This window comes from Anabrus simplex, chromosome 10 (genome assembly GCF_040414725.1).
Source record: "Anabrus simplex isolate iqAnaSimp1 chromosome 10, ASM4041472v1, whole genome shotgun sequence".
NCBI lineage: Eukaryota > Metazoa > Arthropoda > Insecta > Orthoptera > Tettigoniidae > Anabrus > Anabrus simplex.
In genome coordinates, this window is record NC_090274.1 from 52,354,501 (window position 1) to 53,444,500 (window position 1,090,000).

General features: G+C 41.3%; 3 protein-coding genes, 2 long non-coding RNA genes and 12 other non-coding genes across 24 annotated transcripts in view; 7 read left to right on the top strand and 10 right to left on the bottom strand.

The window, feature by feature from the left end:
• Positions 1-35,171: 35,171 nt before the first annotated feature.
• Positions 35,172-35,253, top strand: TRNAL-AAG (transfer RNA leucine (anticodon AAG)). Its single transcript has one exon. It is a non-coding gene; the product is annotated as a tRNA-Leu (tRNA).
• Positions 35,254-38,699: 3,446 nt separating this feature from the next.
• TRNAL-AAG (transfer RNA leucine (anticodon AAG)) lies at positions 38,700-38,781 on the bottom strand. Its single transcript has one exon. It is a non-coding gene; the product is annotated as a tRNA-Leu (tRNA).
• Positions 38,782-46,384: 7,603 nt separating this feature from the next.
• Positions 46,385-46,466, top strand: TRNAL-AAG (transfer RNA leucine (anticodon AAG)). The gene has a single exon. It is a non-coding gene; the product is annotated as a tRNA-Leu (tRNA).
• A 55,421-nt stretch (positions 46,467-101,887) lies between these two features.
• On the top strand, positions 101,888-747,328 carry LOC136882018 (metabotropic glutamate receptor 3). 3 transcript variants are annotated; one of them, XM_067154516.2, is made up of 6 exons: positions 101,888-102,355; positions 396,221-396,322; positions 679,489-680,747; positions 724,500-724,574; positions 739,608-739,735; positions 746,912-747,328. In XM_067154516.2, exons 3-5 carry the CDS (start codon positions 679,532-679,534, stop codon positions 739,724-739,726), a joined length of 1,410 nt encoding a protein of 469 aa, XP_067010617.1. In that variant the 5' UTR covers positions 101,888-102,355; positions 396,221-396,322; positions 679,489-679,531; the 3' UTR covers positions 739,727-739,735; positions 746,912-747,328. The 3 variants fall into 3 exon arrangements, with proteins under 3 accessions (XP_067010617.1, XP_067010618.1, XP_068085413.1); XM_068229312.1 differs by lacking the exon at positions 101,888-102,355 and adding an exon at positions 188,121-188,221; XM_067154517.2 differs by lacking the exon at positions 724,500-724,574.
• On the bottom strand, positions 109,121-109,193 carry TRNAK-UUU (transfer RNA lysine (anticodon UUU)). The gene has a single exon. It is a non-coding gene; the product is annotated as a tRNA-Lys (tRNA).
• On the bottom strand, positions 182,245-182,326 carry TRNAL-AAG (transfer RNA leucine (anticodon AAG)). Its single transcript has one exon. It is a non-coding gene; the product is annotated as a tRNA-Leu (tRNA).
• Positions 419,731-419,802, bottom strand: TRNAE-CUC (transfer RNA glutamic acid (anticodon CUC)). The gene has a single exon. It is a non-coding gene; the product is annotated as a tRNA-Glu (tRNA).
• TRNAI-AAU (transfer RNA isoleucine (anticodon AAU)) lies at positions 420,087-420,160 on the bottom strand. The gene has a single exon. It is a non-coding gene; the product is annotated as a tRNA-Ile (tRNA).
• TRNAL-AAG (transfer RNA leucine (anticodon AAG)) lies at positions 434,088-434,169 on the top strand. The gene has a single exon. It is a non-coding gene; the product is annotated as a tRNA-Leu (tRNA).
• TRNAV-CAC (transfer RNA valine (anticodon CAC)) lies at positions 441,180-441,252 on the bottom strand. The gene has a single exon. It is a non-coding gene; the product is annotated as a tRNA-Val (tRNA).
• On the bottom strand, positions 443,512-443,584 carry TRNAV-CAC (transfer RNA valine (anticodon CAC)). The gene has a single exon. It is a non-coding gene; the product is annotated as a tRNA-Val (tRNA).
• On the top strand, positions 496,323-496,404 carry TRNAL-AAG (transfer RNA leucine (anticodon AAG)). The gene has a single exon. It is a non-coding gene; the product is annotated as a tRNA-Leu (tRNA).
• On the bottom strand, positions 497,434-497,506 carry TRNAF-GAA (transfer RNA phenylalanine (anticodon GAA)). The gene has a single exon. It is a non-coding gene; the product is annotated as a tRNA-Phe (tRNA).
• Positions 747,329-796,451: 49,123 nt separating the features above from the next.
• On the top strand, positions 796,452-916,599 carry LOC136881943 (inositol polyphosphate 5-phosphatase K). Of its 4 annotated transcripts, none has more exons than XR_010861051.2 (11): positions 796,452-796,636; positions 797,018-797,134; positions 812,238-812,315; positions 813,261-813,408; positions 817,450-817,625; positions 818,240-818,473; positions 821,564-821,717; positions 837,479-837,616; positions 845,627-845,862; positions 896,529-896,654; positions 915,965-916,599. XR_010861051.2 is itself a non-coding variant. In XM_067154408.2 (10 exons), the coding sequence occupies exons 1-10, from the start codon at positions 796,623-796,625 to the stop codon at positions 916,038-916,040; spliced, it is 1,371 nt and encodes a 456-aa protein (XP_067010509.1). In that variant the 5' UTR covers positions 796,452-796,622; the 3' UTR covers positions 916,041-916,599. The 4 variants fall into 4 exon arrangements, 2 of the variants coding, with proteins under 2 accessions (XP_067010509.1, XP_067010508.1); XR_010861052.2 differs by having other exon boundaries at positions 915,968-916,053; XM_067154408.2 differs by lacking the exon at positions 896,529-896,654.
• A 19,676-nt stretch (positions 916,600-936,275) lies between these two features.
• On the top strand, positions 936,276-994,623 carry LOC137502377 (uncharacterized). The gene is made up of 3 exons (XR_011018754.1): positions 936,276-936,399; positions 963,182-963,378; positions 994,430-994,623. It is a non-coding gene; the product is annotated as an uncharacterized lncRNA (long non-coding RNA).
• A 1,185-nt stretch (positions 994,624-995,808) lies between these two features.
• On the bottom strand, positions 995,809-1,056,390 carry LOC136881762 (uncharacterized). 3 transcript variants are annotated; one of them, XR_011018749.1, is made up of 5 exons: positions 1,056,199-1,056,390; positions 1,039,348-1,039,420; positions 1,033,586-1,033,658; positions 1,023,498-1,023,570; positions 995,809-996,029 (listed from the first exon to the last, which is right to left on the bottom strand). It is a non-coding gene; the product is annotated as an uncharacterized lncRNA (long non-coding RNA). The 3 variants fall into 3 exon arrangements; XR_011018748.1 differs by lacking the exon at positions 1,056,199-1,056,390 and adding an exon at positions 1,043,830-1,045,388; XR_011018747.1 differs by lacking the exon at positions 1,056,199-1,056,390 and having other exon boundaries at positions 1,039,348-1,041,439.
• Positions 1,056,391-1,081,031: 24,641 nt separating this feature from the next.
• LOC136881907 (G-protein coupled receptor Mth2) overlaps positions 1,081,032-1,090,000 on the bottom strand; it is a 101,979-nt gene continuing 93,010 nt past the window's right edge. Inside the window, exons 6-7 of the mRNA XM_067154350.2 lie at positions 1,086,432-1,086,573; positions 1,081,032-1,084,951 (exon numbers count right to left, since the gene is read on the bottom strand). Coding sequence (XP_067010451.2) covers positions 1,084,600-1,084,951; positions 1,086,432-1,086,573 — 494 coding nt within the window. The 3' untranslated portion in view covers positions 1,081,032-1,084,599. The remainder of the gene's footprint in view (positions 1,084,952-1,086,431; positions 1,086,574-1,090,000) is intronic.

The following is a 1,090,000-nucleotide window of genomic DNA, read 5'->3' on the forward strand; positions in this document are numbered from 1 at the left end:
GGTGTTGCTCATAGTATCAGTCGTGCTGCAATAGCACCTTCTGGTCCAGGTAGGAAAGCAATGGCAAACTACCTCACTCCTCGTCTTGCCTAGTACGCCTCATTTGAGCTCTGCCATTGGTTTTTGTGGTTTCCCTATTACTGCATAGCCTTTGGTGGTGCTATCTGATGATCCAACCAGCCTCTGGGCTGATGACTTAACAGACAGACATTACGCGTTAAAATGACACTGCACTCTGTAATGTGATCTCCCAGGCAACGGAAGCTGTCGATGCTCAGATGTTTTTGTTGCGTGTTCCGAAGTCATTCGTCTGTACTCGGTTAGGAGCCGACCCTTGCTACGGCCATTGTTTCCGTAAAATGTAGTTTCGGTTGCAGAGTCGTGACGTCAATATTTGGGCGCTCACGATATGAAAATGATGGGAATTTGTTTGGAGAGCAGACAGCAGAACGAATCGTGATGTGAAACATGTTACTGTGCCCATGTTGCATCTGCTTTTTATTGGCTACGAGTTCCTTTGTTTTCTGCTTTGTGTCTCTAGGATATAGGCTTAGAGCAGTGGTTCGCAAGGAGAAGAGCGCAGAGAGTAATTGGAGGTGGGTGCAGTTGTATTCGGAAATTCATATAATGTTACAAATTTCATCTCTCTCTCTCTCTCGTGAATAGCTATTCTCAGCACAGTGAACCCAGGGAGAAAGTTCTCTATCTCAGCTTGTCACTCAGTGAAAAATACAGTCTTCAGAACACATTACATCGGTCAACACGACTTTTGTGACTGGTTCTTTTCGTCCTAAAATGAAAGAAAATCAATGCTATAATGGTTCAGAGCACTGATTTTTAAATGTTTTTCCGATTTTTATTATTTTTTTTTTTTTTACCCACCGTTTGCTCCGGACGAACAGATAAAGTTCTCTCCAACCTGGGAAACCCGAGGGAGTACTTCTACACTAGAAAAGGCATGGTAGAATCATCGTTGAGCGAAAGCGATTAAAAATTGGCAGCAGGCTCTTTCTGTTGTAACGACCGCAGGGTTTTGAGGGCTCCCTAGACATATTTATTAGAAAATGATCACGATGTATTCACACCGGCAGGTAACCTCCAATTGAGAGTGCGAGTCAACACAGCGCTATCTTATAACTAGATCTGAGATTTTAAGGGAAATGCCTTAAAAAATAACATGAAAATTTAAAAGATATGTTAATGTTTCATGATGAATCCCTTACATTCATAGAGTTTTATAGTGCCCTAAAATGACTATTTGAACTTTTAGAAGCTACTTTATTATTTTAGTACCTAAAATGCCTATATTGCACGTTTTTAAAAAATTCAACATTGGCAATTTTTACAGTCATATAATGTACATCCCTGAATGAAGAGCAGAACAACAGAGATGGGGTTTTAGGGGGAAAATAAGAGACAATGGGGCTAGTATATTGCGGATGAATCCAGGTTATTCAGTGCTAGAAAGTCCGACTCGTTGGCTGAACGGTCAGCGTACTGGCCTTCGGTTCAGAGGGTCCCGGGTTCGATTCCCGGCCGGGTCGGGGATTTTGACCTTAATTGGTTAATTCCTACGACACGGGGGCTGGGTGTATGTGTTGTCTTCATCATCATTTCATTCTCGTCACGACGCGCAGGTCGCCTACGGGAGTCAAATAGAAAGACCTGCAACTGGCGAGCCGAACCCGTCCTGGGATAACCCGGCATTAAAAGCCATAGGACATTTCATTTCAGTGCTATAAAGGGTACATCGGGTAATTAATGGGGAAAAGGTAGACTTACGTAGTGAAATTGAACTGAAAAATGTAATTACATTTTCCTATGATACTCTAACATCTTTGAGCGTGGAGCATTGTTTTCCTGCTTTCAAAATAAATTTTACAAACAAAAGACACAGCCAGACCGTTGAAATTTTAGAGAAGATTATTGTTCTGTGCTGTAAAGCAAACTATGCATTGAAGTGCTGTAGGAATGTTCCTCACAAATAAATAAACACGTACTCCTTTCGCGTTTACACCATTTATGCGATACCTACAGTGCTGTAATTGATATCAGTGATTTCAGTATTAAGGTTTTAGTTCAGTACTGATTATGGTTTTTCATATAATCGTTAAGTGTATTTGATAAATGTCTTTTTTAAATTCTGCCTTAATTTTGTAGTTATTTTGTTAAGAATAGCTATACCACGTTTCTTAAAGTAAAAAAGTATCACTTTATACTTTAACTGTATATTTTAATATTTTAAAGTTTATTTTCTGTCCATTTACATGTTTTAAAGCATGTTTCAGCGCATGTTTTCTCTTTTTAAAAGTCTATTTACATGTTTTAAAGCCTGTTTCAAGTGCATGTTTTCTCTTTTAAAAAGTCTATTTACGTGTTTTAAAGCCTGTTTCAAGCGCATGTGTTCTCTTTTAAAAAGTCTATTTACATGTTTTAAAGCATGTTTCAAGCGCATGTTATCTCTTTTAAAAAGTCTATTTACATGTTTTAAAGCATGTTTCAAGCGCATATTTTCTCTTTTTAAACGTCTATTTACTTGTTTTAAAGCATGTTTCAAGCGCATGTTTTCTCTTTTTAAAAGTCTATTTACTTGTTTTAAAGCATGTTTCAAGCGCATGTTTTCTCTTTTTAAAAGTCTATTTTCATGTTTTAAAGCATGTTTCAAGCGCATGTTTTCTCTTTTAAAAGTCTATTTATTTGTTTTAAAGCCTGTTTCAAGCGCATATTTTCTCTTTTTAAAAGTCTATTTATTTGTTTTAAAGCATGTTTCAAGCGCATGTTTTCTCTTTTAAAAGGTCTATTTATTTGTTTTAAAGCCTGTTTCAAGCGCATGTTTTTTAAAGTCTATTTACATGTTTTAAAGCATGTTTCAAGCGCATGTTTTCTCTTTTTAAAAGTCTATTTACTTGTTTTAAAGCATGTTTCAAGCGCATGTTTTCTCGTTTTAAAAGTCTATTTACTTGTTTTAAAGCATGTTTCAAGCGCGTTTTCTCTTTTTAAAAGTCTATTTACTTGTTTTAAAAGCCTGTTTTAGGTGCCTAAGGCTAACTTTTTAAAGCCTAAAATCCCAGGTCTACTTATAACAAAGTATGCGTGTGACGTCACATATTTAGCACAAATTTTGCCTTACTTTGAAGCACTATTTCACGAAAACTACCTTTCAGGTTTTTATTTATTTATTTATTTATTTATTTATTTATTTATTTATTTATTCCCCTCTTTTATCTGTCAATTGAGACATTAAACATAATCATAATTTAAATACTCTCGGTGGTATACGCTCTCTGCCCTGCCTGTCGTAAAAGGCGACTAAAAGGGGCCCCAGGGGCTCTCAACTTTGGAGCGTGGGTTGACGGCCACGGGGCCCTCAGCCAAATCCTGGCATTGCTTCCATTTACTTGTGCCAGGCTCCTCACGTTCATCTATGCCAGGCCCTCTCAAACGCCCAAAATCTCACGCGTGCAAATCGAGGCGCAAGAGCTCCGTGCACTGTGCATCAGTCCCGCTCTGCTTGGCTCGGACCAACGCTTCGTCTCTGGGTTACTCGGCTAAGCTCGGCTAAGCTCGGCTCTATTCGGCGTAACTCATTTTGGATTTGGAGCGCTACGGAGCAAGTGTGGAAGAGCGAGACAGGCATGAGTAAAGAGAGAAAGCGCTATCCCTCCAAATCGAGGAGTGGGGGTCTTCACTCTGATCAACCAAGCGAAGTCGTCTTTTGTACCGTGCACAGTGCATACCTACCAGGCGCATGCACAGTGAGAGGCCCTGATCTATGCTATCCTACCTCCCTTGGTCAACTCTTGTTCTTTTCAGACCCCGACGGTATTACGTATGGAGACCTAGGGAGTCTTTCATTTTCATGCCCTTCATGGCCTTTGTCTACCTTTGGTCGATACCTTCATTTTTCGACGTGTCGGATATCTTCCATTTTTTTTTCTCTGTGATTAGTGTTATATAGAGGATGGTTGCCTAGTTGTCCTTCCTCTTAAAACAATAATCACCACCACCACCTATGTCTTCCTCTTCCTGAAGAATTCAAAGGTTCTCTTCGTTAGTCTGTTACTGTCCATCCTCAACAAGTGTCCAGCGTCTTAAAATTGTTCTTTCCATTTACCCATTGCTGAGGAACGTAGCCTAAATCTACGTTTAAAAAATACAACCATATATTTTGAAGAAAAAAAAAGGGAACAGGGCAAAAATCGAAGAGTATGATGTGAGATTACATTTCGGGACTAATTCGTGAAAGTCTACTGGAATACAAACGAAAGTCGAATCCACGTAAACCTGTTTGCTTTTAAAGCTATAGTGGCATTTATCACCTTCCAAATGGTTGTTGTGGTTGTGTGATGTGGTTGGTGTCTGTGAGGATGCTTGTTTTGGTATAGCCGTGCTGCCTCTCGACCGTTTCCATTGGCTTGGCTGTATACAAACACCATCTCGGCTTGTTTCCGACATGAATACAGGACCATTCTGCTTCCAACAGTGCGCTGCTTCAATCACACTATGTGCAACAGAAGAAACACACTGCAAATAGTCAGAGAAAATGTCATTCGTCAGTTCCATCTGCCGTCGCAACGATGCATTTCCGGACACATGTTCATAGGACATTTTTTCCTCCATTTCCAGTCAGGAATAAGTTCCTACAGTTTGTCGGTTTTATTAAGGTTCACCCTGTATATGTTTTGAGTGAATCGGAAGGCTGTTTCAAACTTATTGACACGTGTTAAGACGGCGAGCTTATCAGAATTGTTGAATTCAATCCATTCACCAAGGTATTTGAATCTTTCAACTTTCAAGATTCTACCGTAGGAAGTCAGACGTGGTAGAGCATGTATGATGTTAGAAATGAAGTGGGTTTTGGTGTAGGAGAGTTTGAGGCCAATCTTAACTGCGAATTCATGCAGGTAATTGGTTTTTTGAGTGGCTAGTTCAGGAGAGCGAGGTCATCTGTAAAAGCAAGGCAATCAATATTGATACCATTACGAGTTCCTACTATCTGAACTCCATTAGGAATTCCTTTAGATTGGGGAACATGTCTCCATTCCCGAATGACCCTCTCGAGATCATATTATCTTATTACAGAACGCTAAAGGTGTAATATTGCACAAAACTCAAGCGCTTAAACCAGAGGGAGTTAAAAGGTGCAGTTTGTACCAAAATATTATAAATCGTCTCAGTAATGCAGGAAAAATATTGCATTTCTTGAAAAGTCAACGGAAATATATTTATTTTCAAGATAAAATAAATACACATCACTAAATGACCATTCCAGTAATCGCAGGCGAAGGCTTACCCTAGCCCGCAATACATTCTGTACTTAGCTGGTTGCTAAGCGACTAACACTTTCATTAATTTTCTGATATATTATGTGATTTTCATTGTAAGTAATGTAATTGCATGGAGCCATGTTTCATTACTACCCGTCAAGGCAGAGTGTATACACTTTCTCTGATCATGGAAGAATACTATTCTCTGCTGGATGCTGTTTGGTTCTCAGATCTTCCCCCGTATTTGAAACACCCAGCAGATTGCGAAATGTTGTTTTTAAGCATGGTGGTATGGCATATATAACTTACCACCTTTTTAATTCCTTCTGACGACGCTGCATGATGATAAATTTCTACTACCACCACTTTGTGCTTTTCTGCTAGTTCTTAACTTTGTGGATAGAGTGCACTTTATGCTCAGGTGTTCTCATCGGCTGCCTATGAATTTTCTTACTTCAGGGAAATGAACCTTGGTGCGTCACCTGCTGTTATTTATCGAATTATGGCTTCAGAATGCTACATTTGTGCTGTTTATTTCTGCTGAACTAGATATCGGAACTAATGTAAGTGATAACCATTTTTATGTACTTTAGAATTTTATGTATCTCGCGTGGGAAAAGTGGGTGGTATGTTTTATCTATTACCATGCTTGAACCACGCAACTTTCTCCCCCACAACCTCTGCACCGCCCGAACACACCTCGGAGTCATCCCCGGCCTGACCCTCCTTCTATCTCACCTCGTCCACATCTTCGATCACCTCCTGTCCCACCCCTGCCACCCCATTCCTCCCCCACTCCACCAACCCCTGATCTACTCCGCCTTCTTCTTACTTCCCTCACGAACTTCTCCTCATTCTATAATACCTTCGCCTTACACCTCTTCCCTAGCCTACTCTCATAAATCATTAGACTATATCTATGCTCTGTATCATTCATATTGGATCTCTGTATGAAAACAATAAAAACTTATCATAACACTAAATCCCCCTTAGCCACGAGGCCTTACCTTTCCCATCTCCCACTTTCCACAAATCTCCCCAATCCCGCCTAAGCTCCCGGCCAGAGGGAGGGCGTAACCCTTCAAGTGGCCCGCCTCACCCCCTCAGGGTGGGGAATGAAAACGTTTTCGAACGAACGAAAACCACGCAAATACGGACAGTGGGAATTATAAGCTAACGTTTCTCTATTCCCTTGTGATGGGTATTATTTCAGTCAATTATTGCACAAAACAATGAAGTTCAAGCCACACGTTCTACAGGATGTACAACTGCAGAGTTCAAGTGAATAAACAGCACGGCACTGTGCCAAATGCAGCACGAAGAACAAGCTAGTTCGCACCATGTGGATGTGCTAAAAATGTAATATTCCAGTGTAAAACTTGAGTAAAAACAAAACATGTGTCCAAGATTTTATACAAATGTTAGGATAACGTTCCTCGTAATTAGAGAAGCATTGCAATAATTTTGTGAATAATTTATTTTTGTGTTTGATTTATTTTATTTGCGTATTTTTTACTTTGTTGTTATTCTTTTTGCCATAAATGAATATAATTATTACATCAATGTTCGCTAGGGTTTAGAACTGGAAAAATATAGTAAAACGCGACATATTCCTAATCTTTAGCATATATTGGTTTAAAATGACACAACAGAGAGACTGGCACGGTGGTATGTTATATATACCACCTTATACCACCCATACCAACATATTTAAAAAATCAGAATTATTATTATGATATTCTGCTAGTGCATATGGAAGAAATAAACATGTCTTGCACATTTTCACAACAAATACCGTACATGCTGTTAAGAGAAAACCGACGGGAAGGTATCAAGTCGACTAGACTTCTCTATGCGTGGTTTCCCATTTTCACACCAGGCAAATGCTGGGGCTGTACCTTAATTAATGTCACGGCCGCTTCCTTCCCACTCCTAGCCCTTCGCCGTCCCATCGTCGCCATAAGACCTGTCTGTGTGTCTGTGTCGGTGCGACGTAAAGCAAGTAGCAAAAAAAAAAAAAAAAAAAAAAGACTTCTCTATGACCATTAATAAAGCGGAGGAACAAACTCTTGAAAAAAAAAAGACTTCTCTATGACCATTAATAAAGCGGAGGAACAAACTCTTGAAAAAAAAAAAAAAGACTTCTCTATGACCATTAATAAAGCGGAGGAACAAATTCTTGAAAAAAAAAAAAGTATAGTCTATTAACCGAGTCAGTATTCAGTCGCGGCCAGTTGTATGTCGGGCAAGGCGTTTGAAAACGTTAAGGTCGAGATACCCCCGAATGGTCGAAGCACAGTGATTATTGTATTAAAAGAAGTATTACGAACTATACTGCTAATAATAAGAGTTGGTGTCTGACATTTCTTAGAGGGAGGTCCGTTTACTGCCTGCCGGGGCGGGATAAAGGGAGTGGCTGTGTGGTTGCCATGGAAACGAGGGTGGGGCGACTGCGGTTGCCATGGAGATAAAACTTCAGGGCAGCTCGTCTTGCTGGGAGTTGCCAAACCTCTCACTGTCACTGATAAGAATCTGATTGTTTGTATAAGAGTGATCGCAAATGGGACGACACCGCCTGGCCAGGTAGTCTACAACAGATCACAGCGGTCAGAATGGAGGGAACAAGTAAGCCGGAAGCGAGGGTTAAGAGTATGTAGAAAGGAATGTTGGAATGTGGCAACATCGTGAAATGGCACGTGCAGTGCTCCTCCCTCCAACCTTACCTGTCAGACACCAACTTTAGTTAAAATCACTATACATTACGAATGAATCAGTTGTTATGTATCGGTATTAAATGTTCATAAAACTACTTAAAAGGACAGGCAAAACATTATTTATTTATTTATTTATTTATTTATTTATTTATTTATTTATTTATTTATTTATTTATTTATTTATTTATTCACGAAGCACAAGATACAGCTACACTGAGCAAATGACTACGACAGGCATATCAAGAAGCACGGGTCCACTAATTCTTCTTCTTCTTTTATTATTATTATTATTATTATTATTATTATTATTATTATTGATGGATCCTCCGTGGCTCAGACGGGCCTCTAACCACTGTATGCCGTGGTTCAAATCCCGGTCACTCCATGTGAGATTTGTGCTGGACAAGGCGGAGGCGGGACAGGTTTTTCTCCGGGTACTCCGGTTTTCCCTGTCATCTTTCATTCCAGCAATGCCCCTGTAGTTGGGGCGGTAGAATAACACCCATGGTATCCTCTGCCTGTCGTATGAAGCTACTAAAAGGGGACCCGGGGGCTCTGAACTTTGGAGCGTGGGTTGGCAACCACGGGGCCCTTAGCTGAGTCCTGGCATTGGTTCCAGTTACTTGTGCCAGGCTACTCAGTTTCATCTGTCCTATCCGACCTCCATCGGTCAACTCTTGTTCTTTTCCGACCGCATCGGTATTACGTATGGAGGCCTAGCGAGTCTCTCATTTTCATGCCCTTCGTAGCCCTTGTCTTCTTTTGGCCGATACCTTCATTTTTCGGAGTGTCGGACCCCTTCCATTTTTTTCTCTCTGATTAGTGTTATATAGATGATGGTTGCCCAGTTGTACTTCCTCTTAAAACAATAATCATCACCACCACCACTCATTCCAGCAACACTCCCCATTAACATTTCATCTATCAGTCAATTATCATTGCCCCAGAGGAGTGCGACAAACTTCGGCAGTCGGCACATTTCCTATCCTCGCCGCTAGATGGGGGCTTCATTCATTCCATTCCTGACCCGGTCGAATGACTGGAAACAGGCTGTGGATTTTCATTGTTATTGTCATTATTATTATTAATACAGTATTAAACACCTGCTGTTGTACACACACCCAGTGGTCAACTTTCCCTCTAGACGTGTCGAAGGTTGTCAAGTGGTGGACAATGTGTTAAGGGACCCATTGAACGCCAAGGGCAGGTAGGACGCCCACACTAGGAACTTCAAGGTCTCCACTTGGCAGCCGGCCACTGCTACTGGGTCAAACACCAGCCTCTACTGTGCTCGCGCTTCCACAGCTACTGTGTTCCTTGCTCCAGAACCTCTTTACCCCGAAGACAGATAAGGATCAGTGGCGCTTCTGCATTGTAACGCCCAGTCCATTGTAGCAACAGACAAATCTAAATTCGTATTGCCAACTGACCTCGTGTATAGTCCCTGCCTTGTAAGCTTGTACACTAAGGTCCAGTTTCTTCAGTGTTAGGTAGACTTAACTAGTGATGGGATAATCGAATACAAAATAATCGCTTATTCGATTATATTTTTCAATCGATTATTCATTCCAATGAATAAGGCAATCTGATAGTGAATATTTTATCGATTATTCATTCGGAACTCCATTAGAATCAATGAGGCTATTGAATAGTGAATTTTTCCATTCGATTATTTTATCGATTATTCATTCGGAACTCCATTAGAATCAATGAGGCTAAATAGTGAATATTTCCATTCCATTATTTTATCTATTATTCATTCGGCACTCCATTCGAATGATTGAAGCAATCGATTAGTGAATGCTTTCGAAATACTCGAATGAAAAGTGATGCTATTTAGACAGCTGATTCACTCGCTTAGTTTCAACATTTGGAGACACGTTTGGAAAAAGTTGCAATTCTATTTACCATAAGAGTTCATCTATTCGCTTATGTCAATCGATTATCCATCCGACACACTTAAATCGAAAAATTGATTCATGACGCATCCGAATATTCTATGCGACAAAACTGAATGATATTCGAAACTCATTCAATTATTTAATCGATTCTTTATTCGGTTATTTAAATAATCGGATGGAGGTTATTCGAATATTAAAAACATTCGATTATCCCAGATAGTTTAACAAAATGATCGTCTCATCATGAATTGTTAATGCTAAAAATACTTGTGTTAAATTAACATGGCACAGTCCTGTGTTAAACCTTTCAATTAACATGCAGAAGACGTAAGTTTGAAGCTATACTGTTGTATGAAGAATATTTATAAAATGAAGAAGGCAAAGGACGACCCATACGAAGAATAAGAATCCACAGTTCTAGGCCTTCAGGCAGGCAACTCAATGTTGATATCAGCTACGAATTTTAGGTAAATAAAATATAATAAAGTATGATAATTGTTCCGAGGGATCTGTGGAACAGCAGAGGAGAAAGAAGATGCTGGGTGGGAATAGGTCTCAACTTACGAAATTAAAGTTAATTTAAAACTTTAACAAAGGTTATATTTTCTTTTCAAGATCAAGAAATATCAAGTATAACAGGTACTCAGTAGCATATCAACAAATTAAGAATGTACAATTGCAATTGGTTAATGGATTTGGGCTTCGAGCCCCCAGACACGCAATCCTTGAGCAATGAGCCCAACTTTACCCATGTACAAAGTTCAACAAAGGGGCAGAAAACCCCAATCATGCCAAGGAGCACTAGCTCCCAACTACCCAGTTAAGCCTGCTCGAGGCACACAGAAAATACATTTTTAAGAAAGAGCAACCCCCTCTCAAAGTTCAAGCCTATTCAAAGGCCACACCAAACTCCACCTTCAAGCTGCCCCCCGGGCACACAAGAACAGGGGTAATGAAACCCAACCTACTGAGGCCCATTCAGTAAAAAAAAAAAAAAAAAAAGGGGTTAATTACATGGCCCAAAATTCTAACTTGACTGGAAGCGTAACTAGCACTCCTAATACACTTTTAAAACTTATTTGGCACTTGGCCGCATACACAAGGGCTAATCCCATACTAAAGAGGTGACTTGTATAAGAAGACTTTATTACATTAAAAAAAAGAAGAAACGGTTGTGAAAAAGTCACCTCAAAACAATAGGAGTGGGAGCTCGAGAGGGTTTAGCACTCTCTATCCCAATTTATCGTTAAAGAGATGAAGTTTTACCAAGGGTCTAATACATTTTAACGATAAGTTACATGAGAAAAGTTTTCGAACCTGCCCCGAGGGTTAAACTGCTGAGCTAGCGAAAAATGAAGTTATTAAACGCCCATTACCTTATGGATGAAATGCTGCCCGAAGAAAGAGGCGCTTCCCGCCCCCTGCTACATAATCACACTAGGAGAGATGTTACTGAAGTGGCCAGGAAACCAAAAAATCAGCAGTTTATATATCCTCGTGGAACATTCGAGACCATTCGAGACCTTTCATGAATGATAACAGCCCGCCCATAAATTTTTATTGGTCGGCTAAAGATTACAAGTCAAAACTGAAGAAGACATCTATGATTGGTGGAAAATTAATTACAGAAATTACTCATTGGTCAAATTCAAAACAGGCGGAAAGAGAAGGGTTATACTGTCAACCCAAACAATGACTGAAAGAAATTTAACAAAGAACAAACTTATGAATACCAAATTTCTTCAAAAAAGAGTTCCTTCACTTCGCACTAGGGTGCACAATTGTAGTTCTTAAGTAGTGCCATCTAGAAGAGAATGTTCACACTTCTTACTACAGAGCAAACAAATACAAATCGAAACAGGCATAGTTCAGGACACTTCAAAATTTACCGTAGAGACATCTTCTGAGAAACCTTACAATTAATATGGTTGTTAAAGTTCAGGCTTTCTCCAGTAGAGGAGTTTCAATTGCCGCAATGTTTGAATTAGCGGCGTGGAGGTGTACCGCCCGGTACAACAATATTCTTTACTTATTCCAAAAAATTACAATCATTTACTTTTTCTTCATCTGGTTACCCTCCAGGGTCGGTTTTTCCCTCGGACTCAGCGAGGGTAAACAGATTAAGAAGTATGGGGGCCCCTACTTTGTCTGGTAAGAAATGTTTAGTGTTCGTCAAGTTATCGAGTTATACAGAAGGTCGAGTTATCGGGAGTCGATTTAGCGAGATTCCACTGTACCTTGGGCGTATCTACCTCCCCCCACGTACAGCGAACCCTGCTGGTGTTAAGATATACAATGCCTCTTCTCTTCGCTTTGCTCCTACGCGGTAGTTGCCAAACTAGACACCAACATTGGCTGACTTGCTTGTTGAATCTCCCCACCTTCGGTGATAGATTGGATCATTTACTTGCCCAATTGTTCGAGACGAAAGATGGATGCTAACAGCAGCTGTTGAAGAATCGACCGTTCACAGTATAGATAATGCTATTGTGTGACTGTAGAACCAACCGCCCAGTGTGGGTAGCAATAAGCACGTGTGATTGTACGCTGTTAATAATAATAATAATAATAATAATAATAATAATAATAATAATAATAATAATAATTGAATGTCAGACTGGTGATACAAAGCTGGAATTGGTAGATAATTTAAAGTATTTAGGTTATGTGTTCTCCCAGGATGGTAGTATAGTGAGTGAGATTGAATCAAGGTGTAGTAAAGCTAAGGCAGTGAGCTCGCAGTTGCGATCAACAGTGTTCTGTAAGAAGGAAGTCAGCTCCCGGACGAAATTTATCCTTACATCTGTCTGTTTTCAGACCAACTTTGCTTTACGAGAGTGAAAGCTGGGTTGACTCAGGATATCTTATACATAAGTGGTTTTTTTTTTTTGCTTTACGTCGCACCGACACAGATATGTCTTATGGCGACGATGGGGTAGGGAAGGCCTAGGAATTGGAAGGAAGCGGCCGTGGCCGTAATTAAGATACAGCCCCGGCATTTGCCTGGTGTGAAAATGGGAAACCACGGAAAACCATCTTCAGGGCTACCGACAGTGAGGCTCGAACCCACTATCTCCTGATTACTGGATACTGGCCGCACTTAAGCGACTGCAGCTATCGAGCTCGGTTATTTTATTCATAAGTTAGAAGTGACAGACATGAAAGTAGCTACAATGATTGCTGGTACAAACAGGTGGGAACAATGGCAGGAGGGTGCTCGGAATGAGGAGAAAAAGGCTAAGTTAGGAATTAACTCAATGGATGAAGCTGTACGTATAAACTTGCTTCGGTGGTGGGGTCATGTGAGGCGAATAGAGGAGGATAGGTTACCTAAGAGAATAATGGACTCTGTTATGGAGGGTAAGAGGAGTAGAGCGAGACCAAGACGACGATGGTTAGACTCAGTTTCTAACGATTTAAGGATCAGAGGTATAGAACAAAATGAGGCCACAACACTAGTTGCAAACAGAGGATTGTTGCGACATTTACTAAATTCACAGAGGCTTGCAGACTGAACGCTGAAAGGCATGGCGGTCTATAATGATAATGTATATAATAATAATAATAATAATAATAATAATAATAATAATAATAATAATAATAATAATAATTTTTGCTATTTGCTTTACGTCGCGCCGACACAGATAGATCTTATGGCGACGATGGGACAGGAAAGGTCTAGGAATGGAAAGGAAGTGGCCGTGGCCTTAATTAAAGGAATACCCCCCAGCATTTGCCTGGTGTGAAAGTGGGACACCACGGAAAACCATCTTCAGGACTACCGTCAGTAGGGTTCGAACCCACTATCTCCAGGATGCGAGGCGAGAGCTGCGCGACTCTAACCGCACTGCCAACTCGCCCGGTGTTATAATAATAATAATAATAATAATAATAATAATAATAATAATAATAATAATAATAATAATAATAATAATAATAATAATAATAGGGAAACACGCAATTTAGAAACGAGACTTAGAAAGAACCAAGACTTCAGAATTTTAACACATTTGGGCTATAAGCCCCTAGTTTTACCATTTTGAGCTCCTAGTTCAACTATATAAAACATTACAATTTTACACAAAGGGCAGAAATCCCCTAATACATTGAGCACTTGCTCCCAATTTTCAATATCAAGCCTCCCAGAGCCATTCTTACAATACACGAAACGAGCTGACGCTCTCTCAGTTCTCAAGCCTATTCCAGGCAACACAGTATGAAAATCCAATAATCACTGGCCTTACAAGGCACTATTTACAAAAGCCAATTTATTACACAGAGGTATCTAGTACCCAACCTACGGGGCCTTAGTGAAAAAAAAAAAAAAAAAAAAAAACAGGTTCAATAAACGGCCCGACCAAACTGGAATGGTGTCAAAGATTTAGCTCCACCAAAAAAAACTTTAAAAATCTATAGGGCACTTGGTCAACGAAACAGGGGCTAATCCCAAACTACTGAGGTTGCTCGGATGGAGATAACTTTAATACATGGTAGAAACAAATGCGGTACCTCAAACCAAAATGAAGGGGAGCTCGAGAGGGTAATTCACTCTCTATCCCCGATTACAGTTAAAGATTTATAACATTTTACATGAGCCGAAATGAGATTTACATTTTAGAAGGTTTGTTACATAGCTAAGGTTTCGAACTTTTCCCTCAGGTTAAACTGCAGAGCTAGCAAGAAATGAAGATGTTAAACGGCCATTACCTTGCTGAAGAACTGCTGCGTGAAGAAAGAGGCGCCTCCCGCGCCTGCGTGACACACACACTTAGTTAGATGTTGATCAAATGGCCAAGAGCCGTTAAAACCCGCAGTTTATAAACCCTCGGGGAAGGTTCAACACCTTTCATGAATAATCAAGACACACCCACAGAATTTTATTGGTTAAATTTGAGTTACACACCAAATCGAAGAAGAAACCTGTGATAGGCTGAAAATTTATTGCAGAAATTAGGGATTGGCTGAATTCAAAACTGGCGGAAAGAAAGATCAATATTGCCAACCCAAAAATGAATGAACGAAATTGAGTAAAGACAAAACTTATAAATACAAGGTTACTTCAAAAGGTTCCTTCACTTCGCACCAGGGTGCATGATCATAGTTTCTTAGCGGTGACATCTATGAGAGAATGTTCAAACTTCTTGATGAATGGAAAACAAAACAAGTAGAAATTCACACAGTTCACAATAACAAATTTTAGTGGTGCCATCTTCAGAGAAAAGGTTTAAATAGGTCTAGTTTCAAGTTCAGTGTTTCTCCTGTAGAGGAGTTCTTTTATTCGCAAGATTTAAATGTGCGGCGTAGAGGTGTACCTCCCGGTACAATTATTATTATTATTATTATTATTATTATTATTATTATTATTATTATTATTATTATTATTATTATTAATTCGCTAAGGCCATCGAAGACCACGTTAAGTCTTTGTTACATTTGGCAGCGAACATTGCTGTCTTTTGAGCCCAGAATTCCCTTATTCTGAGTGGGCCTGTTTGTGTTCCTCTGTCCAAGGGACACGGTGTCTTCTTTCGGTTGTTCGTCTCGGTTTAACCCGTTCGGGAAAGACCTGTGTCGAAGGCGTCTTCCGGTTTGATCTGTAGCACATGAAGGTCTTCTGTGGTGTTTCTAAACCAAGGCATCGTGGTTCTAGGTTTTCAATCAAGCAGGTGAAAGATCTTTTTGGAGAACCTGTTTCCGTCCATTCCTTTTGAGGCGACCGTAAAATCGTGCCCGTTTGTAATTTTCTATATTTTGTTATAGACTTCCTTATTGGATCTTCTTTGGTGGATCCCATGATTCCCCAAGTATTCTGCGCTCTTTTTTCTCCAGTTCTTCAAGGAGTCTTTTATTGACATTTTGGGATACGGTTTCGGCTGCATACATACATAACTACTGGCTTCCGAACCGTTTCATAGTGACGTATCTTAACATTTTGACAAAGACATTTTTTGTTGTAGATCGTGCGTGACGTTTGGTGGGCTATTTCAAGTTTGCGTATTAGTTCCCTAAGTACTTCTCTGTCCAGTCCATTTGTCATGAAGATCTCACCCAGTACTTACATTTTTCTACTCGCCCGATGTCCTCGTATTTCATCCGAAGTTTTGGCGGTGTGTCTTTGATGTTAGTCATTACATCTGTTTTTTTTTTTCAAACGATATCTGCAGGCCAGTTTTTTGGCGGTTTCCTGTAACAATTATTATTTATTTGCGAATTGACCAGTGAGGATCACGCTACAATTTCATTTTTTCTTTTTTTGTCTGAAGTTTCCTCTTCTTCCAGTACTCCTTGATATGGGCGCTTTGCTGTTTCTTCTGCTCATCCGTCCATGCTCTTCTCGTCTTAGCAGTTCTTTCGACTTGAAACCCTTCCAGATTTTGAATTATGGTCCGAAATGATTTCTCGTCTCACATCCGAACTTTCTGGATGTTGCACTTCTTTAGATCTTCACGAACTTCCTTAATCCATGCCCTCGTTGTGTTCTTGTTCCACAGGTAGTCGAATAACATTTTAGTTAGTCTGGTTTTGTCCATTCTGTACAAATGTCCGAGAAATGACAACCTTCTTTTTTTCATGGTGTCTAAAATTTTCTCCACATTTTTGTATACTTCATTGTTGTTCCCAAGTGTCCAGCCGGTTTCAATCTGGATTGGGTCCAAGATTTGCCGTATTCTTCTTCTTTCTAGGATCTCCAGCTTCTTCAATTTGTAATTCATCGAGATGCATTCGCTGGCATACAGACGTTCTGTTTTTACTACAGTGTTGTAATGCCTTATTCTGACATTCCATGAGATACATCATTATTATTAATATTAATAATGTGTCGCGAGAGATCTTTTAAATGCGTTCATTGTTAGAGATGGACTTCCTTTAAGTATTTCAAAATCTAATTACCTCTACCGCGTTTGAAGCTGATGTCATAGAATCCGGTGGCCGACACTCTAGCAGTGAAGCACACAGGGAACTCCCAGTCAACTGAATGTCTTAGACTCTACATCTCTTTGATCCATTATAACGATTTCTAAGAAACATATTGATAGTTTATTGCGCACTAGCCTGAGTCTGGCGAACAATAACGTGACAGCCCTATTGTAGTGAGCTCGCGAATAAAAGCCAGTGTTCATAAAAGTTTATATAGTGTATGACATAAACAGCACTTCTCAGAATATTGTGTTTCCGCTCATGACAAAGCATTCACATTGTCTTCACGTCTGTGAGTAGGACTGTCAGATATATTCCAGTATTTGCAGCTTTCTACTGCCTCGTACTGGTATCATAGAGAATGATTTTCTATATTTTCTACATATTGTCGTTGTGCCTAGAAAAATCGCTTTGTGATCATTTGGGCTCAGAAGTTGAGGAAAAAGTCCTTTCTTTCTCGATTGTCCGAATACGAGGCTCAACATAATACGTAGGCAAGTCAGTAAGTATCTGAAATTGTGTTCTAATTGTTTTTAGGTTGGTTCTATGGAGTTGTGTGTTCACCAGGCGCTAGATGGCACCGTTGTCTATGTATGTGGTAAGTTTCAGCGTGATCAGATCAGTACATCTTGCGCTGTTACGACGTAAATATGGCCGCGTCATTCTTTCTTTGCACCAAGGAAGAACAGTGCTCCGTAATGCTTTTTGTTTTTTGTGGTCTGAGGGTGTGCCAGGAGCGGATATTCATAGAAGACTTTCAGAACAATCATCATCATCATCATCATCATCATCATTTGTTTACCCTCCAGGTTCGGCTTTTCCCTCGGGCTCAGCGAGGGATCCCACCTCTACCACCTCAAGGGCAGTGTCCTGAAGCATCAGACTCTTGGTCGGAGATACAACTGGGGAAAATGACCAATACCTCGCCCAGGTGGCCTCACCTGCTATGCTGAACAGGGGCCTTGTGAAGGATTGGGAAGATTGGAAGGGATAGGCAAGGAAGAGGGAAGGAAGCGGCCGTGGCCTTAAGTTAGATACCATCCCGGCATTCGCCTGGAAGAAAAGTGGGAAACCACGGAAAACCACTTCCAGGATGGCTGAGGTGGGAATCGAACCCACCTCTACTCAGTTGACCTCCCGAGGCTGAGTGGACCCCGTTCCAGCCCTCGTACGACTTTTCAAATTTCGTGGCAGAGCCGGGAATCGAACTCGGACCTCCGGGGGTGGCAGCTAATCACACTAACCACTACACCACAGAGGCGGACTTTCAGAACAATACAGGGACAATATTTTGCCAGAACGAAGTGTTTACCAGTGAATTGAACACTTCAAATGTGGTCGCACGAGCGTGAAGGATGAGGAAACTACTGCTACTACTACTACTACTACTAAAATGTTTTCATTCCTCCCCTGAAGGGGGAGGCGGGCCTCTTAGACGGTGACGCTGTCTCTCAGGCCGGGAGTTTTGTTACGGTGAAGGAGATGCACTGTGAAGGTGAGGGGGTTGGCGGCCGTGGCCTATACTGGGAACTGTCCCGGCATTCGCCTTAGTGCAGGAGAATGGAAAACTACGGAAAACCATTCTCAGGACAGCCGACGGTTGGGGTCAGCCGTGAGGTCCAGCCCTGTCTCGTCTCCCGAATGCAGAGGGGTAGAGCCACGGTAGAGCCGTGGCCACCCATCCTCTGCTCCGTTGGGCGATCAGAGTGCAGAATCAAATATTGAACAAGTGTGTGACATGATAGTGAATAACAGACGAGTGGCTGTTCTACGGATTTCCGCTCTTGGTACACCCTCAGACCACAAACGGATTTCGGAACGTTGTTCTTCCTTGGTGAAAACAGAGTGGCGCGGCCAACTTTATGTCGCAACAGTGCAAGCTGTAGTGATCTGATGACGCTGAAACCTACCACATACATAGACAACGGTGCCATCTAGCGGCTGTGAGCACACAACACCATAAAGACAACCTAAAAACAATTAGAGCAAAATTGCAGATACTTATTGACTTGCCCTCGTATTTCTTCATTCTGGGTCATTTTAGGCCAGAAAATGGTGGGTTTTAGTTGTCCTTTTACAAACTTATTTTAGATCTTAAGTTTTTTTTTAACTTTACCTTCTTTCTACATTTTTACTGCCCATTCTCAATTCGATTCATCATTAATTCACCCATTACCTCTTTAACATATTTTCTGTCGTAATAGGGAAAATGAAATGAAAATAAGAAACTAGTGCTTGAAAGAAAACCAGGGGTATCAAATTATATGCAAGATAAGTGAAATATTGAAAGGAGAACGTTTTGATGCGAATGTGTTTGAAGAGGAAGATCTCACTTGCTTCAAGTATGAACCGTTAACATCCGTTGATGTGGAAACAATTTTCTCGATGGTTCCCAACGTGCTGCCTGAAAACCGACGATCTTTTACAACAAAGCCGACTGAGATAATGTTTCCGAATTGCAGTTTCTGTGTCCCTAGTGAGGTTAAGAGGATACAGAACGGTTAAAATTGTCAAAAACATTTTATAGTTTTCATTTCATCTATCTCTGAAGTCTGGTCTTTAAAATGATGTATAATACATTACCGTTTAACCATTAAAAGTTGCCACAATTTTAATTTATACTTCCGCTAACAATGAGCAAATCGTCAGTAATGGGTGCGAAACCGAGTTGAATTACATTGCCATAATTCCGCAATTATGAAGGCTAGGATGTAGGGACTTGTTGCAATCAAGAGTACTTTCTTTACCTTTTAATTCTGTAGTGGTTAGACTGCACTATTTTTGATTCGCTTTTGTTTATTCCTTGTGTATTCCACTGCATGCATTACAAGTTGCATACCACAAGAATATTACATTTTCAAACATTATATTCCTCCATTAAAAATGTAACTAAAATTATGAACGAATTTTGATCCCTTTTTTGCGTTTTTTGCCAGTTTTTACTCCTTTTTTGAATTTTTTTTTGCCTTTCTACAGGTCCTTTTAGACTATTATAGATCTTCAACTTCCGAGCTCTAGTGATAATATTTCAGCTTAGAATTCCGACCAGAAAGTCATGTCATCTAAGGTTCAGTACTGCAAGAATTATATCAAGGAATTTTCGTTCCAACAAGTAAGTGATACATGGGATGCGGGTCAGTATTCCTCCCCTCAGCATTGTCACATAGCGGTATTTCCAGGTGCAACAACGATATACACGATGTATCAGAACTATACCGACAAAAGAATATCAGGGATGCTTCTCGTGTTATGGTAAGAATGATGGTGCATCCTCCGTACAGTCCCGACTTGGCGCCATGCGATTATCATGTGCTCGGTAAGCTGAAGAAGGATCTCGGTGGACGACGTTTCCGAAACAGTGAGGAGGTGAAAGCAGTTGTCTCCAGGTGGTTACATAGACAGGCACATTTTCAAACTTAGTAGGAATAGCGTCGTTTGAGAGTTTTAAATTGTTACGTTTTACAGTTAAAATAGACCCATCAGGTCTTCCAACAGAATCCCCCCTAATTACGAAACGTTCTTCCAAGTCTTTTATGCACACAACTGAGCTTGCTGAAGGGACAAATTCGGTTCGATCGATGGCTAAGGTACACTTTTGTTTCCGAACCAAGTCAGTAGGAAATTTAAACACTGAAATTGAACAATCAATACATCCTCAAATTACATGCGATAGTCATTTGGGGGCAGGGTTACCACCTGAGATAAGGGTCTTCAGTTTCCTCACCACTTACGTAGTACGGCTGGTGACTGGACATGGATTTGCCTATTTTTTTCCACTCTGGAATTAAGCCCAGTCGGCCTTTGCTGTTTTTGTTGAGTACAGTACTGGTATCATTCTTTGAGATCAAGAAATCACGATTCTTGCACATTCCTTGAATTGCAGAAGAGCAAAAGGTAGCATCGGAGAGGGCTGTAATGTAGCCCTCCCAGTAAGGATCAATCCACTTGGGCATCGTTGCAGCTACACACACGTTCTCAGTACTGACGTGAATCATCACTCCCCGTTTTGACGTGCTCAGGTTGATAACAGTGCCGCCAGCGGCCTTCAAACTTGTCACCAGAGATCCCAAACGACCTTCTGTATAATCGAACCCACAGTCAGAATGGAGCATCATACCAGTCAGCCTGAAGAGGTTAATGCTGAAAAGAGGAACATCTACACACCTACCATCGAATTTTACATGGTAAAGTACCATTTAGAAGTGCTGGAAATATTGGATTTAATGGTAGGGGTACGTGGCACTATAAGTAGGTTTTTTGTGAATTTTTGGAGCAGATTCGGCTTGCAGAAGTCGTGAATCAATCCTTCGGTAATTGTCACTTTACGAAGATCTTTATAGATTTTAAAATCACATCTGTACGAGTAACTAACTTGGCTATCCTCCTCCATCATGCCACGTCTGCCATCCACGCGGGCTCTCAACTTGATGTTTGCTATAATAACATCGCAATGGCATTCGATACCGTGGGTGACGCGCTTCTTGCACACACACTTTCTGAACGTTTTAACGATAATGGGAGTCTCCTAGCTCTCATTAATAGCTTTCTGAGTGAAAGACTACAACGCATCGTCCTTGATGGATGTAGTTCTTCTCCCACTACCACCCTCTCTGGTGTCCCACAGGGTAGTGTTGTAGGTCCCCTTCTTTTTGTCCTGTTTATTGATGATCTTGTCGATACTGTTTCCCACCATTCATGTGAAATCCTCTTTGCAGATGATTGTAAAATATTCGAGCAGATCGATTCTCGCACAGATACAATCCACTTGCAAAACGCACATGATTCACTGACATGTCGATGTACTACATGGCGTATTAAACCTCATCCCTCAAAGTGTTCCACCATTTCGTTCACTTCGTAATTCCCCCGTTCTACAAAAATATCACCTACTGAAACAACCGATTAGAATTGTTTACAATCTAAAAGATTTTGGAGTGCATTTTGACAGTAAATTGTTGTTTGTCTGGCACATAAACAGGGTCACCTCACGTATTATGTCACTCCTTAAACTCTACAGGTTTTCTGACATCACAGATGGAAATGCCTTCAGAGCATTCTAGGTTTCCTATATCTTACCGATTGTTGAATACGCCCACCTCAGCCATCCTGGAAGTAGTTTTCCGTAGTTTCCCACTTCTCCTCCTGGCAAATGCCGGATGGTACCTAACTTAAGGCCACGGCCGCTTCCTTCCCTCTTCCTTGCCTATCCTTTCCAATCTTCCCATCCCCCACCAAGGCCCCTGTTCAGCATAGCAGGTGAGCCCGCCTAGGTGATGTACTGGTCATTCTCCCCAGTTGTATCCCTCGATCCAATGTCTCACGCTCCAGGACACTACCCTTGAGTGGGTAGAGGTGGGATCCCTCGCTGAGTCCGAGGGAAAAACCAACCCTGGAGGGTAAGCAAATTAAGAAGGAAAGAAAGGCTGTATATTGTGTTATTAATAGTTCAAATTCAATTTTGTTATTTTTTTTCATGTAGGTTAAATTTGTCATGTGGCAATCCAGAATGCCTGGAAAGTCGTTGAGATTCTCAATAAATATACTTGTCTTTATAGGGGACATTCTCATTTTGGATACTTACAAATTCATATTGAAGAGAAGTCCGTAACTTCCCTTTGCTGTTTCGTTTGTGACACTGTTCTCTCTAAAAATTTCTCTAGCATATTGATACAGTAGTACCAAACACTTCCTCGCCCACTGATGACTAGCGTTGATACACACAGGTTCGTGACGGTACAAGCACTGATTAAGTAATGTGTAACAAGGTTTCCTAAACAGAGCCGTGATATCTGCGGAATATAGTCATTAAACAGTTTTTAAGGTGTTATCAATTTGTCACGGGTCTCCCTAAAATAACACAGTGCAGATGGTGAATCATACCTTTAACTTAGCAGATTACAGTCATTGGCTTCACTCCCGTGAACTCCGCTAACGACATTCTAAAGTGGCCTCATTTTAGCGGCTAATTCATCACCTGGCAACACTTTTTATTATCGATTATCTGCTGGTATGCAGTTTCAGTATCTGGAGCAATCTTCTCTGTATCTTGTATATCCGTCATATCCTTCTCTCTCCCTCTCTCTCTCTCTCTCTCTCTGTGTGTGTGTGTGTGTGTGTGTGTGGCATATACAGAGTGTTCTAAATCATGTGGGTAGTGACACAGACGAAAGGGATGGATATTTCACACCAAATATAATACTTAAAATAATATTATATTATAATATTTGTAAAATATTAACAATTACACAACCTGTGACAATAAAGTTCGGTGAATAGTCCTGTACTAACAACATGATGAACAATGCACGACAGTGACCATACTGTCCTTCGAAATAGTCCCCTCCAATAACTATGCACTGCTGAGATCGGCGATACGTGCCCTGGAAACTTTGCAACAAGGCTTCCTTTGGGATGGTGTTCAAAAGCCTCGTCACGTTTCGTTGGATGTCAGGAATATCGTCAAATCTCTTTCCTTTCAAAGCGAGTTTGAGTCGTGGGAATAGGAAGAAGTCTGGAGGGTTGATTTCTGGCGAGTATGGGGGATGTTCAAGTTCCACCACCCACGTTTTTGCCATGAACTGTCATAAACACTTCCCCGGCCTCCTCGAAAATGGGCGAACCACTCGTACACACACACTTCAAGGACAGTGCTTGTTCTTCATAAACACGTACCAGCATCGCATGCGTTTCTTTCGGTGTCTTGCCAAGTTTATAACTAAACTGTACATTGATCTTTTGGTCGTTCATGTTCCTGTTCGCAGTTCAGAACCAACGCACTAAACACGCACTGTGTCAAACAGGTCTTACACGACACACACACGATGCTCAACCGAACAACGTTGGCAGCAGGTGGTCAAAACCTGCTGCTACGCGGGTGCAGCGTTGTGTGTCGCCAGTGTTCCGGATTGACCGTTCTGACTTCATTCACCGAACTTTATTGTCACTGATTGTATATTTAATTGTGCCCGTGTTCAAGAGACTGAAACCCCTTACAATTTATGTACCTTTTATATAGGTGTATATTACAGTGAGAATATCCAAAACGGATAGCTCAATCAATCAAAAATCTATCACCACTGATCTGCATTTAGGGCAGTCTCCCAGATGCTTAATTCCTTCAATAATTCCAAAGAATTTGGACATTAAAGAAACAGCCCTCTTGGTAAATATTTCCAATCCCTAACTCCTCTTCCTATAAATGAATATTTGCCACAATTTATCCTCCTGAATTACAACTTTACCTTGATATTGTGATCATTGCTACTTTTAAAAGCTACGGCCATGCTTATTCGTCTACTAATGTCATTCCAGACCACCTCACCACTGACAGCTCGGAACATACCACTTAGTCGAGCAGCTCGTCTCCTTTCTCCCAAGTCTTCCCAGACCAAACTTTGCAACATTTTCGCAACGCTACTCTTTTGTCGGAAATCACCCAGAACAAATCGTGCTGCCTTCCTTCGATCTTCCCCAGTTCTCGAATCAAGTAATCCTGTGAGGGTCCCATATACTGGAACCTTGCTCTAATTGTGGTCTTACCAGAAACTTACATACCCTTTACTTTATACAATCCTTAAATAAATATGAAGAGATATGTACCCTTTATTTACAATCCCATTTATGTGATCTTTCCTCATATTAACACTATGGTATTTACAGTGACTCCCTTTAAGGAATTTTTTACACCATCAACGGAGTAATTAAAACTGAGAGGACATTTCCTATTAGCAAAACTCACAACCTGACTTTTTACGTCGTTTATCAACATACCATGGCCTACTGTCCATCACACAACATTGTCGAGGTCCTTTTTGTAGTTGCTCACAATCTTGTACCTTATTTATTACTTTATACAATATAACATATTCAGCGGCGGCTCGTGACCAAATTTTCGGGAGGTTCACAACAAAATTTGTGTTCACGTCTGAAATATACCGAAGTAGAATGCAAATAAGTAGAAAATCACTTACTTAAATCATTTCACTAAAAGTTCCTTTTACGGTTGCTTCTCTACTCATAATATGGCAGAACCCTTATAACCGAGGATGAATTTCCCGAGACTAATCTGTGAGTGTACAAGAAAACTAAAATTACGACTGCCGGGCTGAGTCGCTCAGGCGTTGGCTGAGGCTCTGGCATTCTGATCCCGCGATTACTACGAACACCTGTTCAGAATTAACTACTAGCGCAGTCTTCCGGCGATGTAATGCAATAGTAACTACTGGGAGCTGTGGCCAACAGTAACAGGGGAGGTGGCGGACCCTTGTGGTCAACTGTAATACTATCTCTGGTTTGAGGGTGGTTGTAGACGGAAAGGCACATTCCTTACCGTGCTCCTCGCTTATGGATATATCTGTGCTTAAATCATGACGTCATCTCCATGCGCATGCGTGTAATCTTAAGGCTCGTAGCAAAATCTCCAGTATGCTCCCTGGCATTGTCAGTCGAAACGAACAGCTGTCAGCATAACGTAGCTTCGATATAAGTCGAGTGCTTTCGACCGATTGACGAAATCAGGCCGAAAAAAAAAAAGGAAACAATTTCGAGTTACCGGTATCCATGAATGCGTGAATATGCGTTTCAACTGGGTGTTCACGTGCTCATGTGCTCCTGAGAGCCCACCGCCACTGCACATATTTCTCAAAAAGCCTTATCTCTGACTAGCAAATGTACCCGTGCTTCGCTACGGTACTCTACATTGTATACGGATATCGAAGTAAATTAGTGCACATTAAGTGAATAAGATTTTTAAATTGGGTTTGTCTTGGCTTTATCCGAGAATCAGTATTGTGAAAACCACAGACGTTGTTTCCAATGAAAGTGTGATTTGCGGAATTGCGATGATAACGGCAAGTCCACTTGTTTACTGCAATTCACAAAGAAGAAAGTAATTTTCATTTAACGGCAGACCCCATTGCCTAGTGCGCGGCCAAAATCGATTTGAGGAGGTTTCATTACAATGGCAGACCCCAATTCCTACTTTCAGATAGATTACAGTTGAGGAACTTTTATTTTATTTGCAAGGACCTTCCTTACTGCCAGTCAAAAGTGAGTTGCGTTCTTATCTTTATAATGGCAGACGCATTTTCTAATGCCAGTCAGCTTCCTGCCAGTCACACCGAGTGGGTGAGATTCCATTATAATTAGCAGGCCACTATGCCTATCGTCAGTCACATTTTAGACGGGTCAATTTATTTAAAATGGAAGACACGCTCCCTAGAGTTCTGCTAGTCGAATCGAGAAGGGATTTATGCATTAAAATAGTGCACAAGAGATGGAGGACGACCCCATTCTTATTGCCTGTCAAAGTCGATGTGGGGAGGACTGAAAACAATAGCAGAAGTCCTCCTTCTGAGAGTCACTATCGATTTGCAATGTATTTAATACCAATGGCAGACAAACCCTTTCTCGATTGCTACAAATCGACGTCAATGAAAGAATATAGTCGTCATACGGAAGTATAAGGATGTTAACCATCATTTACAGAATAACTGCTGCTAAACTGTACATCAAATCGAAAAACAGATTGTACGATAAGACGAACTTTCTGGCCATATCTTGGGGTCATCAGCTTACCCGTACCAAGTTTCACATTTCCGAGATTTCTGGAAGTGCCTCATTAATTCACGTCTTTTTTCATTTTTAAATATTTATATATACATCGCTCCAGCCCGACTTGCTTTTATATATATAGATGACGGATAAGCATGAGCACGTTGTAAAGTGCAGACTTCCACTTCGAGATTTATATCTCCTAAACGGTTTATGATATTAAGAAGCGGTTTGTGCCATCAGACGCCTCATTTATCGCTCTACATGTTTGTTTCTAAACCATATCCTCGTAAATCCCATATTAAGGGGGTAAATTGAGTTCAAATTTTGAATAGGGTGAAATTTGGGTGCATTTTTAACATTTTACATTACTTTTTGCCTACTTTTTTATATATAAGCTAGAATCATGAAATTTGGTACACATATGTCCCTTAATCGTGCCAATGTGCGCACCCAACGTGATGATCCTATCATTCTTATAAGTGTGTCAAACAATGAAATATACTTGTAAAAATCACCAAATTTACGAACAATCCAGAAATACGGCCAAATTTAACGTATAAGGGAGAGAGAGACGACAAAATGTCACAGGACCAAAGTTGTAGATCACTCCGAATTGAAGTGACGTTGTGCCATCCGTTTTGTGATACGACTTACCGTTTAGCCACAAAATAGCTCAAAAGGAATGTCTGCACAGTCATTAAAATTGCCTCCATATTTCGATATCTTTAGGGGTAAAAAGTGAAAAATGTGAACATCTTGGAATTTTCCCGTCGGTTAGGGACCAAAAGCTATAATTTCACCAAATTTCAATTGTCTACCTCGTCTGGCAGGTTGTGCCGCCATCTTGATTCGGGGGGATGGGGGATAAAAATGAGGAAATTCCCGAAAATTTTTAAGCCCACGAAACCTATAGGTTATCGTTTTGGATATACTATACGACTGTGTTCTTATGCTGAGCCCAAAATTTGAGCCCCCCTAACGTGCCCCCTTCAGGGAATTTTGAGAATTTCCGATTTTTCTAGGGATCCTGGGGTCATCAGTTTCTCCCGTACCAAGTTTCAAATTTCTGAGATTTCTGGAAGTGCCTCATTAATTCACGTCTTTTTTCATTGCTTTTATATATATAGATTCCAATTCTTTACTCATATCATTCACATACATTAGAAAACATTAAGTTCCATTAATACTACCTTGAGGAATTCCCCTCTTAAATATCACAGGGTCAGATAAAGCTTCGCCTACTCTAATTCTCTTAGTTCTATTTTCTAGAAATATAGCCACTCATTCAGTCACTCGTTTGTCTAGTCCAATTGCACTCATTTTTATGCCCATGGATAAAGGTTACAGTGAAGTTACATACTCATAATTAGTTTTTCAAGCAATATGTCAATAGTATTTTGAATGAAAGTATCAATTATTTATTGATGTAATATTTTTTCCAGCTCCCGTAAAGAGGCAACTATCTTCAAATGGAATACATGTTTCGTACTACGCAAATGGTGATTTAAAATTTGGAGAGATCCTAGGTCCAATATACTACGGTAATTCCAAAACTCCGAGAGAAGTTCATGCAAAATTTAGATGGGAAAAAATGAAATGGCGTATGGCTTTTAGTGCCGGGAGTGTCCGATGACATATTCGGCTCGCCAGGTGCAGGTCTTTTTATTTGACTCTCATAGGCGACCTGGGCGTCGTGATGAGGATGAAATGATGATGAAGGGGACAAATACACCCAGTCCCAGCACCAGCGAAATTAACCAATGATGGTTAAAATTCCCGACCCTGCCGGGAATTGAACCCGGAAACCCCGTGATCGTGCTGCCTTTCTTTGATCTTTCCCAGTTCTCGAAACAAGTAAACCTGTAAGGGTCCCATACACTGGAACCGTACTCTAGTTGTAGCCTTAACAGAGACGTACATATCTTCTCCTTTACTACAATCCTTAAATAACCTCATAACCATATGAAGAGTTCTTTACCCTTTATTTACAAACCCATTTAGCCATGGAGCCGGACAGAATTTAAATATTACATCTCGATCACCAAACAGCATACCAATCACCAGCCTATTTCGAAACGGCATATTTAATTTTTCCTCTAGATGTTAAGCACAGTTCGTAGTGCCTATTATTATTATTATTATTATTATTATTATTATTATTATTATTATTATTATTATTATTATTATTATTATATTCGTTTACGGCCATTTGAGACCACGTTAAGCAATAATCACACATTACTGAAATCTTTCTTTGCAGCCTAAAATATTTACATTCTTTCTCTGGCAGACTGTTTTCTTTCAACTGTCCATCCCCTATTCATTTTCGGGTCGTCATTATTATTAATTAATTTTATTATTGTACCGGAGGTACGCCTACTCCGTTCACTTGAACTGCGCGCCTTCTAGAAGGCCATCTGTGTTATCAATCTGAAACTATGTATTGGAAGAAATTTGAACCTTTAATCTTCAAATGTTTCTACCATCGACCTATTTTCCCCCTCTGATGGCAGGACAGACAATTAATTGCTCGAAGGGAATTTCCTAGTGCTTAAGTTGGTAACCCTTGTGTGTTTCTAAATTGTTTTCTTATGTGCTGAAGTTGTCAGCACTTCTTCCTTAAGTTAATAGCCAATCAGAAATTTTTGTAAATATGTTTGTAGCCAATTAGAATTGGGGGTGTGTACAGGCATTCTGCCTAGAGAGTTCTGGAACTTTGGGCCATGTTGTCTTCTTCATCACTCTATTCTAGAGTGCCTACGGTTAGTGGAGGCAGGGGAAAGCCTTGCCCGTCGTCAGAAGGCATACCAGCTCAAGGTAATGGCAGACATCTTTTAAATATGCGATAGCTCCAGAAAACTGTCTTGAGGGGAAGGTTTTAAAATTCATTCTTAATGTAAATTTCTTAAGTTCAATATCACCTTTTAGATGTAAACTTTCACTCTAATTCAAATACCTGCTGGGACATATGTAACTTAGAGAATAAAGAGTGTTCACCCTCTTTTAATTCCCATTCAACTTGGTATGGGGGTGACCATGATTTTATAAAACTCTAAATTTCTTCAAAACCTTTTGGAACTTATTTTTTTCGCCATCTAGCCACCCTCTGTAGTACAGGCTTAGCCTCTGTAACTTCGGGCCATAAGCCCATGTAGGATTTTTAAGCGTTTCCCAAAGTGTGTTTCAAAAGGACTGTAAGTGTGTCCGACTCGTTGGCTGAACGGTCAGCGTACTGGCCTTCGGTTCAGAGGGTCACGGGTTCGATTCCCGGCCGGGTCGGGGATTTTAACCTTAATTGGTTAATTTCAATGGCACGGGGGGCTGGGTGTATGTGTTGTCTTCATCATCATTTCATCCTCATCACGACGGGCAGGTCACCTACGGGTGTCAAATAGAAAGACCTGCACCTGGCGAGCCGAACCCGTCCCACTAAAAGCCATACGACATTTCATTTCAAGGTTTATCTAATGTAAAATTTGGATAAGAAACTTGTTCCTTTGAGAGGATGGATCGTAGTAAATTTTGGAGCTCAGTCCCCTAAAGGGTTTTTTTTTCTATTTGTTTTACGTCGCGCCGACACAGATACGTCTTATGGCGGCGATGGGATAGGAAAGGCCTGGGAAGTGGAAGGAAGCGGCCGTGGCCTTAATTTAGGTACAGCCCCGGCATTTGCCTGGTGTGGAAATGGGAAACCACGGAAAACCATCTTCAGGGCTGCCGACAGTGGGGCTCGAACCCACGATCTCCCGATTACTGGATACTGGCCGCACTTAAGCGACTGCAGCTATCGAGCTCGGTAAAGGGTATTTAAGTGGAGTAAATGTGCTCTTTGAAAAAGTGTAACTTTGGAGCTACAAGAAGATCAAGAATAGAATGTAGCAAAATCAGAAGGAGGATGATATTAACCCAACGGTTATAGAAATAATGCATATTTGAACAATGAAAAAAAAAAATGAAATGGCGTATGGCTTTTAGAGCCGGGAGTGTCCGAGGACAAGTTCGGCTCGCCAGATGCAGGTCTTTTGATTTGACGGCCGTAGGCGACCTGCGCGTCGTGATGAGGATGAAATGATGATGAATACGACACATACACCCAGCCCCCGAGCCAGTGAAATTAACCAATTATGGTTAAAATTCCCGACCCTGCCGGGAATCGAATCCGGGACCCCTGTGACCAAAGGCCAGCACGCTAACCATTTAGCTATGGAGCCGGACTGTACAATGATAATAAGGGTTATAGCAAGAGGATGATTAGCTTGCATAAAAATTAGACTATTAAGAAGATTAAAGACAAGGACTCTTAAATTTATGATTCAGAGGGTAGTTTAGTGTAAAATATTAATTTTGGGGATTAGTGAGAAGAATTTTCTTTCCTCTGAGTTTTAGAAGAGATATCTTAATATTGGTTTACAAGACCGGTGTTTTTATTAAACTATTAAAACAATGGTAATAAATATAAGTTGAGTTATCTTGATTTTAGTGTTTTTAATAGGAGTGTGAACTTTTTGTTCTAAACGTAAACATTTACTGTCTATAATGTTTAGTTTAGAATTTATTGTATTGAGTTTATTTGGATTACTTTATTTATATTTAATTTTTTTTATCATGAATTGTATTTTAGTATGATTTTTTTTTTACATTTTATGTTTGTGAGGGGGCATTAGGATTATCTGTGTTGGTTTCTATAATTCGTCCTCACGGTAATTTTTTTTTCAAACATATAGAGTTTTACAATGTTAAAGTTTATATTTATAATTGTATTTTTAATCTACGTTTTTATTTATTATTTATGGGTGGTTCAATCTTTAATATATTTTATAACTTTTATATGTTTTATCTGGTGATTTTGGTAATTTGAGTTATTGCTTTGGGAGTGATATTTTATCTTACGGGCTTATTTTATTAAGTTTTTGAATTTGTGCATTAATGGTTACGGCGAGAGAATCTATCTATCGAGTTAAGTGTTATAATCAATTATTTCAAATTTATGTTTTACTTTTACTGTTAATGTTGTATTGTGCTTTTAGAAGAATAAGTATGTTGTCTTTCTATTTTTTTTGAAAGTAGTTTGATTCCTACTTTGTTTTTAATTTTGGGTTGAGGATATTAACCTGAGCGATTACAAGCAGGAGTATGTTTATTGTTTTATACTTTATTAGCTTCCTTGCCTTTGTTAGTAGGATTATTTAATTTATATAGAATTTATGGTAATTTGAATTTAAGATTACTAATAAATGTAAGGTTTATTTAATGTTATATTTTATTTGGTTTTGATCTTGGCCTTTTTAATAAAAATTCCAATATTTCTTGTTCACTTATGGTTACCCAAAGCAAATTTTGTAAATTATTGTGTACCTGAAGTTTGAGTTAACCTTTTCCTATTATCAGAGCTGTCGAACTTATCGTAATTCTACTTAACTGTTATTTCTTGTAGTCTATCAAAGTTTTAAAGTCAGAAAAGAAAAGAAGAGAAGAGAAAGAAAGTAAGTTTCAAATTTTAGTGTTTTAAATTATGCTCTCATCTTTTCTCTGTCCGCCCATTCAGGCCCGCACCTTCTTACACCTCTGCAATCCACGCTGTTCCCGTAACAATTATTATTATTATTATTATTATTATTATTATTATTATTATTATTATTATTATTATTACGGCCACAACGTTGAGTGGCTGAATGGATAGCTAAATTTCTAGAAATTAGAACTAAGAGAATAAGAGTAGGAGAAGTGTTATCTGAGCCTGTATTGCATAACAGGGTGTTCCGCAAGGCAGTTTTATAGGACCTTCATGTTTTCTTATGTCCGCCTCTGTAGTGTAGTGGTTAGTGTGATTAGCTCCCACCCCCGGAGGCCCTGGTTCGATTCCCGGCTCTGCCACGAAATTTGGAAAGAGGTACGAGGTTTGGAACGGGGTCTACTCAGCCTAGGGAGGTCAACTGAGTAGAGGTGGGTTCGAGTCCCACTTCGGGCATCCTGGAAGTGGTTTTCCGTGGTTTTCCACTTCTTCTCCAGGCAATGCCGGTATGGTACCTATTTTAAGGCCACGGCCGATTCCTTCCATCTTCCTTGTCTATCCCTTCCACTGTTCCCATTCCCCCCACAAGGCGCCTGTTCAGCAAAGCAGGTGAGGCCGCCTGGGCGATTTACTGGTCCTCCTCCCCACTTTTATCCCCGACCCAAACTCCAGGACACTGCCCTTGGAGTGGTAGAGGACGGATCCCTCGCTGAGTCCGAGGGAGAAACCAACCCTGGAGGGTTAACAGATTAAGAAACAAAGAAAGAATTCCTCCAACAGTTGGCCAGTGAATGGAATCACTTCGGAAATATAGTGCGAAGCCAGAACGTAGGTTTGTCCCCGACTCTTAACGACCGTCACATGTTCCTTTAGAAATTAGTTGGTGTAATTTATCACTTGGCCGAATGGTTCTCGTCTTTATCACTTTGTGCAGTGTCCAGACACTGTAGCCTTTAGTAGCCGAAGTACAACGTTCCCTCCCGTAAGCTTGTTTTATTTGTGTCTGGCTGCGATGCCTCCTCTTTGAAATACGGCCATTTTATTGCATATGAGCGGCCAGCCATCTCACACATGGTACAGAAATCGCGAAGAGAACTGCAGCATAGAACCATGGCCATCTGTGACAAGAACAGGGTGAAATCATGGCCACGTGGCATTACCAAGCTGTGTATGTTGTTGAAGTGTCATCTTTTTTCCCTTTGCATTAAAATGTTGATCAGTAGAAAATAAATTCATTCGGCGATGTAATGAAGGATAATAAAGGAGTTTTATTTTGCATTTTTTGCCAATTTGGGATAATCAGTCATTATTAAGGCTTGGAAGTTGAAGAGATATAAATTACATAAAAAACCTATAAAGAGACCTAAAAAGTATCCAAAAAGGGACCTAAAAATGTGATCCAAATTAAAGGATAAGTGGGAAACCACGGAAAACCACTTCGAGGATGGCTGAGGTGGAAATCGAACCCCCTATACTCAGTTGACCTCCCTAGGCTGAGTGAAACCCATTCCAGCCCTCGTACAACTTTTAACATTTCGTGGCAAAGTCGGGAATCGAACCCGTGCCTCCGGGGTTGGCAGCTAATCATGCTAACCACTAAACCACAGAGGCGTACGTGCAAACATATACGAGTGAAATACTTCTTTTAGGCAATATATATTTTGAGATTAAAATAATTTTAAAAGGAGAAGTCCATGGATTTCTGGAAAGAACCCGGAAGAAAGATATCCCCTCGACAGATGAAAGGAGTTGCTTTCTTTCTTTCTTTCTTTCTTTCTTTCTTTCTTTCTTTCTTTCTTCCTTAATCTGTTTACCCTCCAGGGTTATTTTTTCCCTCGAACTCAGAGAGGGATCCCACCTCTATCGCCTCAAGGGCAGTGTCCTGGAACGTGAGACACTGGGTCGGGGATACAACTGAGGAGGATGACCAATGTCTCGCCCAGGTGGCCTCACCTGCTATGCTGAACAGGGGCCTTGGTGGGAGATGCGAAGATTGAAGGGGATAGACAAGGAAGAGGGAAGGAAGCGGCCGTGGCCTTAAGTTAGGTACCATCCCGGGAGTTCCCTGGATGAGAAGTGGGAAATCACGGAAAACCACTTCCAGGATGGCTGAGGTGGGAATCGAACCCACCTCTACTCATTTGACCTCCCGAGGTTGAGTGGACCCCGTTCCAGCCCTCGTACCACATTTCAAATTTCGTGGCAGAGCCGGGAATCGAACCCGGGCCTCTGGGGGTGGAAGCTAATCACACTAACCACTACACCACAGAGGCGTACGATGTTACTTTACACTAGCACATCGAAGATTTTCAGCGATGCAAAAATGGGAAAGGGCTAGGATTTTCAAGATAGTGGCCGTGCCCTTAATTAAGGTGTGAAAATGGGGAAGTTCGGAAAACAATCTTCAGGGCTACCGACGGTGAGATCGGAACCCACCATCTCCCGAATGCAAGTTTACAGCTACGCGCACGACCAATAAGCAAAGTGAACAATTTATCCAACTGTCCAACCTTGAGTGGAGAAATCGAAGCATATCAAAGGACACCAAATTCTGGCATTTGAATTCCAATGTATGTATCTGTATGTTTAGTCCTCAGCCCGAAGGCTGGTTGGATCCTCAACAGTTCCGCCATCAGCTGTCATAGATAGCCTAGGCATCACTGAAGAGGCGTACTAGGGAAATGAGGAGTGAGGTAGTTTCCCGTTGCTTTCTTCACCGAGCCAGAAGTTGCTATTACACATCAGTCTGCCAAGCCCACTGAAATGCATGCACCAACTGACCCTATGAGCAATATTTTCACACCATTCATAGCAGGGACTGGCTCTAGAAGGAATGGCATTACTAGCATCACCCATACCTCACTCACTTTCATTTTGTCAAAGCCAAGGATAAAGCTGAGACAGATCAATGAAAGTAACAAAATTGCTCTAGCCCATACCAGAAGACATAGTGCACTGTAAACACTAGGTACCGCCAGCAAAGGCACTGAATTCCAATATGAAGTCATTACTCGCTTATGGCTGCTAAGCATGTAAAGTTACCCATCAGTCTACGCATTCCAAGTGTTGTGAGTTCCGAGAAAGGCAGAAATCCTGCTCAATCATTCCGTCGTCTCGAACGCTATCTCTTGCTCCTTCTTGCGAGGATAACTCTTCCCTCAGCATGTCAATGCAATGCGGGATAGTCGAAGTCTTCTTCTCTGAAGTCTGGATTCAGAAGGCCAAGTGTCGTTACGCAAATCCTGGTCATGTGCCAAGTAACAATCGAAGTAGAACACTTTCTAAACAAGTGACAAAAGCGTGTGGTAGCGTGGCCGAGCGGTCTAAGGCGCTGGTTTAAGGCACCAGTCTCTTCGGAGGCGTGGGTTCGAATCCCACCGCTGCCAAAAACTTTTCGTTTAATGAAATGAAGATCATTAATGTTTGGAGGAATACGTAGTTTTACATGATTATTAAATTACAAGTCCGCTTCTATGGTGTAGTGGTTAGCGTGATTAGCTGCCACCCCCGGAGGCCCGGGTTCGATTCCCGGCTCTGCCACGAAATTTTTGAAAAGTGCTATGAGGGCTGGAACGGGGTCCACTCAGCCTCGGGAGGTCAACTGAGTAGAGGTGGGTTCGATTCCCACCTCAGTCATCCTGGAAGTGGTTTTCCGTGGTTTCCCACTTCTCCAGGCGAATGCCGGGATGGTACCTAACATAAGGCCACGGCCGCTTCCTTCCCTCTTCCTTGCCTATCCCTTCCAATCTACCCATCCCTACACAAGGCCCCTGTTCAGCATAGCAGGTGAGGCCGCCTGGGCGAGGTACTGGTCATTCTCCCCAGTTGTATCCCCGACCAAGAGTCTGAAGTTCCAGGACATTGCCCTTGAGACGGTATAGGTGGGATCCCTCGCTGTGTCCGAGGGAAAAAGCCGACCCTGGAGGGTAAACAGATGATGATGATGATGATTAAATTACAAGGTCCGCCTCTTTGGTGTAGTGGTTAGTGGTTAGATTAACTGCCACCCCCGGAGAATCGGGTTCGATTCCCGTCTCTGCAACGAAATTTGAAAAGTGGTAAGAGGGCTGGAAGGGGGTCCACGCAGCCTCGGGAGGTCAAATGAGTACAGGGGGGGTTCGATTCCAACCTCAGCCATCCTGGAAGTGGTTTTCCGTGGTTTCCCACTTCTCCTCCAGGCAAATGCCGCCGGAATGGTACCTAACATAAGGCCGCGGCCGTTTCCTTCCCTCTTCCTTGTCTATCCCTTCCAATATTTCCATCCCTCCACAAGGCCCCTGATCTGCATAGCAGGTGAGGCCACCTGGGTGAGCTACTGGTCATTCTCCCCAGTTGTATCCCCCGACCCAATGTCTCACCCTTGAGTCCGAGGGAAAACCCGACCCTTGAGGGTAAACAGATTAAGAAGAAGAAGAAGATTAAATTGCAAGGAACATTTTAACAAACCATAATTTCATCATCATCATCATCATCTGTTTACCCTCCAGGTTCGGTTTTTCCCTCGGACTTAGCGAGGGATCCCACTTCTACCGCCTCAAGGGCAGTGTCCTGGAGCTTCAGACTCTTGGTCGGGGATACAACTGGTGAGTATGACCAGTACCTCGCCCAGGCGGCCTCACCTGCTATGCTGAACAGAGGCCTTGTGGAGGGATGGGAAGATTGGAAGGGATAGGCAAGGAAGAGGGAAGGAAGCGGCTGTGGCCTTAAGTTAGGTACCATCCCGGCATTCGCCTGGAGGAGAAGTGGGAAACCACGGAAAACCACTTCCAGGATGGCTGAGGTGGGAATCGAACCCACCTCTACTCAGTTGACCTCCCGAGGCTGAGTGGACCCCGTTCCAGCCCTCGTACCACTTTTCAAATTTAGTGGCAGAGCCGGGAATCGAACCCGGGCCTCCAGGGGTGGCAGCTAATCACGCTAACCACTACACCACAGAGGCGGACACCATCATTTCAAAATAATAATAATACGTATGGATGAGCCTCCGTGGCTCAGACGGCAGCGCGTCGGCCCCTCACCGCTGGTTACCGTGATTCAAATACCGGTCACTCCACGTGAGATTTGTGCTGGACAAAGCGGAGGCGGGACAGGTTTCTCTCCGGGGTAATTCGATTTTCCCTGTCATCTTTCATTCCAGCAACACTCTCTTTTCTTATTTCATAGCATCTATCAGTCACAGTCATTAATAAATAACTTTGGGAGTGGCGACCCCATCGTACTAATAGCCTATATCTGCTTCATTCATTCCACCCCTGACCCAGTCAATGACGGGAAAACAGGTTGTAGGTTTTCAATAATATGTATGGCTTAGATGGTAGAGCTCTGACTTTCTGTACCCAAGATGACGGGTTTTCTCATTCCGGTGGTATCTGAAGATACGCCAGATTTTTCAGCACGTACAAGAACTCCTGCAAGCCAAACTTCTTCTTCCTCATCATCATCTTCGTCTTCTGTCCGATTCGTTGGCTGAACGGTCAGTGTACTGGCTTTCGGTTCAGAGTATCCCGGGTTCGATTGGTCGGGAATTTTAACCTTAATTGGTTAATTCCAATGGCACAGGGCTGGGTGTACGTGTTGTCTTCATCATCATTTCATACTCATCACGACGCGCAGGTCGCCTTCGGGAGTCAAATAGAAAGACCTGCACCTGGCGAGCCGAACCCGTCCTGGGATATCCCGGCACTAAAAGTCATACGACATTTCATTTTTATTTCATCTTCTTCTGCTTCTTCTTAATCCGTTTACACTCCAGGGCAGTGTCCTGGAGCTTCAGACATTGGATCGTGGGATACAACTGGGGAGAATGACCAGTACCTCGCCCAGGCGGCCTCACCTGCTATGCTGAACACGGGCCTTGGTGGGGGATGGGAGGGTTGGAAGGGATAGACAAGGAAGTGGGAAGGAAGCGGCCGTGACCTTAAGTTAGGGACCATCCCGGTATTGACCTGGAGCAGAAGTGGGAAAACCACGGAAAACCACTTCGAGGATGGCTGAAGTGGGAATCGAACCCATACCTGCGGGGGTGGCAGCTAATCACACAAACCACTACACTACAGAGGCAGAAGAATAATGTCTTGTAGAAAAATCTACGACACTAGGCTGGTGTATTTGATCACCGAACAGAAGGAGGACCGAACCAGCCGTCTTCGGTTCAGAAAGCTGGAGTTCTGCAGTCTAATATACAACCCGACATCTTTTCTTCTTCTTCTTCTTCTTCTTCTTCTTCTTCTTCTTCTTCTTCTTTATCTGTTTACCTCCAGGGTCGGTTTTTCCCTTGGACTCAGCGTGGGATCCCACCTTTACTGCCTCCAAGGGCAGTGTCCTGGAGCGCGAGACTTTGCGTCGGGGTTACAACTGGGAAGGAGGAGCAGTACCTTGCCCAGGCGGCCTCACCTGTTATGCTGAACAAGGACCTTGCGGGGGAATGGGAAGCTTGTAATGGATAAGCAGGGTAGAGGGAAGGAAGCGGCCGTGGCCTTAAGTTAGGCACCATCGCGGTATTTGTCTGGAGGAGAAGTGGGAAAGCACTTCCAGGATAGCTGAGGTGGGAATCAAACCCACCTCTACTCAGTTGACCTCCCGAGGCGACTGGACCCCGTTTCAGCCCTCGTACCACTTTTCAAATTTCGTGGCAGAGTCGGGAATTGAACCCGGGCCTCCGGGTGTGGCAGCTAATCACACTAACCACTAAACCACAGAGGCAGACCAACCCGATTTTTTACTATATAAATCATGACATGATTGCTCGTCAAAATGTTGCTTGCAATTTAATAATCATGTCTAGGTATTTTTCACACATCCCTGATGTTCGGTCTTTTAAAGGAAAATTTGATGGCAGCGGTGGGATTCGAACCCACGCCCCCGAAGAGACTGGTGCCTTAAACCAGCGCCTTAGACCGCTCGGCCACGCTACCACATATGTTTGCCGCTTGTTTAGAAAGTCATCTACTTTGATTGTGACTTGGCACGTAACCAGAATGAATAATATACCGTGCTGTAGCGACACTTGGCCTTCTGAACCCAGAATTCAATGAAGAAGACTTCGACTGTCCCGCATTGCACTGCCATGCAGAGGGAAGAATATCCTCGCAAGAAGGAGAATGAGATAGTTTTGAGATGAGGCAGTGATTGAGCAGGAATTCTGCCTCTCTCAGAACTCGCAACACTTGGACTACGTAGACTTCCAGGTAGAGACATGATTTTTTTCGCATTAATTTAAGTACGATTTCGCGAAAGTCAACTTTTCGCGTCATTTCGCTAATTAGGTCTTTCCGATCCCTTGAATTTCACATCCCCCTGTGGGTGGGGGTGGTAGAATAACACCCACGGTATTCCCTGCCTGTCGTAAGATGCGACTGAAAGGGGCCTCAGGGGCTCTGAACTTTGGAGCGTGGGTTGGCGACCATGGGGCCCTTAGCTGAATCCTGACATTGCTTCCACTTACTTGTGCCAGGCTCCTCACTTTCATCTATCCTATTCGACCTCTCTTGGTCAACTCTTGTTCCTTTCCGACCCCGACGCTATTAGGTTTGCGAGGGCTAGGGAGTCTTTCATTTTCACGCCCTTCGTGGCCCTTGTCTTTCTTTGACCGATATCTTCATTTTTCGAATTGTCGGATCCCTTCCACTTTTCCCTCTGATTGGTGTTATATAGAGGATGGTTGCCTAGTTGTACTTCCTCTTAAAACAAATTCACCACCACCACCACCTTGAATTTCACAGCAATGATTTTCTAAAAATAATCCTTAAATGTTTCATCCTTTTAATTTGTGAATTCTTTATGTGAAAGGTCCACCTCTGTGGTGTAGTGTTTAGCGTAATTAGCTGTCTCCTCCGGAGGTCCGGGTTCGATTCCCAACTCTGCCATGAAATTTGAGAAGTGATACGAGGGTTGGGACGGGGTCCACTCAGCCTCGGGAGGTCAACTGAATAGAGGTGGATTCGATTCCTACCTGAGCCATCCTCGAAATGGTTTTCGGTGATTTTCCACTTCTCCTCCATGTAAATGCCGGGAGCCTAATGTTACACCACCGTCATATACAAATTCACACGTACCTTAACATTTCAAAATGTTACACTATGACTTACACTACTGTAGATTGAGCGGTCCAAGTACTAATACTTATCTTATCATCGTAAACACCAGCACGTTTGTGTACAAATTCAAACATACCTTAAATAATTCAGATGCCTTAACACTACAATTTACAGTGGGTAGAGCGCCACTTTAAAGCATGACACTATCACCTACAAATGTACACAAAATTCACAGAATACTGTAGTGCCAGGGCCTCTCAAACGCCCAAAATCTCACGCGTGCAAATCGAGGCGCAAGAGCTCCGTGCACTGTGCATCGCTCCCGCTCGGCACGGCTCGGACCAACGCTTCGTCTTTGGGCTACTCGGCTAGCTCGGCTCAATTCGGCTCGCATCTGTAGCGCTACCCAGCAAGTGAGGAAGAGGGAGACAGGGGGAGCGAGCGAGACAGGCGTGGGGAAAGAGAGAGGCCGCACTATTGCTCCAAATCGAGGAGTGGGGGTCTGCACTCTGGTTAACCAAGGGAAGTCGTCTTTTGCACCGTGCACAGTGCATGCACCAAGCGCATGCACCCTGAGAGGCCCTCCTGTAGTCTATTCTTGAAGCATCTTTCATTTTTGCTAGAAGGCTCCAAGACAGCTGTAGGTAGTGCATTCAAATCATCAATTCCCCGTTTTTCTTTTTTCTTTTCTTAATCTGCTTACCCTCCAGGGTTGGTTTTTTCTCTCGGACTCAGCGAGGGATCACACCTCTGCCGCCTCAGGGGCAGTGTCCTCGAGCGTGAGGCATTGGATCTGGGGATACAACTCACCTGTTATGCTGAACAGGGGCCTTGTGGGGTGATGGAAAGATTGGAAGAGATAGACAAGGAAGAGGGAAGGAAGCGGCCATGGCCTTAAGTTAGGTACCATTCCAACATTTGCCTGGAGGAGAAGGGGTAAACCACGGTAAACCACTTCCAGGATGGCTGAGGTGGTAATCGAAACCACTTCTACTCAATTGACCTCCCGAGGCTGAGTGGACCCCGTTCCAGCCCTCGTGCCACTTTTCAAATTTCGTGGCAGAGCCAGGGATCGAAACCGTGCCTCGATTTACAAACGAATATTTACCATAGTTAGTTTTTACTTTATGCGGACGATCTGTCCTTGTGTAACAGGGCTTTTCTATTCGACTGTTCATCTCTGGCTTATTCGTGTAGGCATTATCCATGGCACATCAGCGTGTTCGTTTCCTTCTAGTCCCCAGTGTCTCCCTTCCAAGTTTTTCGATCGTACTTGTCACACCTCTCCGACATTAGTGTTGAATCCGCAATTTCCGGAATCGTGTACTATCATATCCACTGAGAAACGCGTAAATACATACAGTTATCACTTACTTTTATTATTATTTATTTTATTTGAAAGGATCGACTACTTCCCAGAAAATCTGGGCTTCCATAACGACAAGTTTAATTAACGGGAAACGAAATAATCTAGAAATAAACTTAAAAGTAAACACGTAAAATATATCTAAATCAACTAAAGAATTCAGAATATATCAGTGCATCTCACAATTAAAAAAATCTACAAAATTTACTTCAAATAGGTAATACAAATCCTGAAATTAAATATGTTGATATTTGGTGTTGGCACCCTTGGCATTGCGTGTTTGGTCAAGTTGGACGTTCCATTTAACAACAGCACGAAGAGGAGAACTCTACTGGGCAACCTGTGGCTGACCTAACCATTCAGGAGAGTCAAATGAAAACGTTGGATTTCTACTTTGGACTCGCGTGATGTAGCGATATGTAGGATATAGCGATCCTGTAAGTTCACTTGGACTCACCTACTGTAGTGTTGCTGTTTTCATGGCCTACTATATTTTCCTGGATATAGCGATCCTGTGAGATCATCTGGACTCACCTGCTGTAGTGTTGCTGTTCAGGCCTATTAAAGTTTCTCGGATATATCGATGCTGTAAATTCACCTGGACTCATCTGCTGTAGTGTTGCTGTTTCCATGGATTACTAGATTTTCTCGGATATAGCTATCCTGTAAGCTAACCCGGACTCATCTGCTGTAGCGTTGCTGTTTTCATGGCCTACCACCTTTTCTCGGATATAACGATTCTGTAAGCCCGCCTGGCCTCGCGTGGTGTATTGTAGCTCTTTCCACAGCCTACTATTTTGCTCGGATATAGTGATCCTTTAAGCTCACTTGGACTCACCTGCTGCAGTGTTCCTGTTTCCGTGGCCCACTAAAGTTTCTCGGATATAGCGATCCTGTAAGCTCATCTGGACTCACCTACTGTATTCTTGCATTTTCCACGGCCTGCTATGATATCTCGGATACAGAGGTCTTGTAATCCCACCTGCACTTGCCTACTGGAGTGTTGCAATTTACATGGCCGGTACTGCGGCCAGACCGTTCCATTTAAGCGAAAACTATGAATGTCTCGATGTTGCAGCCCCCACCGCTCGTATTTTCATCAACGTCAGTGCCTCCAGAACTGTTTTATAGCCTCTAGAAATTAGGCTGTTACTGCATAGGCGAACTTGGTCAGGCCATTTACATTGTCTTCTTGACCACAGCCTATCAACAATATGCAATTATTATTATTATTAATTACGTTTCGGCCAGCTGAGGAACACGTCATTTGCACTGTCTCTCAGTATTCTCACATTCTCGATGTTGTTATTTTCTATTTTCAGTCCACGCACATCTTGTTTTAAGTTTCGGATTTTCTTGAAAATTCTGGTGTGCTTGAAGTTTCTTCTCATGACAGAAATGTTTGGCCATTTTTGTCCCAAATATTCGTTAGTTTCCTTCTTCTCCTCTTTCTTCTTTACGATGAGGCCTGCTAGAGACCACCATGCTCTATTCTTTTCTCCTCAAACCACTTCACACCATGTTTCCTGTTATTTCTTCCTTGGAATCCTTCCATTCTTAAAACTGTATTTTTTTAATCTCTTCCTATAGTTTCCTCTTCACTTCTTTTTTATTTATTTCTAATTTTTTTCTGTTAGCAAACGTGTTATATGGGCTATTTCTTCCAAGAGATTGATTTCAAATTTATTTATTATTTTCTTCTTTCAAAAGAGCCAACGGCCGAAGCCGTGTTGAAACACCGGATCCCGTGAGATCTCCGAAGTTAAGCAACATTGAGCCTGGTCAGGAGTTGGATGGGTTACCACGCGCTTTTGGTGGGGGGTAAGGGAATGGAGGAGCGGAAAGGAACTGGCCACCCTACCGCACGTAAACTCCGGCTCAGGAACACCTCTGCGGAGGTTCGGACCTGCCTTCGGGCAGAATAACCCTTATCTACCTACCTCTTTCAAAAGAAAGCAATCCCAGTAAAAACCTCCGTTAACTGAAATAAAGGGGACTTGCAACATTCTGGATGACACAAAATTTTGTGTAATATTTCATTATTTTAAGATTTTTAGATAAGCATTTCTTGTTGTAAAAATACTTAGTGATGCCATCCGCTCTTTCCATCTTGTGTAATTTTCCTTCTACAGCAGATTTTTCTAGATAATTTTCTTGAAGTATTTCTCCCAGGTATTTCAATTTATTTACTTTCGCTATTCGACCAATATGTGTTGTGACACTTACTTTTCCTACAGAGATTCTCAAACATGGCTTGTTCGCTATTTTCTCCAAGAGATTGATTTCAAATGTATTTATTACTTTCTCCTTCCAAAAGAAATTAATCACAGTAAAAACCTCCGTTAACTGAAATAAAGGAGGTTACACAATTTTCGAACGACCAAAATTTTGTGTAACAAGTAAATTATATTTTTGGCGTCAATATAGAGAAAATAACTGATATCGTAGTTTATGTTGAAATAATTGTTTTTGTTGACTGTATCTAAATTATAATATTAATTTGAAGAATCGATCTTTCAAAGGAAGATGTACAGAAATTATATTATTCTCAAGTATAGTATACTGTGTTTCTATTTTTTTTTAATGTGTTTCTTTTCTGAACTTTATTTTTACAGTGTTTCCTTGCGACCGCATCCCACCATCGTTTTAATATGACAGTGGTTTTCAACCTTTCAGAGCCCAGGGCTCACCTGAACAACAACAATCCTTCCGCAGCTCCCATGCAGTAAAAACTGTCAATATTTTGGCATTTACTGTAAGAATTTGTAAAAATAATGCTAACCAACATACAAGGAGATACTCGTACACACAAAGTGCAGTCTGAAGAACCTTTAGTAAGTTATAAAATAAAAAGACAGATAATGTTATCTATATTTTTGACAAGTTGTTTTACGTCGCACCGACTTAGATAGGTCTTATAGGGACGATGGGACAGGAAAGGGCCACGAGTGGGAAGGAAGCGGCCGTGGCCTTAATTAAGGTACAGCCCCAGCATTTGCCTGGTGTGAAAATGGGAAACCATGGAAAACCATCTTCAGGGCTGCCGACAGTGGGGTTCGAATCCACTATCTCCCGAATACTGGGTACTGGCACATAAGTGACTGCAGCTATCATGCTCTGTGATATTTTTCATTTAAAACTCAACGAAAAATGAAAAGAAAATTATAAAAAACATATTTTGAATCAAGTAAATTTTCAATCCGACTCTATGGCTGAATGGTCAGCGTTGAGGCCTTTAGTTTAGAGGTTGCCGAGTTCGATTACCGGCTGGGTAGTGAATTTTAATCGCATCTGGTTAATTCTTCTGGCTCGGGGACTGGGTGTTTGTGTTTGTCCTAACACTTTCTTCTTCATATTCAGACAACGCACTACACAAATACTTAATAGTGAGTACATCCCTCCAAAGAGCGTTGGCATCAGGAAGGGCATCCGACCGTAAAACAGGCTTAATTCCACATATGCAATAGGGTACGCACCCGCGACCTCACAGCTGTGGGAAAAGCGGTAGTAGTAGAAGAAGAAGAAAGTAAATTTTCTTTATTGCTAATAGGAAAACTCCATGGCGCCCTTGGAGGTCATTCAAGTCGTCCCAGGGTGCCATGGCGCACCGGTTGAAAACTTACGTATTATGAGAACATCTTATGACTAAATTACATTGCTTTATTCAACAAGCAAGCTATCTGGAAAAATATTTTAAATGTAGAATAGCCCTATTTTTAACCTATTTGCCTCGGTGCTCACCGTTAATACCTTCACTCTTTGGAAAAGATAAAGTAAATTTTCTTTCGAAAACTGAATATCATACGTTACCGTGTGTAAGGGGCTTTGCTGTGACCAAGACGAAACACCAGGCAAAGACAGTGGAAACACGGCACCATTTGTACGTATTGTATATAGAAGGCAGTGTTCTGGCGCACGGTAATAACGTGAGTAAGGAGATGACGAATACTGGTTGTCTGGTCCATGCAAAATTGCCTACGATGAGGTGATCACGTTAACTGAATCGGTTATTTGAGAAAGCACACATGTCCTCTACTACTAGTCTTCAAAAAAGTGAAAATATCCTTCAGACAACTGAATGTTGAAAACATCCTAGCGATATGAGCTACGAGGCTCTGGATCGGGGGATACAACTGGGAAGGATGACCAGTGCCTCACCCAGACGGCCTGACCTGCTATGCTGAACAGAGGCCTTGGTGGGGGATGGGAAGATTGGAACGGATAGACAAGGAAGAGGGAAGGAAGCGGCCGCGGCCTTAAGTTAGGTACCATCCCGGCATTTGCCTGGAGGAGAAGTGGGAAACCACGGAAAACCACTTCCAGGATGGCTGAGGTGGGAATCGAACCCACCTGTACTCAGTTGACCTCCCGAGGCTGAGTGGACCCCGTTCCAGCCCTCGTACCACTTTTCAAATTTCGTGGCAGAGCCGGGAATCGAACCCGGGGTGGCAGCTAATCACGCTAACCACTACACCACAGAGGCGGACGGCAAATAAAGTATGAGAATATATTCTTTATTTATTTCTAAAAATTAGAATCCTTTTCTTATTCATCGTTATCCGGTCGATTAGATTAGCAGTTTGCCTTTTTCTACCGCTACGAGCGCTAATGTGAGTCAATGCAGAGTTTCACTTAAGCCCTTATACCTACATTCGGTATGGACATTTTTCAAAAAATCTAAAAACCTTAAGGTATTGAAGCAAGGAACGTATCACAGAAAGAATGATGTAAATAAGATAATTTGGCTAGGATTTGTATAGAAAAGGCAAACGAGTAAAGAAACAAGCGACTGTACACTGTTTTTCCGAAACTGCATTAGGCCGGAAGTGATTTTCGAAAAAAAAAATTTATAGCCCTTCAGTCTACGCAGTCCAAGTGTGGCGAGTTCCGAGAGAGGCAGAAATTCTGCTCAATCACTCCCTCATCTCGAACGCTATCTATTGCTCCTTCTTGCGAGGATACTCCTCCCTCTACACGTCAATGCAATGCGGGACAGTCGAAGTCTTCTTCACATCAGTCTGGGTTCAGAAGGCCAAGTGTCGTTACGCAATTTCTGGTCACGTGCCAAGTCACAATCGAAGTAGAACACTTTCTAAACAAGTGATAAAAGCATGTGGTAGCGTGGCCGAGCGGTCTAAGGCGCTGGTTTAAGGCACCAGTCTCTTCGGAGGCGTGGGTTCGAATCCCACCGCTGCCAATAACTTTTCGTTTAATGAAATGAAGATCAGTAATCAAGTCTTTCGTCGCCATTAAGACCTATCTGTGTCCGTGCGACGTAAAGCAACTAGCAAAAAAAGAAATGTATGTACGCCTCTGTGGTGTAGTGGATAGTGTGATTAGCTGCCACCCCCGGAGGGCCGGGCTCGATTCCCGGTTTTGCCACGAAATTTGAAAAGTGGTACGGGGGCTGAGTAGAGGTGTGTTCGATTTCCACCTCAGCCATCCTCGAATTGGTTTTCCGTGGTTTCCCCACTTCTCCTCCAGATAAATGACGGGATGGTACCTAACTTGAGGCCACGGCCACTTCCTTCCCTCTTCCTTCTCTATCCTTTCCAGTCTTCCCATCCAACCGCCCCCCCCCCCCCCCCCCCGACAAGGCCGCTGTTCAGCATAGCAGGTGAAGCCGCCTGGGCGAGGTACTGGTCATCCTCCCCTGTTATATCCCCCGACCCAGAGTCTGAAGCTCCAGGACACTGCCCTTGAGGCGGTAGAGGTGGGATCCCTCGCTGAGTCCGAGCTAAAAACCGACCCTGGAGGGTAAACAGATAAAGAAGAAGAAGAAGCAAAAGAATAAGAAGAAGAAGCAGCATTAAACCTACCTTGTCCGGTTTCTCAAATAACCGATTCTATTTCAGATAGATCCTAAGCCAAAAACGCGCCTCTTATAAATCCCATCGAATTTCAGAAAGTAGGTTAATCATCATCATCATCTGTTTACCCTCCAGGTTCGGCTTTTCCCTCGGACTCAGCGAGGGATCCCACCTCTACCGCCTCACGGGCAGTGTCCTGGAGCTTCAGACTCTTTGACCAGTACCTCGCCCAGGCGGCCTCACCTGCTAAGCTGAACAGGGGGCCTTGTGGAGGGATGGGAAGATTGGAAGGGATAGGCAAGGAGGAGGGAAGGAAGCGGCCGTGGCCTTAAGTTAGGTACCATACCGGGAGGAGAAGTGGGAAACCACGGCAAACCACTTCCAGGATGGCTGAGGTGGGAATCGAACCCACCTCTACTCAGTTGACCTCACGAGGCTGAGTGGACCCCGTTCCAGCCCTCGTACCACTTTTCAAATTTCTTGGCAGAGCCGGGAATCGAACCCGGACCTCCGGGGGTGGCAGCTAATCACGCTAACCACTACACCACAGAGGCGGACTAAGTAGGTTAATTATAATTATTAATATTAGTTGGTGTCTATGTAGCATAAGGAGGTTTCTGGTGCACGTAAATTATAGCACTGTACTTGAAAACAGATCACAAGCCAGCCCCATGCGGGCAGCGTGAAACAGTTACTGATAGCAATACATGTGGGCGAAGCAGCTGATACTGTTTATCACAGTGAGGTGGTTGAAAGTCTGATAACGGTCACATACGAACAAAGAAACGGCGCATCCAACTACCGCAAAATAATGTTCTTTCTGGACTTTAAGCACCTTCCAGTGAAGTGCTTCTGAAATACGAGTGATTACGGTGCTGTGGGAGAAGAGTTTGTTTATTTCGTGTTTTTCTCTGCCGGGTTGACTGACTCACGCGGCCTGCTGAGTCCAGGATGACGGGTTGAATCCAAGCTGAGTGGTAATAATTGAGGGTTCTCAAATATGCCAGCCTCGTATCCGAACATTTATTGGCACCTAAAGGATTTCTTCTTCTTCTTCTTAATCTGTTTACCCTCCAGGGTTGGTTTTTCCCTCGGACTCAGCGAGGGATCCTACCTCTACCGCCTCAAGGGCAGTGTCCTCGAGCGTGAGACTTTGGGTCGGGGATACAAGTGGGGAGAATGACCAGTACCTCGCCCAGGCGGCCTCACCTGCTGTGCTGAACAGGGGCCTTGTCGGAGGATGGGAAGATTGGAAAGGATAGACAAGGAAGAGGGAAGGAAGCGGCCGTGGCCTTAAGTTAGGTACCATCCCGGCATTTATCTGGAGGAGAAGGGGGAAAACCACACGGAAAACAATTTCCAGGATGGCTGAGGTGGGAATCGAACCCACCTCTACTCATTTGACCTCCCGAGGCTGAGTGGACCCCGTTCCAGCCCTCGTACCACTTTTCAAATTTCGTGGCAGAGCCGGGAATCGAACCCAGGCCTCTGGGGGTGGCAGCTAATCACACAAACCACTACACTACAGAGGCGGTCTAAATGAATTGTTGCGGGACAAAATTGTGACACCTGGGCGAAAACCATGAAAGTAACTAGTGTGCCGCGAAACCAATATCATTATACATGAATCTTCATTATAGCGTGTTATGCCTTTGAGCGTTCAGTCTGCAAGCCACTGTTAATTAACTAAACGCCTCCACATCCTCTGTTTTCCAACTAAATCTTTGGCCTCGTTTAGTTCCACATATGTCATTTTAGTCTCCCTCTACTTCTCTTACCCTCTGTCCGGCTCCATGGCTAAATAGTCAGCGTGCTGGCCTTTGGTCACAGGAGTCCCGGGTTCGATTTTAACCATAAGTGGTTATTCGCCTGGAACGGGGACTGGGTGTATGTGTCGTCTTCATCATCATTTCATCCTCATTACGACTCGAAGGTCGCCTACGGGCGTCAAATCAAAAGACCTGCGCCTGGCGAGCCGAAGTCCTCGGACACATTCCGGCACTAAAAGCCATACGCCATATCATTTCTTACCCTCTGTGTCCCAGTTATTTATTCTCCTTGGTAACCTATCCTCCTCCATTCGCCTCACATGACCGCACCGACACGCGCAGCTTCATCCAACTTAGCCTTTTATCTTCCAAGTAGAATACTCTTCTGCCATTTTCCCCACCTGTTTGCATCTCCAATCATTCTCGCTAATTTAATGTCTATTACGTCTAACTTACGGAAAAAACATATCCTGATTCAATATAGCTTTCACTCCCCGTACAGCACAATCGTTCTGAAAATGGGGAGGTGAAAAGATTCGTTCGAGAACTCATTACTTCCATACAGAATGCCGTTGATCGCAAGTGCATTAGTTTCGCTGCATTTTGATTCAGTTTCCTTTGCTACACAACCATTCTGGGAGAATGCACATTCTAAATAACAATTATTCTTCTTCTTCTTCTTCTTCTTCTTCTTCTTCTTCTCATACCGCTCTTCCCACATATTTGGTCCTCTTTTACAGACGGTTGCCTTTCCTGACGCCAGATATAATGGAGTGATGTAAGGACTATTCCGTATTTCTGTGCTGTCTCGTAGTGTGGTGTGTGTCGCCTGAATATGAAGAGGGGAATGTTAGGAAAACACAAATCAACCAGTCCCCGAGCCAGAAAAATTACCCACACGCGATTAAAAACTTCAACCCGGCTGGGAATCAAACCCGGTACCCTCCTAACTGAAGGCCTCAACGCTCAGCATTCCGCTGAGAAGTCGGGTATCGTACATGTGTTGTGTGTTTGACTCATCAGTTCACAGACTGGCTTGTTGCAGTTCTCCATGCCACCCTATCCTGAGTTAACTTTTTTTTTATTTCTACGCAACTGCTTCATCCTACACCTAATCTAATCTGCTTGTCATATTCATACCTTGGTCTACCCCCACCGTTCTTACTCGCTACACTTCCCTCAAAAAAACAACTGCACAAGTCCTGGATGTTGTAAGATGTGTCCTATCATTCTATCTCTTCTTTTTGTCAAATTTCGCTAAATCGATCTCCTATCACCAATTCAATTCAGTATCTCTTCTTTTGTGATTCGATCTACTCATCTCACCGCCATTCTTCTGTAACACCGCATTTCAAAAGCTTCTATTCTCTTTCTTTCTGAGCTATTTATCGGCCGTGTTTCACTTCCATACAATGCCACGCTCCACACGAGTCTTTAAATACTTTCTTTCTTTCTTTCTTTCTTTCTTTCTTTCTTTCTTTCTTTCTTTCTTTCTTTCTTTTTCTTTCTTAATCTGTTTACCCTGCAGGGTTGGTTTTCTCCTCGGAATCAGCAAGGGAACCCACCTCTACCGCCTCAAAGGCAGTGTCCTGGAGCGTGAGACTTTTGGGTGATACAACTGGAGAGGAGGTCCAGAACCTCGCCCAGGGTGCCTCACCTGCTATGCTGAACAAAGGCCTTGTAGGGGATGGGAAGATTGGAGAGGATAGACAGGGAAGAGGGAAGGAAGCGGCCGTGGCCTTAAGTTGGGTACCATCCGGGCATTTGCCTGGAGGAGAAAATGGTAACCGCGAAAAAAAAAACACTTCGAGGATGGCTGAGATAGGAATCGAAACTCCCCTCTACTCAGTTGACCTCCAGAGGCTGTGAGGGCCGCATTCCAGCCCTCGTACCACTTTTCAAATTTTGTGGCAGAAGCAGGAATCGAACCCGAGCCTCCGGGGGTGGCAGCTAATCACACTAACCACTACACCACAGAGGCGCCGAAAGTCTTTAAAAAACATATTTCTAATTTCTATATCAATGTTCGAAGCGAGCAATTTTTTTTCTTAAGAAAAGCCTTTCTTGCTCATGGTAGTCTGCATTTAATGTCCTCCTTACTTCTGCCATCGTTAGTTATTTTACTACACAAATAATAATATCCATATACTTCCTTTAAGATTTCATTTCCTAATATAATATTTCGTGTATCATCTGACTTCGTTCGATTGCACTCGATTACTTTCGTTTTGGACTTATTTATTTTCATCTTGTACTCCTTACCCAGGTCTCTACCCATGCCATTCAGTATTTCCTCCTGATCTTCTACAGTCTCGGATAAAATAACAATATCATCAACAAATCTCAAGGTTTTGATTTCCTCTTCTTGGATTGTGATTCAATTCCAAAATTCCTCGTTAATTTCCTTTACTGCCTCTTCTATATAAACATTGAAAAAAGAGGGGGGCACACACAGCAACCTTGCCTCACTCCTTGAAAATTATTATTATTATTATTATTATTATTATTATTATTATTATTATTATTATTACCGAGCTCGATAGCTGCAGTCGCTCAAGTGTGGCCAGTATCCAGTATTCGGGAGATGATGGGTTCGAACCCCACTGTCGGCAGCCCTGAAGATGGTTTTCCGAGATTTCCCATTTTCACACTAGGCAAATGTACCTTAATTACGGCCACGGCCTCTTCCTTCCCACTCCTAGCCCTTTCCTATCCCATCGTCGCCATAAGACCTATCTGTGTCGGTGTGACGTAAAACAAGTTTTAAAAAATATTATTAATAATATTATTATCATTATTATCATTATTAATTACGGACCCGAAGGAAAATGAACGAACAGGCATTTCTTCTGAGTTGTGAACGTAATTATTAACAATTTGAAATTTGTTGTGGTGAAGACTTTCAATCTTTAGTAAGACAACACTGCAATAAACAAACTATCAACATAGGAATGATATGTAGGATCATTTAAAGAAATCTCCAATAGAGGACAAGGGGTGTGAGGAGTTATTATTATTATTTTTATTATTATTATTATTATTATTATTATTATTATTATTATTATTATTATTATTATTATTATTATTATTCTCTTCAAGCTTTTGTGGCTCAGGTGGCAGCGCACCGACCTCTCACCGCTGGGTTCCGTGGTTCAAATCCCGGTCAATCCATGTGAGATTTGTGCTGCACAAAGTGGAGGCGGGACAGATTTTCCTCCGGGTACTCCGGTTTTCCCCGCCATCTTTCATTCCAGCAACACTCTCCACTATCATTTCATTTCATCAGTCATTCATTAATCATTGCCCCAGAGGAGTGCGACAGGCTTCGGCAGCCGGCACAATTCCAGTCCTCGCCGCTGGATAGGGGCTTCATTCATCCCATTCCTGACGCGGTCGAATGATTGTAAACAGGCTGCGGATTTTCATTATTCTCTTCAATCAGTCAGCAAGTTGAATTAAGTAGCCTCATAATTAAGAATATTATAAATTTCGAAGTCATGGAGTAGAGAATCCAAAAATATTCTCATAAATGATTAACAAGAAACCAAAGAGCGACAACAGTGCAAGAATGAAAAAGCCAGAAACACATTCGTGCAATATACGTATTGAATTACTTTAAGCTTTACCTTGGAAGTTCGTTTTTATCTACAATTAGATAATGCAAGGTCGAAAAGAAAGGAACTTCGTATGTGTGTTTACCTGTTAGGAATTCATGTGGAGCACCAGTTATGAGTTGCCATATGTCCCGTTAATATACGGGATTTCCCGTATTTGAAAGTATGAAGTACTGCCCCGTTTTAACGGCATATGGGTCGCCCATTTTTTTATATTATTTAAACAACTCACTTCTGATATGGTTAACATTATCTATTTACAGTAGCTTTTAATGAAGCAGCAGTTGAGCTTGAAAAAAATTATCCTTGTTACAACTTATGATACAATGTCAAAATTGAGGTCCAAGTTAATTTGTAGAAAAGATTTATTTTTTTTTCGGGGGGGAATTCAGTCTAGTAGATCAACTCCTTCGAAACCTTCGGAATGAATAAAGTGAAATCTAACCTTAAGACTTTTTAATATCTGCAAGAAATTACCTGGAAAATGTTTAGGACTTCAGTGATGTTAATATTTTTTAAGAAACTAGAGAAAGAATATTATTCCCTGCTAGATACTCTTCGATTATCTAACCTTTCCCAGCTTCCAGATATATTCAACAGATGGCAAAGCGTTCCTAATAATTTACAGGCTCCTAAGAGAAAAAAAAGTCTACGTACAAACAGACCCCATCATGACATACGTCTTAGACATTATCTGGGAACACACATCGGTGGATAACCTAGCTACACTAGAAAGAGTGAAGGCCATGTATCTTAAAAACATTCTCTGCCTGGCAAAAAACGCTCCTTCGAGACTAACCTATGAGCTCACAAGACAGCCGTTCTATATATAAGAACTGTAATTAAAAAATACCATTGCCTTCTATTAGTATTTATTATTGAACATAACAGGCGTTCAGCCCAAATACATGTTCACAATGCAAACAACTTGCAACAAAAAGAAAAAAAGAAAAACACCGGACTCCTTGGGTATGCCATGAGGTCCATCAGATACTCCGGAAACGTGACACTCCCTAGCAGTCATCCTCAGTCCTTACATGCCACGTCCATCTACCCCGCTGGATATTAAGAGAAAACAAAAAACTAACGACCTACTGCTGTCCGGCCGTGTCATCATCCCTGGTGTCCGACTCGTTGGCTGAACGGTCAGCGTGCTGGCCTTCGGTTCAGAGGGTCCCGGGTTCGATTCACGGCCGGGTCGGGGATTTTAACCTTAATTGGTTAATTCCAATGGCACGGGGGCTGGATGTATGTGTTGTCTTCATCATCATTTCATCCTCATCACGACGCGCAGGTCGCCTACGGGAGTCAAATAGAAAGACCTGCACCTGGCGAGCCGAACCCGTCCTGCGATATCCCGGCACTAAAAGCCATACGACATTTCATTATATCACCCCTGGTGAGAAAAAGGCCACCCTCTCAGTGATGACACGACCGGTCCTATCCATGGGGCCCAAAAGAAGACCCCAACAAACCCTACCAGATGACATTGCAGCTTTCTCGCCCTTCCTTTTTCGGCCGGCCACGTGAGGCTGAAACCGCTGTCCTCCTGTACCGCGCCTCTCTCACTCCTCGTTCCGCATATATCTCTATATGGGGTAGGCCCGTCCTACCCCATCCTCTTACGGGTATGTCCTGCTCTCCCTTACCCATCACTCCTTACTATCCCTTACTGTACATAAATAGTGAGAAAACTAATTGCCTTCTACGACACAATATACCTCAAGAACTACATGGATAGATTTTTACCATATAGACGGCATGATGACGTTAAAATGGATGAATTCAGACTACGAACTGCGCCATACCATAACGCGCTTCTTATTTAATGTTCATAAAACCATTGAAAATGGCAGGCAAAGCGATATCACTACGACGGGCATATCAAGACGAGTTTTCTGACCTATTTATAACGAATGCTGCGATGCAGTACGGGCTCTAGTTTTTCTATGAAGTTAATTTAGATGCCATTCCAAATATAGTAGCGTTGGTATCTTATGCTTGAAGTATACGTAGATCAAATGCATGTGATGAATGAGTTTTTCAATTCTTAAAAATCAAATGGAAGGATGAAAGGAATAGATTTTCAGCAACTGTATTGCTCTTACTTACTTACTTACTTACTTACTCCATGGCTCTACGGTCCTTTAAGGACCTTGGCCTCCTTGACCACAGCTCTCCAGTCATCCCGGTCTTCAGCACGCCTACGCCACCTCCTGACTCCAACGGTCCTCAATATATCCGTATCGTTGCCATTTAGCGCGCTTTAGTCGTCGTAAATTTGGGACCGTCCGGTGATCTTGATTTGGTTTCTGAACAATATGTAGTTTTGTGGTAGTGGAGTTGTTAGCCCCACGTACCAACCCCCAACCTGGAGGACCAGGGTATCACTCTTAGTCTGGATCATCACCTTAGACCTGTCCGGCTTGGGTGGCCCTACCAGGAGCATATGCTCCCGCCGGCATAGCTCTAAGGATCATTTGAACACGCAAGCCTCCAAAACACCCGGCAAAATGTATTTTGCCTTCGTCAAGGTGGTGATACCATCGGGAGGACTGTATTGCTCTAGCAATAGCATATTCACTTGCTGAATATTGCTCCTCTGTATGGCTCAATAGCTCCCACACTAGTCTGGTTGATGTCCAATTGCACCACACAATGAGAATTATAGCTGGTACATTGCGCTCTACTCCTATTCAATGGTTACCATTACTGAGCAACATTCAGCCTCCTCACATCAGACGGCGAAGCGCACTTATTGGACTGTGGACCAGGATGGTGAAGAATAGTTACCTCCCAATACATCACAATACAGACCAAAATGCCGTAATGAGAGTCAAGTCACGGAAACCTGTTGGAAGACGGCAAAGGAATTAATTAATTCACATTTCAAGCTTGATGAATATGGAAACGCGAATGGTCTCAATCACACCCTCATGGCGTTGTCAACATCCGCGATCCAACTACAAAGTTGCCTGGGTTCAACCTTCCTCGATCCACCTGGACCACACTCAACAGGCGCTGCGGAGTAGGAAGAACGGCTTCTGCCCTGCATCATTGGTGCTGGAAAGACTCTCCGGCTTGTGACTGTGGTGCTGAAGTGCAAACCATCCTGCACATTCTGAAGCACTGCCCTCTGCAAGCTTTTGCTGGTTCTATCGAGGACATTCACCGAGTGAGCCCTGAGGCACTCTCTTCCGGACATTCGTCTCTAAGAGACTGAAAGACCCCCACATTAACCTTTTTTAATGTGGAGTTTGTATATATATATATTGTATGTATATAAAGTCAATTTTTTGTGCCTGTTTAGAACTTGTACATAGTCGATTGTCAACTGTAGCATCATACGCTGAATAAATAATTAATAAATAGGACAGAAATTCGTGTCTCACTTAATTTTGGTCATAGTTTTCAGAAATTCATGACTTGATTAAGAGTGTTTCATCATTATTGAAAAAAAAAGGTTAAACGTGAAGAAACATACGGGTTTTAAACATTTTCATCTAGAAAATGAAATAGCAAAATACTGTAATAAAGTTTGTATATTATATCTCGGTGTTTTCTCGAGCAAAATATCGTTATGTTTCGTCCACATGACCAGTCTCTTATTGGTATTTCCAAAATTTGGCAACCCTAGACTGATGAGGATGATGATGATGATGATGATGATGATGATGATGATGATGATGATGATGATGATGATGATGATGGGTAGATACAGTTCTGTCTGGGCCGCAGATTGCACACAGGTGGTCTAAACGTACGTATTGTTGCTGGAAACAAGAAGGAACCTGTTTTACGCGGCCACTCTAAGATCAAACAATAGACATCTCCAATGTCACAACATGTCACTGGTCCAATCTCCAAGCGATCTACCTTCGTCCTTCACAGTGCTTACCATCACCATTGGTGGCGCTCTTCGAGGAACAGCCTTCTAATTTTATGCCTATTAACTTGCAGCCAGCAGAATATATGAGTTTTTAAATGTATAGAGCAGAGGATAATTAAAATTATGTCTCTCTTCTTCTTGTTATTGTTTTCTTTGTTTTTTACCAAGAGATGAAGAATGTGGTCAGCCTTCGCCGAGTAACAAGTGATGTGACACCACTGAATGCACTCCGGCCCGCTTTGTGCTCTGTAGGAGGCCTTGTCATTGTTGAAACATGCGCACTCTCTTGTTGTCGAAAGAAAATAATAAACTCTTGAGATCTAACAACGATCTGACGAGTTGCTATCCTTGCTCTTTCTTTCTCAACATTTGTAGACGTCGGATTTTAGTCAGAACCTATTTTAATGTAGAATACACTTATTCCGAGGCTCTACAAGGTCAAAAGTGACCAGCGGATAGCATTATTAGCAACTGAAGTAATCATTTCTAGAAATCTTCTTAATTCTCAATCCTAAGATTGGTTGGCAGCAATTCGTCTTCTCCACTCTTTTCTGTAATCCGCTAATCTCTTCATTTCTACATATGAGCCTGTTCCTACGTCATCTCTGATCTGTCTTGAATATTGCAGTCTAGGTCTTTCTCTTCCTCTTTTACTTTGAATCATTCCTTCCATGACATTAACTATGAAACCATTGTGCCTATAGAGATGGCCAATTAATTGGTCTCTTCTCTTTCTTATTGTTGATAAAAAGATATTTTTTCACCTATTCGTCGAACTTCTTCATTGGTGAGTTTTGCTGTCCATGAGATCTTTACCATCCTCCTCCAGCACCACATCTCAAATGCTTCCAGACGTTTCTTATCACATGGACTAATAGTCCACGTTTCTGAGCCATACAAGGCCACACTCCAGCATAGCACTTAATAAATCTCTTCTTAGTCTCCACATTTAAATTTCTTGATGTAAGTAGTATCCTTTTCTTGTAATAAGCAATCTTTACTTGGGTAATTCTGCTCTTTATGTCGACTGAACTTACTGGTATATCATTAATTCTGATGTCGACTGCAATATGCTGGCGATTGCATACCATAATTTTGGTCTTTTTTGTATTAATTTTCATGTTATACTTATCTCTCAATATCTTATTCATTCTTATTAATGCACTTTGTGGTTTCTCTTCGCTCTCCTCTATGACAGCTATGTCATCATCAGATCTTATCATTTTGATTTTTACTCCGTTTTGTAATGATCAAGAGGAGGGTCTCGGTAAGCAGTATTACTGGACTTTAATATATATATATATATATATATATATATATATATATATATATATATCCCAGAAAATAAAAAAAAACTGGCCGCGGTACTCACCCGAGCTTTGTTCCTAAGTCCAGATGTACCGTTTACTTCTTTTCCAAAGATCACTGATTTTACTATTGCCCCACTCTGAAGAAATGTTCACTTCCATCTGTTTATCTGGCCCTGAACTTGTAAAATCTTGGCACACCTTACAACCTAGCATTTTATTTTTCGCATGAAGACACTCGTTTCTCTGGATTCATTGATTTACAGGTTCAGGAGATATTACAAAAGAAACGTCATGCGTTCTTTTATTCAATCAATCAATCAATCAATCAATCAATCAATCAATCAATCAATCAATCAATCAATCAATCAATCAATCAATCAATCAATCAATCAATCAATCAATCAGTCAATCAATCAATCAACTGAATAGAGGTGGGTTCGATTCCCACCTCAGCCATCCTGGAAATGGTTTTCCGTGGTTCCCCACTTCTCCTCCAGGCAAATGCCACCAAGGCCGCTGTTCAGCCTAGCAGTTGAAGCCGCCTGGGCGAGGTACTGGTCATCCTCCCCAGTTATATCCCGACCTAGAGTCTGAAGCTCCAGGACACTGCCCTTGAGGCGGTAGAGGTGAGATCCCTCGCCGAGTCCGAGGGAAAAACCGACCCTGGAGGGTAAACAGATAAAGAAGGAAAGATAATTGTTTACCGAGCTTTTTCTTAAATATTTTCTACGAACTTCGACATTTATCGAACATTTCCCTTGATAACTTATTCCAATCCCTTACTTCTCGTACTATAATTGAATACTTGACCCAATCTGTTCTCTTGGATTCCAACTTTATCTTCATATTATGATCTTTCCTACTTTTAAAATTCCCACTCAAGGTTATTCTTCTACTTATGTCATTCCACGCCAACTCACCACTGACAGCTCGAACATACCACATAGCCAAGCAGCTCGTCTCCTTACTGCCAAGTCTTCCCAGCCCAAAGTTTGCAACATTTTAGTAACACGACTCCTTTGTCGCAAATCACCCAGAACAAAAAATGAAATAGCGTATGGCTTTTAGTGCTGGGAGTGTCCGAAGACATGTTCGGCTCGCCAGGTGCAGGTCTTTTTTATTTGGCGCCCGTAGGCGACCAGCGCGTCGTGATGAGAATGAAATGATGATGAGGACAACACAAAAACCCAGCCCCCATGCCAGCGAAATTAACCAATGATGGTTGAAATTTCCAACCCTGCCGGGAATCGAACCCGGCACCCCTGTGACCAAACGCCAGAACAAATCGTGCTGCTTTCCTTTGAATTTTTTCCAGTTCTCGTATCAAGTAGTCCTGGTGAGGGTCCCATACACTGGAGCCATATTCTAACTGCGGTCTTACCACAGACTTATACGCCCTATCCTTACTAAAACCCCTGAATTCTCTCATAACCATGTGCAGAGATCTGTAACCTTTCCTAACAGCCTCGTTAATATGATTACCCCAATGAAGATCATTCCTTATATTAACATTATTATATTATATCATAGCGCACCAGTACAAAACAATTAGTTCTTTTATTCATTTCATTACTCTAGCTTGTGAATCGCGTGAACCCTTTGCTCATACTAACTATGAAGTTGCTCGCCTCGGCGACACAAAGCAAGTGTTCGTGCTTTTCAAATTATTTTAAAAACAACGAAAGCAGTTAAATTTAAACATACATTAACACCAAATTAACCATGGCGGCTAGATATTTACTAAAGTCGAGGCCACCAAATTAGGCGGGTCAGAGAAATTACGCTGTTGCCAAAGATACGTAGTAACTGGCAAGAAATGTGTAATTGAACACATCATTTTCGAGCGTGAGGCAGTTTGTTCTCTCCCAAGCTGCTGATGTTACCTCCCACATTGTTGCAAAATAAATTATACTACAAGCTTCAGAAAAGACTGCTGATTTTAGCGGTGTAACTATTTTCCACATAAACAAATTAAAATAATTATTACGAATAAAAACCTCAAAAAGTAAATTAAAATCCGTTAAATCATGTATTTAAATTTTCAGTAGGTGGCCACGTTTTTGTTTCTTCAGCCAATAAAATATCGTCTGCGGGAAAAATGAAGAAGATTGTCTAACTTAATTTGTTTATCTAAAACATGTTTCTATGGTTCTTTTAGTTTTCCTGAAAAATGGCCGCTAGTTGAGGTCGTTCGGGTCGCGCGCGTCTGCGCAAGACATAGGACACGGTCAAGTACTTTCGAATTGCGCATTAACCTGTATCAGATTTATTAAAATATTTATATTTGTTTATGGTTTACAATATAACTTTAAATACTTGAATACTACATACTGAACCGCGTAATATAGAAACGAGAACTACTTTAAAGAATACGTGGACCTGGAGCGGACCGGCTTCGACTAGACAACACTGCACGATCAGCGTCGCCAATTCGTGCTCAGAGGTAAGCGACTTTCGACCATGTGTACAAGACCATTTGCAACAGTATCACTCTGCCGTTCCCATATCTGACAACAGTGCGGTTTTCCTCACCCGCCTAATTCAGAGGCTACAGGTATAGTCGTTTGCTGTTACGTTGGTATTACCAAACCCTTACTCTATCGCATTCCAATACCCAAAAATGTGGAAGGATAAGCAGGATCAAGACAGAGATTATCTCTTTCTTTTTATTTAACTTATTCTTAGTTCTTCCGTCATCTTGATACCCTTCCAAACTCTAACAGTTGGACCTTCAAGATGTTTAACCCTTCCATATCTTCCGCATTTCCTTAATCCATGCTGCAGTGGTCTTCTTTTCCCAGAAGTAATCAAATATCTGTTTGGTACATCTATTTCCCTTAATTCTGTACAAATGCCTTGTCATCTTCATGGTCTATGTGATTCTCTGCACCTTCTGGTAAACTTCTTTGCTGCTCTGAAGTTTCCATTCACTTTCAGTTTGGACAGCGTCCATATTCTTTCTGAGGATTCTTCTTTCTAAGACCTCTAGCTTCTTCAACTTGTAGTTCATGGACAGGCATTGTCCACAACACGTTGCCAACGGTGCGAGAGACGTTGGATACCATGCGCTTGAATTTGAGTGAATTTTTCAACCTCATGTTTCAAACCATTGGCAATGTCTTTTCGTGTTCCAAACCCCACGCAGTGGTTCTTTCACTTTGAGAATAAGGTCAAAATCGCACGGAGACATGCCCGGAGTGTATGGCGGCTGTTCCAGTACTTACTTCGTCACATCCGTTCTACACGCAGCCTAACTCTCTACTGCAGTCCCATCGACCTGTGCACCGCCATCTCGTGCTGTGTCCATGTACTATGAGTATCATGCTTTCGAGCACGTATGACAGTTGTATTATAGCATCGTGTAAATGTGCGGAAAATAATAGTTGCCATGCCATGTAATATCCCTCGTATATTACAAAATTATTTGTCCAAGGATTTTGCATAACATTTTGTCATATGTTCCATAAAACTATTTGATATAAACATTCCATCAAAATGTTTATGAAATTATTTGACCAAAAATTCACATATCAGTTTTCAAGGGTATAATAAAATTATTTTACCAAAAAAATAAAGTGTGGAAGGTGCTTGGGAGATATTAGAACGATGCGTTCCGAAGTCTTCTTATTATAGCATCGAGAGATACAAGTAATTTCTGTATCTAGTTCGTTGTGTTCGCTGAGTAAGACTCGCACGTGTCCAAGGGTGGCGTGGGAGTGGTAGGACCTTCGCCTGTCTCTGGCGGGTGTGCCGCCGTCTTCCCTTGTCATATCACTGAAAAATAATCTTCATTGTTACTAATACTAGCGGCGCGTGTGTTGTGACATGAGCCCTTCACATCTGTCTGTCTGAAACATAAATTAAAAGATGGACACTCACCTGCACGAACCTGCAAATGGAAACTTACAAACGCTGAACTTCAAGGTTGTTAGTTAAAAATAGGGTTTAATCCACGTTGTGCAGTACACAATGATAAAAAACTTGAAAACAAATACATAATTATCTAGCGTATTTTATACAATTATTTGTCCAAGGATTTTACATAAATATTTTGTCGTAAACTTCATAAAATTATTTTATATAAACATTCTATCAACATTTTTTTTTTAGAATTACTTGACCGAAGATTTAAATATCAGTTTTCAAGGATAGAATAAAATTATTTAGATAATTAAGTTATGTATTGATTTTAAAGTTTGTTAACATTGTGTATTGAAAAAGGTGGATTAATTCCTATTTTTAACTAGAAACTTGTCAATACAGACCAAAGGATGATTTTCATCACATGTAATTCAAGATTATTAATTAAAAAGATAAGTTCTCTTAAGGAAACTTCATTTTATTGGAGGCGATTGAGAACTGATAACTCTGTCGTAAAAATGTCAGTGTTTCGAGCCAGTGCGCTACTGGGTTCGTCATTCATGGCTTGCAGTGGTGTCACAACGGTGTACTAGGCGGTCAGTGTCTTCGAAAGTTCCGCTGTTCCAAGTGCTGAAACCATTCCCGTACTGAGGGGAAATACTGGTAGCCTTATGATTGAGTTACCTGGAAGAAAGCAAGTGCCGACAAGTATGAAAACTACCACGTCATTAGTTTAGTGTCTACCGCTTGCAAAATGTAAACATTTATTTATTTATTTATTTATTTATTTATTTATTTATTTATTTATTTATTTATTTATTTATTTATTTATTTAGAGCTCGTGGCCCTCTCTTATACGTACTTAACCACGAAAATTACAAGATAATACATACATAAAAGAGATGTAGTATTCAATTATAAAATCAAGCATAACTAAGCGAAATAACACATACGGAGAACATATAACGAAGAATGAAAGCATAGCTCAACAAATAAAAATAATACAAAAAGAAATCCGGTCCGCCTCTGTGGTGTAGTGGTTAGTGTGATTAGCTGCCACCCCCGGAGGCCCGGGTTCGATTCCCGGCTCTGCCACGAAATTTGAAAAGTGGTACGAGGGCTGGAACTGGGTCCACTCAGCCTCGGGAGATCAACTGAGTAGAGGTGGGTTCGATTCCCACCTCAGCCATCCTGGAAGTGGTTTTCCGTGGTTTCCCACTTCTCCTCCAGGCAAATGCCGGGATGGTACCTAACTTAAGGCCACGGCCGCTTCCTTCCCTCTTCCTTGTCTATCCCTTCCAATCCTCCCATCCCCCACCAAGGCCCCTGTTCAGTATAGCAGGTGAGGCCGCCTGGGCGAGGCACTGATCATTCTCCGCAGTTGTATCCCCGATCCGATGTCTGAAGCTCCAAGACACTGGCCTTGAGGCGGTAGAGGTGGGATCCCTCGCTAAGTCCGAGGGAAAAGCCAACCCTGGACAATAAACAGATTAAGAAAGAAAGAAAGAAAGAAAGAAAGAAAGAAAGAAAGAAAGAAAGAAATCCGGAACATGAAAGTAAAAAAGAATGAGAAAACGTCATAAAGAAAAAGTTACATACAAACTGAAAAATATAAGCAATGAAAGTAACGGTAATACAAGTCTGGTCGTAAACAGTGACCTATGTACATGAGTTAAAGCTAAATATTATGTAGGCTACATTTAAACTCTAACAACAAAAATATAATAATAACCTAATATTAATGATAAAACGACAGTGTTCTTTAGCTGTGCAGTAAAATGGCAATGTTACTAGCCTACCTACCACAATCACACAACATATCACACGTCACCAGTCACATGAAATTTGTAGAATGGAAAGACATGTTGAAGCTGAGTTGAAAGGTCAGTTTGGCTTCAGAAGAAATGTAGGAACACGTGAAGCATTCCTGGCTTTATGTCTGATTCTAAAAGATCGAATAAAAGAGGACAGTCCCGCGTACATGACATTCATAGATCTCGAAAAGGCATTTTGTTGATTGGACCAAGCTATTTGAGATTCTGAAGGTAATCGGGATCAGATACCGAGAAAGAAGAATTATTCACAATCTGTATAAAAATCAGTCTGCATGATAGGAATCGAGGGCTTTGAAAAAGATGTAGCAATCCAAAAAGGAGTAGGCAAGGCTGCAAGTTGTCCCTCCTCCATTTCAGTGTTTGTACAGAACAGACAGTAAAGGCAATCAAAAAAGAATTTGGAAAGGGAAACACAATCCAAGGGGAGGAAATCAAAACTATGTGATTTGCCGATGATATTGTTATTATATGTGACAGTCTGCAGAAGATCTCGAGAAGTCGGTATGAATATAGTCTTTGAGAAGGAGTCAAAGACAAAGGCAAAGGCTTCCACCATTGTTAACCGCGGCACGTGATGGGGGTAGAGTGGTTAGCTCTACGCCCGGCCGCCTTTGCCCCCAGGAATTAACCTGGTACTCATTTTTGGTATAGGCTGAGTCAACCTCAGGGCCATATGCACCTCCGGAAGTGGAAGTCTCGTTTCTTAAATTTTATGACTGACGGGGATTCGAACCCACGTCCTTCCGAGCGAACCGAGCACGCCTTTACCGCCTCGGCCAGGCAGCCCCTTTCAGAAGGAGTACAAGATAAGAATAAATGAATCCAAAACAAAAGTAATGGAATGCAGTCGAACCTAGTCAGGTGATGCAGGAAATATTAGATTAGGAAATGAAGTCTTAAAGGAAGTAGATGATAATTGACATGATATAGGCTTTTGGGCTTGTGCCGTGTCAAGAAAATAAGGTGAAATTCTTTACGTTTCGCAGAGAACTGTGTTCTGCGCCATCAAAAGAAAATCTCGACTGTCTGCGAGAAAGGCTTCTTAAACAATGAGCTTTTGAATTTAGACGTTAAAATAGAAGTGGAAATGGTATGTTCATTTGTCACCAGATGGCTCCCTGGACGCGGTACAGCGCTAGCGATCGAAGCGGAAGCTGACGGAACCATCAGAATCGGTCTAAGACAGTCACATAACATGTGTACGTAACATATGACATTGACACAGGCCTCAAATGAAACATCTGGCGATGAAGAACGTACGAATTTGGAAAACACTGAGACGAAATAACAATAGTGAAGGGTCAGGGACGGGAACTACCTACGTAAATCCCTAATGGCTGGCAACCAGGTATTACTTAATTGATAGTTAGTGTCCCTGTTGAAATTGTATGGATGCCTCGCAGACGTATACAAGAACCGTAACGTCAAATGACTGAGTTTGGAAAAGGGCGTGTTATTGGCATGGCAGAACGTGATGAATCCATCCGGGGAATTGCTGCTCGTGTGGGACGAGGTGAGTCCGCAGTGTAATGGATGTGTACAGAATGGTTCACAGAAGGTCGTAGAACACGACGAGATGGGTCTGGTCACACCAGACCAGCCCCCGAGAAGATCGATACCTCATCCGAATGGCATTGCAGGACAGATCTGCGTCCTTCTCGGCTCTGGCGCAACAATGGAACAGTGTAACACATCGTACACTATCAGGAGTGACAGTTTGTCCCCCTTTATTACGGTCTGGGTTACCAACGCGTCGTCCACTTCTCCGCCTATCTTTGACTAATGTGCATAAACATGCTAGAATGCAATGGTGTATAGAATGACGTCAGTGGGACAGGAGTGGCAGCAGATAGTGTTTTCAGATGAAACCAGGTTCTGTTTGTTTGAAAATGATGGCCGCATTTTGGTTCGCCGCAGACAGGGGGAGAGGCATCACACTGACTGCATTTGCACAAGACATACAGCGCCAACTCAAGACCTTGTGGTGTGGGGTGCTATTCGATACAACCACAAATCACAGTTGGTGTATGTCCAGGGCACAGTGACCAGTTTGACTTACGTGAATGACATCCCGCGACCCGTAGCCATACCCTTTCTGCACGACACCCCAGACGCCGTATTTCAGCAGGACAATGCGCGACCAGATGTTGCTGCACGAACACGTGCTTTCTTGTTGTCACAGGATGTGAGACCCTTGCCCTGGCCGCCCGATCACCGGACTTGTCAATCGAAAATGTGTGGGATATGGTGTAACGACGGGTGCGGCTCTGTGACCCAATGCCAACCACCAAAGATGAACTGTGGAACCTGGTGAATGCAACATCGATGATTATACCCCAGGACGCCATTCCTTACACGTGTCGATGCCATCACGCATCAGTGCCCATTGAGGACCCAGTGCCTACTAGGCAAGAGGACACATGCTGAACCTAGGTGACTGAATTGCTAATCCTTTCTGCAGAACGTACTAATGAACATGCCCTATGAATATGTTTCAAGGTGTTCTGCTTTTATGAAGATGAGTGTAGAGTGAAACTGTTGTAAGAAATCAATAGTTTGAACTGTTCCGCTGTTGCGTTCTTCACTGGTATAGTTTTGCAATTTCCTTGTTAACGACCGGTACGCTTTTGAAACCTAGCTGGCCGGCTGTGCTTACATTCGTTGTCTCCCAACTCGAGACACGGCGTTGTCAACTCCCTATTTTTAATGTACAGCCACTGAGAGTGATCGGCGAGACTGGAAAGAACTGCGTGCAAATGTTCAACACTGGAAACCTGACAAGCGAGCCGGCTTCAGGACCAGCACGATTTTGAAATGCTCCACGTGGACTGTCACTGACAAAGCAAGCGTGCTATTGGTGAAGACCCATCTGCTATTGGTCACAACAGAGACGACTGTAAACAGTCATAAGTCTGGTTACTGTCAGAGGTGGTTCTGCTTAACGTTTGAGTCGTGGAATTTGAGGAATTTAAGAGAACTATGCCAATCACTTGACGTTTTCTAAGTCACAATCTGTGCGTATACAAACGGTTGCTCGTATTCGTTGGTTTCTTGACTCTGCTCGAAACTGCGCTAGTCGAACAAAACCGCTATGTTTACAGCCGCGTTGCTGTCTGCTGTTGTGTGTTAACAATCAAATTATCGCATAGTATTCTTATCGCTAGTATGTTTCTTTCAAACTATTGTTATGTGCATTACTGTTTATATTATATGTTCATTACTGCTGATAAAAATGCTGTGCAATGAGTAGGCACTACACGGAGAAGCACATTTTAATTTTAAATGTCTCTAAACCACGTTTCCAGGTTGTTTCAACAAGACCAGAAGGAGTCAAAACGGAACCCATGTAAAGTTACATCACTAGGTTGCTGATGACCAAGGGATATAGACGTGGTTCACCTCATTTCTAATATCGGTAAGAAAACCCGTTATTTTAACTTGGATATGTTTTAACGTAGACTTACGTTCCTCGATAATGGGTAAATGGAAAGAAAAATATCTCAGTTGACAGATAGAAGACGAGGCTACCTTTTGCAAAAAAAAAAACTAAAAATTTGAAGCGTAGTTTTCATGAAAAACACCTCAATGTAAGGCAACATTTGTGCTAAATATGTGACGTCACACGCATGCTCTGTTGTAAGATGGCACCGTGTTGATACGCGCACTCAGTTGGAGATAGTGATGGGATAATCGAATACTTTTAATAATCGAATGACCTCCATCCGATTGTTTAAATATTCGAATAAAATAATCGAACGAGTTTCAAATATCATGTATCGCATAGAATATTCGGATGCGTCATGAATCGATTGTTCGGTTTAAGTGTGTCGGATGGATAATCGATTGAAATAAAAGAATAGATGAACTCTTATGAAAAATAGAAATACGTCCTTTTCCAAAGTATCTCCAAATGTTGAAACTAAATGACTGAATTAACTGTCTTAATAACATCACCTTTCATTGGATTATTTCGAAAACATTCACTGTTCGATTACCTCGTTCATTCGAATGCAGTTCCAAATGAACAATCGAAAAAATAATTGGATGGGGAAAAATATTCACTATTCGATTGCTTCATTCATTCGAAGGAATAATCGAACCATAATCGAATGAGAAATATAATCGAAATATTGAATAAGCGATTACTTTGTAATCGATTATCCCATCACTAGTTGTATGTTATCTGTCGTTGTGAATATATAGTGGTCAGTTGTATAGAGTAACAAATTTAATAATGGAAAAGAAATATTTGATTAGGATTCAGCAAAACCGTGCAAAAGAAAGAGTTTAAACGAGAAAAGTGAATGATGAACGAATTATCCACATAATATTTATCTTTTATTTCTAATAAGTAAGTCTACGAAGCCGTCAAGAGACTGGGACCTTTATAATAGTGACAGAATACCGCCAATTGTTTCGTTAATTTTCTTTTCAGTGGTGATGTATTTTGGTGGATTTGGAAAAATATTAGGTAGGCCTACCGTTTCCTGGTTTTTGGGCTGGGGTCTATCTGGAATTAGCGTGGAAAGAAAACCGTCACCGTGGTAACGAGGCAATCACTGTTCGTCTTGTTCTTCCTCACGTTACTACCGTGTGCAAGAATACTGCCTTCTATATACAGTAGGTACTACTGGCGCCGTTTTTTAAAAGAGTTTCCACTGCCTTTGACTGGCGTTTCGTCTACGTCACGGCAAAGCCCCTTGCACAGGATAACGTCACCGAAGGCAGCTGAATTTTTCCCATAATACATATCTTCTTGTGAATATTTACGGCAATAAAATTGTGTGCTTAATCAGCGACCATTTTGTTGGACGTAGATCTTGATAGGTGGTACTATCTTGTGACATGACATGGGAATGTTGTGTTCTGAATCAGCTGCCATATTGTTGGACGTAGATCTTATAGTTGCTGCTATCTTGTGACATGACATGGGAATGTTGTGTGCTGGATCAGCCGCCATATTGTTGGGCATAGACCTTGATAGGTGGGACTATCTTGTGACATGGCATGGGAATCTTGTGTGCTGGATCAGCTGCCACATTGTTGGACGTAGATCTTGATAGGTGGTGCTATCTTGTGACATGACAGGAATGTTGTGTGCTGAATCAGCTGCCATATTGTTGGACGTAGATCTTATAGTTGCTGCTATCTTGTGACATGACATGGGAATGTTGTGTGCTGGATCAGCCGCCATATTGTTGGGCATAGACCTTGATAGGTGGGACTATCTTGTGACATGGCATGGGAATGTTGTGTACTGGATCAGCTGCCATATTGTTGGACGTAGATCTTGATAGGTGAGGCTATCTTGTGACATGGCATGGGAATGTTGTGTGCTGGATCAGCTACCATATTTTGGACGTAGATCTTGATAGGTGGAGCTATCTTGTGACATGGCATGGGAATGTTGTGTGCTGGATCAGCTGCCATATTGTTGGACGTAGATCTTGATAGGTGGGGCTATCTTGTGTCATGACATGGGAATGTTGTGTGCTGGATCAGCTGCCATATTGTTGGACGTAGATCTTGATAGGTGGGGCTAGCTTGTGACATGGCAGGGGGATGTTGTGTGCTGGATCAGCTGCCATATTGTTGGACGTAGATCTTGATAGGTGGGGCTATCTTGTGACATGGCAGGGGGATGTTGTGTGCTGGATCAGCTGCCATATTGTTGGACGTAGATCTTGATAGGTGGGGCTATCTTGTGACATGGCATGGGAATGTTGTGTGCTGCCATATTGTTGGACGTAAATCTTGATAGGTGGGGCCCTCTTGTGACATGGCAGGGGGATGTTGTGTGCTGGATCAGCTGCCATATTGTTGGACGTAGATCTTGATAGGTGGGGCTATCTTGTGACATGGCATGGGAATGGTGTGTGCTGCCATATTGTTGGACGTAGATCTTGATAGGTGGGGCTATCTTATGACATGGCATGGGAATGTTGTGTGCTGGATCAGCTGTCATATTGTTGGACGTAGATCTTGATAGGTAACTATCTTGTGACATGACAGGAATGTTGTGTGCTGCATCAGCTGCCATATTGTTGCACGTAGATCTTGATAGGTGGTGCTATCTTGTGACATGGCATGGTAATGTTGTGTGCTGGATCAGCTGCCATATTGTTAGACGTAGATCTTGATAGGTGGGCTATCTTGTGACATGGCATAGGAATGTTGTGTGCTGGATCAGCTGCCATATTGTTGGACGTAGTTCTTGATAGTTGGGACTATCTTGTGACATGACAGGAATGTTGTGTGCTGCATCAGCTGCCATATTGTTGCACGTAGATCTTGATAGGTGGTGCTATCTTGTGACATGGCATGGGAATGTTGTGTATTGGATCAGCTGCCATATTGTTGGGCGCAGATCTTGATAGGTGAGGCTATCTTGTGACATGGCATGGGAATGTGTGTTGGATCAGCTGCCATATTGTTGGGCGTAGATCTTGATAGGTGAGGCTATCTTGTAACATGACATGGGAATGTTGTGTGTTGGATCAGCTACCATATTGTTGGGCGTAGATCTTGATAGGTGAGGCTATCTTGTGTCATGACATGGGAATGTTGTGTGCTGGATCAGCTGCCATATTGTTGGACGTAGATCTTGTTGCTACATATTTCTTTCTATTTATTGGAACTCTTTATGATCCCTGTGGATAGAGTGTACCCCTGTATGTCGTAAGAGGCTACTAAGAGGGGAACAATTAAAGAATCTGTACGCGCTCTCTCGTCTTCTAAGCCAACAAACATGTCCATGACTCTATGTTTTTCCGAGTGGCGGAGAAATTTACGTATACTACAAACGTTATTTATAAGACGGTTGTCTGTATGCAACTCTTTCAGCAACACCCGTTGTGTAAAAACAACTGCTTTGTCCAGCACCTGATGGGTCGTTCCGTAGGATTTCATTTATGTCGTCTGCGCGAGATATATCGATATCTGTAATAATATTTGTGAGAAAACTTGACTAGGTGTGTGAAAGTTGCGAAATAATTGAGATGTTTTGTGAAAATTTCCAAATTGCCTCACCACCTTAACCTTCGAATGGTGATGTGGGGTTGTTATGGTACCAGTTAGATTGTAAACCCCCCACTTTTCTCACTACTGTAGATGTTGTATCTTCCTTGTACAGTAGGAGATGATGGTGGATGTTATTGTTTTAAAGTCCGGCTCCATGGCTAAATGGTTGGTGTGCTCGCCTTTGGTACAATGAGTCCCGGCTTCGATTTCCGCCCTTCATTGGTTTATTCCGATGGCTCGAAGTCTGGGCATGTGTGCCGTCTTCGCATTAGGATTTATTATAGATAGAACCCCATCCTCACAGGCGCCCGGGTCTCCTATAAGGTGTCACCTCGAAAGACGTGCACGAGGTCTCTCCGGAGCCCGGGCGCCATTATTATTATTATTATTATTATTATTATTATTATTATTATTATTATTATTATTATTATTATTATTATTATTATTATTATTATTATTATTATTATTATTATTTCTTTGTTATGCCCATTCAAAGAGCGTGTTTGAACTTGTTCGTTGTCTGATGGTTTTCGCCTTTTTATCCTCCCAAAATCTCTTCATGAATGCACTGTGTGGCATCCTGCGTTTTGTGAACCACTTCCTACCAGTTTTCTTTTAGGGTTCTCCACAAATTTTTGCTTGGCTACTATTCTACCGCCATCACGGACTACATCATAGAATAATAATAATAATAATAATAATAATAATAATAATAATAATAATAATAATAATAATAATAATAATAATAATAATGGCGCCCGGGATCCGGAGAGACCTCGTGCACGTCTTTCGAGGTGACACCTTATAGGAGACCCGGGCGCCTGTGAGGATGGGGTTCTATCTATAATAAATCCTAAACACCGGATCCCGAGAGATCTCCGAAGTTAAGCAACATTGGGCGTGGTCAGGACTTGGATGGGTTGCCACGCGCTGTTGGTGGGGGGTAAGGGAATGGAGGAGCGGAAAGGAACTGGCCACCCTACGGCACGTAAACTCCGGCTCAGGAACACCTCTGCGGAGGTTCGGACCAGCCTTCGGACAGAATAACCCTTACCTACTATTCTACCAAAGGCTCCGTGATGTTAATCTCTTGGAGGTCCGCCTTAGTTTCTTCTGGACCGGGCGAGTTGGCCGTGTGCGTAGATGCGCGCGGCTGCGAGGATCTTGCATCCGGGAGATAGTGGGTTCGAATCCCACTATCGGCAGCCCTGAAGATGGTTTTCCGTGGTTTCCCATTTTCACACCAGGCAAATGCTGGGGCTGTACCTTAATTAAGGCCACGGCCCCTTCCTTCCAATTCCTAGGCCTTTCCTATCCCATCGTCGCCATAAGACCTATCTGTGTCGGTGCGACGTAAAGTTTCTTCTGGCCAGTTTGTTTTGACCTTCTTTGAATTGATCCACAAAATTCGTTAAAACACCCACCCTGCACTCGCCCAACACCCACGTAACATCCACCCTGTACTCACCCTACACGCAACACCCCTATACCCACCCTACACCCAACACCTAGGCAACACCCCCTGTGCTCACCCAACACCCACCCAACACAAATCCCGTACTCACCTTACACAAGACACACTCCAATCACCCACGCAACACCCACAATGTAATCAACGAACACCCAACCAACACCAGCCAGCACCCACCCTGTAGTCACCCTATACCCACCCAACATCCACGCAACACCCAACCTGGACTCACCCTGCACCCACCCAACACCCACCCTGTCTTTACCCTACACCCAACACCCATGCACTACCCACTCTGTTCTCACCCTTTACCCACCCAACTCCCACGCAACACCCACCCAGCACTCACCCTATGCCCACCCTGCAGCAACACTGTACCCACCCTATACCCAACTAACACACACCCAACCCCACACTGTACTCACCCTATACCACTCAACACCCACCCAACATCCACCCAACACCCACTCTGTACTCACCCAACGCCCACCCTACACCCACGCAACACCCACCCTGCACTCACCCTATACCCACCCTGTACCCACACTGTACCCACCCTATACCCAACTAACACCCACCCATCCTTACACTGTACTCACCCTATACCACTCAACACCCACCCTGTACTCATCCAACACCCGAACAACATCTCTGCGAAGTAGTCTACGCCCAAAAGACCTGCAGCCGGGCATCGACACCGCTCCCGCCCATTACATTACTATATTTTAAAATTAGTATTACTGCAGTGGAACCCCGATTATGCAATCACCTGTATGAACACAATGCATGCATGTCTGCGTTCAAACTCGTGGCCACTACAGCGATTATTAATTTAGCCACACGTCTTCTCGTGAATACTTGAATATGTGGCCTGTAAACTTTGATGAAGTAAGTATCTTACCCATAAAACTGCTTAGCCTAAATTCCATTCCAGAAAACTAATGTCTTCTTGGTGTTGGGATTTCATTTTCCGCCAGTGGAAGTTGCAGTGAAGGTTTCCAAGTATGATGAGAAGTTCTAACCTCCACGACGGTCTAATGCACCGCCAGGTCAGTCTTAGTATTCACCATCCTCTCGTGTAATTTGTATTCACTCATACTTAATCAGGATGAGAAATATGTGGTAGCCATGGCAAGTTTAATACATGATTCTGTTCCTTCTCTTAACATGCAAGACTTGAGTCTTCCGGCCCGCTGTTCGGCATCGAACAAAGGTGTCCTTTTGTGGTAATGAATAGACTCAATATGACACGCATCGTATTTACAAGAATCATTTTGCATTCTCTTTTTCTTAATTCAAATTTAGTTCGATATTTAAGTTGCATTTCTGCATGTCTGAAAGCAAATACCTCATCATTTTGTTCTGGTTTCAGGTGTGTTTAGACGGAAAGGAACTGGCCATCCTACCGTACATAAACTCCGGCTCAGGCACACCTCTGCGGAGGTTTGGACCTGCCTTCGGGCAGAATACACCCTTACCTTATACTGTTCAGTATTATTTTCCATTTGGTTATATGACCAGAAATTGCATGTTAAGAGAAGAAATAGAATTATGTATTAAACTTGCCATGGCTACCACATATTTCTCATCCTGATTAAGTATGAGGGAATACAAATTACACAAGAGGATGGTGAATATTAAGACTGACCTAGCGGTGTATTATTATTATTATTATTATTATTATTATTATTATTATTATTATTATTATTATTATTATTATTATTATTATTATTATTATTATTATTATTATTATTATTATTATTATTTGGACATATTTACATAATGGATAATTCCAGATTAACAAAAAGGATTTTCAAGTATCTTTGGGACAAAAAGGCAACAACTAGCTGGATTCAAGAAGTAAAGAAAGATTTAGAAAGGAATAATATAAGAGAAGAAGAAACTATGGACAAAGAGATTGTTAGAAAGAGAGTAGTAACTACGGAAGGATTCCAAGGAAGATTGAACAAGAAACCTGGTTTGAAGCGGTCCGAAAACAGAAAGAAACAGCATAGTGAAAGGATGAAAGAATATTGGAAGGAACGGAAGAGAAAACAACAAAGTATAAAGAATTGAATTCAAATTGGCACGTTCATCGGAAAGAAGAAGAATAATAATAGTTAACAAATATTTTTTACAACGAAAAAGTATTTCCTGGAACTGTAAATTCCTCTACTATTCAACAGTAATTGAACCTGAAGCTCTCTACGTGTCTGAAACACTTATTGTCCAACATGATGCATATTGTAGCACATTTATTAAGAAAAGAATAGGCCCCAAAGTACCACCTTGCGGAACACCTCCTTATACTCCCTTCTCTTCTATATCTCATTTCTGGTTATATAACCAAAAGGGAAATAATACATTAACAGTATAATATTTTAATTATTGTATACGTGTGAGAGTAATGCAACTTTGCTGGATTATAAGTGTATGTATCTGCAAAAATGTGTTGAAAATGTAGTTAGTTGTGAGAGAGAGCCAGGAGCACTAACATCGCCACTTCAAGCAATCCAAGAAAATAAATAAATAAATAAATAAATAAATAAATAAATGGCAAATAGAAGTCACGGAACGTAAAATAATGAGAAAAATCAAGTACCAAACACGGAGTACATTATCCAAAGCATAGTTCAGAAACGTATAAAAGCATTTCCAAAATCACAGACACAATGCACATGCGAAGAATCCACTTCATGGGAACTTAGAAAGAGTTGACTCAGACCGATTCAAAAAATCCACAAATTTTTAAAGAGGAAGGCTATCCGACCGACTCGGTATAAATAGACAGAAAATGATCTGAAAGAACTAGGATCAAAAAGATCACTCACTTGCGGGGTTTCGAGGAAGAAAAGAGGAAGACGCGCCAATATGGCACACGCAACGAACACACACTCATTCGTTGCGTATGAAGGAATGGAAGTGGCCACGGCTAGTCCGTGGTCCAACAGCTCTGCACTCCGACCGGCCAACCGAGCAGAGGAGAGGTGGCCATGGCTCTACCGTGACTCTACGCCTCTGCATTCGGGAGACGGGACAGGGCTGGAGCTCACGGCTGGCCCCGACCGTCGGCTGTCCTGAGAACGGTTCTCCGTAGTTTTCCATTCTCCTGCACTAAAGCGAATGCCGGGACAGTTAGTTCCCAGTATATACAACGGCTGCCAACCTCCTCATCTCCTTCACCGTAACAAATCTCCCGACCTGAGAGACGGTATCACCGTCTAAGAGGCCCTCCTCCCTCCTTCAGGGGAGGAATGAAAACATTATTTTAGTAGTTGTAGTATGAAGGAAAATTGAGCTAAAGGAGAGCCTAGAAAATGTTCATTCCGTTTGATCTTAATCGACTCATTTGCGAAGAAATAATAATAATAATAATAATAATAATAATAATAATAATAATAATAATAATAATAATAATAATAATAATAATACGTATGGGAAAGTCAGGAAGTCGGATACAGTTAAATATCTTGGTAAATGGATCCAGTCGAATGGGCTTCATTAAGGAGAAAATAAGGGAAGGGCCAGAAAGTTAGTTAGCCTATAGAATATTACAGAATAAATACATTAAAAGAACGATATCTTACAGAGCAAAGATAGACATTATAGCCTACCAAGGTTAAAAAGCCAGAATATCTTTATAGTTAAGAATGTCTGATACTGAATAGCAAAGGAGAAATGAATGAGCTAGAGAAGAAAGAAAGAAAAATCTTGAGAAAGATCTTAGGATCTGAAAAAAGAAAGGATGGTACATGGAGGAATAGGAGAAATGATCTATACAGACGGACAAAGAAGATCACAGACATCATACGTAAGAGGAGCCTGAAGTTTTATGGGCACTTCACAAGAATGAACGAGAGTCGACTGACAACGAAAATCTTTAACTACATCATCAAATTAACAGCAACTTTTTTTTAAAATTATTTTTTGCTAGTTGCTTTACGTCGCACCGACACAGATAGGTCTTATGGCGACCGTGGGACAGGGAAGGGCTAGGAGTGGGAGGGAAGCGGCCGTGGCCTTAATTAAGGTACAGGCCCAGCATTTGCCTGGTGTGAAAATGGGAAACCACGGAAAAGCATTTTCAGGGCTGCCGACAGTGGGGTTCGAACCTACTATCTCCCGAATACTGGATACCGGCCGCACTTAAGCGACTGCAGCTATCGAGCTCGGTAGCAACTATTAAATGGGTAGAAGAAACAAGAAAAGACATGGAGGAAGTTGGTATCAATATAAAGTAAATCTTTAATAGAGATATGTTTCGAGCTAAAATAGATAAATTCAAGGGGCTTCCAGGAAAAGCAAAATGAAAAATTCAAGAACATATGGTCAGAGAAGAGGAAGAGAAACCACAGCGAAATGATGATGAAGTTCTGGGAGATGAAAAAAAAAAGAACTAACATGCAAGTCAGTTGTTTACCGTGGTAGAAAATATGCGAAAATCGAAGAAAGAAGATAATAATAATAATAATAATAATAATAATAATAATAATAATAATAATGGAAATTAAAGAAAGAAAGAAAGAAAGAAAGAAAGATCTTAAGGAAAATTCTAGGCCCAATTAAAGAGAAAGGTAAATGAATATAGACGTCGGCATAACGATGAGCTGTATACTCATGTCCAGAAGATCTCTGACGTCATGCGGAGACAGAATATTGCATTTTTATGGCCACTTGCTAAGAATGAAACCCACGCGATTATCGACCCAGATCTTTACCTATTTTAAACGTAGGAAGACCCAGCCACCTCGCTTCAAGGAGGTGGAAAGCGACCTACAGGAGATGGGGATCACTTACGAAGATATACAAAAACGCCACTCAGGAGGAAACTAAAAGACCGCCAGGGTTGTCAAGAAATGCCAAAGTTAAAGACGGGAAAGACGTGGACGGAGGAAAGAAGAGAGTAATACCGGCAAAGAATGAAGGAGCACTGGGCAAAGATCAAAGCCCAGAGAAGAACGTGGTCCTTAGTAGGCCGATACGAACAAATAATAATAATAATAATAATAATAATAATAATAATAATAATAATAATAATAATAATAATAATAATAATAATAATAATAATAATTGTTGCTATTGGGTTTACGTCGCACCGACACAGATAGGTCTTATGGCGACGATGGGATAGGAAAGGGCTAGGAGTTGGAAGGAAGCGGCCGTGGCCTTAATTAGGGCACAGCTCCAGCATTTTCCTGGTGTGAAAATGGGAAACCACGGAAAACCATCTTCAGGGCTGCCGACAGTTGGATTCGAACCCACTATCTCCCGGATGCAAGCTTACAGCTGCGCGACCCTAACCGCACGGCCAACTCAGTCGGTGTAGTAATAATAATAATAATAATAATAATAATAATAATAATAATAATAATAATAATAATAAGGAGAATAAGAAGTTAGAATGCAACGGGAACGTGCTTTCATGAGTGGCTTAGCTGCTGCCTTCCCAGCCGAAACACAGAGGTTCGAATCCCGATCGTTCCTGGGTTGAGATTTTCATTTCAATAGCCACGTGTTGTCAATTAGGGCATCCGGCTTTAAACCCCCGACTAAATCTAAAAGATGCGTCTAGGTGGCTCCGGGATAAGCTGAAGAAAGTGTGAATAATTTAGAATGCAAACTAATTTAGCAAGCAACTTCCAGCCAGTTCTACGATTATGTAGATGAGTTGCATAAGAGATCTAATAGGTCATATCCCTAATATCTATGTAAATATCACTGTAGAACCATTCTGCTGGCTAGAAGATACATAACTTTTCATTCTAACCTACCAGTACTTAAAAATCCGGGCCACACTCCATGCACTCCGTCGTTTTGATGTTTAGTCGTTCAACGAGCCTGTCATTACACTTATCAATCTTCTCTTGAATACGTTGACAATGTTATCAAAAATGCATTTTGTAGAATTCACATAAATTAAGAAAAGAATAGGCCCCAAAGTACGACCCTGCGGAACTCCTACTTCAACTCTCTTCTATATCTCATGTTTAATCATATAAACAAAACGAACATATTACAGGATTCAGAATTAAATTTCAAATACAAATGTTCCTATGCCTTTCCTTCGTAACTCTAACGATTAGTAAGGATGACAGTCTGGAAAGAACATCCATGCGTCCTCTGTGTAACTATGGTTATCATACGTCCACATTTATGCGGACATGTCCGAATTTTCTACCCTTAATATAGCAACCGCGTACATTTTTACGATTTCTGCTTATGTCCGCTTTTTTATTTTCTGGAAGTGTGATTTTTCGATTTTTATTTTCATCTCGTATTGTCACCAATTTATATATTTTTAAAATCGATTATTGAATTATACCGTTTGTTATTCATTTACAATCGATTTTATCCCCTGTAAACCGGAAATATTGACATGAGATTGCTAACAATCGATGTATCGATCTTCTTGACTAGCTTAGAGACAGCTGAGATAGTCGTGTAATAGTGAAGAACAATTTAGTAAATTAGTTAAAATTGCACAGTTCTTCTTCCCAGTGCCAGCCTATAATGCTTGTGTTGAGACGTTGTTCTCCTTAATACAGGCACAGTGGACAACAGAGAAATAGACTGACAGTTGATTCTGTAAAAGGAATTGCAGTTTTACAGTTTAATTTTAGACATGTGAATTGCAAAAACTATTTTAAATATTTGTATCAACAAAACAGGACTGTTCAAAAATATTCAGTCCTGTGAGAAATACCAATGAGTAGAGGCAAGATTTTTTCGAATTAACGATAAGTGCGACAAGAAATATTTGAAGCGATGTTGAGATATCTCAACGAATCATACGATTCTGGTTAAGAAATGAGTGATTTTGTTTTCGCGAATTACAGCGAATTAAAGCGACAAGGCTAGTTTAAAGCGAAATTTACTTATGTTGCGATAAGTGCGAAAATGCAGCGAAATTCATGGAAAATGACGAACTTGAATTTGTATTCCAATATCATGCGTGTGAAGGAAAACAAAAGATAGAATAAGGATTTCTCATTTCGACAAAAGTATCTCTTCGTATTAATATTCTATGAAATCCCTTAATAGTATGGCCGTATAGAGTGAAAGGTACGACCATGTAGGATGAAAGGGTAATTTGTTATGTAATTTTGATTAGTGCTATGTTATAGTTCTGATCAAGATTACATAAGGAATAATGAATGATTATCAATATTGTTTCTTTTTATTTATCTATCTTTCACATATATAATTCACAAATCTGACGAATTAAACTTTTTATGAATAGTTTTAGGAAATGATTAACGCGAAATTAAAGCGATAAGGTCTGACCTATTTCACGAAATAACGCGAAATAAATGTTTTTCGCGAAATCGAACATAAATTAATGCGAAAAAAATCATGCACCTACCCAAGGGTCATATTAGCTCTCTTCATCACTGTAACCCTTTCTTTACTTGTTTTCCTCACAAACCACAAATGCCGTATTGCACAGTCAAGGCTGTACACTGCAAAGTGTAGGTATGTGTGTTGTGTGTAATATTATTTATTTTGTTTGTTTCTTATGAAAAAACAGTGCAAACTCGATATCTCGTATCACCTCGGGAGCTAAATTTTATTTCGAGTTATTGAAATTTCGAAATATAGGGAATACCGTTTTTTGAGCATATATACCACATCATTTAATTATGTGTATCTACGTTCTTATACTGACTACAGTACTTTTTAAAGTATTTAAACTATACTAACAAACTCGTATTTTACGGCATCGCTTTAATTATGACCCTTATCACGGCCGACTTGATGCGTCGCTCTAGCTAGCTCCTTATTAACGTAACTTTTTAGAAGACAAAATGCAGTACATACAGTAGGGAAACAAGAAACATACCTCCGTTAACACCTTTGGAAAAAAATCCGTTACTGTCTTGTTTTTTTTTTTTTTTTTTTTTTTTTACTGTTAACCTCCTTCGAACCTACATGGAGTCATTCGAATATAAATGGCATCATCGGGAGGGCGGCCTTCTTCTCACCAGGGGTGATGACACGGCCGGACAGTAGCAGTAGTTATAATTTGTCTTTTATATTTTATTTAAAGAACATAATTTGGAGTGGCAATAGATATATTTAGGGGAGACGATGGACGTGGCATGAAGGTACGGAGGATGACTACTGTGTTGACCCAAACTTTGTGGGGCCGATGACCTTCGATGTTAGGCCCCTTAAAACAACAAGCATCATCAAACTTTGTGGGTCAAGTTTCCGGAGTATCCAACGGACTTCATGGCATGCCCAAGGAGTACGTTTGGGGTTTATTTACTATTATTATTATTTCCGTTTGTATTATTAATTTTATTAGGAATTTGTGTTGTCAATTTCTGTTGGTGAAATTTGGTGGCTTAGGATGAACATTGTTATTTTTCTCATTCAATGGATCGATTGGGTATTTGGTTACTGTGATCTGGAGAAAAAGAATAAAGAATAAAGAATAAAGAATAAAGAATACAGAATAAAGAATAAAGAATAAAGAATAAAGAATAAAGAATAAAGAATAAAGAATATAAATGACAATGTTTCTCACAGCAATAAATTGTTGAAAAGTATATGTTTTCCTCACAAACCACAAATGCCGTATTGCACAGTCAAGGTTGTACAAAATTCGAGTTACAAGAGTATTTTTTGCTTCAAGGGAGGAAACGTTTGCTTCGAGAAATCGAGAAATTTGTGTAACCGAATTTCGAGTAATAAAGAAATAAATATACGTTAACAATATGACAAACGGCCGGGAAATTGAAGTTACTTCGAGATACTGACAATTCGAGTAATGGAGGTTCGAGATATCGAGGTTCGACTGTATCGCTATTTCGTCATCATCATCGTCATCTGTTTACCCTCCAGGGTCGGCTTTTCCCTCGTACACAGCGAGGGATCCCACCTCTACCACCTCAAGGGCAGTGTCCTGGAGCTTCAGACTCTTGGTCGGGGATACAACTGGGGAGAATGACCAGTACCTCGCCCAGGCGGCCTCACCTGCTATCCTGAACAGGGGCCTTGTGGAGGGATGGGAAGATTGGAACGGATAGGCAAGGAAGAGGGAAGGAAGCGGCCGTGGCCTTATGTTAGGTACCATCCCGGCATTCGCCTGGAGGAGAAGTGGGAAACCACGGAAAACCACTTCCAGGATGGCTGAGGTGGAAATCGAACCCACCTCTACTCATTTGACCTCCCGAGGCTGAGTGGACCCCGTTCCAGCCCTCATACCACTTTTCAAATTTCGTGGCAGAGCCGGGAATCGAACCCGGGCCTCCGGGGGTGGCAGCTGATCACGCTAACCACTACACCACAGAGGCGGACCTGTATCGCTATTTGACGACATAAAATTGAACTAATAATATTTCATTCGGGTTTCGGAAATTCTAAGAGCGTGTTGATCAATCCTGTTGAGCGTGTCCTCATTTTGGGATTTCAGAATATGGTAAATCCTATGCGTAATACAATGGATCCAAATGACTTAAGTGAACAATGATAAGAGAGAGAAAGTCTTGGAAGCACATTAAGAAACGTAGAAGGGGATATTGTATATCACAGGCATACGCAGAGCGGGTGATATTACCACGCGATAAACAGTGTGTGTGTGTGTGTGTGTGTGTGTGTGTGTGTGTGTGTGTGTGTGTGTATGTGTGTGCAACTTCCAATTTTCTCTGTAATAGCTCATTGTGCATGTTCTGCCGCATTTCTTCATGAAATCGGCTGGTTATGAGTCTGTCTAATTAACTAAGAAATAGGGGGCTTTATTACGAGTCTTAGAAGTTGCGGTTAGGTAATTTCCAACCACATAAAAGTCACGTGAAGAAAACCGCTCTATGGTAGTAGTGGTGATCATTGTTTTAACAAAGTCGTTTAGAAATTACTGGGATAAAATATTTACAACACAACAATTGATTATTCTTTTAGGAAAAGTACCATCTTTAATAATTTACATTAATTGATGTAATTTTATTGACCTGCAGGGACATTCCTTGACATTTTTTTGCAGACTTCTGAAAACAGTTAAGATTTGGATATGTCTCAAAATATCCATATCCAAATATTGAGATATAACAGGGTTGGTACAATTTTAAGAACTATACATCAGAGGTCTGCACGGTCCGAGATATGACACGGGGTGGCGCTATCTGCGTCAAACCCCTGTCCGATAATAGGTTACAGTTTTACCACCCAGATGGCCTGTTTGTCCAGACCATTGTATAGAATACGTTTTAAACAAGCCGGAAATAATGGCTCAGACGGTTGAGGTGCTAGCCTATGACCCAAAATAGGCAGGTTCGAGCCTGGCACAGTCAGTTGGTATTTGAAGGTGATCAAATACGTCAGCTTCGTGTCGGTGGATTTACTGGCACGTAAAAGAACTCCTGCATGACAAAATTCCAGCATCTCGGCGTCTCCGAAAACCGTAATAGTAGTTAGTGGGACCTAAAGCCAATAACATTATTATTATTATTATTATTATTATTATTATTATTATTATTATTATTATTATTATTATTATTATTATTATTATTATTATTATTATTATTATTATTATTATTATTATTATTATTATTATTATTATTATTATTATTATTATTATTATTATCCGCACCAGAAAACATTATGCATGGAAGTTGCTAAGAAATGGCCCGGAGTGAACGTGATAGAGGAAGTACAACTGGGCAACCATCCTCTGTTAACACTAATCAGAGGGAAATATGGAAAGGGTCTGACACTTCGAAAAATGAAAGTATCGGACAAAGAAAAACAAGGGCCACGAGGGGCATGAAATTGAAAGACTTCCTAGGCCTCAAAAACCTAATATCGCCGGAATCGGGAATGAGCAAAAGTTGACCAAGGGAGGTCGTATAGCATAGATGAAAGTGAGGAACCTGACACAAGTAGAAGTAATGCCAGGACTCAGCTAAGGAGTCCGTGGTTGCTAGTCCACGCTCCTAAATTTTTATTTTGGTTTTTGTTTGTTTTTGCTACTTGCTTTACGTCACATCGACACAGACAGGTCTTATGGCGACGATGTGATAGGAAATGCCTAGGAATGGGACGGAAGAGGTCATGGCCTTAATTAAGGTACAGCCCCAGCGTTTGCCTGGTCTGAATACGGGAAACCACGTAAAACCGTCTTCAGGGCTGCCGACAGTGGGATTCGAACTCACTATCTCCCGAATGCAAGCTCACAGCTGCGCGCCCCTAACCGGACGGTCAACTCGCCCGGTCCTCCCAAGTTAAAAATCACTGGAGTCCTCTTACGATAGGCAGAGGATCCCGTGAATGTTATTCCACAGGTGGTAGTGGTGATTATTGTTTTAATTGGAAGTATAACGAAGCAACCATCCTCTATACCAGGGGTGGCCATAACCTTACTTCTGGGAGCCGCAAATTTAGGAGACAAAAATTGGGAGCATGTTTAGAAAAGAGTTTATAAAATGAAGATAAGTTTTTCATTTTATAACCAATGAAGGAACATTTATTTTCTACACTACACAGAACATTATTTTTCAGGTGCACATCAAGGAATGAGATTTCACTTTTTAGAAGTTGTTTCTTTTTAGTGTTCATTTTTGCTGTTAGTTTTTTGAAATCTGGCTGATAATTGGTAAGCGCAGTTCACACAAGTTCACTTAAATGTTCATCAGTTCGTTCCGATCGATATGTAGATTTAATGAATTTAATCGTTGAGTATAGTGATTCACACACTTAAGTAGTTCCAAAGATTGAGATTAGTCTTTTGGTACACTGTTTCGTTAGTGTGTATTTTTCTTCTGGACCATTCTTCCAAAATTCTATGGTAGAAATGCCACTTCGTTTGAGTCCTTTTAGTCCTTCGTCCTCTTGCAGTTCTTGTAGCTCTAACTCTACAGCTGCTGTATCCTTTGTTATTGGTGATGGAACAGGACTGCCATCGCTCAGAACAGAAAGAGGATTTTCCAGGAATGAAAATGAAGGTTTAAGTGATCTCAAATAATTAAATCTGCCATTGATTTCTTCAGCAAGGCCAGACATTTTACTCATGTAATCTCCAGTTTCCACCTGAACGTCAGGAAGGCTTTCAGTATTCTTCAAACATTTGAAGTGAGAAAATATTTTAGTCTGAAGGTCTTTCCCAAAAATCTTCAACTTGCTATGCAAGCTAAATACAGTGTGGGCCAATTCAGAAATATCTTTACAAGGAAGATATTGCTTTGAGCGGAAGTGTGTGTCAGTGAGCCAGTGTCGTGTGGTGAAGCCAGTCGCGTTCACGTATAGGCAGTAGCGAGTGTCGATACTGTACTGAAACAGCACACAACAGCACACAGAAAAGTATCGACACTTGCTACTGCCTATACGTGAACGCAACTGGCTTCACCTCACGACACTGGCTCACTGACACACTCTCCCGCTCAAAGTACTTTCAAATGGAAGGCGCCGGAACTATCTTCACCTCCCATGTCTTACCACTGACCTATAGCGCTAATAACGTTAAGCCACACATCACTGCTACTGACTGCTGCCAGCCGAGAGATGTCGTTAGATTCCATTAATTATATAATTTAATTTTACTCTAAGGTTGGTGTCAAGAGCCGCACAAGACTGACTCAAGAGCCGCATGCGGCTCGCGAGCCTCGTTGTGGTCAGTCCTGCTCTATACTAATCAGGGAGAGAAATGGAAGGCGTCCGACACTTCCAAAAATGAAGGTGTCGGCCAAAGAACGACAAGGGCCACAAAGAGCGTGAAAATGAAAGATTCCCTACGTCTCGATATCTAAAACCACCGGGATCGGAAAAGAGCAAGAGTTGACCAAGGGAGGTGGATAGGTCGGATGAAAGTGAGGAGCCTGGCACAAGTAAGCCAAGGACCCCGTGGACGCCAACCCACGCTCCCTAGTTCAGAGCCCCCGGGGCACCATTTAGTCGCCTATTACGACAGGCAGGGGATGCCGTGGGTGTTATTCTTCAGGGGTGGGGGCGCTCTAGGTTAGCAGTAGGAGAATTGACGTTCTAGCCTACAAATGATCAGAATGTGTAGGACATGTACTAGACCCCACAGTTCGTTTCTAAATTTCTACAGATTAGCCAGAGGACATTGATGAAGCTGATGAATGAAGCGACCACACCTAATTATAAAATACTCATATGTTTGGATTGACTGCCTCCGTAGCCCAGGCGGCAGCGCGCCGGCCTCTCACCGCTAGGTTCCGGGATTCAAATCCCGGCCACTGCATGTGAGATTTGTGCTGGACAAACTGGAGGCGGAACAGGCTTTTCTGCGGGTACTCCGGTTTTCTCTGTCATCTTTCATTTCATCAACACGCTCCAATTTCCTCTCATCTGTCAGTCATTAATCATTGCTCAAGAGGAGTGCGACAGGCTTCGAAAGCCGGCACAGTTCCTCTCCTCGCCTCTAGATGGCGACTTCATTCATTCCATTCCTGACCCGGTCGAATGACTGGAAACAAGCTGAAGATTTTCATTTTCATGTTGGATTGAGATACATTAAAGTAACAGAATTAATGTTAGGTGTTTGAAGGATTATCCCTCGAATCGCAGCCATTTTTTGGAAGCAGTTTAATTTAGACTTCCCAGAATTGCTAACAAACTATAATATTGTTTGCTTTATGGGGATCATTTTCATAAAACCTGCTCCCAGGCTCAATACACACACCAACACACCTACTGTACCCAAGACACCCATTACACCTTCTCCTTCCCTTGTCACACAATGCTTTAACTACCTAAAGCTTCACCACACCGCTGCATCCTGCACGGAAGGCACTCGCTGCAATAGGTGTGGTGGTCCTCACCGCCATACCAATTGCACAATACCGAGGGACCAGGCGAGGTGCGCGAACTGCGAAGGCAGTCACGCCGCCTCTTATCCTGGTTGCCCCTACATCAAGCAAGCAGTTAAAGAACACTAAAAGCACTCCCGACACTTACACACTACCAAACACCAACCTCCCTCCCTCCTACCATAGTACCATCCCTGCCTCCTACCATGGTACCATCCCCCAGCCCAGCCAAGAAACTAACAATCTCCTCCGTCTCTTGATCAACTTACTCTCCTCCCAAGCCACCCCAGTACTACCCTCCATGCCAAACAGACAACTAACAGTATATTAGCCCAGTTCAACCATCTCCCACCAAGTTCCGTGGTTATCCCCTACCAAGTAGCCCTCACCAGCCAAACCCCCCCAAGACCCAGATATAGACTCCCTTCCTCTCCATCCTCTTCTAGCACTATTGTCACTAACTGTTAAGCAACATTGGGCGTGGCGTCCACCTGGATGGGTGACCCACGTCACATCAGCTTATTCATGAGCAAATTACCATCAGCAACGAATTCAGAACCCCTGGGTCAAACCCAGGGCCCCCTAAGTGCGTCGCCCCTCCTCTAAAGGGGCGCAGGTCATATTCTGACCAGCTCAGATCCCTCCACACAGGATCCCCTCCACCCAATTCCGTTCTGTTCTTCACAACCGTTCATCTGAGGAAATAGCACTCAAGACCTAATCATTCGGTCGGCGGGCTAAAATCCTCATCGGAACCGGTCTCTGGTACTCCGTTTGAGATTGGGGCATGGCATTCTGCATTTGAACGATAATACATTATAAATTATGAATATGATGCAGTCAAGAAGTTACCATTGTAAGTAGTGATGGCAAAACTTTTCAGGCGTTATATCGGTTTTTCGATACATCGGTATTAAAATATCGATGTCATTGAAATATCGGTCTTCAAAATATCGATATATCCGTTTATAAAATATTAGTGCTATTATCCATTATTGTAAGTCTAGTTTTATATTTAACACAATTATTAAAGGATTCATTAGATTTAATAAGTCTTGACACATATCAGAAAACAAGCTTAAAACAATGACCAAAGTAACATGACTTTTTCACTACAATGACACACTATAAAAATATTTACAGCCGAAAGATGTTATGATACATAGAAAAACAATATATGCAAGGTGTCTAGTAACGAGCTAATAACTTACATGATGTCGATCTTACGTCAATTTCCAATACCTCGCAGGTAAGTCATTTAGAAAAAGCAGCTTTGATAACAGCTTGCCATTTAATCGGTTTCTCTTTTCCGTGATGGTGTTACTGGCCTTTGACAGAGGTTGCTAAGTATTGTCTAGCTAATGTGTAAATCTATGCATACAAGGTATGCACGATGAATGAGTTGTGGTATTAATAGTGTATTTACCGAAGAGAATTGAGAACTAAAAATTCAAAATTCGTAACCGTAGCATGCAAATACTGAAATTGTCTGAAAAATAATCAAATCATACATACATACATACATACATACATTATCATTATAGACTGTTATGCCTTTCAGCGTTCAGTCTGCAAGCCTCTGAGAATTTACTAAACGTCGCCACAATCCTCGATTTGCAACCAGTGTTGTGGCCTCATTTAGTTCTATACCTCTTATCTTTAAATCGTTAGAAACAGAGTCTAACTATCGTCGTCTTGGTCTCCCTCTACTTCTCTTACCCTCCATAACAGAGTCCATTATTCTCCTAGGTAACCTATCCTCCTCCATTCGCCTCACATGACCCCACCACCGAAGCCGGTTTATGCGTACAGCTTCATCCATCGAGTTCATTCCTAAATTAGCCTTTATCTCTCATTCCGAGTTCCCTCCTGCCATTGTTCCCACCTGTTTGTACCAGCAATCATTCTTGCTACTTTCATGTCTGTTACTTCTAACTTATGAATAAGATATCCTGAGTCCACCCAGCTTTCGCTCCCATAAAGCAAAGTTGGTCTGAAAACAGAACGGTGTAAAGATAGTTTTGTCTGGGAGCTGACTTCCTTCTTACAGAACACTGCTGATCGCAACTGAGAGCTCACTGCGTTAGCTTTACTACACCTTGATTCAATCTCACTTACTATATTACCATCCTGGGAAAACACACAACCTAAATACACTGACTGACAGAGCAAATGCAACACCAAGAAGGAGTGGTTCGAAAGGGATGAGAGTTGGGGAAAAAACAGAGACGGCACGGACGAATAATTGATGTTTATTTCAAACCGATATGCAGGTTACACAATGCGCACGGCATCGACTCAGTAGGATGTAGGACCACCGCGAGCGGCGATGCACGCAGAAACACGTCGAGGTACAGAGTCAATAAGAGTGCGGATGGTGTCCTGAGGGATGGTTCTCCATTCTCTGTCAACCATTTGCCACAGTTGGTCGTCCGTACGAGGCTGGGGCAGAGTTTGCAAACGGCGTCCAATGAGATCCCACACGTGTTCGATTGGTGAGAGATCCGGAGAGTACGCTGGCCACGGAAGCATCTGTACACCTCGTAGAGCCTGTTGGGAGATGCGAGCAGTGTGTGGGCGGGCATTATCCTGCTGAAACAGAGCATTGGGCAGCCCCTGAAGGTACGGGAGTGCCACCGGCCGCAGCACATGCTGCACGTAGCGGTGGGCATTTAACGTGCCTTGAATACGCACTAGAGGTGACGTGGAATCATACGTAATAGCGCCCCAAACCATGATGCCGCGTTGTCTAGCGGTAGGGCGCTCCACAGTTACTGCCGGATTTGACCTTTCTCCACGCCGACGCCACACTCGTCTGCGGTGACTATCACTGACAGAACAGAAGCGTTACTCATCGGAGAACACGACGTTCCGCCATTCCCTCATCCAAGTCGCTCTAGCCCGGCACCATGCCAGGCGTGCACGTCTATGCTGTGGAGTCAATGGTAGTCTTCTGAGCGGACGCCGGGAGTGCAGGCCTCCTGCCTCCTTCAACCAATCGACGGGAAATTGTTCTGGTCGATATTGGAACAGCCAGGGTGTCTTGCACATGCTGAAGAATGGCGGTTGACGTGGCGTGCGGGGCTGCCACCGCTTGGCGGCGGATGCGCCGATCCTCGCGTGCTGACGTCACCCGGGCTGCGCCTGGACCCCTCGCACGTGCCACATGTCCCTGCGCCAACCATCTTCGCCACAGGCGCTGCACCGTGGACACATCCCTATGGGTATCGGCTGCGATTTGACGAAGCGACCAACCTGCCCTTCTCAGCCCGATCACCATACCCCTCGTAAAGTCGTCTGTCTGCTGGAAATGCCTCCGTTGACGGCGGCCTGGCATTCTTAGCTATACACGTGTCCTGTGGCACACGACAACACGTTCTACAATGACTGTCGGCTGAGAAATCACGGTACGAAGTGGGCCATTCGCCAACGCCGTGTCCCATTTATCGTTCGCTACGTGCGCAGCACAGCGGCGCATTTCACATCATGAGCATACCTCAGTGACGTCAGCCTACCCTGCAATTGGCATAAAGTTCTGACCACTCCTTCTTGGTGTTGCATTTGCTCTGTCAGTCAGTGTACTTGAAATTATCGACCTGTTCTAGCTTTGTATCACCAATCTGACATTCAATTCTGTTGGATTTCTTACCTATCAAATCATAGCCAAAAGTATTAAATTAGATAGAAATATCGATATATTGGGCACAAAATATCGATATCAACAATAAATCGGACCTCAAAATATCGATGTCGATATATCGATATTTCCATCTCAAAATATCGATATTTCCGATTATCGATATTCGTTTGCCATCCCTAGTTGTAAGGCTAAATTATAAATTGAATTGTCTTTATGTGGCAACCGTAAGTCAAGGGATATTGTTTGAGTCATCAGTCCATAGACTGGTTTGTGGCAACCCTCCAGGCCACCCTATTCTGTGATAACCTTTTCATTTCTATGTTCCTACATCTAATCTGTTTGTCATATCATACCCTGGTCTACCCCCTACCGTTCTTACCACCTATACTTACCTCAAAAACCAACCGAACAAGTCCTGGCTGTTTAATATGTGTCCTATCATTCTATCTCTTATTTTCTTTTCTTTTCTTTTCTTTTCTTTTCTTTTCTTTTCTTTTCTTTTCTTTTCTTTCCTTTTCTTTGTTCTTTCCTTTTCTTTCTTTCTTTCTTTCTTTCTTTCTTTCTTTATTTCTTTCTTTCTTAATCTGCTTACCCTCCAGGGTTGGTTTTTCCCTCGGACTCAGCGAGGGATCTCACCTCTACCGCCTCAAGGGCAGTGTCCCTGGAGCGTGAGATATTGGGTCGGGGGATACAACTGGGAAGGATGACCAGTACCTCGCCAACGCGACCTCACCTGCTATGCTGAACAGGGGCCTTGGTGGGGGATGGGATGATTGGAAGGGATAGGTAAGGAAGAGGAAAGGAAGTGGCCGTGGCCTTAAGTTAGGTACCATCCCGGCATTTGCCTGGAGGAGAAGTGGGAAACCATGGAAAACCACTTCCAGGATGGCTGAGGTGGGAATCGAACACACCTCTACTCAGTTGACCTCCCGAGGCTGAGTGGACCCCGTTCCAGACCTCGTACCACTTTTTAAAAAGCGTGGCAGAGCCGGGAATCGAACCCGGGCCTCCGGGGGGTGGCAGCTAATCACACTAACTACTACACCACAGAGGCGGACTCTATCTCTTCTTCTCATCAAATGTAGCCAAATATATATCAGAGTATCAGATCTGTTTTTTGATATGCTCTATTGGTGGAAAAATATCTAATTCCCTTCATGGGAACTTAGAATTTCCATTCGAAAGTTGAAGAGCTAAAGGGCCCGCAAAGGTTTTGAAGTTGTGAGCCTTGGATAGCTCTACCAAACTAAAAAAAAAAGAAATCGAAAATCACTTCCGGCCTGAATGCAGTTCCGGAAAATCAGCCTAAAATCGTTTGTTTCTTTACTCCTCTTCTTTCCGATTCAAATCCTAGCCAAATTAACTTATTTACATAATTCTGTCTTTAATGTATTTCTTGATTCAATACCCTAATGTGTGTTTTGATTTTTTGAAAAATGTCCTCATCGAATGTAGTTATAAGGGCTTAAGTGAAACTCTGCATTGACTCACATTAGCGCTCGTAGTGGTGCTTAAGTGAAACTCTGCATTGACTCACATTAGCGCTCGTAGTGGTAGAAAAAGGCGAACTGCTCATCTAATTTACCCGATAACGATGATTAAGAAAAGTATTGTATTTTTTAGGGGTAAAGAAAAAATATTCTCATATTTTATTATATTTTATTTATCTAAAATTCGTAGCTCATATCCCTAGGATGTTTCCAACATTGAGTTGATTGGCTCAAGGGCTAGAACTGTGGACTTTTTGTTGACGCTAAATTGCTTACGGTAATTAGATAGATCTCTAGCCCCAAAACATATCCACGTTAAAATAAATTTAAGGTTGTCAAAGCCATTTAACATCGTCGTGGTCCAACCACACACATACAGAATAATACATTCGGTCTTTTCAAAGACTCCTAATATTATCCTGGCCTGATCCTCAAAATACAAACGAATTTAGACTTGTCAAAGCCGCCTGAGACCATCCAGATCCGACTCACACAAAACAAATGAAGGAATTTTTGTCAAAGCCCTCTGAGATTATCGTAATCCAACCCACATAATACAGACCCGTGGGAAGTGTGACAGGAGACATCTGTTTATGTGCATCTGTCTTTACGAAAGTGAAATTTAAGACTAACCGGAAGTGGATTACTTTTAAACGATACTTTCATTTTCCTATGTGCCAGTGGGATAATTTAATAAAATGTGTGGGAAGCCAGATGATCATTTGTTGTCTATCTTGTTATGGAAGCCACTTTTCTCACATGTTAATGACACTAAGACGACTTCTGTTCTCACAGATGGTGAGCCATATCATAACACATGAACTCTTACTATTCCTTAGTTCCCTTAAAATGTGTTACATAGTTCAAATTATTGCCATTGCTTCAGCAGTGTGATATCTTGACTGGGTTTGTATTTGTTATTAACTGGAGCGAGAATTACACAAGATTGACTGAATGGGTGGCTATATTTCTAGAAAATAGAACTCAGAGAATTATAGTCGGTGAATCATTATCTGAGCATGTAATAATTAAGAGGTGTGGATGGACAATGGAGATTATTGCCTAATGCGGTGGTTTATAAGGAAAGTGAATCTATAATAGATACGATGAGAAAAAGAAGAATTGCCTTTTTCTGTCATCTTTCTAGATTAAATGATAATAGGATAATAAAACAACTATTTAATTACTTTTGGAAAAGTAAAACAAAAAATAATTGGTTTAAACAAGTTCAGAATGATTTAGAAGAGCTGAATATTACAATGAAGCAAATTGAAAATAGAGAAGAAAAAAGGATTCTCAAGAACAAACAAATAAGATTGTCATTAAAAACTGTACAACACAAACAATATGTCATATCTGATGAAGAAAGGGCAGCCCAGGTCAGCCAGAATGAAGAGGTTTTGGGAAAGGAAGAAGATGATGCAAGCTAAATCTTCAGTTAATTCTTTGTTAACGTAAATGTATTTGGATTTGATTTAAGTGCTCCAATGTGGGCATAAACTATGTAAGTAAATAATAAATAAATTAAGAGGTGATTTCCTCACTGGACATTTATGTTTTCTTATAAGCATATGAGTAAAGAACTGAAACCAGAGACAATGCGTTTTGCGGATGATGTTATTCTGTATAGAGAAATAAATAAGTTACAAAATTGTGAGCAACTGCAAAAAAAAGTCTTCAACAATGTTGTGAGATGGACAGCAGGCAATGATGTGATAATATACGGGGTTAAAAGTCAGCTTGTGAGTTTCATTAACAGGAAAAGTCCTCTCAGTTTTAATTACTGCATTGATGGGGTGAAAGTTCATTATGCGGATCAAGTACCTAAGTGTTAATGTAAATATAAGGAAAGATCTTCATTGGGGTAATCACATAAATGGGATTGTAAATGAACGATACAGATCTCTGCACATGGTTATGAGGGTGTTTAGGGGTTGTAGTAAGGATATAAAGGAGAGGGCATATAAGTCTCTGGTAAGGCCCCAACTATAGTATGGTTCCAGTGTATAGAACCCTCACAGGATTACTTGATTCGAGAACTGGAAAAATCCCAAGACAAGCAGCTCAATTTGTTCTGGGTGATTTCCAACAAAAGAGCAGTGTTACAAAAATGTTGTAAAGTTTGGGCTGAGAAGACTTGGGAGAAAGGAGACGAGCTCCTCGACTAAGTGGTGTGTTCCGAGCTGTCACTGGAAAGATGGCGTGGAATGACACTAGTAGACGGATAAGTTTGAGTGGTGTGTATAAACGTAGGGAAGATCATAATATGAAGGTAAAGTTGGAATTCAAGAGGAATATTGGGGCAAATATTCGTTTATAGGAAGGAGAGTAAGGTATTGGAATAACTTACCAAGGGAGATGTTTAATACATATCCACATTCCTTGCAATTGTTTAAGAAAAGTCTAGGTGAACATCAGATAGGGAATCTGCCGCCTGGGTGACTGTCCTAAATGGAGATCAGTGGTGAATAATTGAAATGGCCTTAGGAAGGAACTAACCCAGCATTTGCTTGGAACTGAAGAGTAAAATTACGGAAGACTGAGCAGTAGGATGAATGAAGGTACGCACAATTTAATTTCTGCTAATCACCATCTCCATCACCAATAACATTGGCATTCTATCAGTAAAATAATAATAATAATAAATTGAAAGGTGGAACTTGATAATGAAGCGAATAAGAGTAGGACCAGGAAAATGGAATTAGCTTACAAACTGACACAAAACGCACACAGCAAGAAATAATTATTGATAAGAACAAAATTAAGACACTACAATACAGTAATGAGGCCAGAAGTACTGTATGCATTGGAATGTCTAACCCACAACAGACAAACAGAAGGTGAGGAGATGAGGAAGGTAGAAAGGAAAATTTTACGTAAGATATTAGATCCTAGGAAGACAGGTGTCATCTGGAAGAAAGGAAGGAATGAAGAACTGTACAAACATATTAATGAACTGACTGATGAAATGAACTGGTGGACACATTCATCGGATGAGTAAGGACAGATTGGCTAAGAGGATATGGCAGAACACTAGGAAGAAAGAAGTCATCAAAGATCTAACTGAACCATGTCTAAACACCGAAAGCATGTTCAACAGAAACATATTTCGTAAAATAGTTCACAGACACAGGGAATTTCAAAAACCAGAGAATCAACAACAAACATTGACACACCGACAGAGGGAGACTAGAAGTCAAAATATGAAGAGGTTTTGGGAACAGAAGAGACAAGAAGCCGAGAAGCAGAAGCATAAGTTAAGCGTGGTCCATAAAAGGCCAAATCTAATGTAAAAAGAAAGGTGGAACAATGGCCCAACGTGAAATTTTGCGTTAAAGTGGGTAATACCCGTAGACCAAAGACCGGTGATTGTCCTGGGTGTGAAGTATGGGTCTTCCGCAGCACGTCCCGGAGATCTTGGCACCCTGCGAGAGTTTATGCTCCTCCTGCTCAAGGGTCAACTATCCAGGGACAATAGTGGAAGCGGCACGTGGCATGTCCAATTCCGACATTACGATTGGATTGTCTATACTGACCCGTACGACACACCAACAAGGTCTGAAATGTCATTGATCGTCCTCTGATGATCTTCATGCGTAAGTTCCCGAATTCGTTCGAGATGATGCTCGTGCAAGGTGTCTTCAAGGGACGTTTTTCCACCTGCTCTGCTCAAAACATTGTGTACGACCGAGAGACGCGATGAGCAGTTTGGGGTCACGTACAGGGTCTCTCATATAAACCAAGACTGTCAAAGCGTCGATTTTACTCTCCGATACGTAACTTTCAGTATGGGAGACGAGCGCATCCTGCTCGTGTTCGACCTGGCAAGCATCAGTCGCCAGTCTGAATCTCAGCAATTAACATGGTATTTCAACACCGTATTTCTATATGTAAAAGTTATGCTTTCATCTTAATGGTCGTCTGAACAGTCATAAATATTGGTGTGCAGAAAATCCTAAAGGTGTTTATGAAGTCTCTCATTATGATTGGTGTTTGGTGTGCTGTTGGTGCAATTGGGCCTATTTGTTTTTTTGAGGCGACAGTAAACGCCGTACATCCATCAGTTAACGGAATAAAGGAAGAAGAAAAATCGCGTGGGTGGTTTCAACAAGATGCAGCCCTTCCTCATCCAGCAGAAGATTCCCTTCTTACAATCTCGAAAGTGTTTGCAGACAGAGTGATCAGTGCTGGTCTATTATTACCCCCTCGTTCTCCAGATCTAACAGTGGGTGATTTTTACTTGTGGGGTCAACTGAAAGAAACAGTGTATCGAACAAATCCTCACACATTGGAGGAAATGAAAGAAAACATTACGAATTAAATCAGAAACATTGCAGTAGCAGAACCTACTCACATCAGCCACATTGTGGTTACCAAATATAATGCCTGTTTAACCGAGGAAACATTACACTTCCGGATCCCGTGTGATCTCCGAAGTTAAGCAACATTGGGCGTGGTCAGGAGTTGGATGGGTTGCCACGCGCTGTTGGTGGGGGTAAGGGAATGGAGGAGCGGAAAGGAACTGGCCACCCTACCCCACGTAAACTCCGGCTCAGGAACACCTCTGCGGAGGTTCGGACCTGCCTTCGGCCAGAATAACCCTTACCTTACCTTTTCATATAAGACTGTATAGACGCTTAAAGCAGGGCGGCCGCGCGCAACTTCGGCTGAGGCAGCTGCACCGTGCGCTCGGTCTGGGTTTATAATATGAGAGACTCTGTAGCTGTGAGCTTGCATTCAGGACATAGTGGGTTCGGACCGCTCTTTCGCCAGCCCTGAAGATGGTTTTCCGTGGCTTCCCACTTTGACACTACGAGACCACGACCGCTTCAATCCGACTCTTAGCTCTTTTCTATCCCATCGTCGCCATAAGACATACCTCTGTCGGGGAGACGTAAAACAAATTGTAAAAATAACGAAAAAAACTATAATTTCAACAGCAGAAATATTGTTTACATCACAGCAATCACAGCACAGCTTGCTCTGTAGGCTAAGATACGATGAAGTACTGCAATATGTTTGATTTTATCATTGTTTTAACGACTCGTTGACTGAATAGTCAGCGTACTGGCCTTCGGTTCAGAGGGTCCCGGGTTCGATTCCCGGCCGGGTCGGGGATTTTAACCTGAATTGGTTAATTCCAGTGGCCCGGGGGCTGGGTGTTTGTGCTGTCCCTAACATCCCTGCAACTCACACACTACACATAACACTATCCTCCACCACAATAACACGCAGTTACCTACAAATGGCAGATGCCGCCCACCCTCATCGGAGGGTCTGCCTTACAAGGGCTGCAATCGGCTAGAAATAGCCACACGAAATTATTATTATTATTATTGTTTTAACATTGTTCCTTTTCTTTTCTACGTGCTGCCGGCTCGTTGAAGTGCACAGAGCAAGTTACGAAATAAAAGATCAATTCAGCAGAATTAAAAGTGATGCTAGCTAGGGATATATCACGCCTTATGTTCAGACTATGTGTTTGCAGATAGAAGTGTATGCCAAATATCCTCAGCAAGGTTTGCTCTCTTAGCAGAAATATTGTTTGCACGCGTTCATGCTCTCTTCATGAATATCGTCACGTCTTATAGCTCTAATCCGACAGTTGCTCAAGAAGCAAGGCGCTGCTTCCTCAGCGACAGAACAGTGGCAGTCGGTGGTCTCTCAGGTAGCAGGTTCGGCCACAATACTTTTTCACGCAACTATTTCTGACCAGGACCACCGCACTCATTCAAGTCTTGCGCGCGAAAACAAACTCTTTCCTGCTGCCAAACCTCACAAAACGCTGAGGCCCATTTTGAATCAAAACTTAAAAAAGAATGAAAAATCCACAGCCTGTTTCCAGTCATTTGACCGGGTCGGGAATGGAATGAATGAAGCCCCCATCTAGCGGCAAGGATAGGAATTGTGCCGGTTGCCGAAGCCTGTCACACTCCTCTGGGGCAATGATTAATGAATGACAGATGAAATGAAATTATATTGGAGAGTGTTGCTGAAATGAAATGTGACAGAGGCAAACCGGAGTATCCATATCCGCTTTGTCTAGCACAAAGCTCACATGGAGTGAACGGGATTTGAACCACGGAACTCAAAGGTGACAGGCCGGCGCGCTGCCGCCTGAGTCACGTAGGCTCATTGAATCAAAATGATTGGTCTCAAATATTACATATCGGTATAATTATCTATTATTTTTCTTGAAAATGAAAACCTACAACCTGTTTTCTAGTCAATGACCGGGTCAGGAATGGGATCAGTGAAGCCCCCATCTTGCGACGAGGATAGAAATTGTGCCGGCTGTCGAGGCTTTTCGCACTCCTCTGGGACAATGATTAATGACTGACAAATGAAATGAAATGAAATGATAGTGGCGAGTGTTTCTGGAATGAAAGATGACAGGGAAAACCGTAGTACCCGGAGAAAAACCTGTCCCGCCTCCGCCTTGTCCAGCACAAATCTCACATGGAGTGAACGGGATTTGAAACACGGTATCCAGCGGTGAGAGGACGGCGCGCTGCCGCCTGAGCCACGGAGGCTTATTTTTCTTCTTAAAGTATAAATAATACGGCAAACAAGGTCATAAATTATTATTGAAATTTAGTGTATGCAACTATGGAGATTTGGCTATTGCATGCTCGTGTAGGGGTTTGTGAGGACATCTGTACTGCTACACTGCTACGGACTGCCCAAGTGAAAGCCCTTCCCGCACTCTTCCTCCCCCCGAAACCGTCCACCGCCGCCCTTACTCCTTACATCTCAACCCCCTCACCAACACTATATCCTCGGACGGATGCCCGAGAGTCTGTGCCTTATCTTCAACCTGAAAACATTGACCAGTGAACTACGCGCTGAAAGTCGGTCACCTAAGTTTGATATTGCCGAACACTCTTCCTTATTAATGAGAATTTACAATTGTACAATGAAATGTAATTTTTTTAGCATTATTCGAATCCAATATTTGAACTTCAAATGTCGAGAGAAAATAAAATAACCTTTTCGTTCCCTAGGGAGGACACCGTCCGGGAGTACTTGAGGGCCTGCCGCTACTGTGACAGAACCTAACTTTTGTACACTAGTGTCCAAAAGTTAAGCATAATCACTAAACGAGGCCATACCGCCTGATAGGAATGTCAGACGGATCGCTGAACAAACGGAAGCTGAATCACACACCATGTGTCACACAACTTTTCAAAAAAAAAAAACAGTGTTAGAAAGGTTCTGATAGCTAAGGTACACCTTTGACAACAACTAACAAAACTTGGCAATGTCTTCCACAACAAAATATGCTGTTAATAGGGTGTATGGTTACCCCTAACGGCCACACATGCTTCGCAGCGACGTGGCATACTCTCTATCAGATGGTTCAAGAACTCATGTGGCAGTCGATCCCATTCCTCCGAAGGGGCCGGAGGGTCCTTGGTGGGGGCTGACAGGATGCAATTCGGCTCCTCAATGCATCCCAGGCATCTTCTATAGGATTCAGATCCGCAGACGTCGCTGGCAAATCCATGCGATGAATGTCTTCCCTAGCCAGAAATTAATCCACCATAGCAGCGCGGTGCGGTCGGGCATTATCGTCCATTAAGAGGAAGCCTGGACCAACCGCACCTCTCAAGAGTCGAACATGTGGTTTCAGTACCTCATCCCTGTATCTCCGAACGTTAATAGTGTTCCTCGGACCATCCATGGAGATATGCAGGTCCGTACGTCCATCAACATGATGCCGCCCCACACCATGACGCCACCACCACCATACTGGTCCAGTTCCACGATGTTCCTGTGGTTGTATCGGCTACCCAGTTCTCTCCAGATTAATGTGCGACGGCAATTGTTCTGCAAAGTGAAGCGGGATTCATCTGTGAAGAACACATGCCTCCATTCATTCATAGTCCAGTTTCCATGTTGACGATTCCACATTAAACGGGCCCGTCTCTGTGCTGGAGTGATCGGACGCACACCGCTGGACGTCGGGCAAACAGTCCTGCTGTTCTGAGCTTCCAGTACACAGTTTGCCGGAAAAAGACGACCCTTGCGACGGCTGCAAGCTCCGCCGACAATTGTCATGCAGGTGCAGTCCGATTTCATCGGGCGGTTAAGGCCAGATATCGGTCCTGCTGTTGGGTGGTTACCCTTGGTCGACCTGGTACTGGCCTACGACTAACATCTCCTGTGTCTCGAAATCGCCTCCAAAGCCTGGAAATGATACTTTGTGGCACATTCAAGGATACGGCGACATCGGTCTGTGTCTGGCCTGCTTCCAGGCAGCCGAGTATTCTACCCTGCAAAACGGGATCCAAATGGCGTCGTTGTGTCTTTATGTTGTCACATTCACCACGAGGCTACACTCCGCACACTATAACAGGGCAAACATGACTCACGGAATATGGGGCGCAGGCACTGGCTGTGTTTACCTTGCGGCTACGCCGCTAGTCAAAGCAGGGAACACTCCTTTCCTATACAGAGCGAACACGTAAGGTTGGTAGGTGCATATGTCGTGCGATTTGCAGTCTAGTTTCTGTTGCCCTGCTTACTCGTAACTTATGCTTAACTTTTGGACACTAGTGTAGCTGATCAAACGGATCAATCCAATACCTGGCCATCTCTTTTATTATGTATATTAATTTGAATAAGTTTGGACAAAAAGGGTACCCAACACTTAACTTACGGCCAGTCATGTTATATGAATCCACAGTTTCTTGGCCAAGTATTCAGCAGGGTGGCCTTAGCTTCAGAGGGCCATCGGTTCGAAACTGTGGAGGGCATTTTGAACATTTCATATTGTACGCTGGCACGTTCTGTTCCTATGTGTTTCCCATTATTAAAGTGCTGTGTAGAGTTGTAGAAAATGAGTTCTAACTTGGAAATAAAGAGTTTCTGGACCCATGTCCATATAACATATTTTATTCTTGTACGTGTGAGGAGTGTGTGCTGAAAGTTTGGTCGTACCTTTCTGGTACACTCTGTTTATCTGAATACGAAACTCTGATCCAGTGTTGCCAGGTCTACAAATAACAAATCGGTAGGTTGTATTTAAAATTTTCGGGAGTTTCAATGAAAATATCGGTAGTTTCTCGAGCACAGCAATGTTTTCAGGATTCGACCGTGTCAGGAATGGAATTAATCCAGCGGCGAGGATAGGAATTGTGCCGGCTGCCGAAGCCTGTCACACTCCTCTGGGGCAATGATTAATGACTGACAGATGAAATTAAATGATATCGGAGAGTGTTGCTGGAATGGAATATGACAGGGAAAACCGGAGTACCCGGAGAAAAACCTGTCCCGCCTCCGCTTTGTCCAGCACAAATCTTACATGGAGGGACCGGGATTCGAACCAAGGAACCAGCGATGAGAGGCCGACGCGCTGCCGCCTGAGCCACGGAGGGTCTTCACTGAAATGTTACAAAATATATCTAAATTAAAGAATATAATAGTCATTCGAAGTTATTCTTTCTTCTCTTTCTTAATCTGCGTACCCTCCAGGGTTGGTTTTTCCCTTAGACACAACGAGGGATCCCACCTTTACCGCCTCAAGGGCAGTGTCCTGGAGTGTGAGACATTGGATCGGGGCATACAACTAGGGAGGAGGACCAGTACTTCGCCTAGGCGGCCTCACCTGCTATGTTGAACAGTGACCTTGTTGGGGGATGGGAAGATTGGAAGAGATCCACAAGTAAGAGGGGAAGGAAGCGGCCGTACCCGGCATTTGCCTGGAGGAGAAGTGGGAAACCACGGAAAACCACTTCGAGGATGGCTGAGGTGGGAATCGACCCCACATCTACTCAGTTGACTTCCCGAGGCTGAGTGGGCCCGGTTCCAGCCCTCGTACCACTTTTCAATTTTCGTGGCAGAGCCGGGAATCGAACCCGGACCTCCGGGGGGTGGCAGTTAATCACGCTAACCACTACACCACAGTGGCGGACTTTGTTTTTTACTAGTTGCTTTACGTTGCCCGACTCCTTGGCTGAATGGTCAGCGTTGAGACATTCGGTTCAGAGGGCCCCCGGTTCGATTCCCGGCCGGGTTGGGGATTTTAATAGCGTGGGATTAATTAATCTAGCTCGGGAACTGGGAGTTTGTCCCAACACTCGCCTATTCATATTAAGACAACACACCACATTACCAACCACCACAGAAAAACGAATAGTGATTACATGCCTCCACGTAGGTTTGGCGTCAGAAATGTCATCCAGCCGTAAAACAGTGTCATATCCACATGTGCGACACAGTTCGCACCCGCAAACCCACAGGTGTGGGAAAAGGCGGTAGAAGAAGACTAGTTGCTTTACGTTGCACCGACACATATCGTCTTATGGTGACGATGGGACAGGAAAGGCCTAGGAGAGGGAAGGAAGCGACCGTGGCGTTAAATAAGGTACAGCCCCAGCATTTTCCTGGTGTGAAAATGGGAAACCACTGAAAAGCATCTTCAGGACTGCCGACAGAAGGGTTCGAACCCGCTATATCCCAAATACTGAACAACAAGAGTTGACCAAAGGCAGATCGGATAACAAATATGAAGACAAAAGTAATGTCAGACTCTTTCTCCCCCAATGTTAAGGTCAAAACTGTGCATTTGAAGTTATCTGAGAGTCCACAGATTCAAACTACAATCATTTATGAGGCTGAAGTTGAGAGGAATGGTGGTGCTGACTATTATTTTAAGACGAAGTACAACTAGGCAAACATCGTCTATGAACACTAATCAGAGGAAAAAATGTCAGATTCTTACTTACTTGTGTCTTCACCTTTCCTATCCGATCTCCCTTGGTCAACTCTTGTTGTTCAGTATTCTGGATATAGTGGGTTCGAACCCCACTGTCGGCATTCCTGAAGGTGGTTTTCCGTGGTTTCCCATTTCAACACTAGGCAAACTAAAGCCACAGCCGCTTCCTTCCCAATCCTAGGCCTTTCCTATCCCTTCGTCGCCGTAAGACCTATCTGTGTCGGTGCGACGTAAAGCCAATTGCAATGTCAGACTCAGCTAGGAGTCCTCTGTTCACTTACCCACGCTCCTGGGGAGTCGCGGACTCTGTGGCTAAGTTGGCGGACTTGCCACTAGAGGACAGGTATGAAGAGCGCGCCCTGATCCAAAGAAGACCACCTGACTAGCCGTGGACTCAACCAGTGCGCTCTGAACCTGCAGCCAGAGAGGACCTGCAGTTCCCCCAACTGCCACTACCACCTGCCAGCGCACGTGTCGCTCACTTTTTTTGGAGGTCAAGCCAGTCTCATCCCGCTTCTTTCATAACAGACCAACCACGTGTTCCTTCGTGTGTGTTTGTGAGTGTGTGCGTGTTCGTGAACAATAACCCACGATTATGTTTTCAATAACTAAAATGATAAGCCAACGACCTCTGGAGGGAAATACACAAAACTTTAAACCGTGACATGTGAGAGTTTAAAATTCGCGGCAGTAAATGAAGACAAGTAGTGTTTATTTACAAAATTTGAAAACAGTGCCGTTCCTCTGGCTACACATTAATATCGTGTTGTGGTAGAATATTAAACTGACGTTAACTTTTATGAAGTGAGCGTGTTGCCTTTTGGAGGAGACGGATGTTTTGATGGTGTGAGATTGTTTTTTTTGGTTGGCATCTCTTCATCGTGCATCTGGGTGAGTACTATCTTCATTGTTTTGTGATCTGCTTTTGTTGTTCTCAGGAGTTGTGTATCAGGTGCAGTTGCGTAGAGAAGCCGTGCTGGAATGGAATGTTGCAGTCAAATGCCAGAGAACTCGCTTGTTAACGCCTCGAGCTCTCCAGTTTGTTAAGTGTGGGGACTTGGTCAGTCCACTCGACCATTCCCTGCTTATCTTTGTCGTGGGCGTTGAGATAAGTTTGATTTAGGTGAAAAATTTAAATCACTGGCGTTGTATATTTTTCATAAACATGTGCCGCTAATAAAAGGAGTGGGATACAATTTGTCTGTAGGGAACGTATTAGCACAGTGACATCTTGACTGGCATCTCACAAAGGCAGCGCTGGTTCGAATGCCGAATAAGAGGTTATACACACCTCGTTGGAATTCTGCATAAAACTAGAGAGTTTGTGGACGAGGTTATGTTGACATATCAACAGTCGTGTAGTGCTAAAAGAATATTTGCTTGCAGTCACGAGCAATATGCGTAAGATCTTGGAAACTAAAATAATGATGTTTTTGTCGTTTTGAATGTACATAAAACTTGACAGCTTTAGTTGTGTTTATTATATCAACAGTCACGAAAACCTGAAAGCTAGCACGCTTGCTTACATCCCCGGCCAATGGATATTCGATATCTGAACCAAATACATTTCTTTCTTTCTTTCTTTCTTTCTTTCTTTCTTTCTTTCTTTCTTTCTTTCTTAATCTGCTTACCCTCCAGGGATGGCTTTTCAATCGGACTCAGCGAGGGCTCCCATTTCTAGCGCCTCAAGGGCAGTGTCCTGGAGCGTGAGACATTGGGCCGGGGGATACAACTGGGGAGGGTGACCAGTACCTCGCCCAGGCGGCCTCACCTGCTATGCTGAACAGGGGCCTTGGTGGGGAATGGGAAGATTGGAAGGGATAGACAAGGAAGAGGGAAAGAAGCGGCCGTGGCCTTAAGTTAGGTACTATCCTGGCATTTGCCTGGAGGAGAAGTGGGAAAACCACTTCCAGGATGGCGGAGGTGGGAATCGAACCCACCTCTACTCATCTGAACTCCCGAGGCTGAGTGACCCCGTTCCAGCCCTCGTACCACTTTTCAAATGCCGTGGCAGAGCCGGGAATCGAACCCGGGCCTCCGGAGGTAGCAGCTAATCACACTAACTACTACACCACAGAGGCGGACACTAAATACATATTGACGTTTATTTGGTCCAAATTCTACGTAAAACTTGTCATTTTGTGGTTATGTTCAGGATATTTGCAGTCTATTAAAGTCAAAAACTTGCTCTGAATCCCATCTAATATATATAGGACCTTTGAAATAAGAATTCATATCCATATTGTTCGAATTCTACGTAAAACCGAACTGTTTGTGTTAAAGTTTACAATATCAAGATACAAAACACTGAAAACCTTGCCAAGCCGAGTGGCTAAGACGGTTGAGGCGCGGCCTTCTGATCCCAACTTGGCAGGTTCGTCTCTGGCTGAGTTCGGTGGTATTCGAAGGTGCTCATATACTGTACGTCAGCCTCGTGTCGGTAGATTTACTGACAAGTAACAGAACTCGTGTGGGATTAAATTTCGGCATCTAGGAAAACCGTCAAAGTAGTAAGTGGGACGTAAAACGAATAACATTATTTTTCATTATTACTGAAAGGTTTTGCTTGGAATCTTGACTAACACGTTCGAATCTATGTGGTTCGAATTTTGCTTAAAAGGTAGAGGGTTAATTGTTACCATTATCTTGTCATGCAAAACTACTAGTTTTGTAGGCTCTGTTCAATAATCCATGTTGTATAGGTTATGGAATATGAGATAATGGGCATATTAAAACTAAAGTGTAATTAATGATCATGGTATTCACTGTCAGGCCCCGGCGGTCCCGGGTTCGATTCTCGGCTGAGTCAGGGTTTTTAATTGTAAATGATTAATAACCCTGACCTGAGGACTGGGTGTTTGTGTCGTCCGTAACGTTCCTTTCCTCACATTCAACACTCTACACTTCCTCCATTCCAATTACGCGCAGGTTCATATCACATGGTGCAAGTAGGGACAAAATATCTCTATAGGTCGAACAAATAGCATTAAAAAATGGTATTTGAAATTCAATGGCATCTTCGTAAAAAAGCGTTGGGAAAATCTGTAACAGAAATTATGATGAAATGATGAATCATAATCATCATCATCATCATCGTTGTTTAAAGTGATCTATGGCCTCTATCGAACATAAATATATCGGAAAAGAAAAAAATGTTAGAAGCAAGGTGTTTTAAATGTTGTGATTCTGTTCAGGCGTCCCACTAACTACTTTTCCGGTTTTCGGAAACGCTGAGGAGCCGGCATTGTGTCCCGCAAGAGTTCTTTAACGTGCCAATAAATCTTCCGACACGAGGCTGACCAATTTGAGTACCTTCAAATATCACCGGTACCGAACTGGATAGCTGCAGTCGCTTAAGTGCGGCCAGTACCGTATCCAGTATTCGGGAGATAGTGGGTTCGGACCCCACTGTCGGCAGCCCTGAAGATGGTTTTCCGTGGTTTCCCATTTTCACACCAGGTAAATGCTGGGGCTGTACCTTAATTAAGGCCACGGCCACTTCCTTCCAACTCCTAGCCCCTTCCTGTCCCATCGTCTCCATAAGACCTGTCTGTGTCGGTGCGACTTAAAGCAAATAGCAAAATATATATATATATATATATATATATCACCGGACTGAGCCAGCATTGAACTTGTCAACTTGAATTCAGAAAGCCAGCGCTCTACTAACTGAGCTACGCAGTCCAGCATAACGTGAGTGAACAAAAGTGGATGGTTTGAAATTGAAATCAGGCCAAGACTGGAAGGTGTTCTTTTATCATTACTGGTGGTGATGATGATTACTGTTTTAAGAGGAAGTACAACTGGACTACTATACTTTATTAATCAGAGAGGGGAAAATGGAAGGGATCCTACACTTCGAAAAATGAAGGTACCGCTCAAAGAAAGACAAAGGCAACGAAGGGCGTGAAAATGAAAGACTCCCTAGCCCTTGTAAGTCTAATGTCGTCTGGGTTGGAAAAGAACAAGAGTTGACCAAGGGAGGTCGAATAGGATAGATGAAAGCGGAGAGCATGGCACAAGTAAATGAAAGCGATGCCAGGATTTAGGTTGGTCACCATCCCTCGCTCCCAAGTGGGAAACGCTGAGGCTTTTTTTAGACGCCTCTTACAAGAGGCAGGGGGTACCGTGGGTGTTATCTACCACCCCCACCCACAGGGTGATTGAAGGAGGAAACACACAAACAGAAGAGGTTGGTGCTGGAAAGAAATCACACTACGAATCGTGCTTTAAATGTCTAGAGGACAAATATAACATCCTATTCCTAGATTGGGAGGCGAGTGGACTACTACTTGAGGTATCTAAATTGTGCGTGAATTTCTTTCTAACTCTTGGCATTAGTACTTTTGGAACTAAAAGAAATTGCTGTCCGCCTCTGTGGTGTAGTGGCTAGCGTGATTAGCTGCCACCCCCGAGGTCCGGGCTCTGCCACGAAATTTGAAAAATGGTACGAGGGCTGGAACGGGGTCCACTCAGCCTCGGGAGGTCAAGTGAGTAGAGGTGGGTTCGATTCCCACTTCAGCCATCCTCGAAGTGATTTTCCGTTGTTTCCCACTTCTCCTCCAGGCCGCTTCCTTCCCTCCTCCTTGTCTATCCTTTTCAATCTTCCCATCCCCCACAAGGCCCCTGTTCAGCATAACAGGTGAGACCGCCTGGGTGAGGTACTGGTCCTCCTCCCCAGTTTTAACCCCCGACCCAAAGTTTCACGCTCCTTGAGCCGGTAGAGTTGGGATCCCTCGCTGAGTCCCAGGAAAAAAAAAACAACCCTGGAGGGTAAACAGATTAAGAAAGGAAAGGAATTCCCGCTAATATTCTCGGGGGGGGGGGATGAAATAAATGTTTCCATTCGGGGATAGCTGCTATTTTATGAAAAAATGCATCAATAATATAATACATATTTTAATTAAAAATGTATACTCGAAAAACCTATTCAAAAAAACCTACAACCTGTTTTCCAGTAATGAATGAAGCAGATATAGGCTGTTAGTAAGATGGGGTCGCCACTCCCAAAGTGATTTATTAATGAATGATAGATGCTATGAAATGAAAGGTGACAGGGAAAACCGGAGTACCCGGGGAAAAACCTGTCCCTCCTCCGCTTTGTCCAGCACAAATCTCACATGGAGTGACCGGGATTTGAATCACGGTATCCAGCGGTGAGAGGCCGACGCGCTGCCGTCTGAGCCACGGAGGCTCTTCGAAAAACTTATTATGGGGCTATATCTTCACGATAACCTTAGCGTAAGGGCAACTATCCATTTTAGATTTTCTGTCTGTCTCTCTCTCACTGAAGATGGTGGTGATGGTGATTATTGTTTTAAAAGTAAGTTCATTTAGGCAAACATCCTCTATTAACATTAAGAAGAGAGAAAACATGGAAGGGGTCCGACACTTCGAAAAATGAAGGTATTGGTCAAAGAAAGACAAGGGCCGCGAACGCCGTGAAAATGAAAGACTGCGTAGGCTTCGCAAACGTAATACCGTTGGGGTCGTAAAAGAACAAAAGTTGACCAAGAGAAGTCGGATAAGAAATATGGAGGCGAGAAACCTGACATAAGTGCCAAACTCAGCTAGAGACCTGCGGTTGCCAACCCACACTCTCGAAATGAAAACCTCTGTGTCCCATTTTTCGCCTTTCATTACAGGCAGGGTATACGATGCACCCTTCCTCCACAGGGGTGATTTACTACGCACTCCTTTATAACCTGCGTATTCACCTAAATCAGTTTATTGAAATAAGGAAAATCCTTTCTTCTTCTTGGTTCCGAATTTGGCCAACTATGGACCGCGTGAAACTTAATGCTTTCTGCCCAGTCTTCTTCTTTTCTCTTCCCAGAACTTCTTCATTCGTTCACTCCTTATTTTTCTCTGCTCCTCAGATATTACAAATTTGGGCCTGTTCTTGCGCTGCTCTTCATGAAATTTGTGGTCATCTACTCGAGTTCTGAACTTCTTTCTGTTGAGGATCAATTCTGGTGTTATTTTACTTTCTTCTACGTCCTTCTTAACCTCCTCCACCCATTTCGTTGTTCTCCTCAATCCAGTTATATATTTAAATATCCTTTTAGTCAGGCGGTTGTCATTCATTCTGACGAGATGTCCGTAAAATGTCAGTCTTCGTTTTCGCATTGTGTCCGTGATCTTTTCGGAATACTTGTAGAAATCCTCATTTCTCCTTTTCTTCCACGTACCATCCGTCGTTTTCTGAGGTCCAAGAATTGTCCTCAGAATTTTTCTTTCCTTCTTCTCAATTTCTTTAAGTTCCCCTTTTTTATTTAATATAAGGCATTCTGAACCGTACAGCCCCTCTGGTTTTACAACAGCATTGTAGAGTTTAATTTTGGCTTTGTCCTTTACTGTATATAATTTGCATGTGTGGTTTGGGAGTTATCGTCTTTTTAGTGAAAGTGCAGGAATGGATGAAATATCGCACGGGAAGGAAAGAACGAGCCAGCAGGCAGGCAACCTTTACCTAAGCATCACAGTACGCATCTTACATTCGTCGATTTTGATCATTAACACTTAAATCATACTGGAAAAACTGTATGTCATTTTCAAGACTCCTTTCCGCCTTTTCTGTGTTGCAGTATTATGATTTTATGTAGTGATTTTAAAACGCGGCCGCCTCTGTGGTGTAGTGGTTAGCGTGATTAGCTGCCACCCCCGGAGGTCCGGGTTCGATTCCCGGCTCTGCCACGAAAATTTGAAAAAAGTGGTACGAGGGCTGGAACGGGGTCCACTCAGCCTCGGGAGGTCAACTGAGTAGAGGTGGGTTCGATTCCCACCTCAGCCATCCTGGAAGTGGTTTTCCGTGGTTTCCCACTTCTCCTCCAGGCGAATGCCGGGATGGTACCTAACTTAAGGCCACGGCCGCTTCCTTCCCTCTTCCTTGCCTATCCCTTCCAATCTTCCCATCCCTCCACAAGGCCCCTGTTCAGTATAGCAGGTGAGGCCGCCTGGGCGAGGTACTGGTCATTCTCCCCAGTTGTATCCCCGACCAAGAGTCTGAAGCTCCAGGACACTGCCCTTGAGGCGGTAGAGGTGGGATCCCTCGCTGAGTCTGAGAGAAAAGCCGAACCTGGAGGGTAAACAGATGATGATGATGATGATGATGATGATGATCTCTGTGTTTTCCTTGATTGGCTTATGCACGTCTGATCACTGAAATGGAAGTTACGTCCTTGTCAATCAACCAGTCTTTTGTTTCAAAGAAATTGGAAATTTATCGAACATATCCCTTCGTAAATTATTCTAATCACTAATTCCTCTTCCTATAAACAGGTATTTGCCTCAATTTGTCCTACCGAATTCCAACTTCTATCAATCATTACTGATCTGCATTTAGGGCAGTCCCCCAGGTGGCAGATTCCCTATTTGTTGTTTTCCTAGCCTTTTCTTAAATGATTTCAAAGAAATTGGATATTTATTGAACATCTCCCTTGGTAAGTTATTCCAGTCCCCAACTCCCCTTCCTTGAATTCCAGCATTACTGTATCACTTGAAGTTTCTTTCCTTTCTGCTTTTCAACTCGTGAAACTTCTTGTAAATATCTTTGATATCAATATTTACTTCCTCTACCTGGATATTATCCTTAAGAATGGCCAGAACTATGAAATAACCGAACAGAAATCTATGATCTTACCTATTAAAAATGTCCGCCCGAACAGGGACTTGAACCCTGGACCCTTAGGTTAAAAGCCTAATGCTCTACCGACTGAGCTATCCGGGCTCGTTGTATAACGCAGCAGGGACCATCTTATTCGTGCAGACAGGGCCTGTACTGTGAGAATTTTAGCCCGTCGGCCTGTTGAGGCCTTGAGTGTTATTTCATGAAGAATTTATCTAGAGGCTGGATTGTTTCGGGTTTGTGTGGCCAGTTTTTGTAAGAAATCATGAATGGTCAGAATGTGGGTGTGTAAAGGTGGAGGTTCTATATTTAGGATAACGATATTTGCAATAATTTATACAGTTAGCGTGCTTATGTGTGTAAGCCAATTCAGATTTCAATTTCAATTGTTCTTCTTTTCTTTTTTGCCGAGCGAGTTGGCCGTGCGGTTAGGGTCGCGGAACTGTGAGCTTGCATTTGGGAGATAGTGTGTTCGAACCTCACCGTCAACAGTCCTAAATATGGCTTTGTGTGGTTTCCCATTTCCACACCAGGCAAATGCTGGAGCTGCACCTTAAATAAGGCAACGGTCGCTTCTCTCCCACTCCTAGCCCATTCCTGTCCCACCGTCGCCATAAGACCTACCTATCTGTATCAGTGCGACGTAAAGCAACTTGTATTTTCCTTTTAATGCCTCTGAATGCTGTACACATTTCTGAAATATAAATTAAATATTTTTTCGTCAAAACAACTGAGTCCGCCTCTGTGGTGTAGTGGATAGCGTGATTAGTTGCAACCCCCGTGGTTTGAAACGTGGTACGAGGACTGGAATGGGTCCGCTCAGCCCCGGGAGGTCAACTGAATAGAGAGGGGTTCGATTCCCCTCCTCAGCCACCCTCGAAGTGATTTTCCGTGGTTTCCCACTTCTCCTCCAGGCAAATGCCGGGCCGCTTCCTTCCCTCTTCCTTGTCTATCGCTTCAGTCTTCCCATTCCCGCACAAGGCCCCTGTTCAGCATAGCAGGTGAGGCCGCCTAGGCGAGGTACTGGTCCTCCTTCCCAGTTTTATCAACGAACCCAAGTCTCACGCTTGAGGCGGTAGTAGTGGGGTCTCGCTGAGTTCTAAGGAAAAACCAACCCAGGAAGGTAACCGGATTAAGAAAGAAAGAATAATTATGGATAAAAGTCAACAGATTGACAAGGATCGGAAAACTTCAATAAATAATAATCAAGCATAGCAACAGGCTTCACAAACCAAAGACATACTAAAACACAGTGATGTAGTAAATTTCAGTAGATACTCCTGATGTACACGGCAATGTATGTATGTATGTATGTATGTATGTATGTATGTAAGTATGTATGTATGTATATACACTGACTGACAGAGCAAATGCAACACCAAGGAGGAGTGGTTCGAAAGGGATGAAAGTTGGGGAAAAAACAGAGTCGGCACGGAAGAATAATTGATGTTTATTTCAAACCGATATGCAGGTTACACAATGCGCACGGCATCGACTCAGTAGGATGTAGGACCACCGCGAGCGGCGATGCACGCAGAAACACGTCGAGGTACAGAGTCAATAAGAGTGCGGATGTTGTCCTGAGGGATGGTTCTCCATTCTCTGTCAACCATTTGCCACAGTTGGTCATCCGTACGAGGCTGGGGCAGAGTTTGCAAACGGCGTCCAATGAGATCCCACACGTGTTCGATTGGTGAGAGACCCGGAGAGTACGCTGGCCACGGAAGCATCTGTACACCTCGTAGAGCCTGTTGGGAGATGAGAGCAGTGTGTGGGCGGGCATTATCCTGCTGAAACAGAGCATTGGGCAGCCCCTGAAGGTACGGGAGTGCAACCGGCCGCAGTACATGCTGCACGTAGCGGTGGGCATTTAACGTGCCTTGAATACGCACTAGAGGTGACGTGGAATCATACGCAATAGCGCCCCAAACCATGATGCCGCGTTGTCTAGCGGTAGGGCGCTCCACAGTTACTGCCGGATTTGACCTTTCTCCACGCCGACGCCACACTCGTCTGCGGTGACTATCACTGACAGAACAGAAGCGTGACTCATCGGAGAACACGACGTTCCGCCATTCCCTCATCCAAGTAGCTCTAGCCCGGCACCATGCCAGGCGTGCACGTCTATGCTGTGGAGTCAATGGTAGTCTTCTGAGCGGACGCCGGGAGTGCAGGCCTCCTTCAACCAATCGACGGGAAATTGTTCTGGTCGATATTGGAACAGCCAGGGTGTCTTGCACATGTTGAAGAATGGCGGTTGACGTGGCGTGCGGGGCTGCCACCGCTTGGCGGCGGATGCGCCGATCCTCGCGTGCTGACGTCACTCGGGCTGCGCCTGGACCCCTCGCACGTGCCACATGTCCCTGCGCCAACCATCTTCGCCACAGGCGCTGCACCGTGGACACATCCCTATGGGTATCGGCTGCGATTTGACGAAGCGACCAACCTGCCCTTCTCAGCCCGATCACCATACCCCTCGTAAAGTCGTCTGTCTGCTGGAAATGCCTCCGTTGACGGCGGCCTGGCATTCTTAGCTATACACGTGTCCTGTGGCACACGACAACACGTTCTACAATGACTGTCGGCTGAGAAATCACGGTACGAAGTGGGCCATTCGCCAACGCCGTGTCCCATTTATCGTTCGCTACGTGCGCAGCACAGCGGCGCATTTCACATCATGAGCATACCTCAGTGACGTCAGTCTACCCTGCAATTGGCATAAAGTTCTGACCACTCCTTCTTGGTGTTGCATTTGCTCTGTCAGTCAGTGTATTTCTGTTTTAATAATGATATTTATTAATCCTCCGATAAGAGCCTCCGTGGCTCAGGCGGCTGCGCGCCGGCCTCTCACCGCTGGATTCAAATCCTGGTCACTCCATGTGAGATTTGTGCTGGACAAAGCGGAGGCGGGACAGGTTTTTCTCCGGGTACTCCGGTTTTCCCTGTCATATTTCATTCCAGCAACACTCTGATATCATTTCATTTCATCTATCGTTCATTAATCATTGCCCCAGAGGAGTGCGACAGGCTTCGGAAACCGGCACAACTTCCATCCTCGCCACTAGATGGGGGCTTCATTCATTCCATTCCTGATCCGGTCGAATGACTGGAAACAGGCTGTGGATTTTCATTTTCATTAATCCTCGATAATTTGACTCTTTATTTACCCTAAAACAATTATGATCTTCAATTCAAGACAGAAATAATGATGAAATTCGATGGATACAATTCGTTCACATAACCTGGCAGTACAAACGGAGCAATCTCACTGTTTGTAAGTAGTGAAGCGTCGTGGTTTCAAGGCATCGACACGGCCGTTTGTGCCCGTACAGTATTAGAAAGAACACACACACACACACACACACACACACACACACACACACACACACTGGCCAACTCTTAGTTTGTCAGGGAGTGAAAACCTTGGAAATCTCTCGTTGCTGCCGGCTGAAGCTGTTATCTGACCGGCAAGGCCCAGCCCATGGACGATCACTTCCGAATGAGAGCGGTGAAAGTATATCATTTTATATGGAGGTCAACGTTGGGATACGAACCACTGACTACTAAGTCCGAGGCGAACTGCGGGGGCCACGCTTCAAGTACCTTGACATTCCTCTATGGTGCGCTCACCACTTTCTCCTGCGCGTAACCCAAGGTGTGCCATTTCGCTCTTCCTAAATCAACGACTATGAATATTAGATTATCATTAAAAACTGTCAAATGTCACATTTCACAGCAGAATTCTGTTAACATTGGTTTATTCCTCGTGTAATTAAATTGATGTTTATTAAGTAACTGGCGGACCGCGTCACTTTCTCACGGGAACAATTTTGAATTCATGGTGATAATTCTTTTACGATCCACTTGCCGATAACTTTAGTTATTTACCTACATAGCTCAGTATGGTGATCCGCCTCTGTGGTGTAGTGGTTAGTGTGATTAGCTGCCACCCCTGGAGGCCTGGGTTCGAGTCCCGGCTCTGTCACGAAATTTGAAAAGGGGTACAAGGGCTGGAACGGGGTCCACTCAGCTTCGGCAGGTCAACTGAGTAGAGAGGAGTTTTCCGTGGTTTCCCACTTCTCCAGGCAAATGCCGCGATGGTACCTAACTTAAGGCCACGGCTGCTTATCTATCCCTTCCAATCTCCCGCCCCCCACCAAGGCCCCTGTTCAGCATAGCAGGTGAGCCCGCCTGGGCGAGGTACTGGTCCTCCTCCCCAGCTGTATCCCCCCGTGCCAAAGTCTCACGCTACAGGACACTGCCCTTGAGGCGGTAGATGTGGAATCCCTCGGTGAGTCCGAGGGAAAACCAACCTTGGAGGATAAACAAATTAAGAAAGAAAGAAAAAAGAAAACTCAGTATGGTATTTTTCGATTTCCTTCGAACTTAGTCAAAAATGGGCTGTTTTCCTTTAGGTGGGCCACTTCTCCGCTTCAGCATGGGAATGAACACGTTTAGTCTAGGCCTAAGTATGTACCGTGTTTTGCGGTGTATTATACGCACATGTTTTACCCTTAAATTAGAACTTAAAATTGGGGTGCTTCTTACATAGCCAGCCCTGAGGTGTAGGGGTAGCGTGCCTGCCTCTTACCCGGAGGCCATGGGTTCGATTCTTCGCCAGCTCCGGAATTTTTACCTGGATATGAGTGCTCGTTCGAGATCCACTCAGCGTACGTCAATACAATTGAGGAGTTATCTGACGGTGAGATGACGGCCCTGATCATATTATTACGTAGACTGTTTGCCTCATCCGCCACACATTGAATATTGAACAACTCAATTTATAGATTATCTCAGTTTCAACCAATCACGGTCGACTATCTCTGAGATATTATTGCACCTGATAGGCAGCTGTTTGAAACTTATCGAAGGTGGTTCGCATTTTTTTCCCGATTTGTAACTAACGTGTAGTATTTACAAGGCAGTGAATAAATCAGATATGACGTCCCATTCCTTGGCTGAATGCTCAGCGTTGAGGCCTTCGGTTCAGAGGGTCCCGGGTTCGATTCCCGGCCGGGTCGGAGATTGTAAACTTGTCTCATTAATTCTTCTGCCTCGGGGACTGGTTGTTCCAACACTCTCCTCTTTATATTCAGACAACACAGCACACTACCAACTACCACAGAAACATACAATAGTGATTACATCGCCCCACATATGGTTGCGTCAGGAGGGCATCCGGCCGTAAAACAGGACATGCGATACACAGTTCGCACCCGCGACTCCACAGGTGTGGAAAAAGCGGTAGATGAAGAAGAGCCGGGCTAAGTAGCTCAGACGGTTGAGTCCTTGAACTCCTGATCCCAACGTGGCAAGTTCGATCCCGGCTCAGTCCGATGGTATATGATGGTGCTCAAATACGTTAGCCTCGTGTCGGCAGATTTACTGGCATGTAGAAGAACTGTGAGACTAAATTCCGGCCGCTCGGGGTCTCCGAAAACAGTGAAAGTAGTTAGTGGGACGTAAAGCAAATAACATTTATTATTATTATTATTAGAAGAAGAAGAAGAAGAAGAAGAAGAAAAAGAAGAGAAAAGAAGAAACCAGACATTGCTGTAATTACGAAGAGATTTGCAGACAGATTGACAGATTGTCAAATTTAATAAAATAATATTAGGTAAAATCTGTCCGCCTCTGTGGTGCAGTGGTTAGTGTGATTAGCTGCCACCCCCGGAGGCCCGGGTTCGATTCCCGGCTCTGCAACGAAATTTGAAAATTGGTACGAGGGCTGGAACGGTGTCCACTCAGTCTCAGGAGGTCAACTGAGTAGAGGCGGGTTTGATTCCCACCTCAGCCGCCCTCGAAGAGTTTTTCCGTGGTTTCTCCACTTTTCCTCCAGGCAAATACTTAAGGACACGGCCGCTTCCTTCCCTCTTCCTTGTCTATCCCTTCCAATCTCCCCATCCCCCCTCCCACAAGGCCCCTGTTCAGCATAGCAGGCGAGGCCGCCTGGGAGGGGTACTGGTCCTCCTCCTCAGTTTTATCCACCGATCCAAAGTCTCACGCTTCATGACACTGCCCTTGAGGCGATAGATGTGGCATCCATTCTGAGTCAGAGGGAGAAACCAACCGTGGAGGGTAAACGGATTAAGAAAGAAAGAAAGAAAGAAAGAAAGAAAGAAAGAAAAAATACCTTTCTCATGTTTTAATATTGTTTAACCAAATATAGTCTAACTCGTGGTTTCATCCTGTTCAGATAAGTTCAAAGAAGAAAACAGCCTCGCTATATTACCATTGACAATCTATAATACCAGGATTGTTTCTTATGGTCTATAGAAATACTTTGCTTTCATTATCGATTTGCTCTCGCTGTGGGGGTTCTTTTGGTTCGATCCCTATCTGCGGCACATGATACTGTATTTGATAGTGTGCTTGGTATTATTTTCACTGTTACTAGATGCTGTAGGAAATGTAGGGCAGTTTAAATTACGTTACATTAAATTACATGGAAAGAAATTAGCAGTTAATAGGTTAATTACTGTAAAAGTCTGCTGTGAAAATTTGAAGGCATAGAAAAAACATCTTCAGGGCTGCCGATAGTAGAGTTCTAAATGCACGCTTATGGGTAAGTGACTCGAACCGCGTAATCAATTCGCTCGGTAGCTCGCTCCGTTTTCCCCCATGCGATATTGAAACCATTACTGCTCTGTCACTAAAACGATTAGGCTTATAACTCCTGAAACTTCATGCATATTACATACAGTAAAAGGTACTGTATTTTTATCGTAATAAGATAAAGATGAATAAACAATTTATTTTCGTGGGGATTACGTGATTAATCTCAAAATATGGTTGCTAATTTTAAGGTTGATTATTTACTGTAAGGTATTGAATAACACAAAAACATGTATTATTGTTTAAGCTATAGTCACGGACTTTTTATTTTGTAGAGCTTTTTATGTGAATTATTCTATGCATACTTTTAGTCTGTCCTTGACGGTTTAGGCAGCGCGAGTCAAGAAATCTCTGGGATGACCATTTGTTCTTTGACTTACTTCACTTAGAAATCGCCATTATTAGGCCGCAAATCAGCCCTGCGCGACTGAGCTGGCGCACGGTAACACAGCTCTGGGTAACAGTGGGCCATTTCTGTAGTGCCACGTCTTTCATCACAATAGATCGCCAACCGCCAGGAGGCGGTGAAGTCTATCAAACTATGTCTCCTTTCTGTGCACACTGTGAAAATGTTTCATATACGTAGGTCTGCGACGTAATAAAAAAAATAGAAAAGTTATGTTTGTGAATTAGAAAACTGGATTGTAAGTCCATGAAAATGTAGGCCTGTTCGTAAATCTGTGGAAAAAAAAAAGATCATGTGAATAACAAACGTAATGAACATTTTAAAATACGATGAACACATGACATACAGTGAAAGGTACTGTATTTTTATCGTAATAAGATCAAGATGAATAAACAATTTATTTTTGTAGGGATTACGTGATTAAACTCAAAATATGGTTGCTAATTCTAAGGTTGATTCATTGCTGTTCATTGTAATAAAATACAACCTTGTACTACAAAATAATAATAATAATAATAATAATAATAATAATAATAATTTGCCTTTGCTGACAGGACCTAGTGTTTACAGTGCACTATGTCTTCTGGTATGGGCTAGAGTAATTTTGTTACTTTCATTGATCTGTCTCTGTCGTATAGTTGGCCTTGACAATATGAAAGTGACTGAGGTATGAGTGATACTAGTAATGCCATTCCTTCTGCAGCCAGTCCCTGCTATGAATGGTGTGAAAATGTTGCTCATAGGGTCGGCTGGAGCAACTTCTGGCTCGGTGAGGAAAGCAACGGGAAACTACCTCACTCCTCATATCCCTAGTACGCCTCTTCAGTGATGCCTAAGCCATCTATGACAGCTGATGGCGGAGCTGTTGAGGATCCAACCAGCCTTAGGGCTGAAGACGGAACATACATAATAATAATAATAATAATAATAATAATAATAATAATAATAATAATAAAAGTGACAGATTAGCCAGTTCGCAGAACTGGTAGATCCGTTTCAACCCAATAAATAAATAAAATGTAAATATAAATAAAGTGTAAAACGGCACGCAGTTCAAATGAAGTATTTGTCACATTTATTTGTGGCAGCTTCGAGACGTCTGACAACTTTTTAATTGGATGAGTTTCAGTGTTTGAAGCCAGGTTCTGTTATTTCAAAAAAGCCTTGTTGATTGTTGTGAGTTGCAGCAAGGAATGGTTATTATTGGAACAGGTTGGGAAACCCACATTCTTTCAGAAATAACTACCTTACTCCTATTGACGAGCTGTCGAATTCTCTTCTGCCTATTTGCTAACAGGGCGGGACCTCGCTGACGGCGTGGGGCGGCGGTTGCAGAGTGAGCTTTGGTTTACAAGTGGCCACAGGTGGTCCGTGGTCTAACAGCTCTGCACTCCGACCGAACAACTAAGCAGAGGAGGGGTGGCCACGGCTGTACCGTGGCTCTACGCCTCTGTATTCGGGAGACGGAGAGGGGCTGGTCCCCACCGTCAGCTGTCCTGAGAATGGTTTTCCATGGTTTTACATTCTCCTGCACTTCGAATGCCGGGAGAGTTCCTAAAATCTTCACCGTATGAATCTCCGTAGTCTGAGAGACGGCGTTATCATGTAGGAGGCTCGCCGTCCCCTTCAGTGACGGAATAAAGACTTGTTTAGTAGTAATAGTAGTAATCCATCTGCCACTGTTGAGTAGAGTCTTGGAGGGGCGTGCTAATCCAACGGATGGACTCAGATGGCAAGTCTGGGCGAAACTCTTGCAAACGCACACGGCGTAACCACACAAGAGCTGGTTCTTTTCCCGTGTTTTTTTAAAGGAATTGTAGTCAGAAGGCCAGCGCACTACCATCGGAGCTATTCGTCTTAATTCGCTTTTAAAAACTAGAAGTGAAAATTGCAGACAATTCTTGCAATTAATTGAAGTACAAAGGACCTATTTTAGGAGGCAATCAAATGCCTTTAAGGCACATCATTCTGACTTCATTTTTTTTTAAATCCCAAGGTCACCACGTCCTCCACTCGCCACACGACACTCCAAACTGAACCCCACTTCAAGTAATTCTACTGGTGCTCATGTTGATGGTGATGCTTATTTTATTTTAATATTAATTACTTTTCTTTACAATGGGTTTTACTATGGCGACGATGGGATAGGCAAGGGCTAGGAGAGGAAAGGAAACGGCTGTGGCCTTAATTAAGGTAGAGCCTCAGCAGTTGCCTGGTGTGAAAATGGAAAACCACGAAAAATCTGGCTGCCGAGAGCGTGGCTCGAACTCGCTATCTCCCGGATGCAAGCTCACAGCTGCGCGCCCCTAACCGCACGGCCAACACGCCCGATAATATTAAGTACAGTCACTCACAAACATGGTATTGTAGAAATTCCTCTCAGCTACACTTTTTTCAGGAACAATTTTACTTATAGTAATATTTGCTGTGTTTGTATACACATGGAAGATGAATTATACTTTCATAATAATTAAAATTAAGTTGTAATGAAATATTAAATGAGAGGAACATATAATACGTCCTCTATCGTATTAACCCTAATCAAGGAACAGGGGATTAAAAAGTTCCATCCATTCGAAGAATGAGAATTTCGACAAAAGGGAGGGGCTACAAATGACGTGAAATTAAAAGACAATTTCAGTGTCCTAAATATAATACTGGCACAATCGGAAGAGAACTATAGTGTACTAAGGCCCGGTTTCACAGTTTGAGTTTAAGCCGAAGCTTTAGTAAGCCACGCACGCCGCTTAAGCAAGGCTTACTCTTTGGCTTAAACACTACGAGTTTCACAGTAGGGGGACCATGTGCAGCTTTACTAAGCTGAACATCTCCGAAGTTGGTAATGCTTGCGCATGCGCAGTGATTCAATTCTCATCTTTGTTTACATCCGTAGCCTATGATTGATTGACTTGTAGGTTATACATCGTTTCTAGAGCGCAAACGGTTGGAAATAGGTATATACCATCGCGGACGTTTTTTGTAGAGGTTTCTATGCTCTACAATTCGTACACTTACACTTGGGGTCTATCGATGATGGTTCACGCAGCGTAAGCCAAGAAAGCAAGTGACCGACCGACATTTTTGTCTCTTGAACCTCGAAATATATTCAGAAATATAAGTTATTTATTAATGTTATTGGTTTTACGTCCCACTAACTATGAATTTGAGCACCTTCACCACAGGACTGAGACAGGATCGAACCTGCCAAGTTGGGCTATAAGAGGGCCAGCCCTTTACCATCTGATCTGAATCCTTAGCTTAAACCTCAGTTTCATACAGCTTAAGCCAGTCTCAGATAAGCTCGGCTTACCACTTGCACTCCCCACTGTGAAACTCGTCCAGAGTTTAAGCTCCCGCTTAAGCCCGATCCAAGGCTTAAGCGTATACTGTGAAACCGGGCCTAAGAGAGGTAGTAATAGATGAAGTATAGGAGTATATTATAAAAGGCAGAAATTCCGGACTTAGCTAGAGATCCGATCCTTGAAACTCTACATTCCTAAGTTGTACTTCCTCAACCCTAAAATTTCATGAGATTGATGATAATTACATCGTTCTCAGTCTGTAATACAGAAAGTGTACCGACCACTTTTGCTATTAACACTCGCCTTCCAAGCAGGTCAGTCTTGCCGTGACCAGTAGCTTTGACCTCCCGCACGTTAATGAAAAACCGAATACACATAACTCGTTTCTCACTGAAAGCGAAGACGATTAGCGGCAGAGTCAGTTCGTATCCGGGACGATGTTGAGTACATTCGTCATCGACATGCTGTAACTACCAAGTACCCACCTAATTACTACAGTCTGTTCAAGACTGCAGTCATGTCCTTCCACCTGTGAATGGTACAGGAGGCACGGACATGAATATAACAATGGTAGAGGAGACCAAGACATGAATATAACAATGCTAGAGGAGGCCAAGATATGGATATGATAATGATAGTGGAGACCAAGATATGAATATGATAATGGTAGAGAAGACCAAGACATGAATATAACAATGGTAGAGGAGACCAAGACATGAATATGATAATGGTGAGGAGGCCAAGATATGAATATGATAATGGTAGAGGAGATCAAGATACGAATATAACAATGGTAGAGGAGATCAAGATACGAATATAACAATGGTAGAGGAGATCAAGATATGAATATAACAATGGTAGAGGAGGCGAAGATATGAATATAACAGTGGTAGAGGAGATCAAGATATGAATATGATAATGGTACAGGAGGCCAAGATATGAATATAGTAATGGTTGAAGAGGCCAAGATATGAATATGACAATGGAATGAGTATGGCAGTGGTAAAGGAGGCCAAGATATGAATATTACAATGGTACACGAGGCCAAGATATGAATATTACAATGGTACAGGAGGCCAAGATATGAATATTACAATGGTACAGGAGGCCAAGGTATGAATATGATAATGGTTGAGGAGGCCAAGATATGAATATGACAATGGAATGAATATGGCAGTGGTAAAGGAGGCCAAGATATGAATATGATAATGGTACAGGAGGCCAAGATATTAGGCAGTGGCGTGCGGTGATCACATTCATTACCCCAGCTGCAAAAAAGTACAAAGAAAACAATTGCAGCCCCACCACTGTCTCTAAAGCCAACATTACATTACTCACTCGATAACTAAGTGCAAATATAACAACCAACAGATCAGACAATAAATAAATCAATAAATAAAGAGAGAAAGAAGTAAATAAATAAAAGATAATTTTGGTATCAAAGAACTTATTGATTATGACGAACTTGAATAAAAATATTTTCATTCACATACTATACTCTCACATATTTCCAAATTGGTATTCACGGCAGTGACGGCACCATTATAATTGATTTCATAAAATGACTACAGTATTTCTATCAACAAGACTATCTGCAAGTGGTTATACTGTTTAGTATTTGTTTTTTCTTGTAGCCTCTGGTGTGTACACGTCGAGTGTTAGCTATTACTGTATTACAACTAAGGTGCACCCCCAGCTGGCTGCTCTGCCGGCGTAAGATGCTGTGTATCTCGAGCGAGGCCAACAGCCACCAAGCAATTTGGACTTCGCTGGGGTAGCTTCTTTTTCGCGCCAGTAAAGAAACCCATCTCGCTGGAGAGACCTGGACTGCGGTTAAGCGAACAGGTTATCGAGACAGCTGTAGTTGCCATGACTTAGCTGTCTACAGTTTTTTAATTTATAGCTTGATAAAGAAACGTTCTAAGGAATAAGAAGAAAATGCAAATACAATATCCTTTACCCCAGCAGCGCTGGGGTAGCTGGGGTTGAGTGCACGCCACTGAATATGACAATGATAGAGGAGAGCAAGGTATGAATATGACAATGGTAGAGGAGTGCAAGATATGAATATGGCAGTGGAAGAGGAAGCCAAGGTATGAATATGACAATGGTAGAGGAGGTCAAGATATGAATATGGCAGTAGAAGAGGAAGCCAAGGTATGAATATGACAATGGTAGAGGAAGCCAAGGTATGAATATGACAATGGTAGAGGGGACCAAGATATGAATATGGCAGTGGAAGAGGAAGCCAAGGTATGAAGATGACAATGGTAGAGGAGGTCAAGATATGAATATGGCAGTGGAAGAGGAAGCCAAGGTATGAATATGACAATGGTAGAGGAAGCCAAGGTATGAATATGACAATGGTAAAGGAAGCCAAGGTATGAATATGACAATGGTAGAGGAGGTCAAGATATGATTATGGCAGTGGAAGAGGAAGCCAAGGTATGAATATGACAATGGTAGAGGAAGCCAAGGTATGAATATGACAATGGTAGAGGAGACCAAGATATTAATATGGCAGTGGAAGAGGAAGCCAAGGTATGAATATGACAATGGTAGAGGAAGCCAAGGTATGAATATGACAATGGTAGAGGAAGCCAAGGTATGAATATGACAATGGTAGAGGAGGTCAAGATATGAATATGGCAGTGGAAGAGGAAGCCAAGGTATGAATATGACAATGGTAGAGGAAGCCAAGGTATGAATATGACAATGGTAGAGGAAGCCAAGGTATGAATATGACAATGGTAGAGGAAGCCAAGGTATGAATATGACAATGGTAGAGGAAGCCAAGGTATGAATATGACAATGGTAGAGGAGGTTAAGATATGAATATGGCAGTGGAAGAGGAAGCCAAGGTATGAATATGACAATGGTAGCGGAAGCCAAGGTATGAATATGGCAGTGGAAGAGGAAGCCAAGATATGAATATGACAGTGGTAGAGGAGGTCAAGGTATGAATATGACAATGGTAGAGGAGGTCAAGGTATGAATATGTCAATGGTAGAGGAGACCAAGATATCAATATAACAATGGGAGAGGAGGGCAAGATATGAAATGGCAATGGTAGAGGAGGCCAAGATATGAATATGACAGTGGTAGATGAGACCAAGATATGAATATGACAGTGGTAGAGGAGACCAAGATATGAATATAACAATAGTGCAGGAGACCAAGACATGAATAATACAAGGTAGGAGGAGGCATGTCACGAATATGGACTGTAGTAGGTTCATTCAGGAAAAATCTGGCGACTTGAGTCATAAAGACTCGACATTGTCATTTTGGGAATGGTATCCTTGATCGTAGGTACCGCTGGTTGTATTTTGAACTTGGGATAACTTGTCATTCCTCATATCCTTCATGTTGACATATAATAGAATTCTCGTTTACTACCTGCCACCAAAGCATGGCATTGTCGTGAGCGTACATCTACTATCCCTACTATCTTACAATCTTGGGCGCCGAAATTGTGGTAGCGTCAAATGATAACTATAAAATCTGCTGGCAAGGCCATATATTACTACCACTACTACTTCCAAAAAATATATTTTCCCTCAACTGCCCTTACATCAGGACTGCAACCCTCAGAAACCGAAGAGATTAAAGTCCAGAAACCCATCATGGAAGTTAGGCGAGAAGCTCCTGGAAACACATTTTGATGCTGATGAGATCTGGCGCGAAGAATGGACCTCTTCAAATCCTGACCACCTGGGTTTAATCCTCCATCCTTGTAGAGCTCCTCCTGGTTTCAACTTACCGAGAAGGGAATGGACATCTCTAAACAGAATCAGAACAAACCATGGAAGGTGTAAATTCTGGCTTCACAAGTGGGGAAAATCTGAAAACCCATTCTGTGACTGTGATAATGTGCCTCAGACCATCCAGCACGTTGTTATGGACTGCCGAAAAAGAAGATTCAATGGATCCATTAAAGAATTACATAGTGCCTCTACAGAAGCAGTGGACTGGCTGAAAAGTCTGGACATTAAGTTTTGAATGCTGACTTGTAAATCACATACTTATTTAAGAAATATGTATTTATATGTACTTATAATGTATCCTTGTTTTGCCATACGAAGTAATAATAATAATATTTTCCCAACGTTGCTAGTTGATTACTTTTTAAAGGGAAATACCACTATGTAACCATTCTTTCCTAAAACTACTGACAAAAGAAAGGAGGATAAGAATCCCGGCCAAGGAAAAGGGAAGTTTTCCGAAGAGCATCAAACTGAAAATGTATCTGTGCCTTGCAAGCCAAAGATCGTATGCGGGAAGAGACAAAATTAGACTAGGGGAGATGAGTATGAGAAGATTAATGGGATGAGGCTGGTAAAGTAAGTGCAAATAATTTCAGACTCAACTTGGGGCCCCATAACTCACACTCTAACTCACTCACTCACTACTCCCGTCTGTCTGAAGTGGTTAAGTAGTAGGGAATACCCTTTTATTGGCCTCTCACGACAGGCAGGACATAACCGCTATGGGCGGGAGCTGTAAAATAACAACCACGGCATCTCCTGGCTGTCGTAAGAGGCGGCTAAAAAGGGAGCCACGGGCTGGGAGCGTGGTTTGGCGACCACGGTTTCCCCTAGCTGAGTCTGTCATTGCTTCCATTTACTTATGTCTGGCTTCTCGCTGTAATCTTTCCTATCCCATCTCTCTTGGTCAACTCTTGTTGTTTTCCTACCCCAAAAATTTGTGACGCCTAGGGAGTCTTTCATGTTCTCACCCTTCGTGGCCCTTGTCTTTCTCTGGTCGATATATTCATTTACTGAAGTGTCGGATCCCTTCCATTTTTTGTCCTCTCATAACGATGGTTGCACAGTTGCACTTTCTCTTAAAACAATAATCACCACCAGAACATATGTTCTACAGTACTTCTGTTCACAAATAGTAAAAATCTGGGACATCTAAAAATAAAGTATGTTTAAGATAGGCAGCGTGGAAAACGTGTGTAAATAGAATTGGTTGGTACACCGTATCCCACTGATAATAATTTGAATATCGTCTTTTTTCCTCTCGGTTGAGATAATATTTTGATATTACGATAATATTTTTGCTGTTGGTTTAACGTCGCCCTAACGCATCGAAGGTATCCAGAGACGAAAGGATGGGGCCACATCATTTGCCTGATGTGAAAATGGGAAACCACAGAAAACAATCTTCAGGGCTGCTGACGGTGGGATTCCAACCCTTCATCTTTGAAATTCAAGCTCAATGCTATGCGACCCTAACTACACGGTCAACTCGCTCAGTCTCATAATAAGGCACCTGATGATTAAAAAATGACAGTTTTTAGCAACTGAGTTCAAACTCTTCTGCGTTATTATAAAACTCGTATTTCAGTTGTGCTGAAACGGACCGAAGCGTACGGAAAGCTTTCAGAAGACCTAAACCTAAAATAATATTATGTTCACGTTCTCTGTTATTTATCTTGTGAAGTGTGGATCATGTTGGCGAGCGAGCAGCCTGGCAGACATGGAACAGGAACTGTCGCTCAGCGAACCCCGCCCGGAGCGAGAACGTATTAAACCACTCCCAGCCGGCTTCCAAATTGTCGCAGAGCGGCCGACTGGACACCGGTCATTGGCCATTCGCTGGGCTGTGCCGTATGACGGGAAACTCTTCTACCATTGTCATATTCATATTTTGGTCTCCTCTCCATTATTATATTCATATCTTGGTCTCCTCTACTATTACAACTGTACTATTTTACAACTACAACTACTTTACAAATCTACTATTGTCATATTCATATCTTGGTCTCCTTTACCACTGATATATTCATATCTTGGTCTTCTCTACCATTGTTATATTCAGTTCTTGGTCTCGTCTACCATTGTTGTTATATTCATATCTTGGTCTCCTCTAGTATTGTTGTATTCATATCTTGGTCTCCTATGAAATTGTCATATTCATGCCTTGGTCTCCTCTGCCATTGTTATATTCATATCTTGGTCTTCTCTGCCACTGTTATTATATTCATGTCTTGGTCTCCTCTACCACTGTTATATTCATATTATGATCTCCTCTATCATTGTCTTATTCATACCATAGTGTCCTCTACCATTGTTATATTCATATCTTGGTCTCCTCTAGCATTGTTATGTTCAGTTCTTGGTCTCGTCTACCATTGTTATTATACTCATGTCTTGGTGTCCTCTACCATTGCTATATTCATATCTTGGTCTCCTCTACCATTGTTATATTCATATCTTGGTCTCCTCTATCATTGTTATATTCATATCTTGCTCTCCTCTATCATTGTTATATTCATATCTTGGTCTCCTCTAGCATTATTATATTCAGTTCTTGGTCTCGTCTACCATTGATATTATATTCATGTCTTGGTCTCCTCTACCATTGCTATATTCATATCTTGGTCTCCTCTACCATTGTTATATTCATATCTTGGTCTCCTCTATCATTGTTATATTCATATCTTGGTCTCCTCTACCATTGCTATAGCCGGGCTGAGTGGCTCAGACGGTTAAGGCGCTGGCCTTCTAACCCCAACTTGGCAGGTTCGATCCTGGCTCAGTCCGGTGGTATTTGAAGGTGCTCAAATACGACAGCCTCGTGTCGGTAGATTTACTGGCACGTAAAAGAACTCCTGCGGGACTAAATTCCGGCACTTCGGCGTCTCCGAAGACCTTAAAAGTAGTGGGACGTAAAGCAAATAACATTATTATTATTATTATTATTATTATTATTATTATTATTATTATTATTATTACCATTGCTATATTTATGTCATCGTCTCCTCTACCATCGTTATATTCATATCATGGTCTCCTCTACCATTGTTATATTCATATCTTGGTATCCTCTGACATTGTCATATTCATGTCTTGGTCTCCTTTACCATATTCATATCTTGGTCTGCTCTACCATTGTCATATTCACATCTTGGTCTCCTCTATCATTATTATATTCATATCTTGGTCTTCTCTGACATTGTCATATTCATGTCTTGGCCTCCTCTACCATATTCATATATTAGTCTGCTCTACTGTTGTCATATTCATATCTTGGTCTCGTCTAGCATTGTCATATTCACATCTTGGTCTCCTCTATCATTATTATATTCATATCTTGGTATCCTCTGACATTGTCATATTCATGTCTTGGTCTCCTTTACCATATTCATATCTTGGTCTGCTCTACCATTGTCATATTCACATCTTGGTCTCCTCGATCATTATTATATTCATATCTTGGTCTTCTCTGACATTGTCATATTCATGTCTTGGCCTCCTCTACCATATTCATATATTAGTCTGCTCTACTGTTGTCATATTCATATCTTGGTCTCCTCTAGCATTGTCATATTCACATCTTGGTCTCCTCTATCATTATTATATTCATATCTTGGTCTTCTCTGACATTGTCATATTCATGTCTTGGCCTCCTCTACCATATTCATATATTAGTCTGCTCTACTGTTGTCATATTCATATCTTGGTCTCCTCTAGCATTGTCATATTCACATCTTGGTCTCCTCTATCATTATTATATTCATATCTTGGTCTTCTCTGACATTGTCATATTCATGTCTTGGCCTCCTCTACCATATTCATATATTAGTCTGCTCTACCATTGTCATATTCACATCTTGGTCTCCTCTATCATTATTATATTCATATCTTGGTATCCTCTGACATTGTCATATTCATGTCTTGGCCTCCTCTACCATATTCATATATTAGTCTGCTCTACCATTGTCATATTCACATCTTGGTCTCCTCTATCATTATTATATTCATATCTTGGTCTTCTCTGACATTGTCATATTCATATATTAGTCTGCTCTACTGTTGTCATATTCATATCTTGGTCTGCTCTACCATTGTCATATTCACATCTTGGTCTCCTCTATCATTATTATATTCATATCTTGGTCTTCTCTGACATTGTCATATTCATATCTTGGTCTGCTCTACCATTGTCATATTCACATCTTGGTCTCCTCTATCATTATTATATTCATATCTTGGTCTTCTCTGACATTGTCATATTCATGTCTTGGCCTCCTCTACCATATTCATATATTAGTCTGCTCTACTGTTGTCATATTCATGTCTTGGCCTCCTCTACCATATTCATATATTAGTCTGCTCTACTGTTGTCATATTCATATCTTGGTCTGCTCTACCATTGTCATATTCATATCTTGGTCTCCTCTATCATTATTATATTCATATCTTGGTCTTCTCTGACATTGTCATATTCATGTCTTGGCCTCCTCTACCATATTCATATATTAGTCTGCTCTACCATTGTCATATTCACATCTTGGTCTCCTCTAGCATTATTATATTCATATCTTGGTCTTCTCTGACATTGTCATATTCATGTCTTGGCCTCCTCTACCATATTCATATATTAGTCTGCTCTACTGTTGTCATATTCATATCTTGGTCTCCTCTAGCATTTTTATATTCATATCTTGGCGTACCCTTATTATTTCGACATGCCACTCCATGTGAACACAGCAGGTTTCACTCTCTGCTCTGTCCATCTCGTATACACCGTTATCGCCCCAAGAGAATTGAGCTCGTCTACAAGCCGGCACGTACAGTTCTACAGGAGGGGGATTGGCCGCTGGAACATCGAGATTCAGAATGTAAAGATATTCACATCGACAAGGACGACGAGGAACGGTATTTACAATTCCTGATTGCCGATAGATCCTACATTCAGTATGTGGGCCTTCTATGTCAGAACATCTTCCCTCCTTATTCCTTATTATTTCTCTCTTACTCCTATTCTTCTTCCTTTTTTCTTTCTTTTATTGTTCTCTTCTGTATTGTTCTGTCTTTTCTAAACTCATGGCAGTTTATATATGGGATATATCGAAGTTTAAAAAGGAATTAGTTAATTTGTATAATACAATCTTATGAATAAAAAATTTGGTTTACGCGTTTTACACGATATTTTCAGGACAGCTGTTTATATTGTGTTTTTGTTTTGACCTCTAACTTATACATCAGATCTGAATTATTTTATAGGCACTAAATTATTTTTGGTTTCATTTTCCACCTTAAGGGGAATGGTAAAGCAGTTATTTTAAAATGGCATTTTCCAATTGTTATCTCGTAAAATTATTTCGACTCTGCTGAATGAAATGGTGTATAATTTATTATTATATGCTACCCGTAAAAATTAAACAAGTATATTTTTAGAATATTAATGTACAAGTGAGAAATTTTACAACTTTGGACATTCAAATTACACTGATTATGGACTAGACTGATTTTAGGTGTTGACATGGGTAAAAGTGTGAGTGAAAATCGTGTTTTCCTATGAACTCAGTTTCTGAAAATTGACTTTTTTCAGCATGTCTGACCCTTTATATCGTGAAGTATACAAGCTAAGGAGATAGCCTAATTTGATGCAGAGAGTTATGTTACGCCTTAATGCAGCTACTGAACTAGAAAAGAGTATTTCCCTTGATTGGTTTCTAGTTTGGAACAATTTCAATGACATTTTTTTTGCTAAAACATCGAACATTAAAAAATTAATAAATGTACAGCTGTTAACTCAATACACTTCATTCTAGTTCAGTACCTAAGGAAAGGTTGTAATTATCAGTGGTACAATTTTAAAACTTTAACTTTAATATTTCCTGTCATATGGGGACATCTTTTCTGTCAAATTAACATTGTTAAGGTAAGGCTTTCCCACTCCCCTTAAGTTCCAGCTGCCAACACTGGCTGCAGCATTGAAAGTGTCTTGAGTATACATGTCTACTAGGGTTTTTCAGGTGCCCCGTATTTACAAATAGAGTCCTGCAGGGGATTCCAATGAGCCCACTATTGTTTAACATCATAGGTACAGCCGATATTACAGACATCCTTCAGAGCACAGCGGACATAAAACTTATACGCAGATGACACGGTGCTGGGCTCACCCAAGAGAAAAGACCTACAAGGTGCTTTAATAGAGTTGGAGAAGTGGGTAAAGAAAAATTGCCTGACAATAACTTTGGAAAAGACAGTTCAAATGACTTTTAGAAAGGGAGAGAAAATCTCAGGTAGAGATTATTTTACTCTCAATGGAAAACTGCTGAAAAACGTCTACCACTTTAGATATTTTGGAATTACCCTGAAAATTACCACAATGTCATTTAGATACTATGTCCAGGAAAGAACCGCAGCAGTTACGGGAGCAATTTCAGCCATAATGAATCTCCCAGCGCTGGCATTCTGACCCCTTCCTGGTTCAGTCCGGTGGTATTTGAAGGTGCTCAAATACGACAGCCTCGTGTCGGTATATTTACTGACACATAAAAGAACTCCTGCGGGACTAAATTCCGGCACCTCGGCGTCTCCGAAAACCGTAAAAGTAGTTAGTGGGACGTAAAGAAAATAACACTATTATTATTATTATTATTATTATTATTATTATTATTATTATTATTATTATTATTATTATTATTATGGATTATAACCTATCTGGGGACATCTTAAACTTAGGGACTTCACCAAAATAGAAGGTGTCAAAGCACGCTTCCTTAAGAATGCACTGAGAGTGGATAAATCAGCACTTACAAGAATGGTTTATGTACTAACCAAGGAGACCTTCTATGTTGAGGACCTGAGGAACCAATTGTTCCTGTCATCTAATGAACAATATGCAAAACATCTGGAGAGAAGAGTGGCTAAGGGTAAAGAGATAGGCATAGACTTCTACGCTACAAGCGCCGTGTTACAGAGAAACTGGATGAAGGAGAATCAGGAACTCAGACACGTCGTGACCAAATACGCCATCCATGGCTTTCATCACAAAATATGCGCGACCAAATCGTATCAAAATCCCGGCGAAAATTGTGTATGTGAGCTGTGTAATGAAGAATGTGACAGATATCACCTAACAGTGTGCAAAAAAAATAACAATTATAGTAAGATGTAATAAGTGTTCTGTAGATCTTATTATTTGTCTTTGGCTTTTCGGCTGCAATACATTCTGATATATTTCCCGTATTTGAAAGTCTGAAGTACTGTCTTTTTCCCCCCATATTTAAACAACTCACTTTTGTCGTGATTAAAACTATCTATTTACAGTACAGTAGCTTTAAATGAAACACTACTTGAGTTTGAAGAAAAAATAAACATACCATTGTTGTAACTTTATGATACAGTGTCAAAATTGTCGTTCAAGTTAATTTGTACGTACATGCACATTTTTATTTTTTCAAAATAAAAAATTTTTAATTACGAGGGTCATCCAATAAGTTTTGATGACGTCACACATGAAATTTCAATTGTTAAATCAGGCATTTGCCTGTACACAAAAATTAAAAGCACACGTCAGTGACACAAGTAAAGTTGATTTCAAAAGTAAATTATGGGGGGTGGGAACTAATACCTTTGACCGATCTAAAAATGCGATTTTTCAAATAAAATTCAATTTTTCTCTTTATAACAGTGCAAAATATTTGTTACTATCTCAAGTACTTTCGGAGTTATGACCAAAAACGTGAAGCCCTATCACCCAAGCAGCCCCTTTACCGGTAAATTTGTTGCTCGTTTCACGTAACTTTCGTTTTTCAGAACCGTTTCCCTGAAAACTCTGAAAGTTTTTAAGATATTAAGATGAAATTTGTCATGCATGTGCAGGCCTATTTCATAGAGGAAAAGGAGATATATTATTGAGCTAGCTTTATTTGTCAACTTTAAAGCAATACTTTCAAATAACAATTAATGAAAAAAATTGACTACTTGAAAAATAACTTCATGAAAAATTATTTATACTTGATGGACTTCACTAAATAGACTGGTGTCAGAACTGCTCACACCGCAGCAGCCTTTAAAAATTAACGATCATGATTGTTTTAAAGGACATAGCAATGAGGTTTGGTGATTCCACATTATTAATATTTTGATGATAATATTTGGGCTATGATTTCGAACCCTCTAAACCGCATATCATGCGTTTGAATTAGGCCTATTTTAGCTTTGAGTACTTTACATCACGAACACAAAAATGTAAAAAATTGTGTGGATACTTACACAAATTTAGGCCAAGTTTTATGGTTTCCCTACTGGTGTTTCGTATTGCAATCAATCGGCAGAAGTAAATTTACATTTCACTAGAAAGTTCTCGCCGCGCACTCCTATAGAAGAGTCCCGGGTCAAAATTCTGGTTAGTCTTACTCCAACTCCTAGTCCCATCACGTCCCACTCAAATCGCATACAAGCCTCTCATTGGTCGGTTAGGACTAAAAGAACTACAGCTCTGTAGTTAGTCTCCCGACACGGAAATGTAAAAGATTATGTCGACATTTACATAAATATACGCCAAGTTTTATGGTTTCGCAACTGGTATCACATAATACAATCAATCTACACAAGTAAATTTACATTTCACTAATCAGCGTTCTGTTCTGATTAGTCTTACTCCTACTCTTAGTTCCACCACAGTGGTTCCACCATGCCCCACTCATATCGCATGCAACCGTCTCATTGGTCGGTTGGGACTTAAAGAACTACAACTCCGTAGCTAGTCCTTCCTTGAAGAGTTACTCATCCCGAGGAGCAGTTCAGTCAGAAACGACACATCTCTAGTTTTGTCCATAATAATGGATACTACGTCTGAAGGGGTTTCAAGATCTACATTGTCAGTAGAGAAGGGCACCATCGACTGAAAACCACCATCGACTAATCGCACGATAGACCCTTAACTATCGACTGAATAGTCGAATGATTTCAGTGGAATGAAAGTATTCATATAACGCAAGTAGTCTGTCGTTTCATGAAAAACATTCGAATGTTTCCAGTCGGAATTCTCCATATAAAATGTGGAGTGTCATACTTTTACGAATTCGACCTTTTGTAACGCAATTTACCAATACTTAGAAATCACTTGTACAGACACCAGTTAGAACAAAATTAATGTATTAAAAGTGACCCACGTTTGCAGCCTACAAGTCCACTCCACTCCACATTAGGAATAAGAAGCTACACCACCCGGAGATTCCATGTTCGTATTCCATTCACTGACAGCGGATACCGTATCCTTAATGTGGTTTTCCGTGGGGTTTTCTACATTCATTCCTGACAAATGCTACAATAGTACTGAACCTTGGGCGCATACCCCAATGCCGGACTTATATAATCATATTATCGAGGAACTCACCCTTACACAGGTTAAAATCCAATTTACGCACTCGTCCATACACGGGGCTAATGAACAGAGATGAAATGTCGTATGACTTTTAGTGCCGGGATATCCCAGGACGGGTTCTATTTGCGCGCCGTGATGATGATGAAATGATGATGAAGACAACACATACACCCAGCCCCCGTGCCATTGGAATTAACCAATTAAGGTTAAAATCCCCGACCCGGCCGGGAATCGAACCAGGGACCCTCTGAACCGAAGGGCAGTACGCTGACCGTTCAGCCAACGAGTCGTACATGAATAGGGATGCCTTTAATAACTGGACAGTGACAGGTAGAAAGACGACTGTGGGGCTCTATTCCCGAACAATGCTAACAATAATGTGTAAATTTTGTTGCTGTAGTACATAATCAGGATATGTATGATAATAGCCAAACACACTACTACGCTACTACTGTATTTTCTAGATTATTATTATAGTTATGCCTTATTTATGAATAACGTAATTAATATAAACAAATACACAACGAGACAAAGAGCACATAAATGGGAAGAGAAAATCGCCATATCAAGTAGGTACCTATAAAGTTAACATATACATTACATATCCGAAGTGGCCATAAATCAACAGTTACATTCGTTTCCTTGTCGCTGTGACGGGAGTGCGACTGAATTCAGTCGACTTGTTTTTTAAAGTAGTCGACTGTTACGATGGTTTAAACTATCGACTAGTTCGATAGTTATCAGTCGATAGTGCCCGTCTCTAATTGTCAGACTGTATCAATGGTTATAACGTAATCTTTATTTATTACTCTAGGAGTTGTGAAAAATGCACGGTGCCTGGCTGCATAGTATTTAAAAAAAGTAACTCATGTAGACCTTGCTAAGATGGAATAATTTCCCTGAAGCAGAAGCTGTAAATCAGTAGATCTGACCTCGGCACCCACGCGATACTGAGCTAATGAATGATTTAATGCTACATATGGTTGTGTAAGATAATAATTATTCAAAACAGACAAATATAACCCATTGTAGTCTCGTAGATGTTAATATGTGTAATACTGTCCTGGAGATATAATTGGAACATTAATATTTTAATGTTTGTTTATTTCTGAGGACAGCATGTGGGAGGTGGATAGAAAGTGAATGTGTTCTGCTCGAGTGGACATAAAATGCAAGTCTTCGTTACTGAAACTCGGTGGATATACAGCAGGCTTTGCTACTGGTAGTCGAGTAAGGATATAGGAGGCTGTGCTACTGGTAGTCGAGTAAGGATATAGGAGGCTGTGCTACTGGTAGTCGAGTAAGGATATAGGAGGCTGTGCTACTGGTAGTCGAGTAGGGATATAGGAGGCCGTGCTACTGGTAGTCGAGTAGGGATATAGGAGGCCGTGCTACGAAAACACTGTGGATATACAGCAGGCATTGCTACTGGTATTCGAGTAGGGATATAGGAGGCCGTGTTACTGAAGCTCTGTGGATATACAGCAGGCATTGCTACTGGTATTGAGTAGGGGTATAGGAGGCCATGCTACTGAACCTCTGTGGATATACAGCAGGCATTGCTACTGGTATTGAGTAGGGGTATAAGAGGCCATGCTACTGAACCTCTGTGGATATACAGCAGGCATTGCTACTGGTATTGAGTAGGGGTATAGGAGGCCATGCTACGGTAGTCGAGTAGGGATATAGGAGGCTGTGCTACAAAAACTCTGTGGATATAATGTTTTCTTTCTTTCCTAATCCGTTTACACTCCATGGTTGGTTTCTCCTTCGAACTCAGCGAGGGACGCCACCTCTACCGCCTCAAGGGCAGTGTCCTGGTGCGTGAGATTTTGGGTCGAGGGATAAAAGTGGGGAGGAGGATCAGTACCGCGCCCAGGTGGCCTCACCTGCTATACTGAACAGGGGCCTTGTGTGGGAATGGGAGGATTGGAAGGAATAGACAAGGAAGAGGGAAGGAAGCGGCTTTACTCTTAAGTTAGGTACCATCCCGGCATTTGCCTGTAGGAGAAGTGGGAAATCACGGAAAACCACTTCGAGGATGGCTGAGGTGGGAATCGAATCTCTCTCTACTCTGTTGACCTCCCGGGGCTGAATGGACCCCTTTTCAGTCCTCGTACCACTTTTCAAATTTCGTGGCAGATCCGGGAATCGAACCCGGGCCTCCGGGGGTGGCAGCTAATCACTAACCACTGCGCCACAAAGGCGAATTATATTAGGTTTCATTGATGATAATAGCAAAAGCTTGGATGATGGGGAACTGTTGTCTTTTAAGTCTGAAATGTAAGTCAAGACTGACGATGGAAAGGACCTCTTTTGTAATTTCAGATTTTTGTTGGAATCCCCATGGAAATGCTCCATCATAAACTCTTTCTGCACCATTAGCGTAAGGGTCAACGGAGGCATTTTCGAACCCCGTTTGCCGTGATTGTGATTTGCAAACTTTAATTGTGTTTTGTAAGACTCGCGGAATGTGTGTTACATGATCCTCTGAGAATAACACACTCAATGTTGGGTGGTAATGATGTGTTTCATTAAGCTTCACCAAACAAACAAACAAAAAAACAAACAAACAAACAAACAAACAAACAATGCTTTCGAGTCACATAGGGCATTCATTTAAAGAAAAAGTTTGTTTGGGTGTTCCGAACATCCTTCCAGCGTTTGCCGGTATACATATTTTCATCCTGTATATAACTTTTATTTTTTTAAGGGTGCCGGAGTGCCTGTGTTTTGGCCTGAAATGAGATCCAGTACAGATCTGAAGGACCGTAACACTCTTAAATGCCTACCGTTTGCAGTTGGATTAGATTTATTTATTTATTTATTTATTTATTTATTTATTTATTTATTTATTTATTTATTTATTTATTTATTTATTTATTTATTTATTTATTTATTTATTTGGTTGACGTCCAACTGACATGGGCAGGTCTTATGGCTGCGATGGAATAAGACAAAACTTGAGCTTGGAAAGAAACGACCGTGGCTTTAGTTAAGGCATTTGCCTTGTGTGGAAGTGGGAAGCCACGGAAAATAATCTTATCGGCTGCCGACAGTGGGGTTCGAACTTGCTACCTCCCGAATGCAAGCTCACAGTTACGCGAATCAAACCGCGTATCCAACTCGCTCAGTACGGGATTAGATGCCGAAACTTTTAGCATAAAGAATTTTTTTGTCCAACTGAGCTACGCAGCTGCCCTCTCAAAGGAACGCAGATGTTTACAACTTATTACGTACATTACAGATGTCTGTTGAAAGCTATTCCATAGCGTGGCATGTCGCCTTGACGCTTATTATAATATGGAATTTTAATTACTGAATGTAAATAGTGTGTTATTACATCAGCAATCAAAACTTTCACCTTTTCTTCCTCCTCCAGTCTGGGTTGGTTTCCATTTCCGTCCGCGCGGAGAATTACACGAAGGCCATGCTCGGTTTATAAGGGAGACGTTACCAGGTTTGACGGCCTCCTTGGTACGTCCCCTCAAGCTGCAGCTGTGTTCGGCTGTCTCTTTAGTTAGGCCTGCTATTTATAACAATTACACGAAGGCCATGCTCAAGGACCTCCCTTTTTATATATATAAGGAATACGTTACCGGGTTTCATTTCCTCATGGTTTGTCCCCTGAAGCTGTCGGCGTTCTCTGTGGAAACTATTTACAGACTAACATCTGAAAATGAAGACGTCCTTTTGCTTCGTCTAGGAGTCGAGCCCTTGACTTGGCGGGGATTATAATGCGCCTTAGCGAATGGTTAATTATAAGCCAGTTCGGATGTTGAGGAAATGTCATAACATTTCGTGACTTCCATTTTAGCCGTAAATTTAAACCAGCTGATGGAATAGGAAATTAATGCGAAACAAATCCATATAAGATATGCAGATGATATTGCAATAGTTGCTGATGGTACAAAGGGAATTACGTCGGGGGATGTAGAGTGGGTCTCGGCCCACAAGTGGTCCAACAGCTCTGCACTCTGACCGGCCAACCGAGCAGAGGAGAGGTGGTCACGGCTCTATCGTGACTGGTGCCCACCGTCGGCTGTCCTGAGAATGGTTTTATGTGGCTCGCCATTCTCCTGTACTAAGACGAATGCCGGGTCAGTCCTGGTATAGGCAACGGGCGCCAACTCCCTCACCTCCGCACATCTCCTTCTTCGATACATATCTCCTGGCCTGAGAGATGGCATCACCGTCTAGGAGGCCCGCCTTCCCCTTCAGGGGAGGAATGAAAACATTGAATACAGTGAGTTCCTCTCATCGGTTGGCCGGCAGGCGCGCCCAGCTTTTCTGCCTTCTGTTGACTCATCACTCCCCACGCCGCGGCGTAGCAACAAGGGCAGCACTTCTCCCACTGCAATGAGATAACAATTAAAATTAAGACATTTAGTAATTAATAATTAAGAAAATAAGCTCGTACCTTATAAAAGGAGATGTTGGAATTGTTTTCTTCCTTCATCCACACATTTCTCGTATCGTCTTAAAAAAAAAACTCCGATTCACACGCATATGTTCGTCTTCCGTAATTGAGGCTGTTTCTCTCTCGGAATGTTGAGCTCTTCGAAACCCCAGCTTCTTGCCAAGTCCTCTTAGGGATTTTGTAGGCGTATGTTGTAATATTTCTGTTATTTAATTTACTTCTTCCTCGTTAAGTACACGTTCCTCTCACTTTGTTTACGAGTTTCCGCATGGTCTCTCTGAGTGGAGGGCGTATACCTGGAAATTGTTTAACAAATCGTCTAACGACTTCCCTGCAAGACTCTGTTTTCACATAATTATCGTGCATAAATACTGTTTCTTCTACTGTGTACATATGTGGAGGATTTATGAGAATTATACCCCGAGGTAACACTTCACAACTCGAGAACAGTTGGAGCGACAGATCACATTCTAAGCACGAACCTGAACTGCGAAGTGCGGGCATTTCCGTGCTGTCGCTGCGCTGTGTAAGGGGAAGTGATGAGTCGACGGGAGGCAGATAAGCTGGGCGCGTCTGTTTGTCAACTGATGAGAGAAGCTCACTGTAGTAGTAGTAGTAGTAAGGGAATTATTAAGATGTTATCACATTTAAATTTCAATGGTAGACAAAGTCCATGGCTATACTGCTTCGTTTGCGAGACTCTCTTTCTTTCTGAGCTAGTTATCGTCCATGTTTCCCTTCCATATAAGGCCACGCTCCAGATGAAAGTCTTCAAAAACGTATTTCTGATTCCTAAATCCATGTTCGAAGTGAGCAAATTTCTTTTGTTAAGAAAGGGCGTCCTTGCTTGTGCTATGTATCATTAGTTATTCCACTACCCAAGTAACAATATTCATCTAATTCCTTTAAGACTTCGTTTCCTAATCTAATACAGCCTCCGTGGCTCAGGCGGCAGCGCGCCGGCCTCTCACCGCTGGCTTCCGTGGTTCAAATCCCGGTCACTCTATGTGAGATTTGTGCTGGACAAAGCTGAGGTGGTACAAGTTTTTCTCCGGGTAATCCGGTTGTCCCTGTCATCTGTCAGTCATTAATTACTGCCCCAGGTTTCGGCAGCCGGCACATTCATTCCATTCCTGACCCTGTCGAATGACTTCGTTCGACTGCACTCTATTACTTTTGTTTTGGATTTATTTATTTATTTATTTATTTATTTATTTATTTATTTATTTATTTATTTATTTATTTATTTTAATCTCGTACTTCTTCCCATACCATTCAGTAATTTCTGCAGATCTTTTGCAGACTGAGAGATAAATTAACAATATGATCGGTAAATCTCAGAGTTTAGATTTCCTCTTCTTGGATTGTGATTCCTTTTCCAAATTCCTCTTTGATTTCTTTTACCGACTGTTCTATGGTTTCAACTTATCTTCCTCCATTGATCGTATCCTCCTTTCCAAAATACCCGTGAACACCTTGCCTGGTATAGTGATCAATGAAATACCTGCATATCTGTTGCAAACCTTTCTGTTCTCTTCCATATATTCATATGCAATTACTGCTAATTTTTATCCTGAAATTTTTAAAACGTACGTTTAACTTTAGTTCCTAAATTAGTATTTTGTAGCTTCTTTTAGCTACAGCTTGATTTTTCTTTTTTTCCGCCATAAATTTCGAGCTTTGATTATCAAACTGTATTGCATCGCTCTTGAAGTGTTGTTCGTGCCTTGGGTAATATTTGTAAAGTGATGCTGTTCAGTCAGTCCATAAAGAAAAAAAGAAGTGTTTTATCTACCGTCTTGAAGTCCTTGTTTTTGACTTCCAACACGTTTATGACTTGTAAGAAAGGCCTCATGTCAGCCGTAGGCTACGTCGTGTGCACTGTTGTATCGGCACCGCCAATGACTTTATTACTTTACCATGTATATCCTACCGTACTAGTTGCGGACCAAACCAGAAAATGTTCTAACCCAGTTGCGTGCTCGTATAGGTTATGCGATACCCGTGTTGTGTCCACCCTTTTTAATTCACTCATTTCCTTTTCCACTTAATCAGACAAGACTGTTCACCAAGTGTCGTAGACTTACGACTTAGTGGGTGTGGTTACAATTGCGATTTATTTATTTATTTATTTATTTATTTATTTATTTATTATTCTTCTCTTCTTTCGATTTGGTGGAATATGGACCACGTTAATTCGCTTTAATCCTCGTCCACTTCTCCTTCATCATGTCGCTTTGCAATCTCCTTTCTTCTGCCCACGGCGCTTGGGTACGGGATCTAACTTTCTTGCAACCTCCTCGTAACCTTGAGCCTCGACTTGTAAGCATCCCTGTTACTGATTTCCGTTTTTCGTATTCCCATTGTTTCCAGGTCCTTATTCACGCCTCCTGACACCAGCGCACCGTAGTTTTTCTGATCTAAAAAAAATCGTGTTACTTGATTGGTCAGTCTTCCCGGCTCCGAAGGACATGGCTCTCTTCTTCCGGATGGTATCTCAGATCTTTTCAATCTTGAGATAGTATCTTTCTTCCTTAATCCGATTACCGTCCAGGGTTGGTCTTTCCGTCGCACTCAGAGTGGGATCCCTCCTCAACCGGTTCAAGGGCTGTGTCCTAGAGTGTGAGACTTTGGGTCTGGGATAAAACTAGGGAGGAGGACCAGTACCTCTCCCAAGCGGGCCTCTCCTGCTATACTGATCAGCGGCCTTGTGGGGGATGGGAATAAGGAAAGGGATAGACAAGAAAAAGGGAAGGAAGCGGCAGTGACCTTAAGTTATGCACCATCCCGGCATTTGCTTAGAGGAGAAGTGAGAAACGACGGGAAACAAATTCATGGATGGTTGAGGTGCGAATCGAACCCCCCCTCTAAAGGTTGGCCTCCCGAGGCTGAGTGGACCCCGTTCCAGTCCTCAAAGCCTGTTTCAAATTTCGTGGCAGCGAAAATCTCGTTTCTTCAATTTTTCGACTTCCTGGCGGGGAATCGAACTCATGTCCCTCCGGCTGAACCGAGCACGCCTGTACCGCCTCGGTAAGACCAATAATATAGGTATTTAAATTCTGTTCGCCCATTTTCTCGTGGTTCGGTGCTAATACGGACTCAGCAACAAAAATCGAAATTCATAAATTTCTCAGTTATCATAGCCGGTACGGTAAAAAATGTATAAGACATATCATCATCATCATCATCATCATCATCATCATAGGTTGTTCTGCCATCCGGGAGGCCCAATCATGGCTTTGACCTCCATATCTCTCGATCTTGTGCCCTTTTTTTCACTTCTGCATAATCTTCCTTTCTTTTTCTAATGCTGTCTACTAACTGATATCGTCTCCTTCCCCTTCCTCGTTTTCCTTTTATCATCCCTTCCCTTGTTACTCGTAGTAAAGTATTGTGTCTTAGATTATGCCCTATCCAATTTTTCTTCCTATTTTGTATTACGGTCAGCTTGCTCCTCACTTCTCCCACCCACTCTCTTCAGAACTTCCTCATTTGATATTTTATCTTCCCAGTTTACTCCTTCAATGATCGAAAATTTAATTCTATATAACTTTAGTTATGTAGTGCTTATCAATAGGACCACTAATAACGTAAGTATTTTTTTGCTACTTGCTTTACGTCGCTATAACGTAAGTATTTAATAATAATAATAATAATAATAATAATAATAATAATAATAATAATACCGGGCGAGTTGGCCGTGCGCGTAGAGGCGCGTGGCTGTGAGCTTGCATCCGGGAGATACTAGGTTCGAATCCCACTATCGGCAGCCCTGAAAATGGTTTTCCGTGGTTTCCCATTTTCACACCAGGCAAATGCTGGGGCTGTACCTTAATTAAGGCCACGGCCGCTTCCTTCCAACTCCTAGGCCTTTCCTATCCCATCGTCGCCATAAGACCTATCTGTGTCGGCGCAACGTAAAGCCCCTAGCAATAATAATAATAATAATAATAATAATAATAATAATAATAATAATAATAATAATAATAATAATAGCCCGGATGTTTATGCAGTAATAGGTTAGAATGCAAACTTACTGAAGCGAGTAACAAGTATAGTCTTATCTGCACGACAGTAATGCTATGAGGTTTGCATGAACATTAGGGGTTCTAATGGGCCAAACCTCTAATGTTTACGCAAACCTTATAGCATTACTGTCGTGCAGGTAGACTATACTGGCTAATCGCTACAGTAAGTTTGCATTCTAACCTATTACTGCATAAACACCCGGGCCCTAAAATAATGGCGTGTGGCCTCCGAAGAGGCCTGGTGCAGATATTTCGAATTGACGCCGTATGGGCGACATGCGCGTCTATGAGGATACCAGTGATGAATTATAATGATGAAGACTGCACACAGACACACCCAGTCCCAAACCATCGGAATTAACCAATGAACGTTATAATTCCCGACCCGGCCGGGAATCGAAGCCGGGACCCTCTGGACCAAAGGCTAGGACGCTAACCGTTTAGCCATCGAGCCGGACACATAGATATTTAAGAATATATTTTATTTTAAATTTTAAAACTACCATTTCATTCACCGTCAATAAAATTATTTACAGCCTAGATTGTAATGCCTCATTCTCGCACTTTATGTGCCGATTTTCAATAAATTCTCTTGTGCCATTTTCTCGTGGTGCGTGTACATACTCAGACAGACAGACATGACGGAGAATTAAAAAGTGACTTTCCCTGTTAGTGTGGACACGACCGATACAGAAATACCATTATTTTTAAATTCTGAGCAATGTACAGATAAAACTCTTATTTTATATATATATAGATGCAGATTTTGGTACTATAGTAATATTCATGAACGCCGTAAGACCTCTCTGTGTCGGCGCGGCATAAAAGAAAGAAACCTGGATATACATTAAAGTATTTTGCACAATTTTTTGTAACAAAATTTAGTTCATAATTTACTGCAGATTTTGAAAATGTTTAACCCATTTAATTTTATTACAAAATTTAATTATAAATCCTAACCTTGTTAATTACGAATTGTGGCTGTAGTTTGTGCATTGGACGGAAGCCTATCTGTGTGTTGGATGCTGCCAGGCTGTGTGACGGATGTCTGCTTTCACGTGTCGGAATGCACCCAGGCTGTGTGCAACCCAAGGCAGGGAATGCATTATGCATGTGTATGTAGTGGGAGGTAGGGAAGGGTTCATTGGCGGATAACCTTCGCCTGCCAACAATACAGCTCTGTGAGTAGCTAAATATATACAGAGACCATTCCAGGAACGTTGGCGCCCTTTGTCAGATTTTTCTGGAGCAACCCTCAAATTCGTCTGAGGTATATTCAACCTAATATCTTGGGACCCTCTGTTAGGCTTTTTCTGGAGCACCCCTCTTATTTGTCTCAGGTATACTCAACCTAATCTCTTGGGGCCCTCTGTCAGATTTTTTCTGGAGGACCCCTCAGATTCGTCTCACGTATATTCAACCTAATAGCTTGGGGCCTTCTGTCAGACTTTTTCTGGAGTAACCCTCAAATTCGTCTCAGGTATACTCAGCCTAATCTCTTGGGGCCCTCTGTTAGGCTTTTTCTGGAGTACCCCTCAAATTTGACTCAGGTATATTCAACCTAATCACGTGGGACCTTCCGTCAGATTTTTTCTGTAGCACCCCTCAAATTCGTCTCAGATATATTCAATCTAATCTATTCACAGAACCAGACGTACAATTGGATATTTTATGTAGAGCCCAGTTAGTTCAGTACAGAAGGATAGGAATTAGGTTCAAATTTCATGTAAGTGCTGTATTGATAGAACTGGTTAAGGTAGGGGGGCCAAATTTCGTCCCCGCACCTATTCCCCCCCCCCTTCCTTGTGGATTTCTAGTTTGCACCTATGTTTAGCTGCTCTCACTCGCGTAGCCTCATCCCGTTGTCTTGTTGTGAGAGTTGGTTGTGTGCACCAAGTTTAGTTTCCGTGTACAAGGAGGATTCATTTTTCATGTTGAGCTGAGTGAGAACAGCATTCAAATTAAGAGCCTGTTATTCCTAGGGTGAGCAATGATATGTGTGTGAAATACTTGGCTGCATTTCAGTCGTGTGTATTAGTTCCTGGCGTGTAATCGCTACAGTGAGGTGGTTGGCGCGAGTTACTGTAGCGACCATTGTAATAAATCATATCATGTTCGTAATTTCGTCCCCCTTCATTTTATATGTTATTTATGAAGTTTATTATTATTTTCAATGCTAAAACGCAAGCAGTGGGATAAGGAGGCTATGAAAAAGGCTATTAAGACAGTCAGGGACAAGATAATGGGTTGCAAACGTGCAACTAGGCGTTTAACATCCCACGAGCAACGTTGAATGACTATATTAAAAAGAATACCAAGAAAACATTTTCATAAATGGTCTTCATGTATTTCGTTATAGGGAAAGTGTTTGGTAAGGTTAGAAAGGAAACATTTATTAAAATTATTTGTACTTTTCGTAAATTTGTTGGGGGACGAAATTACGAACACTTTTGGTAGTTTAGTTTTTGTAGTGTTTATGTCAAATGTTGACTAGATTATTTTATAACAGTTTCATTGTAACTTGTCCATAAGTGGATAAACCATTTTCAAGCCTTGCCCATAACATTGCTGAGTCCAAGTCCAAATCTGCTGAGGGGACGTAATATGGACCCTGTACCGTAAGTGTAAGACGGAGACAAGTGTCCCTAATTTTGCCTGGTAAAATACACTGTATATATCTTTCTTTCGTTCTTTATTTCTTTGGTGTCAAGAAGGGCATCTGGTCATAAAACCGGGCAATAACTAGTAATGGGCCAGAAATAGCATATGGATCACAATGTTAACCCGTACTGGAACCTATCTCAACTTCTGCAAGCATGATAGCCTTTAATAGGCACTGTCCCTGGTTTCTTATTAAAGCGGCTATGCTTCGAATCCCGGGAGCTGAAAGTGGGGTTTTCGAAATGAGATATCACGCCCCTGTAGCTCAGATTCGACGTACAGTTGCAAGTCCCATGGCTAAAATTACGTAAAACTCTACGGTTCTTTCTTCGTCTTTCTGCAACTGATACACATCAGGACTTTAATCTCAAGCATGTGGGTTGCATGTCTAGACCATTTATTTGAGAAGGTCTTAAACTCGGTCCGACCTCTACGCTGTATTTAATTAGAAATTAATTTGCATTGAAATGCCTCGTGTTACCTGTCCTCCATCCAGTCGTAAAGTATATTAATTGAGAACCCACGACCTTTATCGTGATCCACATCTACTTTATTAACTTCCTTTATACAGTGCGGTGTCAGAACACAGGGGAATTTAACATCTGACGAACAAGAATAAATACTATTTAGATTTATGCTTTCACGGTCCCTAATTGTAGACATGGTAAATACATCTACAGGATAAAGCGAGTGTTGTACCGCGACCATGCGGAATTAGAGAGAGTAATGTTTTTGTAAGGCATACGTGAACATCATTTTTATTTTTTAGGACATGCTGTAGGAATTGTGGTGATGCGCTGTAAAAGACAATGCTTTTATGTAAGGTAATACACTAGGTTAGTACGCGTGCCGCAGTACAGTCCCTTGCTTCTGTATGTTGTGAGTCACTTCAGCCGCAAGGGCAAGCGACCTGTTGTGACAAACACAGCACACTAAAGTAGTAGAATGAATCACAACAAGCATGGGAGCTGGTTATGGGACTTGATGTTTATAGACACTCGCCACGCGTGCGACGTAAAGCAGAATGGAAAACATTGATTTCCATCGTTGTAGGTAATAAGAGGATGTTGACAGCTGTACTATGTTGTAGGAAATAAACCTCCTATACACCCCTTTCATGTTTTCAGTACAGCTTTCCCTTACACTCTGTACTGTAATCACTACACTAATGAACAAGCTGAAGACATCGGACATTAACAGCCTAAGTAGGCACTGTTGTCGTTCGGATCATCAGTCCATAGACTGGTTTGATGCAGCCCTCCATGCCACCCTATCCTGCCATAACCTTTTCATTTACACTAATCTGCTTGTCATATTCATACCTCAGTCTACAAGTCCTGGGTGTCTTAAGATCTCGCCTATTATTCTAGCTCTTCCTCTGCTCAATTTATCCAAATCGTTATCCTCTCAGGTATTGGATTCAGTATCTCTTCATTCATGATTCAATCTAGCCGTCTCACCTTCAGCATTCTTCTGTAACACTACATTTCAAGAGCTTCTGTTCTCTTTCTTTCTGAGCTAGTTGTCGTCGTCCATGTTTCACTTCCATACAATGCCATGCTGCATACGAAAGCCTACAAAAACATCTTTCTAATATTCCTATATCATTGTCCAGAGTGAGCAAATTTATTTTCCCATGAAAGGCCTTCCTTGCTTGTGCTAGTCTGCATTTTATATCCTCCTTATTTCTGCCATCGTTTACTACCCAAGTAACAATATTCATCTGCTTCCTTTAAGGCTTCATTTCCTAATCTAATATTTCCTGCATCACCTGCCTTCATTCGAATGCACTTTATTACTTTTGTTTTTGACTTATTTATTTCCATCTTGTACTCCTTCCCCAAGACTTTGTCCATACAATTCAGCAATTCCTCCAGATCTTCTGCTGTCTCAGATAAAATAACAATATCATTGGCAAATCTCAGAGTTTTGATTTCCTCTTCTTGGATTTTGATTCCGTTTCCAAATTCCTCTTTGATTTCCTTTACAGCCTGTTCTATATAATCACTGAAAAGGGGGGGGGGGCGGCAAACTGCAGCCTTGCCTCACTCCTTTTTTGGATTACTGCTTCATTTTTTCAAAGCCCTCGATTCTTATCTCTGCAGACTGATCTTTATACAGATTGTAAGTAATTCTTCGTTTTCGTTGACGCAGACAGAATTACCCCTGTTATTAGGCACCCCATTCGTCGATAGTGCATGGGAGACATTAATAGGTAGACAGTACGGCGCTGGTGGGAATAGGTATCATCTTACAGAAGGTTGTATGTCACAGCGGATTGAGGAGCAATGTAGATGTGGTAAATACTTGCTGTTGAAGAGTTAAGAGAGCAGAGTACCAGAGAGGAGACGTGAAGTGTGTCGCAGGACGCACGCTCCACGTCTCTTCAGTCTTGTTATGCTAAAGTGAACTCGCTTGCCTTCTATGACTTAATTCCTAAGTCGTTCACCTCTCACGGAGCCTGCTTTTTGTTTGTCACTTCATACATCACTGTGAGATCTCCCAACTAAAGGGCACACTTGTAGGTATCTAAACAAAAAGTTATTTGCTTGGTCCAAGACTGCCAAACACTGCTCACCTTGTAGCGTCAACTATATTTCCTTTTAGCTCATTAACAAGGATGCAAATATGAACAAATCAGTTTTAAAATTCATATTTATATCACTACTTCAGATAGTATGTTCACGGATGATATTACTTCGAGTAATAATTCTGCGTGTGCAAGTTAATAACACTAATACTTACCAACAAAAATTGCTAGCAGTTTCAGTCCTCTCTTTCATGTTTTTTATTCATGGTGTTCTCCTTCTTCCAACAGCTCTTCGATCCTCAAATTAGGGCCGATGATCTAGATATTACGACACTTTAAAAAACAAGCAAGCATCGATCCTAAAATTTCCCTTCTATTAGCTGCTGTAAGAGGCTGAAGTAAGAGATTTTTCTGAATGTTGTAGTCACGAGTTCCCTGCTCTGCACGTCCTCGTTTGTTATCCGAGCAACCCATGAGATCTTCATAATTCTACAGTGATTCCACATTTAGAAGGCTTCTAGAACTGCGCTGTTTCGTCAAGTGCGAATATCTCTCTGAGAGAGAGTCTCCGAATTTAAACTTAGATTATTTTCTATCACCAGATGGCATTACAATCAAGTCATGCTGGTTCCGGATAGTTTCATCTTCCGTTTTGAAAGCCTTTGAGAAAGAGATGACGATTGTAGGCTATTATTTGGCTGCAGAAGTGGAAGTACTTTCATGTTGACATTGAGGTTGCATTGAATAAAATGGTAGCCACGTGATGTTTTTTCTTTAACTAATAGAAATAATTAAAAACTGGTTTTTGAGTAATGAAAAAAGAGACCTTGAACTTTGCGAGTATCATGGATGTGAAACAAACTATATGTGAAAATATCCTCTTTCTAGTGCAAAAAAGTCAATAATTTTTTATTTAAAATATTTTATAAAATCCTATTTTATGATTAATTAAAAGGATGTAAAGGAGAGAGCATATAAGTCTCTGGTAAGACCTAAAATAATGTATAGTTCAAGTGTATGGGACCCTCATGAAGATTACTTGATTCAAGAACGGAAAAAATCCAAAGAAACGCAGCTCGATTTGTTCTGGGTGATTTCCGACAAAAGAGTACATACATACATTATCATTAAAGACTGTCATGCCTTTCAGCGTTCAGTCTGCGTTACAAAAATATTGCAAAGTTTGGGTTGGGAAGACTTGGGAGAAAGGAGACGAGCTGTTCGACTATGTGGTATGTTCTGAGCTGTCAGTGGAGAGATGGCGTCGAATGACATTAGTAGACGAATAAGTTTGAGTGATGTCTTTAAAAGTAGGAAAGATCATAATATGAAGATTAAGTCAGAATTCAAGAGGACAAATTGGGGCAAATATTAATTTATAGCAAGGGGAATTAGGGATTAAAATAGCTTATCAAGGGAGGTGTTCAATAAGTTTCCAATTTCTTTGAAATCATTTAATAAATGGCTATGAAAACTACAGATAGGGAACCTGCCACCTGAACGACTGCCCTAAATGCAGATCAGTGGTGATTGATTGTGAAATAATGACGATGATTTTTAAAATTAAAATTATATAGATCAGTAATTCAGCTTTATGTTGATGTATGATAAGTGTTAATACTTTAACATAATACATCATATGTCGTGCAATTATTAGGTATCTCAATCTATTTAATACGATTCTCAGACTCGCGAATATTTCAAGGACTATCCGTCTTTATTTTACAAAAATGTACGTAGTGCTGCCAATGTCATAAAATAATAATTCACAGTAAAACATGGCCAACACCATAACATCAAATATCCCGACAATAAGGTTAAATTATGATTACGATATGCTTTCAGACACTATTTCAATTTATTCTGTTCATTTGGAAAATTACTGCAACATTTGACAGATAAATATGAAGATGTTCTAGGGTTAACTGAGATGTTGTTAATAGTTCATGTTACCAGGCGAGTTGGCCGTGCGGTTAGGGGCGCGCAGCTGTGAGCTCGCATCCGGGAGATAGTGGGTTCGAACCCCACTGTCGGCAGTCCTGAAGATGGTTTCCCGTGGTTTCCCATTTTCACACCAGGCAAATGCTGGGGCTGTACCTTAATTAAGGCCACGGCCGCTTCCTTCCCATTCCTAGGCTTTTCCTGTCCCATCGTCGCCATAAGACCTATCTGTGTCGGTGCGACGTAAGGCAAATAAACAAAAAAAAGGTCCATGTTTCTGCACCGTATAACAGAACAGGCCAGCTTTGACCATTCTCTGCCTTGGTTTTAGATTTATGCTGTCATTACATTAGAACGACTTCAATGTTGTAAGGCGTTCTATGCCTTTGTTATTCTCTGTCCGATTTCCTTTTCATTATCTAGCTGTCCGGTTATTGTAGTTCCCATGTATTAGAAGTTCTTCACTCTTTCGATCTGTCGATTGCGTAAGAATAACGTGGCGCTGGGATAAACCCGTTTGCTGTAGATCATGAATTAATATTTATTATCATATTCTTTTCTTCGCTTACTGTACAGACCATTGAGATTATTGCCAAAATGACCGTATCATCAGCATATCTGACTGTGTTACTAAGAACACCATTGACATTTATGCCTTCCTGCTGATTTTCAATGATTGTCTTAACTTGGTGTGAATACAGACTGAATTATAATTGTGAAAAACACAACCTTGCCTTACTCCGCATTGGCTAGCTACCCCAGCAGCTGACTTCTTGCCAACATGTTCAGTAGCTGTCTGTCTCCAATAATGTTTCATTATTCTGATACGATATCCTTGCTGGGAACTCATACTCTTTGGAGTTCTTGGATGAGTTTTGGGTGTTGAACTATAACAAATATTTGTTCATAGTTTATTAAACAAGAAAACACTTACTGATGTTGATCCAACCAGTTTTGGTCCAGAATATTCGAAGCAGACGGTGCTTCCTTTGTGCTAAAGACATCCCTGAAACCAAACATGATTCCCTAACGTTACTCAAAACGTTCCTCCGAACCACGAAGTGCATGCAAGACAGCACCGCAATTCTGTACTCTTGCCTCTACTTTTTTTCTGTTCATTTATGTTTATAAAGTAAACATGTGCTCGGGAATTGCCCTCAGGGAGAGTTAGTTCCCATTAAGCGTCATAACACGGAAAGACTTTTAATAGCGAGCAGTCTCAGAATAACAGGCCTTGAGGTTCAAGAGGAAGTCCACTGTTTAGCATAAGATGGAAGTAAGTATTGATAATTGCAATTAACCGGGAAAAACACGTAGCCGAAAGATTGATCCTATGATAAGGTTTGAAGACACTTTCCAAGCTAGATGATGTAGATAAAGAAAAACAGGATATATATATGCCAACAATACCCTAGTTCCAGAGAGCCTACAGTGTCAGAAACATAGACTAAGAAGACTGCTTGTGGGCGCTAGAGGGACCATCCCCAGAAATTGTCGAATGGCGGCAAACGCACAGACTGAACAGAAAAATATGCACGGTAAAATGATTACTGTAATTGTAAAATTCTCGGTGGTAATAATGCGGAACCATTTGTATGGAGAGCGTAATAATATCCTTTAGGCAACGTTAAAGAAATTATTAACGATATTCACAAAGTCTCCGTGTCTCAGGCGGCAGCGCACCATCCTCTCACCGCTGGGTTCCGTAAAATTCAAATCCCAGTCTCTCTATATGAGATTTTTGCTGGATAATGCGGAGACGGGACGGGTTTTTCTCTGGGTACTCCGGTGTTCCCTGTCATCCTTCATTCCAGCAACACACCCCAGTATCATTTTATCTGTCAGTCGTTCGGCTCCGTGGCTAAATGATTAGCGTGGTGGCCTTTGGTCACAGGGGTCTCGGGTTCTATTCCAGGAATTGTAACCATCATTGGTTAATTTCACTGGCGCAGGAGCTGGGTGTATGTGTCGTCTTCTCATCATCATCATCCATCATCACCACCACCACCACCACCACCACCATGCGCAGGTCGTCTACGGGAGTCAAATCAAAAGATCTGCACCTGGCGAGCCGAACATGTCCTCGGACACTCCCGGCAATAAAAGCCATACGCAGTTTCATTTGATCTGTCAGTCATCAATCACTGCCCCAGAGGAGTGCAATAGGTTTTCGGCAGCCGGCACAATTCCTATCCTAGCCGCCAGATGGGGCCTTCATTCATTCCATTCCTGACCCGATCGAATGACTGGAAACAGGCTGTGGATTTTCATTTTCGTTAGCGATATTCATATTCTTAAATTCATTGATATTGTTGTTACAAAACCTACAATTCAGTTATTTTAAAACAACTTGTGAGGTATTCTGTGTCCTTCGGCAAACACATATTGGTGTCATTGTGAGAATTATATTTTTTAATATATTGAAAACATCTCTTAGCTGACAAAGTAGGGGTTTCCATACGACGAAAACCGTAAACTTTAGCAATTACCTCAATTGTGCCGAAAGTTGAAGGGCTAAAGGGTCCAGAAAGGTTTCAAATTGTGATTTTTGGATAGATTTATCAAACCCAAAAAAAATTTCGAAAATCACTCCCGGCCTAAATGCAGTTCCGGAAAAACAGCCCAAAATCGCTTCTTGTTTCTCGTTTTCATATTGATTCAAATCCTAGCCAAATTAACTCACTTACATAAGTGTTTCTGTAATGTGCTCCATGGTTCAGTACCTTCGGGCGTTTTTCGATTTTTGAAAAATATCCACTCGGAATGTAGTTATAAGGGTTTAAGTGAAACTCTGCTTTGACTCACATTAGCGCTCGTAGTGGTGCTTAAGTGAAACAATGCATTGACTCACATTAGCACTCGTAGTGGTAGAAAAAGGCAAACTGCTAATCTAATCGACCGGATAACGATGATTAAAAAGAGGGTTGAAATCTTTAGGAATAAATAAGGAATCTGTTCTCATAATTTCTTCTTCTTTCGAATAACCCATCTGGACGGTACGATGAATGAACTTTCGTTACTTATAATTGTGTTCTATTTCCTTTGCTTCCAAATTTCCCTCATCCTTCGAGAGTGTCGTCCGGTCTCTTCTTGAGTCCACTTTCTTCTAGTTGTTGGTTTCTTCCGCACTTGAAACGCTGCCTTTTGAACTGCTTCTCTAAAAATGTGTTCTGCTTTGTATTGTATCTGTTTTAATTCCAGCATTTTTCATGTCTTTCTCAATTTCAATGACCCATGTAGGTAACTATTCAGAAGGTTGAAGATGCGCTTGTCATCCATTCTGTAAACGTGTCCAAAATATTGTAGTCTTATTTTCCTCATTACGTCAGTTAGTTTTTCAATTTTCAAATATATCTCTCTGTTTGGTCTTAACCTGTATTCTGCACTATTATTTCGTTTAGCTCCCAGTATTTTTCTCAACATTCTTCTTGCAGCCTTCTCTAGTTTTTCTAGATCTCCAGTTCTTCTTAGTTTAAGTGTTTCTGCCGCATATAAATTTTCAGATCTGACTAGTGTTGGTAGTTTCTCAATTTTCTGTTCCAGGATAAGGATTTTTTGTCATGTGAAACATCCATCCCATTTTGTTTCTATAGCTGTTTTTTTTCTTTCTTTTTCTCACACTTTATTATACTTTATTTACCTAAAATTTGTTGCTCATATCCCGAGGATGTTGTCAACAATGAGTTTCTTGCCTGAATGGCCAGAACTGAGGACTTTCTTTTAATCTTCAGACTGAGCTTTGATTTACTGCCTTTCCCAATTTACTTCACTTTTTTGGTTTGCAGTACTGGGAAGATGAACACCGGAGCGGCAATCCGTTTTCCCGTTCCCGCTTCCCTGAAAATCCACCACCCAAACAACCCTTTTCGTACAGTAGTTTGGAAAATGACTCGAAACACGTAAATAACCTCACTTCCGGTCAAAATACCGAGCAGACAGATAGACAGACACTACTCATTTATTTATGGAGATTATGGAGTGCATTGATCATTCTAGGACTGCATTCATAACGGTCTGTAATGTAAATGTGAGCACGTTTGTGATTATCTTTAAAAGTTGTAGGTGGCTTTGGAAGGAAGATGTCAGCGTCAAAGCCTTCCTTCCACCTGTTACTGAACAGATGAGCCTGAAGCTTCATCTAGCAGTGTGAGCAGGCCATGCCAGGTTCTCGCGTTTAGAGTAATAGCATTTCTGTCTGTTCCACTGGACGCTCCATCTCCAGGCTCGAGACAATTGAGTTCACTTAAGATTAATTAGAAGTAGCTTTTATTTCTGTCACTGAATACCATAACTGTTACATGTAACGACATGACCTGGTAACCATGTACGAATGTACAGTAGCTACTTTTTTTAAATCCCCTCCAGAATCCTCCAAGTGTTTTATCACTTCTTTCTCCAAGCTCTTAATTGCAGTAACTGTTCGTCCAACCGGCGGCTGGAAACCTGTTTGATGATCTGCCGGAGGAACATTAGCCAGACTCACCAATATGCATACGTCATTCATATTTATTCATTTATTTATTTATTTATTTATTTATTTATTTATTTCTAACCGGGCTGAGTGGCTCACACGTTCGAGGCACTGGCCTTCTGACCCCAGCTTGGCAGATTCGATTCTGGCTCAGTCCGATGGTGTTTGAAGGTGCTCAAGTACGCCAGCCTCGTGTTCGTAGGATTAATAGCATGTAGAAGAGCTCCTGTTGAACTAAATTCTGGCACCTCGGCGTCTCCGAAAACCGTAAAGATAGTTAGTGGGCCTTAAGCCATTATTATTATTATTATTATTATTATTATTATTATTATTATTATTAATGAAAATCCACAGCCTGTTTCCAGTCCTTCGACCGGGTCAGGAATGGAATGAATGAAGCCCCAATCTACCGGCAAGGATAGGAACTATGCCGGCTGCCGAAGCCTGTCGCAGTCCTCTAGGGCAATGATTAATGACTGACAGATGAAATGAAATGAAATGATAACGGAGAGTGTTGCTGGAATGAAAGATGACAGGGAAAACCGGAGTACCCGGAGAGAAACCTGTCCCACCTCCGCTTTGTCCAGCACAGATCTCACATGGAGTGACCGGGATTTGATCCACGGAACCCAGCGGTGAGAGGCCGGCACGCTGCCGCTTGAGCCACGGAGGCTTATTATTATTATTATTATTATTATTATTATTATTATTATTATTATTATTATTATTATTATTATTATTATTATTATTATTATTATTATTATAAATCCACAGAAAAATTATCTAATATTGCGGCAGACCTCAGGAAATGAAGGCTAACATTTTATGGACATGTTAAGAGGCTTCCAGAAACCGGACTAACCCACCAAGTTCTTGAAAGAGTTGATAAACTGAAGAATTTCCCTTGGATACAACAAACAAAAGGGGACATGAAGAACGCACAAATTCAACCTGAAGAAAGAAAAATATATATAGAAAGAAAATTGACAAGAGTGAGAAGTTACTCCAGAGAATGAAGTACCAAAAAGAGCAGGTACCAAGTGGACGGAAGAAAGGAAGAGGATATTTAGTTAACAGATGAAAGCATTCTGGATCCTCCGCAAACAAAATCGTAAATAAAGCTTCGTGTGTTCCGAAAGGTTCCATTCACGCATAATAATAATAATAATAATAATAATAATAATAATAATAATAATAATAATAATAATAATAATAATAATAATATAATAATAATAACTTTCTTCATCCGTTTACCGGTTTTTCCTTTGGCCTCAGCGAGGGACTCCACCTATACCGCCTCAAGGGTAGTGTCCTGGAGCGTCAGGCATTTGGTCGGGGATAGGAGGACCAGTACCTCGCCCAGATGGCCTCACCTGCTATGCTGAACAGTAGATTTACTGAGCTTATGCTATTCCTCAGGTTTCCTCTCTATCATTCTCAACACGTTTACAATAGTTTCTAATCCGTTTAGACCGAAAATATTTTACAAAATTCAGCTCAAGTTTCATCCGACCTTTGTTCATGAAGTTATGAAATTTATATTAATCAATTTTTTTTTAGTATGATAGAGTTCTACAAGACAGTTGTAACAATACTACTTGTAACACTCTATCACCACGGGGTCGCGAGCTATACTAATATTACTACGCCACTACAATCTTGATTTCAACCTAAAATGATGTACACCATAGCGTTGCCGATTACTGAAACTATTTTTTAAAATATTTTTATTCTTCACCGTTTTAGCAGTATATTAACAATTTAGATACCTTTTCTTGTTGCAAAGCTACGAAGCCGAACTGATTATACATTCTCGTGTGACACTCGAAATTGTACACGAAAGAAACGAAAGGCTTATTCTGCGGCAAGAATCCTGTTGTCGAAGGTGTTCAATTTGTAACATAGATATGTTTTTGGGCTGGGGATCTGCCTGGAATGACTCCCTGTAGGTGGGGGAGCTAGAATAACACGCATGGTATCCCCTGCCTGTCGTAAGAGGCGACTTACAGGGCCTCTCTCAACTTGAGAGCGTGGGTTGTCGACCATGGGGCCCTTAGCTAAGTCATGGCATAGCTTCCAATTATCTCTGCCAGGCTTCTCACTTTCATCTATCCTATCCGACCTCCTTTGATCAAATCTTGTTCTTTTCCGAACCCGACGCTGTTAGAGCATTCGAGGCCTAGGGAGTCTTTCGTTTTCACGCCCTTCATGGCCTTTGTAGTTCTTTGGCCGATACTTTCATTTTTTAAAATATCGCATCCCTTCCATTTTCCTCTATGAAATGTTATGTAGAGGATGGTTGCTTAGTTGTACTTCCTCTTAAAACAATAATCACCACAACTCTTTGAGGATACACTTGTTTTTCTTTCGATTTACCGGAACTCCTTATCTCCCCTGTGAGTGCAGTACCCACTGCATGTCGTAAGAGGCTACTAAGAGGGGAACACCCAAAGAACCTGTACTTACGTCTTGTAAGCCCAAATCTTTTTTTTTTTTTCGTGTAGCGGAAAATATGTACGTCAATGATTTTTTCTTTTCGTTCTTATTTGTTCTTATTCCTTGGTTTTTGCTAATTTCCTGGAGTGTGGATGTTGTATGGATTTGGCGCAGTTTTACAGCCGGATGCCTTTCCTACCGCCGACCCTATGTAGAGGAATGTAATCACTATTGCGTGTTTCTCTGGTGGCTTGTTGTATGATGTGTTTTTATGGAAATGAAAATGCGAATTTAAACGAACACAAACACCAGTCCCCGAGCTGGAGGAATCAACCAGACAAAGTTAAAAATCCCGATCCGTCCAGCAATCGAACCTGGGGCCCTCTGAACTGAAGGACAGTCCACTGACTATTTAGCCAAATATTCGGACTATTTTTTTCCTTATTCTTGTGATTGAATTATCGGTTTTAGAACTACAGTTATCTAAATTTAGGATTTTAAACGTTCTATGTAACCCTTCGAAGGTTACGAGTCTTGGGTTCGATTCCGGGAAGAACACGTAGGCTGTGGTGTCCTTCACGAGGGACGATGAACTGCGGTGTGAAAGGAAGGGAGGGAGAAAAAGAACAAGACATGCTAATAAAGCAAGTCGTTAAACAACATGTCTCCAACACGGCTTTGTTTCCTCCCCATCGCAGTCGCGTGGCCGAGAGACTTCAACGGGCGTGAAAACAGGGAACCTAGGCTTGCGGTTAGTGCTGTATACTCGAGATGGGACACATTTTTTTCGTGAATTAAAAAAAAATGGTAGATTTGCAGATAATTCCCAGGAGTTAATAAATAAATGAATGAAGGAAAATGTTAAGTGTTGCAAGTTCATTCAGATTTACAGGGTGTATGAAAAAAAATGGCGGTAGGCTGTCACTATTTTAAAGGCCGCAGAGTTTTGAGCGTTTTGTAGAAATTAGAAATAAGAGACAAATATTATGTGATAATAAATTTTATTCAATAGAACGTGGTACACTTGGAATGTGGGTAATAATTCCGTGTAGTATGGGCCTGCGATATGAGAAATAAGAGACATAATTTAAAGAGTTCGGGAGTAATATTATTATTTTCTAACAAAGTCGTACTTGATGAATATGCACTATCATTTACTTTAAAGTAGTTACTTATTGTACCGGCCCCTTAGTCGGACACCTGGGGTTCAATTCCCGGCCAGGCCAGGAACTTCTGCCTGGATCTGAGGACTGGTCCACTCAGCCTGCGTTATTACAATTGAGGAGCTATCCCACGGTGAGATAGCGGCCCTGATCTCAAGAGTCAAGAATAACGGCCGAGAGGATTCGTCGTGCTGACCACACGGCACCTCGTAATCTGCACGCCTTCGGGCTGTGCAGCGGTCGCTTGGTAATCCAAGGTCCTGCAAGGGCTGTTGCACCATGGGGTTTGGTTTTTATTTACTTATTGTAATTTGTTTTCGCTGTTTCAATTTCTCATAGTAACGCCTATTACGCTCTTTTCGTTTCATTTCTCTTATTCCTTCATGGCTAAATAGTTAGCGTGATGGCCTTTGGTCACAAGGGTCCAGGGTTCGATTCCTGGCAGGATCTGGAATTTCAACTATAATTGGTAAATTCCGCTGGCACGGGGACTGGCGGTATTGTGCTGTATTAATCCTCATCACGACGCGCAGGTCGCCTATGGGAGTCAAGTCAAAGACCTGCACCTGGCCTCTCCAGAGGCCACACGTCATTTCATTTCATTCCTTCATCATTCACTTTTCCCGTTGCTTTTTTTTTTGCCGAATCCTAATCAAATCTTTCTTTCTCATTATTAAATTTGTTATTCTATACAACGGGCCACGATGTATTCACAACGACGGAAAACCTGAAACTGAGCGCTCGAGTCAACACAGCGCCATCTTATAACAGAGTACCGAACTTGATAACTGCCAGTCGCTTAAGTGCGGCCGTCCCCCTGCGGGTGCGAGCGGCAGAATAACACCCACGGTATCCCCTGCCTGTCGTAAGGGGCGACTAAAAGGGGCATCATGGGCTCTGAACTTTGGAGCGTGGATTGGCGACCACGGGGCCCTCATCTGAGTCCTGGCATTGCTTCCACTTACTTGTGCCAGGCTGCTTACTTTCATCTATCCTATCCGACCTCCCTTGATCAATTCTTGTTCTTTTCGGACCCCGACGGCATTACGTTTGGAGGTCTAGGGAGTCTTTCATTTTCACGCCCTTCGCGGTCCTTGTCTTCCTTTGGCTGATACCTTCATTTTTCGAATTGTCGGTTTCCTTCCATTTTTTTCTTTCTAATTAGTGTTATATGCAGGATGGTTCCCTAGTTGTACTTCCTCTTAAAACAATAATCACCACCACCACCATAAGTGAGCCGGTATCCAGTATTTGGGAGATATTGGGTTCGAACCCCACTGTTGGCAGTCATGAAGATGGTTTTCCGTAGTTTCCCATTTTCACACAAGGCAAACACTGGGGACTGTACCTTAATTAATTAATTAAAATACCGCTTCCTTCCAACTCCTAGGTCTTTCCTATCCCATCGTCGCCATAAGACATATCTGTGTCGGTGCGACGTACAGCAACTTAAAGAAAACACAGTATGCGTGTGACGTCATATATTTAGCACAAATTTTGTCTTTCTTTGAAGCGCTATTTCATGAAAACTAGTTTCAGATTTATTTATTTATTTATTTATTTATTTATTTATTTATTTATTTATTTATTTATTTATTTATTTATTTATTTATTTATTTATTTTTGCAACAAGTAGCCTCCTCTCTTACCTGTCAATTGAGACATTAAACATAATCGTAAGTTAAATACTTTCGCCTATATACGCGTATTACCCAAACACTAAAAGCGTCTTAAAATTTTCTTTCCATGAACCCGTTGTCAAGGAACCTAAGTCTACGTAAAATAACTTCAATTTTTCGCAGTAGGGATGAAGAGTTTGCAAGTCTCCATCACGGCTGCGCCTCACACTTGCGGAGATCAAAGGGACCACTTTTCATCATCAGCCTGTATAATCTCGAGTTCTTCACCTCGTTATGACTTGTGTTTGCACACCTCAATTACAGCCGAAGAAATTACACAGTCCACAGCTCTGTTATTATTTGAACACCTTCCAACCAACAAGAGAAAACCCTTCGTTTGCTGAACCGAAATTCTATTAAGGGGGCAGTAAGCTGCTATTTACCAACACTAGGCAGCAGAGAATTGAGCCCTCTTGACATTCCAAATAAGGTTCGTTTTCTGACCGGCTGTTGAAGTCACTGATCTCTGCCCAGATCCGGTCTGGTTCTTAATCCCTCCCGCTGCGAAGCATGTGGGCGTGCCGTAATGTATGTGTTGTGCGTACATGTTCATATTAAAATTTATTTAACTCACTTACTTTAAAGTATATTAAGATGGCACTACCCTACATGGGTCCATTTCATAACACCTGATACAATGGACAATACCTCTTCAATCATACATTATACTCCACTGACGATCTCATAAAACCTGTACAATTCATAAAACAAAAGAGATCTCGTAGGCTGCACTAGTCACAGCCGCTAGAGTAATTTAAGCGAAACGTCCATCGTGTATTCACACACTTTTGATACACGTAGGCCTACTCCTGAACACGCGGATTTCTACTTCCTGTCCTCCGCGACTACTAACCAGCCACTCACACGAACCACTGACCTCCAACGTATACATGTACTTTGCCGTTAGATATTTCGTTTGTTTCAGAACAAGCCAATAAAAAATTCTAGCTTCTTTGAATTTATTTATTTATTTATTTGTTTATTTATTTATTTATTTATTTATTTATTTATTTATTTATTTATTTATTTATTTATTTATTTATTTATTTATTTATTTATTCATAATCTAATTTGGCCAACTATTGACCACGTAGATAACTCTTCATGACTTCAGTTTTCTTTGGCGCCAGGATTCCTCCATTCTCTTGCTAAGAACTTCTTTCTTTTCAGCCAACAAATGTTGTTTCTTCTTGGTGCTGGTTCTGGCTCTAGGAACCCCTCGGATGTATGTTGTTCCTGAAAGTGGTTCTATTGTGGATGTCTTGAATCATAATGTCCATTTCTTGAAGATATTTATTTATTTAATTTATTTATTTATTTATTTATTTATTTACTTATTTATTTATTTATTTATTTATTTATTTATTTATTTATTTATTTATTTATTTATTTATTTATTTCGACTTTCCCAACTGGGGATTACCCCTGAATACAAAATATATTTTAAAAGTAATTGTGACTTGATTACGTAAATAAAGAAGTTGTTAATCAATTTGTGGTGATTTCGACACCTGGGCGACAGCCCTAAATATAAATCCGTTTTGATTGATTGATTGATTGATTGATTGATTGATTGATTGATTGATTGATTGATTGATTGATTGATTGATTGATTGATTGACCTCAAGTTTGCGAAGGTATAGCCCAAGCAGCTTACTACATTTCCATCCAGTTCAACCCCTCCCTGTCCTGTTGTATCATTCAATAAATGATCCATATAGATTACGAGCAATAAGGGACCAAGATTAGAACCTTGAGGAACCCTTGTAACTTCTTTGAACTAAAAGCTCGGTGTGTGTATGTGCATTACACAGATGCAGCACTCATAAGCCACCAGGCTATGTTGTAAGAGGCCTCAAGGCCAAGTTATTGTTACTTAAAGTAATAGACGAGACAAAAATGACCTCTTTTATATGCCAATGTACATTATGTAGATGAAGTTGTCCGGGACCGACTTTCTCTCCTTGTCGGCTGCACTTGATGCATAATTATTGTCTGTCTGACAGTGAACTTCGTACGGAAGATTTTAATAGACCCGTCTGCGGCCATACGGCTCGCCTCGCTGATCTACATGTTAATATACCACAGATGTGGGCGAGTGAGGCCTATTACGTATTATCCGACTAATGGGTTGTGAGGACTGAGAATAGGAGAAAAACACGGCTCTGTTATTTGAAAACCAGTGACTAAACCGGATATTCAAATAATCTCGGTTCACATTTTCTGTAATGATTGTCAACAGAACGATCTGACATAAAACATAAAACTAAACACATTATCTTTGAGTTGAACCACATCGATTGCAATGCAATTTGATTAAGACATCGTAAACTTAATAGTAAAAGTCATCCTGCTCTAAAATTAAATTTACTTAGATACTTAAAAATAGTAATTTGTTCCTGTAATTTTCAGTGGAACGTTATGTATCGAAGTCATCGTTAGGAGTCAAACCTGGTAAGATGCTCAATCAAGATGTCGAAACATCGCTGCACCCCTCATAGGCTGTTCACACCGTGACAACATGAGTGATTCTAGTCAGGATTCCGGCAGCTTCCTCATTGTTGTTGTTGTTTAGGTCAGGAGTCCATAGACCAATTTGATGGAGCTCTCCATGTAACCTTATACTGTGCTAACCGTTTCATTCTCAAAGATCAGACGTCAAGTTTGGATTGCTTCAACTTGTCCTTCCATTCTTCTGTAAATAATACGCGTTAAAATTTTGCAGGCGTGAGATACTAAACTAATGGTGCGGTAGTCTTCACACTTGTCAGCACCTGCTTTCTTAGAAATAGGTATAACAACATTCTGTCTAAAATCGGATGATCGTCGCCATAAGACCTATCTGTGTCGGTGCGACGTAAAGCCCCTAGCAAAAAAAAAAAAAAATCGGATGGCACTTCTTTATCATAGATAAAAATAATAATAAGAAGAATCTACTTCATAGGCTTCAGAGGAGATGCTAACAATATATTTATCACTGCTGCTAAGTTACTTTTCGACACTGCAATAAAAAGACGAAAGATGTAGACCTAAGAGTTGTGTTGAGTTATTCGTAAAGTTTTGGCGACATAAATCTTATTGCGTGTTTGTATCGACTGGCACATCTAATATACTGCATTTTCTGGAGTGATAGCGCTATTAAAAAGTAAGAAGTTTATCTTGTAGAGCGAGTTTGTTCAGCCAAGAAACGGTGTTGTCATGACACTCGCTTACTGGTATGTCTTTGACTTGATAGTAGAGGTTAAGGTCAGAGCTGCATTATAAAGGTTACAAATACCCTACATAATATAAAACGAATGTTTGATGCCAGAAAAATAAATTAAAAAATACAGTAAATAATTTAATTAACTTATAACATGGTCCGTAATAGATAATAATAAGCGTCTTCTTCTTATTCTTATACCGATTTTTCCCTCACCTTGTGGGGTCGCGGGTGCGAACTGTATAGCACAGGTGGTTTTGGCCCTGATTTACGGCCGGATGCCCTTCCTGACGCCCGTATGAGGAAGGACGTACTCATTATTGCGTGTTTCTCTGATGGTTGGTAGTGTGTGGTGTATTATCTGAATATGAAGACGAGAGTATTGGGACAAACACAAACAACCAGTCCTGGAGCCAGAAAAATTAATCACACGCGATTAAAATATCCGGCCCGGCCGTGAATCGAACTCAGGACTCTCTGAACCGAAGGCCTCAACACTGACTATTCAGCCAAGGAGTCGGATAATAATAATCATCATCATCATCACCATCATTCATATTCATTATAGACTATTATCTCCACCTCATAGTGTAAACGTTGGCGCTATTAGCTGCCATTCTTGGAAGCCCAGGTTCAATTCCCGGTAGCGCGAGAGATTTCAGAATGACAAATGTGTTGGTGTGAGATTTGTGCTGGACAAAGCGGAGGCGGGACAGGTTTTTCTCCGGGTAATCCGGTTTTCCCTGTCATCTTTCATTCGAGCAACACACTCCATTATCATATCATTTCGTCTCTCATTCATTAATCATAGCCCCAGAGAAATGCGATAGACTTCGGCAGCCGGCACAATTCCTATCCTCGCCGCAGGATGGGGCTTCATTCATTCCATCCCTGACCCGGACAAAAATGACTGGAAAACAGGTTGTAGGTTATCAAGTGTGTTGGTACGTGATGTGTTGCTCACTTCCTTCGAAGGTCTCCCTAAAACGAACTGCACTACATCGAGTAATATGAGGACACGCTCCACGGCTAATCTTTGTCCAAGGATACGAGGTTCGATTCAGGCCGGTGGTATTTGAAGGTACTCAAATATGTCAGCATCTTATCGGTAGATTTCCCGCTACGTGAAAGAACACCCGTGACACAAAATTCTGGTAACTCGGCGTATCCTTACTCCGTAAAAGTATTTAGTGGGATGGAAAAGTCTTCTTCTCCTCCTTCTTCTTCTTCTTCTTCTTCTATTTCTGCGTATCGGCCTGCTGTGAACCAGTTTACTTTAACCGTTTACATCGTTGAGCTTTAATTCTTTCCCAGTGTTCCCACATTCGCTTTCTACAAGCCTCCTTTCTTTCATTCTCCACTTCTTGCTTGTTTTCATCTTTGGCTTTTCTTGGAATCGCTGATATGCTCGAAGTTTCTTCTGGAGACGAACACGTTCTTGGATGTCTTCACGTGTGATCCCTATTTCTCGAACGTCTTTTTCAACTTCGGTGAACAAAGGTTCCTTGATTTTCTCGTTTATAACGTGGAACACGACCAGGCTCGACCGTCTGTGCGAGATCATACGTGTTATGTGACCATAAAAATGAATCCTCTGTTTCCGAATGGTGTCCATTATCCTTTCCACATGCACGCACAGTTCATTGTTATGTCGTCTATTGTACTTACAAATTTCTCTGATTGGTCGCAAGATCTTTCTCAGGACTTCTTTGGCTTCTAAATTTCAATCTCACCCTTCCTGTTCAATGCAAGGCGTTGTGCTGCATACAGAGTACTGAACAATAATGCCTAAGCTTATCTTTGATGTATACTGATATTTTGTTGTAGATTTCTCTAGTTGTCCGTCTTTGTGGTGTAGTGGTTAGTGTGATTAGCTGCCACCCCCAGAGGCCAGCGTTCGATTCCCGGCTCTGACACGAAATTTGATAAATGGTATCCACTCAGCCTCGGGAGGTCAAATGATTGGAGGTGGGTTCGATTCCCACCTCAGCCATCATCGAAGTGGTTTTCCGTGGTTTCCCACTTCTCCACCAGGCAAATGCCGGGATAGTACCTAACTGAACGCCACGGCTGCTTCCTTCCCTCTTCCTTTTCTATCCCTTCCAATCTTTCCATCCCCCCACAAGGCTCCTGTTCAGCATAGCAGGTGACGCCGCCTGGGCGAGGTACTGGTCATTCTCCCCAGTTAGATTCACCGACTCATTGTCTCACGCTACAGGACACTGCCCTTGAGGCGGAAGAGGTGGGATCCCTCGCTCAGTCCGAGGGAAAAACCAACCCTGGGGGTAAAGAGAATAAGAAAGAAAGAAAGAAAGAAAGAAAGAAAGAAAGAAAGAAAGAAAGAAAGATATCTATATTTAGCTGGTATCTTGTTGATCCTAGATGTGAACGCTTCTTTCTCAGAGTTATTATTATTATTATTATTATTATTATTATTATTATTATTATTATTATTATTATTATTTCTTCGCTGTGCCCATTCAAAGAGCGCGGTTGAACTTGTTCGTTGGCCTGATGGTTTTCGCCTTCTTATCCCCCAAAATCTCTTCATGAATGCGCTGTTTTGCATCTTGCGTTCTGCAGACCACTTCCTACCAGTTTCCTTTTAGGTTTCTCCACGAATTTGTGCTTGGCTACTATTCCACGATCTTCTATGATGTCGCCCGTAATATTCATTTCTTGGAGGTCGGCCTTAGTTTCTTCTAGTCAGTTTATTTTCACCTTCTTTGAGTTGATTACTTTTAATAATCTTTTGGTGAGTGTCTGTCGCTGTCCATTCTATAGCTATGGCCATAGAATTTCAGGCGTCTCTTACGTACGGCATCAGTGAACCTTTCAGTTAATGAGTCGAGGTCCGCTGTTGGTTTTGACTACATATTTGGTCAACCGTAAAAAAAAAAAAAAATAGCCAGAAGACACCAAGAGGCACCTCTCGATCTCAACAATCGACTTGTAATCTTGTGATCATACCATTATGATCACCCCTGCATGAACCTTCAACTTACAACATTGGCATGATGGATAACACTTATTATTACACCGCACCGATACAAATAGGTCTTATGGCGACGACGGAATAGGAAAGGTCTAGGAGTGGGAAGGAAGTGGCCGTGGCCTTAATTAAGGTACAGCCCCAGCATTTGCCTGGTGTGAAAATGGGAAACCACGTAAAACCGTCTTCAGGGCTCCCGACAGTGGGGTTCGAACACATTATCTCGCGACTGCAAGCTGATAGCTGCGCGCTCCTAACCGCACGCCCAACTCACTCGGTTGTTATTACTATTATTTGTGCTGAAGGCCTGCAGTCTAACATCTTGGAACTTGATGATTGGGGTGCAATGAGCACGATATGAAAATTAGCCTTTCGTAGACGAACGCATTGTCAGTAGGTTAAAAATCTAAGAGGATTAAATGTCAGCTTGGGTATACAAAGCTGGAACAAGTAGATGATTTCAAGTATTTGGGATGTGTGTTCTACCAGGATGGTACTATAATAAGTGAGATTGAATCAAGGTGCAGTAAAGCTAGTACAGTGAACTCGCAGTTGCGATCAACAGTATTCTGTAAGAAGGAAGTCAGCTCCCGGACCAAACTATCTTTACACAGCACTGCTTTCAGACCAACTGTGCTTTAAGGGAGTGAAAGCTGGGTGGACTCAGGATACCTTAGCAGTAACAGACCTAAAATTAGCGGGAATGATCGCTGGTACAAACAGGTGGGAACAATGGCAGGAGGGTAATCGGCATGCGGAGGTAAAGACCAAGTTAGGAATGAACTCGATGGCTGAAGCTGTGCGCATAAACCGCCTTCGGTGTTGGGGCCATGTGAGGCGAATGGAGGAGGATAGGTTACATAAGAGAATAATGGACTCGAGCATAGAGGGTAAGAGAACTGGAGGGAGACCAAGACGGCGATGGTTAGACTCAGTTCCTAATGATTTAAAGAAGTGAACGTGGCGTTGAGTAAATTCACAAAGGCTTGCACACTGAATGCTGAAAGGCATAACAGTCTATAGTGAAAATATATAGCCATAGAGAGATATTTTTGAAGGAGGGCGGCTACAAAGTCAAGACTATCTAAAGTTGTTGTTTGAGTCATCAGTCTATAGGTTGGCTTGATGCAACTCTAAATGCCACCCTATCTTCTGCCAAACGTTTCATTTCTGCGTAACTACTACATCCTACATCTGTTCTAATCAGCTTGTCATATTCATACCTTGGTGTACCCCTACTGTTCTTACCGCCTACTACAGTTCCCTCAAAAATCAACTGAACAACTCCTGGATGTCTTAAAATATGTCCTATCATTCTCTCACTTCTTCTGGTCAAATTTAGCCAAGTCGATCTCCTCTCACTAATTCAATTCAGTATCTCTTCTTTTGTGATTCGATCTACCAACCTCACCCTCACCACTCTTCTGTAACACCGCATTTCAAAAGCTTCTATTCTATTCCTTTCTGAGCTAGTTATCGCCCATGTTTCACTTCCATACAATGACATGCTCCAGTGGAAAGTCTCCACAAACATCCTTCAGATTCCTATATCACTTTTCGAAGAAAACAAAGTTCTTTTCTTAAGAAAGGCCTTGTCCGCCTCTGTGGTGTAGTGGTTAGCGTGATTAGCTGCCACCCCCGGAGGTCCGGGTTCGATTCCCGGCTCTGCCACGAAAATTTGATGAGTGGTACGAGGGCTGGAACGGGGTCCACTCAGCCTCGGGAGGTCAACTGAGTAGAGGTGGGTTCGATTCCCACCTCAGCCATCCTCGAAATGGTTTTCCGTGGTTTCCCACTTCTCCTCCAGGCGAATGCCGGGATGGTACCTAACTTAAGGCCACGGCCGCTTCCTTCCCTCTTCCTTGTCTATCCCTTCCAATCTTCCCATCCCTCCACAAGGCCCCTGTTCAGCATAGCAGGTGAGGCCACCTGGGCGAGGTACTGGTCATTATCCACAGTTGTATCCCCCGACCAAGAGTCTGAAGCTCCAGGACACTGCCCTTGAGGCGGTAGAGGTTGGATCCCTCGCTGAGTCCGAGGGAAAAGCCGAAGCTGGAGGGTAAGCAGATGATGATGACGATGAAGAAAGGCCTTCCTTGCTTGTGCTAGTCTGCATTTTATGTCCTCCTTACTTCTGCCATCGCTAGGTATATTAATACTCAAGTAACAATATGCATCTACATCCTTTAAGGCTCCATTTTCTAATCTAATATTACCTGCATCGACTGCACTCCATTACTTCTGTTTTGGACTTATTTATTTTCATTATGTACTCCTTCCTCAATACTCTTCTCCATACCATTCAGCAATTTATCCATATCTTCAGCAGAGTCAGATAAAATAACAATATAACCTGCAAATCTCAGGGTTTTGATTTCCTCTCCTTGGATTGCGATTTTCTTTTAAATTTGACAAATTTCATTGCAATGGCCCGTATTGATGTAACTTTTAAAGAGTCCGCCTAATCAATACACATCATTTCACAAGTGAAAATACATGTAATTTTAATGTCTAAGTGAGATTGAATCAAGATGCAACAAAGCTAATGCACTGAGCTCGCAGTTGCGATCAGTAGTATTCTGTAAGAAGAAAGTCAGCTCCAGGACAAAACTGCCTTTACATCGGTCTGTTTTCAGACAACTCTTCTTTACGGGAGTGAAAGCTGGGTGGACTCAGGATATCTTAGTCTTAGAAATAACTGATGTAAAATTTAGACATTAAAATTAGATGTATTTTCACTTGGGAAGTGAGTTGTATTGATGTGTAGTAAAGTTCTTAATTGCGATTCCGCTTCCAAATTCCTCCTTGATTTCTTATATCTCCTGTTCTATATAAACATTGAAAAGGAGATAGAAAGGTACATAGCTAAAGTTAGGAACTCTAAAATTATGGATATAGAGAAGAATGTGTTTGAGGAAGGAAGACTGAAATGGTCCAGACCTATGAAAAGGATGAAGGATGACAGGATTCCCACGATGTTGCTAAATTTGAAAGATGAGGGCAATAGGAAAGGTGGAAAAACTAGGGAACAGTGGATTGATGATGTATGAGGAAGCATGCCTAGTAGAGATGCAAATGAGGAAGACAGAAAATTGTGGAGGAGTGAAGTTTATAGGGCGACTACTGGGCTCTAGAAAATGCCTAATACGAATAAAAGTATTATTATAACCCTGTTACACGTTAGTAGTTATTAATATTGTTCAAGACTGGATGTGTCTCATCTAGCACGTTTGTTGCCTACTTTAGGTGGCCAAAATTTGACTTTCCCATGTTTAAAACGTCTACTTTATCATAATGAATGTGTTAGAACCGGATATGTGCGTCTGTTAGGCTAAATTTATTCGCCGTGTTGTAATTTACTATTGCAGCTGTGAATGTCAAGCCACGAGCTGGCGACACGTCTACTTTGTCATCTACAAATTGGCCAGCCAGCAACAAACTCCACCCAACAGAGATCTTGAATGATGTGAAGGATAATTTGTAATATTTCCTGCACAAGGAGCCTTATGTCCTTGATGTGTCGTTGGCAGCACTGGAATTATGAGGGATCGTAATTTACATCTCCAGTGTGGGAACTGAACTTGCCGAGGAGTCTTTGTTGCTGAACGCTCTTCCATTTGCATTATATGTGCAATTACTTTTTCTGTAGGTTATTACAGGCAGTCAGATGTATTTATGTTGACAATCAGGCCATAGTGAGAATTGATTGTTGAATGAGTTCTTGGTTCAAAGTGTCTCCAGAGTTCCACAAGGATCTTATCTTTGACCGTTACTGTTCATAGTTTACATGAATAATTTACTCATTTATTTATCGTATGATGAATCAAAGTTATTTACATATGCATTTTGTACACAAAGTTTGTTGACAAATGTACATAGTCGCTAGCTCGTACAATCTTACTATTCTAAGTCTAGTTCTCTCACCCATTCTATTACTTCAACTGATGAATGATGGATGTCCGTTATCGTTGCTCTGAAAGCACGAAGGGGGCAGACGGCAACAATGTGGAGGACAGTCTGCAAGGAGGAACCACAGTCACAATTTGCAGAGGTAGCCCATCCCCATTTGTGTAGCAGATATCCACATCTTGTCCGGTTCGGATCCCGTTGATGATCCTCCAGTGACGTCTGGAAAGGTCTAATCCTTGTATTCGCTTAGAAAGGTCTTCAACTAGATGTATATTGACTACTTAAGACTGCTTCCTCTGGATTTTCCATGAATTGGTAATTTTGAAGGAGGATCTTTCAAGGTTAACTGCTGTGCGCTACGGTGGTTTCCTTGATTTCAAGCGTTGATGTTTTCTTGGTGAATGCGTAGCCCTGAATTCCGTTGAATGTTTGTCCATACCTTTAGTTCTTCTTCTGATCTTCTTAGGGCTGGAGGTAGAATATTGCTGAGAAAGGTATGGAATGGAAGAGAGTACCCAACATAGAAATTCGCTAGAGAGAATACGTCCCTTCACGCAGAGTTGGTATCAGTGCCGTTAGATCACGGACTACAAGCCCCGAAAATACAGTCATTGTTCTAGAAAGCATGTTATCCATCCTGTAGCATTATAGGATCAAGGTTGGATAGGTTGTTTCAAACACGCAAGGGCATTTACGTTGACAGTAAGAATTGATTATAGAATAAGTTATTGGTTCAAACTAACTATAGGGTTCCACAAGGATCTACCATTTCACCTTTATTGTTCATATTGTAACACACATATTAACAGTCAGAAAAGGTTCGAAATCTTGGTAAGCTGCGTCATTCCGGTTCTTATATATGGCAGCCAGACTTGGACTCTCACAACGGGATAGATCAAGATAATACAATTGTGTCAGCGGAAAATGGAGGGAAACAGTTTGGGAATTTACCTTATTATCAAGTGCGGAATGAAGAACTAGGAAAAAGAAGCTGAATGGAGGATGCATGCATCAAAGCGAGGTCTCTTAAATGGACTTGGGGTGGATATGTGGCCAGCATGTATCAAGATAGATGGGCTTACACCGCAGTAATATGGGATCCCAGGATAGGAAAAAGAAACAGAGGACGTCCACCAGAGAGTGGTCTCAAGAATTTAGAGAAGTGGCTGGTGTTCAGTGGGCAAGGACAGTGCGAGACAGAGGGTAGTGGAAATAATTATTCTTAGTTTTTAATTGGAATTGGGACGAGTGATAGTTTTGTAAAATAAGTAGTCAGACCTTTCATAGGGTTGAAATTATTGGAATAAGGACAAGGGATAATTGGAACCTACCAGAATAGGGGAAACAAACTCTTAGGTACTAGCTCACCCAGTGAGTTCAGCTGAGCTACCACTACCGCATGGGTGGAGGCCCTTCGCCCACATGGACGTAATGTTCTTTATAAATTGTTTATAGGGTTCATTTAGGTCTACTGAAACGTGTAAAATGGAAGGGATAAATTTAGTTAGGAGAAAACATAGAGCACTTTGGCGTATACCAACGTCTTGATCTTAATGGCAGACTGTGCTCAGAGTATGCAGTCTAACATCTCGGAACTTGAAAAGCCATGCAGTGAGTGTAATATGAACAAAGTAACAAACTAACTAAATAACTAAATAAATAAATAAATAAATATATATATATAAAATCAAAGTTTTGTCTACTGTATACATGGCTCAGATTTTTAAAAGAATGGTAATTCTGTATCGGTCATGTCAACAGGAGCAAGGAAATGAACTTTTTAATATTCCGTCATGTCTGTCTGTCTGTCTGTCTGTCTGTCTGTCTGTCTGTCTGTCTGTCTGTCTGTCTGTCTGTCTGTCTGTCTGTCTGTCTGTCTGTCTGTCTGTCTGTACGGGCGTAACGAGAAAAAGACTGAAAATAATTTAATGAAGATCAGTCTGTAAAGTCGGGGAATGATGCACTACAATCTACGCTATACATAATTTTATTCACTGTGAGTGAAATGGTAGTTTAGGGGAAGGCCTAAAATTTAATTCTCAAATATTTACAGCATGTTATTGGTTATATAGAATTACATTTCGGATGATTAATTTCGATTTTTGTTGCTAAGTCCATACGAACTCCGAACCACGAGAAGATGGATTAACAGAATTTAATTAAAATCGGTATGTAAAAATGGTGCTACAGCCTAGGTTATAAATAATGTTAATTCACGCTGGATGAAATGGTAGTTTAGGGGAAGGTGCCTAAAATGTAATTTTTAAATACCTACGTTATTGGTCCTATCGAAATGTATTACATACCGTAACAAAATTTATAGCGAATACAAATGCCAATCATTTATGTCTTATACAGTTTTAGTGTACCGGCTATGCTAATAGAATAGTGAGTTTAGACTTTTGTACTTAGTCCACATCAACGCCGAGCATTGCGAACATGGAAACATTGTTTATTAGTGTTAACTTGCGACGGTTTTTGTCACGATTGTCTTAAGGTGTAAAACCGCGCTTGTCTGTATCGACAAGCAAAAATGTGAAGATAGTTATAAAAGATGAGAAAATCGTAAAGGGACGATCGCTTGAAGAATAAGACAAAATAATGGGAGTCGTGAAGGAAGGAAGGAAGGAAGGAAGGAAGGACGGACGTACGGACGGACGGACGGACGGACGGACGGCCTTTACATTAGATACTCCAATATCCCAGAGTCAGAAAACTAAATGTAAAGGCTCACAATATCGAAAGCTCATAAAACTGATCAGCAGTAACATTATATTGACCATTGTTGTGATGTGCTTTGTCTCTTCTGCTGCCACTCATTTCCGATAGATGGGATTACTTCTGCGTCTCGAGTAAAATAGTCTGACTGAATATTGACGGAAAGTAGCTGGGGAGTTAGGTAAATTTGCACATTCTGTGCGATGCAGGTCAACGACGGTTTCTCCAGCCAGTAAATAAATAAACTAAGGAATTGGGCACTAAAATATAAAAAAATCTAAAACCAAAACTTGCTGGTCTTTTGCAAACTACATGTGATTACCACTGAACTTAATACACATTCGTGGCATTATCATGAAGTTGGGAAAATACCAGCAAGTTTTGGTTGAATAGTTTTACTTTAATACCAAACGCTTTCTTTGTTTGTTTGTTTGTTTGTTTGTTTGTTTGTTTGTTTGTTTGTTTGTTTGTTTGTTTGTTTGTTTGTTTGTTTGTTTGTTTGTTTGTTTGTTTGTTTGTTTGTTTGTTTGTTTGTTTGTTTGTTTGTTTGTTTGTTTGTTTGTTTGTTTGTTTGTTTGTTTGTTTGTTTGTTTGTTTGTTTGTTTGTTTGTTTGTTTGTTTGTTTGTTTGTTTGTTTGTTTGTTTGTTTGTTTGTTTGTTTGTTTGTTTGTTACAAATTCCTTCATAAGGAAGCTGCCACAAGGACAAAGTATAATAAACACAGGGTTACGCACTGAAAGACGAATTAAAATCAGAAACTAAAAAGTAGCAATAAATTGCATACATGAAGAAGCAGATGATGATGATGATGATGATGATGATAATGATAATGATGATGACAACGAAGAGAGCACCTCTGCTTTATTGTGGCAGTCTGTAGAGACTATTGATGGCCGGCCCCATAGTATAGGCGTAGCGTGCCTGCCTCTTACTCGGAGGTGCCGGGTTCGATTCCCGGCAAGGTCAGAAACTTTTACCTGGACCTGAGGGCTGGTTCGAGGTCCATTCAGCCTACGTGATTACAATTGAGAAGCTATCTGACGGTGAGATGACGGCCCCGGTCTAGAGAGCCAAGAATAACGGCAGTGAGGATTCGTCGTGCTGACCACGGGACACTAATCTGCAGGCCTTCGGGTTGAGCAGCGGTCGCTTGGTAGGCCAAGACCTTTCGGAGCTCTTGCGCCATTCGGGAGGGAGGGGGGATTACAGACTATTGATGCTGTTCAGAAGAAATTGAATATCTTTAAAATTGTCAGCGAGTGTCACACAGGGTCATCTATAAAACTGATGGTGTTTTATTTGCTTCCCGTTGAGAATCATTTATCAACTTCATTAAGGGTGATTAGAAAAAATAACTTTACAGTATAATTTTAAAAAGTTTGGCGGAAGGGAATTACCTTGACTGATAAGCTAGTAAAGTTATTATAATGAAATGCCAATTTGTTTTCAATTGCTGTGACTAATCTTTCATTCAAATCTGACGGACTGACTTGACTAGGAGGAAAACGTTATTGCTAGCTACAGTGCTTGAACTCCCGACCCCTCATCCTACACAGCCAAAGAGGTTAATAAACCATCTGTGCGCTGTGACTTGGAGATTACAACAAAGTGCTTGTCACTGCTCAACTACGTTTTGTGACGCAGTGTAATGTGGCAGTTGCGGGAGGAATTCCCAAGAACACTCATAAACTGTTGATATTGTAACAGAGTCTACCATCTTTGAAACACGCTCAGAAACAATTGAGGGTATTGTAATACATGGCATGCCCACCGTCTTACAAGGAAGCTACTTGAGTACGAAGTCGGAAGTCTAGTATCTTATTAGGACCATTAAAGGCGTTGCAACTAAAAGCAAGTTACTAGTTGTTAATGACTCATCTTTTGCATGTGAGAACGACAGTCTTCTCAGTTTTAATTACTGCATTGATGGGGAGGAAGTGCTTCACTCTAAGTACCTAGGTGTTAATATAAGCAAAGATCTTCATTGGGATAATCACACAAAGGTTACAGATTATTATGAGGGTATTTAAGAGTTATAGTAAGGATGTAAAAGAGAGGACGTATATGTCTCTGGTAAGACTGCAATTAGAGTATGGTTCCAGTCTATGAGACCCTCACCAACATTACTTGATTCGAGAATTGGGGAAAAAACGAAAGAAAAGCAGCACGTTTTGGTCTGAGTGATTTCCGACAAAAGAGTAATCTTACGAAAATGTTGGAAAATTTGGACTGGGCAGACTTTGGAGTAAGGAGACGAGCTGTTCAGCTAAGCGGTATGATCCGAACTGTCAGTGGAGATATGGCGTGAAATGACGACATTAGTAGACGAATAAGTTAGAGCGGTGTTTTTAAAAGTAGGAAAGATCGCGATATAAAGATAAAGTTGGAATTCAAGAGGACAAATGGGGGAAAATATTCGTTTATAGGGAGAGGAGTTAAGAATTGGAATAATTTAATAAGGGAGATGTTCGATAAATTTCCAATATCTTTGAAATTATTTAAAAAACATTAGGTAAATAACAGATAGGGAATCTGCCATCTGGGTGACTGCTCTAAATGCATATCAGGATTGATTGATTGATTGATTGATTGATTGATTGATTGATTGATTGATTGATTGATTGATTGATTGATTGATTGATTGATTGATTGATTGATTGATTGATTGACGTTCCTTCAGGTGGTATCGAATTCAGGAGAAGTTGGAATGCAGATAATATAATGCTTTGAAAACTGGTCTTTAACATAGAGAGCGTAGCTGTGAGCTTGCATCCGGGAGATAGTAGGTTCGAATCCCACTATCGGCAGCCCTGAAGATGGTTTTCCGTGGTTTCCCATTTTCACACCAGGCAAATTATGGGGCTGTACCTTAATTAAGGCCACGGCCGCTTCCTTCCAACTCCTAGGCCTTTCCTATTCCGTCGTCGCCATAAGACCTATCTGTGTCGGTGCGACGTAAAGCCCCTAGCAAAAAAAAATCCCACCGATGACAGCCCTGAAGGTGGTTTTCGGTGGTTGCCCATTTTCACACCAGGAAAATGCTGGGTCTGTACCTTATTTAAGGCCACAGCAGATAGGCTACCTACCCAATCCTACCCTTTCCCATCCTACGGTCGTCGTCAGCCTTTTATGTGTTAGTGCGACGTTCGACACTAGCAAAGAAAACTATCTAACTACGAGGATTGATTCAGAAAACACTGCTACAATTTTTTTTTTCTTTCTGGGAAAAGCTCCAACAAAGGAAATTAATTTAAAAGTGTACGATAAGGACTTCTTAAATTAGCACCACATGGGGCAGGGATGTAGGAATATCTGGTAAGGACCAACATGCCACTTTGAAACCATGGTTTTATTTGTGGCTTTTGTCGTACAGCCTGTGTACAATCCTTTGTACGTATCATACTAGCTGTTAAACATTCTTCAAAGTAGTGTCCTAGATTGCCAATGGTGCGTTGCCATCGATGAAATGAAATGAAATGGCGTATGGCTTTTAGTGCGGGATATCCCAGGACGGGTTCGGCTCGCCAGGTGCAGGTATTTCTGTTTGACCCCGTAGGCAACCTGCGTGTCGTGATGAGGATGAAATGATGATAAAGACAACACATACACCCAGCCCCCGTGCCATTGGAATTAACCAATTAAGGTTAAAATCCCCGACCCGGCCGGGAATCGAACCTGGGACCCTCTGAACCGAAGGCCAGTACGCTGACCGTGCAGCCAAAGAATCGGACGTTGCCATCGATGATGAAGAAGAAAAGGCAGTATGAGATACGTCACTATGCTCTGCCTCACGTCGAAATGATCGTACGATGTCTTGTTTGTTGGCAACGCGTTTCTCACGCAATGGCTACTTCACTTTGAAGATTATAATACAAATGTTACTCAACATTAGTAGCTTTCATTACACATCTGACAAAGGGAGCCCACAGCCGTAATAATGCACCCATACCCCATCTGTCGGCAACATTACGAAGTTCATGTAACTTATTTCAAATGTATGCACACTGACTGACAGAGCAAATGCAACACCAAGAAGGAGTGGTCAGAACTTTATGCCAATTGCAGGGTAGACTGACGTCACTGAGGTATGCTCATGATGTGAAATGCGCCGCTGTGCTGCGCACGTAGCGAACGATAAATGGGACACGGCGTTGGCGAATGGCCCACTTCGTACCGTGATTTCTCAGCCGACAGTCATTGTAGAACGTGTTGTCGTGTGCCACAGGACACGTGTATAGCTAAGAATGCCAGGCCGCCGTCAACGGAGGCATTTCCAGCAGACAGACGACTTTACGAGGGGTATGGTGATCGGGCTGAGAAGGGCAGGTTGGTCGCTTCGTCAAATCGCAGCCGATACCCATAGGGATGTGTCCACGGTGCAGCGCCTGTGGCGAAGATGGTTGGCGCAGGGACATGTGGCACGTGCGAGGGGTCCAGGCGCAGCCCGAGTGACGTCAGCACGCGAGGATTGGCGCATCCGCCGCCAAGCGGTGGCAGCCCCGCACGCCACGTCAACCGCCATTCTTCAGCATATGCAAGACACCCTGGCTGTTCCAATATCGACCAGAACAATTTCCCGTCGATTGGTTGAAGGAGGCCTGCACTCCCGGCGTTCGCTCAGAAGACTACCATTGACTCCACAGCATAGACGTGCACGCCTGGCATGGTGCCGGGCTAGAGCGACTTGGATGAGGGAATGGCGGAACGTCGTGTTCTCCGATGAGTCACGCTTCTGTTCTGTCAGTGATAGTCACCGCAGACGAGTGTGGCGTCGGCGTGGAGAAAGGTCAAATCCGGCAGTAACTGTGGAGCGCCCTACCGCTAGACAACGCGGCATCATGGTTTGGGGCGCTATTGCGTATGATTCCACGTCACCTCTAGTGCGTATTCAAGGCACGTTAAATGCCCACCGCAACGTGCAGCATGTGCTGCGGCCGGTGGCACTCCCGTACCTTCAGGGGCTGCCCAATGCTCCGTTTCAGCAGGATAATGCCCGCCCACACACTGCTCGCATCTCCCAACAGGCTCTACGAGGTGTACAGATGCTTCCGTGGCCAGCGTACTCTCCGGATCTCTCACCAATCGAACACGTGTGGGATCTCATTGGACGCCGTTTGCAAACTCTGCCCCAGCCTCGTACGGACGACCAACTGTGGCAAATGGTTGACAGAGAATGGAGAACCATCCCTCAGGACACCATCCGCACTCTTATTGACTCTGTACCTCGACGTGTTTCTGCGTGCATCGCCGCTCGCGGTGGTCCTACATCCTACTGAGTCGATGCCGTGCGCATTGTGTAACCTGCATATCGGTTTGAAATAAACATCAATTATTCGTCCTTGCCGTCTCTGTTTTTTCCCCAACTTTCATCCCTTTCGAATCACTCCTTCTTGGTGTTGCATTTGCTCTGTCTGTCAGTGTATTACATGTTTGGCCTTGGCACATTTTCAGGGAATAAAAAATCGTTGCCATGACTTCTGGATTAACCCTCGTAGACATTGCACTTCCGACCTCACACTCAAGTAGCTTCCTTGTTAGAAAAAAAACGACATGGCGCATGGCTTTTAGTGCCGGGAGTGTCCGAGGACAAGTTCGACTCGCCAGATGCAGGTCTTTTGATTTGACACCCGTAGGGGACCTACGCGACGTGATGAGGATGAAATGATGATAAAGACGTCACATACACCCAACCCCGTGCAAGTGAAATTAACAAATTAAGGTTAAAATTCCCGACCCTGCCGGTATTCGAACCCGGGACCCCTGGGATCAAAGGCCAGCACGCTGACCATTTAACCATGGAGCCGGACTTCCTTGTTAGAGACGCTACGTAATATGCGGCGGGGACTTCCCCTGTACGATCACAATGAATTGAGGGTGTTTCAACTCTAAGCATATCCGCCATCTTTGAGACTCGACGTAATCCGTTGTGGGAAGTTCCCCTGCACGATCATAAGCAACGAGTATTGTAAGTCAGATCATGTCTGTCATCTTTGGTATATCCTCAGAAACCATTGAAGGTATTGGTCCACCATCTTTGACACACAATGAAATACGTGGCGGCAATTCCCCAGCGTATGCAGAAAGAATTCCGGATATTACAGAATTGGACACGTCCACCGTCTTAGACACATAGTGAAATACGTGGTGGGGAATTCCCCTGCCTACAGAAAGAATTCGAGATGGTATAGCCTTGGACACGTCCACCATATTAGAGATTCAATGCAATACGTGGCGGGGGATTCCCCAGCGTGATAATAGCCTAATAATGAGGATATCGTCCGCCATTTTAGGGATACAATGTAATGGATAGCGGGGAATTCCCCAGTTTGATAAGAAACAATTGGGGTTATAGTCCTCTATGTCAACCGCCTGTCTCCGTGTTAGGGGTAGTCCTACACCGTACTAAATGGAGCCTGCAAGAGTTTGCTACCCTGCAATAAATGCTTGAGTACAATATTTTGATGTTTTCGTTATAATTCCATGTCCCGTACCTGTACCGACTTACGGGCTCTTTTGATGGCTCCTTCATGGTGCGCATTTTTTAATGTTCAAAATATTTCTGGACAGACCAAAGTAGTGGTCCCCATACTACGAAAAACATAAAATTAAGCAATTTCCTCAATTGTGCTGAAAGTTGAAGGGCTAGAGGACGCGGAAAGGCCTAAATACAGTTCCGGAAAAAAATATCTGAAATGGCTTGTTTCTTTACTCGTTTTCTTTTTCATTCAAATCCTAGCCAGTAATAAAATTTACATATGATAACAATGACATTTACAATAAGATACAAAAGTTGAAAACTAGAAAAGCGGCTGGAATTGATCAGATTTCTGGGGATATACTAAAGACAATGGGTTGGAATGTAGTACCATATCTGAAGTACTTATTTGATTATTGTTTGGTCGAAGGAGCTATACCAGATGAATGGAGAGTTGCTATAGTAGCCCCTGTGTATAAAGGTAAGGGTGATAGACATAAAGCTGAAAATTACAGGCCAGTAAGTTTGACATGCATTGTATGTAAGCTTTGGGAAGGCATTCTTTCTGATTATATTAGACATGTTTGTGAAATTAATAACTGGTTCGATAGAAGGCAATTCGGTTTTAGGAAAGGTTATTCCACTGAAGCTCAACTTGTAGGATTCCAGCAAGATATAGCAGATATCTTGGATTCTGGAGGTCAAATGGACTGTATCGCGATTGACATGTCTAAAGCATTTGATAGGGTGGATCATGGGAGACTACTGGCAAAAATGAGTGCAATTGGACTAGACAAAAGAGTGACTGAATGGGTTGCTATATTTCTAGAAAATAGATCTCAGAGAGTTAGAGTAGGTGAAGCTCTGTCTGACCCTGTAATAGTTGAGAGGGGAGTTCCTCAGGGCAGTGTTATCGGACCTTTATGTTTTCTTATATATATAAATGATATGAGTAAAGGAGTGGAATCGGAGGTAAGGCTTTTTGCGGATGATGTTATTCTCTATAGAGTGATAAATAAGTTACAAGATTGTGAGCAACTGCAACGTGACCTCGAAAATGTTGTGAGATGGACAGCAGGCAATGGTATGTTGATAAACGGGGCTAAAAGTCAGGTTGTGAGTTTCACAAATAGGAAAAGTCCTCTCAGTTTTAATTACTGCGTTGATGGGGTGAAAGTTCCTTTTGGGGATCATTGTAAGTATCTAGGTGTTAATATAAGGAAAGATCTTCACTGGGGTAATCACATAAATGGGATTGTAAATAAAGGGTACCGATCTCTACACATGGTTATGAGGGTGTTTAGGGGTTGTAGTAAGGATGTAAAGGAGAGTGCATATAAGTCTCTGGTAAGACCCCAACTAGAGTATGGTTCCAGTGTATGGGACCCTCACCAGGATTACCTGATTCAAGAACTGGAAAAAATCCAGAGAAAAGCAGCTCGTATTGTTCTGGATGATTTCCGACAAAAGAGTAGCGTTACAAAAATGTTGCAATGTTTGGGTTGGGAAGAATTGAGAGAAAGAAGAAGAGCTGCTCGACTAAGTGGTATGTTCCGAGCTGTCAGCGGAGAGATAGCGTGGAATGACATTAGTAGACGAATAGGTTTGAATGGCGTTTATAAAAGTAGGAAAGATCACGATATGAAGATAAAGTTGGAATTCAAGAGGACAAACTGGGGCAAATATTCATTTATAGGAAGGGGAGTTAGGGATTGGAATAACTTACCAAGGGAGATGTTCAATACATTTCCAATTTCTTTGAAATCATTTCGGAAAAGGCTAGGAAAGCAACAGATAGGGAATCTGCCACCTGGGCGACTGCCCTAAATGCAGATCAGTATTGATTGAACATATTTGCACAATTCTTTCTGTAATGTGTTCGTTGATTCAATACCCTCAGGCGTTTTTTTTATTTTTTGAAAAATGTCCACACCGAATGTAGTTATAATGGCTTAAATGAAACTCTGCATTGACTCACATTAACGCTCGTAGTGGTGCTTAAGTACAACAATGCATTAACTCACATTAGCGCTCGTAGTGGTGCTTAAGTGCAACAATGCATTGACTCACATTAACGCTTGTAGTGGTGCTTAAGTGCAACAATGCATTGAGTCACATTAACGCTCGTAGCGGTAGAAAGAGGGATATTGCTAATCTAATCGACCAGAAAACGACGATTAAGAAAAGGATTGTAATTTTTAGTAATAAATAACAAATATATTCCCATACTTAATTATATTTTATTTACCTAAAATTCGTAGCTCATATCTCTTGAATGTTTTCAACAGTGAGTTGCTTGCCTGAAGGGCTGTGAATTTTTCTATGTTGCATATGATTGTATTTAATTATAAGAATGCATAACCTCATACTACTCTTAGGTCCAGCTATAACTGGTCTTCATCTCCAACTAAGAATCGTCAATCTCTACGGTCATGACAGGTCACCAAGGTTTCCTGACCATTTACGCGCCTCTTCCTTCGCCCACTGCACATTGTTGTGAGAGATGTCCGCACCCAAGGTAGGAAGACACTGCGGGAGACAGCTTCATCTTTAGGAAAAACCACAAACAAAATACATCTCGCCAAATACAAGAACAAAGACTGTCCTTGATGACTCCCAAGACAATACCACTAGTTCATAGGCTGATATTTATTATTAATAACATTATTTTAATAATAATAATAATAATAATAATAATAATAATAATACAGACTCAATTGAAGCAGATATCATAAGAAATCCATATCAGGAAATGCAATATTATGGCATTACAACACAGTAGTCAAGCCTGAAGCGCTATAGGCCTGGAGGAGAATTGGGAAACCATAGAAAACCACTTCCAGGATGGCTGAGGTGGGAAACGAAACCACCTCTACTCAGTTGACCTCCCGAGGCTGAGTGGACCCCGTTGCAGCCCTCGTAAAATTTTTCAAATTTCGTGGCAGAGCCGGGAATCGCACTCAGGCCTCCGGGAGTGGTAGCTAATCACGCTAACCACTACACCTCACAGGCTGACCTTGTAAGATTTTTATTTTTGTACTTTTAAAGTACAGAATTCTCAGGTATGACAATTTATCAGTTAATCTAGATTAAATGTTCCTGAACAAAGGATTCTTTTCAAATTTGGATTCTGGTCATATTGATGTACCTTTATCTCAGCAACGCCGAGGTCCTGGACCTTGTAATTTGTTTTAGTGATTTCTAAGAACTTGGTGATCTAATGCCTGGAGGCGTTTTTAATTTCATGCCAATTTCGATTTTTTAAAATAAATTAACTTTTCAAATTTAATTATATATATTTTGTAATTTCCTTGCACGAAAATGTGTGAAAGTGTTTATCCTTCCTGTCCATCAAGTTTCCGTTTGATATCTTGAGTAGTTCCTGAGAGAAAAGTACTTACGTCATGAAAGAAAGAAGTGGACGAAATTTCGATTGAAATTCACAACACGAAACCTCGTAGTGTAAGTCTCAAATCAAAACAATCTTTCCGCGATATTCACCACGTTTGATCAACTGGAAATGACACTTCACAGCCTTCTTTCAATACTCCTAAGTGTGATACCGTCAACAGCCTGAAAAAACAGCCGTAAAATGTTCAGCGAAAATGAAAAATAACAATTGAGGATTAAAAAAAGGGTGGGGGCGTTCGGCACCAGACGCGCATTTGTTAGGAATTTAGTGCAACAACAACAAAAATCATATTTCTGAAGGACTACGTGCATGTGCCCCCTTAACTGAGCATTCCAGCCATCCTGAGAAATTCTTTCTTTTTCTAAATGTTAGATTATTAAGTTAAATGAATAAAATGTAAATGTAAGGTTAGTAACATTATAGTTAAAATTTTTCGAGATATAGTTTTAATAACAGTAAATACTATAAATTCATTTTAAAATGTTAAAATTATTTCTTTGATACTTTAAATTTCAGTTAAATTACATTTCACGTTAACTTTATATTATATTAAACTTATTTTTTTAAAAAATTTAAGCTGTTATAATGCTCAATATATTGTGTTTATGCAAGTGCATAATTATATGGTTTGGCGTAATAGCAGGTTTCATAGCCAGAGCCCCGCCATGTACAGTAAGACTTTTTGTGCTAGTTGCTTTACATCGCACCGTCACAGATAGGTCTCATGGCGACGACGGGATGGGAAAAGGCTAGGAGAGGGAAGGAAGCGGCCGTGGCCTTAATTAAGGTACAGCCCCAGCATTTGCCTGGTGTGAATATGGGAAACCGTGGAAAACCATCTTCAGGGCTGCCGACAGTGGGGTCCGAACCCACTATCTCCCGGATGCACGTTCACAGCTGCGCGCTCCTAACCGCACGGCCAACTCGCCCGGTCAGAAAGACATTAATAAATTAATAAATACCCTCCAGGGTTGGCTTTTCCCTCGGACTCGGCGAGGGATCCCACCTCTACCGCTTCAAGGGCAAGTGTCCTGGAGCGGAGACTTTGAGTCGGGAGGATACAACTGGGAAGGAAAGCCAGTGCCTCGCCCAGGCGGCCTCACCTCTGTGCTGAACAGGGGATGGGAAGATGGAAGAGGGGGAGTAAAGGAAGCGGCCGTGGCCTTAAGTTTACCACCCCATCATTTGCGTGGGCGAGAAGTGGGAAGCAACTTCGAGGGTGGCTGAGGAGGGAATCGAACCCCCGTCTACACAGTTAGCCTCCCGAGACTGAGTGGACCCGGGCCTCCGGGGGTAGCAGCTAATCACACTACACCTCAGAGTCGGACATCCTAAGAGAACGAAAATCCAACAGCCTGTTTCCAGTGATTCGACCGGGTCAGGAATGAATGAAGCCCCCATCTATGGCGAGGATAGGAATTGTGCCGGCTGCCGAAGCCTGTCGCACTGATTAATGAATGACAGATGAAATGATATTGGAGAGTGTTGCTGGAATGAAAAATGACAGGGAAAACCGAAGTACCCGGAGAAAAACATCCTAAATATTACGAGTGGAAAGTTATCGTAATTTAAAACCAGTTTGTAAAGATACTCCTCACTTCACGAAAGTTGCAACCCAAGCGACTAATTCAGATATCAAACTCTGATTTAAAATCTTGGCAGCGGTGGGATTCGAACCCACGCCTCCGAAGAGACTGGTGCCTTAAACCAGCGCCTTAGACCGCTCGGCCACGCTACCACACACTGATATGCGGCGACACTACGTTAATAGCGCTCAGTAAAATGACATATTGCAATCAGTAAATTAAAATCTGTCGTGGATATTATCGATCCGCCAGTTCGATTTGAAGAGTTGCCTTTGAAACCAGTTGGGTCGATAAGCAGAAGAATGACAGCTATGAGCTAGCTAAGTACAATATACGGAGCATCCGAGTAACTGGTTTCTTTATTGGTGCACGAGGTACAATACCAGTTTACGGTGAATGGAGAAGAATGTGAAATAATAATCATGATAATAATTAATCATCATCATCATCATCATCATCTGTTTACCCTCCAGGTTCGGTTTTTCCCTCGGACTTAGCGAGGGATCCCACCTCTACCGCCTCAAGGGCAGTGTCCTGGAGCTTCAGACTCTTGGTCGGGGGATACAACTGGGGAGTATGACCAGTACCTCGCCCAGGCGGCCTCACCTGCTATGGTGAACAGGGGCCTTGTAGGGGGATGGGAAGATTGGAAGGGATAGGCAAGGAAGAGGGAAGGAAGCGGCCGTGGCCTTCAGTTAGGTACCATCCCTGCATTCGCCTGGAGGTGAAGTGGGAAACCACGGAAAACCACTTCGAGGATGGCTGAGGTGGGAATCGAACCCACCTCTACTCAGTTGACCTCCCGAGGCTGAGTGGACCCCGTTCCAGCCCTCATACCACTTTTTCAAATTTCGTGGCAGAGCCGGGAATCGAACCCGGACCTCCGGGGGTGGCAGCTAATCACGCTAACCACTACACCACAGAGGCGGCTTATAATAATTAATAATAATAATAATAATAATAATTTAAATGGCCTATGGCTTTTATTGCCGGGAGTATCCGAGGACAAGTTCGGTTTGCCAGATGCAGGTCTTCTTGATCTGACGCCTATAGGCGACCTGCGCGCGTGATGAGGATGAAATAATGATGAAGACGGCAAATACACCCAGGCCCCCTGCCAGCGGTATTAACCAATTACGTTTACAATTCCCCCCCTTCCGGAAATCGAGCCCGGGACCCCTGTGACCGAAGGCCAACACGCTAACCATTCAGCCATGGAGCCGGAAATAATAATATTAATAATAATAATAATAATAATAATAATAATAATAATAATAATAATAATAATAATAATAATAATATCGTATCGTAATCTGTTTACCCTCCAGGGTCGGTTTTTCCCTCGGACTCAGCGAGGGATCCCACCTCTACCGCCTCAAGGGCAGTGTCCTGGAGCTTCAGACTCTGGGTCGGGGCATACAACTGGGGAGGATGACCAGTACCTCGCCCAGGCGGCCTCACCTGCTATGCTGAACAGGGGCCTTGTGGTGGGATGGGAAGATTGGAAGGGATAGACAAGGAAGAGGGAAGGAAGCGACCGTGGCCTTAAGTTAGGTACCATCCCGGCATTTGTCTGGAGGAGAAGTGGGAAACCACGGAAAACCACTTCAAGGATGGCTGAGGTGGGAATCAAACCCACCTCTACTCAGTTGAACTCCCGAGCCTGAGTGAACCCCGTTTCAGCCGTCGTACCACTTTTCAAATTTCGTGGCAGAGCCGGGAATCGAACCCGGACCTCCGGGGATGGCAGCTAATCACACTAACCACTACACCACAGAGGCGGACAATAATAATAATAATAATAATAATAATAATAATAATAATAATAATAATAATAATAATAATAATAATAATAATAATAATAATAATAATCCGTTTACCTTCCAGAGTTCGCTTTTCCCTCGGACTCAGCGAGGAATCCCAGCTCTACTGCCTCCTTGAGCGTCAGATTTTAGATCGGGATGATGAAACTTTGGTGGGGGACGAGTGCCTCACCTGCTAATCATGAACAGGGCCCTTGTGGGGGATGGGAAGATTGGAAGGATAGACAGGGAAGAGGGAAGGAAGCGGCCGTGACCTTAACTTAGGAACCATCGGGGCATTTGCCTGGAGGAGAAGTGGGAAACCACGGAAAACCACTTCCAGGATGGCTGAGGAGGGAAACGAAGCCCCCTCTATTCATTTGATCTCCCGACTCAGAGAACCAATTTTCAAATTTCGTAGTAGAGCCGCGAATCGAACCCGAGACTCCGGGTTGGCGGCTAGTCGCACTAACCACTAGACCACAAACACGGACATCATTATTATTATTAATGTCCTTCTCTGTGGTGTAATGTGATTAGCTGCCACCCCCGGAGGCTCAGGTTCGATTCCCGGCTCTACCACGAAATTTGAAAAGTGGTAAGAGGACTGGAACGGCATCGACTCAACCTCGGAAGGTCGACTGACAAGGGTAGGCTATGGTGCATGGGTGACCGATTCGATCCATCTTTGGTACACGTGTCGAGCATGACCAGGAGTATAACAGGTACACGGAGTAAGGTGCAATTCTCAGCCGTTTCCGAGTTATTAATTAATGACAAATTGCAGTGAGTTACGTGCAAGCTATGTTTGCTAGCAAGGCAACGAGATCGTGGCGCAGCGCTGAGGGCTCCGCTTTGTAAGCAGGGGGGCGGTGGATAGAGTCCCGCTGAAGGGCGATTTTTTCAAATATTCCACTTCTCTCACAAATTAAGGTGTCTTCAATAATAGTCATTTTCGAATCAATTCCAATACATTCTTTTTTTAGCGGGAAAAGTGTTCTGAAAAAGTCGCACAGGAGCTGTTTGAAAAATTATTACTTTTATTCCCAGTATTTTGTAGAACTTATTTTACCCTATTTTTATTCACTATCGTGCTGTTCACGCGAAGAATTACTGCGTGAACTAGGATGATATTGGTCATGAACGTTAATGAAGATACGTTAATGTGTGAGAGATATGAAATATTTGAAAAAAACCGTCCATCAGCGGGATTCGATCCAGCAACCCCGCGCTTACGAAGCGGAACTCTTATCGCCGCGCCACGACCTCTCTTGTTTTGACAGCAAAAATAGCTTGCACATAAGCGCATTGCAATTTTTCATTAGTTCATCTCTCGGAAACGGCTGGGAATTGCGCCTTACTATTACTCTTCTTCTTCTTCTTCTTCTTCTTCTTCTTCTTTATCTGTTTACCCTCCAGGGTTGGCTTTTCCCTCGGACTCAGCGTGGGATCCCACCTCTCCCGCCTCAAGGGGAGTGTCCTGGAGCTTCAGACTTTTGGATCGGGGGATACAACTGGGGAGGATGACCAGTACCTCGCCCAGGCGGCCTCATCTGCTATGCTGAACAGGGGCCTTGGTGGAGGATGGGAGAGTGGAAGGGATAGACAAGGAAGAGGGAAGGAAGCGGCCGTGGCCTTAAGTTAGGTACCATCCCGGCATTTGCCTGAAGGAGAAGTGCGAAACCACGGAAAAAAACTTCAAGGATGGCTGAGGTGGGAATTGAACCCACCTCTACTCAGTTGACCTCCCGAGCTGAGTGGACCCCGTTCCAGCCCTCGTACCACTTTTCAAACATTTCGTGGCAGAGCCGGGAATCGAACCCGGACGTCTGGGGGTGGCAGCTAATCACACTAACCACTACACCACAGAGGCGGACCTTACTATTACTCGCGAAACTTTTACTGACAACTCTTTGTACGGGGTTGAGGAGTAAGGGGGGAGCTAGCCCTGTTCCGGTAATACTGCCAACTAAATGGAAATGAAATCTGAATTGAATCGATAGTAACCGAGCTCGATAGCTGCAGTCGCTTAAGTGCGGCCAGTATCCAGTAATCGCGAGATAGTGGGTTCGGGCCCCACCGTTGGCAGCCCTGAAGTTGGTTTTCCGTGGTTTCCCATTTTCACACCAGGCAAATGCTGGGGCTGTACCTTAATTAAGGCCACGGTCGTTTCCTTCCCACTCCTAGACTTCTCCTATCCTATCGTCGCCATAAGACATTTCTGTGTCGGCGGGACGTAAAACAAATAGCAAAAAAAAAAAAATCGATATTATGATCGATAAGAATTTCCTAAATCTTAAACAAATACAGTAGAGACAATACGCGACACTCTGCGAGATATTGAGGGAGCGCGATTAGAGCTCTGTCTGGCGGAGTGACCTGAGAGTTACTGATTCTGTCATAAGAGCACGTGTATTTGTTTGTGAAGTTTTTGGCGTTATTTATGCGTTTGCATAAAGTCGACGTAAGTAAATACCCAAATAGTAGCGTGTGTCATTCCTTTATTTCTCCTCTCAATCTGAGTGGAAAGATATGTGCTGTGTTCGGCTGCAATAACTATGAAGTGCAGAAGGATTCGCGGTCTTTTCCCTCGTGACAAGAAAATATCAGTATTGTATTCGCATATAATATATTCAAGTGGAACGAGATTTTTATGGTACTTCCTAAACTTCTGACCTGCGCGGCTCATATTTTAACTGGCGTATAATATAATAAGCTGATTTTATTGTATAGCGCAGCAGTTAACCTTCAATACCGATGTGTTGTTGTTGGTGTGATTTGTGGGTTTGGTTTAATTCAGGAAAATACATATGCGCGCGCGCGCGCGCGCGTGTGTGTGTGTGTGTCTGGTTGTTTTCCAAGCCACCCCATTTGGAACGCCGTAATGCGTTGTCAAGCACTGAAGAAATTATGGGTGATTTAAATGTATATATTTTGTTGAAACAATATGATGATGCAAAGTTGATTTACAGTAATGTAATGGCATTATGGCAAGTGTAGCGGTCAGCATGATTAGCTGGCACTCCCGGAGGCCCGGGTTCGATTCCCCGCTCTACCACGAAATTTGAAAAGTGGTACGAGGGCTGAAACGGGATCCACTCAGCCTTGGGAGGTCGACTGAGTAGAGGTGGGTTCGATTCCCACCTCGGCCATCCTCGAAGTGGTTTTCCGTGGTTTCCCACTTCTCCTCCAGGCCGGGATGGTACCTAACTTCAGGCCATGGCCGCTTCCTTCCTTCTTCCTTGTCTATCCCTTCCAATCTTCCCATCCCCCAGGCCCCTGTTCAGCATAGCAGGTGATGCCAGTCAGTTGAGCTCAGTTGATTTTCGTCTTTCTTTCTTTCTTTCTTTCTTTCTTTCTTTCTTTCTTTCTTTCTTTCTTAATCTGTTTACCCTTCAAGGTTGGTTTTTCCCGTGGATTAAGCGAGGGATCCCACCTCTACTGCCTCAAGGGCAGTGTCCTGGAGCGCGAGACTTTGGGTCGGGGGGATAAACTGTGGTGTAGGACCAGTACCTCACCCAGTACCTGCTATGCTGAACAGGGGGGGTGGGAACATCGGAAGCGATAGACAAGGAAGAGGGAAGGAAGCGGCCGTGGCCTTAAGTTAGGCACTACGCTGGCATTTGCGAAGAGTAGAAGTGGGAAACCACGGAAAACCACTTCTAGGACGGCTGAGGTGGGAATCGAACCCTCTTCTACTCAGTTGACCTCCCACGGACCCCGTTACAGTCGTACCACTTTTCAAATTTCGCGGCAGAGCCCGGAATCGAATCCGGGTCTCCACGTGTGGCACCTATTTACACTAACCACTGCACCACAGAGGCGGACGTTTCATTTATTGAAAGCTATATTTATGATCATTTGATTTTTTCCATAGGGAAATTTGATTTCGATTTCTAAAATGAGTAGGTTCGTGACTACTGTTCGTCTTTGTGGCAGCCTGCAAATGCAGTGGAAAGAATTTAAAACAGAAAGAAATAGGCTTCCAATAGCCCGCCTGGTCGTTAACGCGTGATGTCTATTAATACAGTAATATAATTACCGTTATTACTATGATAATTTGTATGTGTTTTTTTTCTTCTTTGTTTACCGTAAGTAAATGAGATCCCTCTTTGGACTGTTTCAGGTGAGTACCTTACGTCACCGAGCAGAAGACACAGCGCGCTCTGGGCGGTGCCAGTCGCCGCTCTTACGACAATAGCAAATAAAGGAGACTTCACTTGTCCAACGCCCTTTTTGTCAGAGGTAACATTGTTTTCTACATCCTACATGAAGTGGGTCTCCTCAAGGAGCCGAACTTTCTCCTCCAGTAAGTGATACTTACATATGACGGACCTCAAAGCAAGCCCAATTCAATTGATATGCACATTTGCGATCTGTGTATTACCGGTCTTACTAATACAAGAATTGGTGGTAGGCTGTCAATATTGTAATTGACACAGGGTTTTGAGGGTTTGTAGACTTATTTATTACAAATAAAATCCACAAGTTCACGCCTTTTTTTTTTTCTTCTAACAAAGCGTAATTGATGTAGATGTACCTTCAATTACTTCAAAGTAGTTACTTGTTATAAATCCGTTTTCGCTGTTTCAGTTTCTCATAGTAACTCCTATTACTCTCTTGTCGTTTCATTTCTTTCATTCCTCCATCATTCACTTTTCTAGTTTCAACTGTTTATTTTGCACGTTTTTACCGAATCCTAATCACATCTTTCTTTCTTTCTTTCTTTCTTTCTTAATCCGTTTACCCTCCAGGGTTGGATTTTCCCTCGGACTAAGCGAGGGATCCCACATCTACCACCTCAAGGGCAGTGTCCTGGAGCTTGAGATTTTGGGTCAGGAAATCCAAATGGGGAGTAGTGCCAGTACGTTACCCAGGCGGCCTCACCTGTTATGCTGAACAGGGGCCTTTTGTGGGGATGGGAAGATTGGAAAGGATAGATCAGGGACAGTAAAGAAGGCCGTGGCCTTAACTTAGGTACCATCCCGGTTTTTGCCTGGAGGAGAAGTGGGAAACCATGGAAAACCACTTCGAGCATGGCTGAGGTGGGAATAGAATCCCTTTCTACTCAGTTGACCTCCCGAGGCTGAGTGGAGCCCGTTCCAGCCCTCATACCACTTTTCAAATTTCGTGGCAGAGCCGGGAATCGAACTCGGCCCTCTGGGGATGGCATCTAATCACACTAACCACTACACTACAGAGGCGGACATATTTCTTTCCAATTGTTAAATTTGTTATTTTATACAACTGACCACGATGTATTCACAACGACAGCTAACCTCCAACTGAGCGCGCGAGTAAACACAGCGCCATCTTATAACAAAGTATGCGTGTGACGTCACATATTTAGCACAAATTTTGCCTTTGAAGCGCAATTTGATGAAAACTACGCTTCATATTTTCATGTTATTTATTTATTTATTTATTTATTTATTTATTTATTTATTTATTTATTTATTTATTTATTTATTTATTTATTTATTTATTTATTTATTTATTTATTTATTTATTTATTTATTTATTTATTTTGCAACAGGTAGCCTCCTGTCTTATCTGCCAATTGATACGTTTAACATAATCATAATTTAAATACTCTCGGTGATATTCGCGTTCTACTCAAACACTGAAAGCGTCTTAACATTTTTCTTTCCATGTACGTAAGTCTACGTTAAAAAATCCTTGTACAATTGTTTAACACTTGCATAGTTGTACATTGAATGAACCCTGTGTTTGTGTTTTATATTTTTCTTACTAATAAACGTGGTGTACGTACTGTATTACTATACTATATACCCGTATACACTCGTTCCAAGCCGTAGGAAACTCTTCCTGCAGTTCACTGGCGCATTTCTTCATGTTCACCTTCTTCATAATTGTTTGTTGCCGGTTATCTAGGCGCAAAACGTTTTGAAAAGCCGCGGGGTAGCACGAATAAAATAGAATAGAATAGAATAGAATAGAATAGAATAGAATAGAATAGAATAGAATAGAATAGAATAGAATAGAATAGAATGTCCCAATATACAAGAACAGAAGAGTAATCTATATATATAATTGGATGTTGGTATGTTTGAAGCTAATAGACTCAAAAACTACTGGACCGATTTCGTTGAAATTTTCACAGTTTGTTCTTATTACATCTGAGAGGGATTATGAAGTGCTTTGAACGAAATCTGATTGGTAGTTCGGCACTAAGGGGTGAAAAATAAAATAGGGGAAGATAAGCAAACCGCAAGACAAGTTCGATCAGCGGGTTGCCTACCCAACAGTATGTGAAGATTATGATATGTTCCTTAAAACTTATTTCTGTTTTTATCAAATAGTGTGGGGGCAGGACACCCCTCCCAGCCCAACGGGAGAGGATGAAATGTAAAAGTAATCGAAAACGACCGATATTAGTGTCGTATATGCTGAGGTAAATAAATGTAGACTACACAGGCAGGACAAGGTCTGTCGGGTTTTGCTAGTACAATATATTATTCTTCTTCTTAATCCGTTGAACATCTACAGTACGGTTGGTTTTTTTCTCTCGGACTCGACGAGGGATCCCACCTCTACTGCCACAAGGACAGTGTTTGGGAGCGTAAAAGTTTGGGGCCGGGGGTACAGCTGTGACGTAGGAACAGTACCCCGCCCGCTCCACTCAATTGACCTCCCGAGACTGAGTGGACCCCGCCCCAGACCTCGTACCACTTTTCAAATTTCGTCCGAGCCACTCAGCCCGGAAATACCCTAATAACCATATGAATATAATGAAATGAAAATGAATGAAAATCCACAGCCTGTTTCCAGTCACTCGACCGGGTCAGGAAAGGAATGAATGAAGCCCCCATCTAGCGGCGACGATAGGAAGTGTGCCGGCTGCCGAAGCCTGTCGCACTCCTCTGGGGCAATGAATAATGACTGACAGATGGAATGGAATGATATTGGAGAGTGTCGCTGGAATGAAAGATTTTAAGTCCCATTTTATGCTTTTCTTTTTTATGCAATTTACGTTACGTCGCACCGACACAGCTTGGTCTTATGGCGACGATGGGATAGGGAAGGGCTAGGAGTGAGAAGAAAGCAGCCTTGGATTTAATGAAGGTGTGAAAATGGGAAAGTACAGAAAATCTTCAGGGCTGCCGACAGTGGGGTTCGAGCCCACTATCTCCCTTTAGAGTGATTACCCCAAAGGAGATATTTCGTTATATTAACACCTAGAGTTTCCATGGCTCGGGCGGCAGCGCGATGACCTCTAACCGCTGGGCTCCGGGGTTTCAATTCCGGTCAGTCCATGTGAGATTTGTGCTAAACAAAGCGGAGGCAAAACTTTTTTTCTCTGGATGGTCGGGTTTTCCCTGTCATCTTTCATTCCATCAGCACTCTCCAGTATCATTTCATCTGTCAGCAGCCGACACAATTCCTATCCTCGCCGCTAGATGGGGCTTCATTCCATACCTAACCCTGTCAAATGACTGAAAACAGGCTGTGGATTAACAGCATCCCCAAGAGTTACTTTCACCCCGTCAACACAGTAACTAAAACTGAGGACAAGCTAACGTTTCACCCACCTTGTCTACTGTCCATCTCACAACACTGTCGAGATCTTTTTGCAGTCGTTGACCATCAAAAGACACGTGGAGGAAATGCTGCTAACAGCTGGGAGCACCTCAAGGTCGTTGGACCGGATACGGAAGGTTGTCCTGTTTCCTGTTCAGCTTCATCTCTGTCTTACGTGGAAACCCTGTCAAGTCTAGCGCATTTCAGCTGACAAACGGAAATGTTCGACAGGTGACTGATTCATAGAACATGTAACACTGGTTAATTTAAATTTGTTTTGGGGAATTTTTTTGTTTTCGAATTTGGGCAACAATGGACCACACAGTACGTGAGACTTCTTGGCTTTTCTTCTCTTCATTCTTTCGATTCTCACCTCTCTCTCCACTTCGGAAATAATCCGTTTATGTCTCCTTTGTAGTCGTTTCTCTTCAAATGATATTAGATTGTCCAGTTTTCTTCTATTGTGGATCATCCAACTTCTACTGCATCCCTCTTGACTACAGCTGCAGTCGCTTAAGTGCGGCCAGTATCCAGAAATCGGGAGATAGTGGGTTCGAACCCCACTGTCGGCAGCCCTGAAGATGGTTTGCCGTGGTTTCCTAACTTCACACCAGGCAAATGTTGGGGCTGTACCTTGATTAAGGCCACGGCCGCTTCCTTCCCATTCCTAGGACTTTCCCATCCCATCGTCGCCATAAGACATATCTGCGTCGGTGCGACGTAAAGCAAATAGCACCTCTTGACCACTTTTACCAACATGGAGGTGGCCTCTAATCCCATGACGTATCTAAAGATCGTTTTTGGTGAGTCGATTGTCATCCATTCTTGGTGCCCGTAGAATTTCAGTGTACTTGTAGAGCTCCTCATTTTTCCTTTTCTTACAAGTCCCATTACCAGTCTTCTGCGGTCCCAGAATTTTCTTCAGCATCTTCTTTTCCTTCATCTCGAGTTCTTGCAGCTCCCCTTTTTCACATAGAAAATGTTTCTTAGATCACACAGTACAGTGTAGGGCCCCAACTTAACAAAAACGTAAAGTTGAGTTATTTCACTCAATTGTGACTAAAATATTGAATGTCAAAACGCGTATTTTGAAGATCTCTATCAAATGGAAAAAGAAAATTTTGGAAATCTTATCCGGTCCAAATGGTATTCCCAAAAAAACAGTAAAAAAAGGGCAATTTTTAAAAATGAGTTTATTCCACAATTATTATCTGAAGTCCCTTTTAAATATTGCAATAAATATATTGGTCCTTTGTTAAAAAAAAATTCGTGCCAGATTTTTGAATTTCGCAAAACTAAGGTCTCCAGTTCGATTTGAAGAGTGTCATGTATGATGTGACAATAGCGTTACTAGTGGTAAAGTTAGTCAACCAATGAATTTCCGGTTTTCGGTTGTTATCTAACAATAAATCACGTGAGTATTTCGTGCGTTATTATGCCGCTAACATGTAAACGTCGTTTGGTTGCAAATAAGAAGTTAGAAAAGTGGACAAGGTGAAATATAGTGATGAACCAGGGGTCGTTCGGATGAAGATGTCGTGATGGTAGAGCGATCAACAGAAACATTTGATGAAGATAATCGACCTTCATCACGAGCCTCGCAGCTGATGAAACGATCGACGTTCGAGAAGTAAGCTAAATCGTTTGAAAGTAAAGAAACTCAAATACATCTGACAAAAGATGTATTATTTTCTATATAATTTCAATAATAAATATTGTGTACATTGTAAGGAATCTCATGGTTTGCCATTGATGTTTTCACGGCCCGTACTTATAGACATGATATAGGCTTTTGGACTTATGCCGTGTCAAGAAAATAAGGTGAAATTCTTTATGTTTCGCAGAAAACTTTGCTCTCTAAAGTAATGTGACTAAGGTATTGAAGAGAAATGGTCAACGTGCCAAAAGTCATGTTTTGAAGAGCTCTATCAAATTGAAAAAGAAAATTTTCGAAATCTTATCCGGTCTAAATTATATTCACGAAAAACCAGTAAGAAAAAGGGCAATTTTAAACAGTAAACAGTCGAGATATTCTTCTGAAGACACAAAGCAAAGTTCTCTACGAAACGTAAAGCATTTCACCTTATTTTCTTGACACGGCATAAGACCAAAAGCGTATATCAAATCTCATGGTTTACTTCTCCTTCATGTTCTAAAAGTCCTCTTTTCCACATTCCGTGAAGGGAGATTTTCAATGTTCATTTGCTTGTTCAAAGGACTAGAACTGTGGCTTTACAAAAATTCAAATAAGGCACAGTGAAGCGTATAATCATTCCAGTTTTGTAATGTCGGATGTTAGTTAGCCTTGTAAGATATTGCCCGTTTGTTATACCTGTTCTATGTTAGCTTGTAGATCAGACCTAATTTTTTGACTCCTACCTTGTTTGCCTCTTTATCCAGTCCATTGAGTTGGATCCATTCAGCCAGGTATTTGAACGTCTCTGTCCTTTTAAGCTTGTCATTTTCTACCTCCATGTACCTCTCGCTTTGGTGCTTGTTCTCCATATATATGCCGTTGTTTTGGGGAATATTATCAGACCGGAATCCACAGTTCATGCCTGGTCTTCGTACTGAACTGGAATACATTGGATTGGAAGCTGTTGTCATAGCCAATTTGGAACGCAGGTTGCGACAAAATTGGTGTCACGGGAAATCACTAATTTATCTTTGTTAGATTTTTTTTCTTTTTTGCTTTAGATAAATGTTTGTGGAAGTACCTGAACCCGGCTTTCAAACAGAACATTGTTTTGTTTGCCTTTGTTAGAATATTGATGTGACAACATCTTTTTCTTCAAATCGGCATGCACGGTGAAAATCAGCCTATTTATTATACGCTGTTTCTGGATTCGATATTTCAGTAGCAAGACATCAGCTAAATGGTACAACAATGAATTCACCATTAATCTCGGTCATGTTAGACATTTTAGTTTTCATCCCTTCTCACCTCAGACAACCCCCATGGCGATGGGAGCTGAACTTGGAATTAAAGGGCATCCGGAGTGTTATACATCTCAGCGACCTGTGGATTCCACACTAATATCGGTCATTTTCGTTTATTTTTATCTTGCACCCCCTTCCCCTACTCCTACGTGTGCTAGGGGTATCTTGCCCGTAGAGCATTTTCTTCCAGATAGTAAGTCATATGTGTACCAAGTTTGGTTGAAACTGCTCCGTGCATTCCAAAGCTATGCTGGAGCTTACATACGTACCAGGTGCATACATTTTTATAGAATACAAGAATGTCACCCCTCAGCTCTCCCGGGAAGATAGAATGTTCTAGACACTTTTAGGAATTTCTACAAATATCCACTCAAATATACCTGGATTTTAACTTTTGATAATGTTTTAATACTACAATGACTTAATGTTTGAAGGTTCTCCACCCTCCGACAGCGGGGGATAGGGATGTTTAAAACCCACACTATTTTTGCTCTGTTAGTAAGAAATAATTGTCTCAAATTTTGTTGAAGTCGGTCGGGTGGTGTAGGAGGAGATTGGAACAAACGTATCCGCAAAAATACAGACGTATTTATATTAAGAATTTTTTGTATAACTTCTAGACAAGACATTTCAATCATCGGACAGAACCTGACGATGAGATCAACTAACTTGAACTGTTCTTGATTTGTTCTTTGTTTTTGCCGCAAAAGGGAGCTCTGAAGACACAACAAGCACCATAGACTAAAAAGAAGGATAACTGACTGCTTTCGAAATAAAAACCAGTTCTAAATTTGTAAAGAAGTAACCAGTATGTCAACTGAAGGTTCCATTAAACGAGTGGACGTTGTAGTCATTGATAGGAAATCCAATAAAGGAGGCAATATCGACCCAACAGCCCGATTTGGGCGAGATGAAAAGCAGTCCGAAGAAGTTGAGACAGAAAAGAAAATGCACTATGAGCTTTGATTTCGTGACTTGTGACACAAGTATAAAATTACAAGGGCTGTAAATACTGTAAAGTAGTGGCAACGTAGCCCGGACACTCGCAGGAGTTCGGGCATGCGCAAATAGGATATAGGAGCGGTCAGGTGGAGCTATTATGGATGTGTAGTGTGCATTTGACGAGTATCCAGTAGGGAGTGTTGTGGCTGTGTGGCGTTGAAGTGAAAAGTGTCAATTCCATCGCTCTAAAGCAAGTTTTCAAAAGGTGATCAGCCCTTGGCAATAAATGCATCAGCATGTTCAATACATTTCCAGTTTCTTTGTAATCATTTAAGAAAAGGCTAGGAAAACAACAGATAGGGTATCTGCCACCTCGGGGACTGCCCTAAATGCAGATCAGTGGTGATTGATTGATTGATTGATTGATTGATTGATTGATTGATTGATTGATTGATTGATTGATTGATTGATTGATTGATTGATTGATTGATTGATTGATTGATTGATTGATTGATTGATTGATTGATTGATTGATTGATTGATTGATTGATTGATTGATTGATGCGCGCGGAACAATCACAAATTTCTTCGCAAATGTTTTCAAAAGATGTTGACTCCTTAGCAAAGTTCTACAAGAAATTTCAACTGTGATTTTGAGAGATTCACTCCAAATAGTACAAACTTACCTGTGTAACTTGAAAGTTATTTGAATAAGTAGAATCTCTCGGAGAGTAGCTGGCCGAAAATGAATAAATATTGCAACATTTTAAACAATTTAATGAAAATTAATTAAATGTATTTTCTTATTGTCCTTGTGGATTAATCAGTAGGGTGAACCTTTGTGTTTAGCCTAGTATTAGGGGAGTTTTCTAAAGTGGATTTTCTCTCTCTTCATTTTCATTTACGTTTCATTAGAACATTATCCTCTAACATTTGCATATTTTACATTCGGTGCGATTGTGGTTTGTTTTGTGCACAATTCTCAGTTTTTGGACGCAAATAAATGTTCTCTTGCTGCTGAACTTTTACGAGCACTAATTGAAATTAGTTGTGGTGTAATAGGCGGTTAGATCCTTGTCAACAGAGAACACAATACTCTCCTTGTGTAAGCAAGTTCGCTGACATGTCGTAAGCAGAACAAACAACACATTTTGTGGTCAGTGGGAGCAGTTAAAGATGCTTCTTTGTGCCATGGATGACATAAGCAGAAAATGTGTATCTTTAAAAAGATAACAAACAGTTCTATGTGCTTGAACACATAAACTGAAACAATGAAACTGGTTAGAAGACGTGCGTTTGCCATCCGCAATATTCATCACGAGTTTAGGATTTTGTGAGGTCGAATCTCTCATATCTCTGAATTGATTTGATCATGATGGAGTTTTGTTTGAAATCTGTGATCATTGCCATACCATTTGTGTAGTATCTGTCGCGTGCGAAATTTTAACACGAAGTATTTAAAGAAGGAATGGAAGCTAATAATGTTTTAACAGCTGCGTGCAACATTTTGTTGCAGTTCCTCCCCAGAAAATTAAGTTTAAAGCTAAAATAGTTAAGGGGTGTTCCGCAAGGCTCGGTGTTGGGACCTGGTTTCTCATAACGGAATTGTGATTGGCTCCTTATGTATTTCAACACTTTCTCCCACGTCGCATGGGAAGGCGTATTAAAGCTGAGTTTGGAAAAGATCAGTTGGGCTTCCAAACCAGTTAGGAACCCACGAACAATACTAACTCTACGACTGATTTTTTAAAAGTGACTTAACATTTCACTAACACATGGAATGTTTCCGGGGACACGAGGATGGGAAAGGTAAGGGCCGTGGCGTTAATTAACGTACAGACCCAGAATTCGCCTAGTGTAAAAATGGGAAGCCATGGGAAATCATCCTCAGGACTACCGATGGTGGGATTCAAACCCATGATCTACTAAATGCAAGTTCACAACTAAGTGGCCCAAACCGCGCACACATATGTTGTAAATAAGTGAATCCGTATACCAAAATTAACTTCACACGTAGAAAGAGTTCATATTACTTTAAAAGCATAAAATAAAAACTGCCGGGCTGAGTGGCTCAGACGATTGTGGCGCTGGCCTTCTGACCCCAGCTCGGCAGGTTCAATACTGGCTTAGTCCATTGGTATTTGAAAGGGCTCAAATACGTCAGCTTCGTGTCGGTAGTTTTACTGGCACCTAAAAGAACTCCTGTAGGACAAACAGTCAAAAGTAATGTGTTGCAATTATTCCCCGGAATGTTTAGTTGTAAAGCTAAAAAAGGCAAGGGGTGTTCCTCAAGGCTCGGTGTTGAGACCTGCTGTCTCATGACGGAAGAGCGATGGGCTCCTCCTTTATCTCAACACTTTCTCCCACATCGCACTGTGCACACTAGATATGCTTACGTCATCTTCGTACTGTATTTCTCTGTCTGTGAGACGATGAAGCTCCATCAAAGTAGTGTCCTGTTTGTTGTGTCTCGCAAAAAAATGTAAACAAATGATTATATCACCTGTTCTTCCTGCCTGAAGTGCTTGTGACTTAATATGGACGTGTTAAACAGTATAGTGAGTTAATCACTTAAACTCATTGCGATATAATGCTAAGTGTGTTTGTTGCTGTCGTAGTTGATGGTTTAGTTTTGCTACACTATAGCAGAAATGCCATTAGCGAAGACGAGAAGCAGCAGAAGAGACAGTGCACGCTTCAAGTGTAGTTAATATGACGGGAAATTGGTCCCTAAAAGGCAAACATTGTAGGCTTAAGTAAGACCAAACATTGCTTGCAACTCAAATATTTACTAAAGAAAATTACAACACATTACAAAAAGTAAAGCAGCGTCTCAATGCAAGTAACAATAACGGATATCCTTTTACTTAGAATAGAACTGAATACTCCCATCTCCTAGTTACTGATCGACAGGAACTGGGGAGAGAATAATTAGTTATTGCAATCCAAACGATTTGATACATGCATAATTTTGTTACAATGAATTGATCTATTACTTCTTCTTATTATTATTAATCCGTTTAACCTGTAGGGTTGGTTTCTTCCTGGGACTCAGCGAGGTATCCGACCTCTAACACCTCAATTACAGTGTCCTGGAGCGTGGGACTTTGGGTTGGCGGATACAACTGGGGGAGGACCAGTACCTCACCCAGTTGGCCTCACCTGTTATGCTAAACATTGGCCTTGTGGGGGGGAGGGGAAGATTGGAAGGAATAGACAAGGAAGAGCGAAGGAAGAGGCCGTGGCCTGAAGTTAGGTACCATCCCAGCATTTGGCTGGAGAAGAAGTGGGGAAACTAAGGAAAACCACTTCCAGGATGGCTGAAGAGGGAATCGAAACCCCCTGTACTCATGTGACCTCCACAGGCTGTGTGGACCCCGTTCCACCCCTGGAACCATTTTTCAAACTTCGTGACAGAGCCGAGAATCGAACCCGGGCAGCTAATCACACTAACCACTTCACTACAGAGCCATACTTATCTATTACTGCCTTAAATCTTACAATTGTACCTACTCACTAATTACACCTGATTTCTAAACTGTAGTTTGTAAGACTTTTTATTTATTTGTGTCCTAGATGTTAATATTGTTATAGTCTAGTACAACACGTATCTTACCTCTGTTAATTCGTGTTAGTGCAAGTATTTAATTGTGTCACGAGTCTGAACAATGTTATCCTTAGCGTACAATAGAGACATTAAGGCATGTCAATATGCCAGTTCATAAAACTAGGGGAGCCGTGCAAGAAATCTTGCATGTTCATGAAGTATGTGGTGGTGTAGCCCCCTGGTTAACTACTAGTGAACTAAGGAATACACAAATCAGTACAATATTAGACAGTCTTACTTACCACTTAATGTAATCTTTGATTTTTTTTAATCATTTATGGTATCCACTATAGTTGGGCCCACGAGAGTGAAAGTCTGACGATCGAGTGGCGAAAGCAGTAACTACGAAGTACGCTGCGTTGTCATAGTTACCTCCATCTGCGGCATATCACCCTTTCATACAGGTTGAGTATTTAATCAACTATATTTGTCTAAAGCAAATCAATAAACTCTGACCCGTTCCTAAGCTCGTGCTAGTAATCCCGGCATTTAAGACAGAACACGCCATTGCCAATAAATATGACATGTCATATTCACTAATCTGAAAATAACCTCACCAAATGCACATGTTAAATAGAGAATAGAACTGTACAACTAGGCACTGATTAACTTACATAAATAAAGTAACAACGAAAAAAATTAAGAGGTGAATTCCTCAAGGCAGTATTATTGGACTTTTATGTTTTCTTATATATATCAATGATATGTGTAAAGAAGTGGAATCAGAGATAAGGCTTTTCGCAGATGATGTTATTCTGTACAGAGTAATAAATAAGTTACAAGATTGTGAGCAACTGCAAAATGACCTCGATAATGTAGTGAGATGGACAGTAGGCAATAGTATGATGATGAATGGGGATAAAAGTCAGGTTGTGAGTTTCACAATTAGGAAAAGTCCTCTCAGTTTTAATTACTGCGTTGATGGGGTGAAAGTTCCCTTTGGGGATCATTGTAAATACCTAAGTATAAATATAAGGAAAGATCTTCATTGGGGTAATCACATAAATATGATTGTAAATAAAGGGTACAGATCTCTGCACATGGTTATGAGAGTATTTAGGGGTTGTAGTAAGGATGTAAAGGAGAGAACATATTTGTCTCTCGTGAGACCTCAACTTGAGTATGGTTCCAGTGTATGGGACCCTTACCAGGATTACTTGATTCAGGAACTGGAAAAAATCCAAAGAAAAGCAGCTCCATTTGTTCTGGGCGATTCCCGACAAAAGAGTAGCGTTACAAAAATGTTGCAAAGTTTGGGCTGGGAAGACTTGGGAGAAAGGAGACGAGCTGCCCGACTAAGTGGTATGTTCCGAGCTGTCAGTGGAGAGATGGCGTGGGAGGACATCAGTAGACGAATAAGTTTGGATGGTGTCTTTAAAAGTAGGAAAGATCACAATATGAAGATAAAGTTGGAATTCAAGAGGACAGATTGGGGCAAATATTCGTTTATAGGAAGGGGAGTTAGGGATTCAAATAACTTACCAAGGGAGATGTTCAATAAAGTTCCAATTTCTTTGCAATCATTTAAGAAAAGGCTAGGAAAACAACAGATAGGGAAACTGCCACCTGGGCGACTGCCCTAAATGCAGATCAGTTGATTGATTGATTGATTGATTGATTGATTGATTGATTGATTGATTGATTGATTGATTGATTGATTGATTGATTGATTGATTGATTGATTGATTGATTGATTGAATAATATTCAGGAAACAAACACTTAAATTATTACATAAACCAGCAACAACTAACACACCTAATACACTCCGAATAATATCACAAAAGCGACCGAGAGCAAGCCAACACACATGGCGATAGCTTCCTTAAATGTGGCATCTCTGTTATGGTTGCCATAGCAACAGACCATTTTCGAACAGCGTTAGTCAACTTTTTCTCGCCGGTGGCGCTAAACGTCAGACTTCAACTCTTGTGGGCCCAACTGTAGACCGGAAGCAAATGAAGTGCATTATTATACTGACGAATGTTCCGGAAGTAATTTTTGGTTTTACTATCATTCTTTTCTTAACTGATAATTACAGCATATTATGACATAAAACAGGCGTCCCAGCGGCCAAAATGTGAAGTGAACAGCTATGATGGCGCGTATTTTCCTACAGCAACAGTATTTGCAAATCGCACACTTCGTACAATTTTTTAAAACTCATTTTTAAAGATTTTATCGATATTTATGAAATGAGAGTGCAATTCTTCACTGCTAATGTCTATTCTCTTTCTTTTGAATGCGCATTTGTCACGATCGGTTTCTTGTGACCGCCGCAAATGGGATCTATACTACTGGAATAATATATATGTTTTGCAGCTACAATGTCACAAAACTATGAATTAACATCTCACTGAAAGCTGTCAAGAAGTTATTGTAGGTGCTGAATAATTTAGTTATTAAGAAGTTTATTTTTAGTTACTAAAATCTAGTTATTAAGATCGAAGACTTGTGTCAATGTAATTTAATAAGTACTTTAAAGATATTTAGGTTTACTGTAATTGGGGTTTACCACCCTGTTGTAAACCGGAAATTAAATAAATAAACTGAATGACTGACTGAATGATGAATGATTGATTAATGAAGACCTGTATTCACGCATGAAAAGAGGTCTCTCCCCCAGTCACGGATAGCCACCAACTGGGGAGAGAGCTTTCATTAATGAACGAGTAAATGAATGCTCGAATGAATTGAATACTCTCAGCCTACACCTACGGTACTCCGGCGTATAAGGTGAGAAATTTTCATATGGGACAATGATGAATGATAAGTGATTTGTCCGTTTACTTATTGCTTTGTTATTTGCTTATGCAGGGTCATATCTTGAACAACAAAGAATGTATTTTTAAGATGACATAAGAGGAATAAAGATCTATACAAGGGCGAAGAGAATCAAAGGGTGTGAGACGCGTTCAGAAAGAGGAGAATTGCATTTTTGGTCACATAATAAGAAAGAATGGCAATAAAGAAAAAAATGTATGACAGAGATTGGAATAACATACGATATAATACAAGCCACAACAACTTTCAAGAAGATTTATACTAAATGTCAAGGGATTCCAGGAAAAAAGAGAAACGGTAATAACATCTGGACAAAAGAGAGGAGGAAACAGGAAAGTGAAACGAAGAAGAACTGTTGGAAGTCAAGAAAAGAAAGGTCAATATCAATGCACAGGATTAATTTCCGTGGTCCGAAGATGGCCAAAATCGTAAAGAAGATGATAAATGATGCCACAGTAGAACCGACCTTCTGTTACTTAGACCAGAAAATAACTGAGGATGAAAAATGTACATCGGAAATCAAGAGAACGATTGCGCCGGCTGTGATTGCTTTTGTACAGAAGAACATATTACTGAGCACCAATAAACTCAGTCTCTTCTTCCATACGAGAATTCTTCGTGCATTTGTCTGGCCAATTTTATTCTATGCCTCAGAAACCTAGACGGGGCTCGAGGCTTTTGAAATGGAGTGTTTCCGGCGGGTGGGTAAAGAGGCGTGGAGAGATAAGATCACGAACGCGGAAGTTTAACATCGAGTTAGACAAAGTAGATTTCTGATTAAATAAATACCCAAAAGATGTCTTACTTGGTGGGCCATACTTTTACGCCATTCCCAGGTAAGGACAATATTGCTGAGGATAGTATTGAAGGCAAACGTCTTCATCCAAGACGAAGGATATCGTTCCTCAGACAGCTGCTAAAATATGTCGGTGAAAGCAGCTATTGAAGAGGATTACCAGTGATCGTACTGTCTGGGGTTATTCCGTGACAAGAGACCAGTCTTTGGATTGAATACTTGATGATGATAATATGATGATGATGATGTTGTTGATGATGATGATTTGTTTTTACGTCGCACCGACGCAGATAGGTCTTGCGGTGACGATGGCATGGGATAGGATTCGAAAGGAACCAGCCGTAGTCTTAATTAAATACAGTCGCAGCATTTTCCTGGTGTGAAGATTAAAATCCATCTTCAGGGCAGCCGACAGTGGGGTCCGAATTCACATCTCCTGAATGCAAATTGATTAGTCACACAACTCGAACCGCGCAGCGAACTCATGAGGTATTCAGTTACCTTAGTAGGTGCCTGTAATAAATTTATATCTTGTCTCTACGTAATGAAAATGAGCATTTTGTTTTTTCTAAAAACATTTTCCTTCTTCTTTTCCTACCGCTTTTCCCATACCTGTGGGGTCGCGGGTCTGAACTGCATCGCACATGTGGATTTGGCGCTGTTTTACGGCCGGATGCCCTTCCTGACACCAACTCTATGTGGAGGGATGTAATCACCATTGCGTGCTCCTATGGTGGTTAGTAGTGTGGTATGTTGTCTGAATATGAAGAGGAGAGTGCTGGGACGGACACAAACACCCAATCCCCGAGTCAGAAGAATTAATCAGAAGCGATTAAAATCCCCGACCCGGCCGAGAATCGAACCCGGGACCCTCTGAACCGAAGGCCAGTAACGCTGACCATTCAGCCAACGAGAATTTCGAAAAGGAAAAAACTTTCTATGCCATATAAATACCTTTCAAATACCAGTTCAATTTGTGCATGTGTGCTCATTTGTTCAAACAAAAAAAAAAAACAGAAATCGCTGCATGGCATTGTTTGTTCCTCGCATTTAATAGTTTATCAGACTTTAAAATGTAATTCGCCTGTCATGTAGATACAAACCCTGTGTATATCCACAACAAACATTACATCTATAGGTTTAGTTGTTTCTGAGAAAAGTGTGAGGGGATCTTACACAATACCATGTGGTCGTTCTTTGAGTAGACTGTATGTGCGTGTGTGTATGTATGTAGTAGATACAAAAGAGGGCTTCTATCTCAGGGGTAATGTGCAAGATGGCTGCCGCGCACAGCCCTAGTGCTAGGGCTCCCGAAGCAAGGTGGTCGCTATACATGGGTTATATGAGACTAACTTTCAGGAGGAGCTGGGCCACGGGCTGATGGTGATGATACATTATTCTTACAGGCCTAACTTTGGAGAACTACCTCAGGGGCTCACAACTTGTTACTTATAACTAGAGCCCGGATTATATGTAAAATTGACAAAATACTTAGTTAAATATATAATAAATAAAAATATGCAATTAATATATAAACTTTATTTGATGTATTCTTCTAGTCAGAAAAGGAAACAAAACAGAAAAAAGTTAAAATTGTAGATGTTATTCAACCTCCAATTTTTATTTGGAGGTGCAATTCATAACTAAATAATTTTCCAAATGTTCTGTGGCCATCGAATGCCTTCTGTCTGTTAGGATGTTCTTATATATAGAAAAACTTTTAACTTCACAGGAAGTTACTGGCACGTATTTCAAATTGCCCGGCAAAGAAATATTTATTTGTTGACTTGTTCAAGCAAGGAAGGTCCTTATTAAGAGAGAAGAAATTTGATCTCATGAAACACAGATATGCTTATTAGAAAAACGTGTTTGAACACTTATGTGTAGAGTGTAGCTCTTTATGGAAGTGAAGCATGGGCAATAACCAAAAAAGAAAGAAAGAAAGAAAGAAAGAAAGAGGGAGAAAAGGCGCTTTTGACATGTGACATTATACCGAGGACTGGCGAAGGGATCACAAAAGAAGAGTCACTAAATCTGAGAGGGGAACAATGTGACAAAGTTTGTGCAAGGGAAAAGACAGCTCGAGACAGCCAACACTTGCATCGTCAATATAGCTAAGGGATGTGATTCTTTGACAAAATACCTCACTTTAAATTACTAAATTATTTTTAGGTGTTAGATGCGTATAGGCTTTAAAATACTTTCAAGTCTTTAATTAGAAAACTGAAATCGATGTAAAATTAGTGAAAAAAGATTTTTGTTTTCTTTCAAATGCACAATATTCTTCAAAATATTCTAAATATGCAATGTTTATCAAAATATTTATTATGCATCGAAATATGTAAAAATATGTAACTTTAATTCTTAGCTTTTCTTGTAGCTACATATATGGAAACAGAATATGTGATTACATATAATCCGGGCTCCACTTATAACGTATTAATTTTATCAACCTAACTTTGGGGAAGTGAGGCTAGGGCTGCTAGGCCAGAAGGCTGCTCTACTCTATTCGTATAGAATTAGCTAGAGAGCACCCTTACGGGCTAGATACAATAATTCGATATCTTGGGACGTTGCTAATTTATTTGCTGCTGAACTTAGCCAGTCAGATCGCTTCGCGGGGACTTTAAATTGGCTTTGTGAGGCGATGTTGCTAAATCTTCACGTGGCTTAAGACCAGTTTGAGAGCACCAATCGTGCAGTACGTCGTAAGAGGCTACTAAGAGGGAAACAATCAAATAATCTTTACTCGCTCTCTCTAAGTCCAAAAACATATCCATGATTGTACGGTTTTTCGTGCGGTGGAGAAATTTACCTAGACTACATCTTTTTATTTGTTTTTATTTTGAGGTTCCTTTAGAAATGGCTTGTTCCTCAAATTGTTCATTCCCACAGGGCTGTTCATTTTCCGTCTCATGTCTTCCATCAGACTCCTCAGTAGTCGTGTGTTCGGTGTTTGGACTGCGAGTCAGTGAGCAGCTACATTCTCATTTCAGTTCAAAGCACTCTCTCCGGCCAGTGTATTAAGATCTCTTGAATTAGCCAATAAATCGAGGGAACTGGTTTTAAAACTCTCGCCTCAGTTAGACGACATAATTCGCTAGCCGGTAATTCCCTTCCCTCTGTACTATTGTGTTCGCTTGATCAGACTTTCTTCTTTGTCAATTGACAAGCCATCGAAACAAAAGTGAAATTTCCTGCTCGGCTCGTGTGTTGTCTCTTAAAAGGCAATGACGTTGCTGTTCCCGCTTCTCTTCCATGTGCAGTTGACCCTTAGTCCTCTGTATTCTTAAACCTTATTACATTTGATTAGTCGACGTATTCAGGTAGTGATGGTGAGTACTGTTTTAACAGAAAGTACAACTGGACAACCATCCCTTCGATTTATTCAGCTGGTGGTGGTGGTGAGTATTGTTTTAAGAGAAAGTATAACTGGAAAACTATCCCTCGATTTATTCAGTTGGTGGTGGAGATCACTTTTTTTTTGGAGGGGGGGGGGGGGGAAAGTACAACTGGGCAACGAAATCCTCTCAATTTACACACCGCTTCAATTTAAGGTCATAGGTTAACCCTTCATTGAAGTCTCCATGGTAAATACATTGAATTTAACGAAAATGGGAAGAACTTATATAAGTTCTCACTTTTAAAACTGAAAACCTTTATGTATGAACTAAGTGCTTTACTATCTGCCGGGCTGAACCGCTCTCTGACCTAAAATTGGAGGGTTAGCGTAACGTTAGGGCGCGGAAGACCTCCAAAGTAGGCGGGCCTACTGTTTCAGTGAAGCCACAGACTTCCCCCTCAAAAATAAATAATTTCACTCGAATGCCTCAATACACAGGAATGGTGAAATCACATTGTTTTTGAAGAATGTGCCGAAATATATTGTTTTCAGAATTCGTTAGTAGATGAATTGTAAGCTGGTTAGTTGCAGTTGTCACTCCGTTGAATTTTGCACAGTTGTCTTTCACAAAGGTTATAAAATAATTACAACAATGGAAACTGGTGCGAAAGTGACATATTTAAATCAGTCATTATATTTTCTTCACTTGCAATGCACCCGATGCAGTATGAAGCATAATTTTTCATACATTTATTCGACGAAAGTGGGTTGATTCCAATTTTTAGATGTCTAATGGCAATAAGAAGTTAGTGTTGTATTGATCAATCAGATTTGAACGAGCTCTCCTTGCGATTATTTAATGGCAATTGTATTTTGTATCATGCGATATTTTCAAACTTTTTGAGCAGTATTAAATAATTCGTATGACCGAGTGAGTTGGCCGTGTGGTTAGTGTCGCGCAGTTGTGAGCTTGCATTCGGGAGGTAGTAGGTTCGAATCCCGCTGTCGGCAGCCCTGAATATGGTTTTTCGTGTTTACCTTTTTCACACCAGGAAAATGCTGGGGCTGTATCTTCATTAAGGCCTCGGCTGTTTCTTTCCCACTCCTAGCTCTTTCCTACCCCATCGTCGCCCAAGACTTATCTGTGACGGTGCGATGTAAAGCCAATTGTAAAATAACTCGTATATTATCTACGTGTTATAATCAGATATAACTGAAACATCGGTTAAAAGAGTAGTTACCGCTCGTTGGAACCATTTAAAATTAAAGTGTCATCACGATATCAACTGTCACATTAAACGTTAGGTCCTGTTTCTTCTTCTTATTATTATTATTCTTTCTTGCCTTGTCCCTTATGTGGGATGGGCTACAGAACAGTGGCGTTTCCATAGCACTGTGTCCTGTGCATCCTCAGCGGTGAGCTCCAGTTCTGCCATACCCATTTTGATTTTCCGGTCCAAAGTCAGCTTGGATCTTCCACTGCCTCTTTTCCTCCCCTCTACTCCTCCGTTACTCTCCTGAGCAAGTGTCCTTCTTCCCTTCTTTGCACATGGTTGTACCAGAAGAGTGTCCTCTCTCTTACCTTGTTGATAATGCTTGTGGATTTCATTTCTATCAGAATGTCCTCATCTTTTCACGATCGCCAAGGCAATGATCACGATATCAAGTCTCATAAAACTCATAAAAGTGCAAAGATGTCGAAGGTTGTATGGTTCTAGGAAAGGTAGATGCTGCATATAGGAAAATCAAGGAAACCTTTGGAGAAAGGAAATCTAGGTATATGAATATTAAGAGCTCAGAAGGAAAGCCACTTCTAGGGAAAGAAGACAAAGCAGCAAGATGGCAGGAACATATCCAACATTTGTATCAAGGTAAAGATCTTAAGACACCCAGGACTTGTTCAGTTGGTTTTTGAAGTAAGTGTAGGTGGTAAGAACGGTAGGGGTAGACCAAGGTATGAATATGAGAGGCATATTAGAGCAGATGTAGGATGCAATAATTACGTAGAAATGAAAAGGTTAGCACAGGACAAGAAGAGGCTGTTGATGCTGATGAAATGGGAGACCCAATTTTGAGGTCAGAGTTTGACAGAGCTGTGAGTGAGCTCAATAGGAACAAGGCACCTGGAATTGATGATATCCCCTCTGAATTACTGACTGCCTTAGGAGAAACCAGCATGGCAAGGTTATTCCATTTAGTGTGTAAGATGTATGAGACAGGAGAAGTCCCATCCGATTTTCGGCAGAATGTTGTTATACGCATTCCCAAGAAAGCCGGTGCTGACAGGTGTGAAAACTACCGCACCATTAGTTTAGTATCTCATGCCTGCAAAATGTTAACACGTATTATTTACAGAAGAATGGAAAAACAAGTTGAAGCTGAGTTGGGAGAAGATCAATTTGGCTTCAGAAGAAATGTAGTAACACGTGAAGCAATTCTGACTTTACGTCTGATCTTATATGATCGAATCAAGAAGGACAAGCCCACGTACATGGCATTCGTAGATCTAGAAAAGGCATTCGATAATGTTGATTGGACCAAGCTATTTGAGATTCTGAAGGTGATTGGGATCAGATACCGAGAACGAAGAATATCAACAATCTGTATAGAAATCAGTCTGCAGTAATAAGAATGGAGGGCTTTGAAAAAGAAGCAGCAATCCAGAAAGGAGTGAGGCAAGTCTGCAGTTCCTCCCCCCCCCCCCTCCTTTTCATTGTTTACATAGAACAGGCACTAAAGAAAATCAAAGAGGAATTTGGAAAGGAAATCACAATCCAAGGAGAGGAAATAAAAACCTCGAGATTTGCCGATGATATTGTTATCTTATCTGAGACTGCGGAAGATCTTGAGAAGCTGCTGAATATTATGGACGAAGTATTGGGTAACGAGTACAAGGTGCAAATAAATAAGTCCAAAACAAAAGTAATGGAGTGCAGTCGAACGAAGGCAGGTGATACAGGAAATATTAAACTAGGAAATGAGGTCTTAAAGGAAGTAAATGAATATTGTTACTGGGGTAGTAAAATAACTAGCGGTGGCAGAAGTAAGGAGGACATAAAATGCAGATTAGCACAAGCAAGGAAGAGCTTTCTTAAGAAAAGAAATTTGCTCACTTCAAACATTGATATAGGAATTAGAAAGATGTTTTTGAAGAATTTCGTGTGGAGCGTGGCCTTGTATGGAAGTGAAACATGGACGATAACTAGCTCAGCAAGAAAGAGAATAGAAGCTTTTGAAATGTGGTGTTACAGAAGAATGCTGAAGGTGAGATGGATAGATCGGATCACGAATAAAGAAATACTGAATCGAATTGGCGAGAGGAAATCGATTTGGCTAAATTTGACGAGAAGAAGAGATAAAATGATAGGACACATCTTAAGACACCCACGACTTGCTCAGTTGGTTTTTGAAGGAAGTGTAGGTGGTAAGAACGGTAGGGGTAGACCAAGGTATATGACAGGCAGATTAGAGCAGATGTAGGATGCAATAGTTGCCTAGAAATGAAAAGGTTAGCACAGGATAGGGTGGCATGGAGCGCTGCATCAAACCAGTCTATGGACTGATGACTCAACAACAATATTATTATTATTATTATTATTATTATTATTATTATTATTATTATTATTATTATTATTATTATTATTATTATTATTCAGAATTTTCTTTTATGGCCCCTGTATGAAGATTGTGTGTCGTTATAATTATTTGTTTGCTGTTAACATTGCAGTCTCTTCCTTCGAAATAAATAGAAGGCGAGTCTAAATATCATCACACTTTGCGTCTGTTACCATCAATGACACGTTAAACTATCCTCCACGGCTGCTTCCTTCCAATTCCTAGGCCTTTCCTGTCCCATCGTCGCCATAAGACCTATCTGTGTCGGTGTGACGTAAAGCCAATAGCAAAAGCACCCCTATGGTGGGGGATGAATACACCCACGGTATCCCCTCCCTGTAAGAGACGACTAAAAGGGGCGACCAAGGGATAATTGATCTTGAACCATGAGATTACCTGTAATTAGTACCATCACGCGAGGAACACCAGGGGTCGACTTAACTTGCGATTAGTAAGTTACCACTAAATGCGGAACAGTGGTGATGGTGGTGGTGATTATTGTTTAAAGAGGAAGTACAACTAGGCAAACATCCTCTATACAACACTAATCAGAGAGAAAATGTGGAAGGCGTCCAACATTTCGAAAAATGGAGGTATTGGCCAAAGAAAGTCAAGGGCTACGAAGGGCGTGAAAATGAAACACTCCCTAGGCCTCGAGTACTCTAATACCGTCGGGGGCGGAATAGAACAAGAGTTGACCAAGGGAGTCGGATAGGATAGATGAAAGTGAGGAGCCTGACACAAGTAAGTGGAAGCAATGTCAGAACTCAGCTGAGGGCCCCGTGGTCGCCAACATTATGGTTCTTCTTTACCAGTGATTAGTACCATTATGAGGCGCCGGTGACCTGGATTGTGGACCCCTTTAGACAACAAACATCATTGATTTAGGATTTTGCTTTGGAAGCAGCCCATTGTTCAGTTTATACCATTGTTTTATGTTATTTTATGGGAAGGAGGGCCATAGTGGGTCGGATTCACTGACTGATTGAAGTTCATAATCATTGTTCGTCGCCGCCTTTTTGAATTATTATGAGTGGATGGATTTTGGAATTATTTGTGACTTGGATCTGGTGGTTATTTCAAATTCATTAATTCATTTTTCATCATCATGTTCTGAATTCTGTTCACTGGATGAATTTTGACATTTTTATTGTCATTGCATTTTGTCTCATCATAATCATCATCATCTTTCTTCTACGATCAGTGTTAAGAAGCGTTAGATTGTTGCATTGCCCATTAATTACCCACCACCATTATGAGTAGTTTATCAATCAATCAATATCAATCAGTCAATACTGATCTGCATTTAGGGCAGTCGCCCAGGTGGCAGATTCCCTATCTGTTGCTTTCCTAGCCTTTTCCTAAATGATTTCAAAGAAATTGGAAATTTATTGAACGTCTCCCTTGGTAAGTTATTCCAATCCCTAACTCCCCTTCCTATAAATGAATATTTGCCCCAGTTTGTCCTCTTGAATTCCAACTTTATCTTCATATTGTGATCTTTCCTACTTTTATAAACGCCATTCAAACTTATTCGTCTACTAATGTCATTCCACGCCAACTCTCCGCTGACAGCTCGGAACATACCACTTAGTCGAGCAGCTCTTCTTCTTTCTCTCAGTTCTTCCCAACCCAAACATTGCAACATTTTTGTAACGCTACTCTTTTGTCGGAAATCACCCAGAACATATCGAGCTGCTTTTCTTTGGATTTTTTCCAGTTCTTGAATCAGGTAATCCTGGTGAGGGTCCCATACACTGGAACCATTCTCTAGTTGGGGTCTTACCAGAGACTTATATGCCCTCTCCTTTACATCCTTACTACAACCCCCAAACACCCTCATAACCATGTGCAGAGATCTGTACCCTTTATTTACAATCCAATTTATGTGATTACCCAAATGAAAATCTTTCCTTATATTAATACCTAGATACAATGATCCCCAAAAGGAACTTTCACCCCATCAACGCAGTAATTCAAACTGAGAGGACTTTTCCTATTTGTGAAACTCACAACCTGACTTTTAACCCCGCTTATCATCATACCATTGTCTGCTGTCCATCTCACAACATTTTCGAGGTCACGCTGCAGTTGCTCACAATCTTGTAACTTATTTATCACTCTATAGAGAATAACATCATCCGCAAAAAGCCTTACCTCTGATTCCACTCCTTTACTCATATCATTTATAATTATAAGAAAACATAAAGGTCCGATAATACTGCCTTGAGGAATTCCCCTCTTAATTATTACAGGGTCAGATAAAGCTTCACCTACCCTAATTCTCGAGATCTATTTTCTAGAAATATAGCAACCCATTCAGTCACCTTAACCTTATTTGATGTCTTCATTCCTAATGTAGCTCGTTTACATCTTCATTGCAAATACCTTACTGCCATATTTTCCGTCCATGTATAACAGCGAGCATGTTCGCTCTACATCGGACTTAAACATATAAAATATATCCCGAGTCTCGACAGCTTAATTCCCGTACGGCTGAATCAGACAGGGAGTAAAGTGCTTTTATTATTTCCTTCATTATTTCTTGCTTACTCCCTTTCGCCTCTGATTTCTTCTATTCTGTCTTTCCTTTCTTCCTCTTATTTTTTACTTTCTCTTTCTGTCCTGCCTTCTCTACCTCTCTTTCTTCATTTACTGCTTTCTCTATCTCTCAGTTTCTTTCTTCAATTGCTTTTATCTCTTTCTGTCCCACTATTTCTCTTTCTTTCCTCTTCTGTCGGCTAAAGGGCCCGAAAAGATTTCAAATTGTGAATCTTGGATAGCTCTATCAAACTTAAAAAAAAAATCGAAAATCACTTCCGGACTAAATGCAGTTTCGGAAAAACAGCCTAAAATCGCTTTTTCTCTACTCCTTTTCTTTTTAAATTAAATCCTAGCCATATTAACTTTATTTCTTTCTGTGACGTGTTCCTTGGTCCAATACCCTCAGGTATTTATTGATTTCTGAAGAATGTGCACAGGTAGTTATAAGGGCTTAAGTGAAACTGCATTGATTCACATTAGCGCTCGTAGTGGTGCTTAATTGAAACTGCATTCACTCACATTAGCGCTCGTAGTGGTGCTTAAGTGAAACTCTGCATTGACTCATATTAGCGCTCGTAGTGGTGTTTAAGTGAAACAATGCATTCACTCACATTAGCGCTCGTAGTGGTGCTTAAGTGAAACTCTGCATTGATTCATATTAGCGCTCGTAGTGGTGCTTAAGTGAAACAGTGCATTGACTCACATTAGCGCTCGTAGTGGTGCTTAAGTGAAACAATTGATTTACTCACATTAGCGCTCGCAGTGGAAGAAAAAGGCAAACTGCTCATCTAATCGACCGGATAACGATGATTAAGAAAACAATTGTAACTTTTAGGAATACATAAAGAATATATTCTCGAACTTTACTATATTTTATTTACGGTACCTAAAATTCTTACCTCATATGCTTTCAACATTGAGTTGCTTACCTAAAGGGCTAGAAGTGTGAATCATTTTCCTTTCTCATTCTTTCTTATCTTCTTTCTTTCCCTCCTTTATTTTTTTGCCCTGTTTTCTTTGTTTATTTCCTTTCCTTTGTCAGTGCCTTCTTTTCCTCTTTCTTCCCTCGTTCCTCTGTTACCACCTCATTTCTGACTCTTGGAAGATCAATTCCTTCCTCCCTGCAAACCAGGGCTTTCATCGCTCACCAACAGTTAGAAAGTAAAGGTACAGAAGCTCCTCTACTTTCTCCGCCAACTCCCTTATTACTCGAGGTTCTGATCGTGATGGAAGGTCACATCTCCTTAGGTTGAAGCCACCACCCAGCTTCCTCCCATGCAGTAACGGAACTAGCTATCCTAGCTTCGATCCAACAGTGAGTAAATATAAAAAATGATCTTAATGGCAAAATCACGGCATTCTGGCATGTCTTAAACTTTGCTAGCCCAAATTATTTCAAAGGTTGGGAAAGGATACTCTTTCACTGTCCCTTCAGGCAAGCAACTCAATGTTGCAAACATCCTAGGAATTTTAGCTACGATTTTAGTTGAATAAAATATACACAAGATCCTCATTTATCCGGATTAAGTGGAACGGGAACTGATACGGATCATCGAAAGTCCGGATAATCCGAAAAACTAAAATACAAATACAGTACATTTTATATAATCTATTAACGTAAGTTGTACAATAATACCTATTTTTCAATTGTACAAAATAATAAGAATACGTTCTTTACATTTACGACTCTTTTTTATACACTAAAATAATGTGTGAATTGTTTCTGTTTTACATTTGTATAGCATTTACGCGCAGCACGATCGCGAAGACGTTTTTCTAACAACAGTTCTGCCGGTGTGGTTTCAATCATGGAATCTAAATAGGCCATCAGTTTGTCCAGTTGCATTGTTGCCTCTCCATGAGCCATTGTTTCTTCTGATGGAGCGCCGGTTTCATTTTCGAATTCACCATCAGTGAATTAAAAATGCGTTACATTCAGAAGAGCGTGGGTTTGAATCCCCCCTCGGCCGTCCTGGGAATGGTTTTCCACGGTTTCCCATTCTCTCTGCTACTTGCTTTACGTCGCACCGACACAGATAGGTCTTATGGCGACGATGGGACAGGGAAGGGCTAGGAGTGGGAAGGAAGCGGCCGTGGCCTTAATTAAGGTACAGCCCCAGCATTTGCCTGGTGTGAAAATGGGAAACCACGGAAAACCATCTTCAGGGCTGCCGACAGTGGGATTCGAACCTACTATCTTCCGAATACTGGATACTGGCCGCACTTAAGCGACTGCAGCTATCGAGCTCGGTTTTCCCATTCTCAATTCCAGGCGAACGCCGGGACGGTACCTTTGATAGACGGTGGCCGAATTACTTTCAATTTCTGTCCTTAATTATCCATGGCGGAAAAGACATTCAAGAAGAGTCGACGCCGTAAAAGAAATACTGTACAAGTAAAAATATTTTTTTTTTATTTTCGATCCGGATAAACCGGAGATCCGGATTAATGAGGGCCGGATAAATGAGGTTCTTGTGTAGTAAAGTATGAGAATATATTCTTAATGTATTCCTAAAAATTACAATCCTTTCCTTAATCATCGTTATCCAGACGATTAGATTGGCAGTTTGGCTTTTTTTTTCTACCACTGCAGCACTAATGTGAGTCAATGAATTTTTTTCAGTTAAGCCCTTATAACTACATTCGGTGTGGACATTTTTTAAAAATCAAAAAATCCTGAGGGTATTGAACAAGGACCACATTACAGAAAGAATTAAATAAATTATTTGGCTAGGATTTAAAAAATGAAAAACGAGTAAAGAAACAAGTGATTTAAGGTGGGTTTTTTTTTGGAACTACATTTAGGCCGGAAGTGATTTTCGAAATTTTATTTTTATTTTGATAGAGCTATCCAAGACTCACAATTTGAAACCTTGCCGATCCCTTTAGCCCTTCAGCCCTTCAGCTTTCGGCACAATTGACAAAATTGTTTAAGTTTACATTTTTCGTAGTATGGGGACCGCTACTTTGTCTGTTAAGAAATTTTTTCAACGTTAACATATTTTTCTTAAATTTGAATCAGTAAAGTGAGGGATTTTCGCTGACGTGTTGCTACGGTGGAAAAAAAACTAGGTCACAGCCGACAAAGTATAGGAACAGATATGTGGGGCTCTAAATGTTGGTTTATGCTTATGGGGTAGCGTCATGAAGAGAGTTAAACAGAGCGTTTGATAGCTATAATTATTGACCAAACTGGAAGTGAGGTGCACAGCAAGTGTTGGCGATAGCCTTGAGCCAGCACGCGCCTGGATAGTACAGTGCAGGTCACGACCCCGCCGCCTTGGAGTTTCACACACGAAGGTTCCTGTCTTACCCGCATGTAGAAGTCTCCAGTATGTCCACTTCTCTTCCAGTGACAAGAAGACCGAACGGGGAGATTTTCGGCAGTCGTGAAGATGGTTTTCTATGGTATTCACTTTCCGTTCCCAGTTCAAGATTTTTTTAAAATTCAGCAGCCGCAGTGGTTTCAAAGAGATCTCGAATAGTGCAGAGCCGGGTTGAGTGGCTGAAGGTTCAATCCTGGTTCAGTCCGGTGGTATCTGAAGGTGCTCAAATACATCATACCTCTGATTTACCGGCAAGTAAATGAACTTCCGTTGGACACATTTCGGCACTTCGGCGTCTCCGAAAACAGTAAAAGTAGTAAGTGGGGCGTAAAAAATATCTTTCTTTCGTTCTTCTCCTCGCAAGATCTGTTTATGAATTCGCTGTGGTGGTTTTCTTCATTCTTCTCTCCATTGTTTTCCAGTGGTATTTTTAACTTCTTCCACAAATCCGTGATTTGCAACCACAATTCTAAAGACTTTATGATGTTATTTGGTGTCGTCTGTAGCGTTTATTTCTGGTAAATTTTGTTTAATTTCTTCCAATCAGTTGATCTCGATCTTCTTTGAATTGATTTATAGTTCTTTAGTAAATCTATTATTGCCCATTCTACAGATGTAAGCATAGAATTTCAAGCGTCTCCTACGTATGGCATCAGTAAACCTATCTGGTGCTGTGTACAGGTCTGTAGATACTCTTTTAATCCATATGACACAGAACAGGACGATATATTTTCCTAAGGATTTTTCGTTCTTGCTTTCCAACTTCATCAATTTTAGAGCTGCCTCCTAGAGATGTGATTTCTGAGGCATATGTTGCTTTCCGACAAGACAATTGTGCTGTAATTACGAAGTTTCTCATTACGCGATATCACTCTTTTATTGTACTGTTTCCATGTTACTCTGTACGCTTCTGGAGTTTGGTGGCTCTTTCTCAATTGGCTGTACTGTCCAGTCCATATGGTAGAGTTACTTCTCCGAGATATTTGAAAGAAGACACATTTAAAATTAGGCCATATTTCGTCTGCAGTGGTGATCTCTTGATATTTTGATGTATTATTATTAATAGTGGAGAGGTCTCCTGGTCTGCTGAAAACAAAGAGATGTGCGGGATTCTGGCTGTCAACACATTCGCACAGCGCGCTAGATCCCACAGGTCCACTTTTGGAGGTTGATTTTACATCTAGAGACTCTCTCAGTCGCTTCAGTGACATCCATACAGGGTAAAGTAGGTAGGTACGATTATTAAGAAAAGGAATTTAATTGTTAGGAATAAATACAGGATATATTCTCATTTACCTATAATTCATAGCTCATATCCATATCAAAAAATCTCCTGAGGCTATTGAACAAGGACCACATTACAGAAAGAAATATGTAAATAAATTAATTTGGCTAGGATTTAAAAAATGAAAAACGACCGGAAGTGATATTCGATATTTTATTTTTAGTTTGATAGAGTTATCGAAGACACAGTTTGAAACTTTACCGGGCCTTTTAGCCCTTCATCTTTCGGCACAATTGACAAAATTGCTTAAGTTTACATTTTTCGTAGCCATGTTGAAACACCGGATCCCGTGAGATCTCCGAAGTTAAGCAACATTGGGCGTGGTCAAGATTTGGATGGGTCGCCACGCGCTGTTGGTGGGGGGGGGGGGGGGTAAGGGAATGGAGGAGCGGAAAGGAACTGACCACCCTACCGCACGTAAACTCCGGCTCAGGCACACCTCTGCGGAGGTTCGGACCTACCTTCGGGCAGAATACACCCTTACCTTACCTTACCTTACCTTACCTTTTGCAACAGGTAGCCTCCTGTTTTATTTGTCAATTGAAGCATTAAACATGATCGTAAATTAAATACTCTCAGTAATATACGCGTTCTGCCCAAACACTAAAAGCGTCTTAAAATGTTTTTTCCCGTTGTCGAGAAAAATAAGTCTACGTTAAAATAGGTCACAGACAAAGAAGGATGGGAACATATATGTGGACATGTGAATGTTGGTTTATGCTTATAGCATCATGAAGAGAGTTAAACAGAGCGTTTGATAGCTACCATTATTGACCAAACTGGAAGTGAAGTGCACAGAACATCCGTAGTGTCAGTCTTCCATTTAGTGACGCGACTAGATTTTTGGAATACTTGTGACCTTGAAAGCAAACTGTTCTTCGATCTTAGACTACGATCTGGAGGGTGGTGGTCTTACAATGGATGGTGAGGGCCTCCTTGCATTTTTGATCAGGAAACGTCTTTATAAATTTGGTCCATAATCGGGGTCACGTTCAAAAAATTGATGTCACATTTTTTAAACGGATATGAAACATAGGTATATTACAAGTCGAGCTACTGGCTGCCGTCGTCGGGGGCCCGGGTTCGATTCTCGGTACTGCTAAAAATTTAAGAATGGTAGGAGGGCTGTATGTGTTTAAAATGGTACATGTAGCTCAACTTCATTGGGGGTGTGCCTGAAAATAGGTGCACAACCTCAGGACGAAGGCACGAGTTTACAGAATTTTACTTACAAATCGAGCTAACATAATGGGATATTTCCGAAAAAAAAAAGCCTACCCAAGGGCCAAACAAAATCGCAGAGTTGTTTTGATGGGGGCTATCTCCCAAGATGACTGGTGATTGCCTTTGTTGCCACAGAACGGGACGGTGTAGGATAGTTCGGAAGGTGTGGTTTTGTAGCTAATAGACAAACAAACAAATGTTATTGTGCATCATGGAAATGTAACAGTGGATAACCAACATTTCAGACGAGAAAAAGTGAAAAATTCGACTTGGTGACTTGGTAGCAAAACATCCATGTACATGCAAAATTAGCGGGCAAGAGAATAGGGACAACATACCGAACTTCAAAGAGGAGCGAATGAGGAATCCAAGAAACCCAAAACGACATCCACCGAACTTGTACGTCGGTTTAGGGAGAGAATTTATCGGGGACAGCGCCGGATTCCACTTCCACTTTACTATTTGTTAAAAACGCGGCTCTGCCTTTACCTTGGGAAATATGTTGTGCAGATCTTGCCATGGAACTAATTCTAACTAATCGTTGATTTATCGCAAAGAAGACATCCTATGCCGTCGTTTAGTACGATATTTTCCCGTCCTTGTTCGTTATTGGTATGTTCTTCGTCTTCGCCAAATAACATTGTTCAGCTGTGGGAAACCTTTCGATAATATCTGAGTGAAGGTTTCTCCAGAGAACATGGTACAGAAACAAGTGCCGACCGAGCTTTGGGTCAGATGTGAAAAAAAATATTTCGTCAACATGCAAGAACATGCGAACAATCTGGGTTGCCAAAACCAACTCACTCACTGCGAAGAACAGGGAGAAGATACCTCCAACGTCGACATTCAAAAGGCAGAAACGACAATCACAGCTGTTATGCATATTAGAAACTACAACGCTAAAGAAGGCCTTATCAGTGAGACGAGAATGGTCATAACACAATTGAGTCTACTGTAAAACTTATAAATTTCAAAAAAACTGTTCTTATTCCGAAAATGTATCCACCACCATCAGATACGACGAACCCGTTTCCTAAGACCCGAAAATAGTTTCCCATTAAAATTGCCTATTCGACGACAACTAATAAATCACAAGGTCAAACGCCGTAAAGAACAGGATTGTATGTGACCAATCCCGTGTTCTCGCACAGACAACTTTATGCAACTTTATCTACAGTAAAATCTTTAATATGTTTGTATCTGTCAAGGAAAGCGAAAAAAACAAACTGTCGAGGAAGACTGTCTCATTACTTCAAGTGTCTTTTTCAAGGAAGTGTATTAATTATCTCAAAGAATTTTGTAAATAGTTTGTGAACAATTGTTTGAAATAGATTATAATCTAGATAATTTTTTGTGAAAAATGCATTTTTTGTTGCTAAATATCAATTTGGTTTTTATGTTATATTTCGCAAGTAAATTGAAGGTAGGTTTACATATTTTTTAATACGAATAAGCACGTTTCGCTAACATCGCTTACTCTTCATACAGATGTGAGGAAAGGGAGGATGCGTAGGGCATTCACACGCGAAAGTTGCCAATCAAAGTTTAAGATCAGTGCAAGTTATTTATTCTCTTGTTATCGACAACACGCGTACCAGGATGCTAAAATATGTTTGAGCATTTAAACTAAGAGGAGATAATAAATATATGTATATTGTGCAACGGTTGAACCAGTATTGGAATAAAATTGATGACATTATTAGTTCAACTCGGTAACCAATGGAAATGTAAGAATAGTTTTTTTTCTTTTTTTTTTCCTTGCAAGCTGCTTTACGTCGCACCGACACATATATATCTTATGGCGATGGTGGGATAGGAAAGGGCTAGGAGAGGGAAGGAAGCGTCCGTGGCCTTAATTAAGGTACATCCCCAGCATTTGCCTGGTGTGAAAATGGGAAACCACGGAAACCCATCTTCAGGGCTGCCGACGGTGGGGTTCCAACCCACTGTCTCCCGAATACTGGATGCCTGCCGCACTTAAGCGACTGCAGATATCGAGTTCGGTTGTAAGAATAGTAACTAAATAGAAAGCTGTAGAAATATCCGTATACTGTTGTTCACATTTTATTTTTGCTTAAGAGATGGTTCTCGAAGGATGATTCCCCAGCCGTATGTGCTGAATATCGGGAAAGTCAAATACTCAGTCCATCTTGAGACTAAGAAATATGCTTTTAAAGAAAGGAAACTGAATTATTTTGCGCTTCAATGGTAATGCACTCAGGACATCTGAGCTTAATTTGTCTATTCTCTATTCCCTACAGAAATAGCAAGTGACGATGATGATGATGATGATGATGATGATGATGATGATGATGATGATGATGATGATGATGATGATGATGATAGCGTGGAGAGAGAAACTTGCATCTTGGCTCATTCGCCGTACAAATGCTATTCCAAGTACCTGTTGTTGCTAAGGCAACAGATGCGGGAGCGCTCTCAATGTACCACCCACGTGTTCTAATCAAAGAGGGCGCAGCATCATTAAGTCAAGGGATAAGAGTTGCAGTGTCACTTCTTCTCAATCACACAATGATAGAGTAATCTCACAAGTGGTGGAAAACCCACCTGTTTGGAGTCGTCGTCCTAGCAAGGCTGTCTCTGAGGGGATGGGGTCTTCATTTCGAGACCAGGCGTAGGCTTATTGTAGAGGCAATGGTAGAGGAGAAATATACGTGAATATAACAGTAGTAGAGGAGACAAAGAAATGCATATGACAATGGCAGAGGAAACCAGGATACGAATATGACAATGGTAGAGAAGACCAGGATATGAATATGACAATGGTAGAGGAGACCAGGATATGAATATGACAATGGTAGAAGAGACCAAGATATGAATATGGCAATGATAGAGGAGGCCAAGATATGAATATGACAATGATAGAGGAGACCAGGATATGAATATGACAGTGGTAGAGGAGACTAAGAAATGATTAACAGTGGTAAAGGACATATAGACATGAATAACAGTGGTAAAGGAGACTAAGGTATGAATATAACAATGGTAGAGGAGACTAAGGTATGAATATAACAATGGTAGAGGAGACTAAGGTATGAATATAACAATGGTAGAGGAGACTAAGGTATGAATATAACAATGGTAGAGGAGACTAAGGTATGAATATAACAATGGTAGAGGAGACTAAGGTATGAATATAACAATGGTAGAGGAGACTAAGGTATGAATATAACAATGGTAGAGGAGACTAAGGTATGAATATAACAATGGTAGAGGAGACTAAGGTATGAATATAACAATGGTAGAGGAGACTAAGGTATGAATATGAGAATGGTAGAGGAGACTAAGGTATGAATATGAGAATGGTAGAGGAGACTAAGGTATGAATATAACAATGATAGAGGAGACTAAAGTATGAATATAACAATGGTAGAGGAGACTAAGGTATGAATATAACAATGGTAGAGGAGACTAAAGTATGAATATAACACTGGTAGAGGAGACTAAGGTATGAATATGAGAATGGTAGAGGAGACTAAGGCATGAATATGACAGTGGTAGGGGAGACCAAGATATGAATATGACAATGGTAGAGGAGGCCAAGATATGAATATGACAATGGTAAGGGGGGTCTAGAAATTAAAATGGCCGTGTTAGAGGAAATCTAAAAACTAATATGACAATGGTAGAGGAAGCCAAGACATAAATACTGTTTTATAGAAACACATGGAGATGCATCCAGGATTCTTTCCCTTATTTAGAATTTACTACTTCCAGTTCAACAACGCGGAAATTTTGATTCCTTACCATTTTACATTCCTCTGCTCCATTTATAGTTCCTTATTCTGTTTCTTATAAGGTTTGGTGTGCACGACGCGGCAGACCTTGAGTCCGATCTGTAAACTGCATCAGCTGATTTCCCTTTCGCGGATAGTGGTCGGTTATCGGAGTGTAATTGCATTCGCTGTTAAGTTCATTAAATTGTTTGTGACCATAATATAGCACATGCCAGCACCGTATAAGACAAGCCGACCAGCTGGCGACATTCCTCACTTCGACATTGCTCCTGCCGTGTTCTGGACTAAATATATCACCTAAATTTGGTTTGAACGAACAGGATATTTATCTGTTCTTCAGGGATTGTCTCAACGTCCATCCACGTATCAGGATCTATAATCCTTGATGTAGATCCGTCAAGATCTTAATTCCTAATGCAATTCTTCGGGATCTGGAATTTCTTATATCTGTTACTCAGAATCTAAAATTCCTAAAGGCTGTGGGCTTGAATCCGGGAGAAAGTGGGTTCGAACCCCGCTGTCGGCAGGCCTGAAGATGGTTTTTCAATGGTTTCCCTTTTTCACACCAGGCAAATGCTGGGGTTGTACCCTACTGAAGGCCACGGCCGCTTCTTTCCCACTCCTAGGCCTTTCCTATTCCATCATCTCCATTAAATCTATCTGTGTCGGTGTAAATACCTTTGGTCGCAGGGGTCCGAGTTCGATTCCTGGCAGGGTGAGGAATTTTAACCGTCATTGGTTAATTTCTCTGGCAAGGGGGCTGGGTATATGTGTCGTCTTCATCATCATTTCATCCTCATCATGACGCGCAGGTCACCTACGGGCCTCAAATCGAAAGACCTGCGCCTGGGGAGTCGAACTTATCCTCGGACACTCCCGGCACTAAAAGCCATACGCCATGTTTTTTTATCTGTATTTTTCTTATTCTTCTTCTGCTGTTGCTGCTGCCGCTTCCTATCGGGTCACGGTTGCATATTTTTCCCTATTTTGCGGCGAGATGCCCTTCCTGAAGCCAACCCTCTATGGAAGGTTGTAATCACTATTGCGTGTTTTTGTGGTGGTTGGTAGTGTGTTGTCTTGTCTGAATATGAAGAGGGTTATATTGAGACAGACACAAATCCTCAGTCCCCGAGCCAGAAAAATTGATCATTAGCGATTAAAAATGCCGACCCAGCCGGGAATCGAATTCGGAACCCTCTGAACCAAAGGGCAGTCAGCCAAAGAGTCAGAATCAGGATCTATAATTTCCAATGTCTTTTTTTATCAGGATCTGATATTCATTATATTCTTTATTCAAGATCTGTAATTTCTAACATGCATTTTCACGATCTGTTAGTGGTAATGTCTGCGTAATGTAATCATGTTGGTTCTGTTTTTCTGAGACCAGAGTTCATTTCCCTGTTAGGGTATGTAGAGTTCTTTACGCTTCCAGTGGTGGTTGATTGACGGCTGAAGAATCGATTAAAAGCGGTCCACGATACCGTTAGCGGGGGACGGTGATGTCTTTGTCACGCTTTGTCCGAGCCTGTGATGTTGCGAACAAGGAAATGACAAGAAAGAAGCCGCCTCTTCAACTAGAGACACTTAGTTACAATCTGACAGCTCTGTTGATAACACTGAGTTGAGAGCACGGAATCTTGCCGATGTGTCTAGTAGTTTTAAATAGTGTTTTATCTTGTCTAATATTGGCATTGACATTTTAATGTTAAAACCATTTCTTAGCAGGCAAAGTAGTGGTCCCCATGCTACAAAAAAAAAAAAACAACGTAAAATTAAGCAATTTCCTCAATTGTGCCGAAAGTTGAAGGGCTAAAAGGACGGAAAAGTTTTCAAATTGTGAGTCTTGGATAGCTTTTTCAAACTAATAAGACAAATTTCCAAAATCACTTCCGGCCTAAATGCGGTTCCGTAAAAACAGCCTAAAATCTCTTGTTTCTTTACTCGTTTTGATTCTTATTCAAATCCTAGCCAAATTAAGTTATTTACATAATTCTTTCTGAAATGTGTTCATTGGTTCATACCCTCAGGCATTTTCTGATTTTTTTTGAAAAATGTAAACTCCGAATATAGTTATAAGGGCTTAAGTGAAACTGTGCTTTGACTCACATTAGCGCTCGTAGTGTCCGACTCGTTGGCTGAACGGTCAGCGTCCTGGCCTTCGGTTCAGAGGGTCCCGGGTTCGATTCCCGGCCGGGGCGGGGATTTTAACCTTAATTGGTTAATTCCAGTGGCACGGGGGCTGGGTGTATGTGTTGTCTTCATCATCATTTCATCCTCATCACGACGCGCAGGTCGCCTACGGATGTCAAATAAAAAAAGACCTGCACCTGGCGAGCCGAACTCGTCCTGGGATATCCCGGCACTAAAAGCCATACATTTATTTTTTATAGCGCTCGTAGTGGTAGAAAAAGGAAAACTGCTATCGACCGGATAACGATGATTAAGAAAATGATTGTAATTTTTGGAATAAACAAAGAATACGAATATTCTCATACTTTATTATATTTTATTTACCTAACATTCGTAGCTCATATTCCTTGGATGTTTTCAACACTGAGTTGCTTGCCTGAAGAGCTAGAACTGTGGGTTTTGGGCCACATCAGCCCCTTGATGAGGTAGTCCCTACTTGGTTCGAAGTAACAAACACCAACCTATGAATAAAGCTCAGCTCTGGGGCAAATGAGAAATGTCTGTGCGAGTTGGCTGTGCGGTTAGGGGCGCGCTGCTGTGACCTTGCATTCAGGAGATAGTGGGTTTGAACCCCCACTGTCGATAGCCTTGAATATGGTTTTCCATGGTATCGCATTTTAAGACCGGGGAAATGTCCGGCTCCATGGCTAAATGGTTAGCGTGCTGGCCTTTGAGCACAGGAGTCCCGGGTTCGATTCCCGGCAGGGTCGGGAATTTTAACCATAATTGGTTAATTTCGCTGGCACGGGGACTGGGTGTATGTGTCGTCTTCATCATCATTTCATCCTCATCACGACGGGAGTCAAATCGAAAGACCTGCCTCTGGCGAGCCGAACTTGTCTTCGGACACTCCCGGCACTAAAAGCCATACGCCATTTCATTTCCCCGGGGAAATGTTGGTATTGTAGCCTACCTTAATTAAGGCCACAGCAGCTTACTTCCCACTCCTAGCCCTTTCATATCCGATCGTCGCCATAAGACCTATGTTTGTCAGTGTGACGTAAAGCAAATTGAAAGAAAAAGAAAAGAATTGTCTAATGCAGATAGTCATTCAAGGGAAGATACATGGCGAAAGAAGACGCAATTCTTGGACCTATAATCTAAAAAACTATGTTCAACTGCTCCACTATTGCGCTGTTTCGTGCTGCGTCATCTAAAGCGAGAATCTCTATGATGGTAGCCGACCTTCTAAGAGGAGATGCCACTTGAAAAAAAAGAAGAAGAAGTCATATTATTTTAAGCCCACCATCTCACATAATACGATACTGTATTCCCGAAACAGTCCGACTCGTTGCCTGTATGTTCAGCGTACTGGCCTTCGGTTCCGAGGGTCCCGGGTTCGATTCACGGGTGGTGGTGGTGGATTTTAATCGCTGGGTGTTTGTGTCCGTCCCAACACTCTTCTCTTCATATTCAGACAACATATCATACTACCAACCACCATAGAAACACGCAATAGTGATTACATCCCTCCATATAGGTTTGGTGCCAGGAAGGGCAACCGGCCGTAAAACAGGGCCAAATCTGAATTACCCGTGACCCCACAGGTGTGGGAAAAGCGGTAGGAAAAGAAGAAGAAGGCGAAGACTGTATTTCAGAAACATTCCATTACAAACATATTATCTACTTCATGGACACGTGCCATATATTCATTACTCTATTTTTGACAAAAAATTATAATAAATAGCAGTAAGTTATATGTTATTATTATATTTTAGCCAATATTTAGTAGATTCTACATTTATATTTAATAGATTACTGTGGTTTAGATAAACTGGAAGCGTTAGAAAGAAGAATCTTTAATCTGTTTACCCTCCTGGGTTGGTTTTTCCTTGGGACTCAGCGAGGGATTCCTCATCTACCGCCTCAAGGGCAGTGTCCTGGAGCGTAAGACTTTGGGTCGGGTGTAAAACTGGGGAGAATGACCAGTACCTCACCCAGGCTGCCTCACCTGCTATGCTGAACAGGGGCCTTGTGGGGGATGGGCAGATTGGAAGGGAAGCAGGGAAGAGGGAAAGAAGTGGTCGTGTTCGTAAGTTACGCACCATCTCGGCATTTGCCTGGTGGAGAAGTGGGAAAGCACGGAAAACCACTTCCAGGATGGCTGACATGGGAATAAAAAAAACCTCTACTCAGTTGACCTCCCGAGACTGAGTGGACCGCGTTCCAGCCCTCGTACCACTTTTTAAATTTTGTGGCAGAGCCGGTAATCGAACCCGGGCCTCCGGGGGTGGCAGCTAATCACACTAACCACTACACCACAGAGGCGGACAGAAAGAAGAATCATGAGGAAAATCTTAGGACCAGTGAAAACAACAGAACAGTGGAAAATAAGAAGTAATAAGGAAATAAATCTTCAAGAAAATGTAACAGAAACAATAGGAAAACGGAGATTGGTATGCTTTCGACTTATTTATAGAGTGGATGACAGCATATTGACAAAACAGATATTCAAGTACCTTTGGGAGAAAAAGTCAAGAACGAGCTGCATACAAGAGGTTAAGAAAGAAATGAAATAAGAGAGGAGGAAACTAGACAAAGCGAGATTTTTGAAAAAGAATAGAAGCATTCCAAGGAAAAATGAAAAGGAAACCAGGTCGAAAGTGGTCTGAGGAGAGAAGAATAGATTTAGATTTATTGAAGATGTTCATCTTCTTACAGGCTTTTCGCCCAAATACATGTTCCCATTACAAAACAACAATAAAAATAAAAGTGTACTAAGTCTACTAATGTGGTCACTCACATGGGCGGAAAACCAGACCACATGTGAGACGCCACCCCTAAAACTACTGGCCGGCCGTGCCGTTCCCCCTGGTATGGAAAAAAAGGAACCTCCCCCCCTGGAAGGACACGTCCGGCCCCTCCTAGTTGACAAAGCCAGATCCTCACCATTCCGTTTAGCGACAGGCGACATGTGTACTGAAATCCAGCTCCTCCTGCACCCTGCCTCCCTCTCTCCTTCCTCGACCTCTAACTATTAACGCTTGCCAACAACATTTGGGATAGGACCGCCCTATCTTATGTCGTCCTCCCCCCCCCCCCTTTTCACCCTATAACATCTTACCCATTTATCAGAGGAGAGAAAAATAAAGCATAGTGCAATGATGAAGGAATATTGGAAAGAACGGAAGAGGGAACAACAAGGAAGGAAGAATTCAAATTGACAAGCGGTACCTAACAGGCCTCCTATTTTCACGCCAGGCAAATGCTGGGGCTGTACCTTAATTAAGGCCACGGCCGTTTCCTTCCAACTCCTACGCCTTTCCTATCCCATCGTCGCCATAAGACCTATCTGTGTCGGTGTGACGTGAAGATAATAATAAATAAAAATATGTGTAATTATGTTCTTTTAAGAACAAATGTCAATCATTTTAATACTACCAAAAACATAAAATTAAGCAATTTCCTCAATTGTGCAGAAAGTTGAAGGGTTAAAGGGCCAAGAGTCCTCGATAGCTCTGTCAAACTAAAAAAAATCGAAAAATGACTTCCGGCCTTAGTGCAATTCCAGAAAAACAGTCTAAAATCGCTTGTTTCTTTGCGTGTTTTCTTTTTTATTCAAATCCTAGCCAAATGAACTTATTTACATAATTCTTTCTGTAATATGTTCCTTTGTTGAATACCATCAGGCGTTTTTTTTATTTTTATTTTTATTTATTTTTAATGTCCAACAATGCATTGACTCACATTAGCGCTCGTAGTGGTAGAAAAAGGCGAACTGCTAATTTAATTGACCGGATAACGATAATTAAGAAAAGGAGTGTAATTTGTAGGAATAAAGAATATATTCTCATAACTTTATTACTTATTTTATTTACCTAAAATTCGTTGCTTGCTTGGAGGGCTTGAACTGTGTATTTTTACACTGTGATGACTTACAGAAACTCCTATTGCCTTCATACTTATGGTATTTAGGCGTGGGACTCTCAGTTGCAGACAGTTTTGAGTTCCTGTAAACGTCTGCTGTTCAGGCGGTTCATCAGCCTCTCCTCTCCCCGACCAGTCAGTGCTAGAGATGAAGAAAGTATGTCTGTATGTTCTTGATTTATGCATCTGTTAGCTGACGTGTTATTAACTTGTCCAGCGGAAGGACGCCGGTTCGAACCTGTATTAAGTCATTACTGTGTGTTTTAATAACTGTGCGCTATTACGATCAATCAATCATTGCGGATAATAACGAACCCCATATTAACAAGAATCTTTGCTAGCTTTCACTGTACCATTGTTGCCAATTACATGAGCGTGAGAACAAAATATCAACTATGACTCCAAGCTAAAAAGGAAAAAAAATGGGTGACATGAGGGTACTGTCTTCCTGTCCCAAAGATACCGGGTTCGATTCTGGCGGAGATCGGTCTTATTTGATGGTGTATAAATGCAACACTTCACGTCTTTGGCTTCCATATGTTAAAGAACTCATGCGAGATTATCTGTTGTTATTATTATTATTATTATTATTATTATTATTATTATTATTATTATTATTATTATTATTTATCACCCGGAGACTTGGTCGTGCGCAGCTGTGAACTTGCATTCAGGAGATAGTGGGTTTAAGCCCGACTGTTGGCAGCTCCGAAGATGGTTTTCCGTGGTTTCCCATTTTCACGCTAGGCAAATGCTGGGGTTGCTCCTTAATTAAGGCCATGGCCAATTCCTTCCCACTCCGAGGCCTTTCTTATCCCATCGCCGCCTTAAGACCTATCAGTGTCCGTGCGACGTAAGGCAAGTTAAAAAAAATATTATTATTGTTATTATTAAGCCATTGAGGTGTGAGACAAGGCTCTGCAGTTTGTCCCTTCTCCTCTTCAGTGTTTATATAGAATATGCGGTAAAGGAAATCAAAGCGGAATTTACAAAACATATCGCAATTCAAGGAGACGAAATCAAATCTCTGAGATTTGCCTTCTATCTCAGTCTTATCATTGGCTTTGACGTTATGAAAGTCACTGAGGTATGAGTGATGCTAGTAATGCCACTCCTTATGCAGCCAGTCCCTGTTATGAATGATGTGAAAATGTTGCTCATAGGGTCGGTTGATGCGGGCATTTCACTGGGCTTGGCAGACTGATACCTAATAGCAACTTCTGGCTCGGTGAGGAAAGCAACGGGAAACTACCCCACTCTTCATTTCCCTAGTACGCCTCCTCAGTCATGCCTAGCCATCTATGACAGCTAATGATAGAGCTGTTGAGGATCCAACCAGCCTTCAGGCTGAGGACTGAACACACACATATGCACATTGTTATTTTATTTGAGTCTCCAGAAAATCTGGAGTAATTGCTGAATGGTATAGATCCAGTCTTGGAAAAGGAGTACAAGATGGAAATGAATAAATCTAAAGCAAATGTAGAGGAGTGTAGAAAGTATTAGATTAGGAAATGAAGTTTCAAAGAAAGTAGATTAATATTGTTTCTTGGATAATAAAACTAACAAGGAGATAAAATGCAGACTAGCACAAGTTAAGGGAGGTCTTTCTTAAGAAAATAAACTTGCTCACTTCGAACATTGATATAGGAATTAATAATAATAATAATAATAATAATAATAATAATAATAATAATAATAATAATAATAATATTCAAAACGGGACTGCAGATTTCATACGAGAAAACTCAGTACATGGAAGGAGCCTCACGATACTTAGATGGACAACCTGTGATAACTAAATATGGCAGAATTGTTCAAGTGAACCAATTTAAATATTTGGGAGAAATTATTCAGCCCTCTGGTTTAAACCGCGAAGCAAATAAAGAAAGAATTTCCAAATGACAGAAAGCATACAGGATCACTTGGAACAGGTATAATAAAAAATCAATATCTCAGAATGCAAAACTTAGACACTATAATACAGTGATCAAACCTGAAGCGTTATATGCCTCAGAAACATTAATCATTGGTGGTGGATCTTTAACCAAAGATATTGAGAAACAAGAAAGGAAAATTTTACGAAAATTTTTTGGCCCAGTTTGTATAGATGGAATATGGAGAAAAAATCATCCCAGGAGTTATATTGTCATTTTGAAAAAAATTCTCACACTTTTCGGAAAAGACGATTGAAATTTTATGGACACTTTATCAGAATGAACACTAACAGACTAACTAAAAGAATTTTAAACCTGACCCTTTCGTCTAAAACCAAGAACATCTGGCTTCGTGAAATTGAAACAGATCTCCAGGAAATCAACATCTCAGAAGACATTGTACAGGACAGATGTAAATTCAGAACCAAAATCGACAATCACCACTTTGAAGACAAACCCAACACCAGCACTACTATAACTTGGACAGAAGAACGAAGGAAGAAGCTCAGCGAGAGGATAAAGAGATTTTGGGGGGAAAAGAAGGCCAACACATCAGCTAAGCAAGTTCAACCGTGCTCCTGAGTAGGGCATAACGATGTAAAAAAAAAATAATAATGTTATTCGCTTTACGTCCCACTAACTAATTTTTCGGTTTTCGGAGACACCGAGGTGCCGGAATTTGGTCCCGCAGGATTTTTACGTGGTAGTAAATCTACCGACACAAGGCCGACGTATTTGAGCAACTTCAAATACCACCGGACTGAGCCAGGATCGAACCTACCAAGTTTGGGTCATAAGGCCAGCGTCTCAACCGTCTGGGCCACTCAGCTCGGCTTATAGAAATTAGAAAGACATTTTTGAAGACTTTTGTTTGTAGCGTTGCATTGTATAAAAGTAGAACATGTGTGAATAGAAGCTTTTGAAATATGGTGTTACAGAAGAATGCTGAAGATGAGGTGAGTAGATCGAATCACAAAAGAACAGATACTGAATCGAAATGGTGAGAGGAGAAAGATTCGACAAAACTTGACCAAAAGAAAAGATAGAATGATAGGACGCATCTTAAGACACCCACGACTTGTTCTGTTAGTTTCTGAGGGAAGTGTAGGTGGTAAGAACGGTAGAGGTAGACCAAGGTATGAATATGACAAGCAGATAAGTGCAGATGTAGGATGCAGCAGTTACGTAGAAGTGAAAAGGTTAGCACAGGATAGGGTGACATGGAAGCAGCATGAAACCAGTCTATGGACTGTTGACTCAAACAGTAGTAGTAGTAGTAGTAGTAGTAGTAGTAGTAGTAGTCCTCATATAAAGATACGATAAAATGGGTATGCCAATATTGAAACGGGGAGCGTAGGTGGCGACCACGAAGCCGTGAGCTGACTCCTGGCATTGCTTCCATTTACTTGTGCCAGGCTCGTCACTTTGTTCTTTTCTACCCCGACGCTATTGGAACATTCGAGAGCTAAGGAGTCTTTAATTTTCACGCCCTTCATAAATCTTGTCTTTCTTTGGACGATATCTTCATGGTTCGAAGTGTCGGTTCTCTTCCATTTTTTTCCCCTCTGATTAGTGTTATATAGAGGATGGTAGCCTAGTTGTACGTCCTCTTGAAACAATAATCACCACCACCTTCCTGGTCCTAACTCGGCTTGATGCGTAGCTAGCAACATAAAAATGTGAAACGCGCTTTGAGCACCCCGACATCTCGTGGTTGTACTACAAAGCTTTCAGCCTTGTCATGCTTGCCACGCCAGTCCATTGTGCCCTGGTGTTAATGGCTTATTTTCTGTACTTCGTTTGAAGTGGTTAAGTGAATTATATTATCAATGCGGCCTTCATGATGAACCGAGTTCGCATTATCGACTTTGTCACGCAGCCCATACCAGACAAAACTAATAATGATTGAGCAATGCTATCGTGGATTGATTACTAATTTTCAATTACTGACTAATAAAAGACGATGCACGGAGCGAGTTGGCTTCGTGGTTCGTGTCGTGTAGTTGTTGGGGACATCCCGTACTTGAGGTGAAAATGTTGCGTCCCGTATCATAAACTGTTGTCCCGTAAAAATGAGCGTTCGTGTTGTTCATATGTCGCTAAATGTTTTAAAATCCGTATTTGATTCAAAGTAGCTCTATTATCTTTTCTCTTTGGAGCCTCGGAAGAAGGAAATCTCGTTATATCTCTCCATTTGCTGATAAAGCTGAGCATCTGCGTTATTTACCTCGTCTTCCGCCACGTACTTCCGTACGTCTACCGTTCCAATTTCCAACGTGATTGTTCATGCTGTTTGAGTCTAAGTCTACGAAAACTGCGAAGTTATCAATCCCTCCAATTAAATGAAATAATTGATACGGATGAAATATATGAAGAGTTTTGACTTATTGGGAACATTCCTGACAGTATTTTGGAGAATACAGAAGATGATTCAAACAAGTGGCTGTCAGTGTTTGCTAGTCATAAAGGACAACAGAAACTAATAGAATTAGAAATCTTGTGTCTTTTGTAATGACTGCTCCTGGACCGAATGCATTTTGAAGGGATTTTCGCCTTAATGTGTAATAAATGGTCAGACAGTAGCAACAGGTGTTCAATAGATCTGATTAAAAGTGAACTGCTAATTACGGTAAACATGAACATGCCTTGTAGAGAGTTCCATGGCATGGTACAGTTAGACAGTGCAATTTTAAAGAAGGCTAAGTCAAATGTGAAGTACAGATGGAGAAAATAAGACAGTTCTAATGATGTTTTTTCTGCATGTTTTGTCATGCCTAATACATTGTATTGTATGTACTGTTAAGAAGGTATAAGTTAGTTTCCTTTATGAATTATAATCTAATTCAAATTGGTATCTAACGTTTGATTATCAAGTATTCATGAACTGTCCCTTAATTCATGTGAAAAATCACGTATTTGTAGCTAAATGTCCCTTATTTCTTATATCAAAAAGTGGCAACCCTACGTAGTTCTGAGTATGCATTCTGGAGATGGTAGGTTTGAGTCCCATTCTCGCCAGCCCTCAAAAGGGTATTCACATTTTCATAGCAGGCAAATGCTGAAACTGTACTTTCCTTCCCACACTCAGTCCTTTCCCCTTCCATCATCGCCACAAAACATGTATGTATAGGTGCAACGTAAAGTAAATAGCACAAACAAAGAAAAACCGCTCCTTCAACGTCTTCTCAGGTAGAAGATCCAGGTGGGCATAATAAAACTGGCCCAGAAAATATTTACAATAGAACTGAAGCGAGATTGGCCCTTGTTCATTGTCGAGTAGTGTGCGAAGCGCGATTAATGGGAAACCTGAGCCGAACTGTTTGCGCAAGAGTTTAAGACTGGAAGTGTTTTGGCAAAATTTCCAGCAAAGTCTGCAATGCAAAATCATAGAAGATGCTGGAAATGGCCTCATCTGAAGGAACGAAAACCTGAGGATCCACTTCATTCAGAAACCACCGGCAGAACTCAACACGCGAAGGTTCGTCTTAGACGCTTTAACGCATGCGCAGCAGTAAATTTGTAAGAATACAGAAGCAAGTCTTTTTGATAATGTTTCGGACGAACTCTTAATTCCCATTTGCACAGATAAACAGCGTCGAAATTTCATCGGACTTCGTTCCAGGCTTTTCTTCATTGCAGGTGTTCGAACACTTTTTGGATAGTTACGGTTTTTATATAGTCCAGAGACTGTTTCGCGCTATTTTCCACTAAGTTTTGCATTGCACACTTTGGTGGAGGTTTTGACAAAACCCTTCCAGTCTTTAAACTCTTGCGCAAACAATTCCGCACAGGTTTTCAACGAATTGTAGTTCGCACAACAATGAACACGAGCTGTTTTATTGTGAGACCGTTCAATTGGTTACTAAACACGTCTGCTCCTCTCACTCACTCTCACGTAATGACACAGCGACGTACTCGGGAGATGCGCACGCGCAGACTTGTGACAGCAACAGATTGATGCACCGAAATTACGGTTTACAGCATTTCTTCTGATGGAGAGTTCTCTTGTTCATTAACAAAGCTCAATTCCGCATCAGATTTATTTTGTTTACCCTGTACGTCAGTTTCTGTTTACAGCATTTTGATGCACCTTCTATGTAAGTTTACGAACTGGATGAAGCCATTCATTCTTGCCTTCCCACTGTATTTCACTTTTTGAGTTTTTTTTTTTTTTAATGTTGAAAACATTTCTTAGCGGACAAAGTAGGGGTCCCCATATTCCGAAAAACGTAAAATTAAGCAATTTCCTCAACTGTGCCGAAAGTTGAAGAGCTAATGGGTCCAGAAAGGTTTCAAACTGTGAGTCTTGGATAGCTCTATCAAACTATTAAAAAAAAAAAATTCGAAAAATCACTTTCGGTTTTAATGCAGTTCCAGAAAAACAGCCTAAAATCGCTTGTTTCTTTAATAGTTTTCCTTTTTTAAATCGTGCCCAAATTAACTTATTTACATAATTCTTTTTGTGATGTGTTCCTTGGTTCAGTACCCTCAGGCGTTTTTTTAGTTTTTGAAAAATGTCCACACCGAATGTAGTTATAAGGGCTTATGTGAAACTCTGTATTGACTCACATTAGCGCCCATAGTGGTGCTTAAGTGAAATAATGCATTGACTCACATTAGCGCTCGCAGTGGTGCTTAAGTGAAACAATGCATTGACTCACATTAGCGCTCGTAGTGGTGCTTAAGTGAAATAATGCATTGACTCACATTAGCGCTCGCAGTGGTGCTTAAGTGGAACTCTGCATTGACTCACATTAGCGCTCGTAGTGGTGATTAAGTGGAACTCTGCATAGATTCACATTAGCGCTCGTAGTGGTGCTTAAGTGCAACTCTGCATAGACTCACATTATCGCTCGCAGTGGTGCTTAAGTGAAACAATGCATTGACTCACAGTAGCGCTCGTAGTGGCGCTTAAGTGAAACAATGCATTGACTCACAGTAGCGCTCGTAGTGGTGCTTAAGTGCAACTCTGCATAGACTCACATTAGCGCTCATAGTGGTGCTTCAGTGAAACAATGCATTAGCGCTCGTAGTGGTAGAAGAAGGCAAGTTGTTAATCTAATCGACCAGATAACAATGATTAAGAAAAGGATTGCATTTCTTAGTAATAAATAAAGAATATCTCATACTTTATGTTTTTTACCTAAAATTCGTACCTCATATTCCTGGGATGTTTTCAACATTGAGTTGCATGTCTGAAGGGCTGGAACTGTGGATTTTTTTGCCGGGCGAGTTAGGCGTGCAGCTGTGAGCTTGCATCCGGGATATGGGGGTTCGAACCCCACTGTCAGCAGCTCAAGGAGGCTTTTCCGTGGTTTCCCATCTTCACATCAGGCCATGGCCACTTCCTTTCCACTCCTAGATCCTTCTATCCCATTGTCGCCATAAGACCTATCTGTGTCGTTGCGACATAAAACAAATTGTAAAAAAATGATATTCCTACTGCATTTATTAGCAGTGCAGTTCAATAACCGTCTTCTCTAGTTCCTCGAACGTAATTGTCAATGTTCTGTTAAAAAAAAACGCATATTTTCATCAGTTATGGAAAATTTTCCGCTACCGCCGGGAACAACCGTGCCACTGTCTTGGAAACTCCAGATGTTGTTGCCATGGCAGGAGCCCGCTTCTCGTCTTGCAACAGGAGGCCGTGGAATTGCCCGATGAATGGGAGGGCAGGTCTTTGCTCTCATGATTCCGCACTTTCTTTTACACTCTGCACAATTGGGTTTGAAGGCCATGTTCGATCCCAGGCATCGGCATCAGTCAGTCACCTCTCTTCCAAGCCTCATAAAACAGCTAATTGAAGTCTCTGCCTTGCCGTCTATAGCCTCCTCCCATTGCCATTTACAGCCGGCGAGATTTTATCATCGTTTCTTTTGAGAAACAATTGCTCAGACTATACGTATAGACATAGGAGAATGGGTTGAGTCTCTTCGCGATGGTATATACCTAATAATAATAATAATAATAATAATAATAATAATAATAATAATAATAATAATAATAATAATAATAATAATAATGCCGCCTCTGTGGTGTAGTGGTTAGCATGATTAGCTGCCACCCCCGGAGGTCCGGGTTCGATTCCCGGCTCTGCCACGAAATTTGAAAAGTGGTACGAGGGCTGGAACGGGGTCCACTCAGCCTCGGGAGGTCAACTGAGTAGAGGTGGGTTCGATTCCCACCTCAGCCATCCTCGAAGTGGTTTTCCGTGGTTTCCCACTTCACCTCCAGGCGAATGCCGGGATGGTACCTCACTTAAGGCCACGGCCGCTTCCTTCTCTCATCCTTGCCTATCCCTTCCAATCTTCCCATCCCCCTACAAGGCCCCTGTTCACCATAGCAGGTGAGGCCGCCTGGGCGAGGTACTGGTCATACTCCCCAGTTGTATCCCACGACCAAGAGTCTGAAGCTCCAGGACACTGCCCTTGAGGCGGTAGAGGTGGGATCCCTCGCTGAGTCCGAGGGAAAAACCGAACCTGGAGGGTAAACAGATGATGATGATGATGATGATAATAATAATACATTTTTACAATTTTGCTTTACGTCGCACTGACACAGGTAAGTCTTACGGCTACGATGGGATAGGAAAGGGCTAGGAGTGAGAAGGAAGCGAACGTGGCCTTAATTAAGGCTGCCTGGTGTGAAAATGGAAAACCATTGAAAACCATCTTCAGGGCTGCCGACAGTGGGGTTCGAACTCGCTATCTCCCGAATGCAAGCTCACAGCTACGCAAACCTAACCGCACGGCCAATTACTCCAATTATTATTAATAATAATTCTAAGATCGTTCAAACATGGCAGAGGTAGTCGAAATTTTGAAGAGCGGTACGGAAATAGTCCATTGGGGACTCCGTGTCATACGATGTTCGCATTTGAAAGATATCTGGTGACAGGTTTGGTGTTTACCCAACAAAATTAATTAAAACTCGGCAATAAATCGCCCAATAGAGATCCAGTTTACTCTGCCATCTCTGATAGAGTAAAGCGGAGGGTCTAAATTGATACCCAAGCAGTCTAAATGGCATCAGATTAAAAAAAATTACTCGGGGTAGCTGAGACCATAAGATTAAGATTATTATTATTATTATTATTATTATTATTATTATTATTATTATTATTATTATTATTATTATTATTTTATATCTGCAAAACACCCATGCGTTTGCCACCAGACGATAGTAATTTATAATATATTTTGTCACAAATTATTAGGCACTAGGGAACCCGTGCGAGAAATCTCGCCATGTGGTGGAGTAGCCCCCTAGTGAACTACTGATGAACTAAGGAATACACAAATTAAGTGCAATATTAGACAGTCTTACTTACCACTTAATGTAATCTTTGATTTTTTAACATTTATGGTATCCACTTGAATGGAAGCAAATGCAAGTGCATTATTGTACTGACGAATGTTCCGGAAGTAATTTTTTGTTTGACTATCATTCTTTTTTTAACTGATAATTACAGCATGTTATAATGACATAAAACAGGTGTCCCAGCGGCCAAAATGTGAAGTGGACAGCAATGATGGCGCACAGCAACAGTATTTGCAAATCGCACACTTCGTGCAATTTTTAAAATATATTATCGATATTTATGAAATGAGAGTGCAATTTGTCACTCCTAATGTCTATTCTCTTTCTTTTGAATGCTCATTTGTCACGATCGGTTACTTGTGAGCGCCGCAAAAGGGATCTATACTACTGAAAATATATATATGATTCACTTACTTGTAGATATAGTTAAAATTTTAAAATGTATGCCTTACTTTTTACAATTATTTTTCTTCTTCTTCTTTACGACGAGTATTCGTTCATCATTGCACTATGCTTGATTATTCTCTCCTCAGACTACTTTCGACCTGATTTTCTTTTCATTCTTCCTTGGAATCCTTGCATTCTTAAAAACTTTATTTTTTTTTTAATTCTCTCGTTCCATTCTTTCCTCTTCTTTTATTTTATTTCTTTGTAAATCTTCCATGACCTCTTGTATCCATGTCGTTGTTGACCTTTTCTCCCAAATGTGTCCATGTCGTTGTTGACTTTTTCTCCCAAAGGTACTTGAATATCTGTATTGTCAATCTGTTATCATCCATTCTATAGATATGTCGAAAAAAAAAATAGCAGTCTCATTTTTCGTATTGTTTCTTACATTCTCTATGTTCTGGTATATTTCTTTATTACTTCTTATTTTCCATTGTTCTCTTGTTTTTATTGTTTCTTAGATTTGTCTCATGATTCTTCTTTTTAATACTTCCAATTTGTCTAAACTATAGTTTGATTATATTTTGTGAGATTTAAATGTTTCAAATTAATCACTGAATATTACTATGCTCCTTACATATCTCAGATATTATTTTGAGCTGTTACTCCAGTCTTTCTATTTAATTTTTTAATTATTTGGTAGTTTCCTTAGAAACTTTGTCATTATTGGTTCTAATGTTGTCACTCTCTCTATATATGTATTTTTTTTCTTTTTCTGTTAGCTTTACGTTGCACCGTCACAGATAGGTCTTATGGCGACGATGGGATAGGAAAGGCGTAGGAATGGGAAGGAAGCGGCCGTGGCTCTAATTAAAGTACAGCCTGGTGTGAAAATGGGAAACCACGGAAAACCATCTTCAGGGCTGTCGATAGTGGAATTCGAACCCACTATCTCCCGGATGCAAGCTCACAGCTAAGCGCTCCTAACCGCACGGCCAACTCGCCCGGTATATATATATATATACATATGTATTCAGTGAAGTTGTTGGTATATTGTAACATTCAGCAATCCTTGTACTCCAATTAAATGAATGAAGATCCACAGCTTGTCATTTGACCGATTCAAGAATGGAATGAGTGATGCCCCCATCTAGCGCTGAGGATAGGAACTGTGCCGGCTGCCAAAGGTAGTCTCACTCTTCTGGGGGCAATGTTTAATGACTGACAGATGAAATGATATTGGAGAGTGTTACTGAAATGAGAGATGACAGGGGAAAACCGGAGTACCCGGAGAAGAACCTGTCCCGCCTGCGGTTTGTTCAGCCCAAATCTCACATGGAGTGACCGAGATTTGAACCACGGAACCTACCGGTGAGAGGTCGGCGTGCTGGTGCCTGAGCCACGGAGGCTTCTTGTAATGTTACTCTGTCTAAACTTATCTTTACATCTTTAAAGTATTTGATATATGAACATTTGATTTACTTTTACATTAACCAGGACTTGGGGTTGCCCCACAGCTGCCAGCTCCTCCTCTTTTCTGCGGACATTTCCTCGTAAAACGGACGTGCGAGTGGATTTCCCTTTACGATTTTTGCGTATTTCCTACAAGTTCTTCAAATATAAAATATTAGCAACCTAACCCCAGTAAGTTACAATCTACAATCCACCCACTTGATATCAGAGTAAATTGATTACGATTTAAATCATGACCATTCACAATCGATTGTAATCGATCGGTCGATATTATATATATGTAACAATTTAAAATAATCCTGTCTGTCTTTCATTGTGTCTTCTTTTCATTATTGAATGGTGGTTGGTGCGGTTGAGCTCTTTACCTGGGTATTATGTTTGATTTCATTTGTAAACGGAGATGAAAGTACAAATTTATTGAGGAACTTTCAAAACGAACAGTACAGTTCTTTCCGGAAGGGACGTAAAGCTGAATGTACTGTCTGCAGTGTGATTACTCAAGTCTCGGAAACAAACAAATAGACTTTAAATTTGGAAGCCCAAGTGGGAACTTCGAGAGTCAGAAAAAATATTCGAGAAGAATTTCTTCGTTCAACCTGTGTTCAATGAAACACCTTAATATCGACAGAGTACAATATTCCTCTATTTCTACCATGTGACACACTCAGACCGGTCTCCTATAATTAATGCAAAGGGCGCAGACGTATCATAGTTAAGGTTGTCACCAGTGTTTAACCGTTGGACCCCGCATTGAAGTCTCCGGCGATCCATTTGAAATTTGTGCTGGACTACGTGCCCAATAACAGTGTATGTCCTTTACCGATGGAGTTGGTACCTTAAACAACGCCGGAACTAGTAGAATAATTAAAGGCAATCTTGCAATTTAAGAATCTCATGCAATGAAATTAAATGGCGTATGGCTTTTAGTGCCGGGAGATTCCAGGATGGTTTCTGCTCGCCAGGTGCAGGTCTTTTTTATTGACTCCCGTAGGTGACCTGCGCGCAGTGATGAGGATGAAATGATGATGAAGACAACACATACACCCAGCCCCCGTGCCAGGGAAATTAACCAATGATGGGTAAAATTCCCGACCCTGCCGGGAATCGAACCCGAGACCCCTGTGACCAAAGGCCAGCACGCTAACCAGTTAGCCATGGAGCCGGACTTAATAAAATAATTGTTCCCTGTTGACTTAACAGTAAAGAAAATATGTAATTTTAGTAGTCCACTTTGGTCAATACATTAAAAGTTGTTTAAAAACAAATTGAAGATTTGGCCCTATTGAGCCTTCTTCAGTCTCGAAAAATAATACATTTCCAGAAATTCTCTAGAAAAAACATCACACTAAAAGTCCATAAGAAAGAGTTATCTTGAAAGGTTTCAACTTGGCATAACGTAAAAATACAAACATCACCAAAATCATAAATAAGGATATATTAAAAAAACTCCAGACAAGCAACTCAGCGTTGAAAACATCCTAGGGATATGAGCTACGAATTTTAGGTACCCCAATAAAATATAATAAAGTATGAGAAACATTCTTTATTTATTCCTAAAAATTACAATCCTTTTCTTAATCATCGTTACCGGTCGATTCGATTAGCAGTTAACGTTTTTTTCTACCACTACGAGCGCTAATGTGAGTCAATGCAGAGTTTCACTTAAACTCTTGTAACTACATTCGATGTGGACATTTTTCAAAAAATCAAAAAAAACGCCTGAGGGCATTGTACCAAGGAATACATTACAGAAAGAATTATGTAAATAAGTTAATTTGGCTAGGATTTGAATGAAAAAGAAGACGGGGAAAGAAAGAAGCGATTTTAGGCTGTTTTTGCGGAATTGCATTTAGGCCGGAAGTTATTTTCGAAATTTGTTTTTCTTTTTTTTTCAGTTTGGTAGAACTATTCAAGACTCACAATTTGAATCGTTTCCGGGCCCTTTAGCCATTCAACTTTCGGCACAATTGAGGAAATTGCTTAATTTTACGTTTTTCGTAGTATGGGGACCCCCACTGCCAAGAATTGTTTTCAACATTTAAACACTTAATCTTTAAGTCTTGTAGAAAAATATCAATCGCATCACAAATATCGTATTGTAGAAAATTTAGGAAATTGACTTAGTATGGTGTATTTTCCAGAGCATTTCTATAAACTTTATATTCTTTCCCAAGACTGAGGAAGGCCCGATAAGGCCAAAACATGCATCTTTAATTGTGTTTTTAAGTAACATTTATGTATTGATCAAGTGTGGACTGCTGAATTTACGTATTTTCTTTAGCTGATAATCTTGTAAATTAAAAAGAAGGAAGTGTAGTAATATTCTGAGTTCCTCATTGCAAAGTACCGCCCTTGACCTGTAGACATCAACACCAGTTGCAGAAAAATATACCTCTCTATCTTCTCCTTGCCATATAAATCAGTCAGACCGTCTATTGTTATTCCTGGCCACTCCCATTGTGGAAGAAGCTCAAGAACTCTGTAAGTGCCTGCAAGTTCTGTTCGTTCCTACTGTCGTTAACACTTGCGTTCAGTCGCGAGGAAGTCAAGAGAATGCTGTTAACATCCTCCCAGTGTCAGCGACTTTTCAGGAACACATCAGCATGTGGACACTTATAGTTTTAGTTGAACTGATGATAATAGATTCAGTGCATTGTTCAAATGTCACTCTTGTCGTCACTTTTATCGAAGGTGCAGAAGGTGGAGAATGGATCGTTGTACGCATGTGCAATCTGTTGGGAGAACACACATCCTAAATACTTGAAATTATCTACCTGTTCCAGCTTTGTATTTCCAACTTGACATTTAATTCTCTTTAAGTGTCTTACCTACTGACATCACTTTAATCTTGGAAAGGCTTAATTTTCATATCACACTCGTTGCACCCATTTTCAAGTTCCAAGATATTAGATGGCAGGCTTTCAGCATAATCTGCCAGTAAGACCAAATCATCGGCATAGACCAAATTGCTACTACATTTCCAACTAACTGAATCCCTCTCTGCCACTGTATACCTTTTAGTACATGATACATGTAAATTACGAACAACAAAGGTGAAAGATTACAGCCTTGTCTAACCCTCTTTAAGTACCTTGAACCAAGAACTCATTCTACCAACTATTCTCACTGCAGCCCAATTGTCAACATACATGCGTTTGATTGCTTTTAATAAAATACCCTTAATCCCATAGTCCCCCAGTACTGTCCAAAAAGATTCCCTGCCGTTGACTTAGCTTTTCCAGGTTATGCCCAAAATCTTCCCAAGACTTCTTGAATTCAACAATTATTTGTTTCGCTCCTTAATTCGACAAAGGATGCCCCAGCACAGTTAATTCTAAATTGGACTTCCGAATCGATATTTGCGCGTGAAGAGAGGATTCTCCCAAGGTAATGTTAATGGAGACATTGATCTGTCTATGTCCGTCTCCAGGAGGATGAAATTCTGTAAACTCCCGTTGAGAGTATTTCGGATTTTACGGACGTAATTCGACAAATAAATAAAGGTAAAAAAATTCGTTATTGAAAAGAAATAAAGTCGGATACTGTTTTAGATGTTCTGAAACCTCTTTAACTTTCGTGAAACCCCGAAGTAGGCTGGTGATGATTGCAATGACAGTGATATTGAACAATGGCAAGACATCTATGAAGGTTGCCCGGGCTATCAAATTCTAAGCCAAAAGGAAATTACTGAAGATGTTCTACGGGGTGATCAGAAAGCTTATAAACATTGATATAGGAATTAGAAAGACTGTTTTGAATACTTTCATCCAGAGCGTGGCACTGTTTGGAAGTGAAACATCGACTATAACTAGTTCAGAAATAAAGAGAATTGAAGCTCTTGAAATGTGGTGTTACAGAAGAATGCTGAAGGTGAGATTGGTAGATTGAATCGCAGATGAAGAGATACTGAATCGAATGGGCGAGAGGAGATCGATTTGGTGAAATTTGACCAGAAAAAGAGAGAGAATGATAGTATACATCTTAAAACACCCAGGACTTGTTCACTTAGGTTTCGAGGGAAGTGTAGGCTGTAAAAATGGCAATAGTAGTTACGTACAATTAAAAAGGTTAGCACAGGATAGGGTGGCATGGAAAGGTGCATCAAACCAGTCTATAGACTGGCGACTGAAACAAAAACAACATTATTATTATTATTATTATTATTATTATTATTATTATTATTATTATTATTATTATTATTATTATTATTATTGCGTTTGTGGCCCACTGACCACTTTTACGGTTTTCTGAGACGCCGAGGTGTTGGAATTTTGTCTTCCATAACCTCCTTTACTTGCCAGTAAATCAACCGACCCGAGTGCTAAGATGTGTCAACACCTTCGATTACTACTAGACTGATCCAGGATTGAACCAACGAATTTGGGCTCAAAAGACCAACGCTCCAATGTCCGAACTACTCAACCCGGCTTTCTGTATGTTACCGTCGCTCTCCTAAGGTACTGTCCACAAGAAAGGGCCAATGTCGTTCTTCGACAAAGATCCTTCTGTTTGTCCTTTTCAGACAACGGTGGAGGATATGTAAATTATGATGGTATGGTCTTCTTAATGGTGAACACGTACTGGAAATACTAGGAACTGTCTACATTAAGACTCGCCCGCTGTAGAATATTAAATAATCGGTGTTTAACTTAGTGCTACGTCACAACTAACTGTAGAAGTTAGTTTCATTTTTAAGTGGAATTTGTGAGAAAAATGTCCTTTTAATATATTTTCTGAAACAATTTAACTTCAGCTTTCCACCATGGACCAGTTACCTTAACGGATGCCACATGTTAATTTTAGGAGACCATTCTAGAACCTGTAGCGTTAGTTAAACAGAAGGTCGTTCGGGATCTCTAGGGACGACGCTAGAAGGGTAATTAGCTTATCAAAAGCATGTCTAAACCAGCGATCATGCTCAAGGAAAGCCATCATTTCTAGCTATAGCTCGAGAACGTAATTTCCATTGCAGCAGAATTTTTCGCAGAGCTCGCATGTCTGTCTTATCCCACTTCTCCTGACAGGTTTTCCAGAGGCCATTGATAGTGCGTGGACATCTATTCCCTAAGGTCCTTTTTAGGAGTCAAAATGCACAGAAGTCCATGGGTGACCCATCAGGTGCCTTTACCGGAATGTCAGTAAAATGAATTGCACGGATTCCGGTTTCCATCTCCATTCTCTCTAAGAACAGATGAGTCGAACAAGAGATGTGATTGGATGCCTTATCTTGATGTACCCATGCCTGATGTTTCACCCTCCCCTACAGTGCTCGGATATCTGTGTTGTAAATGGGTGTTAAAACCCCTTGCTGGTAGTACGTAGAGTTCATCTTCCCATTATTAGCGACATGGAGAATGGTTAACTTGTCATTGGAGCAGTATCCAGCGATGATCATGCAACCCCTTTGAAAACATTCCTGGCATTCTTTATATAATATTTGATAAAATAAAAATGTCTCTAGGGCAATAGTAAATCGAGTGAGGTTTGTTACAATCACTGAGGTACACGTATGCTTCGTCTATTGCCACCACATTTTTTCCATCTGTTCCTTGCCAGATAGCCCTCATACAGCTTTCTTGCGTTAGTGCGACGTTCCAAAATGTAACGAGGTAACAGCTTGTGAACTCGGCGCTTATGCCGCTTTTCTAATAGCAGCTCTTTGTTGATTATCGTGTTAACTGTTGAAACAGACATCTCCAACTTACGTGCGATAGTCCTTTGGTGGGCAGTGTTACCACCTGAGATAAGGACCTTCACTTCCCTCACCACTTCTGGTGTACGGCTGGTGGCTGGTCGTGGATTTGCCTGTTTTATCCCCTCTGGAATTAAGCCCAGTCGTCCTTTGACTTTTTTACTCAATACAGCACTGATCCCGTTCTTTGGCTTCAAGAAATCGCGCTCCTTGCACCATTCCTTGGATTGAAGAAGAGCTAAAGGTAGCATCGGAAAGGCTGTGAGGGTCAATCAGCTTCGGCATCGTTGCAGCTACACACACGTTCTCAGTACCGACGTGAATCGTGACTCCCCGTTTTGACGAGCTTAAGTTGATCCATAACGACCTTCTGTAGGAGCTAATGGGTGAACACATAGTCTTAGAGGAGGTAATGAGTGAACATATAGCGTTAGTTGATTGGCTCACGCGGTTGAACCCCAAATTGGTAGGTTCAGTCCTGGCTCAGTGTAATGATACATAGAGGTGCTCAAATATACCAGCCTCATTCCGGTAGATTCAGCAGATTTACATGAAAGAGTTCATCCGGTGCAAATTTCCGGCATCTAGGCAGTTAATATGGTTGCATGTAAGGTTTGTTCATTTTTTTATTCGTTATACCCATCTAAGGATCGCGTGTGAACTTATTTATCACAACGTTTCTTCTTGTCTTCCCAAAATCTCTTCATCCTTTCGCTGTACTTCTCTTTTGCGTTCTTCCGTCCATCCTGTATGTAGCTTGTCTTTTAGGTTGATCAGCAAATTTGTGTTTGTTTATGAGATTTCTGATTTTTTTCTGCCTTGCAAGATTTCTTCAATTATACCAATTTCCTGAAGATCTTTGTTTATTTCTGTAAGCCAGTTGTGACTTTTTAGAGATACTGCGAGATTTAGTGTTTTCTTTGTTAGCCTATTGTTATCCATCCCGATCAGGTGACCATAGAATATTAATCTTCTTTTTCTAATAGTGTCGGTGATTTTTCTGCCTCGCCTTTGCAGATGACTTGGCAATCCTCTCCAACAACAAACAAGAAGCACTCCATTCCGTAGAAAGACTGCATGAAATAGCGGGAAGAACAGGTCTGCAAATTTTATATGAAAAGACAAAGTATATGGAAGGTACAAAATCAGGATTTAAGAACCATCCTCTAATCACTAGATATGGGAAAATCTCCCAGTAGATAAATTCAAATACCTAGACGAAATTACACAACCAAACGGGAAAAATCAGCAAGCAAACAAAGAAAGAATTACAAAATTGCAAAAAGCATACCAAATTGTTTGGAGCAGATACAACAAAAGATCTATGTCCGAAAACGCAAAACTACGACACTACAACACAGTTGTCAAACCGTAAGTTGTTGTTGTTTTTTGCTATTTGCTTTTTGCTATTTGCTTTACGTCGCAGCGACACAGATATGTCTTATGGCGACGATGGGATAGGAAATGCCTAGGAAGTGGAAGGAAGTGGCCGTGGTCTTAATTAAGGTACATCCCCGACATTTGCCTGGCGTGAAAATGGGAAACCACGGAAAACCATCTTCAAGGCTGCCGACAGTGGGGCTCAAACCCACTATCTCCCGATTACTGGATACTGGCCGAAAGTCTTTTATGCATCAGAAAATCTGATAATTGGTGGTGGATCACAAATTAAAAACATTGGAAAACAAGAGAGGAAAATTCGCAGGAAAATTCAAGGTTTGGGTAATGTTATTATTATTATTATTATTATTATTATTATTATTATTATTATTATTATTATTATTATTATAGTTTGAGTCCATAAGTCCTTATCTCAGCGTAACTAGGCCTACTACATCCTACATCTACTCCAATCTGTTTCGTTATTTACCGAGCCAGTTAGCCACGTGGTTTGGGTCACGTAGCTGTGCGCCTGTATTTGGGAGATGGTGGGTTCGAACATCACTGTCGGCATCCCTGAAGATGGTTTTCTGTGCTTTCGCATGTTTACACCAAGCCACGTTCGCTTCCTTCCCAGTTCTAAACCTCTGCCATCCCATCGTCACCATGAAACCTTTTTGTATCGGTGCGACGTAAAACAAATTGCAAAAAAAGAGATACCAATATACTTCTTTTTCTTCATTTACTGTGATTCCTTTTCCAATGTTGAACCTATAACGTTAGTTAAAGGAAGCCATTGTTAAGAGTAGCGTAAATACTAAAGGAGGCCATGGTTGAAACTTGAGCTCTTATTTGAGCCTACAGAATGCTCTGGCCAGTTATCATGAGTTCATTTCTGGTCTGTGTCATGAAGGAAGTAAAATCTGATCTCATACTTCTTCTTATTCTTATCTTCATTGTAATGTCTTCTCCATTACTGAAGGTTGGCCGCAATCGCGATGTTCGGCTGTCCTCATCAGTCTACTAGAATCCAGTCCTGTCCAATCTCGTAAATTCCTCAGCCAAGGGTGTTTCCTTCGACCGCGACTTCTACGTCCGTCAATTTTATCCTTCTTGACCCATTTTAATAGGTTGCACTTTTCATTTCTTTTCTTGACTTTTACACACCAACATGCATTTCCTCCTCATGCTCCTGAGTACGGCAGCATTGGATACGTGGTCAGTCCACGAGATCCGTAACAATCTTCGGAACACTCACATCTCGAAGGCATTTATTCTCTTAATGGTGTTACATTTCAGAGTCCATGTTTCAGCTCCGTACAGAAGCACTGAATATTCATAGCATCTGACAAAATTGTGACCTGTCTCCGAGCTGAGGCTTGTCACACAGTAGATTCCTCATTTTCAGAAAGCTACTTTTTTTTTTTTTTTGCTAGGGGCTTTACGTCGCACCGACACAGATAGGTCTTATGGCGACGATGGGATAGGAATGGCCTAGGAGTTGGAAGGGAGCGGCGTGGCCTTAATTAAGTTACAGCCCCAGCATTTGCCTGGTGTGAAAATGGGAAACCACGGAAAACTATCTTCAGGGCTGCCGACAGTGGGATTCGAACCCCCTATCTCCCGGATGCAAGCTCACAGCCGCGCGCCTCTACACGCACGGCCAACTCGCCCGGTTTTCAGAAAGCTAGCACAAAACATTTCTATTCGTACACGGGTCTCTAAATCCGAGTCAAAAATCCTCAGTAATCCAGCTGTCAAGGTACTTAAAAACTTCCGCACTTGTTCAACTTGTTCCCCATAAATGTTCATAAGAATGTAGGTGTTAAAAGCCCTAGTAATGACCATCACTTTTGTTGGTGTTCATTGTCAGTCCACACCAGACGCTGAAGACATTCAATACTGCCAACGTACTTCAAGTGATTGATCAGCCTATAACCCCCTGTGTGTGTGGGAACCAGACGAAGAATACACCCACGCTATTCCTTGCCTGCCATAAGAGGCGACTAAACGGGGCGACCAAGTGATGATGATATTAGAAACATGTGACTACTTGTGATCAGTACCATTACGTGGCGGAACACCATGGGTCGACGTTGCTTGCGACTAGTACCACCTTGCGAGGAAAACCGTGGGTCTACGTTACATAGGAGCAGAACCATTATGCGAGAAACACTACGGGTCTGGGTGTTGTTTGTGATAAGTGTCATCGTGTACATTCCACCGGTCGGTTCCACTGTGTTCAGAGTGGGTCTGCGGTACCTATGAGTAGTACCACTTTATAAGGAACACCATAGCTTTAGAAATTACTTTTAATATTATAACAATGCTCCTGCATGCAAAGTGTGGGTCTACTTTGCCTGTGATTGGCACCAGTTTATGAGACAAAGCACGTGTTTGACTGGCGCCCTTAATAAGTACCATTGTGATGAAAACCATGGGTTTGTGTTGCCTGAGAGTAGTACCATTATGTGAGGAACACCATGGGTCTGCGTTGCCTGAGAGTAGTACCATTATGTGAGGAACACCATCGGTCTGCGTTGCCTGAGAGTAGTACCATTATGTGAGGAACACCATGGGTCTGCGTTGCCTGAGAGTAGTACCATTATGTGAGGAACACCATGGATCTGCGTTGCCTGAGAGTAGTACCATTATGTGAGGAACACCATGGGTTTGTGTTGCCTGTAGGCGTTACCATAATGTGTGATTCAGCGTAGGTCTACACTGCCTATCATTAGTACCACTATGAGAGCAACACCACTGAGTGTACGCGGTCTGTGATTAGTTCCACTAAGTGAGGAACACCATGGGTTTGTTTTGCCTGTAAGTGGTGCCATTGTATGTGACATACCATGGGTCTACTTTACCAGTGATTAGTACCACCATGCGAGAAACACCATGAGCCTACGTTACCTGTGATTAGTACCACTGTACGAGGAACACCATGGTTCTGATTTACCAGTGATTAGTACCATTGTGAGGGGCCGGTGACCTGGATTTTGGACCCCTTTAGATAAGTATCATCGCAGTACTTACGGCATTGTGAACTGGATCCACTGATTGTTTTTATTTCACGATAATTTTGCCATCGTCATTCGTTTTAGACTCTAGTCAGTGGATACATTTTGAAGTTTTAATTTTCATTTCTTTCACCTCGTACCATTAGGGGCCGATGACCTAGCTGTTAGGCCCCTTTAAACAACAAACATCATCATGATCATTCTACCGTTAACTTTTACTCTCACACACACACACACAAAGAGGGAGGGTAACTCTTACCCTGGCGAGTTCATACGCGAAGAAAAGTGGATTCAATTCCATCTCATAAGTTTCCCGTGTTTTCTTACGTGGGGGTTGTACTTGACTCACAGACCAGATGTAAGAATATTGTAAGAACATTTTCAACGCTGGTTGGGAAGGCCAAAGATCGTCATGGTAGTTCCTCATTCGATTGTAACTCTTTTTTTAAAAAAAAAAAAAGCACTGAGAGATTGTTCTGCAAGATTGGAGAGGGACGCGAAGGGGTTCGACCCACGACCGCCAAGCTCGCACGCTGCTGAGGTAATTTAAACGGAAGGTCAATTATCTTGAAGATCTTGTCGTGTCCTTCGCTGGGTGCATTCAACTTGGTGTGTCTCTCGTGCAACCCGATCACAATCCGTGGGCTCCAATTGCACCAATACCTTCCCAATGTGGACCAGGGTGGTAAGCAGTGCAACATCTCGGCAGTAATAATAATAAGAAGAATATATTCATATCGCATAATGCAAAATTACGACACTACAAGAACGTTGTTTTACCTCAGAAACCATATCCCTTGGAGGTCACACTAAAATTATAGAAATTGAAAAGTAAGAAAGGAAAACTCTCCGAAAAATGTGTGGTCCCACGAGAGAAAATGGAATGTGGATTAAAAAGAGGAGAATGATGGTATAAAAAAGAGGATGAGACAGGTTCACTGATGCCGTACGTAAGAGTTGCCTGAAATTCTATGGCCATATCTATAGAATGGGCAGCGACAGACTCACCAAACGATTATCTCAAGTAATCAACTCAAAGGAGGTCAAAATAAACTGGCTAGAAGAAAATAAGGCGGGCCTCCAAGAAATGAATATAACGGACGACATCATAGAAGATCGTGGAGCCTTTAGTACAATAGTAGTCAAGCACAAATTCGTGGAGAACCCTAAAAGAAAACTGGTAGGAAGTGGTCCACAGATTGCAAGATGCAACACAGTACATTCATGAAGGGAAACAGTGATGATAATGGGGTAGGAAGAGGGTTAAATCCGTTTTCGATACATAGCCTATTCCTCTCAAATAACACCACGGGGTCTACTCAAAGCTTAACATCTACGGACACATCGCCATCAACAGCTTTCTCTCTCTTCTTCTGGTTAAATTCATCTAAACCGATTTCCTCTCACCAATTCGATTCAGTATCTCTTCCTTCGAGATTCAGTCCACTCATCTCACCTTCAGCATTCTTCTGTAACACTACATTTCAACAGCTTCCATTATCCTTCTTTCTGAGCTAATTGTCGTCCATGTTTCACTCCGTACAGTGCCACGCACCAGACGAAAGTCTTCAAAAACATCTTTCTAATTCCTATATCAATGTTCGAAGTGAGCAAATTTCTTTTCTTAAGAAAGCTCTTCCTTGCTTGCGCTAATCTGCATTTTATGTTCTCCTTACTTCTGCCATCGGTAGATATTTTATTACCCGAGTAATAATATTCATGGACTTCATTTAAGACTTAATTTCCTATTCTAATATTTCCTGCATCACCTGACTTCGTTCGACTGCACTCCATTACTTTTGTTTTGGATTTATTTATTTCCATCTTGTCCTCCTTCTCCAAGAATCTGCCCATACCATTCAGTAATTTCTCGAGATCTTCTGCAGGCTCAGATAAGATGACAATATCATCGGCAAATCTCAGCATTTTCATTTCCTCTCCTTGGGTTGTGATTCCCTTTCCAAATTCCTCCTTGATTTTCTTTACCGAAAAGGAGAAGGGACAAACTGCAATCTTGCCTCACTGGATTCTGCTTCTTTTTCATACTCCTCGCCGGGCTGAGTGTCCTAGACGATAGAGACGCTGGCCTTCTGATCCCAATTTGGCAGGTTCGATCCTGGCTCAGTCCAACGGTATTTGAAGGTGCTCAAATACGCCAGTCACGTATCAGTAGATTTTAGGACAGGTAAAATAAATTGCGAGATTAAATTCCGACACATCGGCGTCACCGGAAACCGTCAACATGTAGTTAGTGGAACGTAAAGCCAATAACATTATTATTTTCATAGACCTCGATTCTTAGCATTGTAGACTGGAGTTTAGAATCCTGTAGTAGTAAATGATAGGTTTATTGATTTGCTATTACATTTTAATTTTGAAAATATTTTTTACCGACCAAGTAGGGGTCCGCATAATACAAAGAATGTAAAATTAAGCAATTTCCTCAATTGTGCCGAAAGTTGGGCCCGGAAAGGTTTCCTTGACAGTTCTATCAAACTAAAAAAAATCGAAAATCACTTCCGGCCTAAATGCAGTTCCGGAAAAGCAGCCTAAAATCGATTGTTTCTTTACTCGTATTCTTCATGATTTAAATCCTAGCCAAATTAACTTATTTACATAATTCTTTCTGTAATGTGTTCCTGTATCTATACCAGGGGTTTCCAAATGGCGGCCCGCAGGCCGCATGCGGCCCGCGAAGCCATATAATGCGGCCCGCGAGAGCATTTTAATAAATAATGTGAAGGATAGTTACAAAATAATATTTGATAGGTCGTTCAAAATGTATTAATTTTTATATTCGTTATAGACCCAAGTCCGAACTAGTTCATTCTTTAATATGATTTCCACTTTTGAAAAATTCACTTGATCTGAATGGATTATTTTTCATTTAAAATATTTAAAATCCAAATTTCAAACAATAATGGTTAGTTTTTACGTACCACTAACTATTTTTTATGCTTTTCAGCGACGCCGAGGTGCCAGAATTTTGTCGCGCAGGAGTTCTTTTACGTGCTGTAAATCAATCGACACGAGGCTGACGTATTTGAGCACCTTCGGGATGATCTAACATCGAACCCACCAACTTCAGAAGGCCAGCGCCTCAACCATCTGAGGCACTCAGCCCGGGTCTAAATTTCACTCCTTTATGCAATTGTAAAATAATGTTTTACCTAAGTAATTAAAATTATCAAACCTTTATTTCAATTGAATTATGCATGTTATTTTTTCATAATGGTACTTCCGTAGGCTTACTACACGCAGAATTTTAGGAAAATTGGCCTATTATTCAAGTGCGGCCCGCGAACATGACTAAGGTTTCCAATATGACCCTCGAACCCTTACAAATACCATTCAGCGATTTCTCCAGATCTTCTACAGGCTCAGATAAAATAACAATATCATCAGGCGTTTGTTGATTTTTGAGAAATGTCCGCACCAAATGTAGTTTATAAGGGCTTAAGTGAAACTCTACATTGACTCACATTAGCGCTCGTAATGGTAGAAAACAGCAAACTGCTGATCTAATCGACCGCATAAGGATGATTAACAAAAACCTTTGTAATTTTTAGGAATAAATAAAAAATATGTCCGCCTCTGTGGTGTAGTGGTTAGTGTGATTAGCTGCCACCCCCGGAGGCCCGGGTTCGATTCCCAGCTCTGCCACGAAATTTGAAAAGTGGTACGAGGGCTGGAACGGGGTCCACTCAGCCTCGGGAGGTCAACTGAGTAGAAGTGGGTTCGATTCCCACCTCAGCCATCGTGGAACTGGTTTTCCGTGGTTTCCCACTTCTCCTCAGGCAAATGCCGGGATGATACCTAACTTAAAGCCACGGCCGCTTTCTTCCTTGTCTATATCTTCCAATTCCCCCCCCCCCCGCAAGGCCCCTGTTCAGCATAGCAGGTGAGGCCGCCTGGGCGAGGTACTGGCCATACTCCCCAGTTGTATCCCCGTCCCAGAGTCTGAAGCTCCAGGACACTGCCCTTTAGGTGGTAAAGGTGGGATCCCTCGCTGAGTCCGAGGGAAAACCCGATCCTGGAGGGTAAACAGATAAAGAAAAAGAAGAAATAAATAAATAATATATTCTCATGCGTCATTATGTCTTATTTACTTGAAATTCCTAGCTCATATCCCTAGAATGTTTTGAACATTGAGTTGCTTGTCGATTTATATATGTTGGCCTACTGTCGTCGTCCCTACGCTACGAATCTTACCTTCCGCGCCTCTAAAGCCCTCAATAAACTGTACGCAGGTGTTTTTGCATTACTTTGCCCTGCTTAATTCTGCGAGATGCGTTACCTAGATCTACTAAACATAAACATAGCTGTGACTGCTATATCTCGTGATGCTCGGCGAGTGCCTGGCCTCCTGTGTGTGGCGTGAGACCCGCTTAACGATCTATGAACAAGAGACGAGAAAAAACCCTGGTGTAAAACATAAGCCTGGAATTATTCCCTTAATGCTTATAATGAACTACTGACATGAAAGCACATTAAATGAAAGGTTTTTTCCTCTTAGAAAACATGGATATTATTTCTTTCTCTTAGAAACGGTTAGAGTTTGTGACTCATCCCAGTTTCTTTCTCGTCATGACCTGGCTGATGTGTGCTAGTGCTGTCTGACCTTGAGACACAATCAAAGGAAAATCGCCTGTTCGCGCTGGGAGATCAATAATTGGTAGAACGGACATGCTGCAGAGAGAAGCCTCAATTCTGTCTAGACTAATTCAGATTTCCGCTGAGAGGAGTCACAAGGTTTTTATTTTATTTTTTATTGTGTGTTCTCAAACCGACTGAGGCGTGAGTGAACAAATGTTGAAATGATTCAACGGACTTGGATGGGTACTTAGCAACCTCTCAAACTGACTTAACTCACCAGCTGCATAGCGTAGAGAGGTTCAGGTGTTCGCCTTGATACGCTGGATCGAAACCCGGATGAATCCTGTTAGTTCCATGTGTTCTCCCAGGTGGTACGAGATGAAAAAGTTTCAATATTCAGGTCTTCTTAATTAATATTATCAGTAAGATTCGGATTTATATTCCTTAATAACTCTGCAAGTATGGATGCACTTTTGCCGTAATAGATAGGGGAAGTCCGTGTAATTTGGACGACTTAACCATGAACTTCCATAACTCTACTAACCTTGATGAAAACTTCTGAAATTTTATACACGATAATTAGTACAGTGTACCAAATGATTTGGTGAAAATAAATGTTAATATTATCTTTCCACAATTGGCTTTACGTAGCACCGACACAGTTAGGTCATATGGTGACGATGGGACAGGAAAGGACTATGAGTGGGAAGGATCGGTCGTGGCCTTAATTAAGGTACAGTCTCAGCATTTGCCTCGTGTGAAAATGGGAAACCACGGAGAACCATCTTCAGGGTTGCCGACAGTTGGGCTCGAACCCACTATCTCCCGGATGAAAGCTCACAGCTGCGCGCCCCTAACCACACGGCCAACTCGCCCGGTATTTAAAATTTATGAATAAAACTATGTTAAAACTTCCCTAGATATTTCATCAGTACTTGTAAAAGCTAAACATCCAGTCCCACTGTCGGCAGCCCTGAAGATGGTTTTCCATAGTTTCCCATTTTCACACAAGGCAAATGCTGGGGCTGGACCTTAATTAAAGACACGGCTGCTTCCTTCCCACTCCTAGCCCTCTCCTGTCCCATCGTCGCCATAAGACCTATCTGTGTCGGTGCAACGTTAAGCAACTTGTAAAAAAAAAAAAAAATCATCACCACCAGTTGTATTTCGAACCTTCTGCCGGCTACTTTAATTTCTGTCTAACCTTTCGGATTTGTATAAAACGTGAAGATATTTAACTGGTGTTAGTTTAACCCTGTAGAAGAAAATAGCCACTTTGCCTAACTATTTTCAGTTACCCTTCACGTATTAAGAAGAACATGGCGACCTTCTAAAATAAAATAAAATAAAATAAGAAATAAATAACCGACAACCGCGTTGCTTCTTTTTTATATTTTAGCTTCATTTTAAATGACTGATATTTTCACATTTTTTTATTCTTTCCTTGTTTTCCTTTTATTTTATTTTTAAGGATGACATAAACACCCAGTCCACGAGCCAGTGGTCAATAAATTAAGGTGAAAATTCTTAACCCGGCCGGGAATCGAACCCGGGGCCTCTTGAACCATTTAGCCATGGGACTGGACAGCTCCGAAATGTAGCAATTGTTTTCAGTTGCCGTTCACATGACGACCTTGGAAAAGAAAGTAAAATAAAAAATTAATAATTGATGACCGCGTTGCTCATCTTCGCCTCGTGACATGGCTATGATGACGTCAAGAATGTCACCTTATCCTGTGACTTCTCTGACGCTTGGTTTTATAGCTCGTTTACGGGGCTTTGAAAGTTTCGCATGTACTACAACGAGAGACGCCATACTATTGCTGCCATTAACAGTTGTACACATCTGGAAGTAAAAGAAATGTAGCCGTTGTAGTTAATAGATACATCACCTCTAGTGGACGTGAGAGAAATATGTCATTCTCTTTCTAGTTGTCACTTACAACTCTTCTTTATAGAGTTCGTGCGAGCAGAATCTGTCGCCAAGTACGCGTGAAGAAATCTTATGATGTGTACATTTGTTCCTCTTTGTTTTGTAAGGGAAAAACAACAAATTACTGGGAGAAAGATCTTCTGACATGTACAACACAATAAGGTTCCTGGCATATAAAGTCCACTGTTGCCAAGCCGATCTCTTCCTAGGGGTAGGACTACGTATTTTTATACATAAATTCTACGAAAGTAGATTAGAATGTTGAAAACTGTTGTTACCTGGCGAGTTGGCCGTGCGGTTAGGGGCGCGCAGATGTGAGCTTGCATGCTGGAGATAGTGGGTTCGAATCTCACTGTCGGTAGCCCTGAAGATGGTTTTCCGTGGTTTCCCATTTTCACACCAGGCAAATGCTGGGGTTATGCCTCAATTAAAGCCACGGCCGCATCCTTGCCATTTCTAAGCCTTTCCTATCCCGTCGTTGCCCTAAGACCTATCTGTGTCGGTGTGACGTAAAGCAAATAGAGAAAAAAGAACTGATGTTGAAGAGAAGACGAGTACCAAGGAAAGAGAAATATATGATGCTGGGAAGTTGTGATACAGCTATTGTAATTTCATACAAAATTAGTTTTTTTTCTCAAAACTTTATTTTTCAGTACTGTATTCAAATATTGTAATGGCAACAGCTTTTGCCTGATTGTCTTCAAATTTGGCATGTCTATACTATCATGTGAGATGCATAAAAGTTGGTAACCATTTTTAAAATAATGCGAAAGGGTGAGAGAAAAAGTACGCTAATAATATCAATAATGTAATTTTTCAATAATTATTCACATATCCCTAAGAACTATCAGGAGTCGCTTAAGTGCGGCCAGTGTCCAGTATTCGGGAGATAGTAGGTTCGAACCCCACTGTCGGCAGCCCTGAAGATGGTTTTCCCTGGTTTCCCATTTTCACACCAGGCAAATGCTGGGGCTGTACCTTAATTAAGGCCACAGCCGCTTCCTTCCCAGTCCTAGCCCATTCCTATCCCATCGTCGCCATAAGACCTATCTGTGTCGGTGCGACGTAAAGCCAATAGAAAAAAAAAAAAGAACTATCACGAAATGTTTCAAGATAAAATCTCAAAAAATCGTACGCAAGGGATGCTTTGAAATTTTTTAAATCTATTATAAATCTCAATGATACCAAACTGTTCCAAATTTTAGAAAAATCATAATTTTGAAAACAAAAAAGAACTCTCAAAATATAGTGAATATCGGATGAAAATTTCAAGACTTATGAAACACAGCAGGGTAAACACCAAATGTGTCACCAGAGATATTCTACAAACTGACATCGTACGAGGGCCGATGACCTTCGATGTTAGGCCCTTTAAACAACAAGCAAGAGATCGACGACATGGAGTGTTGAGATTCTAAGTGGTCGCATGGTTTGGGTTCGAACACTACTGTCGGTAAGATGGTTTTCCGTAGTTTCCCATTTTCACTCCAGGCTGTACCTTAATTAAGGCCACGGTCACTTCCTTCCCAACCTAGCCCTTTCCTATCCCATCGTCGCCGTAAGACCTATCTGTGTCGGTGCGACGTAAAACAATTTTTTTTAAAAAATCTAGCACGAACATATTTCTCCTCTACAAGCATTTTGAGGTAACGTCCGTATATGCCATCTCGCCCAGTAATATGTTGAATGCCCGTGCCCCCGTCCTAGAATACTACCAGCAGAAGATATTTAGACATTTCGCAAATTTAGCATAATTTTCAACGTTTCAACTGACCTGGTCACCGAGTTACGGAAGTTATGAACAATGTAGCTAGGGTGATAGGAATTCTATGAGACAAATATAACAGTACCACCTCCAACACTCTAGCACAGGGCCTCTCAAACGCCCAAAATCTCACGCGTGCAAATTACGGCGCAGAGGTCCTGTGCACAATGTATCGGTTCCACTCGGCTCGGCTCGGACCAACGCTTCTTCTCTGGGCTACTCGGCTAAGCTCGGCTCAACTCGGCTCAACTCGGCTCGGATTTGGAGCGCTACGGAGCAAGTGAGGAAGAGGGAGACTGGGGGAGCGAGCGAGACAAGCGTGGGGAAAGAGAGAGACGGCGCTATTGCTCCAAATCGAGAAGTGGAGGTCTGCACTCTGGTCAACCAAGCGAAGTCGTCTTTTGCACCGTGCACAGTGCATGCACCCTGAGAGGCCCTGCCTAGTACCACAGAGTCACGAGTTATACTAATGTTACTGCGTCGCGATAGTCCGCAAAATGGTGGATGGACGCCCTAACTACTGGTCATAAACTACTTTCAAAGAAAATGTTCAATCTTCACCTTCTGACATAAATATATCTCATTGCTGAGGATCATCTAAAAATTTGCGTCTCGAAATCAGTGATACAAAAAAAAAGACACCATGTTGCCTAGCAATCGTGTAGGCTGTGATGTGAAGTATTCAAGAATGGCCGTAACCGAGAGAGGTGGTGGTGGTGATTATTGTTTTAAGATGAAGTAAAACTGGATAACCATCGTTTATAAACACCAATCAAGGGGGGGGGGGGGGGGAATGGAAGGGGTCCGACACTTCAGAAAATGAAGGTATCGGTCAAAGGAAGACAAGAGCTGCAAACGGCGTGAAAATGAAAGACTCCCTAGGCCTAGGCCTTCATACGTGATACCGTCGGGGTCGGAAAAGAACAAGATTTGACCAAGGGAGGTCGGATAGGATAGATAAAAGTGAGGAGCCTGCCACAAATGGAAGCAATGCCAGGACTCATGGTCGCCAATCCGCGCTCCCAAATGAAGATCTCCTGGAGCCCCTTTCTGTCACCTCTTACGACAGGCAGGGGATATAGTGCGTGTTATTCTACCGCCCCCACCCACAGGGGGTGACTGAGAGACAAATAATCAAAGAGGTAGCGTCAGAGTACAGGTGGTTGATGTGATCTTGCATGATGTGATGTGAAGTATTGATGGATTGTCATAACTGAGAGACAAATTATCAAAGAGGGGCATTAGAGTACAGATAGTCGATATGACCTGCAGCCTATGATGTGAAGTGTTGATCCCCTGTGGTTGTGGGCGGTAGAATAACACTCACGGTATCCCCTGCCTGATGTAAGAGGTGACTAAAAGGGGCCCCAAGAGCTCTTAACGTAGGAGCGTGTGTTGGCAATCACGGGGCCCTTAGCTGTGTCCTGGCGTTGCTTCCACTTACTTGTTCCAGGCTCCTCACTTTCATCAATCCTGTCCAACCTCCCTTGCCTTGGTCAACTCTTGTTCTTTTGCGACCCCGGCGGAATTAGAGTATTATCTCTTGTCTTTCTTTGGCCGATACCTTCATTTTTCGAAATGTCGGATCCCTTCCATTTCTTCCCTTTGATTAGTGTTTATATAGAAGATTATTGCCTAGTTGTACTTCGTCTTAAAACAATAATCACCACCACCACTGTGAAGCATTGATGGATGACCATGACTGGGAGACGTATAGAGGTTTTTTTTTAAATCAAAGAAGCCTCACCTCATCGTACTTAGTACAGTATTATTTAATTCGATACGTTGAATCCTACACTTGTCGACATCAAATCTCTCGAAAACGATTCCTTAAATGCAAATAAATAAACTGTTATCAATTTAAGTCTCATTTATTGAAATACATAATAATTGATCGTTTGATTTTGCCAAGGGGACATTTGACACCATTTTAAACCTATACTAACCATTTTGTTACAACTTATAGTTGCATAATCTTCCATACATTCCTGTATGATGCTTGAAATTCTCTTTTAAAGATGATTGTTGGAAGGAACAATGAAATTAAAGCTAAATATCAACTTTCTTTGTGTTTCAGGTAAGTGCAACAATTATCGTGATAGCTCTGGGACATGTCTTTGGCTGGTGACGGTGAGTGATGAAGTAAAATATTCATCTTAATAATTATTGTATTTTTATGTATTTATCATGATTATGTATGATTTAAATGTTGTAAATAGAGCCCGCATCAGCCAGAGAAACTTTTAACGCGGCTTGAAAAAACCATTGTTAGTGATTTTCGATTATTAGGCTCTGGTTTTGGATATGGTAGCGTCCAAGAATATGGCCGACGCCTGCAAGAAGTGTGATGCGTTATATCCGCTCTACTTTCAGCAACAGGAAGTTGGACTTCAGATTAACATTAAGAAGACGAAGGAAATGCGATTGAGAAACCGAAATAACACTCCTTTACAATTGGATGGACATGTTATATGCTACCTGGGAAGCATTGTAACGGTGAACGGAGGGGCAGATGAAGATGTGACCAGACGTTTGAACAAAGCTAAGGGTGCGCTCGCGACACTCCATTCCACATGGAGGTCTAAAAAACTCATTATGACAACAAAACTATGGATCTTCAATAGCAATGTTAAGTCTGTGTTGCTTTATGCGTGTGAAACCTGGAAAGTGACCAAATCTGTGACACGGAAGATTCAGATATTTGTGAATAAATGTACAAATGTCTGAGAAACATCTTATCGATATGCTGGCCAGAAGTGGTGTCAAATGAGGAGCTGTGAAATAGAACGCACCAATAATTACCGACAGTGGATTGGCCATACACTGCGTAGACCTGATGACAGCATAGCAGAACAAACTCTCGAGTGGAATCCCCAAGGGCAGAGGAGGAGAGGAAGATGACATGGAGGAGATCAGCAGAGCTAGAGAGTGAGCAGCTTGGGTATACATGGGGAAAGCTGAAACACATGGCATATCACAAAACCAGGTGGCAAAACCTTGTCTCGGCCCTATGCTCCTCAACAGGAGTTAAAGAAATTAAGTCAAGTCACTTTCAGCAACATGTCCGCTATCTTTAAGTATTAAGTGTTCACTGGGGCTACTATTGCAACTCTCAATTCATTTGGTATCACCCCTTCATGCAAACAATAATCAAATAAGTATTTTAGGTATGGAAGTATTATCCAACCCCATTACCTTTAATGTATCCTATACTATAGCCCAGGGTTTCCCAAACTTTTTTGTATCTGAGGCCCCCTTTAGCATATTGTATTCATGTCCAAATTTAGAATTAATAGTGTACAGACTACTGCGGTCATTTGAGCACGTTGTACGTAAACCAGCACATCCCACGAGACATCTTAACGAGGTTCAGGTCGCAAGGGCCGTCACTTTGATCGTGTTGCTGTGGATCTCAATGTTTCCCCGCCAGTTATTCAACGCTTGTGGAATCTCTGCAGTGAGACAGGCCGGTTCACAAGGAGAATTGGACAAGGTCGTGGACGCATGACAACACCAGAGGATGACCGACATCTGACCATCTGTGCGTTTCGGCGTCGTTCAGCAACTGCTAAAGAACTGCAGTAAATTATAACATTACTTTCTATAAGTACAACACATCCCCGCTGTCGATGCGAGAGGCTGATGTGACCGTTGCAGCTCAAGGGAAGCATTAATGTTCAAAATCCAGCAACACAATACCGATCACTGTTACGGTATCATGCTTCTATCAACATACTAAGCTAATTAAAGCTGTATGTCACCAGAAATACAGGTACTAATGGTCAGCTCTCAAAACTTGCCCGACAGGTGAAGTCTTATCGGACCCTCGAAGTGGCCGATAAATTACGCGTCGGGTAACTACGATTTATGCTGCCGATAGCGCTACGCGGAAGTGGTAGAACAGAAATATCCTTTTACGCGGAGGTCAAATTACGCGCTACTTTACCCGTAGGTAGTAGAACGGGCCCTGAGTGGTATGTTCATTTATAAGACGAGAAGCTAATTATATAATGCATTATGCAGCCAGTCTGTAGTATGAATGGTGTGAAAATGTCGCTCATAGGATCGGTTAGTGTGCGCATTACTTGGCAGACTGATATGTAAGAGCAACTTCTCTTTAGTGAAGCCTCGGCCATTTATGACAGCTGACGGCGGAGCTGATCTGTACGTGCAGAAACATGGCCACTGTCTGCAACCGGCATTTCGCTATATAAAGTCTTCTTCTTTTCCTACCGCTTTTCCCACACCTGTGGGATCGCGGGTGCGAACTGCGTCGCACATGTGAATTTGGCCCTGTTTTACGGCAGGATGCCCTTCCTGTCGCCAACCCTATATGGAGGGATGTAATCAGTGTTGCGTGTTTCTGTGGTGGTTGGTAGTGTGGTATGTTGTCTGAATATGAAGAGGAGTGTGTTGGGACGGACACAAACACCCAGTCCCCGAGCCAGAAGAATTAATGAGAAGCGATTAAAATCCCCGACCCGGCTGGGAATCGAACCCGGGACCCTCTGAACCGAAGGCCAGTTCGCTGACCATTCAGCCAACGAGACGGACGTTTCGCTATATGAAGTGTTGACATAAATATGTCTTATAGTTGGTGATCGTCTGAAAACTTGCGGTGCGAAATTTAGCGTCACAAAATGTGTAACGGAAGTGTAACCTAGCAACCGAGAAGGCTGTTTTTTAATGATTTTTTTATTTTTAGAATTTGCTTTATGTCGCACCGACACAGATAGGTCTCATGGCAACGATAGAATATGAAAGGGCTAGGAGTGGGAAGGAAGTGGTCGTGGCCTTAATGAATGTACCGCCCCAGAATTTGCCTGGTGTGAAAATGAGAAACCACGAGAAGGTTGTGATGTAAGGTATGGATGGATGGCCATGACCGAGAAACATGTTTATAATCATTTGATTTTCCCAAAAGGAAAAGTGGTTCCTTCTTTTTGCAAGTTACTGTTGAACCTGTACGCCCAACAAAATGGCTACTGTCAGCAGCAGGCTTCTCCCTATACAAGGTGTTTCAAAAATACATGACATAATTTCGAGGTGGTATTCCGCACATATAGAGAAAGAAAAAATGTACACTGACTGACAGAGCAAATGCAACACCAAGAAGGAGTGGTCAGAACTTTATGCCAATTGCAGGGTAGACTGACGTCACTGAGGTATGCTCATGATGTGAAATGCGCCGCTGTGCTGCGCACGTAGCGAACGATAAATGGGACACGGCGTTGGCGAATGGCCCACTTCGTACCGTGATTTCTCAGCCGACAGTCATTGTAGAACGTGTTGTCGTGTGCCACAGGACACGTGTATAGCTAAGAATGCCAGGCCGCCGTCAACGGAGGCATTTCCAGCAGACAGACGACTTTACGAGGGGTATGGTGATCGGGCTGAGAAGGGCAGGTTGGTCGCTTCGTCAAATCGCAGCCGATACCCATAGGGATGTGTCCACGGTGCAGCGCCTGTGGCGAAGATGGTTGGCGCAGGGACATGTGGCACGTGCGAGGGGTCCAGGCGCAGCCCGAGTGACGACAGCACGCGAGGATCGGCGCATCCGCCGCCAAGCGGTGGCAGCCCCGCACGCCACGTCAACCACCATTCTTCAGCATGTGCAAGACACCCTGGCGGTTCCAATATCGACCAGAACAATTTCCCGTCGATTGGTTGAAGGAGGCCTGCACTCCCGGCGTCCGCTCAGAAGACTACCATTGACTCCACAGCATAGACGTGCACGCCTGGCATGGTGCCGGGCTAGAGCGACTTGGGTGAGGGAATGGCGGAACGTCGTGTTCTCCGATGAGTCACGCTTCTGTTCTGTCAGTGATAGTCACCGCAGACGAGTGTGGCGTCGGCGTGGAGAAAGGTCAAATCCGGCAGTAACTGTGGAGCGCCCTACCGCTAGACAACGCGGCATCATGGTTTGGGGCGCTATTGCGTATGATTCCACGTCACCTCTAGTGCGTATTCAAGGCACGTTAAATGCCCACCGCTACGTGCAGCATGTGCTGCGGCCGGTGGCACTCCCGTACCTTCAGGGGCTGCCCAATGCTCTGTTTCAGCAGGATAATGCCCGCCCACACACTGCTCGCATCTCCCAACAGGCTCTACGAGGTGTACAGATGCTTCCGTGGCCAGCGTACTCTCCGGATCTCTCACCAATCGAACACGTGTGGGATCTCATTGGACGCCGTTTGCAAACTCTGCCCCAGCCTCGTACGGACGACCAACTGTGGCAAATGGTTGACAGAGAATGGAGAACCATCCCTCAGGACACCATCCGCACTCTTATTGACTCTGTACCTCGACGTGTTTCTGCGTGCATCGCCGCTCGCGGTGGTCCTACATCCTACTGAGTCGATGCCGTGCGCATTGTGTAACCTGCATATCGGTTTGAAATAAACATCAATTATTCATCAGTGCCGTCTCTGTTTTTTTCCCAACTTTCATCCCTTTCGAACCACTCCTCCTTGGTGTTGCATTGTCACTGTCAGTCAGTGTATGTAAGGATGGGTCCGTAAGTGCATACTTTCCGAGATATCAGACTCTGTCGTGGGCTTGAACCTCAGGTGGTTGTCAACTAACACCCTTGCAGTTTCCATGGGTGGGTAACGAGAGCAGAGCCTTGCTTTAGTGACGGTTGGGATGTCTGCATGAACAGGAATGTGAGGTAGTTTCTTGCACTCCCGTAGAAGTGCTCTTTCCCGCCGTATAGAAGGAGGTGGTATGTAGCTAAGTATGGGTAACCAGAAAGTAGGTATAGATCTGATTGTGCCAATTATAAGACGCATGATATGGTTGAGCTGTATGTCAACAAGTTTTGTGTGAGTACTATTCATCTACGCTGGAGAGCAATATTCCGCAACAGTGTAAACCAACCCCAGAGCTGAAGTTCAAAGTGTCAATGTAGAGGATCCCCATGATGTGGAGAATGTTATTTAGAGTTCTGATTTTGGCAGCTGTTCTTACTAGGTAATGTTTGTAACTGAGCGTTCCATCAAGCGTGCGTGACCCCTGGATATTTCATGTTTGAGTTATGTCCGAGTAGCCTTCCCTTCAAATTAGATCGTGAGCTCTTTGTTGGCCAACTTGTTGTTTAGCTGAAATGTTGAGACTTCTGTCTTAGTGACTCTAGGCTGCAACCTCCATTTGGGGAAATATTCATCAATAATATTGTTAAATCATTGGTAAATACGGACATGGCAGTTTAATACTACGCCGGAACAACTTACTATGCCGAGCATATCGTCCAAGCCACCTGGCTTTGATTGCCACGCAAGATCGGGTCAGTTCCTAACCGAATAAGAACCAACACTGACAGGTGTGCCGAATTCGTGGACAAGCGAAAGAAAGTAACATCTCCAAATTGTGACTGTGGCGCTGAAAAGCGGACTGTCAACCATGTAGTTCCTGGTTACGACGGACTAATCAATACACTACATTTGTGCCCTGGATATCAGTTTGTAATTTTATTATGAGATCATTATTGTAAATGTTAATTTGTTAGTGATGTAGCCATACGCTAAATAAAATGAACCGCAGGTGGTGTGAACTAGCTTGCATGTACCTTACAGGAGGGTTGCAAAATTCCCGCCTCCTGTTTGTGGTCAAATATGCCTGGTGTTGTACGTAATGTCTGAAAGGACATTACAGTTATGCCATAAAGTGTTACTTCATCCTCCACAGCAGTCGCGTACACCAACAGGTTAAGATCAGGTGATCATGGAGGCCAAAATGCGCGCATTTTCTTTTCTATATATTAGGAATACAATACTGAAATTATTCAGTGTACTTTTGAAACACCCTGTATAAAACGTTCACAAGGTGTCTTTAACATTATATAAGGGGCAATAAAATGAAAACTGAACACCCGCTACAACGTGACGATGGAATGGTTATATTCAAAAGTAATTGCCAAAAGCGTTAATACATATATCTCACTGGGAGACGAGACGATCAATTCCAGTTTTGTAGAAAGAGATAGGTCGCTGACGGACCCACAACTCGTCCGAATGAAACCAACGTCCACGAATGTCTTTCTTCAAGTCGCCAAAAATGTGAAAATCACAAGGTGAAAGATCCGGGCTGCACGTAGGATGTTGAAGTGTTTTCCAAAGAAATCGCTGAAGACTAGCCGTTGCCCCATTGGAAACATGGAGACGAGCATTATCATGAAACAGGATGACTTTATCCGACAGCATTTCAGGGCGTTTTTACTTTATGGCCCCTCGCAGTTTCCGCGAAGTGTCTTCATAGCGCTGCGCATTGATTGAGGTTACACGCTCAAGGAAGTCGACAAGCAGAGGGCCCCTGGAGTCAAAGAAGGAAGTCGTCGTGACTTTACCGGAACTTGTGTGAACAGCTTTGGATTTCCTTAGCGGTGGAAAACTGCGATGTTTCCATTGTTGGCTTTGCCGTTCGCTCTCGAGCTCGAAATGGTGGCACCACGTTTCGTTCCCTGTGACGATATGGGAAAGAAACGCATACTCTTCCCCGTGGTACCACTGCAAATGACTTAGACATGACGCCATTCTGTCAATCTTTTGTCCCTCCGTCAGTTGATGCGGAACCCACTGCACGCAAATTTTACGGAAATGATAACGGCATTCACGGAGTCATTTTTTCCTCCGTGATTCGTCGATTTTCCCCGATAAGACCATCATTCCGCCCTATCACATTAGAAGTAATGCCATCGTCTTGCAGTGATGTGCGCCCTTCTCGGGATCTACTATGCCACTCGTACACACTCATCATGGACATGTAGTGTTCGCCATGAACAGAAGACATGCGACGATGAGTTGCGCGTACTTCAGCATACTCAGCTACCAGAAAACGAAGCACAGTTCTTTGCTTGCCACCATTTCTACAGCTGGACGAACACACCAGACCAGTCCACGCACCAACAAACACATAACCCAACAACTGCGCGCACCTGTGAGTTGTCACTATGCAGTTCTCCTATCACAGTGATGGCGGTATCGATACGTAACAACAGTGGTGCCACCTTTCACGCGGAATGTGTGTTATGGCGGGTGTTCAGTTTTCTTTTGTCTGCCCCTTATAGATCCAAAAACAGGTGTCTGGCCTTCGCATCGAGTGCGGAATTCTGTTCATATGGAGATCACAGTATACTGCATAAGTAACAAAAGACTGTTGCTATAAATGATGCTACAAACTTAGGATTAATTTATTGTACCGGTGTTTCCATCATTTAGCCCAGCTGTGGGACAAAACGTTAAGTGGTACAATATAAGAATAACGTTCCATAAATCAGGCAGCTAATTGTGTTGTTTCCGTTTTAGGCTGTGCGTTAAGTTAGTTGCGTGGTCCGAAGACGGTTTCATATAACGTATGATTGCAGAGAACTGTTGAGTTACGTCCGCCTGTAGTTACAACTTCATGGAGGGGGAAATATCTGCTGTAAATGGCGCTCATCAATCTTGGCCCAAGTATCAATCTAATGCACATTATCATACCGAGATCAAAGGCGGGAGCGCTCTTCCTTCTCTGGGTTACCGCAAGGAAGGAGGTGAGGCCCGCAGATATTTATAGACTAATTAGAGATAAATAGTAGGTCGGTGTGTTCTCTCGCAGATGTGGCCTTGAGATCAACTCCACATTTGTTTGAATTATGATATTTAATTTTAATCTTTGTATCATATTAGCTGTACAGGCATCGTCAACATGTAAACAAAGCAAGAGTTCGCCTTGTTCTTTCCAGACCCCCTGTGGGTGGGGGACGCAGACGAAGAATACACCCACGGTATCCTCTGCCTGTCGTAAGAGGCGACTAAAAGGGACGACCAAGGGATGATCAAATTAGAACCAGGAAACGACTCGTGATTAGTACCAGCACGCGCGAGCACCATGGATCGCTTTTCCTTGCGCGTAGTATCACTATGTTAGGTACGAAATAGGTTTGTGATTAGTAGCAAACGAGAGCGCGACGGCTTTTACAGTAGCCTACCTGTGATTAGTAGCACTATATGAGCGACACCATGGGATGACGGAACCCATGGTTCTGGCTTGCCTATGAGTAGTACCCACTATATGAGGAACACCACGGGATAGTACAAGTCCCTGTGGTTAGGACACTTAGATGATGAACACTATAGGTTTGCTTTGCCTGTCAATGGCGCCGCAATGTGCAAAACACAGTAAGTCTGTAATACATGTGCGAATTTCATTACCTGTGAGTAGGATCATAATGTGTGGAATACCGCGAGTCTACGCTACTCTTGATTTAGTACCGCAACATGACAAATTCCATGGTTCTACTTTTCTAGCGATAAATACCATTATGAGGCGCCGATGGCCTGGATTTTGGACCCGTTTCAACAACAAGCATAATCGATTCAGTATCGTGCTATAGAAGCAGTCCCTTGGTCAATAATACTATTGTTTTACGCCAGCTTCTGTGCATGTGAGGCACTGTGGGTCGGATCCACTGATCGTTTTAAATTCATATCCATCCATCCATTCATTCTTCGTCCTCACGCTTTGAATTCTGATCAGTGGTTAGACTTTTAATTTGTCATCTCATTTCGTCTCATTTCGTACCATGAGGGGACGATGACCTCGATGTTTGGCCCCTTTAAACAAGAAACATCAATCTTCAGTCAATGTTCTTTCCAGTGCGTGAGTTCGAAGAGTAAAATGATGTGTTGAGATGTTTCATGTTGATACTTCAAGCAAGGTGGCAGATAGGGAGATTAATTTAATCACATACGACACTAACAGTTCGTCTTGACCAATGCAAAATAAATTACAAATCTGTCTCCTAATAAATTTTTAAGGTTTAGATGCATATTTTAGTCCATAAATTGTATGATTTTATTTTCAGGAACACCAAATACATAAAGGAAAATTAATTAGCCACTTGTAAAGATTCCTTTGACACTTCGCAAAAGTTAAGTTAGAGATCCAACATGGCGCGGCTCGGACGATATCACAGCGGGCTGCACAAGGCTCATCTCCTTTCTCCCAAGTCTTCCCAGCCCAAAGTTTGCAGCATTTTCGTAATGCTACTATTTTGCCGGAAATCACTCAGAACAAATCGAGTGCTTTTCTTCGGATTTTTTCCAGTTTTCGAATCAAGTAATGCTTGTAAAGGTACCATATACTGGAACCATACTCTAGTTGGGGTTTTAGCAGAGAGTTATATGCCTTCTCCTTTACATCCTTACCATAACCCCCAAATACCCTCATAACCATGTACGGAGAACTGTACCCTTTATTTACAATCCCATTTATGTGATTACCCCACTAAAAAAATTTCCTTATATTAACACGTTAGGCAGTTACAATGATCCCCAAAGGGAACTTTCACGCCATCAACGCAGTAATTGAAAGTGGGAGGACATTTCCTATTTGTGAAACTCACAACCTGACTTTTAACCCCGTTTATCATCATACCATTGCCTACTGTCCCTCTCACAACATTATCGAGGTCTTTTTCTAGTTGTTCACAATCTTGTAACTTATTTATTACTCTATAGAGAATAACATCATCCCGAAAAAGTCTTATAGGCATCTGATTCCATTTCTTTGCTCATATCATTTATACATAATTATATAAGGAAACAAAGATCTAATAATTAAGCCTCGCGTAACTCCCCTCTTAATGGTACAGGATCAGATAAAGCTTCACCTACTTTAATTCTCTGAGTTCTATTTTCTAGAAATATAGCCACCCATTCAGTCACTCTTTGGTCTAGTCCAATTTTTTGTGAGTAGTCTCCCAAGTTAGGACCGCGAAGTGGCCAATAGGCATCCGATGGAGTCCTGATAAAATGTGACGAAATGTAAGGTTGCGGGCGCACGCCATGGCAATTTGAAACTGCACTGTTTTCTTACCTTCAACGAAGATTGGCAGCCTCGTGGGCACACACGTAGTAAGCTCTATCAGATACAATAGAAAACTTTTCATGAAGTATATTTTGGGCTTATGCCGTGTCGTTAATTAAAAACACTCTCTACGCGTTTCAAAAGGAACCTTGCCTATCTTCATCAGGAGACAACAGAGAAATGAAACGACGCATTAAAAGTTGCCAGGAGAAAGCAACAAGGAAGTAAAAATGGTGCCCTAAGATGTAAAAGGGACGCCATTTTAGCCCCATGCTAGAGACAACGAATGGCAACAGTAAAGCATCATTCTCTAATGATTCTGATAATAGGTAGCCATGATTCACTGAGGTTGTAGCCTGTATCGCGGTTGAAATTATCTGGGTGTTTACGTATTTCAACCACCTCCCTGATAATTCTTGAGCAATATTGCTTTATACGGGCAAGAACATCCACTTCTTGGAACAAGACATCATGACCAGGTGTTAAGGCATGATCAGCAACAGCTGATTGATCAGGTTGGTTGAGTCTGATACACCTCATATGTTCTTTGATGTGAGTACATACCGTTATGGAAGTCTGCCCAATATAAACCTTGCCACAAGTACAGGGTACTCTGCAGATACCAGGTTGTTGCAATTTAGGCAGACTATCCTTAGTTGGTCGCAGGAGTTGCCTAATCTTAATTGATGTTCCAAAAACAGTTCGTACATGGTACCTTCGTAAGATTTTAGCAATACGATGCGTCGTGTTATGTATGTAAGGTAGGTAAGCAGTTCCTTTTACATCTTTTTCCTTAACAGACGTTCGATTATGCATCGATTTCAGAACCGTTGAGATCAAAGCTCTGCTGTAACCGTTGCTCTCAAAGGTGGTTCTCAAGGTGTTAATTTCCTCTTGTCGAGATGACACTTCACAAATCCTCCTGGCCCTGGTAGTCAGAGTTGTAAGGATACCATGTTTCTGGGCAGGGCGATGGTCATGATGTCTTGTTCCAAGAAGTGGATGTTCTTGCCCGTATAAAGCAATATTGTCCAAGAATTATCGGGGAGGTGGTTGAAATACGTAAACACCCAGATAATTTCAATCGCGATACAGGCTACAACCTCAGTGAATCATGGCTACCTTTTATCAGAACCATTAGAGAGTAATGCTTTTCTGTTTCCATTCGTTGTCTCTAGTATGGGGCTAAAATGGCGTCCCTTTTACATCTTAGGGCACCATTTTTAGTTCCTTGTTGCTTTCTCCTAGCAACCTTTAATGCGTCGTTTCATTTCTCTGTTGTCTCCTGATGAAGAAAGGCAAGGTTCCTTTTGAAAAGCGTAGAGAGTGTTTTTAATTAATTACACGGCATAAGCCCAAAATATACTTCATGAATAGTCACACGGGCCGTGAAAGTCTAAATGATAAGAATAGAAAACTTGTCACAAATACCAATACCGGCTTGCCTCTCTCACGACAGCAAATAGCATTTCTAGGGGAGGGGCCATGTTGTATTATTACGTAATGTTTTGATATGGGTAGAAACCGCTATTACGCTAATGATCAGCCTCCTTTTACAAGTTCACACAATATTGCACTGGCCACTTCAGCCAGATGACGGACGAGGAGCCCTTAATCAAGTTGTCCCTCTTAACTCTTATCGGCAATAATAACTTAATTCACTCCGCATCAAAAGGGGCTCCCAGGCTATAATTTACTTCAACTTACCTTTCTCTCTTCCGTCATCACGGACAAGTAGGGGCATTTCTACCTCTGAATCTCGAACCTTATTTCCCCCTCCCTGGAAGGTTAACAGCTTTTGGACGTAGCATTGCCTATACTGCCGGTGAAATTGCTCTACCCTGTAATGGCATTTCATTTTTTGCGAAGAAGACACTGCAGAAAAAGTTCTGTACTCGTGCATTTTCTCCACTACACGGAAAATCGTAGAATCATGGATATGTTTATGAGCTTAGAAGACGAGAGAACGAGTACAGATTCTTTGGTTTCGCCCCTCTTAGAAGCCTTTTATGGCATGCAGGGGGTACAGATAATGCATCCATTGACTCCACCCACAGGAGATATAAAGAGTTCCAATAAATCGAAAGAAAATTTAATATATCAGCAAAAGAATGTTAAGGCTCATGAATGAAATCGAATCGAATTGAATTGAATTGAATTGAATTGAATTGAATTTACACTCGTAAATATTATTTCTAATTTAGGATCGTTTCAACCTCCTATGTGTTACGATTGCGCAACTTCCTTGACTGTTGATGTTCTTTCTTTTTATGCCAATACTCCTTCATTCTCTGGCTCTTTTTTGTTCATTCCTCATCCGAAAACACCCTTCTTGTTCTCCTGGGTTTCTCTACGAACAGATCCATCACCTCCGCAATTTTCCTTCTGAAGCCATAATAAATAAATAAATAAATAAATAAATAAAACCTCTTTCAGCCATGGTACTTGGGTCTTTCTTCTTTCCTGGAAGATGAGGATCTTATTTGCTAGGCGTTCCGGCCCCATTCTTCTCAGGTGTCCATAGAAAATCAGTCGCCTTTTTTATTATCGAAGTTCAAATGTTCTCGCATTTTCCATTTTGATCTCAGACGGAAGGAAAACTCATTTCTTGTTGCTTTCTTGGATCCCAGAGTTTTCCTCAGAAATTTACGCTCTTCCTTTTCTATTTCGGTAATCCCCTTTCTGGCAATTGTCTCTGCTGCATAGAGGCATTCAGGTTTCACCACAGTGTTATAGTGTCTGAGAGTGGCTTGATAGGAACGGGATTTGGACTTATCCGTTTCCTGGCATAGTCTGAATGCAATCTCCATCTTCTTTGCTCTTTCTTCGATAGCTGGCTTCTCGTTGTTGTTAGGAGTCATAATCTCCCCTAGATATTTGAATTTGTGGACTTTCTTTATGTCACCATACTTGCTCTTCATTGTCCATGTTGGTTCTTTGGGTTCTATGTTCATGTACTTAGATTTCTCAAAGGATATTTGCAGTCCTGTCTTTTCTGCTATTTCTTGCAAAACATTATTATTATTATTATTATTATTATTATTATTATTATTATTATTATTATTATTATTATTATTATTATTATTATTATTATTTGAATCGTGATGTCGGCGGGTTACCTACCCTACCCACCAAATTGCCTAAACAGACCCTGACAACCATTTAACTCATTTCCAATATACTGATATCTTCTTCTTCTTAATCTGTTTACCCTCCAGGGTTTGTTTTTCCCTCGGACTCACCGAGGGATCCCTACCGCCTCAAGGTCAGTGTCCTGGAGCGTGAGTCTTTCGGTCGGGGATACAACTGGGAAGGAGGAGCAGTACCTCGCCCATACAGCGTCACCTGCAACGCTGAACAGGGGCCTTGTTGGGAGATGGGAGGATTGGAAGGGATAGACAAGAAAGAGGGAAGGAAGCAGCCGTGGCCTTAATTTAGGTACCATACCGGCATTGGCCTGGAAAACCACGGAAAACCACTTCGAGGATGGCTGAGGAGGGAATCGAACCCCCTCTACTCAGTTGACCACCCGAGGCTGAGTGGACCCCGTTCTTCCCCTCGTACCACTCTTCAAATTTCGTGCCAGAGCCGGGAATCGAATCCGGACCTCCGGGGGTGACAGCTAATCACACTAACCACTACACCACAGAGTCGGATCATTATTATTGTGCCCGGCTCCTGGCCGATATCGTGTTTCACCCTCTCCCTAACTCATTTTCATCATCATCCCACATCCAAACTCGCAGGTCGCCCATGGACGGCAAATGAAAAGACCTGCATCTGCCCTCGGGCACTCCCGGTACTAAAAACATACGATGGAAAATCCACAGCCTGTTTTCCTCTAACAGCGAGGATAGGAACTGTGCCGGCTGCCGAAGCCTGTCGCACTCATCTGGGGCAATGATAAATGACTGGCAGATGAAATAAAATGTTAAATGGAGAGTGTTGCTGGAATGAAAGATGGCAGGGAAAACCGGAGTATCCGGAGAAAAACCTGCCCCGCCTCCGCTTTCTCCAGCACAAATCTCACATGAACCGGGACTTGAACCACGGTTTCCAGCGATGAGAGGCCGGCGCTCTGCCACCGGAAAAGACTTATTCATACACCTGGTATTCTTCTATCTGAGAAGGTATTCAAACTCTCTGTTGCAATAAAACTGCTGGAAGGATTACAGTTTTGTAGTGTCCCAATTTTGTATTCCTGGATACTGATTTCTTCTTGTTCACATTCATTGTTGTGTGATAAGCTTTTTCCATTTTGTGAATCCTGTCTTCATGCTTTCCTTCTCTACTGCTATTACTATTAATACTTCACCAAGTATTTGAATTTGTTGACTCTTCTGATTCCTCTGTTTTTGGATATTTTAATTTCTGCAGGTGCATTGTTGATACTAGTGATCCGTTCTGCTTTTTGTTTCGTAACAAATACGTAACCCTATTTTGGCCGCATATTTTTCAAGGTGTTCTAATCTTTTCATTTCTTCTTTCGAAGTTTTTGCTATTATGGTTAATTATTAATATTATCATTATTAAGAAATAATAATGTCCACCTCTACGGTGTGGTAGTTAGTGTGATTAGCTGCCACCCCCGGAGGCCCGGGTTCGATTCGAAAAGTGGTACGAGGGCTGGAACGGGGTCCACTCACCCTCGGGAGGTCATCTTAGTGGAGTGGGGGGTTACTGGTCCTCCTAGCCAGTTTCATTCCCCGATCCAAAGTCTCCAGCTCCAGGAGAGGCGGTAGAGGTGCGAACCCTCGCTGAGTCCGAGGGAAAAACCAATCCTGGAGGATAAACAGATTAAGAAAGAAAGATTATTATTATTATTATTATTATTATTATTATTATTATTATTATTATTATTAATATTGTTATTAATAATAATGTTGCACACTGATAAATATGATGAAATGGGACAGAGACTCTTTAGGTCCATCTGACCTAGGCTTCGGCCCACGAGTTGCCACGGCTGGTCTGTGGTCCGACTTTGCTCTACCTTGGCTCTAAGCCTCTGTATTCGGGAGACGGAGAGAGGCTGGTCCCCCCCCCCCCCCGTCGGCTGTCCTGAGAATGGTTTTCCGTGGTTTTCCATTCTCCTGCACTAAGGCGAATAGTGGGACAGTTCCTAGCATAGGCCATAGCCACCAACCGTCTCACCTTCTCTGCACATCTACTTTACTAATTCAAATCGCCTTGGCCTGAGAAAAGGCGTCACCTTGTAAGAGGCCCTCCCTACCCCTTCAGGTTATGCAATGAAAACAAAGTCAGTAGCAGTAATACCTTTGAGGAAGAAAGAAAACAAAAGTTAACCAAAGGAGGTCGGTTAGGGTCTAGGATTCCTGTAATCGCCAGCCCTCGTTCCCAAATTGAGTCACCCCTAGCCCATGCCTTTCGTAAGAGGCGACTTAAGGGTAACCTCCAGGAGCTGTATAAGAATGGCTCTTCGTTGGTGACTACACTCACTTTTCTGGCAGTATTTTGATTAGCGAACTTTTCCTGTCCTTCTGCGCCATATGTTTCTTTTAAATGTTTGAATAGTTAAGATGCTTAGTGGAAGCAAAAGTACCAAATAGTAAGACACCACAAAGAGAGTTCGTGTACCTCTCGTAAACCTAAGTAAGCTGGATGGACGGTTGATTCAAAGATGGAAAGTTCTGTGCTATGAATCACAAAGGCAACTGTAGGCGGAAATATTAAACGTAAGTCTCCCTTGGTGGTTAGTTCTCGAGTGAGTGTCTTGCCTGTCCCTGTCACTGTGAGGAATATGTATTATGTGCTGAAATGCTGTGACGTGTTCAGCCGTGCGTCACGCAGACAGCTTCCTGCACTGCACACTGTTCAATCTCTCGCACGTTCCCACACCTATCTTTGTAAAAATACTATACAGTATGGCTGCTAAGTTCTGCGATTCACACTGCATTGAAGTCTCTAATGTATTGGAAGGCCACGAATGTGTAGCTGAGTTAATCCATTTACAGGTACAGGTAAACCCCGTTATACGCGGATTCGTTATCCGCGGTTTCACATATACGCGATTTTCGTTTTAAGTCTAGTGCTGCCATTTGTTAACAGTAGGTGGAAACTGTAATGCCTTAAGGTGGTACAGACATGCGTTCCGAACTCTGTAATACACTACATTGCGCGCTAAAGTTAAACGGGGCAAGTGCATCTCTACGCGTGAATCGTCAGTTCCGGTCAGTAGAGCTGTGAAGTTGCACTTTACAGGTTTCGTATTTAAAATGCCGGATAAAAGGAAAGAAGCGTGTACGAAAGTTGTATTCGTTAGAAACGAAGTTAGAAGTTTTGGATCGCTATGAGAAAGGTGAGCGTATTGTTGATATACAGGGTGCTTTGGGACTTAGTGAATCCAGTGAAAGAACTATTCATGACAATGCGAAATCAATTCGAAAAGCTGGTCAATCTTCCACTAATGTAAGTATGACTAGAGTGACAATTCTCACTCGGAAGTGATAGAAATAACGAAAAAAATAAAAAATAAAATAAAAAAACCTAAGCCATTGGATTGAGCATTATAACCAACAACACATGCCTCTCTCTCTGAAGCTGCTGTTCAAGCTAAAGGCAAGAGGTTGTATGTAGATTGTTATATAGTTTAATACTGTGTGTTTCGGTGTTAAATTTTTAAGTGTATACATTTTGCATTAAAATATATAATTTAATACTGTGTGTTTCGGTGTTAAAATGATTATGGTTATTTTTTTTAAAATACTAAGAATCTCTGGCATTTTAAACTTAATATGTGAGTAGACGGAAACCTAACCCTATATCTCACATATAAAATGACTCTCGATCGAATTCGGTATGCGCGGCAATTCCGCAGAACATACCTATCGCGAATAACGACGCCTACCTGTACTTTCATATCAAGCTGAAATATCCAGTATTGTCAAGTTTAATTTGTTTCCAGTTTTACAAGAAGTACAAAGGAAATATTCTGCTAAAACCTACTTCCACCTACCGACACGCGTGCCTTTGGTTGGTCGCCGCAGATTTACAGCGATAACTTCCTTTCTTTATTCGTTTATCCTCTAGGGTTGGTTTTTCCCTCGGACTCAGCGAGGGATCCCAACTCTACCGCCTCAAGGTCAGTGTCCTGGAGCGTGAGGCTTTGGGTCGGGGATACAACTGGGGAGGAAGATCAGTATCTTGCCTAGGCAGCCTCACCTGCTATACTGAACAGGGGCCTTGTGGGAGGATGGGAAGATCGGAAGGGATATACAAGGAAGAAGGAAAGAAGCGGCCGTGGCCTTAAGTTAGGTACCATCCCGGCATTTGCCTGGAGGAGAAGTGGGAAACCACGGGAAACAACTTCGAGGATGGATGAGATGGGAATCCGTTCCAGCCCTCGTACCACTTTTCAAATACAGTAATAACTTTTTTATGTTGTTTTTTTTTTTTTTTTACAATTTTTCTGTACGACCCACAGATAGGTTTTATGGCGACGATTGCACAGGAAACGGCTAGGAGTGGGAAAGAACCGACCGTGGCCTTCATTAAGGTACATACCCAGTATTTGCCTGATGTGAAAATGGGAAACCATGGAACCAATCTTCAGGGTGGCCGATAGTGGGAGGGGGGGGGTCGAAGCCACTATCTCCCGAATGCAAATTCACTGCTGCGCGACCCTAACCGCACGGCCAACTCGCGCGGTGGCAGTAATAAAATAACTACTAACTTACAATTTACAGGTGCTGCGTGAGTTTCTCGTACTTATGACCCGGACTTAAAGCTCAGATGACATCCCAGACGGGTCATTACACCAGCTATGCGCTCTTCAAGGTGTTTCCAGTCGATACATTGGTCTTATTGCCGCAGATAACTCGCGGAGGTCTGCGGTTCGATGCTTATCTTGTCTCCGTTGAAGCAGAACCAATACGGCATGACCTCACGAGGGGTAATCTGCTGTGAACTCTCCTTCAAGGACACTGCTTTATTGGCTGGCTGCTTGTCTCAGATCAGATAGCGAATGTCTCATCTTTACCACATTCCTCTAGTTCATGTATGGGCAGAGTCTTCTTGGACCCCCTAGCGGGAAGAATAATGTAAAGGGCCGTTATCATATATCCTGATGTTCGATAATAATAATAATAATAATAATAATAATAATAATAATAATAATAATAATAATAATAATAATAATAATAATAATAATAATAATAATAATACACTATGTATGTATGTATGTTCAGTCCGTCAGCGCTTCCGCTGGTGGGATCCTCAACAGCTCTGCCATCAGCTGTCATAGATGGCCTAGGCATCACTGAAGAGGCGTACTAGTGAAATGAGGAGTGGGGTAGTTACCCGTTGCTTTCCTCACCGAGCCAGAGTTGCTATTACATATCAGTCTGGCAAGCGCACTGAAATGTATCAACCGACCCTATGAGCAACATTTTCACACCATTCATAATAGGGACAGGCTGCATAAGGAATTCACATTACTAGCATCGCTCATACCTCAGTCACTTTCATATTGTCAAAGCCAAGGATAAGACAGAGACAGATCTGTGAAAGTAACAAAATTACTCTAGCCTATACCAGAAGACATAGTGCACTGTAAACACTAGGTCCTGCCAATAAAGACCTAATAATACACTGCAACACAGTAATTCAAACCAGAGAGTCTGTATGCCACAGAATGCATGCTATGAAAGCTGGTGAAATAGAAGACATAGAGAAAAAATAAAGGAAAATTTGGGGACCATTGAAAACGAAGGAAAGAGAGTTTAGACATAGGAGGAATAAAGGTCGATACAAGGATGAAGAAAATAAAATGCTGTTAGACACGATCAGAACGAGGAGAATTAAATTTTTTGGTCACATAATGAGGATGGATAACAGTAGATTGACAAAACGAGTGTTTAACTATGTTTTCAAGAGCAAACATGGCAACCAGTGGATTCAAGGAGTAAAAATATATGACAGAGATTGGAATAACAGACGATGTAATACAAGACAGAACAACTTTCAGAAGATTGATACAAAATTTCGAGGGTTTCCAGGAGAAGGAATAGAAGAAAGGTAATAATAACATCTGGACACAAGAGAGGAGGAAACAGCAAAGTGAAAGAATGAAGAACTATTGGAAGTCGAGAAAAGAAGGATTAAAATGAATGCATAAGGTTCCTTTCCCTAGTCCTTAGAGGGGCAAAATCGAAGAAGTAATAATAATAATAATAATAATAAGAAGAAGAAGAAGAAGAAGAAGAATAAAACAAATCCCATGGCACAACAGCCCTGAACGACCAAGTTACCGCTCCTCAGCCTGAAGGCCTGCAGATTACGAGGTAAAGCATGGTCAGCGCAACGAATCATATCGGCCGTTATTCTTGGTTTTCTTAACCGGAGTCGCCGTCTCGTTGTCAGATAGTTCCTCAATTGTAATCCCGTAGGCTGAGTGGACCTCGAATCAGCCCTGAGATACAGGTAAAAATCCCTGGCCTGGCCGGAAATCGAACCCGGAGCCTTCGGGTGAGAGGCAGGCTCGCTAACCCTAGAACGCGTGGCTGGCTACAATAATAATAATAATAATAATAATAATAATAGTAATCTTTCTTTCTTAATCTGTTTACCCTCCAGGATTGGGTTTTCCCTCGGACTCAGCAAGGGTTCGCACCTCTACCGCCACTCCTGGAGCTGGAAACTTTGGGTCGGGGAATGAAACTGGCTAGGAGGACCAGTAACCCCCCACTCTACTAAGATGACCTCCCGAGGGTGAGTGGACCCCGTTCCAGCCCTCGTACCACTTTTCGAATCGAACCCGGGCCTCCGGGGGTGGCAGCTAATCACACTAGCTACCACACCGTAGAGGTAGACATTATTTCTTAATAATGATAATATTCGCCTCTGTGGTGTAGTGGTTAGTGTGATTAGCTGCCACCGCCGGAGGCTCGGGTTCGATTCCCGGCTCTGCCATGAAATGTTTGAAAAGTGGTACGAGGGCTGGAACGGGGTCCACTCAGCCTCGGGAGGTCAACTGAGTAGAGGTGGGTTCAATTCCCACCTCAGCCATCCTGGAAGTAGTTTTCCCACTTCTCCTCCAGGCAAATGCCGGGATGGTACCTAACTTAAGACCACGGCCTGCATCCTTCCCTCTTCCTTGTCTACCCCTTCCAATCTTCCCATCCCCCACCAAGGCCCCTGTTCAGCATAGCAGGTGAGGCCGCCTGGGCGAGGTTCTGGTCATCCTCCCTAGTTGTATCCCCGACCCAGAGTCTGAAGTCCAGGACACTGCCCTTGAGGCGGTAGAGGTGGGATCCCTCGCTGAGTCCGAGGGAAAAACCAACCCTGGAGGATAAGCAGATTAAGAAGAAGAAGAATAATGATAATATTAATCATTAACCATAATAGCAAAAACCACGAAAGAAGGAATGAAAAGATTAGAACACCTTGAAAAATATGCGCCCAAAATAGGATTACATGTTTGTTACGGGGAAAAAAGTAGAACGGATCACTAGTATCAACAACGCACCTGCAGAAATTAAAATATCCAAAAACAGAGGAATCAGAAGAGTCAAGAAATACAAATACTTGGTGAAGTATTAATATACTAGTAATAGCAGTAGAGAAGGAAAGCATGAAGACAGGATTCACAAAATGGAAGAAGCTTATCACACAACAATGAATATGAACAAGAAGAAGTCAGTATCCAGGAATACTAAATTGGGACACTACAAAACTGTAATCCTTCCAGCAGTTTTATGTGCAACTGAGTGTTTGAATACCTTCTCAGATAGAAGAATACCAGGTATATGCATAAGTCTTTTTCGGTTTCACTAAGAAATGACACCAGCGAACAGTACGCAGCGTATGAACTTGACCGTGACTTGACACATACGCCAATTTGTTCGACTGACATTAACATACCAACACGCAGTAGTTGAGTCCGCCAAAAACTAACGTCTGGGTTGTATCGTTCAGTGATCATGTCGACGTTTATGCCTGAAAAAGAACATTTGTGGCACGCATTGCTTTTCTTATTTAATCAAAAGAAAAAGGCTGTGGAAAGTCATCATTTGCTGGTAGAAACATATGGTGAACACGCTCCGTCGATTACCGGTACATGTGAGACATGGTTTCGACAATTTAACCGTGGTGATTTCAGTGTGACAGCCAGTGCGCACTCTGGCAGACCACAAAAGTGCGAAGACGAGCAATGAACTTTTGAAGCCCGGCGAAACTGTTCATGATTAATTTAAATCATGCATTGATCGAAAGACGACCGGAATGGGCCATAAGACGTGGCAAAGTGATTTTCTTACACGACAATGCGCCGTCTCATGCAGCAAACTCAGTGAAAGACACGTTGAAGTTGCTTGGATGGGACATCCTTCCGCACCCGCCGTACTCGCCCGACCTGGCGCCATCTGATTTCACCTCTTCACATCAACGGGGCACGCGCTCGCAGAGCAGCACTTCTGCAGTTTCGAGGAAGTTGGAAAATAACTCGACGAGTGATTTGCCGCAAAAGACAAGCAGTTTTTCTGGCATGGTATTCATAACTTACCTGAAAGATGTGGACGAAGTGTGTAGAAGCCGATGGCCAATACTTTGAATAAGCAAAAAATTAATTCCCCTTGAAAATTACGCTTTTTCCTTACCACAAAACCCGGCAAAAACTTACGCAAAACAGAAAAAAGAATCGCGGGGAAAATAATGAGACGTATTTGGGAGAATGGCGTATAAATATTGAGGACGACTGAAAAATACCTTGTCAATCAATCATCAATGATCTGCATTTAGGGCTATAGCCCAGGTATCTATTGTTTACCTAGTTTTTTCTTAAATGTTTTTTTATGAACTTGGAAATGTATGGAACATTTCTCTTGATAATGCGTTCCAATCCCTTATTCCTTGTCCTATAAAATAATGAATATTTACTCCAATTTGTCCTTTTGAATTCCAACTTTACCTTCATAATATGATCTTGTGATATATACCAACATGTTTTGGTATCGTTTTACGAGATGACATGAAAAAATGAAATGGCGTACCGGTGCGGCTTTTTTAGTGCCGGGAGTGTCCGAGGATAAGTTCGGCTCCCCAGATGGAAGTCTTTGTTTAATTTGACGCCCGTAGGTACCTGAGCGTCTTGATGGGGATCAAATGATGATGAAGACGACACATATATCCAGCCCCAGTGCCAGCAAAATTAAGCAATGACGGTAAAATTCCCGACCCTGCCGTGAATCGAGCCCGGGAGCTGACTAAAGGCCAACACGCTAACCCTTTAGCCATGGAGCCGGACAAAATATTTAGCAGAGCGTGGTTTCGATCCACGGACCTCTGGGTTATGGGCCCAGCACGCTTCCACTGCGCCACTCTGCTATATACGAGATGATGCAATCTGTATGCATTCAAGGACACATTTATCCTTGTTAGATATAAATAAGAACATTATATGCCCATTAAGTCAAGATATATTACATATACGTTTTATTACTCAATATATCGAATAAATTTTTTGTCCTGCGACAGAATAGTCCTGTTCCGAACGTGAAAGATTTGCCGCCCACACAAACGACAACTCAAGCTATCAATTTGCATCTCCGTGCAGTGCCTTTCTCTTCCGCACAAACCTGACTTGTTCATCGCAAAGAAAATTTTATTCCATTTAGGCTATCCAAAGTGATTTCCTTCATATGGGCGTAGTGCAATCACCATGTATGTTGAGGAAGGCCCACGTACGAACATAGCAGAGTGGCGCAGTGGAAGCGTGCTGGGCCCATAACCCAGAGGTCCGTGGATCGAAACCACGCTCTGCTAAATATTTTTACTGCTTAGTTTTGCTATATATTGAATAAGCATCATTTAATATCACTTTCCTAAGAGATTATTTGCCTCTTAAACAGAATTTTTGACATGTTTTATTGTAATCTGTATTCATAAAGCAGGCTTTCAATTGTTCATTTATACCAGGGGTGCGTCCATCTATTTTTTTTTAAAGGGCCCACTACCCTCACCAGGTTTACGGAGCGCATGTTTCAGTTTAATATTGTATGTATGTATGTATGTATGTATGTATGTTCAGTCCTCAGCCTGAAGGCTGGTTGGATCCTCAACAGCTGCACCTGCTGTCATAGGCGTACTAAGGAATTGAGGAGTGAGGTAATTTCCCGTTGCTTTCGTCACTAAGCCAGAAGTTGCTATTAAATATCAGTCTGATATTATATTGTTTATCTTCTTTTCTTTCTTTCTTAATCCGTTTTCCCTCCAGGGTTGGCTTTTCCCTCGGACTCAGCGAGGGATCACACCTCTACCGCCTCAAGGGCAGTGTCCTGGAGCGTGAGACTTTGGGTCTGGGGGATAAAACTGTGGAGAAGGACCAGTACCTCGCCCAGCTGGCCTCACCTGCTATGCTGAACTGGGGCGTTGTGTGGGGATGGGAAAATCAGAAGGGATAGACAAGGAAGAGCGGTGTTCTTAATGGTAGGTTTGGCTGCTTCTTGGTACCTTGAACTTTTCTGTAGGCCCAGTGATACTTCATTTTCTTGCTGACCTCTATTTTGCGTCCCTCGGACCATTTCCTCGTCTCGTTGTGGTTAGCTGCTGTAAGGGATGTTAGGAAGGGTCCCGTTTTGATAACTGAACGTTAGTTCCTTCTATTAATTATGATTGCAGTATTAATATTAAGTTCTGCCAGATCCTTCTCTACCTGCTGCATCCACAACGAACCAGTGGCTTTAACCTTGCTGGCTACTTTGAAGATTGTATAGGACGCGTGTGGGAATCCACTCTATAAGGTATCCGTAGAAAGCCAGCCGTTTTCTTCTGATGGCATCTGTGAGGATTTCTTGGTGTCCGTAGAGTTCGCGGTCCATCTGATAGGACCCTTGGTCCTAATTTCGTTCTAAGGAACTTCCTTTCTTGTACTGTGCTTTGAGGGCTCTTAGTTAGTGTTGGCTACTGAATGCATGATTCGAAGCAGTGTATCGATTCATTCAAGTGTCCGAGTGAATCGATTCACAGGAACGGCGAGCTCACGGCACACGATTCAGCTTACTCCCAGCGGACAGTGCTGAGTGGTGCACTCACTCGACGTTGACGGGGAGCCGAGCTTCCGCTGCAGCGAGACAGTGAATCATGGCACATCGAAAGAATCTTGAACGAGCGCGGCTCAGTGAGACACAAGATACACACGGCTCCATATCGGCTCACTGGACACGCGGAGAGCCGAGCTTCCGCTGCAGCGAGACATACAGCGAGCCATGCATGGCACACCGAAAGAATCGTGAACGAGCACGGCTCAGTGAGACACAAGATACACGGCTCCTTATCGGCATACTGGACAGTTGGACACTGGCGGAGAGCCGAACTTCCGCTGCTACGAGACATACAGTGAGCCATGGTACAGTACACTGAAAGAATCGTATACTATAATGGATTCTCGAGCTCAGCTCATTTGAAAATAATACCCATTTGCAATCACTGTCCTCTTCTTACAGGGAAGTTTAAATAATAGATGGATTTATTTGCAGTGTTAAAAAGGTAGTCAAATCATAATTGTGAAGTAGCTAGTAAGTAGGTAGGCTATTAGGTTATACTATTTATTAATTTAATGAATCTTAGTATTATAACTTAGTTCTTAGTTGACATTTGACAATTAAACTCTACTCTAGCCTGCCCTATGACTATGAGTCATGCTCATGACCACTCAAAAGTACCTGTTTTGTATTGGGAAGAACGGCTCAGTATTCTCTCAGTTCATATGTCACATCGTTGCACAAGACTTCATTCATATGTGGATAGACGCAATAACTTAACCAACAGTATGTTGGATCAGAAAACCAGCGGGCTACTGTATATCTCGGGTAACCTATACAAAATATGACGATTTAAAAAATCCTCAGCTGATGGAAAAAGACATGTTTTCAAAAATGACTGAGCGAGTTGTCGTGCTTTTAGTATCGCGTAACTATGCGCTTGCATTCGGGGGATGGTTGGTGTGAATCCCACCGTCGGCAGCCGTTAAAATGGTTTTCCGTAGTTTTCCCCATTTTCACACCGGGAAATGCTGGGACTGTACCTTAATTCAGCCCATAGCTGCTACCTTCCTAATCCTAACCATTCCCACCCTGCGTCATCGGAAACCTTCGATGTATTAGAGTGACTAGCATTTTTTTTTTCTAAGAAAGGAGTTCATAGTATGAAGACCAGATGGCAGCTGCGAGCACTGAATGCTGTTGCTGCTGTCTTACCAGTACATACTACACAGATGCAGTAGGAGCGGTGACAAATGTGCCTTGAATCGGATCGCTGTATCGATTCAGTAACGTGAACGGAATCAAATGAATCGATTCAGTAAAATGAATCGAATGTCCCATCACTACTCTTAGTGGAGTCTTCTTGCGTAGAGGACTGACGGTCTGACTGTTACATTGTACTGAGTTTGACGTTCATTGATAGGTGTTTTGAGGCGTCCAGTTTTTTGCATGCATGGTAAGCCTTGCCTAACTTGATTCTCCTCTGCTCGAGAGCAACCATTTCACTAAGGTTTTCTGTAATACACTCTCCAAGGTACTTCAGAGTTTTTCCTCTCTTGATATGCTTGATGCCACTGATTCTCATTTTTCAAGGAGTGTCCGATATTGATCATGAACTCGGTCATTCCGATGTTGATCAGGAGACCTGTTTTAGCCGCTATTGAGTGTAGTCAATATTGATTAAAACTGGGAAACTTAAACTTCCTATCTTTATTATTATTATTATTATTATTATTATTATTATTATTATTAAGCCGCCTCTGTGGTGTAGTGGTTAGCGTGATTAGCTGCCACCCCCGGAGGCCCGGGTTCGATTCCCGGCTCCGCCACGAAATTTGAAAAGTGGTACGAGGGCTGGAACGGGGTCCACTCAGCCTCGGGAGGTCAACTGAGTAGAGGTGGGCTCAATTCCCACTTCAGCCATCCTCGAAGTGGTTTTCCGTGGTTTCCCACTTCTCCTCCAGGCGAATGCCGGGATGGTACCTAACTTAAGGCCACGGCCGCTTCCTTCTCTCTTCCTTGCCTATCCCTTCCAATATACCCATCCCTCCACAAGGCCCCTGTTCAGCATAGCAGGTGAGGCCGCCTGGGCGAGGTACTGGTCATTCTCCCCAGTTGTATCCCCCGACCAAGAGTCTGAAGCTCCAGGACACTGCCCTTGAGGCGGTAGAGGTGGGATCCCTCGCTGAGTCCGAGGGAATAATAATAATAATAATAATAATAATAATCTGTTTACCCTCCAGAGTCCTTTTTATTCCTCGGTCTCAGCGAGGGATCCCACCTCTACCGCCTCAAGGACAGTGTCCTGGAGCTTCAGACTCTGGGTCGGAGATACAACTGAGGAGGACGACCAGTACCTCGCCCAGGTGGCCTCGCCTGCTGTGCTGAACAGGGGATGGGAAGATTGGAAGGGATATACAAGGAAGAGGGAAGGAAGCCGTCCCTTAAGTTACGTGCCATTTGCCTGGAGGAGAAGTGAGAAACCACAGAAAACCACTTCCAGGATGGCTGAGGTCGGTATCGAACCCACCTCTACTCAGCAGGCAATGGTATGTTGATAAACGGGGTTAAAAGTCAGGTTGTGAGTTTCACAAATAAGAAAAGCCCTCTGAATTTTAATTCCTGCGTTGATGGGGTGAAAGTTTCTTTTGGGGATCATTGTAAGTATCTAGGTGTTAATATAAGGAAAGATCTTCATTGGGGTAATCACATAAATGGGATTGTAAATAAAGGGTACAGATCTCTGCACATGGTTATGAGGGTATTTAGGGGTTGTAGTAAGGATGTAAAGGAGAGGGCATATAAGTCTCTGGTAGGACCCCAACTAGTATGCTTCCAGTATATGGGACCCTCACCAGGATTACCTGATTCAAGAACTGGAAAAAATTCAAAGAAAAGCAGCTCGATTTGTTCTGGGTGATTTCCGACAAAAGAGTAGCGTTACAAAAATGTTGGAAAGTTTGGGCTGGGAAGAATTGGGAGAAAGAAGACGAGCTGCTCGACTAAGTGGTATGTTCCGAGCTGTCAACGGAGAGATGGCGTGGAATGACATTAGTAGACGATTAAGTTTGAGTGGCGTTTATAAAAGTAGGAAAGATCACAATATGAAGATAAAGTTGGAATTCAAGAGGACAAAGTGGGGTAAATATTCATTTATAAGAAGGGGAGTTAGAAATTGGAATAACTTACCAAGGGAGATGTTCAATAAATTTCCAGTTTCTTTGAAATCATTTAGGAAAATGCTAGGAAAACAACAGATAGGGAATCTTCCACCTGGGCGACTGCCCTAAATGCAGATCAGTATTGATTGATTGATTGATTGATTGATTGATTGATTGATTGATTGATTGATTGATTGATTGATTGATTGATTGATTGATTGATTGATTGATTGATTGATTGATTGATTGATTGATTGATTGATTGATTGATTGATTGAGATCACCTCCCGAAGCTGAGTGGACCCCGTTCCAGCCCTCGTACCACATTTTTTTAATTTCGTGGCAGAGCCGGGAATCGAACCAGGGCCTCCGGACGTGGCAGTCAATCACACTAACCACTACACTATAGAGGCGGATATTTTTTTATTATTATTATTATTATTATTATTATTATTATTATTATTATTTATGTTTTGGCTAGTGGCCTTACGTAACACCGACGCAGCTAGGTCTTATGGCGACGATGGGATAGGAAAGGCCTAAGAGTTGGAAGGAAACGGCCGTGCCTTAAAATAAGGTACAGCCCCAGCATTTGCCTGGTGTGAAAATGGGGAAACCACGGAAAACTATCTTCAGGGCTTCCGACAGTGGGATTCGAGCCCACTATCTCCTAGATGGAAGCTCACAGCCGCGCGCCTCTAACCGCACGGCTAACTCGCCCGGTATTATTAAGTTATTATTATTATTATTATTATTATTATTATTATTATTATTATTATTATTATTATTATTATTATTATTATAAGGGAATGAACTGTTATAACATTTCGTATGGAAAATCAGCATCTTGAAAACGTTTAATTTCACTGTCTCACGGCACACGAGATGTCCATTCGCGGACACTAGCCAGTCCTAGGGATTTCAATTTTGTGATGAATGTTGGAATGTGGCTCCCTGAACCTCGTGAAGATTGTCTGACTCGAGAGGCAACGGACCCGATGAAGAAAGGCAAGTTGTACGACTGAGAACGCCGTCGAGGTGGCTACATTATCCTTCAATATCTCTAGACCAGGGATGGCGAACCTATGCCACGCGTGTCATTAGGTGACACGCGAACATGATTTCGGTGGCACACCACATGCACATACAAATTTTTTTATGTACGTGTTGTACTATGGACTATACATATCACGTGCATCGTACAGTCATAGTGTTTCAGGTTTAAGAAATAAATACCGAAAATCGAAATTCTATTACATTCGAACGTGTACTATAGACTATACATATCTCGTGCATCGTACAGTCATAGTGTTTCAGGTTTAAAAAATAAATACCGATAATCTAAATTCTATTACATTTGAACGTGCATTACGGCAACACTACAACACTGATAGGTCCGGAAATCAAGTGAAATAAATGACAGATGCGGCGGACGAGCCATTCGTTCACCCATATCAGTGAATTAGTGAAGTTTGGCTTGTGTGTGGTTGCCAGCATCGCGTAATTATTCTTATTGAGTAACTTTTTATTGTTGTGAATTTTATAAGACAAATAATGGCCAATAAATTATCCCAGTTTCGAAATTTGGAGAAATTATCGTACTTTATTTCAAAACCTCATATTCCACAAACGAGTCTTTTTTTCTTCTTCTGAGTGGTTAGACATTGACAGTTTAGAAATGGAGTTGACTGAATTTTAAGCAAGCATGTATGGGTGAAAAATTTCGTATAACTTGATGAAGCATTAGTGAAAATCCAGTGTGCTGTTGATGGAGAATACTCCCTCCAGAAGCTAGAGAACTTAATACTTGAACAGTGGAACAGTCTCCCACAAAAGGTTTCGGCCATGAAGAAACTTGCTATAGCGCTATTTACTTTGTTTGGGTCATCATACGCCTGCAAGCAGCTATTTTCTACAATGAACGTTGTGAAGACAAGTTATGAACCTAACAAAAAATTACAAAGCTACAAAGTATTTTGCGGTATTCGCAAAATACGACCATGAAACATGCAATCACATGTATTTATATCTGTAAAAATGAAATGGCGTATGGCTTTTAGTGCCGGGAGATCCCAGGACGGGTTCGGCTCGCCAGGTGCAGGTCTTTTGATTTGACACCCGTAGGCGACCTGCGTTTCGTGATGAGAATGAAATGATGATGAAGACAACAGATACACCCAGCCCCCGGGCCACGGAAATTAACCAATGATGGTTAAAATTCCCGACCCTGCCGGTAATCGAACCCGGGATCCCTGTGACCAAAGGCCAGCACCCTAACCATTTAGCCATGGATCCGGACTATATATATGTATTTATTCATTTTTATTTTTTTGCTATGGGCTTTACGTCGCACCGACACAGATAGGTCTTATGGCGACGATGGGATTGGAAAGGCCTAGGAGTTGGAAGGAAGCGGCCGTGGCCTTAATTAAGGTACAGCCCCAGCATTTGCCTGGTGTGAAAATGGGAAACCACGGAAAACCATCTTCAGGGCTGCCGATAGTGGGATACGAACCTACTATCTCCCGGATGCAAGCTCACAGCCGCGCGCCTCTACGCGCACGGCCAAAATATATATGTAATAACATATTATGAAACATTGGAATTAGGGATGTAAGTCGGTGGTGGCGGTGTTAAGTGGGGGCGGGTGTTGTATCTATTACAAACGAAAATAACAAGTGGCACAGTAGACAGTTGAGAATAATAATACAGACCTAAAATGGCACACTAGTTAGAAAAGGTTCGCCATCCCTGCTCTAGACCATCAGGCCGGATAACAGTCTAAAGGCTTTTAATTGCTGCAAGTTTTTATTTTTTTAAGGTGTAATTCTCGAAGTAGTGCCGTGATATACGGGAGACTGTCTATCTGAACTTGCTGTGACTTGTAGCTGTTGATTTCAAAAGTAGATAATACAACGTGGTAGCTTGTAACGACTATCTGTAATGCCGTTTATTGCACACATTAGAGGTGTTTTATCTCTCTGCCTCACAGATGGCGCGTCAGATTATCGACTTGCCGCGCCGTCCAGACCTTATGGACTTGCTCTGCAAAATGGCTTCTCTGTGGAACTGGTGAACCATCTCACGTAGAAGCCGTGTTCCATCCCTTCTTTTCGGCATACCTACATCTTCATTAAAGCCTTTCCGCGTTCCGTGTGCAATCATCTATTTGCAACGAGTTCTGCGGCTTCGCTTAATTTTACATCGCTGGGCTGAGTGGCTCAGACGATTGAAGCGCAGGCCTTCTGACCCCAACTTGGCAGGTTCGATCCTCGCTCAGTGAGGTCGTATTTGAAGGTGCTCAATTACGTCAGCCTGGTGTTGGTAGATTTACTGGCACGTAAAAGAACAAAAAAGAACAAGGAGAAAATTCCGGCACCTTCGCGTCTCCGAAAACCGTCAGACGTAGTTAGTGGGACGTAAAATCAATAAATTAATTATTACACACCTTTTTCTCTCTTTCTTAATCCGTTCATCGTCCAGGGTTGGTTTTTCCCTCGGACTCAGCGAGGGATCCCACCTCTACCGCCTCAAGGGCAGTGTCCTGGAGCGTGAGACTTTGGGTCGGGGAAGGAGAGCCAGTACCTCGCCCAGCCGACCTCACCTGCTATGCTGAACAGGGGCTTGTGGGAGGATGGGAAGGTCGGAAGGGATGGACAAGGAAGAGGAAAGGAAGCGGCCGTGGCCTTGAGTTAGGTACCATCCCGGCATTTGCCTGGAAGAGAAGTGGGAAACCACGGAAAACCACTTCGAGGATGGTTGAGGTGGGAATCTCCCCCTCCCCCTTCTAACTTGACCACCCGAGGTTGAGTGGGCCCCGTTCCAGCCCTCGTACCACTTTTCAAATTTTGTGGCAGAGCTGGGGGTGGGAGCTAATCACACTAACCACTACTCCACAGAGGCGGACTTATTACACACCTCTTACCTTTAAATCATTAAAAACTGTCTAACCACCCTCGTTCTCTGTCTTCCTCTGCTTTTCTTAAACTCCATGCCTGAGTCCATTATTCTTCGCAGAAGTCTCTCCTCCTCCACTCGCCTCACATTACCTCACAACCACACAGAGCTTCATCCATTAAGTCCATTTCTAGTTTTGCCCTTTGGCGGTACCCTTCTCCCATTGTTCCCACCTGTTTTTATTACCAATCATGCTCACTACATTCATCTATATTATTTCCAACATATGAATAAGATATTAGGTTTCATTTCCCTACAGCAAATTCTGTATGAAAATAGAGCGATATGAAGATAATTTCGTCCGTGGACAAACTGACTTCTTTCTTACATTATGTACAGGAAGGGAGTTCAGTATGTAATGCAACATATTATTTTTCTAAAAAGCAAGTTGGTTTTATTGAAGATTCAAATACATCTGATTCTGGCGTGTGGGTTGTCACAACAAGGTGTTACCCTGTGTGAGTCCCAGCTCGCACCCGCCAGGCTTTTACCCTGTTATCCCCTGTTTATTGAAACTTTTATCAGTTTACAATTTTTACAATATTTGCATATTTAAAATTATACGCCTTTCTTCTTGTTTCAAAGCTTTTTGCTCATTATTCAATATAACAATAATCACAAGAATTAATTTCACTTCACTTTTCACTTTTTTGAGTTTTTTTCTATTTTTCAACATATTCTCCGTTCAAAGCTACGGCCTTATGCCACCGTAATGTGAGGACCTGTATGCCTGCATGGTACCACTCGACTGTTCGATGCCGGATCCAACGTCGTGCTGCATCGGTAACTTCCCCATCATCCTCGTAGTGCTTCTCGCAGAATGCATCCTTCAGAAGGCGCGAGATCCAACTGTAGGGTGAATGAGGAAGAACAGTCCACTGAAGTTTTGTGAGCTCCTGTCGATGTGATTATGAAACACGACCACTGATCTCTATACAAAGGATGGCTGGTAGCTTGGGTAGCAGTAAGCCGAATAGAAGATGACTGGCGTAGTAAGATGGCAGCGAGCGCACGGTGCAGTAGACCACGAGGAGCGCGCTTGCTTTGTTTATGCTTAGTTCAGTGACGCCAGGTCTCCTGACTGTAGTTCCACGGGTGTTCTGTGCTGTTTTATTGCAGTACCTTACACATTTACAAAGGAATTAAGATGAAATACATCATGGAAAAATCACTAGTTTAGATATTTCACTCGCTTAATTGCAACAACATGTTACTTCGCAATGTTAGTAAAATATAAACAAACAAGGGAGCCATGCTTGTATCATACTACTACGATTAACACAAATACGGATTCCTAAATGTAAATAATACAAATACATAATATATTTAAACTATCAAAGTATACATGTGTGGCAGATATAAATTGAGGTCTATTTGGAAGAGGTACAACATTCTCTCCGTCAGTTCAAATTACAATATTTCCTAACATAACGTAATTGTATTGATTACGTAGTAAACAAGTGACTGTCAGCATGCCGAAGTGTACTTCTACGGCAAATACGTCGCGAAATACTTGAATATCCAGCGAAAAACACACAGTAAACTATCATTATGCCGTTACAGGAGAAGTGGGTGTGGTTCTGGGCTTTTAAATGTCCTATGGGCTCATATTAAATGGCTTCTACAAGCTTTAAACAAGCTGGAATTACTAAAATAAGAACATTTTCTGAAAGAGGAAGAACAGGGCTATTTTTGTATGAATAAAAAGAAAAACTGAGTTTTTGGCTCAAAATACGAAAAATTCAGTCATACCTCCTTCCCCTTAAGAATGCATAATTTCGTGGCATACATGCATAAAATTTACAGCAATGTTTCCCGAAACTGATTTTCACTCGTATTGTATTACCGATCGCTAATTGCATGTATTCAGCACCTAAGCTAATATTTGTCGGCCGTTATTATACACTCATTTTTATTGCTATCCCGGAGATTTACTGAACTTGGAATGACGTGTCGGTGTTCCCAATGTCCTTATGCTTTGAGTGAACATGTCCCTATATTTTTAATTATTGCAATGCGCCATTGATTGCGATTTAAAATCGATTATATTATCATTGCTTCCCCATAAGGAGAGCTCTAGGATGGGTACACCAACATGGCGGACGGCGCGCTCAACTTGGCGTACTTTCTCCTGCAGCGGAGAGCTGCCATCAGCGATCCATGTATAGAGATCAGTGAACACGACTCACCGTGCTTTTGTCCACTGCCGGGTTTCCGTAGATGTTCTGCAAGCGCCTATTAATATCTGTGATGCCCTGGTTTTCCGCCAAAAGAAACTCAATAACTGCTGTCTGTTTGATACGCACTCCCGTTACAGACACCATTTTGAAGGCTAGCTATAGCACTGCCACCCATCGGAAATTAATGCAACTCTACGAGACGAAGCGGGAATATCCAAAGATGTCCCAAACAAAATTCCAATATTTTAAAACGGAAATTGGCCAAGATATAAAATGTGTTGCATTATGTATTGAAAGCCCCTCGTAGCTTTGCTCCACGTTAGTTCGATTTCCCTTTTATACTTCCGTCCTGGGAAAATACACATCGTAAATTCTTGAGAAAGATTCAAGGAATGATAGCAAGAAAATCGAGCGTCAAGAAACTGCTTTTTTCAAAACCAAGGATTAGCCACGGTGCACAGGTTACAGTATAAGAGTTTTACCATGGTAATGTAATGCTTGATATTTACCGAGATTTTATTAAACATGCCATGACATCAGAATAAAATGTGTAATTTGGAGGCTCATGAGGAGCCGTGGAAGACCACCAACCTCTTCCAGCCACAGGGCGTTGTCTAGCGAGCGCTTTTAACATATTTTTCTCATTTAGAATCCGGACCTTATCATTCCTAACGAACTGAGTCTTGTTGATGTTGTTGGAAATGAGCCTTAACAGAGGGCTGCATACGCATACTCTTTTTGTGTTCCGAGGAGGAGGAGTGTAAATATGGGTCAGGGTTTGATAGGAAATTAGATGTTTCTTGTTCCAGGAAATCTCCACACCCATCGCACACAGCAGAGAGGGCGTTTCTCTCCCGCGTGACAGCTCGAGCTCGTTCAAAGAACTGGAAGAAGGAGCTTCGAGGACTGGAGACAAAGATATTGAACTTACGAAGTGAATTAAAGGAGAATTCAAAACTTCATGACGTATTTGCGCATAGAAAAACCGCTATATCGTCGGTGAAAAAACCAAACCTCGTATGTGACAATGCTCTTCCTGTCCATAATATTCCTTAAGACTTGTCACGCCTCCCAGTTACATAGGCCTATGGATATGCAGTCCATCAGAACAATGTTCGTGGTGTTCATTTTCTATGCGATAATGCAGAATAAAATTAACTTTAAATACAGCTGCCTCTGTGGATCAGTGGCAGAGTGTCGGCCTCCGTATCCCAAGATAGCGGGTTTAAATCCGGCAGAGGTAGTTGGATTTTTGAGGGGCGGAAAAAGGTCCATTCGACACTCCACGTCGTACGATATCGGCATGTAAAAGATCTCTGGTGATACATTTTTTTGTTTACCCGACAAAATTCATTAAATCTCAGCCACAGACGCACAAGAGAGTTTCGGTTTACTCGGTCTGCCATCTAGCGGGCCTAAAGTAAAACGGAACGTCGAAATTGACGAGCAGACGACCAGATGGCGTCAAATTGAAATTTCTGCACATGGTAGCTGAGGCCATACGATTATTATTATTATTATTATTATTATTATTATTATTATTATTATTATTATTATTATTATTATAAAATGTAAATAGGTGCAATGAGTATGGTATTAAAATTAGCCGTTCGAAGACCAAGCTGATGTCAGTAGGTAAGAAATTCAACAGAATTGAATGCCAGATTGGTGATACAAAGCTGAAACAGGTAGATAATTTCAAGTATTTAGGTTGTGTGTTCTCCCATGATGGTAATATAATAATTGAGATTGAATCAAGGTGTAGTAAAGCTAATGCAGTGAGCTCACAGTTGCGATAAACAGTATTCTGTAAGAACGAAGTCAGCTCCCGGACGAAACTATCTTTATATCGGTCTGTTTTCGGACCAACTTTGCTTTACGGGAGCGAAAGCTGGGTGGACTCAGGATATCTTATTCATAAGTTAGAAGTAAGACATGAAAGTAGCGAGAATGATTTCTGGTAGAAACAGATGGGAACAATGGCAGGAGGGTAGTCGGAATGAGGAGATAAAGGCTGAGTTAGGAATGAACTCGGTGAATGAAACTGTACACATAAACCGGCTTCCGTGGTGAGGTCATGTGAGGATAAAGATGTAAAGAAGAGGACATATAAGTCTCTGGTAAGACCCCTACCGGAGTATGGTTCCAGTGTATGAGGCCCTCACCAGGATTACCTGATTTAAGAAAAGCAGTTCGATTTGTTCTGGGCGATTTCCGACAAAAGAGTAGAGTTACAAAAATGTTGCAAAGTTTGGGCTGGGAAGACTTGGGAGAAAGGAGACGAGCTGCTTGACTAAGCGGTATGTTTCGAGCTGTCAGTGGAGAGATGGCGTGGGAGGATATCAGTAGACGAATGAGTTTGAGTGGTGTCTTTAAAAGTAGGAAAGATCACAATATGAAGATAAAGTTGGAATTCAAGAGGACAAATTGGCGCAAATATTCGTTTATAGGAAAGGGGAGTTAGGGATTGGAATAACTTACCAAGGGAGATGTTCAATAAATTTCCAATTTCTTTGCAATCATTTAAGAAAAGGATAGGAAGACAAGAGATAGGGAATCTGCCACCTGGGCGACTGTGCTGAATGCAGATCACAAATGATTGATTGATTGATTGATTGATTGATTGATTGATTGATTGATTGATTGATTGATTGATTGATTGATTGATTGATTGATTGATTGATTGATTGATTGATTGATTGATTGATTGATTGATTGATTGATTGATTGATTGATTCGATGTTCAATAAATTTCCAATTTCTTTGAAATCTTTTAAGAAAAGGCTAGGAAAACAACAGATAGGGAATCTGCCACCTGGGCTACTGCCCTAAATGCAGATCAGTATTGACTGATTGATTGATCGACTAGTTTACGCAACGTAAACAATATTTTAATTGCATGCGCATGATTTAAAGTGATTTGATAGAGTATGAGGATGTTCTTATAGAACGAAACATGTCATTCTATCGGAATTATACTGACAAAAGAAATCAGTGAAACTTTTTGTGTTATTCTAAGAATGATGATGAAATTGGATTGGCGGAGGAAATTGTTCTTTTTAAGAAAATGAGGCTACTTTCTTACTTCTCGGCGTGCGATTCAAATTGACGAACTTGCTGCATTTGCAATGCCAGAGAGCCAGATGTTGCCTGTTGCTGTGCGTCAGAGGAGGGAAGGGAAGGGAAGGGAAGGGAAGGGAAGGGAAGGGAAGGGAAGGGAAGGGAAGGGAAGGGAAGGGAAGGGAAGGGAAGGGAAGTGGGATGTGGGAGACAGAGTTAATGCTCGGTGCGAATATACAAGTTTCTCTTTCGTTTCGCATACTATCCCCAGCCCCATTAGGCAGTGTACAGTTTGTTCTGCACAAATTAACTACTATGCGAATCCCGTAGAAAGAGAAGATGAGCTTGTACCAAGAATACGCGTAGCTTTCCAGGTCGTTCGCGTCACACCACACATTCTGAACAGAGTCATTACTACAGCGTTATGAACTGTACATCGAAGTAAGAGGGGGCATATTGCACATCTACTGAAATCAAACTATTGCTGTATTGTTTTCTTCGTTCAGTATTTCATTCAATTTACAATATTATAAGAGAAGGAATACACAATCGTGGGGCGGAAGCGTTGCATCTTCGAGCATTTAAAGAGCGTTACTTCGACCAACAGACGAGAGGAGAAACGATCTGGTCCATTCCTTGACTGACGAGTGTGTCTTGATTAGAGTATGTTCTCGAACCATGTAAAACTTCCGTGGCTCAGGCGGCAGCGCGCCGGCCTCTCATCGCTGGGTTCCGTAGTTCAAATCTCGTTCACTCCATGTGGGATTTGTGCTGGACAAAGCGGAGATTGACAGGTTTTTCTGCGGATACTCCGATTTTTCCGTGTCACCTTTCATTCCAGCAACACTGGCCAATAGCATTTCATTTCATCTGTCAGACATTAATCATTGCCCCAGAGGAGTGCGACAGGCCTCGGCAGGCGGCACAATTTCTATCCTTGCCGCTAGATGGTGCTTCATTCATTCCATTCCTGACCCGGTCAAATGACTGGAAACAAGCTGTGGATTTTCATTTTTCATGTACTGTGTGTGCAGTTACGGCTGATTAATAAACGAACTGTGGATATTTCCTTAAGAGACAAGAATTCGAACGAGGGAACTTGTACATACAAGCGGAGCATTATCTCTGTCTCCACCATGCAACCCATTTCCCTTCCCTCCTCTGACGCACAGCAATAGGCAGCGGTTTGCTCTCTGATATAACAAATGCAGTAAGTTGGTCAATTTGAATCGCACGCCCTGAAGTAACAAGTTCACCTCATTTTCTCAAAAAAAAATTGTCTCCGACAATCCGATTGTACCATCGTTCTTAAAATAACACGAAGAGCATCCCTGATTTGTTTCTCTTTTTGTCGGTATACTTCTGACGCGCAATGTATTTTATGTTCAAAAAACGTTTAAGATATATTAATGGATTAACTAATTCGACATTGGAAAGTATGACATCATTCTTAACAAAAACACTTGATATATTAGCCGTATTTTGCTTGGTGTGTGTTACAGAATCGGTATTCATGATGACCTAAATCATAGACGAAATGGCATTTCCTTGAGTTATTTATTTATTTTATTAATGTCTTTCTGTACATGGCGGGGCTCAGGCTATGAAGCCTGCTATTATGCCAAACCATATAATTATGCACCTGCATAAACATAATATACTGAACATTATAACTACTTAAAAAATAAGTTAATTATAATTTAAAGTTAATATGAAATGTAATTTGTATGAAATGCAAAGCATCATAAAAATCATTTTAACATTTTAAAATTAATTTATAATATTTACTATTATTAAAGCTATATCTCGAAAAATATAAACTATAATGTTTCTAACCTTACATTGACATTTTATTCATTTAACTTAATAATCTAAAATTTCAGGGTACTTCTAAGAGTAAATCAATCTGAGTGTAGGTAAAATTTCCAGCACATTCTTCTGAATAGCTTTAGGTTGCTTATGTCTCTAATTTCAGCCGGGAGAGAATTCCAGGAACGTATGGTCCCCGGTACAAATGACTTGTTATACGTACTACTGTGATGAGTGGGGATGGACAGCAGGGTTTGTACTGATGACCTTGAGGGTGTTCTGCCTGAGGGAGAGAGGTAGTTGAAATCTATTCTCAGATAATGTGGTTTACCTGTTCGCAGTAGTTTGTGAAGAAGAGAAACAGCATGGTATTTACGTCTATCACATAATCTTAACCAGGACAGCTGATGGAGGAATGGGCTGATGTGGGAATGGAGCGGAACATTTAGAATGAATCGAATGCAGGCATTATGCGCCCGTTGAAGTTTAGAACCAAGTGAACAACTTATGTTATTATAGACTACATCACCATAATCAAATATTGGTAGTATTAGTCCTTGAATGAGCAGTTTCCTGGCTTTGACAGGTAGAAAATCTCTCAGTTTGTATAGTGAGTGTAATGAACCGAATACACGTTGACAACGCATATGCTAGAAGATACGGTAAGTGTATTAAAGAAATGGCAGATTCACGCATAGTGTAAGAGATACGAAAAGCTCAAAATCTAAAATGTCAATTTTCTCAAAACAAGTATTTTACACATACAATGAATTCGCTTAGGATAGCAATATAGCAAACCGTGTATGACACCTTTCTTCAATTAAGCGCCAGTAAGCCGGGAAAAATAATTACTGTCAAATGCTTGCAGAGATTTTCCGCATTCATGGCTTGGAGAACAAGGCAAATGACTGTACAAAGAGAGAGGTAAAGGTTACCTTACTGTAACACTGTGACATGTCGATCTATTTGTTGTAAATGTACATATTTAGCCGGAAATAAACCCTCAAATAGTGTGAAAATCGCTTAATTACATATTGCTCAAATACGTACCGGTAAGCGTTATCACGGTAGATTTACTGGCACGAACAAAAACTTCCGGCACCTCGGCGTCTCCGAAAGCCTTAAGTATGCACTTAGTAGGACGTAAAAATTAGCCTTACAACTTGTTCTTTCTTCAACTCTTGTTACACGCATGAAAGCGTTTCCAGTGTTGCAGCCCTCACGGAACGAGCTGTTGGCTGTGGTGATGGGAGGTGATAAAGGGAGCATTAATCACCAGCTGGGGTGACAGACAGACAGATCGCTGGGCGGGGCTCTTCCACCCTGGGGCACAACAATCTACGTGCAGGGGCCACACACACACGTCTCGAAATGCACTGCATCGGGAAAGACTTCAACGCATGGGTAGAACAGCCTACGGATTCCTGGGAAAGGTTTTCGAAGAGCTGTCAAAAATCTATGTAACTATGTCATTATTATTGGCACCCTGATGGTGCACTCCGTGTCATCTGACAAAAATGAAATTAACTCAGCCATGGAAACGTCCAGTAGATTTACACTCGTTGCTAGATAGCAGCGTAATTGGATTATAGATTATTATTATTATTATTATTATTATTATTATTATTATTATTATTATTATTATTATTATTATTATTATTATTATTATTATTATTATTATTATTATTAGACGGCAACGGCCATTAGAGACCACAATAAGCAACATTTAAACATTTTTAGAAGCCTTCTTTGCAGCCCAGTATAGTTGTATTCTCCCTCTGTCAGCCTGTCTCCTTTCTGCTGTCCACCCGCTGTCCTGCTGTTCTTCTTCACGAAAGCCCTTGAAGGTATTGATATGGTGTCGGTACTTGCTTCTGTTTACAATGTCTTCCCGATATAGTCCTTTTTTTTTCAGTTCCTTCCTGAACTGCCTGAACCATGTATTAAGCAAAAATGTTCTAAGTCAACCGCTTGCCATCCATTCTAAACAGAACTTGAATTATCGCTTCTTGATGGATTCAAATCAGTCGTTCGGTTTTCTGATATCATTCATCTCGTCCTCGCAACCTGTATTGTACAGCCACGATCTTTGGGTCCATTATCTTTAGAAGGATCTTCCTCTCAAACGTTTCAGCTTCTCTCAGACCAGCCTTTCTAGTAACTCGGAGGCATTAACTTCCATAGACACATTCGGGTTTAATCACCGTGCTGTAATGTCTGAGTTCAGCTTGCATTGAAATTGCCTTTTTCCTTGTACAGGTCGTGTGTTCTGCGATACGCTGCGACCATCCTATCTCACCTACTGTTTTTAGCCTCTCTTTCACTGGATCCCATCTGCACAATCTCCCCGCGATATTTGAAGCTGTTAACTCTTTTAATCTTACCATACCTTGTTTTTATTTGTTGGGGGAGCTGTGTGGATGTTAGTCAAGTACTTTGTTTTTAAAAGGAGATCCTAAATCCAGTCTTTTCTGCTTTTTGTTTCGAAAGATTTATTATTATTATTATTATTATTATTATTATTATTATTATTATTATTATTATTATTATTATTATTATTATTGTAAGCGAATTGACCTCTGAGGATTGATCACACTAGAACATTTCTTTTTCCATGTATGGAGTTTCCTCCGTCTCCGATACTCCATGCGTTGCCTGGCCTGTTTCCGTTGCTCCTCTGTCTAGATTCTTCCTAGTTCTTCCTTCGACTTCAAGCCCTCCCAAATAACTATGCGGTTTGGGTTACGTAGCTGCCAGCTTGTATTCGGGAGATAGTGGGTTCGAACCCCATTGTCAGCAGACCTGAGGATGGTTTTCCGTGCTTTCCAACTTTCGCACCAGACAAATGCTCAGGCTCTACCTTAATTAAGGCCACGGTCGCTTCTTTTTCACTCCTAGACCTTTCCTATCCCATCGTCGCCATAAGACCTATCGGTGTCGGTGTGACGTAACGCAACTAGCGCTTTCTAAGCCCCCAAAACATATCCACAATGTTATGTTTTTCCGTGTAGCGGAGAAGTTTACTTATATTTCACGTGTGAACGCAAGTGTTGCTATACCTTTGGCAACGCTGCTTTCAAGCAAACTCTGCTGTAATTACTTTCAGCTAACATGGACTAAAATATTCTCCCTGCCTTGTACTACGCGCTCTGCGGTCAGGAGCCGTTACTACAAACCACCAAAGCCTTCTGGAATGCTAGAGAGCTCATTGGCCTCTTTTTAACGCTCCAGTCCATTTGGATGTCAGTGATTACCGAAGTTATTGGTTTTCTGTCCACTCCAATAACTTCCTGCCGATATCCGCTACTGAAATCTATCTGTACCGTTTGGCTGAAGTGCGTGAAACCGCTCTGTGTATGCATCGCAGTCTGGACACACGCACATCAAAAGTCTTACCAGAAATAGAGCATCACATAACGCAAAATGCTGGTTACAAAGTTAACTAATCTAATGAAGACTAAAGGATTTAATTTTGACTCAAATATGTCTTATGACTCCGAGTCATCAGGAGATTTGCGTCATGAAATGAAGGGTACTATATATGTGACGCGATACTATCCAGGCTGTGATGTGAAGTATTTATGGTTGACCATGAATGAGAGCTATGTTATCAAATAGGATCGTTAGAGTACATATGGTCGGTGTGATCTTGTTGGCTGTGATGTGAAGTATTTATGGATGACCATGAATGAGGGATACATTGTCAAAGAGGATCGTTGGAGTACAGATGGTCGGTATGATCTTGCTGCCTGTAATGTGAAATAATGATGGATAGCCATGACTGGGAGACTTACGACGCGTGTTTTTTAAGTATTACAGTTTTGATACAGAAAAAAGTGATGCAATTGTTTAAATAATTCTTCTTTTTACATGAAAGCCTGTACCTTAACTACTTCTCAACATAAGTTCCAAGCATATTAAAACACTTGCCATATCGTGAAACCAGCTTCTGAATTCCATCCTCGTAGTGTAGATATCTGCTGCCTGATGTGTCAACCACTGCCGCACCGTCGTTTTTAGGTCGTCATCGTCATCGTGGTGTTGACGTAAATGCTTTTTCAAGTGCAAGAACAAGTGGTAGTCACTAGGTCATGATACGAAGAATGATCAAATTGTCCCCATCCAAATGAAGCGATGAGGTCTCGGGTTCGATTAGCCATATGAAGTCGCGCATTGTCGTGAATTAAAAGAATTCCACTTGTGAGGATGCCATGTCGTTTGTTTAGGATTACGTGAGCACAACTTTCGATGATCTAAGCGTCCTGACACAATTTCATAAAGAACAATCCTTGAAATTTCAGGCAAATCATAACTTAATGATGAAATCGTAAAACGTCTGTTTTCTCGAACCTTTGCACAGTGTTGCCAACTTCGCGGATTTTCCGCTAAATTTGGCGGAATTAGAAGACTGTCGGCGGAGAAATATATCATTTAGCGGACAGCGGATTTTTTTGGCGATTTTCTAGTTTTTTATAGCGGAATTTAGCGTTTTATCTATTTTATGTTTTTAAAAAATGTGTACTCCAGTCTGTCTCTGAGCTATTCCGTATTTCTTGTCATGAGCTAGCAGTCACCTGAGGAAAACATGTTATTTGGATTTGATGTTATGAGATCATGGTATCATAAACTTCTAATGCGTGGGGAAAGGGAGCTTATCTCTTAGTTGACGAATGACGACAGATAATGAAACTGTGAGAGAGTAGCATTTATATTTATGCTATGATGGAAGACCGTTTAATGAACTGGCCTGTTTTGTGTGTGGCCCTTGAGGTAGGGGCTTCACCTAGTTTGCACCCGGCAGTAAAACGCCTACAAGTGTTAGCTCGCGGCAGGGGGTTAATCCCAGTGGAACTCACAGATCAGGTGAGTACAGGATTTTATTATTATTATTATTATTATTATTATTATTATTATTATTATTATTATTATTATTATTATTATTATTATTATTGTTACGGACTTTTCCGTGGTAGGTAGAGGTGAAAGAAGGTGCGGGTGTGAATAGGTCTCCAGCTACGAAAGCAAAATTAATTTAAAATTTAACAAGGTTATATTTTCTTTTCAAAAACAAAGAAATAACAAGCATGGCAGGTACAAAGTAGCAACTCAAAAGGGTAGTTACAATATTTACAGGAATTGGGCTTCGCGCCCTGATTTTACACTGCTTGGGCAATCAGCTCAGTTTTACCCCAAACACGAGTTTTAACAGAGGGGCAGAAAACCCCATTCATACCTAGGAGCCCTTGCTCCAAATTACACAGAAACGCCTCCACGAGGCATACAACACTCAGAAAGAGCCACTCGCTCTCAAAATTTAAACCAAACTCCACCTTCAAGTTGTCCTCACTGGACATAGACACAGGGGTAAAATACCCAACCTACTGAGGTCTATTAAATAAAAATGGGCAATTACATGACCCCTAAAATAACAATTTGAGAGGAGGCGATCTTGCACTCCTAATACACTTGTTTTTAAAAACCTAATCTGGCTCTAGGCCACTAATGCAAGGGCTAATCCCATACTACCGAGGTGACTTTAGAAAAGAGCAATTTGTTTTACATTAACGAAGAATAGGTTGAGAAAATAAGTTCACCTCAAGACAATGTGAGTGGGAGCTCGAGAGGGTTAGCACTCTCTATCCCAATATGCAGCTTAAAAGAGAATAGAAGAAAAGATCGTTACTTTTTAGGAAAAGGTTACATGGAGGAAAGCTTCGCACCCGCCCCGAGAGTTAAACTGCTGAGCTAGCAAAGAAAGAATTTATTAATCGGCCATTACCTTATTGATGACCGCTGCCGAGGAAAGAGGCGCTTCCCGCCTCCTGCTATGTACTTTATACACTGAAAGATGGAACAGAAGTGGCCCGGAGACCCTAAAATCAGCAGTTTATATCCTCTCGCGGAAGGTTCTAGGCGTTAGGGGAATTAAAACACCCTCCCACAAACTTTTTATTGGCTCGGGTACAGAAACATATCCAAGTTGGAGGAAGATACATCGGATTGGTCGGAAATAACTCAAAGAAATTCAGGATTGGTTAAATGCAAAACAAGGGGAAGGAGAGGGGTATACAGCCAACTTAAACAATAACTGAAAAAAATTTAGCAAAGACAAACATTTGAAATAAAAATTTCTCCAACAAAATAGTTCTTTGACTTCGCACTAGGTTGCACTATTGTTGATCTTCAGTAGTGTCCTCTAGAAGAGAAAGTTCACACTTCTTACTTCAAGCGAAACAAAAACACATCACAAATGACACAGTTCAAAAACTCAAAATTTTCCACGTGGTGACATCTTCTGAGAAAGTAGAGAATTAATAGCGTAGATAAAGTTCAGACTTCCTCCAGCAGAGGAGTTTCAACTGGCGCACATTTTAAATTAGCGGAGTGGAGGTGTACCGCCCGGTACAGACCTCCCCCCCCAAAAGTTCCTCCCGGGGTGACACATGAAATTGTTTGAAAACAAGGTCCAAGTTTTGATGTAGATATGGAGATTAATTGCCCAAAAAAATTATAAGATTTTCTTAATTTGGTTTGATTTAGTTTCAAAATTTTGTTGTTGCAGATGAAGAATAGTTTTTAAGTTTGTAGAAGTAGAATTCTGAAGATAACCTTTTAATACTTAAAAGTGATGAAAAATTGTGCAATGTCCACCAAATATTGCTGTTGAATTCCCAAGTGTAGTCATTGCTTATAGTAACTGTTCATGTGGTTGATGTTAATGAAGTTGGATGGCCAGACCGGCCGTTGCAGCTGGCGTCCAGACGAGGCCGCTCGGACCCCTCAAGTACCCTGAGATACCGCTCGCCCGCACTATGAGGGGAGCAGAGGTGTTGAAACACGCCGCGCCCGCGGTGAACATATACAGGCTGCGGGCAAGTAGCAGGTCGTGCGCCGCACATCAGTCTTGGCCGGGAGGAGAGCTCCGGCTCGCCGTGCACATGTCGTCCTCGCTGGGGCCGAGGGGGCCCGTCCTCGAACCCAGCCGCGGCACAGCGCCGCGCGGCTGCGGGGGCACTGAAACATATAAGCTGGGCGGCAGAATTGTGTTGGACCATCATGTTTCTTTTGAGGGCACAGGCATGTAGAGAGATAGAGGGGCCAGCGGCGTGCAGATATCCATGGTATTTCCTCTAAGCCAGCCACTGTGTGTAGTGGAGCAGGAGACGGGAGCGTGGTAATGGCCGTGGCAAGGACAGGATGGCAGTTTAACAACTCGGGGGAGGTTTCACAGAAATGCTTACATATAAAATAAAATAGAAGGAGCAGAATGCCTTAAGAGTGAAACTCAAAAAAAAATATAACCTTCATATTCCTATCAAATTATATGAAGCAAGTTAACACGGAAATTACACCGGTTTCACCTGTGACAGGTGAACCCTAAATATCCTCTCGGTGGCTGGATTGCTTACTAACAATGTAACCGGCGTAAGAAAATCGAGAATGATGCATGGCCCATGAAATCTGGGGGCAAGCTTGCCCGCGGGAACAAAATTCTTGACCATCACCTGGTCACCTACCTTCAAAGTGGTGGGTCTCCGTCCACGATCATACTTTTCCCTAACCTTTTCATGAGATACCTTAAGATTGGCTTTAGCCTTCTTCCAAAGATCTTTAATATTATCCGGATCTATTGTCTCGGGTAGAATGTCACTCAGAGACCAAAGGTTAGAGAGCGGCGTGTTGGGAACAAACTTGAACATCAAGGAAGCTGGAGTGAACTTATGAGATTCATGAACCGCCGAATTCAAAGCAAAAGCTAACCAATGCAGGGACGTGTCCCACCTGGAATGATCATCATGATGATAGGCAATAAGTGCGGACCTGAGATTACGATTAACCCGTTCAGCCAGAGATGGTTGAGGGTAATAAGCAGAAGTAGTTACATGAGAGATGGATAAGTCAAAACAGAATTTACGAAATAAGTTAGATGTAAAAGCCTTAGCATTATCAGATACAATATATTGGCACGGACCAAAAGAAGCAAAAATAGAATTTAAGCAAGTAATGGTAGACTGAGCGGTAGCCAGCTTAGTCGGAAATAACCAAGAAAATCTGGTAAAACCATCTACACATACAAAGATGAACTTGTTGGCATTACCCTTTGACTGGGGGAATGGTCCCACATAATCAATATACAGGCGTTCCATGGGGCGCGACGCTTGCTGAGAAGACAAGAGGCCTACCTTGGTGGACATGGTCGGTTTACTAAGCAAACAGGATTTACAAGCCTTTACCAGTTCACGGATTTCACCGTCCATACCTTTCCAGATGAACATTTCACGAATCTTTTCACGAGTTTTAAAGATACCAAGATGCCCTCCTAATGGGGTCTCATGATAATACTTGAAGATCATAGGTACAAGAACCGCTGGAACAACAACTTTCATCATCTTATCATGCCTCGAAGGGCAACATAGAACACCATTCCTCAGAACATAAGGGACAACATGTTCCCCAGAAGAAAGGGTTTCCATTATCGGAGCCAGCGTCGGATCTTCACGTTGGTATTTCTCAATATCCCTAAAAAGCATGGGAGCATCTGTTAGGATGGCATTAACCTCAGATAGTATGGACTCGGAAGGTGATGAACTGTCGACCGGTTCGTGGGTCTCGACGTCGTTAGAAAACATACGGCTGAGTCCATCAGCAACAACATTTTCGGTACCTCTGATATGTCTAACATCAAACTGGAAGGCAGAAATACGGATGGCCCAGCGGGCTATACGACCAGTACGACGCGGCCTACCTAAGACCCAGCTTAAGGCTTGATTATCTGTCTCCAGGTCGAATTTGACATGTTCCAGATAGAGACGGAACTTCTCTAAGGCGAATAAGACTGCCAAACCTTCGAGCTCATAGATGGAATACTTGGCTTCTTGAGCCGACAATGTCCTAGACGCATAGGCGATGGGGCGCCTCCCTAGTTCAGTCTCTTGAAGAAGGACTGCAGCTACCCCTGACGACGACGCGTCGGTTTGGACAATGAATTTCTTCGAGAAATCAGGCATAGCAAGTACAGGGGCATTACAAAGAGCTAATTTAAGGTCTTCAAAAGCGGCTTGTTGAGAAGGTCCCCACTCGAATTTGATGCCTTTCCTACGAAGAAGGTTTAAGGGCGCCGCTCTATTAGCGAAGTTAGGAATAAACTTCCTGAAGAAATTCACCATACCAATGAACCTGGCGATACCTTTAATGTCCTTGGGAGGTTTAAAATCACGGATGGCCTGTGTTCTAGAATGATCGACCGCTACACCATCAGGTGACACAATATGCCCTAGGAAAGACATAGAGGGCTTAGCAAAGGTAACCTTGGACAACTTAACAGTTAACCCAGCCTTACGAAGGCGATCGAGAACTTCTCGCAGATGATCTAGGTGTTCTTCAAAAGTCTCTGAAAATACGACAACATCATCCAAGTAGTGATATAAGTACTCGAATTTGATGTCGGAGAAGACCCTATCTAGTAGCCTAGTGAGTACAGCTGCTCCGGTGGGGAGCCCGAAAGGCACGCGGTTGTATTCGTATAAATTCCAGTCCGTGGCAAACGCTGTAAGATGTTTAGACTCTTCGGCAAGGGGAATTTGATTATAGGCCTGATTCAAGTCCAAGATAGTAAAGAACTTGGCCTTACGAAACCATGAAAAACAAGAATGAAGGTCGGGAAGGGGCACAGATTGTAACACCACCTTCCGATTGAGAGCCCTGTAATCAATGACAGGCCTGAAGCCTCCTTGGGGTTTCGGGACTAAAAAAATAGGCGAAGAATACGCTGACTTAGAGGGCCTAATAATACCGTCCTTCAACATCTGATCGATGATTTCTTTTAGAGCCTTCATTTTAGGTGGAGATAGCCTATAAGGTGGAAAACGGACAGGAATCGAATCCGTGACCTCAATTTTGTATTCGATCAGGTCAGTAACACCAAGAGTATCAGAGAACACCTCGGGAAACGACTGACACAATTTGCGAATACTATCAGCCTGCTCCTCAGGTAGATGTCAAAGGTCTAACAACATCTCATCCTGGGTAGGCGAAATAGAAGAACATGATGCAGAATTACACTTCAATAGAGGGATATTACAATTAGAGGCAAATTTGAAAATGCAAGACCTACTCTGAAGATCGAGCACAAGACCAGTGTGAGAAATAAAGTCCGCTCCCAATATAATGGGGCAAGACAAATGCTTGGCCACAAACAATTTAACTTTCCATGTGAATTGAAAAATACGAATTTTGACATATAAGGAACCGAGAATTTCTAATGGAGAGGAATTAGCCGCAACGTATTGGATCGCCGACAAACAATAGTTAGGAAGCTTGCAAACAGATTTCAATTTTGAATACCAATCAGCCGATATAATAGAACAAACACTACCTGAATCTAAGAGAGCTGTTATAGGCTCGTTATTTAACTCAATTTTGAGAAAGGGGACCGGTGCGGGGGAATCCGCCGCAATCCTAAGACACTCTTTGGGACCTTCAAAAGATGAATTTGAAAATTGCTCGTTCCCTGAATTTACAACCTGTTTACCCGGGGCTGAGTCTCGGGAAGATGGATTAGTCGACTCAGCCGAAGCCACTAGTCACTTTTTATTATTGGCATAGGTGGAATTTGCACCAGAAGTTGAGCAGGAGGGGGTGCTATTCGAATTGGGACAATTCTTGGCGATATGTGAGAAAGCCCCACATTTAAAACAGCCTTGTGATGACCCGGCTCCATTCCTTGTCCCACTTGACTTGATCAGTGGACACTTGTTGCGCAGATGGTCAGGCGACCCGCAAGCATAACATTTACGGGGATTGACTGGTCGGCGAGGTGGAGGCCGAGTATTACTAAAGGAAGGCGGGGGTTCTTTCGCGACACGCAAAGAATCGGCGTATCTAACTCCTTCCGCTGAGACGGCCAATGCTTCAAGTTCAGAGAAAGTTTGCGGGCACGCCGCGAAACACAAATATGACCTGTAGGGTGGTGAAATCCCTTCCACAATAGCTTGTACAATCTGATCCTCAGGGAAATGAAGAGCAAACACCCTAGTATAAAACTTAATGTCCTGTATGAAATCAGCCAAGTTTTCATCCAAGCGTTGTACACGGTAATAGTACTTCTGAATAAGGGAGGACCTGGCCCTAGCCGGGATGAAGTTAGCTAGCAAATGGGCATGGAAATCCTCAATAGATGATTGCTCGGCAATGGCTCTTACGATTTTATCTGAGAGAATACCAATAGCATACGGATAGATAATTTGCAAAATTTGACATGGAGAAAGAGAAAACACAAGGGCATGATCCTGAAATTCAACTAGAAATCTTAAAAAAGAAATTACATCACTGGTGGTATTAACGGAAAATTTAGAGATACCCCTGAGCAACATTGCCAATGGATGAGGCAAGCTACTGAACCCGGGTGACATAGTAGGTAAAGGTTTCAATGGCAAAGAAGTTAATTCAGAACGGATGTTACTCAATGATGCACGACGTTCAGATTCGTTGTCCAATGGGGCAGGGATAGTTTGAGCAGCAACGGTTATCCTATTAACTTCTCCCTTGGGAGGCGCTTCCTCACTACCTGCATTCACTGTGGTGGGTAGATCGCTTTTGGGAGGAACCTCCCCTGTTAACAATTGAGTGACCTTGCTAGATAATTCAGACATATTTTCAAGCAGCGTACTAGCTTCCTTCTTCTGAACGTCATTCAACTTTAGAGACAACAGATCGTTAACTCTATTTGAAAAGTGATATAGCCTAGCTTGCACACGCTTAATTTGATTGGGAGAAGGATCATTTTCATCAAAAAAACTAACTACAGAAGCTAGCCCAGTAATATTCTCCGTGATCGTGGAAAGAGAATCGTCAATTTCTTTCTCTCCCAAATTGGGGATGGAAATGGGCAAATCTAGGGACTCTCTAAGCTTGTTTGTGTCTACTGCAACCGTGCCTCCAGATTGTACATTTCTAATAGTCAATTCATAGATAAGCTCCTCCTTGCGCAAATAGTTAAGATGGAGAACATCGCGAGGGCCGGGCATGGTGACAGAACAATTTTGAAAAACTCAAAAAATTCCAGCAACTGGGAAAATAGTTAGAGTTCGGAATAAACAATGTTTAGCCGTCAAAAGGGGCTAAATTGAGACCCATTCAACCACGCTCTGCTACCACTTGTTACGGACTTTTCCGTGGTAGGTAGAGGTGAAAGAAGGTGCGGGTGTGAATAGGTCTCCAGCTACGAAAGCAAAATTAATTTAAAATTTAACAAGGTTATATTTTCTTTTCAAAAACAAAGAAATAACAAGCATGGCAGGTACAAAGTAGCAACTCAAAAGGGTAGTTACAATATTTACAGGAATTGGGCTTCGCGCCCTGATTTTACACTGCTTGGGCAATCAGCTCAGTTTTACCCCAAACACGAGTTTTAACAGAGGGGCAGAAAACCCCATTCATACCTAGGAGCCCTTGCTCCAAATTACACAGAAACGCCTCCACGAGGCATACAACACTCAAAAAGAGCCACTCGCTCTCAAAATTTAAACCAAACTCCACCTTCAAGTTGTCCTCACTGGACATAGACACAGGGGTAAAATACCCAACCTACTGAGGTCTATTAAATAAAAATGGGCAATTACATGACCTCTAAAATAACAATTTGAGAGGAGGCGATCTTGCACTCCTAATACACTTGTTTTTAAAAACCTAATCTGGCTCTAGGCCACTAATGCAAGGGCTAATCCCATACTACCGAGGTGACTTTAGAAAAGAGCAATTTGTTTTACATTAACGAAGAATAGGTTGAGAAAATAAGTTCACCTCAAGACAATGTGAGTGGGAGCTCGAGAGGGTTAGCACTCTCTATCCCAATATGCAGCTTAAAAGAGAATAGAAGAAAAGATCGTTACTTTTTAGGAAAAGGTTACATGGAGGAAAGCTTCGCACCCGCCCCGAGAGTTAAACTGCTGAGCTAGCAAAGAAAGAATTTATTAATCGGCCATTACCTTATTGATGACCGCTGCCGAGGAAAGAGGCGCTTCCCGCCTCCTGCTATGTACTTTATACACTGAAAGATGGAACAGAAGTGGCCCGGAGACCCTAAAATCAGCAGTTTATATCCTCTCGCGGAAGGTTCTAGGCGTTAGGGGAATTAAAACACCCTCCCACAAACTTTTTATTGGCTCGGGTACAGAAACATATCCAAGTTGGAGGAAGATACATCGGATTGGTCGGAAATAACTCAAAGAAATTCAGGATTGGTTAAATGCAAAACAAGGGGAAGGAGAGGGGTATACAGCCAACTTAAACAATAACTGAAAAAAATTTAGCAAAGACAAACATTTGAAATAAAAATTTCTCCAACAAAATAGTTCTTTGACTTCGCACTAGGTTGCACTATTGTTGATCTTCAGTAGTGTCCTCTAGAAGAGAAAGTTCACACTTCTTACTTCAAGCGAAACAAAAACACATCACAAATGACACAGTTCAAAAACTCAAAATTTTCCACGTGGTGACATCTTCTGAGAAAGTAGAGAATTAATAGCGTAGATAAAGTTCAGACTTCCTCCAGCAGAGGAGTTTCAACTGGCGCACATTTTAAATTAGCGGAGTGGAGGTGTACCGCCCGGTACAATTATTATTGTGCGTATGGACCCAATGGATCACGCAAAGCTCTAACGATTCTGTTTCCTGAGTTGCCAAACAGCTCTCATCCTTTCTCCGTGGATCCTTTTCCGTACTTCTGTCCACTTTGCTCCAGTCTTCTTTATCACTTCGTTCTCTAGTTGCACTTTCCATCCATTATTTTTTTCCTATAGAGGTTTCTGTCCGCGGTGTCGTTTGAGTTCATCTGGGCCTTTTCCATATCCTTCTTCACTTCCAGTACCCATGGAATATGTTTTAGATGTTCTATGTAGGTGAGAATCGTGTGTGTCAGTCTACTTGCCGGCAGTCTGCGGACGTGTCCATAAAATTTCAGATGTCTTTTGCGGATGTCTGCTGCAATGTTGGAAAGCTCTTCTGTCACTTTGCGTGACCTCAGTCTATATCCATCTTCTGTTTTTCGGGGGCCGAATTTTCCTCACATTATTATTATTATTATTATTATTATTATTATTATTATTATTATTATTATTATTATTATTGTTATTATTATTATTATTATTATTATTGCCCATTATTTGAGATCGGAATTTTAGCGGATGTTTAGTAGTATTTAGCGGATCTTGAAAATATAAGTTGGCAACACTGCTTTTTGCACCAAGTCTTCAGTAATGACAGACGGTTAGCGTGCTGGCCTTTGGTCACAGGGGTCCCGGGTTCGATTCCCGGCAGGGTTGGGAATTTTAACCATCATTGGTTAATTTCGCTGGCACGGGGGCTGGGTATATGTGTCGTCTTCATCATCATTTCATCCTCATCACGACGCGCAGGTCGCCAACGGGAGTCAAGCCAGAAGACCTGCATCTGGCGAGCCGAACTTGTCCTCGGACACTCCCTGCACTAAAAGCCATACGCCATTTGATTTTCATCTGTTTTCATAGAGTTCAACTATTGTATTTGTTTTGTAAGTCTGTCTGGTTGCATTCCTTTAATTATTATTATTATTATTATTATTATTATTATTATTATTATTATTATTATTACTTTCATTGACCTGTCTGTCTCATCCTTGGCTTTGACAAAATAAAGGTGACCGAGGGATGAGCGATGCTAGTAATACCATTTCCTTATGCAGCCAGTCTCTATTATGAATGGTGCGAAAATATCGCTCATAGAGTCAAGTTGATGCATGCATTTCAGTGGGCTTGGCAGACTGATATGTTTTAGCAACTTCTGGCTCGGTGAGGAAAGCAACGGGAAACTACCTCACTCCTCATTTCCCTAGTATGCCTCTTCAGTGACGCCTAGGCTATCTATGACAGCTGTTGGCGGAACTGGGGAGGATCAAACCAGCCTTCGGGCTGAATACCCAACATACATATTATTATTATTATTATTATTATTATTATTATTATTATTATTATTATTATTATTATTATTATTATTATTATTATTATTATTATTATTATTATTATTATTTCTTCGTTATGCCCAAGTAAGGAGCGTGATTGAATTTATTTAGCTGGTGTCGTCTTTTTCTTCTCCCAAAATCTCTTCATATTCTCGCTGTAGCTTTTCTTGCGATTTTCTGAACTAGGCTTTGTTGCTGGTAGTTCTTGGATGGTGTGTAAAGCGGTGATTGTCGACTGATTTTCTGAACTTAGATCTGTTTAACACAATGTCATCTGTGATGCTTATTTCCTGCAGCTTCTTCCCAACCACGAGCAGCCAATTGTTTTTACTTTCATTGATAGGGCAAGGTTCAGAATTATTTTGGTCACTCTCTGATTACTCATTTGGCCTCCGTGGCTCAGGCGGCAGTGCGTCGGTCTCTCACCGCTGGGATCCGTGGTTCAAATTCCGGTCACTCCATGCGAGATTTGTGCTGAACGAAGCGGAGGTGGGACAGGTTTTTCTCCGGGTACTCCGGTTTTCCCTGTCATCTTTCATTCCAACAACACTTTCCACTATCATTTCATTTCATCTGTCAGTCATTAATCATTGCCCCAGAGAAGTGCGACAGGCTTCGGCAGCCGGTACAATTTATATCCTCGCCGCAAGATGGCTCTTCATTCATTCCAACCCTGACTCGATCAATGACTGGAAAACAGGTTGTAGGTTTTCTTTCTGATCACTCATTCTGAGAATATATTCGTAAAATTTCCAACGTCTATTCCTAAATGTGTCTAAGTTTTTCTCTGAGTGTTGATACAGGTCATTAGATTTCCTTATCATCCTGATTCCCCCTGTACAGATTGGTCCAAATATTATCTTTAAGACTTTTCTTTCTTGCTCTTCTAATACTATTATTATTATTATTATTATTATCACGAGCCTTGCGTAACGTTCTAGTTACTCTGAAAGCTAGTCTTTTAAAATTCAAGCACTCCCATATCCGATGAGCTGGTACACAAATTAAATTTGTAATTGAACATTTGTTGGACGAACCGCAGGCGACTGTAGCTCTCTTACATAATAAACTCATAAAGCCGCCCTGGGTATGGAAGAACAGTTTCCTCGTTCTTAGGTCGGGGATGTAACCCTTAAGATAAAGTCATTAATGCTGGAGATAAAACACATTTAACAAGATTTATTTGTAAAGCTCGTTTTAGCCCAAGGCACCGAGTTGCAACAGACTGGCGGGGAGCACGACGATGTTTGCATAAAAATGTAGTTAACTTTTGTGATGTATTGGTCAAGAGCTGGCCGGTAGCAAGCTAGTGTTCCTGGAAGGAAGGAAATACAAAACAAAGGAAGGCCAGAAGAAATGGAAATTAGCGAGTGAGTGGGAAACGGGGGAAAGAATTTCATAGAAGGCACGAACTTCATGTCTACATAACTGTTACATCCTACGGATTGAACCATTCTTGGACTACACTGATTTAGCAAATGTTATGGGATAGTCACCTAATAGCGTGTCTCTGGCCCTGCGAACTGCAGTGAGACGCCGTGGAAGTGAGTCGACAAGTCCCTGGTAGTCCTCTGGACGCAGCTGACTACAAATCGTTTGCAGAGCGGCCGCTAATGGTGGTCTGTTCGTGGGTGCAGGATCCATGGCACGGAGGCTGCGTTCCAGGACATCCCAGATATGCTCGATAGGGTTCCTATCGGGGCTCCTGGGTGGCTATGGCAGTCGTTGGACCTCCGCCGCATGTTCCTGGAACCATGCCCGGGCGACGACGGAGCGATGTGGCGGTGCGTTATCATCTTGAATTACCGCAGAACCGTCTGGGCGCCGGAAGGCCAGAAATGGATGAAGATGGTCTCCGAGCAGCTCACCATACAGCGTACCATTCACAGTCTCTTCCAGAACAACTAGCGGGCCCATTCCATACCAGGAAAATGCACCTCAGACCATAACAGAGACACCAGCGCTCTGGACCACACCTTCGAGGCAGGCGGGATCCATCGCTTCATGAGGTCTGAGCCATACACGGTGCCTCCCATCGGCATGGTGCAGATGAAATCGTGATTCGTCCGACCATATCACGTTGCGCCATTGTTCCAGTGTCCATCCCTGGTGACTGGCGACAAATGCGCGTCGTTGTGCCCGATGACGTTGGGTTAACAGTGGCACCCGTGTGCGACGCCGGCTCCCATACCCCATAGAACCCATGTTCCTACGGATTGTCCACTGGGAGACGTGTCTAGCACGGCCTGTGTTGAATTGAGCCGTGATTTGTTGCACGGTTGCCCGTCTGTTACTATTGACAATCCGTCTCAGATGTCGCCGGTCACGGTCATCGAGGGTGGGTGGACGGCCGGTCGTTCGTCTCTTGTGGACGGTGACACCCCCATTAAACAATTCGCGATGCACCCTGGACACGGTTGATCGTGTGAAGCCGAATTCCCACACCACTTCCAAAATCGCACTTCCCATCCGTCGGGCACCGACCACCATACCCCGTTCGAACGGTGTCAGCTCACGACGACGTTCCATGTTACACCTGTCACATGCACAGCTACTGCTCACAAGGTCTTCTATACAACTGCCGCTGGCACAGGGGGCGTGTGGTGCGCAGACAACACGCCTGCGCATCAGTGCTCCGCTATCCCATGACATTTGCTCAGTCAGTGTATTTCTGCCTTCATTTTGTTAAGTTAGGTTGGTAACGAAGTTTCATTCCATTTCAACTGAGTTGATCTTTATAGCTTAGAGGTGGTAATGTTGCTTTCTTTTTCGGAGGAATTTTGCAGATTTTCTTACTTCTATGCATACGAATTGGACATGAGACCTTATGACTAAAATGCTGCGTTTGTCATTTAACACAAACTACGTTATGAAATGCACCATTTGAACATGTCACAATTCTTCTTACCTGGTATTACACAAACAGATTTACAATACCACAGAAAAAGAAAATATTATTTAAATATACCCGCAAATGTAACACTAGTGGGTTTAACATCACGGCAATGGCAATACGTAATTCACGTAATACAGGGCCTCTCAAACGCCGACAATCTCACGCGTGCAGAGAGCTGCGCAGAGTTCCTGTGCACAGGGCATCGGTCCCGCTCGGCTCGGCTCGGACCAACGCTTCGTCTCTGGGCTACTCGGCTAAGCTCGACTCAACTCGGCTCGGATTTGGAACGCTACGGAGCAAGCGAGGAAGAGGGAGACAGGGGGAGCGAGGGAGACAGGCGTGGGGAAAGAGACAAGACAGCGCCATTGCTCCAAATCGAGGAGTGGGGGTCTGCACTCTGGTCAACCAAGTGAAGTCGTCTTTTGCACCGTGCACAGTGCATGCACCCTGAGAGGCCCTGGTTTAGTGCCAGTGTGCCAGGTTAACAGTAACTGTAAGACGTCGTATCGGCAAGTAGGGTCCCTAAATGGTTAGCAAAACAACAGTTAGAAAATAACTAAATATCACTACGTTCAGTGTTAACAGGGGAGAGAGGGTAAGGTTGTACTCTTAGTGTATAGGCTTACGTACTAGGAAGTATACATGGTGCTCATACATCGCCCTTATCTCGAACAGGCCCCGAGAAACAATAGTATGATGTACAGCATTTCAGGGTTACAAAACTTTCGTTTCGTTGACGTTGAATCAGAAAGAGACAAGATAACACAGTGAAATACCGTAGTAATTATTCAATTCAATTCAGTTATTTCTCCAGATCTACAGGAACAAATACCGATTTGACCTGTTAAATGAGAAAAATAATAATAACCAGCCTATAAGCCAGAACAAGCTACAATGAAATGAACAACTGATACTGATATATGGCCCTTTAACAACTCCTTCTCGGAGCTCCAATGGCCATAGCATTGCGGCAAATGGCATATGAGATAAACAATGACAATCAGGCAAAATTAAAATGGCAAAATAGAATGGCAAAATTAATAAGGCAAACTAAAATAAAATGCGCCACGGATAAAGGCAAAATAAAATGACAATGAGCAACTGATGCTGATAACCTGATAACTTAATAAAAGAGCAAGATGGCGCAACCATGTAAAACCTACTTCTGCATTCTACCCTGTCAGCATGTCTAATGGAATTATAGCAATCATTCAAGTTCGTTATTGTCCTTCTCAAAAGTACACAGTACATGCAATGAAATCAACCACTTCAAAATCCATTGGAAAAAATTGATGCAAAAATTAACGGAGAACGCGTTTGTTAGGCTCTTTGGTCCTCCTTAAAGCCAGCGTGTATGATCGATTACAACAGGCAGTGGCCGAGTTGAGAATAAATTACGCTGCTAGCATACACCGCTGTTTAGACAATATGGTTCAGGTATTTTTATTTTTAGGAGGATTGTTTCATTCTCCCCTTTTACAATCACTTCCATCCCGCAAGAAAAAGTCGCTCAAAAAGTGGTTCACGCATGCGTGTTTGTCAACAAGGCATGAGTCAGGGAGCAAGTCCTCTACATCAGAGCGACTGGCGCATCGCTTTCGATCTAATGCCTACACGTAGGAAACCCTTTAATATCTCCAAAATTACTAGTTGGATTTGCAAAATAATCGCACCACTAAATTTGTCACTAGATTCTTAGTTGTTCTATTTAATAAAATAATTCCTGCCGGTTTCCCGATATTTACGTACCGGTACGTGATGGAGACGAATTGGATAGTGTTTCACGAGCTCCTTAATACAATCAAAGAATTTTGAAACATAATGTCAATATTTTTAGCGGATCAGAAGATATTTGTGATGCACATCTTAGCTGAATAACCCAGTACATACACACAAAGTAGATAATGTACCTAATATGTTTATATCAGAAAAGTGTTGCATTATTCATATTACTAGTATATAGTATATAAGATGACATGTTGTGTACGAAGAAATAAATGTCAAAGTCAGATATGGGCCGTATGATCGCCACTACATTCATACCTGAGTTCAGAGCACCTGGTGGAAGACGAGATTGCCCGTACTGAAAAGGAAGAGAACAAGTCAGAACTTTGAACCAGTTCTAAAGAAGGAAGAGAATAAGGCAAGTCCTATACAAGTTCTTTGCGGGGGCCTGATCTTAATGCCCGAGCAGCTCTCTGCCACAGTTCCTGATCTAATGGAACATGATTGATGTCGGCTAATGGCCGGCTAGTCATGGAGCCTATCACGCGAGACACACACACACACCCGGAACATCTACTCGTCTTACACACGCGATCGAGATGACTATAGTGTGATAAGAAGAGACGGGGATTCCCCGGCCATGTGCTGTGGGAACCGAGATGTTTCGTATCGCATCCGGCTCACCTTCTGCATGGTAAACGGTTTGCGAATCACAGGAGGTGATCTTAAAGCTACAATCAATTACAGAGTTATTAGGACCGGGATCGGAAGGTCGTGAAACATATCTTAAATTAGGGTTCGTTTATAACCCTAGATTTACCAAGATTCTTTTTTGTGACATACATTGCCAAGGTTGGATGAAATTGCCTAACAAGTTCAATTTCAATAAATTACTCGTAACCATGGGAAGGAATAACCTTCGGTATCGCGAATAGTCAAAGCCTATATGAGATGCAATAAATGTATCCCACTTTCACGAGAGACTGTGCCCTTATAAGTAGGAAAGTGCGGTTAACTCTCTGTCCCCAGGAAAATATTTATTTATTTATTTATTTATTTATTTATTTATTTATTTATTTATTTATTTATTTATTTATTTATTTATTTATTTATTTATTTATTTTACAGTTTGCTTTACGTCGCACCGACACAGATAAGTCTTATGGCGACGATGGGATAGGAAAGGGCTACGAGTGGGAAGAAAGCGACCGTGGCCTTAATTAAGGTACAGCCCCAGCATTTGCATGGTGTGAAAATGGGAAACCACAGAGAAACATCTTCAGGGCTGCCGACAGTGAGGTTCGAACCCACTATCTCCCGAATACACGCTGATAGCTCTGGTACTAACATTTAGTCTCTCCCTCTCCAGTCGTAATCATGACAGAGTCTTGTGACCCAAGAACTTCGTTGTTTTCCCAGAAGTTGATGCCATTCTGTGCGATCTTGCTTCTTCCGGACAGTAGACCTCCATCGGAAATTGGTGATCTCTCTGATTTGATTAACCCATCTCTTTTCCGGCTCCTCCTTTTGCCATAAAGTTTTCCTTGGACAGTTACTTTTTCCAAGTTGTCATCCTTTCTCCTCATAATGTGGCCAAAGAATGATTGCAGCATTCTCTGATACACAACTTGACATACAGGCTTACTGTCTTGCAATCCAACTTCCTGGATGACATGATTATTTCTTCGCCTAATTGTCCATCGTATTCGCAAAATCCTACTCCAACACCACATTTTCAAGGCAGTGATTCGGTTTCTATCTTAGCTTTTATGGTCCTAGTCTCACATCCATACGTGAAGATCGAGAGGACAAGTGAGTGGACTAGCGTTTTCTTCTTGTTCTCTCTTGCCAGAGCTTCTTTAATTTTGGCATAGCTATACGTCCCAGCAAAGAGCTTCCGTGGCTCAGGCGGCAGTGCGCCGGCCTCTCATGCTGGGCTCCGAGGTTCAGAACCCGGCCACTCCATGTAAGATTTGTGCTGGACAGAGCGGAGAAGGGACAGGTTTTTCTCCTGGTACTCCGGTTTTCCCCTGTCATCTTTCTTTCGATTCCCGGCTGGTTCAAGGATTTTAATCGCGTCTGATTAATTCTTCTGGCTCGGGGACTGGGCGTTTGTATTTTCTTCAACACCGTATTCTTCATATTCAGACAACACACCACAGAAACACGCAGTAGTGATAATATCCCTCCACATACGGTTGGCGACAGGAAGGGCATCCGGCCGTAAAACAGGGCCAAATTCGAATATGCGTACAGTCGCACCAGAAACCCCGCCCACAGGTGTGGGAAAAGCGGCTGGAGAAGATGATGATTCGAGTTTCCAATAAAAGAAAATAGGCCTACTCGAAAAGCCCAGTATTCAGCTCAAGAAAATATATACGGTATGCAAACTTCTCCGTCACACGGATGAACATAGAATCATGGATATATTGTGGAGCTTAGAAGACGAGAGAGTGAGTACATATCTTTTGGTTATTCCCCCCTCTTAGTAGCTTCTTACGACACGCAGGCGGTACAGATAATGCTTCCTTTAAATCACCCACAAGGGAGATGAATTGTTCCAATAAATCGTAATAAATATATAATGTTCTCTTTCTTCTGCTGAGTTCATAATTTTAATTAATATTTTCCTGTTAAAATTATTCGCCATTTCTTTGTTTAGAGGTCCAATACGTCCAACATAAACATTTTCCCAAAACATGTCTTTACGTCCACCAAAATGGCGTCGTTCTGCCATCCATATGACGTACACTGGTTGCCTGGTTACGGCGTCTGTTGTTTTCTTTCTTTCTTTTTCCTTTTAGATGCTAAACATTATCCGTGTTGAAACTGTGAAATAAAGTAACTCAACGTACGACAATCCACATCTCTAGAGAGCGACAAGGCATTGCTGTATGTAATGTAGACAGGCTTGCGATGAGTGGAGGAGGAATTATCTCTGTAGTAGATACAACTTCACATTTCAGTCAGGTTGTTAAGTGCCCGAGTTCTAGCATACGTGCTTGTTAGTTTCGTTTTAGCCGGGCTGAGTGGCTCAGACGGTTAAGGCGCTGGCCTTCTAACCCCAACTTGGCAGGTTCGATCCTGGCTCAGTCCGGTGGTATTTGAAGGTGCTCAAATACGACAGCCTCGTGTCGGTAGATTTACTGGCACGTAAAAGAACTCCTGCGGGACTAAATTCCGGCACCTCGGCGTCTCCGAAGACCTTAAAAAGTAGTTAGTGGGACGTAAAACAAATAACATTATTATTATTATTATAGTTTCGTTTTAAACTGTGCAAGTTGTATTTACTCGTGTGTGATTCATTTCCGTGTCGTGTTAGAATTGAAAGAAAATTACTGTATGCCGGGCTGAGTGGCTGAGACGGTTGAGGCGCTGGCCTTCTGACCCCAACTTGGCAGGTTCGATCCTGGCTCAGTCCGGTGGTATTTGAAGGTGCTCAAATACGTCAGCCTCGTGTAGGTAGATTTACTGGCACGTAAAAGAACTCCTGCGGGACTAAATTCCGGCACCTCGGCGTCTCCGATAACCGTAAAAGAGTAGTTAGTGGGACGTAAAACAAATAAAATTATTATTATTATTATTATCATTATTACTTGTCCAAACCTTTGTCCAGTTTCCCTACGGGGTCGGGTATGAAGTGAGATGAATTTGTCGTGGCGGTTTTTATGACCGGATGCCCTTCCTGACGTCAACCTCATCAGAGGAGTTAATGAGAGATGAAATGAATGACGTGATATATGATAGTAGGGAGAGGGTGAAACCCGGTGCCGGCACATAGCCTACTCCTGTCGAATAGCACCAAGGGGTCTGCTCAAGGCTTAACGTCCCCATCCGACGGACGAATCACCATCAACAGCGTCATATGCCCTCACTCCATATGAGCACTGCGGAGAGGTTTGGAATTTAATCCAGGCTTTTGGCACGCAATCTAGTGATTAGAAATTGTATACCACCACCTCCCCTACCCTGCCGGCCAACATTCTGATGGTGAAAATTTTTTCGACCAACGGGACTCGAACCGGCTAACCTCGGTGTTAGACCGTTTTTAGACTTCAGCGCCTTAACGATCATGGCCACCAGGCGGGCTATTATTATTATTATTATTATTATTATTATTATTATTATTATTATTATTATTATTATTATTATTATTATTATTATTATTATTAAAATTACTGTATTTCTAAACTTGGCGAGGATTTCTTTTTCCTGCAGATTTTTTTGTACATTTTTGAGAATTACGGAATAAAAAGGGCAGCAGATAAGGGCTCTATCATTCAGAAACATGCAGGTCGTGATAAACACATGGTATCCAGAATATCAGTAGAAAGCAAAGATTGCATAATATTCTAATAATGACAGCATGCAGATGCTCAATTAATTTGTAAGAACTGATTTAAAGGACTTTTTCTCTCAGGTGTTTCTGTATTATTATTATTATTATTATTATTATTATTATTATTATTATTATTATTATTATTATTATTATTATTATAACACTGTCCATCTCACAACTTTATCGGAGTGTGTTTGCAGTCGCTCACAATCTTGTAAATTATGTATTACTCTGTACAGAATAAGATCATCTGCAAAAAGCCTTATCTCTGATTCGAGTTATTTACTCATATCATGTATATAAGAAAATATAAAGGTCCAACAATACTGCCTTGAGGAACTCCTCTCCTAATCATTACAGAGTCACCTACTCTTATTCTCCGAGTTCTATGTTCTAGAAATATAGCTTCTTGGAAGAATGGTCAGCGTCCAAGAAGTTTTCTGAATACTCCATAAAAGTATTTTCATTGTAAATTGAACTACTCAGTAATATAGATTCTTACTTTACTGGTCGATCGTAAATGCGCAGTCCATGAAAAAGCTTAGAGTCCTTCCTTAATCTTTCCCTCAACTGAGAATTCTAAGGCACAGCTGTATCTAAACGGTAAGCCAATTTAATAATCCACGGTGTATCAGATAATATTACATCACTTACTTATGCAAGTGAACGGACTGCAGAAGGGTTATGATGTAACCGTTCATCTCCTGCGACGTGGAACTAACCACAGCTATGGTATTCGCTTTTTTATAAATTTCAATTGAATTTTCAGCGCAGCTTACATAATTACTAATCATTGTCTAATTAACATATTTTATGGAAATTCTCCACACATATTTTCCTTCCTCACGGAGAAAGCGATTCGCCAGAAACGGGCCCAATATTACCTCATGATTTCACAAACCAAACCCCATGACGCTACAGCCCTTACGGGCCTTGACCTACTATTTCGCGCCGGACTGATTGGTTTAGACGGTTGAGGCGCTGGTCTTCTGAGCCCAGCTTCGCAGGTTCGATCCTGGCTCAGTCCGGTGGTATTTCAAGGTGCTAAAATACGTCAGCCTCGTGTCGTGTCGGTAGATTTACTGGCACGTAAAATAACTCCTGCGAGACTAAATTCCAGCATCTCGTTGTCTCCGAAAACCGTAAAAGTAGTTAGTGGGATTTATTTATTTATTTATTTATTTATTTATTTATTTATTTATTTATTTATTTATTTATTTATTTATTTATTTATTTATTTATTTATTTATTTATTTATTTATTTATTTATTTATTTATTTATTTATTTATTTTATTATTTATTTATTTATTTATTTATTTATTTATTTATTTATTTATTTATTTATTTATTTATTTATTTATTTATTTATTTATTTATTTATTTATTTATTTATTTATTTATTTATTTATTTATTTATTTATTTATTTATTTATTTATTTATTTATTTATTTATTTATTTATTTATTTATTTATTTATTTATTTATTTATTTATTTATTTATTTATTTATTTATTTATTTATTTATTTATTTATTTATTTATTTATTTATTTATTTATTTATTTATTTATTTATTTATTTATTTATTTATTTATTTATTTATTTATTTATTTATTTATTTATTTATTTATTTATTTATTTATTTATTTATTTATTTATTTATTTATTTATTTATTTATTTATTTATTTATTTATTTATTTATTTATTTATTTATTTATTTATTTATTTATTTATTTATTTATTTATTTATTTATTTATTTATTTATTTATTTATTTATTTATTTATTTATTTATTTATTTATTTATTTATTTATTTATTTATTTATTTATTTATTTATTTATTTATTTATTTATTTATTTATTTATTTATTTATTTATTTATTTATTTATTTATTTATTTATTTATTTATTTATTTATTTATTTATTTATTTATTTATTTATTTATTTATTTATTATTTATTTATTTATTTATTTATTTATTTATTTATTTATTTATTTATTTATTTATTTATTTATTTATTTATTTATTTATTTATTTATTTATTTATTTATTTATTTATTTATTTATTTATTTATTTATTTATTTATTTATTTATTTATTTATTTATTTATTTATTTATTTATTTATTTATTTATTTATTTATTTATTTATTTATTTATTTATTTATTTATTTATTTATTTATTTATTTATTTATTTATTTATTTATTTATTTATTTATTTATTTATTTATTTATTTATTTATTTATTTATTTATTTATTTATTTATTTATTTATTTATTTATTTATTTATTTATTTATTTATTTATTTATTTATTTATTTATTTATTTATTTATTTATTTATTTATTTATTTATTTATTTATTTATTTATTTATTTATTTATTTATTTATTTATTTATTTATTTATTTATTTATTTATTTATTTATTTATTTATTTATTTCAGAGTTGAAAAACCTACAACCTGTTTTGCAGTCAGTGACAGGAGAAAAGTGACCGACAGGAGGGTAAAGCTGTGATGAGCAGAGGAAGAAGTAGAAGTCTAAAAGGGGATGGAGGATACTGAGAGCATGGAACGGAAAAGGTTGATAAAAAAGGAGACATTGAGATAGGGGATGAAGAGTCGATAACTACAAGGAGTAAGAATAGGGGATGGAATTTAGAAGGGAGGGAGGAAAAGTTATAACTATATTGGAAAATAGGATGTGTGAATATTGAGGGACTAATAAGCAAACTGGGAAATAAAAAGGTTAGGGAAGTAGTAGAAAGTTTCGATGTGGTGGCACTCTTGGAGACGTGGCTGGAAACAGGGAAAGAGATTTCATGGAAGGGGTTTGTGGCGAGTGTGACCGCGTCAGGGGTGGAATGAATGAAGCCTCCAACTTGCGGCGAGTATAGGAATTGTGCCGGCTGCCGAAGCCTCTCGCACTCCTCTGGGGCAATAATTAATGACTGACAGATGAAATGAAATAATAGTGGAGAGTGTTTCTGGAATGAAAGATGACAGGGAAAACCGGAGTACCCGGAGAAAACCCGGTCCAGCACTAATCTCACATGGAGTGACCGGGATTTGAACCACGGAATACAGCGGTGAGAGGCCGACGCATTGCCGCCTGAGCCACGGAGGCTACCACCAACAGAGATATTTCTCCAGTTACTGGTGCTTAGTCAATATACAGTAAATTCATTATTAAGAATAACAGATGTGAGAGAACGTAGTAGGCCATTCTTAAACTTACATATACACAACTAAAAAGACAAGTAGCGATCAGAATTTACAGTGGGCTACATAAAATCTTCTAAATTTCAAAGTAGACTTAATACTTAAACGATTTTAAAAGTAAGAAATGAAGAATTTGTATCTGTAGAACATTGCATACCAGTGTTTTATAAAAATAACTTCAATCTTTCAATGACACCAGTTAGAAAAAAAAAGGACTGAGCGATTTGGGCGTGCGATAGGGTCGCGCAGATGTGAGCTTATATTCGGAAGATAGTGGGTTCGAACCCCACTGTCGGCAGATGGTTTTCCGTAGTTTCCCATTTTAACACCAGGCTAATTAAGACCACGGCCACTTCCTTCCCATTCCTAGCTCTTTCCTATCTCATCGTCGCCGTAACACATGTCTGTGTCGGTGCGGCGTAAGGGAAATTGTAAAAAAAAAAATCCACACAAGCAACTCAATGTTGAAAACATCATAGGGATATGTGCTACGAATTTTAGGTAAATAAAATATAATAAAGTATGAGGATATCTAGCCTATATATTTTAAAAAAATATGAAAACTAAAGTCAGTCAGTCCGGCCATTCTATCTGGTCGATTTCCTTCATTTTTTAAAACTGAAAGATATTCATGCACAGATTTGTCATCAGGTAGGCTACTATAAATCACTTTACTTCCGCCTTCTTCAAATTATTTGATTTTTTTCAATTTTCTTGTCTCTTTGAAGCAATCATATCTTTAGTTCTAATTGAGGTACTGAGTTCATTTTGGCCTAAGAACACTCAGTGGATCAATCTCTTTCATTTCAGCTCTTAACTATTCAAATTGGTTGATTCTGAGGAAAGTTATGAGTGCACATTCAATTTGACGTTTCATTTTTTCAACATTTTTGTCTTTTTGAAGCAATCATATCTTTCGTTCTAATTGAGTCTAAAACACTCAGTGCATCAAGCGCTTTCTTTTGAGGTAATAACTACTTAAATTGGTAGATTCTGAGAAAAGTTATGAGTACATTTGTCTCCATTACGAAGATCTTTGAAGGACTTTTTAACAGTTCGGCGCGTGTTGTTTCTTTGTGTGATGGATTTTCAAGTGTTTTGTTGACATAATATTACATTCTATTACCACAGCAGATCATGTGCTTTATTTCATTAACTCGAAGCTTTGCAAATACATCCGTGTAGATAGTAACGAACAACACCATACTTTGTACATTGCGGGCGGAGCCAGCGGGAAACTGCTAGTATTCTTTTTAAAATCTTTATTTACTGTATTTCTAAAAATTACAATCCTTTTCTTAATCATCGTTATCCAGTCGATTAGATTAGCATTTTGCCTTTTTTTTTACCACTACGGGCGCTAATGTGAGTCAGTACAGTCCTTACAACTACATTCGGTGTGGATAGTTTTCAAAAAAATCAAAAAAAAAGGATGAGCGTATTGGACCAAAAAAAGAAAACGAGTAAAGAAACAGGCGATTTTAGGCTGTTTTACCGGGACTGCATTTCGGCCGGAAGTGATTTTAGATTTTTTTTTAGTTTGATAGATCTAACCAAGACTTACAATTTGAAACCTTTCCTGGCCCTTTGGCCCTTCAACTTTCGGCACAATTGAGGAAATTGCTTAATTTTAACGTTTATCGCGGTATGGGGACCCCTGCTTTGTCTGGTAAGAAATATTTTCAACATTAACATTAAAATAATGTAAAAGAAAATAGAAAATAATCAGTCTCAACAGCACATTAAGCCTTACTCGTGTACAAATTTATTCCAGTAATGAAGTTCGCGATCCACTCAGCCAAATACAGTAGAGACAATACGCGACACTTACGGATTTAGCCTTGATAAAATGGGAGACAATTCGACGGTGGCGCTCCTAGTGGCTTGACCTGAAAAAATCGCGCTAAATTCAAATATCAATGGAAATGCATATACGGAAATGGATAAATAAATTACGTCTAGAAAGAAAGTATTATTGAGATATTAACTTCGAAGTTGCTAAAGCAATTCTGGATAAATGAATGAAGAATTATTTAAAAGGTTATTATTTTAAAGACTGAAATTAGACATATAAACAAGATATGAAATGGACTGCTGTGAAATGAGTTGAACTTTCATTTATGCATTACTTTTCTTTTTGTTTTAGCATTCCTGCCTGATTTGCCTTTTTTCTCATTTAAAAACATTGTATCATCACATTAAGACACTTGTCAATTAAAAGTATCGGCACATTCCTTACACACATGATGCAATGAATTAACATTTAAAAGCTGGACAATTTTCCTTTTAACATGAAGCCTACTAACAGAAAGAAAATCTATAAAATTGCGGCTTTAATCTGAGAAGAGGGATAAAAGAAAGAAAAATATGAAAATGTTGTCGATAGTGATGCTTTGAGGAATATTCAGTACGATTAGAGTGAAAATGTAACATACCCTTGGCTGTATAGTCGAGGATTTTTAAAGTCGTTGGCCTGGAAATGATCTGAACAGATCTTATAATTCTTATATAAGCGTAACGTCCCTTCTTTCTTGTACACCTTATCCAAAACACTTCTGTGACATTTCAAAACCCACAGATCACACCTACAACAACACATCGGTATTGAAGGTTAACTGCTGGACTGTACAATAAAATATGCGTATTATATTTTAAGCCAGTTAAAATATGGGTCGAGCAGGTCAGAAGATTATGAAGTACTATAAAAATCTCTTTGTCACTCGAAGAATATATATGCAAACACAATACTACTTACATTTTCTTGTCACGAGGGTAGCGAAAGAAAGACCGCGCATTCTTCTCTACTTCATAGTTACTGCAGCCAAACACAGCACATACCTTTCCCCGTATGTTGCGAGGAGATATCAAGGAATGACACACGCTTCTATTTAATTATGTCAACTCACTGAAAACGTATAAATAACACCAAAAACGTCACACACATATACACGTGCTCTTATGACAGAATCAGTAGTTTTCAGGTCTACTCGCTAGAGAGAGCTCCAATAGCTGTCCCAAGATATCTCGCTCAGTGTCGCGTATTGTCTCTACTGTATTTGACTCAGCCTACGTGATTACAATTGAGGAGCTATCTGACGGTGAGATAGCGGCCCCGGTCTAGAAAGCCAAGATTAACGGCTGAGAGGATCCGTCGTGCTGACCACATGACACCTCGTAATCTCTAGCCTTTGGGCTGGGCAGCGGTCGTTTGGTAGGCCTTGGTCCTTCGGGGCAGTTGCGCCATGGGGGCGAATGAAGTCTTTTGCCGTTTTCGGGTTTCTTGATGCTTATCTACTTCTCGTCGCTTAAGAAACAATACCGTGTATCTGACAGTGCTCTTACTATTCATTACAGTGGAATCTCGATATCTCGAATGACTTCAGGAGCTAAAATTTATTTCGAGTTATCGAAATTTCGAGATATAGAGAATACCGTTTTTGACCATGTATAGCACATAATTGAATCATATGTATCTACGGGCATATACCGAATACATTATTTTTAACAGTGTTTAAAAATATACAAACAAAATCTATTTTACGGCATCACTTTAATTGAAAATGAAAATGAAAACCTACAGCCTGTTTTCCAGTCATTGACCGGGTCAGGGATGTAATGAATGAAACATATATAGGCTGTTATTACAATGGGGTCGCCACTCCCAAGGTGATTTATTAATGAGTCGCCTCCGCTTTGTCCAGCACGAATCTCACATGGAGTCACCGGGATTTGAACCACGGTATCCAGCGGTGAGAGGCCGACGCGCTGCCGTCTGAGCCACGGAGGCTCAATTACTTTAATTCTAACCCTTATTATAGAAGGATACAGTACATGCAGTAGTGAAACAAGAAACATCACACCGTTAACATCTTTGGAAAAAAATCCGTTAGTCTCTTCTTTTTGTTACTGTTAACCTTTCCTCAATGCACATTGAAACTTATCGTCGATACCACGCAGCCGAGATTCGTAAATGGATCTTGTCATCTGCGACTTCGGGGGTTGCTTTCGTATGTGACCGGTAATTAATTCGGGGATTTCCAAATCACTAGAAGTTTTGGTCTTTCTGTCCAAGTCAAATTAGCTCCTAGTATCACTGTAAACCTTTCCTTACTTGTTAACTGTTCCTCACAAACCACAAATACCGTACTTCACAGTTAATGTTGCACAAAATTCGAGTTACAGAGTATTTTTTATTCAAGGAAGGAAATGTTTGCTTCGAGAAATCGAGAAATTCGTCTAACCGAATTTCGAGTAATAGCGAAATAAATACGCCCTCCTCTGTGGTGTAGTGGTTAGTGTGATTAGCTGCCATTCCCGGAGGCTCGGGTTTGATTCCCGGCTCTGCCACCAAATTTGAAAAGTGGTACGAGGGCTCGAACGGGGTCCACTCAACCTCGGGAGGTCAACTCCTCAGCCATCCTGGAAGTAGTTTTCTATGGTTTCCCACTCATCCTCCAGGCAAATACCGGGATGGTACCTAACTTAACGCCACGGCCGCTTCCTTTCCTCTTCCTTGTCTATCACGCAAGGCCCCTGTTCAGCATAGCTGGTGAGACCGCTTGGGCGAGGTACTGGTCATTCTCCCCACCTCCGGAAGTGAAAATTTCATTTCTTAAATTTTACGACTGCCTGACGGGGATTCGAAGCCACGTCCTTCCGGGCGAACCGAGCACGCCCTTGTCAGTCACGCAGCCCCTTCATAAGCTAGGTGCTGCGGGTCAGTATTTCTCGCACAACATTATCCCATAGCGGTTTTCGCAGGCGCAACGGTGATATCTAAGTTCGGTTATTTTCCTGCCATTTACGACGCGAAGCTGGTGTATTTGAGTACCTTTAGATGCAACCAGATTGAGCCGCGATCGAACCCGCCAATTCGGACTCGAAGGCCAGCGTTCTTCCATCTGAGCCACTCTGTTTGACAGGGTTTCACAACAGAACAAAGTTCGCCAAGGATGATCGAGAAGAGAAGGTGAAAATGAGAAGTCTGACACAAGGTGGCCCGTGATCGTCAATCCATGTTCCCAAGTTGAGAGTCTTTGCTTGGATTTTATTTTAAAGATTTAAATGAAGATAACTTTAAACTGTTAGATGAATATTTGTTGAGATCTTTAATTGTTTAGTACCTGTAATTTTCATGCCTAATGATCACACATTTTTAGATGGCTTTTCGCTGGTCCTGTTCAGAACTGCTGTAATAATGGAGACCAGCTTTAATAAAATCTGGTGTGAGATCGAATTACCTGTGTGAAGTATGTAGATCTCCTTCCAATGATGAATGTATGAGAGCGAGTATCATTTGTCTGGTCGAGGAAGTCATTAAGTTACCATTGAAACAGCTGTCTACCTTATATGGAGCCAAGACCGTGTGTAAAGCTATCCCTTACCGACATTCATCTCAGACTGTGTGGTGATAATTCAATTGCGAGTGAAGTAAACCAGCTGTGAGGTGTGTCCTTCTAGGTAGCCAAGTCCGTCCATTAACACTGCGAGTCCTTCTAGGGGTTCATATCCGTGTTCGCTACTAGGGGGCCAAGTGCGTCCATTAACATTGCGAGTCCTTCTAGGGGTCCATATCCGTGTTCGCTACTAGTGGGCCAAGTCCGTCCATTAACACTGAGAGTCCTTCTAAGGGGCCATATTCGTGATCCGTTCTAGGTGGCCAAGTCCGTCCATTAACACTGCGAGTCCTTCTAGAGGGCCATGTCCGTATTCCCTACTAGGGGGCCATATCCGTGTTCCCCACTAGGGAGCCAAGTCCGTCCTTTAACACTGCGAGTCCTTCTAGAGGGCCATGTCCGTATTCCCTACTAGGGGGCCATATCCGTGTTCCCCACTAGGGAGCCAAGTCCGTCCTTTAACACTGCGAGTCCTTCTAGAGGGCCATGTCCGTATTCCCTACTAGGGGGCTATATTCGTATTCCCTACTAGAGGGTCATATCCGTTTTCCTTTCTAGGGGACCAAGTCCATCCATTAACACTGCGAGTCCTTCTAGAGGGCCATATCCGTATTCCCTACTAGGGGGCTTATCCGTATTCCCTTCTAGGGGGGCAAGTCCGTCCATTAATACTGGGAGTCTTTCTGGGGGCCAAGACAGTGTGCTCTTCTAGGGACCATATCTGTGTTTCCTCCTAGGGAGCCAAGTCCGTCCATTAAGTCTGCGAGTCCTTCTAGGGCGCCAAGGCGCTGTGACCTTCTAGGGAGCCATATCCGTGTTCCCTTCTAGGGCGCCATATCTGTGTTCCCTTCTAGGTGGTCATAGTGTGGTGGTGATTATTGTTTTAAAAGGAAGTACAACTAGGCAACCATACTTTATATACCGGTAACACTAATCAGAAATAAAAATGAAGATATCGGCCAAAGAAAGACAAGGGCCACGAAGAGTGTGAAAATGAAAGGCTCCCTAGGATTCGCAAACCGAATTGACTACCGTCGGGGTCGGAAAGGAACAAGATTTGACCAAGGAAGGCCCCGTGGTTGCCAACCCACGGTATAAAGTTCAGAGCCCCTGGGGCCCCTTTTAGTCGCCTTTTACGACAGGCAGGAGATACCGTTGGTATTATTCTGCCGTGTTCCCTTCTAGGTGCTCATTTCTATTTTCCCCTCTAGGGAGCCATACCCGTGTGCTCTTCTAGGAGGTCATAGATGCGTTCCTTTCTAGGTGGTCACATCCGTGTTCCCTTCTAGGGGGCCAGGACCGTCCATTAAGACTGTAAGTCCATCTAGAAGGCTGTGGAATAATTATGAGCCATGACCCACCGTTAAATCAATGCGTCCCTCCAGAAGGCTGTGGAATAATAGTGAACCATTGTATCCACCTTATGTAACACATAATTTAATATTATGGATCCGTGTAAAACTAAAAGCAAAGTCATCTCCGTACAGGTCACGGAGGCCCTTGGAGGGGTGACAAGTAAAGGTTTACTTGACACTTGTGGTAGAGTGGTTAGCTCTACGCCCGACCGCCTTTTCCGTGGAGGAATTAACCTCGTGCACATTTTTGGTGTTTGCTGAGTGAACCTCAGGGTCATGTGCACCTCCGGAAGTGGAGATCTCGATTATGGATCCTTTGTGGTCAATTCCTGCAATTCTAGGTAGATAAACATGAAGCTGCACTCTCCGAAAACGGACTCTACAATTTGAAAATTTTGAAACTCTGTTAATATTTATGTTATCTGAAAAATGCACTGTTAACTATGGGCCAATACTATTTGTTTTAAAGTTTGTGAGCAGCGTTTTGAAATAAGTGTGCTAATTTTCGTTAAAATTAAGTGGAAGACGCCTACGAAAATCCACTTCAGAATAATGTAAGTAAAAGTTAGTTTTTACTTCCAGGTTCCACTCTTTAGCAGACCTGAAACTTGAAACAGTGTCGACCTATAGATAGGATATCTGCCAAGATATGAGGCTGACGTCACACGTGGAATTTTTTATCATGAGTCACATACAACTAACTACAAGGTTGCATAATTATTGCAATTAAAGCAGTCATTGAGCGGAGAGGATGGCTGCCAAGTTTAACTTTTTTTAAACATTTATCATCGAACGAGTTTGCTGGACGATTCGGGCCGTGTAGCTGTCAACTTGCATTTGGGAGATTGTGGATTCGAACCCTATTGTCGGCAGCCTTAAAACTGGTTTTCCCTGTTCTGCTATTTCACACCAGGCAAATACTCATGATAAGAACTTAATTAAGGCCTAAGTCGCTTCCTTCTGTCATAACATAACCTTGCCCTACCCCATCGCCGCCATTGGACCTGCCTTAGTCGGTGCGACGTAAAATATATAACAAAAATATTTCAGCTTAGAATTGTGGTCATTATTAGGATGATCCGCAATCCACTGGTATTCTGGATACCACTTGTCACCTCTTCATATACACACAACACTACCAACCATCACAGAAACACCCTTCCACATAGGGTTGGCGTTAGGAAGGGCATCCGGCCGTAAAACAGGGCATAGTCACCATCGAAGGTTGAATAAGGAGTAGTAGAAGAAGAACTCGTGTAGGAAGTTTCTGGTGTATCCTGAAATATGTGTGTGGTTGGACATTGTACCTTTTGGAGACAACTACCACATGTATTCCTTACCTGAACATTTCGGACATGTTGAAATGTCATGTTTTATCCGTATATTACGAGAATCTAAAACAACAAAATCAAGACTGTCATCTGATGATACGTGTGCATGTCACATAGGCATCAACTAGTACGGATCAGGATTTGAAATTCCGAATATTTCGATCACAATTATGGAACATTAGATCAACAAACAAAGTTTCCACAATTTGCTTTACGTGGTACCGACACAGATAGGTCCTACGGCGACGATGGGATATGAAAGGGCTAGAAGGGGGAAGAAAGCAGCCGTGGGCTTAATTAAGGTACAGCCCCAGAATTTGCCTGGCGTGAAAATGGGAAAACCATGGAAAAACATCTTCAGGCCTGCCGACAGTGGGGATCGAACCCACTATCTAGAATACATTATGCATCCAGGAAAACGCACAGAAGGAGCAGATAATTTATTCAGACACAGAAGAAAAAGCGATGCGGGATCAACGAGATATATCCAGAATGAAACACTCATTTGTTTGTCTAAGAAATAACAACCTCAAGAGTGCAATAGATTTAAGCCAAGAAAGAAATCTAACACTACTAGTACACGGGTGTAAAACTTTACCTTCAGATAAATCAGAGAATTGTCGGAATCTCATAAATTGTAAGCCTGGTTCAGTTCCTGTAAGGCAGGCCCTTCGACTAGGGTGGACGGCATCTGCCATGTATAGTGTAGCGGAGGATCGTTTTGTGACTGGGGGGTTTTCAGGGATATTGCTGACAGAACACACATCCAGTCTTCGAGCCAAGGGAAGTAATCATTCAATATTAAAATTTCTGACCTGGCCGGAAAACGAACACTGGGCCCTCCGAACCGAAAGCTACTACGTTTACCATTAAACCAACATAACATTGATCTAAGTGGCCAGAGCATAAGGATAATCTATTGCGGAAAACTGAACAGTTGACAGTGGTAGAGACTTGAATATGGCAATGGTAGAGACCAAGATTTGATTATCACATTCGTAGAGGAGACCAAGATATGAATATAACAATGATAAAAAGAGACCAAAACATGAATATGATAATGGTAGACGAGACCAAGGTTTGAATGTGATAATGGTAGAGGAGGCCAAGACATGAATATAGCAATGGTAGAGGAGGCCAAGATATGAATATGATAATGGTAGAGGAGGCCAAGATATGAATATGATAATGGTAGAGGAGACTAAGATATGAATATGACAATGGTAGAGGAGACCAAGATATGAATATGATAATGGTAGAGGAGACTAAGACATGAATATGACAATGGTAGCGGAGGCCAAGTCGTGAATACAACAATGGTAGACGATACCAAGACATGAACATGATAATAATAGAGAAAATCAAGGCTTGAACATGATGATAATAGAGAAAATCAAGACATGAACATGATGATAATAGAGGAAATCAAGACTTGAACATGATAATAATAGAGGAAATCAAGACATGAACATGATGATAATAGAGGAAATCAAGACTTGAACATGATAATAATAGAGAAAATCAAGGCTTGAACATGATGATAGTAGAGGAAATCAAGACATGAACATGATAATAATAGAGAAAATCAAGACATGAACATGATAATAATAGAGAAAATCAAGGCTTGAACATGATAATAGAGAAAAGCAAGGCTTGAACATGATGATAATAGAGGAAGTCAAGGCTTGCATATGACAGTGGTAGAGGAGAACAAGATATGAATATGACAATGGTAGAGGAGACCAAGATATGAATATAACAATGGTAGAAGGAAAACTAGATATGAATATGGCAATCAAATTAGAGTAATTGAAGGATGTAATGTTAGAGACGAAAGCGAAACACTATCACTCCACTCAAACCTTGCCTCTCTTTTCCTAGTCGTATATTTTCTTAATCCCAGCTGGGCTGCAGTTATGTTGTCACCGTGAAACCCCAAGACCTGCAGGTACCGCTATTACGTCGTCACGGTGGTGAGTGACATACTTCGTGGTGAGTGCATGGCTCACGCAGTTCGTGTGTCTTATCAACAATACGACAATGGCCGCCCATTCGTGTTGACATCCCGTAATGAGATGGTGGGGTGTGGCCAATGTATCTTACAGCAGGTGCTGCTTCCAGCTCGGTCATTATCCACTTTAAATTTTAACTCGTTAACTGTTTTTAATAAAAAAACTTGTCGCCTTGTAACGAAGTACTCTACAACAAGCAGGGTAATTAGAAGCCTGAGAATTTATATGTAGTAAAATGTTCACCATATGCACTTATATATACAATGCATGGCTGCTCCTTAGTCCAGTTTCCAAGTATGGGGTCGAGGACGAGGTAAACGGGGTTAAAAGTCAGTTTGTGGGTTTCGCAGAGGGAATTTCCTCCCAGTTTTAAGCATTGCGTTGATGGGGTGAACGTTTCTCATGGAGATCACTAGGGCTCGGTTGTTTATGATCTAAAAATGTATTGAAATATAATAATAATAATAATAATAATAATAATAATAATAATAATAATAATAATAATAATAATAATAATAATAATAATAATATGTTTTATTTATCCTGGCAAAGTTAGGGATGTACTCCCTTTCTTACACTTAACCAGTCTTAACCTAGAACACTTAATAATAACTACTGATGACAATAATATGATAATATGAACAATAATAACAGTAATAGCATTAACAAAAGTAACCACACTTTAAAAAATCATATCATCTATATAATATAAATCGTACGTAGAGTACATTAAGAATAGAATTATGAATAATGAGTGCTATAACTACTACTTAAGAAAAAGTTTAGAAAATATATACATTTCTACAGTACACCGAAATATCGCCTTCAGTTGAGAGGTGAAGAGAAGGATTAGTAAGAAGAAGAAGAAGAAGAAAAGAAGAAGAAGAAGAAGAAGAAGAAGAAGAAGAAGAAGATGATGATGATGATCTGTGAAAGGAAGAGGGAAATGATGATGAAGAGGCGGTAGGAGTAGGTGTTTTCAGGTCATAATTTGATGATTCATGCATGTTTACCTAGTATTTCGACACAGGCATGTTTAAAAGCTAAGCTGCTGGACATGCTTCTGACGTCCACTGACTGGTAAGAGATTCCATTGTCGGGCTGCGGTAACGGTGAATGATTTCGTGTAGCTTGCTGTTCTGTGTACAGGAAGGGATAAACACATGGTGCTGCAGGAGTGGGTATTTTTGTTATGAAATATGACATTAAACATGACCTAAATGTTTTTTGGTCACATTATTTCGAAATCTTCAAAATTCTGTCGCTTTTTAAATTAACGTTATATTAATAATATACTTTTAAAAATGTAGAACATTCAGTGATAAATAACTAATATTAATAATATTACTATATTTTGAATTTATTTAATTACTCAAACCAGAGGTAACTCTCCCGTTCTAGAAAGCCAAGAATAACGGCCGAGACAATCCGTCATGCTGACCACACCTCATAATCTGCAGGTCCTCAGGCTGAGCAGTGGTCGCTTGGTAGCCCCTTTAGGGCTGTTGCGACATGTTTTTTTTTAATTTTTTTTATAGAGGTAACTCTCAACTCTGCACAGAATGAAATAAATGTCACCTTTTGATAAGCGATCAGAAAGAATTACAATAGCAAATTACATATATTTTAAAGTTATCAAATAGGAACGATCTTCTTATTTTCACGCAACATTGACTTATAATGGGAAAAAGACCGCTCAACATCGCAGGAAATATTTGAAATACGTCAAGTTATTAGAGTTCAAGTGAGGCTCACCTTTCTGTCTCTTTCTGCGCATCTGTCTCTTTCTATACAGCTTACCCTCCTATTTCACATAAATGTGTATTTGTAAAAAAAAAATATAACTGTAAAAAATTACAGTCAACAATTTGGAGATGTGAGAAATCTATCTTTGAGAGGACTGCAAGCAGGTAAGAGAAAATGGAACAAAAAGATAAAACATCGACAAAAATACGAAACTTCACGGGAAAATATGACCATAATATGAAAAATTACCGGAAAATGACAAAAAAGTTTAAAAATTCAAAATATGACTTTATATGACCCGTGAAAATTGTATGATTTTAGTCAACGTAGATCAAATCATGCTTAACTTATATTTTCCATGTAAAGACTATAAGGAAAAAAAAAAACAAAACAATTATGTCATGTTATAAACATTCGGGCCCTAGTTATGACTGTATTTAGAGAATTTAAGAATGTAAAGGAGAGGGCGTATAAGTCTCTGGTAAGATCACAATTAAAGTATTGTTCCATTGTATGGGACCCTCACCAGGATTACTTGATTCAAGAACTGAAAAAATCCAAAGAAAAGCAGCTCGATTTGTTCTGGGTGATTTGCTACAAAAGAGTAGTGTTACGAAAATGTTGCAGAGTTTAGGGTGGGAAGACTTGGGAGTAAGGAGAAGAGCTGCTCGACTTAGCTTTGATCTCTAGCAATTCTTCTTCTTCTTTATCTGTTTACCCTCCAAGGTCGGTTTTTCCCTCGGACTCAGCGAGGGATCCCACCTCTACTGCCTCAAGGGCAGTGTCCTGTGGCTTCAGACTCTGGGGATACAACTGGGGAGGATGACCAGTACCTCGCCCAGGCGGCCTCACTTGCTATGCTGAAGAGGGGCAATGCGGGGGGATGGGAAGTTTGGAAGGGATAGACAAGGAAGAGGGAAGGAAGCGTCCGTAGCCTTAAGTTAGGTACCATCCCGGCATTTGCCTGGAGAAGAAGTGGGAAACCACGGAAAACCACCTCCAGGATGGCTGAGGCTGAGTGGACCACGTACCACTTTTCAAATTTCATGACAGAGCCAGAAATCTAACCCGGGCCTCCGGGGGTGGCAGCTAATCACACTAACCACTACACCACAGAGGCGGACAGCTGGTGAAGTTTGTATAACTATGAAATATATACTACCACTGACGAAATTGCATAAGGCAATAAATATACAGTATCGGTAAGGTGGAATAAATACGGTATTTAATTTTAATTTTATCAAATACTTTAAACATCGATACGGATCATGAAGTTGATTGCTTGCAGTTAGTTTAGACAACACGAAATACGGCTGTCCGTTATGAACTTGCCTCCGCAAAGAGCGCCGATGTCAGGCAAACAGCCCCTCTATATTATTTTAGTTCGTTGACAATGACACAATCATGTTTTCCGCTGACATAGCTCGTTAAACCTACTAACGCTGAATTAGATAAAAACTAAAATAAATGAAAGGTTTTCATCCAGGATGCGGGAAAGTTCGTTCAGATTCAGGAAGGTCCCTCGAAATTCGAGGAGGTGGCAATCCTGAATAACGCGGCAGTTTTCTCTTTAAAACAAAAACAAAACCATGACGACTTCTTTCATCATTAAACACTTCTCATGGTTGTAATTGGCCAGATAAAAAGAAATGGGATATGGGTTTTAGTGCCGGGATGTGTCCGAGGACTTCGGCTTGCACGGCACAGGTCTTTTGATTTGACCTGCGCGTCGTGATGAGGATGAAATTATGGTGAAGAAGACACATACACCCAGTCCCCGTGCCAAGGGAATTAACCAATTATGGTTAAAATTGCCGATCCTGCCGGGAATCGAACCCAGGACATCTATGATCAAAGGCCAGAATGCTAACCATTTAGCCATGGAACCGGACATTGGCCAGATAAACTATCATCATATAAAAATCACCGCCCACTTCTAGTGATTTAAGATTGCCCGTGTCTTTCACCACAGCCAAGGACAGACAGAGATTAAGATATCAATAATTCCACACAAACAACAATTGCAAAGTGATTAATTATACTCTTCTAAATTAGTTTTCCAATATGGCGCGTGCGAGATTTGATGGCCTCCTACGTGTCGCTTGACATGACGTTTCAATTCACGCTTGAGGTGGTCAGCTCTGTATTAACACCTCCCGTCAATAAATTATAAATAAATTATAACGAACCTTAAATACATCACACTCTAGGAGTGGGTAAATGTCACGCAAACATACGTTCCTTTAGTATGGTACAGTAAGGTTCATTTTCTTTTACACACGCATATAGGAAAATGAATTCAACGGAAATTGTTCTGATGGACCGAATATCAATATGTGGTTAGAAGGCGTGATCAGTCTTAAGGGAAATAATGCATAGGAAGAGCATTGTCACATTCGCCGTTTTGGCAGAACAGGGACGATATGTAAAACAAATTGCTTTAAATACTTAGGAGAGTGGATAACGAATGACACTAAAAAAAAAACAGCTATAGAAACTAGAGGGCACAAAATGGAATTGATGTTTCACATGACAAAAATGTATATAACAAAAAATCTTTATCCTTAAACACAAAATTGAGATATTACCAAACAGTAGTCAGACCTGAAAATTTACATGCGGCAGAAACACTTAAACTAAGAAGAACTGGAGACCTCGAAAAACTAGAGAAGGTTGAAAGAAGAATTTTGAGAAAAATACTGGGAGCTAAACGAAATAATAATGGAGAATACAGGTTAAGACCAAACAGAGAGCTATATTTGAAAATTGAAAAACTAACTGACGTAATGGGGAAAAGAAGACTACAATTTTTGGACACGTTTACAGAATGGATGACAACAGACTAACCAAGCGTATCTTCAACCTTCGAATAGTTACAAATCTAAACCCACATGGTCAACTGAAATTGAGAAATACATGAAAAATGCTGGAATTAAAACAGATAAAATCAAAAACAGAACACTTTTTAGAGAATCAGTTCAAAAGGCAGCGTTTCAGGAGCGGAAGAAACCAACAACTAGAAGAAAGTGGACTCAAGAAGAGAAGGAACGACACTCTCGAAGGAAATTTGGAAGCAAAGGAAATCGAACACAATGAAAAGTAACCAAAGTTGAATCATCGTACGCTCCAAATGGGTTACTCGAAATAATAATAATAATAATAATAATAATAATAATAATAATAATAATAATTTTGTGTTGGGCCATTAGACACCACAACAAGTAACTATAAGGCATATCTGGAAGCCTTTTTTTGCATCCCCAAAACGTTGCATTCTTTCTCTTGGCCGGCTGTCTTCTCTCTTCTGTTCAGCCGCTGTTCTACTTTTGCTCGTCGTGGAACCCCTTAAAGTTGTTGATAATAGAGTTGGAGAATGTGATTCCCTTTAGAAGAAGCGATTCATTTGAAACGATTCACTAAAATGATTCGTTCATTTGAGTCGTTCATTTGATTCGTTCATTCGATTACCACGTGACGGAGAGCCGAAAGCGAAACCATATAGACTCAGATGAACCATTTCTTTTTAGAGGTTATAGTCTAAAAATGCTACATAACTGTCCGACTAATACTTTCTAAACTTAAGTAGCTACTATTCAAAACCATACGACAATCGAATTTGAAATTTATGGTAGATATGAACATTTTTGTGGCAATGTTCCACACGTTAGTTCAGAGTAGTTCACGAGAACAGGAATGGGAACCTTGAAGTAAACCTAACATTTCGCAATGAGCTGGAAATTGAGTGTATGTTACAGTTCCGTGAAGTGTGTGACTTGAAACGACGTGATAATTTCTTATTAAAAAAAAAAAATATTTTTTCCTGTAAAGTTAGTTTAGGAGTATTTGACTTGTGAACCGGACTTTTAGTTCAGGTTAAATAAAAAATAACGGAGTCGTTCTTCATAAGTTGTCATTGATTCAAAAATGGTGGATACCGGTACCCGATTTGGCGATATGAATCAGAACGAATGAAGAACCAAGGAAAGAGTTGCGGCTGCCATCTCTCGATTCACCTTTCGATTAACAAGCGAATCGATTAATTTCGTTCACTGAATCATGATTCAATCGTTCAGTGCAATGATTGGTTCATTATGAATCACTCGTTCAGAATCTCCCCATCTCTAGTTGATAACTAATCAAAATTTTGATCGGTTAGAGATGTCCTCCTGATTCAGTCCCATGCTCTTGAGGTCCTTCCTTACTTCCTTGAACCATTTCTCGGAGACGTTAGGTCTGTTGTCCAATACATTAAAAATCTGCTTCGTTAGTCGGATAGCATCCATCCTGAACAGATGTCCGCAGAACTCCAGTCGTCGTTTCCTTATTGACTCCATCAGCCGTTCATTATCCCTCTCTTCCTGGGACTGTTATCTTGTCTGTCTGTTAGGTCATCAGCCCAAAGGCTGGTTGGATCCTCAAATAGCACCACCAAAGGCTATGCAGTTATAGGGAAACTGAAAAAAAAACAAAAAAAAAACAATGGCAGAGCCCAAATGAGGCGTACTAGGCAAGATGAGGAGTGAGGTAGTTTGCCATTGCTTTCCTCACTGGACCAGAAGGTGCCACTGCAGCACGACTGATCCTATGAGCAACACCTTTCATAATACTCGGACCCTATTTGTGCTCCAAATGTCATTACTCAGCACCCATTATTTTGCGAAGAATCTTGCGCTCCTACTTCTCTGCTTCTCTCACTCCAGCCTTTCCTTTCATTGTGAGGCATTCATTTGCGTACACAGACTCGGATTTGATCACTGTGTTGTAGTGACTGACTTTGGCTTTTCTTAGATTGCCTTTTTCTTGGACAGTACATGCGTCCTACGAAAAGAAATAATAATAATAATAATAATAATAATAATAATAATAATAATAATAATAATAATAATACCGGGCAAGTTGGCCGTGCGGTTAGGGGCATGCAGCTGTATGCTTGCATTCGGGAGATAGTGGGTTCGAGCACCACTGCCGACAGCCCTGAAGTTGATTATCCGTGTTTTCCCATTTTGAAACGAGGCAAATGCTGGGGTTGTACCTTAATTAAGACCACGGCCGCTACTTTCCCAATCCTAGCCCTTTCCGATCCCATCGTCGCCATAAAACGTATCTGTGTCGGTGCGACGTAAAGTACGCTAACCTGTAAAAGAACAAAATACATAAATCATCATTATAGACCGTATGACTTTCAGCGTTCAGTCTGCAAGCCTCTGTGAATTTACTAAACGTCGGCACAATCCCCTATTTGTAACTAGTGCTGTAGCCTCATTTAGTTGTATACCTCTTATCTTCAAAATCGTTAGAAAATGAGGCTAACCATCGTCGTCTTGGTCTCCCTCTACTTCTCTTACCCTCCATAATATAGTCCATTATTCTCCTAGGTAACCTATCCTCCTCCATTCGCCTCACATGACACTACCAATAAAACCGGTTTATGCGTACAGCTTCGACCATCGAATTCATTCCTGACAGAATGTATCTCCTCATTCCGAGTACCCTCCTGCAATAATAATAATAATAATAATAATAATAATAATAATAATAATAATAATAATAATAATAATAATAATAATAATGTAGTGTTAATAGTAATAATATCAGTACGACGTAGCCTTTGTGCCGTCATTCTTGGCTTCCTACACCGGGGCCGCCATCTCACCATCAGATAGGTCCTCAATTTATTGTAATCACGTAGAATGTTTTTTTTTGTTTCTATTTGCTTTACGTCGCACCGATACAGATAGGTCTTATGGCGACGATGGGATACGAAAGGCCTAGGAATGGGAAGGAAGCGGCCGTGCCCTTAATACCCACGTAGAATGAGTGGACCTCGAACCAGCCTTCAGATCCAGATAAAATCCTTGACCTGGCTAGGAATCGAACCCGGGGCCTCTGGGTGTTGTGCCATAACCCTACCCTATATATCATTTTCTTAGGCTTACGCAAACGAAAATTATTTTGTGCCCCTCACATTGTGGTTGTTGCCAGAAATTAATTCTGCGGCCTCGAAACGTAGTTTTTGTAACGAAACAGAACCTTTTCGATGCAAATTAACAGGCTTTTCCTCCTGTATATTCGATTCGGCACCCTAAAGTGATCCATCAGATGAGACATAGCAGATTATTAATAATATACGCGTATCCCTGGTGTAATTTCATGTGCTTGAGTTGTAATAGCCTACTTGTTTTATTGTGCTTATTGCAAGATAGCTGCATCACCAAAGGAAATACCCTTTCTTTCTGAGGTTCCTGAAGTTCGAATTCTTTGCTCTCGACTGCAACTCCAGAATTAAGTTGCGTAACTAACTCTATGATCACAGCATTGAAGAGGCTTTATCAGTGACCGGGCATCTGTCTCGTGGACAATGGAACCTGCCGCTCACAGCAGGTCTTAAAAAAATAAAAAAAAATAAAGGAAATAAGGCAGGCGCGCTCGGTTTGGGATGTGACCCTTCGTTTGCCCTCCACAAGATAACACATACTCTTAAGGTCAAAGAACTCCACTCCCACGGATAGAAAATACCGTTATTCTTGTTTTTATTCTTACTACTACGAGTACATACTTTAAAAAGTTATTTATTTTTTTATCGTTTTCTTTCAACTCGTATTTATTCGTCCCGACAGGACAACACGGAAGGGGGGGAAATAAGAGCTTCTGTAAGCAAAGTATTTTCTTTACTCTGTCCGCCCTCCCAGTGAATGGTATCCAGAGGCTTATTCAACAGTGAGCTGTCTGAGCCTCGGGGAAAATACATTATAAATATTTGAGCCCGGTCGGTGGCGGTTCAAGCTTGGTGAGCACGTCATATAGTCCACCGACGCTTAAAACAAGATGCAAGATACATGGTACACTAGACCATGCAATATACAATAAACCTACACATTCTGAAAGATACCTTCATTCGTCCTCACTAGAGATGGGGAGATTCTGAACGAGTGATTCATAATGATCGAATCATTGCACTGAACGACTGAATCATGATACAGTGAACGAAATGAATCGACTCGCTTGTGCATCGAAAGGTGAATCGTTTGATGGCAACCGCAACTCGTTCCTTGGTTCCTCGTTCGTTCTTATTCATATCGCCAAATCAGGTATCCACCATTTTTGAATCAATGACAACTTATGAAGAACGACTCCGTTATTTTTTATTTAACCTGAACTAAAAGTCCGGTTTACAAGTCAAATACTCCTAAACTAACCTTACAGGAATTTCTTTTTAAAATAAGAAATTATCACATCGTTTCAAGTCACACACTTCACGGAACTGTAATAATATACACTCAGCTTCCAGCTCATTGCGAAATGTTAGGTTTACTTCAAGGTTCCCGTTCCTGTTCTCGTGAACTACTCTGAACTAACGTGTGAAACATTGCCACAAAAATGTTCATATCTACCATAAATTTCAAACTCGATTGTCGTATGGTTTTGAATAGTAACTACTTAAATTTAGAAAGTATTAGTCGGACAGTTATGTAGCATTTTTAGACTATAACCTCTAAAAAGAAATGGTTCATCTGAGTCTATATGGTTTCGCTTTCGGCTCTCCGTCACGTGGTAATCGAATAAACGAATCAAATGAACGACTCAGATGAACGAATCATTTTAGTGAATCGTTTCAAATGAATCGGTTCTTCTAAAGGAATCAGATTCTCCAACTCTAGTCCTCACACCAACACCCCTTCCAAAACGCAGCTCTCCTTCGAACGTTTTTTACTAGGGTGAGCTGATAACCGCTCGAGTCATTAATAGAACTGACAACCTCCATGAAGAAAAACGGCTATACATCAGGAACATAGCACGAGCTGTGAGGATCAATGAGTCTAATAGGGATAGTACAAACCAGGACTACAGAAAAATGTATTTCTTCCTTACGAGGCATGTATATTAACTGACAGAATAGGGCGCATTCTTAGGAAGTACAATATAATTCCAGTTCTCACCACAGACCCGAAGCTCGACCAGTCAGAAATCACCTCTTGAAACATCGGGCGTCTATGAAGTTCCATGTGGTTGCGATCGCTCATGCGTTCTTCTTGGAGTAATTCAGTCTAATGACTGGTTTGCCCCTGCGATGATTCTTCTCAAACTGGGTCGTTCCTGTGCATTACGTTTTGCGTCTGCATCCTGAGGTCACGAGAAATGGCATCATGAATGTCTTTCTTGGTCTTCCACGAGGGCATTTTTCCCGGTATTTTACCTTCCAAAATTTATATCAGCACATTCCTGTGTCGAAGCCTATGTCACATCCAAGATAGTTGTCCCTCCCTAATCTGACCCAGCAGCCGTCTCTTTTCTTGAACAATGTTCAGTACCTCGGAGTTGGGTTTCTTCTCCACCCAACTTATCCGTTGCAGGACATAAAGGCTTGTTAGCACGTCTGCCATAGCAGAACACTTCTACAGTACAGACCGTCAAATCCTCTTTGACCAGGCGAAAGTCGTCGCGCCTGTAAAAGACTTCTATGCTCGACTTGTAAGGGAGGCCATAGAGATTGAGCTGCGCCCAAATAACTTGAACAGGGAAGACGGCTTCAAGTTATCAAATACATGGAGACCTGTACTCCAGAAATGCATGCGTAACACCAGCGTGGCACAGCGTGACACACTCCAGAAACTGTCGACAGAGGGCAACTTCACTCCCAGCCACCACAGCACAGTATGACGATCCCTGAGGCCGGTGATAGTATGGTCGTGACTTCCACGTTCTTTGAAGAATTTCTGTGATCACTGTCAGAATCAGAACTTCACATGTCCTGATGAAGACCAAAGTAATTTGGCGAAAGCTTGGCTTTGTTTAATCTCGTTATATACCAGGCGGCTCGCGAACGCCGTACTTTCTACTTACAATTGTCCCGCATGCACTAGTGATGCCTAATCACTTGTTTTCGAAGGAGTGCCCTAACGCACGTTAGCTGAAGAGAGACGGTAGGTGTCACGCGCAGCCGGCCGGGAGCGTGTGACGTCAGCAGACCCTAGTTTGCCAGGCGCTGCAAATCAGTGTGCCGAGCGCCCCGCTTGTCTTCCTTATCACAAGTACGTTTATGTTGTAATATAATATTTTCACATGAAGACCACTACGATATTGCATAAAACTATTATTTTTATTATTTTGTTTGTGTGCTTTTGTAAATATTGCAATTCTACTTTGAAATCCAGAATAGTGAAACATTTTGCTAATATGTTTTTTAAAAAAAATCATTTTTAAATATTCCAGTATACCGGAAATTTTAGTATTTACAGTTCCCAATTACCTGAAAGAATTTAAAATAAGTACCCTATACAGGCACATATTAAATAAATCAAAGCTTAACAATCAAGAAATAATATTAACCGATAAAGTCTAAATAAAACACGAAAGATTAAATACTGCATGTTGTTACTTTTCCTGAAAATAGTAAATACTGTACTAACATTATTGCTTCTTTTATTACTAACAAACATTAATAATAATAATAATAATAATAATAATAATAATAATAATAATAATAATAATAATGAATATCCAGTACAACATGAAGACCTACTTCACAAAAGTATTTTAGGGCTGTAGTTTATAATCACAAAATATTAAGAGTTCAATTTTTTAAAGATAATAATAATAATAATAATAATAATAATAATAATAATAATAATAATAATAATAATATATTTCTTTCTTTCTTTCTTTCTTTCTTTCTTTCTTTCTTTCTTTCTTAATCTACTTACCCTCCAGTGTTGATTTTACCCTCGGACTCAGCGAGGGATCCCACCTCTACCGCCTCGATCGCAGTGTCCTGGTGCTTCAGATTCTGGATCGGGGATACAACTGGGGAGGATGACCAGTACCTCGCCCAGGTGGCCTCACCTGCTATGCTGAAGAGGGGCCTTGCGGAAGGGTTGGAAGACAAGGAAGAAGGAAGGAAGCGGCCGTGGCCTTAAATTAAATACCATCCCGGCATTTGCCTGGAGGAAAAGTGGGAAACCACGGAAAACCACTTCCAGGATGGCTGAGATGCGAATCGAACCCACCTCTGTTCAGTTGACCTCCCGAGGCTGAGTTGACCCTGTTCCAGCCCTCGTACCACTTTTCAAATTTCATGGAAGAGCCTGGAATCGAACCCGGGCCTCCGGGGGTGGCAGCTAATCACAGTAACCACTACACCACAGAGGCGGACAATAATATATCTACATAATAAAAACAGCATCACTATTAATTATGGCTTACCTTCCAGGACTTAATTTTGTTCATCTTCTTCGATTTTTTCCGAGCAGCGTCAGTATGCGCATCCGTAGTCATCTGTAGAGGTCATTCACTGACCTCTTGAGTGATCTCTTTTATATTCAGTTCTTTCATTCTAATATCTGTTCCTATTTTCAACGAGCGCTTAGGGGGAAAGCGTAACATTTCAGATTGCAAATCTCTTTCAAAATCAGAGGACAGAAAACGTTCGGTGCATATACGTGCTATTTTAGAGTTAGAAGCGTACCCATTGTTTGAGCGGAGTTGGGTTTTTGGGAATCTATCAAAATATAACTTAAGATTATTTGCGTTGTTGCGATGGTATGTACAGCCTTGAACGTCACAACACAGCATTTTAACAGCACAAGCACGACATATACCCTGGAATTCACTTCATTCACGAACGATATGCACAAGTTCATGGCTTTCAAAACATTTGCAAGTCTCGAAAGTAATTCAGTAATTAAGGAAACAATGTGCATACCGCAGACGAACAGCAATGCACCGAACTTCACTGCTTAGAATGAAAACACCGACACCAAAGAGCATAGAGACTGATATGAACGCGCCAAACAATGCGTAGTGTAATGAGAGGGACGGTCCAGTGACGTCACGACCGCGGCAGTCTACTGCGCATCCGTCTCGTGACATCTACTGTCTAGCTACCGTGCTACAACGTGCTGTATTGTGGATGTTGTGAAACAAATAGCAGTCATTTTACTGCACGCGTTCCATAACATGGTGCATTTGTACATACGGCAAATGTGCAGAAAAGAACATTTAATAACTTGGGAATGAGAAGGTTAAGAAAATACTAGGTAACAATTGATAGGGAATCTACTACCTGGGCGACTTTCTTTAATGCAGATCTCTTATCTATACTAATATTACAAAGAGGAAACATTTGTATATTTGTTTGTAACGGATAGACTCAAAAACGACTGAACCTATTTTAAAAATTACTTCACCTATAGAAAGCTACATTGCCAGTGAGTAACTTGGGCTGTATTTTATTTTCAAAACAATTCGGTGGGGGGGGGGGCGACGGGGGGAGATATAAAATAATAGGCTAATATAGGCGAAATTGAATTTGTCGTACAAGGACGAGACAAAGCTCATTTCAAGACCCTTGACGCAAAGAACAAAACTCGGTAAGCCCTATGGGCCCGAAAACCATATTTTAAGGCCATAAAACCAACCGTTATCGAGATATTGGCACCACACTACCCCTGCTCTAGGAATCGGATAAAGAAATGAACTGCCGTAACCATGGCAACGTCAGCTCCAGTATTTTTACAGCAGCGAGATTATCTACAATATATCACAGAAGCATAACATGTTACAGACATGAAAATTGGTATTTGGACTCTCCTTTAAAAATAAAAGAACACACATTTTTGTTTTCAGAAAATCCACTTAAGGGGTGAGGGGGAGAGGGTGAAAAGACATGAGGAAGGAGTTGAATTCTTTAGATGAGGATACATATATCTCAGAAACTGAAGATGTTACAGACGTTAAAACTGGTACTTGGAATCGGTTTTAAAAATAAATGAACACCCTTTATATTTTGGGAAATCCACTTAAGGGGGTGAAATAATTTTAAAAAGCGGGTGAATTTTTAAAATGATTATCTTCTTCTTCTACTACCGCTTTCCCCACACCTGTGCGGTTGCGAGTGCGAACTGTTTTACGGCTAGATGCCCTTCCTGACGCCAACTTCGTGTGTAGGTATATAATTACTATTGGGTATTCCTGTTGTGGTTGGTAATGTGGTTTGTTCAGTGAATATCAAGAGGAGAGTGTTGGGACAAACACAAACAACCTGTCCCCGAGCCAGAAGAATTAATCACGCGATTAAAATCCCCGACCCAGCCCGGAATCGAACCCGGAACCCTGTGAACCGAAGGCCTCAACGCTGTCCACTCAGCCAAAGAGTGGGGCAGTTTATAAAATTAGTATATGTACAGTATATCTCATAACTTAACAGTTACAGACGTGAAAATTGGTATTTGGAATCTCCTTTATAAATACAGAAACTTTCTTTTTTCCGACTTAAAAGAGGACTGTTTCTCACATGTAGAGTTCCATGTCGCATGTTTCAGATTTAGCTCTGCCAGTAGCCTGGTCATCTTAGCCCCAAAAATGCAATGCCACAAACGTGGTTTACAAAAAGGTTTTTCGGTGAGTTTTATGCTTTAGGCAATTTCAGATAATGTCTTAGTGCAGTACCGAGGAACAATTAATTTTTTTTTTTCAACTTACCAAATCCTCGCGAGCGAAGCCGTGGGTAACGATAAAAACATTGTGTTCTGTAGTAATATGACCCATGTTCACGGCCTCCAAAGTTTTCTGACGACGACCCTACAACAGGAGCTACCACTTAATCTGCTCCCTCCTCAAGTACCCTGTCGAGAGTCTCCTCGCTGTTTGCAGCCGGAATCCCGGCTAATATCCTCCGGTAGCAGTGAACCTTCACAGAGCCAAGTACAACGACTACTTACCTTGAAGAAGTTCAATGTCAAACACAAACACGTTACACCACAACTTTCTTCACGTCACTTTTACTTTTGTCTGCTAAGTGCCGTTTACTTTCAGACTTCAGGCATTACCTTCGAGAAGAGTAGTCATTTTAAAAATATGCGTACAAGGCGTTATTATTTCTATTTTACTCTTATTTAACGGGAAAATGTAATTTTCTATCCAGTTCAGCTAAAAAGACCGAACTCCGTAGAGATTTTTAGCGTGCATTGGACTTTGCTGAGATGAAATTAAGATTCCCTACTTCCTACCTTCAAATAATCCGGCTCCATGAACTAAATCGTTACCATGTTAGTCTTTGGTCCAAGATGCCCCAAGTTCGATTCTAGGCTGGGCTGGAGCCTATCCTCACTGGCCTGCATCGGGCCTCTCCGGACGCCACACGCTAACACGCTATATTTATTATTATTATTATTATTATTATTATTATTATTATTATTATTATTACACAACGATGTGCCCAAATAAGGAGCGCGATTGAACTTACACTTCGCCACTGTGGTGTAGTGGTTAGCGTGATTAGCTGCCACCCCCCGGAGGCCCGGGTTCGATTCCTGGCTCTGCCATGAAATTTGAAAAGTGGTACGAGGGCTGGAACGGAGTCCACTCAGCCTCGGAAGCTCAACTGAGTAGAGGTGGGTTCGATTCCTACCGCAGCCATTTTCGGCGTGTTTTCCGTGGTTTCCCACTTCTCCTCCAGGCAAATGCCGGGACGGTACTATACCTGACTTCAGCCCACGGCCGCTTCCTTCCCTCTTCCTTGCCTGCCCTTTCAATCTTCCTATCCCCCCCCCCCCCCAAGGCCCCTGTTCAGCATGGCAGGTAAGGCCGCTTGGCGAGGTACTGGTCCTCCTGTCCAGTTTTATCTCCGACCCAAAGTCTCACGCTCCAGGACACTGACCTTGAGGCGGTATAGGTGGGATCCCTCGCTGAGTCCGAGGGAAAAACCGACCCTGGAGGGTAAACGGATTAAGAATGAATGAATGAATGAATGAATGAATGAATGAATGAATGAATGAATGAATGAATTTAAAGAGGCCTAGCAGATGAATTTGCTTTCTTCTCTTCGCAGAATCTCATCGTCCTTTCGCTGTGATGCAGTGTTGCTGTGATGCACCATGCAGTTGTGGTTCTCATCTTGGATTTTTCAGCAAAAATAATGTTTGTTCACCAACGTTCTAAAGCTAGGCCTTCACAATATAACTTCACCTGTTATGCAGATTTCTTGAAGGTCGTTATCAGTTTACATTGACTTTTAGTGAGGAAGCGTAATTAGATATCTTTTTATTAAGTCTTTTATTGTCCATTCTTCGAATATGGCCATAAAATTTCAATCGTCTTTATCTAATAGGTTCTGATATTCTCTCAGAATGCTCGTAAAAGTCAGGATACTTCCTTTTCATTTACATTCCTTCTATGCATACTGTGCCAAAGATTGTCCTAAGTGGCTCAGACGGTTTAGGCACTGGCCTTCTGACTCCAACTTGGCAGGTTCGATCCTGACTCAGTCCGGTGGTATTTGATGGTGTTCAAATACGTCAGCCTCGTGTCAGTAGATTCTTGGCACGTAAAAGAACTCCTGCAAGACTAAATTCTGGCACCTCGGCGCCTCCGAAAACCGTAAAAGGTATTTAGACGTAAAGCCAATAACATTACTGATGTAGAGAGAGGGTGAAACCTGATGTCCGCACGTAGCCTAGTTCTGTCGAAAGTTACCAAGGGGTCTGCTCAAAGCTTTACGTCTCCATCCGACGGACGAATCACCATCAACAGCGTCATGTGCCCTCACTCCATGTGAATACTGGGGAGGCGGCGGCGGCGGCGGTGGTGGTGGTGGTGGTGGTGGTGGTGGTGGTGGTGGTGGTGGTGGTGGTGGTCATTATTGTTTTAAGAGGAAGTACAACTAGGCAACCATCCTCTATATAACACTAATCAGAGAGAAAAAATGGAAGGGATCCGACACTTCGAAAAATGAAGGTATCTGCCAAAGGAAGACAGGGGCCACGAAGGGCATGAAAATGAAAGATTCCCTAGCCCTCGCAAACCTAATAGCGTCGGGGTCGGAAAAGAACAAGAGTTGACCAAGGGAGGTCGAATAGGATAGATGAAAGTGAGGAGCCTGGCACAAGTAAGTGGAAGCAATGCCAGGACTCAGCTGAGAGCTCCGTGGTCGCCAACTCACGCTCCAAGTGGTGGTGGTGGTGATTATTGTTTTAAGAGGAAGTACAACTAGGCAACCATCCTCTATATAACACTAATCAGAGAGAAAAAATGGAAGGGGTCCGACACTTCGAAAAATGAAGGTATCGGCCAAAGAAAGGCAAGGGCCACGAAGGGCGTGAAAAAGAAAGACTCCCTAGCCCTCGCAAACCTAATAGCGTCGGGGTCGGAAAAGAACAAGAGTTGACCAAGGGAGGTCGAATAGGATAGATGAAAGTGAGGAGCCTGGCACAAGTAAGTGGAAGCAATGCCAAGACTCAGCTGAGGGCCCCGTGGTCGCCAACCCACGCTCCAAAGTTCAGAGCTCCTGAGGCCCCTTTTAGTCGCCTCTTACGACAGGCAGGGGATACCGTGGGTGTTATTCTACCACCCCCACTCACAGGGGGGAATACTGGGGAGAGGTTTGGAATTTAATCCAGGCTTCTAGTACGCAATCTGGTGATTACAAATTGTATATCACAACCTATTCTACCCTGCTACATTCTGATGCTGATTTTTTTTTCGACCATCAGGACTCGAACCAGTTAACGACTGGGTCAGACCATATAGCCTTAAGGATCACGGGCACGAGATGAAATTTCCAATTTCTTTGAAATCATTCAGGAAAAGGCTAGGAAAACAACAGATAGGAAATCTGCCACCTGGGCGACTTCCCTAAATGCAGATCAATATTGATTGATTGATGATCCGGAACTAGAGGATAGGAGTAATCTATTCGATTCTATTCTATTATGTTTTATTCTATCTTCTTATTCTTATTTTCCTACCGCTTTTCCCACACTTGTGCGGTCGCGGGTGCGAACTGTGTTACACATGTGAATTTGGCCCTGTTTTATGCCTGGATGCCCTTCCTGACGCCAACCCTGTATGGAGGGATGCGTGTTTTTGTGGTGGTTGGTAGTGTGTTGTGTGAACGGTCACAAACACCCTGTCCCCGAGCCAGAAGAATTAATCAGAATCGAACCCGGCACCCTCTGAACCGAAGGCCAGTACGCTGACCATTCGGCCTACGAGTCGGACGTTCTATTCTATTCTATACTAGTATGTAACGAGTCTTAGCCGAAGTACTTTTGGAATGAAGACAGCTTGCTATTCCCAACAGCAGTGCATATCCACGTAATCCTCTCCACGTGTCCAAAGGTTGACTGAAAGACAGAGCATTAGCATATAGTCCCATAACAGATTCTGTTTATCAATAATAAAATATGTCCTTCAGCTGAAAACTCTTTGGAGTAGAGAAAACGTTTGGAGTGAACTTGCTATTCAAAACAGCAATGCACTTGTAGAACAGACTCCTGCTCTCCAATCTCGTCTCCAAGGCCGGCCAAAAGCGAGAGTGGAAGCGTACGGTGCACGATACATATGGCTGGCAGATCTCCTTGGGAGTTAGCCGTTATTTATTTCATTATTCTTTTCTCTCTCTGTCTCTCTCTCTCCCTCTCTTTGGCAAAGGATATACAAAATTATGTTGGAAGCCAGAAATTTTGTAAGCTCCTCGAAAAACAAAATATAAAACAACCACTCGTACATAATCTCCGATACATGGAAAAAATACAGAACCATGGCGAAGTCACAAAAATTCCCAGACGTCATCATGATTACATGAAAATATTTAGTCCCTCTGATCATTTCCGCAACTTCGTCTGCGACCATTGTTGGACACACACATAAAAACAAAAGAACTAGCATGAACAGCTTGTCTGTTGGCATTAACAACTTACCATTTTGAATGGAATAGGTTCAGGGCGTCGACCTATGTGGATCTTTTGCCCCTACTGGCACCTTATTGTATGAACCTTTCTATAATTTGTTTACCGACTACCTTAAAACTACTAGCTTTAATTGTAAGAGTGTTAGGAGGTTGATTAGGATATGAGATTTCTAAATTTTCTTGTCACTAAGGATATTCATGATATCTAATATTTTAGGTTCAATATGATTTATGCCTCTTATTAGAACTTGTGGAGTAAGTTATTTACCTTTATTTTTCGGGAAGCAAATTTTTAAAAGTATGGACCAGGGTTGAAGTGAGGATTGGGGAGGTCAAATAATGTATAATTAGTCTGTCTAGAATGGCGGTAGTGTGGAATGTTGTGTGTGAAAGGAAGATCAAGGACGTCACAAACAACCAGTCCCCCGACCAGGGATATTAATCATTACAATTAAAAAGCCCCGACCCGGCCGGGAACAAGTCCGAGGACAAGTTCGGCTCGCCAGATGCAGATCTTTTGATTTGACGACCGTAGGCGATCTGCGCGTCGTAATGAGGATGAAATAATAATGAAGACGGCATATACTCCCAGTCCCCGTGCCAGCGAAATTAACCAATGATGGTTAAAATTCCCGACCCGGCCGGGAATCGAACCCGGGGCCGCCGGGTGACAGGCGGGCGTTTTGCCCCCTACACCGCGGGGCCGTATTATAGCAGGCATTCTGGCAACTGAAATATAACTATGACGAATTATAATAGCCATAAACAAGGTTTATAGCCTACGTAGTTGACTGTCTACAAACGGCAAAGGTTATACCTTATTCCACCAGAGTCACGGGCTGACTTTCTACCGTACCTTCTTCATGCCAAACCTCGTCGACTTAACATAGGCTCCATCTTGCGTCAATCGTAGAAGCAAATCTATTCTACCACGGCCGACTTGATGCGTCGCTCTAACAAGGAGTGCAGCGAGGGATCCAGTCGGCCGTGATTTTACCAGTTGACTTGCTACCGTTTCCATGTCATTGGCATGAGCGTTTAGTACTTTCTCCGTGAAAAACGAAATTTCTACTTTTTTTTTTTTTTTTACTTACTACCTTTTCCATTTCAACGCCTCAATTAATGATTTATATGTATTTTCTCGTGCATTTATCATTCCAACTTACGTGGAGGGAAGATAATATGCTTCCTTGGTTTCCAGATCTTTTTGCTCTTTTGCGAGGGGTCATGGGCAGTTGCGAAACCTAATAATTTACAAGTGTTGTTCTGTATAGAAAGTTGCATTTTGGTTGCCGTTCTCAATTTTCCGACCTTTCCTTGCAAGATGCTACTTTCTCTGAGCCGCTTCTTCATTCAGGACTAGATCTTCGTTACGAAATCCTTAAGAATCTCCAATTGTCACTGCCATCATATTAAGCGGGTCAGGGAAATTACTTCTGTTGCCAAGGTTATGTAGTAACTGGCGAAGAAATGTCTAATATTGAACACACCATTTTGGAGCGCGAGGCAGTTTCTTCTCTCCCAAGCTCCTGATGTTACCTCCTACAATGTAGCAAAACAAATAATACTACAAGCTTAAAGAAAGACTGCTGATTTCAGTGGTATAACTATTTTCCACATAAATGAAATGAAATGGCGTATGGCTTTTAGTGCCGGGAGTGTCCGAGGACAAGTTCGGCTCGCCAGATGCAGATCTTTTGATTTGACACCCATAGACGACCTGCGCGTCGTGATGAGGATGAAATGAAAGCCGACGTATACTCAGCCTCCGCGCCATCGGAATTAACCAATCATGGTTAAAATTCCCGACCCTGCCGGGAATCGAACCCGGGATCCCTGTGACCAAAGGCAAGCACGCTAACCATTTAGCCATGGAGCCGGAGTTTTCCACATAAACCAATTAAAATAATTATTAAGAATAAAAACCTGTGCAAGTAAATTTAAATCCGTTAAATGATGTATTGACATTTAAAGTAAGCGGGCATGTTTTTGTTTCTTCAGCCAATAAATGTTGTCGCCGGGAAAAGTTTAGAAAATCGTCTAACTGATTTTTTAAATCTGAAACATGTTTCCATGGGTCTTTTAGTTTCCCTGGAAAACGGCCCGAAAAGTGGCCATATAAATGTCGCTAGCTGAGGTTGTCGATCGATGAGTTGTCAGAGGTCTGGTATTCGGAGCAAGAGACACCCTTCCTAGTCAAACATCCACCTTCCTACAAAATTTGAAAGTTCCATTCTGCGAATTAGAAAAAAATAGTTATACAGATACTGAGGGACTTCCTACAAATCATTCATTTCCATCTGTACTTGAGAACGTGATTGACATTCCTCCCCAACTAACCCTGTAATAAAAGAAGATAATAACAGCATTAACAATTAAATCTAATTTTTTTTGGGTATTTTAAAACTCCATTGCAATCTGACTGTATTCCGGATCTGGTCACCCTCATTGGAGGAAGGACGATTGATTGCGATACATCAGACCATATGGAAATTAGGTGAGGAGTTCGACAAGGCAGTGTTTTGTCCCCGTTATTATTCAGCTGTATTTAAGGCAGTAAACAGATACAGAAGTGGGAATCAAGGTCAACGGAGAACTAATACGCACACTCAGATATGCAGATAACACAGTACTTCTTACCAGCAGTATTGAAAGCCTACAACTGTACTTAGACAAGCTTAATACAGTTGGAGAAGGAATGGGTCTCACAATCAACACTAAGAAAACTAAACTAATGGTTTTCAGTCGAGGAAGAGTTAAATCTATTCTGAAACTGAAAGATCAACAAATCCAACAAGTTGACAAATTTAAATACCTTGGTTGTTCGATATCAGACGATTTATACCCAGATCTCGAAAATTAAGACCCGTATAAAAATGGCAAGATCAGCATTCAAGAAAATTAAGGCATTACTATGTGATGAGGCCTTAAACTTACAACTGAAACAGCGCATGGTTAAATGTTATGTTTGGTCAATTTTGCTTTATGGAGCTGAAGCTTGGATCTTAAAAACGACCACCATAAAAAGGCTGGAAGCTCTAGAAATGTGGTTTCATAGATGAATGCCAAGTCTCCTGGATAGAGCACGTCTCTACGGAACAAATAAATTTACAGAGAGCAAACTCTAAAAGAGAACTACTAATTAACATCAAATGCAGGAATATTGCGTACTTGGGACATGTGTTACGTGGTGAAAGATATGCAGTATTACACCTCATATTAAAGGGGAAAAATCGAAGGACAGCGAAGAGTAGGCAGAAAAAGAACGTCATGTCTCAAGAACATTCAAGACTGGACTGGATTACGAACCGTCGCACAACTCTACCGTGTTGCTGAAGATCGAAGAACACTCTCCATACTGATCGCCAACGTCCGGGAGACTAGGCAAGGCATATAGAAGAAGAAGAGGAAGAAGAAATCTCTCACTCACTCTAAGTACTTTCAAATTACGTATTAATCCGTAAAATATTTATATTTCTTTATGGTTTACAACATAACTTTAAATACTTGAATACTATATCTTAGATGCGTAATACAGAAAAGAACACGTGGACCTGGAGCGGGCCAGCTTCGACTAGGCAGCACTGCACGGTCAGCGTTGCCAATTCGTGCTAAGAGGTAAGCGACTCTCGACCATTTGCCGCTTCGGCGTTCCCATATCTGACAACAGCACAGTTTCCCTCACCCACCTAATTCAGTGGCCGCAGGTTTAGTTGTGGCACCCCTCGGTTCTGGCGATCACGCAGACCGATAAAACACGGCTCTATATTTCAGTCAGTCGGCCAGTACAATGAGACCCCCTGGCGAGAGCGACACGACACTGTCCGTTCTTAGGGACCACTCGTGACTCATCTGACATACTGTATCTTAACGCCCACGTGGGCCTTGACCACAAATATGGGGCAGATTCGCCGAACTCTGCGTTTGGTGCCCAGCCCCGCGGCATCAAGTTCCTTTGCCACAAAGAGCTCGCATCTGCTGAACAATGACGAGCACAGAGCTGAGCCTGGCATTACCTCCATCCACTTGCTATTTTACCTGCTCTTTCTATGCAGGATGTTCGCAAAAATCGGGGCGTGGGTGTAGATATTACAGTACTCTCCAAAACAACACAAAACGCCTGTACATTGTCGAAGGAACCATGAACCAACACCAGTACATTAAGGTTCTGGAGTAACGGCTGTTTTCACAAGTTCATGATTGCTTCCCAGATGGTGAATTTGCATTTATACATGACTCTGCACCCTGTCACAAGGCTAAAACAGTGACAGGGTTCCTTCCGGAAAACAAAGTGAAGGTTCTGGACTGGCCTGGCAATTCTCCCGATCTCAACCCGGTCGAGAACCTTTAAGAGCTAATGAAGAGCAAACGTGCCATCTCACCCAATTTAAGCGGGAGACTCCCTATTTTTGGTCCTTCCTCTCTCCTTATCGCAGAGATTTACCTCCCGATTTTCAGAGCAGATTTAGTATTCTGTATTTTTTTTTAAATCCCAGGTTTTTCCTCGTTCTTTAAGTAGCTGAAGAGAACTGATGTACAGTGGGCGATGGCAAAACAGATGCAATCAGCTGGTGATGTTCTTAAACATGACAGAATCTCTAACGCAATGCTTTTTATTTTACAATTTCCACATAGCAATGCCGACTACGAAACTATTTTTTAGCACATTACCAGGACAAAAACTCAATTCAGATCAAAGCTTCCCGAAAAAGAATTATGGAAAAAATGAAACCTTAAAACCCGTTCAACATGGCCAGTGCTCTGAACATAAATCTAGTTCAGAAATGTATGAAGAGGACTAAGGCAGTTACAATGAAGACTCATGCGTTATAAAGCTCAGATACATGCAGTATTTCAGTGTTTATAAAATACAGGCAAATATGTATAAATTAATTAATAAGAGAAATTACGTAATTTAGTAGTATAATGTGTTAAATATTCTTTAAAGTTACGTCATCAAAAATGTGTCGTAACATGTCGGGATATGCCGGGGGGAAAAATCCTGATTTTTTTACTTTTGAATGTTGGTACGTTTGGAAGAGGAAAAATTTTTGCTCAGAATGTCACGAATAAAAACTACTTGATGGAAATACTCATCAGTGTGTGGCATCATGATGGAGAAATTAAAAATAACTGCCTTCGGTGCATTTGTAGTATGCCAGATAGAGTCCAAGCTGTAATAGCTGCGAAGGGAGTGTTACAAAATATTAGATTGTCCTTAGTTTTTCACGATTTTCTTTCACATTTCTAATGGAAAAATAGTGTAATATGTTTTGAAAGTCAATTTTACGTTAATTAAGTGTATATCAGTGAAATTTTGTTTTGTATGTTTTATCAAGTTTGAAAAATACACATTTTATCAAGTGACCCTAATAATTTGATCACCCACTGTTAAGTCCTACATGTTCGATCGTTTGCAAGTTATGTCTGTTTGTAATATCAGCGGGAATAGAGAGGAATATTTTGTATTTCGAATTCTCTTTAAAGGTCTCGTATACTTTAATTTACAGTCTAATTACTTTTCTTCAAAGTCCCATATCAGGTCCCGCTGACGTTGATGATCACTGTGGCGAATATTGTGCTTCTCCGCTAGATGGAAAAGGGTGAAAAAGATGAGGATTACCAACATTGTGACCAGAGAAGTGTGCAATAAAAGAAACATATCAACTGACGCAGAGCTCAGGCATTACAAGACAACAGTGAGGAACACGGCCGAGACGATAACACTAGGAAGACATGGGGCAGAGCATCTGGAGAAAGAGGACAATATTCGAAGAAATAAGACTCAAAAGAGCAAGATTTGCTGGATATGTGATCATTATGGACATGGACAGAATGGGAGACAACGGGTAGGACGAGAGGAAGGACGGGGACTAAGTGGGTTGTCTGGACTGAGATGGGGATCAAGATGGATACGACAGAGAACTGGAGAAATAAATACAGTCGAAACCGGTTATAACGAGACTGCTCGTTATAGCCGATAGTCGCACAAACTGAGTTTGTTTCGCATTTTTGCTCAGATGTCACATGTGTAAGTTATAGGCTGTACAATTACATGGTTAATTAATAAAATTAAGTTAAAACTTCAATAAACATAACTGAAAGAAGTGTTGTATTTATAGAATAGTATTTGTGGAGTGGGATTGCGAGGAATTTAAAATTCGCTTTCGCTTGAAGAATAGGTCCATTGATCAGCACATTATTTGTTCTTTGCTACTTAAACCATCTAAATAAATATTCTTCAATATCTTTGTGCTCATATATTCTGGCCTGCTTGACTTTAAAAGAATTTTCTTCGAAAAGAGACCTTCGAAATTTTAGAAATCGTTCAGTTTAACACACACAATTCCTTTGCTATGCCTTACTTCTGTTTCCCAATTTTATAATCGCCATGTTAACGTTTCTTCAGTATTTAATACTTTCCTTTTATTTTGCGGCATGTTCACAGCGATGCTTGCCTTGACTATTTAACCGACAGACTGATTTGAAGTCTACAATAAAAGCATTACATTATTGTGAGTAATCCCCAAATATGTAACAAACAAAATCAACATTGAACGTTATAGCCGATATATTTATCCGAAATTGTGATAAAATTACGTCGTTTCATACGGTATGTCGTATAAAGCGATGTCGTACTAAGCGATATTTTAAATACAGCTTTTGTTGTAGTATTTAGACGGAACCGTTAGATTTCACCGTTATATCGAATACGTCGTTAAAAGCGATGGGTTTTGACTGTATACACCAACCAGTATGCCAGACCTCAAGGACAGGATAGAGAAGCATTAGTGGGGGAGGCAGGAGAAGAGGATACTGAAAATATCAGCTGAAGAACGCGAGAGAAGGAGAGAGAGAGAGAGAGAGAATGAAGAGGTTCTGGAAGGAGAAGAAGAAAACCCGAGCGATGACAAAGCTGCCCATGGCCCTACAGAGGCCGTAACGAAAGGAGTCTTTCAACACTATGAATTCCACTCCATTATTTGATGTTTCCAGGCTGTTATGTTCGCCTTCTCCCGACACCTCTTCGACACTGTACAATCCATTATAATATCAGGTAACGATCATTTCTGAGACTGTAGCCAAAGTAAGAAATCTTACGGCGCTGTATTGTTCGAATGCGTTCTCGACTTGCCTTTTCCTTTCTTTGTACTTCTCGGTTCGTTAGTCGAGAGCAACCCACGAAATCTTCAGTATCCTCCGCTGAGTCCACATTTCAGAGGCTTCCAAGCGTTCCACTGATATGTTCTTGAGGATCCATGTTTCCACACGATACAGTGAGACTGACCTTATATAACATTTGACCATCCTTTGTCTAAGTTTTAAATTTATGTAGTCATTTATGTAGAAAGATTTCATTTTTGTAAATATTCTTCAAACATCCATCAACCTTGGCCAGAATCGAACCAGCGATCAGTGTGGTATTGCAAGTACAATGCAGTCGCTCACGACAGTAAATTGTTCCAGGGTTTTTAAAAATATTTATACAGCAACGTTTCATTATACAGTACAATGCTTCAGTTGCTCGAAATTCGGGCGATCAATGTGGCATTGCAAAGTGCAGTGCAGTGCAGTGCATCAAGGAACTTGATCCTGTCCGTCGTGGAAGAAAAGTTAAATTAGCATTCGGCGACTTAGCGAGTCAATTGCAGCGTCATGAGCGGTAATTACATGAGCACGGCCCGCTGAGAGTAACGTGAGATAACGTATAATGAGATTTTCTAAAATGAAATCGGACGGAACTATTTGTGTATTGTTCTCTGATCTTTTTAGATCTCATTTGAATATCAATGCACAAGAAATATGGCATGTCTGTAATGAGAAATAGGGACGGGCTAAGAATAAATCAATTGAGATATCAAGTAATTGGGATATGTAGATGTTGGCGTCAATGGATATCAGAATATACCGTTATGTGATACAACTAAGCTTAGGATTTTAGTGATTGACTATTTTGACGTGACGCCTATAAATTGAGGATACATACATTCGAACTTCAGCTTCACGAAAGCTATCTAGCCGTAATCTGCTCTACATGTATTATACGATCTTGCAACTTTCTTATGTATAAATTTCTAATTACAATGAATAACTTACTGAGATTACTAGGGTTGTACGATTCTTTGCTTATCATTCTAATAATTCTACAGCCATTCTCATCCTGACTTAACATATGTCCGTTTATTACTATGTAAAACTTTCCTTCTAATCACCAGGGTTTCCTTTTCCCTATCCATCCCTCGGTTTTATAAATTCCCATCACCCACCAAATTAAACTTCTTCCATTTACATTCACAATATTTATGTTCATAACCTGACTTGTCCAAGTGAGTTCTGAGAGGGTCGCCCTGCTCCTACAATCGGACACTAGCCACTATCTTTGAATATCCTTAAGTCCTATAACAATTTGTTTCCTCGTCGATACCTCAATCCTTTCATGGTCCTTCTCCCAATAATTTCCGAATTCCAACCTGTCTAGTAAGCTCTAGTTAGCCAGTACTCTCCCTGGATATTGTATCTCTATTATTTACATGCAGTCTGCAGAAGCTGGCATCCCTCTCTTCTTTTCAATCTTAAGCAATATTAATCTTACTCCACAATTGGAAACCCCATTATAATTTTGCAGGACTTACTCATTAACTGATCCAGCATCTTACATCCTTTCTCAAGAGCTCAGAGCATCTGATGCGAAATTGGAAGCTTGTGGGTTCGTATCCCACTGGTGTCCGGTTGACCATTTTTGTTCTGTACTTCTTCTTCTTCTTCTTATTATTATTATTATTATTAATCTGTTTACCCTCCAGGGTTGGTTTTTCCCTCAAACTCAGCGAGGGATCCCACCTCTACCGCCTCAAGGGCAGTGTCCTGGAGCGTGAGACTTTGGGTCGGGGATACAACTGGTGAGAATGACCAGTACCTCGCCCAGGTGGCCTCACCTGCTATGCTGAACAGGGGCCTGGTCGGGAGATAGGAAGATTGGAAGGGATAGACAAGGAAGAGGGAAGGAAGCCGTAGCCTTAAGTTAGGTACCATCCCGGCATTTGCCTGGAGGAGAGAAGTGGGAAACCACGGAAAACCACTTCGAGGATGGCTGAGGAGGGAATCGAACCTCCCTCTACTCAGTTGACCTACCGAAGCTGAGTGGACCCCGTTCCAGTCCTCGTACCACTTTTCTAATTTCGTGGCAGAGCCGGGAATCGAACCCGGGCCTCCGGGGGTGGCAGCTAATCACACTAACCACTACACCACAGAGACGTACTCTGTACTTATCATCTAATAAATTGATAGCTTATTTAGAGAACTTAACACATGTTGCATAAATGATATAATGCAAACTGAGGCTCATGATAACTAGTACTTGTCATTACTCCATTAATAATCGCAAACAAAAAAGAACAAAACGGAGGAATCCCACTAATCTTAATACAAAGATCTGGTTACTCTATATTATTTCACACAAAAGAAACCTTGTTTGTTGTAATATTCTTCAGCATCTGTACCGCAAAATTCCTTGAGGTGTCGCAGATTTCTGATTTTTTCCATTACTGGCCATATATCTGAAACCAAAAGAAGTGTATTGATATCTGTATTTTAGAAACGATTAGAAAACAGCAGTAGAACTTATATGTAATACATAACACTCACCACCAATATCTATTTTTTGCAAAACAAATGAAGCTTGGTCGCCTGATACAGTGATGCCAATGTGAACACTGCTTTTGCACTGCTTAGCTACGAAATTGCCCCATTTTTTGTGTTGTACTCTTAAACAGGTTGTAGATCCGGAACTACTTTTTTTTGTTGTTTTTCAGTGCCACAAAGTGTATGGAATTCTACTTCTCACTTTGATGAATAGGTCTTAACCTTGAACCTTTTATGCACAAATTGATGAGACATTCCCCGTTTTTGCAGAGGACTCTCCATTTGTCATCTACGAAAACTCGTTATTAGGTGGCAAATAGGAAATCGTCTGCCAGGGGGGGAAAGCCCTAACATTAGCTCCTCCCGTCGCAAGCTTTTCTCGTAACGTTACACAGGCTTCAACACCTCCCCGTCCAGATTCACAGCTCCTTCGATAGTTAAGACAACAAAAAGAAATCGAGAAGGCCGTGCACTGCACATTTTGACACCAGATAGCTCTGGTTGTAATGAGGAAATTAGCATCGCTGTAATGACTTTCCTGTTCTGCTGAGTCATGCCTTATCTGATATCTGTTAATAAAACATTGAAATCACTTTATTAAAAAGCTGTTCCTTAATAAAGTGGATGCACTTTAATTCATGACTTGAAATATATTTTTCGTCGAGTGCGATAAAAAGTATACATTTAATTTAGTATGCAAATTTGTATTTCTTTTTTTAACATTGCAGTGGGCCTACAGAGTGGATCAAAAGTCGGTTTACATCCCCTTCAAATGGAATTTCGTGGTTAGACTCAATGACAACTAACAATAATAATAATAATAATAATAATAATAATAATAATAATAATAATAATAATAATAATAATAATAATAATAATAAATATTATTATTATACGTCCCAGTAACTACTGCTTTTTACGGTTTTCGGAGACGCCGAGGAGCCGGAATTTTGTCCCACAGGAGTTCTTTTATGTGCCAGTAAATCTACCAACACCAGGCTGACGTATTTGACAAAGACAAAGACACCTCCATACAGGCCATGAAGGCCCTTGGAGGAGTGGAAGGTAAAGGCTTCCACCATTGTTAACCGCGGCATGTGATGGGGTAGAGTGGTTAGCTCTACGCCCGGCCACCTTTGCCCCCAGGAACTAACCTGGTACTCATTTTTGGTGTAGGCTGAGTGAACCTCAGGGCCATATGCACCTCCGGAAGTGGAAATCTCGTTTCTTAAATTTTACGACTTCCTGACGGGAATTCGAACCCACGTCCTTCCGGGCGAACCGAGCACACCTTTACCGCCTCGGCCAGGCAGCCCCTTGACTTATTTGAGCACCTTTAGTCGGCACTGAAAAACAAATATCGCCGCCCTATTTTCTTTTTAAATCGCTCATCAATGCTGCCAACCTGACTGGTTACATATTGAAATCGCGAGACATAACCATCAACAAACTGACCTCTATTTAAGTGTCAATAATGGAGTTTCCCTTACTCAAGTAAATGATCAATCAAGATATTCATAATTAAGTCGGTTTTCAAGCTCAGTGAGGAATTAAGGAAATACACACTCTCTCGCCCTCACTCAATTTAAAGTTGTATATTTCTGCCTTTATGTTGATGTACGCATTTTTTTAAAAATGCTGTTTGTTCGGGGCGTCGACCTATAGAGATGTTTTACCCCTACTTGCACCTACCTGCATGTAATTACAGCTGAGAAGCTATCTGACGGTGAGATAGCGGCCCCGGTCTAGAAATCCAAGATTAACGGCCGAGAGGATTCGTCGTGTCGACCATACGACACCTGCAGGCCTTCGAGGTGAGCAGCGGTCGCTACGTAGGTGCTGGTTATATCTATTTACCTATCACAATAGATGGTACCTCCCGAAACTACGCTGTTTTAGAAGACAAGGGACAGACTGCTTCCTAATAAACGAACTCCATTGATTCCAATTCCTTCCGGGAACAATAACATCTTTATGTTACAATTTCTAAAACCGGTTTCCCGCTGGTGACAACACTTCCTTGTAATATTACGATAGTGTCTGGTTCTGCCGTCAGCAATATGTCGTGTGCATTAATCTGGCCGCTACATCTCTGACAAACGTTACAGTTAACTCATGGCAAACTCCGTTCTATCCCTGATTAGCAGTGCTGGATTAAGGTGTTTGGGGGCCCTGGGCTATTTAAAAATGTTGGGCCCCTTCTTCGTAACATCACGTAAGACTAGCATACTGAAGTCGTTATAGAACTACTTCCACTTAAATTGATGAATAGGGAAGTGTTGAAATAGACTATCATTTTTCTCTATTTTTCATGTTAATATTTCATAATGCCAAAACATATTTTACATTTGTCTCATCATCACTATCAAATCGACATACAAAACATAACTTACGTTGTTTGGCACCACTAGGATATTTTCTATCCATTTTACAAAAACATTACAGTTGTAACTTACGAATGGTTCAATAATCAGAGGTGAACTGGAAGTTCTCTTCCTGATGCAAAGATATAGTATAGCATCCGCATTCCACCGTGCTCCGTGCTTCCCCTGTCCCCTCCCGCTCACTGCATAGACCTCTTCACCCCCTTTCCCCTCTGCCCGTACTCGCAAGCTGCCAAATTTAAATTTTCATCAACAATAACCTTTACAATAATTACAGTGCGTAAGTAGCGAGGATTCGTGTCTCCGGACAGTAATTTATTCTAGCGGTGATGAAATATTAACGCGGACAGCTGATAAGAAGGAAGGAAGAGTGCGTGTTCGATATTTTGAGCGTAAATATTCATATACATGCACGGAGGTGGAGCAGCAGGCCTTTTTATACAATTTTAGGTTCGGCCAAGGGCCGGGGCCCCTTGGCACGCGGGGCCCTGGGCTGCAGCCCCTTTAGCCCCCCTCTTAATCCGGCCCTGCAATTAGACACCTTGAGTAGTTACCGCGCGATTGTTTCTAGTGCCCCGTACTGATGCACACTGGGGCCAACAGGCCTATTCTTGACAAACATACAGGTGACATGTTCATATGTTCAAATGACAGTTTTACCCTGAAATAAAGGCCTCTGTGTTTGATAGAGAAAAAATTGTTGGATGCAGCTGCTGTCACGACGTATATCAGAACCTGAGCCTTCGCGGGTCAACAACACATTTGCAATTAAGCGCGTTATAGCATCTGAAGAATGACTTACAATTTGAGTTAATTCTGATAAATAGGTTTTTAATTATATTAATTATTATGATTTATATTATTTAATCTGTTTACCCTCCCAGGGTGGTTCAGGCAAGTTGAGTAGACCTCGAACCAGTTCTCAGATCCAGATAAAATCCCTGACATGGCAAGGAATCGAACACGGGCACTCCGGGCAAGAGGCAGCATGCTACCTGTACACCACGGAGCTGGCGAAAAGAAAAAAACACTTTAACATTCAATCAGAAAAGGAATTAACAGGTATGCTAACGCTATTCTCGTTTCCTTCACAACCCGATGTACACTATGCAACAAAAGTTTAAGACCACCAGCGAAAATCAGTTAATGAACTGCTGGTCCTACATTTATTGTAGCCCGGCTGAGTGGCTCAGACGGCTGAGGCGCTGCTCTTCTGACCCCAGATTGACAGGTTCGAACATGGCTCAGTCCGGTGGTATTAGAAGGTGCTCAAATACGTCAGCTTTGTGTCAGTAGATTTACTGGCACGAAAAAGAACTCCTGCGTGACAAAATTCTGGCACCTCGGCGTCTCAAAAACCGTCAGAAAGAAGTTAGTGGGACGTAAAAAAATAGTATTATTATTACCGTACATTTATTGTGTCCGAGGGATCCACCTCTACCGCCTCAGGGGAAGTGTTCTGGAGCGTCAGGTGATACAATGGGGAGGAGGACCAGTACCTCACCCATCCTAACCTGCTATGCTGTGCAGTGACCTTGTGGGAAATAGAACGATTGGAAGGGATAGACAAGGAAGAGGGAAGGAAGCGGCTGTAGCTTTAAGATAGGTACCATCCCGGCATTTGCCTATAGAAGAAGTGGAAAACTACTTCGAGCATGGTTGAGGTGGGAATCGAACTGCGTGCAGTTGACCTCCCGAGGCTGAGTGGATCCCGTTCCAGTCCTCGTACCACTTTTCAAATTTCGTGGCAGAGCTGGGAATCGAACCCGGACCTTTTCTTTATATTTATTTCTAGTTTAAATTTTGTTAAGGATTTGTTGAATGTTCTTAGCATCTTACTCATATGCTTTTCAGAATTAGCTAAGACAGAAATATCACCTACAAAGCGGATTCTGTGCATCTGAATTCCATTAAAATTCACCCCTTTCATTTCATTTCTCTAATTGCATTTTCTATGAACGGGTTAAAGAGATATGGTGACAGTGGGCAGCCTTGCCGTATTCCTCTTCTATTTATTTATTTATTTATTTATTTATTTATTTATTTATTTATTTATTTACTTTTCTTGTAGTACCATTAATATCAACTTCCGTGGTTTGAGCTTTATATGCAGTAGATTCAGAATAAGGCGCTTGTCTTTCCAGTCAAGTCCCATATTCCCCATTACTTGAAAAAGCAATTTCCGCTCAACATTATCGAAGGCTTTTTCCAAGTCAATAAATTTTAAAGTTTTCCTGTTGACGTCTAAACTTCTCTCCAAAATTCGACGTAATCTATATATATATAAAGTAACTTGTCCTGACTGACTGACTGATTCATCATCGCCGAGCCAAAACTACTGGACATAAAGAAATGAAATTTTGGGGATATATTCATATTAAGATGTAGGTGCTCGCTAAGAGAGGATTTTTTGATATTCCGTCGCTAAGGGGGTGAAATGGGGGGTGAAATTTTAAAAAGAGTGTATCTATATCTCAAAACTTTAAAAGTTTACAGATGTAAAAATTGGTATTTAAAATCTTCTTTTAAAATAAGGATACACGTATTTTTTTGTTTTCTGAAAATCCCAATAGGAGGGGTGAAAAAGGGTGAAAATGGGGAAAAATGGGTTGAATGCCTTCAATCAGGATACCGGTACTTATATCTCAGAAACTGAAGATATTACAGACCTGAAAATTGGTACTTTTGATCTCTTTTAAAAATAAAGAAACACGTATTTTTTTGTTTTCGGAAAATCCATTTAATGGGAGGGTGAAAAGGGGGTGAATTTTTAAAATGAGTGAATCTCTATCTCCAAACTTTTAAAGTTTGCAGATGTAAAAACTGGTATTTAGAATCTTCATTAAAAATAAAGAAACACGTATTTTTTTGCTTTCGGAAAATCGCAATAGGAGGAATGAAAAGGGGTGGAAAAAGGGTTGAATGCCTTTAATGAGGCTACTTATATCTCAGAAACTGAAGATATTAAAGACCTGAAAATCGGTGTTTGGGATCTCCTTTAAAAATAAAGAAGCAAGTATTTTTTTTCCTGGAAAATCCAATTAAGGGAGGGGGTGAAAGGGGGGTAATATTTTAAAATGAGTGTATCTATATCTCAAAACTTTTAAAGGTTGTAGATGTGAAAATTGGTATTTAGAATCTCCTTTAAAAATAAAGAAACACGTATATTTTGTTTTCGGAAAATCCAATTAATGGCGGTTAAACAGGAGTGACAAATTGGGGTGAATTTTTGAAAGACTATATCTACAGAATATCTTGGAAACGTAAAATGTTACAGACGTAAAAAGTGGGTGTTTGGAATCTCCTGTAAATGTAAAGAAACATAGGTGATTTGTTTTTGGAAACTCCACTTAAGGGGAACTCAAAAGGGGTGAAATTTTGAAATGAGAATTTTTACAGTATATCCAGAAAACATAACATGTTACAGAAGTGAAAAATGGTATTTTTTATCTCTATTAAACATAAAGAAACATGTATTTTTAGTTTTCGAAAATATCACCTGGGTGGGGGGGGGGGTAAAGTGACTGAAAATGGTGTTGAATTCTTTTAATTAGGCTACTGATATATCAAAAATGAATATTTTACGGACGTGAAATTTGATATTTTCAATCTGCTTTAAAAGTAAAAGTACACGTATTCTCTTAAAATCCAATGAAGCGGTGGGGGGGGGGGGAAGAATTGAAAAATTAATTGGCTTAATTGTATGAGAATACATACATCTAATAAAAACTAAAGTTATTACAGATGTGAAAATTCGTATTTGGATCTCCTTTAAAAACAAAGAAAAACGGGGTTTTGGGCGGGAAACCATCTTGGAGGGCGGGAGTGTAAAGGAGTTGAATTCCTTTCATGAGGACACATGAATCAAAAACTGAAGAAGTTAGGGTCGTGATAATTGGTATTTAGAAGATCCTTTACTATCAAAGAAACAAGTATTTTTTGCGGGAAAGTTCACTTGGGGGGGGGGGGAGTAGTGTGAAATGAAGTGAAAAAAGTAAATTACTTTTATGGGGATACTTATATCTCAAAACTGAAGGTAATAGACGTGAACATTGGTGTTTGGAATCTCCCTTAAACATAATGAAACAAGCCTTCTTTTAATTTATTTTTTTTTGGGGGGGGGGTTGGCGGTAAATAAACTTAACGGCGGTAGGGTGTAGAAGGAGGTGAGACCAATTGATTTTACTGTTCATAATGTACTTATAAGGATCCTCCGTTGCTCAGGCGGCAGCGCGCCGGCCTCTCACAGCTGGGTTCCGTGGTTCAAATCCCGGTCACTCCATGTGACATTCGTGCTGGACAAAACGGAGGCGGGACAGGTTTTTCTCCGGATACTCCGGTTTTCCCTGTCATCAGCCATTCCAGCAACACATAATAGTAATAATAATAATAATAATAATAATAATAATAATAATAATAATAATGTTCCGGACCGTCGTCAAATGTGCGGACCGCGCTGGTAACGGCTCCTGGACGGGTAATGACTAAGAATGCAGTCCGGCCGCGGGTTCAGTGCCGCCAAGGCACCCAATATGACACCACGCCGGATCTCCTGAAGGATTTTATCCATATTAAAAATGATTAAAGGAAAAGATGGCAAAGATTTACGGACCCAACTGACCAGGAGGAATACCTGAGCCTAGCCCGGGAAGTACGAAATCCATTGCTGGAAAGGAAGATTGAAAAATGGGAGGAAACGTGCTGTAAAATAATAGAAAACGAGTCAGATCGGGAATTTTGGTGGATTCTCGCAGAAAACGAGTCAGATCGCGAATTTTGGCGGATTATATATCTAAAACAATAAGCATTCAATTATAAATTTCAGTATAATACCGTAGCGAAGCACGGGTATCTTGCTAGTACTAATATAACCTCCCTAGTTCCTCTTTGAACCACACGACACCTCATAATCTGTAGGCCATCGGACTGAGCAGCGATCGCTTGGTAGGCCATGGCCCTTCGTGGCTGTTGCACCACGGGGTTTGGTTTGGTTTTTAGTTCCTATCTGTCAGTTGAGACGTTAAATATAATTGTAAATACTTTCGGGGATATGCGAGTTCTACCCAAACACTAAAACCGTCTTAATTTTTTTCTTTCCATGAACCCGTTGTCGAGCAACCGAAGTTCTACGTTAAAACAGGACACGGAAAGTTATCCCCCAGCCTCACAACGAGTATTGATTTTTAGGGACCTTGCATCGCTCTTCAACTGTTGTTATACACGGAAGTGAATCGTCTCTCCTTTTTTATAGCTTTGAAGACCGGTTAGGAGAGGGCACCAAGACACAAACGAACATTCTATCTATGGTTGGATTCAATCAGGATGAAACTGAACTAGCTTATTGGCCGACAACAAGAATGCAGCCTCAATTTTGGTTTCGTTGACCTTCTTCGTTCTCTAACGCAGGAGTCCAAGACACACACACACACACACACACACACACACACACACACACACACACACACACACACACACACACACACACACACACACACACACACACACACACATGACAGAGAGAGAGAGAGAGAGAGAGAAAAAGAAAGAACATTAATCTACACAACAAAAGACTGGAGGTAAATTAATAGTGGTATTTAAAACCGCGGGGCAGATATGTTGATGAGAAAGTAACGGTTCATAATCTTCACACCCGGTGTATTCATAGCATACACAGAGCTATTGTAAGCCAATAAGGGAATGCTTCATAGAGCTCTGGGACAGAACAATATTATATACTGGTCGAAAGTGATTTTTTTTTTTTACTGCGTGCAGTGTTGCCAACATTTTTTTACAGGAAGAAACCAAATATGAGATTGGATGAAGGCAAACTCGCAAAGGTGATAAGGTGGTGTATCTAGGGTTGCCAATTAATATAATAAATAAGGGATATTTACCTAAAATACGGGATTTTTCACAAAAATAAGGGTCAGTTCATAAATACTTGAAAATCTTTTTTTTTTTTTTGCTTTACGTCGCACTGACACAGATGTGTCTTATGTCGACGATGGGATAGGAAAGGCCTAGGAATGGGAAGGAAGCGGCCGTGGCCTTAATTTTTTTTTGCTAGGGGCTTTACGTCGCACCGACACAGATAGGTCTTATGGCGACGATGGGATAGGAAAGGCCTAGGAGTTGGAAGGAAGCGGCCGTGGCCTTAATTAAGGTACAGCCCCAGCATTTGCCTGGTGTGAAAATGGGAAACCACGGAAAACCATTTTCAGGGCTACCGATAGTGGGATTCGAACCTACTATCTCCCGGATGCAAGCTCACAGTGGCTTTAATTTAGGTACAGCCTGGTGTAAAAATGGGAAACCGCGGAAAACCATCTTCAGGGCTGCCGACAGTGGGGTTCGAACCCACTATCTCCCGATTACTGGATACTGGCCGCACTTAACCGACTGCAGCTATCGAGATCGGTACTTGAAAATCAAACGTTACATACAAATTTCAATTAAATTATAATTAGTTTCGTTGACAGAATAAGATAATTATTGAAATTCGTAAAATAAACCAACTTACACCTTCTTAACAGTACAATGCATTAGGGATGACGAAACATGCAGAAAAACATTATTAGAACTGCCTTATTTTCTCCGTCTGTACTTCACACTTGTCTTAGCTGACTTTAAAATTGCACTAACTGCATCATGCCATGGAACTCTCTACAAAATATGTACATGTCAACAGTAATTAGTAGTTCACTTTTAATCAGATCTACTGGAACACCTGTTTCTACTGTCTCACCACTTGTTTGACATTAAGGAGAAAATGTGTTCAACAAATTCATTTGACCCAGGAACACGCATTACAAAAGACACAATTTAAAAAAAAAATAGTTTCTGTTGTCCTTTATGACTAGCTAAACACCGACAACCACTTGTTTGAGGCATCTTCTGTATTCTCCAAAATACTGGCGGGAATGTTTCCAACAAGACAAAACTCTCCTCCATATCAATTATTTCAGTTAATTGGAGGGATTAATAACTTCGCAATTTATGTAGATTTAGTCTCAAACACAGAATTACGCGGCGGAAGACGAGGTAATTAACCGATTATGCTGAGCTTTACCAACAAATGGTGTGACATCACGGTATTTTCTTCTTCTGAGGCTCCAAAGAGAAAAAAATAATGGAGCTGCTTTGAACTTTAATGGCGCTCAAATCAAATACGGATTTTAAAATATTTAGAGACAAAAGAGATAAATGCTCCTTTTTACGGGACAAGAGTTCATAATACGGGACGCATAATTTTCACCCCAAATACGGGATGTCCCGTACAATACGGGACATGTGGTAAACCTAGGTATATCATCACTCCTATGCCAAAACCGCGAATGTGACAATGCTCTTCCTGTCCATTATTTCCCTTAAGACTGGTCACGCCTCCCAGTCACATATTGATATACAGTCCATCATACCAATTTTTGTTGAGTTAATTTTCTTATGCGCATGTGCAAAGGAAAATGAACCTTAAATACACCATACTCTAGGAGTGGGTAAATATGCCATGCAAACATACAGTACGGTACAGTAAGGTTCCAAAATATCAAATAACTCTCCAAGTTAGGTAAAGAAAGGGTGCTTTCTCCACGGTGATCGCCAACGGCTGGGGGACCGGATAGTCAATCAATCAATCAATCAATCAATCAATCAATCAATCAATCAATCAATCAATCAATCAATCAATCAATCTGCATTTGGAGCGGTCGCCCAGGTGGCAAGTTCCCTATCATTTGTTTACCTCCTATTTACATTTATTTATAATTTTTACCTAGACCTTTCTTAAATATTTTCTACGAACTTGGAAATTTTCGAACATTTCCCTTGATAATTTATTCCATTCCCTTACACCTCATGCTATAAATGATGATGCTTGTTGTTTAAATGGGCCTAACATCTAGGTCATCGGCCCCTAATGGTACAAAATGAGACGAAATGGAATGACAAAATAAAAAGTCCAAAATCCTCCACTGATCAGAATTCGAAACGTGAGGACGAAGAATGAATGGATGGATATGAATTTAAAACAATCAGTGGATCCGACACACAATGTCTCGCATTCACAGAAACTGACGTGAAATAATAGTATTACTGACCAAGGGACTCCGTCTATAGCATAATACTGAATTGATGATCCTTTTAGTCCAAAGGGGTCCAGAATCCGAGTCATCGGCCTCTCATAATGGTACTTATCGCTAGCAAAGTAGAACCATGGTATTTGTAATGCTGCGGTACTAATCAAAAGTAGCGTAGACTCGCGGTATTCCACTCATTATGGTACTACTCACAGGTAATGAAATTCGCACATGTAATACAGACCTATGAGGTTTCGCACATTGCGGCGCCATTTACAGGCAAGGCAAACCTATGGTGTTCATCACGTAAGTGTACTAACCACAGGGACTCGCGCCATCCCGTGGTGTTCCTCATATAGTGGGTACTAATCATAGGGAAGCCAGAACCATGGTATCGCTCATATAGTGCTACCAATCACAGGTACTGTAAAAGCCGGCAACGTACTCTTTTGATACTAATCACAAACCTATTCGGTACCGAACATAGTGGTACTACACGCAAGTAAAAACGATCCATGGGTGTTCCCCACGTGGTGGTACTAATCACAAGTAGTTTCATGCTTCTAATACTATCATCCCTTGGTCGCCCCTTTTAGTCGCCTCTTACGACAGCCAGGGGATACCGTGGGTGTATTCTTCGTCTGAGTCCCCCGCCCACATGGGGTTGTGTGTTTGGTCCATGAGAGGTATTTTATTTCCCCCAAGTCCGCCGGCAAGGCGGTTAGAACCCCCCTATCCGCCACCTGGGACGCGCCACGTGGGAGTATCACCTCTCCCCCTGCTACATCAGCTTAGTAGGTTCGTGGTGCTATAAATGAATATTTCATCCAATCTGTCCTCTTGGATTCCGACGTTATCTTCATGTGATCTTTCCTACTTTTAAAAGCTCTTCTACTTTTGTCATTCCACGCCAACTCACCACTGACAGCTCGAAACATACCGCGTAGTCGAGCATCTCGTCTCCTTACTCCCAAGTCTTCCTAGCCCGAAGTTTATAATATTTTCGTAACACTACTCTTTTGACGCAAATAAAAGTATAAATGGCGTTATAGATGGTGGTGATCTACTAGCCAGAATACATTTTAACGTAAGCAAATGTAACTTGCGTAACCGGACGTACTTTTACAATCCCTTATCCAACATATTCATTCACAAACATTCGCCGTTAGTAAGGATGTGTAGTACGTTTAATGACTTATTCAGAAACCACGACATAGATCTCTCAAAGTCCCTAACAGACTTCAAAAAATGTCTAGTGATTTTCTTTAGTGAATATACTTAAACAATCTTCACAAATAGCATCTCATAAAAGAAAAAATCATCACACTATCTCTTTGTCAATAATACAAATGGAATTCAATTGTCTATAAACTTCGAGATATTATTTTCACACTGTAAATCATGCACCCGACCTGTTCGAATATGTGTGTGCCTGCATATAAAGATTTACTTCTTCCTACTTATGTAATCAGAAGACAGTAATTGCAGCACTATCTAATCCTGATCTATATATAACCTATTGTTGTTTTTGTAATTTTTTCTTCTAAATTTGTTTATTATAAATTTCAAAATCTTTTGTTAATTGTTCGTGATCTTTTTTCTGTTTTGCAATATATATCATTGTACAATATTTTCTAATATCTGTTGTAATTGGAGTGCAACTCTGTTACAGACATGTGTCATTAAATAAATAAATAAATAAATAAATAAATAAATAAATAAATAAATCACCCCGAACAAATCGAACTGCTTTTCTTTGGACATTTTCCAGTCCTCTAATCAAGTAATCCTGGTGAGGGTCCCATACACAGGAGCCATACTCTAACTGCGGTCTTACCAGAGACTTATACGCCCTCTCCTTTACATCCTAAATACTTGCATAACCATGTGAAGAGATCTGTAATCTTTCTTAACTACATCGTTAATATGATTACCCCAATGAAGATAATTGTTTAGATTAACACCTAGGTACTTGCAGTGTTCACCATGAGATACTATCACCCCATCAACACAATAATTAAAACTGAGAGGGCTTTTCCTCTTAGTGAAACCTACAGCTTGACTTTTCATCCCATTTACATTCATACCACTGTCTGCTGTCCATCTCATTACATTGCTTAAGTCTCCCTGCAGTCGTTCACATTTACTACTCAATACAGTATTAACATCATCAGCAAATTCTTGCAGAAGAAGAAGAAGAAGAAGAAGAAGAAGTAGAAGAAGTTGATATCAACATCACTGACTTCACTCTTTTCGTCTGATAGTATTCCAAAGAAAATTATTATATGGGTTATTCTATTGTTTCACAAAGTTATTTATTTATATACGCGATGAAGCTGTACAGAAAAAGATCCACTTTACGTCAAGGCAGCTTGAAGTTCGTTCATACTATGGAAACACATTTTGTCCATGAGTTACCAACCTTCAGCGTTGAAAGCAAAAGTATTGATGATCAAGATAATGCCCATATTAGGGAATCTTTTGTCTGAGACCCGTCAAATAAGATCTGTTGGAATGCCGAACCCTACAGTGCTGCCTACAATTTTTCAACATTTCTATTGTTGCAACTCGTGATATCAGATCCCGACGTGCAACGGCTTATCTTCACCACACGGCCAGTTCTTTCTTCACTGCAGGAATTCTATTGTCTGTACGTATGATTTTGTATCAATAGTCTCTTTGTCGGTGGCTGTTGGACAGATAGTGAGGGGTATTGTCTTTTGTCTTGCTATCTGATGATTAAAAAATGCACATCTCCATACCTCAACGGAGGAAATAACCTCCTCGTCTGGATCCATGGCCAAATGGTTTGCGGGCTTGCCTTTGGTCACAGGGGTCCAGGATTCGATTCCTGGTAGGGTCGGGAATTTTAACCATCATCCGCTGACACAGGGGCCGGGTGTATGTGTTATCTTCATCATAATTCCATCCTCACCACGACGCGCAGATCGTCTACGGGCGTGAAATCAAAAGACCTGCACCTAGCGAGCCGAAATAGTCCTCGGACACTGCCAGCACAAAGAGCCATACGCCATTTCATTTCAACTAATTTATTACATCTTAATTTAAACTCAGTTTATTTCATCTTAATTTAATCTCATCACTCATCATTCTTGTATTATTATTATTAATTTAATTCTTATTAAATCTAATTATTGTGAAGTAATGTATATGTCAGTGCCTGGTTAGATGGAAGAGAAGGCCTGAAGGCCTTAATCTTGCCAGGTAAAATAAAATATTACTAAACTAAACTAAACTAAACTAAACTGGGAAGTAGATAGTGGGACATTGCCAGTAACATTAGTATTACTTACTTTTTGCCACTTCCCTGCTTCCGTGTGATGTATATTGATTGCGTACAAATATACTAGCGTGTGGCCTCCGAGGAGGCCTGGTGAAAATTTCGCGAGCTGACGCCCATTAGTGACCTGCGTGCCTGGGTAGATGGAGCCCTACCTAAGATGAAAACTAATGTTGATGATAGCACAATTACCCAGTCTCCGACCAAGAGGAAGGTGAAAATCCCCAACCCGTCCAGGAATCGAACCAAAAGCTGGCATGCTAAACAGTTAGCCGCGGAGTTAATTAAACGCAGAATATAAAGGATTTCACGTACCACTTTCTTTGTACTAAATACATTTAGTGAGACGTTAATGGGAACACTGTTCGCGGGCTTCTCATCTGAGTCAGTGGCTTGTAAAATTGGTTTGTTTCAAGTGAGCGTGAAGTTTGATGGGCATGCGCTCATTCATTTTATGATCTACGAAGATACAACAATCCGTGAAGTCGTATTTTAATTCCATCGATCTCATAAAAATCTCCGCTTTTGTGCTTTATGCGGTGCGAACACGTGCCGGTGGAGGAATTAATGATCCGACTATTGTCACGCTCGAGAGAAACTAAAGAAGGTTAATGGAACTTGGCACTGTGTTATAGTCAGGTCAGGTATGTCATTTCCGTCGCAGAGGCTATTAAGTTTCGATTTCAACACTGTAATGAGCTGATATTTCGTAGTCTGTCCCTTAACGGGTACCATAAAATGGGATATTCCACGTCAAGTCAAGAAAAGAAAAAAAATCGAACGGCCGCACTTCTGCCGTAAATACATATCGCGTGCAATAATTAATAAAATTAACATTAATTAAACCGGGCGAGTTGGTCGTGCGGTTAGGGGCGCGCAGCTGTGAGCTTGCATCCGGGAGATAGTGGGTTCGAATCCTACTGTTGGCAGCCTTAATTAAGGCCACGGCCGCTTCCTTCCAACTCCTAGGCCTTTCCTATCCCATCGTCGTCATAAGACGTATCTGTGTCGGTGCGACGTAAAGCAACTTGTAAAAAAAAAAAAAAAAAAAAAAAAAACAAATCTCAGCTCATACTCACTTTCCTTTATTTTTCAGAAATGTGAAGAAAGACATTACCTCACTTTGCTGCCGGTAATTATTACAAACATACATAGCCCAAATACAACCTCTTCCAGTCACTTTCCTTTAAATAATTATTGTACGCGAACCTTTTCTTGATCCCAGTTTTTACGGCGGTGAGGTATAAGGAGGGAGCTCTGCCGTTTCCGGTTATACTGCCAACTGAATGGAAATGAAATCTGAAGTGAATCGATGATATGATCGATCGATATTAATTTACTAAACCGTTATTATCGTAAGCGAACAACTGTATCACACACACATTATATAACATTATATAATATTTCTCGATGCGAATCTTGCTCCTAGCATGAATTCTATAGTTTAGCTTTGCTGCGTAAACAACAAAAGTACTAGTACGTTAAAATGTACGCCAGATGTCTCACGGCGATGCATAAGCGATTCATAGTTTGTTTCAAAGGTTGCCAATACGAATCTCGAAGGTAACCGAGGTCTACCGATGCAGCATTACAGAGCTCAGGTATCAAGAAAGGGTTCGCGTATAATAAGTATTATTCACGCTTGATATTGTATTACTTCACAGCTGTTGATGCCCTGTTGTTAGTGTGCACTTCGAGCCACCAGAGTGAGGCACAGTCGCCGTCGCAAGTTTTCACGCCTGCTTTCCGCCATTATCTTTGTAACCTAGTTGACGCTATACTCCCTGCCATGTAAGCTTATACACTAACCGTCTTACTAATAAACAGTATATAACATTTATACAAGTTTTATACACCGTTTATGTGAAATTCGTTACTAATAAACCGCGTATAAGCCTCTTGTGTATACATCTGTTATAGTTATTCATTGACTTGCTTATACAGACCAGGACCCTTGTATAAGCGCTGTATAGCAGCGAGTAGCGGAAAAAGAAAAGAAAAAAAGAAACGAGTGAGAAGTTTATTTTCGTGGTATTTGTTGTCTACAGTAATATAATCGTGGTGAAATATTCGACTTATCCATATAACATTGAACACACATTGAATGAATGGACAATATCGTTGATGATCTTCACGGTATTTTAAACATAGAAGACATACACCATTCAGAGGTTATGGAGGCTAGATATTTTCGTAAAGTAAACCACTTTAATGAGACGGAATGACAATGAATAACGATAAAAGAAATGATGGTTGGGCGTATTTTTGTGTAATAATGTGTTACTGCCTAATAGACTTTTGAAATTGCGAGTTTATTATACATTATCTGCCTCTACAAAGATCTTTATCAAATTTGAGTACCCTATTAGAGGAACATATTCCTCGACATAAAAAAATGGTAGAACTTGAAAACCGTACGTAATATGATTTCCATACTTTGTAGTTGAATACGCAGAAATATGATGCATAAATGCCTAATAGAAACTTTTTTGATCAAACCTTTATTTTAGCTACAAAACAGGTTTTCCTTTCTCCTGAAAAGTAAGGATTTTGGAATGTGTGCACTTTTCAACTCGCCGATTCAATTACAATTGCCTACGTTTTCCGTACTATCCCAGTTAGGAGCCATTGATCTTTTCCATTTATTTTTTGGCATTCATTACACAAGCGAGCTGAAGAAATGTTGATATCAATAAAAGCCAATTTCCAGCTGACTCACTTTGTGTTGCCACCGCCTTTACGATATGCCGTGCTACTGCGCGACTTTCCGGAAAATTTGCTCGTAGATAAATAGCAGAAGCGATCATAAGGCGCTGAACGTGCGAAAAACACCAGTGAACTGCAGGAAGAGATTCCTACGCATTGGAACGAGTGTATACGTGCTATATAGTAATACAATGCGTATACCACGTTTATTAGTAAGAAAAATATAAAACGTTTATACAGGGTTTATTCATTGTATAACTATACAGGTGTTAAACAACTGTATAAAGACTTTTTATTAGTAATACGGTAAAGGTACAGCCTTACTCTTTCTCCCCTGTTAATACTGAAGGTAGTGATTTATAGTTATTTTCTAACTGTTGGGTTCGATTCAATGTCACTAACCGAACAGTTTAGGGACCCTACTTGCCAATACGACGTCTTACAGTTACTGTTAATCTTGAACATTGACACTCTATAGTCATGGTTTATTTCGTGATTTGCGAGAATTACGTTTTGCCACTGCCATATTGTCAAAATCACTAGTGTTACATTTGCGGCTATAATTATAGCATATTTTCTTATTCTGTGGGATTATAAATCTGTTTGGCTAACACCAGCTAAGTAGAATTGTGACATGTTCGAATAACGGATTTAATAACATAAGGGTGTATTCCGCCCGAAGGCAGGTCCGAACCTCCACAGAGGTGTGTCTGAGCCGGAGTTTACGTACGGTAGGGTGGCCAGCTCCTTTCGGCTCCTCCATTCCCTTAACCCCTCCCCCCCCCCAAAAAAACAGCGCGTGGCAACCCATCCAGATCTTGACCGCGCCCAATGTTGCTTAACTTCGGAGATCTCACGGGATCCGGTGTTTCAACACGGCTAATAACGTACTTGATGTTAAATGACGAACGCAGCATTTTAATAGTACGGTCTTATTTCGTCCAGTTCGTATGTAAGTTATAGAATTAAATTGTGGAAGACGCAAGAAAAATCTGCAAGAACTCCTCCGAACTCCGAAAAGGAAAGCAACATTACATCCTCAAAAAAAAAAAAAAAATCAGTTCACTTGTAATGAAAGGAAATTTTGTTATCAACCTAACTTAACTTAACCTAACCTAACCTAACCTAACTTAACCTAACCTAACTTAACCTAACCTAACCTAACTTAACCTAACCTAACCTAACTTAACCTAACCTAACCTAACCTTTTCTTGTCACGACTGTGGTACGGTTTGCAGACTTAGACTTTGTATATTCTTATTGACTTATAGCCTATGCACATGTAATATATTTGCTTGCGTTTATTATTACAGCGTGGTTTCTCTTCAGTCCGAGAAATAATAGCAAATTTCAAGAAAAGAGCTGAATTACGTACACAACAAAAACACTGCAGGTTACGGTATAGGCTAGTAATGCGTATATCAACATAAAGGCAGAAATATCTATATATTTAAAAAATTATGAAAACTAAAGTCAGTCAGTCCGGCCATTCTATCCGGTCGATTTCATTCATTCTTTTTTTAACTGAAAGGTATTCATGCACAGATTTGTCATCAGGTACTATAAATCACTTAACTCCAGCCTTCCTCAAATTATTTGATTTTTCAATTTTTTGTCTCTTTGAAGCAATCATATCTTTAGTTCTAATTGAGGTACGGAGTTCGTTTTGGCCTAAGAACACTCAGTGGATTAAGCTCTTTCATTTCAGCTCTTAACTATTTAAATTGGTTGATTTTGAGGAATGTTATAAGTGTACATTCAATTTGACGTCTCATTTCTTCAACATTTTTTTCTCATTGAAGCAATCATATCCTTTGTTCTAATTGAGGTACGCAGGTTTTTTGGTTTAAAAACACTCAGTGGATCAAGCACTTTATTTTGAGGTAATAACATGGCATACGTGGATCTAGAAAAGGCATTCGATAATGTTGATTGGACCGAGCTATTTATGATTCTGAAGATGATAGGGATCAGATACCGAGAACGAAGAATCATCTACAATCTGTATAAAAATCAGTCTGCAGTGATAAGAATAGAGGGCTTTGAAAAAGAAGCAGCAATCCAGAAAGCAGTGAGGCAAGGCTGGAGTTTGTCACCTCTCCTTTTCAATGTTTACATAGAACAGGCAGTAAAGGAAATCGAAGAGAAATTTGGAAAGGGAATCACAGTCCAAGGAGAGGAAATCAAAACCTTGAGATTTGCCGATGATATTGTTATTTTATCTGAGACTGCAGAAGATCTCGAGAAGTTGCTGAATGGTATGGATGAAGTCTTGGGTAAGGAGTACAAGATGAAAATAAATAAGTCCAAACCAAAAGTAATGGAGTGCAGTAGAACGAAGGCAGGTGATATAGGAAATATTAAATTAGGAAATGAAGTCTTAAAGGAAGTAGATGAATATTGTTACTTGGGTAGTAAAATAACTAACGATGGCAGAAGTAAGGAGGACATAAAATGCAGACTAACACAAGCAAGGAAGAGCTTTCTTAAGAAAAGAAATTTGCTCACTTCAAACATTGATATCGGAATTAGGAAGATGTTTTTGAAGACTTTCGTGTGGAGCGTGGCATTGTATGGAAGTGAAACATGGACGATAATTAGCTCAGAAAGAAAGAGAATAGAAGCTTTTGAAATGTGGTGTTACAGAAGAATGCTGAAGGTGAGATTGATAGATCGAATCACGAATGAAGAGATACTGAATCGAATTGGTGAGAGGAGATCGATTTGACGAGAAGAAGAGATAGAATGATAGGACACATCTTGAGACACCCAGGACTTGTTCAGTTGGTTTTTGAAGGAAGTGTAGGTGGTAAGAACGGTAGGGGTAGACCAAGGTACGAATATGACAAGCAGATTAGAGCAGATGTAGGATGCAATAGTTACGGTACGTAGAAATGAAAAGGTTAGCACAGGATAGGGTGGCATGGAGTGCTCCATCAAACCAGTCTATGGACTGATGACTCAAACACACAACTACTTAAATTGGTAGATTCTGAGAAAAGTTATGAGTACATTTCTCTCCATGACGAAGATCTTTGAAGGACTTTTTAACAGTTCGGCGCGTAGTGTTGTTCCAAGGAACGTTTAATTCAATTTCTTTGTGTGATGTATTTTCAAGTGTTTTGTTGACATAATATTATACTCTATTACCACAGCAGACCATGTTCTTTATTTCATTAACTCGATACTTTGCAAATACATCCGTGAGGATTAATAAGGAACAACACCATACTTTGTACATTACGGGCGGAGCCAGCGGAAAACTGCTAGTACAACATTAAACTGAGTGAGGGTAAGAGAGTGTGTATCTCCTTAATTCCTCATTGAGCTTTAAAGTGGACTTAATTATGAATATATTGATTGATCATTTACTTCGGTAAGGGAACCTCCATTGTTGATACTTATACTGAGGTTAATTTGTTGATGGTTATGCCTCTTGATTTCAATATGTAACTAGTCGAGTTGGCAGCAGTGAAGAGCCATTTAAAAAAAAAAAAAAAAAGAGTATAGGGTGGCGATATACTACGGCCTACTTAAAGCAACGTTGATCTTGTTGGCCGTTGTACTACACTGCGTACCTTAAACTATTGCTTCTTATTTCAACACATTCTATTTATACAAATCTACAGCCCGTGCACCACCCACGGTAGCTGTTGCTGTTGCTAGGTAAAACATATTGTGACGTATTTCTGTTACATATCAGATGTAAGGCTTTTCAGGTGTTTGCTCTATTAACCAGCGTTTCGTCTTAGGTCTGACACTAGACTCATCATACTCAAGGTTAATAGAGAACAGTAAGGTTAGTCATTCCGCGTTACGGGCTGCCATTGGCTGTCGCTGTGACGTCACCATGGAACATCGCTGGTAGCCGCTGACGGCAGACTGTATTAGCGCGCGGGTAATGTTTCACATTTTAATAATATACCGAAGCGCTATTTTAGAATTTTTGAACGTCATACAATGTATTCTATAGAAACATACATTCTGTACAAGATAAAGTACGTAGAACATCGTAGCGCTACAAAATAAGAGGTACTTAGAAGTGCGCGATATGTTAGGTTTAAATCAACAGATTCGGGACAAATAAGACTATTTTTATTTACTATTATTCACTCTTACCTCAGTGAAGATGATGTTGATGAAATGCATGGAATCTGCACTTCACTCTGACTGACAGATGGGTTTTGTTTTATATCACAAACATTGTTAATTTGTTCAACACTTCACGGTGAAAACTTACAGGATACATTGCGATATGTAATAACTTCAAGTCTTGGAACACTAGCACCAAATAAACGGTTTTTCTTTCCGTTAACATAAGTGTAGAAGAGTATCACAGTCTAGTATATTCACTATCTAACCGATTTTCATCAAAAGGGCCACAGTTCGAATCGTAGTCAATGAAAGCGAGACAGGGTATGAAATAAGTTCTTTTCCGAGTTCTGCGCATAAGGCAAAGGTCCCGTGGCTTTGCACACGAAGTTTAAAACAACAAATACAACGGTAACGAACATTTCTTGACATTTACTTTGTTGATAAATGCCACATTCTCGTTTTTCGCTTACGGGCAGCCTCTTTGCCGGCTGAGTGGCTCAGACGGTTGAGGCGCTGGCCTTCTGACCCCTACTTGGCAGGTTCGATCCTGGCTCAGTTCGGTGGTATTTGAAGGTGTTCAGATACGTCAGCCTCGTGTCGGCAGATTTACTGGCACGTAAAAGAACTCCTGCGGGACAAAATTCCGGCACCTCGGCGTCTCCGAAAACCATAAAAGTAGTTAGTGGGACGTAAAGCAAATAACATTAATTAATTAATTATTACGGGAAGCCTCTATATTTTTATTTATGTTTTGCAGCCAACCAACGCAAACGGAGTAAGGTTCGGATCTTAGCGCATGATTTCAAGACTTGTGGATGGAAGTCAGGAAAACGGCTTTTCAACTTCACAAACATATTGTTCACAACTTCTGGTTCCCTGTTCAAATCTGTTCGTCCGTGAACTTCAGCAAATATCAGTTCGAATTTAGTGATAATTTCCATAAAACTATCGGAAGGGACGAGCAAACCTTCCCAAAACAGGACGTGTACCCACCCCAGACTTGGGTCATCAGGTGGTATCAACAACTCTCCTGTAGGCGTGCCCAGGGACCTGTCAAATTTTCGGCAGCGATATGCGATGAACCCTGCAACGTATTTGAATCCCTCCACACTACAGTCAGTATTTTCCTATACGGATAGATCATCACTATCAACAGCTGGCAATTCAATGTCATTAATATCCTTGTCACCCTCAGTCATCGCCAGAGCTTGTCATATTCGGGAGGATGTTGCCAAACATAGCCGATGTAACAAATTCTCCTCCTTCGGCAGGAGCTACAGGTGACTCATTGGAATGAGGAATATCGCTGGAATTGGCTCCTAACAACAACAGTCTGATGCTATTTTTCACATCAGGTGGAGATGGATGATCGTAAAAATGCCCAAGACCTCTTAGGCGCGAAAAGAAATTTTCCAGGCAATCTTGATTCAAACTTGCTGTGAGAATGTATTTAATAATAATTAATGTTATTTGTTTTACGTCCCACTAACTACTCTTTTACGGTTTTCGGAGACGTCGAGGTGCCGGAATTTAGTCCCGCAGGAGTTCTTTTACGTGCCAGTAAATCTACCGACACGAGGCTGACGTATTTGAGCACCTTCAAATACCACCGGACTGAGCCAGGATCGAACCTGCCAAGTTGGGGAAGAATGTATTTAACGCCGAAAGATTCCATGTATTTGAACAGCACAAACGAAAAAATAAACTAGGTCCTGTGACACTCTTTTAAACACCCACGCACTTTAAAGGTAAACAAATACATCCGATACATGTGATAACTGAAGAATTTGCCTCGATCTCCCCTGGTCCCGCGTGGCTAGCTGTTGCACCGTGACGCCATGCGCTAAGCGAGGAAAATGCAACACCTTCTGCGCACGGCTGAGTGCACCCCCGTGGATCATACTGACGTTGGGGTGCATGCAGGTGAACTTATCAGAAGCCCTTATAAGAGGCACAGTCTGATAACTGCATACGGGAGACAAATCTCCACTATGGAATTATTGCCCGCCTAGCAATTCCGAATGGAAAATTCTAAATTCCCATGGAGGGAATTAGTTATTTTTCACCAATAGAGCATGTCAAAAACATATCAGATGTAAGGCTTTTCAGGTGTTTGCTCTATTTCTGTTACACATTTTGTCGCGCCACGTCACGCAATTTTTGGCATGACCTCCAGCCATAAGACATATTCGTGTCAATATACGCCAAAATGTGTGAGCGCCGGGTTTTAAAGGTGGCGTGTCCACCTTAAACAGGATACTGAGAAAGCTATCTGGCGACTAGGTTTCTGTGACAGAGGCTTCATCTCGCTCCCAACAGCAGAGCATTAGTTACCCCCTTCGCTACATTCCTTCCCCTCCAAGCTCGTTGCTTCGCGCAGGTTTGTGCCATCAAATAGAATCGCGCTCTGCTCGTTTCTGTTGCAGTCTGAGTGAACCCCAGGGCCATGTCCCGCTCCAGAAGAGGAAATGTCGTTCTTTGTCTTCCTGACCGGGAATCGAACCCACGCCCTTCCGCGTGAACCGCGCACGCCTTTCCCGCCTGGCCGCGCACGCCTTTCCCGCCTCGCCAGGCGGCCCCTTGATTTTCCCAGTCATTCGACCAGTTCAGGAAGGGAATGAATGAAATCCCCATCTAGCGGCGAAAATAGGAATATTCTGCTGGCTGCCGAAGCCTGTCACACTCCTCTGGGGCAATGATTAATGACTGACAGATGAAATTATATTGGAGAGTGTTGCTGGAATGAAAGATGACAGGAAAAACCGGAGTACCCGGAGAAAAATCTGTCCCGCCTCCGTTTTGTCCAGCACAAATCTCACATGGAGTGACCGGGATTTGAAACAGGGGACCCAGCGCTGAGAGGTCGGCGCCCTGCCGCCTGAGCCATGAACCAACAGGTTAGAAAATTTAAGATTTGGCCGCGCGGTTAGGGGCGCGCAGCTGTGAGCTTGCATTCGGGCAGTGAGTTCGAACCCCACTATCGACAGCCCTGAAAATGGTTTTCCGTGATTTCCTAGTTTCACATCGGCAAATACTGGGGCTTAACCTTATTTAAGACTACGGCCGCTTCCTTCCCACTCCCAGCCTTTTCATGTCCCATCGTCGCCGCAAGACCTGTATATTTTGGTGCGATCTAAAGTCAATTATATGAAAATAAATAAAAACCCGTAGCAACTATTGTAGATACGCCTACTTTAATTCGTCAGTACGAATGACGTGGTAGGTATACTTCTTCGAAATTTGCGATAGTGACCTCTAAAAACGAATTGCGTTTTTTATGTGCACCCAAGCGCACAGGGTATTACTAAAGATTTTATGTAATAATAATAATAATAATAATAATAATAATAATAATAATAATAATAATAATAATAATAATAATAATAATGTCCGCCTCTGTGGTGTAGTGGTTAGCGTAAAATGCTGCCACCCCCGGAGGTCCGGGTTCAATTCCCAGCTCTGCCACGAAATTTGAAAAGTGGTCCGAGGGCTGGAACGGGGTCCACTCAGCCTCGGGAGGTCATCTGATTAGACATGGGTTCGATTCCCACCTCAGCCATCTTCGAAGTGGTTTTCCAACTTCTCCTCCAGGCAAATGCCGGGATGGTACATAACCTAAGGCCACGGCCGCTTCTTTACCTCTTCCTTGTCTATCCCTTCCGATCTTCCCATCCCCCCTCCTTCCCCTACAGGGCCCCTGTTCAGCATAGCAGGTGAGGCCGCCTGGACGAGGTACTGGTCCCCTCCCTAGTTGTATCCTCGACCCAAAGTCTCACGCTCCAGGACACTGCCCTTGAGGCGGTAGAGGTGGGATCCAACGCTGAGTCCGAGGGTAGAACCAACCCTGGAGGGTAAACAGATTAATAATAATAATAATAATAATAATAATAATAATAATAATAATAATAATAATAATAATAATAATAACAATAATAATAATCGTATGGCCTCAGCTACATTTCAGTTTGACGCCATCTGTCTGTCTGCTCGTCAATTTAGGCCTACTAGATGGCAGACAGAGTAAAATTAATCTCTCTTGGGCGTCTGTGGCTGAGATTTAATGAATTTTGTACGGTAAACACCAAATGTGTCACCAGAGATCTGTTACATCGTACGACATGGAGTGTCGAATGGACTTTTTCCGCCCTTCAAAAACACTCTATCACTGAACGATATGATCATGAGGAAGGGGCTATATCAGCGATAGTGCCTCGTGAATGCTGGTACAGACGATCATGAATATGGAGCTCCACAAGGCGAGGATAACCGAGAACGCGAGGTCAGCGAGGTCGGGGCTAATGAAGAGTAATGCCGCTGAGGAAGGACCTTAATTAGTGTCTGTTGAATATGGAATGACCTTAGGGTGAATGTACCTCGCACCATTTAATTGCAGTCACGAAACCAGTGAATAATAATAATAATAATAATAATAATAATAATAATAATAATAATAATAATAATAATAATAATAATAATAATGTCATCTTACTTTTTTTTACGTCCAAGTAACTACTTTTTCTGTTTTCGGAGACGCCGAGGTGTCGAAATTTAGCCCCGCCAGAGTTCTTTTACGTGCCAGTAAATCTACCGCCACGAGTTCGACGTATTTGAACCCTTTCAAATACCACCGGACTGAGCCAGGGTCGAACCTGCCAAGATGGGGTGAGACTATGACCATGTAACTCCTTCATATAACCACCTATCTTGGCCCCGACTAGAAATAAGTCGCACTGTTCATACCCTATGCCTTCTTCATAAAATCCTTCATTCTTCACAGCCATTTTACCTTACTTCATATTTCAAATACCTCTCTTCTTATCACAATCTTAGCAGCAGATCTACTAATAATTCCATCCTTGCTTTACCTACCCATAGATCTGCCATCTACGATAAATCCGTTGCCTACGTTATAATACAAGGCCTGGAAATAGAGCCCGTAAAACGCTATGGAAGTGGTTACACTGAAGTTCAATGCCGGGCCGCTAGGATCGCTATCTTGCCCCCTGTCGGCTAGGCTCGCGCCTTTAAACGTGTTCATTAACTAAATTGATTGTGAATGTATTATGTATTTGTCTGATAAGAATTCGCAGTTCCAGTCATGCTTTATTCAAGAGAAATTAAAGGTAGTGGAATTTCGTTTCACAAGTTTCCAGTGAATGTTCCTAAGTTTTGATCCCAAAATTTGTCACTGGACATTTTTTAAACTATGCTACCGTGACCGGCAATCATTTGAGAGGCATCTTCAAACTCAGAAATCTTAAATTAGGAAACCAACGAGGAAAATAATTTGCCCAACAAATTTCACGAAAATGAATGTAGCAAGAGCTAAAAATATTATATTTTCCCCTGAAACAATCTCTGGTTTGTAAAGTATGGAGGTAGTTTTGTCACGAGAGCATAAAATACAGTTTAAAATAAGCCATTTGTTTTATGGAGCATTTTATTAAATTGTTAAATGCGCATAACATCTGCAACACCTCACATGGGACATATCCAGGAACGAGAACAAACGAGCATCTTTTAACCGGGCGAGTTGGTCGTACGGTTAAGGGCACGCGGCTGTGAGCTTGCATCCGGGAGATAGTGGGTTCGAATTCCACTGTCGGCAGCCCTGAAGATGGTTTTCTGTGGTTTCCCATTTTGACACCAGGCAAATGCTGGGGCTGTACCTTAATTAAGGCCACGGCCGCTTCCTTCCAACTCCTAGGCCTTTCCTATCCCATCGTCGCCATAATACCTATCTGTGTCGGTGCGATGTAAAGTCACTAGGAATAAAAAAACAGCAACTTTTAGTACTGAAGATGAACTCCTCAGTTGGTAAATTAATGATTTCCTGTCATATATTAAGAAACTTAAAATGCATTCAGAGAAAGTAAAAAAAAAGAATCATGAGAGAAATGTATCAGGCATAGATCTTGACTACCCAGTCCACTGTGGCCTGCGTGAAATACCTCATAAGTATACATTTGCACTATGCATTGATGAGGAACCTAACGAGCTATGACATCGAGCTCTTCTTCAGCTACGGTACCTAAGACGCCAAGCGGAATACAATGACATTATGGTTCGTGTGGCAAAAGAAAAAACAGACTGTAAAGGCTGTTTAGAACATATCTGTTCTCCAACTACTCAAAGTCCAACATTGTGTCTTATTCGTTTTCAAGATCGAGGAGCCCTCAGATACCGAAAATCATCGTCTGTGGCACTTCTGCAGTGAACGACGGAATTTGTCACTTCCGCTACGCAGTACTTCTCCCGAAGAGAGTTACGGAAAGGTGTACGTTTATTTTTTCGAAAGACATGTTCAACAGTGAAATTAAGTGTGGAAAGTGTAAAGGCGACAAACCACCTCTTTTTCTACTATGAAAATTTCTGAGACCTCTAGACAACATTGTTTTGAGCCACTCAAGTAGAAGAGAGAAAGTTTTGAAACTTGATAAGAAGCCCCTCAAAAGGAAAGTTTTTAAACTTCAATGACATATCCAAGCCAATGCAGCACCGCTCTATAAATAAAGTACTGTCAATACTCGCAAAAACATTCAGTTCTTTTAATTTAGGATATACTTTACTTATTGACATGCGAATACAAGGGGGCAAGTCCGCGATCCTTGCGGCTGAATGGTGAACTAGGAAGCAACCCGTTTCCACGAGTGCATTTCAAGGCCTTGTATTATAGCGTAGGCAACGGATAAATCATTCATGGTAATTGCCTACCGGGAGTGGAACCTCCTTCCCGAAAGTATCAGAGGGTTAAGCGCTATTCGTACTTTCAAGGAAGCTCTGTGGAGACATTTTATGCACCAGTAAGGGTCATCTGTAAACTTGATGATGCTACTCACAACCATTCTATGGTCATGGATGTTCTGGTAGAAGATTAGTCTAAATTATATTCTTATCCGATCTGTTTCTCAAATGTTACTCAATTCTATATAGGCCTACTACCTCTTTTTACATGTAGGATATTAGTCTTAAGAATGTATCCTTTTATTATACCTAATTTATTTCATCTTCATTTAACCTTATCACTCGACATTCTCGTATTACTACTGTATTAATTTAATTAGTATTAAATCTATTATTGTAAAGTGTTACAATGGAATATATGTATATTTCATCTTGCCAGGTAAAATAAAACATTGCTAAGGCCAAAGCCTCAACCGTCTGCGCCATTCATCCCGGCGCTGCTATTTCTCAGTCAGTTGTTATTTACCAGCGCATTTCCACATGATACAGTTGCTTAGAAGTACCTAGGCTAGTATCTGTGATTATTTACAGCCGTCATTCCATGCATAGGCCTACCTGTATTACAGCTTCTCATTTCAATGCATGTACTATATGTATTGTGGGATTTTTATTACTTCGTTGTAATGGTTTTGTTGAGTGCCTGTTTTCTTTATGGTGTTATGACAGATGGATTTCTTTCCAGCTAATAACACATGCCCTCTTATATATGTATTTTATGACAATATCATTACAGTGCGGGTAATAATATTTAAGAATGCCAGCTGTCGGTTGATGAATATGTAAATTTCGTAGCGAAAAAAATTTCATTTCGAAAACTAACGCACAAATTATCATTTGGAGATTCAACGACAAATCATCTGATGGATATATCTGCGGTAATCACGTAAACGGGATTGTAAATAAAGGGTACAGATCTCTGCACATGGTTCTTGGTGTATTTAGGTATTTCAGTAAAGATGTAAAGGAGAGGGCATGAAAGTCTCTGATAAGACCCCAGCTAGAGTATAGTTCCAGTGTATGGTACCCTCACCAGGATTACTTGATTCAAGAACTGGAAAAAATCCATAGAAAAGCAACTCGATTTGTTCTGGGTGATTTCAGACAAAAGAGCAGCGTTACAAAAATGTTGCAAAATTTGGGCTGGGAAGACTTGGGAGAAAGGAGACGAGCTGCTCGACTAACTGGTACGTTCCGAGCTGTCAGTGGAGAGATGGCGTAGAATGACATCAGTAGACGGAGTGTCGTACCTTTGTTTATCATTCAGAACTCTGCTGCTCCGGTCATGTTGAGACTCACGATCTATCAGTCATGAGGAGAGAACTCTACCTGTGATCCTTGGGGCAGTGCCAGAAGAATAAATACTGCTGCTAGTAAGAGAAGTTTTCCGGTCGTAGCGACCATTATCGAATTTGATTTGTAGTTCCCAACGTTTCGCCTGATACTGCACCCGAAATTTTCAGGCACTCGCAAACCGTTGAAAACAGAGGAAATGAAATGGCATTTGGCTTTTAGTGCCGGGAATGTCCGAGGATATGTTCGGCTCACCAGCTGCAGGTCTTTTGATTTGACTCCCGCAGGTGACCTGCACGCCATGATGAGGATGGAATGATGATGAAGACGACACATACCCAGTCTCCGTGCCATCGGAATTAACCAATGACAACGATGGTTAAAATTTCCAACCCTGTCAGAATCGCACCCGTAACCCCTGTGACCAAAGGTCAGCACGCTACCCATTTAGCCACGGAGTCGGACTGAAAACAGAGGAGTACAATTGTTAGTCTAATAATACTACTGAAAGTTATTTCCAATAAGAAGGGTGAAGATCAAATTATAGCTGCTGACTTCTTATTTTAAGGGTTTCAATTCTATTATCGAGCCTCCGTGGCTCAGGAGGCAGCGTGCCGGCCTTTCACCGCTGGGTTCCGTGGTTCAAAACCCAGTCACTCCATGTGAGAATTGTGCTGGACAAAGCGGAGGCGGGACAGATTTTTCTCTGGGTACTTCGGTTTTCCCTGTCATCTTTCATTCCAGCAACGCTCTCCAATATAATTTCATTTCATCTGTCAGTCATTAATCATTGTCCCTGAGGAGTAGGCCAGGCTTCGGCAGCCGGCACAATTCCTATCCTCGCCGCTAGATGGGGCTTCGTTCATTCCATTCTTGACCCGGTCAGTGACTTGAAACAGGCTGTGGATTTTCAATATAATTAACATTCCTTACTTATTTAGTTTAAAAATACTGTGCATTTTTTCATTGTATAAAATATATATTTAAACTTTAAATACCGGGTGAGTTGGCCATGCGGTTAGGGGCGTGCAGCTGTGAGCTTGCATCCGGAATATAGTTGGTTCGAACCCAACTGTCGGCAGCCCTGGAGATGATTTGCCATGGTTTTCCATTTTCACACCTGGTAAATGCTGCGGCTGCACCTTAATTAAGACCACGGCCGCTTCCTTCCCACTCCTAGCCCTTTCCTATCCCACCGTCGCCTTAAGACCTAGACTGTGTCCGTGCGTCGAAAAGCCACTTGTAAAAAGAAAAGGGAAGGTAAATAATTCCTATAACATCTTCATTGTTAAGCTCTATCTATGCCTACTATGACCTATTTAAACATAAAATTAAAATAGTCAACATAATTACTCATAAACCTTAATTATATTTTTTGTACTCCTGAATAACCTTTCTACACTCAACTGATAGCTTATATATTATTTTTCCTCCCCATTCCTCACCTCAATCTTGATTTGATGACTAACAAACCTGTTTTCCTAAAAAATAAAGGCAAGTACCTTACACCATGTGCCCGAGTCATTGGCTGAATGGTCAGCGTTGAAGCCTTCGGTTCAGAGGGTCCCGGGTTCGATTCCCGGCGGGGTCGGAGATTTTAATTGCCTCCGATTAATTCTTCTGGCGAGGGGACTGGGTGTTTGTGTTAGTTCCAACACTTTCCTCTTCATATTAACACTACACTACCCACCACCACAGAAACGCGCAATAGTGATTACATCTTTCATATAGGGTTGGCGTCAGGAAGGGCATCCGGTCATAAAACAGGGCCAAATCCACATGTGCGACACAGTTCGCACCCGCGACCGCACAGGTGTGGGAAAAGCGGTAGAAAAAGGTGTGAACCACATCGAGAATCCTTGAAAATGCCAGGTGAAATATTCGACGAAACCTTGGGAGCTTCTCTTTACTGACTATTGGACAACGCCTTCGGAAAGTACTTATCCTTGAAAACGCCCGGCACAGTATCCGGCGAAACATTGGGAATTATGAACCCAACAGGAGCAGAGCCTTCAAATCCTTGATCCCCCTGTGGGTGGGGGCGGTAGAATAACACCCACGGTATCCCCTGCCTGTCATAAGAGGCGACTAAAAGGGGTCCCAGGGGCTCTGAACTTTGGCGTGAGTTGGCGACCATGGGGCCCTTAGCTGAGTCCTGGCATTGTTTCCACTTACTTGTGCCAGGCTCCTCACATTCATCTATCCTATCCGACCTCTCTTGGTCAACTCTTGTTCTTGTCCGACCCCGACTCTATTAGGTTTGCGAGAGCTAGGGAGTCTTTCATTTTCACGACCTTCGTGGCCCTTGTCTTTCTTTGACCGATATCTTCATTTTTCGAAGTGTCGGATCCCTTCCATTTTTTCCTCTGATTAGTGTTATATAGAGGATGGTTGCCTAGTTGTAATTCCTCTTAAAACAATAATCACCACCACCACTTCAAATCCTTGAATCTGACTTTGTTATCACCATGATACTAGCACGCTAAGTTATTAAATAAAGGAAATACAGCACTGCTTGTAACAATGAGTTCACAGACGACTGATCCTCATGTCAGAGAGAGCAATGTCGAGGAATTAGCAGTTACCTTGTCATTGTTCTTGTGGCTGCGATGTGCTGGAGGCTGTCGTGACCATTTGAGCGCTTTATTGCCATTCGCTCGTGACCTTATCAGTGCACGATAAACATCGGCAGATATTATTGGCGAGGGTTGGCAACCTCTACCAAGGTTATTGCTCTATACATCCCATCTTCTGATCACAATCCCTACTTTCACCGTCACTGGAGCCGTTCTTACTTGTACTGTCACTAGAACCGCTCCTATGCATCATGTCATTAGAATGGTGCTTGTCACTGGAACTGTTCCTATGTGTCTGGTGGCTAAAACAGTTCATACTTGTCACTGGAACAGTTCCTAAGTGTCTTGTGACTGGAACAGTTCTTACTTGTCACTGGAGCAGTTCCTACGTGTCTTGTGACTGGAACAGTTCGTACTTGTCAGTGGAACAGTTCCTACGTGTCTTGTGACTGGAACAGTTCTTACTTGTCACTAGAACAGTTCCGCGGGCGAGTTGGCCGTGCGATTAGGGGCGCGCGGCTGTGACCTTGCATCCGGGAGATAGTGGGTTCGAATCCCACTGTCGGCAGCCCTGAAGATGGTTTTCCGTGGTTTCCCATTTTTACACCAGGCACATGCTGGGGCTGTACCTTAATTAAGGCCACGGCCGCTTCCTTCCAGCTCCTAGGCCTTTCTTATCATATCGTCGCCATAAAACCTGTCTGTGTCGGTGCGACGTAAAGCCACTACCAAAAAAGAAAAGAACAGTTCCTATGTGTCTTGTGACTGGAACAGTTCTTATTTGTCACTGGAACACTTCCCACGAGTCTTTTCACCGGTACAGTTCCTACTTGTCACGGGTACAGTTCCTACGTGTCTAGTGGCTGACACAGTTCGTACTTGTCACTGGAACAGTTTCTTCGTGTCTTGTGACTGGTACAGTTCATATTTGTCACTAGAACAGTTCCTATGTATCTTGTGATTGGAACAATTCATACTTGTCACTGGAACAGTTCCTACAAGTCTTGTGACTGGAACAGTTCTTACTTGTCACTGGAACAGTTCCTACGAGTCTTGTCAGTGGAACAGTTCCTACTTTTCTTGTATTTGCTATTTGCTATATATAGTACCGACAGGTAGATCCCGAATGCAAGCTCACAGTTACCAGACACAAACCGCGTGACCAGCTGGCTCGGCCACTTTTCATGTCACTGGGACAGTTCCTACTTGCTATGTCATTGGAACCGTTCGTATTCGTCATGTTACTACAACAGATCCTGCTAGTCATACTGAACCATTCGTACTTGTCCTGTCACTGGAATTGTTCGTACATGTCCTGTCACTGGAACCGTTCTAACTTTTATTGTCACCGGAACAGTTACAATGTCTGATATCACTGGAATATTTCCTACTATTTATGTCACCGAAAAAGTTTCTGTTGTTCTTGTCACTATAACAGTTTTAGCTTTTAATTTCTCTGGAACAATTCCAAATGAATAATGTCACTGGAACAGTCCCTACTATTTATGTTACTGGAACAGTTCCAACTACTGATGTCACTGGAGCAGTTCCTAATCACCATGTTCCTATTTGAAATAATAATAATAATAATAATAATAATAATAATAATAATAATAATAATAATAATGTTTAACGTCGCACTAACTACTTTTACGGTTTCCAGAGATGCCGAGGTGCCGGAAATTTGTCTCGCAGGAGTTATTTGCGTGGCAGTAAATCTACCGGCACGAGCCTGACGTATTTGAGCAGCGGACTGAGCTAGAATCGAACGTGGTAAGTTGGGGTCAGAAGGCCATCGCCACAACCGCCTGAGCCACTCAACGCGGCGTATTTGACATGATTCACTGGAACCGTTCTTATTCGTCATGTTACTGAAATCATTCCTAGTTGTCCTGTCATTGGAACCGTTCCTAGTCTTGTTACTCAGACCGTTCCTAGTTCTCCTGTCACTGGAATCGATCGTACTTGTCCTGTCACTGGAACCTTTCCAACATTTAATGCCACCGGAACAGTTACAATGTCTAATGCGAACGGATATTTCCAATTGTTCATGCTACTGAAACAGTCCCTGCTATTCATGTCACTGTGGCATTTCTAACTTTTAATTTCACTGGAACTGTTCCAAATTTTTAATGTCACCGGAACGATTCCTACTATTCATGTTACGTGTGTCACTGGAGCAAATGTCATGTTACTGAAACCGTAGCCACTCGCTGTCACCAAGGCGACCGTGGTTCAAATCCCAGCTAGTATATGTGGGATTTTTGAAGTGAAATGTCACGTCCATATGCTTACGAAATCAGATGTCATGTAAAAACTTTCTTTCTTGCTTGCTTTCATTTGAAACATTATTAAAGAGAAACTGTAATTTCTGTTTTATGCATTTCCTGTTAAATGGTGTTGTATAATAACAGTGGAATGTTAAAGATGATGACATGTTTGTCCTTTTTTCAGATTTCTCTTTCCGCTACTGACATGCTCCATCCTTTCCTCTGACTGCTTCTGAGCCTGGAACTTCTCATGCCTCGCGGGATGTCGACTACGATGCGTTTTCCTGTGAGTAAAGTATTCCACAATTATCTCTTCTGCTTTGTATAATATTATTTTTCGATGTTTATCCAGCAACTACAATGCTTCAACTTTTAAGAATTACTACCCCATGGTCCATTTTGCCTTTTACGTCCACCACCCCACGAACCTACTACGCTGGCGTAGCAGGGGGAAAGATGATACACGTGGCGCTTCCCAGGTGGCGGATAAGGGGGTCCTAACCGGCTTGCCGGTGGACTTGAGGGAAATAAAATACCTCTCGCGGACCAAACACACTACCCCCTGCGGGTGGGGGACGCACATTTAGAATACACCCGCAGTATCCCCTGCCTGTCGTAAGAGGCGACTAAAAGGGGCGACCAAGGGATGATCAAATTAGAACCATGAGACTACTTGTAATTAGTACCATCACGCAGGGAACACCATGGGTCGCATTCACTTGCGCGTAGTAGGCCTACCACTATGTTAGGTACCAAATAGGTTTGTGATTAGTAGCAAATGAGAGCGCGACGACTTTTACAGTACCTGTGATTAGTAGCACTATATGAGCGACACCCTGGGATGACGGAACCCATGGTTCTGGCTTGCCTATGATTAGTACCCACTGTATGAGGAACAACACGGGATAGTACGAGTCCCTGTGGTTAGTACACTTATGTGATGAACAGCATAGGTTTGCGTTGCCTGTCAATGGCGCCGCAATGTGCGAAACACCCTAGGTCTGCAATACATGTGCGAATTTCAGTACATGTGAGTAGTACCATAATGTGTGGAATACCGCGAGTCTACACTACTCTTGATTAGTACCGCAACATGACAAATACCATGGTTCTACTTTTCTAGCGATAAGTACCATTATGACGGGCCGAATACTTGGATTTTGGACTCCTTTCGACTACAAGCATCAATCAATCAATCAATCAATCAATCAATCAATCAATCAATCAATCAATCAATCAATCAATCGTGCTATAGAACCAGTCCCTTGGTCAATAATACTATTGTTTTACGCCACCTTCTGTGCATGTGAGGCACTGTGGGTCGGTTCCACTGATCGTTTTAAATTCATATCCATCCATTCATTCTTCGTCCTCAAGTTTTGAATTGTGGTCAGTGGAGGATTTTGGGTTTTTAATTTGTCATTTCATTTCGTCTCATTTCGTACCATTAGGGGCCGATGACCTAGATGTTAGACCCCTTTAAACAACAAGCATCAATCATCATCATCCACCACCATGAAAGTTGCCATCAACATTATTATTATTATTATTATAGGGCATATTATTATTATTATTATTATTATAGGGCATATTATTATTATTATTATTATTATTATATGCGAAAACGACTAGAAGACTGATCACGCAAAACTCGCTTAGAAGGTGTGCATTTCCTTCTTTGCCAGGCAGCCTTCAATTTTTCTCTCGTCGTGGTTCTTCGTTCTTCTGTCCACTTGGCTCCTGACTTCTTCTTGTGGTTTCTCTCTGACTCTACTTCCCAGTTGCTTATTTTCGTTCTGTATAAGATTCGGTCTGCGGTGTCGGCCACTTTGATTCCTGATTTTTCCAGGTCTTGGCGGATTTTCCGATGTCCACCTATTTGTTTTATGTTGTCTCTAGTAAGATTGTTGTCAGTCCGTTTTCTAGAAGGCTTTTGATGTGTCCGTAACATTTTAGACGTCTTTTTCTGACGTCAGCCGCAAGGCTTGAAAGCTCCTCGGTTTTTGTACGAGATTGCAGTCGGTATCCTTCCTCAGTCATTTTCGGGCCGAGAATATTTCTGATGATTTTTACGATTCTCTTTCAGGATGTCTTCGAGTACTGTTTCTCTGTGGAGATCCAGTGTTTCACTCGCGTATAGTGTTCCAGGTTTGATCACGGTGCTGTAATGTCGAATTTTGGTGAAGATTGAGAGGCATTTTTGTTGTAAATGTTTTGCGTTCGTCCGAGGTTTCTCTTCATTTTCTGGAAGCGGACCTCGAGGGCCTTCTGTTCTTTTCCTGTTGGTATTACAATTTCTCCGAGATATCCTAACTCAGTTACTTTTTCGATTGTGCCAAATTTCGTGTTCAAATTCTGGAGGTTGCAGTGGTTTTTGACCTTCATTTCTGAGAAGGAGATTTGTAGGCCGAATTTTTTCTGAGCATTTCTTGAGGGTTTCGATTTGGCTGATTGTCTGTTGTTCGTCTGTTGCGAGGATCGCGATATCATCTGCGAAACCGAGACAGGAGATTTTTACATGTTTCCTTGTCATACTTCATTGTTGCCAATTACCTCGAGCTTTTAGAGCTTGTTCCCATTCTCTGATGATTTTTTCCAGGGCTATGTTAAAGAGTAGTGGGAAAAATCCATCTCCTTGTCGGACACCGTTTTTTATCTGAAAATTTTCAGATATTTTTTCCATGAATTTTACTTGGGAGGTTATGTTGGTGAGAGTTAGTCTGATGATTTTTTGAATCTTGTTGTCCAGTCCGTATTCACCCAGTCTTTGGAAAAGAAATTGCCGGTCAATGGAGTCGTATGCTTTCTGGAAGTCCGCGAAGGTGCAGATTTTGGGTTGTTTTCTGGTGTGTCGTAGTTTCAATTTTTTCTTTTCTTTTTTGCTATTTGCTTTACGTCGCACCAACACAGATATGTCTTATGGCAACGATGGGATAGGAAAGGCCTAGCAATGGGAAGGAAGCCGTGGCCTTAATTAAGGTACAGCCCCAGCATTTGCCTGGTATGAAAATGGGAAACCACGCAAAACCTTCTTCAGGGCTGCCGACAGTGGGGTTCGAACCTACTATCTCCCGATTACTGGATACTGGCCGCACTTAAACGACTGCAGCTATCGAGCTCGGTGGGGTTGTTTTCTGGTGTGTCGTAGCTTCTAGGTGGTTTTCAGACTGAGTATTTGTTCTGCACAGGATCTGTGGGGCCTGAAGCCCGCTTTGAATTTCCTTATGAGTGATTTAGTTTTTTTAGTTGTTTTTTTTTTTTACGGGTTGAACCTGAAAATAAACTAAATAATTCTACACACCGTGGAAGCTTCACCTCTAAGATTGCTTATGAGTGGTTCTACTTGTTCCTTTGAAGGAAGGCTGCGGAGAGGATTTTGTATGCGACTTGCGCCAGGGAAATTCCCCTGTAATTGTTCGCACCTGTTCGGTCACCTTTTATGTGAATGGAACGAGGAGGGCGTTTATCCATTTTTCTGGTAGTTTTCCGTTGTCCAGCTTTCTTGTATGGTTTGTGTTAGTTCTTGGAGTGAATTGTTTCCTAGATGTTTAAAAAGCTTTGCTACGATGCCGTCGTCTCCGGATGCCTTGTTGTTTTTCAGTCGTTGTATGCCTCGGTGTATTTCCTTTCGTGTAGATGGGGATGAGTCTGGGTTTGGGTTCGGGTTCGGGTGAGGTTTATGTGGAAACCTTTCTGTTGGTTCTGGGCTGTTGAGTAGTGACTCGAAGTATCTCGCGAGTTCCTTGGTGTTTTCGTCATCTGTGGGTGCCAATTTTCCGTATCGTTTTCTGAAGCAGAGGTTCTAAAGCGTGTACCAATTTAATCTGTTGCGGAAAACGCTGTAAAAATATCTGGTTTGTAGTTGCGGAAGTCCTGTTCGGCCGACTTCAGTTGGTCTTCCAGATATTTCCTCTTGGTTTGTCTGATGAGTTTGGAGGCCTGTCTGCGGATTTCGCGGAATTTTTCCTCGTTTTCAGGTGTACGGTTGCTAATGAATTTCTGGTATGCGTTCTTTCTGTTCAATATGGCTTGGTCACATTCGGTGTTCCAAAAACTGTGCCTGCTCTTTTTATGTAGTGGGATTTGTTCTGATGCACTTTTCATGATTTTGTCGTGGAATTCGTTCCAAGTTTTTGCTGAGAATTCTTCCCCGATTCCCTGAGATTGGATGTTTTTATCTGTGTTATGTCCAATTTTTTTGTTTGCCTTGGATTTCTGGTAGAAGCGTATTATTTTTATTAGTATTATTACTGTCGTTTCGTTTTATATTTGAATTCGAATCCCTTGATTTTCCTCCATATTTTATCTGTTGGCAAATTGGCTTGTAAACCATTATATCTTATTACTGGACGAACTTCATTAAAGTCTTGAATGTAAATTCTGAAAGTTTATGTCACACAAAATCCAGGCTCTGACAGAAATTGGCATTGTGACAAGATTTTTGTAGAATAATTTAAATTAAGTTCAGTCGTCATTTCGTGAATATAGGCTCTACCTTGCCACTAAGTCCGGCATACATTACGTTATACTTATGTTCAAGTTGAACTTTACCTCGACTTTATCCAGAATTCGAAGTGAATAAGTCGCACTCAATAACGATTTACTTCGTAACTTTCTGCAATTCATATTAATTGAAATGCTACAGTACTTATTTGATGAAATAAGCTAAACTTTATTAAGTCAAGGGTTATTTCAATCGCCCAGGTTTGATGCATGCATTGGTGTTTTCTTACTATGAAAATAAGAGATGTGTACATGGGATTATGTCGTAATAAAACATCAAAATTAATGTTACTTGAAACACTGAACAGTCCACTAATCTAACAGTCATAAACATGGCCCTCCGGTCCTGGATTACTGTAAGGAAGGTAATACGAATGTTATGATATACTGTGATATATGCAATGTTTATCTGTTGGAAATTGATTAACCTACGCATTAGTCAGTATTCTGGTGGCTCCAGATTACTTGAATAGGAACGCAGAGACGCCATTTTTTATTTTATTTTCTGTGTGAAGATGGGCACGGAACCACGATGCCTACAACCCGGCGAAGAAACAATTCAAAAGTTTAAATTTGATGTTCCTTGATTCAAGATCCCTCTGACTATCCATGTGAAGTGGAGTTCATCCTATCAAAAAAAAAAAAAAAATGAAATGGCTTATGCCTTTTAGTGCCCGGAGTGTCAGAGGACAAGTTCGGCTCGCCAGATGCAGGTCTTTTGATTTGACTCACATAGGCGACCTGCGCCTCGTGATGACGATGAAATGATGATGAAGACGTCACATATACCCAGACCCCGTGCCAGCAAAATTAACCAATTATGGTTAAAATTTCCGACCCTGCCAGGAATCGAACCCAGGATCCCTGTGAACAAAGGCCAGCACGATAACCATTTAGCCATGGAGCCGGACTAACCTATCAGAGACGACTTCTTATAAAACAGCGTGAAAAGTGGGCTATTTACAGTGTAGTAAAGTGTACTTTTCTGTACTCTTCTGAGTACGGGAAGATGGCATTTACGTCATAGAATGAAATAAAATAAGCCTCCGTGGTTCAGGCGGCAGTACGTCGGCCTCTCACCGCTGAGTTCCGTGGTTCAAATCCCGGTCACTCCACGTCATATTTGTGCTGGACAAAGCGGAGGCGAGACAGGTTTTTCTCCGGGTCATCTTTCATTCTCCTATTTCATTTCATCTGTCAGTCATTTAATCATTGCTCCAGAGGAGTGCGACAGGCTTCAGCAGCCGGCACAATTACTTCCTATTCTCCTTCCATCCCTGACCCGGTCAGTGGCTGGAAAACAGGTTGTAGGTTTTCATTTCCAATGAAATAAAATATGTTAAGGATTAAATCCAGATTGCCATTTGCAGCTTAGAACGTGAGCGAGCATTCAGCTTGATGAATAACATCATTAGTGACTTAAGATCATCACTTTTGGGTACTAACTTCTCCAGTCTTGTGTTTTTTCATTCGAATACCCCACAATTTGACCGTTTAAGTCTGGTAGCTGAGAAATGCACGAAGACGTACTGCGAAACCACCATACTGCCAATTCAAGAGTTTGTTCTGGTGAGAAATGTGATTACAAATCGAAAGGGGCTCTTAGGAATGTTTTTAATAGCTGGAACCAGGTTCAGTAGAGCACTGTTGTGTTAGTAAAATAAGGTTTTGAAGCTAATGTTTTATGCGTATATTTAAATGTGTGTATTAAAATATGGATTGCCGGGCGAGTTGGCCGTGCGGTTAGGTTGCATCCAGGAGATAATGGGCTCGAACCCCACTGTCGGCAGCCCTGAATGTGGTTTTCCATGGTTTCCCATTTTCACACCAGGCAAATACTGGGGCTGTACCTTAATTAAGGCCACGGCCTCTTCCTTCCCACTCCTAGGCCTTTCCTGTCCCATCGTCGCCATAAGACCTATCTGTGTCGGTGCGACGTAAACCAAATTGTAAAACAAAACATTAAAAAATATATGGATTGCTTATGTTTCGTATTAAAATGTCTTCTGAGAATGGACAACAGCAGGCTTACGACTATGATCTTCTCAATCAATCAATCAATCAATCAATCAATCAATCAATCAATCAATCAAGCACTACTGATCTGTATTTAGGGCAGTCGCCCTACTGGCAGATTCCCTATCTGTTGTTTTCCTAGCCTTTTCTTAAATGGTCGCAAAGAAATTGGAATTTTTTTATAAACATCTCCCTTGGTAAGTTATTCCAATCCCTAATTCCTAATCTTTCCTACTTTTAAAGACACCACTCAAACCTATTCATCTACTAATGCCATTCGACGCCATCTCTCCACTGCCAGCTCGGGACATCCCGCTTAGTCGAGCAGCTCGTCTCCTTTCTCCCAAGTCTTTCCAGCCCAAATTTTGCAACATGTCTGTAACGCTACTCCTTTTTCGGAAATCACCCACAACAAATCGAGCTTTGGATTGTTTTGAGTTCTTGGATCAAGTAATCCTGGTGAGGGTTCCATACTCTGGAACCATACTCTAGTTGGGGTCTTACCAGAGACTTATATGCTCTCTACACAACAGCCCTCCTGCTATTCTTACATTTCTGGCAGTACCGGGAATCGAACACGAGCCCCCGAGGACAGCAGTTAATAACACTAACCGTTACGCTACGGAAGTGGACACTCATCTAAAGCTACAAGACTGGAAGCATGTGGTTCAGTGAAAAAAACCCTAGCATCTGTTGGGATTTCTGATACGGATGTTTCAGACCTCCCCAAATTTTGTAAAATGGCCAACTCATGGTCTCCTCTGCCAAACAAAAGTTGTTAAATCACGCAAACCTCTTTCGTAGGAAAGAAAGGGGTAACTAATAGCAGGGCTCAAAGGGGTGTTGAGAACGAAATCGAGCATCCAAAAAGAACTAGTCATAACCGCTCCTTAGTGGGCTTAAATCATATATCTATATTATATAAAATGCTAACGTGTATGTTTCACGAAACGCAAGCTCATAAACCAGAGGGAGTTAAAAGGTGCGGATTGTACGAATATCTTCCAAATCGCCTCAATAGTACAGGACAAATCTTGCATTTCTTGAAAAGTCAACGGAAATATATTTATTTTATGTAATTCACTTAATTCCAAAACCGCACCAAGATTTGGATCGACTTGATGGACAAATTGTCGCTAGGCGACAGCGAAACTCTGTATCATGATAGTTCGGTAAGAAACGCTGTAGGCCAACACTGTAGGCCTATATAGGAGGATGCGAACACGGCGTCATGTTTTATGAAGTACGTTTCTTGCTAGGAGGTTCATGTTACTAGGTAACTCATTGCCGAAGAATCTGTTCACTTTCGTACCAGATGGAAAAACAAAGAATGTCAAGTATCCACTCGCGTTGCAGTGAACATCACGCATCATGCAAATAAATCTCCATTTATGTAAACAAATAGAAATAGTTTGATCAACTTAAAAGACATAGCAGTCTAAAAAAAAGTACATATCTACAGTAATTATTTATTTGATTTGTAAGTGAAGTTACTTTTTTTTTCTATTTGCTTTACGTCGCACCGACACATATATGTCTTATGTTGACGATGGGATGGGAAAGGTCTAGGAATGGGAAGGAAGCGGCCGTGGCCTTAATTAAGATACAGCCCCAGCATTTGCCTGGTGTGAAAATGGGAAACCACTGAAAACCATCTTCAGGCCTGCCGACAGTGGGGTTCGAACCCACTATCTCCCGCACTTAAGCGACTGCAGCTATCGAGCTCGGTGAGTGAAGTTACAAATAAATGTAATAATAAAAATATAAATAACAAAACAATCAAAAATAACGAAGAAAATGTTAATAAAATTGCATAAAGTAGAATTAATTACAAAATACCTTTTATTTATTGAGGCGTAGCAGCGCACACCAGATATCAACTAGTTAATAATTATTGTAGATATTAACAAAAAATTGTATTTGCCAAAGTTTTCTGTCGCCCAGTGTCGCTGAAGGCCTAAATCCGCCTCTGCTTTCTTTGATATATGCCTGTTGTGATCATACGAGCTGTTGCGTGCCATATCTCTTGTTCACCGTGATTCAGCTCATATGTGGTGAGACAAAGGAATGTCCGCAAAACTTGACTCTCTAATAGTGGTCAGTCTGCTGGTAGGTGTCGGGTTACACCAGGCCTAGATTATGCTTTACAACATGTTTCCCTACACCTCGCAGAAAACAAGTAACGCAAAACCATCAGGCCATCAAGGTTGCTGGATTAGTGAAAGGTGAATATTGTTTGAACCTCGACAACAAGTGTCCTCTCTGAGTAGCCTAGTGGAAGCTAGACACTTAAACTAATTATAGTTGTCGAGCTAAGTAGCAGTGCAGCGCTAACCTTCCCTGAACTCAAGCTGGCGGTTGTATTCGAAGGTGTTCAAATACGCCGGCCTCGTATAGATATATTGGCACGTAAAGGAACTCCTGCGGGAGAAAATTCCGGCACATCGGCGTCTCCAAAAGCAATAAAAGATAATGAGACATAAAACCAATATTATTATTATTATTATTATTATTATTATTAGTAGTAGTAGTATTAATCCGCTTTCCGTCCAGGGTTGGTTTTTCCCTCGGACTCAGTGAGGGATCCCACCTCTACCGCCTCAAGAGCAGTGTGCTGGAACGTGAGACTTTGGGTCTGGGGATACAACTGGGGAGAAAGACCAGTACCTCGCCCAGGCGGCTTCACCTGCTATGTTGAACAGGGGTCTTGGGGTGGGAAGATTGGAAGGGATAGACAAGGAAGAGGGAAGGAAGAGGCCGTGACCTTAAGTTAGGTACCATCCCGGCATTTGCCTGGAGAAGTGGGAAACTGTGGAAAACCACTTCGAGGATGACCGAGGAGGGAATCGAACACCCCCTCTCTCTACTCAGTTGACCTCCCGAGGCTGAGTGGACCCCGTTCCAGTCCTCGTACCACTTTTCAAATCGAATCCGCGTCTCCAGGGGTGGCAGCTAATCACACTAACCACTACACCACAGAGGCGGATATTATTATTATTATTATTATTATTATTATTATTATTATTATTATTATTATTATACCCGATTAAAGAGCGCGTTTGAATTTGTTAGCTTGGTCTCACGGTTTCTTCTTCTTCTTCTTCTTCTTCTTCCTCTTCCCCCAAAATCTCTTCATGAAATCGCTGTGTTGACTTATTTTTTCGTCCTTCTGTCCACCGTTTCCCGGTGATCTTTTTACATTTTTCCACTAATGTGTGTTTTGCAACCAAAGTTCCAAAGACGTTTTATGGTATCGTCTCTAGCGTTTATTTTTTGTAAATCCTGCTTAATGTTTTCCAACAAGTTGAACCTGACCTACTTTGAATTGATTATAGTTAAAACGTTTTTTAGTAAATCTATTATTGTCCATTCTACAGATGTGACCATAGAATTCCAAGCGTCTCCTACGTATGGCATCAGTAAACTTAAATGTTGCTGTGTACAGGTCTCCAGTTTTTCTTTTAAACCATATGCCATTTGTGTGAGTGAGGCCAGATATTTTCCTAAGAATTTTTCGTTCTTGATTATTATTATTATTATTATTATTATTATTATTATTATTATTATTATTATTATTATTATTATTATTATTATTATTATTTCGATTCTGGCCTACTTTGTACCACGGTAATTAACTGACTTGCTGGTTAGTCCTTTTTTCTTCTCACAGGAAAAGAAGAAGAAGTACTTCTTCATCATTTCGCCGTGGTTTCTCTTCTTCTTCTCCTCTGACCACATGTTCTATTTTGCTTTTCCTGTAACCCCTTGAATTTATAAACTTTAGCTCGAAACACATCTCTATTAAAGATTTCTTTGAATTGATGCCAACTTTCTCCATGTCTTTCTTGTGTCTTCTACTCATTTAGTAGTTGCTTTTAATTTGATGATGTAGTTAAAAGATTTTCTTTGTTAGTCGACTCTCGTTCATTCTTGTGAGATGCCCATCAGGGTGCGAAATCGCGGGGGGGGGGGGGAGGAGGAGGGAAGGATCCCTCCCCCCGAAAATTTTATCTCAAAGGTTCCCCCTCCCCCCACTAAAATTGCCCGGGGGGGATTCTTTCATTATAAAATTATGAGGAAAATGTGGAACACATATAATTTATGACTGAAATTAATGATTTTTACTGTACATATTTTTATGAACACATCAACAGTAATTCAAGTGACAGCCAGACCTTCAGCAATAAAACAACGCAGCAGTGGCAATCCGGACCTGAAACCTATTATTCACGTTTCACTCTGACAAGTCCATATATAAATTACTTGAAGCTCTCCTCCTTTGTAATTTCTCTAAGTAGCTCGAGCTTACACCACTCCTGTACTTCTTGGAGAGGGTGTGTTTCCGATAAGTAGCCAATAGGACAATATTCACTTAAGCAGTGTACAAACCGACAACATTTTTCACTCAAAACTTAGCCCTGATAGAGGAAGGTTCCACTAATAAAGCAATAAATCAGAACAAATCGCGCCTCGTCTGGCCTTTCGTAAGAAAGCGACAGTCTCTCAATACATCTCAGCTGATTGGAATAATGTTCTGTTGTTTATCATTCTCGTTATAACAACAAAATTCAAAATTCAAAAGAAAGAGCTACAATCTACATTTGTCTGGGGGGAGGGGGTAATTAAATTACGGGATAAATTTAAATCCCCCCCGTGAAATACTGCCTGAATAAACACTAGTAGTTAAGCCCTATTTCATTTCTCCTCTTCCTCCGTATATCGTCCTTCCATTTCTCAGGTCCTAAGATCTTTCTCAAGATTTGTCTTTTTCTTCTCTAGCTCGTCCATTTCCCCTTTCTTATTCAGTATCAGACATTCGGAACTGTTAAGTCCCTCTGGCTTGATAACCGTAGTATAAGATATCGTTCTTTTGTTGTATCTATTTGACACTAGCCTATAGGCTAATTCTATCTTTCTGGCCCTTCCCTTATTTGGATTTTTCGGATGATGTTTTTCGGTATGGAGTAATAAATAAGTTACAAGATGGTGAGAAACACAAAATGACCTCGATAATGTTGCGAGATGGACAGCAGCCAATGGTATGATGATAAACGGTGTTAAAATCAGGTTGTGAGTTTCACAAATAGGAAAAGTCCTCTCAGTTTTAATTACTGCGTTTATGGGGTGAAAGTTCCTTTTGGGGATCATTGTAAGTACCTAGGTGTTAATATAACATAAATGGAATTGTAAATGAAGGGTGCAGATCTCTGCACATAGTTATGAGGGTATATAGGGGTTGTAGTAAGAATGTAAAGGGAAGGGCATATAAGTCCATAATTCCACTGTATGGGGCCCTCACTAGGATTACTTGATTCAAGAACTGGAAAAAATGCCCTAAGGAAAGCAGCTCGATTTGTTCTGGGTGATTTCCGATAAAAGAGTAGCGTTACAAAAAGTTGCAAAGTTTGGGCTGGCAAAAATTGAGAGAAAGGAGACGAGCTACTCGAATAAGTGGCATGTTCCGAGCTGTCAGTGGAGAGATGGGGTGGAATAACATTAGTAGACGAATAAGTTTGAGTGGTATCTTTAAAAGTAAGAAAGATCACAATATGAAGATAAAGTTGGAATTCAAGAGGACGAATTGGGGCAAATATTCATTTGTAGTGAAAGATTGGAATAACTTACCAAGAGATATGTTCAATAAATTTCCCAATTCTTTGCAATCGTTTAAGAAAAGGCTAGGAGAACAACAGATAGAGAATCTGCCACATGGGCGACTGCCTTGTAAAAATGCAGATCAGTAGCGATTGATTGATTTGCTTCTTTATCAAGCCCATTCGGCTGGATCCATTCACCAAGATATTTAAATTTATCTCACCTCTTGACTTTCCCATAGCCTATTTTGTTTCCAGATGCTTTTCTTTATTATGTTTGTATTCTATGTACTCTGTATTTTCATATGAGATCCAGAGTCCTGCTTTCTCTGCGATTTCATGTAATTTTTAAAGCATTATTTGAGCTTTTATTACTATTATTATTATTATTATTATTATTATTATTATTATTATTATTATTATTATTAAAGTTGCAAGAAAATGGGCTACAAGTATGGCACACACCCAGTGTATTGAGGTGGAACAATGCGTAAGATGAAGTGGAAAGTATTCCATGGCCATGTAGAAGTACAACTTCCGGAATAAATCAAAGCGAGTGTGTTCGCCCCCTCATACGATTGTTCTATTGTCTTATTAAGGCTGTAATTTGCAACTTGAATGATTCTTCACATAGGATACAGGAGGGAAGGGAAGGCGTGGCCCATTGACTTATAACGCTATTGTTGTTACGCAATGGGTGTTTGGCAAGACTCGCCACAGGTCCTGTTATGAGGAAGCCGTGCCTTAACATTGGGCAGAGGACCGTTGTGGATAAATAATTAACGTCTGAATTCTTTAACAAAAATGTTGATTTTATTTTTCTGGCCCACAGAAGTCGTAATGTAACCCACTAAACCCGCGATTACTTCACGCCAGTTTATAGGCAAGTTGAACTGGCGAGTGTCCGACCTGCACATTTTCTATGGCGCGTCCACATGGAAGTCAGTGTGAATGCAACTATGTTTGATTATATATCGCCAATTTGGTCATTGAATAATAATAAATCGTCGCCATAAGACATATCAGTGTCGGTGCGACGTAAAACAGATAGCATAATAATAATAATAATAATAATAATAATAATAATAATAATAATAATAATAATAATAATAATAATATACCGAACAAGTGGCCGTGCAGTTAGGGTCGCGCGGCTGTGAACTTGCAATCTGGAATTGTAGATTCGAACCCCACTGTCGGTAGTCCTGAAGATGGTTTTCCGTGGTTTCCCAATTTCACACCAGGCTGTACCTTAATTAAGGCCACGGCCGCTTCCTTCCCACATCTAGCCCTTTCCTGTTCCAGCGTCGCCATAAAACCTATCTTTGTCGGTGCGACGTAAACAATTTATAATAATAATAATAATAATAATAATAATAGACTAATAATAATAATAATCCTGGATCCTCCGCAAACGAAATCATAAATAAAGCTTAGTGTGTTCCGAAAGGGACCACTCACGCATAATAATAATAATAATAATAATAATAATAATAATAATAATAATAATAATAATAATAATAATAATAATAATAATAATAATAATAAATGCAAAAAATCAGACACTACAGCACGGTGGCCAAACCAGAGTGCGTATACGCAGTATAATATTTGATGATAGAGAGGAAGAAACTAACTTGAAGGTATCAGAAGAAAGAAAAATTGAGAAAACCTTAGGTGCACGTAAGAAATAATAATAATAAAATTAATAATAATAATGTGGAGAGATGGCGTGGAATGGCCTTAGTAGATGAATGAGTATGAGTGGTGTCCCACTAACTACTTTTACGGTTTTCGGAGACGGCGAGGTGCCATAATTTAGTCTCGCAGGAGTTCTTTTTACTTGCCAGTAAATCTACCGACACGAGGCTGACGTATTTGAGTAGCTTAACGTCTGAGCCATTCAGCCCGACACGTAAGAAAGAAGATATGTACAGAGACGTAATGAAGAACTACACAGAAAAACTGAGAAGACAACTGTTAGATTTGGGGAGGGGGGGGGGGGAGGAGGAGGTTGACGTTTTACGGAACGGACACTCTGCACATGGTTATGAGGGTATTTAGGGGTTGTAGTAAGGATGTAAAGTAGAGGGCATATACGGTATCTGGTAAGCCCCCAACCAGAGTATGGTTCCAGTGTATGGGACCCTCATCAGGGGCCTATTCCACGAACGAACTTTGCAACTTTTCAACTTTGCACTTTTCACTTTTCAATTCTTGCAAAGTGCAAAGTCTTTCTGTTCCACCATGAACTAGGCTGTACTTTTCAATTTCTTCGCAAAGTGAAAAGTCTTCGCGAATGAGTGATCCGATCGAGTTTATTCCATGAGCAAACTGTATAGGCCTAATACTCTATGATTTTAATGCTTTACTTTTCGCGGCGAACTTGGCGGTATAATTGTCGTACCGTTAAAGTTTTTATCATGGGAAAGAAAGGTTATTATAAGAAGCTGGCTGTGCTGGAAGTTGTCAAGGAGAAACGTGACATCCTTTTTTGACAATTTTAAAGATAACCTCTCAAATGATGACACACATCAGTGTTAACGAGAGTACCGTCAACACATATACACACACAGAAAGACATTCACCCTTCATTAGAAATCCCGTCGCTATATTAAGTGGATTATCAAGCCAACACACTGTTACGAAATATTACATTTACTATAACATCTACGACTTTGGTAACAGTTCTGCATATAATTGATTTTGATGTCCCATGCATTGCTGTTACACAGTACAGCTGGGCGACATTTACTAAAAAATGTAAACATAAGAATTTGTTCTTTTTCGGAAAGGAATTTACTTCTATATGTTTCAATAAATGACCGATCATTTCAAGAATATAGTCAGCCTCTGTTGGGATGGTAACAAAATCTCACGTCGTAACGTGTTTATGTCACTAAACCAAATTCTACGCCGAGAAACTAATGTATATACTTGTTAATTAACATATGAAAAGGGAATCATCTCTTTGCAAGATTTATGAAAACTTTTCACTTCATTTCTTTGCACTTTGCAGTTCTGTACCAATGGAGGAACATAACAAGCTTGAAAGGTGAAAAGATTTCTAACTTTTCACTTTTCACTTTTCACTTTGCAAGCTAAATCTGAAAAGCGATGGTGGAACAAAATCTGAACTGAAAAATGCAAAGTGCAAAGTGCAAAGTTGCAAAGTTCGTTCGTGGAATAGGCCCCAGGATTGCTTGATTCAAGAACTGGAAACAATCCAAAGAAAAGCAGTTCGATTTGTTCTGGGTGATTTCCGACAAAAGACTAGCGTTACAAAAATGTTGCAAAGTTTGGCCTGGGAAGACTTGGGAGAAAGGAGACGATTTGCTCAACTAAGCGGCATGTTCCGAGCTGTCAGTGGGGAGATGGCGTGGAATGACATTAATAGACGAATAAGTCTGAGTGGTGTCTTTGAAAGTAGGGAAGATCACGATATGAAGATAAAGTTAGAATTCAAGAGGACAAATTTGGGGCAAATATTCGCTTATAGGAAGGGAAGTTACGGATTGAAATAACTTACCAAGGGAGATGTTCAATAAATTTCCAAATTCTTTCCAATCATTGAAGAAGAGGCTAGGAAAATAACGTATGGAATCTGCTAGCTGAGCGACTGCCCTAAATGCAGATTAGTAGTTATTGATAGTAAGAATGAATGACAATAGGCTAGCCAAGAGACTATTCAATCGCTTCATTAACAACCCAAAGACAAAATGCACCTGAATGATAATTGTGGCAGTCTTGAGTACATATTGTAGAGTGGCGGCCTTTTTGAACCCAGGTTAACGGATTCCCTCCAAGGTCAGTCCAGTCGCATTTGAAAGTGTTGGAAAACGCCAGTCACGTGTCAGTAGATTTATTGACACTTAATAGAACTGTAGGAAAAAATTCCGGTACCGTGGCGTCTCCGAAAACTTTAGAGGGGAATTAAACCAAGGACATTAATATTTTCCTTCCTCTGTACGTAGGTCAGAACGACTGCTGCCCGTCCACGTGGGTTGCAGATACTCGAATGTCACGTGCTTACCGTGATGATATCGTCAGCCATATTACTTGGTATCCACAACCGGCTCCGCTACCTCTCGTATTAGCAGCTCCTCGGTAGATGAACCCCGTTCCAATCCTCAGTCCAAAATTATAATGCATGAGCTGGTCGAGAGCTCCAGGACACTGTCCTTGAGGCGGTAGAGGTATCACTCGCTGAGTCCGAGGGAAAAACCGACACTGGAGGGTAAACAGATAAAGCGGAAGAAGAAGAACTGGTCGAGAATCGAACCTGGGGCTCGGAGCAAGAGATAGGCAGTCCGGCCTTGCGGTGTAGGGGGCAACGCGTCCGCCTGTCACCCGGCGGCCCTGGGTTCGATTCCCGGCCGGGTCAGGGGTTTTTAATTGTAAATGATTAATATCCCTGGCTGGGGACTGGATGTTTATGTGTTTTTCCTCACATTCAACACTTTACACTTCCGCAGTATCCAAATACACCCAGGTTCATAACATATGGTGCAAGTAGGGGCAAAAGATCTTTGTAGGTCGACACCCCGAACAAATAGCATTTTATATAATAATGACAAATGAGATAGGCACACTGCCTCTCAGCACGGAATTATTATTATTATTATTATTATTATTATTATTATTATTATTATTATTATTATTATTATTATTATTATTATTATTATTTCCGGTTGCATGGCTAAATGGTTAGCATGCTGGCCTTTGGTCTAAGGGACCCGGGTTCGATTCCCGACAGGGTCGGTGATTTTAACCTTAACTGGTTAATTCCGATGGCTCGAGGGCTGTGTGTTTTTTAAGCATTAAAAAAAGACATCCTAGCTCAGTGCCTGATCTTTCTTTTCTGAAACCACCTTGCTATTCACCAAGTTGGTAGTCTATTTGCTCCACTCGTCTGGTCTGAAGGGCTTTAGAGAATACCTATTATTATTATTATTATTATTATTATTATTATTATTATTATTATTATTATTATTATTATTATTATTATTATAGTCGACATGTTAGTTTTGTATAATTAAAGCAGTAATGCCATCTATCGGAGATTAGTGGCAACAGAAGAGACAGGGCTTACACATCCCGGTTAACAAAAGGCAGTATAATGTTATTATTGTTCAGTCTGAACGGCTTAGGACATTCATCAAGCTTCCAGCTCGGCAATATTAGAGCTTCCCAGGCCCAGGTCCAGGGAGCTTTCATGTCCTCCTTTCTAGACTCCGGTTTTTTCTTTATGTGCAGCTGAAATTTTGAAGAGGCAAGTTGTTCACATCCCCTGACAGCGAATTCGATAGCTTATCGGAGCCCAACAAAAATCCTTTCGGGAGACAGAGGTACGGGCGAAAGGCGGAGAAAGGGTAACTCCTCCGCCTCCTCCTCCCTGAGGTGAGCGTTAAACAAGTGAGGTAAGGTCTATAAGAGGCAGAAATGGATTTCCGGTTAAAGATCAGGTTTGTTTGGCTATTGTCTCACTGGAAGGTAACCTTATTCGATGGGAGGGGAAGTGACGGTTAATTAGTCTTTCGGCGCGGCATTGTATGTACTCTGCAGCTTACACATGTTCTCCGCAGTTGTGGGATGCCGAAGCAGGTATTCAATACGTCAGTACGGGTCGAACCATGCAAAGGTAAGCTGACCTTATAAGTCGTGGTCTGAAACCTCTTAAATTCCTATATAGGAACGCTAGACTTTTTGTTGCCTTTCACTTTGCCTCTTTACACTGTACATTCTATTTTAAATTGTCACTGTTGTTATTCCGAGGAGTTTAAAACGAGTGCACTGCAGAATTACAATTTTCACTACTTTATAACTGTTAATGATACATTTCTGGACAATTTCTCATTATATTTACACTTATTTACATGTATATTGTGTACCTAATGCCAACATTTGGAATTGTACAAAGTTACAATTTTATTTTTATAGATGTTTACTCCTAACGTAGCCTTTGTCACTCATCCTCATCACGAATAACTTCCTGACATCTATCGACGTGTATTTTATCTGGAACAGCATATTCACGTCCAGCATCTCCTAGTCATATACCAGCTATAAATTGTCCTGAAGATCACTGCCTGATGTTGCGAAATGACCTGTTCATATAATACACTGACTGACAGAGCAAATGCAACACCAAGAAGGAGTGGTCAGAACTTTATGCCAATTGCAGGGTAGACTGACGTCACTGAGGTATGCTCATGATGTGAAATGCGCCGCTGTGCTGCGCACGTAGCGAACGATAAATGGGACACGGCGTTGGCGAATGGCCCACTTCGTACCGTGATTTCTCAGCCGACAGTCATTGTAGAACGTGTTGTCGTGTGCCACAGGACACGTGTATAGCTAAGAATGCCAGGCCGCCGTCAACGGAGGCATTTCCAGCAGACAGACGACTTTACGAGGGGTATGGTGATCGGGCTGAGAAGGGCAGGTTGGTCGCTTCGTCAAATCGCAGCCGATACCCATAGGGATGTGTCCACGGTGCAGCGCCTGTGGCGAAGATGGTTGGCGCAGGGACATGTGGCACGTGCGAGGGGTCCAGGCGCAGCCCGAGTGACGTCAGCACGCGAGGATCGGCGCATCCGCCGCCAAGCGGTGGCAGCCCCGCACGCCACGTCAACCGCCATTCTTCAGCATGTGCAAGACACCCTGGCTGTTCCAATATCGACCAGAACAATTTCCCGTCGATTGGTTGAAGGAGGCCTGCACTCCCGGCGTCCTCTCAGAAGACTACCATTGACTCCACAGCATAGACGTGCACGCCTGGCATGGTGCCGGGCTAGAGCGACTTGGATGAGGGAATGGCGGAACGTCGTGTTCTCCGATGAGTCACGCTTCTGTTCTGTCAGTGATAGTCACCGCAGACGAGTGTGGCGTCGGCGTGGAGAAAGGTCAAATCCGGCAGTAACTGTGGAGCGCCCTACCGATAGACAACGCGGCATCATGGTTTGGGGCGCTATTGCGTATGATTCCACGTCACCTCTAGTGCGTATTCAAGGCACGTTAAATGCCCACCGCTACGTGCAGCATGTGCTGCGGCCGGTGGCACTCCCGTACCTTCAGGGGCTGCCCAATGCTCTGTTTCAGCAGGATAATGCCCGCCCACACACTGCTCGCATCTCCCAACAGGCTCTACGAGGTGTACAGATGCTTCCGTGGCCAGCGTACTCTCCGGATCTCTCACCAATCGAACACGTGTGGGATCTCATTCGACGCCGTTTGCAAACTCTGCCCCAGCCTCGTACGGACGACCAACTGTGGCAAATGGTTGACAGAGAATGGAGAACCATCCCTCAGGACACCATCCGCACTCTTATTGACTCTGTACCTCGACGTGTTTCTGCGTGCATCGCCGCTCGCGGTGGTCCTACATCCTACTGAGTCGATGCCGTGCGCATTGTGTAACCTGCATGTATGTATGTTTAGTCCTCAGTCCGAAGGCTGGTTGGATCCTCAACAGCTCCGCCATCAGTTGTCATAAATGGCCTAGGCATCACTGAAGAGGCGTACTAGGGAAATGAGGAGTGAGGTAGTTTCCCGTTGCTTTCCTCACCGAGCCAGAAGTTGCTATTACATATCAGTCTGCCAAGCCCACTGAAATGCATGCACCAACTGACCCTATGAGCAACATTTTCACACCATTCATAGCAGGGACTGGCTGCATAAGGAATGGCATTACTAGCATCGCTCATACCTCAGTCACTTTCATATTGTCAAAGCCAAGGATAAGACTCGGTTTGAAATAAACATCAATTATTCGTCCGTGCCGTCTCTGTTTTTTCCCCAACTTTCATCCCTTTCGAACCACTCCTTCTTGGTGTTGCATTTGCTCTGTCAGTCAGTGTAAGAGTGTTTTCCTTGGAACTTGACATGCAACAGTTGGTCTTTGCATATTCTTGTCATGGCAGATGTGACTCAGAAGGCGGTGCCTGACCTGACCCTGTAGCGATGGCAGTGGTCGAGGTTACGCGCATTTAAATTCCAGCCAAGTCCCTGTGGATGGATTATGTAACAAAGGCAGTAGCCGACATGAGGACAATATCCATTATTCATAGCAGACGAACATGAAAATTCTTGACGTAAATATAGTTTCATAACTATGATAATAATTATATATGTACATAATGAGAAAGGTTGAGAAACACGGGATAGATAATAAGATGAGCACGCTACTGAATTCTATTTCGTTCACCGAGTTGTTTCCGAGGAATCCCTTGCCAAAAAATAATTTTACAAAGTATATTGTTGAGCATTTATTAATTTCCTATACATTTCATTCGTAGTGGCAAATGGAACTGTGAGTTCCTTAATGAAATAAAATGGCGTAAGGCTTTTAGTGCCGGGAGTGTTTGGCTCGCCAGATGCAGGTCTTTTGATTTGACACCCGTAGGCGACCTGCGTGTCGTGGTGAGGATGGATGATGAAGATGCCACATACACCCAGCCCTCGTGCCAGCGAAATTAACCAGTGATGGTTAAAATCGCCGAACCCGCGACCCCTGTAACCAAAGGCCAGCACGCTAACCATTTAGCCATGGAGCCGGAATCTGAGTTCCGTGACAGTAGGCTATACAATAAACATTTTGTATTTGCCTCCAGGAAAATAGCTGTTTTCAGACCGACTTTACTATATGGGAGTGAAAGCTGGGTGGACTCAGATTGTCTTATTCGGGAGGTAAGAGACATGAACGCAATCGGAGAGCGCAATATTGGTATAATAATAATAATAATAATAATAATAATAATAATAATAATAATAATAATACCGGGCGAGTTGGCCATGCGGTAAGGGGCGCGCGACTGTGTGCTTGCATCCGGGCGATAGTGGGTTCGAAACCCACTGTCGGCAGCCCTGAAGATGGTTTTCCTTGGTTTCCCATTTTTACACCAAGCAAATGCTGAGGCTGTACCTTAATTAAGGCCACGGCCACTTTCTTCCAACTCCTAGGCCTTTCCTATCCCATCGTCGCCATATGACCTATCTGTATCGGTCCGACGTAAAGCCACTAGCTAATAGTAATAATAATAATAATAATAATAATAATAATAATAATAATAATAATAATAATAAATTGTCCGCCCCTGTGGTTAGCGTGATTAGTTACCACCCTCAGAGGCCCGAGTTCGATTCCAGGCCCTACCACGAAATTTGAAAAGTGGTACGAGGGCTGGAATGGCGTCCATTCAGTCTCGGGAGGTCACACCCTCAGGCATCTTCGAAGTGGTTTTCCGTGGTTTCCTACTTCTCCACCAGGCAAATGCCGGGATGGTAGCTAACTTAAGGGCATGACCTTCCTTATCTATCCCTTCCGATCTTCCCATCTCCACCACAAGACCCCTGTCTAGCATAGCAGGTTAGGCGGCCTGGGCGAGATACTTATCCTCCTCACCAGTTGTATCCCCTGACCCAAAATCTCACGCTCTAGGATACGGCCCTTGAGGCGATATAGGTGGGATCTCTCACTAAGTCCGAGGGAAAGACCAACCCTGGAGGGTAAATTGACTAGGAAAGAAATAATAATAATAATAATAATAATAATAATAATAATAATAATAATAATAATTCCGCCTCTGTGGTGTAGTGGTTGGTGTGATTAGCTGCCACCTCAGGAGGCCCGGGTTCGATTCCCGATTCTGCCAAGAAATTTGAAAGTGGTACGAGGGCTGGAATTGAGTCCACTCAGCCTCGGGTAGTCAACTGAATAGAGAAGGTTTCGATTCCCACCCTCAGCCATTCTCGAAGTGGGTTTCCTAACCTACTGTACTTCTCGTCCTTGTCTATCCTTTCCAATCTTCCCATCCTTCCACAAAGACCCTCGTCAGCATAGGAGGCGAGGCCGCCTGAGAGATACTGATCCTCTTCCCCAGTTGTATCCACTCGACCCAAAGTCTCACGCTCCAGGACACTGCCCTCGAAGCGGTAGATGTTGCATCCCTTGCTGAGTCCGAGGGAAAATCCAACCTTGGACGGTAAGCGGATTAAGAAGAAGAAAAAGAAAATCCAGTGTTGTTAGGTCCAAGAAAGGAATGTTTCGGAAGAGAAGAAAAAGAAAATCCAATGTTGTTAGGTCCAAAAAAGGAATGTTTCGGAAGAGAAGAAAAAGAAAATCCAATGTTGTTAGGTCCAAAAAAAGGAATGTTTCGGAAGAGAAGAAAAAGAAAATCCAATGTTGTTAGGTCCAAAAAAGGAATGTTTCGGAAGATTTGAATAGGCTACTGATGAATCTACTTATATTTGAATATGTTAACTTGGAAGCCATATCTTAGCGTTCTGACTGTCGATTCCCGGCCGAGCTGGATGATATTTACACCTGGTTATTTGTATCTGTGAAATGACGACGGAGGATCATTCGGAAGATTTCGACCTAATTCGTAATAATTTTTGGAATCTTTTTTTAAAAACGGAAGATCTGACACTTCGGTGTACCTGGCAAAACTGTCCATACCTCCAACGGAGTTGGCCGCAGGTACCTTATCGACCATTTACAAGCCACCACTGCGATCCTAAATCTGTGACAGAGTTTAGAAGGACGGCAGCTAATAGAGCTAACCGTTAAACTGGGGGAATTGCCAGTAAATCAACAGGCATGGATCTGTTATATACTTTGAAGTTCTATTAAATGTCATCCCACTGGATTCGATAGCGTTGCCGCAGTCTTTACAAGTGACCACCTAATGAATCACGCGTTGCAGCCGGGCCATCTGAAAATGAAAATCTACAGCCTGTTTCCAGTCATTCGATCGGTTCAAGAATGGAATAAAGCCTCCATCTAGCGGCGAGGATAGGAATTGTGCCGGCTACCGAAGCCTCTCGCATCCTTTTAGGAAAATGATTAATGACCGGCAGATGAAATGATATGATATTGGAGAGTGTTGCTGGAATGAAAGATGACAGGGAAAACCGGAGTACCCCGAGAAAAACTTGTGCCACCTCCGCTTTGTCCAGCACAAATCTCACATGGAGCGACCGGGATATGAACCACGGAACCCAGCGGAGAGAGGCCGGCGCGCTGCCGCCTGAGCCACGTAGGCTCTAGCCGGGCCATCTAATTTGTCATAGTAACATCGAGACTTTCACGACTTGATTTGATATAGACAACATTCTAATATATCGGCGCATAGAAAATGTAATGTCGCCTCTGTGGTGTAGTGGTTAGTGTGATAAATGCCCCCCCCCCCCCCCGGGGCCTCCCACTTCTCCTCCCGGCAAATGCCGGGTTGGTACCTAACTTAAGGACACGGCCGCTTCTTTTCCTCTTCCTTGTCTATCCCTTCCAATCTTTCCATCCCCCACCGAGGCCTCTGTGCAGCATAGTAGGTGAGGCCGCCTGGGCGAGGTACTGGTCATCCTCTCAAGTTGTATCCTCCGCCCCAATGTCTGATGCTCCACGACACTGCCCTTGAGGCGGTAGAGAGGAAAAACCAACCCTGGAGCGTAAGCAGATTGAGAGAGAGAAAATGTAATACTAGAAAGTAAATTTATTATTATAGCGTGATATTGTCGCATAAAACTACCTGATGACATACTGAAGAAACTGTAGAATTAAGAAAAAAAATTCTTAAAAAACTTCCGGTACCGGGAATCGAACCCGAGCCTCCTGGGTGAGAGCCAGGTATCCTAGCCACTAGACCATACCGGACAGACGGTAGGCATCCTGTGTAGCAACCTTATTTCTAGCACGCTCCATCCAGTTGGTACATCGTGATATTTTATTGTATGAATAGTTTTCATATTATTCCGTCCACCCTACCTTTGGAATGAAATGAAACTGAATGTATTAACGTGCGCGTCGATGTTAAGTGTTACGAGTTACAATTCAAAATATAATAATAGTAGTCCTTTGGGATGAGCTGTCTTATTTGCCAACAGTTGTGAAATTACTCCTCCCGTTCCATAATAAAAATTTCGACAAATTAAAATTACTGGCCCGTGGGGGGATCGAACCCACGACCTTCGCGTTATTAGCACGACGCTCTAACCAGCTGAGCTAACGGGCCAGATGACTCTGAGAATTCTTCAAACACCAATATAAACACTATCCGTATGAACTATGTTTTATGATTTTATCTAGTATTTTCGTGACGTAGCCTAGGAAAGAGACCAGCCTATCTTCGTAATAAAGAATATTTAGACTATTTACGAATGAATGTGATTATTGCCTGCATTACGCCTTCTGTTATTAGTGCGCATTACATTCTGGAGAGTCCGCCTCTGTGGTGTAGTGGTTAGCGTGATTAGCTGCCACCCCCGGAGGTCCGGGTTCGATTCCCGGCTCTGTGGGGGATAGGAATATTGAAAGGAACAGGCAAGGAAGAGGTAAGGAAGCGGCCGTGGCCTTAAGTCAGGTACCATGCCGGCATTTGCCTGGAGAAGTGGGATACCACGGAAAACCACTTCGAGGATGGCTGAGGTGGGAATCGAACCCACCTCTACTCAGTTGACCTCCCGAGGCTGAGTGGACATCGTACCACTTTTCAAATTTAGTGGCAAACTGGGAATCGAACGCGGGCCTCCGGGGGTGGCAGCTAATAAACACTAACCACTACACCACACAGGTGGATATTATTATTATTATTATTATTATTATTATTATTATTATTATTATTATTATTATTATTATTATTATTATTTTGCAGTCCGCCTCTGTGGTGTAGTGATTACCATGACTAGCTGCCACCCCCGGAGGCCCGGGTTCGATTCCAGGCTCTGCCACGAAATTTGAAATGTGGTATGAGGGCTGGAACGGGGTTCACTCAGCCTCGAGAGGTCAACTGAGTAGTGGGGGTTCGATTCTCCCCTCAGCCATCCTGGAAGTGGTTTTCCGTGGTTTCCCACTTCTCCACTTCCCAAATGCAGGGATGGTACCTAACTTAAGGCCACGGCCACTTCTTTCCCTCTTCCTTGCCTATCCCTTCCAATCTTCTCATCCTTCCCCCCCCCCCAACTAGGCGCGTGTTCAGCATAGCAGGTGAGGCCGCCTGGACGAGGTACTAGTCCTCCTCCCCAGTTGTATCCCCCGACCCAGTCTCACGGTCCAGGACACTGCCCTTGAGGCGGTAGAGGTGGAATCCCTCGCTGAGTCCAAGCGGAAAACCAACCCTGGAGGGTAAACAGATTAAGAAAGAAAGAAAGAAAGATTATTATTTTGTAATTTAGTTCTTAAAGTAAGTGATGTTTAGCCGCTCAAATTAGGGACACAACTCGAGATTATCGACGTTAATTGTGACCAATTCAATTTCATTTTGAATTTACGTTTCTTTCTCTCCGTGCATTAGAATTCTGTTTTTCACGGTCATAGATTTAACTGTAATTTTATGGGTGTTTGGCTGACCAAGGCTGCTGCAGAGATTTACGATCGGGTTATTGAACTGACTTAGGCGGAGTTTAACAGTCTTGAAATTCTTTAGTAGTTTGTAAAGGATAGTGGTCGCTATTTCACCAACAATGACCGGCAGTGACGGCTAGTGAGCAGGTAAAAGACACTTGAAATATGAACAAGTGGCACGCGAAATGTGGAGAAATGATTGTATTTTCTATCCTAGAATGCAAGTGAATCTTATTTCAGCATCACTTTATTTTTATTTGTACTGTTTGGTTTGCTTACAGTACTTTCTGAATTAACTCTTTATGACCAGGGATGCGTCCGATGCGTCAGCGTACTGGCCTTCGGTTCAGAGGGTCCCGGGTTCGATTCCCGGCCGGGTCGGGGTTTTTAACCTTAATTGGTTAATTCCAATGGCACGGGGGCTGGGTGTGTGTGTTGTCTTTATCATCATCATCATCATCACCACCACCACCACCACCACCACGACGCGCAGGTCGCCTACGGGTGTCAAATCGAAGGACCTGCACCTGGCGAGCCGAACCCGTCGTGGGATATCCCGGCACTAAAAGCCATACGGCATTTCATACCAGGGATGCAGTGGCTCCGGAACGCACCGGAACGGAGTCGAAACCTACAATATGGAAAGGGAGAACGCAGTCTGGAACCCATTTCCCTTTTACTTGGCTGAAGTTTCTCTGTTTTATAACATGTTAATGTTTTAAAACCTCCCGCATTATTTCAAAGGCCCATAGTGAAGAACTTCCGTATCTAATCAGGACTGCCAATTGTATTTTTACCTACATTGCTTCAAAAAACTCTGAAGTGTGTGACACATTACTTCAAACTTCTAAGTGTGAAAGAACCTTGAATTTTAAAATTAACGGAAAAAATTGAAAAAATCTTCGTTAATGTTTGCTATTATTATTATTATCATCATCATCATCATTATTATTATTATTATTATTATTATTATTATTAGTATTATTATTATTATTATTACGGGGTTACCCGTGGAAGGCAGAGGTGAAAGAAGGTGCGAGCTGGAATGGGTCTAACTACAAAGCTGAGATATTGATTAAAATTTCATTAAAGGTTATATTTTCAAAAATAGCAAAACAATTTTCACAAAAAACTTCAGGTTTTAACAAGTAACAACAAGTCAAATCAGGTACAATACCAGGAAAGCCAAGATTTAGAGATATTTTAACATTCTGGGCCACAAGCCCTAATTTTTTCAATTTCTGAGCACTCAGCTCACCACCACATATTACCAAAGGGCAGAAATTCCCTCACTACATGAAGCACTTGCTCCCACCTAGCAATGTCAAGCCTCCTAGAGGCACATTTACCATAAATAAAAGAGCTGACCCGCTCTCAATGTTCTGAGCCTATCAAAGGCCACAACGGACTTTACTATTAACTGCCCTCAAGGCACACTTACAAAGAAACAGGGGTATCTTGTACCTGACCTAATGGGCCTTAGTAGGAAAATAATAGGTTAAGTTAATGGCCCAAAATGCAAAACTGAATGGAGGCGTGAATATGCACTCCTACATGAAACTTCTAAAAACCTAAGAGGCACTAGGCCGATGAACCAGAGGCTATTCCCAAACTATGGAGGTGACTCGTATAAGAAAATTTAATACATTAAGGAAGAAAAAGTTACCAAAACGTAGTCACCTCAAGGCAAAAATGAAGGGGAGCTCGAGAGGGTAAAGCACTCTCTATCCCCGATTTACAGTTAAAGATATATGAACTTTTACAAAAGTGACGGCAATTTACATGTTTTGAAGATAGGTTACATAATAAAGGTTTCGGGCCTTCCCCGCGGATTAAACGGCTGAGCTAGCAAGAAATAAAGATGGTTAAGTGGCCATTACCTTGTTGAAGAGCTGCTGCCGGATGAAAGAAGCGCTTCCCGCCTCCTGCTACACTTCCATACACTAGGCTAGATGTTGTTCGAGTGGCGGAGAGCCAGGAAAATCAGCAGTTTTTATACTCTCGGGGAAGATTCGAGACCTTTCAAGAATAATTAAGACACACCCACAGTCGTTTATTGGGTAGCTTACAGTTACACATCCAAATCGAAGAAGAAAGACACGATTGGTCAAAAATTAATTACAGAAATTCTGGATTGGCTAAGTTCAAAAATGGCGGAAAGAAAAGATTTGTATTGCCAACCCACAAATGAAAACGAAATTTAGTAAAGAACAAACGTATGAATATAACATTTCTTCAAATAAAGTTCTTCCACTTCGCACCAGGGTGCATGGTCATAGTTTTTTGTAGAGACATCTATCAGAGAATGTCCACACTTCTTGATCAATAGAAAACAAAACAAGTTGAACTCTACACAGTACTGACAACTTCGGAATCACAAAATTTGCGGTAGTTACATCTTCTGAGAAAACTTATGAGTTGATACAGTTGTTAAAGTTCAGAGTTTCTCCTGTAAAGGAGTACTTCAAGGTGGAAAATTCAAATGTGCGGCGTAGAGGTGTACCAGCCGGTACAATTATTATTATTATTATTATTATTATTATTATTATTATTATTATTATTATTATTATTATTATTATTATTATTTGCCAGATGCTCTAGAAATTTATTAAGACGTATAGGAACTAATTGATAGTGCTAGTATTAAATATGTCTCAATATAGAAACGTACAAAAACCATTAAGCTAACAAAGCTCATCTCATTAATGTTTTGCTCTAGCTGTGGTGTTCAGTTTCCTTGCCCTTCTGATTTTGCATTTTCTTCAAGTAAACATAGGTAATGAGACATATAAATACCTACAACTCATTTAATAAAATTATCTTCCTGTTTTAATTGGTCCAAAGACCTTCTAAGCAACGCGTTACACGGATGTTCATATTTAATTTTGTCATTTCACGAGTGAGTCTGAAACCTATTTCTGTTTCCACTACAACCCTGTTTATGACCATTTAGAGTACTGAAATAGTCATAATAGGTTTCTTGTTTAATGCTGCAAATATCCAAGTGACTCACGTCGCTTTAGGATCAGTTGCATTGTATTCATCAAGCCGGCATTCATATTTGGATTCCTTCTTTAGTTTAGTGCTGTAATGACATCACGTTCCAGAGCCCCCTGTAACCTGCACATGCTACAAACAATATCGCCGATAGTGTGAGCCGGTACGTGTGAAGCCTTGGATTAGTAACACTCTTACGTAATGTTTTGACGAATACATTCTATTTTGTTTTGCCTATTTGTGGTAAAGAAGGTCGACAGATTGACTCTCACTTTGGAGTCAGGGTTGCTACTCGAGCGAGGATCTTCGAACGCGTTTTAGAATTTTGAGAATGTGTGTATTATGAGTAAGGCTCGGAAGCTAAGGACCTATGAATAGCCTAAAAGTATCTGTAAAAGGACCTAAATATAACGAAAAAGGACGTAAAAATGCGATTCAAATTAATTCATAATTTTAGTTTTAATTACCGGTACATTAATAAAGGAAAATTCTGGTGGTATGCAACATCTTTCTTAATCTGTTTACCCTCCAGGGTTGGCTTTTCCCTCGAACTCAGTGAGGGATCCCACCTCTACCGCCTCAAGGACAGTGTCCTGGAGCGTGAGACTGTGGGTCGGGGATACAACTGGGAAGGAGGACAGTACCTCACTCAGGTGGCCTCACCTGCTATGCTGAACAGGGGCCTTGCGGGTTGATGGGAAGATTGGAAGGGATGGACAAGGAAGATGGAAGCAAGCGGCCGAGGCCTTAAGGTAGCTACCATCCCGGCATTTGCCTGGAGATGAAGTGGGAAACCACGGAAAACCACTTCGATGATGGCTGAGGAGGGAATCGAATCCCTTTTTACTAACTTGACTTCTCGAGGCTGAGTGGACCCCGTTTCAGCCCTCGTACCACTTTTCAAATTTTGTGGCAGAACCGGGAATCGAACCCGGGCCTCCAGGGGTGGCAGCTAATTGCACTAACCACCACACCATAGTGCAAAAATATGTGATACACGTTTTTAAATATATTTTTAAAATTAACATAATTTAAAATATGGAGTTCCGTGTTTGTTAGAAAATTGGCTACTTGCAGAATTTATAATGAAATGGTTTTTTTTTTCACCTAGAATGAATTCAACGAACCCGCAATGGACATCCTGGAGAAAGAAATTGAAATGGGTATAACTGGAATCATATTTGGCTTAACCCCACTCGGGTTACCGAAATTGGAATTCGGAACCCTTACCTCAGTTGGCTTTGCAGAAAGTTATATCACAGTATTCAACTCCAAGTTCTCAGGTGTAAACGATCGTCGGTTTTCAGACAGCACATTGAAAAACATCGAAAAACTTCCCTCCACATCAACGGATGTTAAGGATTCATACCCCTCAAAAACACTCACATCAAACTTTTCTCATAATTTGATACCCCTGTTTTTTTTTCTTTCAATTATTTGTTTCATTATATAATTTCATTTTCTCTAATCTTCTTAATCTGTTTACCCTCCAGGGTTGGTTTTTTCCCCCGGACTCAGCGAGGAATCCCACAACTACCGCCTCAAGGGCAGTGTCCTGGAGCGCGAGACTTCGGGTTGGGGATATAGCTGGGGAGAATGACCAGTGCCTCGCCCAGGCGGCCTCACCTGCTATGCTGAACAGGGGCCTTTTCGGGGGATGGGAAGATTCGAAGTGAGAGACAAGGAAGAGGGAAGGAAGGGAAGTTAGGTACCATCCCGGCATTTGCCTGGAGGAGAAGTGGGAAATCATGGAAAACCACTTCGAGGATGGCTGAGGAGGGAATCGAACCCCCTTTACTCAGTTAACCTTCAGAGGCTGAGTGGACCCCGTTCCACCAGCCCTCGTAACACTTTTCAAATTTCGTGGCAGAGCCGGGAATTGAACCCGTGCCTACGGGGCTGGCAGCTAATCACACTAACCATTACACCACAGAGGCGGACTCATTTTATCTCATACTACAGAAAATATGTTAAAGAGGTGATGACCGAGCTCGATAGCTGCAGTCGCTTAAGTGCGGTCAGTATCCTGTATTCGAGAGATAGTGGGTTCGAACCCCACTGTCAGCAGGCCTGATGATGGTTTTCCGTGGTTTCCCATTTTCACGCCAGGCAAATGCTGGGGCTGTACCTTAATTAAGGCCTCGGCCGCGTCCTTCCCACTCCTAGCCCTTTCCTGTCCCATCGTCGCTATAAGACATATCTGTGTCGGTGCGACGTAAAGCCAATAGCAAAAAAAAAAAAAAAAAAAAAATTATGATGCATGAACTAATGATGATTCGAACTGAGAATTGGCAATACAATGTAATCAAAGGGAGGTAAAGTTGCAAAAAAGATAAAAGCTGTTGAAACCTAAGAAAAGGCCAAAGAATGAACAGATATGTTGGGCGTCGTCTTCTGACACTCGAGGAAAAAAAAAAAGTTTCCTCAACTTCCGAGCCCTAATTTTGAGTAAGCTTAAGATATTCAGGTAATAAAAATCTTGTTGTGGACAGCTTCATGGTCTACTGCCTTCAACTTTTACCTTGCAAAATGATATTTTCCAAATTCTGTCCTCTTCTGAAGTTGTGGGCAATTAGCTTACATGGGAAGATGGCAATGTTCTTCTTTCCATTCAGTGTATACGTAACATTTTCCGCCAATACCATTTCTCAAAGGCTTTGATTCTACTTCTGTCATTAGCTTTCACGGTCCAGGTCTTGCAGCCGTTCAAGGAGACCAGTGATTCAACCAAGCGCATCTTCGTAACTTTTGATATTACCTGGTTCCGCCAGATCTTAGTAAGTTCTGAACCACTGCAGCTCAACCTGGGGCAAGACGCATATTTATATCTTGTTTTCACATTTTCCCTGATATCACTGATGATTGACCCCAGTAGCTGCGATTGGGAATTAGAAGTGAGGTGGGGGGTGGGGGGAGATATTTACAGACAACAAAAAGGTACACAGGTTTGCAGGGTGGGGAGGGGGGGGGGCGAGTTATAAACATCAAAACTCTTTTTAAAAAAATCTACAGCACCGTACTGTAAGTTTCCTGATGCTCTATGAGCGACTTTCGACAGAGAGGTAAAGGTTGACAGTTTACCACCTTAAGGGCCGGTATTATAATGAAGGTTTAAACTAAAGATTGAGTTAAACTGTAACTTGAGTTTAAACCGATGTTGAGTCTTATAATGGCCGACCTAAGTTAAACTGAGGTGAAGAAGGAAATATACAATCTTGGTAGCAATGACTTGCGAGAAAAGATGGCTGTCGATAATGTTTTGCAGTGACTTGCAAGAAAAGATGACTATCGATAATGTTTTATTTACTTCTTGTAGGTAAAATGGCGGATAAAAGCATTAACGTTTTTTTTTTTTTGCTAGTTGCTTTACGTCGCACCGACTCAGATAGGTCTTATGGCGACGGTGGGACAGGGAAGGGCTAGGAGTGGGAAGGAAGCGGCCGTGGCCTTAATTAAGGTACAGCCCCAGCATTTGCCTGGTGTGAAAATGAGAAACCACGGAAAACCATTTTCAGGGCTGCCGACAGTGGGGTTCGAACCTACTATCTCCCGAATACTGGATACTGGCCGCACTTAAGCGACTACAGCTATCGAGCTCGGTAGCATTAACGTTGTCCTAATTTCACTTGTAAGGAAATATAATTGCTTGTGCAATTAGTACAGGAATATGCATATAGCCCGTGAAACAGTGGCCTTATGAATTCCTCCGAAATCTCCCATTTTAATAAACGTACTATGGGAGGCATAAAACCGCAACGCTATTAGTAGCTGACTGAGGGGTTCTACAGCATGATTTCTGAAATAGAAGGAAGTTACTTTATTTTCTAAAATTTACACTTTAGACATTCAAACAGTTCAAAAAAGTCATTTGCACATTCTTACGTTTTCGTTGCATGTTTTTATTCTAGCACCAATTTGCTGAAATAGGGTTATGACAGTCTGTTTTGTAAGCTATTTAAAAACTATTTTTCATTACATAGTATATGAAAGTGACGTCCTCTTGCTCGGAAAACTCGTGTTCGTTCAATAATTTGAACCACTTCTTCGTCATCGCTTAGTATTCCTTCAAACACCTCAAAAATATCTTTGAGAACCATTCGTTCTGCCATATTTTGTGCGTATTTCCGCTAAGTATTTTGTTAATAACTAAATACATTAAACGAAAGAATTACCTGATGCGACAACAGGCCTTGTACAAATGGATTTTTTAAATCATTCGTATAATTCTTAGTTTCAGCTGTCTACTGATTGACCCCAGGCATACGAATGTCCTTACTACCGGCAGGTCCTGACGATTGATGACGATTGTATTATCATTGTATGTCTACCTCTTAGTCCCGTTTTCGTTGTTCGGGGTTGGGGGATGAGGTGAGATGAAATTTTATGGCATGTTTTCACGGCCGGGTGCCTTTCCTGACGCCAGCCTCAGTTGAGTAGCGAATGAAGATGAAATGGATAGTGAATGAGATAGGGTGGAAGTGAGGTGGAAGAAATCGGCTGTGGTCTATGAAAAGGAACTGTCCCAGCATATGCCTGGAGGTGACGGGGGAGGGGGAGGGTTTCGAACCGACGCGCCTCCCGAATGTAAACATTGGCTCCATATTATTATTATTATTATTATTATTATTATTATTATTATTATTATTATTATTATTATTATTACCGTGGTTTGGTGGATTAGCAGAGGTGAAAGAAGGTGCTGGGATGAACAGGTCTCAATCTACGAAATTAAAGTTAATTTAAAATGTCATCATCATCATCATCTGTTTACCCTCCAGGTTCGGTTTTTCCTTCGGACTCAGCGAGGGATACCACCTTTACCGCCTCAAGGGCAGTGTCCTGGAGCTTCAGACTCTTGGTCGGGGGATACAACTGGGGAGAATGACCAGTACCTAGCCCAGGCGGCCTCACCTGCTATGGTGAACAGGGGCCTTGCGGGGGATGGGGAAGATTGGAAGGGATAGACAAGGAGCCTTAAGTTAGGTACCATCCCGGCATTTTCCTGGAGGAGAAGTGGGAAACCACGGAAAACCACTTCGAGGATGGCTGAGGTGGGAATCGAACCCACCTCTACTCAGTTGTCCTCCCGAGGCTGAGTGGACCCCGTTCCAGCCCTCGTACCACTTTTCAAATTTCGTGGCAGAGCCGGGAATCGAACCCGGACCTCCGGGGGTGGCAGCTAATCCCGCTAACCACTACACCACAGAGGCGGACAATTTAAAATTTAACAAGGTTATTTTATTTATTTAGTCTGATCCAGGACACCCCAGATTTGCCATAAGACACAGAATAATACACAATAACAATTTTGAGGGAAGATAAAAAGATTAATGTTTAAAAAAATGATAGGTTACAATTAACCATGTTAAATGGCATGAACTCCATATAAATGGTGACGAAGAATCGAAACGGAGTACTTGATGAGTGAGACGACTATCTCATCTTGTAGGCTTCTCGCTAGTTTTGTATTTTTGTCGCCATGTGACGAAATAACAAAATATAACAGGTACTTAGTAGCCTAGCAACAAATCGAGAATGTACAATTACAGTGATAACAGGATTTGGGCTCCGAGAGCCAGACACACACTTCTTGAGCTATAAGCCCAACTTGACACATATACGAGATTCAACAAAGGGGCAGAAGACCCCAATCATGCCCAGGAGCTCTTGCTCCCAATTACACAGTAAAGCCTCCTCGAGGCACGCAGAAATCAAAATTTTAAGAAAGAGCAACCCGCTCTTAAAGTTCAAGCCTATCAAAGGCCACACCAAACTCTACTTTCAAGCTGTCCTCCAAGTACATGAAAACAGGGGTAAAAATACCCAACCTACTGAGGCCTATTAAGTAAAGAAACAGGTATATTACATGGCCTACAAAATACCAACTTGAGAGGAGGCGAAACTGCACTCCTAATACATTTCTTTAAAAACCTATTTGGCACTAGGCCGCTTATGCAAGGGCTAATCCCATACTAAAGAGGTGACACGATAGGAACACTTATTACATTACGACACGAAGAAAAATGGTTGAGAAAACGTAGTCACCTCAAAAACAATATGAAAGGGAGCTCGAGAGTGTTAGGCACTCTCTATCCCAATTTGTAGTTTAAGGATATAGAATTTATACCAAGAGTCTATTACATTTTAGAGGAAGGTTACATGGTAAAAGGTTTCGAACCCGCCCCGAGGGTTAAACTGCTGAGCTGGCAAGAAAATAAGTTATAAAACGGCCATTACCTGTTGGTTGAACTGCTGCCCGAAGAAAGAGGCGCTTCCCGCCCCCTGCTACGTACTTTACACACTGATAGATGTTACTGAAGTGGCGCAGAGACCCGAAAATCAGCAGTTTATAGTATATACCCTCGCGGAACATTCGAGACCTTTCATGAATGAGAACACCCGCCCACAAGCCTTTTATTGGATAATGGCAAAAACTACTACACTAGACGAAGAAGAAACCCCTTATTGGTGGAAAATTAATTACAGAAATTCCTTATTGGTCACATTCAAAACTGGCGGAAAGAAAGAGTTAATATTGCCAACTTAAACAATGACTGAAAGAAATTTAACAAAGAACAAACTTATGAACCCAAAATTTCTCCAAAAACACAGTTCGTTCACTTCGCACTAGGGTGCATAATTGTAGTCCTTCAGTAGTGCCATCTAGAAGAGACTGTCCACACTTCTTACTACAGGCAAAACAAAAATACATCGAAAACGACACAGTTCAGAAAACTTCAAAATTTACAAGTAGGGACATCTTCTGAGAAACTTGAGAATTAACACTGTAGTTAAAGTTCAGGCTTCCTCCAGTAGAGGAGTTTCAACCGGCGCAATGTTTGAATTAGCGGAGCGGAGGTGTACCGCCCGGTACAATTATTATTATTATTATTATTATTATTATTATTATTATTATTATTATTATTATTATTATTATTATTATTATTAATACATATTCCTCTCTATTCAACGTAAAATGTTGACATTCTGTCTCGTGCACCAATAAAGAAACCAGTCACTCGGATGCTCTCCACGACTCTGTCCTTGAGGCGGTAGAGGTGGGATCCCTCGCCGAGTCCGAGGGAAAAGCGAACCCTGGAGGGTAAACAGATTAGGAAGAAGAAGAAGAAGAAGAAGACTTACGGCGTGATTAAACAATTAATTTAGTATTTGACTACACACTAAGAAACTAACAGGTACTAAAGAGACTACCAGACTGACGAATGCGCGCGGCAAGCGGGTGAATTACACCTGTGTCCATGTCCTCGGCAAAAAAAAAAAAAAAAAAAAAAAAAAAATATATATATATATATACACCCCCTTCTACCCTTCCTCACAGCACAAGTTATATGCTGCTGTGCGAGTCTCCGCTACTTGCTGTGGTGCAATGCAGATCGGTTAGCAGCGACGAACGATAGTTTGTGCATATTTCCGCTAGGTATTTTGTTAATGAATGAATGAAAGAATGAATGACGTATGACTTTTAGTGCCGGGAGTGTCCGAGGACATTAAACGAAAGAATTACCTGATAAGACAACAGGCCTTATACAAATGGATTTTTTTAATCATTCGTGTAATTCTTAATTTCAGCTGGCTATTGATTGACCCCCCCCCCCCCCCCCCCCCCCAGGCATACGAATTCCCTTACTCCCTGCAGGTCCTCTATCAATGGTTGCGTACGATTGATACCGGTACAAGAATGCTTTATAACATCGATGCCGGTTGTATGTCTACCTCTTGGTCCCGTTTTCGTGGTTCGGGGTGAGGTGATGAGGTGAGATGAATTTTTATGGCATGTTTTCACGGCCGGATGCCTTTCCTGACGCCAGCCTCAGTTGAGTATCGAATGAAGATGAAATGGATAATGAATGAGATAGGGTGGAAGTGAGGTGGAAGAAATCGGCTGTGGTCTATGAAAAGCATTTGCCTGGAGGTGACGGGGGAGGGGAGGGTTTCGAACCGACGCGCCTCCCGAATGTAAACCTTGGCTCCATAGCCATATTATTATTATTATTATTATTATTATTATTATTATTATTATTATTATTATTATTATTATTATTATTACATATTCCTCTCTATTCAACGTAAAATGTTGAGATTATATCTCGTGCACCAATAAAGAAACCGGTCACTCGGATGCTCTGTTTATTTTACTTACCTAGTTCATACCGGTCTTTCTTTTCCTTATTAAAGTACTGGTCAGGACCACATAAATAAATCACGAAATCTCACCTAGAACCTAAAATTGTGCCACTAAACCTCTATAATTTTCTTTCTGAGCTCTCACGTCTAATAGGATATATGTCGCCTGATTTCATTAACTTAGTTCAAATAATGTAAAAATTATGAATTCTTAATTCTTGGAAGGTCACACCAAAAAATTAAAATTATTGGTGATGTAATGTACGGTACACTCTAACTGGTTGCAAGTATCACCACCAAAAATTTCTTCTAGACTTAGCAGTAGCTGGGGGCCATTTTAGTATAAATATCAAAATTCCGAAAATACGCGGCACCGTTATTTTCATGTTTTATTATCTCGAACCAGGGCCAAAATGGTTGATTTTTCTTTGCCTTTGTCATGTACGGCCCAAGGTCTCAGGACGAGCTATCGACGTCAAACTTATCTGCCCTGATAGTTTTATTTGAACTCTGCGGATGGTAACCAAGAACATTTCTGATGCCGATAGCTCACACTGAGACATATGACAAGAAGAAGGAAAAATGGACCATTTTAGCGCTGGTTTAAAAAAAAAAAGATAATAATAATAATAAACGCACAAAAATCGGAGCCGCATTTTTCGGAATGTTTATATTAATACTAAAATTAGGTCTGCCCGCAACTATTGCTAAGTCTATAAAAGAATCTTGGTGGTGATACTTGAAACCAATTAGAGTATATAATAGTCTACATAATATTTCCAAAAATGTTGACATTCTGATGTGACCTTCCAACGGTTAACAATATATAACTTATACAATACTTGCATTCATCATCATCATCATCTGTTTACCCTCCAGGATCGGCTTCTCCCTCGGACTCAGCGAGGGATCCCACCTCTACCGCCTCAAGGGCAGTGTCCTGGAGCTTCAGACTCTTTGACCAGTACCTCGCCCAGGCGGCCTCGCCTGCTATGCTGAACAGGGGCCTTGTGGAGGGATGGGAAGATTGGATGGGATAGGCAAGGAAGAGGGAAGGAAGCGGCCGTGGCCTTAAGTTAGGTACCATCCCGGCATTCGCCTGGAGGAGAAGTGGGAAACCACGGAAAACCACTTCGAGGATGGCTGAGGTGGGAATCGAACCCGGACCTCCGGGGGTGGCAGTTAATCACGCTACACCACAGAGGCGGACACAATACTTGCATTACTTGGCGTAAATCACTGAAATCAGGCGACGTATATCATATTAGATGCGAGAGCTCAGGAAAAAAAGTACAGAGGTCTAGTAGCACAATTTTAGGTTGTAGATGGGTAGACCTCAACAGGTTGAAAAGGCGACTGTTGGATCGATAATTACCGCCACAGATTTTGACGAGTTGATCACAATTGTCAAATTACTAGGGCATCAGTAACTGTAGTGTTCCCACACAGTAACGTGTGGTAGCGTGGCCGAGCGGTCTAAGGCGCTGGTTTAAGGCACCAGTCTCTTCGGAGGCGTGGGTTCGAATCCCACCGCTGCCAGGATTTTAAGTCCGTGCTTAATATCTAGCTTAGTTACTTGGACTGCAACTTTTGCGAAATGAGGAATATTTGGACAATAATTCACTTCTGTCGCCAAGTATAATTGTGCTTAAATCTATATGACTGCTCAGTCAGTCCTAAGTCGCTAGCTCGTGAATTCGTCCTATTGTTACTTTGCGTTTGTAATACTCATATACATTATTCTCTGAAATTCATCATGTTCAGTTGGTAATGGGATGGGATTGGCATACCCACTGCTAGCCCAGATGTCAACTACAAACTGGGATAAACAATAGCACCGCTTCTTCCAAGTGCAATCTTATTTTGAATAATATGTGATAGTGAGAATGATTGCTGGTACAATTAGATGGCGGCTACTTGGAATGAGGAGATAAAGACTAAGTAATGTCTGAACTCGATAGATTAAGCTATACATATAAACCAGCTTCGGTGATGGAGTCACGTGAAGCGAATGTAGGTTCCGTAGGAGAATGATACAACTCGGCTGTCGAGGGTAAGAAATTCAGGGGGAGATCAAGACGATGATAGTTAATTCACAAATATATAATGAATATTTGTTTTACGTTTGCCTTACGGCGACGATAGGAAGAGGAAGAAAGCGACGGTGGCCTAAATTAAACACCTTGGTGAAACGATGAAGTGAGGGCAGCTTGTAAACGTAAAAGAAGGCATATCAGAAACTGCTCTAAACAAGACTGATGCAGACAGATTTGCCTAGTGTGAAAATGAGAAACCGCGGAAAACCATATTCAGGGCTGCCGACAATGAGTTTCGAACCCACTGTCTCCCGAATGCATAATGAAGATGTATGTATGCTTGGTAGGTAAACTTTGCTTCAGCATTTTGCACTCACTATATTTTGGAGTTTGATATCTTTCTTTGCAAAATATTCCGTTAACTTGGCATACTTGCAGCGTTTTTTTTCTTTCGTTCACTGAAGATACGCACATTCCTCTATTTTTTTGAAAAATAAACACAGACAGCTGGACAATATAGAAAAATATGATCGTTTAGTAACCGTCTTCTGTTAAAAAATGGTATCATCGAGCAGACGACTGTTGGCTTATCCAAGTTCTCATTTATCCGTTACAAAAGGGGCTGCCTGGTCGAGGCGGTAAAGGCGTGCTCGGTTCGCTCGGAAGGACGTGGGTTCGAATCCCTGTTAGGAAGTCGTAAAATTCAAGAAATGAGTTTTCCACTTTCGGAGGTGCATATGACCCTGAGGTTCACTCAGCCTACACCAAAAATTAGGTTAATTCCTGGGGGCAAAGGCGACCGGGCGTAGAGCTAATCACTCTACCTCATCAAGTGCTGAGGTTACGGATAGTGGAAGCCTTTACCTTCCACCCCTCCAAGGGCCTTTATGGCCTGTACGGAGAAGACTTTGCTTTGCTTTATTTATCCGTTAGAAGCCTTCAGCTTCCTTCACTAGTCACACACAAAGAAAAAGTTTTAAGACATAAACGCACAGACACAATAGGAAGACACAAGAATGAGAAGGAACTGTGTACGTCAGCAGGTCAAGAGATCATGTTTAATGCGTAACGTGTACAGAAGTCTTGTAGACGACCTGATGTTACATTTTAAACAGGCAGATCACTTCTGCTAAATTGAGTACATTTGAATAAGTACCAACCATTCTCTCGCAGGTTACTTGTAGAAATTTGAAAATAATCACACACTTATGTTAGTTTTTCAGAAAATTGTTGCAGAATTCGAAACCTCTTCTATACCGTGTATACAGTACTTAACAAAAGTTTAAGACCATCAGCGACCTCTTAATGATCTCCTGGTCCTACATTTAGGATACGAATTTGTCTGCAAATATGTTTTGACTTATTCATGTTGATTACAACTTATGACTACTACTAAATGTTTTCAAGTTTTCATTCCTCCCCTGAAGGGGGAGGCGGGCCTCCTAGATGACGACGCCGTCTCTCAGGCCAGGAGATCTGCGGTGAAGCTGAGAGGGTTGGCGGCCGTGATCTATACTAGAAACTGTCCCGGCATTCACCTTAGTGCAGGAAAATGGAAAACCACGGAAAACCATTCTCAGAACAGCCGACGGTGGGGACCAGTCCCTCTCCGTCTCCCGAATACAGAGGCGTAGAACCACACTAGAGCCGTGACCACCCTTCCTCTGCTCGGTTGGCCGGTCAGAGTGCAGAGCTGTTAAAGTACGGCCCAGCCGTGGCCACGTGTGGGCCGAGACCCACTCTGCATCCGCCAACCAAAAGAACCGTTGAAATGTCGAATGCAGTTTATGAGTTATAACTGAAACCCTATAAAAGTACCCCACTTTTGCGTTCACTGAACTACAGCAGCTATTACGGCTACTTTTCTTTCTTTTTTTTTTTTTTCTAAATACTTATCCAATGGAGGATTGAAATAGGTTCAGCTTATGGATCAGGTAAGCGTTACCAATAACACTTTTTTCACTCTCCTACAATTGATATCAGAACTATATGAGGATAATTTGGTTTATGATCTTTCTTCCGTCGCAGAAAATACTCCCGACCGTAACTGTTAAGTCGCAGTCATTTTATTTCTAAAACGAATGATTTTTCCTGAAGTTACGACATAATATTGATGATCGTGAAAAATGTACGGTAGATACGACTTCGATCTGCTAGAGAACATACATTCTTTGTCCTAGTCTGCATTTGAAGGTCGTTGAGCGTACCAAATTCAAGTTCTCTTTCGATGCTTGATTCCACATACGAAACAGGCTATATTTTATTGATGCGTATTATTTACTCAAGGCCGTCTGCTCTTTGCGATAGGAATCAAGGCCTCCTGTGTTCGTTAACACATTAATAGATATGTCTATCCTTGTCAGTGACAAGGGAATAAGAAATTACCTATGGACATATTTGTGTAATGAATGTAGAGTAATTCCTTTCCGTTTGTTTGTACTCACAATGGGATAATGGAGTCTGCTTTGTTTTACATATATTATGTGCACTATTATAATTCCTGGTATGTGTGCGATCGCTGACTGTTAGCACTGCATAATAACAAGGATTTAATTTATACATTTACAAAATGTGCATTACCTCTCACTTGCTCACTCCTCTCGTCCGCCTGAAGCCATTTCTGATGCTTGCAGTACTATTGCATGCATCTCTTGGCACAGACCGTAGCAAAGTGTAGCTTCTACTCACGTCTCAGTAGCATTAAATGGCTGTGACAGTGTGGAAGCTACTGAGTAACAGACAGCCTGGGTGCCGTCAGATTAAAATGCCTGCACACATAAGCTGAGGCCATATTATTATTATTATTACTATTATTATTATTATTATTATTATTATTATTATTATTATTATTATTATATTAATTTATTTTAATGTATTTACTTAGACTCCTTGGCTGAATGGTCAGCGTTAAGGTCTTCGGTACAGAGAGTCCCGGGTTCGATTCCCGGCCTGGTCGGGGATTTTAAGCGTCTAATTCTTCTGACTCGGGGACTGGGTGTTTGTGTTTGTCCCAACACTTTCCTCTTCATACTCAGACAACATACCACACTACCAACCACTACAGAAATACGCAATAGTGACTACCTCCCTTCTTGGCGGCAGGAAGGGCATCCGGCCATAAAACAGGGCCAAATCCACTGTGCTACACAGATCGCACCCGCGTCCCCACAGAAATGGAAAAAAAGCGGCAGAAAAAGAAGAAGTTTATTTATTTATTTATTTATTTATTTATTTAATTTATTTATTTATTTATTTATTTATTTAATTAATTAATGTATTTATTTATTTAATTTATTTATTTTATTTTATTTATTTATTTATTTATTTATTTATTTATCAGTTTACCCTCCAAGGTTGGTTTCTCCCTCGAACTCAGTGAGGATCCCACCCCTACCGTCTCGAGGGCAGTGTCCTGGAGCGTGAGACTTTGGATCAGGGATACAACGGAGGAAGAGGACCAGTATCTCGCCCAGGTGGCCTCATTTGATATGCTGAACAGGGGCCTTGTGGCATTTGCCTGGAAGAGAAGTGGTCAACCACGGAAAATAACTTCCAGAATGGCTGAGGTGGGAATAGAACCCTCCCTCCCCCTTCTACTCAGCTGACCCCCCGAGGCTGAGTGCCATAAGACCTATCTGTGTCGGTGCGACGTAAAGCAACTAGCGAGGCTGAGTGGACCCCGTTCCAGCCCTCGTACAAATTTTCAGACTTCATGGCAGAGCACGGGCCTCCGGGGGTGGCAGCTAATCATGCTAACAACTACACCACAGAGGCGGACATTATTTATTTCTTTCTTTCTTTCTTTCTTTCTTTCTTTCTTTCTTTCTTTCCTTCTTAATCTATTTACCCTCCCGGGTTGTTTTTTCCCTCGGATTCAGCGAGGGATCCCACCTCTACCGCCTCAAGGGTAGTGTCATGGAGAGTGAGACGTCGATCGGGGGATAAAACTGGGGAGGAGGACCAGTACTTCGCCCATGCACCCTCATCTGCTATGATTAACAGGGGCCTTGTGGAGGGGGGATGATGGGGAAATTGGAAGGGAGAGACAAGGAAGCGGCCGTGGCCTTGAGTTAGGTACCATCCGAGCGTTTGCCTGGGGAAGTGGGAAACTACGGAAAACCATTTCCAGGGTGGCTAAGGTGGGAATCGGACGCACCTTTACTGAGTTAGGTGGTGGTAAACAAGTAGAGGACTGGAAATAATAATAATAATAATAATAATAATAATAATAATAATAATAATAATAATAATAATAATAATAATAATAATAATAATAATGCATTTACAATTACTCACATGCCTTCAGCAGTCCATTTTGAATATTTTTAGGTCCCGAAATGTAGGATTTGTAGTGATTTTGTGGGTCATATTGGTAATAATTACTCGTATGAAGTAGGAGTAGGCCTATGTGTTTGTGATAACCATCTTTGTTTTGTTTCCAGAGGTGTTAGGGAGAGACTGGTGACTTTGACTTTACAGCAAAGCATGGAACTTACAGTACGTAATGAAGGCATGGAATTTACAATGCAAAGCATGGAAGTTACAAGGGTTTAATCCAGGTCGTACCGTAACGAGTCCAGACTAATGGTGGTTGCAGTGCAAACTAGAGGCCTAAAGCCGTTTCGCGGCTCTACCCCTTTTGCTTGTCCCCATATGACTCCCCTATCCAGACCAATGGTCTTTTACAGATCCCACCCTAACCAATCCAGACCAATGGTCTTGTCCAGATCCCATCGTAACCAGTCCAGACCAATTGTCTTGTCCAGATCCTATCGTAACCACTCCAGACCAATGGTCTAATCAAGGCCCTACTCTAACGAGTCCAGACCAATGGTGGTTGCAGTGCAAACTAGAGGCGTAAAGCCGCTGCATGGCTCTAACCTGGGGGTTTATGCCCCCAGACGCCCTTTGCTTGTCGCCATATGACTCCTCTATCCAGACCAATGCTCTTCTCCAGAGTATATCCTTACCAGACCAGACCAATTGTGAATGGTGCTTGCAATGCAAACTAAAGTTGGGCCCACGAGAGTTGAAGTCTGACATTTGAGCGGCAAAAGCAGTGACTACGAAGTAAGCTGCGTTGTCATAGTTACCTTAATATGCGGCATATCACTCTTTCATACAGGCTGAATATTTAATCAGCTATGTTGGTCTAATGCAATTCAATAAACTTTCACCCGTCCCTAAGCTCGTGTTAATAATTCCGGCATTTATGACAGAACATGTCATTGCCGATAAATATGAGATTTCATATTCACTAAGCTGACAATAACCTCAACAAATGTACATATCAAATGGAGAATATAAATGTACAACAAGCCACTGATTAACTTACAAAAATATAAAATAACAACGAAAATGATATTCAGGAAACAAACATGTCAATAATTACATAAACCAGCAACAACTAACGCAGTTAACACATTACCACTCCGAATAATAGGCTATCACAAAAGCACAGAACACCAATATATAACGCACAAAAGCCACTGAGAGCAAGCCAACCCACGTGGCGATAGCGTTCTTAAATATGGCATCTCTGTTATTGTTGCCGTAGCAACAGACCATTTTCGAGCAGCGTTAGTCAACTTTTTCACGCCGGTGGAGCAAAATGTCAGACTTCAACTCTCGTGGGTTCTACTATAGAGACCTAAGGCAATTTACTGTAACTTCCATGCTTTGCATTTTAACTTCCATGCTTTGCTGTAAAGTCAAAGTCACCAGTCTATCCCATAACACCTCTGGAAACGAAACAAAGATGGCTATCATAAATACATCCTCCTACTTCATCAGAGTAATACCAATATTACCCACCAAATCAATACAAATCCTACATTTCGGGACCTAAAAATATTCAAAATTGACTGCCTAACACATGTGAGTAATTTTAAATGCAATATTATTATTATTTGCCGGCCGCATGGTGTAGCGTGCCTGCATCTTATCCGGAGGTCTTGGGTTCTATTCCCGGCCAGGTCAGAGATTTTTACCTGGACCTGAGGGGTGGTTCGAGGTCCACTCATCCTACGTGATTAGAATTGAGGAGCTATCTGACGGTGAGATAGCGGCCCCGGTCTAGAAAGCCAAGAATAACGGCCGAGAGAATTCGTCGTGCTGACCACGCGACACCTCGTAATCTGCAGGCCTTCGGGCTGAGCAACGGTCGCTTGGTAGGCCAAGGCCCTTCAAGGGCTGTAGTGCAGTGGGGGCGTTATTATTATTTCAAGTCCCCTACTTGTTAAACCGGAGCCCTCAGTTGACCTCCCGAGGCTGAATGGACCCCGTTCTAGTCCTCGTACCACTTTTCAAATCGAAATCGAACCCGGACCTCCGGAGGTGGCAGTTAATCACACTAACCACGACACCACGGAGGAGGATATTATCACCACTCCAGATCTGGTCTTACTTTTAATTTGTAACGCCACATTCGGTAGGCAAGGATGAAATCGCATTTAAGTAACATTATACTAAGGAAATTCGTTTTAAGATTCTTTAAGAATCAGGAAATAAAAATGTTTCCGCCCGGGATCGAACCGGGGACCTTGCGCGTGTGAGGCGCACGTGATAACCACTACACTACGGAAACGTAATTTCGTGTAGTTTACAAATGGTATCTAGTATCGTTACTCATTTCTCTTCTGTAAAATTGTATATTAAGTCTATTTTTGTATTAAGCTGGATACCGTGCGTACTCTTCCTGACTGGCCATGCCTGATAGGAAATAAAATGGTCACAGTTCATTCCCTTTTAAGGTTGCTTTGTTTCCCCTTCTTATAGAAATCCTTGTAGTTCAAGGCGAGACGTGCTGACACGTATTGTCATGGCATGGATTTCGCTCTCCCTCACACCATTTGCATTTATGCATATCAAATCCTACGCATAATCAAGCGTGTATACAACGACTGAGTGCTTTGTAACTTCACAGAAAAGAACGCCTTGAAAGTATATCCTTTTAATTAGTACTAATATGTTCCTTAGTCTAGAAGTATTATTATGTAAATATTTCAATTTGTGATGAAAATTACTTGGAATTAAGCGATTTCTTTCAAGAATTGTGTGCTTGAAGTAGGGATTGGGTTCATGTTGCAGGGGTCATTCAGCGTTTGTAATTAACTGGATAAAGTTAATTGAGAAACTGTACCAGTTACGACGATGTCATCATTTCTGGGCTCAAGCCTTGTATTGAAGGAGGACATTCGCTTCTTCAAAATAACTGGAGTGTTGAATAAAATGGTAGCGTGTCCGTGATTGATTAGGAAATGCAAATTATTTAGCAGAGTTGAAAAATGCCTAATTTTTAGTACTATATCTCGTAAACAGATGCTTTTCGGACTGATAATATTCCGAAAAATTGAAACCGTCATTGCAACACTTCAGCGGACTCCTAAACAAAGCACGTTTTGTTGCCATTTATATCGTAGTTGTCGTTTATCGTTGCATAGAAACGTGTTTCTTTTTAAAAAAAAGCGCAACGAATATGAGAATATGAGTCCATCCAATTTATTATATTTACAAGCGGCCGATAAGTACAGTAGGAGACGATTGGCATCGTAGTGGCCAACTTCACGCCAATTAAAGAAATACAAATTGAATAAGTGATTTTTATTTTATTTTAACTGTTGCATCATTGATGTTATTTCTTGCGAACTAACTTATCTGGCTGATCACTGAGCAAATCATTACATTCGTAATTTTCAAAATTTCGCACACCATTGTAACTTTTGCCCTAATTGTCGTGGGAGTACCGCAGTAGACATGAAATTCTCACATATTTGAAACTGCTAATTGTCCGTAGGATAGAAGAACCATTTTGAAACCACCTTATTTGGCTCATATTTCTTTCTTTCTTTCTTTCTTAATCTGTTGACCCTCAAGGGTCGGTTTGTCCCTCGGACTCAGCGAGGGATCCTGCCTCTACCGCATCAAGGGCAGTGTCCTGGAGCATAAGACTTTGAGTCGGGGAGGATACAACTGCGGGGGAGGGCCAGTACCTTGCCCAGGTGGCCTCATCTGCTATGCTGAACAGGGGCCTTGTGGGGGGTGGGGCGATTGGAAGGGATAGACAAGGAAGAGGGAAGGAAGCGGCCGTGCGCTTAAGTTAGGTACATTTCGGCATTCGCCTAGAGAAGTAGAAAACCACGGAAAACCACTTCGAGGATGGCTGAGGTGGGAATCGAACCCCCTCTACTCAGTTGACCTTCCGAAGCTGAGTGGACCCCGTTCCAGTCCTCGTACCACTTTTCAAATTACCGGGCGAGTTGGCCGTGCGGTTAGGAGGGCGCAGCTGTGAGCTCGCATCCGGGAGGTAGTGGATTCGAACCCCACTGTCGGCAGCCCTGAAGATGGTTTTCCGTGGTTTCCCATTTTCACGCCAGGCAAATACTGTGGGTGTACCTTAATTAAGGCCACGGCCGCTTCCTTCCCATTCCTGGGCCTTTCCTGTCCCATCGTCGCCATAAGACCTATCTGTGTCGGGCAACTTGCAAGAAAAAAAAAAAAAACACTTTTCAAATTTCGTGGCAGAGAGCTCGATTCCCGGTCCGAGTCTCCGGAGATGGCAGCTAATCACACTAACCACTACACTAATCACCACCATCACCACAGAGGCGGATTATTGTTATCGTCATTATTCTCGTTCATTTTTACTGATTTTAAGAAACGCCAGGGTGTTAGATTTTGGTCCCGGATGAGATATTTACATACCGGAAGCAAACAAGTTATTGCACATAGACACCTTTAAATACCAACGAACTTATCCCAGATCGAACTCACGATCTTGGGAACGGAAGGGTAACGACAAGTCGAGGGAGCCACTGTCGTCAGCAGGAGTGCAAAAAGTTAAGGTTGTTTCCGCCCGGGATCGAACCGGGGACCTTGCGCGTGTGAGGCGCACGTGATTACCACTACACTACGGAAACTGTTGATGTGTTGTAAATTATTCTTTTCTATTATACTTCGTCATGGCCACTAAACCTTATCTTTCCCTGAGATATTTGTAGGTTAAAAGTGGGCCTCCTTGAAATTAACAGAGCCCCCATTTATTGTATGCATTGGGCTGATTGGATTCGAGAAGACTGCATCATTAGCGCCACTAACGTAAAGAAATATTGATCACTGTCATGAATGCACATGTATAAAAAATACTTATTTTTTTAAATATAAATAAAATAATGTGATGTAATATTGTTTTAGTTTTTTAAAATAGCTTATTTTTTCCACATTCCCTATGATGTAACATGTTTCTGTCGTTCGTTCGTAATCTGTTTACTATCCGCGTTCGGTTTTTCCCTCGGACTCAGCGAGGGATTCCACCTCTACCGCCTCAAGGGAAGTGTCCTGGAGTTTCAGACTCTGGGTTGGCGGATACAACTGGCGCCCAGGCGGCCTCACCTGCTATGCTGAACAGGGGGCCATGTTGGAGGATGGGAAGATTGGAAGGAATGGACAAGGAAGAGGGAAGGAAGCGGCCGTAGCCTTAAGTTAGGTACCATCCCGGCATTTGCCTGGAGGAGAATTGGTAAACCACGGAAAACCACCTCCAGGATGGCTGAGGTAGGAATCGAACCCACCTCTACTCATTTGACCTCCCGAGGCTGAGTGGACCCCGTTCCAGCCCTCGTACCACTTTTCAAATTTCGTGGCAGAGCCGGGAATCGAACCCGGGCCTCCGGGAGTGGCAGCTAATCACACTAACCACTACACCACAGGATCTGACAAATGCACAAGAATAGGTTCATTTCCAATTACTTTTCACTGTAATTTTGACTGTAGAAGATAGGCTTACAGACCTCATACCATTATATTACTGTCATCATCATCATCATCATCATCATCATCTGTTTACCCTCCAGGTTCGGTTTTTCCCTCGGACTCAGCGAGGGATCCCACCTCTATCGCCTCAAGGGCAGTGTCCTGGAGCTTCAGACTCTTTGTCGGAGGATACAACTGGGGAGAATGACCAGTACCTCGCCCAGGCGGCGTCACCTGCTATGCTGAACAGGGGCCTTGTGGAGGGATGGGAAGATTGGAAGGGATAGACAAGGAAGAGGGAAGGAAGCGGCCGTGGCCTTAAGTTAGGTACCATCCCGGCATTCGCCTGGAGGAGAAGTGGGAAACCACGGAAAACCACTTCGACGATGGCGGAGGTGGGAATCGAACCCACCTCTACTCAGTTGACCTCCCGAGGCTGAGTGGACCCCGTTCCAGCCCTCGTACCACTTTTCAAATTTTCGTGGCAGAGCCGGGAATCGAACCCGGACCTCCGGGGGTGGCAGCTAATCACGCTAACCACTGTTCGTATATAATTTTTGAATTTTTTCTTATAGGTACTTTTTTTTTCTTATACTGTTTGTTAATGCACCTCGTAACATTTCAGAAAGAAAACAAACCCGTGGCACATCCCATTAGTGTCTTGACCTGCCAGGGTGACTTGCTCAACAAGTGTCCTGCAGATATCGGAATGCCACGTGGTCAGCCTTTCGACATACTCAGCACTTTGGACCAGGCGTTTGGACGCAATCTAGTGATTAGAAATTGTATACCGTCACGGAACTATTGCCTACGATACTTCCGTTTTACTTTTGCGTTAGTCGCGCAGTCTTGTTCCTACAAGGTGAAGCTATCCTGAAAACTGAAGCAAAGATCGATTTATATCTATTCATTATGCTCTTTGTTGTGGGCTGACTTCCATCAAGTATTTGCTTCCATGGACGAATTCTAAACTGGCGCGAAGTTTCATTCGTAAACAGATATTGTATAGGCTATATAATATATTATTTTATATATTTTGACAATATTTGTCCGAATGTGTAACTTCTCTCTCTGTGATAGAAAATGAAGCGGGGTTATAAATGGAAGCCTCATATTTATGTGCTTGTATGTATGTTTTCTTTAATTTATTTTATTTATTTATTTAATTTAATTCAGTTCAAGTATTCTAAATTATTTGTTATAGGTGAATAAATGATAGATGTTTGAGTAAATGTTGAGTGGTTTCTGAACAGATTGCTAGAGAGTAGTAAATTAGTTTATGATGTAGCATATAATCGATGTTTTAAAGAAATAGGGACTGCGTGAATGGAGGCTTAGTCAGAGCGTACCTGTCAGTAACGATAGGTAGTTATAAAAGGAAGCAATTTTGAGTATAAAGTGAATTCGATGGTTAATTTTGCTGGAATCTTTGAAAAGATTCCTTATTTCTTACTCTCGCGCGGCCAAATCTTCTAATCCAGATATTCACATTTACGAATGCCATGCTTTGTTATTCACATCCATGTGCATCAAGAACGTTTCGATCTTCATAGATCTATATCTAATCCATTAACACAGATTCAATCAATCAATCAATCAATCAATCAATCAATCAATCAATCAATCAATAGGTAATTCAGTAGCAAATCGTCGGATTGAAGGAAAGACAATTTTGTTGAAGAGGTCCTTCGTACAGCACACGAAAGGCCAACTTCTTCGTGACAGCAATGACGTCACATCACGATATCAACCATAATGTAGCACTCATTGAGTCTAATTTACATAAACATGGCATAATATGACAGAAAGAATAACGCAAACAGTATTGTGAATCATAAAATCCCACTCACAAAACTAGCCATGCTGTACAATGTATATAACTACTAATCCCTCGGTAGAGCATGAGACTCTTAATCTCAGGGTCGTGGGTTCGAGCCCCACGTTGGGCGAAGATTTTTATTCTGTGACAAGAATATCAATCTCCACAAATTCCTTCCTACTTGGAATATTAAGCTTTCCTTATTCAGAAGAGACAAAACCAAGACAAATGTAACTTGAGTATATGACAGAGAGTAAGGATGTAGGGGAAATGGAGCATAAGAATTTAATGCAGGGTCATCCCAATTTTTACTCTTATTGCTGATGGTTTCCATGTCTCTGTTATGGCTATACGGTATGGAAACTTGTGATGTGGGATAGCGGAGTGCTGTGTAATGGGAATCAGGGCTTCAGAGTTGTGCGTACTACGAAAGTTACCAGTAATGAAAGACCTCAACGAATCTATCTACCTATATAATCACTGATCTGAATTCAGGGCTTTTGCCCACAAGGCACTAACACATCGGCGACGGAGGGATGGGAAAGGACTAGGATCGGGAAGGTAGCGGCCGTAGCGTTACTTACGGTTCAGCCCGAGCATTTCCCTCGTATGGAAATGGAAAACCACTGAAAATCATCTTCATGGTTGCCGAGAGTGGAATTCGAACCCACTATCTGCCGAATTCAAAATCACAGCTGCGGGACCATAATTGCACGGCCAACAAGCGTGGTCTATCAATTAATTGTTGACTTGCTTCCTCGCACTTTCTAGGTTTCCCTATGGCCATGCTCTTTTGAGGAACCATACGACTTAGGGGTTGATGAGTTAACAGCAAACTTAAGAAGTTGGTTTTTGGTTCGGGCCGGTTTAACATCAAATTTCGTTGAAAGCAAAGGCACCGTAGCTGTTTTACCGGAACTGAGAAGCGAACATTCTTTTCACGAAAATCGGGTTCTGTTCTAGTCCAAGCAGTCAACAAAAATACATAACATCCAACTTTGTTATTAGAACCTGTTTTGCAACCTTAGGGTAGACTATTAGCAAGATTTTCACCAAAATTGATCTCACTCTGACAAATAATATTTTTTATTATCTTCAGGGTGTCCGACTCTGTAGTGTGGTGGTTAGCACGATTAGCTGCCATCCCTGGAGGCCCGGGTTCGATTCCTGGCTCTGCCACGAAATTTGAAAAGTGGTACGAGGGCTGGAACCTTAGTCCACTCGGCCTCGGGAGGTCAACTGGGAGGTCAACTGAGTAGAGGAGGATTCAATTCCCACCTCTTCCATCCTGGAAGTGGATTTCCGTGGTTTTCCACTTCTCCTCCAGGCAAATCCCGGGATGATACCTAATTTAAGGCCACGGCCACTCTTCGCTCTTCCTTGTCTATCCCTTCCAGTCTTCCCTTCACTCCCACAAGGCCTCTTCAGCATAGCAGTGAGGCCGCCTTGTCGATGTACTGGTCCTTCTCTACAGTTGTATCTGCATGCTCCGGGACACTGCCCTTGAGGCTGTAAAGGTGGGACCATGGAGGATAAACGGATTGAGAAAGAAAGAAAATTTGTTTTATTAAAAAAATTGTATAATAGCACAGTGAATTCTGATGTTTAAAATGTGACTGTATAAATATGAATTGTTGGACGAGAGGAAGTCAGGCTAGCAAATAAATGAAATCATCATCATCATCATCATCATCATCATCATCATCATCATCATCATCATCACCATCATCATCAAGAAGCATATTTCCTAGACACTGGCCGGTTCTGTTTGCACTCGATGTCCACTTCCATCTCGTGTGTTTTTCAGGATATCCATTCGTTTGACATGCCTGCGCTGGTTATGTTCAAACTTCGGGAGGTCGATCTATGTCAAAAGTAAACAGTGTATTGGGGCATTGCCCCTCATCAAACGAGAAAATTGCCCGTTATATTTAACAGCCTGCAGATATGTTGACAATTTGCGTATGTGAATGTGTAGCACTGCAGGTCTCTCTGTCAGCGTCACTAAGAAGAAAAGAGGGAAAGTAATAATAACAATAATAATAAATAATAATATTATTAATTTTACGCCCCACTAACTACTTTTACGGCCGACGTGCCGGAATGTTGTCCCGCAGAAGTTCTTTTACGTGCCTGTAAATCTACCGACACGAGGCTGACCTAATTGAGCACTTTCAAACACCACCGTACTGAGCCAGGATCGAACCTGCCAAGTTGGTGTCAAAAGGCCAGCGCCTCAACCGTCTGAGCCACTCAGCATGACAAACACAATATTAAACGAAGCGTGAATCATTTAACATCTTTGAATATCTACAGCATATCTTTTATGTAGAATTCACAACCTGTCAATCCCAATAATCTATCCTTTTATGTAAACTGGCACCCTTCTGGTCCCGAGAGGGCAATATTACATAGACTGTGCTGTAGTTACGTAGACATCAGTAGATTAGCACGGGATAGGGTGGTATGGAGAGATGCATGAAACCAGATGACACAAACAACAGAATTTTTACGTAGGGCGTGATCTTCCTCGTTCGGTTTGCTTATCTGTGGTCTATCGAATGTTTATTAAGATGAGACATTGTAACATGACGTAGGTGTGACTACCTTCTTAAAATGAATCACATATTCGTCCCAGCTATTTGAGGAGGTCTGTAGGACATAGAATGGGTGGGGAGTTCTCTACGACATAGATCACTAGTACTTGTCAGCAGGTGTTGAAACTCCTGTCATGTACTCTTGGTGACAAAGTGGCAGGATGGCTTGCCAACTTACTTCGTATTCTAGCCTACTCATCTCGAACAAGCAGAGAAAACATGTCATATAATTTATTGCATATGCATTTTCCGTTAGTTGAATGGCATTGTGTATTCAATTCATTGATTTTCTCAGGGGCTTGCCAATTATGTTCAGTCCACCACTATCAACGTAAAAATATTTTTCTTTTTAATTTTTCAATTTGCTGTACGTCGTGGCGATACAGACAGGCAACGATGGTATAGAAAAGGGCTAGGAGTGGGAAGGAAGCAGCCGTGGCCTTAATTAAGGTACAGCTGCAGTATTTGACTGATGTGAAAATGGGAAACCACGGTAAACCATCTTCAGGGCTGACGACAGTGGGGTTCGAACCCACTATCTCCCGAATGTAAGTTCACATTTGTGCGACCCTAACCGCACGGCTAACTCGCTCGGTAAGCCTGTGTTCTTTAGTTGATCAACATACGATAAAATTCCAAAACAATTTAGGACAACTGTGAACCAGGGATCTTTATTCGAGATGGTAAAAGAGTGATCAGTTTACTCGGAAGGACGTGGATTAGATTACCCGCCTGAAAGTTGACAAAACATTCCATGTATAATGCCTGTACAGTTGGACAGTCGACTAGGAAAGACCTGGGACTGTTCCACGAACGAACTTTGCAACTTTTCACTTTGCACTTTGCACTTTTCAGTTCAGATTTTGTTCCACAATCACTTTTCAGATTTAGCTTGCAAAGTGAAAAGTGAAAAGTTAGGAATCTTTTCACTTTTCAAGCCTGTTATGTTCCTCCATTGACACGGAAATGCAAAGTCCAAAGAAATGAAGTGAAAAGTTTTCATAAATCTTGCAAAGTGATGATTCCCTTTTCATCTGTTAATTAACAAGTATGTACACGAGATTCTCGGCGTAGAATTTGGTTTTGTGATATAAACACGTTACGACGAGAGCTTTTGTTAGCATCAAGTGAGGACAGTGATGAAAAATCCAACAAGAGAACGTGCAAAGAGAGGATTAGTTTTCATAACCTCATTTCGACGGAATTCCGCGAGTGATTTAGTATTACCCCAACACAGACTGACTATATTCTTGAAATGATCGGCAATTTATAGAAACATGCAAAAAAAGGAAGTCAATCCCTTTCCGAAAAAGAACAAATTCTTATATGGGTTAGTAAATGGTGCCCAGCTATATGGTGTAGCAGCAATGCATGGGACATCAAAATCAATTATTTGCAGAGCTGTTTTTTTTTTTTGCTAGTTGTTTTACGTCGCACCGACACAGATAGGCCTTACGGCGACGATGGGACAGGAAAGGGCTAGGAGTGGGAAGGAAGCGGCCGTGGCCTTAATTAAGGTACAGCCCCAGCATTTTTCTGGTGTGAAAATGGGAAACCACGGAAAACCATTTTCAGAGCTGCCGACAGTGGGGTTCGAACTTACTATCTCCCGAATACTGGATACTGGCCGCACTTAAGCGACTGCAGCTATCGAGCTCGGTGCAGAACTGTTACCAAAGTCGTAGATGTTATAATACATGTAATATTTCCTAACATAGTACATACGTTGGCCTGATAATCCACTTAATATAGCGACGGGATTTCTAATGAAGGGTGAATTTTCCTCTGTGTGTGGGTGTGTTGGCGGTACTCTCGTTAATATTGATGCGTGTCATCATTCGAGAGGTTATTTTTAAAGTTGCCAAAAAGGATATCCCGTTTCTCCTTGACAACTTCCAGCACGGCCAGCTTCTTGCAATAACCTTTCTTGCCCATGATAAAAACTATAAAACTAACGGTACCATGGAATAAACTTGATCTGATCACTCATTCGCAAAGACTTTTTACTTTGCGAAGAAATTGAAAAGTACAAACTAGATCATGGTGGAACAGAAAGACTTTGCACTTTGCAAGAATTGAAAAGTGCAATGTTGCAAAGTTGCAAAGTTCGTTCGTGGAACAAGTCCCTGTTACTTAAGCTGGACCGATTTCTCACGTATAGGAAAAGGAAGACCGTGAAAAACAAACTATAATAAATATTAGTTGGTAAATTGCGGAACTGATAGTTGGAATGAATTTCCTTGAGCCTTTACCAAGAAATGTTGCAAGCTTCATATTATTATTTGAAGACTTCCCCGGAATAAGAATGTAACCAACAAATCCGTAATATTTCAGGAGAGAGGAACATTATTTTTGGGGTTTATTTCGTGGTATACACTACTTGAACCAATTGAATATGCAACTGTACACATGAGTTCATCTATTAAAGACAACATTTCATTGTTATAACTTAAGGTCTTATAAAAATAATGTATGAAATGAAAGTGATAGAATAGAACATAATCTGCAAGTATGTCTTATGTTTGTTCATAACAGAAGAGACATCCTATACATGTATTTGGAACATAATTTTTTTTGCTTTTTTTTTTGCTATTTGTTTTACGTCGCACCGACACAGATATGTCTTATGGCGACGATGGGATGGGAAAGGCCTAGGAAGTGGAAGGAAGCGGCCGTGGCCTTGATTAAGGTACAGCCCCGGCATTTGCCTGGTGTGAAAATGGGAAACCACGGAAAACCATCTTCAGGGCTGCCGATAGTGGGGCTCGAACCCACGATCTCCCGATTACTGGATACTGGCCGCACTTAAGCGACTGCAGCTATCGAGCTCGGTCCAGGAACATAATTGGTAATAAATAATACTAGTGTAATAATAAAAATAACAATGTGAAGAAAATGTCAAGAAAATATACGAGGGTTGGAACTTAAATAGTGGCAACACTGCTGTGGAGACGCTATGCAACGGAATCTAATATTGTCGCTAATAGCACACGTTGGTTACATACCTACCTTACCTCAGAGCAAATGGACTCGCCCTTCCCAATCACCTGGGTGCGCACAAGCGAGAGAAACACAATCACTTGTGAGCTAGCGGTCTAACGTAACGTTGTCAGTATGTTTTCCAAACAGAAACAACGGAATTGGATCAAGATTGAATGTGCCAGAGGTCGTACAGCACGGCGGTGTCATCAAGGTCGTCAAGAGGCTTGCGGGGAATCTGTATTGCCTTACAGAACAGTGGCACGTTGGGTAAAAGCCTTCAACGATGGTCGGCAAACTGTGGCGGACATTCATCGGACAGGTCGTCCTACAAGCGTCAGTGAAGAAGTGCATGCTCCCCGGACTTAAGTCCTTGTGACTTCGATTTGATTTCGAAGATGAAGGAACCACTTCGTGGCATTCGCTTCAGAACTGTTGCAGAGATTCGACAGGCAGTAAGACTGCTCCATTCGCACCATCAACAGAACAGGCTCTGTTAAAGGTATCCTACGACTTCCACATCGCTAGCAACGGGCTATACACAGCGCTGGTGACTACATTGAAGGACAGTAAAGGTTGCTAACATGTAACACTTTCGTACCTGTTGTAAATAAATAGTTGCCACTATTTAAGTTCCAACCTTCGTAAATGTGATTTCGTCTATGGCCTTTATTTAAATGATCTATTACACCTGGTGATGTACCAACACAAGTACTGTCCAGGTTGCATCCTTGCACCACAGAGGACAAAGTTCTGTTGGCTTTAAACCTCACTTTTCAAAAATATGTTGGTTACATCCTTATTCCTGGGAGATCTTCATTTAGAATAGAATAGAATACAGTATTTCATCCCCTAGTTCCGGATCATCTGCAATTTTATTGCAATTTATTAACTTTGATACATGCATTACATTTTCCTCTTATAATTATTTGACTATCTTCTATATATATATATTTTATGAAAACTAAAGTCAGTCAGTCAGGCCATTCTATCTGGTCGATTTCCTTCACTCCTTTTTTAACTGAAAGGTATTCATGCACAGATTTGTCATCAGGTACTATAAATCTCTTATCTTCCACCTTCCTCAAATTATTTGATCTTTTCAATTTTTTGTCTCTTTGAAGCAATCATATCTTTGGTTCTAATTGAGGTACGGAGTTCGTTCAGTGGATCAAGTTCTTTCATTTCAATTCTTAACTATTCAAATTGGTTGATTCTGATGAAAGTTATGAGTGCACGTTCAATTTGACGTCTCATTTCTTCAACATTTTTTCTTATTGAAGCAATCATATCTTTCGTTCTAATTGAGGTACGGAGTTCGTTTTGGCCTAAGAACACTCAGTGGATCAAGCGCTTTCTTTTGAGGTAATAACTACTTAAATTGGTAGATTCTGAGAGAAGTTATGAGTACATTTGTCTACATGACGAAGATCTTTGAAGGACTTTTTAACAGTTTGGCGCGTAGTGCTGTTCCAAGGAACGTTTAATTCAATTTCTTTGTGTGATGTATTTTCAAGTGTTTTGTTGACTTAATATTACATTCTATTACCACAGCAGATCATGTGCTTTATTTCATTAACACGAAACTTTGCAAATACATCCGTGAGGATAGTAACGAACAACACCATACTTTGTACACTGCGGGCGGAGTCCTAGACGTAAACAGTGTTATATAGTCTAGGGCAACATGTATCTTCCCCTTCCATAGCTTATTTAGTGCTCACATTTGTGTCACAAATCTTATGGAGTATCCTACCATTACCACATGCCTTCACGACTGAGTTAAGGATAGAAGATAATGACACGACAATACAATAATTTATATATTACATCATATTTAACCTAATAGTAATTATATTCATTATTCTAGGACAGGCATGACTCATTGGCTGAATGTTCAGCGGGTTCAGAGGGTCCCGTTTTCGATTCCCGGCCGGGTCGGGGATTTTAATTACGTCTGATTAATTCTTCTGTCCCGGGGACTGGGTGTTCGTGTTTGTCCCAACACTTTCCTCTTCATACTCAGACAGCACACTACGCTACCAAACACCACAGAAACACGCAATCGTGATTACATCCCTCCATATAGGGTTGGCGTCAGGAAGGGCATCCGGCCGTAAAACCGGGTCAAATCCCCCCTGTGCGATACAGTTCGCACCCGCGACCCCACAGATGTTGGAAAAGTGGTAGAAAAAGAAGAAGAAGATTCTAGGACAGGCATGCCTCTTTTCCTTCTTATCTTTATCATTCATTACTTTCGTTCATATTTGCTTTGTTGTTTCTTATTTCCTTTATACACATACTTTTTAAAATTAAACAATGCTATCCTTTCCGGTGCAAACCACTTTATTTAATAGTTTAACAATTGTAGAGAATTCTCTCTCGCTTTCTATTTTTGTTTTATATTCACTTCTCATTGCTTCAGTTGCCCTACATACTCTTCATAAATGAGCTTCTTCCATTTCCTCTCCACAGAGTAAACACTGATTTTCATTATTCTCTTTCTCTGACTCTTATTTTTATATATTCCCATTAGCCACCACGAGATATTCATTACCGAGCTCGATAGCTGCAGTCGCTTAATTGCGGCCAGTATCCAGTATTCGGGAGATAGTGAGTTCGAACCCCACTGTCGGTAGCTTTGAAGATGGTTTTCCGTGGTTTCCCATTTTCACACCAGGCAAATGCTGGGGCTGTACCTTAATTAAGGCCACGGCCGCTTCCTTCCCACTTCTAGATCCTTCCTCTCCCATCGTCGCCATAATCTGTTTGTCAGTGGGACGTAAAACAACTTGAAAAAAAAGAGATCTTCATTTATATGATGTTTAATTCCTGTGGTTGGTTGGTTGGTTGGTTGGTTGGTTGGTTGGTTGGTTGGTTGGTTGGTTGGTTGGTTGGTTGGTTGGTTGGTTGGTTGGTTGGTTGGTTGAAGTTTTCATTCTATATCCGGATAGGATATGGCCGGTCTCCTAGACGGTAACACTGTCTCTCAGGCTAGGGAGATTTTAATGGTCATGTGATTTGCGGAGAAGATAAAGTGGGTGCGGTCGTGGCCTAAAATAGGGACTGTCCTGGAATTCGCCTCCTGAGTGCAGGGGAATAGAAAAAACACGGAAAACCATTCTCAGGACAGCCTGCGATTGGGACCATAATCTCCTTCTCCCAAATCCACGGCTGCCAGGCTAGTAAAACTAGCCGCTGTTAACCCGAATTCTACCCTGCCCGATTAGTTTTTATTCAATGGTAGCATTAATAAATACAATTTATTTTTCCTTTATAGCATACTGGTGGAAAGGATTTCCTGGAACTATTTTGATAGCTTGGCTTGGGTTAGGATTCGTGGAACTTCATTCGTGTGGCATGGATTTTAGGAGCGTCGGTGTTTTAGTTTACATTACTTTCCAGAGGGAAATAATAACTCGTTAAAATTGATAAGTTTTAAGTTATTTGGATCGCCCTGTATTATTACTGTATTTATATGGAAGCTTGTCTTCCTGGTGCCAAACGTGTATTGATCTGACTAAGGCATTTGATAGGGTAGATCATGGGAGATTACTGACAAAATGAGTGCAAGTGGACTAGACAAAAGAGAGACTAAATGGGAGGCTATATTTCTAGAATACAGAACTTAGGGAATTAGAGTAATTAATAGGTCCGACTCGTTGGCTGAATGGTCAGCGTACTGGCCTTCGGTTCAGAGGGTCCCGGGTTCGATTCCCGGCCGGGTCGGGGATTTTAATCGCTTCTGATTAATTCTTCTGGCTCGGGGATTGGGTGTATATGTCCGTCCCAACACTCTCCTCATCATATTCAGACAACATACTACACTACCAACCACCACAGAAACACGCAATAGTGCTTACATCCCTCCATAGAGGGTTGGCGTCAGGAAGGGCATCCGGCCGTAAAACAGGGCCAAATCCACATGTGCGACACAGTTCGCACCCGCGACCCCACAGGTGTGGGAAAAGCGGTAGGAAAAGAAGAAGAATAGGTGAAGCATTATCTGTTCCTGTAATCATTAACAGGGGAATTCCTCAAGGCAGTATTATTGGACCTTTGTGTTTTCTAATAAATACAAATGACATGAGTAAAGAATTAGAATCAGAAATAAGCCTTTTTTGCGGATGGTGTTCTGCTGTTTACCGTAGAGTATTAAATAAGTTACAAGATCGTGAGCAACTGCAAAAAGACCTCGACAATGTCGTGGGTTGGACAACAGGCAATGGTATGGTGATGAACTGGGTTAAAAGTCAGATTGTGAGTTTCACTGATAGCAAAAGTCATCTCATTTTTAATTACTGCGTTGATGGGGTGGAAGTCCCTTATGGGGATCATTGTAAGTACCTAGGTGTTAATATAAGGAAAGATCATCATTAGAGTAATCACATGAATGGGATTATAAATAAAGGTTACAGATCTCTGCACTTGGTTATGAGGGTATTTAGGGGATGTAGTAAGGATGTAAAGGGAAGGGCATATAATTCTCTGGTAAGACCTCAGTTAGAATATGGTTCCAGTCTATGGGACCCTCATCAGATTTACTTGATTAGAGAACTGGAAAAAGAAACGAAGAAAAGTAGCTGGATTTCTCCTGGGTGATTTCCGACAAAAAATGTAGCGGTACGAAAATATTGCAAGGTTTGGGCTGGGAAGACTTGGGAGAAAGGAGACGAGCTGTTCGACTAAGTGTTCCGAGCTGTCAGTGGAGAGATGCCGTGGAATGACTTTAGTAGACGAGTAAGTTTGAGCGGTGTTTTTAAAAGTAGTAAAGATCACAATATGAGGATAAAGTTGGAATTCAAGAAGACAAATGTTGGCAAATATTCACTTATAAGAAGAGGAGTTAGGGCTTGGAGTAATTTACCAAGATATACGTTCAATAAATTTCCAAATTCTTTGCAATTATTTAAGAAAAGGTAAACAACAAGTAGAGAATTTGCCACCTGGATGACTGTCCTAAATGCCGACCAATGGTGACTGATTGATTTATATTTTGTACTTCCGGTTCCTTGGCGTTGAAAAGTATCATATTTTAATTGAACTGTAACTTTTTTTAGAAGCTGCTTTACGTCGCACCAACACAGATAGGTGCTTATGGTGTCGATGGGATTGGAAAGAGTAAGGAGTGGAAAGGAAGTGGCCGTACCCTTACTTAAGGTATATTCCCAGCATTTGCCTGGTGTGAACATGGGAAACCACGGAAATTTATCTTCTGGGCTGCCGACAGTGGGCTTTGAAACCACTATCCCTCGGATGCAAGTTCAAAGCTGTGCGCCCTTAAACCGCACGGCCAACACGCCCGGTAATGAAATGGCGTATGGCTTTTAGTGTCGGAGGACATGTTCGGCTCGCCAGGTGTAGGTCTTTTGATTTCACTTCCTTAGGCGACCTGCGCGTCGTGATGAGGATGAAGTGATGATGGGGACGGCACATACACCCAGCCCCCGAGCCAGCGAAATTAACCAATGATGGTTAAAATTCCCGACCATGTCGGGAATCGAACCCGGGACCCCTATGACCAATGGCCAGCACGCTAACCATTTAGCCATGGAGCCGGACAACACGCCCGGTAAACTGTAACTAGGGAAAAGTGAAAGTTATGGCTTCTGTTCAGTCAGTTATGTGAACAGGTTCTCTACAGTTAATATCTACAATTTGTTCACCGATAGAAGGTAGGAGTCGTCGATGAACCTTGATGTTTATTAGACTATCTCCTGTCGAGTGAGGCAGTCCCAGTGGTGAAACATTACGTTGTAACTTCGTAATAATGAACAACACGCTTTATCACTACTCAACATAAAAAAGTATTTGTTCTATCGCTAAGTTGTTTAGTCGGACCCTCCACGTCGAAGAGAAGGAAGGATCTCTACACAAAGCCAACCAATAAATGATGTAGTTTATTTCATCCGATAAGCGCGGATAGGGCGTTAATCAGATTACTGTGCCGAGCTTGGTAAATAGAAGATGTAGACTGGACATTTTATAGATTGGATCAAATATCAAGAGACATTTTTATAGGGCAGCTTCGGAATGAGGAAGGTCAGCCTTCTTTTGGGCTTCTTGCCAAACTACGTTTGCACAACATCCTCTTTGCTGATATGTTTGCGAATGGTGAGCAAAGTATCTTTAGAAGTACTCATGCTCATATTGATCCTTATTGACTATATAAATTGAGAAAAAATAATATATAGAGATTAACCACCTAATCAATACACAATATAATCTACCTTTCCTACGCACTTTACATTCTTCTCAAGTAGACTATTGCATGGATACCCAGCAGCATCTCAAGTGTACCTCTTTGGTGTATTTAGTCTTAACATTATAATATTTAGCCATCTTGTGGTGACTTTATAAACTTTTCATGAAAGAACAAGAGGACCCGAGGTGCTCCGCAGCATTCGTTATAAATAGGTCAGATAACTCGTCTTGATATGCCCGTCGTAGTCATATTATGCCTGCCCTTTTCAATGATTTTACGAACATTTAATAAGAAGCGCAATAATGGTATGCTGTAGTTCGCAGCTCGATTTGTTCTGGGTGATTTCCGACAAAAGAGTAGCATTACAAAAATGTTGCAAAGTTTGAGCTGGGAAGAATTGAGAGAAAGAAGGTGAGCTGCTCGACTAAGTGGTATGTTCCGAGCTGTCAGCGGAGAGATGGCGTGGAATCACATTAGTAGACGAATAAGTTTGAGTGGCGTTTATAAAAGTACGAAAGATCACAATATGAAGATAAAGTTGGAATTCAAGAGGACAAACTGGGGTAAATATTCATTTATAGGAAGGGGATTTAGGGATTGGAATAACTTACCAAGGGAGATGTTCAATAAATTTCCAATTTCGTTGAAATCATTTAGGAAAAGTCTAGGAAAACAACAGATAGGGAATCTGCCATCTGGGCGACTGCCCTAAATGCAGATCAGTATTGATTGATTGATTGATTGATTGATTGATTGATTGATTGATTGATTGATTGATTGATTGATTGATTGTTGTCAGAATTCATCCATTCTGACGTTATCATACCATATGTTTGGTAAAAATCTATCCATATATTCTCTTGATTATCATACAGTTAAAATTGAAATAATTGATAAGGAGATTCCACCTATTCAATACCAAAGAATAAGAAATGTAGTGAATTACATTCTCATTTAATAATAATTAGAAATGGTACCGGTTTCGACCCTAGTCCAGGTCATCATCGGCCGATTAAGAAATGGAAAACAATGCATAGGATCAGTAGAAGAGGCAATATGAAAAGGAAATGAACGGGGGGTAGACACTGTAAAACTTAGAAGAAGTAAAATACAAGTCATTCAAAAGAAAAACAGTGCGCAATTCTCTTAACGGCAGCAAGGCACACGCAGCGCTAGGCAAAGTCCCACAATGATTAAGAATAGCGGAGAACTGTTCAAAGCCAGTTATTTAAACACTGTCAGGCATAAAGTCACAACACAATCGAACACATACGAAGGTCCATATAAGTGTAGAAGTTGAAGACGAGCAGATTCATTGAAGCAACTTGCCAGCTCCGCTATTCGTAATCATTGTGGGACTTTGCCTAGTGCTGCGTGTGCGTTGCTGCCGCTAAGAGAATTGCGCACTGTTTTTCTTTTGAATGACTTGTATTTTACTTCTTCTAAGTTTTACAGTGTCTACCCCCGTTCATTTCCTTTTCATATTGCCTCTTCTACTGATCCTATTCATTGTTTTCCATTTCTTAATCGGCTGATGATGACCTGGACTAGGGTCGAAACCGGTACCATTTCTAATTATTATTAAATGAGAATGTAATTCACTACATTTCTTATTCTTTGGTATTGATTAGGTGGAATCTCCTTATCAATTATTTCAATTTTAATCGTGATATTCTTCAATACGGAACAATGAAATGTTTAACTTTAAATATCATACAGTTGTTGATGTAAAGCTTGGTATTGTTTCGTAGAAGGCAATGGTATTTTTCATCGCAGTTAAAAAATGAAGCAAATGTTGTTGTTGTTGGGTAATTATGTTTTAACCTTACTTTATTATAACTTGTAATGTTAAGCTAGTAGTAAGCGTAACTTATAGTTTTGTAAGCCATAGTGTTAAGTACTGGAAATAATTAAGTTGTGTATGAAACTGAATATGATGATGCTGGATTTAAAATGTTAAACTAGTGGTATTTCGTGTAATTTATTTTTCCATGGAATTGCTTTTTGTACTCGTGTTGTTGTAGTTGTTGGGTACTTATGTTTTTAACTTTATTATCACTTATAGTGTTAACCTAATAGTAAGTTCAACCTATAGTATTGTAAGCCGTAGTGTTAAGCACTGGAAATACTTAAGATGTATGTGAATTTGTATGATAATGCTGTATTTAGAATGTTAAACTAGTAGTATTTCTTGTAATATTTTCTTTCCATGGAATTGCTTGTTGTACTCTTGTTGTTTGTTTGTTGTTGTTGGGTAATTATGTTAACTTTATTATTACACTACTGTAAGTGACCATTGGCACCGGGAAATTTTCCATTTGCGATGTATTTGTTAATACTAATAATACTAATACTGTATAGAACGGCTGTCTTGTGAGCTCATAGGTTAGTCTCGAACACTGCCTTCGTGATGTACAGGCCGTACTGTACGTCCGATGACGTCACATAAAGAGGCGAACTGTTTCCTCCGCCCGACCCGTGTAATGCAAGGGCATGATGCGTCTGTACCTTTTGTAATTATGAAATATTTACAAATGTTGTATTAATATTACAGGTGAGATCACTGAAACCTGTAATCGCATCATAACTCGTAAGTCAGGTCTATGTAATTTTAGGAGAAGTAGGATTAAAGTGGGATCTACGCGGTCAAAGCTTCCGTGTTTTACTCGTTAATGTACCCAACAAATAATTATTATGCATTAATACAAATATGGAGACAACAAACGTACAATAATAAATTTTAGTTCTATACCTCTAGATGGCCATAAATACAGTAGCTTTATTAGTTTTTTTTTTTTTTTTTACACTTCTGGCACCATCCTTCGAAGACTTTCTTGAAATCCTTTCTTCTATACAAATATGTGTATCATTTTTTGTTTAGGAATAGCCCATGTTTTCCCAAATATTAATGCACTGATCATCCAGATGTATTAGTTACTTCCCACATTCACGGAAACCGCCGAGGAATGGTTCTTACTCGCATTAATTTTGGGGAGAAGAGGCAGCGCGTACTCAACATTACGAACCCAAGAAATAACCATATGTAGGTTCAATTGGTTACTGACCACTTTTATACTTGTTCTGTATCAACAATTAAACGCTCTGCTGTAAATCTGTGAAACAAGAAAGTCAAAAGCAGAACTCATCATCAGCTCTGGAAAATGAGTGAAACATACACATTTATTCTTCGTAATAGGTATTTTTTTTCGGTTGGAATTTTCGTTTCTCATAAAGGTTACCTGCCCCTATACGAAGAAAATGAAAATATTTATGTCTTTTTACTTGTATAGTTGTATTTTCGCCGTGGTACGCACAAGTTCTCAGCGTTGTGGCAAATGCGAACTTTCGCACACTGTATTTAAATTTGTACCACATTATATTTCCACAAAAACGTGTTATACGATAACAATTAAATGAATAAATTACACGAGAAGCATTACGTCACTTGAATTTACATTACTCACCACGTGAAGAGACCATGCCTAACCTAAACTACGAGGACTCATTATCTTAATAACAGCTGTTTACTTAAATGCTGATGTGATAAATTTAAAGAAGAAACATGCAATATACTTAAATATAATTTTTTGTCTCTCAACGGTCACATTTATCCTAAGAATGCCCCCAATCCTTATGGATTACATTCACAAGAACAACTTGAAACATTCACTAGCTCGCCTCAATCGATCAGCTGATTGGCTTGGCGCGCTTTCTACAGTACGGCCTGTATATTACGAAGGCAGTGGTCTCGAAGGAGTGCTTTTGCCAGGCAGAAAACTTTTAAGATACATGGCCTTCACTCTTTCTTGTCTAGCTAGGTTATCCTTCGATAGATGTTCGCAGATATTGTCTAAGGCGTATGTAATGATGGGGTCTGTTTGTACGTAGACTTTTCTCTTAGCAGCATGTAAGTTATCAGAAACGCTCTACCATCTGTTGAATATATTTGGAATCTGGGAAAGGTTGGAGAATCAAAGAGTACCTAGCATTAGCAGGGAATAGTATTCTTTCGTGATCAGAGGCTGTATGCAATGACAGTAATAAGGATGAAAATCACATACATCAGAACATTAATGAAAGTGTTAGTCGCTTAGTAAGCTGCTAAGTACAAAATGTATTGAGGGTTTGGGTAAGCCTTCGCCTGCAATTATTGGAGTGATCATTTAATGATTTGATTTTACGATTACTCAAAGTTGGCTGAACTTAGAAACCTATATTCCTCATGATTCACCGGCAGGTAATTCCGGTGAAAATAAAACAAAAGTGAAGCAAATCGATCCAGTAGAATGGACGGATGGATTTACCAAAGCTGTTTTAGTAAACTCTTTTAATATATATATATATATATGAAGGCCGTACTGTATTGTTTTACACTTTATTGTTTCTACCCAAATGAAGAACATTACACATCAGTTGTTACGTCCATCTTCTCAACATAATCTCCTTGTAACTGTATGCACTTTTACCATCGATGTGTCAGTCTCTCCAGACCTTCCTGAAACCATTCTTTCGGAATGCTGCGTACCCATGTCTTGACGGCTGGGTCCAGTTCTGAAAAATTCGGAAAACGGTGACCTCGCAGAGGTTTCTTAATGTTCCCGAACAGACGATAATCACTTGGTACCAAGTCGGGAGAGTATGGTGGGTATGGCAGCATCTCCCATTTGATCAATGGCAGTGGTAGTGTGGGGCCAGTCACCAGTCACAAGCCTAGCCACGAAGTCGGCTGGATCTTGATCATAGCGTTGCAAAAGTTCTCTGCACACGACCACACGCCTCTGCTTTTCGTCTGCAGACAAGAGTCTAGGCACCCGCGTGGATGACACGTTCCCCAACTGTAAGTGGTCGTGCACGATCCACTGTAAGGTGTTTCAGCTAATTCCCGTGGTTGTCTCCATTTCCGTAAATGTGATGCATTTCTTTCCTTGGATGGCCTCTTCCACCCGGGCAATGTTGGCTGGTGTTGACTCTGTCACATTCCGTCCAGAACTGGTTCTCTTGTCCACCGATGTGCACCCTGTTTCCTAACCTTCCACCCAGTTGTAAACTGTTTTTCGTGGCGGTGCATGTTCTCCACAGACTGTCACCAAGCGCCCATGAATTTCTGCACTGGTCACGCCTTCTTTCCATAGGAACCAAGACGTATAGCGCTGTCCCTGACGGTTGCTTTCCATGTTGTCTGCTCCTACGCTGACAGTGTTGTTAAGAAATGGCTATGATGAGTACATTCGTTGGCCCCTGTGCGTGTGCTGCTACCAAACGGTGGAACAAGGCACTAGTTACACGTTCCACCTTGAAAAGTGAAATGTGAACCATACCCGGACGTACAAAAAATAAAGTGTAAAACTATATAGTACTCCCCTCGTATATAGACATTCTTGTGGTAAATTTATGAAATTTTTATCAGTGAGCTCTAATATTTTGTTTTGAATTGTCTCAAAAACTATCATACCATTTCCATGAAGGAGAATCATCAAGATAGGCCTTTCTTTTCAAATGTGTTTATTTATGTGCTATTAATCTTTTTTAAGTGTTTGTGTGCTGATGATGGCTTCAAGAGCCGACACATGTCCACATATGTTAGAGAAATAATCTTTGTGGGATTATATTATGTATTGATTAGGTGGTTTTTCTCGAGGAAAGTATCTTTTGAGAGGTTCCCATGTTGTAGTTTATTTCAACGACACCATCGTAGGTTAGCTGTAGATAATTATGTCGCTTAAGAGCAAAATGAATTATGTCTGCTTTTTACGAAAAACTAGTTCTTTGTAGAGATACTGTAGCCTATATCCGTAAATAGCGGATGAAATAAACTTACTAACAACTTCCATAAAATCCTATACTATTTCCCCCACTAAAAGCCAAGGTTACCTGCAAAACAGGTTAGGTACCCTGCACTTTAAAAGTATACCTAGTAAAGTGCGCTGCATCCAATCATATCCGTACTTCTGCGGCACGTGCCAACATGCAACATGGCTAGCTTTACGTAAACCCCACATACTTTATGTTATTGTGTCTGTAACCTGTTTTTCTCTTGGTACATTTACTGTGGTCTATCATATGCATTCATAAATAATTCATATGCGATTCTGGATTAGAATCTAGAACTAAGTGCTTTTGCCGATTTAAATTTAAATCTGCAAAACTAAGCCAGGATGTAGTTTCTGTCAAATTTCGACATATATTTTTATCGATGCATTTTACGATATAGAAATAGTAGTTTTATGACTGTCTTGGGATAACATGATGTGTTCGTCAAGTGTATAGAATACTAACAAGGAAACCCTTCCAACTGTAAATCACCGACCTGATTGAGATTTGATACAATAACTTCAGTAGGAAAGCTTCAGTCATCCATATCAAAATTAGATGTCCAGTCGTACATTTAGCACCTGTTTTGGGTTTGCTCATTTAAGGGGAGTATGAATGGCCTATCCCGCTAATGTATGTTAAATTTGCTAACTTTATGACCCCTTTTCTCAAGAATTGCTTCGTGCAAATTAATAACACTTTTGCAGGTTACTTATACATGCTTCATACAATTACTCCCCTAGTTTGATTGCATTAGGCTGCATTTTCTAGGAGTTAGGATATAATGTTTTTCTGTTGCTTTTTATTACAATTTTTCCGTATATTTTTGTGCATTTCACTGCAAATATACAAACTATCTCTACCATTCTATTATGATGTATAGTATCGTAAGGGCATTATAAATGAACTATGAAAAAAATCAAGAGTATATCTTCTATAGTTCCTGAGAAAACGGGTTATTTGTCTGAAAAAATACGCTCTACAGAAATTGCAATTAAACATTAATTTAAATTAAAACTAGCTTATTAATAAAACAACAGCTAAAACGCGCCAGCACTGTAGTATTCATCATCTTCTACATTGTCCGAGTGCATCTTCTTCCTCCTCAAAGAGTTTTGGTAGAAAAAAAGCAAAAAAGAAAAGCAGAATGTGGCGAGAAAGGAACAGAAGTAAAAAAATTGTACGTGTGAATTTTTTCATTCTTTGTGCTGTTGTGCTTGTGTACTACAGAATTAACTGGTTTTGTGATTTAATTATTTAATTATTCATTTATTTAATTTGTTAATTGTTTAAAATTCGCAATGAGAACATCAGGGACATGGCTCAGGTTGGCAGAATGCAGGATAACATAACTCTGCGTAGACTCAAATGGTATGGTCACATGCGAAGGATGGATCCTGATTGCATACCCAGAAAAATGTATGATCTGCAGTTAAAATATTCAGGACGAAGAGGGTGGCCAAGAATGCGATATACAGACATGGTGAAAAACGACATTCAGCAACGAGGAGGGGATAGGTGGAACGACGTGAGATATATATGTAATTATTTAATGTGATTATGACAAGGGCGAAAGGAGGGTTCAAGAAAGTTAAAAAGCAAAACAAAGGAGACCAGTACTACAGAACTTGTCCTGGTGTATCAGAGGTTGTGAGTGAAGGTGGGAATGGAAGTTCACCCGGTACTTCAGTTCCACACCCAGAATATCATACGCACAACTTAAATATAATAATAATGTTATTTGTTTTACGTCCCACTAACTACTTTTTTAAGGTCTTCGGAGACGCCGAGGTGCCGGAATTTAGTCCCGCAGGAGTTCTTTTTACGTGCCAGTAAATCTACCGACACGGGGCTGTCGTATTTGAGCACCTTCAAATACCACCGGACTGAGTCAGGATCGAACCTGCCAAGTTGGGGTTAGAAGGCCAGCGCCTTAACCGTCTGAGCCACTCAGCCCGGCACAACTTAAATAGGAATCACAACTATTATGTCAGTCATAACGAACTTACGCAGCAAGGTAGAATTTAAATGATAATAATAATGTTATTTGATTTACGTCCCGCTAACTACTTTTTCGGTCTTCGGAGACGCCGAGGTGCCGGAATTTAGTCCCTCGGGAGTTCTTTTACGTGCCAGTAAATCTATCGACACGAGGCTGACGTATTTGAGCACCTTCAAATACCACCGGACTGAGTCAGGATCGAACCTGCCAAGTTGGGGTTAGAAGGCCAGCGCCTCAACCGTCTGAGCCACTCAGCCTGGCGAATTTAAATGAAACCACAGCCTTTTAGGCATTATGGTTCTTGACATATTAATTTTTAACTGACCAATGGTTTATGCAATTTTAAAAATGCCCAATGCAACTACAATTAATTTAAATTTAATTTAATGTATTTCTGGTCAACCAAATTTAACAAATCATACACCGAATTAATCAGTAAATTCCAAATAATGTTTCTGCATAAAAAAAACAAAAATCAATAAAATGGTCATTTATATACGGTACCCATTACGCACCGCGTAGACAGGAGTGAACGGCGGGAAGCAGGCAGACGCAGGGAAGTAATGTGTGTGCGGGAGAGAAAGAGTGAAAGCTTGATACATGAACTGACCGGCTGCCCTGCCTCTACCTGTTTCCCGCCGTTCACTCTTGTGTACACGGTGCTTAAATGAGCAAACTGGGCATCTATGGCTAAATAAAGCGTTCCTACTTAAGTCGCCGTACCAAATCTCAATCAGATCAGAGACTCACAGATGGAAGAGTTTCCTTGTGATTAGCAAAACAGAAAAAATCCATATTGCTGCAAAGCGTAGCCCTCTTAATGAAGACCTCATTTAAAAGTGAAATACGAGTCGGTGTACAGCTATAACTTTGCACTACTGATCAGTGTTGTAGATGTACGATGAAATAGTTACGTAGAAATGAAAAAGTTTTACAATTTGCATTACGTCGCAACGACGGCGACGATGAGTTAGAATAGGGCTAGGAATGGGAAGAAAGCAACCGTGGCCTTAATGATTAAAGTATAGCTCCAGCATTTGCCTGGTATGAAAATGGGAAACCACGGAAAAATATCCTCAAGGCTGCCGACATTGGGATTCGAACGCACTATCTCCCGAATGCAAGCTGATAGCTAAGTCTCTGAGCGTTATCCGAGAAACATCACGGGAAGGACCGCATACGTTGTTTCCGATGTTCGCTGCACGTTGGGAAGTTTTGATGATAATAACAGACCACGTTTCCTACTGCTATTTACAATCGAGTGCGGGAATTTCTACTATAACAGCAGGTTCACTTGCCTAATGCCATTCACAATGGAGGTGGGGAGTTTTCATCATAAATAGAAAAATACACGGCAGAATGGCAGCTTGACGTCTCTCTCACCTTCTAGCCAACTAACAACCACGAGTTTATAGGAATAATGACGAAAATGGCATTTCGTTATTTCCCTGCTGGTATGCAGCCGAAGACGTTGCCATGGTAACTGGTAGGTTTTTTGTATGTCACTCAATACAGAGTATGAAGTCCGCAGAAAATAGTAATTTTCTCCGTCATTTCAAGAGTAAGTGAAATTATGCACATAACAAAAGTTGTTTAAATTGAAAGTACGTTTCACAAATAGTCTACGGATTTTATAGAAAATCAGTAGTATAAGAGAAAATTTAAAAACCTGTTCCGGTCTTCCTATAAACCCCCAGTCTGTTCAGTGATTTTTAAATCATATGCATATTATCTAAACCTGCTTCTGGATTATTATACGGAACTCTAAATATGAAGTTTGGTTGAGATCTATCCAGCCGTTTTGCCTTGATGGTGGAACAGACGGACAAACAGACACGAAACCAAAAAGCACGGATACGGGCTTGAGTTGACCTAAAACGGATAAATATCAGAAAAGTTAGCAAAATAAATTAAATTACAGACAGCGGGCCCCCTCATCGTTTCCCAGAGTGAAAAAAAAAAAAAATGAATGAAAACCTACAACCTGTTTTCCAGTCATTGACCGGGTCAGGGATGTAATGAATGAAGCAGATATAGGCTATTAGTGCGATGGGGTCGCCACTCCCAAAATGATTTATTAATGACATAGATGCTATGAAATGAGAATGGAGTGTGTTGCTGGAATGAAAGATGACAGGGTAAACCGGAGTACCCGGAAAAAAACCTGTCCCGCCTCCGCTTTGTCCAGCACAAATCTCACATGGAGTGACCGGGATTTGAACCACGCTATCCAGCGGTGAGAGGCCGACGCGCTGCCGTCTGAGCCACGGAGGCTTCCTTTCCCAGAGTAGTCCTTCATAATGTTCCACTTCCTTTTGTATCACAAGTGAGGAATCTCAGCGTTATCATGGACGATCGCATGACTTTGTTTGGACATATCTGTCAAAAGGTTTTCTCAGCTCTTCATTCTTTATATAAATATAAACATATATTTCCTATAAAACTTAAACAGAAATTAATCGAAGCTATTGTAATGCGACATTTTGACTATTGTGATGCTTTCAATGATGTGAGGCTACAGTTGTCCCTAAGACTACAATGCGCTCAAAATTCATGTGTGAGATATATATGCGATTTAAGAAACTATGACCGTGTGTCATCATCTTTCTTAGAACTAGAGTGTTCGCGACTTCATGGTCGTCGTAACCATCATACTTTGTCTCTACTCCACCGAGTTCTTACAACATCTTCCCCATCTTACCTTTCTTCGCATTTCGATTGCTTCTCCTATGTTCATAACAGAGATACAAAGGCTCAAACATCAAACCTGTTCGTTATTCCTCACCATCGAACTGCCGCACGAGAATGAAATCACTTACCGTATGACGTCAGAGAAATACCAACTACAAGCTCATTTAAAAGAGTTTTAAAAGGTACAGAAAGATACAAATCAACTGCATTTCTGGTCTTTCATTTATCGTACTGTTACATTATTATAACTAGCTATTATTATTATTATTATTATTATTATTATTATTATTATTATTATTATTATTATTATTATTATTATTATTATTATTATTATTATCATCATCATCATCATCTGTTTACCCTCCAGGTTCGGCTTTTCCCTCGGACTCAGCGAGGGATCCCACCTCTACCGCCTCAAGGGCAGTGTCCTGGAGCTTCAGACTCCTGGTCGGGGGATACAACTGGGGAGAATGACCAGTACCTCGCCCAGGCGGCCTCACCTGCTATGCTGAACAGGGGCCTTGTGGAGGGATGGGAAGGTTGGAAGGGATAGACAAGGAAGAGGGAAGGAAGCGGCCGTGGCCTTAAGTTAGGTACCATCCCGGCATTCGCCTGGAGGAGAAGTGGGAAACCACGGAAAACCACTTCGAGGTGGGCTGAGGTGGGAATCGAACCCACCTCTACTCAGTTGACCTCCCGAGGCTGAGTGGACCCCGTTCCAGCCCTCGTACCACTTTTCAAATTTTCGTGGCAGAGCCGGGAATCGAACCCGGACCTCCGGGGGTGGCAGCTAATCACGCTAATCACTACACCACAGAGGCGGACTATTATTATTATTATTATTATTATTATTATTATTATTATTATTATTATTATTATTATTATTATTATTATTACTTTCTTTCTTTCTTAATCTGTTTACCCTCCAGGGTTGGCTTTTTACCTCGGACTCAACGTGGGATCCCACCTCTACCGTCCTGGAGCGCGATACTTTTGGTGGGGGATACAACTGAGAAGGAGGATCAGTACCTCGCCCGGGCGGCCTCACCTGCTATGCTGAACATGGGCCTTGTGGGAGGGGGGGAGAGTTTGGAAGGGATAGACAAAGACGAGGGAAGGAAGCGGCCGTGGCCTTAAGTCAGGTACCATCTCACCATTTGCCTGGAGGAGAAGTGGGAAACCACGGAAAACCGCTTTCAGGATGGCTGAGGTGGGAATCGAACTCTTCTCTACTCAGTTGACCTCCCGAGGTTGAGTGGACCCATTTCAGCCCCCGTACCACTTTTCAAATTTCGTGGCAGAGCCGGGAATCGAACCGGGGCCTCTGGGGGTGGCAGCTAATCACACTAACCTCTACACCACAGAGGCGGGCATGTTATTATTATTATTATTATTATTATTATTATTATTATTATTATTATTATTATTATTATTACTATTATTTACGTATGTATGTCTCACTGGGGTGGAATATTATTTCTGTTATAAAATATTTTGATTGTGTTTAACTGTGCCTTATTTAGTATTTATTTATTTATTTATTATCCATGAAAAAGCCCTACTTTGTCTAGCATATTGGGACTGTAGGTTATAACTAGTTACCTTAGATAGTACAAACATATACTACAAAATTTTTGAAGTGAGTGATTACACACACAAGTTAATTAAACTGGGAGAAAAGGAAAACTATTCTTACATTTTTTTAAAATAAACTGCATAAACTTAAAAAAAATCATTCAAACAACAGATCTTGTGAAATATCCTAAAAATAGGTTTGACTAACATTACTGTACAACAATATATGTGTTGTTCCAAAATATATCTAGCTTTGCTGAAGAAGGGCCAATCAAAAATAAGGTGAATTGCAGTTTCTTCATCTCCACAAACACAACTGTTATTACTACTAATTTTGAATTTATGTAAATAAAATTTAAATTTTCCGTGACCCTTATTTAGTATTAATTACAGTAGTGTTAATTTTAAAGTATAATAACGTAATTTTAATGTATAATCATTTGTTTAGTATAATAGAAGGCCTAATGGCCTTAACTAGCCAATAAAGACATTTATCTATCTATCTATCTATCTATCTATCTATCTATCTATCTATCTATCTATCTATCTATCTATCTATCTATCTATCTATCTATCTATCTATCTACGACTTTATTTTTATAAATATCGTCGCCATAAGACCTATCTCTGTCTGTGCGACGTAAAGCCCCTAGCAAATATATATATATAAATTATTATTTGTCATTGCACAATGGCTTACGACCAACGCTAAGTACACGCACTACGGCTGTTGGTCGCTTTTGACCAACTAGGACAAAACATTAAAATACGACTTCCTCTGCTGGGGTTTGAACCTGTGATCTTCCGTTCTGCTAGTGATCCACAGGGGGCTAATAATGCATTGTTTTGACCCTAAAATCAACACTTCATCTTGTTCAGTAAAAGCATGGCCCCCTCTGGTCACAACAAGACGACTATAACAAGACCGCCCTCATTGGCACGCATCATCCGTTTGCTATCTTCCTAAATGCCTCTTCTTTGGAACAAGGTAATGAAAAGCGGCTTTAGTCGGCGGTGAGGTGACGTGCTCCGGGTCACGTGACTGGCAGCTTTAATGAGTGACCAAGGCCCCGTGGAATGGAACCAGGTGGCCAAGGAATGCAGATCTCTTCTGCTATAAATACAAGAACAATTAAGTCCGTGTGATTAAAATAGCAGCCTTAATAACATTGTTAGTTTACAAAAATGTAGGCATTATGGATGATAAAGATAGATTAAGAAGGAACTAGCTGGCTAGAATCATCTTCTCTCCTACGTGAAGCTCGCTTATTACTGGAGTCGAACCAACGAACAGCCATCGTGTGCACAAAATCTAACTACTACGATCTCCGTTCTGTTCATGTTTAGCCGATACAGTTGCATATCTATATATTAAACAAATTTATGAAAACTAAAGTCAGTCAGTCCGGCCATTCTATCTGGTCGATTTCATTCATTCTTTTTTTTAACTGAAAGGTATTCATGCACAGATTTGTCATCAGGTACTATAAATCACTTAACTTCCGCCTTCCTCAATTTATTTGATTTTTCAATTTTTTGTCTCTTTGAATCAATCATATCATTGGTTCTAATTGAGGTACGGAGTTCGTTTTGGCCTAAGAACACTCAGTGGATCAAGCTCTTTCATCTCAGCTCTTAACTATTCAAATTGGTTGATTCTGAGGAAAGTTATATGTGCACATTCAATTTGACATTTTTTTCTCATTGAAGCAATCATATATTTCGTTCTAATTGAGGTACGCAGTTCGTTTTGGTCTAAAAACACTCAGTGGATCAAGCGCTTTCTTTTGAGATACTAGCTACTTAAATTGGTAGATTCTGAGAAAAGTTATGAGTACATTTGTCTCCATGACGAAGATCTTTGAAGGACTTTTTAACAGTTCGGCGCGTAGTGTTTTTCGAAGGAACGTTTAATTCAATTTCATTGTATGATTGATGTATTTTCAAGTGTTTTGTTGGCATAATATTACATTCTATTACCACATCAGATCATGTGCTTTATTTAATTAACTCGAAACTTTGCAAATACATCCGTGAGGAGAGTAACGAACAACACCATACTTTGTACATTGCGGGCGGAGCCAGCGGGGAACTGCTAGTATTATTTGAATGTCGACACCACATTGTTCGCACTACTTGTCTGCTACACCAATTACCACCTGTTCTTCCGTCATTTCCCCATCAATCTGCCTTCCTTGAGTTACATGCATTTCTTTCTGATATTCTTCTTGATTCGTTATACCCAACTAAGGAGTGCGTTTGAACTTATTAGCACTTGTTTCTTGGTGTTTCTTCTTCTCTTCTTATTATCTCTTCATCCTCTTGCTGTGTTCCTGTTTATATTGTTCAGTCCGTCCTGTATTTAGTCGGGTGGGCTTTACAGAGCATTTGTGTTTATGCATTAAAGTTCTGAATTTTATTCCATCTTGAATGGTTTCTCCATTAATGCAAATTTCATTTAGGTCTTCATTGATTTATTTTATCCAATTGTTGTGATTTTCATTGATAAGGATAAGATTTAAATTTTCTTTGTGACTCTGTTATTATCCATTCTATATAAGTCACCATAAAATTGTAATCCCCGTTTCCTGATTGCATCTGTGATTTTTTTCTGTAACATGATAGATTTCATGTGATTTCTTTTTCATCCAAATTCCACTTTCGCATTTTGGTCCTAACATTTTCATGAGGATTTTTCTTTCTTGGTTTTCGATCATCTTTATTCGAGATCTGCCACCAGTTACAATAGTTTCAGATGCATAAAGTGCTTCTGTTTTAACTACTGTGTTATAATGTCGTAATTTTGCCGTTTCTGATATAGTTCTTTTATTGTATCTGTTCCAAGTAATTTAGTAGGCTCTTTGAAGTTCTGCAATTCTTTCTTTGTTAGCTTGCCGATTTAACCCTGCTGGATCAATAATTTCACCTAGATAGTTAAATTTATCTACTTCAGCGATATTTCTTTCTGATATTGGATTGCGGATCTAAAACCTTCACCTAGCATCGATCTTACCCTACCCTATTCTGTTCCATGACATACTTGTACCATTGGAAGTCATAAAAAGCCCTATGAATAGAAGTTGAGTCCATCTCTCCTGTATCCCAATAACAAATAAAATAAATAAATCCCTATAAATACCTTCCTTTTATAATTCACTGGCTGAGTGTATTTTGTAAAAGGCTCGTTTATCTGTGGGGGGCTGGGTCTGACGTTGTAACGGATATGAGAAAAGACGGATAATAGAAAACAATTACTATAGTGTAGAAGATATAATTATTTAACGAATTGAAAATTAGGAACAGATTAGTTAAACGAAATCATAATGTTCGAAGATGCAGTAATGACGTACAGTCAAAGAGGACTACCTATTCCCCTAGTAGGCCTACAACTGCTAATTGCTTTAAGATATTATGCAACGGGTAAATGTAAATTCAAGTTTTCACAAGTTGAAAATCTGTTTTATTTTCTTCTATGACTAAGAAAATGAAAACACGAAAAATCTTTCAAAAACTGAATTATGTTATTCATGGTGGTGGTGGTGGTGGTGGTGGTGATTATTGTTTTAAGAGGAAGTACAACTAGGCAACCATCCTCTATATAACACTAATCAGAGGAAAAAATGGAAGGGATCCGACACTTCGAAAAATGAAGATATCGGCCAAAGGTAGACAAGGGCCACGAAGGGCGTGAAGATGAAAGACTCCCTAGCCCTCGCAAACCTAATAGCGTCGGGGTCGGAAAAGAAAAAGAGTTGACCAAGGGAGGTCGAATAGGATAGATGAAAGTGATGAGCCTGGCACAAGTAAGTGGAAGCAATGCCAGGACTCAGCTGACGGCCTCGTGGTCGCCAACCCACGCTTCAAAGTTCAAAGCCCCTGAGGCCCCTTTTAGTCGCCTCTTACGATAGGCTGGGGATATCGTGGGTGTTATTCTACCGCCCCCACCCACAGGGGGATATGTTATTCGAAACAAAGTCTCGGCCAAAGTCTACTTTCTGCAAAGTCTCGGTATGAATGAGAAAATGGTGTCATTGGTGGATACAAAGTCGACTTTGCCTCAAAGTCTTGTTCTTGAATACGACCCTAGGAGGTCTCCATGAGAGGAATGAAAACAGAATTGTAGTACCATTCCATCTTCTCATTCATGCCAAACAACTACAACGTTTTCAATGCAAACAATTTTAAAGGTTAATTGAAGATTTGTTTTGTTTTGTTCAATTTGACCTTGATTGTGTATGAAGTGGTCATTACATTTGCTTGATACTGAACAACATCACTTTTGGTTAAGAGGTGTATGTCATACATACACTGTGATGAGGCAATCAGTTGACAATACAGTAAAGAATATTCATTGCCTACAAAGCTGTATCTTTGTGCTGATGTTCGTTTTTTATATGGAGGTCCACACGTTTCATCGGATTTTCAAAGGGGAGTATGACACACACACACACACACACACACACACACACACACACACACACACACACACACACACACACACACACACAAAGTTTAAGAGCACCTGGCTCTAAAGAATAGTTTTAAGGGGAATTCGAAAGGCCTATCCAGCCAATGTTAAATGAGCCAAGTTTATGTTCCTTTATCTTTGGAACCAATGAAGGTTTACGTAGCGCATACCTATCTACGAAATGTTACTGTAATATTTGTCCCAAATGGGACATAATAATTGCTTTTACACAAATAAAGTCGAAAATCTGCAGTAAATTAAGAAATAGTACGAAATATTTCCCTTACAGAGAATGATATGGATACATACTGTACTACCTTACAACTGTTTTTTTTTTTTTTTTTCTGCTACGTCGCAGCGCCTCCGTCTGTGTTTTGTTTGGCTAACATTTTAGTGTGTGATGTCTTTGCTCACTGAAGTTGTTTGCATTGATTAGGTGTCGTTTTCTTCATGTTGCTCATTCGTTTTGTGTCCTAACTCATTCATTAAAGGATATATTTATTGGTCCAGGAATTATGCTATTTTCCTTCCAACAATGTTATTTTCCTTTCAACACAAAAGTATTATATTTATTGGTCCAGGGATCATGCTATTTTGCTGTTTGAACTGCCCGCGCTAGTCATGAGGACAAAGATAATGAGAATTCGCAGACATAGCACTCCCATTCGTCGGTGCTAGCCCTGGACCTCAAGAAAGAAACAAACGACGGTATGAGTAGCGGAATACAACATAAGGGAGTCCTGTCTACAGCCCGTAAGTACGTATATATATTTGTCTAGTAACGACGGCATTTCTTAATTGACCGCAGATTTTTCACTTAATTTGTGTAAAAGGAATTATTATGTTCCATTTGGGACAAATATTACAGTGACATTTCGTAGATAGGTATGCGCTACATAACCCCAATGAAGATAAGACCCTGAAATGTTTACAGCTCATTTTTGCATATGATTTATGTGTGCTGAAGCAGAATTAAGAAATAAGATGCAAAGGAACCAAATATATTAATTTTTTAAAGATGGAATATTTATACACAATATTTGTAAATTCAAACCCCTAACTTAATGTCTACGCAAATCTATGATATAATTATACTTCAGTAGGGGTAGTAAGGTATAATAAAGCAGCTCACAGAGTTTCATGTAGCTATCACAAGTAGTTTTCAGTTACAGGAGCATTAATTGTAAAAAGAAGTCATTGTGAGAAAGTCACGTTTGAAATGTAAAATTACAATAATTCACTCATATTTTATATGGAGGCTCCAAAAAATCACCCAGCAGCACAGACAGGATCCTCACCCTTTTTTACCCCTCCCTCTCCAAAAACATTTTCCTTCAGGCTGACCTTATTTCCTTTGTGGTAAACTTGGCTGCAAGACATGCTTTGGCAATTCTTAATTTGTCTGAATGTTGCACTCCCTTAACGGTATGACAGCCAGGGTTGATGACAAGATGCATTATCATTCTTATTCTTCCCACGTTTCCGTCAGTAAATGTTAGCACAGCATCACTGACTCCCCATTTCAAAGTTTGTAACAGCACAAATACATTCTGAGGCACTCGAGTCCAGATAATATTGCTGGACTCATTACGATTTCTGAGTATTGCCCCCATATAGACACATTCTGAGGTCAAGATGAGCTAGGTCCATGTAGATTGGCTTTATGGCCTCCATGTCCGGCTCCATGGCTAAATGGTTAGCGTGCGGGTTCGATTCCCGGCAGGGTCGGGAATTTTAACCATAATTGGTTAATTCCACTGGCACAGGGGCTGGGTGTATGTATTGTCTTCATCATCATTTCATCCTCATCACGACGCGCAGGTCGCCTACGGGTGTAAATCAAAAGACCTGCACCTGGCGAGCCGAACTTGTCCTCGGACACTCCCGGCACTAAAAGCCATACGCCATTTCATTTCATGCCCTCCATAACAGTTTCAGGAATATAGTTCTTATGTTCAAAATACTCTATTTATACGTGAAAACCACAGCCTTCTACGCGGAGTAGTTTCAAAGATATCCATATACAAAGAAAGTGCACAAGAACGTCGTTTATCAGGCTCTCATTAATCCGGATCTCCGGTTTATCCGGATCGAAATTTAAAAAAAAAAATACTTGTACAGTATTTCTTTTACGGGGTCGACTCTTCTTGAATGTCTTTTCCGCCAAGGATAGTTAAGGAGAGGAATTAGAGGTAATCCGGCCACGGTCTATCAAAGGTACCGTCCCGGCATTCGCCTGGAATTGAGAATGGGAAACAGTGGAAAACCATTCCCAGGACGGCCTAGGTGGTATTCGAACCCACGCTCTTCTGAATTTAACGCACTACTAATTCACTGATGGTGAATTAGCAAATGAAACCGGCGCTTCATCAGAAGAAACAATGACTCATGGAGAGGCAACAATGCAGATGGACAAACTGATGGCCTGTTTAGAATTCTTGACTGAAACTACACCGGCAAAACTGTTGTTAGTAAAACGTCTTCGTGATCGTGCTGCGCGCAAAACGATATACAAATGAAAACAGAAAAAACTCACATTATTTTAGTGCATAAAACAGAGTCGTAAATGAAAGAGAAGTATTCTTATATTATTTTGTACAATTTAAAAATGCTATTAACTTACTGTACAACTTATGTTAATGTACTGTATTTGGATTTTAGTTTTTCCGGATTATCCGGATTTTCGATAATCCGGATCGGTTCCGGTCCAACTTAATCCGGATAAACGAGGTTCTTGTGTATGTCCAAAATGAACTAGCTTGACAGACATGCAAGTAATGTTATAAAATTAAAAGTTAAATATTCCTAAAGGTCTCACAGAGATAAATTATATACCATTTTACTCAGGAAACACTTAATAATATTGTAAGACGGGACCAGCCCATCTCCGTCTCCCGAACACAGAGGCAGTAGAGCCACGGTAGAGCCGTGGCCACCCTTCCTCTGTTCGGTTGACCGGTCGGAGTGCAGAGCTGTCGGACCACGGACCAGCCGTGGCCTCTTGTAGACGGAAGCATAACTGTACAACCGTCGACCCTGGAATGGTCTTTGACAAGAAACACGCATGTCATCTTTAGCACCCCATAGATTCTGACTTTCTGTTTCGATAGATATTTACCGTTTAACTGTGATGCTTTTCGATTAATACTATGAATTACAACAAAATACAATTTCTCAGACAGTCTTCTGCTGTTCGCGTTAACATTGTAGGGAATATTTTTATTATTAACAATAATATGCCGGTGCCAATGATCACTTACAGAAGTGTGATAACGAAGTAAAGTTAAAATAGAATTAGCCAACATCAACAACTGTAACAATAAGTAATTAAGTTACATGGAAAAGTTAAAATTTTGTTTGACGTCCATGGACGGTTTGAAGGCCATTCGGGGACCCCAAGCGGTCCATGGACCCTAGGTTAAGAACCCCTGCGTTAGACGTTTAATCATTTCCATTTTATTTATTTATTTATTTATTTATTTATTTATTTATTTATTTATTTATTTATTTATTTATTTATTTATTTATTTATTTATTTATTTATTTGACTTTAGCAGTGGTGAAGTTTGAGCTCGTGGCTCTTCTCTAACACTCAACCACGTAAATTACAAGATTATGGATACATTAAAGAAATATACTATTCTAGTATAAAATCAAAGATAACTAAGCTAAATAACATATTTGGAGAACAGAAAGAAAGAAAGAAAGAAAGAAAGAAAGAAAGAAAGAAAGAATACAAAGCTCAACAAATAAAATAAAATTGAAAGAAATCCGGAGCATAAAAGCACAAAAGAAGGAGAAAAAGTCATAAATATAAAAATTAACACACAAACTGAAAAATATAAGCATACTTAAATAGAACGCAATACGTAATAAACTAATTGAAATTTAAGTATGGGCATAAACGGTGATCTATGTGCATGAGTCAAAACCTAAATATGACGTAAATTTATGCTATAATAATAATAATAATAATAATAATAATAATAATAATAATAATAATAATAATAATAATAATAATAATAATAATAATAATAATAATAATAATAATAATAATAATAATAATAATAATCTAATATTAATTCAAAGAAACAACAGTGTTCTTCAGCTGGACAGTAAAATGGCAATGTTACTAGGCTACCTACCACTAACACACAACCTATCATATGTCACCAATCATACGAAACAATCAGGGGTATTCAGCAGGTAATCTCTACATCATCATCATCATCTGTTTACCCTCCAGGTTCGGCTTTTTCCCTCGGACTCAGCGAGGGATTCCACCTCTACCGCCTCAAGGGCAGTGTCCTGGAGCTTCAGACCCTTGGTCGGGGATACAACTGGGGAGAATGACCAGTACCTCGCCCAGGCGGCCTCACCTGCTATGCTGAACAGGGGCCTTGTGGAGGGATGGGAAGATTGGAAGGGATAGGCAAGGAAGAGGGAAGGAAGCGGCCGTGGCCTTAAGTTAGGTACCATCCCGGCATTCGCCTGGAGGAGAAGTGGGAAACCACGGAAAACCACTTCCAGGATGGCTGAGGTGGGAATCGAACCCACCTCTACTCAGTTGACCTCCCGAGGCTGAGTGGACCCCGTTCCAGCCCTCATACCACTTTTCAAATTTCGTGGCAGAGCCGGGAATCGAACCCGGACCTCCGGGGGTGGCAGCTAATCACACTAACCACTACACCACAGAGGCGGAATCTCTACATGCAGTCTTAAATTTTGATATTGACTTAGAGTTCCTGATAGAAGCTGGAAGTGAATTTCAAAGTCATGACCCGGCCAAAATTTATGGAATATTCTCAACATTATTCGTTTATGTTTCTCAGTAGCTGTTAAACGTTCAAGTCAAACTGGGCACAGAGAGCACGCACACACACACACACACACACACACACACACACACACACACACACACACACATGATACAAAAACAAGAGGTTATACCAGTTCCCAGTAATGACAGACGTCCGAGACTCCCTTGCACCTCCCACATCGCTGAGTATGGGAAAAAGGGAAGGGAGACTCTCACCTGATTATTAACATTATTATGAAACGGTCCATTACAGTGGTAATGTACATTTATCGTTGATTTTTTATTAAGAGCTCATTGCGGGTTGTACGTGTAGCGAAGAGGAAAAATGCTTCTTGTTAGTGATAATAATAATAATAATAATAATAATAATAATAATAATAATAATAATAATAATAATAATAATAATAATCACAGTGACGTTAGAAAACACAGGTTAAGGTTTTATGGACATATTAAAAGATTCCCGGCTCTGCCACGAAATTTGAAAAGTTGTACGAGAACTGGAACGGGGTCCACTCAGCATCGGAAGGTCAGTTGAGTAGAAGGGGGTTCGATTCCCACCTCAGCCATCCTCGAAGTGGATTTCCGTTGTTCCCCACTTCTTCTCCAGGCAAATGCCGGGATGTTACCTAACTTCAAGGCCATGGTCGCTTCCTTCCCTCTTCCATGTCTATCCCTTCCAATCTTCCTATCCCCCCCCCCACAAGGTCCCTGTTCAGCATAGAAGGTAAGGCCACCTGGGCGCGGTACTGGTTTTCCTCCCCAGTTGTAACCCCCGACCCAAAGTCTCACGCTCCGGAACACTGCCCTTGAGGCGGTAGAGGTGGGACCCCTCGCTGAGTCCGAGAGGAAAAACCAACCCTAGACGATAAACGGATTAAGAATGAATTAAAAGAATGCAGCACCCAGACAGAGGTACAAAACAAATAGTCGAATTCTATGAAAACTGGAGGAAAGCCAAACCAGCCACAATGAAATGGTTCGTCGAAATCAAAACCGATCTGAAACGGGCAGGAATTACACCAGCACATGTCCAAAACGGGGTAAAGTTCAGATGCGAAATTCACAAATGACAAGTTGACCAAGAGGAGGACTGAGACGACCTGGTCTGAAGACAGAAGGGAAGCCGACAGATAGATAGATATATCATTTATTTACCCGTGCAAAATTAGGGACAGCTGTGAAAGAAATAGAGCACAAAGGAAGACAGGTGCACGCATCTAAGGACTTTTGCGTAGTCCTAATGTACTTCTTCACAGATAGGATAGATATAATGAACCCTTGCGCACAAGGGTAATAACAAAAATAATAAAAAATGTGGAACTATTAGTTTTATTGAAAATGAAATCCACAGCCTGTTTCCAGTCATTCGACCGGGTCAGGAATGGAATGAATGAAGCCCCCATCTAGCGGCAAGGATAGGCATTGTGCCGGCTGCCGAAGCCTGTCGCACTTCTCTGGGGCAGTGATTAACGACTGACAGATGAAATGAAATTATATTGGAGAGTGATGCTGGAATGGAAGATGACAAGGAAAATCGGAGTACCCGGAGAAAAACCTGTCCCACCTCCGCTCTGTCCTGCACAAATTTCACATGGAGTGACTCGGATTTGAACCATGGAACCCAGCGGTGAGAGGTTGGCGCGCTGCCGCCTGAGCCACGAAGGCTCTGTTTGCTAGTTTTATTACTGACTGCAAAATCAAATCGACCTGTAATATTTTTTACATCACAGCGTCAAACCAGAGCTCGTCGTTATTTCAGCAACAGTGTATGATTTAATTAAAGTTATCGCGTAGCTATGAGCTTGCATACGGGAGATCACCGTCGCCAGCCCTGAAGATGTTTTTCCGTGGTTTCCCATTTTCACACCATCCTTCCCTCGTCGCGAACCTTCGGTGTTTTAGTGCGATGTTAAACTACTATTAAAAAGTTGTAGATTAAATGAATGCACTATTTTAAATAACCTCGTTAGCCACAAGATGATCTAGAAAAGGCATTCGATAATGTTGATTGGACCAAGCTGTTGGAGATTCTGAAGGTGATCGGGATGAGATACCGAGAAAGAAGAATTATCTACAAATCTATACAAAAATCAGTCTGCAGTGATAAGAATCGAGGGCTTAGAAAAAGAGGCAGCAATCTAGAAAGGAGTGAGGCAAGGCTGCAGTTTGTTCCATCTCCTTTTTAATGCTTACATAGAACAGGCAATAAAGGAAATCAAAGAGGAATTTGGGAAAGGTATCAAAGTTCAAGGAGAAGAAATCAAAACCCCGAGATTTGCCGATGATATTGTTATTTTATTGATTCTGCAAAAGATCTGGAGAAATTGCTGAATGGCATGGACAGAGTCTTGGGGAAGAAATACAAGATGAAAATAAATAAGTCCAAAACAAAAGTAATGGAGTGCGGTCGAACAAAGTCAGTTGATGAAGGAAATATTTGATTAGGAAATGAAGTCTTAAAGGAAGCAGATGACTTGGGTAGCAAAATAACTAATGATGGCAGAAGTAAGGAGGACATAAAATGGCAGACTAGCACAAGCAAGGAAGACCTTTCTTAAGGAAAGAAATTTGTTCACCTCAAAAATTGATGTAGGAATTAGAAAGATGTTTTTGAAGACTTTCGTCTGGAGCGTGGCATTGTATGGAAGCGAAACATGGACGATAACTAGCTCAGAAAGAAAGAGAATAGAAGCTTTTGGAATGTGGTGTTACAGAAGAATGCTGAAGGTGAGATGGGTAGATCGAATCACGAATGAAGAGATACTGAATCCAATAGCTGAGAGGATAACGATTTGGATAAATTTGACCAGAAGAAGAGATAGAATGATAGGGCACATCTTAAGACACCCAGGTCTTGTACAGTTGGTTTTTGAGGGAAGTGTAGGTGGTGGTGGTTGTGATTATTGTTTTAAGAGGAAGTACAACTAGGCAACCATCCTCTATATAACACTAATCAGAGGGAAAAAATGGAAGGGATCCGACACTTCGAAAAATGAAGATATCGGCCAAATGAAGACAAGGGCCATGAAGGGCGTGAAAATGAAAGACTCCCTAGCCCTCGCGAACCTAATAGCGTCGGGGTCGGAAAGGAACAAAAGTTGACCAAGGGAGGTCGGACAGGATAGATGAAAGTGAGGAGCCTGGCACAAGTAAGTGGAAGCAATGCCAGGACTCAGCTGAGGGCCCCGTGGTCGCCAACCCACGCTCCAAAGTTCAGAGACCCTGAGGCCCCTTTTAGTCGTCTCTTACGACAGGCAGGGGATGCCGTGGATGTTATTCTACCGCCCCCACCCACAGGGGGAGGAAGTGTAGGTGGTAAGAACGGTAGGGGTATACCAAGGTACGAATATAACAAGCATATTAGAGCAGATGTAGGATGTAGTAGTTATGTAGAAATGAAAAGGTCAGCACAGGGTAGGGTGGCACGGAGCGCTGTATCAAACCAGTCTATGAACTGATGACTCAGACAAGAACAGCCACAAGAAAAGGCCTCGTAGGCAGTATGTGGCCCGCGGGCCGACAGTTGCAAACTCAACTGTAAATCTTGCGTGATTCCCTTCATGACTATGTTGGTATCTATCAGGCACTTGACGAAAGTCCCTTGTAATGATGAAGCTGAATCAAGACTGCCAATATGAAGGATTTCCGACAACACTCACGTAGCTGACGAGAGCGGGAATCTTGTCAGACTAGAATTCGATCCGGTTTGTTGACCTCCCGAATATAAGGCTCGCCTTTCCAACAGGTGGTAGCATGTCACATCGCATACGATATAACACCTGTCTAGTTAGGACTTCCGTCGACATCTCCAACCAGGCATTTGTCATACTCTGTTGTCAACAGGCAACAGTGAAAATGAGAGAAGTCTTCTGGCCAAGGTCGCAGTCTACATCTTCTTGCTACCTACAGATTCCCATTTTCATTTTACTTTCTTTCGACCCTCATCGCATTGAGTTTTAGAGGTCTAGAGCAGGGTTCCCCAAACATTTTTTAAACAAGTTAGGATTGTTTTTAGTCGCTTTAACTCCAAGATCTTATCGCGGCTCTTACATATGATTACAGAATAATAGTAATAATAATAATATTGTAATTATAAACATATAAAGGAAAATATAAATAAGTATAATGTAATTAGATTTTAGAGTGCAAGCCATTGTCTTTGGGAAGATGATGACTTGATGACTCAGTGCTGGAGAAGCCAGTGTCATTTCCATTTTCTTAGGAATATTGTGGCGTTGGCGCCAATGGTGATACAGTTAACATTCTGAGATGATATGCTTGACAGTGAGAGAGCAGTTACATTTACTGCAGGTGGGAGATTGTTTCTTTTCTAGGAGATAGTTGTGGCTGATCTTCATGTGCCCTATCCTTAGTCGGGAGATTAAGACTTGTTCATATCTGGTGAGTTTTTCGGAGAGGTTATATTCTCGTAGATATCATTTTAATATTTTGAAGGTTGTTAGTTGTATTTTTCCAGTTCATTTTCCATTATTTGTGTAGTTTGATTTTGATATGTAGCGAGGCAATTTGACGGTCGTTGATTGGAAGATCAGTAGCTTCTTTTGCTGCTTGATCAGCTGATTCATTGCCTGGTATTCCTCTGTGAGATGGTATCCACATAAAAATAACATTTTTTTTCCTGTAATCTTGATCTTGTGGTACGGCATTTGAATTTCTTTAAAAAAGAGGTGTGTTGTTGATGGATGAAGTGGGGTCGAATGTCAACTAAGTTATAATGCCGAGATTCATTAAAATCAATAAATAGAATAACCTATAAATCTATCTACCTCGTACATATAATTGAACTAATTTAACTACTTTTATAACACTGTTCGTAGAAATGCAAATGAGTGTATTCTTTTCAAATGAGCTGAGCGCGAAAGTCTGTAATAACGTCACAAGCGTACGATTCTTTCATTGAGCCATGGCTCTTGATGTCTCGCACGCAGCGGAAGTTCGGCTCCCCGCCAATGTCCAGTGTTTCGTGTGTGTTTTGTGTCACACTGATCCGCGAATACACAACTCAGCGCTGACTCGTGTGCCATGAGCTCGCCGTTGCTGTGATTCGACTCACTCGGACAGTTGAATGAATCGATACACTGCTTCGAAGCATATACTCAGTAGCCAACTTAGTGAGAGGTAGAGTCACAGCGCAATGAAACAATGCGTAAACATGAAATTTTGCTACAAATTCGGGAAACGTGACGAGGCTTTTGAACACCATCCCAAAGGAAGCTTTCTTGCAAAGTTTCCAGGACATGTATCGCCGATCTCAGCAGTGCATAGTTATTGGAGGGGACTATTTCGAAGGACAGTATGATCACTGTCGTGCATTGTTCATCTGTGTTGATAGTACAGGACTATTCACCGAACTGTATTGTCACAGGTTGTATGAAACGGTTTTGAAGCCAGTAGTTACGCATGCATCCGAAACCTTATCCCTGAATGCCAATAAGGGATTCCTCGAAGAACTGGAGAAAAAAAGAGCGAAGAATCATTACAGAAATCACAGGATCCAATTACAAGAATGCCATCCACAAAAAATATCCAACAAGGAGGTCTGTAGCAAAATAGAGAAAATTACAGACATAATCCGCAAAAGACGAGCACTACATTACGTTCGCTTCAAATGAATGGACGGAAACAGGTTGACCAAAAAGGATTTTTCACTTTTCTGATTCAAAACACAAAACCACGATTCCTTGGTTTACAAACACCTAAGAGGACCTCCAAAAGCTGCGAATCAAACCCGAATACGCCTTTGACAGAGATCTCTTCCGAGAAAAAGTTAGTGACGAACGAGATAAACCTAAACGAACAACCGACATTACAGTAATTCTACATTCTGTATTAGAAAACACTAATGAGACATTTTAAAATAATAATGTTTTGGGAAAGGCATTTTTGTCGTGCATGAAGTTTGGTAGAATATTTCATATCAGTACAGTATTTTAATTATAGGAAATACGCTGAGACCGGTAAAAACAACTGGCTTTATCATCATTAGGGTGAACACCTCCTTAGCTGAAAGGACAGGTGTGGAAGAAATAGAGGGATATTGCAAACTTTTGAGGGATACAACACAAAATCAAATTATGAGAATTTGTTGTATTGCGTAGACATTACAGTAATTCTACATTCTGTATTAGAAAACACTAATGAGACATTTTTAAATAATAAGTGTCAAACACATCAATCAGTACCCCTTGACGCTACATCCCTGACGGGCCTTGGCCTACCATCTTACCGCTGCTCAGCCCGAAGACCTGCAGGTTACGAGTTTACGCGATTGTTCTTCGTTTTCTAGACTGTCTCACTGTCAGGGCGGAATGTGGAAGCACAGAATAAGTCAGAAGTGGGCATTCACAGAGTTCGGCCCGAAAGAAACATGGACGACATCCTGTTTTTCCACGACAACTCAAGACCTCATGTCCGTCTGCACAGAAGGGAAGCAATTGCAAGACTGGGATGGATTGTTCTGCCTTATCCTGCGCACAGCTGCGATGCTCCCTTGAAGTATGCACTCCGTGGTCGCCAGTTTACTGACGATGCAGAACTGAAAGATAGAGTTCAAACTAATCTCCAGAACTGCAGCCAGAAACCTTACGATGTGAAAATTCAGCGTCAGGTGGAAATTTGATAGTGTTCTGAAAGATGCAAGAATATGTCAGGTAAATGCTATATGATTAGCCATCACACTTCTTGACCAAAAAAAAAAGTTGTCGAATTTTCCTTTTCGAAAATATGTCTCCCGGTCATGGCCATCCATCAACAGCTGTTAATTTCAGATGCCAGCCAACCACAAGACATAGCCTGTACGGTTGCTAGGTAACATTGTCTGACCATCCATCCATACCTTCCATCACAGCCTGTACGGTTGCTAGGTAACATTGTCTGACCATCCATCCATACCTTATATCACAGCCTGTACGGTTGCTAGGTAACATGTCTGACCATCCATCCATACCTTACATCACAGCCTGTACGGTTGCTAGGTAACATGTCTGACCATCCATCCATACCTTACATCACAGCCTGTACGGTTGCTAGGTAACATGTCTGACCATCCATCCATACCTTACATCACAGCCTGTACGGTTGCTAGGTAACATGTCTGACCATCCATCCATACCTTACATCACAGCCTGTACAGTTGCTAGGTAACATGTCTGACCATCCATCCATACCTTACATCACAGCCTGTACGGTTGCTAGGTAACATTGTCTGACCATCCATCCATACCTTATATCACTGCCTGCATGGTTGCTAGGTAACATTGTCTGACCATCGATCCATACCTTATATCACTGCCTGCATGGTTGCTAGGTAACATTGTCTGACCATTCATCCATACCTCACATCACAGCCTGTACGGTTGCTAGGTAACATTGTCTGACCATCCATCCATACCTCACATCACAGCCTGTACGGTTGCTAGGTAACATGTCTGACCATCCATCCATACCTCACATCACAGCCTGCACGGTTGCTAGGTAACATCGTCTGACTATCAATCCATCCATACCTTACATCACTGCCTGCACGGTTGCTATGGGTACACTTTCGTCACACATTTTGTCGCATCAGTTACACAAATTTTTGGATGACCTCCTCCCAGTCATAAGAATTTATGTTAAAAAGAGAGGCAATACTACTGCACCACTCCTAATACTATTCCAGAATTGGGACCCCTTTCCTTAGTATTAATTTGTTCTGAGATCGAACGGGCAGTAGATTGCACAGCTAAGAAGTCAACTTCGTGTTCCATGGCCATATGAAGCAGCATCTCTCCAACATTACATTGTAATGGACTCGTCTTTAAGCTATACGTAAATGAACAGGTCACCGAATCCATGTGGCTCCACTCGAGCATGAATCCTGCCAACCAAGTTGAATTAATTGTGGCAGTGACTGACAATGGTAATTTCTCCAAGGACAGAGAGATACCACAGATTTACCAAGTTCGGTGACCATGATTTGCGAACTTCTTTTTGCCACGGGGTTTGTTTGTTGTGATACACGCAGGCTATTTTAAAAATCAAAATATTTATAAATTTAGACTCATAATTATTCGTTTACGTTAAGCTGACAAAATGTTCAAATACAAATTAACGCAACAATAAGAAAACATGATGGTTTTTATTCCAGAAGTAATGCATTATTATCAGAAAAATATTTAAAAATATTTATCAAAATATTTATTTATTTATTTATTTATTTATTTATTTATTTATTTATTTATTAGCCAATGTACCCGTACTTCGCTACGGAATTCTACATTGCATACCGAATTCTGGGTTAGGTAATGTACACGTTGTGAGTAAAATTGCATAGCTCTTAACGTTACCCTAGAAATGCGATGGGGAAGTCATCATACGTCTTTTCTCATGTGAAGACTGGGTTAGAGAATTTTCATTGTAATGATAGGCCGTCTTGCCTACCATGGGTCACAATCAAGTTGGGGAGTTTCCATTATAATGGCAGACATTCACTCTCCACTTGCCTTTTTACATCCTCAGAAAGACTGTCTCAGTGGATTTCCCAACTGAAATCAACATATGTCAGGTAAATTCTATATGATTAGCCATCACACTTCAGTAGGAATGACGCGATTAAAATCAATGCCATCATATGAAATACTCGATCAAATGAAAAACCACACATTTTCTCACTTTCAACGAATAGTAGGCCTACTACTCTGCCGATCTAAAGTTCCAGAGCTAGAATGACCAGGCCGCAGACAGCCGTGAACACTCTACTGCTACTACTATTACTACTAAATGTTTTCATTCCTCTCTGCCATTATTTCATTAAGTGTGCACACTGCTCATTCCAATCAGCGCCCCAGAGTAGGTGTAGAACAACTGGAATACTGTGATGAACCAGTGTGTTTCGTACCACCAATATCAGACAATGTACGAACCAGAGAAATGGCATGCTAAAGAAGAAAGTTATCTAATTCCCCAGCTATTTCCCGCCAGTATTTAGGCAGACTGTTATACTCGGTACGCAGCAGCAATCCCATCTATCGGCGATTTTTTTTTTTTTTTTTTTTTTTTTGCTAGTGGCTTTACGTCGCACCGACATAGATAGGTCTTACGGCGACAATGGGATGGGAAAGGTACAGCGTGAAAATAGGAAACCACGGAAAACAACCTTCAGGGCAGCCGACAGTGTTATTCGAACCTACTAACTCCCGGATGCAAGCTCACAGCCGCGCGCCCCTAACCGCACGGCTAACTCGCCCGGTATCGAAGGTATAGTGGCACCATAAGGTACAAAGAACATCACAACCAACAATGGTCAATATAATGCTATTGTTGATTAATTTTATGAGCTTTCGATACTGTAGGCCTTCACATTTAGTTTTCTTCTGACTCTGAAATACCAAGTCGGTAGGGTAAAATTGAATAAAACATAAATGATCGGAAATTGTATTCTCCGCAGCTTTTGTTATGTAGTACTTTTCGACAGGACCAATAACATGGGTATTTAAAAATTAAATTTTAGGCACCTTCCCCTAAACTACCTTTCTATACCGGGCGAATAAACTTATTCATAGCCTAGTTTCTTATTCCCCGACTCTATATACCGATTTTTTAAAAATTCTATTTACCCATTTTCTCTGGCTCGGCGCTGATATGGACTTAGCAACAAAAATACAAATTCATGAATATCTCTGTTATGAGCCAACGGCCGTAGCCGTGTTGAAACACCGGATCCCGTGAGATCTCCGAAGTTAAGCAACATTGGGCGTGGTCAGGAGTTGGATGGGTTGCCACGCGCTGTTGGTGGGGGTTAAGGGAATGGAGGAGCGGAAAAGAACTGGCCATCCTACCGCACGTAAACTCCGGCTCAGGAACACCTCTGCGGAGGTTCGGACCTGCCTTCGGGCAGAAAAACCCTTACCTTACCTCTGTTATAATAGCCGGTACGGTAAAAATGTGTAAGACATAAATGACCAGAAATTTAACTCTATATAACTTTAGTTATGTAGTACTTATGGATAGGTACACTAATAACATAAATATTTGAGAACTATCATTTCACTCAGCGTGAATAAAATTATTTATAGCCTAGATTGTAGTGGCTCATTACCCGACTTTACATTCCGATATTCATTCAGCTCTCTTCAGCCTAATTCTCGTGATGCACGTACAGACAGACAGACAGACATGACGGAAAATTAAAAAGTGCAATTCCTTGTTACTGTCAACACGACTTTCTTTTATTTATTTATTTATTTATTTATTCTTCTTAATCTGTTTACCCTCCAGGGTTGATTTTTCCCTCGGACTCAGCGAGGGATCCAACATCTACCGCCTCAGTGGAAGTGTCGTGGAGCTTCCGACTTTGGGTCGGGAGATAAAAGTGGGCAGGAGGACCAGTACATCGCCCAGGCGGATTCACCTGCTATGCTCAACAGGGGCCTTGTGGGGGATAGGAAGATTGGACGAGATAGACAAGGGAAGGAATAGGCCGTGGCCTGAAGTTAGGAACTATCCCGGCATTTGCCTGCAGGAGAAGTGGGAAACCACGGAAAACCACTTGCAGGATGGCTGAGGTGGGAATCGAACCCACCTCTACTCAATTGACTTCCCGAGGCTGAGTCGACCCCGTTCCAGCCCTCGTGCCACTTTTCAAATTTCGTGGCAGAGCCGGGGGTGGCAGCTAATCACGCTAACCACTACACCACAAAGGCGGATTATTTATTTATTTATTTATTTATTTATTTATTTATTTATTTATTTATTTATTTATTTATTTATTTATTTATTTATTTATTTATATCAGACAAAATTTTTAGAGATTTGGAATGTTTGACGTACCGGTATATTATGCAAAACTGTACGATTACTATAGCTTGGCACACTTCGGTCTTAAGGATGTCCTGGCTCACTGCATTTAGGCCGGAAATGATTTTCAAATTTTTTTGTTTAGTTTGATAGAGCTATTCAAAAGTTACAGTTTGAAACTTTGGACTCTAATTGGTGCGGGTACAGACTCCAACTTTCAGGTTCTTTGACAATACCAAAGATAATAAAAGCCAGGCCCTTTCTTTGTTTAGCATCGTATAAAGCAAAGCCTACAAACAAACAAGCAACGCTTTAGTCAGAGAATTTCTTCCTATAATGTTGGGCTAACAAATTTTTGGGAAGGTGATAAAAGTTACGTTTACTCGTTCTTGGAAATTGGGAGGAACGGTCAAGTAGAATCAGGTCTTTCTTGAATTGATCGGAGTGGCTACAAATCTGGGCTTGTCACTCACTCGGCAGGTCCGGTTCAATAGACTGAAAGAACAACGAGTTTTGTGTGAGGGGACACTCACCCCATGGTATGTTGCACAGAGTTACTGACCTTCATCACTCGCATTTTCTTTGTGTAATAATAATAATGTCCGCCTTTGTGGTGTAGTGATTAGCTGCCACACCCGGAGGACCGGGTTCGATTCCCGGCTCTGCTACGAAGTTTGAAAAATGGTACGAGGGCTGGAAGGGGAAGTTACAGAAAAAAAAAAAAAAAATTCACACATACAATCAGGAAACGGCGATTACAATTGTATGGTCACTTATTTAGAGTAGATAATAATAGGTTCCCAGAGAATTGTAAACTTAGCCTTATCAATGACAAATCACAATAATTTTCTAAATGAAATCCGCATTAATGAATAAACCGTTCGAGATAGAATAAACTTCAGAATCTTAAATCACAAACACCACTTTTCTGTAAAGCCCACCCGACTAAATACAGGATGGACTGACCGGGCGAGTTGGCCTTGCGGTTAGGGGTGCGCAGCTATGAGCTTGCATGCGGGAGATAGTGGTTTCGAACCCCACTGTCGGCAGCCCTGAAGATGGTTTTCCGTGGTTTCCCATTTTCACACCAGACAAACTGGGGCTGTACCTTAAATAAGGCCACGGCCACTTTCTTCCCAGTCCTAGACCTTCCCTATCCCATCGTGAAATTGTGAAATTGGGAAAACACCGAGCGACTTGACCGTGCGATTAGGGGCGCGCAGCTCAGAGCTTGTATTAGGGTTCGAACCCCACTGTCGAGAGCCCTGGGGATGGTTTTCGTTGGTTTTCCACGGCGCAACGTAAAGCCAATTGCTACAAAATCCACAGTTCTAGTCCTTCAGAAAAGCAACTCATTTTTGATAACATCCTAGGGATATGAGCTATGAATTTTTAGTAATTAAAATATAATAAAGTAAGAGAATATATTCTTTATTTATTTCTAAAAATTGCTATCCTTTTCTTAATCATCGTTATCCGGTCGCTTAGATTAGCGATTTGTCTTTTTCTACCACTACGAGCGCTAATGTGAGTCAATGCGGAGTTTCACTTAAACCCTTAAAACTACATTCGGTGTGTACATTTTTCAAAAAATCAAAAACGCCTGAGGTGGTGATTATTATTTTAAGAGGAAGTAAAACTAGGCAACCATCCTCTTTATAACACTAATCAGAGGAAAATATAGAAGGGGTCTGACACTTCGAAAAATGAAGATATCGGCCAAAGGAAGACAAGGGCCACGAAGGGCGTGAAAGTGAAAGACTCCCTAGCCCTCGCAAACCTAATAGTGTCGAGGTCGGAAAAGAACAAGTGTTGACCAAGGAAGGTCGGATAGGATAGATGAAAGTGAGGAGCCTGGCACAAGTAAGTGGAAGCAATGCCCGGACTCAGCTAAGGGCCCCGTGGTCGCCAACCCACGCTCCAAAGATCAGAGCCCCTGGTGCCCCTTTTAGTCGCCTCTTACGACAGGCAGGGGATACCGTGGGTGTTATTCTAACGCCCCCACCCACAAGGGGGAAACACCTGAGGGCATTAAACCAAGGAACAAGAAATAATTTTGTAAATAAGTTAATTTGGCTATGATTTGAATGGAAAAGAAAATGAGTAAAGAAACAAGCGATTTTAGGTTGTTTTTCCGGAACTGTTTTTAGGCCGGAAGTGATTTTCGAAATTTGTATTTTTAGTTTGATAGAGCTATCTTAGAGTCACAATTTGAACCTTTCCGGGCCCTTTAGCTCTTCAACTTTCGGCACAATTGAGGAAATTGGTTTTTATGTTTTTCTTGGTATGGGGACCCCCTACTTTGTGTGTTTTCAACATTAAAATTTCGCGGAGGAAGTACGCACGGCAGTGGTGGTAGATGTTCAGTAGTGAAAGTCCTTATAAGGTGAGACAAGGTTTGTATAACCCTGACGGCCAGTATATATTAACAGCAGGTCATCCTTTGTTGCCATTGTGTTGGAGTTTTTAATTTGAATTTGCTCTCCATTGAGGCAGGACCTGGTTTTCAATAGCCGCTGTCAAGCCTTCAACACCGCCATCCATCAATTCTTTTTCTCACCTCCTCTCGACGTATCTGGCTATTAATATCGAGTTTCTTCCCAATGACGTATTGCAATGTTGGAGAAGTCAATTACTGACGATCATAAACGCCGTGTACCGACTGAATTACCAGTGATCGTTCAGGCGTGCACTCTCAAGGTGAATGTCTTCGAGGTTCGAACCCAAGTTCTGTCGACAGGAGCTCCATCCTGCTGCCGGGAAAGCATACGAAGTCTTAACCCTCGATAAACGTAGGAGAGTACATTCTTTCGCAGCTTGATATAGCCGATCATCCGGGCCCGCATTTTCACGACCTAATAAATGCCGAAAAACACCGATAAAATTATCTAAAGATCTTCAAAATCTGACGTAAAATTACCCAAAAATTATGAAGGTTATTATTATTACCTCTTTTTTTTATAGTGATTTAACGCCGCACGAGCACATCGAAGGTTGCCAGGTCTATAAATGAAAAATCGGTTAGATTGAACGTAAAAATTTCGGGAGTTTTGATTAAAATTTCGGTAGTTTCTCGAGCATTGAAATGTATAATATTACTAATGTATGCTTCTTCTTCCTCCTGTAGATGTAGTTATTCATCAGGCGTAGAAATTGTATGCCAATATTGAAGTCGTAGCAGGATGGAGATTTTGTATTCTATATGCGGGTCGGTGATTTCCCTTCGAATGATGCAGTGAAGCGTGGGTTCTGAGTTCAAAAAGAGGGGAGAAATTACGTAAATCAAGCCTAAAATGAATGCGGGGAAGTACCTAACGAGTGATTTTATCGATAAAACGTCACGCAGTGAGACGAGGAGAGAGTGTTTCGATACAGATATATTATGCACCATTAATCATTATCATTCATTTTCCTTAAATTTGGATTAGAAGAAATTTCGGGAGTTTTTTTTTCGGGTTTACTGGCGCGTTGAAAAAAAATCTCTGCAATTTCGGGAAACCTGGCAACATTGAGCAATGATGGGAACATATTAGAATTGGGAAGGAAGCGGCCGTGGCCTTAATTAAGGTACAGCTCCAGCATTTGCCTGGTGTGAAAATGGGAAACCACGGAAAACCATCTACAGGGCTGCCGATAGTGGGATTCGAAGCCACTAACTCCCGGATGCATGCTTACAGCCGCGCGCCTCTAACCGCACGGCCAACTCTCCCGGTGTGAAAATGGGAAGACCACGGAAAACCACTTTCATGACTGCCGATGGTGGCATTCGAAACTACTCTCTCCCGAATACAAGCCCACAACTACGCGACCCTAACCGCACGGCCAACTCGCTCAGTTGAAGGAAAATATATATTTAATTTACCAAAAATGTGTGCGTTGTCCACATAACCTTTAACTCGTAATCGAGTGGATACAGTTAATTTGTGTCATGAAGTAATAATACGGTCCGCCTCTGTGGTGTAGTGATTAGTGTGGTACGAGGGCTGGAATGGGGTCCACTCAGCCTCGGGAAGTCAATTGAGTAGAGGGGGGTTCGATTCCACCCTCGAAGTTCCGTGGTTTCCCACTTCTCCTCCAGGCAAATGGTACCTAACTTAAGGCCACGGCCGCTTCCTTCCCTCTTCCTTGTCTATCCCTTCCAATCTTCCCATCCCCTACAAGGCCCCTGTTCCGCATAGCAGGTGAGGCCGTCTTGGCTAGGTACTGGTCCCCCTCCCCAGTTGTATCCCCTGACCCAATGTCTCACGCTCCAGGACACTGCACTTGACGCGCTAGAGGTGGGATCCCACGTTGAGTCCAAGGAAAAAACCAACCCTGGAGGCTAAAGAGATTAAGAAGAAGAAGAATCATAGAGAAAAAAAAAATATTTCAGAAAATGCATTTCTTAAAAGCAAAATAACTGAGCATCGTCATTATTCCGGTCCCCCTGTGGGTGGGGGCGGTAGAATAACACCCACGGTATCCCTTGCCTATCTTAAGAGGTGACTAAAAGGAGTCCCAGGGACTCTCAACTTGGGAGAGTAGGTTGGCCACCATGAGGCCATGCCTACATTATAGAAAAGCTTACTTATAATGTGATTTTTGTCATTTATTTCCTAGTTTTAATTTTTAGGTCATCGTTAGTCATTTCCAAGATTTTTCTTTGACGAGATACTTTTTGGTCTTCATTCCTTTATTTTATTTCTTCCTTTCTTTCTTTCTTTCTTTCTTAATCCGTTTATCCTCCAGGGTTAGTTATGCCCTCAGATTCAGTGGTCGACTCATTTTACCACCCGAGGCTGAGTGGAACCCGTTCCAGTCTTCGTACCACTTTTTAAATTTCGTGGCAGAGCCGGGAATCGAAAACGTGTTTCCAGGGGGTGACAATTAAGTATTATTATTATTATTATTATTATTATTATTATTATTATTATTATTATTATTATTATTATTGAAATGAAAATCCGCAGCCTGTTTCCAGTCATTTGACCGGGTCAGGGATGGAATGAATGAAGCCCCCATCTAGCGGCGAGGATAGAAAATGTGTCAGCTGCCGAAGCCTGTCGCACTCCTCTGGGGCAATGATAAATGACTGACAGATGAAATGAAATGTTAATGGGAGAGTGTTGCTGGAATTAAATATGACAGAGAAAACCGGAGTACCCGGTGAAAAACCTGTCCCGCCTCCACTGTGTCAAGCACAAATCTCACATGGAGTGACCGGGATTTGAACCACGGTAGCCAGCTGTGAGAGGCCGCCGCGCTGCTGCCTGAGCCACGGAGGCATTATTATTATTATTATTATTATTATTATTATTATTATTATTATTTCTTAGTCTGTTTACCCTCCAGGGTTGGTTTTTCCCTGGGACTCAGCGAGGGATCCTGCCTCTACCGCCTCAAGGACAGTATCCTGGAGTGTGAGTCTTTTGGTCGGGGATACAACCGGTGAGGAGGACCAGGCGGTCAGATCTGCGATGCTGAACAGGGATGGGAAGATTGGAAAGGATAAGCAAAGAATAGGGAAGGAAGCAGCCATTTCCTTGAGTTAGACACCATTTGCCTGGAGAACCACGGAAAACCACTTCGAGGATGGCTGAGGAAGGAATCGAATCCCCCTCTACTCAGTTGACTTTACGGGCTGAATGGACTCCGTTCCAGTCCTCGTACCACTTTTTCAAATTTCTTGGCAGAGCCGGGAATCAAACCCGGTCGTTCGCGGGTGGCAGCTAATCGCACTAACCACTACACTACAGAGGCGGACTAGATTCTTTAAAAATACGGTTCTCACAAAAGGAATAGCATCCTTTAATTTTTTGTTTGGATTTTTTTTAAAGTTTATTGAGCCACTTTCTGATTATTTTGAGTTTACATCTGTATGTCATTCTATAGGTGATTTTGGGGCATTTTAGGTCCTCAAAATCCGGGCCCTGATAATTACATGCATCCATAAGTATAGTTAATGATGGAAAATGTTTGCTCGAGGACTCTAACCAGAGGAAAATTAGTGATAAGACATACTGTATTTAATAGTTATCTTAATCTGTGAAAAAATATTCCATGGATCATTCTCAATTAACCTATATGTACACACATAACACAATACGATGCTCTATCATTGTTAAGTTGGAGAGCAGGATAGTGTGCGCGGGGGAGTGTGTGGTAGCGTGGCCGAGCGGTCTAAGGCGCTGGTTTAAGGCACCAGTCTCTTCGGAGGCGTGGGTTCGAATCCCACCGCTGCCAAGAATTTTAATTTCAGTCTGAGCTAAAAATTTGCTTGCGTATAGACAGCTATCGCAAGTTTGAAGAAACTGGTCACTGACTGACCTCTTATTAATATAACATTATGAAAGTCATTGAAAGGAGTAAAAATGGGTATCACATTAATTTCTGATCTTTTAAAAAGACTGCGTCGTGTTCTTGCTTTCTTAATCTGCTTATACCGAGATCGATAGCTGCAGTCGCTTAAGTGCGGCCAGTATCCAGTATTCGGGAGAGAGGTGGGTTCGAACCCCACTGTCGGCAACCCTGAAGGTGGCTTTCCATGGTTTCCCATTTTCACACGAGGCAAATGCTGGGGTTGTAACTTAACTAAGGTCACGGACGCTTCCTTCCCATTCCTAGGCCTTTCCTGTCCCATCGTCGCCATAAGACATATCTGTGTCGGTGCGACGTAAAACAAATACGGTAGCCAAAAAAAAAAAAAAACTGCTTATCCTCCACGGTCGGTTTTTCCCTCGGACTCAGCGAGGGATCCCACCTCTATCGCCTCAAGGGCAGTGTCCTGGAGCTTCAAACATCGAGTCGGGGATACAACTGGGGAGGATGACCAGTACCTCGCCCAGGCGGCCTCACCTGTTGTGCTGAACAGGGGCCTTGCGGGGGGATAGGAAATTTGGAAGGGATAGACAAGGAAGAGGGAAGGAAGCGGCCGTGGCCTTAAGTTAGGTACCATCCCGGCATTTGCCTGGAGGAGAAGTGGAAAACCACTTCGAGGATGGCTGAGGTGAGAATCGAATCCCATCTATTCAGTTGACCTCCCGAGGCTGCTGAGTGGACCTCGTTCTCCAGTACTTGTACCACCCGGGCTTGCGGGGATGGGAGCTAATTATACTAACTACCACACCATGGTCCAAAAATATGAAATGTCCGCGGTTTTTTTTTTTTTATTTATTGTTTTGCTGTGGTTGAATATTAGTATATTATCAATTGATTTCATCACATGTTAGCATTTGAAGCTCTAGTAATATTTGAAACTGCTTATAAAAACTCTGCCGAAACCCGGGATCGAACCAGGGACCTTTAGATCTTCAGTCTAACGCTCTCCCAACTGAGCTATTTCGGCGCTGTGGAGGCGATGCGCTGAGCACAGTGTGACATCCACTCCGTTCGCCGCAGTTGTGTACTGCGCGAGTCGACTTCATTTGAGAAATTACTTTTTTTTTTTAGTTGATCTACGATTGAACCTATTTTTGGCTGTAAAGTAAGCTGCAACTCCCTTTTGACCGAACCGTTATCTATAACGTACTTAATTTAGTAACCTGGATTGTATTTGGCGAAAATCGCGAGGATTCGAGTAGAGTTACCGGATTCGCTCCAAGGTGAGCCCGGTTTGAATCTGTCATCTGTGCTCGTCTTAGAAAGTGAAGTTTCAAAATAGGAAAATACGGCAAGGTAAACAAACCTCTATTATTAGCACTAATGAGAACAAACATTGGAAGAATGTAGATACCGCTAAAGGAAGAGAAGGGCCACGAAGGATATCAAAGGGGAACACTGTGTAGGTCTCACAAACCTAACCCTGTCGAGGTCGAAAGAGAATGAAAGTTAACTAAGTGAGGTCGGACAGGCAAGAAGAAAGTGATTAGCCTGGGCCTCCTACGCTCAAATCACACTTTAAAGCTGACAACTTACAGTGGTCTGCGTCAGGTGGGAAGCGTTTTGACCCGGTGAGGCTCCTGAGAATTGTCCGGCGGGCAGGCCCCCGGATTCGATTGGCGACCAAGTCAGGAATTTTTATTTGGGTCTGAGGGCTAGTTTTCCCCATGTGGTTTGTGGCAGTAGAATTCATCTACGGTAGTAGTAGTTGTAGTAGTAGTAGTTATTCACTCATTACGTTGTTACATATGTACAGGACTCTGTTTCTTATATACAATCTTATAATAACATTAATTCTTAAAAGAAATTACTCTTGTAACTAACAGTATTAGTCCACCTCTGCGGTGCAGTGGTTAATGCAGTGCTATCTCCAGTTGTACCCCTGACCCAAAGTCTCACGCTCCAGGACACTGGCCTTGAGGCGGTAGTGTGGTGGGTTCCCTCGCTGAATCCGAAGGAGAAATCAACCCCGGACGGTAAACGGATAAATAAATAAATAAATAAATAAATAAATAAATAAATAATATATTAAATGTATGAGTTCAATTTATTAATAGAGCACTGCGCGGATATACAAAATAGTATGCGCATCCGTACTTCCTTCATCTGCACACGCATCCGCAAATGGGTATTGTTATCCGCGGATATTGTAAACATTTAACTACAGTATGTTACTCCCAAGGTGGTGGTGGTGATTATTGTTTTAAGAGGAAGTACAACTAGGCAACCATCATCTATATAACACTAATCAGAGGGAAAAAATGGAAGGGGTCCGACACTTCGAAAAATGAAGATATCGGCCAAACGAAGACAAGGGCCACGAAGGGCATGAAAATGAAAGACTCCCTAGCCCTCGCAAACCTAATAGCGTCGAGGTCGGAAAAGAACAAGAGTTGACCAAGAGAGGTCGGAAAGGATAGATGAAAGTGAGGAGCCTGGCACAAGTACGTAGAAGCAATGTCAGGACTCAGCTAAGGGCCCCGTGGTCGCCAACCCACGCTCCAAAGTTCAGAGCCTCTGGGGCTACCCCCAAGATATTGAAACTGATAGATCTGTTAACATAATACAATAGGCCTGACACCTAGCACCAGAACCCCTACAGTCACAGGTTTATGAGGGATTTTCTCTTGCGACAACTACCGACGTATTGACTTTTGTTCCGTCCTTCCATTAATTGCGGGCAGGAGCCAGGTAGGCTGAGGCCAGATTTACGGCTTAAATGTCTCAAGGCTCTTTATACAGCACCATTCATATACCACTGTAAATGGTTGCCTAATCACAAGCATAGGTAAGGTAAGGGGTTGTTCTGCCCGAAGGCAGGTCCAAACCTACGCAGAGGTATTCCTGAGCCGGAGTTTACTTGCGGTAGGGTGGCCAGTTCCTTTCCGCTCCTCCATTCCCTTACCGCCACCAACAGCGCGTGGCAACCCATCCAATTCCTGACCACGCATAATGTTGCTTAACTTCAGAGATCTCACGGGATCCGGTGTTTCAACACGGCTACGGCCGTTGGCAATCACAAGCATAAATAAGAGTGAAAATCAATAAACGTCATTATTTAGAAATAATCAGCAAAATTATCCTCACTGCCATACAGTTTGTATCCGCCAAGACACTAACTTCGCGGATATCCATGCAAGGCTCTAAACATGGGCCTCCTGGCTACAACACTACAGAGGCGGACGTTATTATTATTATTATTATTATTATTATTATTATTATTATTATTATTATTATTATTATTATTATTATTATTATTCATCTGTTTACCCTCCAGGTTCGGTTCTTCCCTCGGACTCAGCGAGGGATCCTACCTCTACCGCCTCAAGGGCAGTGTCCCGGAGCTTCAGACTCTTGGTCGGGGGATACAACTGGGGAGAATGGCCAGTACCTCGCCCAGGCGGCCTCACTTGCTATGCTGAACAGGGGCTTTGTGGAGGGATGGGAAGATTGGAAGGGATAGGCAAGGAAGAGGGAAGGAAACGGCCGTGGCCTTACGTTAGGTACCATCCCGGCATTCGCCTGGAGGAGAAGTGGGAAACCACGGAAAACCACTTCCAGGATGGCTGAGGTGGGAATCGAACCCACCTCTACTCAGTTGACCTCCCGAGGCTGAGTGGACCCCGTTCCAGCCCTCGTACCACTTTTCAAATTTCGTGGCAGAACCGGGAATCGAACCCGGACCGCCGCGGGTGGCAGCTAATCACGCTAACCACTACACCACAGAGGCGGCATTATTATTATTATTATTATTAAATGATACTGGGAAAACATACGTTTTGCTTTTCATCTCTGGAGATTTAAATTATCTGTAGGATTCGGGTTATCTGTCACATTGATTTTCTTAAAACATATTTTTCCAAGTCCCGGATATCTTATTAATAGGTTAGAAATAATAGACATCAGAATGATTGTTGGTACAAACAAGTGGGAAAAATGACAGGAGAGTACTACAGATAAGGAAATAAAGGCTTAGGAATGAACTCGATGGGTGACGCTGTGTGCATAAGCTGGCTTCGGTGCTGGGATCATGTAAGACGAATAGAGGAGGATAGGTTACCTAGGAGAATAATGGACTCAGTCATGGATGGCAAGAGAAGCAGTGGGAGACCAAGACGACGATGGTTAGACGCAGTGCTTTATTTTTTACAAGTCGCTTTTCGTCGCACCGACACAGATAGGTTTTACGGCAACGACGAGGTAGGAAAGGGCTAGGAGTGGGAAGGAAGCGACCGTGGCCCCAGCATTTGCCTGGTGTCAAAATGGGAAACCATGGAAAACCATTTTCAGGCTGCCGGCAGTGGAATTCGAACCCACTATCTCCCGAATGCAAGCTGATCGTTAAGTGACTCAAACCGCGAGACCACTTGCTCGGTAGCTCCTTCTTCGATTCATGCCAAGTGCAATAGATGTTCTCCTTGATTTGACCCTTAAAACAATCATCATCATCATCTGTTTACCCTCCAGGTTCGGTTTTTCCCTCGGACTCAGCGAGGGATCCTACCTCTACCGCCTCAAGGGCAGTGTCCTGGAGCTTCAGACTCTTGGTCGGGGATACAACTGGGGAGTATGACCAGTACCTCGCCCAGGCGGCCTCACCTGCTATGCTGAACAGGGGCCTTGTGGAGGGATGGGAAGATTGGAAGGGATAGGCAAGGAAGAGGGAAGGAAGCGGCCGTGGCCTTAAGTTAGGTACCATCCCGGCATTCGCCTGGAGGAGAAGTGGGAAACCACGGAAAACCACTTCCAGGATGGCTGAGGTGGGAATCGAACCCACCTCTACTCAGTTGACCTCCCGAGGCTGAGTGGACCCCGTTCCAGCCCTCGTACCACTTTTCAAATTTCGTGGCAGAGCCGGGAATCGAACCCGGGCCTCCGGGGGTGGCAGCTAATCACGCTAACCACTACACCACAGAGGCGGACCCTTAAAACAATAATCACCAAAATTAATTAATATGAAGTAAAAATATAATAATAACTCTAATTGTGTTTTTTTCTTTCTGTTTTCTAGGTAAGTACCGTTGCCACCTGACAGCTGTTATATGAACAACAATCTGGAGCCTGTGAGTCACACATATTTATGCAATTTATTTTCAACAGACTTGTTGATTGATAGGTTAATGCTATGAAGTTGCTTGTTCAGCATATACAGTGGGAGCTGCAGTCGAGTTGCCAGTTATTCCGTGTGTCGTGTCTTGGAGAGTCGATGATTCAATAGCCTACTGACCCATCAAACGTCTGCCCAGTGATGTCTGCGATAAGCTTCAATACAGCGTACAGAGTGATTGCTTCTTATACAGCGGTCATTGATCGGTTTAATGTGTTCCGTAACTCTTAAATTAAGTGTTGAACAGCGTAGTTTCGTGTGCTATAGATTTTAAAATGCAATTTGCGGAATAGCATCACACACTGCAACGCTTGTCTGCTGGGGAGGGATAGCATTTTTTAACACTTACTATAATGGAGTATGTCCTATTGCTTTTCAGTCTGATAATTCATTCATCGAAGTTGATGGGGGTTTTCTGCGGGCGCATGAGAACGGTGTGACGGCAATTACGCTGTCGTTAACGGACATGCAGCATGCAGGAAGGCCGGCAACCCTTGTGTGACTCATCCTGTAGTTTGATACTGGCCGTCTTCTATGCAGAATGTATCAGCCTAAACAGTACATTTCATAGAACTTCTGCGAGCTTATAATGCTTGCGTATATTTTATTGTAAACTAGCTGTGGCAGGCTAGTTGTTATAATTGCTGATGTAATGCCATCTACAAGAGTTGTGTGACAGCAAAAGAGACAGAGCAAACATAATTTACTAACAGCAATAGTCAGTCAGTGTAGTGTTATTATTGATACGTTCTAGGCGCTTAGGACATTGTTGGCCATCCATCACATTTTCGGTAAACCCCAGCAGTAAGGTGGTGGTGGTGATTATTGTTTTAAGAGGAAGTACAACTAGGCAACCATCCTCTATATAACACTAATCAGAAGGAAAATGGAAGGGGTCCGACACTTCGAAAAATGAAGGTATCGGCCAAAGGAAGACAAGGGCCGCGAAGGGCATGAAAATGAAAGACTCCCTAGCCCTCGCAAACCTAATAGCGTCGGGGTCGGAAAAGAACAAGAGTTGACCAAGGGAGGTCGGATAGGATAGATGAAAGTGAGGAGTCTGGCATAAGTAAGTGGAAGCAATGCCAGGATTCAGCTGAGGGCCCCGTGGTCGCCAACCCGCGCTCCAAAGTTCAGAGCCCCTGAGACACCTTTTAGTCGCCTCTTACGACAGGTAGGGGATACCGTGGGTGCCCAGCAGTAACAACGCGAACGTGTTTGAAGTAAATATGGAATCTACCGGGTGTCTCACGTAAGAGTCGCCAGGCGCCTTTTCTCTATTCCTTGGCGAGTGCTAGATGGCAGAAGAAGTAAGACCTGCACAGCTTCATGTATATTACTTAGCACGGAAGGTTATACCCTAAAAAGGAACTACCGCTTCCCTATTCCCTTTTATTAATGGTTCACCACTGCTGCCAATATTGAAATCACGAGACATAACCACCAACAAACTAACTTGAATGTAAATACCAATACGTTTGGCCCCAAGGTGTAGGGACAACGTGTCCGCCTGTCACCCGATGGCTCCGGGTTCGTCTGTAGTTCGGTGAATTAAGTCAGAACGGTCGATCCGGCAACACTGGCGACACACAACGCTGCACCTGCGTAGCAGCAGGTTTTGATCACCTGGTCCCAACGTTGTTCAGTTGAGCATCGTGTGTGTGCCGTGTAAGGCCTGTTTGACACAGTGCGTGTTTAATGCGTTGATTCTGAACTGCGACCAGGAACATGAACGGCCAAAATATAAATGTACAATTATGTTTTAAGTTTGGCAAGACACCGAAGGAAACGCATGCGATGCTGGCACGTGTTTATGAAGATCAAGCACTGTCCTTGAAGTGTGTGTACGAGTGATTCGCCCGTTTTTGAGAAGGCCGGGAATGTGTTTCAAACAACCCCCCGTAGCGGAAGACCGGCGACCGCCGTCTGTGATGAAAACATTGAGAAGATGAGGACATTAATCACGAACGATCGGCGATTAACTGTCCGCATGATAGCGGATGAAGTGCAGATTAACCGTGAATCCGTGCGACAAACCTTTACCCAGAAGTTAGGAAAGAAGAAAACGTGTTCTCGTCTTGTGCCACATCACTTGACTGACGATCAGAAGCAGGCACGTTTAGAGGCTTCACAGGATTTTGTCGAAACGGCGGATGCGACAGCAAATATCTTGAACTATATTGTCACTGAGGATGAAACCTGGTGTCTCAGGTACGACCCTGAAATCAAACGGCAAAGCATGGAATGGCGTTCTCCGGGATCCCCTCGTCGGAAAATGGTCAGAGCATCAAACTCGCTTTGAAAGGAAAGAGATTTGACGACATTTCTGACATCCAATGAAACGTGACGAGGCTTTTGAACGCCATCCCAAAGGAAGCCTTCTTGCAAAGTTTCCAGGATATGTTTCGCCTATCTCAGCAGTGCATAGTAACGGGAGGGGATTATTTCGAAGGACAGTAAGGTCATTGTCGTGCATTGTTCACCTATGTTGATTAGTACAGGACAATTCACCGAAGTTTATTGTCACAGGGTGTATACTAAGTGACCCGTGCGAGAAATCTCGCATGTTCATAAAGTATGTGGTTGAGTAGCCCCCTGGTGAACTAAGGAATACACATATCAGTACAATATTAGACGGTATTACTTAAAACTTAATGTAATCTTTGATTTTCTTTTAACATTTATGGTATCCACTTGAACGGAAGAAAATGCAAGTGCGTCCCAGCGGCCAAAATGTGAAGTGGACAGCAATGAGTATTTTCCTACAGAAACAGTATTTACAAATCGCACACTTCGTACAATTATTTTTAACTCATTTTTAAAAGAAATTATCGATATTTATGAAATAAGAGTGCAATTCTTCACTTCTAATGTATATTCTCTTTCTTTTGAATGCTCATTTTTCACGATGTATTACTTGTGAGCACCACAAAAGAGGGATCTATACTTCTGAAATAATATATATGATGATCGCAATATCGTTTGCTAGGAGGATGGTTTGGACCACTGAATTCTAATCCTTCTGTTTTCTCATTCGTTTTTTTTTTTTTTTTTAGTACAGCTTCTATATAGAGGTTCAACACACATGCTTACTTTTGCTTCCCTTCTTTTTCCATTCATTTCTGTTTCTGTGGTCTGAGTTGCATACACTCTTGACTGATGACTTGAAATATCGTTCTTTCTCTCGCGTACCAGTGGCCAGCAATGATGGCGCGTATTTTCCTACAGCAACAGTATTTGCAAATCGCACACTTCGTACAATTTGTTTAACTCATTTTTAAAGAAATTATCGATATTTATGAAATAAGAGTGCAATTCTTCACTTCTAATATCTATTCCCTCTGTTTTTAATGCTCATGGCAGTGCCATCCATGTCTGTACACTGCACACTGGTGCGTGTGAAGACAAGTTTATTACCACAAGCTTCTTTTGCAACTCTGAAGCTCAACTAAAATGTTTTCCGCCTGCTGGCTTGAACGTGTGAAAAATACAATGCTTTCACCTCATCTGCTATTTCATCCGTGTCTGAACCAGCCTGCGTCTGTGTGGGAAAGATGGTCTTGTTTTGACCAGTCTAGCAATAAACCAGACACCTCGACGCTAGGAGTGTTTTAATGACATCATAACACCCAGCTCGAGATAGCGGGAACGCTGTATTTTTGAAGGTGAACTGCCATAACTCCGAACTCGTTCAAGCAATAATCGGTCCCAAACATGTCGAGAATATAAATCATTACGTGGCAGGTGTATCTGAAGGAGAGACACCTTCCCGTTCAGGCGACAAAAATTCAGACAACACATTTCCCAAATACAGTATTCTATTCAACTCTAAAAGTTAACATAGAAGAAATCCACTCTCTCTAGTAAATTTGTTTTCTTTTGTTACACTTACGTTAGCAGCATACAAGTTTTGAAACATTTTATGGTAGAATACGAAAGCTGGACTTAGTGACTCAGAGGATAGAGCGCTGGCCTTCTAGCCCATATTGGTGGGTTCGATGCTGGCTCAGGACGTCAGCCTCTTGTTGATACATTTACGAGCACGTAAAAGAACTCCTCCGAGTCCAAATTACAACATCTCGGCGTTTCCGAAAACATTAAAAGTAGGTAGTGGAACATAAAACAAACATACAGTATTATTATCATTATATATATGCGAACAACCCCATTAAGACTATGCAAAGTACTTAGAGGTGTGCATTTGCCTTCCTTTGCACTAATTCTTTTACTGTGGGCTTCCTTTCTGTCTTCAGACCAGGTTGTTCCGGTCTTATCCTTTGGTCTTTCCTCTTGGTCAACTTGCCATTTATGAATTTTGGATCAGAAGATTACCTTGTTTTGGACATCTGCCGGTGTAATTCCTGCCTGTTTCGAATCGGTTTGAATTTCGCCACTCCATTTCATTGTGTCTGTTTTAGCCTAACTTCTATTTTCATAGAATTTGACTATTTGTTTCATAAGTCTGTTGGTGAGTTTCGGGCCTAGACTTTTTCGTATGATTTTGCGTTCCTTTTTCTCAGTGTTTTTAGTGTCTGCTTTCCTGTTCAAAATTAGCGTCTCTGATCCATAAAGACATTCTGGTTTGATGACTGTATTGCAGTGTCTCAGTTTTGTATGTTTAGAGATACATTTTTGCTATAGATATTTTGGGCTAGTTGGTGTGCAGTTTCCATCTTTTGGCATCCAATTTCATTGGCTTTTTGTTTCGAGTCCATTTTCCTGAATTGTTTCACCAAGGTACTTTAAATTGTGATACTCGTTTAATTTTGCCGTATTTTGTTTCCGTGAATGTTGGTGCATGTTTGTTGCCGGACATGTATCCTGTCTTTTCAAAAGATAAGGCCGACTTTTTCCGCAGTTTCTTTCAGGAGTTATATCTGGTTTTGGACTGTTGAAATGTCCCGGGTTGGTATTGCTAAGTGATCCGCGAATGCTAAGCAATATATCGCTAGTATTCCTCTGCCTAAAGTGATTGTTTGGTGACTTTTGAGGACCAATTTCTGTTTGCGCATTCTTGTATCACTTTTTTTTCAGGACACAGTTGAAGAGTAAGGGCGATATTCCATGTCCTTATCTTTCTCCCGTTTTGATTTCAAAGGTATCTGAGGTTTCCTCCATGAATTTAACCTTGGACTTCGTGTCTGTCAGTGCCTGTTTTATGATTGAAAGTGTTTTTATGTCTAATCATTATTATTATTGTTGTTTCGTTATGCCCATTCATAGAGCACGTTGGAACTTCTTCATTGGCTTGATGACTTTTACCTTTCTATTCTTCCAAAATCTCATCATGAACTCATTGTGTTGCCTCTTTCGTTCTTCTGATCACTTTGTAGCAGTCCTGCTGCTAGTTTTGACCACACATGTGTGTTTATTTACTGAAGACTTTGCGATTTTTCATAATGTCTTCCCTGCTGTTCAATTCATTCAGGTTTCCTCTTGTTTCCTCCAGCCAATTTCTTCTCTTGTTTTGGAAATTTATTACATTGAATTACCTTTTTGTGAGTCTATTATTATCTATCCTAAAAATGTGTCCAAAGAATTTCAGACGTCTCTTCCGTACAGTGTTGATGATACTATCTGTGTAATTATAGAGGTCTGCAGTTCACCTTCTGATTCAAATTCCATTTTCCTGTATGGGGCCGAAATTTATCTAAGAATTTTACGTTCTTGTTTTTCAATATATACAATTTTAGAATGACCTCCCAAAATTAAGGTTTCTGATGCATATAGAACTTCCGGTTTGTAATGTTTCAATTAAGCATTACGTCACATTACTCGTTTATTGTAGTGATCCTATGTTAGACTAAATGTCCTCTGAAGTTTTGAGGCCCTTTCTGTATTGGCTAAACTGTCTAATTCTGACGGAAGAATTATTATTCTAACGTATTTTTAAAAAAAAGATACCTGCGAAATTGTCCTATATTCCGTTTCAATTTTATCTTTCTTATACTTTTGCTGAAAATTCTGCATATACTTGGTTTTATCGATTGATATCTCTAGGCCTTCCTGTGATGCTATTCTATTTCTGGACAGTATACCTAGTTTCCTCTTTGTTCTTAGTGATGATAGCTAGGTCATCTACGAAAGCCGAGCATTATTGTATTGTATTGTATCATTGTGTGTGTGTCTGTATGTCCAAACATATTAGAAAACTGGTTGAACGAACACTCATAGATACAACATCAAGAGTTAAGCTTCCAAATGAACTTTCAGATCCCTTCAAAACCAAGACTGGAGTTCGACAGACTTTCACCAATTCTCGTTAATTTAGTACTAGACAAAATAATGAGAGAATTGAAAATTAGATTACATGAAAAAAACATTCAAGGGATCGATTTGGGGCAAGGAAAAGGAAGATTTGAGGTGACATATCTTGCCTTTGCTGATATAGCAATAATTTCAGAAAACAAATTACGAGTGCAAATAATGATGGAAATTCTACATGAGACAGCCATTAAAACTGGTCTTCAAATTTCATATGAAAACATCCAGCCATCACGAATGTTTGTCGCACAGCGAATGGAGAGAAGCCCTGAAGATGACGGAGAATATAGCAGCAGTTCGTGCTGTGCCCGGTAGGTCCATGGACAGTAACCGTTGTAGGCGATGGAACACTTGCACACGTCCTTGGTTCCTGCCAGCACGGTGAAACTCTGCGCATCGCTAGGCATCATCAAATAAGAACTACCATCGCCCAGGCCCTCAGAAGAACCGAATTCACCGTCCATGAAGAGATCCATTGTTTGGCAGAGAATGGAAACACTCGAATGATCGATATAATTGCTTACAAAGACAACAATGTAGGAAATATAATCGATCCAGCCGTCCGCTTCGAATCCTCCGCGAGTTAACCTGACGATGTTCGTCGTGAGAAGGAAATATACAAGTCCATAGTTCCTTTTTTCAAGGAAGAACACAAGCTAAAAAAGATGGAAGTCATAGACTTGCTAATCGGGAGTAGGTGCACGATACCTACTGTAGAAAATTCGTTGAGTTGTCCAAGGCATTCCACCTGCCAAAATCCTTCAATATTGATATTGGACTTTCTGCCTTGAAACCACGCAGCCCTTCCCCTGCCTCCGCTACGAACACACTCTAAACCGCTTGATTGGAGCGATGGAAAGACAACATGGCCCGAAATGTCCCATCTTTTATAGCGGAGAGGAAGGTTTCAGATTTCTCTGGGCCGAAGTCCTACACACCCACAATTTCCACTCTGATTGGTCACTTAAATAAATGTACAAAATGTTCTATTGGCTGCAATTTTAAGCTGGTGGGAAGAGATAGAAGTGCTGATAACCTTAGAACACCAAAAAGAATAAACAATTCAGTTTAGGAAACCTTGACACACAAAATTACTTTGAAAATTAATTGTTCATCATCGCCTCAGAGGGCGCACATACGATGATAGTAGCGACATCTGTCGATGAATGTTCAAACTATTTCCGAAATGAGTTTCAGAGTTTATGTTATAGATGGCCTTCTACAAGGCGCTTGTTTTAAATGTACGGGTTGGGTGTACCTCCGGCACAATTATTATTATTATTATTATTATTATTATTATTATTATTATTATTATTATTATTATTATTATTATTATGTGCGTATGTATGTCCAACCCTGTACGTATGTCGAGTGCCGTATGAAGGGAGATGTATCTTCGTAGCGAGATTTGACGACCGGATGCCCTTTCTGACGTCAACCTCATCAGAGGAGTTAATGAGGTGAAATGAATTATGTAATATTCCTAGGCCTTTCCTATCCCATCGTCGCCATAAGATGGTGTGGCGTAAAGCAAATTATATATCAGCTTTGAGTCTGATAAGCTTGCGTGGTATTCCACATTATTGCTATGACATCAAGTATGAACGCTCTGTTATTAGGAATGAGCCTTAGCAAAATTAATTTTGTTTGGTTAGACGTGCTGGTATTTTGAATCGTTCATAAGTCGAGATTAGGTGTCAAGACGCACAATCTAGTGGCAACAAAAGACTTTCTCGTTTAAGAAGGAATCTTAACGGTAACGAATGCACTTCATGTTCGATCGAGGAGGTCATGCATGTCAAAGTCTTTCTATAACAAGAATGAAGCTTGTTTGAATTGTACCGGTACACGCACGTAGTACAGCTACCCGCCACCGAAAAGTGCCTAAGAGATTGCCATCAACGAAACCTTCTTGGTTAGATCGGAAAGGCAAAATGAAGAAGAAAAAAGACACACACACACACGCACGTGGTTCAAATATATGCACGTATTGACTGGGGATAAAAAAAAAATATCACGCCGCTTAGTTGTGAACCGGTTTTCACTCTCAAGCTGGGGTTCCTAGAAAGTGTTGGGGAACTGTCACAGGTCCAGTAAACAATGGTTCGCAAAAAGGAATGGCCAAGGAAGAGCCATTTTTCTGTTCTCTGATTCTGCTATGAATTAAACATGAAGCTTGTTCCTTTTCTTTTCTTTCTCTCCCGTTTTTTTTCTTTTCGTTTTAAACTATAGAGTGTAGACCGTAAACGGCATACGGCTGAAAGCCTTAGCACAGAATATTCCTAAAGAAAGAAGGCACTAAAGCGTGTCTTATTATGAGTGATTTAGTTTAGTTGGTCTAAAATAAAACTAGTTTTTGGATAGGCGTTGCTTAGCTGAGGCGGCAAAGGAGCGCTTCGTTCATCAGGAAGGTCGTGGCTTCGATTCCCCGGCGAAGTCAAAACAAGTTTTCAGTTTCTGGTGAGGCATATGGGTCATAGGTTCACTCAGCCTATCCAAAAGTGAGTTAAACGTTAATCCCTGAGGACAGAGAGGGACAGACAATAAGCTAACCTCTCTAACCCTCTTGCAAGGGAACTGTTTGGGTTCGACCAAACAAATTTCAATGGAACTTAGGTTAGTGCTCATTTAACACTTCCCAAATTTACTGGTAACTATCATTTTGCCGGTGTTTCCATTCAAGGAAAAAAATGCGTAAAGGGCGTCTGAGATGGTACGGCCATATCCTGAGAGTGGCTATTTATAATTTATTGCTAAAAATAGCTTAGTGTTTCAGGGCAGTTACGTAATGATACATAAATGCACTGTAGGAATACTGTATACCAATAGTTATATTTTAAAGTGATTTTTCCTTCGCGGGACTGCTCCAAGCGTAACGATCTGTCGGTTATAACTTTTAACCGCAATGAACGGGAGTCAGAAAGTCCACAGCTGCGATTATCGCGTGTTTTTACTACTACTACTATTAATAATAATAACACCAATAAACACTAACAAGAAATAATGCGATTGGTTTCACGATCCACTGCTTTTACGTTTTCTCTTCGGAGTTGCCGAGGTAAGGGAGTTTTGTCCCACATGAGGATGGCAAATATGAGCAACTTCAATTCCCAGCGGAGTGATCGGGAATCGAACCCAGCAACTTGAGGTCAGAAGGCCAGCAAGCGCTCTACCATCTGAGCTACTAAGCTCAGCAGCATATCCTCCTTTCCTATAGTAATTATTTGTAAATACTACAGACTTAAATATAAATTATCTTTATTATATATTTACTTAATCCGTTTACCCTCCAGGGCTGGTTTATTCGCCTCAAGCGGAGCGCGAGACATTTGCTCGCGGATACAACTGGGGAGGTCTCACCTGCTATTCTGAACAGGCGCCTTGCGAGGTGATGGAAAAATTGGAAGAGATAGGCAAGGAAGAGGGGAAGGAAGCGGCCGTGGCCTTAAGTTAGGTACATGCAAGCACAGAAATGGTGTCCCGACGTAAACAATCAACACTGCCCCACTCCAGTACTGAAAAGGAGGAGAATAAGTGAAGGGGTAGTGTTGAAGACCACTTCAGTACCGAAAAGGAGGGGAAGGGAGTGAACGGGTAGTACTGAAGGTACAGAGGTACAGTGTGTGTATTGCTATACATCCACCACTGTGCCCATTTCAATCTCAACAGCCTTGTAGCGGGCTGTCTACCTGTAGCAATGCGTTAAGCGAGGAGGTGGGGGGATACCATGCTTTGTTTATATCCGGACACTATTTCTGTGCTCGCATGTACCATCCCGGCTTTTACCTGGAGGAGAAGTGGGAAACCACTGAAAACTACTTCCAGGATGGCTGATGTTGGAATCGAACCTCCTCTATCTAGTTGACCTCCCGAGGCTGAGTGGACCCCGTTCCAGTTCTCGTATCTCTTTTTCAAATTTCGTGGCAAAGCCGGGAATCGAAGCGGGGCCTACGGGGGTGGCAGCTAATTACACTAACCACTACACCACAGAGGCGGACAATTATCTTATCATTGGTGGTTGTGGTGATTATTGTTTAAAGAGAAAGTACAACTAGGCAACCATTCTCTATATAACACTAATCAGAGAGAATAAAGGAAGGGATCCGACACTTCGAAAAATGAAGGTATCGGCCAAAGGAAGGCAAGGGCCACGAAGGGCGTGAAAATGAAAGACTCCCTAGGCCTCCATACAGTCGGGGTCGGAAAAGAACAAGAGCTGACCAAGGGAGGAAAGTGAGGGGCCTGGCACAAGTAAGTGAAAGCAATGCCGGGACTCAGCTAAGGGCCCCGTGGTCGCCAGCACACGCTCCGAAATTCAGAGCATCTGGGGCTATCTTCTCATTCACTAATGGGATTTTAAATGTTGTTCATCTGTTGATAAGTACACGTGCTGTGGTAATTAATTTCGTGTGGCTATTTCTAGCCGAGTGCAGCCCTTGTAAGGCAGACCCTCCGATGAGGATGGGCGACATCTGTCAAGTGTAGGTAACTGCGTGTTGTTGTGCTGGGGGATAGTGTTGTGTGTGATGTGTGAGTTGCAGGGAAGTTGGGGATAGCACAGACACTCAGCCCCCGGGCCATTGGAATTAACCAATGAAGGTTAAAATCCCCGACCTACCGGGCGAGTTGGCCGTGAGGTTAGGAGCGCGCAGCTGTGAGCTTGCATCCGGGAGATAGTGGGTTCGAACCTCACTGTCGGCAGCCCTGAAGGTGGTTTTCCGTGGTTTCCCATTTTCACACCAGGCAAATGCTGGGGCTGTACCTTAATTAAGGCCACGTCCACTTCCTTCCCATTCCTAGGCCTTTCCTATCCCATCGTCGCCATAAGCCCTATCTGTGTCGGTGCGACGTAAAACAAATAGCTGATTGAAAATCCCCGACCAGGTCGGGAATCGAACCCGAGACCCTCTGAACCGAAGGCCAGTACGCTGACCATTGAGCCAACGAGTCGGACACGTGATGTGGTAATACTGTGGGAATGATAACAGTTTCCAAAATTATGGCCATTTCGACAGTAGTACTTATTCTACGCCAATGCTTACTGACAGCCCCTATAGACACTTCTGTTTTTCTTTAAACACCAGCACAGAGTCATTTGACACTTCATCGCGAGTTGAAGTAGAAAGAAATATTCGTTAGCCATTTCGAAAACAAAGAATTGTACAGCACATTTCTTGCCCAGAACGAAAGCTCACATAACTCCCACATACTCCACATTCGCGCACACAAATCATTCATGACCTCCTTCATCTGACAACACAAACGACAAGAGAATAACAAATTACGGGAGGTTCTGAAGTCCACAAACAGGCATACCAGAAATATACTACTCCTAGAATCGAGATACCGTCTAAAATGCAGTGTCGTCTCTCTTACTTCGATACAATCACCTCGACATAAATTTATATTTCTAAGCCCAGTTATTTCAGGAACTCACTGCCCTCAACGAATGAATGATCCGACCGAACATTCAGTATTGTTAGAGATGTCGGTACAATGTGGGTTACATAATTTAAGAGCGGACGAAAGAAATATATTAAATATGACAGTTTTAACATAAAAACATAATAAATAGATCTTGTTCTCATAGAAACATGTTCGGCCTACGGTCTTCGAGAAACACGACCTTGGTTTTGAGATGCGGGCTTTAAATCAAACATACTGGCATCAATGGCTCCGACCAACTTGTTCTTTATTTGGTGTCTGTTAAACGATTGGACTGCGATTCCGAACTGGAAAACACTTCAGTGTGAATAGTTGAAACACTGGAGATTAAAATTCAATTTCGAAAAATCTTCGCCGTGTTCTAGTGAGTATGAATTTTTTTTTTTTTTTTTTTTTTTGCTTTACGTCGCACTGACACAGATATGTCTTATGGTGACAATGGGGTCGGAAAGGCCTAGGAAGTGGAAGGAAGCGGCCGTGGCCTTAATTAAGGTACAGCGCCGGCATTTGCCTGGTGTGAAAATGGGAAACCACGGAAAACCATCTTCAGGGCTGCCGACAGTGGGGCTCGAACCCACTATCTCCCGATTACTAGATACTGGCCGCACTTAAGCGACTGCAGCTATCGAGCTCGGTATGAAATCTTTTAGATAACCATGTTTGTAGTTAATAAGGTAGCATGTACCTCCTGTGTTCAAAGTTGCACGGTCAAATTTCGGAACAATTTAAATTAACAGTAAATAGATTTCTTGATCAAATAATTTGACAAAGCCTTTGACAATATGTTTATGTACATTTTATACGTTTATTCCAAATCTGAATAATAATAATGTTATTTGTTTTACGTCCCACTAACTACTCTTTTACGATTTTCGGAAACGCCGAGGTGCAGGAATTTAGTCCCGCAGGAGTTCTTTTACGTGCCAGTAAATCTGAGGCTGACGTATTTGAGCACGTTCAAATACCACCGGACTGAGCCAGGATCGAACCTGCCAAGTTGGGGTCAGGAGGCCAGCGCCTCAACCGGCTGAGCCACTCAGCCCGACTATGTCGAATCTTTGGTTACAATTTCTTGCTATAACAACTTTGAGAGAATGTTTATAAAAACACTTGACAGGATGTTTAGGTCAGGTCGTTAGTCAAATAAAGATTGATACGCCTCATTACACTTGCATACCTGCTGGACTAGACCGAGTTAAGAAAGGTTACTCCACTGAGGTTTCTAGCAAGATATAGCAGATATCTTATATTCTGGAGGTCAAATAGACTGCATTGCGATCGACCTATCTAAGGCATTCGATAGGGTAGATCATGGGAGACTACTGGTAAAAATGAGTGCGATTGGACTGGACAAAAAAGTGACTGAATGGGTGGCTATATTTCTAGAAACTGGAATTCAGAGTAGGTGAAGCTTTATCTGATCCTGTAACTATTAAGAGGGGAATACCCCCAAGGCAGTATTGTTGGAACTTTATGATTTTTTTGTGAAAATTATATGAGTAAAAAACTGGAATCAGAGATAAGGGCTTTTGCGGAAGATGTTATTCTGTATAGAGTAATAATTAATTGAAAAAAGACCTCGACAATGTTGTAAGGAGATGGACAGCAGGCAATGGTGTGATGATAATCGGGCTTAAAAGTCAGATTCTGAGTTTCACTAATAGAAAAAGTCCTCTGTTTTAATTACTGCGTTACTGGGGTGAAAGTTCCTTATGGGGATCATTGTAAGTACCTGGGTGTTAGTATAAGGAAATATATTGTTGTTGTTGTTTAAAGGGCCAAACAGCTAGGTTATCAGCGAAAGATCTTCACTGGGGTAACCACGTAAACGAGATTGTAAATAAAGGGTACAGATCTTTGCACATAGTTATGAGGTGGTGGTGGTGGTGGTGGTGATTATTGTTTTAAGAGGAAGTACAACTAGGCAACCATCCTTTATATAACACTAATCAGAAGGAAAATATGGAAGGGGTCCGACACTTCGAAAAATGAAGATATCGGCCAAAGGAAGACAAGGGCCACGAAGGGCGTGAACATGAAAGACTCCCTAGCCCTCGCAAACCTAATAGCGTCGGGGTATGAAAAGAACAAGAGTTGACCAAGAGAGGTCGGATAGGATAGATGAAAGTGAGGAGTCTGGCACAAGTGGAAGCAATGACATGACTCAGCTAAGGGCCCCGTGGTCGCCAACCCACGCTCCAAAGTTCAGAGCCCCTGGGGCCCCTTTTAGTCGCCTCTTACGACAGTCAGGGGATACCGTGGGTGTTATTCTACCGCCCCCACCCACAGGGGGTCATAGTTATGAGGGTACTTAAGGGTTGTAGTAAGGGTGTAAAGGAGAGTGCATATAAGTCTCTGGTAAGACCCCAACTAGAGTTTGGTTCCAGTGTGTGGAACCCTCAGGGTTACTTGATTCGAGAACTGAAAAAAAAATCCGAAGAAAAGCAGCTCGATTTGTTCTGGTTGATCACGGACAAAAGAGTAGCGTTACGAAAATGTTGCAAAGTTTGGGCTGGGAAGACTTGGGAGAAAGGGGAAGAGCTGCTCGACTAAGTGGTATGTTCCGAGCTGTCATTGGAGAGATGACGTGAAATGACGCTTGTAGATGAATAAGTTTGAGTGGTGTTTTAAAAATAGGAAATATCCCAATATGAAGATAAATTTGGAATTCAAGAGGTCAAATTGGAGGAGTTAGGGATTGGAGTAACTTACCAAGGGAGATGGTCAGTACATTTCCAAATTCTTTGCAATTATTTATGAAAAGACTATGTAAACTACAGACAGGCAATCTGCCACCTGGGCGACTGCCCTAAGTGCATATCAGTGGTGATTGATGATTGAATTGACTCAAGAAGTGCGAAACAAGTCAATCAGGACGTATTGACCCTGGTTTGATATTTACACGGAAGCTTGCAAGTTAAAAGCACATTTTTTTTAAGAGGAGAAAGAAATTGTGAGATGAGTTGCCACTTGATCATAAATAACTCTTATCTCATTGTATCCTCTTGTGAAAGGAACAACCTTATTGCAGATAATGAGTATGATTTCTCACGCTCCGTACGCGTCCCTGCACAATATATTGTGTATAATATGTGTGTATATAAGTTGCCGGCCTAGCTCCCCTCTACATTGCTGAGTAATTGGTCCATTGCGGAAGAGTGGACCAGTTCTTGTTGCAAGAAGTTATCTTGGGGCGGTCATCGACTGTGCAGCTGTAGCATGTTTGTGGCTACTGTGGGATCATAGCACTGCATCGTCACGTCCTCAGCCTATCGATCCCTACAAGAGGGAGCTGTCTTTTAAATGAAATCCGGTTTTTATCCTCTACTCAGATTTTCTTTTGTTTCTGTCACATGTCAGAAGTGTAACGTTAGATGCATGCAAATTTAGAAGGCCATGCAAACAATTGCTGGAACATGCGTGTTAAAATAAATATTCTTCTTTTCTATTTTCACCATCTAAGGACCAAGACCGACTCCAATCCTCAGACCTTAATGCTACTCTCGATCGTTCAAAGATGGCGAATCGAGTAGCCGAAATTGTTGGAAATGTGGGTTTGTTTTGGTTTGTTGTTATCGTATGTAGTCGGTGTAATTTTATTAAATTTGACGATAAATGTTAGTTTCTTTGTAGAATATAAGTGTGCGAGTGTATTTATATGAGTCGGTGGGTACATAGGATCTGTAATTATACGCAGTAATGTGAGCATGTGCTTGTTTTGATCGTATTTTTACTCATTAAAAAACATGAGTGCACTAGGTGGACCAGTTTTTAGTCTAACTATGGCAATGCCTCTCATACAACAATTCTTAAGTTTCCTACGAAACAGAACATTAGAAGAGAAATCGATTAGGAATATACATCGTGATTATTTTGAAGTCCATGGCAAAACCGTAGCGTGCATACATAATTTTGAGAATAAGTCTGAGGTTAGGAAATCTAGTCCTCTACTTCCAAACTATTCGTGTTCCTCGAAAAATATTAACTTAGATAGAATATACTTGATATTGTGTTATTCCGTCAGTGTCTATGTGCTTCAAAGTGTCTAGTGATTTAGATGCAAGTGTATTTTACAATAATCTGTGCTTTGCCTGCGGAAATGTTTGGCTGGTACTTGGAGTATAACAAAACTTATAAGTGTGACGGATGGAGCAATCTGCATACTGTTACACAAAAGAAATAGTGACTTAGAGGGATTAACTGGGTTTGTAACGTAGGGTTTTACACTACCAACACCTTCCGATTCATGCTGTGGCTATCAGTTATTAAGCTGACTGTGCCGAACTGAAGCTCGTGCATGTGGTTAAATATCAATGTTTAGTCAATAGAGTTTTTCCACTCATGTTATTTAATGGGTAAAAACCTATTAGGCTATATATTTAGTGTCTGAACGTTTCATTACTAAGGTTCCTTGCGTGAAGTGCTGTTATGCCATATGTCAACATTATATTAACATCATGTTAACATAATCATTTCGGGTGTACTTGATCTGAGTGACACCGAGCTCGAAAGCTGCAGTCGCTTAAGTGCGCCAGTGTCCAGTATTCGGGAGATAGTAGGTTCGAACCCCACTGTCGGCAGCCCTTAACATGGCTTTCCTTGGTTTCCCATTTTCACACCAGGCAAATGCTGGGGTTGTACCTTAAGTAAGGCCACGGCCGCTTCCTTCCCACTCCTAGACCTTTCCTGTCCCATCGTCGTCATAAGACCTATCTGTGTCGGTGCGACGTAAAGCAATTATCAAAAAACTAGCAATGATCTGAGTGACTCAGACGGTTAAGGCGCTGGCCTTCTGATCCCAAGTTGCTGGATTCGATCCTGACTCAGTCCGGTGGTATTTGATGGTGCTCAAATACGTCAGCCTCGTGTCGGTAGATTTACTGGCACGTAAAGGAACTATTGCAGGACTAAATTTCGGCATTTCGACGTTTCCGAAACCCGTAAAAAATGTAGTTAGTAGGACGTAAAACGAATAACATTATGATTTCGGGTGTACTTCCCATTCATTGGGCGGTGAATTTAAGAAATTATCTACCACTTCAAAACTAAGGCAACAAGTTATGTTTGTGTTTCACAGTTCTCATGAGAGCGAATAAATCGAGGAATTTTGCACCTTAATTTATTTTGAAATATTCAAAATGATGCTAGAAATATCATTTTAACAGTTTTATCACATATTTTCATCTATCCAGCGAAGTGAAATCTAAGAGAAAACGTTATTTGACGAATTGAAATGTCTAAATAATCAGCTTGTTGGTCTCTTTTCTAGTAGAATATATGTGATTCTAGTTGATTATATGTGGTACGTACTTGTTGGCGAAGCGATTTCATACGTGTAAAAGTGATTTTCCTTACGATGTTACATTTATCATATTAAATTACGGCCGTTTATATAAAATGCACGTGATATTTTCGTGTTAGCCACTACCAGCAATTCGGCTACTTCGGCCGCCATGTTTTTCTTATATTACGATCTGAGGATTGGAGTCGGTCTTGTAAGGACCATGGAAAGTAACCCTACGCATTCATCTCGATTCTTCTTTTCTTAACTTCCAATAGTTCTTCATCCTTTCACTTTGCTGTTTCCTCCTCTCGTATGTTCCTCTCCTCCTTCTCCTGGAAACTCTTGACATTTTGTATCAGTCTTCTGAAAGTTCTTCTGTCTTGTGTTATATCTTCTGTTATTGCAATCTCTGTTATATCTTTTATTACTCCTTGGGTCTACTGGTCGCTATTCTTGCTCTTGTAAATATACTGCTACTACTACTACTAAACGTTTTTATTCCTCCCCTGAAGTGGGAGGCGGGCCTCTTAGACGGTGACGCTGTCTCTCAGGCCGGGAGATTTGTTACGGTGAAGGAGATGTGCGGAGAAGGTGAGGGGTTTGGCGGCCGTGCTCTATACTACAAACTATCCCGGCATTCGCCTTAGTGCAGGAGAATGGAAAACCACGGAAAACCATTTTTAGGATAGCCGACGGTTGGGGCCAGCCGTGAGGTCCAGCCTTGTCCCGTCTCCCGAATGCAGAGGTGTAGAGCCACGGGAGAGCCGTGGCCAAATCTCTTCTCGGTTGGCCGGTCAGAGTGCAGAGCTGTTGGACCACGGACCAGCCGTGGCCACTTAAGGGACAAAACCCAAGGGCGGAACTCGCTCTACATCTACCGACCTTGTAAATATGGTTAAACACTCGTTTTGTCAATCTGCTGTTATCCATCCTCATTATGTCTCCAAAATATCCACAGTTGTAGCGCTTCAGGCAAGCATCTCAATGCTGAAAACATCCTACGGATATGAGCTACGAATTTTCTTCTTCTTCTTCTTTCGGTGCCTATCCGTTTCGGATGTTGGCGATCATGATGGCTATTTTCGTCTTGTTTGTGGCAGAGCGGAACAGTTCAACTGATGACATATTGCACCAGCCTCTAAGATTGTCAAGCCAAGATATAATATAATATAATGAAGTATGAGAATATATTCTTTATTTCTAAAAATGACAAACCTTTTCTTAATATAATCATTATCCGGTCGATTAGATTAGCAGTTTGCCTTTTTCTACCATTACGAGCGCTAATGTGAGTTAATGCATTGTTTCACTTAAGAACCACTACGAGAACTAATGTGAGTCAATGCTGAGTTTCACTTAAGCCCTTATAACTACATTCAGTATTGACATTAATTTCTCAAAAAATCTAAAACCGCCCGGGGATATTGAACCAAGGAGCCCATTACAGAAAGAATTATGTGAATAAGTTAATTTGGCGTCCGCCTCTGTGGTGTAGTGGTTAGTGTGATTAGCTGCCACCCCCCGGAGGACCGGGTTCGATTCCCGGCTCTGCCACGAAATTTGAAAAGTGGTACGAAGGCTGGAACGGGATTCACTCAGCCTCGGGAGGTCAATAAGTAGAGGTGGGTTCGATTCCCACATCAGCCATCCTGGAAGTGGTTTTCCGTGGTTTCTCACTTCTCCTCCAGGCAAATGCCGGGACGGTACCTAACTTAAGGCCACGGCCGCTTCCTTCCCTTTTCCTTGTCTATCCCTTCTAATCTTCCCATCCCCCCGTAAGGTCCCTGTTCAGCATAACAGATGAGGCCGCCTGGGCGAAGTACTGGGCATTCTCCCCAGTTGTATCCCCCGATCCAGTGTCTGAAGCTCCAGGACACTGCCCTTGAGGCGCTAGAGGTGGGATCCCTCGCTGAGTCCGAGGGAAAAACCGACCCTGGAAGGTAAACAGATTAAGAAGAAGTTAATTTGGCTAGGATTTGAATAAAAAAGAAACAAGATATTTTAGACTGTTTTTCCGAAACTTCATCTAGGCCGGAAGTGATTTTCAAAATTTGTTTTTTAGTCTGATAGAGCTATCCAAGACTCACAATTTCAAGTCTTTCCAGGCACTTGAGCCCTTCAACTTTCGGCACAATTGAGTAAATTGCTTAATTTTATGTTGTTTTTTTTTCCGTAGTATGGGGACCTCTACTTTGTCTGGTAAGAAATGATTTCAACATTAACACTTCAGCCCTGAAGATGGTTTTCCGTGGTTTCCCATTTTCACACCAGGCAAATGCCGGGGCTGTACCTTAATTAAGGCCACGGCCGCTTCCTTTCAATTCCTAGGCCTTTCCTATCCCATCGTCGCCATAAGACCTATCTGTGTCGGTGCGACGTAAAGCAAATAGCAAAATAATAATAATAATAATAATAATAATAATAATAATAATAATAATAATAATAATAATAACAATAATAATAAATTCTCCTCTTTCTGATCGTGTCTGAATTCCTTTCATTTTCTTCGTAATTGTACAGATCTTTATTTCTCCTATGTCTAAATTATCATTCCTTAGTTTTCAATGCTCCCTAGATTTTCCTCAATGTCGTCCTATCCTTTGTCTCTGTCTCTCGTATTTCACCGGTTTTTCACAGAGAACATGCATTCTGTGGCATACAGACTCTGTGGTTTGATTAGTGTGCTGTAGTGTTTGATTTTAGTTTTCCTTGAGAGATTCTTCTTATTGTAGGTATCTTTAGTCAGTTCGTATGTTAGTTCCAGATTTCTTGTTCTTGATACTGAGCTCAGTAGCTGCAGTCGCTAAAGTGCGGCCAGTATCCAGTGTAACTTCTAGATAATAATAATAAATAAAATCATGAATAAAAATATATAAATAAAATTACTCAAAAACTTAATAAAATTAATAAGCATAATTAACCGAAATGTCCGTAGTATGGGCGCCAGAGTTCACCAGAATGGATCCCTCGAATTTAGATAAGAGCATGATAAACTTTATATCCCAGGGCGTGTACATAATGCTGCGTACTGGTACATCTGCTGCAGGCCTTACCTAACCTCCTGAAAACGACTAATTAGGTAGGAACTGCACCTAGGTTCATCAATAACACTGATTCTAAAATAGCTAACTATATTCTGAACAAATTCCGTGCATGAGCACCTCATCAACATACAACATTATACATATAATACACACATAAAATATTGCTGGAAGACTCCATATTTACAACAACAACAATAATAATGAAAATCGTGGGAAAACGAAAGCGAGAACTAAGCTACCATTTGTAGATGGTCCGATGAACAATGTACATGTATGAAGATAAATACCCTTCACTGTCTCTATATCAATTCGACTTACCGATTCTCATAATCGGCAGTTATCACATCACACAGATACTGTACCTTGTACTACTGTGTTCACATATTTTAACACTTGTTGTAAAGATATATACACACGTCTGTCGATCCTCAACATATAAATTTATGGAAAGTCTGAGATAGCTTTCACCAACATATAATGCTAGGCCGCCACAAGTGCTACAATACTTAATGCGCAAGCACTCTCCACAATCAGCCACTTTCCACAAAGATAACAAGACTACGCTCCACGAACGTTTGAGGTCCAGTCCATTGCAGCCGTGTCACTCCAGTACCGCGTATCAGCACCACTTCCTTCCCGTACAGTGCGTCAGTTGTAGTTGTAGTTATCTTCCTTCTCGTTCCTTTACCTTCACCTTTACAATCACCCATACAATCTCCCTTACAATGTCCCTTTACAATGTCCCTGGTTGCCGCCGTATCATCAACCTTTATAGACATCAACATCCCCCTCCTCTCAGATGATACGCCTGGATTGGTGCTTGCCAGCCAATCATGGGTGGTCCTCTTCTCAAGCCCAAGCCCTGAACTACTTCTTCCTCCCAAGACAATAACAAACTCTGGGGTATATTCCATGAATCACCAAACTTTCCCTGGTACAACAACAAGCTCATCTCATCAGGCTGGGATATATACATGACTCATGAATTTCCCGACGACCACAACAAATACATCTCATAAGACACTGGGGTAGCCATATGACTCATTCAAATTACCAGAGTAATTAAAGCAATGTTTTCCCACTCGTGCAAAACAAATTACTCATACCTACATATGTGGATATCTTCCAGCTTACCAATATAAATGGCAAAATATACAAATGAAATACTGATAATAATGATAATAATAATAATAATAATAATAATAATAATAAATCGAATACTGACAATAATATCTATAACTTCTACATATAATTCGAGGGTGTGATATATGTACTATCACACCAGTATTCGGGAGATAGTGGGTTCGATCCCCACTGTCGGCAGCCCTGAGGATGGTTTTCCGTGGTTTCCCATTTTCACACCAGGCAAATGCCGGGGGTGTATCTTAATTAAGGCCACGGCCGCTTCATTCCAATTCCTATGCCTTTCCTATCCCATCGTCGCCGTAAGACATATCTGTGTCGGTGCGACGTAAAGCAAATAGCAAAAATAAAAAACCTTTTTCTTGATATTTGTGCTTCTTTATCGAGTCCATTAACCTGAATTATTTCACCTAGGTATCTATAAATTTACTAACCTTGTTGATTTTCCCGTACTCTGTTTTTAGCGCTGCGGGCGAATGAATGTAGTCTCAAAATAAATCTTATTTTATCCCCTCCGGATTTTCTTTTACTTCCTTCGAATGTGAGAATCGTAACGTTGTATGTACGTGCATTTAGAGGACCGTGGGAACAACTGTTGGAAAATGCGTCTTAAACGAAGTATAGTTTATCTTCTCCCAATTTACTTCTAATGTCTTCGAATGTGAGAAGTGTTACGTTAGATGTATGTACATTTAGAGGGCCATAAAAACAATTACTGGGAAATGCTTCTTAAAATAAATCTAGTTTTATCCTAATGTCTTCGAATGTGAGAAATGTTACGTTAGATGTATGTACATTTAGAGGGCCATGAAAACAATTACTGGGAAATGCTTCTTAAAATAAATCTAGTTTTATCCTCTCCCGACTTTCTTTTATTTCTGTCACGTATTAGGAGTGTACATCCAGGTGTCCATGAAAACAAATTTTTGCTTGGACTAATGTGCTGAAAAGAGCGATTTCAGTGAGTGGATTGATTAAAATGATCCTGTATGGGTTGAAAATCTTGCCAGAAATCTGTCAAATGCTTTTCAAAGACTACTAGAATAATCTCCAAAATATAAAATAATATCCATACTACAAATTACATCTCATTGTGAAGCAATATACATTGCATTTATCATACCAACTTAAGCGTAGCCGAAACATACATACCTCTTCATTATGGAGTGATATGCCTTTCAGAGTTCCATCTACAAACCTCTGTGAGTTAGCTAATCGTCAAGACAATCCTCTATATGAAACTATCTCTGCACCATCGTTTAGTTCTATATTTCATATTCGTATTTTTAAATAAAATCAGCATCTGGTCTCCATTTGCTCCACTTATTTTCCTAGGCAATCTACCCTTCTCTAGTCTTCCCACAGGACCACACTCAGCTTTATCCATCAAGTCTACTCATTTAGCTTTTACCTCCTCACTCTTGAGTACCCTCTTGTCATTGTTTCCAGCAATCATTCTCGTTACCTTGGGGTTGTTTTATATCTAAAGCAAAATTAAATATGGAAGGCCCAGTGAAAACCGGAAATCTCAACATACATAACACAATGATTCCTGGGTGGTTAACTTATGCTATAACAATAGAAACCAGCTGACGATATTCAAGACAAAATTGAAGGAAGTTTACAGTTAGGATTCGTTCTTAGGCTCTTCTTATTTCTTTCTGAATCACGACAGAGTGAAGGTGATCCCTTTAAGCAATGTCATCATGTATCTTATTAATTTTTCGTGTCTAAAGACTTCCTGCGTGAATTGCGATGTTTCAACGAAGATTATTCTTCGGAACAGCCTAAAACAAGGGACTTTTATGCAGGAGACAGCTTGTTATGCTCCTAGACTTGAACAGTTAGCTTCTAAAGAGATGTTTATGACTTCCGCTTACATGGCCGGCTAAAGTAACACCTAAATCCAATATGTCATTTATGCTGTCGAGGAGAAATATAAGACAGTGGTACAGAAGACCAAGACATGAGTATAATAATGGTGGAGGAAGTCAAGACATGAATATGATAATGGTTGATGAGACCGAGACATGAATATTACAGTCGTAGATGAGAGCAAGACATGAATATGACAATGGTAGAAAAGACCAAGACACGAATATGATAATGGTAGAGGAGGTCAAGACATGAATATGATAATGGTAGAGGAGGCGAAGACATGAATATGACACTGGTAGGTGAGACCAAGGCATGAGTGTGATAATGGTAGAGGAGACTAAGACATGAATATGATAATATTAGAGGAGACAAAGATATGGACGTGACAAAGGTAGAGGAGGACAAGACATGAATATGATAATGTTAGAGGAGACAAAGACCTGGATGTGACAATGATAGGGGAGACCAAGACATGAATATGATAATGATAGAGGAGACGGAGACATGAATATGATAATGATAGATGGCGGAGGAGACCAAGGCATGAATATGATAATGGTAGAGGAGACCAAGACAAAGATATGACAATGATAGAGGAGGCCAAGACATGAATATGACAGAAGTGGTGAAGAGCAACACACATATATGGGAGCGGAGAAAAATTGAATTGTTTTGGACATGTTTAGAGTAACCTACCTTATGAAACTGTCGCGTTACTTCTTTCATTGTCGAACGTCTGACTGTTCCATTGTTGATATCTGGACTGAACGACAGTCCTGGTAATGAGAGAGCCCAAGCAGACAAAAGAATCCATAAATTCAAAATGAATACGTCGAAAATCGCTGGAACAACCTATACTTGTTGGCAGCTAGCACATTTGGGCATTTCTTGGTTTCTAGACACACCTGTATATTCTGCGTAAAGCAAGTCAGTCGTGACAACAGCTCCTTCACGGCAATCAGAGGTTACCGATCAGGAACCGCGCTCTCAATGAATGGTGGAGACCTCATTAGTATTCTGTGTTTTCACGTCTCAAGTGAACCATAAAAAAGAGAGAATGAGTGCCGGCTTCACGTTTCATTATGTCTCAAGCGAAACACCAACCAAAGGTGTACGATCTCAGCATTGCTGCCCCACTAATCCGGTTTATTTTTACTATTGCGAGCGTTAATTCAGGATTTTTCGCCGTTAACGAATTTCGTTTCTCATAATTGAAAGAATGCATGCAAATTATATACTGTTCTAGTCACGTATCTGTCCAGGTGCTAGTAACTTGACAACTGAAGACCTCCCCGCAATAAGGATGTAACCAACATTTCTTTTTAAATGAGCTTTCAGTGGAAACAGGGTGTGTCATCACGCTTCTATGCTGTGGTGTCATCTTATGTCTTACATTTGAACTTCAAGCTGGTTTACAGAACTTTATCCTCCGTGGTGTAAGGATGGAACATCAGTCAAGATGATGGACAATGCTTGTTGATTCGTCACCAGGTGTAAAGATCATTTAAATAAAGGCCATAGACGAAATATCACCTACATTTTGAAATATTTTCTTGACATTTTTTGTTATTATTGTAATCATTTTTCTTTGTCGTTTAGGCCTACTGAGGACCACGGGGCTCGTATCTACTCTTCGGTAAAATTGCTTTCTTCTTCTTCTTCTTCTTCTTCTTCTTCTTCTTCTTCGAATACTCCTTCATTTTCTGACTCTGAGCCAGTTTTCTCTCTTCTGTCCACTTAGTTCCTGTAATCTTCTTACTTGTAAGGGACGTTGGGAAAACTCCGTGTCGGATGGCTTGACGGAACAGTAGTCGGTCATGAGTTTGTCCCAGTGGGATACCTAGTTGTTCCACATCCGACTTAACTGACGTGATCCATTCGTTATTAGAAGCCTTGCCTCTTCCTGTTACTGTGAATATCCTGTTGGTGAGTCTTTCGGAATCCAGACGGGCCAAGCGTCCATAAAAGGTCAGGCGCATTTTTTCTTATACATGTAACGGTGTTCTCCTGGTGTTCATACAATTCATCATTATGGCGGATTCTGTAAATGCCTCCTTCCTCTCTCATTGGTCCTGATATCCTCCTCAGGATCTTCCTCTCTTTTAACTCCAGATTTCTCAGTGGGCCCTTCCTGACCATTACAAGGCACTCGGAAGCAGATGGTTTGACGACCGAGTTGTAGTGTCTGAGTTTGAGGTTCTTGGAGAGGCACTTAGATGAATAGATACTACGACACGAGTGATAAGTCCTTTCAAACTTGGCACATCTGGCATCTATGGCCAGGTTCCCGCTCTGATTCGCAGAGATCCATTCTCCCGAGTACCTAATGGTGGTGATTGTGGTGGTGATTATTGTTTAAAGAGGAAGTACAACTAGGCAACCATCCTCTACATAACACTAATCAGAGAGAAAAAAGGAAGGGATCCGATACTTCGAAAAATGAAGGTATCGGCCAAAAGGAGACAAGGGCCACGAAGGGCGTGAAAATGAAAGACTCCCTAGCCCTCGCAAACCTAATAGCGTCGGGGTCGGAAAAGAACAAGAGTTGACCAAGAGAGGTCGGATAGGATAGATGAAAGTGAGGATCCTGGCACCAGTAAGTGGAAGCAATGCCAATACTCAGCTAAGGGCCCCGTGGTCGCCAACCCACGCTCCAAAGTTCAGAGCCCCTGGGGCCTCTTTTAGTCGCCTCTTACGACAGGCAGAGGATACCGTGGGTGTTATTCTACCGCCCCCATCCACAGGGGGGCCGAGTACCTAACTGCAGGTACTTTTCGTATGGTAGCGTCTGTGAGAGGAATTGTAATTGTTATTATTACAGTAACACTATTTGCAATCATTTTTGTTCCAAGTGCATGTACAGGATTTCTCTTCTGTTATTTACAAACGTAAGGTACACTTGCAGATTAGTTTCCACTGTATCACATCCAGTTCATACATTATTTTTAAAATCTTAAGTTATAACAACATATTTTTTTAAAATAGAAGAACTCATTTGTACACTTGCATATGCAATTATTACTAGTAGTGAATACCATGAAATAAACCCAAAAGTAAGTTTCGTATCTCTCGAAAAATTACAGATTGTTGGTTACATTCGGGGAGGTGTTCGATTGTGACGACTATTGATAAATTTGACCATAATAGGCGCTGTTATTTATTCCTGTATTGACTTGTATCGAATGCAGTATAGACAATACAGGACACTTCCAGACTTAGCCTTGTTAAACATACATACATACATACATTATCATTATAGACTGTTATGCCTTTCAGCGTTCAGTCTGCAAGCCTCTGAGAATTTACTAAACGTCGCCACAATCCTCGATTTGCAACTAGTGTTGTGGCCTCATTTAGTTCTATACCTCTTATATTTAAATCGTTAGAAACAGAGTCTAACCATCGTCGTCTTGGTCTCCCTCTACTTCTCTTACCCTCCATAACAGAGTCCATTATTCTCCTAGGTAACCTATCCTCCTCCATTCGCCTCACATGACCCCACCATCGAAGCCGGTTTATGCGTACAGCTTCATCCATCGAGTTCATTCCTAAATTAGCCTTTATCTCCTCATTCCGAGTTCCCTCCTGCCATTGTTCCCACCTGTTTGTACCAGCAATCATTCTTGCTACTTTCATGTCTGTTACTTCTAACTTATGAATAAGATATCCTGAGTCCACCCAGCTTTCGCTCCCATAAAGCAAAGTTGGTCTGAAAACAGACCGATGTAAAGATAGTTTCGTCTGGGAGCTGACTTCCTTCTTACAGAATACTGCTGATCGCAACTGCGAGCTCACTGCATTAGCTTTACTACACCTTGATTCAATCTCACTTACTATATTACCATCCTGGGAAAATACACAACCTAAATACTTGAAATTATCGACCTGTTCTAGCTTTGTATCACCAATCTGACATTCAATTCTGTTGGATTTCTTACCTACTGACATCAATTTAGTCTTCGAGAGGCTAATTTTCATACCATACTCATTGCACCTATTTTCAAGTTCCAAGATGTTAGACTGCAGGCTTTCGGCACAGTCTGCCATTAAGACCAAGTCGTCAGCATAGGCCAGGCTGCTTACTACATTTCCACCTAACTGAATCCCTCCCTGCCATTTTATACCTTTCAGCATATGATCCATGTAAACTACAAACAGCAAAGGTGAAAGATTACAGCCTTGTCTAACTCCTGTAAGTACCCTGAACCAAGAACTCATTCTACCATCAATTCTCACAGAAGCCCAATTGTCAACATAAATGCCTTTGATTGATTTTAATAATCTACCTTTAATTCCATAGTCCCCCAGTATAGCGAACATCTTTTCCCTCGGTACCCTGTCATATGCTTTCTCTAGATCTACGAAACATAAACACAACTGCCTATTCCTCTCGTAGCATTTTTCAATTACCTGGCGCATACTGAAAATCTGATCCTGACAGCCTCTCTGTGGTCTGAAACCACACTGGTTTTCATCCAACTTCCTCTCAACGACTGATCGCACCCTCCCTTCCAAGATGCCTGTGAATACTTTGCCTGGTATACTAATCAATGAGATACCTCGATAGTTGTTGCAATCCTTCCTGTTCCCTTGCTTATAGATAGGTGCAATTACTGCTTTTGTCCAATCTGAAGGTACCTTACCAACACTCCACGCTAATTTGACTACTCTATGAAGCCATTTCATCCCTGCCTTCACCATTTCAGGTCTAATTTCATCTATTCCTGCTGCCTTATGACAATGGAGTTTATTTACTATCCTTTCCACTTCCTCAAGCATAATTTCACCAACATCATTTTCCTCCTCCCCATGAGCTTGACTGTTTGCAACACCACCATGATGATTTCCTTTTACATTGAGAAGATGTTCAAAATATTCCCTCCACCTCTACAGTGATTCCCTGGGATCTGTTATGAATTCACCTGAATTACTCAAATGGGAGACAATTTACAAGTGGCGCTCTCACTGGCGTGACCTGGCAATTCGCGCAAAATTCAAATATCAATGGAAGTTCATATACGCAAATGTATAAATAAATTACGTCTAGAAAGAAAGTGTTATTAATATATTAACTTCAAAGTTGCTAAAGCAATTTTGTATAAATGAAAGAAGAGTTATTATTTAAAGACTGAAATTAGACATATACTCAAGATGTGAAATGCACTGATGTACTGATTTATTCATTACATTTTTTTCTTTAGCATTCCTAACTGGACGGTTCCGGTTAGATTTATCAATCCCCTCATTTAAAAAAAAGAATGTATCATCACATTAAGGCACTTGCCAATCAACAGATTAGCACATTCCTGTCTTTTTCCCGTGGAAGGACCACCCCTTTTGCAAGGGTCGGTAGCATTTGATGTTTCATTTTTTGGGCGATTCTGTGTTGGTACGGTGGTGGTGGTGGTGGTGATTATTGTTTTAAGAGGAAGTACAACTGGGCAACCATCCTCTATATAACACTAATCAGACACTAATCTTACGACAGGCAGGGGATACCGTGGGTGTTATTCTACCGCCCCCACCCACAGGGGGATGTTGGTACGGATCACGGCTTTAATCTGAGGAGAGGGATAAAATAAAGAAAAGCATGAAAATGCTAATAATTGTTATGTTTTGAGGAATATTTACGTACAATTAGAGTACCCTTCGCTGTATAGTCGGGGAATTTGTAAAGTCGCTGACCTGAAAATGATCTGAACAGATCGTATAATTCTTATCCAAGCTTAACGTCCTTCTTTCATATATATACCTTATCGAAGTCACTTCTCTGACATTTCAAAACACATAGTTCACACCTACAAAAATACATCGGTATTGAAGGTTAACTGCTGCACTATACAATAAAATAAGCATATTATATTCTAAGCCAGTTAAAAATACTTCTTTTTCACTGGAAGAATATATATGCAAACACATTATTTACTTACATTTTCTTGTCACGAGGGAAACGGAAGAAAGACCGCGAATCCTTCTACACTTCATAATTATTACAGCCAAACACAGCATATATTTTTTTCCATTCATGTTGAAAGGAGATGTAAAGGAATCACACACGCTACTATTTGCTTATGTTAACTTACTGCATACGTGTAAATAACACCAATAATTTCACAAATACGCGTGGTCTTATGACATAATCAGTAACTCCAGGTCACTCCGCTAGGCAGAGCTCTAATCGCGGTCCCTCGATATCTCACAGACTGTCGTGTATTGGCTCTACTGTATGTGCTTGTATAAACTTATTAAGAACTATTTAAACAGCAATCGTCAAAGTCTAACTTAAAATAGAGATTTTATATAAATACAACATCAAAAAATAAGCACAATATAACAATTTTCATTTGTTTAGCATAAATTTAAAGATGAAGGGAATATTTATAGTTCTCGAAACATGTTCGATGAATAAATAAGTTTCATTAACAGAATGTGTATTGACAAGGCGGATTTAACCAGAATACTATTTTAAATGTTTAAATTGTGACGACGTGAAGGCTGAAGCTGTGTCTATTATTGTTATTAATTGCTTGTGGTGATTGTTATGATGAATGTTTTAAGGGGGAAGTACTACCTGGAAACCATCATTTCTTCACTCTAATCAGAAGAAGAAAAGAATGCGAATGATGATGGTATTAAGGGCGGAAAAAAGAAGTTCTAGGAAGCGCGTGAACGCTGAAAACTCCCTAGGGCTCAGAACTGGAAGAGAGCGATGAAAGATGAAGTTATTTGCTATGTGGGTAAAGTCATAGAAGGCGGACAAATTTAAGACCAGCGAACGAGTTTGCTGCGCGGTTCAGGCTGTGCATCTGCTAGTTTGCATTCGGGAGATGGTGGGTTCGAATACCATTTTCCGAAGTTTCCCATTTTCAAACCAAGCTATACCTCAATGAAGGCCATGACAACTTTTGGGGAAGGAAACGGCCGTGACCTTGATTATGGTACAGCCCCAGCATTTTCCTGGTGTGAACATGGGAAACCACGGACAACCATCTTCAGGGCAGGTGGTGGTGCTGATTATTGTTTTAAGAGGAAGTACAACTGGGCAACCATCCTCTGTATAACACTAATCAGAGGGAAAAAATGGAAGGGATCCGACACTTCGAAAAATGAAGATATCGGTCAAAGAAAGACAAGGGCCACGAAGGGCGTGAAAATGAAAGACTCCCTAGCCCTCGCAAACCTAATAGCGTCGGGGTTGGAAAAGAACAAGAGTTGACCAAGGGAGGTGGTGGTGGTGATTATTGTTTTAAGAGGAAGTACAACTGGGCAACCATCCTCTGTATAACACTAATCAGAGGGAAAAAAGGAAGGGATCCAACACTTCGAAAAATGAAGATATCGGTCAAAGAAAGACAAGGGCCACGAAGGGCGTGAAAATGAAAAAAACTCCCTAGCCCTCGCAAACCGAATAGCGTCGGGGTCGGAAAAGAACAAGAGTTGACCAAGAGAGGTCGGATAGGATAGATGAAAGTGAGGAGCCTGGCACAAGTAAGTGGAAGCAATGCCAGGACTCAGCTGAGGACCCCGTGGTCGCCAACCCACGCTCCAAAGTTCAGAGTCCCTGGGGCCCATCTTCAGGGCAACAGACAGAGGGTTTCGAGTCCACGATCTCCCGATGTTTCAATAATTTACGTAGGGTCGTAAGCAATAAAATATAGAAATACGTCCGTACATAAGCATTGGTCGTAAACTATTGTAAATGTGGTACATGCATGATGGGGCGGCGACCCATTTTCATCGTAGGGTTAGGCGAAACCTAACACGGATCTGCCATGCGCGATGGATTTGTCGGGTAGGGCCAACACCTTGGCCTGCCCGTTCGCCTGACCTTAAACTTTAAATGTTTGCCTTTGAGGACATGTAAAGACCACGTGTATGCGGTCCCCATTAATGATTTCGATACACTACGAGAATTCATATTCAGTGCCTATGATGCAATCCGGCAACAGCCAAGTGTGTTCCAACGATTGCGCGATTCCATGCGATATAGGGTCGAAGGGCTGCATTACAATGGTCACATCGAGCACTTGTTGTGAAGAGTAGGTAAAAGACATTGTGATCATTGATGGCAGTGTTAACGGACTATAAATCCGAAGATAATGGGTTTGCAACCACTGTTTATAGAAGGTTTTCTCCTTCGTTTGTTGCATACTGCCTCCTGTGCAAATATTGATACCTTTTTCAAGGACACCTGTATAAATGTATTTATTCAAAATTAGTTTCGGCACACTGAAGAACCTAACTGTTATAAATTGAGTCGAAACAGAAAGAGATGCCTCAGATATCACAAAATAAATAAATAAATAAATAAATAAATAAATAAATAAATAAATAAATAAATAAATAAATAAATAAATAAATACTGGTTAAAAGTTTAAGAGCACACAATGAAATAATGAAATGCCATCTATAGCCTAAAACTCTGGCACCAGACCTCTGTAATTTGTTTTCCAAGCTCTTACATCTAATAGGATATACGAAGCATATTTCTGAAGTTAGTACTGTTTTAAAAATGGCAGCTGCAACGCTTCGATCGTCGTTCGGAGCATGCGCGCCCAGTACGTACATCTGTAGGCTAGCCACAAACGCCATTATGGAAGCATTCGCCCGTATTTACGTTTGTTTGTGCGTATTGAAAATGTCTCTGATAATCAACGGTCTCGTCGAGTGTGAAGTACGCGCTGTGATTCAATTTTTAAATGGAAAAGACGTGAAAGCTGTTGAAATTCATCGGCAGATTAGTGAAGTGTATGGAGAACACATTGTGAGCAAAGTAATGGTAAGAAAATGGGTTAGATGGATTTGTCGGGTAGGGCCAACACCTTGGCCTGCCCGTTCGTCTGACCTTAAACTTTAAATAAACTTTAAATAACTTTTAATAAGACGGCCGTACTTATGTCCACGACGAGAAGCGTAGTGGGCGACCGTCTGTCAATACTGAAGACTTGGTGAAGAAAAGTTGATACAAAGGTTCGAGAAAACAGATGCTTTAAGATTTCGTCATTAAGTTATGAGTTGCCTGAAATTTACAGGAGTGTTCTTTGTGAAAATGTGTCAGGATGCTTAGATTGTCGGAAGTTTTGCTCACACAACCCAAAACAAACGGCTTGGCATGCTCACAAGTGGGATTATTCTGTTTCATGACAAAATGCAATCTCACACGGCTAATCGAAGCCGAGACCTCATCGCTTCATTTGGTTGGGGACAATCTGATCATCCTCCGTATAGTCCTGACGTAGTGACTACCACTTGTTCCTGCGCCTGTTAAAGCATTTAGGAAGTCAACGCCACGGTGACAATGATGATGATGACCTAAAAAGGACCGCGTGGCTGTGGCTGGAACATCAGGCGGCACATTACTATGCGGATGGAATTCAGAAGCTGGCTTCACGATATGAAAAGTGCCTTAATATGTTTGGAATGTACGTTGAGAAGTAGTTTAAGGTACAGGCTTACATTAAAAAACAAGAATTATTTAAAAAAATTACATTACTTCTTTTCTACATCAAAACGGTACTAGCTGAAAGTTCACAACAAAAAATATTTTTTTTGGAATTATGATGTACTGTATACTCTAATTGGTTGCAGTTATTACCACCAAGATATATTTTGTAGTCTTAGTAATAGGCTGTGGTCATGCCAGTGCAAATATATAAAAAAATCGAAAACATGCGGCACCGTTCTTTTGCGTGTTTATTACTTTTTCAAAGCAACTCCAAGATTGTCGATGTTTCCTTGTTCTTGTCATAGGCTTCCGCGGGAGATACAGGCGTGAGAAACGTGTTCTTGAAACAATCAATCAATCAATCAATCAATCAATCAATCAATCAATCAATCAATCAATCAATCAATACTGATATGTATATAGGGCAGTCGCCCAGGTGGCAGATTCCCTGTCTGTTTTTTCCTAGCCTTTTCTTAAATGATTTCAATTAAATAGGAAATTTATTAAACATCTCCCTTGGTAAGTTATTCCAATCCCTAACTCCCCTTCCTATAAAATAATATTTGCCCCAATTTGTCCTCTTAAATTACAACTTTATCTTCATATTGTGATCTTTCCCACTTTTAAAGACGCCACTCGAACTTATACGTCTATTAATGTCATTCCACGCCATCTCTCCGCTGACAGCTCGGAACATACCACATAGTCGAGCAGCTCGTCTTCTTTCTCCCAGTTCTTCCCAGCCCGAACTTTGCAACATTTTTGTAATGCTACTCTTTTGTCGGAAATCACCCAGAACAAATCGAGCTGCTTTTCTTTGGAATTTTTCCAGTTCTTGAATCAAGTAATCCTGGTGAGGATCCCATACACTGGAACCATACTCTAGTTGGGGGTCTTCCCAGAGACTTATATGCCCTCTCCTTTACATCCTTACTACAACCCCTAAACACCCTCACAACCATGTGCAGAGATTTGTATCCTTTATTTACAATCCCATTTATGTGATTACCCCAATTAAGATCTTTCCTTATATTAACACCTAGGTACTTACAATGATCCTCAAAAGGAACTTGCACCCTATCAACGCAGTAATTAAAACTGAGAGGACTTTTCCTGTTTGTGAAACTCACAACCTGACTTTTAACCTTGTTTATCATCATACCATTGCCTGCTGTCGATCTCACAACATTATCGAGGTCACGTTATAGTTGCTCACAATCTTGTAACTTATTTATTACTCTGTACAGAATAACATCATCCGCAAAAAGCCTTACCTCTGATTCCACTTCTTTACTCATATCAATTATATCTATATAAGAAAACATAAAGGTCCAATAATACTGCATTGAGGAAATCCCCTCTTAATTATTACAGGGTCATATAAAGCTTCGCCTAGTCTAATTCTCTGAGATCTATTTTCTAGAAATATAGCAACCCATTCAGTCACTCTTTTGTCTAGTCCAGTTGCACTCATTTTTGCCAGTAGTCTCTCATGATCCACCCTATTAAATTCCATCTGTAGGGTGCAGTTAAACTATAAAGTAAGGGTTATTCTGCCCGAAGGCAGGTCCGAACCTCCGCAGAGGTTTTTCTGAGCCGGAGTTTGCGTGCGGTAGGGTGACCAGTTCCTTTCCGCTTCTCCATTCCCTTACCCCCCAACCAACAGCGCATAGCAACCCATCCAACTCCTGACCACGCCCATTGTTGTTTAACTTCGGAGATGGTGGTGGTGATTTTTGTTTTAAGAGGAAGTACAACTTGGCAACCATCCTCTAAATAACACTAATCAGAGAGAAAAAATGGAAGGGGTCCGACACTTCGAAAAATGAAGATATCGGCCAAAGGAAGACAAGGGCCACGAAGGGCGTGAAAATGAAAGACTCCCTAGCCCTCGCAAACCTAATAGCGTCGGGGTCGGAAAAGAACAAGAGTTGACCAAGGGAGGTCGGATAGGATAGATGAAAGTGAGGAGCCTGACGCAAGTAAGTGGAAGCAATGCCAGGACTCAGTTAAGGGCCCCGTGGTCGCCAACCCACGTTCCAAAGTTCAGAGCCCCTGGGCCCCTTTTAGTCGCCTCTTACGACATGCAGGGGATACCGTGGGTGTTATTCTACCACCCCCACCCACAGGGGGTCCATCTTGAAGCTGCTGTGAAAAAAGAATATACACGCAAAAAAACAGTGCCGCATTTTTTCTGAATGTTTATAGTTACAGTATAATGACCGCCACCTATTACTAAGTCTACAAAAAATTCTTGATGGTAATGCTTGCAACCAATTGGAGTATACAGTATATTTTTTGTTGTGATGGTGGTGGTGGTGATTATTGGTTTAAGAGGAAGTACAACTAGACAACCATCCTCTATATAACACTAATCAGAGGGAAAAACAGAAGGGACCCGACACTTCGAAAAATGAAGATATCGGTCAAAGAAAGACAAGGGCCACGAAGGGCGTGAAAATGAAAGACTCCCTAGCCCTCGCAGACCTAACAGCGTCGGGGTCGGAAATGAACAAGAGTTGACCAAGGGAAGTCGGATAGGATAGATGTAAGTGAGGAGCCTGGCACAAGTAAGTGGGAGCAATGCCAGGACTCAGCGGAGGACCCCGTGGTTGCCAACCCACGCTCCAAAGTTCAGAGCCCTTGGGGCCCCTTTTCGCCTCTTACGACAGGCAGGGGATACCGTAGGTGTTATTCTACCGCCCCCAGCCACAGGGGGATTTTTGTTGTGACCTTCCAACAGTTAAAAATGCGTAAGTTCTACAAAACTTGGCCTAACTCAATGAAATCAGGTAGCTCAGAAAACAAATTACAGAGCTCTAGTGAGACAATTTTATGTTGTGGATGACATGATTTCTTTATGTTATCCTAAACTTTTCACCGGTACATCAAAGAAACACACCAGTCGCCACTGCATTTGATCACCAAGCTCACGTGTTGTGTACGGTAATATGGCATAAAAGATTAGACAGCAACTAATATATAGTGTAAAATATATTAGTTTCCTCGATAAGCTGCAAATTGAGCTGGCAACAGTAGCAGCGAAGGATTGCAACATCCGGTAATTAGCTTGGATGAGTGAGCAATTGTGAGGGGTCATTAGTGAAACGGATGAAATTCCCACGATTAGCGAAAATCAGACCTGGCAACCAGGTAAGTAATCGTGAGATGTTCGAGTAGAATTATTGTTATTATCATCGGAAAAATAAAATAAATTTTAACAAGAAATGCGCGAGGATGTAGTCGATACGTCGGCGTGTTTCCGATAGTCATCTTATTAGAGGAAACATTCTTTAGCATTGAAGGCATGGAACAGGTCCCGCAACGAGCGTGAGCACATAAAATAATAAATATGTCTCTACTTCATTTAGGATAAATATTTATGTAGCATGTATTAGGCCATACTGCTGTATGGCGTGCTTGCCGTGTGGCCTGCGTGGGGGCCTGGTGTAGGTCTTTTGATCTGACATCCGTAGGTGACCTGCACGTCGTGATGAGTATAAAATTATGATGAAGACGGCACATACACCCAGTCCCCGTGCCAGGGGAATTAAACAGTTATGGTTGAAATTCCCGACCCTGCCGGGAATCGAACCCGGAATCCCTGTGACCAAAGGCCAGCACGCTAACCACTTAGCCATGGAGCTAGACTTTATGGTTGTAAGACCTGGTGCTATACTTCCAAAACTCCTCTTTTCAAATTGGGAGTATTTAAAAACAGATGTTTACGTAAAATGACAAAAAGCCCCATTGTTGAGATATAATAATAATAATAATAATAATAATAATAATAATAATAATAATAATAATAATAATAATAATAATAATAATAATAATAATAATAGTAATAATAATGCCATTGGCTTTACGACCCACTAATTACTTTTACGATTTTCGGAGGAGTTCTTTTACGTGCCAGTAAATCTACTGACACGAGGCTGACGTATTTGAGCACCTTCAAATACCACCGAACCTGCCAAGTTCGGGTCAGAAGGCCAAGTGGTGATTGGTGGTGGTGATTATTGTTTTAAGAGGAAGTACAACTAGGCAACCATCCTCTAACACTAATCAGAGAGAAGAAATGGAAGGGGTCCGACACTTCGAAAAATGAGGATATCGGCCAAAGAAAGACAAGGGCCACGAAGGGCGTGAAAGAGAAAGACTCCCTAGCCCTCGCAAACCTAATAGCGTCGGGGTCTGAAAAGAACAAGAGTTGACCAAGGGAGGTCGGACAGGATAGATGAAAGTGAGGAGCCTGGCACAAGTAAGTGGAAGCAATGCCAAGACTCAGCTGTGGGCCCCGTGGTCGCCAACCCACGCTCCAAAGTTCAGAGCCCCTGGGGCCCCTTTTAGTCGCCTCCTACGACAGGCAGGGGATACCGTGGGTGTTATTCTACTGCCCCCACCCACAGGGGGAGAAAATGGGAAACCACAGGAAACCATCCCCAGGGCTGCCAACAGTGGGGTTCGAACCCACTATCTCCCGAATACTGGATCTCTTTAGCTCAGTCAACAGGTCATAAGAACCAAGAAGCTGAATACACGTTATTAAGATCGTGGCCCTTGGATCACTTATGACCTGGTTGAAGATTACCCCAAATTTTGGGCCTTTTTCCAAATTATAATACACACTATCACTAAATATACCAAAATTATTCCCTTAAAAAAACCGCTTGTTATGGAGAAAGGTCCCACACCAAATTATTTTTCTTTCCTGGGTTGTACTGTAGGTTGTAGGTAAATAATGCCTCCTATTCAGATGGTTTTCTCTCCCACCAGTGCAGTAATATTGAGATTTTCCGACTCATTGAGTAATCTTACTGTCGTGAAAAAAAAAAAGAATAGACACCCGAGTTTATACGTTAATAAAATATTTAATCCTTAAAAGTGCCCGTAGTTTCTCCATTTCCAACGGAGCACTCACTTTGAAAATTCATAACTTTAGAAGTATTGACATGATCGTTACCAAACTTTAATATGTCTTAAAGTTACTTATTGTTGATCGGTATACCAAGTTTTTATTTCATCCGACATTTGTGAAAAGTATTGTTGATCAATTTTGTGAAAGAACATTTTCTCATTAGTGGGTGATCAAAACTGTAAGCAATTCGTCAGGGTAAAATTAAAACGGCTTTTTGCCTGCATGCGATTGCTGATTTTATATTGATTTATATTTGATTGAGTCGGGAACAAAATTAAGTCCCATCATCGCGAATAGCATGTATGCGTTAATGAGACGTTCAACCATTAGCAAAAAAAAAAAAAAAAAAAGAATGATAAATGGAAGGGGGCGCTGGTTGTGTACATGACGTGTTGTACAATGTCGTCTTAATTCAGGTCTAAGATGTCGACCGTGAGGAATACATCATCGTCGTTGAGGTTACGGCCGAGGTCACTGCAATCAGGTTATGTTGTATCCGTGCATCTCTCCATCGATCAAAGACTTGGCCTCATCGTAGCTGTTCATGTAACTGGCTTGAGCTGGCGTTCTTGCTCAAAGAAGAGGGCTGAAATACAGTACATTCAGTAAGATACAGTATCATGCACAGGGCCGGCGAAAGGGGGAGGGGGGGGGGAGAAGGCAGAGAGGGCAAATGCCCGGCACGAAAAAAATGAAATATAAAGGTAAAATTTAAATACATTTTAATCATCATCATCATCATCATCTGTTTACCCTCCAGGTTCGGTTTTTCCCTCGGACTTAGCGAGGGATCCCACCTCTACCGCTTCAAGGGCAGTGTCCTGGAGCTTCAGACTCTTGGTCGGGGGATACAACTGGGGAGTATGACCAGTGCCTTGCCCAGGCGGCCTCATCTGCTATGCTGAACAGGGGCCTTGTGGAGGGATGGGAAGATTGGAAGGGATAGGCAAGGAAGAGGGAAGGAAGCGGCCGTGGCCTTAAGTTAGGTACCATCCCGGCATTCGCCTGGAGGAGAAGTGGGAAACCACGGAAAACCACTTCCAGGATGGCTGAGGTGGGAATCGAACCCACCTCTACTCAGTTGACCTCCCGAAGCTGAGTGGACCCCGGTCCAGCCCTCGTACCACTTTTCAAATTTCGTGGCAGAGCCGGGAATCGAACCCGGGCCTCCGGGGGTGGCAGCTAATCACGCTAACCACTACACCACAGAGGCGGACTAAATACATTTTAATGCCAATAAGAATACAAAGTTTTGTTGTTTAAAACGTGTGGAAAAAATTAAGTTTGAGCGTGTGTCAGTGTGCAGCAGAGAAGTATGACATTAGCTTTGTTGTTGTTGTTGTTGTTGTTGTTGTTACCAATTTTCTACTATATTTTTGGGAGTAAATGCGAAAGAATATGCACTAATTTTGCAGCAAAGTGGTGCAAAGGTTATTCCACAAATGTACCACAATAAATAATAATAATAATAATAATCGTATAGCCTCAGCTACCGTTTGCAGACATTTCGATTTGATGCCATCTGGCTGTCTGCTCGTCAATTTCGACGTTCCGTTTTACTCTAGGTCCGCTAGATGGCAGACAGAGTAAACCGGATCTCTCTTGGGCGTCTATGGCTGAGATTTAATTAATTTTGTCGGGTAAATACCAAATGTATCACCAGAGATCTTTTACATGCCGACATCGTATGACATGGAGTATCGAATGGACTTTTCTCCGCCCTTCAAAAATCCGACTATCTCTGCCGGGTTTGAACCCGCTATCTTGGGATCCGGAGGCCGACACTCTACCACGCATCTACAATTCTTGCTTCGAAAGATACACAAAAAATACGCCAACTTTATACCAAGATTACACCAGTTTTGAACCATGTGGTAAATACGAAGAATATTGCACAAATTTTGCACTAAAATGACAACAAGGTGATTCCACAAATGCACCCAAATCCTTGGTGTAACTTAGGAGTGTTTTTGAAGCAAATTTGGTTCAACAGTGGTGTTGACAATAAATAATGTTGAAAGAAAAACTTTGGTGTACTTTTGGCGCGAACTTGGTTCAGCAATTATCTGGTTAATGTAGTTCATTTTCGGTGTAACTATGGTATAAATTGTCACTTTTCTTGCACCAGCTTTGTAGGTTTAAATGGTGGAAATTAATGTGAAAAAATATGTGGTGTAATTATGGTACAGTTATGGTGCATTTTTCATTGGTGTTAAATTGGTGCATCCATTGTCGCTTTTTGCACCAAATTAGCACCAAAGAAACACCCCGTTTGCACCGATGAAAATTTTGCACCAATTTTAACCCATTGTTAGTGCAAACTTCGCCGCCAGGAGCTGAAAATCAGATAAGTCTCGGTTGTAAAATAACCTGTAAGTTCGCAATTCTGATCTAAATAAAGTGAGGGGGCGGGATTTAGGGGCCCGGACCCCTCAGTTGCCCAGGGTCCCGAGAATCCTGTCACCGGGCCTGATAATGTGCATTATTTATTTCGTGTTTGTGCTCACGGCTTCAATACATGGAAATTAATTGTGTGACCATTTATATTGTACTAATGTCATCTGACGAGACATCGTGGTGGTATGGGGTGCGTGCGTATGCGGCTATCTCAAGTCTCAAGGTCTGACAATAAACATCTGTTCCGTTCGCGGTGACTCCTGCGAACTAACGTGCTGTTAAGTTTCAAAGTGGTAGTACAATAGGGAACATGCATAATTTTCAAAAATACTTTTTTTTTGAAAAGTACACCAATGGAATAGTACGTAAACGTATTACATTGTGGTAAGTTGCCTTGTTTTCTACCATTAAAAACATATTTAATAGTGCCTTTCCGTAAGGCGAGTGAAACGGCCTCTGACGTAAGCGGCGCGCTGTGACGTCACGATCCAGTACCGCATGCAGCGCTACCAGCCGTTGTGCATCAGCCGTTGCTAAAAGCCGATTGTTTATTATTCATGATCGCGAATAACTTCGAAATGACAGAGGAAAGGTCCAAAACAGCACAGTCAGACAATCTACCATGTGCATATATCATCATTCTTGAAAAATAGTGACTTTTGTGACCACAGAAATTCGCTGATAAAAAGCAAGTTTGTAAGTGGCGTCTTTTATATACGTGCAATGTACAGTACTGTAACCCATAGTATTAGGATAACAACGAACCTGGATAGATATCACATCACTTTCAACATTTCCTTCTAGACTGATTCCCATATTAAAGAATAACATTACATTTTCGGGCTTTCAGCATTAGTAAAGTAAGACATCGGATTTCAGCACTAACGTAAACATATAGGTAGCATTATAGTACTAGTCCGCCTCTGTGGTGTAGTGGTTAATGTGATTAGCTGCCACTGCCGGAGGCCCGGTTTCGATTCACGGCTCTGCCATGAAAGTTGATAATAGTACGAGGGCTGGAACGGGGTGTACTCAGCCTTGGGAGGTCAAATGAGTAGAGGGGTTTCGAATCTCACCTCAGCCATCCTCGAAGTGGTTTTTCGTATTTTCCCACTTCTCCTCCAGGTACCTAAGGCCACGGCCGTTTCCTTCCCTCTTCCTTGTGTATCCCTTCCGATCCTCCCATCCTCCAACAAGGCCCCTGTTGAGCATAGCAGGTGAGGCCGCTTGGGCGAGGTAATGACCCTCCTCACCAGTTTCATCACCATACCCAAAGTCTCACGTTCCAGGACACTGCCCTTGAAGCGGTGGAGGTGAAATCCCTCGCTGAGTCCAAGAGAAAACCAACCCTGAAGGATAAACTGATTAAGAAAGAAAGAAAGAAAGAAAGAAAGAAAGAAAGAAAGAAAGAAAGATCATAGTACTATAGGGCTATAATCTATCATTCCCCAAAAAATATATATTTATGGTTGGGACAACTGGCCTACCCACTTCCGGGGCCTATGAAAGAGAAACATTAAATATCTTTGTGGAGGAAAAAAGTTAAACACGATAAAGATAAATATGACCTTATCTAGTTTTCACAAGTCGGGCTGAGTGGTTCAGACGGTTGAGGTGCTGGCCTTCTGACGCCAGCTTGACAGGTTCGATCCTGGTTCAGTCCGGTGGTAGTTGGAGGTGCTCAAATACGTCAGCTTCGTGTTGGTAGATTCACTGGCACGTAAAAGAACTCCTGCAGGACTAAATTCCTGCACATCGGCGTCTCCGAAGACCGTAGAAGTAGTTAGCGGGGCGTAAAGCCAATAACATTAATTACGTTTGGCTTTTAACAAGCTGAGCATATCAGGCAAGAAAAGTGTCCTGGTGACAGTTTAGTCGTTCAATACAGGAATGTCTTTCGGTGCTGTGACATTTACTTTTTTTACTTTTTTTTTTTTTTTTTTGCTATTTGCTTTACGTCACACCGTCACATATAGGTCTTATGGCGACGATGGGACAGGAAAGGCCTAGGAATGGGAACGAAGCGGCCGTGGCCTTAGGTACAGCCTCAGCATTTGCCTGGTGTGAAAATGGGAAAGCACGGAAAACCATCCTCAGGGCTGCCGGCAGTGGGGTTCGAAACCCACTATCTCCCGGATGCGAGCTCACAGCTGCGCGCTCCTAACCGCACGGCCAACTCGCCCGGTATTTTTACCCTTCGGTTTATTGACATGGCTTGTATAACCTAAAATTTAGGCTAAGTTGGATACTATTTTAAACACCAACATCACTATTTTCACCTGTGTGCAATTATGTTATTTATTTCATTAATATTATGATAATTATTATAATTGAGCATTGTTAACTTACAAGAACCCAACAGACAAGCATTGGTTTTGTGTAGAGTTATACATTTGTTAAAATCACGTTGTTTCCTTTCATGATGTACACGCCTATTTTTTGTTATATTATAGAGTATTTAGATATAGCCTAAATTTCTTTACAAATTAAGCTCTTCAATAAAGACATAAATAAATGTCGCATGCCAAGATAAATTGCTAGAATTAGAGCTGTCAAAATGGTTCATAACCCCTTGAATTTATTATCTTGACATGGATCACCCAAAACATAGGTTAGGTTTGGAGAATACTTTAATAATCAGCATTATATAATGCACTGTTTATTACTTTCATATTCCAAGATGTAATTGAAGCATTTAAATAAAGCATCATACATTAAAATTTAAAGTTTTACCACTAGAACAGCTGACATGGAAAAGTGATTGAAAATTCAAACAAATTCATCTTACGTTACAATCTTCAAAAAAATAAACTGTAGACTTTTCCGATATATCACCAGCATGTCTCCGGTTTCTCCCTAGTTTTAGCGTCTTTGGAACACTTACAAATAATTTGTTTGGGATGGTATGCGATGTGCTATTGCACATCGGAACTCTACACCATTTGTAAGTTTTCTGCCTCACTGTCTGCGCAGGATTCATTTTAAGTCTAAAATATACCACTCAGATTATTATCGAATGTATAGACCTCAAATTTAACCATACCAGACACTAACATAAAGTAGAAATACGCGAAGTGTATTCTGCTTCTCACAGCACACTATGTGTTATTTCGTCTGCTAATTCAGTCAACCTGTACGATGACGTCAGACCAATGAGATCGCGTACTTGCGTCACGTGACAGTTTCGTACATTGATTTAGATTTTTATCATGTTTGGAGTTGTTATTTGTACATTCGGATCACGTTTTTGAATTCTGCATGAAATTTTGAATCAGATTAGCAAATTTTTAATTAAAACCCCGGATCATGCATGTTCCCTATTGTGCTTTAGTCACACATTTACTATACTAATCAGTACTGCATAATGAACAGTTAAAAATGAACATGCATCTGTTTCTTGTCACGATTAATGTTAGCAGTGAGTATAGTATCTATTACTCGTGCCATACCTAAACAATTTGGTGTCTGTTGTTTTCTTGATAGATATTTTTGATCGTAGGTTATGATTTTCATTTCCGTGTTGACGTATAACTAATATAATAGAGTTTGAGGGATGTTCCACCATTCAACACATTGTAAAATATATTAAATTTATTGGGCGACGACCGGTTTCGACTTCCTTGGAGTCATCATCAGTTCGTGTTGAATATCAAATCAAGGGGAATCTGATAACAATCATCATTACGGTTGCCTACATACAACTCGATTGGTTGACATAAGACATAATAAAAAATATATACACATAATGGCGATTGCCTAAAAACACATCTGGGTTGCAAAACATACACCTTGAATTGTAACATACACATGGTATGCAATACTTGGCCTAAAAAGTTCTTAGTTATGGTTTAAACTGTCGTGTGTTCATGGAACACGGAACACTGGAAACATATGCACTGGTTGAAAATATATACAAATCTACATGAAACACATATAATGATATGAAACACATGGCGCTTTAAGAATGTTCTTGGACTTGATGGTCTAGTTTCTATCTAATTAAACTGGATGAAATATATACACATTGAAATGAAATGCACACAAAGACATAAACTACTCGCCACTTAAAAACGTTTTGGTTCTGGTTAAAAAACAAAACAAGGTGTATGTTTTGCAACTCAGATGTGTTTTTAGGCAATCGCCATTATGTGTATAATGTTTTATTATGATGTTTTATGTCAACCAATCGAGTTGTTTGTAGGCAATTCTAATGATGATTGTTATCAGATCCCCCTTGATTTGATATTCAACAAGAACTGATGATGACTCCAAGGGAGTCGAAACCGGTCTTCGCCCAATAAATTGAATATATTTTACAATGTGTTGAATGGTGGAGCATCCCTCAAACTCTATTATATTAGATATTTTTGATTCAGGAGGACAGGTGGACTGTATCGCTATTGACCTGCCCGAGGCCTTTGACAGCGTAGATCATTGAAGATATTGATGACAATGAGGGCTATTGGGTTAGACAGAAAAGAGACTGAATAGGTCGCTAACATTCTATAAAACAGAACTCATAGAATTAAACTTAATCCTGTCGTGATTAAGTGAGGAGTCCCGCAAGGATGTGTTATTGGACCTCTGGATTTTCTTATATATTCAAATAAATGATAGAGGTTGTCTGGCCGTGGCTGTAAAGGCGTGCTTGGTTCATCCGAAAGGACGTGGGTTCGATTTCCCGCCAGGAAGTTGAAAAATGGAAGAAACGAGATTTCCATTTCCGAAGGTGTACGTCTCCTTAGGAACATGCCCTCGGACACTCCCGGCACTAAAAGCCACACGCCATTTTATTTTCCTGGTGACTAAGGCATCCGGGTGTTGAACTAACCACTCTATCCCCACAAAGTGCCGAGATTATGGACAGTGGAAACCTTTACCTTCCACTCCTCCAAGGGCCTTCATGGCCTGTACGGAGATGGCATTGCTTTTTTGCTATATCGGGACTTCCGGATTACTAATTCCAATAGAAAAGGAGGTCGAGATAATGAGTGAAAGAATTTAAAAATTATGGATTCTTGCTTCTGGTTAAATAGTGTAAAGACCCAATTCTGAACGACTGTGGGGTGAATCTCGGACTCTCCGAACGAGAGCAGCTCCATATGTCGGGAACCATCAATTTATGAACTATAAAAAGTGAAATCTGGTTTATGAATGTTAATCGGTCAATAAAAAATACCATAACTTTGCTCGCTTTAAAACGTTCCGATGCACAGTTTGATAGGTAATTTCATAGCTGGTCTGCGCAGCTGTGAAATGTCAGTAAGACGAAGTTCTTATATAAGTGGAGCGACCTATATACACAAATTTTTTACGGTGTTGCTGTTAACCGAAGTCCTTTTGGTCCCAGTGATATCTGATCAAAATTACAGCTGTAAAAATCGTAAATAGCCTCAGTGTACTAATGGCCAGGCTGTGCGTCATTGATGGTTAAAAGACAAACTCCTAAGTGTATTTTTTTACTGCGCTGCTTCTTGAACATATTATAATGGATAACGATGAATTTACTCTCTTATTTAGTCCTTGTAATAATAATAATAATAATAATAATAATAGTAATAATAATAATAATAATAATAATAATAATAATAATAGAGGTGACGAGTACTGGATCTTCAAGTCATGCTCCTGAGTCAGATAACGAACCTAAGGAGATACTTCCATAAAAAGCAAGAAAACAGCCTTCTCCATAAAGCTGTAGTACTTGCTGACAAGTACATTGTTCTGAATCCGTACAAATCACCAAGTATCCCTGCAGGAGAAAGAAAGGACCTGTCGAGAGAAGACCCTCCACCCTACAGCAGTCTAAACCAACAGAGCATAGACAAGAATGCGTCGTGCATGTGGTTACAAAGTGGGCGCTTATTTGGGGAGACATCGGGATTTGAAGTTGCTATACAAGACCAAGTAATAGCTACAAACAATTATAAAAAGTACATCATCAAAGACACCAGCGTACTCTCCGACAAATGCACACGATGCTCCGTTCATCTCGAGACCATCGACCATATCACTGCGGGCTGCCCAGTACTTGCCCCCGTAGAATACACGAGACGACACAATCGTGTCTCGGGAATCATACACCAGGCACTTGCTCAGGAACACCAATTAATTCAGGAGCGTATCCCTTATTACAAGTACCATCCAACACCACTCCTGGAGAACGAGTCGATTAAGCTTTATTGGGACACTGCTGTAGTGACAGACAAAACAGTCAACCATAACAGGCCAGACATCATACTGGTAAACAAGAAAACTGGGACGACTTTCATTATTGACATCGCTATCCCCAATGACACCAACATTGACAGGAAGTACCATGAACAAATCTACAAGTACAAAGAACTTGCAGAAGAGATCAAGAGTATCTGGAAGATGAAACTGGTACGGATAGTTCCTGTGATTCTGTCAGTCAACGGCCTCATTCCACACACACTTCACAAGAGTCTGCGAGAACTGGGTCTTCCACCGAACATCTACAAAATTATGCAACATTCTGTCCTCCTGTCAAAATGCAACATTGTGTCGCCGTTCCTCTCGCAATAATGAAGATCCCGTGATCTAGAGTTTTGTATATACCTGTACATCAATATTTGTGTTATAATGTGTAAATACTTCAGTTATTGTAAGGCACTTGGTGCATCCCGTGCCCCGTAATAATAGAACTGAAGGAGGGATTCAACTTATGAGGAAAGGAAGGTTACAGTTCTACGGACACTTGTTGAGGATGCACAATAATAGACTAAAGAAGAGAATCTTTGAATTCTTCAGGAAGTGGAAGACAGAAATGAAATGGTTTCATGAAGTGAGCTTGGACTTGACGAAGATGGGGGTTCCGGAAGATTACATCATGGACAGAAATCAATTTAAACAACTCGTCAAACACTTCCGTGATTTCCAGAAGACCGGGGAAACGTTAGTGAGGAAAAGGAGGTCTTATACAGAAGAGCAGAAGGAGGAAGTAGGAGAAAGGGAGAGAAAAGAGAAGGCTAAACATACTGCAAAGATTGTCAAACGTGATCCACAGACGGACGAAACTAATAATAATAATAATAATAATAATAATAATAATAATAATAATAATAATATATGTAGACTACGTCTACCTCTAAGTCCCATTTCCTGGTGAGGTGAGATGAATTTATATGGCGTGATTTTACGGCCGGATGCCCTTCTTGAAGCCAACCTAAGTTGAGGAGCTAATGAAGCAGTTGGAATGAATCGGCTGTGGACTATGAATAGAAGCTATCCTGACATTTGTGTGAAAGCCAAAATGGAAAACGTTGGGAAAACATTCTCAAGATAGCCGATAATGGGTTTCGAACCCACTATCTCCCTAATTCGAGCGTACAGCTACATGCTTCGATCCGCGCACCAACCCGTATTATTATTATTATTATTATTATTATTATTATTATTATTATTATTATTATTATTATTATTTGTCCGGATGTTGATGAAATGCCATCTTTTTATTGAGTGATTAGGTGCAATGCTCCGATATATACAAACTCTGTTCATACACCTCGATTACAAATATAAAGAGGCCTATATTATGCACTTTGTATGTTTATGTCCAACCTATCATTTTCTAGAGGATACTTAAAGCATTTTTTAAACATTTTCTTACATTCTATAGTGTATTTTCTTAATTGATAGTTCATTTAATAAAGTAATTTTTAAAATTTTGCAGTGCATTCTTAATATTCTTTACGTCATCAACATCAAATATATCCTTTTTTTATTTTTCATTATTTGCATTTTTGATTTTTTTAATATTTTAAGAGCATTTACTTCGAATTCGGTTTGGTCATATTTTGGAAATTTCTCTCTTTATGTCATTTTTTCTCTTTTGTCATGTTACCATATTATTTTATGAAATTACGTCCGAAAACCTTAACTAGGAGTTATATTTCAATATTGTATTACGTAGTCTTCTTTTTTCGAGTCTTTGTTTCTGAATCATATACAGTATTTATATTTTGAGGAAATTAATTTCTCAAGTTGTCTCTTGTAATTATTTAAATGTTTTGTAGATTTTAATTTCACGAATAGTTTTTTTTATTATTTCTAGTTCTTTTCAATTTCTTTTTCAACCAATAATTCATTGTAATGTGTATTCTTTGTCTTCGAGCAGCCTCTAAATAAATGGCCTATATCGTGTAATTTGAATGTTTGTATCTTACCTATTATTTTCTAGAGGATTCTGAAACATTAAAAATTAACATTTTTTTTCAAATTTTATAGTGTTTTTCCATAATTTATAGGTCATTAAATAAACTAATTTTAAAAAAATGTTGAGTGCATGTTTAATATTCTTTACGTCATCAACTTCCGGGACATTATTATTATTATTATTATTATTATTATTATTATTATTATTATTATTATTATTATTATTATTATTATTACATTCTGGCGGTCCACGTGCTAGTTGCGCTGTAACCTTGGATATGACGAATGGGCCAGTCCCTTTTGAGTAATGCGTCAGCCATCGTCTGAAGACGAGAATAGATTTGAAGTGTTACTTAACATTCTGACCGTACACCGTGTCTGAGTGGTGGGTGAACCCCCAGGAAGATCTTCACTGTAATGACGTAACGGTTAAGGGTACTGAGAAAAGTTCCTAAGGTCGCTTCGGAAAATGACAAGGGATTTGAAGGAAGCGAGAACGAAAAACCAGGAGGAAATAAGAAGGAGCGCTCTCAGCAGAGCCAAATATCTCGATAATGGATCTAAGTCTGTAGAAAAACTCCATAAAATAGAAGCCAAAACAGCACTTCAAATTTCTTATGAAAAGGCAAAGCATATGGAAAGGACTAGATCAAGTTTCAACAGTCAAAAATTACTAAACCAGCAGAGCTAAATCAGCAAGCTAATAAAGAAAGAATGGCAAAACTTCAAAAGAGCATACAAAATTACTTGGAACAGATACAATAAAAGAACTATATATTTTTTTAAAAGCAAAATTACGACTTTTATAACACAGTTGTTGAAACAGAAGCACTTTATGCATCTGAAACGATTATAATTGGCGGCAAATCTCGAATAAAGTTGTTCGAAAAACAAGAAAGAAAAATCCTCAGGAAAATATTAGGACCAAAATGCGAAAATGGGATTTTGATGAAAAAGAAATCACATGAAGTGAAGCTTCCACGGCGTGTAGAATTATTTGGTTCTTTTTTTTCGTGTTTATTTTCTGTACATTACTGCTGCGTGTGCGAGAATGTTTTCATTCCCCACCCTGAAGGGGTGGGGCGGGCCACCTGAAGGGTTACGCCCTCCCTCTGGCCGTACTGCTGCTGTGTGATTGCTGCCTGGGAGATTGATTACCTCGGATCGAGTAGGAGTATTTCAGTCGTCTTGACAAAGAATACTGAAATGTATTCGAAATTAGAGATGGTTGAAAAATAACGTAGCAATTACTTTCTCACAGTTACATGCCTGCCACTGTTACAAATGTAATAAGAAAAAAAATAACAGGTTACCGAGTAACGACAACAGAATAACGTACTAGTGAAAACAGTAACTGAGAAGTGGGAACTGTCACTAGTAGCAGCTCACAGAAACAGAATGTAACTTTCAGGGTTCAGATAGTACGCATGTCTACCAAGTGAGAGCGCTTTCGTAGGAGATTGCTTTAAGTCAAACATACTGTACTATAGTGTATTATACTCTATAGTGTATATGTTTAAGTTGCTGCTGTCATCTGGTAACTAAAGTGTAAACTGTTATGACATATTCAACTGCTCAGGGGTAATCGTTGACTCAGACATCGCGCAGGGTTACCTACATTATAATATTATTATAAGTTTTAACCGTATCATTTTTATTGTACCGGGCGAGTTGGCCATGCGGTCAGGGGCACGCGGCTGTGAACTTGCATCCGGGAGATAGTGGGTTCGAATCCCACTGTCGGCAGCCCTGAATATGGTTTTCCGTGGTTTCCCATTTTCACACCTTAATTAAGGCCACGGCCGCTTCCTTCCAACACCTAGCTAGTCCTTTCCTATCCCATCGTCGCTATAAGACCTATCTGTGTCGGTGTGACGTGAAGCAACTAGAAAAAAAAATTGTATCATAAATGAATTAGTATGCTAACTTTCCATATTGATATTATAGATAATATATTATAGATGACATAACATTACTTCATTTTACATAACGAACCACTTGTAGCGGTTTGTATCGAGGTTTGGCAGACAGATCATCACGTTTTCTTGTCCTCTATCCTTGATCGGGACATTGTCAAACTCACTTCTCTAGATTTCGGAAAAGACGCCATTTTGTCTTCTCATTTCACACGTTGTCAGTCTCTCGTTAACTTTATAGCAAATAGGAAGGCGTGTTTTGCTGCACCGACTTTCAGCAGTGTGGTGATGCGTGCGCGCATGTGCGAGTGAATGAATGGGACATCGCAACACAGCTGTAAGGAGACAAGCTTGAAGCCGTGACCAGGCTGTGACCAGTAAACCGTGAATAACGTTGAACGTTATTTTTGACTGTTAGTTACCTTATTGTAGCAGTGACAGATGTAGCAGTTACACAAAAATAACCGTTTGTCACACCTCTAATTCGAAACGTCGGCAAACTCTACGGAATGTACAGAAACAACAACACGATTCAACCTGCAAAGAGAACGAAACAAATCACATGAAATCTATCAAATTACACTAAAAAACACAAATACAGTCAGGAAACGGCGAATGCAGTTTTATGGTCACTTATCATAACAGGCTCACAACAAAATTAAACTTTGCCTTATCAATGAAAAATCACAATAATTGGCGAAAGGAAATCAGTGAAGATATAAATGAAATTGACATTAAAAGATAGAATAAGATTCAGAACCTTAATTCACAAGGACAAATTGTCTGTTAAGCCCACCCGATTAAATGCAGGATGGATTGAACAACGTAAAAAAAAGGAACACAGCGAGAGGATGAAGAGATATTGGGAAGAGAAGAAGAAAAACAAAAAAGCGCTAAAGCATTCAAACGTGCTCCTTAGTTGGACATAACGAATCAAGAATAAATGCGAAAGAACTCCATAAACTTGTCAAATTACAGAAACACGAGGATGATCGCACAGGGAAAGACAGTATAATTATTTTGTCTCAAGATACTTATGTTAGACATAACGTTGTTATTACTCCTTTAATGTAATTGTTAAATTGCATGTAATGGGTTAGGGTCCAATAGATGGAATGTTTCTTCCTCGGCTGGTGGTGTTCCGTAGCTGTAAGACGGGAACATTAATTAATTCATTAATTCATTCACTCATTCATCCATTCATTCAGTATGAGGGCTATCTCCGCAGTAACTGGTTATCCATGAATGGAGGTGAAGACTTTCATTTTTCTTTTCATGCATGCATGAATCCTGTCCATTAATGAATTAATTCAGAATAGAATGTTCTCTCCATAAGTGCTGGGGTTCCGTAGCTGTAGGCCGAGAGCATTCAGTTAATTCATTTGTCCATTGACTCACTCAATTATGAATGCTCTCTCCCCAGTTGGTAGTTATCCGCGACTGGGAGAGAAGTGTTCATTCATTCATTCATTCATTCATTCATTCATTCATTCATTCATTCATTCATTCATTCATTCATTCATTTATCCAATTCATGCATAATATCGGTTGAATGTGGTGGAGATACTCTGTACAGACTTATGACAAATAAATCACTTAAGTATTTTTTTTTTTTTTTTGCTAGTTGTTTTACGTCGCACCGACACCGATAGGTCTTACGGCGACGATGGGACAGGAAAGGGCTAGGAGTGGGAAGGAAGCGGCCGTGGCCTTAATTAAGGTACAGCCCCCCAGCATTTGCCTGGTGTGAAAATGGGAAACCACGGAAAACCATTTTCAGGGCTGCCGACAGTGGGGTCGAACCTACTATCTCCCGAATACTGGATACTGGCCGCACTTAAGCGACTGCAGCTATCGAGCTCGGTATTAAGTATTTTAGACATGATAATGGCTCAGGCGGCAGCACGCCGGCCTCTCATCGCCGAGTTCCGTGGTTCAAATCCCGGTCACTCCGTGTGAGATTTGTGCTGGACAAAGCGGAAGCGGGACAGATTTTTTCCCTGGGCCCCGTCATCTTTCATTCCAGCAACACTCTCCACTATCATTTCACTTCATCTGTCAGTCGTTAATCATTGCTCCAGAGGAGTGCTACAGACTTCCGCAGCCGGCACAATTCGTATCCTCGCCGCTAGATGGCCGTCACATTCATTCCATTGCTGACCCGGCCGAATGACCGGAAACAGGCTGTGGATTTTCATTTTAAACATGACAAGGTGAAATTCTTGACGTTTCGCAGAGAACTTTGCCCTGCGTCTTCAGAAGAAAATCTCGACTGTCCACTAGGAAGACTTCTACAATGAAATTAAATGTCGTATGGCTTTTAGTGCCGGGATATCCCAGGACGGGTTCGGCTCGCCAGGTGCAGGTCTTTCTATTTGACACCCGTAGGCGACCTGCGCGCCGTGATGAGGATGAAATGATGAAGACGACACATACACCCAGCCCCCGTGCCATTGGAATTAACCAATTAAGGTTAAAATCCCCGACCCGACCGCAATCGAACCCGGGACCCTCTGAACCGAAGGCCAGTACGCTGGCCGTTCAGCCAACGAGTCGGACACTTCTACAATAATGAAGGTTTGAATTTAAGAATGTTTTATCGTTGGTCGGTAGTAAGTGGTACTCTCATTCGTCACCAGATGGCTCGCTGTGTGCTAGCATTCTAAGCGGGAGACGATGACACCATCTAAGCGTCTTCTGCTACAGCGTATGTGCGCTGCGGAGTAACAGCAACGTCATCAGACTAACCAGGGACGAATGTGGTAGAAGAATTAAATAAAGAAATAGGCAACATGGCAGGGGTAGAAAAGAACGAAGCTAGTTGCAGGATATACGTACAAATTATTTGATCCATTCACTCCAAATGCTTTAGCTTCAAGAGTAAATTTTGTTATATTGACACTTTCTTTTGTGAACCACTGTCAGTACGATAATGAATATTGTCTACTGATTGTTCTTGATGGTGGTCCGCGGCAGGGCCTTCACAATATTATAATGGGCGCAAGAATGAAAGAATGTAGTATAAATATATTGAAAAAGATTTGAGTTTCGCTGAGTATGTGATACGTTATCGATTGTATACTCACCTCGTTGTCCGGTGGAACGTCGTGACGACGCTTTATACTTTTCATACTACTTTTATCATATTTTATCTGTGTCGTCTTGATTTTAACAGACACGTGTTTTAAGAATACCAACAACGAATTTTTCAAGATATATTTTATCCAGTAAGTTAGTCCGACTCTTTGGCTGAATGGTCAGCGAAGGCCTTCGGTTCAGGGGTCCCGGGTTTGATTCCCGGCCAGGTCGGGGGTTTTAATCGCGTCTTATTAACTATTTTGGTCCGGGGACTGGCTGTTTGTGTTTGTCCCAACACTCTCATCTTCATAATCAGACAACACACTACACTACCAACCGCCACAGAAACACGCAATAGTAATTACATCCCTCCATATAGGGTTGGCATCAGGAAGGGCATCCGGCCGTAAAACATAGCCAAATCCACATGTGGGACACGGTTCGCACCCGTGACCCCACAGGTGTGGGAGGAAGAAGAAGAAATTTTATCCAATAAGTTGATAACTATTTTACGTATTAATTGTATTATGCAATGTTTAATAATTAATCTTTATGATTATAACAGAATGCATTGAAACGGTGAACATTTTAATAGTACTATATTAGATACTATAATCAATATGGACCGAACTCGATAGCTTAGTGCGGCCAGTGTCCAGTATTCGGGAGGTAGTGAGTTCTAACCCCACTGTCGGCAGCCATGAAGATGGTTTTCCGTCCTTTCCCATTTTCACACCAGGCAAATGCTGGGTCTGTACCTTAATTAAGGCCACGGTCGCTTCCTTCCCAGTCCTAGCCCTTTCCTGTCCCATCGTCGCCATAAGACCAGTCTGTGTCGGTGCGACGTAAAAGCCAATAGCAAGAAAAAAATCAATATGGAATCAAAAGATGAATTTCATTTCTTGCAACGCAAATACTACATCAAATCTTTTAAGAAAGAAAGGAAGTTATTAGTGAGAAAGGAAGAAATTGATGATAGAAAGATATAGGGAAAAAGATGGATCGTAAGAACAGTGAAAAATGTAATCATTTGAGGGAAATGCACTACAGTACAACCATGTTCCTTCAACTGCTACATTATTTTCAGAGATGCCAGAATTCGTCCGGGAAAGGGGATTCTATTAACGTGCAGTTAGGTCCAGTAACTCATGACTCCGGCATGGTTATTCCTTTCCGTAGATTTCTTTACTTTTCCATCGCATCGTTCTGTTCTGTCCCGTTGTTGAATCCTTAGTGATACCGCTAACAATAATGTTCTGTGTGCCAATCACAAAAGTTATTGACCGGATCTGTCTGTTTATGAGAAGCTGCGATTAGGAGAAGAGAGAATAATTACTGCATGACAGTCTATCCACCTGCTGTCTTTACGACCTTGTCCAGCCATCAGTAGCGTTTTCTGTAATGCAAATTCATTAATAAGGAACGCCCAACTTCCTAGACTAACGGGAATCACGAGTGAAGATTGTAAACAGGAAGAGTTCGTTTTGCATACTCTCCGTCCAATTAGATGATAATGTTCTGTTGTTCCTCGTTGTTAGTTCCTTAGACTGTACCATTTCTTGGTGTCTATCATTGTCATGTTAATATTTTGGTCCCCTCTACTATTGTCATATTCATGTCTTGGTCTCCTCTACCATTGTTATATTCATGTCTTGGTCTCCTCTACCATTGTTATATTCATATCTTGGTCTCCCCTACTATTGTCATCTTCATATCTTGGTCTCCTCTACCATTATCATATTCATATCTTGGTCTCCTCTACCATTGTCATATTCATATCTTGGTCTCCTCTACTATTGTCATATTCATATCTTGGTCTCCTCTACTATTGTCATATTCATTTCTTGGTCTCCTCTACCATTATCATATTCATATCTTGGTCTCCTCTACCATTATCATATTCATATGTTGGTCTCCTCTACTATTGCCATATTCATATGTTGGTCTCCTCTACCATTGTCATATTCATATGTTGGTCTCCTCTACTATTGTCATATTCATATCTTGGTCTCCTCTACCATTATCATATTCATATCTTGGTCTCCTCTACCATTGTCAAATTCATATCTTGGTCTCCTCTACCATTATCATATTCATATGTTGGTCTCCTCTACTATTGTCATATTCATATCTTGGTCTCCTCTACCATTGTCATATTCATATGTTGGTCTCCTCTACCATTGTCATATTCATATGTTGGTCTTCTTTACCATTGTCATATTCATATGTTGGTCTCCTCTACCATTGTCATATTCATATCTTGGTCTCCTCTACCATTGTCATATTCATATCTCGGCCTCCGCTGCTATTATCTTATTCATATCTTGTCCTCCTCTGCTATCATCATATTCATGTATTAGCCTCCTTTGCTGTTGTCATATAGCTTAGCCTCTTCTATTGTTGACTTATTCATGTCTTGGCCTCCTCTGCTATAGTCATATTCATGTCTTGGCCTCTTCTGCTATAGTCATATTCATGTCTTGGCCTCCCCTACCACTTAGCGAACATGGATGACTATAACTGGCAGCGCTTTGTCGAAATGAGACGATCAACAATGGTTCGTGTTATGACTCATGCTTAATAGGCCCTCCATCATTAAAAAGGATGTTGCAGCTTAATTTATTGTCGTGACAGTTCAGTTACTTAACTTGATACTAGCTCTCAATCATTGCAAATGTTTTAATTGGGCTGAGAATAACCTTTGCTCATCGACATTCCGCTGAAGTAAACATCCATTATAATTTAAATGCGATGGGCATGCCCAGAGATGTTTGGATGAGTCACAGCTGAAGAAGCTCCTCCATCTACCTGGAGAATTACTCCACTCTTGTAATAATCTTTCAGAATGATTCGCTATTTTGTTCACTTTTGTTGCTCTCTGCCTCATAATGATGTTCTTGAACCTTACTTCCGAATGCCCCTCGTCATGGTCTCTGAATGTTAGGTAAATATTATTTATCCTGTGGACCATACTAGTTTGGAGATCGTTGATCTGCTAAAGACGACTACTCACGCCCAACTACGATCTCCAGGGGTTAAAATCCTTTCACGAGTCGGGAATCGAAAATTGTAAGTGTACTGTCAAATTAACAATTTTGTTTACGACGCTGACATCTCAGCTTAGTTCTGAGTCAACGATCGGCAGTGTATAACATTTGGCACGTAGGGCTATACACTAGAAAGCAAATATTGTGTCGCCGCCCTATTCTTTTCTTTTTTAATCGCTCATCACTGCTGCCAACATGACTAATTATATATTGAAATCACGAGACATAACCATCAACGAACTCACCTCAGTGTATCAATAATGGAGGTTCCCTTACCCAAGTAAACGATCTCTCATGATATTCATAATTAAGTCGGTTTTCAAGCTCGGTTAGGAATTAAGTATATTATTATTATTATTATTATTATTATTATTATTATTATTATTATTATTATTATTATTATTATTATTATTATTATTATGTAAATGCCACATACGCTTGAATGTATCTTTTGTGTCGTTATCCTATGATTGCAATTATTGAATTAAATATTTTAGAAGACTAAAGGTTTACTTTCGACGACAGCCATGTTTTACCTGTTGCACTGCTATGCTCTGTACCTGCTCAAAGAACCTACTGTTGTTGCAACATCGGAGCTGAGCATCTACGCTTGCATCGTATGTGTTCCGGTGGCATTTAAGCTCACCATAACTGGTGTATTCTATCGCCAAAAAGATAATCGTGATCTAAAATCGACCTCGACGACCAAAAGAGAAACATACAATTTTTTTCTTGAGTGGAATTGCAGGGGCTGAGAAGTTCATGGAGAGCAGGTCAGGGTGACGAAGCAGTAAGTCCAGCGGTTAATGACCCTTCTCTCATTACTGTAGATAACATCAACACTGCAGACAAGCCGTTTGACGTCACTCCTCACGGGTGTCTTATGAATACCCCCAACCGACATTTTTTTTTTATGATGGAGCCATTCCATGTCAAATCAGCTATTGCTCTCAACCGTGATATCATCATTACTGATCAAGATTATCCATAGTTATTATGACTCTCCGATGCATTTTATTAAGGATAAAATTATTTACTTATCTGACAATAGAGCTGCACTGAGAATTAATTGTAGAGCAAGTTCTTTTTAAGTAATTACAGGGGTTACTCAAGGCTCTAACTTTGCCCCCTTATTCTTCATTGTTTACATGAATCATTTTACTCAGATGTATAAAATGACGGGGAGGGGTTCAGTTGAGTGGAAATGTGGTAAGCAGTCTGGGCTAAGTAGACGGCTTGGTCTCAATGGCTGGCTGTGCTGAAATCTTGCAATCTAGGAACAAGAAAAGATAGGCTATGTGGCGAGTATGAAGTAAGAATATATAATTTACAAGAATAAAGTGCTGCCAGTAGAGAAGAAACCAAAAAGGATTGAATGTCTTGTAGGGAAAAGAAGCTGGAACAGGTGGGTAATTTCAGGTAGTTGGGACGTGTATTCTCCGAAGATGGTAGCTTAGTTGTGAAATTGAATGAAGCCATAAAACCTAATGCAATGAGCTTACAGTTCTTGGATGAAATTATATTTATATTGACCTGTTTACCGAATTTACTCTACGGGAGTAAACTTTGTGTGGACTTAGGATGTCTTATAAGACATGAAAGTAGCGGGAATAATATTTGGTACAGTATAAACAGGTAGAATTAATGTTAAGAGGAGATAATAAATAATTTCGTGTGGCTATTTCTAGCCGGGTGCAGGCCTTGTAAGGCAGACCGTCCGATGAGGGTGGGCGGCATCTGCCATGTGTAGGTAACTGCGTGTTATTGCGGTGGAGGATAGTGTTGTGTGTGAGTTGCAGGGATGTTGGAGAGGTAAATGATAAGTTAGGAATGAGCTGTATGAAGAAGATGTGTGCATGGACCGGGTTCGGCGCTAAGGTCATGTTAGGCGAATGAAGGAGGATAAGTTACGTAGGAGAATTATGGTCCAGTTCATGGATGGTAAGAGAAGAATAGGGAGACTAAGATGATAATGGTTAGACTCTGCTTTTAATATTTATATTTTTTAGTAATAAGAGGTATGAAAATAAACGAGGGCACAAAGATGGTTGTAAATAAAGCATTGTGGAGGTGGTGGTGGTGATTATTGTTTTAAGAGGAAGTACAACTAGGCAACCAACCTCTATATAACACTAATCAGAGAGAAAAAATGGAAGGGGTCCGACACATCGAAGAATGAAGGTATCGGCCAAAGGAAGACAAGAGCCACGAAGGGCGTAAAAATGAAAACTCCCTCGGCCTCCATACGTAATACTGTCGGGGTCGGAAAAGAACAAGAGTTGATCAAGAAAGGCCGGATAGGATAGATGAAAGGGAGGAGCGTGGCACAAGTAAGTGGAAGCAATCCCAGGACTCAGCTAAGGGCCCCGTGGTCGCTAACCCACGCTCCAAAGTTCAGAGCCCCTGGGGACCCTTTTAGTCGCCTCTTACGACAGGCAGGGGATACGGTGGGTGTTATTCTACTGCCCCCACCCACAGGGGGCATTGTGGAGGCGTTTAGTCAATTCACAGATGCATGCAGACTGAAAAAGCACAATAGTCTATGTTTATAATAATAATAATAATAATAATAATAATAATAATAATAATAATAATAATAATAATAATAATAATAATAATCTGCTTACCCTGCAGAGTTGGCTTTTCCCTCGGACTCACCGAGGGATCCCACATCTACCATCTCAAGGACTGTGTCCTGGAGCGTGAGTCATTGGGTCGGGAGTTACAACTGGGGAGAATGGCCAGTACCTCGCTCAGGCGGCCTCATCTGCTATGCTGAACAGGGGCCTTGGTGGGGGATGGGAAGATTGGAAGGGATAGACAAGGAAGAGGGAAGGAAGCGGCCGTGGCATTAGGTTAGGTATCATCCCGGCATTTGCCTGGAGGAGAAGTGGGAAACCACGGAAAGCAACTCCCAGGATGGCTGAGGTGGGAATCGAACCCACCTCTACTCAGTTGACCTCCCGAGGCTGATTTGGACCCCGTTCCAGCCCTCGTACCACTTTTCAAATTTCGTGGCAGAACCGGGAATCGAACCCGGGCCTCCGGGGGTGGCACCTAATCACACTAACCACTACACCACAGAGGCAGACAATAATAATGATAGTAATAAAGGGACATTTGTATTTAGTCGAAAAAGCTGTAAATATGGTCGCGCCCGGGACGAAAACACGAACCTACTACTCTCAATTCAAGTAGCTGAATACCATTTTCTCATTGTGATGCGAATCAGTTCCTATTATTATTATTATTATTATTATTATTATTATTATTATTATTATTATTATTATTATTATTATTATTATTTTTATTTTTATTTATTTATTTATTTATTTATTTATTTATTTATTTATTTATTTATCCGTTTACCCTCCAACTCAGCGAGGGATCTCACCTCTACTGCCTCAAAGGCAGTGTCCTGGACCGTGAGACTTTGGGTCGCGGGGCTATAACTGGGGAGGAGGACCAGTACCTCACCCAGACAGCCTCACCTGCTATGCTGAACAGGGGCCTTGTGTGGTGCGGGGGGTGGGGGTGATCGGAAGGGATAGACAAGGAAGCGGCCGTGGCCTTAAGTTAGGTACCATCCCGGCATTTGCCTGGAGGAGAAGTGGGAAACCACGGAAAACCACTTTGAGGACGGCTGAGTTGGGAATCGAACCCACCTCTACTCAGTTGATCTCCCGAGGCTGAGTGGACCCAGTTCCAGCCCTCGTACCACTTTTTAAATTTCGGGGTGATGGTGGTGGTGATTATTGTTTTAAGAGGAAGTACAACTGGGCAACCATCCTCTATATAACACTAATCAGAGAGAAAAATGGAAGGGGTCCGACACTTCGAAAAATGAAGATATCGGCCAAAGGAAGACAAGGGCCACGAAGGGCGTGAAATGAAAGACTCCCTAGCCCTCGCAAACCTAATAGCGTCGGGGTCGGAAAAGAACAAGAGTTGACCAAGGAAGGTGAGGTGGTGGTGGTGATTATTGTTTTAAGAGGAAGTACAACTAGGCAACCATCCTCTATATAACACTAATCAGAGGGAAAATATGGAAGGGATCCGACACTTCGAAAAATGAAGATATCGGCCAAAGGAAGACAAGGGCCACGAAGGGCGTGAAAATGAAAGACTCCCTGCCCTCGCAAACCTAATAGCGTCGGGGTCGGAAAAGAACAAGAGTTGACCAAGGGAGGTCGGATAGGATAGATGAAAGTGAGGAGCCTGGCACAAGTAAGTGGAAGAAATGCCAGGACTCAGCTAAGGGCCCCGTGGTCGCCAACCCACACTCCAAAGTTCAGAGCCCCTGGGGCTCCTTTTAGTCGCCTCTTACGACAGGCAGGGGATACCGTGGGTGTTATTCTACCGCCCCCACCCACAGGGGGATTAAATTTCGGGGCAGAGCCGGGAATCGACCCAGGGCCTCCGGGAGTGGCAGCTAATTACATTAACCACTACACCACAGAGGCAGCATTATTATTGCGTTTATTATTTTTTTCGTATGGCTTTTAGTGCCGGGAGTATCCGAGGACATGTTCGGCTGGCCTGCTGAAGGTCTTTCTATTTGAGCCCCATGAGCGCCATGCGCGTCTGACTTGGAAATATGATGTTAATAATAATAATAATAATAATAATAATAATAATAATAATAATAATAATAATAATAATAATAATTCTCTACTAATCACAGTCATCCAGAACTTTATTACAGCTATAAGAACGATCTTCCTCCTCTCTCCCAAATTTCTTTACCGGACGGAAGTTCTTTGTTACCTTATTTAATAAGAGGTCTGCGCTATTAACTGCCACGAAAGAGAAGCTCTTTTCTTTTCGCGATGGTTAACCTTTTCTGCATAATGACTTTAATTGCGCCACATTTTTTTTCCGCGTCAATCCCCTTTCTTTCTTTTTTATTATGGTACTAGCGAATGTACCCGTGCTTCGCTACGGTATTCTACATTGTATTCGAATATCGAAGTAAATAGTGTACGTGCAGTAAATAAGATTGTTTTAAAATTGCATGTCTCTTAGCGTTATCCGAGAAAGAGCATGGGGAGGCCCCTGTACGTTGTTTCCAATGTAAAGTGTTTGTTACGGATTTGTGATATAACGGCAGGCTCACTTGCCTACTGGCATTCACAATCGAGTTAATAATAATAATAATTTCGTATGGCTATTTCTAGCCGAGTGCAGCCCTTGTAAGGCAGACCCTCCGATGAGGGTGGGTGGCATCTGCCATGCGTAGGTAACTGCGTGTTATTGTAGTGGAGGATAGTGTTATGTGTGGTGTGTGAGTTGCAGGGATGTTGGGGACAGCACAAACACCCAGCCCCCGGGCCATTGGAATTAACCAATGAAGGTTAAAATCCCCGACCCGGCCGGGAATCGAACCCGGGACCCTCTGAACCGAACGCCAATACGCTGACCATTCAGCTAACGAGTCGGACAAGTAAACTCGTGTCCTCATCCCGAGGTGGTGCAGCTTTTTTCAGGCACACCCCCATTGGAGGTGAGCTGCATGTACCATTTCAATCACATACCAGCTCTCCTGCCACTCTTAAATTTCTGGCAGTACCGGGAATCGAACCCGAGCCCCCGAAGACGGCAGCTAATCACACTAACCGTTACGCTACAGAGGCGGACACAATCGAGTTGGGAAGTTTACATTATAATTGCAGGCCCCATTGCCTACTACGCGGACAGAATCGATTTGGGGAGTTTTCGTTAAAATGGCAGCGCCCCTTTCCTACATCCAGACAGATTACAGTTGAGGAGTTTCTATTATAATGGCAGGCAATTACCCTACTATCACTCGAAATTGAGTTGTGCAGTTATCATTATAATGCCAGGCCCATTTTCCTACTGCCAGTCAGCTTACTGCCAGTCACACCAAGTTGGTGAGTTTCCATCAAAATAGCAGGCCACTATGCCTAATGCCAGTCACATTTTAGATGAGGACATTTCTTTATAATGGCGGGCACCCTTGCCTACTGCCAAACACAATCGGGTAGGGGAGTTTTAAACAAAACTGCATGCTCACTTGCCTTCTGCAAGTCAAATCGAGAAGGGAACTATTCATTACAATTGTAGGCCTTCCTTACTAATGACAGTTACACAGGAGTTGGAGAAGGAACCCTTTCCTACTGCCAGTCAAAGTCGGTGTGGGGAGTACTGATTACAATAGCAGACCTATCCTTTCTCGATCGCTAAAAATCGACATCAGTGAATATATATAGATCGACATACGAAAGTATATGCGTGTTTACAATATTGAAGACCTTCATTTACAGATTAACTGTTACTAAACGTACGTCATATCGACAAAGGATTATACCATAAGACACGCCGGATTTAGTGGCCTAAATGGCTGGTCCTATGATATGTCATTTATTCTTGGGTCAGATCGAGTTAGAAACGTGAAACAGGGTAAAGGTTTTGTAAGATTATCTCACATTACATTACTTTTCGGATAATTATGTGACAGCTACATACATAGCATTTGGCTCACATATGGCTACTGGGTGGGCCAATTTTCGTGAAGAGTTTGATGATTCTGTATTTTATATAAGTAATTGAAAGTATGAATTATGCATGTGAAAATTCCAAATTGACTTAACATCGATTAATAGAGAAAAATCAAACGTAAAATGGATACAGATACGGCAAAAAGTCATAAGACCAAGGTTGTAGATCATTACAAATTGAACGGAGATTGTGCAATCCGTTATGTGATAGGAATTTCCGAAGGTCTGCACCATCATTAAAATTGCCTGCATATTTCGATATTCTTCGGGGATAAAAAGTGAAAAATTTAATGATATAGGATGTTTTCCGTTCGTTACAGGCTAAAACGTATAATTTTGTCAAATTTCAATTATCTTCTTTTTCTTCTGGCAGATTATGCCGCAATCTGGATTTTGGGCGAGGCGGGTAAAAATTAGGACTTTCAGGAAACTAAACCAAAAATTATGGAGATGGTCATTATTACCCCTTAAACGGAAAGCTGTACGAAAATTTCGCCAAAATAGTCAGTGTAGAGGCACACAGTCGTTACGATTTGATTTTTATAGATAAGGAATCTGCTCCATGTAAAACACCTTTTGGGCTATGTCCGCTGGACTTAACCTGCAAAAGTGACCATTCATGATATCTCCCTTATTAATCCTCCGGACGAAAATATGCACATGAAAAAAAAGTTTAGAGGTGGAATTCCATCACGTTTGGTCGATTTCCAGTCAGGTTGGTCTTGTTCTGTATATATTGTGGAAGAGTAAAATCACCATTTCGTTTCCCTATAAACCGCCAGTCCATTCCGGAACATGAAATGTTATTTACGTTTAAAACCTACCTTTGGACAGGTGGATGCTAAATATAAATTTTGGTTCGAATGTCTTCAGTAGTTTTCAAGTTGTAAGGAATACGCTTTACACGCACCCGCGCGTGAGTCAAGTCCGATGGGACTTGTACAGAAAAACGGTCCGTTAATGATATCTCCCTTATTAATCCTCGTATCGAAATGATGCACATGAGAAAAAAGGTTTAGAAATTAATTTCTACCAAGGTAGGTAGATTTCCATTAAGTTTGGTTGTGTATATTTTGTGGAAGTGCAAAATCACTGTTTCGGTTTCGTGTAAACCCCCAGTCAGTTCACGGATTTAGAAACAATATTTGCCCTAAAACCTATCAAGGACAGGTGTATTTTAAATATGAGTCTTGGTGGAAATACATCCAGTAGTTTGTAGCACTCGCGTACATACGGCGTAATTAAGGAAGAAAATAATACAGTTAAGAAAGTTGAAAGTAATAGAAAATGGGTTATACCTGAGGACAGCCGGATAACGACAAATATGTAAATGCCAAGTGAATGTATTGGAAAATCAAATGCCCCTCAATAAATTATGCTAGTGTGAGTTATGGATATAATAAAGCGGTAACAGAGGAGAAATTTAGGTCCAGTGATTCTTAGGTAAACAAATAATAAGAAGATGACTAATGGTGTTATTACTTAATCTATTCGAGGGCGGTTATAACATCCAACGATATTCCGCCAATATCCCGCAGATAGGCCGATTGACGCCTCTCTTGCCTTCTACCCAAGGAACAACCACGAATTTAAAAGCATGATGAGGAAAATGGCAATACGTTACTTCCCTGCTGGCAGAGACGTTGCCATGGTAACCTGTAGGTTCGTTGTCGGTCTGTCGGTCATTCAATGCAGAGCATGATACCAGCAGAAAATTGTAAATTTCTCCGTCATGTGAAGAGTAAGGTAAATTATAAACATAACGAAAGTTGTTTATAATGAAGAGACGTTTCACGTACGGTAAACCAAGTTTACAGAAAATCAATAGTATAAGAGAAAATGGAGGAAAACCATTCTGGTTTTCCTATAAACCCCCCGTCTATTCAAAGATTTTAAAATGACATGCATATCGAAACCTTCCCCGGGATGAGTATACTCTAAATATGAAGTTTGGTTGAGATCTATCCAGCCGTTTCGACGTGATGGTGGAAAAACCATTCTGGTTTTCCTATAAACCCCCCGTGTATTCAAAGATTTTAAAACAATATGCATATCGAAACCTTCCCCGGGATGAGTATACTCTAAATATGAAGTTTGGTTGAGATCTATCCGGCCGTTTCAACGTGATGGTGGAACAGACAAACAGACAGACAAACAGACAAACAAACAGACACGAAACGTAAAAACCACCGATTCGGTCTTGAGTTGACCTAAAACGGATAAATATCTGAAAAATTGGCAAAACAAAAGAAATCACAGACAGCGGACCCCCTACAATTTTATTTATATAGATGTTAAGAATGTTGTACTCTATTCAAACAACTTTCGAATGAGATTCAGATCTTGAAACAAGTTGGAAGATGATTATAGAGGAGATGAGAAATAGTTTTAAAAACTATGTGGTTTTGTGAACAAAAACTATTTTATTTATCCGTGTAGCCTGCATGAAGAGTTTTTTCTGGTTTTATTTTGGTGCATTTTGCGATTCGATAGCAATTGTCGAGGATTGTTGACTTGTGAGTAAGTGAAACATTTTTCCATTATTATTATTATTATTATTATTATTATTATTATTATTATTATTATATATTCGTTTACAGCCATTAGAGACCACGTTAGATAACAATTACATGTTTCTGGAAGCCTTCCTCACAGCCCAGAACTTCAGCATCCTCTCTCTGGCAGCCTGTCTTCTTTCGTCCGTCCACCCACGTTTAAGTTTTGGTTCGTCATGGAAACCCTGAAATCTGTCGATCACTAACCTTTTTTTTTTTTTTGCTAGGGGCTTTACGTCGCACCGACACAGATAGGTCTTATGGCGACGATGGGATAGGGAAGGACAAGGAGTTGGAAGGAAGCGGCCGTGGCCTTAATTAAGGTACAGCCCCAGCATTTGCCTGGTGTGAAAATGGGAAACCACGGAAAGATCACTAACCTAAACTTTGTTCGGTTTGAGATGTCTTCCGAATTTAGTCCCACCTGTCTGAGATCCTTTCTCACCTCCCTGAACCATTTGTCCGACACTTTAGGTCTGCTGTTTAGTATTGTGAAAATCCTTTTCGTTAGTCTCTTCTCATCCATTCTAAATAAATGCCCATAGAATTTAAGTCTCCGTTTTCTCATGGACTCAGTTAACCTTTCATTGTTTCGGTAAAGTTCTTCCCTTCCTCGCAGCCTATACTGTCCATCCACAATCTTTGGACCCATTATTTTGCGAAGGATCTTTCTTTCAAATTTCTCAGCTTCTCTCAGTCCCGCTTTTCCTGTCATTTGGAGGCATTCACTAGCATACAGACATTCCGTTTTAATCACTGTATTGTAGTGCCTTAGTTTAGCTCGTCTGGAGATGGTTTTCTTCTTGTGGAGCGCGTTTGAACTTGGTCGTTGTCCTGATGGTTTTCGCCTTCTTATCCTGCCAAAATCTTGCGTTCTGTGGCCCACTTCCTACCACTTTCCTTTTAGGTTTCACGACGAATTTGTGCTTGGATACTATTGTACTAAAGGCTCCACAATCTTATATCATCCATGATATCCATTTCTTGGAGGTCCGCTGTAGTTTCCTCTAGCCAACTGTATTTTAACTTTCTTTGAGTTGATTACATAAGATCATCTTTTGGTGAATCTGCCGCCGTCCATTCTAGAGATATGGCCATAGAATTTCAGACGTCTCTTGCGTACGACATCAGTGAACCTGTCAGTTAATGAGTAGAGTTCCTCTGTTCTCCTCTTAATCCACATTCCATTTTCTCTCCTGGGACCATACATTTTCCGGAGCATTTTCCTTTCGTGCTAATCAATTTCTATAATTTTAGAGTGACCTCCAAGGTTTCTGAGGCGTATAACGCTTCCGCCAAAACAAACGTCTTGTAATGTCGTAATTTTGCATTACGCTATATCATTCTCTTGTATTATTATTATTATTATTATTATTATTATTATTATTATTATTATTATTATTATTATTACCGGGCGAGTTGGCCCTGCGGTCAGGGGCATACGGCTGTGAGCTTGCATCCAGAAGATAGTGAGTTCGAATCCCACTGTCGGCAGCCCTGAAGATGGTTTTCCGTGGTTTCCCATTTTCACACTAGGCAAATTAATTAAGGTCACGGCCAGTTCCTTCCAACACCTAGGCCTTTCCTATCCCATCGTCGCTATAAGACCAATCCGTGTCGGTGAGACGTAAAGCAACAAGCAAAAAATTATTATTATTATTATTATTATTATTATTATTATTATTATTATTATTATTATTATTATTATTATTATTATTATTATTACAGTACTATTCAGGTAAGGACGTAGATAATATGGTTCTGGAACAAGAAGTGGCTGTTGATGCTGATGAAATGCGTGACCCAATTTTGAGGTCAGCATTCGACAGAGCTTTGAGAGACCTAAACAGGAGCAAAGCAGCTGGAACTGATGGCATTCCCTCTGAATTACTGACTGCTTTATGAGAAACCAGCATGGCGATGTTATTCCGTTTAGTCTGCAAGATGTATGAGACTGGAGAAGTGCCATCCAATTTTCGGCAGAATGTTGTTATACCTATTCCCAAGAAAGGCGGTGTTGACAAGTGTGAAAACTACTGCACCATCATTTCGGAAAAGGCTAGGAAAGCAACAGATAGGGAATCTGCCACCTGGGCGACTGCCCTAAATGCAGATCAGTATTGATTGATTGAATTTGAAAAAATAGTATCTCACGCCCGCAAAATTCTAACACGTTTTATTTACAGAAGAATGGGAAGACAAGTTGAACTGAGTTGGGGGAAGATCAATTTAGCTTCAGAAGAAGTGTAGGAATACGTGAAGCAATCCTGACTTTACGTCTGATCTTAGAGGATCGAATTACGAAGGGCAAGCCCACATACATGGCGTTCGTAGATCTACAAAAGGCATTTGATAATGTTAATGGTCCAAGCTATTTGAGATTCTGAAGGTGAGGGGGATCAGGTACCAAGAAAGAAGAATTATCTACAATCTATATAAAAATCAGTCTGTGGTGGTAAGAATCGAGGGCTATGAAAAAGAAGCAGCAATCCAAAAAGGGGTGAGGCAGGGCTGCAGGTTTTCCCCCTTCCTTTTCAATGTTTATATAGAACAGGCAGAAAAGGAAATAAAAGAGGAATTTTGAAAAGGAATCACAATCCAGGGAGAGGAAATCAAAACCCTGAGATTTGCCGATGATATTGTTATTTTATCTGAGACTGTAGAAGATTTGGAGTAGTTGCTAAATGGTATGGACGGAGTCTTGGGTGAGGAGTACAAGATGGAAATAAATAAGTCCAAAACAAAATAATGGAGTGCAGTAAAACGAAGTCAGGTGATGCAGGAAATATTAGAATTGGAAATGAAGTCTTAAAGGAAGTCGATGAATATTGTTATTTGGGTAGTAAAATAATTAACGATGGTAGTAAGGACATAATATGCAGGCTAGCACAAGCCTGAGACGTATAACGCTTCCGGCAAAACAACCGTCTTGTAATGTCGTAATTACGCGATATGATTCTCTTGTATTATTATTATTATTATTATTATTATTATTATTATTATTATTATTATTATTATTATTATTCAGGTAAGGACGTAGATAATATGGTTCTGGAATAAGAAGAGGTTGTTGATGCTGATGAAATGGGTAACCCAATTTTGAGGTCAGCATTCGACAGAGCTTTGAGAGACCTAAACAGGAACAAAGCACCTGGAGTTGATGGTACTTCCTCTGAATTACTGACTGCTTTAGGAGAAACCAGCAAAGAAAAGAAAAGAAATTTGCTCACTTCGAATATTGATATAGGAACTAGAAAGATGGTTTTCAAGACTTTCGTCGGGACCTTCGTCTCCCTCAGAAAGAAAGAGAATAGGAGCTTTCGAAATGACAAGCTGATTAGAGCAGATGTAGGATGAAGCAGTTACGTTAAATGAAAAGGTTGGCACAGGATAGGGTGGCATGGAGAGCTGCATCAAACAAGTCTATGGACCGATGACTCAAACATTATTATTATTATTATTATTATTATTATTATTATTATTATTATTATTATTATTATTATTATTATTATTATTAAGGTTTGGATGTTAAGGAAAAGTCATATTTCTTTCCTGAGCTCATTTCACCGGAAATCTGAAAAATAGCTGTGAATTATGGGTCCCTGATCCCGTTCAAAGTAAGTTTATGTTACATATAAGTGAATATTACAGCCATTTATTTTGTTTTGGTCATATTTTGATAATTTAAGTAATATAAGATTATATTTGCTTACATTTCTAGCATTTTTGTTTAAATTTAGACATTGTTATTAACAAGGTACATTTTATCTGCTTCGAATTTCTAACACAGGATTTCAAAATATATATATTCTTTCTTCTCCCGAGGCATTTAGGTAGAGCAGGTCCAGAAGGCATGATTCCTCTACGAACGTACGCCAACACATACAAAAAATCGAGTCAGTACTCCGGATTTTTGTATGTTTTATTGGTTTTTAAAGGAAAACAGAGTATGAATTGCGCTGCAGGGTTATGATACTGAATAAATGCATAAAGGTTTAACGTACCTACTGCAGCTCTGTCAGTTTCTTTCTTTCTTTCTTAATCTGTTTACCCTCCAGGATCCGTTTTTCCCTCGGACTCGGCGAGGGATCCCATCTCTACCGCCACGCCAGTGCCACGCCCAGGCTGCCTCACTTGCTATGTTGAACAGGGACCTTGCGGGGGAGGTGGTGGTGATTATTGTTTTAAGAGGAAGTACAACTAGGCAACCATCCTCTATATAACACTAATCAGAGGGAAAAAATGGAAGGGATCTGACACTTCGAAAAATGAAGATATCGACCAAAGGAAGACAAGGGCCTCGAAGGGCGTGAAAATGAAAGACTCCCTAGCCCTCGCAAACCTAATAGCGTCGGGGTCGGAAAAGAACAAGAGTTGACCAAGAGAGGTCGGATAGGATAGATGAAAGTGAGGAGCCTGGCACAAGTAAGTGAAAGCAATGCCATGACTCAGCTAAGGGCCCCGTGGTCACCAACCCACGCTCCAAAGTTCAGAGCCTCTGGGGCCCCTTGCGGGGGATGGGAAGATTGGAAGGGATAGACAAGGAAGAGGGGAAGGAAGCGGCCGTGGCCTAAAGCTAGGTACCATCCCGGCATTTGCTTGGAGAAGTGGGAAACCACGGAAAACCACTTCCAGGATGGCTGAGGTGGGAATCGAACCCACCTCTACTCAGTTGACTTCCCGAGGCTGAGTGGACCTCATTCCAGACCTCGTACCACTTTTCAAATTTCGTGGCAGAGCCGGGAATCGAACCCGGGCCTCCGGGGGTTGGCAGCTAATCACACTAACCACTACACCACAGAGGCGGACCTCTGTCAGTTTGCATGATTAAATGTGTCTGTTGTATTATCGCTTATCACGTTTTAACACGTTTAATGTCAGTAATACTCGAATACTTGCAAACTATCTCTAAAATCAGTGGCTTGGTTCTAAAGGGGCCAATGTCAAAAAACCTGTTTTTGAGCTATGAGCATTTGAAGTTTTGCTTATAATTTTCCAACTATTTTTTTCAACAACTAACTTTCAATAACTTTATCCTTTATTTGTGGAAGTCACCTGATTAAACGCTCATTTTTTTCTATCGTATTTTTAAAAAAATTGCCAGTTCTCTAATCTTTATTGGTAATCTAACATTATTGGCAAGGGCTTATTTAATTAAACGGTAACTGTTCGTTTAGTATTTAACAGAGACATTGGCCCTTTTAACATGTTGCAAGCCAGGATAAGACGCGTTTGTATCAGTTAATATCTCAATTTCGATCAAATATGACATTGACCCTTTTAGAACCAAGCCACAGAAATGTTGAACTAGCCTATATTTTACCTTTTCTTTTAAGGTCACACATAGCTAGTTTTTAGGGCATATTTGCTTGCATATTATATACTTATTTTGGTCATAAACTTCCGAACCCGAGTTATTATTATTATTGGTTGCCTCTTTGGTGTAGTGGTTAGTGTGATTAGCTGCCACTCTCGGAGGCCCGAGTTCGATTCCCGGCTCTGCCACGAAATTTGAAAACTGGTACGAGGGCTGGAACGGGGTCCACTCCGCCTCGGGAGATCAACTGAGTAGAGGTGGGTTCGATTCCCACCTCAGCCATCCTCGAAGTGGTTTTCCGTGGTTTCCTACTTCTCATTCAGTCAAATGCCGGGATGGTACCTAACATAAGGCCACGGCCGCTTCCTTCCCTCTTCCTTGCCTATCCCTTCCAATCTTCCCATCCCTCCACAAGGCCCCTGTTCAGCATAGCAGGTGAGGCCGCCTGGGCGAGGTACTGGTCATTCTCCCCAGTTGTATCCCCGACCAAGAGTCTGAAGCTCCAGGACACTGCCCTTGAGGCGGTAGAGGTGGGATCCCTCGCTGTGTCCGAGGGAAAAGCCGACCCTGGAGGGTAAACAGATGATGATGATGATGATGAATTTTAATACATAATGTACCCTTTAAATAAATAACAGCAGAAAATATCCACAACAACTGTTAAGGAGGCAAAAAAGCATTAAATAGGCAACGGAGGCGAAAATAGGCACAAAAAAGGCAAAATAAAAACTGGACCTACCGTTCCCAAATGTACGGAAACATGTTTATCTCTTGACACTTCGATATAAACACCCAGATTAAAAAAGGCATTTTGCATAACTTCCGCTGTATACTAACTAGCTTAAAGGAAAACTTATTCTTATATGAGGCAAAGTGAGTGGATAGAGAATAAGCCCTCACCAAGGGAGGAATGAAGAGAATAAGAAACCTGACGCCAATAACTGGAAGCGATATCCAGACCCCGTGGCCTCACAATCATTGTAATACACTGATCAGAAGGAAAGACGAATATTTTGCACGTGTCTTTTCATGTCCTATAAGGAATGTTCTGCCTGCAGATCGCGTGAATACTTTCATTACCTGAGCTCATAATTAGCATGTAAACAGGACAGCGCCGATCCCGTTGTGTCCTCAGGACACCAATTACGTAACACTCCAGGGAGGTGGTTGACCCCGGGAGAAAGTAGACGTAACCCTGAACTTGCACGTTAAAATAGACAATCAGTCTGCACTGATATGAAGTGTAGCGGTATAAAGGTCGATAGAAAATAAAAATAAACATCAGTTACGGAGGAACCTCCGAGTACATACTTTAGGGCCGGTATTATAATGAGGGTTTAAAATGAAGATCGAGTTAAACTGTAACTTGAGTTTAAACTGATGTTGAGTCTTATAATGACCGGCCTAAGATAAACTGAGGTGAAGAAGGAAGCAGTAGCAGTGACTTACGAGAAAAGATGACTGTCGATAATGTTTTGTTTACTTTTTGTAGGTAAAATGGCGGATAAAAGCAATAAACTTTGTGAGAATTTTACTTGTAAGGAAATAGAATTGCTTGTGCAATTAGTACAGAAATATTTATATAGTCCGTGAAACAGTACCTTATTAATTCCGCCAAAATCTCCCATTTTAATAAACATACTACGGGAGGCATAAAACCGCAATGCTATTAGTAGCTGACTGAGGGCTTTTACAGCATGATTTCTGAAATAGAAGGAAGTTACTTTATTTTCTAAATTTACACTTTTGACATTCAAACAGTTCAAAAAGTCGTTTTTACATTCTTACCTTTTCGTTGCATGTTTTATTCTAGCACCAGTTTGCTGAAATAGGGTTATGACAGTGTGTTTTGTAAGCCTAAACCTATTATAAACTATTTTTCATTCCATATATGAAAGTTACGCCCCTTTACTCGGAAAACTCGTAGTGCCCGTGGTCGTTCAATAATTTGAACCACTTCTTCGTCATCGCTTAGGATTTCTTCAAAACACCTCAAAAGTATCTTCGAGATCCATTCGTTCTGTCATGTTGTAAGATTATGTATTCTTAAACTTCAGTTTAAACGGTAGATGAGTGGCAGTAAAATTAATCTCTAGTTAAACTTAAGTTTTATAATACCGGCTAACAGATAAACCGAAGTTTAAACTGAACCAACAGTTTAAACCTCTATTATAATACCGGCCCTTAGAAGCTTAAACAGTGAGCTTAAACGAGTGAGGCAAGGCTGCAATGTGTCCCGTCTCCTTTTCATTGTCCTGCTCTATGGCTAACTGGTTTGCGTGCTGGCCTTTGACCACAAGGGTCCCGGGTTCGATTTCCGGCAGGGTGGGGAATTTTAACCATCATTGGTTAATTTCGCCGGCACGGGGACCGAGTTTATGTGTCGTCTTCATCATCATTTCATCCTCATCAAGACGCACAGGTCGCTACGGGCATCAGATCAAAAGACCTGCACCTGGCGAACCGAACATGTCCTCGGACACTCCCGGCACTAAAAGCCATACGCCATTTCATTTCCTTTTCATTGTTTGTATAGAACAGGGAGTAAAGGAAATGAAAGAGAAATTTAGGAAAAGAATCACAATCCAAGGAGAAGGAACTAAAACCCTGAGATTTGCCGATGATATTTTATTTTATCTGAAACTAGAGAAGATCTGGTGAAGGAGAATAAGATCAAAATAAATACATCCAAAATACAGTCGAGCCCCGATATCTCGAACCTCCCTTACTCAAATTTTCATTATGTCGAAGTAACTTAAATTTCCCGGCCATTTGTCCTATTATTCGCGTGTATTTATTTCTCTGTTACTCGAAATTCGGTTACACGAATTTCTCGATTTCCCGAAGCAAACATTTCCTCCCATGAAGCAAAAAATACTCTGTAACTCGAATTTTGTGCAGTATTAACTGTGCAATACGGTATTTGTAGTTTGCGAGGAGGAGTTAGGTGGTGGTGGTGATTATTGTTTTAAGAGGAAGTACAACTAGGCAACCATCGTCTATATAACACTAATCAGAGGGAAAAATAGAAGGGATTCGAACTTCGAAAAATGAAGATTTCGGTCAAAGAAAGACAAGGGCCACGAAGGGCGTGAAAGTGAAAGACTCCCTGGCCCTCGCAAACCTAATAGCGTCGGGGTCGGAAAAGAACAAGAGTTGACCAAGAGAGGTCGGACAGGATAGATTAAAGTGAGGAGCCTGGCACAAGTAAGTGGAAGCAATGCCAGGACTCAGCTAAGGGCACCGTGGTCGCCAACCCACGCTCCAAAATTCAGAGCCCCTGGGGCCCCTTTTAGTCGCCTCTTACGACAGGCAGGGGATACCGTGGGTGTTATTCTACCGTCCCCACCCACAGGGGGAAAGAGGAGGAGTTAATAAGTGAAGAAAGGGTTGCAGTGATGCTAGGAGCTAATATGACGAGAATCGGAAAACTAAAAGTTCTGGCGATCGGAAAATCGCCGAAGCCTCGCTGTTTCTCGGGTGTGAGTTAATAACCGGTTACGTACGAAAGCAACCCCCGAAGTCGCGGATGACAAGCTGCATTTACGAATCTCGGCTGCGTTTTATTGACGAGAAGTTTCAACGTGAAGGGAGGAAAGGTTAACAGTAACACGCAGAAGAGACGAACGGATTTTACCAAAAGTGTTAACGGAGGTATGTTTCTTGTTTCACTACTCTATGTACTGTATCCTATCTTCTACAAAGTTACTATAATAAGGGTTATAATTAAAGTGATGCCGTAAAATATAGAGTCTGTTTTATTATTGTTAAGTACTGTTAAAAATAATGTATTCAGTATAAGCCCATAGATACTTATGGTTCAGTTATGTGCTATACATGCTCAAAAATGACATTCTGTATATCTTGAAATTTCGATAACGCGAAATAAAATTTAGCTCCCGAGGTGATTCGAGATATCGAGATTCCACTGTATAAATAGTGGAGTGCAGTCAAACGAAGTCAGGTGATGCAGGAAATATTAGATTTGGGAAATGAAGTCTTAAAGGAAGTAGATGAATGTTAATCACAGGAATAGAACCAGCTTTTGGGTGGTTAGGCCGTGTGCATAATGCAGAGTTTCGTCCAGACGTGCCATTTGGACTCATCAGCTGGAATGGCACGCCCCTCCAGGACTCTGCTTAGCAGTGGCAGACCAAACTGTGTGGCCCCGCCGTGTTAGCAAATCAAGTTTGCTAACCTGCTAAAGGAGAAAATATTTCTCCGTTCAAAAAATGCTCCCCCATTGGAGATACAACATCAAAACAGGCTTTCACGGCACAGATCTTATAATCACAGGAATAGAAACACCCAAAAGCTGGTTCTATTCCTGTGATTATAAGATCTGCGGCCGTGAAAGCCTGTTTTGATAGATGAATGTTGTTACTTGGGTGGCGGAATAACTAATGATGGTATAAGTAAGGAGGACACAAAATGCAGACTAGCACAAGCAAGGAAGGTCTTTCTTAAGAAAATAAATTTGCTCACTTCGAACATTGATATAGGAATCAGAAAGATGTTTTTGAAGACTTTCGTCTGGAGCGTGGCATTGTGTGGAAGTGAAACATGGACGATAACTAGCTAAGGAAGAGAATAGAAGCTTTTGAAATGTGGTGTTACAGACGAATGTTGAAGTTGAGATGGATAGATCAAATCACGAATGAAGAGGTAGTGAATCAAATTGGTGGGAGGAGAACGGTTTGGCGACATTTGACCATAGGAAGTGATAGAATAATAGCACACATCTTAAGAGGTGATTATTGTTTTAAGAGGAAGTACAACTAGGCAACCATCCTCTATATAACACTAATCAGAGGGAGAAATGGAAGGGGTCCGACACTTCGAAAAATGAAGATATCGGCAAAAGGAAGACAAGGGCCACGAAGGGCGTGAAAATGAAAGACTCCCTAGCCCTCGCAAACCTAATAGCGTCGGGGTCGGAAAAGAACAAGAGTTGACCAAGAGAGGTCGGATAGGATAGGTGAAATTGAGGAGCTTGGCACAAGTAAGTGAAAGCAATGCCAGGACTCAGCTGAGGGCCCCGTGATCGCCAACCCACGCTCCAAAGATCAGAGCCCCTGAGGCCCCTTTTAGTCGCCTCTTACGACAGGCAGGGGATACTGTGGGTGTTATTCTACCACCCCCACCCACAGGGGGATGGCATGGAGAGCGGCATCAAACCAGTCTATGGACTGATGTCTCAAACGACAAATTATTTATTCATTCATTTAATTAATTAATTAATGACTTTATTTATTTATTTATTTATTTATTTATTTATTAGACCGTTTACCATCCGGATTGGTATTTCCCGCGGATTAAGCGACGGACCCCACCTCTACCGCCTCAAGGGCAGTGTCCTGAAGCCTGACACATTGGGTCGGGGGATACAACTGGAAAATAGGGCCAGTACCTCTCCCAGTTGGCCTCACTTGCTATCTGAACAGGAACCTTGTGGGAGGGGGGGGGGATGGGAATATTGGAAGGGATAGACAAGGAAGAGGGAACAAAGCGGCCGTGTCCTTAAGTTAAGTACCATCCCGGCATGTGCCTAGAAAAGAAGTGAGAAACCATGGAAAATCACGTCGAGGATGACTGACGTGGCATTCGAACGCCCTGTACTCACGTTGACCTCCCGAGGCTGAGTGGACCCCGTTCCAGCCCTTGTACCACTTTTCCAAAATTTCGTGGTGGAGCCGGGAATCGAACCCGGGCCTCCGGAGGTGGTAGCTAATCACACCAACCACTACATCCCAGAGGCGGACTTTTATTCGTCCATTTATTTATTTATTTATTTATTTATTTATTTATTTATTTATTTATTTATTTATTTATTTATTTATTTATTTATTTATTTATTTATTTATCTTGAAAGAACTTGAAAGTCCTTTACGCATTGCAGCGATGTTAAAGCGATAGCACAAAGAAGGGGAAGCAATATCGAACTGCGGTCTCCACTACACGCTTCCAGGGTGAGAGAGAGATAGAGTGCGAGGGAGTAAGACGGACGAGTTCAGGAAGTCTGTGACGGAACAGGAATATTAATGGTAATTGTTGACCAAGAATGCAGCCCCGGCATGCACGCATCAAGTGGCAGGACGTACGGCCTTGGGGTCAACTACCGTACTGGACTTGTTTACGCAATTCTATATTCCTTGTAGGTCAATGCCTTCACACTCACTGGCTGACAATCATAATATTGTCTGTCCACTCTGGAAACAGATAGCTGTCTAATGTTCTAAACTGCATCTCCACACCAAACTATTTGTGTCTGAGGCCCTCTTAGCATATCGTATTCATGTCCAAGGCCACAGAACATAATACTGAATTCAGTGAACGAAAAATAGAATTTTGTAGGTGGTGGTGGTGATTATTGTTTTAAGAGGAAGTACAAATGGTCAACCATCCTCTATATAACACTAATCAGAGAGAGAAAATGGAAGGGGTCCGACACTTTGAAAAATGAAGGTATCGGCCAAAGGAAGACAAGGGCCACGAAGGGCGTGAAAATGAAAGACTCCCTAGGCCTCCATACGTAATACCGTCGGGGTCGGAAAAGAACAAAAGTTGACCAAGGAAGGTCGATAAGAATAGATGAAAGTGAGGAGCCTGGCACAAGTAAGTGGAAGCAATGCCAGGACTCAGGTAAGGGCCCTGTGGTCCCCAACCCACGCTCCAAAGTTCAGAGCCCTTGGGGTCCCTCTTAGTCGACTCTTACGACAGGCAGGAGATACCGTGGGTGTTATTCTACTTCCCCCACCCACAGGTTTGTATTCGTATACAGTAATTTAGGACTAATATTTACCTTCCTTTAAATTTAAATGTAACTTCAATTACATAAAGACACTTTATATGCATAGAAATTATAACGCATTGTGACACTTTGCTAATATTAGGACGAACAAAAAGTAAGTTAGTTACACTTCCAAGTTGTGGCCATTTATGAATCCATCTACACATAGGCAACACACCTATGGCAACATACAATGTAAGTCCACTTTTCCATATAATCCCCAAGAGACTGTAAATATTTCTCGGAACGGTCAACCAACTTTTCGATTCCGGATGCGTAGACATCACCTCCAACGCTGAGTAACCACCTGGAGATGGTGGTTTTGATTCTTGTTTTAAGAGGAAGTACAACTAGGCAACCATCCTCTATATAACACTAATCAGAGGAGAAAATGGAAGGGACAGACACTTCGAAAAATGAAGGTATCGGCCAAAGGAAGACAAGGGCCACGAAGGGGGTGCAAATGAAAGACTCCGTAACCCTCGCAAATCTAATAGCGTCGGGGTCGGAAAAGTACAAGAGTTGACCAAGGGAGGTCGGATAGGATAGATGAAAGTGAGGAGCCTGGCACAAGTAAGTGGAAGCAATGCCAGGACTCAGGTAAGGGCCCTGTGGTCGCCAACCCACGCTCCAAAGTACAGAGCCGCTGGGGCGTCTTTTAGTCACCTCTTACGACAGGCAGGGGATACCGTGGGTGTTATTCTACCGCCCCCACCCACAGGGGGAAATCGTCTACGGAGATCCATGATAGCGTATGGCGCTAAGTCTGGACTGATGTTGCCATACCTTCCACTTGAATCGCTGCAGCAGTTCGGACCTTTTGGCCGGCCGTGTGAGGTGTTGCGTTATCGTGCAGCACAAATCTCACATCGAGTAACAGCGATTTGAACCACGGGGTACCCAGCGGTGAGAGGCCGACGCGCTGCCGTCTGAGCCACGGCATAGCATATAGTATGGTCCTGTATATTGTTTTAATAATTTTGTACCACCCACCAACACGGCATCTTAAGCATTGAAAGTAACAATATCATTACAAACACAATAATTTAATTTTTGCATTTGATTTAAAAACGACGTGTGTTAACAATTGTCTTTAAATGTTGCTTTTAAATACTGCCTTCGTGATGCACAGGCCGTACTGTACCTCCGATGACGTCACACAAAGAGGCGAACTGTTTCCTACGTCCGACCCGTGTAATGCAAGGATATGATGCGTCTGTACGTTTTGCAATTATGAAATATTTACAGTTGTTGTATTAATATAACAGGTGAGATCATTAAAACCTGTAATCGCATCATAATTCGTAAGTCAGGTCTATGTAATTTTAGGAGAAGTAGGTTTGAAGTTCGATCTAAGCTTTCACAGCTTCAGTGTTTTACTCGTCAATGTACCCAACCAATAATTATTATGCAGTAATACAAATATGGAGACAACAAACGTGCAATAATGAACTTTACTGCCATACCTCCAGATTGCCATAAATATGGTAGCTTTCCTGGTTTTTTTGTTGTTGTTGACACTTCTGGCACTATCCTTCGATACTTTCTTGAGACCTTTTCTTCAACTCAAGTGCTTGTATCACTTTTTGTTTAGGAATAGCCCATATTTTCCCAAATATGAATGCACTGATCAGCCATATCTATTTCTTACTTTCCACATTCACGGAAACTGCCGAGGGACGGTTTTACTCGCATTAAGTTTGGGGAGAAAAGGCAGCGCGTACTCAACATTACATACCCAAGAAATAACCATATGTAGGTTCCACTGGTTACTGTCCACTTTTATACTTGTTCTGTATCAACAATAAAACGTTCTGCTGTAAATCTGTGAAACAAGAAAGTCAAAAGCAGAACTCATCATCAGCTCTGGAAAATGAGTGAAACATACACCTTTATTCTTCGTAACAGGTATTTTTTTCGGTTTTTTTATAAAGGTAACCTTCCCCCATACGAAGAAAATGAAAATATTAATGTCTACTTACTTGTATAGTTCTATTTTCGCCGTGGTACGCACAAGTTCTTAGCATTGTGGCAACTGCGAGTATTTAAATTTGTAGCACATTATATTTCCACAAAAACGTGTTGTACGATAACAATTAAATGAATAATTTACACGAGAAGTATTACGTCCCTTGAATTTACATTACTCACCATGTGAAGATACCATGCCTAACCTAAACTACTGAAGTCTCATAATCTTAATAACAGCTGTTTACGTAAATCCTTATGTCATAGATTTAAAGAAAAACATGCAATATAATTAAATATAAATTTTTTGTCTCTCAACGGTCACAATTATCCTAAGAATGCCACCAATCCTTATGGATTACATTCACAAGTACAATTTATAACATTCGCTTAGGTCGCCTCAATTGATCAGCTGATGGGCTTGGCGCGCTTTCTACAGTACGGCCTGTATATTACGAAGGCAGTGTTTTAAATAAACGAATTTAAAAATCTAACGGTTGAATCAATAAACGCGGGAACCTGCTAGTAAATACACTGACTGACAGAGCAAATGCAACACCAAGGAGGAGTGGTTCGAAAGGGATGAAAGTTGGGAAAAAAACAGAGACGGCACGGACGAATAATTGATGTTTATTTCAAACCGATATGCAGGTTACACAATGCGCACGGCATCGACTCAGTAGGATGTAGGACCACCGCGAGCGGCGATGCACGCAGAAACACGTCGAGGTACACAGTCAATAAGAGTGCGGATGGTGTCCTGAGGGATGGTTCTCCATTCTCTGTCAACCATTTGCCACAGTTGGTCGTCCGTACGAGGCTGGGGCAGAGTTTGCAAACGGCGTCCAATGAGATCCCACACGTGTTCGATTGGTGAGAGATCCGGAGAGTACGCTGGCCACGAAAGCATCTGTACACCTCGTAGAGCCTGTTGGGAGATGCGAACAGTGTGTGGGCGGGCATTATCCTGCTGAAACAGAGCATTGGGCAGCCCCTGAAGGTACGGGAGTGCCACCGGCCGCAGCACATGCTGCACGTAGCGGTGGGCATTTAACGTGCCTTGAATACGCACTAGAGGTGACGTGGAATCATACGCAATAGCGCCCCAAACCATGATGCCGCGTTGTCTAGCGGTAGGGCGCTCCACAGTTACTGCCGGATTTGACCTTTCTCCACGCCGACGCCACACTCGTCTGCGGTGACTATCACTGACAGAACAGAAGCGTGACTCATCGGAGAACACGACGTTCCGCCATTCCCTCATCCAAGTCGCTCTAGCCCGGCACCATGCCAGGCGTGCACGTCTATGCTGTGGAGTCAATGGTAGTCTTCTGAGCGGGCGCCGGGAGTGCAGGCCTCCTTCAACCAATCGACGGGAAATTGTTCTGGTCGATATTGGAACAGCCAGGGTGTCTTGCACATGCTGAAGAATGGCGGTTGACGTGGCGTGCGGGGCTGCCACCGCTTGGCGGCGGATGCGCCGATCCTCGCGTGCTGACGTCACTCGGGCTGCGCCTGGACCCCTCGCACGTGCCACATGTCCCTGCGCCAACCATCTTCGCCACAGGCGCTGCACCGTGGACACATCCCTATGGGTATCGGCTGCGATTTGACGAAGCGACCAACCTGCCCTTCTCAGCCCGATCACCATACCCCTCGTAAAGTCGTCTGTCTGCTGGAAATGCCTCCGTTGACGGCGATCTGGCATTCTTAGCTATACACGTGTCCTGTGGCACACGACAGCACGTTCTACAATGACTGTCGGCTGAGAAATCACGGTACGAAGTGGGCCATTCGCCAACGCCGTGTCCCATTTATCGTTCGCTACGTGCGCAGCACAGCGGCGCATTTCACATCATGAGCATACCTCAGTGACGTCAGTCTACCCTGCAATTGGCATAAAGTTCTGACCACTCCTTCTTGGTGTTGCATTTGCTCTGTCAGTCAGTGTAAATCAAGGCGCTATGTTATGGTTTTGATATTCAGAATGCATCGTTTAAGAAATAGACTACACCTGTGCTATACAGCTGCAGTTACCGGGGGTTGCCTTTCCAACACAAGCATTGGAATGCACGATGGTTTGTACTTGCCGTATATCGCCTTTTAACATCGTGTTTTCTGCGGTAAGTGGTGTATCATTTACCTAGTTTCAGTGATGACGTCGTGGCCTCCTTGTGTAACTAAATATTACATTATCATGTTTTAACTAGGGAACAGTTTGCAGAGTTCATTTCATTCTTGTTTAGATAACGGTGAGCTGTCTTCTCTTCTCAACGAAGTACAGCGGGCCGTTGTTAATGTTGCGTAATGAAGTCAGATTTCCTCATTTGAGTTGAAGTTTCTTTAAAAAAAAGGTTAGACGTGCAAGAGAACAGATTTCGCAATTCATAACAACAAAGGAAAGATCTCTAACATTCCGGAGACCTTATTGCAGGTAAATCAGAGCTTGCTTCCATTTACTTCTGCAAGGGTCCTCACTTTGAACATTTCTATTCAACCTCCCTTCGTCAATTCATCTTCTCTTCCGACGCTGAGATATTAGGTTTGCGAGCTTAACGAATCTTTAATTTTCGCGCGTCTCAACAACCATTGTTTTCTTACCGTACCCCTGTAGATTAGGGCAAGGCATATAACCGTGAGGTGGGGGTGGTGGTGATTATTGTTTTAAGAGGAAGTACAACTACGCAACCATCCTCTATATAACACTACTCAGAGAGAAAAAAAATGGAAGAGATCCGACACTTCGACAGATGAAGACATCGGGCATGGGAAGACAAGGGCCATGAAGGGCGTGAAAATTAAAGACTCCCTAGGCCTCCATACGTAATACCGTCGGGGTCGGAAAAGAACAAGAGTTGACCAAGGGAGGTCGATAGGATAGATGAAAGTGAGGAGCCTGGTACACGTAAGTGGAAGCAATGCCAGGACTCAGCTAAGGGCCCCGTGGTCACCAATCCACGCTCCAAAGTTGAGAGCCCCTGGGGCTCATATAACCGTGACTGTCGTAAGAGTCGAATAATAGAAGCGAAATGGCCAAATGAGGATGGTGATCATATGGCATCTAGGTGGTGGTGGCGATTATTGTTTTAAGTGGTGGTGGTGGTGATTATTGTTTTAAGAGGAAGTACAACAGTCCGCCTCTGTGGTGTAGTGGATAGTGTGATTAGCTGCTACCCTCAGAGGTCCGGGTGCGATTCCCGGTTCTGAAATTTAAAAAAGTGGTACGAGGGCTGGAACGGGGTCTACACAGCCTCGAGAGGTCAACTGAGTAGAGGGAGGTTCGATTCCCTCCTCACCCATCCTCGAAGTGTTTTTCCGTGGTTTCCCCACTTCTCCTCCAGGCAAATGCTGGGATGGTACCTAACTTAAGGCCACGGCCGCTTCCTTCCCTCTTCCTTGTCTATACCTTCCAATCTTCCCATCCCCCACAAGGTCCCTGTGCAGCATAGCACGTGAGGCCACCTGGGCGAGGTACTGGTCCTCCTCCCCTGTTTTACCCTCCGACCCAATGTCTCACGCTCCAGGACACTGCCCTTGAGGCGCTAGAGGTGGGATCACTCGCTGAGGTGGTGATGGTGGTGGTGATTATTGTTTTAAGAGGAAGTACAACTAGGCAACCATCCTCTATATGACACTAATCAGAGGGAAAAATGGAAGGGATCCGACACTTCGAAAAATGAAGCTAACGGCCAAAGGAAGACAAGGGCCACGAAGGGCGTGAAAATGAAAGACTCCCTAGCCCTCGCAAACCTAATAGCGTCGGGGTCGGAAAAGAACAAGAGTTGACCAAGGGAGGTCGGATAGGATAGATGAAAGTGAGGAGCCTGGCACAAGTAAGTGGAAGCAATGCCAGGACTCAGCTAAGGGCCCCGTGATCGCCAAAGCACGCTCCGAAGTTCAGAGCCCCTTGGGCCCCTTTTAGTCGCCTCTTACGACAGGCAGGGGATACCGTGTACCGGGCGAGTTAGCCGTGTGATTAGGGGCACGCAGCTGTGAGCTTGCATCCGGGGGATAGTGGGATCGAATCCCACTGTCGGCAGCGCTGAAGATGGTTTTCCGTGGTTTCCTATTTTCACACCAGGCTAATGGTGGGGCTGTACCTGAATTAAGGCCACGGCCGCTTCCTTCCAACTCCTAGCCCTTTCCTGTACCATCGTCACCATAAGATCTATCTGTGTCGGTGCGACGAAAAGCCGCTAGCAAAAAAGGGGATACCGTGGGTGTTCTTCTACCGCCCCCACCCATAGGGGGAATATAGCATCTAGCGGAGTTTGATACTTATTCCACTTACTTGTCGATATCGGCAGGTAAAAGATCTCTGGTGACACATTTGGTGTTTACCCGATAAAAGTAATCAACATAAATTTAGCCATAGACGTCCTAGAGAGATTCGGTTCATTCTTTCCTTCAATCAGACAGTTTTCCCTGTAATCACTAACCCCGCTGCAAGACGACAAATAAATAAATAAATAAATAAATAAATAAATAAATAAATAAATAAATAAATAAATAAATAAATAAACTTCTATGGTCATGTCATCAGAATGGACAATCAGAGGGTCACCTCCAGAATCTTCCACACCATTTCTAGTGGTGTTGGTGGTGATTAATGTTTTAAGAGGAAGTACAACTAGGCAACCATCCTCTATATAACACTAATTAGAGGGGGGGAAAAAAGGAAGGGATCTGACACTTCGAAAAATGAAGATATCGGTCAAAGAAAGACAAGGGCCACGAAGGGCGTGAAAATGAAAGACTCCCTAGCCCTCGCAAACCTAATAGCGTCGGGCTCGGAAAAGAACAAGAGTTGACCAAGGGAGGTCGGATAGGATAGATGAAAGTGAGGAGCCTGGCACAAGTAAGTGGAAGCAATGCCAGGACTCAGCTGAGGGCCCCGTGGTCGCCAACCCACGCTCCAAAGTTCAGATCCCCTGGGGCCCCTTTTAGTCGCTTCTTACGACAGGCAGGGGATACCGTGGGTGTTATTCTACTGCCCCCACCCACAGGGGGAGACACCATTTCTAGAGGGAAAGCGACTTATGCCAAGTGGGCAAGACTTGTCAGAAAAGACCTTCAAGAATTGGACATCGCTCCCAGTGAAATTTATGACAGGAATAGGTACAGAACGTTGATCAGAACATCAAACTCTCTCCAGCCACTAACAGAAAAAACTGTATGTCCGGGAGGAGGTGTGAAATGGACTCAGGAGCGAAAAGACATTCACAGTGCAAGAATGAAGGAGTACTGGTCAAAGAAGAAAGCTGCTAGAGATAAGAACCACGTGGTCCAAACAGGCCCAAACGGAACTGACTGACTAACTAAATAAATAAATAAAAGAAGTAGTATGTTATTGAAGGGAACGTGGGAATTGACAAGCAGACGGTAGATGATGTCAAATAAAGATGTCTGCATATTATTATTATTATTATTATTATTATTATTATTATTATTATTATTATTATTATTATTATTATTATTATTATTATTTCCGCTTACTTGTGCTACAATCTTCACTTTCATCTTTTTAACAAAAGTTTATTTGGCTTTAGATCTTTGACAGAATAAACAACCATCTGGATATTACAAGATACATTTGTCATACATTACAATTCTGCGAAACAAATTTGAACGTATATAAAATTTTACATATTGAAGTACCTTTCTGTGAATCTCAAGTATATGCATACCCAATATATATGATCTTTCTATGAGATCAAAATTACACCCGTGTGATATTTTTACACAATTTTTTCAGGGAGACTCAATTCGATACACATCTATTTTTTTACATTTTACCTTTCGGTGCTTCACAAATGTATGCAAAACCATTATATATTGCCCTTCTGTGTGCTCGAAATAATTTATTTATACTAATTTTTACGCAATAAACTTCAAGAAGTCGCAAATATATCCGCCAATCGTTACACATTACTCTGTTGAACCTCCGACGTTTTTACTCCTGCTTTTAAATATAGTACCAGTATGTTGATTCAGTTTTTATATAATTACCGTCTTACTAATAAACGGTGTATAACTTTTATACAAGGTTTATACACCGTTTATGTGAAATTCGTTACTAATAAATCGTATATAAGCCTCCTGTGTATACATATGTTATAGTTATTCATTGAATTACTTATACAGACCAGGACACTTGTATGAGCGCTGTATAGCAGCGAGTAGCGGAAAAAGAAACGGGTGAGCAGTTTATTTTCGTGGTATTTATTGTCTACAGTAATATAGGGCCTAATCGTGGTGAAATATTCGACTTATCCATATAACATTGAACACACATTGAAAGAATGGACGATAACGTTGATAACCTTCACGGTATTTTAAACATAGAAGACATACACCATTCAGAGGTTATGGAAAGGTTCGTAAAGTAAACCACTTTAAAGAGACTGAATGACAATGAATGACTATAAAAGAAATAATGGTTGGGCGTATTTTTGTGTGATAATGTGTTACTGCTTAATAGACTTTTGAAATTGCGAGTTTATTATACATTATCTGCCTCTACAAAGATCTTTATCAAATCTGAGTACCCTAAAAATGGACATATTCCTGGTATAACGTCATGGTATAACTTGAAAACCGTACGTAATATGATTTCCATACTTTGTAGTTGAATACGCAGAAATATGATGTATAAATGCCTAACAGAAACTTGTATGTTCAAACCTTTCTTTTAGCTACAAAACAGGTTTTCCTTTCTCCTGAAAAGTAAGGATTTTGGAATGTGTACACTTTTCAACTCGCCGATTCAATTAGAATTGCCTACGTTTTCCGTACTATCCCAGTTAGGAGCTATTGATCTTTTCTTAAGCTTTTCCATTTATTTTTTGGCGTTCATTACACAAGCAAGCTGAAGAAATGTTGATATCAGTATAAGCCAATTTCCAGCTGTCTCAGTTTGTGTTGCCACTGCCTTTTCGATATGCCGTGTTACTGCGCGACTTTCCGGAAAGTTTTGCTCGTAGATAACCAGCAGAAGCGATCATAAAGGCGGTGAACGTGCGAAAAACGCCATTGAACTGCAGGAAGAGATTCCTACGCCTTGGAACGAGTGTATACCAACGACATTAAAAATATCTTTAATGTCGTTGGTGTATACGTGCTGTATAGTAATACAATGCGTATACCACGTCTATTAGTAAGAAAAATATAAAACGCTTATACAGGGTTTATTCACTGTATAACTATACAAGTGTTAAACAACTGTATAAGGACTTTTTATTAGTAAGACCGTTACACTTCAATGTCACACATATTATTTATTACCTGTTACCATTTTTGTACATTAATATTGCACTGAATCTCCTGTCTGATACAAGAATATTACCTCTGACGTTTCTATAATGCGCAAATATACACTGGACGATGTTCACACATTAATTCTCAATATGGTAAATTCTGTGGCTTGATTCTAAAAGGCCAACGTCATTGAAAAGAAAATCAAAATTGAGATGGTAACACATACAAAAGCGCTTTGTCCTGGCCTACAGTATAGTAAAAGGTTCAATATCTCTGATAAATATTAAACGAAAAGTTACGTTTCATAAAATAAACCCTTGCCAATGAAATGAAATGAAATGAATGGCTTTTAGTGCCGGGAGTGTCCGAGGACAAGTTCAGTTCGCCAGATGCAGGTCTTATGATTTGACTCCCGTAGGCGACCTGCGCGTCGTGATGAGGATGAAATGATGAAGAAGATGACACATACACCCAGCCCCCGTGTCAGCGAAATTAACCAATTATGGTTAAAATTCCCGACCCTGCCGGGAATCGAACCCGGGACCCCTGTGGCCAAAGGCCAGCACGCTAACCATTTTTCCATGGAGCCGGACACCCTTGCCAATAATGTTAGATTATTGATAAAGATTAGATACCTAGAAATTTTTAAATAATTCTTCTTCTTTCTTTCTTTCTTTCTTTCTTTCTTTCTTTCTCCGTTAGTGTGTTCTAGAGACAATGTATTCATTTCAATGCTTCATCCTTTGTTCTTCCTTCTTCTTCCTCCAATACTCATTCACCTGCTCACTATGTCTCCTTTTAGGGGCAAAAGATCCGCACGGGTCGAAGCCCCGAACAAATAAAATTTTGTGGAAAGAAAAAAGTCTCCTTTTCCTCTTCTAGAACCTTTTTGAGCTTGAGTTCTTTCCTTCCCGACCTTCGAACCCCTCTCTCTCTTTGTTGCTGCTTCTTCCCTTATATTGTTTCTTTCCTAATCCTTAACTTCATGAATCCAGGTTGTTGTTGACTTCTTGTTCCAAAGATATTTGAAGATCTGTTTGGTTAACCTGTTGTCATCCATTTTGTAAAATGTCCAAAAAAATATCAATCGCATTGTATCTGTTATGTTTTCCATGTTCCGGCATATTTAATCATTACTTCTTGATTTCCAGAGTTCTGTTGTTCTTAGCGGGTCGAGTATTGTTCGTATAATTTATCTTTCCAGTACTTCTAATTTATACAGCTTATAATTACTACACATTCACTGGCGTACAGGTAGTCCGGTTTGACTACTGTGTTATAGTGTTGTATTTTGAGGTTTCTAGATAAACACTTTTTGTTGTAGATATTCCTCGTTATACCGTATGCTCTTTCTATCTTGCATATCCTTTCTTCTCCAGTGGACTTTTCCAAACCATTTTCTTGAATTGTTTCTGCCAAATATCTGAATTTCTTTACTTTCCTTATTCGACCAATTTCTGTTATTAGAAATTCTGGAGCATTTTTTATATTTGTCATAAATTTGGTTTTACTACAGAAATTATTATTATTATTATATCATATGGTGTCCGCCTCTGTGGTGTAGTGGTTAGTGTGATTAGCTGCCACCCCCGGAGGACCGGGTTCGATTCCCGGCTCTGCCACGAAATTTGTAAAGTGGTACGAGGGCTGGAACGGGGTCCACTCAGCCTCGGGAGGTCAACTGAGTAGAGGTGGGTTCGATTCCCACCTCAGCCATCCTGAAAGTGGTTTTCCGTGGTTTCCCCACTTCTCCTCCAGGCAAATGCGGGGATGGTGGTGGTGGTGATTATTGTTTTAAGAGGAAGTACAACTAGGCAACCATCCTCTATCTAACACTAATCAGAAGGAAAAATGGAAGGGGTCCGACACTTCGAAGAATGAAGATATCGGCCAAAGGAAGACAAGGGCCACGAAAGGCGTGAAAATGAAAGACTCCCTAGCCCTCGCAAACCTAATAGCGTCGGGGTCGGAAAAGAACAAGGGTTGACCAAGGGAGGTCGGATAAGATAGATGAAAGTGAGGAGCCTGGCACAAGTAAGTGGAAGCAATGCCAGGACTCAGCTAAGGGCCCCGTGATCGCCAACCCACGCTCCAAAGTTCAGAGCCCGTGGGGCAAATGCGGGGATGGTACCTAACTTAAGGCCACGGCCGCTTCCTTCCCTCTTCCTTGTCTACCCCTTCCAATCGTCCCATCCCCCACCAAGGCCCCTGTTCAGCATAGCAGGTGAGGCCGCCTGGGCGAGGTACTTGTCATCCTCCCCAGTTGTATCCTCAGACCCAATGTCTCACGCTCCAGGACACTGCCCTTGAGGCGGTAGAGGTGGGATCCCTCGCTGAGTCCGAGGGTAAAGCCAATCCTGGAGGGTAAGCAGATTAAGAAAGAAAGAATATCATATGGCGCAAGTGTATGGGGATCGGCTTCTGTTACAGAAATAAACATGGTACAAATGTTACAAAATCGTATTGATCAAAGCATTATTTTGGTATGAAAACAGAGGAATACTTAGCTTAAGTTAGGAGATGTTAACAGGGATGTACCAGAAGGAAAGGTTCTTGAGAGATAAACAACTTTAAAGAATATTACTGGAATCCACAATATAGAAATGTAAATGAACATACACATGGAACAAGACTGAGGCATATAATATAAGCTATTTTCATATCATTAGGTACTACAACAAATATGGATCCAGAACACTGCAAGTTGTAGTTTTTAAATGTTTTAACAAGTTGCCTTCAGAACTGACACACTTGAAAACAAAATATCAACTAAAAAAAACATGTGAAACTATGGATCATAGATAATAAAATTACAGTTTAAATATTTGTTCATGAATGAAAAATGTACCAAAGACTTATCTATTTTGAATGACACTTTCAGGGATTGAGAAAAACTCACACCACAGGATAAAATTACAATGCTAATGTAAATGTACAAAACTTATTAATGTTGTAAACAGTAAGGATTGCAACAATGTATACAAATGTGAAACAACTTAATCGGCAGATAAACACATCAAGTGCTTTGCAGGTGTAAATAATTGCAAAGATAATGTAATATCCTATTGCATATTTGCAAATGTATTTTAGGTAAGTTATAAAATAAATAAATAAATAAATAAATAAATAAATAAATAAATAAATAAATAAATAAATAAATAAATAAATAAATAAATAAATAAATAAACAAATAAATACAATTCTTCTTCTTCTACTACTTCTTCTTCTTCTTCTTCTTCTTCTTCTTATTATTATTATTATTACTATTATTATTATAGTGTTATATATTAACGCAGGCTATTAAGCAGAGTTCGCACCTACACCACTGTACTCCAAGATGCGTCACAGAAATTCCCACGCACACACGCATGATAGAGGACATTGAACTTCACACGGCGTAAAATTATAGGGAGTAATTGTTGAGTGCGACCCATTCTATAAAAGGTGTGCCTCTCCAATATGTAACCACAAGGTTAAAGGCTCTATAGGGGTACAGTCGCAGCCGATCGAATTAGCTCCTAGCTGAATGTGCTGGTTTGTTTGTTTGTTGTTGTTTTTTTACCGAGCGAATCGGCTGCTTGTTTCGATCACTTAGCTGTGAGCGTGTGTTTAGGAGATGGTGGGTTGGAACCCCACCATCAGCAATCCCCGTGGTGGTTACCCGTAGTTTCTTATTTTAACTCCAGGCAGATATTGGGAATCTAATTTCGTTCCCAATTTTTATATTGATGCTGTCATGGCCCGTACTTGTAGACATGATATAGACTTTTGAGCTTATGCAGTGTCAAGAAAACAGAGAATTTCGTTCCGCGTCTTCAGAAGAAAATCTCGACTGTCCACGAGGAAGACTTCTACAATAGGCCTAATGAGGGTTTTAATTTAAGAATGCTTTACCGTTGGTCACCTCCATATCTCGAACCTCCATTACCCGAATTTTCAGTATCCCTTCTTCTTCTTCTTCTTCTTCTTCTTCTTGATCTGTTTACCCTCCAGGGTCGGTTTTTTCCCTCGGACTCAGTGAGGGATCCCACCTCTACCGCCTCAAGGGCAGTGTCCTCGAGCGTGAGACTTTGGGTCGGGGGATACATCTAGTGAGAATGACCAGTACCTCGCCCAGGTGGCCTCACCTGGTATGCTGAACAGGGGCCTGGTCGGAAGATGGGAAGATTGGAAGGGATAGACAAGGAAGAGGGAAGCAAGTGGCCGTGGCCTCAAGTTACGTACCATCCCGGCATTTGCCTGGAAGAGAAGTGGGAAACCACGGAAAACCACTTCCAGGATGGCTGAGAATCGACCCCCCCCCCATCTACTCAGTTGACCTCCCGAGGCTGAGTGGACCCCGTTCCAGCCCTCGTACCACTTTTCAAATTTCGTGGCAGAGCTGGGAATCGAACCCGCACCTCCGGGGGTGGCAGCTAATCACACCAACCACTACACCACAGAGGCGGACGTTTCACTACTGTATGCGCTATATCCTGTCTTCTAAAAAGTTACTGTGATAAGGGTTATAATTAAAACGATGCCGTAAAATAGAGTTTGTTTGTACATTTTTAAATACTGTTAAAAATAATGTATTCAGTATAAGCCCGTAGGGACATATGATTCAATTATGTGCTATACATGGTCAAAAACGGTATTCTCCATATCTCAAAATTTCGATAACTCGAAATAAAAACTAGCTCCCGATGTGATTCGAGATATCGAGGTTCCACTGTATTCTCATTCGTCACCAGATGGCGCGCCGTATGCTGGCACAGCGCTAGCACTCCAAGCTGGAGCTGACGACACCATTAAGCTCCACGTGAGTGCGTGAGAAGTAACAGAAAGGCCATCAGCCGAATCAGGGACGAAGTTGGTAGAAGAAATGAATAGAAAATAGAATAGAATAGAATAGAATAGAATAGAATAGAATAGAATAGAATAGAAAATAAGTATCAAAAATAAATATATATTCATCTTTTCTCCTTCTCCCAGAGTGTGTCCCTACCATTCGGCGATTTCTCCCGATCTTCGGCAGACTCAGATAAAGTAACAACGAATGAAAATCCACAGTCTGTTTCCAGTCATTCGACCAGGTCAGGAATCGAATGAATGAAGCCCCCATCTAGCGGCAAGGATAGGAATTGTGCCGGCTGTCAAAGCCTGTCTCACTCCTCGGGGGCAATGATTAGTGACTGACAGCTCAAATGATATTGGAGAGTGTTGCTGGAATGAAAGATTACAGGACAAACCGGAGTACCCGGAGGAAAACCTGTCCCGCCTCCGCTTTGTCCAGCAAACATTTCACATGGAGTAACTGGGATATGAACTACGGAACCCAGCGGGGAGAGGCCGACATGCTGCCACCTAAACCACGGACGATCCTCCGATAAAATAACAATATAATCCGGATATCTCAGAAATTTGATTTCCTCTCCTTGGATCGTGATTCCCATGACTAGAAATGGTAATTAATATAAACGTTAATGTTACTGCTCTTTAGGTCTCACTAACTACATATACGTTTTTCTGAGACACCGAGGTGCCGTTATTTTGTCCGTCGGGATTTTTAAAGTGGCATTAAATCTACTTTTTTATGGGTGCAAAGAAAGAGACTTGAGGAAGCGATTCGTGAAGTACTTTGTATGGAGTGTGGCACTGTACAGAGCTGAGACATGGATATTGAGAAAAGAAAACGAAAGAAGACTGGAAGCATTTGAGATGTGGATTTGGAGGAGAATGAAAAGTATACAATGGATATAAAAAGTAAAGAATGAAGAAGTCTTGAGAAGAGTTGGGGAAGAGAGAAATATATTAAAAGTAATCAAGAAGAGAAAGCACAATTGGATTGGTCATTGGATGAGGAGAGATTGCTTGCTTGTAGATGCTATAGAAGGAACGGTAAATGGAAAAAGACAAAGAGAACGGAGAAGATATCAGATGCTGGACAGTATCAGCATAGAATACAAGTATGAGGAAACAAAGAGGGTGGCAAGAGACAGGATTGCGTGGAGAGCTGCCATGTGAAGACCTGCCATATGGCAGAACACTGATGATGATGATGAAGAAATACCACCGGACTGAGCGGGGATTGAATCCTCCAACTTAAAAGGTGAGGAGGTCAGCGTTCTACCGTCTGATCTACTCAGCCCGGCTAAATAAGGTTGAAGACCTATTGTCGATTGCAAATATGTAATATTCACATAATATACAGATACTTATTTTTAATACGATTCATTTGAGGACCTGTTTTTCTAAATGCCCGAAGGGTTCCACTATCAAAAAATCCACAGTTATATATCCTTAGGTAAGCAACTCAATGTTGAAAACATCCTGGGGATATGAGCTACCAATTTTAGGTTAAAAAATGTATGAGAATTTATTCTTTATTTATTCCTAAAAATTACAATCCTTTCTGGGCCTACAGAATGTGTTTCTGCCCCTTTAGTGGCCAGTTTATCTGCTTTTTCATTTCCTCCTATACCTGCATGCCCTGGTATCCATATTATTTTGACAATGTTGTACTTTGAGAGCTTCAGGAGAAGTGAGTGGCAATACCAGACAATTCTGGATATTATCCGGACTGCGTCTAGTGCCTTAATGGCCGCTTGGCTGTCCGTAAAATTGAAAATGTTCTTATTCCTATAGTTCATTTTCAGATTTTCTTTAAGGCATGTTGTGATAGCTCACACCGAATTTAGTTATAAGGGCTTAAGTGAAACTCTGCATTGACACAAATTAGCCCTAGTAGTGGTGGGAAAAGGTAAACTGATAATCTAATCGACCGGATAACGATGATTAACGAAAGGATTGTAATTTTTAGGAATAAATAAAGAATAAATTCTCATACATTTTTTGATGAACCCGAGTGACTTAGGCCCATAATCAATCATGATTTGATCGGTAAAATAATATGATACATTTATTGAAATACAGAGGAGTGTATTTGAAAATATTTCGTTTAGGTAATGTCGAAATCAGAGCGAAGGAAGGACGACAGACTGGAGCCTGACGGATTAGCTCAACCCGACAACTTTTAGCTACTTCACAGCAGGGAATATCATTAGTTGGCGTACAAGGAAATACAGAGTCCACAAATAAGTCTTGGTCAGAAAGAGGAAGGGGGAGAGTCATACAAAGAAAACCCACCACATGAGTAAGACCTTGGGATATTTTTGGTAGGACGGAAATTCCATGACCTCATGGAAAATTACAGCGGCTGAGTGTACGTTCGCTAGCCTAAGTTCGAGCAGGTGGAGATTTAAATCACGTGACCGCTTGCCGGCCAATAGTAAAAATTTGATGGGAGACTCAGTGATACCATCTTAAGGAATGATGGATGAGATATTTTCGTAACTACAAAAGTATTCAGTAATAAATTAATATGAGTACGCGGATGAATGTAATGAATTTATTAGGGGTCATGCATGGAAAAATAATCAATACTTATTGGCAAATTAAATAAATTGAAGGCTGGATTTCTTGGAAACCGGACAGCTTGAATCTCATTGGCTGAAAGGAGACCACGTTGTCAGGGACGCTTACGAAGGCGCGAAATGTGAGGAGCGAAATCCACCCATATCTCCTAAATCTGTGATCACCAGGAGTTCATATTTTATCCAGCAGATATGCTAGCGGAGTGGATTAATTTGATGTAAATTTTAACTTCCAATTCGGAGTGCAAGTACCGATATTAAAAATCCACCCCCTCCCTAAGGGGCATGACGTCAACAAATCCGCGGGAAAAAGGCTTCATCCATATATACGGAGCTGAATTGACGGTCGCCAGCCACTAGTCTTGAATCGTTGGAGCTGAATTGACGGTCGCCAGCACACGTGAATTGAATATCGGGAGCTGAACTGTTGGTCGCCGGTAACTTAGAATTCTACGGACGTACAGTCATTTAATGGCGCGAGCATCCGCCAGTGTTTGTAAAGTGTGATCGCGCTCAAGCAACATGTTAAATCTGGAAATAGTTAACGTAGGATAGTGTTTGTCCTTTGTGAATATCAGTGATGTAAAGTAATTATCCTGCAAGAGAGTAGTATAAAATATATCACCATAAGTACGTACATAATAGACTGTGTGACGAACAGTACTTTAAGGAAGTAGTAGCCTGTACTTAGCTATACCGAACCGATGTAATGAACACGTCAAGAATGCCGTATAAATCGGGCGTATCGCGACGGGCGAAATAGTTGACACCTCGTCGTACGTGTCCAGGTCCATTGTGCGGTAGGTGGACGAAGATTAAATAGTGTAAATATATTAAATTCTTGGGTCTAGGATAGAAATTTGTTGTATCCAAATTAAAGTATACAGTGTTAACGTAGTAAATGGTGAAGGTTTGTGGTAATCAAGATATGAGTGTAAAATAATAATAATGTGCCAGGAAATCTTTTGTGAAACTACGCCATCAAGGATGGAGGAGTAAAACGCAGAGAGGGGCTGGATGAAGCCTCTCGTCTGCAAAGCTGCAATGGAATACCGATAACTAAGATGAGTACTAAACTATAAAATATATTTGGGAAATGTTATCGTGATGGGAAAAATGGGAATAATTTGATTATACTTGGTTACCTTCTGTAACAAGATGGGTCGCTTAACGACCCCATCCTAAATTTGTAGCACGGACAGTAGTAAATCATAATAATGTAAATAATCGGGTCTTTTATGTATTCAGTTTGTTGGAGATGTAAATTTGTATATATAGTGTAGTACGTTAAGTCATGCATGCATTCATATTTTCTTTGTAGTCGATAATTTTCTTTACATTTGATTTTGATTATGCTAGTTAAATAAGACCCGATATGTGCTTTTATGTTTTGTCATTTTAACGAGCCATTTAATGACATGGAAGGAAAATCCAGCTTCGCCATACCAAGAGTGTTTTGTTGAAATTAATATGGTCATATTTTCAAAGTGAAGTTGTTAAATTTGTGAGATGCGATTAATATAATATTTCCAAGTAAATCATATCTGGAGTGTTTAGTGCCAGAATAAATCGAATTTGTAAAAGGGGTTATGCGTTAAACATAATAGGAGTGGACTACCGTATTACAGGCGAAATTATTATTTTTTTAAATAATAATAATAATAAATAAATAATATAACTACTTTTTTTTTGAGAAGATATTTTTTTTTAATATGATTTGGAGATAATAATAATTTATGTGATCAAGTGTTGAGTTTATTGGGAATTATTTAATGACGGGAGGTCGTTTTTTTTTATTCGGAATTAAAGTGCGTGATAATTTAATTTGATCGATTAATAATATTGAAATGTAGATCGGTGTTAATAATCCGTACATGTTAATGAACGTGTGGTTTAAATTACGGTCCAATATTTTTTTTACGTATAAATGTCGCGTTTTGAAGTTGCGATTCATTAGCCGGAACATGTAGTGCTAATATTACGAGACCATGATTGTCAAATTTTGGTAAATATAATTTCAAGATGTTACGATTATTTGTGGAGAATGAACTAAGGCATAGATCCAAATGAGATAGAAAATGTGAAAGAATTTGCAGTCAGATAATAAAAGGTCGTACGATGTCCGAAATGAATAAATAAGTCAGTTGATAATTCTGTGAGGAATAAATAAATGAATCGAGGAATATTGAGATAGAGAGAAAAATAAATTCCGTACGAGAGACACTTAGGATATTGATATGAGTGTAAAATGTACGGGCAGTGTCACAGAGAAATACTGAGTTACGCAGCGGGTAGAATTCGAACCCGTGACAGCATGTACGAAATAAATAGACTGCACAGTTATTCGTTGAGATACAACGGATCTAAGGATAATGAGAGTTCAGATTCCACAGAAATGGTCGTATATTGTATTCATTGTAATAACGAGTGAGGACAATCATGATGTCGTGATAATAATAATAATAATAAATATTGCAGATAAAGGATTGGACCGCCTTAATTAATTGAGCGTTGATAAAGATGTTAAACGGGAATCTAAATGATAATATGCAACCGATGATAATAATAACAATGTAAGGACGATGTTAAATCACCGCGGTTGGATTAATAATAATTGTCATAATAATAACTGTAATGATGTCGTTGGTTGATCAGTGAATTAATTTGTAATTGCGACCGATATCTTAATATATAATTTGGCGGAAGTGACCGGTCTATTAATAATAATAACCTCTTAAGTGACGTGAATAACAATAATAATATCTTGAGTCACCTATTAATTAATAATAATAATAACCACGAGAGGGATATAATAATAATAATAACAGTAATAACCACTTGGTGTTTGCATCCCGCATAATAATGACGATATTAATCAAACGTGACAGTGCCAGGAACCGTTGCATAATAATAATAATAATAATAATAATAATAATAATAATTTCGAGGATGATAAAATCGTGGATTAAATTGTTTGGTGACAACATCCCTCTATTAGTATGTTGAATAATGAGTATGATAATATTAGAATCATTTTGGTACCGCGTTTTTGTACGGTTTCCATACGGGACGATGTTACAGTTATATTTGGCGTGTTTGTTTACTTCGCTCGCGATGCGAGGGGGGTCATTGCCACGGTATTTCCCACCGCTTCTCGTTATCTCATCTGTGTCAGTAGTCTACTGAGGCTAACTGGTGACAATTCAGATCACATATAAATAAAATGTAAATGCTAATTCATTGGTATGGCATCAGCTGGATATCGTAAGATAGGGACTGTCCGTGGAATCCAGTTTTCGCACTTCACGAGAAACATTACCCAGTCCGAGTACCGGTCTCGGAAAAATGTATATAGCCGGAGTACATCATCTTAGTTAAATCGGGAAGCCGACCGTAACATGGGTTATGCTCGGGCTCCCGATAGAAGGAAGCTATATCCTTGAGTAACGGTTCGATTCAAATGGAATCGATCCGTAAATTATACCTCCAAAATGTCATTTTATTTCAGAAATAACGCAGCAAGATATTGATACCACTTGCGGTATGGCAAGTGATTTATATATGTAACATGTGTGTAAATTCAAATATTGTTGCCACGTGTATCAAAGTTTTATACGTCAAAAGGCGTAATAAACCGCTCCTTCTGGCAAATTATTTCAAAGGAAACCACTCTCATAATCTTTTTATTGTAGTTAGATGATGCCCTTTTTAAAGTAACAGTCACTTCCTAGTCCTATCATGGAGTCCTTAAATTCAAGTTACAATCGAGCCTTCCCCCTTTTAATTTTAAGTTGCTCCGTTCATCCCCGTGTTCTATTATGCCGTTATATTTATATTTGATGATTTAAATAATGAACCGACACCCCTGAGATAAATGCTAGTCTGGGACTCGGGAGGTGGACGGGTGCAATATCCTTAGGTAAGCAACTCAATGTTGAAAACATCCTGGGGATATGAGCTACCAATTTTAGGTTAAAAAATGTATGAGAATTTATTCTTTATTTATTCCTAAAAATTACAATCCTTTCGTTAATCATCGTTATCCGGTCGATTAGATTATCAGTTTACCTTTTCCCACCACTACTAGGGCTAATTTGTGTCAATGCAGAGTTTCACTTAAGCCCTTATAACTAAATTCGGTGTGAGCTATCACAACATGCCTTAAAGAAAATCTGAAAATGAACTATAGGAATAAGAACATTTTCAATTTTACGGACAGCCAAGCGGCCATTAAGGCACTAGACGCAGTCCGGATAATATCCAGAATTGTCTGGTATTGCCACTCACTTCTCCTGAAGCTCTCAAAGTACAACATTGTCAAAATAATATGGATACCAGGGCATGCAGGTATAGGAGGAAATGAAAAAGCAGATAAACTGGCCACTAAAGGGGCAGAAACACATTCTGTAGGCCCAGAACATGTATGCGGGATCTCATAATGATAATCCCGACACTAAACAGGAAAATAGGTACAAAAGAAACAATTGGAAAACTGGAAAAATACTCCAGGATGCAGGCTTGCAAAGGAACTGATAAAAGGACCAAACAAGAAGCGTACTAAAGAACTGTTGAAACTCAGGAGAGAAAATATAAGATGGGTAGTAGGACTGTTGATAGGACACTGCCATCTGAAAAAACACCTACATAAAATTGGAGGAAATGTAGGAAATGCAATGAAGCAGAGGAATCAGCTGAGCACATACTTCTCGAATGTGAAGCGCTGGGTAGAACCAGACTCTCCACTCTAGGACTACCAGGTGAACCAAGAGGAAAAATCGAAGACCCAATAAGAACAACCTGCAGCTTTGTGAAGGGAGCAGGTATATGTAGGTGGGAATGAAGGAAGAAAATGGTACCAAAAAATCTTAGACGTGGTGGTGGTGATTATTGTTTTAAGAGGAAGTACAACTTGGCAACCATCCTCTATATAACACTAATCAGAGGGAAAAATGGAAGGGAACCGACACTCCGAAAAGAGAATATATCGGACAAAGAAAGACAAGGGCCACGAAGGGCGTGAAAATGAGAGACTCCCTAGCCCTCGCAAACCTAATAGCGTCGGGGTCGGAAAAGAACAAGAGTTGACCAAGGGAGGTCGGATAAGATAGATGAAAGTGAGGAGCCTGGCACAAATAAGTGGAAACAATGCCAGGACTCAGCTTAGGGCCCCGTGGTCGCCAACCAACGCTCCAAAGTACAGAGCCCCTGGGGCCCAAAAGATCTTAGAGGTCGACGCTAATTAGGAACTAATATTTAAAGGCCCCATGAAGAAAAGAAGGAGGAGAAGAAGAAGACATTCATGAGAAATTAAAATATAGCCTAAGGGTATTGGACCAAGGAACACACTACGGAAAGAATTATGTAAATAAGTTAATTTGGCTAGGATTTGAATGAAATAGAAAACGAGTTTTAAAAAATTAAGCGATTTTAAGCTTTTTTCCGAACTGCATTTAGATCGGAAGTTTAGGACTCACAATTTGAAACCTTTCCGGGCCCTTCAGCTCTTCAACTTTCGGCACAATTTTACGTGTTTCGTAGAATGGGGACCTCTACTTTGTCTGCTAAGAAAATATTTGGAAACAACTGGTTTAAGGCATGGTAGTCTTCAATACTTGGAATGATAGGCCCGTACCTCCTTTTGTATAAACCTGAGATCAAAGTGTCGAGATAGAGCAGCAAGTTACAGGACAAGAGAGGAAAATAATCGGCTATCATAACAAAGGCGCTGCATGCCCAGCACAACCCCCCAGAAAGATGCAGCCTATAGCAAATCATTTCCAGAACAATTACTCTTGACATGCTCGCTATCTGTTATAAATCAGGACGGAGGTATGTAATCTAGTTCCTGAGGGTGCGCAGTGCATCAGTTGAACTGTCATCTCGTCTGCATTATCACCCATAAAGATCCTTTGTGAACCACTCGTTGAAATCTCCGTGAAGAAATACTTCACTATACCTTGAGAATTCACAGTAAATTTCAAGATTTTCTCAATTGTTTCTCCCCGCTTTTTACCGCTTTCCTTTTAAAGTTTCTCGTGTTACATTCAGTGCATGGGCTTGAAATTACCATCTGTACGCTTGTGTATAGAATTTAAAAATACCGTTTTATGACATAGAGAAAATCTTATTAGAGATCATGAGAGATTCTCTACAAATTATACAGCTGTATTTATATCTGAAATCGTAATCTCCTTACGATGAAATTTGGAGAAAAACTATTTCATTATTATAATCATATACTGTAAGTTATGTATTCCGGACCTTTATGGTCACTCTCACTGGAGGATGGATGGTTTACTTTTTAATAAATCTAATTACTGCTACACAAGGATCATGTGTTCAATAAGATTGTAAATAGAGAGATGGTGAATTCAGTTCTCACCGTCTGCAACTCTGAAGATGGTCTTCTGTGCTTTTCTATTATTATTATTATTATTATTATTATTATTATTATTATTATTATTATTATTATTATTATGAATCGTTATACCCACCTAAGGGGCGCGTGTGAACTTATTTAGCACAACGTTTCTTCTTCTTAAAATCTCTTCATCCTTTCACTGTGCTTGCGTTCTTCCGTCCATCCTGTAGCTTGTCTTTTAGGTTGATCAGCAAATTAGTATTTGTTTATGAGATTTCTGAATTTGTTTCTGTCTTGAATGATTTCTTCATTTATACCAATATCCTGAAGATCTTTGTTTATTTCTGTAAGCCAGTTGTTTTAATTTTTTAGAGATACTGCGAGATTTAGTATTTTCCTTGTTAGCCTATTGTTATCCATCCTGATCAGGTGACCATAGAATATTTTTTCTAATGGTGTCTGATTTTTTCTGTTACTTCATAGATTCCCTGTGATTTCCTTTTCATCCAATTGCCATTTTCGCATTTAGGACCTAGAATTTTCCTGAGAATTTTTCTCTGTTGTTTTTCGATGTGTTTTATTTGTGACCCGTCACCAATTTATCAGAGTTTCTGATTCATAAAAGGATTCTGGTTTGATAACTGTGTTGCAGTGTCGTAATTTTGCGTTTTTGGATATAGATTTTGTTCTTGTATCTGCTCCAGACAATATTGTATGCTTTTTGTAATTTTGTCATTCTTTCTTTGTTTGGCTTTGTTTGTTTGGCTGTATAATTTCGCCTAGGTATTTGAATTTATCTACTTGGAGATTTTTCCCATATCTACTGATTAGAAGATGGTTGTTAAATCCTGCTTTTGTACCTCCCATATACTTTGTCTTTTGATATGACATTATTATTATTATTATTATTATTATTATTATTATTATTATTATTATTATTATTATTATTATTATTATTATTATTATTATTATTATTATTTTACAATTCGCTTTTCGACGCAGCGACACAGATAGGAAAGGGCTAGGAGTGGGAAGGAAGCGACTGTGGCTTTAATTAAGGTACAGTCCCAGCATATGCCTGGTGAGAAAATGCGGACACCATGGAAAACCATCTTCAGGGCTGCCGACAGTGGGGTTGGAGCCCACTATCTCCCGAATCCAAGCTTATAGTTGCGTGACCTAAAACTAGAGACATGATTTTTTCGCATTCATTTTTGAACGATTTCGCGAGAAGGATACTAATTTTCGCGTTATTTCGCGAAATAGATATTGCCGTATCGCTTTAATGAAATTCTAAAATTACTCATTAAAGGTTTCATTACAATCACTGATCGTTGATTGTGGAGGTTTAATTGATAGTCTGTACATACCTGGTACATACTTTTGAAGCCCTTTCCGGATTGCAAGGTCGTCTACCTTCTCCAGCGGGATGTTGGCTTTGAGTAGCATCGCTGTTATTTCGTGATTATTTCGTGAATACATTCTATTTTTTCACTCTTAGCTTTCTTTTGCATATCTAATGAGAGCTCTATTGTTGCCTGCCGTTTCACTGTTGGAGTGCTAAATTTACGTTCTGAATGTTCCTTATTTTTAAAACAATGTTTTTCTCCTACTCGATACGAACATTACAAAATCTACACATTAAAATATTACTTTCCGAAACGTATAAACCTTCACTCGCAAAAAGTTTAGTTTTGCTGTTCACCGTAACACTTGTCGAGCGACTCATCTTCGCTACTGTCTGTGATCACTTTCTTAATTTTACGTGACCACGAAGCCAAAATACACCAGTCAATTGTGATGCTTGTAGACGTCATTAGGGATTCCAGGATTGCACAATGCCGTGAGGAGACAGGTTGGGGTGGGATTACCACCCACCACAAGAACAACACTCCAAACATTTCGTTTGGCAAGAAGCCTGGAGCCAACCCCTTTTCTTTGATGCTATGTGTTAAAGAGATTTTCCAGAACATTAATGATAGCATATTTCTCTCCTGTGGATGATCTTTGTTCGCTCTTCCTTTTCTTTTCATGCATAATCTTGGAACAAAATGTCAAGTTCGTTATTCACTACAGATTTCGCTGTAATATCGCGCTTATCGCGAAATAATTGAATTTCGCTTTAAAATGGCCTTGTCGCTTTAATTCGCGAACATAATATCCAAATTTTCTTAACGAGAAACATATGATTCGTAAAGATATCACAAAATCGCTTCAAAATATTTCTTGTTGCGTTTATCGTTAATGCGAAAAAAACATGCCTCTACCTAAAACGCTCGGATACTTGCTCGGTTATTAGCTCCTCAACTGGGGTTGGCGTGGGGACGGGGTGTCCGGCCATAAGAACATGCCATATCATTTCATCTCACTTCAACCCCGCCCCGTATCAGGAAGTAAACTAACGGGAAGACATATTACATTCACCCAATACGGCATATGTATTTTCACGAGAGTTTAATCCTGATGTAAACGTGGTATGTCCACGCCTCCACCAAAGAAAGAGTCTGCGCATCGCATAAGACAACAGTGCGAAGATCTGAACTTCTGAATAAACGACTAAACCTGGATTCTGTTCACTTAGTTTATTGCTTCACTACACGCGATGGTCCTACCTCTTGCTCCATTTCTGTCACTATGAATACTGACACTGACTGCTGCTGCAAGATGTAACACCTATCTCCAAGCTGAACAGCTTGGTGGTGGTGATTATTGTTTTAAGAGGAAGTACAACTAGGCAACCATCCTCTATCTAACACTAATCAGAGGGAAAAAGGGGAAGGGGTCCGACACTTCGAAAAATGAAGATATCGGCAAAAGAAAGACAAGGGCCACGAAGGGCGTGAAAATGAAAGACTCCCTAGCCCTCGCAAACCTAATAGCGTCGAGGTCGGAAAAGAACAAGAGTTGACCAAGGGAGGTCGGATAGGATAGATGAAAGTGAGGAGCTTGGCACAAGTAAGTGGAAGCAATGCCAGGACTCAGCTGAGGGCCCCGTGGTTGCCAACCCACGCTCCACAGTTCAGAGCCCCTGGGGCCCCTTTTAGTCGCCTCTTACGACAGGCAGGGGATACCGTGGGTGTTATTCTACCGCCCCCACCCACAGGGGGATGAACAGCTTGGGACTTTCCCTCTGTGCGAGAAGACTTCCTGTATTACACCACGCCTTGTGCCTTCATTTCTCGTTATTTAATCACTAAAAGAAGCATATACATATACCTGTATATATGCAAAAGCAAAGCAAAAGCAAAGTCACCTCCGTACAGGCCATGAAGGCCCTTGGAGGAGTGGAAGGTAAAGGCTTCCACCTCGGCACGTGATGGGGTAGAGTGGTTGGTTAGCTCTACGCCCGGCCGCCTTTGCCCCCAGGAATTAACCTGGTACTCATTTATGGTGTAGGCTGAGTGAAACTCAGGGCCATATGCACCTCCAGAAGTGAAAATCTCGTTTCTTAAATTTTACGACTTCCTGACGGGGATTGGAACCCACGTCCTTCCGGGCGAACCGAGCACGCCTTTACCGCCTCGGCCAGGCAGCCCCTCCTGTGTATATGACAACCGTATTTTAATTTGATTGCGTACTCTTCCAGGCTCTCTAAATGTAATAGCAGAGCAAGTAAAATTCAATCAAGACGTTGCGAAACAAATTAATTCTGACAGCTCGCAGCTGTGATCAACGGCGTTCTGTAAGAAAAACATTAATCATTCGAACGGAATTATCTTTATACTGGTCCGTTTTCAGATCAACTCTGTTATACGGGAGTGAACACTAGGTGGTCTCAGTATATCTTACTTTTATAAAGGCTTTAAAGTAGCGATAATGATTGTTCTTACAAAGAGGTGGATACTCGGCTAAAGGCTAAGTTAGGAATGCACTCGGTGGACGAAACTGTGTTTAGCTTTGTTCGTAGTACAGTCAGAAACCCCCTTGCCAACTATCAGATGCATGCGCACATTCAAATTAGCGTTTGTTCGTTATAGCTTATACCAGGACCTCTCAGGGTGCATGTACGGGTGCATTCCGCGGTGCAAAGCGCATAAGACGACTTTGCTAGGTTGACTAGGGTGCAGATCCTCTACTTCTCGATTCTGAGCAATAGCTCTGTCTCTCTCTTTCCCTACGCCAGTCTCCCTCGCTCCGCCTGTTTTCCCCTTCCTCTCTTGCTCTGCAGCGCTCCACCATACGTGCCGAGTTGAGCTTAGCTGAGCTTAGCCGAGTCGCCCCGAGCCGAGTAGGACCGATGCGCTGTGCGCAGAACCTCTGCGCCTCGGTTTGCACGTGTGAGATTTTGCGCGTTTGAGAGGCCCTGACTTATACAGAAGCCGATTAACTAAGTACCTCGACAGTCCCCAAACACTGTAATCTTGTTTAGTTCCATGCCTCTTATCTTTAAACCATAACAAGCAAACCACACGATAACGTCATTTTCCTTTAAATCGACAGAATGGAACTCTGAGAATTGGAGTGGGTGGGGCATTGTTTGGTCCTGCAATAATTGGGCGTGGGGTGGTGGTGATTATTCTTTTAAGAGGAAGTACAACTAGGCAACCATCCTCTATATAACACTAATCAGAGGGAAAATATGGAAGGGGTCCGACACTTCGAAAAATGAAGATATCGGCCAGAGGAAGACAAGGGCCACGAAGGGCGTGAAAATGAAAGACTCCCTAGCCCTCGTAAACCTAATAGCGTCGGGGTCGGAAAAGAACTAGAGTTGACCAAGGGAGGTCGGATAGGATAGATGAAAGTGAGGAGCCTGGCACAAGTAAGTGGAAGCAATACCAGGACTCAGCTGAGGGACCCGTGGTCGCCAATCCACGCTCCAAAGTTCAGAGCCCCTGGGGCCCCTTTTAGTCGCCTCTTACGACAGGCAGGGGATACCGTGGGTGTTATTCTACCGCCCCCACCCACAGGGGGATTGGGCGTGGGGTCCCGCAAGGCACTATTATTGGACCTTTATAATTTCTTATATATAAATTATATGAGTAAAGACCTGGAATCACACATAATGCTATTTCCGGATGCTGTTATACTGTATAGAGTAGTAAATGTGTTGCAGTGGGATTGAAATGATGTTGAGAGATGGACAACAGACAATGGTATGAAGGTAAATGGGAAGAAAAGTCAAGTTGTGAGTTGTAAATTTTACCAAGAGGAAAAGTCTCTGGTAAGACCGGAGTATGGCTCCATTTTATGGGAACCTCGCCAGGACTGCTTGCTACGAGAACTGGAAAATATTCAAAGGAAAGGAGGACGATTTGTTCTTGGCAATTTACGAGAAAGGAGTAGTGTTAAGAAAATGTTTTAAGTTTGGGCTGGGAAGACTTGGGAGTAAGGAGACGAGATGTTCGACTATGTGGTATGTTTCGAGCAGTCAGTGGTGAGTTGACGTGGAATGACGTAAGTAGAAGAATAAGCTTGAGTGGAGCTTTTCAACGTAGGAAAGTTCATAATATGAAGATAAAGTTGGAATTCAAGAGGACAAATTGGGGCAAATATTCAATTATAGGACGGGGAGTAAGGTGGTGGTGGTGATTATTGTTTAAAGAGGAAGTACTTACAACTAGGCAACCATCCTCTATATGACACTAATCAGAGTGAGAAAATGGAAGGGATCCGACACTTCGAAAAATGAAGGTATCGGCCAAAGAAAGCCAAGGGCCACGAAGGGCATGAAAATGAAGGACTCCCTAGCCCTCGGAAACCTAATAGCGTCGGGGTCGGAAAAGAACAAGAGTTGACCAAGGGAGGTCGGATAGGATAGATGAAAGTGAGGAGCCTGGCACAAGTAAGTGGAAGCAATGCAAGGACTCAGCTAAGGGCCGCATGGTCGTCAATCCACGCTGCAGAGTTCAGAGCCCCTGGGGCCCCTTTTAGTCGCCTCTTACGACAGGCAGGGGATACCGTGGGTGTTATTCTACCGCCCCCACCCACAGGGGGTGGTGGCGGTGGTGATTATTGTTTTAAGAGGAAGTTCAACTAGGCAACCATCCTCTATATAACACTAATCAGAGAGAAACATGGAAGGGATCCGACACTTCGAAAAATGAAAATATCGGCCAAAGAAAGACAAAGGCCACGAAAGGCGTGAAAATGAAAGACTCCCTAGCCCTCGCAAATCTAATAGCGTCGGGGTCGGAAAAGAACAAGAGTTGACCAAGAGAGGTCGGATAGGATAGATGAAGGTGAGGAGCGTGCCACAAGTAAGTGGAAGCAATGTCAGGACTCAGCTGAGGGCCCCGTTGTCGCCAACCCACGCTCCAAAGTTCAGAGACCCTGGGACCCCTATTAGTCGCCTCTTACGACAGGCAGGGGATACCGTGGGTGTTATTCTACTGCCCCCACCCACAGGGGCACGGGGAGTAAGGGATTGGAATAAATTGTCTGTCTGTTAGGTCATCAGCCCAACCAAGGTTATGCGGTTATAAGGAAACCCCAAAAACCAATGGCAGCACCAAAATGAGGCGTACTAGGCAAGATGAGGAGTGAGGTAGTTTGCCATTGCTTTCCTCACTGGGTCAGAAAGTACTACTGCAGCACGACTGACCCTATGAGCAGCACCTTTCATAACACTCAGATGCACTAGTCACGCTCTGAATGTCATTACTCAGCACGACCCATACCCCAGCAACTTCCATATTGTCACAGCCATGGATGTTGACTGGGACTTCGGTGGAAGCTACACTTTACTCTAGCCTGTGCCAAGAGATGGATGCAAATTGGAATAAATTATCAAGGGAAATGTTGGATACATTTCCAAGTTCGTTGATGTCCGGCCCCCGGTTCGATTACCGGCCGGGTCAGGGTTTTTTATTTGTTTATGATTAATATCCCTGTCCGGGGGACTGGGTGTTTGTGTCGTGCTTAATGTTCTTTTCCTCTACACTTCCGCAGTTTCCAAATACACGCAGGTCCATACCATATAGTGCAAAGTAGGGGCTAAAGATCTTCTTAGGTCGAGGCCCTGAATACATAGCATTTAAAAAAAAGTTCGTTGATAATATTTTAGAAAAGTTTAGGTAAACCATTGATAGGGAATCTGCCACTTGAGCAACAGCCTTAAATGCAGATCATTGATTGATTGATTTACATCATTAAATTTCTGAGGCACTGAAATCGCTCTTTGTTGTACCGATACGCTAGTCAAACACTGCAGATGCCTTGTGTTTTCACTTTCCGAGGTGCACTACACGTAGAGTTATGCAGTCAAGCCAGGGATCTTCTAATCGTCATGTACAACGCCCCACATCGGCTGGCATACTAACTACAGCACAAGACCAATAAATTCGATTGTTAATGCTACATTGTTCGTGGCACTTCATTGCCTGTTTGAGCTACGACTATTAATGGGACAGACCCAAATGGCTTCTGGCCGAAGGCCAACATCGGCAACTCCTTCAGAACATCCCCCTAAGTCACAACAACTTCCGTAAACGAGAAGCTTATTTACAAAAGGTACCATATCCAAACAATTCAAAATTGAAAACATACGTTGGTGGAATTTGGGAAAAACTGTTTAAAATTCTTAAAGCTACAGGTTTGGACTGGAAAGACAGGAGGCTGATTCTGCGACTCCATGAAGAACACACCACGATGGTAGATACCAGATAGTAGAAATCAGGAAAGGTGAATCAGTAACTGTGTTAAACTTTCGACATTCATACATTAATGTACAAATAAAAGTCTTTAAATTATGTTAATATCCCAAGTACTGTCAAAGTGTAGGACGTATTTATGTATCAATGTATATGTCAAACAAACAAAATCGTCGCCATCAGACCTATCTGTGTCGGCGCGACGTAAAGCCTGAAAAAAAAAAAACCAAACAAACAAACAAACTGTTTGTAAATACTTTCTTTCTTTCTTTCTTTCTTTCTTTCTTTCTTTTTTCCCTCGGACTCAGCGGCGAATCCCGCCTCTACCGCCACAAGGGTAGTGTCCTGGAGCTTCAGACATTGGATCGTGGGATACAACTGGGGAGGATGAGCAGTACCTCACCCAGGCGGCCTCACGTGGGGCCTTGTGAGGGATGGGAAGATTGGAAGGGACAGGCAAGCAAGAGGGAAGGAAGCGGCCGTGGCCTTAAGTTAGGTACCATCCCGGCATTTGCCTGGAGGAGAAGTGGGAAACCACGGAAAACCACTTCGAGGATGGCTGAGGTAGGAATCGAACCCATCTCTACTCAGTTGACCTCCCGAGGCTGAGTGGACCCCGTTCCACCCCTCGTACCGCTTTTCAAATTTCGTGGCAGAGCCGGGAATCGAAATCATGCTAACCACTACACCACAGAGGCGGACGTTTGTAAATACTACTGAAATAAAATGAAGTTTCAAATCCCTTAGCTAAGAAAACAAACCCCCTTCCATCTCCTCTTTCTTCACTTCATTTACCCCCTGCTTCACTTCATTTACTCCCTTCTTCATCACATCTCATCAACCCGCCCGCATCTCTTGGTCAGAGAGAGGGCGTAACTCTCTAGGTGGGCCGCCCCATCGCATCAGGGAGTGGAATGAAAATCTTTTTCAGTTAGTCAGTCAGGAAACGTGTAAGGCAGGGCTGCTCTCTCTCTCTCTCTCTCTCTCTCTCTCTCTCTCTATCTCTCTCTCTCTCACCGTACCTTTTTAACGTACTCTTTGAAGAGGCCATAAATACTGTGTGGGAAACCACGGAGAATACTTTGAGGATGGCTGAGATGGGAATCGAACCAGCCTCTACCCAGTTGACCTCCCGAGACTGAGTGGACCCCGTTCCAGCCCTCGTACCACTTTTCAAATTTCGTGGCAGAGCCGGGAATCGAATCCGGCCTCCGGGGGTGGCGGCTAATCACACTAACCACTACACTACAGAGGGGGACAAAAGAAACAATTGCAGTGCTAATCAATCTTCCTTGTTTACTGTAGATCATACAAGATGACAGCACGCTCGCCAAGGATGCGCTACGATAGACTTCGTTCAATTGCTGTAGAGCTACGCCGATGTGTTTGTGGCGTCACCCATCTGTCCATGGCAGTTTATTGTGTGTCCTTGTAAAAATATTTTTGCAATAATTATTATAAAAGCACTTAGAGATGTCTAATTTCGGCTCTAATTGGTCGCGGAGCCATGATAACTGTAATCAAGCTCGCCATTAAACTGTCGTGGCCACACACAGCTCGACCAATTAAGAGAGGGCTCTGTGTTATTAGCGTTTAGCGCTGATAGGACTAAGAGACCACGAAAATAAAACTTACAGTTAAATATGAATTCAGAAAAGAAATTAAAATAGTCACTCCTTCCCCCATGGCGCTATTTTATGACTCTTAAGTTATTCAGGATGACCTAATAAATGCACAAAACTATACCGACAAAAAAAGTCGGGGATGCTTTTCGTGTTATACTAAGAACGATGGTGCAATTCGATTGGCGGAGAAAGTTTTTATTTTCGAGAAAGTTAGGTTGCAGTAGAACCTCATTAAGCCAGACTAATTGAGGCTCTAGGTTGTCCGAATTAATGAAAGTCCGGATTAAACAAAATAACTTCTGAAATGAACCCATATTTACATATTTACGAAACCAACCTGATCAGTAAAAGGAACGTGTAAAGTACAGTATTTTAAATTTGAAAAATACAAAGGTTATTTAGTGTAGAAGATATAATGAAATTCAGAATTGGGCCCCACAAAATACAGAATTAGTACAGAATTAGAACATGGCAATCAAGGCACACCTTCATTGACCAAACCTGACACACCTACTGCTGATCTTTTGTTGCCTTCGTTTGACATTAATGTGTTTAATAATTAACTCACGTAGATTCCTGAGATGTTCATAAGATGCAGATATGATTTTATCGTTGTTATCTTCAACGTATTTAATGACAATATTTAGATGGTCTTTAATTTCAGTAAGTTTTGGTCATATTCATCCGTTTCAGAGTTTTCTGTAGCGATCACACTTACAACGAACTCCTCCTCTGTTAAAATGTGATAATCTGGATCATCTTCATCTGCTTCTAGCCACAACTCAGTGTCTTCCAGTGCTGCTGAATTTTCACCACCTTAGTGGAGGGTGTTGTAAAAATCTTCTGTTTCCAATCCAGCCATATCTGGTTCAACATCTTCATTTACTAAACATTTCTTCCATGAGTTAATCAAATGATTTTATATCATTGACAGTAGACGGATTAAAACCCATAAGTGCATAAAGTTAATTGTTTTGTGTTTCATTTCAATGCTCCAGCAACGCACCACCAAAACTCCTGGAGTCGTATGATCCCCTTCTTTTTCCTGACCGCCTTTCTTTGAAGGGGGCACTTCTCTGTCTGATTTTCTTGAAATGTCCCTGTTGCACTTATTCCCTTTGAAGCCAGATGTCTTACCTATTTCAGGAATATAAAGTAGTTGTCAAAGAATATTGTATGCCCCATGTTTGATTCAGTTCTACCGCATCAAGGAGAGGTAGGACTACACTTCCTCCAAGTCCAAATTATTTCAGACTTTCATTTTACATTGCTTTATACACTTGAAAAGGTGGAAAGGTATCCTATAGGCACTGGCAGAGAAAGAAGTCTAGCGGAATTTCAAAATGTTGCGCATCATCTGATTTGGGAATGGGACAAGAAAACAGTCGGTCACCAAATTAGGTGTAGATTGTTATCTTGTCCAGTTTGGAGTTGCTTCTTTTGTGTTACAATTTGACCTACTAATGCTTTTAAATTTTCTATCAAGGATATCTGAAACAGGGTTCTGGCCCGATCTTATGTATGACTCTCTTTATTTTCGTATGACAGCTTCCTTTTGCACTGTTTTCTAGTTTTTTCAGTTCCATCTGTAAACTTTCAGTAACATTTTGACTACCACTGAACCTAGCCTTCCCTTTATCATATTTTGTTGAAGCAATTTGCCCTTCACATTTACTCAGAAGTAGGTTTCTACCCACGTAATTTAGATTACCATTGTACTCACCTGTCATTATCATCAACCATTTCACACCCGTCATCAGAAGGTTTGAAGTGCTGCTCCTCTCCAAATGCCGGTTCTTCCTGCAAAACTTCCAAAATTTCGCTCACCATCAAACTAGTAAGGGAATACAAATGTCTGAGACAGTAGGACTCCCTGTGCATAGCGTCCGATTTTCAGGACAGCTATATTTACAAGTCCCTATCACGTCAATAACAAGACCTAATTGGCATCTTTGTATGTCAGTAGATTCATAGGAGTGTCAACAATATGGCCCATACCAAAGTTTACAATTATTGGAAATATTTGTCAATTCATAAATAAAAATCTGGACTGTTGCACAAAACTCTGTACTATCTTGCAGCCATGCTCGCGATAAGTGTGATTCAACAATGAATGGTAAGGATAAAGAATGATGTATTCTTGGTTTTTGTTAGTACAACCTTTCTGAAGCACAAGAAAGTATCACGGGCTTCAAACAATGCATAAATATCACACAATTTTATTTTTTATGACGTCCGATTTTTCGGACGCTATGCACTAATGCGTTAAGCGAAAGTTCGGACTAATGGAGTCCGGATTAATGAGATTCTACTGTACTTTGTTACTTGCGGGCGCGCGATGCAAGCAGGCGCTTGCTTGGTCACAAAGCTATCGTTGCTCTACCAGGTCTTCCTGTCACTCATAGCAGGCTTTATTTCCCTTTTATTTTCCGCATCTGTCTTCTATACCTAGAGAAGCACAGACAAGCTTCTGCGTGCAGCTGTCTCACTTACAGCAATACGATCAGTTGTGTTTCTGCGTCCAGTCACACAGCTCACTGAGTAACTTTAAATCGTCATACACATCTCATTATATTCTCTTCTTAAACTCTCATACTACTTATACTTAAGATGGTGGTGGTGATTGTTGTTTTAGGAGGAAGTACAACTAGGCAACCATCCTCTATATAATACTAATCAGAGAGAAAAATGGAAGGGGTCCGATACTTCGAAAAATGAAGCTATCGGCCAAAGGAAGACAAGGGCCATGAAGGGCGTGAAAATTAAAGACTCCCTAGCCCTCTCAAACCTAATAGCGTCGGGGTCGGAAAAGAACAAGGGTTGACCAAAGGAGGTCGGATAGTATAGATGAAAGTGAGGAGCCTGGCACAAGTAAGTGTAAGCAATGCCAGGACTCAGCTGAGGGCCCCATGGTTGCCAATCCACACTCCAAATTTCAGAGCCCCTGGGGCTCCTTTTAGTCGCCTCTTACGACAGGCAGGGGATACCGTGGGTGTTATTCTACCGCCCCCACCCACAGGGGGGAGACTGGTGGTGGTGGTGGTGATTATTGTTTTAAGGGGAAGTACAACTAGGCAACCATCCGCTATATAACACTAAACAGAGAGAAAAAATGGAAGGGATTCGACACTTCGAAAAATGAAGATATCGGCCAAAGAAAGACAAGGGCAGTGAAGGGCGTTTTTAATTAATTTCGTGTGGCTATTTCTAGCCGAGTGCAGCCCTTGTAAGGCAGACCCTCCGATGAGGGTGGGCGGCATCTGCCATGTGTAGGTAACTGCGTGTTATTGTGGTGGACGATAGTGTTATGTGTGGTGTGTGAGTTGCAGGGATGTTGGGGACTGCACAAACACCCAGCCCCCGGGCCATTGGAATTAACCATTGAAGGTTAAATTCCCCGACCCGGCCGGGAATCGAACCCGGGACCCTCTGAACCGAAGGCCAGTACGCTGACCATTCAGCCAACGAGTCGGACATGAAAATGAAAGACTCACTAGCCCTCGGAAACCTAATAGCTTTGGGGTCGGAAAAGAACAAGAGTTGACCAAGGAAGGTCGGATAGGTGGTGGTGGTGGTGGTGGTGGTGGTAATTATTGTTTTAAGAGGAAGTACAACTCGGCAAGCATCCTCTATATAACACTAATCAGAGGGAAAAATGGAAGGGATCCGACACTTCGAAAAATGAAAATATCGGCAAAAGAAAGACAAGGGCCACGAAGGGCGTGAAGATGAAAGACTCCCTAGCCCTCGCAAACCTAATAGCGTCGGGGTTGGGAAAGAACAAGAGACCAAGGAAGGTCGGATAGGATAGATGAAAGTGAGGAGCCTGGCACAAGTAAGTGGAACCAATGCCAGGACTCAGCTAAGGGGCCCATGGTCGCCAACCCACGCTCCTAATTTCGGATCCCCTGAGGCCCCTTTTAGTCGCCTCTTATGACAGGCAGGGGATACCGTGGGTGTTATTCTACCGCCCCCCACCCACAGGGGGACCAACCTTGGGATCCAGACCAGGGTTTGTCATTGTTTCCTATTACTTGTGCTAAATTTGTGTGTGTCCTTTCTTGCTGTCTTTCTTGGCTCTAATATGGCGATCTCGGGACTGCTAGCTGATCCTGATTATCCTTTCAAATAATAAGTGTCTATGACCACAGGGTGAACGTACAACACAACATTTAATTACATCCGAGAAACGAGTGAATAATAATAATAATAATAATAATAATAATAATTGTTACCGTGTTTTGGTGGTAGGTAGAGGTGAAAGAAGGTGCGGGCGTGAATGAGTCTCAAACTACGGAATCAAAGTTACTGTAAAATTTAACAAGGTTATATTTTCTTTTCAAAATTAAGTAATAACAAAGAACAGGTACTTAGTAGCCGAAACACAATTTGAAATGTACAATTACAGAGATTACAGAATTTGGGCTTCGAGCCCTGAGTTCACAATTCTTGGGCAACTAGCCCAACTTTCCGATATACAAATTTTAACCAAGGGGCAGAAGACCCCAATCAAACCCTGGAGCACTTGCTCCAAATTACACAGTAAAGCCTCCTCGAGGCATACAAAAATTGAATTCCAAAAGCGCAATCTGCTCTCAAAGTGTAAGCCAATCACAGGCCACACCAAACTTCACCTTCAAGCTGTCCTCTCAGGACATATACACAGGGGTAAAATACCCAACCTACTGAGGTCTATTGAATGAAAAAGAAGGTTAATTAAATGACCTCTAAAATGACAATTTGGGAGGAGGCAAACTGGCACTCCTAGTACACTTTGATTAAGACCTACTTGGCACTAGGCCGTTAACACAAGGGCTAATCCCATTCTAAAGAGGTGACTTAAGAAGAGAACACATTGTTTTACGTTATCGAAGAATAGGTTGAGAAAACTAAGTTCACCTCACAACAATATGAGTGGGAGCTCGAGAGGGTTAGCACTCTCTATCCCAATATGAAGCTTTAAAAGAGAATATATAAAAGAGTAGTTACATTTAGGAAAAGGTTACATGGTAGAACGCTTAGAACCCGCCCCGAAAGTTAAACTGCTGAGCTAGCAAATAAAGAAGTTATTAATCGGCCATTACCTTGTTGTTGACCGCTGCCGAAGAAAGAGGCGCTTCCCGCCCCCTGCTATGTACTTAACACACTGAAAGATGGAACAGAAGTGGCCCGGAGACCCAAAAATCAGCAGTTTATAACCTCTCGTGGAAGGTTCTAGGCGTTAGGGGAAAGAAAACACCCGCCCACAACTTTTTTATTGGATAGGACCCCGCAACAGATTCAAGTTGGGGGAAGATACCCCTGATAGGTCAGAAATTAATTAAAGAAATTCGGGATTGGTTACATTCATAACAAGGGGAAGAAAGGGGTAAATATTGCCAACTTAAACAATGACAGAAAGAAATTTAACAAAGAACAAACTCTTGAAATTAAATTTTCTCCAAAAAAATAGTTCTTTGACTCCTCACTAGGTTGCACTATTGTTGATCTTCAGTAGTGTCCTCTAGAAGAGAAAGTTCACACTTCTTACTTCAAGCGAAACAAAAACACATCAAAAATGACACAGTTCAAAAACTCAAATTTTTCCACATGGTGACATCTATTGAGAAAGTAAAGAATTAACAGCGTAGATAAAGTTCAGCCCTCCTCCAGCAGAGGAGTTCCAACAGGCGCACATTTTAAATTAACGGAGTGGAGGTGTACCGCCCGGTACAATAATAATAATAATAATAATAATAATAATAATAATAATAATAATAATAATAATAATAATAATAATAATAATAATAATAATAATAATAATACATGGACATAAATACCATTGACCCAACCTGGACAATGAGGACCAAGTACGGTGACATCAAAAGAGCCACAAAATTTAAGTACCTAGGAGAGATTTTGACTCCAAACATGAATGAAAAATCAGACATTCAAGAACGTGCAAGAAAGATGGAAACTGTATTCAGATTATGTCAAAACACCTGCAAATCTAAGTCATTCTCCTACCAGGCCAAATTCAAGCACTACAGCACGATAGCCTAACCTGAATGTTTATACGCAGCTGAGATAGTAGCCACGAAGGGACTCTCAGATTTGGAAAAGAAAGGAGGTTCCTTAGAAATATTCTTGGACCCAGAAAATCAGCAGACAAGTTTACGTTTCGCATGAGACCAAACCAAGAACTATACCAACAATTTGAAAACATCACCACCACAAGGAAAAAGAGGAGATTGACGTTCTACGGACATATTAAAAGGATGGGATCGGAGAGACTCGCCGACAGGATCCTTACCTTCCAGGAGAACAGGAAGACACAAGTCCCATGGGTAAAAGAAGTCCACCGAGATTTATAAAAACGTGGGATCACGGCAGAAGATATAACAAACAGAAAAATCTTCAGGAAAAGAGTTGCGGAGGTGAAGGACCTAGCTGATGAGAAGACGAGAAAGAATAGAGATTCTCGGCAGAAGAACGAGCACGAGCAAGCCAACGGATGAAGGAATACTGGCGAAATAGGAAGAAGAAGAACTTGAGAAAACATTGGAAGTTGCGTAATCTCAGCCCATAGATGGCTGAAACGAAGAGAATAATAATAATAATAATAATAATAATAATAATAATAATAATAATAAGCTGTAAGAAAATAAGAAAAAGAAGAAGATTATCGTATCTTCGTCATGCGTTGTCATAGCGAAAATGAATCATAAATCAGTTTTGATCTGGTCAGTGAACCGTGTCTCATTAAAATTATAATGGAATGTACATCGTAAAAGGCACCTAGACAATTCCCTTGCGCCTCCGGGATGTGAAGCTAGCACTTTCAATAGTTAATAGTTACTTATTCCTTCACGACAGAGTGCGGGGGTCAGAGAATTGCTGCGGGCAATCAGAGAGCATGAGTCACGAACTGAAGACCTCTTGTTGTTGATTTATAGCTCCTGCGAGGCTCGGATCATCGCTACGTGAGCTTCATTTGTTTTTTATGACGTAATGTAGTAGCTAGCAACTCTACGTGTAATGACTGTTTAGATTTCCATTTCTCTCCTTTGTTTGACAAGGCGAGTCATTAAAATCTTCTGGAAGTGAAATCTTGTTCCTTGCTCAGTCTAAGTGATATTTTCTTCTTCTTCTTTCTTCTTTTTCTATCGCTCATCTCTGGTGTCGCGGGTGCGAACTGTGTCACACATGTGGATTTGGCCCTGTATTACGGCCGGATGCCCTTCCTGACGCCAACCCTATATGGAGGGATATAATCACTATTGCGTGTTTCTGTGGTGGTTGGTACTGTAGTGTGTTGTCTTAATATGAAGAGGAAAGTTTTGGAACAAACATAAACATCCAGTCCCCGGGCCAGAAGAATTAATCAGATGCGATTGAAATCCCCGACCCGACCGGGAATCGAACCCGGGACCCTCTGAACCGAAGGCCTCAACGCTGACCATTCAGCCAATGCGTCGGACGGGCTAAGTGATCTGAATTCGTTGTACAATCCTTGGTTGATTGAACGTTCCTTTCGTATGTTCAAGCGCAGACGTTTAGGATTGTTACGAGTAAATCACCCCTGTTGTATTATTCTAATTCATTTCAGGATGACCCAACAAACGCACACACACATATAGATATATACACACAGAATTCTATTCAACCATGAATGGCCACACTTACTAATTGCTATCAAGTCTCCGTTCTGTACACACAGCAGGCAGTCCCGACTCGTTGAAATTACCTGAGAGACAGACCTCGGGGAAGTACCGTATTGTGAGCACAGACCTCGTCACTGTGAGCACAGACCTCGGGGAAGTGTCGTATTGTGAGCACAGATCTCGGGGAAGTACCATATTATGAGCACAGACCTCGGGGAAGTGCCGTATTGTGAGCACAGACCTCAGGGAAGTGCCGTATTGTGAGCACAGACTTCGTCTCTGTGAACACAGGCCTCGGGGAATTACCGCATTGTGAGCACAGACTTCTGGAAAGTACTGTGTTGTGAGCACAGACTTCTGGAAAGTACCGTGTTGTGAGCACAGGCTTCTGGAAAGTACCGTGTTGTGAGCACAGACCTCGAGGAATTACCGCATTGTGAGCACAGCCCTAAGGGAAGTGCGGTATTGTGAGCACAGACCTCGTCGCTGTGAACACAGGCCTCGAGGAATTACCGCATTGTGAGCACAGACCTCAGGGAAGTACGGTGTTGTGAGCACAGACCTCGGAGAATTACCGCATTGTGAACACAGACCTCTGGGAAGTTCCGTATTGTGAGCACAGACCTCGGGGAAGTGCCGTATTGTGAGCACAGGCCTCAGGGAAGTACCGTATTGTGAGCACAGACCTCGTCACTGTGAGCACAGACCTCGGGAAGTACCGTATTGTGAGCACAGACCTCGGGAAGTACCGTATTGTGAACACAGACCTCTGGGAAGTACCGTATTGTGAGCACAGACCTCGAGGAAGTATCGTATTGTGAACACAGACTTCTGGAAAGTACCGTGTTGTGAGCACAGACCTAAGGGAAGTGCCGTATTGTGAGCACAGGTTGTGGTGGTGGTGGTGGTGGTGATTATTGTTTTAAGAGGAAGTACAACTAGGCAACCATCCTCTATATAACACTAATCAGAGAGAAAAAATGAAAGGGGTCTGATACTTCGAAAAATGAAGATATCGGCCAAAGGAAGACAAGGGCCACGAAGGGCGTGAAAACGAAAGACTCCCTAGCCCTCGCAAACCTAATAGCGTCGGGGTCGGAAAAGAACAAGAGTTGACCAAGGGAGGTCGGATAGGATAGATAAAAGTGAGGAGTCTGGCACAAGTAAGTGGAAGCAATGCCAGGACTCAGCTAAGAGCCCCGTGGTCGCCAACCCACGCTCAAAAGTTCAGAGCCCCTGAGGCCCATTTTAGTCGCCTCTTACGACAGGCAGGGAATACCGTGGGTGTTATTCTACCGCCCCCACCCACAGGGGGTATTGTGAGCACAGTCCTCGTCACTGTGAACACAGGCCTCGGGGAAGTACCGTATTGCGGACACAGGCCTCGTCACTGTGAACACAAACCTCGGTGGAGTACCGTATTGTGAGCACAGACCTCGGGAAAGTATCGTATTGTGAGTACAAACCTGGGTGAAGTACCGTATTGTGAGCACAGACCTCGGGAAAGTATCGTATTGTTAGCACAGACCTCGGGGAATTACCGTATTGTGAGCACAGGCCTCGTCACTGTGAGCACAGACCTCGGGGAAGTACCATATTGTGAGCACAGGCCTCGTTACTGTGAGCACAGATCTCGGGGATGCACCGCATTGTGAGCACAGACCTCGTCACTGTGAATACAGGCCTCGGGGAAGTACCGTATTGTAAACACAAACCTTGGTGAAGTACCTTACTGTAAATACCGACCACTAGGAAGTATTGCATTGTTACTACAGATCACGGGGAAGTATCGTATTGTGAGTCATGACCTCGAGGAAATACCGTAATCGAACATCAGATGACGTTCTTTGCAAAATTATCTAATTCAATAACATTTGAATTTTACCATTCCCACCTTTCTTTAATTGCGAATCAGATTTCCACGAAGAAACCAGAAAACTATGAGTACAAACGATTTTTGACATGATCTTTCCTGACTGTCAGAGACTTCTAAAAATTCTGAATCAGCTAAAATACAGTACAGTTGCAGATTATAGGATACTCTTTCAGGTCTTTATCTTCTATTTTCCCCTCACTAAAATATGCCAAGAGAAAATCATGCTTTTTTTTTTTTTTTTTTTTTTTTTGGCAACACTCCCCTGACCTTGAATATCATAGCTAAAATTCTATCACTGGTAACTTGCGTTGAAGAAAGAGCTTAAATTTGCATATTGCACTCTGTAATGATGCTGTTAGCATCATTAAGTAAGTTTTCTCCCCGAGATCGGTTCCTCCCTGTTCGACATGTAATAACTTCATTAAGGTCAATCCCATGATTGGGTTATTAAGAACTTTAACAAAGATTGTGGCCGTGTAAGAACATTGTTTAGTTACTAATAACAGAGCTTTGAGAGAGGCCAATCAATCTTTCCACACCAGCTGCTTCTCAAGCTACGAAGGTAAAGTGTCGCTCTGTTGAACAACTCTCTCTTCAGTGTCTGTCTTAGCCCAAATAATCGTACTGGATTGCTCCCAAAAATCTGTACTTTTTAAAGTTCAGTTCGGACTTCAGTTTTTAATTTGATTTTTATAGTTAGTCGCTTAATAACATCATCATCATCATCATCATCTGTTTACCCTCCAGGGTCGGCTTTTCCCTCGGACACAGCGAGGGATCCCACCTCTACCGCCTCAAGGGCAGTGTCCTGGAGCTTCAGACTCTTGGTCGGGGATACAACTGGGGAGAATGACCAGTACCTCGCCCAGGCGGCCTCACCTGCTATGCTGAACAGGGGCCTTGTGGAGGGATGGGAAGATTGGAAGGGATAGGCAAGGAAGAGGGAAGGAAGCGGCCGTGGCCTTATGTTAGGTACCATCCCGGCATTCGCCTGGAGGAGAAGTGGGAAACCACGGAAAACCACTTCCAGGATGGCTGAGGTGGGAATCGAACCCACCTCTTCTCAGTTGACCTCCCGAGGCTGAGTGGACCCCGTTCCAGCCCTCATGCCACTTTTCAAATTTCGTGGCAGAGCCGGGAATCGAACCCGGGCCTCCGGGGGTGGCAGCTAATCACACTAACCACTACACCACAGAGGCGGACGCTTAATAACATACATACGGTAAGGCATATTTGTACATTTCGAAAAGGATTCAAATATGTGTTTTTATTGAGTTTGGCTGCTTGCCTAAATGGTCAGTGTTGAGGCCTTCGCTTCAGAGAGTCCTGGGCACAATTGCCGGCCGGGAACCGAACTTGGGACCCCTTGGACCAAATGCTAGCTATTAAGCGGTGGATCCGGACGGCCTATAATGTATGTACAGAGTGGTCAGAAACATGGTGAACCGGGTATATGAGCGTTAGAGAGCTGGTCATACTGAGAAGTAATTTCAAAAACACTAGAGGACCCGCGCTGGTCCGCAGCATTCGTTATAAACCGGTAAGATAACTTGTCCGCATCTGTGGTGTAGTGGTTAGTGTGATTAGCTGCCATCCCCGGAGGCCCGGGTTCGATTCCCGGCTCTGCCACGAAATTTGAAAAGTGGTACGAGTGCTGGAACGGGGTCCACTCAGCCTCGGGAGGTAAACAGATTAAGAAAGAAAGAAAGTACTCTAAGTCAACTGAAAGAATTCTCTCGTATGTGAACGTCTTCTTCTTCATCTCCTTCCTGTTGATGGGCTGTTGCAGTAATCCAGAAATTATTCTTAATTTTCCTTCTTAATGCGTTTACCTCCAGGGTTGGTTTTCACCCTCAGATTCAGCGACGGATTCCACCTCAACCGCGTCAAGGGCAGTGTCCTGAACCGTGAGGCTTTGGGTCGGGAGGGATAAAACTGAGGAGAAGGACCAGCAACTTACCTCGCCCAGGCGGCCTCACCAGCTATGCTTGTGGATGAATGGGAAAATTGGAACGGATAGACAAGGAAGAGGGAAGGAAGCGGCCGTGGTCTTAAGTTTAGTTCCATCCTGGCATTTTTGGATTTTAATGTTAAACGTAACTGTGTTAAAGTCATTTTCCTAACTTGCATATTTTATGCCGGCCCCGTAGTGTAGGAGTAGCGTGCCTGTTTCTTACAGGGAAGCTTCGGGTTCGATTCCCGGCCAGCTCAGGGATTTTTACCTGGATTTGAGGTCTGATTCGAGGTCCACTCAACCTACGTGATTACAATTGAGGAGCTATCTGACGGTGAGATAGCGACCCTGGCTGAGAGGATTCGTCGAGCTGACAACGCGCCACAACGTAATCTGCAGGCCTTCGGTCTGAGCAGCGGCCGCTTGGTGGGCCTTGGCCCTTCGGGTCTCTTGTGCCATGGGATTGGATTTGGTTTTAAATGGCATATTTTAGAAGATGCAAATATGCTTCATTTTTAAAAGCAATCAGTGGTCTACATTTCACTCCATACTCCACCACGTAAATTAATCAGTAGAGACATGAAATAACTGGTCATTTTTTAAATTTTTAATGCGACCTCGTCATCTGTTTTATGAGGTATAGTGACCTATTTTGTCGTGTATATATTTCTAGTAGCTTTTATTTGTTAACTACGCTTTTATTCCATTTACTCTGTTTCAGTTTTTGTGTGTGTGTGTTTTAATATGTTATCTTAACTTCTAACTTGTTTGTTGTTGCTATTTGCTTTACGTCGCACTGACACAGATAGGTCTTATTGCGACGATGGGACAGGAAATGCCTAGGAGTGGGAAGGAAGCGGCCGTGGCCTTAATTAAGGTACAGCTCCAACATTTGCCTGGTATGAAAATGGGAAACCACGGAAAAACATCTTTAGGGCTTCCGACAGTGGGATTCGAAGCCACTATCTCCCGGATGCAAGCTCACAGCTGCGCGACCCTAACCACACCGCCAGCTCGCCCGGTACTTCTTCTAATTTGAATGATATATATTACTGTAGGGGCTGCCTGGCCGAGGCGGTAAAGACGTGCTCGGTTCGCCGTCAGGAAGTCGTAAAATTTAAGAAACGAGATTTCCACTTCCGGAGGTGCATATGGCCTTGAGGTTCACTCATCCTACACCAAAAATGAGTACCAGGTTAATTCCTGGGGGCAAAGGCGGCCGGGCGTAGAGCTAACCACTCTACGCCATCACGCGCCGCGGTTAACAATGGTGGAAGCCTTTACCTTCCACTCCTCCAAGGGCCTTCATGGCCTGTTCGGAGGTGACTTTGTCTTTGTCTATATATTACTGTACTTCAAGGCAATTCCTTATTCCATTGTAGCCTATACTTTGTATCATTCTATCAGAAATTAAGGCATTGCGAATTAGATCCATTGATTATTTTAATTTCATAATAATTTTTCATCACCATTTGTTCTACATTCCAGTCAGTGGATACGTTTAAAAATGTTTAGATCCATAATATTTCGTTCCATCTCGTACCATTAGGGGCCGATGACCTAGATGTTTTATCAATTTTGAATGTGAAAACTCGTGGATCGGTGGATTGTAGCGAGGGCCAATCAATGCCATTCAAGAAGAAGAAGAAGACGTCCCGCTGAGTTAGTCCCATCCAGCCAAGGCCCCCTGGTTGTGACAGAGCAGCTCTTGAAGGACACGCTATAGCTCCCGAATCCACTAGAGTTCAGTAATGGATTTTAAATGGCACCTCTTGTCATCAATAGTTATCACACGTGATCTCGAGAAATAAAAACATGAACCTGCACCTGTTTTTCGCGCTCAAATCCTTCAACCAGTCCACACTTTCACATCTACAACAAAATAGATATGACCTTAAAGAATATTTCTTGTTCACAATATTACTCATTGCTTCATTTCGTGTACTGGACGTGATCTTGAAAAGAGAATGTTCATTATTTGTGGTATTCTGTTTTTCAGTACAGACATGTGAAACGCTTCACTGCCTTTGTCTCTAGTTCTGTGAACAGAATATTACACGCAACTTTCAGTCCTAGGATATATTCTGCATGAATGTTGTCATACATCGCGTGAGTGTCTTTAAGTATAGTTAGGGTCCGCATGTTCATGACATATTTTTAGTTAGGGCCCGGATGTTTATGACGTCATGTTTTTTCTTTATATTATTTCCATGTAAAATACAACTTAGGCGTGATTTTATCTACGGCGACCAAAATTATGCAATTTTCACGGGTCAGATAAAGTCATATTTTGAATTTTTAAAATATTTTTCCGGTAATTTTATATTATTATGGCCATATTTCTCGATGAATTTTCATATTTTTGTCGAATTTTTATCTTCTTACTCCATTTTCTCATACCTACTTGCAGTCGTCCCAAAGACGGATTTTTCACATCTCCTCATTGTTGGTGGTGGTGGTCGGATAGGATAGGTGAAAGTGAGGAGCCTGGCACGAGTAAATGGAAGCAATGCCAGGACTAGGCTGGGGACCCCGTGGTCGCCAACCCACGCTCCAAAGTTCAGAGCCCTTGGGGCCTCTTTTAGTCGCCTCTTACGACAGGCAGGGGATACCGTGGGTGTTATTGTGATGGTGGTGATTATTGTTTTAAGAGGAAGTACAACTAGGCAACCATCCTCTATATAACACTAATCAGAGGGAAAATATGGAAGGGGTCCGACACTTCGAAAAATGAAGATATCGGCCAAAGGAAGACAAGGGCCACGAAGGGCGTGAGAATGAAAGACTCCCTAGCCCTCGCAAACCTAATAGCGTCGGGGTCGGAAAAGAACAAGAGTTGACCAAGAGAGGTCGGATAGGATAGATGAAAGTGAGGAGCCTGGCACAAGTAAGTGGAAGCAATGCCAGGACTCAGCTGAGGGCCCCGTGGTCGCTAACCCACGCTCCAAAGTTCAGAGCCCTTGGGGCCCCTTTTAGTCGCCTCTTACGACAGGCAGGGGTTACCGTGGGTGTTATTCTACCGCCCCCACCCACAGGGGGAGGGTGTTATTGTACCGCCCCCACCCACAGGGGGCTGTTGCGTGAAATATATGTAATTTGCTATTGTAATTCTTTCTGATCGACCATCAAAATGTGGCATTTATTTCATTCTGTGCAGAGCCGAAAGTTACCTCTGGATTGAGTAATGGCGACATTATTTATTATTATTATTATTATTATTATTATTATTATTATTATTATTATTATTATTATTATTATTATTATTGAATGTGCTTGATTTTAAAAGTATGTTTTCAATATAATGTTCATTTAAACAGTGGCAAGATTTTAATTATTTCGAAAATGTTACCAAAAAATTGTTGAAGTCATATTTATTGTCATATTTTAATACTTTTAAGGACATAAACATCCGGGCCTTAATTAAAGTACTTGGCACCTAATATTTTTTCACTAAAAAAGCAAATGTCTCCGTGGTGAAGTGGTTAGTGTGATTAGCTGCCAACCCCGGAGGCCCGAATTCGATTCCCGGCTCTGCCACGAAATTTGGATAGTGGTACGAGGGCTGGAACTGGATCCACTCAGCCTCGGGAGGTCAACTGAGTAGAGGTGGGTTCGATTCCCACCTCAGCCATTCTGCAATGGTTTTCCGTGGTTTCCTACTAATCCTCCAAGCAAATGCCGGGATGGTACCTAACTTAAGGCCACGGCCGCTTCCTTCCCTCTTCCTTGTCTATCCCTTCCCATCTTCCCATCCCTCCACAAGGCCCCTGTTCATCATAGCAGGTGAGGCCGCCTGGGCGAGGTACTTGACCTCCTCCCCAGTTGTATCCCTGACCCAATGTCTCACGCTCCAGGACACTGCCCTTGAGGCGGTAGAGGTGGGATCCCTCGCTGAGTCCGAGGGAAAAACCAACCCTGGAGAGTAAGCAGATTAAGAGAGAAAGAAAAAAGCAAATATCGCCACCCTATTGTCTTTTTAACACTGAAAATATTTTTAGTTCACACAATAAAAGGCCCCACTTTAGCAAAAAATGTAAAGTTAAGCTATTTCACTCAATTGTGACTAAATTATTGAAGGTGTAAAAATTATGAAGGTGTCAAAATGCGTGTTTCAGAGAGATCTATCAAATGAAAGAAAACAATTGTAGAAATCATACCCAGTCCAAATGTTATTCACGAAAAAAACGTAAAAAACGATTTTTAAAAATTAACTTGTTCCACAATTACTATCCTATGCTTATTTTAAATATTTCATTGAATAGATTGATCCTTTGTTAAAAAATTATGTCAGATTTTTGAATTTCATAACACTAAGGTCTCCAGTTCGATTTGAAGGGTGTCATGTATGATGTGACGGTAGCGTTACTAGTGGTAGTGTTACTCAACCAATGAGTTTCCGATTTGAGTTTATGTTATCTCCTTCTTTGCTAGTGGCTTTACGTCGCACCGACACAGACAGGTCCTATGGCGACGATGGGATAGGAAAAGACTAGGAGTGGGAGGGAAGCGGCTGTGGCCTTAATTAAGGTACAGCCCCAGCATTTGCCCTGGTGTGAAAATAGGAAACCACGGAAAACCATATTCAGGGCTGCATACAGTGGAATTCGAACCCACTATCTCCCGGATGCAAGCTCACAGCTGCGCGTCCTTAACCGCACGGCCAACTCGCCCGGTAGTTATGTTATCTAACCATGAATCACGCGAGTATGTAGTCCGGGCCGATGACCTTCGATGTTAGGCCCCTTAAAACAACAAGCATCAGTATGTCGTACGCCATTATGCCACCAAGGCTTAACGTACACTGACTGACAGAGCAAATGCAACACCAAGAAGGAGTGGTCAGAACTTTATGCCAATTGCAGGGTAGACTGACGTCACTGAGGTATGCTCATGATGTGAAATGCGCCGCTGTGCTGCGCATGTAGCGAACGATAAATGGGACACGGCGTTGGCGAATGGCCCACTTCGTACCGTGATTTCTCAGCCGACAGTCATTGTAGAACGTGTTGTCGTGTGCCACAGGACACGTGTATAGCTAAGAATGCCAGGCCGCCGTCAACGGAGGCATTTCCAGCAGACATACGATTTTATGAGGGGTATGGTGATCGGGCTGAGAAGGGCAGGTTGGTCGCTTCGTCAAATCGCAGCCGATACCCATAGGGATGTGTCCACGGTGCAGCGCCTGTGGCGAAGATGGTTGTCGCAGGGACATGTGGCACGTGCGAGGGGTGCAAGCGCAGCCCGAGTGACGTCAGCACGCGAGGATCGGCGCATCCGCCGCCAAGCGGTGGCAGCCCCGCACGCCACGTCAACCGCCATTCTTCAGCATGTGCAAGACACCCTGGCTGTTCCAATATCGACCAGAACAATTTCCCGTCGATTGGTTGAAGGAGGCCTGCACTCCCGGCATCCGCTCAGAAGACTACCATTGACTCCACAGCATAGACGTGCACGCCTGGCATGGTGCCGGGCTAGAGCGACTTGGATGAGGGAATGGCGGAACGTCGTGTTCTCCGATGAGTCACGCTTCTGTTCTGTCAGTGATAGTCACCGCAGACGAGTGTGGCGTCGGCGTGGAGAAAGGTCAAATCCGGCAGTAACTGTGGAGCGCCCTACCGCTAGACAACGCGGCATCATGGTTTGGGGCGCTATTGCGTATGATTCCACGTCACCTCTAGTGCGTATAGTGCGTATTCAAGGCACGTTAAATGCCCACCGCTACGTGCAGCATGTGCTGCGGCCGGTGGCACTCCCGTACCTTCAGGGGCTGCCCAATGCTCTGTTTCAGCAGGATAATGCCCGCCCACACACTGCTCGCATCTCCCAACAGGCTCTACGAGGTGTACAGATGCTTCTGTGGCCAGCGTACTCTCCAGATCTCTCACCAATCGAACACGTGTGGGATCTCATTGGACGCCGTTTGCAAACTCTGCCCCAGCCTCGTACGGACGACCAACTGTGGCAAATGGTTGACAGAGAATGGAGAACCATCCCTCAGGACACCATCCACACTCTTATTGACTCTGTACCTCGACGTGTTTCTGCGTGCATCGCCGCTCGCGGTGGTCCTACATCCTACTGAGTCGATGCCGTGCGCATTGTGTAACCTGCATATCGGTTTGAAATAAACATCAATTATTCGTCCGTGCCGACTCTGTTTTTTCCCCAACTTTCATCCCTTTCGAACCACTCCTCCTTGGTGTTGCATTTGCTCTGTCAGTCAGTGTAATTTGGTTGCAAATAATAAGTTAGAAAAGTGAAACAAACTTAAAGTGGTGAAATATTATACTGATGAACAAGGACCGAGTGGTCGTTCGGATGATGTTGTGATAGAAGAGCGATCAACGAAGGCGATTGATGAAGATAATCGACCTTCAAATACTTCAAACGATATCAAAGTGCAGAAGCAATGTAAACCTCATCAACACCGAGCTCGATAGCTGCAGTCGCTTAAGTGCGGCCAGTATCCAGTATTCGGGAGATAGTAGGTTCGAACCCCACTGTCGGCAGCCCTGAAAATGGTTTTCCGTGGTTTCCCATTTTCACACCAGGCAAATGCTGGGGCTGTACCTTAATTAAGGCCACGGCCGCTTCCTTCCCACTCCTAGCCCTTCCCTGTCCCATCGTCGCCATAAGACCTGTCTGTGTCGGTGCGACGTAAAGCAACTAGCAAAAAAAAAAAAAAAAAAAAACCTCATCAACAAGAACAACCAACACGACGGGATTACAAAACAAGAACTACACCGTATAAACATAGTATATGGATACCAATTTCTTCTCGGTCAATCGCAATAAATTCTGTCATGTGTGTGAACGTATATGGTGGACGAATCAACTCCGACAAGTGAAGCCTCATAGTGTCGAGTGGAACTGCCAACTTAAAGTTCGGCTGCATGGCTAAATGGTTAGCGTGCTGGCCTTTGGTCACAGGGGTCACGCGTTCGATTCCCAGCAAGGTATGGAATTTTAACCATAATTGGTTAATTTTGATGGCACGGGGGCTGGGTGCATGTGTCGTCTTCATCATCATTTCATTCTCATCACGACGCGCAGGTCGCATACAGGCGTCAAATCAAAAGGCCTGCACCTGGGGAGCCGATCTTGTCCTCGGATGGTTGGTTGGTTGGTTGGTGATTATTGTTTTAAGAGGAAGTACAACTGGGCAACCATCCTCTATATAACACTAATCAGAGGGAAAAAGGGAAGGGATCCGAAACTTCGAAAAAAGAAGATATCGGCCAAAGGAAGACAAGGGCCACGAAGGGCGTGAAAGTGAAAGACTCCCCAGGCCTCCATGCGTAATACCGTCGGGGTCGGAAAAGAACAAGAGTTGACCGAGAGAGGTCGGATAGGATAGATGAAAGTGAGGTGCCTGGCACATGTAATCGTGACAAAACAAGGTCAAGTTATTTTAGGTTTGTAACGAAATTTCCTTCCATTTCAACTGAATTGTTCTTCATAGAGGAGGTAGGTAACAAATTAATGCCGAGATTGTACCTAACTTAAGGCCACGGCTACTTCCTTCCTTCCTTCCTTCCTTCCTTCCTTCCTTCCTTCCTTCCTTCCTTCCTCCTTGTCTATTTCTTCCAGTCTTCCCATTCCCTTGTGTGGTCGCTGTTCAGCACCGCCCGGGGGAGGCACTGTTCCTCGTCCCCAGTTGTATCCCCGACCAAATATCTCACGCCCCAGGATGCTCGAGGCGGGATCCCTCGCTGAGTCCGAGAGAAAATGGAACCCCGGACGGGAAACGGACTGGTGGTGGTGATTATTGTTTTAAGAGGAAGTACAACTAGGCAACCATTCTCTATATAACACTAATCAGAGGGAAATATGGAAGGAGTCCAACACTTCGAAAAATGAAGATATCGGTCAAAGGAAGACAAGGGCCACGAAGGGCGTGAAAATTAAAGACTCCCTAGCCCTCGCAAACCTAAGCCCCAGGGGCTCTGAACTCTGGAGCGTGGGTTGGCGACCACGGGGCCCTCAGCTGAGTGCTGGCATTGTTTCCACTTACTTGTGCCAGGCTCCTCACGTTCATCTGTCCTATCCGACCTATCTTGGTCAACTCTTGTTCTTTTCCGACCCCGACGGTATTACGTATGGAGGCCTAGGGAGTCTTTCATTTTCACGCCCTTCGTGGTCCTTGTCTTCCTTTGGCCGATACCTTCATTTTTCGAAGTGTCCGATCCCTTCCTTTTTTCTCCCTGATTAGTGTTATATAGAGGATGGTTGCCTAGTTGTACTTCCTCTTAAAACAATAATCACCACCACCACCACCTCGCAAACCTAATAGCGTCGGGGTCGGAAAGAACAAAAGTTGACCAAGAGAGGTCGGATAGGATAGATGAAAGTGAGGAGCCTGGCACAAGTAAGTGGAAGCAATGCCAGGACTCAGCTACGGGCCCCGTGTTCGCCAACCGACGCTGCAAAGTTCAGAGCCCTTGGGGCCCCTTTTAGTCGCCTCTTACGCCAGGCAGGGGTTACCGTGGATATTATTATACCGCCCCCACCCAAGGGGAAAATGGGGTTCGAACCCAGTCTTTTAATTACTTCTTACGACAGGGTACTGTGGTTACATTACAATCCGCCATATTTCCCTTTTTTTAGATATATTTTTTTCTGATTACGACTATATTTCGTTAGCGAGACCAATTAGGAGTTTAACTAACACCTTTGTGTCTGTATTATCGTGGGAAATCCCGGAGGTATGGGATAGAAAATGAAAACAAAGAGATAAACTAGTGAAAGTGGTCCTACCTGCTGTTTTTTCTCCTCCTTCCCTTCGTATCTTTAACCTCTACAGAACCTCAAATGATCCCACACATAGAAATTATTTAACGATGATGGATGATGACATTTTGTTCCAGAGTGAGTTAATACGTAAGAAATTTGGCCCGCTCCGACGTGCTAATACGTGGGTTGAAGGCGTGTAAACTGATACAGTTATTACTGCGGCTGGTTCTCCTTTATTTCCAGAAGGCTGTGAGAACTGTTCGCGTCGTCCAAGGCCATCTGCAGAGGGTAATGTAACTGGATGGGAAAAATAGGATAGAAAGCCATAGCACGGCACAAAGTGTACAAATATTGACGTTGATTTTAATGCTTTTAAAATATTTCTAGTGTTTCTCATCGAAACGAGCAGCAAGTTCATTATGAAATGTTCCATTCCAAATTCTGCGGATATCAGATAGTTATTTTTTTTTCTTTACAAGTTGCTCTGCGTGGTGGTGGTGGTGGTGGTGATTATTGTTTTAAGAGGAAGTACAACTAGGCAACCATCCTCTATATAACACTAATCAGAGGGAAAAACGGAACGGATCCGACACTTCGAAAAATGAAGATATCGGTCAAAGAAAGACAAGGGCCACGAAGGGCGTGAAAATGAAAGACTCCCTAGCCCTCGAAAACCTAATAGCGTCGGAGTCGGAAAAGAACAAGAGTTGACCAAGTGAGGTTGGAGAGGATAGATGAAAGTGAGGAGCCTGGCACAAGTAAGTGGAAGCAATGCCAGGACTCAGCTGAGGGCCCCGTGGTCGCCATCCCACACTCCAAAGTGCAGAGCCGCTGGGCCCCTTTTTGTCGCCTCTTACGACAGGCAGGGCGTACCGTGGGCGTTTTCTACCGCCCCCACCCACAGGGGGTGCGAGTGGGAAGGAAGCGGCCGTGGCCTTAATTAAGGTACAGCTCCTGAATTTACCTGGTGAGAAAATGCGAAACCACGGAAATCCATCTTGAGGGCTGGGGTTCGAACTATCTCCCGAATGCCACAGCTGCGCGCCCTTAACCGCACGACCAACTCGCTCGGCCCATTTTACTTCATACTCCTTCATTGTTCTGTCGTTCGGCTCATTGGCTAAATGGTTTGCGGGTTGGACTATGGTCCACGGGGTCTCGGATTCGATTCCTGGCTGGGTCGGGCATTGTGACCTTCATTGGTTAATTCTGATGGCTCGGGGCTGGGCGTGTGTGCCGTCTTCATCATTAGAATTCATCATAGATAAGGCCCCATCCTGAGGATGTTTGTCCAGTTGTACTTCATTTTAAAATAATAATCACCACCACCAGGGTCCCATCCTCGCCGACGCGCAATGCAATGCGACGAAAACTCAAAAGCCATTATTATTATTATTATTATTATTATTATTATTATTATTATTATTATTATTATTATTATTATTATTATTATTATTATTATTATCATTATTATTATTATTATTATTATTATTATTATTATTATTATTATTATTATTATTATTTAGCGTGTGATGAATACAATATTATTTACAATATATACAACTACCATCTCAAGCTCGTAACTAAAGTTCCATGTCAAAATTTAATAGCCAGAGAAGAGCTTCGTTTGAGACACAGTTTAAGTCCTCAATAGAGCCTCTGTAACTACGCAAAGGACACTCAAATGCAAGGTGTTCCACTGTCTGTTCCCCTTGTCCGCAGTCACATTGCGGTGATGTCTTCCATCCCCATTTGAAGAGAGTGGCTCCACATCTACCTTGGCCGGTCCTAATTCGATTTAGCATCCTCCACTGCCGTCTGGGAAGAGAAAAACCATCTGGGCACTTGCATGGGTTCTCAATGATGTGGTGATGTGGTAATGCGGATTGCTGTTGCCATTGTTCTTTCCAGGCGTCCGATACATTGAAGGAGGTGTCCTGTAAATTCATTGCAGTACGCCAAGAAGGGTGTCTGGATTTCAGTCGTTTAGCTGGGGAAGCTGCTATGTCAGAATGAATAGGAAGGTGAGAATTGTTTTCAATTTTCTTCCACAAGTTAAGCAGTGACTGTGATCTTCTTAGGGATGGAGGTGGTATGTGGCTTAGGGTGGGAAGCCAGTGTGTGTTAGTTGGTCGGATGCATCCTGTAATGATACGCATTGCTTGGTTCAGCTGGGTGTCTACTAATCCAGTGTGAGCACTGTTAAGCCAGGTAGAGCAGCAATATTCAGCGACGGAATAAGAGAGTGCAAGAGCAGTGGATCTTAGGACTTGGGCATTAGCACCCCAGGATGTACCTGCCAGCTTTTGGAGGATGTTATTTCTGGTCTTGATCTTGGCTGACACATTATAGAGGTGATTCTTGTAGGTCAAGGACCTGTCCAGGGTGACTCCCAGGTATTTTGGGTTACTACAATACTGTAGATTCTCTCCTTTGAATGGTATGGTTGGTTTGTACCCAGCACTTCTATTCCGCAAATGGAAGGTAGACACAACAGTTTTCTTGGGGTTTGGTCTAAGGTTGTTGTGATAAAAGTAACTGTCTAGAATCTTTAAGTCTGATGTAAGCGTCGACTCAGACTCATCGAAGCGTTGATGTTGGGCAACCAATGCGATGTCATCTGCGTAGATGAATTTTCTGGATTTAGTTACAGGAAGGTCATGTGTGTACAGGTTGAATAGAAGAAGGGCCAATACAGAGCCCTGAGGGAGTCCGCCATTTATCTTATGTACTTTCCTTCTGGAGTCTTCGGAAAAAATCTGGAAGTACCTATTATTATTATTATTATTATTATTATTATTATTATTATTATTATTATTATTATTATTATTATTATTATTATTATTATTATTATTATTTGCTATTGGCTTTACGTCGCACCGACACAGATAGGTCTCATGGCGACAATGGAACAGGAAAGGGCTAGGACTGGGAAGGAAGCAGCCGTGGCCTTAATTGGGGAACAGTCCCAGCATTTGCCTGGTGTAAAAATGGGAAACCACGGAAAACCATCTTCAGGGCTGCCGACAGTGGGGTTCGAACCCACTATTTCCCGGATGTATGCTCACAGTTGCGCGGCACTAACCGTACGGCCAACTCGCCCGGTATTATTATTATTATTATTATTATTATTATTATTATTATTATTATTATTATTATTATTATTATTATTATTATTATCGCCGTGTTTTGGTGGATCACAGAGGTGTAAGAAGGTGTGGGATTGAATGGGTGGATGGAAAGCATAATTTAAAACACTAAAATTTGAAATTTTATTTCTTTCCTTTTTTTTTTTTTTGCTTTAAATGTTGATGAACAACAACAAATAACAGTCAAATGGATTTACGATGAGCTCATCAGCTCTTAGAACAAGAATGATTTAAAGTCCTAAAACAATCAGGTACCATTGAGAAAATTGTTGACACAATGAATTCAAAAAGATGAGTTTCGTAGCTCTAATGTTACACTATTTGAAAGAGCACATTTGCTCCACTTAATTACCCTTTAGGAGACTGAGCTCCAAAATTTATGACCATCCAGCCTCTCAAAGGCACATGTTTCTTATCCAAATTTTACACTAGGTAAACCTTGAAAACAGTGTTCTCTGTAATTTCGGCTTGACAGCTATTACACACTCATCCATAATTAATGACACTTTAAACAGAGACAGTAAGTGCCCATTCTAAATGGCCTGAGTAAAAAAAAAAAAAAAAAAAAAAAAAAAAGGTCTAAGAAATCGGCCATAAAGAAAATGCTAGGAGGCGAAACATTTGAACTACAGAGGCAGAAGGTGACTAGATGGCGAAAATATTAAGTTCCAAAATAGAGTTAAAATTTAAAGTTTTAGAAAATCATAATCGCCCCCGTACCAAGTTGAAAGGGAATTAAAAGAGGGAGAACACTCGTTATTCCTTAAGTTACATAATTCCCAGCAGGGATTTGAATAGAGTCCTTAGACTTGCTTGAAAATTTACATTTCAAAGATGATATTAAACTTCAGAAATTTACATTAAGAATTTATTTCGAAACCTTCCCCTCGAGTCAGCTTTTTGGAGCTATCACATACTTAAAATATGTCTGCCATTACCTTGAGCAGGTGTGTCTTACGACAACGAGCAAGGTCCTCAGCTTTTATAGCCGAGAGTAAAGTTCCTGAACTCTCTAGGCCGATGGCCTGTACACACCCCCAATTTTGATTGGCTACAAAATATATATACAAAAATGTTTAATTGGCTAATCATTTAATGAGGAAGGAAATGATAGTAGTGCTAGTAACCTTAGCACACCAAAAAAAAAAAAAAGATCTAAAAAGACTTCAGTTTTACAAACTTAGAAAATACAAAATTCGTTTGAAAATGAATTGTCCGTCCTCCCACCAGAGGGGGCACAGAAGTCGACAGTAGAGGCATCTGGAGATTAAAGTTCCAAACTTCTTCCAATACACAGTTCAGGGTTTACATCACGGATGGCCTTCTAAAAGGCGCTCAGATCAAATGCACGGAGAAGAAGTGTAACTCCGATACAATAATTTATTGTTATTATTATGTCAAGCCGTTCGTCATACTTGGTGTATTTTTCCTTTCCCTATGAACTTTCAGTGTTCAGTTGGTGCTGTATAAAGACGCAGTTGGTCTCCTCACCTTCTCTTTTCCAAGACATCACCACTTCTTTCATTCTAGGGTTTGGCTCTCATAAGAGCGTGTTCAAACGGCTCTTCCAGCCCTCGACAAAATTTTCTAAGCTTCGCAATAGCTCACTTGGCAGAAGCGCGGTGCTTGAAGGTTTGAATCCCACGCAAGTATGTTTAGACAATGGACTGTATTACTCTTCAATTTAAAATACTGAAATCTCTGATATTCCTGTGTACCCGGTTGTTACAGTAATTTAATGTAATATCTAGAATTATAAGCCACGATAAGACCTAAGGTTTAAAGCGACTATAAACGAACTTAATAATTTAAAAAATGTTGTCCTATGACGCGTTTGGTGACAATTTCATATTTCTATTGAAAAGTTCGGATTCTCTATCGAATTCTCAATAAAGTAATCAAAAACGGAACTTATCGTAATGAAGTCCTCACTCCTCTTCACTCTAGCATAGAATTCAAGTAAAGATCAAAATCAAATCAAATCAAATCAAATCAAATCAAATCAAATCAAATCAAATCAAATCAAATCAAATCAAATCAAATCAAATCAAATCAAAATCTCTTTATTTGCAAATGAGGTGTCTACCTCGGTGGCAAATGGTACACTAAAATACATTATTGTCAAGCACTAAATTTTAAATTAACAAGAGACGAAGAAAATTTTCCTAAAATACAGTATTATACAATTTACGCTAATAATTTGTTCTATTAAACACACACATCATCCTTAATAAATTTATATTGTTTACAAAATTCTACTTATAATATCTTACAAACATTGTCAACTCATATACAGTATGTGAAATTACTTCTACACCTAATAATAATATACAACTGGTATAAGATTAAAATTAACACTGAATTTATTTACATATTTATATTTTACCCATTTTGGAACCTAAGTAGCATAACGACCTGCTGCGTCTTAACCAAAGCCCCTTTTGCCACCACTTTTCAGAGTTCCTGAAGGGCCTTCACAGCTACCGTAGCGGTCCCAGGGCCCTCGAAGTCCCCACTGTACTTCACCCCTACAGGCAGTCCCCTACTTGGGCTGTCCAAACTCCATAGACCAGGGGATGGAATTAATTTAATCACACACATTTTTTATTTACAATATCCTGCACTGGTCGAATGCCCTCTAACATTTCATAGATTTTCTCTGTTGTTGTTTATTCTCTTCTTGAATATCTGTACAGATTTTGGAAAAGGATCAAACACTACCCCTGGTAAACTGTTCCACTCCTTCACGCCCTTCCCAATGAATGAAAATTTACCCCAATCGCTTCTGATAAAATTCCTTCTAATTTTGTACTTGTGGTCAGTTCTACCAATATAATTATTTTCTAACTGAAGCCTCTCACGGATATCTCTCCATGCTTCTTCTCCTGTATAGGCTCTATATAATCCTATAAGTCTAGTTTTCTCCCTTCTCTTACTTAAAGTTTCCCAACCAAGTTCCTTTAACATTTCTGATACACTACTCTTTCTCCTGAAATCCCCTGTTATAAACCTTGCTGATTTCCTCTGCACACCATCTAGTTCTTTTATTAGGTATTCTTGGTGAGGATCCCAAACACTGTTTGCATATTCCAATAATGGACGAACCATACTTAAGTAACTTTTTTCTTTTAATTCTTTGTTGCATCCTTTAAGTAGCCTCATTATGACATGTAACGATCTGTATGCTTTCCCAACAATGTCATCAACATGACCCTTCCAGTGCAAATTACTTTCAAATCTCACACCTAAGTATTTGCACTTGCCATCTTTAGGGATAACTACCTCATCCAAAGTATATTCAAATTCAGTTTTAAAGCTCCTGTTTGTAAATGTTGTAACAGTTGATTTGCCTCCATTAATCTTCATATTATTTTCTTCAACCCATTCTTGGATACTCTCAAGGTCCCTTTGTAATTCTGAGCAATCCTCAATGTTATTTATTTCCCTATAAACAATTATGTCATCTGCATACAATCTTATTTTCGATGTTATATTGTTCCCTAAATCATTTGCGTATATTAAGAAAAGTAACGGACCGATTATACTACCCTGTGCAATTCCCTTCCAAACTTTCTCTTCCTGTGATATATTATTTCCTACTTTGACTTTCTGAACCCTTGAATTTAGAAATGTTCTTATCCAACGTATAAACCTTACGTCCAATCCTATTCCCTCCAATTTCTTTAATAATATTCCATGTTCTACTCTATCAAAGGCTTTGGAAAGGTCTATGGCTATGCAATCTAACTGGCCTCCTGAATCCAACTGATCTGATATGTCCTGCTCAAATCTCACCAGTTGTGCCTCGCAAGAAAATTTCTTTCTAAATCCATACTGGCTCCTCATGAACCAATTTTTATCATCACATATCCCTCTGATGTACTTTGCTATTAAACTCTCCAGTATATTTTACAAACTATACTGGTCAGGCTGATTGGTCTGTAGTTCTCTGGTTTCCTTTTATCATCCTTTCCTTTATAAATTGGTATTATTATAGATTCCTTCCATTCCTTTGGTATTACACTATTATTTATGACACAGTCAAAGAGAAATTTTAAATAAGGCACTATATACCACCCCATTGTCTTTAATACCTCCCCAGTAATTTGATCACTTCCTGCTGCTTTTCCTTGCTGAAGCAGTTGGATTTCTCTGAAAATATCTTCATTTGTGAATGAGAAGCTTCTTTTTTCCCTATGTGTCTCTCCCTCTCTATCTTCTGTTATGGTTTCCAAGATTTTAAGGATTTAAACAGAATTTAAACATACATTTTTAAATATTTTTGAGTGTTATTTGATAGAATCTGATGATGTTCTTTTAAGAACGAAACATTCCGTTATATTTTAATTAAGTTTTTCTTTTCTTCTTCTTCTACTGTTTCTCCGTCACCTTTTACGGCCTCATTGGACCACTTCAGTCAACCGACGATGATGACGATGATAATAATGATTCAAAATTAATTTCCCCACACTGAAGTACCTAACAGTTATTTAAAAAAAAGTTTTAGTCAGTGGTTTGGTAGGAAGCTACCTTGAAGTACCTAGCCTCGCCTGATCAAGTTCTCAGACATAACAGAGTACATTTTAACCCCTTCACTGAGGTCACGTCACGGAAGTCGTGCAGTCCTAGTAACGGGACGACTCTTCCACGTAATTTACAATGTTATGCCTAAATCGACAATCGGTTAAGAAGATTCAGCGTTCATTGTCCACATGTCACGTGGTCTTCCCGTCTTCACGACAGCCGTGACTTCTCACGAACTAACTCTGCCGTACAATTCATTCAACAACGCAGCCTGGAAGTCAGCTTAAAGAACACGTTCAGAATGAAAACAGAACTAATTATGTGGAATTATTTTCTTTACAAATAGCCAAAATATGCGCACTCTAAAATATGCACGATAATCTTGAGCACGTTTATGAAAAGAGTGAGTGAGTCCAAACTATTCCAAATTCGGATAAAAAAGTTATCGGGATGATTCCGCCTACACCTTATCATTAAGGGGACCAGGAAGTATTTTAGGCTGAAAAATGACAATTTTCATTTTCAAGCGTAAAAATCTCCAATTTTTCCTGAAGAATTTGGTGTATCATTTATTGTGCTGAAGTTATAATTGAGGCAATAAAATTAGGTTTAAACATTACTCTGCACGCTGAATATCATTAGATGCCAGCTACCAGTCAAACATTCTTTCTGGATTTTCCGTAAGTCATATTTTTTTGAAACTTTCTGTACCTTTTTCTCAGAAACTATCACATCAACGTATTCGAAATTTTGTAGCTTCTTAGACACTGTATAGATCTGCTTGTGGAAGTAAATTTAATGAGATATCTTCATTCGTTCATGGAGGCCAGCTTGAAGTGTACGGAAACTTTTACATAAAATTTCAGTTTTAAACTAGGATATAAAAATTCAACTCCTGTAAACAATATGACAATTGTATTTCAGCAGCTCAAATTAGGTTTAAATATTATGCATGCGAAGTTTCTTAGGTCTGGTTTGAGTATTTTCTCAGAAAAAGGTACATCAGTTGAGGGACGTTTTAACAATTTTTTTTTTAAATACTATTTTTATATTAAGTATAGAACCTTCATATTCTACCCAAATAATGATGAATGTATTCTGAATATATTTAAAGAACATTCGAACAATTACCCCTTTTAATTTATGAGATATGTAACTAAACATAGGCAGTTACATTTTTCAATCGTTTCACACTTCCCGGTTCCCTTAAGCCTGATTTAATAAAATCCCATCGAAAAGTGCACTAGGTCCGGAGGTTATTATAACTTACACCAAACAACACAGGAACATGTTGATTTACAGTTTGATCTATTATGTCGTTTAAAAAATTCTTTTAATACAGTGTTTGGAATACATCTTACTGAACAGGTGGTGGTGGTGATTATTGTTTTAAGAGGAAGTACAACTAGGCAACCATCCTCTATATAACACTAATCAGAGGGAAAAATGAAAGGGGTCCGACACTTCGAAAAATGAAGATATCGGTTAAAGAAAGACAAGGGCCACGAAGGGCGTGAAGATGAAAGACTCCCTAGCCCTCGCAAACCTAATAGCGTCGGGGTCGGAAAAGAACAAGAGTTGACCAAGGTAGGTCGGATAGGATAGATGAAAGTGAGGAGACTGGCACAAGTAAGTGGAAGCAATGCCAGCACTCAGCTGAGGGCCCCGTGGTCGCCAACCCACGCTCCAAAGTTCAGAGCCCCTGGGGCCCCTTTTAGTCGCCTATTACGACAGGCAGGGGATACCATGGGTGTTATTCTACCGCCCCCATCCACAGGGGGATCTTACTGAACAATTGGTTCCGGGATCTAGTCACATTGCTATCAGCTTGCATTCGGGAGACAGCGGATTCGAACCCCACTTTCGGCAGCTCTGAAGATAGTTTTCAGTGGTTCCCCATTTCCACACCAGAAAAATGTTGGAGCTGTACCTTAATAAAGGCCATGACCGCTTCCTTCCCACTCCTATCCCTGCGCCAGGCGAGCCGAACACGTCCTCCACGCCGAGAAATCAGCATCAAACGCACTATAGGTTTCAGCGGTGGTGGTGGTGATTATTGTTTTAAGAGGAAGTACAACTAGGCAACCATCCTCTATATAACACTAATCAGAGAGAAAAAATGGAAGGGGTGCGACACTTCGAAAAATGAAGGTATCGGCCAAAGGAACACAAGGGCCACGAAGGGCATGAAAATGAAAGACTCCCTAGGCCTCCATACTTAATACCGTCGGGGTCAGAAAAGAACAAAAGTTGACCAAGGGAGGTTGGATAGGTGAAAGTGAGGAGCCTGGCACAAGTAAGTGGAAGCAACACCAGGACTCAGCTGAGGGCCCCGTGTTCGCCAATCCACGCTCTAAATTCAGAGCCACTGAGGTCCCTTTTAGTCGCCTTTTACGGTGGTGATGGTGATTATTGTGTTAAGAGGAAGTACAACTAGGCAACCATCCTCTATATAACACTAATCAGAGAGAAAAAAATGGAAGGGGTCCGACACTTCGAAAAATGAAGGTATCGGCCAAAGGAACACAAGGGTCACGAAGGGCGTGAAAATGAAAGACTCCCTAGGCCTCCATACGTGACACCGTCGGGGTCGGAAAAGAACAAGTGTTGACCAAGGGAGGTCCGATGGGATAGATGAAAGTGAGAAGCATGGCACATGCAAGTGGAAGCAGTGCAGGACTCAACTAAGGGCCACGTGGTCGCCAACTCACGCTCCAAATTATAGAGCCCCTGGGGCCCCTTTTAGTCGCCTCTTACGACAGGCAGGAGATACCGTGGGTGTTATTCTACCGCCCCCACCCACAGGGAGACGACTCGCAAAGCCCAATTAAATTTCTCCCGCGAAGTGATCTGATTGGTTAACATCAGAAGCCAATATAATGACAATGGCGCGAAAGATCGAATTATTTATTTCAAATTCGTTATCAGTATGACCAACCCTCTAACGCGCATGTACCCGTTTCACATTGTTCCGACCAGCCTGTATATATATTTGCTAGTTTTCAGGATATTCACTGGGATAAAGGTACGCGCCTGTGTGGATCATTAGACAGTGGACGCTGATCGCGAACTAGAATCTGTAGCTGTGCTGAGATACGCGCTGACGCGAAGGGCAGTAAGGTACATGATGATAGCCATCGTCCTGCGGGCTGACCTCCAGAGCCCTTCTCCCACGACCAGACCTTCATTAAGACTATGGCCGCATGCTGGGTAACATTAAGCTGCGGTAATTGATTGAAATTATTGAGTGCATTCTGTACTTCTCTTGTTTATTGGCTAAAGGCTATTATCGTCTTCGTGGGAAGAAACCAGGGCTGTCCAGCACACTCCCGAAGCAATTATTATTGAAAACATGGAGTTATTCGCTAAATTCTACCAGCCTTTCCAGGCGAAGAGAGATTATAATCGAATGGAGGGATAGGAATAGAATTTTCTGATAAACATGGTATAGTAAAATGATTATACATTTCAGTGTGTATAGTTTGTAAGAAGAAATACTGTTTCAGAGACGTTACAACGCCGGAAAATACATGGTGGTGGTGGTGATTATTGTTTTAAGAGGAAGTACAACTAGGCAACCATCCTCTATATAACACTAATCAGACGGAAAAGAATGGAAGGGATCCGACACTTCGAAAAATGAAGATATCGGTCAAAGGAAGACAAGGGCCACGAAGGGCGTGAAAATGAGACTCCCTAGCCCTCGCAAACCTAATAGCGTCGGGGTCGGAAAAGAACAAGAGTTGACCAAGAGAGGACGGATAGGATAGATGAAAGTGAGGAGCCTGACACAAGTAAGTGGAAGCAATGCCAGGACTCAACTAAGGGCCCCGTGGTCGCCTACCCACGCTCCAAAGTTCAGAGCCCCTGAGGCCCCTTTTAGTCGTCTCTTACGACAGGCAGGGGATACCGTGGGTGTTATTCTACCGCCCCCACCCACAGGGGGGAAAATACATGAATCTCTCTAAAAGTGGTGTGTGGGTTAGTAGGAGTGCACGTGTGTGTATAATACTAGGCGGTTCGCGTGCGCCGTATTTTCTACTTACAAATGCCCCGCATGCACAAATGAGGAATAGGATGTCTACTAACATATTTTCGCAGGGGCATTACTGCCAGCAGGCAGGTTTCATCAGAATATAAAGAGATAACAACCGGACGGTCACTCACAGCATGTTCCTCAGCGCTACCCGTCTAATGCAACCTCTTGCATTAGTAAATCTCGTTTTCGACCGCATAGTACCAGGCTGGTGTATGGTACATCAGCACTACATTTGCTGTATACATATCGGCAATGGCTAATATATTCAGCAACAACGAATACACAGGCAACATTTTAATCTCTGGAACCGAAGCTCAAAAAACAGAAGTCTGTCTTCTACACAAGTATTTCGCTGAATAGCATTAATTTTTGTTTCATACAAACAGCTCTTTTATAGAGGGGAATGTCTACACGTGTATAAATTCGTGAGTTATTAACTTTCCTTTCTGCATCCTTGAAGTATTTACAAATGCACCCTATTATGGAACGTGTGCAGTAAAGCGACTGCTATTTGTTTCACAATATCCACAATACAGCACGTTGTAGTGCTCCTTCGAAAACAAGTGCTTAGGCATCCCATGTACCACTAGTGCATGCGGGACATTTGTAAGTAAAGAATACGGCACTCGCGGGCCGCCTGGTATATATATATTTACAATTAACTTTACGTCGCACACGACACAGATTGTCTTAAGACGAGAGTGGGTTGTGAAAGTACTAGGAGTGGGAAGGAAACAGTCGTGGCTAAATTAGTATGGCTATATAAGCACGGGCTTGTAGGCAAAGGAATTAGTGTCGCGGTCGTGTCGTGCCGAGGTGCGTGCGTTAAATGCGCTCACGTGAACTATGGCGACGTTATTACAAAATGCGTCCAAACAGGACCAACGTGATGTTATTCTGTTCTTGGCTGTCTGAGGGCAAACACCGGTGGACATCCATTGGAGAATGAAGACTATGTATAGGACAAGATGTCTGTCGAAAACTATTGTTGTGGAATGGTGCACCAAGTTCCGAGCAGGCCGCATTTTGACACAAGACGCTGGTCCATCTGTGAGGTCAGCTTTATCTATTACGGAAAACAACAAGCGACCGATGGATGAGACGATCACCCGCCCTGTAGTCCTAATCTCTCTCCATGCGATCATCACGCCTTCGGTCCCCTTAAAAAGGCCTTCAAGGTCGCCGCTTTCTGTCGGACGACGATGTGCATCAGGCGCTTACGGACTTCATCACGCAGCAGGACACGGAGTTTTACCATACGGGGATCTTCAACCTGGTAATACTATTAATAATTATCGTATGGCCTCAGCTACCATGTGCAGACACTTCAATTTGACGCCACCTGGCTGTCTGCTCGTCAATTTCGACGTTCCGTTTTACTCTAGGCCCACTAGATAGCAGACCGAGTAAACCGAAACTCTCTTGGGCGTCTATGGATGAGATTTAATGAATCTTGTCGGGTAAACACCAAATGTGTCACCAGAGATCTTTCACATGCCGACATCGTACAACATGGAGTGTCGCATGGACTTTTTCCGCCCTTCAAAAATCCGACTACCTCTGCCGGGTTTGAACGCGCTATCCTGGGATCCGGAGGCCGACACTTTACTACTGATCCACAGAGGCAGCTTTCAACCTGGTGCGTCGGTGGGATGAGTGCTTCAATGCTCACGGTGATTTTGCCTAATTGACAAAACAAGTTGTAAACAGAATAATGAAAAACCATGTAAAATCAAATTGTACAGTTTGAAACACTCAATAATGCACTTAGCAAAGAGGCCGAAACTCCCACCCACAACCTTCACGGAATCAAACCTCCCCCTCCCCCGCCACACCTCCTAACTCCATCAAATCTCCAAACCCGGCGAATCTCCTGGCCAGAAAGAAGGTGCTACCTTCTAGTTGGCGCTAGGTCCTAACTGATATCCCGATTCAGGACTGTGCGGCCGTCGAAAGCGACCGTTTTGATCGTCCCTTATATAAGTTTTATTGTGAGCTAATTATTTTATTTTCAGAATTTAGCTCCTCTTGGGGATGCTTACGACAAAGAATATACTAAAACAACTTCATTAAAAAATAGAGAAATTAAAAGTAAATTATAAATTCATGATCTCAGCCTGGCGAATACAGGCGGTGTCTGAATATGAAAAGAGAACACCTGATCACTTTCAGCCCCCAGACGATGAACTACTTGGAACTGATGTTGAAGGTCTTCATCTGCTCTATCGTCTTCTTAGGGACTGTCCCTCTCTACATTATCCAGCTTGTAGGCAGGTAGATAGACTTATTTTCTCAGTCCACTTCGTTAGGTTGGTCGGAGTGCGTTTCAAATCTTACTGTGAGGTCTAATATATATCCTCTTTTTACCTTTATTGGCGATCATGTCTATTCCTCTTGTGCTGCTTCCATTTACTCGGATGCCATTCACTTGAAATCCTCTGCGCTATGGATGTCTTGATGTTGTTATGCGTGATGTTTCGAAGAGCTTCACCGAAGGAACCCAAGACGTGAGGTAAATTTTCAGTCTCACCGCATTTTCTTCAGCGGTTACCATCAAGGGAGCTTCCCGGTGCAGCTTTTTTTACAGGTGCATTTCATGCAATTTTCAGCACGTTTCTCCACTCCGTGCTAGGAAGGCCTTCGTGGTTTCTAACCCATATGAACTGGTTACTTATTTATTTATCGTATTATGAATCAAAGTTGTTTACATATACATTTTATATAACTTTAAGTTTGTGAACAAATGTGCACAGTCACCAGCTCGTACAATCTTACCATTCTAGGTTTAGTTTTCTAACGCATTCCATTGCTTCTATTGCTTCAACTGATGTGTGATGGATGTCCGTTATCGTTCCTCTGAAAGCACGAAGAGGGCAGTCTCCAAGGAGGCACCACAGTCACAATTTGCTGAGGTAGCCCATCCCCATTTGTGTAGCAGTTATCCACATCTGCCTTGTGTGGTTCGGATCCGGTTGATGATCCTCCACTGGCGTCTGGGAGGTGGTGGTGGTGATTATTGTTTTAAGAGGAAGTAGAACTAGGCAACCATCCTCTATATAACACTAATCAGAGTGAAAATATGGAAGGGGTCCGACACTTCGAAAAATGAAGATATCAGTCAAAGAAAGACAAGGGCCACGAAGGGCATGAAAATGAAAGACTCCCTAGCCCTCGCAAACCTAATAGCGTCGGGGTCTGAAAAGAACAAGAGTTGACCAAGAGAGGTCGGATAGGATAGATGAAAGTGAGGTGGTGGTGGTGGTGATTATTGTTTTAAGAGGAAGTAGAACTAGGCAACCATCCTCTATATAACACTAATCAGAGGAAAAAATGGAAGGGATCCGACACTTCGAAAAATGAAGATATCAGTCAAAGAAAGACAAGGGCCACGAAGGGCGTGAAATTAAAAGACTCCCTAGCCCTCGCAAACCTAATAGCGTCGGGGTCGGAAAGGTGGTGGTGGTGGTGGTGGTGGTGATTATTGTTTTAAGAGGAAGTACAACTAGGCAACCATCCTCTATTTAACACTAATCAGAGGGAAAAACGGAAGGGGTCCAACACTTCGAAAAATGAAGTTATCGGCCAAAGAAAGGCAAGGGCCACGAAGGGCGTGAAAATGAAAGACTCCCTAGCCCTCGCAAACCTAATAGCGTCGGGGTCGAAAAAGAACAAGAGTTGACCAAGGGAGGTCGGATAGGATAGATGAAAGTGAGGAGCCTGGCAGAAGTAAGTGGAAGCAATGTCAGGACTCAGCTGAGGGCCCCGTGGTCGCCAACCCACGCTCTAAAGTTCAGAGCCCCTGGGGCCCCTTTTAGTCGCCTCTTACGACAGGCAGGGGATACCGTGGGTGTTATTCTACCGCCCCCACCCACAGGGGGGCGGGGTCGGAAAAGAACAAGAGTTGACCAAGAGAGGTCGGATAGGATAGATGAAAGTGAGGAGCCTGGCACAAGTAAGTGGAAGCAATGCCAGGACTCAGCTAAGGGCCCCGTGGTCGCCAACCCACTCTCCAAAGTTCAGAGCCCCTGGGGCCCCTTTTAGTCGCCTCTTACGACAGGCAGGGGATACCGTGGGTGTTATTCTACCGCCCCCACCCACAGGGGGTGGCGTCTGGGAAGGTCGAATGCTTGTATTCGCTTAGAAGGGTCTTCAACTATATGTATATTGACTTCCGGTTGATAATCTTCCACTGACGTCTGGGAAGGTCAAATGCTTGTATTCGCTTAGAAGGGTCTTCAACTAGATGTATGTTGACTATTGGGTTTTCCATGAACTGGTAACTTTGAAGGAGGATCTTTCAAGGTTAACTGCTGTGCACTATGATGGTTTCCTTGATTTCAAGCGTTGATGTTCTGATTGTGCAATAGCTTGGTGAATGCGTAGCTCTGGTTTCTTTTGAATGTTGTTCCATACCTTTAGAAGTGCTTCTGATCTTCTTAGGGCTAGAGGTGGAATATTGCTGAGAACAGTTAGTCATAGTGTGTTCGTACTCCGAATACATCCCGTGATTATTCGCATAGCTTATATGAACTGGTAACTTTGCATCATTGCTTACATTTCCGTCTATTGCACTTCAATGAATAATATGACCAGATGCAAAGTTACAGTATGGGATGGCCAATTGCATGGAAAGAAATAAAGGGCATAACATTATGGATTAATGATGTAAGGTTTCACATGAGAAATGACACATTTTAAAGAAAATAATTTTTAATGGAGTTAATCATTGCAATTATAATCCAAATCTTACATCAATCTAATCAACAAAATACAATTTACAACAGTAAATACTGTGTTCGAAGCTGCATTAACTGGATTCAATTTTACAATTTCCTTTCAAGTTCAGGAAATAGAGAAAACATCCCTGTTTACCCAATCTCTTTGGGATATCTATTCCTCCAATAACATCCTTCCATTCATAGTGGTGGTGGTGGTGATTATTGTTTTAAGAGGAAGTACAACTAGGCAACCATCCTCTATATAACACTAATCAGAGAGAAAATATGGAAGGGATCCGACACTTCGAAAAATGAAGGTATCGGCCAAAGGAAGACAAGGGCCGCGAAGGGCGTGAAAACGAAAGACTCCCTAGCCCTCGCAAACCTAATAGCGTCGGGGTCGGAAAAGAACAAGAGTTGACCAAGGGAGGTCGGATAGGATAGATGAAAGTGAGGAGCCTGATACAAGTAAGTGGAAGCAATGTCAGGTGGTGGTAGTGGTGATTATTGTTTTAAGAGGAAGTACAACTAGGCAACCATCCTCTATATAACACTAATCAGAGGAAAAAGGAAGGGGTCCGACACTTCGAAAAATGAAGGTATCGGCCAAAGGAAGAGAAGGGCCACGAAGGGCGTGAAAATGAAAGACTCCCTAGCCCTCGCAACCTAATAGCGTCGGGGTCGGAAAAGAACAAGAGTTGACCAAGGGAGGTCGGTTAGGATAGATGAAAGTGAGGAGCCTGGCACAAGTAAGTGGAAGCAATGCCAGGACTCAGCTGAGGGCCTCGTGGTCGCCAACCCGCGCTCCAAAGTTCAGAGCCCCTGGGGCCCCTTATAGTCGCCTCTTACGACAGGCAGGGGATACCGTGGGTGTTATTCTACTGCCCCCACCCACAGGGGGACTTCTATTCATAGAATAGTTTATCACTTTCATGAATTTTTCCGACTACTGTTTTGTTATTTTCCAACCCCGACGGTATTACGCTTTTGAGGCCTCGGAAATCTTTCATTTTGACGTTCCTCGTGACCCCTGTCTTTCTTTTGCTGTTATCTTCATAATATATCGAAGTGTCGAACCTCGTTCATTTTACCCTCTGATTAGTGTTAATAGAGGATGGTACTTCATCATATTATAACCACTACAACTCCCGAGCTATTCTAATTTTACCGCGAGGCCAACCGGTAATTTTTTCATTCCAAATTGGCGACTGTCTTGTGTGGCGGTGTGTGACCTCACGCAGTCAAGATTAATGTTCGCCCGTGCCGTTTTAAACGGTGTATTGCTTATTTGGATGTATATTATAGTTTTGTGTGATATACACAAAATCGTAACATCGATTTTCACAAACATTAGTTTTCTTCCATACTAAATGGAATGAATGCTAGCTAGACTCAACTAGCGGCCAGATGCTCCATCCCACACTCCTAGCACGAGAAAATCCTCGGGGGATTCCCCGGTTAGTCATCTCTTATTACGGCCAGGGAACATTGTGTAATGCATTCTTCCACATCCATCCACAGCGAGTTAAGGAACTACGAATGAAAGGGAAGTCGTGTCGCAGAAAAATCACATTAGAATGCATGGATTTGCTGAATAATAATAAGAAGAAGAATAAGAATAATAATCATTCTGAAAAGATCACCGACACCATCAGGAAAAGGCGATTAAAGTTCCATGGTCAGATTCTCAGAATGAACAATGACAGATTCACCAGAAGGATCCTCAACCTCACTCTCTCAATGAAAGTCAAGAACAACTGGCTTAGTGAAACAGAAAAGGACCTTCAGAAAATTGGCATCCCACAGGAAGTCATTCAAGATCGACTCCAATTCACAAAAGCAATCAACAACCATCATTTTGCGGATAAAATGAATACCAGGACCACCAAATCATGGACTGAAGAACAGAGGAAAATGTTCAGTGAACAGATGAAGAAATTTGGGAGAAAGAATCAAATCAGCTAAATAAGTTCTATCGCACTCTGCAGATGGGCTTAACGCTGTAATAATAATAATAATAATAATAATAATAATAATAATAATAATAATATAGGCGAAGAAGAGGAAGAGGCAACATAGAGAGAGATTTAGAAAGAAAGTGTTAAATGGTGGTTGTGGTGGTGGTTATTATTGTTTTAAGAGGACGTACAACTAGGCAGCCATCCTCTATATAACACTAATCAGAGAGAAAATAATGGAAGGGATCCGACACTTCGAAAAATGAAGGTATCGGCTAAAGGAAGACAAGGGCCACGAAGGGCGTGAAAAAGAAAGACTTCCTAGACCTCGCAAACCTAACAGCGTCGGGGTCGGAAAAGAACAAGAGTTGACCAAGGGAGGTCGGACATGATAGATGAAAGTGAGGAGTCTGGCACAGGTAAGTGGAAGCTATGCCAGGACTCAGCTGAGGGCCCCGTGATCGCCAACCCACGCTCCAATGTTCAGAGACCCTGGGGCAGAAAGTGTTAAAATGGAAGGATTCCAAGGTCGGAAGGGAAGGTAAACTGGCTCAAAATGATCCGAGGAGAGAGAAGGAGACATAGGAAGAAGATGAAGGAGTATTGGAGGAAGAAGAAGGAACAGCAATGGATGAAGCATTGAAATTGGCACGTGGTCCCTATAAGATTCTATTGAAAGAAAGAATGAATTAATGAATAATAATAATAATAATAATAATAATAATAATAATAATAATAATAATAATAATAATATGTAATTAACATTCTGCCATCTGTTACCAATCTTAACGCACTCTGAATGGCTGGAAAGATGAATGACGCGTCTTATCAACTCATTGTGACAAGATTCTATTTCCCAACCTTCTATCTTCCGAATTTGGCAACTATATCGTTGGAATATGGAGAGAACGGAATCATGTTCTTGACGGACACATTTCTCTTGATTCTTATTTGTTTTGCAGTAGCTTGTTGATTGCTCCGCGACAGAGAAGTAAATTCTGCAACTGATTGTGTGCGGGAGCAAATTTGACGTCATGTTCTTGGCGGAGGGTTTTTATTACAGCCTTCATCGCCCGCATCTAAGAATTTTTAGAGCTATCTCATCGATGAGTAACTCAGCGGTAATGTTCAGGCGTGGGTTCGAGACCGAGAGATAAATATGAACTGCTACCGAGCAGGCAAGATGATCTAACCGGCCTTGTAACAAGTTTGTTATCTTGATCAAACAGCTTGATACGTAGTGTAGCTGTTCATGTGAGGAAGATAACTGCTGGTAGAATCAAGATAGCTACTTTAAATCTGGCAGAAAAGGTTTTTCATCACTCCATGTCCGAAAACAGCATCTACTACTAATATTACCTGTTAACCCGGGAGTGGTAACGCGTGGGGTGCTGCCAGACCCTCACGGTGAAACCTTTAACTATTGTGTTCGTGTTTGGTTGGCTATACTAATACTTTGTCTACCTTCATTCACACGTTCTAAGTTCCTACATGCATCTCCAATAACTTTTTGTCTTTAGAGAAAGAGAACGGCCAGTTAATGTGACTGGGGTGCAGGTGGACCGCCACATTACCAATTGTGGAACTTTACGTGTACTTAATTCTAGGCCATACTGTTATAACTGCCCCGTACTCCCTACGTATATGTGTCCCGCATGCACTAATGATGAATGGGATGCCTAACGGCTGGCTCACAAGTGAGCGCTACAGCGTGCTATATTTCGAATGTGAAACAAATTAAGTCATTTTACTACACACGTTCTATAAGGGGATGCATTTGTAAATAGGTGGTAGTGGTGGTGATTACTGTTTTAAGAGGAATTACAACTAGGCAACCATCCTCCATATAACACTAATCAGAGGGAAAAAATGGAAGGGATCCGACACTTCGAAAAATTAAGATATCGGCCAAAGAAAGACAAGGGCCACAAAGGGCGTGAAAATGAAAGGCTCCCTAACCCTCGCAAATCTAATAGCATCGGGGTTGGAAAAGAACAAGAGTTGACCAAGGGAGGTCGGATAGGATAGATGAAGGTGAGGAGCCTGGCAGTAGTAAGTGGAAGCAATGCCAGGACTCAGCTAAGGGCCCCGTGGTCGCCAACCCACGCTCCAAAGTTCAGAGCCCCTGGGGCCCCTTTTAGTCGCCTCTTATGACAGGCAGGGGATACCGTTGTGGTGGTGGTGATTATTGTTTTAAGGGGAAGTACAACTAGGCAACCATCCTCTACATAACACTTATCAGAGAGAAAAATGGAAGGGGTCCGACACTTCGAAAAATGAAGTTATCGGCCAAAGAAAGACAAGGGCCACGAAGGGCGTGAGAATGAAAGACTCCCTAGCCCTCGCAAACCTAATAGAGTCGGGGTCGGAAAATAACAAGTGTTGACCAAGGGAGGTCGGATAGGATAGATGAAGGTGAGGAGCCTGGCACAAGTAAGTGGAAGTAATGCCAGGACTCAGCTGAGGGCCCCGTGGTCGCCCCCCCTGTGGGTGGGGGCAGTAGAATAACACCCACGGTATCCCCTGCCTGTCGTAAGAGGCGACTATAAGGGGCCCCAGGGGCTCTGAACTTTGGAGCGTGGGTTGGCGGCCACGGGGCCCTCAGCTGAGTCCTGGCATTGCTTCCACTTACTTGTGCCAGGCTCCTCACTTTCATCTATCCTATCCGACCTCCCTTGGTCAACTCTTGTTCTTTTCCGACCTCGACGCTATTAGGTTTGCGAGGGCTAGGGAGTCTTTCATTTTCACGCCCTTCGTGGCCCTTGCCTTTCTTTGGCCGATACCTTCATTTTTCGAAGTGTCGGACCCCTTCCATGTTTTCCCTCAGATTAGTGTTAAATAGAGGATGGTTGCCTAGTTGTACTTCCTCTTAAGACAATAATCACCACCACCACCGCCACCCCGTGGTCGCCAACCCACGCTCCAAAGTTCAGAACCCCTGAGGCCCCTTTTAGACGCCTCTTACGACAGGCAGGGGATACCGTGGGTGTTATTCTACCACCCCCACCCACAGGGGGAGGATACCGTGGGTGTTATTCTACCGCCCCCACCCACAGGGGAATTTCAAAGACGGTGCCTTATTCCATCTTATATTTTAAATAATTTTATAAGGATTTTGCGAAATAGATCCACTGTATATTTTAAATTCATAATCATTTTCTTCACTGTCATCTTTTAAATTCTAGTGAGCGGGTAATTTTAAATTTCTATTATTATTATTATTATTATTATTATTTTATTATTATTATTAAATTTTGTTTTATCTCGCACTATTCGGGCCCGATGACCTAAAAGTTAGGTCCCTATAAACAACAAGCTTCATTGTCATCATCATCTATTTGCCAACGATGAACTTCACTTCCCACACTATACTACACTTGGTGTTGGAAACCCCTCGCTGCTCCAGGGAAATGAAGTTCGTGACACAAAGTGGGCTGATGTCCTATACTCAATAACATCAGCGCTAGATTATCTAATTGGCCGTAGTCTCGACTCCCGCGTTGGCAGCTGGCCAGGTACTGCAGCATTGATCGACATCGTATTATCAAGATCTATTTAAACATTCCGATAGCATAAAGTCAGATTTTACCTGCAGCCGTGACCTGTTATACAGACTTCATCCTTACGTGCTGCTTCTTGCTGCATTTTAACCACATGGACTCACAAATCTATGGGACATGGCTGGTGATCAGTGGGCTCCGCCCTGAGTCGAGCATCCTTTCGACATAAAAATCCATGACTCAATGTTGAAAACATCCTAGGAATATGAGCTACGAATTTTAGGTAAATAAAACTTAATAAAGTCTCAGAATATAGGCCTTATTCTTTATTTATTCATAAAAATTACAACCATTTCTTTCAACATCGTTATCCGGTCGATAAGATTAGCAGTTTGCCTTCTTCTACCACTACGAATGTTAATGTAAGTCCACTACGAGCACTAATGTGAGTCAATGCAGAGTTTCACTTAAACGAACACTAATGTGAGTCAATGCAGAGTTTCACTTAAGCAGCACTACGAGCACTAATGTGAGTCAATGCAGAGTTTCACTTAAGCACCACTGCGAGCGCTAATGTGAGTCAATGCAGAGTTTCACTTAAGCACCACTACGAGCGCTAATGTGAGTTAATGCAGAGTTTCACTTAAGCACCACTACGAGCGCTAATGCGAGTCAATGCAGAGTTTCACTTAAGCACCACTACGAGCACTAATGTGAGTCAATGCAGAGTTTCACTTAAGCACCACTACGAGCACTAATGTGAGTCAATGCAGAGTTTCACTTAAGCATCACTACGAGCGCTAATGTGAGTCAATGCAGAGTTTCACTTAAGCACCACTACGAGCGCTAATGTGAGTCAATGTAGAGTTCCACTTAAGCACCATTACGAGCACTAATGTGAGTCAATGCGGAGTTTCACATAAGCACCACTACGAGCACTAATGTGAGTCAATGCGGAGTTTCACTTAAGCACCACTACGCATACTAATGTGAGTCGGTGGTGGTGGTGATTATTATTTTAAGAGGAACTACAACTAGGCAACCATCCTCTATATAACACTAATCATAGGGAAAAATGGAAGGGATCCGACACTTCGAAAAATAGAAGGTATCGGCCAAAGGAAGACAAGGGCCACGAAGGGCGTGAAAATGAAAGACTCCCTAGCCCTCGCAAACCTAATAGCGTCGGGGTCGGAAATGAACAAGAATTGACCAAGAGAGGTCGGATAGGATAGATGAAGGTGAGGAGCCTGACACAAGTAAGTGGAAGCAATGCCAGGACTCAGCTGATGGTGGTGGTGGTGGTTGTGGTGGTGATTTTTGTTTTAAGAGGAAGTACAACTAGGCAACCATCCTCTATATAACACTAATCAGAGGGAAAATATGGAAGGGGTCCGACACTTCGAAAAATGAAGATATCGGCCAAAGGAAGACAAGGGCCACGAAGGGCGTGAAAATGAAAGAGTGGTGGTGATTATTGTTTTAAGAGGAAGTACAACTGGGCAACCATCCTCTATATAACACTAATCGGAAGGAAAAATGGAAGGGGTCCGACACTTCGAAGAATGAAGATATCGGCCAAAGGAAGACAAGGGCCACGAAGGGCGTGAAAATGAAAGACTCCCTAGCCCTCGCAAACCTAATAGCGTCGGGGTCGGAAAAGAACAAGAGTTGACCAAGGGAGGTCGGATAGGATAGATGAAAGTGAGGAGCCTGGCACAAGTAAGTGGAAGCAATGCCAGGACTCAGCTAAGGGCCCCGTGGTTGCCAATCCACGCTCCAAAGTTCAGAGCCCCTGGGGCCCCTTTTAGTCGCCTCTTACGACAGGCAGGGGATACCGTGGGTGTTATTCTACCGCCCCCACCCACAGGGGGTTGAAAATGAAAGACTCCCTAGCCCTCGCAAACCTAATAGCGTCGGAGTCGGAAAAGAACAAGAGTTGGCCAAGGGAGGTCGGATAGGATAGATGAAAGTAAGGAGCCTGCCACAAGTAAGTGGAAGCAATGTCAAGACTCAGCTGAGGGCCCCGTGGTCGCCAACCCACGCTCCAACGTTCGGAGTACCTGGGTCCCCTTTTAGTCGCCTCTTACGACAGGCAGGGGATACCGTGGGTGTTATTCTACCGCCCCTACCCACAGGGGACGCGTTGCTGTGAGCTTGCATCCTGCAGATAGTGGGCCTTTCCTTTCCCATCGTCGCCATAAGACCTATCTGTGTCGGTGCGACGTATAGCCAATTGCAAAAAAAATAAAAAGGGAAAAGATTCATTAGAGTCAAATAAATAAAATGTTTAGCAGTATTTGCAAAAGTGGAAAAATATTGTAAATTATGAACAATGAAACAAAAACATTAATTTCTGAAAGACGTAATGACTGTGTAATGTCTAGACCGGGTAAGCTTCCCCTGCTTGACGTCAGCGTCCGGAGAGGTGGTGGTGGTGATTATTGTTTTAAGTCAACTAGGCAACCATTCTCTATAGGCTATAACACTAATCAGAGAGAAAAAAGGGAAGGGATCCGACAATTCGAAAAATGAAGGTATCGGCCAAAGGAAGGCAAGGGTCACGAAGGGCGTGAAAATGAAAGACTGCCTAGCCCTCGCAAACCTAATAGCGTCGGAGTCTGAAAAGAACAAGAGTTGACCAAGAGAGGTCGGATAGGACAGATGAATGTGAGAGGCGTGGCATAAGTAAGTGGACACAATGCCAGGTCTCAGCTAAGGGCCACGTGGTCGCCAACCCACACTCCAAATTCAGAGCCCTTGGGGCCCATTTCGTCGCATCTTACGACAGGTAGGGGATGCCGTGGATGTTATTCTTCCGCCCCCATCCACAGGGGCACAGCGTCCGGAGACTGGAGATGCAACTTGGGAGCTCGCAGCGGCTTCAGGCTAAGAATTAAAATGTTTCTGTTGCTACATTGCAGAACGCTACTAAAGTGAATATCCAGTCCCATAACAATATTAAAATTGTTCGTGAAGTCTGTCTGCTCGCTGAGGGTTTGTTTATGAAGTGGTCGGGTGTGGTGCGGGTGGAGATGAAAGCAGACCGCTCAGAATGCCACACGTGTTCGGCGGTGACATCACCAGGTGCTTGGTGGTCAAACAACCTGTCTCCTGGCAGCACCTGACTGTCAGTGTCCTCGTACTTCAGTTGAAAACAATACACATCTGTAGATTGACTGTTTTAAGAAGTGTATGCCACATTTGTCTGATTAAGATGAGTAGGTAGACAGACAGCTTACATAGTGTAATTAAAAAAAGAATGCTGCAACAATAAAGCTTATTTATTCTTTTAACGTTCTTCGACAAGGGATACGCGGGAAGAAAAAGTTAAGACGCTCTTAGTATTGGGTAGAACGCGTATATTGCCGAGATTAATTAAGTTACGATTACGTTTAATGTCTCAATTGGCAGATAAAAGAGGAGGCTCCCTTTTAAAAACTCCACAGCTCTTCAGGCAAAGCAACTCAATGTTGATAGCATCCTAGGGATATGAGCTACGAATTTTAGGTAAATAAAATATAATAAATTATGATAATATGTTCTTTATTTATTCCTAAAAATTACAATCCTTTTCTTAATCTTCGTTATCCGGTCGATTAGATTCGCAATTCGCCTTTTTCTAACACTAAGAGCGCTAATGTGAGTCAGTGCATTGTTTCACTCAAGTACCACTATGAGCGCTAATGTGAGTCAATACATTGTTTCACTTAAGTACCACTACGAGCGCTAATGTGAGTCAATACATTGTTTCACTTAAGTACCACCACGAGCGCTAATGTGAGTCAGTACATTGTTTCACGTAACAACCACTACGAGCGCTAATGTGAGTCAATGCATTGCTTCACTTAAGCACTACTACGAGCGCTAATGTGAGTCAGTGCATTGTTTCACGAAAGGACCACTACGAGCGCTAATGTGAGTCAATGCATTGCTTCACTTAAGCACTACTACGAGCGCTAATGTGAGTCACTGCATAAGCACCACTACGAGCGCTAATGTGAGTCAATGCATTGCTTCACTTGAGCACTACTACGAGCGCTAATGTGAGTCAATGCATTGCTTCACTTGAGCACTACTACGAGCGCTAATGTGAGTCAATGCATTGTTTCACTTAAGCACCACTACGAGCGCTAATGTGGGTTAGTGTATTGTTTCACTTAAGAACCACTACGAGGGCGAATGTGCGTCAATGCATTGTTTCACTTAGGCACCACTACGAGCGTTGAAAATGAAATGAAGTGGCGTATGGCTTTTAGTGCCGGGAGATCGCAGGACGGGTTCGACTCGCCAGGTGTAGGTCTTTTGATTTGACACCCATAGGTGAGCTGCGCGTCGTGATGAGGATGAAATAATGATGAAGACAACACATACACCCATCCCCCGTACCGGCGAAATTAACCAATGATGGTTAAAATTCCCGACCCTGCCGGGACTCGAACCCGGAACCCCTGTGACCAAATGCCAGGACGCTAACTATGTAGCCATGGAGCCGGATACTACGAGCGTTAATGTGAGTCAGTGCAGAGTTTCAATTAAGTACCACTACGAGCGCTAATGTGAGTCATTGTATTGTTTCACTTAAGTACCACTACGAGCGTTAATTTGTCAATGCATTGTTTCACTTAAGCATCACTACGAGCGCTAATGTGAGTCAGTGTATTGTTTCACTTAAGTACCACTACGAGCGTTAATTTGTCAATGCATTGTTTCACTTAAGCATCACTACGAGCGCTAATGTGAGTCAGTGTATTGTTTCACTTAAGTACCACTACGAGCGTTAATTTGTCAATGCATTGTTTCACTTAAGCATCACTACGAGCGCTAATGTGAGTCATTGCATTGTTTCACTTAAGCACCACTACGTGCGCTAATGTGAGTCAATGCATTGTTTCACTTAAGCATCGCTACGAGCGCTAATGTGAGTCAATGCATTGTTTCACTTAAGCGTCACTACGAGCGCTAATGTGAGTCATTGCATTGTTTCACTTAAGCACCACTACGAGCGCTAATGTGAGTCAATGCATTGTTTCACTTAAGCATCACTACGAGCGCTAATGTGAGTCAATGCATTGTTTCACTTAAGCACCACTACGAGCGCTATTGTGAGTCTTTCCATTGTTTCACTTAAGCACCACTACGAGCGCTAATGTGAGTCATTGCATTGTTTTACTTAAGCACCACTACGAGCGCTAATGTGAGTCATTGCATTGTTTCACTTCAGCACCACTACGAGCGCTATTGTGAGTAATTGCATTGTTTCACTTAAGCACCACTACGAGCGCTAATGTGAGTCAATGCATTGTTTCACTAAAGTACCACTACGAGCGCTAATGTAATTCAATGCAGAGTTTCAATTAAGTACTAATACGAGCGCTAATGTGAAGCATCACCACTCGAAGATTTTTGGTCCTAGAATGTTTGTTATTATTATTATTATTATTATTATTATTATTATTATTATTATTATTATTATTATTATTATTATTATTGCCGGGCTGAAGGTGCTCAAATACGTCGGCCTCGTTTCGGTAGATTTACTGGCACGTAAAAGAACTCCTTCGTGACAAACCGTAAAAATGTAGTTAGTGGGACGTTAAGCAAATGACATTTATTATTATTATTATTATTATTATTATTATTATTATTATTATTATTATTATTATTATTATTATTATTAATTCCCAGTTTCGGCTACTCTGGATCGCAGGAAACAGCTAGTTTACTAGTTCGTCTTATCTTCTCCTCCCAGACTTGTTTTCATCATTTGACTGAGCTTTCTCCTCCCTTCTTCTTACCAGGTGGTCTAGACCTTTGTGTGTTTTTTCCTGGAACCTCTTGAATATTAACAACATTAGTTTGAGACACTACCCAATTCCAGATATCATTTATACGGATCCCAGCGTTCATGAATCCATTTTATGGCCGTCTGTACTTTGGTGATGTAGTTGAAAATTATTATTATTATTTTTTTGTCAACCTGCTCTCACGCATTCTGATAAGGTGTCCATATAACGCCAGTCTTCTCTTGTTGCATTGTGCCTGTAATATTCTCTGCATGTCTGTATATCTGTACCTGAGAACTAAACCAGCGTAAGGCACATTCTGTTCATACTATGAAACGTAGACCGATATAAAGGTAAGTCCACAGTAATATTACTTTAATGGCGTTAAAAATTATAATTAACCATTTTAAGTGTAAATTATATTAACGAATGTGTTCAGTGATCAAAATTACACCAAATATATCAAGAAAAATGATGAACATTTATTTTCCAAGTCATTATGCAGCAAGAATGCTCTACGATGACGCTTAACCTCTCTCCTGTAAAATGACTAAAATCTGACTTACATTGGTTTAAATCTTAGGTACAGAATGAATAAATCTGCCAACCGTGGGGTCAAACCAACTATCTCCCAAATGCAAGCTGACAGCTTCGTGACCTCAAACATAATAATAATAATAATAATAATAATTATTATTATTATTATTATTATATTTTATTATATACAATTCACTATTTTACAATTGGTTTTATGAGCTTCTTCGGTACAATGTACATGAAAGAAGTACTATTTAGTAGGTACATACGCATATGTACTTCATACATATCGGTATATACTTACATTATTGACAAATAAATTTAAAAGATATTTATAAGATATTTACTATACATGCATGGTCAAAATCATTAGTCCATGGTGGATGGTTCATGCCAATAAACTTCCTTACTATATGGCAAGTGGCAAGGATTGCTGCTTTTTGTAATTCAGTGCTCCTGTGTAGAGCCTTTGGTATAATACCATTACATCCAATCACTACTGGAGTGATAATAACGTTGTCAAGTTTCCACATGGTTTTTATCTCTGTGGCCAGATCTGTGTATTTGAAGATTTTCTCTGTATGTATTGATTGGAAGTTGTGAATAGTAGGGCAGGCTATGTCAATTATGGAACAGGTGGTGGTGATTATTATTTTAAGAGGAAGTACAACTAGGCAACCATCCTCTATATAACACCAATCAGAGAGAAAAAATCGAAGGGATCCGACACTTTGAAAAATGAAGGTATTGGCTAAAGAAAGACAAGGGCCACGAAGGGGTTGAAAATGAAAGACTCCCTAGCCCTTGGAAACCTACTAGCGTCGGGGTCGGAAAAGAACAAGAGCTGACCAAGGGAGGTCGGATAGGATAGATGAAAGTGAGGAGCCTGGCACAAGTAAAGGGAAGCAATGCCAGGACTCAGCTAAGGTGGTGGTGATGGTGATTATTGTTTTAAGAGGAAGTACAACTGGGCAACCATCCACTATATAACACTAATCAGAGAGAAAAAATCGGAAGGGATCCGACTCTCCGAATTTTGAGGGTATCGGCCAAAGGAAGCCAAGTGCCACGAAGGGCGTGCAAACGAAAGACTCCCTAGGCCTCCATACGTAGCCCTAATACCATTGGGGTCAGAAAAGAACAAGAGTTGACGAAGAGAGGTTGGATAGGATAGATGAAAGTGAGGAGCCTGGCACAAGTAAGTGGAAGCAATGCCAGGACTCAGCTAAGGTGGTGGTGGTGGTGATTATTGTTTTAAGAGGAAGTACAACTGGACAACCATCCTCTATAAAACACTAATCAGAGGGAAAAATGGAAGGTGGTGGTGGTGGTGATTATTGTTTTAAGAGGAAGTACAACTAGGCAACCATCCTCTATTAACACTAATCAGAAGGAAAAAATTGAAGGGATCCGACACTTCGAAAAATGAAGATATCGGTCAAAGGAAGACAAGGGCCACGAAGGGCGTGAAAATGAAAGACTCCCTAGCCCTCGCAAACCTAATAGCGTCGGGGTCGGAAAAGAACAAGAGTTGACCAAGAGAGGTCGGATAGGATAGATGAAAGTGAGGAGCCTGGCACAAGTAAGTGGAAGCAATGTCAGGACTCAGCTAAGGGCCCCGTGGTTGCCAACCCCCCGCTCCAAAGTTCAGAGCCCCTGGGGCGGAAAAATGGAAGGGATCCGACACTTCGAAAAAAATGAAGATATCGACCAAAGGAAGACAAGGGCCACGAAGGGCGTGAAAATGAAAGACTCCCTAGTCCTCGCAAACCTAATAGCGTCGGAGTCGGAAAAGAACAAGAGTTGACCAAGAGAGGTCGGATAGGATAGATGAAAGTGAGGAGCCTGGCACAAGTAAAGGGAAGCAATGCCAGGACTCAGCTAAGGACCCCGTGGTCGCCAACCCACGCTCCAAAGTTCAGAGCCTCTGGGTGGTGGTGGTGGTGATTATTGTTTTAAGAGGAAGTACAACTAGGCAACCATCCTCTATATAACACTAATCAGGGGGGAAAATGGAAGGGATCCGACACTTTTAGAAATGAAGATATCGGCCAAAGGAAGACAAGGGCCACGAAGGGCGTGAAAATGAAAGACTCCCTAGCCCTCGGTAACCTAATATTGTCGGGGTCGGAAAAGAACAAGAGTTGACCAAGGGAAGTCGGTTAGGATAGATGAAAGTGAGGAGCCTCGCACAAGTAAGTGGAAGCAATGCCAGGACTCAGCTGAGGGCCCCGGGGTCGCCAACCCACGCTCCAAAAGTTCAGAGCCCCTCGGGCCCCTTTTAGTCGCCTTTTACGTCAGGCAGGGCATAACGTGGGCATAACCCACAGGGGTGTTCTAGAGTGTCGAACAAGGTCTGTGTGTCCACAGTCATACGCTTTCTTCAGGTCCACGAAGGTAACTATCGTGTTGTTGTTTCTGCGGATCTTCAGAATTATTTTCAGATTCCATATATGTTGAGTAAACGAACGTCCTTTCCTAAAACCCTCTTATTATTATTATTTATTACGAATTACGTGTATAAAGTTTTATTTTATAGGAATTGGAGTAGGCATACGGAAGTTAACAGTGACTCACACATTGGCAGTGATACGGCATATTGAAGGTTAATTTGTTAGCGAATGAGCATAAAGACTAATTTAAATGGACAAGGTGACTGAGTAAGACTCTTGCTGTGATACCATCGTACAGCCTACGGATTATGTAGATTACTTCAAGACCGTAATAGATGTTTTTAGAAGTCTCCAAGCAGTGAATTCATCGGAATTAATATCAGTAAGGTTAAACAAAGTCTGACAGGAACATAAGCAGGGAGCATGTCATACTCATTACAACATCTCACAAACATTTCTCATATACTGCTTCTTGTGCAGTGTTGCCAAGTGTCAACTCTATTATCTGCGATCCTCTGTGGGTGGGGGTGGTAGAATTACACCACGGTATTCCATGCCTGTCGTAAGAACTCCAGGGGCTGTCAACTTGTGTGCGTGGGTGGCAAACACTTGACCGTAGCTGAGCATGGCATTTATTCCACTTAATCCGGTCTTCTCGTTTTCACGCCCTTCGTGGCCCTTCAATTTCTTTGCTCAACAACAATCTTGTATATCAATCGACATTGATCTGCATTTAGGGCAGTCGTCCTGATGGCAAATTCCGTATCTGTTGCTTTCCTTAGATGTTTGCAAAGAATTAGGAAATTTATTGAACATCTCCCTTGGTAAATTATTCCAATCCCTAACTCCCCTACGTATAAGGGAATATTTGCACCAATTTGTTCTTTTGAGTTCAAATTTATCTTCACATTGTGATCTCTCCCACTTTTAAAAACACCACTCAAGCTTATTCTTCTACTAATGTCATTCCACGCCATCTCTCCCCTGACAGCCTGGAACATACCACTTAGTCGAGCGGCTCGTCTCCTTCCTCCCAAGTCTTCCCAGCCCAAACTTCGCAACATTTTTGTAACGCTACTCTTTTGTCGGAAATCACCCAGAACAAATCGAGCTGTTTTTCTTTGGATTTTTCCAGTTCTTGAATCAAGTAATGCTGGTGAGGTTCCCATACACTGAAACCATACACTAGTTGGGGTCTCACCAGAGACGTTTATGCCCTCTCCTTTACATCCTTACTACAACCCCTAAATATAACCATGTGCAGAGATCTGTACCCTTTATTTACAATCCCATTTATGTGATCACCCCAATGAATATCTTTCCTTATATTAACACCTAGGTATAATGATCCCCAAAATGAACTTTCACCCCATCAACGCAGTAATTCAAACTGAGAGAACTTTTCCTATTTGTGAAACTCACAACCTGACTTTTAACCCCGTTTATCATGGACTGTTCACTACTTGAAAACCCCCTGCGGGTGGGGGACGCACATGTAGAATACACCCGCGGTATCTCCTGCCTGTCGTAAGAGGCGACTACAAGGGGCGACCAAGGGATGATTGAATTAGAACCATGAAACTACTCTTGATTCGTACCATCATGCGGCGAACACCATGGGTTGCATGTACTTGCGAGTAGTATCACTAAATTGGTACGAAATAGGTTTGTGATTAGTTGCAGTAAAAAGCCTGGCCTGGTGGATTCCAGTACCCGTGCGTTGTACCCATGTGAGCAACACCGCGGGTCTGGGCGTAGCCTGTGAGTTGTACCGCTATATGAGCGGCACCGTGGGTCAGCGTTGCCTGTGATTGGTGCCCACTATGTGAGGAACACCACGGGAATACCGGCGCCCGTGACTAGTACACCTAGGTGCGGAACCTTAGCGGTTTGCGTTGGCTATGAGTGGCGCCATTGTGTGAGAAACACCATAGGTCTGCGTTCCCTGTACGAATTGCAATACTTGTGAGTAGTACCATCTTGTGTGGACCACCGTGAGTCTTCGCTACTTTTGATCAGTACCCCAAAATGACAAATACCATGGTTCTACTTTATTCGCGACATGTACCATTCTGTGGGGCCTTGGCCGTGAATTTAGCACCCCTTCAGACATCAAGCATCATTGTGCTTTGTAAATGGTCCCTTCGTCAGTAATACTCTAATTAACTACCTTCTTTTTGAGCCTGATCCACTGTTTTTGTTTGTTTGTTTGTTTGTTTGTTTTTGTTTTTTTTGTAGGATTCATGTCCATCCATTCATTCTTTATGACTTTTTATTTTATTTTGGTCATTGGATGAATATGAAATTTTTGTTATTTCATTTCCATTAGGGGCCGATGACCTCGATGTTAGGCCCCTTTAAACAACAATCATCATCATCACCATCACTACTTCAAATAACATTCATTTTGATGTTTTATTACCATATAACTCCATGTACACACGCACTTTGATGACAATAAACCTCAGCCTGATACTTAAACAGATTGTTTCATGTGTTTCAACATGTCAAACTCTTGTGGCTCGCGTTATGACGAACATATGTTTAATGACGACTCATTAACAATATTTCAGGATAACTGCTGTTTTGAAACGGAAACTAACCAGTACAATCTAGACAGGATATCCTCATTAGAGAAAAGAATTCCATAGTTAAGTAAAATAATTGAGTTTACTCACATCGCAATCCGCTGGCGAGAGTTTACCAGCTCCCATTGTTAAATTCCCGCCGGGAGACAAACGATGTTCTCATTTCCACAAAGTTGAGCAATTATGTAGAACACAAGAGGCTTTGAGCGAAACTAGGGAACATGTGTTTCTGTGTCTGGGAGGAAACACGACTTTCTCTTGTACGTGACAATAGAAATAATGTGCGGACAAATAACTGGGCACTGCAGGACCAGACTGAGTAATAATAATAATAATAATAATAATAATAATAATAATAATAATAATAATAATAATAATAATAATAATAATGCGAAAATGGCATTTTGATGAAAAAGGAATCACATGAAATTTATCAAGTTACAGAAAAAATCACAGATACAATCAGCAAACAGCCATTATAATTTTATGGTCACTTACATAGAATGGATAACAACAGGCTCATAAAGAAAATTTTAAACTTAGCCTGGTGGTGATTATTGTTTTAAGAGGAAGTACAACTAGGCAACCATCCTCTATATAACACTAATCAGAGGGAAAAAATGGAAGGGATCCGACACTTCGTAAAATAAAGGTATCGGCCAAAGGAAGGCAAGGGCCCCGAAGGGCGTGAAAATGAAAGACTCCCTAGCCCTCGCAAACCTAATAGCGTCGGGGTCGGAAAAGAACAAGAGTTGATCAAGGGAGATCGGATAGGATAGATGAAAGTGAGAAGTGGACGCAATGCCAGGACTCAGGCAAGGGCCCCGTGGTCGCCATCCCACGCTCCAAAGTTCAGAGCCCCTGGGGTGGTGGTGGTGGTGATTATTGTTTTAAGAGGAAGTACAGCTAGGCAACCATCCTCTATTTAACACTAATCAGAGAGAAGAGATGGAAGGGGTCCGACACTTCGAAAAATGAAGATATCGGCCAAAGGAAGACAAGGGCCACGAAGGGCGTGAAAATGAAAGACTCCCTAGCCCTCGCAAACCTAATAGCGTCGGGGTCGGAAAAGAACAAGAGTTGACCAAGAGAGGTCGGATAGGATAGATGAAAGTGAGGAGCCTGGCACAAGTAAGTGGAAGCAATGCCAGGACTCAGCTAAGGGCCCCGTGGTCGCCAACCCACGCTCCAAAGTTCAGAGCCCCTGGGGCCCCTTTTAGTCGCCTCTTACGACAGGCAGGGGATACCGTGGGTGTTATTCTACCGCCCCCACCCACAGGGGGAGCCCCTGGGGCCCCCTTTAGTCGCCTCTTACGACAGGCAGGGGGTACCGTGGGTGTTATTCTACCGCCCCCACCCACAGGGGGATTAAACTTAGCCTTATCAATGAAAAATCAAATAAAAAGGTCAGTGAAGACCTAAATGAAATTAGCATTAATGAAGAAAAGAGCCTCCGTGGCTCAGACGGCAGCGCTCCGGCCTCTCACCGCTCGGTTCCGTGGTTCAAATGCCGGTCACTCCTTTTGAGATTTATGCTGGACAAAGCGGAGGCGGGACAGGTTTTACTCCGGGTACTCTGGTTTTACCTGTCATATTTAATTCCAGCAACAGTCTCCAATATCATTTCATTTCATCTGTCATTCATTAATCATTGTCCCAGAGGAGTGCGACAGGCTTCGACAGCCGGCACAATTCCTATCCTCGCCGCTAGATGGGGTTTTCATTCATTCCATTCCTGACCTGGTCGAATGACTGGAAACAGGCTGTGGATTTTCATTTCCATTAATGAAGAAAACATTCAGGATAGAATAAAATTCAGAAACTTAATTCACAAACACAAAATTTCTGTAAAGCTCATCCCACTAGATACAGGATGAACTGAACAACGTAAAAAGGGAAACAGCGAGAGGATGAAGAGATACTGGGGAGGAGAAAGAGAAAAAACTAAAAAAAATGCTAACAAACGTGCTCCTTAGTTGGGCATAACGAATCAAATAATAATAATAATAATAATAATAATAATAATAATAATAATAATAATAATAATACAAAATATGTATATAAAAATGCAAAATTACGACACTACAATACAGTCATCAAACCAGAGGCACTTTATGTATCTGAAACACTGATCATTGGTGGCAGGTCACAAATGAAAAGCATTGAGAAACAAGAGAGGAAAATTCTCAGAAAAATCCTAGGACCAAAGTTCGAAAATGGAATTTGGATGAAAAAGAAACCACACGAAATTTTTCAATTCACAGAAAAAAATCAGATACCATCAGAAAGAGACGACTAAAATTCTACGGACACCTACACAGAATGGATAACAACAGACTGACAAAGAAAATTCTAAATCTAGTTCTAACCCTGAAAATCCGCAACAATTGGTTAGCAGAAATTCATGAAGATCTACAAGAAATGGGTATCGAGGACGAAACCATTCAAGATAGAATGAAATTTAGAAGCTTAGTAAACAAACATAAATTTGCAGAGAAACCAACAAGAAAAAATACAGGCTGGACAGAAACACGCAGAAAGGAACACAGTGAAAAAAATGAAGAGATATTGGGAAGAAAAGAAGAAGAAACATTGTGCAAAATAAGTTCAAACGCGCTCCACAGTTGGGCACAACGAATCAATAATAATAATAATAATAATAATAATAATAATAATAATAATAATAATAATAATTAGAGCTGGCGATCGGTTAAAATTTTTGATCGGTTAACCGAATGCCTTTAATCGATTAATCAGTCGATTAGTGGAATTTTAATCGGGTTCACACAGTTTCCTTGATAGCTTATTTAAACTTAATTGTAGTTGTGTCGTACTTGTCTCTAACTCCTAGAACGATATGTTTTGCACTGTCAGTGGATACAGCGACAACTTCGTCTTCTAGTCCCCATTCACGAACTACATCTTCAAACTCTTCTGTGGTTTTTTCTAACTTAGTTAACGTGAAAATAATGTTGAATTACGATACTCTCCATTTGAATCAATCCATTACCGAGCTCGATAGCTGCAGTCGCTTAAGTGTGGCCAGTATCCAGTAATCGGGAGATAGTGGGCTCGAACCCCACTGTCGGCAGCCCTGAAGATGGTTTTGCGTGGTTTCCCATTTTCACACCAGGCAAATGCTGGGGCTGTACCTTAATTAAGGCCATGGCCGCTTCTTTTCCATTCCTAGACCTTTCCTCTCCCATCGTCGCCATAAGACCTATCTCTGCCGGTGCGACGTAAAGCAAATAGCAAAGAAAAAAATCAGTCCATTAAGTATAACCCCCAAGTAGCTACAGTTAGATATACAAGACCGACAATCCTCTGTGAGATTAAATCATCTAACACTTTGGCCTTCCTACGTCATGTAACATGTCATTTATGTGTGTGGTTTTTGATACCTTGTCTCTAGATGGACGATGGTAAGTGAGAAATCAGAGCTTCCCGTAAAACATCTTCAGTACCAAGATCAAAGACAACATGGCCTGCTGTCCTCCACAATCCACTTCACTAGTTCATTTGTAATTTCATTTTCTGTATTAAAGGCCATAGACTTCACTATTAGGTGCTCCAAGTCTACTGAGAAGATGAACTAGTAGAGACATTGATAGATGCAGATACACTTTGGAAGGGCTGAATATATTTAAGATGATATTGAAGACTAAGGTGGTGGTGGTCGTGATTATTGTTTTAAGAGGAAGTACAACTAGGCAACCATCCTCTATATAACACTAATCAGAGGGAAAATATTGAAGGGGTCCGACACTTCGAAAAATGAAGATATCGGCCAAAGGAAGACAAGGGCCACGAAGGGCGTGAAAATGAAAGACTCCCTAGCCCTCGCAAACCTAATAGCGTCGGGGTCGGAAAAGAACAAGAGTTGACCAAGGGAGGTCGGATAGGATAGATGAAAGTGAGGAGCCTGGCACAAGTAAGTGGAAGCAATGCCAGGACTCAACTAAGGGCCCCGTGGTCGCCAACCCACGCTCCAAAGTTCAGAGCCCCTGGGGCCCCTTTTAGTCGCCTCTTACGACAGGCAGGGGATACCGTGGGTGTTATTCTACCGCCCCCACCCACAGGGGGAAATTGAAGACTAACTTAACGATTTTCCGCATTTCTTACAAAACACTGTTTTTTTTTCTTTTTTTTTTTTTTTTTCTCTGTTACCTTACAGCAGTCATTTCGTTTAAGTCCGGAAATTTCATCTCAATTTTTCCTCGCATCAGTTCATAAGTCATGTAATTGAAGTTCACAAACGCTGAATGCGAGCACTCTCTTCCGAATAACAATCACACACGAACTGAGCTTTAAGTGGTCACATTTTCTACTGTGCCTTTCTAGCAATTGGTATCTACCCATTCGCACATTATCTGGAAATTCCTGAAAATTCCTTAATGGCAAGCTCTTCAAGTACAGTACCTCCCCAACATCTCACCCTGTGGGTGGGGGCGGTAGAATAACACCCACGGTATCCCCTGCCTGTCGTAAGAGGCGACTAAACGGGGCCCCAGGGGCTCTGAACTTTGAAGCGTGGGTTGGCGACCACGGGGCTCTTAGCTGAGTCCTGGCATTGCTTCCATTTACTTGTGCCAGGCTCCTCACTTTCATCTATCCTATCCGACCTCTCTTGGTCAACTCTTGTTCTTTTCTGACCCCGACGCTATTAGGTTTGCGATTGCTAGGGAGTCTTTAATTTTCACACCCTTCGTGGCCCTTGTCATCCTTTGGCCGATATCTTCATTTTACGAAGTGTCGGACCCCTTCCATTTTTTCTCTCTGATTAGTGTTATATAGAGAATGGTTGCCTAGTTGTACTTCCTCTTAAAACAATAATCACCACCACTCCCCAACATCCATCCATTATGGCGCCTGACTGTTTTGTAAATGTCTGCAAATATACTACATAGCCTGACCCGTATTTCCTTTCCAAAAGTTTGTAAAAGCAATGGTCATAAACCTCGTTTTACGAGAAAGCAATTAAGGACGTATTATTGCTTTTACCTTTCAGAATATGAACATCAGCTTACTTTAAAGACCAGTCAGTTATACAATAGCTGATGCTAGCACACCAAATGGCAAATAACAATACAATACACAGATTTTGTGTCACGAAAACCAGTTATTTTTCCTTCATGATCCTACAATTTTAATCTGTTCGATTAATTGTCTAAAGCATATTGATCGGTTAGCCGGATTTTTAGATTAATTGGTTAATCGGTTTGATTAATCGTTAATAATAATAATAATAATAATAATAATAATAATAATAATAATAATAATAATAATATAATAATAATAATAATAATAATAATACTTACTTACTTACTTCCTCTTCATGGATTAGGCTAATAGCCTGTTCCGACCTCAGATTTCATTCCATCTCTTCATAGGACGACCAATATCTCTTCTTCCCGTAGGATGGTATTCCAGGGCAAGTTCTGGGATTCTGTCATCCATCTTCAGAACGTGGTTTTTCGAATGTATCCTGTTTTGGAATATTATTTCATTCATTGAGAATATATTTGATTTTTTGTCTTATCTCTTCATTTTGTATTTTATATTTTAGGGAGTATCCTTTCACTGCTCTTAGGAATCTCATTTCAGATGATTGTATTTTATTCCTACAGCTTGTTTTATCTACCCATGCCTCACTTCCATATAGTAAAGTTGGTACAGCCATAGTCTTATAGAATTTAAGTTGAGTATCTTCTCTTACTTTTCCTTTCAGTGTTCGGCGAATTGTCCCACACGTATATTGAAATCGATGAAGCTTCTTCTTCACCTCGTCATCATCATTAAAAGATATTTCACAAGCAAGGTACTTAAAATTTGTGACTTGTTCGACTGGTTGATTGTCGATTACTATCTTCGCTCTGATAGGATATTTCCCTTGCCACGCCATAACTTTGGTTTTTGTTCTGGATAGCCGAAGATTATAACTTTTACAAATGGTGTTTAACTGATGTATTGATTTCTGGAGTTTATCTTCATCATCCTGCAGCAGTGCCGGATTAAGGTGTTTGGGGGCCCTGGGCTATTTAAAAATGGGGGGCCCCTTCTTCATAACATCACATAAGACTAGCATACTGAAGTCGTTATAGAACTACTTCCACTTAAATTAATGAATAGGGAAGTGTTGAAACAGACTACAATTTTTCTCTATTTTTCATGTTAATATTTCATAATGCTAAGACATATTTTACATTTGTCTCATCATCACTATCAAATCGACATACAAAACAGAACTTACGTTTTTTGGCACCACTAGGATATTTTCTATGCATTTTACAAGAACATTACAGTTGTAACTTACGAATGGTTCAATAATCAGAGGTGAACTGGAAGTTCTCTTACTGATGCAAAGATATAGTATAGCATGCGCATTCCACCATGCTTCCCCTGTCCCCTCCTGCTCACTTCCTAGACCTCTTCCTCATTTCCCCTCTGCCCGTACTCGCAAGCTGCCAGATTTAAATTTTCGTCAACAATAACCTTTACAATAATTACAGTGCGTAAGTAGCGAGGATTCGTGTCTCCGGACGGTAACTGATTCTAGCAGTGATGAAATATTAACGCCGACAGGTGATAAGAAAGAAGGAAGGAAGGAAGGAAGGAAGGAAGGAAGGAAGGAAGGAAGGAAGGAAGGTGGTGGTGGTGGTGCTGATTATTGTTTTAAGAGGAAGTACAATGAGGCAACCATCCTCTATATAACACTAATCAGAGAGAAGAAATGGAAGGGGTCCGACACTTCGAAAAATGAAGGTATCGGCCAAAGGGAGACAAGGGCCACGAAGGGCATGAAAATGAAAGACTCCCTAGCCCTCGAAAACCTAATAGCGTCGGGGTCGGAAAAGAACAAGAGTTGACCAAGAGAAGTCGGATAGGATAGATGAAAGTGAGGAGCCTGACACAAGTAAGTGGAAGCAATGCCAGGACTCAGCTGAGGGCCCCGTGGTCGCCAACCCACGCTCCAAAGTTCAGAGTCCTTGAGGCCCCTTTTAGTCGCCTCTTACGACAGGCAGGGGATACCGTGGGTGTTATTCTACCGCCCCCACCCACAGGGGGAGAAGGAAGGAAGGAAGGAAGGAAGGAAGGAAGGAAGGAAGGAAGGAAGGAAGGAAGGAAGAGTGCGTGTTCGATATTTTGCGAGCGTAAATATTCATATACATGCACGGAGGTGGAGCAGCAGGCCTCTTTATACAATTTTAGGTTTGGCCAAGGGCCGGGGCCCCTTGGCACGCGGGGCCCGGGGCTGCAGCTCCTTTAGCCCCCCCCCCCCCGTTAATCCGGCCCTGTCCTGCAGGATAAATTGATCGTCTGCAAAGAGCATAGTATTTATGTATGTGTTTGTGTTCAATTTTATTTTTATTTTATTTTATTTTAATAATAATAATAATAATAATAATAATAATAATAATAATACATTCAGAACATATTCCTAGCCAGTTCCAAGATTAGAGATTGTCAGTTGGCTGTTGTTAATACTGTGAGAACGTAGAATGTGAAGCTCTTTTTATATGAACATTAACATGTTACAAAAGTCTGACTAAACCAAAGAAAGCATTTTTGTCTCTATGAGAACATTCCCATTTATAATCTCTGTGTCCACTCTTTACTCCGTGATAGGCATCAATAAAACTGTGTCTTCATTTGTTCCACAGTGAAGGCATAGAGCCTAAGGTGTGGTGTTGATATATCCCTAACCATTTCTCACGCTCTTTTCTTTAAAGCCACCTGAATGTGTGACGTGCCTGCGTTTCCATGGAGACTGTGATAAGCCGCTTCGCAGGGTGTGTATACAGAGGGCTTTGGGAGTTCTGTCACGCAATATTAATTGCATGAAGGAGATTTTTAAAAGCGGTCAGCGAGGAAAAAACATGTTATTCTTACTGTGAAAGCTTCTCACTTCTCGTGGGCTGAGAGAAGACGTTTTAATCCCTGGCCCTTGAATCAAGTCTGTACAAGATGGTCTAATCGTTATCGCCAACCTCTAACCTTGAGTATTAATAATTTTTGAATGACCATTTCGTTAATGATTTGACGAATAATAATAATAATAATAATAATACTAATAATAATAATAATAATAATAATAATAATATATACAACAACAGATCAATATCTTTGAACGCCAAGCTCATATACTACCACGCCGTCATTCGTCCGGAGGCCCTCTATGCAGCGGAGTGCCTTGCATTGCACGTAAAAGGCCTTATTGAGAAAGTTACCATCAGAGAAAGAAAGGAAGAAAGAAATACGATTTTGAGGAAAATCTTGGGCCCTATCAAAGACAAAAGTGACTAGATCACAACCACGAGCTCTATTTCCACGTGGAAAAAATAACCGATATGATGCGGAAGAGAAGGATTATTTTCTATGGTCACGTGACAAGAATGAGCCCTCCAAGGTTAACCAAGTGGATTTTCTCCTACTTCCAAGATAAAAAGACAAAAGGGGCCTGGTTCAGTGAAGTGGGAAAATATTTGCAATAATAAATATAATCTACGTACCGGTACCTAATATCTCTAGACTTCAACAAAGTTATATTGTCTAGGTTAGCTTAGGCACAATTCCGTCACTAACTAGCATGCATCAGTTCTAACCTCTATCAATTTATTTATCTACATTCCGTTAACAATTTAGCAATTCTTCCCGGGTGAATCCACTCTCTGTTCAATAACTTTACAACGGTATACAGTTAAGTTTCGCTATCAATTTTCCGCCTATACTCCTCATCCATTAATTTCTCCCTTATTTCCCTTGTCTCTATACAATATTTTATAAGATGTGCTCATCCCATTTCTTTAGAACATAATAAATATGTGTTATCATCCTTAGTGGAAACGATCTACAAGAAGTGGACATTTGGGCATGACATATGAGCGCAACCCACTTAAGAAGAACTCCAAGACAACAAGGTTTTTCTAGAAGAGCCGAAGCTGAACGCAGAGAATGCGTGGACGGAAGCAAGAAAGGAATAACACCAGCAACGAATGCGTGAATACAGGGCAAATGTTTAAAGCCCGGGGAAGGAGCCAATTGAAATTACGCGGTCCTTAAGTGGCCGATATACTGATGACATAGTAATAATAACAACGGAAAGTGAAGATGACCTCAAGTTAGTTTTGTCGCATATGGAATTCATAGTTCCTTCATGAAAATTAATGCCAGTGGCAAAAATGAGATACTGGCAATAAATTTAACATGAAAAGAATCATGATTCTGAAGAGGCGAACAACTTCTGTTACCTGGGCAGTAAATGTATATCTGACTGAAGAAGGAAGGGTAAATCATTCAGACCAAAGAAAACATTTTTCAAGAATAAAAGTCTTCTGTCATCCAACAGCTTGAGTATTGAGGGGTCAGGAAAGAGATCTTTAAAACATACATCTGGAGCATAACATTGTACTTGGAAGCTGAGGAAATATGAAAAGTGCAGGCTTGAAGCTTTCGAGTAGTGATGGGATAATCGAATACAAAATAATCGCTTATTCGATTATTTCATTTTATTCAATCACTCGATTATATTTCCCATTCGGTTACTTTTCAGTTATTCATTCGAAACCCCATTCGAATGAGTGAGGCAATCCGATAGTGAATATTTCTTCCATTCGATTATTTTTCGATTACTTTTTGATTATCCATCCGAAACTCCATTAGAATCAATAAGGCAATTGAGCAATTGAGGAGTGAATTTTTCCACTCGATTAATTTTTCGATTATTCATTCGATTATTTAAATAATCGGATGGAGATTATTCGATTATTAAAAGTATTCGATTATCCCATCACTACTTTCTAGCTCCGGTGCTAGTACACGGAGGCTGGCTACCTTTACTTCTACTACTGCAAACCAACCTTCACGTTGATAACTGGATGATGATGATGATGATGATGATGATGATGATGATGATGATGATGATGATGAAACTGTGAAACTATACTAGAGAGATAGACTAGAAATAACAGTTAGTAAAAAAAAAAAAAAAAAAAAACTGAATAAAATACAAAAGATCGTAAAGAGCACCGAATACCATACACGCTGAGAGAACTAGCTTAACCACGTGTGCCAGGCTCTACGGCTAAGTGGTTAGCGTGCTGGCCTTTGGTCCAGCAGGTCGCTGGTTCGATTCCAGGCCGCGTCGGCGATTTTAACCTTAATTCGTTAATTTCAATGGCTCGGGAGCTGGGTGTGTGTCGCGTCTTCATCATTAGAATGCATCATAGTGGTGATTATGGTGGTGATTATTGTTTTAAGAGGAAGTACAATTAGGCAACCATCCTCTATATAACACTAATCAGAGGGAAAAAATGGAAGGGATCCGACACTTCGAAAAATGAAGATATTGGTCAAAGAAAGACAAGGGCCACGAAGGGCGTGAAAATGAAAGACTCCCTAGCCCTCGCAAACCTAATAGCGTCGGGGTCGGAAAAGAACAAGAGTTGACCAAGGGAGGTCGGATAGGATAGATGAAAGTGAGGAGGCTGGCACAAGTAAGTGGAAGCAATGCCAGCACTCAGCTGAGGGCCCCGTGGTCGCTAACCCACGCTCCGGGGCCCCTTTTAGTCGCCTCTTACGACAGGCAGGGAAAACCGTGGGTGTTATTCTACCGCCCCCACCCACAGGGGGGGAATGCATCATAGACGCGCAGGTCGCCTATACGCGGTCAACTCGAAAGACCTGCACCAGGCCTCTTCCGAGGCCCCACGCCATTATTATTATTATTATTATTATCATTATTATTATCATCACATGGGGAATGTAAACAATAGAGTTGATAGCCAGGTTTTGAAATCGCGCTCTATCGATATCATTTTTTTCTTTTACAATTGGCTTTACGTCGCTGTCTATATAAATCAGTATGAATAACAAAGGAAATGGGTGAATATTGTTACTTGGGTAGTAAAATAACTAACGATGCCAGAAGTAAAGAGGACATAAAATGCAGACTAGCACAAGCAAAGCAGGCCTTTCTTAAGAAATTTGCTCACTTCGAATATTAATATAGGAATTAGAAAGAAGCTTTTGAAGAGCGTGGCATTTTATAGAAGTGAAACATGGACGATAACTAGATCAGAAATAAAGAGAATAGAAGCTTTCGAAATGTGGTGTTACAGGAGAATGCTGAAGGTGAGATGGATGGATCGAATCACGAATGAAGAGATACTGAATCGAACTGGTGAGAGGAGATCGATTTGGCTAAATTTGACCAGAAGAAGAGATAGAATGATAGGACACATCTTAAGACACCCAGGACTTGTTCAGTTGGTTTTTGAAGGAAGTGTAGGCGGTAAGAACGGTAGGGGTAGACCAAGGTGTCAGTATGACAAGCAGATTAGAGCAGATGTAGGATGCAGCAGTTACGTAAAAATGAAAAGGTTAGCACAAGATAGGGTGACATGGAGTGCTGCATCAAACCAGTATATGGACTGATGACTCAAACAACAACAACAACAACAACAACAACATGAATAATAATGGGTTATGGCCTTCCGAGGGGCCTAGTGCAGGTCTTTATCTAGTAGACGGCCTATGGGCGACCTGCATGCCTGTGAAAATGAGGCCGTAACTAAGATGACGAATTAACCAATTAAGGATAAAATCCCCGACCCGGCCGTAAATCGACAAGAATGACAGCTTGCGATTGGCTGGATTCTTATATTTCCGTGCGCAACCAATAGACAGCGGCAAAATCGGCCAAAACGTCAATATAGGAGATATAATATTGAGAGCAAAAATACCAACCAGCTACACTCAGAACCGGCCATTATTGTCTGGGAAGACACCTGTACACCCCTGGTCCACGTGGTGGCCATCTAAGAGCCCCATTCACCTGTGTTTGTGTAGCACTGTTTGGAAGACTCAGAAGGCTGTTACCTTCCTTTTCTAAACTTACTGTAGATGATAGTCTTTCAGCCTGTAACCTTCAGGGTCTTGTTTGTTAGGCACAGATTGGTTGAAAGACTGATTTTACATCGCACGACTCAGATTTGTCATATAGCGACGATGGGAGAGGATTAGGAAGGACGCGACCGTCGACTTAATTTAGGTACAACCACAGCACTTGCCTGGTGTGAAAGTGGTGGTGGTGGTGGTGGTGGTGGTGGTGGTGATTATTGTTTTAAGAGGAAGTACAACTAGGCAACCATCCTCTATATAACACTAATCAGAGGGAAAAATAGAACGGATCCGACACTTCGAAAAATGAAGATATCGGTCAAAGAAAGACAAGGGCCACGAAGTGCGTGAAAATGAAAGACTCCCTAGCCCTCGCAAACCTAATAGCGTACGGGGTCGGAAAAGAACAAGAGTTGACCAAGGGAGGTCCCTGGTGTGAAAATGGAAAACCATTTTCTGGGTTGTCGACATTGTTGTTCGAGCCCTCCATCTCCTAATACAAGCTCATAACTTCGTGACTCGAACCGTATAGCGAACTCGCTCAGCGGTTTGAAAATAGATTGTTGCTTGTGGTGATTACTGTTATAAGAGGAAGTACAACTAGGCAACCATCCTCTACATAACACTAATCAGAGAGAAAAAAGGAAGGGATCCGTCACTTCGAAAAATGATGGTATCGGCCAAGGAAAGACAAGGGCCACGAAGGACGTGAAAATGAGACTCCCTAGACCTCGAATGTTCCATAACCGTAGCTCCACTGCACTTCACTCATACAGGCAGTCCCCACTTCGGCTGTTCAATCTCCATAACCAAGAGTATTGAATTAATTTATTCACACAAAAATTCTTTCTTTTTTTCTTTCTTTCTTAATCTGTTTACCCTCCACGGTTGGTTTTACCCTCGGACTCAGCGAGGGATCCCACCTCTACCGCTTCAAGGGCAGTGTCCTGGAGCGTGAGACATTGAGTCGGCGGATACAACTGGGGTGAACGACCAGTACCTCGCCCAGGTGGCCTCACCTGCTGTGCTGGACAGGGGCCTTGGTGGGGGATGGGAAGATTGGAAAGGGCAGGTAAGGAAGAGGGAAGGAAGCGGCCGTGGCCTTATGTTAGGTACCATCCCGGCATTTGCCTGGAGGAGAAGTGGGAAACCACGGAAAACCACTTCCGGGATGGTTGAGGTGCGAATCGAACCCACCTCTACTCAGTTGACCTACCGAGGCTGAGTGGACCCCGTTCCAGCCCTCGTACCACTTTTCAAATTTCTTGGCAGAGCCGGGAATCGAACCCTGGCCTCCGGGGGTGGCAGCTAATCACACTAACCACTACACCACAGAGGCGGACCTGGACTATATTTACGAAATAAAAAACATACGCGGTCCTTGGCTGGAGAGGGGATCGCAGCGTAGGTGACCGAGTGAGTGACAATCTTCCTCATAGATGAAACTAATGTCCCTGTATATCAAAATCACAAGTATCCCTTGCGAGATTCGATATTTGAAGATATATCTTTACCAAATTACAACTCAATCGGTCCAGAATTTTTCGAGCCTATCCTGAATAAACAAACAAACAAACAAACAAACAAACAAACAAACAAACACAAGAAGACAGGCGTCATTTCATTTTTGGTAATAATATATAATTGAAATGTATTTCTCAGGTTCGTCAAGGTCTTCCTCGTGTCCTCACTCCCTGCATCCTATTGTAGAAAATTTTCTTCGCTACTCTGATGTCTACCGAGCTCGATAGCTGCAGTCGCTTAAGTGTGGCCAGTATCCAGTATTCGGGAGATAGTAGGTTCGAACCCCACTGTCGGCAGCCCTGAAGATGGTTTTCCGTGGTTTCCCATTTTCACACCAGGCAAATGCCGGGGCTGTACCTTAATTAAGGCCACGGCCGCTTCCTTCCCACTCCTAGCCCTTCCCTGTCCCATCGTCGCCATAAGACCTATCTGTGTCGGTGCGACGTAAAGATGGAATTAATGAACCCCGTATCTTGCGGCTAGGATAGGAATTGTGCTGGCTGCCGAAGCCTGTCGCAATCCTCTGGGACAATTCTTAATGAATGACAGATGAAATGAAATGATATTTGAGAGTATTGCTGGAATGAAAAATGACAGGGAAAACCGGAGTACCCGGAGAAAAACCTGTCCCGCCTCCGCTTTGTCCAGCACAAATCTCACATGGAGTGACCGGGATTTGAACCACGGAACGCAGCGGTGAGAGGCCGAGCCACGGAGGCACCCTATTTACTGAAGTAGTGTGTAAATTTATTTTGTTTCAAATATGTGAGGCGTTTCAGAGCAGCACAATTGCATAGACGTTTCGCCAACATCAGTTCGGCTGGAGTTGTTTCCATCTGACGTTCTAGATAAACCATTATTTTTTTCCAGTTCTGCTGTTGCCTCTTGATATTACTTCTTCCTCTAAAAGGTCACTTTATTTTCCAATTCACCAACACTGTCCTTCTACGTAGCATAGGCGGTAATAATTTCGTCATCTGTCATCATGCCGTAACCAGCATCATAGTCATTCTGCAACCAGGCTCTTACGTCTCTATCGTCTGCATCCGAACTGCCAGGAATGTTTGCAAATATTTAAAGGAATTCGGACGTATCGATAACTTCAGAAACGTCAGCGGTAGAATCCCAAACAGCAGTCCATATTGTTTTCCATCTCTACAGTATGCTACCTATGGTGCAATATTAACAACTGTATAGTTTCATATGAACAGTAGAGCATTATTCAAAGGATGCACATATCTTCGCAATAACAAAAATACAAATTTAATAATGCAGTAAATAAAAATTCAATCCGGAAATCTGGATTAATGAGGACGGAACAAACGAGTTTCTTGTGTACTTCGATGTTTGGTGGTTAGCGTCCAGTGAAAGAGGTGACCAGAGGCTTGGTATTGAGCTCTGATGTCAACATCCAGTCTGCCGTCTTACTGCACTGTGTTTATTTTCTGAGAGGAATCGTATAATATGTTTGTCCCCAACTGAAGTGGTTTATAGATGCATGATCACTATCTCAGTGCTATTCCCACATAACATTAAATGTTGCTATTGACTCTCCACTCATCACTGTTTATGTTTCTCGTGTTGCAGGTGTCAGCAGTGCCTGGATGACACGAGCAGTTCTTGCAATGCCATGGAGTTCCTTGGGCTGCTCATCCTCCTCGTCCTGGCGCCGGCGTCGCTCCAGGATGACACAGCGCCGCCATTGCCGCCCAAGACATCAGAACTTCATCGCTTGGAACTCAGCACGGAATTCTTCCTCGTGCCAGAACGAAATGTGCCTCCTTCGCCAGCTGTGGTGGTGGTCACCAGGAACCCTGCGGACACCAGTCACCACCACGTTCCACCACCCAGCAATAAGACCAACAAGCCCGGCCTGCTGAGGCGGGAAGTGTGGGTGATTCCCCTGTTAGTGTTCTCTAGCCTCATCATGGTGGTCATAGCAGGCTTTGAAGTGTTCGTACTGTGCAAGGCGTGGCGGACAACACCCAGCAGACGGCACCTGTTCCTAGGACAGATGTTGCTGCTAGGTCTCTTTCTCTGTGCGGGACTTGGGGCAGTGATGGCAGCCACGCCGACGCCTGCTACGTGTGGCACGGTTCGTTTCGGTACTGGCGTAGCCTATGCTATTGTGTTTGCAGCTCTGTTGGTGAAGTGCGTGTTCCTCATCAGTTTAAATGGAGGTGTTTATCTGCCAGCTCCGTATCAAGCTTTGCTGTTGCTCTTTGCGGTGTTGATCCAAGTGGCTGTAGGACTTCAGTGGTTGTTGAATGCACCTCCCAAAGTCGATATGCTTACACTAGAGGATTCCCTGTCGACGAGCGTGCACCACAGACTGGTGGTGACGGCAGAAGACTTGACACCCTATCCTCTGTGTCACACCCCATACACAGACATTCTGCTCTCCCTGTTGTATGTGGTATGCCTCATCTTGTTCGTGGCTGTGTTGGCTATCAAGTCCCGCGGTATCAGAGACAACTACAGAGAAGCCACCTTCATTGGCCTCGCGGTCGGGTGCTCCATCCCCATTTGGCTGGTTTGGGTGCTTTGCGGTCTCTTGGTCCACGACAGGCACAGAGACGCTTGCTTGGCCTTTGGGCTCGTAACGACGTCCACCGTCGTCTTTCTCGTCATGTTCATGCCGAAGGGTCGACAGCTAGCTGCGATGGGCAAGGAAGGAGTGTACGTCGAAGACAGGGAGGAGAGGTTCAGCTCCCTGAGTCCGCCAGGATCAGGATACTCGCCGTCTTTCTTTCACTTCAAGCCAGTAAAGTATAGTGTGCCACCTCCACCGCCCGTGGCACCAGTGCCGACACACAAACAACAGCCGACTGTTACAACGATAGCAGGTGAGTCCAGCTAACCTCGTTCTGTCGCGGACAAACTCATCACAGCACTAACACTGTTCTAACACCCATGAGTGAATTTTCGAGAAAATCGATAAAAAATCTCAAATTTTGTTTTTGACATCATAACATACTACCACCCATCATCTATCGAAATATTGCATCGCCGCTTCACTACCGCCATTTTAAAATTCCCTGCGCCGATTTAAATGTCTCTCAGATTTTAGTGTAAGTTGTGCACATAGATCTTTAATCACTGTTTTAACATACTTCAAATTTTCAGGAGTTTGCTCTCTGTGAAAACGTCCCTTGTATTACAGTTTTTGAGATAGGCAGTTCAAACTTGCTGCATTACTTCACAGATGTATGGTGAATTAAACTAGCCTTGGATTTTCTTCTGAGAAATATATATATATTAAAAATTGTATATAATTATGTTTCATGAAAAATATATGGTGTACAAATTTTAAAAAGATCTAGAGGATTATCTACCACTGGCACATTAAAATACAGGACAATTTTAGAAAGTGCATGTATACTGAACCTGCTGACAAAATATGAAGTTGAAAAAATTAAATTTTCGCTATTTGCTTTACGTCGCACCGACACAGATAGGTCTTATGGCGACGATGGGATAGAAAAGGCTAGGAATGGGAAGGAAGTTGTATGAAGTATGTTACCTGTTGTGAAAATGGGAAGGTGGTGGTGGTGGTGAAGATTATTGTTTTAAGAAGAAGTACAACTAGGCAACCATCCTCTATGTAACACTAATCAGAGCGAAAAATGGGAGGGGTCCGACACTTCGAAAAATGAAGGTATCGGCCAAAGGAAAAAAAGGGCCACGAAGGGCGTGAAAATGAAGGACTCCCTAGGCCTCCATACGTAATACCGTTGGGGTCTGAAAAGAACAAAAGTTGACCAAGGGAGGTCGGATAGGATAGATGAAAGTGAGGAGTCTGGCACAAGTAAGTGGAAGCAGTGCCAGAACTCAGCTGAGGGCCCCGTGGTTGCCAACCCACGCTTCAGAGTTCAGAGCCCCTGGGGCCCCTTTTGGTCGCCTCTTATGGCAGGCAGGGGTTACCGTGGGTGTTATTCTATCACCCCCACCCACAGGGGGAACCATTTCTCACCCCCGAAAAGTCGCAAAAGTCACGATGTTTGTTCTGGAAAGATCTCGTTCTTGCGCGTCTTCTGGTCGTAGGACCATTTCTTCGAGGTATTTCTTGATGTCGGTTTTTTTTTAGTCAAAATTTTAAAAAATGCGTTTTGTCCATCGAAAGTCCTCTATTATTAGTATTATTGTTAAAGGTACTGCATTATCTGCATTGTATTTACCTGCATTAAAACACCGATTGACCACCGGACAGGATATTTAAACACATAAATACGGGCAGGATAATCGCTGCTTGTCATGTCTAAGACGACCTGTAATAGTGAGGTAGAGATATCAATCTGACAGTGTCACCGGCATGAAGAATGAAATCAAGATTTCTCTGTGCGACACTTCACACGGACCATTGTTCTTAAGAACTGGGCCACTGGGGATGTAATAACACTTCACACAGCTCTGAATCTTGTTTGAGCACACCCAGACCATATTGCAAACTAAACGGCTCGCCCAAATCATCAAGATAGTTGAATAGCCTTTGAGTAATGTCTAGAGAAAATACTTCTTAATACGTAGTGTCTGTCATTTGAAATTATGGAGAGGAATGACAGTAGACTAATAAGCTTAAGCGGAGGTTTTAACAGTAAGAAAGATCTCAATATGAAGATAAGGTTGGACGACAAATTAGGACAAATATTCGTTTATAATATGAGGAGTAAGGGGTCGGAATAAATGATCAAAGGAAATGTTCAATTAATTTCCAATTTACTTGAAAACGTTAAAAAATACTGGCTAAACAATTCATAGGTAATCTGCCACCTGGGCGACAGTTCTAAATGCAGATCATTAATGATTGAATGATCGTCAGCTAGGAGGCTGGTTGAATCTTCAGACAACAAAATACTGGCGTAACCCTTGCGCATCCCGGCGGTCGTGGAATAATAATAATAATAATAATAATAATAATAATAATAATAATAATAATAATAATAATAATAATAATAATTCCACCGCTTTTCTCACACCTGTTGTGGTCACGTGTGCGAACTTTGTCGCACATGTGGATTTGGCCCTGTTTTACGGCCGTATGCCCTTTCTGACGCCAACCCTATATGGAGGGATGCAGTTACTACTGTGTGTTTCTGTGGTAGTTGATAGTGTGATTTGTTGTTTGAAATTGAAGAGGAGAGTGTTGGTACAAACACAAACACCCAGTCCCCGAGTCAGAAGAATTAATCAAACGCGATGAAAATCCCTGACTCCGGCCGGGAGTCGAATCCGGGGCCCTATGAACCGAAGGCCTCAACGCTGACTTCGGCCAAGCAGTCGGGCAGTACTACTACTACTACTACTAATAATAATAATAATAATAGTAATAATAATAATACTAATACTAATAATAATAATAATAATAATAATAATAATAATAATAATAATAATAATAATAATAATAATAGCTGAAGGCCTGGAGCAGGACTTTCGATTTGAAGATGGCACAAAACGAAGTCCCCGAGTTAGAGGAATTAACAAATGGAAGTTCCCGGCCGGGAATCAAACCCGGGACCCCTTGGGCCAAAGTGGTGGTGGTGGTGATTACTGTTTTAAGCGGAAGTACAACTAGGCAACCATCCTCTATATAACACTAATCAGAGAGAAGAAATGAAGGGATACGACACTTCGAAAAATTAATGTATCGACTAAAGGAAGACAAGGGCCACGAAAGGCGTTAAAATGAAGGACTCCCTAGGCCTCCATACGTAATACCATCGGGGTCGGAAAAGAACAAGAGTTGACCAAGGGAGATCAGATAGAACAGATGAAAGTGAGGAGCCTGGCACAAGTAAGTGGAAACAATACTAGGACTCAGCTAAGGGCCTCGTGGTCTCCAACCCACGCTCCAAAGTTCAGAGCCCCTGGGGCCCCTATTAGTCACCTATTACGACAGGCAAGGGAAATCGTGGGTGTTATTCTACCGCCCCCACTCACAGGGGGTCGAACCCGAAACTCCTGTGAACAAAGGCCAGCTCGCTAACTGTTTAGCCACGGAATCGGACGAATACAAGCTGACAGAAGCTGGCAGCTATGTGACCCAAACCGCGCAGCTACTTGCTCGGTGTTATTATTAAGAAATACATCACAATTGGCAAATATCCCGGTGGTAGGCTAATGATCACTTACAGTAGTGTGATATTAGGGTAAAGTTAAAACATAATTATCCAACAACAATAATAACAACAAGAGTACAGCAAGCAATTCTATAGAAAGAAAATATTACAAGAAATACTACTAGTTTAACATTCTAAATCCAGCATCATCATATACAAATTCGCACACAGCTTTCAAAATTGTACACTATGACTTAAGTAAATAGAGCGGCCCACTTACTATTATCTTAGCATTTTAAATTTTTTTATTCTTTTTTTTTGCTAGTTGCTTTACGTCGCGCCGACACAGATAGGTCTTATGGCGACGATAGGACAGGAAAGGCCTAGGAATGAGAAGGAAGCGGCCGTGGCCTTAATTGAGGTACAGCCCCAGCATTTGCCTGGTGTGAAAATGGCAAACCACGGAAAACCATCTTCAGGACTGCCGATAGTGGGGTTCGAACCTACTGTCTCCCGAATACTGGATACTGGCCGCACTTAAGCGACTGCAGCTATCGAGCTCGGTATCTTAGCATTATAAATACAGCATGTTCATATAATAATCCATACATATCTTAAATAATTCAGATGTCTTAATACCACAATTTATAATGCATAAAAGTGTGACACCATTACATACAAATTACAGAATGCTGGAGTTTATTCTTGAAGCATCTTGTTGGTGATAAAATATGAGCAACGTTTGCTAGCCTTGGAACAAACAATTTCTTAGATATTAAACATCGAAATGGATCGTAAAACAGGAATGTTTCATGCCCGGACGCTCATAACGAATCTGGAGGCATTTGAGTTTGGTGTTCATATAAACTCGCTCCGTATAAAGAGATTAATTCTTCACACCGTGAAGAGCTGTCACCCCCTTTTGGGCATCCATTATTTTTCTTTTATTCAGTTACACGCTTTCATTGAAGTCCTTCTCCGGCTGAATTCCTTCCAAGTTGACGAAGAAGACGAGGCACACTGGTATTGTTTGAACTCTGAGAATGCGGAGTACTAAACGAGCTCTACTCTGATTCTGTCAGCAAATTAACTAGTTTACTTTTTTACTGCACAATTACCATCATTTAAGTGCTAGCATGCTCTTAGATCACATTCCAGCTGTATGCTAATGCTGCCTGCACACTCCTTATTTAGAGCTCAAAGCTAGATTAATAGCCGTGCGATACAATGCACACTTAATCCGTTATCCGCGGCATCGATTACTGGATTGGACATTCCCGTATATTTCTATAGGATATTCACCCCGCTCGACTGTGCCTGATTCATTTATCAATTTTCTGAGACGCCGAGGTGCCGGAATTTTGTCCTTCAGGAGTCTTTTTTACATGCCAGAAAATCTACCGACACAAGGCTGACGAATCTGAGCACCTTCAAATACCACCGGACTGAGCTACGATCGCACCTGCCAAGTTAGTGTCAGAAGGCCAACGCGTCAACCGTCTGAGCCACTAAGCCCGATGTGAAGTCAAAATATCTTCTGTGTAACGATTTGAAATTCGTTGGACGAGCCATGATGGTGGTCTTGATCACTGTTTTAAAAGGAAGTACAACTAGACAACCATCCTTTCAGTACGAATCAGAAGGAAAATGTCCGACACTTCGAAATTCATTGTTCAAATAAAAAGATCCATAGTTCTAGCCCTTCAGGCAAGCAACTCGATGTTGAAAACATCCTAGGAAAATGACCTACGAATTTAATTATTTAATTAATTAATTAATTAATTAATTAATTAATTTATTGCTAGTTGTTTTACGGTAGTGGTGATTATTGTTTTAAGAGGAAGTACAACTGGGCAACCATCATCTATATAACACTAATCAGAGGGAAAAATGGAAGGGATCCGACACTTCGAAAAATGAAGATATCGGCCAAAGTAAGACAAGGGCCACGGAGGGCGTGAAAATGAAAGACTCCCTAGCCCTCGCAAACCTAATAGCGTCCGGGGTCGGAAAAGAACAATGGTTGACCAAGAGAGGTCGGATAGGATAGATGAAAGTGAGGAGCTTGGCACAAGTAAGTGGAAGCAATGCCAGGACTCAACTGAGGTCCCCGTGGTCGCCAACCCACGCTCCATATTTCAGAGCCCCTGGGGCCTGGACGGTTGAGTAGTAAATTGTTTGGTCCTAGGAACGAAATTATTTCTTAATATTGTGACGGCCAGCGGGTTTTGGTTACTATACGGAATATGAATTTCTTGTGTGTGTGTGTGTGTGTGTGTGTGTGTGTGTGTGTGTGTGTGTGTGTGTGTGTGTGTGTGTGTGTGTGTGTGTATTCGTATCATATAGGCCTAAGTATGTTATTTTAATTTCTTCAGACTTGAAAACTAAATTGTGTAAATTATTATTATTATTATTATTATTATTATTATTATTATTATTATTATCGTCGTTGCTTTTCATTTTAACAATATACAACCTTGCACTACGAAATCAACTTGCATTGTTCCTTATCAGGAAATGAGGAGCCCATTTTCAATAATTGCGAGGAGAGGGAGCGAGCTTCTTAGCGCCGCTACTGTTTATAACTACATTCGATGTGGAATATTATTCAGAAAGTCAAAAAATGCCTGAGGGTATTGAACCAAGGAGCACATTACAGAAAGAATGATGTAAATAAATTAGGCTAGGATTTGAATTTTTAAAAAACGAGTAAAGAAACAACCGATTTTAGGTTGTTTTTCCGGAACTACATTTAGGCCGGAAGTGATTTTCGAAATTTATTTATATTTTGATAGAGGTATCCAAGACTCAAAATTCGAAACCTGTCCGGGCCCTTTATCCCTTCAACTTTGGCACAATTAAGGACATTGCTTAATTTTACGTTTTCGTATTATGGGAACCCCTACTTTGTCTACCAAGAGCTGATTTTTTAACATTTGAAAATGCGTCTCTGAGGTGGTGGTGATTATTGTTTTAAGAGGAAGTACAACTGGGCAACCATCCTCTATATAACACTTAATCAGAAAGAAAAAATGGAAGGGGTCCGACACTTCGAAAAATGAAGATATTGGACAAAGGGAGATAAGGGCCACGGAGGGCGTGAAAATGAAAGACTCCCTAGCCCTCGCAAACCTACAGTAATAGCGTCGGGGTCGGAAAAGAACAAGAGTTGACCAAGGGAGGTCGGATAGGATAGGTGAAAGTGAGAAGCCTGACACAAGTATGTGGAAAGCAATGCCAAGACTCAGCTAAGGGCCCCGTGGTTGCCAATCCACGCTCCAAAGTTCAGAGCCCCTGGGGTGGTGGTGGTGATTATTGTTTTAAGAGGAAGTACATCTAGGCAACCATCCTCTATATAACACTAATCAGAGAGAAAAATGGAAGGGGTCCGACACTTCGAAAAATGAAGATATCGGACAAAGGAAGATAAGGGCCACGGAGGGCGTGAAAATGAAAGACTCCCTAGCCCTCGCAAACCTAATAGCGTCGGGGTCGGAAAAGAACAAGACTTGACCAAGGGAGGTCGGATAGGATAGATGAAAGTGAGGATCCTGGCATAAGTAAGTGGAAGCAAAGCCAGGACTCGGCTAAGGGCCCCGTGGTCGCCAACCCACGCTCTAAAGTTCAGAGCCCCTGAAGCCCCTTTTAGTCGCCTCTTACGACAGGCATGGGATACCGTGGGTGTTATCTACCGCCCCCACCCACAGGGGGAAGCCCCTGGGGCCCCTTTTGGTCGCCTCTTACGACAGGCAGGGGTACCGTGGGTGTTATTCTACCGCCCCCACCCACAGGGGGAATGCGTCTCTGAGCCAGGTATTGTATAGCAGTATATATTGTGGAGTAGAGCCTTCTCTATGACGGCTCACTGGAATCATGGCCATCTGAATTGCGAGTAGCGGCGCCAAAATAATCTCCGTAGCATCTGTCCTGCGGTTGCCAGTTATTTTGCCCTAGGCAGCAATCAGAGCTTGAGTCTTACGAGGAAGCGTTTAATTCTAGAACCTGCTACTGCTGCAGCTTCACACGTGCGAGAAGTCTGTTCTCTGGACTAGAAAATCATCGCAAATGTATGTTAATTTGAATCAGCGACCTTAGACGAGTGTTGGCGGGAAGAGTTAGGATTGGTGTTGCGTGTCCGAGAACAAGCTGGCACGTCCAAGTGAAAACCACCGTGAAATATGTGAGTCACAGAACAGAAACTTTTTGTTTTTAAATTCTGATGTAACAAGCTCGCACAATATTGACGGGGACTATTTTACAGTCTTTGTTTTCCATTTTCTTCCCTCTGACTCGCTTGTTCATGCAAATGTCTGCTTCTGCAGCAGCGTACCTGAATGTTCAGGATTAGTGCTAACGGTTAGGGATATTTCAGTGTAGTTGACAGTGTGCTGAACGATAATTTATTTTAAAATGAGATGTCATAGTTATACTAAGCTTATTATTATTATTATTATTATTATTATTATTATTATTATTATTATTATTATTATTATTATTATTATTATTATTATTATTAATGTCCGCCTCGGTGGTGTAGTGGTTAGCATGATTAGCTGCCACCCCGTGAGGTCCGGGTTCGATTTCCTCTTCATCCATCTTTGAAGTGGTTTTCCACTTCTCTTCCACGCAAACTGAAAAAAAGGTTACAAATTCATAGTCAACTCAAAATCAAGTTGATAGGGAACACGAGAGGGTAGCTCACTCTCTATTCCCTGATTTCGGTTAAGTTCCTTCGGCTTGTTTGAAATTTACATTTTAGAAAATTAAAGTTACAATATTAAAGATTGGAAAGTGGTGGTGATGGTAATTATTGTTTTAAGAGGAAGTACAACTAGGCAATCATCCTCTATATAACACTAATCAGAGGGAAAAATGGAAGGGATCCGACACTTCGTAAAATGAAGATATCGGCCAAAGGAAGACAAGGGCCACGAGGGGCGTGAAAATGAAAGACTCCCTAGGCCTCGGGAACCTAATATCGTCGGGGTCAGAAAAGAACAAGAGTTGACCAAGGAAGGTCGGATAGGATAGATGAAAGTGAGGAGCCTGGCACAAGTAAGTGGAAGCAATGCCAGGACACAGCTAAGTGCCCCGTGGTCGCCAACCCACGCTCCAAAGTTCAGATCCGTTGGGGCCCCTTTTAGTTGCGTCTTACGACAGGTAGGGGATACCGTGGGTGTTATTCTACCACCCCCACCCACAGGGGGCAGCCCCTGAGGACCTTTTTATTCGCCTCTTAAGACAGGCAGGGGATACCGTGGGTATTATTCTACCGATCCCACCCACAGGGGTGCATATGCCGGAATGGTACCTAACTTACGGCCACGGCTGCTTGCTTCCCTCTTCCTTGTATACCCCTTCCAATCTTCCCATCCACCCACAAGGCCTCTGTTCAGCATAACAGATGAAGCTGCCTGGATGAGGTACTGGTCCTCCTACCCAGTTGTATTCCCAAGACCCAAAGTCTCAGGCTCCAGGGCATTGTGCTTGAGGCGATAAAGGTGAGATCCCTTGCGTAGTCCGAGAGAAAAACTGGAGGGTAAACGGATTAAGAAAGGAGAAATAATATAAACGCTCTAATAGATCCAGATACGACGACGCTGGACCGTAAGGTCTGGAGACAACGGATGAGGAGAACTGACCCCGAATGAATGAACAGGGCAATAAATTGTAGGACAATGATGAACAGTCCCCTTGCGAGTCATCTCCGAGCTGTTCCACGTGGCTCCGTCAAGGAAATGCCACTACAAGTTATCTTGTCACACACATTTACATAACCTGACTGAAAGAACCATTTTCTTCGCCTTTTTATTTTCTTGCGAATAAGCCAAGTGCTGAAATAACAGTCCACCCACTTGAGGCAGTAAAATAATTCATTGACTTTTATTCTAGCAGAGTACTCATGTCTGACGTAATCCTCGCACATGGCCGTAACAGAGAAATTGAACACCGTCCTGGTTTTACTGTTCGCTTAATCTTGAAGAACACCCACTGTAAAGGTCAAACGGTTCTAAAAAATGGGGGAGCATTTTTTGAACGGAGAAATCTTTTCTTCTTTAGCAGGTTAGCAAACTTGATTTGCTAACACGGCGGGGCCACACAGTTTGGTCTGCCACTGCTAAGCAGAGTCCTGGAGGGGTGTGCCATTCCAGCTGATGAGTCCAAATGGCACGTCTGGACGAAACTCTGCATTATGCACACGGCCTAACCACCCAGAAGCTGGTTCTATTCCTGTGATTATAAGATCTGCGGCCGTGAAAGCCTTTTTTGAAGTATTTGAACTGTTTATTATAGTGTTTGCACTGGACAATGCAGAGGTCTTATTTATGCCAATGGCATTGCTCCTGCTTCTCAGAGCAAAACTTGGATTTGTCACTGTGTGCGATTACCAGGAAGTTCTACGGTTAGTCTGGCTGCCTGCACCGCTGTTGCTCATTTAGCACCACCCAGGAGGCACATGTAGCTTAAAGGAATGCTATGGACGCGAATAACTCCACTTCCCATAATAAAATTGAAACCCAAAATTATTGGTGTCATCTTGGACCGAATACTGTCCTTCTGAAATTTTCTCAGAAACTGAAGACTCGTAACAATATTCTCCGTAAATTATGTGGAAACTACCTGGGAATCTTCAGCATCCACCCTGCCTTGGGTATGGTGTATTCAAGTGCTGAGTATTGTGCACCTGTTTGGATGAACAGTCATCACATCATACAAGGCTTCTTGACACCCAGCTGAAACTCTTCGATGCGCATAATATCTGTGTTGTAGTAAGGATGTAAAGGAAAGGGCGTGTAAGTCTCTGGCAGGAAGGTAATAAGTATGTTTCCAATGTATGGGACTCTCACCAGAATTACTGGGTACGAGAAGTGGATTTGTTCTGGATGATTTCTGACAAAAGACTGATGTTACAAAAATGTTGCAAACTTTGGGTCCTGTTCGAGTGAGCGGGATGTTCCAGGTCACTGGTTTCCACTGCTGACGGGTATAATGCCACCTGATTTGCGCAGATCTACTGTCCTTACCAGAGAATTCCACAAGGTCTCCAAGAATCCTAATCTACCCGTACATAGGGACCTACCACTTTTAAATCGGCTGCAGTCAGGTCATCCATATTCTGCGTGATGCTGCTGATATGGTTGCCAGGGGTTTTACTCCTCTTGAAGAATGGAAAGGTCGATGGAAAGCAGAAACTGACGTTATTTATTTATTTAGCTTATGGTACAAGTTAAGCTGCGCACAACTTGAGTAAGAATAACATGATAAAATACAACAAATAATCTACAGAACAGAATAAATATAAAATGTCAAGATGACACAAACTAGAAATGGAAAGAGATAAGTGCAATACAGAAAAAAATACAAAAAACAGAGAAATGATGCAAAATATAAGCAAATATAAGTAAATACCTAAATCAACAAATAAACATGTGAACCAAACTACGAAGTCTCGTTGTTGCAGCCACTGAATAGCTGCTGTTGAAGCTATCAGATGGTCGTCGATAGTTCCGCAGAAGGCTCTGTGTGGATGATGTGTCGCATTGGTTGGAATTCGTCACCACAGTCACAGCTTGGAGAAGGTCGAAGGCCCCAAGAATGCATCGCAGACCCACTTCTTCCATGCCCAGTGCACACTCTGTTTAGTGAAACCCGTATACTCCCTGCAAGATGACATCCTGGCGAGGACTGCGTAGGGTCAAAGATCGATTTCCATTCATCGGAGGCCTTAGCAGTCCATACGTCATTCCAGGTTTGCAGTCCACAGTAGTTTTATTTCATCAGTTTTTTATCCAGGGAGGATGCCTGGATTTCAGTTGGGTTGAAGCGATTCTATGGATGTTTTGGTGAATTAGAAGTGATTTATTGGGCTGTACACCTGCATAATATATTCTAAGGTGCTAAACTTGTAAGCAGATTTCGGCTACCGTGCAAGAGCTGGACTGCAAGATTCCGGCCTATCATGATAGTGAAGATGATTTCCTGCTGGAAACTCCAGAGGCTGTGCCGTGGATTGAAGGGACTGGACAATTGTGAAGCACATGTAACACTGCTGAGTACATTATTTCACAAATGTAAATGCATATATTTGCCGATGATATTGTTGTTCTTTCTGAGTCTGCAGACGATCTAGATAAATTGCTGAATAGTATGAAGAGAGTGATGTGGTGGTGGTGGTGAATATTGTTTTAAGAGGAAGTACAACTGGGCAACCATCCTCTATATAACACTAATCAGAGAGAAAAAATGGAAGGGATCTGACACTTCGAAAAATGAAGATATCGGACGAAGAAAGACAAGGGCCACGAAGGGCGTGAAAATTAAAGACTCCCTAGCCCTCGCAAACCCAATAGCGTCGGGGTCGGAAAAGAACAAGAGTTGACCAACGGAGGTCGGATAGGATAGATGGAAGTGAGGAGGCTGGCACAAGTAAGTGGAAGCAATGCCAGGACTCAGCTAAAGGCCCCGTGGTCGCCAACCCACGCTCCAAAGTTCAAAGCCCCAGGGGCCCCTTTTAGTCGCCTCTTACGCCAGGCAGGGGATACCGTGGGTGTTATTCTATCGCCCCACCCACAGGGGGTCAGGAGAGGTCGAATAGGATAGATGATAGTGAGGATGGTGGTGGTGGTGATTATTGTTTTAAGAGGAAGTACAACTAGGCAACCATCCTCTATATAACACTAATCAGAAGGAAAAATGGAAGGGATCCGACACTTCGAAAAATGAAGATATCGGCCAAAGAAAGACAAGGGCCACGAAGGGCGTGAAAATGAAAGACTCCCTAGCCCTCGCAAACCTAATAGCGTCGGGGTCGGAAAAGAACAAGAGTTGGCCAAGAGAGATCGGATAGGATAGATGATAGTGAGGAGCCTGGCACAAGTAATTGGAAGCAATGCCAGGGCTCAGCTGAGGACCCCGTGGTCGCCAACCCACGCTCCAAATTTCAGAGCCCCTGGGGCCCCTTTTAGTCGCCTCTTACGACAGGCAGGGGATACCGTGGGTGTTATTCTACCGCCCCCACCCACAGGGGGTTGAAAGTGAGGAACGTGGCACAAGTAAGTGGAAGCAATGCCAGAACTCAGCTAAGGACCCCGTGGTCGCCAACCCACGCTCCAAAGTTCAGAGTCCCTGAGGCCCCTATTAGTCGCCACTTACGACAAGCACGGGAAACCGTGGGTGTTATTCTACCGGCCCCACCCACAGGGGGAAAGAGTACAAGATGAAAATAAGTTCAAAATAAAAGTAAAGGAGTGCAGTTGAACCAAGTCAGGTGATGCATGAAATACAACGGTGTATTAGATTAGGAAATGAAGTCTTGAAGGAAGTAGATGAATGTTGTTACTTGGGTAGTAAAATAACGAACGATGGCAGAAGTAAGGAGGAGCCCAAGCAAGGAAGGCCTTCTTAAGAAAACAAATGTGCTCACTTGAAACATTGATATAGGAATTAGAAACATATGTTTGAAGACTTTCGTCTGGAACGTGGCATTGTATGGAAGTGAAACATGGATTTTTTTTTTTTTTTTTTTTTTTTTTTGCTAGTGGCTTTACGACGCACCGACACAGATAGGTCTTATAGCGACGATGGGATAGGAAGGGCCTAGGAATTGGAAGGAAGTGGCCGTGGCCTTAATTAAGGTACAGCCCCAGCATTGCCTGGTGTGAAAATGGGAAACCACGGAAAACCATCTTCAGGGCTGCCGACAGTAGGATTTGAACCCACTATCTCCCGGATGCAACTCACAGCCGTGCGCCTCTAACCGCACGGCCAACTCGCCCGGTGGACAATAACTAGCTCAGAATAAAAGTGAATAGAAGCTTTTGAAATGTGGAGTTACAGAAGAATGCTGATGGTGAGATGGGTACATCGAATCAAGAATGAAGAGATACTGAATCGAATTGGTGAGAGGAAATCGATTTGGCTAAACTTCACGAAAGGAAGGGATAGAATGATAAAACACATCGTAACTGAAAAAGAAAGCTACAAAATCGTAAGTTTTTTTATGCTATCTGCAAATTTCGACAAAGAGCTAAAGGTTGACAGTTTAAAATCTTAACGTGTGGCAATAATATTTTGAAACTTTGATTCAATACTATACAATAAAACTTTCACAAAAAGAACTATATTACGCGTGTATTACAATTAAATAGAAGTGTCATACAATTAAAAATCATTTAGTATTTGGCTACACACTCAGAAGCTAAGATTTGGTGGTGGTGTTTATTAATTTAAGAGGAAGTACAACTAGGTAACCATCCTCTATATAACACTAATCAGAGGGAGAAATGGAAGGGAACGACACTTCGAAAAATGAAGGTAACGGCCAAAAGGAAGACAAGGGCCACGAAGGGCGTGAAAATGAAAGACTCCCTAGCCCTCGCAAACATAATAGCGTCGGGGTCGGAAAAGAACAAGAGTTGACCAAGGGAGGTCGGATAGGATAGATGAAAGTGAGGAGGACAAGTAAGTGGAAGCAATGCCGGGACTCAGCTTAGGGCCCCGTGGTCGCCAACACACGCTTCAAAGTTCAAAGTCCCTGGGGCCCCATTTAGTCGCCTCTTACGACAGGCAGGGGATACCGTGGGTGTTATTCTACTGCCCCCACCCACGGGGGTACGCCGCTATTAGATAGTGTGTATTCGATTCAAGCGATCCAGGAAATTGACCAGAAGTTGTAGATAATGTGTTAAGAATAAAGTTAGTTAAGGACGATATCTGAGCTAAGAACATGGTACTTCATACAGACAAAGTAACTAAACGTTGTTTTAGTGTATACCACTGTTCTCGTCGGCGTCCAAATTTTAATTGCGTATGGCTATTCCTAGCCGAGTGCAGCCCTGGTAGGGCAGACCCTCCGATGAGGGTGGGCGGCTTCAGCCATGTGTAGGTGAAAATGAAATGGCGTATGGCTTTTAGTGCCGGGAGTGTCCGAGGACAAGTTCGGTTCGCCAGATGCAGGTCTTTTGATCTGACGACCGTAGGCGACCTGCGCGTCGTGATGAGTATGAAATGACAAAGACAAAACATACATCCAGCCCCCGTGTCAGCAAAATTAACCAATTAGGGTTAAAACTCCCGACCCTTCCGGGAATCGAACCCGGGACCCTTGTGACCAAAGGCCAGCATGCTACCCATTTAGCCATGGAGCCGGACTGCCATGTGTAGGGAGATGCGTGTTATTGTGGTGGAGGATAGTGTTATGTGTGGTGTGTGAGTTGCATGGATGTTGGGGACAGCACAAACACCCAGCCCCCGGGCCATTCGAATTAATCAATGAAGGTTAAAATCCCCGACCCGGCCGGGAGTCGAACCCGGGACCCTCTGAACCGAAGGCCAGTACGCTGACCATTCAGCCAACGAATCCGACGGCGTCCAAATGATGAAATGGTAAAACGTAATTGGTTTATGACCTAGTGTTTACAGTGCACTATGTCTTCTGGTATGGGCTAGAGCAATTTTGTTACTTTAATTGATCTGTCTCTGTCTTATCCTTGGCTTTGACAATATAAAAGTGACTGAGGTATGAGCGGTGCTAGTAATGTCATTCCTTCTGCAGCCAGTCCCTGCTATGAATGGTGTGAACATGTTGCCCATAGGGTCGGTTGGTGTATGCATTTCAGTGGGCTTGGCAGACTGATATGTAATACCAACTTCTGGCTCGGTGAGGAAAGCAACGGGAAACTACCTCACTCCTCATTTCCCTAGTACGTCTCTTCAGCGATGGTGATGGCAGAGCTGTTGAGAATCCAACCAACCTTAGGGCTGAAGACTGAATATACATACAAACTACCTAGAAGGAAAATATGTCATTTTTGAAACTACCGGTTAGTCCATTGTTGCAAATTATGTAATAATCTGCACATCCAACACTGTGAATAGGTTCAGTTAGATTGACCGGGGTAAACTAATGGGGGCCTCAAAATAATGCCTGGTAGGTGGGGCCCTAAAGTTCCTTCAACCAGCCTTGACCGTCCACCGTCAATCCTCGCCCAAGGTGGTTCCGAGATGGGATCGTACGAGGAAGAAAGGCAGGAGATCCTGTACTTGTGATTCTCGGCACACATTCCAGACAGCGTGGGAGGGAAGGATCGTGGATCAGAGGTCAAGCCACTGGGAGGTGCCGGCAGACCACACGCACAACTCAGACAAGAGTTACTTCAATGTAATTGCGATCAGGAACAAGAGCGCAGAGGCGGCGAATGTACCCCACGAGGTCGAGTTGACAGGTTGACAGGGTGACAAACTTGTCGATTACTTCCTCCTCATTATCCGTATGAAAGCTCAGGAGAAATGGTTAACGGAATGGTCTACAAGAGATCTGCAAAAAGGACATAGTATTTATTCATTTGCATTTACCCTCCAGCGCTGGTTTACCCTCGGACTCAGCGAGGGATTCCCCACCTCTACCGCCTCAAGGCCAGTGTCTTGGACCATGAGATTTTTTGGGACCGCGGGATACAACTAGGGATAAGGTGGTGGTGATTATTGTTTTAAGAGGAAGTACAACTAGGCAACCATCCTCTGTATAACACTAATCAGAGGGGAAAATGGAAGGGATCCGACGCTTCGAAAAATGAAGGTATCGGTCAAAGAAAGACAAGGGCCACGAAGGGCGTGAAAATTAAAGACTCCCTACCCCTCGCAAACCTAATAGCGTCGGGGTCGGAAAAGAATAAGAGTTGACCAAGAGAGGTCGGATAGGATGATGAAAGTGAGGAGCCTGGCACAAGTAAGTCGATCAATGCCAGGACTCAGCTAAAGGCCCCGTGGTCGCCAACCCACGCTCCAAAGTTCAGAGCCCCTGGGGCCCCTTTTAGTCGCCTCTTACGACAGGCAGGGTATACCGTGGGTGTTATTCTACCGCCAAAACCCACAGGGGGAAAAGTATGGCAAACAAATAATATTTCTCCTTCATCTTCTGTTTACCCTCCACGGTTGGTTTTTTCCTCGGACTCAGCGAGGGATCTCATCTCTACCGCAGTGTCATGGAGCTTCAGACACTGGGTCGGGGGATACAACTAGGGAGGATGACCAGTACCTCGTCCAGGCGGCCTTACCTGCTATGCTGAACAGGGGCTTGTGGGGGGTTGGAAACATTGGAAGGGATAGACAAGGAAGAGGGATGGAAGGTAGGTTTGGTACCATCCCGGTATTTGCCTGGATGAGAAGTGGGGAAACCACGGAAAATCACTTCGAGGATGGCCGAGGAGGGAATCAAAACCCCCTCTACTAAGTTGACCTCCCGAGGCTGAGTGGACCCCATTCCAGCCCTCGTACCACTTTTCAAATTTCGTGGCAGAGCTGGGAATCGAATCCGGGCCTCCGGGAGTGGCAACTAATCACACTAACCACCACACCACAGAGGCGGACACAAATAATACTACATTATAATTGTATTCTTATTATGTAGATAGATGACATTGCGGGCAAACATGCTGCATGCCAAGTCATTTACTCAGAGATTTAGGCCGTACATGTTTCAGTGCCTGTTCGACAAGGTGATACGCGATCTGCCATGTTGACAGGCGGCCTTGGTTGCGCCATGGTCTTCAGTAAACTTGTAACGCACAGAGAAAGTGAAGTTCTGATGTCTCCTTATACCTGCAGTGCGCAACGCTTCCTTCCTGTTCTTAGATGTGTCATCTGGCAGTGTTGCCGCGCTAGGATCTATAAATTGTATTAACTCATCTTGGAATCAACACTACCTCTGCTGCTCTGACTGTAGCAAGTTCCCATAACCAAATGTGTCATTCATTATACACCGAGCAGTTCTGGATGACTTTGTTTCAAAATGGCGTGTATACTAGGACATGATTTGCTATTTTTGAGAAGTTTTCTTTTCTTTTGTAGATTCACGGTAAACTATATTTTATCCATACAAATTTTTCCATATGCATTCATTTTGGTCCGAATTCGATTCCCGCCACTGCCACAAAATTTGAAAAATGGTACGAGGACTAAAACGGGGTCTACTCAGACTTGGTAGGTCGCCATGTGGTTTTCTAGAAACGTGTTCAAATTCTGAGGATTTGCCCTTCATTGAAAATATGTATTTTAGCCCTGCCCGAGCTTTTTCTTACCAATGGGCCTTAACTTGCACTAAATGTCCTTTCTTTCTTTCTTTCTTTCTTTCTTTCTTTCTTTCTTTCTTTCTTTCTTTCTTTCTTAATCTGTTCACCCTCCAAGTCAACTGGGTAGAGGCGGGTTCGATTCCCTCCTCAGCCTTCCTGGCAGTAGTTTTCCGTGGTTTTCCTCTTCTCTTCCAGGCAAATGCCGCGATGGTACCAAACTTAAGGCCACGGCCCCTTCGTTCCCTGTTCGTTGACTATCCCTTCCGAACTTCTCATCCCTTCACAAGGCCCCTGTTCGGCATAGCAGGTGAGCCCACCTGGGCAAGGTACTGCCCCTTCTCCGCAGTTAAATCCCCAAACCAAATGTCTCACGCTCCAAGAAACTGCTCTGATTATTCTTCTAAGAGGTGGTAGTGTGGTGGTGATTACTGCTTTAAGAGGAAGTACAATTTGGCAATCATCCTCTATATAACACTAATCAGAGAGAAAATATGGAAGAGATCCGACACTTCTAAAAATGAAGGTATCGACCTAAGAAAGGCAAGGGCCTCGAAGGGCGTGAAAATGAAAGACTCCCTAGCCTTCACAAACCTAATAGCGTCGGGATCAGAAAAGAACAAGAGTTTACCAAGGAAGGTCGGATAGGATAGATGAAAGTGAGGAGCCTGGCACAAGTAAGTGAAACAATGCCAGGACTCAGCTAAGGGCCCCGTCGTCTCCAACCCACGCTCCAAAGTTCAGAGCCCCTGAGGACCCTTTTAGTTGCCTCTTACGACAGGCAGGGTATACCGTCGTGGGTGTTATTCTACCGCCCCCACCCACAGGGAGTTTGAGGGGAACAACTGGAGAGGAGTACCAGTACCTCGCCCAGTCGGCATTACCTGCTATGCTGAAATGGGCCCTTGTGTGCGGGATTGGAAGATTTGAAGGGAGAGACAAGGAAGTGATGGAGCTGATTACTGTTTTAAGAGGAAGTACAACTAGGCAACCGTCCTCTATATAACGCTAATCAGAGAGAAAAAATTGAAGGGATCCGACACTTCGAAAAATGAAGATATCGGCCAAAGGAAGACAAGGACCACGAAGGGCGTGAAAATGAAAGACTCCCTAGCCCTCGCAGACCTAATAGCGTCGGGGTCGGAAAAGAACAAGAGTTGACCAAGAGAGGTCGGATAGGATAGACGAAAGTGAGGACCCAGGCACAAGTAATTGGAAGCAATGCCAGGACTCAGCTAAGGACCCCGTGGTCGCCAACCCACGCTCCAAAGTTCAGAGCTCCTGGGGCCCCTTTTAGTCGCTTCTTACGACAGGCAGGAGATACCGTGTGTGTTATTCTACCGGCCCCACCCGCAGGGGGAGAAGCAGAAGAAGAAGATAATTTGCTTGTAAACTAAGCTTTCGTTTCTATAAATATACTTTTTCGATCCTCATTAAAATATGAAGAAGGGAAGGGACATCTGAAATATTCAAAGGAACATTTTTCCCAGTAAAGTTGCAGTAGTGTTGCTGGCATAGATGCAGGACCAATGCATCGTACACGAATATCGGAATGACGTGTATCTAGGACTTGAAGGAACATAATTGAATGCTGTATCAATGTAATCTTTAATTGAGGGATTAAAGTACTTTATTAAGGCTCGAATAAAGAAAGGAAAGACATAGTAATTGCAAGAGCTTGTTCATTAATAGCTCCACTAGTCCATGTACCCGCACAGTTATTAACTACTGATAAGTGAGTGGCTAAGACTTGCACTGCCATCTCGTAGCGCTTGGGGAAAGTAAAACGCGGGTTCCAGCTCTGTCCAGTAGGTGGCAGGAAGTACAACTGTTGGCAGTGTGATATGATAGCCGCGTGTAGCGGAGTGCTGCAAAGAAATATTGGAAAATAAACACCTGGCATTCATATAATATACTGGTATTTTAGGATCTTACGTTTTAAAGAAAAATATAGAAATTGAGTAATTCTGATAAACTCAAGGTTTATACCGATGCTGTTCTTTCTTCTTCTTGTTAATCTGTTTACCCTCCAAGGTTGGTTTTTCCTTCGGACCCTGCGAGGGATCCCATCTCTAACGCCTCAAGGGCAGTGTCCTGGAGCGTGAGAAGCTAGGTCGAGGATACAACTGTGGAGGAGGACCAGTACCTCACCCAGGCTGTCTCACCTGCTATGCTGAAAAGGGGCCTTGCGGGAGAAGATGGGAAGATTGGAAGGGATAGACAAGGAAGAGGGAAGGAAGCGGCCGTGATCTTAAGTTAGGTATCATCCCGGCATTTGCCTGGAGGAGAAGTTGAAATCTACGGAAAACCACTTCCAGGATGGCTGAGGTGGGAATCGAACTCACCTCTACTCTGTTGACCTCCCGAGGCTGAGTGGACCCAGTTCCAGCCCTCGTGACACATTTTCCAAATTTCGTGGCAAGAGCCGGGAACCGGTGGTGGTGATTGTGGTGGTGATTATTGTTTTAAGAGGAAGTACAACTGGGCAACCATTCTCTATATAACACTAATCAGAGGGAAAATATGGAAGGGGTCTGACACTTCGAAAAATAAAGATATCGGCCAAAGGAAGACAAGGGCCACGAAGGGCATGAAAATGAAAGACTCCCTAGCCCTCGAAAACCTAATAGCGTCGGGGTCGGAAAAGAACAAGTGTTGACCAAGGGAGGTCGGAGAGGATAGATGAAAGTGAGGAGCCTGGCACAAGTAAGTGGAAGCAATGCCAAACTCAGCTGAGGGCCCCATGGTCGCCAACCCACGCTTCAAAGTTCAGACCCCCTGAGGCCCCTTTTAGTCGCCTCTTACGACAGGCAGGGGATACCGTGGGTGTTATTCTACCGCCCCCACCCACAGGGGGAAGTGGGAGGGAGATTGGAATGGATAGACAAGGAAGAGGGAGGGAAACGGCCGTAACCTTAAGTTGCCTTGAGAAGAAGTGGAAACCACGGAAATCCACTTCGAGGATGGTTGAGGTGAAAATCGAGCCCTTTCTACTCAGTTGATCTCCCGAGGCTGAGTGGACCCCGTTCCAGTCCTCATATCACGTTTCAAATTTCGTGGCAGAGCCCAGAATCGAACCCTAGAAGTCTGGGCGTGACACCTAATCACACTAACCCCTACACCACAGAGGCGGGCATTATTATTATCATTATTATTATTATTATTATTATTATTATTATTATTATTATTATCTTTCTCGGTCGTAATGTACATAAAGACAGACATGTTTCTTGATGTGTAGACGCAGTGGATTGGAACACTGTGCGGATCTAATAAGAGATCGACGTACCTGTGATGCAGTACAAGCTATAAGTTCTCTTCCTTATTGGCTACACTGAATCCTAATTAAATTGATGTGACACCTCTCTGCTCCTTATCCAATTACACGTTTCATTAAATGGTCCCTCACATAATTAGCCACGGACCCGCGAAGGATTTTGCTTTGATTCATTCGCAAAACGTGTCTCAGTCACGCGAAACCTTTCTCAGAAGTTGAACTATTGCGTGAGTGAGTGTGTTGATAATGAGGAAGTCACTGAACTAACTTTGTATATAAACATTCCTTGTGTTCTGAACTTGATCTGAGGTCACTTCCTGGAGGATGTGTCCTCTGTTTTGAAGATTCCCTTAAAAGGCAATTAGAAGCCGTTTGATTTAATCCAATCACTGAGTAACGGAGTCACAGTTGAAGAAACCTGTTCACTTTTATGGAACAAATTAGTCTTCTTCTTCTCCTTAATCTGCTTACCCTCCAGGGTTGGTTTTTCCCTCGGACTCAGCGAGGGATCCCACCTCTACCGCCTCAAGGGCAGTGTCCCGGAGCTTCAGACTCTTGGTCGGGGGATACAACTAGGGAGAATGACCAGTACCTCGCCCAGGCGGCCTCACCTGCTATGCTGAACAGGGGCCTTGGTGGGGGATGGGAAGATTGGAAGGGCTAGACAAGGAAGAGGGAAGGAAGCGACTGTGGCCTTAAGTTAGGTACTATCCCGGCATTTGCCTGGAGGAGAAGTGGAAAACCACTTCCAGGATGGCGGAGGTGGGAATCGAACCCACCTCTACTCAGTTGACCTCCCGAGGCTGCGTAGACCCCGTTCCAGCCCTCGTACCACTTTTCAAATTTCGTGGCAGAGACAGGAATCGAACCCGGCCTCCGGGGGTGGCAGCTTATTCACACTAACCACTACACCACAGAGGCGGACTTCGTTTTCTTCACTGCATTTTTCTGCTAGTGATCTTTTCTAAACTGTGTAGGTTATTGGTGAAGCCTTATTCGAAGAATTTTGCTATAATAATAATAATAATAATAATAATAATAATAATAATAATAATAATAATAATAATAATAATAATAATAATAACGTCACGCACGATACACAACAAACATTCACATTGTGCCCTTCAGGCAAGCAACTCCTAGCGATATGAGCTACGAATTTTAGATAAATGAAATATAATAAACTATGAGAATATATTATTTATTTATTCCTGAAAATTATAATTCTTTTCTTAATCATAGTTATCCGGTCGATGAGATTAGCGGTTTTTCTATCACTACGAGTTCTAATGTGAGTAAATGCTTTGTTTCACTTAATCACGGTACAATATGCGTCAATGCTGAGTATCAATTAAGCCCCTCTAACTACATTCGATGTGGACATTTTTCAAACGCGTGAGGGTATTGTACTAAGGAACACCTTAGGTGGTGATTAGTGGTGGTGGTGATTAGTGTTTTAAGAGGAAGTGCAACTGGGCAACCATCCTCTATATAACATTAATCAGAGGGAAAATATGGAAGGGGTCCGACGAAGGGCGTGAAAATGAAAAACTCCGTAGCCCTCGCAAACCTAATAGCGTCGGGGTCGGAAAAGAACAAGAATTGACCAAGAGAGGTCGGATAGGATAGATGAAAGTGAGGAGCCTGGCACAAGTAAGTGGAAGCAATGCCACGACTCAGCTAAGGGCACCGTGGTCGCCAAGCCACGCTCCAAAGTTCAGAGCCCCTGGAGCCCCTTTTAGTCGCCTCTTACGACAGGCAGGGGATACCGTGGGTGTTATTCTACCGCCCCCACCCACAGGGGGTAAAGAACACCTTACAGAAATAATTATGTAAATAAGTTAATTTGGCTATGATCTGAATAAAAAAGAAAACTAATAAGGAAAGAGCGATTTTAGCCTTTTTCTTCCGGAACTGCATTTAGGCATTAAGTGATTTTCGATTTTTTTTAAGTTCAATAGAACTACTCTATCTATGAGGTGGTGGTGGTAGTGATTATTGTTTTAAGAGGAAGTACAACTAGGCAACCATCCTCTATATAACACTAATCAGAGAGAAAAATGGAAGGGATCCGACACTTCGAAGAATGAAGATATCGGCCAAAGAAAGACAAGGTGGTGGTGGTGATTATTGTTTTAAGAGGAAGTACAACTAGGCAACCATCCTCTATATAACACTAATCAGAGGGAAAAATGGAAGGGACCCGACACTTCGAAAAATGAAGATATCGGTCAAAGAAAGACAAGGGCTACGAAGGGCGTGAAAATGAAAGTCTCCCTAGCCCTCGCAAACCTAATAGCGTCGAGGTCGGAAAAGAACAAGAGTTGACCAAGTGAGGTCAGATAGGATAGATGAAAGAGAGGAGCCTGGCACAAGTAAGTGGAAACAATGCCAGGACTCAGCTGAGGGCCTCGTGGTCGCCAGCCCACGCTCCAAAGTTCAGAGCCCCTGGGGCCCCTTTTAGTCGCCTCTTACGACAGGCAGGGGATACCGTGGGTGTTATTCTACCGCCCCCACCCACAGGGGAAGCATCCACAAAAAACAAAAAAAGTCCAATAAGGAATTCTATAACGAAATAGAGGAAATTACAGACACGATCCGAAAAAGACGGGCATGAATTTACGTTTACCTCAAACGAATGGACGGAAACATGAAAGAATGTCTAGACACAAGTTTCTGCTCAAATATAAAGATTTAAAAAACTTACTGAACGTAAGATGTTGATCACTATAAAAAATTCTACATTACCGGTACATTCTTTTAAGTTACTTGTGCCTCCGTCTCAAACGCTCAAAATTTTTTGAACATCAAATCATATCTTCCAATACCTGCCTTAAGATCTTTTAGAGAATTCTTCACTCCCTAATTTCCAGAGGAGGTAGGCTGGAGTCCTGGACAACAGTGGTCGACTCCAAAACCAGATGGCTGGAAGAAATAATAGAAGAAGCTGAAGAATTACTGTGTGGGTAATGCGGAAGCACGTTCGCCATAAAAGAGAAAATACACCCCCGGTATCACAACCACACTTGGGACTGGCTTTGGCCGATTTACCATTCAAAGAAAACTGATTCCATTATTTTCGTCCAAGCTGAGTACTGCGTCGAGTGGGAGTCTGTTTTATACAGCTCGAAACCATATTGCGGCAAATCGATTGACACGAATAATCTTTGTGGTATGTCTTATCCCACTTAGGATCTCTAACAATGCAGTTTTAAAAAGAAAGACTTAAAGATCCGCTTTCCTGGAACGTGACCCACAAGGATTGGGAGGAGGTGTAATGACCCAAAGTGGGAGGCGATGTGCCGGCACGATCGCAGTTTGTAAACGTGCAGAGTGCGTGCGAGCGTGTGAAACCTTGAAAGATGGGCTGTGTCAGTTCTTGCGGACAATACCCTGGGGGTCCGGTGTCATCTCTCCTGATTACAAGCACACTATATCTCCCTCAATAATAATAATAATAATAATAATAATAATAATAATAATAATAATAATAATAATAATAATAATAATAATAATAATAATAATAATAATAATAATATGTCCAAAACAGGGTAATCTTCAGATCCAAAATTCACAAATGGCAAGTTGACCAAGAAGAAAGACCAAAGTGATGGCGGTGGCGATTATTGTTTTAAGAGGAAGTACAACTAGGCAACACTATGCAGAGAGATAAAATAAAAGGGACCCGACATTTCGAAAAATGAAGGTATTGGCCAAATAAAGCCAAGGGCAACGAAGGGCGTGAAAATGAAAGAATCTCTAGGCCTTGAATGCTTTAATACCGTCGCGGTCGGAAAAGAACAACAAATGACCAAGGTGGTGGTGGTGGTGATTATTGTTTTAAGAGGAAGTGCAACTAGGCAACCATCCTCTATATAACATTAATCAGAGGGAAAAATGGAAGGGATCCGACACTTCGAAAAATGAAGATATCGGCCAAAGGAAGACAAGGGCCACGAAGGGCGTGAAAATAAAAGACTCCCTAGCCCTCGCAAACCTAATAGCGTCGGGGTCGGAAAAGAACAAGAGTTGACCAAGAGAGGTCGGATAGGATATATGAAAGTGAGAAGCCTGGCACAAGTAAGTAGAATCAATACCAGGACTCAGCTTAGGGCCCCGTGGTCGCCAACCCACGCTCCAAAGTTCAGAGCCCCTGAGGCCCCTTTTAGTTGCCTCTTACGACAGGCAGGGGATACCGTGGGTGTTATTCTACCTCCCCCAGCCACAGGGAAATTGACCAAGGGAGGTCAGATATGATAGATGAATGTGAGGTGATTGGTGGTGGAGGTGATTATTGTTTTAAGAGGAAGTACAACTAGGCAACCATCCTCTATATAACACTACATACATACATACATTACATACATACATACATTATCATTATAGACTGTTATGCCTTTCAGCGTTCAGTCTGCAATGTGAATTTACTAAACGTCGCCACAATCCTCGATTTGCAACTAGTGTTGTGGCCTCATTTACTTCTATACCTCTTATCTTTAAATCGTTAGAAACCGAGTCTAACCATCGTCGTCTTGGTCTACCTCTACTTCTCTTACCCTCCATAGCGGAGTCCATTATTCTCCTAGGTAACCTATCCTCCTCCATTCGCCTCACATGACCCCACCACCGAAGCCGGTTTATGCGTACAGCTTCATCCATCGAGTTCATTCCTAAATTAGTCTTTATTTCTTCATTCCGAGTGCCCTCCTGCCATTGTTCCCACCTGTTTGTACCAGCAATCATTCTTGCTACTTTCATGTCTGTTACTTCTAACTTATGAATAAGATATCCTGAGTCCACCCAGCTTTCGCTCCCGTAAAGCAAAGTTGGTCTGAAAACAGACCGATGTAAAGATAGTTTCGTCTGGGAGCTGACTTCCTTCTTACAGAATACAGTCGATCGCAGCTGCGAGCTCACTGCATTAGCTTTACGGCACCTTGATTCAATCTCACTTACTATATTACCATCCTGGGAGAACACACAACCTAAATACTTGAAATTATCGACCTGTTCTAGCTTTGTATCACCAATCTGACATTCAATTCTGTTGAATTTCTTACCTACTGACATCAATTTAGTCTTCGAGAGGCTAATTTTCATACCATACTCATTGCACCTATTTTCAAGTTCCACGATATTAGACTGTAGGCTTTCGGCACAATCTGCCATTAAGACCAAGTCGTCAGCATAGGCCAGACTGCTTACTACATTTCCACCTAATTGAATCCCTCCCTGCCATTTTATACCTTTCAGCAGATGATCCATGTAAACTACAAACAGCAAAGGTGAAAGATTACAGCCTTGTCTAACCCCTGTAAGTACCCTGAACCAAGAACTCATTCTGCCATCAATTCTCACTGAAGCCCAATTGTCAACATAAATGCCTTTGATTGCTTTTAATAATCTGCCTTTAATTCCATAGTCCCCCAGTATGGCGAACATCTTTTCCCTCGGTACCCTGTCATATGCTTTCTCTAGATCTACGAAACATAAACACAACTGCCTATTCCTCTCGTAGCATTTTTCAATTACCTGGCGCATACTGAAAATCTGATCCTGACAGCCTCTCTAATCAGAGGGAAAATATGGAAGGGGCCCGACACTTCGAAAAATGAAGGTATCGGCCAAAGAAATGCAAGGGCCACGACAGGGCGTGAAAATGAAAGACTCCCTAGCCCTCGCAAACCTAATAGCGTCGGGGTCGGAAAAGAACAAGAGTTGACCAAGGAAGGTCGGATAGGACAGATGAAAGTGAGGAGCCTGGCACAAGTAAGTGGAAGCAATGTCAGGACTCAGCTGAGGGCCCCGTGGTCGCCATCTCACGCTCCAAAGTTCAGAGCCCCTGGGGCTCCTTTTAGTCGCCTCTTACGACAGGCAGGGGATACCGTGGGTGTTATTCTACTGCCCCCACCCACAGGGGGATGAAAGTGAGGAGCCTGGCACAAGTAAGTGGAAGCAATGCTGGAACTCAGCTAAGGGCCCCGTGGTTGCCAACCCACGCTCCAAAGTTCAGAGCCCCTGGGGCCCCTTTTAGTCGCATCTTACGACAGGCAGGGGATACCGTGGGTGTTATTCTACCGCCCCCACCCACAGGGGGAGGATAGTCAAGGAAGAGGGAAGGAAGCGACCGTGGTCTTTAGTTAGATATCATCCCGGCATTTGCCTAGAGGAGAAATGGAAAACCACTTCGAGGATGGCTACGGTGGGAATCGAACCCACCTCTACTGAGTTGACCTCCCGAGGCTGAATGGACCCGTTCCAGTCCTCGTACTACTTTTCAAATTTCGTGGCAGGCCGGGAATCGAACCGAGGCTTCGGGGCTGGCAGTTAAACACACAAACCATTACACCGCAGACCCCTTATTAACCATTAACGCTACAATGTACTCAATTTCAAAATGCTACTCATTGTCAATCAAAAGAAGTACTGTACCGTATTTGCTGCCGTCCTCGAAGGATCGGGTTTGATTGCCTGTACTGCTAGAAATTTGAGAATGATACGTGCAGCTCACCTTTATTGGGGAGTGTGCCTGAAAAGAACTGCAGCACCTCTGGATGAGGACACGATAGATGTCTGAAACATGGCGAACTCCATCCATCCTCGAGAGTGAACTCTACGTCTTTGTTGACACCCGGTGAGTGATGATCCTGACTCTGCAAGGTTAGGGAGCGTCCTTGAGGCGTAGGTTATGTCACAGGTAATGATGACGTTGAAGCTACCTGACCAAGGTTCTTCTCTGTTCTGCAAGGTTATCGTAAACCAGAACTGACGCGATTATAGCTTCTCACGATCAATCATCCGCCAAGCAGGAACAGCGTGATGAGGGATTTGGTCAAGTAGTTTACAGGTAACTTGTTGTGGTGGCCCGTGGGAAGACAGGGTGATTTCCACTTTCCTGGCCAGCATTGAATGGGATAGCTCTCTCTGGGGTTAAGTGGTAGAGTGTCGACCTCCGGATCACAAGATAACGGGTTCAAACCCGCGGAGAAAAGTCCATGTCGTACGATGTCGGCGTGTAAAAGGTCTCTGGTGACACACTTTGTGTTTACCCTACAAAATTAATTAAAACTCAGCTGTAGACACCCAATTATTAATAACGTTGTAAGGATCAGTGCAGCATTTGGTCTGTTCGTGAATATTAACAAGATCAGGCTGAATGCATTTTCTAAAACACGTAAGCAGGCTTTCCTGCACATCAAAACACACTTGTTCAGCAAGTGTCATCTTTAAAATGTATTTTATTTATGTATTTAATCGTATGGTGAATATAACAACAAATTTACAAGTCCAGATCCAAGTTTTTTCAGCTACTCTACATCACTTTCTGAAAGATGAAACAGGTGGCTGGGCATGAAGAGGGCAGTGCAGAATGACATGGTCCATGGTCTGCTCCTCTTCACTGCATTCACACATTGGAGAATTCATCGAACCCCACTTATGGCATTGCAATCCCATGAATGAAATCTCATCCAGGATTGGGGAAGCGAAAAATTTGTTCAGGTGTATGAGGACCCTATTCAATAGTAGAGATCTCAATCTTCAGCTCCGAGTTCGTATGATGTGATGCTTTTGTTTTTCCTGCCCTTGCGTATTGTTTTGAAGGCTGGACACTGAGGCCTTTCAAAGTTCTCGGAATATACTTTTACAGAAAAAAATGCTTCGAATATCCTGGGTACATAGGAAGAAAAATGAGGAATTCTTCAACATAACCTCTAGGGCAGAGGTTCTCAAACTATTACAATATTGTACCCTCACTCATGGCTAAAATTTCAATGTACCCCCACGAAAATATCCCTAAATGATAGATTTAAAAATATGAGTACCTGGCTAGTTATTAAGGCATTTTAATTTATTATAAACCATTCTTTTAAATGCACATTGTAAATAAAATGAAATTATAAAATTATAAACTTTTGACAGCTTCATTGTGCCTAATGTATCCTTCTGTTCATTGCTTTAGACTATGGCGAGGAAACAAAATAAGTTATTTCGTATACAAACGCCCTGTGCTAATTAAATACGTTTTATTATTTTCACTTGATTAGGTTATGAATAGGAAACAAAATGAACTATTTTGACATGTAGTCCTGTACTCATAGAAATACTGCAGGCCAACACAAATGTTTGTTTAGAAACACAGCATAAACACGAACGAACTGTACGATTATATTGCGTAAACGTAATATACTCAGCCAGGTACATTGCTGTGGCGTTGCTTGCGCCTTGGCTCCGCCTGTCGCCATCTAGTCTTTACAGCACAAACTATTAGAAGTCAGCTGCTCTCGGCTCTGCCCGCGCTCATGTCTTCTCACGTAGCGGAGCTCTCTGATCGCCTACCCATGCACTAAATTGATCTTCGTGCGTTGTGGGACAAGCGTTATTCTTAATATTACGAAATTATTCATAAAACTTTTCCGGGTATTTGAGGAATTTCGGAAACATTTACCTAGAGACTCCTGTTTGATGATCCCAAATTACACATACTCACAACCTCCTTCTGTCACCATCAGACCTGGTTTCCTAGGAGTCTTGCGTGAAGGGACCTAAGAGGTCCCAGGCGTCGGATAATGGACAATCCCTAAAGATGTGTAAAAGCTGTAAATTATGTTATTACAAAAAAAAAAAAAACCTGTCTGAAACCCTTCCACTTTATTGTGCATATACTGTACTTTTTGCTTGTATGTATGTTCAAAAAAAAAAAGCAATGATAAATGAATAAATACAGTAGTAACATCCTTAGGCATAGGCAACATTCCTCCCCCATGTCTTCCTTCTTCACATCCTTTACCCACCTCCTTCTTCCATCACATCTCCCCAACCCGCCCGCATCTTTTGGCCAGAGAGAGCGCGTAACCCTCTAGGTGGCCCGCCCCACCCCTCTGCCTCTCTCCGTGATATGCCTATTTCTGATATAGATCGCCAGTGGATAGCGAAATTAAATAATTTATATATTAATTGATGTTTCATTAATTGCGGTTGTTATAGGGGAACTTGTGTGTGTTTAATCTTACTAACAACTATAAGCTTACTAACGAAACTGTTAATATTTTCATGTTACGAATTCTTTATGTATTCTTAACGGGTATGTGCTTTTCTAATTGTGAATATTCGAATGTGACTAATTTTCATGGGTAATTTAGTTTGTACTTGTATTCTAAGCTGTGATAACATGTAAAAATATATTATTATTATTATTATTATTATTATTATTATTATTATTATTATTATTATTATTATTATTATTATTATTATTATTATTATTATTATTATTTAGTTTAAGGGCTATTAAATGGCCGTTGTCGTTCTTACCTATGGACTTTTAAATGAGACAGCATACCGAACACCTATCAGTAAGGTGGTGATTATTGTTTTAAGAGGAAGTACAACTAGGCAACCATCCTCTATATAACACTAATCAGAGGGAAAAATGGAAAGGATCCGACACTTCGAAAAATGAAGATATCGGTCAAAGAAAGACAAGGGCCACGAAGGGCGTGAAAATGAAAGACTCCCTAGCCCTCGCAAACCTAATAGCGTCGGGGTCGTAAAAGAACAAGTGTTGACCAAGGGAGGTCAGATAGGATAGATGAAAGTGAGGAGCCTGGCACAAGTAAGTGAAAGCAATGCCAGGACTCAGCTGAGGGCCCCGTGGTTGCCAACCCACGCTCCAAAGTTCAGAGCCACTGGGGCAGACGTATCAGTAAGTAAGGCGACGTGCAATTCTGCCAACCTCGTGTTTCATACATTCATATGTAGTTTTTAACGTTGTAATTTCTCTTAAATGATTTTTCAATTTAAAAAATAATTTCAACATTTTTATCTCTAAATACTAACTCATTTTCAATTAAATCTGTGCCGTGTTCACATTGACTTTTTCTGCCCTTTAGATCAGCTAACATTTTGTTTATAGATATACTTTTTACTTTGTCCATAACTCTTTTTCATATTTTGGATGGTTCCTTAGTTAGAAGGCCTCATTGGTATAAGATTAGGTAATCTCCACACTTTACACTCCGTGACTCAGGCGGCAGGCCTCTCACCGCGGAGTTCCATGGTTCATATCCCGGTGAGATTTATGCTGGACAAAGCCGAGGTGGGACAGGTTTTTCTCCGGGTACTCCTAGTTTCCCTGCCATCTTTCATTCAAACAACACTCTCCAATATCATTTCATCTGTCAGTCATAAATCATTGGCCCAGAGTAATGCGACAGGCTTCGGCAGCCGACAGTGGTGGTGGTGATTATTGTTTTAAGAGAAAGTACAACTAGGCAACCATCCTCTATATAACACTAATCAGAGGGAAAAATGGAACGGATCCGACACTTCGAAAAATGAAGGTATCGGTCAAAGAAAGATAAGGGCCACGAAAGGCGTGAAAATGAAAGACTCCCTAGCCCTCGCAAACCTAATAGCGTCGGGGTCGGAAAACAACAAAAGTTGACCAAGGAAGGTCAGATAGGATAGATGATGTGAGGAGTCTGGCACAAGTAAGTGGAAGCAATGCCGGAACTCAGCTAAGGGCCCCGTGGTCACCAACCCATGTTCCCAAGTTGAGAGCCCCTGGAGCGGTGGTGGTGGTGGTGGTGATGATTATTGTTTTAAGAGGAAGTACAACTAGGCAACCATCCTCTATATAACACTAATCTGAGGGAAAAATGGAAGGGATCCGACACTTCGAAAAATGAAGGTATCGGTCAAAGAAAGACAAGGGCCACGAAAGGCGTGAAAATGAAAGACTACCTAGCCCTCGCAAACCTAATAGCATCGGGGTGGGAAAAGAACAAGAGTTGACCAAGAGAGGTCGGATAGGATAGATGAAAGGGAGGAGCCTGGCACAAGTAAGTGGAAGCAATGCCAGGTCTCAGCTGAGGGCCCCGTGGTCGCCAACCCACGCTCCAAAGTTCAGAGCCCCTGAGGCCCCTTTTAGTCGCCTCTTACTACAGGCAGGGGATACCGTGGGTGTTATTCTACCGCCCCCACTCACAACGGGATATCGATTACAGAGCATAGTTATGTAGTTACTGAAAAATGAAACCAATTTTAAGTACGAATATCTAAGTGGTTCATGCTTGGCAGTTCAGAAGCTTCAACGTTAACTACGGAGGCAGTCAAATACAACATATTAAAATATTATCTATGTATATAAAATAACTTGTCCTGACTGACTGACTGACTGAGTGGTGGTGGTGGTGATTATTGTTTTAAGAGGAAGTACAACTAGGCAACCATCCTCTATATAACACTAATCAGAGGGAAAAATGGAAGGGGTCCGACACTTCGAAAAATGAAGATGTCGGCCAAAGGAAGACAAGGGCCACGAAGGGCGTGAAAATGAAAGACTCCCTAGCCCTCGAAAACCTAATAGCGTCGGGGTCGGAAAAGAACAAGAGTTGACCAAGGGAGGTCGGATAGGATAGATGAAAGTGAGGAGCCTGGCACAAGTAAGTGGAAGCAATGCCAGGACTCAGCTGAGGGTCCCGTGGTCGCCAACCCACGCTCCAAAGTTCAGAGCCCCTGGGGCCTGACTGACTGACTGACTGACTGACTGATTCATCATCGCCGAGCCAAAACTACTGGACGTAAAGAAATGAAATTTTGGGGATATATTCATATTAAGATGTAGGTGCTCGCTAAGAGAGGATTTTTGGATATTCCTTCGCTAAGGGAGTAAAAAGGGGGGTGAAATTTTAAAATGAGTGTATCTATATCTCAAAACTTTAAAAGTTTACAGATGTAAAAATTGGTATTTAGAATCTTCTTTAAAAATAAGGAAACACGTATTTTTTTGTTTTCAGAAAATCCCAATAGGAGGGGTGAAAAAGGGTGAAAATGGGGAAAGATGGGTTGAATGCCTTTAATCAGGACACCGGTACTTATATCTCAGAAACTGAAGATATTACAGACCTGAAAATTGGTACTTTTGATCTCTTTTAAAAATAAAGAAACACGTATTTTTTTTGTTTTTGGAAAATCCAATTAATGGGAGGGTGAAAAGGGGGTGAATTTTTAAAATGAGTGAATCTATATCTCAAAACTTTTAAAGTGTATGGATGTAAAAATTGGTATTTAGAATCTCCTTTAAAAATAAAGAAACATGTATTCTTTTGTTTTCGGAAAATCCCAATAGGAAGGGTGTAAAAGGGTGAATAATGGGTTGAATGCCTTTAATGAGGCTACTTATATTTCAGAACCTGAAGATATTACAGACCTGAAAATTGGTATATGGGATCTCCTTTAAAAATAAAGAAACACGTATTTTTTAGTTTTTGGAAAATCCTATTAATGGCGGTTAAACAGTAGTGACAAATTGGGGTGAATTTTTTGAAAGACTATATCTACAGAATATCTTGGAAACGTAAAATGTTACAGACGTAAAAAGTGGGTGTTTGGAATCTCCTGTAAATGTAAGGAAACATAGGTGATTTGTTTTTGGAAACTCCACTTAAGGGGAACTCAAAAGGGGTGAAATTTTAAAATGAGAATTTTTACAGTATATCTAAAAAAACTTAACATGTTACAGAAGTGAAAAATGGTATTTTTTATCTCTATTAAACATAACGAATCGTTTATTTTTAGTTTTCGGAAATACCACTTGGGTGGTGGGCGGTGGGTAAATGTGACTGAAAATGGTGTTGAATTATTTTAATTAGGCTACTGATATCTCAAAAATGAAGATGTTACAGACGTGAAATTTGATATGTGCAATCTGCTTTAAAAGTAAAGAAAGACTTATTCTCGGAAAATCCAATGAAGGGGGGGGGGGGGTGAAAGAATTGAAAATTTAATTGACTTAATTGTATGAGAATGCATACATCTAATAAAAACTAAAGTTGTTACAGACGTGAAAATTCGTATTTCGATCTCCTTTAAAAACAAAGAAAAACGCGTTTTGGTGGGGAAACCATCTTGGAGGGTGGGAGTGTAAAGGAGTTGAATTCCTTTCATGAGGACACATACATCAAAAACTGAAGAAGTTAGAGTCGTGATAATTGGTATTTAGAAGATCTTTTACTATTAAAGAAACAGGTATTTTTTGCGGGAAAATTCACTTTGGGGGGGGGGGGGGAAGTAGTGTGAAATGAAGTGAAAAAGGTAAATTATTTTTATGGGGATATTTATATCTCAAACCTGAAGGCAATAGACGTGAACATTGGTGTTTGGAATCTCCTTTAAACATAAAGAAACAAGCCTTCTTTTAATTTTTTTTTGGGGGGGGGGGGAGTGGCGGTAAATAAACTTAACGGCGGTGGAGTGTAGAAGGAGGTGAGACCTATTGATTTTACTGTTCTTAATGTATTTATAAGTATCCTCCGTTGCTCAGGCGGCAGCGCACCGGCCTCTCACAGCTGGGTTCCGTGGTTCAAATCCCGGTCACTCCATGTGACATTCGTGCTGGAAAAAACGGAGGCGGGACAGGTTTTTCTCCGGATACTCCGGTTTTCCCTGTCATCAGCCTTTCGAGCAACACATAATAGTAATAATAATAATAATAATAATAATGTTCCGGACCGTCGTCAAATGTGCGGACCGCGCTGGAAACGACTCCTGGACGGGTAATGACTAAGAATGCAGTCCGGCCGCGGGTTCAGTGCCGCCAAAGCACCCAATATGACACCTCGCCGGATCTCCTGAAGGATTTTATACATATTAAAATGATTATAGGAAAAGATGGCAAAGATTTACGGACCCAACTGACCGGGAGGAATACCTGAGCCTAGCCCGGGAAGTACGAAATCGATTCCTGGAAAGGAAGATTGAAAAATGGGAGGAAACGTGCCGTAATCTAATAGAAAACGAGTCAGATCGGGAATTTTGGGGGATTCTCACAGAAAACGAGTCAGATCGCGAATTTCGGCGGATTATATATCTAAAACAATAAGCATTCAATTATAAATTTCAGTATAATACCGTAGCGAAGCACGGGTATCTTGCTAGTTTTTTAATAATCTTACAATAACGCCTTTGTTCGTATAACTTAAAAATATATTGCGTTATTTCTTGCTGTAATTACATTTATATTACTTTTTTTATTGGTTTTATATTTCATTTGAGGGGCCCAATTTCTTTTATTTAGGCCCGTATCACATTCGTTGCAGCACTGGTTGGAACTATATTTTTATTCCGACAACATTTCCTCATGTCATATGCTGTGTTGTCAAGTTCAGTTTCAGTGGTGGCGATAAGGACCCCCCAGAGGCCCAAGACTGTTTCTTAATTTAGTAGCTGAAGAGTGTTTTTACATATTGATCAAAGCTACAGCACACAACACAGTATTATTTGTAATACACAGGGTTATTCCAAACGTAGACCGTCGTAGTGCAGAGCTTGTTTCATAATGGGACTACGGTAGTTATTTCTGGAAGAATGAGGGGTTCCGAACCTGTTCCAATTATAACCAGCCTTGTTGCCACTCACAACAATCAACAAGGCTTTTGAAGTAATTAGGAGTTCTGAGAGGTGATGGTGGTTGTGATTATTGTTTTAAGAGGAGGAAGTACAACTAGGCAACCATCCTCTATATAACACTAATCAGAGGGAAAAATAGAAGGGATCCGACACTTCGAAAAATGACGATATCGGTCAAAGAAAGACAAGGGCCACGAAGGGCGTGAAAATGAAACACTCCCTAGCCCTAGCAAACCTAATAGCGTCGGGGTCGGAAAAGAACAAGAGTTGACCAAGGGAGGTCGGATAGGATAGTCGAAAGTGAGGAGCCTGGCACAAGTAAGTGGAAGCAATGCGAGGACTCAGCTAAGTGCCTCGTGGTCGTCAACCCACGCTCCAAAGTTCAGAGCACCTGGGGCCCCTTTTAGTCGCCTCTTACGACAGGCAGGGGATACCGTGGGAGTTATTCTACCGCCCCCACCCACAGGGTATTGACCAAGGGAGGTCGGATAGGAGAGATGCAAGTGAGGAGCCGGGCACAAGTAAGTGGAAGCAATGCCATGACTCAGCTGAGGGCCCCGTGGTCGTCAACCCACGCTCCAAAGTTCAGAGCCCCTGAGGTGGTGGTGGTGATTATTGTTTTAAGATGGTGGTGGTGGTGATTATTGTTTTAAGAGGAAGTACAACTAGGCAACCATCCTCTATATAACACTAATCAGAGGGAAAAAATGGAAGGGGTCCGACACTTCGAAAAATGAAGGTATCGGCCAAAGGAAGACAAGGGCCATGACGGGCGTGAAAATGAAAGACTCCCTAGCCCTCGCAAACCTAATAGCTTCGGGGTCGGAAAAGAACAAGAGTTGATCAAGGAAGATCTGATAGGATAGATGAAAGTGAGGAGCCTGACACAAGTAAGTGGAAGCAACGCCAGGACTCAGCTAAGGGCCCCGTGGTCGCCAACCCACGCTCCAAAGTTCGGAGCCCCTGGGGCCCCTTTTAGTCGCCTCTTACGACAGGCAGGGGATACCGTGTGTGTTATTCTACCGCCCCCACCCACAGGGGGACCATTCTGAGAACTCAGTAGTCAGTGAAGATGCGATAACAAAGACATCCTCCTTATTCCAACTCTAAATAATGAAGTTTCGAGCCGCTGTATAACTCTCGGCAGTCAGTGTAACTAAGTAGGCCTGTATGGACGGTTAAGTTGTAAATTAATTGGTCCTAGGAACGAGGTTATTTCTTAATATTGTGACGGTCAGAGTATTTTGGTAACTATAATTTGAAAATGCGCGTATGTTCGTACCATATAAGTAATTCGTTCGGATTTGGAAACTAAATTATGTAATTATTATTATCGTTGCGTCTTTGTTATTCATTGTAATGGTATACAACCCTGTATTAAAAAAATAAACTTGTAACTTCCCTTATCAGGAAACGAGGGGTCCATTTTCAATTATTCGGGGTGGAAGTGGGGGTGGAGGCCGAGCTTCTTAGCGCCACCACTGTACAGTTTGATACAATCTTTGAGAAGGTGGTGGTGGTGATTATTGTTTTAAGAGGAAGTACAACTAGGCAACCATCCTCTATATAACACTAATCAGAGGGAAAAATGGAAGGGGTCCGACACTTCGAAAAATGAAGATATCGGCCAAAGGAAGACAAGGGCCACGAAGGGCGTGAAAATGAAAGACTCCCTAGCCCTTGCAAACCTAATAGCGTCGGGGTCGGAAAAGAACAAGAGTTGACCAAGAGAGGTCGGATAGGATAGATGAAAGTGAGGAGCCTGGCACAAGTAAGTGGAAGCAATGCCAGGACTCAGCTGAGGGCCCCGTGGAGGCCAACCCACGCTCCAAAGTTCAGAGCCCCTGAGGCCCCTTTTAGTCGCCTCTTACGACAGGCAGGGGATACCTTGGGTGTTATTCTACCGCCCCCACCCACAGGGGGACCATTCTGAGAACTCAGTAGTCAGTGAAGATGCGATAACAAAGACATCCTCCTTATTCCAACTCTAAATAATGAAGTTTCGAGCCGCTGTATAACTCTCGGCAGTCAGTGTAACTAAGTAGGCCTGTATGGACGGTTAAGTTGTAAATTAATTGGTCCTAGGAACGAGGTTATTTCTTAATATTGTGACGGTCAGAGTATTTTGGTAACTATAATTTGAAAATGCGCGTATGTTCGTACCATATAAGTAATTCGTTCGGATTTGGAAACTAAATTATGTAATTATTATTATCGTTGCGTCTTTGTTATTCATTGTAATGGTATACAACCCTGTATTAAAAAAATAAACTTGTAACTTCCCTTATCAGGAAACGAGGGGTCCATTTTCAATTATTCGGGGTGGAAGTGGGGGTGGAGGCCGAGCTTCTTAGCGCCACCACTGTACAGTTTGATACAATCTTTGAGAAGGGCATGGTGGTGGTGATTATTGTTTTAAGAGGAAGTACAACTAGGCAACCATCCTCTATATAACACTAATCAGAGGGAAAAATGGAAGGTATCCGACACTTCGAAAAATGAAGATATCGGTCAAAGAAAGACAAGGGCCAAGAAGGGCGTGAAAATGAAAGACTCCCTAGCCCTCGCAAACCTAATAGCGTCGGGGTCGGAAAAGAACAAGAGTTGACCAAGGTAGGTCGGATAGGATAGATGAAAGTGAGGAGCCTGGCACAAGTAAGTGGAAGCAATGCCAGCACTCAGCTGAGGGCCCCGTGGTCGCCAACCCACGCTCCAAAGTTCAGAGCCCCTGGGGCAGAAGGGCATGGCTGTTAACACGTAGGTTGCTTCTACAGGTGATGTAGACTATTATTTAGAAAACTGTATATTGTGTATGTGCTTGTATCATAGTGGGTAAATTTAATGTATTATTTCAGAGCTTATTTTTTTGTCATTATCACATATTTCTTTTTGTCACTGTATGTATTTGTACAGCACTGTAGATACATGCATGTTGGATCTGTTGCTAGAAGTCACAAGCTGTGTTTTCTTGTAAAAATGCTGTGGTATTCCATATTGTTTAACGTATAGTACGAACCACTGCCGTCTCAATCTCTATGTAGCAACTTTGTTGTCACCATTTCTCCAACAGTGTCATTAGTTTTTTCTCTAAGAGCATGTGGCACGGATGTATTCTTTCGCTCACTGATGCTTCGAGCAAGGAAGATAAATAATGTTTCTGGCAACAGTTCCCATGCTGGCTTGAGGTTTGGTTGGCTACATACTGCTGTATGTTGGTGTGGGGTAGACGTAGCATTCAGTGACACCACCTTCCAGAGAAAAAAATACCCTAAATTACAAAAAAAAAAAAAAAAAAAAAAGAAAGAAAGAAAACCAACAAAGGGCTTGTCGTACCTTACGACGTGAAAAATAGAAAAATACACTTCATAAATATACAGGGTGTAAGAAAAAACGTGCTCCGGGTATGTGAATGTCTGAAGGTTGGTCATGCTGATAAATAATTTGAAAAAGTTAACTATATATCTGGCGCCGTTGTTATTTAACAGCGGTTGAATTTAGCCATTCATATAGCTTCGAGGACGAATTAAATTGGTCTTTGTGAGGTGGTGAGGTGGTGGTGATTATTGTTTTAAGAGGAAGTACAACTAGGCAACCATCCTCTATATAACACTAATCAGAGAGAAAAAATGGAAGGGATCCGACACTTCGAAAAATGAAGGTATCGGCCAAAAAAAGACAAAGGCCACGAAGGGCGTGAAAATGAATGACTCCCTAGCCCTCGCAAGCCTAATAGCGTCGGGGTCGGAAAAGAACAAGAGTTGACCAAGGTAGGTCAGATAGGATAGATGAAAGTGAGGAGCCTGGCACAAGTAAGTGGAAGTAATGTCAGGGTTCAGCTAAGGGCCCCGTGGTCGCCAACCCACGCTCCAAAGTTCAGAGCCCTTGGGGCCCCTTTTAGTCGCCTCTTACGACAGGCAGGAGATACCGTGGGTGTTATTCTACAGCCCCCACCCACAGGGGGATCTTTGTGAGGCGGTGTTGCTAAATCAGCATGTGGCTTAAGACCACTCAGAAAGGAAAAAAAATGGAAGGGATCCGAAACTTCGAAAAATGAAGGTATCGGTCAAAGGTGAGGAGGTGATTTTTGTTTTAAGAGGAGGAAGACAAAGGCCACGAAAGGCGTGAACATTTAAAACTCCTCGAGTGCTCTAATACCGTCGGGGTCGGAAAAGAACAAGAGTTGACCAAGGGAGGTCGGATAGGATAGATGAACGGGAGGAGTGTGGCACAAGTAAGTGGAAGCAACGTCAAGACCCAGCTAAGGGCTCCATGGCCGCCAACTCACGGTCCCAAGTTGAGGGCCTCTGGGTCCCTTTTAGTCGCCTGTTACGAAAGGCAGGGGATGACGTGAGTGTTATTACTGCTCCCACCCCTCGGGGGGATAGATTATTTAATGTCCACCTCTGTGGTGTAGTGTGATTAGCTGCCATCCCCGAAGGTCCGGGTTCGATTTCTGGCTCTGCCATGAAATTTGAAAAGTGGTACGAGAACTGGAACGGGGTCCACTCAGCTTCGGTAAGTCAAATGAGTAGTGAGGGTTCGATTCCCTCCTCAGCCATCCTCGAAGTGGTTTTCCGTGGTTTCCCACTTCTCCTCCAGGCACACGCCAAGATAGTACCTTAAGGTGGTGGTGGTGATTATTGTTTTAAGAGAAAGTACAACTAGGCAACCATCCTCTATATAACACTAATCAGAGAGAAAAAATGGAAGAGAACCTAAACCAAACCAAACCCCATGGCACTACAGCCCTTGAAGGGCCTTGGCCTACCAAGCGACCGCTGCTCAGCCCGGAGGCCTGCAGATTACGAGGTGTCGTGTGGTAAGCACGACGAATCCTCTCGGTCGTTATTCTTGGCTTTCTAGACCGGGGCCGCTATCTCACCGTCAGATAGCTCCTCAATTCTAATCACGTAGGCTGAGTGGACCTCGAACCAGCCCTCAGGTCCAGGTAAAAATCCCTGACCTGGCCGGGAATCGAACCCGGGGCCTCCGGGTGAGAGGCAGGCACGCTACCCCTACACCACGGGGCCGGCGGAAGAGAACCTATACTTCGAAAAATGGAGGTATCGGCCAAAGGAAGACAGGGGCCATGAAGGGCCTGAAAATGAAAGACTCCATAGGCCTCAATTACTTAGTCGTCTCTTACGACGAGCAGGGGATACCGTGTGTGTTATTATACCGCCCCCACCCACAGGGTGCTACAAGTGAGACCGAGTGGTTAGCTCGGTTTTCTGTATTATTGATGGTCGAACGACGGACCAACACAGCAAAGGTTTCGGCGACGCAAAGGTCGGAAAAGGTTAGGACCGGTAAAGGTGGTGGTGGTGATTATTGTTTTAAGAGAAAGTACAACTAGGCAACCATCCTCTATATAACACTAATCAGAGAGAAAAATGGAAGGGGCCCGACACTTCGAAAAATGAAGATATCGGCCAAAGGAAGACTAGGGCCACGAAGGGCGTGAAAATGAAAGACTCCCTAGCCCTCGCAAACCGAATAGCGTCGGGGTCGGAAAAGAACAAGAGTTGACCAAGAGAGGTCGGATAGGATAGATGAAAATGAGGAGTCTGGCACAAGTAAGTGGAAGCAATGCCAAGACCCAGCTTAGGGCCTCGTGGTCGCCAACCTACGCTCCAAATTACAGAGCCCCTCAGGCCCCTTTTAGTCGCCTCTTACGACAGGCAGGGAATACCGTGGGTGTTATTCTACCGCCCCCACCCACAGGGGATAGGATCGGGAAAGGAGTGACCGTGGCGTTAAGGCGGATTACACTCTAGTTGATTTCATATTAAGTGTACGTCTTTGTCTATGTACACTCAAATGTTAAGGACAATTTCAGCATCGTTTCACATAGTTTTGGTAACAGTTTGTACATTGCAAATGGATGTGGCAAAGAATACCAATGACACAAAAAGCCTTATTTTCTGTCAAGTCGGCCGAGAAAACGGTAAGAGGTTAAAGATTTGGAAGAGGACTTAAATTGGAAGAATAGTCAAAATGCCAATGGGGACTTCACAGCCTTTTTTAAGTAACTTTTTATTTTTCAAGTGAAAAGCAAGCATATACTCTCTGCGATGTGTTTATAACGTAGAATATATAGAGTGTATTATAACCATACCGACAAAAGAAATCAGGGATGTTCTTCGTGTTATGTTAAGAACGATGGTGCAATCGATTTGGCGGAGAATAGTTTTCTTTTCGAGAATATGAGGTTAGTTTGTTACTTCCGGGCACGCGATTCAAATTGACGAACTTGCCGTATTTATTATGCCAGAGCACAAGAGGCTGCCTGTTGCTGTGCTTTAGAGTAGGGAAGGGAAGGGAAGGGAAGGGAAGGGAAGGGAAGGGAAGGGAAGGGAAGGGAAGGGAAGGGAAGGGAAGTGGGGTGTATGATGGAGACAGAGATAATGATCCTCGCGTATGTACAAGTTTCCTCGTTCGACTCGCACAGGATTGTCCTTGCATCTTACAGGCAATATCCATAGATCGTTTATTAAACAGCCGTAACTGCACAGTACAAGAACACAGCGTAATTAAGATACATTTGTCAGTCAAGGAATGTATAAGATCGCTTCTCCTCTCCTTCTTTATTGTTTAACATGCTCGAAGATGCAACGTTGCCATCCCACGATCGTGTATTCCTTCACTGACAACATTCTTTGTTTTTTACAATTTACTTTACGACGGTGGTGGTGATTATTGTTTTAAGAGGAAGTACAACTAGGCAACCATCCTCTATATAACACTAATCAGAGGGAAAAATGGAAGGGATCGGACACTTCGAAAAATGAAGATATCGGCCAAAGGAAGACAAGGGCCACGAAGGGAGTGAAAAAGAAAGACTCCCTAGCCCTCGCAAACCTAATAGCGTCGGGGTCGGAAAAGAACAAGAGTTGACCAAGGGAGGTCAGATAGGATAGATGAAAGTGAGGAGCCTGGCACAAGTAAGTGGAAGCAATGCCAGGACTCAGCTGAGGTGGTGGTGGTGGTGATTATTGTTTTAAGAGGAAGTACAACTAGGCAACCATCCTCTATTTAACACTAACCAGAGGGAAATAATGGAAGGGATCCGACACTTCGAAGAATGAAGATATCGGCCAAAGGAAGACAAAGGCCACGAAGGGCGTGAAGATGAAAGACCTAATAGCGTCGGGGTCGGAAAAGAACAAGAGTTGACCAAGGGAGGTCGGATAGGTTAGATCAAAGTGAGGAGCCTGGCACAAGTAAGTGGAAGCAATGCCAGGACTCAGCTGAGGGCCTCGTGGTCGCCAACCCACGCTCCGAAGTTCAGAGCCCCTGAGGCACTTCACTGACAACATTCTTTGTTTTTTAAAATTTGTTTTACGTCGCACCGATACAGATAGGTCTTATGGCGACAATGGAATAAGAAGAAAATGCTGGGGCTGTACCTTAATTAAGGCCACGGCTGCTTCCTTCCCACTCCTAGGCCTTTCCTATCCCAGCGTCGCCATAAGACCTATCTGTGTCGGTGCGACGTAAAGTCAATTATTTAAAAAATGGGAAATCACGGAAAACCATCTTCAGGGCCGCCGACATTAGGGCTCGAACCCACTATTTCCCGGATGCAAGCTCACAGCTGCGCGCCCCTAACCGCACGACCAACTCGCCCGGTGCAACATTGTAAGTGGAATGAAATACTGAGTAGTGGGGGTGATTATTGTTTTAAGAGGAAGTACAAATACTTGGAAAATGAAGATATCGACCAAAGAAGGACAAGGGCTATGAAGGGCGTAAAAAGGAAATGGTCCCTAGAATTCGCAAACCTAATACCGCTGGGGTCGGAAAAGAACAAGATTTGACCAAGGGTGGTCGAATAGGACTCAGCTACAGCCCTCGAGGTCGCAACCCACGTTCCGAAGTTGAGAGCCCCTGGGGCCCCTTTTAGTCGTCTTTCACGACAGGCAGGAGATGACGTGGATGATATTGTACCGCCCCCACCTGCAGGGGGAAGGGAATGAATTACTGAACGAAGGAAATAATACGCCCAATGGTTTGATTACAGTACAGTAGATGTTCATTGTGCCCCCTCTCCTACTTCGATTCACAGTTCACGTCGGTGATATTTGCACTCTGTTCAGGATGTGCGGTGTGTCGCGCATTACCTCTGCCTCCCACTTCCCACTTCCCTTCCCTTCCCTTCCCTTCCCTTCCCTTCCCTTCCCTTCCCTTCCCTTCCCTTCCCTTCCCTTCCCTTCCCTTCCCTCCTCTAACGTACAGCAACAGGCAGCGCCTTGTGCTCTGGCATAGCAAATATGGCGAGTTCGTCAATTTGCTATTTTGCTTTACGTCGCACCGACGTCGTATGGCGACGATGGGATAGGAAATGCCTAGGAATGGGAAGGAAGCGGCCGTGGCCTTAATTAAGATACAGCCCCAGAATTTGCCTGGTGTGAAAATGGGAAACCACAGAAAACCATCTTCAGGGCTGCCGACAGTGGCATTCGAACCCACTGTCTCCCGGATGCAAACTCACAGCTGCGCGCTCCTAGTTCGTCAATTTAATCGCGCGCCTGGAAGTAAGACAATGATCTCATTTTCTCAAAAAGAAAAGTGATCTCCGCCAATCCGATTGCACCATCGTTCTTGTGTCGGTATAGTTTTGAAACACACTGTACAATAATGCCATTTTCTAGGAAGTCTAATATTTATTTTGAATGCACCACGCTGCTTTGCCGCGCGCATGGCCTCCTACACCTCACGCTGACAGCAGCCAGTATGTAGCACCAGTAGCAGTAGCTTTAGTTCGCTGCACCCCCGATCTCTTTGTTCCAGATCGAGTGGCGCTGGTGGCAGCTCCCCCAAGCTACACCCGAATGTACCAGTACTATCCATATTGCTACTATCCAGGTGGGTCTGGTTTGGTTTTGGTTATGCACTGCTATTGCTGCTTTCTGCTGCTTTTGTAATAACCACCGCTTCTCTTTGCATGCTCATGTACAGTCTGTAGATAGAACAACTCCTTTTTGTAACATATTAATATAAGAATTGAATATGTGTTAATTAATCATGTTTATAATGTCTGTGGTAGCTTCCTGGCCCCTCATCATCTATACCAGTGCTTCTGATCGGATGTTATCTGGCCCCATGGTAAACACGAATTATCCATATAAACTAAGACCGAACGCACGGTGTTTGTACTCTGGGCTATAGCGGCTGCCTCAGCCGAACTTATGTCGCGTGCGGCCGCCCTGCTTATAAAAGATGCTGCAAGTGTCGTCCTACCTGAATTATACAGGCACTGAATCTGGTAACCGAACTCCGGCAGACGCGAGTGAGTTCTGCCACTGTAATGTTTTTGATTTCATTCGTAATGTTTTCTTTTAGTTTCCCCAATGTATGATGATTTGTTCGATACACATTTTCTTCCTGTTTACCCCACAAGTAAAAATCACACGCTGTTAGATCTGGAGAACAAGGGGGAAATGACCAGCACTGATCAATCTGTCTGCAAACACTTACAAAATTTTCAGAAAACCAACCCAAACAGCAACCGCAATACAGCAGGATTCTGCACACCCTCAAGCACATAAACGAGCTTCATATAACAGCCTAATATTTCGTGCCTTCAACACCCCTATGTCTAAAAAAGATTTAAATAACGAATTGAATACCATCCATACTATCGCTAAATTTAATGGCTTTAACAACTCTTTCATAAACCGTATCATCAACAAATTCAAACACTGTCCTAAAACCACGTTAACAAAAGTCAAAACCAAAGCCACTGCATTTTCCACTTTTACTTACACTCAAGATGCTTATAAAATAACCAACGTTCTTGATATATTACACAACTCTAAATCATTAAATAAATCTAATGCTTTTTCTAAATCTGGAGTATACAGATTCAAATGTAACAACTGCAGCTCCTCGTACATTGGACAGACTGAATGCAACTTTAATATCAGGTACTCCAAACATATCAACGCCATTAAATATAACAGATTCTGTGCAATAGGACAACACATACAAGACTCTAAACATAATTTCGCCAATATTTAAAAAGACATAAAAATACTTCAAATTATTAACAAAGACTCCAATTTAAACACTACTGGAAATTGTTTTATTCACCTTGACCAATAATCAAACCCTGATTTCAATTTAAACGACATTTCTAAAAATGAATATTCTATTCAACTTCCTAATCCTAATTCTTCTTCTCAAAAATGCTAAATTTCTAAACCCTACACAGTTCCTACCCACGTTTTCCACCTCCAATAACCCATCCACCCTAAACTATTTCTCCTTTATTTCCCTGTCCTATCCTTCCCTATCTTCTTTCAACTTCCAGTTCTATTAATCTTGTATTAATCCTTTTACTTTATTACCTTATCCTATCTTTTCTTTTCACATTTCCTCTCGAAAAAAAAAACATTCCGAATTGAACTGTATATTATAATACCACCTACAATTCAGATCATTACAGCATTAAAATTTAAATTCATACCTTACGCTATCTCAAATACGACACGAACTCTTATATTCAAGAAATAACACGCTATGCATATACGTTTTTCATTTGTTTACAATATTGCGCTTTTTAACATTTTCTCCCTCACAGTTGTTTTTTATGTCAACTGGCAGCATCTCTAAAGAATCCATCATACAAGATCCTATACACATTAATATATACTTCAATTATCACTATCACTATCACTATCAGCCATATTCAATCGTTTTTACGATGTGGCCTCTTTAAGTCCGAAGCAAGGTAGGTTTTCATGAGGTCTCTCCATCTGGGACGGTCTTGAGCGATGTTCTGCCAATTGATCCCAGTAATCTTCCGGATGTCTTTATCCCATCTGTCCGGTGGTCTTCCTCTTGGTCTGAGATGATCTTTCGGACACCACTCAAGCACAAGCTTTGTCCACCTACCATCAGTTCTCCGAGCAACATGGCCTGCCCACTGCCATTTTAGGGTAAATACTCTTTCTAAAATGTCACTGACCTTTGTGACTGACCTGATGTAATCTGCTCTCTTCCTGTCTTTCTTCGTCAAGCCTAGCATGAACCGTTCCATAGCTCTTTGGGTTGTTCTGAGTTTTTGCTTAACAAACTCGCTCAATGTCCAGGTTTCACAACCGTAAGTCAGTACGGGGAGAAAACTCTGGTCAAAGACTATCTTCTTTAGGTGGGGTGGCATGTTGGATTTGAAGACTGAAGAATTTCACTTCAATTATATCAAATTGTATTATATATTTTCGCGCCTAGAAGCATTTGCAGGCTTGATCATTGAACTATTCACCAAGTTTTCATTAGCATTTAGAAGCACAGTGCCGGACATGTTATGCTGCTCTTTAAGAACTTGCACCTTACTTCATTTAAGTGATTTATCTTCCACTTCTATATAATTGTAGAACTTCAAATTTATTAAATTGTATTATAACTTTACGCCTATCAGTATTTGCAGGCTTGTTCACTCAACATTTCACCAATTCTCATAAACATTTTGAAGCACAGTGCCGGACATTACGTATGCTGCTCTTCAAGAATTTGCACCTTGGTTCATTTAAATGACTGATCTTCGAATTCGTCTGGATGTTAGGATCTTACAGCACGCAGTGCTAATCTCTGTAGTGTTATAGTACTTCTGAACTGCTTTTAGTAAAATACTTATCCTTTACTTATTGTTTTTCTATGCATTGTTTTATATTTTTATTTAATCGGCTGATGATGACCCAGAATAGTGGTCAAAACCGGTATCGCTTTTAACCACTTTTAATCAAATAAGAATTTAACATTACATTTATTATTTTCCTTGCATTGAATAGGTTGAACCACTTTATTTCTTGTTTTCAATTCAAGTATGAGCGGGGGCTGAATCTTTCTGAAAACACCCACGCAATTTTTCTTCCGTTAACTGTTGGAAGAATGGCGTCAAGATGTCATCTTGGTACTTCTCTGCATTTACTGTCGCCTCGAAAAAAATAGGCCCAATTATTCGTCTTGCACTAACAGCACACCAAACACAATTCTTCATATTAAAATGAGGGACTTCATAAACATCAGTAGACTTTTCTGCACACCGATAGCGAGAGTTATGACTGTTCACACGACCATTAAGATGAAACCAAAACTTTTACATACGAAAGTGGTGGTGATTATTGTTTTAAGAGCAAGTGCAACTAGGCAACCATCCTCTATATAACACTAATCAGAGGGAAAAAATGGAAGGGATCCGACACTTCGAAAAATGAAGATATCAGCCAAAGGAAGACAAGGGCCGCGAAGGGCGGGAACGTGAAAGACTCTCTAGCCCTCGCAAACCTAATAGCGTCGGGGTCGGTAAAGAACAAGAGTTGACCAAGGGAGGTCCGATAGGATAGATGAAAGTGAGGAGCCTGGCACAAGTAAGTGGAAGTAATGCCAGGACTCAGCTAAGGTCCTCGTGGTCGCCAACCCACGTTCCAAAGTTCAGAGCCCTTGGGACCCCTTTTAGTCGCCTCTTACGACAGGCAGGGGATACCGTGGGTGTTATTCTACCGCCCCCACCCACTGGGGGAAAGGTTTTGAGACCAGGAAATAGCTTGTTAAATCTAATTTGTGGAGTGCATTGATCTGTGGGAGAGAAACAAGAAAACAAGAAAAGGACAAGTTAGAATCAGCTGCGATGTGGTTTTGGAGACGGTTAAATCGAACAAGCTGGAGTGAAAGAAAAAGTAACACCGAAGTACTGATGGAAGTAAATTAAAAGTCTCATCAGAGAAATAGAGAAAAGGAAGGTGAAATTGTTTGGCCACATAATGCGACTCAGCTGTTTCATTTGCAACATCTTGGAAGTGGAAGTTTTTGGAAAGCGGGCGACCAAGAATTTCATACATCAAGAGGTGCTGGTGGTGATTAACGTTTTAAGAGGAAGTACAACTAGGCAACCATCCTCTATATAACACTAATCAGAGAGAAAAGTGGAAGGGATCCGACACTTCGAAAAATGAAGGTGGTGGTGGTGGTGGTGGTGATTATTGTTTTAAGAGGAAGTACAACTGGGCAACCATCCTCTATATAACACTAATCAGAGGGAAAAATGGAAGGGATCCGACACTTCGAAAAATGAAGATGTCGGTCAAAGTAAGACAAGGGCCACGAAGGGCGTGAAAATGAAAGAGTGGTGGTGGTGGTGATTATTGTTTTAAGAGGAAGTACAACTAGGCAACCATCCTCTATATAACACTAATCAGAGGGAAAAATGGAAGGGATCCGACACTTCGAAAAATGAAGATATCGGCCCTCGCAAACCTAATAGCGTCGGGGTCGGAAAAGAACAAGAGTTGACCAAGTGAGGTCGGATGGCATAGATGAAAGTGAGGAGCCTGGCACAAGTAAGTGGAAGCAATGCCAGGACTCAGCTTAGGGCCCCGTGGTCGCCAACCCACGCTCCAAAGTTCAGAGCCCTTGGGCCCCTTTTAGTCGCCTCTTACGACAGGCAGGGGATACCGTGGGTGTTATTCTACCACCCCCACCCACAGGGGGATGAAAATGAAAGATTCCCTAGCCCTCGCAAACCTAATAGCGTCGGGGTCGGAAAAGAACAAGAGTTGACCAAGGGAGGTCGGATAGGATAGATGAAAGTGAGGAGCCTGGCACAAGTAAGTGGAAGGTGGTGGTGATTATTGTTTTAAGAGGAAGTACAACTAGGCACCCATCCTCTATATAACACTAATCAGAGGGAAAAAATGGAAGGGATCCGACACTTCGAAAAATGAAAATATCGGCCAAAGGAAGACAAGGGCCACGAAGGGCGTGTAAATGAAAGACTCCCTAGCCCTCGCAAACCTAATAGCGTCGGGGTCGGAAAAGAACAAGAGTTGACCAAGGGAGGTGGTGGTGGTGGTGATTATTGTTTTAAGAGGAAGTACAACTAGGCAACCATCCTCTATGTAACACTAATCAGAGAGAAAGACGGAAGGGATCCGACACTTCGAAAACTGAAGATGTCGGTCAAAGAAAGACAAGGGCCACGAAGGGCGTGAAAATGAAAGACTCCCTAGCCCTCGCAAACCTAATAGCGTCGGGGTCGGAAAAGAACAAGAGTTAACCAAGGGAGGTCGGATAGGATAGATGAAAGTGAGGAGCCTGGCACAAGTAAGTGGAAGCAATGCCAGGACTCAGCTGAGGGCCCCGTGGTCGCCAACCCACGCTCCAAATTTCAGAGTCACTGGGGCCCCTTTTAGTCGCCTCTTACGACAGGCAGGGGATACCGTGGGTGTTATTCTACCGCCCCCACCCACAGGGGGATGACCAAGGGAGGTCGGATAGGATAGATGAAAGTGAGGAGCCTGGTACAAGTAAGTGGAAGCAATGCCAGGACTCAGCTGAGGGCCCCGTGGTCGCCAACCCACGCTCCAAAGTTTAGAGCCCCTGGGGCAGTAAGTGGAAGCAATGCCGGGAATCAGCTAAGGGCCCCGTGGTCGCCAACCCATGCTCCAAAGTTCAGAGCCCCTATGGCCCCATTTAGTCGCCTCTTACGACAGGCAGGGGATACCGTGGGTGTTATTCTACCGCCCCCACCCACAGAGGTACATACATCAAGAGCCTCGTGATGCAGATGATATGCAGCGCCTAAGAGGTGATGAAGATGCTGACAGAGAAAGTTGGCTGCACGACAAGATAGCTTCTTTGTCGATTATCGTGAAATTTGGTCCTTAATTTTACTTGTAATGTTGTTCCATTTCGTTGTATTTTCCGCCGATCTAATGCACTGTTATAACGGAGCATTTGCAATGTGCTTAATTTGGTCGATATGTCTTGTTGGAGGTCTTTCACGGTATGTCAAGCCTTCAGCTATCTCTTGCAGGATAAGTTTTTTTCAACTCCATCCTTCCTAATAGTGTTCCCGAAATATCTCGCAGTGCTTCACTATGGAATTCAGGCACATTTTTATCTGCAGTTCATCCAGTTTTCTTCGCAGTCTATGGAATTCTCAACATCTGCCTCCAGCCAGAACATTTCGAAGGCAATAATATACTGAAGATAGATTTTTTCAGCGTCCAGCATTCAGGTGCGTATAGGAAGATGTAGAACACTAGTGTGTTGATTAGGCGCATTTTGATGGCAATTGTAATATCATAGCTCTTCCATATTCTTGTAAGCTGCGCCATAGAAGTTTTGGCAATAGCTACTCTTCATTTCGGCAGTGCACAGCCACCTTGTGCTTATTATAAGTGAGCCTAGATAAACAAATTGGTCCACTAACTATAACGTATCCACAAAGACGCACACGAGGTGCTGTCAGTTGGTACAATTATTTTATTCACATGTATTTACAAAACACACACATAACCTTAATCACAGTATCACAACAACACTGTCACCCCACAAACCGCCATTTAAAACAACAACTGCCAATCTCTTCAATATGGTGACTGCGTTTACCACATGCCACGAGATCACAAGTAAAATCTTGCTACACCATAACTCGCTAAGGTGGTGGTGATTATTGTTTTAAGAGCAAGTACAACTAGGCAGCCATCCCTTATATAACACTAATCAGAGGGGAAAATGGAAGGGATCCCACACGTCGAAGAATGAAGATATCGGCCAAATGAGGACAAGGGCCACGAAGGGCGTGAAAATGAAAGACTCCCTAGCCCTCGCAAACCTAATAGCGTCGGGGTCGGAAAAGAACAAGAGTTGACCAAGAGAGGTCGGATAGGATAGATGAAAGAGAGGAGCCTGGCAGAAGTAAGTGGAAGCACTGCTAGGACTCAGATAAGGGCCCCGTGGTCGCCAACCCACACTCCAAAGTTCAGAGCCCCTGGGGCCGGAATATTCTCAATCGTTCTAGTGTCTATACCATTCTGGAAGTTACAGTGTGTTTCGCAATTATGGATTACAATTTATATATACAGGTAAGAATAAATTACAATATTAATTTACAGGTATTTACATTAACTGAACTATGTCTATGTAAAACACATGTTTCATGACATAACCTCACACACAATACGATCATTCGATTATGGAAATGATAATACTAATATAAAGGGATGTAAACATTTCACAGCCATATATAGTACAAGTAATAATAATAATAATAATAATAATAATAATAATAATAATAATAATAATAATAATCACGAACGTAAAATAACAATAATAACATAATAATTCGAGCTCGATATTTGTGTTAGTTACCCATGGGTGAGAGAACTTTGTTTTCAAGTTATACCTGATATCGCACAAATACAAGTTGTTCCGCTGTTCATATTTTAGAACCGGTTTGACCTGTCGATGATCATCACGTTGGTCTTTACGAAGGAGGTGGTGGTGGTGATTATTGTTTTAAGAGGAAGTACAACTAGGCAACCATCCTCTATTTAACACTAATCAGAGGGAAAATATGGAAGGGGCCCAACACTTCGAAAAATGAAGGTATCGGCCAAAGAAAGGCAAGGGCCACGAAGGGCGTGAAAATGAAAGACTCCCTAGCCCTCGCAAACCTAATAGCGTCGGGGTCGGAAAAGAACAAGTGCTGACCAAGGGAGGTCGGATAGGATAGATAAAAGTGAGGAGCCTGATACAAGTAAGTGGAAATAATGCCAGGACTCAGCTAAGGGCACCGTGGTCGCCAACCCACGCTCCTAAGTTCAGAGCCCCTGGGGCCCCTTTTAGTTGCCTCTTACGACAGGCAGGGGATACCGTGGGGGTTATTCTACAGCCCCACCCACAGGGGGATGAAAATGAAAGATTCCCTAGCCCTCGCAAACCTAATAGCGTCGGGGTCGGAAAAGAACAAGAGTTGACCAAGGGAGGTCGGATAGGATAGATGAAAGTGAGGAGCCTGGCACAAGTAAGTGGAAGGTGGTGGTGATTATTGTTTTAAGAGGAAGTACAACTAGGCACCCATCCTCTATATAACACTAATCAGAGGGAAAAAATGGAAGGGATCCGACACTTCGAAAAATGAAAATATCGGCCAAAGGAAGACAAGGGCCACGAAGGGCGTGTAAATGAAAGACTCCCTAGCCCTCGCAAACCTAATAGCGTCGGGGTCGGAAAAGAACAAGAGTTGACCAAGGGAGGTGGTGGTGGTGGTGATTATTGTTTTAAGAGGAAGTACAACTAGGCAACCATCCTCTATGTAACACTAATCAGAGAGAAAGACGGAAGGGATCCGACACTTCGAAAACTGAAGATGTCGGTCAAAGAAAGACAAGGGCCACGAAGGGCGTGAAAATGAAAGACTCCCTAGCCCTCGCAAACCTAATAGCGTCGGGGTCGGAAAAGAACAAGAGTTAACCAAGGGAGGTCGGATAGGATAGATGAAAGTGAGGAGCCTGGCACAAGTAAGTGGAAGCAATGCCAGGACTCAGCTGAGGGCCCCGTGGTCGCCAACCCACGCTCCAAATTTCAGAGTCACTGGGGCCCCTTTTAGTCGCCTCTTACGACAGGCAGGGGATACCGTGGGTGTTATTCTACCGCCCCCACCCACAGGGGGATGACCAAGGGAGGTCGGATAGGATAGATGAAAGTGAGGAGCCTGGTACAAGTAAGTGGAAGCAATGCCAGGACTCAGCTGAGGGCCCCGTGGTCGCCAACCCACGCTCCAAAGTTTAGAGCCCCTGGGGCAGTAAGTGGAAGCAATGCCGGGAATCAGCTAAGGGCCCCGTGGTCGCCAACCCATGCTCCAAAGTTCAGAGCCCCTATGGCCCCATTTAGTCGCCTCTTACGACAGGCAGGGGATACCGTGGGTGTTATTCTACCGCCCCCACCCACAGAGGTACATACATCAAGAGCCTCGTGATGCAGATGATATGCAGCGCCTAAGAGGTGATGAAGATGCTGACAGAGAAAGTTGGCTGCACGACAAGATAGCTTCTTTGTCGATTATCGTGAAATTTGGTCCTTAATTTTACTTGTAATGTTGTTCCATTTCGTTGTATTTTCCGCCGATCTAATGCACTGTTATAACGGAGCATTTGCAATGTGCTTAATTTGGTCGATATGTCTTGTTGGAGGTCTTTCACGGTATGTCAAGCCTTCAGCTATCTCTTGCAGGATAAGTTTTTTTCAACTCCATCCTTCCTAATAGTGTTCCCGAAATATCTCGCAGTGCTTCACTATGGAATTCAGGCACATTTTTATCTGCAGTTCATCCAGTTTTCTTCGCAGTCTATGGAATTCTCAACATCTGCCTCCAGCCAGAACATTTCGAAGGCAATAATATACTGAAGATAGATTTTTTCAGCGTCCAGCATTCAGGTGCGTATAGGAAGATGTAGAACACTAGTGTGTTGATTAGGCGCATTTTGATGGCAATTGTAATATCATAGCTCTTCCATATTCTTGTAAGCTGCGCCATAGAAGTTTTGGCAATAGCTACTCTTCATTTCGGCAGTGCACAGCCACCTTGTGCTTATTATAAGTGAGCCTAGATAAACAAATTGGTCCACTAACTATAACGTATCCACAAAGACGCACACGAGGTGCTGTCAGTTGGTACAATTATTTTATTCACATGTATTTACAAAACACACACATAACCTTAATCACAGTATCACAACAACACTGTCACCCCACAAACCGCCATTTAAAACAACAACTGCCAATCTCTTCAATATGGTGACTGCGTTTACCACATGCCACGAGATCACAAGTAAAATCTTGCTACACCATAACTCGCTAAGGTGGTGGTGATTATTGTTTTAAGAGCAAGTACAACTAGGCAGCCATCCCTTATATAACACTAATCAGAGGGGAAAATGGAAGGGATCCCACACGTCGAAGAATGAAGATATCGGCCAAATGAGGACAAGGGCCACGAAGGGCGTGAAAATGAAAGACTCCCTAGCCCTCGCAAACCTAATAGCGTCGGGGTCGGAAAAGAACAAGAGTTGACCAAGAGAGGTCGGATAGGATAGATGAAAGAGAGGAGCCTGGCAGAAGTAAGTGGAAGCACTGCTAGGACTCAGATAAGGGCCCCGTGGTCGCCAACCCACACTCCAAAGTTCAGAGCCCCTGGGGCCGGAATATTCTCAATCGTTCTAGTGTCTATACCATTCTGGAAGTTACAGTGTGTTTCGCAATTATGGATTACAATTTATATATACAGGTAAGAATAAATTACAATATTAATTTACAGGTATTTACATTAACTGAACTATGTCTATGTAAAACACATGTTTCATGACATAACCTCACACACAATACGATCATTCGATTATGGAAATGATAATACTAATATAAAGGGATGTAAACATTTCACAGCCATATATAGTACAAGTAATAATAATAATAATAATAATAATAATAATAATAATAATAATAATAATAATAATCACGAACGTAAAATAACAATAATAACATAATAATTCGAGCTCGATATTTGTGTTAGTTACCCATGGGTGAGAGAACTTTGTTTTCAAGTTATACCTGATATCGCACAAATACAAGTTGTTCCGCTGTTCATATTTTAGAACCGGTTTGACCTGTCGATGATCATCACGTTGGTCTTTACGAAGGAGGTGGTGGTGGTGATTATTGTTTTAAGAGGAAGTACAACTAGGCAACCATCCTCTATTTAACACTAATCAGAGGGAAAATATGGAAGGGGCCCAACACTTCGAAAAATGAAGGTATCGGCCAAAGAAAGGCAAGGGCCACGAAGGGCGTGAAAATGAAAGACTCCCTAGCCCTCGCAAACCTAATAGCGTCGGGGTCGGAAAAGAACAAGTGCTGACCAAGGGAGGTCGGATAGGATAGATAAAAGTGAGGAGCCTGATACAAGTAAGTGGAAATAATGCCAGGACTCAGCTAAGGGCACCGTGGTCGCCAACCCACGCTCCTAAGTTCAGAGCCCCTGGGGCCCCTTTTAGTTGCCTCTTACGACAGGCAGGGGATACCGTGGGGGTTATTCTACAGCCCCACCCACAGGGGGATGAAAGTGAGAAGCCTGGCACAAGTAAGTGGAAGCATTGTCAGGACTCAGCTAAGGGCCCCTGGTCGCCAACCGACGCTTCAAAATTCAGAGCCCCTGGGGCCCCTTTTAGTCGCCTCTTACGACAGACAGGGGATACCGTGGGTGTTATTCTACTGCCCCCACCACAGGGGGATGAAATTGAGAAGCCTGGCACAAGTAAGTGGAAGCATTGTCAGGACTCAGCTAAGGGCCCCGTGGTCGCCAACCCACGCTCGAAAGTTCAGAGCCCCTGAAGCCCCTTTTAGTCGCCTCTTACGACAGGCAGGGGATACCGTGGGTGTTATTCTACAGCCCCACCCACAGGGGGATGAAAGTGAGAAGCCTGGCACAAGTAAGTGGAAGCATTGTCAGGACTCAGCTAAGGGCCCCGTGGTCGCCAACCCACGATCCACAGTTCAGAGCCCCTGGGGCCCCTTTTAGTCGCCTCTTACGACAGGCAGGGGATACCGTGGGTGTTATTCTACTGCCCCCACCCACAGGGGGTTTCCGTGTTTCAGTGAGAACAACAGCTGTGTGTAAAGTGAAACACTCAGTTTCTTTCGGATCACGGAAAATAATAATAACAGTTGTGTTTGTGGAGATGAAGAAACTGCAACTCACCTTATTTTTGATTGTCCATTCTTCAGCAAAGCTAGATATATTTTGGAACAACACTTAAAATGTTGTACAGTAATGTTAGTCAAACCTATTTTTAGGATTTTTCACAAGATCTGTTGTTTGAATGCATTTTTTAAGTCTATGCAGTTTATTTTAGAAAAAATTAAGAATATTTCTTCCTTTTCTCCCAGTTTAGTTCATTTGTGTGTGTAATCACTCACTTCAAAAATTTTGTATTGTACGTTTGTACTATTTAAGGTAACTAGTTATAACCTACAACCCTAATGTGCTAGACAAAGTAGGGCTTTTCATGGATAATAAATAAATCAATAGCGCTAATTATTATATTCCACGTAGTGTGTTTGTTTACGATTCGTATGTTGGCACAGAATCCGCTTGTGCTGTTGGGAGATTATTTCAAGAGAAATTCCCAGGTATTCGAGTTCCCAAGCCGTGGGACAGTTTATGTGTTAGGTAGTTAATAAATTTCGTAAAACTGGAAATGTTAATGATGCGAAGCGAAGAATGCGACGAACAGTGCTAAGAGAAGAACATCTTGAAGATAATGGACAACACCTGAAACATTCTCGTTAGAAATCCTTTAGACGTCTTTCTCAACAAACGGGAATTTCTTACAGCTCTTAGAAATGTGTCAACACAGAAGGCAGGCAATTCCAGCATCTCCTTTAGTGATATGGGTGAATAGTGTTCAAGTGCATTAGAATTTATCAGGCAGGCAGTCATTCGGGCGTGCACTCGTATTGCCCGGCCGGTGGGAAGCGATAGCTTGTCGGCCTCAGGCTCGCCTCAGCTGCGGTACTGCGTTAATTGGATGACGCAGTAGAATGCGTTCATAATTTCGCAACAGTACTGTGACTGGTGAGTCTTGCAAAACAATGAACGTTTACAAATCGAAATAGTTTCTGGACAACACGTGCTACGACAGTGTTCAATATCTCATTGTAAAGAGGAATGGCAAGAATACGTTAAACGGCGATGCAATAGCGCCGCCATCTTGAGGTACTAAAATCAACGTCCTGTGCGGCTGACAATTGATGTAGCTTTGGACTCCGGTGTGTGAGGTGTCGTTTTATAGGTCTCAGTGAGTTCTACGAGTATATGACAAACACAAATCAAATAAAGACCATTTGAGAAAATTGTGGTACGAAGAAGCAAGAAAAAAGCCTTTCTTTCGTAAAATGTTGCGATATATCGACAATAAATGGCTTCAAAATTATCGAAAACGCATTTGATAGGATAGAGCGGCTTGTTATAATTCCAAAATGTCAAAAGTAACTAATTTCGAGCGTCAAGTCTTACAGCGAGTGTCCGAGCGTCATGGCGCGAGTTCCGCGCTGCTTGAGTGGTGGTGGTTGTTTTAAGACGAAGTGGTGGGGGTGGTGATTATTGTTTTAAGAGGAAGTGGTGGTGATTATTGTTTTAAGAGGAAGTGGTGGTGGTGGAGTTGATTATTGTTTTAAGAGGAAGTGGTGGTGGTGATTATTGTTTTAAGAGGAAGTCGTGGTGGTGGTGATTATTGTTTTAAGAGGAAGTACAACTAGGCAACCATCCTCTATATAACACTAGTCAGAGAGAAAAATGGAAGGAGCCCGACATTTCGAAAAATGAAAGTATCGGCCAAAGGAAGACAAGGGCCACGAAAGAGGGGAAATGAAAGACTCCCTTAGCTTCCATACGTAATACCGTCGGGGTCGGAATGGAACAAGAGTTGACCAAGGGAGGTCGGATAGGATAGTGGTGGTGGTGATTATTGTTTAAAAAGGAAGTACAACTAGGCAATCATCCTCTATATAACACTAATCAGAGTGAAAAATTGAAGGGATCCGACACTTCGAAAAATGAAGGTATCGGCCAAAGACAAGGGCCACGAAGGGCGTAAAAATGAGACTCTCTAGACCTCCATACGTAATACCGTTCGGGTCGGAAAAGAACAAGAGTTGACCAAGGGTGCTCGGATATAATATATGTAAATGAGGAACCCGGCACAAGTAAATGGGAGCAATGCCAGGACTCAGCTGAGGGCTCCGCGGTCGCCACAGCACGCTCCCAAGTTGAGAACCCCTGGGGTGGTGGTGGTGGTGGTGGTGATTATTGTTTTAAGAGGAAGTACAACTAGGCAACCATCCTCTACATAACACTAATCAGGGGGAAAAATGGAAGGGATCCGACACTTCGAAAAATGAAGATATCGGTCAAAGAAAGACAAGGGCCACGAAGGACGTGAAAATGAAAGACTCCCTAGCCCTCGCAAACCTAATAGCGTCGGGGTCGGAAAAGAACAAGAGTTGACCAAGAAAGATCGGATAGGATAGAGGAAAGTGAGGAGCCTGGCACAAGTAAGTGGAAGCAATGCACGGAATCAGCTGAGGGCCCCGTGGTCGCCAACCCACGCTCCATAGTTCAGAGCCCCTGGGGCCGCTTTTAGTCGCCTCTTACGACAGGCAGGGGATACCGTGTGTGTTATTCTATCGCCCCCACCCACAGGGGGATTTACTAACGTAAGGGGGTACATTTGAGGGGTAGTGCTGAGCAGCGAGTGGCCGTCCAGTTATCTCTTCATAACCTCCAGGCATTAATACCCCTATGAAAATCAGTTAGTAGGCATCCCATTCATCACTAGTGCATGCGGGACACTTACAAGTAGAAAGTAAGGCGCTCTCTGGCCTCATTGTATATTTAAATACAACCAGTTTTCCGATGACTGCAGTGAAATTTGACTTTCAGATGGAAGTATGTAGGGTTTCAGTGCGAAAAAGTTTTCTTTGAATATTTCTTAAAGTAAAAATGTGTTAACAGAAATATTTTTTATAGTAATGCATTTATTCTATCTGAACATATTAAAAAGTTCTAAAATGTATTTTCAGTCTAAATTCTTCACTCTGAGTGTTTTCCTCACTCTTCTGTATTTTTTTTTGATTTGGTACGTTTTGGTAATAAGCTTGTCAAATAGCTATTTACTCTATCTCACCTAATGCTGAGGCAATGGATTACCTTCCTCTTCTCTAAAGATCTTCATGGTAAATAAGGGGATGATTTTGCTTTGCTCTGCTTTCTTTTGCTGATATCTTCATTCTTCTTGGTGAAGGACTTGGCCAATAGCCACTGTTGGCGCTTTCGACAGACCCTTCCCTCTCTTGTGCAACGATCAGATCATTTTGACGCATGTAAAGCATCAAGGTTGTATAATAACATTCTGTAGATCAAAAATCATAATCTGTAACGATCTAACTCAGCATGAATTACAGAAATCTCGAAATAATAATAATAATAATAATAATAATAATAATAATAATAATAATAATAATAATAATAATAATAATAATAATATGTTGATGTTTCAGGTGGAATCTATGTGAAGCCAGATGATGGTAACGTGTACACGACGCTCGAACCCACGCTCTCCAGCAACCCGAACGTGTTCTTCCAGAGAAGCGGGGTGCACCCTGGTATGATGTACTAGTGTGTCCAGGTAAGAACTTCTTACAACTAATTCAAGACTTTTAATGTTAAAATAATTTTTAACAGACAAAGAAGGGGGTCCTCATACTATGGAAACCGTAAAATTAAAAGTTGAAGGGATAAAGGGTCCAGAAAGGTTTCAAATTATGATTCTTGGATAGCTCTATCAAACTAAAAAAGGACAGATTTTGAAAATCATTTCCGGCCTAAACGCGGTCCAGGAAAATCAACCTAAAATCGCTTTTTTCTTTATAGTTTTCCTTTTTTATTCAAATCCCACCCAAAATTCACTTATTTACATAATTCTTTCTGTACTGTGTTCCTTGCTTCAATGCCGTCAGGCGTTTTTTGATTTCTTTGAAAAATGTCCACACCGAATGTAGTTCTAAGGGCTTACGTGAAACACTGCATTGGCTCATCATTAGTGCTCAGAGTGGTAGAAAAAGGCAAACTGCTAATCTAATTGACCGGATAACGATGATTAAGAAAAGAATTGCAACTTTAGGAGGTGGTGGTGATGATTATTGTTTTAAGAGGAAGTACAACTAGGCAACCATCCTCTATTTAATAATCAGAGAGAAAACATGGAAGAGATCCGACACTTCGAAAAATGAAGGTATCGGCCAAAGAAAGACAAGGGCCACGAAGGGCGTGAAAATGAAAGAAACCGGGCGAGTTGGCCGTGCGCGTAGAGGCGCGCGGCTGTGAGCTTGCATCCGGGAGATAGTAGGTTCGAATCCCACTATCGGCAGCCTTGAAAATGGTTTTCCGTGGTTTCCCATTTTCACACCAGGCAAATGCTGGGGCTGTACCTTAATTAAGGCCACGGCCGCTTCCTTCCAACTCCTAGGCCTTTCCTATCCCATCGCCGCCATAAGACCTATCTGTGTCGGTGCGACGTAAAGCCCCTAGCAAAAAAAAAAAAAATGAAAGAATCCCTAGCTCTCGCAAACCTAATAGCGTCGGGGTCGGAAAAGAACAAGAGTTGACCAAGGGAGGTCGGATAATATAGATGAAAGTGAGGGGCCTGGCACAAGTAAGTGGAAGCAATGCCAGGACTCAGCTGAGGGCCCCGTGGTCGCCAACCCACGCTCCAAAGTTCAGAGCCTCTGGGGCCCCTTTTAGTCGCCTCTTACGACAAGCAGCGGATACCTTAGGTGCTATTCTACCGCCTCCACCCACAGGGGTCGGCATCCCAGAGGCCTGACAAATTGTGTCGTTATAAACGATCGTCGCTAGAACAGCAAATTTACGCTATCGGTCGAGTGAGGTGGAAAATGATATAGAACAAAACTCAAACAGGTAGCTTAGAGTACTAACATTGTTATAATATTTAACATTTTCCTCTATTATCATCATATTTACGTTAATGAAATTTAATATATTATTTACACTGACTTCGTTCTGTATTAGAATGAATAAATAACCGGGCTGCGTGGCTCAGACAGTTAATGCTGGTTATCCGAGCCCAGTCCGACTCCATGGCTAAATGGTCACAGGGGTCCCGGGTTCGATTCGCGGAAGGGGGGAATTTTAACCATAATTGGTTAATTTCGCTGGCACGGGGACTGGGTGTATGTGTCATCTTCATCATCATTTCATCCTCATCACGACACGCAGGTCGCCTACGCGAGTAAAATCGAAAGACCTGCATCTGGCCTCTGGGGCCCCGTTTCGTCGCCTCTTGCGGCAGGCAGGGGATACCGTGGGTGATATTCTACCGCCCCCACCCACAGGGGAGGAAAAACTCAGCTCAGAGCCCCGCCGCCGCCGCCGCCGCTGCTGCTGGTGCTGCTCCTCCTCCTCCCCCGCTCCCAAGTTAGGAGCCCCTGGGGTCCCTTTTACTCGCCTCTTACGACATGCAGGGGCATAGAAGACGAACGCTGCAACCAACCATAGACAACTGAAACAGGTTTCACCGTGTTATTCTTAGCATTTGCTAAACCAAATGGAAACAGACTGTATGTGCAACGATTTCAACTCCCGGCAGCGTTGTTCTACAGTAGTTATATCTCTCTGTGTCAAACTTCTTTGTTCGTAACCACGATTATAGGTCGATACTATACCTACATCGATCTTTTTGTACCATCTCTTTGTCTTGAAGCGCGCGTGGTTGTAACAAGTCGATGTAACAGTGTAACATTCGTTGCCAACGCTATAATACAAGGCCTTGAAATGCACTCGTGGAAACGGGTTGCTTTCTAGTTCACCATTCAGCCGCTAGGTTCGCGGTCTTGCCCCCTTGTATTCGCATGGCCGTATATGTCAATAAGTAAATTATATCCTAAATAAAAAGAACTGAACGTTTTTGCAAGTATTGACAGTACTTTATTTATTGAGCGGTGCTGCATTGGCTTGGATATGCCATTGAAATTTCAAAACTTTCCTTCTGAGGGGCTTCTTATCAAGTTTCAAAACTTTCTCTCTTCTACTTGAGTGGCTCAAAGCAATGTTGTCTAACAGAGGTCTCAGAAATTTTCATAGCAGAAAAAGAGGTGGTTTGTCGCCTTTACACTTTCCACACTTATTTCACTGTTGAACATGTCTTTCGAAAAAATAAACATACACCTTTTAGTAACTCTCTTCTGGACAAGTACTGCGTAGCGGAAGTGACAAATTCCGTCGTTCACTGCAGAAGTGACACAGACGATTTTCGGTATCTGAGAGCTCCTCGATCTTGAAAACGAATAAGACACAATGTTGGACTTAGAGTAGCTGGAGAACAGATATGTTCTAAACAGCCTTTACAGTCTGTTTCTTCTTTTTCCACACGAACCATAATGTCATCGTATTCCGCTTGGCGTCTTAGGTAGCTGAAGAAGAGCTCGATGTCATATTTCGTTAAGTTCCTCAGCAATGCATAATGCAAATGTATACTTATGAGGTATTTTACGCAGGCCACAGTGGACTAGGCAGTCAAGATCTATGCCTGATACATTTCTCTCATGATTCTTTTTTACTTTCTCTGAATGCATTTTAAGTTTCTTAATATTGACAGGAAATCATTAATTAACCAACTGAGGAGTTCATCTTCAGTACTAAAAGCTGCTTTTTTTTTTGCTAGTGATGGTGGTGGTGGTGATTTTTGTTTTAAGAGGAAGTACAACGAGGTAATCATTCTCTCTGAACAAATAAGTGGAAAAGAAATTTAAAATATAAAACAAAATTATTTATTCAACAAAGGAATTTGGAAACGCAGTACAAAATAAAACAAAAAACAATTATAGAATTAGGCCGAAAGGATTACTAACGTATCAAAAGGGAACGTACGTTCCCTGAGTAACAGTACACTTGTAATTTACATACCCTTGATAAGTCCACTGTCGCACATAAAGCGGATGACGAGATCAGCAGTAGTCGCGTCATCGGCTAGTATGCGTTCGAGTGTTTCCTGCAGGCCGAGACTCCGTCTTAGGCCAGAGAGATCGGCGCACTCTGTGAGGATGTGGGCCACGGTGAATTCGGCACCACAAGAACACACTGGGGGGTCTTCCCTCTTTAGGAGATAAGAGTGCGTGGATCGTAAATGACCTATCCTCAGCCTGCACAGTACTATGGCCTCTCTCCGTGAAGGTCGGAAAGAGGACCGCCACACGGTAGTTGTCTTCTTAATTGCTCTCAGCTTGTTGGGAGTTCGGATATCTAGCCACTCCGATTCCCAGAACGCCAAGATGGTTCGACGTAGCTGAGAACAAATATCCTTAGCAGGTACATTGACGGGTCTTGGAGGTAAAAGTGCAGCTTCCTTTGCTGCTTCATCCGCAAGTTCGTTTCCCGCAATCCCAACGTGGCTTGGAAGCCACGCGAAAGTAATTCTGGTGCTAGCATCGCTTAACCTGGCTAGAAGGTTATGTATCCGCTGCACCAGTGGGTGTTGCGAGAAACAGGTTTCAATAGACTGCAGAGAGCTTAACGAATCGGTACACAACAGAAAGTGGCTTCTTTCGTCACGCAGTGCAAACTGCAGAGCCTCTAAGATGGCGTAAAGTGACAAATTTTGGGATCGCCCGATTCTTATGACGTAACTCGGATCAAAACTTGGGAACAGAGGCCTACTTCGATCAGCTTGAATTCGTATCTCATGCGTAATACTTCCTCTGTATAATGTTTCGAACATTGAACATTCACTGGAAACTTGTGAAACGAAATTCCACTACCTTTAATTTGTCGTGAATAAACCATGACTGGAACTGCGAATGCTTAACATCAGACAAATACATAATACATTCACAACCAACTCAGTTAATGAACACGTTTAAAGGCGCGAGTCTGGTAGACAGGGGGCAAGATAGCGATCCTAGCGGCCCGGCATTGAACTTCAGTGTGACCACTTCCATAGCGTTTTACGGGCTCTATTTCCAGGCCTTTATTATAACGTCGGCAACGGTAACATTACAGCACATTGGGCTGTGCGCCTTACGAGACTGTGTACCGGCAACTGTTCTAACATTACCGTTCTGCTCGTAGCATGTAACATATTTCGAAGGCGTTGTTGATGGTAGAAGTGGTGAAGATGAGCCAAACCGTAACTCCCGGTTTCCACATGTTTTTTGGTTTCTTGGCAGTCGATGTGTATTTCCCCTCTCTACCGCTAGGAGGCTGTAGGACTTCGTCCTCGAAATTGACTGAACTAAAATTTGCAAAGGCTAAAAATTCGCAGAAGTGATCTGTCGCCGGAAGTCCACCCTGTTAGTTATGATGCCATCTTTGATCTTCAATCTTTATAGATCCATTCATATCTCTTCCAGCCAACCGGTGATGCGTTTAATTTGAAAGTGTAATAAAAATCTTCTTAGCCTATGGTTGTTCATTTTGTTAAATTAACCATAAAAGTGTAGTCTTCGTTTTTGAATTCTGCCTGTAATTTTCTCGATAATTGCGGTAGAGGTCTTCATTTTTCTCTTCATCCAAACAGTCCCAAAATTTTCCGTACAGTAAGTACTTTTTTTCTTTCTTTCTTTCTTTCTTTCTTTCTTTTTATAGTTTCTCTAGTTCACCACTTTTGCTCAATGCTAAACATTCTCATCCATAATAATAATAATAATAATAATAATAATAATAATAATAATAATAATAATAATAATAATAATAATAATAATAATAATATAGTATAATATAATATAGTAAGAAAGTTTATTGGCATGAACCATCCACCATACACAGAAGACTAATGAAAATCGTCCACTAATAATTATGACCGTTTATATATAGTAAATATCTCATAAATATCTGTCAAGTCTATTTGTCAACAATGTTAAGTATATACCGATATGTATGAAGCATATGTGCGTATGTACCAAATAGTACTTCTTCCATGTACATTGTACCGAAGAAGCTCATAAACCCAATTGTAAAGTTGTGAATTACATATATAATAATAATAATAATAATAATAATAATAATAATAATAATAATAATAATAATAATAATAATAATAATAATAACATACGTACATCATTATAGACCGTTATGCCTTTCAGCGTTCAGTCTGCAGGCCTTTGTGAATTTACTAAACGTCGCCACAATCCTCTATTTGCAACTAGTGCTGTGGGCTCATTTAGTTCTATACCTCTTATCTTCAAAATTTAGAAACTGAGTCTAACCATCGTTCCATTTCGTTCGCCAAGTTGTTTCCAAGGAGTACCTCGCCTGTCAAATGGGAGTGGAACTCCATTACTCCCATAGGTCCGAGGCTTGCTTAAAATGTTCTTCTTCAAGTGCCATGTCCTCGCAGAACGTTGGCGATCAGTAGCATGATTTGTTGTTTGTTCATAGCTGTTCTGAACAGAGTAAGCTTTGTCACCCCAAACCACTGGCTCAAGTTGCCGAGCCATGATGTCCTACTTCTTCCCGGACCACGTTTTCCATTAATTTTCCCTTGGAGTATTACTTGCAGAAGGTGGTATTTACAGTTCCGCATCATATGACCAAAGTATTCTAGCTTCCTTCTCTTGATGGTAGTGAGAATTTCTGGTTCTTTGTTCATACGGTGCAAAACGTCTATATTGGTCATTTTAGCTGTCCAAAGTATCTTCAGCATCCTTCGGTACGTCCACATTTCAAATGTTTGCAGCTTCTTGCACATGGTCTCAGTTAGTGTCCATGCCTCAACGCCGTATAACAGAATGCTGAAAACGTAGCACCGGAGTAGTCGTGTCCGTGGTGAAAAGGAAAGGTCACGGCTTGTCAGAAGTTTTCTAAGTCTCCGAAAAGAAGTTCTGGCCTGCTCAATTCTGCATCGGATCTCGTGAGTAAGGTCCCAGTCATCATTGATGTGGCATCCTAGGTATTTAAATGTTGCCACTCTCGCGATCTGTTCCTTTACTGCTATGAGATTACCTCGAATGTTCTCAGCTCGGTAAATTCGTGAAGCGGGATGCTACCGTACTTACACATTGTCCAAGTGAGGATCTCTCCTCTAATGGGTTAGGGTGGTGGTGGTGGTGATTATTGTTTTAAGAGGAAGCACAACTAGGCAACCATCCTCTATATAACACTAATCAGAGGGAAAAAATGGAAGGTGGTGGTGGTGATTATTGTTTTAAGAGGAAGTACAACTAGGCAAGTATCCTCTATATAACACTAATCAGAGGGAAAAATGGAAGGCATCTGACACTTCGAAAAATGAAAATATCAGCCAAAGGAAAGCAAGGGCCACGAAGGGCGTGAAAATGAAAGACTCCCTAGCCCTCGCAAGCCTAATAGCGTCGGGGTCGGAAGAACAAGAGTTGACCAAGGGAGGTCAGATAGGATAGATGAAAGTGAGGAGCCTGGCACAAGTAAGTGGAAGAAATGCCAGGACTCAGCTAGGGGCCCCGTGGTCGCCAACACACGCTCCAAAGTTCAGAGCCCCTGGGGCCCCTTTTAGTCACCTCTTACGACAAGCAGAGGATACCGTGGGTGTTATTCTACCGACCCCACCCACAGGGGGATAATGGGTTAGGGACCACCGGTAGATTGCATAGTCGTAGTCGCCTGAGCACAAGGAGAGCCATGACTCAGAATATGTCCGAGATGCCCACTCCCATTCGGTATTAACTGGTGTCCCGACTCTCAGGACTACTTGCTAGTCCATTCAGCTGTTCCCCATGTTCACTAACTAGGGCATGACTACAGTAACCCACACCATGAACCATGAATAATAATAATAATATCATGTGTAACTAAATCGTTTGGTATGTTTCAGAGCCAGATCATCCATGGTGCACGTATCTTGCTGAAAGCATCCAAACGCCGAGCCACAAGCAGATGTATCAAGAATCAAGATGAAGTGATGGCATAGTGTTAAAGACTTTGTGAGAACTAGCCAGTGAAAATGTCAAACAGTAACTCTGAATTATGATTGAGAGTAGTTTGTGTTTTCTCCTGCAGACTGAGGGAGTGTCAGGAGATCGAGCCCAGTATTTATAACCTTGTGTTTTGAACTCTGTAGCTATAAATTATATTTTTTACATGTAGTCAACAATTATATTGTAATTCATAGTTTTATCTGAAGAAAAAATGAGATTTAGATGTGCACAAAATGCTAAAATATTTGGCCTCTAAAACTACAGATGATAAACTTCTCCTTGTAAATGAAGGAATTGTTCATTAAATTTAATGAAGCAGTAAATGTCTCAATAATTTCTTTCTGTGAACATAACCTGATGGTGGTGGTGGTGATTATTGTTTTAAGAGGGAGTACAACTGGGCAACCATCCTCTATATAACACTAACCAGCGAGAAAAAATGGAAGGGATCCGACACTTCGAAAAATGAAGATATCGACCAAAGTAAGACAAGGGCCACGAAGGGCGTGAAAACGAAAGACTCCCTAGCCCTCGCAGACCTAATAGCATCGGGGTCGGAAAAGAACAAGAGTTTACCAAGAGAGGTCGGATAGGATAGGTGAAAGTGAGGAGTCTGGCGCAACTAAGTGGAAGCAATGCCAGGACTCAGCTAAGGGCCCCGTGGTCGCCAACCCACGCTCCAAAGTTCAGAGCCCCTGGGGCCCCTCTTAGTCGCCTCTTACGACAGGCAGGGGATACCGAGGGTGTTATTCTACCGCCCCCACCCACAGGGGGAGAAGGGGTCCGACACTTCGAAAAATGAAGATATCGGCCAAAGGAAGACAAGGGCCACGAAGGGCGTGAAAATGAAAGACTCCCTAGCCCTCGCAAACCTAATAGCGTCGGGGTCGGAAAAGAACAAGAGTTGACCAAGGGAAGTCGGATAGGATAGATGAAAGGGAGGAGCCTGGCACAAGTAAGTGGAAACAATGCCAGGACTCAGCTAAGGGCCCCGTGGTCGCCAACCCACGCTCCAAAGTTCAGAGCCCCTGGGGCGAACATAACCTGAACATAATTTAAATGGCGATGCAGGGTATCCAGAAATTCAACAGGAGACACAACAAGGAATACAGCGGGGACGCGGTAAAATATGAGTGAGGATATAGTCGAGTGGCAAAGTCATGGGCTTCAAACCAAGCTCAAAGGAATAAGGGACTTTATTGAAATCTTCGTCAGGTTCAAACTTGATGTCTCCAATAGCAAGCGGCTGATAATTTGCATGAAGCAAGGAACATCAAGACAAGAGCATACTAGCAGATGGCTTGGATCTTGAATAGCATCACACGGCAATTTAAGAATCTCATATTTGTTCCGTATTGAGTTTACAGTAAAGAAAATATGTAATTCTAGTAGTCCACTTACGACATTTATAGAAAGACAACACAAACTGGAAATATTATTACAAATGATTCTCACCATCCAAGCATCCAAAAAAATCAGTTTCGTACAGCCTCATATATAGAGCCAGACATCATCATCATTTTCTAACTCCAATTTCTTGGGTGTGATGTACAAGCGCTCGCCATCTCTCCTTCTTTGCTTACATCTTCTGTTTCAAGACATCTTCCCATTTGAGAGTGGTGGTGGTGATTATTGTTTTAAGAGGAAGTACAACTAGGCAACCATCCTCTATATAACACTAATCAGAGGGAAAAATGGAAGGGATACGACACTTCGAAAAATGAAGATATCGGCCAAAGGAAGACAAGGGCCACGAAGGGCGTGAAAATAAAAGACTCCCTAGCCCTCGCAAACCTAATAGCGTCGGGGTCGGAAACGAACAAGAGTTGACCAAGAGAGGTCGGATAGGATAGATGAAAGTAAGGAGCCTGGCACAAGTAAGTGGAAGCAATGCCAGGACTCAGCTGAGGGCCCCAAGAGTTGACCAAGGGAGGTCGGATAGGATAGATGAAGGTGAGGAGCCTGGCATAAGTAAGTGGAAGCAATGCCAGGACTCAGCTGAGGGCCCCGTGGTCGCCAACCCACGCTCCAAAGTTCAGACCCCCTGAGGCCCCTATTAGTCGCCTCTTACGTGGTGGTGGTGATGATTATTGTTTTAAGAGGAAGTACAACTAGGCAACCATCCTCTATATAACACTAATCAGAGGGAAAAAATGGAAGGGGTCCGACACTTCGAAAAATGAAGATATCGGCCAAAGCAAGACAAGGGCCACGAAGGGCGTGAAAATGAAGGACTCCCTAGCCCTCGCAAACCTAATAGCGTCGGGGTCGGAAAAGAACAAGAGTTGACCAAGAGAGGTCGGATAGGATAGACGAAAGTGAGGAGCCTGGCACAAGTAAGTGGAAGCAATGCCAGGACTCAGCTAAGGGCCCAGTGGTCGCCAACCCACACTCCAAAGTTCAGAGCCCCTGGGGCCCCTTTGAGTCGCCTCTTACGACAGGCAGGGGATACCGTGGGTGTTATTATACCGCCCCCACCCACAGGGGGACATCCCTCTGTCAGCCAGACATCATCATCATTTTCTAACTCCAATTTCTTGGGTGTGATGTACAAGCGCTCGCCATCTCTCATTCTTTGCTTACATCTTCTCTTTCAAGACATCTTCCCATTTGAGACCCCTCTCCTCCACATCTGATTTCACTGTGTCTATCCAGTGTTTCCTTGGCCTTTCTCTTGGTCTTCTTCCTTGGACAGAAAGGTCGAAGTATTTTCTTAGAAGTCCCTCGCTCTTCATTCTCACAATGTGCCCATACCACTAAAAATCTACGCTCCTTTACTACATTGGTAATAGCGACCTCAATGCCTCCTACCTTGTCAGCCAGTAATTTCAAACACAATTTTTTTTTTGTCAACCAGTAATTTAAAGAAGGTCAATAACTGAAGATAAACATTAAGAAAACCCAGTTCATGCTTGTCAGTAAACGGCAAGACGTCCACGTGCAGCTTACTCTCGACAATGAACCCATCGCTAGAATTCACCAATACCAGTATCTAGGATGTTACCTCAACCAGAAATGGGACTGCAGCCAAGAAATACGGGTCCCCATTGAACATGCGAGAAGCATCTTCATGCAGATGAAGAAACTGCTCAACAACCGCAACCTACTACTAAACCTAAGGCTCCGCCTGGTCCGTACCTACATCTTTCCCACGTTACTTTATGGAATGGAAGGCTGGACACTTACTCAAGCCCTCTGTAAAAGACTGGAAGCATTCGAAAAGTGCGTGTACTGTTGGATCGACTTGGAAGAAGACTGAAGTCATGCTGACCATTAAAAGGCGGAAGCTTGGAATACTTCGGCCATATAATGCGGAATGATAAGTACAGAATCCTGCAGCTTATTATACAAGGAAGAAAAGAAGGACGTAGGAGTCCTGGTAGACGACGAAATCTATGGATGAAGAACCTCGTAGACTGGTATGGGTCGGCTATGATGTCTCTGTTCCGTGTTGCTGCATCCAAATTCAAGATCACCATGTTGACCGCCAACCTTCGCTAGAAGATGACACATTAAGAAAAAGAATAACATTTATAATATAGCTCTTAATAATGGTTATTCCAAGCAATTTGTTAACAAAATAATTCATAAACTAAAAAATAAACCATCCACTTCCCTTACTAAGGAACCAAAAAGCAAAAGAGAAATACCCCACTTTCACCTATAATAATACAAATATTTCCAGAACACCAACCTGTTTAAAAAGCGAAATTTTGCCATGGACTTCAAAACTCAGAATACTAACTCCAACATCTTGTATAAAATACATACCGTCAACAAGAATAACATATATTCCAACTCAGGTGTTTACAAACTCAAGTGTCAACACTGTACTTCAAGCTATATTTGTAAAACTGGTATGAATTTCAACATCCATTAACAAGTACATGTTAATGATAAAAATGAGAATCGATTTTTCAGCTACTGTATATTACCATATGTCAAGATTTCCATTATCAGTTCACATCCATTATCAACGTTGTAATAATTCTCCATGTAGAAAATAAGGGCAGATAACATAACATTTATGAAAACATTTTCATCCACTTACAGTATATCAAGGGATTAAGTAAGTGGAAGCAATGACAGGACTCAGCTGAGGGCCCCCTGGTCACCATCCAACGCTCCAAAGTTCAGAGCCCCTGAGGTGGTGGTGGTGGTGATTATTGTTTTAAGAGGAAGTACAACTGGGCAACCATCCTCTATATAACACTAATCAGAGAGAAACAATGGAAGGGGTCCGACACTTCGAAAAATGAAGGTATCGGCCAAAGGAGGGCCACGAAGGGCGTGAAAATGAAAGACTCCCTAGCCCTCGCAAACCTAATAGCGTCGGGGTCGGAAAAGAACAAGAGTTGACCAAGCGAGGTCGGATAGGATAGATGAAAGTGAGGAGCCTGACATAAGTAAGTGGAAGCAATGCCAGGACACAGCTAAGGGCCCCGTGGTCGCCAACCCACGCTCTAAAGTTCAGAGCCCCTGGGGCCCCTTTTAGTCACCTCTTACGACAGGCAGGGGATACCGTGGGTGTTATTCTACCGCCCCCACCCACAGGGGGAGAGAGCCCCTGAGGCCCCATTTAGTCGTCTCTTAAGACAGGCAAGGGATACCGTGGGTGTTATTCTACCCCCACCCACAGGAGGAAATATGTAACACAAATCAGAGAGAAAAAATGGAAGGGTTCCGACACTTCGAAAAATGAAGGTATCGGCCAAAGGAAGACAAGAGCCACGAAGGGCGTGAAAATGAAAGACTCCCTAGCCCTCCCAAACCTAATAGCGTTGGGGTCGGAAAAGAACAAGAGTTGACCAAGGGAGGTCGGATAGGATAGATGAAGGTGAGGAGCCTGGCACAAGTAAGTGGAAGAAATGCCACGACTCCGCTGAGGACACCGTGGTCGCCAACCCACTTTCCAAAGTTCAGAGCCCCTGGGGTGGTAGTGGTGGTGGTGGTGGTGGTGATTATTGTTTTAAGAGAAAGTACAACTAGGCAACCATCCTCTATACAACACTAATCAGAGGGAAAAATGGAAGGGGTCCGACACTTCGAAAAATGAAGATATCGGCCAAAGGAAGACAAGGGCCACGAATGGCGTAAAAATGAAAGACTCCCTAGCCCTCGCAAACCTAATAGCGTCGGGGTCGGAAAAGAACAAGAGTTGACCAAGGGAGGTCGGATAGGATAGATGAAAGTGAGGAGCCTGGCACAAGTAAGTGGAAGCAATGCCAGGACCCATCTTAGGGCCTCGTGGTCGCCAACCCACGCTCCAAAGTTCAGAGCCCCTGAGGCCTGTTATTCTACCACCCCCACCCACAGGGGCATGAAAGTGAGGAGCCTGGCACAAGTAAGTGGAAGCAATGCCAGGACTCAGCTAAGGGCCGCGTGGTAGCCAACCCACGCTCCAAAGTTCAGAGCCCCTGGGGGTCAGGGGATTAACCCCATTTTCAATTTATATGAAATTACTGAACAAACTAACGTTATTTTCGAGATGAAAAAAACTTTCGTGATAAAACATAAAGTCTCAGCTCTTCCCGTCATTTCCTCCTATGACTTCCTCTTCCTCCTCCCTTGCCATGATCAACGGCTGACTTGCTTGGCAGTCCTGTTCTGGCGACAGAAATATTTGTGTGAAATTAGGATGTATAGTGCAGAAGGTCGTAAAGTTTATTACTTAGATGAAATATGCCTTAACGAAGGACACACAACTTCAAAAGCATGGCTTGAGGTGGGGGTGGTGATTATTGTTTTAAGAGGAAGTACAACTAGGCAACCATCCTCTATATAACACTAATCAGGGGGGGGGGGGGGGGAATGGAAGGGATCCGACACTTCGAAAAATGAAGATATCGGCCATAGGAAGACAAGGGCCACGAAGGGCGTGAAAATGAAAGACTCGCTAGCCCTCGCAAACCTAATAGCGTCGGGCTCGGAAAAGAACAAGAGTTGACCAAGAGAGGTCGGAAAGGATAAATGAAAGTGAGGAGTCTGGCACAAGTAAGTGGAAGCAATGCCAGGACTCAGCTGAGGGCCCCGTGGTCGCCAACCCACGCTCCAAAATTCAGAGCCCCTGAGGCCCCTAATAGTCGCCTCTTACGACAGGCAGGGGATACCGTGTGTGTTATTCTACCGCCCCCACCCACAGGGGGAAGCATGGCTTGAATCTACTGTCACGTCCAGGAAATAGGCCATGTTTTCTGAAGTGGGCATCCATCCTTTACTAACACAACCTTGGAATAATCATCATCACCATCATCTGAACCCATTACCCTTTAATGCCCCGTCCTCTCTTTTTGGCATCTTCACCAATATAACGGCGATTTTAGTCTTGGTGGTGGTGTTGCGGGACAGTTCTCCTAAAGACATTATTTTGGTGCCAGTCGCTTAGGTTACTGAAACGGGAGATTCGTCAGCATTCTTTACCTCTCTATGGTGGTGGTGGTGATTATTGTTTTAAGAGGAAGTACAACTAGGCAACCATCCTCTATATAACACTAATCAGAGGGAAAAATGGAAGGGATCCGACACTTCGAAAAATGAAGATATCGGTCAAAGAAAGACAAGGGCCACGAAGGGCGTGAAAATTAAAGACTCCCTAGCCCTCGCAAACCTAATAGCGTCGGGGTCGGAAAAGAACAAGAGTTGACCAAGAGAGGTCAGATAGGAGAGATGAAAGTGAGGAGCCTGGCACAGGTAAGTGGAAGCAATGCCAGGACTCAGCTGAGGGCCCCGTGGTCGCCAACCCACGCTCCAAAGTTCAGAGCCCCTGGGGCCCCTTTTAGTCGCCTCTTACGACAGGCAGGGGATACCGTGGGTGTTATTCTACCGCCCCCAACCCACAGGGGGATCTACCCCTCAAGACGAGCTTCCTTCATTCCTGATAATAATCCTGAACTGTTTTAGCTTTATCTGCTTGATTGTATTAAGTAGCTGTGTATTCACTCGGCTCAAGATGCTCTGATCATTCATAGGATCAACGCACGATATTATTCTAAGTAGCCATCTCTAAGTCTACATTTATAAAACTTCAGTCTTTTCCTCGGTCACACTGGTCATTGTCTATGACTCAACACCTTACCAAAACACAGTGAACAGATAGTAGGTAACTAATCTGTCTTTATATCAAACGGTAAGCAAGTGTTTTCAAACGATACGAAAAACATTCATCTTTGGACAAATTGGAACTATAACGTTTTAATTAATACCCGCTTCTTCTTCTTCCAGAAGCCCTGAAACATCGCCCTTTCCTTCCTTGTCCTCTTCGTTTGGTGGTGGTGGTGGTGATTATTGTTTTAAGAGGAAGAACAACTAGGCAACCATCCCCTATATAACACTAATCAGAGGGAAAAATGGAAGGGATCCGACACTTCGAAAAATGAAGGTATCGGCCAAAGGAAGACAAGGGCCACGAAGGGCGTGAAAGGTGGTGGTTGTGGTGATTATTGTTTTGAGAGGAAGTACAACTGGGCAACCATCCTCTATGTAACACTAATCAGAGGGAAGAAACGGAAGGGATCCGACACTTCGAAAAATGACGGTATCGGCCAAAGGAAGACAAGGGCCACGAAGGGCGTGAAAATGAAAGACTCCCTAGCCCTCGCAAACCTAATAGCGTCGGGGTCGGAAAAGAACAAGAGTTGACCAAGGGAGGTCGGATAGGATAGTTGAAAGTGAGGAGCCTGGCACAAGTAAGTGGAGCCAATGCCAGGACTCAGCTAAGGGCCCCGTGGTCGCCAACCCACGCTCCAAAGTTCAGAGCCCCTGGGGTCCCTTTTAGTCGCCTCTTACGACAGGCAGGGATACCGTGGGTGTTATTCTGCCGCCCCCACCCACAGGGGGAGCAATGCGAGGACTCAACTAAGGACCCCGTGGTTGCCAACCCACGCTCCAAAGTTCAGAGCCCCTGGGACCCCTTTTAGTCGCCTCTTACGATGGGCAGGGGGAATACGGTCGGTGTTAATCTGCCGCCCCCACTCACAGGGTTAAGATTAATTAAAGCAAAGGACAAAAAACTGACCAAAATTTCTGGGTCACATAGGTCGTACGACGCCCTCCAATATCCACTGCTCTTCCCTAGAGGCGAAGATAGATACCATATCCTACTCAAGCACACTGATGGCAAGGGAAAATTTTCAGCTACGAAATTTTATGCGTACCGGTTCATGATCCGAGCGAATGACTTAAATAGTTTGCATTACTTTAGGAGATTATGGAGTCAATCCTTAGTAGATATGTACGCCAAAATTGAAAGTAACGCTTATTTTACTTACGGGCCAACAAGACGGCACACCGTATGGTGGGATGGTTGTGGTGGTGGTATTTGTTTTAAGAGGAAGTACAACTAGGCAACCAGCCTCTATTAACACTAATCAGAGGGAAAAATTGAAGATGGCGGCGGTGGTGGTGATTATTGTTTCAAGAGGAAGTACAACTAGGCAACCATCCTCTATATAACACTAATCAGAGACAAAAAATGGAAGGGATACGACACTTCGAAAATTGAAGGTATCCGCCAAAGAAAGGCAAGGGCCACGAAGGTCATGAACAGCGTTGGGGTCGGAAAAGAACTAGAGTTGACCAAAATAGGTCGGATAAGATAGATGAAAGTCAGAAGCTTGGCATAAGTAAGTGAAAGCAATGCCAGGACTCAGCTGAGGGCCCCGTGGTCGCCAAACCCACGCTCCAATGTTCAGAGCCCCTGGGGCCCTTTTTGGTCGCCTCTTACGACAGGTAAGGGACACCGTGGGGGTTATTCTACCGCCCCCAACCACAGGGCTTGCTTTTCAGTCTGTCAAACACACAAGTTCAAAATAAGTAGTAGACTGTAACATTTTTGTTCTGTTCTTTACATCTCTTAACACGAACGATATGTACGGAACACGACCTAATAGGTGGTGGTGGTGATCATTGTTTTAAGAGGAAGTACAACTAGGCAACCATCCTCTATATAACACTAATCAGAGAGAAAAAATGGAAGGGACCGACCCTTCGAAAAATGAATATATCGGCCAAAGGAAGACAAGGGCCACGAAGGGGGTGAAAATGAAAGACTCCCTAGCCCTCGCAAACCTAATAGCGTCGGGGTCGGAAAAGAACAAGAGTTGACCAAGGGAGGTCGGATAGGATAGATGAAAGTGAGGAGCCTGGCACAAGTAAGTGGAAGCAATGCCAGGACTCAGCTGAGGGCCCCGTGGTCGCCAACCCATGCTCCAAAGTTCAGAGCCCCTGGGGCCCTTCTTCAAGAGGCCCTTATAAAGACTCCGCTCTGTTTTGCTCCTTGCAGCATCCTTCTGTGCTTGTTAGAAATGACAAACAAGTGCTGGGTATCTTGCCACATTGCATAGGCTGTACGGAAGCTTAATACTATCCACCGAGTACTCAAGACTCTTCCTATTTTCAGGAGCTGCAAACCTAATGTTGCTCCACTTTCCTGCAGTGGTGGTGATTGGTGGTGATTATTGTTTTAAGAGGAAGTACAACTAGGCAACCATCCTCTATATTAAACACAAATCAGAGACAAAAAATGGAAGGGGTCCGAAACTTCGAAAAATGAAGATATCGGCCAAAGGAAGACTAGGGCCACGAAGGGCGTGAAAATGAAAGACTCCCTAGCCCTCGCGAACCTAATAGCGTCGGGGTCGGAAGAGAACAAGAGTTGACCAAGAGAGGTCGGATAGGATAGATGAAATTGAGGAGCCTGGCACAAGTAAGTGGAAGCAATGCTAGGACTCAGCTAAGGGCCCCGTGGTCGCCAATCCACGCTCCAAAGTTCAGAGCCCCTAGGGCCCCTTTTAGTCGCCTCTTACGACAGGCAGGGGATACCGTGGGTTTTATTATATCGTCCCCGCCCACAGGGGGAGAAGGGTTGTTTTGTCGACGAAGGTAACCACCCACTGTCTGGCTTTCTTTTTTGCTGTATTGGAGGATGATCTTGAGGTTTTGTATCTGTTCAGTACAGGATCTCAATGCTCTGAAACCTGCTTGGTATTCCCCTACCTCATTGACCAGCTGTCGTGTTACATCATTGTAGGATCTTGAAAGAATGTTTGTATGTGACCGCAAGGAGTGATGTACTTCTATAGTAGCTGGGGTCTGCTTTGTTCCCTTTCTTGTAGAACGGGTGGATAACAGCTGAGGTCCAGTCATCTGGGATGGTGGTGGTGGTGGTGGTGTTTATTGTTTTAAGAGGAAGTACAACTAGGCAACCGTCCTCTATATAACACTAATCAGAGAGAAAAAATTGAAAGGGGTCCGACTCTTCGAAAAATGAAGGTAACGGCCATAGGAAGACAAGGTCCACGAAAGGCATGAAAAAGAAAGACTCCCTAGGCCTCCATACGTAATACCGACGGGGTCTGAAAAGAACACGATTTGACCAAGGGAGGTTGGATAGGATAGATGAAAGTGAGGAGCCTGACACAAGTAAGTGGAAGCAATGCCAGGACTCAGCTAAGGGCCTCGTGGTCGCCAACCCACGATCCAAAGATCAGAACCCCTGGGGCCCCTTTTAGTCACCTCTTACGACAGGCAGGGGATACCGTGGGTGTTATTCTACCGCCCCCACCCACAGGGGGACCAGTCATCTGGGAGTGGTGGTGATGGTGATTATTGTTTTAAGAGGAAGTACAACTGGGCAACCATCCTCTATGTAACACTAATCGGAGGGAAAAGTGGAAGGGATCCGATACTTCGAAAAATGAAGATATCGGCCAAAGGAAGACAAGGGCCACGAAGGGCGTGAAAATGAAAGACTCCCTAGCCCTCTCAAACCTAATAGCGTCGGGGTCGGGAAAGAACAAGTGTTGACCAAGAGAGGTCGGATAGGATAGATGAAAGTGAGGAGCCTGGCACAAGTAAGTGGAAGCAATGCCAGGACTCAGCTGAGGGCCCCTTGGTCGCCAACCCACGCTCCAAAGTTCAGAGCCCCTGGGGCATGAAAGTGAGGAGCCTGGCACAAGTAAGTGGAAGCAATGCCAGGACTCAGCTGAGAGCCCCGTGCTCGCCAATCCACGCTCCAATGTTCAGAGCCCCTGAGGCGCCTTTTATTCGCCTTTTACGACAGGCAGGGGATACCGTGAGTGTTATTCTACCGCCCCCACCCACAGGGGGACCAGCCATCTGGGAGCCTCTCGCTAACCCATATATAAAGGATCACTTTGTGTATGTGCTTGAAGATATTGAACCCTTTAGGTCCATATTTAGGGATACCGACCTTTCTTACCTATCAGCAAAGTTCATGAGATGTGTCTCTTGGGTCGTATCGGGTTCTTTGTCACTTGCTGAGGTAGAGGTAGGGTACAGTAATTCTAATCTATCTACTTTGAATGAAAGGTCTGTTCAAAGGTTCCAATTTTATTCAGGAAATTCTGAAGCATTCTGATATGTCAACGGTATTACTGAAATTACACGTGTCGACTGGACACCACAATCATTATATTACATATAAGGTTAGAACACCGGTGAGCCTTTTACGTGTTTGCCTGTTGGGCATTCTTACTAGAAACCATTGTCTAATTTTTTTATTAAAGAAAAGAAAGTCTGGAAATCCTTAAATTCGGCTTCCATGTGAGACCACATGTACCATCATAGTGATTCGTTATGGTCCAGCCCTCGTAACACGAACTCTGGACTCTGAGTATAATTAAAGCCGTCCAATCGGTGTGTGCCACACAGTGGTTATACAACATGGACCCTTAATTGAATCGATGTGACCTGCGTCTATGTCATGGACCGACATCTAAACTTCTAAGTTACTTTAAAGTCATTGTGGATGATGACCGCAAGGAAAATGATGCTACAGTGGCATATGGCCCTAATCTAAGTCACTGAGGTTGATGACCCCCTGACTATCCAAGTTTCTAAGCTGAAGGCTAAACACAATTAAGTTACATCGGTTGATGACCAAAGTTTCCACTTTACTATCCCCAGCACATTCACTGCTCAATCAATCAAAGTTAAATAATTACAACAATAGCAATGCTCACAAACTTTGTGGCGGTAAAATCCATTTCCTTCGGATATGTCCCCTTAATCGTTACGTTACCGTTTAAATATTCCCCAGAAAACAAACTAAGATTTCCAGAATGCATCTCCAAGTTATTCGCTTGATTAAAGTTATTTCAAAATGCGGTTTCACTGAATTTAATAATTAAATAAATTTTAATGATTTAATGAAATCTTAAAGAACAACAATTTCTATCTCCGCGGACTCTGGTTTCTTCACAAATTCCTGCGCAATAGTGATCTCACAATTTTTAAATCCTATCGATGTTTATCTGTTGCTTCCTTATCTGGAAAAGACTACATCGTTCATGTCCAGTTTATATATCTTGTCTCATGATCTCACACTTTAAATCTAATCTAATCCTAGCCATTATTAACACTTGGATATCCTAATAATCTACGTACAAACCAAAAGCAACTCGCCATATAATTACGATGTCATATCTCGTCATAACATTTATAAAGTTTGCGCACCCCTCACAGACAAACCAATCATCACTACCATCGCTCTATATTTTGGACAATCCTGAATTTGGTTACTAGTACTCTTTATACTCTAAGTTCGTGGTTTCAAATGTTCATTACGTCCCCAATTAAACACATTCACAGTATCCAACAACTCGCACGTTATTCCCGGATGAACATTTCAACTAGATTCCATAATTATTTATCTCCGTCGCCACGAATGAAATCTCAATCCTACACGTAAACCACTACATGTCCCGTTACAACCCGTTTCCCTTTCGATCCGCTGGCGGTCTCAGCTACAAACGACCCTTCCCTGTCTTGTCAATCTCGATATGGAACATCTGTTCATCATGCCTGACTGACCTCAAAGAATGAAACGAACTTCGCAAAAGACTAATTACAAAATACGATATTCTTGACGAATAAAATGCACATAGATTATACTTCAAGTGCCCACAATAATTATACGCGTCGCAAATTAATACCGCTATGGATTTCTATATATTGCTTTCCATTCCCAACATTATAAATCCTTCCTCGGGCTTCCACAAGTCCCGGCTTCAATGACAGGTCTACGCCCTGTTTCACAAATCTCATCTTAACTCACACGACAACTAACCTCTATTTCCCCATTCACAGATATCACCGACAAAAGAACCGGAATAAAATCCTTACTAGAAATCATGACGTCTAATACGCAAATGCATTAATGATGAACAGCTTCGCATAACATGATATCGTATTTAATAACTGGCTTTTTACGAAAATGACTGAAAAATTGTACTAGATCTTTTTATGGTCAGTCAGACACAGTTTAAAATGGGCCTAGAAAAAAAAACGTTTCTCTCCGTGACTAAATTCATCACACTAGATTCTCACCCGACAGCGCGCTTCCACTCGATTGAAAATGAGTAACCATGGATTTCATATTATTTACGTCAAAATTACAGACAGAAAAATTTTACGTCGAATGAACATCTTAATTTGACATCACAAAATATAGGCAATAAGCACACGGAAATGACGATCTACATTGGACGTGATATCACTTCGAAACCCTCTTCATTAACTTTTTACAACATCATACTGCACTCGCAAGAGGTGGTGGTGGTGGTGATGATTATTGTTTTAAGAGGAAGTACAACTAGGCAACCATCCTCTATATAACACTAATCAGAGAGAAAAAATGGAAGGGGTTCGACACTTCGAAAAATGAAGATATCGGCCAACGGAAGACAAGGGCCACAAAGGGCGTGAAAATGAAAGACTCCCTAGCCCTCGCAAACCTAATAGCGTCGGGGTCGGAAAAGAACAAGAGTTGACCAAGGGAGGTCGGATAGGATAGATGAAAGCGAGGAGCGTGGCACAAGTAAGTGGAAGCAATGCCAGGACTCAGCTAAGGGCCCCGTGGTCGCCAACCCACGCTCCAAAGTTCAGAGCCCCTGAGGCCCCTTTTAGTCGCCTCTTACGACAGGCAGGGGATACCGTGGGTGTTATTCTACCGCCCCCACCCACAGGGGGTGCACTCGCAAGACTTCAAAAATTTATCCAAGTGGAAAATAAAACAAATGACTCTTTAGTCGTATTCTAACATTTACAAAAACTTAATGGGGGTGACCACTGCGTCGTATATCCCCATTCAAATACACTTTTAGAGATCATGAAACAAGATATAATAGGTAGTAAGATGGAAAGTCACCTACCTTATGTAGTCACGCCAGTGTTCGTCATAGGGCTCACCTGCGACCCTGGCATTTTTATTTAGCCATTTTTACATTCATGGTTTTACAGATCATTATTATATTTCTTCAGGTTTCCTGGAATAAAGCATTAAAAAAAAGAAATGCCCTTCACTTTTTTTTTGATCGCACACGATGGACTGTAATTACTTCCGCACACGAATTACTTTATCACATTAGAATTTATTCAGTACTTTGACCGTCCTATCTGGCACAATTATTTCTACTCAAGAAACTATCTCCACATGGAGTCAAGACCCCAGCCACAATGGCTAAAATCTGCGGTTGAACTTAGTCTACTTTTGTTGTTTGATTTCACAGAGCAGCTCAACACTTTTTCACCCGCTTCGTACCATACATGCCGGAGAAGGAGGATTCGTCATGGCATCCCTTCATATTTATACCAGTTACCCCCTCTCTTCGGGCATCTCCCTTTCCCGCCAAGAAAATTTCTATAAATTTTCTGACTTAATTAAACTGTAATTACAAGAGTTTTGAAAGTGACTACATACTTGCTACATTTCTGGCGGTAGTGTTCATGGACATTTAAAATTTATACGTGTTCGATTTGTGGGATAAATGACCTCCTTCGATAGGCACTATATTTTTTGACTTGGCTTGGGGCACGCCATATACACGCGCTTTGAAATAGTTCACAAAACTGACTTAAGATTCTTCCGCCGTTGACACGTGCGGCTGACGTCACGTATCCCAGAGCGTGGGACCGGAGGTAATCACCCCCTCGTCACGTGTCAAATCCATGCCATAAAGAATCGAACTTCTAATGAAATTGTCAATTTATACATGATGTTCTTAGGGCACAAAGGTCATGGGTTCATAATGTTCTCCAGCTTGTTTCAACATTCATTCATTCATTCATTCATTCATTCATTCATTCATTCATTCATTCATTCATTCATTCATTTATTTATCATATTGGTTATAGTGCCAGGATTGTCTGAGGACATGGTCGGCTCTGGTGGTGGTGGTGGTGGTGGTGATGATGATTATTGTTTTAAGAGGAAGTACAAATAGGCAACCATCCTCGACATAACACTAATCAGAGAGAGAAAATAAAAAGGATCCGACACTTTGAAAAATGAAGGTATCGTCCAAAGAAAGCAATGGCCACGAAGGGCGTAAAAATGAAAAACTCCCTAGGCATCTATTGCTCTAATACAAATCTATGGAAAACACATTTCCGCCTTGTGACTACTTCACATTTTATTATATTATCTCCCGTACATGTTTTGAGAGCCCAACTGCTCCCTTCCTCAGCAGTGCAAAACAAACAAAAATCCATGGACTTGACACATTTGTACAATCATCAATAAAACAAATTATACATACAATCGTGAAATCATTAAAACATCCCTTTTATGTCAAAAATGTTCTATGCCATTTAGTAAAATCTTTAAAAAAATCAAATCACAAAATGAATAAAACCTATAAAGTTAGTCACTATATCTATACTAAAATTTGAAGGCTGTCTGCTCTGTTCCTGAAAACTTCTCTTTTCATTAAAACCTTATTTACACCTAAAAGAGAAAAACATTATATTTAAACTTCTTAATCTGTAATTCAAAATATCTTATTTGTATACTCTATTCCAAAAATTGCCAATTGACTTACTGCTACAGTTCTAAGACCTTTCATATAAACTGAAATTTCTCCTCTTAATCTCATACGACAATGTAATGTAAAACCAGAACTGAAAGGTTTCCACCCATTCAATACTATTTATTATAACCTAAAAACAGTTACATATATTAGAAACTAGTTTTGATCTTGCTAGAGACCATCATTAGTCAAAATCATTAAAGTTAATGTGAGACATGAATTATAATAGATAAAATTTAAAATTTATGAAACAAGCGTGTGTTGTTGATATTCGGTGCAAGATAAATTAAGAGTTGAATTATAAACACTCATTACTAGGGCTCGGATGTTTAGGAAAAGTCATATTTTTTCTTTGCCTCTATTTTTTTGTCTGATAGGATTTTGGTGCAAATCAGGTGATTATGGTCACAAGTAAGTGATCTTTATTTGTCATATAAATGCATATTTTGGCTATTTTTATCATAAGGTCATATTTTGAGCTATTTTCGTAGAAACGTCATATTTCGGCTGTTTGATGGCAGCTGTAACTGTGAAAAGTCATCTTCAACTTGCCGAATGCGAACAAGTGTTGACAAAACATGAATCTTGTCATACACTTGAATTCCAGCCGCGGAGAAAAATAAAAAACGTATGTGAGTTTGCACCATAGCCACTGCTGCCCCACCGTAATGTATTGAAAGACATCTACTTAATTCGTTTCGTGGTACTCAATTTAAACTTTAACGCATTTGAATAATATTAATGAACTCTGGGCCTAACATTCCCAAATATTTTAAAACGTAGATACATTTCTAGTTTCCTCGTATTACAAACTATCAACGCAGGGTGCAAACATGTTTCTTCAAAATGTTTCACTTTCAAAATGTTGTGTAATCTCATAATCTTAGCGAACTTAGTATTTTATAGGTATGTATTCACAAATGTTTGATAAGTGAATCAAATTTACAGCCGAAGAAGAAGAAGAAGAAGAAGAAGAAGAAGAAGATGGTATGCTCAATTTTCTAGATATTCAAACAATTCGGAAAAATAACAATTTCCAGTTTAAAATTTACAGGAAACCTACTTTTACACTGACCAGAATAAAAAGCTATTCTTTACATCCCATTTCACAAAAGAAATCTGCTTACTATAGTTTTGTCAACAGGGCCTTTGAAATACCGTTAACAGAAACTGACAGAAAGAAGGAACTATCTTACATTCGTCAACAAGCCCTGCGTAATGGTTTCAGTCTGAAATTCATCAACAAAATCATCTCTAAATGCAAATATCAACAACAAATTAATCTTAAACAGCAGTCACAAAAGACTAAGAGGTACGTCAAATTCACCTTTAATAACCAGAGGATTTATGAAATCATGAATTTGTTTAAGAAATACAACGCCAAAGTAGCTTTTTCAACAAGAAACAATACGGAACATAGATTCTTTAATCACAATAGAGCCAATAAACTTCAAGATGACGAATTCCAAGAATCTGGCATTTATAAGTTGACATGTACTCAGTGTAAAGAAACATATGTGAGACAATCAGGAAGGAGTTTCATCGTTAGATATAATTAGATATCAGGAACACGTCAATGCAGAGAAGTACAGAAGATTCTCTGCTATGGGAGCTCATGTGAAAGAAGCGAACCACAAATTCACTAATATCAAACAGGACCTTCAAATCATAAGTAAGATCAATAAAGGAACACTAAAGAACAACCTAGAAAACGTCTACATTATTCTTGATAAATTAGAAAATGGGGAACGGAATCTCAACGGAATGAATGAGCAAACGAGCACATCAGTAAATACATGGAATGGGTTTACAGACGACAAACAAGACGTAAAAGTGAAATAATCAAGCACGACGTCGCGGAATCACTGCGAAGTCTCCCTCCTCCCTCAAATGACGTACTAGATGATGACACAACTCCATTTCCCTTTTCTTCTGTGGATTCCACAAACAATCAAACCGTGTCACATCACTACTACACTAGGTCGTGCACAAAGACAGATCCCCAAGGCAGCGCGGAATAAACATTTTTCCAAGATATGATAACGTTAGGCAAGCTGCCCTAACCAGATGACCGCCATTTTATAACAGAGAAGATACCAAAAAACGTTTACCAATCAAACAATCAACACAGCAAATATTTTTTCACTTGTGCTTATTGTTCAATATTTTTCATCTAAGTTTTCCTCATACAGCTGATGATGACCACTAAGTGGTCGAAACATGTTCTGTGAGTGATAATGTATATTTAATTTTGCCCAACGCAAAAAATAAAGTATCGATTAGGTGGTTCTTTAATTATTCTTGTTGATTAAGTGAATCAAGGACAATTGACTGTGAATAACTGCTAAACATGTATATTCAGATAATCATTGTGGAAGTAAAAATAAATACAAATGTGTATCAAAGGAATTGCCGTTTCGATTTATAATTTATTTTTAAATGGCCATATTTACAGTAATCATTTTCGGGCCATATTATGTTATTTTTGCGTCATATTTCATCACGTTTGAGGTCATATTTGCTTGCTTATTTTTAGGTCTTAAACACCCGAGCCCTACTCATCACGATCACATGTCTTGCGTTAAGTTCTCTAAGTTTTCTTCCAATATGAAGAATGCATTTCACAGAAGACCATGTGAAACACTTAAAATACTGGTACTAGCACTTGAAGAGTCTTCCTGAATTCAGTTCGGCTGAAACAAGTGTGAACTTTCGTTTTCCTGTAACACTTCACGCATCGAGACTGGAGATCTGCCAAGGTGTACCCTCAATGAGTGTTGATGCCCGCCCTTCTGATGAAGTTAGGAAGCAGAAACGAGGTCGTCAGGGCTGAGAAGAGATGGATGTTGAAGTTCTAGGATTGATGATGAGAGATCCCATCTCTTTGGAAATGGTAGTATATGAACGTATGGAGATTGTCCTTTTGTGTTTTCATGTTTCTCCTTGTCTCCTATCTCTGTTACTCCCTCATCACAAACTGGCCTGTCTTTATGTCCATCATATTTTGTGTTCCTTATCTTGCTGTCTATATTGTACGCAACAGCCATACATATTCAACCTTGTGATGGATGTCTTATCTGATGGTGTACGAACTAAAGCGCCGAGATGCATGCTGATGATATTGTTTTGTGTAGCATCGGTAGGATTAGAATTGGAAGAGAGGCTGGAAAGCTTAAGAAAATCCTTGGAAGACAGAGGCCTAAAAATTAATAGAAAGGAAACCGAATACCTGTGCCTCGGAGGTGAGGGGAATGATTTGTTAGAGATGGATGGTACATGCTTAAAAAGAGTGGATGGTTTCAAGTATTTAGGATCTTTTGTATTTAAGGATGACAACCTAAACACGGAGAGTAATCACAGAGTGCGGTCTGCCTGGATGAACTGGAAAAGAATGTCTGTCATCCTGTGTGACAAAAGACTTGGCGTAAGGGTTAAAGGGAAAGTCTGCAAGACAGCAGTGAGGCCAGCCATGTTCTATGGTGCAGGGACTTGGGCAACAACAAAGGCACAATGTAATAAATAAGATGTTGCAGAGATGAAGATGCTAAGATGGACAAGTGGTGTCACTAGAATGGACAGCATCAAAAATGAGAAAATCAGAGGGAAAGTTAAAGTGACAGAAGTATCTAAGAAAGTAGAGGAAAGAAGACTGCTATGGTATGGACACATTATGCGAAGGGATGAAAGCTATAAAGGGAGGAGAGTGATGATACGACTCTGGATGGGACTAGAAATAGGGGAAGACCAAGAAGGGGTGCACAGATAATGCACGAGAAGATCTGAAGGAGAAGAAGTGGTGGTGATTATTGTTTTAAGAGGAAGTACAACTAGGCAACCATCCTCTATATAACACTAATCAGAGGGAAAATATGGAAGGGATCCGACACTTCGAAAAATGAAGATATCGGCCAAAGGAAGACAAGGGCCACGAAGGGCGTGAAAATGAAAGACTCCCTAGCCCTCGCAAACCTAATAGCGTCGGGGTTGGAAAAGAACAAGAGTTGACCAAGGGAGGTCGGACAGGATAGATGAAAGTGAGGAGCCTGGCACAAGTAAGTGGAAGCAATGCCAGGACTCAGCTAAGGGCGCCGTGGTCGCCAACCCACGCTCTAAAGTTCAGAGCCTCTGGAGCCCCTTTTAGTCGCCTCTTACGACAGGCAGGGGTTACCGTGAGTGTTATTCTACCGCCCCCACCCACAGGGGGGTGAAGGAGAAGAAATTGGGGGAAGATGATGTGTGGGATACGGTAGAGTGGAAAAGACTTGCCAGAAATATCGACCCCGCTTGAAGTGGGATAAGATGAAGAATAAGAATAAGAAAAAGAGTATTAAAAAAATTTAAAAAATACTTAAAATAAAATTTGACTTCACTGATGAAGGGAATGCATATTGTCCCTGAAACATGTATGATAGAATAAATAATTTTCAATCATTAAAAGTATGTTGATTGACAAGGTGGACCCAACCTACACTATTTTAAATAATTTATTCAATAGACTTAGACAAGTCAATACAGGATAAAATAAAATACCTATTATGGTTGAGTTTAGCAAGCTTACCTTACTTGGTTTTGAAGTTCCCTTAACATCTTATCCGTGACGAAAAACATTACTTTCCAAAGTAACTATTCTCTATGGGGACGAATCCCCATTCTAATTTGAAATTAATCTAATCGTGCCTTTTTCTTTTCTTTTTATGTAATACATGGAGCCATCTCTCTTCAGTTTCGATGCCGTTAATATGTAACTCTTAGATTCTTCCTAAGTGGTGGTGATTATTCAACTGGGCAACCATCCTCCATATAACACTAATCAGAGAGAAAAAATGGAAAGGGACCGACACTTCGAAAAATGAAGGTATCGGCCAAAGAAAGACAAGGACCACAAAGGGGGTGAAAATGAAAGACTCCCTAGCACTCGCAAACCTAATAGCGTCGGGGTCGGAAAAGAACAAGAGTTGACCAAGGGAGTTCGGATAGGATAGAGGAAAGTGAGGAGCCTGGCACAAGTAAGTGGAAGCAATGCCAGGACTCCGCTAAGGGCCCCGTGGTCGCCAACGCACACTCCAAAGTTCAGAGCACCTGGCGCCCCTATTAGTCGCCTCTTACGACAGGCAGGGGATACCGTGGGTGTTATTCTACCGTCCCCACCCCAGGGGGATAGATTCCTCCTAAAAGAGAAAACATAATACAGTACTGTGTTCTCCCCAGAAATTTTCGCCATCCTGGTTGCTGGAATGAGTAGCCAAGCACGGAACAGGTGGTGGTGATTATTGTTTTAAGAGGAAGTACAACTAGGCAACCATCCTCTATATAACTCTAATCAGAGGAAAAAATGGAAGGGATCCGACACTTCGAAAAATGAAGATATCGGTCAAAGAAAGTCAAGGGCCACGAAGAGGTGGTGGTGGTGGTGATTATTGTTTTAAGAGGAAGTACAACTAGGCAACCATCCTCTATATAACACTAATCAGAGGGAAAATATGGAAGGGGTCCGACACTTCGAAAAATGAAGATATCGGCCAAAGGAAGACAAGGGCCACGAAGGGCGTGAAAATGAAAGACTCCCTAGCCCTCGCAAACCTAATAGCGTCGGGGTCGGAAAAGAACAAGAGTTGGCCAAGAGAGGTCGGATAGGATAGATGAATATGAGGAGCCTGGCACAAGTAAGTGGAAGCAATGCCAGGACTCAGCTATGGGCCCCGTGGTCGCCAACCCACGCTCCAAAGTTCAGAGCCCCTGGGGTGGTGGTGATTATCGTTTTACGAGGATGTACAACTAGGTAACCATCCTCTATACAACTCTAATCAGAGGAAAAAATGGAAGGGATCCGACACTTCGAAAAATGAAGATATCGGTCAAAGAAAGTCAAGGGCCACGAAGAGCGTGAAAATGAAAGACTCCCTAGCCCTCGCAAACCTAATAGCGTTGGGGTCGGAAAAGAACAAGAGTTGACCAAGAGAGGTGGTGGTGGTGGTGGTGGTGGTGGTGGTGGTGATTATTGCTTTAAGAGGAAGTACAACTGCGCAACCATCCTCTATATAACACTAATCATAGGGAAAATATGGAAGGGGTCCGACACTTCGAAAAATGAAGATATCGGCCTAAGGAAGGCAAGGGCCGCGAAGGGCGTGAAAATGAAAGACTCCCTAGCCCTCGCAAACCTAATAGCGTCGGGGTCGGAAAAGAACAAGAGTTGACCAAGAGAGGTCAGACAGGATAGATGAAAGTGAGGAGCCTGGCACAAGTAAGTGGAAGCAATGCCAGGACTCAGCTGAGGGCCCCGTGGTCGCCAACCCACGCTCCAAAGTTCAGAGCCCTTGAGGCCCCTTTTAGTCGCCTCTTACGACAGGCAGGGGATACCGTGGGTGTTATTCTACCGCCCCCGCCCACAGGGTGGTCAGAGCCCTTGAGCCCCTTCTTCCTGGGAGAACTAGGTTCCCCAGAATGTGAATGAGCAAGGTGATGACAAGAACCCTCACTCTTGTCCACCATTTTCACAATTTCTGGAGGAGCCTTGGCAGATGATTTGCCAGGCTTTTTCGGGGACGAGGTGATTCCCGATTGAGTTGGAGAAGGCTTCTTCTCCAACTCCTTAGGTTAATACTGGGGCTTCCCCATTTCTTTTTTCTGTCGTTATTGTAGGCTTTGCTAAGAAGGCTGGACAACTTCCCAGCCATAATTTGGGAAGGCTTTCCCCCGCCGCCCTGTTGGCGGAGGGCTTCCCACCCGAACGTTTCTGGGAAGAGCCCTTCCCAGACATCGTCAGCAATAACACACTTGATATCCCAGGTGTTGGGGACAGCTTCTTGGGATCTCCAGTTTACATGACTGATGCTTCTTGTTGGTGGCTTCTTTGACCTTTCAACGCTTGTGATGTCCTGCTAACTGGTACGAAACTCTGTGGGATGATCCGTACTTGGCTCACCTAGGTCACCTTTTCTGCAATGGAGATGAAGAAATCTGGAGCAGTCATGGATTTGAATTTTCCCTGGGCATCTGGATCAGAACGTTTATCCTTAGTATTGATCTCTTGGATCTTCTTCTCCTGTCAAATGTGGGACATTTCTTGGAGATAGGAGCATGCACACCTGTGCAGTTGATGCACACAGGTGGTGGGGTGGAATCAACACCGGCATGCTTGCATTTCCTACACATTTTGCCGATCGTCGAGCCTTGACATCGCAATGAGGTGTGGCCAAACGTTTGGCAGTTATAGCACCTCATTGGTGCTGGAATGTACGGACAAATAGTCAGAAGATACATTGCAAACTTTATCCTTTCAGGTAGGGACTGGGCGTCAAATGTCAAGATGAAAGCACTCGTATCGAGCAGCTTATCACCGACATGCCTCTTTAAACTCTTCACATCGGTTACGTCCCGACATGCTAGGAATCTGATCGTAGGATCATCAGAAGCTTCAACCGAATCACTGTGGAAAATAACTCCTTTGTAGGAGTTCGGAGATTGGTGCTTCTCGATGGAAACATCAACCTTCCCGAAAGTTTTGGGTTTAACTAGCCGTCTTGACTGCTCAGCCGTCGAAATCTTTATAAGGTGGTGGTGGTGGTGGTGATAAGTGTTTTAACAGGAAGTGCAACTAGGCATCTATCTCTATATAACACTAAAGGGATCCGAAAATTCGAAAAATGAAGGTATCGGCCAAAGGAAGACAAGGACCACGAAGGGAGTGAAAATGAAATACTCCCTAGGCCTTCATACGTAATACCGTCGGAGTATGAAAAGAACAAGACTTGACCAAGGGAGGTCGGATAGGATCCATGAAAGAGAGGAGCCTGGTGGTGGTGGTGGTGGTGGTGATTATTGTTTTAAGAGGAAGTACAACTAGGCAACCATCCTCTATGTAACACTAATCAGAGGGAAATATTGAAGGGGTCCGACACTTCGAAAAATGAAGGTATCGGCCAAAGGAAGACAAGGGCCACGAAGGGCGTGAAAATGAAAGACTCCCTAGCCCTCGCAAACCTAATAGCGTCGGTGTTGGAAAAGAACAAGAGTTGACCAAGGGAGGTCGGATAGGATAGATGAAAGTGAGGAGCCTGGCACAAGTAAGTGGGAGCAATGCCAGGACTCAGCTGAGGGCCCCGTGGTCGCCAACCCACGCTCCAAAGTTCAGAGCCCCTGGGGCAGAGGAGCCTGGCACAAGTAAGTGGAAGCAATGCCAGGACTCAGCTAAGATGGTGGTGGTGGTGGTGGTAGTCGTCGTGGTGATTATTGTTTTAAGAGGAAGTACAACTAGGCAACCGTCCTCTGTATAACACTAATCAGAAGGAAAAATGGAAGGGATCCGACACTTCGAAAAATGAAGATATCGGTCAAAGAAAGACAAGGGCCAGGAAGGGCGTGCAAATGAAAGACTCCCTAGCCCTCGCAAACCTAATAGCGTCGGGGTCGGAAAAGAACAAGAGTTGACCAAGAGAGGTCGGATAGGATAGATGAAAGTGAGGAGCCTGACACAAGTAAGTGGAACCAATGCCAGGACTCAGCTAAGGGCCCCGTGGTCGCCAACCCACGTTCCAAAGTTCAGAGCCCCTGAGGCCTAAGATGGTGGTGGTGGTGGTGATTATTGTTTTAAGAGGAAGTACAACTAGGCAACCACCCTCTTTATAACATTAATCATAGTGGAAAAATGGAAGGGATCCAACACTTCGAAAAATGAAGGTATCGACCAAAGGAAGACAATGACCACGAAGGGCGTGAAAATGAAAAATTCCGTAGGCCCCCATACGTCATGCCTTCTGGGTCGGAAAAGAACAAGAGTTGACCAAGGAAGGTCGGATAGGATAGATGAAAGTGAGGAGCCTGGCACAAGTAAGTGGAAGCAATGTCAGGACTCAGCTAAGGACCCCGTGGTCGCCAAACCACGCTCCAAAGTTCAGAGCCACTGGGCCCTTATTTAGTCGCCTCCTACGACAGGCAGGCATACCGTGAGTGTTATTTTACCGCCCGCACCGACAGAAGGTGGTGGTGGTGATTATTGTTTTAAGAGGAAGTACAACTAGGCAACCATCCTCTATATAACACTAATCAGACGGAAAATATAGAAGGGGTCCGACACTTCGAAAAATGAAGAGATCGGCCAAAGGAAGACAAGGGCCACGAAGGGCGTGAAAATGAAAGACTCCCTAGCCCTCGCAAACCTAATAGCGTCGGGGTCGGAAAATAACAAGAGTTGACCAAGGGAGGTCGGATAGGATAGATGAAAGTGAGGAGCCTGGCACAAGTAAGTGGAAGCAATGCCAGGACTCAGCTAAGGGCCCCGTGGTCACCAGCCCACTCTCCTAAGTTCAGAGCGCCTGGGGCTCTTTTAGTCGCCTCTTACGACAGGCAGTGGATACGCCCCCACCCACAGGGTGATCTTTGTAAGGACGGGTCCATCTCGGAGCTTCCGCATCTCATCGACTTCACCACCAGCAATTTCTTCAACTGAGTTACTGATAAATGATGGGCATTCATCTAAAAAGCTCGTTCCATCGATCTTGCAAAACAATCAGGAATCGAGGTAGATGCTCATCACGGTCATCACATACATAGTCAACTGTTACGGGAATATAACGCTTCCTTTTCTGACGCTTTAAGGATGCTGTTTCTTGAAGGGTGCCACGCTTATTTATAGTTAAAGGAGTAGATAAAGTAGGTTTCATTCTTGGTCCCACGAGTACTCAGGAAATACTTTCGGCAGAGCCCAGGAGTAATACCAAATGCAAGGCTATATACTCCAGAGGGTGTCACAGAGAACAACTCTCCCAGTAGCCATGCATCACCTCGTCACGACCCGAAACTTGTGATTGGGGGAGGATAAAAACTCCACAGAACTTTACTACCCGAGATACAGAGGTGGCTAGACAGGAAGAGGAATGCAATTTGAGAAGGTGAGAGGTGGTGGTGGTGGTGATTATTGTTTCAAGAGGAAGTAAACTAAGCAACCATCCTCTATATAACACTAATCAGAGGGAAAAATGGAAGGGATCCGATACTTCGAAAAATGAAGATATCGGACAAAGGAAGACAAGGGCCACGAAGGGCGTGAAAATGAAAGACTCCCTAGCCCTCGCAAACCTAATAGCGTCGGGGTCGGAAAAGAACAAGAGTTGACCAAGGGAGGTCGGACAGGATAGATTAAAGTGAGGAGCCTGGCACGAGTAAGTGAAAGCAATGCCAGGACTCAGCTGAGGGCCCCGCGGTCGGCACCCCACGCTCCAAAGTTCAGAGCCCCTGAGGCCCCTTTTAGTCGCCTCTTATGACAGGCAGGGGATACCGTGGGTGTTATTCTACCGCCCCCACCCACAGGGGGATCGGATTGGATAGATGAAAGTGAGGAGCCTGACACAAGTAAGTGGAAGCAATGCCAGGGCTCAGCTGGGTTCCCCGTGGTCGCCAACCCACGCTCCAAAGTTCAGAGCCCCTGGGGTGGTGGTGGTGGTGGTGGTGATTATTGTTTTAAGAGGAAGTACAACTAGGCAACCATCCTCTATCTAACACTAATCAGAGGGAAAAAGGGGAAGGGGTCCGACACTTCGAAAAATGAAGATATCGGCCAAAGAAAGACAAGGGCCACGAAGGGCGTAAAAATGAAAGACTCCCTAGCCCTCGCAAACCTAATAGCGTCGGGGTCGGAAAAGAACAAGAGTTGACCAAGGCAGGTCGGATAGGATAGATGAAAGTGAGGAGCTTGGCACAAGTAAGTGGAAGCAATGCCAGGACTCAGCTGAGGGCCCCGTGGTTGCCAACCCACGCTCCACAGTTCAGAGCCCCTGAGGCCCCTTTTAGTCGCCTCTTACGACAGGCAGGGGATACCGTGGGTGTTATTCTACCGCCCCCACCCACAGGGGGATCGGATTGGATAGATGAAAGTGAGGAGCCTGACACAAGTAAGTGGAAGCAATGCCAGGGCTCAGCTGGGTTCCCCGTGGTCGCCAACCCACGCTCCAAAGTTCAGAGCCCCTGGGGTGGTGGTGGTGGTGGTGGTGGTGATTATTGTTTTAAGAGGAAGTACAACTGGGCAACAATCCTCTATATAACACTAATCAGAGAGAAAAAATGGAAGGGATCCGACACTTCGAAAGATGAAGATATCGGCCAAAGGAAGACAAGGGCCACGAAGGGCGTGAAAATGAAAGACTCCCTAGCCCTCGCAAACCTAATAGCGTCGGGTGGTGGTGATGGTGGTGATTATTGTTTTAAGAGGAAGTACAACTAGGTAACCATCCTCTATATAACACTAATCAGAGAGAAAAAATGGAAGGGGTCCGACACTTCGAAAAATGAAGGTATCGGTTAAAGGAAGACAAGGGCCGCGAAGGGCGTAAAAATGAAAGACTCCCTAGCCCTCGCAAACCTAATAGCGTCGGGGTCGGAAAAGAACAAGAGTTGACCAAGAGAGGTCGGATAGTATAGGTGAAAGTGAGGAGTCTGGCACAGGTAAGTGGAAGCAATGCCAGGGCTCAGCTAAGGGCCCCGTGGTCGCCAACCCACGCTCCAAAGTTCAGAGCCCCTGAGGCCTCTTTTAGTCGCCTCTTACGACAGGCAGGGGATAGCGTGGGTGTTATTCTACCGCCCCCACCCACAGGGGGAGCACATCGGGGGACACCTTGTTAGTCTGGCCCTACGCCGAGGCCAATCCCGGATGGGTAACGCTGACCTGGCACAGCCCTCGGGATCAATAAGCACGCAAGCCCCCATACCGATGTCAAGATCTTGGTGTCCCTAGATGGGTCTAGGAGGTAAAAGAACCCTTTCCTTGGCAGCTTCGTTGCAAGTTCATTTCCCTCATGTGCACCATGCCCATTTATTTTCCTGCTACGCTTCACGCATTAACACTGAAGATCTGTCAAGATGGCCTTCAATGAGTGTTGATGCCCGCCCTTGTGATGAAGCTGGGAAGCAGAAACAAGCTCGTCAGGGGCTGAGAAAGAATGGGTGAAGAACAACCGAGGTAGATGAGGAAAGAGGTGGTGGTGATTATTGTTTTAAGAGGAAGTACAACTAGGCAACCATCTTCTATATAACACTAATCAGAGGGGAAAAAGGGACGGGATCCGACACCTCGAAAAATGAAGATACCGGCCAAACGAAGACAAGGGCCACGAAGGGCGTGAAAATGAAAGACTTTCAAGCCCTCGCAAACCTAATAGCGTCGGGGTCGGAAAACACCAAGAGTTGACCAAGAGAGGTCAGGTGGTGGTGGTGATTATTGTTTTAAGAGGAAGTACAACTAGGCAACCATCCTCTATATAACACTAATCAGAGAGGAAAATGGAAGGGATCCGACACATCGAAAAATGAAGATATCGGTCAAAGAAAGACAAGGGCCACGAAGGGCGTGAAAATTAAAGACTCCCTAGCCCTCGCAAACCTAATAGCGTCGGGGTCGGAAAAGAACAAGAGTTGACCAAGAGAGGTCGAATAGGATAGATGAAAGTGAGGAGCCTGGCACAAGTAAGTGGAAGCAATTCCAGGACTCAGCTAAGGGCCCCGTGGTCGCCAACCCACGCTCCAAAGTTCAGAACCCCTGGGGCCCCTTTTAGTCGCCTCTTACGACGGGCAGGGGATACCGTGGGTGTTATTCTACCGCCCCCACCCACAGGGGGAAGGTCAGGTAGGATAGATGAAAGTGAGGAGCCTGGCACAAGTAAGTGGAAGCAATGCTAGGACTCAGCTAAGGGCCCCGTGGTGGTGGTGGTGGTGGTGATTATTGTTTTAAGAGGAAGTACAACTAGGCAACCATCCTCTATATAACACTAATCAGAAAGAAAAAAAATGGAAGGGATCCGACACTTCGAAAAATGAAGATATCGGTCAAAGAAAGACAAGGGCCACGAAGGGTGTGAAAATGAAAGACTCCCTAGCCCTCGCAAACCTAATAGCGTCGGGTTCGGAAAAGAACAAGAGATGACCAAGGGAGGTCCGATAGGATAGGTGAAAGTGAGGAGCCTGGCACAAGTAAGTGGAAGCAATGTCAGGACTCAGATAAGGGCCCTGTGTGGGCCCCGTGGTCGCCAACCCACGCTCCAAAATTCAGAGCTCCTGGGGTCCCTTTTAGTCGCCTCTTACGACAGGCAGGGGATACCGTGGGTGTTATTCTACCACCCCCACCCCCAAAAGTGGGTTCTAATGTGTAAATATTAAGAAGATTAATTCCACTAGTGAACAGTTCCATTATAGCAACTCACACATTTTTTCGTCTTATTCCACAGACTTCAACACGCATCACAAGCCATTTCGTTTACACCTAAGAATCCAATTGAACTCCTCTTCAGACTTACACGGATGATAACTTCATAAGCTTCAAAACTTAGGCAGCATATTTTCATATTTCAAGAGAAGAAAAATTAATTTGTTATATGATTGAGACTTGATCAAGCATCCTCTACTAGCTATACTTGCCATCTAACCATCATCTTCGCTTCAAATGTTATTAATAAAGACTCTCGTTCAATAAAGGAAATATTTTAATCTATAGAAGATTTTAACTAATCCACAAATCATTTTAAGCTAAACGTATTGATTTCTTGTATATACCAAAAAATTCTGTGTAAATATTTTGATTCCCATTTGACTTCAGTTGTCTACAAGGTATCAACATTATGAGTGTTAATCTATATATATTTATAAAATAATTTGTCCTGACTGACTGACTGACTGACTGACTGATCGACCGACTGACTCATCATCGCCGAGGCAAAACTACTGGACATAAAGAAATGAAATTTTGAGGATACTTTCATATTAATATGTAGGTGCTCGCTAAGGGAGGATTTTTTTTTATTCCGTCGCTAAGGGGGGTGAAAATGGTGGTGGTGGTGATCATTGTTTTGAGAGGAAGTACAACTAGGCAACCATCCTCAGAAGGAAAAAATGGAAGGGATCCGACACTCCGAAAAATGAAGATATCGGCCAAAGAAAGACAAGGGCCACGAAGGGCGTGAAATTGAAGGACTCCCTAGCCATCGCAAACCTAATAGAGTCGTGGTCGGAAAATAACAAGAGTTGACCAAGGGAGGTCAGATAGGATAGATGAAAGTGAGGAGCCTGGCGCAAGCAAGTGGAAGCAATGCCAGAACTCAGCTAAGGGCCCCGTAGTCGCCAACCCACGCTCCAAAGTTCAGAGTCCCTTGGTGGTGGTGGTGGTGATTATTGTTTTAAGAGGAAGTACAACTGGGCAACCATCCTCTATATAACACTAATCAGAGGGGAAAATAGAAGGGATCCGACACTTCGAAAAATGAAGATATCGGTCAAAGAAAGGCAAGGGCCACGAAGGGCGTGAAAATTAAAGACTCCCTAGCCCTCGCAAACCTAATAGCGTCGGGGTCGGAAAAGAACAAGAGTTGACCAAGGGAGGTCGGATAGGATAGATGAAAGTGAGATGTTATTCTACCGCCCCCACCCACAGGGGGATCAGAGTCCCTTGGGCCCCTTTTGGTCGCCTCTTATGACAGGCAGGGGATACCGTGGGTGTTATTCTACCGCCCCCACCCACAGGGGATCAAAGGGGTGAAAAGGGGGGTGAATTTTTAAAATGAGGATATCTATATCTGAAAAACTTCAAAGTTTACAGACGTAAAAATTGGTATTTGGAATTTCCTTTAAATACGTACTTTTTTGTTGTAGGAAAATGAGGATGAAATGATGAGGAAGACTATACATACATCCAGCCCCCGTGCCATTGGAATTAACTAATTAAGGTTAAAATCCCCGACCCGGCCGGGAATCGAACCCAGGACCCTCTGAACCGAAGGCCAGTACGCAGACCGTTCAGCCAACGAGTCGGACTAACTTCTTACTAATAACAAAACTCCTAACTGCAGCTCTATCTTTCGTATTATGCATAACACTTTCTTACGTTACGCATACGCTTCAGTATACCCTCCTTAGTTCCCTTCTCTCCCTTACTTGTCTCACCTCCTCTTCTTCCCTTTCCTTTTCAACCTGACAATTTACTTATGTTATTTTCAACTTTTACTTCCCCTTATTTCTTTTAGCATAATTTACTTTTCTTTAGTCTTCTTTTTACTCCTTTGACCCCGCACTGAACTGAGAAAAATTCCTTTGAAGTTCTTATTATTGTTACAACTTCCACCTTTTTAAATAGATTTCAGTGAAAAAGTTAAAAGAAACTATCAGCTGTAATGCAGTTTATATAGAAACAATTTACAATATTTTAAACATGCAACTGTTCACAGTTTGCTTTTCAAGAATAATTTTAATGTTTATAAAGGAACTTTATATATGTTTCATCCTTTATAATTCTGATCAATTCTAACTAGACATTTTCATTTAATTGAGAATCTTCTTACTCTAAGTGTAACTCAGGACTTTCAAAGTTCTAACTTGAATGAAAAGAATTATGTTTTGTGTGTCATTATAATCGTGATTCCTAGATTGTGAAATTGTGATTATTTGAAGTGTTATTCTCCAGATACTTTTAGGGTCATCAAGTCCCATATTAAGAGTGTTTATATGCGCATTAAGATAATTATGATAGGTATATTTACGATTGGTCCGCCTCTGTGGTGTAGTGGTTAGTGTGATTAGCTGCCACCCCCAGAGGCCCGGGTTCGATTCCCGGCTCTGCCACGAAAATTTGAAAAGTGGTATGAGGGCTGGAACGGGGTCCACTCAGCCTCGGGAGGTCAACTGAGTAGAGGTGGGTACGATTCCCACCTCAGCCATCCTGGAAGTGGTTTTCCGTGGTTTCCCACTTCTCCTCCAGGCGAATGCCGGGATGGTGCCTAACATAAGGCCACGGCCGCTTCCTTCCCTCTTCCTTGCCTATCCATTCCCATCTACCCATCCCTCCACCAGGCCCCTGTTCAGCATAGCAGGTGAGGCCGCCTGGGCGAGGTACTGGTCAAAGAGTCTGAAGCTCCAGGACACTGCCCTTGAGGTGGTAGAGGTGGGATCCCTCGCTGTGTCCGAGGGAAAAGCCGACCCTGGAGGGTAAACAGATGATGATGATGATATTTACGATTGCCTGTTCTCATTTTTGGCTGAAGATGACGCTCTCCAGAGTCAAAACTAGTTCCAAGTAAATGTTATAAATTATTTAGATTACTGTAATATTCTTTAATTTTACTTATCTCCTATTCTCGGTTCAATACGGACTTAAAAATAAAATTATTAAATTTAAATACTCTAATACAGTCGGAGTCGGAAAAGAATAAGACTTGACCAAGGGAAGTCGGATAGAATAGATGAAAGTGAGGTGCCTGGAAAATGTAAGTGAAAGCAATGCCAGGACTCAGTTAAGGGCTTTGTGGTCGCCAACTCACGCTCCAAAGATCGGAGCTCATGGGGCTCGTATCTGCCACTTACGACAGGCTGGGGATACGGTAGGTGTTATTCTAGTGACTCCACCCACAGGGAGAGTTGTGGTGGTGATTATTGTTCTAAGAGGAAGTAGAACTAGGCAACCATCCTCTATATAACACTAATCAGAGAGAAAAAATGGAAGGGATCCGACACTTCCAATAATGAAGGTATCGGTCAAAGAAAGACAAAGGCCTAGAAGGGCGGAGAAATGAAAGACTCCTAGGCGGTGGTGGTGGTGATTATTGCTTAAAGAGGAAATACAACTAGGCAACCATCCTCTATATAACACTAATCAGAGGGAAAACATTGAAGGGACACGACAATTCAAAAAAATGAAGATATCTGTCAAAGGAAGACAAAGCCACGAAGGGGTGGTGGTGATTATTGTTTTAAGAGGAAGTACAACTGGGCAACCATCCTCTATATAACACTAATCAGAAAGAAAAAGCGGAAGGGGTCCGACACTTCGAAAAATGAAGGTATCAGCCAAAGGAAGACACGGGCCATGAAGGGCGTCAAAATGAAAGACTCCCTAGGCCTCCATACGTAATACCGTCGGGGTCGGAAAAGAACAAGAGTTGACCAAGGGAGGTAGGATAGGATAGAAGAATGTGAGGAGCCTGGCACAACTAGGTGCAAGCAATGCCAGTACTCAGCTAAGGGCCCCGTGGTCACCAACCCACGCTCCAAAGGTGGTGGTGATGGTGATTATTGTTTTAAGAGGAAGTACAACTAGGCAACCATCCTCTATATAACACTAATCAGACTGAAAAAGAGAAGGGATCCGACACTTCGAAAAATGAAGATATCGGTCAAAGAAAGACAAGGGCCACGAAGGATGTGAAAATGAAAGACTCCCTAGCCCTCGCAAACCTAATAGCGTAGGGGTCGGAAAAGAACAAGAATTGACCGAGGACGGTCGGATAGGATAGATGAAAGTGAGGAGCCAGGCACAAGTAAGTGGAAACAATCCCAGGACTCAGCTAAGGGCCCCGTAGTCGCCAACCCACTCTCCAAAGTTCAGAGAGGTGGTGGTGGTGGTGGTGGTGGTGATTATTGTTTTAAGATGAAGTACAACTAGGCAACCATCCTCTATATAACACTAATCAGAGGAAAAATATGGAAGGGATCCGACACTTCGAAAAATGAAGGTATCGGCCAAAGGAAGACAAGGGCCACGAAGGGCGTGAAAACGAAAGACTCCCTAGTCCTCGTAAATCTAATAACGTCGGGGTCGGAAAAGAACAAGAGTTGACCAAGGGAGGTGGGACAGGTTAGATTAAAGTGAGGAGCCTGGCACAAGTAAGTGGAAGCAATGGCAGGACTCAGCTGAGGGCCCCGTGGACGCCAACCCACGCTCCAAAGTTCAGAGCCTCTGAGGTGGTGGTGGTGATTATTGTTTTAAGAAGAAGTACAACTAGGCAATCATCCTCTATATAACATTAATCAGAGAGAAAAATGGAAGGGATCCAACACTTCGAAAAATGAAGATATTGGCCAAAGAAAGACAAGGGCCACGAAGGGCGTGAAAATGAAAGACTCCCTAGCCCTCGCAAACCTAATAGCGTCGGGGTCGGAAAAGAACAAGAGTTGACCAAGAGAGGTCGGATAGGATAGATGAAAGTGAGGAGCCTGGCACTAGTAAGTGGAAGCAATGCCAGGACTCAGCTAAGGGCCCCGTGGTCGCCAATCCACGCTCCAAAGTTTAGAGCCTCTGAGGCCCCTTTTAGTCGCCTCTTACGACAGGCAGGGGATACCGTGGGTGTTATTCTACCGCCCCCACCCACGGCCAAAAATCATTGTGTTTCACTCTCTTTTAAATGAATATTACAGAGCGAGATAAAAACAAGAAATATTATTACCACCTGTATGAACTGTGTCTTATGTTTCGTCGTCTTGCCTGTACCGTACTTATTCAGGTTTCTTTTGACCCTGCACTTCCTGCCAGAAGGCGCAAGATCTGTCAAGATGGCCACTCAAGTAATGTTCATGCCTGCCTTCCCGCTGATGTTGGGAAGCAGAAAAGAATGCGTATAATAAAGCGAGCGAAGGAAATAATAGAAGAGGAGAGAGCCAATCTATTTGAAGATGGCAGTGTAAGAAGTTTTATCTGCACTTGTGTTGACAGTGTGTGGAGTATGTGTCATCATTGAAGACACATAATTTTCCAAGTAGCTTTCTTATTCTCTCAAATCAAAGAACTCTCTTAAGCGTGCGGGCACAGGTGGTGGTGGTGATTATTGTTTTAAGAGGAAGTACAACTAGGCAACCATCCTCTATATAACACTAATCAGAGGGAAAATATGGAAGGGGTCCGACACTTCGAAAAATGAAGATATCGGCCAAAGGAAGACAAGGGCCACGAAGGGCGTGAAAATGAAAGACTCCCTAGCCCTCGCAAACCTAATAGCGTCGGGGTCGGAAAAGAACAAGAGTTGTCCAAGGGAGGTCGGATAGGATAGATGAAAGTGAGGAGCCTGGCACAAGTAAGTGGAAGCAATGCCAGGACTCAGCTAAGGGCCCCGTGGTCGCCAAACCACGCTCCAAAGTTCAGAGCCCCTGGGGCCCCTTTTAGTCGCCTCTTACGACAGGCAGGGGATACCGTGGGTGTTATTCTACCGCCCCCACCCACAGAGGGATGCCTCGAATGATCTAATACTGTCGGGGTAGAAAAAGAGCAAGAGTTGACCAAGGGAGGTTGGACGGTGGCACTGATTATTGTTTTACAAGTACAAGACAGGGGTCTAGAAGGGCGTGAAAATGAAAGAGGTAGTGGTGTTGGTGATTATTGTTTTAAGAGGAAGTACAACTGCGCAACCATCCACTATATAACACTAATCACAGAAAAAGAAGGAAGGTATCCGACACTTCGAAAAATGAAGGTATCGGCCAAAGAAAGACGAGGGCCACAAAGGGCATAAAAATAAAAGACCCCCTAGGTCTCGGAAACATAATACCATAGGAGTCGGGAAAGAACAAGTGTTGACCAAGAGAGGTCGGATAGGATAGATGAAAGTAAGGAGCCTGGCACAAGTATGTGGAAGCAATGCCAGGACTCACCTGAAGGCCACGTGCTGGCCAACCCATGCTCCCGTGTTTTGAGCCTTTGGGACACCTTTTAGTCACCTCTTACGGCAAGCAGGTGGGTATTATTCTTCCAATCCCACCCACAGGGAGTTGATAGCTTACTAGAGCTATCTTCCAGCAACATCTATCCTTCCTGAACTGGAATTAGAACTTGAGAGAAAGATGATTTATTGGGAACCATCTACTTCCTGAATTTACAGGTTGTGACTGTGGAAAAAATTTACTAGTACTATATAAAATATAGGTCTACCATTGTAAATGTTATAGTCAGTGAAAAAATATTTTATAGAGCTGGTATGATTAACTGTAGAGGTGAGGTTTAACATTCCCAATGAACTGTGGTTTACAGTAAGCACAATATCTTGTATTCTAGTTTTTGGGAGTCCAGAACTACATGAAGAATGCTGGTACCAAGCAATCACTTGTTCATAGTATCTATTTTTGTAGAAGGGAGCTGTTGGAATGTAAATGTCTAAATACAACCATGTAATGACTTCAGGCCAAGCACCAGCATTTTTGATTGGGCTTCACTGAAGAAGGGAAACATGTCTGAATAAGTAATATTCAGTTATAAAAGTGGACCAAGCACTTGCTGTTTTAAATAGTTTTTAATAGCTTTAGACAGGACAATACAGAAACAAATACAGATGCGTATTATGGTTAAGCTTTGGGAAGACATTCTTTCTAATTATATTAGACATGTAGAGAAATGAATTTCATTTTATGGGCCCGTATTGAACTTTGATTAAACCAAATCAAATAATAAGTGAATTAATCCACCTTTTCAATACAAATTAAATAGTGCTTATTAATCAAACATTTAATGGGACTAGTTCTGACCTATATAAAAGTCATCTTCAGCCTTATCGCGTGGAGAACAAAGTATTTGAAACACAGTGGTTTTAAAGATGGTCTATGACACTATGAAAAACTGTTTATAGTATTTCCTGAAAACACATTTGCTGTAAGAAAGTTCACTTAGCTGTAGGAATATACAAGAAGAAGAAGTCTTAAAATATTCTTCGTAGTATTCAAGAACATAGATACAATTCATAATTCACAGTCTTGATGAGATGTGGAAATGGGCATATATGCATAGTGTTGTTGTGGCTGGGGAGTGGTGGTGTTGGTGATTAATATTTTAAGAGGAAGTACAACTGGGTAACCATCCTCTATATAACACCAATCAGAGAGAAAAAATGGAAGGGGTCCGACACTTCGAAAAACGAAGGTATCGGCCAAAGGAATACAAGGGCCACGAAGGGCACGAAAATGAAAGACTCCCTAGGCCTCCAAACGTAATACCGTCGGCGTCGGAAAAGAACACGAGTTGACCAAGGGAGGTCGGATAGGATAGATGAAAGTGAGGATGGTGGTGGTGGTGATTATTGTTTTAAGAGGAAGTACAACTAGGCAACCATCCTCTATATAACATTAATCAGAGGGAAAAAGGGAAGGGATCCGACACTTCGAAAAATGAAGATATCGGTCAAAGGAAAGACAAGGGCCACGAAGGGCGTGAAAATGATAGACTCCCTATCCCTCGCAAACCTAATAGCGTCGGGGTCGGAAAAGAACAAAAGTTGACCAAGGGAGGTCGGATAGGATAGATGAAAGTGAGGAGCCTGGCACAAGTAACTGGAAGCAATGCCAGATGGTGGTGATTGGTGGTGATTATTGTTTTAAGAGGAAGTACAACTAGGCAACCATCCTCTATATAACATTAATCAGAGGGAAAAAGGGAAGGGATCCGACACTTCGAAAAATGAAGATATCGGTCAAAGGAAAGACAAGGGCCACGAAGGGCGTGAAAATGATAGACTCCCTATCCCTCGCAAACCTAATAGCGTCGGGGTCGGAAAAGAACAAAAGTTGACCAAGGGAGGTCGGATAGGATAGATGAAAGTGAGGAGCCTGGCACAAGTAAGTGGAAGCAATGCCAGGACTCAGCTGAGGGCCCCGTGGTCGCCAACCCACGCTCCAAAGTTCAGAGCCCCTGAGGTGGTGGTGATTATTGTTTCAAGAGGAAGTACAACTAGGCAACCATCCTCTATATAACCTCTATATCATAGGAAAAAATGGAAGGGATCCGACACTTCGAAAAATGAAGATATCAGTCAAAGGAAAGACAAGGGCCACGAAGGGCGTGAAAATGAAAGACTCCCTAGCCCTCGCAAACCTAATAGCGTCGGGGTCGGAAAAGAACAAAAGTTGACCAAGGGAGGTCGGATAGGATAGATGAAAGTGAGGAGCCTGGCACAAGTAAGTGGAAGCAATGCCAGGACTCAGCTAAGGGCCCCGTGGTCGCCAACCCACGCTCCAAAGTTCAGAGCCCCTGAGGCCCCTTTTAGTCGTCTCTTACGAGGTGGTGGTGATTATTGTTTTAAGAGGAAGTACAACTAGGCAACCATCCTCTATATAACACTGATCAGAGGGAAAATAGGAAGGGATCCACACTTCAAAAAAAGAAGGAATCGGCCAAAGAAAGACAAGGGCCACGAAGGGCGTGAAATGAAAGACTCCCTAGCCCTAGCAAACCTAATACCGTCGGGGTCGGAAAAGAACAAGAGGTGACCAAGGGGGGTCGGATAGGATAGATGAAAGTGAGGAGCCTGGCACAAGTAAGTGGAAGCAACAAAGGGCCCCGTGGTCGCCAACCCACGCTCCAAAGTACAGAATCCCTGGGGCCCCTTTTAGTCACCTCTTGCGACAGGCAGGGGATACCGTGGGTGTTATTCTACCGCCCCCACCCACAGGGGATCCACAGTTCAGAGCCCTGAGGCTCCTTTTAGTCGCCTCTTACGACAGGCAGGGGATACCGTGGGTGTTATTCTATCGCCCCCACCCACAGGGGTGGCGCCTCTTACGATAGGCAGGGGATACCGTAGGTGTTATTCTACCGCCCCCATCCACAGAGGGATGTAGTAGAGGAGAAGAAGTCTTATGATATTCTTTTTATCACTGCGAAGCGTAGATACACTTTAAAATCATTCATAATCTCGATGAGATGTAGGTGGTGGTGGTGGTGATTATTGTTTTAAGAGGAAGTACAACTAGGCAACCATCCTCTATATAACACTAATCAGACGGAAAATTGGAAGGGGTCCGACACTTCGAAAAATGAGGATATCGGCCAAAGGAAGACAAGGGCCACGAAGGGCGTGAAAATGAAAGACTCCCTAGCCCTCGCAAACCTAATAGCGTCGGGGTCGGAAAAGAACAAGAGTTGACCAAGGGAGGTCGGACAGGATAGAAGTGGGGAGCCTGGCACAAGTAATTGGAAGCAATGCCAGGACTCAGCTGAGGGCACCGTGGTCGCCAACCCTCGCTCCAAAGTTCAGAGCCCCTGGGGCCCCTTTTAGTCGCCTCTTACGACAGGCAGGGGATACCGTGGGTGTTATTCTACCGCCCCCACCCACAGGGGTGGCGCCTCTTACGACAGGCAGGGGATACCGTAGGTGTTATTCTACCGCCCCCATCCACAGAGGGATGTAGTAGAGGAGAAGAAGTCTTATGATATTCTTTTTATCACTGCGAAGCGTAGATACACTTTAAAATCATTCATAATCACGATGAGATGTAGAGTTGAGCTTATACACAAAGTATAGCCTTGATAAAATGTGAGTTGAACAAATATATTATTGTAGTGGGAAGGAAGTTCTATATAGTTGTGTATAAGGTAAGCAATGTAAAAAAAAATGTTGAAGGTATCCGTGGAGATTATTCTTTAAAAAATGAAAGTGAAAAGGCACTTGAAGGTACGAATTAAGTTAAAAATTGTATATTCTTTGTGTTAAGATATTGGAATGAATTCTCATCTAATGCTGATATAAAGGAAAGGTTTTTGCTATTTGCTTTACGTCGCACCGACATAGATAGGTCTTATGGCGACGATGGGATAGGAAAGGCCTAAAAGAAAGGAAAAATTAATAAAATTAGAAAAATGTAGGAAACATTAATGAAATTTAAGGGATGTAAAATATTGAAAGAAAGAAAGAAAGGAAGAAAGAAAGAAAGAAAGAAATAAATAAAGAAAGGAAATAAGCCAAAATGTGGCTCATCTTACGTAACCAAGTGTTGGTGGTGGTGGTGGTGATTATTGTTTTAAGAGGAAGTACAACTAGGCAACCATCCTCTATATGACACTAATCAGAGGTAAAAGTGGAAGGGATCCGACTCTTCGAAAAATGAAGAAGTCGGCCAAAGGAAGAGAAGGGCCACGAAGGGCGTGAAAATGAAAGACTCCCTAGCCCTCGCAAACCTAATAGCGTCGGGGTCGGAAAAGAACAAGAGTTGACCAAGAGAGGTCGGATAGGATGGATAAAAGTGAGGAGCCTGGCACAAGTAAGTGGAAGCAATGCCAGGACTCAGCTGAGGGCCCCGTGGTCGCCAGCCCACGCTCCAAAGTTCAGAGCCCCTGAGGCCCCTTTTAGTCGCCTCTTACGACAGGCAGGGGATACCGTGGGTGTTATTCTACTGCCCCCACCCACAGGGGGAACCAAGTGTTGGACATATTAGTAAACTAACGTACTTGGAAGCAAAAGACGAGCTGTCAACGGAGAGTTGGCGTGGAATAACATCAGTAGACGAATACGTTTGAGTGGTGTCTTTAAAAGTAGGGGAAAAAAGTAGGAAGGATAAAGTTGGAATTCAAGAGGACAAATTGGGGCAAATATTCATTTATAGGAAGGGGAGTTAGGGATTGTAATAACTCACCAAGGGAGATGTTCAACAAAAACATTCAATTTCTTTGAAATCATTTGAGACAAAAAAAACTAGGAAAACAACAGATAGGGAATCAGCCACCTGGGTGACTGTTCTAAATGCAGATCAGTATTGACTGATTGATTGATCAACAACACACAATTGTTTCCCAAATTTTAAAAGTTATCTCTTGTAATTCATGTCTTGCCTTAAATTCAATGATTTTGACTGATGATGGTCTCTACCAAGACCGAAACTAGTTTCAAATATAAGCAACATTTTTTAAGGTTACAATAAATAGTATTGAAAAGGTGGAAATGTTTTAACTCTTGTTTTACATTATACGAACAATGTAACGCTGAGGACGGATCCGTGTGGTGCACCCTTTTCTTAAAGATATATTCAGAATATGCCTTCTCGACATGAACTTGACTAGTTGGAAGTATGAAATTCTCAACAAATGTGGGCAAATTATCCTGCAATCTTCACAGGTGTAGGGTGAAGATTATCCCATAGGTGGTGGTGGTGGTGGTGGTGATTATTGTTTTAAGAGGAAGTACAACTAGACAACCATCCTCTATACAACACTAATCAGAGAGAAAAAATGGAAGGGGGCCGAAACTTGGAAAAATGAAGGTATCGGCCAAAGGAAGACAAGGGCCACGAAGGGCGTGAAAATGAAAGAGGTGGTGATTGTGGTAGTGATTATTGTTTTAAGATGGTGGTGGTGGTGATTATTGTTTTAAGAGGAAGTACAACTAGGCAACCATCCTCTATATAACACTAATCAGAGGGAAAATATGGAAGGGGTCCGACACTTCGAAAAATGAAGATATCGGCCAAAGGAAGACAAGGGCCACGAAGGGCGTGAAAATGAAAGACTCCCTAGCCCTCGCAAACCTAATAGCGTCGGGGTCGGAAAAGAACAAGAGTTGACCAAGTGAGGTCGGATAGGATAGATGAAAGTGAGGAGCCTGGCACAAGTAAGTGGAAGCAATGCCAGGACTCAGCTAAGGGCCCCGTGGTCGCCAAACCACGCTCCAAAGTTCAGAGCCCCTGGGGCCCCATTTAGTCGCCTCTTACGACAGGCAGGGGATACCCTGGGTGTTATTCTACCGCCCCCACCCACAGGGGGATTATTGTTTTAAGAGCAAGTACAACTAGGCAACCATCCTCCATATAACACTAATCAGAGGGAAAAATGGAACGGATCCGACATTTCGAAAAATGAAGATATCGGTCAAAGAAAGACAAGGGCCACGGAGGGCGTGAAATTGAGACACTCCCTAGCCCTCGCAAACCTAATAGCGTCGGGGTCGGGAAAGAACAAGAGTTGACCAAGAGAGGTCGAATAGGATAGATGAAAGTGAGGTGGTGGTGATGGTGGTGATTATTGTTTTAAGAGGAAGTACAACTGGGCAACCATCCTCCATATAACACTAATCAGAGGGAAAACTGGAAGGGATCCGACACTTCGAAAAATGAAGATATCGGCCATAGGAAGACAAGGGCCACGAAGGGCGTGAAAAAGAAAGACTCCCTAGCCCTCGCAAACCTAATAGCTTCGGGGTCGGAAAAGAACAAGAGTTGACCAAGAGAGGTCGGTTAGGATAGATAAAAGTGAGGAGCCTGGCACAAGTAAGTGGAAGCAATGCCAGGACTCAGCTAAGGGCCCCGTGGTCGCCAACCCACGCTCCATAGTTCAGAGCCCCTGGGGCCCCTTTTAGTCGCCTCTTACGACAGGCAGGGGATACCGTGGGTGTTATTCTACCGCCCCCACCCACAGAGGGTTGAAAGTTAGGAGCCTGGCACAAGTAAGTGGAAGCAATGCCAGGACTCAGCTAAGGGCCCCGTGGTCGCCAAACCACGCTCCAAAGTTCAGAGCCCCTGGGGCTGTTGTGGTGGTGGTGATTATTGTTTTAAGGGGAAGTACAACTATTAATAGGCAACCATCCTCTATTTAACACTAATCAGAGGGAAAAAATGGAAGGGATCCGACACTTCGATAAATGAAGATATCGGCCACAGGAAGGCAAGGGCCACGATGGTGGTGGGGGTGGTGATTATTGTTTTAAGAGGAAGTACAACTAGGCAACCATCCTCTATATAACACTAATCAGAGGGAAGAAATGGAAGGGATCCGACACTTCGAAAAATGAAGATATCGGCGAAAGGAAGACAAGGGCCACGAAGGGCGTGAAAATGAAAGACTCCCTAGCCCTCGGAAACCTAATAGCGTCGGGGTCGGAAGAGAACAAGAGCTGACCAAGAGAGGTCGGATAGGATAGACGAAAGTGAGGAGCCTGGCACAAGTAATTGGAAGCAATGCTAGGACTCAGCTGAGGGCCCCGTGGTCGCCAACCCACGCTCCATAGTTCAGATCCCCTGGGGCCCCTTTTAGTCGCCTCTTACAACAGGCAGGGGATACCGTGGGTGTTATTCTACCGCCCCCACCCACAGGGGGACAAAGGGCCACGAAGGGCATGAAAATGAAAGACTCCCTAGCCCTCGAAAACCTAATAGCGTCGGGGTCGGAAAAGAACAAGAGTTGACCAAGAGAGGTCGGATAGGATAGATGAAAGTGAGGAGCCTGGCACAAGTAAGTGGAAGTAATACCAGGACTCAGTTGAGGGCCCCGTGGTCGCCAACCCACGCTCCAAAGTTCAGAGCCCTTGGGGCCCACCCACATGGTGATCTGAGCCACTCGGCCTGGCAGTTGAATGTTGAAGGTGGCGGTGGTGGTGATTATTGTTTTAAGAGGAAGTACAACTGGGCAACCATCCTCTATATAACTATAATTTGAGAGAAAAAAAGGAAGGGGCCCGACACTTCAAAAAATGAAGGTATCGGCCAAAGAAGGACAAGGGCCACGAAGGGCGTGAAAATGAAAGACTCCCTAGGCCTCCATACCTACTACCGTCGGGGTCGGAAAAGAACAAGAGTTGACCAAGGGAGGTCGGATAGGATATATGAGAGTGAGTGGTGGTGGTGTTGATTATTGTTTTAAGAGGAAGTACAACTAGGCAACCATCCTCTATATAACACTAATCAGAGGGAAAATATGGAAGGGGTCCGACACTTCGAAAAATGAAGGTATCGGCCAAAGGAAGACAAGGGCCACGAAGGGCGTGAAAATGAAAGACTCCCTAGCCCTCGCAAACCTAATAGCGTCGGGGTTGGAAAAGAACAAGAGTTGACCAAGGGCGGTCGGATAGGATAGATGAAAGTGAGGAGCCTGGCACAAGTAAGTGGAAGCAATGCCAGGACTCAGCTGAGGGCCCCGTGGTCGCCAGCCCACGCTCCAAAGTTCAGATCCCCTGAGGCCCCTTTTAGTCGCCTCTTACGACAGGCAGGGGATACCGTGGATGTTATTCTACCGCCCCCACCCACAGGGAGGTATATGAAAGTGAGGAGCCTGGCATAAGTAAGTGGAAGCAATGCCAGGACTCAGCTGAGGGCCCCGTGGTCGCCAACCCACGCTCCAAAGTTCAGAGCCCCTGAGGTGGTGGTGGTGGTGGTGATTATTGTTTTAAGAGGAAGTACAACTAGGCAACCATCCTCTATCTAACACTAATCAGAGGGAAAAATGGAAGGGGTCCGACGCTTCGAAAAATGAAGATATCGGCCAAAGTAAGACAAGGGCCACGAAGGGCATGAAAACGAAAGACTCCCTAGCCCTCGCATACCTAATAGCGTCGGGGTCGGGAAAGATCAAGAGTTGACCAAGAGATGTCGGATAGGATAGATGAAAGTTAGGAGCCTGGCACAAGTAAGTGGAAGCAATGCCTGGACTCAGCTGAGGGCCCCATTGTCGCCAACCCACGCTCCAAAGTTCAGAGCCCCCGAGGCCCCTTTTAATCGCCTCTTACGACAGGCAGGGGATACCGTGGGTGTTATTCTACCGCCCCCCACACACAGGGGGTTTGTAGGTCTGTCAAAATCGACACAAAAAATCGCTAAATTCACAAAACATGATGTATCTCTGATATTTTAGTATGTTGTCTTGACCCATTAGGGCTATGTTTACGCAAGTTTGCAACTCTCAAAAAGTTGTGGAAAAATTTTTGCGCACGAAAAACCGCGAAACTTTTGGACTTGTTTCAGATTCTGCTCTATATCTCTTAATCCATGTATTTTTCGTCGAAAGCTGCTCCGTACGTTTTTAAGAGCATTAAGTTTGTGACAAATTGAGGCCTACCGGAGCTCTGTAGATCGATTCGTTACCTAATTACGACACTTTGAAAATAGGCCAGTTTTTCCAAAAATGGTTTGACTATGTGTCTAATTTGATTGATTGATTGATTGATTGATTGATTGATTGATTGATTGTTTGATTGATTGATTGATTGATTGATTGATTGATTGATTGATTGATAAGTTACTGTCCTTTTGATTACTTATGTTTATTACTTATGTTTATATTAAAATACATTTCACCGTTTTTTTAAATAATTACATGCCTTCTTTTTCATTACTAAACCAAAAAACAAAAGATAGGAAAGATTATGGAACATTTCTGGAAAAATGCGATTTTATCTTAAATGGATTTTTTTGAGATTTTGAGAGCACAACGAGGATTCCAGACCCCGCTCTGCACTTAATTAAAAAAAATCAAAATTGCCTACAAATTATATTCTACAAGTTCTACTCGTAGGATCAATGGTTTCGACGCAATTTCGGTCCAGAAAAGGTCTAAAACTAAAATGTTCAATTTTTAGAAAAACTGGCCTAATTTCAAAGTGTCGTAATTCGGTAACCAATTGACCTACAGAGCTCCGGTTAGGCTTAATTTGTCACAAATTTAATGCTAGTAAAAACGTATGAGTAGCTTCGACGAAAATGCATGGATTGGGAGATATAGAGCAGGATCTGAAACAAGTCCGAAAATTTCGCGGTTTTTCGTGAGTAAAAATTTTTCCACAATATTTTGAGAGTTGGAAAATTGGGTATACAGAGCCCTAATGGTCCAAACAACATACTAAAAAAATCAGAGATAATCATATTTTGTTATTGTCGATTTTGACCGGCCTATTGGAAAAGAACAAGAGTTGACCAAGGCAGGTTGGATAGGACACATAAAAGTGAGGAGCCTGGCGCAAGTAAGTGGAAACAATGCTATGACTCAGCAAAGGACTCCGTGGTCTCCAACTCACGCTCCAACGTACAGAGCCCCTGGTGATGGTGGTGATTATTGTTTTAAGAGGAAGTACAACTGTACAACCATCCTCTATATAACACTAATCAGAGAGAAAAATGGAAGGGGTCCGACACTTCGATAAATGAAGGTATCGGCCAAAGGAAGACAAGGGCCACGAAGGGCGTGATAATGAAAGACTCCCTAGGGCTCAATACGTAATACCGTCGGGGTCTGAAAAGAACAAGAGTTGACCAAGAGATGTCGGATAGGATAGATGAAAGTGAGGAGCCTGGCACAAGTAAGTGGAAGCAATGCCAGGGCTCAGCTAAGGGCTCCGTGGTCGCCACCCACGCTCCAAAGTTCAGAGCCCTGGGGCCTTTTTTATCGCCTCTTACAACAGGCAGGGGATACCGTGAGTGTTATTGTAGCGCCGCCACCCACAGGGGGGGGGACGGACACATACTCATCACGATCACACGTCTTGTGTAAATTCTCACAAATACTCACGAATATTGATCAAGACCTAAACATTTTAAATGGTTAATAAGGGCTCTCTGCTCAATATCTTTGAAATTTGTTTTAAACACCTGAATAAATTCTTTATCCCAATTTCGAACTTAATGAGATATCAGAAAAACCAAACCCTTTATTTGATCTATTAATTCCTGTTTTCAATAAACAGAAATTAAGTACTCTAAACCACCTTCTTTATTTATCTCCAAATTCCCTGAAGCAATCACCCGCCATTCCACATAACTCAGTCCCACCTTAAAACTTCAATATACCCCCCTTCCTCTCTCTCTCTCTCTCTCTCTCTCTCTCTCTTCCTCCGCCCATCTACAAATAAGCTCTATTCTATTTCTCTGCTTTTGCTCTTTCGACTTTTTCAATGATACATATAGGATCTCAACACTTTCCCATCAACATAATTCTGTTCACACTTGTTTCAGCTGAACTGAATTCAAAAAGATTCTTAAAGTGCTAGTTTTTTAAGTGATTCACCTGGTCTTCTGTGAAGTGCATTCTTCAAATTGAAAGAAAACTGAGAGGTGGTGGTGATGGTGATTATTGTTTTCAGAGGAAGTATTACTAAGCAACCATCCTCTATATAACACTAATCAGAGAGAAAAATGGAAGGGATCCGACACTCGAAAACTGAAGATATCGGCCAAAGGAAGACAAGATCCACGAAGGACGTGAAATGAAAGGCCTCCTTGCCCTCGCAAACCTAACAGCGTCAGGGTCGGAAAAGAAAAAGAGTTGACCAAGGGAGGTCGGATAGGAGAGATGAAAGTGAGGAGACTGGCACAAGTAAGTGGAAGCAATACCAACACTCAGCTAAGGGCCCCGTGGTCACCAACCCTGGCTACAAAGTTCAGAGCCTCTGGGGTGGTGGTGGTGATTATTGTTTTAAGAGGAAGTACAACTAGGCAACCATCCTCAATATAACACTAATCAGAGGGAGAAAATGGAAGGGATCCGACACTTCGAAAAATGAAGGTATCGGCCAAAGGAAGACAAGGGCCACGAAGGGCGTGAAAATGATAATTCCCTAGGCCTTCATACGTACTACCGTCGGGGTCGGAAAAGAACAAGAGTTGACCAAGAGAGGTCGGATAGGACAGATGAAACTGAGGAGCCTGGCACAAGTAAATGGAAGCAATGCCAGGACTCAGCTAAGGGCCCCGTGGTTGCCAATCCACGCTCCAAAGTTCAGAGCCCCTTACAACAGGCAGGTGATACCGTGGGTGTTATTATACCGCCCCCACCTACAGAGGGATGAAAGGGAGGAGCCTGGCACAAGTAAGTGGAAGCAATGCCAGGACTCAACTGAGGGCCCCGTGGTCGCCAGCCGACGCTTCTAAGTTTAGAGCTCCTGGGGTTGTGGTGGTGGTGGAGGTTATTGTTTTAAGAGGAAGTACAACTGGGCAACCATCCTCTATATAAGACTAATCGGGGAGAAAGTATGTACGACACTCCGAAAATGAAGATATCAGCCAAAGCAAGGCAAGGTGGTGGTGGTGGTGATTATTGTTTTAAGAGGAAGTACAACTGGGCAACCATCCTCTATATAACACTAATCAGAGAGAATGTAAGGGGTCCGACACTTCGAAAAATGAAGGTACCGGCCAAAGGAAGACAAGGGCCACGAAGGGCGTGAAAATGAAAGACTCCCTAGCCCTCGCAAACCTAATAGCGTCGGGGTCGGAAAAGAACAAGAGTTGACCAAGACTGGTCGGACAGTATAGATGAAAGTGAGGAGTCTGGCACAAGTAAGTGGAAGCAATGCCAGGACTCAGCTAAGGGCCCCGTGGTCGCCAACCCACGCTCCTAATTTCAGAGCCCCTGAGGCCCCTTTTAGTCGCCTCTTACGACAGGCAGGGGATACCGTGGGTGTTATTCTACCGCCCCCACCCACAGGGGTGCGAGTGCTCTAATACCGTCGGGGTCGGAAAAGAGCAAGAATTGACCAAGGGAGGTCGGATAGGATAGAGGAAAGTGAGGAACGTGGCACAATAAGTGGGAGTAGTGTCAGGTGGTGGTGAATTTTTTTTTTTTTTAAAGACGAAGTACAACTAGGCAACCATCCTCTATATAACACTAATCAGAGAGAAAAATGGAAGGGATCCGACACTTCGAAAAATGAAGATCGGCCAAAGAAAGACAAGGGCCACGAAGGGCGTGGAAACGAAAAACTCCCTAGCCCTCGCTAACCTAATAGCGTCGGGGTCGGAAAAGAACAAGTGTTGACCAAGGGAGGTCGGACAGGATAGATTAAAATGAGGAGCCTGGCACAAGTAAGTGGAAGCAATGCCAGGACTCAGCTGAGGGCCCCGTGGTCGCCAACCCACGCTCCAAAGTTCAGAGCCCCTGGGGCCAGTAGTGTCAGGACTCAGCTGAGGTGGTGGTAGTGGTGGGTGTGATTATTTTAAGTGGAAGGTGGTAGTGGTGATTAATGTTTTAAGAGGAAGTACAACTAGGCAACCATTCTCTATATAACACTAATCAGAGAGAAAAAATGGAAAGGGTCCGACAATTCGAAAAATGAAGGTATCGGCCAAAGGAAGACAAGGGCCACGAAGGGCGTGAAAATGAAAGACTCCCTAGCCCGCGCAATCCTAATAGCGTCGGGGTCGGAAAAGAACAAGAGTTGACCAAGGGAGGTCGGATAGGATAGATGAAAGTGAGGAGCCTGGCACAATTAAGTGGAAGTAATGTCAGGGTTCAGCTAAGGCCCCCGTTGTCGCCAACCAGTGCTCCCACGTTGAGAGGCCCTGGGGCTCATTTTGCTCGCCTCTTATGACAGGCAAGGGATAGGCCTATCATGGATGTATTTGGCCTCTTAGGAGACGCTGTACCAACCCACATAGGGACGTCAGATAAAAAGCTGGAAATGGAATTAAGGATGCTGGTAGAACTATGGGGAAAGAAATGCTGCAACATAGAACGTTGCCAATTCATTCTTTCAAGCTGATTCGCGGGGGAAATTCTTTGAAACTGTAATAAATCTGAAATATTAAATCCTATTGTAGGCCTGTTTTATGGTATTTGGCTTAACACCAGATGAGAAAATAAATGTTATGTTTACTAACGTGAAATAATTCGTTCTGAGAAACACGATCGGCAAGATCAGTGTTCGAGTAGGCTACTTCGGTTGCAGAACCGTAACCAAAGATGATATAATAGATCGTAACATTTCCGTTACATGCAACGGAAAAGTTGCAGCATGTCGCATTTCGAATGCATTTTATTATGTCATTCTATTAGCATCCAGACAACCAAAGTCCAGCGACTCTATGAGTCCGATTTGGCAAGGGTTCAAACACAACCAATTATTATATTTAAATACAAAGTTTAAGTTATCCCAGGGACATACCCTCCGGGAGGATTACATACCATATTATTTTACCGACGACCAACAAATCACTTGATAATACTGTTATAATGTACCTAATTGTGTGCATTTGTTTTAAATTGTAGAAGAATTCGACTATAGCACCTATGGCAACAGAATAATTGTAGATAACAAAAACAAATGAAGACAACCCCTAAGCAGTATTGTCAAATACAGTAGAGACTGTATTTGGTATTGTATTACACAATGTCAAAATAATTATACGTTAGGCCCGAAAGCTCGAGATTGCAGTGCTTACATTACACACATGTAAAAAATAATACTGGATGGCAGGATGACATTAACGAGACCCCTATTCATCTAATATTCTGCCCGTGGTCTCAGCATAAATTATCGAACAGGTGTGCTTTATCACCTGACCTGCCAACATATTTACGTCACTGAAGCAAATTAGAAAACATAAGCGAAAAGGCGATCGCTAGAGAGAAAAGTGAAAGTAGCATCGCGATATGCGCACGGAAGTTATCTGTACAGAGATGACTTGACTGATAACCCAAATAGGTTTAAAACTACTGAATATGTGGTTTATACCTAAACCAGATAATAAATAACAACGAAGATGTGCATATACTAATCAGAAACCGCGATCCTAGCAGGTGCACAATATGGACAATCTTAGGTATGTACTTGCTTAACCTCATTTTTATGACATGTAATACGTATGTCATTCTAAATATAGGTAGCTCTTTATGTCATGCTACGCCTTGAATGAAAATGTAAATAGAATCCATCTCTCAGTGTGGGGACAGTTTTAGATTTGTTTATTCCACGTAATTACTATCTGGAAGATTCACTGACAGTTATATAATAACCTATCACAGTTGCTATGATTCTTTAGAGGTGTAGAATCGTGTTGTAACATAATTCACCCTGCACGGCAATATACAGATAAATATTTGATATATAATGCACACAGTGCCAATATGGTACATTTTTATGGAATAGTAAAATAGTGTTGTTTGATAGAATAAATAATAATTACACTCAAACATCTTTTCAGGTTTTACCTGGTCACGTGGAATGTTGCCACTCGCCAACCTGAGGAAGATGTGCAGGAGATGCTCGGTTTGGCCAAGAATACACCACAAGAAAGATTACCTGATTTCTATGTCGTTGGGTAAATTTATTCTTGGTTCGAGTCATGCATGAGACCTTTGCAAAGCGGTTTGCAGCCACTAGTTGGCTGTAACTTTTTGTCAAAATACCCATTCATTTCTTTTATATTCCTGAATTTCTGTAGTAATTATGGACCAAGTCCTTATCTGGACTCTCAGTATAGACGGGCTATTCCCCATCTTACATTGCCTTACTGTAAATGATTGTTTCATGACACATTTTTAAAGATGTGTCAGCCTTAGCCGATTATTAGTCTACTAGTCAGTGTAGCATCTTGGAGTTTCTGTTAATCTTCAGATGTGTAGAATTGCATTATAACCTAAATCAGTTGACACTTGACAGTAATTTACAGATCATTAAAGCAATGTGATGATCGATATCAAATTTGATTTTTGAATAATAGAAGCACTACACTATCCATAAACAACCACTATCACTGCTTCATATTGCACACGTCTATTTGAAAGGTTTTTCTGTTTCCAAACATTAAGTCTCAATTCTTCTTCTTCATTCATGGAAATTTTCACTAATGGCATCCTGGTGGTAGAACTGCTGTTGCAGATGTTTGAGGGGAGGAGAGGAGTGTTGTTAGGCACCATTGTGGAGGATGGGTGCAGGCAAAAAGTTCTTGTTGCCACCTCTTTTGGCTACATGACTCATGTGCTTTTCATTCAAAAATGCAATCATCTTGTGGTCGAACTTCTGCAGATAAAGTGAACCCTGATATGCTCAATTTGAATGGGATCCTGCTAATATCCTGAGCATTGAGATCGATGGTTGTGGTGTTCATAAGATGTCCAGTATTTTAATATATGGGCCAGTGCAGGTCTTTCCACCATCATTATTTATTTTTTTTTTTCAATTTTCTGTATGTCGCACCGACACAGATAGGTCTTATGGCGACGATGGGACAGGAAATGGCTGAGAGTGGGAAGGAAGCAGCCGTGGCCTTAATTAAGGTACAGCATCAGCATTTGCCTGATGTGAAAATGGGAAACTACGGAAAACCATCTTCAGGGCTGTCGACAGTGGGGTTCGAACCCACCATCTCCCGAATACTGGATACCGGCCGCACTTAAGTGACCCCACCATCATGTAGACCTTTCCTTAAAATTTCAGTAGTATCCTCTTGTCGCTGAACTCTCGCTAGTTCCGTTTCAACTTAAGCAAGTAAGGTTCTATCACATTGTTTCTTTCTTAGTCACTTTACCGTCTAGGGTTGGTTTTTCCCTCGGACCGCGAGGGATCCCACCTCTACTGTCTCAAGGGCAGGGTCCTGGAATGTGAGACATTTAGTCTGCAATACAACTGGGGAGGAAGACCAGTACCTCGCCCAGGCGGACTCATCTGCTATGCTGAACAGAAGCCTTGTGGGGGGATGGGAAGATTGGAAGGGATAGACAGGGAAGAGGTAAGGAAGCAGCTGTGGCCTTGAGTTAGGCACCATCCCAGCATTTGCCTGGAGGAGAACTGGGAAACCACGGAAAACCACTTCAATGATCGCTAAGGTGAGAATCGAATCCCCTTTACTCATTTGACCTCCCAAGGCTGAGTGGACCCCATTCCAGTCCTCGTACCACTTTTAAAATTTTGTGGTAGAGCTGGGAATCAAATCCGGGCCTCTGAGAGTGGCAGCTTATCACATTAACCACTACACCACCGAGGTGTTCTGTCACTTAAGGTTCAGTGTTATGTGAGAAATGTCAAGGAATTCATGCTCTTAATGGTAATGTGCTGCAGCTCTGAATTTCTTCCACAATATTATCACATAGCTGTTTTCACAGGCGTGACAATGATATGTTGTTTCTGTGATTTAGGCTACAATCTCATTACATCCATCAACTTTCTCCGGTGGTGGTGGTAATTATTGTTTTAAGAGGAAGTACAATTAGGCAACCATCCTCTATATAACATTAATCAAAGAGAAAAAAATGGAAGAGGTCCGACACTTCAAAAAATGAAGGTATCGGTCAAAGAAAGACAAGGGTCATGAAGGGCATGAAAATGAAAGACTCCTTAGATCTCAAGTGCTCTAATACCGTCGGGGTGGGAAAACAACAAGAGTTGACTAAGGAAGGTCGGATAGGATAGGTGAAAGTTAGCAGCCTGGCACAAGTAAGTGGAAGCAATGCGAGGACTCAGCTAAGGGGCCCGTGGTTGCCAACCCACGCTCCAAAGTTCAGAGCCCCTGGTTCCCGTTTTAGTCACTTTTCACGACAGGCAGGGGATACTGTGGCGGATCAGCTTTTTCCATTCTGAGCCAAGATATTTGGCAGTAGTTGGTATTACAGCAAAATGTGTGGCGTTGGAGCCAGGAAATCTTTGAAGGTTTAGTGGAGATGTTCAGTTCTTAAGTCACAATGATTTACTAATATCCAGATGCATTAACAATAACGGTAGAATTTTATTACCAGGTGAGATGCTGCACGGTTTTGGTCATATAGCTGTCACCTTGCATTCGAGAGATAGTGGGTTTGACACCCACTGTCAACATTTCTGAAGGTGAGTTTCTGTTGTTTCCCATTTTTGTGCCAGGCAAATTAAAGTGATGGCCACTTCCTTCCCACTCCTAGCATCTCATCGTCGCCATAAGGCCCATCTGTGTCAGTGCGATGTAGAGCAAATTATACACACACAAAAATTACAATCTGCTGTCCAACCTTTATCTATCTATCAGTTTATCGTATGGCTTTTTGTGCCGGGAGTGTCCGAGGACATGTTTGGCTCGCCTGGTGCAGGTGTTTCTGTTAGACCTGTGCATCTGGATGTGGGATGATGATAATGAGGCAGAGAGGAAGTGAAACCTGGTTTCGGCACATAGCCTACTCCTGTCGAATAACACCAAGGGGTCTGCTCAAAACTTTAGGTACATCCCCATTCAATGCACGAATCAGCATCAACAACGTCATAAGCCCTCACTCCATATGAGCAATGCAAAGATATTTGGAATTTAATCCAGGCTTTTGGCATGCACTCTAGTGATCAGAAATTGTATACCACCACCTCCCCTCCCTGCCAGCCACCATTCTGACGGTGAAATTGTTTCGACCAACAGGACTCGCACTGGTTCACCACAGTGTCAGACCATATAGACTTCAATGCCTTAACGATCATGGCCACCAAGGGCTGCTGAACCTTAATAACATTATAACGAAGTTTAAATGATGCAAATCTTAAACCTTTAATTTCTTTCAGGGGTTTGAACCCACTCTCTCCCGAATGCAAGCCGTGCAGCCTCTCACTTGGTAGTAAAATTCTGCTGTTATTGTTATAGTCCATCTTCATATGAAGGTAATCCCAAAAATAAGGTCTCCTATTTTTTTATAAATACATAGAGCTGTTTATTTCTACAATGGTTTACATCATTTTACAGTTTGAACATTTAGCTATTTTTCTACATAATCACCATTTCGGTCGATGCGTTTTTGTAGACGCTATGACAGTTTTTGTATGCCCATGACATACCAGCTCGCCGCCATGCTGTTCAGGCAGTTGTGAATCTCATCTTTCACCTCGTCGTCGGTGCTGAATCGCTTTCCAGTCAGATGTTCTTTCAACTTAGGGAACAAGTGATAGTCGCTGGGCGCCAAGTCGGGACTATAGGGTGGGTGGGTGATGATGTTCCACTGAAACTGTTGCAGGAGAGCAACGGTTTGCCGGGCGACGTGCGGGCAAGCGTTATCATGGAGAATATTTACGCCCTTGCTCAACATTCCTCTTCTCTGGTTCTGAATTGCCTGTCTGAGTTTTTTCAGGGTCTTACAATACCTGTCATCGTTAATTGTAGTCCCAGCGGGCATAAAGTCGACCAACAATAACCCTTTTCAATCCCAAAACACAGTTGTCATGACTTTACCGGCAGACTGTGTTTGCTTAAATTTTCGCGGCTTTGGCGAACAGGGATGCCGCCACTAGCGTGATTGTTGCTTGGTCTCAGGTGTAAAGTGGAACGACCAGGTTTCGTCACCCGTGACAATTGCGTCCGATAAGTTGTCCTGTTCGGCTGCAAAGCGTTGAAGAAATGCACGGGAAGAATCAGCTTGTTGCCGCATGTGGTCTTCAGTCAGCATGCATGGCACCCATCTTGCGCACACCTTCCGGTATTTCAACTTTTCCATTAAAATTTTGTGAGTTGTGCTTCGGGAAACCTCAGGAACCAAAGTGCAGAGATCATCCAAGGTGATCCGCTGATCTTCACGCATGATTTGCTCAAACTTCACGACTGTCTCAATGGAAATTGACGGTCTCCCGCTCCTTTGTTTGTCATGAATTTCAGTCCAACCGGCTGCAAACTCTCAACACCACTTACGAATATTTTTGACATCCATGCACGACCCGTCAATTGACGATGGATTTCAATCGGTTCAATACTTTTGCATTCAAAAACCCAATAACTGCGCGCACTTTGCACTTGGCGGTAACATCCAATGGGAGCTCCATTCTTAATGGTTGCCAAGCCAAGACTGAGTACCTCAGCGCGGTGTGCGCTTGTTTATATGCGAGCACAGGAAACACTCTTCACAATACTGTGACCAACAGCCACACGAACAGAGTTCTGTATTATATAAAAAAAATAGGAGACTTTATTTTTGGGATTACCCTCATAGTAAGAGTCTTTCTGGATGATCGGAGATGTGGCCTCGCCCCGAGTGCGAGGAACTGTGGGAGCGTTCGTGCTGGTAGTGGGGAAAGAACTTGATCCTTTCCTCCTGCTGGCAATCAAGTTCAGGCAGCGGAAGTAGGTCGGGGAACTGATTGAAATAGTGTAGAAAGCTTGTCATATGTTACTCTCCCCACTCCAGGCACGAAATGTTTCTGGGTCGGTGTGGTCATAATGCAATGGCTCATCGATGTACATACACCACACTAACTCAAAGGTGTAAGAATTACTTAATAAGATAAACTATTGAAATAAAAGTAACGCTGTACAAGTTACAAATTGAGTCTTACATTTCGATTGTCTGCATTAAACCTTGTCAATTTACACAGGCCTTTGAGCATAACATTCTAAAATTTCAGTTTTATTCCAGTACGGAAATACTTCATATCTTGGTGACATCAAGAAAGCAGAGGGTAATACTTAAAAGAATTCATATCAGATGATGCTTTCGATATATTGTCAAATATACCTTAGTGTATAGCAAGAGAGGTCATTCTTTTGGCACTCTGTAGCCTTTAATTTATTCTTGTGCCCAGTGTTAGAAGAGGACCTAGAAGCCATGCTCGTCACTTTGGTAATTTCATCGTAGCCCGCACTTAACAACACGCACCGCTTGAGAGACATTTTCACTTCAGCGCTAGCCTGGTGACTGGACCTGCTGCAGAAGTGGGGGGAATGGTAGCTCCCACCGCTCCATGCACAACTATTTCTTGCGCAGGACTCTTTCAACCAAAATGGACTATAAATGCATCTGATGCATCTGGCTATTAATAAATCACTGCGACTTAAGAACTGAACACCGCCATTAAACCTTCAAAGATTTGCATGAAAATGGGGTGGAACTCCAGTGAACTGCAGTGCACTGCATCATGCCACAGTGCGATTCTGTTTTATTGCTAGTGGCTTAGTTACTGCCTACGAAGTGTTACCATCTGTTCTCAGCTACTGAAACATTCTTCCTTCTTCTACACTTTCCACATTGAGACTGATGACTGTATTCTCCTCTATACTTCCCAAGTCTAGACTAAAGATACGTTATGTCAAGACCAAAACGACAAATGTCCAATCATGTCATTTATAGAGGGATAAAAGTATGAAAAAAAAAAAAAAAAACATATGCTGCAGAGATGGTAGTACTAGACCAGAAAGTCCCACTTCACATTAGAGCTTAGTGAAAGTTTGTTCAAAGCTATTAGGATCCAGGAAGAACCGTGATGGCGAGTGGAGGATCAGGAGAAATATGGAAATATATGAATACATTGAACCCATAATCATAGGTAATAAATTTTATCCATCACAGTACATTACAGTCAACCCTTCACTGATATAAGAAAATAGCACCTGAAGTTCTGCAGACATATAAAGCACATTGAAATGAAATGGCGTATGGCTTTTAGTGCCGAGAGTGTCCGACATGTTTGGCTCGCCTGGTGCAGGTCTTTTGATTTGACGCCCGTTGGCGACCTCTGCGTCGTGATGAGGATGAAATGATGGTGAAGACGACATGTACACCCAGCCCCCGTGCCAGTAGAATTAAGCAATGATGGTTAAAATTCCCGGCAAGGTCGGGACCCCTGTGACCAAAGGCCAGCACGCTAACCATTTAGCCATGGAGCGCTTTGATTCAACTAGACTGACCAGCAAGATGTTGATGTATAGTCCCTGGGATGTAAGCACATACACTATTTCTCCCCTGTTAACACTGAAGGTAGTGACTTATAGTTATTTTCTAACTATTGGATTTTATTCAGCGTCGCTAACCGTACAGTTTAGGGTCCCTATTTGCTGATATGACATCTTACAGTTACTGTTCATCCTGCGTGTTGGCACTATGTAGTCATGATTTTTGCGTGACTTGCGAGATTATACATACTGCCACTGCCATGTTATGAAAATCGCTAGTGTTACATTTGCGGGTATAAGTAAAGCATATTTTCTTTTCCTGTAGGATTGTAAATCTGTTTGGGTAATACCAGGTAAGTAGAATTGTGGCATGTTCGAAGAATGCATTTAATAATGTAGTTACTGGGCGAGTTGGCCGTGCGCTTAGATGGTTTTCCGTGGTTTCCCATTTTCACACAGGTCAGTTGGGGCTGTACCTTAATTAAGGCCACAGCCGCTTCCTTCTCTCTTACGTTCTCTTACATTCCTGTCCCATTGTTGCCATAAGACATATCTGTGTTGGTGCGACATAAAGCAAAAAAAAAAAAGTAGTTGGCGTTAAATGATAAGTGCGGCATTTTGTTAATACGGTTTTCCTCATCATCATGAATTCCTTCCAGCGAGCCGGGAAGGATGTTTAAGAATGACGTGCCTCCATTTATTACGGGTCTGGTATGCTTCTTTTCACTCTAGGGCAATTCCATGTTTCTCCTCTCTTCTCCAGGTCTTCTCTTATCTGCCTTGGAGCTGGTATCAGACAGTCTCCTTAATCCGGTCCATGAGATGTCAGAGATGATCTGTGTTTACATGGATAAATCCCGTCAGGCACGTTTATGCCGGAGGGGTAGCTATGGTAGCGGCCAAGTTCTGGTGGGGATCCAGTCCCCTGGGGTATAACATGGGCCCCGTGTACAGGGATACATGTGAAGACCTTAACGCCAGTCATCATCATCATCATCATCATCATCATTTCTTCGCTCCAGCAAGCTGGGTGCGGTTGTGTACGAGCCTCCTCCAGTTTGTCCTATCCATCCACAGATGCTGCTCATATATGTGACACCAGTTCACATCTCTAATTTCAAGGTCCTTCAGTATCTGTTTTTCCCAAATATCACGAGGTCTTCCTCTTGGTCTCTTCCCAGGAACATTGTGGTCAAAGTATGTGTGAGGAGTCCTGTGAGGGTCCATTCTTTTAATTCGACCATACCATTGCAATCTTTTCACTTGTGGAGTCTCCAGTAAGCTTCTTTTCAATCCAAGCTGTTGCTGGATATCCACATTCCTTATTTTATCCATTTTTGTTTTTTATAGATAAAAACGGAAGAACTTCATTTCTGTTGTCTGAAGACGACTCATTGTTGGTCCAGTAAGTGTTGCTGCTTCCAGGCCATATGTCAATATAGATACTAGATATATTTTGTACAAGCTGATCTTGAAAACTAATGGAAATGTTTCATCCCAAAGTATTTGATGTAAAGTGTGATAGAATTTGGAAGCTTTCTGTATTCTGTTGCTGATCTCTTGATGTATGGTATTGTCTGATCACAGAACACTACCTAAATACTGGAAGTTGTCTACATATCTATCTCTTCATCTCCAATTCTTAGATGAACAGTTGGAGAGTTTCTACTCATCACCAAGCCAACTGTCTTCGTTTTGCTGATTTTGAGACCTAAGATTGTAAAAGCTTCATGCCAGAGATCTAGTCTAGTTTTTACTTCCGCTTCTGTCTCGCCCCATACCATTACATCATCAGCAAAAACCAGGGCATTAGTTGTTGGAACCTTTCTTTTAACCGCTTGTAAAACTTCATCCATTATGATTATGAAGAGAAGTGGTAAAAGACAACTTCCTTGCTGGACTCCACTTTTCATTTTGAACCAACCTGACCTTCCATCCTAGACCTGGACACAACACTTGGTTTCATCATATAATCATTGTACTCGTGCTATGATGTCATCAGGCACTTTCTTATGTCTTAAACATTCCCATATATGCCTGCGTGGTACATGGTCATATGCTTTCTCGATGTCCAGAAAAACAGTTATAATAAGTGTTTTACCTTTCTCCCAATACTTCTCATAGAGCATTCTCGTGGCCAAAATGAGGTCTATTGTTGATCTATGAGGTCTAAATCCATGTTGTTCCTCCTCAAGTGTAGGTTCAACATACCGTATTTTCTAATCCTGCTCTCAAGGATGGATTCGTAGATTTTGAGGCTATGTGACAGCAGAGTTATACCTCTCTAGTTGGTACATTTCTTTCTATCACCTTTTTTCAACAATGGGATGATGACTCCTTGCTTCCAGTCATTGGGTATTACATTCTCTTTCCAGAGTCTATTTAGTACTCTGTACATCGAGTCTTGTCCAACCTCTCCTAGTACTTTGATCATCTCAACACTTAATTCATCTGATCCAGTTGATGTGTTGTTTTTCAGCTTAGATATTGCTGTGTCTACTTCCAACCATGTCAGACTATTTTTAAATAGTCGTATTTGTGCTGCCAAAATCTAAGGTTCGTCGTCTGATGGAGTGACATTTTCATAACAGTTCAGCAAAGTTACAAATTACCTTTGGAACTCTTGTAATATATTGGTCTCAAGTATCCGGGAGATAGTGGGTTCGAACCCCACTGTCGGCAGCTCTGAAGATGGTTTTCCGTGGTTTCCCATTTTCACACCAGGCAAATGCTGGGACTATACCTTAATTAAGGCCACGGCTGCTTCCTTCCCATTCCTATACCTTTCCTGTCCCATCGGTCGCCATAAGACCTATCTGTGTCGGTGCGACATAAGACAAATAGCAACAACTAGTCAAGTACAGGCATAAAATGAAATATGACTGAACTGGCAGAGGAGGCAGCCCATCCTTCTGGGGATAGTACAGAAGGAACCCACTGCCTTGTGGGAAGAGGAGGGATCCTCAAAATCTAAGAGAGTATACCCTGAAAGAAAATCCTCTGATGCATTAGGCTTAACAGGTCAGCAGAAGAGTTTTGTTATGTGTTGCTTTCAATTTAAGAACACACCTCAGATCAAAGAATAAACCAAATTTAGGCCAAACTCCATGTACCCTTGGAATGAATGACAATTCTCCAGCATTTGAAGATAATCCTAGGAATACAGGAAGTAAGTAAACTCGTGTCCTTGTCCTGAGGTGGTGCAGCTCTTTGCAAGCAAACCCCCAGTGCAGGTGAGTTGCATGTACCATTTTAACTACATACCAGTCCTCCTGCCATTCTTAAATCTCTGGCAGTACCGGGAATCAAACCTAGGCCCCCGAAGATGGCAGCTAATAATGCTAACCGTTACGCTACAGAGGCGAACACAGGAAGTAATATCAGTTAGGAATATGAGAAGCAAGAAAAATCTGCAAGAACCTTGTCTTGTCACGACTTTAGTACGGTTTGTAGACTTAGATTGACTTACGACATATGAATATGTAATATATTTGCTTGTGTGTATTATTACAGCGTAGTTTCACTTCAGTCCAACAAGTAACAGCAAATTTCAAGAAGGGAGCTGAATTATTTACACCAGGCAAACACCATACAATATGGTTATAATATAATAATAACAACAACAACTATAATAAATAATAATAAAAATAATAATAATAAAAAAATGGAAATGGCTTACCATCTGACTAAAAATGTCTATAACAAAAGATCTATATCTCTGAATGCAAAAATCAAACACTATTGCACTGTTATATGCCAGAGGCTCTATATGCAGCGGAATGTCTCGCCATGAACAAAAAAGGCATGATGGAGAAATTGGAGGCCAAGGAAAGAAAGATTTTGAGAAAAATCTTAGGTCCAGTCAAAGACAACGGCGAGTTTAGGAGACGGCACAACCAGGAGTTGTACTCGCATGTGGAGAAAATAACTGATGTGTTGCGAAAAAGGAGGATTACTTTTTATGGACACATGGCCCGAATTAATTCAACACGGTTAACCAACCGCATTTTCACTTTCCTCCAAGAGAAAAAGGCAAAGGGGGCATAGTTCAGTGACGTACAGAAAAATTTGCAGGAGATTGGGATCTCATTTGAAGATATCCAGGAGCGTGTCCCACTTACGAAAAAACTCCAAGAACATCGGAGTTTCCTACCAAAGCCGAAGATGAAAACTGGAAAGGCATGGACGGAAGAGCGAAAGGAGCAACACCACATACGAATGAAGGAATACTGGACCAACAATAAAGCTCAAGGGAAACAGTTAAAATGACATGGTCCTTAGTTGGCCGAAACGAAACAGTAATAATAATAATAATAATAATAATAATAATAATAATAATAATAATAACAACAATAATAATGTGTATATCAAAATAAAGACAGAAATATATCATTAAATTGAGTGAGAGTTTTTATTTCCTTAATTCCTCATTGAGCTTGAAAACCGATTTAATTATGAATATCTTGATTGATCATTCACTTGGGTAAGGGAACGTCCATTATTGATACTTATATTGAGGTTAGTTTGTTGATGGTTATGTCTCATGATTTCCATAGGTAACTGGACAAGTTGGCAGCAATGATGAGCGATTTAAAAATGAAGATAGGGTGACAACATATGCTTTTTTAGTGTATAGTCTTACGTGCCAAGTACTATAGTACGAGAAATCTTCTTGGAACTATGTATACACCAGATACATTGGCAGAATCGGAGGAGACTTAAAACAGTTTACGTACGACAGTACAAGATAATCATGATGTCACTGTTGCAACAAAGATCCCCGTATACAATTCAGTTATAGTTCCCAGCCTACCGTCAACAAAGGTCCTTGTATACAATTCAGTTGTAGTTCCCAGCTTACCGTCAACAAAGATCCTTGTATACAATTCAGTTGTAGTTCCCAGCTTACCGTCAACAAAGATCCTCGTATACAATTCAGTTGTAGTTCCCAGCTTACCGTCAACAAAGATCCTCGTATACAATTCTGTTGTAGTTCCCAGCTTACCGTTAACAAAGATCCTTGTATAAAATTCCGTTGTAGTTCCCAGCTTACCGCCAACAAAGATCCTCGTATACAATTCAGTTGTAATTCCCAGCTTACCATCAACAAAGATCCTTGTATACAATTCAGTTGTAGTTCTCAGCTTACCATCAACAAAGATCCTTGTATACAATTCAGTTGTAGTTCCCAGCTTACCGTCAACAAAGATCCTCATATACAATTAAGTTGTAGTTCCCAGCTTACCGTCAACAAAGATCCTCGTATACAATTCTGTTGTAGTTCCCAGCTTACCGTCAACAAAGATCCTTTTATACAATTCAGTTGTAGTTCCCAGCTTACCGTTAACAAAGATCCTTGTATACAATTCAGTTGTAGTTCCCATCTTACCATCAGCAAAGATCCTCGTATACAATTCAGTTGTAGTTCCCAGCTTACCGTCAACAAAGATCCTGGTATAGAATTCAGTTGTAGTTCCCAGCTTACCGTCAACAAAGATCCTCGTATACAATTCAGTTGTAGTTCCCAGCTTACCGTCAACAAAGATCCTCGTATACAATTCAGTTGTAGTTCCCAGCTTACCGTCAACAAAGATCCTCGTATACAATTCAGTTGTAGTTCCCAGCTTACCGTCAACAAAAATCCTTATGTACAATTCAGTTGTAGTTCCCAGCTTACCGTCAACAAAGATCCTCGTATACAATTCTGTTGTAGTTCCCAGCTTACTGTATAGATCTGAATCCTAGACGTGCTAAAGACAATATAGTAAAAAGCTGGAACAATAGTACCAGCAATTTTTAAGGCGAATTTTGCTTACAACCAGGCAAGACAGACATACAAATGTCAGTGTACTTGAAGAGGTATAGACCACCAGTATAGAAACCATGGTTTTAAGACGTGAACTATGATGTAATATACATGCCCAGTACAATCACATTCCCAAGTAAGTGTTTTATTCTGAGGTAACAGTGGGTAAACATTGTTTGGGAGGTCAGAGAAAGCAATTTAAGGATGTAATTAAGGCTAACATGAAGATGTGCCACATTGATGTTAACAACTGGGAGACCTTAGTCCTCAACTGTTCATTCTGGAAATTCATCATGGCATTTTTTAAAGAAAACCATAGGCGAATAGTGAACGATAAGAGGCAACGTAGAAAAGAAAAAATGTGAGATAGGAGAACAGTGGCTGCTCCACCTGGGACTATCTGCCATCTCTGCGGCAAATTGTGTGCCTCCTGTATTGGGCTGTGCAGTTTCCTGTGGACTCACAGAAGAAGAGTTGGTCTGCTTGGAAGACCAACTTACTCGTTTTCGAGTGTTTGCTATTGGAAATTCTAAGTTCCCATGGTGGGAATTAGATATTTTTCCACCAATAGAGCATATCAAAAATTATATAAAAAAATTAGATGTATGGCTTTTCAGGCGTTTGCTCTATTAACCAGCATTTCGACTCAGGTCTGACACTAGACTCTTCAGAGTGGGATGTGTCAGACCCTACCCACTGATGCTGGGGTGTATGCAGGTGAATTGCTAGGCGGGCATTAATTCCATTGTGGAGTTTTATCTCCCGTATGCAGTTATCAGGCTGTGCCTCATAAAAGGCTTCTGATAAGTTCACCTGCATACACCCCAGCATCAGTGGGTAGGGTCTGACACATACCACTCTGAAGAGTCTAGTGTCAGACCTAAGATGAAATGCTGGTTAATAGAGCAAACGCCTGAAAAGCCATACATCTAATTTTTTATATAATGTTTGCTATTGTACATACAGAAACAGTATTCAGAAATGGGTTTGGGCTAGAGTCAACACCCAAGAGGAGGAGAAGAAACTAACTGAACAAGTTGTTTTTTTCTTTACAATTTGCTTTATGGCTCACCGACACAGACAGGTCTTATGGCGAGGATGAGATAGGGAAGGGCCGGGCTGAAAGGCGCTGGCCTTCTAACCCCAACTTGGCAGGTTCGATCCTGGCTCAGTCCGGTGGTATTTGAAGGCGCTCAAATACGACAGCCCTGTGTCGGTAGATTTACTGGCACGTGAAAGAATTCCTGCGGCATAAATTCCGGCACCTCGGCGTCTCCGAAGACCTCAAAAAGTAGTTAGTGGGACGTAAAACAAATAACATTATTATTAGGAGAGGGAAGGAAGTGATTGTGGCCTTAATTAAAGCACGTCTCCAGCATTTGCCTGTGTGAAAATGGGAAACCACTGAAAGCCATCTTCAGGGCTGCCAACAGTGGGGTTCAAACCCACCGTCTCCCGGATGCAAGCTCACAGCTGCGTGCCCCTAACTGCACGACCAGCTCGCCCGGCTTTCCTTTATCCATTATCTCTGCATTAAAGAAGTTTATTAAAAACAGCTTTGTCCAATCTGTTCGGCTGTTCTGCTGGACTGATTTGCTTCCATTTTTATTTTTTTAAATTCTCTCCAGAATTACCTGCTGGTGAATCATTAGACATTTATAGGTCTCTAAATTCAGTCAACTTTGAGTAATCCTAAAATCAAATCATTAAATGACCACTTGAATAATCACAGGAGAAGGTTTACCCTAGCCTGCAATGCATTCTGGATATAGCAGGTTGCTAAGCAATTAAAACTTTCTTTAATATTCTGATAGATATATGTGATTTTAGTGCTGTGATTGCATGCAGCCATGTTTGATTACTACCTATCAAGCCAGAGTATACACTTCCTGTAATCATGGAAGAATACTATTCTCTGCTAGATGCTCCTTGATTCTCTGATCTTTCCCAGCTTTTAAATAATTGTACTCAACAGATGGCAGAACGTTCTTAATAACTTATATGCTGCTGCGAGAAAACAGTCGACTAGACACAGACGATTAGCCTTCTGTACGGCCGTCAATAAAGCGCAGGAACAAACTCTTGAAAAAGTAGCTGTCTACTTACCCAAACCAATATTCAGTCATGGTCAGATACATGTTGCACTATCTCGGGCAAGATCATTTGAAAATGTTAACTTCCAGATATGTCTGAATGGTCCAAGCTCAGTGAATATTGTATGGAAAGAAGTGTTATAAACAACATTAGGAATGAATCAATTACAGTATTATTTACCGGTATTAAAATCAGAGAAGAGCTAAACATAGAACTGTTTGTACAGAACATAAAGGAAGCAAGACCAAGATGGTTTGGACATGTAAAAAGAATGGGTAGCAAGAAGGGAATTGGAAAGAGAAAGAGACCAGTTTGAAGACCGAGAAGAAGGTGGATGGATCAGATTTGGAAGGACATTAGAGAAGGTGGATTGGATGTGGCGGAAGTAATGGAGCAGGAAAAGTGGAAGGACAGAAAGGAGTGGAGGAGGCTTGTTAACCACACCAGGGCGACTGGATTGGGACATTGATGATGATGATGATGATGATTAAATGTTCATGAAACTATTGAAAAGGGCAGGCGAAACAATATGACTACAACAGGCATACAAGAATAGTTATCTGATCTATTTATAACGAATGCTGCACAGCAACACAGGTCCATTAATTATAATTCTTCTTCTTATTATTACATGATTTATTGTCATAAAATCTTCTATTTTTAATTGTTGAAGTCAATGGGATGAGATTTCATCTTTATGAGTTTATTGTCATTAATAAATGTATTCAGGTACTAAACTGTCTTATGATGGACTTGACTAATGAAAAATAAGTTAGCTGCTGCCATATTGAATTAACGAGTTGATTATAAAAATGACTGTAAAAGTAAGCATGCTATTCTAATTCTATGTTTAACACAAAATTTCACTAGAAGTAATTTACAAAATACATTTTCTTAGAAATGTCTAATTTTCCATTACAGGCTGCAAGAAGTTAAATCACAGCCACAGAATATGGTTATGGATGCCATCTTCGATGATTCATGGACAAATGCATTCAGGTAAGTTTATTCTTTTGATTGTTATTATTAGGTCATTTCAGCCTCCCCTGCCATTGTCATATTCATATCTTGGTCTCCTCTGCTATTTCCATATTCATATCTTGGTCTTCTTGTTCTGCGGCCTGAGCGGTTCAGACGGTTAAGGTGCTGGCTATCTGAGCCCAAGTTGGTAGGTTCGATCCTGGCTCAGTCCGATGGTATTTGAAGGTGCTCAAATACGCCAGCCCCATGTTGGTAGATTTACCGGCACGTAAAAGAACTCCCGTAGGACAAGATTCCGGCACCTCAGCATCTCTGGAACTGTAAAAGTAGTTGGTGGAGCATAAAACCCGTAACAGTATTATTTTTTTCTTCTTCTACCACTTTTCCCCACACATATGGAATCATGGGAGCAGACTGTGTTGCATATGTGAATTTGGGCTTGTTTTACACCCTTCCTGATGCCAAACCTATGCAGAGGAAAGTAATCATTCTTGTGTGTTTCTGTGGTGGTTGGTAGTGTGGTGTGTTGTCTGAGTATGAAGAGGAGAGTGTTGGGACAAACACAAACACCCAGTCCCCAAGGCAGAATAATTAATCAGGTGCGATTTAAGTCCCTGACCCGTCCAAGAATCAAATCTGGGACCTTCTGAACCTAAGACCTCAACGCCGGTCATTCAGCCAAGGAATCAAACATATCTTGGTCTCCTCTACTACTTGTATTATCATATTTATATCTTGGTCTCCATTAATATTGTCATATTCATCTTACAGTAAGTTATTAGATTTGCAAGACCTTGGGTGTGTTTTATTTTTCCCTTCATTAATACCCCTCGTGTTTCTTCGGTTGATGTCCTCTTTCTGCCTTTTGAGACATCAATATCATCATACTATTATGTTATTAAACCAGTGTTTTATTTTACTATGGTAAATTAAGAAAAGAATGATGTGAATCCTTTGTCGTAGACAAGTTCTGGCAACTCATGACTATGTGAAGGTTAAGACCATTCGCCTACAAGGATTACTGCTCAGTCTTTACTGCCTGAGGAAGCACCTGCTACATCTACGTGACATTGAGACACAGTACACCAAGACAGGCTTTGGTGGAATGTGGGTAAGTTAGTTGCTTCGTATTTATCTTTTATTTTCCAAAAAAGTGTTTAAATGTCTTGAGATTTAACTGTCACAATCTTTTCTGAGCAGCAGTTAGTTTACCTTACTTACTCAATCTGCAGCAGATTGAATCTCCCATATTTAAAAAAAAAAAAAAAAATTAGGACATGATAGGCAGTTCTAAGTACAGCTGCTGGAGTTATTTGCAAGACATATCTATTGTGTATTGTAATTTGAAATACTAAACAACTTGAAGTTTCAAAATCGGTTTATTTATTCATTTAAATTTCCATTTAAAGTGTTTTTAACACTTGTCAACATTTTATTGAATAATGATGAATGACTGGACTAAAACAGGGCAGCGTGCTGTCACCTTTTTCGTTTCTGATGGTTATGGATGAAATTGTAAAGGAGACAGAGGAAGCGCGTGGAAATAGGAAGATGAAGTTATTATTTGCAGACGATATTGTGCTCTTGGGGACAAACAACAAAGAAGAACAAGAACAGCTTGATGCATTGAATGAGAAAATTGAAAAGTATGGTTTGAAAATCAGCACAGAGGAAAGCAACACCATGGCAATATCATGACAGGGACAGGGGAAATGCATTGTAAAAATTGGTGGTTGGTGAAATTGTGGACAGTTTCAAATTCCTTGCAGCAGGGCAAAGCATTCTACCAGAGTGTAAGAAACCATCTGGAATAAAGAAGTACCAAGGAAATGTAAAGAGATAATGTACAAAATGCATTATGCACTTACATTGATTGATCTATACAACTGAGACCTGGATAATAACAAGTAGGGAGAAGAGTAGAATTCAAGTCAGCGAAATGAAATACGTAAGTATGATAGAAAAGACAGAGGGAGAAAGGAATGATACTGATGTTGATGCCCATAGGGAATCTGAAATATTTGTCCCGAATGAGTAAATTTATAATACCAATATAAATGGTCCATTATTGGACATTACGAATTTTCCAGCTAACTCATTCCTGGTTGCCAGCGTTTCACCCTCATGTGCTAGGTTGGGCTCATCAGTTGGTAAATAGCACACCTACCAAGACGCTGGCTAGTGCATACCGCGGAGGCCACTGCATATGCTACTTGGAGCCACCGGCAGTGCCAATGCACTTTGAGAGACTTTGTCTCTTTACCAGAAATTGATGCCTGCTTGGCCATCAGATGGCTATCAGATGATACAGATGTTGATTCCCATAGGGAATCTGAAATATTTGTCCCGAATGAGTAAATTTATAATCCCAATATAAATGGTCCGTTATTGGACATTATAAATTTTCCAGCTCCTGGTTGCCAGCGTTTCGCCCTCGTGTGCTAGGTTGGGCTCATCAGTTGGTACCTAGCACACCTACCAAGACGCTGGCTAGTGCATACCGCGGAGGCCACTGTGTATGCTACTTGGAGCCACCGGCAGTGCCAGTGCACTTTGAGAGACTTTGTCTCTTTACCAAAAATATGATGCCTGCTTGGTCATCAGATGGCTATCAGATGATATAGATTTAATTCTGATTCATTCAACAGTCTATACACTAGAGTATTCTTTCAAAATAGGGTGTTACGTGAGTAGAGTAATTTAGTGAAAATATGTATCTTATACATGAATTTAATGCTTTTTGTAGCTTACTGGTCTGTTCAGTAGTCACATCAGTAAGAATGTCACAATAGTTAAATATTCATTAAATATTCAGTTTTGCCATTCTTGCATAAGTGGTCTGTTCCAGCTTTGAATCCAATCTTCTAAAGTCTGAGAGGTTTGATCGGCAAGAAACATGTCATTAGCACACAAGAGACCAGTCTTTGGACTAAATACTGTACTTGACAATTATGATACGTGCAGGCAAGTACAACGATCATCTCTGAGTGTATCAAAGTTATTCATTATGCATTCCTAGATGGCTGAAGGAACCTATTCTATAACCACTAGCTCTGACCATTTCTATCTCAACAACTTTAAAACTTCACAACCTAGAACAAAATGAAGTTGCCACGAACCTGCTACGCAAGCGTAGCAGGGGGAGAGGTGATACTCCCACGTGGCGCGTCCCAGGTGGCGGATAGGGGGGTCCTAACCGGCTTGCCGGCGGACTTGAGGGAAATAAAATACCTCTCGCGGACCAAACACACACCCCCTGTGGGTGGGGGAGGCTGACGAATAATACACCCACGGTATCCCCTGCCTGTCGTGCGAGGCGACTAAAAGGGGCGACCAAGGGATGAATGAATTAGAACCGTGCAACTACTTTTGATTCGTACCATCATGCGGGGAACACCATGGGTTGCATGTACTTGCGAGTAGTATCACTAATATGGTACGAAATATGTTTGTGATTCGTTGCAGTAAAAAGCCTGGCCTGGTGGATTCCAGTACCCGTGCGTTGTACCCATGTGGGCAACACCGCGGGTCTGGGCGTAGCCTGTGAGTTGTACCACTATATGTGCGACACCGTGGGTCTGCGTTGCCTGTGATTAGTACTCACTATGTGCGGAACACCACGGGGCCCTTGGGACCGGCACCCGTGACTAGTACCCTAGGTGCGGAAACTCATCGGTTTGCGTTGGCTGTAAGTGACGCCATTGTGTGCGAAACACCATAGGTCTGCGTTACCTGTACGAAGTACAATACTTGTGAGTAGTACCATCTTTTGTGGAACACCGTGAGTCTTCGCTACTTCTGATTAATACCCCATGACACATACCATGGTTCTATTTTACTCGCGACATGTACCATTCTGTGGGGCCTTAGACGTGGATTTTGCACCCCCTTTAGACACCAAGCATCATTGTGCTTTATAAGTGGTACCTTGGTCGGTAATACTGTTCTTTTCGTTCTCTATTGAATCCGATCCACTGGTTTTTGTTTTTGTTTGTTTTGTGTTTTGTTGGGTTCCTGTCCATCCATTCATTCTTCATGACGTTTTTTATTTTTATTTTGGTCAGTGGATGCCTTTGTAATTTTTGTTCTTTCATTTCGTACCATTAGGGGCCGATGACCTTCGCTGTTAGGCCCCTTAAAACAACAAGCATCATCATCATCATCAAAATGAAGTTGGCCTACAGGGGTGTATAGTATATCATGCATGGAGGTCAGCATCAAGGGGCTAAAGCATTGAAGAGGACTTGTGAGAGAGGATGAGCACTGAGTGTGAAAGTTGCGGTGGTGGTGATTATTGTTTTAAGAGGAATACAACTAGGTAACCATCCTCTATTAACACTAATCAGAGAGAGAGAATTTAAGAGATCTGACACTTTGTAAATCAAGGTATCTGCCAAAGAAAGACAAGGGCCACAAAGGGAGTGAAAATGAAAGACTTGTTAGGGCTTGTAAACCTAATACCGTTGGGGTTGGAAAAGAACGAGAGTTGACGAAGGGAGGTTGGATAGGATAGGTGAAAGTGATGTGCCTGGCACAGCTAAGTAGAAACAATGCCAGGACTAAGCTAAGGGCTCCATGGTCACCTACCCATACCCCCAATTTAAGAGCCCCTAGGGCCCCTTTTAGTCACCTCTTATAACACCTTGGGTGTTATTCTACTTCCCCCCACCCCCAGAGGGAGATGGGTGTGAAAGTCCTGTTTGGAGAGATATTACAGCAGTGCTTTTGATGAATGACAACAGTCACACTAAAGAAATCTTTGTTTTCTTCTGTGTTGCTGCAGGTGTAATATTTATCTTTATTCTTTCAAGAGGCATCTCTTTTTGTAATGGTACATGTCAAGAACTCTTAAAGTGTGCAAAGGATTTAGTGAGTGCTCATTTCATCTTCTTCTTTATGGCTAAATGGTTAGCGTGCTGGCCTTTTGTCACGGGTCCCGAGTTCGATTCCCGGCAGGGTCGGGAATTTTAACCATCATTGGTTAATTTTTCTGGCACTGAGGCTGGGTGTATGTGTCGTCTTCATCATTTCATCCCCATCACGACGCGCAGGTTGCCTACGGGAGTCAAATCAAAAGACCTGCATCTGGCGAGCTGAACTTGTCCTTAGACACTCCCGGCACTAAAAACCATACGCCATTTCATTTTTCCAGGGTAACAAAGGAGCCGTCAGCATTCGGTTGAGTATCTATGGCTGTTCGGTGTGTCTGGTCAACTGCCATCTGACTCCTCATGACAACCTACTACAAGAACGCATCACAGACTACAACACCATCATCAAATCTCACACGTTTCAGGCTAAGGAGACTACGAACATTCTGTTCCATGAGTGAGTATTTACTGTTCAGCAGTTGAACTTAAATATTGTGCAATTGTTGTCGGGTTACATTTTGTACTAAATTAAACACTTGATCGAATCTGCTTTTGCTCCTTGAAAGAAAAAAAAGTGCCTGAGCCCTCTGAATTAGCGTGATAATTTCCTATGTTTAAAGGCTTCTATTACACGATGTTTCTGGGTGTTTCATTCCATTAGAAAGCTGAGGATTCAGTTTGCATTAGATAGGCATAGTTCCCTCCCACAAAATTCCAGCACCTTGGCATATCTGAAAACGTAGTTGGTGGGACATAAAACAAATATATTTTCTTTTTCACGTCGTGGCCAACTAAAGAGCATGATTGAACTTATTTAGCAGATGAATTTGCTTTCTTCTCTGAGTCTATTCATCTCCTTGCTGTTTTTTTTTTTTCTTCCGTACTTCTGTCCATGCCTTGGTGGTTCTTATCTTGGGTTTTTCAGCAAAATGATGTTTGTTCAGCAATGTTCTAAAGCTAGGTCTGTCTCATATAATTTCACCGGTTATGTTGATTTCTTGAAGGTCTTTTTCAGTTTCAGTTACCGTATCCAAGTATTATTATTGTCAATAGTGTAAATTTCTATTTTAGTTATGTGTTCTGGATTGGGGACATGAATTTCCGACTGGTGGACGAACCTGGTGTCTCGTTGTCAACAGACATCGAAGCCCTGGTGGAGAAAGGCGAATTGACAAGGTTGCTGGAGAAAGATCAGCTCCGCCGGGTGATGGCCAGCGGTGAAGCATTCAGCGAGCTGGTGGAGTCTACTCCGACTTTTCCGCCGACGTACAAGTACGAGTTCCACTCGTCGCGATACGACCATAAGTAAGCAGACCTCTTTTATATCTCATCACCAGTCACTTTTCATTGTTCCTCCTGCCTTGCCAGATTTTTTTTGCTCATATTTCTCTCAGGTGCAGTTTGTTGAGGGTTTTTTTTTTTTCACTGTAAATTTATTATTTACAGAGTTGGGAAGTGATGGAGTTAAAGTAATCTAATTACTTGTAATGATTACATTTTTAGTAACTTTTACTTGTAATTTATTTCTTGAAATAAAATTGTAATTGTTAGATTCTAGTAATTGGTATACATCACACGGAAGCAGAAATATGAAAGAATAAATTATGATGAAGTTAAATTTTTCACTTTTACTAGAGTGGAACTAGTAGCTTCACCAGTTCCGGATGAGGTGCTTTCAAAGACACTCCAACAATGTTCTTAAAATTAAGCACAGATATTCCTCCAAGTGGCCCTGAAGGGCACCTTTTCAGTAAATGCAAAGATGTATTTCCCCCTTAAGATGACAAGGATTAACGATGGGAATTTTAAGCAGAAATTAATTTATTTGCAAAGTAAATGGAAAACCATTTGAAATGCTAAAAATTATTGACGAAAATAAAGATGATGGAAAAAAATATAATTTTGAAACTTCCAAGGTATCATTTTTAATCTCACTTGGTGATGAGAGCCGCTTAATGGCTCTATGTTAAAAGAAACCCCACAAAAAATGAAGTAATATACAATATAACCCCGATGTTGCGTGACCTCGATTTAACGTAAACCCGCATTTAACGGAAGAAATTTCAAGTCCCGAAAATTATTACATAAGAGGAATGCAATTTTCTATTCGATTTAACATAATTCACAATAAGGCAAAACCTGCATTCAGCGTTAAGGAAATGTTAAAATTCTCAAATATCTAGAGTATTTCTATTCGTTTTGGTTATGGGACATTAAGAAGCTATGAAAAAGACTTCATAAGCTCGCTAAGTATGATTCAAGGCAGAAGAGGAATTTAGAGCGCGGGCACTTAGGGCTAACGTGAGATAATAAGATGTACAATATTATAGGGAAGGATCCACCTTTCAATACTCCGTAGTAAAAAGTAGTTACAACCTGTTTAATGGGACCGGTTTCAACACATTTAGAGTGTCATCATCAGCCAATTAGCGAAGATCTTAACAATAACTAACATATTAAACATAGGCAAAATATTAACATTGTATCACATCGTGGCAATTCAGTTAATGTTCAAAACACAATAATCACAGTCAAGAGAGTAAACAGAACATCACTATCTTGCGCCGAAAACAAATATATTTGAAGTTCATAAGCAGATCAAGTATGCACTTATGTAAAGTCGTTGCTAGGCAGGTCTTGTAGGCATTTGTTTTCCGGCCGAAGGGTAAAAGGTGACGTGAATGAAGTCTTAGGGAAACAGTGTAGGAGTTAATTTAGTCAAAATCAAAGTGGATATAAAGGTTTTAAAATAATTTAAAACGTTAAAAAAGAATAAGGCCAAATAAAAATATATTAAAAATGGGAAGAAATAATGAAAGAAATACGAGGTTCAACTCGAAACAACTTGCCGTAGTAATTGATAAAGAAATGATAAATAGAGAAAGGGGGTGGGGGACGTTTATTAGAGGGTGGTGATGGTGGTTATTGTTATTAGAGGAACTCGGATACACATCCGGCCGCGGCCACTGTATTACAGTAGAAGAGAACCCCCCCCATTTTAATGACAATGTTATTATGCAAATATGTAAATTATTGCCTTATGTGAGTTAAAACAAATATTGTAGTGGAAAGGAAATTTCATCAAGATTATAAAGGATTTTAAGTGTATGTACGCTTTGCAGTGATATGAAGAATATCAAATGACTTCTTCTCCTGTACTACAACAACATTATGAACATATGCCCAATTCCACATCTCATCAAGACTGTGAATTTCGATTTGTATCTACGCTCTTGAATACTACAAAGAATATAAAAGACTTCTTCTTCTCATATATTTCTACAGCTAAGTGAACTAATTTCTTACAACAAAAGTGTTTTCATGAAATTCTAAAAACAATTTTTCATACTGTCAAACTTCTATGTACACTATAAATTGAGGATAGTTATGTCCACCTTTTCAATACAAAAACAATGTGAGGTCATTAACACATCACATATTTATTACCTTTCAAACATTGGGACCGGTTTCGGCATTATTTGTATGCCATCATCATACAAATGGTTTCGGCATTATTTGTATGCCATCATCATACAAATGGCATACAAATAATGCCGAAACCAGTCCCAATGTTTGAAAGGTAATAAATATGTGATGTGTTAATGACCTCACATTGTTTTTGTATTGAAAAGGTGGACATAACTATCCTCAATTTATAGTGTAAATCTAAATTCAATACGGACCAAAATGAAGTTCTTAACTTTAAATTAAACTTCTATGTTTTAAGACCATCTTTAAAACCATTGTGTTTCAAATACTCAGAGAGACAGTGCAGTAAGAGAATGTAGAGTGTGGGTTAGAGTGAGTTGATATATGTTATTTGTCCGAATCGACTTGAGTGAGAGAGTAGCCAGTCTTGCCTTGCGATGGCAAAGTGAATAATCAGGGCGTGGATTGTTGATATCTGTACTCTTCAGAATCGACTGTGTGATGGTGAAGTGAATAACCAGTGTGAATCAATAGTAATCAATAGTAAATTGCTTCAGTGTGTTTACCTGAATAGTGTCGTGTTGTGCATAATTGTGTGTTGTTAAGGAATAGACGTTGCAGGAATCAAGTGGTTTTTTTTTTTTTTGTAAGGAAGTGAACTTATCTCATGTGATATTTATGTACACCAAAATAAAATCGCATTGAGAACGATAATGTTCTATCTTTCCTGTGCACTTATTTGTTCCTTTCCAGGTCAGATGTTCTAGTGACAAATGAAGGAACTCTTTTTCTGAGGCTAAATTCTGAATTCTGGAATTTACCCACACCCTCCGCTTCCATTTCTGTTTGGAACCTGTCAGTGATCAAACCTGATTTATAGTCTTTTATAAATTTGTTAAATTATTATCATTATTACTACTATTTTCCAGTTCCTGCCATTTACTGCTCTGCTCTGAATGTCCACAGACGCCGCCCTTCGTGGACTGATCGTATCCTGTACAAAGTGAATGCCAATGTGTACGAAAACCTGATCCTGAACGCTGAGCAGATTTCCTACAAGAGTTACAGTGGCTACATGCAGAGTGATCACAAACCAGTCATCGCAGAGTTCATCATCAAGGTAAGGCTTTCGCTTTCAATGGGAGCACGCTTGAACAACTTGGACAGTAGAAAACATTGGGTTATGGTCACAATCTGATGTGAGTCAGCATTTTGCTTATGTTGAGAAAAGCCTTTCAAGGTTATATGGATTTAGGGAGAGGTCAATTCCATCTCATTGCCAGATTGTCGGAATGATTCCTATAGCTCATGTGACAGCATCATACTTTATATTCCAACAGCTTAGTTTCTAAGTTGATAGTTCCCGAACTATGGGACCAACCCAGACCGAATGCACGATATTTGTACTCTGTGCTACGGCAGCTGCCTCAACCGAACTTACGTGGCTTGTGGCTGCCCTACTTTAAGCGTGTATACATTCTTATATGAAATCTTACCTTATAAAACATGCTAGAAGTATCGTCCTTCCTGGGTTGTACAGGCATTGTATCTGGTAACCACATTCTGGCTGATGCAAGTAAGTTCTACCACTGTAATGTTTTTGATTTCATTCGTAATGTTTCCTTTCAATTCCTCCAATGTGTGAGGATTTGTTCGATACACTTTTTTTCTTTCAGTTTACCCCAGAAGTAAAAATCACACACTGTTAGATCTGGAGAACGAGGGGGAAATAGACCATCACTGATCACTCTGCAAACACTTCCGAGATTGCAAGAAGGGAATCTTCTGCTGTACGAGCAGGGGCTGAATCTTGTTGAAACCACCCACATGAATTTTCTTCTTCCATTAACTGATGGAAGAAAGGTGTCAAAATGTCCTCTGGATACCTCTCTGCATTTACTGTCGTCTCGGAAAAAATATGCCCAATTATTCATCTTGCACTAACAACACACCAAACAACAATCTTCTTATCATGATGAGGGACTTCATAAACACCATTAGGATTTTCTGCACACTAATAGCGAGAGTTATGACTGTTCACATGATCATTAAGATGAAACCAGAACTTTTACACATGAAAATATGGTGTTGAAATGATAACTGTCTCACCATGTTAACAGGCAAGATTCAGACGGGCGGCTCATGCTTGCGCGGTTGAACATGTGCAGGCTGCTTGCAACTATGCGTGCACCTCCCATACTGCAGAGACCGAGCTCGATAGCTGCAGTCGCTTAAGTGCGGCCAGTATCCAGTAATCGGGAGATAGTAGGTTCGAGCCCCACTGTCGGCAGCCCTGAAGATGGTTTTCCGTGATTTCCCATTTTCACACCAGGCAAATGCCGGGGCTGTACCTTAATTAAGGCTACAGCTGCTTCCTTCCAATTCCTAGGCCTTCCCTACCCCATCGTCGCCATGAAAATGAAATGGCGTATGGCTTTTAGTGCCGGGATATCCCAGGACGGGTTCGGCTCGCCTGGTGCAGGTCTTTCTATTTGACACCCGTAGGTGACCTGCGCGTCGTGATGAGGATGAAATGATGATGAAGACAACACATACACCCAGCCCCCGTGCCATTGGAATTAACCAATTAAGGTTAAAATCCCCGACCCGGCCGGGAATCGAACCCGGGACCCTCTGAACCGAAGGCCAGTACGCTGACCGTTCAGCCAACGAGTCGGACATCGTCGCCATAAGACATATCTGTGTCGGTGCGACGTAAAGCAAATAGCATGAAATAGCCCATACTGCAGCTACCGTAGCCCAGAGTACAAGCACCGTGTGTTCAGTCTGGGTTTCTAAGAGAGATTATGTATGTTGCCAGGGGTCCAACAGCATGAGAACAGCTGATACAACATGTCTGCACTTCAAATAGTGTGTAAAATGTTCTTGATCTCCAGTTTTGGATGGATGAACTTCTCCGTGTTGCATATCCTCCTGCAGACAATCTACCCACCACTTTTTTGGTCACCCTCAGGGTTACTGTCCATTAGGGCTAAGTTCAAGCACCCATTTTGCATTTGATTCTCCATTAGCTCTGCCTACCTGTCCATACGAGCGCTATCTTGCCTCTTTAAGCGTGGCTGGTCCAGTAATGGGGTGATCCGGAGGTTATTCCTAGCATCTTCATTCCTTAGGTGGTCTAGTCTTCTAACACCCAGCAACCGTCTTAGCATCCTTATCTTCATTACAGGTCAACATACTCCCCCTTAGAGTGTTACTGGACAAACAACCTTGCTATACACCTTAGATTTTTGATACAGAAGAATCTCCTTGTTGCAAAGTATTAACTCTTGCTTAGGCATCCATTGGCATGTCACTGTGAGTTGTCATGCGGGAGCCAAGATACCTGAAATTGGAAGATTTCACCAGCGGGATACTATCATCCAAGATCATGCTACGTGTCTCGGCGTAGCAGTCCAGATATTCAGTTTCTGTTAGGTAGAGCAGTTGTCCAGTGGTGTTTTCCACTGGTTAACCTGATGTTCAAGTTTATTCTGGGAATTGCTAGCCAGTGTATCATTTGATTACAGTAAGGTCCGTGGATGAGGCATTTGCAGATTTGCAGTGTCTGAGTCCATGCGTAAGATGAATAGCAATGGGGACAAAGTGGATGGATGTCCACTCAAATCCTGAATGGTTCAACAACTCCAGCAGCACAGTGGACAGAGTTTGAGGTGATGTTATAGCAAAACTGTGTCCAGCGTGTGCAAGCCTATGGAACGTCATATCAATGGAGTAAATGTCAAATGAGTTCATGCTGGGTCCTGTTGAATGTCTTTCAAGGTCTAGAAAGACTTCACCAAATGCCTCCTAACAGACGGTGCTGAGATTCGGTCAGTAGTTTTGCGTCTCTTCATGAAGCCACACTGGTTTGATGAGATGGTGACGAAGATGTCGGACTATGTTCTTAGCAGATGTTTTTCTGTTTTGCAGAGGACAGTAAATACCCCACGTTGTTTTCTTGTATTTTTCTGAACATACTGAGGACCGGTAACATTTGCCGCATCTTGCATTTCTTCACATGTAGGAGCCTCTCTTTTTATTTCTTGTACTACTTCTTCTTTGGTGGATTGCTCACTATCTGCGTTTAATTCTTGTACTGTACTTCTAAATTACCATCTCTTTCATCATATGAAGCGACATCATCAATAAATTCAATTGCACTTTTGTCACGGAATAGCTGCTGCTTTGTAGCTTCTGGGTTCACAGGTCCTTTTTGTTGTTCCTCTTTCTCTACATTTCGATAAGTCATTAAGCTCTCTGGTCCATAGTCAACTATAGACAGTTTACAATATATGCAGCTATACACCATTCTATGTACAAATTAACACATCAATAATCCACTGAAAAAGTAAACCTTAAAACAAAACCCTTCTGCAGTGGCAACAAAGACCGCAGACGGCGACGTCAGGAGTCAAGCACAGTGAAAACGACCAGGCTTACAAGTAAAGCTCTCCACTGACTGACTGGTAATGGAAAGAGGAGCAGTGAATATAAATATGTGCAGTCATCGAGTCCATTGAGTGGTACTGGAGGGAAGGAAGCTTTATACCATGAAACTGTTTTGAAAGAATAAAAAATGTATACACCTAGTCTAAAAGACCATGACGCAACCCTTCGCAGGTTAAGGATCTTCATTACTCGACACAGGAGGCGGATTGGGCGGGAATTTGAGCAAACGGTGACAGATGGATTAAGTGCAAAAAGAAGAAACCTCATACGGTGTGCACTTAATCTGACATTGAAGGAAAAAAGTAAAGTATCAAGAATCATTGAGAATGAGGAAATAAATTACATGCCACTAATGACTGACATATCAAAACAGTCAGTGGGAACATTTCATTAATTTCTGAGTTATAGGAATCCTCTGTTGATATATCACTGCCACTGTTGCCAGCTTCTAGACAGATAATTAAGTTTTCTACGGTGTTCTCCATTACTCTTTCATTTTCCTGTGCCTCATGTGTCTCTCCCAAGACATGATAATAACAGACTTCCTTGCTACCATTGCTGGAGCTTTGTGAATGAAGGACGGATAGGGAGCACTGTCCGTTTTTTAAAAGCAATTTTCAGGCAGGTTATTAATAAATGAAAATACAAAACCAGTTCTGAAGTATGGCACTGTTCATTTTCTCATGGTAATTCACAGTTCTTTTGGACCTGAACACATACAGACAGTTGGGTATGAATCCATTTACCGTAGCAGCCTTTAGCACACACCACTAGTCTTACCTCTTAGTGAGCTGGGCCAAGTGTTTCAGACAGTAGAATGCTGGCCTTCCGACCCCAGTTTTGCAGGTTCAACCTTGGCTCAGCCAGTGGTGCTCAGATACACCAGTTTCATGTCAGTAACTTTACAGGCATCTACATGGGCGCCCGCAGGATCTTTTCCAAGGGGGGGGGCACATTAACAATTTTCTTGAATATAAATACCAATATAACGTCAGCAACATTAAATTTTTTACAGAAATTTGCGAATATAACAGATGCTAGATGACTGTCAGTAAGTTCAGTTTATGAAATAATCTGGTATGATATTAAACAACTGAACATCAACTTTTTAGAATTCCAGGGGGGGGGGGGCAAGCGCCCCCCTTGCCCCCCCTTGCGGGCGCCCATGGGCATGTAGAAGAACTCCTGCAGGACAAAAGAGGTCTACACATAATGGTTGAAACGCACAGCTGCATTGGGTGTGGCATAAGGATTTGGCACAGTAATTTGTTAGTGTGTGTTTGTATTATTGTGTACTTTTGTATCAATACGGTTGCTTGAGGAGATGTTACTTAAATAATCAAAACCATTTTTCTTTGTTAAGTTAATAAAATTGTAACATTTTGTTACTGAAGTGATATAGAAGCGGCACAGTATTCAGCATTATTCTGCTTCACAGTTGTTCATAGGAGAATTGAGCATGTTAACCCCCTAAGAAAATAATTGCCTTTCAGTGTGCTCTCTAGGACCTTTTTAATGGACGCACCACCCTGCCCATTTTACAGACTGCCCGGCTAACGTAACCTAGATATTTGCTAGTTACATAATATTGATATATATTTGAGTCATTAGTTGTTGCAAATTAAAACGTCAATACTGTAAAACTGTTTATTTAAATGGTAAATCTGTGTTATTGTTAGCATAATTCCATCAATTACATTGGAGTTTAAATGTTTAGCTTGACTATCACGTGCGCGGTGTCTGGATTAGCGCGGAATCGCATGCGAGCATTCAATTCTGTGGGATGTCACAAACCCATATGGCACTCCTCAGCAACAGAGTGGTAAGCCCCGGTGTCACATGATTAGGAACGAGCTGTAGAACATTAGAAGTTTAGAATACTCTGTTATGTCTTGTTTTTGATAACACGTAAATAGTTCAATATTGCAGTTAATGTTTACCTGTTGATATTATTTTTAATGCCCTAAGGGGAATAAATTGTAATGTTATCATATTCACTTTTTACGTAGTATTCCCCGCCTGGCTACTCATTCCTGCCACCCGGCTGATGAAAATTTCTGGGGAGAACACTGCCTTTTATTTTGTACTTTATACTGTTTAGCAGTCTTTGAAGTAATTATTTATTTTCCTATTACACATTGACTATACAGAGCATAGTGTTTCATGCATTTTGTGCAAATGCTGTATTGAACACATTTAATAATTTATGTCCTTATGAAAGAATATATATATATGTCGTGCATGGAGTACCCTAGTTATGAATGTGTAATATACACCCCTCCAGACTTACGCTAACTGATTACGTCCTGGGCTAGTGCTCGTAAGAGCTGTTTCTCATGCACGCAGAACTATCGTCAGCACGTGACCTTGAACATGCCTGGTATGAAGGATCAGGGTCTTCCAGAAAGAGTAGAGGGGTCTGAAGAGTAAAGGTTGCATTCTCCATTAAAATAAAGGAGTACTGGAAATCCAGTAAGGCTGACAAGTGTTAACTGCGGTCTTTAAGGCCAGTCTCCACTGATTAACATTTAACACCAACATGTTAAATTTAACATGTTACAATGTACATGTATATTATAATTGTGTCTTCCAATTAATTGACTTTGCATGTTAACTCACAATGTTGAGGTTAACACTTTTAACATGTTGACGTGTTTTCTGCTCCAAGTGGAAAACGTAAAGTCAGTTTGTTGTTCATGAGATGTTGTCACAGCTTCGGTAACTTCCATGCTGTTTCCATGCCAACAGATTGCCTAAACGAAGCAAATGACTTGCTTCTCGTGAAGTAGGATTATAGTTACAACACTTCGCAACACTCATTCTCTTTGTTATAAGCTACAAATAGAGTACACGCACATGTGTCGTTCTCTCTGCACTTTACTAACATTTATAGTGAGAAATGGAGTGGAGCAAGGTGATTACTCTGGACTTAATTTATGATATATATACCGGGCGAGTTGGCCGTGCGTGTAGAGGCGCGCGGCTGTGAGCTTGCATCCGGGAGATAGTAGGTTCGAATCCCACTATCGGCAGCCCTGAAAATGGTTTTCCGTGGTTTCCCATTTTCACACCAGGCAAATGCTGGGGCTGTACCTTAATTAAGGCCACGGCCGCTTCCTTCCAACTCCTAGGCCTATCCTATCCCATCGTCGCCATAAGACCTATCTGTGTCGGTGCGATGTAAAGCCCCTAGCAAAAAAAAAAAAATTTATGATATAATAGAAATGCCTTGTTTGTGGGATGTCTCATCAAAGGAGTACAGAGATAAAGTGAAGAAAGCCGACAGTTTTCAGGAACTCAAAATTATCTATAATTGTTCCCGCAAGTACATCGAAAAAAAAAAAAAAAACCCTAGCGTCTTTCCGCTCCCAGTTCAGTCGATAATTGCAAAAAGTTCAAAAAAGTTGCAAGTCGGGGCGGGAGTGGACAAAGTTTATACTTCAAAGTGGGTTGCTTTTGAAGCATTGAGCAGGATGAGGGGAAGAAATGTGCCTAATAAAACTGCATTTCTAAATCATAACAAGAAGCAACAGTGGCAATAACAAAGGCCAAATCCTCTTCATCTGAGTCCATTATCCTTGTTCGAAAATACCAGTCACCACCTAAATGTATTTGCTGTATACAAGGAACTTAGTATACAGTAACACAACATAAAGTTTATTGCTTCAATAGTTTTATACAGTATTTACAAGAAATATAACTAAACTTTTCTTGAAGCTTGATTAATTGCACGCAGTTAATGCTGATACTAGACTGAAGGTCTGTGGTGTATATACATTTACACAAAGTGAGAGTCCTATATACACATTCATTCCTATCTTGATGAGATAGTCTGTTCCAATGAGAATGTCCTTGGATAGTCAAAAACTATCTGCTGAGTAATAACAAGTGTAACTCGTAGCGAGAGTTCGTATTAACAGGAAGCTAGTATTAGGCTTAGACTTGCAAGGAACTTGCATTAATATTCTTAATTAGCAGAATGCTAAGATTGACGTCGGAGCACTGGGAGGACTTGAGGGAGTAGCTGAATGCTTGACTCGGGGCTCGACGTGGCTACGGGGATCAGGGAAAGTGAGGCAATGCCCAGAGGTGAGACCTCATGGCCAGAAATCAGTCCAGCTGTTCAAACACATTTTAAAGAGGATGCCTACGTGTCTGACTTGCGGTGTGGTCTGGTCATTGGACACTGGGGTAGTCCTGGAGAGGCGAGGAACGTTGCTCCTTATATAGCACTGGCTGACGTCACAGACGAGCATGCCAGGCGCAGTGCAGTCACCTCGTAGGCTCTGGAAACATCGGTGATGAGGCGGGCTGCGGAGCTTGTAGGCGCGGAGCTTTAGGTGCGGAGGACACACACAACAGTATTACCACAAATTGATATAATGAGCTACCTGTATATAAACAAAGGAAGTCAAGTTTAATATGTTTATTAAGTGTGGACACAATGTTAAATGAAACAGTATTTAACATTTGACATGTTGATGGTGTCACCAGTTAACCTTAACACTTTTAACATTTCAATAAACAGAGAGGTAGATGATCTGCCTAGTCAATACTGTGTTTTAATTTTTTTAATATTTACCTTTCACCTTAACATTATGTCTAGTACATGTTTTGAGAATATGCACATTCTCTTCTTCAGCTAGTTAAATTAAAATTCCTGTGTACAGTAAGATCTAGTGAAAATGGGGGCCCCCCATTAAGAAATCTAAAACTATGACCATTACAATGTAACATGTTAAAAATTGAAGGACGGGGGCATGGAATTAAATTCCATCTTGTCATGTACAATAAAGCACAGTAAGATGATGTATGTATGAATTAAATTGTTGAGCATTGAGTCCTGTTGTGATGTGAGGTCACTGTGTCCTTGGTGTTCCAATCCTTTCTTGTAAAATTCAGGTGGGGTGGTATTAAGAATAATATAAAATGATATAAAAACTTGTTGTCAAGCCGATGCCCTCCGTTAATAGGTGTGTTATGCAGCCAGGTTGATATGAACTTAATATGGTCTGTAAGAAGAAAAAGTAAAATAGAAACTGTAACTGGAAAACTGGACATAAACAAAATGAGAATACAACTTGTTAAAATATTAAAACTTACCGATGTTATAATATAAGTAGTGCATAAGGCTGTCATGCAACTGTCAAGGAGATATAAAAGCAACTGAAGTTGTTTAACGACTGATTGCGGAGTTGCAGTGGGAGGCGCGGTGGATGGGAAGAGGGGTGGAGGGTACCGTCACTGATACTTTTAACATTTAACATGTTGTTCTTAAATGTTAATCAGTGGAGACTAGCCTTTAGAGATCAAAACAATATGCAGGAGAAGGCCAGGTTGAAATTAATGATCACTTTGTAAAAAATAAATTGGGATTCATCAATGCAGTATACATTATCACAGTCTATATAACACTTTGTGGTGTTGTGACATGAGCACAAAACAACTAACTGTGATCTTTGATCTAGGGAGATGATGAACAGGAGCTACAACAACAGTTGAGTGTACTGAATAGAAGGAGTGAACAATGGGGATTGAGGATCAACGTGGAGAAGAGCAAGACAGTGGTGAGGAACAGAGGAAGTAAAAATGGTTTCTTTTTTCCTGTACAAGTTGTTTTACGTCGCACCGACGCAGATAGGTCTTACGGCGACGATGGGATAGGAAAGGACTAGGAGCAGGAAGGAAGCAGCCGTGGCCTTAATTAAGATACAGCTCCAGCATTTGTCTGGTGTGAACATGGTAAACCACAGGAAACCATCTTCAGGCCTTCCGACAGTGAGGTTCAAACCCACCATCTCCCAAATGCAATCTCACAGCTGTGCGATCCTAACCTCATGGCCAACTCGCTTGGTGGAAGTAAAAAAGGAAAAGTAAGTCTCAAAAATGGGGACAAGAAACTGGAAATACTTGGGAAGTGAACTGACAGGAATTGGAAGACTGGATGTGGAAATTAGTAGAAGTGCTTTTTACCACCAGGTGTGGAGATTTGGAATAAAGATGTACCAATGACGGCTAAAGAATTGAAGTACGAGGGGTATTATTTACCTATAATGACATATGCAGCAGAAACGTGGACAATGACTCAGAGAGATGAGAGTACAGTACAGGCAGCTGAAATGAAATTCCTGAACAGTATGGTGCAGAAGACAAGGCGGGATAGAGCGAGAAATTAAGATGTGCAAAAACTAAGTGACAAAGAGGAACAGAACAGATTGAGATGGGCTGGGCGAGTTGGTGAGTTGCGCAGCTGTGAGCTTGCTTCCGGGAGATAGTAGGTTCAAACCCTACTGTTGGCAGCCCTGAAGATGGTTTTTTTGTGGTTTCCAATATTTGCACCAGGCAAATGCTGGGGCTGTACTTTAATTAAGGCCATGGCCGCTTCTTTCCTATCACATCGTCGCCATAAGACCTATCTGTGTCAGAGCAACGTGAAGCAAATGTAAGGGGGGGGGGGGGGGGGGAAGGAAAAAAAAAAGATTCAGATGGTTTGGACATGTTAAGCAAATGAAAGACTGCCAAGACAAGCACTAGAAAGCCAGAAGGACAGGGAAGAGAGGACAAGGAAGATCAAGATATTGCTGGATAGACTCTGTGAAGATTACAATGGAAACTGGACTAGAACACAGTGTTGGATGAGGAATGGTGGAGAGACAGGACAAAGTGGAGAGGTACCTTCTCGGTGTCAGCTGGAAAAGGGGAAATTATGATTGTGGTGATGATGATGCGATCTTTCGATTCAGCAGCATACTATCATTGACTTCCTTATTAGGGAGGAAATTCTTGCTGCTGTAATTCATCCCACAGACTTCAGTGTGCATGTGGAGATGTATGCATGGGCCCTAGGAGTGTTAGGAGATGAATGAGATGTTGCAAAGAGAATAGGTGTGTGTTAAAGCCAACACCGACACCTAGTCCCTGAGCCAGAGGAATTAACAAGGCACTATTAACATCCTGTGCTAGTTTCCTCTTGATGGCTGCTTAGCTTTAGAAAATGGCTCTAAATTTCGGCTGGAGATTAGTCATCTATTAACCACATCACTTTGCAGGGAAGGAGAACTTCTTTCCGGACCATTACTAGAAGGCTGCTAACTCGTACATCTCCAAGAAGACTTGTTCGATTTTCACCAGTCTTCCTTCAGTGACCTTAGATTGGGGAAAGTCTTCGTCCATAAACACCTGTGGATTAAATAGGTATGTGCCGGTAGGCTGGAATGAATGTTTTGCCTTCTCTTTATTGGCATAATGAAAAAAATAGGCAAATATTACACTTTGTTAATGTATCCATTTGTCAGGCTTTGCTGCGTAAGCATTCTTCAGTAATCAAAAGAGCTCTTACCCATACTAAAGAAAGCTGTGAAAATACATAGAAATCCTAACAATTTCAACAGGGACACTGGCTATCAATTAAGTAATACGTGGCTGCCAGCCGTTAAGGATTTACGTAGGTAGTTCTCTCCCCTGTCCTTTCACTCCTGTTATTTCGTTTTGATGTTTTCCAAATTCATACGTTCCTCATCACCAGATGGTTCATTCCAGGCTATGGGGGTGTCTTTCATTGCACTTTATTTTTTATTTTATTATTACATTATTACATTCATGTCTGATTTGTCTGATGACCTTTCTGTTACTTCTCATGCACTCACTGTAATAGGATCATCTTAATAGGAGCTTAATGGTGTCATCAGCTCTCGCTTGGAATGCTAGTGCAGTGCCAGCATACAGAGAGCCATCTGGTGACGAATGAGCATACCACTTACATGACCAACAGTAAAGCATTCTTAAATTCAAACCCTTATTATTGGAGCATTCTTCCTCATGAACAGTCGAGATTTTCTTCTGAAGACACAGAGCAAAGTTCTCTGCGAAATGTAGAGTTTCACCTTGTTTTCTTGACACAGCGTAAGCTCAAAAGCCTATGTCATGTCTACAAGTACGGACTGTGAAAACATCAATGTTAATAAAATAATTCTTGGTGTAGAGGCCGAAGTTTATGACTGACACATGGAGGAAATTATTATAAAGGGTAACAGCTTGAATGCTGCAGTGCAAAAAGGTAAACTGTGGAAAACTGGGTCATTTGCAGTTGGTTTGGTATAGCAGATGAAGTGTTTGATTTAGTTGACAAAGAGTCCTGAGTTAATGAAACCACTGTCTTATATCATGGGAAGCATGCCTTTAGAAAGTTCAGGCTTCATCCTCTTTCCCGGTAAGATTATAGTCAGGGGTAGAAAGAATCCAACGGGATTTATTATATGCACTACTGTGGCTGATCTCTTTCTACCAACACAACTTTTCCAACTAAACATTACCCTTTAGAAGAGATGGCCTTTGGAATCTTGTTTTGGACACTGTATATTCATGTTTTATCTGTAGTAAATGTGCCGACATTTTTTCTCTTCTGATATCACTCTGTGATTTTTATAAATCCATTTATATAATGATTTATTGCAGCCAGTGGTCACTATTAATGATGCAGTAATAGGCTACTGTAATATAGATACGCAGTTATTCCTCTATACAGAACTTGGTCAGAGAGTGTCCTCTATTTTCACGTCCTAACACGTGGTATATATTGCATGTCATGTCATAGAGCTTGCATACACAATCTGTTCCTGGGTTGTGGAATTCTTTCAGTCTGCATATGGTATGGTGGGATCTGTGTACTGCTAGCGGGGTCACGAGATGGCACAACTCATAGTTGGGTTTCTTTCAGTCTTCTGGGATCATGGCATTAGTACTATCTGGGATCATGGCATTAGTACTGTAGAAGTCTAGCCTAATCGCCATTTGTAGCACTTTGTTGTAGCTTTGCGTAGAAGGCAGAGGCAGCTTCTGGCGAAGCTCCTCTAAGAGGAACGGTTCCCTTGTTGGGTCATAGGTGCGCACTTAGAAAGCCAGATGCTTTTTCGAGGTATGCTGCTTTCACTTTCTCTAGTTTCCTCAGGCTATTGATGTTGAGATTTTCCCATACAAGTTCTAGGACGTATGTAGTTATTGTTAGTACTTTTATATGGAAGAGTTTTATCGCTACTGCTATAGACATCTTCCTTATATCTGTGATGTCATGCATCACTTTGACTGCTTGAGTAGTCCTGCTTCTGATATGTTGACCGAAGACATTTCCGTTGAGCTGCAATTTGCTGTTTATTAAACCCCATAATCCTACCTAACCTCCATTTTTCAGGAGCTCAAGGGGTCTGTTGTATAGTTTTGCAGAAATCTTTAACACTACCTCCAAGATGAAATTGGACAAAGGGAACGATGATGATGATGATGATGATGATGATGATGATGATGATGATGTTCATATGCTCTGATTCCATATATATTGCAAATTGGACACATGATCTTTTATACTAGAAGTAGTTCATCCTTCAGCCTAGTAAACTTACATCCTGTATACACTGCACACTCTCACACTCGTTCAGAGCATGAGCACTCAGTACGTACATCTGTAGGCTAGCCACCAACGTCATTATGGAAGCATTTGCCCATATTTAAGTTTGTTTGTGCATATTCAAAATGCCTCTTACAATTAATGGGCCCGCCGTGTGTGAAGTACGCACTGTGATTAGTTTTCTAAATGCAAAAGACGTGAAAGCTGTTGAAATTCATTGTAATTATTATTTAATATTAAACACAGTATGTACATATGATTCTAAAAATATAGAAATTCACTGTCAATACAAGGTTTCACCTTTTGCATAGTGAGAAAGAAGAAGACGTGTTCTTTATGTGCAGCCAAACAGGTGGTATAGTGAACAATGTGAGCTGCAGATTTCACAAACACAGTCGCTGGATACCTGGTGAAAACCTTTCTTATTACAAATACGGTGATGAAAGCTATGAATTGCTCCTCTCGTATAGAAGTGACATCCTGTAGTTCAAAACTGGCTGCTTTCCATTCATCCTTGTTTATGGTGAGAGTATTAAAGAATTCTGGGTCTCTGGAGTCGTTCGTCCAGGAACCTTTGGGTAGCTGGGGTTGGTGTCAGATTATAAGTTGGTAGCAGGTCTTTTATGAAGGAAGATGTTTGTGCTAGTTGGTGTACAAGTCGATTTGGTGAAAACTTTGAGATGCAGAGGGCTCTTTTTATGTATCTGGCTTTAGTTCTGTCCAAAGTTTCCAGATTTCTGTAATGAAAGGTACGGCCATGTTATCTCAGTTGCATACGGTGCTACCGGTGCAACTTTCAGCTTGAATGATGACATTGCTGTGCTTAGTGAAAGGGATTTGAGATTGCGAATCTCCATTGCAGCCTTTACCGCAGCCACTGTTCGAGCTTCAGTGTGCCTTGTGAAAGTGATTCCAGTGACTTGTAGAGTCACCCCTAAATATTTGAAAGATTTGACTCTTTCAATTGTTTGGTTTCTGCAGGTAAATATATGCGTTGATGACAGTTTCCCTCCTTTCCGGAACTTCATGACCTTCGTCTTACTCTGGTTTATATGCATATCATTCCTTTGAGACCATTCCGCTAGTCTATTGAAAGTTTCCTCTAATGAGCTCTTGCTGTTGCTAAGTATAACCACATCATTTTCATACAAGTACATATTCACATCTCCAGGTACTACCTTTTGTACTATGTCATGTGTGATCATATTAAGCATCATGGGACTCAGGGGGGTCACATTGGAGTATGCCATTCATTTGTATGGTATCTTTTGACTGAAGAAGACCATCACTAATGTTTATTACATTCCCTTCCATGATGTTGATTATTAACTGGAGGAAATGATCTTCAGGTACTAAAGCTGCTTTGAGCTTTTCTATAAGGATGTTACGGTTTACCCCATCAAATGCGTTTGTATAATCGATGAATACCGCGAAAGCATGCCCTTTTGGTTTCCTTATTGAATCTTTAATATTCTTGAGTACATGGTGCACTGTTTGTACTGTATATCTCCCTGGCATGACCCCATATTGTTCCATTGGCATGATTTCCATCAACCGGTCAAAGATCCTGTCCCTAATTTTATTGGATAGCATCTTAAAGGCTGCACATTCTAGTGCGATCCCTCTGTACAAGTCTGAGCTCTGAGGTCCTTTACATAACACCTTGAACATTGATCTTCTCCAGGCGTTAGGGATTGTCCGGAGTTCTCTAGATTTGTTATATAGTGCTGTCCATATGCTGACGGTGTACGGGAGGACCTCCTTGATTCGTTCATTTGTGATATTATCTGGACCGGCAGCTTTGCGGGATTTGCTTTTCTGTACAACTGACCATACTGGTGCTTCTGTTATGTCCGAGTATGTTGAAATTCAATTGTCAGATTAGTAGAGTGTATGGAGAACACACTATGAATGAAGGAATGGTAAGAAAATGGGTTAAAGCATTTAAAGAATGCCGTACAAATGTCCACAATGAGAAGTGTACTGGGTGAACGTCAGTCATTACTGAAGACTTGCTGCAAAATGTTGATGCAAGGGTTTGAGAAAACAGACACTTTACGATTTTGTCACTAAGTTATGAGTTGCCTGAAATTTCAAGGAGTGTTCTTTATGAAATTGTATCAGGGTGCTTAGATTATCAGAAGTTGTGCTCACAGCTGACAGAGGTGCACAAAACCAAGCGCATAGGCAGTGCTTTCACTTTCTTTGAGCTGTACACCAATGAAGGTGATGCGTTCCTAAGCCGAATTGTCACCAGCAACAAAACATGGGTGGCTTATATTACGCCAGAATCAAAACAGCAATCCATGGAATGGAGACACTCAACATCACCTATGCAAGCAAACAATTTCAGCTCGCAAACTTATGTGCACTGTGTTTTGGGATAGCCAGGGTGTATTGCTTGTGGATTTTTGCACCAGGGTGACACAATAAATGCTGAGACTTATTGTGAGACCTTACCTAAACTCCGTAGTGCAATCCAAAACAAACGGTGTTGCATGCTCACAAGGGGATCCTTTTGCTTCTTGACAATGTGCAACCTCACACAGCTAATCGAACTCAAGACTTCATCGCTTCATTTGGTTGGGAGCAATTTGATCAGCCTCCGTATAGTCCTGACCTAGCACCTAGTGACTACCACTTGTTCCTGCACTTGAAAAAGCATGTAGGAGGTCAGTGCCACAATGATGACCTAAAAACGACCATGCTGCAGTACTGGCACATCAGGCAGCAGACTTCTATGAGTATTGAAGTTGGTTTCATGATATGACAAGTGCATCAGTATGCTTGGAACTTAAGTCGAGAAGTAGTTTTAAGGTACAGGCTTCCATATAAAAAATATAATTGTTTAAAAAATTGCACTACTTTTCTTCCTATATCAAAACAGTATTTACTTAAAAAACATGCCTTGTACAATGTAATACTTACTCTGTTTCTTTCGATGAACTTTGTTGTTTTGTAGTTTCTGCTTTGTCCAGCTAGCGGTTAACTTTGCCTTAACATATAAGTTAATTGTATCTTTCTTGCAGGTATTCAGCGACTACTATGAACGTGTGGTAGAGTTCGATCCCATCCCGACATGGTACATCGAGGAAGAGAACTTTGCAATGTACACCCTTTCAGGTGATGTGGAGCCAACTGCCTGGGACTGGATCGGTGCCTATAAGGTATAGTGTGACTGTTCTTATGGTACCGGGCGAGTTGGCCGTGCGCATAGAGGCGCGCGGCTGTGAGCTTGCATCCGGGAGATAGTAGGTTCGAATCCCACTATCGGCAGCCCTGAAGATGGTTTTCCGTGGTTTCCCATTTTCACACCAGGCAAATGCTGGGGCTGTACCTTAATTAAGGCCACGGCCGCTTCCTTCCAACTCCTAGGCCTTTCCTATCCCATCGTCGCCATAAGACCTATCTGTGTCGATGCGACGTAAAGCCCCTAGCAAAAAAAAAATGTTCTTATGGTGTTTGTAAACCCATCTTATTCTCTACTTACGGGTGAATATATTGTCAAGTTTACTGCTTCAGTTCACTCTTGCTTGCTTCATCTCACTTCAGAAACACAGTCTCTATCAGTCAAAGGCTTGCATAAGATAAAGCATGTTGCGTCTCTTCTTACCTTCCTACCTATTTCTTTTTAGTTTATGAATATTCAATGGAACAATGAAAAGGGTATTTACAGATGAGGAATGACAGAAAAGATCAGAACGAATGAAAAGCTACTGGGCGGTTCAGAAAGAAAATATATTGAAGGCCAGAAAATGATTGACTGAAGTGGTCCGGTGAGGCTGTAAAAAGCGGACGAAGAAGAAGGAAAAAACTTGCTTAATTCAAACCTGAAAGGTCAGGAGAATATGAGGGGGCATTAAAAAATAATCAGAATTTTTTTTGAAAATGAAAACCTACAACCTGTGTTCCAGTCATTGACCGTGTCAGGGATGTAATGAATGAATCATATATAGGCTATTAGTACGATGGGGTGATTTAGTAATGACTGATAGATGCTATGAAATGAGAATGGAGAGTGTTGCTGGAATGAAAGATGACACGGAAAACCGGAGTACCCGGAGAAAAACCTGTCCCACCTCCGCTTTGTCCAGCACAAATCTCACTTGGAGTGACCGGAATTTGAACCACGGTATCCAGCGGTGAGAGGCCGACGCGCTGCCGCCTGAGCCACGGAGGCTCCAGAATTTTTTTTATTACTGGTAAATATTGGCTGGCTTTGTTCACATTCACTTACAGATCTTCAAAGTATTCTCCCTCAGACATAATACAATGGTTCCAACTTTCAGTCCACTGTTCAAACACTCCCAAAAGCCCTTCTTGGATAGTCTGTTTATTATACACTAAACTGTAATGTTTAACTCCTGATAACTATGAAAATGATGGCCCCAAAGCTCCTGTTTCACTTTAAGAAATAGGTGGAAATCACACTGCGCAAGCTCTGGCAAATAGGGTGGGTTTGGCATCACCTCAGTGCCCAATGTGTTGATTGTTTCTTGAGTTTTGATTGTGCGATGAGCAGGCGCATTGTCCTGACGAAGGATCTGTCCATTTGAGCAAGGGTTGGCTGTTTAGCAGCAGTTTTTCTCTTGAGTGGCTGCTTTCATACTTCACAATAAAACTACCAGTAACAGTGTGTTGCTTCTTCACCACGTGATCGTATACGGTGCCTTGCTGATTTAAAAAGAAAAACTAATTGCATGACCTTTCCTGCACTGCTTCAACCTTGGCCTTCTTGGGTCTTTGACTTGAAAGAGTTTTCCATTGGGCACTTTCCTGCTTTTTCTCTTGGTCATAATGATGGAACAGGTTTTATTTCATGTGATGACTTTGGCTAAACACTCTGGTTCTTTCTGAATCCTCTCCTTTCATTGTCGACATGACATCACATAAGGCACCCACTTCGCTGCAAATTTGTGATAGCCGAGAACATTGCGTATGATGTCTTTATTTGATCCATGGGAGATACTCGTAATTACTGCAATCTGTGCATTCGATACATGACGGTCTTCTTGCACAATGATATCAGTTGTGTTGACATTAACGTTGGTCTTTGAAGTTGAGGGCCATCCTGGGCATGGCCTCCTGTGGGTGGGGGCGGTAGAATAACACCCACAGTATCCCTTGCCTGTCGTAAGAGGCGACTAAAAGGGGCCCCAGGGGCTCTGAACTTTGGAGCGTGGGTTGGCGACCATGGGGCTCTTAGCTGAGCCCTAGCATTGCTTCCACTTACTTGTGCCAGGCTCCTCACTTTCATCTATCCTATCCGACCTAACTTAGTCAACTCTTATTCTTTTCCGACCCTGACGCTATTAGGTTTGCGAGGGCTAGGGAGTCTTTCCTTTTCACGCCCTTCGTGGCCCTTGTCTTCCTATGGCCGATATCTTCATTTTTCGAAGTGTCGGATCCCTTCCATTTTTTCCGTCTGATTAGTGTTATATAGAGGATGGTTGCCTAGTTGTACTTCCTCTTAAAACAATAATCACCACCACTCCTGGGCATGGGCCATCCTTCAAGTCAGTTTTACCCTCCCTAAATCATTAATGTCACTTAATGACCGATGTTTTTTCTATGGCTTGCTCTCTTTAGGCTTGCTGCAATGTTTCCACTGTCTGTGATGGAGTTTTGTTGAGGAGAACACAGAATCTAATTGATGCACACTGCTGCAACTTATCATCCATGCTGGATACAGTTAACATGTTTTTTCACTTTGACTCCTTCCCTCCAATTCAGCACCTTCAGTCACGTGACGCACATGGCATTGTGTCACTCAAGATTAGGCGTCTCCAATAGTGCCAACACCAAACACAAGCATGGGAACATTGAACAGCAATAAAATCATTCCAGTTATTTTTTTATGTGCCTTTGTAATTGCATGAAAGAAATTTCTTGTTTACCAATTCAGCTCAAGAACTTGCTTCAATGAAAAACATTTTGATGTAATTTAAAACATTGACCACATAATCAGACCATTTTAGAACTGTTTTTCAAACATCAAGACTTTATCTTTTTAATGTGAGATAGCCTACAGTTGTATAAAATAGCCACATAAAATGTAACATATACATGAAAACATTTGTTATCAACATGCTTAGCTTTGTCTTTTTATGGACACAAGTTTTAACAAATTCATTTGTGCTCAGATTTGGGAAGTAATTGAGTATAAGTAATCAAAATATGGTAAAGATAACTTTTTCATGTCTACTACAGCAGAACCAGTAGCTTCACGAGTTCTCTTTGACACACTTTCTTACCTCTCCAGTACTTTCAAAGACATTCCGATGATGTTCTTAAAATTAAACGCAGATATTCCTTGGAGTGTTCCTGTAGGGCGTCTTTTCAGTAAATGCAAGGATGTACTTCCCCACTTAAGATGCCAGGCATTAGCGATGAGAGCCAATTTTAAGAACCAACTGATTTATTTGCAAAGTAAATGGAAAATAATTTCAAATGCTAAACGTCATTAACTAAAATAAAAATGGTGGGAAAAGGATCGTTTAGAAAATTCCAAGGTACCATGTCTAGTCTCACCTAGAGATGACAGTCACTTAATGCCTCTGTGCTAAAAACAAAACCCACACAAAGTGAAGTATTATATTCCTTTTCCTTGCAAAATTTTGTATTATTCCAACCCCAAGCAAAAAAGAAAAAAAAGTCAGTGATTTCCTTAAGACTAATTGTAATTGTACTGATTAAAAAAAAAAAGTAAATTGTAATCGTAATTGGGTAAAATATTTTTCAAGTAACTGTACTCGAGACCAATTATTTTTTAATTTTTTTTAATTTTTATTTTTTTCCCATCAGTGATTGTACTCAACCCTTCAAGCCGGTATTTACCCTACAGCGGTAATACATTTTAGAAAAAATATCACTATTTTACATGTTGTCACAAACATTGCTATAACTTCTAAACGACTTGCCGGCCCCGTGGTGTAGGGGTAGCGTGCCTGCCTCTTACCCGGAGGCCGTGGGTTTTGATTCTCGGCCAGGTCAGGGATTTTTACCTGGACCTGAGGGCTGGTTTGAGGTCCACTCAGCGTACGTGATTAGAATTGAGGAGCTATCTGACAGTGAGATAGCGGCCCCGGTCTCGAAAGCCAAGAACAACGGCCAAGAGGATTCATCGTGCTGACCACATGACACCTCGCAATCTGCAGGTTCTATTCGGGCTGAGCAGCGGTCGCTTGGTAGGCCAAGGCCCTTCAAGGGCTGTAGTGCCATGGTTTTTTTTTTTTCTAAACGACTTGTGTGATCTTGTTCAAAATAAGTGGATACGCAGTTTGTATAATGCAGATGTTGTATCTATGTACAAAAAGGTGGCATGCAAAGTAAAAAAAATGCCTAAATACCTTCTTGTTAGAATAAAATTTTAATCAAGAGGTGTCTGTGACCACTCAGGTGAGCATTCACTTATATTACTATCATTATGTACCAAACCAAAACCAAACCCCATCGCACTACAGCCCTTGAAGGGTGTTGGCGTACCAAGCGACCGCTGCTCAGCCTGAAGGCCTTGCAGATTACGAAGTGTCATGTGGTCAGTACGACGAATCCTCTCGGCCGTTACTCTTGGCTTTCTAGACCAGGGTTGCTAACTCACCGTCAGATACTCCTCAATTCTAATCACGTAGGCTGAGTGGACCTCGAACCAGCCCTCAAGTTCAGGTAAAAATCCCTGACCTGGCCGGGAATTGAACCCGGGGCCTCCGGGTAAGAGGCAGGCACGCTACCCCTACACCATGGGGCCGGCTATCATTGTGTACATCATTTATGTATGCTATGCAAAATCATCATCACTAACACTTTCATTATCACTCGGATTATTCTCATCAATACTTTCACCTAATATGCGTTCGAGAGCTGCATTAGATAAATACAGACCATTTGAGGACGCCGCCATGTTGTTTACAACGATCACTGTTGTTGAAACAAATTCTTTTTATGCCAACATAATGCCGCATTACGGTAGAAGATACTACCCTGGATAAAATAAAACCTTGTGCTGCGAGCTGTGCTAAAAGTTCACGTTGACAACCAACAGATAGCATGCAAATGTACATCTAAAACATCGCTGGACTAGTCCGCACAGGTATACGTCAAACCACTCCTGGCTTATGTTTTGTAGGTCCGTACTTGCAAACGCCAAACCAGCTTGAGCAGTTAAGTGTCATTATGACCTACATAGGTTCATTTGACTGTTCTTACATCAAGACTTTGTCTTCAAGGTTTTAACTGTGAGATAGTTCATACTACTGCGATAAGATTTTAAGATAGACAGTGAATTAGTGTGTGTTATATTTTTCAGTGTACAGTATACTACTATCTCTTATGTGTTTTGGAATTGGTTCTTGTCCTTAAGTGTCTGAGGATGTCCTGGAAGAAGGAAAAAAAAACTGTGTCATTTGATTTTAATTGTATTTTAACAATTAAATACATTGCTTTTAGTATTGTCCACCTCCGTTGCATAACAGTTGGTGTTATTAGCTGCCGTCCTTGGGGGCCCGGGTTCGATTCCCGGTACTGCCGGAAATTTAAGAATGGCAGGAGGGCTGGTATGTGGTTGGAATGGTACATGCAGCTCACCTCCATTGGGGTTGTGCTTGAAAAGAGCTGAACCACTTTGGGCTGACGACATGAGTTTACTTTTTTTTTTTTTTAAAGTATTGATAAGTTGGATTTCTCTCAAAATATTTAAAATTTAATGCCTTCGTAATTCAATTAATGAATTAATGTCACACACTGTATTTAACCCAATCTCAAATTCAGTGTTTTCCGTACTTTATCGGTGTTCCTTGAGATGCAATGACAGCGGAATATCATGAAACAATGACAGACTGTGAAACTGTAAATGTCATTTTTGTTAAATCATATAAAACACTTCAAAAATAATAAACACACATCAGTCATACCACTACAGACATTACTAATCCTTTGCAACTTGTTTAAGAAGCTGATAATTTTGCTTTATTTCTCTGAATTTATTTTTCATTCAGTGCAAACTCCTCAAATTTATTTTTGATTGAAACAGATAATCACTTCCATTTTGTGTTCCTTGGTATTAAAGCATTGCCATTTTCTCTCAACCCTTTAAAGTGCTATCTATTTCCAGATGCATAAACACCCCTGTGCTGAGTTTGGTGACATATAATAGGTTACATTCTGTACACATACACATTTAAGTAATTCAGAAGTCTGTGCTACTGCTGAAAGCAATTTTGTATGTACAACTATACATCACATTCCTCACACATGAACTTTGATTGCTGTTGACAAAGTGGTTCATCATCAGTGCCACCACGCGGTAATGCTATTGACAAAATGGTTCATCGCTATGCGCACACCTTTTATAGTATAGAGATGTGAAGTGTGAATTAAATGGTTCTGTAGACTATCACAAGGCAGCTGGTAAGTCTACTTTCAAACAACAGAAACTCAAACAGCTGGAATGTGGAACTAAGTAGGTTCATGTATAGCGATGAGCCATTTTGTCATAAATATTACCACTTGATTGCACTCATGATGAACCGTATTGTCAGTAGCATTACCGCGGAGTAACACTAATAATAATAATAATAAAAATAATACGAAGAATAATATGTAGCCTCCAAAGAGGCCTGGTGCTGGTCGAGTTGACGCTGTACATTAAAAATTGAATAATTGAAAAAGAGGTTCAACCTATTCAATTCAATTTTTAACGTTAATACTTTCAATACGGAACAATGAAATTTTTATCTTTAAATTGACGCTGTACAGGTGACGTGCACTTCTATGAGGAGGGGCCCCTATCTGTGATGAATTGTAATGATAAAGACTGTACACACACTCGGCGCCTGAGCCAGCGGAATTAAGCAATGAAGGTTAAAATCTCCGACGTGGCCAGGAATTGAACCCGGGACCCTGTGGACCAAAGGCCAGCATGTTATCCATTTAGCCTTGGAGCTGGACAGTACTCATGATAAACCATTTTGTCATTAGCACTCTGAAGGTTAATCCGCAATTAATTATTGATATTACCAGGCGAGTTGGCAGTGCGGTTAGGGGTGCGCAACTGTGGGCTCGCATCCGGGAAATACTGGGTTCGAATCCCACTGTCGGCAGACCTGAAGATGGTTTTCCGTGGTTTCCCATTTTCACACCAGGCTGTACCTCAATTAACTCCACGGCCGCTTCCTTACCTTTCCTAGGCCTTTCCTGTCCCATCGTCGCCATAAGACCTGTCTGTGTCAGTGCGATGTAAAGCAAAAAAAGAAAATTCATCAGGTGTCCCATTTTCCCTCCTTCCAAGCCTTCAGTTACCAATCGAATGTCCCATTTCATCTGTTACCAGCTGACAGTTAACGCTATGTGGTATTCTGGATGTAGGCCTAATGGAGCATATTTTCCTGGTTACTAAAATTCAACATTCACTACCTAAGGCTATTCAAGGAACATGCGCTAGCCTTGCAACAACTACAAATCCATTTCCAGCATGTCTCTACACTACTATTCTCAGTCATCCGGGCAGCGTTACAACATCCTTTAAACATTATCGTTTGAGAACATGAGAGTTCTATTATGGTATTATTACTTGAAATTAAACACAAGTTTTTAATATTGTATTATATAGGAATGACAATGGACTGCAAGAAAAGTTTGAATTAAACATGAATTCTAATTTAAAACTTCTGAATTAACGAAGTTCTGCTGTAGTTTAGACTCACATTTCTTTTTACGGAGCTCTACACTTTTGTTATATTTACTGTATATTGCTACATCCTTTGGACACACAGTATCATTTCACTACATAATTTCCATCCCTTTCAACTGCTTTACAGCTCCTCTGAACAAGCACATATCTCCCTGCATGGTAAAAGTTTGGCCCAGCATAGAAAGAAAATGTTTTGAAAGAAAAAAATAAATGGGGATGCATTTGTTTTAGAGTGATCATCCTGTTATAGAATGTGTAAAATTTCTGCCCTAAATGCAAATATTGCAAACCTAAATGAGACCCATCAGAGTTGCTAGCATTGAATGGTTAGTCACGAAAAGCACCCTGGTATAATAAGTTGCTTTTTCCTTTTTTTTGAATTCATTATTACCTTTGTGCCTGTGGAGGTCATATGGAGATGTCTTCCTGCCCTATCATTTTCATTTGTTCAGGTGATAGCTTATGACTAATGTGTGTATTTTGCTTGCAGGATGGGTTTACTAGTCTGGACGATTATGTGTGCTACGTGTATGCCCCCCGAGCACTTGTCATGGCGACCCCCACCAGTAATTCACACCATAAGCGAGTGAACTTCCCCGACACGGCCTTAAGGGCACCAGGTCGCTACCGCCTTCTGTACTTCAGCCACAACTCGGGCAGCGTGCTTGGAATGAGTCAGCCCTTCGACGTGCTCAATAGGGACCATGGACAGATCACGCATTTCAGGTATTTCTAGCTCTTTGATTGACCTGAGAAACTTTTATTATCTATAAATAGTCATAAGAGGATATTACTGCTTACATTGCTCATTCCTGAGCTCAGGTACTGTAGAGAAAGGGACTTGAAAACTTTGTGTTTGTCATATCCATGAATTCTGACAGGTCCCAGAATGGAAAACTTCTTGTCGGCATTGCCGAAGAGAGATAGAAACCCTTAATCATGTTTTAGAATCTTGCCTTCATGGAGAGATTCCCAGAATGCCAGGCATAACGAGATTCAGTCCTTGATAGCAAATTCCCTCAGAAAGATACGTTATAAGGTCACCAAAGAGGTAGCAACCTGCCAATAACAGTAGCAATAGAATTGACATCATAGCCTACAAGGAATCAGAGGATGTGGAATATATATTAGACCCCACAGTTCATTTTGAAATCTCCCCACACCAGCCGGAAGACGTTGACAGGGAAAAGATGCTGATCTATGAACTGACCATAAATTATAAAGTTAAATCTGAATTGAAGGACATTAAAGTGATAGGATTAATGGTAGGAGCTTGAGGGAATATTCCTTGATTCATTGTGAATTTTTGGAAACAGTTTAATTTAGACGTTCCAGAACTGCAAACTGTTTCTTTATTAGCTTCTCGAAGTTCCATTTCATTGCTCAGAAATCATTGCTGCATGCTATTACTCTTGTAATTTAAGGACATTATGAGAATAATGTAATCAACAAATCTATAATTGAAAGCCGAAATTATACGTTTCATTATTTTGTTATGCTTTGTCCATTGTGGCAGCTTTCAACTGATGGGAAATTTTGTAAATATAAATATGGGCTGAATGTCGGTATTTTGAAAGTGCACTAAATTACAAAATCAGTCAGTAGGTTAGAGTTTATTGTGAATTCTGCCAGAATGCTTTATTTTATTGGCAAAAAATATTTGCTGAACAGCAAAAACGCTCTCAGATCGCAGATAGTTTTAGACTGTACCTAGACCAATTCTTCATACAGTTGCAATTTCATGACCAAGCGTTATGACTAATCTAGCAAGTGATACTTTGTTTGCCACGACTATTGTTCAGATGAGTTTTACACAGGCACATTGGTCTCATATTTAATTCTATTAACACTTGCCACTTTAACACGTTGCACCACTCCCACGTCCAGGTGGGGATACACGAGTTCCAGACAAGCTCTTAATAATAATTCCATCTGCTAACTATTGCTGGGTTGTGAGTTCCGCGTGAGAAAGTACACCGATGGCCTACGGTAAATCCCAACCTACGTAGATGAACGTCTTCAACACGCTATCAGTCGGATACCGTACTTGTATGATACCGAAGTTTATCGTAAAAATCAGATTATCATGGCTTGTCAAGAATTCCGTACATGTCATCATCATAATCGCAATCAGAATTAGTCATTATAAGCTTATATCTAGTACTTATTCTAAGTAGACATTGAAAGAATTTTAATGTTTTCACTACTCAGCTTTTATTAATAAATTGGTCTAAGTATGATTTGAAATAAAGGTAGAGTATCTTGAAAAATTATTTATACACTGTGGCTGCTTTCCTACGCAATCAGCATCTCTAAGTGCCGTAATTATATTGCATTGGAGAAAACAGGTTTAGAAAAACCTCTAACATAAAAAGGAAATGAAATCAGGCCTCATTCATCTATATCTTAATCCTGGCCTGTCGAAGAATTGTATCATAATTAAGTAGTATCCAAGGAAATTAAATGAAAAGAAAATAAATGAATCATATAATCAAGTAAAATTATTCAACATAATTAAAATAATCGGATACATCCAGATGGTTTAAGTAAAACAAGCTATATTCCCTACTATGTACAATGTTTAAATTGGGTTTCAATTGAAAATGTGAAAACGCAAAGAAGGTGGCCAATAATTAATCAATCAATTAATTCTTCTTCTTCTTCCTTCGTTATGCCCATTCATAGAGCGCGTTTGAACTTGTTAGTTGGTTTGATGGTTTGTGCCTTCTTATCCTCCCAAAATCTCTTCATGAATGCACTGTGTTGCATCTTGCGTTCTGTCGACCACTTCCTACCAGTTGTCTTTTTTGGTTTCTCCCTAAATTTATGATTAGCTACTTTGGTTCTAAAAGCTCCACGATTTTCCATGATGTCGTCTGTAATATTTATTTCTTGGAGGTCCGCCTTAGTTTCTTCTAGCCATTTTATTTTGACCTTCTTTGAGTTGATTACTTTGAATAATCTTTTAGTTAGTCTGTCGCTGTTCATTCTGTAGATATGGCCATAGAAATTAAGGCGCCTTTTCCGTACAGCATCAGTAAACCTGTCGGTGAAGGAGTAGAGGTCCGCTGTTTTCCTCTTAATCCACATTCCATTTTCTCTCGTAGGACCATAAATTTTCCTGAGAATTTTCCGCTCCTGCTTTTCAATTTCTGTAATTTTAGAGTGACCACCTAAGCATATGGTTTCTGAGGCATATAAAGCTTCGGGCAATACAACTGTCTTGTAGTGTCGTAATTTTGCATTAATTAAGATTTGGAATCTTTCCATATTAAGCTGGATTGCTCCTTAAAATTACCAAAATTCAATCGTCTGAACCTAAATTCACATGCAATAAAAGAAATGCATATCACTCGGCTGAACACTTCACATCAATGTCCACGCACAGTAGAAAAATCGTGTGAGAAAATAATGTCTGTCCATTAGGGATTTTCACTAGTTGATATTTCAAATTTTGGTATGTTTCATATTTCATACTAACTGACCTCCATATAAGCAAATCTAAGTCCACTTTAAGTCGTAAGTAATCTCAAAATAATTCCATCGTAAGGCTTATGTGGCTAAATCATTCAATTATTATTTTAATTCATGGTTGAAATTCAATTAACGTGCGTATATGACTTAATATAGCATTACCAAGTGTATTTAATTAACCTTCCAACGAATAGTACCATAGGTGGAAAAATTGACACATAGGAAGACTCTATCTTCATCTAAAATCCACATATGAAAGACTAAGTTACCAGTGATGTGTTAAACTACTCCCATAAAATCATAAGTTAAGTTGCCGTATGTGAGAATACATGAAAACAATCGTAGGTATGTCAGTGAAGGCCTAAATATTGACGTAGGTGGCCTCTCGGCTCTTCTGATGATCCTACTTACTCAATTAATTCTATATTGATGGCATCGAGATCGTATCCTAATCTGTATTATATATATATTAGGGAATAAAATAGCAATCGGAAACGGTACGTTTCATTACATATACCTTAGCATGTGCAACTTACACATACTACCATTTCTCGAAGAATACTATGACCAACTTCCTAAATAACAATAACTATCACCATCATAATATACTATCAACTCATATGCTTATTACATTCACCATTTAACACTTCAATTATCGCGTAGCATTCATAATCAAAGCACTCGTTTCATCAAATACGCAACATATGTGCCATAACCTACACATATATAAATCATTATCATTACTGTCATAGTATCAAAGAACAGCACATCGTAACCTTAAAACTGTGCCACTATATTTATTGTAAACATTCCCTAAATACGATCTTTACTCTTGTTATTTTGTTAAAGCCATCACGCATGTATATATTAGCTTCCTCTTAATACTCTAACACTTCACTGACAATGATTTAAGAAAAATATCAATCACTTCTCCAATACCATATTGACAAACTTACGAACGGCATTCACTGGTATTTTACACCTATGTCTGGGATTTATGGTAACTTCCGATGAATACCTATTTCCTTGTAAGTACGCACACACAATGTCATAATGCACATTATATATTAACCAAAAGAATAAAGTTTTCTACTTACGACACGACTCAAATGGGGACTTAACTTTGCTTATTGGGTATTGACTTCCATCTCGCTGTTAATCGTCATGGGATGGTAGGCCTCGCTCCATGGTTCGGCTTAGGTAATCGGGTCCATCTCGTCCTCACAGCTGATTACCGCCCTCCTGGGTCATCAATCTCGTGAAGCGCCACCATAGCCGGAGTAGTCTCTGCCTCAGCTTCTTAGAACATCATAGTGGTCTTCATTGCATCAAGGACAGAATAACACAAGGCATTAGTTGACTTATACATGCTGTAATCTACTTAGTAGTGCTAATGCGAAAAGTATAATGTATTTTGGTCCGTCTAATTTGCTTATAACAGTTCTAAATATCGTCTTATTCCAACTGCCTTGCTCGCCGAAACGGTGTGAATTTTACGTGCTTTTAGAATTGCACTTTATTTTCCGTTTAATTCAACTCTCTTGACGTTGTGCAGTATCGGGCAAACACAATGTTCCGAGCCCAACCGTGACGTAGTACAGATCCAACTTGACATTTCCTAACAGCTGGTCTATAATCTCACGTATATGTGTCAACCACAGCTGATGTTAAGCGGGTTATCGTAGATTAGATCTTTTCTTCAATAATTGATTAAAGAATGCGATAAGTAACTGGTTTCTTTACTCGACTCCGTCTTTTCTTCGATGCAGTGCTGGATTGAGATTTGTTCTAATGGAAGACTTTTTTTTCAATAATCGGTTTAAATAATCCGCTCTCGTCATTCTTTCGCACCGCCTTCTAAAAATGGTTCTTTTCGTGATTGCCGGTTGAATTTATTGTCTCTTCGGCTCGTACCGCTGCTAATTACTTTATTTTAATTCTTTAATGGCTGGAACGCCATTTTTGTTCCTAATACCGCAACTATAGAACAGTGAAATGGCACAACGTTGAGTGCCAAGCGACCCTACTTAGGTACGTAAGAGCACTCAATTGCATGAACTTCACGTCCCCATATTGGATCGTACGTTTGTTTGAAATCGAGAACTGTGCGAACTCATTTGGGTGTGTGTTTCAAAATTGTATAAAGCCTCTTCCTGTCATCTGTTGGCCATCTATTTAAATAAGTGCATAGTCCACCTTTCATTCGTCAATTCCGGTTTTGGCACGACCCCATGCGGGTACATCAGGAGTGTTTTGTAAACTGACGAAGTCCTTGCCTATCTCGCGGGTTGTTTGTGTAAGTGTGCAGTGTTGTTAGTTTTCTTTTATGTGTATTACTGTAGTTTGACCATGATTATCTTTAAATCTTTATGAGTAAATCGAGCATTAAAAGAGTTGGTGCAGATAGTCTGGATGATTCATTGAACAAGTCAGACAGTGATCATATCGACGAAGAATATAGTTACAGTGATTTTGAACCAAGTACAGATGATAAGAATGTACTGTAAAAAGTAGTGAGTATTCAGAAAGTGCTGAAAGTGAGTTTCAAAGTGAAAATGAGGATGGGATTTCGGTACAAGGAACAGTCGGCAACAACAACGACAACATCTGAGGACCTTGCATTGGTGCTCAGCGTGGTATTCCTATTCAAGGGGTGGTGGCACTTAACACAGCGATTGCTAATGATTCCAAAGCCCCACCTTATGGCATTTATTGTTTATTTGTTACGAATGAAGTAAGAAATTTAATGGTAGAGGAAACGTACAATATGACCATCAAGGTTTGATGACTAAGCTTTAAGAAGATCAAACCGGCTTAACAAATGAGCCGACACAACATCGGACGAAATGAGGAAATTCCTTGTTTAATGCTTGTGGATGGGTCTAGTCCAGCTGCCGTCCTTTGTATGTTACTGGAGTGATAAGACTGTTTTCTATATGAGCGTCAGGACATTAACTACTGTATAAGTGCAACCCCATACGTGTACAATTCATAATGGCCAATACGACTCCATTCAGGATTGACCAAATATAGATAATAAGTTAACCTAATTATCAGAAATATGTCCTCGTTTCAGTGATCACTTGATTGGTTAAGCCTGTGAATGTTTTGGCACCAGTAAGTTACTTGGAGCTATTAGTTTACGGCACTAGACAGCAGTCCTAGGAAGTTTGGTCTGGCACCTGACATGTTAAACACACGAGGTTAAGAGGTGTTTACTGGCTGTGCATGTGTTAAGAGGTTTCCATTACATGCTGAAATTTGTTAGCAAATGGGATTCATCACTACAACAGCTCACAAAGGAGCAGATCAGTCAAGGCTTGCATACATCGGATTTGCACAGAGTGTTCTGTCAATATTTTGCAACTATCTTGTAGGATTGGGAGAGCTGCTTGACTAAGCAGGATGTTCAGAATATATAGAGATTTGAGGATTTCCACCCAATCAATACAATTTTTAATCACTCTTAGCGATTAATTGTATTTAAAAAAATATGCAGTACATGTTTCATCATAATTATTTCGAATTCTCCGGCTCCTAGAGGGGGTCCTACTGGCTGTGTCATTACCATAGCTGCCTCTATCTCCTGGGACATCATCTGAGCCTCCCCATAGTTCTGCTCCACGCTGAACATCCTTCCTGGACAGTTCATGGTGCCATGGAGCTTACTGCGGCTGTCGAGCGCCTCGCTCTTGGTGTCATACTGGTACGGCCCATTCACCATCGCGTCGTCTGATTGTTCGGTCTCGGCATCGAATATCTGCGGCGTTCCACTGGTGCGCCGAGTCCTCTCCAGCAGCTGGACTCGGTAGTCGGTTCTCGGTTGGTGGGCACTGCCGTGCCCGCCGAATTCTCCCACAACTTCCTTGCAGGTCGAACATGACTGCGGGCTGCATCATACTTTAATCTCCTGCCCATAAAGTCCAGCATTTGGTTATTCAACTCCCTCTTCTGATATCAATCCGGTCTTGAATTGGGCCCCGATTTTTACCTCTAGTTTTCCAAACTGGGCCCGATGTTCTCCTAGAGTTTTCCAAACTGGGCCTCGATGTTCTTCTTGACTTTTCCAAACTGGGCCTCGATGTTCTCCTCGATGTTTTTAGCCAAGGAAATTAACTGTTTAAACATCATCACAGTCCTCTGGTTGTTCTTCATTTTTGATTCCAATGGATTCTAAATATCCTGTCGCACGGTCGCCAGTTAATGTATCCACAAAGACGCACACAAGATGCCGTCAGTTGGTACATTTATTTTATTCACATCTATTTACAAATTAACACACACATAACCTTAAACACTGCTGTCACAAACAAAACACTCACATCACAAATCCGCCATTTAAAAAAAAATGCCAATCGCTGCACATGGAGATTGCAACCCCAACACAGCTGAAACCCACTCTCTTTGTTTGAAACAGTTGACTGCATAAAAGCATGTCACAACACATGATCACAAGTATAACCTTGCTACACCATAACTTTACTAAACAACAACTTGTCGTAACCAACGACTCTTCAACCAATAACTCGTCAACCAATCACTCTCTAACCAGTAAGTCCCTGTCACCATCAAGATCGTCTCCTTATATATGTCCTGGCTAGGCTTCCAGAAAGATACATTCGTGAAAATTCTAGAGTGCAGAATACATAGACATAGTGTACAGAATATTCTCAGTCGTTCTCATCTACCTATTACCATTCTGAAAGTTACAGTGTGTTTCACAATTATGGATTACAAATCATACATACAGGCAAGAATAAATAATATACAGGTTCTTCCATTAATTGAACTGATATAAATGTTTATGTACAGCACATTTCACGACATAACCTCACACACAATACAATCATTCGACTGCGTAAATAATAATTGTTGTTGTTTGAGTCATCAGTCCATAGACTTGTTTAATGCAGCTTTCCATGCCACCCTATCCTGTGCTAACCTTTTCATTTCTACGTAACTACTGCATCCTACATCTGCTCTAATCTGCTTGTCATATTCAAACCTTGGTCTACCCCTACTGTTCTTACCACCTACACTTCCTTCAAAAACCAACTGCACAAACCTGGGTGTCTTAGGATGTGTCCTATCATTCTATCTCTTCTTCTTGTCAAATTTAGCCAAATTGATCTCCTCTCACCAATTCGATTCAGTATCTCTTCATTCATGATTCGATCTATCCATATCACCTGCAGCATTCTTCTGTAACACCACATTTCCAAAGCTTCTATTCTCTTTCTTTCTGAGCTAGTTATCGTCCATGTTTCACTTCCATACAATGCCACACTCCACATGAAAGTCTTCAAAACATCTTTCTAATTCCTATATCAATGTTTGAAGTGAGCAAATTTATTGTCTTAAGAAAGCTCTCCTTGCTTGTGCTAGTCTGCATTGTATGTCCTCCTTACTTCTGCCATCGTTAGTTATTTTACTACCCAAGTAACAATATTCATCTACTTCCTTTAAGACTTCATTTCCTAATCTAATATTTCCTGCATGACCTGCCTTCGTTCGACTGCACTCCATTACTTTTGTTTTGGACTTATTTATTTTCATCTTGTACTCCTTACCCAAGACTTCATCCATAGCATTCAGCAGCTTCTAATAATAGTAATAATACTAATACTTTCATGACATAACCTCTCACACAATATGATCATTCGACTACATAAATAATACTAATACTAAATGGATGTACAATACTTTTTAGCTGTACATACAAGTAATAATAATAATAATAATAATAATAATAATAATAATAATAATAATAATAATAATAATAATTTGAGCTCGACACTTGTATTATTTACCGATAGGTGAGAGAATATTGTTTTCAAGTTAATTTGTTTATCACACTTACGTCAAAAGAGCTTAGGGAAATCATATGAATGCCTTTCTTGTACAGTATGTATTTTTAGACTATATTTTCATGCCACCGCTGAACATTGGCTTTAGTTATGCCATATTTTCTTGTGGCTGCACAATTATTCTTCATTTCCGAAAGTTTCATAACCATTAAATTAAAATTGACATCATCATTTTGAAGAGAACCCATTGAAAATTTGCCGGCAATACCTGTTTCACGTTTCTGCAATACGATGATCCATCAGGAAAATATTCCTGCTGTCTATAAAACTGTTACTTTTACTAAGTGTCAGGTACAACCAGCTGCCACTAGACGCACATCTCGCTTGCCAGCTTCGGCCGAGTTCAGCAGCTAGCGATGTATAACGAAGATGCGGACGTTGAAGGTCAACGAGTTTATTGCGCCGTGGTATGGCCATTCCGCCCTTGCGTTTTTCACGCACATACCTTACAATTTCATCTTTGACTTCTTTAAAGCGTCCTTGTTGTGGGCCACTGAATGCATTTTTTGTACATTACACATTTTTAAGCTATCTTTGTCTTCACACTAACATGGAACACTGGCTGTAGTTATGCTGTATTTTCTTGCGGCTGCACAATTATTCTTCATTGCCGCGTGTTTAATAACCATTAACATAAAATTTGCATCATAATATCAACGAGAACCCGTTGAAAATATGCCGGCAGTACCTGTTCCACGTGTCTTTACAATATGACCCTCCATCACGAAAATATTCCTGTTGTGTGTAAAACTGTTAAACTTACTAAGTGTCAGGTACAGTAGACACGTTATAACTCTGCTTCTGAGTAGCTGTGGCCTTCCAAGAATTCGAAGGCTCGCATGTTCTGATGCCATTCTGCCAATTTCAGAAACATTTTTGTTGAGGCTAATACAGGGACATTTTTAATCTATTCAGCAGATTGTTGCTTGCCTGGTTGCCCCTGCTGAGAGTCTGTCTCCTGCCAAGTAGAATGTGGTTCTCTCTTCACTATTTCCCAGAATCCAGTGACGTTATGCAGAGGCACTGTACAACCAGTTGCCACGGCTAGTGATGTAGCCTATAGGCCTAACAGAGACACATACGTTGAAGGTCGAGATTTATGTGCGCACACAGGGAGTGAAGGGAAGCAGCGTGGTTCCCCTGGTAGCTGCCAGTGGTATTCTTTACTGTTAGGTTGTGAATTCAAGATGACCCTTGATTTTTCACATGAGATTCTGAGAAAAAGAATCATCGTCTTGGATTCGTAGAAATAAGGTATCTTACATCTCTGTTCTGGAGTAAAAGCTGGGTGGACTTAGGATCCTTCGTTCATAAGTTTAAAGTAACGCACATTGAAGTAGCGAGAATGATTGCTGGTAGAAATTGATGGAAACAAAGGCAGGAGGGTACTCATGATGAGAGGATAAAGGCTGTTAGAAATGAATTGTGCTTATATGACTGGCCTTGGAGGAGGTCTGGACCTAAATGATCTCTTAGGGCTAATTGCAAATAGAGAATTTTAGAGGCATTTAGTTAATTCACAGAGGCTTGCAGACTGAATGTTGAAAGGCAGAACAGTATTAAATGAAAATAAATATACGAGGGCAAGTCAGTAAGTATCTGCAATTAATTTTTATTTATTTATTACAAAAAGTGTACACACTTTTAATTAATAACATTTTTCAACATAGTCAATGCACATGGTCCAGCGTTTCACAAGCTTTCTGATACCCTCTGCAAAAAAAAAAGTTTTTGGTTGCGCAGTAAGCCACGTATGCACCGCTTCCTTCACCTGTCGATTAGAACTGAATCGATGGACTCGTAGAGCCTTTTTAAGTGGACCAAACACATGGTCACTCTTCTGTTATTCAGGATCATATCATGCACTTGTTCAATATTGGCATCATTTATGGCTGCAGATGGACGCCCGGATCTTTCCTCATCCTTCACGTTCGTGTGACCTCTTTTGAACTGTTCACTCCACTGGTAAACACTTCGTTATGGCAAAACATTGTCCCCATATTGTGCTGAAAGTCTTCTATGAATTTCCGCTCCCGGTACACCCTCAGACCACAAAAAATGGATTACAGAACGCTGTTCTTCCTCTGTACAAACAAAGAGTGGCGCGGCCACCTTTATGTAGCAACAGCGCAAGCTGTGCCGATCTGATAATGCTGAAATCTACCACAGACATAGATAACGGTGGCATCTAGCGGCTGGTGAGCACACAGCGCCATAGAGCCAATCTCAAGACAATTACAGCAAAATTGCAGATACTTATTGACTTTCCTACGTATGTGTGTGTATTTTTTTTTTTTTTTTTAATAAAGGAAACATTTTGTTGCGGTCTAGTCTGCAATGGTTCATATCTGTATTCCGAGAGTTTCTTGGTTGTATTCCAGAATCACAGCAGTCATCATCGCTGCCGGTTGGTTTATAAGATGGGTCAGCGTCAGAATCCTTAGACTCCCAAAAGTCCTGAAGCTCTTGGGGCTGGTCTAGACCTAGAACAAAGTAGTGGTTTGGTTGTCAACATGTTCATTACATAGGTACTGTACCAATGTTGTATTAGACCTCCCGCAATTCATTAAGTTCTTGTAAGAAATTCTAACTGTTTAACTTTTCATTTCAGGATCCTTTAATATGATATTTCTATTTACTTGCGACTTTCCACTCATTGTATTTTTTCCATTTTGAAATGAATTTCTAGCAGAAACTCATGTCTGGTTTCCTCTGCAGTTCTTTAGCGCTCGATGTGTATAGTATTGAAACTTGACAGTATGAGCATAGCTGGCAGAAGTGACAAGTATGACAGTCTCTCGAGCAGACAGCTGAGAGAAATTCCAGACCTTGTAATAGCTGGTTACCTTTCTCATCTTTTTGCCTTCCTCACCATGTGAGGAGGAGGGTAACCCCTTTTTCTCTCTTCCTTCCTTACCCGAACACAAGCGAGATGAATCTGCCGAATAAGCAGTAGCAACTGTGTTTTCTTTTAACACTTCTTAAAGCAATCCTACTAATCAAAAATACATGTTGTAGCATATATGAAATTCTATTGCTTACTGTGTAGTTCATTTTCTGAAGATCTTGGAGGTTTTTAAAAATATTGTTCCATGAATTTTTTGTACAATTTTTCCAACTCTGCACCAGATATGTAAACATCGTGAGTTGCATGCTCGAAATGCCCTTTTAACATATATAGCTTCATTTATACGGAAAAATCGTTAGATATCAAAGAAATGCAATTGAATATTTAAAAAAAAATTCATTCTGAATCATGTAAGTATGCTCCCTTTGTTTGTGATACCAACAGTTTACCCATTATTTTTAATTATCAGATAAAGAATTTTTTCACAAATTTGCATTCTTACTAAACACACTCAAGTAAAACAGATGCATACTCTGTTTATTTTTACATGATCGTTATGTTCGTTAATCGATTGGCGATGAGAAGAATGCAGTTGAGTCACCATACTCCTGTATTCCATGCGTGAATAAATATAAATATTTTCTTTCGAGTGTTTGAACTCTTGTTACTCCAGCTTTTGTCCAAGTCATGTCCAAATAACCTGCATGGAAAACAAAAAAACTCATTATTTGCCTCACAGCCAGACAAGCATTTGTGTTCTGTATACACCCCTCTCTGGGATTTATGTGGATATTCGCACCCTTTATATTGCCCCTTGTGTTCTGCTTTTAAATTGGTGCTGTATCCTCACAAATTTAATTTTAACTAAACCACACTAAATATTATGTAACAGAACATTTATTAATTTCATTACCCAACATAACGCGCTTTTCAGACTGCAGATTTGCTACACTTGCATTTTAAGCAGATGGAGGACTTGGCGTGATAAGCCTTCGTGTAATTTCCGTTAGTAGAGGCTGGCTTCACCAGTGCTCAAGTCTCCTGCTGTGTATGTGTTAAGAAATAATCGGTTCTACGCAGTCACAAACAAAACTTGCCCAAGAAATAGTCAGCAGAGAAGGGCAGAGGCTCAGCATAAGCGGCCAGCAAGCTAGAGGAAGCAAACTACACGTCAGATGAAAACATAGTCCCACTGCTGCGGCTACTACTAAATGCATAATCATTCAAACTGTCAGTACTTTTAAAACCATACAATAATATTTACTTAAAACAGAGGTGCCAACTATTGCAGATTGTCCATAATTATTACGGATTTGACCTCACAATTAAGACATTATGGTTAAAGGGGAAATTATTATGGAAAAGCAACATTATCACGAATAAAGGAATTCTATGGGGGGGAAAAAAAAAGGAAAGAAGGAAAAATGTCCAACCCTTTCGAGCATTACTACTCAGCCTTCTTGTTTCAATGCTTGTGAGTTGGCAGAAATACTCTTTTGATCGTCATTCCTTTTGCTCATCTTGTGAGAAAACTTCATTGGGATAAGCATGTTCCAATAAGATCAAAATTAATGCTCTGCAGGAGCTTTTTTGTACCAGTTACCATATACAGTCTAGAAACCTGCATCCATACCAACAGAAATATCAGCAAATATTAGTTGTTAGGAATGTTACCGTGTTTTAGCGGTAGGTAGAGGTGTAAGAAGGTGCGGGCGTGAATGGGTTTTCAAACTACGGAATCAAAGTTAATGTAAAATTTAACGAGGTTATATTTTCTTTTCAATATTAAGTAATAACAAAGAACAGGTACTTAGTAGCCAAAACACAATTTGAAATGTACAATTACAGGGGTTACAGAGTTTGGGCTTCGAGCCCAGAGTTCACAATTCTTGAGCAACTAGCCCAACTTTCCGATATACAAATTTTAACAAAGGGGCAGAAGACCCCAATCAAACCCTGGAGCACTTGCTCCAAATTACACAGTTAAGCCTCCTCGAGGCACACAACACTCCGTTTCCAAAAGAGCCACCCGCTCTTTAATTTAAGCCTCTCCCAGGCCACACCAAACTCCACCTTCAAGTTGTCCACAACGGACACAAACCCAGGGGTAAAATACCCAATCTACTGAGGTCTATTAAATGAAAAGCAGGTTAATTAAATGACCTCTAAAACAATTTGAGAGGAGGCGAACTTGCACTCCTAATACACTTTGATTTTAAAACCTACCTTGGCACTAGGCCGTTATTACAAGGGCTAATCCCGTACTACAGAGGTGACTTAATAGCAATTTACATTACATTACGGAAGAATAGGTTGAGAAACAATAAGTTCACCTCAAAACATTATGATTGGGAGCTCGAGAGGGTTAGCACTCTCTATCCCAGTATGTAGCTTTTCAAGAGAATAGAAGAAAAAACTAGTTACATTTTAGGAAAAGGTTACATGGTGGAACGCTTCGCACCCGCCCCGAGAGTTAAACTGCTGAGCAAGAAAAGAAAGAATTTATTAATCGGCCATTACCTTATTGTTGACCGCTGCCGAAGAAAGAGGCGGCTCCCGCCTCCTGCTAGGTACTTAACACACTGAAAGATGGAACAGAAGTGGCCCAGAGACCCAAAAATCAGCAGTTTAAATACTCTCGCGGAAGTTTCTAGGCGTTAGGGGAAAGAAAACACCCGCCCACAATGTTTTTATTGGATAGGACCCCGCAACAGATACAAGTTGGGGGAAAATACACCAGATTGGTCAGAAATTACTAAAAGAAATTCGGGATTGGATAAATCTAAAACAAGGGGAAAAAGAGGGGTAAACAGCCAACTTAAACCATAACAGAAAGAAATTTAACAAGAAACAAACTTTTGAAATAAAAATTTCTCCAACAAAATAGTTCTTTGACTCCGCACTAGGGTGCACTATTGTTGATCTTCAGTAGTGTCCTCTAGAAGAGAAAGTTCACACTTCTTACTTCACGCGAAACAAAAACACATCAAAAGTGACACAGTTCAAAAACTCAAAATTTTCCACATGGTGACATCTTCTGAGAAAGTAGAGAATTAATAGAGTAGATAAAGTTCAACCTTCCTCCAGAAGAGGAGTTTCAACTGGCGCAACTTTTAAATAAACGGTGTAGAGGTGTACCGCCCGGTACAAGGAACTATGATTCAGAACATGAGGAGGGACAAAATAAGAAATGACGAGATACGCCACCTTGTCCAAGTGAAAATTTTTTTTTTGGTGAGATCTGTGTCGAAGCCAGGCTGAAATGGTTTGGTCATCTGAAAAGAATGGACCCACAAAGAACAGCTAGAGTGTGGTTTGAGAAGGAAATCAAAGGCAAAAGATCGAGGTGGCCCAAGGAACAGATGGATCGATCAAATTAGAAATGGTTTAGCTGGACGAGGTCTGGATTTGCAGCAGGTTATGGAAGAAAACCTCTACATGGACAGAAGTAAACGGAGAGTGCTCATTCACTGCACCCGTGAAACTGGAACTGGTTCAAGATGAAGAAGAAGAGATTCCTTTTGCTACCCATAAGCGTTATGAAATTAATTGTGAATTAAAGTGCTCTTCTCTTCTCCACTATAAAACTTTTAAGTAATGTTGTATTTGCAGTATGAAGTGTACCTGACAGTAACTGGCCCTGAGAAAGAGTGTTCAGTGTTGATAAGAAAAATTAGATAGATTTCTGGCCTACATTAAGCACATCTGTACTGGAATCGCATATGGTTCAGAAGACAGAAATGTCAGCGCAGGGGGAAGGAAGCTTCAAGGAAAACATACACTGAAAAGTAGCTGCTGGGTGCAAAACAAGCTACAAAAAAGGTTTTATCACTGAATTAACAGGTAATATGCAAATGTTATTGTGTAATATGATATACTTTAGAATGGATTGCTGTTGGGAAGGGCAAAGGGAGAAGGGAGGAGCATGCTTTGGACTTGAATTACATCAATTTAAATGTAAAAAGTCCTCCTATTCAATACTTTGTAATACATTACATCTATAAAGATGATATATCTTCATTAATATAATGTATTCGTTAATTAATATAATGTAGATATATCATCTTTATAGATGTAATATATTACAACTAGCTGGTGTACCCGTGCTTCGCTATGGAATTTTAGGTCGGGTGGTGTACATGTTGTGAGCAAGATTGTATTGAATTGCATAGCTCTTAACGATACTCTAGAAATGCGACGGGCAAGTCACCACACATCTTTCTCATATAAAGACTGGGTTAGGGAATTATCGTTGCAATGGTAGACCCACTTGCCTACCATCAGTCACAATCAGGTTGGGGAGTTTTCATTATAATGGCAGACACTCACTCTCCAGAATCCTTTCTACATCAGAAAGACTATCTTAGTGGTTTTTCCCAAATGAAATGAACATAGGTCGTTACAATGACGTCAGTAGGAGTTGCGCGATTAAAACCAATGCTTTTATGTGAAATACTCGATCAAATGAAAAACCACACATTTTATCACTTTTAACGAACAGCACTACGCTGCCGATCTAACAGCCCAAAGTTCCAGAGCTGGAATGATCAAGCCGCAGACAGCCGTGATCCGTGAACACTCTTTGTTTTTGCCGACGGGGGAGGGATCGAATAGTGGGGAGTCCCAGGACAAAACTATGCCCCTTTACTAATCTGTTTCCTAGGAGTACCTGATGAGTCGGAAAATCTCAATTCACTACGCTGGCAGCAGAAAAATCTATCTGACTTGGCAAATTTTTCCTCCAAGCCAGAGGATAAACCCTTTCTTCACTGCTAATTTGGAATAAAATGAATGTAGAATTTAATAAAAGGGAAGAGGAAGAAGCTTTTCTTAAGAAACGACTCTTTTGATGGTTGAATTTTGAGTTATTTAGTGAATTGTGGTGCTATAATTTGGAATAGGCCTAAATTGTAATTCTAGACCAGGTCATACTACTACATTTTTTTTTACAATTGGCTTTACGTCGCACTGGCACAGATAGGTCTTATGGCGACGATGTGATAGGAAAGGGCTAGGAGCGGCAAGGAAGCGGCCATGGCCTTAATTAAGGTACAGTAACACAATTTGCCTGGTGTGAAAATGGGAAACCACGGAAAACCATCTTCAGGACTGCCGACAGTGGGGTTCGAACCCACAATCTCCCGAATACTGGATACTGGCCGCACTTAAACGACTGCAGCTATGGAGCTCGGTGTACTACTTCTACTACTACTACTAAGTGAGCCTCTGCCTTAAGTGTGCACACTGCTCATTCAAAACAGCGCGTCAGAGTAGCGATCGAATAGCTGGAATACTATGATGAACCAGTGTGTTATGTATCAGCAGTATCAGGATAAAACATAAATGATCGGAAATTGTATTCTCTATAACTTCTGTTATGTAGTACTTTTTGATAGGACCGTTAACATAGGTATTTAAAAATTTAATTTTGGGCGCCTTCCCCTAAACTACAATTTCATCCATGGTGAGTAAAATTGTTTATAGCTTAGACTGTAAGTTCTTCCCTGACTCTATATACCGATTTTCATTAAATTCTGTTTTCCCATTTTCTCGTGGCTCAGCGTTGATATGGACTTTTCATTGCAATGCAAATTCATTAATATCTGTGTTATCATAGCCGGTATGGTAAAAATGTATGACATATATGGTCGGAAATTTATTTCTATATAACTTTAGTTATGTAGTATTTATCGATAGGACCACTGATAATATAAATATTTGAGAATTAAATTATACGCCTGCCCCTAAACTACCATTTCACTCAGCGGGAATAAAATTATTTATAGCCTGGATTGTAGTGACTCATCCCCCAACTCTACATACCGATTTTCATTAAATTCTCTTCAGCCATTTTCTTGTGATGCGTGTACTTACATACATACATACATACATACATACATACATACATACATACATACATACATACATACATACATACATACAGATAGACAGACAGACAGAAATTATGGAAAAGTAAAAAGTGTATTTTCTTTTTACTGTGGATATGACCGATACAGAAATACCATTATTTTCAAATTCTGAACAATGTACAGACAAAACTCTTATTTTATGTATTGAATAAGACGATTTTTTACATTTAAATTGATGTAATTGAAAAACTGTCAATACGGAATGAAATTTATCCTATGCAGTGTGTTGGACTTGACTTGAAAAAAATTATCTGATGAGCTGGGGGGATTACTGATAACCCACTTCAAAGGTTGGCACCTCTGCTTAAATGATTATTGCCGGGCTGAGTGGCTCAGATGGTTGAGGCGCTGGCCTTCTGACCCCAACTTGGCAGGTTCGATCCTGGCTCAGTCCGGTGGTATTTGAAGGTGCTCAAATACATCAGCCTCGTGTTGGTAGATTTACTGGCACGTAAAAGAACTTCTGCGGGGCTAAATTCCGGCACCTCGGCGTCTCCGAAGACCTTAAAATAGTGGGACGTAGAGCAAATAACATTATTATTATTATTAAATAATTATTTTGTTTCATACCACTTCCATAGTCTGCCTGGTGGCCATGATTGTCAAAGCGTCAAGACTGTATGGTCTGGCACCAAGGTTAGCTAGTTTGTGTCTCATTGCTGGAAAAAAAATAATCAGACAGGAGAGCTGGTGGTATACAATTTCTGATCACTGGATTTTCTGCCAAAAGCCTGGGTTCTATCCCAAACCTGTCTGCAGTGTTCATGTGGAGCAAGTGGGTACGACAGCTGTCTCAATGGATTAGTGGTAGAGTGTCCAATCCATGATCCCAAATTCAGGGTTCAAGCTCTGTTGAGGTGGTCAATTTTTGTAGGCCGATCAAGAATCTCCTCCATTCCATGTCGTTAATACTGTAGTTGGCATGTTATAGATCTCTGTCAGCCAAAAAAAATATTTAATGACAGTATCCTAGTTCCGCTTTCTTTGCTAGATAGCAGCACTTTTGGAATGTTGAAACTGTATCACGGTAGCCGAGGCCATACGATTTGTTGTTATTATTATTTTATTATTATGACATTATAAATATTATATATTAATTTTTATAATGTTAGTATATATTATTATCATATAATAATAATAATAATAATAATAATAATAATAATAATAATAATAATAATAATAATAATAATAATAATAATAATAATAATAATAATAATACAGTCATATAGAGTATGCATGAAATAACTGTTTGAAGGAATTTAAAATAGTTACAAACATTCTGAAATTTGTTTTAGATAAATTGTCTTTATGGAAGTACATGTAGTGCAAGATGTTTCTCAATTTTTAGACGTTTGTGAAGGAAGTACGTAGGTTGAGTCGTAAGTCATGGTAGCTATTCTTTTTCTCGCGAACAGGAGACAACACGGAAAATCTAAGATATGCATTTGGAAACGTACGGTATGTACTTGCGTATGATGCCACTAGATGGTGTATGTAGACAACAGTGTGGGTCTAAGCATGCCCCCAAGTTCAGTGTGTGAGTAAGAGCATCACAAAATGGAGGTCAACAAGCAGGAGCAACGATCATATATTAAAATAGCAGGGGTTGGGAGGGTCTTCCACACCCGCCTTATTCGCCTGATCTGAGTCCATGTGACTGTGATCTAATTCCCAAAGTCAAGAAGCCATTATGTGGACAACGGTTTGCTAAAAAGGAGGACATCATAACAGCATTTCAGAGAGAGGTGTCACACGTTAGCGATACATATGCAGTGAATGGTATTCAGCACCTGCCCCACGCACAGTGGAAACCTTGATTGATTATTTCGAAGCTCTGTAACCAGTGGAGACTTCTCCTTTGTATGTAGTCTTGTGAATTTGCTATCTATACCATAAAAAAACAATGTTTACCAATGGCCTGTGTTCTGTCAGTTTCCTACAAGAATCTCTTGAAGTCAGAATTTGTCTTCAGGCACTTTGCATAAGTACATGCCCTATATTTCCAAATGCATATCTTAGATTTTCCATATTTTCTCCTGTTCGCGAGAAAAAAAAAATAGTTGCCATGACTTATGACTCGACCCTCGTATATTTTAAAAATCTGATGATATTTGACTGTATGAACAGTATTAAGATAATAATGATTCTCTGCTGAGGTGTGTAAGGAAATTAAAGTCTTAAAATCCAGTGTAAATTAGAGTAGTTTTTATATGGTATTACTAATTTACGAAAGAAGATAAGTTACAACTGCATAAAAGACTGATTTTCTGTACAAAGTAAATGATTAGAAAATTACATTTAACTTAAGTAAAAAGTGTAACAACTAAGAGACCTTGCCAACGCCGGTGGAGGTGGTTAAAGAAAGGTGAGCAAGCTTGCTGTCACACCATCAGGATTGTTCTGTACGGAGTCTTTCTAGTCCAGTTGCGTTGTCCGTTCCTCACAGATTTACACGTTATTCAAAACACTGCTTTCCACTGTAGGGTTCCCTCGCCATTAATGGAATAAATTCTTCTTCTGCTTCATTTCCCGTTTCCAGTCTTCAGGGTTGGGTTGTGAATCAAGGATCTCCACAGCATTCTATTTTTCAGTTACCCTAGGACGAGAATACCAGGAACTGTGCGTTGCTTTTGGGGAGATGCCCTAACCATTTCTGAGGCCTCAACTCACTTTTAGTCATTTTATAGGCTATTAGTATAATGTGATTGCCACACCCAAAGGCATTTTATACCTACTGCCAGGATTTTTTCAGGCTGCCCTTAACATGGTGAAACAGGCGCCTTTTGCAGCCACCCCTTAACATGGAATGCAGATGCTGCTAGATGGACTTTAATCGTATTACCTCCACCAAGCAACCATCAGCCCTCGTAAAGAAGCCCGAAGCTATTGGCCTCTTTCGATTGTACTTGCATTTTACCCTGAGTTCAGGGCTACCTCTTCAGCCATCTCCACCATACCGAAGTCCACCTTCTCCACCGTAGATGCCATTGAGGTCTTCCCTTTTAACCCTAAACTGGGACTGTTACCATATTTTGCACTCCGTGTCAGTGTGCTCTGGGATTCACGTAAGCAGGGGCACCACTCACTGGGTAGGGTTGCCTCTGAAGAGGTTCATACCTGCTACCTGCTAATGCAATAAATTATCAATAAAATTAAAATAAAAGTGAATTAAAACTCATTAATTGAAACAAAGAATAATAATTAGAACATGCATAAATAAACATCAAATAGCATCAAATAAAACAGTTTATAAGGAAATTGAAGCAGTATTGAGCATGATTAAGAAAAAACATATCATTCTTTGGACATCTTGTCAGAACACCTGACACCAAAATTAGCAGAAGAAGAATTGAAAAATTATGGAATAACAAGACCAAGATTAAATGGATCATGGAAATTAAGGACGCTATTAAAGAATGACAAATAACAATAGACAATCTCAAAAACAAAACAGAAAAATGAAGATACTTCAAGACACACACACCAGGCTACAGACCAAGATCAATAAAAGGTCTATTGGGAGGGTATTTTCAACAGAACAAAGGAAGGCAGCATCTCTCAGAATGAAAAAATATTTGGCTGATAGGAAATCAAGAAATCTTTTGTATAATTGACTAAAGTGGTCCAATGTAGGCCATAAATTGTAAAATAAAAAGTAAATAAATAGTGGAAAATTATTTAAAAGCTTGTTGTTATTGCTCCTGATCTCTTTAAAAAGGGATCCAAAAGTCCCAAACTCACTTTTCCTTTCAGTTAGCGGAAAAACTCATAGTTCCCGATCACATCACAGTTTTCTCATCTATGGAAAAATGCTCGTACAGAGGAAACCAAATGGTGTGACAGGGCTCTTACTCAGACTTTGCCAATAATTTATACCCCATCTTTGAAGAGTGTCAGATATATTGTAGTGAACTTGAAATGCTACAGCATCGATATTTAATCTAGATGAGTTGATAATTTGTTTTAGAAATCCGTTGGGAGTCTTTGTTGAACAGCCCTTGTACTGCCATTGTGCAGATGTACTAGAACCTGCTACGTGCTGTGAGACCCGTTCCTACCTTCCTCTGGTTATTTCGTCAGACGTTGCACACGACCTCCTGCCAAGCTCGTCCTTCACATACTTCTTGTATTTTTGTACCTCCTGTCCACCTGTATCCTTGGACAATAAAGAGATGTTAAACTTTTTCAACTTTTTTCTGCTGTATGTTCTTACTTATATATGACAGTGGGATAGTTTATGGTCTTCTTAGATCTAGGGAAGGTCTATGACTGAGTGCCACAAGATCTCCTTTCGTGGGCACTAAAGAAGAATATCGCAAACTTCGTATCTGTACTTCACCATTATTATGATGGAAGCCTGATTCTGTGAGAAGCTCATGTTGATATGCAGATGAATTTTGACAAGTAAAGTAGGAATGTGTCCATCTATTGAATACACTCAGATGATGTAACTATGTTTCATTCATAGATTATTCATTAACTAGACAAAATCCATCAAAACATGATGGTCAAAGGGGTAAATATTTAGTAAAGGATTTCCATATATATAATTTTTGGCAGTACTGCAACTTTAAGGACATTGAAAGTTTGCACTCTTGACATTGCAACATATACTGTGGCTGAAAACTGGCTGAAGTAAATTGAAACCTGCACATTCCAGTGTTTCGCCTTGAGCTTTATTGATCTTGATACAAAATGCCAAGCGGATTGAAAATTTGTGCCACTTAATGAAAAACAGAATTGTTTTATCTGATAAAGTTAAATCACTGTGAGGGATTACCGGAATAGCTATCTGCCTATCTGGGCTCCTGGTTTGCTGTGAGCATAATATCGGCCAAATCAGAATCGAAAATTGGCACGTCAGCAGTTTGCTCTTAGTAAAGGTACAAACCTTCAGGTTTCCATGACAGTAAATTATGACTATCAAAGGGTAGAGAAAGGTCCACCTATTCAATACCATAAGCTTGTATATTGTCTTATAAAACTGGGACTAGTTTCGACCCCATATATATTGAGTCATTTAGTCTCAAATATGGATGTGTTGTTCGGACTTCATCAGCGTTTTAAATTAAGGTTGTAAATTGTGGCATACCAAAGTGTTTAATTTATTATTGGTTATATGTGTGCATATGTCTTCCAATTGTAGCGTGGCTGAAGATGACCCTATATATATGGGGTCGAAACTAGTCCCAGTTTTATAAGACAATATAGAAGTTAATGATATTGAATAGATGAACCCTTCTCTACCCTTTGATAGTGATCAGTTGTCAATACGGACCATAATGAAACTCATAACTTGTGAGTAAATTATGACACAGAGGATCAACTCACTTTAGCCTTAGTGTTAAAATTACGACATGGAGAAAAAGACTTTTACATTTTGCCAACATCACTTCAAGCTAGCAAATATAGGATATAGGAAGAGCTACGAAAAGACAGTAACATAGTGCTGAATTGTTTCTTCTCGACTAAGCAACTATCTACAACACACCACAGACTGGAACAGCTGACCAGGAAGACATCCGACTGCGCATGCGTGCTTTCCCCATTCCACCTCCCCTCTCGCCTCAGCACTCCCACAGTCCAGGTCGCCTTGAAGTACTGGCGAGTTCTTTAGCCAATCAGAATGCTACATTTTGCTTTAATAATTTAAAAACAAGTGTTTCACCATATTTACAGGAGTAAGAATGGCAACCAATGGATCCGAGAAGTAAAAAATGATATGATAGAGATTGGAATATCAGACGATGTAATACAAGATGGAACAACTTTCAGAAGATTGATACAAAATGTCAGGGGTTTCCAGGAGAAGGAAAAGAAAGGCAATTTATTTAATCGTATGGTGATTTTATTCAGTATATATGCAAGGCAAAATCAAACTTTAAAGTCCATCCTTCTCAGCCATTTAGATAAACCGGGTGTGAGAGCGAACAAATCATCAGGAGTGCCAGGGTACGAATGAAGAGGACAGCATTGGACCAGGTGCTCAATCGTCTGTTCTTCCAGATTACAATCACACATTGATGAACTGATCCAACATCTGGACACAAGAGAGGAGGAAACAGCAAAGTGAAAGGATGAAGAACTATTGGAAGTCAAGAAAAGAAGGATTAAGGTAAATACACAGGGTTACTTTCCGTGGTCCTTAGATGGTGAAAATCGAAGAAAAAAATTTAAAAATACACAACAAGAATTTGTTATGCTTTTAAAGACAAGCTGCAAATCTACAGATGATGAGCTTTTGTCAGATTGCTTTACAATGTCAGTCAGTTCAGCCATTCTCCAAAAATTTCGGTAACAAAAATCAGTCTAGTGTTTTAAATATGTAGATGCGACTAGTTTTGACCTCTATGTTGTGAGGTCGTCCTCACCCGTAACATAAGATCCCGAATTGGTTCAGTAACAAGCACAAAACACTAAAGTATGAAACACTTAAAAATCTTGAGCTTGGGTTATGTTGTATTAAAGATGGAAACAATAATGTATTGTCCATCTATTTGTTGGGTTATTATAATAGTAACAGTGATTAGCTGATTAGTGCAAAGTTAAAATGTGGCTTGTTATAATAACAGTTTGAATCTCTCATAAGGGATTGATGAAGACTTTAACAATTATTAATAACATATATGAATACGGGAAAACACTACATCTAAAAATGATAGAAGACACTTTTAAAATCTTCAGTTTTTGTCAAATTTGAACAACACTGAAACATTGTCCTTTCATTCATTGCTTCCTGTTTCTTGTCTAGTGATGTTAATCAGTTGATTGGCCCAATTAAAAAAAAAAAAAAGGTAACATGAGTGGAAACAAGTTGGTTCACTGATGAGTAAATGATAAGATTTTTACATACTTATTGACTGGCTGAGGGGATGTCTACAACTTAGATAATTGGACTGTTGGTCTGGTGGAGAAACCCTTGTAATTGTCAAATGGATCAAGTGTGTAGTAGATGTCCCCTGATACACAGCATCTAATGTGTCGGTGAACAACGGAAGCTTCTGCCGCACTCAAACTTATGACAAGCCACATCTTAACTTTGTGTCGGTAGATTTACTGGCACACAAAAGAACTCCTGCGAGACTAAATTCCGGCACCTCGGCATCTCTGAAAACCTTAAAAGTAGTTAGTGGGACGTAAAGGAAATATCATTATTATCATTATACTTTAGTGTTTTGTACTTCAGTTATTGATATTGTACCCATTATGGATCTTATGTTATGGCTGAGTATGACCTCACAACATAGAAGTCTAAACTAGTCCCATTAATGAATAAAACATAGTTACATCATCTAAGTGTTACATAAAACCAGCTTCATGGTCCGTATCGCACTTCAATAGATTCACAATGAAGTATTTATTTATTTTCCACCTAGTCGATACAATGATTGCCTAAGGCAATTTTTATTGGTCAAAAGTGGTACATGTTTCGTATATTATCAACATCTTCAGCCACATAACACTGTTTAGATGAAAAATATATAAAATTGACAAAGTAATGCTTTAGAGGAAGTGTCCTTGAAATTAACATAAGATTGACAAGATTAAAACAAACAAATAACTCAAGAGAAAATATATAAATTATATCTACAATAGAAAGCAGTCGTCAAGGAAACACTTGTACAATATTCCATAGAGAAATTGTCCTAATAAATATTCTTTTCTTAATAATCCATGAAAAAAGATCAATTTATAAATTAAAAATTATACAATTTATAAGTAATTATTGAAATGAAGAAATCCTGATATCACAGTGCGGCTCTTATTATTAATGTAGATGAAAATATAACTAATTCCTAGTTGTCAAATCTTATTAAGCCTGCTTTCCTTTGGAACAGTAACTCCTGTCATTCTTTCACAGTTTTGTGCCGGGTGTAATATTGATGATGCGTTCTTCCTTGTTCTTGCACCTGAGGAGGAGGAGGAGCGGGGGATATAGGTGTGTCAAGAACTTCCTTGCTGTCACCTATAGCTTCAACTGAGGAGGAATAAGTTGTAGGGCTATCTGTAGGTGGAGAAATTCCAATTCTTTTTTCTTGATCTTTCTCAAGCATTTTCAAATATACTAGAATTTGATAATATAATGGATTCTTATATTCTACAGCCTCATTAAGGTTATCATTTTTCTTTACAAGTTGGTCTAGATGAATGTACAGGTCTTCATATGTGTTCATTAAGCTGCCCTTTTTTAACTTTTTTATGATGGTCAGGTCTTGTTCTATGTTGGTAAATTTATGACCTGTGGCAGTCATGTGTGATCCCATTGCTGAGAATGTGAATGCTGAAAAACATAGAAGATTCTCAGCAATGGGATCACACATGACTGCCACAGGTCATAAATTTACCAACATAGAACAAGACCTGACCATCATAAAAAAGTTAAAAAAGGGCAGCTTAATGAACACATATGAAGACCTGTACATTCATCTAGACCAACTTGTAAAGAAAAATGATAACCTTAATGAGGCTGTAGAATATAAGAATCCATTATATTATCAAATTCTAGTATATTTGAAACTGCTTGAGAAAGATCAAGAAAAAAGAATTGGAATTTCTCCACCTACAGATAGCCCTACAACTTATTCCTCCTCAGTTGAAGCTATAGGTGACAGCAAGGAAGTTCTTGACACACCTATATCCCCCGCTCCTCCTCCTCCTCAGGTGCAAGAACAAGGAAGAACGCATCATCAATATTACACCCGGCACAAAACTGTGAAAGAATGACAGGAGTTACTGTTCCAAAGGAAAGCAGGCTTAATAAGATTTGACAACTAGGAATTAGTTATATTTTCATCTACATTAATAATAAGAGCCGCACTGTGATATCAGGATTTCTTCATTTCAATAATTACTTATAAATTGTATAATTTTTAATTTATAAATTGATCTTTTTTCATGGATTATTAAGAAAAGAATATTTATTAGGACAATTTCTCTATGGAATATTGTACAAGTGTTTCCTTGACGACTGCTTTCTATTGTAGATATAATTTATATATTTTCTCTTGAGTTATTTGTTTGTTTTAATCTTGTCAATCTTATGTTAATTTCAAGGACACTTCCTCTAAAGCATTACTTTGTCAATTTTATATATTTTTCATCTAAACAGTGTTATGTGGCTGAAGATGTTGATAATATACGAAACATGTACCACTTTTGACCAATAAAAATTGCCTTAGGCAATCATTGTATCGACTAGGTGGAAAATAAATAAATACTTCATTGTGAATCATCTAAGTGTATCGAATAGGTGGACCCATTTCTACTAAAAATAAAAACCAATAAATTACCCCAGAAGCCAATATGTTTTTCTTTTCTTTCTATCTGTTAGAAGGTAGTATATGGTAGTTTTAACATTACAAGTGAAGTTTTTACGCATACACATGAAAAATCATCGGTACTGAAGAACGATATATCCTACATGCCAGTAGACGCACATATGCGTCATTGATGTGCATGTTATCAATACAGCATATTTATATTGCGTTGGAAAAATTATGTTACATTGTTATTTAATTATCATTCACACCAAGAATTCCTTCAGTAACCTTTTTTGGTACAGTAGTGAATATTCATATCGTGTATAGCATTAGTGGTAAATCCTGAAACACCGGGCAAGTTGACCGTGTGATTAGGGGCGTGCGGCTGTGAGCTTGCATCCGGGAGATAGTGGATTTGAATCCCACTGTCGGCAGCCCTGAAGATGGTATTCCGTGGTTTCCCATTTTCACACCAGGCTCTACCTTAATTAAGGCCACGGCTGCTTCCTTCCAACTTCTAGGCCTTTCCTATACAATCGTCGCCATAAGACCTATCTGTGTTGGTGCGATGTAAAGCCATTAGCAAAAAAAAAATCCTAAATCAAGGCTCTAAGCAAAGATCAGGATTTTCAAGGAACTGAGGATAATAATAAATAGTCTTTCTCCCCCCCCCCTTTTCGTGGCACAATTTATATCGCTTTCTCATTTATTTGCCTTTTGCACTTACATTTTATGTTGGAATTTGAAGGACAGTAGAGTTGTCATTGCAGATTTCATCCATCATTATATCACGTTTGAAAGCAACAGGTCACGAACCAGTAAACCGAACATGTAACTCGAACCTCGATCTGAGTGCTGTTACAGAAGAACAAAGCCCAATCACTGTGTCGACCAGTAAAGACAAGAAACACCGGATGATATACATTGACGCACGTGCGCGTCAGTGGGATGTAGTGCTGGAACGACATGACATGTGTGCATCAGGTACAGCCAAAGTGTTAACTTGTGATCAGTTGTCAGTACGGATCAAAATGAAATGTATCACATATGATGAATTTGGAATTAGGGCTGGTCTACTCCAGGGATCAACTTCCGGCATATATATTTTATTATTAGAATACAAAACTGGAACATGTAGATCATTTCAAGTACTTGTGTATTCTCCCAGGAGAGTATAGTCATATCGAATCAAGCTGTAACAGCTTGCAGGTGTGATGAACGGTATCTTGTAAGATAGAAGTTAGTTCTTGGACAAAATTATCTTTACATGCTGACCATCTCTGGTTCATTGATGAACGCTGTTTGGTACAGATTTGTAGGAGGGTTCTCCATGGGTGTGTGTAGCCATGTGATGGATGTGGCAACATTATAAAGTTGTCCACCACATACCTTTTAGAAGACTTTCTTGGTAGTGACCATTATGCATTGATGTATACTTGCTAAATCATATTATTTAGTTCTCTAATTGTGAGCCTTCATGTTCCAGGAAGAGGACTCTTAGACGTTAACAAAGACGATACAGTTTCAAGTCCGTATCTTCCTGTGCACACTAGAGAAATGAACGCCAGGTTGTACAGTGTTTAAGTGTGGAAATGTGTTGTAGTTAGTGATGTTATCCTAAACCTTTAACGTTATACTTTGTGTGTTAGAACATTGTGCAGAACAAAAATTAACTCTTAGGGAGCTAACGTTGCATGCAAGGAACGTAAAAGGTAACAGTAATTTTAACGACCATCCTTTCTTCGCATATACAACCGTTTATTGATATTTATTTAACAGCTTATGATGTAAATTTGTTTCTTACTAGTTCCCTCTGTGGATCTGTGGTAAAGGGTCAGCCTCGGTATCCCAAGATAGCAGGTTCAAACCCAGAAGAGGTAGTCTGATTTTTGAAGGTTGGAAAAAAGGCCATTCGACACTCCTTGTCATATGATGTCCGATGACCATTTGGTGTTCATCCAACAAAATTAATTAAAACTTAGCCATAGACGCCCAAGAGAGATTTGGTTCACTTTGCCATCTAGTAGGTGTAGAGAAAAATGGAACATCAAAATTGACAAGCAAGCAGCTGGATGGTGTCATATTAAAATGCTTGCACAAGATAGCTAAGGCCGTATGATTTATTATTATTATTATTATTATTATTATTATTATTACTTGTTTCTTTCTGCATTTTAACCAACAGAAACAGTCCATCATTGTTTAATGTCCATTGTTGCACTTCAAATAACAGAATTTTGGTAACTTTCCATAACATCCTCTGGTGACGTCATTGGCTTTCGCAGAACTGTACTTCTAGCCTTTTGTTGTTGTTGTTGTTGTTGTTGTTGTTGTTGTTGTTGTTGTTGTTGTTGTTGTTGTTGTTGTTGTTGTTGTTGTTGTTGTTGTTGTTGTTGTATTTTAAAATGTTTTGGAAATGATTTAGGGGATGTTTAGTGAGAATTAGTGAATTGATTATATAGTTTAATTGTTGTGCTTTACTGGTGGGTGACTTAATTTACTAGAGTGAATAGTGGTGAATCTTTTAGGGGTGTGTGATCCTTGAGGTTATTCTGGTTCGCTTTTATTTTGCGATGTGTTTTTCTATTGCCTCCTTTATATTTAATGATTTTCTATTATTTTCAGTGTGTAATATTTTAAGATCTGTGCTGATCTTCGTGAAGTGGTGGGCGTTATCACATCTGTATTCTGCTGTGTCTAAATTACTTTTTTGTAGTCTTTGTACCTAGTGTGGACATTACGTTTTGTTTGTCTGACATGTGGCATTATAATTTGGTTCTTGGCATTTGAGTTCATATATTCCTGATTTGAAAAAAAAATGGACTTTTTTATTTTGATTGCATTTTTGCTAATTTGTTTTTGTATTGTGTTGTTTTTTCTGAGTGCTATTTTAAAACCTTACTTTGTTAATACGTTAGCTATTTTGTATGTGTGTTTTTTGTTCAGAAAATTGAGAACTATATATTTATCATTTTTGGGTGGGGGTTTGTTTACTTTTTTGTTATTTTCATAAGAAACGGTCTACTATGTTGCGTGGATGGTTTTCTTCCGTGATTTTGTTTTATTATTTATATTTTGTTGTTATAATCTGTATTGTTCATTGGTATAGTTATTGCTGTGTGTATCAATGAGTTCAGAGGGCTGCTACTGTCATAAGTTTTACAGAAAGTTATTAATTTGTGATTACATCATTTATAATTATTGAACAAATCTCTGGTGGGCTATAATGCAGTAGCATGTTAGGATGGTCTGCCACTGAGTAATACTCATGTATGCAATTAAAGCGTAAGTGTGAAGAGACCTTTTCATACTGCAGTCTATGGGCAGAGTGTTGATGATAGCACCACATGTAACTGGGTCTACGCTGGGCCGGGCTGCTCGAAATGAATTTGTCAGTTTTCTAGAGACATTGCGACATGATGTGCATTTTCCTGTAACTGCAATTAAGAGGCGATAGTAGAGTATTACGCCAACCTTCTTGGCTTACCCTCCTGTTTATCGTTGTTGTTTATCCATAGAGGAGAGACTCACACCGTATGTACTGTAGCAGGGTAAGAGGTTGAACATCTTAGAACAATACATCGTGACCCTAACGTAAGGCATGTCTGTCTGTGTCTGTTAGGTCATCCGCCCAGAGGCTGGTTGGATCCTCAAATAGCACCACCAAAGGTTATGCGGTTATAAGGAAACCCCAAAAACCAATGGCAGCACTAAATGAGGCGTACTAGGCAAGATGAGGAGTGGGGTAGTTTGCCATTGCTTTCCTCACTGGGTCAGAAAGTACTATTGCAGCACGACTGACCGTATGAGCAGCACCTTTCATAACACTCAGATGCACTCGTCATGCTCCAAATGTCATTACTCAGCACTACCCATACCCCAGCAACTTCCATATTGTCACAGCCATGGATGTTGACTGGGACTTGTGTGGAAGCTACACTTTACTCTGGCCTGTGCCAAGAGATGGATGCAAAAGTACTGTATCTATCAAGAAATGACAGCAGGCAGGCGTAAGGCATACTACCCAGGTATTTGGTAGTGATTGATATATACGTGTAAGATGGATGAACACCACATATGGACTTTTAAGAATGTGTCCTTGTGTTCCATTGAATTTGCCACTCACGACACCCTCCCCATAATACCCTTGATCTGTTAGGTTTTATGTTTTTATTTTACAGTTTGCTAGTCCATTCAAAATAGTTCATGCTAAACTTTCATCGCACAGGTTTTCTAGAGGCAAAAATTATAAAAACTGCTGACTCCAAAACATTCGTTATCTTTTACATATCACACACAACAAGAAAAATAATGTTAACTGTTGACACACAGCTACACTCATCTGTTATAACAGAGAAGCATCTTGCACTCTCCAAACCGTTTATCTTTTAATCAAAGTGTCATATGATTGTGTGATTTTGTTTTGGATATTCCAGCTTATGTAAGAAGCATTTCTACCAAAACTTGAGAAATGGTCCTTTAACACACTTTCTCCTGCATCTAAATGTGCTCTTAGAATAGTTCATTCTCAACTGGGGGCTTATTTATATCAAACTTTCCATAATTCCTAAGGCCACATTATTGCAGACCGTATTGTCTTCATAGTATAATTATTTCGGTGATTGGTTTGAGTTTTGTTTTTTCTTTGTTTGCAAAGTTTGATTTCTCTTTGATTCGTCAGTGGATATGGCAACAGATAATTTGTTTCTAGGCATTGCATCTATGAAGATAATGTGAGGTGATACTGTGATTTCTCATGTTATTCAAAATGCTCCAGAGCTTTTCTTCTTTCTAATTACTTGTTTCTTGGGAAGACAACTTTCCAGTTTCACCAGGAGCAAAACGCACATAAATTTTACAATATGCACTGTCTTCAACTTTTGAATAATACAGCCACCTATGTGTCTGTAACTGATGATGCATAAATTTCCTACTTTGTTTTCCACATTCTTTATTTAATACTTTTGCTTTTCAATTCACAAAATCAACCCACATATATTGTGTATTTACCAGTGGCAGCTGGTGGTATCCGAAGCTGGATGTTGCACCAAAAACTTCAGTGTTGTGGTTTTATATGAGAAGCTTACAGAAATAACAAGAAACTCTATTTTTGCTTAGTAATGAACCACATTCCTCCTAAAACTAATACATACGGAAATGATTATACAGTATAACTACACTACAGTTATTCTTACCTCACTTGAATTGAAAACTTACCCTCCTGTTTTTCTGAAGCAAAATGTTGGTAATATTGCAGGTGGTCTGGTGTGGCATGCAAAAGAAATTACCAAGCGAGTGGGCCATGTGTAGGGTCGCGTAGCTCTGAACTTGCATTCAGGAGATACTGCGTTCGAACCCCACTGTCGGTAGCCCTGAAGATGGTTTTCTGTGGTTTCGGATGTTCACACCAGGCATATGCTGAGGCTGTACCTTAATTGAGGCCACAGTCGCTTCCTTCCCATATCCCATCGTTGCCATAAGACCTATCTGCTTCAGTGTGCCGTACAGCAAAAATTGTAAATAAAGAAAATAGAAAAGAAATTACCTTTTGTGAGAGGAGAGGAAACAGGAATGAAGTAATCTCCGCAGAGTGGCGCAATCTAACAGGGACATTTGGAATTGTTTCTCGATAGGGGACTTGCTGGTCTTGTGCAACTCCCTAAGACCGATACTGGCGGGCTTGCTACCTGATGCTATACAAGCTTAGGCTCATCACTGCTGAAACTACATTGCGCCGCGCTGTCTGCTTGGGAGTTGCCATTGGAAAGCAAACCCCCTGAGTTTGATTCGATGCTGGCAGCGTTTATTAGCCCGTTACAAAGCATTAGTACAGCGAACGACCAAAGATGATTGATTCTAACATATTTTAGGATATACGTTAGGTTTATTAAACTAAAAAATTAGAAGAAAAGACAACAAATAAAGTGTAAAATTATGGAGAGTTTACCAACACTGCAACAGCACCACGCACCGCCCCTGATATTTACTATTACCGAGAAAGATGGAAGATTGTTTACAAGTGCTGTAAGTTGACAAAACGCACACCCCGTCACTTTCGCAATGACAGCAGCACTGCAGATGGCGGAGAACATCCATGTCCTCCCAGCTAACATGTTATTCAGTGAGGGTCTTCACAAAAGTAATTTCTATTCATTTATGGTTATATACTAACTAACCGTCTGTAATGGCCTGCAATATCCTAAGCCTGTGGAACTTACAAACAATATCAACATACTGACGACTATTGTTGTTAATTGAGATGTGATCTGCCTCTCCAACTGCTACTAATCTCTGTTAGACAGCAGTGTCTGTCTGTGTCTGGTAGGTCATCAGCCCAGAGTCTTGTTGGATCCTCAAATAGCACCACCAAAAGTTATGCGTTTACAGGAAATCTGCAAGAAATAAAAATCATTTTATTTTTCGTATTGAAAGAATTTCAATAATAATATTAGAAAATTTATTGGACTCCAACCTATTCAATACATTACAGGATGTTAACATCCATTTTAACGATGTTTAACTAAAAATGTTAACATCCTGTAATGTATTGAATAGGTTGGAGTCCAATAAATTTTCTTATATTATTATTGAAATCTGCAAGAACCGAAAAAGCGCCAAAATGAGGCGTATTAGGCGGTATGAGGAGTGAGGTGGTTTCCCGTTGATTTCTTCACTGGGCCAGAAGTGCTATTACAGCACAACTGACGCTATGAGCAACAATTTGATAACACTCAGACGCACTGGTTGTGCTCTGAATGTCATTACTTAGCACCACCCGTTCCCCAGCAGCTTCCACATTATCACATCGAAGGATGAGACTGGGACTTCGGTGGAAGCTACACTTTGTTCTGCCCTGTGCTAAAAGACAGATACTAAAGTACTGTAACCATCAAGAAATGGTAGCAGCCAGTAGATAATTGCTGGAAAAAAAAAAGTGTCAACAAGACAGTTCCTTATAAACAAGGCGCTTAGTTTCAAAATGTTTTGAGCGCTAAAGTATGTACTTACTATATTATGAAGGTAATCCCAAAAATAAGATCTCCTATTTTTTTATAAATACAGAACTCTGTTCATGTGGCTGTTGGTCACAATATTGTGAAGAGTATTTCCCGCGCTCGCATATAAACATGCGCACGCCGCGCTGAGGCACTCAGTCTTGGTTTGGCAACCGTCGAGAATGGAACTCATGTTGGATGTTACCACCAAGTGCGAAGTGCGCGCAGTTATTGGGTTTTTGAATGGAAAAGGTACTGAACCGATTGAAATCCATCGCCAATTGACGGAAGTGTATGGTGAGTCGTTCATGGATGTAAAAAATGTTCGTAAGTGGTGTAGAGAGTTTGCAGCCGGTCGGACTGAAATTCATGACAAACAAAGAAGCGGGAGACCGTCAATTTCCGTTGAGACAGTCGTGAAGGTTCAGTAAAATCATGCGTGAAGATCAGCAGATCACCCTGGATGATCTCTGCACTTTTGTTCCTGAGGCTTCCCAAGGCGCCGCTCACAGAATTTTAACGGAAAAGTTGAAATACCGGAAGGTGTGCGCAAGATGGTTGCTATGCATGCTGACTGAAGATCACAAGTTGATCCTTCCCGCGCATTTCTTCAACGCTTTGCAGCCGAACAGGACAACTTTTTGGACTCAATTGTCATGGGTAATGAAACCTGGGCATTCCACTTTGCACCTGAGACCAAGCAACAATCACGCCAGTGGCGGCATCTGTCTTTGCCAAAGCTACGGAAATTCAAGCAAACACAGTCTGCCAGTATAGTCATGACAATGGTATTGTTGGTCGACTTTATGCCCGCTGGGATCACAATTAACCCTGATAGGTACTGTGAGACCCTGAAAAAACTCAGACGGGCAATTCAGAACTGGAGAAGAGGAATGTTGAGGTAAACATTCTCCATGACAACGCTTGCCCGCACATCGCCTGGCAAACCGTTTCTCTACTGCTACAGTTTCAGTGGAACACCATCACCCACCCACCCTATAGTCCCAACTTGGCGCCCAGTGACTATCACTTGTTTCCTAAGTTGAAAGAACATCTGACTGGAAAGCGATTCAGCACCGACGACAAGGTGAAAGATGAGGTTCATAACTTCCTGAACAGCATGGCAGCGAGCTGGTATGACATGGGCATACAAAAACTCTCACAGCGTCTACAAAAATGCATCTACCAAAATGGTGATTATGTAGAAAAATAGCTAAATGTTCAGGCTGTAAAATGATGTAAACCATTGTAGAAATAAACAGGTCTGTGTATTTATAAAAGAATAGGAGACCTTATTTTTGGAATTACCTTTGTAGCAACCAGATGTTGGGCGCTTGAGGTGTTGGATGAGAGCAGGAGCCACTTCGATTCCTAATGAGGGAATCATTTAAGACAGCAGCCAGATTGCTATGGACGAGAGCCTTTTTGATAGCAATATCAATATTTAAACCATTGTTTGGTAGTTTCTTGGACCCTTTGATGGAAAATGATAGGTGTTCTGTGCACAGATTAGCTTGAAGAATGCAGTAATACACACAACTCATTTTCAATCTCTGGTGGACGAGAACTGCTTTAAAACTGACCACCTCAAATTTCACAATATTAGCATCATGTTTGTTGTGAATAAATTTTATACAGTATCTTCAAGGGTCTTCAGCTATCTGGGGCCATCTAAAGAATGTATGGACAAAGATATAAAGGCTAAACAGTGTGATAAGTTGGGGAGAAATATGGTTGAAAATTGGGAAGTGTTGACTGAAACAGGCAAAAAACATAGAAAGGTGAGGAAGTACAGATTATATACTCGTGATAAAGATGGTAAGAGATTTTGTCAGTAATGAGGTGTATAGGCATAGAAATGAGTAAACTCAATCATCAAATCGGGTTTCTTCAACCAGTACTTGTGTTTCAACACACCTCATCACGTTTGATCTATGAAACAAGACCATAATTCATTACAAGAGCTCACTCCTAATGTGAAAAATCTGTTTTTAATTACAAGCAGTCTAATGCCAATGAGCGAAGATTATTATGATCATCGATTTATACGAACAACCACTCACAGCAAATTATTGTAACATCTTCATGTCATTAATTCCACTCACATTTTAAGCAATTTTAATGGTCACTATTTGTCCCTGTGGACATAATATAATCTTACTGATTATTTTAAAACCGTTAAAATTCGTAATTTATCAATGTATTATTAGATGTTTTTTCGTTAGATATACCGGGATCAGGGCCCTGACCTACCTTGGATTAAGTTATTTCTAGCTGATGATGCTCACTAAGCATGAGCGAAACATGTACTAATTATAATATCTATTAATGGTTTTATCCTAAAAAAAGGATTGTCATGTATTGGCAAAGTGGTTTTTATTAATATAATAACTTTCTTATTTCTTCAGTAAGTCGCCATTTTGTTTGTTATGTATGTCGGGATAATCTCCAATAATTCATCAAATAAAGAAGTATACATTCTATAGTACAGTACTAAAAATATTATTTTCATACTTTCGTATTTTATTGTAAAATTTTTCAGATATGTCTGCTTCCTCTGTCTATGTCCGAGTCCTCTATCACAGGACTCAAAAAAAAAAAAAAAAAAAGTTTTCATATCACGATTTCACACTATGTTTGTCACGGTACTTCAGACCTGTTTACAGTATGTTGGACTCCGCAGTCTCGGAGGTCCCGGGTTCGATTCCCGGTCAGGTCAAGAATTTTGATCTGGACCTGAGGATTGGTTCAAGGTCCACTTAGTCTATGTGATTACAACTGAGGAGTCATCTGACGATGAGATCGTGACCGCGGTCTAGAAAACCAAAAATAATGGCCGAGAGGATTCGTCTCACTGACCATGCGTTACCTCATAATCTGCAGACCTTCGGGCTGAGCACCCGTCACTTGGCAGGCCAAGGCCAAGGTAATTGTCACACTCCATGAAAATATCGAAGGTACAGCATTCTCCTTAAGTCTTCGTCTTTCACCTAAAATTATTGAAGTAGTTCATATTAACCACTCAGAATATCAGTAACTTACTACAAACATATTTCTTAATTAGAACTAATTCGCTTATTTACCCGTTTCAGTAATGACAAAAATCTTCAACTGCAGAATGCTTTGAACAACCTCGATATTACGAGTCACACTTTTATTTCTTAGGTCCAGCCGACGAAGTGCATGTAACCACTTTTTGTGGATCGGCTACTGCTTAGGAAATTGATGGTATGAATAGGATTGACCTTGATTTTGGCACATTGGAATACTGCAATAGTCAGGCATCAGAGTTTTGCTGTTGTTACGATGTAATAAAACTTAACTTCATCAATTCATTCGGCAACTTCCATTAAAAACTTGGAGGATCAAGTTACAATCGACTAGCGCATACCATCTACTGTTCGTGAGAAAACTATCAATAGTATTTCAGTACTTTCCTATTCTGATTCTGTGGCGGCCTAGATTTCGTTATACTGTATTGTAACCACTCGTTGCCTGGCTAGAGTGTGTTGAGTTCACTATGCATGTATTTATTATTATTATTATTATTATTATTATTATTATTATTATTATTACTACTACTACGAAGTCAGTCAAATATAAATGAGATTTTTGTTCCTGAACATCAACAGTTGGTAAGACTGGCCTCGCGCTTCAGCTATTCTTGGCAGGACTGTTAGGAGTGGGGAGAGCGTGCTGTTAGATATTTCACACCATTTCATCCATAACACTCACGATATCAGAGCAACAGGTGCACCCCTCCACTGCGCAATGCATAATTATAAAATTTCTTGCTCGTGCAGGAGTTAAAGCGGTGGATATTTGCCAGAGATTGACTGCACAGTTTGGTGATCAAACATTGTCAAGAATGCTTGTGTTTGCCTGGCATAAAATGTTCAAGGAAGGATGAGAACATGTGGAAAATCAGCTACATGATCACCATCCTCGGAGCAGCATTACAGACGAAAACATTAATGCAGGTAAAGACATTATTGACGACGATTGACGGGCGACAGTATCAGAAATTGCAGAACAAGTTGGAATCAGTTATGGTAGCTGTCAGTCAATCATCACAATGCCATAATGCGGGGCCCCGTACTGCAGCTCTGTCTCCAAGCTACAGAAAATGCACTGGACTACACTTGATCATCCTCCTTACAGCCTGAACTTATCGCCCTGTGATTTCCATTTGTTCGGACCGCTTAAAGAAGCTCTAGGAGGGCAATGATTTGAGGATGACGAGAGTGTGGAAGACTTCATGTGCAACTGGCTGGTAACACGACCCTGTTCTTTTTACGATGAGGGCATTATTATTATTAGTATTATTATTATTATTATTATTATTATTATTATTATTATTATTATTATTATTCAGCTATGTACATTTGTAAGCTACTTTGTGGTACTTTCGTGTTGAAATAAGGAGCAGAATTATTTTTCTCTGCCTAGGAGCGCCAAGTATCTGATTTTTAATTATTTTTACTTTTGTTTTTATGTTTTTTATTTTTATGGTTTGTTTTTATTTGTATTACTTTTACTATTTTATTTTTTATTTTTCTCATTTTAATTTTTTTGCCCTTGGCTGAGGGAGAAATATCTCAACCTGGCAACTCTGATCATTTATGTTTTATTATTTTTTAATTTTCATTTTTATTTTTATTTTTTCGCCCTTGGCCGAGGTAGAAATATCTCAGCCTAGCAACACTGATCATTTTTTGTTTTATTAATATGTTGTTCCAAGTCCTCCTGACGTAAGCTGTCCAAGGCCCTCTTGACTGCATAACAATGCCTAACTGTTCAAGAAGCATGCAGTGGTTTTTTTTTCCCCTCTCTAGTACAAGTTTTTTTTTTTTTTTTTTTTTTCAACGTGTGCTGAACTACACTTGAGTTGTTGTTTTATTTTCTCTTTATTCTTTTCAGGAAGAAATATGATTTCTGACCGAGTTCAATTTTTTTTAAGTGACTCTTCCTTCTTCCTCTTCTTCTTCCACCACTACTCAGTTTTGCTATGCACTGTATTATGACGATCACATTTCGATAGCATTGTATAGTAACGACAGGGAAGGCGGACGGACTGAGGACGGTTTCCCCCAAGGTAGGGCTCTGCTCCTGTATGTTTGTATGTGACAACTGTTTTATGTAGCATGGTTGACCAGTAGATAGCGAATGACTTCGTCGTTTCACACTCTGTTGCATGAAGAAGGCTTTGTAGTAGTTTGATAATCAATGTTGTCCAAGTGTAAAATGTGGATAATTTTGTTGGTAGCTGCACTGAATTCTCTTGCTGAACTTTCTGTAAAACGCATGCATTGTGTGTTATTTAATTTACTTATGACACGTACACACTAAGAGGATAGCAGCACGGTTTGGTATTGTAAATAGGCTGACCTTACTAAGTGGGGACTGCACAGTCCCCATGTGCACTATAATAAATATGTTCCACCAGCTGGACCACCAGTGCCGTGATTTCTGCATGTTAATGTACCTCCTGTGGGTGGAGGACGCACATGAAGGATACACCGACGGTATCCCCTGCCTGTCGTAAGAGGGGACTAAAAGGGACGACCAAGGGACGACGACCATCACGTGTCGAACACCATGAGTCGACTTTTCTTGCCACTATGTAAAGAAAACCATGGGTCTGTGGATGGATAACTATGGGTTTACAGTACCCATCTGGAGTATCCGCCACTATGACGGAGGCTCCCTTCTGTCCAGGTTCGGTTGGAACACCCGAAGGAGAAAAAAAAGACTATCTCACTGGGGTGTTTCAGCATCTGGTTGTGGACGTAATGGGCCTGTGTTTCGAGGAACACCATGGGTCTGGGCATTGCCTGTGATTAGTACCACTATATAAGCGACGCTGTGGGTCTGTGTTGCCTGTAATTACAGTTGACCCTGCTTTATACATAGCTCTGTTCTACGTAATTCGTATTTGTACGTAATTTCCTTTAGGTCCCGACAAAATATAATTTAAAAGCGTGCTATTTAAACCTTATTTATACGTAATCCATTTATACGTAATTCGCTGTTATACGTATTAAGTGCCAGTGAAATATAACTGAGTTTTGCGTAATTGTAATGAGAATGTGCTTTTTTTAAAATAAACTACTGTATTTACGAAGTTTCCTCTTTGTCGGCGTAGGCGGAATTAGAGCGATCGGGTTTCGGTGCTGGAACAGAACACAGAGTTTTGCCAAGTGACATTGTTGACCCTTACTTACTGGCGGCTTAACAAAGGCAGGTCCCCTTCGCTCCTCCTCTACCTTCGTCGTTTTTTGCACGCCGCGAAAGACAATCTGGCTGTATGTGGCGAACCACCGGATGAAGAGATTATTGCTGATGTATGCCAACAACGCGGCGGTGATTGACAAGCTACAGGCGATAGTGACATTGGAAATGGAGATAACGACTTGAATCTTGACACCTGAACTTACTGAAGTTTTAAGTGCAATCGAAGTGTGTAGGCATTACATCAGTGCGAAAAGTTGTAGTGAAAATGCTTCGAATTCATTAGTAAGTTTGTTAAAGGAGGTTTACCAAGCTCGATAGCTGCAGTCGCTTAAGTGCGGCCAGTATCCAGTATTCGGGAGATAGTAGGTTCGAACCCCACTATCGGCAGCCCTGAAGATTGTTTTCCATGGTTTCCCATTTTCACACCAGGCAAATGCTGGGGCTGTGCCTTAATTAAGGTCACGGCCGCTTCCTTCCCACTCCTAGCCCTTTCCTGTCCCATCATCACCAAAAGACCTATCTGTGTCGGTGCGACGTAAAGCAACTTGCAAAGGCGGTTTATACTCTTAATGCAATAAAAGTGAAACAAACCAAACTATCTGATTTCTTTAAGGCTGGGCCGAGTTCAAAATAATACTTTCTGTCTTAATGTATTTATTATTTGCAAGGATTTACACATGTAATTCTATTCCATTGGTTTATCAGTAAATATGTGATGTATTGCGTAAGTCTGATTTCTAAGTAATTCTGAGTTACAAGTAGTTTTTTCTCTTCCCCTTGATATACGTATAAGTCAGGTTCAACTGTAGTACCCACTATATGAGGAATACCACAGAATAGTCCGACTCCCTGTGATTAGTGCGCCTATGTGAGGAACACCATGGGTTTGCGTTGCCTCTGAGTGGCTCCATTATGTGAGAAACACCATAGGTCTGCGTTACCTGTGCCTAGTATTTTTACCTGTGAGTAGGACCACAATATGAGGAACAGCATGCGTCTATATTGCTTGTGATTAGTACTGCTACGTGAGAAGTACCTTGGTTCTACTTCACTAGTGATAAGTACCATTACGAGGGGTCGTTGACCTGGATTTTGGACCCCTTTAGAGAACAAGCATCATAGATTCAGGATTGTGCTTTGGAAGCAGCCCGTTGGTCAGTATATACCATTGTTTTAAGTTTGTTTCAGGGAAGGTGGGCATTGTTGGTCGGATCCATTGATTGTTTTAAGTTCATAATCATTGTTCATCGTCGTCTTTTTGAATTCTAGTCAATGGACTGATTTTAGAATTACTTTTTACTTTTAATATTGTTGGATCTTCCAATTATTTTCCATTCATTCTGGTCAGTGGATGAATTTTAAAATTTTAAATTGTCATTACATTCGTCTCATTTCATACCATTAGGGACCAGTGACCTAGATGTTAGGCCCCTTTAAACAACAATCATAGTCATAATCATCTATTGATGAATGGGATGTCTAATAACTCATTTTCAGAGGGGTACTACTGCCTGCATGTAGGTGACGTCAGAATACGAAGAGATAACAACCGCTCGCTACCCATCTAATGCGCCCCCTTGCGTTAGTAAGACTTGTTTTGGAACTCAGTAGACTGGCATTTGGTAAAGCAGCACTACTGTTGTTGTCAACATATCGAGGATGGCTGGTGTGTTCAACGACGATGACTACCTAATTTTAATCTATGGAGAATCTGGTCGAAATGCAGCCGAAGCTCGCAGATGGTATGCACTGGAGTTTCGAAATGACTGCCTGCTTTCTATACATATTTTGCCAAACAGAATTGCAATTACAAGCTAATGGATCATTCAAGGCACATAACACATACAAGCAATTTTTTGGGAGAATGGAATGTCTGTAGGTTTGTAAATTAATGAGTTATTAAATTTTCCTTTCTGCATCTTTGACGTCTTTCCAAATGCACCCTATTACAGAACGTGTGTAGTAAAATGACTGCTATTTGTGTCACATCCGAAATACAGCACGTTGTACCGCTCCTTTGTAAACCAGCGACTAGGCTCCCATTCATCATTAGTGCTTGCGAGACACACATAATTAGAAACTACGGGCGTGGAGGGCCACCTGGTATTTATGTACCTTTTTCTCAGAAACTTCTCTGAATAAAACAATTTAAGTTTTCTGGCATTCTGACGAGGCCTTGTTATGTGTACTGGCATTTTTTGTTAGACAAAATGGAATGGATTATTTATTATTAATTGTTAAATATTTCCTTTGTTATAAATTTTTCACATTACATATATTCAGAATATCTTAATGTGAAACCTGAAGCCTTGAAAAATGTTCATATTTGCACTTATATTTGCCTAATATGGTGTGAAAATCCCAAGGTCCTAGCTGTAATAGCTCCAGGGAAACATATACATATATATGTTTTTTCAGCAAATGACCCTTGAAGTTTTAAGTGACGTACTGACCTCAGAGCATTCATGCTCCATATACTGGATAAGTCTTATTGTCGGCATTTTTCTTGGCCTTTTTCAATTGCTGACACACTGCCTAGACCTTTACTTCAATAATTCCAACTTCTCTTTTGCCTTTATTTTCCGGATGTCATCCAGTTCTCTGCAGTATTTCGGTCTCCTATTATCGGATCTCCTAATTTTCTTTTTATCAAATTCCTGAGCTGCATCATATACACCGAATAATACTTTTTATATACAGCAAACACATTTTTTGGTATTTTTTCCAAATCATACCATTGAAGGATTCAATGGTATTTTGGGTTAACTTTTGTATATCATTTACAGTTGATTAATTAAAACAGATTTTGTGATCATGCTCTAACCACACACCATAAATATAAACAGCAAAGAGGAAAACAAATTAAAAAGTGTGGAGGGAATATGCAGCCTACGTAAAACATTTGAGCAAACATTAAATGTAGGCTTGGTAGGGAGTGCAGTGGGACATTTAAAGGTTGATTTGAAGCACTTAACAGATGCATTTGGGGAAAAGCAATGTCTTATATTTCTAAAGAAAGACCCAAACTTACAGAAACGCACAAAAGGAAATCGAAAATTCAGTCATTTTGGCCAAAACTGGCTCATTGGCGGCTACAATTTTCAAGTAAGAAACCCAACAAACAAACAAACAAACAAACAAACAAACAAACAAACAAACAAACAAACAAACAAACAAACAAACAAAAAATAAATAATACCATAAAACTGCTGTCGGTTTCCAGACTGCAGCAAGCTTGAAAATTCAGGATACGTGTGATAGGATCAGGTGAACTACTTATCAGAACAAGTTACCATAGAGCAAGGACTGCATTGGCCGTAGATCTGAAGTATGCAGATGGGAAGTATATTTTTTGTCAACTGACGGCTCCACGAGATGGGCTGATATTGTTAGCATCAATCGTCGGTCAGGCAGACCCAACCATAAGATTTGACAAGGCGACAAGGTTGATAATGAACGAAGTCCATTTACACACTTTGTTTGCTATAGTTATCTGAGCATTGCAACATATGGACAGTAGTGAGTTTTGCTGTTTAGAAGCAGAGGTGGCATCTATTAAATTTACGTGGAGTCACCTAAAGAATACTGGAATTATCCTAAATTCTATAAAGAGTGTGATCATGGGAATTATCAAAGATTTTCCCAGTATCTTACATCATTTCTATTTCAGTTGAATCGATTGAACTTCCAAACATCCAATTTAAGTGTTTGATTAGTACCGAGCAAGATGGCCGTGCGGTTAGGGTCACACAGCTGAGCTGTGAGTTAGTATTCGGCAGCCCGGAAGATGGTTTTTCGTGGTTTCCCATTTTCACAGGAGGCAAATGCTGGGGCTGTACCTTAATTAAGGCCATCACGGTCGCTTCCTTCCCACTCCTAGCCCTTTCCTATCCCATCGTCTGTCTCCATGCAATGTAGATTGTACAGATGACAGAAATTTCAGTTTTATATCAAACACCAGACTTCAGGAATACTGAAGGAGCAGCAGCTCTCTCAAATATGACCTAGGCCACCATAGCTTAAATGGTAACAGCATCCGACATGAAATCGGGAGGTTATGGGTTCGGATCTCACTGGTGTCTGATTGGCCATTCTTGTTCTGACTGATGCAGTAAAAGTGTGCTCACTGAGCTCAATAGCTGCAGTCGCTTAAGTGCGGCCAGTATCCAGTATTCGGGAGATACTAGGTTTGAACCCCACTGTCGGCAGCCCTGAAAATGGTTTTCCATGGTTTCCCATTTTCACACCAGCCAAATGCTGGGGCTGTACCTTAATTAAGGCCACAGCCGCTTCCTTCCCATTCCTAGGCCTTTCCTGTCCCATCGTCACCATAAGACCTATCTGTGTTGGTGCGACGTAAAGCAACTAACAAAAAAAAAAGTGTGCTCATTCACCCAGAAGGACATGGGTTCGATTCCCCGTCAGGCAGTCAAAAAATGTAAGAAACAAGATTTCCACTTTTGGTGGGGTGCACATGGCCTTGAAGTTCATTCAGCCTACACAGAAAATGAGTACCAGGGGACAAAGGGGGTCGGACGTGGAGCTAACCACGAAGTTATGGATAGTGAAAGCCTTTACCTTCAACCCCTTCAAGGGATTTCACTACGTATACAGAGATAGCTTTTCTTTTGCTTCCACTTACAGTAACCTCTCTTCTGTATATGCTAAACATGACCTAATATGTTGAACGTTTATTTTGAGTACAATCTGGTTGTGAAAATTAAATATTCATTAAACTCTAGAATATCCAAGTTGTTGTTGTTGTTGTTGTTGTTTATCGAACTAAGCCTCTATGGACTGTGTGTTAACAACCAATCTCATTTTCAGTGTCTGTGTCTAGTTCATCTGCCGGCTTTGACATCCTACCAGTATCTGTTGAGCCCATCATTCAGCGCTTTCTTCCGCTCCTCTGGTAAAGGACCTCTCCGTATTGTGGGTTCAGTCTCAACCATCCTTCTGAAACCTCTGAAGATGGTTTTCCTTGGTTTCCCATTTCCACACCAGGCAAATGCTCGGGCTGTACCTTACTTAAGGCCACGGCCGCTTCCTTCCCACTCTTAAGCCTTTCCTATCCCATCATGGCGAAAAGAAAAATTATCCTCCGTAATACCCACCTCTCTCAGTCCTGGAACTTAGATGCCTTCTTTGTGAGCCGGGCATTATTCACACGGAAGATGTGCCCATAAAACACCAGTATTCTCTTTCTAATTGCTGTTGTTATCGGTTCCATATTGCTGTATACTTCTTTATTGGATTTCAGTCGAACCTGCCCGTCAACCCATCTGTTGCCAAAGATCTTCCGTAGAAGCCTCCGTTCTCTTCTAAGTAGCTGATTGATTTGACCTTTACTATTCATGCACATGGTCTCTGAAGCATATAAGCCTTCTGGCCTAACAACAGTGCTGGAATGTCTTAATTTGACTCCGAAACTCAGCATCTTATAGATGTTTTTAGTCAATTGGAATGCTTGCTCTAATTTCCGGGTGCAGATATTGGTCGCTTCTTGTTCTCTGATGGTGTGATAATGATGATTGTTGTTTAAAAGGACCTAACATCTAGGTTATCGGCCTCGCCTATTCTCTTGGATATTACGAGGGTCGTGTCATAAGTCATGGCAACTATTTTTTCTTCTTGCAAACAGGAGACAACCCCGAAAATCTGCATTTGGAAATATAGGGCATGCACTTATGTATAGTGCCTGAAGTCAAATTCTGACTTCAGGAGATTCTCGTAGGAAAGTGACAGAACACAGACCATTGGTAAACATTGCTTTATTATGGTATAGACAGCAAATACACAAGACTACGTACAAAGGACAGGTCTCCACTGGTCACAGACCTTCAAAATAATCACCCAAGGTTTCCACTGTGCGTTGCCACCGGTGGGGCAGGCGCTGAATACCATTCGCTGCATGTGTATCACTAACGTGTGACACCTCTCTCCGAAATTCTGTAACAATGTCCTCTTTGTTATCAAACCATTGTCCACGTAATGGCTTCTTGACTTTGGGGATTAGATCATAGTCACATGCGCTCAGATCAGGCGAATAAGGCGGGTGTGGAAGAACCTCCTATCCCCACCGTTGTAAGCGACACTGAACGATGGCTGCTGTGTGAGCTGTGGATTATGGCGTTGTCCGAAAGATCTGGACGTTTGGCTCGCACTGCACGGCGCAAATGGTACAACAAAAAGGAATTGTATTAAACTGCATTGACAGTGTGAGAACTGCTATTTTAATATACGATCGTTGTTCCTGCTTGTTAACTTCCATTTTGTGACGCTTTCACTCACACACTGAACTTGGGGGCATGCTTATACCCACACCGTTGTTTACATACACCATCTAGTGGCATCATACACAAGTACATACCGTACGTTTCCAAATGCATATCTTAGATTGTCCGTGTTGTCTCCTGTTCGTGAGAAAAAACATAGTTGCCATGACTTATGACTTGCCCTACGTACATATGAAAACATGTTTTTATCTGTATTATTGTTAACTTTCATGTGTTTTCTCATTTTTACAATGCTAATTTTTAAAGGTTAATTACTTTAAAAATCCTAGAAAATGTTGTTCATATTTCATGTAAGTATCTTCAGTATTTTTTGAATTACAATGAAAATCATGTGTAAAAATGAGTTGCGAAATATGAATAAGACACACATGACTGAGTTGAACTCGGCAAGTGACGGGCAACATAAAACTGGCCCAGAAAGGCTGATGTAGAATTGACCCTTGTTACTGAACAGGAGAACTCCCCATCACAGGAAATGCTGGAAACCGTGATTTTGATACACCAGTTGGTTGCTGTCAAAGAGGTTGTGTGGGTAAGTCACATACAGTACGTGTGCACCACTAGCCCAAAAACAAATGTGTTCTATCTCTGAAACAATTCGGAATAGGGCATATGTCCATATGAAGTTCTTTGTTTCAAATGATCCTTCCCGTCATATCCCTGAATATTGACCATTCCTCCTGGGACAACCTCTATAGTAAATAAGTACTTCGTTGCTAGGAAATAAACCGGGCGAGTTGGCCATGTGATTAGCAGCATGCAGCTGTGAGCTTGCTTCCAGGAGATAGTTGGCTCGAACCCCACTGTCGGCAGCCCTGAAGATGGTTTTCCGTGGTTTCCCATTTTCACACCAGGTAAATGCTGGGGCTGTACCTTAAATAAGGCCATGGCAGCTTCCTTCCCACTCCTAACCCTTTCCTATCCCATCGTCGCCATAAGAATTGTCTGTTTTGGTGCGACGTAAAGCAATTAGCTAGGAAGTCATGGACACAGATGAGCAATAATTTCAGTGTCGTTCCTTTTGCTATGTACCACAAATAGTATTTTCTTCAGAGCAAAAGAAAGGGGGGCAAGGTGAGGGCATCAGTTTTATTCTTAATTTTAGAGTCAGACCGCATTTTTCCACATAAACATAAAGAAACATGAATATCAGGTAGTCAATGTGCACGTCGAACATGTGCATCATGTCAAGTACTTACGATGTGTTTTCTTCCAGGATGGTAGTATAGTGAGTGAAATCGAATCAATGTATAGCAAGGCTAATACAGTGAGCTTACAGTTGCCATCAACGGTATTCTGTAAGAAAGAAATCAGCTCCCGGACGAAATTATTCTTACATTCCTTTTTTTTTCCAAACCCACTTTTCTTGTGCAAGAATGAAAATTGGGTGGATTCAGGATATCTTATTACTGAGCTAAAGGGCAGGTGGTATTAGGAGATGATCAGATAAGCCAGCCTCGTTCGGTAGTTTTAAAGGCACATAAAAGAAATCGTGTGAAGCAAAATTTTGGTACCTTGGCACCTCCGTAAACCATAAGAGAAAGTTACCGGGTTGTAAACCCTGGCTTTAATTCCAGCTCTCACACACGGATTAAATGGTCAGAAACGACGTGCGCTTAGGGTATGGTAACACAGCTGAGAATGGAAAATTATATTATTAGTAGTTCGTTTGCTAGTGGCTTTATGTCGAACCGACACAGATAGGTCTTATGGTGACGATGGGATAGGAAAGGCCTAGGAGTTGGAAGGAAGTGGCCGTGGCCTTAATTAAGGTACAGCTCCAGCATTTGCCTGGTGTGAAAATGGGAAACCACGGAAAACAATCTTCAGGGCTGCCGACAGTGGGATTCAAACCCACTATCTCCCCGATGCAAGCTCACAGCCGTGCGCCTCTAACCGCACGGCCAACTCACCTGGTTTAGTAGTTTGTATTGAAATGATCACATCTTAATTCACCCTGTTGGATCAAAGAATTGATTAGTGGACTTTGAAAGCAGGGAAATTGTATATATAATTATTTGAGGTATTTTGATGTGTAGTGAGTGGCTTAGATCCTGTACCATAACGCTTGCTAGTGCTTCTGTTAGCTGGTATCAGGCTAGGTGAATCGCTTTTATGTTGGCATTTAGTTGTATTAGCTTATGTATTTTGAAAATGCTGCGTCCATTTTTTGTTTTGCTTATTGGTTTATAGACAGCACTTTAATCTCAGTGTAACCAGTGCAGTTGAAATCTATTCAAGACTGTCATATTCATATTTTGGTTTTCTGTGCAATTGTCATATTCATGTCTTGCGCTCTCTCTCTCTCTCTCTCTCTCTCTCTGGCGTGGGTGTTGATTTTTTGTCATAGAATGGGGCCTACTGTTTGGCTACGTTTTCTTCATTTGGTCCTGTTCAGGACATCTTGAGGGTTGAGGTCCACTGCATGCATGTCTTCCATAATGATGTCCATCCACTGCTTTGGCGGTCTCCCTCATGATTGGCACCTACCTGGGTCGAGCTGGAGGGCCATTTTTTATTACTGAATTATCGTTGCTTCGCATAACATGGCCATACCACCTAAGTTGAGCCTCTTGCGCTTTCTCTGGAATTGTGCCCTCACCAAGTCTACGTCACACATCTTAATTTCTGATATTATCCAAGAGAGTTAGTCCCAGTGACCATCTTAACATTTCCATAGCATGGAGGATCTGTCCATCTTTTCTTGTCAAAGGGCAACATGCTACTCCATAGAGAGCAACTGGTCCTCTCACTGTCTAGTATATTTGCCTTCAGGTATTCGAGCATCTTTCTATCGCAGAGAACACCAGTTATCTATCTCTACTTGGACCATTCGGGTGTCAGAGGTAGCATCATTATCTGATGGGACCAGAGACCCAGGATATTAAAAATGGGTGACTTTTGTAAGGTCTGACTATGATGCCGATGATTTGGGAGCCACATTCTAGAAACTCTGTCTTTTGGCTGTTGCATCACAACCCATTTTCAACCAGCCTTTATTTCCAGTTTTCCGCCTGTTGCTGAAGTTGAAGGCTGCATTCTTGTGAAAGTACCATATCATCCGCATGTAGAAGTGTCCAGGGATGCAGAGACTGAATGTCAGCTCTTGCCGTATCCATACGAAAGTTGAGTAGGGATGAGAAAGATGAACCTTCGTGAACGCCGATGATAATGTTAAAAGGCGGTGAGAGCCCAGCTGGACATTGAATTACTCTCGTGGTGTAACGGTACAAAAGTTGGATTCATTCTACGTACACCTGTGAAACTCCGCGAATATGTAGTGCTCCCATATGAGATCGTGCGGGACACGATCTAAAGCTTTTGCCAGATCTAAACATGCTAAATGTGCATTCTTCTTCTTTTCTCTGTGCCTCTTCATCAACAAATATGTGATACGGATCAGATGTGTGATACTATGTCCTCTGACAAATCCGCTCTGATTTGGTGTTATTGTAACAATACTTCTGAGTCGTTTATCTAATTTTCTGCCAAATGTCTTCATAGCATGACATAAAAGTCGAATTGATCGGTAATTGCTGCATTTTCAAATTGACACAGTCCCCACACACTGGGTAGCTTGTTCTTGACAACGATTTAATTGAGTAGCATGGCAAGGAATTCCATGCCAGGGTGCCGAAGCATCTTCCGGATATTGACTGGAACATCATCAGGAACATTTGCTTTCCCATTCATTTCTTCGAGGGCCAACATAATTTTTTCGTCCGTGAATAGCGGTGCAGGTCCAGACATATCGGTGAGTGTGCAAACTCTTTGTTGCAGGTGGCAGCAAAATAGTCTGCCTATAGTTGGAGGATGGCTGATGACCCCTTAATTTGCATCACATGGCCAATATCTTGCATGGAACGATCACCGCAACCATCTCATTGGCAATCACCTCCACATCGCTGAAAATTTTGATTTCTTCTCTGTGATTTGTGATTCCTTTTCGGCATCTCACTTTTATCATTTATTCACTATAAAGGAATTGGACAGACTCTTTTGAATATTTGTGTCTCTTCATTAATTGTGGTCTCTTATAACTGAGATTTGATTCTTGTATGTGTTGCAGGCAAATACTAAAATCTATCTTTTACTAAGAGCCTGCTTATTTGGTCAAGTTGTGACGCATAGCAAATTGACTTAGCAGTTTTTGTAACAAGGATTTTATAAAATCCTTTCGCTGTCTGTCTGTTTATAGAATCGATACTTATTCAACGCAAAATACATTGGTATTTTTGTGAACTGCGTGAAACATTTCAGGCAAAATTGGATAAATGTTACCAATAATAACAAAAAATAATAGTGCTTCTTTCAAATGCTTTTGAGAGCTTCTTGTAGAATGCTTAGTAGATTTGTATTGATTGATTTATGCGTTTCATTTATTTTTCGTTATTGCCATTCTTAAACAGCTTTTCTCTTTTTAGTTGCTATTATATCGAGTATTTGTTTTGTATTGCTGTATTTTGCATTATTTCTTTTTTTTTCCAGCGATCTCTGACATTGTGAAAGTGTTCGATAGAGGAAGTCACAAGGGCTGAGGAAGCGAAACTAACAAAAACAAAAAAAAACATGAAAGAAAAGTTGTTGGCACTGTTAAAACATGCCATTGTTTCTGTAAGTCTTTTAAAGATTTGTTTTTTCTAGAAAAGGGGAGCTTAAAATGTGTTGTACTAATCTTTAGAATTTTTGTTCAATATTATGTTGTGTGTTGTCTGCCAGTAATATCCTTCTTTGTCTCTGTCCTGTGTTGTACCTGTTATGATTATGAATTTTTATGGATATTTTAGTCTTTCTGGTTTATGCAGAATGTTCTTAACCCTTTCCTGGCCAAATTATTTAGGAAATGAATTTTTGGGAACCACACATGTTTTTGTAGTGATGGAATGTAAAGGAATGAAAGGCTTTTTAATTTTTAAAAAAAATTTCAAACACTGGAACTGTGGGGAAAAATATGTCGGAACTATATATCCCATTGGCTGTCAGTATGCCTAAGTGACACAAATGTGTGAACTATACTTTCCAATAACCAAACGCTAGCACACACAAATCAGGACATAGAGTGTGAATATGTGCATTCGTCTTATACCACACAGAAGTATAACTAATTTACACTGAATACAGCTGTAACCATCATTTCAGGTAAAATAAGGGGTGTACAAAGTGAAAGCAAAACAAATAATACATCCACAGTTGTATATTGGAAAGGTAATCTGAACACATTTATTTGTCATGAAACAAGCTACTATACATTACATTTTACTTTTTGTGGAATTTCTGGAACTCAGTAACATAATAAAATAAAATAAAATAACAAAAGAATTCTGGAGAAAGAATTCTGCGTTTCACCTTTGCATAAATCCTATTTATTTATCCATACTGAGACAAAAAATATACTCAATCTATGTCTGAAGCACTACAGAATAATTTATGATAACGTAAATAGCTTAGAATTACTATCATCCATCTTTCTGGTGCAGAATATCACTTCACTTCCCAAAAATGCGCGCTCCTGGTAGCCATTACACTACATACATGTAAACAAACACGTCCACCAACCTAGAAACTGCAAATATACCAGACCAGAATTTTTTTCTAGATTTTCTGATGTCCGTACCAGGTAGCAGCACAAATCAAATGTGGGAATCAGGTCACCCAATGGCCCAATAGCGGAAAAATGTTGGTGGGAATTATTTCACCCACTGGCCACGAAATGGTTAATTCAGGTGTGGATAGTACACCCCAAAAACAACACAAAATGTCACTATGATCATACATCCTATGGTCTGTCTTATGCAAGTTACGATCATACAAATTTTTTATTGGAATTATTGGTAATAGCTAGAGGCATGATATTTTTGAAGTGATTCTGAGATATCTTAACGAATCATATGATTCTGGTTAAGAAATCAGTGATTTTGTTTCCACTAATTAAAGCGACATGGCCAGTTTAAAGCAAAATTTACTTATTTTGTGATGAGTGCAAAACTGTAGCGAAATTTATGGAAAACAATGTTGAAATTGTGTTCCAATATCATGTGTGTGAAGGGAAACAGAAAAGAGGATAAGGATTTCACAATTCAACAGAAGAATCTCTTCATATTAATATTCTAGGAAATATCTTGATTGTATAGCCATATAGGGTGAAACTACAGCCATGTAGTTATGTTATATAATTTTGATTAGGCCTATATTATAGTTCTAATCAAGATTACATAAAGAATAATGAATGATTACATAACCCAGCATTTTCAAACTTTTTTCTTGCGGCAAGAGTTGTGATAGGTGATCTTAACTAATTTTGGGTCGCTGAATACGAATCCGTTGTCCGTTTCTATGTATCACGTCACGTTTTCTCGCAATAGCTATATCAAAATAAGAGATAGACCTGAATATTGCATTTAAAAAGTACTGAAAAAATGTTGATAATTTTGGAAATATTTATATTTCTTTGTATTATTATATATATTTTGAAATATTTGAATATTATCTTGAATTATTATATACAATGAATAATTATTGAGTATAAAATTACAATGAAATATTTAGCATTTATTGTAATATAGGCCTAATACTGATTTACACAAAAACACATAAACTACTCTGAGGCCATGAAAGCATTTTATTTTGACAATTAAACGTGATTTACAAGCAAACCATGTAATTTTTATTCAGTATCTTTATGAATTCATAAATGTGAACACAATTAACAGTCCTAGATGTCCGCTTGGAATGAACGCTTGGCTCCCCAGCATCTGACTGCATCAAATTTGTCTTCTCTTTTCATACACCAACAGTAGTTGGCTATCATTGGTTCCCTTCCCTGGTATCTTCTTGCTGCCTCCTTGATGTCCTGATGGAACCTCTCTCCCATCTGTTCAGCCCCAAGATTTTCCAGAAATTGATCGAGATGAGAATGAAGGAAGTGCAGTTTCAGATTCATTCTACGCAACTCTTTCATATCACCCAACATCGTTTTCACTGTTGTTTCGTATTGTTCATCCTTTACATTTCCTAGGAACTTCATTATGACGTCTCTTATTGAATTCCATGCATCAAGTTTCACGGCATTAATCATCTGTTCAAAGTTTCTGTCTTTCAGAAGCTTACTAATTTGTGGTCCATTAAAATGCCTTCCTTGACTTTTGCATCAGATAAATGTGGACATTTGCTTGCAATGTGCTTGTCCAAGGCCTTAACGAACTGCTTCAAGATTCCCAGTTTGATGTGTAGCGGTGGCAAAATAATTTTTTGTGGGTCAACTAATGAAGCATTTGTAACATGTGTAACATTTTTCACACCAGGTGTCAAAACTTGTCTCTTGGGCCAGGAAGGTGTAGACCAGTGTTGTCCCTAGCTCTGCTGTCCCATTCACATAAATAACAAGGGAATTCAGTTTAGCCTGCTTGTTGTCCTAATAAAATACCACACACCTTCAAGTCACTACACTCATCCCACCCGTGCTCATGATACTTGATTTTATCTAAAACGGTTTGCATTGTGATATATTGTAATTTTCTTTTAGTGAAACCGAATGTGCCACAGGAATCGAAGCTAGAAGGTTTCAGTTATGAAGTAGTACAGCCTTTAATCTCCTCTTGTAGGAATCCACAAACAGCAGATTCGCTGTTATCACAAAGCAGCACTGTGCCGCAATGACACATTTTCAGACAGTAAATGGCAAATAACACAAAAACTAGATGTGATACAATAGAACCAATGACATTTCTGAAATCAGGAGACCTTATTTAGTTAAAATCACGTATCAGATACTTTGCCGCAAAAATCATGCTGGGTAGTGTTATCAGTGTTGTTTCTCTTTATCTATGCTTCATGTAAATAATTCACAAATCTTGCAAATTAAACTTTTTACGAATAATTTTAGGAAATGATTAAAGCAATGGGGTCAGCCCTATTTTATGAAATAATGCAAAAAAATTGTTTACTTTTGCAAAATCGAACATAAATGAATGTAAAAAAAAATCATGCCCCTAGTAATAGCTCTACCTGGTACATACCACTTTGAGTAGTTGAAGCCCTGTTTGTGTACCAGAATTGCTTAAAAGTTTTGCAAGTTTCATGACTTTGAGCAGTGGTTTTGGAAATGTTGAGAATCATGCATGACGCTATAAGTCTTCTGTTATTTTGGCCATTGAGGAAGAATTGACATCATCAAACTTGTAATGATTAGATTGTAAATTAAATGATACGTGACGTTAAGATAGAATTACTGTCTCCAAAATTATAAGATATCCTCTGCGTTTGAGCTGAAAACCTAAACAGGCATAACTTGTAAGTGATCGATCGTAGGACGTATGTTCATGGGATGCTATGTTATGTTTTGAGGTGTTTTTTCTATGCACTGATTACTTCCCATATTTTCGGTAACACCCTGTGTTGTGTGAGGGGAGCACAATTGGTCCAGCATTTTCAGCAATAGCTGGGAACAAGGGATAAAAATGAAACTGGTGATAAAGGAAACATGAGAAGAGTGGTAAAGAATGCTGAACTCATGAACAATAATGATTTTCCTTTACACTTTTACTTTTACCATACACAGGGTGTCAGCCGAAGTGTTCACCTCAAGTTAACTCATGAACAGTTAATGAGGTTGAAGATCTCTTTTTACTTTCAGTAATATTGCTCAGAATTGAAATTGCAATAGTTTTCCATAGTGTCAATATGTGTTGAATTTATTAAATTGTTTTTTAACAGAACAAGTCTATTTTATGCACCTAGCATCAGAGCCATAGTTAATGCAAATTTAGAGGTGTGATTATTTTCAAAATCCAACTAGGACCTCTCAAGAAATTGAAATATCTTCAAACGTGCTTCATTCGCCAGCCATGGACCACCATGAATCACTAAACAGGCGACCAAGATACGCACTACGTATGAATCCTAATCCTGTGGTGTACAGAGGTTTTTCACTTTTTCTGACAACTACATATTTGCTGCAATGTGCATGTTAATACACAGTGATAACTTTGCATGATTTAAAACCTTTAGATTTGTCATAGGAACAGGTAAAGAAAATTTCTCTGCTACACGGAAAAGCATAGAATCGTGGATATGTTTTGGGGCTGAGAAGACAAGAGAGCAGGTACAGATTGTTTTGTTTCCCCCTTGCAAGGAAACTCTTCCAGCTGTAAGTCTCTGATCTAATTGAGATTTGGTACAACTACTTCAGTAGGAATGCTTTATTCCACTACCATTATGGTGCAACGGCCCATTTTCAGGTCATGGCCTCCCCAGTTGCTCTCCACCAAACTTGTCGATCTCACGCAGCAACTTTCCATTTCCAGATCTTGAGGATGTGTGCTGCGTCCTGATGTACACCATCTTCCTATCTGTTACGTGGCCTTCTCAAAAGCCCAAAGTCTCCTAAGAATACCTTCTTTGGGATTTGGTGTTCTTCCATCCTAATTAGATGACCTGCCCATTTAGGTCTCTTAATTCAAATGGCATGCGACAGGGGTGCCTCCCCATACAGGGAATATAGTTCATTGTTATATCTAATTCTCCATTCCCCTTGTATGTATATGGGTCCATAAATTCTCCTCAGGATTTTCCTTTCGGAGGAATCTATCTTCTCCACAGCTTTCTTTGGGAGGATCCACGTATCACTTCCATACATCACTATACTGCAAATGAGGGTTTTGTATAGCAGAATGCTTTATTCAGCCATATCAAAATTAGATGTCCAGTCGTATATTTAGTACCTGTTTTAGAGTGTCAAAGTTTGCTCATTTAAGAACCGCACAGACAAGAGTGAGTGGCAGGAAGCAGGTAGAGGCTGGCCAGTTCATGTGACATTCTCTCACTCTTTCTCTCTTGCACACACATTACTTTCCCAACTCTACCTCTTTCCCTAACATGCAAAGGATATAGATAATAAATCCTTTCACTCCATTCACATGCCAGATAAAGAGTTCTGATAAATTGAAAGAAATATGTATTATCATGATCTACATGCAACAAAACTCACTGATTTACCACACAATTTTATGGCTGTAAATATTCACAAGACACGTATTCTGCCTTTGGTGACGTTACCGTGTATAAGGGGAGGTTTCTGTGACCTAGACGAAATACCAGTCAAAGACAGTGGAAACTTGTTTAAAACATGGTGCCATTTGTACCTACTTTATACTGGATGGTGAGAAATAACATGAACTGGGTAAATAAGCATTAGAGGGTTGGTCATACTGATAAACAATTTGAAAAATCAAATTTAGTATTTTGCGCAGTTGCCAATTTATCAGTTGCTAAAATTAGCCAATCATATTGCTTCACTGGTGAATTCAAATGGGGTTTGCGCACCGGTATTGTTAAATCTGCACATGACTCGGTCAGGCTTGGGAGCCATTATATACCAATATAGCTGGTCCGTTATTGGACATTATAAATTTTCCAGCTAACTCATTCCTGGTTGCCAGCGTGCCCCCTGTGCTAAGTTGGGCTCATCAGTTGGTAAATAGCACACCCACCAAGACGCATGGCTAGTGCATACCGTGGAGGCCACTGCGTAGGCTACTTGGAGCCACCGGCAGTGTCAATGCAATTTACTCATTAGGAACAAATATGTCATGTTCCCTATGGGAATCAACATCTTTATCATCTGATGGCCAGGCAGGCATCAATTTTTGAACATGAGACAGTCTCTCATTGTGCATTGGCACTGCCGGTTGCCGGTGGCTTCAAATAGCCTACGCAGTGGCCTCCACAGTGTGTACTAGCCATGCGTCTTGGTAGGTGTCCTATTTACCAACTGATGAGCGCAACTTAGCACACTGGGGCGAAACGCTGGCAACCAGGAATGAGTTAGCTGGAAAATTTATAATGTCCAATAACGGACCATTATATTCAGAACAAATATTTCAGGTTCCCTATGGGAATCAACATCTTTATCACCTTGGGAGCCAAGCAGAGAAATCAGCATCTAACACAAACACAACGTTGGTTTAGGCGGTGTCACCATAGCGCACTTGCTATAGTGCGATCCTTTCAACTGGGAGGTCTGTGTTCAAACCTCTCCCCAGGTGTAGTTTTATTCTCTGACTGTGCTCTTCAGCCACGTGCGGATTTAGCAACACCGCCTCGTAAAGCCCATTTGAATTCGCCCGCGAAGTGATCTGATTGGCTAACTTCAGCAACTGGTAAAATGACAATGGTGCAAGATAGCAAATTATTTTTTTTCAAATTATTTACCAGTATGACCAACTCTCTACAACTCATATACCCGGTTCACTTTGTTTCCGATTACGCTTTATAGAACACAGAGCTCGGTAATAACATGAGAAAGATCATAATGAAGATAGATGGCAAACCCTGGTTTCCTGATTACCAGGGTGTCGCTTTTCTGTCCACACAATGTTATCAACGCTAATTCCAGAGCCCAAAAACATATCCATGTGATGAAAACGAATGCAGTAGAATCCCGATATTAACGTGGTTGTTGGGGACATACTTCACCCCCGCATTATGGCCTAACAGCATATCGGAAAATGATTTGTACAGTGACAACTTTCCTTTTCTGTGATATCACAAACATTCAGTGAACTCAGAATTCGTCACTGTGAGCAACAGTACTGTGCTATAGCCTACACTTGTTGGTTGCATCTAGCAATATCAAAAATTTTCCCCTAGTGTCTGCCTTGTCCCTGAGCTTATTGGATTATGTTAGAGAGATGATTTTGATGTATTCATTAACTTGGAAATTAATGACATAATCATGGAAGATGATGTTGCTATATCCCTTCCTTCAGGAATCGCTAAAAATAATGAACATAGAAACCACCCCTGCTCTGATTAGGAATGAAACGAATTGGATAATCCCCATGTCAGCTACAGAACATATCAAATGTTTTTTTAATTATCCTTCAGACAATATTTCCCTTCTCTATCATTTTCCAAATTTGATTTGATTATGTTGCATGTATGATGTGTCTTACTGTTCTCTGTCTTGTATGTGATGCATGCAACTTGTTGGTGTGTAGACATTTATTTCAAGTTTATTGTTTGTTACTGTTTGTGAAGTTTAAAAAAATACAACTTCTTAGATTTTCTGTATTTATGTTGTATACTTCATTCGTTAGTTTAAATGTTTTGCATGCGGTGTAATATTTGTTCACAAGTAAATCAAGATGTGGTGTGAACTGTTCCAGAGGTGCCCGATATACCTTATTGTCTTCTGTCCGTACTGGTTCTAAAATCTAAGATGTCCTTTTCTGAATTTCATTGTGTCAGTTACTTTGGTAGGGAAGTTACTGTGTATTCCAGGGAGGTAGACTTGGTTGCTACGAAGATGCAAAGGACGTGAGGTTTAGACTGTATCGGGTACATTTTAGGCATATTTTTTTAAATGGGATATGACCTCCGGGGAGACTTTTGATTTGATGCCCATGGTTGACCTCTGATGGGGATGAATGCTAATGTTGAAGACAAGAGACACGCACACACATCTAGCCTCCGAGTCAGGAATTAACCAATAAAGATTAAAATCCCCGACCTGGCCGGGAATCGAGCCTGGGATCTCTCGACCAAAGGTCAGCATGCTAACCAGTTAGCCATTGAGCCAGACATTTTAGGCATGAATACGTTTATGTGGTCTGGCAAAATAAAATGCTAAGATTTATCTTGAGCTTCATTTATTCCGATACTGGTATAACACTTAAGCAGTTTGTCTTATGCTGACGACTTGGTCTTACTCGCAAATTCTGCTGAAAGCCGGGAACTTGAAGATAAGTGCAATGAGTCTGGTATGGAAATTAGCCTTTCTAAGAATAAACTGATGTCAGCAGGTAAGTAACCTAAGGGAATTGAACATCAGGTTGAGAATTCAAAGCTGGAACAGGTAGATAATTTCAAGTATTTAGGATGTGTATTCTCTGAGGATGGTAGTATAGTAAGGGAGATCGAATGAAGGTGTAGTGAGTTTGCAATTATGATCAACAGTATTCTATAGGAAGGAAGTCAGCTCCCTGATGAAACTATCTGTACATCAGTCTGTTTTCAGACCAATGTTGCTTTGTGGGAGTAGGCAAACCAACCAGCCAATATTGTGAAACAACATTCAAGAATGGGACCGCTAGATTGAGAAGATATTGAGAATGTTGCTGTTCTAAAGTTTTACATTTTCATCGGCGTTTTTCCACCACTTGTCACAGGCATTTCACCTGCACGTCATCTCCGGCTTGGTTTCTCAAACTTTTTCACTCCCGCTCCCCTCCTAGCCATTCGACGTGATGGTGTTTCTACAAAGACAGATTTTCGGCCTGAATTTTCGACACAGTGATTTCATCCTGTTTTGAATTGTTATAAAACCAATATTTTGTAAACTAAGAGGTCCGCAACCTCGCTATGTGCACTTATTTCCATCTGTATCATTGTTTTCATTTCTTTTCTTCTTAGGTTAACACAGTTTTAAGTTTCAATTATGTTTTGTATTAACCCCTATTTTCACTGAATTTTTGCCTTACGTGTTGATGTAAATATTGTATATTGTGCTATTTTTGTTTCCGTCATGTCTCTCTTTTGTTTTTTTTCATTTGTTCCTTCATTATGTTTTTTAGGCATTTTTAGCTTATATTACCGTATTTATGCAAATAATTCCCGCCACCGAATAATCCCCGCACCCTAACTTTAGGTAGGCTTATTTTGAAAAAAAGAAATGCCAACTTTGACGCAAAAAAAACGCATCCCAATTTCGTGCCTCAAATTTTTTTAAAAAAATTGCGGGTATTATTCGCGTAAATACGGGTATTTAAGCGAATAATCCCCGCCACCGTATTTACGCGAATAATACCCGCCACCGTAGAATCCCGCACCCTAAATTTAGGAAGGCTCGTTTTGAAAAAAAAATGTCAACATTGACGCAAATAAAACCCGCACCCCAATTTCGTGCCCCAAATTTTTTTAAAAAATGTGAAGGTATTATTCGCGTAAATACGGTATGTAAATTATTTCAACCCCCCCCCCTTTTTTTTTGCTGAAGATGGCTCAAACGAGCTGAAACATGTTTGAATTCGATTACTCCATCTAATGATGGAATTATATGTATTAAACTAGGAGGATACACTCAATTTTTACCTTTGTAAAGTAAATCGGCTTTAGTGATGGTGTCATGTGAGGCAAATGGAGGAGGATAGGTTACCTAGGAGAATAATGGACTAATGGAATAACGGATGTGTAGGGTAAGAGAAGTAGAAGGAGACCAAGATGACGATGGTTAGACTAGGTTTCTAAAGACTTAAATGTAAGAGTTATGAATTAAATGAGGCCTAGTTACAAATAGATGATAGGATTGTGGAAGCATTAGTGAATTCAACGAGGCTTGCTAACGGAACGCTGAAAGGCACGACATTCTATAATGTATGTATGTTTTAGCACTAGTTACAAAGGTTATGCATGATATATAGGGTTATGATATGACAAATATGACCCGTTTGGTGAGATTTCTACTGCATTATTTCACACAAATGTAAAATGGAATCAATAAGTCCGACAATGGTCGCGCTCTCAATCACCAAATCCATGTTGAAATACCCCTCAAATCTTGTTTGAACCATAAACAATTACACATGCCAAAATCCATTTTCCAGAAATATCTCAGTGAAATGAGAGTTGTAGATGCCCATATCTCAGACTACGGTCAATTTTACTCCTAATGTTTCGTAATAGTAGTCTCCATGAAGGCCTACATTATTAGTTAAAGAGTTACTAAGGAATGAAGTTGTAAACTAATGTAGATTTTTTTCTTTCATCAAATGAAAATGATGTCCATCATTCTCGATATAAACTTTGCATCGGTGTAAAAATTCCAAAATACTCGTATCTCCACCTCTGAAATTTTACGTATCAGTCATCCTATTTCATTCTCCAGAGCTTCAAGAGTATGTGGAATTTTCTTGTACACTTTTTATTTTTAAAGTCCCTCCCTGGAAACGACATAGAGATTTGTGAACGTTTCACACACAATTTCTTCTTTAGGAGAAATGCCTCGACTAGGAATGTCTGTTGTCCTTTGTATTATACGCCATCATTAGACATCGGATTTATATGCTATATTATAAATAATATTATATTATTATTATTATTATTATTATTATTATTATTTTACTACTTCGTGTGGCTATTTCTAGCAGAGTGCAACCCTTTAAGGCAGACCCTTCGATGAAGGTGGGCGGCATCTGCCATGTGTAGGTGACTGCATGTTATTGTGGTTGAGGATAGTGTTATGTGTGGTGTGTGAGTTGCAGGGATGTTGGGGACAGTACAAACACCCAGCCCCCGAGCCATTGGAATTAACCAATGAAGGTTAAAATCCCCGATCCGGCCGGGAATCGAACCCGGGTCCCTCTGAACCGAAGGCCAGTATGCTGACCATTCAGCCAACAAGTCGGACTATATGCTATATGAATCACAAACATAAGCATGTAACTATGCTGCAAAAGGTGGTGAAGTATGCACTTATTTTCATGCTATTAAATACTTGTACAAAATGCAAATCCAACATGCCTTTACTAAACACACGTGATTCACCCATACATAAAATCATGATCATGAATAAGAAACTGAATGAAAAACAAAAAATCACACTACTTACAGCTGTGGCTGTTCCAAGAGTACAAACAATCCGTGCGTAGTTTGTGAGATGTATTGATCTATCAGTGTAATCAATCAATACTGATCTGCATTTAGGGCAGTTGCCCAGGTGGCAGATTCCCTATCTGTTGTTTTCCTAGCCTTTTCCTAAATGATTTCAAAGAAATTGGAAATTTATTAAACGTCTCCCTTGGTAAGTTATTCCAATCCCTAACTCCCCTTCCTATAAATGAATATTTGCCCCATTTTGTCCTCTTGAATTCCAACTTTATCTTCATATTGTGATCTTTCCTACTTTTATAAACGCCACTCAAACTTATTCGTCTACTAATGTCATTCCACGCCATCTCTCCGCTGACAGCTCGGAACATACCACATTGGATTTATATGCTATATTATAAATAATATTCTATTATTATTATTATTATTATTATTATTATTATTACACTGTTAAAACAAGATGCACACTTCTCCTAGATAAGACACAGTGTGTTAATTAATACACATGATAAGTCAGTTCGTAAGCAGGCCCAGCCAACAGCTGGAAACTGCAGATGATGATGATGATGATAAGTCAGTTAGTAAGGTTTTAAGCAAACCACACACTCAAATACACATTCCTCTTTCATTGTACACTGCACACCATACTTTTCCTCTCCATGATTTGCTTTGCGGTACAATACAGCTGTCTTCTCCAAGTTTTCTGATATAAATCTATGTTATGCGACTCCCTCTCAGACCAATTCTGATGGTTCCGTCAGCTTCCGCTTCGAATGCTAGCGCTGTACCGCATGCCGTGAGACATCTGGTGATGAATGAACATACCACTTCCACTTCTATTATTAACATCAAAATTCAAACTTCATTCTTGGAGAAGTCTTCCTCGTGAACAGTCGAGATTTTCTTCTGAAGATGCAGAGCAAAGTTCTCTGTGGAACGTAAAGAATTTCACCTTATTTTCTTGACACGGCATAAGCCCAAAAGTCTATATCATGTCTATAAATCTGTGGCATTTGTCTGTTAAAACTAGCTTCAGTGCGGAGAATGATCTCTCTACATCTAGAGGTGACAGGACAGAAAGTTACTTGAATTCAGGAGGGAGTGTAGATGTTAAACATTCTGGTAGATCCACAGTATCAGTACCACCCAAATATTTGTTTATAACTATAATGATGTCGTAGTCTGGATTTCATTTAAGCACGTTATGATATTTTGTTTAAAGAAGTAGTCCGAGGTGTCCTGGGATACCCTCCACATCACGCTTCACGTCTCCACAATGTCTTCACAATTAAGTATTTATTTATTTTCCACCTAGTCGATACAATGATTGCTTAAGGCAATTTTTAATGGTCAGAAGTGGTACATGTTTCGTATATTATCAACATCTTCAGCCACATAACACTGTTTAGATGAAAAATATATAAAATTGACAAAGTAATGCTTTAGAGGAAGTGTCCTTAAAATTAACATAAGATTGACAAGATTAAAACAAACAAATAACTCAAGAGAAAATATATAAATTATTTCTACAATAGAAAGCAGTCGTCAAGGAAACACTTGTACAATATTCCATAGAGAAATTGTCCTAATAAATATTCTTTTCTTAATAATTCATGAAAAAAGATCAATTTATAAATTATAAATTATACAATTTATAAGTAATTATCGAAATGAAGAAATCCTGATATCACAGTGCGGCTCTTATTATTAATGTAGATGAAAATATAACTAATTCCTAGTTGTCAAATCTTATTAAGCCTGCTTTCCTTTGGAACAGTAACTCCTGTCATTCTTTCACAGTTTTGCGCCGGGTGTAATATTGATGATGCGTTCTTCCTTGCTCTTGCACCTGAGGAGGTGGAGGAGCGGGGGATATAGGTGTGTCAAGAACTTCCTTGCTGTCACCTATAGCTTCAACTGAGGAGGAATAAGTTGTAGGGTTATCTGTAGGTGGAGAAATTCCAATTCTTTTTTCGTGATCCTTCTCAAGCATTTTCAAATATACTAGAATTTGATAATATAATGGATTCTTATATTCTACAGCCTCATTACGGTTATCATTTTTCTTTACAAGTTGGTCTAGATGAATGTACAGGTCTTCATATGTGTTCATTAAGCTTAAGGACACGAAAAAAGAATTGGAATTTCTCCACCTACAGATAGCCCTACAACTTATTCCTCCTCAGTTGAAGCTATAGGTGACAGCAAGGAAGTTCTTGACACACCTGTATCCCCCGCTCCTCCACCTCCTCAGGTGCAAGAGCAAGGAAGAACGCATCATCAATATTACACCCGGTGCAAAACTGTGAAAGAATGACAGGAGTTACTGTTCCAAAGGAAAGCAGGCTTAATAAGATTTGACAACTAGGAATTAGTTATATTTTCATCTACATTAATAATAAGAGCCGCACTGTGATATCAGGATTTCTTCATTTCAATAATTACTTATAAATTGTATAATTTATAATTTATAAATTGATCTTTTTTCATGAATTATTAAGAAAAGAATATTTATTAGGACATTTTCTCTATGGAATATTGTACAAGTGTTTCCTTGACGGCTGCTTTCTATTGTAGAAATAATTTATATATTTTCTCTTGAGTTATTTGTTTGTTTTAATCTTGTCAATCTTATGTTAATTTTAAGGACACTTCCTCTAAAGCATTACTTTGTCAATTTTATATATTTTTCATCTAAACAGTGTTATGTGGCTGAAGATGTTGATAATATACGAAACATGTACCACTTCTGACCATTAAAAATTGCCTTAAGCAATCATTGTATCAACTAGGTGGAAAATAAATAAATACTTAATTGTGAATCTATTGAAGTGCGATACGGACCATGAAGCTGATTTTATGTAATCCACAATATCTAGCGAATCAACAAGATGCAATCCACGTATCTAAGCTTCTTGTTTGATTCGGTATGATTTGGAAGTGTGTCTTGATAAGTGGCAGTTCGCTTTGAACCATTTAATTGCCGAAAGAGTTCATGGCATTAATTACTTCACATTTTGTTGAAGACTGCTCGTAGAACACATTAAAATATGCATAATAAAAGTCGAAAACCTGCACAATAAATCCAAAATTTGAAACAAAACATGCATACAAATCCAATGTTCAGTCATCTTACTGATAGGCTAACAAAAATGCTGTTGAGCAACAAGCGAAGGAATGCAGCGCTAATAATGAGTGTTCAGCAAAAACTCTAGTCATAAACTAAACATTCATTCCGTATGCTTACCACTAACCATGCTCACTGTGATACCTGACTGCACACTCTACCCCCACATACCTGACTGCACACTCTACCCCCACATACCTGACTGCACACTCTATCCCCATGTACCTGACTGCACACTCTATCCCCACATACCTGACTGCACACTCTATCACCATGTACCTGACTGCACACTCTATCCCCACATACCTGACTGCACACTCTATCCCCACATACCTGACTGCACACTCTATCCCCATGTACCTGGCTGCACACTCTATCCCCACATACCTGACTGCACACTCTATCCCCATGTACCTGACTGCACACTCTATCCCCACATACCTGACTGCACACTCTATCCCCATGTACCTGACTGCACACTCTATCCCCATGTACCTGACTGCGCACTCTACCCCACATACCTGACTGCACACTCTATCCCCACATACCTGACTGCGCACTCTATCCCCACATACCTGACTGCACACTCTATCCCCATGTACCTGACTGCACACTCTATCCCCACATACCTGACTGCACACTCTATCCCCACATACCTGACTGCACACTCTATCCCCATGTACCTGACTGCACACTCTATCCCCACATACCTGACTGCACACTCTATCCCCATATACCTGACTGCACACTCTATCCACACATACCTGACTGCACACTCTATCCCCACATACCCGACTGCGCACTCAATCCTCACATACCTGACTCCGCACTCTGTCTCCACATACCTGACTGCACACTCTATCCCCATGTACCTGACTGCACACTCTATCCCCACATACCTGACTGCACACTCTATCCCCATATACCTGACTGCACACTCTATCCCCACATACCTGACTGTGCACTCAATCCTCACATACCTGACTGCGCACTCTGTCCCCACATACCTGACTGTGCACTCTATCCCCACATACCTGACTATGCACTCTATCCCCACCACTCAGGAACAAATCAAGACAACCTGCACAGCAGCAACACTGGCTTAAAGTGCTGGTAATTTTTCGCTGTCTACCTCTGTATGTCACCATCGAAAAGCATAGCTTCCATCTTAACAAATTTAATTTTAAGTGGCATACCAGTAGATTATTATAGTATATTCATGTCCCGAAATTTTCTAGCGCTATCTTTCAAAATATTGCTTTCGGATTTGATACCACTGCTCTTTCAAAATCTTGGTTAGCTTCGCTGTCACGTTGCATGCCATTTCAAGACGTCTTTGATTCTCATCCGAGCAGTTACTATTGCTTGTTAACAGGGCACTGTGATAATATGAATCTGTCCACCACCTCGAAGCCTGCTACTTGCCAAAGGTACGGGAAGTTGTTTGCATCCCCAATCCCTGCTCGCTGCCAATTCAAGATGTGGACCACGGGTGTCGAACCTTGTCTGCCATAAGCGCAGTGCCCATGCTACAAATACCTTTTCATGAGGGCACAAGTCACTTCCCCTCAAGTCAGCTTGTACTTTTCCACGTTGCTGACTCAGGGGTGTGCACGCTTACCGATGACAGGCTCTAGTTATCGGTTCTGATCTACACGTAGCTGTTGAAACATACATCTACGTAGGCTGTGGGATAAGGATTGACACAGTCATTTGTTAGTGTGTGATTGTATTTTTGTACGTTTGTATCAACACGGTTAGTTGGGGGGGATGCTACTTTTATCGAGGCCTATTTTACTTTAAGTTTATAAAAACATGACATTTTGCTACAGAAGCGGCATAGTACTTGGTATTCAGACGTGCCAACTCATCCGATTTAAGCGGGAGTCTCCCTATTTTTGGTCCTCCCTCCTCCCCCTCTCCTGATGGCAGAGACTTATCTCCCGATTTTGAGAACATATTTAGTATTCCTGTATTTTTTGAAAATCCCAGGTTTTTCCTCGTTCTTTACGTAGCTGGCAAGAATTGATGTTCAGTGAGAACTGGCAAAACAGATGGTGTTTGTAAATATGACAGAATCTCGAACATAATAATTTTTATTATATCATTTCCACATAACAATGCCGACTCTGAGAGCATTTTTTAGCATATATACAAGGACAACAACTCAGTTCAGATCAAAGCTTCCCAAAAAGAATTCTGGAAAAAATTTATCCCTAAAACCTGTTCAACAAGGCCAGTGCTTTCAGCATAAATTTAGTTCAGAAATATTATGAAGAGGCCGAAAGCAGTTACAATGAAGAGTCGTCTGTTCTACAGCTCAGATACATGCAGTATTTCAGTGTTTATAAATGCATAAATTAATAAATAACTTAAATTACATAATTGAGTAGTATAATGTGAAAAATATTCTTCAAAGTTACGTCATCAATGATGTGTCTAACAAGTCAGGATATGCCACAATATAATCTCCTGATTTTTGACTTTTGAAAGTTGGCACGTCTGGATATTATTGAAAAAATGAAAATCCACAGCCTGTTTCCAGTCATTCGACTGGGTCAGGAATGGAATGAACGAAGCCCCATCTAGCGGCGAAGATAGGAATTGTGCCGGCTGCCAAAACCTGTCACACTCCTCTGGGGTATTGATTAATGAATGACAAATGGAATGAAATGATATTCGAGAGTGTTGCTGGAATAAAATATGACAGGGAAAACTGGAGTACCCGGAGAAAAACCTGTCCCACCTCCGCTTTGTCCAGCACAAATCTCGCATGGAGTGGCCGGGATTTGAACCACGGAACCCAGCAGTGAGAGGCCGGTGTGCTGCCGCCTGAAACATGGAGGCTTCTGTTTGGTATTATTCTGCTTCATAATTGTTCATAGGAGAGCCTTGTATTTTGTATTTCATATTTTATAGCAACCTTCAAAGTAATTGTTGTTTTCCTAGTACACTGTGATTAGAAAGCATGGTGTTCTGTGCATTTTAATGCAAATACCATGTTGAACACATTTAATTATGTCCTTGTGTGAAACAATCATATACATTAATTGCGCAGAGCCTTGTGGTTATGAATGTGTAATGTGCACCCCTCGAGGCTTGCGCTGTCTGATACGAACTCGGCTAGCGCTCATAACAGCTGTTTCTTATGCACGCAAACCTTACGGTCAGATCGTGAAATTGACATGCCTGATGTATATCATAGGCAGGCACAATTCGGCTCACTGAGCAGCGCTCCAGTTCAGGCAGATAAAGGAACAGTGCACAGCCTAGCAGCTGCTTGCATGTCTCTCAGTTGCAACTAGAGAAGGGGCGCATATCTAAACAGATTTAAACTTTTAACAGTTTTACTATATCTGATGTCCCATTCTGTTCAGTGCATTAGATTATGGCGAGGAAACAGACTAAGTTATTTTGTATACAGATGCCTTGTGATAAGTGAATATGCTTCATTATATTAACTCTTTCTCCGTGGGTTGCGTAGTAGAGCATACTTTCCAACCAACTTCCTCTGCCATCTGTGTGCTAAACATATAACTTCTTGGAACCAGTGAATTCTCTATGCTTTCTAGATACAACTGACATGCACAGAATGCTAAAATAGTTTTTATACGTTTACTTAGATAGAACAGACAGCTGACTGAATGTAAACACATTGCAGCAACATGGCTGTTGAGTGCAGAGGATATTTGTTAAAAATTAGGTTAATATGTTGACGAATGCAATGCTAGTGAGTTTCAATTTCTAGGTATAATAATAAAAATGGTGTGGGAAGCAGTTGGGTCAGCAGATGAACCTGAAGAAAATCAAAATAATATATATTGCACAAGACAAGAAATGCTCATTCAGGTACCATCTCCTTTTAAAATATTAGGCCTACTTGGACAAAAATAATTATCAGTTTTAATCCTCCAGTTAATTCTGTTTTGGACTATGGGCCTTTACATATTTAAATAATATTCCAACTAATTTCAGTTTTTCTAATCCCATTCGGTGAAAAATAGTTCATAATTTGTAAGTCTGAGGGACAGTATGATTTGCTATGTAAATATCTTCATCTGATGGATCCAAAAATGAAATAAATTGGGGGTTTCAAGGTGAAGTCCTGTGTTCTCTGCATTACCAAGAAAATAAGAGCCCCATCATGTCGAACAATTCAGACTGACTTCAAGAACAAGCAATTTAACATTAACTTGCACCACGTTGAATGCTTCTTGATGTATCATTCCATACTGGGGGGGGGGTCCTGTGTGTAATTATGTGATCTCATTGTATCATTTTGTATTTGTATTTTCCCTTGTTACAGAATTTGAAACCAATAAGTGGTTTTTACAGAATAAATTATTTAGTGAAGGTACTCCACAATTATACCTGACAAGCAAATTATTATTCTAGGTTTCTCCAGACAGTGAGTGAACGATAGTCCATGGGAAAGGGTTAATTTCATTAGGTTATGCTTAGGAAACAAAATTAATTATTTCTACATGTGATAACTAAATTTGAAAACTTCCAGTACTCATATAAACACTGTAAAAGCTTGTTTAAGAATGCAGCATGAACATTGAACCATAAATGAACTGTATTATTGTGTTACGTAAACATACTATACTCAGCTGAGTACATTGCTGGAGCTTTGCTTGTGCCTTGATTTCGCATATTGCCATCTAGTCTCTACAGCACAAACTACTAGAAGTTAGCTACTGTCGGCTCTTCCCGCACTCATGCCGTTAGCTCGAGAAGCGGGCCTCTGTCATTGCCCATTTATGTAGACAAATGTCATTATTATTCTTGAAATAAACTTTCAGCATATTAGGTGGTGTTCAAGACATACAGTTCTTGTAGCTTAGATCCTTTCGAACAGAACAAATATGACCTAGACTACTGTAGCTCAAGTGGTAAGAGCACCTGACGCAAAATCGGAAGGATGTAGGTTCAGATCCTATTGGTGTCCCGTTGGCCATTTTTGTTCTTTACTTAACATGATCTAATAATGTTGAAAGTTTATTTCCAATATTGTGAATTCAGTATTCATTAACATTATTTTTATTATTATTATCCATTTAAAACTGGAACTCCCTTTGCTATGATCGCAAAATCAGCAAGCTTATTTATTAAACTTTGTTATTATTAGACTATAATTTTAACTATGTTTTTGTTGTTAATATATTGTGACCTTCTTTTTCGTTCTTTCCAGCAGTTCCGTGACAACGAAGAAAGTTCTTGGACGACCCATGGGATTGCCCAACGGCACTTTCAACAATTACATTTGAACACTTATATCTTGCAAGACTTTTTATTTTAAACACTGTGAAGTGTATTATTGTTAAGTGCAATATTGTGTTCGTTTATCGCTCACATCGCCGCTACATGCTGCAGAAACAGAGATGACTAGAACAATGTTCTGTTCGCATTAATTTCATTAGTGTTATCGATTCTGTTGGAGTTTACGATTTCTTGTTAATTATTATTAAGAAATACATTGGAATTGGGAAATATCCCAGTGGCAGTGGTCACTTGCAGTAGTGTGATAATAAGGTAAAGTTAACATATAATTACCCAACAACAACAACAACAACAAAAGTACCCCCAAGCATGTCCATGAAAAGAAAATATTACAAGAAATACTATGAGTTTAACATTCTAAACCCAGCTTCATCATATACAAATTCACAAAAAAACAAACCCCATGGCACTACAGTCCATGAAGAGCCTTGGCCTACCAAGCGACCGCTGCTCAGCCTGAAGGCCTGCAGATTACGAGGTGTCGTGTAGTCAGCACGACAAATCCTCTCGGCCGTTATTCTTGGCTTTCTAGGCTGGGGCCGCTATCTCACCGTCAGATAGCTCCTCAATTCTAATCACGTAGGCTGAGTGGACCTCGAACCAGCCCTCAGGTCCAGGTAAAAATCCCTGACCTGGCCGGGAATCGAACCCGGGGCCTCCGCGTAAGAGGCAGGCACGCTACCCTTACACCACAGGGCCGGCCATACAAATTCACACACAACTTAAATATTTCCATTGCTTAACACTATGGTTTACAATACTACTGTACAGGTTGAGCTTGCTGCTAGCGTAACACTACAAGTGATAATAAAGTAAACTTAAAACATAACTACCCAACAACAACAGGAGTACAATTATAGCACTGATATAATCTTAATTATGGACTAATGTTTTTGCAATTATGGAGAGAACCTTAGGATAAATTCCCACTTCACCAGCTAAATCCTGAATAGAACATACAGTTATCCTTTATTATAACACCATTGTTTGTTCAGAGCATTTGTTGGCACAACAAACAGGGTGGCATTAAACTGAAGTCACTATTTTAGAACTGAAAGTTGAATGACTTAAGTGTCTACATAGTGATATACTGTATAGGGATTTTCTGGAATAGTACCTAAATCAAGATTTAATTTTAAAATGCCTATTTATGCATTAGAACAATCCCATGTCAGATGTTGCATACTCCAGTACTTTCTCTGCTCATGGTTTTCCCCCACAGCAATGAAAAATGGTTTTCAATGCTCTTCTGACTAACAGAAGGATACTGGTCTTTATAAGAGCACATCTCGCTTTTCTTTTACACAAAAGATTGTTTGTTTATTCATCGTAGAGACTTGTGCGCACAGAACCGAAGTTTAAAACAGGTCAATACGTCCAACTCATTATGCTCAAATTTCTTTGTCCAGGCTTCCAAAGCTTTTCTCAGAAACAGTCCATTATGGTAAGCCTTAAAGCAATCGTCCATGGTAAGACAATTCAAACCCCGACACCATGCCACTAGAGATAATGAGCTACGGGTAATGAGAGTCGATAGCATGCACAACCTGCTCACATTCCTAAAAGATCAGATAAGAGCCATGTTTTCATTCAAAGAAACGTTTTTCGAGTTTCTGCCAATAAATTCAAATTGGCAATATATTGAGCACATTTGTAACATTGCCCAGTACTTCTGTACTTGTGCCACTAATGGTGCATGGCACTAGGTGAGGGTGGCATTATATTGAGGTAGTTACTGTAATCTGCCCGTTGCTTGTCGTGGCGGAATATTGGCTGGCTCAGGTTTCTTCTTCTTCTTGATGTCGTTCATGATCTCTACAATATTGCAGAAGACTTCGTTGTGAACAGTCGAGATTTTCTTCTGAAGATGCAGAGCAAAGTTCTCTGCGAAACATAAAGAATTTCACCTTATTTTCTTGGCACAGCATAAGCCCAAAAGCCTATATCATGTCTATAAGTACAGGCCGTGAAAGCATCAATGACAACAAATTTCCAATTCGCTCGGCTGTTTCTATCACAATCAATAAAGCTCAAGGTGAAACACTGGAATGTGTGGGTTTCAGTCGTGGCATATGTTGCAATTACAAGATATAAATCTCATGTTTAGGTCCGTATTGAAATGTACAGTGAAGTCAAATATTAAAGTTTATTGATTCCACCTGTTAAATACATAAGAAGAGATAATGAATTAAATAAAATTAAAGGAACATGTTTTGCCCTTTAATTAAGGGCATCTTCAGCCTTAAATCTCAAACTGAAAGTTGATAATCAGGTACCTGATTGTGGAAATGAGTGAAATGGTCTTAATATTAGGCCTTAATAAATTCTAAAATACAAATATTCGTAAATTAATACATTATCTTGAATGTAGATAAGAAATTCTTGAAATGAGGCCTTAATGAAGTTTAAAATACAAATAGTTGTGAGTTTATACACTAGAGGAAACTTTTGGATCTTAAGAGACGTCTCTTTACCGGCTTTAGTATAATAGGTATTAATACTCCTTTTGGATTCAACTACATTTTATAATTATTGTGACATTCGATCTGTTTATCGATAAAACATCATGCACTAAGAGAAGGAACGATTTTTCCGGCACAAATATATTATGTACCATTAATCGTTATTATTCATTTTCCTCAAATTAGGATTAGAAGAAATTTCGGGAGATTTTTTTGTTTTTTCGTGTCTTCTGGTGTGTTGCAAAAAAATCGAGAGATCTCCTGAAATTTCGTCAAACCAGGAACACTGCGTTCAACATCAGGGGTAGCAGGAGGCATTGAGCAGTGCTACCCTCTTGCAGGAGGGAAAGTAACTATAGACGGGATCAGCGAACATTGATCACGGTTCATGGTTATACTCCACCAGCTGTGGGGTGTGTTGCAAGCTTGCTGCACCTGCACATTGCTTCCTTCAGGCTACAGGCCGGAGCTCATTTCACAAGTTTCCCAGGAGAACAGAGCTAGGTATTTGATAGATCTTGTCCTGATTTTCACAATCACAAATTTATACCGTACTCAGAACAAAGAAAAGGCACAAAGACAATTGTACTTAATATAAATAATTATTGACAGTTCCAAGCTACGTGCTGGAGCCCAGTAGCACGTATTGACTGGCCACCACTGTTTGATTATAAAAGTGAGTGTCTTCTAGGGGCGGGATGGTAAGATTCTATCATTGACGATGAACACACCTCTTTTCTACAAGCATTGTAAGGTAACATTCATATATTTCATGTTGCCCAGTAATGTGTTCCCCCCAATCTTAGACCCCCTACCACAGTAGGTCTTAAATAGTGATCCTGTTTGGCGACGCGATGCACTGTTTCTGCCATCTGCCAACAGAACCACGAACTGACTCTTGCCACTCCTGCTTACCAACAGAACCATGAACTCTAAGGCCTTCTGCACGTGGAGCTTCACGCAAGCTGCGCAACACGGGAGCGAATTGCTAGCTGCATGAAGGTAGGCTACAGGCATGCTACTTTTACAGCGTGCACCCGCCAACGGAGCGACACAACCTGGGAATTTTTAATATGTGTACCTTCTACAATGTTGTTACAGGTTCTTGATCATGTCCAGTACATCAAGTGATGAAGAAGATACTGTTTTCTACTATTATTACACTGCAATACAGTGGAAGCAAAGGAAAACAAGAAAATGCTGAGTTCACGCTACGTAGAATTGAATGTACATCATAGGCTATTCGTAGCAGCAAAAGAACAGAATGTCCAAGCAGAATGCATATTCTTAAGAAACAAAATTTCTATGTTCCACTTCTCTACAAAATCTCCCTCTTTTCAACTTCCTCAACGAACCGGGCTTCCATGGTGCCAGACGTAATGCTTGACCCCAACGAGCTAGAATAACATTATATGACCAGGTGATATGGAGATTGCGTTTTCAACATTTTTCCTCATGCGAGAGCCAGCCCCCTTGCTTATGTGACAATTGAAAGCATGGCAGGCATTCTTTCAATTAGCCTCAGTCGGGCAGCACTTCCCCCTCTCTATGTTATTCTAGTTCATTGCTTGGCCTAGGACTCGACAGTCAAGCAGAGCAGATTCATTGCTTCAAGCTCGCAACTTGCACTGCCTGTAGCTTGGACGCGCATCCTTCGCTTCGCCTTCTCGTCCCCTCCTAACCGCGTGCATGAAGCTCCGTTGATGGATACGCGTTCTCTAACAGAGGAAGTGTTGACTGAGCTACAAAGCATCGCCAGCATACTGCTTGCGTGAAGCTCCATGCAAAAGGCCTAACTGATCAATTTGTTACATTTCTCAATGGAACATTTTTGGTTAATAATACCAATATAAATGTCCAATAATGGTCCATTATAAATTATAAATTTACTCATTCAGGACAAATATTTCAGGTTCCCTATGGGAATCAACATCTATATCACATTTTTGGTTGCCGTTCAGGAAACTATGAGTTTCTAGTCATCTCTGTTTCTTATACCACAGGCCTATAGATAGTAGTTCATGCACGTGTTGCTGAATTAGAGCTTGTTTATGTACTTCAGTATCATCTGTGATGGAAGAAGATTTATTGTATTAGACTACTGAATTTTTCTTCAGGTGCAAGTTTCAGTTTTTTTGTACCTCGTTTAACTCCATGACTACTAGACATTTGATATTATTGTGTCGTCTGATGAGTTGTTAAACTATCTTCTATTTAGCATATCAAAGAATTTAAAAAAATGACGCTCTGTGCCTAGAGGTTTAAGTTATCTTCTTATGGGTAGTAGGAGGTGTACATATTTGTGAAGTGATGTTTGAAATTTTGAAGAACCTGCTTTCAGGAATTGTGTGTATTGTTTTCAGGTTGGATCAAAAACAGTGGTATACCTAACGATAACAATAACATTTTGCCTGTACAGTTAGTTCCCAACTGTCTGCCGTCTGATCACATGACAAAAAATATCAGCACAGTATTGCCAGATGGAGGAGAGTTTCCCTTGTTGTAGGGGGTGGGGGGAATGACTGAAAAATTGGAGTGAAGGGGAAAAAAAAAGGAAATTTCCTAAAATTCCTTCAAATGTAGAGAAATGCCTCTGTGTATGTTTAAACTTCTCAATGACAGATTATTTCCAAACTCAAAATTCTAGACCTGGACCAATAAAGTCATCTCTGTAGAGGCCATGAAGGCCCTGGGAGGGGTGGAAGGTAAAGGCTCCCCTAGCACTACGCCCGACAAACTTTGCCCTCAGGAAATAACCTAGTACTCATTTTTGGTGTAGGCTAATTGAACCTCAGGGCCATATGGACCTCCGGAAGTGGAAAACTCGTTTCTTAAATTTTTCGACCTCCTGGCGGGGAATCGAACCCACGTCCTTCCAGGTGAACTGTCTCATTCAGGCAGCCCCTACCCCTGGACCAATAATAAGAGTAATTGACAAATTTAACTCCTGATTTACCCTGAACCCATTATGATCTTCTATTCAAGATAGAAATAGAAATAAGCTTGTAATTCCACCGATCATCTGTGTCTATGTAACCCAATTGAAGAGCTGTCCGATTGTGAAATAGCAGTCTAGGTCTAGAAAACCAAGAATAACAATTGAGAGGATTTGTCACGCTGACTAAATGTAACCTCGTTATCTCTAGGCCTTCAGAGAGAGCAATGGTTGCTTGGAAGCTCAAAGCCCGTCAGGGCTGTCTATTAGAATCCTCCATGCTGAATTATTTTTTAAAATAATGTCTAAAAATCTATTAAATATATGAAAAGTGAGCAAAATTAATATGAAATGTCATCTGAACTGGCAAAGGAATTCCAGAATACCTTTCAGGGTTTTTTTTGGCACAAAAATTAAGGATAGAGAAAATCTGGGTTGTCCATTAGACACAAAAATACACTATCCTATAAAAAGTTTAATATTCAGTCACTGATATCTGCGTACTCATCTTCCGATTCAAGAGTATTCGCAGCTTCTATAAGTTCAAATGCTGAAAGCACGCACCATCCACTACTTAAAGCCAGCCTGGTTTGTGTACTGAGCTGAGTGCATTATTTCAGATATTTAACTGCAGATAGCGTTAAAATTCAGTCTGTGTTTTAACTTATGGTCCATTACGTTCCTAAAAGATGTAGCTTGCTGCCACTCAAATTTGAAAACCAAAGGTATCTATTTTCTTTTCAGAATTTTAGTTGAAGTTGCCAACGAGATATTTTGGGTGTAGCAGGAATGTGACGTACTTCTGCGCACAAGATATATTAAGCATAGCAGTGTAAGGGTTAATTGGTATTAAATTATGCAGTATTATTTCTACAATATCAGGTGGAGTAGTCATAATACTGCCCATAGTTAATTTTGATGTAGAGAATTTTCACAGAAAAAAAAGGGAAATTCTCTTGCATTAGCTGGGAAAAAGGCTATCATCCACCTGGTAACACTGGCAGCATACAAGGAAAAAAACTAGTTGAATGTGCAGTGCTGTAGCAGGACGTACTGGATCTTTGCAAAGCAAAAGGGAAGTGGAATATTCTGTCTGTAGGAATAATATCTGAACTAGGTGAGGGAAGAGATCTTCGTTCCTTCTCTGCTAGGAATCTGCCCAAATTAGCATCCCTGCCGGGCTGAGTGGGTCAGACGGTTGAGGCGCTGGCCTTCTGACCCCAACTTGGCAGGTTCGATCCTGGCTCAGTCCGGTGGTATTTTGAAGGTGCTCAAATATGTCAGCCTCGTGTCGGTAGATTTACTGGCACGTAAAAGAACTCCTGCAGGACTAAATTCCAGCACCTCGGCGTCTCCGAAAACCGTAAAAGAGTAGTTAGTGGGACGTAAAACAAATAACATTATTATTATTAAATTAGCGTCCAAGTTGACAGGTTCGATCCTGGCTCAGTATGGTGGTACTCGAAGGTGTTCACATACGTCAGCCTCGTGTTGGTAGATTTACTGCCATTTAAGAGATCCAGGAAGTGTGAATGAACTGGAAGGTGCTATATTACTCAACATATTGTAGAAAGTATAAGAGAGATTTAAGTTAAATTTTACTGCCTCATTTAAAACATTTTTATATGTGTGGAGGCTTTATAAAAAGAGATTGTAAAATAATGTTTTAAAAAAATTCATTTTGTGTACCTATTTCTGGTAATCTACTTGAAATACACTAAAGAAACTGGCTGTGTTGATTTAAGAGATACTCTATGAGCTATCTAAGAAAATCTATTAGTAGGTTTTTATATTCAGAAGTGGAGAAATTCATTTTTTCTGGTCTTACCTTGATACACTTTTTTTGGTGAAATTTTGATTGCCTTACAGGTTGATCTGCATGAACTAATCCAAGATATTTGGATAAATTTACTCCCACAGCTACACTTATACAGACTGCCAAGTTTCAAACCTTTAGGGCATACAGTTTTTCAGAAAAAGATGTATAAATGTCCAAAAAATTAACAGCAGTTTGTTTGCAATTTGTCTTTATCAGTATTATTTTTGATAAAAATATATGATATAGAATATTCAGATTCTGCTTATACAGAGTGTCCTTGATAAAGGTTCTACTGTTTACAGGAGAGGCAGCATGCAACAAACGAAGAAAGGAAAGATCCTATAAACATTGGGTCCAATCCTATTATCTTTGGAGTTATAGTTCGCTACAACTACTATCAGTGATCACGATGTTCCAATAATTTATGGAGGGTTGTATGCAACAAAAGATGGAAACACGTTCCTACCCAATCATTGATCGTAAACGACTGCAAATGTGGTATATGAATGATAGAGCACCGGCCCATTTACATCATAGCACTGGACGACACCTAATACAGGTCTTCCATGAGCGATGGTTTGGTTGGAGAGGGCCAATACCCTGGCCTGTCCATTCATCTGAACTTAACCCTTTAGATTTTTGGGTTTGGGGACATGTAAAGACCATGGTGTATGCGGTCCCCATAAATATCATTACACGAGAACATGCGTTCATTGCCCTTGAGGCATTCTGGCAACAGCCAGGGTTGTTCCACTGAAAGGGCGCTTCCATGCGATGTACGGTGGAAGTCTGCATTGCAGTGGATTGCGGGGACATCGAGCACGTGTTATGAAGAGTAGATGAAAGTCATGGTGATCATTGATGGTAATGTTAGTGGACCACAACTCCGAGATATTGGGTTTGTAACCAATGTTGATAGGACCTTTTTTCCTTTGTTTCTTGCGTGCTGCCTCCTTTCTAAATATTGGAACCGTTTTCAAGGACACTCCGTATAATAAAGAAAGTACGCTAAATGTGGGAGAGCTAAATGTGGTTGAGTGGCTCAGACAGTTGAGGTGCTGTCCTTCTGACCCCAACTTGGCAGGTTCGATCCTGGCTCATTCCGATTGTATTTGAAGGTGCTCAAATGATACGTCAGACTCACGATGGTAATTTACTGGCATGTAAAATAAATTCCTGCGGGACTAAATTTTGACACCTCAGCATCTCCGAAAACCGTAAGAGTAGTTAGTGGGGCGTAAATCCAATAACATTACTATTATAACTGTAAATGTGGTTGGAAAAAATCCATTAAATATTCCTGATACTTTCTGCGATATGTTGTGTAATATAGAAACCTACACCTTTGAGATGATTCACACTTTTTGATCCCCTTAAAAAGAACTCACGTGGAGCAAAATTCCGACACCTTGGTGTCTTCAAACTCCATAGAAGTAGTTAGTAATTTAGTGAGTTAGCTACTTAGTGGGACATACAACAATAACATTATTAGGCATTTCAAAAAGAATTATTAAATATTCCTGGAATTACTAGCACATTTTACCTACAAGAAATTTGGAAAAAAGTCACCAAAAAGAATGCATTTGTGGGTATTTGTAAACATATTTATTGTGTACTTGATTTCTTGTTGTAAGATCTCTCATCATAACTTGCTTTACCTGCTCATAAGAAGTACTTACCTCATCCTAAATCAGCAAATAATAATCATATTTTCTTTAAAGAGAAATATTATTTAGTTGGTTATGGATAATTATAGTTTAAGAATATTGTAAATAATTGTATCTATCATGTGCATTTACCTTTAATCAGAACTTATTTTTTTTAAAGTGCAATATTAAGATTTCCAAAGGGCATGTAAATGTGTATGTGTATATTTTTATTGTGCATAAATCAAGTTTTATTTTGTAAATAGGGACATTCCACGTTATGTAATGGGCCAAGAACAACACAATATTTTTAGCTTATTATGACATTGTTATACAGTTTGTATTTGCATGAAGAGCCTCAGACATAATCTTTCTGTTCATTAGATTTCTGTTACATCCATAAACAGAGGGTTTCATTTGGGGATGAACACTTCTTTTTAGTAAATTAACCCACGGCTATAAAGTCGCTCAAGACACTCGAGTACTCATTGTTGATGGGTTTGTTTTTGTACGATCGCAGAAGTAATTCCATCTAATGGAGTGAGTGTCAGCAGATGAGATAAAACGCACGTAGTCAACAGTAGTTGGTCCAGTGTGATGTTATTGTTGATTATGAGCAGAAGAAAATTCATAGGTTTTTTGCAATTATGTCAATCAAGATAGCTGTCATGATATAAGATGTTGAAAATAAATTTAAAGTAAGTTCTGTTTGAAACTTTTAATTAATAAAGCTGACCATTTTCAGTACATCAGCAAGAAACCATTTCAAACCCTCTCCTCCTCTTTATCCCCCTTCCTCCTTTGAATATCCTAATCTCATCCAGCCTAGCATCTAATTAACTCTTTCTGGTCTAACTCGCAGCACCCAGAATTACGTTCATGACGTGCTGCGAGTATAGCCTGTAGTAAGGTTTGACAGTTCACTACAAATAGAGAACAAGCTATTGCACGCATTCTGGCGGCTACATTGTGTTTCTTCATGTGTTAGTTATCAGAGTATTTCAACAGATGGCAGTATTATCTGTCTAAGTCAGAGAATTTATTATATTATCGACAAGTGTGTATTAGTAGAAGTCACTGAATGTGCTCTAAAACATGGCTTCTCGTAGCAAACAAGTGCTTGATGAAAGAAATATTTTTGATATTTTATGTAATTGTAATCCCTCATATCTAGAAAAAACAGAAAACTTTATCAATATGTAGATATTCTTACGTATTAACGCAAATATGAAACACGCTGGAACATGCAGTAGGCTGTAAAACAAATTCTAATCATAATGAAATGCAAGATATTGTTTTGAATTTGTATTTGGATGCCAATAATATTTCCATTTGTGCATAAAATTATAATTACGTACCTTCAATATCATCTTCACTCTGAGTATCTTCACTAACATCACCTTCCGAGCCAATCTCATCACATAAAAGTACATAAATAAAATTTCATAAGAGCTCCCATTTTTGTTATTATTACTATTATTATTGAATAATTATTATTTTTATATCAGTTTAATTATTGTTGTTGTTTTGTAATTGCAGTGCACATTTTACATTATCAAAATAGGGTAAATATAACTATTTCGGAAAACTGTACTTACTTAGTAATACATCTGACTTTTTTCATTCACAAAACATGGTACAATGTATAAACAATTTTAAAATCTCAAGTGATAGCTGACAAAGTGAACAACATTTTTCAAAACCAGGTGCTCAAACAAGCACAAAGAAAAAAGAATCGTGCAAATATCTCCTGTAGGTACAGGAATATAATTTAAAAATAACTTTAAAACCTATCCTATAGGTACAGAAAAATGCCCAGTCCAGAACGTTTCTTAGGGATATTTAGGCCCAGACCATGATGATGATGATGATGATGATGACCATAATGGGGTAACACAATTGTTTAGATGCTGTATGAGTACTATTCCAGCTGTGTGTGATTGGATGACGGACATTCATCCTGGTTCCAGACCAAAAGTGGAGTCCAGCAAGGCAGTGCACTATCCCCAATATTGTTTATCGCCATCATGGTGGTGGTGGTGGTAGTGGTGGTCATTATTGTTTTAAGAGGAAGTACAACTAGGCAACCATCCTTTATACATCACTAATCAGAGAGAAAAAATAGAAGGGGTCCGACACTTCGAAAAATGAAGATAATGGCCAAAGAAAGACAAAGGCCATGAAGGGCGTGAAAATGAAAGACTTTCTAGGTGTTGAGTGCTCTAATACTGTTGGGATCGGAAAGGAACAAGAGTTGACCAAAGGAGGTCGGATAAGGTAGATGAAAGTGAGGAGCCTGGCACAAGTAAGTGGAAGAACTCGTGGTCGCCATCCTACGCTTCCAAGTTGTGAGCCCCTGCAGGCCTCTTTTAGTTGCCTTTTACAACAGGCAGGGGATACTGTGGATGTTATTCCACCGCCCCCACCCGCAGGGGGATATCGCCATCAAGATGACATAATGAAGCACTGTAAAAAAAAATATATATATATGGTCAAATAAATGCAGTGGCTTTTGCTGATGATGTTTTGATCTGGGGAGAAACTGAGGAACAAGTACAGTTGAGACTCAATGAATGGAAGGTTAAGTTCCAGGAATTCAACCTCAAGATAAGCAAACCCAAAACAGTAGTAATGGCAATAAACAAGAGGGAATGAAGGTATCGGCCAAAGAAAGACAAGAGCCACGAAAGGTGTGAAAATGAAAGACTCCCTAGGCCTCGAGTGTTCTAATACCACCGGGTCAAAGGAGGTCAGGTAGGGTAGATGAAAGTGAGGAGCCTGGCACCATCTACTGGAAAGTGTGGAAAATCTTTACATACCCTGGCAGTGTAATATCTTGAGATACACTAGCCACAAAGGAGGTGGCAAATAGAGATCAGAAGAGCTCTCACTTTTACCAGCAAGTACGAACACTCCTCTGGGATCCCATAGTACCAATAAAATCAAAGCTGGTGATGTTCAATCAGTACTTCATACCAGTCTTAAACCTATAATACCGAAATCTGCACCCTCACTAAGAAGGACTTGTCAAGGTTTCAGGCAACTGAGTAAAGGAATGACATGGTTAGAAAGGAAGCTGAGAATGAGACATCATTGTTAGATCGGGTCAGGATGTCAAGATTGAGGTGATTCAGACATGTAATGAGGATAGAGCCAACAAGGACAGGATATGTTAACTTGGAGAGACATGTAGTAGGAAAACAGATGGTGGAAAGACCAAGAACCCTTTGGATGGTGGACATCATTAAAGATGGACATTGCAGATCAGGGAAGGATCCTGGAGAATGTGATTTACAACAAGTGACAGAGGCTCGCCAGCAATATCTCGGAAACTGGAACTATAAAATGATGTTATTTCATAAACGTATGCACTGTATGAACTGCCATTTTCAGGTGATTGTCAAATAGGCATGTGTACAGATTATACCTGAAAAGAATTAACAAAATAAAATAATTTAATTACTTAATTTGTATTTATATGTGGAACTCATAAAATAAAATGTCATACATTGCCTTAGAGAGTCTGTGATATTTAAGAGATCATGTTAATGCCATCAGCAATTGGAAGAACAAGGGAAAGCACAGAATTGTTTCAACAATACAAGAATAATTAATTAAATTATTTTTTTCAGGATTTTTCTACACAAATTTATTTTATCATAAATTAGTTTTCACAGACTGAAAAGCCTAACAGATATTGCAACATGTTACAGTGCATCACACCGGGTGAGTTGGCCATGTCGTTAGGGTTGCACAGCTGTGAGCTTGCATCCAGGAGAAATCCCACTGTCGGCAGCCCCGAAGATGGTTTTTTGTGGTTGAGAGGAAATTGGATGAAAACCAGTGTGGTTTCAGACCACATAGGGGCTATCAGGATCAGATTTTCAGTATGCGCCAGGTAATTGAAAAATGCTCAAGATGAATAGACAGTTGTGTTTATGTTTCGTAGATCTAGAGAAAGCATATGACAGGGTACCGAGGGAAAAGATGTTCACCATACTGGGGGACTATAGGATCAAGGGTAGATTATTAAAATCGATCAAAGGCATTTACGTTGACAATTGGGCTTCAGTGAGAATTGATGGTAGAATGAGTTCTTGGTTCAGGGTACTTACAGGAGTTAGACAAGGCTATTATCTTTCACCTTTGTTGTTCATAGTTTACATGGATCATCTGCTGAAAGGTATAAAGTGGCAGCGAGGGATTCAGTTACGTGGAAATGTAAGCAGTGTGGCCTATGATGACGACTCGGTCTTAATGGCAGATTGTGCCGAAAGCCTGCAGTGTAATATCTTGGAACTTGAAAATAGGTGCAATGAGTATGATGTGAAAATTAGCCTCTCGAAGACTAAATTGATGATATAGATGTTGATTCCCATAGGGAATCTGAAATATTTGTTCCGAATGAGTAAATTTATAATACCAATATAAATGGTCCGTTATTGGACATTATAAATTTTCCAGCTAACTCATTCCTGTTTGCCAGCGTTTTGCCCCCGTGTGCTAGGCTGGGCTCATCAGTTGGTACCTAGCACACCTACCAAGACCCTGGCTAGTGCATACCGTGGAGGCCATTGTGTAGGCTAATTGTAGCCACCGGCAGTGCCAATGCACTATAGGAGACTGCAGTTGATTTTTCTTTGCAGATATTGATAATTGATAATTAGGCTTCATTCTCTAATACATGGGTGGAAGTAATGGGTGCCCCTTCAAGGGTGCCCATGCCTGGGAGCAAGGGGGGCGGGGGGCTCAGCCCCCTCTACCTCTCAGGGAAAGGAAAGAATCTAATTTAGTCAGGTGTTTTTCTTTCAATAAAACGATTTAAAAGTCGGTATTACGTTTTAGTGGTAGTACCGCCCCTCCAGTCAGGGGATACTGTTGGTGTTATTCTACCGTAGAATACAAGTTGCCATTCATCTTCCAAAATATTGAAAAGACTACATACCCCCAGGTCTAGGCCCCCTCCCTACAAACTGTCATATGGGTGCCCATGTGCCCCTTTAAATAAACTTCTATGCATGTGACATGTGGATAGGGCTTGTTGAAAGAACATTTCCTCTAAAATTCATGGTAGCCAGGACTTCAAAGCAACTGTGTAAAAACACCTAAGGATATTGTTGCAGTGTGAAGATGTAGTTGAATTCCACAATGAGCTCAACAACTTCCTAGGTGTTTGTGAAAATAGTTTGGTGTGTACTTCAAAAAAGAATATGCTAGTAGGTGTGATCAGTGGGCCTACTGTTACTGATTAGGAATGCACCTATACCAATATGTCTTTAGAAGCCTTCCACAGAGTTCTAAAACAAGTGGTAATGAAAGGTCACCATGGATAAAAGCATAAATGCTGTGGTGTCGGTGGTAAAACACAAAGTGTTTGATAGGTTGGTAAAAGTAAATAAAGGAAAACTTAGCAAAGCTGTGCAACATATAAGGCAGAGACACAAAAACAGTCTAAAAATGTGTATTGATGACATGACAGTGGAAAATTCCACTTCATGTAAGGTTAAAAGCAGGAGGGCAGATGACTTTTATAGCTTCAGGAAAGAATGTGTAACAGGTCATTCTGCTGCCCATTGATTTGCTCTGAATATAACATATGTATTCATGAGTATCCATGTACATGTTGTGACTATTCTTTGCATTCTACAATATGGAAACATATTCATTTGGTTTGGAGGAGAGCCCATTGTACTCATCTGTCCTGGAGTTCCTGAATTCTTTAACTGTTTTGAAAATTTTCCCTAGGTGCAACTTCATGCCATGTATATTTTATTTCACTTGTTCATGGTAGTTTATAGTCTACTCAGCATATCTGTCAATGTATCTTCATTCTCCTTGAGTAAGTCAAGATTATTTTCCAGTTTAGACATGTTCTTTTACATTATTTTCAAACGAATCATTCAGTATATTTGGCACAATGGCTACAGGCTCCTTTGCTACCTTCCTTCCAGTTTCATTATTTCAGTACAAGCTGCCATGCATTTATTTTTGGAACGTATGAATTTGTCATTGGCATTTATTTTTCAGTGTGTCTTCTACATAATTATTTAATAGCAGTGTACCTTTCTTTGCCTTCCAAAATACCCTGCTTAGCTTTAATATAAAACAGTACCAATCAGTTCTTATTGGCTGCAAGATGAGGAGTGTTTCGTTTTGACATGTTTTCTCATGTACTATTGTATTAATATTTTAATAAATGAATGTACATAAAAACAATGAGTTGACATGTAGCCATGCAGCCAGACAGCAGGCAATGATATGATGATAAACGGTGTTAAAAGTCAGGTTGTGAGTTTCACTAATAGGAAGGACCACTCAGTTTTCATTACTGTATTGATGGGGGTAAAAGTTCCTCATGGGGATCATTGTAAGTACCTGCGTGTTAATATAAGGAAAGATCTTCATTGGAGTAATCACATAAATATGATTGTAAATAAAGGGTACTGATTTCTGTACATGGTTGTGAGGGTATTTAGGGGTTGCAGTAAGGATGTAAAGAAGAGGGCATATAAGTCTCTGGTAATACCCCAATTAAGAGTAAGTTTCTAGTGTATAGGACCTTCACCAGGATTCCTCAACTCGAGAACTGCAAGAAATCCAAAGAAAAGCAGCTCAATTTCTTCTGGGTGATTTCTGACAGAACAGAAGCGTTACCAAAAATGTTGCAGAATTTGGGCTGGGAAACCTTGGGTGTTAGGAGACTGAGTGGTACATTCTGAGCTGTCAGTGGAGAGATGGTGTGGAATTACATTGGTAATCAAATAAGTTTGACATCAAAATATGAAGATAAAGTTGGAATTCAAGAGAACGCTGCGACAAATATTCTTTTACAAGAAGAGGAGTTAGTGATTGGAATAATTTACCATGGGAGATGTTTAATAAATTTAAAAATTCTTTGTAATTCTTGAAGAGAAGATGAGTAAACAACAGATAGGGTATCTGCCACCTGGGCAACTGCCATAAATGCAGATCAGTGGTGACTGATGCAAATGACAGAAAACATGACCGACAAATGGTGAATAAGTTAATCAGGGAAGGACAGCTGAATCAGAAAGTGGTGGAACAAACAACATAGATGGAAAAATATTCTAGACATGGTGCTAATAAAACCAGATGAGCACTATAGAAAAATTGAAGTGATCATGAAGATCTTTGCTGTTGTAGTTGAAAATAAATGTGAGAGAAAAGAATGCTGTAAGACTATTAGGCAATATAATAAGGTTGATAGGAGAGACGTAGGGGAGTTTAAAAAAATTAATTATGATTATTTAAAATTGGTGAATGAAAATATAAACAGACTATGGGATGGGTTTTAATGAAATTGTTGGGGAGTTTGAAAACAGGTATGGTGTTTTTTTAAAGTGGTAAGGAATGGTAAAGATCCACTATATTATAACAGAGGTCCAGGTTAGAAAGAAATAGGAATAGATGAGAAAGTAAGGAGAGACTGAAAGAACTTACTAGGAAATTTAATTTAGCAAAAAAGTAAGCTAAGGATAACATGATGGCAAGCATAATTGAGAGCCATATGAATTTTAGGGGAGTAATGGACAGGTATGTATAGGTACTTTAAGGTAGACACAAGTTCCAGGATGGACATTACAGGTATATGTGTATATGTGAGGACTTCCAGAAAGCATAAGAATTCAGTTAGCAATCTGCAAAGATAGTTGGATGTAAGATTAATTTCCAGGTTGAGGAGGTGACTAACACAGGCAAAATAGTGGAATTACCTATGATAATAAAGATATTTACAAGAAAGGTATACAAAAGGTAAAAGCTAAAAAAGCAGCTGGCTTTTTTTTTTAAGAATTCAGGGTAATCAGTTGGAATATGCTACCAAATATGAAATATTTATCTGTTTACTGTTTGTAAGGAGCTCTAGCCTCAATGTAGGGAAGGGTGATTAACATAAAGCAGATAATTACAGGCCAGTCAGCTTAAATGTGTGTTGCATATAAGCTCTGGTTTGATTGAAGGCTGTTCACATTTAGGAAAAGTTATTCCATTGAGGCTCAACTTGTACGATTCCAACATGATATAGCAGATAATTTAGATTCAAGTCAAATGGACTGTATCGATGCAAGGTGGATATGGTGGCGATTATTGTTTTAGGAGGAACTAGGCACTCTATTAACACTAATCAGAGTGAAGAGTTCCGACACTTCGAAAAAAAGAAGGAAGCAGCCAAAGGAAGGTGAGGGCCATGAAGACTGGTAAAGTGAAAGTCTCTCTAGACCTCAAAAAGAGGGTCAGAGAAGAAAAACAAATGACCAAGGGAAATCAGATAGGATAAATGAAAGTGAAAAACCTGGTGTGCAAGTAAAGGGAAGCAATGCCAAGACTCAGCCAAAGTCCCCACGGTTGCCAACCTGTGCTTGCAAGTTGAGAGTTCCTGGAATCCTTTCAGTTGCCTCTTATGGCAGGCAGGGGATACCAGGTGTATTCTTTTGCCCCCACCCACATGAGGTATCGATTCAAGGATTTTGACATGGTAGATCATTAGAGACTTGACGAAAATGATGCCTAATGGACAAAAGAGTGCTTGAATGGGTGGCTAAATTTCTAGAAAGAACTCAGAGAATTAAAGTAGTTGAAGCCTTATCTGATCCTGAAATGGTTATCTGGAATGACAGATAAGGCTTTTTTACTGATGATGTTATATTGCATATATTAAATAAGTTGCAGGTTTGTAAGCGACTACAAAAAGAGATCAACAATGTTGTGAGATGGACCGGAGACAAGGGTATGATGGTAAATGGGATGAAAAGTCTGGTTGTAATTTTCACAATGAGGAAAAGTCCTCTCAGATTTAATTACTCTGTTGATCAGGTTGTGGTACATCACGAGGATCTCAGTCTAGGTGTTAATATAAGGAAAGATCTTCATTCATTAATGAGGTAGGGGAGTACATAAAGGTTACACATATCTTCATATGGTTTTGAGGGTATTTAGGAGTTGTAGTAAGGAGGTAAACCAGAGGGTAAGACCCCAAATCAGTGTGTGAAACTCCCACCAGGATTACTTGATACAAAAACTGGAGAAGATCCAAAAGAAAGCAGCATAATTTTTCTGGTGGAAACACCACCCTCACCCCCCCACCCCCCCCCCCACCCATGAAAATTTTAAAAAATAAACGGAAAGTGACAATAAACAAGTGAAAGTCGACTCAGTGGGTTGGCTTTTTAGAACATTCACAGAGACAAAATTGTAAAACTGACAGATCTGTTTGAATCTGTCTTCTAAGAAGTCTTGAAAATTGGATTTTAGATTGTAAACTGAATATACCATTTGCTGTAAAACTGCTGAGTTTGATCGTATTGTACCTATTTCTGTTTTTTAATGTAAGATTATGTAATGTACTGCAATCTGAATATTAACGTAGGCAATTCATTTGTATTAATGTCTGACTTGTTGGTTGGTTACATCATGTAATCATCCGCTCTCACATTATTAACACACTAACCCCTACATTGTTTTAATATCATTTAATTTAATTGGTATTTTCAGTAGTTTTTAAATGAATCAATGTACCGTACCTGCAAATTTATGTATTTTAAATCTTAGCAATTCACCTAAGCTACAATAACAGCTGAGGATGTTCCTAAATAAGGAACGAAACATGTACTGTTGACAAATAAAAATTTTTTGCCAAAAGGCAAAAAAAAGTATCAAAACGGTGGAAGAATTTTAAATATTGTAAAATTTAGCGATTGTTGGTTGACGGCGAGCGTACTGGCCTTCAGTTCAGAGGGTCCTAGGTAGGATTCCCGGCCGGGTTGGGGATTTTAACCTTCATTGGTTAAATCCATTGGCCCGGGGGCTAATTGTTTGTGTTGTCCCCAACATCCTTGCAACTCACACACCACACTACACATAACACTATCCTCCACCATAATAACACGCAGTTACATGGCAGATGCCACCCACCCTCCTCGAAGGGTCTGCCTTACACATAAAATTATTTGTATCAATGTCTTTATGATTACACTCAAGCATGCATGCGCCACACACACACACACACACCAAAACACATTCATTATGTTCTATCATAATTTTGTAACTGTAAGCCCCCTCCCCATAAATTGATCCATAACTGGAGTGTAAATGGCATTAGTAGACGGATAAGCTTGGAGTGGAGCTCTTAAAGGAAGGATAGACCACAATATGAGGATAAAGTTGGAATTCAAGAGGGCAAATATTTATTTATAAGAAGAGGAGTTAGGGACTGGATCAATTTATTGTGGGAAATGTCTGACAGATTTCCAAGTTGTTTGAAATCATTGAAGGAAAGACTAAGTAAAATGGTAGGGAATCTGCCAACTGGGCTACAGCTCTAAATGCAGATCAATGATCATGGGCTTGATAGAATCCTTCATAATTCAATTATATTATAACACGTAAAAAAACACCCCGAATCCGCATTATTTCTGCTAACCAAGCTTGAAAATTCTAAAAACTTGTACACAACTACAGGTTATGCAGTTGTAAATGTGAATAATGAAAGCACCAACATGAATTCGTCGAAGTATAGACAGTCCTAAATGTAGTTCAATGATGATTGATTAGCCTACATAGAATCCTTCATAATTCATTAGTTATATTATAATGTATAAAGAACACCCCTAATTCTCGTTTTTTCTGATAACATAGCTTGAAATGTCGAACCCCTTATGCAAAACTAACGGTTACGTAATTCTAAACATGGACCAATAAGAGTACTGACTCGGATTTCTGTGTAACAACCTGAAATCATTCCATAATTATTAACGTGGACTGTAAAAATACTGCCTCGGTTTTTTGAGCAACTGAACGTGAAATCATTCACAGTAAAACGCAAAAAGAATCGTATCCTTTTGTATTCGAGTTTTAATTATTACTTGGATAAATTCAATTCTTCTGTTTTAGGTTATCAGACAAACGTATATAGTGGCATAAATAGGCTTGATTCGATCACTGACGCCCTCATCCAAAGAGAATGCCCTCATCAGCTGATCAACGTAAACAAACTAGTCGCCATCACCAAAGCAAGGGAATTATGGGATAAAAGTGGCCACAGACACGGCGAGGAGGAATTGCGTTGTGATTGGCCAGGTCGTATTATAGCAGTGTTATTTGGTTATACCCAGAGTTAGTATGGTTATACCGAGACGCTTGTGCTAAGAATATGGACGAAATGCTGCAAAACAAAGAGATCAAAGAAGTGTACCCAAAGAGAAATGTCAGTCAGAAATGTAGCGTATTCTATCCTCTTTGATCTTTGCTAAGGAAGAACCAGGCGTCACGTGTTCTGTGGGCGTCACATCCTCATTCCTCATTGGATATTGGAGCCTAGCGTAAGGAGCGGCATTGGGAGGAACGTCACGTCCCAGTTTCTTTGCCAGTCCTTGGTTTGCAGCTTCGCCGAGCTTCGCAGTCGAACTCGGCAAGTGCTAGAAGTCGGCTTCGAGCGTACCGGCATTCGTAACAAGCACAAGATGACAGGTAAGGCTATACATGTGCTCAGATTAACAATATATCAAGTCTTCAGATAATTGATTGAATATAATCTAAAGTTAGATTTGCAGTTGAGCTAAAATATTGCTTAGTTATACCGTAAGTTATAAACTTATCGCTGTGATGAAATTGAAACCTGGAATGGGCCTAGGTTTCTGTCAAATTGGTCCAATTGGAACTTAAGAAAATATTCCCATAGCTGTGAAGTAGGTAGTGTTATTGTCATCTTGACATAAATTATATCTGGTGTGGAAAAGTTCTACGCGTATTTGCGTTCGGTAATTATGTTCATTTTACTCTTTCCCCCATTCGAACTTACGGACTTAAAGAATCATGCGTTCCCTTGTGAAAAAATTGCGAAGGGATACGTTAAGAGTAGAAGTTAAATGTTTAAATATCGCACTTCAGTTAGGCCTACTTTCCATTCTCATAAATTTCTTTTTAAATTTTGATTCGCTGCTCCGTATTAAGACTTAACAGCGTCATAGTGTAGGACAGTAAAAAAGTATATACTTCATAATCACTCCTTCACGGGTCGCTCCATGTTAAAGAAACGGTATTGCAGATTGCTCGTATGTATGACAACAGGGTTGCCATATCAAACGGTGAAACTGTATTTACAAGCTGGCAATGCATTTTGAATCTATGGTACAGGGGTTTTAAAGGGGATGTGGAAGGATTATTTATGATTTTTACAGATACATGGGTAAACTATTGCACATACGAAACCTCAGTACGACACTGAAGTTTAAGGCAAACTGGGAGAAAATAGAAAACTGATTTTTATAGGCTCAGTATAGGGGATGGAGTTAATAGTAATAATAATCGTATGGCCTCAGCTATCGTGTGCCCCTAGCAAAAAAAAAAAAAAAAAAAAAAAAAAAAAAAAAAAAAAAAAAAAAAAATATTGACGCCATCTGCTCGTCAATTTCGACGCTCCGTTTTACTCTATGCCCGCTAGATGGCAGACCGAGTAAACCGAAACTCTTTTGGGAGTCTATGGCTGAGATTTAACGAATTTTGTCGGGTAAACACCAAATGTGTCACCAGAGATCTTTTACATGCCGACATCGTACGACATGGAGTGTCGAACGGACTTTTTTCCGCCCTTCAAAAACCCGACTACCTCTGCCGGGTTTGAACCCGCTATCTTGGGATCCGGAGGCCGACGCTCTACCACTGATCCACAGAGGCGGCTGGGGATGCAGTTAATTGCATTTAATAAATTTGGCCTGGCGACGCTGGGTACTACTGTTCTGTCATATCGCACCACGAAAAGATTGGTAACAATTAAATGCACTTATGAAAAAGTGTGCCTTTGCTGACGGGACTTAGTGTTTACAGTGCACTATGTCTTCTGGTATGGGCTAGAGCAATTTTGTTACTTTCATTGATCTGTCTCAGCTTTAACCTTGGCTTTGGCAAAATGAAAGTGACTGAGGTATGAGTGATGCTAGTAATGCCATTCCTTCTGCAGCCAGTCCCTGCTATGAATGGTGTGAAAATATTGCTCATAGGGTCGGTTGGTGAATGCATTTCAGTGGGCTTGGCAGACTGATATGTAATAGCAACTTCTGGCTAGGTGAGGAAAGCAACAGGAAACTACCTCACTCCTGATTTCCCTAGTATGCCTCTTCAGTGATGCCTAGGCCATCTACGACGGCTGATGGCGGAGCTGTTGAGGATCCAACCAGCCTTCAGGCTGAGGACTAAACATACACATATGAAAAAGTGGTAAAAATTATTAGAAAGGGAACCCGAATGGGCATTAGGATTTACAATATTCACTTACCGACATGATTCTTTTGTTGCAAATCGTGATGTGATACCAGTCACATTGTTTGCCGCATAAAACACACATACAATTATCTGGATTATGAAAAGACTTCACAGTGCAGATCTTGTGGTGAAAACCACGTGTTATGTCTTTGATCTTCATTTTCTTTGGTCCAGTTTCTCACCAACATGGCATCGGAGCAAGACAGACTCCAATCCTCAGACCGTAATATAAGAAAAACATGGCGGCCGAAGTAGCCGGATTGCTGATATTGTCTAACACGAAAATATCACGTGCATATTATATAAACGGCGGTAAATTAACATGATAAATGTATCATAGGGAAAGTCACTTTTACACATATGAAAACGCTTCGCAAACAACAACCACATACATTCTACTAGATAAGAGACCAACAAGCTGGATATTTAGAAATTTCAATTCGTCAAATAACTCTTTTTCTCAGATTTCACTTCGCTGGATAGATGAAAATACACGATAAAACTTAAAATGAAACTTGAAACATTTTGAATGTTTCAAAATAAATTAAGGTACGAAATTCCTAGATTTATTCACTCTGATGAGAACTGTGAAACACAATTTCTTGCCTTAGTTTTGAACTGGTGGACAACTTCTTAAATTCAGCACCCAACGAATAGGAAGTACGCCCGAAATAATGTTATTGGCTTTGTCCCACTAACTACATTTGTTATGGTTTTCGGAGACTTCAAAGTGCCGAAACTTAGTCTAGCAGTAGTTCTTTTACATGCCAGTAAATCTACCGACACGAGGCTGACGTATTTGAGCACCTTCAAATACTACCGGACTGAGCCAGGATCGAATCTGCCAACTTGGGGTCAGAAGGCCAGCGCCTTAACCGTCTGAGTCATTCAGCCCAAGTACACCCGAAATGATTAACTCAATGAATGGCCCTGGTAATTTTAACATAATGTTTACATATGGCATAACAGGACTTCACACAATGATAGTAAGGTAATGAAACGTTCAGACCATGGGTGCCCATATGACAGATTTAAGGGGGGGGGGGGGGGGTTGGCCTGGGGGTATGTATAATTTCCAATATTTTGGAAGATAAATGGTGACTTGTATTCTGCAGTAGAATAACCATGGTGTACCCTGCCTGTTTGTGGGAGACGGTACTACCACTTCTACGTAATACTGACTTTTAAATAATTTTCTTGAAAGGAAAACACCTGACTACATTAGATTTTTGCCTTTCCCTGAGAGCTAGAGGGGGGGGCCGCAGCCCTACCTTGTCCCCTTGTATGGGCACCCTTGGTTCAGACACTAAAGATATAATAGGTTTTTACCCATTAAAGAACATGAGTGCAAAAACTCTGACTAAACATTGATATTTAACCACATGCACGAGCTTCAGTTCGGCACAGTCTGCTTGATAAGATGACCACAGCATGAATCGGAAGGTGTTCGTAGTGTAAAATCCTACGTTATAAACCCAGCTAATACCTCTAAGTCACTATTTCTGTGTAACAGTATGCAGATTGCTCCAACTGTATAAGTTATATTATACTCCAAGATCCAGCCAACATTTCCGCAGGCAAAGCACAGATTATAGTAAAATAAACTTGCATCTAAATCACTCGACACTTTGAAGCACATATACACTGACAGAATAACACAATATCAATTATATTCTATCTAAATGAATATTTTTTGAGGAACACGAATAGTTTGGAAGCAGAGAACTGGCTTCCTTAACCTCAGACTTATTCCCAAAATGATGTATGGACGCTACAGTTTTGTCATGGACTTCAAAATAATAAAGATGTATATTCCTAATCCATATCTATCTTAATGTTCTATTCCGTAGGAAACTTAATAGTTGTATGAGAGGCATTGCCATAGACCTGGTCCACCTAGTGCACTCACGTTCTTTAATGGGTAAAAACACTATCAAAACAAGCATATTCTCACAGTACTGCGTATAATTACAGATCGTATGTGTCCACTGACTTATATATACACCCACACACTTATATTCTACACAGAAACTAACTTTTATCGTCAACATTCATAAAATTACACAGACTACATACGATAACAAACCAAAACATTCCCAGACTTCCAACAATTTGGGCTACTCGATTCGCCATCTTTGAACGATCAAGAGTAGCATTAAGGTCTGAGGATTGGAATCGGTCTTGATCTGAGGTATAAAAGTCGGGGTAGATGCAGAGTGGATTTCGGCCCTTAAGAGGCCACAGCTTGTCCGTGGTCCAACAGCTCTGTACTCTGACCGGCCAACTGAGCAGAGAAAAGGTGGCCACGGCTCTACTGTGGCTCAACACCTTTGCATTTGGTAGAGGGGATAGGGGCACAGGGCTGGACTTCATGCCCGACCCCACCCGTCGGCTGTCCTGAGAATGGTTTTCCGTGGTTTTCCATTCTCCTGCACTAAGGCGAATGCCGGGACAGTTCGTAACGTAGGCCACAGTCTCCCACCCCCTCACCTTCTCTGCACATCTCCTTCACCGTAACAAATCTCACGGCCTGAGAGACGGCGTAACCGTCTAAGAGGCCCGCCTCCCCCTTCAGAGGAGGAATGAAAACGTTTAGTAGTAGCCCTTTTTCTTTTCTTCCCTACTGTGTAGAAGTTCATTGTATGCTCCAGTAGATGGCAGTTGGAGTCGCGTTCTGAGGTTCTGAATGTAAAAAGTATCTTGGCCATTTCATATACTAGACATGGAGTCGATTTTCCAAGTCGTAAAGTTCATTTAAGAAAGGGTGCTTTTACTTTCTCTATCCTAATAATAATATAAGAGAATTTATTGGACTCCAACCTATTCAATACATTACAGGATGTTAACATTTTTAGTTAAACATCGTTAAAATGGAGACATGTTTCGCCCTCCATGTGGGGCATCATCAGTCATATCAAAGCACCTCAAAATTAAACCAGACGTCTGGTTGGAAATTATGAACATAATATGTAAGAAAGAATACATTAAAAAACACGTACAAGGTCCTATCCTAAACGAAATAACAATAGAGTAGTTACACATAGTAAAATACGCTAGTGGTTTCTTAATATTAAAATGAGGCCATCATATGCACAGTATAAAAATGAAAGTAATCAAAGTCTATATGATATTGAGTTTGATGGTAGTTCTACGTAGTATATACAAATGTTGGCAAAATAAAACACAATTTATAATTACTGTACACTTATTTATAATTGTTAAAATTGATGAGGTAAAACATTCCAATTTGTCTATTTGTAATTTGGCTCCAACCAAAATAATTCGCCCTAGGATTCATGAGGTAGTCAACTCCATTTGTCACTCTCTATATGAATGGAGTGCACAGTGCAAGTGAACAGCTTTTGTTGATTATAAAATGAGGCTGTGCTAAGACAGAGTTAAAACAACACCGGCTTCAAATGAAGATAGTTAAAAACATCATTAGGTTCTTCCTAGTTGACTAAAGGTTTGCATATATTTTGTTGTTGAAGTGTGGGAAAGTCAGTTGTTGGTTGAATGGGCAACGGTCGAAAATGTTGTGCAGTGCAATCGGTGTTTGAGCTGTCCTACATGTGAGGGAAATCTGAAAATGGAGGATTTGTCTTAATTAGTTAAGTGAAATGATGGAAAAAGAGAAAAAAGGGGGAAATCATTGAGAAATGAAAGATGTGAAAGTTTCAACTTACCTTGAAAGCTGTTGAGCTGTTGCCTAATTGCTAGGAGGTTTGTGGAGCACTGGCTGTCGCTAATGTCCTGCTCCTCGTGTTGTACGTGTGACGTCTTAGACGTCTGGTTTAATTTTGAGGTGCTTTGATATGACTGATGCCCCACATGGAGGGCGAAACATGTCTCCATTTTAACGATGTTTAACTAAAAATGTTAACATCCTGTAATGTATTGAATAGGTTGGAGTCCAATAAATTCTCTTATATTACTGAGATTCTTTCAATACGGAAAATAAAATGATTTTCATTTCTCTATCCTTTCAAGATCTCTGATTTTGAGACGATCCCAAATTAATTCCAATCTGTGAGACAAGACAGGTGATATTACTGTGTGGAATAACAGTATTGCCATGGATAAAGATAGTGCTGCGAGATCTTTTATCTTGTAGATGGCCCTTATTGCTGCTGCAGTTCTTTCTTCTGTGTGGTAACTAAAGGAAAGTGCTGTGGTTTGAAGAGTTATTCCCAAGTACTTAAATTTACTGACTTATTAGATCGTTGTTAGTGTCTTTTGTAGGAGGTCTCCCTCCTTTTCTGAAGGTCATTTGCACTGTATTCTGAAGACTGATTGTGAGCTGATTTTCGTTAACCCACTTTTCTAACTCTAATAAGGAGGCTTGTAAGCTGACTTTGTTTGATGACCCTAGTACCATGTCATCTGCGTAGAGGATAACACAAGCTAAGCACAGATAAAAATCATAGCGAATTTCTCTATCAGAAGTCATTCCGTGATGAATCGCTGCACACATCAAAATATTGTAACAACTGCTGCACAGTTAAAGAATATTACAACACACACACACTAATAGAGGACTTCTCTTCGACAGTGACAACCTGCGAATTATGGGTGTCTATAATAAGGGGGTGTCCACTCCTTTGTAGGGCCATAAGAGCAATACTGTCTTAACGTGGAATGAGCTTATAGCTGATGAACCCGTTCTTCACTATGGAATTCTACATTGTATTCAGAATTCTAGGTTAGGTAGTGTAAACGTAAGATTGTATTAAACTGCATAGCTCTTAACATTATCCTAGAAACGCGATTAGGAAGTCGCCAAACGTCTTTTCTTATGTGAAGACTGGGTTAGGGAATTTTTGTTGTAAAGGTAGGCCCTCTTACCTACAATAAGTCACAATCAAATTGGGGAGTTTTCATTATAATGACACACTCTCTCCACCTGCCTTTTTACATCCTCAGCCTTAGTGGTTTTCCCAACTGAAATGAAAATAGGTCATTACAATGATGCCAGTAGGAATGTTGTGATTAAAAACAATGCTATCATATGAAATAATTGAGTGAAAAACCACGTTTTCTCACTTTTAACAAACAGTACAACGCTGCCGATCTAACAGTGCAAAGTTCCAAAGCTCGAATGATCAGGTTGCAGACAGCAGTGAACACACTTTAATTTGGGGGGGGCTAATAATGTAGAGTCCTGGGGAAATCTATGCCCTTTTGCTCATCTGATTAATATTAGTACCTGATGAGTCAGATGATCTCAATTCACTGTACTGGCGGGGGGGAAAAACAATGCAGAAATACCACTCTTTTTAATGCTGGTAAGGCAAATTTTTTCCTCCAAGCCAGAGGAGAAACCCCTTCTTCACTGCTAATTTGGAATAAAATGAATGTAAAATTTAATAAAAGTGAACAGGAATAAGCTTTTTCTTAAGAAATGGCTCTTCTCTGGGTTGAATTTTGAGTTACTTAGCTACTTATTGTACTATAATTTGAAATAGGCTGAAATTGTAATTCTAGACCAGGTCTATGTCTCTGCCATTATTCCATTGAGTGTGCATACTAATTATTCCAATCAGAGTAGGGATCAAATAGATAGAATACTATGAACCAGTGTGTAACTCCGCCATTGTCCGGTCCCAAGTCCGGAATGAGAAAGGAGGAGGGTTTGCTGGTCTGGCACCCAGCTGTAAAATTGCCAACGCCGAGTGTTGGGCGGCGGGAAATAACCTGACTCCCTAAGGGGGCCAACGGCTTCGGGCGAATGAGCCCCTTTGGGTGGGGTGATGGTCCCCACAGTGGAGGAAATGCCACTGGAATCCATTATGCAGCGTCTGTTCTCCAGGTTAGGGGCGGCTGCACAAGGCGTCTGTACTCCAGAGGAGCGGCCTCATTATAACCTCACTGGATCACATCCAGAGTTGTAATTCGGGACCTAGTCCCACACAGGTGACACCTTGACAGTCAACCATGGAAGGTCTTTTAAGGAATACTCCACCGGCTGAACCAAGAGTTCAGAGAAGGCAGCATTCGGATACGGTGGGCTGCCACCTGAAAGATACCGTGAAGTCGGAGGCACGGAAATACCCCAGTACTACATACACGAATGAGACAAAATCAAGAATCAAACCAAAGCAGATAACATACTTCTCTACACACAACATAAACTCACTCATGCAAACCGGTAAACTAAAAGTGATCACCGACATAATGGACCAACACAAAATTCTTATCATGGGATTACAGGAAATTAGAAACACTGACCAGGATGCCTTGGAATCTCAAGGGTACAGACTTTATAAAGGTATACCCGGGAAGAGAGTGATGAAGAATGTCCCACAATTTGGAACAGGATTTTTGGTCAGCCTTAAAATAATAAACTCAGTTCAAGAATTCAGATCACAGTCTCCACGACTCTCAACGCTCACCTTAAAGGCATCTAATAAAATCTATACTATAATAAATGCCCATGCTCCCACTAATGATAAAAACAACTCCTCAAAAGACCAGGAGGAAACAGGAGAATTTTGGGACCTATTGGACCAGACCATAGATAACATCCCCAAACACCATATAAAATTATTAATAGGTGACTTCAACGCTCAACTAGGCAGAGAAAGAAAATACCGTGACATCATCGGAAAATGGCCAGCACACAAGAAAACAAATAAAAATGGAGAGAGACTAGTTGACCTGTGTAGAAACCATAATTTAATCTCAAAATCTACATGTTTTAAGAGGAAACCTCAAAAACTCAAAACATGGAAACACCCTGACTACACTAAAGGAGAATGGCAACTGGACCACGTCTGCATGGACAAATACCACCACAAAGAGATCTATAACGTCAAAGTCCTCCGAGGAATAGACACAGGTTCAGATCACTACGTAGTTAAAATTAAAATTAAACTCACTCCCCAGAGGAGACAACAAAAGCAAGCCCTTAAAACTAAAAGAAAAATAGATCCTACCCAGCTAATCAACAACAAAAATTACCAGAAAGCAACTGAAAAAATAAAAATCACAGACAAACTTGAAGACTTAGTACACAACCTTAAACAAATTGCAGAAGACCTAGCTCCAATTAAACCACGTAAAAAACACCAATGGTGGAACAGTGAATGTGATGAAACAGTGGAGAAAAGACATCAGGCATGGCTATTACATCAGTCCCAAAAGACAGAAATATCCTATCAAAAGCTAGTAAAACAGAGAAAAGAAACTACCCAAGTCTTAAGAAGAATAAAAAGACAACATCATAAGGACACCCTGCAGTTAATTGAAGAACAGTTCAGTAAAACTAAATCAAGGGACTACTACAAAACCTTCAGAAAGCAGCTCCAAAAATATGAACCCCCGACCCTACTGATGAAGGATGAAGATGGTAAGCTGGCCCATAACAATAAAGACAATGCAGAAATTCTGGCTAAACATTTCAACAAGCTTTTAAATTGTGAGGAACCTACAGAACTCCTTCATTTGGACACCAACACCCCGATAAAAACATCACCAGAAAACATCAATCCCCCCACAATAAAGGAAGTCTACCAAGCTCTGAATAAATTAAAAAACTACAAAGCGCCAGGAGAAGATCAGACCTTTGCGGAAATCTGGAAATATGCAGGAACCTCAGCAAAAGTTGCCCTCCATCAACAACTTGTCTCTATCTGGATTAAAGAAGAACTACCAGAACACTGGACAACAGCCCTCATTCATCCTCTGCACAAAAAAGGGGACAAAACCGACCCTAATAACTACAGGGGAATCTCTCTCCTAGACATAACATACAAAATATTTTCAATAATCATCCTTAATAGGATAAGTTTACAACTTGAGAAAGAACTAGGAGAATATCAAGGAGGTTTCAGACCCTGGAGGAGCTGTCCTGATCAGATCATGAGTCTTAAGTTGATAATGGACTATAACAGGAGAAGAAACAGAGATATGGTGATAACATTTGTAGATTTCAAGAAAGCTTATGATTGCATCCATAGAGAATCTCTGTTTAAAATTTTAAGACACCTTGGACTACACCCCAAATTAATAAACATGATAAAATTGACTCTCACCAATACCAAGTCAAAAGTGAAGTTTAGGGGTGAAACATCAGAGACATTTGAAATTAAAACTGGACTACGGCAGGGAGATGGGCTCTCACCACTATTATTTAACTGTGCTCTAGAAATGGTAATGAGGGAATGGTTTAGAAAATGTCCCCCCAAAATAAAGATTGGCCGAAAAATCAAAACAAATTGCCTGGGTTTTGCTGACGATTTAGCATTACTAGCAGTGGACATAAAAGAAGCAAAAACCCAGATATCAGAACTTCAAAACATTGCAAATAAAATTGGCCTCAAAATATCATTTGAAAAAACAGAAATTATGCCCCAAAAACCAACACAGCTAAAAGAAGTCACCATAAATGGTAATAAAATCAAAATAGTAACTCAGTTTAAATATCTTGGAGAAGTAATAACACATAACTTAAATGAAAAAATCTCAATCCAAGTAAGAACAAATAGATTAGCTAAAGCACAAAAATTAACATGGGATATCTACAAAAAGAAATGTCTATCAATAAATTCAAAAATAAAACACTACAACACAGTTATAAAACCGGAAGCTACATATGCAGCAGAAACACTCTTTTACCTGAATAAACAATCAAAGACTGACAGACTTCAGAAAATTGAAAGGAGGATTGGAAGAACCTGTATCAACAAAAAATATCAGAAAGATGGACAGTGGCGGTTAATACCTAACAAAGTCGTGTACAAAGAGCTAGAACCCATTACAGATACTATGCGTAAGAGGAGACTGGGATTCTTTGGACATATCATGAGGATGCAGGACTCAAGACTTCTGAAACAACTAGTACAACACAATCTCGTCTCAAAAAATACCACAACAGGATGTAAATGGATCAGAGAAGTAAGAGAGGATCTGAAGGAAATAGGCCTTACAACAGAAGACACCAAAAATAAGATAAAATTGAATACAAAACTCAAGAATACAAACCTCCGCTTTACCCTTACACAAAACAAACCAACAACACGCACATTTTCAACTGAGGAAAGGGCACGAAGATCGGAGCGTCTGAAGAAGTACTGGGAGGACCGCAAAGCCCGAACAATCCCTTCAAAGAGACCTGAACGACGGACTGACTAAAGTGATCCTATGTGGTCATAAAAGAAGAAGAAGAAGAAGAAGAAGAACCAGTGTGTTACATACCAGCATTATCAGAAGATGTATGAACCAGAGGAAGGGCATGCTAAATATTTCCCTCCGATATTCAGGTAAGCTGTTAAGCTCGGTACGCTGCAGTAACTGTATCGGAGATGAGTGGTAACATAAGAGACAAAGAATATCACAAGAAACAATGGTCAGTGTAATGTTCTTGTTTAACTTTGAGCTTCTGATATTGTAGGACTTCACATTTAGTTTTCTTCCGACTCTGAAATACCAATATAAATGGTCCGTTGTTGGACATTATAAATTTTCCAGCTAACTCATTCCTGGTTTGCCAGTGTTTTGCCCCCATGTGCTAGGCTGGGCTCATCAGTTGGTACCTAGCACACCTACCAAGATGCTGGCTAGTGCATACCGTGGAGGCCACTGCGTAGGCTAATTGTAGCCACTGGCAGTGCCAATGCACTATGAAAGACTTTGTCCCATTATCAAAAATAGATGCCTGCTTGGCCATCAGATGATACAGATGTTGATTCCCATAGGGAATCTGAAATATTTGTTCCGTATGAGTAAATTTATAATACCAATATAAACGGTCCATTATTGGACATTATAAATTTTCCAGCTAACTCATTCCTGGTTGTGGACATCATGGGTCTGCGTTCTGAGGAACAGCACGGGTCTGGGCGTTGCCTGTGATTAGTACCACTATATGAACAACACTGGGTCTGCGTTGCCTGCGATTAGTACCCACTATCTAAGGAATGCCATGGGTGTGCGTTGCCTATGAGTGGCACCATTATGTGAGAAACACCATAGGTCTGCGTTACGCTGTGTGTAGTACATTTCCTGCAAGTAGGACACTGAGTCCATTACTTGCCATTAGTACCGCTACATGTGAACTGCCATGGTTCTAGTTTACTAGTGATAAGTAGCATTGTGGGGCCGTTGACCTGGATTTTGGATCCCTTTTAGACAAGCATCATCGATTCAGGATTGTGCTTTGGAAGCAGCCCCCTGGTCAGTAGTACAAATTTTTAAATTTATTTTAGGGGAAGGTGGGGTAGTGTGGGTCAGATCCAGTAATTGTTTTGAATTCATAATGATTGTTCTTTATAATAGTTTTTAATGTTGGAATTTTAAATTGTCTATACATTTAGTCTTATTTCGTACAATTAGGGTCCGATGACCTAGATGGTAGGCCCTTTTAAACAAGCATAGTCTATTAAAATACTTTGTATTTGTATTCGGGGCAGGTCTAGAGATGTCATTGTTCTTTACTGGACTCTTTTCAATGTTTGTAAGTTTGTGCGCACTGGTTAGTCTTGGGTAGTTTGACATGGAAGAACGGATCTGACTTACATAATTCATTCCTGTACAATAGTTGTTTCGGAGCGTCTGAAAAAGTACTGGGAGGACCGCAAAGCCCGAACAATCCCTTCAAAGAGACCTGAACGACGGACTGACTAAAGTGATCCTATGTGGTCATAAAAGAAGAAGAAGAAGAAGAAGAAGTTGTTCCACAGGTACATAGTACTGAACATTCTAAAGAGTTGGGCTATCTGTACAAGCATGGAAACCTCTCTAGAAAAGTTTTGGTTGAAGTCAAAGATTTTCACACGATAAGCACTGTTTTTTGCTGGATTTGCTGCTCTCTTTTAGGAGCTGTGGACCTGGCATTGTCAGCAGATGGGGAGGGGCTGAGAGTGCTGGCAGGAAGGCAAACCTACAGCGAGAAGGAAATGGCTACCCTCCTGCAATTGTTCCCACCTGATTGTATCAAATTCCAAGATGTTAGATTCCAAGCTTTCAGCAAAGATAAAGTTGTTGGTATAGGCCAGACTGCTTTCTACATTTCCACTTAAATGAATAATTTTCTGCAACTTTGTATTTCAGCAGATGATCCATGTAAACTATAAACAAAGATGAAAGATTACAGCCTTGTCTAACCCCTGTCCATGAACGTCGTCGTAGCAAGGGGAGAGGAGATACTCCCATGGTGGGGGGAGGTCCTAACCAGCTTGCTGGTGGACTTGATTGAAATAAAATGGCTCTCGCAGACCAAACACACAACCCCCTGTGGGTGGGGGACACAGACGAATACACCCATGGTATCCCCTGCCTGTCGTAAGGGGTGACCAAGGGATGATGAATTTAGAACCATGAGACTACGTGTGATTAGTCCCATTATGTGAGGAACACCATGCGTCAGTGTTGCCTGTGGGTGTTACGATAATGTGTGGTACACCATGGGTTTGCATTAGTACCACCAGGTGAGACACAAAGCATTATACGTGGCCTGTGATTAGTTCCACTGTGAGGAACAGCATGGTTCTGCTTTGCCAGTGATTAGTACTAGTATGAGGTGTCGGTGACCTGGATTTTGGATCCCTTTGGACAACAAACATCCTCCCAGAATATGAGGCATTGTGAATTGGATCCACCGATTGTCTTGGATTCGTAGTCATTTTTTCATCTTCATTCGTTTTAGTCAATGGATAACATTTTGACGTTCTAGTTATCGTTTCATTTCATTGCACTTACCATTAAGGGCTGATGACCTGGCAGTTAGGCCCCTTTTCAACATCATAGTCTAACACTTGAAAGTACCTTGAACCAAGAACTCATTCTACTATTAGTTCTCACTGCAGCCTGATCAACATAAATTTCTTTACTTGTAATAATTTACTTGTAATCCCATAATATGAGGGTCATCCAGAAATTAGGTTTACCTATTTTTAAAAAAAGACAACATGGTTATATGAAAAACTTCATTGGCACCAGATACAGCAATGTTGGAGCCATTTTTTGACCTAACCACCACCAGAATTAAGACGCTTGTCATATCATGGAGTCAGGTTTTGTATTGCCATGTCGTAGAAGTCTACGGCCTGGGAATGGAACCAATGTGTGACAATCGTCCTGCTGTTTGTCCGTGTGTAAATGTTCACAGGACACTAATTTCTTGAGATGCTACCAGTGATTTTTCATCTTTTCTTGCAAGGTCAGCACTGTACGGTGCATGATCAAACACCTCCCAGCCAAACTCTTGCAGAACAGTTGCTGAATGCCGAGCCGTATGTGGGCAAGCGTTACCAGCACAACACCTGCACTGAGCATTCTAAGCCTCCTGTTTTGAATGGCCCATCGCAGTTTCCATAGAAACTTTATCATGAACCTTGCAGGTAGTGGAAGAGATAATACAAGCCACCATTTTGCGCCACTGCTGCTGCGCTTTACCAGGTGAGACTTGTCTGGGTGGTATAAGATTGCTACGTCTTAGGTCTATCGCGCATGTTCATATTTCCTGGCTAAACAAGTTTACAGGAGAAGAAATAGGGAAGCTTAATTTCTGGATGGCCTACAAACCTCGTTATGCCTAACGTCTGATGTAGCTTTCTACAGATCTATGAAACCTAAACACAACTGTCTATTTGTCAGAGCATGTTTTAGCTACCTGCTGTCTGTGATCTGAAACTACACTGGTTTTCATCCAGCTTACTTTCTGAACCCCTCTCCAAGAAAAAAAAAAAAAAAAAAAAATGCCATTGGAAACCTTGCCTGGCATACGTTTTTCTTTACAAGTTGCTTTACATCTTGCCAATGCAGATAGATCTTACGGCAATGACGGGACAGGAAAGTGCTAGGAGTGGGAAGGAAGTGGCCATAACCTTAAAGGGACAGTCTGGAGATAGATTTTTACCTAATGCATAGATTTTTCACAAAACTTTATGGGAATGTTACCTAAAGAAAAGTAGGGATATCACTAACATTTGTCATATACAACTAACATGTCCCTTGCAGTTCGGGACACCATGTGTTCTGAAGCATGTTATTCTTTACCGTTAGCATGAATTTCCTAAAACTGCTGGGTAAATACAGTAATTACGTCCTGGTTGCATATTTCTGATAAGTAGAGCCCGGATTTGCATGCACTATCAAATCTCAAAATATGCATGCATTCATGCACTATCATGTGGCAAAACATGCACAATAAACTGGAAAATATGTACTATCAAAATTCAATTCCTTTTGAAACATTGAACAAAAACAACCCTAATTTCTCCAAATTGTCTTGATTTAAGCTCATCCGTTCATCAGTCAGCGCATTCTTAAGCATAGAAAATGATCTCTTTACGTCACGAGAAGTGATAGATGCATAAATCAATGAAGACCTTTGGACAAAGTGAGGTCAAATTGTACGTCTTTTGCATTTTCACCGCAATACGTCTTTTATAAGCTTGACGAATTCAAAATCAGGATTTGAATGAATGAATTTGTTCAATTTATCTCTATCTGCGGCAGCTGCTCCTCCATGCAATGATTCCAGACAAATTTGAATGTCCTCAATAAGTGGTAACGAGTGAGAGTTCCGGGTATGAAATTCCAGGATAACAGCGGAAGAGGGTTCGATGCATAACCAGAATTTGTAAGCTGCTACAGTATGTCAGTAACGCGGCACCACAGAAGTGCGATACAAGTTTTCTTTTGTTCGTCTAACATAGACTAAAAATGAGCCGTTAATGATTAATGCACAGTTTATGGTTCAATTTATAGCAATGTACAACTGTAAAACTGGGACACCTTATTCCTAAGAATTAGAGATCGACGTGGGGCCTTCCGTCATTGTTTACTCAAGCAACAAATAAAGAGTTTGCTTAATTGGATTATAGGACCTGTACCGTATGTAGGCTACATAGGCACATAGGATGCCAGGAACACATTGTCTCTGTCTCTCAGTAATAGACATACTGTAGCCTATAACATGAAAAATTGTCCCAAATTCTGCAAACTGACATTCAGAAAAGGCACTATGATGCATGATAACAATAAATATATATATATATGCATCAAAGTCAGAATAAGTCATATTAAGCAATATTAAACGTCCAAATATTCGCTATTTTATCCAAAATCTTCCAAATATGCGTTATGCATGAATTCTCTCCTAAAAATGCCAAAACATGCAAACATGCACGGAAAAAGAACGGTTATTTGGAACTGTTAAGCTGTAAAACGAATATTTGCAAAGTTTGAGAAGTGAAGCTAGCTTATTTAAAAACATGCATTTGCATGGAAATCCAGGCTCTACTGATAAGTAGTGTTCATATTGCAGTAAAGCATTGAGGCATGATGCTGGTTCCGATTGGCCCACTGGTTATTATTTATTTATCGTATGATGAAAAGAGGAATATCAGCTGTTTACAAATTATGTACAAAAATACACACATATACACACACTCAAGTTCATAAAATTATTCACAATACTATGTCCAGATGGCTAACGGTGTTAGGTTGTGGAGATCCTTCATTGAGCCTCTAAATGCTCTGAGGGGACATTCGAACACTATGTGATCTATGGTTTGCTGTTCTTCACCGCAATCGCAATGAGGAGAAGACTTCCATCCCCACTTGTACAGTATTGTTCCGCATCTTCCTTGGCCAGTCCTTATCCTGTTCAGTACACACCACTGTCGTCGAGGTGAATGAAAGCCTGCGGGCTTCTCCCAAGGAGTTTTAATTAAGTAATGATGTGTCAGAGTTTTGGCTCTGCCACTGATTGTTCAATGCATTTTGAAGCGATTGTCTAGCAGGTTGATTGCTGTTCGCCACGATGATTGTCTGGACTTTAATCGCTGTGGTAATGATACTGGACAATCTGAATGTATTGGTAACAGTGGGTTGTTTTAAATTTTCTTCCATGTGTTCAGCAGTGACTGAGATCTTAGGGGTGGGGGTGGAATGTTACTTAGAACCGATAGCCAGTGCGTGTGAGTAGATTGGATACACCCTGTGATGAGGCGCATTGCTTGATTGAGCTGCGTGTCAATTATTTTAGTGTGAGCACTGTTTAACCATGTAGAACAGCAGTATTCTGCAACTGAGTACGAAAGAGCCAGAGCTGTGGATCTAAGGACTGATGCATTGGCACCCCAGGTGGTCCCTGTTAACTTCTGTAATGTTGTTCCAGGTTTTAATTTTAGCTGCTACATTCTTGATATGAATTTTGTAAGTCAGTGATCTGTCCAGGGTCACTCCTAGGTATTTAGGGTTACTGCAGTATTGGAGAATCGTAAGATTGGCCCACTGGTGACCCGAAGGCATTTTTTTTAAAATATCACTTCAGGTTACCCTGTGTTCAGATTGTTTCACTTATCTTTCGAGCATGATTATGGTGAATGAAGCCTACAGTTTTGCTGCCTTCAGATGGCAAATTGTTTAATACAAAGAGTATACCACCCTTGTAATATCTCGTGTAACCTGTTCCATTTTACATTGCTCTAGGTAAGCGAATATAAGTTCTAAGATTTTTATTTATTGGAGTAGTTATCGGCATATTTGTCTTCCTTAGGTCAAATTTACAAGGAAGTTCACGTCCATTTTTTAGGCATGGAGCCCTCGCATCAATTAAGACAGCATCGGGCTGATACAACTTAAAATCATCAAAATTCACTGCAGCAGGGAATGTGTTTAAATAGTTCTTCTGCAAAAAGAATGAAAATATTAAGTGTTTAATTCTATTTTTTTCATGAAATTTCAGATGTTAATGAAAATTTGGAATTGCGTACTTCTTTAAAAAGCACTGTATTGATTTTTCTGTACATAATTTATGTAAGGAGATATATTGTACTAAAATTTGTGTAATTTTTGTTCTGTTTTAGATTTAAAGATCTCTACTATTTGAAAAATTTCTGCAATGAAAATTCCATTCACAGGTTTCCTAATATAGCTGTGATAAATATACCAAACAAATTTTGTTACATTTGGCAGAATGTTATGAGAAAAATAGGAATATGTAAAATTATAATTCGAGCAAATATAAAAGCGAAGCAGCCCATTTCTGTTGTTGCAGACTGGCAAACAAAGCATTATTAAAGTGATAAACTGTTTGAATTCAATGAAATATCTCCATGATAAGAAAGAGGAAACTCAATCCTTTCAATTTCAGCCATAAATTCGTTTTTGCCAAAATAACCAAATTATTTTTTATCTCCAGACTGTCCCCTTAATTAAGGTACAGCCCCAGAATTTGCCTGATGTGAAAATGGGAAACCATGGAAAATGATCTTCAGGGCTGCCAACAGTGGGGATCAAACTCACTATCTCCTGGATACTGGCTGGACTTAAGCGCCTACAGCTGTCGACCTCGGTACCTGGTATACTGATCAGTGAAATACGTGGATAGTTGTAATACTTCGTTTCCTTGTTCATAGACGGGTGCGGTTATTGCTTTCATTCAATCAGAAGGTACCTTGCTAACATTCCATGCTAATCTCATTACCAGAGGGCAAATTTAAGCATATTTTCATATTTATAAATAAATTTACTTGTTTGGGACAAATATTTCAGGTTCCCTATGGGAATAATCTATATCATCTGATGGCCAGGTAGGCATGAATTTTTCATAATGAGTCTTTCATAGTGCATTGGCACTGCTGGTGGCTCCAAGTAGCCTACACAGTGACCTGCACGGTATGCACTAGCCATGTGTCTTGGTAGATGTGCTAGATACCAACTGATGAACCCAACTTAGCACACTGGGACTAAACTCTGGCAACCAGGAGTGAGTTAGCTTGAAAATTTATGCCCAATAATGGACCAACCAAACTGGTATTATATTTGCAAGCTTTATTTCACGATATAATATGCCCATAAGAAGTAAAGATTATTCATACCATTTAAAATAGATGGGCTAAGTTTTATAGTGCATTTATGTAAATGAATAATTGCAGTTTTTATGGTTTTGTATAAAATAACTTGTAATATTGTATATTTATATTCAAATCGGCACATCAATGCAAACAGATGAATATATGAAAATTCAGTGTGCCAGTTTACAATGCATTGCTGAGTTGACAGTATTAACAAGAGCTTGACACTGCAAGGTGGTGTTTTTTTTTTTTTTTTTTTTTTTTCCGGTGGAGTTATATTTGGTTTGTACGTTGGAATCTTAAAAAAAATGTTAGAGACCTGAAGTAGCAGACAGGAGAGATAATTCCTCGATACTTGGCAGGGACCAACCTACCTGTCCCAAAAGGTATTCTTACACAATTAAAACAGAAACAGTCTGAAACTAAATTGCCACCATTTGTTTGATGGTCTTGTCACTAGCAGAACTTAGCCTGTTCAGACCTATATTTCATAGCTCTAACCTATCTTTACTGTTCATCTTTTGTGTTATTCAGTATGTGTGGATAAGGCACAGACATTGGAGAGGCTGTTTCGTGCATTGCGAGCTCACCGGAGCTGCCGCTATGTTGGATTTATAACTTGTACTTCAATTTCTTCATTGTATGAAGACCAGTAACCACTAGAAATCATGTCAAAACAAAAAAAAACAGCTAAAAGTATTGTTTCAGCAGTTGATACTTGGAGATGCAACCATATACAGTGGGTTTTTTAGACTTTTGGTTTAATACATGGCCAGAGAATATAAAAACTTTTAAGTCCTCAGGGGAAGCATTTGTATATTTTAAACAATACGAAGTCACCAAATGCTGTCAAACCATTTTGTGTTATATGAAACAGATTTGTAAACAATGGTTTTGGTTGGATTTTAATTCAAAATGAAGCATCTGCTTTGGATAGTGAATGAAATTGACTTGTCTTATATTGACCATGCATTTTCCTATGCGGATCAGTCAAAACCAAAGCATGTAAGTCACGTTTGTGTATTGTTAGCTAGCAAGATTTAGTATTTCTCTTTAACAGGAGCAGCTGTGTAAATTCACTGCCAATAATTTATTTACAAGATAATGCCCACGTCCACAATAAACACAGAAAATCTATTACACATACGACAAACTGATTTATCTGGTTGAAGCAAAATTTATTAACAAATATCCAGAATATTAACAAGATACGTAGGTCGATCAAATATAAATGGGATTTTTGTTCCTGGACATCAACAGTTGGTAGAACTGGCCCCGCGCTTCTCTATGCTTAGGCGGGACCGTTAGGAGCGGAGGAGAGCATGCTGTTAGATATTTCCCGCTGTTTCATCAGTAACGCTCACAATGTTGGAGCAGCAGGTGCACCCCTCCACTGTGCAACGCATAATTATAAAATTTCTTGCTCGTGAAGGAGTTCAAACGGTGGAAATTTGCCAGAGATTGGGTGCACAGTTCGGTGATCATTGTCAAGGACGCGTGTCTTTGCCTGGCATAAAAAGTTCAAGAACATGTGGAAAATCAGCAACACGATCACCATCCTCAGGCCAGCATTACAGACGAAAACATTTGTGTGGTTAAGACATTATTGACAACGGGCAACAGTATCAGAAATTGCAGAACAAGTGAGAATCAGTTATGGGAGCTGTCAAGCAATCGTCAATAACGACCTACAGTTCTGTAACGTGTGTTCCAGATGGGTCCCTCTCCTTTTGACCAAAAATCTGAAGTTAAGACGTTTGGAGGTCTGTCAGAGGCTTACAGCCTGGACTTATCGCCCTGCAATTTCCATTTGTTCGGACCGCGTAAAGCTCTAGGGGGGGGGCAACGATTTGAAGATCATAGTGTGGAAGACTTTGTGCGCAACTGGCTGGTGACACGACCCTGTTCTTTTTACGATTAGGGCATCAAAATGCTGCCCATACGCTGGGGAAAATGCATTTCCAAAGCAGGAAACTGCAAAAAAAATATAAATTTCAATAAAAATAAATTAAAATTAAAATCTAGTTTATATTTGATCCCCCTCGTAACTAAACTTATCTGGGTCTTACTGGTGACTGTTTTGTATTCTTGGATAATCTGGAAGTAATATTTGGTTTAGTTCTTCAATATTATGATGAAATGACTTATCCTGTTAATTTCAAAGGATAGAGAGTTGACTTTAGTAGGTTACTGCAAAAAAATTTAAAAACTGAAAAATTTGACTTATGTTTTTTTTTCCTGAGAAGAGTGATAGGAGAGCATATGAATTCCTTTTTCGTATTACTCTTTGAAGAAATTTCACCTCCACCATTCAGGAGGTAATGGGTTTGAACCCTAGTTGGTAGCCCTGAAGATGTTTGAGTTTTCCCATTTTTACACCAGGTAAATGCTATATGGCCACAGCCGCTTCTTCCCACTCCTAACCCTATCCTGTCCCATTATCACCATAAGACCGTCTGTCAGTGCGATCTAAAGCAAATGATCAATTTCATTTCTACTTTCTCATATTTCACTACTACAGGTCTAATTTTATCTGCTTTATGATAATGTACAAGGGCAAGTCAATAAGTATCTGCAAATTAGCTCTAATTCTCTTTTAGGTTTGCTGGATGGTGTGTGCTCACCAGCCGCTAGATGGCACAGTTACCTACGTCTGTGGTAGGTTTCGGTGTTATCAGATCAGTACAGCTTGCGCTGTTATGACATAAGATTGGTCTGAGGGTGTACCAGGAGCGGAAATTCATAAACTTTCAGCACAGTATGGGGACAATATTTTGCCACAGCGGATGTTTCCATTCCATGCTCTGACTTTTAGTCTCTGGTTCGAAATGATGAACCCATGTTTTATCTCCAGTGATGATCCGCTTCAGAAACGTTTCACCTTTGTTAGCATGACAGTCCAGTAGGTGCTGACAGATTCTCACACGATTGCACTTCTGCTCTTCACTGAATTCTTTTGGAACCCATCTCGAACAGACTGTGAAAGTTAAGCCTGTTATGCAGGATTTCATCTAGAGAACCATGGCTAATGTGCATATGGTTTCACATGTCAAGTCACTCTTCTGTTATTCAGGATCATATCACACTCGTTCAATATTGGCATCAATTATGGCTAAGATGGACGTCTGGATCTTTCCTCATCCTTCACGTTCGTGCGACCCCTTTTGAACTGTTCAATCCACTGGTAAACACTTCGCTGTGGCAAAACATTGTCCCCGTACTGTACTGAAAGTCTTCTATGAATTTCCACTCCTGGTACACCCTCAAACCACAAACGAATTACGGAATGCTGTTCTTCCTTGGTGCAAACAGTGGCGTGGTCATATTTACGTCACAACAGCGCAAGCTGTACTGATCTGATAACACTGAAACCTACTACGGATGTGGTCAACGGTGCCATCTGGTGGCTGGTGAACAATGCCACAGAGCCAACTTAGACAATTGGAGCAAAATTACAGATACTTATTGATTTGCCTACATAGTATACCATCTTCTCCACTTCCTAGAGGGTCATTTTGGCTGCCGTTTTTCTCTTCCCCATGAACTCTTTTGTTTGAGACTTCAACAGAAAGATTTCCTTTAATGTTGAGAAGATTTTCAGAATATTGCTTCCTTCTCTCCAGCGATTCCCTGGGATAATGAATTTAACAACTGTACGGGTTTCAGAGAAGATGGAGATCCTTAGTAAAGGTCTGAAATATAATTGGCCTAGAAAACAAAACGTAGACATTATCACTACTGTGGCTGAGATAGAGGCGAATATTTCTAAACTCCCATATAAAGCACAAAGTGACATTAGAACTGAAATAAAGAAGAAATTACCTAGGTTAGCTGAGGAACTCAACACAAATATTTATCTCAATCAACAAACACTAATACAGAATGAGAACAAAAATAGACAATAACATTTTGGTTACAAAAGCCGATAAATGAGGGTCAATAGTTTACTAGACAAGGAAGTGTGTATTAAAAATCAAGATTTTCTCAGTGATAAGAGCTACACAGTAATCAACAAAAGACCCAACAGTAAGAGTACAACAAAATTTTAAAACAAGAATTCAGCATTTTCCACAGAACAGGACCAACAAAGACTTGTTAATATGAATCCCAGCATCCCAGTGGCAAGAGCCTTATCTAAGGTCCACACAAGACATCCCAATACGTCCAATAATAGTTGTAACAGCCGGGCTACAAACTTTCAAAATACATCCATGGTTTCTTAAAAAACCAGTCTTTAACAATAAACAACCTCTAAAGAACTCCAGTTTTGTGACATTTTAAGTTCAGTCTACAACCGAACCAGGCAATGTGCTCCTTTGATGTCGTTAATATGTATTAAAATATACTGACCAAAGAAACTGTAAGTATCATCCATGACAATATCTCAATAAGTACAGCCTCGGTAAGCTGGAAATTGATCAATTTATGAAGATATTAACATTTGCATTAAATAACTGTTTTTCTTTTAAGGGGAAAACCTACCAGCAAAGAGGCTTAGCGATGGGTGACCCAATATCCAGCATCCTAGCCGATATCTACCTGTATATGGACTCAATTGAGTACACAAAAATAAAAACAGAAATTAAAGGTATATGTCTATGGTTAGATATGTGGATGACACTTTTGTAATCATTGACAAAAATGCCACTAACAGTAGTGAAATCCTAGACACTTTAAACAAAATTGACTCAGGCATAAAATTTACTAAGGACGAGGTCAAGGGTTCTCTGAATTTTTTAGATGCAACGATTACACGTATTAATACATTTGAATTTCAAGTCTGTAGAAAACCCATACATAACATAACCATAGGAAGTACCTCTTTACATCCCAGTTCCCAGATAGATCTAACAGTTTAATTTATAGAGCTTTGAAAATCCCACTTTCTCCTATTAACTTAGAAACTGAACTAAACTATATGACACATTGCCAGAATCAATGGATTTAAAGTTAATAGGGTAATAATTAATAAAATAAAAAATAAGTTGTCCACAAATCTCTTTCCAGACAAACCTACAAAAACTAATTTTGCCACATTCACATACAATAGCCCAGCCATCCATCAGATTGTGAACACTTTCAAGAAACATAATGTTAATATAGCTTTCAGAACAGTGAACACAACTCAAAATATATTTCATCATAATAAGATCAATTATAACAACTGTTATTCGGGCTCTGGTGTGTACAGGTTAACTTGCACACAGTACAGATTTTCTTATGTTGGAGAAACTGGGCGGAGCTTCTACACGAGGCATATGGAGAGTTATAATGCCGAACATTACAAATACTCAGTTATGAGCACGCATATAAGGGAAGTAGGACACAGTTTTACATCTATAGAAAAATCTTCCAATTATCAGAAATATAGGTAAAGAAAAACTATTAAATGAAGTAGAAAGCTTGTAAAAATTTTTGGACCAGACCTGTAACAAGAATCAGAATCTCAATAACGACACTGAGGTCAGAAGTCCATTATATGAAATGAAGCCAAATTTATTGGAGTTGTCAGTTCAAGTCATAATAAAATCCCTCAGATATTTAAATCTACAAGTTTGAAAGCTTCCCCCACTTCACCAAGCAGTGAGCACCCTTGCTACTTCAAGTAACTCCCCTTCAACAATAGCACTGATGCACACAGACCTATCCCTTGCCCCCCTCCACGTTCCCCAACGCCTCTTCCACATCGATATGACACCAGAAATAGTAGCGTCAGATAAGCTAGCACTGCTGAAACAATAAGATGCACCTGACTTGTATCCTAACAAGTACCCATTTTAAGCATAGGTATTAAGAGATTTTTATCACATAAGATGCAAAGCCCTGTTCTCATTTCATTACAGATAACTCCACAATTCCTCACGTGATTAACTCTGCAAGGGACATTGCATTTTCAAGTTAGTCTTTATAGTCCAGCTGATCACCTTTTAAAATTTAGCAGCAGTTTCAAATAACTGAGCATATAACTTTCACTTATGTCAACTAAACCCCCATTTAGTTTAAGACTTGACAACATTAGCAGTAATACCTCACAGCACAGCCACTCCTGTTTTATAATGTGTAAATACAATAGACATTGGTCTCTCACTTTACCAGACTGTTAGGTTGCTTGCGAGTCGAATGTTCCCTCAGATATTTTGAATTTTTGAGTATTGAAGGCCACATAAGTTTAATAGTCTGTAAAATAAAGATCCATTTTAGTTTCAGACACATATATTTTTAAGACTGACTGATTATTTTAGATTGTTATTCATCAATACTTTTAAACAAATTCAGTGTCCGTGTTTTTAGATGGTATGTACTGCTAGTTTTAAGATACCACAGTGTTACAACACTAATAGTCCAATATCACAATATAAGAATAGATAGGCTCCACAACTAATTGTTTTAAGATTGAGTTAGGCTGATGATGCCCATTAAACAAAGGGTAAAAAAAAAAAAAAAAAAATTGAATAGGTGGTTCAATAAATATCGCTATAATATTCTTTATATACATACCCCTTAGTCAAGCAGGTAGTCTTTTGTCAGAAATCGCCCAGGGCATATTGAGCTGTTTTTCTTTTTTTTTTTTTTTTCCCAGTTCTTGAATAAAGTAATCCTGATGAGGGTCCATATTCTAGTTGAGGTCTTACCAGACACTTCTTCTGCCCTTTCCTTTACATCCTGACTATATACCCTGTATGCTTTACTTACAATCCCATTTATGTGATTACCCCAATGAAGATCTTTCCTTATATTAACAACTAGGTACTTATTGATCCGCAAAAGGAACTTTCACCCTGACAATGCAGCAATTAACTTTTCCTATTTGTGAAGTTGACAACCTGACTTTTAACCCTGTTTATCATCAGTCCATCTCACAACACTAGTCATTTTGCAGTTGCTCACAATCTTGTAACTTATTTATTACTCTCTTCAGTCCACTTCTTTACTCACATAAGAAAACGTAAAGGTCCAATAATACTGCCTTGAGGAATTCCTCTTAATTATTACAGGGTCGGATAAAGCTTCACCTACTCTAATTCTCTGAGATTGATTTTGTAGAAATGTAGCCACCCGTTCAGTCGCTCTTTTGTCTAGTCCAATCGCACTCATTTTTGCCAAGAGTCTCCCATGATATACCCTATGAAATGCCTTAGATAGGTCAATCATGATACAATCCATTTGACCTCCTGAATCAGATATCTGCTGTATCTTGCTGGAATCCTACAAGTTGAACTGCCTTCCATAGAACCATTTGCTAATTTCACAATTCTGTCTATTATGATCAGAAACATTGCTTCCCGAAGCTTACATGCATTTCATGTCAAACTGACTTAAATTACTTCTCACCGGGCGAATTGGCTGTGCGGTTAGAGGCGCACAGCTATATGCTTGCATCCAGGAGATAGTGGGTTCGAGCCCCACTGTTGGCAGCCCTGAAGATAATTTTCTGTGGTTTCTCATTTTCACACCAGGCTGTACCTTAAGGCCACGGCTGATCTGTCAGTGCGATGTAAAGCACGTTGTAAAATATTACTTCTCTTAATGGCTCTACATCATTTTCACGACGTGCTACGCAATTACTAATGGAATGGAAAGGAGCAGTGGCTCAGTCCCTCGATGAGTGAACCCAGCACCCTCGGCAGTCCTGCGAAGGCAAGTGCGCCAATTCATAGGTGCGAACTTTGACACTTTCTGTAGATCGCGCAAGTTACATTCCTAAAGGAATGTTTTGGCCATTGTGTTATTCTTGGCTCATTTAACGTGTGCGAAATTTACGTAAGATCAGATTCCCTGGTTTGAGCCCTTCCCTTGTTAGAGATAAGTTTCTCTGGCACGAAATAGAGCATAGCTCAATTATCAGATACATGAAATAAACAAAAAGTGCACCTGTGGAGAATTTCTAGTTGAGAGAATAGTGAAGATCACGAATTTGCTGATCTTGCTTTGTGGGTTTGTTGCCTTGAGTTTCTAATTTTGTAGAATGAAGTGAAGACTGCACTGTTTATGTGGTACTATACTGGTCTGGGGATTATGGTTTCATAGCCTTCCTTTGGAACAACTTTTCTCATACTTTGTTAGAAGTTGGATCACTTTTTTGGGGGGGGGGGGGGGGGGGGGGGGGAGAGTTTATTACTGCATGCCATGTATTCTTGAGTCAGCTATATAAGTATGACTGACTGGTTGTTTCTTGTATTTTCTAGGTATGCTGGACATTGATGGTGGAATGTTCAGCTCTGTCCATTTCTGGTAGAACAAGCAGCTCGAAGACTGGAAGGGGCCCTGGTGTCGACAAACATTCCATCCATACTCTACAAGCTCAATCACCGTAGTCTCAAGTTTTCTATGCTGTTACCTGCAATAAGTTGTGATGGGAAATGATTCTTCTGTACAGAAACAGGTCTGTGTTACTCTGTTTTGACTTTTACAAGTAGCTCTTTAGTTTTAATGCCACAGGTATTCTTCCAATTTGTTTTAGTATATGGTACATATACGAGTTTGTTCTTCTTTTAACCCATTGATGCAGACATTGTTGGCACAAAAACTATGCCCTGAAGCAAGAATTAATTTAAAGGAATTTTCTGTGAAAAAAATATTAGAACTTTCACAACCTAAAAAGAAAATTGATAAAATACAGTAACACCCCGGACGTAGAGCCATCTGGTGACGAATGAACGTACCATTTCCACTTCTATTATAATGTCTAAATTTCAAAGTCATTGTTTAAGAAGCCTTTCTCGTCGAGATTTTTTTCTCTGTGAAATGTAAAGAATTTCACCTTTTCTTGACACAGCATAAGCCCAAAAGCCTATACAGTATCATGTCTAGAATCATATGTATTCAGCGAGCTCGATAGCTGCAGTCGCTTAAATGCGGCCAGTATCCAGTATTCGGGAGACAGTAGGTTCGAACCCCACCGTCGGCAGCCCTGAAGATGGTTTTCTGTGGTTTCCCATTTTCACACCAGGCAAATGCTGGGGCTGTACCTTAAGGCCACGGCCGCTTCCTTCCCACTCCTAGCCCTTTCCTGTCCCATCGTTGCCATAAGACCTATCTGTGTCGGTGCGACGTAAAGCAACTAGCAAAATATATGTATTCTGTCTGAATTAAGCTACAAGATGGCAGTACACACTCATTTTTGACCAAAACTGGAGTATGATCGTTTTTAGTAGTCGCTCTTCATTCTATTTAAGAGCTCGCTCTTGCAATGATGTTTGAAAATGTTTTCCATCGCAAACTGATGTCGGTTGTCTCGTAACAATGTGTGATGCTGGGAAAAGGACCTTTCAACTTCACAAGGACAGTCTTGCCTATTTCATCAAAGGAATGTCACTGGCAGTCAGTATTTCAATTTCACAAACGTCTTCTTGCCTTTCAAAAATTTCAGCTATCTTATACACAGTGGAATCCATAATTATTTTCAAACACACAAAATTTATGTTTAAGACCTCCCACTTCAGGACCTCTAAGTGAATTAATTTTTACCTCAGTGTCATACATCTCATTGTATTGGTTTACAATTTGGTTGATTAATTTTTTTATGCAAGAAGACAAAAAACTCAAATTTGAAGATAATCTTGTAATGTACTGTCTTTAAGCAAGTCCAATAGAATTTCAATTGATGTTGATGAGGATTGTTATTTAAATGGGCCTAACAGCTAGGTCATCAGTCCCTAATGGTACAAGGTGCAATGAAATTAAACTATAATTAAAACTTCAATATGTATTCACTGACTAGAATCTAAAACGTATGATCAGAAAGACCCTGAATCCAAAACAGTGGATCCGATTCACAATGTCTAATTTTGGCATGATACTTGTTATCCAAAGGGGTCCAAAATCCAGGTCATTGGTAACTCAGGCCCATTTTGAACAGTGGAACCAACCCATTCGAGCAGTGCGCTTGGCACCTATTCCCCCTATACGCTAGTCTCTGCCTCAGTGGAATGCACACGATGGTACTAATTGCAAGTAACACTGACCCACTGTCTTCCTCATGTAATGGTACTAGTCAAAAGTATTCTCATGGTTCTAATTCAATCATCCCTTGGCCACCCCTTTTAGTTGCCTCTTAAGACATGCAGGGGATAACGTGGGTATATTCTTGGTGTGTGTCTCCCCACCCACAGGGTGTTTTGATTGAAGTGTCATTGTTAGCATTTTAGTTCATCTATTAGTGACTTAAAATTTTCGAAATTGTTTGCATAATGCTTCTAACCACTTCCCACAATGGGTCTAGGTGGAAGTGCAAGATCTGGATTTTTTGCTCTGAACAAATCTATTATTGCTGCTTTCAGAAAAAAAAGTCAGCCTCTCTAACAGGAACTGTTTGGGAAAGTGACGCAGTTAATGCAAATGTATGATATAACTATAATCATAAATTTACAGACATTTCCAATGACATGAAATTATTACATTCGACCAAAAAGGGAAAACTGATGAATGTTTTGGAAAATTTAGAAATTTACCTTACACAAAAATGTAATTCTGAATCAAGTTTAAATGAGAAAAGTGCAGAAGATAACCCACTGTTTAGGCTAGCATATAATCATTTAAGGAACAAAAAGAAAAGACGAAAAACTTTGAAGATCCTAAATTTATATAGTATTCTCATTCAGTTCAACCAAAATTGTATGTATTGATCATTTTTATAATATTTCATAAGTTCTCTTTACTCTTTGATATGATGTATTGGGACACTATACTCTTTCAAATTGTAAAACAAAAGATTGTGTCAAATTGTGTTATTCTTTGATCTAACCACTGATGAAGGGAATGGTTGAGATTTCCCGAAACATGTATGGTTTAATAAATAGTGTTTCTTTCATTTAATGAGTGTATTGATCAAGGCGGATTTAAATAAACTAGCCTATTATAGTTATATTATACATTCAGACCAGTCAATACGGACCAAACACAATATTAACCTATCATGGTTAAGTTTATTAATAGTTAATGCAAATGTCGCTCCACCCTCCTGCATGTATTTGAGATTGGTTGTCGTCTGTGGAACTCTTTTGGTACAGGTGCTGTGCTTTTTCTTGGATGAGCAGCATCTATAGCAAAGGTTTTGGTCTCACTTAATGAATACAAATTTATTTTCGAAACTACTGTTTCGACCTGACAGTTGGGTCATCAGCCATTTAACGTAGCCTTATATCCAATATGAAAAAGCATATGATGTTATATACATTATAAAACATTTCTGGTGTTCAACTGTAATCATGATAGCATATCCAAAACATATGAGATTTAAATTGGTAAAACACCGCTATTTAACTTATCTGTTATGTGTAAACCATGCACTATACAAGTTACGTATATCGTGTTGGGAAAGCTCGCAGAGAGGCCTTCTGCTGCCTTCGTCATATACGGAACAGCGTCCATAATACATAGTAAAACATTTTCAAATTTCACCCCATTTGGCTATAATAACTGCAGAGATTCAATTGTTACATGATCCAGTGCTGATATTTCTCTACATGTTAATAGAAGAGACATCTTCAAAACTGTTTCCTTATTTTATAGCACACCTACCTCAATGTTTCCCCACTTTGCTTCCACTACAGTCTCGTGATTAGTCTATTCTTACCCTTTTTTTTTTTAATCCTTACATTCTGCTCTGATCTTCCCTAGCATTTCTTTGTAATATGCAGGGACATGTTGATTAATTAGGTGTTCTACAATTTGTGTACTTTATAAGAATGTTTCTAAGCTGTGAATGAATGGAAATCCACAGCCTGTTTCCAGTCATTCGACCGGGTCAGGGATGGAATGAATGAAGCCCCATCTAGCGGCAAGGATAGGAATTGTGCTGGCTGCCGAAGCCTGTCGCACTCCTCTGGGGCAATGATTAATGAATTATAGGTGAAATGATAATGGAGTGTTGCTGGAATGAAAGATGACACGGGGAAAACATGAGTACCCTGAGAAAAACCTGTCCTGCCTCAGTTTTCTCCAGCACAAATCTCACATGGAGAGAATGGGATTTGAACCAAGAAACCCAGCAGTGAGAGGCCGGTGCACTTTCGCCTGAACCACCGAGGCTCTTTCTAAGCTGTGGACTTCTTAATTTATTTATATATATAAAACTAGGGGTTTCTTGCCCCGTTAGTAATTTTTCCAGATAAAAGCAGAAATAAGTTTTAAGGAACACCACATAATCTTCATGTACTGCTGGGTAGGCAACCCGCTGATCAGACTTGTCTCGCGGTTTAGTTATCTTCCCCTATTTTTTCACTCCTTAGTGCCGAACTACCAATCAGATTTCATTCAAACCACTTCATAATCCCTCTCAGATGTAATAAGAACAAACTGAAAATTTCAGCAAAATCGGTCCAGTAGTTTTTTTGCGTCTTAGCTTCAAACATACCAACATCCAATTTTATATATATAGATAAGAGTTTTGTCTGTACATTGCTCAAAATTTCAAAAGAATGGTATTGCTGTATTGGTCATGTCCAGAGTAACAAGGAAATGCACGTTTTGATTTTCTGCCATTTCTGTCTATGTATGTACACGCATCACGAAAAAACGGCTGAATGGAATTTAATGAAAATCGGTATGCAAAGTTGCAGAATAAGTCCTCTACAATCTAGGTCATAAATGTTATTCATACTGAGAGAAATGGTAGTTATGGGGACGGCCTAAAACTTGAAATTTGCTTTACGTCGCACCAACACAGATAGGTCTTATGGTGATAATGGGATAAGAAATGGCTAGGAGTGTGAAGGAAGCAGCCTTGGCCTTAAGGTAAAGCCCCAGCATTTGCCTGGTGTGAAAATGGGAATCCACGGAATACCATATTCAGGGCTCCTGACAGTGGGGTTCGAATCCACCATCTCCCGGATGCAAGCTCACAGCTGTGCGCCCCTAACTGCATGGCCAACTCGCCTGGTCGTAACGAGTGTAAGAGCCTGCCTGAATATTGGCAGTAAGTAGCTGGGGAGTTAGATAAATTTCTTCTTTAGCATGCCATTCCTCTGGTTCATAAATTTTCTGATGCTACGTGTTCGTAACATATTGGTTCATCACGGCATTCGAGCTATTCAATCCCTACTGAGGCACTGATTGGAATGAACAATGTTCATAATTAACGGAATAATAGCAGAGGAGTTTTCACGGCTACATTCCTACTTGTAATGACCTACGTTGGTTTTAGTTAGGAAAACCACAGTCTTTCTGAGAATCCCATAGCAAAGCACGGGTACATCAACTAGTAAAGGAATATATAAAAGGAAAAAAAAAAGTTTTGCATAAATCTCCACAGTATTCGGAACTTTTTGAAAGCGAGGTATTTAAAGAGGAAGCTGCATCAACTAAAAGAACATTGTACTACGGTTGGGCACTATGTCCCGGTTTCGGCACAATGCGCCGGTGCAAAGTTATGTTCCGCTGTTCCAGAACACAGAGTGTCAATTGTTCCTAAACATTCTCAAGCGAGCCGGAGACACTGACTCGCTGTCCCATCAGAAGCGCCACTGTGCAGTGTGCACTGCCCTTCGCCTACTAGCTGAACTGTGCAGCGGGCGCACGGGACGCGGGACTGTAACTGCGCAGTGTAGAGAGAACTTTGAGAGGCAACATTACATGCTTCGCGCCAGTGGGAACTGGGAATGTGCCTGTACGGAACGTGCTGTGTGGTGTGTGCCTGTGTGTAGTTATGGCCATGGTCCAGCATAAAGCTGCAGGGAACGTGAACGAACTGTCTGAACACTGAAATTCGCGCCCACTAATCACGTTTAAAGGCTGCTTTTAGGTTAAGTTTTATCCGGTCAATATAAAATACACATAACACGGTTACAACGGCAGTGCAGGTGTTTAAAAGTAACCAATTCAAGAATATTTTCACCAGTTGAATGTATTGGCCTGTATTGTGAGTAATATCTCAAATTTCCCTCAACACTTTCTCGGGGATTGACGTTAAACATTAATTTGGACTTTAAGGAAACTTTTAAGCCCAAGAGAAACATGGGTCATCGCTTTGCAGTTAAAGATATAACTGGATGAATACATTGTTGTACTTTCGTGCTGTTAGACCGGGCGCACATTGAGAAGCAGTTGGCCGCAGAACAGGGAAGAGCAGAGCAGAACAGCGCGAAGCTTACGAAACTGCGAAGTGGATGTGAGCATACATTGCCACGCAGGGTCTCGTCGGTTTTCAGAAATAACATGTTTTCTTTAGACTCTGTGATACTGGGGCATCCAGTATAAAGATGCTCTTTTTTTCTTCAAGCATTCGCGATTTTTCTCATTTTGTTAGTCATCTTCACAATTTCCCTTGTGCTGATGGCAACGCGGTTATTCAGTTTAAGACAATCGCAATAAAACAACCACCTTCGCCAGTTTACAAGACTGAACAATATTTCTATGTTACCGATGTTCGGCGTTCATATGGACTAAGCAAAGAATTCAATTCATGATTATTTTTTATGTCGCACCGACACAGATAGGTCTTATGGCAACGATGGAATAGGAAAGGGCTAGGAATGGGAAGGAAGCGACCGTGTCCTTAATTAAGGTACAGTCCCCCCCCCCCTAGCATTAGCCTGGTGTGAAAATGGGAAACCACGGAAAACTATCTTCACGGTTGCCGACAGTGGGCTTCGAACCGCCTATCTCCCGAATGCAAGCTCATAGCAAGGCGATCCTAACCGCACGACCAACTTGCATGGTAAATTCATTAATAGGATCACAGTGGGGGAGAGGGAAAAATATGTATTTACAAATGTACTGCAAGATTTTCATCTTGTCACAAGACACAAGATACTAAAATCAATCAACATTGACAATCTGTTGTGAACGCGTTTGCATTTATATTTGACAAGACATGATAAATGATTTTCCGTATTTATCTCTTCACATAAATGTGATGATGGATGACGGCGACGGAGTCGGCGATGATGCTTTCCATAATCAGCATTAGATCTTTGTCTTAAATTCTATATGTTGCAAGAACTTGGGTCACGGATTGTTTCATAGATATATGAGGATTACATTCTTTTATTTGCTGTTTAACGTCGCACTAACATATCAAAGGTTTTCGGCGACGGAAGAGTGGAAGTTTGGGAAGGTAGCGGGCGTGGGCTTAATTAAGGTACAGCCCCAGCATTTGCCTAGTGTGAAAATGGGAAACCACGGAAAGCCATCTTCAGGGGTGCCGACAGTGGGGTTCGAACCCACTATCTCCCGAATGCAAGCTCACAGATGCGCGACCCTAACCGCACTGTCACTTGCTCGGTGGATTACATTTTAGGCCTTTCTCTAAACTACCTTGTTACCAAGCGTGAATAAAATTATTTATAGCCAGACTGTAGTGCCTTATTCCCCGAATTTACATACCGATTTTCATTAAATTCTGTTCAGCCATTTTCTCACGAACATACATACATACATACGTACATACATACGTACGTACATACTGCATTGCAGTCCACATGATTCACATAGTACCTACAAAACATGGTGAGACCGAACGGCTGTGGTAATTTTCTCCATTTCTTAACAAACTGCGTGACACGTGCGCAGGAAACTGTTTCTAAGACTGCGCGTGGTAGGCGGAAGTAGGTGCTCTGCTCTGTCCTGCCCTGTCTGTCAACTTGCTATGGTGCAATGATTTGTGTGGATTACAAAAATCTGCTCTGCGCTGCACTGCACTGCTTTAGCTGCTTCGCCTGTGTCCCAATCTTATGCTCTCTGCACTTCGAATTCCTTCCCTCTCAACTTCCATTTACTTTCTTCAATATCTCAAATTTCCCTCAACACTTTCTCGGGGATTGATGTTAAAAATTAATTTGGACTTTAAGGAAACTTTTAAGCCCAAGAAAAACATGGGTCATCGCTTTGGAATTAAGGATATGACTGGATGAAAAAATGTTGACACTCCAACACAGGGCGGCACACAGGCAGACACAGCCAAGGCCAACTAATCTATCTAGTGCGGTCTTGGCACAGCACATTCGGTTCAGGCACATTCCAGCTGAAGCGGAGCATGTCCCGTTGCCTCTCGAAGTTCTCTCTAGGATGCAGTTACAGTCCTGTGTCCCGTGTCTCGGCACTCTGTACCGAAACACTCCGCCTCAAGCTCCTAATGTTGCGGAACAAGTGAATGTTCCGGTCTGCCCAACCCTACATTGTACATGAAGCGGCAATTTTATTTTACAAGGGGCAGCCAAATTAAAAGCGAACACCCGCCATAACACATTCCGTGTGAAAGGTGGCAACACTGTTGTTACCTATCGATATTGCAATTGCTGTGGTTGGAGAACAGCAGAGTGACAACTCGCAGATGCATGCAGTTGTTGGATTATGTCTTTGTTGGTGCACGGACTGGTCTAGTGCGTTTGTCCAGCTGTAGAAATGGAGGCAACCGTAAAAGAGCAAAGAAGTGTGGTTCGTTTTCTGGTGGCTGAGGTTGGTGAAGTATGCGAAACTGTCGCATGTCTGCTATGTACGGCAAACACTGCATGTCCACGATTGGCATAGAAGATTCCGAGAAGGGCGCACATCACTGCCCAGAACAGGCTCACTGAGCCATTGCTCCTCATGTGATAGTGCGGATTGATGGCCTTCTCTGGGAAAACTGAATCACGGAAGAAATTGTTTCATACGGACGAGGAAGTGGAAGATTTGTTTGCGGTTGTGGATCCGCCAGCGATCTACCTCTTTCTACAAAACTGGAATTGATAGTCTAGTCTCCCAGTGGGATAAATGGATTAGTGCTTTTCGTAATGACTTTTGAATAAAACCATTCCATGGTCGTGTAGTAGCGGGTGTTCAGTTTTCATTACTGCCCCTTGTATTTCCTGCTAAATGCTGCAAGACTGCGATTGGTGTTCTACACATAGAGGTTTCCCCATATTTTTGCAGTTACTTTTGCTGTTACTTGTAAAAATTCCACTAAAAATCAGCAACATATTGCTGCAAATGAGGACATATACTGTACTTGACTTTTGTCATCAATCACTTTACACATATTCTTCTTGCGTTACGGCCTCTGTAGGACCACGGACAGCTCCTTCATGGATTGCATTTTCTTCTCCCAGAACCTCTTCATCCTTTCTCTTCTCTCCCGCTCTTCTTCCGAGATATTCAGTATCCTCTTCTCTTGTCTACTCCACTGGTGACTCTCAATCCTTTTCCTGTATCCATCCCTATCATTGATCTCTGGCATATTAGTCGGTATGTACTTGCTTCTCCAATTTTCCTTTTCTTCCACCTTGATCCCCAATTCTGACCATTCTTTCCGGAGTTCAACTACCCACTTGGTTCCTGTCTTTCCTTGTGTCCTCGCTGTTGTTTCCCATACTCTTTTCGTCATTCTATCCATATTCATCCTGATTACATGTCCCGCAAACCTTGCCCTTTTCAGTCTGATTTCTTCTGAGATTGTCCTCATGTTCCGGTATAGTTCTTCCCTGGGTCTCCTCATCCATCTCTCACCTCCTCTCTTAGGGCCTAGTATTTTCCTCAATATTTTTCTCTCCTCTTTCTCTAGTTGTTCCGCACCATTTCTTCCTAGTGCTATTGTCTCGGCAGCATTTCTCACCGTTGCCTTGTAATGTCTAATCTTTGTGTCTGTAGATATATTCTTTTTATTGTATATATCTCTGGTCATACAGAAGGCTGATCGCATCTTCTTTATCCTCTGTTATTCCCTCATTGCTCATATTCCTTCCTGTTATAAATTCTCCTAGGTACTTGAATTTGTCCACCTTTTGACGGTGCCTTCTGGTGTTGTCCAATCCTCAGTGGTATTCAATGTCTTTGTCTTGTAGGCAACCCGTACTAAATAAACATTGTGGTTCAAACTTGCCAAAGGCAGTGACTGAAGGATACTGAGTCACGTGCATCACATTGCATCAGACCTTATGAGGGATTCCCTTTTGACACAGAATGAAATAAAGGTCACATTTTGATGGGCAATCAGAAAGAATTATGACAGCAAGTTACATATTTTTTAAAGTTTTCAAATAGGAACTACTACTTTCACGCAACGTTGACTTGAAACGGGGAAAAGACCGCTCAACATCGCAGGATGTTATTGGGGCATATTTGAAATAAGTCAAATTGAGTTCAATTGAGGCTGACCTTCTCTTGCTTTCTACGTATCTCTTTCTATACAGGTTACCCTCCTAATTCACATAAATTGTAAGAAATTAGACAACAATTAGATGTGACAAATCGGTCTTTGAGAATATTGCCAAGGTATGTGAAAATGGAACAGAAAGAAAAAAATGACAAATACGAACATTCACGGAGAAATGACCATAATATAAAAAATTACCAGAAAATGACAAACGTTAAGAGCCCAAATATTACTTTAAAATAATGCAATTTTCAAGGGATATATAGTCACCATAGATAAGTGTTCTTCCCAGAAATTTTCGTCAGCTGGGTGGCAGGAATGAGCAGCCGGGCGGAGAATACTACGTAAAAAATGAACATGCTAAAATTTTAGTTTATTCCTCCCAGGTATTGACAATAATATCAGACAGGTATACATTAACTGCAAAATATAACTATTTTAGTGTTATGATCACGAACAAGATATGAGTATTTCGAACTTCTAGAGTTCTACTGTTCGCTCTTTTTATATTTGATTTAAAAGTTGCTTTACGTCACACCGACTCAGATACGTCTTATGGCGACGATGGGGTAGTAAGGCGCTAGGAGTGGGAAGGAAGTGACTGGTCTTAATTAAGGTACAGCCCCAACATTTGCCTGGTGTGAAAAAGGGAAACCACGGAAAACCATTTTCAGGGCCGTCAAAAGTGGGGTTAGACTACTGCTCGTTCATAATTATATAGGCCTAACACCGGGGCTTACCACTCGGTTGCTGTGGAGTGCCATACGGGTTTTATGACAACTGCTCGAATACTACACTACATGACAGTCAAGCTAAACATTTAACCTCCGATGTAATTGAAGCAATTATGCTGATAAAAGTGATATATCGTGTAAATAAACAGTTTTACAGTATGTACAATTTAATTTGGAGCAACCAGTGATTCAAATATGTATAATGTAATTACCTAGGTTATGTTAGCCGGGCGGCCTGTAAAAACGGCAGGGCGGTGCGCCCATCAAAAAGGTCCTAGGGAGAACACTGGATAGAATCATACTTAACTTATTTTTTTCTTTATATTATTTCCATGGAAAATACGTGACACGTCAAACATCCGGGCCCTAGGCATAAGTTTTGACTAAGAAAACATACCTCTTAGTAGGTAATGGGTTTGAAATGTTATTGTTGACTGTTTATTTCTTACTTTAAACAGATTTACTCATCAATGCAAGGTCAATTGCAGCATCCATGAGTTTGAAATCATTTCCTAACGCTGAGGCCCCAGTAGAGCGGAACGAGGATCACAAGCTTGCACGAGCTGGTTATTCTACTTTTACTGCATGCATCTCGGACTCACAAAAATACACTTCCCACTTTTGTGTTCCAGCTACAATTGCATCCAAGGTTTAGTATAACAGAATTTGTTTGAGGCTGCATCCTGATATGTACAATTCAGTTTCTCTTCCTTAGGAGGAATATGCTCCCTCTGAGTGGGGGGTGGGAATGTAAAATCCATGATATCTCGTGCCTGTTGTACAAGGCATAGTGGAATATTCACAAATATAACTGAAATTACAGCTGCTATTGTATAACAAAATTTTGGGTACCAATACAGATGTGCTAGACACGAGAATGGCCTTTCCTCACTTGCTAGGTAACCGGCAATGCAGAAGTCCTTCGTTTCTCCAACCACTGGCTACGTAATTCCTTTGTAATTATTATTTGCAACAAGCTTTTATTTTATTTTAATAGGAAAAATTTTATTACAGTAGTTTGAATTGAGTGGAAGTTAAAAGCATTTCCACAAAAAATATTTGTTGAGTGTGTCTCTAGTAGGAAAATAGAGCTTTAAGTGTAATATTTTTTTGAAAAGCAATTTATTTTCATTGTAATTATCATACTAGCAGAATTTTGTTTTCTACAAAGTTATTTAACAAAGGAAACCAGCACATGCTGTCAAGGTTAGTCACTTGTGCAACAAGTTTACAAAAACCATTCGGATTGAGTTTTCATTAATACGAAAAATATATGAAATAAAAAATTTCTAATTTAAAAATTAGAACAATTAACAATTTGTTTTTGTTCAAAATATTTATTTTTATGTGAAATAAAATTTTCATATTTACAGATTAGTGTTAGTTTGGAATTTCTCTTAGTCTTTTAACTACCCCCCTGCGGATGGGGGACGCACATGTAGAATACACCCGCGGTATCCCCTGCCTGTTGTAAGAGGCGACTACAAGGGGCGACCAAGGGATGATTGAATTAGAACCATGAGACTACTCTTGATTCGTACCATCTTGCGGGGAACACCATGGGTTGCATGTACTTGCGAGTAGTATCGCTAAATTGGTACGAAATAGGTTTGTGATTAGTTGCAGTAAAAAGCCTGGCCTGGTGGATTCCAGTACCCGTGCGTTGTACCCATGTGAGCAACACCGCGGGTCTGGACGTAGCCTGCGAGTTGTACCGCTATATGAGCGGCACCGTGGGTCAGCGTTGCCTGTGATTGGTACCCACTATGTGAGGAACACCACAGGAATACCGGCGCCTGTGACTAGTACACCTAGGTGAGGAACCTTACCGGTTTGCGTTGGCTATGAGTGGCGCCATTGTGTGAGCAACACCATAGGTCTGCGTTCCCTGTACGAATTGCAATACTTACGAGTAGTACCATCTTGTGTGGACCACCGTGAGTCTTCGCTACTTTTGATCAGTACCCCAAAAAGACAAATACCATGGTTCTACTTCACTCGCGACATGTACCATTCTGTGGGGCCTTGGACATGAATTTAGCACCCCTTCAGACATCAAACATCATTGTGCTTTATAAATGGTCCCTTGGTCAGTAATACTCTTAACTACATTCTTTTTGAGTCTGATCCACTGTTTTTTGTTTGTTTGTAGGGTTCATGTCCATCCATCCATTCTTCATGACATTTATTTTATTTTGGTCAGTGGATGAATTTGAATTTGTTATTTCATTTCCTACCATTAGGGGCCAATGACCTCGATGTTAGGCCCCTTTAAACAAGCATCTTTTAACTACCATCACGAAGATAGATAAATGAGATTCTGAGTCAGAATGTGGAATGTTAGAAGTTTGAAACGTTGTGCTAGGTTAGAGAATCTGAAAAGGGAGATGGATAAACTAAAGTTAGATGTATTTGGTATAAGTACGCTGGCAGGAAGAACAGGATTTTTGGTCAGGTGACTAGAGAATTATTAACTCAGTGAAACTGGGGGGGGGGGGGTGCAGGAGTTGGTTTAATAACAAAATAAGGCAGCGGATAAGCTACTACGAGCAACATAGTGAAACTATTATTGTTGTCAAGATAGACACCAAACCAATGCCCACCACAATAGTGCAGGTCTACATGCCTACTAGTTCAGCAGATGAAGAAATTGAAAGAATATATGAAGAGATAGTAGATTTAATACAATATGTAAAAGGTGACTAGAATCTAATTGTGATGGCAGACTGGAATTCAGTGGTAGGCCAAGGCAGACAAGATAATGTGGTCAGAGAATTTGGACAAAGGAATGAAAGGAGGAAGTCGGCTGGTTGAATTCTGCACCAATCGCAATTTAACCCTTGCTAATACTTGGTTCAAACACCGCTAATGATGGCTTTATATGTGGATGAGACCTGGAGGGACTCGAAGGTATCAAATAGACTTCATTATGATTAGGCAGAGATTCAGAAACCAGGTGTTGTATTGAGACTTTCCCAAGAGCAAACGTGGACTCAGGCCAAAACGTGGGTCATGAAACGACATCTGAAGTTGAAGAAATTGAAAAAAGGAACAAATGCAAGTAGATGGGACCTAGACAAGTTGAAAGCAAAGTGTGAGGGATTCTTTCAAAGAACATGTTGCACAAGGACTAAATGAAAAGGCTGAAGAAAACATAGAGGAAAAATGGACAGTCGTAAAGAATAGTATCAATAAAGCTGCTGAAGAAAGGAAAGTAAACTAAAAATCAGGGAATAACTAAGGAGATACTAAACTTGATTAATGAATGAAAAAAGTACAAGAATGTAAGAAATGAGGAGGGCAGAAAAGAACATAGGCGAATAATGAAGATAGAAAGGGCAGGACAGCTAAGGAAGAAAGGCTGAAAGAGAAGTGAAAGGATGTTGAAGGTTGTACGGTCCTAGGAAAGGTAGATGCTGGATACAGGAAAATCAAGGAAACCTTTGGTGAAAGGAAAAGTATAAATATTAATAGCTCAGATGGAAAACCACTTCCAGGGAAAAATCAGGCAGAAAGATGGCAGGAACATATCCATTTAATGACATGCTATGGAATTCACAAAATCATATAAGATCTAAAGATTGCTGAAACCCTAAGAGGAAAGATATATACAGTCTGAGGAGGTACATGATTCTCAGACTGGGTCAAACCACCAGATTAACATGACAGCCATACCACCGGGCTCAAGTAGTGGTTCATATTAGACCTCACAATTAGAAACGAGGCATAATGTACTCAACCACATGATGTACACAAGGGGAAATGTGATATATATATATATATATATATATGAACCTACAATTCCGTACTATGCTGAGAAATATCATCTGGACTCCATAGAAGTTATAGGACTGATGGTGGGAGCAAGAGGCACCATTACTTGCTTTTATAAGAAACTTAATTTGGAGTCCTGGCTATATCTTTGTCCTATGAGTTCCTCACTGGTTTCAAAATTGTTGATATTATTTTTATTAAGTAATAGGTAGGCTATAATATGATACACCAATTCATTTAGACATATTTTGCACGACCCTTGTAGTTGTCAATCAACTTTTTATGTAAGCTTTGTCTTTTTGGCACCCTCTATATGGGGGGCAACAGAAATATTATCTCAAGGTAAAGACTTAGATGATAAGGTTATGGAACAAGAGGCCGTTTCATTATTTCCCATTATCCAGCTGTAGCTGGGTAAGGGCAAATATGGTTCCTCTCCACTTTCTTTGGTCTTTCCACCACTCCTTGTCCAAGAGTGTCCCATTCCAGATTTCTTTTTCTAATACTGCATTGCATTGTCCTTCAGTCTCAATTGTGGTCGTCTGCAGCCTCTCCTTCCTTGCATTTGCATTTCCATCTCTTTTTTTGGCATTCTTTCATCACTTATTCGCTTTATGTGCCCAAACCATTTTAATTGGCTCTCCACTATTCTATCATTAATTTTTTCCACTTCAATTTCTTCCTGGATTTTCTCACTTCTTATTTTGTATCTTATACTCTTCTGTATCATACTCAAGAACTTAATTTCAGCTATTATTTATTTATTCGTATCAGAAGCATTAATACTATAAATACATATACATATATACTCTTACTGAATTAAATACATTATATACAAAGTCAATCTTATCAAAAAACAAAGGTCTATACTACTTTTGACCAGAAATTGGCGACATCCAGTGCATTTTCTGTTGCCTGAAGTAGATCTTGTAGTGTGCATGTTTTAGGGCACTTACTACACTGCTGCTTGTATTAGACTCTCATCCTTCTTCGTTACTGTCCAAGTTTCTGCTCCGTAAGTTGTTACAGGTACGTAATACATCTTGTACATAGTGTCCTTTGCTTCCATTGGCACATCTTTGTCCCATAACATAATTCTTACAGTATGATAGCAACAGCTTCCAGCTTGAATCCTCTTACTAATGTCAGCATCCAGTCGAGCATTCTCGATTAATTCACTCCCCAGATATTTGAACGTCTCTACTACTTCCAGGGGCTTGTCTGAAAGTCTAATCTGACCTTTCCCTTCTTTCTCCCCTCTAGTCATAAAAAGTTTTATTTTCTTCATTTATTTTCAATCCACATTCTTCAATCCTCCCATTCACCACATCCAACTGTTCTTGAATCTTCATGTCCTCTTCTCCCCAAATCATAATATAATCTGCAAATATGTTCATTTCTCTTCCTCAATGTTGCTTTTGCCGTCACCCATCAAATACTTTAATATTACTTATCTAGACTCACAGAGCGCGCTGATGCTATGCGGAATATTGAACACTTCCGCGCATCGCCATGTTGCGGGCGCTTCAGCTTCGAATGCATGGCTAGCACGTGGTAATGTTTACAGACCCTTGCATGTTTTCGATTTGATTTGAATCATGCCTGTTAGTGGATCTGTTTTAGTATCATATGTGACGGAATATGTCATATTTTCAAGGAATGTGGGAGCTGATACATTACAGTACTTTTGGCAATATTAGGCCTAAAGTTAGACCTTACCTGTAGAATGGAAAGATATTCACGAGGGTGAATTCGCGTGCAGCTTTCATTTGTACAGGTTGCTATCGGAAGGGATCTGGTATTTCTTTTCACATGTGAGTAGAAATAGAACTGTTATAAAATAACTTTAATTTACCGTAGGGCCTAATCGAGAACTACACAGGTTATAGGGTGGTTGATTCAGAGAACGCATGGACATGAAATTTAGAATAGTTAGGCTGCTTCTTTTTTGTTTGCCTTTTTCCAATTCATCGGAGATAATTGTTTAGAACTAAACAGCTGTTCTGAAAAAGGCTACATATTTTTCACACAAACTGTGTTGCGGTATTACAAATTTGATAAACCTGGAGCTAGAATTCTTATGATTGATACAACTGATATTAGGGTAAGGTATTGCTTCAAATTATCAATTATATGAAAAATGATTTATTAGTATCGTATGTCTTGGATTCTCCAATTTTTCCCATTTGCTTTATAATAAAAGAATACAATTGTTAATGTGCTATTCCGGAAAAATCTGACAATATAAAGTCTAAATAAAGCTCATTAATCTTGTCAATCCTAGTCTGCATTAGAAAACGCAAATCAAATTGACTGTTCACTAAGATATTAATCTTTTTGTTTGCAAGTGCTTTACTTTCAGTTTCATCTATTTTCATTCTGGTGTAAATCATGGTGCTCATATTAGAGAAAATTTAGAATGCACTTTCAATTTTTATGTGCTCAGATAATGTTAATTCAGAATGAGTTTGTAAAAGCAGTAATACTCAAGAAGATATCATGAGGAGGGTTTTACATCTTAAGTGATACTATTCTTACTTAAGCCTAACCGGGCGAGTTGGCTGTGCGATTAGGACCACGCAGCTGTGAGCTTGCATCCGGGATATAGTGGGTTCGAACCCCACTAATGGCAGCCCTGAAGATGGTTTTCCGTGGTTTCCCATTATCACACCAGACAAATGCTGGGGCTGACTTTAATTAAGGCCACGGGCTCTTCCTTCTCATTCCTAGGCCATTTCCTTATCGTCGCGATGGTGTCGGTGAGATGTAAAGCAAATTGGTAAAAATAAAACTTAAGCTTAAACCACGCAGAGAAACTCAAACTAACCCGAGACATTCATTTGATTTTAAGAAATACACAACAGAAGACTAGCACTAGTGTAACAAATGTCAGGCAGCATTTACCCTAAATCCAAATCAAACAATAATGATAACTTCTGCTCATCCAGTTACATTATTTCATATCCAAACCAAACCAAATCCCATGGCACAACAGGCCCGAAAGGCCATGGCCTACTAAGGGACCGCTGCTCGGCCTGAAGGCCTGCAGATTACGAGGTGTCGTGGTCAGCACAGCGAATCCTTTCGGCCGTTATCTCACCGTCAGATAGCTCCGCAATTGTAATCACGTAGGCTGAACGGACCTTGAACCAGCACTCAGATTCAGGTACAAATCTCTGACCTGGCCGGGGATTGAACCGGGGCCTCCGGGTAAGAAGTAGACACGCTACCGCTACACCGCAGAACCGGCATTTCATATTCAGAAAATTATAAAACATGCATCTGATTGTTTTAGAATGATTTCTGCAGTCATGTACTTCTTAAACAATGTGTTCAGAGAATTGAGTAAAATTTGCTGTAGGCCTAAAGACTTATCAGAGAGGAATCGTAAGCTATGTAACCTTTCATAGAAAGATTTTATTTCACAGGTTTCCTTTTTTGTTATTGAAGATTATTGTTATCGGTACAAGAGTTCGTAAATATTTGTGTTCTGCAGTCTGCTGAGACAGGCAATTTTTATCTCACAATATATAATCATACGTTGTAGACTGCTTTTTGAACATGTCTTCTTATTTTCAATAAAGCTGAATTGTAGAGTCTAGGTTTCTCAAGAGACAGATTGTCACGTGATCCTCGTCCTTTGAGTCTGGCCTTCTTGAGATACATACAATGTTCCAACAAATTAGTTACAAACATGACCCTTATACAGTATTAAAGTGAGCGACATGATAATTTTCGAGGTACTGCTAGTGTGTTTTTGGAGTAGTGCAATTTTCAGTCTTATTGTCTGCTAAAGTTTTTTTTAGGTGCGCCACCTATGGGCTATCCAAAGGATTTGTGTAGATTGTTCAGTTTTTATACAGAAATATATTTTAATATTACCACAGCCTTCAATATGAGGGTAATCCCAAAAATGAGGTCTCCTACTTTTTTATAAATACAGAGCTCTGCGAGGCTGCTGGTCGCAATATTGTGAAGAGTTTCCTGCGCTCGCATATAAACATGCGCACGCCGTACTGAGGCACTCGGCTTGGCAGCCATTGAGAATGGAGCTCCCATTGGATGTTACCACCAAGTGCGAAGTGCGCGCAGTTATTCGGTTTTTGAACGCAAAAGGTACTGAACCGATTGCAATCCATCGCCAGTTGACGGAAGTGTATGGTGAGTCATGCATAGATGTCAAAAATGTTCGTAAGTGGTGTAGAGAGTTTGCAGCGGGTCGGGCTGAAATTCACAACGAACAAAGGTGTGGGAGATTGTCAATTTCCGTTGAGACAGTTGTGAAGGTTGAGCAAATCGTGCGAGAAGGTTGGCGGATCACCCTGGATGATCTCTGTACTCTGGTTCCTGAGGTTTCCTGAAGCGCTACTCACAGAATTTTAACGGAGAAGTTGAAATACCAGAAGGTGTGCGCAAGATGGGTGACACTCGTGCTGACTGAAGTTCACATGCGGCAACAAGTTGATTTTTCCCGCGCATTTCTTAGACGCCTTGCAGCTGAACAGGACAACTTTTTGGACTCATTTGTTACGGGTAATGAAACCTGGGTGTTCCACTTTACCCTATAGTCCTGACTTGGCACCCAGTGACTCACTTGTTCCCTAAGTTGAAAGAACCTTTGAGTACCAACGAGGTGAAAGATGAGGTTCACAACTTCCTGAACAGCATGGCGGCGAGCTGGTATGACATGGGCATACAAAAACCGTCACAGCGTCTACAAAAATGCATCGACCAAAATGGTGATTATGAAGAAAAATAGGTAAATGTTCAAGCTGTAAAATGATGTAAACCATTGTTGAAATAAACAGGTCTATGTATTTATAAAAAAATAGATCATCTTAGTTTTGGGATTTTTCATATTATGCTGCCTTCATCCTTCACAAATCTGGTGTTAACTTGCTCTCTTTTTGTTTCTTAAAGTACCATACAGTAATTTTTGCTGCCCTGCATATCATCTCTCAATTTCTGTGTGTATAAGGCCCAGCTTTTCCTCTTTCCTTCCTCCACTACCTTTTTGATCAAATTCTTTGCCTCTGCATATTCTTCTACTTTCTTCAGTCTTAGATGTTTTCCATGCCATTTTCTTTTCCTTCTTCATTCTTAGATTTTGGCCATCTAAGTACCACAGAAAATAACCGTGTGCATTCGTCTTAATCCTTCTTTTCTCGACTTCCAATAGTTCTTCATCCTTTCACTTTGTTGTTTCTTCCTCTCTTGTGTCCAGATGTTGTTATAACCTTTCCTTTTTTCCTTCTCCTGGAAACCCTTGAAATTTTGTATCAATCTTCTGAAAGTTGTTCTGTCTTGTATTATATTGTCTGTTATTCCAATCTGTCATATCTTTTTTTACACCTTGGATCCCCTGGTTGCCATTCTTGCTTTTGTAAATATGGTTAAACACTTGTTTTGTCAATCTACTGTTATCCATCCTAATTATGTGATCCAAAAAAATGTAATTCTCCTCTTTCTAACAGCCTACCATTTTCTTCATCCATGTTTACATCTTTATTCCTCCTATGTCTAAACTCTCCTTCCTTCGTTTTCAATGGTCCCCAAATTTTCCTCAATAGCGTATAATCCCGAATACCACCTGCCACCGAATAAGACCTGCCCCCTAAATCTGAGATGGCAAAATACAGGGGGAAAAATAAAATCAAATAACTTGCATACCTATTTAATTTTCTTCAAATATTGTATACCACAAATATAAATTCAAACGGCTTACAGTTAATAAAATCATCACGAAAATCATAAATAAAATCTATCCAGTACTCAGATCATTCAAAATTCGTCGCTGGCATCTTTCCACAGACAGTCGTCCTCACTACTGTCCACTGAATTTGAAATTCCACGTTTCTTAAAGCTTTTGGATGCTAGATCGCTGGGAATGCACGCCCATGCGGTCTTGATCCAGCTGCATACTAGTCAAACTTCAGATCCCTTCACTCGTCCAGTTTCTGTTAATGCGTGATCACAATCAGACATCCAACTTCTGTAGAACAGAAATGAGTCCTCCAGGAATTATCGCAAGATCGGTTTTTCCTTTCCTCATCATATCTTTTACGGCGTCAGTTGTATGTCCTCGGTAACTGTCCACCACAAGCATGTTTCACTTTTATAACAAAGCTCCCAGGCGATGTTGTCAAACACACTTCACCCAGTCCTCAACTAACGCACTGTCCATCCAGCCGGACTCGTGATCTAACTCCAGACGGCAAGTTTCCTTTCGGAGTTTTCCATTTCAGAACCACGTAGGGAGGGAGTTTAGTTCCATCCGCTAATACGCACAACATAACCGTGCATCGTTGCTTTTCAGTACCACTTGTTCTGATGGTTACACTTTTAGAACCCTTCATATCCACTGTATTTTCCAACGGCATTTCAAAATACAGGTGTCTGGTCAGCATTCCCAATTTGCGACAGCAAACAGGAATTTTGCTTCCTCAAATGAATGCGACTCTGAAAGGCCGTTAATTTTTTCATACGCCCCAGGGAGACATGAAACAGATGTACGTCTCCAAATGCACAATCCCTTTCTCTGATAAGTTTCGGATCCATCCGTGGCTTGCAGTAAAACCCTGTGTTTTGAGTTCTTTTAAGATCTCTAGTGCTTTCAATTGACACATTTCACTAGAAACAGCTTATCCTAACTCACGTTTTTCTATCACAAATTTATAGTCTTTCTTCAATTTCAGGAAACTCTGCACTCCACCTGCGGAATGTGCTGCGGTTGCCGTTACTTTTTAGAAGTTTTTCCTTCTGCGAATCGCAAATACACGATTCATCAATACCGTACTTTCTGCCAATGGCATGATTTCAATCTTGCTTACACGTTTAAGTTTCTCACGCACAGTAAATGACTGCAGACGCCGTTTTGAATCCATGGCTTACTATCGAGGCAGCACTTTCATGGGACAGATAGGGAATTCGAATTTGAGCAACGTAGACTTCCGTAACCAACAGTCTCGACTCTTGCAAAGTATATCTCGCGAGATCAGCTATTCGCACACCCAGCATGCCAGCAACACTTGTGAAACAAATGACGATCAAGCATCTGCAGGAGCAGCTTTCATATTTACTGCATATTTATCCATATTTTTTTATTTAATGTATTTCATTACTTAAATTTAATGTTTACATGCTGCTAATCGTATTGAGAAAAAATCAATCTTGTTTCCTAGAACGCAACTAAAACACAATAAGACCTGAATATTTGTTTACATGTGGTATATTGAATATGGTAACCATATTCAAATCTTTCAATACTCCATGTAAACGTAGTAGATATTTACGAGAATGAACGGCTTGAATACGACCCACATCCAAGATTTGGAACCAATATTTTGGGGAAAAAAATGTGGGTGGTATTAGCGATTATACGGTATTTTCCAAAATATGTAATTCTCCTCTTTCTGAGTTTGTCTAACAGCCTTTAATTTTCTTCATCTTTGTATAGAACTTTATTCCTCCTATACCTAAACTCTCCTTCCTTTGTTTTCAATGGTCCCCAAATTTTCCTCAATATTTTCCTTTCTTTTTTCTCTCTGTTCTATTTCACCAGTTTTCATAGAGAACATGCATTTTGTGGCATACAGACTCTGGTTTGATTACTGTGTTGTAGTGCTTGATTCTAGTTTTCCTTGGGAGATTCTTATTGTAGGTGTCTTTAGTGAGTTGGTATGCTAATTCTGGTTTTCTTGCTCTTGAACTGCTTCCTTAGAGTCCATTAACATGAATTATTTCACCTAGGTATTTAAATTTATTAGCTTTTCCTGGTATTTCTTTCAGAAGGTTGATCTGCTTTATGGAAGTCTCTGTACTTCCAGAGAGGTTTGCTATGTCATCAGCAAAGGCCAAACAGTTTACACTAACCCTTTTGTGCTTTGAACCTAATTTTATCTCATAATGGAGTCCCCTTTCTTGAAATCTTTCTTCCCATACTCTTATTACCTTTTCCATGACTATATTGAAAAGAATCGGGAAAAGCCCATCTCCCTGCCTAACACCGGTTTTAATTTCAAATTTATTGGAGATCACTCTCATAAATTTCACTCTGGACTTTGTTTCAGTCAGAGTTTTGCTAATTATATTGATTTTGTGTCAACTCGAAATTCCTCTAAAATGTTTGGTAGCAAAATTCTGTCTACTGAATGACTAATTTGAAGTCCACAAAAACTAAGACATAGTTTTTGTTCTTTGTAACCCTGTCTTGTACCTATTATAGTTTTCACTTTTAGAATCTGTTCTGCACATGATCTGCCTTTTCTGAACCCACCTTGGTACTCTCCAATTTGTTTATTATTGGTTCAGTTCTACAGTATTATGAAGAGCTTTTGACAGTATTTTATATGTAACGGCTACTAGGGAGAATCCTCTGTAATTGTCACATCTGTTTTGTCACCGTTCTTATGATAGGTGTATCAGTGCGTTCTTCCAATCAGGGATTTTCTCAGTTTGCCAGATTTCTTGTATTATGTTTGTCAGTTCCACTCTTGCTTCTTCCCACAATTCTGTAACAGTCAAAACTTTCCCTGCAGTGTTATTGTTTTTCAGACTTTGGACTGTCACGTTTCTTTCTCGTCTGGTGGGTCTGAGGGTTTTGCTTTTGTTCGTGGTTGACTGAATTCTAATCTTTCTTTAGGTTCTTCGCAGTTCAGTAGTTTAAAGATAAAAATTTCATAATGTTCCTATTGAAAAGTATTACAATGAAATTGAAATAATAAGGTAGTTCAACCTATTCAATACAAAAAAATACGAAATGTAGTGTTACATTCCTATTTAATTATAAGCAGAAGCGGTACTGGTTTCGACTAAATTCTGGCCCCTTGGTGTCTCCAAAACTAAAAGAATAGTTAGTGGGATGTAAAGCAAATAACATTATTATTAAACTGATGGTGTTCAGTGCAGTACAGCATGGGCTGTAATGATTGTAGGAGTCTGAAATTTTGTAGATATGTTAGCTAAGCAATGTGCACATGAATTATGCCAGAAAAATTTAGTTCCATGTCTTGAATGAGGTGCAAAATATGGTGCTGTAATGTGTGAAAGGGTTGTAGAAAAAGGAAAAATAACTCGTGAAAATGGTGATTCTGGCATGTTATGGTTACTGTTCGGTATGGCCTCCCAACTCAGCAATGTGCTGGATCCGTAACATGTCATGGTCGACAGTTGCCTGCGGGATATCTGGGGAAATCAGACAGACATGTCTTTGTATGCCTAGCCTTTAGATCCGGCAGAGACTGGATGTGTCCCTGATATCCCCACAACCAGAAGTCGCATGAATTTAGGTCAGGAGATACTGAAGATCCTGCATCTGCAAAATGCCCAGAGATGATGTGGTCAACCGGGAGTTTCTCACAGCAAATCTTTTGTCTGGTGAGCGACATGTGATATTGCCCCATCTTGTATGAAAATAGTGGTATGGTCACACTTGCATTCTTGCAAAGCTGGAATCACGTGTTGCACAAAGTCCCTGTAAAGTGCACCTTACAGGCCCACAAGGATTTGTCCTCTCAAAGAAGGAGCTTGTAAAACTCCACCAGTCATGTACGCTGAGTGCAATGGTTGTTCCTACAACAACCAAGGAACTGACAATGGAATTCTACTGGAAGAACATTGTAATGTCATGAGTTATGAAAAATTGCAAGTTCTGACTGCTTGCAGTGACATATTTTTGTCTCTTGCAAGACTGGGAACTATTCATTTTTGTGGCATAATTGGTGAGCATTCTTAGTTAGCATATCTATGAAATTTCAGATTCCTACAATCTTCACAGCCCGTGCTGTGTTGTGCTGTATACAGTTAAATTGTGGACACCTGGTATATTTATACAAATAAATCTGTCAATCAACACTACAGTTGTTAGTTAAACCAGGATGGGCTGCACACTACTGTTTTGCCACCTTCATGTAGGAAAAATAAACTGACAATTTTGAGAATGAGTGCAAACATTTATTAGGCTTGATAAGGTTTAATGTAGTAACAGGTAAACTGTATTAGTCTTTTAAGTGCTGAGTTACAGTTGACTGTTCGCTACCTCAGTGCTGAGTTTTTCATTTGTATGTACACCCCCTGTGGGTGAGGGATGCAGATGAACATGCCCATGGTATCCCTTGCCTGTTGTAAGAGGTGACTAAAAAGGGTGACCAAGGGATGATTGTATTAGAACCATGAAACTACTTGTGATTAGTGCCATCACATGGTGAACACCATATGTTGTCTTTGTTTGTGAGTAGTACTACTGTTAGGTACATAAGTTTTGTGATTAGTAGCAGCAGAGATCTGCCTGCTGTCATTTCTTGATGGATGCAGTACTTTTGCATCCATCACTTGGCACAGGCCAGAGTAAAGTGTAGCTTCCAACGAAGTCCCAGTCAACATCCATGGCTGTGACAATATGGAAGTTGCTGGGGTATGAGTAGTGCCGAGTAATGACATTCAGAGCACGACTAGTGCATCTGAGTGTTACGAAAGGTGCTGCTCATAGGGCCAATCATGCTGCAATAGTACTTTCTGACCCAGCGAGGAAAGCAATGGCAAACTACCTCACTCCTCGTCTTGGCTAGTACGCCTCATTTTGGTGCTGTCATTGGTTTTTGGGGTTTCCTTATAACCGCATAACCTTTAGTGGTGCTATTTGAGGATCCAACCAGCCTCTAGGCTGATGACCTGACAGCAGCAGAGAGTGGCTTCACTGTGGGTCTGTTTTGCCTGTGATTAGTACCCACTGTGTAAGGAACACCATAGGAATACTGGTGCCTGTGGTCAGTATAGCTATGTGAGGAACACCATGGGTGTGCGTTACCTGTGCAATGTATGATACTTGTGAGTAGTACAGACGTGCACATTAATGGTGTCCTGACATAATCAACACTGCCCCACTCCAGTACTGAAAAGAAGGGGAGAGAGTGAAGGGGTAGTGTTGAAGGCTGATCCAGTACAAAACATGGGGGAAGGGAGTGAAGGGGTAGTGCTGAAGGCACAATGACTCACCTTGCTTAATGTATTGCTGCATGGACTGCATGCAGACAGCCTGCTACAAGACTTCGTTGTGATCGAAATGGGCACAGTGGCGGATGTATTGAAGTACAGCATTAGGTTACCTACTCGTCTGGCCCTGCGGTGTACTGGGCAACACGTCCGGCTGCTCCGAGTTCGATTCCCGGCCGGGTCAGGGGTTTTAATTGTAAATGATTATATCCCTGGCCTGGGGACTGCCTATTTGTGTTGTCCTTAACGTTTCTCACATTCAACACTCAACACTTCTGCAATTCCAATTACATATAGGTTCATATATTGTGCAAATAGGGGCAAAAGAACTCTATAGGTTGATGCTCTGAACAAATAGCATTTTAACATAAAAAAATTAAAAAGTAACCTACTCTGATAATTACAGTATTAAGAGGTAAAGGAGGTTTTTAACCAAAAAGTATTTTATACTAGTTAGGAATATTTTGTAGCTGCGTTATATCTGGTCCACCAATCCTTCACCTCGTTCTTGCCATATTTCTATCCATCTCCAAACTGTCTTAAGATTGCATGGTATTGCTTGTGCTATTGCTTGGGGGACTATGTGAGCCTCCCACATGCCAATAATACGTCCTCGATTCACCTGTGATAGGATAGGGGCCATCTTATTACAATGTTACAGTATAATGCTGGAATACACACACTGTGTATTCAGCACTACCTGTTCACTCCCTTCCCCTCCTTTTCAGTACTGGAGTGGCTTCAACACTCCCTTTACTCTCTCCCCTCCTTTTCAGTACTGGAGTGGGGCAGTGTTGATAGTTTATGTTGGGACACCATTAATGTGCGTGCGTGTACCATAGTGTGTGGAACATTGAGTCTACGCTACTTTTGATATGGTTCTACTTTTCTAGAGATAAGTAGCATTATGAGGGGCTGTTGACCTGGATTTTGGACCCCTTTACACATTGTTTCAAAAATGTGCTTTAGAAGCAGCTTCTTGGTCAGTAATATTATTATTTTTATTATTATTAAATGAAAAGTGCACAATGTGCAAAAACAGTTTTTGTACAGATGGTCAACTATGCTAATGCCATTCTTATTATTGAGGTTGTCCTCATTTTGCAGTTTTGTGCATGGTATCTTTCACAATGATCGTTGCACAGGTTACATATACAGTCTTCGTTTGGCTGGTGGAAGTTTTTGGTTTGGCAGAATCTGTGGTGAAATCCATGAGTGGCGTAACTAATTACGTGCCATAGCTCATAATTTGCTTGCTTCCATTCTTCCGTCATTATAGCGTCCGTGGAATAGAAGTCGGACCAAATAGCATTCCTTTTCTCGTTTAAAATTTGGCGTGCATTCTCGTAGGGCTTGGTGTTTGGTAGACAACTGTGTTTTGATATTGTCAATGAAGTAGTCCTCCTTGGTTAGAACATATGTTAACCTTGAAGGGGCTGACTTCCCAATGCCTAGTATTCTCTTGAGATATCGGGCCTTGACTTTTTCTATTATCATCAGGTTGCTGAGTGTGAGTTTTTCCCAGGTGATGCTAATCCCATAGGTTGCTATTGGTGATATGGCTGTCCTGAACAGTAGCATTGCTGTACCCAATGATATTTGTTGAGGTTGTTGAATGTTGAAGATGGCTTTTATTGCTGCGGCTGCTCTTTCTTTGACGTGGATATTGTAGGATGTCAGTAGTTTGGAGGATGACTCCAAGGTACTTGAATTTTGGCACTACTTCCAGAGGTTTGTTGTGCATGGTTATTGTATTTTTAGGTGCATGTTTTCCTCCTTTCCTAAAGGTCATTTGTTTTCAGATAGTTTCTAGGAAGGTGGGGCATTGTAAGTTGGATCCACTGATTGTCTTAAATTCATATTCATCCATGCATTCTTCATGTTTTGAATTCTTATAAGTGGATGATTTTGTACTTTTCAATTTTCATTACATTTTGTCTCATTTGGTTCCATTATGGGCTGACATGACATGAGAACAGCAAAAGCAGCATATGGAGGAAGAGAAATGAACATGATGTTATTTGCAGATGATATTGTGATTTGGGGAGAAGACGACAGGAAGGTTCAAGAACAGTTGAATGTGGTGAATGGGAAGATCGAAGAATATGGATTGAAAATAAGTGTAGAAAAGAGTAACTCTTGTTATGACTTGTAATAAGTTGATGACTACTGAGAAATATCATGAATAAAAATATATAAATAAAATTACTCAAAAACTTAATAAAATTAATAAGCATAATTAACCGAAATGTCCGTAGTATGGGCGCCAGAGTTCACCAGAATGGATCCCTCGAATTTAGATAAGAGCATGATAAACTTTATATCCCAGGGCGTGTACATAATGCTGCGTACTGGTACATCTGCTGCAGGCCTTACCTAACCTCCTGAAAACGACTAATTAGGTAGGAACTGCACCTAGGTTCATCAATAACACTGATTCTAAAATAGCTAACTATATTCTGAACAAATTCCGTGCATGAGCACCTCATCAACATACAACATTATACATATAATACACACATAAAATATTGCTGGAAGACTCCATATTTACAACAATAATAATAATGAAAACAGTGGGAAAACGAAAGCGAGAACTAAGCTACCATTTGTAGATGGTCCGATGAACAATGTACATGTATGAAGATAAACACCCTTCACTGTCTCTATATCAATTCGATTTACCGATTCTCATAATCGGCAGTTATCACATCACACAGATACCGTACCTTGTACTACTGTGTTCACATATTTTAACACTTGTTGTAAAGATATATACACACGTCTGTCGATCCTCAACATATAAATTTATGGAAAGTCTGAGATAGCTTTCACCAACATATAATGCTAGGCCGCCACAAGTGCTACAATACTTAATGCGCAAGCACTCTCCACAATCAGCCACTTTCCACAAACATAACAAGACTACGCTCCACGAACGTTTTAAGTCCAGTCCATTGCAGCCATGTCACTTCAGTACCGTGTATCAGCACCACTTCCTTCCCGTACAGTGCCTCAGTTGTAGTTGTAGTTATCTTCCTTCTCGTTCCTTTACAATCACCTCTACAATCACCCTTACAATGTCCCTTACAATGTTCTTTTCACAATGTCCTAATCTCCTGGTTGCCGCCGTATCATCAACCTTTATAGACATCAACATCCCCCTCCTCTCAGATGAGATGTCTTGATTGGTGCTTGCCAGCCAATCATGAGTGAACCTCTTGTCAAGACATGCCCTGAACTTCTCCTTTCTCCCAAGAGATAAACAAACACTTGGGAGTTTTACATGAATCACCAAACTTTCCTAATACAACAACAAGCTCATCTCATCAGGCTGGGATATATACATGACTCATACGAACTTCCCGATGCAAGTACATCACAACAGACACTGGGGTAGCCATATGACTCATTTGAATTACCAGAGTTATTAAAGCAATGTTTTCCCCACTTGTGCAAAACAAATTACTCATACCTACATATGTGGATATCTTCCAGCTTACCAATATAAGTGGCAAAGTATACAAATGTAATAATAATAATAATAATAATAAAAATAGAATACTGACAATAATATCTATAACTTCTACATATAATTCGGGGGTGTGATATATGTACTATCACAGACTAGAGGGGAGAAAGAAGGGAAAGGTCAGATTAGACTTGCAGACAAGCCCCTGGAAGTAGTGGAAACGTTTAAATACCTGGGGAGTGAATTAATGGAGAATGCTCGACGGGATGCTGAGATTAGTAAAAGGATTCAAGCTGGAAGTTGTTTCTATCATAGTGTAAGAAACATGTTATGGGACAAAGATGTACCAACGGAAGCAAAGGATACTATGTACAAGATGTATTACGTACCAATAACAACTTACGGAGCAGAAACTTGGGCAATGACAAAGGATGAGAGTTGAATATAGGCAGCCGAAATGAAGTTCTTGTGGAGTATGATATAGATGAGTAGAAGAGACAAAATAAGGAATGAGAAAATCTGGGAAGAAATTGGAGTGGAAAAAATGAATGATAGAATAGAGAAGAGCTGACTAAGATGGTTTGGGCACATAAAGCGAATGAGTGACGAAAGAATGCCAAAAAAGGTGATGGAAATGCAAATCCAAGGAAAGAGAGGCTGTGGATGACCATAATTGAGATGGAAGGATACCATCCAATGCAGCATTATAGAAAGAAACCTGGACTGGGACACTGTTGGAGGAGGAGTGGTGGAAAGACTGAAGAAAGTGGAGAGGAACCACATTTGCCCCTACCTGGCTACAGCTGGATAAAGGGAAATGATGGGCTGATGACCTAGATATTAGGCCCCTCTAAACAAGCATCATTATTTGTATGTAAAAAAAATTGTAGAAGCCTCAATTTTTAACTTGTCAGTGGGATGATAAGCTTAAAATGTTTATAAATGTTTGTTCCTTATAAATCTAAATGCAAATGGGAAATCCTATACTTATGTTCAATATTATTTTGAGAGAAAACAAAATTACACTTTTTCTGCCCATGTGCACATCATCTTTAGACAAAGTAAAGAGCCCAAAACAAAATTTCCTAAAATCTGTAGGCAACTAATACATGTAACCCCTTACAAATATGTAAGTTGATACTTTAATAAAATAATTTCTAAACCTGGAATGTGGTGTCAGCTGAAGGTTTTCCACCAGCTGTTTGTGATACTGCTTTGTTTCATCATCAACCAACTCCATTGGCAGAATAGTTTTAAAAAAATCAATTATTTTGGGGTTGTCATCAAACAGTATTTGACTCTGTTACTTGAAAGTATGGTGGAGAAGTCATCTGTCTGCTGTGAAAATAGTGATGAATTAGCTTTTTGTTTAGGAGGGTCTGTTCCTTTCTCATTTACAATATTTTCAGCACATACTGTATCACTTTCTTAATTCATTAAAATCATCTTTATCATCACTTTCTGCTGTGGTTAGTAACTGAAAGATTCTTTGATCTGAAATAACATTGCTGTGAGAGCAATTAGCTTGTTATTCTGCCATGCTTGTTTACATCACAGATGAGCTCCACAAATGTCTACAAAAAAGCTGTCACTTCCTGAAGCTGTAAGCTGTGATCAGTTATTTCTACATAATGCCCAGAAGATGGCAAAATATGCCAGAGATAGAATTGGCACTTGAGTGAACTGAAAAATTTAAAAAACTGAAGTTCTTGTGCACTGTCTATACATGGATGTGGCAGTGATTGACTGGCTGTGTCAGCCTGTCTATATGATGTAGATGTTGATTCCCATAGGGAACCTAAAATATTTGTCCTGAATGAGTAAATTTATAATACCAATATAATGGTCTGTTATTGGACATACTAAATTTTCCAACTAACTCATTCTTGGTTGCCTGCATTTTGCCCTTGTGTGCTAAGTTAGGCTCATCAGTTGGGACATAGCACACCATCCAAGACGCAAGGCTAGTGCATACCGTGGAGGCCACTGCATAGGCTACTTGAAGCCACCAGCAGTGCCAATGCACTATGTCCAATAACGGACCATTATATTAGCCTGTCTATAGGCGGGTGTAGCTTTCCTCAGATCAAGGAAAACCATGCATGTATTAAAAATCTATTTGGACAACAGTAAATGATTACTCCTTCCCCAGTTTCAGGAATTAGGGGATTAGAGTGATTTATTCTAGTAGGTCTTTTGTGGCACACCCTTGTACAGCAATCAATATTTATGAATGAAAATTCTGTTGATGGATCCCATGATGTGCCACTTGGCTAAATGAACATTGACAGATTTCTCATTGGTGTGATTGTTTGGATGTATACTGAATTATTATAATATATGAAGTACTGTTCTGGTTTAAGGGATTAATTTTCAAATATATTTTCTTTGTTTGCAGTTGCTGAGAACTATATTTTCCTCTACTGCATGGATGAGATGGAGATTTGCTATGGCAGTTAGAAAACTGTTCAGCAACCAAGACAAGAAAATAGTGGCTTAATTTGCATTCATGAAAAACTAAGTGCAGTGTTGCAAGAAAGTTTATGGACACATTGATTTTGTTCTTATTCCATTGTGATATAACAATGCATTTTGTTAACACTGGGATAATAGTGGTCTTGTTTGGCCCAAAGTAGACTTTTTGATGACTTATTACTTGCAGTAAAGTTTATAGTTTTATTATTTTTGACAATTAAATGCAAAATTCAAACTGGTGCAGTTTTTATTGCTGGATAGATTGTAATGTATTATATTTTAAATTGATAAGGATGATAATGTCTCTTCAAAAATCTTGCAAATGGATGAATATTTTCAGTTAATCTAGACAGGGGTGGTGGAAATTGTGGAATAGTTTAACTTCCAAGGGGCTCATCAGACTTACTGTACTTTCTTGTAGTGTCAATATTTTGAGAATGGTACTATTTTTTTTTTCATGGAATAATGCTGTTTTAAACCTTAAACCTACAAATGTAAATTCAGTATTGTGATTATTTTGAAAATCAGAAAACTGCTTTGAAAAAATGATGTATTCAAACATGCTTCATTTGTTAGTGTATTTTTGTGAAGTACTAGTCTGGTTTTCAAAGTAATCATGGTACTGAGTTTAATATTTGTAGTTCCATTTATGAAAACTAGGTCAGTATCATTATTGAAATTGGAAAGAGAATGTTCATATCTTGAATGGTTAAAGAGTTCAGGTGGATAACTTAGCTGAATAACTCTGTATAACACATTTTTTAGCATCCCTGTACATTATACTGTTCATGGGAGTGTCTTCAAATGTGGTTCATAATGCCAAAGTTGCAAATAGGGTATTTGTTTTTGGTTTTACTATTCTGTACAGGTGTTCAGTTATTGTGACCTGTTTGTAATAGAAAGCTGGCAACTATTTCCTTTATACATTTGTTATTGTAACTATCAGTTTTCCTATTTAAAGTAAAATTTTTGTCTGGAAAGTTTCACAAAAAGTAAATTGAATGTTAAGGATACTTAACATATGATAAAACCAGAGTGTTAGTGTCTTTCCTCAGCCTTGATCATAAATTGTATTACTTACTGTAACCTTCAGAAAATTATTTAATAAAGGATAGAAAGAACAAATGACTTGTTTAAATTTAATGCTCCTTGTATTTTCCTTTTTCATATAATAAAGCAATTTGTAATTGATCTGTATTGCATCAAGAACAGCTTTGGATTGGGTGTGAAATTTAAAAAAAATGATTTTAACATTTCAAACTTTTTATTCTGAAAGTTTGGACTTAGTTTTTTTTTCTTCATTTATTTTTCACAATGAAATCAAAAATAACTTAATTATAAAAATACTTTTTAAACTTAGTTTTTTTCCACTAAATTTATGGAAAAAATACAAAAAATATGTAAAATTTACTAAAATATATGCATTTTGAGCAGAAAAACAGCTTAAAAATATACTCTAAGTCCAACACCTCATTTCCAGTGTCCAGGTTCAGCGTCGAAACTTTTATGAATCACGGACTTTCCTGTTCAAGAAAAAAGAAGTTGGAAAAATTAATATTAGTAAGTACCTCCAATACAGTACTGCTATTACACAAGAAGAGAGCACTTTTACTCCCCCACTTGTGCAATAGCAGTACTCTATACATATATCTAAGCACCTGCAAAAACCACTGTGTGATGTCTGAGAATTCTTTGAGGCAACGCTCAGTATTTAACAGTTAGGGTTTTGATATCTCGAGTGGAAAAGTTTCACACAGATGTTTCCGCAGGTGGAACGATAAGCTGTTTTAGTTATTAAAACATAAAACGCAGCAGCAGTAGTGCCAACAATTGGAAGTGTGTATGTAAATATAATTGCCTACTATGAAAATCCACAGCCTATTTCCAGTCATTCGACAGTCAGGAATGCAGTGAATGAAGCCCTCATCTAATGGCGAGGGTAGGAACTGTGCCGGCTGCGGAAGCCTCTAGGGCAATGAGTAATGACTGACAAATGAAAGGATATTGGAGAATGTTGTTGGAATGAAAGAGCTTTGTCCAGCATAAATCTCACATGGAGTGACCACGATTTGAACTACCAAACCCAGCGGCAAGAGGCTGGTGTGCTGCCTCCTGAATCAGAGGTTTTACAGTTGCCTACTAGCGAAGAAATAATCTTGCGGAATGTTTATCAACCACCCTAATTTTGCCTCAGTCTGAAATGGCACTTATTTCTTTGATGTGTTGGCAAGAGATATTGAAAGGGCGTGTGTTTATCATCCCTTCAACTACTATCATTCGTAAGAGACTTATTTTCTCCTTACAGTAGGCCTTCGGCGGCCGGCCCCATGGTGTAGGGGTAGCGTGCCTGCCTATTACCCGGAGGCCCCGGGTTCGATTCCCGGCCAGGTCAGGGGTTTATACCTGGATCTGAGGGCTGGTTCGAGGTCCACTCAGCCTATGTGATTATAATTGAGGAGCTATCTGATGGTGAGTTGGCGGCCACGCTCAAGAAAGCCAAGAATAACGGCTGAGAGGATTCGCCGTGCTGACCACACAACACCTCATAATCTCCAGGCTTTTGGGCTGAGCAACGGTCGCTTGGTAGGCCTTCGGCGACTCAAAGATGGGAAAGAGCTAGGCTTGGGTAGGTACAGCCCCAGCATTTGCCTGGTGTGAAAATAGGAAACGACAGAAAACCACCTTCAGGGCTACTCTGAAAACTAATCTCCCAAATGCAAGCTCACAGCTACAAAGCCCTAAGCACACGGCCAAGTCGCTCGGTTAGAGCTGGTCTCTTGTACTCTTAAATGCCGAAAGACTGCACTATTCGCTCAAGCTTCCAAGGAGGTCCAAATACATGCAATTGACTTTCTAAGTATTATTAAATGTAAAGATTTTATGATAATTTCTCTGCATAGCCCACCTGGTGGCCAGAAACAAGTCCCGTTCGTTAGAACACACATTCACCATCAGAACGTTGGTAGGAGAGGTGATGGTATACAATTTCTAATCACTAGATTACATGCCAAAAGCCTGGATTAAATTCTAAACCTCTCCACAGTGCTCATATGGAGTGAGGGCATATGTCAATGTTGATGGTGATTCACCCATCGGATTGAGAGTTGAGACTTGAGCAGTGCTATTCGACAGAAGTAAGCTATGTACCAGCACCGCGTTTCACCCCTCTCCCTTCCTACTATCACATCATTCATTTCATGTCATTGGCTCCTTTGATGGGGCTGACGTCGGTGAAAACTGTCTTCATACCCGACCCCATAAAGAAACGGGGCAAGGGTTGGACATACATGTTCATTTCTCCAAAACTGGTAAGTTCTTAAGCACATTAACTTTAGGTTCACGTTATCTGTACTACTTTCAATAACAACACTTCCAAGAGTTGGCAATACTACTAGAAAAAAAAAAAAAAAAAAAAAAAATCACAAACCATTTCTGACAAGTATGGACAACTTTCTGATCATTTACTTGAGCGACAAATTGGTAAGCCCTTATATTATATTTAAATCAGCAATTAGGGCTGTCCCCCAAGTGGCAGATTCCCTATCTGTTGTTTACCTAGGATTTTCTTTTTAAAAAATGCAAAGAATCTGAAATGTTATTGAACATATTCCAATCCCCAACGTCCCTCTTTACCCTAAAGAGTCCAAATAAGTAAGGTGAAAGTTCAACAATAGCTCTTTTTCTAAAAAAAAATAGACACTGGTAAAATTGAAACATGATCCTCAAGTGAATGTACAAATAAACTGTTGATAATCACGAAATCTGTAAGTTTTACACACGGTTGCCAGAGGTCTTGGATTTTATGGGACAGTACCATATTCGTGTTAAATGTCCCGCGTCCTGGACAGTTCCTATCCGGGATGGAAATTGTCCCGTATTTTGAACCTTGAGAGAAATACACCAGTGTTTTCACCTCTGATAAGTACCAAGAGCTTTCTTCCACAGAGGATAGATTCCTACTCTCCTTGGTTTCTTTATCTGGTGTGAGTTCGTAGATTTTTAAAATAGGTTTTTATTTTATTGTTTGCAGTTCTCGAGTTGTCCATCCTGGCAAATAAAATGTGTAATAGCAGACAGCTACCTGAGGTAGTCAGAGTCCACTAAATGTTCGTGTGAAATTGTCAGCTGTTAGAAATATTATGTTCTGTTGACTTGTTTAGGTCTGAGCTGTTCATTTCCGTACATTTTTCTTGAATATCATGCAGAGATTTTTATGAAATTGCTAAGAATGACAAAAAAACTGTTAACAGCACTAACAGAAATGAAAATTTATTGAAATTGAAAGAACTGGTATGAATAAGTAAATAAACTAAGTTTTTTCCTATTTGTTTTACGTCGCACTGACAGAGGCGGGTCTTACGGTGACGATGGGATAGAAAAGGGCTAGGATTGGAATCAACCATGGCTTTCAGACAGGCCCCAGCATTTTCCTGGGAAATCACGGAAAACCATCCTTAGGGCTGCCGACAGGGGGAGTTTGAACCCATCGTCTCCCGAATACAAGCTCATAGCTACATGATCCAAAATCTTGTTCTGTGTATAAATGTTAAGACATGCATTCACAAACTGCACTATGATGTCAACATAATGATAAGCGTATCATTTTGAAACAAAGTTTATAACTTGTAGAATATGAGCCCGTTGATTTCCTCGATCGCACATCTGTCCCTATTTCGATTTCATGTATCTGACAATCCTGGTTTTACATGATCCTACATGCACTGGCTACACGTGCGTTAGTAGGCAGTCACTTTGCTACCATAGTCAATATACATACACAATTTTTTTTTCAGTACAAGCATGCAAAAATTAAACGGAAATGCTCTACTAAACATTCTGAGATAGGGAACGTAGTATCTGAGAAACCAGCTTGAACATGTTTATTACAGTTATTATATTTACATCTAGTTTTGACAAACCTGAGTTAAGCTATAATTTTGCACCTCACAACAAAATGACTGCTACCAACTTCAATGTAAAGCACGATACTGACGTATGAGATACCCGCGCATCCTTTCAAATTGCATGCAGGCGACTACAATCCCGGTAACGAATTCCATGTCGTCATTTTTTTTTTTTCAAGTTGCCTTACGTTGCACCGACACAGATACGTCTTATGGCGGCGATGGGATAGGAAAGGACCCTAATTAAGGTACACCCCAGCATTTGCCTGGTATCAAAGTGGGAAATCATGAAAAACCATCGATGTGGTTCGAACCCACTATCTCCCAAATGCAAGCTAACAACTGAGCAACCATAACCGGACGGCCAACTCGCTCGGTCACTGTGCAGGTACCAACTTCAAAAGAAGCACAGTAAAGGCCCTAATCGTGTCTGTCAATTGAGTTTTCATATTTATTTATTTATTTTGATCAGTCAATGCAATCACAAACTCGACAGATTCAGTTCTAAAACATGATACCTTTACAACCCAACAGCGCAGTTAGGCGAATGACAAGCATTTTAATTAATATTATTACTGTTTTTGTGAACACCCAATTTTCTGACCAATGGAAATAATATAAAGATGAATTTAAATAAATACATATAGAATGTCGCTGTAAATAATCCAGGATATAGACCTTAGGTTCTGAAAATGTTCAGCAGAGCATACCCTATTTCCTGTTTAATTTTTGCAACCATTTACTGAAACACTTGGTATAATCTAATTGAATGTTGGCAAAACTTTTCAACACAGAAGCACAAACTGCATTTCCTTTCTTGTGACATATTCTGTAGACTGTTATGATTGGATTCAACATCACCCAGTTCCCTTGATAATTTTGCAATTTTTAAAAAAACGTATCTACATTTCCGAGATCCTCATATAATATGGGCACGAGGTGAACTACAGCGAAACAATTTACACCTACAGATCAAAACGAGCAACATTGTTGGCCACGATAAGTTTACACCTTCGAGTAAACTGAATTACATTGACTACTTCAAAACCACAAAGAAATCAATCACTCGATGATTGCATTTAGGGCTGTCGCGCAGGTGGCAGATTCCCTTTTCTTAAGCATTTTCAAAGAACTTGGAAATTTAGCAAACATATTCCTTGACAAATTAATCCAATCCCTTACTCCTCATCCTATAAATGAATATTTCTCCTCTTGAATTCAAACTTTATCTTCATATTGTTATCTTTCCTACTTTCATTAAAGCTCTGCTAAAGGTTCTTTTAATGATAAACCTCAATCCTCGAGATAAGATTGAGGCAATATCATCTGTGAAACAATATAAATTCTAACCCAAGAGCTGAATGAGAGAGAAAATAAATAAATTAGCCAAAGACTTTGTTCGTACTTCCTTGGGGATCAAATATAACAAATAGATTTTTGTACCAAAACAGTCCACAGAAGAACATGGTTAAAATTTTACATCCACACAGTGCTTCAAGAAGGTTGTCCATACTTGCTACTATAAAATGATAAAAAAAATTCTCTTGAATACCTTTGTTACAACATGAGGAAATGTTAGAAACACCATTATAACAAATAAATACATCGAGAGAACTTGAAAGGCTGGAAGGAAGGAAGAAAAACTGAAAGAAACCAATCAGCATAAAGCACAGAAAGAGATTTCTTAAGTTATTCTTTCAACCAGGTTTGAACTACAGAAACTCAATTCAAAATTATTCTGTTTCCAAATCAAATTTTCTTACAAAGTTTAATTCCTTATTATTTGGCAGGGCTACCAACAAAAGAGAGGGGGAAATAAAAAATATCAATGCTTAAACATTACTTTTAAATTTCTTCTTTACTATAAGGAATTAAACTAGTCTCTCATTTCAAATTATGATTTGGACAGACCTGTGATATCCTAAAACAGTGCTTTCATTATCATTTGATAAGCGATCAAATGATGATAATAAGATTGTTTAACGTGGGACTCATCCCATCAAATTACAATGCATCATTGTATGAGAAAAGGATCATCATTTGGCTTCCCAGAACCAGTCTTGTAATCAATCACTTCAAAATATTCCTACAGAAAGCTATTTGCCACTTATATCTAGAGATAAAACATCTAACAATTTTATATTAGTTGAAATCATTGCTCGTTTTTTCTTTTTTTTAAATCCATATTTCTATCAGCTTTTCTAAGTTCACGGTCATTTTGGTCACTTTTTAGATATCCTTTCACCCACATAGTTCAGCAGACTGATCAATGTGACTTTATGTTTTCACTTAACAACTAGGATATCCCTTTAAGAAAGAACTTTCCTTCGTTCAGCATTAATTTGGGCTAAAATAGAAGACTACAGCTACACGCAGAAACTTCGTACAATCAACTAGTGTCAACCCAACACACATGCCTCGGCACATTTTATACATCAACAACAGTCTAGATCAGAGGTGCTCATGCTGGGCATTCCGTCCCACAGGCGCCCAGCACTGTAAGTGGGCGGGCTGGCAAGCGATGAGCGCAGCGAATGCTATTCAAGCACAATGACGTGGCAGCTACATCACAGGGCGTGAAGACTGGGCGAAGTTCTCCCACTCACTCTCGATCACTGTGGCGATACCCGAGTTTGAAATGGAGGAAGAAATTAATGAAAGAAAGAGGGCAGAAATCCACGTCATTTTCAATTTACGTTGTAAGAAATAAGTTATTTATGTTCATTGTAGTTTATGTATTTTGACCAGACACAATAAAGAGTTACGCCTACAACCTCAAATATTTTTATAATGTACATCATGAATTACTATTTTCATGATTACAATTTAAGAGGTGCTTTAGAAATGCTTCTAATATAATAAGGAGTTAAGGTGGATAAGCTATGGCTTGTGGTTGTTTGCGTTTAAATCATGTAATAAACTTACCAACAATCCAATCGTGCTTACCGGGAAAAACATCAATGAGGTTACTTATTTTAAGGCCTACTGTATATCTATTTGGTAGATACATTTACACTGCTGTTGTACTTCAATCTTGGATAGTAAATATCTATGTCCTCACTCGTGATGAAACACCCTCTTGCCATTTAGAGGCTAGCTATTTCATCAGATGCTTGTTAAATTTTAATTACTGTACTATTTTCAGAAATTCAGTGAACAGGAAAAGTAACGCAATACTACAACACCCGCAAAATCAAGCAGTAAACATGTTGAATTATGTAATTATATTATTTATTGCTTAATGAATAACAGGAATTTTACTTTTTTTAAAAATGGAAATACTGCCATGTCCATACAAGGAATTGGAAATCATAGCTTGTACGTTTAAACTCTGTACCTTTGTAGATTAGGGGCTACCTGGCCAAGGCGGTAAAGGCATGCTCAGTTCACCCGGAAGGACATAGGGTCTAATCCCCGTCAGGAAGTCGAAAAATTTAAGAAACAAGATTTCCACTTCCTGAGGTGCACATAGCCCTGAGGTTCACTCAGCCTACACCAAAAATGAGTACCAGGTTAATTCCTGGGGGCAAAGACGGCTGGGCATAGAGCTGACCACTCTACCACATCAAGTGTGAAGGTTACGGATAGTGGAAGCCTTTACCTTCCACCCCTCCAAGCAGTGGCGTATACTGAGGGCTACCAAGGCTATCAGTGAAGCCCAAACCTCAAATGCGAGCGATGAAAATCTAAAGCACATTATACTGTAAGCATCTGACACATTGTTCCATTTGCAAAACTTGAAAGCAATGAGAAAACACGTCGCATGTATTTCTGAGAACAAGGCTTCGGAGACTGATACTGCAGCCCAGACTCTCGCCCCTTCCCATCGCCTCGCCTCACGCGGCTTGCTGCTGTCTGCCTACAGGCGCGGGGACCGGCGGAGGATAGCTGTGCTAGGCTTCGGTCCGTCAGATCGCCACTGCCGTCATCCATGCGTTACTTCCTCACCTCATCCTTCTGCCTTAAATATATAGATAACGGAGTGCTGGTATTTCACTCCCGTTTACTTCTACATCCTTGTAGGAAGACACTGCAGGGCTGCTGTTATAGGAGTAATATAGTTTTCTTTTAATTGGTAGATCTGCTAAAATGAAACGCAATCTTTCAGGTTTAGTGTTCTCTTTTGTTAGTTGGAATCGAACCCGTTATCATGGGTCGGACACCACCACTGATCTTCCGAGGAAGATAATTAACCACTGAACGATGGGTACGACCATTGTAAAATTCAACATTGTTATTTAACGATTATGATAATAATAATAATAATAATAATAATAATAATAATAATAATAATAATAATAATAATAATAATAATAATAATAATAATAATAATGGTGGTGCATGGCATCTACATAGGCTTGGTAGTGACCTAATAAGGATAAAATGAGTGGCGAAGACGTCATAAACACCCAGATCCCAAGTCAGGGGAATTAACACTATGAAGGGGTTGATTCTGAAAATTGAACCGGGGCCGTTGGACCAAAGAAAAGCATTCTATCCATTTAGCCTCAAAGCTGGACTTCAATTTGCTAAACCTTAGGCTACCAAACTCGATTGATCAGGTGTTGAGTATTGACGGTGACAGAGGCCAGGGCAGTAGCTTGAGAAGCAGCCTTGACAACACAGCGGGCAACTCCGTTGGCTGTTGGCTGTTGGCTGCAGCTCAAAATACTTAAGGCTTGATGTTCCCTAAACCAACTATCGAGAAGTGGTAGCCCACGTCTTGATACCAGCATACGCCACTGCCTCCAAGGGCCTTCATGGCCTCTACAGAGATGACTTTGCTTTGCTTTTACCTTTGTAGATGTATCAAAAAAATTAGAACGTGTCAGTTTTCTTTGAATTAATAAATATAAGAAAACTAGCAGTTACCCGCAGTTTTGCTCGTGTGGATTTTGTGATTTGATGAAAGTAATTGTTCCTCGTTACTGCACTAAGATATCTCAAAATGCCCGGCTCTATGGCTAGATGGTTAGCGTGCTGGCCTTTGGTCCAGAGGGTCCCGGGTTTGATTCCTGGCCGGGTCGGGAATTTTAACCTTAATTGGTTAATTCCAATGGCTCAGGAGCTGGGTGTGTGTGTGGCGTATTCAGCATTAGAAATCATCCTAGGTAGGGCCCTCATCTTTACAGACATGCAGGTCGCCTAATAGGCTGTCTACGAGAAAAAGACCGGCACCAGGCCTCTCCGGAGGCCATACACCATTATTTATTAGCTCAAAATCCTTAGAATATAAAAACTCACCGAAAAACCGAGTTTCACTTACCCCAGAAACTCTTTGTAAACCACGTTTGTGGTAATGCCTCTTGGGGCTAAGATGACCAGGGTACTGGCAGAGCTAACTCTGGAATATGCGAAGTAGGACTGTATATCTGAGAAACAGTCCTCTCTCAAGTAAGAGAGAGAGAGAGAGAGAGAAAAAAAAAAAAGAAGTTTCTTCATTTTTAAAGGAGATTCCAAATGCATATTTCCACATCTATAACATCTTCAGTTTTCAAGATATAAGTATCCTCATGAAAAGAATTGAGCCCCATATCAGTCCTTCTATCCCCACTCCCTAAGTAGATTTTCCGAAACAAAATGAAAAAATACACGTTTCTTCATGTTTAAAGGAAATGCAAACACCAATTGTTCACGTCTGTAACATCTTCGGTTTTTGAGATTTAACTGTCCTCATAAAAAGATTTGAACTCCTTTTTCACTTCTTTTTACCCCCATTATGTGGCTTTTCTGAAAACAAAAAAATACATACTCCTGTACTTTTGAAGGACATTACAAACAGCAATTTCATGTCTGTAACACATTACGTTTTTCAGATATACTGTACATATACTAATTTTTTTTAATGCACCTGCTTTTTCAATTCTTTTCACCCTTTAACTGGATTTACTGAAAACAAAAAAACAAAAAAAATTGTCTCTATTTTTAAAGGAGATTCCAAATACCAATTTTAACATCTGTAGCATCTTCAGTTTTTGGGATATAAGTTACCGCATAAAAAACTTCAATTCCTGCTTCACTTCTTTCCATCCCAAACTCCACTTGAGTGAACTTTCCAAAAACAAAAAATATGTGTGTTCCTTTATTTTGAAAGGAGATTCTAAATACCAATTTTTTTGCCTGTAACATGTTATACTCATTTTAAACATTCACCCCCATTTTTACTTCTCCCCCCCCCCCCCAAATGGATTTTACGAAAAAAAAAAATATATGTTTTTTTTATTACCTTTAAAGAAGATTCCATGTAGCACTTTTCACGTCTGTATTATCTTCAGTTTTTGAGATATAAGAATCCTCATAAAAAAATTCAACCCCCTTTTCACTTATTTTAACCCCCCTTTCACGGATTTTCCGAAAACAAAAAAAAGAGTTTCTTTATTTTTAAAGGAGATTCCCAGTACCAATTTTCACGTCTTTAAAATGACAAGTTTTTGAGATATAGATATACTTATTTTAAAAATTCACCCCCCTTTTCGCCCCCTTAGCGAAAGAATATCCAAAAATACTTCCTTAGCGAGCAGCTACAATGTAATATAAATGTATCCCCAATGTTTCATTACTTTATGTCCAGTAGTTTTGGCTTGGCGATAATGAGTCAGTCAGTTAGGACATGTTATTTTATATATCTACTAGCGAATGTACCCGTGCTTCGCTACGGTATTCTACACTGTATTCGAATATCGAAGTAAATAGTGTACATGCAGTAAATAAGATTGTTTTAAAATTGCATGTCTCTTAGCGTTATCCGAGAAAGAGCATGGGGAGGTCCCCGTACGTTGTTTCCAATGTAAGGTGTTTGTTACGGATTTGTGATATAACGTTTAGTTAAAATGGCAGCGCCCCTTTCCTACATCCAGACAGATTACAGTTGAGGAGTTTCTATTATAATGGCAGGCAATTACCCTACTATCACTCGAAATTGAGTTGTGCAGTTATCATTATAATGCCAGGCCCATTTTCCTACTGCCAGTCTCACCAAGTTGGTGAGTTTCCATCAAAATAGCAGGCCACTATGCCTAATGCCAGTCACATTTTAGATGAGGACATTTCTTTATAATGGTGGACACCCTTGCCTACTGCCAAACACAATCGGGTAGGGGAGTTTTAAACAAAACTGCATGCTCACTTGCCTTCTGCAAGTCAAATCGAGAAGGGAACTATTCATTACAATTGTAGGCCTTCCTTACTAATGACAGTTACACAGGAGTTGGAGAAGGAACCCTTTCCTACTGCCAGTCAAAGTCGGTGTGGGGAGTACTGATTACAATAGCAGACCTACCCTTTCTCGATCGCTAAAAATCGACATCAGTGAATATATATAGATCGACATATGAAAGTATATGCGTGTTTACAATATTGAAGACCTTCATTTAGAGATTAACTGCTACTAAACGTACGTCATATCGACAAAGGATTATACCATAAGACACGCCGGATTTAGTGGCCTAAATGGCTGGTCCTATGATATGTCATTTATTCTTGGGTCAGATCGAGTTAGAAACGTGAAACAGGGTAAAGGTTTTGTAAGATTATCTCACATTACATTACTTTTCGGATAATTATGTGACAGCTACATACATAGCATTTGGGTCACATATGGCTACTGGGTGGGCCAATTTTCGTGAAGAGTTTGATGATTCTGTATTTCATATAAGTAATTGAAAGTATGAATTATGCATGTGAAAATTCCAAATTGACTTAACATCGATTAATAGAGAAAAATCAAACGTAAAATGGATACAGATACGGCAAAAATTCATAAGACCAAGGTTGTAGATCATTACAAATTGAACGGAGATTGTGCAATCCGTTATGTGATAGGAATTTCCGAAGGTCTGCACCATCATTAAAATTGCCTGCATATTTCGATATTCTTCGGGGATAAAAGTGAAAAATTTAATGATATAGGATGTTTTCCGTTCGTTACAGGCTAAAACGTATAATTTTGTCAAATTTCAATTATCTTCTTTTTCTTCTGGCAGATTATGCCGCAATCTGGATTTTGGGCGAGGCGGGTAAAAATTAGGACTTTCAGGAAACTAAACCAAAAATTATGGAGATGGTCATTATTACCCCTTAAACGGAAAGCTGTACGAAAATTTCGCCAAAATAGTCAGTGTAGAGGCACACAGTCGTTACGATTTGATTTTTATAGATAAGGAATCTGCTCCATGTAAAACACCTTTTGGGCTATGTCCGCTGGACTTAACCTGCAAAAGTGACCATTCATGATATCTCCCTTATTAATCCTCCGGACGAAAATATGCACATGAAAAAAAAGTTTAGAGGTGGAATTCCATCACGTTTGGTCGATTTCCAGTCAGGTTGGTCTTGTTCTGTATATATTGTGGAAGAGTAAAATCACCATTTCGTTTCCCTATAAACTGCCAGTCCATTCCGGAACATGAAATGTTATTTACATTTAAAACCTACCTTTGGACAGTTGGATGCTAAATATAAATTTTGGTTCGAATGTCTTCAGTAGTTTTCAAGTTGTAAGGAATACGCTTTACACGCACCCGCTCGTGAGTCAAATCCGATGGGACTTGTACAGAAAAACGGTCCGTTAATGATATCTCCATTATTAATCCTCGTATTGAAATGATGCACATGAGAAAAAAGGTTTAGAAATTAATTTCTACCAAGGTAGGTAGATTTCCATTAAGTTTGGTTGTGTATATTTTGTGGAAGTGCAAAATCACTGTTTCGGTTTCGTGTAAACCCCCAGTCAGTTCACGGATTTAGAAACAATATTTGCCCTAAAACCTATCAAGGACAGGTGTATTTTAAATATGAGTCTTGGTGGAAATACATCCAGTAGTTTGTAGCACTCGCGTACATACGGCGTAATTAAGGAAGAAAATAATACAGTTAAGAAAGTTGAAAGTAATAGAAAATGGGTTATAACTGAGGACAGCCGGATAACGACAAATGTGTAAATGCCAAGTGAATGTATTGGAAAATCAAATGCCCCTCAATAAATTATGCTAGTGTGAGTTATGGATATAATAAAGCGGTAACAGAGGAGAAATTTAGGTCCAGTGATTCTTAGGTAAACAAATAATAAGAAGATGACTAATGGTGTTATTACTTAATCTATTCGAGGGCGGTTATAACATCCAACGATATTCCGCCAATATCCCGCAGATAGGCCGATTGACGCCTCTCTTGCCTTCTACCCAAGGAACAACCATGAATTTAAAAGCATGATGAGGAAAATGGCAATACGTTACTTCCCTGCTGGCAGAGACGTTGCCATGGTAACCTGTACGTTCGTTGTCGGTCTGTCGGTCACTCAATGCAGAGCATGATACCAGCGGAAAATTGTAAATTTCTCCGTCATGTGAAGAGTAAGGTAAATTATGAACATAACGAAAGTTGTTTATAATGAAGAGACGTTTCACGTACGGTAAACTAAGTTTACAGAAAATCAATAGTATAAGAGAAAATGGAGGAAAACCATTCTGGTTTTCCTATAAACCCCCCGTCTATTCAAAGATTTTAAAATGACATGCATATCGAAACCTTCCCCGGGATGAGTTTACTCTAAATATGAAGTTTGGTTGAGATCTATCCAGCCGTTTCGAAGTGATGGTGGAAAAGCCATTCAGGTTTTCCTATAAACCCCCCATCTATTCAAAGATTTTAAATGATATGCATATCGAAACCTTCCCCAGGATGAGTGTACTCTAAATATGAAGTTTGTTTGTGATCTATCCAGCCGTTTCGACGTGATGGTGGAAAAACCATTCTGGTTTTCCTATAAACCCCCGTGTATTCAAAGATTTTAAAATGATATGCATATCGAAACCTTTCCCGGGATGAGTATACTGTAAATATGAAGTTTGATTGAGATCTATCCAGCCGTTTCGACGTGATGGTGGAAAAACCATTCTGGTTTTCCTATAAACCCCCAGTGTATTCAAAGATTTTAAAACAATATGCATATCGAAACCTTCCCCGGGATGAGTATACTCTAAATATGAAGTTTGGTTGAGATCTATCCGGCCGTTTCAACGTGATGGTGGAACAGACAAACAGACAGACAAACAGACAAACAAACAGACACAAAACGTAAAAACCACTGATTCGGTCTTGAGTTGACCTAAAACGGATAAATATCTGAAAAATTGGCAAAACAAAAGAAATTACAGACAGCGGACCCCCTACAATTTTATTTATATAGACTAGCTGTTACCTATGGCTTCGCTCGCGAGGATTTCGTAAGTTGATAAAAATTAATACTGTTCCTCGGTACTGCACTAAGACATTATCTGAAAATCCCTCAAGTATAAAAACTTGCCAGAAAATTGCATTTCATTTCCCCCAGAACCTCTTTGTAAACCACGTTTGTGACATTGCCTTTTGGGGTTAAGATGACCAGGCTACTAGCAGAGCTAAATCTGGAACATGCGACATGGAACTCTACATGTGAGAAACAGTCCTCTTTTAAGTCAAAAAAAAGAAAGGATTTCTTTATTTCTAAAGGAGATTCCAAATACCAATTTTGACGTCCGTAACATCTTAGTTTTTGAGATATAAATATCCTCATAAAGAGAATTCAACTCCTTTTTCACTTATCTTCAATCTCCATCTTAAGGCGATTTTCCGAAAAATAAGTATGTTTCTTTATTTTTAAAGGAGACTACAAATACCAATTTTCACGTCTGTAACACGTTAAGTTTATAAGATATACTGTAGATGTACTCATTTTAAAAACTGCCTCACTCCTTGACTGAGTGGACAGCGTTGAGGCCTTCGGTTCACAGGGTTCTAGGTTCGATTCCGGGCTGGGTCTGGGATTTTAATCGTGTGTGATTAATTCATCTGGCTCGGGGACAAGTTGTTTGTGTGGCCTGTACAGATCAAGTCCTTAGTCTTACGACTTATATCGAGGCAGGCTTTCAAGATGGTATGAAGATGTCTGTAGTATTTATTGGTTTGACAGCAGCCTATGACACAGTATGGAGAGAGGGCCTTCTTTTAAAATACTTAAGAGTGATCCCCTGCAGAACTCTAGACCAATTAATAAATAACATGCTATGTGATAGATATTTCCAAGTTATCCTGGGCAAGGAAATCAGTAAGCAAAGAACTTTGAAAAATGGTCTTTAACAGGGCTCTGTACTCGCACCAATCCTTTTCAATCTATATATTGCAGACATCCCTCATACTGTAAGCAGGAAATTTGCTTATGCAGATGATCTAGTCATTGCCATCAGTAGAAAATGCATAGAGGAAACTGAAAGAATATTGACAGACAATCTTTCAGTCCTATGGCAGTATTACCACAAGTGGCGACTCACACCAAGCCCAAGTAAAACAGAATATTCATGTTTTCATCTTCATAACAAACAGGCAAATCGACAACTGAAAATCTATTTTAATGAAAATCTAGTTAAATATAATCCTACTCCAAAGTATTTGGGTGTCACACTTGACAGATCCCTAACTTATCAACAACACCTGAATAATACACTGACTGACAGAGCAAATGCAACACCAAGAAGGAGTGGTCAGAACTTTATGCCAATTGCAGGCTAGACTGACGTCACTGAGGTATGCTCATGATGTGAAATGCGCCGCTGTGCTGCGCACGTAGCGAACGATAAATGGGACACGGCGTTGGCGAATGGCCCACTTCGTACAGTGATTTCTCAGCCGACAGTCATTGTAGAACGTGTTGTCGTGTGCCACAGGACACGTGTATAGCTAAGAATGCCAGGCCGCCGTCAACGGAGGCATTTCCAGCAGACAGACGACTTTACGAGGGGTATGGTGATCGGGCTGAGAAGGGCAGGTTGGTCGCTTCGTCAAATCGCAGCTGATACCCATAGGGATGTGTCCACGGTGCAGCGCCTGTGGCAAAGATGGCTGGCGCAGGGACATGTGGCAGTGCGAGGGGTCCAGGCGCAGCCCGAGTGACGTCAGCACGCGAGGATTGGCGCATCCGCTGCCAAGCGGTGGCAGCCCCGCACGCCACGTCAACCGCCATTCTTCAGCATGTGCAAGACACCCTGGCTGTTCCAATATCGACCAGAACAATTTCCCGTCGATTGGTTGAAGGAGGCCTGCACTCCCGGCGTCCGCTCAGAAGACTACCATTGACTCCACAGCATAGACGTGCACGCCTGGCATGGTGCCGGGCTACAGCGACTTGGATGAGGGAATGGCGGAACGTCGTGTTCTCCGATGAGTCATGCTTCTGTTCTGTCAGTGATAGTCACCGCAGACGAGTGTGGCGTCGGCGTGGAGAAAGGTCAAATCCGGCAGTAACTGTGGAGCGCCCTACCGCTAGACAAGGCGGCATCATGGTTTGGGGCGCTATTGCGTATGATTCCACGTCACCTCTAGTGCGTATTCAAGGCATGTTAAATGCCCACCGCTACGTGCAGCATGTGCTGCGGCCGGTGGCACTCCCGTACCTTCAGGGGCTGCCCAATGGTCTGTTTCAGCAGGATAATGCCCGCCCACACACTGCTCGCATCTCCCAACAGGCTCTACGAGGTGTACAGATGCTTCCGTGGCCAGCGTACTCTCCGGATCTCTCACCAATCGAACACGTGTGGGATCTCATTGGACGCCGTTTGCAAACTCTGCCCCAGCCTCGTACGGACGACCAACTGTGGCAAATGGTTGACAGAGAATGAAGAACCATCCCTCAGGACACCATCCGCACTCTTATTGACTCTGTACCTCGACGCGTTTCTGCGTGCATCGCCGCTCGCGGTGGTCCTACATCCTACTGAGTCGATGCCGTGCGCATTGTGTAACCTGCATATCGGTTTGAAATAAACATCAATTATTCTTCCGTGCCGACTCTGTTTTTTCCCCAACTTTCATCCCTTTTGAACCACTCCTCCTTGGTGTTGCATTTGCTCTGTCAGTCAGTGTACAACAGCCAAAATCCATTCCAGGAACAACATCCTTCAAAAGCTGTGTGGTACTACATGGGGATCAACAGCTGCAACACTTCGTTGCTCTGCACTGGGACTAGTATATAGTACAGCAGAATATTGTGCTCCAGTCTGGCTGAACAGCAACAATACCAGCAAACTTGACATCCAGCTCAATACTACAATGCGTACAATTACAGGTTGTCTAAAAACTACACCAACATTTTGGCTCCCAACTTTAAGTCACATTCATCCACCTGCACTGAGAAGATAGGATGCTTTGTTACGTGAATATAAGAAAATATTGGATCACCCAGACCTTCCAATTCATGACTACATTCCAAGTGCAATATCTGGCAGGTTAAAATCCAGACATCCAGTGATTAAATCTGCTGTTTGAACTTTTCAATACAGGCTTCAATATAAATGATCATTGGGAAAAAAATTGGATTCAACATGCACCACCAGACATTATAACTGTTTTAAATACCCAAACTAAACCAGCTGGTTTTAATCTGCCTCGACGTACGTGGAAAACTGCCTACAGGATTCGTACAAACCATGGAGTATGTAACGACTTCCTCTACAAATGGAACAAAATTCCTGATCCATCTTGTGTTTGTGGAGCGACTCCCCAGACCATCCAACACATTGTGCAGCAGTGTAGTATTATGTCATATTCGGGAGATCTGAAGGACTTCCTATCGTTGACTCCAGATGCTGTTAACTGGATAGACAAATTGACTCTCACTATATAAGTGCATACACTGTCAATGTATACTCTGTTTCATGTCTAATAGTAATAAGGCCATAGTTTTTTAGTATATGATTTATATATTGTTGTATATTCCAATGTGTTGCCATACGCTAAATAAATAATAAATAATAATACAGGTTTTTGCCTTTCTGTCCTTTCGCTCCCCTTTTGTCTACTCACCGGTCCAGCTCCGAACTGTTTTAGTTCGTTCCAGTCCATCCGCGGCAATTTGTGAAGAGAGGTAAGTGAGGTAAGTATCTGCGCGTATATGTCGTGTATTGTGTTTATGTGTTATGGTAGCAGGGTAGGGGGTGGTAGAACGCCCTAGCATTTTTTGAGGCCTCGATTCACTTGCACTTATTTTTTAGGCTCTTTGTACAATGGGTTCGCCACTCCCAAAGGCATTTTATTACCTTCTGCCATGTTCAAATTACGCCGCCCCTAACATGGAGTCAGACGCCTTTTGTAGCCGCTCCTCAGGAGTACAGACGCTACAGATTTGCCCCTTCCGCTATCTCCACCGTACCGAAGTTCATCTTCTCCACCGTAGATGCCATTGAGGTCTTCACCCATAACCCAGGGCAAGGGCTCTCCATATTTATGACCCCTGGAGAGAGGGTGTCCCAGTATTTTAAAGCCCCCCGGACTTGGGCTACCTGTTGGTCCGCGGGTTGTATTGGGTATTTCCACCATCCCTATGTACTGTAGGGATCGCCTATCCGCCACCCGGGGACGCGTTCTGTAGGGGTCAGGTTCCCCTGGTTACTTACTGGATGTTAACCCCACCCACAAAGGCTGAGACTGAAAACTACTGGATATATATCTACCAACATATTTAGAATCCACGTGTCCTTGAGTAGGTTTTAGGGCCAAGATTGTTTCTAAATCCCTGAATTTACTGGGGGTTTATACGAAACCGAAACCATGATTTTGTCCTCCTACAAAGTATACACAACCAAACTGAATGGAAATCTATCTACCTGCCTTAATGGAAATCAATTCCTAAACATATTTTCTCATGTGCATCATTTTGATATGAGGATTAATAAGGGAGATATCATTAACGGACCGTTTTTCAGTCTAACTTCGAGCGGACTTAGCCTAAAAGCGGGTCCGTGTAAAGCATACAGTATTTCTTATAACTGCAAAACTACTGGAAATATGTTAACCAAACTTCATATCAACCATCCCCCTGTCCAAAGGTAGCTTTTAAGGTCCACAGCATTTCAAATACCTGGAGTGGACTGGGAGTTTTTAGGAAACTGAAACTGTGATTTTACTCTCCCACAAAATATACCAGACCAATCTGGATGGGAATTAACCAACCTTGATGGAAATCCATTCTTAAAACTTTTTTCCTCATGTGCAATTTTTTGATAGGATGATTAATAAGTGAGATATCATTAACGGACGGGTTTACAGGCTAAGTCCAGTGGACATAAACCAAAAAATGTTGTATGTACGTGGAGCAGATTCCTTATCTATATAAATAAAATCGTAATGACCGTGCGTCTGTACATTGACTATTTTAGCAAAATTTTCATTCAGTTATCTGTTTCAGGTGTAACAATGACCATCTGCATATTTTTAACTTTGGTCTGTATTTGTCTGTTTGTCTGTCTGAGTTTTTATAACTTGAAAACTACTGGATATATTTCTCCCAAACTTCATAGTTAGAATCCACCTGTCCTCTTGTAGGTTTTAGGGCCAATATTGTTTCTAAATCCCTGAAATGAATGGGGGTTTATACGAAACCAAAACAATTATTTTGCACTCCCACAAAATATACACAACCAAATGCCTTCATGGAAATCAATTTCTAAACTTTTTTCTCATGTGCATCATTTCGATACGAGGATTAATAGGGGAGATATCATTAACGGACCCTTCCTCAGTCTAACTTCGAGCAGACTTCTTTAAGGTTTTTTGTTGATTTGTCTGTTTGTCCGTTTGTTGAGTTCTTATAACTGGGAAGCTACTCTATATATTTTTATCAAACTTTATATCTGTCCTTGGATAGCTATTAGGATCAATATTATTATTATTTCTAAATCCTGGATTGGTTTGGGGGTTAACAGGAAGTCAAAACAGTGATTTTACCCTCCCACAAAATATACATGACCAACATCAATGAAAAACTACCAGCCTTCATGGAAATCAATTTCTAAAAAGTGTTTTCTCACGAGCAATTTTTCGATAGGAGGACAACTAGAGAGATATCATTAATGGATTGTTTTACAGGCTGTCATGTCACTTCAAGTTGGGAAATGGTTTAACTAAAGAGCCATTTTACTCTTTCGATAGAACAGATAATAAGGGAGGTTATCATCAACGATTGGTTTCACGAGTCTTCAGCCACAATGCCACTCCCGGTTTGAGAAGAACAACAATACGTAACGAAGAAATTCCCGTGTGAAGAACGGGTGTACATGCTAGTAAGAAAATAAAAATTACTGTTTATATCAAGTGCAGTATAAATCAATCCAGAATATCTTAAAAAGGCTTTTTTTTTTTTCATTTCATGATTATAGTGCTTTGTTTTAAATACTGTACCCCAATCAACACTTTGCTGGGTATTGGAGGAGAGCTTTGTTATCAAAGTGAACATCAATGCAACCTCCCTTCCCTGCAAAGTGTGTCCGCAGTCTTGCTTCACTGTGATGTGTGCTTGGTATGAAGAATTTGTAAACATTCTCGGAATGAATACGCTGGCAACGCACCGAAAATGTGCGAACGCAATGTTAGTGATTAAATGCTTGAAGAGTAAAGTGGACTGTCCAGCTATACTAGGGTGGATACCACTTCATGTGCCAAGCAGACGAACAAGGCAGATATGTACGTTCCACCTGCCCAAATGTAGGACGGTTGCACATGAAAATTCTTGGTTCATGCAAGCCCTTAGGACCATAAATCAGCTGGAAGGGTCACTTGACATTTTTTGCCACCCTTCTACTGCAGTTCGGAAAGTTCTTCTCAAGGGTGAAACGTGATAATTTAGTAAATTATGTAAACAATCTGTAGAAAACATGTGAAGATGTATATCTGTTTGCGTATATTTGTATATATATTATTTAATTTTTAAATTAATTTAATTATTTAATTTTATTTTTTAATTTAAATTTCTATTACATCATCTGTAATTGGGACATCCTGTAGGTGATAAATAAATATATATTCTATTGGTACGTAAACTGCCTGCATTTACGTCACGCTAGCTTTGCCACACTGGACTAGCCTCAACGAGCGTCCAGCTGAGCACCTCTGGTCTAGATGTTCAGTGGACTATTTTAAATTGAAATGTGGTTGTCACTTTATTTTAATTAGACATCAAGATTTTAAGCCAACATATAATATCATGGACTATATACGTAAACCACTGTTTGTAAATATTCTCTCGCTAATTGTATTCTTCTCTTACGGGACTTTCACAGTCCCATTTGACTTCTTTAAACAGAAAAAAATTTATAAAATGAAATGGCGTATGGCTTTTAGTGCCACGAGTGTCCGAGGACATGTTCAGCTCGCCAGGTGCAGGTCCTTTGATCTGACTCCTGTAGGCGACCTGTGCATCATGATGAGGATGAAATGATGATGAAGACGACACATACACCCAGCACCCAACAGAAATTTTACCATTATGTGTTTAGAGAGCAATGTTTCATTCTTGGTTGTCTTTTTAATCTTGTTTTGATGGACTGAATATGATCACTACATTGATTGAAGCTAGTTCTAAAACCTTTGAATGAGTTAATGCTAATTAATGTATTGATTAGGTGGGATTAAAACTTTTATTTTTTGTAAATACAGTAGACATTACCGAATCTGTCCACTGGTTGCAACAGGGCTCAATGACGTTGAGTATAGTGTTCATGAGGAACTCCAAGGTCTATCTGATGATAGAAGTACACAGTGTACAGACATCATTGCATACAAAAACAATGATGGATCTCCATTCATTATCACGAATTCCAAGGACCCCGAAGCAGATGGAGGAATCAAAGGAATGGACTACCTCAAGGCAGTGTACTGGCTCCTATTCTTTTCAACATCTACACTAATGACCAGCCATTACCAGAAAATAATAAAAGCTTCATCTATGCCGATGACCTTGCACTTACTACTCAAACTGATACCTTTGATGAAGCAGAGATCTCTTTAACTGCTGCATTAGAAGAGCTAGGTAGCTATTATGAGATAAACCAACTCAAACCAAATCCAGCTAAGACTCAAATTTGTGAGTTCCATCTGCAACATGCACAGGCCTCTCAGAAACTCAAAGTACTATGGAAGGGGAACTTACTGGAACACTGCTTTACACCAAAGTATCTGGGAGTTATGCTGGATCGCACATTAACATATAAGAAACATTGCCAAAAGCTGAAACAAAAGATAGCTGCCAGAAACAACATTCTACGAACGTTATCAGGAACAAGTTGGGGAACACAACCACAAACAATTAGAACATCTGCTCTAGCTCTATGCTATTCTGCAGGAGAATATGCCTCCCCGGTTTGGTACAGGTCAGCTCATACGAAGCAGGTAGACATCTCTTTAAATGAAAGCTGCAGGATCATTACTGGATGCTTGAAACCTACACCCATTGAGAAGGTCCAACTTTTAGATGGTATTGCTCCTGGTGAGATTTGTAGGGAGGTAGCAGATAACAAAGAAAGGCTCCAGTCATCTTCTTCAGAAGCACATTCTCTCTATGGATACCACCCAGCCACACAGAGGCTAAAATCCAGAAAAAGTTTTCTCCGCACATCAGTTAACCTTGAGGGGAAAGCAGAGAATGCTAGAGTCACAATGTGGAAAGAAAGAATCCACCACCTTTCCAACTGGATAGAGCCGAAGGAAAGTCTTCCATGCGGACACCAGGAGAAGTGGACAGTATGGAAAGCCCTTAACAGACTCCGTACGGAAGTCGGCAGAACAAAAGTAAATTTGCGGAAGTGGGGCTTCTCAAGTGATTCATCACTTTGTGATTGCGGAGAGGAGCAGACGATCCAACATCTATGTCAGTGTGTTTTATGTCCTTCAATGTGCACTATGAAAGACTTGATTGCAGCCTCCTCCAACGCTATTGACGTCGCCCAATACTGGGCAAGCATCATCTAGCTCTCGAATATTGTTGCTCTATCTGTGATTGTATAATAGACTTGTATATTTGTATAGAAGGAATGTAGATATCTTGTTGCTTTTTGTTAAATTTCTGTAAGTAAAATTGATACTTCTGACACGAATAAAGAAAGATTCATTATCAATCCAACAATCATATTCAAATCTCACGCCAGTCAACCTGTGCAACTTCACTAAGAGAAAAATCCGACTGTCCCTCATTACTTTGAAAAACATAAAAGCAAGAGGACCGACTCTATCGGATGCGTGGTCGGCACAAGGGGAACCATAACATCCTTCTTTAAAATACCTTTTGCAAAGGTTGCATATCCCTAACAGTATGGGGTCTCGCTTATAAACACAAAACTGTCCAGCAGCGTTTCTACTCTCCAAGACCTAAGTAGCTGCATGGGAGGCGCATGCATAGTTCTTGACCTTGTAAGGAGCGTGCATGCATTCGACCTAGCATCAATAGCCAGCTGTTAACATGGTGAGACAGCTGATCATTGCAACACCGTATTCTCGCACGTAAAAGTTATTTTAATTACGAGCATATGACAGGGTACCGAGGGAAAAGATGTTCGCCATACTGGGGGACTATGGAATTAAAGGCAGATTATTAAAAGCAATCAAAGGCATTTATGTTGACAATTGGGCTTCAGTGAGAATTGATGGTAGAATGAGTTCTTGGTACAGGGTACTTACAGGGGTTAGACAAGGCTGTAATATTTCACCTTTGCTGTTTGTAGTTTACATGGAAGGTATAAAATGGCAGGGAGGGATTCAGTTACGTGGAAATGTAGTAAGCAGTCTGGCTTATGCTGACGACTTGGTCTTAATGGCAGATTGTGCCGAAAGCCTACAGTCTAATATCGTGGAACTTGAAAATAGGTGCAATGAGTATGGTATGAAAATTAGCCTCTCGAAGACTAAATTGATGTCAGTAGGTAAGAAATTCAACAGAATTGAATGTCAGATTGGTGATACAAAGCTAGAACAGGTCGATAATTTCAAGTATTTAGGTTGTGTGTTCTCCCAGGATGGTAATATAGTAAGTGAGATTGAATCAAGGTGTCGTAAAGCTAATGCAGTGAGCTCGCAGCTGCGATCAACAGTATTCTGTAAGAAGGAAGTCAGCTCCCCGACGAAACTATCTTTACATCGGTCTGTTTTCAGACCAACTTTGCTTTACGGGAGCGAAAGCTGGGTGGATTCAGGATATCTTATTCATAAGTTAGAAGTAACAGACATGAAAGTAGTAAGAATGATTGCTGGTACAAACAGGTGGGAACAATGACAGGAGGGTACTCGGAATGAGGAGATAAAGGCTAATTTAGGAATGAACTCCATGGATGAAGCTGTACGCATAAACCGGCTTCGGTGGTGGGGTCATGTGAGGCGAATGGAGGAGGATAGGTTACCTAGGAGAATAATGGACTCTGTTATGGAGGGTAAGAGAAGTAGAGGTAGACCAAGACGACGATGGTTAGACTCGGTTTCTAACGATTTAAAGATAAGAGGTATAGAACTAAATGAGGCCACAATACTAGTTGCAAATCGAGGGTTGTGGCGACATTTAGTAAATTCACAGAGGCTTGCAGACTGAACGCTGAAAGGCATAACAGTCTATAATGATAATGTATGTATGTATATATGTCAGCTCGACGGGTACACGATGCATTTGTTCAGCAATTTCCTGGTGAACTGCCACCTTCATGAGCAGAGACTCACACAATTGTAAATAATTCTGAAACTATTGGCTCAATGCTCAATAAAAAAACATGCGCGCACACGAACAGTTTTAACCTCTTAAGTGGGTATGACGTCTTTAGACGTTTTCGCGCTGGTATTCTACAGTGGGTGTGACGGCATTAGTCGATCGTAATATTTATCGCATATTTATCTTGAGTGTGAAGGCAGATGGCGTTGCCATGGAATCTATCGCATTAGTTGATATGTTTTCCACGAGATCACGTTGTGTATTTTTTTAGAGCTGTCACAGCTTCGTGAAATGTATTTGTTTTGGCGCTTTGCATGAAGTTCCCCGCGCAGCCATTTATGAACCGAGGCATGGCTTCCAAACGAAAAGTAGATCGGCTTGATTGTGCGTGTATTTCGACAGTTTTAGAAATGAAGATTGAAGATGAGGTATATTCCTTATCTGATGATCATGAGAGGATTCATACTGATGAAGAGGACAGTGAAAGTGATCTTGAGAGTGAAAGTGAAGTTGTCCCAGACGAACCAAATGACGCGGACGACGCAAAGTAGATCGGCTTGATTGTGCGGGTATTTCGACAGTTTCATAATGTTAGTATCACGTTATTGAAGAATAAGAATTACTATCGTATTAGATTAAACTGCCGGCCCCGTGGTGTAGGGGTAGCGTGCCTGCCTCTTGCCCGGAGGCCCTGGGTTCGATTCCCGGCCAGGTCAGGGATATTTCTCTCAACCTGAAGGCTGGTTCGAGGGCCAATCAGCCTACGTGATTAGAATTGAAGAGCTATCTGACGGTGAGATGGCGGCCACGGTCTCGAAAGCCCAGAATAACGACCGAGAGGATGCATCGTGCTGACCACACTGCCCCTCGTAATCTGCAGGCCTTCGAGCTGAGCAGAGGCCGTTGGGCAGGCCAAAGCTATTTCAAGGGCGTAAGTGCCGTGGAGTATTAGATTAATGTAATTGCATGCACCTTTATGAAGGAAATATTTAAATATCACGAAGAGGGGAAAAAGTATTCACAGCAGGTTACGCATGTGGAGAATTTAGTACCCAGTTAAGGGGTTAACAGAGGAAAAGCTAGACGACACTGGTGTGAATCTTGAATGGTCACTGAATAAATCACTCACAAAATTAGTACAAGCAGGGGTTTCAGTTTCTTCTGCATACAGACCTACAAAGCTGTTGCACATCAAACCGTACAGGTTTACACGGGCCCATTGTTTAAAACCTGCTGATCCAGCCAAAAGAGAGAGATATTGTGAGTGGTAACTTGCACCACTGAGCCATAGCTTGTGTTCTTTTCGGATGAGGCCTGGTTTCATCTTGATGGTTGTGTGAACAGTCATAACTGTCGCTATTGCAGACGTGCCAACTCTCCTGATCACCCGATATTTCATCGTTCTTCCCAATCTGCCGATCGCTGGGACCGATCTCCTGATTTTCAGGGCAGTTTCAGTCTTTTTCATATTATTTTAAACTCCCGTGCGTTTCCTCCTTCTATCGATTTATGGCCGAGTATGGCTGGTCGACAGTAGTTCTAATAATCACAACCAGATGGCAGTACGGGGCACGGTAGTTGACCATGTGCTCCTCTTAGTTCTATAATACAGTCAAATAGCTTAATAATAGAAAATGGAAGTCGCAAGCAAGTAACCCAATCTCAGAAGTAGCACGCCATAGACATCTACCCAGGGCAGGACCTGGACAAGTGCTCGTGTTACGTCGCGTAGTAGTGCTTCTTGGTTGTATGTCTTAATATTTGTTTTGGCCAAAATGCCAAAATGAAGAATGATGCCGTGTTTAAAAGCGCTTATAGGGAAGAGTTTCCGTGTTTCAGTGAATCCAGGAAGGGACCAACGTTCACATTCTGCACTATATGTAGGTGTGAATTTTCAGTTGCGCATGGCGGTAAGTGCGATATACTCAAACATGTGCAAACGAAAAACCATAAGAAGAGCGTCCAGTGTGTAGGAAAAAACCAACAACTGAACTTTTAATATAAAAACCAAGATGTAAGTCCTGTGACGAATGCCAAGGCTTTATTTACGTCATTTATCATAGAAGAAAACCTGCCTGTAAATTGTGCCAACCACGCAGGGCCTATGTTTCGCAAAATGTTTCCTGATTCAGAAATCACTAAAAGACATGGGTGTGCTAGAACGACAACAGCGGCCATCATTACAGAAATGTGCATGGAAGAAAGGGCAAAAATTGTATCACATTTGTAAGTGAATGCATTTTCTGTTGGTAGCAATAAAAGCGACTTGAAAATATGTCTTACAGTAGTAAAATTTTTTAGGCCTGAACTCAGTGAAATTCAGAGTTGTCTACTCTGTGTGCCTAATTTAGAAGGGGATGCTAGTGGAGCTAACATTGCCAATCTTTTGCTTGCAAATTTTCAGGAATTCAGCATTCCATTTAAAAACTGCCTAGCTCTTGGTGCTGATAATGCTCCAGTAATGGTAGGATTACAGAATGGTGTGGCAGGATGTTTGAAGTGGGAAAATAACATAATCATCGTAGGCTGCTCTTGTCACCTGCAGAAAAGGGTGCGGCGTGAGCGCAGAGTACAAACACCGTGCGCTCGGTCTGGGTTTATAAAGAGAGACCCTCAATTATGAGGAAAGCAGCCCTTAAAGGATACATTGCAATACTCATGTACCAACTATGCCAACATCATATTTTCCAATGCAAGCGACAAGAGGCGATACGTCCACTACCGGATATAAATGCCAAACTTTCCGCAGCTTTAGCTATATCTTAAAAGGACAGGTTTGTGGATGTACTTTCAAACTGCGATGTTTCATTTATATTTAAGTTATATATATGCAGATATTACACTCTGTCCAATAAGGCAGACCTTGCTTTTAGTATATCCCCAGAAATCCTATCAATTCCAGATGCTTTTCTAGATTTTAACTTTTACATCTCTTTGTTATCGTAGATATATCTACTTCCTCTACCTAGATATTATCCTTACATCCAACTATCTTTACACACGCTTTCTGTCCTTCGCAGATTAACGAAGTTACCATTTGTTGGTCACGCTTTCCGTAATTCTCATTACCTTCCCAGTTAACATTTGAGATCATCCGAGACAATCGAGTACCTTTCTGTGTCATTCCCCACCTAGTTGATTATCTTATCAAATAATTCTGTGTCAGCATTACCCCCCCTCAGGTCCGTACACCTCAAAAGCATCAAGTTGTCTGTTAATTTTGGAGGTGAACCTTATCTAGAATTTCATGTTTCTTGCCCTTAACTTGTTCGTAGCTTTCAAATTCCTCTTTCACCAGCATGCATGCTCCCCCTCCTACTGAATCTCTCCTGTCTTTATGATAAACTCTCCAGTTCTGGGAGAAAATTTTCTGCATCGGAAACAGCCTGGAAGGTTTAATGACGACTACTTTACATTAATGAGCCAGTTTTCTACACGTCACCTGTCTTCAAGATATATTTGTGACATAAATAGTCAACATATTAGCTCTTCGTAATTCCTGACCAGTTGCAAACATCAATAACAACCAAACACTGTTACCAGAATCACAGGCCATTAACAGTCAATTTAATAAAATACAATGAACAAGTACTCACCAAAATGTTACAACTTCACCAATCTGGAGGTTCCAAGTCCGTTCTGCTGGCAAACGAGAGAAGACTTGCTAACCTATAACCCAAGAAATATTAGTTAGGTCTCTCAGATATGATAAAAAATCCACGTAAGGGTTTTTTCACTCTATACTGCAACTTTAAGTAGAGTCGAAACCGTTTATTGCGACATCGCTTTTAAGGACGTATTGGATACACTGGCGAAATCTAACGGTCCCGTCTCAATCCTATATAAGAACTGTATTTTGAAGAATCACAACGACATATCCTATTGTGACATATTGTATAAAGCGGCTTTTTTTTGTTGTTGATATCTTCGCAGGAATGTATCGACTACAGAGAGTTCAATGTTTTTCTATGTTTTGCGTTAGGGGATTGCTGACAACAACGTAAAGCTTATTTTCAAACTCTTGTTTTCAGTAGATTATAGATAACAAATCAGTCTGTCTGTTAAACACTCAAGGCAAGCATCGCTCTGAAAATGTTTCAAAAGGGGAAGGAAAGACACAAATAATATTATGATTACAAAATGCGGAACAAACTACTCAAAAGGAACTGTGGCAGTACTGCACCCAGCTCTTTTCAAGCTAATGAGAAATCCATCTGCACGCCCGCAGCCTTCAGTGAAAAATGTTAACAAAGTTTCTCCCAGTTACAATCAGCTAGGGACATGTATATAACGACCTTCCTTCTTTCCGGCCTCTAGTCTCGGAACTTAAGGTACTACGAAGTTTGAAGAGGATTTGACCCCATGCGGCGAGTGGCCCTGACAAAATACCCAGCTGTATACTCCGTAACTGTGCTGAGTCAGTGACACCATCTTTCTGCGAACTTCACTGTGAATCACTGCCTCAAGATTGGAAGAGTGCCGATGTAGTTCCGATTTACAAGTGTCTCTCATATCCCAAATATGTAAATTATGAAACAACAGAGAATACTTCTGGGAAGGTAATCTGCTAAGTGAAAGATCCTGTAATACTTTATTAACAAAGGTACTGATGAGTGCCAGTTCTCCCTGGAGAAATCTAAAATTGTTCAAGTAGACTGCTTGGCTTTTGACCAAATCCTGCATGAACGACTTTTGTTAAAATTGAGACAGATGAATATTGGGGGAAGTGTACTGGCATGGTTGTGGTCATTTCTTGAGAGTTGAACTCAGCGTGTTGTGTTTGGTGGAGTTCGATCCAAGACTGTTAAAGTAACCTTAGGAATATGTCAAGGCACCATCTTGGGACATTCATTATTTAATGCATTCGTCTCTGATTTGCCTCAACGGTTGACCTCAACCATGGCCCAGTACGCTGATGACACAGTAATGTACAGGGATATACAATGTGCAGATGATTGTCTGAAATTACAGTCGGACTTGGACACCTCAACAGTTTCAACATTAATGCGGGCAAATGTAAAGACATTACGTTAAGTAGGTCTCCAAACACAATACAATGTATATATAACATTAAGGAAGTGAGATGCAAAGCTGCCAGGGTGCCAGTCTCCGTGGGTACAAGTCGAATGCCATACCTGACACTAACCTATGGTCTACCTGCTGGTACCGTAACATTACAGCTAACCTTTACAAACTAGAAGGAATCCAACGTCGCGCTGAACGACTAATTAACGAGAAAAGCTCCAATCAATCACCTCCTTGTGCAAACAAAGCGAAGTCACCTCCTTACACAAGTCTCTCAAGTGTCTTATACTCCCATTTGCGCAAACTGAGTCCTACAAACTAGGTTTCTTTGCTCGTTCAGTGCAGACGACCTCCCTGCCAACATTAAATGTAAAAATTTAAATATTACAGCTGTCGATGGATTTAAAATGCTGATCGGTTAACCGAATGCCTTTCAACTGATTAATAGAATGTTAATCGGTTTCACACAGTACCTCTGATAGCTATATACTTAATTGTAGAGTGTGGGCTGGACACCGAAAATTGTCGTACTTTGCTCTCTCAACTCCTAGAATGATATTTCTTGCATTCTCAGTGAAAACGACGACAATTTTGTCTTCCAAACCTGATTCACGAACTACATTTTCAAACTCCTCTGTGCGGCCATGTGGTTTTCTGTAATGTATTCAACTTGTAACGATGATTTACAATATTCCGCATGTGAATCAATCTGGTGAGCTGTAACCCCCGAGTTGTTGTTGTTTTTTGAATCATCAGTCCATTGCCCGATTTGATGCAGCTCTCCATACCACCCTATCCTGTACTAATCTTTTCATTTCTACTTAACTACCACATCCTACATCTGCTCTAATCTGCTTGTCATATTCATACCTTGGTCTACCCCTACCGTTCTTACCGCCTACACTTCCTTCAAAAACCAACTGAACAAGTCCTGGGTGTCTTAACCCTCTTAGTGCCAAGCCATTTTCTGAAATTCTGGCTAAGAATGCCAAGCTATTTTTAGTGGTTCTGCAGACTTTCAGAGAAATATTAATTAAAAATTTATTTTGTTAAATATATGCATTATTCTTGCAGTATTATATAAAATATACTTCTAACTTTACCAAGAAATACTTATAAATTTGAAAAACATCTCCAATGTATTTTTAAATTGGCAACAATTTAACAATTGTTAATTTTCATTTTTATTTTTAAGTTTTAGTCTAATTTTGGAAATACAGTTTGTAACATTGCCTAAACCGAGGAACATAGGTAAAATACACATACAGTTCTAAACAAAACAGCGTAATTAAAAATTTGATTAATTTGCCTACAATCACCCCAAAACGTATTTTTTAAAAATCTGCACTCACCATTTTCCTCACTGAATTTTTTGTTCGACTGTCAATCGTACCTGGCATTGAACAATAATTTAATGCACAACCCTTTTGGAGTACACAATAATTATTAGTGAAAACTTTACAATGATCATACTGTATTTCAGCAATATACACCCTTAAAAATTACAATCAGAAATGCTTTCATTTCCAATACAGAAGTAGCCCGCCAAACTTAAACCCTTGATTGTGGTGAAAACGCATATATTGAGATGAATTGTTGGGCATACGTATTTGTTTCATTTACCATCAAATTTATCAATGAATTAGTGAAGAACTGAAAATAATCTATTAGAGGGGCATTATGTGGAGGCGCATATTTAGGCCCAGCGAGTTCCATGTAAATGACGGGAGTGGTAGGCCTATCGAACTGGTTCGGAAAAATTTCTCGGAAACAAACATTAGCATTCACATTGCTTTCATTATTACTCGCATCATCCATAGCTCCTTCATCATTATTGTCACTTTCTGAATCACTCAGAACTGGCAGTGGATTTTTAATTGGTTCCACGGACTGTAATCGAGTACCTACTAACCTGAACACCCGATGTACTGGGGCCAGAATAGCACTTCCTTTTCGGTACTGGTGATAATGGCGGTGTTCCTGGTATCACGTCACTATCAAAATCACTTTCCGATTCTAATTCATCTGCTATTATATCATTTTCCTCTAAATATGCTATTAGCTTATCGTCATACACGCCGGCAACCAAACTATCTCTACTACAGCTCGCCATGTTGTCAACAACTCAGAGCTTGTGAACATCACAGATTATTAACTCCCTCCGTTCGTGTCAAAGATCTCCAAGGCTAAAACTATGCCACTCTCGAGAAAGCTTGAAACCTCAGCTTTCTAACGGAATAAAACACCCAGAGGCATCTGTTAGCAGAAGCCGTTAAACACTAGGAAATCATCGCGCCGATCCAGTCGGCTCTGGCATTTTTCGCGCGAGGAGCGAAAGCCGATCTGATCGGCGCGTGGCACTCAGGTGGTTAAGATGTGCCCTATCATTCTACCTCTTCTTCTTGTCGAATTTAGCCAAATCGATCTCTCACCAATTCAATTCAGTATCTCCTCATTTGTGATTCGATCTATTCATCTAACCTTCAGCATTCTTATGTAATAACACATTTCAAAAGCTTCTATTCTCTTTCTTTCTGAGCTAGTTATCGTCCATGTTTCACTTCCATACAATGCCAGGCTCCAGATGAAAGTCTTCAGAAACATCTTCCTAATTCCTATATTAATGTTTGAAGCGAGCAAATTTCTTTTCTAAAGAAAGCTCCTCCTTGCTTGTGCTAGTCTTCCCCCGAGTAGCTACGGTTATATGTGGAAGACCAAAAAGCCCCCATGAAATTAACAAATTCTGCCTTTTTCATTTCATCCAATAATTTTGATCTTTCTACATCACAACAACTTGTCTTCTTTTCTTTCTTACCATCCCTCTGGAGGGAAGATGGTACGTGAGGAATGAGAGCTTCCCGTAAAACCTCTTCAAAACCAAGATCAGAAACAATGATGACCATCCTACCATCCTGCATGATCCACTTTACTAGTTTATTCATATGTAGAAGACACAGACTTCACTATTAAGTGCTCCGAAGTTGACTGAGAAGATGAAAAAGAAGAGACATTGGTAGATGCAGATACAATTTAGAATGGGTGAATATGGTCAGGATGATATTCAAGACTGCTTGTACTTTCAGCATAACTGAATGATTTTCCACATTTCACAATCAATCACTACTGATCTGAATTTAGGACAGTCGCCCAGGTGGCAGATACCCTATCTCTTGTTTTCCTAGCCTTTTCTTAAATTATTGCAAAGAAATTGCAAATTTATTGAACATCTCTCTTGGTAAGTTATTCCAATTCCTAACTCCTCTTCCTATAAACAAATATTTGCCCCAATTTGTCCTCTTGAATTCCTACTTAATATTGTGATCTTTCCTACTTTTTAAAACACCACTCAAACTTATTCGTCTGCTAATGTCATTCCATGCCATCTCTCCACTCCATGGCTAAATGGCAGGCCTGCAAGCCTTCGTCACCGTCAAATGATTCCACTATTATATGCCTTTTCAACTAGAATATCAACAAACTCACAACTTGCAACATTTGAGCATTACTTCAAATTTTGAGATGGTCCATAGAGATCCTATTTAAAACTGTTCTTCAACTTCATATCCTCAACGTGTTCTACAACGTCACCATATGCCTCTGACTTTTGTCTTTTATCTTCAAGATTATGATTAACTTCGGATCTCTCGACCAACCTTTGACTTTTATTCTCTCTTCTTTATTTTGATTATATACGATTTTTCGCCATCGTCTAATTATAACCGCCAGACTGTCAACTTTATTTCTGTAGCAATCTTACTACTTGTTGTATAACAATCTGTTGTTTTATCCATTGCACTTATTATAGCAGCCTCCTAATGTTAATTTTGTTAATACTTCCACTATTATATCTCATCACATTGTATTTTTAAACCATCATTGTTATTTTTAATGTTATTTTACTTCAAATCTCCTCAAGATTTTAAAATTCATTTCATTATTACATGTTATTTAGACGCTTATTTTCAATCTAAGGTTAAGACTATGGCTGATGATGCCTTCAGGGAAGGCGAAACATGTACCACTATTAGTTAACAAATTAATGTAAATCATCCAAGACTAGACTTTGTATTGATTAGGTGGTCCAATAAATAACTTACTGTTATTATTTCAATCAGATATCATCAATAAGGACCAAAAATGATATTTATTACATATAACTACTCTTTTGTCGGAAATCAAGCAGAACAAATCGACCTGCTTTTCTTTAGACTTTTTCCAGTTCTTGAATCAAGTAAAACTGGTGAGGGTCTCATACACTGGAACCATACTCTAATTGGGGTCTTACCAGAGATGTATATGCCCTCATCTTTACATTCTTACTACAACCCCTAAATCCCCTCAAAACCATGAGCAGAGATCTGTACCCTTTATTTACAATCCCATTTATATGATTACACAAACAAAGATCTTTCCTTATATTAACACTTTGAAGACGATGTCACCCCATGCGGGGTGACGGACCCTCATACAAAATATAGTATGTCACCCCTCATGGGGTGACACGGCAGTGTGTCCAGGCCTTTCAACTTTAGGCTGTCGCACGAAACTAGCGCTACCATTCGCTGTTGTATTGCATTGCTTGTTCACGCAAGGTGTTCATAGAGTGCAGCGCAGTGCCCATTCCTTTCTCAGCACGCTGGGCATTGCGCAACAAACAGTGGAATTTCTCTGACATTTGTCACCCCATATGGGGTGACATACGCAACCATCAGAATTCAATTATTAATGGCAAGGAAATTAATGTGGATTGGAGTCTATTATTGCTTTATTCTTACATACTGGTTGAGATTTAGCACTCAGATGAAATTGTAAACCGGGGCTACGTGTGAATAAAAAAAATGTTTCTGGAAACCTGGAATGATCCCCAGTAATTGTCACTGGCTGATGATTTGGTTGAATCATTGCCCGATGCAGCACCGGAATCTTTGCTAGTGTCCTCACTACACAAACTATTGTTGAATTCTGACTCGGAAAAGGTGGCATCACATTGCAAATCCTAAATGTCAACATCTCTTGATTCAACAATCGAGCCCTTTTCAGGTTGTTCTTCTTTCTCTCTATCTGTAATCATGGCTTACTCAACACAGAAACACATAACATGAATTAATTTTTTGTCACAAAACTGTAAATTACAAGGAACTCGTTGAAAGGCGCGTAAATCAACAGCTCACAGTACAGAGCACAGTGTTCCACAACAACAAAGGTAAAAAGGCCGTCACCCCTACGTCACCCCTGTAGGGGTGACATGCGCTTTCTCTGTTGCATAGTCAACCTAATAACCATATGTCACCCCAATGGGGGGACACAAAAATAGTAACTTTGAACATAAAATATGTCTTTGATTATCATCTACGAATGAAATTACGAACATCCGTAGCCCACAACAACCTGAAAAATGTATACGGCATTTCAGCAGTTTACCGCAGAAAAAGCAAATGTACACGTCGACGCTAAAGTGTTAAAACCTAGGTACTTACAATGATCCCCATAAGGAACTTCCACCCCATTAACACACTAATTAAAACTGAGAGGACTTTTCCTATTTGTGAAACTCACAACCTGACTTTTAATATCATTTATCATCGCACCATTGCCTTCTGTCCATCTTACAACATTATCAAAGTCATTTTGCAGTTGTTTTTACAAAACACTCCTTTTCTGTCTGTCACCTTACAACAGTCGTTCTCCTACGTGTGGAAATTTCACAAAGTTTTCTCGCATCAGTTCACAAGCCATACTTGTAACTGAAGTCCACAAACAATGAATGCGAATACAATACGAACTGGGGTTTAAGTTGTCACATTTTCTACTGCGTCTTTCTATTCACATATTACCTGAAAATTCCTTAATGACAGTCTCCTCAAGAACCTTCCCCACATCTACCCATTATGCCACCTGACTGCTATGTATACGTCCGCAAATATACTGCAATAGCCGGACCGGTATATTCTTTCCAACAGTTTTTAAAAGCAATGATCATAAACCTGGTCTTACAAGAAAGCAATTAACAAGGTATTATTGCTTTTACCATTCTGAAGGAAAGATATGAACATCAGCTTAGTTTAATGATCAGTCAATCATACAATGTCCGACTCCATGGCTAAATGGTTAGCGTCCTGGCCTTTGGTCACAGGGGTCCCGGGTTCGATTCCCGGCAGGGTCGGGAATTTTAACCATCATTGGTTAATTTCCCTGGCACGGGGGATGGGTGTATGTGTTGTCTTCATCATCATTTCATCCTCATCACGACACGCAGGTCACCTACGGGAGTCAAATCAAAAGACCTGCACCTGGCGAGCCGAACCCGTCCTGGGATCTCCTGGCACTAAAGCCAGACGCCATTTCAATCATACAATAGCTGGAGCTAGCTCACCAAACGGCAAATCCGTTCGATCAATCGGCTAAAGTACATTGATCAGTTAATCGGATTTTTAGATTAATCGGTTCAATTAATCAATTAAATTGACAGCTCTAGTAAATACAGTTAAGTGTTGTGTTATAAGCACGTGCAGTGATAAAATGTATGTGAATAGTTGGAAGAATGAACCAGGGAGTGGAAGGATGTGTAAATGAGAAATATATATACATTATATTTTGTTACTTTGTTACTTTACCTTGGAAGGATGATGATGATGATGATGACATAACCTCTCCTGCCCAAATGCCAACCTCACCTTCCCGAGATGAATAAACCTGTTCCCACAGACGAGGCCCTGTCGACCGAGTCATGGCGGTATAACTGTTACATCAATTACGGAAGAAATGCTGTAATTTCAACTAGTCCATTAGCTGAGAGGTGGCAGTCCCACCAATGGTCTTACTTCCTTCAGGCTAGCAACCCGTTGGAAGGACATCCGATTGCTTTCAAGTCTTGCAAAAAGAAAAATTCAAGACCGTAACGGGATACATGGCCCAATACTTGGAAGGAAGATGATGATGACTTTACCTTAAACAGTGTAAAGACTGTTTTAGTCTGAGATTTAGGTGATTATTTCAAAAAGTCAGGGGGCAATACATGTAGGGGGCATGTCTTTTGCCCCTGGCCTTCCATAGTTACTGTAAATGTTCATGGTAAATGTATAATGAATGTCAGCATTGCAAGGGAATTGTGTGTACCACATTCAACGATTTCTACAATCTGGAAGGACGGAAAGAACATCTCATTGATTAGTCAAGCCTGTGTGTGTGACATTATTGATCAATTAATATTGTTGCTACTTATTTCCTCGCTATTATTTTATATTTAGCTGACACAGTACTATTGTACATACCGTGTAAGCATCAGAAGAAAAATTCCTCTCAGTCCCACTCCACAAATACCGTAGTGCAAATCCAGGACTTATTTTAGTTATGTTTTTTATGTTTTAACTTTTTCCAGTCCAACGTCGAGGTGACCTCAACATCATGGTTTATTGTAACTGATCCAACGTCGTTTTACTTGAGAAGTTATTTATTGAAGTTCTTTGACTGATTGAGGTCGATCAATATCCCTGGTGTTTCTAGAGAAAATTTTTATGTTCAAAGGAAGCAGTTCTGTTATCTTCATGGAAATAATACATACACAATAATAATATTGTCATGGTCACCCGCGGCCTGTCAGCGCTGTATTTACATTGAGTAGTGCTGTACGCGTGTTGTACTAGGCGCGTTTATCTGTGAATGCAAATTGTCTCCATTCAATCTGCAATATAAAAGCGGCAAATATGAATGAAGATGAAAAACGTACGCAGGTTTATTTAGACAGCAGTGACGATTATTTATTTGAATTAGACGAAGAGTTTAGAGAACTATCAAGTGAAGATTAAGGAGTAGCGAACTCCAGCATTGCAAGAGAAAGTTCAGCGACTGGACCTGTGCGTAAAAAAGCACAGAATGATCCCGGACCATCGTATGCTGTTTCTGAAGATTCAGAAGAGGGAGTTCCAGTGACTGCTACAAAAGCAAGAAGATGCACAATGGTAATGGGCCGGGATGGAGGAGGGGATACAGCACAAGGCAATGATAACGCTTCTCAGGTCAGTGTTGATAATTTGAGTAACAGTGATGCTGAAAATACTTCCACACATACAAATGGGAATGAAAACGACAGTAGTGTTTATTGGGATGTAACATTTCATGATAGTGAGCCTCCTAGACTTAGTTATTCATCAGGTCAGAAAACTAGAGGACAGCAGGTGCCTCCTAGCTGCATCACTCCACTTCAGTTTCTTGTGTTATTTTTCACTCCTGCACCGATGATGAAAATTATTATGGAAACTAATTCCTATGCAATAGAAAATACGGTAATAATCATAATAATAATAATAATAATAATATAATTATAGTTACTAATAAAAATTCTGAGTTTATTCGGACTAGGTAAAAATTTGCAAAATTAACTCGGACCAGACTGTTGGAACATGTGACAGAAAATTGGATTGCAAGGGGTCAACTTTATTCTGTTAATTAACCATGTAAGTATGCAACCTTAAACTTACAGATATGACATTTTTAGCAACAACAACAACAAAAAAGTTTGCGCAACTATCGCTTATAACGACTAATGGTCCCTTCGGAGTCGCCATAACCGGTTTCGACTGTACTTCTATTTCTAGGAATGTCTAAAGTACCGTCCTATACTTTCTTAATGTTTAATAAAACACAATTTACAAGTACTCACCTCAGAATTAAAACTTCATCAATCTGGGGGTTCCAAGACCAATCTCCTGGCAAGTGAGAGAACACTCGCTGACCTGTAATAACCCAAAATATATGTTAGTTATTAGATATGATAAACAATCAATGCACAAGAGTTTTACACTATTATCAGACATATGTTCCTTTATTTCTAGGAATGTCTAAAGAACTACCCACTCTGAAATTTCTTAATGTTTTCTGGCCCAGCCTACTTGTCATTCTTAGAACAAAAAAAGATAGGACAACAACAGATCAATAAAGAAAAATCATGTAAGAGGTGCATTATGCAAGACAGAAAAACACTACAACTAGATTCTCAATTGAAATTCATTAGGGAACCTTCATTTGATTTCACCCATTGTTGAGAATATCAATTCAACAAGACACTGCTTCATAGGAACACCAACAAAATAACCTGAGGAAAGGATCATGACAACTATAACTAAAGCTTTTGTTTGGGGAAATAGGAATTAATATTCCATTTTTTGGTTTGAATATCTATAGTGTTGTTGGTAGGATAACTGCAGCACTTTCTACGTTTACATTAATTACGTAGGTGCTAGACACGATATTTCGCGTAGCTCTTCCGTCGCACCTTCCACGAAAGAAACAATTTCTTTAAATAATTAATACAGACCGAGAATGGGGAGAATACGTCATAAATACGAAGATAGTCCCCAGTGAAAGTATGGAAGGTGATCACAGATTATTAACTGTGGAATTTAAACAAGTAAAAATCCCTAAAATTGTATTGAAAAAGAAACCAAAGATCAAGATTTGGGAATTGGAGGAGGAGGATAAAAGAATGGCATTCCAAGATTGTATAAAAAGGAAGTTGCCTAACACGGAAATACTAAGTGGAGAAGAAGATTAGAAGAATTTAAGACAGACATTTGTGGAAGCAGCAATTGAGGTATGCGGGAAAACAAAAGCAAAGGTTAAGTGAAAGGAGACATGGTGGTGGACAGACAAAATAAAAAAGAAATAAAAGAAAGGAACAAGGTGAAGAAAGAAATGGATAAGGAAAAGCAAAAAACGTATCAGAGGGATGAGAATAAGATAGAAAGGTTACATGTGGAATACAAAGATTGAAACTACAAGTAAAGAGAAGTATAAAGGAGAAATGTTGGGGAGAGTTCACCGATAAAATTGAGCAAGATGGTCAAGGAAATCAGAAATTATTATACAGACTAATAAAATCGAAAAGAATAAATCAAGAAAAATCAAGGCATTAGAGAGAGAAGATGGATCCATAGTACATGACGAAAAGGGTCTTCAGAAGGTGATGGCAAGGTATTTTGAAAAACTTTATAATGAGGATGACTGCTCGGAGGAAGAAGGAGATAAGAAAATGGAAATAATAGATGGAGAAAAAGAAGAGAACGGGATAACATGGTTGGAACCTGAAAGGGCAGTGAAAGCAAGTGTAAAAGATGAATTCAATGCTGATATGATTAAGGCAGCAGGAAGCATTGGACTACAGTGGCTATACAGAGCCCTCAATGCCATATGGAAGGGTGAAAGGATACCTGAAGATTGGCAACAAGGAAGCATTGTACCATTGTTCAAAAAAGGAAATTGGAAGAAATGTGAAAATTATAGAGGTATAACCCTATTATTACATGGACTAAAAATAATGGAGAAAGTCGCAGACAAAAGACTGAGGGATATAATAGAAACACAGTTAGAGGAAGAACAATATGGCTTTAGACTGAATAGATCAACAATAGACTTGACATTTACAGTGCAAAAGATAATCTGGAAAGGAACAAGGAAATCATCTTTGTATTTTTGGATTTGGATAAAGCTTATTATATCATTAAGAGAAAACATGTATGGGAATGCCTACTGAATAGGAATGTGCCAAACTCATTAATAAACAAGATAAAATGTTGTATCATGAGAGTAAAAGCAGTGTACAAGTGGGGAGTGGTGACTCTGAAATATGTTTTACAAAAAAATGTCTCAAGCAAGGAAGTGCACTGTCACCATTATTGCTTATTATATTGATGGATGAAATCATAAAACGTGTAAAACAGAGTATCAGTAGTGATGAAGTGAATGCTTTAGTATTTGCAGATGATGTGGTGATTAGGGGAAATGGAGAAAAGAATGTACAAAGGAGACTGGAAATTTGGAATGAAAATCTGAAAGAGTTTGGAATGGTAGTTAGTAAAAAGAAAACTGTAGTCATGCACTGTGGAAAAGAGGAAAAAGAGAAGCCAAGTGAACACATACGGAGAACAGTTTACATATCCGGGTAGCATTATTAATGGACGTAATGAAATCATCACTGAAATTAAGAGTAACAGATTAAGCAAAGGTACAACATTTTATTATCAAGTCAGAGCTTTTATGGGATGACAAAATACCCAAGAGAACAAAATTAACATTATATAAACATTATTTCATACCAACTGTAACATACGGACTAGAAACACTGGTAACTAATAAGAGACAAGATAGTAAGATCCAAACAGTAGAAATGAATTTTTTAAGAACAATGCTTAAAAAGACAAGAAGAGATAGAAATCAAAGTATTAAAATCAGAGAAGAGCTAAATATAGAACCATTAGTACAAAACATACAGAAACCAAGACTGAGATGGTTCAGACATGTAAAAAGAATAGAAAAGGAACGGGTAGCAAGAACGGAATTGGAAACAGAAGTTAAGGGAAAGAGACCGGTTGGAAGACCGAGAAGAAGGTGGATGGATCAGATCTGGAAGGACATTAGAGAAGCTGGATTGGATGTGGTGGAAGTAATGGAACAGGAAAAGTGGAAGGACAGAAAGGAGAGGAGGAGGCTTGTTCATCACACCCGGGCGACTGGAGTGGGACATTGATGATGATGATGATGATGATGATGAATTAATACAATGCCAGTAGCATTGTCCAGCTCCCTAGCTGAGTGATCAAGTACTGGCCTTCAATTTAGAGGTCTATGGGTTCGATTTCCTCCCAGAGATTTCAACTGGTTAAGTCAGTTAATTAAACCAAACCAAACCCCATGCCACTACAGCCCTTGAAGGGCCTTCGCCTACCAAGTGACCGCTGCTCAGCCCGAGGGCCTGCAGATTACGAGGTGTCATGTGGTCAGCACGACAAATCCTCTCGGCCGTTATTCTTGGCTTTCTAGACCGGAGTCAGTTAATTAATTAAATTAATTCAAGTAAATCAACGGAAAGATGTTGACAGTTCCATTCACGCTGTGGCACTCAAACAGGTATCTTCCTTTAAATACATGGGAAAAATAATATATGAGAATGGCTACTGTCACCAAGATGTCAAGGTGCGGCTTGGAATGGCAAGAGCAGCATTCTGCACAGTGCCTTGAGCCTAGAGCTGAGGAACCGATTTCTTATGATATTTGTTTGGTCACTGGGTTATACTGTGGAAAAACGTGGACGCTGAATGCCAGCTTGACTAATCGTATTCAGGCGTTTCAAATACGGTACTGGAGACGCCTGCTTAAGATTCTTTCGGCAGATCAACTCACAAATGCGGAGGTACTCAATCGGGTTGGTGAAGGAAGAGCACTGCTTGGGCAACTTTGTGAAGCTTTCTGCAGCTTTAACTATGTTTGTTCAAAAGGACAGATTTGTGGGTGTACTTCTAAACTGTGATGTTTCATTTATATTATATATGCAGATTCACTTTGTCCAATAAGGCAGCCCTTGTTTTTAGTACATCCCCAGAAATCTCATCAATTCCAGCTGCTTTTCTAGTTTTTAATTTTTGCATATTTTTGTAAATATCTTTGTCATAATACATAAATCTACTTCCTCCGCCTTTATGTACAGCTTTCTGTCCTTCGCAGATTAACATAGTTACCATCTGTTGGTGATGCTTTCCGTCATTCGCATTACCTTCCCAGTTAACGTTTGAGATCATCCGTGACAATCGAGTACCTTTCTGTATCTTTCCCCACATAGCTCACTATTTTATCAAATAACTCTGCATCAGCAATACCCCTCACAGGTCTGTACACCCGAAAAGCATCAAGTTGCCTATTAATTTTACAGGCAAGCCTTGCATCTAGAATTTCATGTTTCTCATCTTTAACTTTTTTGTAACTTAAAAATTCTTCTTTCACCAGCATGCATACTCCCCTTCTACTGGATCTCTGCTATCTTTATGATAAAATCTCCAGTTCTGGGAGAAAATTTTCTGCATCGAAAATAGCCTGGAAGGTTTAATGATGATTACTTTCTTCTTCTTCTTGCGTTACGGCCTCTGTAGGACCACGGACAGCTCCTTCATGGATTGCATTTTCATCTTCTCTTCCCAGAACCTCTTCATCCTTTCTCTTCTTCTCTCCCGCTCTTCTTCCGAGATATTCAGTATCCTCTTCTCTTGTCTACTCCACTGGTGACTCTCAATCCTTTTCCTGCATCCATCCCTATCATTGATCTCTGGCATATTAGTAGGTATGTACTTGCTTCTCCAATTTTCCTTTCCTTCCACCTTGATCCCCAATTCCGACCAATCTTTCCGGAGTTCAACTACCCACTTGGTTCCTGTCTTTCCTCGTGTCCTCGCTGTTGTTTCCCATACTCTTTTCGTCATTCTATCCATATTCATCCTGATTACATGTCCCGCAAACCTTGCTCTTTTCAGTCTGATTTCTTCTGAGATTGTCCTCATGTTCCGGTATAGTTCTTCCCTGGGTCTCCTCATTCATCTCTCACCTCCTCTCTTAGGGCCTAGTATTTTCCTCAATATTTTTCTCTCCTCTTTCTCTAGTTGTTCCGCACCATTTCTTCCTAATGCTATTGTCTCAGCAGCATATAATACAGCATTTCTCACCGTTGCCTTGTAATGTCTAATCTTTGCATCTGTAGATATATTCTTTTTATTGTATATATCTCTGGTCATACAGAAGGCTGATTGCATCTTCTTTATCCTCTCTGTTATTCCCTCATTGCTCCTATTCCTTCCTGTTATAAATTCTCCTAGGTACTTGAATTTGTCCACCTTTTGCACGGTGCCTTCCGGTGTTGTCCAATCCTCAGTGGTATTCAATGTCTTTGTCTTGTTGCAGGCGATCCTCAGTCCTACCCTTCCGGCTATATTGCTTAAGTTGTTGAGTTGTGTCTTTGCATCTTCTTCTGTCTCACTTACTATAGCTATGTCGTCCGCAAAGGCTAGACAATCTACTTGGGCCCTATTGTCCTTTACATTAATGAGCCAACTTTCTACACGTCACCTGTCTTCAAGATATATTTGTGACATAAATAGTCAACATATTAGCTCTCCGTAATTCCTGACCAGCTGCAAACATCAATAACACTCAACAATTTCTACAATCTGGAAGAACGGAAAGAACATCTCATTCATTAGCCAAGACCGTGTGCGACGATACTGATCAATTTACATTGTTGCTACTTCCTCACTTATGACTTTATATTTTGCTGAAATATTGTTGCTGTACTTAGTGTGTAATCATCAGTCCCACACCACAAATACCGTATTTATTTTAGTTATGTTTTTTTTAAGTTTTAACTTTATTCTGTTAATTAACCACATAATTAGTGTGCAGCCTAAAAGTTACAGATATGACATTTTTAGAAACAACAGGGAAAAACAAAAAGGTTTGTGTAACTATCGCTATAACGACCTTTAACTAACGGTCCTCTCAGAGTCGTTATAACCGGTTTTGACTGTACTACTATTTGTAGGAGACTCTAAAGTACAATCCTCTACTTTCTTAATGTATAATAAGATACAATAAACAAGTACTCACCTAAGAATTTATACTTCATCAATCTGGAGGTTCCAAGTCCAATCTGTTGGCAAGTGAGAGAAGACTGGCTGACCTGTAATAACCCAAAAAATATTAGTTACTAGATATGATAAATAATCAATGCACAGGAGTTTCACCCTATTATCAGACATATGTTCTCATATTTTTAGCAATATCTAAAGTACCACCTACTCTGAAATTTCTTAACCCTTTCCCACCTTTAGTGCCCGACTGTTCACTTTGCCTTGTGGTCCTTAGCGCCCAAAAGCACCCAGATGTATGCGATAGTTTTTTTTAAATTTTCTTCGGCAGTGAAGTGTTTATAAGGCATTTATGAACACGCAGTACGATCTAAAAAACTTAGGAAATAAAAGAAGAACGACAATCTGTCTTGACGTTACTTAGGCAATGGTCCTGAACTTCCGCGAGCGCGGGTCAGCTGTTTCATTCGTAAACATGGAGTGATTGAATACTGTGGATATTGAAACCGAGCTGAATATAGGCGAAGAAAGTGACACAGATTTGTTGAGTAGGGGTGGAGGTGAATTTTTAGTGAGTGAATAACATATCAACGAAGATAATTTTAGCTTTAAAAGTGATTTAAATGAAAACGGATATCGTGAATTCGGACCTGATGGCGATGCCCCGGCATTTCAGGTAATACAAACATTTTGTTTTGTTACTCCGAATGATTTTATGAACCTGTCTATAATTTTGAAAGAGCATTATGAGAAATACATTGTTTTGTACATATGTTAGGAGGAGACAAACTATTCAGTGACATAGCCACTTGAATATATATCAATGCAGCATACAAACAGGCACATTCCGGTAACATAAAAATGGAATGGGAAAACACTTGCTCAGGGGAAAAAGAAGCTGATATACAGTATATGGGCATCATTTCACTTCCAGAATAACGTGGTTATTGGTTTAGAGGGATTCAGACATGAGAATGTGACAAATACAGCCTACCTCCGTGTCGAATATCACCATTTAGGAGGTGAAGGTTTCAACCAACAGCCTTATGACTCAATGAACAGAAAAATAGATGTGATGGTATGTTTTCTAATATTATTGAAAATTTGAATAAATTGTGATCAATAGTTTCTATTATCTTTACCTTTTTCCAAAACAATGCGCTCTGCTTCAATTTTTCCTAAATACAGTAATAGCGTGAAACCTGGGGATAAGGGGAATGAAAATGTGGGCAGAAAAGGGTTAAAAGTTTTCCAGCCCAGCCCACTTGCCATTCTTAGAACAATGAAGCTCGGACAACAACAGATCGATAAAGAAAAATCATGTAAGAGGTGTATTATGCAAGAAGGAACAACACTATAACTAGATTCTCAATCAAAACTCAGTAGGGAACCTTAATTTTGATTTCACCGACTGCTGAGAACATAATTTCAACAAGACACTGCTTCATAGGAATACCTACAAAATAACCTGTGAAAAGGATCATGACAACTATAGCTAAAGCTTTTGTTTGGGGAAACAGGAAATAATATTCCCTTTTTTGGTTTGAATGTCTATAGTCTTGTTGGTAGGATACCCACAGCACTTTCTACGTTTACATTTGTGTAGGTACTAGACACGACATTTCGCGTAGCACTTCCGTCGCACCTATCATAAGAGAAACAACCTCTTTAAATAATGAATACAATGCCAGTAGCATTGTCTAGGTCCCTGGATGATTGATCACGTACTGGCCTTCAATTCAGAGGGCTCTGGGTTTGATTCCTGGCCAAAGATTTCAACTGGTTAAGTAATGTAATTAAATTAATTCCACTGTCCGCCCCCGTAGAGTAACGGTTAGTGTTATTAGCTGCCGTCCTCGGGGGCCCGGGTTCGATTCCCGGTACTGCCAGAAATTGAAGAATGGCAGGAGGGCTGGTATGTGATTGAAATGGTACATGCAGCTCACTTCCAATGGAGGTGTGCCTGAAAAGAGCTGCACTACCTCAGGATGAGGACACGAGTTTACTTTTACTTTATTAATTCCAGTAATATATCATATTTAAATAGTCAATGAACACAGTTTTTAAGTTACCTATTTTACTATTATTATGAACGTAATAAATTTCATTATGTATATATCAATCTAACTTCCAACACATCGTCCCTGCTCTGGCAAACTAACGAATCTGCAAATTGGCAAAACATTAGGAGAGTTGAAAGAAGTTGTGATTACTCATGTCAAATCAATTTTGATATTTAATGATTGGTTTCATGTGTTAGACATACAGAACGAGCTGCAAATGTGATACATTTTTAGAGGGTTAGACATTATATAAATAATAAAATATAGAACAAAACTTCACAACTACACTTTCCCTAGTTTGTCACTTTCGCTAGTTTGCCGTTGTGGGGACGACATGTCTCTTCACTTGACGAGGTATAAAGCCTAACACAACATTATAAGAGCTTATAAAGCTGTATTCAAGCATATTTACCTTTTACACCTGACGGATTGAATTAAGAACTTGTTTTATCTGTATAAATTGAAAGGTGATAGTACAAATGCACATAGCAATGTGTTTTTACCATATAATGTAAACTTTCAATGTGTTTCAAAATAGTTAACTTTTTATATTAGTCTTCAAACAAACTTAAATATAAGAACAGGATAACCACTCGAAAACATGACTACTTGATGTCATTCAATACTGTGCCCAATAAGGCCTTGGTTCCCAACAGGTAAACGCCGAGATCGAACCAAGTGCATTATAGTGACCAATACATCCACCAAAGTGGGTGTACCTGGCACATAGCTTACCTTGCGATGCGTATGCACACTCAGCAACTCAGGAGAACATGATTCAGGGTATCAGGGTATAAACAAGGGCTAAATTAGATAAAATAAGAGGATACCAAAAAGTGCAAGGTAATAGTAGATCCTACTAAAAATAACAGAAAACTTTGCTGCATTCAAAGTTTTACAATAAGGGGTTTATTACAGAAAAATCAAAATTGATGAAATACAAATATAAGAGCTGTCCAAATATACAAGGGATTAATGAAATATGGAGCCGTCGATAACCAGTTAACCGCCTTCACGAAACTTCATGGCTGTAACAAGCATGTAATAATAGGGTAAGTAATGGAGTATTAAACGGATATCTGTACAAATACTAGGTTTTTTTTTGCTAGGGGCTTTACGTCGCACCGACACAGATAGGTCTTATGGCGACGATGGGATAGGAAAGGCCTAGGAGTTGGAAGGAAGCGGCCGTGGCCTTATTTAAGGTACAGCCCCAGCATTTGCCTGGTGTGAAAATGGGAAACCACGGAAAACCATCTTCAGGGCTGCCGATAGTGGGATTCGAACCTACTATCTCCCAGATGCAAGCTCACAGCCGCGAGCCTCAAATAATAGTCTAACAGCATCCTCCTGCTCCTCTCCATTCTATGCCACAGTACTCAGAACCCTCTACCTGACTAATATAAACATACAATATACAGTGCTCTGACTGAGCATCGATCCCTGGGCCAGCTAAGAGCAAGGCACCTAACATAAACATTAAAATAACAGGAACTCAACTACGTCGTCCCATGACCAACACCTAAAGGGCTAGTCATTTAAAGTGACAATACAAAAGGAAATGCAATCTCTACTAGTACCGTAACAACAAGGTCGTTGTCTCCCTAAAAACACTTGACAGACACCATTCTGCTTTTACTGCCGCATTCCTGGGTCGTGACGTCAGACACCTTCATCCCCTCGCTCACTCTCGGCACATGACAGGAGCCGGCCATACTTTGTTTTCTATAAATAGCTTCCAGCTGACTGCTGAGGAGCCGACTGCAGGGGAATCTCTCTTTCACTGTCCCTCACGGACACTGGCCCACATAGCGCTCTCATAATTATGCATGGGCTACATGCCATCGTATCTATTTCATTATCAATACAACATAATCTCGCTGCTGCCTCCACTGGGCTTATCCATTACATTACAAGGGCGCAATCCACTGCGTTATCATTACTTGGCCATAACAAGGCGTATCAAACTCATATAACATATTATTAATCTGCGCTAAGGCTTTCTCTACATCAATTTGCACAGTCAGCTAATTGCATAATGCTCATATATCTCAAACATGATGACACGCACCCCCTGACACGTTAACCTGAGTGAGTTTAAGGGATAAGTCACGATCTCCAATAAATTACATAATACCTCAAAGATATATACCTAACGCTGCACTATCAACAATATCTGACTGCCTTACACAGGTGTTATGATCATGAGAAATGGAGACAACAAGTACTCAATCATAATAGTACCGTCTGGAAAAGTTATGATACAAACAAGGAATAAACGACAAGCAACCTACAATTAAATAAACTGAGTTCGAGTCCTGGGCATAGCTATACTGTACACAACGATCTACCCTAACATAATTTACATGTTGGCTGACGGCCAACCTTGTTCCTATCCTGTGGAGTTTAACATTGCATGCTTCTTACAAAGCTCTGACCTGAAATTATCGGTGAACATGTCGGAACGGCCCCTCATTGGACAGATGGAGTTACTGCATCATGACAGGCTTCGACGCTGGTGGCATGTCCGGGCTGGTGACTGGAGACATTCTGGCTGGCGAGAACATTTCCGAAAGCTTCACAGGTGGTTGGAGGATGTCTCCTACGGTGTCGTGATGAGTAGGTGCGCCTGATGTCCCTGGTTCAACTCCCGATGTCGTGAGGACTCCTTGTCTTCTTCAGCTCCCGTTACCGCTCCCTCAATATAAATGGGCATTATCTCGTACTGGGTTGATGTAGGGAAAACTGTAAAGAAATGTTTATTACACACAGTTCGTATTCGATGCCTGTTTCCACTACCACCATACCTCATGCAGTCATTTGACCAAGTCACTTTCAGAGTATAGACTTGATACATAACTGTTCCCTTCACAAGACATGATAACAGTTTCATATTAGACTTTCACACTGACCGAACTTTCTGACACAATAGATAACATGAGCTTACACTAATACGCGTATTTTGTTTGTTATAATGTGAACCTCAAGTAATATGAAGCTACTAGTCAAACAGTCTAATTATTAGCAGCACATCCTCACATGATAGCAGATCAGCGCATGTAATATCAATAATTCAGCTTAATTATCCATGTTGATTACTTACTTTTCCCCAGATTCAATTGTACTAGGCATATGCAGCTCGAAGATAAAGACGCTCTTCTGTATGCTGGCTCGCAGCGTGATGACCTCGTTCTAGCAGCCGTACAGTCAATGAATGAATCTGACGCGCTCGGCGGTCGTGTATTTATAATCAGGCTGGTGATGGCGTTACCACGCTTGTGTGTAGGTCTGCATAACCCGCGCTCGCGACTGGAAGCTTCTCCCGCACAAAGAGCGACAAGTATCTCACAGAACGTATGCACTTATAATTACAGCCGTGCCGCATATAAAAATTTACAGGAAATTATGCTGGTTGCAATTCTCCTATCAAATCCAGTGCATCTCTTCCGTAGCCGGAGATATTAAATTAATTTCTTCTTCCCTCCAAAGCGCAATCAGCCCGCGGGATTCATGAAGTGGTGCGCGTCCAACACTATTAATAAAGAGGCTTCGCTTGAGTAATAAATTCCTTTTATGAGTCTCTGGAATTTTCATAATAATACTGCTGCTATGTTCCCAAGAGAAATGCTCAATCTGTACTCTCTTATATAATGAAATGCTATACAATGACTTTCATGGTGGTCTCATGCAATTCCAATATTTAAGGCTAAAATCCAGACTATTTGAACATGAACTGAATGGTTCAATACAAAGATTGTTTTAAATTTGGCAAAGTATTACTATTGAGAATGTATAGTCTAATGTAAATGTATGACAGCTGAAGATGACTTTATGAGGAGTCGAAACCGGTCCTGTTTTTTTTTAAATTTAATAAATAAGTATTGATAAGGTCGATCTCTTTTTCTTTCTATGATATATGATAGATATCAATACGGAACATAATGAAATAAATTAATCAAGATAATTCCAGTAAATCAATGGAAATATGTCAACATTTCCATTCATAGTGTGGCACTCGGACAGGTATCTTCATTAAATACTTGGGATAAATAATATCTGAGGATGGCTACTGTCAAGGTGCGGCTTGGAATAGTAAGAGCAGCCTTGAGCCTAGAGCTGAAGAACTGATTTCTTAAGATATCTGTTTGGTTACTGGGGTTGTACTGCAGGGAAACATGGATGCTGAATACCAGCTTGACTAGTTGTATTCACACATTTGAAATTTGGGGTTGGAAACATCTGCTTAAGTTTCCTTAGACAGACTGAGGTACTCAATCGAGTTGGTGAAGGAAGTGTACTGCTTGGACAACTTCGTGAAAGACGACTTGCCTGGATCGGGCACGTGCTGCGACATACAGACTTACTACAAGACATAACAGAAATAATGAAAAAAGAGGAAGACCATGGCACACTTTCATTGACCAACAGAAGCAAGAATGTTGGGCAATTAAAATAGAAGGCCCACTGCCATGAGAACTAGATAACTGTTGTTAGACGAGCAAATCAACGAGACGACTGATAGACTACAGGGTGGCGCATAAATAGTTGACACATTTAATTTTAGAATAACAACTTTATTTTTCAAAAAACACTAATTAAATTACAAGTAATATATGACACGTTTAGCCCGTATTGTCAACTTTGAACAGTTTAATTATATTAACATTAAAAGTTCCACCTTTACAATACTTACAAAAGATTTTCTTCTTAAAGCAAAATTATAGGTACATGTTTCGTCCCTCTAGGGGCATCTTCAGCCTAGCAAAGAATGAAAGTTAAATAGTAAAGTTACCATAACAAAAAAAGTGTTATATACACGTCCACAGCAACTCAAATTTACATGATCTTAGTGTGCCATTTGATAACAAAGTGGTGATGTGAAATTCGTTGTTCAAGTACAAAAGAATCTTACGCTCAATGACACACAGGTTAAGAGAGAGAAATCATGACTAGTAGTTCAGCATAGAACCAAGCTATGGCGACCCCAGTCTAGAAAGCCAAGAATACCGGCCGAGAGGATTCGTTGCATTGACAATATGTCGCCTCATAATCTGCAGGCCTCCGGGCTGAGCAGTGGTCGCTTGGTAGGCGAACGACCATCAGGGCTGTAGTGCCATTGGGTTTTTGTTTAATGAACAGTGTCCACAATGGTATAGTGGATCCGAACTTTCTTTTTAAGAGTGACAAGGCATGGTTTCATTTGTGTGGATATGTCGTTCACAGAACAATAGCATCTGTAGAGAATTCACACACTTTACAGCCAATACCTCTGCACGATCTGCAGGCAGGTGTATGGTGCGCTATTAGTGCCCCATGAATTATCAGTCAGATATTTTTTTCAAGACACGATTACTTCCGACCATTATATTCACAGTATTCTCGAACCATTTTGTGCTGAACTGACTGAAGAAGAAGAAGAAGAAGAAGAAAGGTATGGCTATTTCCAGCAGGACGGTGCAACAGCACATACCGCGCGTAGCTCTATGCAACAGTTGCAGGAAGTGCTCGATGATGATGAGATCATCAGTAAAGGCCTATCTATCTATGGGGAACTCTCAAAGAAAACGTTTAGAGGAATAATTCTGGAACCGCAAAGTGTGTTTCTAAATCTCTTAAGATGTGAAGCTTGCATCACAGCTTAACAAGATAACTTTCAACCTCTGTAAATACTGGTGAGTTCAGTTTCATTTACTAGTTTATTTATTTGTCCTACGCACGTATATAGCTGGCAAGTTCAGTTTTGTTTGGTTTCTATGGGAGTAATTATGCTGCTTATTTGAAATGAGTACGACCGCTCATCATTGTGGGACTGCGCTCACTGTCACTGCTTCTCTGCACTCCTGTGCCTCAGTACTCCACTATGAAGTCTTAAAATATATTCCATGTATATACAGAGCCATGAAACTACATCCAAGCTTCTACAGGGACATCTGGTATGTTTCTCAGTCCTCAGCCTTATCACCACCTCTGTTCATTCTTGCAATGGACCCACAAGCGACCGACACCTGAGCCTATTTTGATGTTCGTGACATGCTAATTACAGTACTAAAAACAGGCTTGATGCCCAACACCAACCCCCCAAAAATGTAATGATCCACTAGCACTACACAGGCCGTGAATTAACAACAAATTTATGTACCTAACATAAAATGCAAGAAACTGGGTAAAGCTTTCATCGAGCCTTAACGAAAAGCAAGTTACAGATCCAACACGGCGAGGCTTGGACGATGTCACAACATGCTATACAAGACTGCCAGCTTAGGTCCAGCAGGTGACAAGACCATTGGAATGGGGGCAAGTAAAGAGGGTCTGGGAGCATAAGCCCCCACGTTAGGGCTGCAAACAGGTTAAGAGGGTAAAACTTCCATACCCGGTGTGCGAAGGTGAGTTTAGATATCCAACATGGCACGACTCAGGCTTGCCAACTTAAGCATTCTTAGTGACAAGGCCATTGGGCTGAATTTGTTAGGTCCAGGGAGTGACAAGACAATTGGGCTGGATAGGTTAGGTCCGGCTAGTGACTACACCATTGGTCTGGGGGCAAGCAAAGAGAGCCTGGAGGTGTAAGCCCCAGATTAGAGCCTCGGAGCGGCCCTTAGGCCTCTAGTATCCCGCGTGACACCACCATTGGTCTGGATAGGTTAGTGACAAAACCATTGGTCTGGATATGTTAGACAAAAATTACAAGAAGTGAGAGTTAAATTGATGGTAGCCCTGTTCTTGTACACTATGCGAGCTCAATCTATCTATCTATCTATCTATATATATATATATATATATATATATATATAAAATAAGAGTTTTGTCTGTACATTGCTCAGAATTTAAAAAGGATGGTATTTCTGTATCGGTCATGTCCACAGTAACAAGGAAATGCACTTTTTAATTTTCCGTAATTTCTGTCTGTCTGTATGTATGTATGTATGTATGTATGTACACGCATCACGAGAAAAGGGCTAAAGGGAATTTAATGAAAATTGGTATGCAAAGTCGGGGAATAAGTCGCTACAATCTAGGCCATAAATAATTTTATTCGCACTGAGTGAAATGGTAGTTTAGGGGAAGGCCTAAAATTAAATTCTCAGATATTTATGTTATTAGTGGTCGTATCTTAATGAAACTCGGTATGCAGAGTCGGGATAATAAGTCGATATAATCTAGCCCACACATAATTGTATTCATGCTGTATGAAATTGTAGTTTAGGGGAAGGCCTAAAATTTAATTCTCAAATATTTATGCCATTAGTGGTCGTATCTTAATGAAAATTGGTACCCAAAGTCAAGGAATAAATTGCTGCAATCTAGGCTATACGTAACTGTATTCACGCTGAGAAAAATTGTTGTTTAGGGGGAGGCCTAATTATTATTTATTTATTTTTTTTGCTAGTTGCTTTACGTCGCACCGACACAGATAGGTCTTATGGCGACGATGGGACAGGAAGGACTAGGAGTGGGAAGGAAGCGGCCGTGGCCTTAATTAAGGTACAGCCCCAGCATTTGCCTGGTGTGAAAATGAGAAACCACGGAAAACCATTTTCAGAGCTGCCGACAGTAGGGTTCGAACCTACTATCTCCCGAATACTGGATACTGGCCGCACTTAAGCGACTGCAGCTATCGAGCTCGGTGGCCTAAAATTTAATTCTCAAGTATCTGTTATTTGTAGTCGTATCGATAAATCCTGCATAACTAAAGTTATGTAGTATTAAATTTCTGATCATTTATGTCTTATACATTGTTACCGACTAGGATCACAGAGATATTAATGAATTTGGATTTTTGTTACTAAGTCCATACCAGCGCCGAGTCATGAGAACATGGGTAAGCAGAATTTAATGAAAATCGGTATGTAAAGTCGGAAAATAAGGAACTACACTCTGCGCTACAAATAATTTTATAAGACATCCTAATATCACAGAGTCGAAAGAAAACTAAATGTGAAGGCCTACAACATAGAAAGCTCATAAAATTGATCAACAATAACATTACATTGACCATTGTTTGTTGTGATGTGCTTTGTGTCTTCTGTTGCCACTCACGATATATAGGATTACTACTGTGTACCGAGTATTTTTTTATTCGCTTTACGTCGCACCAACGCAGATAGGTCTTACGGTGACGATCAGATAGGAAAGGGCTAGGAGTGTGAAGGAAGTGGGCTTGGCCTTAAATAAGGTACATCCCTAGCATTTGTCTGGTGTGAAAATGGGAAACCAAGGAATACCATCTTCAGGGCTGCCAACAGTTGAGTTTGAATCCAATATCTCCTGGATGCATGCTCACAGCTGCATGCCCCTAACCACACGGCCAGCTCACCCGGTCGTACCGAGTGTAACAGCCTGCCTGAATATTGGCAGGAAGTAGCTCGGGAGTTAGATAACTTTCTTCTTTAGTATGCCAATCCTCCGGTTCATAAATTTTCTGATACTACTGGTACGTAACACACTGTTTCATCATAGCATTCGAGCTATTCAATCCCTACTCTGAGGAACTGTGGAATGAGCAGTTTGCGTATTTCACGGAACAATAGCACAGAAGTATTCACGGCTGTCTGCGGCCTGGTCATTCAAGCTCTGGAACTTTGGACTGTTAGATCGGCACCATAGCACGGTTGAGAAAATGTGCTGTTTTTCATTTGATCAACTATTTTATATGATAACATTGCTTTTAATGCCTACATTCCTACTGACGTTTTTGTAATGACCTATGTTGACTTTAGTTAGGAAATCCACAAAGTCAGTCTTTCTGAGAATCCCGTAGCGAAGCATGGGTACATCAGCTAGTAGGAGATAAAACGAAGCTTGGCCTGCGAATAGGAACACAGCATGAACATTGGCTAACCAATAGGAACACAACACATGGTTGTATTCAGCTGATTTACAGTCTCGGTTTTAATTCTACTATATAAGTAAGAATACTTCTAGGGGCGGGATGGTACCGTAGATTTACAGTGCCCCTGTTTTAATTCTCCCATGTAAGTAATAATACTTCTAGGGGCAGGTTCGTGAGTCCCTAGCAAGCAAAAAGGAAGGATCTCTACGCTACTTCAGGTATCGTTTTACGTCATTTTTATATGCTTTCTCACCCACTTAACCTACAAAGGCTCTTGGGAAGTAACACCAGAAACTGAAACGATTTAAGTCGATGACACGTACCTGCAGCTCAACTTATAAGCAACAAGTCACTGACCTACACACACTTATTTTCTCACTATATTTCAATACTAGGCCCTACAGAATGATAGTGGGGCCACTATCATTCTCATTCACTACCCATCTCGACCAATGGTGAAATTTAAATGTAGGGCTATGTAAAAGCCTTAGGCTCTCCCATTATTACAGCAATATTATGGCCGAGTATGCCGAATCCCTATAGCTACCTCAATTGAGAGGCAGTAGTAAAATAAATTATGCCAGGCTGAGTGGCCCAGACAGTTGAGGCGCTGGCCTTCTGACCCCAACTTGGCAAGTTCGATCCTGGCTTAGTCCAGTGGTATTTGAAAGTGCTCAAATACATCAGCCTCGTGTCGGTATATTTGCTGGCACGTAAAAGAAATTCTACGGGACTAAATTCCGGCACCTCGGCATCTCCGAAAACTGTAAAAGAGTCGTTAGTGGGACGTAAAGTAAATAACATTTTAAAAAAAAAATTATATGCAATCTTCAATATATGTATTTAATATTATGCCAGTATCTAAGGCCTCTTTCCTTCACCATTAAGCTTAACAGTGATTTCATACTTTTTTACAACGAAATAAAAAATAAAAATAAACGTCGTTAATGATGCACACTTAACGCTAACACATTGTTACTAACTATTAAAATACACCGTAAAAATGCATCCACAGCAAGATGTTTTTGTTAACTTTGTTAATAAATACTGTTAATGAACAATGTTCATAAACATTTTTGTATGTTAATAAACAAAATAGCGTGTTCATTAACTTTTCGAGCAAGTTGATAAACAACATTTCTTTAACTTTTGTGAATGAAACTTTTCATTAACTGTTTGTGTTTTCGTTAACATTTTCGTTCGCACATGCGCAAGGACGCAATTAGAGCACGCAGATTCGTAGATTCTAAAAATTGACTATCATATCGCAAGCGAAAGTTCTAATAAACAGTACCGTACCTTTAATTCTGTATGATATTATTTTAGCTGTGTTATAATGTAGTTTCATTTCCAGCTTCGCTCCTTGCTGAATAACCTAACCTCCCATAATCGCTTGTATATCATCAAAATAATACTATCCGAACTAGGTAGGTTAAATGAAGATTTTCTTTGTTTCGTACCTTTACCAATTCCTTGATATTGTTGTATAAAACTTTAAACACCTCAGACACTCTATACAAATAGGTATACAGGGTGTAACTAAATATGTGGGAAAGCTCCGGGGATTCGATAGAGGACGTGACAACAAGCTTGTTGCTAGGGGCTTTACGTCGCATCGACACAGATAGGTCTTATGGCGACGATGGGATAGGAAAGGCCTAGGAGTTGGAAGGAAGCGGCCGTGGCCTTAATTAAGGTACAGCCCCAGCATTTGCCTGGTGTGAAAATGGGAAACCACGGAAAACCATCTTCAGGGCTGCCGATAGTGGGATTCGAACCTACTATCTCCCGGATGCAAGCTCACAGCAGCGCGCCTCTACGCGCACGGCCAACTCGCCCGGTATGACAACAAGCAGAACATGTCCTGTAAACATATGGTTTATTTGCTTTCGTTTCCGTGTTACAGGCTTTGTTTGTGGTGTACATAACACAGACCACTTCATTATGCAGGTTGGTCATTTGTGTAGGGCACACAGGCCACTTGTACATTTCGTACCTATTCAAGTCTGTGAGCATTTGTTTTGCATTCAAAGCCACGTGATGTCAGTTGCTTAGCAAAGTGAACACTTCCACACAGGTCATAGGCTAGAGTGGAGTGATTTGTGTTGTCAGTTATTATTGAGTGCACGTACAGTAAAAGTCGTGATACAATGGGGTACTCGAATCAGGAAATCGCAGACATGCACCTTCTGTATGGATGGGCTCAGTGTAACGCAAATGAAGCATGGCGTTTGTATGTGGAACACTTTCCTAATAGACATTTACCAAACAACAAGACGCTCCAAAGAATACATGAGCGTCTTTGCGAAACAGGCTCGTTTAGCAGACGTGTTGCTGATAATGTACGACCTAGGAGCACAAGAACACCTGATACAGAGGAACGAGTTCTCAACCATATTGAAGAAAATAGAAATAGCATCAGGGAATTAGCGGCAATGGTGAATGTGGGTCATATGACAGCGTGGAGGATTCTACGTGAACAGCTTTTTTATCCATATCACCGTCAAAGAGTCCAAGGTCTTAGTACAGCTGACTTTCCACCCAGAGCAGCATTTTGTACCTGGTTGCAACAGATGTGTGTTCAGGAGCAACATTTCCTCTCTGCTATTCTGTTTCCAGACGAAGTGAAGTTTACCAAAAGTGGAGTGCAGAACTTTCACAATACGCATGTCTGGGCGTATGAAAATCCCAGAGAAGTTGTGCAAAGCAGACATCACAACAGCTCAGTATTAACATTCGGGTTGGAATAATAGGTGACACATTAATTGGTCCTTACATTTTACTGGGAACATTGACAGGAGCGTCATACTGTGCCTTTTTAACAAATGATTTACATAGTTGGTTGGAAGACGTTCCACTGGATTTAATTCAGCGCATGTGGTTTATGCATGATGGAGCACTGCCTCATTTTGCTCTTGCTGCTACAGTAATTTTACATCAGCGATTCCCAAACAAATGGATTGGGCGTCAGAGACCGACACTGTGGCCTGCTCGTTCACCCGATCTCAATCCATCAGACTTCTACTTATGGGATCATTTGAAGGCCATTGTGTATGCCACACCTATTCATAACATGGAAATTCTGTGTCAGCGAATAGAACAAGGGCATCAGCAGATACGACAGATGCCTGGAATATGGGAACGAGTGAGACAGTCAATGATGCGGCGCATAGACGCCTGCATTACAGCTCGCCATAGCCATTTTGCACCTTCTGTAGAGAACTGTGAGCAGTAAATTACACTTTATCAACACAAATGACCAACCTGCATAGTGGAGAGTAGTGTTGGCTACTGAATGCATGATTCGAAGCAGTGTATCAATACATTCAAGTGTCTGAGTGAATCGATTCAAAGGAACGACGAGCTCACAGCACACGATTCAGCTTACTCCCAATTAAATTGAAATAATAAAGAAGGTAGTTCAACCTATTCAATACAAATAAATAAGAAATGTAGTGTTACATTCCTATTTAATTATAAGCGGAAGCGGTACCCGTTTCGACCCCAATCCGGGTCATCATCAGCCGAATAAAACGCAAAAACAATGCATAGGTAAGAAAGAAATTAAAGAACGAGTCCCCCACAAAAACAGTTGAAGAGGCATTATAAGACAACGGGGATAGTCACTGTAAAATCCAGAAGATGTATAAGGTAAGTCACTTATAAGAAGCAAGACGCAATCTTCTGAACAGCATCACAGCACACGCAAAGTTCGGCACTGTCTCAAAATGTTTACGAGAAGCGGAGAACAGTTAAGTGAGCCAGCTTGCATACACTATCAGGCGCGAAGTCACAACATAATCCAACAAATATGAAGATCCAAAATTGTGCAGAAGCCGAAGACGAGTCGCTCGATTGAAGTAAAGTGCCAGCTTCCGAAGAGTGCGCACACACACACACACGCGCGCGCGCACACACACATATATATATATTTAATACAATTCAACATAATTGAAATATGCAACTAGGATCTTGTAGATTCTTTAGAACAGTTGACGTAAGAAACAACTGTGAAGAGAAAAATGGTAAAAAGCACAATACCGGAAAAAAAATTAAAAATGTATATGCACAGTGCGCTATTTCTTGAAGATAAGAATTCAGGTCGTAATTGAGGTAGTCAAAGTCAGCACAAGGCATGAGTTTAAATTTGAATGTAAAGACCCAAAATGCAGGTGGCACTATAGTATATTAGTATACAGCTTACTCCCAGCGGGCAGTGCTGAGTGGCGCACTCATTCGACGTTGACGGGGAGCTGAGCTACCACTGCAGCGAGACAGTGAATCATGGCACATCGAAAGAATCGTGAATGAGCATGGCTCAGTGAGACACAAGATACACAAGGCTTCTTATCGGCACACTGGACACTGGCGGAGAGCCGAGCTTCCGCTGCAGCGAGACATACTGTATAGTGAGCCATGGCACACCGAAAGAATCGTGAACGAGCACGGCTCAGTGAAACACAAGATAGCCTACACAAGGTTTAAATAATAGATGGATTTATTTGCAGTGTTAAAAAGGTAGTCAAAACATAGTTGACATTTGACAATTAAACACGACTCTAACCTGCCCTATGACTATGAGTCATTCTCATGACCAGTCAAAAGTACCTGTTTTATATTGGGAAGAACGGCTCAGTATTCTCTCAGTTCATATGTCACATCATTGCACAAGTCTTCAATTATATGTGGACAGTAAGTGAGCCGACTGACGCAATAACTTAATCAACAGTATGTTGAATCAGAAAACCAGCGGGCTACTGTACATCTCGGGTAGCCTATACAAAATATGACGATTTTAAAAAATCCTCAGCTGATAGAAAAACACATATTTTCAAAAATGACTGAGCGAGTTTGACGTGCGGTTAGTATCGCGTAGCTATGAGCTTGCATTCGGGGGATGGTAGGTTTGAATCCCACCGTCGGCAGCCATTAAGATCGTTTTCCGTAGTTTCCCCATTTTTACACCAGGAAATGCTGGGACTGTACCTTAATTCAGGCCATGGCTGTTACCTTCCTAATCCTAGACCTTTCCCATCCTGCATCGACGGAAACCTTCGATGTATTAGAGTGACTAGCATTTTTTTCTAAGAAAGGAGTTCAGAGTATGAAGACCAGATGGCAGCTGTGAGCACTGAATGCTGTTGCTGCTGTCTTACCAGCACATACTACACAGATGCAGTAGGAGCGGTGACTAATGTGCCCTGAATCGGATCACTGTATCGATTCAGTAACATGAACGGAATCAAATGAATTGATTCAGTAAAATTAATCGAATGTCCCATCACTAGTGGAGAGGTCTGTGTTAGCTACACCACAAACAAAGCCTGTAACATGGAAACAAAAGCAAATAAACCATATGTTTACCGGACATGTTCTGCTTGTTGTCAGGTTCACTATCAAATTCCCAGAGCTTTCCCACCTATTTAGTTAGACCCTGTATAAGTGAAATGTCACCAGCTGCTAGGAATCTTTAAAGTTACAGCCTATCTATAAATAAAAATAGCCTGTCATTAGTGGAGCCGGCTTTCTGATAATCTGTATCATTACTTGCAATTTCAGACCCAATTACTGTTAGTAAGAACTGAAAGTCATGTGGGGGCATTCTCTAGAGAATTTTGAAAGCCTGCTGCATCATGAATTAAAAGTTCTGACATAAGTGTTCTTCCCAAACTTAATTCTACTCGCCTTTCCAGTATTTTCCTTTGCCACACTTCGCATCTGTGCTTTTCTCTAATGGTACTCAATAAAATATTGAAAGCTGCAGCTGTATTAATAAGTATGGTCTTCTTCCTGACCCTATCCATTGTAACCTCACAAACAGTTATTTTGGTGTGGACACAATGTTGAAGAAGTTTGCTAACAAAAGTTTATTAACGTGTGGAGAAATGTTTTCATTAACATTGTTTATTAACTTTGTTTCGTTAACATTGTGTATTAACTTTGGTGTGGACTATCCATAATATAGTATTATACTTACAGCAGCAATTATAATTCAGTGCAAACCCATAGATGATGTTGATACTTCTTGAATGCGCAAAGCCATATCTCGTCACTCAAAGAGGAGTATTTCAAGTTAACAATACTACACACATACATTCATTTCGGAATAATCATACCAACGATATTAACACTATATTATTTACTATAACACGCTATAACACACGTGTGTAAACACTTCTTCTTCTTCTACTTCTTTTGTTGGAAAAATGAGCAGCGTCTACGGGTAGAGGTATCTCCATTGCTGCCATCGAATAAAGAGAAATTCCTTTCTTCATTAGCCTACACAAAAAATGAAAGAAAACTAATCTCCGTTCTTTAACTATACATGACTATTGTGTAAAAACAAAACAGAGACAATATTTGAAAAAAAATCATACTCAGATATTTACGATGTTTTGAGATCAGGATATTTCGATATTTCTTTCATATCCTATATTACTGAATATTCATGGAACAGCTTTGGAAGTAGAAAGTAAAAAATCCATTATAGTGCTCAATATAACAGTTCTGATTAGTATGCTGATGGTGTCAATTGGTTAAATGAAATGATGGTTACCAACTGAGAAGTTAATTTCGGTATCGTTTACTTCGTGCGGCTCCTTGGTTGAATAGTCATCGTACTCCGCATCAGAGGACCTCGGGTCGATTCCTAGGCGGGTCAGGAATTTAACTTTGGTTAATTCTTCTAGCTTCTGAAAACCGTCAAAAGTAGTTAGTGGGACGTAAAAACAATAACATAATTCCTCTAACTCAGAGACTGGGTTTTTACATATCTTCATTTACCCAGTAGTGTGCGCTATACGGGTTCTAAACCACCACATCAGCATTTTTTGTGCTGAGTCAGCACCAGAGGTCGTTGACCCGGCCACGTGACTGACCTCAATTTTTTGGACAAGAGAACGTCGCTAACTTCAATGCTGCCATCTAGACAGGTTCTAACCTTACTTTTGAGAACAAGTGAACGTGGCTAGCCTCACTGTTGCAATCTTAACCACGTGGGCGCGGAATTTAAAGAGATGTCAAGATGACAGCTGCCACCTTGACAGGTCCTAACCACATGCACTTGTTTGGCGCGGATTTTGAACAAATGAACTTGGCTAACCTTACTTCTGCCATCTTGACAGGTCCTAACATCACTGCTGCCATCTTAACCACGTAGGGCGCGGAATTTAAACAGCTGTCAAACAGCTGTTTGGCGCAGATTTTAAACAAGTGAACGTGGCTAACCTAACTGCTGCCATCTTGACAGGTTCTAACTTCACTGTTGCCATCTTAACCACGTGGGGCGTGGAATTTGAAAAAATAACAGGACAGCTGCTATCTTGACAGGTCCTAACCAAGTGCACTTCTGTGGCGTGGATTTTGAACAAGTAAACGTGGCTAACCTCACTGCTGCCATCTTGACAAGTTCACTTGTTTAAAATCCGCACCAAACAAGTGCACGCCACCTGACAATTACTCTACTTAGGAATTTTAAAAGCAATATTTTTAGGCCCATTTGTACAACAATGTAAGGATGTCACGTTTGCCGTGTAAAGTGGCATTCCACTAAAAATTGTGTATTCATTTATTTTTCTTTCTGCCTGAGGAAGTCTGCTGGCCCCTTAAGCCCCGCCGGGCCCGCAGACCTTACACACCCTTACGTTACGCCACTGGACTGTTTTCTGTGAGCCAGACTGAGTGGCTCAGACGGTTGAGCGCCGGCCTTCTGACCCCAACTTGTCAGGTTCAATCCTAGCACAGATCGATGGTATTTGAAGGTGCTCAAATACATCAGCCTTGTGTCGGTAGATCAATCAATCAATCAATCAATCAATCAATCAATCAATCAATCAATACTGATCTGCATTTAGGGCAGTCGCCTAGGTGGCAGATTCCCTATCTGTTGTTTTCCTAGCCTTTTCTTAAATGATTTCAAAAATATTGGAAATTTATTGAACATCTCCCTTGGTAAGTTATTCCAATCCCTAACTCCTCTTCCTATAAACGAATATTTGCCCCAATTTGTCCTCTTGAATTCGAACTTTATCTTCATATTATGATTTTTCCTACTTTTCAAGACGCCACTCAAACTTATGCGTCTACTAATGTCATTCCATGCCATCTCTCCGCTGACAGCTCGGAACATACCACTTAGTCGAGCAGCTCGTCTCCTTTCTCCCAAGTCTTCCCAGCTCAAACTTTGCAACATTTTTGTAACGCTACTCTCTTGTCGAAAATCACCCAGAACAAATCGAGCTGCTTTTCTTTGGATGTTTTCCAGTTCTCGAATCAAGTAATTCTGGTGAGGATCCCATACACTAGAACCATACCATAGTTGGGGTCTTACCAGAGACTTATATGCCCTCTCCTTTACATCCTTACTGCAACCGCTAAATACCCTCATAATCATGTGCAGAGATCAGTACCCCTTATTTACAATCATATTTATGTGATTACCCCAATGAAGATCTTTCCTTATATTAAGAAGACCTAGATATTTACAATGATCCGCATAAGGAACGTTCACCCCATCAACGCAGTAATTAAAACTGAGAGGACTTTTCCTATTTGTGAAACTCACAACCTGACTTTTAACCCCGTTTATCATCATACCATTGCCTGCTGTCCATCTCACAACATTATCGAGGTCATTTTGCAGTTGCTGACAATCTTGTAACTTATTTATTACTCTATGCAGAATAGCATCATCCGCATCTGATTTCACTTCTTTACTCATATAATTTATATATATAAGAAAACATAAAGTTCCAATAATACTGCCTTGTGGAATTCCCCTTTTAATTATTACAGGGTCAGATAAAGCTTCGCCTACTCTAATTCTCTGAGTTCTATTTTCTAAAAATATAGCCACCCACCTTGGCAGGTTCGATCCTGGCTCAGTCCGGTAGTATTTGGAGGTGCTCAAATACGTCAGCCTCGTGTCAGTAGATATAATGGCACGTAACAGAACTCCTGAGGGACAAAATTCCGGCACCTCGAAGTCTCCGAAAACCGTCAAAAAGCAGTTAGTGGGACGTAACAACAATAACATTATTATTGTTTTCTGTGTTGTATTATTAGATTCTCATCATGCACGTGTCTTTCCTGTCTGCTCTTTATTTTTTCTGACATGAATTTTGCTATAGTGAAGGTTTTCTCCGAAATTCGGAACTCTCAGATATTTGGGCGGCTCCCCTTTCAGAAGAGAACCGGGCGAGTTGGTCGTGCGGTTAGGAGAGCGCAGCTACGAGCTTACATCCGGGAGATAGTGGGTTCGAACTCCACTGTCGGCAGCCCTAAAGATGGTTTTCCGTGGTTTCCCATTTTCACACCAGCTGTGGAGCTGTAACTTAATTCAGACCACAGAAAAATGTAAAAAAGAAGTATGTATGTACTGTACACGCATTACGAGAAAATGGCTTCTGAGAATTTAATGAAAATCGGTATGTAATGTTGGGAAATGAAGTATTACGATCTAGGCTATAAATAATTTTATTCACGGTGGATGAAATACTAGTTTAGGAGAAGGCCCAACATTTAATTATCAAATATCTTATTAGTGGTCCTATCTATAAATCTTACACAACAAAAGTTGTAGAGAAAACAATTTTAGGTAATTTATGTCTTCAGTTTTACTGACCGGCTATTACAACAGAGATATGCATTTATACTTCTGTTGCATAGTCCATACCACCGGGTGAGTTGGCCGTGCGGTTAGGGCCGCACAGCTGTGACCTTGCATCCGGGAGAGAGTGGGTTTGAACCCCACTGTCGGCAGCCCTGAAGATGGTTTTCCGTGGTTTCCCGTTTTCACACCAGGCAAATGCTGGGGCTGTACCTTAATTAAGGCCACGGCCGCTTTCTTCCCACTCCTAGGCCTTTCCTATCACATCGTCCCCATAAGACCTACCTGTGTCGGTGCGACGTAAATCAAGCTGTAAAAACAAAAAACACAAAAGATAGTCCATATCAACGACGAGCCACGAGAACATGGAAGCCCTGAAGATGGTTTTCCGTGATTTCCAATTTTCACACCAGGCAAATGAAAATCGGCCGCTTCCTTCCCACTCCTAAGCCTTTCCTATCCCATCGTCGCCATAACACATAAATCTGTCGGTGCGACGGCAATTGTTTGTTGTTCCGGAAGTGGAAATCACGTTTTAAAACGTTCCGACTTCCGTACTTAGAATACACTTCCAATCAATCAATCAATCAATCAATCAATCAATCAATCAATCAATCAATCAATCAATCAATCAATCAATCAATCAATCAATCAATCAATCAATCAATCAATCAATCAATCAATCAATCAATCAATCACTACTGATCTGCATTTAGGGCAGTCGCCCAGGTGGCAGATTCCCTATCTGTTGTTTTCCTAGCATTTTCTTAAATGATTGCAAAGAAATTGGAAATTTATTGAACCTCTCCCTTGGTAAGTTATTCCAATCCCTAACTCCCCTTCCTATAAACGAATATTTGCCCCAATTTGTCCTCTTGAATTCCAACTTTATCTTCATATTGTGTTCTTTCCTACTTTTAAAGACACCATCCAAACTTATTCGTCTACTGATGTCCTCCCACGCCATCTCCACTGACAGCTCGGAACATACCACTTAGTCGAGCAGCTCGTCTCCTTTCTCCCAAGTCTTCCCAACCCAAACTTCGCAACATTTTTGTAACGCTACTCTTTTGCCGGAAATCGCCCAGAACAAATCGAGCTGCTTTTCTTTGGATTTTTTCCAGTTCCTGAATCAAGTAATCCTGGTAAGGGTCCCATACACTGGAACCATACTCTAGTTGGGGTCTCACCAGAGACAAATATACTCTCTCCTTTACATCCTTACTACAACCTCTAAATACTCTCATAACCATGTTCAGAGATCTGTACCCTTTATTTACAATCATATTTATGTGATTACCCCAATGAAGATCTTTCCTTGTATTAATACCTAGGTATTTACAATGATCCCCAAAGGGAACTTTCACCCCATCAACGCAGTAATTAAAACTGAGGGGACTTTTCCTATTCGTGAAACTCACAACCCCAAGTTCTTCCTCGAGAACTAGCCACTCTTTCACTCCCTTTAACCGTAGTGAGATTTTAGAATTTAAGTTTCTTTTACCCAGATAACGATGCTTTATTAAACGCTCTGTGCCGTAATAATAGTAGGTGGAGCTGTCATCTCATCATTACTAATCACCTCCGTTCAGCTCTCAAGTACTTGCAGAGCTTTCAGAAATCAGGAGCTCAACGTCAGACAGAACTCTGGCAGTGCTCAAACTGAGGCATCTGACGACGGGTACGTAAACACAAGTAATGGATCTATTTTCGTTTCAATACCGAAGGTCAGGAGGCTACCGTAATCACTCAGGAATTCCACTTGGTACAGAATGATGATGCAACGGAAGAGAGAGAAAATCCACAAGGGGTACCGTACGGTAATGTACTTAAATGCCATTCCAATTTTCACACTAACTTATTTATCGTAAGATAAGTAAAGTAAACTCGTGTCCTCGTCCTGAGGTGGTGCAGCTCTTTTTAGGCACACCCCCATTGGAGGTGAGCTGCACGTACCATTTCAACCACATACCAGCCCTCCTGCCATTCTTAAATTTCTGGCAGTACCGGGAATCGAACCCGGGCCCCCGAGGACGGCAGCTAATAACACTAACCGTTACGCTACGGAGACGGACATCGTAAGATAAAATGAGCCTACATATTTTTAATTTTGAAATTCCCAACGAAGAATACTTCACTTTTCTTTGCATATTATTTCTTAATCTGTTTACCCTCCAGGGTTGGTTTTCCCCTCGGACTCAGCGAGGGATCCCACCTCTACCGTCTCAAGGGAAGTGTCCTGGGGTGTGAGACATTTGGTCGGGGGATACAACTGGAGAGGATGACCAGTACCTCTCCCAGGCGGCCTTACCTGCTATGCGGAACAGGGGCCTTGTGTGGGGATGGGAAGATTGGAAGTGATAGGCAAGGAAGTGGGAAGGAAGCGGCCGTGGCCTTAAGTTAGGTACCATCCCAGCATTTGCCTGGAGGAGAAGTGGGGAAACCACGGAAAACCACTTCCAGGATGGCTGAGTTGGGAATCGAACCCCTCTCTACTCAGTTGACCTCCCGAGGCTGACTGGACTTCGCTCCAGCCCTCGTACCATTTTTCAAATTTCGTGGCAGAGCCGGGAATCGAACCTGGGCCTCCGGGGGTGGCAGCTAATCACACTAACCACTACACCACAGAGACGGACTCCTGATTATTATTTATTTCATTCGTTACGGCCACCTATGGACCATGTTTACACAATCCATTAGATCTTCTGTCTCTCAAACTTAGTCCCTTTTCTTTGCACTTCTTCCAGATGTCCTAAAGTCTAATTTCTCCTTGGTAGCTCTTCAACCGAGATGTTGGGTGACTTGACGAGTTTCTCCGGTGCATCCTTCATTCCCACAATTTTCTTCCCAAAGGTTGTTTTTTCCTGTATATCTGCCTCCTGGATCCCCACTTCTTCCAAGTCCTTGTAAACTTCCTTAAGCCATGAAGATGCCTTCCATTTTTCTTGTAGACTAAGTGTCGTGTTATTAGCAACTTATACATTTCATTTTGGGTTCCGTATTGACGTACGGCTGTGATGAGACACAGTTCATTGAAGGAATACATTTAACAGTTCCACCTATTCAATACTTGATGGTAACGATTATATTAAAAGTCCATTTTACATTTCTAGAACATGTTTCGAATCTTTTGTGGCCATCTTCAGCTAAAATCAAAATTGCTTGGTCACTTACAAAAGTGATACGTTATGAGCAAAATACACATTAAAACATACACTCCGGGCGAGTTGGCCGTGGGTGAGGGGCGCACAGCTGTGAGTTTGCATTCGGGAGGTAGTGGGTTCGCATCCTACTGTCCGCAACCTTGAAGTTGCTTTTCTGTGGTTTCCCATTTTCACTCCAGGCAAATGCTGGGCTGTACCTTAATTAAGGTCACGGTCGCTTCCTGGCCACTCGGAGGCCTTTACTATCCCATAGTCGCCATAAGATCTCTCTGTGTCGGTGCGACGTAAATCAAATTGTAAAAAAAGACACTAAAATACACTAGTCCTTACTTAACATAAATCTTTTGAGAAACTCACTTTCAATATACGTAAAAAACAGTTCATATCTGTCAAGAAGAATTCTTCTTCTAAATATTCTCTCTTCACATTATTGGACATTTCTTCATCACAAGAATCCATATTGAGTAATCACTAGATATAATTATCAATCAGACTGACGATGTAATGATCGGAATACGGTACGAAAATTACTGAAGAGCAAACAAACATGCTGCACATAGGTTGAAGTTTTGTCATTAATTCTGAAGTTCGGTTTTAGATGAATATATATATATATTGCTAGTGGCTTTACGTCGCACCGACACAGATAGGTCGTATGGCGACAATGGGATAGGAAAGGCCTAGGAGTTGGAAGGAAGCGGCCGTGGCCTTAGTTAAGGTACAGCCTCAGCATTCGCCTGCTGTGAAAATGGGAAACCACGGAACACCATCTTCAGGGCTGCCGACAGCGGGATTCGAACCCAATATCTCCCGGATGGAAGCTCACAGCTGCGCACCCCTAACCGCATGGCCAACTCGCCCGGTGCGTGAATATTAATATGCCAGAGATTGGTATTTATTTTAAGATTTGGAGTAATTTTGTTGGTAGAAATTAACTTGTTATTTGCTCAAAACCGGTATAAGATGGAGGTATATGTGAGACTAATGACCACGGAGAACAAAATATTACGCCATTCAATTCGCATCTTATACATGAACTTCAGTTTATTATCATTGAAATATTTAATTAGATGTATTTATTCAAAGAGTTGAGTTTAAAGCCTGCAATCTGTGCTTGATCAGTATGAACTTGCTGGTCAAATCTGTTGGAAGATTGAGCGTCAATCAAACACTGATTTCTGTTTCTGCAAATGGAATCAGGGTTATTATTGGGAGGGGGGGGGGGGCATGATTAACATGAACACAGGCATGTAAAATGAGGAAAAACTGTTAATTAAAACTTTGCTATATGATAACAATATTCATAAACAAACAGAAAAAAAAAAAAAAAACAGAACAATAATAGAGCTTGTTTCTCGAATACATTTTTGAACAAGTCTTACGTACGGAGTTTTCAATAATATTCGCAAGTAAACAGAAAAATAGAACTTGATTAGTAAATACATTTTCCTAATAAATGTGCTATTACTGTACATTGTTCATTTCATGATACGAAATGTGAAAAGCTCTGTCACCAGATGTACCGTCTGAACTGTCTCCATTGGGAAATGTAGTTCTCTGAAGGTATGCCCGCTTTCTGATCTCATTTCTTGATATAAAACCTTCTCCTGATTTAACGCCTTAGCAGCTCCGAAGACTCCCAAACTTCACGTTCTAAGGGAACCAGAAACGACATGCCCCCAACCCCCTTAAAGTCGGCACCACTGACTGAATTATCCACATTGATTGGCAGTCAAAATTCGGTCAAATTGTAATTGGCTTTTCTGCAACCAGGCACAAGAAAGACACGTCCACGATTGTCACAGAACATGTGCCAATCTTCTGAGAAGCTTACGTCATTACTCAGGATGGCAAAGGATTTAAATTTAAAGTGTGGAAAGGAATTATTTCCACTGCTTTATATATCATAGAATGAGGTCAAGTCTTTTAGAAGAAAAAAAAAAAATCCTGGTCAGAGCGAAATATCTCAAGTCACGCAGCGTTTCCTGGACGAGGAATAAACGGCATGATTAATGAACTTCAGCACGCCTGTCAGTTGTAATCGTGTCGAGGTCTTGTAGCCAGCATTCATTCCGGGAATTCCAGTACTCTCACCTGTTAAGCTGTGGTGTTCGGAAAGTACGCCTTCTTGACTTCAACTGTCTTACTAATAAAAAGTCATTAAACAGTTGTTTAACACTTGTATAGTTATGCAGTGAATAAACCCTATATAAGCGTTGTATATTTTTCTTATTAATAAACGTGGTATACGCATTGTATTACTATACAGCACGTATACACTCGTTCCAAATCGTAGGAATCTCTTCCTGCAGTTTACTGGCGTTTTTCGCACGTTCACCGCCTTCATGATCGCTTCTGCTGGTTATGCACGAGCAAAACTTTCCGGAACGTCGCGCAGTAGCACGGCATATCGGTAAGGCAGTGGCAATACAAAGTGAGACCAGACCACATTCTCAGAGGTCCCGGGGGACCAGTGAGGGATTATAGCCTGTCGACCTCTTTCAGGCCTTGAGTGCTATTTCTGAAGTCTAGTTGTTAGTAACATAATGGGTATGAATGGAGTGTGGATACTTGTGGGGGATCGAATTGACCAGAATATGGCCTGCACCATTTGCGAGGCGGATGGTGCCCTTTGTGGGGCGAATGTTGGGGGGGGGGGGGGACTTTGGTTCTCTGTTACCAGGGGTCAACGGAGAGGGGGTGAAGCGAAGTCGGGTGGAGGGTCACCCATCCATTGGGTGACCACGCCCAATGTTGCTTGGTCTTAGTGTGTCTTTTAAATGTGCTCATAACAAGTAGGGAGTTAAGTTAGGGAGTCGGTGTGGGGGCTGGTGTTGTGGGGGGGGGGGAGGTTACTGATGAGGGCTTGATGAGGAGTTAAACATCTTGGTACAGGCGGGAATTAGAGCGGGGGGCGGGGGGGTTAGCTGATGATTAGCTGTCTGCTTGGCAATGTAGGCGGGTTGAGGGACGAGAGTAACTGGATAAGGAGCAAGTTTAGTAGGGTGGAATTGTCATGGCTTGGCAGGGCAGTGTGCTGGGTAGGGGGAGGTACTGGGTTCGAGGGGGTAGTTGCTAGGTGCTTAGGCAGAGGGGGATGGTTGGAGTGCGTGTTCAGGTGTTGTGAGTGCTTGTAGTGAGGTTTAATTGCCTTCTTTAAGAAGGGACAGCCAGGGGAGGAGGCACGTGACTGCCTTCGCGGTTAGCGCACCTCGCCTGGTCCCTCGGTACCTTACAGGCAGTGTGGCGGTGGGGACCACCACATCTGTTGCAGCGGGTAGCTTCTGGGCTCGAGGCCGCAGAATGGTTCAATTTCAGGCAATTGAAGCATTGTGTAATGAGTGAGGAGGGGCGGGGGCGTGTAGTTGTTTTGGGGGTGTAAGATGTTGGTGAGGGTTTAGACGTGGGGGCAGGTTTGCTACGCCTGCCCCCAGTCTGAGTTTGTTTGTTTTGTGTGACCTTACCCGGTTGTGAGATTGAAGGGGTCTCACTTCCGGGTTCGGGAGGTGATGGGTAGTCAGTGAGTGTTGATGTTGTGCTGGTACGGCTGGAAATTGGCTTATATTGATATCAACATTTTTTCAGCTTGCTTGTGTAATGGCGTATGGCTTTTAGTGCCGGGAGTGTCCGAGAACATGTTCGGCTCGCCAGGTGCAGGTCTTTTGATGTGACTCCCGTAGACGACCTGCGCGTCGTGATGAGGATGAAATGATGATGAAAACGACACATACACCCAGCCCCTGTGCCAGCGAAATTAATGAACGCCACGAAATAAATGGAAAAACTTAAGAAAAGATCAAGAGCTCCTAACTGAGATAGTACGGAAAACGTAAGCAATTGTGAGTTGAAAAGATTACACATTCCAAAATCCTTACTTTTCAGGAGAAAAGCAAAACTGTTTTGTAACTAAAAGAAAGGTTTGATCAAAAAAGTTTCTATTAGGCATTTATACATCATATATCTGCGTATTCAACTAAAAAGTATGGAAATCATATTACGTACGGTTTTCAAGTTATACCATTTTTTATGTCAACGAATATGTCCCTTTTTATACTCAAATTTGAGAAAGATCTTTGCAGAAGCAGATAATGTATAATAAACTCGCAATTTCAAAAGTCTATTAAGCAGTACGGTAACACATTTTTTTTACACAAAATTACGCCCAACCATATTTTCTTTTATAGTTATTTATTGTCATTCCGTCTCGTTTACTTTACGAAGATGTCTAGCCTCCATAACCTCTGAATGGTGTACGAAATGTCTTCTATGTTTAAAATATCGTGAAGATCATGAACGTTATCGTCCATTCTTTCAATATGTGTTCAATGTTAAATGGATAAGTCGAATATTTCACCACGATTATATTACTGTAGACAATAAATACCACGAAAATACACTGCTCACTCGTTTCTTTTCCCGCTACTCGCTGCTATACAACGCAGCTATACAACCTGTAACAGATGTATACACGGGAGGCTTATACACGGTTTATTAGTAACGAATTTCACATAAACAGTGTATAAACCTTGTATAAAAGTTATACACCGTTTATTAGTAAGACGGCAAGAACTTCCTACATACATATTCATCGTAGACTATGTCCACATCCGTGTTGTAACGGTTAGCACTAAGCTGCCGTTCACCAATGCTCGGGTTCCATTCCCTGTACTGCCAGAGATTTAAGAATGGCAGGAAGGGCTGGTATGTAGTTAGAATTGTACATCCAACTCACCTCCATTGGGGATGTGCCTGAAAAGACCTACACCACCTCGGTATGAACCTTCGAGCATACAAATAAATAGAGAGGGCGCTGCCAGCAGAACACGGCGCCAAGTTATAAACAGGCGGATGTTGGGCACCTATCGTAATTTGCGCGGGCTATCGGCGTAAGCGCGGAGATTTCAACGATTCATTGTAGACAAACCAGGCCTTTTCTATACAATTTTAATATACACTGACTGACAGAGCAAATGCAACACCAAGAAGGAGTGGTCAGAACTTTATGCCAATTGCAGGGTAGACTGACGTCACTGAGGTATGCTCATGATGTGAAATGCGCCGCTGTGCTGCGCACGTAGCGAACGATAAATGGGACACGGCGTTGGCGAATGGCCCACTTCGTACCGTGATTTCTCAGCCGACAGTCATTGTAGAACGTGTTGTCGTGTGCCACAGGACACGTGTATAGCTAAGAATGCCAGGCCGCCGTCAACGGAGGCATTTCCAGCAGACAGACGACTTTACGAGGGGTATGGTGATCGGGCTGAGAAGGGCAGGTTGGTCGCTTCGTCAAATCGCAGCCGATACCCATAGGGATGTGTCCACGGTGCAGCGCCTGTGGCGAAGATGGTTGGCGCAGGGACATGTGGCACGTGCGAGGGGTCCAGGCGCAGCCCGAGTGACGTCAGCACGCGAGGATCGGCGCATCCGCCGCCAAGCGGTAGCAGCCCCGCACGCCACGTCAACCGCCATTCTTCAGCATGTGCAAGACACCCTGGCTGTTCCAATATCGACCAGAACAATTTCCCGTCGATTGGTTCAAGGAGGCCTGCACTCCCGGCGTCCGCTCAGAAGACTACCATTGACTCCACAGCATAGACGTGCACGCCTGGCATGGTGCCGGGCTAGAGCGACTTGGATGAGGGAATGGCGGAACGTCGTGTTCTCCGATGAGTCACGCTTCTGTTCTGTCAGTGATAGTCACCGCAGACGAGTGTGGCGTCGGCGTGGAGAAAGGTCAAATCCGGCAGTAACTGTGGAGCGCCCTACCGCTAGACAACGCGGCATCATGGTTTGGGGCGCTATTGCGTATGATTCCACGTCACCTCTAGTGCGTATTCAAGGCACGTTAAATGCCCACCGCTACGTGCAGCATGTGCTGCGGCCGGTGGCACTCCCGTACCTTCAGGGGCTGCCCAATGCTCTGTTTCAGCAGGATAATGCCCGCCCACACACTGCTCGCATCTCCCAACAGGCTCTACGAGGTGTACAGATGCTTCCGTGGCCAGCGTACTCTCCGTATCTCTCACCAATCGAACACGTGTGGGATCTCATTGGACGCCGTTTGCAAACTCTGCCCCAGCCTCGTACGGACGACCAACTGTGGCAAATGGTTGACAGAGAATGGAGAACCATCCCTCAGGACACCATCCACACTCTTATTGACTCTGTACCTCGACGTGTTTCTGCGTGCATCGCCGCTCGCGGTGGTCCTACATCCTACTGAGTCGATGCCGTGCGCATTGTGTAACCTGCATATCGGTTTGAAATAAACATCAATTATTCGTCCGTGCCGTCTCTGTTTTTTCCCTAACTTTCATCCCTTTCGAACCACTCCTTCTTGGTGTTGCATTTGCTCTGTCAGTCAGTGTATAAACCGGCGGATGTTGGGCACCTATCGTAATTTGCGCGGGCTATCGGCGTAAGCGCGGAGATTTCAACGATTCATTGTAGACAAACCAGGCCTTTTCTATACAATTTTAATATATTACAAACATAAAAAACACGTATTTTCGTTTATGTGATAAATGAAGTACACCATTCTGAAGGAATATAGCAAAAATGCGCATTTCTTGCTCTGCTAACAACTGCAGCCAGAGATTTGAAAAGGGAAGTGAAATATCTTTTCACAGGTAAGGATTAATATCTGTAACTGAAAAGACACTGTCCTGAGTTCATACAGTATCTAGGCTGCCAGGGAAAAGCGTGTATAAGCCAGAAAATGACTTCTACCCTTCTCCCATAGACAGATATTAACATGTTTACTTGCACCGTTGGGGCCAAATGAAATATTAGGCCTCACTATAGCTTAGTTCTGACTTATAATACGTCGTGGACTTATCTTACTTTGAGCATTTTTTTGACATAATCCTTTTTCCTGGTAGTCTAAATTTATTTCTGGACCTCATAGCACAGCCGTAAGTCGCGCACCGTGACTGCGGCTGAGCCGGATGTCCGGGGATAGAAGGTTCGAATCCCGGTGCTGACAGTGGCCATCCTTAGAGTAATGGTTTTAGCCGGGTTTTCCCATATTCCTTCCAGGAAAATGCCGGGATGGTACCTCATCCCTACCCAAATCCTAGACCTTAAAAACTAGTTACACACGCTAGGTTATGACACAAATGTTACATCTTATTAGGCTTAACTAAGTTATAGTTTTGTGTTCTACCATACATTTGTCTATTGACTGGCTGCAGCTGTTTTGGTGGCTTGTAGTCTACATAGCGTCCTGTCTTTCACCATATTGTAAATTACGTCACTGTACATTTTAGGGATAGGTTTTTGAATGTTACGTCTCATTAGGCTTAACTAACTCAGTTATAGTTTGATATATAGCCTGAGCATTTAGAACAGTTGAACAACTTTTGGTGTGTGTGTTCTTATTCATATCTGATAGTGGCTGATAATCTAGATGTTAGGTCGTTGTATGTGCGTTGTTGCATGATAGTTGTTGATAACCTAGATGTTGGGTCCTGCAAAACAATAATTATCATCATGCATAACTGTACATCTATAAACTAAATGTGAGGGTCTGTGAATAAGTGTGGTGATGGTGATAGCTGTTTTTTTAAGGACAGGACCTTGAGGTTATCAGCTGCATAAAATATTAGTAATTTCAAATTTTCTTTGATGATAACTATTATAGGTGCAATGGGGACGATTGCGTTATTATCGGTCACGTTTCTTGATTTATAAGGCTTAAACAAACCCCATGACGCAATAGCCCCGAAGGACCATGGCCTACCAAGCGACCGCCGCTCAGCCCGAAGGCCTGTAGATTACGAGGTGTCGTGTGATCAGCACGACGCATCCTCTCGGCCGTTATTCTTGGCTTTCTTGACCGGAGCCGCCATCTTACCGTTAGATAGCTCCTCAATTGTAAACACGTAGGCTGAGTGGACCTCGCACCAGCCCTCAGATCCAGGTAAAAGTTCCTGACCTGAACGGGAATCGAACCCGGGGCCTCCGAGTAAGAGGCACGCACGCTACCCCTACACCGCGGGGCAGGCCTTTTGTAAGGCTTAACCAGTATAACATCGGCATTATTAGAAATGCAGGTTATTGGTATGTTTGTTGAGTTTATTATTTGCAGCAGTGTGAAAATGTTTTAAAAATAACTATTTCCGACGAATATTACCGAGAAATTTAAACTTGTGAAATTAGAAGACTTCTTCTTCTTAATCCATTTACTCTCCAGGGTCGGTTTTTCCCTCGGACTAAGCGAAGGATCCCACCTCTACCGCCTCAAGGGCTGGGTCGGGGGATACAACTGGGAAGGATGACCTGTACCTCGCCCAGGCGGCCTCACCTGCTATGCTGAACAGGGGCCTTGTTTAGAGATGGGAAGATTGGATGGGACAGGCAAGAAAGAGGAAAGGAAGCGGCCGTGGCCTTAAGTTATTTATCATCCCGGCATTTGCCTGGAGGAGAAGTGGGAAACCACGGAAAACCACTTCCAGGATGGCTGAGATGGGAATCGAACCCACCTCTACTCAGTTGACCTCCCGAGGCTGAGTGGACCCCGTTCCAGCCCTCGTACCACTTTTCAAATTTCGTGGCAGAGTCACACTAACCACTACACCACAGAGGCGAACTGATAGATTTATACGACTCACAAACTATTCACGGATTGCCATTGGGCTTATGCCGTGTCAAGAAAAATAAGATGAAATTCTTTACGTTTCGCAGAGAACTGTGCTCTGCGTCCTCAGAAGAAATCTCGACTGTCCACGAGAAAGGCTTCTTAAACAATGACACTTATTTAGACGTTATATTAGACCTGCTCCCATCTAACCATTTCATTGCCGAAAGAGTTGACGGGCATTATTACTTTACGTTTTCCTGAAGACTGTTTGTAAAACATGTTAAAATACGCACCGGCTATCAATTACTACCTGGCGCCAGCCATTAAAAATTTACGTAGGTAGTTCCCTTCTCTGTCCCTTCACGATTGTTATTTCGTCTCGGTGTTTTCCAAATTCGTACGTTCCTTGTCGCCGGATGTTTCATTCCAGGCTTGTGTCAATGTCATATGTTACGTACACACGTTATGTGAACCGCTTAGTTCAGTTGCTGGAATGGTTCAGTCAGCTTCCGCTTCGAACAGTCGCGTTGTACCACGTCCTGGGAGCCATCTGGTGGCGAATGAACGTACCATTCCCACTTCTATTGAAAACCTACAACCTGTTTTCCAGTCTTTGACCGGGTCAGGGATGTAATGAATGAATCAGATATAGGCTGTTATTACGATGGGGTCGTGCCGCCTCTGTGGTGTAGTGGTTAGCGTGATTAGCTGCCACCCCCGGAGGTCCGGGTTCGATTCCCGGCTCTGCCACGAAATTTGAAAAGTGGTACGAGGGCTGGAACGGGGTCCACTCAGCCTCGGGAGGTTAACTGAGTAGAGGTGGGTTCGATTCCTACCTCAGCCATCCTGGAAGTGGTTTTCCGTGGTTCCCACTTCTCCTCCAGGCGAATGCCGGGATGGTACCTAACTTAAGGCCACGGCCGCTTCCTTCCCTCTTCCTTGCCTATCCCTTCCAATCTTCCCATCCCTCCACAAGGCCCCTGTTCAGCATAGCAGGTGAGGCCGCCTGGGCGACGTACTGGTCATACTCCCCAGTTGTATCCCCCGACCAAGAGTCTGAAGCTCCAGGACACTGCCCTTGAGGCGGTAGAGGTGGGATCCCTCGCTAAGTCCGAGGGAAAAACCGAACCTGGAGGGTAAACAGATGATGATGATGATGATGATTACGATGGGGTCGCCACTCCCAAAGTGATTTATATTAATGAGTGATAGATGCTATGAAATGAGTATGGAGAGTGTTGCTGGAATGAAAGATGGCAGGGAAAACCGGAGTACCCGGAGAAAAACCTGTCCCGCCTCCGCTTTGTCCAGCACAAATCTCACATGGAGTGACCGGGATTTGAACCACGGTATCCAGCGGTGAGAGGCCGACGCGCTGCCGTCTGAGCCACGGAGGCTAGTTCCCACTTCTATTATAGAGTCTAAATTTAAAGAGTCATTGTTTAAGAAGCCTTTCTCGTGGGCAGTCGAGATTTCTTCTGAGTACACAGAGCACAGTTCTCTGCGAAACGTAAAGAATTTCACCTTATTTTCTTGACACGGCATAAGCCCAAAAGCCTCTACAGTATCATGTCTATATGCAGGGATCGTTTATAGTAGTGGAACAGCTGCAGCTATAAGATGATGATGCTTGTTATTTAAAGGGGCCTAACATCGGCCCGTAGCTATAAGTTGTAATTATTTATTATTCACTTGTTTATAGGCTACATGATCATGATTTCGTGCATTGCTGTGGGTGAATCGCGTGAGTCTAGTAAACGAATGTTAAGTCTGCATTTCATGCAAGTGTTTTATAGCAGGAAAATAAGTGCAGACGTAAATGCATATTTCAGCACTCTTTGCAGCATAGTTGCATGCTTATATTGATGATTTAGCTAGTGGTTTTACGTCGCACGGACACAGATAGGTCTTATAACGACAATGGGATAGGAAAGGCCTAGGAGTTGGAAGGAAGTAGCCGTGGCCTTAATTAAGGTGGTGGTGGTGGTGGTGATTATTGTTTTAAGAGGAAGTACAACTAGGCAACCATCCTCTATATAACACTAATCAGAGGGAAGAACTGGAAGGGATCCGACACTTCGAAAAATGAAGGCATCGGCCAAAAAAAAAGACAAGGGCTACGAAGGGCGTGAGAATGAAAGACTCCCTAGCCCTCGCAAACCTAATAGCATCGGGGTCGGAAGAGAACAAGAGTTGACCAAGGAAGGTCGAACAGGATAGATGAAAGCGAGGAGCTTGGCAGAAGTAAGTGGAAGCAATGCCAGGAATCAGCCGTGGTCGCCAACCCACGCTCCAAAGTTCAAAGCCCTCGGGGCCCCTTTTAGTCGCCTCTTAAGACAGGGAGGGGATACCGTGGGTGTTATCCTACCGCCCCACCCACAGGGGGACCTTAATTAAGGTACAGACCCAGCATTTGCCTGGTGTGAAAATAGGAAACCACGGAAAACCATCTTCAGGGCTGCCGACAGTGGGAACCCACTATAACCCGGATGCAAGCTCACAGCCACGTGTCCCTAACCGCACGGCAAACTCGCCCGGTATTGATGATTTATATAGCATATACATTAGATGAAACCAGGCTATTGAAACAACTATTTAACTACTTCTGGAAAAGTAAGGAAAAAAATAGTTGGTTTAAAGAATTCCAAGATGATTTAGAAGAGTTGAGTATTAGAATGCAACGAATTGTAAATAGAGAAGAGAAAAGTATTCTGAAAAACGAACATACAGTATAAGACTTAAACTAAAAACATTGCAAAGAAAACATTATGTCATATCTGATGAAGAAAAGACAGCCAGGTGAGAAAGAATGAAAAGGTTTTGGGAGAGGAGAGAGATGAAAGCTAAATTTCCAGTTAATTCTCTGAAGACTTGATCTATCTGTTCTATCTTTCGCCAATGCTTTCACCTCCCTCCATGTCTTATTAACTCCAGCAATCTCCTTGTCTACGGTTCTCTTCCATTTAATCCTCGGTCTGCCTTGCCTGTGACTGCCTTGTGGATTCCAGCTCAATGCCTGCCTTGTGATACTTTCTTGTGGTATTCTCAGGGTGTGCCCAATCCATCTCCATTTTCTTCCCATTATCTGTTCCTGTATGGGACTTTGACTTGTGGCCTCCCAAAGGTCTTTGTTTGAGATGGTCTTGGGCCACCATATTCTCATAATGTACCTCAAACACCGATTTATAAAAGTCTACAATCTTGTAGTAATGTCTTTGGTCACTTTCCAGGTCTCATTTCCATACAGTAACACAGATTTAACATTCGAGTTGAATATCCTTACCTTCGTTTTGATACGAATGCGAGGGGATCTCCATATTGATCGTACTGTGCAAAATCTCCTTTGGCTTTATTGATACGACTCACCACATCTCTAAAAGTACCCCCGTCCTTGCTTACCATGCTTCCTAAGTAGCAAAATTCCTCTACCCCTTCTATATCCATTCCATCTGGAGTCAAGCTACAATTGTTACGACGGTTTATGTGCATTTCCTTAGTCTTTTTGTTATTAATCTTTAAGCCTACTTCTTTATCTGAAGATTTATTTGTAGTATAATATATGTAAAATATGTAAGTACATAAAATGTGAATCAATTTTAGAACGAAGTAGTGGTTGTGCTAATCATATACACTGCTGTTTGTAGAAAGTGAAACACCAAGACCGAGTGTTGTGATCACAATGCAATTTATTCCACATATTAGGGACATGACAAGACACAAATGATTACAATTACAGAACTGTACATGCACGGTGACCGTGGAAATTCAGTACGGCGTAGTGCCACCACGCGCTGCAATCAGAGCCGCTAGACGTCGTGACATGGAATCAACGAGCTTCTGAATATGCTGCTGGGGAATACTTTGCCACGCGGTTTGTAGGCGCGTCCATAAATCATCAACAGTGGCTGCAAGAGGACCTGAACGACCAAGGTACCGACCGACCATATCCTAGACATGTTCAATGGGTGACATATCCGGCGAACGGGTAGGCCAGGGAAGCAGTGGTATCCGTTGTTCTTCAAGGAAGGCTTGCACATTCCTCGCTACATGCGGCCGGGTATCTTCCTGCTGGAATATGGCGTCTGGAACGGCCTGCAAGAGGTTCAGTGCCTCGAGCTGTAAAACCTCCCTGTTGTAGCGGTAGCTGTTCAGTTTGCCCTCAAGACGTAGGAGGCGAGATCGCATGTTGTAGGCAATTGCGCCCCAAACCATCACACTTGGCGTTTGTCCGCTATGCCGCTCAACAGTACAGTCTGCCCGATGGCGTTCACCGCGGCAGCGTCTAACGCGTATGCGGCGATCACTATAGGACAAGTTGAAGCGGGACTCGTCCTAAAACACTACATTTTGCCACTCAGCACACCAGTGTCGGTGTTCACGTGCCCATTGCAGTCTAAGGCGTTGGTGGTTGCTGGTCAATGAAAGCTGGCGCAATGGCATGCGTGCCACCAGTCCGGCGCTCAGAAGACGGCGTTGAACCGTCGATGCAGACATCCTCTCCCCCGTTGCAGTACCCTAACGTCGAGCCAACACCGTGGACGAAGCTGTTCTGTCCGTTACGGCGAAGCGGATAAGATGGCGGCCATCTCGCGCTGTGGTCACATTGTGTCGTCCAGTACCCTGTCGGCGCTGTGTACGGCCCTCTTCTCTCCACTGGTTCTGCATACGCCTCACTGTTGAAGCAGCGTACCCTGTGCGAGCCGCAATGTCACGTAACGACAGACCCATTTCCCGGAGGCCTATAATTTTGCCCCGTTCGAACCCACTCACATGCAGATATTCCCTCCTGTGATGTCGGCGAGGCATACTGGCACTTAGGTACACGTTTCCACTTCGTATGACGGCTCCGCACTGACTGAGCGTTGCGTAAAACTGCCCTGGCCAGTCACACACAGAAGGGCACTGCTGGGCTTACGTGCAAGCCGTATCTCTGTAATTTAAAACACTTATTATGGTTCCACTGTTCTACACGTCCCTTGATTTTGGCGTGTTTCAGACCATTGCTTCTGAGTGTTTCACTTTCTACAAACAGCAGTGTATTTATAACTATTGTACTTGAAAGAATCAACATTCAATCCTCTATGATCCAGGTTTGGCCACTAGCCTCTGAGGACACGCCTTTCGGAAATCTAGTGCAGGCTGACGTCAGACACAGTACCACAATTGCATGCAATCTCAGATCTCCCATTCCTGCTGGCCAGGGCCTTCTGAAACATCCAATCATGACGTCAGTAGACACAGCCTACTAGACCGCTTGAGCTCTTGAACAGCTATCCACTGCTACCTCACAATTATCACGCGTCGTCTCGAGTATAACCACAATCATTTGTACATAAACTTCCTTGTCGTTAGAGTAGGGGAATACCATTCACGCATTTTGCTGATTCAAGGAATATGAACGTGCTGCGCATAACTTGTGGCTTCACTCCATTTGTACAAATGTAGGTCAAGTTTCTATTACTTCGTGTTTCTTACGACTTGTTTCAAAGAATGCATTACGACTGATGGGGAAGCCCTAAGTGATTTATTTGAGAAGTAGGTCAAAGTCTCATCATTCGAGGTTGTTATGACAGACTTACATCAAGAGGGAAACCTTTGATGAAATAATGTCGTTTGTCACAAGAAAAAGGTTTATTACTGGCAATAATTTACAGTAATTCAAATTTCGTGAAGCATTATGTTCACATTTGATCATAGGCTACAGCCAGATGTCTGTGAGATAATGGATACCACCAATATGCAATACTAAGAAATACAAATCGAATAGCTTTAAGGGTAGGCCTACCTGGAGGTGGTGGTCGTGATTATTGTTTTAACGTTGAAAACATTTCTTAGCAGACTAACTAGGGGTCCCCAAACTACTAAAACCGTAAAATTAAGTATTTTCCTCAAATGTGCCGAAATTTGAAGGTTTAAAGGGCCGGGAAGTGTTTCAAATTGGAGATCTTTATCAAACAACAAAAAAAAAAAAAAAAAAAAAAAAAAAAAATCGAAAATCACTTCCGCCCTGTCCGGCTCTATGGCTAAATATTTAGCGTGCTGGCCTTTGGTCACAGGGGTCCCGAGTTCGATTCCCGGCAGGGTCGGGAATTTGAACCATCTTTGGTTAATTTCCCTGACATAGGGGCTGGGTGTATGCGTTGTCTTAATCATAATTTCATCCTCACTACGACGCGCAGGTCGCCTACGGGAGTCAATTCAAAAGACCTGCATCTGGCGAGCCGAACTTGTACTCGGACACTCCCGACACTAAAAGCCATACGCCATTTCATTTTTCCCGTGTGAAAATATTCGTCAACATAAAACTTATGGACCTTTCAAACTAGGGAGCTACATCGCACCAACCCTGTATACTCATCACCACCAGCTAGAGACGGGAGTTGCATATCACAACATGATAATGTATCCTATTTTATAAGAGGGAGCTGTAAGAGTAAGTGTATCCCACTCTAATACAAAAGTCAGTGTTGCCAACTCCTAAGCCAATTTCCCCCCAGATCACTTCAAAAATCCCTCTAAATGAGACAATAACCCCAAATAATAATAATAATAATAATAATAATAATAATAATAATAATAATAATAATAATAATAATAATAATAATAATAATAATAATAATAATAATAATAATAATAATAATAACAATAATAATAATAATAACAACAATAATAATAATAATAATAATAATAATATTTATTTATTTATTTATTTATTTATTTATTTATTTATTTATTCGTAACAGAAGCATTAATAGTATAAATGCATATACATACATATTCTTACTGAATTATATACATTATAGACAAAGTCACACTTATAAAAAGAAAAGGTCTATACTACTTTTGCCTAGAAATTGGTGACATCCAGTGCATTTTCTGTTGCCTGAAGTAGATCTTGTACTGTGCATGTTTTAGCACTAAACTAAAGATAATAATAATAATAATAATAATAATAATAATAATAATAATAATAATAATAATAATAATAGCACTGCCATTATTTACAAGAACAATAAATCACTCCACAGAATTATTCACACATCACGGATATCGCCTTAATTTGTTAACATACCATGCAAATAGCCTTACAACTGCACAGTCACAGTGAAAACTGCATCGAGTTACGCTGTTAGACCGCTATATTCATCTACTGCGGGGATTTCCCTCCTACATGACGTTGACAATTAGTGACATTCACTCTACAAACAGACCAATGAACTATGTGTGAGACCCGAAGTGAGTAATTCTCCTCAACATCTATCAAAAGGAACAAATGCTGCTGCGGTGACCGAACAGAAGCAGGGACAGAGAAAGAAGGCAAGGGATATGCATGTCTCCAGTGTTTTAATATATATAAACATGCAGTCAATTTTCTATAAACACACCTATTTGCTGGTAGTCAATAAAAATGTAAAGAATAAGGGGACTGCTGTGTTCATAAATGAGAGGAGAAGGGGGAATCCCGAAGCACGTGAAGGGATCGTACGTTAAGAGCTTCTAGAAAAGAAAATAATTGCAGTGTCTGAGACTTAAACATCAAGATAAATCCAACACACTTGCGGAACCAAGCATGCTATTGCAATGTTATAAATACGTAATTATGGGACCCCCATAGCCCCTCAAAATTCCTCAAGAAATAATTTCCCCCTAAAATCCCCCTGTCTCTTCTATCCCCCAACTTTCCCTCTGGGACGATTAAATCCCCCTAAATTTAGGGGTAAAACCCCTAGGTTGGCAACGCTGACAAAAGTAACTGTCTCAGTGAAACCAAGATAAGGTAGGGTGTTTCTGATTGGCTAGCGGTTATTAGAAAGCATAGCAACCCGCTTAACCCAAATGGAACCGTAAGCGGATAGGTATGCGTTCTGTCTTGCAGGGTAAATAAATATCCATGAACGTACTTGTCCGCGTCCGTAACCCAATTAGAATATTGAAAAAGTGGGGGAGAAAGGAAGAGCAACAACATTGGCTGAGGGTTTACTCGATCTAATATGGCTTCTATTTATCTTCTTTTCTTCTTCTTCGTCCTCCTCTTCTTTCCTTCTTCTTCTGCTTTAGGAAAAAACAGTGGAGAAAGAAAGAAATAGAGCAGTTGCTGAGGGCTTACTTGATCAAATATGGCTTAATTTCTTCTTCTTTTCCCATCCTTTTCTTCTTCTTCTGCATCAGGAAAAGCAGTGGAAAAAGAAAGAAAAATAACAGCTGCTGAGAGCTTACTTGATCAGATTCGGCTCATTATTTTCCTCCTTATTTTCTTCCTCTTCCTCTTCTTTCCTTCTCCTTTAGGAAAAGCAGTGGAGAAAGAAAAATAATAGTTGCTGAGTGCTTACACGATCCCTCTTCTTCTTCTTATCTTTTCAGAAAAGCGAGGGGAAAGGAAAAGAACAATGGCTCAGGGCTTACTGAATCAAATATGAGTTTCTTTCTTCTTCTTCTTCTTTAAGAAAAGCGGTGGAGAAACAAAAAAAAAAAGAACAGTTGATGAGGGCTTACTCGATCAAATATGGCTTCTTGTTTTTCTTTCTTTCTTCTTATTTCTTCTTTAGGAAAAGAAGCGGGGATAGAAAGAGAAAAGAAGAGTTGTTGAATGCTAACTTGATCAAATATGGCTTCTTTTTCTTTTCTCCTTCTTCTTCTTCTTATTACAATACCTTATTCGTTACAGATAAGGCAATTTCAGACGTGTTCGTGGCATTTCGGAACAGTCCTGCTGAAGGCATTTTGACTCCAGTCTATAACACCAAAACTGCACACTAGAAAGTTGGCGGATTCCTATCAATGTCAATGAACATGGCAGCTGGGTGCATATGGGTTGAGCGCCTACTCGTGTGCAGGCGCCAGCGATAATTTTGTAACCGTTTACTTTAGAGGCAATATAGTACTGGCATTCCTACTCTGTTAGTTGCTGGACAGTTACAGATATTCTTTAGTTATTTGAAGTACTTTGCGTTAGGCTTACCGGTGGTCATATGTACAGAAGCGTAGTACCTAGAAACAGCAACTAAGGGCATCATACTCTCTGCCATTGGGGCTCTTCTGTTTTCTTTGCCGGTATTTCCATTCTTCTTTTCAGATTAGTGTTAAAAGTGAAAGTTATCACACTGTATTTCACCTTAAAACTATATTCACCACGATCAACACCACTTATAACGTTTCCTGTAATGGACTTGAAAGCAGCTGTGTCAGTATACACTTCTCAGTGAGGAATCGATGTAAAATATAAACAACAACGGTACAATATTAGAGCCTTGTGGAATGCCTTCTTTCACTTCCTAAGGGGATGATATCATCACCTGGTGATTACTTAGTTATACTTCCACATAAGACAATAATTATGAACATTCTCACCTTAGTGAAAGTCTTCAATGTTTTCATAACCATTTTAAAAATGAGGAATTCTTCGTCGATGAGAATGGATTGAGGGTATATTAAGAGTAATTATCTAATACACTTCCAACATAATTTATTTTATTAAAGCATAATCTCATTATAAAACATACAGTAAATAACACAAAATAAAAATACTGAATACCTCAATATGAGACATACGTAAGGAAGACACCGTCCCCAAGTCGATCTACATTTTATACTTGGGCTCTAATTCAGCATATTGTCATGAGACACGGGCTGAAATGTGTTATGTAAGAATGAAACCCTCATGCAGTACAGAAATGTGACCTTAATGTTCATTCAGAATCTGTCAGTCTTGAGATCGAGAAGTGTTCTAGTCTAGGCTTTCTCTCCTAAATGTAGGTTTACTGGAACTCAATTATCTCTTTTGTTAACGCAAGACAATTGAAATTCGATCATTTAATTTTGTCAAACTGATATTATAAGTATTAAAGAGGAATACTAAGTTAATGCAAAGGTGAAATATAGTTTATAAATTCTTCCTTAATTTTCTGAATAGCTTTCAAACTGGAATCAGCACACTAGTGTTAGCTTCTTCACGAGTTCGTCGCTTACTCTTCATTTGTATGTTGCTTGCCCTTCAAGAACCAGGGATTGGTAATGATAAGAGTTGAATAACTCGCAGAGAAAACACATCCAGCTGGATGAACGACAGTGTCAATGGGTCGATTGCAGAAATGATGACTAGTTTTAAGCCTTAGACAACGTCTAAGTTACGTAAGATCTTCTATTGCATAAACTATGTTCAGTCGATGTTTAGCTGGACGTCGTTTAACGTTTCAATGTTGGTCCGAAAATGCAAATAGAAGTATCTTCTATGCAACTCTTTGCTTGTTGCAACGAATGAAATTCGTTGGTGCATGCGCCAAACGTTAGTCAGTTGCCGTTCTCCTACACATTACTCAAATATGGCTAAGCATGCCCACAGGTAAAAATATTGCTTTCCTTGGAAATGAAATCTTATAATGTTATCGACACTAAAGCGGCACGCTACCGTACGAGGAAGTGTAGTTTTGATTATATAGTGTTGTTACGGTGAATGTAATCTAAATACCTAATAGCTTGAAACTATATTACTGTGTAACCGAATAAGTTGTACGGGCAGTGTAGATGTAGCTTGCATTCTGAAGATCATAAGTTCGAAACGCACCATCGGAAGCCCTGAATATTATTTTTCGTAATTTCCCCATTTTTATACCAGGCAAATACTGGGGCTGTTATTATGGCCATGGATTTTACTTCCCAGTCCTTGACTTTTCCTATATCATAGTTGCCGAAAACTTATCTGAATTAGCGCGACGATTATCCGCAAAAACACACACAACCTACCTTGTAGTGTCACTATTACCTGTGCTTAGTTGGCTGTAAATACAATATTACTGCATTGCTCCCGGATCATGTATGTGACAGCCCTCTGACCATCGGGACATTATTCCATGTACAGTATAATCAGATATATCGGTTGCCAAGAACTGTAGTCAAATTGACAGTTACTGGACTGTTCCTTTGTCAGTCTCTAGAAACAACTCTCTTGAAAAGCGAAATCGTGTTTTAAACTGTACCTCCGCGTACATTTCAAATGAATTGCTGTTATTTCGCAGCAGATGACCTATAGAGAGGCCGTCGGATTAACCTTTCTTCCCGGAATCGCCTAAACATAATACAAATTATACGTTTCATGGTACTTAACCTCTGATTGTGATTTACTCCTTAAATTTGAGGTTATACAGTGTTCTCGGCAGTGTTTAAACATGGCCGATTGAACGTTGGTATGAGACAGTGTCTAAGCAGCCACACTTAGACATTGTTTAACCATAGACATCGTCTAAATACCGTTTGTCCGATTCATTGGCTGAATAGTCAGCGACAAGCCCTTCGGTTCGGACGGCCCCGGGTTCGATTCCTGGCCGGGTCAGGGATTTTAATCGTATTTGATTATTTCTTCTGGCTCGGGGACTGGGTATTTGTGTTTGTTCCAACACTTTCCCCGTCATATTCAGACAACACACTACACTATCAACCACCATAGAAACACGCAATAGTGATTACATCCTTCCATATAAGGTTGGCGTCAGGAAGGGCATCCGACCGTAAAACAGGGCCAATTCCACAGGGCGAGACCCAGTTTACACCCGCGACCCCACAGGTGTGGGAAAAGCGGTAAAAGAAGAAGAGGAATCGTCTAATACCGCTTCTGCAATCGCCCCAACTGTCTTTATTTGTACAGAAGCTATTGTTGGTATGATAATCAGGTTCGTCTAAGGAAGACCGCGCTCATATTCAGCAGTATAGATTGGAATGGTGTTGATAGTGTTTATTAACTGCAATAGTGCAGCGGGCATTTCTTTTTAGCTGTCGGGAATTCACGAAAACCCCTAAAAACCTGTTCCTCTGGAAATCTTAGAATCTTACACAAAAACATCACTTCAGTCTCTCTGAAACAAACATTCCTATCCTGGCCAAAATGTTAGATAAAACACTTTTGTCCATTCTGGAATTTTCATGTATTTTTTCCGGAGGACGATTTTCCATTGGTTGTTTCAAGCATTCCTAAAAGTTTGCCTGAATGCGTTCTGATTGAAAAGAGGCTTTGGTCCTGGAATGTATTTCATAACCTTCTGACGTTTTAGTATGATGAATTTTTACTGACAGAAGCATTGTCTAATAAGGGCACACAATAATGTGTGCTTAAGATATAATTTGAGAGCATGGGAAAGCCACTACGTGGTCACTACCTGAATCTGAAATTGAATTAATTTCTTGCCAGAAACACATCTTTTCATAAGATTTATATTGGAGACTTCTTGTTCTCCTACGACCCTGACGAGGTCCGGCTCCATGGCTAAATGTTTAGCGTGCTGGCCTTTGGTCACAGGAGTCCCGGGTTCGATTCCCGGCAGGGTCGGGAATTTTAAGCATGATTGGTTAAATTCGCTGGCACGGGAGGCTGGTTGTATGTGTCGTCTTCATCATCATTTCATCCTCATTACGACGGCAGGTCGCCTACGGGAGTCAACTCAAAAGACCTGCGCCTGGCGAGCCGAACATGTTCTCGGACACTCCCGGCACTAAAAGCCATATGCCATTCCATTCCACCCTGACGAGAGTAAGTTTGTTAGGCCTAAGAATATCTACATTTTTTACAACCATCGTGGCACTTAACATTACTTTGCTGATGTCTTCGTGCTTCCTTTCTCTCTTATTATTAATAATAATAATAATGCTAAGAGGGTATTGTAATCTCACTTAGACTATATTCACCATCTCTTTCCAAACTATCCACCTACGGATCTAGATACAGCTGTCTCAATATAGGCAACAGAATGTAAGTTATAAACAACAATGGTGCAAGATTAGAGCCTTGTGGAGAGCATCATTCGTTCACATCTTAACGATCAAGAATACAAGGTAATGGAACATCATCGTTATGCCTTTTAGAAAACCAGCAACTACCACCAACACCTGAGCTATTTCATACTCATCATAATCCAATTTGTCGTTGGCTAAGCTAAGAGGGTGACCATCTCTTTTACATAAGTTCTTTGATGTCCCTACAAGTCTTTGAATATCTGGGACTGCCCGACACAGTCCACTCCAATAGTTCAAAAATGTTCATCGCTTCATTTCCTTGGCGTGAATCTCGAAGGATTCCTCCAACTGCGTGAGCATCGTGTTATTTTCTTCCGGCAATGGACTGGGAAGCTGGGACTCAGGGGTAGGGAAGAAGGGCTTGCAGCAGGAGTATTTACCGAGGATAACAGTCAGGCGTTCCCACAGCCTGGCGTGCACCAAGTACTTTACTCGTGGTTCCAGAACGTAGATACAGAAGATGACCACTCCCTGGAGGATGTTGAAGGCATCCGTCACCACCCACACGTACTGGGGACCTCCCACAGCCCAGGAGACGATCTCGAACATCCAACTGACTCCCATCGTCAGGAACAAGAGCAGGCACATTCGAGCTCTGGAAATAAATAAATAAATAAATAAATAAATAAATAAATAAATAAATAATAGCTTATAGATTATTTTATTTGTTCAGTTTGCAACCCTCTGCTCACAAGTTCATTGGTTCGATCCCGGTTCAAACGTTTCATTGTTGTTGGCATGTTAAATATCGCTGGTGGCACGCCCAGTGTTACCCGACAAAATTAAATTAAATCAGGCATAAGTCTAATTCACACGGGGATAGTTTACTGGCGTCAAGTACTTGGAACATCTAAATATGAAGCCAATACTTTTAATCAGACATGGAAAGCGCTCGCTAACTGTTTTTAGAAACGTGCCTAAACTTCATTGGTTTAATACTGCAATTCACTAGTAGTTACTACTAATTCCCTTTCGTTTTTGTTCAGATGATCTTGTTGCCTAATGTGCTATAAAATTTCGTATTTTTCATAAATGCCGAGAAACGGTAATATTTGGTTTGTATTGCAGTTATTAGCATTCATTTTTATATACCAAAAAATATATTTAAAAAACCTCGAGAAAAATGCACGTGCTCTGTTTTCAAGTTGATGTGTCTACAATTCGGGGTTCAGACAGTCAAGTCAGTCACGTGACGGAAAAGTGGACGCAACTCAAATTTACTTGCAAGGAAAGTTAAAACTTGACTGTCCTAACATAATCACACCCGGAAAGTTGAAGGAAAGTCGACTTGCTTCAAGTGCTTGACTCCAGTAAAATATCCCCGTGTGAATTAGGCTATAGGAAGAGTCCAGTAGAATTCCACTTTTTCTGCTAGATAGCAGCACAATCGGAACGTAAAAATTGTTTTGCAGGCCGCCTAGATGACACAACTTTACAGGGCCTACACCTCGGTAGCTGAGGCCAGAGATAATGATGATTATTATTATTATTTCCTCTTTTATCTCTACCCTCCTTGTCTGAAATCATTGAAATCCGAGTCTATCACCAGCTGGGTCAACCTCTGCTCCTCTCATCCTGTGCCCCAGGCAATCCTTTGACCTCGTTCATCTAACCTCCTAAAGATGGGCAATGGAATACATCCACGGCTTCCTTTTAGACTGTTTGCATGTCAATTTATATGTTCCATTCTACTGTACCAGATAGCAGAGGAACTGATCTCCCTTGGGTGATTTCTGACTGGGTTTTAATTCATTTTTTCGCGCAAACACCAAATGTGTTACCAGAAATATTTTACATGCAATACGACATGGAGTGTCGAATGGACTTTGTAGGGTTCGAACTCGCGATCTTGGGCTCGGCAGGCCGACACTCTACCACGAATCCAAACAGAAAGCCTTTTCTTAAGTATATTATGAAAAACAACAGTGCGAGATAAGAAACTTGAGGTACTTCATTAATACTTGGAAATAGAAACAAATGTTGTTTTAACAAACTAGCACCACTTGGTATTTTATCTAGATTGTCAAGGATCACGGGGTATGGAGATCTGTAAATAAGGCAAATAGAAGACGTACTTTTGTTTAGGTGTGCGGTGAGGTCCAGATGGGTTCCAGTTGAAGCAGGTTGCCATGTACATTGTAACGATAAACAACACCAAGTTCGTCAGCAGGACGGTGGCTATAGGAGCGTAGAAGTAGTTGAGAGCAGCAGCATCAGCTGGAACATAAGACACAAATAACTGATAAAAACTTTCCTGTCAGGATATAACAACTATAGACACTGATAATTCAGTATAAGTGACAATTGAATCGCTCATTCAGAGGTCCAATGTTTTTACGAAAACGAGTTACGGGTACCACTCAGAACAACAAGAATCCGATCACTACTAATCAATTCCTAAAATCTACATGAGTACCTTTCAGAGACTGATGTGTTTCTAAAGCTTGAACGCCATGATGCGCTCAGGATCCATTGAATTAGATATACATTTATTTAATCTTGGAAAGCAATAAAGATATCAACAACTTCCTACAGAAGGAGCTTACTCTTCACCGATGCCCATTCGGGAAAAATATACGGGGCATGAGGAAGATCATTCAATATATCCACATGTTTATCTGTATAACAATTTGCTGGAGAGGCCAATACACTCATATGCCACGGAGGCAGAGACAGTAGATAATTAAGTAAAAGACGATCTGAAAATGAAAGTATAAATAATATCCCGTACTTTGCGTGGATGTCCTTCGTTTTGTAGAAAAAATATGCAATATATTTTATTTACTTATTGTTGACTAAAGATATGGGTGAACGTTGCCACTAAACATGTGGCACATTGTTTTGAAAATGAACACCGTGAAATAACTTTTTTAAGTCGGCTATTATATTTTTAATATAAGATTAGTGAATGATATGAACCACTTTTGACGCTGAATTAAAAACTGCAGTGTAAATTGATTGAAAACTATACAATAATGTGTTTCACACTGCAAGAAACAAAACACTCCAATTTTATTTTGGGTATTTGTTAAAACAACGTGAGTCCATGAATTTTGAAAAACAATGTTTTAAGATGGTATAAAATTACATCTCAAGACACTCAGTTATTTTTTCAGGGAAGTGTAGACGGTAAGAACGGTAGATATGGACCAAAGTGTGAATATAACAAATAGATTAGAGTAGATGTAGTAGTTACGTAGAAATGAAAAGTTTAGCTCGAGATAGGGTGGCAGGGAGAGCTGCATCAAACCACTCTACCTTCAGTTCCGGGAAGTTTGGAATTGCCTCAATTAGAGCTTGCAAATTTGATCATAAGAGATGCAATGCTTATATAACGTTTCGTTTTTATGAAGGTTATTCTTCTTCTTCTTCTTCTTCTTCTTATTATTATTATTATTATTATTATTATGATGCGTGAATGGTCCCGTTCGGAACACACGAAGCTTTATGTACGATTTCGTTTGCGGAGGATCCAGGACGCTTTCATCTGCTCACTAAAGATCCTCTTCCGTTCTTCCGTCCACTTGGTACTTGCTGTTTTTGGTACTTCATTCTCTGGAGTAATTTCCAACTTGTGAATTTTCTTTCTATATACAGTATATTTCGATTCAAAATTTCTTCAGGTTAAATTTGTGTGTTCTTCATGACCGCATTTGTTTGTTGTGTCCAAGGGGAATTCTTCAGTTTAATAACTCTTTCAAGAATTTGGTGGGTTAGTCTGGTTTCTGAAAGCTTCTTAAGATGTCCATCAAATTTTAGCCTTATTTTCCTGAGGTCTGCCGCAATATTAGATCATTTTTCTGTGGATTTCCGTGATTGGAGGCGGTACTCTTCTTCCGCGTGTCTTGGTCCTAAAATTTTCCTCGTGATTTTTCGCTGTTCTTTTAGGATATTTTCGAGCTCGCCCTTTTTATGAAGCGTTAGAGTTTCCCCTCCATATAAAGCCCCAGGTTTGATTTCAGTATTGTAATGTTTAATCTTAACGTGGAGAGACATACATTTTTTGTTGTAGATTTCTCTTGTTCTCCCATATGCTCTTCTGAGTTTTTGGACACGGTTGTTTTGGGCTTTTTTTTCTTGTCCGATTGGTTCGAGGAAAACTCCCAGGTATTTGAAGTGAGGGACTCTGTTGATTTGTCCGTATTTTGTATTGAGACTACGGATATCTAGTTTTGAACAGAAAAATTCAGTTTTCTGGAAGGAAATATGAGGTCCGACTTTTTTTTTTGAACATTCTTGGAGAATTACAACTTGCTTTATCGCTGTGACTTCATCGCTGAAAAAAAAAGGCCAGGTCATCTGCGAAGGCTACGTATGGAATTTCAACTTGATTTTTTGTGTCCCAATGTTTACTGGTTTCGAGACATTTTGGGCTTTCAGTTCTTTTTCCCGTTCCCTCAACACTTTATCTAGGACGAGTTTGAAGAAGAGGGGTGACAATCAACCTCCTTGCCGGACATCAGCTTTTATCAGGAATTCGTCTAAGACTTCTCCTATGAATTTCACTCTTGACTTCGTGTCATTATTATTATTATTATTATTATTATTATTATTATTATTATTATTAAACAGGACACAATACAAACACAAGGCTGTCGTTCCTAATTGTCCTTCCATGTCCTCTTCTGATACCTTTTCTGTTTCTGTTGGAGTTAAGAACGAATTATCCCTTCTTCTTCTTGTTCTTATTTTTATTCTCCTTTCCCCTTGGTTAACGGTTGGACGAGTTTGACATCGACGCGGTGTTGTGGGTGCCGTTGTATCACTAACGTAAAGTACAACGATTTTCCAGGCCTGGTGGCTACAGGCTTCATGTTTTTTTATCGGGAAGGCTGTCTTCGGTTTTTTGAGATCATCTTCGTTATGCTTTACCAGGTTTCCTTGGGAGCCGTTCTCTGAACCTTCCAATGGGCACGTCTCTGACGCCAGAGTAATCGATGAGATAGATGCCGTTTAGACATTCGGCACACATGGCCATACCATCGCGAACTCCGATTTTAAATTAATTCTTTGTTTTTTATTTGGTTGGTTGGTCCATACGTTGATTGGTTTCGTTATGAAGCCGCTCACGAAAAAAGAGATACCCCAGTATTCGCCTGAGGCACTGAATTTGTTTTAGTTCCAGTTTGCTCTAGCAGTGTCCACGGTTTAGAACCATCTCGCAGCAGTACTGGAGGAATGAGCAAGCGAAAGATGCGGACAACCACCATTCAAGCGGTCCAAAGGCACCTGCAGCGACACCAGTCCTAATGTGAACTTCAGCACTTTATTTACTTACTTATTTATTTATTTATTTATTTATTTATTTATTTATTATTATTTCCCTCCAGATCTACAGTACTTCCCACCTTAGTGATCCTTAATGGAGAGAAATAATATTCCCCAGCCCCAGCCTAGGCGAATGCCTTCAAATTTACTCTTCTAGATAAAATACTAATGTGATAAAAATAAGCTTAATACTGTAATAGTTAAGAGCACTGCAATAAAAAAAAACACAATAATTTAAATATAGTGGGCCCTCCCCGCCATGATCACTGTGCGGTAGAATCGATTGCCGTGGAATCGTGAGGCTGCTCACGATAAAAGAAATATGCCACTTTCTTCCTTTGCACTAATGAACCGACGCATTTGAATTCACTGACTT

Excerpts from the sequence above, each read along its gene's own strand:
- LOC136882018 (XM_067154516.2), top strand. The coding sequence starts at position 679,532 with ATGGAGTTCCTTGGGCTGCTCATCCTCCTCGTCCTGGCGCCGGCGTCG. Across the intron at positions 680,748-724,499 it reads GACTGTTACAACGATAGCAG|ATCGAGTGGCGCTGGTGGCA; the intron begins GTGAGTCCAGCT and ends TCTTTGTTCCAG. Across the intron at positions 724,575-739,607 it reads TCCATATTGCTACTATCCAG|GTGGAATCTATGTGAAGCCA; the intron begins GTGGGTCTGGTT and ends TTGATGTTTCAG.
- LOC136881943 (XM_067154407.2), top strand. Across the intron at positions 797,135-812,237 it reads CCTGATTTCTATGTCGTTGG|GCTGCAAGAAGTTAAATCAC; the intron begins GTAAATTTATTC and ends TTTCCATTACAG. Across the intron at positions 845,863-856,858 it reads GGACAGATCACGCATTTCAG|AATCACAGCAGTCATCATCG; the intron begins GTATTTCTAGCT and ends GTTGTATTCCAG.